We start from the raw sequence: 966,709 nt of genomic DNA on the forward strand, positions 1-966,709 counted from the left end.
TTTCTGTTAATACTACATGCAAGCCAAGCATTGAGGTTAGAGAAGTCCTATTCTTATTTTTTCATATCCTTTTCAGGCCTATTCTGTTCTTTGGACTAAAATAACTTCTCCCTCCCACTTCAAGTCTTACCCACAAATCTCACACACAGGAGCAGAAGCCTTAAGCCAAGCACAAGAAACATAATATAGGATATTGGACAGACTATTGGCCAATTATAGGTTTAGTAGTAGAATTGATTTGATAGTAGTGACTCACTGGCTTTAATAGCTAGTAGCCAGTGACACTAGGCTAATAGCCAAGCTAGCTATTAGCCTAGTGTCACTGGCTATGGCTAGCTAGCTATAAACACTATTAGTGATAAATCTAGTAGATTACACATACATCTATATAATATTGATAAATATAATATTATATAATTTTATATATTTATAAATCTATTAAAACTCTACTGCTACAATGTTCAGAAAGCAGTCAAAGCACCTACCTTGTCCTTTATAAGCAAGCACTGCTGCTGGACTGGAGTGCTGGTGCCTGCCTATGCCTAGGCTAGGAATGCTGCGAACGAAGAGCTCACTCAAGAAACAGAAAAAAAGAGTAGAGCTCAGCTCAGCTCACTGGTTGGTGGCTATTGGCTATTTTGGCTAGTGGTACTTGGCTGCTAGCAGTAGCTATATGCTACTGTGGCTAGTGGCAATGGCTACTGGCTGGCTGGCTAGTATCATAGGCTGATACTAGTATCAGCTAGCTAAGCCAGCTAGCAGCTACCCCTTATTAATAACAATAAAGGCTGTATAATATTAGCTATCAATCAACAGCTGCAGCTAGCTATAATGACTGATTGACTGATGTTTTCTCCTCAAACCCACAAAACAAAAGCAACACATAAGCAGAGCACCCCTTATTATATAGCTATTATAGCTACCTATTGACTAAAAGTAGGAGGGAAAATAAACCTATTAATTAAGTGGCCAATTCAAAAATGATGCAAATGAATATTATGCATAATATATCAAACAAATTCTAGTCACATGATTGATGACTTAATCACAATATCCACAGACACACTACTACAGTAGGATTAGAACTTCAAGCTAAAAGCTAATAGCTCTATCCCCCATTCCCATTCCCCATCCCCCATATAAAACAATCTGTAAAAAACAGCACCTTGGCTGTTGGTAACCTTGGTAATGAATAAAAAACAAGAAGACACCCAATAGGAATACATATTCAACCTTCAATTTAAAAAAAAGTGTCAATTTAGTATCAATTTACGTTAGTGCGCACTAACATATATCAACGCGCACTGCCATGTACTGAGCGCGCACTAATAATCCGTTAGTGCGCAGTATGGTGAGGCGCCATGTACTGCGCACTACGTCCAGCGACTGCGCGCTAACGGATAGTCCATGCGCACTAACATCCGTTAGTGTGCAGTAATAAAAAACCGACTTTAACCCGAAAATTCGTGGAATTTTGATTCTTTTTCCCAACTTCCCCAACAATGACGATTTAGACAATGTCGTTGGCATTGACTAAATCGTGAAAAACGATTGCACATCTCTAGTCATTCATAGCACAAGGACGTTGGGGAAATTTGTCTACAATTGTAAAAATGAGTCTGGTCATGGTCAGGCCCCAAGAAAAGTTAGCAAATATTCATATACATCTGTAATGGACATTTTTCTGCCACAAATACAACCTGTAAACCCACTTACTGGGGCTTTTTTCTTTCCTGACATTCAGGCCATTGCAGTATTCTGTGTGTTAAGAATTTGTGCACTGGATATCAGCACACAGTTTTAACGGACAGATTACAATATTTTTAACTCTCCAATGCAGTAAACTAATGCTATGCTAACGCATCAGGAGTTTTAAAAAAGCACATCGAAAGGAAAATGTGCATTTGGCACAGGCCAAACATACATTTTAACTCGGGAAGGGCGGGGGGGGGGGGGGGGGCTTTATTTATTTATTTAATTTGTTTGTTACAGATTGACAGGATACAAAACAATATCAATGGTTTACATTCAATTATATAGAGGACACAATATAATTATACAATCAAAATTACATAATAAAACAGTAGAACTTGAACTTATTATAAAACAATCAAATTAATAACATGATAATTATATGCAATATCATAAAATCAATAAAATTCAACAAGCTAAAACAATATTGGTAAAATAATATGAGATCTAAAATAAGATAAAAAAATAAAAAAAGATAAAATAAAAAGAAATAAAAACAAAATAAAGCCAGATGACACAGCTTTAAGCACAGGAAACAACCCTTAAGGATCGCACAGACATATTTATTTATTTATTTAAGAGTTTTTATATACTGTCATTAAGTAATTCACCATCATAATGGTTTACAGATGGGCACCTATACAAAGTAAAATATAGTTCATAAATAACATGGGTGGTGCCATTAGAATTCAGTAACATAGAGTTTATATCAAGAGACATTGATTGTGGTTGGATGTTTAATATAGATTAATATTGATTTTTTACTCTGCAGCCAGGTCATAAGCACTTTTAAATAAAAACGTTTTCAGTTGTTTCTTAAGTCTAAGTCCTTTTGTAGTCTGAGTTCTTCGGGTAGTGAGTTCCTCAATTTGGGACCTGCAACAGAGATAGCCCGTTCTCTGACCTCTGATAAATGCACAGTTTTAATTAATGGTACTATTAATAAACATTTATTTGCAGAACGAAGGTTTCTTTGTGGGGTGTGGAGAGGTAATAGAGCATTTAGCCATTCAGTTTGTTTATTATTTATGGATTTAAATAGTATGCATAGCGACTTATATTCAATTCTTTGCTTAATCGGTAACCAATGTAATTCAATAAGAGTAGGGGTGATTGAGACAAGATGTTGTATCCCTTGGTTTTGCTTTCACGCTTAGATATCCATGTAAATGTTTAATTAAGAAAGGGGATGACTGTTTTATTTTTTTTCAATCAGAACTTCGCCAATTCATAGATGCCAGAAGACCAACCACCTCTTCCCCGGTCAATAATTGAGGGTTAATCATATGAGGTTCCACTTAGTCTATGTTATATGCCACTGTTAAGATAAATAATTTCTATAAATTCTCTCAGTTTGATTTCACTTGCCCTCTCCCTGTTTATTTCTGATGGATGAATATATATAATTGTATAAAAGTAAAGTACTTTATTTAGTTTGTATATTTTGGAATTTCAATTAAGAGAATATGAGATAAGTAGATACTATTTAACCATAGATATTGTTTCCTAATATGTATTTGTGAAATACTTTTCTCTTTTTTTTGCAAGTCTTTACTTATATAGAATCTTTTTTATTTGTAAATTTGAAAATCATAAATAAAGAATTAAAAAAAAAAAAAAGAGTAGGGGTGATATGAACAAATTTCTTACCCCCACATAATATGGCTGACAGGAGAGAGTACTTATCCAGCTAAGTGGCAGCTGACTTAACAGCTATCTGGCCACAGTTCACCACTACTTAGCTGGATAAGTTACTTATCCAGTTAAGTGGCAGCAGTGAAATTGCAGGCAGACAGCTGGATAAGTCAGTACTTATTTGGCTAGGTGTTCCTGAACTTTTTTTGTTCTTTTTTTCTCCTCTTTTCAGGTTTTAAGCACCAATGTAGAAGCGAGTTGGGCCAACGTACCTCTCTGCATCGAAGAGTACTACTTAATGCCTTATTTCCATGGCATTTCCATGAGAGGGTGCTAAGCAGTATTCCCATTTTGGAACGCAAATTTTCTGTACATAAAACTGTTTCAGCAGTAAGTCTTGCACACAGAAAATGTGCTTTTAAGTGCATCAGTCTGATTGTGAGGAAAAATCTTCTCTCTCTTCTTTTTTTTTTTGGAAGGTAGTACTTAAAAGAGCTGTTTGCCAACTTTTTAGATAGAAAAAGTAGGCTACAACAAGAAAAAAAATCACAAAAGACCGAGGTTCACCAAACTGGGGGCTCATGAGGCAACACGTAAGCGGGAATTCCCACACATGTTTAGTTGAGCAAAAGCTCTACTAGCTTGGCTGCTGGATGAGTCTCCTACATGTTATAGCTAATTTAGCCCTGCTTATCAATAGAAAATGAGTTTGCAAAGGCATTCACAAAAATTGTGCAAAATTACTAATGACCTGAAGAATCATGCAAATCAGTTCATTAGTGATTTATAAATTGTTAAATTAAGTATAGAAAATTGCACAATTCAATTTTCTACAAAACAATTTCACCTCCCAGAGTTTAATTTATGTTTTGCAATAAAATCTTCTATTTCATGCAAAACTTACTACAAAATAAATGCTGCAATATCATTTACATAATACTTAAGCTAGTATCAAGAGAAAAATTCCTCATGGTACCAGTTCATTTTTGAGAGCACTCACTAATAAGTACATTTGCCTCTAAGTAAGCAATGGAAGTTGGAGTGCCACTGCAACAGATGGACTTTTAACTTAAATAATTGGAACATAAGAAAGACATCTTTACAGAAAGTAAATTCTTACATAATACATAATTTAGTTTCAGAGAGTTTTTAATCTTAGAAACATTCCCTTTAAAACAAATGGAAATCAAGTCACTCTCTCATTACCCCTGCCTTTTCACATTAAATTGCTTGCAGGAGTCTCTAACAAGCATAAGGCCGGTAAGCAACCCAACATCACACCACAAGCTCAGTTTTGTGCCCTAGATGGGATTTACCACCTTGCTGGCCTCACTCTCTCACCCAAAACTGACTGTTCATTAAAACGGGTGGTAATGAAATCAGGGGCAGATTGACCTATTGGGGCTTCAGGCATGCCCTGGTGAGCCGGTCAGGCTAGTCACGTGATTGTGGGGCTAACTTGTGCAGGCTTCCTGCAGTCAGGGCATGTTCCCAGAGTCTCACCACAGCTTCCGCCTATCATTTTTTAACCCCCAATTTAGCCCCAGCAATTCCTCTGAGGAAGTGTTTTGTTCCACTGGGTCCCTCCTTCTTGTAGACCGAAGAGAAGGCTGCTACGTCTGCCGGGCCCACACAGTAGCTGAATTGCCTGGGTCTGTGCAGCCGAAGAGAGAAGGCCACTGTCAGCCGGGCCACGTGGCCTTCTCTTTTCCACCTCGCGGCCTAGCTGACAGCAGCCTCTTCTCTTCAGTCGCACAGCTGAAGCTAAGAAGCCCCTGTCAGCTGGGCCATGAGTTCAGAAAATAGAAGGCTGCTGTCCGCGGGGCCCACACATCCGAAGAGAAGAGGTTCTGTCAGCTGGCCATGCCATGGAAAAGAGGTAGTTGCTGGGAGCTGCACCACTTAAGAGACTCTTGCACCTATAGGGCTGCATGGCGAAAAGATGCTTTTGCGCTCACGAGCTGTGTGGCAAGGAGGCTGTTGTGTTAGTGGGGGCCCCCTGGCTGAAGAAAGAACGCTGATGCTGCTTGAACCCTGTATGTTCCTTGGAGAGAGAGTGAGAGTATGTGGGTGAGTAAATATAATGTAGGAAAACATGAATGTGTGTGTGTGAAAGAGGTTGCACAGGCCCAAGGAGTAGGCTTCTGTTATTGGTATGTTCCAGGGAGAGAGAGAGCAAGTGTTTGTGTGTGTGAGAGAGCATATATATGTGAGATGGAGCATGTGTGTGTGAGAAAGCATGTGTTTGAGCATGTGGGTGAATGTGTAGGTGCATGTGAGCAAATAGCATGTAAGACAGCATGTGTGTGTGAGAGAGAAGCTGTGCAGGCCCAAGGAAGCCTATGTTTGTATGTTCTAGGAGAGAAAGTGTGTGCATGAGAGAGAATGTGTGTGCATGTATTTGTGTGTGTGAGAGAGCATATGAGAGGTGTGTACGTGTATGCATGTTGGAGAATATGGAGATGTGAGAGACAGAAGAAAGTTGTACCATTCTCTCCCTGAACTAATCCATGACAATCTCAGGCTGACTAGAAATCAAAAGTTCCCAGGGATGGAGAGCAGGGGATTTTTTTTTATCCTTATTAGTTTTAATAATTGGGTGTTATTTGATGTCTTCTGTTTTTAAATATTTTATTTATTTATTTGGTTTATATTCTGCTTTTAGTGGCATCTGGGAATAATTTAAACAAATGAATGATTGGGCATTCTTTTCATCAGCTGTTTTGAAATATTCTTTTTATGATCATGGCTTTACTATTATGATTGATGGTTTATATATCTTGATTTTATTGTTTGATGTTTAATGAGGAATAGTGATGTTTCCATTTATGCACTGTATGCAGAGTCTGTCTTGTTACGGTTTCCAGTTCAGTTTCTGTCTGCATATTTCTGGTTATACTTTGTCTCTTTGTTCTGTGTTTGGTGAGGGTTTGTCTGTGTTTTGCATGTGTGACTCAGGTGAGGTGTATATTAGATGTAAACGATCGATTTAGCTATTCCCTCCCATACAGTAACGCGTGCCCCGACTATCGCTTTTTTAACCTGCAGTTTTGCCGCACGTTTAACCTGCTAACTTACCGCCTACCCTTACCCCTGCGTTAGAGGCAGGGGTAAGGGTAGGCGGCAAACTTTCCCCCAGCCCCCGCTCACCTGCCCTGGCCGCATCCATGGGTGCTGGTCTCCGGGGCAGCCCCAGTCCCCTCTCCCCTCCTCCCGAAGCAATGAAAGCGTAAAAAAAGCGAAAAAAAAAAAAGTAGCAACGAAGCGACTTACTTTTCTTGCAGCCCTCCTCTGGAGACGGACATCGGCGGAGACGGAACACGGCTCCCCTGCCTCCCGGAGGCAGCTGACGGCAAAGATGGATGCCTGCACGGGCGAAAGCAGCCCCTGTGCGTGTAATTGGGCCGCTCAAGGCGTGACGTCACGACGTTTGGCGTCATGGCATGTGATGTCACGCCTTGAGAGGCCAAATTGCACGCACAGGGGCCGCTTTCGCCCGTGCAGGCATCCATCTTCGCCGGCGGGACCACTTTCGCTGCCAGCTGCCCCCCGGGAGGCAGGGGAGCCGCGGTCCGTCTCCACCGATGTCCGTCTCCGGAGGAGGGCTGCAAGAAAAAAAGTAAGTCGCTTCGTTGCTTTACACTTTACATGTCGTTTCACCAGTCCTCTCTCCCCCCCTCCCTGCGCCTTGCTTCCGGAGGAGGGGAGAGAGGACTGGCAATCCCGAGCGTAGGAGAACCGTCCACTTCCTGGTACCTGTCATTTCAAATGTCATTTGAAATGACATTTGAAATGACAGATACCAGCATGTCCATGATACTAGGCCAGCGCACCCAGGATACTGTATAGCGCTCTATACAGTAAAATGGGTTGCGCGGGCCTAACGCTTCACGGACGCTTCTTGGACGCGGCTTGCATTTGCAAGCTATTTAAATACAGTCGGGCGGATTTTAAAAGCCCTGCTCGCGTAAATCCGCCCGGATTTATGCGAGCAGGGCCTTGCGCGCCGGCGCGCCTATTTTCCATAGGCCGCCAGCGCGCACAGAGCCCCGGGACGCGCGTAGGTCCCGGGGTTTGTCGAAGGGGGCATGTCGGGGGCGGGACCCGATGACACTGCGTTTCGGGGCGGGACACGGCATTTCGGGGGCATGGCGCCGGCCCGGGGGCGTGGTCCAGGCCTCCGGACTAGCCCCCGGGTCGGAAGACGGCGCGCCAGCAGTCTGCTTCTCGCAGGCGTAAATCTACGGACAAAGGTAAGGGGAGGTTTAGATAGGGCCGGGGGGGTGGGTTAGGTAGAGGAAGGGAGGGGAAGGTGAGGGGAGGGCGAAAGAGAGTTCCCTCCGAGGCCGCTCCGATTTTGGAGCAGCCTCGGAGGAAACGGAGGCAGGCTGCGCGGCTCGGCGCGCACCGGCTGCCCAAAATCGGCAGCCTTGCGCGCGCCGATCCAGGATTTTAGAGGATACGCGCGGCTATGCGCGTATCTTATAAAATCCAGCGTACTTTTGTTTGCGCCTGCTGCGCAAACAAAAGTACGCAATCGCGCTGTTTTTAAAAATCTACCCCAGTATCGAGCAGTAGGTGAGCCGGACTGTGCGTGCGGCAACCGCGGGTGCGCCCGGCACTAACACAGCTCTTCCTATCGCTCCTTACTGTATCGGCCTGTATGTGAGCACATAAGCAGCAGAACAACAGTAGCATGTCAGAGAGAGTGTTTGTGTGTCTGTGTCAGCGAGAGTGAGAGAGACACACAACCGTACACACTATGTCTGTGAGCGAGTGTATCTTTATCTCTGACACACACACACAGACACATACTCTGTATGTGTGCCTTTGTGTCAGAGAGAGTATGTGTCTTTGTGGGTTAGTATTTATTTATTTATTTATTTAACATTTTTATATACCGACGTTCTGGTAACAATGTTACCAATCACTTCGGTTTACATAGAACTTAGAAATGACTTAACACGAATGTCTTACAGATAACAGTATGTATGTTCCAATAAAGTTTCTGCAATCTAAAAAATGTTTGTGACTGAGCTTGTGTGTGTCTGACACTGGCTGGCAGTATCATTACTTGCAACTGGTTCAAGAGCCAGAACAAGAACAGAATATATCTCTATAAGAGATATAAGCAGATATGTAGGGGGCCCACCAATTTGCATGGATGGAACGAGGGCTGCAACTCTGTTCACCCATCGTCTAGAATGTGGTCAACTTCTTATTTAGGAAAGATGAAGTTTATTTTGGAAATATGTTGGCTCAATTCTGCTGGGTTCCAGGGTTGACAGTGTGCTTTTGGGAACTGTTGATTCATGTGCTGCAGGGAAAGTGCATGAGGGCATCAGATACCCCATGGGCCAGTATTTTCCTGCAACCCACCCCTGAATGAAATCCTTATGACAATAGCTTACATAGGACAGCCTCTGCCCCACTGATTTATGATACTGTTGCAGGCTGCACCCCTTAAAACAGGGGTTTTCAAGAAGGGTGGTAAACAGTTCTGGTTTTCGGTTACCCACTGTGAATATTCATCAGCAGTTTTAGAACAAGGCTAATTTGTATAAAGTAGTCACCCTAAAACCTGATCTGTTTATGACCCTTGAGGACTGGAGCTGAGAGCCCATCTTAAAACAGCAATTCACTCCTGAATGCCAAAAATTTCTTCAGAATATGGGAGGGTTTCTTATTGTTCAGACAAGGACTTGTCAGTGATACTAGGGACAAGATGTGTGAGTCTGAGACAATTACTAAGCCAACAGGAAAGCCTGATGTTTTTTCCATTGATGAACACCAAGATTAGTATCTGATTTATATCATTAAGAAGGCGGTTCATTGGCTTTGATTTCTGCAGGCTGAAATGGATTAAATTTGATTGTTTTTGCACCAGGACACTGAAACCCCTGGAAGCCACTATCTCGGCAAAAGACGACTACATTGAAAGCAGAGTGAAAGAGATCATTTCACTGAACGTGGAAGTACTTAGTCTAGCCTCTTAAATCTTTTATATTATATGAATTTTATCAGGAAGTTTTCTGAATTTGACTTTCAGGGCTTTTTGATTGAAGATTTATACCATCTGGACTCTTATTTACAGTACTTCATTTTTAGAACTTTTGAAACATTGTGGACATTTTAGTACTTGATTTTTTGAACATTTGAATTTAATAAAGATTTATGGACTGATTTTTCAAGTGAGGTGCATGATACTAGCACACATAGAAGAATCACATCTTACCAAAAAAAAAAAAAAATTTTTAAATGTAGGGTTCTGTTAGCCAAATTGGTCCTGGATAACACTGAGGGTTGGGAAGGCTATTTATTTATTTATAATTCTTATTAGCGAAAACTGCCCACTGTTGCTCAGGGTGTCTGATATATATATAACTGGTCAGTGACAGAAAGTTACCATTATTTAAAGTAAGGAAGCACCTTGTATTTTTTAACCTTTGTATGCTTTCCACAACTGAAGGTGATCTTCCCCATCTTGGAATGAAATCTGTATTATGTGTCAAAGTAAGAAAAGGCGAAACTTGCAGTTTCTTACCTCCCAGTCTTCTCCACCAGTTCCATGTCAGTTGAAATGTCTGAATAAAGCAGTATTGTTTTCAGGGACTTTTCCTTCTGTTGCCCTAAATGCAGGTCATTCAGAACCTGTTTTTTTATTTTATTTTGTGGACTGTTTTGGGTTTATTGTATTTTTACATTTAATTTTGAATGTTTTGATTTTTGTTCTGCATTGCATAATTTTTTTCCTATATACTGCTTTGGACAGCCCTTATTTAAAAGATTGGGAAAGCAGGTTGTACAATGACCTGCTATAGTTTCCTCCAAACTATTATTTCACATTCAAGTGAAAAATTAGATTCATTTCCTCACTGTAGAGAGACCACTATAGGGCCTCATTTTCCAAGTGGCTCACACGCGAAATATCCCTTATTGCGTGCAATACCAGAATGGGGGCGGAGTCGGCCCCAGAGGAGTCGGGGTGTCACTGGGGCCGATTCCGTGAAGACGCCACGGACGACGAAAAAGGTAAGTCCCTTTTCGCGTCCTATTTCACGCCCAATAGTGACACCTTCTATGGTGCGATCGCGGCCGGCTAGCACAGGACCCCCCCCGTTTCGGTCCCCCACCCGTCATTACCTAAAGTATCGCAGGCCTGCGATACTTTAGAAAATGAGGCCCATAATGTATTTCAGCTATACAACATAACATTTGGTGCACAATTCCATAACACAGGGCTTCCCAAACCTATCTTAGTGACCCTAGAGTCTATTGTATTTTTCATGATATCAACAATGAATATTTATGAGAGACGTTTGCATATATTGGGCCTTTGATGCATGCACATTTGTCTCATCCATGTTCACATTGGATAACCTGAAGACCTGACTAGCTGGGTAGGTTTTGAGGTCTGAGTTAAGAACCATTAGTGCAGAATAAACAAGAGCGATGCTAGGTAGATTTTGAAAGAAATTTGCTCATTCTCTGAGGATGCAGACAACCACAGAATTGTTCTAGCAACACTGTCTACATTATGCTACTGCTGAGACCTTCTAAAAATTCTGAGGTCCATATTCAGCCATAGTACAGATAGTGGAACTGCACTATTGAACATAGCTGGCCATCTTCAAGTTAGCCAGATAACTTTACCCAGCTAACTTTAGGACAGCTCTATGTCACAACCAGACTTAGCCAGATAAGTTATTCAGCTAACACATCTTCTCCCCGAAATGTCCCCAGGATGCCCCTACTTTATGTGGCTCAATTGTAGATGGATAATAAGATATCCAGCTAAAAGTTAGCCAGATAAGGCCAGGATTCATCATTCCATGCGGAATGATGAAGACTGCACTAAAGGGGGCAGTGGGGGGCAAAGGAGGGGGCAGGCGGGTAATAGCCCGCAACCGATTGCACCACAGTGGTGCAATTTCGCCTGCCACAGTGCAGCCAGCTGCAGGCTATCGCAGGCATAGCGCCACCTTAAAAGGTGGTGCTATTTGCCATGCTACTGCCGGCGATAATGTTCAAAACATTATCGCAGGCAGCGGTGCCGCCGCAGACTCCTCCCTAACTACACTCCAACTCCTCTCCTCCCCCTAATTTAAATCTTACCACCATGAAAAGGCCCTTTTCGCATGCGTTAGGCCCCTATTATACTATAATTTGAATGTTATCAGCTATTGTATCCTTTCTTAAATATGTTGGATTGTAAAGCCTGTTGCTCACTTAATGTTCATTGTAAACCGAGGTGATGTTTGCCAACGAGCCGCGGTATATAAAAGTAAGTAAATAAATAAATAAATAATGCACGCGATATGTTTTTAGAAAATAACCCCCTAAGTGCCCAAATATTCAGCCAAATGCTTCTGAATATGGACCTCTCTGTGTCTTCTCATTTAAATCAAGGGAGAATAAACCTGTAACTGCAATGACAGAGAATACTGGTCACAGGATAAATCAGTGTTTCCCCAATGTTTTCAAGCCCAAGGCACACCTACATTAACAAAAATGTGTGGCACATCAGACTCCACCAAGCAGGCAGTGCAGACATGAAGATGATTTATGTGGCCAATAGATGTGCTAGGAAAGCACAGAAAAGCCATCAGTCTTTCTTCCAAATTTTAAAAACAAAGGGAGAGAGGAGACAGGGACACACATGAACCCATCACAATGGACAAGCTCCTTCTACTGTATATGCAAATGCAGGAGAAGGGAGGAGTCACTGTGTTGCGGACAGTCGGCTCAGTTAGTTACTTTGGCTGTTGCATGTGGCTGCCAAAACTCCTCCACTGTTGCTGCTCCCAACGCTCAAAGTTAGTTGCATCCAGTGCTCAGGGCTCGCTCTCCCCATCTCACTCAGCCTCAAGATAGGACTCGAAGGGGGGGGGGGGGGGGCAGGAGGGAGAAGATGTGTGTGAAGTGAGCGTGCTGCACAAAGCAAGTCACACTATTCATGCCCTACATGTTGTCCGTTAATTACCTCACTCCATGGGTCATGCTGTAGCTATGAAGAGGAGGCATCCATGATTACACATGTTCTTAGAAAGAAGCTCCTTTACATTTAAGAATTATCACTGGTGTCTCTTGTTGCTGTGAAGTGCTGAGGGCAGAGCCTAGGTGCTGGTCTGAATTTGAGTATCACACAGTGGGGACTTTTCCATGACATGCTTGATCAGTCTGAAGGCACACAGGTTGGTAATCCCTGGTATAAAATATTAGTGGTCTACAACTTTATGGGATGGCAGGGAACTTAAGCACTGAGATTAATGGAACATCCCAACCAATGTCAGTAAGAAATGGTCAGATAGGCAAACAGATGACTGAAGACTGGACTATAAAGATTTGCCTTCACAGGCCAGTTCACAATCAAAAAGCAAATAGAATACTAGGTATTATTACAAATGGAATGGAAAATTAAACATAGGATATCAGCCTGCCTAGCATTGGTATTCCCAGCTCCTCCTGTGTTCTGGAGTTTTAATTCCTGCCACACACTGTTTGCTGCAAACTTCACCTGTGCAGCACCTCCAGTTCCCAGTGGGGTTGCCAAGCCCCACCCCTTATGACATCACTGGTGTACTTGGACACCAGAGGCACCGCACGACAGAGGGGCATGATAAAGGGGATGGCCCATTTGTTTGCCCCTTATTTTACTTCTTCATTGGAGCTATTATAACAACTTGGATTACTCTCATCTATTGGTGCATTCCTTTTTTTGCAATTCTTAGTTGCAGGTATTTTCTTTTTTTTATTTGCTTATTGCCTGTTACATTACACATTCAATGGAGATGTATCATCAAACATGGCAATCTCTGTTACAGGACAAGGTCTCTTAAAACATTACAAGTTTAAAAGACTTTCGTATATTAGAAATATTTCCACAATACCTATATTGCTCATACTCACCGCCTCCCTTCTTTCAGTACTTCTGGTAAATTCTCAGTCCATTAGAAAGAAAATAAGACATGAAAGATGGAAGTTAAAAAGTGGTTAGGAGATTCAGTTGTTAATCACATGATCCTTCAGAGTATTTTTTTTAAGACAAGCCACTGTTACCACAATGCCAAAAAAAAAACAAACCTTCTGTACCTCACAGTGACTTCTCAAATCTATGTCCTGTCTCATTTTTACCCCTTCTTTCAAAAGTAATTGAATCAATAATCTTACATCAAGATCTCACCGGTTAAATCAAAGAATACAATATTCTCGACCCACATCAACATGGTTTTAGAAAAGTTTCAGCACTGAAACACTTCTATTATCCATCTTCAATACCATTCTGTACAGTTTTGATGCCAATACCTATTACATCATGGTGCTTTTAGATAAATCATCTGCTTTCAACACTATAGTTCACTCCATTCTCGTTACACGCTTACAATCTCTTGGAATTACTGGAAAAATTCTCAATTGGTTAAGTCTTATCTAACTGGTTGCATGCAGAGAATACATATTAGAGGCTCATATTCCTCCTGCTTCATCATTGCATCCGGTGTACCTCAGGGATCAGCCCTATCATCTTTACTTTTCAACATATACTAGGCTCCCCTTTGCAAATTTATCTTGCCTTGGAGTGTGTATGCAGACGATATACAATTTTTCATTCCATATACTGTTTCATGAGCACATACTATTCACCTATCTACTCTTTAAAATGTTGATTCTCTCACCACCACTTGCAGGTAAATGTAAGAAAAACAGAAATTTTGTTAATATCTTCTGTGATGGGTATCCTGCTCAACTAACTTCTATTACCACCATTGATGGGCAATTTCGCAATATCCAGAAAGATGCATGCAATTTACATGTTCTTTTCTCCATGAGATTACACGTATCATCAACAGTCAAATCTTTCTACAAGCTGCATCTATTGAAAAATCTAAAACCTTTATTACACTATCAGGATTTTCTAACAGTTTGCAATATCTTGTCTTAAATTCAATAGACTATTTTAACTCCTTATATTAATGGTACCAGCTTCCAAGTTACATCCTTTCCAGGCCATTCAGAACACTGCTGCTAGAATACTCACAGGAACCAGACATCGGGACCATATTTTTCCAGTACTTATTGACTGACATTGGCTGATGATTACTTGGAGAGTCTAAGATAAAGTGCTTACTCTTATATATCCTGTTAAATTACCAGTCTTCAACATGGCTAGCATCTACTCTCTGCCTTTATAAACCACCTAGGCAACTCAGATCTGCAAGTAAAAACCTATTGGACATTCCTGCTCCTAAACTGGCTAGACTTGATGTAACAGGGAATAGAGGCTTCTCTACCAGAGTGACTCCGAGCTGTGCCCACCAACAAATCTTTCAAGAAGGCCCTAAAATCTTATCTTTTTATACTGGCTTTTAAAAATTCTGGGTTGTAGTGCCACTAACATAAGAGTAGCTAAGTTTTTATATATGTACTTTGTTTATTTCTTATATTATATTTTTTACCTATAAGTGTTATGCTTGTAAACCGCCGTGAACTTTTCTGTAATGTGTGGTCTAGAAATCTTTATAAATAAACATACCCATCATATCAGTGACACTCACTGGTTTTTGGACACTTTACACTCATAAGAAATCAGACAGCTGAGACATCAAGAAACACTTCAGCCCTGCTGATCCGGCTTGGTGAGTTATGATCGGGATAGCCTAAAATTGTCTCTGCCTGTTTGAATTTAGAAAATTGCACAAAATATGCAGTGACAGATAATCATGCAACTTGGCAAACTGTTTCAGTATTTCTTAGGCTCCCATTTGTTTATAATTTTATTTAGAAAGGAGAACAAAGAACATGTACAACATTGTAACAATTAGTAATAATTGTACTACCCCATTACACAAATGCTAGACTATAATATGATAAACCATAATGAACACAACCAAACAGTACTCTTCAGAACAAGGAGAATTTATTTTATTTAAGCATTTTTATATACCGAACATATTGTGTGTACTTTACGTCGGTTTTCATAAAGATTGGGGACAAGCCAAAAAACATAACACTATTTATAAATAAAATTAAAATGGAGTTTTAATTTAGTATTAAAATCAAGTATCCCACTTAAAGAAAGGGGAAATGGCCACAATATGCCAAGGTATTAGGCTCATTTTTGGAAACAGAATGCATTCAGTTCACAGTTATTTTGACTTTCACAAAGTCACATTTGTGAAACGCTTATTCAGAGATAAGCATATCACTAATATTAACTCTTTTTTTTTTCCAGTCAAATGCAAAAATCCCCTTACTGTCTGGAATAAAAAAAAAAGACTGAGGCCAAAATGTAATTACACATACTTCAAAACAAAATTAGGGGAAAAGAAGCTGGGGTAACAAATTGAAGAGAGATATTCAACAGTGGCATGAAGCAATATGCAGAGTAAAGTAAAGAAAGCAGACTGGTAACACTCTTAAATCACTAGTCAACCAGAATATTTTCTGAAAAGCTGCAGGAAAATTGTGGTATATGTAAGTATTCCCATTTCTTACAGAATTTCTCTAGAATTTAAGTCAATGTTAGAACCAATCTGCCTATACCCTTCCACCTGGAAGCCTCCCTCTCCCTGTCAATTCAGCTGTAAGAGAATAGATGGCTTGAAAATATCCTTTAGTATGAAACTATCAAGAAAAGCAAATAAAAGCTAAGGGGTCGATATTAAAAGGGGAGCGCACACTCATGAACATACCGAATTTATAATATGCGTGCACATATTATGAAATCTGATGACCGCATGCACATGTGTGCCGGATTTTAAAATCCATGCGCACATGTATGGGCAGCCTGTGATGCGCACGCCGGGGGGGGGGGGGGGGGGAATTTTACAAAGCAACATGCGGCAACCAATCAGGCCTCCCCCACTTCCCTCCCAGTCCACTCCAATTAAGGAGTGGACTGGGAGGAAACTGTTGGTCGCCCCATCCGCGTACGGCCTGCGCACCTCTGGCGCCTCTGCAGGTCCCGGGTCGGCCTCCCCAGCAGCAGCCGCGAGCACCTCCAGGCTTCGGCGTCCTGCGGCGGCAATCGCTGGGCCTTCCACTGCGCACCAGGCCTCACGCCAGACTTCGGCGTCTCCCTTGGCGTTGGCCACGTTCCTACGTGCACGTGGACCGCCCGGCCTCTTGTAGGGCCAGGGGCGGGTCCTAGCTCCGCAGCGCGCCCTGATTGAAGGAACTACTTAAGGAAGTCCCTGCCTGCACTTCCTTGCCTTGGCAATCGGGTCGGCATTGTATTGTGTGCTAGATTGTCACTGCGTTCTAAGTCTTGTTCCAGTCTCATTCCAGCCATGTTCCTGCATCCTACTGTTCCCGCCTTTTTCCTGCATCCTACTGTTCCCGCCTTATTCCAGTGTCTTTCTGTTCCTGCTTCTGTATGTTCGTCTCCCCAGGTCATGCCCCCGGACTGTCTCTGGTACTGACCTCGGCCTGTTCCTCGACCTTTCTGTCTGCTGCCTGCATCCTGACCTCTGCCTGCCTTGTGACCTCGTATGACCTCCGGAACCTGACCTCTGCCTTGCCTGACTACTCCTTGGACTGATCCTCGAATTCTGATCTCTGCCTAATTGACCACGTCTCCTGATTCTGGCTCTGTCCCTTGCCTTGACATTGCCTACGCTGTTCTGGTCTTCCCTGCTCCATCTGAACCTCAGTCTCGAGTCAGACCGTGCTCCCTTGCTGTCCGTGGGCATGCCTGTCGTCTACCACCTCTCCAGGAGACTCTGCAAGGCCCACCTAAGTCCAAGGGGCCCAGGTCCCTATGGGCTCCACCCAGGGGGACCATGGGCTTCCAGTGGTGTAGCATATCCTAGCCTCTGTCTCCTCTAGTGCTCCACCCCCTGGGGGTAGGTGCTTCCTGGTCCTCACCAGGGAGCCGTTCTCCACTGTTCCTGGACAAGGGTCCACCCCCAAGTGCAACAGAAACTTTCCTATACCTAATTCTATCCTTCTTCTCTCTTCCCCTCTGCTCCCCACCCCTAAATGTACCCTATCCCAAATTTTTTTTTTATTTTAATACAACCACACACACAAACATATGTTCTTTCTCATGCATATGCTCCCTTTCACACTCACACACACACACAAAGATCTCTCGCATACCTACACACACGGTCTCATACATGCTCCCTCTCTCACATACACATGCTCAGACACACACATAGCCTCTCTCATACATACTACATGCATACTGACACACGCACAATCCCTCTCACACATACATGCTCAGACGCACATGAAAAGAAGTGGCGGGCCTGGACTCCCACCCATTCAGAAAACACCCTATGCATGGATATCACAACCTTTCTTGATATAATCTGCATAATTTATTGCTCAAAGAGAACTATTTAGACTCTTACTCCATCATCCCTAGAGTTTTGTCTCTTCACCTATCTTAGTGCTCCCTTTCACATACATATACTCAGACACAAACATGCTCTCACACACAACACACACACACACACGTGCCCTCTAGCTCATACACATATCAGCTCACTCTCACACAAGATTCTTTCTACAACCAGGGTCCCTCCTCTTCTTCATTCCGCTGCAGGGCAGGTTGGGAATTGCCTCGCAGCTTTTTTTTTTCTTCTCAGCTGTGAGGCAGTTTGGGAGCACCTACTGGCCCTGCAGCTCCTTCCTCTCAGCCGTGCAGCGGGTTGGGAACAGCCATGCGGCAGCGGCTTCTTCCTGTTTCTGGCCGCCTGGTGTGGTCCAGTGGTGGTGGTGGTGGCAGCAGCCGCCACAGTGTCTTCATCTTGGAGCTGACTGTGAACCCCCAAGGTTGCCACCCCCTTCAGGCCACCGCCCCATGCAAGTGCATTGCTTGCACAGCAGGTTGTGCCAGCCCAGCTATTTTGGCATTGTGGTATTGGGTCTTCCCCAAATTGTGGGCTTGAAATTGTGAAGGCTCTTTTCATATAATTGAATTTTCCTGTTTTTTTCTTCATGTATTTATTTTCTGACATGCTTCCTAAAATATCTGTACCAAATTTTCTTCTCCTTGTGTATTTGTTATAAATACACAAATATAAATCAATAAAGATAAAGTAAAAAAAAAAACAAGAAAAATGTGGAAAACTCAAAATTTGATAGCATCTTGAAAATTACACAATACCCTACTTTACTGTTCCTGCACTTTTTCAGAGTTCAAAAGAAACAATAGTAAAAGGATCAGACACTTTAATCCATCTCTCCTCTCTCTCGTGACTTCCCTGTGTCCAGCTCTCCTCTTTCCTCCTTACAACTGCATCTACTCAAACTACTGCTGAACAAGTAGATTAGATCAGACTTTCATTACAAGTTTCATCACATTCACAGTGTGAATGGCACAAAGGTATGTGGATTTCCCTAGTACAGATGATTTCTTCTGTAAAATACTTTTCTCCTCTTGAAAACATTACTCTGCCATCACTGTTAGTGCTGAGATCCAACAGCGCTCTCACTGTCTGTACCAAAATCGGACTGAATCCAGTCTCACTGACTCTGCTTATAGTAAGTACAGAATGTTCCAGCTGTTTCCTAGCTCAACAGTTGTTTATTTAGCACAGACCAGTTCATTCCATTTTCCATGCTCACCGTCATTTAAAAAGTAGCATAGTCTTTGATTTCCAAACATTTACACATCGCATCATCATCTTCAGGAGTTCAAGAACTTAGCTAAGAAAAACTGAATTGAAAAATTGTCTGAAAAAGTCATGTTTTATAAGAGGATGCCACATACATTAGAAGAGCATCTCTTCCTGTGCCTCTGCTGGCCTGATCAGCATTTCATTAGTAAAAACCTAGATCTAGAAGAACTCAGCCCTGAAAAGCCCCAGAACCGCAGACATGGCCTACAGGTAACTCAGCACAAGAAAGCATCACATTACAATGTTTTAGAAGTTCCGGCTGCCATCCACAGATGATTCGAAGGCATTTGACACAGTGTTGTCAGGTATCAACTAAATTTATAGCCCAAAGTCACTTCAAGACTAGCCAAAATTTTTAAATTGAAAAACATCACACTTTTAATACAAACCAAATTCAGCCATATAAGGCTTAGCTAAAACAAAAAACATTGCTAGACACCTCAAAATATACTAGCTACCAACCAATATCAAACTCCCTATACTAGACAAACCTCTGGAGTCTATTGTTAAACAATTAAAAGACTACCTAGAATAGACCAACAGACTGGGCCTAGCCCAATCTGGATTCTGTATAAGGTCTAATACTGAAACTGATCCTCCTTGACCTGTCCACTGCATTTGATACAATCAACCACCAAATCATGCTGACCAGACTGTTACGATGCTGCTTGCGGGCCTAGCCACAAGCAGCCTCTTACGTCCGCCGACCTGCCCTGCCACCTTTCTTCCACGGCCGTCGGAGCCACTGCTGTTCTGCCTCTGCAGCTGGGAGGCCACCCACGTCTTCCTCCGGCATGGCAGGCTGAGCTACTATGCTTCCACATGGCCAGGGGACCACTGACATCTTCTTCCCTCCTGCGGCTGAAGTGGCCGTCGCCATCATTCCTCCAGTGGCATGGGAGCCGCCGACACCGGGGCCTGTTTTGTGGCCTGGTGCCGCTCCTGCTTTCTTTTTGCGGCATGGATGCCGCTCTCCATGTTCCTGCCTCCTAGGCACGCAGCCGCACCTCTCCTGCTTATTTAAAGGGCCTGTGGCGGGAAAGGCCCCACGGCCCTGGTTGATGATGCCATCGGGCGTCTTCACTGCTGCCCTATAAAAGGGCTCTTTGCCAGTCTTCTGGCGCTTTTGCAAGGAGCCAATCTGCTCCTGAACTTATCTCCAGCTTCTTCAAGGCTCTCCGTTCTTCATGGGAATATCCTCGTCATCTATATCTATGGTTCCTTGTCTCTCATCGGATCCTGTGTCCTCGTCTTCAGATGTTACATCTCCAGATGTCCTCTTCTTCTGGCTCCCTTCTCTGGATGCCTTTGTCCTCGGATGTTCCTGGTTCTGGATTAGACTCCTAGCTCTCCCGCCAATTTCAGCATCTAGATGACCTTCTGGTGAGTCTTCCACACCGGGTCTGAAGTTTCATTTTCTGGATGACCTGTCAGGTGTGTCGATCACACTGGGTCACTGAAGCCTCTGTTGGGCCGTATCCTGCCTGGATTCCTCTTCATTCTGAGTTTTAACCTTCTGTCTATCCACTCATCAAATGTCCTAGTCATTGTTCATGATGTTCCTCTCTTCTGATGTTCTTTCTCCAGATGTCCTAGTACACCCCGGCTCTTTACTTCGGATGTCTCAGGTTCCAGGGCCAGCCCTAGCCTTCCCAGTGGACCCCGCTTCTAGTTGACCTTCTGGTGCTTCTTCCTCGCCAGGTCCTAAGTCTCGCCTTCTGGACGACCTGTCAGGTGCGTCAATCACGCTGGGTCACTGAAGCCTTCTCTGGCTGGACTCTGCTACGAGAGCTGCCTGGATCCTCTCTTCTTCCTGAGCTTCAGCCTGGCCTTAGCCTTGCCTACTCGCCTAGTGTCTTCATCCCATCCATGTCTCCAAGTGTCTTCGTCTTGTTCCCATACTATCGTCAGTCCTTGACCTCTGTCCATCCTGTCGCATCTGCCGTTTCCAGGCGTCAGGTCCGAAAGAGCTATAGAGTGGCCGGAGGGTTACCCCAAAGACCAGCATTGCGTTGTTAGGTCTCATCCAGTGTGTTCAGGTTCGGCAGAGGTCAGGGCTCCTGGTCTTCAGCCTGTCCGCCTGTGCTTGGACATGTCTTGCCAGTCCCGGCACTTCCTTGGAGCTCCTCTGCAGTCGTGCCATGGTCCAAGGACACACTAAACCTCCCCGGAACTGGGAGCGCTCCCCAGTGTTCCCACAAGACATACTGGCTAGTATAGGTATCAGTGGAAAAGTGAAAAATTGATTCAAATCCTCCCAAGCTGCAGAACCCAAATAATAAACTGGAATTCAAATAAGTCCAAACCTTGGCCCTGAAAATGGAGTGTATCCCAAGATTCTCCACTAACACTCATCCTATTCAATGTATACCTCATGCCCCTTGCAGCCAACATAAAATGACAGATTCAAAATATACATCTACACCAACATTCAAATCCTTATGCCAGTATTAGATACCTGGGGAAAAACAGCACCCCTGGAGAAATGCCTCAAGAAGAGAGCAATTAGGCTGTCCAGAAACCAACTTCTTATAAACATAGACAAAACCAAGTGCTTATGGGTTAGCTCCAAGATCTGATAATGCTCTCCTCCCTCACCCCCCCCCCCCCCCCCCCCCCATTCATCCTAGATGATATCACCTTACGTCCACAACATGAGGTAAAGAGACTAGGAATCATATTAGATTCTGCACGGACCATGGAAATCCAAATATATAAATGGCAACAATGACTAAGAAAGAATTCTGATGCCTCTAAATGATGAAACTATGCCCCTTTCTGCAACCAGATGACGTCAAAACAGTCGTGCAAGCAGTGGTGTTCACACACCTAGACTACTGCAATGCCATCTACACAGAACTACCATGACCTAAAAAGGTAAAACTGGAGATAATGCGAAATACAGATACCAGTACTATCATATAGGCCGATACAGTAAGGACGCATAATGAAGAGTGCGCTAGTGCCGGGCGCACCCTCGTTTGTCGTGTGCACAATTTGGTTCACATACCGCTCGATACAGTATTCAAATGAGATGCAAATGCAAGCGGCATCCAAAGTGCGTCCATGAAGCGGTAGGAGTGCGCAATCCATTTTACTGTATAGAGCGCCTATACAGTATCCTGGGTGCGCTGGTACCTGTCATTTCAAAATGTCATTTTAAATGTCATTCTACCAGGTAAGTGGATGGGTTTTTTCTCGCGGCTTAGACGCCGTTCGTGGACCTTTGCACGTCCAGCCGGGTGCTCAAGGTCCATGAACGCCCGAAGTCGCATCTTGGGCGTCCAGCTGGGTTCTCAAGGCAGCAGCTTGGATGCCGTTCGTGGACCTTCCCACTGCCTTGAGCACTTTGGACATCCGGCCGGGCTTGGAGGAAGCCTAGAATCCGGCATCCCTTGTGTAGCTCTGTGTGCCTATGCTACTCTTTTCTATGTGCTTAGACTTGTGTGTTCATGCATGAAGAGTAGAATTTCCTGATCTTATTGTCCCTATACTGGATGCCCAAATCCCTATATATTCAGGGCACTGAAGAACATTGGTCCCACACACCTAACTGAGAAGATAAAAGAATACCACCCATAAAAAACAAAATCTTTGCTCAAGCAGAAACAACTGCTCCACCCCGTAAAAATCTCCAATTTAAAAAAAAAAACAAAAAACTGGAACCTTCACAGGAGCAGCACCAGAACTGTGGATCATAATCCCTACCTACAAGGAATCAATGAGTTCATGGATTTCCAATGCCAATTAAACACATGGCTGCTAACACCTAGTAGGTACTATGCATACTAGATGTAAATAAAGGTGAAATTTGTTCTTACTTGTTAATTTCCTTTCTTTGAATCTTGCTAGACCAGTCCTTATACTTGGGATTTCTCCAACTGCTAAAGGCAGAGGGCTTACCCCCCTCTTGACCTCATTTTTGTCTATAAGGGGGAAGTGCCCCAGCTTTTGCCAGTAGTTTTTTGCTACAGCAGCCAAACAAGGACCCTTTTTTTTTTTAACTAGATCCCTCAAGGTTACTCCCTCTCCCTGGGAAGAGTTAAGAGAAAGCTGGATTGCCCAGGCATCTTTGCTTGTAGTCACTGTATTCCCAGGTGGGGCCTGGAGTGCTATAGCAGGACTCAAAGAAAGGAAATTAACATACAAGAACAAATTTCACCTCTCTTTTCCTCCTGGTAGACCAGTCCTTAACACTTGGTAGTTACAAAAGCTACCATTAGGCCAAGTGGGAGGAAGACAGGGCTGCCCTAAGAACCCCTGACCCAAAGACCGCATTTGCCCCAGCCTGCACATCCAGCCTGTAATATTTAGAAAATGAGTACAAGGATGACCAGGTGATGGCCCTGCAAATCTCGACTGGTGAAACAGATGATGCTTCTGCCCAGGATGACACCTGCATCCTTGTAGAATATGAGTGAAGTACCACTGGAGCTTGTCTACCATTGAGTATGTTGGCCAAGGTGACTCTATCTTTGATCCATCAGGCTGGTGTGCCATTGGATGCTGCTTCTTCCTTTCAAGATCTTCCGAACAATACAAATAACCTGTATGACTTATTGAAAGGTTTGTCACCTTCAGGTATCTTAGTATCATGTAGATGTGCAGTCTTTTGTTCTTTCCCCTATATTCTTTTCTCCTGAAGGCTGATAGGGACACAGTCTGCTTCACATGGAAGGAAGATACAATCTTCGGAAGGAATGAGAGTATTGAACAAAAGGTGACTGAAGGCAAAATTTCTTATTTGATTTTCTTTTCTTGAGTCCTGTAGTTCAGCCCTTACACCTGGGATTTCTCCACTCTTCAGCTGCCGGAGACAGAGGGCAAACCCCCCCCCCCCCCTTCATAACCTCATTCTCGGCCATAAAGAGGAAGTGGCTTTAGGCCTTTGCTAGTACCTTCTGTCAAGGCAAAGCAGACAAAAACCCCTTTTAGCCTCCTTTTTATTTTCCAAAAAAAAAATGTTGTTTCATGAGATTATTCCCCCTCTCAGGGGAAAGCAAAAAGGGGAGAGAAAGAGGAGAGAGCCAGATATCTCAGACATCTCTGCAGGTGGCCTGTGTGTTCCTGGGTGGAGCCTGGACTGGTCTAGCAGACCTCAAGGAAAGAAAATTATCAGGTAAGAACAAAATTTTACCTCTCTTTTCCTCCTGCTAGACTAGTCCTTACATTTGGGAGTTAAAAATGCTACCCTTAAGCTGGGGGGAGGGGAGACAGGTTTTTCTTAAGTACTCCTGCCCCAAAAATCGCATCCTCCTTAGCCTGAACATCCAGCCTATGTTAATGATTGCAGGGTTGACCAGGTGGCAGCTTTGCAGATTTCACCTAGGGAGACATATTGCTAGGACTAGGTGGTCTGGACTGGGGAGAACCAGGAAGGACAGGGCTAGGTCTGGTCTTCCACCTAGCCAGCTTCCTTCTCCGCAAACTGAGCCTTTGGGATCTGGGGGCCAGTAGAGCTTAGCTGCGGCACCAGTATATCTTGGCAAGTGTATGGTCGGAAGGTGACCAAACGAGGAGAAAATACTAGAAATGGTTCTCTACATGAGAGGGCTTGTAATTCCTTAATGCATCTGGTGAAACAGATTGCTACCAAAAGGTAGATTTTAATGACAGATTCTTAATAGATGCTTGTTTCAAGGGTCTGAATGGTGCTTCTACTAGTGCTCTGGGAACAAAGTTAAGATCCCATTAAAGAAAAATTGGTCTGAAGGATGGTCATATAGACTTCACCCTTTTCAAAATGTACACTACATCTGGATGCGTGGCTACCTGGTTACCTTTCCTGTGGCACCTATAGCAGGAAATGACTGCCAATTGCACCCTCAGAAAAATTAAGTGCTAAGCCTTTGTCCAAGCCCTTCTGCAAGAAGTCTAGGGTTCGTGAGATGTCAGACTTCCATGGGGCAGTCTTATGCTCCCAGCAAAAAGATCAAATACTCAAATTCAAATATAAACTAATGAGGCTGAACTCTTACGTGCTTTTAGCATGGTCGCCACGACCAACGGAGAATAACCTCTGCCTAGCAGTTATGCTCTTTCAGGGGTCAGGCCATAAAACTCCCTGTTCTCTTGGGAATTGGAAGGAATCCCCTACTAGGAGCCTTATCAGGTATACATACCTAGGCCTCTGGAGCTACTACTATCACCTCTGAAGGGTGATACTTTATCCTTTATTACACTTTGCTTATCAGGGGCCAAGACGAAATACATACAGGAGCTTGCCTTTTGGCCAGGTTCAGATTAAAACATCTAGTCCATTGGATGCTGATTGAAGAACCTGTCAGTTTTGGCATTAGCTTGGGTCACAGTTAGATCCACAGCCAGGGGTCACCATTGTACTAGTATGATCTAGAAGGCCTGCTGACTGAGTTCCCATTCTCCTGGATCCAGCTTGCTTCTATTGAGAAAGTCTGCTTGAATGTTTTCCCTTCCTATAATGTGAGATGACAACAACTGGGACAGATTCTCATCTGTCCACTTGAGTATTTCACTTGTTTCCTCTTCAATACCATGTGCTGGCCAAGGGGCATGGCTCAACATGGGATTGTACGTTCGTCCATAATCCCCAATGCAAAATGGGGATTAGCACGTCCAGAACAAGTGTCTAACCAAGCACATAACTAATAGCACTCATCACATGTAAATCCATCTTGATGAGGCTATTAGCTATTTCCCCCAAAGCAAAAAAAATATATATATATATATGCACCCCACGTGCACAGTTTTGCCTTAAAAAATTAATGCCTGCCCTGGAGCGGGCGTTAATTCCCAAGGTGCCCAAAAAGATTACAAAAATCAGAAAATACTGCTTTCCTGTAGTTCCTCCGACTTAATATCATGGTGATATTAAGTCATATTATCATGATATTAAGTGATATTATCATGGTGATATTAAGTCAGAAGAACTGAAAAGCATATCCCTAAAAAAAATAAAATAAAATACAAAAAAAAAGTGTGCTGGCAGCTTAGGAAAAGGGATGCTCAATTAACGAGTATCCATTTTCCTAATCTGTAGCTGTGCATGAACGCGTGCTGATATTGCATCAGCTTGTCACTTGTTTACATAAGCTACTAAGGTGGCACAGTTTGAGAAAACTGACTGCTTTCCTCTTTACTCTTGGTAGAAAGGCCTGCAGTACTATACTGATGATCTTTTATCTCTAATCTGTTTATTGGCCTTAAAGATTTCTCCTGGGAACAGCTTCTTTGGACTCTATGACCCTGGCCATGTGCTCCTTACCAGATCATGCAGGTATCTGTGGTTAGAATGACCCAGTCGGGCAGCTCCAGGAATATTCCTCTTACAAGGCTGATGGGAATCAGTCACCAATCCAGATTCTTCTCTGCTGCCTGGGAAACCTGGAGGTGACTGTTGTAGTCCTTAGAGCCTGGAGAACAGTATTCTAGTAGTAAATGCTGTAAAGGCCCATGGAAACTAAATCTATGGGGCTGTCAGCCCCCAATAGCTGGAAATAATCTGATACTCTGAGCAGCTCGAGGTTGCAGAGTATCCTTAATTGCTCCATTAACTTGATGACCATCTTGGGGGGCAGGATCTGTACCCTTCTACCATGTGAAAGAGGACACCTCTTAGGGACTGTGAGGGTTCTAAGTTGCTCTTTTCATTTACTTTTTTAAAAATTTGATTTATATTCTGGTTTTTCAAGCATTTCAAAAGATTAGCACCCAGCCCAGTTTTCTAGCAGCTGGATTACCATGGCTGGAGCTTGCTAATTCTCTGGGCGGTTTTTGCTCTAATGAGCCAATCATCCAAATAGGGATGTACCGTTATCCCTTGTTTGCATAGAGGATAAGTAGACAGGCCCCAAAAGGAAACAAGCAGATCTTAGAGAAGAATCAGGTCCAGGATATGCCAGGACAACCTACTTGTGAATTCTGTGAATTATCTGCGAGTTTTGTGAATGTTAATTTATCAGACTGCTGAGGAAAGCAAGTCTATTTTGCTTGTTCCTTTTATTTTACTGTATATGAATAAAGAGTTTTATGTGAAAAGATTGCCAGAGTCAGTATCCTCCGGCACCTACCAAAGCCCAGGCTGTTTCCAAGATACCACATATAGTGATAGCAGTAGGAATTCTGTTTCAAGCCTACTGCACAGAGAAAGACGCACAACTGTAGCAGCAAAAGAAAAAAAAAACAAACAGAAAATTATTTTTATTTCCATCTCTAGGCCTTGCTTGTGACCACAGCTGTGCCTGAAAAACAGCAGGCTAAGGGGTATAGCCCCCACCTGGAGAGAGGGAACAAAGTTTAGTGAGAGCCAGACAGGCAAGTTTTGGTTTTTTTTTTTGTTATTGTAAGCAAGTCCAAGGCAATGGGCCACTGGAATGAGAAGCTTCTGCCAGACTTGCAACCATTAAGGAAAATGGAATGCTTACTGCAGGTCTTACAGTACGGCCACAGCAACTGCAAACAGTAGTGCAGAACCAGTATGCCCAGCAGCAGGTGCTGCACAAACATTTTAATCAACAGATGTTGCTGACCAAAATAGCACAAGCTGTGCAAGTGACTTAAGACCTGACCTCTGCCCCTTTCTCCGATTATCCTTAAAATGATAGCTCAGAAAGATCCTGATGTTTTCTTCACCAACTTTGGCCAGAAACCTCAGACCACCTAGCTGAGCAATCTGCTTACAGATGAGAGGATAGCTATACTGAAGCAAAAGCTACCATCCTCATGAGGGCTGGGCACACTCCAGAAGTGTACTGGCAACAGTTCCAACAGAGACTTACAGCCTGGAGAGAGTCCACAGAGCCTGTTCTATCGCTTCAAAGATGTTGGATGGAAGTGGCTCCTAGAACAGTTCCTGGAAGGACTAGATCAGCTTATGTGGAAGTGGATTTGTCAACACAGAATCAGCTTATGTGGATTTGTCAACACTAGATCAGCTTATGTGGAAGTGGATTTGTCAACACAGAATTCACCCGAGCCAACGCATGAGCCCCCCTATCTCTATTGTCACACCTACTCTATTTCGCCCCCCCCCCCCCACCGCCTTCACCCCTCTCCTCCCTTGCCCCTCCCCTCGCCCTCTAGGTCTTTTACCCTTAAACTCCTCCCCTCATATCCCCCCTGCATTATTTATGTATATAATCTATACTTTTGTATTTAACCATGTACTGCATTTAATGATTGTACTGTAAATATCCCTAGTTTCACCGACGCCCCATGTATTGCATTTAATGATTGTACTGTATTGCATGATTGTACCATGTACTGCATTTAATGACTGTACTGTAAATATCCCTGGTTTCACCGACGCCCCCCCCCCCCCCCCCCTCCTCCTAGTTCTATTATCAGTTTCATTGTACAGCCCTGTTGGCTAATTTCTTGTTCCATGGAAACCGATGTGATGTTTTCTTAACGAATGTCGGTATACAAAAAACTTTAAATAAATAAATAAACAAACACTTGAAGCTAATCCTGGAAACTGCCTTGAAAGTAGCTAATGCCTTTTTCCAGGCTCATTCAATGCCCGAAACCCCATGAATGCCAAAGAGGCCGCCTACACAGGACTATGGAAACCACAGTCCAAAAGTGAAACTCCTGCCGTGAGCTTTACACAATAAGCCCGAGTCTTTACCCCAGTCATAAGACCCAGGTCAACCTTAAGAACATAAGAAATTGCCATGCTGGGTCAGACCAAGGGTCAATCAAGTCCAGCATCCTGTTTCCAACAGAGGCCAAACCAGGCTACAAGAACCTGGCAATTATCCAAACACTAAGAAGACCCCATGCTACTGACGCAATTAATAGCAGTGGCTATTCCCTAAGTAAACTTGATGAATAGCAGTTAATGGACTTCTCCAAACCTTTTTTGAATCCAGCTACACTAACTGCACTAATCACATCCTCTGGCAACAAATTCCAAAGCTTTATTGTGCATTGAGTGAAAAAGAATTTTCTCTGATTAATCTTAAATGTGTTACTTGCTAAATTTATGGAATGAAAAGAAGGTGGCCTGCGGGAAAGACAGCTAATACCTGGAGATAATACCCTTATTCAATAGACATACACATGGTTAATGCGACTATGACAGTGCTCTATGCTTCAATGGCAAGAGGAAATGTGGATAAAAGGATTTGCATTCACAAAAAAGCGGGGAGTAGCTTGCTTGTTACAGCAGTCACTACCCCAAACCAAACAAGTCTGATACTTCACTTTCAATGCATATCCAGTGTAGCTCTCTGCATCAACGACAGGGGTGGATGAAGAAAATATGATTTTATATTCAGACAACAACCAACAAGGACTAAATTACACAGTCTGGGTAAACAAATAAGCATGGGTGTAGCTTCCTTGTTACGTAGTTTCTACCCCGAATCAATTAAGCCTGATACTTCACTTTCAATACATATCCTGAGTAGCTCTCGGCTTCAATGGCAGGGGGGATGAAGAAAGGTGGATTTATATTCAGATAACAACCAACAAGGACTAAATTGCACAGACAAATAAGCATGGGAGTAGCTTGCTTATTGCGGGGGTTACTACCCCATACCAATTAAACTAGATACTTCACTTAGAAGCAGTTCCAGCACTGCTCTCTACATTAATGGTGGGGGTGGAAGGGAAATAGAACCAAAAGGTTACTAAATGCCAAGAGTAACATAAGTATGAGAGAGAAAAAAAAAGTGTGAAAGGGCAGACTGATCTTCTGCCGTCATTTCTATGTTTTTATGGAATGCCCCCTAGTCCTTCTATAACTCGAAAAGTGTAAATAACTGATTCACATCTACTCGTTCAAGACCTCTCATGATCTTAAAGACCTCTATCATATCCCTCCTCAGCCGTCTCTTCTCCAAGCTGAACAGCCCTAACTTCTTCAGCCTTTCCATACCATCCGGTCCAGGTGATTTGCTACTCTTTAGTTTGTCAATCTAGCCTACTACATCTTCCAGGTTCACAGTGATTTTGTTCAGTTCGTCTGACTCATCTCCCCAACATCCTCATTAGTAAACACAGAAGCAAAGAATTCATTTAGTCTTTCTGCAATGGCCTTATCTTCCCTAAGATCCCTTTTAACCTCTCAATCATCTAATGGTCCAACCAACTCCCTCACAGGTTTCTTGCTTCGGATATATATTAAAAAGTTTTTATTATGAGTTTTTGCCTCTATGGCCAACTTCATTTCAAATTCTCTCTTCGCCTGTCTTATCAATGTTTTACACTTAACTTGACAATGCTTATGTTTTACTCTATTTTATTCAGATGGATCCTTCTTCCAATTTTTGAAGGATTTTTTTTGGCTAAAATAGCCTCTTTCACCTCACCTTTTAACCATGATGGTAATTGTTTTGCCTTCCTTCCACCTTTCTTAATGTGTGGAATACATATGGACTGTGCCTCTAGGATTGTATTTTTAAATAATGTCCTTGCCTGTTAAAACACTTAACCTTTTCAGCTGCACCTTTCAGTTTTTTCTATTTTCCTCATTTTATCAAAGTTTCCTTTTTGAAAGTTTAGTGTTAGAGCTGCAGATTTACTTATTGTCCCCCTTCCAGTTATTAGTTTAAATTTTATCATGTTATGATCACTGTTGCCAAATGGCCCCACCACCTTTACCTCTCTCACCAAATCCTGCGTTCCAAGAATTAAATCTAAAATAGCTCCCTCTCTTGTTGGTTCCTGAACCAATTGCTCCATGAAGCAGTCATTTATTACATCCAGGAACTTCATGTCTCTAGCAAGTCCTGATGTTACATTTACCCAGTCAATATTGGGGTAATTGAAATCTAATTTATAAACGTATTGATTTGTCCAATGACCAACGAACAAAGGTAACTTATAATAAAATTCTATGACACAACATGATTATCTTATGTTGTTGTTAATATCACATATACTTTATATAACAAATTTTTATAGTGAGTTTGTGGACCTTCATACCACCCATGGTTAAACAAGCTCAAACTTGTATTGCCACTGCTACGGGTCTTTTTTTAATCATCGGTCCAATCAACTTTTCTTTTAGTTACATTTTTCTAATTTTTCTTATAATTTTGAAAACTTTTTCATAAAATTTCAAAGAACTATACTTCCCTTTTGCTTAAGCCGATAAAGTTCCAGAGTCTGGAGTCCAACGTGAACACGTTTCGCTGAGCCGCTGCCTCAGGGACTTTTCTAGACGACTTGTAAATTGCTGCTCTGTGAACTCTCTGGATGTGGAAGCTTTCTGTGTTTGTACTATTCAATAGAGGTCCATTTCATTTCTTCTGTGAATTAAAACTATGTATTGTATTTCATGACCACATGTAACAACAAAATGCACATCCTAAATCTCTAAACATGACTCAAGAAAACCCCGCTTACCGGACCAGCCACCATTTCCTTACTTCAGCGTTTAGGTGAATCGGGGACAAAAACGAGTCTGATTTATCTGGAAATCACGTGTCTCATCTGACCACTGGTATGTCATGATTAATTCAGAAATCACATGAAATAAATCCATTCAATGTCTTTATTAAAGCTGTGTGGTGTGACTGACTGCAGTTGATGAGTGTTTAATGATGATTAATTCATTCTAAGCACAAAGAAAATATTTTTTTGGGGTCAACAGAGAAAAATTCAAATGGTTGTCCCAGTGCTTTATGATGGTCACACTGGATTCACAAATGATTTAGTCTACTCTCAAGTAAGAAATATTTTGAAATTGCTTGATGATACTTTTTCTTACTACTTGAAGGGTTCTTTTTTGATACAACCTGAAAATTAGGTGCAGAAGATTAGCTTGGCAAGCATAAAATACGATTTTCATTCAATATCAGATCAATTTAGATAGAAATGTTACCAAATATGACAGTTAATATATTCATTTGTTTTCATGTAGAGGAAACTTATAATAATGAGGATATACTGTATGTAAATTTGTAATTTGTTCCTATGTATAAATATAGAGCACAGATAGGACAGTACCCCATTTTTTCTCTTTTTCCTTATTGTGCTTGTCTGTAAATATTAGCTGTAACTAACAAGCTCCTAACAATAAAAAGAATACACTAATTATTCTACAAACACTATCTCCCTGTGATATCCAAGGAAGAGAAGTGGACTGGCAGACTGAATCACAGGTGTGGGGACTTAGCTAATTATAAGACGTAGATTATAGTGTAGTGTAGACTAGAGGAGGCACATTCTGTGCCCTTTAAACTGAAATAAGGGTCAGGAAATAAACTGTAGGTGATACCTTTTTACTGGACTAACTTAATATATCTATGACTAACTTTAAGGTAGTCAAATAAAAACATCATCACTTACAACTTGCTTGCTGACACTTATTTATTCATAACTAGCGGTACCCGGCCACGTGTTGCAGTGGCAGGGTCAGGTTCTTTACCCTCCCTCCCCCTTCCCCTTGCTCATTTACCTCGGTCACACATCCTCCTCCCCCTTGGTCACTCACCCCCCCCCCTCCCTCCCCTGTCCCCACTCCAACTCTCTCCCCTCATTCTCCCTCCCTTGACACTCACCTCCCCCTCATTCTCCCTCCCCTCACTGTCACTTTTGGCAAGTCTTGTGGGGGTCAGGAGGCCCCCCCAAGCTGGCCAAAAGTCCCTGGGGGTCCAGCGGGGGTCCGGGAGTGATCTCCTGCACTCGTGACGTCGGGTCACAGGAACCAAAATGGCGCCAGCGCTACCTTTGCCCTGTCATATGGTAAGGGCAAAGGGCCACCGGCGCCATTTCTTTCTCTTAACGCGGCCGTGGCCCGAGAGTGGGAGATCGCGCCGGGACCCCCCCACTGGACCCCAGGTAATTTAAAACATTTTGGGGGGATTCGGGAGGGTGGGGGATTTTTTTTAAAGGGTCGGGGTGGGTTTTAGGGTTGTTTTGGTGTGCCAGTTTTCCCGCCCTCCCCCGATTTACGATTTTTGACGATAAATCGGGGGAATTGTTATTGTATTGCAGCTCTAACGACTTTTGACAATTTAAAATATATCTGACGATTGTTTTAAATCATCAAAAAATGATTCACATCCCTACTTACTATGTCAGTGGGGTGGAGCAATGGCAGCGGTAGGTCCTCTGACATAGTAAGGGCAAAGGTCCGCCGGCTGCCAGTCCTGAAAATGGCGCTGAGGGCCCCTCGACCTTACTATGTCACATGGGCTACTGCCGCCATTGGTGTCCCCCGAGTGGCATAGTAAGGGAAAGGGCCGTCGGCACCATGTTGATTGCTGGCAGCCGACGCCCGTAGTGCAGGAGATGTGTCCCGGACTGGTCCTGGCCCCCCGCTGGAGCCTCCCGGACTTCTGTCAGGTTTTGTGTGTGTTGTGAGGGCCTGGGAAGTAAATAAATTTGGCATGTGTGTGGGGGGTGGTTTTATGTATGTTGGGAGGCTGTGGGAAGTAAATCAATTTGGCATGTGTGTGGGGGGTGTGAGGAGGGTGGTGAGTGTATTTTATCTGTACAGGAAATAGTTATCTTCGGGCGAAAAAAGTGCACGAATGTGTTAAAATGGAAGTGAAACGTGGACCTGGACTGGCGAAATGATTAGTGTAGCGTGTGTTAGTGTAAGGTGTAACAGATGGCGCTTACGTCCAGCAGATGTCGCTGTTTTCTCGAAAAAATCTTTAAACCTATTTTACCTGTCACAGGTGTGACATATCTGTAATATAAGTACAGAAGAACCTTCCTGTATGCGAAATAAAGGTTGTGTCCAAATTTGAAAGCAATCGGTTTAGTGGTTTCTGAGATTAGCGATTTTGTCCAAACTATTTAACATTTTTATTTATATAGATTAAGTGGAGTGAAGATGTCATCTTATTTATGCATACAGCAGACTCACCATACTCTCAATAAATCAAGCTATAGATGCCCTTCAAACAAATACATGTTTTTCCCTTCAAAAGCCAATACCAATACTATTCTGCCTTCCAAATGCATGGACATATCTCCAAAGTTGGAGGGCCGTACATCTTTTGTAATTCTACAAAATAAATAAATAAATTAATTAATTATTTAATTACATTATTCGCCATTATTTTAGAGCAAGTTCAGCAAATAAAATCAACTTCACTGACCGTGCCCAAGCTCTGACAAGTTTAGTGACCTTAAGCGAGCTTCTGTGCCTAAGTGTAGTTTGCCTGCTTACTTTGGGGGGAGACTGGGAGGTGGACTAGCGGAGGGGCGGTGGCCAAATGGGGTCCGCTTCAACACGAGCATCTGGAGCATTTGATGGGCACCGCTCCCCCACCCCAGAACTACCCTGTGCTTCCGTTTCTCTGCACTTACACAGCCACACTGGCATGCTCGGGCTTCACGTTTCCGTGGCATCCGTAAGCCCATCCGTTACAGGTGCTCATTCCATCATCGTGAGCGCAAGAAACGAGTACAGGTTCATCGTAGGACCCCCAAGCTGTTCTCACAGCATCTTTTGCGCCTACAAGTCCTTCTCCAACGCCTCGGGCCTTCCACTCCCGACCGGCTTCAATCAGCTGCCCCCAACCCGCCCACACCTCAACACACACACACCATGGGATGGTCATGAAAGTTAGAAAACAAAAAAATTATATATATATATATATATATTATTTTCTACAATGAAGAGTGTTAAATATTTTTAACACGCTCAAAGTTACTTTACCTGAGACCAACGTTGTTTCAAAACACTGGCTTTCTATAGTCAAAAAAGGCTGTGGTGCACTGTACCTAAGGCAGGAGCAAGGGCAGCCCGCAAGGAGCGCGCGGAGCATTATCGGTCACCGAGGGACCGGATTCCAGCATACCCTCGTCTCCGTGTTACTGCCTATGCACGAGTACCGTGCCCACATCCCCCTCTTTCCGAGGTGTGGGCAAGAGCTGAATGTGAAAGCAAAAGAAAGACAGCACACAGAAAAACCTAATGCCCCCCATCAACCTAAAAATGTAGAAACCAGCTCAATTTGGCGGGAAATCCACCTACTCGTCAACACTGACCTGAATGACGTCAGTGCTCAGTACCTCACCTGTGGCGCGTGGCACGCACAGGCTTGGGCCGGTTGCCTAGCAACGGGCGAGCAACACTCGCAGGTGTCTGTGATGAAAAGCGAAAGTTGAAAAGTTCTGTGTTCTTTCTTCTCTTTTTCCTCTTTCTGTCCTGCAGCCACCGTATCAGGCACCATGTATAATTCCATCGAGATCTACATGGCCAGGAAGAAGAAAGTGCCTCAGCGTTACATGTATGTATTTTTTGAAGTTTCCCTTTCTATGTCTTCCAGTGACCTCATTATTTACTAAGGCTTTTTCCCATTCTGAGTCGGGTGTAGGGGGAGGGGGTTTAGTAAATTAGATCCAACTATTGTTTGTGAACTCCTACCCACTCCTTATTTTTGCTTATATATATATATATATATAGAAACTAATCCAATCAGGCAATATATAAATTCCCCAGTGCTTAATTATTGTAACAACAAAAACACTCTAATGAGACTGGGGTACAAGCACTTACTATATTATAAAAACTTTGCATGATTATATTAAACAGACATTCTTGGCACAAACATTTATTACAAAAAATGTTTTCAAAAATTGTTACACAATAATATACAATTCCATCATCTCTTATTATTCAATGTGCATTGCATACATCAATCTCTTTTTAATACAAAAACATTGAATATTTACCTTAAAACTCTTTACTCATTTCTTTATAGAAATACAACCAATCATTCACCCCCATAGGTAACTCTATTCATAACCCATACTTGATCATTCAAACTAACAATTAGAAATGTAAACATTGGCCTCCTTCTTTTAAATTCTACCTAACAATATTATGTTTCAGCTGCATCAAAATCACAAAGTATATTGAGAATATGTCTTCAAGATGATCTCTCTTCTAACCAATGGCTGTAGTATTGTTCTTTAACCATCAAGAGACAGAACTGGTGTTCTTCTTTAACTCTGCCAATGCTAATCCCTTTGAATCATCAAAAGATGAAACTGGTGTTCTTCTTTGATCTATTACCAATGTCCCAACAAGGCCCTTGTTTCACCAAATGGCTTCCTCAGAGGAATGATCAGCTTGAACAGAACACCTCAAATGATGGTAATACCAGTTCTAGAAATAATAAATTCAAAAAATGGTATTTAGAAACCCCCTAGAAAATGCCCCCTATAATTACCTATGTTCCCTTAAATTAATTCCAAGATAGTTTAGAATTGCTAAGTTTAAAACATGATTTAAAAAAAAAAAATATATATATATAGACTTATGTTTCCAGACAGCCCCTGGACAAAGACTGTTGCTGAGATTGCTGGGTCAAATGGAAATGGGGAAAGAGTTAAAAATAGGGGATACTTATGTGTAAAGGCTTATGGTACAGCTGCATCATTAGAAGCCAGGACTGATTGTGCTGGGAGCCCAAAGAAGCAGGAGGTAACTACCATGCCAAAGGAATAAAACCCACAAAAAAAAAATATGGAATTACTGACTTTCAGTTGGCCATAAATTCCCTTTCATAAATGGAGTTCCAGCCTCATACAACAGCAGCACTACCTGGCTGGTTATGGACATATGCCCCTCAGCGGAGATATGCTCTTGGAGAGTAAGAAGAAAAGGATTAAAATGGGTAGAGTCACAAGTAGCCGTGAACGAAAACACCCATGATGCCTCAGTGTCAGACACTTCTTGTGAGAAGTAGCAGTGAGTAGAGGTAAGGAAGGTTCTAAATAGGCTGGAAGCCTTTAGCAACATCACTGTAAGGGATCTCTAGGTAGGCTGGCACTAAGAGATTTGGTCTGACACTGAATGACAGTATGGATAACTGACGTTTGTGTAAGAGATACATAAGAAAATCAGCAACATATTTTATATATTAACAGCATGGTGGTTAGAGCGGCTGACTACGAACCAGGGAAATTGGCAAAGGTGGATATTGAGTCAGCTTTCCATGTCCTTCCTGTGCACCCAAACTCGTTTTATTTGTTTGGTTTTACATTCAGGGGCAGCTACTACTTTGATAAGCAGTAGCTGCCCATGGAGCATGAGATGGAGCTGCCCATGGGTTGCTCCATCTCATGTGCATACTTCGAGTAGTTTAGTACCTTTTTAATCTGAGTGTTGGAGCAAATCGCAGGCAGCAAAAGCAATATTCACTACCTAGATGATTTCCTTTTTGTTGGAAAAGACGCCCCTGAATGTAAAAGCATGCTATTGCTTTCCCAGAATATAGCTGTCCAGTTCAGTATCCCTCTTGCACATGAAAAAAACAGTACGCCTATCCCCATCCCTGACACTTCTGGTATAGAAACTGATATACAGGCCAGGTGATGCAGGCTACTGCAAGAAAAATTGGCAAAATTGCACGAAGCATTGAAAAACTTGATATTGGTCAAGAAGGCAACATTGAGACAATTCTAGGTGCTGTTGGGCCTTCTCACATTTTCCAGTTGAGTCATTCTTTTGGGCAGGATCTTCACCCGGTGTTTAGCCTTTGCAACGGCTGGGATGGCAAGACTCCACCACTTTATTAGAGTAACATGAGCTATTAAGGATGACCTAGGCATCTGGTCATCATTTATACAATCATTTAATGGTGTGGCTCTATGAACTTCCCCTCCCATGATCAATAACGAGCTGGAGCTGTTCATTAACACATCAGGGGGAGCAGGGTTTGGAATTTACTTTAATGGAGCTTGGTACACAGAGGCATGGCCTAGGATTTGGCACTGACAGGATTTAACCAGAGATATTACATTCCTGGTAGAGTCTCCAATTGTTCTGACATTGCACATTTGGGGTGACAGGCTGGGAACAAAATCAGTAGTGTTCAGACCTGACAACATGGCAGTGGTAGAAGCCATTAACTGGCTAGTAGCTAAAACACAGAGGCTTGTGAGCCTGCTCAGAATACTGGTGTTGCAATGTTTAATTCATAATATTATATTCTGAGCCTTACATGTACCTGGTGAAAGAAACATGATTGCTGACGCCCTTTCCCATTTTAAGTGGTCACGTTTCAGATATCTGACACCTTGCAAAAAGGTAGAAGGCACCGCTCCCCCCTCCCCCGAGGCAGATCTGGGAACTTGGGCAAAAACCACATAGGACATGACAATAAATTCTGTAGCCCCAAGCAGTTGGAAGCGTTACTGCAGTATCTGGAAGGACTATCTTGCTTTCGTCAAGCTGAAGGGGCATCATCTGCACCTGCTTCCTAAGGTTTCCACATTATTCAGTATATTCTATTTTGTAAAGAAAAAGGAATGTCCAGGTCGGCAGCGATGTGCCAACTGGCAGGGATTCGTTTTTTCTCAAAAGCTTGTGGGATTTCCAACCCCCAATTTCATCATGCAGTGCGTGATGCGTGAGTGGGTTTACGAAGAGATCTGCATTCCAGATAGTCGCCACCCTATTATGTATGCATGCTTTCGCATGCTATTAGATGCAGTCCATCTTAGATGTTATAATACTTTTGAAGTTTTCCTATTCCAATGCGCCTTTTCTTTGGTCTTCTTTGGGGGCCTTCCAAGTAAGCGAACTGGTTGCTCAGTCTTCTGCACCTGGGGAATCGGCAGGTTTGCAACTACAGGATGTCTCCTACAACAGGGACAGAGTGGTGTTGCTGATCCGCAAGGCTAAGATTGACCAGTTAAGGCAAGGACAGCAGGTGGTGCGGAAGTGCCTTCCTGGCCATGAGATTTGCCTGGTTAGACTTTTATGCAAATCTGTGGAACTAAGGCCCCAGGGAGGAGTTTTTCTTCTAATCCACAAGGACAGTCATCCTTTGACTAGGTGCCAGTTTTTGAGAATTCTGAAGAGGTGTTTGGCCAGCTTAGGTTTAGGCACAGCAGTATATGATACACATTCATTTTATACAGGGGTGTCAACAATGGCAGCCAAGCTGGGTTTGCCTCAACACAGAATTATGTCTATTGGCGAGTGGTGGTCCAGGCAATACAAATTGTATATTAAACTTTAACTTGCTGAATGTTGAGGCACCTTTCTATAATAATACATTCCTTATTCTGCTCCACCAAGGTATATTCAGGTCCACCACCGAATATGGATTTGTGGTCATTGGTCATTCATTCATACATTGGGCCAATAAGAGAGCTTTAACAAAACCATTTGGGGAGTACCTGGGCCTGGCAGCCAAGGATATATCCCTAATGTGAATGGGTTAGTGCGGGATGTCATGGGACTGGTTAATGCCATTGCTTTTACAGATGAAAAGATTGCATGCCTCCCCCTGGGCATTGTCATTTACCTAGGAGGGAACGAGATCACAATAACTCACAGTGTGGAACTCGTGCAAAAATTCCAGAAAGACTCCATATCTATTGCTTGGCTATTCCTAGTTACTCACATTCTCTGATTCTTCATCGTCCCATGCAGGGTGTGGCATGAGAAGAGATCACATTATGCTGTTGACTGAACCTGCAAAAAATCAAACGGATGCAGAAATTTACGTACTGTTGGGGGATTGTATATTCTACACATCATTGATGAAAGCTGTCCTGGATTGTACAGGCCGGATGGGGTGCACCTATTCAATATAGGACTGGACATATTTAATAAAGATCTGCAGGAGGCGATAGAGGGTTTATCATTCTGCTACAGCAACAGCAATGAGAATGGGGAGCCCTCAGCAAGCGAGGTGTTACTGCCTCAGGCCGTGGTGGGGGTGGCTGTGTATGCCCCACACTTAGCAGTATGTTGATAACCTTGTTGTACAGGGACTTGCTGTAAAGAATTCTTTCCTCCCACATGACATGTGTTACATGAGTGACGTTTGCGTTGGAGGTGCGCTTCAACAGCCACCCAAACCAGATCCTATGAGCAATTGCACTCCACTGGTTACTTAACGATTATGGTGCTTCAATGGACTGGGATCTCAAGGAGGAGAACAGTGGGGACCAAGCTTTAACTGCTTAGTAACCCCCACACCTTTGTTACCTACATTTTCTACAGTGGGTGCTGCTCTTTTACGGCCAACACCCTGTTGGATAATGGTTCCTTGATGTAATTTTTGTGCGGTTCAGAGGGTGTTGCGAATGGAGGCATGGTCACCCCTAGGGGCTTTTTATTAGGTTATAGTAAGAAATGTTATTATTTAGAACAGATTAGAACATATGTTTGATAACTTGACTGATTGTATTGATTGTTAACCAATAAAATATCATTCTTTGATTTTGATCACTGTCTGTTGAGAATGTGGACCCTTGAGCCAGAGCGAGAGGTGAAGACCACCGAGGGAAAACCCTCAGTGGAACTCGTCTCCGGGAGGTGGCGCTGGTGAGAGAAGAACTCATGTGGGATGGTTCCAAGAATCAGGCAGGACGGCCCTCTGAGGAGCAGAGAGCCTGTGAACGCAGGAGAGCCCCCGAGGAGTGGGTACTCAGAGCGTTCATCCAGCGATATAGGAACCGGTCTCCACGAAGAGGCGGAATAGAGTCCAGGCAGAAGATCCAGGGCAGGCAGCGAAGGGGCGAAATGGAGTCCAGGCAGAGATCCAGGGCAGGCAGTGTACAGGCGAAACAGAGATACAGGCCAAGGGTCAGGACAGACAGCAGACAAGCGAAGACGAGGAGACGAGACGAGGTCAAAACCTGGAGATCAAGCCGAAGACTGGATACAGGAATTAAGGCAGGAACTTCGGAGACAAGGCAGGAACACAGAGGCAAGGTAGGAACACAGAGGCACACCAGGAGCACAGCCAGGAGCAACAGAGGGGACCTGTTGCGAAGGCAAAGAGAGTGTGTAGCTGCAGGGTTTAAATACCCCTCTTAGCTGACTTCATCTTCTGGGGCCGGGTAGATTCTCCCGCCGCAGCCCCTTTAAGAGGCAAGGCCTCCTGCGCGTGCGCGTCAGGGGAAGCCCCAACACTGGCCGGGAGGAGACGCTGCCAGAGCCGCGCAGTTCAGCGTTCGCGGCCTGCCGCAAAGCGAGGGCCGTCGCGCCGGAGGGACCTGGGAAGGTGGGGGGGGGGGGGGGGGGGGGGCGTCGCCACAACTTTCTGTTTTTTTTTCTCTTACCTTGACTTACCTGAAGGGTTTGGGGGCAGGACTCGGGAGGGAGGGAACAGGTAGGTTTTGGCGGGCATAGGTAAGGGCAAGGGTGACATGTTGGCGCCTGCTGGTGCTGAGTACACATGAGGAGTGTTGTTCAGCTCAGCATCATCAGACTTAAGTTGTGCCAGGGCCATCACCTGAAGTGCAAAAAGGCTTCAGCAATAGTGAAAAGGATATTGCATTACTAGACACCAGTAATAAAACTGAAACTTTAGAAGTTAGCATAGACACAGCAAAATGGCCAGATTTTATAAATGATTCATTAAGATTAGTAATCGTTCAGAAAGGAACTGCTAAACCTGTAAGAGAAAATTTAATTTTCCCCCATGATAATTTTGGTTGTTGGTTTATGGTCAGTAATTATAAGCATATATATATATATATATATAACCCTTCTGCTGATAATTTCTCTTTATAGGTCTACCTTCATACGATACAAAAAAAAATGGTTATCGTGCTAATCAGCTCCATAGCTATAATAAGAGCTCTGTTAATCATTAGGTGACCCGGAACTGTGCTGTTCTAATGCTTCATAATGTTTATAGTCCAGGAAAATGGGCAATCAAAGTAGTACTAAACAAGTACTTATCTGAAAATCCACTTGAAATAGAAGTTTATACTGTCTGACAATGCGTGGTTTCCGGGTAAGAGAACCCCTTCTTCAAGGACCCAACTCTTGATGGTACGTGCAATGGATGCAAATGCTCCCACAGTACTGATAGCCCCACAGGCACATTAAATCTGTAAGGAGTTCTCATCTGCACTACCATCCGTGGCAGTAGGCAGTCAATTCTGGACACTGCGTAGTTCACAAGTTGTTGCATTTGTAAATTCCAGGAATTCATAAGCATCCGCCACTTTCAACAAATTTTAGTGATAGCAGCTGGCATCGTTTTGTAGAAATATTACATCCACTGCACGTACCATCAAGAGTTGGGTCCTTGAAGAAGGAGTTCTCTTACCCCAAAACCATGCGTTGTCGGACAGTATAAACTTCTATTTCAAATGGATTTTCAGATAAGTACTTGTTTAGTACTACTTTGATTGCCCATTTTCCTGGACTATAAACATTATGAAGCAATAGAACAACACAGTTCCGGGTCACCTAATGATTAACAGAGCTCTTATTATAGCTATAGAGCTGATTAGCACGATAACCATTTTTTTTGGTATCGTATGAAGGTAGACCTATAAAGAGAAATTATCAGCAGCAAGAATTATATATATCTATATTGTTTGTCTTGCATTGCTTTTGGGTTTCATTTTTTAGTATTTTCAGTAATTATAAACGTCATCTTTGTAATGGAGAAATGGCTTCCAGAACATGGCTAGTATATTCATGGCTGGTAGAAATGCCATATTCTGTTACTCTTGCAAATTTTTTACTTCAAATAAGAATGCCTTTACAATAGGAGGGTTCAATAACTGGAGACACATAGCGGGACATTTGAATCAGCATGAGCTCTCTCGTACCCAACTAAATGCATAGAAGTAATGGGTAGAATTGTCACAAAGACTACAAATTAATCCCTGGATTTATCAAAGTGCTATAAATATAGCAGAAATAGTGCCTATGATAAGAAAAAGGGGCATGGTTAGGCTTATTATCCTGCTCCCGTATCGCATACCCAATTTCTGCAAGGTGTTCTGTATATATGTACCACTGTAGAGGGGCACTTTGAACTGGAGTCTGTTTTGGATGGTGGGGTGAGGTTTGGGTGGGTGTTGAAATGAAAACATTCTGACATCTGACATATTGACATCACTAAACATTTGTAGTCATTATAATGGATGAAAAGTATAACAAGAGAAGATGATTTGTAAAATGCAGCTAGCAGAGACAGCCATTGCGAAGACCTTCTGACAAACTCTATGTTCATAATATTACATTCTTTGAAGCTTGTTGAGTTAATAGCAAAGTTTGACTCCATGATGTATTGCTTGAGGTAGCACATTGCAACATTACTTTGGAAAAGACATTCAAAATGAGCTCATCCATCTTTTATCTAAAACCATTAAAAATCAAATACTGTGTTTGATTAAAGAGGCAAAATACTATATTATAATTCTAAATTGCACTCCAGATATTAGCCACACTGAAGCAATTGTAATCATAATGCATTTTCTTGGATTTGTTGTACTAACAAATATTACTGGGGCAGGACTCATTGAAGTTTTAATAAACAACTGTAGGGAAATGGAAGTACCAATTGAAAAAACAAGAGATCAGAGATATGACAATGATTCAAATATGAAAGGAAAGCTGGTGTCCAAAAATGCATTTGTGTCTCAAATCCAAGAGTTTTCTATGTTTCATGCAGCTGTCACTGCCTCAGACTTGTAGTGAATGATGCTGCAATGGCATCCAGTGAAGCAGTGTCATTTTGGGAGGGGTTGTTAAAAAAAAAAAAAAAGTATGGTTTTTTTTTTCTCTGCATCAAATCACTGTTTTGGATGTTTTAAAGAAACATATCACTAGCTAAACAGTGAAACCTCTCAGCATTACCCAATGGAAAAGCCGCATCGATGTTATTCGATCTATACAAAATCAAATAGGTGCAATTCATCATGCTCTGATAGAACTAGTGCAAGATGAAATAGTTGACTGGATGGTAAGACATGGGGCTGAAACACTTGCAGCAGAACTTAACAATTTCAAGTTTTATGTCACCTTGTTATGCAGCATTATATACCACAGGATATCAATGTTGCCAGCAAAATAACCAAAGTCTATCATCTCCCATAGACACTTTAAACAGTAGCATCAATTATCTACAGAGCTATAGAGTTGATGGTTTTGCAGTGCATTGACCGATGATAGGCAATTGGCAAAATTTGTAGAAAGTGAGCCAAAATAGAGTTTTTTAATCTTTAAGCATGCCGACAAAAGAGACAATTTGAATATGAGTCTGCAGATGAATCTATTATGGACCCAGATATGCGATTCAAAGCTGAAGTTTTCAGTTGCATGTTTGATGTGGCCATTCATTCAGTATAGGAAAGATTTGAACAATTATAACAATACAAGTCATACTTTTGCTTTGTGTATGATATCGGTAAACTACAAGATGTACCATTTAATGTTCTGTTGGAACACTGCAAGAACCTTCAACATATTCTTATTGATGAAAATTCAGAATCAAAGATATTGATACATTGGAAATGAAAGATGAGTTACTATTGTTGATGTACTTAATCAAGCCTAATAATTCTACTTTAGAAGTCTTAAAATACATTACTGAAAATGGCTTTGCACTGAATGTTGCAAATGTTTGTTTTTTTGGGGGGGGTTTTATTGAGTTTTCCTATCACATTAGGAAATGGTTAATGTAGTTTTTAAAACTCTAAAAATAATTTAAGATCTACAATGGCAGAATCACATTTAGTTGGATTAGCAATGATTTCTATCGAACAAGAACTGGCTGATCAGTTGGATTTTACAGAACTTGTGTGTTATTTTGCTGCCCTTAAGGCAAGGAAGGTGTCATTTTTTTCTAGTACATAACTTCTTGTACAAAAAGAGCATGAAGTGTCTCTGTGCATGAAACACAATGGATAGTGGTCTGCAAAAGAGTAGAATAATAAGCAACTACAACCATTCTATTAGAATATATATATAAAATTAAAGATTACATGACTGTTTATTACTTTGCCCCAAAGAGCTGAGTTTGCAAATAGCTGGCAATAAGTTTCAATAAATGTTTTAAATGTAATGATCTTGTTTCTATTGTGTGTTCATTATTGGAAAAAATAAAACTTAAGCGTTAGAAAACAGAACCGGTGGGGGGAGTGAGGAAAGGAGAAGAGAGGAGGTCCACTCTCCATGTATTTGCTATTTGCCGGTAAATTTGAAACATCTTCGAGTCTTTTGCATCAAGTGTCACATGTATGATTTTTTACCCACCAGTGAGAAGTTGTACATGTGCATGCGATGCAAAGAGCTCCTGGCTCTCAGAGAACGAGTCCGATCTCTGGAGGCTAGAGTGGCAAACCTGGAGGAGCTGAGGCAGACAGAGAGGTATATAGATGAGACCTTCAGGGACATAGTAGCCAAGTCCCAACTTCAGACTGGCAGCCCCGGTGCTGCCTTGGAGGAAGAAGGTCTCCTGATGTGAAAGCATCAACCGGGTGCAGCAGGAAAGGATCCTGTAGCAAGAACCTGCTCTCCAGGTGATGCATTGTCCTTTCGCACTGAGGATATCTCCCCAAGGCCTACTGCCCAGGAGGGAAGGGTTACGTCGGCCGTCATAGTTGGTGATTCGATTATTAGGAATGTAGATAGCTGGGTGGCTGGAGGGCATGAGGATCGCCTGGTAACATGCCTACCTGGTGCGAAGGTGGCAGACCTCACGCGTCACCTAGATAGGATTTCGCGTCACCTAGATAGGATTTTAGACAGTGCTGGGGAGGAGCCGGCTGTCGTGGTACATGTGGGCACCAACGACATAGGAAAATGTGGAAGGGAGGTTCTAGAAGCCAAATTTAGGCTCTTAGGTAGAAAACTTAAATCCAGAACCTCCAGGGTAGCATTCTCTGAAATGCTCCCTGTTCCACGTGCAGGTCACCAGAGGCAGGCAGAGCTCTGGAGTCTCAATGCGTGGATGAGACGATGGTGCAAAGAAGAGGGATTCAGTTTTGTTAGGAACTGGGGAACCTTTTGGGAAAGGGATGGGCTCCACCTTAACCAGGGTGGAACCAGACTGCTGGCGCTAAGCTTTTAAAAGGAGATAGAGCAGCTTTTAAACTAGAACAAAGGGGAAAGCAGACAGTCGCTCAGCAGCACATGGTTCGGAGAGAGGTATCTTCAAAGGATACTAATGATGTATTAGAATTAGGGCATCCCGACAGTGAGGTTCCAATAATAAGAAAAGTAGTCCAAGTGCCTGTAACTAAAAACTCACCTGAGCTAAAATATTCTAACTTATCCCTATCAATTAGAAAGCAGAATGAAATACAAACAAAAAACAAACTTTGAAAATGTTTGTATGCTAATGCCAGAAGTCTAAGAAGTAAGATGGGAGAATTAGAATGTATAGCAGTAAATGATGACATAGACTTAATTGGCATCTCAGAGACATGGTGGAAAGAGGATAACCAATAGGACAGTGCACTACCAGGGTACAAATTATATCGCAATGACAGAGAGGAGCACCCGAGAGGAGGTGTGGCGCTTTATGTCCGGGATGGCATACAGTCCAACAGGATAAACATCCTTCATGAAACTAAATACAAAATTGAATCTTTATCGGTAGAAATCCCTTGTGTGTCGGGGAAGACTATAGTGATAGGAGTATATTACCGTCCACCTGGTCAAGATGGTGAGACGGACAGTGAAATGCTAAGAGAAATTAGGGAAGCTAACCAAATTGGTATTGCAGAAATAATGGGAGACTTCAATTACCCCAATATTGACTGGGTAAATGTATCATCGGAACACACTAGAGTGATAACGTTCCTGGATGGAATAAATGATAGCTTTATAGAGCAATTGGTTCAGGAACCGACGAGAGAGGGAGCAAGTTTAGATCTAATTCTCAGTGGAGCACAGGACTTGGTGAGAGAGGTAACGGTGGTGGGGCCGCTTGGCAATAGTGATCATAATATGATCAAATTTGATTTAATGACTGGAAGAGGAACAGTGTGCAAATCCACAGCTCACGTGCTAAACTTTCAAAAGGGAAACTTTGATAAAATGAGAAAAATTGTTAAAAAAAAACTGAAAGGAGCAGCTACAAAAGTAAAAAATGTCCAAGAGGCGTAGTCATTGTTAAAAAAAATACCATTCTAGAAGCACAGTCCAGATGTATTCCACACATTAAGAAAGGTGGAAAGAAGGCAAAACGATTACCGGCATGGTTAAAAGGAGAAGTGAATGAAGCTATTTTAGCTAAAAGAACTTCATTCAAATATTGGAAGAAAGATCCAACAGAAGAAAATAGGATAAATCATAAATGTTGGAAAGTTAAATGTAAGACATTGATAAGACAGGCTAAGAGAGAATTTGAAAAGAAGTTGGCTGTAGAGGCAAAAACTCACAGTAAAAACTTTTTTTAATATATCCGAAGCAGAAAGCCTGTGAGGGAGTCAGTTGGACCATTAGACGATCGAGGGGTTAAAGGGGCACTTAGAGAAGATAAGGCCATTGCGGAAAGATTAAATGATTTCTTTGCTTCGGTGTTTACTGAAGAGGATGTTGGGGAGGTACCCGTAATGGAGAAGGTTTTCATGGGTAATGATTCAGATGGACTGAATCAAATCACGGTGAATCTAGAAGATGTGGTAGACCTGATTGACAAACTGAAGAGTAGTAAATCACCTGGACCAGATGGTATACACCCCAGAGTTCTGAAGAAACTCAAAAATGAAATTTCAGACCTATTAGTAAAAATTTGTAACCTATTATTAAAATCATCCATTTTACCTGAAGACTGGAGGATAGCAAATGTAACCCCAATATTTAAAAAGGGCTCCAGGGGCGATCCGGGAAACTACAGACCAGTTAGCCTGACTTCAGTGCCAGGAAAAATAGTGGAACATGTTCTAAACATCAAAATCACAGAACATATAGAAAGACATGGTTTAATGGAACAAAGTCAGCATGGCTTTACCCAGGGCAAGTCTTGCCTCACAAATCTGCTTCACTTTTTTGAAGGAGTTAATAAACATGTGGATGAAGGTGAACCGGTAGATGTAGTATACTTGGATTTTCAGAAGGCATTTGACAAAGTTCCTCATGAGAGGCTTCTAGGAAAAGTAAAAAGTCATGGAATAGGTGGTGATGTCCTTTCGTGGATTGCAAACTGGCTAAAAGACAGGAAACAGAGAGTAGGATTAAATGGACAATTTTCTCAGTGGAAGGGAGTGGCCAGTGGCGTGCCTCAGGGATCTGTATTGGGACTCTTACTTTTCAATATATTTATAAATGATCTGGAAAGAAATACGAGTGAGATAATCAAATTTGCAGATGACACAAAATTGTTCAGAGTAGTTAAATCACAAGCAGATTGTGATAAATTGCAGGAAGACCTTGTGAGACTGGAAAATTGGGCATCCAAATGGCAGATTAAATTTAATGTGGATAAGTTCAAGGTGATGCATATACGGAAAAATAACCCATGCTATAATTACACAATGTTGGGTTCCATATTAGGTGCTACAACCCAAGAAAGGGATCTAGGTGTCATAGTGGATAATACATTGAAATCATCGGTTCAGTGTGCTGCGGCAGTCAAAAAAAGCAAACAGAATGTTGGGAATTATTAGAAAGGGAATGGTGAATAAAACAGAAAATATCATAATGCCTCTGTATCGCTCCATGGTGAGACCGCACCTTGAATGCTGTGTACAATTCTGGTCGTCACATCTCAAAAAAGATATAATTGCAATGGAGAAGGTACAGAGAAGGGCGACCAAAATGATAAGGGGAATGGAACAGCTCCCCTATGAGGAAAGACTAAAGAGGTTAGGACTTTTCAGCTTGGAGAAGAGATGGCTGAGGGGGGATATGATAGAGATGTTTAAAATCATGAGAGGTCTAGAACGGGTAGATGTAAATCGGTTAGTTACTCTTTCAGATAATAGACTAGGGGGCACTCCATGAAGTTAGCATGTGGCACATTTAAAACTAATCGGAGAAAGTTCTTTTTACTCAACACACAATTAAACTCTGGAATTTGTTGCCAGAGGATATGGTTAGTGCAGTTAGTATAGCTGTGTTTAAAAAAGGATTGGATAAATTCTTGGAGGAAAAGTCCATTACCTGCTATTAAGTTCACTTAGAGAATAGCCACTGCCATTAGCAATGGTAACATGGAATAGACTTAGTTTTGGGTACTTGCCAGGTTCTTATGGCCTGGATTGGCCACTGTTGGAAACAGGATGCTGGGCTAGATGGACTCTTGGTCTGACCCAGTGTGGCATGTTCTTATGTTCTTACATGAGTAGCTGCAGTCGCAGTGTTGTGACATCAGCCCAGACGCCTCCCCTACTGACTATAAAAGCTGCAGAGGTGCGCGCCCCACTGCTGCCGGCACCATACCTAAGCCGTGCGCGCCAAAGGGGCGAGCAGCTTGGTCCAGCTTAGGCCGGAGTTCAGCAGGAAATTACCGTTTGTGTTTTCCTTCTATACATTCTCATTGGCAGAAAAAAGAAAAGCGAGGATAACCATATCTTCTCCTATGCAACAACAATGCACTGGACCTATGGACCATCACATAGTTAGAGTGATGGAAACTCCTAAAGAGGACAGCTTGGGAGCCTCTTCTTTTGCCTCCCTGAGTTCCAGCGATGGACCGAAGTCTCCCCTACAGCCGACCAGATTAACATCAAGCGAAGCGGCTAGAAACCCGGTAGGAGCAGCCCAAAGGGACTCTGACCTGATGAATCAGCTCGACTCTCGATGGACTGAGAAAGTTGTTACTTCAATTCTTAAGGAAATGCACCTACCTGGTGATACAAGTGGCAGTACTGTGGTTATACAGGACAATGTCACCTTAGGTAATCTTGGGGAAAATGATATTAAAGCTTGATAGTAATATTATAAAGATGAATGAATCATTATTAACAGTGATTAAAACTAATAGAAATTTGATTGAAGTACAAGGAAAGAAGATTGATAAATGTGAAAAAGATTTGATTACTGTAACAAATAGAGTATAATTGGTACAAAATTCAGAGAATGCTTTTATTCGTGATAGTTTGGCCATCCATAAAGATTCGGAATATATAGAAAATGTATTTAGAGCAAAGAATTTAAGAATTATTAATTTCCCCTTGACTCGCCTTCTCTCCCCTTGGGAGTTTAAGAAATTCTTAAACGATAACCTATTATACGAAGATGAAGAAATCCCCAAACTTTCCAAGATATATTATTTACCAAAAAGATCATCCAGAGATTCTGGAGGTCAACTGATGGGGAAGCTTCAGCTTCACCAGGTATATTGACTTTCTTAGAAGAGTCGATGGACCTGATTAATAATAGAGCTACTCTAATTATTTCTTGTGTGGCAGAGCAAGATAAAGAAAAATTGTTTAAGAAGTTTTTTACTGTTAGCGATGTATTATTTTGTGGACATAGAGTTCAAATGTTTCCCTGATGCGGCTAGAACCACTCAGGTAAGAAGGAGGAGCTTTTTGTCCTTAAAAAGTCGGGTATTAGCACTAGGTGCCACTTTTTTTTTTTTAAATTCCCATGTCTATGCTTGGTCAACTATAAAGGAAAGAAATTTGGTTTCATTGATCCAATGCATTTAGAAACATTTCTAGTAGATAAAAATCAGACAGTACTATCTGAGACTGACGCCCAGTAAAAAATGTTTTACTCCCAAATCTTTTAAACATGTTGCCTATCCAGCAAATTCTATAAATTTTGCTGGATATTTCATATTTGTTGATTACTTTGTTCTCCCCCGATTATAGGGTATATGAGACATGTAATAAATATATATTGTTCTTTTGTTATTTTTGGATTATAGAATTATATTACATTGTATTACATATTTTCTTGTTTTCATGATGTCTATCATTGATGAAAATTAATAAAAATTTAAATTAAAAAAAAAAAGAAAAAGAAAACAGAACCAGTGGAAAGGGGATTAGCAACATAGAACTTGTTCTCACAGGGCAGCAAAAAACCTAGCACCAATCCTGAGCAAATGTCTATCTCCTACCTAATCTTAGCCTAGGGCTTAAGATAGGGCAATTTAATTAACTGAAGTCCTATCTGCCAAAATAAACCTTATGCAGTGTTTGTTACTAATGGGCCAAAGTAATGTAGTTTTGATTTTACCATGTAATAATTTTCATTGTTTGGTTTATTACAAAAAAAAACCCCTATTTTCTATTTGAGATTGGAATAGTTAAAAACTAAAAAAATATATGGAATTTATCTCCACTTGTCTGAAATGCTTTAAACTAGCCCTTACACATTCCCATAGCAATATTACCAGCAGCAATATACAAACAAATCCATTGCTAGTGTTTAGTTGGACATGCTGCACCTTAAAATGAATAAACTGTGCCACATGACATTGTTTTATATTGCATTAAACCAAATGGTATTGAAAGAAAAGGCACATGCATTGCCTTATCTCTGCCTCTTACCTGGCCTTTCCCCTCTGGATGTTCTTTGTGTTCTCCCCATTCATAAGTGTTTTTGAAGGGGTCAGGAAGCACCAGTGCCCCCTCCCTGAAAATTTATCCCTTCTTTGCCTTCCTCTTACTGCCATTCCATATTGTTTTACTTTACCTTCTATTCTTGGGAAGTTCAACCACTCTCTGCAAGTCAGCGTTGTCCTCTCCCCTTTTTGTTCTTCTACTGTTCCAGCTGATCAAGCATAGGGTATTTACATACCTAGTCCAAAACCCAGATCCTCCATTTAGTTTCTTGTACCCTAACATTCCCCCACCTGCTCTCACCACCCCTTTGTGGAATCAGTCTGAAAGTAGACATCTAAATGCACTGTGACAGAGAACCAGTGGTGTTTGGAAATTTAATAGACTTCTAACTAATCTTTAGGCTGGCTCAGTGGCTCAGTGCAGAGGACCTTGATGTCATTCCTGGGCTAGGCTTTCAGTTTTGGGGCTGGCCAGAGATTGGGATGTTACAGAAGCAATGTTCAGTCCTTAGGGGCAGGGACTTCTAAGTCATCACACAACAATGACACTTACTGTAGTAGCCAGATTTAGGACCATGATTGCAGGTGTAGTCCCTGGGTCCACTTTTCCTGACTCTGGGGCACAACTGAGAACTGAAGAATAAACAACTCATTGGGGCTCCTGGGATCCTTCAAACAGGCAGGGAAGACAAGCTTTCAGGGCCCTTAGGATTTGTATTTCTTCTGCACTTCTCAATACAAACCACTCCACCACACAAGATTGAGATCGTTCCAACTTGGCAAACAGTACACTTTCTTCTAGTGCAATCCATGCTGAAAGAAAACAAACTGAATTTACAGTCAATATTGTTACAGTCACACAATCTGCAGACTAAGGGATTGTCTCCTCTTCCATTCCTGGCAGGGTACTCTTTAGATGCCCCCTCCACTAGTATGTTCCCTGCATTGGTGCCTAAGTGCAGCTGCAGATTTTCCTTTCCAAGCAGAAAGTAGTTAATTCCCCTTTTGGCAAATGAAATCTCCTCTCTAAAAACCTGAGGGCTCCTCCTCTGAGAATCCTCTGTAACCCACTTTGGTAGCCTCTACTTCCACTTTGTGGTGCAGAACCTCTTGTGGTAAAGCCACATACTTGGTAATCTTCCTCTGTTCCAGACTATAAATCTGCCTCTTGGAATAGAACTGGAAATCTCTGTAGCAGACAAGGAGTTTTGTCATTACTCTCTCTTAAGAAATCACCTTTGGGTTCTCTCCTATGCAGGATTCTCCTGACCCCAAGTTTACTCCCTCTCCTGGAATGCCTGAGTACTCTGATCTCTAGTCTTAGCCAGTTTCCTCAGAGGAGAGCTAGAAGAAAAGAAAGAATTGGAAGAGATCAAAAAGATCCACCGGGCTTCCCTGTTATATAAACTTCACTCTCCAGATTAAGACACTACCCACCGGGGAGTGCCTACAAACTCCACCCACACCATTTCTCTGACATTGTCAGGGGGGAGGGGGAGGCATATGCCTTGCTTTTGAACTTAGGCCTGCGTGGTTCAGAACTAGGGTTTTGCTCACTGAGCCTCTGAATAGCTCAGACAAAGCCAATGCCACAATAAAGACAGCCTGTTGCATGGCCCCATCCCCAAGGCTCTGGATTGGTAAATAGTGAATTCAAAAGGAGTGCAGGGATATCTCACAGGTTTTTCCCAGTATTTAGACAGCACAGTGGCCTAAGAATTGTGGGAGCCCTGAGAAACCCACGAATTTCTACCAAGATTTGTTAATGTGATATTATATTGTAGAAGTCTTGGTTCCTTATCTACAACTGTGGCCTGGATTCATCATTCATCACTGAATGATAAATCCAGCGAAAACAGGGGGCGGGGGGGGGGGGGGGCGAAGGTGTGCCTGCGAAAGCCTGCGGGGGGGCGAAGGTGGGCCTGCGAAAGCCTGCAGCCTTCACACCACCGCGGTATCTTCACTGCCAGCTTTCACACCGAATAGCGCCACCGTGAAAGGTGGTGCTATTCGGCGCGCTCCTTCTGACGATAATGTTGGTAACGTTTTCGCCGGCAGCGAAGACACCGCAGACTCCTCCCTCCCCCCGCACTGACTCCTCCCCTCCCACTAATTAGCATTATATCGCATGCAAAAAGTCCCTATATCGCACACTTTAGTGAATGACCCTATGTGTTTTGTGCTGTTATGGGAGGACCTACTGTGTTGAGATCTGGACTGGTTATCTTGACTGAAGTGCAAGGCTAATTCTACCTATTACTTCCCAATAAGTTCCTGCATGGCTATAAGTCAGGAGCTGTTTCTGTTTACATCTTTAAATGAACCTTTATTGGCAATTTTCCTGGGTCTGTGTACTGCAGGGGCTGTTGGGCCTGACAGACATCATCTGGGATGACTCTTAAATAAGAAGTAAGGGATACTTACACCAATTTCTGGATGAGGGCCAAGGACTGTCACTTCAATAACTGGGTTAGGGTAGTTGTGAAAAGGGTATTAAAAATAGGAAGACAAATCCATGTTTAATTGTTTGTAATGTGGTTTGTGTAGTCTATTATATATTGTAATTTAATTTATTTATTTTTTACACTTGATAGAAGACAAATGTGAAGATGCACAAATAGTATAATAGAACATCAATTATAAATGAAAAGAACATCCATGAATCATCATTATAATTTATTTATTTATTGATTTTTTATATACCATCATTTAGGGTTGCCTTTCACAACGGTTTACAAGCCTGATATAAAACGGTAATATTCACGTCATATAAAATTAAATAAAAAGAGAATATAGTTAAATCTAAAAATATAAGTGTTATACATACTATAAAATATAAAAGACATTAATTAAAATACAAGTTCAATATTTATCACTCTAAAATATATCAAATAAACTAGTAAGTCTTTAAAAAACATCTCAAAACATGGCTGTTTATAAAAGCCTTCCCACCAGACCCTTAACCTGCCCGAACGCATCACACCCTCCCCCGCATGCATCTCACCCCCCTTACCGCCCTCCCCTGATCCACCTTCAATCAAATCTGAAACCTAAATTTATTTTGTCACCATGTTATAATGTATATATATTATATGTTATAATTGTTACCATGTATATTTGTTATAATTGTTATCATGTTATAATGTAAAACAGGGCGGACCCGCCCTATTCTCTGTTACCTGTAAACCGACGTGATATCTCGATCGAATGTCGGTATATAAAAGAAAATTAATTAATTAATTAATTAAAAGTGTAGTGCTTGATGAAAGTTGTCTGTTTGGGCTGTTCTCATTCATTATCCTTAAAGGCATTACCAAAAAGCCAGGTCTTTAGACCTCTTTTAAAAGCTTTAATATCTAATTATAGCCTTAATTCAGTCGAGAGAGTATTCCACAGCTTGGGTCCAGCCAAAGAGATGGTTCTTTCCCTTAATTGACTCAAATGGGCAGAATTTATGGAAGGGATGGTTAGCAATCCTTTATTTGATGATCTTAAGCTTCTTTGAGGTTTGTACAACCTGATTGCTGCATTTACCAGTCACTTTGGTCACTATAGATTAGTTTGTGTATAATGCAAAGTACTTTGAATTGGATACGGTATTTTATGGGAAGCCAGTACAAGTTTATCAGGGTTGGTGTTATATGGTCACTTTTTTTGCTTCCAATTAAGACTCTGGCTGCTGCGTTCTGCAATACTTGAAGTGGGCGGAGTGTGGAAGATGGTAAACCTAGCAATAGTGAATTGCAATAATCAGTACTGGAGAAGATCAGTGACAGGAGGGACTGTCCTGAAGTCAGTATGAGTTAATAGTGGTTTTAAACGCTAAGAGTCAATGTTTGCTGTAGCAATCTCTTATTGTTATGTGTTTTTTTGAAAGAAAGTTCTTTGTCAATAATATTCCTAGGTCCCTTGCGCTATCAGTTGGTTTGATTATACTGTTGTCCTGGAGTAGCAGATTTGGGTTGGTTAAGATTTGTGGGTTTTCTTTCTAGTAATATAATTTCAGTTTTATCGATATTCAAGACCAATTTCATGTGTGATAGCAGTTGTTTAATTGCTGTTAGATAGAGTGTAGTTAGTTTATAGGTCTTTTCGATAGTGTCGTGTATTGGGACCAAAATTTGAATATCATCAGCATATAAAAAGTCATGAGCCCTAGTCCAGATAAAAGATGACATAAAGGCAACATATATATATTAAATAATGTCGCCGACAGTGCTGCGCCTTGAGGAATGCCAGTATCAAGAGTATCTTCTCTGATGTTGTCTTGTTTACTTGGACTTGATATGAGTGACTATTAAGAAAGGAGGAAAACCATTGAAGGGTGGTTTCATTTAGTCCTATATCAGCCAATCTATCTAGCAGTATAGAATGATTTACTGTATCAAAGGCCGCGGAGAGGTCAAACAGAATTAAAAGGTAGCTTTGCCCACTGTCAAAGCATCTCAATACTGTGTCCGTCAATGCTAGCAAAAGAGTTTCTGTGTTAAAATGTTCCTAAATCCGTACAGAGAAGAATAAAGAATATTATTATCTTCTAGATGCTCTGTAAGTTGTTTTTGCACCACCTTTTCAATTAATTTGGATAGAAATGAAAGATTTGATATAGGTCGATAATTGCTCAATACTGTTGGATCAAGGTTTTGTTTTTTTAAAATTGGTTTGATTGTGGCACATTTTAATATGTCTGGGAAATGTCCTTCATGAAGAGACAGGTTAATTATAGATGAAACTGAGTGAGCGAAAAGATTTGCTATCGTTTTTAGTGATAATATAGAAATAGCATCAAGAGGATGATTTGCAGGATTTAGTGTCATAATAATTTTTTCCGTTTCATCTCTTGATATGCTTTCAAAATGTAACCAATTATTAACCCCTTTTTTGGGCATGTTTATTACCTGCTTTGGTGTGGAATCAATTTTGATTATTAGATTTTATATTTTTTCTTTAAAGAAATAGGCAATTTTGTTACATTTATTCTCGGGGAGAGATATGTTAGTCTGATTTAGGGGTTTTGTGAGGTTTTCAACTATATTAAAAAGAGTTCTAGGATTACTGGAGAACTTTTGAATCTTACTACAGAAAAATTATTTTTTTGTATTTGTATTTTTTTTTTTCTGTAACTTGCAAGAAAGGGCCGATATTTACTCAACGTTTGGATGGATTTGTTTTTTCTCCAGGCTTTTTCTTTATTTCTAAGTATTTTTTGGCATCGTCAATTTGCTTATTATACCATGGATTTTGTTTCTTTGTGGGTTTAATGGTTTTGATTTTTATTGGATTTATTTTGTCTGCAAATATCTTTGTAGTTTCAAATCAGGAGAATGTAGCATTAGTAATGTTTGATAGATCGATGTTAACTATGTTCCTGTCAAACTCCTTTAGAAGATCTTCATTTTTAAATGGGGGGCGATAACTGAATGAGATCGGGTGTACAATATGGGTCGGATTTTAAAAGGGTTACGCGCGTAAGGTACACGCATAACCCTTAAAAAACTCCCATGTGCGTGCCAAGCCTATTTTGCACAGGCTCGGCGGCGCACGCAAGACCCGGGATGTGCGAATGTCCCAGGGCTTGCAAAAAGGGGCAGGGCGTGAGCGGTCAGGGGCAGGGCGTGGCAAGGCCTGAGCCTCCAGGCACAGCGGCCATTTGCCACTATGCCCAAGATCGTGGGACAGCCATCGGCCGGCACGTGTAACTTCTTCAACTAAGGTAAGGGGGGGTTCTAGGTAGGACTGGGGGCGGGTTAGGTAGGGGAAGGGAGGAGAAGGTGCGGGGGGGGGGGAGGCAGAAGGAAAGTTCCTTTAGAGGCAGGCTGCGCAGCTCGGCGCGTGCAAGTTGCACAATTGTGCTCCCCCTTGTGCGTGCCGACCCTGGATTTTATAACATGCGCATGTTATAAAATCGGGCATAGTTGTTCACACCAGGTTGCGCAAACAAATCTGCGCCCGCTCGCAGGTTTTAAAATCTGCCCCATCTGTGCTCGGTTTGGATCTAAAAGTCAGATTAAAGTTGATTAGGAAATGGTCTGACCAGGGGACTTAGGTATACTTTGTTGATGAGTCCATAATATATTTTGAGCTTATAAAAATTACATCAAGAGAGTGTCCTGCTTTATGAGTTGGACCTGACGTGATTAATTCGAAGTCGAGCGCTGCAAATGATTCTATTAGTGTATTACATGTGGTTAAGAGTGGTTTAATATCCAAGTGGAGATTAAAATCACCAAGAATTATTGAAGGCTTGGAAAAATTTAAGTTGGTGACAATGAATTAATAAATGGTGAAATGTTATGATCTAATAGACCCGGAGGACAGTAAAGTAAACAAATTTGTAGGACTGGTGAATCAAACAATGCAATTTTATAACTCTGTGGTATGTTCCTAGATAATAATTTTATAGTATAATCTTTTTTTGCTATAAGCATGAGTCCACCTCCTCGGCATTAAGGTCTTGGTATTGAAAAGATATCATAACTTCATTTGCTATTTGGTTAATTAAAACAGTCAGTACTTTTTAGCCAGGTTTCAGTGATTGCTATGAAGTCCGGTTTGTGTTCATTTAGTAAGTCAGAAATCGATACAGGTTTTTTTGACAACGATTGTGCATTAATAAGGAAAAGAGCTAATAGTAAATAGTAACTAAAAAAAAGACATTGTTCAATGGAATATTTACTAAACTTCTGTTGAATATGGATCTTGCTTCTTTCGAGATATGTAGCATTCTCCTTTCATTCATTGTCTGTGCAGATTTCTTGTGATATTTTCCTTGATATAAACAAACTGGAATAGAAAAAATAGTGTGACAGCATTTTTATTGTTAAGAGCACTTTTTTTTTTTTCCGATGAGAGGGCTGCACGAAGGGGAGCACAAAGGGGCAAGCCCCTTTGTTGCGCTCCTTTGGCGCGTGGCGCCTTCAACCCTGCACCGACGCTTATGGCCCCCTCGGCACCCTGAGTGACGGCACTGGGCGGAGTCAGCAACCGAGGGGGGAAGGGCATGGTGCAATGTAGAAGGGCTAGCAGTCAGCTTAAAGAAGGCCCCAGCTGGTATCAGAGGCAATGGAGACAGCCAAACGGTAAAGTAGCCAGAAAACAGCAGAATGTGTCCTTCAGCCCTGCGCCGATGCTTATGGCCCCCTCAGCACCCTGAGTGACTATATCATAAGAAGAAATAAGAAAGTAAAGAATTTTTCAAGAAAATCACATTCTAATATCTTCCAAAGTTTTGTAACAGCATTCCCTACACTTGTGGAACAGATTTATTTTGTAGGAATCCTTCCAATTGAACAGGATGTAGAAAAAACATATTTAACTCGCTGTAACTGCACAGGGAGTTACAGGGGAAACATAAGAAAAAAAGAAGATCCTCCCAGGGCTAAAACATTTGGCTTCCTTAAAAGAATAATCCTTCCTCTAACCTATGTCCTCTTTCACAACATCAGAAATAAGTAAATATGTTGTCCCATAAAGGAAACATTTTTTAATCGAAATAAAAGTCCAGTGCTTCTCACTTTCTTTAGCAAATATTACTAACAAGGTAGATCTCTCAGCCACCTCGAAGCTAGATTGTTCCAAGAGTCAGAGAGAGAGAGAGCGAGAGAATGTGTGTGTGTGTGTGTGTGTGTGTGTGTGTATATGTGTGTGAGAGAGAGGAAAACGTTTGTGCAAAACCCCCACCCCTACAACAATTTCAAGGGTGACTGAAAATCAAAAGTTCCAAGTTATGGAAAGCAGGGGATTTTTTAAAAATCCTTATTAGTTTTAATTACTGAGTGTTATAAGAACATAAGAATTGCCATACTGGGTCAGACCAAGAGTCCATCAAGCCCAGTATTCTGTTCCCAACATTGGCCAATCCAAGTCACAAGTATCTGGCAAGTACCCAAACATTAAATAAATCTCAAGCTACTATTGCTTATTAATTAATAGCAGTTTATGGATTTTTCCTCTAGGGACTTATCCAAACCTTTTTTAAACCCAGTTACACTACTTGCTGTAACCACATCCTCTGGCAATGAATTCCAGAGCTTAAATATGCGCTGAGTGGAAAAGAATTTTCTTCAATTTGTTTTAAATGAGCTACTTGCTAACTTCATGGAGTGCCCCTGGTCCTTCTATTATCTGAGAGAGTAAATAACCGATTTACATTAACTTGTTCAAGACCCTTCAGGATTTTGTAGAATTCTATCATATCCCCCCTCAATTGTCTCTTCTCTCCAAACTGAAACAGCCCTAACTTCCTTAGCCTTACTTCATATTTGATGTGTCTGCTTTTTTTTAGAATATTTTATTGTTTGGGAAATTTTTTCAATTTTTATATGAGATTTATTTATTGGGTGTTCTATTCATCAGCTCTTTTCAAATATGTATTCTTTTTATTATTTATTGATTTACTATTTTGATTGATTTTTTTATGTTTCTTGATTTTATTGTTTGATACGTTATAAGGAATGTTGATGTTTTTCCATTGTTGCACTGGATACAGAATCTGGCTTGTTGCGGTTTCTACTTTAATTTTTGTCCACATGTTTCTATTTATACTTTATGGTCTCTTTTTATTCTGTATTTGCTGAGGTTCTGTTTGTGTTCTGCATGTGTGATTCTGCTAGTGTGTGATTCTGTGCAGTGTACGCGCATCCTCATTTTATTTATTATTTATTTTTAATTTTTATATACCGATGTTCCTGTAAAGAATACATATCGCACCGGTTTTTTTTCATTTGTTTTGTTTTCCTAATAAGAGGTGTATTGGTGTTTTTAGTGTTGCCTTTTTATAGATAGTGCTGTTAGTGTTTGAGTACTGGCAGTTAGTGCTTCAGGGTGGCGCATGGAAAAGTAGCCCGTCTCCAATACCAGTGCATTGGAGGCAGGCTACTTTTCCATGGGCCACCCTGTATTTTGGAATGGGAAATTTACTGTATTGTAATTGTAATTCAGTTTATTTAATGGCTTTCTGAGGGACAAGTCCACACTCAACAAATGTTTCAATAGGCCTAATACCAAGGAACGGTAACTATAAATTGAGTGCGCACACCTATATACAAACGTATGTGGGCACAAGCTCAAATGCACTTGAATTTTATATCATCTGTGCAGTGCACGCGCATTATATACAATGTGCCTAGCACGTGTATGTGTGCTCCTAATTTTAAGCAATACATGAGGAAACATTATTCGTGTATTTTCTTTAGGACTTGTCTTTTATACGCACAAGTGAGCACATTTTATAACATGCTCACATGAAGAAAATTACCAGTTTTACCACCAGTTTGCCCAGTCTGTCTCTGATTCTTCAGCCTGCACTCCCCCCCAGTTTATCTTGACCCCTCACCCAGGCAATTTTTGTCTATGAATGGTTTTATTCTGATTTACATGTGATAATTAGCAGAAGTAAATATGAGAGGGTAACAGCCGTTCACATGCTGCATTTGCAAGTTATAAAATCATGGGGTTTTTTTTGTTTTTTTAATTTTCTCTGTATTAGGTTTTTTAAATCAATTATATACAAAGTTTAACTTTGTTACAGAAACATGGTGAATTACATCAAGGCAAAGTTTTACAACAAAATGAAATATTTTCCAAATTAAATGTCCCAGATTAAATACACCTCATTAGACCACTATAGTAGGTGGGGGTGGTGTACTGCAAAATCAAGGGAGATAAAATAAAAACCAATAAGAAAATAACGAACTAGCTTCAGGTATCTCTGTCTGGACTATTTACACTACCTCCCATCTGTTTTTCCAACTTTTTAGCATCAACAAAGCCCCTTAGCTGCTCTGGTAAGAAAAAGATATAGCTATCCCTCCCATACTTAAGGACACATTTACATGGGAACCTAAGTATGAAGGAGGCACCAAGATCTAACACATCCTGTTTTAAAGCTAGAAAGCTCTTTCTTTTCTGTTGGGTTTCTTTTGTTAAATCTGGAAATATTCAAAGACAAGATCCCATAAAAGGTACATTGATCTCTTTAAAATATGCCCGCATGATTATTCCCATATCACTTTCATTGAAGAAGGAAATCAATAATGTTGCTTTTTCAGCAATTTCATAAGTGGATGATTCAAAAAACTCAGTCAGATTTTCTAACATATTTTGTGTTTGTGGTATATGTTGATTTCTTCGTATAGGCAAGAAGTACACCTTCTCCAGGGGTGGAGTCTTATCAGGGGAAATCTCCAAAACTTCATGAATATACCGATTCATGGTTATCCTAGGCAATTCTCCAACAACCCTGGGGAAATTGATAATCCTCAGATTTAAATGCCTTAATGTATTCTCAATTTTCTCCATTTTTCTTTTAATCATCCCACAATCTTGTATCAACAATGTCTGTACATCTTTAACCTGTTTCAGTCCCATCTCCAAATCAGTAATTTTTCCAGAAACCTCCATTTTATGTCCAACAAAGTTATTATTTAAGGTATCTAACTGGTAGGATACCGAATTAATTTTAACAGAGCATTCCGCTATGGACTTCACCATTGCAGATGACAAATTCCACAGGCAGTCCAAAGTAACTACCTGTGGTTTTTCCAATGTTACCTCTCTCACGGTGTGGGGAAGGGAATCCTGTCCCGAGGCCTCACCTCCAGGGTTCCGCTGTTCCTCTCTCCTTCCCAGATCGTTCTCACTGGTAAAGGTCTCTCCGCGTTCCGCGGAGGTCTGCACCTGCTCTCCCAACCACGACGCCCCTTCAAACTGCCCTCCGAGAGCTAACACTTCAGGGCTCTCAGGCAGGCGCGGCGTCGATGTCGCACGTGCAGCTGGTGGAAGTCGAACGTCCAATGGGCTGAGGGAAACCGCCTCCGAAATCGGGTCACTGGCTCCCCTCTGGGACCCGACAGCTGGGCCACTCAGCCCCGTTGCCCCGGAGCCAGCGACACACTGCGCGATCGTTCTCTGTCCGGTTGGGATCACCGAGGTAGAAGGGTAAGCTCTGGGTCTCCCCTTACGTTTTGCAGACATTTATTTTCTTGAAATATCTCAAACAGGAAAAAAGACGCCGGAGCAGGAGCGTTGTGCGTCTGCTTAGTCTGCCATCTTGACTCCACCCCCTATAAAATCACGTTTTATGTGTGTAAATGTGGGCCCCACTCCAGAACACCCCTCACCTGCCCCAAATCTGCCTCTTTTTTGCACGAGCAAAGTTATTTGCGCACCGGCACTTGTGCACATATGTGCGAGGTTTATAAAACGCACTAGGCCAATTAAGTGCTATTTGCATGCGCGTCTCTTTTAAAATCACCTTTATGGGTTCCGAGTACCTTTTTTGCTTTTTACAGGATTTTCTGGTTGGCACCACAGCAGTGTTGTTGTAAGTAATGTTTTTACCTCAGAATACTGTACTTTGAATGTCCTTTCTCATGTAAAAATCTGCCATTATACATGCATAATTGGTAGTTGTATGTTGAGATGGCTAAGGGAGGGAGGGGCGCATAAGACCATAGGATTCACCTAGAGTGCAAAATATCCTTGCATTGGCCCTGAACCTCCAACATTGGGAACTCTCCGTCACACAATGTTGCTGCAGTATTTAGCCTAGTAAAATGGTAGGAATGTACCAAGAAATTGAACAGTATTAAAGTTCTTGCACTCATACTCCCCATTGGGTACCAGATGAGACAGGAGAGATTCCTGATAAGGAAAGTGTCTCGTCACTGAAAGAAATATCCGTGTTTCTATTTTTTTTTCCTAATGTTTCAGCCCAAATACAAACCGAATATTTCATGAGAAAGTATCGGATGCAAACCTGGGTTTGAAGTGGTATGGTCCTTTACACATGTGGGAAAAGAAAGAACCTCCACAACACCCAAGATCACCAAACCGCCACAATGTTCCTCATCCATATTATGCAAAATTCATAGAAAACGATTCAAGATTCTTTAATGAACCAATTTGCCACATGGAAACAGCAAACACCATGAGTGAACAGGTAAGTTTGTTTTTCAATCAAGCCAGCATTGTTTCTTTAAAGAGAAGTTTGATAGCAGTATAACCAGTTCCAAGCACGTTACATATAGGGGCAATTTTTAAAATAAGCCTGCACAGTTGCAAAATTTGTGAACTGTGCCCCAGTTCTCAAAGAGAAAGTATGAGTGCACTTTCCCCTTTCAAAACTGCCCCAGGAAATAGGGTCAATAGATATTTGTACCTCCTTTTTCTGTGGATACTTTATCCGTTTAAAACAGGGGAGGTAATTTTAAAAGGAGTTACACATGTAAATGTAATACACTATCGTAGCAATTTTAAAAAGCCATTTACGCACATAAAATGCACTTATATGTGAACACCCTGTGGACTATTCAATGGCATATATTGTAGCAATTTTCAAATGCATTTACACATGTAAAGCCCAATTTTAAGCATGTAAACGCTTTTTAAAATTCAGGTTCAATGCATGTAGTTTAGAAAATGGGAAAACTACGTGCGATGTTGCATGCCCTGCCCCTGGGAACAACTCCACTCAATGTAGGTAAGAATGCATACATTCTTCCACAACATGTGTACTTTTACCCCGGGAAGGTGTGGATAATTTTCAAAAAAAACATTTTTTTTTCAATATATTTTTATTGAGGAATACAACAAAACATACAATCCAAAACATTCAACTGATTTGACAGTTTCGTATACCTTCAAGATTTTCAATTTCATATCAAATACAGCTATGGACCCAAACTTTTCTGTTTCTTGCAAACTGAGAAGAACTTGCTCCATGTGTTTTCTATATATGATTTATGTATACGTATGTTTGTTTTGTTTTTGTTTTGTTTTTTGCCTAAATGCATGAGTTAACTATCATTCAAGGCTTGCCTCAATGTGTTAGGACAGATGAGAAACTGAAGGCATTGCACAAAGGATGAAAAACAAATAGATATTTTAACCAACTAAAGATGTCCATCTATACTATGATCCTACCTTGCCTTCCCTTACTCTCACCCTCTTGTCATCACTCTCCCTTCTGTCCACTTTTTGCTTATCCCATTCTCCTCTAGAGAATGATTTACAATCTCCCTGGTTAAAGCATCTACTTAAATACAGCTAGATTTCTCAGAATATCAGCTTGTCTGTTTTTCAGCTTTTTTCCCTTTGCGTATTATTCTTTGCTCTCCTTCCTCTTTTATCCTCTATTATTTTTAGTTTTTTATTCTTTAAAGTTTATGGGAGTTCTTTTGAAAATAATGTGTGCATCTTTTTATTATGATTACAACCCATTCATGAAACCTCTTATGTTGAGTTTATTCTTACTATATGTATAATTTAGAGGTAATTTTCAAAAGGATATATGTGGGGGAAAGGACTTTTAAAAATTGATACTTTTATGCACATAGGGGCGGATTTTAAAAGCCCTGCTCGCGTAAATCCGTCTGGATTTACGCGAGCAGGGCCTTGCGTGCCGGCGCGCCTATTTTCCATAGGCCTGCCGGTGCGCGCAGAGCCCCGGGACTCGCGTAAGTCCCGGGGTTTTTTGTCGGGGGCGGGGGCCGATCGCGGCGTTTGGGGGCGGGATGTGGCGTTTCAGGGGCGGGCCGGGGGGCGTGGTTTCGGCCCGGGGTGGTCCGGGGGCGTGGCCGCACCCTCCGGAACCGCCCCCGGGTCGCGTCTCGGCGCGCTAGCGGCCCGCTGGCGCGCAGGGATTTACTTCTCCCTCCGGGAGGCGTAAATCCCCGGACAAAGGTAGGGGGGGCTTTAGACAGGGCCGGGGGGTGGGTTAGGGAGGGGAAGGTGAGGGGAGGGGGAAAGAGAGTTCCCTCCGAGGCCGCTCCGATTTCGGAGCGGCCTCGGAGTGAACGGAGGCAGGCTGCGCGGCTCGGCGCGCACCAGCTGCCCAAAATCAGCAGCCTTGCGCGCGCCGATCCTGGATTTTAGCAGATACGCGCGGCTACGCGCGTATCTACTAAAATCCAGCGTACTTTTGTTCGCGCCTGGAGCGCGAACAAAAGTACGCAAACGCGCCGTTTTTAAAAATCTACCCCATAACTCCTTTGAAATTTAACTGAATTTTTGAAAAGGTTTTATGTGTGTAAATGGGTTTTGTAAAATGGACATGATATATGCTACTTTTTGCACATAACTCCTTTGAAAATTCACTCCTTAATGTATATTTGCATAAGAATATAAGAACATAAGAAATTGCCATTCTGAGACAGACTGAGGGTCCATGAAACCCAGCATCCTGTTCCCAACAATTTCCAATCTTGAATATAAATTCCTAGCAAGTACCCAAACATTAAATAAATCACATGCTACTAATGCTGGTAATAAGCAGTAGCTATTCCCTAGGAGGTAGATATTAATAGAGTTGCGTGTAGCAAAAATGGGAGATACACGCATGACTCGCAAGGGCGCGCACTGCATGGATTTTTAAAGGCCCGCGGCTAAGCGTGTATCTCCCGGTACACGGATAAAAAAGGTATGCTGGAAAAGGGTCGAGGCATGAGCGGGCTGGGACTGCACCATGCAGTCAGTTGCATGTACTAGCACGCGCCGAAATCCCACAACTGCGTAATTTGCCTCTGCTATGGGCTGCGTGTAAGTATATAAATTTTAAAAAAAACGTAGTTAGCGGGGTTTTAAGGGTCGGGGGTTAGTAGGATAAAAGGGAGGCTAGTTAGGTAGGGGGGCTTAGGATGTCCTCTCTTTTACTGGGGCGAACTGGGAGTGAACTGGAAAATAGGCCTAATGTGTCACCGTGCGCATCTACTAAAATCTCCATACTTATGCGCTCAAGACGGTATTTGCACGCACATGCACGTGTTGATATAAAATCATGCTTGCTTTACATGTGGGTAGCCGATTTTATAACATACGTGCATAAATGGACGCATGTGCACAAGCTGGAAAACGCAAGCACATGTGCGCACACACGTCACTTTGATAGTTATCTCTTAAGTCAACTTGATTAATAGCGCTTTATGGACTTCTTCAGGAACTTGTTGAAATGTTTTTTAAACCCAGCTATACTAACTGCCTTTACCACATTCTCTGGCAATGAATTCCAGAGCTTAATTGTGCGTCGAGTGAAAAATAATTTTCTCCATTTTGTTTTAAATGTACTATTTGCTAACTTCATGGAGTGTCCCTTGCTCCGTGTATTATCTGAAAGAGTAAATAACCAATTCACATTTACCCATTCTAGTCCTCTCATGATTTTATAGACCTCTATCATATCCCCCTCATATTGAAAGAAGACCAGAGCTCCTTGGAGCTTAACCTTCTGATTTTCGAATACATTTCTCTACATGATAATCCGCAGGAAAGTGAAAATCAGTGACATTCTGTAGCCAGTTTTGCAACTGTGAAAAAAAATAGTGATCATCTGAGAATCTCTGGTTCCCTACATGGGTTTTGATGAGAATCCTTACAGCAAAGCAACATTACAATTTATGAGGAGGGAAATTTTGAAACTTGATTTCCTATATAAAATGCCTTTTACCCATGTATACTGGATTTTTAAAAAATTGCCCAGAATTAGTGCAGGTGAAAGTGTACGCATTGTCAGGAGCTGTTCCCAAGGGCATGTTTATGTTGAGGAAGGAAAGTAACATGCACAGTTTACAATTTCAAATCTACATGCATTATTTTCCTTTCAGTTTTTCCCTGAACAACAAGCAGGCAGAAATATCATGGCTGCTTTTTACCCGGAGCAATAATCAAAGCAAAATTTGTAATTTTTGCTTTGATTATCGGTACAAACCCCACAGTTAAAAAGTACCCGCAGTATTTGTATCAAAGTATATAGTTTGATTATTGGCCCCTTTAAGTTTACAGAGGTAGAAATAAATACATTGGATGAACTTTTAAAACAAAATTTAAGCACTAATACCCTGTGAATAAAATCAAAATGAGAGATCTTAATTATTTTAAACCTAGTTTGATGTTGCTGATTTAAAAGAAAAATAAATATCGAAACTTAATAAGCTTTAGAATAGTCAACATGCCCAGTAGTTTAATAACTATATCCCTGCCCATGTTATTAATGACTCCTGCTAGCTGTAAAATGATGATCTACTGCTCACATATCTTCATTAAGTTAAATGGATATTGCATACATACCTAATGTTTGAATACTTTTACTACAAAGGCACTTTGGTGGGCAAAAGATATACCAAGCACCATGCCCTACATGGCTCCATATGATACACAGACCACTCAAAGAAGAGATTACCAGGAAACACCTTCTATAATGTCTTCTATAACACGACACAGTATGAACCCCAACAAATTTCCTGTCTGTGGAATCGGTAAGAAATCTAGCATGAGCTTTGCATTTTCTGAATGTTAGTTTTTAATTCCAGCTGGTCATAAACCTAAGCAATTCTAAAGCAAATCTCTGCGTTATTCATGTTTATGATGTAGATACCTCTTGTGCTCAATAGTATCACCAGTTTGGCAGCTGGAAGCAATGGAGGGAGAATCAAAAATTATTCACAAGCAAAGCTTCAGTTCTGGTTTCTTTTACAACTAATTGCACATGAAGTCTGGATATTATGCACAGTGTTCTGGCTTTTTAAGCACTGTGGTTGCTTGATTCACCTGTTCAGATTTGTAATGTATGATGCAAAAATAGATAATAGCAGCAATGTTCTAGATAGCCAGAATCCCCTTACATACCATGCTTAAAGGTGAATTTCGAAAGTCCAATGCAAGCCGAAATTAGGGGATGCGCAAATATGCCAGGCTGGTGCATGCCAAGTGGATTTTAAAAGCTACTGGGATACGTGCGTTCATGCTGCTGCGCATACAAAAGCTTTCAAAAGGGGGCAGGGCGTAGGAGTGGTCTGAGTAGGCCATGGGCATTCGGGATTTTACCCTTAAATTTGCATGTAAATACTTATGTGCACTGGCGTGCGCAGGGTCCCCTCCGCGTAACATTCTAGGCAAATCAGCGAAGTTTTAAAGATTGAGGCTAAGGGGAGAAGAGAGGCTTTTAAACTAAGGGAGTTTGGAAATCCTATCCCTTAACTTGGTGAACTGGAAAAATGGCCATGGCACGAGGCTTTTAAAATCCCCCCATTTATGCAGTAGAAGTGGCATTTGTACTTACAGATGTGCATTCGCTTAAAATTGCGCGCACATGTGCGTGCGGTGAGGCTATTTTATAAGATGCCCACATAAACAACACACGTATTTTATAAAATGCCCGTGCACCGGTTTAAAAGTTACCATCCCTGTGGGAAAGCATGGTCTCTCAGTTCTGTTGCACTTTGGATGATTATAGCTTTAGTAACAGAGCACTGAAATGACTGGGCTCAGCACTATTGCAGAATGGAGGTATAAGCTTCTTAATTTAAGGATACAGGTTTCTTCTGTTTCCTGGTATGTAAAAAAGGGGAAAATGTTTCTAATGTGTAGGTAGGTGGTCATCTGAGCTTTGATCATCCCCAAGCAATATTGTTTTTACATAAGAGCCAAGGCAGGGAGGGGTTACACAAAAGTCAGAGGAAGTACCTTAAGGAGGTACTGGCATGGTGGGAAAAATATGTTTGGTGTAAGAACAGTGGTTTAAACTAAAAAGGAGTTATACTAAAGGCTACAAATGTTTATGTTAGGAAAATAAATAAAAGTTAGAGGAAAAGGAGACTGGTATGGCTTTCAAAGGAGGTAACTGAAAAAGTAATGATAAAAAGATTAGCGTTCACAAAGTATAAGGATCTCAGAACAGGACAGGAAAGAATATCTGGAAAAGCTCACTTATCCAGATAAGTCTTTAAAAGTGCTACATAGCTAGATAAGTAAGATAGCTGAATACGTCTTCATATGGTAGTTTATACATCTATCTTACTTATATACCTATGTAGAGCTTTTCTTTTAATTATTCAGCTTAGGGGGGTCATTTATCAAATCGCATTAGGGCCCGCATGCGATAAATAACACATTGCGAGATGCGTATGCAAATTCAAAAGATTTAGTCAAGTGGGAGGAGTTAACAAAAATGAGGGGTGCTTAATGTTGCGTGCGATAACATAACGTGTGCTATTGTGGGATTTAATGCTGGAAATAACTACACCTTTTTTCCCAGTGTTATGCTGTGATAGCTGTGTGCTACGGCTGAAATAGGATTTATCATAAATACTGTTTTGGGCAGGGAGTGGGAAGAGGGGAGAAAGAAAGCCTCTGGGGAGGTAAACAAATCAGTCAACTTTTTATACCACTGTAAGAAGAGGCATTCTGAACTCAGGGTGAGTTTTGGTGGTGTCCTAGGTTTTGGGGGGCAGCTTTACATGCACAGTCAGAGGTACGAACAGCACAGTGAAGATTTTATGTGATTTGGAATGATGAAAGGTATAAAAAGATGAGATTTGTACAATGTACTTTCGACTTAGTTTGATGCACTCTCTACCTAGCTGCTATCAAGCTAAGTCAAGAGTACAATGTACAAATCTGATCTTTGTGTACCTTTCATCACTCCAAATCACATAAAATCTTCACTGATGTCTACTGTGCTGTTCGTACCTCTGACGGTGCATGTAAAGCTGCCCCCAAAATCTAGCCCACCACCAAAACCTCACCCCGAGTTACTAGTTGTCCTTCCTATAGTGGTATAAATAGTTACTTATGAGCATGTTATAAAGATTCTCTCTCAAAACATGGCTATGTTTAAAATACATTCCACATATTTTTTGATACAGGAACATGTTGGGTAAATTTATGTGTATTTTATAATTTTATATAGTGTGCAAACATCTGCGCAAAAAATATAAATTAAGTGTGCACGCATGCACATATCCATATAGCTGTATATCTGAGCGCACTCGCGCATGTTTTAAAGTTATTTAAGGGAGCATAGAGAGGTTCTAGCAGATCTTCTGATTAATCTGTTCAATCAGTCTTTGGAATAGGAGTAGTTCCACATGATTGGAAAAGGGCAGATATTGTCCCCTTATTGCACAGTTCCCTTCCAAAACTGCTTAGAGGCAGTAATCAGACCTTTCCTAAAAAAAAAAAAAACAAAAAAAACAGGATCTGACCCTAATATACTTGAATCACTACTGTCCAGTGTCCAGCTTCCCATTCTTATCTAATTTAGTAGAAAAAGTAATCCACCACTAGCTTTTGGACTTCCTGAAAGAGAGTGGCGCCTTATACCTCCAACAATCTGGCTTCAAGAAAGGACATGGAAGTGACTCTGTCCCTCTAGACATCACAAATGGTATTCACCTGAATGCAGACCAAGGGGGGTGATAGTATTCTTATCTTACTCGATCTCACTGCAGCATTCAACACGGTCAAACACAATCTTTTGATTCAGCGCCTGGGAAACATAGGCATTGGAGATACCGCCCTCAGATAGTTTGAATCATTCTTATCCAACAGAACTCAATCGGTTCTATGGACCAGCAAATCATCCACCCCCAGGGCCCTCACCTGTGGAGTCCCTCAGGAATCTGTCCTATCCCCAATTCTCTTTAATGTATATCTTCGTCCAATTTGCAACCTTATCCAGGCCTTCAACATCGTGTCACCTGTTTGCCGATGATATCCAGCTTGGTGTCAACTAAAATTCTCACATCACTAATCTCAATTACTTCTCAGCAGTAGCCCATTGGCTCAATATGCATAAACTTAAACTCAACACTTTTAAATCCTTACCCTCCTTAACATCTCTAGCTAATACCCCCAATCCAACCAAGTGAATCAGTCTAAAGCCTGGCAGTCCAACTTGACCACTTTCTATCAATGTCATCCCACATCACCTTCATGCACCTCCGCTGGATCAGGCAACCACGCAGCTACTTCAATCACCAAAGCTTGTCTTCAGTCATTCATTCCCTAATAACTAGTCAATTAGACTATTGCAACTCCCTCCTAAATGGCATCTCCAAAACTAACATGAAATGGTTGCAAGTTCATGCAAAACATTGCAGTCAAACTTTTCATGGGCATCAAAACATCTGAGCATATAAGGCCCATTCTATACAAATTACACTAGCTCCCAATGGAAACCAGGAATAAATTCAAGATCCTCTGTTTCACATACAAACGTGTGAACAAACTAGCCCCGGAGTATCTTTCACAGCCCCTTACATCCCTTCTAGAGAACTCTGTTTCTCACAAATGGCCCTTCTTGTTTCCTTCCCCCCACCCTTCCCACCCCCCATTGTCTACTGCTAAACTGTCCAGCACAAGGAAGAGATCCTTTAATTGCTATGCTCCTAAACTATGGAATGAAGTTCCTCAGCACATTCTCCTTGAAGCTGCCACCTCACTTTCCATAAGAAAGCTAAACCTTGGCTGTTTAGCCAGAACTTCCATCATGTTGAGCAAAATAAAAAATAAATTCTCGACCACCTAGGACATTTCCTGTAAAGAGAATATAGCCCCTCATATTTGGTTGTGTTGTGCACTAGCTTGACCTTCTGTAATCTCTAATCTGTTTTTTAAATTTCTGGTTAGCAGTTCAAATTCCATTTTTGTAACATATTGAAGGGCTCAGAATTCAGATGACCACTAAATTGTAATAGTACTATCATCATCTAGGTTACCTACATGGCTGTAGTTAAAATGTTTTGTTCGGAATGTTCTCATGTTCCTATTATTTCCTTCTATATGTATTGTCCTTCTATATGTATTGTCCTATCATATTTCTGTAATCTGATATCTAATTGTTGTTAAGATGTACATCACTTTTTGAGATTTAATGGAATCTGTATGCAATTCAAAACTGCTCTAAAAATAAAAAAAATAAGAGTGGTAATAGGGAGGAAGTGGGAAATTACAGGCCAGTTAGCCTTACCTCAGCGGGTAGATTAATAGAGACTCTACTAAAGTAAAGGATTTTGAAATATTTTGAATTCAGTGGGATGCAGGATTTGAGGCAGCAATGTTTTACCAATGGGAAATTGTGTCAGACAGATATGATCAGTTTCTTTGATTGGGTGACCAGAGAATTAGATCAGGGGTTTGTGCTAAATGTGGTTAACTAGGATTTCAGCAAATCTTTCGATACCATCCTGCATATGAAGCTCACAAATAAATGGAGCAGTCCGGATGTAGGCCCCAAGATGGTGGACTGGATTAGAAACTAGTTGAATAATGACAATGGAGGGTAGTAATAAACAAAATTCAATCTGACAAAAGAAGAGTGATTAATGGGCTGGTTCAAGAATCTACATTTGAGGTAATTCCACCCTAAACATGTATCTACATATGACTTACCTTTTCTCAGGACTAAATATAACTCTCTGATTCAGATGTTTGTTCTCAGCAAGTCTATGGAGCCAATTCACAAAAGGTATTACTTAGCATGAATGCTAAGCTCTTTTGGGGTGCATGCTAAAAAGGCCACTAGCCACTAATGATGAAGCACAGATGAAAACCCACACTAAATCAAGCATGCACATACACACTAAATATTAGAGCATGCAGATGCAAACCGGTTATGCAAATGTTATGATCGGCAGCCGCAGGCCGCTTCCACAGACCAGTGCATGCAGCAGGACGATGCCAAGAATTTCAGACCGCGCCAACAATCCTCAACACCGTAAAATGTGAATGCTGACTTCTGTGCAGTGTGCCCTCTCTAGGCGCGCAAGCACTTACCTCTCACCCACATTTAAAGGGACCGTGGTGGGAAAAATCCCGCAGCCTCTATATCACCACCCAAACCCTATAAAAGGGCAGTACTCTAGTTTCTACTTGCCTCAGCAACAGATCCGTCTGCTCCTGTAGTAGTGCGAGTTTCCTAAATGTTTTGGGCCAGATTTTCGAACCTACGCGTGGGCGTCGATTTGTGCGCGCAACCCGGGGCGCACAAACTTACGCCCGATTTTATAACATGCGCGCACAGGCACATATACTAGCCGTTAAGCCCGTTAAAACGGACCGATGAAATCTCGCCCGTTAAAACGGGCGAGATTTCATCGGTCAGACCGGCACGGTTAGAGCCGCTCTGTTCTCCACAACTTCCCTTTTCCTTCCATCCTCTCTCACCTCATCTACAACCCCTTCCCTCTCCCAGCCCTCCTCCACTCTTTTTTCTCTTCTCCATAATTTCTTATCCTTCCCACTTGTTCAGTCATATCCTCTTCCTTTTTCCCTTCCCCTCTCACCTTCCCTTTCCTTCCCCTTCTCCCCTCTCCCTCAGCCCTCCTCCACTCCCTCTCTTTCTCCACTCCACTTTACCTTTCCCACTTACATCCTCTTCCTTCCATCCCTTCTCATCTTCCCTTTCCTTCCCTTCCCCCTCCCTCAGCCCTCCTCCACTCCCTTTTTCTGTATTCCACAACTTTACCCTCCCCACTTATATCCTCTTCCTTCCCCTCCCACCTCCTCCACAACCCCATCCCTCTCCCTCAGCCCTCCTCCACTCTTTCTTCTTCTCTCTGGCCCACCTGACACTTAGATACCGCCGCCGCTGCTCCATAGGATGTCTCCGGGGGTCTTTCTCTCGTGCGCGCCTCTCCACCGGGCTCGTTGCTGGCCCGCCTGATGCTCGGTGATGAGGCGCGCGAGAGAGAGAGACTCCGGCGACCTCCCATGTCTGTGTCTGTGCTGCCACCGCTGCTTCTCCCCGCGCGCGAGAGAGAGACCCCCCCCCCAAGAGACCTCCTGTGCTGCCGCCGCTGCTCCTCCTCGCCGTTTCCAAGTCCGCTGGGCTCCTCTCTGACCGACGTGCTCTCACGCATGCGCAGTAGAGCTGCTCTCTACTGCGCATTTGCGGCATGTCAGTCCAAGCCCATTGATATGGTTGATATATATGTATGTGTGTGTGTGTGTGTGTGTGCTTGGCCACATATATTGAAATTTTATATCCAGTGCACAAGTACGCACACATGTTATAAAACAGGATTAGTGTGTGTATGTGTGCTCCTAATTTTAAGCATTTACACAAACAGCAGGGAATGGTCAGCATTTCTAAGCACAAGTGAGGACATTTCATAACATGCACGTGTGAAGTAAATGACCAGTTCAACCAGTTTGTTCACCAGTTTGCCCAATCCCTAAGTCATCAAGAACCCCCTGGCTCTTTAGCCTGTACTCCCCCCAATTTACCCAGACCCCCTCAAGTATTTCATATGTGGCTATAAATACTTTTATTCAGATTTACCTCTGATCAATAGCAGAAGTAAATTTGCACTGAAATGAACCGGATGCATGCCGCATTCACTTCGCTACATATGCGCATATCTCTTAGTCCCACCCGAAACACCCATGACTCACCCCCATTCCAGCCCTTTTATTCTCGATGCAAGATATTAGCACATTGGTACATGTTTGCGTATGTGGCAGGATTATAAAATTGGCTGACCACTAATAAGTGGTACATGCGCATGCATCTCCCACTTTTGGTGTGTGTATCACTTTTAAAATTCACCTTTAAGTGACTTTGTTTTAGCATATAATAAATAATCCAATCTGCCCACGTATTAATAGTTACACTGCTAAGGGTATATCCCAGCTGCTAGCAATAGAACATGAGTGCATGTAGGATATCAGACTTTATCCAAAAGAAATTTTGTCATCTTCCTCATTTATAGTCCATGTTGTTGAGTAGATGAGCTTGTAAGGTCCCCTATTAGGTCATACCCAGGCCCCTCCCTTCCCATGTGTCACCACAAATAACTCCAATATTACATGTTTCCACTATAATTAAAGACCTTCTTTTTCAGTTTTTATTTTAATTTCCCTGGGAATTTCAACGTTATAAAAAAAAAAAATCTGAGGATAAATAACTATTAAACAAATGAGAAAAAAATCAGTTGAAAATTCATTTTTCCTCTGATCATTTTTTTTGTTAAAAATTGAAATTCCCAGGAAAAATAAAATAAAAACTGTAAAAAAAAAAAAAAAAAAAAAAAAAGGTCACTAACTATAATAAAATTTTGGATGTTCACAAGATTTCTCTCAAACATGAATTTCCTTAAGAGAAGCCTACTGGGATGTTTGAGCTGTCCTTAGTAACAAATATTATGGTCAAAGCATGTGCTCTGTCAACAGAGCTAAACTATTAGAGTCTGCTGGGTGCCGTCTTAGAATGTGTGTCTGTTCTGTGTTAGATCTTTAGGGAATGGAAAGTTTTTATATAGTGTTAGGAGTTATGCAGAAAATAAACTAATCTATAGTGAAAAATGCTGCATAAATCTTTAACCAATTGCAAGGTAGTAAAAAAATAGCAAGATTTTTGTGGATTAGAAAAGAAAATATTTTAATTCCAGTGGGAGTAATTAATCACATATGAAAATCAACCAATCAGAATGAAGTCATGGGTAAAATCCTTGTAACTAGGATTTTAAGTACAAATATCATCTCCTGTTTCAATTTCAGAGTGCTAATTTAAGTTGGACAGTACCATCAGACATAAAATATGGATGAAAAAACCCCAACTTTTGTTTCCAAGTTTTATATTATTTTATTAACACAACCAGTCTGCAACAAAGTGTTCTTGTACAATAAAGCATACATTTAGCTCAATATGTTAACATCAATTACAACTATTAGTTTTTGAATAGTGTATTTTCTGCATTCTTAAGGGGCAATATTGTTACGGTCCTGGGCCATGCCCCGGTCCCTCCACTCATCTTGGGCCGGCCTGGGCTGCTGAAGCGCCTCTCCGCCCGATTAGGCCAGATCCTGGCCTCTGCTGCGGTGCTCTCTCCGCGAGGGAGACGCTGTCGATCCGACACGCTTTGCCCCGCCCCCTAGGCACGCACGCGCGCAGGGGCTCCAGATTTAAAGGGGCCAGCGCGGGAAGAAGCAGGACAGCCCTCGGATGATGTCAGACGCTGCAGGGGTATTTAAACCCTGTAGCTTGGCCTACACCTTGCCGTGCATCAAGGTTCACTCTCTCTTGAGAGCTACTAGTTGCTGCTTTCGTCTACTGGCTTCCGACTACTGGCTTCCGACTACTGGCTTCCGACTACTGGCTTCTGACTTCGGCTTCCGACTACTGGCTTCTGGCTCCGGCTTGCTTCCAGGAGGCCTCTCCTAAGTCCAAGCGGCTCAGGTCCTCAAGAGCTCCTCTTAGGGGGACCGTGGGCTTCCAGTGGTGAAGTTCCAATTGGCCTCCTGGTTTCAGCTCTGCTCTTATCGATCCTCTGGGACTCCTCTTCAGACATCGGCCCACAGGAGACCGCATGTAAGTCCAAGCGGTTCAGGTCCTCACAGGCTCCTCCCGGAGGGACCTCGGGCTTCCATTGGTGAAGATCCCTTCAGTCTCCTGCTCAGTGCCGCCTCCCGGCTTCTACATCCACTGTGGGCCTTCCCACAGTGAGTCTTCATCTATCCCAGCCGGCTCAAGGGTCCACGAATCCAACAGTTTGCAAGGCCATGGACCCGGTGGACATGGCTGGCTTAAAGGCCATCCCCGGAATTTCCCAACGTCTGCAGCAACAGCAAATCTGCCTGGATGCCCTGATGCAAACCGTAGAGAGACTGGCCAATCGGATTGATGGTACACCTGAACTGGTACCTCCTGCACCAGTTGCCGTGGCTGACCCCAGACCCGCGACGCCCACACAGCTGCTGGCACCTTCACAGTATTCGGGGGAAGCGAAGTACAGCCGTGGATTCCTCAATCAGTGTTTCATCCGATTCAATTTGCTGCCTTCCCAGTTTTCGACGGATCAGATTAAGACCAGTTACATTATTTCCTTGTTGGACGGGAAGCCCCTGGCCTGGGCTTCTCCGCTATGGGAGCGTAAAGATCCCCTCCTAGGGAATCTGGAACAGTTTGTCTCTGCCTTCCGACATGTCTTCGATGAGCCCTCTCGCAGGCCCACTGCCACCTCTGAGTTACTTCAGCTACGCCAAGGCAACCGGTCTCTTGCTGAGTATGTGGTGGAATTCCATACCCTTGCAGCCTAGTTAGACTGGAGGGATGACAGCCTCCATGGCATATTCTTGGAAAGTATCTCTTCAAGACTCCAAGACGAGCTAGCGGCGAGAGACCTCCCGGATGACCTGAACAGCCTGATTGATCTGGCTGGAAGGGTGGACCGCTTTATCCAACTCCGTTTTCGGGAAGGGAGGTCTGGTCGTAAAACCCAGTAACTCTGGGCATACTTTTCCCTGACCGGTACCCTCCTCCTCTGCCTCTCACAGACACCAAGACGTAGAGCCTATGCAGTTAGGTCGAGGTCCCATCTCGCAGGAAGAGAGGAGCCGACGCCGTGCTCAAAGTCTGTGCCTATATTGCGGTGGTAAGGGGCACTTCCTAACCCAATGTGGTGAGCGGCCGGGAAACGCCAGAACCTAGGGATCAATGGGGAGCTGACCCTAGGTAATACATCTTCCTCCTCCTCATGTACTGTACCGGTTACCTCGTCTACTCTGAGGGTACGTTTGATACATTGGCTTGGGTCAACTCCGGAGCCAGAGGGAATTTCATTCTCGCAGACTTCGTCCAGCAGTTGCAGATTGGGGTCCAACCCCGAATTCCTCCAATCCGGGTATCTTCGATTCATGGTACTCTCCTGCCGGGGAGCATTACTACCTGCACCAAGCCCTTGGTCCTTTGTACCGGCCTCCTGCATGTGGAAGAGATCTCCTTCCTTATATTGGAGAAATCCATGCACCCCATCATCTTGGACTTACCCTGGCTACAGAAACATTCCCCAGTCATACAATGGGATACCCTTCAGATTGCAGCTTGGGGCCCGTCTTATTTTGACTCCTGCCTGACGAATATTCCTCGTCCCAGTGTGCCTTTCTTGACCACGCCCATGACTCTCCCGCCACAGTACCAAGACTTTGAAGATGTCTTTTCTAAGGAGAAGGCCGAGCTTCTCCCAGAACACCAGCCCTTTTACTGTGCCATTAACCTGGTCCCAGGCACCAGGCCTCCCAGGGGGCAGGTTTACCCCTTATCGCTTCCGGAAAGTCAGGCCATGTCTTCATATATTCAAGAGAATTTGGAAAGAGGTTTCATTCGGCCCTCTAACTCCCCCGCTGGGGCCGGTTTCTTCTTTGTGGCCAAGAAGGATGGGTCACTGCGACCTTGCATCGATTACCATGGCCTCATCGCCATCACGCTATGGGACAGGTACCCTTTGCCTCTGAATCCAGAGTTACTAGACCGGCTGCAAGGAGTGAAGGTCTTTACCAAGTTGGACCTCTGGGGTGCCTACAATTTGGTATGGATAAGACCTGGCGACGAATGGAAGACCTCCTTCAATACTAGAGATGGGCACAATGAATAGTCATGAATGAGATCTTGAGGGATATGTTGCATACCTCTGTTATAGTATACCTCGACGATGTATTGATATACTCTAAGGATTTGCCCACGCACCGAGTACAAGTACGGCAAGTACTACAGAAGCTACGGGTCAATCGTCTCTTTGCTAAGTTAGAGAAGTGCCAGTTCAAGCAGGAATCCTTGCCATTCCTCGGATATATAGTTTCTTCCACGGGCTTCTATATGGACCCTGATAAAGTGGTGGCCATTCGGGATTGGCCACAGCCAGTAGGGGTCAAGGCCCTACAACGCTTCTTGGGCTTTGCCAATTTCTATCACCAGTTTATACCCCATTACTCCCGGATGGTAGTACCACTTACGGCACTTAACAGAAAAGGTGCTGATGCAAAGAATTGGTCTCAGACAGCAATAGATGCTTTCCAGAAGCTGAAGGAAGCCTTTCTCCTGGATGTCTGTCTCCACCATCCAAATCCGCAGTATCAGTTCATCGTGGCGGTAGGGGCTGCCTGAGCCAATTATCCACGAAGGGCAAATCCCTACCATGTTCCTATTATTCCCGAAAATTCTCTCCGGCAGAGAGAAATTATAGTATCGGCGATAAGGAGCTCCTCACCATTAAGCTCGCGCTGGAGGAGTGGCGACAATGGCTGGAGGGGGCCCAATACCCCGTGATCGTCTATACGGATCACAAGAATCTGGAATCCTTGCACCGAGCCCAATGCCTCAATTCTCGATGTTGCAACCGTTGCTGCCAGACGTCTCCACTCCGCCCACCTTACCGCATTGGCGACTCCCTCCGGGGTTGATGGAAGGCTGGCTGCCGCGGCGTCTTTCGGCCGACCTTGTCCGGCGTCCCCGGACCGGCCCGTCGCTGCAATCCGCCATGTTGACCTGATGCCTAGGGGCGTGCGCACGGCGCGGCCCCACCTCAAGTACCAGAAGTGGCGCAAACCTCAGGGGCGTCCCCCTCAGATGACATCATCCACTTCAGATATTTAAAGGTCTCTGAATTGCTAACACCTCGAGTTAGCAAGGATAAGCATATGGATAAGGATTCGTTCTATCTACGCTACTCTGCCTCCTCGGACTAACCAGGGGTACCCGCTCCTCGGGGGCCTCGTTCTCTCTTACTTTGTAGGTTGCAGTCTGGAACCAGTACTCGCTCCTCGAGGGCCCTCATTCCCGGACTTCTTCGGAATTCACTTCTGCCTGGAAGTCATCGCTGCCTACTACATCTGTGAGTTACCATCGCTCTCTCAGAGCTTTCCCTGGAACTAGGTACTCGTTCCTCGAGGGCCTACTTCATTCCAGTTCCTGGGCTTCTATGAGACATTGTGTGAGTGTTACCATCAGGTTCTGTCCATGAACTCTGCATACCCTGCCTACTCACTATATTTCAGTTTCTCTATAGCTCAGCCTCCAGGGATCGCTGTTCCAGTATCTGAGGGACTACAGCCCAGCCAGGCATTCCAGCTCACTACTGCCACCTCTGGTGGTTCAGTATACTGTTTAATAAAAGAACTAGTGTGTGTCTGTCTCCTAACTCTGCCTGCCCGGTGGTCCCTCTCGGGATCTTCCCCCAAGGGCGTGGTCATCTGCCATCGGCCCAAAGATCCACCCACAACTCTCCTAAATAATAACATTCGACAAGCCCAATGGTTGTTCTTCTTTAGCCAGTTCAATTTCCTTCTTGGGTACAGGCCAGCCTCCAAGAACATTAGAGCGGACGCCCTCTCACGCACGGCTGAAACAGAGGATAACCCGGATCCACCTCGTTATATCCTCGATCCAGCCAAAGTCCTTCTTGCAGCTTCGGAGGTGATTCCTATGGGTAAGATGGTCGTACCTGTTCACCTGCGCAAGAAGGTCCTGTCTTGGGTTCATGACTCCTTGACCGCAGGGCATTCAGAGTTCGCTCGGACTTTGGATCTGCTGACCGAATATTACTGGTAGCCTCAGGTAAGGAGAGATGTTCGTCTCTATGTCAGCTCCTGCCCAACCTGTGCTCGACACAAGTCACCGACCGGTCACCCATGGGGGCTCCTTCAACTGTTACCTATCCCCACCGAGCCTTGGACTCATTTGTCCACCGACTTCATTGTGGACTTGCCACCTTCAGAAGGGAAAACAGTAATATGGGTCACGATCGACAGGTTTTCGAAGATGGCCCATTTCGTCCCCCTCACTAAGTTACCAACGGCACCTGAGCTCGCTAGCCTTTTCGCCCAGCACATCTTTTGACTACATGGACTTCCTCTCCATATTGCCACCGACCGGGTCTCACAGTTCACAGCTAAATATTGGAGAGCACTCTACAAAATATTTGGGGTCCAGTTGGACTTCATGACTGCCTTTCATCTCCAAGCCCAAGCGAAGCACACAAACCGGACCTTGAAAGCCTTCCTCTGAGCCTTCATGGGAGACCTACAAGATGATTGGGTGGCTTTATCCTGTGAGCAGAATTCTCCTACAACCACCATAGGCATTCAGCCACCGGGAGGCCTCCCTTCCAGACCTCCTTTGCCTTTGCCATTGGCTGTTCCATCACCTGCCATGCAATTCACAGTGCAACAGCTACGTAGCCTCTGGGGCTCTACCCGGGAGAAACTTCAATGCGCGGCAGTGACGGCAAACAGGTACGTGGACCATCTGTGACGTCCAGCTCCAACGTTCCATTGTGGGGACAAGGTATGGTTATGTACCAAACACCTTCACCTACGAGTTCCTTCTATGTGCCTGGCTCCAAAGTACATTGGCCCATTTCCAGTCACAGAACAAGTGGGCACTGTCTCTTACCAACTCCACCTTTCCTCTACACTCAGGGTTCACAACGTTTTTCACGTTTCATTGCTCAAACCGTTGGTCTTGTTTGTCTTCCATAAGAATATCCCTAAACCTGCCGCTCCTGCGGCCCAGGAGGATACGGTCTACCAAGTAAAGGATGTCTTGGATGTCCGGGTTCACCATTGCAGATGGGAGTACCTCCTTTCCTGGGAGGGCTATGGTCCTGAGGAGAATACGTGGGAACGATCCTCTAACATCCTGGACAAGGGTCTTCTCCGCCAGTTCCACTTGGATCATCCTGCAAAGCCCAGGCCCCGGGAAGGGGGCGTAGGAGAAGGGGGTGCTGTTACGATCCCGGGCTGTGCCCCAGTCTCTCCACTCACCTCGGGCCGGCCCGGGCAGCTGAAGCACCTCTCCGCCCAACTAGGCCCGATCCTGGCTTCTGCCGCAGCGCTCCCTCCGCGAGGGAGACGCCGTCGATCCAATGCACTTGGCCCTGCCCCCAAGGTGTGTGCGCGTGCAGGGGCTCCAGATTTAAAGGGGCCAGCGTGAGAAGAAGCAGGACAGCCCTCGGATGATGTCGGACACTGCAGGGGTATTTAAACCCTGCAGCTTGGCCTACACCTTGCCTTGCAACAAGGTTCACTCTCTCTTGAGAGCTACTAGTTGCTGCTTTTGTCTACTGGCTACCGACCCCGGCTTCTGACTTCTGGCTTCTGACTTCAGCTTCCAACTACTGGCTTCTGGCTCTGGCTTGCTTCCAGGAGGCCTCTCCTAAGTCCAAGCGGCTCGGGTCCTCACAAGCTCCTCTTGGGGGATCTGCGGGCTTCCAGTTGTAAAGTTCCAATTGGCCTCCTGGTTTCAGCTCTACTCTTCTCGATCTTCTGGGACTCCTCTTCAGACATCGGCCCACAGGAGACTGCATTTAAGTCCAAGCAGCTCGGGTCCTCACGGGCTCCTCCTGGGGGGACCTCAGGCTTCCAGTGGTGAAGATCCCTTCGGTCTCCTGCTCACTGCCGCCTCCCGGCTTCTACATCCACTGTGGGCCTTCCCACGGTGAGTCTTCATCTGTCCCAGCCGGCTCAAGGGTCCACGAATCCAACAAATATTCAGCCGCTGAGCGGCTCAGCTAGCTAGCCAGATAAACATATCTGGCTAACTAGTAGAGTAAATTCTGCATTTCGGTGAGGCAGTGCCCCCATGTTCCCCTTTTTCCCCTATGTTCCCCCTTAAACCAGCGCCTGGTCCCCTTTAATTCCCCTTGTGAGAGAGACCTCTGTGGTGGGGCCCAACAGGGGAGGAATAAGAGCTGGGACCCAGGTGGGGATAGTCAGACCAGGCCAAGGTCTCCAGAAGGAAGGCAGCTCCTGTAGAATAATGCTATCTAAACATTGAAGATATATGAGTTCTGAGAGAAGTGGTACTAACTGTGAGTAATTGGAGTACATTGTTCTGAAGGTAAAGGCAGTCTGCTAATATGTATGTGTTAAAGTGGCAAATAAAGAGCTTTAAGAAAGGCTGGAGTCAGTCCAGGTTTGTGCTAGGTGATCACTGCTGGGTCCCACAATCCAGCTATCTTAAAGTTAGCTGGATATGTTTATCTGACTAACTTTAGGACAGGTCATCAGCACGACCAGAGTTAGCCACCTAAGTTAACCAGCTAACTCCGCTCCTCCCCAGAGTGCCCCCAACTTATGCAACTAAATTCGAACTGGATAACTAGTTATCCAGCTTGAATTTAGCTTAATAAGTCTCTCAATATGCTGGTTTTGCCATTTAGATGGATAATGTTTATCTATGTAAATGGTTTTTGAATATTGACCTCCCTATTTCGTAGAATTCAAAAGATTAGCCAGCCCAGTGCAAAGATAAATGGTTTTGATTCTCAGCTCAGATCTTCCATCCTTCAGGTCTTTAGGGGATGGGGATGCTGTGGAGGCAGCATTTGTAGCTCTGGGGATGAGGGAGTTGGTCTTCGCACAACAGAGACATCTAGTGGTCAAATTTAGGGCTCATAATTGCAGGGCACTGGGAGGAGCCCTGTTGCATGGCCCCTGTCTAAGGACCATTGCTGCAAAGTCCAGGCTAAAATAAGTTGGGAGGAGATATAAAATAGGGGGAAAAGTCCCCAGGCAAATTAAGGCTTATGGAACTAGATCCCAACCCTGGGTCTAGTTGATCCAGGTCAAAAAAAATAATAATTCAAGAGAAATCCTGAAAGCATCCTACGGAAAGTTCTCTCATTACAAAAAAATATTTTGTGCAGAATTCTTAGAAATATATTGTAGTTGAAAGCTACTGTTGTTAATGTTGATTATTACTTTCAAAATGCATTTAAAAAATCAACAGGACATATGCATAAAAGTAAAAATGGGTACAGGGATGTGAGGAGCAGCAAGCATGAGCATCCACTATTTAGTGAGGTGAACAGGAATGACTTATAACTATCTCCTTTTATCCTAAAGAATATGGGCCTGATTCATACCTCTTATACAACCAAACTGTCTCACTTTCTGTGTAATGCTTTTGTACATTGTTCTGATTGTATTTAATGTTGCATACAGTATATTGTTATCCACCTAGAGCCATTGGTTGGAGGCAGTTTTATAAATGTATAAAATAAATAAATGAAGTAAATAAAAGAAATAAAACCAGAGATGGCAGAATCATCTGTTTAGTGAATGAATCCCTAAGATATATTTTATATCTATCTATCTATCTATCTATCTATCTATCTATATATATGTGGGTGTGTGGGTGTGTATGTATATGTATATTCTACATATTGGCTATGTAAATCTTATGATTCGAGCCCCATATAATACTTCCTTTTCCTACATTTTTAAGTCAGTCATAATACTAATTCTTACTGCCATGAACTTACTGGCCAAATAAGTACAAGCCCAATATGCTCCTCTGCAGAAATGTACTGGTTCTTGCTATGAGATTTTTTTCACCTGGAATCTCTGATACAATATCCACTTCCAATTCAGCCAAGATTAAAGAAAGGGGAGACAGTTTTCAAATGCCATTTTATTATTGTTATTATTCATTTGTATAGCACATACCAGATGAATGCAGCACCGTACACAGACACAATAGACAGTCCCTACTTCTTGGAGCTTACAATCTAGTCAAGAACAATGCACAGGAGACACAACAAAACCAAATAAGAGGCTTTGAGTAATGGCAGCAAAGGTCCATGACCAGGAACAATAAAGAAGGTTGATATAGATAAGGATTAAAATTTGGGGATCATAAAATATGATGGAGGAGGGCTATACATTTTTAAAGGAGAATCTGGGTTATGTATGTTATCACAGGTCTGCCTAAGAACTTAAGAATTACCATAATGGGACAGACCGAGGATCTAACAAGCCCAGTATCTTGTTTAGAATAGTGGCCAATCCAGGTCACTAGTACCTGGTAAGATTCCAAACAGTAGATAAGATCCCATGTTGATAACACCCAGCTAGTGGCTTTTCCCAGGACTATCTGGTTCATGGACATCTCCTCCAAGAACTTGTCCAAACCTTTTTTTAAAACCATCTATGCTACCTACATTTACCACATCCTCCAGCAATGAATTCCAGACATTAATAGTGCATTGAATGAAAAACAATTTTCTCTGATTTCTGAGCTTTACGCGCGTGGCTGGACCCCTTCGAAAATTGGCTCAGCACGCACAAGGCCCAGCCATGTGCGTAAATCCTGGATTTTATGCGCCCAGGGCATTTAAAATCCAGGCTTTTTATTTATTTATTTATTTATTTATGCAGTTTAAAAAGGTTTTGACAGCAAATAAACATGTCAATTACAAGGCAATTTATGTATATAATTGATCAAATTGATCAGTACGCAAGAAAAACAAATTAAAGGAACATTCTTTATACATTGCCAGTTATAAGGAAAAAGAAGGCCCTAATTCAATAATCTGGAGCATAAATTAAGCAAAATTAACTAAAGGAATAGATGCATTTAAATGCTATTACAAATATATAAACCGATGACCAACCTGGTGAAAGTTCATTTTTTAACTCTTGAGTCTATAAATTTTTTAAGTTCCAATGGTTCTAGAAATACGTATCGCTCTTTTAGATGTTTAACGATACATTTACAGGGGAAATAAACTGTCATCTGGGCTCCCAGTTGCTTAACATCTGGACCCATCTGAAGAAAGTTTTTTCTCCTTATCTGTGTATTTTTTGTAATGTCTGGGTACATCCAAATTTTCCCGTTAAGATATAACTTTTCCCGGTTTCTTAGGAATAATTTTAACACATTATCCCTATCTTCTGTCTTTTGAAACTTCACACATAAGGTACCTCTTGACTCACAATCTGCTTGTGACTTCACTACTCAGAATAATTTTGTGTAATCTGCAAATTTGATCAGCTCTCTTGCTGTTCCCTTTTCCAGATCATTCCTAAATATATTAAAAAGCATTGACCCCCAGTACAGATCCCTGAGGTACTCCACTGTATACCTTTCTCCACTGAGAAAACTGACCATTTTGCCTTATCTTTTAACCAGTTTACAATCCATAATAGAACATTGCCCCCAGCTCATGACTTTTTATTTTTCTCAGGAGTCTCTCATGAGGGACTTGTCAAACACCTGAAAATACAAATACACTAAATTCATTGGTTCACCATTATCAGCAACCTCTTCAAAAAATGTAGCAGATTGGTGAGGCAAGCTTTCCCTTGTGTAAATTCATGCTGGCTGTATCCCATTAAACCATTCCGTTCTATATGTTCTGAGAATTTTATTCTTTAGACTAGTTTCTGATTTTTCTTGGCATTAAAGTCAGGCTCACCAGCCAATAGTTTCCCACATCAACCCTGGCGTCAAGATTGGCGTGACATTGACCACCCTCCAATCTTCAAGCACAATAGATAGTTTTAATGAAAGGTTACACATTACTAGTAATAGAACTGCAATTTCATTTTTTTTTAGTTCTTTCAGAGCTCTGGAGTGTAAACAATCTAACCTAGGAGATTTTCTATTCTTTGCTTGTCGGTCTTTCCCATTACATCATCCAGGTTCACCGTGATTTGTTTCAGTTCTTCCAAATTATCACCATTAAAAACCATTTCCAGTATGGGTATCTCCACCACATCCTCTTAAGTAAACACCAAAGCAAAGAATTTATTTTGTCTTTCCGCTATGGCCTTGTCTTCCCTGAGTGCCCCTTTAACCCCTTGATCATTTACTGATGCAACCGACTCCCTCACAGGCTTCCTGCTTTGGACATATTTATAAAAGTTTTTATGATGAGTTTTTGTGTCTAAGGCCAGCTTCTTTTCAAATTCTCTTTTTGCCCACCTTACCAGTGTTATACCTCCAATTGGCCAATGCTTATGTTTTCTCCTATTTTCTTCTGCTGGATCCTTTATCCAATTTTTGAAAGAATTTATTTTGGCTAAAATAGCCTCTTTCACTTCACCTTTACGTGCTGGCAGTTGTTTGGCCTTCCCCCCGCCTTTTCTAATTAGTGTAAATAGGCATTGAATATCAACCCCACTACTGTCTGAATAAATTGAAAAATACAGTCTCGAGCCCAGAGCCCAAATTGATGATATCTTTTGCATGGGCAGTAAGATTTAAGGTGTTTAAGTAGTAAAAGCGACCTCAAAGAGATGAATTTTCAGGCTGGGTATGAATCTGGCTCATGCATTTCGGAAGGTTCTTCCAAATGGCTATTTACCCAGCTTAAAGGGCACTTTGAATATTGCCTTCTCTGTGTGCATTTAAAAGTAGGCATTTTACTTGCATTCTTGTAGAGGTGTTCCTGGGGCCGGGGGAGGAAACAACATAGGGGTAGATTTTAAAATGTATGCTCAGCCGCGCACATATTATAAAATCAGGGGTCGGCATGCGCAAGGGGGTGCACGCCGAGCCCTCAGGGAGACCAGCTGGCTTTCCCCGTTCCCTCCCTCCCTTGGAGGGAACTTTCCTTTTCCCCCCCCACCTTCCCCTCCCTTCCCCTACCTGTCCCGCTCCCCAGCCCGAAAAAAAACAACCCGTACCTTTAACTCACAAGTTACGCCTGCCAGAGCCTGACGTCAGCTGACTGCCGGCGCGCGATTCCCCAGCACAGTGGCCATGTGGAGGCCTCTGGCCACATCCCTGTCCCACCCCCGGACCGCCCTGCCCTGCCCATACGCCGCCCCTTTTTGCAAGCCCTGGGACTTACACGCGTCCCGGGGCTTTAGGCCCGGCGTGCGTTACCCCCTTAAGCGCATAAATCCACCTGGATGTACGTGTGTAGGGCTTTTAAAATCTGCCCCATAGAGTTCTGTGTTTTCAGAAGTAATAATAAATGTATTATAAAGTTTTTGCCAGGGAAAGTACCTGCAGAAAAAGACGGTGCTTACTGATTCCCTGTAGGTACTTTTTCTTCATCAGTGCTCAAAGTTTCCGTTGGAGAACTGTTGCAAAATCTTCAAATAAAAGTGCCTGCAAACTTTGCACATGCCTATACAGTTTTGAAAATTGCTCCAGTTTTGCTTTGCAACAGACATGAGTGTCTTGTTATCATTCAAAAAGCAATTCAATTCCTGCCCTCCACCAACACGATGAGTTTAAACTATATGTATATTTATCTGTCTGCCTACAATATAAACCTTCACACAAATGAGTTTTAGATAATGCATTTCATATGTCTGAAGATCCAGTGGAATTTATTTGAAATACACTTGCATGAAAATTAAAATGGGGACTTTCGATATATTTTTTTCATAAATAGCAGTCTGGAAGCTGTACTGTGTTTGTACTAATCTCAAAATTTTCAGAGCATTTAAAGATTAAATTAAATGCTATCCTATAATAATAATATAATATATTCTGCCAAAAGAGAAAGAAAGAAGCTGCAGGATTATGTAACTTTACTGAGACTGCTTCATTATGTTTGTTCTAATGTTCAAACATTCTGTCATAATATTGTTATTCAGCAGCTGGAGAATACATTTACGGCTTTCAAAATATTTGCACAAGCCCCTTTTCCTTAGTTTGGTGCACACTTGGAGCAACTCTCACAGTTTCTGGGAATGAGCTTTAGCTTCACTTCTTAGGTGCCTCTTACCAACTGGCTCAAGAGCGCCTTTCTTCCAGGTTCCAAACCGAGCCAATGCTTCTGAGGGAGGCCTGTAAACTGAGCAGAAAATCCCAGCTACTTTCCTTCAGTTAATGACTGGAGTTGGATCTATCACTGACTGACCAGAATTGCCATCTCCTTAGTTCAAGCCTTTTAGTAATCTAGTAACATTTGAGTAAGAATGGTTGAAGCTCATGCAGGAGACCCAAGTTTGAGTATCCAACCTGCTCATTGAATCATTGAAGCTGGAACCTCCTGAGGAGGTGGCAATTACAGACCCTCTGGGAGGCACAATGATGATACTTACCAGCAAGCAAAGCACACTTACACCGTGCTCCAAAGAAAGCTGTGGGCCACATACATCAGCTGAGGAATGCTAGGAAATGAGATATCTATTAAGGAAATGAGATATCTATTAAGGGAAACTCCTGGTTGCTGGGAATGAAGACTTGTGGAACCTTAGTCTTGGCTCCCCTGTGTTAATTGGTCATGAGTGGTGTTGGGGCAAACCCTCAAAGAGCCTAAGCTAGGGAAAGGGGATAAGGACAAAATAAAGTGCAGAGAAAGAAAATACAACCTAGCAATACTGCAGGCTATGGAGTAGCCAGGTAGATTCCATCAGGCTCCTCAGAAACCTACCGTGTTGCTGTTGGCAGTTTGGTGGTGGCCAGGTATTGTAAGGTGAAGCCATGGGGACCCAGGAAGCGATATGTTCAGACAACAGCATCACTACTATTATAGCTGTATAGGTTATTATAAAGCATGGTGGTAAGACATGGTAGGGTAAAGAAGGGATGCTGGGTATCAAATTAAGTATTTGATCTATTACAATCATCTAACCAGGATGGTAAAGAACCAGTGAGGAAGGAAACAAATGTTACTTTGTTAAGGAATGATATCCTACAAATGGTCACACTTCTACGACTGGCAGCTAGGATATATTCTTGGCAGTGTGGATGAGAATATCTGGCAGACTGAATAGGCCAATGGGTCTTTTTGTTCCATCATCTACTGTTACAATATGTTAGGATTGAGTTAAAAACCTAAATTGAAGGATCTTAGCTAGTACTATCTCTTCCTTTTACCCCCTGAAAAAAAAAAAAAAAAAGATTGAGAAAAATTAAAGTACTAAATAATACAGGGTAGGGTTTTCCTAAGTGCTTTATGCTCAGGTAACAGCCATACATGCATCATGTTTGCAGTATTTAAAATAACACCATATATATATAAGTGTTGGCCTTGCCCCGGAATGTCCCTGGCCTGCCCCTAGTCTGCCATTTTTTATATGAGCAAATTTATTCATGCACTATTAGTTGTAAATGTATGTTTGAGGTTTATAAAATAGCACTTGCATGAATATGTGCAATTTTTGCGTGCATGTGCTCATTTTTATGTGCGCAACTTTTAGGAAAATTTGTTTGAGTAAGAGCACATGTTCCATCAACAGTTCGTATCAATCAACATAACAATCATCTTTACCATGAAGTATTATGCATGAAACATCAATGGACAATAAGAATTCCATGTCACCCCCTCACCCTTCTATTGAACCCTCTCACCCACCAAATCCCCCCCCCCCCCCGCCCCAGAACAAGAGAAATGTATAATCATTGCGCAACTCTTTAAAAATTCACCTTATAGTCGGGGCCAGTGCTTACACTAGGCAAACTAGGCGGTTGCCTAGAACACCAAGATTTTGGGAGTGTGAGATCTAGAGGGGTGCTGTACCAGAGTCAATACTGCCAAAGAAGGGAGCACAGTCCTGGATCCACGGCTGTGAATAAGAGGGAATGCTGTGCTGGAGCTGCCACCAAAAGAGAGAAGGTGAATTTTTAGACCCGTGTGCAGGCGTCCATGTGGGTGCGGTTCCTGTGCACGCACGTGGACGCGCCGATTTTATAATATATATAATATCCATATACTACTATATATAATATCCAATAAAGAAGCGGACTGGGAAGGAACTTCCTAAAACCCCCTACTTACCCTGCCTGCCTTTTCCCTTATCCTACCCGACCCCTAAAACCCCGCTAGCTATTTCTTTTTGTTTGTTTGTTTTAAACTTACCTGCTCTCTGGAGCAGTAGTAAGTTGCACGCGCCGGCTGGATGCCGGCGTGCACTTCACCAGGACAGTGCCTAATGTTGCTGTCCCGGCCACCCCACCACCCACTTCTGCCCTCAGCCCGCCCCTTTTTTTAAAATGGGCTCTTCCACGCATACTGGGAGATACGCACGTGCCGCAGGTCTTTGAAAATGCCCACTGCACGAGTGTGGCCTGGCCACGCGTGTATCTCCTGGTACTGGCGTGCACCGGCGTTTAAAAATTCACTCCTAAATGTTTTGTGTGAATAACTGAAGGTTCTCCTAGGGCACCAAATAGTCTTCCACTGGGCCTGCTTGTAGTGCACTATTCTCCCCAACCATTTCACACAAAATCTAGCTATTTACCTTCATAGTTTCAAGAATCAAATTAGCTGGCATCTACAAAGCTAAAACAAACTATTAACCACTTTGTTTCAAAGGACGAGATAAAAGTAACCAATATGAGCATTCATGGCAATTAAATCCTCTCCTCTCACCACTCTGTTCTGCCAACTCATTTCATTAGTTCTGGTGTGTGGCACTCCAGCCCAAAATGAGAGCTTTCTTTGTGTGGTGCACCAACCCACAGCTGGCTGGCTTCTGTCCCTAGAAGAATGAATGTGTATTTCTGCTGCACTCTACAGTATGCGCATCTGATTGAGGATAATTATTTTGCTCTCTTCTCTTACAAAAAGTAATGAGTTAAAAGTTCTTGTCCCCCTTCTGCCTGGTGAGGTCAGTATTAAGAATAAATAAATGGAATATTACCAGTTCATCAGCTGTCTGGCAGGCTACATTTTGAAAGGCAGTAAAGAGAGTGACATCCTCAGGCCCTGTTTAACTCTATTGGACTCAGCTCCAAGAATATTTGAATAATTTTGAAATCAAAGACTATAAATACTGTTGTGTGCAAAGTTTTAGGCATCATTGGTTTTATTGAATCTGTAAGAGAACAGTAATTGATACAGCATGGTATAAAGTTTAATTCTGCAATTTTTAATGCAAAATGACTATTTCCAGACTTTTAACAGATTGAAAATAATTTTTAAAAAAGTGAACATGACTTGTGGAAAAATTTGGATATCTTCTCAGTACTTTATAATTCCTATACTGGAAGAAACAACAGCTTAAAAATATTTCATGTAGTCTGCTTATTCTTTGTTTAGGGAATTTTTTTCTCCCTCTTCCTTACAGAGCTCTTCTAGCTCAGGGCTATTTTTAAATCTCCTTGCAGGCATTTCCCATAGATTTTCAATAATACTCAAGTCTGGGTTCTGCGAAGGCCATGCCAAAACCTTAATCTTTCTTTCCTGTATGTAATTCATGGTTGATTTTGAGGTGTTTCTTGGATTGTTGTCTTGCGGAAATGTTCAACCGCTTTTCAGCTTCAAATTCTTCACCGACTTTGGAACTTTAGCTTCTAGGATATATTCCAAAAAAATTCAGGTTTATCAAGGATTTGTTTTTCATATTTCAGATGTAGACGTTTGTGATGGGGGTCATAGAAAATATTTCTTCTGGCAACTCTCTCATGCAGAGCACTGTTGTGTAAGCAACACTGGGACAACTACTCCAGTGTCAACTAAACTTTGCAGTGATCTATGGGTTCTGTTTTGTAGATCTGACCAGTTTTGGGGAAGTTCTGTTCAATATTTTTCTTGGTCTTCTAGATCTGCCATCATTTACTATGAGGTCAATATTCAGAGCTGGCCATTTAAATAGTTGATCTGGATATAACTTATCCAACTAACAGGGTCATTTATCAAATAGCGTTATTGCATTTTCGCATGCGTTAAGCACCTTTAACGCATGCGAAAACCCCTTAACGCATACGATAGCTGCAAATCAGAAAAAGAGGATGAATTCACTGTTTTGCAAAGCTCTATCACATGGCTTTAACTACGCCTTTTTCAGTAGCATTAAGGCTTTATTGCATGTTGTGATGTGTTCTCAAATGCTGTTCTCAAACCTGGGTAACATCGAGCTAGGTTGAGAGAACATTGTACAAATCTCATCTTTGGGTGAGTTTCCTCACTCTGAAAGTCATCAAATCTTCACAAGAGCACTGTTTTGTTCGTACGTCTCACTTTGAATGTCAAAGTGGCCCCTAACCCCTACACGAATACCTAAACCTCACCTCAAGTTACTAGGTGGGCCTCCCATAGAGATATAAATACCTATCTAGTGGGCAGACATTACGGCTATTAACATAAAACATGCCCATTTTTCTATCACATGTGATATTTAGTGCATTTTGATAAATCCAGGCCAAAGTTACAATGTATGTTCAGTGGCACAGCAAAGCCGCTGAATATACACCTATATGTGTGCACCTCACCGTAAAGCCTCCCTGGCTAAGCTTAGACCTGCTCCCTGGGGCATCTAAACTTAGACATATACTTATGCATCTAACTCCGAATATCAGTAGTTAGGCATATAAGTTATACATCTAGCTCACTTCACCCCTGATCCATGCCCACTTTTTTTGTGTGTACATTTTAGGCATATAAGGCATTTGTACGGTTAAGCGGCAGCTGCTGAATGTATATGCATATTCAGCGACCACTACTTAGCCACATAAGTCCCGCTTATCTGGATAAATAGCGCTGAACGCGCTTTGAATATTGACTTCCAGTTACTAGTAGTGTTTTGGTTAAAAAGGATTAATTAGTGAATTAGACAGGTTTTCACACTTTTGCACATGCTGTATTCACTTCTTGTTTTCAATCTGTTAAAATCAGCAAATAGTAATTTTGCATTAAAAATTGAAGAAAGATGTCCTGTTTAACTTTATACCATGTAAATTTGTGTCAGCTTCTGATAACTTAGAGAATCATTGAAATATGCACATTGACCAGAGGTGCCTAAAATGTTTTTATCAATTTAGTGAATGCCACAGAAAATAAACTTCATATTTTGAGAGTAATAATGACTGAGATACCATAACCTTTCTATGGTTGGAAAGGAAAAAATTTCACATTTCATTGGCCTGCATGTTATAAGGACTAGTAGTATAAAGTAAGACTGAAAACATCAGTGCATGCTGGGTAAAATTGTTAAAATCTCTCCACTATAAGCAAAGAGGAGAGGATCAATGAAATAAAGTACTTGATATACAGAGAAGAGCAATCACCTTATAGGATGTAAGGATTTCTGCCTCATTGGAAAGGACATTTCTTACCAGTTACCCTGATGGAGGATGTTTTCCTTCAGGCCTTCACCCTCCTTTGCTATTCTTATTTTATAGATGACAGTTTTTAATTATTTTGAAACCTTAGATGGATCCTCCCTTGTAGAGTGCTTTCTTAAAAATGTATTTTAATCTTTCAATGAATACAGAAGGAGAGTGAGATAGGAGCCAGAATCAGCCCTCCAGCATTATGATCTGTTTCCCAGTAAACAAACCATCAACCGGAAACAGGAAAGTTGCACTAAGTTTTAAACAAATAACTTTAAGAAACAGCATGGTTTGTGCCATCTGTGAATACTTCTATTTTAAAAACAAAAGTGAGAGGATCCCTATAGGGGAGGAGAGCATTTTAATATAAGCGAGGTTTAATGAATAGTGTATGTCAAGCCCAGGAGTTGTTACTGAATTTAGAATCTATCAAATTGTAAATAAAGATATAACATTACTAAACTTTATATATCAAGAAATGTTACCGTAGGTGCTGAATGGGAGAAAAGAGTATATGAACCAATTTTACCACATCTATGGGCCTCTGTTCTAAAGTGCAGTATTTTTTGTGTATGGGGGGAGGAAATAGGGTTATATGGTAGTTCCTCCTTTCTCATCCAGCTTAGTTGGATCCAAGGCTGAGATATGGCACCATGAGCCTTCATTCACAACCTTGTATGAATCTGTCCCCTATTTTAATAGATCCACTCTCCCTCTGTTGCTAGTCCTGAGGTTGGGAGCTGTGCTTCTGGACTCCTTCCAGTACCCTGTATCATGGGCTTTAAATCCAGCCAGCAAGTGTCCTCTCTTTCCCCACCCCCAAGATGTGGCTGGCCTGATCCAAGAATTGAACCAGGGATCCACCATATGGCAGCGTTCGGCGGCACTGCCACTGAGCCAACCCTGTTTTGTGTGCTGTATTTTTCATGCATTACTGCCTTTGTGAAATGTTGCAACATATTACTCAATTCTGTTATGATCCTGCTCACGGACCCCATCCCGCGGACAGGCTCTCACCTCCTCTCCTGTGCCAGCCCGACGCTGCTGCATCTCTTCATGGCCATGGGCCGCCGCCGGCGTTCCTCTGAGCAGCCTGTTGTTGCTCTCCTCCTTCGCAGCTGAGCTGCACTACTGACTCGGCCTCCAGCAGGGAGGTCCCGCTGAGATCTCCTTCAGTGGCACGGAGCCGCCACCGTCTTCCCTTCATCTTCGGGGCAGGAAGTCGCCCCCAACGTTGCTCCTCTTTGCAGCAGGAGCCGCCTCCGGCCTGCTCCCTCTTCCTCCATGCAGCAGGACGCCGCTGCAGGCCTTAGCTCCACCCACCTTCCTCCGGGGCTCCCTCTAGGCGCAGGCGCGCGCCTCTCTTCCTGTCTTAAAGGGCCAGAAGCAGGAAGCACCTTTGACCCCTCCGGATGACATCCTTAGGGCATTTCCTGAACCTGCCCTTTATAAAAGCCCTGCTTTAGATCCTCAGGGCCTTCGGATGGAGTTACACACTCCATCGTCCATGAAGTTCCACCGCTTCCATTGTGGTCCATCTTGCTGCTCCTGTCCGGATGACTTCATGTTTCAAGTCTTCTTGATGTCTCCGTCCGACATCCTCGTGGTATGTCCCAGCCCTCGGTTTCTCTTCCTGGAAGCCTCGGGGTTCCTCATCTGTACCTAGATGTCCTAGATATTCCAGATGCCCAGATGTCCACTTGTTCAGAGATACAGATGAACAGGTGTCCAGACGTCCTTCGTCCTGATGTCCGTTCATCCACTTGTCCAAGAGATCCAGATTTCTTCTTGTCTAGAAGTCCACTCATCCTGATGTCCATCTGTCCAGATGTCCACTCATTCAGAAATCAAAATGTCCAGGTGTCCAGATGGCTTGCATCCTGAGGTACCTTTCTCTTGTGTACTGTCTTCCTTCACTCCCTATCTCGATCCTGAAGAATCCGCTAGCAGCCTTGCCATCCATCGGACTTTGTCTCCAGCCAACTTTCTTAGGAGTAAATCCGTCTCATTCGGTGTCCATCTTCAGATGGCTGGAATTCCCTTCCGGCTGGAGTTCTCTCATGCGCTGCCCGGACCCTCTTCTCCGTTCTGTGCACGTTCCACTCTCCGCATGGTCCATGACTAGCCTCTCAGGTTGTGTAGGGCGCGCAGCGAGACAGGATGGTCCGTGACCAGTCCATATCGGGCTGTGTAGGGTGCCCTGAGGGATAGCACCTTCCAACCCCAAGAGTCTCGTATCTTCCAAGTTCCAAGAGTCTCGTCTCTTCCATGTTCCAGAGTCTCGTCTCTTCCATGTTCCTAAGTCTCACCTCTTCCATGTTCCACGAGTCTCGCCTCTTCCAAGTTCCACGAGTCTCATCTCTTCCATGTTCCACGAGTCTCATATCGGTCCAAGTCTCCAGAGTCTTGTCTCGTCTCGTCCAAGTTCCAGGAGTCCTCATTTCCTCTATGTACTCTGACTCTTTTATGCTCTAGGATCCAGAGCCCCCTGCTCCAGTTCCTTGCCTCCTTGTTTCCAGCCCTCTGCCTCTGTCTGACCTCACTGGTGCATGTTGGTTCAGTGGGGGGCAGACTCTGCTTCGTCCTACACCTGTGTTCTTGCTCACCTCCCTTGGGGTGTGTCTTGGGACTCCTCCCTGAGTCGGCTTATGGGCCAAGGGCTCACTTTCTCCCAGGACCAAGCAATCATGCCTCTGCGTCCCTTTCAGGGCCCGCTGGGCGTATTCGTAACAGTATCCGAAGGCCATGAGCTTGGTGAGCCTGTGTCTGTGATGGGCAGAATTTCCTGGACAAAATTTAAAAATCTCTGTCTGGCCTAAACTTTTACCACAATTTTTTTCTCAAGTTTCCTGGACTTATGTTATCTGTTTTTTGTTTGTTTGTTTTTTTTAGCAGAATTTGTTTCAAAAAAAAAAAAAAAAGAGACATTTCTGGACCCATGCTTCTTGTTTTCAAGCAGAAATTTTTTCTCCAAGTTCTGAACTCACGTTTCCTGTTTTTAAACAAACTTTTGTCTACTTCCTGGACTTGTTTCCTGTTCTTAAGCAGGATATTTTCTCCAAATTCATGGACTCATGTTTTCTGTTTTTCACTCAGAATTTTGTGTACTAACTCGCTTGTCTCTTTTCAATATGTCTGGTTTCCTATGAACTGCAGGAGGCGCCTGCATCCAGACTTTCTTCAGTTCCCTCCAGTCCTGGAACCTTCTCGACTTGCAGGGGGTGCCTGCCATTGTTCCAAGGACCATCTCCGTTCTTTCCACTGCGATGTTCTTTCTTCCTAGGTTTCACATGACCTGCAGGAGGCGCCTGCACCCAGGCTTCCACATTCAGTACCAAGTTCGACCCCTTCGTCAAAATAACTCCTAGAGGATATTCCATTAGAGTATACTCCACAGCACTCCAGATTTTTGGGTTCCATACGACCTGCAGGAGACGCCTTCTCCCAGGTTTCCACCTCCAGTATCAACTTTGACTTCTCGTCAATTACCTCCAAGCTTCAAAGAGTATACGCTACAGCAACTCCAGGTTCCTGGGGTTAAACGACCTGCAGGAGGCGCCTGCACCCTAGACCCGGTTCCGTTTCATCTTGCTCACCTTGCTCCTTGCTGGTCTAGTTACTAGCTGAACCTTTCTCCAAGTTTGAAGTTCACGGCGGAGTTTATCTCCTTGATTTCAACGCGGCTTCCGGCTCAGGTACCCATTCCTCGGGGACCTGGTCTCCTGGCCTTCCCCGCTCCTTGGGGCGGGGCTTACCTTTCTACCCCAGAGACTGCCTATGCTTTCCTGCTCCTCGGGGCAGTGTTTATGTTTTGCTTGGATCATGTCCTTCTCATAATTTCCTGTGTCTAAGTCAAGCCGTCAACATGTTGCTTCGTCTTCTCTTCAACTCCTCGCAAGCATTGAAGACTTGTGTTGGATCTCCAGTTTCCCCACCTGGCATTGGAGTTATACCTTCCACCCTCAGTCATTGAAGAGGCCGGGGGGGGCTTTGAGGGGGGGTACTGTTACGATCCTGCCTGCGGACCCCATCCCAAGAACAGGCTCTCACCTCCTCTCCTGTTCCAGCCCAACGCTGCTGCATCTCTTCACGGCCATGGGCCGCCGCCGGCATTCCTCTGAGCGGCCTGTTGTTGCTCTCCTCCTTCACGGCTGAGCCGAGCCACTGACTCGGCCTCCAGCGGGGAGGTCCCGCTGAGATCTCCTTCAGTGGCACAGAGCCGCCACCATCTTCCCTTCATCTTCGGGGCACAAAGTTGCCCCCAGCATGGCTCCTCTTCACAGCAGGAGCCGCCTCCAGCCTTCTCCCTCTTCCACCACACAGCAGGACGTCACTGCAGGCCTTAGCTCTGCCCACCTTCCTCCGGAGCTCCCTCTAGGTGTGGACACGTGCCTCTCTTCCTGTCTTAAAGGGCCAGAAGCAGGAAGCACCTGTCGGCCCCTCCAGATGACGTCCTTAGGGCAGTACCTGGACCAGTCCTATATAAAGGCCCTGCTTCAGTTCCTCAGGTCCTTCAGATGGAGTTACAGACTCCATGGAGCCACTCCATCATCCATGGAGTTCCACCGCTTCCATCGTGGTCCATCTTGCTGCTCCTGCCTGGATGACTTCAAGTTTCATGTCTTCTTGATGTCTCCGTCCGATGCTCTGGATCTCTTCCCTCGTTGGAGCCTCGTGGTATGTTCCGGTCCTCGGCTTCCCTTCATGGAAGCCTTGGGGTTCCTCGTCTGTACCTAGATGTCCTAGATGTTCCAAATGCCCAGATGTCCAGATGTCCACTCATTCAGAGATCCAGATGTCCAGGTGTCCAGACATCCTTCATCCTGATGTCCATTTGTCCACTTGTCCAAGTGATCCAGATTTCTTCTTGTCCAGAAGTCCACTCATCCTGATGTCCAGATGCACAGATGTCCCCTCATTCAGAGATCCAGATGTCCAGATATCCAGATGTCCAGATGGCTTGCATCTTGAGGTTCCTTTCTCTTGTATACTGCCTTCCTTCACTCCTTATCTCGATCCAGAGATACATAATGGCTGGGCTGCGTGCATGCCACATGCGTTTTCAAAGGCCCACGGCCATGCGCGTATTCCTGGTACGCACTGAAGAGCCAGTTTAAAAAAAAAGTTGGGGCAGGGGCCAGCCGGGACAGTGGCATTAGGCGCTGTCCTGGTGAAGCAGGCGCCGGCAGCCAACCAGCACGTGCAACTTACTACTACTCAGGAGAGCAGGTAAGTTTTGAAAAATCAAAAAAACGTTACAGGGGTTTTAGAGGTCGGAGCAGGGAGGGGAAAAGGGAGGCAGGGTAGATTGGGGGTTCAGGAAGTTCCCTCCCAGTCCACTCCTTTATTGAAGCGGACTGGGAGGGGACTGGGAAAATGCCTATTGCGTTGCCGCGCGTGTCTACAAAATCCCCCCCCCCCCTTGTGCGTGCGAGTCGGCACTCACGTGCATATGCACAGCCGATATAAAATCAGGTGTACATGTGCGCAGGGATAGCTGATTTTATATCATGCGCACATCAGCGCGCGCATATTATAAAATCGGCGTGTCCATGTGCACATGCCGGGAACTGCACACACAAGGATGCCGGCACGTTTTTTTTTTTTTTAACTCTTTATTTATGAATTTTAATTTACAAACAACATAGTTTGTTACAGAAATCTGTGGATAAACACAATCATTCTCAACAAATCCGATCAATTTTGTAATCAAGGTATAATATCTAATCCACTTCCCAGCAAAATACAATTAGAAATAGGGGGAGGTAGATGCAATTTAAAGGGAGTATCTTATACAAAGACTAAATAAAACAAGTAAAAAGTCATAGCACAGTCATCCAGCGTTATCTATTTTCATGGGCCTAACAGGGAAGAAGTAGCAGATTTCTTTGACTCCACAAACACTTTTAACTGTTCAGGGGAAAAGAAAATAAAACACTCATCCCATTTTCTGATTACGCATTTACAAAGAAAATGAAGTAAAAAGGAAAAACCTAATCCTATAATAATATCTTGGTGAAGGGTTAAAAACCCTCTACGTCGAATTTGAGTAATTGAAGCTAAATCTGGAAATATTTTAATAGGAAAGTCAAAATAACTAACTGGATACTTCCTGAAATAATTTTTCATTACCAGATTTAAATCACAAGAGGAAATAAAAGAAACCAATAATGTTCCTCTATCTATGTCTTCCATTGCTGAATTCTCTAGAAAATTAGATAAATCATTTTGAAATGGAACATTTGTAACCATTCTAGAAGTTCTAGATTTTGGAAGGAAGAAACAAGTATTTATAGATGGTAAATTTTCATTTGTAAACCCCAAGATTTCTTGCAGAAATTTTTTTAGTGTTGTAAATGGAATTTCTCCAACCACTCTTGGAAAATTGAGAAAATGCAAGTTAAGATGTCTAGCATTATTTTCCAAATATTCTATGCATCTTGCGAGAACTTCTCAATCCTTAACTGTTGCAGCTTTAAATTCTTGAGTTTTCTTTTCATTTTCTTCTATAACAGATACTTTAACTAATAACAAATTAACCTGCGATTGTATTTCCAAAAAATTTTGTAAACATTTAGAGACAGAGTGATCCATCTTGATATTTAAAGTATTTAGTGTTGTCGCAAAACCGGCCACAAGATCCCATATAGCTCCTAAAGTCACCACCTCAGAGCGAGTCGGGATCTTAAAGGGCTCAATGCTGAAGATATTCCCTGAAATGGTCGATGGTATCCCCATATTATAGTTCTCATTTGACACCCCCCCCCGGCATCTATAATGGTACCTGATGGTCTTGTACCGGTTAACCCAGCTGGGGAAACTGAGGGTAGAGCCAGCTCTGGCGTTGAAGCAGTCTGCAGTGATCCGTCTACACTGAGCCCAGAAGTGAGGTCTTCTCCTGGTGCTCTGGAGGGGTTCACCACGCTCGCCCTCTGCGACAGTGGTTGTCTGAGTTCTGGACTCAGAGACGCCTCCTCGGCCGGCGCAAGCAACTCTCCCAAGCCGCCCCACACATCAGGTTCCTCAGCTCTCGGGGTAGACACTGGTGAGGCCATGAAACGAGTGATTTCCAGCTGATGAATCGAAGAGGGAAGAGGGACAGAAGGAAATACCCGCATCTTCCCCTTACACTTGGGAGGCATTTCACAAGGAGAACTTGTCTTTCCAAAACCAAGCTGGAGCTGCTCGTAGTTGCGTCCTCACTGTACTGCCATCTTGACTCCTCCCCCTGGCATGTTTCTTTTAACATCTACCTTATACTGACTAAGCTCTACAACGATGCAGTAGAAATATTAGTGACTTACTCAGATAATAAATAGTATTGTGACAAAGTGTTTGTAGCATTCTCTGCCATTTTAGGTGATGCCAGGCGGGGTCCATAATCACTTAGTATCTTTTGCGGTTTGGGTTTGGCATCAAAGGCTTGTCAGAAGAGTCAAGTTTCTTCCTGAAATGGGAGTAGCCATGATGAGGTCCATATTCAGAAGCATTTTGGCAGATAACTCAGAAGTTATCTGGCTAAATGAATATTTGGACACTTATCTGACTTAATTCTAGCCTGCTAACTTATCATCTGGCTAAAATTTGGCCAGATACATTAGAGACATTCCAGGGGTATAAATAGGGGGAGCTGAGTTAGCCAGATAAGTTATCCAGCTAATTCCGATATTCTGACATGTCCTAAAATTAGTCGGATAGATTTATTTGACTAACTTTAGGATAGCCCAGTATATTCAGTAGTGTGCCCATGCCACCGAATATACAGGGTAAGTTAGCTGGATAGTTTTATCTGGCTAACTAGCTGAGTCACACAGCAGCTGAATATGAACCCCATATTTCGCAGAGTTTTTCTGGGAGGGAGTTCCAGAGGGCATGTGCGGCTGCCAAGAAGAATCTGTTGCGGGTGTCTGTTTTGATTTTTTTTTTTTTTTTATGATGGACTTAACATCAAGGACCCAAGGGAAGATCTTAGTGATCTAGAAGGCATGTATACTGATATGGTGAATTTTCAATGGTTTTATGCACATAAATGTAACATACTATTGTATCAATTTTCAAAAGCCATTTACCAATGTTAAATGCACTTAACGTGGATAAAACCTATTGACAATTCAATTGCATGCATTGTAACAATTTTCAAAAGCCCACTTAGAAAGTAAAAGTGCATTTAAAAATGAAAAAAAAAACAGTTTTAAGCATGTAAATACTTTTGAAAATCAGACCCGTAGCCTTTCACTCAAGTAGATAAGTCCTTCTCCTCTTAGTACTGTGAACATCAGTTTCAGTGTTTTAAATTTTGCTGGTACTGGTAACCAGTGTGTTTTTTGTAGGACTGGTGTGATGTGGTCATGCTTTTTGCATCCTTCAGTCAGTCATGCTGCATTTTGGCATTTGTGGATGGCCTTATCTGTACCGTTGGAATGTACGTTGCAGTAGTTCAGCCGTGTGTCATCATGACATGTACAACTGTCAGTAGGTTTGTCTTTTCAATGAGTGGGTGCAGTTTTTGTAGATTCCATAGTTGAAAATGGCACCCCTTTACCACCACCTCGATTTGTGAGAGCATTTATCATCTTAGACACTCATGCAAGCATAAATAAAACTCTGCTTGTGCCCTTGCACTGTTTGCCCCATGCATAATAATGGCTTTCTGACTTTTCCTGTTCATGCAGCAGGAGAACTGCATGGCAGAGGTACTGAAATTGGCAGGCACAGATTACAATCCTTCTCATTCAGGAATGGCAAGCAGGAGCTCATATCAGATTTCAGATGACCACGCACAATGTTGTCAACACTCACAACAGAACGCACATACCTATCACCTGGAAAAACAGCCCTGGAATGAAAGAATGTTCACATTTCCATGTAGACTTTTTCACCTGTATGAGAAGAGAAGCACAACTTAGGTAGATACCAAACAAAGCTAACAGGAAAGCAACACTGCAAGACTTCAGATGTTGTGAAATGGAGGAGTACATTTAATTGCCAGGAGAGCACAAATAATTTTAAATCCTGGAGAAAGAATGTGGCCTGCTGGTCTTCTACACTGAATTAGCTCCTTTCTTAGATCCCCAGTCCTCTTCCTGCATGCAGTTAACTGCCACAAAAGTTCAACCAGTTGGTAGACGCTCATCATTTCACATTCCAGTTGTCATAATGAGGAAGCAGCTGTCAAAGAGGTGGGATTATGATCATCAAGAGCATGTGCAATGTTTGATCTGGGTGTGGGTTGCAATGTTTTCCTTTTTTTTCTGCATACAACAGTTTTTGAGAAGAGGAGTACTTATAGTGGCCAAGTATTTAAAAAATATAAGTGCAAGCCAATACAGCTAAAATCAGATGTACTGGCACATATCAGTAAGTTTTGCTGCTAACCAGAATAGTTGCAGGAGAATATGAATGCATTCTTTAGAGGTGTCAAAAAATATCCTGCATCGTTTCACGCACCATAGTGTCCATTAGGGATAGGTAACTTGGTTCAGATTTAATTAGAGCCACCACAGGTTCAATTGGCTGTTCTGATATAGCTTCGAATCACACCAAATCACATACTTAGAGTCAGAACAAACTATTCAAGAATAGTGGTTTAAGAGGGTAACTGTCAAAGGAACGTCTGCAGGTAAAGTTTTGCTTTACTTACAGAAATGGCCCTTTAGAAAAGTGCACAACTGATAGGCGCATAAAATAACACACATACATACTTATATGCATGCTTGTATGCATATGGGGAGTGGAATCTGAGCAGAGTCGGAACTTCTCCAGGCAAAATTATGTGCACCAAATAGCAAGTGTGCATATAGTTTTATATACAACAAAAAGGGAACAGTGAAAACATCTTTTAAAGATTCATTATATCTTATTCCATATTTTTCTTACAAATTCTTATTAATCTATCATTTATCCAAAAGTACAAAATATAATTGCAAAATACATAATCCTAAAAATAACAATACCCATTACAATGTATTACAATCCCAAATCTACCTAAATCGAAGAGACCTAGTAGTAAATGTCAAGAGGAAGCTTCAAAGCTCAAGTCCATAAATTTGTTGATGGAACATCACTCAGTTTCTTGAAATGTTCAAAAACACCAAAGTATTTCCTTAAATGTCAACAATCCATTGAGATGCTTAGAAGTTCTATCAGGAATTACTGTAAGCAGCCTAATACACCATTGTTTTGAAAATTTCAAGAAATATTGTGATGTTCTATCAACAAATTTATAAACTTGAGCTTTGAATCTTCCTCTTGACATTTCCTACTAGGTCTCTTCGATTTAGGTAGATTTGGGATTTTGATACATTGTAAAGGGTATTGCTAGTTTTAGGATTATGTATTTTGCAATTATATTTTGTACTTTTGGATAAATGATAAATTAATAAGAATTTGTAATAAAAATAAAGAATAAGATATAATGAAGCTTTAAAAAATGTATTCACTGTCCCTTTTTGTTGTATATCTTGTAAAGTGGAGACAGTTTTTTGCAGCTTTTTGTCTGTTAGTGCATATAGTATTGCCAGAAGTCGCAGGTTGGAGCCAGAATTTGAGAGAGCATACTTAAAGAGATCTGAAGTGAAACGGGCAAGTCTGAATTGGCCCAAACACTTCGGAGTTGCTAAATTAGGTCTAGCTTGGGGAACCAAAACATCCATGCAGAGCAAGCCCAATCTAAGCTTTTGTATAATCTGGGCTGCAATTGCTTCAGCTATCCCTAATGCCAATACCACAACAAGATTAATATTCCCTACTAGGAAATTTTTTTTATTTATGAATATTTGATATTCCATCTTTTCCCAAAGTTGGCCTCAAGGTTAAAGTAGAATTGTGTAATACTTCTTGCTAGCTTTCCATTTACTGTGTGCTATAACTGCACCTGTAATAAACAGAAAGCAAGTCTGTAGTGCTTGCACAGCTGCATTACAGTTGGTTGGCATTCACCAGAAAGTTCACTATTATCCAGGGGTAGGCAACCTTCAATCCTCATGGACACCAATCTGCTCAGGTATTCCTAATGAATATGCATGGGCAAGATTTGCATGCAAACTTCTTCAATTTAATGCAGCTCTATCTCTTGCATGTTCATTAAGGATATCCTGAAAGTCCAAGCAGATTGGTATCCATGAGGACTGGAGGTCACTTACTTCTACTTTTAACAAAAATATTTTGTCTCAGATGGAAAGCTTTGTAAGATGCTTCACACAGCAAAGAAGGGGGGGGGGGGGAATAGGTCACTGTTATGATTTGTGTGTATGTGGGCCCGAGGTGCAAGTTGTTACCTCCTGTGGGGAGGACCCCCACAGGTCTGCATCATCAGGAGGTGAGGTCAGAGACAGCGGAGAGCTCTGGGTGAGACAACAGCGAGGTCCCGCGGTGCCAGGAGAGAACCCCCGTGAAGAGGAGACTGGAGGCAATACCTGGGCAGGGACCCCGAGAGGAAGAGTGCTAGACAGAGTGCAGAGCAGGGAGTGTGAGACTTGGCCAATCAGGAGACACTCCAGAGGGCAATCCCAAGGGGGAGGAGCTGCACAGCATAGGATGCTAATGTAACGCCGTAGGCCAACCCCCTGGACAGGGAAGCCCGAGCTGAGCCTCTGGTGATGACGTAGCACTGCCCCAAGGAGCGAGGAAATGTATTTTCGATATAGTAGGTTGGCGCAACCCCGAGGAGTGGAGAAGCATGCAAGTCCCAAGAAGCTGGAGAGTGCTATCCCGAGGAACGGGGAAGACCCGGCAGTCACTGTAGAACGTGAGTGCGCTCCTGAGGAGCGGGAGCTGCGAGCAGTCTTGTTCAGGTCATGGGTGCAACCCCAAGGAGTGGGGAAGTCCCTCTGTAAAACTCAGAGGAAGCTGAGATGTTCCAGAGGTAGTCCTGAGGAACAGAAGGCCATGTAGATTAGAACCCAAGAGACGCTGAGCCAGCCTGAGGAGAGCGGGGTAGGCGAGGAGAACGAGTCCCCAATACATGCACTGGCCCCCGAGGAGCAGGTACCAGACAGGGTCTAAATCCAAGGCACAAAGTGAGTCTCAGGAACACGGAGGCAGTAGTCGAAGATGAATGGAACTTGTTGCCAAGTCGGCTAGCTGAGGGTGAAGGTGGAGTTTAAATACAGCGGTCTGATGACGTCATCAACCAGAGACGCCCCCCCGAGGTTCCCGTTGAAGAGGCGTCATAGGAGGGCCCGATGGCGTGCGCGCGCGCCTAGGAAGGACGGAAGTCGCAGAAGATGGCGGCGGCGTCCAGGCCAGCATGAGAAGTCCCGGGGAACACAGCGGTGAAGGCTGGCCCTAGCCACAAGCAGCCCCGGGGAGGGAAGGAGAGCAATGTAGGAGGTAAGTACACGCGGTTGCAGTCACTCTCATTGGTTGGGGTATTTTTGATGTGTAAAGCAATCTAGCAGATATATACTGAAATTTTTCATATTGAATTGAGCTGTAAGTAATGGACTACCTTTAATGTCATAACTGATCTTTAAATTGTCTCTAAAAGTAATACTGAGAATTATATGTTGAAAACTATAGTATGGTTTCTACAGAACTAATGGACTTCTTAGCATGATTAATGTACTTTCTTAGGAAAAATTTGAAACTGTAGGAGCAGCCCAGGGGCTAACCATCAGTGCTAGACCCTATGACACAGAGAGACTTGGGTTTGATTTCTGGTTCAGGTCTTCCATACCTTCCTCCTTTTCCCTGGTTGTGCCATGGCTGGGGAGGCCGTGGAGGTGACACCTAGTGGCCAGATTTAGAGCCCATACTTGTAGGGGTCCAAAAAAAGTCTTGGTGTATGGCCCCTGGCTGAAGACAGTCACTGCAATGACTGGACTAAAGTAAGTTGGGTGTGGATAAAAATCAGGGGAAAAATCCCACCACAATAGTGAATGAAGATTTGCAGTGCCAGGTTCCAGCCCTGTCTCTTATATAGAGTTTTAGAATATGGGACCCCCTATTTTCTCCTTTTATGTTTGCCACTGTGGTTTGACATACAGGACCAGCTCTCCCAATGTTTGCATGGCTGCTGCTTGTACATACGTCTCAGCTACTCCCCTCCTCAGCTTCCTTTATTCATGTGTTATGGCTGGTAAAATGAAAAGGCTTCCTGCCAGTCTCTCCAGTCCCAGCAATGGGAATGAATATGCCAGTTCAGATCGGAGGAAAGGTTCCAGGTTTGTGCATACCCTAAAGGCCTGGAAGATGTCCATGCATTTCAACAGCATCAGACAAAATGAACTTTGAAAATGTAGCCAATAGCATCTGCAGTATAAAAATTGCAAGCTGGAAAATAGTGAAACTAATTGGCAATACTGTTGTTTCTGTAGAGGTTTGTACCTAAAGTTGTGATTGTTTTATTTTTATGTACTATGTTTTGTTTTTTTTGTAAATCAACAAGTAATCGTATTCAAAAACAATTGTTCAGGTAGTGACTAGTAATGAAAAATGAAGAGCTCAGTGCACTCGTGTATGAAGGTTTAAATAAGAGAAAGATGGGATAAGATGGCAGATACTGACCACAAGGCTTATTCAGATCTGCCTTTTCCTGCCCAAAGTCTGGCTCTACCCTCATTTCCCCATTGGCCCTCTGTGATTACCTCATGCCTTCTTCAGTTCCGAAACTAGCAGACTGTATTCTGGAACTCCAGGCCAGAAAGGGTCATCTCCTTACTGTAATTTCAGCTTCTTTTTTGCAGTAGAAAAGAAGTCTCTTGCTTAACTTAACGCACTTTTATTTCAATAAATACAAAATAAACAATACAAAAAAAAATAAATTTTTAGCACCAAGCACACATAAAGCATTGGTGTTTGTTGGCGTCACTAACTGGAGGAGGTGAAACCGGTGAAAAACAGTTTTTCCTTCTAGTTCTGAACCCCAGTTTTTGGTAAATTCCCAGAATTCACCCTGGATGCCCAGCTACATAGTAGCACCTTAATCAATATTTATACCAATCCGAGGCTTTAACAGCAACAGTACCTAAACAAAACACCTCTCTTAAAAGTATGCATCCCCATTTATACAGAACACAGCATGCTGTAATAATAAACCAACTGGCCCACACATCCACCGCTCTTTCTGTGAAGAAATGTTTCTGTATTACACCTGTCCACTCCCCTTTCAGCCACCTGCCATGACCAGGTGTTGACTGAACATTCAAACATCTCCGTTCTGATTAATTCCCGCTAGGTTGACTAGCTCTCGTTCAGTATACAGCTCAGTGTCATCTTGGCTAAGCTTCTTGTTGCTTGGCTCAGTTTAAATGCAAGGAAATTCTATTAAACAGTACAGTTATATAACTCTTATCTTTGAAACCCATAATATTGTCATGGTATGCTGGATGAAAAAAAGTCTGAAAAATATTTTGATTTGTGGTTGGATTAGAAGTCTGAATGCATCATTAATGATAATAATTATCATACTTATGTAGTAGTATTATACAAATCACTTTACAAACAGATTGAACAATTATTATCCAGTTGTAGCTGGTGCTCACTTTATTACAAGGTAGATGGAGAGGCTGACACTTAAAACTATGAACCATAAGGTTAACTGGGCAGATGCTTTTATCAGCTGAGCCTACAGCTGGATATTTGATAGAAATTATTTTGATATGTTTGTTGTACCTCTCAGTAAAGTTGCTGGCTGTAAGCTGCACACAGCGTATTACTGGAAAACAGCAAAATCTTCCATTTCTGTTTCCTTTTTCAGTAGTGTGGTTGCCATGTGAGTCCACTTAAATACAGAGAAATGAAGGCTGGTAAACAACACCTTGTTACTAGACTAATAATACATTTTTTATTTTATTTTTATTAATCAATATTCAAATACACCTAGAATAGTACAAACTGAAAGAAGATCAGTTTTTTTTTCCAGCATGTTTAATAAAGCAGCACAGGAAAAAACACATAAGAAAAAAAATTAAACACGATATAAACTCAAAGCCCTTATATAAGGGGGATAGGAATATATAAAAAAGGAAAATAATTTATGACATGAATGCTTCATCCAGTCTTAAATACCGAGAAAGGAGTCATATGTAGTAAGCCACTTCAACTAAACGACGGTATAGAAAAGTAGATAAATAAATAAACTAGGCATCAACAAAGTTCCTTCATGAGAAACTGTAGGGCAACTGTCTTAAGGAAAGCTCCCAGATGATCTGACCCCCAAAAAGATAAAGTTTGTTCCCACTGTATTTTAGTATATATTAACTTGGACATTTAAGGACATAAACTGCACCGTTAACCACCATTTGTTGCAATTCAAAACATCTTTTTCTAGTAAACTTTATAGCGTTAGCAAAAAGGGAACACCTTCATTTTTTGGCCCAAAACACAAGAATTTGTTCTGAGTCAAACATGAGTGACACTAACAAAAATGCTGTAGATTTCACCTCTTCTTGAGAAATCTGTAAATGATCTGAAATGTCAAGCAAACAGAGCATAGCAACTTAACTCTGTTTCTCTCTAAGTCAATAAATGCAAAGACACAGGAACATAATAAGCCCTTGAAACAAGAGGCAAAACATCAGAAGAAAATTAAGAATATCTAAATAATATTTTTTAAACATATAGTAGGGTTTAACTTGGCAAAAGTTAATAAAAAGTAGACTTTCATATCTGGCAGCGTTCTCCAAGATTTCCACGTTAGAACCAGACTGAGGTTATTTTTAATCAGAACCGTATCTAATGCCTGTAATCCAGTAATTTGTTTGGGACAAGCAGTTAACTTGGAGCAGTGCTTCTGAAATAAATTATCTTGAGATTGGAACTTTATTTCAGTATCCAAAGTAAACTTACGTAGTCAAGATACCTTCCATATGGGCCATCATTTGTCACAGCGCTTCCACAACCAACAATGCTCTTGGGGCCTCGACCTGCAAGGCCCTCACAGTTGTCTCCTTCACGGTCAGGAGCGATCCAGACGGCGATATGAGACAGGCACTCCCAAGCTCCCATTGGCAGCCAGAATTGATATTATCCAGCCCAGATCTGCAAACCTAGCTCCTCTATGAATTCTAGTCCTCTCTCTTGCTTGTAATTCGGCGGGCTCCCTTCCAACAGCAGCAATAGCATGAATGCTTAGGTGCACAGAGGACACAAAGACTTTACTGAATTAGAGGAAGCCCTCCGGAAACAACCGTAAAGTTCTTTCACCAGGGCTTTTAAAAATGTTGTAAAGCATGCAATGGGCATGGACCCACCACTTTTTAAAGTGTCCCTTCCATCGCCCCACCAGCAGATTTTAAAGCCACAGGAGTGCTGACAAAGACGTCCAATGGATATTATATTGGTGTCAGAGACTCTGAAAGGTAAGCTTTGATTTTGCCCTTCCTTTACCATTAAAACGGGATAAGAAAACAGGAGAAAAAATAAGAAGTACCACCCGGAACAAAAGGAACCTACTTTCTAGTATATGAACATTTGCGCATCTGCAGATATTTATTTATTTATTTGAAATCATTCATTTACCACTCATTTACAAGCTTAAAACATTCATAAAATTTGTATGTACAAAAAACATATTCAGTACAAAGTCAAAATGAGTGGCCTGAACAATTAATTTTACCTCTACCCATATATCTTGGGATAATGCTATGGAAATGTTTGCCTATTATGAGGTGAATTTCACATTTCTCTAGAGCTCACTTCTCCACAATAAAACAACACTGTCAGAGTCATCATATTCTCTCTGACTCGATCCGAAAATTTGGTGTGGCTAGAACACAAAGCTCAAAAGTTATTAGGGAGAAAACACACAGACATTTACACACAAGGTGATTTCATAAACTTTCTTCCCCTTTGGAAAGCAGGCTAAAAAAAAAAAAAGTTTGGCATCTTGGGGGCTAACTCCACAGACTTCTATTGGGTTGATACCATCTTGCTGACAATACATTCTTGATAAGTTTTCAAGAGTTGTGCTCCCTTCATCAGGTCAATTGGAAACCAAATGGGGTAGGTATTCAAAGCTGGCCATGTAAGTAACTTACTGGGTCATTCATCAAAATGCGTTAATGCATGTGATAATAATGCTAGCGCGAATGCAAATTTTTGGAAGAGATTTAGGAAAATGAGGGGCAATATCACATGGTTTTAATGCTGGAAATAACCACCTTTGGCATTTTGGCCATTTCTGGTGGGGGGAGGGAGGGAGAGAGAGAGAGAGAACCTCTTGGGAGGCCCTCACAGTGTGCAACTATTTATATCTCTATAGGAGGGCCACCTAATAGGTCGTTGTGAGATGTTGGTGGTGGCTTAGGGTGTGGGGCCAGTTTCTCATGTACAGTGAGACATACGAACAGCACAGAACACCTTGGTGAAGATTGGACATAATTTGGAGCAAGGAAAGTCTAACAAAGATGCCATTTCTACTATATTCTCTCACCCTAGCTTGATGGACTCTATAACAGAGTTCCATCAAGCTAGGGCGAGATAACATAGTACAAAATGTCATCTTTGTTAGACTTTCCTTGCTCCAAATGATGTCCAATCTTCACCAAGGTGTTCTGTGCTGTTCGTACGTCTCCGTCTCTCTCAATATACATGTACTTACAGGTAAAATTTAAAAGCCCTGCGCTTGACAAAACCGGGAAATATGTGCACAAGTTGGACCGGCACATTCTGAATGGATATCACACACAAGTCAAAAGTTTTGAAAAAGGGGCAGGGCACAGGTATGTCGGGAAGTCCAAGAGATATGCGCATAAATACTTATGTGCCAGGACTTCCTGCTGCGTAACTTTTATTACTGCTATGGATGGCATGTAAGTAATACAATAAAAAAATCTAGGCTAGTCAGCAGGGTGTTAAGATTAGTGCTAACAGGGGGAAAGGGAGACTATTAAACTAGGGGGTTGGGAATGAACTGGGAAAACTACCTATGGCATCGGCGTGCATTCCTTGTAAAATTCCCCCACCTATGCGGGAGAAGCGGCATTCGTGTGCACATGTGCGTGCCCATTTAAAATTGTGCACACATGTATGCACATCCAGGCTAATTTACAACGTGCGTGCATATACATGTCTGTTATAAAATGGACGCATCTCTGGATGCGAGCTGACAAATGTGCGTACATGTGCGCCTTTTTAAAAGTTACCGTCTCTGCCAGATAAGTCTATCTGGCTAAGTTTAGACCTGTTCTATGGTGCATCTAAACTTACATGTATACTTAAGCGGCTAACTCTGAATATTGACAGTTAGCTGTATAAGTTATATGGCTAACTCACTCTGCCCCCGATCCGCCCAGTACATGCCTACTTTTTGTGCATGTAACATTTAGCCATATAAGGGACTTATACAGCTAAGCGGCAGCTGCAGAATATAGGCGCATAGTCAGTGGCCTCTACTTAGCCGCATAAATCCATTTATCCTGCTAAATAGCACTGAACCCACTTTGAATGTCGGGCCCATTAGGTGTTATCATTGTCAGCAAGGCAAAGGGTTTAGACTCCTCTGATCTGCTCCTGCCATTTCACACCATCCAGTAATCAATATCCACCTGTCTGATGCCTGCATCCTCAGTTCATATTACTAAAGTGTAGTATGTCCATATAAGCAGCATAGCATGTCCATCTGCAACAAAGAATGTCTAACATTTTAAATATGTATCAAGTCACATTTCTTTAAATCAGTAAAAGGATGCCTTAAAAAAGTGCTGCAGGTTTACTAATGGTAACCTCATAACTGTTTGTAGATTTAGAGTGTGTGTGTGTGTGAATATTTAATTGCATTTCCTTGTGGAATGAATGCACCTATTAGCCTTGCCATGTTTGTGCAGGCATCTGTTTGTCCATCCATTCATGCATATCATCACATGAACTATGTGGGCAGCATGGAGTTTCCAACTTTCTGCTTAGTGCCTTAGGTCTGTTGAATGCCTTTCTATCTATAGATGGGTAGGGGGGCAGGAAACAAAATCAATTGGCTCCAGAAAGCTGTTTCAGTTCCAACTACTTTTCTAGCTGTGTGTAGAATTAGCTTTAAAATGTGAATAATTTTCAGAATGCATTGAAAGGGATGTCTGTTCGTGACACTGTCAGCATATAGATTTTCAGCATGACTACATGTAAAGAAAGGTAATGTTCATACCTTTCTGGTCATTTTTTCACAATGCTTTTTTTTCTTTCCTTAGCTCCACTTGCAGTTCCCAAGACAAAATCAACTCTACCAAAGATATTACAGGAACAGATATCGTTCCAGCATCAGTATGACAGCAGAACCTCTCCTAATGAGCCCATTCGAGGGAAGGTAAGGCAAGAATGCAGGGCTGTTGGAAGACATTTAGCCACCAAGGGGAGGATATCAGTTTGTTGCCCCTCCAGTTATACAGTGACTTGAAATGTGTATTTATCCCCAATTGTCATTCCCACCCCCTACTCTCACTCCACCCCCGTCAAGAGAATTGCCCTCTCTCCCTACATTTGCTATGGCCCCCAGTCTGAATAACCAGAAGCATTAGAGAAAACAGGAACAGGAAACACCACCTTCTGACAAACAAGTATCAGGCATTTCAAAAAGGTTCTTGCAGAAGACTACGGCTTTTGGTGCTATTAGAGATGGGCTAACAGATCACAGGTGTTACCAATCCAGCATGGTTTATTTGATCATTATCATCATTATCTGACTTGATATAGTATATTGCCTAATCCCAGCCAGTCCCTAAGTAGTTAACAATTTAAAATGTACACACATACATAAATATAATATTAAAATCATACATTATCATCACAGATTTAAAAAAACAAAACAAAAAGCACCCATGCGAATCACAGGAGATTTTACAAAGTCTCTGATCTCAGTGGGGAATTTCTAAAATTCCCTGCATTTTTTTTTTTTTTTTTTTATGATCATGATTGAGAAAATCTTTTCCAAACCCTATTGCCCAGTTAATGGGCAGAGTTTTAGACAAAGATCAAGGACTGCAATGTTTTTGCCCATCTTTAGTTACTATGTAAAATATAAATATGGAACAAAGCTCTAGCATTACCTTGATTAGTGCTCACTTTGGGTTCTCTCTTAGCATTATTACAAGCAGAATGTTTTCCAATGTATAAGGGGAGTTCCATGTTTGAAGTCCACTTGCATATGTTTAAAAATCAAATTCTTTAGCACTTTTGTAACTTCTGGTTACGTTTTACATACTTTCTCGTCTAAGAATTAGCACCAAGCACGAGTTTTGTATTATTGCAGTCACCTGATGCTTAAAAAAATTCTGACCACCTTAAATTGCTTTATTTTGTTTTGTTCCTGTGTTGCTTCTAACAAAAACTTATTGTGTGAACCCGCTAGACAAAGTGAATAGTCATAAATCCTTTAGCACATAAAAGACAGCAGTTTATAATTGTATCCATGGTGACTCGTGTAGCAGGAAATGAAATCTGATATGAATAGCTTTGCACAGGAGAGCTGTATGCAAGTCACATACATTGGGATAGATGTCCTGTGATTCTGAACCAGAGAAAATAAAATAAGACCTATTTTGTTCTCACTGTTGCTCCTTTCCAAGTTTTTTTTTTTTCTGCCATGCCTCTATTTCATGAATTAAAAAAAAGAGGCTGACAGACTAGTCATTATTCCCGTGCCTTCATCTATCAGGTTATGGGCTCACAGCCAGTAAAGCGGCACAGAAACAAGTGGATGCTTTGCCAGCACTTGAGCTAATATATGAACTCAACTCACAGCTGCATCTACTAGATGCTTGTGTGCCCTGGTTAACGTCAACCTTGTTTTCCTTCCTAGCGTCATGGAGCCTTTGTGTGGACAGAGATAAAACCAGTGAGTGGGCCGATGGCTCCCAAGGGAATCAAAGTATTCCTAAGTGCCGTGGGGTCACGTCCCCCAGAACAGCCAAAAAACGAAAAAGGAAGCTTGGTGGAAGGCTGTGTGACCTCACCCAATCTCTGCCTGCAGAATTCCCAGCAGATGTTTGATTCTGAATCTCATTTATCGAAAACAGACCTCGGAGAAGCAGCCAAGATCTATCCCAGAATTCCTGCAGGCGGACAGAATAGTTCAAGCCTTTCTCAGCCAGCTGAAGAGGATGCTGGCCATCACGCTAGGGAGGAGGCTTTCTGTTCTGCAACGAGCCATCCTCTTGGCGACCCACGGGGCAGATTTCCGCCTACTATCGCCATGTCCATGGTACTGCCTGCGCCCACCGCAGTGGACATGAAGCCTTCAGTCATTGCACAAGTGATTACATTGGTTCCTCCCGGTATCCATAACACCAGACACAAACTGACACCAATGAATTGTTAGAAAGGACACAGTAACCCTTTGATACAGCAGCAGCAGCTGCACTGCAACTTTGATGTTTCTGTGAGCATTGTGTACTATGAAGTGTTGGGCCCTCTTAAACCTAAGTCACTTCTCTCTGTATTTACATATTCTGACCAGGCACATTCTTTACTGACTCTTTACTAGCTGCAGCCGACTATCACTCCTTTATCCTTTTTTTCAATAATAAACAGAAAGGGGGCTATTACCTATAGTTTCTACTGCAGTTAGCATATCATTTTGTAATTCCTTTGCATTTTAATGACAATATGCAACATTGCTCAGGAGCACTTGGTATTGTTTTGCTCCTTATGAAAGTGAAAAAAGCATGATGTTACAATTAAACTTTCAAAGGACTGTTTATTGTTAGTTGATTTTCCTTTCCTCTATTTTTTATACACATAAAATCACTTATTAATGTATAATCACATTTTAATATGCTGATTATACATTTAACAGCTCAATGAATTTAAAAAATGGCAAAGAAATTACCAAGGAATTCCATGACAATGGAAGAAATATTAAAATATATTTATTCCATTAAGCATCATGACAACTTTTGGAATCCAATAGATAGAGGAAATTTATGATAAATCAAAAATAAAATAGAGAACAAAATCTTTACTGCAACTAATTATACTACTAAAAAACCAGAATACATTTTTCAGTTGCACCCTAGATATAGTTGTGGTTTCCTTAGAGAGTTCTACTTTTGAGGTGTGCATAAGAAAGACCCTAAAACTGGAATTTTGCAACAGGCTGCCTTTATTCAAGTAGATGTTTCTGGTCACTGACATTATCATTATTGCTATTATTTATTATCATTTGTGTAGTACATTCCAGACATATGCAGCGCTGCACAGAGACACATCACAAAGGCACTCTGATAGTTACAATCAAATTAGAACAGCATGAAAAATGACATTAGGAATTAATATTTTGAAAATCTAAAATACTGTTTATGCATGGCAAAATATTTTTTTAGGATTTATTACAAATGCTCCCTTTTACATATGAGAGAAGTTTCTGTAACTTAACTCATGTCATGTATATATATGTGTGTGTGTATGGCTATTCACATGAGTAAAAGAGCTGTCGGAAAATGACACACTCTCTGTTCAGGTAAATGTGTAGGATCGGAGGCTGAATTAGTTAAGTTCAAGCAACAACAATATACACAGTTTGGGATTTTCAAAAGGATGCATGCTGTTTTTAAGGGGGAAAGTATCCACGGAAAAAGCAAATTTCAAATCTCTGCGAGTACTTTTTGCCTAGGAAGTTTTCATAGGAAAAATATGTGCATACTTTTTCTTTGAAAATTTAGAAGAAAGTCATGGGGAAAACTGCAGGCAACCTTTGCAGCCATCTGTATAGTTGTGAAAATTGCCCCCATTCATGTGTGTGTGTGTGTGTGAGCATACACATGCTTTACAAGTAAACTCTGAAGAGTATTTTTGTATAACATTACATAATTTTGCAGACATAACTGGTAGATTTGCAGCATTTATTCTACTTTTCCATTTTGGCTTTTCTTAGCTGTATGTTAGAACTAGTGACTTTAGAAAGAAGTTCAACCACTGTATAAGCACACCCCTTCCCCCCTAACTGGAGAACTGCCAGTGCAATCCATGAAGCCAAAATCTGATGTACTAGCTCAATAAGACAAGGCCTCATGGAAAACTTCTTTTTCTGTTGTTCTTTTTTTTATATCACTCTTGAAAGAGTGCCTTTCTGAGGAAGGTAGCATGTAAGAATAACAGAGGCACAAAAGGAGATGAATTAACAGGAAATATCAAAATGCATTAGAATCCAGGATACCTTATCTGGAAGAACCAAATCAGGATGGCATATAAGGGGACAAAAATGTTTTGAAAACAGAAAATCTCTTCTTATGTTGAGTGTTCATGTTTCTGTGTATTTGAAAGAACACAAATTACAAGCTCTTCCTCTTTAGGACAGAAACTCCTCATCTTTTAGACAAAAGTGTTCTAACTTTCAATTGTGTATTTCCAAAAAAAAAAAAAAAGTTCATTTTTTATTTTTAATGTATTTCAGTAGACAATAAAGATATCTGCAGTATCTGAATGTAATCCACTTTGAACTGCCTGAAAATCAGAATATAAATAAAAAATTCTTTGTGTAAAGGAAAATTTGTCCCTTCAGGGAGTCAAAGCATTGAATTTTTTAGTTCTATTCCAGTTGTTCTGGTTTACACTAATTAAGGTCCACTAATTAGTCAACACATATGAACAAACCAGTTTAGTTGTGGTTCCCATGGTAAAATGACAATATAAGGTACATGAACATCATCATTTGCATTGAAGAAATTTCCAGTGATGTTATGTATGAATGAAAGGCTTTCTGTATTAATAAGTCTTTTGTGCAAAAACAATTCAAAACACAATTAGCAAATGTTCAGGAATGTAATTTATTTTTTGCAAGCATCATGGGCAGCCTGGGGCAGTTTTTACTGGTGGTCTTTGCACCAATTTTCAAAGGGAAAGTCCGCACAAACTTGCACTTTGAAAACTGCCATGGGTACAAAGTACATACAGTTATATCTTCAAATGTAATCTACCCATGTATTTTTCCTCCCTGTCCTAAACACACCCCTGGGAAGGCTGAAAGTATGTGCCTTGGACTTTTAACTGCATTGAAACTGGGAGGTTTTCAATTGACTTACACAGGCAAAATACTCTTTACCTGCAGAAATTGCTTTGAAAATTACCCTCCATTACCGCCGATACAGTGCCGGAGCGCACTGTTAACTCGCGATTGGACACGCATTTTCGACGCACTAGCGTTACCCCTTATTCAGTAAGGGGTCAAAAACGCACGTCCAACCCCCCCCCCCCAAACCTAATAGCACCCGCAACATGCAAATGCATATTGATGGCCCTATTAGGTATTCCTGCGCAATTCAGAAAGGAAAATGTACAGCCAAGCCGCACATTTTACTTTCAGAAATTAGCGCCTACCCAAAGGTAGATGCTAATTTCTCCGGGCACCGGGAAAGTGCACAGAAAAGCAGTAAAAACTGCTTTTCTGTGCACCCTCCGACTTAATATCATGGCGATATTAAGTCGGAGGTCCCGAAAGTTACAAAAAGTTAAAAAAGAAAATTTGAAGTTGGCCCGCGGCTCACGGGTTGAAAACCGGACGCTCAATTTTGCCAGCGTCCGGTTTCCGAACCCGTGGCTGTCAGCAGGTTTGAGAACCGATGCCGGCAAAATTGAGTGTCGGCTGTCAAACCTGCTGACAGCCGCCGCTCCTGTCCAAAAAGAGGCGCTAGGGATGCGCTAGTGTCCCTAGCGCCTCTTTTTACCTATTTTTACCGCCAACCCTAATTTGAATACTGAATCGTGCACACAGGAGAGTGGGCATTTGCCCACTCTCCCGCGGACTTTACTGTATCGACCCAATTGTTTGATGCTAATTCTGTGGGAGTTGCTATTAATTGGGCTGCATTAAAAAAAAGTGAAAATTTTGACCATTTTCCCTAGTGTCACGCAACAGCAGGCTGGAATCGGGGAGTACCCCTGCAGAAGCAGCACAGGACTGCAGGACGGGACTGGAGCTGGTTTTCTGCCTAACCAGCCCCCTCCCCTGCAGGTTGAGCCCTTGGGGTCTGGGGGCCAGTAGGAATTGTCTTCTACAGAACATCATGGCTGGAGCAGGCACAGTCCAGGAATTGTGTACAGGCCAGGAGCTATAGTCAGGTACAGGCTGGGAACTGGGTTCACATACTGGTTGAGAGCTGGAACCAGGTACTGGCTGGGAGATGGTACAGAGAACAGACAGGGGCTGGATACAGACAGGGCTGGACCAAGGGCAAAAGCAATGTCTGGGAAATGGACAAGAGGCTGAATCGGACTGGTCAGGGCAAGGACTGGAGAAGGACAGCTCCGAACAAGGATAGAACTGAACAAGGACAGGATTGGACAAGAACAGGACTAGACAGGCAACAGGAAAAAAAGAAAGCCTAACAGGGCATGAGACTGGCCAAGGTCATTCTAGTAGGCCTAGAGGCTGCAAGGCAGGAAAGGCAGGCCCAGAAGGCCACAGAGCAATGTAGAAGGCCCTAGAGCTAGGCAAGAAATCAAGTTAGGCTACAGAGCAAGGTATGAGGCCAAAATAGACCACAAAGCAAGGCAGGGAGCCTGGGTAGGCCACAAGGCAAGGTAGAATAGCAATAAGGAGGTTGCAAGGTCAAGGAGCCAAGGTGATTCATTGAAGAGGCACTGAGGAAAAGGACAGGCTGGGTAAATAGAGCTCAGACTGAGGCATCAGGTGATCAGAGAAGTGATGACTTGCGCAGCTGAGAGTGGGGCTTGCTGAGGACTCTGGTGAAGGGAAGTCTGTAGAGCAGGTGAAATCATGGCATGGGGAGGCTGTATGACGGTATCCCAACTCCTCCAGGGTCACATTTGCCATGGGGGTTGTGGCTAGTAGGTTGGTTATTCAAGGCAGAGATAGGAGATTTAAATGTCTGGTCAACATGTACTGGGTCAGAGTCTTCCTGAATCTGAGGTACTGTGGCAGATTCTCTTTGATAAAGGGCTGTTGGACCAGATTCTTTCTGAGGCCAGTGGTCTCAAACCAGAGTTTCTCTGGGGCTGTGGTCTTGAACCAGAGTTTTGTTGGCACTGGAGTATTGGATCAGGTTCTTCTGACATAAAATTTGAGACTAGAATCTCTCTGGCACTGACGAACTAGATTAATGTCCCTTGGGTGCTGAGCTATTGGGCCAGACTATCTTTGAGCCTGGACTGGTGGATCAGCGTCTTTTGGGTGCTGGGTGGCTGGGCCTGCATCACTCGGGCACTGGGAGACTGGGCCCAGATCTCTAGGGCATTGAAGTACTGAGACAGATTCTCTTGGGTGCTGGGTAGCTGGGCCAGAGTCTCTCAGGTACTGGGTGACTGGGCCTGCATCACTCGAGCACTGGGTGACTGGGCCCAGAGTCTCTTGGGCGCTGGGCAGCTGAGCCAGAATCTCTTAGATGATGGGTAGCTGGACCAGAATCTCTCAGGTCTGAATAACTAGGGCAGAGTCTCTCGAGTGCGGGATAGCTGGGTCGATATCTCTCTGGCACTGGGTAACTGGGCTGGCATATCTGTTGTGCTGGGTAATTGGGCCAGAATCTCTCTTGTGCTGGGAAGCTGGGTCAGAGTCTCTCTGGTGCTAGGTGGCTGGGCCAGATTCTCTCAGATATTAGGTGGCTGGGCCAGAGTCTCTCAGGTGCTGGATGACTAGAATAGTATCTCACTGAGACTGGGCTGCTGGCTTAGTCTCCTCGAGTTGGGACTGCTGGTTCGGAGCCTCTCCAAGTCTGAGTTGCTGGTTTTGAGCCTCTCTAAGACTGGACTGCTGATTAGAGATGTGCATTTGTTTTTGCTGAATTAGACAATTCCATGGTTCGGGGGCAATGAAACCCAAAGAGAATTTTTCAGAAATTTCGGAAAAATTTGTATTTCAGGTTAGTGTGCACTAACTCCCATTAATGCGCACTAGCATTAAAACATTAGCGCGCACTAACTCGAACATCGGGGGCCCACGAAAAAAAGACCCCCGAACTGCGGGAAAAATGAAGTTTCCGCGGTTCCCCGAAAACGAAGCCCAAAACGAGACTACAAACCAATGCACATCTCTACTGCTGGCGCAGCAACTCTGAAACTGGGCTTCTGAAGCAGAATCTCTCTGGTGCTGGTCTGCTGGAACAAGTTCTACAGGGAGCGGAGCTGCATCAGCGGGCTCCTCCTGAAGTGGATCAGCTGGTCTGGACTGCTTCTCCTGGAGCAGGTCAATTGGATTGGATTGCTCTTCTTGGAATGCATCAGCTGGACTGAAGTCCCTCAGAAGAGAATCTGCTGAATTAGGTCCCACCTACAGTGGATTTATAGGACTGGGCTCCTCCTGGGGCTGAGGTACAGCTGAGACTGGTAGCACTTGAAATGGGGTTACTGTTCCCTAAAGCTGGAAAGGCAGTATAGAATGAGCAGACAGCATTAAAGGTATTTTTTTACCTCACACAAAGGCTGAAGAGAGGCACTGGACTTCCCCGGAGACAGAACTGCAGATGTAGTGGAAACAGCAGTCTGGAGTGGATTCTGTGTAGCTGGATTGGAGTTAGTTTCTGAGCCTTGTTCACACAGGAGGGATCCAGAGAAGGCGGGTAAGGGAAAGGTACTCACTACCTTCCTAGGAGTCAGAGCTGATCTCGTTAGGGGCTTGCTGTTGGCAGCTGGCTCCACGGGCTGAATTAATTAGCTCTTTCTGTCTCAAAACTTCTGCAGACTGAGACAGTGGCACTGGAGCAGGACTACCTTGTGCATTCATTTGCTCCTGGATAGCTTGGCTGGATCCAAAATAAAGTTTTGCCTTTACAGGCAGGGCTTTAAAATGTTCTTGGCAAATTGGGGCTGTGGTAGCTGTACTTTTCAAGGAGACTAGGACTTTCAAGGGATCTGGGCTGGGAACTTCCTCAGCAGATTGCATGCTGGTAGGCACTGGTGTTTGCAGCTTGGGAGGCATTTTAAAGGAATCACAACCCAGGCAGATTTGTTTTAAATGGAAGTTCCCAAAACTGCATTTCTGGCATTCCCACCAGTCAGGATGGAAAGCACTATGCCTGAGACAATTCAGATGCAATGATGAGTTAGTGTTCTGGCATTTTCTACAGTCCCAATAGAAGCAGAAATGCAGAGTGCATCACAGCTCAGATAAATGTTAACAAATGCTGGATTCACCACCTGCCACACCACACATCTCCACTAGGCAGAATTAATAAAATCCAACCAATTCTGAGTAAATGGAAGTATCAATCAAATAATGAACTTTCATCAAATAACTTTTTTTTTTTTTTAAATCAATTTTACAGAACACATTCATTGCTGAAAACAGGTATTAATGAAAGGAACTAAAGAATGGCTGGTAGCTCACTTTGTAAATTGCAGGTATGATTTCTTTTTTTGAAATGCTGAAAGAGGAGTTGATTTGTACAGTGTACTCTCTACCTAGCTTGATTGAAGTTAGGTAGAGAGTGCATCAAGCTAGGTGGAGAGTACATTACACAAATCATCTCCTCTTTTACCTTTCTTCGCTCCAAAAGACAGAAAATCTTCAGTGATGTAAACTTTACTGTTCATACCTCTGACGTTGTATGTAAAACTGCCCCCTAACTAACCCCATCCTGAGTTAAAAGTGCCCCCTCTTACAGTGGTATAAATAGTAGAGATGTGCATTTGTTTAGGCCGAATTAGAAAATTTCAACAAAATTGTCTAATTCAGCATGTTTTGGGGGCAACGAAACCCGAAGAGAATTTTTCTGAAATTCGTATTTCAGGTTAGTGCGCACTAACTCCCGTTAGTGCACCCTAGCATTAAAACGTTAGAGTGCACTAACCCGAAAATCAGGGACCCACGAAAAAAAAAAAACTCCGAACAGTGGGAAAAACAGTTTTCCGTGGTTCCCCGAAAACGAAGCTCAAAACAAGGAGTGGAGGAGTAGCCTACTGGTTGGAGCAGTGGGCTATGACCCAGGAAAACCAGGGTTCAAATCCCATTGTCACTCCTTGTGACCTTGGGCAAGTCACTTTACCCTCTATTGCCTCTGGTACAAAATTAGATTGTAAGCCCTGTGGGGATAGGAAAATAACTACAGTACCTGAATGTAGTACACTTTGAAGTGCCAAAAAGCAGAATATAAAAAAAAAATTTAAAATAGTAAAGTTACCTATTGGTCCCCCTCCCCCTCCCCCTCTCTTGCTCCCTGCCCATGTACAATAAAAACATTTTTGTTCGGTAATGCACAGCATTACTCTACCGCATTTGATGTTAGGAGCCGCTCATTACTGTTAACTCTGCCCAAACTCCTCCCACTTGCATAACTAATATGACAAGGCCTTAACACTAGCGTTAAGGCCCTTAAGGTCATTAACGTTAAGGCGTTAATGACCTTGTTTGTATTTTATGTTATTTAAAACAGTGGTCCCCAACCCTGTCCTGGGGGCCTACCAGCTAGTCGGGTTTTCAGAATATCCACAATGAATATGCATGAGAGAAAATTTGCATGCACTGCCTCCATAACATGCACATTTTCTCTCATTCATATTCATTGTGGATATCCTTAAAACCCGAATGGCTGGTGGGCCCCCAGGACAGGGTTGGAGACCCACTGATTTAAAACCCTTCCTCTCAGCAGAGCATTTTCAATCTGTTCTTCAGACACTTAACATGTCTGGAGTATTAATTCCCTGTATTTGGGATTACATTCTTCTACATTAAGATCTTTCCAGATGGTACTGAACTTGTCAGCACGTGTCCTAACAGGTACTAAAATGATTGATCACATCAGTCCCACCTTAAGTTCTCTCCATTGGTTACCTGTTCATTGATGAGTAAAATATAAAGAGTTAACAATGATTCACAAAGTCATCTACATGGAAGAGATTTTCCTTTTAAATTCTATTCTTCGACTTTATCATCCTGCGAGATCGTTACACTCAGCTGCCTGTGGCTTGAATGAAGTTTTTTCACTCTGAGGTGCGCTCCTCGGCGAATCTCGTGATCAAGCTTTTTCAATTGCTGGTCCAGGTTCATGGAACTCATGGTCTGAATCCCTTCAGCTAACTTCAGGACCCAAATTGTATAAGAAGCAGCTGAAAACCCATTTCTTTCATCTCACATTCAGCAAAGCAGCCCACCCGTAGTGTGCATTTGTAGACACAGTCTTTCTGCTTTGTCCTTATTATTATTATTTACTTCTAGCGTTTTTTCTGTCTTCTCTGTTTTTATTTATTATGTAGGTATGATTGTAACCTGCTCCGAACTAGGGAACGCATGGGCTATAAATCTTTTAAAATAAATAAATACATGTTTTGATATTTCAGTTTGGCACATTTTTACATCTTTATCCACTAAGCATCTACTTTGTCCCCAAAACACGACAGTGTAAATTATCAAAGACGAGGGGGCTGATTCACTAAAACCCAAAAGGCCTTAGTATGCGCATAAACCAGCTGTATGTGCTAGACAGTGTGTATACTAGAGGATTACCTGCCGGAAAGCAGGGCGGGGACAAATGGCAACATTTCAGCTGCCGCAGCAAGCATGGAGGAGACAAGGCAGGAGGAGGAGAAGAAAGAGGGAGACAGAGAAGAACAGCAAAGGAACTGTAGTCCCAGAATTTAAGACACAGGACCACCTTGCTGGGCCTTTCCAAGACCAAAGTAAACCACTTGAACTCGGAGACCATTATGGCCTTGCATGAGTGTAACCCCCTTTCCACCTCTGGAAATAAGAGAGAACAGTGGGGAGCTTCTGGGTCATCACACAGTCCATGAGGCTCCCTGGAGTTCTTCCAGTAGGGAAGGAGGCTTACGTCAAAGTGTTCGGGCTTGGGACTCTCTCTTGGACTTTAGGAGAAAAGACACACCCACAATGATTTGGGTTGTTCCAAAATAAAAATTTACTGAAGCATTTGATGAAAGGTGATCATTTGACAAACTGTGTACATGATCCAGATCGCTTCCAGAAAAGAAAATCCAACAGTCACATACCAATTCCATGAAAACATAAGCAGAGGCATTTTCTGGTGCCCCAAATCCCTACTCTCCGGGAATAGGAACTCCTTTTTTAATACAAAAACACTTGTGCTTTCTCCTCATCGTCTGAATTCCTCAGTAAGCACAGGGGTAGGTTCCTTGAATCAGAATTTTCATCCTTCTAAATACTGTAGCTCTTCCAATTCACACTGGTAGAAGCTCCTTCTGCCAATCTCCTGGGTGTAGAACCTCTTTTACTGAAGACACATACCCTGGAGCTTTTCCTGCTCCTGAATGTATCACTTCTCCTCTTCAACAAACTGGTAAGCATCTTCCACTGGAAGAGGGAATGTGGGAAATACGCCCTATTACTTGAAATTTACACCAGATTTCAGCTTAGAGCGCCCTTACAGCTGCTCCAAGTATTTACTCTCTCGCTCTCTCTATCTATCTTTGGAGATCCCGGGACTCTTACCTTGAGCCCCAGATCCCAACATCAGAGAGATCCCAAAAACTTCTATACTCTGACTTTTATTTAATCTCCAAAATCTTCAGGAGTGTCTGAATTACTCTACTCTTCCTCTGACCTCACTGCAGTGTGTTTCTGACTACTAAGGGATTTTTAGATCTCCTTACATGAATTAAAAGATTACCTCAATCCTCAGACTAGGTCTTATGCCATGCTTGGATTTTTCAAGCTTCTGAGTTAATTACATTTTTTTGCCTTTAGGTATTAAAAAAAAACCAAAAAACTTTGGCTACAGTTGACAGAATGGGGCAAAAGCAATTCTCCATATGTTTCTGCCAGGTACCTCAAGCCTTGAAAAGATGGATTAGAAATTATAACGCATTTCCTAATCTGAGGCATCAATAACAGGATCTTAAAAGGCTTTCTTGTAGCCAGAATATCTAACACGATAAGTGCTGTTGCACATATATTGCGCTGATACCACCTTGTGAAAGGGAAGGATTCTTCCATAACAGAAAGTACTATAGCCCACTTGAATGTGCAAATGGTACTTGATGTGCATGGGTGTATTCTGAATGTGGTTTCCTGCAACATGAGCTCCTGCCACAATTCCTTTAGTCTATGTCACCCACCCTCTTCTATGGCAGACTGCCCAGTGAATACTCCTCTTGTAGTCAAACCTTTAACCTCCATACACTGCATTTCACATATGCCAGAGATCTCGCTACAAATGCCAGCAAGAAAACACATGAAAGGAAAGTTGCCTAGCAAGATCAACCACATTACAAGAACACCTGTTGCACTTGGCCGGTTGTGGGTCTGTCCTGTGCATGGCCGCTCTTACCTCCAGCCGCAGTTGGCCGCCATGCAGGCCTGACAGCAATGCTAGGAATGCCACAGGGCTGAGTGGGGTGTCCCTAGGCACACACGTGCGGCTCAGGCACATTTAAAGGGCGTGCGATGGGAATTCCACTATGGTCGCACACAGATGACATCACAGGCATTCCCCTTTATATACTGCCTTCTCTGTCCTGCCTTAGACACCTCAGCAATAGGTCAAACGCCTCAGTGTAGCTAGTTGCCTTTTTGTTCCTAGTTCCAGTTCCTGCTCCAGTGCCTTGTCTTTGTGTTCCTGGATCCTTCCTGTGTGTTCGGAGTTCCTGTATTCCTGTCTTGTGGTTCCTTGTCTATCTTCAGTGTTCCATCCTGCTGTTCCGCGTCGTCTTATCCCCTTGGATTGACTTCTCAGCTTGACCTCTGTTCAGATCCCTGGCTTTGTCTTTGTTTGGATTCCTGAACTGACTTTGGACTGCTCTTCGATGATGTTTGACTTCCGCCTGCCTTGTGACCACTGCTTTCTCCTCTTCTTGTTGTACTCCGCCTGCCCCTGACCTCTGCCTGCTCTCGTCTCTGCTGTCTGCTGTCTGCCCCGACCACTGCTTGGACTGACTTTGTTCCATTCCCAATGGCCAACAATACCTTCTGCGATGGAGTCATCTCGTCACAGAGGCCCGTGCCTAGGTCCAGCCAGCCCCAGCACCCAAGGGCTCAACCTAAAGGGAACGAGGGCTGGTATTGGTGAAGTTCCTGTTGGGCCTCTGCTCCAGCCAGTTCCGCCTGCCAATGGTGAGGACCTGCAGGGCCCCTCCCTGTGGGTGGCACCAACCTCGCCTTGGTCCAAGGATCCATTTCTGCAACAACACCTACCTTTGAATGGCACCCATTAAGCATGGTTAGGGGGACAGAAAGAACAGCAATATTTATGATGCCAACAGCCACATCAGCTGCACATGAGGTCAGACTAAGGCTAATTTCCAGGATGGGAGCAGACTTTTCCCTCTTCATAAGTGATGCTAGATATGGAAATTGACCCTGGTTTTCAGTTTGTACAACAAAGTACACATTTTCAATCCCTCTCCTTGAGCACACATTTGAGTGTTAAAAAGTCACTTCAGATATTTGCCTTACTTCAGATGTATTATGTTTGTATATAGCTGGCTTGTTCTCACTATATGTTTATAATGTAGAAACGTTTAGCAATGGAAAGTTCCCTGTTTGTGTATTCATTTTGTGAGTGATAGTTAAGGTTCATCCCCTACAGGGTGTGCCTGTGTCCGAAGGTTATAAAGGTAACTCCACAAATTATAAGTGAGAGACATTATCCAGAGGAACTAGGGAGAGGCTGTAAGGGCTGTGGTTCTCCAAGATTCAGCAGGGAAAAGAGTATTTGCCATTCTTCTGCAAGAGAGAGCGCATTTGCTCACTGTACCAGCTGGAAAGAGCTGCAGGAGGGACTGTGAGAGGCATGCCTGGGAGGGTGAACATTCCCAGTTCTCAGGAATAGCATATTTGTCCTTGCTGCATTGTTCACCAACAGGATACTTGAGAACCTATCTTTCTGAGTGGGAAAAGAGGAGTTCCTGTTCAATCTGGGAGTCTAAAAGATATGTGTAATTAAGGGTCAACAAACAAGTTGTAGGTGATATCTTTTCATTGGACTACCTTAATACATCTGCGACAAGTTTTCAAGACTTATTCTCTCACAAATGTATTGTTAGTCCAATAAAAAGGTATCATCTACAACTTGTTTGTTGACCCTTAGTTCCACATATCCAAGTTGGCTAACTGCAACCACAGTTCTCTGATCAAGATAGATTCTAAAAGAGAAAGGGCCCTATAAAGAGCAATTTGTTTGTTATATTTACTTATTAATTTTGTATCATGATGATTAGGTTATATTGTACACCGCCTAGCCCAATTGCAATTATTATATGGGGTTTATAAATATTTCAGACAAATAAATAAGAGGTGATCCCTATTCTTCTAATTTACTCAAGCAGTACGAGACACACTGTTTTTGATTGTTAAATTTAATTGTTAAATTGTTAAATATACAACTGTCTTGTATATTTTTGTAATACTAAAACTTTTTGGATTTTGTCATTTGTTTTGAAATGACACCAAGCATGTGCAATGTGTGAAGAATTGTATTGAGAGAGAGAGTTCGTGAGAGATTTATTTTATTATTTCCATTTGTAAACCTCCCCTTGGGGCTTGAAGTATTGTACTGCCCTCCTCCCCCCTCCCCACAAGAGAATCCTTATTTAAGAGCTCTGCAGTTTCTGAAGGTGGCCCCCTTGCCTGTTTTCATAAAAGAGCCTGAAGAAAGCGATTACATTTTGGCACCCGTACAAGGACCCAAGAGGGAACCATTTTTCTGAAATTGGTTATGAGTGTTTTTATTTATTTTAAATACTGCCTTTTTATGCTTAAAAGACTTTTTTCTAGTAAAAAAAAAAATCTACATTGTGGCATTTGTTTTGAATTAATGACCATTCCTTCTGATGGGCTTTTGTTAAGCATGACCATGCCCTTCCCCATAAAGGAGGGATCACGCTCAGATTGAATGGTGTCACTTTCTCCATGACCAGCAAGAGTCATTTAGAATAGCTAAACAGCATAGAAGAGGCCCCTGCTGGTGCCTGCAACCACATCTGAGCAGAGCTGTAGCATGCCTGCAGCCAATATAACATCAGCCTTAGATGCCACTGCCTGAATGGCGCAGTAGGGCCATGCCACTGGCCCACTACAGGAAGTGGTGCTAGAGGAGTGCACACTTATGGTCAACCCTGGGGATTGGGGAGCAGCATGGGTGAATTTTAAGGCAGAGTAAAAGGAGAAGGTCTCAGGGTGTCAGGTCATATGAGACCCATGCTTCAAGTTCCCACTTCTGTATGGCAACCTGCCTCTAGTCTTCTTCTTCTAGGGCGGTATCAGTCGGTGCAACAAACTCTGCCTCTCAGCAGTTATCTGGCTAAATGAAGATTTGGACCCTTATACAGTTAAATTCTAGCCAGATATTAAGTTATCCATCTAGAATTTAGCCTGATATGTTAGGGACATTCCACGGCGTAACAGTGAGGATGTGATAGCTTTGGTGACAGCGCAGTGGTGCAGCTATGGGTGGGCCTGGGTGGGCCGTGGCCTGCCCAACCAGCATTGCCCAGTGGCCCAAGAAGAAAGGCCCTGTCACAGGGCTGCAGCGGACACGCTGGGTGAGCACAGCCAGGGGAAGCGGTATCTGAGAGGAGGAGCAGGCCCAGGAGGCCACCGGTGGAACCCATCCCACCAGTGGCCAAGAAGTGGAGCAGGTCCGCAAGGCCACCGGTGGAACCCATCCCACCAGTGGCCAAAAAGTGGAGCAGGCCCACGAGGTCACCAGTGGAGTCCATACCACTGACGGCCAAGAAGAGGAGCAGGACTGGAAGACCAGTGATCTGAAAATAATCCTCACCTGAAAGTGCTCATTCTCCTGCTCCTCCACCTGTGCCAGCCCTGTGGAATTCAAAACACATGCAGCCAGTACGTGCTGTATGCTGATCTCGTGTATCACAACATCAGCATAGAGGACGTACTAGCCCTGCGAGTTTTGAATACTGCAGGCAGACACATGAGGAGCAGCAGCAGAATAGGTTCACCCTTTTGCTCCTGATGGGGAGCCTGCCTATGTTTGTGTGTGTGTGTGAATGGTAGCCTACCTGGGGGTGTGGGGTATGTGGAGCCTGTTTGTGTGTGTGTGTGTGTGTGTGTATGTGTGTGTTCTTGTGTGTGAATTGGATGGAGCCTGCCTGGGATGTGTGTGGGAATGGGAGCCTGCATGGGGGGGAGATGTGAATGGGAGTCTACCTAAAGGGTGTATGTTAGAGAGAGGGCATGTGGGAGTGAGAATGTGTATAAGTGAGTGGGAGTGGTAGCCTGCATATGAGAGTGAGTGTTTGTGTGTGTGTGTGTGTATGTATGGAAGTGAGAGCAGGAGCCTGCATGTGAGAGAGAGCATGGTAAAGCCTGTGTGTTTGTGTGGGAATATGAAACTGTGTGTGGGGCAGCATGTAAAAGTGAGTGCCTGTATATGTCTGTGAGGGGGAATGAGAGACAGGATGTGAGAGCCTGTATGTGTGAGCATGTGAGAGTGAGAGCCTGTGTGTGTACGTATGTATGGGAGTGGGAGCCTGCATGTGTGAGACAGCATGTGAGAGCCTATGCATTTGTGTATGAGAGAGCATGTGAGAATGAGAGCCTGTATGTGTGTATGTAGGTGTGGGAGTGGAAGCCTACTTGTGTGAGAGAGCATGTGAGAGCCTGTGTGTTTGTGTGTGAGAGAGCATGTAAGAGTGAGGGCCTGTGTGTTGTGTTTGTGGGAACAGGAGCACGTGTGTAAGAGCATGTAAGAATAAGAGCCTGTGTGAGGGGAAGTGCGAGCCTTTGTGTGTGTGGGGGGGGGGGAGTAAAAGCCTGTGTGTATGTGAGAGAGTGTATGGAGGAGGGGGGATCCTGTGTGAGAGAAAGTGTGTGTATGTGAGAGCACATGTGAGAGACAGCATATGTGTGTGTATGAAGGAGGAAGGAAAGAAGACAGGAGGAGAAAGAAGAAACAGAAAGAATAAAAGAGACCCTGGAATAAGGAAAGACAAAAAAAAAAAAAAGGAAAAAACAGACTGGGATCAACCAATTAGAAAAATAAGATCAGACAACAAAAGGTAAAAAAATTATTTTGCCTTTCAGTGATTGGAATATGCTATCTTTGGGGCTGATGCAATATTATTTGCGGAAAGCAGGCGCTGACTTTTCAGTGTCCGCTTTCTTAATACACGCATGGCGCTCTCAAGAGGGACACCATGCAATACGCATATTAGGGGGTCGCAACCTTAGCACCTCCTTGCTAATGCGACCCCGCACATTTATTTTTTTGCATTTGGAGTGAATGAGTAATAGCCTCATTCACATGCATTTGCATATGATGAGCGCTAACTCATTCCCTCCGCATGCGCTCGGCTGAGCGCACTGTATTGCATTGGCCCCTTTGGGAATGTGCATGTCTTATATATTTGTATTTTTCTTTTTCTTCAGTATTCCATAATTCCTGGTACTTTCCATTTCACTTTTGTCTGCATGTTCCTGTTTCTAATTTGTAGTCCCTTATTCTGTAGTAGGTAAGGATCTGTCTGTGTTGCACATATGTGACAGAGATGCAGTATTTTTGCTAGCTTGTAGGTTCTCTGTAGGGATTTGTAACAGTCTGGTTTGTTCAGTTTGCCCATTAGGTAGTATATTAGTGTTCTAGGGCCTGGGGTAATGTTTGTCTTGCTGCCTTTTCATAAATAAGGGTGCTGCTGTTTGAGTGCTGAGAATTACTGCTGTTATGGTATAGCAATGTTCTAGGGTTTTTTGGGGTGGGGGGTGTTTTTTTGTGTTTTTGTGTTTCTTCACAAAATGTTTGGCAGTGAAGAGAATTTGTTTTGCTGTCACTGAGATGACACAGGAATTTGGATGTTTTTTTTTTTTGCATGTCCTAGTTCTGTTCTGCACTTGTTGCGAACCTTTTTATGATGATTATTGCTGTTTATTGTAGTTCTGATATTCTCTGCATTTTTAGAAGAGAATTCATAACAGAATATATTGATATTTCTTTTCTTACGTGATTGGATCTGATGTTTCTATTAAGTATTCTTTGTTTTCTTTTACATTGATATTGTGTATTTATAAACTGCAATAAATATAAAATAAATTAATACAGATTAATAAGGCATTCTTTATGTTGGTAAGTGCCTGAAGTAATAGAATTAAAATATTTTAAAATCTCACTCATGATGCACGATGGCTATTGCAGATTACTCAGAAATCCATTGTAGGGTGCATTCTAAGGCATTATTTATCGATGAGTACAGCTAGTAGGGCCTAGAGATGTGTGTCTACTGCCCACCCATGTTAGGTTTGAGACCTCCCAAAAAAATTCGGTTCTGGCTAAGCTACTGCTATAGTGACTTGGGAAAAAGCCAGGAGGAATAAGGAGGCAGATTCTGGCTGTTTCCTTATGTGCAGTTTAATTTACAGTGAAAAACAAAAGAGAAAAAAAATGTAGCTTACAGCTCTTGTAGCACTCAAACATCAAACATAGCAGGTCTTTGCATAGACTAGGTTCCTGTGTGCTCCTTGGGGTCTCTCTAACCCTTCTGGGTCCTGAATCCTTATAGTGTGGTGAGAGGAGCCTCCCTCTACCAGAATCCCTTGGGGGACTGGTTCTTAAGGAGGACCAGGCCAGATAGCCATGCCCGGTTTCTTAAGGTGTTCTGAGAGAGTTTCCTATAGGCTCCTTCACAGAGGAGTTGAGTTAGCTGCATAAGTTATCCAGCTAACTACGATATTCAGAGTTGGATAACTTATCTGGCAAACTCTGGTCAGCCTATAGACCTGTCTTAAAGTTAGTCGGTGTAGCCAGAGAACAGACTCCATGCAGGAGTCTGGCAAAACTCTCTTCAAGTAACTTTATTCTTAAGCAACAATAAACAAAACAGTAACTGGTTTGGGCAGTTCAACAAAACAATCGTAATTTACAGCTCATATTCTCAAGCCTTCCACCTCTTTTCCTTGGCCTCTCTCACCCTTCTGGCCCTAGACTCTTATTTGCACATGCAGTGCTCCATCCTTTCCCAGAATTCCTTGTTGAGTTGGTTCTTAAGGAGGACAGGTACAGATAGCTGTAACCGGTCCTTTAAGGTGTTCTGAGGGAGTTCCTTACATGCTTCTTCACAGCTTGATAAACTTATCCAGCTAAGTTTAAGATAGCCAGATATTTTCAGTGGTGCAGCTGCACCACTGAATATATAGGTTAAGTTAGCCAGCTATGTTTATCCGGCTAACTAGCCGAACTGTACAGCAGCTGAATATGGACCTCAAAATATCTAGACAAATAAGGTAGAAAAATTAATTTATTTTTAGTTTGGTGACTGAAATGTGTCAGCTTTGGGAATATGCTTCTCTGATGTGCATTTTGCTCAATACAAGAGGAAATATATTTCTGTTTCTATTTCTCCAGTGTTCTACTGTGTGTAGAATCTGGCTTCTCATGTTTTCCTGTCAGTTTTTGTCTGCAAATATCTATTTCAAATTTGTAGTCCTTTATTTTGTATTTGGTGATGATCTGTCAGTGTTCTGCCAATGTGAGAGAGGCGAAGGATTTTCCTAGTGTTTAGTTTTCTGTAGGGGTCTGTAGGAGTTCAGCTTGTTCTGCTTTCCCAGCAGGAAATGTATTGATGTTCTAGGGTTCATTACTATTTGCAGTGCTGTGTTTGCACAGGAAGGGTTGTGTCTGTGTAAGTCCTGGATCTTAGTTCTTTTTTGGCATGACAGATTTGTTACAAAAGTTCTGAATGTGTTTTTGGCAGGGTTTTGTGGTACATCACAATGTGGCTGCTAGAGAATGGAGTTAGATTTGTTGTCAATGAGATCTAGAATTAAATTAGTTTAATATTTAAATACATAAATAATAAAAATCATATACACCTTTTTCAAATCCTACTGTTTAAAAATGTAGAGATGACAATCATCTAGGTAGAGGTTAAGAAGAATCACATCTTTTATATATGTGTGTGTGTGTGTGTGTGTGTGTGTGTGTGTGTGTGTGTGTGTGTGTGTGTGTGTGTGTGTATAAAATGCACTTAGGGTGAAGTGGTGTCTGTCTGTCTGCAGCAGAATACTGGAAGACTTATCTGCATACTTCTCCCAAGAGACCTAGCAGAGGACTCCAGAGGACACTGCAAGCTGTCTAGGCTTCAGCTTCCACAGCCCCCACACTGTTTAGCGCAGCAGAGAACTGGGAGATTCATTTGCATACTTTTCCTAGCAGTCCCAGCAGAGGATTTCAGAGGTCACTGTGAGCCATCTAGATTTTAGCTTTCACAGCTCCCACACTCTTTCTAGCTGCAGGGGACCTGAAAGCACATTTGCATACTTCTCCCAGCAGAGGACTCCAGAGGCTACCACGAACTCTCTAGACTTTAACTTCCACATTGTCTCCTGCAGCAGAGACATGAAAAGCTCATTTGCATACTTCTCCCATCACCCCCAGCAGACTACAATGCGAGCCATCTAGGTTTGGGCTATTACAGCTGTTGCATTCTTTCTAGCAGCAGAGGATAAGAAGGCTTATCTGCATACTTCTCCCGGCAGAGAATTCTAGGCTCCAGCTCCCAAAACCTAGCATTCACATCCCTCCTTCTTTCCAGTAGCAGAGGATTGGAAGGCACATGTGAAAACACCACTTCCTATAAATTTTCAATAACAGATTTATTTGATACAATAACAGGGAATTAGTTCAAAACAAGGATCAATTAGGTGTGTAACTGGATAGTTATAAGTAAATTAATTGTAGTCTCTGGAGGATCACTGACAAATATAAAAGAAACCAATATGGGGGTTCATGTGATGTAGTTTAGCTGAGTAGACACAGGCTTGCTGAGCTCTGTGTGCCATCCCCAACAAATATAAAAATATAGGGGGAGATTTTCAAAGGGTTGCACACGTAAGATATGCGCGCAACCCCCGAAAACCTACCCCTGCCTCCCCCTATCTTGCATAGGCTCGGCTGCGCACGCAAGCCCCGGGACGCGCGTAAATCCCGGGGCTTCGAATAAGGGGCTGGCTGGGGCGTACCCGGGCAGCACGCGCATGTTATAAAATCGGGTGTAGATTTGTTAGCGCCGGGTTTAAAGATTTGCCCCATACTGCATTTTCGAAACAACCCCACTAGCAGAACTACCCTGAATAGTTGTGAGGATTGGAGGAGAATCTAAATGCTGAAACTGATAGCAGAGATGACATCACAAATAATCAAAAAAGATAAGGAAAAGAGCAAGGGACAAGAGCCTAAGATGGCAGAGCAGTCTGGAGAGCTAGAAACAAATGGACTGAGTGAACAAGCTATGGGAGCATTAATGAGTGCGGTAGTGAAAGCACTGGAAAATAAATTTGTGTTATGTTAGTGGACCCTTGGACCGAGGGGGAGTTGGCGCTACCTGTAGGGAGGAGCCCCACAGGTCCCCACTGTCAGTGGGCTGAGCTGGTGGAAGCAGAGGCCCAGTTGGAGCTTCACCAATACCAGCCCACTTTCCCCTTAGGTTAAGCCCTTGGGTGCTGGGGCTGGCTGGTCTTAGGTGGGGACTCTGCAATGATGGAAGTCCAGGCAGTCGGGAATGCTGCGGCCAATATGCTGAGAGGTCAGTGGAGGACTAGCCAGGGGCCAGGAGATGCTTAAGCAAAGTAGGTACACAGGCCAAGATCAGAGGCAGACAGCGAAGCTCAAGGTCAGCGTCCAGGCAGTTGACAAGGGAAGCAACGAAAGCACAAGGTCATAGTCCAGTCCAGAGTCAAGCCAAAGATCAATCCGAAGGGGAGACAAGGAGGAAGGTGAAGACCACAGGCAAAGGACGAGACGCTGGAGCCAGAGGAAGGAGAGCAGGAGCAGAGAGGTTTAGGTATTAGTGTAGGGGTTAGGGGCCACTTTGACATTCAAAGTGAGACGTATGAACCTAACAGATTTGATGACCTTCGGAGTGAGGAAACTCACCCAAAGATGAGATTTGTGCAATGTTCTCTCAACAAACTAGGTTGAGAGAACATTGCACAAATCTCATCTTTGGGTGAGTTTCCTCACTCCGAAGGTCATCAAACCTTCACAAGAGAGCACTGTTTTGTCGTACGTCCCACTTTGAATGTCAAAGTGGCCCCTAACCCCTACACTAATACCTATACCTCATTCGAGTGACTAGGTGGGCCTCATATAGAGGTGTAAATACCTACCTAGTATGAGGGCATTATGGCTAGGTGCTCTCTCTCTCTCTCTCTCTCTCCCTCTCCCCCTCCCTGATAGCTAGGTATTATAAATCTCTGTGTTAGAGCTAGGAGTTAGCAATCTGTTAGGAATCTCTGTGAGGAGTTAGCAATCTGTTATTAGTCTGCTGTCTGGTGGGAGGAGCAATCAGATAGGAGTAGCAATCTGTTATTAATGGGTCCTAAAGGAGGAGGAGTCAGCAATCTTGTAGTGTCTCAGATATTGTCTTGCTCAAGAGTAGCAATCTGTAATGAATCTGATATAGTTAGACTGCGGAGTAGCAATCTGTTCTACTTGGCCCCTAAGGAAGGAGGAGTCAGCAATCTGATATAGTTGTGGGTGGATCCCTGGGCCGGTGGCAGATGACCACGCCCCCGGGAGGATATCCTGAGAGGGACCACCGGCTAGGCTTGAGTACGGAGACAGACACACATTAGTTCTTTTATTAAACAGGTTTTTGAAACCACCAGAGATGGCAGAAGTGAGCTGATATGCCCGGCAGGGCTGTAGTCCCTCAGGTACTGGAACAGCAATCCGGGATGACTGAGCTGTTGAGAAACTGTAGAAAGTGAGTAGGCAAAGTAGGCAGAGTTCATGAACAGAATTAGATGACAAAACTCACATAAGGTCTCAAGGAAGCTCAGGTGCTGGAAAGGTTTAGGCCCTCGAGGAGTGAGTACCTGGTTCCAGGGAAAACTCTGAGAGAGCGATGGTAACTCACAATTGTTTGTAGCAGCAATAGCTTCCAAGCAGTAGAGAATCTTCAGAGTGTTCAGAAACATGGGCCTTCGAGGAGAGAGTACCGGTTCCTATCTGTAATCTGAAAGTAAAGAAAAGAGCGAGGCCCCTGAGGAGCGGGTACCTCTGGTAAGTCCGAGGAGGTAGAGTAGCTTGGGGGAAGTAGTCCGTAGCTAGCGAGACACATTCCCAATCCAACCCCTTACTAACTCAGTTAGATAGTGAAATAGAGACCTTTAAATATTGGAAGCGGATGACGTCATCTCAGGGGGACGCCCCTGAGGTTCGCGCCCTTGCTAGTACTTCAATCAGAGCACTCGTCCTAGGACTTCAGGCAACATGGCGGATCTGCAACATTGAGCCTGTCCGGGGACGCCGGAGGGAAACGGCATGAAGATGCTGCGGCAGCCAGCCGTCCATCAGACCCAGAGGGAGTTGCCACAGAGGTAAAGAGGGCGGAGTGAGGATGTTGAGCAGCGACGATCGCAACACTAGGCTGGCTCTCCAGCAGCTTAAAATACTGAAAGAATGCTAAAGCCCTATTGCATGACTTAACACAAATTGTGAAGCTTGGCCACAACTCCTCCCCTTTTTCTGATTTGCATCACACCATGCGTTAAAGGTGCTTAACGCATGTGAAAACGCCATATAGCACTTTGATAAATGACCCCCTTAGATTGTAGGCCCTCTGGGGATAGGGAAATACCTACAGTACCTGAATGTAATCCACTTTGAAGCGCTGAAAAAAAGTGCGAAAAGCGGAATATAAAAAAATCTAAATAAATAAAATAAAAGTCTCTATATCAAAACTATAAATACCTGGGGAGCCCACAATAGTCTAAAACTAAATTCATCAAAAACTGAAATTCTTCACCTATCCACAATCTCTCGCTCTACTTGTAATCCCCCTTCCCATTTGAGTATTGATGGCATTTTTATGCCCATAATATCTAAATCCTGAAATCTTGGGGTTATTCTTGATTCTGAATTATTCATGTCACATCATATAGCGACAGTTGCAAAAAAAAAAAACCCTCTTTCTTTAAAATTCATATATTAAAACATCTGTGCCCTTTACTTTGCCCTGATGATTTTCACAGTGTGTTGCAATCCCTGTTATTCACTGGTCTACTCTAGACGATTGTAATGCTCTCTATCTTGGCCTTCCTAACTTTGCCCTCCGTCCCCTGCAATTGATTCAAAACGCTGCTGCTCGCATCTTAACAGGCACTTCCAAGAAAGATCGTATTTCACCCGTTCTTTCTCTACACTGGCTTCCTGCTAGGTTCAGAATCCAATATAAAATTATATCCATTATGCATAATCTTATATATAATCACTCATCCATACGGCTGTGCTCTTCTCTCTAAGTGCACCAACCAAATAGATACTTGCGATCCTTACATAAATGCTTGCTCAAAGTTCATTCAATCCTTCTAGCCAGGCTTAATATAACCAGGAAACGCACCTTTTCAGTTGTTGGTCCATTACTCTGGAACTCCATCCCAGATTTTCTAAGGCAGATTCCTAACCGGAGAGAATTGAAAAAAAAAGTTGAAAACTCATTTTCCACTGCTTTTGGTTCATAGCCCACCCAATAAATTCAATTCCCAAGCCACTGCTCACATGAACACAGGCTTTATCATCATCATTCTGTCAATTTATTTCCTTTCCTTTGTATGTTGCTTTTAGACTATTATGCAATTTTTTTATGTTTATTATTAGGGATGTTTTTATTTGTAAACCATTTTGACCAACTCTAGTTGTAAAAACGGTATATAAAAACATTTTAAATAAATAAATAAGACATCTGTAAAAATTATAAAATATAACTTGAGGAGTTTAGCTATTTATTGGAGTTGAGATGGGTGGAATGTTGCAGGATTGGGGACACCCATAAAAAGGGAAAAGATATTATTGCATCTTCAGAAACTAAAAGGTACAACAGCTTTTATACAGGAGACACATAAAGAACATTTGAAACTCAAGAAATGGTGGGTTGGCCAGGTTTATGTGGCCCAAGGAGCATCTAAAAGTAGAGGTGTGGACAATCTTTTGCATAAATCAATGGCTTTTAAATAGGAAAAAATAATAGCAGATCCAGATGGGAGGTATGTGATTGTGGTGGGATCTTTGTTTGGGAAGCCTATTATTTTGGCCTCTGTTTATGCACTCTTTGTTTAGAATCTCAGGTTCTTCACTAAGTTGATGACCATAATTCTCAGTCAAGGGATAGCACAATTGGTTGTAGGATGCTTATAAATTGTGTTATGGACCCGCAGATAGACAGGCAAAAAGGAATGCTAAATCCTCCAGGGGTCTAAATCTCCTTTGGAGCCCTTACAGTTAATAGATAATTGGAGGATATTAAATCCAATTACCAGGGACTATACATATAATTACTAAATCACACCCTTCCAAATCTCGCATTGATTACCTATTTGTGTCCAAGACCCCATTTTTGCAGTGTTCTAAGCCTGCGATTGAAGTATTGGCCACTTCAGATCATTGCTCGGTATCTTGCTCAGTACATACAAGACCCCCAAAAACCAGTTTTAGTAACTGGAAAATGTCTGCATGGCTGCAGCATGATAAAGGTTTTAAAGGATTTATCCAAAAGAAGTGGCTAGAGTATGCTCAGAATAATATCCAACATGAAAACCAACCAATTTTATTTTGGGAGACAGTGAAAGCAGTGCTACGACGGGGGGTAATCAACTATACGATAAGAAAGAGAAAAGAACTAGATTCAGATATATTAGAACTAACAAAGAAGTTGAAAGAGGCAAAGCGGATATATATCTCCTAAAGTAAGAGAGATGATGAAAAAACATTTTGGATGCTCCAAAAATTGTTAAATGATAAACTCCATCAGAGTGCATTGTTATCTGTCTTTGCACTTAAACATGGGTTGCATGTACACAGTAACAAGGTGGGCAAGTTATCAGCTGGTCTGATACAGGCCAAAATTGGGGAATCTTTTGTAACAAGCATAAGGAACGGGGGGGGGGGGGGCAGATAAAGGGGCAGATTTTTTAAAATTACGCCAGCACATACTTTTGTTCACGCGACCGGCGCAAATAAAAGTACGCAAACAAAAGTAATCACGCGTATCTTCTAAAATCCGGGATTGGCGCGTGAAAGGCTGCGCAAAATCGGCAGCCTGCATGTGCCGAACCGCACAGCCTGCCTCCGTTCCCTCCGAGGCCGCTCCGATTTCGGAGTGGCCTCGAAGGGAACTTTCCTTCTGCCTCCCCCACCTTCCCCTACTAACCCACCCCCGGCCCTAACTAATTCCCCCCCCCCCCCCCACCTTTATTCCAAAAGTTACGCCAGCCCAAGGAAGGCGTAACTTGCACGCTCCGGGCCAGCTGCCGGCGCACCATGTTCCGGTCCAGGGGCTGGTCTGGAGGCCGCGGCCATGCCCCCAGGCCGGAACCATGCCCACAGCCACGCCCCTGGAACGCCCCTGATGACGCGCCGGCCACGACACGCCCCCTAACACGCCCCCGACACCCCCCCCCCCCCAGGAAAGTCCCAGGACTTGCGCGCATCCCGGGGCTTTGCGCGTGCCGGCAGCCTATGCAGCATAGGCTCGGCGCGCGCAGGGGGAGCTTGGGGCAGGTTTTCGGGGGATACGCACGTATCTTACGCGCATACCCCTTTGAAAATCTGCTCAAAGTGTTCTTCTCAGGATATAAGTGAAGTTTTTTGAAGGTATTATGACTGAGTCACTTTATTCAGACGAACCATCTAATGTGAGCGATAGGGAAACATTTTGAATGAGCAAACTTTACTTTCATTGACAGATCAACAATTAGAATTTTTAAACAAACCAATGCAGGCGCTTGAGATTTAGTTATTCCCTTACTAGGATTCAGTCAGGATATGCCATTAAGGCCAAATTTTAAAAGCCCAGCATGCTCAAAAATCGGGAGATACTCACGTGGCCGGGCCGTGCGCATGCCGAGCGCATTTTAAAAACAGCCCAGCCACACGCGAATCTCCCAATATGCACGGAAGTGCCAGGCTTGGTAAAAGGGGTGAGGGCAGGAGCTGCCCAGGACAGTGCCCATTAGGTCCTGTCCCAGGGAAGCGCACTCCAGCTGCCAGCCGGCACGGAACTTACTTCAACTCATCTGAGGAAGTAAGTTCTAAAACAAAAGAAATGTAGAATATTTAGGTGGGGTTTAGGGGTTGGTGAGGAGAAAGAAAAAGAGAAGAAGGCTAGGTAGGGGGATAGGGAAGTTCCCTCCCAGTAACTCCTTAATTGGAGTGGACTGGGAGGAAACTGGGAATGGCTGGATTGTGTTGCTGTGAGTTTTTTAAAAATCCCCCCTTGCATTTGTGAGACACCACCTGCCTGCATATATGTGCACTGATATAAACATTGGCTGCGCATGTGAGCACTGGTATCGTATTTTATGACATGTGCCCGGCGAAGCACATATGTTATAAAATTGGGGAGTCCATGTACATGCGCCGGGAACCACATGCACATGGATGCCCATGTGGACATTTTAAAATCTACCCCTTAGTGTATAACAGCAATAGTGTGGATGTGAAGCTTCCCCATGTAGATGCTGGCAAATGGTAAGCTCCTTTGGTACTTAAAGCATTGCCTCCATCTCACTGTGTGGATTCCTTGTTTTCTTTTGTAGAGACAGCATGTCTTGGCTGTCCTCTGATTTTCTATTAATTGAGTTAATGTCTCCATGAAGCCTTTTATTTGGATGGGAGTTTCTTTCCACCCTCTCAATCTATTATGTATCTTTAAATTAATTTATTTAAGTTTCGAGTACCCATTAACTAGGGACTCAATTTAGTGAATTTAATTTCTGCTCTAACATTAAATGGGAGAGGTTCCCTTTTTGTAAGAGGAACTGAGATCAACAAGATTGAAGGAGAAGGTTGACTTACAGCCATCCTGATGAGAAGGAGAGAGAGGGGAGAATAGGAGCTGGAATGGAATCACAGAAGTGACATTGTGCTAGAGATATGGAGAAGTGGAGCATGATGAATCACCTTGGAGAGGAGGAAAAGGACTTGTACCATTTAGGTACTGTGAAAAGATTAAGGAGTGTGAGGAGACAGTGTGGAGGAGGTAGGAAATAAATGATTGTGTAATATGAAATCCATTTTTGATACTTCACCTATATTGGGAGGGAAATACATAACTTGCCCTATACCCATGGTAGGGAAGAAATTATCAGCCTAAAGACTATATCACTTGGCTTTACCATCTTGAATTTAAACAAGACTTTAAGGAAGTCACACATTTATTTAAAAACTCTTCCACCATCTAAAAGTGAATCGATCAGCTGTAAAGAATTTTATTTCATCATCTTACAAACTATCAGCAAAAGTTGGAAACCATTAAAGCCTTCAGAGTGTTTCCTTGGTTAATGATGCTAACGCTTATTCATGCTGTAGTCATCATTGCTGTGGACAAGAACTGGGAACTGAAAATTAAGAGTAGCAACGCAAAGGGCCTTGAAAGTATTCTTTCCCCTGCTCAGGGAACTTTGCCATAATAACTTTAACCATCTGCAAGTGAATTGCTTGGAACTATAACTTGAAATATGGCTCCTGGAACTACAATCCAGGTTCAACCATCACAGAGGCTACATATATGTAAAACATGAACAATTCACAGTAAAACAAATAAAAAGGTATAATAAAACCATAAAACAATAAAAATGAAATATAATCATGCATTATAAGAAACCTAACATACAAGACTTTTCAACAAGATCTTATGCAAAACCATATGAGAAGTGGGCACTGGGGAGGAGTATCTGTAAGCATGCTATTGTCATAATAGATGAGAATGGAAGACCTTACAGCCACTCTATTACTAGAATTCTTCCAGGAGGAGCAACTGTGAATATACCAGATACATTTTAGTAATGTCCTTAAATATGACTGCAGCTGTTCCAGATTCCACAGCATTAAGCTATGTTTGTTTGCCTGTTGCAAGAAGTTCAGAGTGTTCCAGCAGATGGAAAGAGAAACAAAACAAAGAGGGCATCTCTTTGTTTGTTTTTTCTTCCATTGCATGTGAGTTATTTTCTTTCATAGTAACATACAATAACACAGTAACATAGTAAATGATGGCAGAAAAAGACCCAAGTGGTCTATCCAGTCTGCACAGGAAACTTTGTTTATTCTTTTAATGTATTTATTTTTATTCTGTTAAGGGTCGTAACTGCTGCTCTGTGCTAGTTACCCCCATGCCTTCTGTTAAGGGCAGGAAGGAACTGAGGACCCCAGTAACCTGGATTGGTGAATTATGCTATTGAAAAGTTTGAACTTTTTTACTTGTTTAAAAGGTGCACCAAATCCCTAAATATGGTGACCTGCTCTGACAAGTGAGCTGAAAGGCCAAAGGAGATGGATGATTTGATAACTCCAGGAGGATGACCTGCAGTTTAATAACATTTCCTGAAGAAATTTACTTCAGTTAATTTATTTATTTTGTAAACAAAGTTATGTGATTTTCTTTGCTCCTGCATGATTACGTTAAGAGAAAATTAATGTGGTTTTCTGTTCAAGGAAATGTTTCTTTAATAGAAAAATGATAAAATGTTTTGAAAACTATTGAAAAACTATACAAAGATGTTCCAGACCATTTTCTCTTGTCATTGCTATTTTCTATATCAAATTATTGTATTGTATATTTTATCCATGACATCTTTTTAAAAATGTTCAGGATGGAGGATGCCATTCATTGTCAGTTATCAGGACCAGGGAAGAAGATGCTAGCCCAAGAAGATTCTTCATCTGTATTTAAATTTTAGGAGCTTTTTCATCTCCACCGGCAACCAACCAGATGAAGGGTCTCTAACTCAGAGAGCCATTTGTTTATTTCAGGGAGTGGCTATTCGCCAAGCCAGAGATTCTACAGGAGTTTAAAGCAGAGAGAGATTTTATAGCTTGATGGAAAGTGTTGTGTGCTGTTTATCCTTTTGTGGATTTATAGGGCTTTTGTGCCAATGTGTTCTTGAGGTCCCGGATTCAAGTAAAAGAATGCATAGCCTAAGTGGCAGAAGAAATTGTGATTCTCTCTCACCGTGCACAGGAACATCAGTGACCTTCATTATTTTTGGAACATTTTGGATAAAGACATTCCTGTGGCTCTGGCTGGGGGGGTCTGTAGAACTCTGGATATTTTTCCATTTTTGTGACACTTTCTTTGACTAAAGGAAATGTCTTTATGCGCTGTCTCTAGTGTCTTAACTACCTTTGCCCCACAGCTGGTGGATTACTATTCCATTCCAGGTGATGTTCCTGTGCTGTGACAGTGATCTGAGAGGCACAACTCAGTGTATTTATTTATTTCCAAACATTTGATATTCCGCTTTTATCCAGATTGGTCTCAAAGGGGATCACAATAAATTAGAATGGCTTAACAAGTCAGTATCAGAGCAGACTCTCAAACTATGACAGACAGTACCGGAGCTAATAATTTAACTTAACACAGTATAAAGGTTGAACTTTGGCAAACAGTACCAGAACGAATTTAATTTAACATACTGTATAGGGGCAGTGCCAGAACCAGAATCATAAACACTAACTCTATTGTCCTGCAAGGCAAGTGCTCATGGGTGGCGGAACTTAGTTAATTAAACAAAGCAGACTGAGATAGCGATATGTTCTACTGGGCTAGAAGTACAGTATCAGGATCAGAGTCTAGAGCAATAGTGTTACGCCCATCAGTCGCAGACGGCTGCGACCGCTGTTGCTCACCTCTTGCTTGACTACACTGACTCCTCTGGGTCGACTCGCGGCCTCCACCAGCTATTGCCAGCCTACACGCCCTGGTTCCCGGGCCCCCCTGGACGGCGTGGCCGCTGCCGACTGCCATCTTGCCCTCGGAGTTCCTTAGGCATGCGCACGCGCTACCTGGCCAGTCTTATGCACGTCATGGTGGGAACCTCAGGGGCGTCCCCCTCGGATGACGCCATTCTTCAAGGACTCTTAAGCCAGCTGGCCCTGCCTACCTACGACTTGGCAACAAGTTCCTTCTTTGCTGAATCCACTTCGCTCGTTACATTCACTTGTTCCAGCTCCTGCTTCCGTGGTGTGAGACGTTCTGGGTACCCGCTCCTCGGAGGCCCTTCTTGTCTCTGGCTATCTGCTCCTCGGAGGGCCTTCTGCCTTGGACTTCTGCCTGCTCCATTCCCCGGGGCCTTCTCTGGAACTTCCACTCTGCCTCAGTGAGTACCCCGCCTCTGCGGATCATTACCGTACCTTTTCTACTGATGAACCCTCATCGGTGTATCCCGCTCTTCGGACCATTGCCGTACCATCGCTACTGAGGACCCTCTCCGGTGTACCCTGCTCTGCGGAACATTACCATATCATCACTATAGAGGACTTCTCCGTGGGTATACCCCACTTCACAGATCCTGGGGCTCCCCAGCGCCTGTGTGTCTTTGCCACACTCCCCGCTCTACGGGCAGTGTCACTCTGCTTCTCTAATAAAGTTTCAAGGACCCTCAAGCTATTTCTAACGTGAGCTCCTGGTGCTGACGTTCCGTGACTTCAGCACCTGGGGTCACTCTCCCTAGCTTCCTCTGCCTCTCCTCTCTCTCTCTCTCCGGCACCTGTTGCTCTACGCATCTCACAGCTGAGACCTCGCCTCCCGAGGGTGAGGCTCACTTGTGGGCGGTACCATCTCTCACCTCGGCCCTGGGGCCTACATACCCACAAATCCTAACAAATAGCTCTATTTGGCCCTCCATGGAAGTGTTCATGGGTGGTGGGAAAAGGTCAATTTAACAAACAGACTGAGACAAGGATCATTTGGTCCTTTCCTGCCATCAATTCTATGTTTCAACTTTGATGATATGAGAGGTTGTCAACAGATTAGGGTCCCCTTTTTTAGCCAGGGCTTTTTAGTTTGTCTCATGGTATTCTAGGAGGCGATATTCCTAGGAAGAAAGTGCATATTGATCCCTTGAAGCAGGCATGAAGGTGCCAAAACATTGGTGATGTCGAGATGTATTTACAGCAGCTCACATGGTGTTCTTTTCAGGCTTATTGTAGCATTTTTCTAAAGATGTTTTTCTATCTCTTTTTTAAAATAGTGTTACAATGAAGTGAACATGCTGTATAGTAGTAAGCAGAACTATCTTTTAAGGGATGGGTGGAACTAGAGGGGATTTTAAACTATTATAACAGCCAATGCACTGCATGACTACAATTTAAAGCCCATTGCAGGCAAAAGACTGCAGATTGCATTTAGTATTCATTTACTGCTGCAGTCTCCTCATTCGATATAATTTCTCACAGATATTCATTGTTTATATGGTGTGAGTTTCATTGAATTCACCTTGTTTGTGCATCTTGTTTTTCAATTTTATGTTTTAAAAGCTGATGTGCTTATATTTTTTGGAATTAGTGGACACAATTTCAAGTTTACAACATATTGCTATTTTCTAATTTTTTTTGTCTATTGAATAGGGGTAGAATTATATCTCTGTTATTTTCTACAATAAGTATTAGCCCATCTATAGCAGCAGAAAGATCTGACACAGAGGGCTCTCCCAAGGATTTTCCAAATAACTCCAGTGTTTGTGCAACTTGCGTGCACCGAGCCCTGCGCGCGCTGCCCGTTCCCTCCGAAATCGGAGTGGCCTCGGAGGGAACTTTCCTTCCATCCCCCGCACCTTCCCCTACCTAACCCCCCCCCCCCAGCCCTATCTAACTCCCCCTACCTTTATCGCACAAGTTACGCCTGCTCGAAGCAGGCATAACTCGCGCGCGCCGATGGGCTGGTGCGGAGGCCTCGGTCACGCCCCCCGGAACGCCCCCGGGCCGGCAGCATGCCCCCCGGAACGCCCCAAACATCGCGCCGCCCCCCCTAGCAAAGCCCCGGGACTTACGCGCATCCCGGGACTTGCGCACGCCGCCGAGCCTATGAAAAATAGGCTCGGCGCGTGCAGGGGGGTTTTTTAAGGGTTACGCGCTTAACTTAAGCGCGTAACCCTTTTAAAATCTGGCCCAAAATGTGTAAGTGGGAAAGGTACTGGGGTACAATTAGTTGGATAACTGTATCTGAATGAATATTCTTTGGAACACACCCAGACACCATAAATGTTCTGCTAAATATACCCAGATAAAGTTATCCTTATCAGACTTACCTGGATAATGTTAGCCAGGTAGCAATGAATATGGACTCACTGGCTAACATTTAGCCACACCTCCTTCACCGCCTCTTTTTATCTGGATACATTTTATGTGCATAATGAGTCTCCCACACAAAATTTAGCTGGGGAGCAGGAGAAATGTTCAAATCTCAGTTTTTGTCCAAAGGTTACCAAGACAAAGCCTATGAATATCAACCTCTCCAAGTAAAAAAAACCAAAACACTTTAGTTAATTGCTATTGGTATTACAAAATGGTTGAACTTGCTAAAGATAAATGCAATAATTTCCCTCCAAAACATCTAAACAAAACAGCCTGATAATTAAAATAAGCCTCTGGGAATGTTAAAAGTGGAATGTGTAAATCATGTTTAAATGAAGCCTCTTTGGAAAGCTGCTTCATTTCATTCAGAATCAGGCATTTCAGAAGTCCTGACAAAGCTCTGCCTGTCCTTTTCTTTAAACCTTCCAAAGAAAGGTTTTCAATATGCAACAACATGATGAGAGCACTGTGGTGTAGGGGGAATAAATGGCTTTAAATGAGCTGCTGGCACCAACACCCAATCCTGACAAAGATGAAAAGAGTCACTGCTTGCCAACATTTCCTGTGCAACATGCTTGTTTCATGAAGTCTGAACACAGAATGCTACATAATGCACCAGAAATCTACACCAGGAAATTAAATGCCATAGAAAGCAAAGTGAAACAAGACAGTGTTTCTGTCCTTCTACCAGGATAAAACTACTGTAGACAAAAGTTATTTTATTAGCGAAGAACAAATCAAGCACTCATTTATATTTCACATAAATGCCATGTGAGTTGCTGAAATTCAGATTCTGGGGTAGAAAGATATTACCCTCAAGTTACTTCTGCAGACTGTGTGAACAAAGTATGGAAACGAAAATAACAGTACTACCATAGGTGCCAGCTCTGTGGGTGCAGTGGGTGTTTGAGTGCTCCCAATACTGAGTACATTTCCGAACTGTATCCAGGGATGGGTAATCTGTGTTGAGTTTAGCACCCCCAGTCACCTTGAAGAGTTAGCTCCCATGATTACTATCAGAAGGATTCCAAATAATCCATGTACTAGAACAACCCTAGAACCCTCCTAAAAGCCAAAAGGAAAAGCTGTCTGTTCATTTTCATTCTCAAAGTTATTTCAAATCATTAAAAGTTCTTTACTGCCAGTATTAGGAATTTGGAATCTTTGGGTTATGAAGGTCTTTGTCAGAAATCTGCACTGGCAGATCCTCCTCTGCCTATCAGTAGAACACAAACTGCTGAGAAGACTTTCACACTGGGGCCTGACTCTGATTTAAATAAATAAATAAATAAATGATGCAATATCCAATATGAAAAAGGGAACTAAAACAGCAACAACCGGGAACAACATCTAGCCAAGAAACAGACAAACGGACACTTTGGGGAACATGGATAAAAAAAACTGGCTGGAAGTTCTGTTTATGTACTGAGAGGGACAATTTTCGAACTATGCATTTTGCGACAAAGTCCACGGGATTTTTTACTCATGACTTTGCCCCAAGTCCTTGGTGCACTGGTGCTTTGAAACTTACTGCTAGTACAACGTGCGGACCTTTGCCCCCTTCTTGTTCTGCGGATACGTTGTCCACTGGAAATAAGGCGGCAGAGTTGAACGTGCACTCAGCACATATTCGTTTCCTCTCCTGACCAACAGATGCTGCTAGGAACACCTCCCCTGAATGCAGCTAAAAGGAAACGCTTCGTGGAACGGCGACAGACTTTTAGGCGCATCGGGGGTGGGTAATTTTCAGATGGCCAATGGACGCAGGTAAAATGCTTTTTACCCGCGGAAATGACTTTGAAAATTTCCTCTTAAGGTCGTCACTCATTTTTACATACAAATTCCAGCACTGCTCTTTGACCTTACATTTTTAGGAGAAGAGGTCAAGGCTTTGAAGTTGGAGCTGAAGCTTTTAGTCTGCCAAAAAACACAGGCTGAACCTTGGACTTCTAATTTAAAAAAAAAAGGCAAATATAAAACAATAGAGAAGGAAACATAAAATGATTTTTCATTACTATGTTTATTTCTGAATAACATTTTCTATGATCTCAGCTTCCCAGCTTAACATTACCCTGCCCACAATATAATAATAATGTAAGTTAAAGAAAAACAGGAGTATCAGTGAACAAAACGTACTGGAGTTGACTGACAATAAGTAATGCACCAAACACAAACATATGTCACTATTACTGGGCATGGAATCAATTATTTAATAGTTTGAAATAAACTATTTCGGAATATGTAGTGAATGAAAACCAATTAAACCATTTCAACATGCTTTGTGATCTCTTGAATATGAACACAGGTATAAAAGATGTGCCAACAATCACTTATCAAGTGGCTCCGCATTATTCAGTGAGACATTATTCTCATGCAATAATTTAATAAGGGGCAAGAGCTCCCCCCCCCCCCCCCCCAATATATCACTGCTAAATTACTCACCAGTCATCAAGCCAACGCACGTAAGGTTAAGTGTCCACAGCACAGTAAAGGAAGCAAAACAAATACTGCCGAGGGCTTACATGGGAGGGACTGAGTCGATACTGGCTTCCCAGTATCTGCAACAAACCTGTCCAATCCCAGTTCACTTCAAATAACTGGCTCACTTCAGCTACAAAGTAAGCTGCTTTGGACTACACAAAGCGACACAGAGATCCATATTCAGCAAGTCAGTTATCAGGATAACTTCATCAAGGATTTCGGTGGAACTTGCCCGGGTAGGTTTTCCACTGAATTATCCAGGTAAAGGTATCCAAATAAAGTTACTTAGATCACTTTGGATTTACTATTTATGTGAACCAACTTGCCAACATAAATTTAGCTGGATAGCGCTCAATGTGACATTATTCAGTTAAATATGTTAGCCTGCCCTCACTACATCTCCAACCCCACCCTATTTTTGTCCAGGTAAATTTATCTACACAAAAATTTTGTTTAGACAAAATTATCTGATCAAAGAGAGTCTAAGGCCAGATTTATGTGGGTAAAAGACAATTTTAACTGCATAAGTCATTGGAAAATGGACCTCATAGAGGCCAAAATTTCAAAACACAATAAGAACATAAGAACATAAGAAATGCCATACTGGGTCAAGCCAAAAGTCCATCACGCCCAGTATCCTGTTTCCAACAGTGGTCAATCCAAGTCACAAGTACCTGGCAAGTATCCAAACATTAGATAGATCACAAGCTACTATTGCTTATTAAATTACCGTATTAGCAGTTTATGGATTTAACCTCTAGGAACTTATCCAAACCTTTTTTAAACCCAGTAACACTAACTGCTGAAACCACATCCACTGGCAAGGAATTCCAGAGTTTAACTGTGCACTGAGTGAAAAAGAATTTTCTTTGATTTGTTTTAAATGAGCTACTTGTTAACTTCATGGAGTGACCCTGGTCCTTCTTTTATCAGAGAGAGTAAATAACCGATTTACATTAACTTGTTCAAGTCGTTTCATGATTTTGTAGATTTCTATCATATCCCCCTTCAGTCATCTATTCTCCAAAATGAACAGTCCTAACTTTTTTAGCCTTTCCTCATAGGGGAGCCATTCCATGCCCCTTATCATTTTGGTTGCCCTTCTCTGCACTTTCTCTAGTGCAGCTGTATCCTTTTTGAGATGTGGTGACCAGAATTGCACACAGTATTCAAGGTGCGGTCTCACCATGGAGCAATACAGAGGCATTATGACATCCTCTGATTTATTTTCCATTCCCTTCCTAATAATTCCTAACATTCTGTTTGTTTTTTTGGTCGGCATATCACACAGGACCGTCGATTTCAATGTATTATCCACTATGATACATATATGATATATATATATATATATATATATATATATGATACCCTCACTCCTCCTCTAGACCCATCAGAGGAGCATATAAAGGCACACTCTATGTACCTTCAACAAAATCCTCGCATCATAAACGTGCCATATCTACAGCAGGCCCCATTCAATGGAATGCGCTCCCACCAGACATTCGGCTTGAGTTCTGCCACTCTTCATTCAAAAAAAAACTAAAACCTGGCTCTTTAGCCAAGCTTTTCCAGGACCATGATCATCATTTTTTCCCCTCCAACCAGCAAGAACATATCTTCTTCACAAACCCCCATTTTCCATACCACTACCTACTTCGGTATCTAATCTCTTGCTGCAGGACACTTGAGACTTTCTCACTTATACGTTATAATTTTTATGCTCAATAAGACCTGTCAACTTAATTGTTTAAGTCTTTTTTTTTTTTTTTCTCCTTTATCTTTTGGTCATCAATGTTACAACGTTATTGTTAAATTTTGAACTTATGTACACTGTTCCAAGTTTCATAACCTTGTTCTATGTAATGCCTTTTGGCAATTTTCATGTTCTGTTTCAATGTAAACCGATGTGATCTTTATTTCATATAGGAACACCGGTATATAAAAATCTAAAAATAAATAAAATAAATAAATAAATATGATACCAAGATCTCTTTCCTGGGTGGTAACTCCTAAGATAGAACCTAACATTTTGTAACTACAGCAAGGGTTATTTTTCCCTATACGCATCACCTTGCACTTGTTCACGTTAAATTTCATTTAACATTTTGAAGCCCGGTTTTCCAGTCTCACAAGGTTCTCCTGCAATTCATCACAATCCGCTTGAGATTTAACTACTCTGCATAATTTTGTGTTGTCTGCAAATTTGATCACCTCACTTGTCATACCCCTTTCCAGATCATTTATAAATATATTAAAAAGTACCAGTCCAAGTACAGATCCCTGAGACACTCCACTGTTTACCTTTTTCCACTATGAAAATTGACCATTTAATCCTACTCTCTGTTTCCTGTCTTTTAACCAGTTTGTAATCCATGAAAGGACATCACCTCCTATCCTATGACTTTTTAGTTTTCTTAGAAGCCTCTCATGCGGGACTTTCTCAAAAGCCTTCTGAAAATCCAAATATACTAAATCTACCGGTTCACCTTTGTCCACATGTTATTCACCCCTTCAAAAAATGTAGATTTGTGAGACAAGACTTCCCTTGGGTAAATCCATGGTTACTGTGTACCATCAAACCAAGTCTATCTAAATATTTTGTGATTTTATTCTTTAGAATAGTTTCCACGATTTTTCCCAGCATTGAAGTCAGGCTCACTGGTCTATAGTTTCCTGGATCACCCCTGGATCCCTTTTTAAATATAGGGGTTACATTGGCCATCTTCCAATCTTCAGTTACATTGGATGAATTTTTACTAATAGTTATGAAATTTCATTTTTTAGTTCTTTCAGAACCCTAGGGTGTATACCTGTAATAAATCCGCTGTTAGTTAGACTGCGGAGTAGCAATCTGTTCTATTTGGCCCTTAAGAAAGGAGGAGTCAGCAATCTGATAGTATCTCAGATATTGTCTTGCTCAGGAGTAGCAATCTGTAATGAATCTGATATAGTTGTTGGTGGATCCCTGGGCCGGTGGCAGATGACCACGGCCCCGGGGGGATATCCCGAGAGGGACCACTGGCTAGGCTTGAGTATGGAGACAGACCCACATTAGTTCTTTTATTAAACAGGTTTTTTAAACCACCAGAGGTGGCAGTAGTGAGCTGATATGCCCGGCAGGGCTGTAGTCCCTCAGGTACTGGAACAGCGATCCAGGATGGCTGAGCTGTTGAGAAACTGTAGAAAGTGAGTAGGAAGAGTAGGCAGGGTTCATGAACAGAACTAGATGACAAAACTCACATAAGGTCCCAAGGAAGCTTAGGAGCTGGAAAGGTTTATGCCCTCAAGGAGCAAGTACCTGGTTCCAGGGAAAGCTCTGAGAGAGTGATGGTAACTCACAATTGTTTGTAGCAGCGATAGCTTCCAAACAGTAGAGAATCTTCAGAGTGTCCAGGAATATGGGCCCTCAAGAAGCGAGTACCGGTTCCTATCTGTAATCTGAAAGTAAAGAAAAAGAGCGAGGCCCCCGAGGAGCGGGTACCTCTGGTAAGTCCGTGGAGGTAGAGTAGCTTGGGAGGTGTAGCCGAAGTAAATCCCCTTGCTAACTCAGTTAGATAGTGAAATAGAGACCTTTAAATATTGGAAGCGGATGATATCATCTCAGGGGGACGCTCCTGAGGTTTGCGCCCTTGCTGGTTCTTCAATCAGAGCGCGCGTGCGCGCCCTAGGTCTTCAGGCAACATGGCGGATCTGCAACGTCGAGCCGGTCCAGGGATGCCAGAGGGAGATGGCATGGAGACGCCACGACAGCCAGCCGTCCATCAGACCCGGAGGGAGTCACCACAGAGTTAGAGGGCGGAGTGAGGACGTCGAGCAGCGACGGTCGCAACAATACCATACGGTCCAGGTGATTTACTACTCATCAGTTCGTCAATCAGGCCAACCACATCTTCCTGGTTCACCGTGATTTGGTTCAGTTGATCAGAATCATCATCCATGAAAACCTTCTCCGGAACAGGTATCTCTCCAACATCCTTTTCAGTAAACATTTAAGCAAAGAAATTGTTTAATCTTTCTGCAATGGCCTTATCTTCTCTAAGTACCCCTTTAACCCCTTGATCATCCAACAGTCCAACTGACTCCCTTGCAGGCTTTCTGCTTCGGATATATTTTTAAAACTTTTTATTGTAAGTTTTGCCTCTATGGCCAACTTCTTTTCAAATTTTCTCTTAGCCTATCTTATCAATGTCTTACATTTAACTTGCCAGTGCTTATGCTTTATCCTATTTTCTTCTGAAGGATCCTTCTTCCAATTTTTGAAAGATCTTTTGGCTAAAATAGCCTTTTTCAGCTCACCTTTTAACTATGATGAAAATCATTTTGCCTTCCACCTTTCTTAATGCATGGAATACATCTGATCTGTGCTTCTAGGATGGTATTTTTTAACAAAGTCCATGCCTGTTGCACACTTTTTACCTTTGTAGCTGCACCTTTCATTTTTTTCTATTTTTCTCATGTTATTAAAGTTTTCTTTTGAAAATTTAGCGCTACAGCCGTTGATTTACATACTGTCCCCTTCCAGTCATTAATTCAAATTTGATCATAAGAACATAAGAACATGCCATACTGAGTCAGACCAAGCCCAGCATCCTGTTTCCAACAGTGGCCAATCCAGGCCATAAGAACCCGGCAAGTACCCAAAAATTAAGTTTATTCCATGTTACCGTTGCTAGTAATAGCGGTAGTTATTATCTAAGTCAACTTAATTAATAGCAGGAAATGGACTTCTCCTCCAAGAACTTATCCAATCCTTTTTTAAACACAGCTATACTAACTGCACTAACCACATCTTCTGGCAACAAATTCCAGAGTTTAATTGTGCATTGAGTGAAAAAGAACTTTCTCCGATTAGTTTTAAATGTGCCATATGCTAACTTCATGGAGTGCCCCCTAGTCTTTCTATTATCTGAAAGAGTAAAAAACCGATTCACATCTACCCGTTCTAGACCTCTCATGATTTTAAACACCTCTATCATATCCCCCCCTCAGCTGTCTCTTCTCCAAGCTGAAAAGTCCTAACTTCTTTAGCTGTTCCATTCCACTTATCATTTTGGTAGCCCTTCTCTGTCCCTTCTCCATCGCAATTATATCTTTTTTGAGATGCGGCAACCAGAATTGTACACAGTATTCAAGGTGCGTTCTCACCATGGAGTGATACAGAGGCATTATGACATTTTCCATTTTATTCACCATTCCCTTTCTAATAATTCCCAACATTCTGTTTGCTTTTTTGACTGCTGCAGCACACTGAACCAAAGATTTCAATGTGTTATCCACTATGACGTCTAGATCTCTTTCTTGGGTATTAGCACCTAATATGGAACCTAACATTGTGTAACTATAGCATGGGTTATTTTTCCCTATATGCATCAACTTGCACTTATCCACATTAAATTTCATCTGCCATTTTGATGCCCAATTTCCAGCCTCACAAGGTCTTCCTGCAATTTATCACAATCTGCTTGTGATTTAACTACTCTGAACAGTTTTGTATCATCCGCAAATTTGATTACCTCACTTGTCATATTTCTTTTCAGATCATTTATAAATATATTGAAAAGTAAGGGTCGTTGGACTGTTAGATGATCGAGGGGTTAAAGGGACACTTAGAGAAGATAAGGCCATCGTGGAAAGATGAAATGATTTCTTTGCTTCGGTGTTTACTGAAGAGGATGCTGGGGAGGTACCAGTATTGGAGAAAGTTTTCATGGGTAGTGATTCAGATGGACTGAACCAAATCACGGTGAACCTAGAAGATGTGGTAGACCTGATTGACAAACTTAAGAGTAGTAAAATCACCTGGACCGGATGGTATACACCCCAGAGTTCTGAAGGAACTAAAAAATGAAATTTCAGACCTATTAATAAAAATTTGTAACCTATCATTAAAATCATCCATTGTACCTGAAGACTGGAGGATAGCTAATGTAACCCCCATATTTAAAAAGGGCTCCAGGGGCAATCCGGGAAACTACAGACCGGTTAGCCTGACTTCAGTGCCAGGAAAAATACTGAAAAGTGTTCTAAACATCAAAATCACAGAACATATAGAAAGACATGGTTTAATGGAACAAAGTCAGCATGGCTTTACCCAAGGCATGTCTTGCCTCACAAATCTGATCATATTATGATCACTATTGCCAAGAGGCCCCACCACCGTTACCTCTCTCACTAAATCCTGCTTGATGTCCGCCACCTTTGCACCAGGTAGGCATGTTACCAGGCAATCCTCACGCCCACCAGCCACCCAGCTGTCTACATTCCTAATAATCGATTCACCACTCATGACGGCCGACCTAACCCTTTCCTCCTTTGCAGTAGCCCTGGGAGACACATCCTCGGTGCGAGAGCACAATGCACCATCTGTACAGCAGGTCCTTGCTACAGGATCACCTCCTCCTGCACCAGGTTGACGCGTTCCAATCATGAGACCTTCCTTTTCCAAGGCAGCACCAGGGATGCCAGACTGGAGTTGGGACTTGGCTACTATGTCCATGAAGGTCTCATCTATATACCTCTCTGTCTGCCTCAGCTCCTCCAGGTCTGCCAGTCTAGCCTCCAGAGATAGAACTTGTTCTCTGATAGACAGGATCTCTTTATATTGCTTGCACATGTATAACTTCTCACAGGCGGGTAAAAAAATCTTACATGTGACACTCAATGCAAAAGACTGGGAGTCCCCCCATTGCTGCTGGACTGCTGCCTTCATCTTAAATTTGTTCAGTTCCTAGGTTTGCTATGGGTGTAGGTTTGCATACAATTAGGATCCTTTAAATGTATTAGTGTATTCACTATGGGGCAGATTTTAAAAGCCCTTCGAGTGCCGAGCCTATTTTGCATAGGCCCAGCGACACGTGCAAAGCCCCGGGACACGCATATGTCCCGGGGCTTGAAAAAAGGGGTGGGGGCAGTCCGGGGTGCGGTGGGGGCAGGACCGAGGCCTTTGGCACAGCGCCCATGCCAGGAGATCGCTCGCTGGCAGCTGGCCGGCGCACGCAAGTTACGCCTACTAGAGGCAGGCGTAATTTACAAAATAAAGGTGGGGGAGATTTAAGTAGGGCTGGGGGGTGGGTTAGATGGGGAAGGAAGGGGAAGGTGGGGGAGGCCGAAGGAAAGTTCCCTCCGAGGCCACTCCGATTTCAAAGCGGCCTCGGAGGGAACAGGGAAAGCCATCGGGGCTCCCCTAGGGCTTGGCGCGTGCAAGGTGCACTAGTGTGCACTCCCTTGTCTGCGACGACCCTGGATTTTATAACTTGCACGCGCATGTTATAAAAATGGGCATATATTTGTGTGCGCCGGGTAGCACGCACAAATGTAGGCCGCGGGCGAAGGTTTAAAAATCCGGCCCTATATATCTGGTAGTAACCTACAAGGGAATGATCAAACTTTAGATAAGGCATGGGGAATTTCTGATTTTTTAAATTTTATTTTTGTTTTAAGTGTGAAAGTGGCACCTGCCTATAAATTAAAGGATGAGCTAGAGGTGGGTGGGAGAGGAGTGGGAGGGTTGAAGAATACAAACACACAAACTTCTGTTTGTTGCCTGACTTTCTGATTACCTGTTTAAAACAAAACACACGAACACTCTAAATAATATACCCCAATAGTTTAGTTCTCCCCAGTACTTTTAAGTTGTAAAAATTTCTCCAAGCAGTACTTACTGATTATTTCCAGCCACCAGCAAGGGGAATCCTCTCCTTTCAGTGCTCCCAGTGCTATGATGCAGTCATATTTTAAAATTTCCTTTAAAAAGGTTGAAATAATGGTCAACAAACAACTTGTAACTGATACCTTTCTATTAGATTAACTCAATACATCTATGATCAGCTTTTCAGAGTCAAAATCCCTTCATTAGGCCAGTGAAGAAAGAACACAGTTACACTGGGTTTAGTTAAAAAACTTTTATTAAGCAAAACAAATAACAGTACATGTAGACCTTCAAAGCACAAGTACTCTTATGTACTCCAAAGGTAACTAATCAACAGAAATACAATATTTTCACTCTTTACACCCCATTACAGAAAAAATCCTCCTTCTCTCCAATCCCACCCCATCCTTTCCCACAAAAATATAATACGGAAGTCCGCAGGCAATCAAAATATAAAGAAGAAAAAAATATGTATATAATAATAATATAGGAAGGACTCTCCATGTCAAAAGATGCAGTCAAACTTTTTCAAATTGTAACACAAGATATAACTCAAACTCGTTCCCAGTAGATTCACTTATCCATGCAAGTCCAAAAGTTAAGAACCAATATTTAGAACCGGACTCCTAGCTCTGGGAGGTAATGTCTGAATATACTTTTCCCAGATTGCCATAAACAATAGCCTTTGCTTGAAAGATATATTGGAAACCATGATTCCCATCTGCATTATTTTATGCAATGAGTTATGCCACTGCCAAAAAGATGGTGCTTCAATCTCCCTCCAATGCATGAGAATTGACTTCTTTCCCAAAATGCAGGCTTTTCTGGTAAATAGAACATCTCCTTTATTCTGAAATGATGTCAGGAGATCGCACCACAGCATATCCCAATATTGTTGAAATTTAAGAAGCAATTTTCATCCAGAAAGACTGAATCCACACACAGGACCAAAAGCAATGCATCAAAGTGCCCTCTTCCACACTGCATTTAATTCAAGTGTCCACAAGGGTTATATCAGCCTTAAAAGCCTGCATTTGAGAGACATAGGCCCATTGCAAACATTTATATTGTAATTCTTTCATACCCATGTTGGAAGAAAGCTCTTTGATATGTCTATGACAAGAAATTAAAGATTGCTCCAAAATAGCAAATCCACTTTCTCAGGACCAACGAGTCCAGGGAACAGCAAGGTCAACAGTAGGCCTAAACTTATGAAGACCTTTGCATATCATAGATAATGACAATTTCTTTGCCTCTTGGTGTTTGATAATGGTTTCCAAAGAGTCAAAAAAAGAAGAGTCCATTTTTTCCAGTGGTAAAGAACCTATATAATATCTTAATTGAACATAAGAAAATAAACTGTACATGACAATATGGGAGTCAAAACTTTGTCTAGTAATATCTTGTAAAATTCAACATTATATCCATCAGGACCTGGAGCTTTCAAAAATTTCACTTTATGAATCCCCAACACAATTTTCTCTGGGCTAAATGGCCTGTTCAACTAGGCTAAATGTTCCTCAGTAAATTTAGGCAGGTTTATCCTATTCAAAAAATCTTTACAAAGATCCATATTGCAACCCTCTGATGTAGATAATTCCTTATAGAAATCTCTTAGGAGTTGAACTATTCCATGGTTGGAGTTGGCAGGAGTTCCCTTGGATGACTTAAGGCAATAAATCTAGGACCAGAGTTAGCTTTAATCAAATTTGCCAGCAGAGTACCTGTTTATTCCCTTATTGTTACAGTTTAAACTTGTAATAGGTGATACTTTTTTGGTTCTCTGATGTATTAGAGAATTTAAAGCAGTCTGCAGGGCTAAATATGCCTTTCTATTAGCTTGTGTATTTGAACTTATCAGAAGATGTTTAGCTTTATTAAGTTGAGATTCTAAGGTAATCAATCATTTATCAAGGTCCTTTCTTCTTTTTACATCATAAGAAGTTATCTCTCCCCGAAGAACTGCCTTCTCAGAGTACCTATATAAAATGGGGTCATCTTTGTGCAAAGCATTATGATATTTGTATTCTAACCACTTAGATTTGAGATAATCTTGAAACTGTGGCTCAGTTGCCAAAAAATATGGGAAACACCATAGACAGTTCAAACCACCTCCATTTCCTCTAGTCATATAAATCCAAATCGGGGCATGCTCTGAGAGTGTAATATCACCTATTCCTGAATCATTAACATGAGAGATAATACTCTTAGAAACTAAAATATAGTCTATCCTGGAGTGGGAGGCATGCACCCTAGATAGATGAGTGAAGTCCTTCACTAAAGGATGAAGAAGTCTCCAAGAATGTACCAAACTTAAACTGTCCTCCAAAAGGGTAATCCCTCTATCAGCTCATGCTTTATCTCCCTGGGTCTTATGCAATCTATCTAAAAGGGATCTCACACTAGATTGAAGTCTCCTCCTACCACCAAACCACCATCCAGATAGGGAATAAGATGTTGGAGATTTTCCACAAGAAAGGAGTGGTCATAAGTGTTAGGAGCATAGAGATTACATAGTACTAATGATTTGAGAATAATTCAGCAACCAAAATCACATAGTGGCCTTTTAGATATATTATTTCTTGCTTAATCATAATGGGTATGTTTTTACAAATCAATAGCTACCCCTGCTGATCTAGTAGTAGTGGAAGTATACTTAACATCCCCGACCCACCATCTTTTTAATGTATGGTATTCTGCAGCATTCAAATGGGTCTCTTGCAACAACACTATACCTGCCCTTTTTTTATTCAAAGTTGTGAGTATCTTAGTTCTTTGATTGCCGAGTTGATCCCCCATACATTCCAAGATATTATCTTTACATCAGCTTGAGACATTAAATTAGCCTAATTAATTAGTAATAATAAACATCATTGCAAAAAAGCTGTAGAGTCCTCCCAGCACGAGCCCCCACTTAAAGACAATCAGAACAACATCTTTCTCCCCACCACATGGAAAAGCCAAGATCATCATTATGTCTGCCTCATCTGGAAAAAAAACCCCAAAACAACTACCCCCTAAATTCCCAATCCCTGTTCCCAGCTTCCCACTTTCTGTACAAGCAACCCCTTACTTGAGAACACGTTTTAGGTATAAGGCCCCCTCCCCCGCCCTCCTCCTCTTGCACCCTATTGTGATATGAGCCTTAAATAATCAAAAGACCACAAGCAGCATCCAAAGATTTAAAGGACAAGTTATCAAACCTCAGATCCAACACCTGAAAACAATATAATTTGGGAGTGGAACAACAGTGTTTCATCAAAACACTCATTAATGTCTTTATGTTCAATCTGTTTTATTTCACTTCATTGAACAAATCAATTCCAAAGTGCCACACAATACATAATGAGCTCTCTTACATATGGAATGGATTGTGAACAAAAAGTTCACCTGCCCCCAGGTAGTCACACCCTTCTCCCCCCCCCGCTGAGAGGCTAGCAGGTTATATAAAACATAAAATATAAAGTACATACGAGAAAAGGCAAGATCAATAATGTCTTAAAAAAAAAAAAAAAAAGAACTGTACACAGTCAAACTGGTCTTCGAGAATACAAGACTATTGTAATTTCCCACTTCTGGAAATCCCATCCAGTCACCTAAAACCTCTTGACTATTGTCTGGAAAATGGAAATTCGACCACATCACCCCAACGCTGATCACTCTACATTGGCTCCCTGTTCAACCAAGAATAATCTACAAAGTACTCACCATTAATCTGAATAACGATTTGTTGGGAATAACATTTAAATCACATATTCTACCACAAATGCTCAGATCACAAAACAAAGGCCTCATAGAATTCCCAACCATAAAAAAACTCTCATCTAACGCAAACTAGAGAAAGAGCAATTTCAGTTGCTGGAACAAAACTATGGAACTCCATTCCAGAGGACCTGCAAACTATAACAGACAATAAAAAATTAAAGAGCGAGTTGAAGACCTGACTATTCAAAAATGCCTACTGTCTGGCAAGATGCCTCAATTCGCCATGAGTCAGAAACCCTAAAATGTACTGATCTTTACCCCCACCCCTAACCCATCTTAACCCAGTTATGTTTTCCTAAACGTATCTGTCTTTGAATGCCCACATGGTATCTAAATGTTTCCCTAGGTTACTATCTGTACATATGTCTCCCTCTGTTTTCATTATTTATTTATGAGTGTCTAATCTGTACACCATTATGAACTAGTGATTTTCACATGGAATGGTGGTATAAAAAACACAAATAAATATATAAAGACAGCAGTGGGAGCAGTCTGACCAGAAGAAAATGAAAGTTTGAGCAAGAAGCTAACTCACTGATAGGCCAAAACATCCGTTTGCCCCCTGCAAACCACTACTGTTCTTCTCCAACTCTTCCACAAACCGTTTTGCCTCAGATAACAAATAAACCATTTGAGTCCGTTATCATGTGCCACTCTGAGTTTAGTAGGATAGAGTAGTGCTGAGTGGATGTTCAGCGAAAAAAGCTTGGAGCACAGAGATGCAAACTCACAACATTGTGCTGATAGTTGCACTGAATAATCTTGAAATATGAGAATTTGTTTTCCATGATATCTCAGTTATTTCCCTGCTCTAAGAGACTGCAAGATTTCCACTTTATTGGAGAAATTTAGCAAACAGGCCTTAACTGTACACGGCCTGTCCCCATTGTCTCTACATGGGCCTAGCCAATGTGCTCTTTCAATGAAGTTTCCCATGTGTGCCAGATATACTCAGCTCTTGAGTCAACCATGATTCTAGGAAACTTGGCAGCTCTCTCTCCTCCAGAGACTCTGGCAAACCAATGAATCTTAAGTTATTGTGACGAGACCTGTTTTCCAGATCTTCTATCTGCTCATCTTGTTTATGCATGACTTGGAGCAATGCATCTTGTGTATCTGACACCCTTTGTTATACCTCTGTAAAATGGCTTTCAAAGCCGGTCAAAGTGGAAGAAATGTCAGCGAGTTTATCAAAATTTTCTTCAGTTCTGGTTCCAGTGCTTGAACAACCACTGCCTTTAGTTCGGAAATCGCCACAGTTTGTGCCGCTTCTTGCTCAATGCTAGAATGGGCATCCGCCAGTTTGGAATTCCCCAATTTCGGCTTGTCCTTTTCCTTCTCTTTTTCAGCCAGACAGGTCCACATGCCTGAGGTAACTTAATTGAATCTGAAAGTTGCGACTTTCACCCATTGGTAAGGCTCGTTGTTCGCCAGAAAATATAGCTAGATGGGGGTGAAAAGAGGAAAGGTAAGCCCGAGAGAAAAGAGTTACATATCTCTCTTCTCACAACACCACGTAATTTCTGCACTTGGTTTAAACAGTAGAGTCATCCAAGCATGAGGCTATCTGAATATGGGGAGAAACATATTCATATGGATTTAACATGACTATTACAATGCTCCTTTAAAAATGTACACCAAATATGACTATTTCCAACCATAACTTTTATGTTGATGTGATGCATTGGAAGTCATGATTACTAGATGAGCTTGTTTCAATACAGAGGAAGCTACTGCTCCAGAACCTTACTGGCACAGATACAAGTTCACACGTGGCCATCTTGAAAATTGCCAAGGTTGTTGTTCCAAATAATTCTTTTTCTCAAAAATAAAGACAAACTTTTGAGATAATCTGATAAAACATGCACTTAGCCTGTCATGCATCCATGTTTCACACATAGCAAAATAATCTTCAAATCAATGTCTCTTTACTTCTCAGTCCCTACAGTGAACAGATGGATAGATTCATTTGGTCCCCAGGAAGGAATCAAGGTACTCAGTATGATGCTGGAAGTCTCTCTGGGGTTTTCATCTTTATTTGTTATACCCTTGAGTTATTTCAGATTCAGTTACCTTCACACTGCAGGTTGCTCCCTGAAATAAAAAAATTAAGTTTGGAAACAACTTTTGTCTATGGGTGAGGAGAAGCTTATGTGCAGAAGTGCTGGTGAAAGTGTTCAGGACCCCAGAGTTTAGTCTGGGAAATGGACATGACAGAGTTTGTCCCATATCCTGATTTTTTTTTGCTTTGGTCATAGAGTGCCTGGCTGACCGTGCTTCTGTGAGAGAGGATATCAAACTGTTACCAGTTTTGTGAGGGGAATTAGCTGTAAGGATAGTAACAATGCCAAATATGCATTCCCCACAGGAAAAGAGCAAGTGTAAAGATCCTGAAGATCTACTAACTGTGAAAAAGAGACTATCTCCATCATTGAGGACACCCATCCAGCATCTTCACTCCCTGGGGAGAGAGGATTTACTCTTTGTGCATGGACAGGATTTTGGCCATCTTTGGAAGGGGTTTCCCAACCATCTTAGGGTTACCCTGCCCACTGGAACCTCCATGTTTCCTAATCTAGGAGGGTGGATGTATCTCTTGCCTGTTTAAATGATTCCTGCCCAGATAGAAGATAAAGACTATAGCCAGAGAAGGAAAGCCTGTGTAGCTAGATTCATATTTATTGTGCCATTATTCACCTAACTTCTGAACAGTAAAGTTTTATTTAGGAGAGTAACCTAGTGTGTCCTGTCAAACAGTGAAAGTTCAGTAAAAGACAAGGGTTGGCTTTTGTCTAATAGTTGCTGGGAGCTTATTCTGTAGCGATGGATCAATCACTGAAAACAAATGGGTCATAAGCTACATCTTTCTCACCATCTTAAAAGTAGGCCCACAAAGCAATCAGCTTTGACTGGAATGTAGCTGCCATGAAGGAATAGATTATTCCCGTTTATCAAATAATTTGGACTCTAACCTTCCAGTGACCGAAAAACCAAACATAGAATTTTAAAACGCTTTCAGTCTGTATGTTTAAGATTATTAACTGGCTTTCTTGAATGTTAAAAAGACTGAGATCTTCTGATGGCCAGGACCGAGATGGAGATCTTTCCCTCGTCTTTTAGTCTATCTGCTTACAATGTTGGAATCTTGGTATCACTGTTGATTCTTCTCTCATATTCCAGCAACATATATCAATTCTTTAATTAAAACTTCCTTCTTCAAAATGCACAGGCTTCAGTCTGTGAAGCCTTTCCTCTGCTCTGCTGATTTTTGAACTGCTGCTCAAACTCGTATTCTTCCATCATTAGACTACTGCAACTCGCTGTACCTAGGCTTACCTTCGTCTTCCATTAAATTCTTACAATTAATTTAAAATTCAGTGTCGCATCTGGTGTCTGGAACCTCCATCCATGATCATATTTCACCATTCTTGGCTAGATTGCACTGGCTCCCTGTGACCAGCCATATCTAGTTCAAGATGTTGTGCTTGATTTTTAAATCCTTGCATAACCTTCCTCCACAATGCATGGTGTCCACTTTCCAGAAGTACCACCTGGGGCGGGTGCTGTGCTGTTTCCTAAATGTCCTAAAGATACCATCTCATAAGTCAATTAAACTCTCTACATCCCTGTGGCACTGTAAATGAGCAGTCAGGCTTGTGCTCAGTATTTCTATTTACAGTGCACATTAAATTTACAGCATAACTGCTTACCTTCAGCAGCAAACACAGACATTAGCAGTATTCAGGTACAGCCTTCACCTTAGGACGGTAATGTTGCACAGGAGCTGCCTTCTGACTGGTAGGACAGCAATGTTAGACAGGAGCTGCCTTCTCCTGGAGACCTGGGCATGGTCTGTTGATCCCAGCTGGGCTCTGCCTCTTAACTTCACCAGCAGGCCCTGCCCACAGGACTCTTCCTGCCCAGTAGTATCCCACCCACAGAGCTCTCTCCATTTGTGGGGATTAAGGTGGACCAGGCATCTAGCTTGGTCCCACACAAGTTAAGGAGGGGGTCTAGGGACACTCCTTCACATATCCTCCCCCCTCAGCTTGTATCCGTTGGGGCAAGCATTTTCACTCATCCTAGATCCAAACCAGGGAAGTGGCTTCACTCCCCAACATGCTCTTTCTGGCCTCCTGCCAGGTAAAGTCTTGGGTGGGGTTGGGGTTACAGGGATGTGCTCCCCCCCTCTCACTAGGGTTACCCCAATGGTGCGTCCGTCGCTGCTCGACGCTCTCACTCCGCCCTCTCTACCTCTGTGGCGACTCCCTCCAGGTCTGATGGACGGTTTGATGCCACGGCACCTTCTGGCCTCTCTCTCCGGCGTCCCTGGACTGGCACGATGCTGTAGATCCGCCATGTTCCTGATGACGTAGGGCACACACGCGCTCCCATTGTTGTACCAGCAAGGGCACGAACCTCGGGGGCATCCCCCGAGATGACGTCATCCGCTTCCAATATAAAAGGTCTCTACATTTGCTAATAGATCGAGTTAGCAAGGATTGATAGCGGGGATTGATTTGGATTCGCTTCTCTCTACACTACTCTGCCTCCTCGGACTTACCAGGGGTACCTGCTCCTCGGGGGCCTCGCTCTCTTTTCTTTATTTCAGAATGCTGATAGGAACCGGTACTCGCTCCTCGAGGGCCCATGTCCCTGAACACACTGAAGATTCTCTATTGCCTGGAAGCGATTGCAGATACAGACATCTGTGAGTTACTATTTCAGATTGCAGATAGGAACCGGTACTCGCTCCTCAAGGGCCCATGTTCCTGAACACACTGAAGATTCTCTACTGCCTGGAAGCTATCACAGATACAGACAATTGTGAGTTACCATTGATCTCTCAGAGCTTTCCCTGGAACCAGGTACTGCTCCTTGAGGGCCTAACCCTTTCCAGCTACTGAGCTTCTTTAAGACCTTATGTGAGTTTTGTCATCTAGTTCTGGCTATGAACACAGCATACCCTGTCTACTCACTATCTATAGTTTCTCTACAGCTCAGCAACCCTGGGATCGTTGTTCCAGCTCCTGAGGGACTTCAGCCCTGCCGGGCATATCAGCTCACTACTGCCACCTCTGGTGGTTCTACTAACCTGTCTAATAAAAGAATTATCTGTGTCTGTCTCCATACCCAAGCCTAGCCGGTGGTCCCTCTCAGGATATCCTCCTGGGGGCGCAGTCATCTGCCATCGGCCCAAGGACCCACCTATCTACTTTCCTTTACAGCCGAGTGCTCTCTCCAAGCACTCCGCTGGTAACAGATTGTTAACTCCTCACGGAGTCTCTAACAGATTGCTAACTCCTCCCTTCTACAGGAGTCGAGACATAACAAGATTGCTAACTCCTCCTACCACGGAAGCGAACCATAACAGATTGCTAACTCCTCCCCCATCAGGAGTCTTCAGCATCAGCTTTCTAACAAATTGCTAACTCCCATCTGCTTGCTCCTCCCATCAGCATAGCAGACTATAACACCCAAATACCACCACCATTACCACCAGATACTGTGTCCTTTGCACAGTGTCCACCCCTAATCCTTCACATGAGCCCATATGTAACTAAGTGTTCCAATTCTTTCATGCAGTAGGGGCAAGGTCAGGTTGGCACCATTTCCAACCAGGCCCAGGGCTAAGGGGTGCCCTGGGCCCCTCAGAGAGCTATTGATGACCATTTGGCAAGGAACTGGACTTAGGGGGAGGTGTGTGGTGCACCAGCCACCCCCTAGCCCATCAGAATCTTACTTTTTGGGGGTAGGGGTGAGGGGAATAGAAGGGGATACTAGACACCAGGGTCTTTGTTTATTTGGAAGGGGGGTTTTGATGGGGTGGGAGGTAGGCGACTATCGTGTCAGTTTGTGATTTGAAGGGGAGGGGTGGAGAATAAGGGCATTCACCACATGAGAAGGATCTTTTCCTCTGGGGGCTCAGTGCCGCCTCGTTAAGTGGCAGCAGGGGCTGGGGGGGGGGGGGGTGCCAGCAGGGATCGACATCGAAACCTGCAGTAATTCTTGAGGAGGGGGGTGTATTGGGCACCCTGACCCTTTAAACTTTCCAAGGGAGCACTGGGGATCTGTGTTATTGGCTCAATGCTCCCAGGGGAAATTTATCTACACCTCCCTCTATAGTGGTAAAATATCAGGGCTGACTTTTTTCTAAGTTAGCCGCCTTATTTTATTTACATTGGATTGCCTATGCAAAAGCTGCTTTGCATTCATTTGGCGATTTTATGCATGCAAATGCACACAAAACAGCTTATTTCCATAAAGGGAGGAAATCTTTGTTTATATCTTGCAATATCTCACAATAGTACCGCAATATGGAGATACTGTGCGAGAAACGGCATTTAATTCACATTAAATATCATCATATCACAGTAAATCTCCCTCTTCGTGAGGAAGTTAAGGTAAAGCCAGACATCAAGTGGGATCTATGACTAAATGGGTCTTACAGATAATTCTTATCTGACACTCTATTCTCTGTTTTTAAGATGAGTCAGTAGTCCTTGACTGTTGGCTCTTGGCTATTGCATGGTACTGGAGATTGGTGCCCGGGCCTGTGGAGGCACTAGAAACTGAGCAGTATTGGTGGGGAAACTGCCTGGAGATGTATCTGCACACATCAGAACTATCAAGGGGGTTCACCCCACACTCACTCTGACACCAGGTTTTGTCATGTCCATTGATAGTTGAGGAATGAATGCACAATGTTTTCTTTCCATTTCATTTTGTTTTTACTTCCTTGAGTTTATTTGCTAAAGTGGGTATACATTGGAAAATCAATAAATAAATACATGTTCTTTTGACCAATGTGCTCTGTATGTGTAGGACGAGGGCCAGTTTTTTAATTTTTAGGGATTTCCTTCTTTTTTTGTAAACATTTCATTATTACAATTAGGAATTTCCTTCTTTTGTAGGAGCTCTAGTCAGTCTGTTGGGGAGAATCCAGAGTATGGTAGGAGCAATATATGACCTGCTGCTCTCATTTTTCTCTGGAAATTGAAGTCTGCACTCTTGAGATTTTAACTCCTGAACTTTTATATTTCTAAGGGAGGTCCTAATAAGAATTTGTATAATCAGGTCAATGCTTTTGTTTGCATATGTGCCAAAAAATACTTTAGTTTGGGATTTCAGTCCAAATTTTGAGTGTTGTTTTTGATAAGATAACATACTATGAATAGACTGTGTGCTGGGTTCACAGGGTCTATTGCTGGAAATTATCTTTTTTTTATGAGGAACAGAAGGAAAAAAGAGCAAACACTTCTGTTGTTGGAGTGAGGAGAATTCCCCCACTCTTGCACTGAGATATGTGTTCACCCTTTAACTTTAAAATAAAGCAGCTTAATGCTCAAGTAAATCCTGGGTTTGTTTTAAACTCCTGTTTCAAAATAATCTGCACGTTTCTCATTAAGGAAATCTTCAAAACAAGAGTTATAATGTAGAGTTCTGGTAGCCATGTTAGTCCTGGAGAAATCTAGGATCTTTATAACTTGTTGAGTTTTAGATGGTAGATCTTATAAAAGGTTTTACAACTTACAAGGAAACAAAATGTGAAAACCCAGAAATGCCAAAGGCAGTAGGGACTTTGTTTACCCTAAATTAATTGATACGAATACGCCTCTGAAGGAAGAATACTGGGGAAAAATAAATGAAGAAATAGCAACAATCTTAAAAGCATATATTTGAGAAATAAATGAAAATATCTATCATGGCCTGAAAAGATGTTTGGAGCACAAGAGGAATAACCACAAAAAATATTCCATTTGTACTAGTCACTCTACCCACAAACCCTTCTTTGCCCAAATTCATAGGCATCTTTTATTTGCCTATCATAACCATCAAACCCAAATTTTGGCCTAGATTCATCAAACTATCACATGTATAGGAAGAGGGGCATGCTTTATGGTAATAGCTTATTTATTGCAAACGGGTCGATACTCTAAGGCCGCGGTAGAAACAGTGCGGCAGTGTCAGGCGCACCCTCGTTCCCCGCACGCACAGTTCTCTTCACCTACCGCTCTATACTCTCTTCTAATTGCATGCAAATGCATGCTGCGGCTGCGAAGCCTTAGGCAAGCGTTAGGCCCGCGCAACCCATTTTACTGTATAGAGCGCCTATACAGTATCCTGGGTTCGCGGGCCTAACGCTTCACGGCCGCGCTGGTATCTGTCATTTCAAATGTCATTTCAAATGACATTTGAAATGACAGGTACCAGGAAGTGGACAGTTATGTTCCCCAATGCTCAGCAAACTATCCCCCAGCCCCCGCTCACCTGCCCTGGCCCCGTCCGGTCTCCGGTGCAGCCCCAGTCCTGTCTCCTCCTCCCGAAGCAAAAAAAAAAAAACAAAACTGAAAAAGTAGCAAGGCTCGGGCCTGCTACGATAGTCCCTTCTCCCTTCTCCTCTCCTCCCGATTTCGGCGCTCAAGGCGGCCGGGTGGGCGTGCATTCATCCAGGCAGAGGGAGCCGGCGGCGAAAGCGGCCTCTGGCTCCCTCTGCCTGGATGAATGCACGGCCCCCGCCGGCAGCGAATGAATGCCCGTGCGATTTCGGCGCTCAAGGCAGTCACATGACGTCACGGCATGAGCGCCGAAATCGCACGGGCATTCATTCGCTGCCGGCGGGGGCCATGCATTCATCCAGGCAGAGGGAGCCGGAGGCCGCTTTCGTCACCGGCTCCCTCTGCCTGGATGAATGCACGCCCACCCGGCCGCCTTGAGCGCCGAAATCGGGAGGAGAGGAGAAGGGACTATCGTAGCAGGCCCGAGCCTTGCTACTTTTTCGGTTTTTTTTTTTTTTTGCTTCGGGAGGAGGGGACAGGACTGGGGCTGCACCGGAGACCGGACGGGGCCAGGGCAGGTAAGCAATGTTTTTACACTTTTTTTACACCATTTTTTACACTTTATTCCCGTTTTAATTTTCAAACACCACACTAACACCACACTAACACCAAGTAGAGGGTAGCGGTAAACTAACAGGGTAAGGACGCGGCAAAATAGCGGGTTACAAAGGAGATAATCTGAGCGTGCGTCACAGTATCGGAGGGGAATAGCTAATTCCTTCATTATACAGCTAATTCGTTCATTTACATATCATATACATGCTGCGTGCGGAAAGGGTTATGCGTCTGTTTTAAGAAGCGCTAAGGACGCGTGAAACTGGAGACTGTATCGCTGAATCGCCTTACGCGTCCGAATTGTGCGCTCCCAGCACGTTACAGACGGGAAATCTTCAACCGCACGTTACAGTATAGGGATCTCTGAAGGACATCAGATCGTCACAAGAGTGTACTATTCTGTTCGTACGTCTCACTCTGAATGTCAAAGTGGCCCCTAACCCCTACACTAATACCTAAACCTCACCTCAAGTAACTAGGCGGGCCTCAGATAGAGGTATAAATACCAAACTACTAGAAGAACTTATAGTTTCTCTTTCTCTCTCTTCTCTCTCTCTATTTCTCTCTCTCTCTCTTTTAACATTGCAAAGTGTGACAAAGCCATATTGCACAGCTTAACACAAATGAAAGAGGTGTAGTTATTGGCTGCATTAAAACTGTGCAATATGGCTTTCCAACTTGTGAAGCCAGCCCACTTGGCCAGAAATCCTGTCTTAGACTTCACCCCTTTTCTAAATTAGCATTGCATTATGGTGCTTTTTGCATGTGAAAAATGCCTTTACACATGCGAAAAGCCCATAACGCAGCTTGGAAAATAACCCCCTTTATTTCCTCTTCAGATTGGCCTAAGTCTAGGCTGGAGCACTACCAAAGCTACACAGTTCCCATTACTTCTGCTAGTATACATTTTAACATTTTGTGAAACTTTTTTATGCTTGCGGAAAAATAGGAATGCTATTTGGAACAACTATTTTTCTTTTTCCTATCAGACATAAGATGTTTCCCCTATTTTTAAACACTGGATAAGATTTCCCACGTAAAACTACTTTTAAAGGTCAGTAATACTTTCCCCATTGAGGACTGCTACACTGGCCATTTAAAACTCACTTTAATTTGCCCTAACAACTAGAATATCATCTAGAGCATGAACATCATCTCTCTTATCCTCACCTAAGCCTTCTTTTACTTTCTGTCACAACTTTATTCCCCTTTTCAAACTTATTTGGTCATATCTCACATACTCACAGTTGCACTGTACACAACCTCTATGCATCCACATCTCTAATTATTACCTAATTTCCAAAGAGAAGAAGGCTTATAAGATTGCCCTGTGTGCATGTATGCCTTCTAATAACCTTTTGTTTGTATCCTATCCACAGCAAATTTTCATTTCATGTCAGGGGCGTATAAGGGGGCATTTTTTTTTATTCACTTATATATAGTGTGCTCCATTGGTTCTGCATGGAACTTCTTGTTTTCTTTTAAAATTGTCATAAACTGAAACATATAGCACACATCTATGGCAAAGTCTCTCTCTTGTGATGAGATGCACAACAGAATTCACAGATTAATAGGAATCTGACAGAAGCCACAAAGTGAATGCTTCTACTATGATCCCTGGAACTGAGTGGCCTCGGAGGGAATGGAGGCAGGGTGCACGGCTCGGCGCGCACAGGCTGCCAATTTTGCGCAGCCTTGCACGCGCCAACCCCGGATTTTAAAAGATATGCGCGGCTACGTGCGTATCTATTAAAATCCAGCGTACTTTTGTTTGCACCGGTCGCACAAACAAAAGTACGCGCGGGCGTAGTTTTTTTAAATCTACCCCTATATATATGCTGATGACATACAGCTAATCTTACCCATAGACGACACAATTGAAAAAACAATCAAACTAGCCAATATGTATCTAGATATAATCAAACAGCTATTAAACCAAATGGAGCTAGTGATAAACATTGATAAAACTGAATTCCTGCACTTAGAACGAAAAAACATAAACCCTATCCATTAACCAATAATGATTAACAATAACCAAAGAGTAGAATTAGCAGAAAAGGTACGTAACCTAGGTGTCATACTAGACTCTGAACTAAACCTGAAACAACACATATCACTGAAAATAAAAGAGGGATACGCTAAACTAATGGTACTCAGGAAGTTAAAACCTTTTACTAACATATCAAATTTCCGTACAGTTTTACAAGCACTAATTTTCGCACGCACTGACTATTGCAACACCCTGTTCCTAGGACTACCACACGACCTCTTCAAATTTTGCAAAATTCAGCCGCAAGAATATTGACAGGTAAAAGAAAAAGAGACCATATTACTGGAACACTTGCAGAACTTCATTGGCTACCCATTGAACAAAGAGTACAATATAAAGCGCTATGCATAATACACAAATTAATTCATGACAAAAAAGCAGAATGGCTGAACACAGTATTACGTGTACAAAGCACTACTAACTATCCCCTCAGTTAAGTCTGCTAGACTCACATAAGTAAGGGAGCGAGCACTAACTTTGGCAGGACTCACATTATGGAATTCAATGCCTCTGGAGATAAGACTGCAGAAAAACTTCAAACTTTTCAGAGTAAGCCTTAAAACCTGGCTCTTTAAACAGGCTTTTTACAAAGAGAATGAAGAGAGCAAATAAGAGCATAGCCCGGCACCAAATACGTAGTTTTTAATTTCCTTTTCTTTCCCACCTTTAAATACAATTAAGATTATTTTCTTTATATATAAACTGCAATAGTAACTTCAACCCAACAAAATCAATGCTTAACAAACAGTTTTATATTGAAAGAATCCTGTTACCGCATATTTTTGGCACGTTTATAATGTTTTAGCTATCCTACTTAAATTCTATTACTATAGGGGCCTTATGTAAACCGTTGTGATGGTTAATTTACTGAATGATGGTATAGAAAAGTTTTTAAATAAATAAATAAGTGCAAAGTGCTGCATATAGGGAAAAATAACTCTTGCTGTAGTTACACAATGTTAGGTCTATCTTAGGAGTTACCACCCAGGAAAGAGTTCTAGGCGTCATAGTGGACTGGATAATACATTGAAATTGTCAGCTCAGTGTGCTATGGCAATCAAAAAAATCAAATGGAATGTTAGGAATTATTTGGAAGGGAATGGAAAATAAAACGGAGGATGTCATAATGCCTCTGTATCGCTCCATGATGAGATCACACCTTGAATACTGTGTGCAGTTCTGATCACCGCATCTCAAATAGGATATAGCTGCACTGGAGAAAGTGCAGAGAAGGACATCCAAAATGATAAGAGGCATGCAATGGCTGACCTATGAGGAAAGGCTAAAAAAGTTAGGGCTGTTCAGTTTGGAGAAGAAATGACTGAGGGAGGATATTATAGAATTCTACAAAATCATAAAAGGACTTGAACAAGTTAATGCAAATTGGTTATGTACTCTCTCAGATAATAGAAGGACCAGGGGGCACTCATGAAGTTAGGAAGTAGCTCATCTACCTTATAAATGGCCTGTGACCGACGGCCCGCAAATGCGCAGTAGAGCGCAGCTCTACTGCGCATGTGCGGGCAAGGATGTCGATCAGAAAAAAAAATGGCGGTGGGGCCGCAGGGAGCGGGAGGAGAAGCAGCGGCGCCGCGCGCAGCGCGCGGTGCCGCTGCTTCTCCTCCCCAGATCTGCCGGCAGATCTCGGGGGGGGGGCGCGGGAGTGACACCCCCCCACCGAGATCTGCCGGCAGATCTCGGGGGGGGGGTGTCACTCCCGCGCCCCCCCCCACCGAGATCTGCCGGCAGATCTCGGGGGGGGGTGTCACTCCCGCGCCCCCCCCCCACCGAGATCTGCCGGCAGATCTCGGGGGGGGGGTGTCACTCCCGCGCCCCCCCCACCGAGATCTGCCGGCAGGAGCGGGAGGAGTTAATGGAGCCGGGTGAGGGTTGCGGGAAGTCGCGCTTACGGCGCCGGGAGGAAATGGAGGTGGGTGAAGGGAGGGAGGGAGAGGGGGACTGAGTGAGTGGGAGGGAGGGAGGGAGAGGGGGACTGAGTGAGTGGGAGGGAGGGAGAGGGGGGACTGAGTGGGAGGGAGTGAGGGAGAGGGGGGACTGAGTGAGAGGAGAGGGAGGGTGGAGAGGAGTGGGTGGGGGAGGGGGGTGGTGAAGAGTGAGGGGAGAGAGAATGAGGGGGAGGTGAGAGACAGAGGGATGTAGCCCGTTTTAACGGGCTTTACGGCTTGTTTAATATAAATCGAAGAAAATTCTTTTTTGCTCAGCGCATAGTTTAGCTCTTGAATTCATTGCTAAAGGATGTGGTTACAGCAGTTAGTGTAACTGGGTTTAAAAAAGGTTTGGATAAGTTCCTAGAGGAAAAATCCATGAACTGCTGTTAGGTAATTAATAAGCAATAGTAGCTTGTGATTTATCTAATGTTTGGGTACTTGCCAGGTACTTTTGACTTGGATTGGCCACTGTTAGAAACAGGATACTGAGCTTGATGGACCCTTGGTCTGACCCAATATAGCATATCTTATGTTCTTAAGTCAGGGGCTTTTTTGAGCTTCCACTGGACGAAATTGGTTGGAGCTGAGATCTTCTCCAGGGATCCCAAAAGGGAGCAGTCAGGAGTGAGGCTGTGGATTTTCCTCATAGATCCCTAGATACCTATGAAAAAGGGTGGGAGACTGCTCAGAAGCTGCAGGATACACCTGGACTTACAAGGGTAAGGACTCTGCAGGATTAGGGACCTACACTGAGCCAGCAAATACCTCTCAGATAATGGGCATGGGCAATCTTGAAGACATTTCTGACAGGTTTTTCCTGTAGCTGAAGAGATGTTCCAATGAGTAACCATCTATCTGGTGGAGGAGTGGAATAAAATACTAGCCTGCTTTTGCAACAGGGGACAAAGGAGGGAGAAGTAAGAAAGTTACTTGAGACCTTGTGTTGCTACACCAAGAAACCATTTTCATAAGTGGAGTTTGTGAAAAGAGGATTAAAGTTTTCTTTGAACTGTGATTTCATTTGAGTTGTACTTCTACCTGTATCTACTTGACTGTCACTATGTTTAACACTGAAGACTCTGAATTAAACCGTCTTTTCTTTGGAACACAGTTAGAGACTGGAGAATGTTTCATTTAGTTGGAGCATTCTCGGCCAGGCACTGTCCCTGCAGGAAACCTTTCCCCTCGCTCTCAGCCCTGGAAAACTGTTTTACCACCTTGGGGTTGTGAATACCAAGCACCCCAAGACTGAGAAGTTGGCCCCCAAAATAGGGATATCACCATCATACAACACATCTACATTGTCATGCATGACATACCCACAATAACAATCCTTAGTAATAAGAAGTACTCAGATATCCAGTTATTTCTCCTCACTCATAGATCACTTACCCTTCTACTCCACACAGCTTTGAAGAGGACAGAAAGTACTGGTAAGTACTTTTTAACTGCATTTACAGAAAATTAAAAAAAATGTCTGCTTTTGACAGAAATTGTTGTTTAAGCAGGGAGGTCTATGATTATATTATTCAACTGTAATGTGATTTCAATAGCCATGTATGAAGAATTCCCTGTCTTTTATTTCCATTGATTTAAATGAAAATATTATTTAATACAATGAAACATATATTTGAGTTTTAACACAGAGCGGTAATTTTAATCGACATTAAGGTCTTTTCCTCCAGGAACTTGTCTAAACCCTTTTTTAAACCCAGCTATGCTAACTGCTTTCCCCATATTCTTTGGCAACAAACTCCACAGTTTAATTGTGCACTGAGTGAAAAAAAAAATACTTTCTACAACTTGTTTTAACATAGGCATCCGAAAGGAGGGGAGTTGCAGGGGCCATAGCACCCCCAAAAGTTCTGTGCTGCTGCCGCCGCCGCTACTGCTGTCCCTGCCTTGATCCCCTCACTTATCCTCCATACGCTGAAGAGGGGGACAATTGCGGCCTTCAGAAGGAAGAAGACCAGGATACTGCCATGGCTGTGGTCCCTCTTTTCTTAAAAAATGTGGGCAGGAAGGGAGGAGTGGGTGAGAGGGGAGGGAAGGAAGGAAAGAGGAGGGAAGAGTGAGTAAGAGGGAAAGGGGGGAGAGAAGGAAAGGAAAGGGAGGAGGAGTAGGTGAAATTGAAAAGAGTAAAAGAGGAGGGAGGAAAGTGAAGAGGATTGAAAGGATCTTCTGAAACCCAGGCAGCTGACTCAGGAGAAAAAAACGAAAAGGAATGGGAGCTCTTTATGGTCATTGCCTCATCTCTGGCAGCAAATTGACCTGAAGGAGGAAAAGGAATAAGATTTTTGCTCTCTTGAATATACTTTTGAAGAAGGTTGAGCAGCCTGGAAGGAAGGGCGTTTCCCCAGCATTCAGAAAGGCTGCATCCGAGATCGAGATCTTTTTGCCTGACAGAACTTCACAGCAAGGGTAAGAGGAATAGTAGATTTTCTGTGGCAAGAACTCATGAGACGAGAATACTTTTCAGAGTTTGGATTACAGTTTGAGGGGAGTTTTGCTGGGGGATTTTTTTCCCATTTTGCCCAGCTTATGCTGGGGCTACATTCCATTTTCCCTACCCTTGAGCTTGGATAATAGTGCAGTGCGAGGGAGACCAGTACGGAGACCCAAAATGAACAAGGAAAGAATGATTTCTCTTGTTTTTATCTCTTTGATGCTGTTTTGATTTTCACTAGTTTGGCATAGACACTCATCTTTAAATTCAAGTAAACTATCTTTAATTTGAACACCAGCTGGACTCTGTTTGGTTTATTTTATCTTATTTACACTTCCTGAATGGGCGGGAAGTGGGCTGATTAGTGCTGGACAAGTCTTTTTCTGGGTTTTCCTACACCTGGTGAGCACCATCCAGTTTGAGTGTGGACCTTTTGACTAAGGAATTACTGACCATGCCGGGGGTCAAGGAAAGTAATCTTCCGACCCCCACCCAACTTGAACTCTGCCAAAATTGGGGGGGCGGGATCTGTATCAATAGTAGTGATTTGGAGAACGTTCAAGTCCACAAGTCCGTGTTTCGTTTAACTGAGTTGGGAGGGACCAAATCTGCGAACACAAGGCAAAAACAGAGATACATTAATACGGACAGAAACGTGGCATAACAGTCAAGCCTTTGATTTAAGGTTTCTTCTTCTTGTATTTCATTTTTTCTTTGTAATTAAGCCTTTTGTATTTTAGTTAATTTCCTCACTGGCTGCAAACCGATGAAATTTGTCCTTCGTTATGCACTTTCATTTATTCCAGCTGGCCTTCTGTTGAAGTTTGTCTGGTGTGCCATATTGTACCATATATGTGTCCGTACTTAATGCCTGTTTATTATTTTTATTTTTATTATTCTACGTTGCCCTTTGCTGAGGCCTGTCTGTTTTGCCACATTTCTGTCCATATTGATGAATCTCTGTTTTTGCCTTCCGTTTGCAGATTTGGCCCCTCCCCTTGCAGCTAAATGAAACACAGTCCGTGTTGGGGGACCGTGACCACTATTCATCAAGATGTTGTCTTCTTTAAACAAATAAAATATCCTTCTGAACAGCTATCTGAGTTTTGTGGACTTGAACTTTTCCCAGATCACTACTACTGATATATACCAGTGATTTCTGATTTCCATCTGCTCTGCTTTACCACTACATCTGTAACACTAGTGGCTTTTTTTTCCCCCCCACAATCATTTTTTGAGAGACGTCTGGGTACAGATAGAGATTGACAGGTCAAAAAAATTTTATTGCTGAATGTTTCTAAAACTAAGCTACTTTGGATTAGTAAGAATCCTCTTTGGGAAAATTGTCAATCAGTTTTTGAGGGACACTAGCTGCCTGTTCTTTCTGAGGTTATGAATTTAGGGGTAATCTTGGATTCTAAATTAACTATGATGCTCCCTATTCATCAGATGGTGAGAATTGCTTTATATAAATTGAAATCATTGAAGGTTCTGATACCAGGAGATATGTTTAGAAACAGTTTTACAATCTCTGCTGGCCCATTATTAGACCAGCTGGACTACTGCAATAGTCTTTGGGTTAATCTTTCAAATACGTTTTTGTTTATTTTGCAATTAGTACAGCATGCTGAGCTAGACTGTTGAGTAGCTGTGGCTGGGGGATCATATTACCCCTATCTTGCAGGTTTTTCATTGGCTGCCAGTAAAATATAGGTCTCAGTTGAAATTATTGGTACTGGTTCACAAACTTGTATTCTGACATGGAGTATGTTGTTGCTAAAAGTTGCACTGGTATGTGTTGGGTTCTTGGACCCTTAGACCGAGAGGGGGTTGACCCACACTGCAGGGAGGAGCTCTGCAGGTCTCCACTGTCGGCAGGAGGACCCAGACGAAGCAGAGGCCCAGCTGGAGCTTCGCCTTTACCAGCCCATGTTCCCCTCAGGTTGAGCCTTTGGGTGCCAGAGCTGGCAGGTCATAGGTGGAGGCCTCTGCTGATGGCAGAGAGATCCATCAAGGTAGCTGTGTCGGACTGGGTGTAGGTGAGGCATATCCAATGGCAGGCAGAAGTCAGTGGCAGGCAGTGATCAAGAGTATCCTGAAGTCAGACCAAGGTCAGTATCAGGTATCTATCCGAAGGGAATGGCGGGACAGATAGGCAGGGCAGGAAGGCTAGGAGAAGAACAAGTGGGCAGCAAGGGAGGTATGGAAGAACTGAATACAGTGACATTGGAACTGAAGAAAGAACTGAAGACAAGGAACTGTGGAACTGAGACAGGATGCTGGAGCCACATGCACCGCTGCTAGATCAGGGAGACCTATGGCCGAAGCAAGGATGTGAAGGTCTGGAGGGCATTTTATAGGCCTGGCTGCGTAAGGTCATCAAGCTGCGCCGCAGGGCTTCTCCCACCACAGGCTCTTTAAATTTGGCAGCATCGGCCACCCGCGCACCTAGGGGGAGGCACAGCAGCAGAGAATTGGTAGCATCCAGCTGTGAGGCAAGCCGCCAGCATGTTGCCGCGACAAGGAGTGGGACCTGGCACGGAGGAATGCTGCGTCCTGCCACAAGGGCATCTTGCCATGACCAGGGACCAGCCTGAGAGGCGAGGGCAGCGGTTCACGGGGTTAGCCCACGGACCGCCGAACGCAACGGTATGAATTATTATTATTAGGTACCCCATCAACACATACCAAACCGCTACAAATGGTTCAAAATACGGCAGCTAGAATTCTAACAAATACAAGGAGAAGAGAGCACATCACCCCGATCCTTAAAGATTTACACTGGCTGCCAATCCATTTCAGAATTCTTTATAAGTCAATCACCATAATCTATAAATCCATCCAACAAATCGCTCCTCTCATCCTACAAATCCCTTTCATAAAGCATACTTCCTCCAGACCCATAAGAGAGTACTACAAAGAGTCTCTGCAGGTACCACCTTCCAAAACTTCCCTCCATATAACTTATAGAGATAGGGCTTTCTCCACAGCAGGACCCACTCTTTGGAATTCCATACCAACGGAACTAAGACAAGAACCCTGCTTATTGACATTTAGAAAAAGACTCAAAACATGGCTTTTCAAACAAGCCTTCCCAGACTCAGACTAAAAACAATTCTCTCCGATATTCAAATTCCAAGCAACAATTCTCTTTTATAACCATCCTGATAATCTTCCCCTACACTTTATAAACATCCAGAATCTTCATTACTTATGTTTTCTTCCTCATTGTTAAAAACTGCATTTTTGAACTGAACAATTCATTGTAAATCATTCACTTCCATCTTTGGAAACTTTACCATTCTACAGGTTAATACAATATGTTAAAGTTCCTATCTTTTCTTCTTCTTACTCCTAGTTGTACGTATCCTTGTTTATTGTAACTGTATTTATAATATGTATATTACATATTTGGTTCTATGTTCCGGTTATTACCCCATTGTTTACTGTAAACCGGCTTGATGTGATGTTATCACGAATGCCGGTATAGAAAAAATCAAAATAAATAAATAAATAAAATGAATTACAGCATGCACTGTGGCCAGTGGGGACAAAAAGTTTATCCATCCCACCAACCTGTGACTATCAATTTCAGTCAACAAGAATTAGAGCTTTTGCATATGTCTCACCCACTTTGTGGAATACTCTCCTAGAGGATCTCATAGCTGAAAATAATTTAAAAGTATTTAGGAAGGAGGTTACAGCAAAAGATTTTATCAAAAAGCTTTTAACTGAATGTGTTGTACATGTATGTTATTGTTTTGTATTTTAGCAGTTATATTTGTTACATTTGTTTCCCGCACTGAACACTGTATAGGAAGAAGTGGGCTATAAGCTTTATAGATAAATAAATAAGCTGTAGATTAACATTTTTTGTTTCATGCCCTAAGTCTGAGATGACATAAAGGCAAGAGAATGCTCAGTGAGCTTTCCTGGTGATGCCAGGAGAGTCACTCTTCATGAAAAAAATGGATGAAGATTATGCATATTGTAATGAAGCTGATATTCTAAGCAGAGGCTAGCCTAAAAAAAACATATGAAAGAAATTTATTAGGTTTTCATAAGCTCCAAATTGTGGATGTTTATAACACAGAATGTGATGTTTTTAACTTGATGAACTCAGCAAATAACTTTTGACTATAAATGTTTCTAAACCCTGAGTTTGGGTACATTGATCTTTAGCATTCTCTGTATGACCCGCAGTCAAGTGGTCACATTAAGTATAGGCAAGTCATTGAAGTCCATCTTAGCCAGAAGACAGACATGTTCTACCATGCTGGAAGTGTGATTTGTACGCACAAGGGGTCTTGTTTGACTGTGGAGAAGGAAAGTACTTTCCATGTGACACCCTAATGATGGAAAAGATTCTCATGCCAACAGGGAGTCCTCTTCTATGGCTGAATTGACTGGAGTTAGAGGAAGATGCATGTGTCCCTCTGTGCTCCAGAAGTGAGTAGTGCGATGGCTCTGGTTTCACTGAGCATGTCCAAGAAAAAAATGTAATAATACACACCTCTGTGCATGTTAAATATCTACAAAAAATTAAATTCTTAAGCAACTGATTTGATGCACAATATTCCATCTTGATGCCAAGGTTTATGTTACTACTGCATATAAACTGGGAATAGGGCTGTTTTACACCTATTGGTTAAATATTCCTTATTTCATTCTTGCAGATATAATAAGCAGGGTGCAGCTGGTCTCCTATCACCCTTGCGAATGTTTGGGTTGTGGCTGGTGTGAACATATTTCTCTTCTGCATAAAAGCCTGATATTAATTGAGCACTTACTGATCACAACAAACAGTTGCAAGAAGCTGTAATCTGAAGCCTAAATTCCAGGAGATGAAAGACTGGAGGAGTAGTAAGAGGGAAAAAGAAATTAACCAAACAAGATACCAACAGAAATAGCTTACAGTGGATTGCTTCAATCAATCATTATTGTAGGTAAGAAATAGGAGCAAATTACAGGCACCTGGAAAGGCAGATAAAAGCCTAACTTAATGCAGTGGGTTCCATTTATCAAGGGTCTGGAATGCCACAAACCTTCTTCAGTGGGACTGGCGCTCTTGCATGCTTGTCTATTTCTTTGTCATATATCTTTATGTGCCAATACTATCTTTCTGGCCACAGAACAACTGAGGATACATCAGCATGGTATTTGGAAGTGTTTCCCCAGGCAAACATAAGTGTCCTAAGATTTATCCAAGGTCTGTGCTGGTGCTGCACAAATACACTTGCTAGTATGATGCTGCCAGTGACCAGACCGAGACTCTGATTTTGCAATAAATCATTGGTCACTAGTGACCAGCTGCTTTTCCTTTAAATGGCAGCAGTTTGCAAGTCAGGCCAGCTGCACCAGATTCCCTTAGATAAAAGTATTGTGTTCTCTGGAATTTTCCATCTAGGGAATTTCTTTCCCTGCATTGATCAATGTCACGCTTTTGGCTCCAAGGACTGACAAACTTTGTAAGTCATGTGATTCTCCTAAAGGTTATACAGTTCAGCATCAAGGCAATAACAATTAACAGAAAGTGGGTGGGGGAAGGGTTCTTGGTCATTAATGACTGACAGAAACTCATTATTGAAACAGCTAGTTGTTAACAAAGAGAAAATGATTTGACCAAAAATCAAGTTTGTTTTTGTTTTGTTTTTTTAATTATAGCATTTAGGATAAGGGGAGATGAGGGTGAGGAATTTAAATATTCAGAAACAATACTGTATGTTTTGCTTTCTCTATCAATCATTTTTAGCCATTAATGTCTTCTGGAGTAGCTAGTTAGTACATTATGTGCCATTTCCAGATTTCCTTTCTCACGTGAATAGTAATGGTTAATTACCTCTGGATTGAAACTGTATTTGAAGTTTAAAGATGCAGAATCTAGAGCTGAAACTCTGGAGCTGTCCAGAGTCTATCTCCGGCAGATATTCTTAAACAATATAGCACAATGAGCAAACATTTTAAACTTTATGGGCTGGTTGTAATGCATTAAATCAGCACAGCTGGCTCTCAAAAATGCCTACGTGCATTGCTAGCATTATCCAGTGGGAGGAGCAGTGGATAAAATGGAGAATGTCATAGCACCTCTGGAATGCTCCATGGTGAGTACTGTGTGCAATTCTGGTTGCTGCAACTAAAAAAAAATACAATTGCACTAGAGAAGGGCAACCAAAATGATAAAGGGGATGGAACGGCTTCCCTATGAGGAAAGGCTAAAGAGATTAAGGCTGTTCAGCTTAGATAAAAGATGGCTGAGGGAGGATATGATAGAGGTCTATAAAATCTTGAGATGACTAGAAAGGGCAAATGTGAATTGATTATTTGTTTCAGATAAAAATGGACTATGGGGCATTCCATGAAGTTAGCAAGTAGCACATTTAAAACAAATTGTAGAAAATTCTTTTTCACTCAATGCACAATTAAGCTCTGGAATTCATTGCTAGAGGATGTGGCTAAGGCAGTCAGCATAGTTGGGTTTAAAAAAGGTTTGGACAAGTTCCTGGAGAAGTCCATAAATTGCTATTAATCAAATTGACTTAGGAAATAGCCACTACTTATTACTGGCATTAGTAGCATGGGATTTATTTACTGTTTGGGCATTTGCCAGGTACTTATATCCTGGATTGGCCACTATTAGATGAACAAAAGAAAGGGAACCAGCTAGCATCCAATTTATTTTCTACTAAATAACTAACTGCAAGGACTGCATAAGTTATCCTGGATTAAACAATCTGTTAAAACACAAACTTTATTGAATTTATTTTATGAAGGAAATCCCAAAGAATAATTATTTCTATAAGAGACAAAGACCTCAGAACTGGCAAAAAGCAGGTCTGTTGACCAAAGATTTTGTAACCAGTAAGTTCAATCACAGGTCTATGATATGTCTCTCTTTTTTTCTTTTTTGTAAAGACACTTCTAACTCTTCTCAATAGAATAATTTTATGATTCCCAAAACATTGGTGTTGATTATATCCAAGTGCAACAAACTGTATCAAAGTTGCAAGGTTGCAAAATCTTCTAAAAGAGAATATATTAATTGTCTCAGCAATCTTGAAATCATATACTGCTGACTATTTTCAGCGGCTCTTTTTTCTTGCCACTGATTACCGCACTGTTATTTGCCAGACTGGAGACTCTAAAGCCTTATGTCTCTGCTCTTTCTTCTCATGACGTTTCTCCCCGGCAGAGAAGAACTAGGGGATCGGCAATAAAGAGCTCTTGGCAATAAAGCTTGCATTCGAGGAATGGCGGCCTTGGCTCGAAGGCGCTCAACATCAAATAACCGTATTCATGGACCACAAAAATCTAGAGTATCTCCGCCATGCGCAACGTCTTAACCACAGACAAGCTAGATGGTCCTTATTCTTTAATCGTTTCGACTTTGTGCTTAAATATTGCCCGGGAGACAAGAATACCAGAGCTGATGCCATGTCACGCTCCTTTCTCTCGGAGGATGTGCCTGAAGAACCTCAGCACATAATTGACCCAAAGAAAGTCATCTTGGCTACTACACATTCTGTGCCCGCTGGTAAGACCATCGTGCCTAAACACCTCAGGAAGAAAATGCTCTTTTGGGCACACGATTCCAAGCTGGCTGGCCATCCTGGTCAACGCCGTACTCTGCTCAAGATCCAGAAGTTTTATTGGTGGCCTACTATCAAGAAGGATACTCTATCCTTCGTGGCATCCTGTAACAACTATGCCAAACACAAACCTGCTTCTGGTCAACCATGGGGTTTGCTGCAGCCACAGCCGGTTCTGGAACAGCCTTGGTCATACATCGCTACTGATTTTGTAGTTGATTTACCCCTTTCTGGAGGAATGAATACCATCTGGGTAACAGTTGATCGCTTCAGCAAGATGGCCCATTTCGTGGTGCTGCCTGGCTTACCTTCAGCTTTGGAGCTTGCAAAGCTCTTCATATCGCACATTTTTCACCTTCACATCTTACCAAGACACATTGTCTCAGACCGAGGATCTCAATTCACGGCAAAATTCTGGAGGGCCTTGTGCAAGCTATTCGACATCTCTCTAGAACTCACTTCAGCCTATCATCCGCAATCAAATGGCCAAACAGAACGGATGAATAGAACCTTAAAGCAGTTCATTCGAGCCTACATGAGTTGCCGTCAGAATAGCTGGGCTGAACTGTTACCTTGGGCTGAATTCACCATCAACTCTCATCCAGCAACAGCAACTGGATCAACACCTTTTGAAGTGGTATAAGGATGCTCTCCAACACCTCCACTTCCACTGAAGCTCTCAGTGATGTCCCCAGCAGCTCAATCTACTGCTGATGAAATCCATAACCTGTGGACTCAGATGAAAGACATGCTAGTTAAAGCGAGTGACCGAGCTAAGAAGTTTTATGACGCTCACCATTCTCAAGCACCTGTCTTTAAACCCGGAGACAAAGTCTGGTTATCTACCAAACATCTCAGACTGAAGTTACCTTCCACGCGGTTCACTCCTCGCTACGTTGGACCATTTCCAATCCTCCGACGTCTTGGCAACATCACATACGGCCTGAAGTTACCACCCAGACTAAACATCCACAACGCTTTTCACGTTTCACTTTTGAAACCTCTCATACTCAGTGAATTCTCTTCCAAGACTCAGGAACCACATGCCATCAACGCAGAAGATGACCTAGAATTCAAGGTCGAAGAGATTCTTGATGTCCGAAGTTGAGGCAAAACACTTGAATACCTCCTTTCTTGGGAGGGTTTCGGCCCCGAAGAAAACTCTTGGGAGCCTCAGGCTAACATCCTTGATAAAGAGATGCTCCGTCAATTTCATCTCGTGCATCCTTCAAAACCTAAACCTGGTACCCGCGGAGGAGACCGCCCTTTGAAGGGGGGTACTGTTACAACTGTCGCTGCCCGTCTCCACTCCGCCCTCCTTACCTCTCTGGCGACTCCTCCTGCGGTTGACGGACGTTTGGCTGCCGCGGCGTCTGCCTGCCGTCCTCTCCGGCGTCCCCAGTCCGGCTTGTGCGCTGCCTCCCGCCATGCTGTCCAGTTGCTTTAGGGCACTAGCGCTGCGCGGCCCTGCTTCATATACTTTCTTTGGTGCGAACCTCAGGGGCGTCCCCCTGTGATGATGTCACGCATCCCGGATATAAAAAGCCTATGCTACTGCTAGTTAGTCGAGTTAGCAAGGTATAGGTATTCGTACTGGAACTCCGTACGGATGGGATTCACTCTCCGTACCTAGCTACTCTGCTTCTCCATTATTGGACTTACTCTATTTGGGCTACCCGCTCCTCTGGGGCCTCTCTCTTCTCTTTCAGGTCGCTGTCTGGAACCGGTACTCGTTCCTCGAGGACCCATGTTCCAGGACTCGCTGCCTGAACTTCACTTCTGCATGGAAGATACCGCTGCCTTCACCATCAGTGAGTTACCATCTACTTCTCTCAGAGCTATTCCCTGGAACCAGGTACTCGCTCCTCGAGGGCCTGCCTCTACTCCAGCTCCGGTGTTTCCTACCGAGAGAAACCGTTGTCACAGCCATTGTGGGATCGCTGTTCCAGAGCCCTGAGGGACTACAAGCCCAGCCGGGCTTCATCTCTGCTCACTACTGCCACCTCCGGTGGCTCCTCAATACTGTTAATAAAAGATCTATCTGTATTGTGTGTCCTAAGCTGAGCCTGACCTGTGGCCCTCACGGGACTTCCCCCTGTGGGCATGGTCAGCAGCCACAGTGTCCAAGGGTCTACCCAAAACCTTACAAACAATAACAGTATGAGCACATATGTGTGTGTGAGAACCTATGTGTGTGTCTGTATGAATGCCTATGTGTTTGTTTCTGTGTGAGAACCTATGTGTGTATGTGTATGTGTCTCTGTGAGCTCATATGTGTGTGTGTGAGAGCCTATGGGCCGGACTTTCAAAGGATTTACACGCGTGGGGGGGGGGTATGCGCGCTGGGCCTATTTTATAAAGGCCCGGTGACGCGCGTAAAGCCCTGGGACGCGTCTAAGTCCTGGGGCTTCACTAAAGGGGCAGGGAGGGGGCAGGGGCGGGGCCAGAGGCATCCGACACAGCGGCCATTGCTGCTGTGTTGGAGGATCGCATGCCGGCAGGCTGCCGGCGCGTGCAACCTGCACCTGCCTCCAGGCAGGTGCAAAAGGTTTGACAAAGGTCGGGGGGGGGGGGGGGGGGTTGGAGTAGGGCTCGGGGGGGGGGGGGGGGGAAATTAGGGGAAGAGGTGGGAAGGTTAGGTTAGGGGGAAAGGAACGGGGGAAGGCAGCGCGGCTCGGCACACACAAGATGCACAATTGTGTACCCCCTTGCGCACGCCGACCCCTGATTTTATAACTTGAGTGCATCTGCGCACACAAGTTATAAAATCGGGCATACATGTGTGCGCATCGGGTATAGCGCGCACATGTATACCCGCGCGCACCTTTTAAAATCTACCCCTATGTATGTGTGTGTCTGTCTGTATGAGAACCTATGTGTGTGTGTGTGTGTGTGTGTGTGTGTGTGTGTCTGTATGAGAGCCTATGTGCCTGTGAATATGTCTGTGAGAGCCTGTGTGTTTGTGTATGTCTGTGTGCCTGTGAGAGCCTATGTGTCACATATAAGCTCTTACAGGTTCACACACACACACACAACACACACATACATAATGTATCTATGAGGAAGAAGGAGCCTGTATATGTGAGAGAAAGATTGTGTAAGAGAATAAATGTGTTATTGTGCGTGTGGCTGAGAGGCCCTACCTCCCCCAATCCATGATGATCTCAGAGTGACTGGAAATCAAAAGATCCCAGTATGGACAGCAGGAGATTTTTAAATTCTTATTAGTTTTAATTATTGGGTGTAATTTGATGTTTCTGCTCTTTTGAAATATTAAAGTTTTGGGGGGGAAATAGAAGATTTTTTAATTATTGGATTTTTTGGGTCATCAGATGTTTTGAAATATTTTATTGGTGTTTGGGAGATTTGGGATATTCTTATTCATTAAAAGGTAGATTTTTAAAACGGCATGCAGGTGTCTGCGCGCGGTACCTGACGCACGCACACGGACGCGCCGATTTTATAACATTGTGTGCCTACGTGCGTATGTTATAAAACCGGCTACCTGCGCGCACACGTGCGACTGATTTTATATTGGTGGGCACAAGTGCCGACTCACGCACTCAAAGGGGAGGGGGGCGCATCATTTTAAAAAATACTTAGGGCAACAAACTGGGCCTTTCCCCAGTTCCATCCCATTCCGCTCCAATAAAGGAGTGGACTGGGAGGGAACTTCCTACACCCCCCACCTACCTACCCTTCCTGCCTTTTCACCTCTCCTCCCCGACCTCTGAATCCCCTCTACTAAGTTGTTTTTTTTTTCTATACTTACCTGCTCTTCGAGCAGTAGTAAGTAGCTCGCGCCAGCTGGCTGCTGGTGTGCGCGTCCCCGGGACAGTGCTTAATGTTGCTGTCCCGGCTGACCCCTGCCCTGCCCATACCCCACCCCTGGCCTGCCCCTTTTTAAAAAAAACTTTGTTGTGCACGTACCAGGAGATACGATTTAGGCTGTATTGAGAGAATGCCAGCTACTTCTTATCTTCACGTTATCAATGGAGTGAAATATAGAAGTCCTTTTGATTAATTTTTAAAGAAAAAGAAAAATACACAAAAATAGTTTTCATATAAAAATAATTAAAGAGTTCTTCAAGTGATGGTGAATGATTAGAAGTCCGGTTGGATTCGGGTTTGAATCACAATGTCTGGCTTGATGACACCGTCACTATAGGCAATATTTTGAATTAAAGATCAGTTTCCCCCTTTGTTTACGGTAATTGAAATCTCCCATTATTATTACACTTCCAAATTACATAGAAACATAGAAACATAGAAATGACGGCAGAAGAAGACCAAACGGCCCATCCAGTCTGCCCAGCAAGCTTCACACATTTTTTCTCTCATACTTATCTGTTTCTTTTAGCTCTTGGTTCTATTTCCCTTCCTCCCCCCCCCCACCATTAATGTAGAGAGCAGTGATGGAGCTGCATCCAAGTGAAATATCTAGCTTGATTAGTTAGGGGTAATAGGGGTAGTAACCGCCGCAATAAGCAAGCTACACCCATGCTTATTTGTTTTAACCCAGACTATGTTATACAGCCCTTATTGGTTGTTTTTCTTCTCCCCTGCCGTTGAAGCAGAGAGCTATGCTGGATATGCATCGAAAGTGAAGTATCAGGCACATTTGGTTTGGGGTAGTAACCGCCGTAACAAGCCAGCTACTCCCCGCTTTGTGAGTGTGAATCCTTTTTTCTTCTCCCCTGCCGTTGAAGCTATGCTGGATATGCGTGAAGTATCAGTTTTTCTTTTCCCCTGCCTTTGAAGCAGAGAGCTATGCTGGATATGCGTGAAGTATCAGTTTTTCTTCTCTCCTGCCTTTGAAGCAGAGAGCTATGCTGGATATGCGTGAAGTATCAGTTTTTCTTCTCTCCTGCCGTTGGAGCAGAGAGCTATGCTGGATGTGCATCGAAAGTGAAGTATCAGGCACAATTGGTTTGGGGTAGTAACCGCCGTAACAAGCCAGCTACTCCCGGCTTTGTGAGTGCAAATCCTTTTTTCCACATTTCCTCTTGCTGTTGAAGCTTAGATTGATGTTGGAGTCACAGTAACCATGTGTATGTTTATTGAATAAGGGTATTGTGTCCAGGCAGTAGCCATCATTCTGGCGAGTTACCCACTCTTCATTGGCGGCCTCTTGACTTTATGGATCCACAGTGTTTATCCCACGCCCCTTTGAAGTCCTTCACAGTTCTGGTCTTCACCACTTCCTCCGGAAGGGCATTCCAGGCATCCACCACCCTCTCCATGAAGAAATACTTCCTGACATTGGTTCTGAATCTTCCTCCCTGGAGCTTCAAATCGTGACCCCTGGTTCTGCTGATTTTTTTCTTATGGTAAAGGTTTGTCGTTGCCTTTGGATCATTAAAACCTTTCAAGTATCTGAAAGTCTGTATCATATCTCCTCTGCTCCTCCTTTCCTCCAGGGTGTACATATTTAGATTCTTCAATCTCTCCTCGTACGTCATCCGATGAAGATCCTCCACCTTCCTGGTCGCCCTTCTCTGTACTGCTTCCATCTTGTCTTTGTCTTTTTGTAGATACGGTCTCCAGAACTGAACACAGTACTCCAGGTGAGGCCTCACCAAGGACCTGTACAAGGGAATAATCACTTCCCTTTTCTTACTCGATATTCCTCTCTCTATGCAGCCCAGCATTCTTCTGGCTTTTGCTATCGCCTTGTCGCATTGTTTCGCAGACTTCATATCATTAGACACTATCACCCCAAGGTCCCTCTCCTGCTCCGTGCACATCAGCCTTTCCCCCCCCATCGAATACAGTTCATTCGGATTTCCACTCCCCATATGCATGACTTTGCACTTCTTGGCATTGAATCTCAGCTGCCATATCTTCGACCACTCTTCCAGTTTCCTTAGATCCCATCTCATCTCTCCACTCCTTCCGGCGTGTCCACTCTGTTGCAGATCTTAGTGTCATCCGCAAAAAGACAAATTGGTTAGCTTCCCTGATTTTTCTTAGCATTTCATCATCTGTCTGACCATTTTGTCCAGGTGGACATCAAGTTTCTTCCCATAGACTAGGAATGGACGAAAAACCATAGTGAATCAAGGCTTAAATTGTCTCTCGCTAATTGGATCTACCAGAAATTCTTCATATATCATAGATAGATATATAGATAGATGTAGATATAGATATCTATCTATCATGTATCTCATATATAGCTTGTGGGTTTATATATTGTACTAATTATATATTATGTGTATCCAAGTCTTAAGCAGTAGACAAAAAGGAAATGGAATAGGAGAGGGTGAGATGGGTGGTGCCAGGCCAGTTGTGACCTGAACAAAGGGCCGGAACCATGGCCTGGTATGTACTCTCTTTCTCTTTCACCTCCCCCAAGCACATTTATTACACTCCTAATATGCTCAATGAACACGGGTAAGTGAAAGACAGCTGAGGGTTGGGGATGCAGGATCACTGGGGTAAGGAGAAGGTGGATAGATTGAATGGGGCTCCTTCTCTCTAACCCCTCCTTCTTTCTGCCCTGGTGATCCTGATCACCAGTCCCCTCATAAATTTGCCAGTGGTCCTAAAGCCTTTAATCTCCATCTCTGATGACCTTTGATCCCTTCCTCTCCCTGTAAATCACCCTTTCCAGCCTCCTCGGCTGATAAAGTACTGGCTTCCTCTTCAAGCTTGAATCAACTGGCTCACCTCTACTTTGGGAGGCAGGAGCAGACTGGTGTAAACTGTCCACTGTCCTAGTACAAGGGTGTGGGAGTTGGAATTCAAAAGCATAGCCTGCTCGTTGCCTCCTTGTAGATGGAAGGAAGGCAGCAATGCCACATGTTCTCATTCACACTTCTCTGTCAATCCTCCACCACACCCAATCCTTTCTCCACTCCCCTCCAATCACTTCAGTCACAGACTGCCCCCAACTCTGATCATCTCATGCAGATCTCAGTCCCTCTGATCCCCCTCACTTACACCCTGCAGCATCTTTGATTTCCTGACTCACTCTTTCCCACATAACCCACAGCCTCTCTGATCTCTTCACTCACTGTTTTGCCCTCCCATATCTCATTACCCACTCTCCTTCCCTTTCACTGTCACCAGTGTGGTCACCAGCAGCAGAGGCAGCAGGGCCTGGAATGATGGCGTGATAAGCAAGAAGCCAAAACACCCAGGAGTGGCAAAGCAGTGGGGCTGACAGGCATTGACCCCCACATCTTTTGTTTTTTATTTTTTACCTTAGCTGTTGTCCCTCACAAATTTCTAAATTTTGCTGGGAAATTGCATAAAAACCAAAGCCATGTACCTGCCCTTGTCTCAGGATAAGCAGCTTCAACACTCCCTGTTTTTCTTTTATTCCTCCAGGGGCTGGAGGGTCCATAAATGTTCCATACAACTACTGCCTCTGTTCTGTTTCCTCAGGGGAGGCAGAATTGATATACACTGCTAGCTCTGCTCCAGTTTCTCAGATCCCAGAAAAAAAGATGTCAGAACGCCTTTCTGCCAGAAATTAAGCCCTCGATAATGGACTCAAAAAGGAGTTGAATTAGCACAAGTCTGAAAATTGTGAGCAGTAGTGTCATTCATCAAGGCCAGAGTTGCAGCTTTGTCAATTGGTACGCCGGCTCACAAGTTTCAAATTGTGCTAATTCAAACCCGTTTTCTGTCTGTTCATTGCTCTACAGTGTCTGCTTCAGCATTAGTCCTTCCCCTTATGTTCCCTGCAATATGAGAGGTGTGGTGGGGGGAGGGGGAACAAGAAGGGAGGGGCTGGATTAGGGAGCAGAGTGGATGTTCTCTGTGAGCTCCAGGCTCACTTCCTCTCGCTCTTTTCCCTGTAGGCTGCTTGGGGGTGGGGGGGGGGAGAAGCACACCCTTGCTACTCTGCCTTTTAAACCTGAAAAGAAGGGCAGGAATTGTATTCCTGGCCGTTCCCCCACAAATTAAGTCCTATGTGTATCATGTGTCATAGTACAAGGTCACTCCTTTTTCAAGCTCCTCACTGGATAAGCAAGTACCATCGCTGTTAGACCCATGAGTGCATGGAAATAAAGGTCATTTTAAAAATACCTTTTTATTGAACTAACTTAATACATTTATTGACTAGATTTTGGGAACTAATCAACAAATGTGTTAAGTCAGTCAATAAAAAAAAAGTATCATCTACTACTTTATTTGTTGATTGCCCTTTATTTTCACAGAACATGTTTAATAAAAATGCCTTCGCCTTCCTTGCCAGTTTTTTCTACTTTTCCTGAGTCCAAACTGCTTGAAATTCAGTTTTCTTCTTTGCACAATCACTGGCTCAGCATGGAAAACAAAGTTCTAATAGCATTGCTTGCCCAACTCATGGGCTCCCTCCTATCAAAGCAAAATAAGATAAATGGCTGTAAGCAAGAATGGCGAGATGGCACACAACAGAAGGACTCAGGGAAGGCAAAGTGACTGAACTAACAAGTTTCTTTTGTAAAAGAGTGGGATGCAATAAAACTTTCTCTTCAGGGATGTCTAACACTGCTTCTTAGCAACACATATTGGCGGCAGAATTGTAAAAACTGAGCAAAGCTGAACTGATTCTGTGAAAGGAATGTACTGGAGAATATCAAAACTCATGCTGCAGAAACAGAATACCCCAACGACTGAAGAGAGTTGATGGATCATCCCAACTTCAGACAGGAAGAATAGCAAAGGGGACAAACAGCCTACAAGCAACAAAATGGGATAGAAAGCACACACCATAAGAAGTAATATTTTCTGTTGGAAGGTCTTCATATATGTTTATTATATTTATTTATACTGCCGGTTTCTATTGTTATGGAACTTCTATCAATATTTATGTTATTAAACTGTACTTGAGGATGCAGCTGAACCAGTTAAGTGGTGTTACATTTCTGAAAGCAAGGCAGTAACTGATTGGTTAGATAAATGAGACTAGTTTGGTTTTAGTCCGCCAGTTTTCTCCTGCTCCTTTGGATTACAGCATCATGAGCCTTCATTTGAAACTACCCAGGGTTTTTGCATTTTTAACCTTACCCACCTCATCCAGACATTGCAATAAGAGACCTCAGCCAAGAGTCACAGAGAATGGCCCCTTCCAGGACCTGGTGTGTATATACAAAGTCTGGGATCAGGGCTGGTGCAAGAGTATTTGGTGCCCTAGGCAAACCTTTGGTCATGCACCCCCACCTCCAGTTTACCTATTGGTAGCAGCTCTAGCACAACGCGCCCTCCTATATGTGGCAGTGGCTTTAGCCCAGCATTCCTTTTTTTGTTTTGTTTTTTGGCATTGGCTCTAGCATAGCACCCCTTTGGGTCTTGTGCTGGCAGGATCCCCCCCCCCCCCCCCCCCCCCAAATTATGGTGCTCTAGGCAACTGCTTAGTTTGCCTGATGGAAGTACTGGCCCTATTTGGGATCTGTGTATTAACAGGTGTTATAATGTGCATCTCCTGATTCTTATGCATCAAACTGCTTTTTAACATGCAATGAACTAAACACCTCTTAATGCAGCAATGTTCTGCACCTCTTAATGAGGTGCAGAACATTGCTGCATTAAAATGGCTTCATTACCTCCTGCAGCCTGTATTAACTGGGCCAGGGAAGTAGGCTAGGTTAAGTATGGACTATGGGCGACCCAACATGGGGTGAAAAAGCATCCCATGCAGGGCTTCTGTGCCACACACCCTTCGCAAAGTGTTTGATCCCACACAAAGAAACAAATCTACCCATCCAGTACATCTACAACCCTCCCTCTCACTACCTCCAGCATTAGGGAAGTGGCAGAAGGAGGAGAGGCCTTTTCTTTAAACTGTATGTGCATGTGATGTGAGGTTCAAAGTGGCAAAGCTATCATTCTGGAGAGGATTGGCAAAATGGCAGAACAAGATAGGCTGCTATCCTCCCCGTGACACTTCCCTGCTCCTGAAAGATGGGTAAATATATAAGTGTGTTGGAGAAGGTGTTAAGGGATGAACTGTTGCCTCCTAGTGACAGAAAAATAAAACTGTTCCCTTAGAAGAGGGATCCCCCAAACATTTGAAGGAAAGGTCCACACAGAGCATTTCAAATCACAAAGAAGAACTGGGGGTGGGGGATGGGATGGTAGAAACATGTCTGGCCCTTTCAATTATTTGAAATGCTAGGAAAGGAAAGAATCAGGGTTCCCAGGGGTAAGATAGATTGTAAGAGTGTCAATAATAATATTTCTATATTTCTCAGAAGTTGGCAATCCTGCTCCCTGCTCCTCTCTTCAGGTGTGGGTGTGAAGGAGGGCAGGGTCTGCATGTGGCACACTTCCTCCCTCTGATTCATTCTGCTCCTTTTCCTCTAACCCTCTCCCCTCCCTTCTGCCATCCCCTCCCCTCTCACTCCACCCCTCCTTTCTCTTCCCTTTGACTCTCCTTCCTACTCTCACTCCTCTTTTCCGCTCCACTTTCATTTCCTTCACTCACCCTTCCCCTCTAATCTCCTCCTTACTCTCTTTCATAACTCCCCTCCCTAGCCTTCTCTCTGCTTTCATCTTCATCACTTTGCTTCCTTCCCTCTCTTACCATCACCCCCATCCTCCTTCTTACTCCATCTTGGATTCTGCTTGTCTTCTGCTGGGAGGATCTGGACTCTTCACCAGCAGTTCTGTGGAGGGGCACAGGTACAGATGGCTCCTCTTCTGCTGGTGAGGCCTGGCCTCCTTGTCAACAGCTCTGTGCAGGGTTGTGGACTCAAACTTCTCTTTCACTGGTGGGCCCTGGTCTCCCCATCAGCACCTTTCTGCAAGGGTGTCTGAATGACTCCTCTTCCACTGGTGGGGCCTGGCTTCCCTGCCAGTGGCTCTGTGAAGAAGTGGTCTGGATGGATCCTTTTCTGCTGATGGGGTCTGGGGAACCCCATCAGTCTGTGTCATTGCTGCCGCTGTGCATATGAAAAAAATCCTCTCTCTGCAGGCCATATTTGGCTATGACAAGGAAAAAGTAAAGTGGACCAAAAAAATGAGTTCCATGGGCTAGATCAGGTTTGAAGGCTGTAATTTGGAGACCCCTGCCTTAGAAAAGTGATGTTACTGGGCATGCTCAAAATAGTTCTGTCTCTACTGAATGGGGGATGCTCTAGGATGTGTCTTTCAAAATAGCTACAATACAAAAGCTATATATAGAAACATAGAATGACGGCAGAAAAGGACCAAATGTTCCATCCAGTCTATCCAGTAAGCTTATGGTAATATCTGCTGTGCCTTGTAGGTTACCCTATGCTTATCAATTTCCCACACCGTAAAAGTCAAGGCCCTTGTTGGTTGCTGATTGAATCCAATTCTCCATTATGCCTTGCCGTTGAAGCAGAAAGCAATGTTTGAATTGCATCAACAGTATCAAGGCTTATTGGTTAAGGGTAGTAACCACCGCATCAGCAAGTTACCCCAATATTTGTTTCCCCAGATCGTAAAAGCCGGCCCAAGGATCCACCCACAACTACCTCAAACACCAGCACTATTTACCAAATCACATAGAAAGTGTGTCATAAAACTCATTCACTCATTCACACATTCACTCAATTAAAATCACAATTAGAGCAACGTGAAATTGCCAACCAGATTTTACAAAAATGCAACTTGTACAAAATACAAATTCTTTAAAAAATACAACGAAACACATGTATTTTTACATCCTGTGGTTACACAGCACCACTTACAACTCTATAAATGATTTAACCCAATGGAACAATTATCTGACTATTCACTAGTCTTCCCTATTCTTGGTACATATAACCATAGTTTCCTTACTGTTATATACTCTGATATAATCAATACATGTGTGCATCTATGTTTAAAGATATATAAAAGATTGAATTTATCTTCATCTAGTGCTTTTCACTGTAGGCTTCTTCCTTCATCAAAATTAGAGACAGTGCTTCATCTTTCACCACAGTACAACCCCTACAAGAGGTCCTTGTTTCTCTGTTACCAGCTTCATCAGGGGGATATTGACCATCTGGGAAAACAAACCATAGAGCCACACCTTAAGAACTTATAATACCGGGTGTATAAAGACACACTATCCAAACAATTTGAAAAAACGCTTACCAAACCCGTGTTCAACAATTCACTTTCAATGGACCCTCCACGTTGTCTCAGAGTCCATAACATTCTTTATTTACTTGATTTATATCACCATCACAAACTGAAGCACGCCCAAAAACACGCCACGACATACCATCAAGTATGGACATGAAAGCGTCCAAATACCTCGTGGGGGTACGTAACAAAAACATGCTGCTGTGCGGAAACGTAAAACCAACTCCACGCCATCTCAAATAGCTCAGGGAGCCATCAGCTTTATCTCAATATGTCAAAGCTCCATTTCAAATACAAACAGCCATACTGCTATATCAACACTAGTCATACAGAACTAAAACTCACACTCATCCCATTCTTCACAAACCCATTCAAGCTGTATTTGTTTCCTATATGCTGGCGCCTCACCTCTACAAAGCTATAACTCACTATATGCAAATAATCTAATCCATACTACTCTTTCATTTTCAATCTCCTACTAATGCTAAAATAATGACCTGCTGCACTCAGTATCATAATCAGCCAAAAAAAGACCCGGACGCCGCTTGTGAGCATTGGGCGGCAGCAGTATTAGAACTTGCTTAAAAGAGTAATGGAAAGCAAACTTACTGACAATCTTGTGCAGAAGTGCGGTCCTCTTGGTCCAGGTTTCAAGTTTGGAAGTGCTGTAGAATAAAAACTGTTGCTGCATTGACTGCTGGTGCAGTAGCCAGATATGCCTTTTTTGGGTTCTGTAGGAGTATTGATTGTACTATGGTGATAGCAGGGCACATAATTTTGAAGTTAGTGAAGCTATACATTTTTATTATAGGTTCTGCTGGGAATGTGTATGAGAAGCAGCCAAGTTAAGTACGTTTTGAGACTCAGTTTGTGACGGTGATATAAATCAAGTAAATAATGAATGTTATGGAGCGGGTAAACTCCGGGACAACGTGGAGGGTCCATTGAAAGTGAATTGTTGAACATGGGTTTGGTAAGCGTTTTTTCAAATTGTTTGGATAGTGTGTTTTTATACACCCGGTATTATAAGTTCTTAAGGTGTGGCTCTATGGTTTGTTTTCCCAGATGGTCAATATCCCCCTGATGAAGCTGATAACAGAGAAACAAGGGCCTCTTGTAGGGGTTGTACCGTGGTGAAAGATGAAGCACTGTCTCTAATTTTGATGAAGGAAGAAGCCTACAGTGAAAAGCACCAGATGAAGATAAATTCAATCTTTTATATATCTTTAAACATAGATGCACACATGCATTGATTATATCCGAGTATATAACAGTAAGGAAACTATGGTTATATGTACCAAGATCAGGATGTACCAAGAACAGGATGTAAAAATACATGTGTTTTGTTGTATTTTTGAAAGAATTTGTATTTTGTACAAGTTGCATTTTTGTAAAATCTGGTTGGCAACTTCACGTTGCTCTAATTGTGATTTTAATTGAGTGAATGTGTGAATGAGTGAGTTTTATGACACACTTTCTATGTGATTTGGTAAATAGTATTGATAATAAAGATTTGTTCTCTCTTATGATTCATGTATAGATTAAGACTACTGTAACACGTATTGGATGTGGGCTTGACCCTCAGAAAGCTATGAGTAAATTACAATTAAAATATAATAAGCCTCTCATACCAAAACAGCACTAACTGCCAGCACTTAAAAAGTAAGGCCCTAAAACATGAAAACACCTCCTATTAGGAAAACAGAACAAACCAAACTGCTATAAATCTCTAAATGCAGAACACAGACAGACCCTCACCAAATATATAGAAAAGAAACCATAAAGTATAAATAGAAACATGCAGGCAAAAATTGAACTGGAAACCACAAGTCAGACTCTGTATACAGTGCAACAACGGAAAACATACATAAACATAGAAACATAGAAATCATAGCAGAAAAGTACCAAATGGTTCATCCAGTCTGCCCAGCAAGCTTCTTAAGGTAGTAACTGCCACTTTATGCAAGTTACTCCCATGTTTCTCTTAAGGATAGTAATTGCCGCTCCGTGCAGTTATCCCCAAGCCTTATGGTAACCCATAAAAATTGCAGCTAGTAACATTTTTTACTGGGTGATGATCTTTCTTGAAAATTTCAGACAGTGCTGTCTGATGTGCTTTGCTTATGGACTTGGCCATAGAAACAATCCTGTGCTTTTTTTCCTTGGCTGAGTATCAGTGCCCCAGACAGTAGAAGTCGGGGCTCTCTTGGTTGTTGTCTGAAACCAATTCCCCTTTTCCCCCTGCCATCGAAGTGGGGAGCAATGCTGCAGTTGCATTAAAAGCAACACTTATTGGTTAAAGTTAATAATCTCCATGACTTCAGCTAAGGGTAGTAACTGCCACATCAGCAAAAATGGCTAAGAGCTGAATACAGTAATTTAAGTAACCAAATACAAACATCATTTTATAACAAAAATACAAAACCCTTCTAAAATAAAGTATTAAAAGTACATTAAAAATAAAGAATTTAAAGGGAAAAAAATATGGAAACTCATCTACCAACAATCCAATTTGCAGTACTCAGATAAGGTTGACAATTACATAAAACTAATTCCCCTCATTCAGACGTATCCTAATGCACTTCACATGCTGAGAGGTACATTAAGACATTAATTCACTGCACTGTAAGCAAAAAACTGCAACCCTGAGGCCCAAGCCAAACACTGGACTGAATCTCAACCTGAAAGCATGAGAGATTTAAACAAGCTTTACAAATACTAACTTTTGTTGATGCTATTTCATATACAAAATATGGGCTTCCAATGCATGAAATCATTGGAACAGAAAAGTCTAGTCTTGAGCCATAAAGTAAATAGTGTTGAGATACATCAGATATTACTGCCTTCACATTAGAAAGAAAGCTTAGGGATGTGTGTGTGTGGGGGGGGGGGGGGGGGTGAGATGTATGTATGTTTTAGTGCTGTGGGGGGAGTTGTATATGTGTATATTGGTGGTGTGATGATTATTTGTGGGGATAGAGAGGTGTTTAGGGATGGGTTGAAGGGTAGGGATCTGATGTGCAAGGGGTGTTCATTCTCGAAATAAAAGGCAAAGTTGTTGCAACTGTGGACGCTTGAGCCGGCTTGAGAGCAGATGGATCCACCGAGGGGAGGCCCTCTGATGGTACTCTTAGCCGGGAGGTGGTGCAGGATCAGGAGACCAGACTGGAGCTTCACCTTTACCAGCCCTCGTTCCCCGCAGGTTGAGCCCTTTGGTGCCGGGGCCGGCACCAAAGGGCGAAGGTCTCCTGGCGAAGGTCTCCTGGCGGTGAGAGTCCAGTAAGTGGTCCGAGTCGAGGCTGGTGGAGATCCAGGAGAACAGAGACGGTCCAGGAGTCGAGGCGGGCAGCAGCGGTGCAGCACAGTAAACCAGGCCAGAAGTCAGGGCAAGCTGAAGACAAGCAGGAACCAGGGAACACACCAGAGGTCAGGACGGGCAGAAGACAGGAGAGTCAGGATACCAAGCTGAGGTCAGAGCCGAGGAGACAACCGAGGACAAGAACCGGAAGAGGAGCGGAACCACAGGAGTAGGAACACAGGAACAAGCTGGAACACGGGAACGGAGGCAGGAACAAGCAGGAACACAGGAACTGGAACGGAGACTGGAACACAGGAACAAGCAGCTAGCTACTCACACGAGCTGACCAGTTGCCAAGGCAAGGAACAGAAGCAGGAAGTGGGCTTAAATAGCCCCAGCCAGTGATGTCATCGTTGGGGGCCGGGCCGAGGTTTCCCGCCGCGGCCCCTTTAAATCTGTAGTTGGGTCACGTGCACGCGCCTGGGGAGGAGGAGTCCAGGAAGCAGCCGGCAGCATCTCCCTCGTGGGGGGAACGCCGCAGCAGAGGCCCGGCACGGTCTGCCCAGCATCTGCTGAATGAGATCTTACGCATGTTATAAAATCGGGCGTACATGTGCGTACACCAGGTAGCATGTGCACCCTTTTAAAATCTACCCCTATGGATATTGGTCCATACATTAGACTTGTACAAGATAATTCTTATCTTCTTAATGAACTAGGAAAATTCTAATTCACTAATTATGGATGGAAATTTCTCTATAATAACAAAGAAATCAATACCTCTGAATTTTTCTACTTCATTTTTTGCCTTATCCATGTGGAAAGAATGGAAAAAATTACTCAGAAATACAAAAATCCACATAGTTTTAATAATGGACAAGACATCTGTGTTCCTGCTTGTTCTCCGTTTCTAACAAACCCTTTTCAGTCTCAAGGATCAATCTGATTCCTCTGGGTTGGGATCACTAGTTCTCCTAGCATAGACAATATGAAGTCTCCACATACAGATCAGCTTATTTTCCTCACTGTTCTCTAGTGGTTCAGAGGGAAAAGCACCAGCCTCCAAGCCAGTCAGGCCATTAGTTCAAGAACAGCCAACAGTTATCCCTGACATGGTTATCTTTCCCATGGGCAACCTTCAGGTGGCCAGTGTCACCCAGAATCTTCACTAGTATCAATATGAATGTTTTCTAAAATTGTGATATTTCTCACATGATACAGATACATTGATACGGTATACAAATAACCCTCTTCCCAAAATGAAAACACATCCGTGTATGCTAAAAGCCAGTCATAATAGGCACTACTGGCAATGTTTGCCTTATACTTAATCAACGGCTTAATCATGGACTTTAAGGAGGACCTTTAATACCAAGGAAGAATTCCAAAGATAAGTTTTATTTGCATAAAATTTCTAAAAAATGTTATATAAAAGCTGATGACTAAGTATAAGGCAAAAGAAGGCAAACATTGCCGGTAGTGTCTATTATGACTGGTTTTAGCACACACTGATGTGTTTTCATTTGTGGAAGAGGGTTGTTTGTATACCATATTGATTGTCTTTTAATCCTCAGATGTAACACTCTGAAATATAGCTCAGATACATTGATGACATTTTGCTTATATGGAATGTAACATGGGAGGTATTACATTAAGTTTTTGCTTGGATGAATAGTAGTGACAAGATCCTTAAGTTTCAGATGAATGTAGGTCAGAATGAAATACCTCTGTTGGATATCTTAATTAGAAAAATAGATGGGACTTATTTTTAGATATTTTTTCTTATTTAACTATAATAAAGAGGCAAGTTACCCCATACCTGCATCACCAGTATGCAACTTGTGTTCTGCCCCTTTCCCTCCCTGTACTCTCCAATTCTGCTCCTCTCTCTGTATTGTCTAATCCACTCTCTACCACATAAGGACAGTGAGCTCTGTCCCTCTCTCTTGCTATATGCTCCAGCACCTGCCCTTTCCCTCTCTGGATTATTGAATCCACTCTCTACTACCACACAATACACCCGAGCGAAGCGTGCACTTTCTACAACTTCACATCTCGTTTATGCAGTTCCTACACTTCACAGTATTTCCCCATCTTTGGTTGGGCCTTTACTACTAGCAGAGATGTAGTTAGCCTATGGCCTCAGCCATAGGCGCCATCCAGCAGGGCTGCTATCTCTTACCCAATGCAACTTTGGGGGCTTCAAGAGCTGAGCTGCCTGAGGGGAGAAGAGCTGCTGCACCTGCTCTTAGTGTCCTATGTACCATCAGGGCTGACATTTGGGGGTGATGGCCCAAATCGGGACAAAATAAAATCATCAGCACTGCCACCCTCCCCTTCTGCCCACAGTTAAGATCAGAACAGCCTGCGATTCCAAAAGAAGCAGCATTAGCCCTCCCACTCCGCTCCTGTAGTTAGAAGCGTGGTCTGCAGAGCTGCAGAAAGCAGCATTGGCCTCTTACTCCCAGAAGTCAAGAGGAGCGCAGTGTGCATTGCAGCGTTGGCCTCTTCCACCCCCACCCCCCGACCTCATTCCACCCTACACCTGGCATTAGGAAGAATGTGGCCTGGGGGGCTGAAAGTCTATCCTGAAGGAGATGCTAGCACATTTTGAGACTAGCATCTGGAATATATCCTTGACAGTGAGGCCAGAATAAGTGGGCATCCTACTCCCCCCCCCCCCCCCCCCACCAGTTAGGAGGAGCACAGCTTGTGGAAAGAAAAAGAGAGAGCATATGTGCATATGATTGTGCATAATTGTGTTTGTGTGTGTGTGTGAGAGCGCAGAGAAATACATATGTGTGTGTATATGTGTTTGAGAGAGAGCGAAGGAGTGAATGTGTGTGTTATATGATTGAGAATGTATTTGCGAGAGAGAGCAAAGGATTAACTGTGTGTGTATATAATTGAGCATATGTGTTAGAAAGAGCAAAGGGGTAAATGTGTATATGATTGAGAATGTAGCTGTGAGAGAGCAAAGGAGAAAATGTGTGTGTGTGTGATTGAACATATGTGTGAGAAAGAGCAAAGGAGTGAATATGTGTGAGTATATGATTGAGCATATATGTGAGAGAGAGCAAAGGAGCATATGTGTGTGCGTATATGATTCAGCATGCATGTGTGAGAGCAAAAGAGAACATGTATGTGTATATGATTGAGAATGTATTTGTAAGAGCAAAGGAGTGTGTGTGAGTATATGATTGAGCATGTGACAGAATGAGTGTGTGTGATTGTGCATGTGTGAGACAGAACAAGCCTGTGTGTGTTTGAGCATGTGTATGAGAGAGTGCAAATGAGTGTGTGCATATGATTGAGCATGTGAGAGAAAACGAGTGTATTTGTGTAGGACTGAGCATGTGAGAGGGAGTGTGTGTGTGTATGATTGAGTATAAGAGATAGCGAGAAATCAAATGAGCATGTTTGTGTGTGTGTGTGTGTGTGTGTGTATATGACAGAATGTGTGAATTTGTATGTGTGTGTGATTCAGCATGTGAGAGAGTGATTTAACGTGTGCGTATTAGAGAGAGGGGGGGGGAGAAAATTTGTGTGCAACCAATCCTTCCCCTCTCCCTGATAATCTTTGACAGTCTCAGGATATCTGGAAATCAAAAGTTCACAGTGTTACGACTATGGCTGCTATGCAGCCGCCTCACCACCAGAGGTCCCTCAAGAGCATGCTCTCCTGGCTGGCCCAATCAGTCCTAGTCATCTGCTCTATGTTCTGGACTTCCTTTATAACCCTGCCTACCCAATCCTTCAGTGCGTCGGCATCGAGCTCGTTTGGGCTCCCTGCTCTAGCCTCCTTCCTGCCTTGCTGTATTGCCTTTGGGCATTCTGCCTCTATCTTGCCTTCGGGCTTCTGCCTTGCTGTATTGCCTTTGGGCATTCTGCCTCTGTCTTGCCTTCGGGCTTCTGCCTTGCTGTATTGCCTTTGGGCATTCTGCCTCTGTCTTGCCTTCGGGCTTCTGCCTTGCTGTATTGCCTTCGGGCATTCTGCCTCTATATTGCCTTCCCTACCTTGCTGTCTTTAGACATTGTCTCATGCCTCCTTGATTGCTGCCTTTGGGCTTTTGTGTTTTATGTTCAGTGTTAGTGTTGTCCTGGTTTGTCTGTCTATTCATTGTCAGTCTTGCTTCCCTGGGTTCCCTCAGTCCAGTCACACATACCTACAGTCAATATCACACTTACCTACACACTATCCTGATTCCACCCATACCTGCACCCAGTTCCAGTGTTCAGACCACACTTACCTACATTCACTTCCACACATACCTCAGAGATTCTTTCAGCCTGCATCAGACTCCCTCCAGCCAGCTCCATAGGTTCCAGCCAGCACCCAATTCTACATACTCCTACCTGCACCAGATTCCTCCCCAGCCCTTATCAGAGGCTCTCCTGCAAACCCTGTTTCTCTCCATTCTGGAGACACTCCTGCAGGTGGTGTTTACTACACCGGACCACTGCCCAATCATAACACACAGGTATGGAAAGCAGGAGATTTTGAAATCCTTATTAGTTTTAATTATAGGATATTTGATGTATCTGATGTTTTGAAATATTTTATTGCCATTTGGAAAAGTTTATATGAGTTTTTAATTACTGGATGTTCCTCTATTCATCAAATGTTTTGAAATATTCCTTTTTAGTATGGTTTTACTTGTTACGGCGATGGCTGCTGTGCAACCACCTCACCACCAGGGGTCCTTCAAGAGCAGGCTTTCCTGGCTGGCCCAATCCATCTGCTCTATGTCCTGGATATTCCTTTATAGATCTGCCTACCCTAGACTCCAGTACTTCGGCATCGAGCTCGTTGAGCTCCCTGCTCTAGCCTTGCCTTGCTGTGTATGGCCTTCGGGCCTTCTGCCTTGCCTTGCTGTGTGTGGCCTTCGGGCCTTCTGCCTTGCCTTGCTATGTGTGGCCTTCGAGCCTTCTGCCTTATCTTGCATTGCTGTGTGTGGCCTTCGGGCCTTCTGCCTTATCTTACCTTGCTGCATGTGTGTGGCCTTCGGGCCTTCTGCCTTGCCTTGCTGTGTGTGTGTGGCCTTCGGGTCTCCTGCCTTGCGGTGTGTGTGTGGCCTTTGGGTCTCCTGCCTTGCTGTGTGTGTGTGGCCTTCGGGTCTCCTGCCTTGCTGTGTGTGCGTGGCCTTCAGACCCTCTGCCTTGCCATGTGTGTGTGGCCTTTGGGCCCTCTGCCTAGTCGTGTGTGTGTATGGCCTTCGGGCTCTCTGTCTTGCTATAAGGTTCTTGTGACCCTGCCTGGACTTTGACTCTGTTGCCTGCCACCTGCCTTGACCCTGCCCGGACTTTGACTCTGTTGCCTGCCGCCTGCCTTGACCCTAAGAACATAAGAAATTGCCATGCTGGGTCAGACCAAGGGTCCATCAAGCCCAGCATCCTGTTTCCAACAGAGGCCAAAACCAGGCCACAAGAACCTGGCAATTACCCAAACACTAAGAAGAACCCATGCTACTGATACAATTAATAGCAGTGGCTATTCCCTGGGGGGTAGATTTTATAAATGTACGCGCGGGCGTACATTTGTTCGTGCACCAGGCGCAAACAAAAGTACGCTGGATTTTATAAGATATGCGCGTATCTTATAAAATCCGGGGTTGGCGCGTGCGAGGGGGTGAACATTTGTGCAACCTGCGTGCGCCGAGCCCAGCGTGCGCTGCCTGTTCCCTCCGAGGCCGCTCCGAAATCGGAGCAGCCTCGGAGGGAACATTCCTTCCGCCTCCCCTCCCCTTCCCTTCCCCTACTTAACCCACCCCCCCCGGCCCTATCTAACCCCCCCCCCTACCTTTGTTGGCAGATTTACCCATGCGGAATGCAGGCGTAAATCTGCGCGCGCCAGCGGGCTGCTAGCGCCATCACCTGACCCGGGGGCTGGTCCGGAGGCCTCGACCATGCCCCCGGGCCGGCGCCATGCCCCCGGGCCCGCCCCCGAAACGCCGCGTCACTTGCAGCCCGCCCCCGAAACGCTGTGTCACTCGCGGCAAGCCCCCTGGCACGCCCCCGACATGCCCCTCCATGCAAGCCCCGGGACTTACGCGCGTCCCGGGGCTTGCACGTGCCGCCGAGCCTATGCAAAATAGGCTTGGCGCGCGCAGGGGGGGTTTGGGGTAGGTTTTTGGGGGGTACGCGCGTATCGTTTGCGCGTACCCCTTTGAAAATCTATCCCTAAGTATAATTGATTAATAGCCATTAATGGACTTCTCCTCCAAGAACTTATCCAAACCTTTTTTGAACCCAGCTACACTAACTGCACTAACCACATCCTCTGGCAACAAATTCCAGAGCTTTATTGTGCGTTGAGTGAAAAAGAATTTTCTCCGATTAGTCTTAAATGTGTTACTTGCTAACTTCATGGAATGCCCCCTAGTCCTTCTATTATTCAAAAGTGTAAATAACCGAGTCACATCTACTCGTTCAAGACCTCTCATGATCTTAAAGACCTCTATCATATCCCCCCTCAGCCATCTCTTCTCCAAGATGAACAGCCCTAACCTCTTCAGCCTTTCCTCATAGGGGAGCTGTTCCATCCCCTTTATCATTTTGGTTGCCCTTCTCTGTACCTTCTCCATCGCAACTATATCTTTTTTGAGATGCGGCGACCAGAATTGTACACAGTATTCAAAGTGCGGTCTCACCATAGAGCGATACAGAGGCATTATGACATTTTCCGTACTATTAACCATTCCCTTCCTAATAAGTTCCTGCCCGGACTTTGACTCTGTTGCCTGCCGCCTGCCTTGACCCTGCCTGAACTTTGACTCTGTTTGCCTGCCGCCTGCCTTAACCCTGCCTGGACCTTGACTTTGTTCCCAGCCATCATCAGAGACCTTCCAGCTATCCCTGTCTCTCTCCACCTGGAGTCACTCCTGAAGGTGGTGTTCACTTCACCGGATCACTGCCCAAATGTAACAGTATGCCGAAGCCACCCTCCAGAGAGAGAGATAGAACTCTGTGTCAACCCGGTGAGTCAATTTTTTTTTTCCACAGATCACAGCATGCCTCAATCTCAAAGGTTTTATACCTGCAATTCCTGTCAGACCTTGAATTACCCAAGCTACCAGAACTGTCTAGCCTGACAGCTTGCAGATCAGGAACTTTGGGCCTGTAGTAATTGCTACAAGAGAAATGTTTCTGTCTACCAGGAATGCTTGAACTGTTCTACTCCTAAGCCTGGATGGTGGAAGTGTGCGTGCATCCCAAGCCTATTACCACCAGGCAAACTATGCCCCTGTTGCTCATCTATAGGACCAGCTGCTTCATTAGGGGAAACAGTCAGCTCGACTACCCTGCGTTCAGCTTCTGGCCCAGTTAAAAACGTTATTACCTGTAGCAGCTTGTGGATAAAGAATTCCAGCACTTCATTTCAGGACACTTTGAAGAAAACTTGTCACCAGAAAACAAGTAATAATTCTGAAAACCTTAGAACTCACCGGGTTAAGAAGGCTTCCATGACTTCCACGCTAGAGCCTCAGAGACAAGAGCAGAATGTACTAATTAACTCTAGCAGAGCTCTGTTTCCCTCAGCTGCAGCCTGGTCACGACTAACGAACTGTGCCTCAAGACGTTCCAGGGCTGCCTGTTCTTTTAACAAGTTGCCTGTCCAACCTTCAGAACCAGGGAATCATGATCTAGGCTTCAAGGATCCATCTCTGCTTACCAAGTCCTTAGCCGTCCAGTCTTTATCCTCCCTTCGTTCTATCACAAGTACTCCCACTATTGGTGAACCATCCATAACAGATTCCATTACCCTGCTGCCTGAAGAGGGGCCTGAACAGGCCCTGCTGCCGCCCCTGGAGGGGTCCGAACCGGCCCTGCTGCCGCCCCTGGAGGGGTCCGAGCCTGCCGCTCTGCTGCCCCAGGAGGGGTCTGAGCCTGCCGCTCTGCTGCCCCAGGAGGGGTGTGAGCCTGCCGCTCTGCTGCCCCAGGAGGGGTCCGGGAACTCCTCGCCGCTCCAGGAAGGGGTAGAAATCATCACATCCCCCCAGGAGGGGTCTGAGACTGTTTGGTCGCCCCAGGATGGGGTCAAATTCATCACGTTACCCAAGGAGGGATTTGAGACTGTTTGGTTGCCCCAGGAAGGGGTTGAATTCGCCCTGTCACACCAGCAGGGGCCTGAATCGGCCACATCAGTTCTAGAGCACTTTGAGCTCGCCTCTTTACTCCAGGAGGGGAGTGAACCTGCCATTGTACCCCAGGAGGGGTTGGACTTTATCATTCTGTACCTCCTGCAGAGTTGGGACCCAGGTGGAAGGGGAAAGCCTTAGAGGGGGGGGTACTGTTATGGCTATGGCTGCTGTTCAACCGCCTCACCACCATGGGTCCTTCAAGAGCAGGCTCTCCTAGCTGGCCCAATCCATCTGCTCTATGTCCTGGATATTCCTTTATAGATCTGCCTACCCTAGACTCCAGCACTTCGGCATCGAGCCCGTTGGGCTCCCTGCTCTAGGCTTGCCTTGCTGTGTGTGGCCTTTGGGCCTTCTGCCTTGCCTTGCTGTATGTGGCCTTTGGGCCTTCTGCCTTATCTTGCTTTGCATTGCTGTGTGTGGCCTTCGGGCCTTCTGCCTTGCCTTGCCTTGCGTGTGTGTGTGGCCTTCGGGCCTTCTGCCTTGCCTTGCCGTGTGTGTGTGGCCTTCGGGCCTTCTGCCTTGCCTTGCTGCGTGTGTGTGGCCTTCGGGCCTTCTGCCTTGCCTTGCCGCGTGTGTGTGGCCTTCGGGCCTTCTGCCTTGCCTTGCTGCGTATGTGTGGCCTTTGGGTCTCCTGCCTTGCCTTACTGTGTGTGTGTGGCCTTTGGGTCTCCTGCCTTGCGGTGTGTGCATGGCCTTCGGGTCTCCTGCCTTGCTGTGTGTGTGTGGCCTTCGGGTCTCCTGCCTTGCCGTGTGTGCGTGGCCTTCGGGTCTCCTGCCTTGCCATGTGTGCGTGGCCTTCGGGTCTCCTGCCTTGCCATGTGTGCGTGGCCTTCGGGCCCTCTGCCTAGTCATGTGTGTGTGGCCTTCGGGCTCTCTGTCTTGCTATAAGGTTCTTGTGACCCTGCCTGGACTTTGACTCTGTTGCCTGCCGCCTGCCTTGACCCTGCCCGGACTTTGACTCTGTTGCCTGCCGCCTGCCTTGACCCTGCCTGAACTTTGACTCTGTTTGCCTGCCGCCTGCCTTGACCCTGCCTGGACCTTGACTTTGTTCCCAGCCATCATCAGAGACCTTCCAGCTATTCCTGTCTCTCTCCACCTGGAGTCACTCCTGAAGGTGGTGTTCACTTCACCGGATCACTGCCCAAACGTAACATTACTATTATGATTGATTTATATTTATTGATTTTGTTTGATGTTTTATGAGGTCTGGAGATGTTTCTGTTTTGGACCCAAAAAACAAAGCGGAAGCCAATCCAATATTGCTGAGTAGCGAAAAAACAAAGATCAGTGTATCAATTGACTTTTATTAGAATTTGCCCGACTCTGGCCGAGTTTCGCTCACATGCTCAGGGGCTGTATAAATGGATGCTTGGTTATGGAAACTTCAATGCAAAATCATCATAAAATATTTAAAGCGATTCCAAAAAAGACAACCTTGACACCGTGAATACAGTCATTCCCGCAGATATGACTTATTCAGAATTTCATTATGGCATCGGTTATAATAGGCAATATATCAAAATTATGCAGTGCCGTATGTCAGAGCGAATGTCAAGGGAACAGCTCTCCTGTATCCAAGCAAACTTTGCAAACATCGGCAGAGACTGTACAGTGCTGTATGTTGAAACAATTATTAAGGGAACAACTCTCCCATATTCAAACAAACATTCGGGCCGATACAGTAAAGTCCGCGGGAGAGCGGACGAACGCCCGCTCTCCTGGCGCGTGCTCCGGCCCTTCACCGGTGCGCGCGATTCTCTATTTCAATTAGGTGACGCGGTAAAAACGGGGAAAAGGAGGCGCTAGGAACACTAGCGTGTCCCTAGTGCCTCCTTTTTGGCAGGAGCGGCGGCTGTCAGCGGGTTTGACAGCCGATGCTCAATTTTGCCGGCATCGGTTCTCGAGCCCGCTGACAGGCACGGGCTCGGAAACTGGACGCCGGCAAAATTGAGCGTCCGGTTTTTGGCCTGACAGCCGCGGGCCGAATTCAAATTTTTTTTTTTTTTACTTTTCGGGACCTCCGACTTAATATCGCTATGATATTAAGTTGGAGGGTGCACAGAAAAGCAGGTTTTACTGCTTTTCTGTGCACTTTTCCGGCACCGAAAGTGCACTTTCCCGGCGCCGAAAGAAATTAGCGCCGACCTTTGGATCGGCGCTAATTTCTGAAAGTAAAATGTGCGGCTTGGCTGCACATTTTACTTTCTGTATCCCACGCGCATACCTAATAGGGCCATCAACATGCATTTGCATGGGCGCTATTAGGTGCCGCGGGTTGGATGCGCGTTTTCCTCCCCTTACTGAATAAGGGGTAAGGGAAAACGCGCGTCCAAGAGCAGGCTGATTGTAAACATCAGCAGAAACTGCAACTTGTAGTGAGGCCTGGAGATGTTCCTGTTTTTCCTTTGTTGCACTGCATAGTGTTTGGCTTGTTGCAGTTTTCAGTTCAGTTTTTCTCTGCAAGTTTTTATTTATACTTTATGGACTCTTTATTCTATATTCCACGAGGGTCTGTCTCTGTTCTACACATATGTCCTAGGTGACGTATGTCTGTGAAGGATTTATAGCAGACTGGCTTGTTTCGTTTTCTTAATAGGAGGTGAATTAGTGTTTTAGGACTGGTGTAATATTTGCACTCTTGCCTATTCATAGGTTGGGTTGTTACTGCTTGAGTGCTGGCAGTTAGTATTGCTATGAAATTGATGGTTTACTATATTGTAATTGTAATTCAATTTACTCATGGCTTTCCCAGGACCAAGCCCACACCCAACACACATTACCATAGGCCTAATACCAATTGGTTTCGAAGTGGTTTTTTTTTTTTTTATTACTTTTGTACGGTTTTCTGGTTGGCACCGCAGCAGTACATGTAAATATAATGGGGTAGATTTTTAAAAAGGGCGCCCTCGCATCCTTTTGTAGGCGCATCAGGCGCAAACAAAAGTACGCTGGATTTTAGTAAAATCCCGGATCGGCGCGCGCAAGGCTGCCGATTTCGTGTAGCCGGCGCGCGCCGAGCCGCGCAGCCTACCTCCATTCCCTCCGAGGCCGCTCCGAAATCGGAGCGGCCTCGGAGGGAATTCGCTTTCATCCTCCCCTCACCTTCCCCTCCCTTCCTCTACCTAACCCCCCCCCCCCCCCGGCCCTGTCTAAACCCCCCCCCCACCTTTGTCGGGGGATTTACGCCTCCCAGAGGGAGAAGTAAATCCCCGCGCGCCAGTGGGCCGCTGGCGCGCCTAGACGCAACCTGGGGGCGGTTCCGGAGGACGCGGCCACGCCCCGGGCCGAAACCACGCCCCCGGGCCCGCCCCCGAAACACCGCGTCCCGCCCCGAAAACGCCGCACCGATCGGCCCCGCCCCGACACGCCCCCAACACGCCCCCCTTGAGAAACCCCGGGACTTATGTGAGTCCCGGGGCTCTGCGCGCGCTGGCAGGCCTATGTAAAATAGGCGCACCGGTGCGCAAGGCCCTGCTCGCGTAAATCCGGGCGGATTTACGCGAGCAGGGCTCTTAAAATCCGCCCCAATATGTATATTATAAGTGATATTTCTACCCCAAAAGTCTTTTGACATGTGAAATCTGTTATTATAAATGCATAATTTGTAATTGTGTGTGGGGACAGCTGTCAGCGCCGTCGGCCGCGGCGTGCCAAGACCAGGACCGGGTGTCATGGCCGCTGGCCGCGGCGGGATGAGACCTGGGTCAGGCCGGCGGTTGCAGGGCAAATAACTCACCCGGGGCACCGGGTGTTGTGCGAACCTCCGGAGGACTGCAGGCAGTCCCTTGGTTCTCCTGGCGACAGCTTCCGCGGTCTGGCTCGGCTGCTGGGTTCCTCGGTTGAGTCGGCTCCTCCCCCCTCTGTCTCTCTAGAGCCACGCGCGCTGCTGAGCTATATTCTTAAAGGAAATAGTCATGGCTCCTCCTGAGACTCCTCCCCTGACATCCTGTATTTAAGGCAAGGTCTGACACTCAGACCTTGTCTTGGTATCGAGGTTCCTGGCTGAGTTTGTTCCTGAGCTCCCTGTTCTTGGTTCTTCGTCCCGCTCTGCCTCCCTGCTCCTTGGATTGATTCTTGGCTTCTGACTTCTGGACCGGAGTGCGTTTTTCCCCAGCTTGACCCTGGTATGGCTTCGGACCCTTCTCCTGATTGCTCCTGGACTGGCTCCAGACCCTTCTCCTGTTTTGATCTTGGACTGGACTTCGACCCCTCTTGTGTACCGAACCCTCGGACCGGCTTTGGACTTTTCTGCGACTCCGTCCTCAGACTACTACGACCTGCTGGAGGCCCCAGCCGTCTGGAACCCACGACCTGCAGGAGGCACCTGCATCCAGACCTTTCTTCAGTCTTCAAAGGAGTCTCCTAAAGTCCCAGCGGCCAGATCCCTACGGGCTTCTCCTGGGGGGAACTTGAGCTTCCAGGGTGAAGTCTTCGTGCAACAACTACAGCCTGCGTCCTCGCCCTTCGACGGTAGAGACCTAAGGGGATTGCATCCCTTTCAGGTGGCACTGACTCTACCTCAGAACAGGGGTCCACCTTCAGATTCATAACAAGGGCACAACCTGGGAGAAGGGGGTTGCAAGTCTGTAAGCTTCACCTAGGGTGCCTAATACTCATAGACTAGCCCTAGGGAAGGGTGTAAGTCTTCTTTAGATGACTAAAGAAGATGAGACAGGGGGGAAGGGAAGGAGGAGGATTTGGGGGTAAGGGGGTTTTCAAGAGAAAGGCTGTAGCTGATGAGAAGGACAAGGGGGCCAGAGAGCTGGAGATGGTAAAAGAAGCAACTCAGTGAGGGGGAGATGGAGGACTGAAAGGAAGACTGAAAGGAGGAAGTTAGCAAGGTGTAGGATTGTCACAGAAGACTGGAGGGAGAGTAGGGGATGAAATGCAGATGAGTAGATAGAGAGGCAGAGATAAAGAAAATGAAAAAGGAGAAGGAAAGATCAATATTAGACAAAGATGTAGGGAAGGAACTGAAGAAGACAGGAGAGCGATAAAATAGAAAATGAACAGGAGATTCTGTAAAAGAGTTAGGATACCAAGAAGAGGAAAGCAATATCAAGAGAGGAGGACCAAAGTGATTACAAAAAAAAATCAAACGTCCAAACAGCTAGGGAAGAAAAAAGTATTTTATCTTCATTTTAGTGATGGAATATATCAGTTTTGGGAATGTGCGGCTCATTATATCTTTGATTTTGCACAATACAGGAGGAAATGTATTTCTGTTCTATTTGTCTAGTGTTGCATGGCAAGTAGAGTCTAGCTTCTTGGGGTTTCCAGTTCAGTTTTTGAATGAAGCCTCTTGATGACGCTGGGATTCCTGTACTGGATCCGATTGAACTGGAAGCTCAAAGGAGCAGGAGGAAACTGCTGGGTGAAAATAAAAATCAAAGCCCCTTACATGTAAGAGTCTCCCTGCTTGTGATGTTTTATGTTGTGCTCATAGGAGTAAATTTTAAAAGGGCCTCGTGGACATCCATATGCGTGCAGTTCCCAGCATGCGCACAAGCACATGCCAATTTTGTAACATGCATACGTTGCCGCGCGCAGGTTATAAAATCTGATATCCATGAGCACATGCGCACCTGATTTTATATGAGCGCACGCATGTGCGAGCAGGTGCCGACCTGCGTGTGCATGGACCCACGCGTGCAAGGGGGGGGGGATTTTAAAAATAAACATGCTGCAACGCGATTGGGCCATTCCCAGTTCCTTCCCAGTCTGCTCCTTTATTGGACAGCAGCAGTAAGTTCCGTGCACTGGCTGACCCAACCCAGATCCCACCCTCAGCCTGTCTCTTTTTAAAAGCCTGGCCCTTCTATGCATACAAGGAGATACACTTGTGGCTGGGCTGCTCTGCAAATGTGCTCTGTCTGCATGTGGTATCTCCCACTAATGGCGCATGCTGGGGATTTAAAATTCCCCCGATAGTGAGGGTACACTTTTTCACTTGGCCATAGGTGCTTAATGGCCTGGCTACAACTCTGACTACTAGTGTTTTATATTCTCCTTCAGCCAATTGTTTTATTTATATTTTATATTTCTTTTTGTAACCTCCAGACTAGGGTCCTCTCTAGGAGTTCATGGGGCACACATAAATTCTTGGGGGCTGAAACCTTTTCAAACACCACTCTCTTGCTATTCATCCCTGACACCTACATGATTCTTCTGTAGGGAGATACCAGATGTTTCACTGTAGAAGTATGAATTCTAACTTCTATGAATACTGACCTCAGAGGGACACAAACTTTAAATGATGGATGCTGACCCATATGTCTTAGCACAAAAATACATGATGAGGAACTTTTGGCCAGGAAAACGATACTACCCAGGTTATTTGATCTGCGTTTTTGATTTAAAGGCTATAAACCTATAAGCAGCCCCATGACAGCCACAGGTCAGAGATGCTAAAAAAAAAAAATGAAGTCTATCTGGAAACAAGAAACAACCAATGCAAAACGGGGGCTCATAGGTGAACTCCGAAAACAACTTAATCTGCTCAAGGACAGTTCATCAGACAGGAGCAGTGACCCCTCCCAATGGGAGAGCGGGATCAGCGATCTGAAGTGAGGAAAATCTGAGATGGCATATCAGTGCTGCTCAAGAGATGACAAGACTGTGACCAGACCCTAGTATGGGGATGTCATGCAGCAGATGCAGCTGGCCCCCCCACCCCGATGGAGAAGGAGGGGCCAGCACTCTGTGAGTGCTAGAAAATTGGGCATCCAAATGGCAGATGAAATTTAATGTGGATAAGTGCAAGGTGATGCATATAGGGAAAAATAACCCATGCTATAATTACACAATGTTGGGTTTCATATTAGGTGCTACAACCCAAGAAAGAGATCTAGGTGTCATAGTGGATAACACATTGAAATCGTCGGTACAGTGTGCTGTGGCAGTCAAAAAAGAAAACAGAATGTTGGGAATTATTAGAAAGGGAATGGTGAATAAAATGGAAAATGTCATAATGCCTCTGTATCGCTCCATGGTGAGACCACACCTTGAATACTGTGTACAATTCTGGTCGCAGCATCTCAAAAAAGATATAATTGCGATGGAGAAGGTACAGAGAAGGGCTACCAAAATGATAAGGGGAATGGAACAACTCCCCTTGAGGAAAGACTAAAGAGGTTAGGACTTTTCAGCTTGGAGAAGAGACGACTGAGGGGGGATATGATAGAGGGGTTTAAAATCATGAGAGGTCTAGAACGGGTAGATGTGAATCGGTTATTTACTCTTTCGGATAGTAGAAAGACTAGGGGGCACTCCATGAAGTTAGCATGGGGCACATTTAAAACTAATCGGAGAAAGTTCTTTTTTACTCAATGCACAATTAAACTCTGGAATTTGTTGCCAGAGGATGTGGTTAGTGCAGTTAGTATAGCTGTGTTTAAAAAAGGATTGGATAAGTTCTTGGAGGAGAAGTCCATTACCTGCTATTAAGTTCACTTAGAGAATAGCCACTGCCATTAGCAATGGTAAAATGGAATAGACTTAGTTTTGGGGTACTTGCCAGGTTCTTATGGCCTGGATTGGCCACTGTTGGAAACAGGATGCTGGGCTTGATGGACCCTTGGTCTGACCCAGTATGGCATTTTCTTATGTTCTTATTAAGAAACTATCCTGTCTGTCCCGCTGCTTGACTATGCATTAGCTGTTTACATACGCATGGCTGGGCTGTTAAAGGCGGCAGGGGAAAGAGGGCAAGGGGGGGGAGGGGGCGGTGGTGACGGCGACCGAAAGAAAAACAATTTTCACCTAAAGATGATGCCATGAAGGGAGAATTCCTGTCTTCAAAACAACACATTCACGTAAGAGATTCCTGCTATTACCTGGCTGACTGGACCAAAGCCGGCTTCCCTTCTCCCAGGCTGAGACAAGCCTTCTCAGCCCTGCCTGCAACAGGAACTAAGAATGCACACTCTCTTCCCCAGAGACTGTCTCTGAGATCTCCATGCAGAGACTACACCAGAGTGAAACAGAAGGTAATCTCCTACAATTAGGGGCAGCTAGTCAGCTATTTACCTTTATTAATACTCCAATCAGGTTAAGGTTTGATATTTATCTATTTATTTAAATATTTTATATGCCATCATTCCATGTCAAGATCACAACGGTTTACAAAATAACATTCATAATAAGTCAAAATTAAAACATAAAATATACTTATTAACATAAAATACAATAAAAATATCAACTAATACATGATTAAAAAACATCACATTTCATCAATTTTATCCTTCATGCTTCTAATCCAAGATTATCTCTCATCATTCCTAGTTCAATATGTATCTCACCTTTAAAGAGGCCCATATGCATTTTTAAACAGCCATGTTTTTAGCTCATATTTGAATCTCTTTCTGTCTGTTATCATATGCAACTTCTCAGGTAGTGAGTTCCAGAGCTTAGATCCAGCTATGGAAAACACAGGATCTCTTACTTGCATCAAATATGCACTCCATATTGTTGGAACAACTAAAAGCCCTTTATTTTGAGACCTTAATACTCATTGAGGAGTATATCAATGTAAAGCAATGCCAATCAAACCATTTTCACTTAAGTGAATAATTTTGAATATTAAATACTTTATAGTAAATTCTAAATTGCACTGGTAACCAGTGCAATGAGATCAATGAGGGTGTGATATGATCAAATTTCTCAGTTCCTAATAACAGTCTAGCTGAGGCGTTTTATAACAATTGCAAAGATTATAATATACTTGCAGGAAGACCAAGCTACAATAGTCTAAGTTTGAAAAAATAAGCCTATGTTAAGCTGCAAGGACTTTAGAGACATGTACTGTTTATATTCTTTAGGGATGTGCAATCATTTTTCCCAAATTAGGCAATGCCAACGAAATTGCCTAATTCGGAATGGTTCAGGAAAACCGAAAAACGATCGATTTTTTTCTGAAATTTCGGAAAATATCCAAAAACCCCGAAAATCAGGGCCCCCGAAAAAAAAACCCCCGAACCACGGGAAAAACAAAATTCCAGCGGGAGGGCCCTGAAACGAAGCTCGACACAAAATTTTTACCCGAAGAACATCTCTAATATTCTTCTAAATGCTAACCCTCAAAGTCTGACAAATAAAAGTCTGATTCTGTGGAGAAAACATGTGTTCTTTTCTGAACTATTTGGATTGTGTAGGTATAAGGGGAGTAAAATGAACTGTCCCTAGCACTACCGGTCCTGATAGGTGTGGAATCAGTGGGAAAAGAAGTGCACAGCATCAGACAGATTACTGAACACCCTCATACTGCTTACACTTCCATGGTGGTAGATTATACTTTTTTGGGCTCTGGACATTGTCTTCAGCTTCTCTACAGTATATTGTAATAATCATGCTGAAAATAGATTAATGTTCCAACACAACTGTACTGAAAGATATCTTTAAAAGAAGAAACGTATTTCATACAAATCTCTTTCCCTTTGCAATATCCATAAAACAAAATTACTTTTGTTAAATTTTTGATTCTGGTTTTTCTTCAATAATAAAATCCCAAGCAGATCCTTCTATACTCTGGTAGTAGTTGGGGTTCCTATCTTGGGGTCTATACTGGAGGTAGCTGACCAAAATTTAACTCTTCATTTACAAAACCTTGTTTCAGCATCTTACTCCTGTTGGTACTTCTTTACTCCAATCCCTAGATACCAGATATGTAGTTACAGTGGTTATCACTAGATGGGTGCCACGTCTCTCTTCTTTCTTGCTTCTTTTACTCCCCTCAGAAACTGGAGGAAAGTCTGAGAAAACACCCCAGATTAGGTGGATGCTGTATCTTTGGGTGTGGAAAGGAGGGGAGAGAGAGACAAATGAGCAAGATGAAATCAATCCCAATGCTCCAAAGGGAAGGAAGGGTGGAAAAACTTCCTTCAAAGATATTCCAAAATGGAAAGTTCTCTCCTCCTCAAAAATTCACAAAAAAAGTTTCTTAATTCTTCTACAAATCCAGACCCCAATGTGCAGGGCCTATGATATCTTCTTAACAAAAAACAGGAAATCAAAAGAAAAACTTTTCATTCTTTGACCTCTAACCAAAGATCCACACATCCGCTAGAGGTCCTGACCTTATAGAGGAAAATAAGAGCATAAGATTTGCCATATTAGGTCAGACAAAGGTCCATCAATTCCAGTATCCTGTTTCCAACAGTGGCCAATCCAGGTCACAGGTACTTGGCAGGATCCAAAATGGTTAATAGATTCCATGCTGCTTATCGCAGGGATAAGCAGTGGATTTTCCCTAGTCCACTTTAATAATGGTTTTATGAACTTTTCTTCCAGGAACTTGTCCAAACTTTTCTAAACCCAGCTACACTAACAGTTTTTATCACATCCTCTGGCAATGAATTTCAGAGTTTAATTATGTGATGTAAAAAAATATTTTCTCGTCTTACATGTATCATCTAGTAGCTTCATTGCATGTCCCCTAGTCTGTACTTTTAGAGAGTACACAACCGATTTCCAGAGGAAGTGGTGAAGACTAAAACTGTGAAGGATTTCAAAGGGGCATGGGATAAACACTGTGGATCCATAAAGGCTAGAGGATGGGAATGAAGAGTAGAGCCATGAGGATGGCTTGCTGGAATGGTGGCTACTACCTGGTGATTACTACCCTTACTCAATAAGCCTTCGCACGGTTAATGCAACCCCAACATTGCTCTCTGCTTCAACGGCAAGGGGAAATGTGGAAAAGAGAGTTTGCATTCAGATAACAATCAACAAGGACTAAACTTCACAATCTGGGTAAACAAATAAGCGTGGGGGTAGCTTGCTTATTACGGCGGTTACTACCCTAAACCAATTAAGCCTGATACATCACTTTGAATGAATATACAGCGATGCTTCCTGCTTCAACGGCAGGGGGAAATGTGGAAAACAGGATTTACATTCAGACAACACCCAACACGGCATCGATTTGTGTAGTCTGGGTAAACAAGCATTGGGGTAACTTGCTTGATGCGGCGGTTACTACCCTTAACCATTAAGCCTTATGCTCACCTTTGATGCAACTCCAACATTATTTACTTCTTTTTTTCTATACCGACGTTCATGATAAAGTCATATCACACCGGTTTACATCAAACATGGGTGAGTTACATCGAACAAGGGAGTAATCGCCTAACAGTGTTAGGCGATTAATAAATTTTTTCAATGAAAATGAAATGAAATAATAACGATAACTTTGAACTTAAGCAGGGACGAGAAACTGGGAGGGGTTACCAGGGCTAAGGAGAGGTTAGGGGTGGAGGAATAAATATTACTCTCTGCATCATTACTCTCTGCATCAATGACAGGGGATGGCAGGAAATTTGAATCAAATAGTTACCAACAAGGGCCCTGAACTTGGTGGTTGATGAAACAGATAAGGATGGGAAAATAAGTGTGGAAGCTTGCTGGGCAGACTAGATGGGCTGATTGGTCTTTTTCTGCCGTCATTTCTATGTTTCTATCTGTTCCATGCCACTCAGTTTATATACCTCTATCATATCTCCCCTTAGCCGTCTCTTCTCGAAGCTGAAGAGTCCTCACAGAGGAATCATTCTATCTTCTATCATTTTGGTCACCCTTCTTTGTATCTTTTTTAATTCTGTTATATCTTTTTTTAGTTGTGGTTACCAGAATTGTCGACATTACTCAGTACAGTTGCACCATGGAGTGATACAGAGGCATTATGATATTCTCTGTTTTATTCTCCATTCCTTTCCTAATAATTCCTATCATTCTATTTGTTTTCTTGGCTGCTGCCGCATACTAGGCAGAGAACATCAATATATTATCCACTAGAGATGTGAATCGTGTGATCGATCGTCTTAACGATCGATTTTGGCTGGGGGGGGGGGGGGGGGAGGGAATCTGATCGTTGCGGTTTTGTTTTTTTTTAAATCGTTTAAATCGTAAATCGGGGGAGGGCGGGAAAACCGGCACACTAAAACAACCCTAAAACCCACCCCGACCCTTTAAAATAAATCCCCCACCGTCCCGAACCCCCCCAAAATGTTTTAAATTACCTGGGGTCCAGTGGGGGGGGGGGGGTCCCGGTGTGATCTTCCACTCTTGGGCCATGGCTGCGTTAATAGAAATGGCGCCGGCGCTACCTTTGTCATATGACAGGACAAAGGTAGCGCCGGCGCCATTTTGGTTCCTGTCCCCCGACGTCACGAGCGCAGATCGCTCCCGGACCCCCGCTGGACCCCCAGGGACTTTTGGCCAGCTTGGGGGGGCCTCCTGACCCCCACAAGACTTGCCAAAAGTCCAGCGGGGGTCCGGGAGCGACCTCATGCATTAGGGCCGTATTGCAAAATGGCGCCGGCTGTATGGCCGTATTGCAAAATGGCGCCGGCATACCATACTATTCATTTTCTCCATTGAGAAAATTGACCATTTAGGCCTACTCTCTGTTTTCTATCTTTTAAATAGTTCTCATTCCAGAGTAAAACACTGCCTACTATACAATGACATTTTAATTTCCTTATGAGTCTCTCATGAGGTTGTTTGTCTAATGCTTTTTGAAAATCCAGATACTGTAAGGACTTATAGAGTGTACTGTAGCCTAATCGGATACTGTCTGCTTCCCGCCCTCCTCTCTCTGGGGACTGGAAGTGCTATAGAAAATTACCACCCATCTGCTGTGTGACTGAGCTGACCTGTCTGATATGGCCTCCTTTCAGGACTGGAAGGTCCAGTTTCCAGGTAGAACTAAACTCTATTCTTATACAAACACATACACACCTGGCCTGCATTGTCTGAGATCCCCTTTTGTTTGCTGAGAGAAGACTGCATTCTTTAAGAGAGGCCTAATTAAACAGTATATTCTGGCAGATCAGATAATTCAGTCATGTACTGCTCCTCTAGAAGAAGTTCAGCATCTCTGTATTTTACTGCTGAAATTCAGGCCAAATGCCCATTTTACGAAGTCAGAATCCATTTTGCTGCATACACAGTAATGAAACTTTGGGTATCTCCTTACAATACACTATAATCAACTGGCTCAGCATTTTTAACTTGTTTATTCACAACTTCAAAAAAATGTAGCAGACTGGTGAGGCAAGACTTCCCTGGCATAAATCCATGTTGGTTTTGTGCCATTAAACTATGGCTATCTGTTATGGAGTCTCAATTTAGTGGACCTTTGGGCCAACCTGCAAGAGACTGGGAAAGGTATTCAATGTCTCTGGTATACCGCAGGCCGGGAGGCAGATGTTCAGGCAGGATGTAGAGGTACTCTTCACCCTGGAAGCTGGTGCTCCCCCGGGAGGAGCCCATAGGAGCCCGGCCGCTGGGACTTAGGCGGGTTGATGATCTTGAGACTGGAGCGGACAGGCTGATGAGCAGGACTGAGAACTGGAACCAGACTAGAACAGTAGACAAGAACTGTAGCAAGACTCGAATACTGGAACCAGGCAGGAACTGTAGCAGGACTCGGGTACTGGAACCAGGCAGGAACTGTAGCAAGACTCGGATACTGGAACCAGGCAGGAACTGTAGCAAGACTTGGGAAATGGAACCAGGCAGGAACTGTAGCAGGCAAGCAGGAACCAAGCAGGTACTGTAGCAGGCAGGCAGGAACCAAGCAAGTACTGTAGCAGGCAAGCAGGAACAGAGCGAGTTCCAAGGCAGCTCACTCCGGGGCACGGAGCAACAGGGAACTGGTTGGTAAGCCCGTTGCAAGGCAAAGACTGAGTGTCCGTGCCTGGCTTATCAAGGCCGCGGCGTCTGACGTCAGTAACTGGGCGGAATCACCACTGGAGGGAAACGGCCTAGAAAAGCACCCAAGTGGTGCGCGCGCGCGTAGAAGCAGGGCATCCATGGGAGGCTTCCCGGTGGCGCGGCCCTCGCGGGGATGCCGCCGAACAGGCCGCGAACTAGGCCAACAGAAGCGGGAACAGGTCCAGGAACATGGAGGTAAGGGTCTGGTTGCGGCGCTCGCGGCCAGAACCATAACAGTACCTCCCCTCTTACCCCCCTTCTTAGCAGGTCCAGGTTTATTTGGGTGATCCAGATGGAACTGCTGTAATAAGTCCTTGTCGAGGATGTTTCGGGCAGGTTCCCACGAATTATCCTCGGGTCCACAACCCTCCCAGGCAAGCAAGTACTCCCAGCGTCGTTGATGGAACCATACATCCAAGATCTCACGTACTTGATACGTAATATCGTCCGGTACTGAAGGATCCGATGGTTCAGGAGCCCGGGAGTGGTATCTAGACAAAACAAGAGGCTTCAGCAATGACACATGGAACACATCATGTATGCGCATGGAGGAGGGTATGCGTTGGAAACAGGATGCTGGGCTTGATGGCCCTTGGTCTGACCCAGTATGGCATTTTCTTATGTTCTTATGTAGTCGGTACGAGACTGCTCCCCACTCGTTCGGCGACTCGGAACGGCCCACAGAATCTCAGGGCTAGTCTTCGAGACGGGATTAGTAGCTGTAGATTTTTAGTACTAAGCCAGATGCGGTCTCCTGGAAGGAAGATAGGCGCAGGCTGACGATGCCTATCCGTCCATTTCTTGGCGGACTGGGTGGCTTTACGGAGCTCTCCCTGGATAAAGGTCCATAAGGAAAGAAGCTGGCGGGTTGAAAGTTGCACTGCCGGGAGTGCACTAGGTTCAGGCGAAGACAAGGGCGATCGAAGTTGCTTCCCATTGACAACGAGGAAAGGCGAACTTCCAGTAGCGACATGCGTATGATTATTATACGAGAACTCCGCCCATGGGAGTAACTTGGCCCAATTATCTTGTCGTTCATTCACGAACGAACAGAGAAAGGTCTTTAATGTTCGATTAGTCCGTTCCGTTTGCCCATTACTCTGGGAATGGAACGCAGACGAAAGACTAAGTTGCACACTGAAGCATTTGCAAAGTGCTTTCCAGTATCGAGCTGTAAACTGTGGTCCTCGATCTGAGACTATATCCTGTGGAAAACCGTGAAGTCTAAAGATATGTTGAGCGAAGAGATTGGCTAAGTCAGGTGCAGAAGGCAACTTTGGCAAGGGGACAAAGTGCCCCATCTTGGAGAATCGGTCTACTGTCACCCAAATGACCGAATTACCTCCTGAGACAGGAAAGTCCACGACAAAGTCGGTGGAGATGTGCGTCCAAGGCTCCACCAGGATGGGTAATGGTTGTAACAGGCCCTTGGGCCTCCCGATGAGCGGCTTCTGTACGGCGCAGGTAGGGCAAGAGCCCACAAAGGCTTGGACGCCCTGTCTCTCCGTCGGCCACCAGTAGAATCAAGGTATAAGGTCCCTTTACAGCCAGAATGGCCCCCAGTGAGGGAGTTATGGGCCCAAGTGAGGACTGCTCTCCAGGAGCGACGTGGAACGATGGTCTTTCCTTGGGAGGACACCAAGGTTGCTGCAAGGCTCACTTTCATAGGATCCAAGTTGTACTGGGGAGTGTCAGAAGTCTCTTCAACCTCAGAGGAGCGCGAGAGCGCGTCGGCTCGAACGTTCTTAGAGCCGGTCGGTAGCGTAGAGTAAAGTTAAAACCGATCAAAAACAGCGACCACCGGACTTGCCTTGGGTTCAGGCATTGGGCTTGCTTTAAGAATGCTAAGTTTTTGTGGTCTGTGTAAATCGTAACCGGATGGTTGGCCCCCTCCAACCACTGTCTCCATTCCTCCAAGGCAAGTTTCACGGCTAGCAACTCTTTATCACCAACACAGTAGTTGCTTTCTGCCGGCGAGAATTTCTTTGAGAAATATGAACAGGGTAGCAATTGTCCAGAATCGGAGTACTGGCTCAGCACGGCCCCCACGGCCACATTGGAGGCATCGACTTCCACCACAAAGGGCCGGCTGGGGTCAGGATGACGAAGGCAGGTGTCCAACAAGAACGCTTCCTTGAGGGCCTCGAAGGCTTGGCAAGCAGGAACAGGCCAATCCACCGCGTTGGGTCCCTTTCGGGTGAGGGCAGTCAACGGAGCCACAATACGGGAATAGTTAGGAATAAAGTGACGGTAGAAATTGGAAAAGCCGAGGAAGCTTTGCAACGCTTTGAGACCCCTCGGCCGGGGCCAATTCTTAATTGCCGCCACTTTCTCCGGATCCATTTGGAAGCCTGTTGCAGAGATTATATAGCCCAGGAACGGCAGGGACGTTTTCTCGAAACTACATTTTTCAAGTTTCGCGTACAGACTATGCTCCCTGAGTATTTGGAGCACTTGACGGACATGCTGACAGTGTGAAGGCAGGTCCTGGGAGTAGACTAGCACATCGTCAAGGTAGACGATTACGCAGGTGTTCAGAAGGTCCCGTAACACCTCATTCATAAGGTGCTGGAACACCTCCGGAGCATTACATAAGCCGAAAGGCATCACAAAATATTCGTAATGCCCGTCTCTGGTATTAAAAGCGGTTTTCCACTCGTCTCCGGGACGAATTCTGACTGAGTTGTAAGCACCTCATAGGTCCAACTTTGTGAAAATCTTCGCTCCCTGGAGCCTATCAAGGAGCTCCGGGATTAGCGGGAGCGGGTAACGATCCCGCTTGGTAATAGAATTTAGGCCTCGATAGTCTATACACGGTCTCAGCGAGCTGTCCTTGCTGACAAAGAAGAAGCCTGCCCCTGCAGGTGACTTGGACGGGCGAATAAACCCCTTGGCTAGATTCTCTGAGATATACTCAGACATGGCCCGGGTTTCAGGTAATGATAAGGGATATACCCTTCCTCGGGGGGGCATATTTCCAGGTAGCAGGTCTATAGCGCAGTCATACGGGTGATGCTGCGGAAGGATCTCTGCCTTGGACTTGGAAAAAACATCCGTGAAGTCCTCATAGGGTGCCGGAGGACCTAAGGCAGAGTGCATCAACGGAAGTCTGGGAGCCTTGGGCACCTTCATACAGTTGCTAGACAGAAAGGGCTCCACTTGACAATCTGTAATGTATCCCACTGAATCGTGGGTGAGTGCTTCTGTAACCACGGCAACCCTAGCACCACAGGGTGGACAGCCTTATCCAACACTAGGAAGGCTATCTCCTCCGAATGGATCGCCCTGGTGCGGACAGTAATGGGTGCCGTGGACATCATGATAGGTCCTGGAAGGAGCGTCCCCTGGATGGAGGTAATTCGTAATGGGACCTCCCGTCTATGCGTAGGAATTCGCAACTGGGAGACTAAGTCCTGCGGGATGAAATTACCCCCGGCTCCAGAATCCAGGAACGCGATCATCTCAATGGATCCTCCAGGGTATACCAGGGTAACAGGCACGGTACATTGAGGAGACGTAGCACAGCCTAGGAGGAGCTCCTCCCGACCTCCTAGGCTTTGGCGTTTTCCGCACGCTCCTGGCAGCGTGCCAAGAAATGGCCCTTCTGGCCACAATACAAGCACAATTTCAACGAATGGCGTCATTGCCTCTCTTCAGCAGAGAGCAGGGGCCGTCCCAGCTGCATGGGTTCGCAGGTGGGAGCGTCTGAATGAGAAGACGCGGATCTCGCCGACACAGAAGCAGGACTGTGGCGGGAGGAGTGCTGCTCCTTGGCCCGTTGTTGTAGGTGGTGGTCAATGCGGGCAGCCATCTCTATCAAGACGTTGATGTCCTCCGGCAGATCTCGGGCAGCAATCTCATCCTTTATGCGTCCGGAAAGGCCCTCCAAGAAGATGGCCTTAAGACTACCATCCTGCCAACCTACTTCTTGGGCTAAAGTCCGGAATTCCATAGCATAATCTGCCAAGGAGTGAGCCCCCTGACGGAGCTGCAGCAGTTCAGATGTAGCCCTAGCTACTCGGGCTGGCTCATCAAAAGCCTATCGGAAGTTCAAGATGAACTGTTGTAAGTCCATTAGCGAGGGATCATTGTGTTCCCAAAGGGGAGAGGCCCATCTTAAGGCTTTCCCATCAAGCAGGGACAGGATATAAGCTACTTTCACTGCATCCGAGGGGAACTGCCGAGGCAACTGAGAGAACCATATGAAACATTGGTTCAGAAAGCCGCGGCAGGTCCTTAAATCTCCAGCGTAGCGAGAGGGTGCCGGTAGTTGAGTCACAGAAGAGCTGTGTCCCTCGGGGACCGTGCCAGCACGAGGCAAGGACTCCAGGCGAGAGGACAGCCGTTCCACCGTAGCTGCCAGGGCATCGATGCAGCTCTGGTGCTGTAGCATCTGCTGGGCCATCCCAGGCAGGTCCGAGGGAGCAGGCACATCCGCCGAGTCCATGGCCTTGCAATCTGTTATGGAGTCTCAAATTAGTGGACCCTTGGGCCGACCTGCAAGAGACTGGGAAAGGTATTCAATGTCTCTGGTACACCGCAGGATGGGAGGCAGATGTTCAGGCAGGACGAAGAGGTGCTCTTCACCCTGGAAGCTGGTGCTCCCCCGGGAGGAGCCCATAGGAGCCCAGCCGCTGGGACTTAGGTGAGGCTTCACCCTTGGAAGCCGAAGCCCCCCCCGGGAGGAGCCCGTAGAAGCCCGGCTGCTGGGACTTAGGCGGGTTGATGATCTTGAGACTGGAGCGGGCAGGCTGATGAGCAGGACTGAGAACTGGAACCAGACTAGAACAGTAGACAGGAACTGTAGCAAGACTCGGATACTGGAACCAGGCAGGAACTGTAGGACTCGGGTACTGGAACCAGGTAGGAACTGTAGCAAAACTTGGGAACTGGAACCAGGCAGGAATTGTAGCAGGCAAGCAGGAACCAAGCAGGTACTGTAGCAGGCAAGCAGGAGCGGAGCGAGTTCAAGGCAGCTCACTCCGGGGCACGGAGCAACAGGGAACCGGTTGGTAAGCCCGTTGAAAGGCAAAGACTGAGTGTCCGCGGCCGGCTTATCAAGGCCACGGTGTCTGACGTCAGGAACTGGGCGGAGTCACCACTGGCGGGAAACGGCCTAGAAAAGCGCCCAAGTGGTGCGCGTGAGCGCCTAGAAGCAGGGCATCCATGGGAGGCTTCCCGGCGGAGCGGCCCTCGTGGGGACGCCGCCAAACAGGCCGCGAACTAGGCCAACAGAAGCGGGAACAGGTCCAGGAACATGGAGGTAAGGGTCTGGTCACAGCGCTCGCGGCCAGAACCGTAACAGCTATCTATATGTTCAGTATTGTTGTACAGGCTCATCAGTCTTTAGTTTCCTAGATCATCTATGGAACCATTTATAAAAATTGGCATTACATGGGCCACCCTCCAATCTTCAGGTACCGTAGTGGATTTCAATTAAACTTTACAGATTACTAATAGAAGGTCTGCAATTTTATTTTTTCAGTTCTTTTAGTACTCTGGGATGTATACCATCTGGTCCATTTGATTTGCTACTTTTTAGTATGTTAAATTGACATTACATTTTCTAGATTCACAGAGATTTGTTTAATTTCCTCTGAATCACCACCTTTAAATATCACTTATGGTATGGGTATCTACCTTGCATCTGCCTTAGTAAAAACCAAGGCAATACAAACACCGAGGGCAATAATAGAAATAGGTTCTCTAGTATTCAATAATGTTAACCCACAATCAATGAGAACCCAAATATCATTACATCCCACAAATGTATATATAAACATAAAAAATGTTTATTAAGAATAATACATCCTGACTAGACACATAATACTAAGTAACCAATCATCATTCAACCCCATTCATTCATTAAAAACCTCAGTCAATGAATAACATATAGGCAGTTATAAAGACAGAGTACAATTGTCACACTCATTTAAATCCTACGTTTACAAAGATGTTGAAGTAGAACAGTATCAGATTAGTCAATGAATAACATATAGACAGTTATAAAGACAAGTCTTTTCCTCCGAGTGCATTTGTCACTCTCATTTAATCCCTTATTCACGATTAACTGCTGCCACAACGTTGTTCATTCAAGTACTTCTCAGCCACACAGCTATTCCCCATTAACCGCTGCCACAATGTTGTTCATTCAAGTACTTCTCAGCCACACGGCTGTTCCCCAATGAAGATCTCTGTTTCACCCGTCTAGCGGGCTTCCTCAGGGGAAAACTTCTACAAAATCTATTATAACCAAAAACAAAAACAATATACTAATCCCAACACTTATTATCAAACCCAATACCTGCAACCATTTCCTTAAAACCCTTACCGTACAAATCAAGTGTTTCAACACCACGAATACTTGTTTCCAAATGAATGTTTTCCCAGAAACTTTAAACATGTATCATCTTCTCCAAATGTTTATAACCATTCATCAATTGGTCGCAAAACTGCAATAAAAAAATAATGTTCAGGTATGGTGTAGCGTCTTCCTTCTTAATAGCCAACAATTCCCTGTCTCCTATACTATAGTTTTGTTCGGTATGAGAGAACTTAAGGGAAAAGAAAGAACAAGGAAGGAGAGTCCCTCAAGTGGAATGTTGACTTAAAACTGCCCTGGCTCCAATAGCCGAGGCATCCACCTCAATGATGAAGGGGTGGCTAGGATCCGGGTGGCGCAGACAAGATCTGGAAAAGAAGGCGTTCTTAAGGTCTTGAAAGGCAGCCAAAGCCTCAGGGGACCAGTTTCTTGTTTTGCTGCCCTTCTTAGTCATGGCCGTGATGGGTGCAGCCAACATGGAGTAATTTCCTATAAAATGACGGTAGTAGTTGGTGAATCCAAGAAATCTTTGGAGTGCCCGTAGGCCCACAGGTTGAAGCCAATCACGGATACCCTTTAACTTACTAGGGTCCATGGTAAATCCTCATTGGGAAATGATGTAGCTCAAGAAGGGCAAACTGGACTTTTCATTTATCCAATTTGGCAAACAGGTGGTTTTTGCGAAACCGCTGGAGGACTGTGTGGACATCAGCCCGATGGGAATCGAGGTCTTTCGAGAAGATGAGGATATCATCCAGAATCGCGATGACCTTAGTATACAAAAGGTTGCGAAAGATCTCGTTGATCATCCATTGAAATACTGCGGGGCAATGTAGAGTCCAAAAGGCATGATGAAGTATTCATAATGTCCATCTCTCGTGTTAAATGCTGTTTTCCAAACATCCTCTGGGTGAATACGGACTAAAATATAGGTGCCCCGCAGGTCCCACTTGGTAAAGTTGTTGGTGCCCTGAAGGCGATCAAACAATTCGGAGATCAAGGGCAACGGGTATCTTTCCTTGCGGGTGATTGCATTTAGGTCGAGGTAATCAATACAAGGTCTTAATGACCCATCCTTCTTCTTGACGAAGAAAAAACCTGCTCCTGCAGGCGAGGTGAATGGTCGGATAAACCACTTAGCTAGGTTTTCCTGGATGTATTCAGTCATCGCTCGGGTTTCAGTTTGTGACAAGGGATAAGTCCTACCCCTGGGAGGGGTAGTACCCAGTAACAAGTCAATTGGACAATCGAATTTGCACAAGGGCGGAAGAATATACGCTTTCTGCTTCAAAAAGCCATCCTTGAAGTCCCCATAGGCATTGCTGGCGACAAGCGGAACTCCATTCGGTGAGCTGCAGAGCTCCCCAGTCAAACTGGGGAGAGTAATGTTGGAGCCACGGCAACCCCAAAACTATAGGATGAATGGATTTCTCCAACACCAGAAGTTCAATCTCCTCTTCATGGAAAGCATGGATGAGAAACCGAACAGGTGCTGTTATCTGGGAGATCCGCCTAGGTAGCAGTTCGCCATGGATTGAGACGATCCACAGATCCGGCCTGTCAAGTCAATTAGATCCTCGAGAGAGGATGGAATTTCTCAGGCTGCAAGTTCGTCTTTCAATTGGGATGAAAGATCATCCAAATAAAAATCAAAGGAAAATCTTCTTACCAAGACTACGAGGCTACGTCAACTCAACACAGCAACAAGGGCTCATTCTCATGCCACTCATCACAGCTTGCTGAGGCCAGGAAATCGGCAGACTAGTCATAGGCCTCCACCATTAAAAGGATAGCTCATCAGCTACATCAGCAGCAAGACCAACCGAATAAAATGTCCAGTTATCTTCAGGGTATGACAACCCATCCAGCTGCCATGATACCTGCTTCGGCACCTCTGGTACGGCCTGCTACCTCCACACTTCATTTGCCTCCACCCCTGAGGTACTAAGTGTAGAGGCTTCTTGAATCTATGCCGGATGCAATTTGAATTGCAAACACCTCTCTTTCCATCTAATCGCGTCAAGATTATATATATATATCTATATATCTTATCCTTGTTGGACAGTTCCGCCCTGCTCTGTGCTTCACCACTCTGGGAGAGAGACAATCTGCTCCTAGTGAATCTGAACAACTTCTTGTGAGAATTCTGCATGATTATTTATGAGCCTAGCTGCACATCTTCCATGGCTACTGAGCTTCTTCAGATCAGACAAGGTTCCCAATCAATTGGAGAGTAGCAGGCCCTAAACAATGGAACGCCCTCCCCACCACACTCAGGCTGGAGCCATGTTACTCCAAGTTCAGAAAAAAACTTAAAACATGGCTCTTCCAACAAGCCTACCCTGATTAACCTTCACCTCCTCCCCCCTCTACCCTAATTTCTCCACCCCCCTCCCCCACCCCACCAACCCCTGCCCTATTGAACCCTCTCTTATACTTTTCCTGTAAGTAACCCACTTAAATTTGTATATAGTCCTGTAAATAGCTCGTTACAGTTTTAATGCTTTAATTCTATGCCTCCTGCTCTTTGTATAATCCTCCTTGTTGTCCCCTCCCTGTTGATTGTAATTTCTGCCTTTAGTTACAATGTGAACCGGTATGATGTATGCATACTAATACCGGTATATAAAAGTTTCAAATAAATAAATAAATTTTTATACTTTGGCATCTGAATTCCATTGCGGTAGAGAGCTTGATAGCCATCTTCAGGCAAGGGCTGTTGGAGCACATCAGAGCTGAACTGGCTGGTCAGGATCTGCCTGATACATTGGTAGGGCTAATCAGGATGCCCATACTCCTGGACCTCAGAGTTCAGGAATGGGCCTGAGAGAGGGGCCTGGCTCATCATCCCATTTGCCTTGCCCCTAGTTTCCAGCACCCAGTGGTTTCCAGGTCACCTCCTGAGTTGGCACCAGTTATCTGAGAAGCAGAGGCGCTAGCACCTCAATTTGTGCCTAAATAGTGCCACACTTGGGCATGTCACAAATCGCTGCCTGTCCAAGCTGGGAAACTGCAGGACCTAGGTCTGGTGAGAGAGGCCACCCTAGGTCAACCATGTACCTCTCCACAAATTCTAGTACCAGTACGACTCTCATTTGGGGACACCCATATGGATACACAAACCTTCCTTGATACCAGCACCTTCATTCATGAGTCCTTGGTGCATCACTATGGGATCGTGACCATTCTGTTGGACACTGGACTCACAAATCTCATCTATCCATGGAGAACCCTTATCTGGACGTTTCATGAGAGCCACCATTCTGCTCACTATGCAGACAGGCCTCCTGCACAGAGAGCAGATCAGCTGTGAACTTGGAAGATGTAGTAGGCCAGATTGACAAACTAAAGAGTAGCAAATCACCTGGACCGGATGGTATGCATCCTAGATATTGAAGGAACTAAAAAATGAAATTTATGATCTATTAGTTAAAATTTGTAACCTATCATTAAAATCATCCATTGTACCTGAAGACTGGAGGGTGGCCAATGTAACCCCAATAATTAAAAAGGGCTCCAGGGGCTATCTGGGTAACTACAGACCAGTGAGTCTGACTTCGGTGCCGGAAAAAATAGTGGAAACTATTCTAAAGATCAAAATTGTAGAGCATATAGAAAGACATGGTTTAATGGACACAGTCAACATGGATTTACCCAAGGGAAGTCTTACCTAACAAATCTGCTTCATTTTTTTAAAGGGGTTAATAAACATGTGGATAAAGGTGAACCAGTAGATGTAGTGTATTTGGATATTCAAAAGGCATTTGACAAAGTCCCTCTTGAGAGGCTTCTAAGAAAACTAAAAAGTTATGGGATAGGAGGTGATGTCCTTTTGTGGATTACAAACTGGTTAAAAGACAGGAAACAGAAAGTAGGATTAAATGGTCAATTTTCTCAGTGGAAAGGGGTAAACAGTGGAGTGCCTCAGGGATCTGTACTTGGACCAGTGCTTTTCAATATATATATAAATGATCTGGAAAGGAATACGACGAGTGAGGTTATCAAATTTGTGGATGATACAAAATTATTGAGAGTAGTTAAATCACAAGCGGATTGTGATATATTACAAGAGGACCTTACAAGACTGGAAAATTGGTTATCCAAATGGCAGATGAAATTTAATGTGGACAAGTGCAAGGTGTTGCATATACGGAAAAATAACCATTGCTGTAATTACATGATGTTGGGTTCCATATTAGGAGCTACCACCCAGGAAAACGATCTAGGCATCAGAGTGGATAATACTTTGAAATCGTCAGCTCAAGTGTGCTGCAGCAGTCAAAAAAGGAAACAGAATGTTAGGAATTATTAGGGAGGGAATGGTTAATAAAACAGAAAATGTCATAATGCCTCTGTATCGCTCCATGGTGAGACCGCACCTTGAATACTGTGTACAATTCTGGTTGCCGCATCTCGATGGAGAAGATACAGAGAAGGGCAACCAAAATGATAAAGGGGATGGAACAGCTCACCTATGAGGAAAAGCTGAAGAGGTTAGGGCTGTTCAGCTTGGAGAAGAGACGGCTGAGGGGGGATATGATAGAAATCTTTAAGATCATGAGAGATCTTGAACGAGTAGATTTGAATTGGTTATTTACACTTTCGGATAATAGAAGGACTAGGGGGCATTCCATGAAGTTTGCAAGTAGCACATTTAAGACTAATCGGAGAAAATTCTTTTTCACTCAACGCACAATTAAGCTCTGGAATTTGTTGTCAGAGGATGTGGTTAGTGCAGTTAGTGTAGCTGGGTTCAAAAAAGGTTTGGATAAGTTCTTGGAGGAGAAGTCCATTAATGGCTATTAATCAATTTTACTTAGGGAATAGCCACTGCTATTAATTGCATCAGTAGCATGGGATATTCTTAGTGTTTGGGTAATTGCCAGGTTCTTGTGGCCTGGTTTTGGCCTCTGTTGGAAACAGGATGCTGGGCTTGATGGACCCTTGGTCTGACCCAGCATGGCAATTTCTTATATGTGCTGTCCAAAGCAGTCAACGTGGTCATCTTAGGCCTACCTTGGTTCATGCTGTACCAGCCCCTCCATCGTATGGAGTACTCTACAGATCACCAGATGGAGCTCCTGATGCCATAAGCAATATCTTGCCAAGGTCATGCCTATTGTGCAGACCCAGTAGCTCCAGTCAGTCACCCTGGAGCTACTGGGTCTGCCATTGCAGTATGCAGATGTCTTTAGCAAACAGCAGGCAGAGGTCCTACCACCACATGCTCCTATGTCTGTCCCATTAACTTGATTCCAGGGAAGGTACCATCCAGCGGGGGAGGTTGCTGCAATGATACTGGTTGCTTGGCGGCCCCCTTGCCACCACAAATACTTACTGGGCCATGCTCAGACTTGCTCCACCATCTGCCTTGAAGGCTGCATGCTGTAGCAAGGCCACTTCTAAAAGCCTGCCTCATTCTTAGCTCAGGGTCTCATTATCAAGTCGCCCTTGATTTGGCCCTCCTTGTGATTAGCTTCTTTACCAAAGGTTTCTGTTTGCCTTGCCCGTTTGTATACCTTACCTTGCCCATGTCCTATCTAGGCCTCCCAGTGGCCTGTCTTACTTGTGTGTTCCTTGACTTGCCCTTGTCCTCTCTAGGCTGCCCAGTGGCCTACTTTGCCTGTGTGTTCTGCCTTTGACTTGTCTGGGCCTCCCAGTAGCTTATCTTGCCTGTGTGTTCCTTGCCTTGCCCTGTCTTGGCCTCCCAGTGGCCTATCTTATCTGTGATCCTTGCTTTTCCCTGGCTCTGTCTAGGCCTCCAGTGGCCTCTCTCACCAGTGTGTTCCTAGCTCGCCCTTATCCTGGGTTTGGGCCTCCCATGGCCTTCCTTGTCTGTGTGTTCTTTGCCTGTGTGTTCTTGCTCTGTGTTAGGCCTCCAAGTGGCCTCTCTCACCAGTGGTCCTCCTATCTCGTCTGTCCTCGTTTATCTGGTTCTGTCTTGCTTGCCCTATTTCATACTTAACTCTGTCCTTGACCACAGCCTGCATTTATTCTTGCCTCAACACCACCAGTGAAATCCTGCAGGCTACTAGAACCTGTGGGCTCAACAAAAGGGGGAGGTAGATGGCGAGGCAGAAGACCTTGTCCTGCTCTGCTTTTGACCCCTATGCTGCTCCTGTCTGGGGCCTACCTAGCTCTGACACACATTCTATTCTTTTGAGAAACTATTTCTGAAAGCTTTTCATGAACATCCTCCTGGATACTGCTGACCTGAAGCCAAGGGCATGTGTCTTGTGCCAATGGAGGCCACAGATGTTCTTGAGTAGAATCAAAAGCTTTGTAAACAGAATGTAACAGATAGTGAATAGCTTCTTCCTTGTCTAGTAGAGGTTGTAGGGAGAAAGTTCGCTGGTTTCAGTGTGAATAAATGGTTTCATTTTCTGTATGCAGTCATGAACATATTGGCTCATGTGAAACTGGTGATGACATGGAGCCCTGAAATACCTTCTTTCTGAACTTATCAAGGATCCAGTGGTCCTTTCCTGGAGGACAGTTGAAAGAAGTCTCATTTTCTTCACTTTCTTAAGTGCCAACCACCGACCTCTGTGGAAGCTGCACAAGTCCAAAACAGACAGGAGTTCTGCATTCTGTATTTGAGGTCTAGTTTCCTGGCTGCTATTATACTAGAAATGGGTGTTTCCCACATTTTCATCTGTAAGGTAACCAATATGGTTGCATCAGAAGAGCTACTGGGTCTGATGGGATGTCTGAAATCTGAAGTAGTCCTATGACCTTGGCTCGAGGATCCGTGTCCTTTTGACATTGACATTAAAGGATGTGCCCAATATTTTAATTAAATTTGAGTAAGACAGATCTTCCAGAGAAGTGTGTTCGGATGGTTCTGAAAGTGGATCAGAGGGGATCTCTGTTGAACTCCCAGGTGAATCCACCAGGGATGGCACACTTGGCCAGGACTGCAAAGATGAGTGTGATGATAGACATGTTCTGTCCTGATGTCTCGATGAGGGAAAAGGTTGGTGTGTAACTCCCAAAAGAGAAGGCTCCACTGCAATCAAAGATGCGGATTGGAGGTTCCAAGGAGACATGTATTGACAGCGATGTGGAGATCGCAGTTTGTGCGAGTGCCATAGGAGAAGAAGAATATAGGGATGGAAGAGATTTGACCAGTTCTCCAGAAAGGGATTATTATTATTTATTCTATTTATAGTCCACCTTTCAGCACTTCAAAGTGCTTTACATTCAAGTACTTGTTCAATTGTCTGCTGAGTTCTCTGAACTGCTATAGGAGGAGACGCATTCTTTTCTGATACCAGGGCTGGCTGCTTCTCTATAATGGAAGGTCCGGTGTCTCCAAACACTAGCCTTGCCCCAGTAACTGTGAGACTGGAAGTGCCCTTGTGATTGGAGAAGGCAGCCAGAGTGAATCACAGGGTACTATAGGCCTGTTTTACACAGTATAAAGCTTAGTGGGCAAAGCAGCCCTCAGAATCTAAGACCCAAAGAGCCCTGTTAGCACAGAATGTTTGGATTTGGAAGAATACATTAGTAGGACTGGAGCAGTGATGGAAAGCTTCACAGAATATTTGGATCTATGATGAGAGGACGATGCAGAATGCGATGAGGCACATGACAGGTGAACTTAAACTCTTTCTGCACTGGATGAAGGATGGAATACATCGGTTCACATCTCTGGAGTGTTGGTGTTTCGAGTGATGAGTGTAATTGATGCTCCTTGTCAGTGCACTGGTTGGCTGCGTCAATACACCATGTTGCATTGATGGGAAATGCATCAGGTGTGTCAATGCACCATGCTGTTTCAATGCACCAAGCGTTGAGGCCTTTGACTCACCATACACATCGGTGTGCTGCATACACATCGGTGTGCTGCATATCAGAGCTTGCATTGATGCATCGTGCTTCAAGCAGTCAGTGTTACATTTGGTGGCTTGTGGGATGGCCCTGGGAGTCACCGCACTCATTCCGACATCCTCACAGCAAGAACACCGCCAAGTGCAACAGGACCGCCGCTTATACCACCTTCATCCAGGCTCCTTCTAAGGCACATGTGTACCTGACATGCTGGCTTTTAAAGGGGCCATGGTGGGAAAGACCCTGCAGCACCCTTTCATGACATCAGCTGTCTTCCCTATTTAAAGCTGGCCTGGGCACTTATCCAACGCCTCCGCAGAAGTCCCCTGGTGTACCTTATGCTTCAGTGTGTGTTGCTAGTGTTTGTGTCCTGTTCCTGTGTCTCATCTAGTTCCAGTGTTCCTGTCTTGCCTTATCCGTGCTTTGCCCTAGTCATTATCTTGTCTTGGTTCTTGTCTTATCCCATTCCCCTTGGCTTGATTTCTAGGACTCTGTCTCCGGCCTGGACCTTGATCTTCCCTGAACACTGCCTAGACCTGACCTTCTGCTTTGGACCTGCCCATGCCTTGTCTACAGCCTATCCCGACCTCTGGCTTGTTATTCATATCTGCTGTCTGCTGAGTGCCCCAACCTTTGTCTGGCCTTGGACTCTCATTCTTGAACTGCCCTAGGGACCCACCTAAGACATACTGGCTGCTGGAACCCAAGGGCTCAACCTGTGGCTGGTATAGGCAATGCTCCAGGTGATCCTGTCACAGGGCTGGCCGCAAGCTGTCAGTGTGGCCCTACTGAGCTTGCTTGCTAGGCAGTGCCAATCATACCACAGCACCAAGGGTCCACTAAGCCCACGAGTGTTACAGTAAGGTTTCTTCTGCGCTGTTAGTCCATGCATAGATAGTACCGATGCACCTCGATGCTTATGCTTCTTTGGTGTTTGGGGAAGCTCTGCCGAATGGCGCCATTTTGACTTGACCCCATGACCACTTTTTGCACTGATGGGGGAGTCTTTGAGGTGCCTCGGCTCGACTCTTTCCCATGAGGCAGAGGATTCTGCAGTCCTGGATGATGATTTGCTGTGACTCCTATGAGATCAATGCAGGCTATTTTTGCTGCTGAAGATCACGGAGACTGTGGAGACATCTGACTGCAGGCCTGAAGCTTGCCTGATCATGATTGGGCCCCAAGCAGTGGCAACACAGTTCGTGTCCCCTGGCCACAAACAATTTTTGAACTGTGTTTTTATTTTTCCCCCGACATTATTTTAAGAGCAGGGAGGGGTAGCTGTTCTAGAAAAGTTGGTCCTCTACCTTTGTGGAAAACTTTCTTTTCTCTCTCTTTTTTTTTGTAACACTCAAAAGTGCTGTTGGAGTGCTGCTTAGGCAGTGGGGCAACAAGAAATGATGAAAAGTTAAAGAAAAATGTTAATAATTAAAAAAAAAAATGTAAAGAGAGTAAATACACATCCTTGCTTCAGCTCAGACAAAAAATGTCTGAGGCAGCACTCAACGCAATGCCCATGTGGGAATTCCTGCTTATGCTCAGTAGAATTCAAAGCTCTACTAGCTTGGGAACAAGTCCATTCAATGCTACCAGTTGATGTCACTCATATATCATGGCTAATTCAGTCTGCAAATTGATGGAAAAACTTTTGAGTTTTTTTTTTCTCCAGTTTGTTGCTAGGGCCCAGTATACAAATCCTGGCTGATCAGGGCTTTATGAGTTGTTCGCACAAATCTCTGATCAGTGCAGTAATTTTTCATAGCTGCATACAGTATTTCCCAAATCTTCGCAAACCAGCCTAACCTACTGGGGCATATTTATGTTTTACAGTTTTGGGCTATTGCTATTCTAGCTACAAACTGCCGATCTGTCCAATTTATGCAACTCTTATAATTCCCATTACTCCTTCAGAGATCCCCTGTATTTCTCTCATGCTTTCTTGAATTCATATACTGTTTTCATCTCCACTACCTCCACTGGGAGGCCATTCCATTCATCCACACCTCTCTCTCTAAAAAAATTTCCTATGATACTCTCTAGTTTCCCCCTCATGTCCTAACCCCTTGTTCTAGAGCTTCCTTTCCGTTGAAAGATGCTAGCCTCCTGTGCATGGAAACTTTGGAGATACTTAAATGTCTATTATATCTCCCTTATCTCGCCTTTCCTCTTCTAGGGTATATATGTTTAGATCTTTAAGTCTATACTTTAGAATGAAGACCACTGATCATTTTAGTACCCACCCCCTGGATCGACTCCAACCAGTATATAACCTTTTGAAGGTGCGGTCTCCACAATTGTACACAGCATTCCAAATGAAGTATCACCAGGGACACTACCTACCTTTTTCTACTGACCATTCCTCTCCCTATGAGGTCAAACATCTTTCTGACTTTTGCTGTCACTTTATCCACTTATTTAGCTACCTTAAGATCATCAGATACAATCACTCCCAGATCTTGCTCTTTTGTGCTTAGAAGAATTTCACCTCCAATACTGTACCTTTCCCTTGGGTTTTTACAGCCTAAATGCATTAATGTGCATGTTTTAGTGTTAAATATTAGCTACTAGTCCCTAGACTATTTCTCAAGCGTTGTTAGATCCCTCCTCATGTTTTCCATACCTTCCTGGCTGTCTATCCCGTTTTACATTTTAGAATTATGGGCACAAAGACAAACCTTTCCTGACAATCCTTCGGCTATGCTGCTCATCAAGCCAATCTTTCTTCCTCTCAAGCACAAAACACCAAAGCACTGCGTTCACAAATCTTTTGAAATGACATGATTAAAAAGCAAATATTTCCAATAAAAAAACGCCAGTAGCCATTTCCAACACTCAAGAAGGTCCTGTACAAAATACAATTTTCCTTTTCGACTTTGTAATAGCATCTGAAATGCAATTTCCGACCCAACATTTACCAGATGCCCGTAAGAACAACTGAAAAACAGGATATTTTATCCCAGTGAACACGCAAGAGACTTTCCAGCAAGAAGAGACGAAACGCGCACGGAAAGTGTTTTACTGGATGGATCCCAGTGCGAATCCCGCAACGGAGAGGCGAGGCTCCGGGTGCCCCGGGCTAGGTGAGGCCTTCGGCTTCGCTTTCCTCAGGAGGGGATGAAGGAAGAACGAGGACGGGGTTACACTTGCGTTTGCCGTTGGCATTAAGATACTGGGCGGGCGCGCGCTGCCCTCCTGGCCTCGGCGCGGGAATGGGCGGGAGGGAGAGGCAGCTTCGCCTCGTCGGGCTGGGGGCGGGGCCTGCGCGCGCCGCCCCTCACGGTGAAATCAGTGCAGCTGTTGCTGGGGCTGGAAGCGCAGGCTGCGCATTCCCGCTGTCACTCCCTGCGCTGCGTCAGCATCCGAGCCCAGCTCCGTTCCGGAGCGAGCCCTCAGGACTGCGCCAGCCCGGCGACGACGTTGCTGCTGCTGCTGCTGCTGCGAGGTAGGCGCTCGCCCATTCTCCGGTGCCCGCATCCCCCTGGCTGGCGGGCGCTGGACCTGCCTTCAGTTCTCCCCTGGCCAGGGGCTCTGGAGATACCGCCGCAGACTGTTGCACTGCGGCCGGAGCTGTGCGGTGAGCCTCTGGGGACTCTTCTCCCCTCCCACGCCCTGCTGTGTTCCCTTTCATCAGAGGGTGCGGCAGAATGTCTTTATATATATATATATATATTATTTTTTTTTTTCTTCTGAGCCGGGCTATGATTTAATTTCACGTTATCTGTTTCTTCGTGAAAGGTACGGGGGAGGGGATTGAGCGCTGCGGAGGGCTGTGAGGTGATGGCAGAGGAGAAAGGAGGCTGCTATTGCTGGGTGTTTACAGGCTGGAGGTTGACGATGGATGTAACGGTCCAGGGATGTGAACAGGCGTGGCCGTGCCGGGCGGGGAGCCGGAGGGAGCCGCTGATGCCGTTGCTGCAGCTGTAGCCGCCGCCTCCTCCTCCTCCTCCTCGTCTCTCCCTCCTTTCCCCTCCCCTGCAGCCCACCACAGCTTCTTTCCTTTCCCTCCCTGCTCATCCTTCAACAGGTTCGTCGGGAGTCCTGGTTGCCCTTGCCGTGGCCCGGAAAGAGGTTGGGGGGGGGGGGAGATTTCTTGTGTCGTGTTATGGAGTTGGTGGATTCAGGGCTGGGCAGAAAATGGGAGGGGTGTGGGCTGGGATCGGGAGTGTCAGTGCTGCAATAGAAACCTACTGCCCGGCTCTCTCTCGCACCCCGCCGTCCCGGGGACTCGGGAGTGAGTGAGGAGGGGAAGGAAACCTCGCCTGTCCTTGCTTTTGGCTCCTGCTAATGTGTGATTGCAGTTCTGCAGCTGTAATGCGGTCAGATTGAGACCAGCCTGCGGCTGAGGAACATTAATCTGATACTACCAAAGTAGCACCATTAGGGAGGGGTTCCAGCAAAGATTTGATGCTATACCGCTCAGGCGATTGCTAAATATACATATGATCTGCATTATTATGTGCATGAAGAGCTGCATCTTTTGCGTGTTTTAAACTGTCATTTAGGGAAGTTTGGATTAAAAGCTTCTGTTTTTTTAGTTGACAACGGCAGAATGTCTTTTTATTAGCTATAAAACTATAAACTTTTTTAGAAGTGTTTGGGTATGTCTACATTTTCGTGCTTCATGTTGATTTTATAATATCAGAGATACTTTGGATAGTAGGTTCTTCTGATTTATGGTCTTAAACACGAATATATTTCACATGAGTATATTCTTTTCCTAAAGCTTTCCGTTTCTGTGATTTGTTTACTGTATTTAAAGGAAGATCAGCAGTATGAGTGTGTCACAAGACATTTTAGCCATTTTTGATTAATCAGCCAGGTGCAAAATTCCCAGTCGGTTAAAATACTTGTATCCTGCAATCTCTAGGGCTAGGAATATAGCACATGATCAGATGAATGATAGAACAGAAAGCATTATACCAGTTACTTTTCTTCAGTTGAAACTTGATTAAACAAGAGCATAATACACTTTAACTTCTTAGGTTATAAATTGCAGCGTGTATTGGCCACATTTTGAAAGGAATGGCATAAAGAAGTTAAATCTCTGATTATTCAGTTTTGACGTTTGGCTTCTTAAGGACAATATTTGGAAAGATACAACATAAAATCAGTGATGTAAGCTATGAATACAGTATTGATGGCCTAGAACAGTGGTTCTCCACCTTTCTTCCACCCTGACACACCTGACAGATGATGCTCATGTATGTGACACTGCACATTACATTTTGTAACTGAAGTTTAAAAGTTCTAAATATTTTGTTAAATGATGCAAGAGAAAATATTTTTTAATTTCAATAACTGCTTGTAAAAAAAAAGTTATTACATTTGATAACTTTCACAAGTCTGAATCTTCATTTACTTTATTAGTGAGAAATCTGGGACTGATGTTTTGATTCAGGGTGGAACAGTAAACAAACTCTTCTGCATCTCACTTTCAGCCTCAAGAAGTTCTGAACTCTTCTGGAGTTTATATAGAGCAGAGCAAGGATGTTAGCATAGAAGATAGTAACACAGTATTGTTTGCAGAAAAAAGACCAAATAGTCCATCCAGTCTGTCCAGCAAGCTTCCCATGGCAATAACTACCACTCCGTGAAGGTTATCCCCATGTCTGTTAAGGGTAGTAACTGTTGCTCAATATAGCTTACCCCCATGCCTTATATTAAGGATAATAATACAAGCAAAACCAAGCAACTGTCAAAACCATAACTACATTTCTGCAACATTTTTTACATGCTGAGCAGCTTTCCTGATAATTCAGACAATGCTGCTTGAATATTCTTTGCTTTTGGACTTGGCTGTAGAAGCTTTATCCCCAATGTCATCGTATTAGTACCCCAGACTGTAAAATCCTTCCCTTTTCAACTTGCCATACAAAAAAATATATTCAAATTCTGGTATCCCCCACAGTAACATCACTTCAAAATCTCTCTCCTGCCAGATACTTTGTGAAATAACATGAAAACCTGCAAAGAAAAGACACTTAGAATCTCTATATAGCAAACCTGCCATACCATTACAGCACTAACATCCAGGACTCAAAACAGCAACAACCTTACCTATGAAAACACAACACTGCAAATATAGAACACAATACGTTCCCTGTTGGAAAAACAAAATAAACCAACCTGGACTGCTAAAGATCCCTACACAGAACCTACCTGCTGGTCGGCACAATCCCTCTCCTCTGTCACACACACAGAGCACAGACTGACCCTTACCTATTACATAATAAAGGACCATAAATTAAAAACAGAAATATGCAAATACTGAAACCCTGAGAAACCAGACTCTCTGGGGCAACTTTCAAACTGTGCAGAACTATAAAATCCACAAAGAGTTTTTACCCATAGTTTGTCAATTTCCGAAGGGAAAATATTATCTTTTGAAAAATGAGTTGGAAAAGGAATGTGCATAAACTTGCACCTACAATATTGTTTGGGTACTTTTTTAGACTAAAAAATAGGTACTCTCTGCTCCTGTGCTCTCCTCAAGCAACAGGCACATGTGGCTGTTTTAGGAAGCATAAGCTTGCTATATAAAACTTTTTGGTGATACACCCTCCCACCTGTTGGTGACACACCAGTGTGTCTTGCCACATTGGTTGAGAACCTCTGGCCTAGAAGATGACTGCAGAGATATCAGAACATAGTAGAGTATGTTAGATGCTTTCCAGAGATACAGGCTGTGTAATGATACCGTTCCAAAAGTAATAGTACTGCACCTTATTTTACACTACTATATTTTATTTTGGTTTGTTTTCTGAAATGACTAGGATGGAATTTGCTTTATAATTTTTAGATACAAACTTCATGGATGCTTATTTCATGCTAAAAGTCTGCTGCTGCTACTGTGCATTATTAAAAATGAAATGGCTTAGAAGTTTCCAACTATCTGGATGATTTATTTTGCTATAATTATAGCGGAATGATTCGCTGTGGGGGGCGATAGCAGGCGGCTGCATTACGGCGGTGCATTTCACCTGCTGAGATTGCAGACACGCTGCACACTGTCACCCTTGTAGCACCAGTGAAATAGCTATTTCCGGTGCTAATGTGGGCACTAATGTGTGATATATTATTGCCTGCATCACTACAGTCCCCTAAACTTCCTTAGCCCTGCCTAAACCCCATCCATACTCCTCCCCTTTCCCAAATTTGCATTTTCAACTCACGATGCAGCCCATCGTGTCATCAGATGTTCAGTATAGGTGCACATTATTATGTACGTATATATATAACTTTTCTTTTTTTGGCAAAATCGTGTTTAAGACACAGAAGGTGACAAAAAAACCCCCAAACAGGATCATTAACCATTACAATAGCTAACATAGTACAGGCATTAAGTAGATCAGAAAACAAGAACACTCCACTCCCACCGTTTCCATGTCATTTTTATCCCCAAATAAACTCTCATCCAGTATTCACCCAAAAACACACAATAACCCATTCCCAACTCAACCCACATTCTGCCCCCCCCACCGAGCTATAACAGTTAAGTTGAAGTCCCCTTGTAAGCCCTCAATTACCAATATGGAGACGACCCCAGCTCCCCAAGTTCTGTTTGCATTTCCGGTGACAAAGCTTCATAAAATTTTTGCCAAATGGATATATAGTCTTTTGGGACCTTATGACATAACAAACGAACATCATACCACTCCATTTGCAAAAGTAAGGCTATAGAAATAGACATATTGACTTTTCGTAATAGATGGTGCCACATTTCGTAATTAATTCATCCCACTGAATAACAAAACCTCCCCTTGGAAAGGCAACTGAATAGATGTACTGCTTCTTATAGAAAAAAGAACCTCCTCCTGAAAGGAAACATTTTTGTGGCATGTCAGGAAAAGGTGGATAAAGGACCCCGCATCAAGAGCACATTTGTGACAGTCAGAAGAGTCTACCAAGCCCATTTTGTGAAGATGAACCTTATCAGCTTGGCAGTGATGTGGAATTTTATACTGCTTTTCCTGAAGAGAACTCCCCACCGGCAGCTTCTGCATTTCAGAAAACACCAACACCCAAAGCTTCTGCCGTCAGTGGACCACTAAATGCCCTTTGCCAATAATCTGTCAAATTAACCAACAAGGAAGAATCTAAGTGGGATTTACTAAAACGGTACCAGTGAGCTATAGAGTGTTTTCCCCCAGCAACTGTTCCAACTCCATGACCAATCTAGATTCTAGTTTAATCTAATCTTGGATATTCCTAGGGGCTGAAAATAGTACCACACCTGTAAGTACCCAAAAGAATGCGACCTGGAGATATGATAAATATCTTGTAATTGTGAAATACTAAAAAAAGATTCCTGATTCTTTATCTACCAACTGCCACAAATAAGTAATCCCCTTCTCCCAGTCTGCAAATACATGACTGTCCAGCCCAAGTAAGAAACAGAGATTAACCAAAAGCAGAAGAAAGATGGAGACATTCAGTGTCCTTCCCAAGCTTCATCTTATGCGTTTCCAGGCTTCCATAATGGAACGTAAAACGACATTCCCCCTTCATCTCTGGAGGCAGAGCTGCAGTCAACAAGTGTATCAGCCTCATTGGAGACAATGGTGCACACGTTTCCTCTAGCAAATGAAAGGTGTTGGACAAATTTATCCCCCCAATATTCACCCAAGAACGTAAATGGCAGGCCAAATTATATAAGGGGAAGTCCGGGACATTGAGCCCACTCTCTTTTTCTTTTTTTTTTTCTGCTGCGAGTTAACTTATCAAAGCCAATTTTGGGCTTTCGACACCCCCCGCCCCCCCCAGAGGAAACACCTAACCACAGCCTTAAGTCAGGTCAAATAATGTGGGGGAACCCAACAGGGCAGCAACATCTATAGTAAATAAAGTAACTTTGGTAATATATACCCATTTTGAACAAAGCATTCCTACCCATTAAGGACATGGGCAAGTCTTTCCAAATCTGCAACTGGTGATCAAATCCATCAATTAAACCACTAAAATTCACCTTGTAGAGCTGTGTCAAGTCCCTAGGAACCCATACACCCAGATACTTAAGTTTTTGGGTGCCCATCGAAAAGTAAAAGTACCACGCCAATCATTCAGCCGAGATATGTGTAAGGGGAGAGCCTCCAATTTGTCAGAATTGATATTCAGCTCCACAGAGGACTGAAAAAATGTCAGAACCGGGGCTATAGCAGAGCGCGCATTAGCTAAAAATAATCAAATATTGTCCACAGACGCATTTTAAATTCCCACAATCCTATACGCATCCCCTGTAATTCCTTATCCTCCCCCTTAAGTTCAAGGGTAAGTACAAACAATAGTGGGGGATAATGGACAATCTTGTCTTGTATCACCCTTCAAGGGGAAAGAGTCCGATAGGGAGCTATTGACCAGCATACAAGCTGTGGGGTCCGTATAAAGCAGTTTTGATCCAATCTAAAAAGGACTATCCCATATTTTTTTATTGCCCTAAACATAAATGACCAGTTAACATTATCGAAGTCTTCTTCTGCGTCTAGGCTTAACGCCATGCCCTCCCTATAGTCCTCCAGGGCCTGATTCAAAACCGCCAGTAATTTCCGTATGTTATTAACCTCATGCTGACCAGTGACAAAAGCAGTCTGGTCATCCCCCATCAAAGAAGGAAGCACCTTTGCCAACTGAGCAGCTAAAATGGAAGCTAGCAATTTAGCATCCACATTCAAAAGGGAAATAGATCAATAAGAGGCAGGATTTCCAAGGTGTCTCTCCTTTTTTGGGCAGAACTACAGTGACCGCTTGATTCATGGCAGATGTAAAGAAACCATGAGCCAAAGCATAATTCAGCATTTTCGTCACTGGTGCTAGTAGTTGAAATTTAAGGATATTATAAAACTCAGGTCCCAGGCCATCATTACCGGCAGCCTTCCCCACTTTTAAGTTTAGTAATAACACAAAATACCTCCTTCTCGCAAATCTGCCTGTTCAAGGTAGCTATCTGTTTGTCAGCCACTATGGGGAGAGTTAGCCCCTCAAAAAATGAATCCCAGGATGCCACTACTGTCCTTCATCCCTATTTATATATGCCTTTTTTCTTTAGCCCTTTCTTAAATTAGCTAATAGTTTGCCTGCTTTGTTGCCAAATTTTGAATAGGTGAAATTTAAAGTAGTTAAGAACATATAGCCTTAAGATGTAACAATTGATTTAAAGCATTCTGTTTGTTCTTCAATGCTTTCTTATGATCTTCAGTTATGGTGCGAGTGTGATCCCGTTTCTTATCCCGCAAGAGATTAGTAAGGTGTAATATCTCAGTATCTCATTGCTTCTGCTGCTTAGCCAGGTAAGCAATTTCCTCCCTGATTACAGCCTTCCCGGCCTCCCAAACTATAGTAGGGGCTGAATCAGGCATGGCATTCAGGCGATATTTCCCCCTTTAAAAATTGACAAAACTCCTTGTCCTTGAGCAAAAGCCCCCAGGCATTCTCCAACTTAGGAGTTGCTTGACTCTGCCCCCCAGCTTCAACTGCAGAAAAACCAGAGCATGGTCAGAAATAGTACAAACATCAATATACGAGTGCAAAACAGCGGGGAACAATCTATCTGTGAGGAGAATAAGGTCTATCCTAGAATAGCTCTTATGAGTGTTAGATAAAAAGTAAAATCCTTCTCCAGGTGCACATGTTTTTATGAAGCTATTTTTGAAAATGTGTTTTCCCTAGCTCCAAAATGGGGAAAGAACCTTTAGTACTTTTATCCCCTGAACAACTTCTTAATTTGTTTTATTCGAAAATGAGGAGTCAAATGGTCTGTGTTTCCTGCTTTGGTACCGTAGGCGTAGGATGTCAAAATTTACCTCAAATTATGGATTCAAATTAAATCATTCATTGTATCAACTAGTCAGAGATGTTTGTAATCTGTGATACATTTTGAACTGCAGAGCAATTGGGGAGGACCTGCTTGACTTTTCAGTAATAATGGGGTTGATACAGTAAGGTTGTGAGGGAAATGAGTGCTCTGTGTTGTCCCTGCTTTCCTAACGTGCCTCCAGCAACCTCTCCTGGGCACATGATTCAGTATTTAAATGAGGGGTTGTGCTAAAAAGGAGTGCTAGGGGTGCGTTATTGTCCTAGCATCCTCTTTAGCAGCGTAAGCCCAGGAGAGGTGGCTGTGGACAGGTTAGGAAAATGGTTGCTCATAAAATTGGGCATCCGTTTTCTTAACCTGACTGCTGGCGCTCTTTTTTTTTTTTTTTAACCTTTTAGTTCCTCTGACTTTAATATTGTCATGATATTGTCTGCTTTTCTGTACAGGTTTTTGGGCTGCTCAGAAATTGCCTGCTCTTGGGCAGGCGTTTAATTTCTGAGCGTAAAATGTGCGGATTGGCTGCACATTTTTTTTTCTGTATCTGGGGTGAATAGCTAATAGCCTCATCAACATGCATTTGCATGTAACGAGCGCTGTTAGTTTCGGGGGTTTGGACTCTCGTTTTGGACGCGCTAAACTTCTATTGTATAAGGGGTAGTGAATGCACATCCAAAACACTCGTCCAACCGCAGGTTAAATAGTGCGCTCAGTTGAGCGCGCCGTACTGTATCGGCCTGAATGTCAGAAGTAAACTCAGGGTTTCCTTTGTTAGTCATATTTACTTTATTAGGTAGTGCATTTACTGCTGGTTTTTCTTTCATGCTGATACTTGATATGTTATTGGTCCAGGTGCACTTTTCATCACTATTTTCTTTAATTCCAATAAGCCATTTAAGTACAAAATCAGGCAGGATTTGCAGTAGTTTGGATCCACTTTTAGATGTATTGGTACTAGTAAAGGTGAAAACTATTTAAAATGCTTATGTTCTGCTTACAGCAGACCAGCTATAGTAGGCATATTATATATAATTTTACCATTACTTTTGATCTCTTTCCTTTAAACAGAGAACTGAATTTTAACTGAATAATCTAGAAAACCCAAAATTAAGATCCTCCTCTCTTTCATTTTAATTTCATTCTTCTGGAGAAATATTAGAAAATCCTAGGCCAAATGCAGGACATTTTTAGGAGTATGGCAAGACGGAAAATTCCGGTCCATAAGTAGCACAAGCAGGGTTGCCAAATTACCCAACTAGGCCTGTTAAATCAGATGTGTGCAAACATCTCATTCATTATAACCATGTTCACAGCATTTGTTTGTCTCCCTGGATCAGGAAAGAAAGGCAAACTGAATCCACACCTCCTTTACTCACATTCCTATTCTTTTCCCATGTTTTTCTCCCTTCCATAATTTCTTCATTGTGTGCGCTCCCTCTTATGTTCCATTTTTTACCCATCTGTCCCCTATCATACCTACCTCTCATACCACAGGAAGGAAGTCAGGATGATGGTGATAAGATGAGACACTCCTTGTGGCTCCTCCTCCTCTGCTAGCTTCCTGGTTTGAAAGAAAATGCAGGAAGTGGGGAGGAGAAACTGCCACAAGACTTCTCTGCTGCTGATCCCAGCTTTAGTCTGTGGCAGCTTGGCGAGAATGGGGGTAAGAGCATGTCCCATAGCAGCTGCAGGTCTTGGCTTCAGCAGTCAATAAAAGAAAATGTGCTGTCTGCAGTCACTATTCTTTTCTACCTTTCACCAGCCTGAAGATGGACAGACAAGTGTTGATACAGAATACTGAACTGCACCACTTCAGGTCACTAAATAAGGCTGTGCATAGCAGGTCTGTCCCAAGAGCTGTATGCTTCTCCCATGGCACAGAAATAGGAAAAACACTGCAAGCAGACAGCAACATGTTAGGCTTCTAGTTTAGAGTTGAGCTAAATTCTGGCAAAAATGTTCCACTTGCAAAGATGCAGTTTCCCAGTCCTAATATAATTCTTAAAATAAACCTTTTGGTTTTCCACACTGTTTTTTCATTGCTGAACGAGTTGGGGTGGGAGTGGCACTAGAAGCAAGACTTTGTTGTAGAGTTTGTATTTTAGAAGTGTTTTTTATAATGTTTTTTTTCACTCACTTTTTATGAACACACTGTTTTAGGTTTTGTAAAAAAGAGCTTTGAAATATGCTGACAAACATCTAATCATAGCTCGGTATCTTTGTAATGATGTTAGCTCAAAAAAGTTTTCCTTGCCTATATTATCTGTATAATTAAGACATTCTATTTTGTATGTCACCTTTGTGGGTGGTTAATAATAAAAAAAAATAAAAATCTTGTTTTATAATCTGTAGTGTTTGCTTTCAGTGTTTTTTTGTTGTAAACATTTGTTCTTGAATACCTCATATGGGGGGGGGGGGGGGGAAAGAGATGTTCCTTCACAGAAAGGGGGTGGATAGATGCATGGAAGCCTCCCAGAAGTTGGGAGGAGGGCAAAAGGTCCGAACAGGAATAGAACATAAAGCTTGCCATTTTGGGTCGGACCAAGGATCCATCAAACACAACATTTTGTTTCCCACAGTGGCCAAGCTAGGTTACATGTAGCTGGAAGGATCCCAAGGGGTAGATATATTACCCAGTAACGTCATTGTGTGTCTCCCCTAGTCTTTGTACTTTTCGAAAGAATAAACAACTGATTGTTTACTTGTTCTATTTCACTCATTATTTAATAGACCTCTATCATATCTCCCCTCAGTCGTCTCTTCTCCAAGCTGAAGAATCCTAACCTCTTTAACCTTTCTTCATAGGGGAATTGTTCCATCCCTTTTATCATCTTGGTCTCCTTTCTCTATCTTTTTTTTTTCTAATTCTGCTATTTCTTTCTTGAGATGTGTTGAGCAGAATTTAATACTATACTCAAGATGAGGTTGCAGAATGGAATGATAGAAGCATTATGACATTCTCTGTTTTATTCTCCTTTCCTTTACTAATAATTTCTAGCATTCTATTTGCTTTCTTGGCTGCTGCTGCACACTGAGCAGAAGACTTAAATGTATTTTCAACGATGACACCTAGATCCTTTTCCTGAGTAGTGACTCCTAATGTAGAACCTTGCATTTTATAGATATAATAATTTGGGTTACTCTTCCCTCAGTGCATCACTTTGTACTTATCTACATTAAATTTCATTTGCCATTTGCATGCCCAATCTCCCAGTTTTGCAATGTCCTCTTGCAATTTCTCATTATCCTCTTGTGATTTGACAACTTGAATAATTTTGAGTCATTGGCAAATTTGATTACCTCTTGTACCCATTTCCAGGTCATTTTATAAATATATTAAAATCATCTGTCCCAGAACAGATCCCTGGGGCACTCCACCTTTTTCTATTGGGGAAAATGTACTATTTAGCTCTACTCTGTTTTCTATCTTTTAACCAGTTGTCAGTCCACAATAGGACACTGCCACTTATCCCATTATCCTTAGCAGTGAGGAAGCAGAGGTAAAACCAAAGATCAGGAAGGGCCTGCAGTTGAGGGGCGCCTTGCCGCCGGGCGCGGGTGAGTGGGGAGGCCCATTTACATCTAGGGCCCCCGCAGTAACTTTAATTTCCATCATCAAAAGTTAAAAAAAGAAAAGGAACTGAAAGGAAACTATAACATCGGGAGGTGAGATGACATCGCGAGAGAGAGACCACGCCCCCTCCCACGACGTCACGGAGACCTTCTGCGGTTGAAAAGCGCCTCGCCGCCGGGCGCCGCGTGACGAAGGGGTGCAACAAAGGGGTTTTCCCCTTTGTGCTCCCCTTCGTGCAACCCTTGGTGCCTCATTTAATATCCTTTTTTTGTATATTTTCTGTTATATAAACCTTTTCCAAGTTATGTACCCTTTTTAGTTTGCTAACAAGTTTAATTTGTAATTGTTCACTGTATCAGACTATGGAATTATTCTCCAGCTGTTTTTTGTTCTATGTAAACCGGTATGATTTACATGTAATGTAAGAATGTCGGTATATAAAAAAAAAAAAAATCCTAAATAAATAATTGAAGTAGAGAAAAAGGTTGTGCTAGAATACACTAGGCCTATCTGCAACTAATTTTTCTATGAAACCATGTGAGCACTATGGATGTTTTAATTTGAAGGGCTTACTGCATGTCTTGATCACAGAAAACCCCCTTTTTAATATTAGCTATTGTAAGGCAGGAAAGTCCTGTCTTTAGTGGCGCTTACCAAAGCAGGTTACTGCTGAATCCATTCTCCTTTAGCCTCCATCATGACCTCCTTGTTTAAAAAAAAAAAAACCAAAAAAGCCCTCAAACTGCTTTTTAAAAATTGTGTGAATGTGTTCATGTTCTAGTGAAATCCTATTTACAAAATATAATATGAAATATTGCTGCTGTACCAAATATAGGTTGATATGTGTATATCAGATCTTGACTGAATTCTGTTTCACAATATCCTTAAAATATATTTACCTGTTTTCTGCTGAGCAGCCTGTCAGAGTAAAATCACGAACGGCTGTGGATTTTATAAGATATTGTTTGCAGTGATTGAACAAGGGAATCAGTTTAGAAACTGAAAATGCTGTTGAAACATTGGCTTTATACCTGTTATTTGATAAGTCAGTCTTGAAGTGAATTATTAGAATCAGGGGCAGGGGGATACAGGTTGGGTTAATGGGTATTAAGAGAATCATTTTTTTTTTAATTCAAATAGTTGGAGCATCAGCTCTTGTTTTGATGAGAATAGGGAGATTTGAGCTATAGCCCTAGTTATTAATAGTCATTTTAATTTTGATGTATTTTTAATGTATTGTGATTCATTGTACTTTGTGAACCACGTTGGATTGTGTCTAAGGAAGATGGTGTACAAATATCACATTTTCTCTGGTCAAGTCTTACTGCAGTAGAGATCTTTTGTTCATATTCCTGTCTACAGAAGACACATACAGATTTTTTTTTTTTTAATTAGTTTTTGAAGACTTTGTTTCATGGAATTGAACTAAAGTGGCTAATCCACAGGGTGAAAGTTCTGAGGCTTCAGGGTAAAATATCATCTTGGAAGCTCTGATTAAATATATTTTATGCATTTAAAAATGTTAAAGGAAGATCCGATGACTACATGGTTTAATGGCTAAGTAAGAGGCCGTTAAATCCAAAAGGGCAGCTTTAAAATAAATGGCAAACAGACCCAAATGAGGAAAATAGGCAGAGCTTCAAGTATTGGCAAGTTAGATTTAAAACAAATAGTAAGACGGGCCAAAAAAGAACTTGAGAGAAAGCTTGCCATAGATGTGAAAAGTAAAATTTCAGAACCCTTTTTCAAGTACATTTGAAACCTGTGAGGAACTCAGTTGGGCTACTAGATGTTTGAGGGGGTAAAATGGGTGCTCAGGGAAGACAAGGAAATAGCAGAAAAACTGAATTCTTTGCCTTTCTTTATAGAAGAGGATGTTGGGAACATTCTTTGATTCTGAGCAACTAAAACAAATGGATGTAATAGATCAAGATGTCAAACTAAAGAGTAACAAATCGCTAGGACTGTATGGTATCCACACCAGAGTCCTTAAAGAACTCAAATGTGAACTTGCAAACCTTTTTGCTAGTAATCTGTTTCCTAACTTTTTAAAACAGCTACAATACCTGAAGATTGGAGGATGGCCAGTGTAATGCGTGTGTTTATTGAACAGTTACCTCCATCTCTTAGAGCATGGTTCCCATTGAATGACAGATCTGCTTCCTTAAGGGTTCTTTCTGATAAGGTTTCTACAGTGCTTTCAAAGGTGTAAAGAAAATCGTTTGCTTTCTCCTATCTCTATGTCGAGGGTTTAACTTTGGGATGGGGAGGGGGGAAGTGGAGGTCCTGTATTAGATATGTTTGTATTAAGTGTAATACTTTTTATTCTTTTTTTTTCTACGCATTTTATCCTGGGACATCGGTAGCAGATTTTCTATACCCTTTTGATGTTAATGTATCTTGGATGTGCCTAGTGTCTGTAATACTCTATTCATTTTATGAAGACAAACATGTAAAGACCTGCAAAGGAATATGAAGAATAAGGTAATCAGATTTTCAGATGATACAAAATTATTTAGAGTTGTTAAATCACAAGCGGATTGTGATAAATTGCAGGAGGACCTTGTGAGACTGGAAGATTGGGCATCCAAATGGCAGATTAAATTTAATGTGGACAAGTGCAAGGCTTTGCATATAGGGAAAAATAACCCATGCTGTAGTTAGCTCCTAATATGGAGCCTAACATTATCTATCACCCAGGAAAAAGATCTAGGCATCATAGTGGATAATACACTGAAATCATCGGCTCAGCGTACTGTGGCAATTTAAAAAAAAAAAAAAAAAAAAAAAAGTTAGGAATTATTAGGAAGGGAATTTTGAATAAATTGGAAAATGTCATCATGCCTCTGTATTGTTCCATGGTGAGACAGCACCTTGAGTACTGTGTACAATTCTGGTTGCCACATCTCAAAAAGATATAGTTGCACTGGAGAAGGTACAGAGAAGGGTAACCAAAATGATAAAGGGGATGGAACAGCTCCCCTGTGAGGAAAGGCTAAAGAGGTTAGGATTGTTCAGCCTGGAGAAGAGACGGCTGAGGGGGGATATGATTGAGGTCTTTAAAATCATGAGGGGTCTAGAACTGATAAATATGAATTTGTTATTTACTCTTTTGGATAATAGGACTAGAAGGCATGCCATGAATTTAACAAGTAGCACATTTAAAACTAATCAGAGAGAACTTTTTCACTTGACACACAATTAAGCTCTGGAATTTGTTGCCAGAGGATGTGGTTAGTGCAGTTAGTGTAGCTGGTTTTAAAAAAAAAAAAAGGTTTGGATAAGTTCTTGGAGAAATCCATTAACTGCTATTAATCAAATTGACATCAGTAATAGCAATGGCTATTCCCTGCATCAGTACCATGGGATCTACTTAGTGTTTGGGTACTTGCCACGTACTTGTAGCCTGGATTGGCCACTGTTGGAAACAGGATGCTGGGCTTGATGGACCCTTGGTTTGACCCAGTATGGCAATGTCTTATGTTAAGACAGCTGTAGATTGTGAGGTAATGCAGAAGAACATTGTGTGACTAAGATTGGGCATCTGAATGGAAGATTAAATTTAATGTGGAATAATGCAAAGTGATAGGAAAAATATCCCAACTACAGATACACTGCTGCATTCCATAATTATGAGTCTCCACCTTGTAGACAATACATTGAAATCCTTAGGTCAGTGTGTGCAATGGTGATAAAAATGTAAATAGAATTTTAGGAATGATCTGAAAAAGAATGGAGTAAACTGGAAAACATTTTATTGCCTCTGTCTATCTTTGGCGCAACCATTCTTGAGTATTGGACAGAACTAGAAAAGTTGCAGAGAAGGGCACTAAAAAAGATAGAAGGAATGGAATGGCACTCCTGTGATGGGAAAGCTACACAGGTTAGGGCTCTTCAGTTTGGAATAGGGACAGCTGAGAGGAAAAAAGGAAATAGGCACACAGAAATAGCAAGCTGAAAATAAGGGAATGCAAATGTCTCCCCTGTTCCTTTTTTTTTTTCTTATAAAGAAATCCACAGAAGAAACTGGAGTAGCAAGGAATGGGGGGTGGGGGTTGGCAGAACACCGCTCAAGATCCGATCAGCCCAATTCCAGAACATGGAATCCACCTGGTCTAGGGCTGTGCTCAGTTGGAGGGAGCACTAAACTTTCATCTCAGGAGCTATCCTTCCAGATTATTAGTCCTCTTGATAAAGCCTAATCAGGCTTCAGTTTAGAGCGCTGTTAAGTTTGTTTTGATTCAATTGTAAGCTCTATTGAGAAGGGGCTGTCTCTTATGTGGTGTTTATACAGCGCTGAGCATGTTGAATGGCACTGTAGAAGCTTATAAAATCATGAATTGGATGGAATGGGTAAAAAAAAGGACTTTTTAAAATAATACCGTACTAAACCATGAAACTAACAACTGGCAGATTTAAAATCATTGAAAGTATTTTCACTCAGTATATAATAAAGCTGTATAATCTGTTACCAGAGGATGTGGTCAAGGTGACTAATTGCAGCTGTGTGTTAAATGTTTTGGACAAGTTCCTGGAGGGAAAAAAACATAAAATATTAGCAAGGGAGACTGGAGCAGTGTTTACCAACCAGTATGCTCAGATCCAGCAATTGGGCTCTGCTCTTAGCACTTCATAGCAGCAGGAGACACCAGTAGTGCAATCATGAGGTTCTCTTAGACCTAGCTACAGCATGATCCCTGAAATGGGGAAATTTAACGAGCTGCATGGATAGGTGGACTCTTGCTTTGTGCAGCACACACTGCACGCAATATCTCATCTCCCTCCGGAGCCGCCTCCTTTGAGTCCTTCCATCTTCTGTCTTATCAAGCTGAATGAGATGGGGAGAGCATATTGAGTACTGGATGTGACTTAGGGTGTTGGGAGTAGTAGCAGTAAATGAGCTCTGGCAGCCAAGGTACTTAAATGAGTCTCTTGCCTACATCACACTAACTTCTTCCTTCTCCTGCACTTGCATATAGAGAGAGCTGGTTCATTGTGAAGAGTTCATGTGTGTCTCGGTGCCCCTCTCCCTTTGTTGTATAATTTGGAAGAGAGATTGGTAGAGGTTTCAATGCTTCCCTAGCTTTTATTTTGGCCATATGAGTCCTCCCCATTTCCGCATTGCCTGCTCCATGGAGGTTGGTGTACCATATGTGTTTGTTTTTTTTTAAAAGAGATGTAACTTGCTCTTGATAAGGTTGGGAAATAGTGGACTAGAGAGAACCATTGCTAACCCTGAAAGTGAGTAACAAGAAATGTATCTGCAGGGTACTTGGGGTCCAGATCAGAGACAGAATGCTGGGTTTGATGGCTTGACCCAGCATGGCAGTTCTTAAATTCGTTAGTATGGAGTATATATTTCCCTGATAAGTAGATGTTTGTGTGGAAAACCTGAAAAGATTCATTTTACAACATGATAGGTAGTACTGAAGACTTGCTGAATATATGCTGTTTTTGTTAGACCATTTCAGGAACAAGAATGGTTTTAGGTGCTTTTCTTCTATGCACAACTCTTGTTACTGTCTCTTGCTATCCATGTAAATGTACTGGGGCCTTCTTCGAGGATGGTGGCTGAAACTTTGTAACAGTCTTACTGAGGTGTCAACAATACTTCCAAATCCATCCAAGAAGTGGGTCACCAGTAGCTGTGCTAGGAGAGCAGAGCAATTTGTGAGTGGAAAGGAAGAGTGTAAAGCCCAAGACTATGAAATGACCTTACATTGTGCTATGCTAGAAGCATATGTTTCAACTTATTTAAAAGAGTAAAGGACAAATCAACAGGGAATGGATGATATCTGCTGTATCTCCGTATGGACAGAGACAGGATGGAGGTGGTGCAGAGAAGGGTGACCAAAAAGGTGGAGGGTCTTCATCAAATGACTTATGAAGGGAGATTGAAGAATCTAAATATGTACACCCTGGAGCAGGGGTCAGGAACCTTTTTGGCTGAGAGAGCCATAAACGCCACATATTTTAAAATGTAATTCCATGAGAGCCATACAATATGTTTAAAACTAAATACAAGTAAATGTGTGCATTTTATGTAAGATCCCACTTTTAATGTACAATAAGTCTCTGAAAATATTACACCAGGCCTTAAGACACCAATACATCTCCTATTAGGAAAACGGACCAAGTCAGGCTGCTATAGAGTCCTACACAGAAACAACACGCCAGCAGAAAACCTCACCTGAATCACGTGCTGTCCCTCACCTAACATAGAATAAAGAGACCAAAACGCATAACAAGAAGCATGCAGAAAAAACTGAATTGGAAACTGCAACAAGCCAGAGTCTCTGTATGCAGTGTAACAAAGGAAAAAAGAAACATCACCCATCCTTATAAAACAAATCAAGAAATATAAAATCATCAGCAGTAAAACTGTACTAACAAAAAGAACATATTTCGAAACAGCTGATGAGAGGAATATCCAATAATTAAAACTCATATAAAACATTTCCAGATACCAACAAAATATTTCAAAATAGCAGACACAAAGATCCAGTAATGAAAAATAATAAGGATACAAAAATTTTTTTGCTCTGCATACCTGGGAACGTTTGATATCCAGGTGTCCTGAGATTGTTCTGAATTAGCAGGAGGTGGGGTGGTTTGCTTGGAACTTTCTCCTCTCTGTCACATACCAGCGCTCTCTCTCACACTGGCTCTCAATGACACACCTATACACACATGCTCTCAGTACTCACATATACACATGTTTTTTCTCACTCACTTATATAGGCTCTTAATTACATATTTACACACATGCTGTCTATCTTTTCACGCTTACACACACAGGCTTTCAATCACATAAATACATGCTGTCTTTTTCTCTCACACACAGACTCTCATTCACATGCTTACAAACATGTCCTCTCTTTCTCTCATTTACACACAGGCTCTCAATCACATACTCACATGCTCCCTCACCTAAATCAGCTCTCAATCACACACAGACACACATGGTCTCTCTCTCTCATTTAAACACAGGCTCTCAATCACATACTCACATGCTCCATCACCTAAACCAGCTGTCAATCAGACACAGACACACATGATCTCTCTCTTACTTATACACACAGGCTCTTAATCATACATACACATGATTTCTCTCACACACAAAGGATCTCAATCATACACACATACTCTTTCACACAAACAGGTTTTCAATCACAAACTTACACATACAGGTTCCCAATGGTAAACTTACATTCATGCTCTCTCTCTCACAGGCAGGCTCTCAATCACAGACATACTCTCTTTCACATACACAGGCTCTCAATCATTCACATACATGCAATCTCACTCACACACACAGGATCTCAAACACACACGCTTGCTCGCTCATTCACTCTCTCTCTCCCCCACCCCCACCCCAGGAACTCGCGGCAGCAGCAGCCTCCTCCCAACACTAACCTCCTTCATTTTCAGCCCTCGCGGAGGCGGAGTCCCATCGGCCGCGGTTGAAACTCTTCATTTTCCTCCGAGCCGCGCTGCAGTCTTCTTCCCACAAGCGTGGCCTCTTCTTCTCGCGCAGGCACCCGATGCTCACCACTTCCTCTTCCGGGCCGCGGGAAGAAGAGAGCACGCCGGTGCTGAGCGGCACCGGCGTGCTCTCTTCTTCCCGTGGCCCGGAAGAGGAAGTGGTGAGCATCGGGTGCCTGCGCAGGAAGACTCCCGCGCAGGCACCCGATGACTCCAGCGCTGGCACCCGGCTGACTCCAGTCGTGCCGCTGCCGGCGTGCTCTCTCCTCCTCCTCCTCCCCCCCCCCCCCCCCCCCCCGGCGGCCCGGAAGAGGAAGTGGAGAGCATCGGGTGCCTGCGCGGGAAGAAGAGACCACACTAGCGTGGTCTCTTCTTCCGCGCAGGCACCCGATGCTCACCACTTCCTCTTCCGGGCCGCGGGGGGGGGGAGGAGGAGAAGAGAGCACGCCGGTGCCGCTGACTCCAGCTGTCCCGCCGCGTTCCGCCCGGGCTGACAGCATTTTAAGCCCGGGCGGCGGAGGACCGGGGAGCAGCTGGGTCAGCGGGGAACCGCGAAGTGTGGCGACACTTGTCTGCGAGCCAGATGCAGCCCTCAAAAGAGCCATATCTGGCTCGCGAGCCATGGGTTCCCGACCCCTGCCCTGGAGGAAAGGAGGAGCAGAGGTGATATGATACAGACTTTCAGATACTTGAAAGGTTTTAATGATCCAAAGACAACAAACCTTTTCCGTTGCAAAAAAATCAGCAGAACCAGGGGTCACGATTTAAAACTCCAGGGAGGAAGACTCAGAACCAATGTCAGGAAGTATTTCTTCACAGAGAGGGTTGTGGATGCCTGGAATGCCCTTCCGGAGGAAGTGGTGAAGACCAGAACTGTGAAGGACTTCAAAGGGACGTGGGATAAACACTGTGGATCCATAAAGTCTAGAGGATGTGAATGAAGAGCGGGTGGCTCGCGGGAATGACGGCTTACTACCTGGAGATAATACCCTTATTCAATAAACCTCCACATGGTTAATACGACTCCAACATTGCTCTAAGCTTCAACGGCAAGAGGAAATGTGGAAAAAAGGATTTGCATTCACAGAAAAAGTGGGGAATAGCTTGCTTGTTATGGCGGTTACTACTACAAACCAAATAAGCCTGATGCTTCACTTTCAATGTATATCCAGCATAGCTCTCTGCTTCAACGGCAGGGGGGAATGAAGAAAAATGGATCTATATACAGACAACAACCAACAAGGACTAATTACATTGTCTGGGTAAACAAATGAGCATGGGTGTAGCTTGCTTATTGCGGTGGTTACTACCCCTAACTAATTAAGCTAGATATTTCACTTAGATGCAGTTCCAACACTGCTCTCTACATTAATGGCGGGGGTAGAAGGGAAATAGAACCAAAAGGTTACTAAGGACCAAGAGTAACAGATAAGTATGATTGAAAAAAAAAAAAAGTGCGAAAGCTTGCTGGGCAGACTGGATGGGCTGTTTGGTCTTCTGCTGTCATTTCTGTGTTTCCTCAAGTTATTCCCCAACTCTTACCAAGTTGATGATTTTCATGGGAAGAAGTGATCCCTGGTTGCTCCTGCTCTTCTGATATGATTAATAATGGTGTCAGGGAATAGAAGGCGGCATCATTTTAAATTTCTTCCATACAAAATTTAACAATGGTCCCTAGAGACCAAGACAGTGCTGTTTTTTTGTATGGACGAAATTTTAAAATAGCATCTGCCTTGGTCCGCTTGCACAATTATAATTGTAATACTGGCATGGAAAGCGCAACCAGGGATTGTTTCTGCCCCTTGAATATCAGCTTGGTAAGAGGGGATGGGAAAGAGAAATTTGGGAGGGTCTGGGAGTGGGTTTTATTTTTTTTGGTAGCATATGTTTTAATAAAAGAAACTAAAGAAAATGTTTTTGTTTTGAAAACAAATGAACAATTTTCCATTTCTTTTCAATTTCTTTTTGTTTCAATGCATATTCTTACTTACAGGTCAATACAGTAAAGTGCGGCCGCGGTTACCCTGCTCCTAACCCGCTTTCTACCCACTTTTCGGCCGCGTTAGTCCAACCCGCAATACACTATCCCCTTTAACCTACTCTTACTGCGTCCTTAAATCACCGGGTAACCCCTTCCGCCCGCGGCATGTATATTACATGTAAATGATCGAATTAACTATTCCCTCCCATACAGTAACGCGCGCCCCGACTATCGCTTTTTTACCCTGCCGTTTTGCCGCGCGTCTAACCTGCTAACTTACCACCTACCCTTACCCCTGCGTTAGAGGCAGGGGTAAGGGTAGGCAGCAAACTTTCCCCCAGCCCCCGCTTACCTGCCCTGGCCGCGTCCATGGGTGCTGGTCTCCGGGGCAGCCCCAGTCCTCTCCCCTCCTCCCGAAGCAAAAAAGTGAAAAAAAAAAAGTTGCGAGGGAGAGAGGACGGGCAATCCTACGCTCGGGATTGCCAGTCCTCTCTCACCTCCTCCCGAAGCAAGGCGCGAAAAGCAGCCTTACTTCGGGAGGAGGGGAGAGAAAGAGGACTGGCAGTGTAAAACAACAAAGCGACTTACTTTTTTTGCAGCCCCCCTCCGGAGACTGACATCGGCGATGACGGACGCGGCTCCCCTGCCTCCAGCTGCCCGCGAAGATGGACGCATTGCACGGGCGAAAGCGGTCCCTGTGCGTGCAATTGGGCCGCTGAAGACGTGAGCAGGGGAGCTGAGTCCGTCGTCGCTGATGTCCGTCTCCGGAGGGGGGGCTGCAAAAAAAGTAAGTCACTTTGTTGTTTTACACTGCCAGTCCTCTCTCTCCCCTCCTCCCGAAGTAAGGCTGCTTTTCGCGCCTTGCTTCGGGAGGAGGGGAGAGAGGACTGGCAATCCCAAGCGTAGGATTGCCCATCCTCTCTCCCCTCTTTCTCGTGCAACTTTTTTTTTTCGTTTTTTTGATTTTTTTTTCCACTTTCGTTGCTTGCTTTGGGAGGAGGGGAGAGAGGACTGGCAATCCCGAGCGTAGGAGAACCGTCCACTTCCTGGTACCTGTCATTTGAAATGACAGATGCCAGCGCACCCAGGATACTGTATAGCGCTCTATACAGTAAAATGGGTTGCGTGGGCCTAATGCTTCACGGACGCATCTTAGACGCAGCTTGCATTTGCAAGCTATTTACATACAGTATCGAGCGGTAGGTGAGCTGGACTGTGTGTGCGGCAACCGCGGGTGCGCCCGGCACTAACGCAGCTCTTCCTACTGCTCCTTACTGTATCGGCCTGTTAGTGGATATAGGGAGAGAGATTTACTGGCTTTACTTTTTTTTTTTTTTTTTTTTTCTTTTAGGTTTTGTGTATATGTTGGTTAGGCTTGTTTTATATGCATCTTATGGGGTAGATTTTCAAAATAGCGTGAGCGTGTCCATGTGCATGCGTTACCCGGCGCGTGCACATGGACACGTGATTTTATAACATGCGCACACCTTGCGTGCACCGAGCCACACTGCCTTCCCCCATTCCCTCCCCCCAAAGTCTTATTGTACCTTTTGTGCCTTCCTGGAGGCAGGCGCCGGCATGCGATCCTCCGACACAGCAGCAATGGCCATTGTGTCAGAGGCCTCTGGTCCTGCCCCCGGACCTTCCCTTTTTTTTTTTTTTTTTGGCAAGCCCTGGGACTTAAACGCATCCCGGGGCTTTAAGCGCATCGCTGGGCCTTTTTAAAATAGGCCTGGCGTGCTTAAACAGCCCCCCCCCCCCCCCCCCACGCACGTAAATCCTTTAAAATCTGGCCCTATATTTTTTTGTTTTATTGTATGTACCCCCATAAGAACTGTATTAGATTAGTGGAAAATGTTATTTATTTTATTTAAAATCTTTTCTATACCATCGCAACTGTTTACATGTAGGCACATAATTAATGTAGGTAAATGCGTACTATAGTACATTCTAACAGGTGCCGCCGGGGTTCAGTTACAATACATCATTAAAGACAATCAATTGTTTAGTGAAGTAGGTCATGACTGAGTGTACCAGAGGTACTTTCACGGGCAAAATTCATTATACATAGTGTTACCATTCTGCTTATAGTGATGTAGAGTACTTAGGAATGTACATTAGAGTAATGTGTGTCAGTGTTCTTCTGCCGATTCCTGAATAATTCCTATTCTCCCGTCTCTTTGTAAAATGCTTGTTTAAAAAGCCATGTGTTAAACTTTTCTTAAATGTTTTGAGATCTCTTTGCAATCTGATCTCTAAAGGCATTGTGTTCCAAATTGTGGGTCCTACTAATGATAGGGCCCTTTCTCTCACTTGGGTTAGTCTTGCTGTTTTTACTGAAGGAATGGTTAAAAGTGCTTTATTTGCTGATCGAAGGTTTCCGTGTGGGACGTGTACCTATAATGCTGTGTTCCCTGTACGTACCTGGATCAGTCCAGACAGTGGGTTATGTCCCCAATCCAGCAGATGGAGTCAGCACAAGCTTTGAGGGGGCGTATCCATATATACTACTACCCCCTCTGCAGGAGTTCAGTATCTTCTGACTCCAGCAGATGCGAGTAGGGGAATCAGGCTTCCCCTCCTTTTCCTTTTTCTTCACTTTCTAGCTTGATTATGGCTTGTTGTTGTCTTTTTCTGTGGATCAAGTTTGTATCAAGTTTGTATTAAGTTTAAAAAAAAAAAAAAAAAAGGCAGAGTTCTTTCAACTTCTGGGGAGTGGCTTATCTTCCTTGTCTCTTCTCTGCGGCCTTGCTGTTTATTTCTCGTTGCAGCCAGGGGTAAGTTTGTTTTTTTTTTTCCTTTGTAGTTTTTTCCTTCACAGCTCAGCCCCCGGAGCCCGCGAAAGCCGGTGGAGCCGGCCTCTTCGCTCTTTACTCCCTCACCCGTGGCCATTTTACAGCTCCTCATGGGCTGCTGAGCCATTTAGGGAAAGATGTCTGGGGCGGGTCGTGTGGCCGGGAAGGCCCCCCCGCGGCACCCTCCTCTATTTTCGGACAGCGGGCAGTGCGGCGCTTTTGTGCGCGTGGCCCCCCCCGTGGCTTTTTCTTTTCTCCTACAGCGATCCCGATGCCGCGGCCGTCCCGCTATGCGGCCTGCGGAGACCCGGGGTCCCGGATTTCCCGGGAGGGCATCTGTGCACGATGCCTCCCCGGGGGGGAAGGTACCTCACAGTCCCTGACTGATTTCTCTTTTTTGCCCGGGCGGCGTGGGCCGGCCACTCCGCCATTTTTGGCGGGAACGGCGGCCATTTTACATTCTGAGCGCCCTGAGGCGCAGGCCACGAGGGGGAACGGATCCCTGGAGGCCACGAGGGAGAACGGATCCCTGGAGGACTCTACCAGCGGGGGTGTTCCCCCGATTTTGGTGCAGGAACCAAGCACCCAGAGCCAGGGAGCAGGAACCACGCCGCCCCCGAAGCGCACCCGAGCAGGCCGGGGTTCTCTCCGGAGTTTATCCTGCTCATGCATACCGCTTATCTGCAGGGGCTGGAAGCATCTGTGGGACCCCTCCCTCCTAAGATCCCTCGGATGTCGCCCTCGACGCCGGCCCCCCCCGACCCTCCGGGAGTGGGGGCCTCCCGCCTTCCTACCCGGGTCCGATCCACGCCCGCGGCAGTGGGGGCGGTGCCAGACCCAGCGGGACATGGACTTGACCTCTCGGACGGGGGACAAGGGGACGGCACGCAGGAGGGGGATGATCCGCGTACCCTACGCCTCTTCCAGAGGGAAGAGCTGGACGACCTCATCCCGCAGATCATCCAAGAATTAGATTTGGACCCGCCACCAGACCCGCCTGCCCCAGTAGCTCCCGGTGTCGTCACTTCTTCAAGGAAGGGAGATCCTGTCCTGGCGGCACTCCGGCCGAGGGCTCGGGCTTTTCCCATTCATGACTCGTTTTTACAACTTCTCACCAGGGAATGGGACACCCCGGAGGCCTCCCTGAAGAGCAGCCGGGCTATGGAAAAGCCGTACCCGCTCCCCGAAGATTTTCTGGACCTCATCAAGGTCCCAAAGGTGGACTCCGCAGTGTCGGCAGTCACGAAGAGGACGACTATCCCAGTGACGGGAGGTGCGGCGTTGCGGACACACAGGATCGTAAGTTGGAAGTTTTCCTTAAGCGGGTTTTCGAGGTCTCCGCTCTGGGTATGCGGGCGGTGATGTGCAGTTCGCTTGCCCAGCGGGCTAGTCTCCTTTGGGTGCAACAACTCCTCACGTCTCAGAACCTGCCGTCCGATGAGGCTGCCCAGGCAGATCGGCTAGAAGCCGCAGTGACGTATGGGGCGGACGCCTCGTACGACCTTTTTCGGGTCCTCGCAAGATCCATGGTTTCGGTAGTGGCAGCACGACGACTACTGTGGCTACGCAATTCGGCGGCTGATACGTCCTCTAAGTCGAGTCTGGGCTCTCTTCCCTTCAGGGGCAAGTTCCTCTTCGGGGAGGATTTGGACCAGATCATCAAGTCCCTGGGGGAGAACGCTGTTCATCGGCTGCCGGAGGATAGGTTTCGACCATCCAGAGCATTTTCTTCTTCTCAGACCAGAGCCAGAGCGCAACGGCGCTACAGGGGATACAGACAGGCGGGCTCCCGGTCATCCGCCCCCAGGTCTCAGCCCTGGTCGCGCTCCTTTCGCGGGCGTCTGCCCGCACGCACTACTCCCGGAACCGGGAACCCCTATACCAAGTCTTCACAATGATGCCAGTCTCGCCCACTCCCCTGTCCCCAAGATTGGGGACCGACTAACGTATTTCTACGCGGAGTGGGCACGGATCACCTCGGACCAGTGGGTCCTGGATACCATAAAACACGGCTACGCATTGGAATTTGTCCGCCCCCCGCAGGGAAGGTTCATCTTTTCCCCCTGTGGCTTGGACCTCAAGAGAGGAGCAGTGCAGCTGACTCTGGACAGACTCCGGGAGATAGGCGCTATTGTGCTCGTGCCCTTCGGAGAGGTGGGCTCGGGCCACTATTCCATCTATTTCGTCGTACCAAAGAAGGACTGTTCCTTCCGGCCTATCCTAGACCTCAAGGAAGTCAACAAATCCCTTCGAGTCGTTCGGTTCCGCATGGAAACACTCCGGTCAGTGATTGCGGTGGTGCATCGGGGGGAGTTCCTCGCCTCCCTGGACTTAACAGAGGCCTACCTGCACATTCCCATCCGCCCGGACCACCACCGTTTCCTTCGTTTCAAAATTCTGGACCAGCATTTTCAGTTCACGGCTCTCCCGTTCGGATTGGCGACGGCGCCGCGCACCTTCACCAAGATCATGGTAGTCGTGGCGGCAGCTCTCCGGAAGGAGGGCATCCTGGTTCATCCTTATCTGGACGATTGGCTCCTCCGGGCGAAGTCATTCGATCATGGACGCTCAGCGGTGACTCGAGTAGTACGGTTTCTACATTCCCTGGGATGGGTAGTGAACTTCTCCAAGAGCTCCCTCATGCCCTCGCAACGCTTGGGTTTTTTTGGGGTCGACCTTCGACACCCTACTGGGCAAAGTTTTTCTGCGCCAGAACAAAGCTCAATCCTTGCGGGATCACACACGACGGTTCTCTGCGTTACCAGAGCCCACCTCCTGGGACTACCTGCAACTCCTGGGAGTGATGGGGTCCACCATCGACCTTGTACCTTGGGCTTTCGCGCACCTCAGGACCTTACAGTGGGCGCTCCTCTCCCGTTGGAAACCAGTATCGCAGGACTACCAGATGATTCTCCCACTCCCGCAGAATGCCAGGGACAGTCTGGGCTGGTGGTTGGATCCGCCGAACCTGGCCCGTGGCGTGTCCCTCGATCTGCCAAATTGGGTGGTGGTGACCACCGATGCCAGTCTAGCAGGCTGGGGTGCAGTCTGCGATCGAAGCGCCACGCAGGGGACGTGGTCCACGGTGGAGGCGAAGTGGTCAATCAACCGTCTGGAAACCAGAGCGGTCCGGCTAGCTCTGCGACATTTCCTCCCGCTTCTTCGGAACCGGGAAGTCAGAATCCTATCGGACAACGCTACCACCGTGGCCTACATCAACCGACAAGGAGGCACGTGCAGCCCGCGCTCGAGGCGGCGCTGCTGATGCAATGGGCGGAGCGTCATCTCGTCCGGCTAGCGGCCTCGCACATCGCCGGTGTGGACAACGTCCAGGCGGACTTCCTCAGTCGTCAACTGCTGGACCCCGGAGAGTGGTCTCTCTCCGACAAAGCGATGCAACTTCTCGTCCATCGGTGGGGGGCCCCCCACTTGGATCTGATGGCGTCCGCTCTCAACGCCAAGGCTCCACGCTTCTTCAGTCGCCGGAGAGAGCGCAGCGCGGAGGGAGTGGATGCCCTGGTCCTCCCGTGACCGCCACATCTTCTGCTCTACGCTTTTCCACCATGGCCCCTGGTGGGCAGGATGCTCCGCAGAATAGAAAGCCATCAGGGGACCGTGGTTTTCATCGCCCCAGAATGGCCCAGGCGACCCAGGTTTGTGGACCTGCTACAGCTGGTGATCGACGGGCCAATCAGGCTGGGGCACCTCCCCCAGCTCCTACATCAGGGCCCGGTATTTTTCGAGCAGGCAGAACTCTTCTGTCTTGCGGCCTGGCTTTTGAGAGGCGCCGCCTCCGGCGTCGGGGCTACCCGGAGGCGGTAGTATCCACGCTATTGCGGGCACGAAAGACATCGACATCGGCGGCCTATGTTCGAGTCTGGAAGGTGTTCGAGCTGTGGTGTACCAGCCAGGCCACGAGACCCGCTAAGGCTTCTGTACCTCAGATCCTTCAGTTTCTACAGGCGGGGGTGGAAAAAGGGCTCGCCTATAATTCACTACGGGTTCAGGTGGCCGCCCTTGGTTCGCTGTTGAGCGATGGGGGCTCTCTTCTACAGTATCCTGACATTGCTCGTTTTCTCAAGGGTGGCAAGCATATGCGTCCTCCGTTACGGAACCCTTGTCCCTCCTGGAGTCTTAACCTTGTGCTTCGCTCCCTGTCGGGACCACCGTTTGAGCCGCTGCGCAGCGCAACGATAAAGGATCTCACTCTCAAGACTGTATTTCTTGTGGCCATCTGTTCCGCTCGACGCATCTCGGAGCTGCAGGCTCTGTCGTGTAGAGAGCCCTATCTCCGTTTCTCCGACTCTGGAGTTTCGCTTCGCACCGTTCCCTCCTTCCTTCCGAAGGTGGTTTCTGCATTCCATGTGAACCAGACGGTGGAGTTGCCATCCTTCTCTTCCTCAGAGCCGAAGTCTCTCCGTCTCTTGAATGTCAAGCGCACTCTGCGCCTCTATCTGGAGGCTACTAATGAGTTCCGGACCTCTGACCATCTCTTCGTACTCTGGGCCGGTCCTAAGAAGGGGTCTCAGGCCTCGAAGACTACCATTGCCAGATGGCTGAAGGCCGGCATTGCTGCTTCCTACATTGGGGCGGGTCGGACTCCCCCACCCGGAATCGTAGTGCATTCTACACGTTCTCAGGCGGCACCTCGCCTCTTCAGTCTCTGGACACTTTGGCGAGCAGGTTCTCCGAGCAGGCCTCGCAGGACCCCACCCGATTTAGGGAAGCTTGGGTACATCCCACTGTCTGGACTGATCCAGGTACGTACAGGGAAAAGAAAATTATTACTTACCTGCTAATTTTCGTTCCTGTAGTACCATGGATCAGTCCAGACGCCCACCGCGTTTGGGTTCTTGATCCTGCTCAGCTCTGCGCTACTTCTTGCTCGCAGTGTTCTGTGTCTTCACAGTCGTTTCTTTCGCTGTTTTTCACAGCTCCCTACAAGTTGGTAGGATGTTTGCAGTTACTTGTTGCGGTTACAATTGTTTTCATTATCTGTTTCCACAAACTTGATCCTTCGGGGGTTTCTACTCTGGCTTTGATATACTCGATACTGAACTCCTGCAGAGGGGGTAGTAGTATATATGGATACGCCCCCTCAAAGCTTGTGCTGACTCCATCTGCTGGATTGGGGACATAACCCACTGTCTGGACTGATCCATGGTACTACAGGAACGAAAATTAGCAGGTAAGTAATAATTTTCTTTTTAGCCAGTCTGATTTCTCGTCATATTAGTTTGTGAATGGTACTTAGGGTTTTGTATTTAATTCTGTGTTCAATAGGTAACCAATGTAGTTCCGCTAGGGTTTCAGTTATATGATCCCTCCTCCTTTTTCCGGTTAGTATTCTAGCTGCTGTGTTCTGAAGTATTTGAAGTGGTCTTAATGTTGTATTTGGTAGTCCTAGTAGAAGGGCATTACAGTAGTCCGTGCTGGAGAAAATTAGTGCCTGTAGAATTGTTCGGAAATCAGTTTGAGTTAGTAATGGTGTTAGTTTTCTGAGTATCATGAGTTTTGCATATCCTTCCTTTACTTTTAGTGATATGTGCTGTTTTAGGTTGATTTCAGGGTCCAATTTGTTAAAAGAAATATGAACCTATTTGGTTCATATTAGGGATACATGAACAGTGCCAAGAATATGTTGCATGTTGTGACTTGCTCTCTAGCCATGGTCTTTTGGGCCGGATTTTAAAAGCCCTATGCGCACTGTGAGAGGACAGGTGGGGAACTGGTAGCGTATGAGTTGTGTGCTTATCCACTGAAAATGAGAACCTCAACAGGCTGGCTGGATGGGCCAATTTGGTCTTTTTCTGCTTTCATTTACTATGTCGTCATACGTAAATAAAATGTTTTTAAAAACAAGTCAACATCCACAACTATTTACCTTAATGGAAAAAAATAAACCCTAACCATTAGTATGCCTTTCAGAAGCCACTGTAAACAAACACTTAATACTTTCCTGAAGCCTCTTGTTTGTCTTGTCTGTGTGTTTCGCATAGATGGTAAGCTCCATGGAGAAGGCATGCCTCAATTTGTGTATCTTTACAAAGCTGCTTATGTCTAGTAGCGCTATACAAATGCTAAGCAGTAATAGTAGTTAATATTTGACAAAACCAGCTTTCTGCAAGAATAAACCAGAATGGTTAACCACTTTCTACATTGTACTCCTGATTATAACTAATGAATTCTTCCTTGAATATTTGATCTACTTGCTGGGCTGCAATGCATGCCATCTGAGAGACTGGAGAATTTGATGAATATTTTAAACACATCATTACATGTATATTAATTCACAGGAAATGGAAGGAAAGGGTTATGAATTGAGTGTCTTATCCATCATCACAATTAAGGTTTCTCAGACTTCATGTTTTCACATTCTGAGGAATATATGTAGGTCTTGAAAACTCAGGAACATTTTCTTTGACTAATTCTCTTGTTAGTCCAATAAAGAAAGTGTTATACTGTCTAAAGTAGACATGAATAAAGATCAAGTAAACACGATTTATTTATGCCAAACAAGGAGATCATAACTACTGCCCCATGTAGGTTAACACAGTGCCTTCTTGGAAGCTTGATGCAGTCTTACTGCTGTTAGGATCGTGACCATTAAGAGCTAATGGAACCATATGTAGAAGTTTGGCTGGTTCTTATTTTGGGTTAAAATATTATTATCCTTTAACATTTGTGTTATTGTATATATTACATTTTACTTTATATTTTGTTTGTGGCTAGAGATTTTATATTTACTGCTAGCATTTTTGCTTTTCATATTTTAATTGATGTGAATCAGATTCTTTAATACTACTACATTAGCATAGAATATCTAGATTTAATCTATTTTGACATTGCTGGAATAAACAATATTTTTCCTTTCAGATTACTGAAGTTTTCTTTTAAGTATAAACTCATTATGCTTTTGTGAGGTTTACTTTGATAGTGGAAGGTTTGTGTTTTCAATCTAGCTTTTCACAAATTAGAATTTGCCACAATAGGCAGACCCCAGCAATTCCCAGTAGGCTGCCTTAATGTGTATTTATCTGTGGGCTAAAATTGTAAAGGGTGACTTCATCCCAGTAAAGAGAGGGGGTGTTACATAATGTGGGAAACTCTTAGTCACACTACTTCAGAGATCAGTGGGATTTATTCCCCACAAGCATGGTACGTGTGAAATCTGGAATGTACTACATACTGCCGAACAGACTGGAACTGGAGCAATGCACTTGCATGCCTTCTTTTACCATGCTATATTTTACAAAAGAGCTGGACATTTTGTGCTGCTTTTTTTTTTTTTTTTTTCTGTATGTTGACTAATTCTAAGGGTAAAATGTGAGGTTGGTGATTATTTCTAAGTTTATTATATATGATCAACATTTTTAACTTTCACTGTTTCCCAAGTCCCCATAAAATGAAAGCAGTGATGATCTATAAATAGTTTTAATAAGCACATTGCTACTAATTTAATTTTATTAATGTAGTAATTGCATTTATAAATGAATCATTTCTACCCTGAGTACATTTTTCTATTGATCTGCACACTCATATGTAATAAAGCAAAAGTAGCTATATTTTAGATAAAAATAAATCCCTGCCTTTGAGTGTGGTGCTGAGATGACTGTTGATGTGTTTGCCGTTGGATGCTAGCATGGTACTTTGTCTATGATTCCCTTCAGGAAGGAAGCAGGTGGTAGATAGCTGGGTTTTTTCCCCCCTACACTATATTATCTTTTGGATCTGTTGTGATACTGCTCAGTAATATGAGTAGCTGTAGTAAAGCTAGAAGAAATGCTGCCAATTTCTCTTGCACGCATTGATATTGTAATAGGAAGAAAGATGGGCTAGAAAAAGAAGGGGAGAGCTGGGTAAAAGGGAGGCAGGGAAGGAGAGGGTTAAGGAAGTTCCTTCCCAGTCGGCTCCTTTATTGGAGCGGACTGGGAGGGAACTGGGGAAGGTCCTATCGTGTCGCCACGCATTTCAACGAAAATTCCATCACGCACACAAGTCAAAGTAAAATCGGGCGCGAATGTGTGTGCGGGTAGTCAATTTTATAACATATGCGTGCCAACGCGCGCATGTTATAAAATCGGCGTGTTCATGTGCGCATGCCAGGAACCGCGTGCACATGCACGCCTGCGCATGTTTAAAAATCTACCTCAAAATGAGCAGATGCTGTGTGTGGTAATACCAGCTGGGTGGAACCAGTGTCTCTGAACTGATGCAATGTATGCTTGCTGTATGTTTCTACAGCTGTTCTTGACCAGCTGAAAATAACATAAATTGCTAGAAGGTGTTTTATTTCAGTTTTCTGAGCATTGACAAAGGTCCTGGGATTACTAGAATGGTGATATTAAAATGTGCATGAACCTGCAAGGCACTTGGTAAAGTAGCATACTCCCTTATAATAATGCATTTAATGCTGTGATGCAGGGGACATGTTTCCATTTTCAATTTCTGATTGCCATGAGTTGTGGCTTGAGGCCAGAGGTCATTGCTGAGAGTTGGGGCTGCGATTTCATGTGAAATCCTACAAGCTGAAAACTCATACGATTTTTGTGTCTTATATTTAACAAAATTAAATTCTCAAGCATTAAAAAAACCCAAAACATAACGCCTCATGCTGAGGAAACAAAATAGAAACACACTTAAGTGTTGGGTTAGCAGATGACTTGAATATAAACTTCAGCCTTTTAGCCCTACATACTCTTGTTGTTTTTTTTTCTTAAGTTTTTTGAATAGCTTCTTGTGGTGGTTTAAGTTATAAAACTTACAAGTACGAATTACACAATGGTACTTGTTTTTTGTCTCCATAAAAAAATTGAATCGGTGCAGCCTGCCAGGGATTTCATGGTGGGTAGTTGTATACATATGTAAGAAATCTAAATATGGAAGCTTTTACTTTAGAGGACCACGAACAGGTTTTCTTTTTTTTTGGGGAGGGGGGGGGGGCTTTCTTTATGGCTTATCCCTTCTTTTTCATAACACAATAAACCACATCTCTCTGGATTACATTGCTGGTGATTAAACTCCTTATAAGATGCATTTTTCTTTGGTGTAATTATAGAGGTGATGAGCTTGACGGGGGTGGGGGTGTTAGGTGGGAAGGAAAACAAAAATGACTGCCTGTACTGTGACTAGCTTTGCTACACAGGGATAGTATTGGAAGCAGTGGTATGTGGTCAGGGTATTCTAGGGATTCAGTGAATCCCCAGCCCTAAAGCCCACATCATCATGTCCTGCCAAGTCTGCATGGGCCTAGTGGAGGCAGGGATGGCAGTAGTATTATTGGCCTGCGTAGGCTGATAGACAGTGACTTGACCTGCGTGGGCTCAGTGGAGGCAAGGACTATGGCAGCACATTGATTGCCCAGATAAAAGGTGAATGTGCTGTGAGAGGAGGGCAAGAGGGACGGCAATTATGTTGCAGGCATGGAATGAGGGAAGGGAAGATGATTGTGCTGGTGGGATGTGGGAGGAAAAGGAAGGGAAGGTGATAAAAACAAATGCCAGGTTATGGAGGGGGGAGGTAATATGCCCTGGGGAAAAGAAGGAAGGGAAGCTGCTTTTATTCCAGGAGGGGGTGGGTTGAGGGGAGAGGGAAGGGAGGACTATTATGCCAGAGTATTGGGAAAGAGGCAAAGGAAGGCATTTATGCTAGGATGATGGGGAGAGGAAAGAGGCAACAGAAGGTGGGTTATGTTCAGGGGAGTGGGAGAGAGGAAAGATGCTTATGCCAGGAGAGAGAGGGAAATAGAAGATAAATATGCCAGAGGCATGGAAGTGGCTGAAGAGGAAAGAGAAGGTGATTATGCTAGGTGGTTAGAGAGGACAGGGAAGGGAAGAAAAGATGATTATGTTGGGGGTGGGGGGAGGCAAGAGAGATTGACGCTGATGTACATTTACAGAATCCCCTACTTTGAATATCACCACACATCACTGATCAAAAAGGAGCTCTCTTCAGCTAGTGGGAATGCCAAGAATACTTGTTCTCTTCGGGTGAGGTTTTGATAGCACACCAGTTGAGAAACGCTGCTCTGCAGTCTCATTTCCTGTTTCCCTCCTGGCATGTAGGCTGACCTCCTACCAGCAGGGGATGTCAGAGAGCAGCACTTATCCGCAGCTGCTCCTGCTTTCCTCTCTGCTAGCTCTTCTCTGCATGGAGTTCTGTAGACTCATGAAACCTGCTGGCTCCATGCAGTCAAGATTGCAGATGGAAGTTGGAAAAGCTTCCTCACAAGATGACTTCTGTAAAAGGATTGGGGTTGGTGTCAGGAAAGAGCAGGGAAGCTGAATATGCCATTGAGTGTGAAGGGGAGGTGATGAGGATACCAGGGACTGATATTGAAGGAAGGTGATGCTACTGGGTGGAGGGAAAGGGGGGTGAGAGAGATGGAGGATGATTATGTTGGTGGGGATGGGAGTGGAGAGAGAGGGAAGGTGATGTCAGGGGGTAAGGGAAGAGGGATGATGATGATGATGATGATGATTCAGGAAGTGAGGGAGAGGGCAGGTGATGCCAAGGGGTGTAAGGGAAGAAAAAGTGACCGACATGGGGGTGGAGGGGGAGGGATAATGCTGGGGGAGGGGGTAGAGAAAAGCTGATGCCGGGGTAAGGAGAAGAGATGAAGGGAGAGAAAAGGTGATGATGCCAGGTGAGGGAGAAGGATAGAAAGAAAGGGAAGATGACGATACTAAGAGTGAGGAGGTAGAAAGGAGAAGGTGATGCAAGCTGTGAGGAAGAGGTGGTTCGGTGGGAAGGTGATGGTGGGAGTTGGAGGGAGAGGGAAGGTGGTGGTGATGTCTGGGGGTGAGGGAAAGGAAAGGTGTTGAAAAGGGATGGAGGGAGAGGGAAGGTGACTATGCCAAGAGGTGGGAGAAAGGGAAGGTGGTGGTGGTGATGCCAGAGGTTGGGGGAGAGGACTAGAGGGAAAGGGAAGATGATGCTGCTGCTTGGGGTGAGGAAAACAGATGGAGAGAGGAGGTGATGATGATGCTAGGGGTTGGGGAGGGAAGGTGATAAAGATGGGGGTGGGAATAGAAGGAGAGGGAAAGTGATTGGGGGAAGAAAGATGATGCCAGGGGACTAGAGGAAGAGATAAGGGAAGAGAAATGTGATGGTACCAAGGGGTGGGGGAGAGGGAAGGGGGCAATGCTAGTGAGATGAAGGGGAAAAAAGAGAAAGTGATGATGAGAAAGTGGCTGGTGAGCCACAATGAAGTGAACCTTGTGCCAGGTGTGCCACGAAACTGAAAAGGTTGGGAACCACTGTGATGGAGAGAGAAAGCTAAAGATACTTCTCCTTATTTCATTGACTTAATATATTTTCAGTTGACTGAGTGCATGAAAGTCAGGTCAAAATGAACAAACATTCAGGTCGATACAGTAACGTTGAGTTAAAGATTCCCGGTCTGTAACGTGCTGGGAGCGCACAATACAGACGAGTAAGGCCATCCAGCGATACAGTCTCCAGTTTCACGCGTCCTTAGCGCTTCCTAAACCCTTTCCTAAACCCTTTCCGCACCCAGCATGTAAATGAACGAAAAAGCTGTATAATGAAGGAATTAGCTATTCCCCTGCGATACTGTAACGGGCGCTGATATTATCTCCTCCGTAACCCGCTGTTCTGCTGCGGCCTTAACCTGCTAGTTTACCGCCTCCCCCTAGTAGGAGGTAGTGTAGTGTAAAAACATTGCTTACCCGCCCTGGTCCCGTCCGGTCTCCTGCAGCCCCGTCCGGTCCCCTCCTCCCGAAGCAAAAAAAAAACAAACGCAAAAGTAGCAAGGCTCGGGCCTGCTATGGTAAGTGTAAAAAGTGTTAAAAAAAAACCAAAAAAAAAACCTGTGTGTTATATAAAAAAATAAAACAATTTTAAATACCTGTCGGAGGGCCGTGGGTCCAGGCGGCCGGTGGGCGGCGGGCAGCCATCAGCGGCATCCGGTAGTCCCTTCTCCCTTCCTCCCTCCCTCCCCTGCCTGGATGAGCGCCAAAATCGCACGGGCGGGTCGGCAGCGGGGGGGCAGCAGCGGGGTCCGGGGGGGCAGCGGCAGCAGGATCCAGGGGGGGCAGCGAGATCCGGGGAGCGAGTAGTGGCAGCGTGTTCGATCGGGCAGGCAGGTAGGTGGCAAAATAAAGATGGCCGCCTGCACGGGAAAATCGTGCAATTGGCCGCTGAAGACGTGACGTCACGACGTTTGGCGTCACGGGGTGTGACGTCACGTCTTCAGCGGCCAATTGCACGATTTTCCCGTGCAGGCGGCCATCTTTATTTTGCCACCTACCTGCCTGCCCGATCGAACACGCTGCCACTACTCGCTCCCCGGATCTCGCTGCCACCCCTGGATCCTGCTGCCGCTCCCGGATCCTGCTGCTGACCCGCCCGTGCGATTTTTGGCACTCATCCAGGCAGGGGAGGGAGGGAGGAAGGGAGAAGGGACTACCGGATGCCGCTGATGGCTGCCCGCCGCCCACCGGCCGCCTGGACCCACGGCCCTCCGACAGGTATTTAAAATTGTTTTATTTTTTTATATAACACACAGGTTTTTTGTTTTTTACACTTTTTACACTTTTTTACACTTCCTGGTGCCTGTCATTTCAAATGTCATTTGAAATGACAGGTACCAGCGCACCCAGGTTACTGTATAGGCGCTGTTACAGCGCCTATACAGTAAAATGGGTTGCACGGGCATAACCCTTCCCTAACGCTTCACAGCCGCGGCATGCATTTGCATGCGATTAGAGGAGAGTATTGGGGAGTTAGTGAAGAGAACTGTGCGTGCGGGGAGGAAGGGTGCGCCTGACACTGCCGCACTGTTTTTACCGCGGCCTTACTGTATCGAGCCGATTGAAAGAGGACATACCAGATAATGCTCTTTAGTACATAGTTTTTCTTAAAACTATTAACATGGCTTTATCTAATGTACTTTAGTGCTTTAATCCACATTGACCTAAGTGTGGAGTTAACACAAAATTTTTTTAATGAGCTGTTACATGCAAATTCATGCAAGACAATTCATTAATATTAAAATAGGATTAATGGAAAAAGTGTTAAGCAATGTTATTTGCGTTAACCACTGGGCTGACCCAGCGTTAACCAGGTTAAGTGGCAGTGTTGCATGCTAACATGTGAAGGGCCTCTTTTTGATTCCCAGATGAGGCCTACTGCACCCTGGGTTGGCTGTACCTGAGGATGCTGTTGAGGCAACTTTCAGCCCCTGGAGAATGTGGAGGAGTCATGTTCATCAATAAGGTCGATACCTGATGGTTGGATTTAGATCCCATGATGTAAAGTTTTGAAAGAAGCTCTGGCACATGGCTCTCAAACTCAGGACCATTGCTGCAAATCTCAGACTAGGAAGAGTGGGAGGGAGGGCATATTAAAATAGGGGAAAATCTCCAGTTGTGGCAAGATCCCAGCACTGGTTCCAGTTGAACTGGAATGAAAAGGAAGGAGGAACTAGCAGGCCAAAAAACCACAAACTTGCCAGGAATTCTAAAGCTTAACTACATATTGGAAATGAAATGTTTGCTTGTTAACTCGAGGCTTAATGTGGGGTCCAGTCTCCCCTCCCAACCCCCCACAGCATGAGGTCCCCTCACCCTCCTTGAGTTTGGCCTGGGAGAGGAGCCTTATCTAATTACCCACTCCCCTTCTCCTATTTACCCCATCTGATGTTTGCTGACCGATGATGGGTGTGAGAGAGAGAGAACATACCTCCCTCGTTCTCTGCCTACTCCCATGAGTAAAACTGCTTCAGGTAACTTAAACTTATTGCATGAGGTCATCTGGTGCCATTTTATATGTTGAAATTAGCCCGGGTAGGAGGGGCCTTGATCTGGACTCAGTTATGGGGTCTTAGTCCAGAGAAGCACTTAGCACTTAACTGGGGAGTGGGGTTTGGAGGAGTTTGTCTAAGGAGACCTTTATTCTTCAATCAGGGAGGTGGGGGTGAGATCAAGCCCCCATTGGGGCTTGCATTGCTCATGGTGATAACATGTGTTCTTTACTGATAAACACTGGCTTTAACTCCTTGTGTACTAAAAACTTAATGCCTTTGAGTACATTGGATGTTACATCAGTAGATAGCACACATGTTCAAATTGACTTTTAATGCAGCTTAATACAAAGGCTCCTAAGATGGCAGCTGACCAGTTTTTAATGACATTTGTAGGTCATTTCTGGTGTCCAGTGTCATTTGAAGAACCCAAGTTTTGCACCTGTTTAAAAGGTTGTGTTTTTGCTTTGACATTCAGTAGCTTGGTGTTTGAACATGCTGGTATTTCAATTCTGCTTCAACACTGGAAACTTAGCCTTTAGCCTGAAGGGCACACACTTGGGAAATAGTGAATAGAAGATTCTGAAAATGCACTCTGCTGGCATTGCTAAAGTATGTTTCCCAAAAGCTATGCCAGGAAAACTATGTATCATTTCAGTAAACCATTGGGCTGATTGCAGAGCTTTATCATGACAGTGTGTATATAGGTTTCTCACAGGACAAGCAGGATGGTAGTCCTCACATATGGGTGACATCACAGGATGGAGCCCAATCACGGAACACTTTTGTCAAAGTTTCTAGAACTTTGGCCCCTACTGGGCATGCCCAGCATGGCACTAACCCTGCAGCCAGCAGGGGTCCCTCTTCAGTCTTCTTTTTTTCCACGCAGCAGTAACCACGAGGTTAAGGAGCTCTGCAAGGATTCCTGACAGGAATTTTCCTCATGGAATTTTTTAAAGTTTAAATGCCCCACAGGGGTCCCTCCATTAACTTTTCAGTCCACGGTACTCTGGTAAGTTTTTACCCGTTTTCCGTCTATTACTGTCTAGTTTGGCCCTCGCAGCCTACTGGCCGTCGACTGTACCGCGGCTCGACTTTTTTTTCTATGGCCATGGCATTGGGGTTCCGTCTGTGTCCGGACTGTACTCGTACCATGTCCATTACAGACCCGCATAAAGTCTGTGTAATGTGTCTTGGACGAGAGCACGATGTCTTGACCTGCACCAAATGTGCCCTAATGACACCAAAAGGTTGCAAGGCCAGAATGGAGAAGATGGGACTTCTCTTCCGTGCTCGAACCCCAACTCCGTCCATTGCATCGACGTCATCGGAACTGGCACCATCAACGTCGCGCCAGCATCACCCACCGACCGGTGACCGCCCGGCGTCGATCACTTCGACACCATCTTCTCCCCCTCAGGACCGAGGGGATCGGAAGGAGAAACATCGCCATCGGCACCGAAAGTCTCGGACCATCGAGGTATCGAAACCATCGACCTCGCCATCATCCGAGCCACTGCCGAAGAAACCCCGTCCAGAAAAGGCACCAACCTTTTCGGCAACCGGGTCACAGAGGCAATCCTCACCCGACAGGGCGTCGGGACCTGCGACTCAGCCTCTAACGGTGGTCCCTCCGGCTATGCCTCTGCTGCCTCCTTCTGTTCCGGAGCCGGGGCTGCTTGCTCCAGGTCTCCGAGAAGAACTGGACCGGATGGTTCAGGAGGCCATCGACTCCAGGTTCCCCCAGCATCGCTATCTGTACCGATAGTGGAACCGAGCACCGACCCGATTCCAGCAGCATTGGCATCGCTGCTATCGAGGATGGAAGCGCTTATTACCACTTTTTCCTCCGGTGGATCCCGGGTCACCGATGGCTCCTGTGCCCTCCCCACTTGCTTTGTCATCGGGAGGAGAAACACTGTTCCGCATCCCTCCTTCGGGAGTTCTGCCTCAGCCATCAAGATCGATACCAATACCCCCATTGGCGCCATTGATGCCGAGGCCTTCATCATTTTTCATCGGTGCCTCCGGTTATTCCTCTGATGCCTTCGGAGCCTAAACCGGGACCTTCAGGTATCCAACTACCCCATCCCTCTACAGTTCCTAGAGAGACAGGTGCTGATCCTTATGATACCTGGACCGATGATTCCTCTCCAGACACCGATGATTTACCTTCACCACCTTCACCCACTGAAAGTAGGAAGCGTTCTCTTCCAGAGGACTTTTCTTTCATAAACTTTGTAAAGGACATGTCTGAATTGGTCCCCTTCCAGTTACTGACGGAACAGGATGACAGACATCAGATGATGGAGTTGCTTCAATTCCTGGACGCGCCTAAGGAAATCACCTCCATCCCCATCCATCAAGTTCTTCTTGACCGTCTCAAAAAGAACTGGGAGCACTCTGGCTCCATTGCACCAGTCCACAGAAAAACTGACTCTACCTACTTGGTGCAGTCATCCCCAGGTTTTCAAAAGCCTCAATTGGATCACCAATCTGTGGTGGTTGAATCTGCTCAAAAGAAAGCAAAAAGGTCCAGAACTCATGCTTCCTTTTCCCCTGGCAAGGAACAAAAGTTTTTGGATACCATTGGTCGCTGAGTCTTTCAAGGATCAATGTTGATCCTCTGCATTGCTGCTTACCAACTATATATGACTCAATATAATAGTCAATTTAAGCAACTACAAGATTTGGCAACCTCCATGCCTCAATCACTTCCAGAAAAATTCCTCACCCTACTTTAATAAGGGTTTGGAGGCAGGCAAACATGAGATTAGGTCATTTTACGATATCTTTGACACTGCAACCAGAGTTGTCTGCAGCCGCTATTTCAGCAAGATAATGGACTTGACTTAAGTCCTAAGACCTTCGTCCAGAAGTGCAAGAGTGGTTGTCCGACCTCCCCTCCATAGGAGACAATCTCTTTGGCGAGCAGATTCAAAAGACAGTGGCTGAACTAAAGGACCATCATGAGACTCTCAGACAGCTCTCTGTTTTCTTCGGATTATCCTTCTAAACAGCCTTTCAGGAAGGACTCTAAAATGTCTTTTTACAGACCAAAGAAGTCCTACCCGCCAGCAGCTAGATGCCGCTCTGCGAGACCATTCCTCAAATCAGTCTCATCAAACTTGAAAGCAAAAGCCACAGACAGCCCCCCCAATCAGGCCCTGCTTCTGGTTTTTGACTCTCGCATAGAGAGCAGCAGCAGCCAGATTCCATTACCAAATATCCCAGTGGAAGGCCACTTGTGCCATTTCAACAACATATGGCAATCAATCACCTCAGACCACTGGGTCCTAGCAATAATTGCTCAAGGCTACCATCTCAACTTTCTCTCCATCCCGCCGGATTCCCCCACCTCTACTGACGTGGAGAACGTCAGACTGGTCGTTGCTCCTGGAACAGGAGGCCTCCCTCCTACTCCAGTCCAGAGCAATAGAACCTGTACCATTACCTCAGCAAGGCCTCTGGTTCTATTCCCGGTACTTTCTAATCCCCAAAAGATCGGGAGGCATTCGTCCAATTTTGGATCTACAAGCCCTCAAGTACCTCCAGAGAGAAAAGTTCAAGATGGTAACCTTGGGCGCTCTGCTTCCTCTTCTTCAAAGAGGAGACTGGCTCTGCTGTCTCGTCCTTCAGGACGCATACACTCATATTGCGATAACTCCATCTCATCGCAAATTCCTGAGGTTTCTAGTAGGCCCCAAGCACTATCAATAGAGTGCTTCCATTCGGCCTAGCATCTGCACCACGAGTATTTACAAAATGCCTCGTCGTAGTTGCAGCCTTCCTCAGGGCTCAAGGTGTCCACGTCTACCCCTATCTGGACGACTGGTTAATCAGGGCTCCGACTCAGCAATCCGCTTTGTCATCCCTACATCTCACCTTACACACTCTAATTTCACTCTGATTTCTTGTCAATTATGACAAATCCTCCTTAGTCCCATCTCAAACCTTATCGTTCATTGGGGCAGACTTGGACACCTTACAGGCAAAGGCTTTCCTGCCTAGACAACGAACCCTCACTATCGTGTCTCTGGCACAACACCTGCAGCCTCAACACTCGACGACTGCTCATCGTTTTCTCATCCTTCTAGGACACTTGGCGTCCTCAGTTCAGGTCACACCAATGGCCCACCTGGCCATGAGAGTCATGCAGTGGACTCTCAGGTCGGAATGGACTCAGCCCCTATTGACCATTGTCCACGTCACAGACTTACTCCATCTGTCTCTCGCCTGGTGGTCGAATTATATCAATCTTCTACAGGGCTTGCCCTTTCAAGCGCCAAACCCTCAAGTAATTCTCACCACCGATGCTTCCAACTTCGGGTGGGGAGCCCATGTGGCCGATCTCCAGACACAAGGTTCCTGGTCTCCAGAGGAAGCCAAACACCAAATTTCCTGGAGCTTCGAGCAATAAGATACGCTCTCAGAGTATTCCAGGATCACCTGTCCAATCAAGTCATCCTGATCCAAACGGACAACCAGGTGGCTATGTGGTACATCAACAAACAGGGAGGGACAAGATCCTACCTTCTGTGTCAGGAAGCTGCACAGATATGGGCGGAGGCCCTCTCCCATTCAATGTACCTCAGGGCCACCTACTTGCTGGGAGTGGACAACGTGTTGGCAGACAAGTTGAATCGCAACTTCCAACCGCACGAGTGGTCTCTAAACCCCTCTGTAGCGAACTCCATCTTCCAAAAATGGGGTTATCCTCAAATAGACCTCTTTGCGTCACCACAGAATCGCAAAGTAGGGAATTTCTGCTCTCTCACTCGCAGCCAACATTGACGCGTTCTTCCTTTCATGGTCAACCGCTCTCCTATATGCATTCCCTCCACTTCTGCTTCTCCAAGACTCTCGTGAAGTTGCGTCAGGATAAGGGAACCATGATCCTGATAGCACACCATTCGCAGGCACTTTCCTCTGGGAACAGACCCGCTTCTAATCTCTCAAAACGACGGGTGTCTTCGCCACCCCAATCTTCAGGCCCTGTCCCTGATGGCATGGATGTTGAAAGGTTAATCCTTCAGTCGCTTAACCTTTCTGATCCAGTCTCCCGTGAGTTGATTGCTTCACGGAAGCCTTTCACGAGAAAATCGTATTCATACAAATGGAACAAGTTCACATCATGGTGCTCTTCTCAGTCCCTTGACCCCTTTACCTGTCCAATCTCGAAGTTTCTAGACTACCTCTGGCACTTGTCAGTCAGGTCTAAAAACTTCCTCCATTAGAATGCATGTCAGTGCGGTAGCCCCCTTCCATAAATGTATCAGGGGGATGTCCCTATCTCAGTACAACCCCCTGTAACATGCTTCTTGAAGGGCTTGCTTCACCTCAAGCCTCCACTGCGTCCTCCGGCCCCTTCTTGGGACCTCAACCTAGTTTTGGGTCGACTCATGAAACCACCATTTGAACCTCTCCAATCCTGTGAACTTCGCTGTCTCACATGGAAAGTGATTTTCCTTCTGGCAATCACTTCGGCTCGCAGGGTTAGTGAATTACAGGCCCTAGTTACCTATCCGCCTTATACTAAACTTCTGCAGGACCGGGCGGTACTTTGTGCTCACCCTAAATTCTTACCTAAGGTAGTATCAGAGTTTCACATTAATCAATCCATTATACTACCTACCTTCTTTCCCAGGCCCCATTCCAATCCAGGAGAGCAGGCTCTGCGTACTCTTGACTGCAAACAGGCTCTAGCATTCTATCTAGACCGTACTCCTGCCCACAGGAAGAGCACTCAATTATTTGTGTCTTTCCATCCTAACAAATTGGGGCAGCCTGTGGGTAAGCAGATTCTCTCCTCCTGGCTAGTGGACTGCATATCCTTTTGCTATCAGCAAGCAGGCATTCCACTCCAAGACCGTGTTAAAGCACACACTGTGAGGGCCATGACTACTTCAGTAGCACACCTACGATTGGTGCCACTTCCTGACATTTGCAGGGCTGCCACTTGGAGTTCTCTCCATACTTTTACAGCCCACTATTGCTTAGACAAAGCCGGAAGACAAGATTCCATCTTCGGCCAGTCTGTCTTGTGTAACCTATTTACGTCGTGACGTACCAACACCTGCCTGCCCGGTGGGGTTCAGGATGCCCTCTACCAAATTCCGCCCCAGTTGTTGTGCCTGTTGCACGCCTTTGGCTACATTTGGTGCATGTTCGGACATCCTCAGCTCGGTACTCACCCATATGTGAGGACTACCATCCTGTTTGTCCTGTGAGAAAGCAAATGTTGCTTACCTGAAACAGGTGTTCTCACAGGACAGCAAGATGTTAGTCCTCACGAAACCCACCCGCCACCCTGCGGTGTTGGGTTCGTTTTATTTTATTTTTCGGCACTGCCTGTAGCTTTTAAATAAGACTGAAGAGGGACGCCTGCTGGCTGCAGGGTTAGTGCCATGCTGGGCATGCCCAGTAGGGGCCAATCAAAGTTCTAGAAACTTTGACAAAAGTGTACTGTGATTGGGCTCCATCCTGTGATGTCACCCATATGTGAGGACTAACATCCTGCTGTCCTGTGAGAACACCTGTTACAGGTAAGCAACATTTGCTATCTCCTCCTCTCTAAACCCATGGATTTTTTTTTATTTTTTTTTTTGTCTTTTTGCAAAAGATGGTGGAAAACCATTTTGTAAATGAGAGCCTGGGTGTCATTTTGAAAGTAAGTGGCAATTGACTAACTACTTTCATCTTAGTTTACCTCTGTCAATTTATGATGAAATAGTTAAGTTTAACAAACGAGATGAGAATATAGGAAGTGCTAGCACCACGCGTGTTTAATTACCTTGGGGCCAGCACATGAAGACTAGCTGCAGAATGGCTGCTCTCCACAAAGAAGAAGGTACAGGCTGGCAACAGCAGCAGAGGAGGAATGACCCATGGATCCTGACTGCTTGACCTGCATGTGTATATGCATGCATGGGAGGCTGGCTGGGATGGGCGGTGGGGGGGAGGGTGGATGTGAGAATGGGAACCTGCATGTATGTGTGGGTGTGTGAGACAGAGAGAGAAAATGGGAGCTGCCTGGGGTGTAAGTGAGAGAGAATGGGGGATGCAGATTGATTCTAACCTGCCATCAGTCGAAATGAAGATGAGGGCCTAGGGCTGCTGGTAAATCCCAAACAAAGAAGAGCTTGGAGATTCCTGCAGAGGTGTGTGTGTGTGGAGAGTTTGTGCATCCCACTAATCCATGACAATATCAGGGCGACTGGAAATCAAAAGTTGTGCTTATGAATCTTTAAAATCCTTCTTAGTTTAATTTTTCAGGTGGTGTTATTTGATGTCTGCTGTTTTGAAATATTTTTACTTGTTTGGGACACTTAAAACTCACTTTTTTTTTTATTAGTATGTTTTTAGTATTATCTATTTTATTTCTTGATTTTGTTTGAGAAATGGTGATGGTTCTGTTTTTTTTTTTTTTATTTTTTTTTATTTCATTGGTGCACTGCATAGTGTGACTTCTTGCGGTTTCCAGTTCAGTTTTTTTCTGAGCATTTTGTATTTCTACTTTATGGTTGTTCTATTTGGTATTTGAGGGTCTGTTTGTTCTGCATGTGTGACTGAGGTGGGGCATTATCCTAATAGGAAGTGTATTAATGTTTTCGGGCTTTCAGAGGGTCAAGCCCACACCCAGTACACATCACAATAGGCCTAATACCATATAGATTCCAAGTGTCTTTTGCAGAGATTTCTGGTTGGCATCACAGCAGTGCATGTAAATATAATGTAACTTTATTTTTACCTCAGGATAGTTTACTTTTATATTTTTCATGAAAAATATCAATGCATAACTCCTTAATTGTGTGTAGAATGGGGGCGGGGATTGTGCAAGGCTATAAGGTTTGCCTAGGACATCTAATATCCTTGAACCAGTCATGGTTTCAGGGGGAGGGGAGTGGTGGTGTCAGTTTTTTAAAAGTTTGTATCATTGAAGGGAGCTGGGCTTTTTTTTTGTGGGCCCGGGACAGAGAATGAATGGGTGGGGGCAGAACAGTTATGGTTCGCATAGGGCAGCAAAAAAGCTAGCACTGGCCATGTATCCAGTGATAAGGGAGGTGTGGCTGCAGTCAGTTGCCAATAGTCTCTGTCTCCAGCAAGCTGCAGACTAGTAAAGACAGATTCCTAACCAGCTTCTAGAGTCTTGCTGCATCCAAGGCCTGGTTGAGACTACTGGCTCCTGGGCTAATAGTTCCTAGGGACTGGTGAGCTTCCCTTGGGCTTGCTCCCAATACCCTTAAGGGTTTGGTAGAGGCACTTTCATAGGGGGGCTTCCCATCTGTTGAGGTACAAGACCATATCTTACTTTCCTCCTTCCCTCATGCTGCTAGTCCTTTGTTTCTGCTACGGACCTCAATAAAGCCAAAAAAATAAAATAAAAGGGGAAGATTTGTCTAGAGAGAACAAGAAGCAAAGTGTGCAGCATTTCCAGTGTGTGTTGGCTGATTTGAGACCATGGTAGTGGTGAGTACAACCCAGTGAACTCCAGGGGAAGGGGAGATTGGAGGAAGAAACCGTGGAGACGCACAGCTTGGGGAGGGCTAACCACTGGCATGGCTTTCTCCTACAATGGCCTGGAAGACTGTTTTGGGAACATCCTAGGCAAGACCCGCAGCAACAGCTTCTGCTGCAACTGTTTTGGTGTTGGTAAGTGTTACTACTGTCAGGGCAGGGAAGCCCCATGGCTGTAAAAACAGAGGCATAGCTTTAACCGGAGGGGAGAACATGTAAGAAGCAAAAAATAGGAAGGGGAGTGTTCAGGGGATGCCCCTGTGCTTGTGGTCTATTGAGACTTCTCCTTTTGATAGATTTAAAAAGGGGAAAAAAAGCTCTTTGCCTCATAATGAATAGGGGCTGTAGGTGTACTTTATGCAGCCCCAAGAAACGCTCTCATTGGCTCCCTTTGCCCTGTCTGTGACAGGGATAGGGAACAGCAAGGCCAAAAGGAGGTGATAGTCATTTCTCCCTCCAGGTACAGGCCATTCGATTTTGTGAACCACAGGAAGGGTCAGTGGCAGCAGTAGAGGCCTTAGAACACTCAAACTGTAGGCTCAGACCCAAACGTTCTTCCACAAGGACTCCTGTGCTCAGGTCCCTCCTCGGAGGCTTCTCTACTCAAGCAGAGGGTAATAGCATGGCCTGAGGTAGACCTTCCTCTAGAGCTGCAGGGAAAAGCCAGGACAGATCTTCTGGAGGCTTTCTCACCAGTTTATCCTCCTAGTGCATCAAGCATTTCAGGCAATGCACCATTGGAGAAAAGATCCTCCACTGACTCTACCAAGACCTTCTCATTCCCCTGACAAGAGAGAACCACCACTAAAATGGCAGAAAGTGGCCCAGAGATATTCTGACTTATTTCCTCAGACACACGAGAATCCAGGGAAGACTTCTATTTGAATTGGATCATTCTCTTCAGGTCAATTCACAATAGAAAGGGGAATTTTCCTCCGTGGTTGAGTAATTGGCAGTAGAGCACTTATTCCGTAAAGAGGAATTTGCAGTGATTATTCTGGAAGTTATGATGGCCCTTGGGATATCATACCCTAAGGGAGAAGATGAGATAAAAGGGGATCATATTTTTCAGGGGTGCAGAAGTCCCCAAAGACTTTCCCTCTGCACTTGGCATTGAAATCCATGGTATTGGCCAATTGGTTCGCCCCCTCGGGATTTAAAGGGAGAGGATTGCTGAACAAGATCTACCCCCTCATGCTGGAAGAGAAGAATTCTCTACTGAGAATTCCTAAAGGTGAATGCCCTAGCCTCCGCAGTCACCCACAAGACCACAATACTAGTTGAGGGCAAGACAGCATAGAGTGATTTCTCCCCCCCCCCCCCCCCCCAAGATAGAAAAGACTGAAGCATTACTGAAACGGGCCACCTTGACTAACACTATGCCTTTACAAGCAGCCATTTGTAGCAGCTACAATAGTCTGTGTTGTGAAGCTTCAGCACAGACAGAAGCCAAGCTCTTAGTATACAGCTCAGCCTGGCAGTGTACCTATACTCACTCCCTGAGCCCCAGGAAAATGCAGGGCGACTGCTCTATCCCCAGTTCTATGGTCTCTGATTTGGCCCCTTTCGGGCTCCATGAACTGTTTTTGTTGCCTTCCCTATTCCTGGTTTTGTCTTGGGACTTGGCAATTAGAGCTTTATGTAGTCTGTTGCAGATGTTATGTAATGACTAAGTATTTTTGTATTTTGCTTCCTATTCTGTTTATATTGTTTGCCTTTTTTGTTAAAATAGTTAAAAGAAAAATCAAAACTCAAAAGTTAGTGGTACATTTAAAACAAATCAGAGAATATTTTTCACTAAATGCCCAATTAAGCTCTGCAATTCATTGTCTGAGGATATGGTAAAGGCAGCAAGTAAAGCTGGGTTTAAAGTTTTGGACAATTTTATGGAGAAGTCCATAAATTATTAACCAGGTAGACTTAGGGAAAACTACCACATATCCATGGGCTTTATCTGCTTGATATCCTGCCAGATACTTGTGATCTGGATTGGCCACTTCTGGAAACAGAATAGTGGCTTAATGGGCCCTCTGTTTGACCCATTATGGCAATTCTTATGCTCTTATGACCCTGGAGAACGGGAGCTCAGCTGAGAAGCCTTCTTGATAGCAAACTGATAAGGGTAGCTGGCAGTGGACTTAATGGTATTCTGACAGAATGCCAAAGTGGACAGGTTTTTCAGCAGATGGATAGAACTAGGCTCCAGCAGATTAGATGCACTGACAACTCCTTGGCTGAAAGAATCGCTGCTTTATGTAATCCCACCTTGGCCCCTGATTAGCGAGGATTCTGAATACAAGAGTACCATCCATACTTAACAATACTAGTAGCTCCAGATTGGCCGTGGAGGCTTTAGTATGCAGACCTGGTTAGGTTCCTAGTGGGAACATCGTTACATCTACCAGGGAGGTTGCTAAGACAGGGCCAAAGCCTGATGGAAGACCCATCTCCTCTCTTTCTTATGGCTTGGTCTTTGAGAGGGCATAACTCCACAGGATGGGGTACACCTTCAAAAGTCATCTCTAACATGCTAAAGGCATATACCTCACTATCTTACATTCGCATATGGGGCATATTTGAGAATTACTGCCATTCACGCTGAAGGTCTCCCTGGAACGAGGATGTTATCCAGGAGTCAAGCCTGGGGGTGGAGGGCAGACATAATCTGGGGTAAGAGGTGGGAACTGGGGAAAGAGCAGAGAGCTGAGGAGGAGTTCAAGGGTTTGGGGGGAGAGACAAAATGGAGGGAATGAGATTTGAGACTGGTAGGGCAGAGAGAAATCTAGTTGGGGGACAGGGATTGGAGAGGGGTCATCCCTGAGGGGAGGAGAAGGGAGCAAACAAAGAATTAAAGATAGAATTAAAGATCTAAAGATGTATACCCTAGAGGAAAGGCGAGACATTCAAATATCCATGCAGAGGTGGTGAGCTTTTTACTATGGAAAGGAGGCTCTAGAATGAGGGGTCATGAGATGAGGTTGAAAGAGTAATCCTAGGAAATACTTCTTTAGAAAAAGTGGTGGATGTGTGGAACAGCCTCCCAGTGGAAGCAGTGGAGACAAAAACAATATCTGAATTCAAGAAAGCATGGGATAAATACAAGGATACCTAAGGAAGTGATGAGAGTTATAAATGCTAAATTAATTGGATGGATGGGCAGACTTTTCTGCCATCATGTTTCTAGGTGATTGACCAAGGTGGAGGAGAAATCAAGCATGGGGAAGGGATGAAAGAGGAGAGATTTGGGATGGGTCATTGAGCCTGAGGGAGAGGAGAACAATCTGGAGGGGAAAAAATCTGAGAGAAAAAGAAAAAAAATCCATCTTTAAGCAATAACTTTTTTCTGTATAAATTGATCTTTGAGTAATAGTTATATTTTTGTTATGTGAACAAAGTCCACAGAATTTAAAATAGTGTATAGAATTTTGTAAATTTTTTATGTAGAAGTTTTCATTTTGGCACAGAATTCCCCTAAGAGGAATAAATTTATGGCTGCTAATGTGATTGGAATTGACAGATGTAAGAGCCCCAGATTTCCTAAGTGTGTAATCATCTGACCTGAAGTTTTTTAAGAAATGTATTTACTCTAATATAAAGGTATTGCATGATCTGTATTTTTTTTGTTTGTATTTGCTGTATTTGTTCCTGTACATTCAAATGCACTAAGGTAGCAACCACACTACTTTTATAGTAATTGAGTTAAGGCTTTGTAAGAATGTAATGTGTGTTGCCTGCCTAAGGCTATTTGACAACTTTATGCATTTATTTTACTCTCCAGTAAGCCAAAACAATGACTTTGGAATAAAAACGATTTTAAAGTAGTTTTAGTCAAATTGTCAAAAATGCATGCATTTACAAATAAAGTTGAATTTTATTCAGAGTTCTCACTACATAAATGCTCAGACTAAGCCCATTTTCATCACTCTTAATGGCTAATTCATCCTATTTTGTTCACTACCCCTTTTCAGAAGGCTGGTTTTCATGCCTACTGTGTGCAACTAGTTTCCAAGAGTCACAATGTGATCCCCCCCCCATCGGATCAAGGTATTGAAAATTTTGAAAGCCAGTCACGAAAGCATTGTGTTGGTGTGATGAAAAGCCCTTCCAACTTGTTTTCTGACCTTCATGTCTCTGTTAGTGAACTAATATGGTATCCACATTGCTGCAGTCACATAAATGATGGAAAAGAGCTTTGGCTGTAGAACAGGATGGATCTTTTTTTTTTTTTTTTTTGTCTGATATGGGAAAACATGATCAGGACATCTTTCACAAGAAACGAGAACCTGTCAAATTTAAACTTCAGTTGATAGTAACAAAATAAGAGAAGAATTTCCAAAATTTTAGCAACACTATATGTCTGTCCTACATTATAAGGCCTGGGAGTCAGTGGCAGCTCTCACTGACCCAAAGTGTGTGGCTTCCTGACTCTCTCTCTTCTCCAGTACACACATTGCCCCTACCTTCTCCAGATGCTCACTGCTGGTGCCACTTCTGGGATAGTTCTGTTTTTCTTCTGGCACTGGGCAGGAGTTCAGGCACCACACAACTCAAACACATTGAGAGCCACGTGGTTCCCAAAAAAAACCCCCCAGAATAGCTATGACTGGCAATAACAAACTGGGGTGGGACTAAGACTGGCTGGAATTGGATTATGGGAGACAAATTGGGGGAGGGGGAGTGATGTATGGGGGATAGGATAAATGTGGAAGCTGAGTTGACCACATCCAAGAGGAACACCCCCCCCCCCCCCGAGGCCAGCTGTGTCATAGCTGGCAGATGTTCCCCTTCAATGGTTTGGCTGGCACATTGAACATTTTTTTTTTTTTTTTTTTGCCAGAGTGCTCCTGCTTGAGAAATAATGAAGGCCTTTGCTATATATAGACCTTATTTCAACCTCCCTGGTCAAAATACAATCTAGTAATAAAGAGCACATGTTCTGACAGAGAGTGCCCTCATCTTGTCTGGTGTCAGCTCTTCATACATTTCTACTATGCTGGAAAAATTTTAAAGAATTATTTTATGGCATGTTCTGAGTTATTTCCAGAATATAAACTGTGGGCCAGGCCATTTTTTAATAAGAAGCTTATGAGGAATGGGATGTTTGCAAATATATATCAACAGGGTTACAGTAGACAAATGGACTTTGTGAAACATCTGTAAGACCAGTTTATGCTCTTATAGTCATTAATTTTGACGTGAAGCTGTTATATTAGATTTATTCTTAAAAATACCAAAATATTTTTTTTTTATAAGAGCTCCTTGATAAAGACCAATTATTTTTTATAAGATGATAAGATGTAGTCCTTGAAGGTGAAAGGTTAATTCATAACATCCTATATAATCAAATTCAAATTTTCATAAAATGACCAGATATTTTTCTCAAAATGAAACCTGTAGAACATAGTTTTTATTTTTACACTTTGGTTTCTGTGACCTTGGAAAGACAAATGTCTTTAAATTTACTTCATATGAATGTTTGCCAAGTATTGAATTGGAATGTTAAACAGGACAATAACATCTAAATTTTAACATGACAAAGATTTCATATTACTGAGATTTATGTTCTGAGATAAAAAGAGCCAAACATCCCCTCCCCCCAAAAAAGCTGTTAAATTTATGTTGATTTTCATAGGACATAATATAACTCGTGTAGTTTTGGAAATAATACAACGGCCATCTGTCCTCCTATGAAGGGAAGAAGGAAACCAGACTGCATTCATATTTTATCATGGAGAAAAAATTTCAACTGGTCTTCCACAAATGCTGTGTTACTAAAATTAGAGATGTTTGAAGATTTGAGTATCCACAGCTTGTGAATATCCATCAGAGATGCCTCATTGTGCCTGAGTTACATGCAAATATGAACGCATGTGCTCAATTTTATGCAAGATTGCTATTTTATAAACCTCAAACATACACTTGCAAGTAATAGTGTGCAAATAAACTTTCTCATATGTAAAAGGGGTGGGCCAAGGATGTTCTGGGGCAGAGCAACATTTACATGTTTAAGGTGCTATTTTAGAACTGTGAAAGTGACGCATATACAGCTATTACCTGCACATATGTACACCTGCTAATTATTTGGTGTAAGTCAAGAATAAAATTCTTTATAGCCAAATACTGAGTGGGTGAAGGGTTTGGGTAAACTGAATAAGGGAGGTCTTGATGACCTAGAGATAGACTAGACAACCTGGTGAACTAACTGGTAATTTCCTTCACGCTTGCATGTTATAAAATTGGATGATTTACAGCTGTAAGTGCTAAGGAAAATATGCAAGTTAAATTTCTTTGTGTAAATGATTAAAGTTAGGCGTGCAAATATGAGCACTTAGCAAATGTATGCCATTTATCTGGATACACTTATCTGGATACATATCTGGATACATGCTAAACACATGTTTCTATAGTTACTTCCTATAATCCCTGTTATGCCCACCTCTTTATCTGTTACCTGTTTGAAGTGTTTTTCTCGTTTCAATGTAAATCGCCCTGCGAGGCGTTAGTTTCATTTCCTTGTAAACCGAGGTGATATGTATTTTATACAGGAACCCCGGTATATAAAAATAAATAAATAAATACATTTTGTCTTATTTGGCTATCTAGTGGACATGCTATATGCTTTTCGGCCACTTAGCCAGATATGTCTTTTTTTTGTTTAAAACAATTTTTATTATGCAACACCATGCAACAGTACAGATAGGATAAGGTACGCAGAAAAACACTGGAGAATACCATAGTCCAAAATCTTTACAGTGAAATATCCACCCCACCCTCCTCCCTTGAGTCCAGAGTTCAATTACCCATAAACAGCAAAGAATGCCGAGCATGCTGTCCAAGGACATTGAATGCAGACTTGTCAGTTAAAATGAAGTCATTCATTTAAGAGCAGACTGCAGGAGCGATGTGGAAGCATTTGTAGCCACGGGTCCCAAATAGCCAAAAACTTTTTCTGAAGTCGCGGAGAATGGCACATTGATGCAAATGGATGCAGTGGCATATGATGAAGACAGTTATGCCATGCCCAATAGGACGGGGGAGTTTCTTCTTTCCAGTGCAGTAAGATGATCTTCTTAGCCATCAAGCAAGCTTTACGAATCAGCAATCGAGATCCCATATCTCGCACACGTAATGGAGAAATGCAACCAAAAAGTAACCATAAGGGGAAAACTGGGATGTGGACCCCCAGAAGAGTCAAAAGATATCTGACCACTTTGGTCCAAAGGCTATGAATAGAAGGGCAGGCCCAAAAAGCATGGGATAAATTGCCTGATGCATGATGACATCGCCCACGTGCCGCAGAGGGCGAGATCCGGGAATTAAATGCGTCTTGAGCTGAGATGTATCCTCGACAAATTTATATTGCATTTCTCTGAATGTCATGTTCACCGAGATTTGGGATACTCGTTTAAAGCAGGCTTTAATAATAAACTCAGTAACAGTAAAAACCCCATTCCAGTGCTCTACCAAAAGGGAACAAGTGTCTATAACAGTTAATTGCTTGAGTAACCCATAATACCTGGATAACGAGGGGACCTTGGACTTCCCAAAGGAAAAAATAACATCCAGGGATTGAAAAGTCAAAGCCTGACGTAGGGTAAAGCAAGGAAGGCAAAATATGACCTTCAGGCATTAGTACATGGCCCAAATTTGTAATTCCTTAGTTCCCCAGTGGCGGAACGCGGCCGACTGAGAGCCTGGTGAAAAATCCGAATTCCCCCTAATCGGCAAAAAGTAAGCACAGATACGATCTGTCTGCAACAATCTCGTAAGTTTAACCCACGAAAAACGCAAAGGTTTAGTAGTAATATTTTCTACTAGAAATGAGGGAAGGCAGGAGACGGGGACTGCAGAACAAATTGAGGGGCCAATGGAATAGTTAATGCTTTCTTCGCTGAAAGTTCAAAAGTGGACGTATCCAACACCCAATCCCGAATTAAACGAAGATTACTGGCTAAATTATAAAGCTCCAGGTCTGGGACACCCAATCCTCCCCGACCCCAGCGCTCTCTTAGCTAGGTCAAAAGAATTCAGCTTTTCCTCAAGGCGAATTGCGATGGGAGGATTGCCGCCAATGTATCGGCCAAAATTTTAGCCAGAATCTTATGATCAAAATTTAGCAGAGAGATTGGCCGATATGACTCGGGCAGTAAATGGGCCTTCCCTGGCTTATGAAGAAGTGTAATATTTGCTATGTTAAGTTCTTTCCCGGTTCATACTTTCTCCAGCAATTCAGAGAAGGTGTGGACTAAAGGGGTCCCTACCAAATCTGCCAGACATTTGTAAAACTCTGCACCATATCCATCCGGTCCCGGCGCTTTTAAATGCTTGGCCTGCCGAATAACCGCCAGAACCTCCTCCAATGCAATGGGCATGTCAAGCCCCCTGTTTCTGTTCCATAGTTAGAGAAGGAAGATTTAAATGAGAAAAGAACCAATCACAAACCTGAACATTCCACCCCTCCGAGGTGTGTATGTGACTAAAATTCCCGAAAGCTTTGCAAGATGGCAGTGTTCTGGGTAAGGATCTGGCCAGAGGCAGTACGGAGGGCTGAAATGTGACGTGAACCCCAAGCCGAACATACCCGATTTATTACTATGCTGGAACAACTTGTATTGATAATACAGGAAACTCTTGCGAGCCCTTTAATGTAACAAAGTATTGAGCTCCCCTTGAATTGTCAAAAATTGCGCCCGAGCCTCACTCGTATTAACTCTATTCAAACTGGTCCTGGCCCTAGTTAATTGATTAGTCAAAGTCAAAATTTTATGGTCCATAGCCCTCTTTCGATGAGCCATATATGAAATAATCACCTCTCAACACCGCCTTAGCGGCAGACCAAAAAGGTGTCGGATGTCACATGTTGCGCATTCAATTCAGCATAATCCTTCCAGCTAGAACGCAAATACTCCTGAAATTTGACATCCTGGGCAAGATAAAACAGAAAACGCAAATGCGTAGAAACAGAGCTAGGGGGACCCAAGACTAATTCCAGGTGGACCGGCGTGTGGTCAGAAACGACAATGTCATAACAGCTGCGTGCACCTTTAGACAACCCACTCGCACTTTCAAAAAATAGTCTAGCCTAGAGAGGGTCCCATGTTCCTGAGATATGGGTGAAATCTTTCTCACCCAGATGCAGGACACGCCACACATCTATCACTTGCAGGGAACGTTCTAAGAAAGAGGGCCCCTGGCCATATCCTGACCCATGACCAGCAGGAGGAGATTTGTCTAATTGAGGATCGCGATGTGTTAAAATCCCCCCCTCCCCCCCATAATAAGGTCACCTAAGTACGGCAGCAACAAGTGATAAATCTCCCGAAAAAACCCAGGAGAATGATAGTTGGGAGCGTACAGATTACATAAAATCACGGGGGGTCTGATATATTCAGTAGTAAGTATAGTGTACCAGCCCAAAGGGTCTTTAAACTCATTAATGACTTGAAGGGGTAACTGCTTATTGATCAAAATTGCAATGCCTGCGGATTTGATGGTAGCTGAAGCATAATGTATTCCCCCCCCCCCCCCCAAGGCGGCGCAATTTCTCATGTTCCACATCATGAAGATGTTTCCTGTAAAAAAAAAAAAAACCAAAAAAACAAAACAAAACAAAACAAAAAAAAACCCCAAAAAAACAAACTATACTAGCTCTTTTCCTTTTTAAAAGAGAATCTTAGATCTCTTAATAGGCAAGCTGATCCCACAGACATTCCAAGTAATTAAACCAGTGACCATATTAGAGGGAATATGCAAAACAGTAGGTTATGAAAGAATATACCCAATGTGAAATCACAGTGAAGGCCCTCCCAGCATAAACCTCCGACTGCAGGACAAGAGAAATCTGAGCGTGGACAAACAAGAATGCACCGTGAAATATAAGACAATATATGGACTCAAGGAACCCAAACCTTACCCTGAAATCCCATGGTCCCCTCCCCTGCCCCCCCCCCCCCTTTAACTGTCTCTTTCCCCCACATCCTATAACAGGATTCGAGATCACTTCCATGCTGGCTAACCCGTCTCCTGATCCAAACCCCATCTGCATCGGCCATCACTCAAGAAATAAGGCCTCATATACCAGAAATGTGAAATGAGCAAAATATAAGGATGAGAACAATCAAAACGATAATACCCAGAGAAGATATATATATACATGGAAACAGACCAAGGAAGGCAGGTAATATAAATGATTATAAAACCTAGTGTCCCCCATCTCCAGTGATACATAAAAAAAAAAACCCCCCAACCCCCCCCCCCCCCCCCCCCCCCCCCCAAAAAAAACAAACAACCCCAGACCAGAGAGATCCATGGTATGTCTGCTCTTCCCAGCTGGGGCAACAGCTAAAAAAAAAAAAACAAACCAAAAAAAACCTGCCGCTCCTAGATGGTAGATCGAAAAGGTAGCACCCCAGGCATGGGACAGTTCAATAGTAGGCCTCAAAAAAGCCCATGCACACAAGAAAAAACCACAGCCCACCCATGAATGCCAGTGAAACAGAACTGGCTCCATCAAAAGTGGAAGGGCAAACAAAAACAGCAGGTCCTTCAGGCAATGGTAAACAGTACCCAACAACGGTCAGGCAGAGGCACTGGAAACTCGCAAAGTCCAACTGAACTCGCCGGATGTCGTTGCCGCCAGGGCTCAAGAAATTAGCTCAAGGCATCAAGGAAAGCCACTAGGACTCCCGAGCAGAGCCCCAGGGCTCAGGCCCGAGTGACAGCGCACCCGGCAACACTCAAGCAAGCCGTGGCAGACATATTAAGCCAAGTTCTGTGGCCATGAGAGAAGAGGAAACATCCGAGCAGAGAAAACGCGAATTCCAAAAAGGATACAAGAAAGAGGAAACGAAGAAAACACTCCACCTGAGGTCAGACATTAACTGGCAGGGCTCCTAGAACTGGAGCGCATTATGGAGCTTAAACGAGAGAACCTCATTCATCGCGGAACAACTTCATTATGAGAGGGGCTCTCTCATGAGCTCTCTCATCTGCGGGACCCCATCAATGGAATGATCTCCCACCAGACCTACGCCTCGAACCCAGTCTACCAGAGTTCAAGAAAAGGTTAAAAACCTGGCTCTTTAGGCAGGCTTTCCAATTACCAGAGTGTAACTAAGCTTCTCCTCCTGACTCTCAGATCCTTCAGATCCTTTCATTATATTCTGGTATAATATTATATTCTGGTATAATGTTTTGTAGCCCGGTTGTTGCTACTAAAGTTCATTGTAAAAAGTTGAACACACGCTCTGTTTAATATCAATTGTTAACTATTATGGTTCTATGTTTCTTGTAATAAGCCCAGGGTGGAACATCCCATCCAGGGTATCTTATTGTTTAATGTAAACCGGACTGATTTGTATTGTATACAGGAATTCCGGTATATAAAAATTAAAAATAAATAAATAAATAAATAAATGAGTGCCAAATTGAGATTTACCCGCCAAGGTAAGGCCCCAAAAAATAGAAAAGGGAGCCCAAGCTGTGACGGGTGCGAGGCAAGTCTATCCATGAAAAGCACACCATAAAACAGGAAATAGGAGATGTCGCCAGCAGCGCTGACAGTTCGCATTAACCTCCAAAAAAACCCCCAAAAACGATCACAGCAGGGCCTCCCCCGCCACAGACCCCGCATGTAGCAGCTCCCCCAGAAAGACAGGAGAGACAAAACCACTAACGTGGCCCCGACTGAGACGGGGAACATCAGGCCTCCCCACTGCCATCTATCTGTTTCCTGGCTTCGGGTGTCAGAGTTGTTAGTACCAGCCGCTCCTCCTCCACGTTGGTGTTATCAGGAAATCCCACAGTTCAATGCCACTCGCAGCCGAGCAGGATACAGCAGCATTGCTCTCACACCCTGGGCAATCAGTTGCGTACAGATCGGGGCCATGGCGTGTCTGTGCCGCCACAGTCGCGGAAAGGTCCTGAAAGACGAGGATCTGGGTATTGTCGTAAAGAAGTTCCTTTTTGATACGGGCTGCTTGTAAAATTTCTTGCTGATGGGCATAATTAAAAATCTTCGCTACCACAACTCTCTGCTTGACTGCGTTAGGCACCTGGAGGCCGAGGCAGTGCACTCTTTCAATGCGCAGCTTGCCATGTGCCCGGGACAAATTTATTTTTAGTCAGCCAGGCTTCTAGGATCGCAGGCAAATTTCTGTCTTCTAACGCTTCCGGCAGCCCCACAAAGCACATGTTAGACCTGCACGACCTATTATCGAGGTCTTGGATCCTGTCCGCCTGATCTCTGTTTGGGCTGTCTGGAGGCCATCCTGGACATCGGACACGCAGCTCTCTACCTCCAGAAATCACGCCTCAAACTTATCGAAATTTGCCAAAATTTCAGTTACTTTAGCTGTAATGAGTTTTTGAGATCGGGACCGAGAGCCTCGAGAACTGCAGTTTTAATATCCTTGAGGGCTGTAGCTAAGGTGCTATCTGGTGAGCTAGTGGCAGCCATGACAGAGGCCTTGGCAGGCTTCAGACGTTTCTTACCCCGATCTTTGTCTTTTTTTTGGCAACACGAGGGGGCATTCCAGGCCAATCAGTTGGCGGGACTTAGATTTACAGTTCCAAGATCAGAAATCCGCTTTTAAGGGCATAAGATGGTGCAGATGGGGGTCTGATATGGTAGGCCAGCGCCGAGAGAGACAAGAACTACATCTTCCTCCCTCACTGCATCACGTGATCTCCCAGATATGTCTTTAAAAGCGCTACTTAGCCAGATAGATGGATATCTTCACATGCCAGTTATATGGCTATCTTCCTCTGCATTCTGGCAGATCAGTCCCCACCAATGGTTTATGCACCTCTGCCAACAGATGAAGATGGAGCAAAAGCTGATGTCACTGCTATATAGTCCCGCCATGACATTTTATTCTTCATCTCCAGATGATGAAAAGAAGTACAAAAGGAGATTTCATGAAGATGAGACGTCTATGTAGCACCTGAGATGATACTGTTTGGTTCCTCCCTCAGAGTGCCTTCAGTCCAGTAGTCTTGGGTGGCGTGAACTTAAAATTCACTTAGCGGTTGCAGGCCAAGAGAGGCTCAGCAGTGAAGGCTTTTGCCTCTTTCCCCGAAGCCAGGACCTGTTCCTGCTCTCAGCCAGGGAGGGCTGAGCTCTGGTAAAAGTTTTTACTTTAAAAAAAAAAAAAAAAAAAAAAAGAGCAGAGAGTTTTCCTACTGGGTCTGTTTCCTTTGCATTTGGCCTTCATGCTTACATCTCTGGAGAGTTCTGGGAGGTGTGGAGTAGTTCAGGCATGGCAGGTTGAGCAGCCATTTGGATAGGCCCCGCTCTCAGGCTTCTCCCTTTTTTGGCGCATGGTAGGCCACGAGGGTGATTTTTGCATCTTTTCACTGTATGCCATCTCTGTATGCCTGCGCATCCCTAATGTGTGCCCGTTGCCAGTTGTGCATCCTTGTTTCTGGATGCACACCTTGGGTGTTTAACTTGGGCGTTCCTTGTGTGTGTATGGATGCCCGTTTTGGGCAAGCGTACTATACGTGTGTACCTGGACACATTTTTTGTGCATCCATTTTGGGTGAGGCTTTTACATGTGAGAACCTGACTGCACTTTTGTGTGCGTCGAGTTGGGCGCATGTCTATACGTGACTGCCTTATCTATTTGTGCTGCATGCCATATCAGGGCAATATAGCCAGAGCTGTCTTTAAGCCTGTGTTGGCGCTGCCTGGATGCTCATAGGGACTTAATGCCTTCTGATTTTGTCAACGATTGCCCATCTCCTCGGTCTAAGGGGAGTGGGACCGAGGGCAACACTAGTTTCACCTTCTTTTGTTGATCCATGGGCTGATTCCTCAGGGGAAACTTGCTCTCAGGATGTCAGGTTCGGACCTATGGACCAGTCGTCCTTTTCTTGGGTGGAATTCTTCCAGGGATTATAAACACTTTTTTACAGGGGCGGGCTTCTGAGTCGACTGTACCTACTGGTTTAAGTCTGTGCGGTTAGAGGAGTTCTGTGCCTGGCACCAAGGTTAAGCGCCAAGGCACAGTGTGGCCTGACAAGGCTCGAATGCAAATGGATCAAGATGACACCAATGATGGTGGATGGAGAGATTCCCCCAGATTTGGAGCCACATAGAACTCTTCTCCATTTCTTTCATAGAGATGAATTGCCGAGCTTGATCTCTGACATTGAAGACCCTCTGAGTGGCTGGGGCTGATTCCTCGGGGATAGAGAAGGACGATCCCATTTGGTCACTCTATGCAAGGCTTCATGTTTCTTTCTTCTCCTGGATGAGATTCAAGAGTTGATTGATCTGGAATGAAGTTCGCCAGAGGCATCCTTTAAAGGAGGACATACCTTGGTGGGTTTATACCCCTTGGATCTGCAGGCCATGGAGCAGTTGTGTTCCCCTAAAGTGGATGTTTTGGTGTATTCTGTCATAAAACGAACCACCATCTTGGTAGAGGGAGCTGCAGCTCTTAAGGATGCTTCGGATAGGAGAATTGAGGCTATCCTAAAGCAAGCCTTTGAGGCGGTGGCGATGAATTTGCAAATTGCTTCGTTGTGCCCTGGTGGCTTGAGCTACCTTGTGTCTTTCTCAAGACTCTGGGCAGCACTGCTTCAGATAACAGTGGTAGAACCAGGGGCTGCCTTCTTAGCTGATGCGGGCTGTGACCTGGTTCACACAGCTGCTAGAGGTGTTGCTTCTGTTATAGCGGCTAAACGTCATCTGTGGTTGTGCAACTGGATACTATTTCCAATCTTATCAAGCTGCCCTTCAATTGTTCACTTTTGTTTGGCAGTGAGTTGGAGAAAATGGCAAATAAATGGGGGGAGAAACCCAGGTCCTTTGCTTACCAGATGACAAGAAGCTGATTTCCTGGACTTTTTGGGCAAGTGGCCACTCTCTATTACTGGTGTTTTCAGCCATATGGGGTGAAGTTCTTTCCAGAGATCCCACAGATCTGTCCTTTCGCCCCCGAAGGCTCTGGAAGTGGAGCACCTCTATCTTATCAATGAAGATTTGTGGGCTCACCTGTTGGTGCAGGAGATAGGTGTTCACCTATCATTTTTATCACAGATGGGTCTAGATTACTTCAGATCAATGGGTCCTCGAAGTGGTTCTAGAATTTTTTCACATCCTTCCGGACATCTTTTATATCTCTGTATAACTCCCCTCAGAAGAGGGTAGAAGTGGAAGCTACATTATAAATGCTGTTGGACCTGAAAGCTGTGATTCCCCTTCCCAAGTTGCAGAAGAATACAGACCGCTGTTCCATTTATTTTGTTGTGCCCAAGAAGGGTCTTTTCGACCCATATTGGATCTCAAAGGTGTCAACAATCATTTATGAGTTAAGCATTTTTGTTGCATTCGTGCCTATTCTCGCCCTCGTTCCACCCTCTCTACCTTTGTGGCGACTCCTTCGGCTCTGACAGACAGATGCTGCTGTGGCTTCTCTCTGCCTCTGTGTCCCGGAGTCCCCGGGCTGGCTTGATGCTATGGATCTGCCATGTTCCTGATGATGTAAGGGTGCGCGCGCTCCAGACTTGTACCGGCAAGGGCACGAACTTCGGGGGCGTCCCCCCATAGTGACGTCATCTGCTTCCAACATAAAAGGTCTTTGCTTGCAACTACGAGTCGAGTTAGCAAGGAGGAATCTTTCTCCGCTGCTCTGCCTCTACAAACTTACCTAGGGGTACCCGCTCCTCAGGGGCCCCGCTCTCTCTCTCTTCTTGATTTCAGATACAGGACGGGATCCGGTACTCGCTCCACGAGGGCCTATGTTCCTGAAGACTCAGAAGACTCCTATTGCCTGAAAGCGATTGCAGACATGAACACTGTGAGTTCTATTCAGATAGGAACCGGTAATCGCTCCACGATGGCCTACACTCCTAATCCCAAAGACTCTTTTCTGTCTAAGACATTATTGCAGGTACGGAGATCGTGAGTTATTGCAGATAGGAACCGGTACTTGCTCCACGAGGGCCCATGTTCTAAAACCCTTCACAAACTCTCTTCTTTCTCAGAAGATATCGCATACCTATATCTATGGATTGCTATTACAGATTGCAGATAAGAACAGATACTCCGAGGGCCTTTGTTCCTCAACTCTCTTCTATTCCAGAAGCCATCTCATACACAGTTATTGTGAGTTACTATTTCAGACTGCTTACAGGAACCAGTACTCGCCTGTGGCTCCTGTTCCTGAATACTGAAGACTCTCTGTTGCATAAGAGGACCTTACAGACGTCTGCCATTGTGAGTGTATCATCCACTACTTGTCTACTCACTACCTATAGTCTCTCTCTACAGCTCAGCAACTCAGAGATCGCTATTCCAGTATCTGAAGGACTTCAGCCCTGCCGAGCACATCGGCTCACTACTGCCACCTCTGGTAGTTCTACTTCCAGTCTAATAAAGAACTATCTGTGTTTGTCTCAATACTCCAGCCTAGCTGGTGGTTCCTCTCAGGATCTCCTCTTGGGGGCATTGTCATCTGCCATCGGCCCAGGGATTCACCATTTCTATTAAGTGTTCATTCCTTACACTAATAGAGCGGTATTATATCATCTTCCACTCTGTGGGAGCCAACCACATTAGTTCACTAATTCTGCCTACGGAGTATCATCACTGTTACTCCTTCTTCAAGGGAACAGATCTATAGATTGCTACTTCAGTACAGAGAGATTATATTAAGTGCTAACTCCCTAGCGGATCAGTCTCAGATTGCTCAACTCCAAAGCAGAATTATAACAGAGTGCTAGCTCTTTCATTCTACAGGAACCAGCGCATACCAGGTTGCCAACTCCTCCCCTCGGAGTTGCTGGTCGATACAGACTAACTCCACCCTCCTGGCAGGTTGAGCCACAACAGTTTGCTAACTCCTCCCAGAGGAGCTGGAACCTAATAGATTGCTAACTCCACCCTCCTGGCTGGGTGAGCAATAACAATTTCATAATGGAAATAATGCGTTCGGTCGTCATGGCAGTAGAAGCAGGGGAATACCTCACGTCTCTGGATCTGACGGAGGCATATCTGCATATTCCTATTCTTCGGGAACATCAACAGTTGCCATTCTGAATCGCCATTGCCAGTTTCAGGCCTTGCTTTTCGGGCTGGCTACAGCACCCAGGACCTTTTCAGAGGTCATAGTGGTGGTAATGTGGCCTTTTGCAAAGACAGAATTCTAGTTCATCCCTATCTGGATGACTGGTTGATTCGGGCCAAGAGCATGGAAGAAAGTCTTTTGTGCTTCTCGCAAGGTGGTTTTGTTGCTACAGGACCTAGGCTGGGTGGTGAATCTGGCCAAGAGCAATTTGCAGCCATCTCAGACTCTGGAGTATCTCGAGGTTTGCTTTGATACAAGGCAGGGCTGAGTATTTCTGCTAGAGACTTAAATCCAAAAGTTGATGGATCAAGTTTGAACCCTGAAGAACACTGTTCATCCAACCATGTGGTCTTTATAGGTCCTGGGGTTGATGGCTGTCGCATGGGCATATATGTGATCTCAGTCGTAGAATTATGTGGTGAGGCTGCTCCTACCATTGGAGGTGAGATCTGAGTTGAACTGGTGGTTACAGGCGGATCATCTCTGGAAGAGTTTCCCTGGAGATGCTGGATTGGTTGGTGCTCAAGACAGATGCAAGCCTTCTGGGTTGGGGGACTAACTGTCAGGAGTTGATGGTGCAGGTTTGCTAGAATGTAGAGGGGTGGCAGTGGGACATCAACAGATGGGAAGCACAGGCGTTTTATTTAGCGTGCTTGTGTTTTGCTGAGTGTCTAGAGGCTTAAATAGTCTGGATAATGTCAGACAATGCAATGATGGTAGTTTACATCATTCGGGGTTGGAACCAAGAATCAACAGATGTGCTCATGGTGTGGGTGGAGCAATATGTTCTAGGTATATCTGCCTCTCGCATTACAGAAAGGAAAATATCAGAGCAGACTTCCTCAAAAGGAGAAACTTAGACCAAGGAGAATGGGAGCTGGTGGCCACAGCCTTTCAGCTCCGTGTGAACTGCTGAGATCTGCTGGACTTAAACCTCTTGGGGGGGGCTTTCAACAACATTAATATTCCATGCTTTTTCAGTCTCAGACGAGACTTAAATGTGCTGGGCATAAACGCTCTCGTTCAGGAGTGGCCATGCAGTGCCTTGTTGTATGCATTTCCACCCTGGCCTCAGATAAGCAGGATTGCCTGGAAGATTGCAAGTCAAGCCAACACCATCCTTTTAGTGGCACCGGATTGGGTTCTGAGTCTGTGGTATGCCGATCTCTAGAGAATGCTGGTGGGTAGTCCCCTCAGGCTACCGTCTTGGGAAGATCTGTTGCGAGAAGGGAAAATTCTACATGAGGATCTGGGTAGCTTTTGTCTTAAGGTTTGGCCATTGAAAGGGCTCGGTTGTTGAAGCGGGGTTTTTCGCCAGCTGTGATTTTCACCTTACTTCGGGCCAGGAAATTTTCTACTTCTCTAGCCTTCTCTATTATAGTTTTGGAGGGTTTTCAAGGCCTGGTGTTCTGAGTGATGTTCTCATCCTCTCAAGGTGGATGTTCTTTGATTTTTGGAATTCATACAGGACTGCTTGCGTAAGGGCTTGGCCCTTAATACCTTGAAATTTCAAGTTGCAGCTCTTGCTTATTATGGTGGGGGGAGAGTCAATGTAGGGCCTTTGTCTTCCCATTCTGGCATGTCCTGTTTCTTGAAGGTAGTTGAGCATCTTTGCTCTCCTCCCCCCCCCCCTCCCCTTTACGGCTTCCGGTACTTCTGTGAGACCTTAATTTGGTTCTGGAGTTCTTGGCATGTCCGACCTTTTGGCTGTGTGTGGTCTTTCCTTGCGACTGCTTACCTTGAAGATAGTTTTTCTGTTTGGCATGTCAGGTCTCTGAACTATAGGCTCTTTTTTGTGCCGGGAGCCTTTTCTACATATGAGTCTGGGAGCAGTACAGATTTGGACTATAAAAAAAAAAAAAAAAAAAGTGTTTTTGGAGTTTCATTTGAATCAGTCAATTTCCTTGCCCACCTTAGATAGGGACAGAGATGAAAGTGAGTAACATCTTTTGCGTTCCTTAGATATCATGTCATTTGCTGCAGTACTTGGAGGTGACTAAATCTGTGCAGAAGGCTGAAAGCCTGTTTGTGCTCCGTGGTGGAAACAGCCCATTGTGTTGAGGAAGTCATTATGGTTGCCTGTGTAGCTGCTGAGATTGCTTTGCTGAAACTGGTTAGACTGCATTCCACAAGGGCTCAGGTGGTATTGTGGGCAGAACTTTGTTTTTTGCCTGCCGAGTTTTGCTGGTCATCTTTGCACACCTTTTCCAAGCATTACTGCTTGGATGCTTGGGCTAGAGAGGTCGCTGTGTTTGCACGGGCAGTTTTGACTGGACCTCTAGCAGCTTCCTGCCCTCTTTAGGATTAGCTTTGGTACATCCCACTGGTGGGGATTGACCTGCCAGAATGGAGAGGAAGGAGAAATTACTACTTCCTGAATTTCCTTTCCTCTGAGGGCAGGTCAATTCCAGACCCACCTAGGCTGCTGATGTTGAAATTATAGTTTAGCGTTTTAGGGTGAGCATTGCAGAGTATGATTCCTTCTTTTTGATGAAGATTGATAAGTGGCTATTCTAGCCCCTTAATTTAGTGCATATGTTACTACTTTTGTCTGAGTTTACTGTTCCCATTGGGTTGGAAGTATGAGTGTTCAGTTGTCCACTGTTTTTTTTTTTTTTTTTTTTCCAAGAGAATAGTAGCGGGCTGATGTCAGGGCAGGACTATATAGCAGTGACATCAGCTTTTGTTCTGTCTCCATCAGCTGGTAGAGGTGTATAACTCACTGATGGGGATTGACCTGCCCTCAGAGGATAGGAAATTATCAGGGAAGCAGTAATTTCTCCTTACTTATCTGGCTAAGTAGCAACTTTTTTTTTTTTTAATTAGGATATCTTACTTAACCGGATAAGTCTTAAACAGCACTACTTAGCTGATTAGTAGGGTTTTTTGAGACTTTTCTGTCTTTTGCTGCCAGTTAGCTGGATAATTCAACAACACAACATCATATATGGAAACTGAATTCTAAATTTGTGCGAACGGAAATCTCATAAATTGTTTTACTTTGAAGAGCTTACTTATGAAAGCTTTGAACAGTCAAATACATTTAGACTGTTATTTCCACTTTTTAATCATTGATTTCCATTCACAGTTTAGTTATTTAGATTTTATGGGACACTTTTAACTGAAGCTTTTCATTGCCTTCTTTTTGAACCGGCAAAATATTATGAAGAGCCGCCGCTCTACCCTGGAACTCAGCCCAAGAGCCATCGCTCTGTCCTTGTTTAATTTGAAACCGGCTTGATGCCGTGAGAGCTGCCGCTCTGCTCTGCCCAACACGGCTCGTGTTTCGTTTTGATACTTCCTCAGGGGCCTGCGGTGATGATTAACTTATTTTCTACAAAAACAAGATAGTAATTTCTCTCGTATCCCATTCAATGTTTATCTTATACTTTAAATATTAGTTAGTCCATTGTTACATACGGCCCTTGCAACGTGGCGTGACTGTGTCCTCTTCTCAGGTACAGGGTTTCCGTCAAGGATCCTCCATTTTGATTTTTTTTTCTCTTTTTTTTTTTTTTATGTTTTTTATATGTTTGTTTCAACTCACTTCAGTCACAACCAATCACGGAAAGCCTAATGTGGTACTGACCAGTCACTTGCTTGTATCGTTTTAAATGAGGGACAACCATTCAACACTATCATTCATACCATGGGGTGTTTGGGCGGATAGTTTAAATATCCACCATTGTTCCCGATAATTAAGTTGATATTGAAGATCTCCCCTTCGATCAGAAATGTGAAGTTTTTCCAAAATTGACCATTTTAATTGCTCAAAGGAATGATGGCATTGGACACAATGTTTTACCATTGGAGCTTCTAAATTTCCCGTTCTTAACCGGCTATGATGTTCTCTGAGACGTACTTTCATCTGTCTTTTTTACGACCCACATAGATTAATGGGCACACATACCACGTTGGTGGATTCACAATTGGTGTTCTGTCTTCTATTGAATATTTCTCCAGTTAGGGGATGTTGCCAATGGTGACCAGTGATTGTGTTGGCGCACATATCACATTTTCCCACACTGATCGGATCCTTCATGTATGAGAGGGAGGCGTGAACTATATGGTCCCGAATATTCCTGTTACGTTGATATGAAATTAATGGAGGGTCTTGAAATATCTTTATGCAACTGTACAATATGCCAGTGGCGTCTAATACTTTGTGTGATCTGATAAGCCTTATCCGTGTGTTTAAGAACACATATGTTTGAAGTGGTGGGTTTGTTTGATTGATTGGTATTGGAGAAGTGCTGTGCGGGGGGAATAAAGCGCTCTTGTACGCCTTCCAGATCACAGAGTATGGGTATCCCCGTTGAAAGAATTTTTTTGGCCATAAAATGAGCTTGCACCTTAAACTCTTCTTTGGTGGAACATAGCCTTCTTATTCGAAAGAACTGGCTTACCGGAAGCCCGTTCTTGAATGCACGAGGATGGAAACTATGGTACATGAGTAAATTATTTTTCTCAATGGGCTTATGATGTACAATGTCTGTAAACAATGATCTTCTATAGAAATCAGAATATCCAGGAAAACTATTTGCTTCGTGCTTTTTTGTGAAGTGAACTTGAGATGATGATCAATAGTATTAATCCACTCTAGAAATTTATTCAAAGTTACTTCATCAGACGTCCAAAAAAATAAAAGGTCGTCGATATACCTAGCCCAAAATGAAATATGAGAGAACCATGGAGAAGCATAGATGTGTAATCGTTCTAAATGGTCCATAACTAGGTTTGCTATGGAAGGTGCTGCTGAAGACCCCATAGCTGTACCATGAACCTGTAAATAAAAGTTTTTATTAAAACAAAAAATAATTGTTTTTGAGTACTAACTTTGCTAGTTCCATTACAAACAAGAGGGGAATCCTTCCTTTATTCATTGATATGCTTTAATGTTTCCTGGATTACATCCAAAGCCACTTCTTGAGCTACGTTAATGTAGAGAGATGTGATTTCCATCGAAACCATTATTGCTGAAGGAGCTATTTGACCTATGTTTTCCAATTTCTTCAATACTTGTGTGGTATCTTGGACAAAAGATCTCATACTTTTAACATGCAGTTGAAGGAATTTGTCCAAAACAAATCGCTAACAGATCTAATAAAGAGCCCATGCTTGAAATGATGGGTGGATTAATTAGTCTTATGGACTTTTTGTACACCGTATAAAATAGGAATGCAGGGGTATTCCACAAATAAGAAGTACCGTTCCATATGGGTTAAGGAAGGTGTTAATTTGTCATAAAGTAAATTTTTGGTAATTTGTTGTAGTTTAAGTGTGGGATCATCGTGTAATTTCTGATAGTATTTTTGATCTGCGACCTGATCTGTTAAAGCTTGTATATATTGTTCATGATCCTGCACAACGATGCTGCCACCCTTATCGGCTGGTTTAATGACTATTTCTTGATTGCTTGATAGTTCTTGTAAAGACATCGTAAGTGCAAAGAGCCATCGGTGCCATTTTGATTCGTAGCAGGCCAGAAGGCCTGGAGGGAGAGATTACTCGTGGGACCCCGCTAGACCACCAGGGCTTTTAGTAAGTCTTGGGGAGGGATGGTGGGGGGGTTGTAATACAGTAAATTTGAAGGGTTGGGGTGGGTTTTTTCAGATTCAGATTTATTTATTTATTTTTTTTTTTTTTGAGATTCGTTTTTCCGGTTTCAGGTTAGGGTTCCAGCTTCGTTTTTGCCGAAAAACGATCCATGGGAAAGTTTTCCCACGAAGCGCCCAAACTGAAACCCGACCCTGCCCAGAAAAACGAAGCTCATCTCTAGTAACAAAGCCTCCTGTACCATGGGACCTGAATATAGTCTTGGAACAGCTGATGCTACCACCCTTTGAACCATTAGACACCAGTCACATAAAATACCGAACACGGAAAACATTATTCCTGGTAGCCATCACATCAGCCAGAAGAGTCGGTGAGCTACAGGCCTTAGTTCACTACTCTCCTTATTTGGAATTCTACCATGTCAAGGTTACCCTTCGTAGTTACCCCATCTTCCTTCCTAAGGTGGTTTCCCCTTTCCACATCAATCAAACCATCACTCTACCAATTTTCTTGCCAAAGCCGCACACCAATGATCATGAGAAACCTCTACACTGACTGTAAATGGGCTCTAGCCTACTATAAACAAAGGACTCAATCTACTATGAAACCTTCTCAACTCTTCATTTCCTTTAATCCAAATGATCCTGGACAACCAGTCTAAGAGAACCATTGCCAGCTGGTTATCACAATGCATTCTTTTTTGTTACAACAAACGATCAATCAAACTTCACAAGAAGCCTCAGGCACACCAAATATGCGCACTGCAGCATCAGTTGCCCACTTGAACAAGGTTCCATTACTGGATATCTGCAAAGTGGCAACTTGGTCATCCATCCATACCTTCATGTCTCACTATTGTCTACAACACCAAAAGAGCTGAGCAAACCCAAAAAGCTAATAATCAAATCAAAAATGGGAAGCTATTATTTCATAAAACACATTTGCTCTGTAGTCCAATTTGAAAAAAAAATTTTTTTTTGTTATGTTTTATTTTTTATTTTTTGATTTTTAATTTTGTATTTAACTATGACTTAAAAGTTAAATAGAGACGTCTCAATATGCATTGCTTGACATGATGTCATCTAAAGATGGAGAAGGAACTGCATCAGCAAGCCAGACGGCGTCTCTCAGAAAAGTATAAAGAGCGCCCGGACTTCTCAATCATTTGCAGTCATTTTTAAATATTTATAACCAGCCTTGCTAGCTTCAAAACGATGCAGCAACTTCATTTACAAGAGGCGGAGTAACAAACTTGAAACACGGCTCTACTGCGGCCAAAGTTTCGCTGACAAACAGCTTCTTCAGGAGCCTAAGATCATATTTTCATACAATTCCGTCTTGTCAGAAGCACAATGCAGATATTAGTGCTATTCAAGCCTCTACACATACGTCTTCAGTCACTTTTCATTTCTAAGAAAAAAATAATAATAAAATCATTTATATATAATCAGACTGTACTTATCTTTGACGGAGCAAAAGGAAAGGTAGAATCCTTACTCGGGACCATCCGGTCTCCTGCATAAATTCAAGAAGACAGACAACACTCAGACAGCATTGGATACATCTTTTACAGTCCTTACAACCGCAAGGACTGAACACCAATTCAGATTTACAGGTGTTTCTCTGACTGATTTCAGATCAGTACGTCATGACGTTACCTACTTCCCATTGGTCACGCTGGCATTAGTTTGGATTGTTAAATCTGGCGCGAATGCTGTCTGAGTGTTGTCAGCTGCAATTCATCCTGCTATCTACGGAAACACAGTTTACAGTAAGCAAACTTGCTTTTTGAGATTGTTTTCTAGTAGTAAGAATTTTTCTTTTAAGGGTCAGAAGGTCTGGGTCTTCCCAGATTTGTGTAAGCAGACCCAAAATAGGAGGTGGGGTTTGTTTTTTTGTGTTTGGGTTTTTTTTGTTTGGGGTTTTTTTTTTGTTTTGTTTTTTTACAACTGCATGAAACTGTTAGGTTTGGGAGGTGGATTTCTGTTAGGATACTCTGCTAAATGTGTAAGACATCTGGCAGCAAGAATACTTTCTATGAATCCAGTCGATTGACTTTTTTTTTTTTTTTAATACATAGTGGGGTTGCTATGCTTCCTGCTTTGTGGCTTAGTATTTGCGATTCTCTGGTGCCTTATCTTTTAATTTGGGTTTTCTTGATTTAAATAAGTCCCTTTTAGTTTTCTTTGTGATCTCTCTCCCCCCTCCCCTTATTGGAGACTTGATAGTGAATATTACATGATTTAATTTTATTTCAGATGGTTGGTTGTTGTTTATATATACCTTTTATATAATACCCTATTGGCTGTTAAGTTTTTTATTTTGTTTTTTTTTTTTACTACTAGTGTGTGTATATTGAAATTTATATATAGGGAGTTTTGAAAAAATCCTCTTGAAAATCAGAGCAATTGTTTTTTGATTTGGGAAATATGAGAGGTAAGCAGACCCCTAATCTGACACTAGTAAGGAGAATAAAAATTGTATATTTGAAGTTGACTTGGTGGGAGAGAGGAGCTACTTTTTGGCCCAAGCTTTGTGCAAGTTCACTAAATAAGAGCTATGAAATTGTCACAAATATATCCACTCTCTGCCTGTGAAGATTTGTTAGGATACAATTTATAAGTTGGTGTGTACTTTTTTTTTTTTTTCCCCAGTTTTTTTCTTTATCCTTTTTTAAACAAAACATTGCATATAATCATAACAGGTTAGGGATGTTTGAGCAAAGAGTTTACAACAAAAAGAAATCTGATTTTAAAAGTAAAATATTAAATATACTCCATGCCCTCTAAATCCACCATATTGGCAACAATAAGGTCAAGTAAAATTCACTAAAAGGAAAATATAGTTTATGCAATAACCTGCTGCCAAAACAACGCTATAATCCTTAGGGGATATTTTTTCTTAAAATTTCCCTCTAAATGTTTGATTAGCCTCCAGGGGAATAGATATACCTTCACTGACCCCCCCCCCCCCCCCTCCCATCTGGAAACTTTTATAAGGGATAAATCTATGGAGGCTTCTGTTATAAGTTAGAAAGTACAAGTTGGTGTGTACTTGTTAAGCAGTAAGGCGCAGCAGTTATTACCATAAGCTTACTGGGCAGACTGGATGGACCATTTGGTCCTTTTCTGCCGTCATTTCTATGTTTCTTTGTATGTTGACAGATGGGCTTCAACAAATGTGAAGGTTGGAAGACTTCTAGAAGTCCTATTTAACTCACTTGGGTGGAGCACTATGGTGGTTAGTGCCTTGTGGTAATTCTGTCTTTGGGGCTGATATGATAATTGTGCATTGAAAGTGTGCACTGAACATTCAGCACCCGCTTTCCTAACATGCCCCCAGGCACCCCTCCTGGCGGTGCCATGCAATATTTAAATTTGGGTCACATTATCAAGGAGGCGCTAAGGTCGCTTGCTTAGGGGTTAATGTAATAAGATCCACGCTGATTTTTTTGGCACATGAGGTAATGCGGGAAGTAATAACGGCCGCACATGCTAATTAGATATGCAAACAAAATCTGTGTACACCAAACACTCGCACCATAATGCACACTCATGGCTGTATGTAACAAATCGTGTGGACACCCATCGGCATGTGAACACCTGCGATTGATTCTCAGAACAAAATAAATTAGTGGTCCAGAAGATGATGTGAAGGTGGGTAGAGCAATATCTAACCCATTCATGATCTGATTTTGACTGCTAGTGAGAGCATGAAATGCAGATCAGTAATTCTGCCTCATTAAGATGTTGCTTTCTCTTTATTGGTTCTATGTGTTGCTTCGTTAACATGAAAGCATTAGAAAAAACAAAAACAAACTGGTCTCCACACCGGCGCTTTCACTTAACTCCTGCCCTGCCCAGGTGCTAAAAATCCTCATTAACCCGATCTCTGCTAGCATGGCTCCCTGCATTACCTATTAATTGTATCCTTTGCATGCCATTAACTTGCACTCATGAAGAACAAGTCGCGAATCGGTAAGTGGGTTTATATGTAAGATGCGCGCGCAAGCCCTGGGACACGAGTAAGGCCCGGGGCCTTCCTGGGGGGGGCGTGTCACGGCGGAGCTTCGGTTCCGGCCCGGGGGTGGGGCCACGGCCTTGGTTCCAGCCCCCGGACCGGAACATGGCATGCCGGCAGCCAGCCCGGCACCTGCAAGGCAGGCGTAACTTTTGCAATAAAGGTAGGGGTGGGGTTAGGGAGGGGAAGGGAGGGGAAGGTGCTGGGGGGTGGAAGGAAAGTTCCCTCCGAGACCGCTCTGATCTCAGAGCGGCCTCTGAGGGAACGGAGGCAGGCTGTGCGGCTCGGCGCGCGCAGGCTGCCAATTTTGCACAGCCTTGTGCCGACCCCGGATTTTAAAGAATACGCACGGCTACGCGCGTATCTATTAAAATTCGGCTTACTCTTGTTTGCGCCTGGTGCGCGAACAAAAGTACATGCGGGCGTATTTTTTTAAAATCTACCCCTTTATGTGCGGCAGCATTACCACTGGTTATTTCATTGGCCCCTTAGTATTTAATACATTTTATGCAAGATCATGCTTGCCATAGCTCAGAGGCCTCCCAAGCCTGTCCTGGGGGGACCCCCAACTAGTCAGGTTTTCAGGATATCCACATTGAATATGCATGAGGTAAAATTCCATTCTAGGTATGTAAAAAGTCCTGCAATACTGTGTCTTAGCTGTTTTCTATTATGCAATGCATTATCAATAAAATGCCAAAATTTGCATGCTATGAAGCTAGTGCAAGCAAATTTCTCATGCATAGCGATTGCAGATATCCCAACTGGCTGGGGGTCCTTCAGGACAGGTTCAGGAACCACAGCTGATTGCTGTAAGTGCAGTACTTTTTCTCTGTAACAGAGCATAGTTCCTCACTAGAACTGAATCTATTTGCTGCCCAGCAAATGACCTGGGAAAACAGGAGTAAAATGTGAGGCTGAAGATAAACTGGTTGAATGTGCTTTAGATAAACCTTAAATAGAGAGTGTATCCAGTTATCTTATCTCTCCTAGTACTGGTAGGCAGGCTGGAATTTTGTTTGCTTCTAGGTGGTGCATGGAAATGACTGCCTGGCCTGCTAACTGAATTGTAACACCAATTTAAAAAAAAAAAAAAAAAAAAAAGTAGGTACTAGTCTGTTTTCATATTAATCTGATACAGGAAAGCAGGTGGCACTGCTTTTATTTAAGAATATAAGATTTACCAAAGTAGGTCAGACCACTGTTTCCAGCAGTGGCCAATCCAGATAATGAGTACCTGGCAGGATCCCAAAAGATTGCTAGATTCCATGCTTCTCCCAGAGATAAGCAGTGGATTTCCTCAAGTCCACCTTAATGTTTTTTATGGACTCTTCTTCCAGGAACTTGTCCAAAACGTTTTTTAAACTGAGCTACATTAACAGCTTTTTACCAGAGTTTATGCGTTGAATAGAAAAAATGTTCTCCTATTTCTCTTAAATGTATTACCTAGCAATTTCATTATATATCCACTAGTCTTTGTACTCTTTTTGAAAGAGGAAACCAATTTGCATTTACCTGTTTCGCTCATTATTTTATAGACTTCTATCATATCTCCCCTTAGCTTTCTCTTTTCCAGTCGAAGAGTTCTAACCTCTTTAGCCTTTCCTCATAGAGAAATCGTTCCATCTAGTGTATCATTTTCGTTGCACTTATCTGCACCTTTTCTAATTCTGCTTTATCTTTTTTTGAAATGTGATGACCAGAATTGCACAAAATACTCAAGATGGACTGATATAAAGGCATTATGAACGTTTGTTCTCCATTCCTTTCCTAATTCCATTTGCTTTCTTTGCTACTGCTGCACGCTGAGCAGAGGATTTCAATATATCTATGATGCCTAGATTCTTTTCCTGGGGTGGTGACTCTGTGAAACCTTGCATTATGTGGTTAAAATTTGCGTTGCTCTTCCATATGTCTTCAGTTTGCACTTGTCCACATTAAATGTCATCTGCTATTTGGATTCCCAGTCTTGCAATGTCCTCTTGCAATTTCTCAAAATCCTTTTATGATTTAACATCTTTGAATAATTTTGTAACAGCACGTTTGACCACCTCACTTGTTCTTATCTCTAGGTCATTTATAAATGTTAAAAAGCAGTGCTCCCAATACAGATCCCTGGGGCACTTCACTATTCATCTTTCTCCATTAAGAAAATTGACCATTTAAACCTACTCTGTCTTCTCTTTTTAACCAGTTCTCAATCCACAATAGAACATGGCATTCTATTCTATGTCTTTTTAATTTCCCAAAGAGTCACCCAGGAGGTATTTTATCAAAAGCTTTCTGAAAATCTATATACACCATATCAACTGACTATCCACATGTTGATTAAATACTTCAATAAAAATGTAGCATATTGGTAAGGCAAGACTTCCATTGGCTAAATCCATGTTGGCTTTCTCCTATTAAGCTGTGACTACAAGTTCAGTAATTTTTGTTCTTTAGTCTAATTTCAACCAGTTTGCCCAGCATGGACATCAGGCTCACCAGTCTATAGTTTCCTGTATCACTTCTGGACCCCTTTCTTAAAAATTAGTGTTACGTTGGCTATCCTCCAATCTTCAGGTCCTATAACTGATTTCAATGATAGTTAAAGATAGGTCAGTAATTTCCTTTTTCAATTCTTTCAGCACTTTGAGATGTATACCATCTGGTCCAGATGATTTGCTACTCTTTAGTTTGTCAAGTTGCCTTATTACATCTTGCAGAGTCACTGAGATTTGTGTTAGTACCTGTGACTCATCCCCTTTAAATATCACTTCAAGCATGACTATCTGCACAACATCTTTTTAGTAAAGAACAAAACAAAATTCATTTAATCTCTCTGCTATGGCCTTTGTCCTCCCTTAGTGCCCCTTTTATCCCTCAGTCTTCTAATGGTCCAACTAATTCCCTCACAGGCTTTTGGCTTCAAACTTACCTGAAAAGTTTTCATTATGAGTTTTTTGGGTTTGGTTTTTTTTTTTGCTTCCACAGCAAGTTTCTTTTCAGATTTGGCCTTTGCCTTCCTTATCAATGTTTTGTATCAAATTTGTCAGGGCTTATGCTGTTTTCTGTTTTCTTCATTCAGATCCCTTTTCTATTTCTCCTTTTAACCATGCCAGTAGTCGTTTGCTCTTTCAGTTTTTTTTTTTTTAATGTGTGAAATACTGTATGTCTGGGCTTCCAAGATGGTATATTTAACAATGTCCATGCCTGAATTAAACTTTCTTAACCTTTGCAGTTGCACCTTTCAGTTTTTTTCCTAACCATTTCCCTCATTTTATCATATTCTCCCTTTTGAAAGATAGATGCTATTGCAGTAGATTTCCTTAATATCCTTCCTCCAATTATCAGGTCAAATTTGATCATCTTATTTCTATTGCCAAGTGGCACCAACACTTACTACTTGCACCTAATCTTGTGTTCCACTAAGGATTAGATCTAAACCCCCTTTCTTGTCCGTTCTTGTACCAGCTGCTCCATGAAGCAGTTATTTTATCTAGAAACTTTACCTCTTTAGCATATCCTGGTGTGACGTTTACCCAGTCAGTACTGGGGGTAATTAAAATAGTAAAGTGAAAAACATGTTGTATCAGGCTCTTACCTTTTTTATGTATCAAGAAATGATTAACTTATATTTTCATTAATATTTCTATAAAAAAAAAAGAGCCTGATACGTGTTTTTCACTTTATGATTTATTCGTTGATCGTGGGAAAAATTCAATATTTAATATTGGTAATTAAAATTGCCTGTTATTACTGTGGTGATAATTTTGTTAGCATTTCATCCATCTGTTCATTCTGGCTAGATGATGGTAGTATATCCTCACTGCTATTCTATTCCTTTTCTTACATGGAATTTCTCTCCATTAAGATTCTACAGTTAATTTTATTTTCTACAGAACTTTTATCCTGTTTGATTCTATGTCCTCTTCAACATATAGCGCCACCCCTCCCCTCCACCAATTTGATCCATCCTGTAATTGCAATATAATTTGTATCCTGGTATCAGTGTGCCATTGATTATCCTCCTTCCACCACTTCTCTGAGATGCTAATTATAATCTATATCTTCATTCAATATTATACATTCAAACTCTCCCATTTTAATTTTTAGACTTCTAGCATTATTATACAGACATTTCAGTTTGTGTTTTGTTTATATTAACAACCTGCTTATTAGTTGACAGGGGGAATCTTTGTGCTGTCTTTTCTTTACTTAAAGGCACCTGGGCTACTTTAGCATTTATTGTAACCTCTATATTGGGATGCCCTGACTTCCCTGTTTTGTTAGTATCCTACCAGGATACATCATTCTGAACCATGTACTTCTGACTGTAGGGTTCCCCCAGTTCATACGTGGCAGTACATAAAAAGGTGTCTGCAGTATTTGCTAAGTTCTCACCTGTCATCCTTTTTTGGAAGGGGGGGGTGGTGGTGCCAGTGGTTTCCTCCTCCTTTGGGCTTCCAGCTCAGTCAGAACCGGAGCTGGGATCCACCATCATGGGCCTTTATTTGCAACTACTTGGGAATATTTCCCCCTATTTGTATCCACTTCTAACTCAGTTCAGATCAGTGGTTTTCAACTAGGGGTACTTGGAAGCCTGTGAGTGGGGTACACAGCCAGTCCATTACTGCTGCATGAGAGAGGGGGAACCCGAATTGCCAGAAATAATCACCTGCCACTGGTCAGGAAGGGTCAGCCTCATTGCTCTCTGTGATCCTTTGTCTACAGGAATCTGCACTCATACCTAGAATACACAACATACTAGTTTTAGCATTTCTTTTCGATATAGGAAGAAATACAGTGGATAGAAAAATGCCCACATACAATATTCATCTCCCTAAAATGAGCAATGTGAACTTGGGCTATGTGGCAGTTCCTTCCCCTTTGCTGTAGCTTCCTTCATTTCTCCCTCAAGCTTTTTGCATTAACTTTCCAGGAAGAGAGAATTAAGTGCCACAAGAAATATGCCCTTCAGCTACCACTGCTCCACTGCACCAATTTCACTTTCTGTCCAAATATCACACTCAAATCTAAATATCATTTTTTGTGAATTTTTTTCAATGCTGAGGGTACACAATACATTTTAAACTCTTGAAAGGGGCACATTAGTCATGAAAGGTTGAGAAGCATTGGTCCAGCCGTTGCAGTGACAGTCCTCAGCCCTGGCCATGCTCCAGAACCCTGCAGTCATGGTATTCAAGTCTAACCACTAGGTGGTGCCATTGTGCAATGACTGGAAAGAACCCTCAGGGGGGCACTAAATGGTACTACCACAGAATCCCCATTTGTGGCTGGCCTGGAGAGTAGAGTACTGACTCAGGAATTGAAGCCAGGTCCTCCACATGATAGTGCAGTTACTGGGCCAGCCCCCTCTTCTGTCACCTCTGTTGGACACTTGCATTTTTTTTTCTAATACTCCAGTAAAGGTATGTAATTCATTTTTGGGAATGATGTGGATTTTGAAGTTAAATGTTTGATCTGCTGGCAAAAAAAAAGGCTAAAATGACAGCTATATAGGTCTGGAGCCATTAGATAAAATGTTGAGACTTGGACACTTATCATGCATATTTAATGGATTGTCTGATTCCTCAGCAACATGCCTATAAAGAAACTCTTGCTTGTACTGAAACAGTAAGGTGCTTAGAAGTGTATTGATGTTTGTGCCTGCCAGCCAGAGCTGCATCTTAAGAATTCACTTACCTACTAATGGAACTGCAGTATCTGTCTAGTGAAATCAGCACAGAAAGATATGCATTTTGTTTTGTAAGAGAAACTCTTCTGTAAACATGAGCTGGCTTTGAAAATTTGAATACTTGTGTCATTCATATAGTCATAAAGCAGAATATTGTTGTGGTTTACCATAATCTCATTTCTAAATTTAAAATATAATGAACATATCTAGCAGTTGAAAACTGATTTGTATAATGTTGTGAATGTGATCAATTGTCTTGCCCATTGAGTATATTAAAATTGGTAAAATAGCTTTAAAATTTTTTTTTTAAAAGCTACTTCAATGAAAGGATGACTAAATGCTGCTATATGATTTTTTTTTTTTGTAGTTTGCTTCTTTGGAATACTAACCAACTCAGAGCTATAAACTTTGTAGGCATTCCACCAACCTATTTCCTGCTGTTCATTTTGCTTCCTGTTATTCGTTTGGCTTACTGTCTGATCAGGATTAGAGAATACCAAAATGTGCCTTATTTCCATCACTAATAAGAGATGGAAAAATTCCAGGCATTAAATTTCACCGGCACCTAAAACTTTGAGCCTGGTGTTGGACAGAGGTGTTACTGTTAGCAAGCCTCGGCTGGCTAGAGGGAATCATGGTTGCTTCTTCTGTTGCTGCTAGTAGGTTGAGAGGTAGTTTACAATGAAGGGATGCTGCTGGTGAGCAGGAAACATTTTGATTCCTTTTGCTGGTGGAGCCTGAGAGAGGTGTGGTGGCTGTTGCCAGAGGCGAAGGGAAAAGATTGGAGGGAGGAGAAGAAGCTGGGAGGAAGAATACATGTAAGGAGGGAGGAATCTGAGAACAAACAAAATTGTAAAAGAAAAATAACCAAAGTACGGTAAACCAAAAATTAAGTGAAATACCCAAAAACTAGGGAAAGGAAAAAAAATTTCTCTAGCTCAAAGATTTTGGCTCGTGCATAAGTTTTCTAAATATTTTTTTCACCCCTGATAATGTGCTTTTGCTTTGTTTGAATGGCTAACAAATGCCATGTCACTAGGCTGAGCATTTTTCCAGTTTTCAGTGTGGAATACATTCACCAGCCATGGTTTCCAAGGCATTGGGTTCTATCTTTTTTGGCCATCAGCAAAATAATTAGGGTTTTATGCTGCTGTTTGTTTTATTACAAAAGGCGATTTTATCAAATACAATAAAGTAAATACAACATGGTGTCTTTCTTTTTTTTTTTGGCGAGGGGAGGGCTGAGTTGTCATGTAGAATGATAAAGTTTGGGAGTTCTAATGTACATCTTAAGTTGACATTTAATGCTTACATCTTAACCTGAAGAGCCAAAAAGATAAATGCATTAGAGTAAGCAAACCAAATAAATAACAGATCTTGTTTAGAATATTCACTGAGCATTTCTGGAGTAAAATCTGAATAGGTCAGCTTTTATAGTTCATAATTTTACTTTGTTTTAAACTGAGATGGTATTAGCTATATTAGAATAGGATATTGATTTGAGGTTTTATTCTTCCTTTATTAAGAAAAGAAGCATTTAGACTATACATAGAAGCATGGAAGATGTCAGCTGCTCAGTACCAACTTGGTCCTTCCCACATAGTCTGCCAATTTATACCTGCTTACTGTGCTGCCATGGAGTTGATGTAATAAGACATCAACTCCATGCCGATCCTACTGTGGATTTTTCGGTACTGTGGATTTTTCGGTACTAACCTAACTCTTTTACATACTATGGATTTTAGGGCCTACAAAACCATGCTGTGCTTAGCACAGATGTATGTAAGTCACATGTAAACTAAGCTATTAGTTATTACAGGGCAATGCGGAGAGCTGCATTAGCAGGGAGACAATTTAAATACATGTGCTTTTTTTTTTTTTTTTTTTTAAACATGGGAAATTTAATGCCAGGGTAAGGGCAGGAGTGAATTCACACTTCTGCTGGCCATTTTAGTCTATTGTGTCGCTGGGTCTAGGTGCTTTTCTGTTCCAAACATGAATAATGTACGTTTGTGTTTTGGTGGTTTGGTACATTTTGCAGGTGAGCTGAAGTATTAGAATTAGAGCAGCTTTGGAGCAAAGAAGAGATAGGGAAGAGAGAGAAAAACACTTAATCACTATAGAAGAAAGAGGGTCCAAGAAGAGCAGGCTGTCCTGGTTCAAGCCGTTTGGAGATAAGCACATTGGCAGCACATATTTCGCCTGAGGACAACACTGGTGTTATTGGAGACAGATGTAGTGTAGATGTATAGAGTGAGCGCCAGGGTAATTCTTTCTCTCTATGAAGAAATCAGAGATGATATTGATCCTGTAACTGATCATGGACATGTCATTCCAGGCTTGGTCAAGCTTCTTGCTACCTTGCATTTTCTTGCCACTGGCTCATTCCAGAATATAATGGCTGTGGTGGATGGTATAGACAAGTGGTTTTTTTTTTGGTTTTTTTTTTTAAGGCATTTCAGCCAGGTACTTAGGGCTTTGGGTGTCAGGGAATACATTAAGTAACCACAGCAACTTATAGAGTGGCAGGAGATGAAGCGTACTTTTTTCAATATAGCTGGCATGTTGAGTATAGTAAGTGAAATCAGTTGCACCTATGATCTCTCACCCTTCCACATGGGAGAGAAATGGCACACTGTAACAGGAAGCATTTTCATTCCCTGACTATGCAAGTTTTGTGCAATGCGCACATGAAGATCCTCCGTGTTGTCTCCAAGTTTTCTAGAAGCAGCCCTGACTCCTTCATCCTTGCACATTTAGCACTGGCTCAAAATTTCATGGAAGGGAAACATAGAAAAGACTGGTTGCTCGATAAGTTTGAAATAGAAGTCAAGCCAAAGCATAAGCTAAAATATCAAAATGTAAGCTCTCTGAAAGTGGAATAGAACACACTTTCTGGTGCATGGTGCCAAAAGCGTGTACTATTCTGCTATACAATCAAATGTTAGCTGACTGGAGTGGATATCAAAGGTAGAATAATAAACGCTTTCTGGTACTTGGTGCTATAGTGCATACTATTTTGCTACACATGTAAGCTCTCTGTGGAGGGTACCAAAACCAATAGTATGAACGTTCATTTTTTTGCAGGAGATACTGGTAATGGCTGCAAAGCATGGCTGTTCATGCCATGTCAGCACCATGTACAGCAGTGGAAATCTGGCATATTGAGGTGCACACGAGAACCAGAGCAGTCATAGAATGTACATTTGGTATTTTGAAAGTATGGTTCCACTGCCTTGAACACGTTGGAGGAGTTCTATAGTATTTGCCAGAGAAAGTTGCAGATATCACTGTCTGCTTCACAGTATCACCTTCTGGCATGGCATTCCTCAAGATCAGGATCCAAATCTGGGGCAAGAGTTGATGTGCCCACCTGCTTCAAATGGAGACAGTATGGCAAAGGGGATTGAGCTCTGACACAGGGTCATAGCAACTATTTTGAAGGTATGTTTCAACATATGGGTGGGGAGAATATGTGGAAGTTGATGTTTTATTGCCACCATTTCTTGTCTCACCACCTACAAAACTCCCAACTCCTAGTTCAGAACTCACCTAAAATCACCCAGCTCTGCCAAAATGGCCTTGGAAGAAGCTGCCTTTTATTTCCATGCAGAGAGGACTGTTCAAGAAAACAGAAATCTGTGCACCACCAGGTCAGCCTACGTCACTTCTCTCAACCAATAGGGAATACTGTAGCATTTTTTTCAAACTAATGTCTATTTATACCACTGTTTTTATTGTGGTTTTCTGTATGTCTGTTTTAACACTGGTTATGGTGTGCTTTTTTGGGATTACTGTGGTTTTTTAGAACCAGTTTGATTTACATACTACTAGTTTATTGCATTGAGTGGGGCTGTGTGTTTTTAACATGCATGGTATGAAAGATTTGTGCTAAAATATGCCAATTTTTGGAGCAGGACTTATTGCATTGTCCCTGTAATAAATCGTACCCAATCGGTGGTCTTCCTCCCCAGCCACTAAAACCCTGGTGTATCTGTTGTGTACATACTTGAATTCTGCTACTGTTTTGGCTTCTATCGCATTTACTGTTAATCATTTTCTTACATTCCCTTTATTATATTTTTAAACGTTTATAACCCATACACATTCAGAAGATGTTGATGGCTGGGTACAATACAACATAGACAGTAGGATAAAACATAGAAAGTAAACGGTGATTATAAATATTAAAAAAAAAAGAAAAAGTAACCTATGAATATTTAGTCTGTATCTGGAAAATTATATACTGCTTAAAGACAGTCTGGAGCATGCGTACTGCTCTAAAGACAGCTCATATGAGCTGAGGTTTGCAAGACTAATGACCAGCTAGCAATAGTGGCATCTTAAATATGACGTTCAAAAGCTTACTTAAATAAGAATGTTTAGTGCTTTTTTTTTTTTTTTTTTTTTTTTTTTTTTTTTGAAGGATTGAGTAGAAGCCATGGTCTGTAATTGTTCAGCAAAGCATTCCAAAATGATGCACCAGTGACCAAAAAGGTTCAGTCATGGGTTTCATCAAGGTGAGCTAAGCGGGGGTGGGTGGGTATCTCCAGCAGACTACAGTGAGCAGATCTTAGATCTTGTGGTAGATTATAAATCAGCAGCAGAATTGTAATCCAGGGTGAACATACATTATTTAGGAGTTTATGTACAAAACAGCTAATTTGAACTTAATTCTCCAAATGATAGGGAGTTGTGGATAGAACACAGAATAGTTTTATATGGTCTTGCAGTCTGGAACCAAGCAGCATAATTTTGCACAATTTGTAGAGCTCTAAGGGTGATTCCATGTACACTGGTCTCCCAGTAATTACAATAATTGAGACTTATAAGGGCCTTTAGTAAAATACAAAAGTCATGTGGGTCCAATAGTGGTATTAATTTCTGAAGCGTATGTAGTTTGTAAAACGTTGACTTAATTACAGCTTAAATCTTGGGACACAGATTAGCTTCAAGAACCACACCTAGTTTGCACACTTGTATAAGTATTCATAATTTACAATCCTCAAAATTAAATACAGAGGGGGGCATTGAAGTTGAACCTATTCAAAATAATCATTTCTGTCTTGCCTGCATTGTTAAAGGATAGCCAGTGTTTAATAACAGTTAAATAAATGGAAACTAACTCCAATGTTACAGGTCAGAATGATAGTATTGGTAGGAAAACTGTAGATTAGCAGCATAGAGGGACCGATGCAATAAATGTGTGTAGAAAGCGGGCGCTGAGCAGTCAACGCCTGCTTTCTTAACGTGGTCCCCAAGTGGGACGCCATGTAATATTTAAATTGGGGGGGGGGGGGGTGTCACGTTAGCAAGGAAGCACTAGGCCTCTAGCGCCTCCTTGTTAATGCGACCCTGATCGGATTTCTTAACTCAGCCGTCTGCCGGTTAGGAAAACAGACACCCGGGGGTTCAGGAAACTGATGCCTGTCAGTTGAGCTCCAGGCAGGCGTTAATAGCTGATCGCTAAATGTGCGTCCAAGACTCACATCTTTTTTTTTTTTTTTGCATGAGTGAATGCCTAATAGCCTCATTCACATGTATTTGCTTGGGATGAGAGCTATTACATTCACTCCTCGTTGGACGCGTGTTGAATAGGCGCTAATCCCCTTATTGCATTAGGGGATTGATTAGTCCCTATTCAAACCGCATCAGACTGTGGGTTATACAGTGTGCTCGGCTGAGTGCACTGTATTGCATTGGCCCCAGTGTGTGTAGTTTACTCCTAGATGAGAGAGTAACTTGCACAGAGGAGTGAGAGAGGTATTAAACAGGGCAGCTGATAATGCTGAACCCCAAGGGATTCCCAGTAGCAATTTCATGCCAGATGAAGAGTGCGGAAGCGATTCTGACTTGCTACAGGAGGTAAACAAATTTAATATGGTAAGACATTCCTATGATATGTAAACAAGGAGAGAATCTGAAAGTTTAAGGTGTTAATAACAGTGAATATATCCAAAAGGACCATTGCTTAACTTACTCCATTGTCAAATCCCTGCCTGATGGTAATCAGGCTAGATAGCAAAAGTTTCAGTACTGAAAAAATTCTAAATCTAAACTGATATTGATCAATTGAATTGAGTTTACTTCACTTCAACTTCAAAAGATGACCTCATCTTTGAGCTGCTTTTTCTTCTAGAAAGTGTTAGCTTTTGGTCCCTTTATATACCAAAAGTACTTGTATCCAGTAAGAAAATAATGTAAATAGTATTTTATTTATTTTTATTTATTTCGTATTTTTTTATATACCGCGGCACGTTGATAACATCACCTCGGTTCACAAAAAACAGTAAATCAGCAACAAGCTTTACAGTCAATATGAGAACGAAATCAGGTGAACATAATAAATCAAAAATTAAGAACAAAATAAGAACACAATTCAGACACTAATAACCTTAAATTAACGATAATTGTTCAATTGTTCATCATACACATTTGTTGGCCTCTGTTATGTACAGTGTAGTACATAGAAATGAAGTAAAGAGTACTAAATCTGTTAACTCTTGGCCTTTTGGTCTTTATGAACCCTAAAGAGTTAGTCTGTAAAATACTTGAGTCTAAGCATCATTTGCACAAGTGGAGCAGTGAGATGAATTGGGATGGTTCAGTTTTACATGGAGGACATTGTTTCAGATAAGATTGTGTGTGTTTCCACAATCTTTATTAATGTAAAGTAAACATAGTTGTCCTTTCAGGTAGTGTTTTGAATTCAGTAATGACTGTATTCTCACTTACATTGTAAGCCGTTTGGGGCAGGGACATTGTATCTGAATACTAATAATGCTGTAAGATGCCTTGAAGATTATTTGGAAAGTGGGCTAAAAATTCAAATATTACTATTCTCTGCTGGAATTTTTGCCACAGATACAACTAATATGGCATTTAATCATATATCACCAGACTATAATCATCCATAAACAAATAGTGACATATATATATATATATATATATATATATATATATATATATATAGATTTCTCAAACTTTATTAATATTCAAAATGGAAAAATTCCAAAACATTAATTTATTTTAAAAAACACACAAGGAATATCCACCTTCAAATCCAAACATACGACTTAGTCATTCATTCATAACACACTCACTACACTCACTCATACATTTCACATTCATTTAAAAACATTTTCATTTTTAAATTGAAAATCTTCTTTCACAATGCAAAATTCAAATTACAAGCAGAAAACTTAGTTACATAAATCTTATACATTCTCATGACAGATTTATTCTAGATTCTCTTTTTCCTCTTTTAATCTTCTCAACATGTTTCGCCTTTCACAGGCTTCCTCTGGAGAATTTTCAAAGAATTTCCTGCTGCTTATATTTTCATCTTTTATTAATTCAATATTCCTGTGTAAAGATCTACAACAATAAATATTCTCCATCAATTCTAAGTTTTTAAATAATTAGATATCCCACCACAACTTTATATACAAACTATCACTTCAACATTACACTTTTACATATTTACCTATACGTCCCATAGATGTACAGAAACAGATCCGTCCCCCGACTCTTAATCCTCAGCACATCTCAAGCGAGCTCTCAAAACCACCATTTCACCAAATGGCGTTACCATTTCTTGTATTTTACCTATAGCGAATCAAATCAGAATTACATATCTTAAATATTTACATGAAAGACCCAACCTATGGTTTCCCCATAGTAGAAAGTTTCTTAATATCAAGAAATTATAGAGCAAACCACAGAAAAATCGAAGGAGACTTACCATATCAAATTCTAATACTGGCTCCTACTATCCCTTCTAAATGCCGATATCAAACCGAAACCGGGGGGTAAACTCACTCCTCCCCCTCAACCTCTTTTTAAACCATTCAAAACTGAACCCCTCCTACTTACTGATTGAACCACCTTCAGACAGTTTAAAGGGAACTATCCATTTACATCGGAGAGACATTTAAAAACACACAGCCCAATCAATTTTATCATTTAGACCATTTGGCCACAGAGTACCTAAAGAAAAAATCCATCTCTGTTCTACAGATTTGATACACAAGCAGAATTGGGATTGTGGAACAGGAGGACATTATCCATGTCAAAATTGTAGTATTTGTGGATTGTCTATGTCAGTGCAGTTTTTCATACATCCAATTACAAAGAAAAATTTTTTTGCGAGGGGTTACCAATTGCCAGTCTACATCGGTTGTATATATTATAAAATGCCCATGTGGGTTGTTTTATGTAGGGAAGACATTTGAGGAAAATAAAGACACTGATTCAGGAACATCGTAGCAGGCTCCGGAATGAAGTGGAAACTGCCCCGTTAGTGAAGCATTGGCTGGAACATAAGCACACAGTGGCAGATCTTCGTTTTTTTGTTATACAAGAAGTAAAAAGGAGACGTGGGGGAAATTTAAACAAAATTCTGATCTTTAGCCACATGTGCAGTCACGCCTTCAAAAAAAACAAACAAACAAACCATGTAGCAGATTGGCGAGGCAAGACTTCCCTTGGCTAAATCCATGTTGACTTTGTCCCATTAAACTATGTATCTATATGATCAGTAATTTTTGTTTGTTTATTTTATTTAATGAGTTTTATATACCGTCATTCGGAAATGTCAAAATAACGCCATCATAACTGTTTACAAAATAAGGTTACAGGGATAAGGGGGTGGGGGGGGGGGGTGTTAAACAAGGGATGCAAAATACAAACTGTTATTAAGCATAGGGGATAGAATAGTTTGTCATTTTTCCTGGTACTGACATCAAGCTCACCAGTCTATAGTTTCCCAAATCACTCCTGGAACACTTTTTATAAACTGGCATTGTTTGCCACCCTCCAATATTCAGGTATCGTAACTGATTTAAATATTTTAAAGATTACCAATACTAGGCCTGCAATTTTTCATTTTTTCAGTTCTTTCAGCACTCTGGGATGTATACTGTACAGTCCAGGTGATTTGCTACTCTTTTTAGTTTGTCAATTTTCCCTAGTACATTTTCCAGGTTCACTGAGACTTATTTCAGTTCCTCTGAATCATTGCCTTTAAATATCACTGCTGGCATTGGTATCTGCCTTATCTTCCTCAGTAAAGACCAAAACAAAGAATTAATTCAATATCTCTGCTATGGGCTTGTCTTCCCCTAACACCGCTTTTACCCCTTGATCATCTGACTCCCTTGCAGGCTTTTTGCTTCAAATGTACCTGAAAACGTTTTGTTTTTTCTATAGCAAGTTTCTTTTCAAATTCTGTCTGTCTTCCTTATCAATGCTTTGCATCTTACTTTCTAGTGCTTATGCTGTGTCCTGTTTTGTTTTGCTTTTTTATTTGAATCCCTTTTCCCTTTTTTTTTTTTTTTTTAAAGGATGTTATTTTGGCTGGAGTAACTTCTCTCGCCTCACCTTTTAACTATGCTGGCAATCGTTTGCCTTCCACCTTTATTATTAGATTTATATACTGCTATTCTGTTTGACAATCATAATGGTTTACAGATATAAACAATTAAAACCATCTGCCATTAACATTATTATAACTAGTAAAAAAAAATAAAAATTTAAGCTTGAAAATATAGGATAATACATAAAAAAAAAATAACAGAAGTAAAACAAAATATACAAATATAAAAAATGAAATAAATAAAATAGGCTACTCCAATTTTACTTTCAAAAGTTTTCCTCTTGCATGAATGCTATATAACCATTGAACTCTCATGTGCTTGCTTGAATAGTTATGTTTTAGGGTGAAATACGTCTGGTCTGCACATCAAGCTGTTCTGCAAGCATCCTACTTTCAAGGGATCTCCGACAGATTGCTAGTAGATTGCCTCATCCTCACAAATGGTTCTTGTGTTAGTCAATGGCCAACAGGCTGTTCGACCTTTGGGAACATCAGTTTATTAACCTCTTGGTGATGGAAAGAAAACAGAAAAGTGCAAAAGATATTTTCTTTTAAGAAAATTTCATTCAGGATGCTTTTCTACTCACCTGGCATGCAGAACTCTTGTATGCTTTTCCACCTATCCTGATAGCATTGATGCTGCAAAACTGCTCCAGGATTAGCTCTGCCTGATACTTATTGCACCAGCATGGCCAAGACGAGTGTGATTGTCGTACCTAATTAAACTGTCGGGCCCTCTATTTCTAGGGGATGACCTATCATTTGTTGACTCAAGAACAGGGTCATCTGTATCATCTGAACCTCTCTCAACTTGACAACTTAGATGTGTAGCGCCTGCTGATTGCCACTTTCCTTACCCAAGGAATTTGAAGACTTCCTGGTATCTGCCAGGAAATCCTCAACTAGGAGGGATTGCAGCTTTAAATGGAAACTCTTCTTGTCCTGGTGTAAACAAAGATCCTTGGACTTGTTTGCAAGTGAGTCGAGTTGCTCAGTATTTCTCGTTTCTCTTCAGGACATGGTACCTCATCAGTCAGGGTGCACCTCAGTGCCATAATGGTCTACCATGTTTAAATAGAAGGTAGGCTGATTTCTACTTATCCTATAATAATAAAGTTTATGAAAGACCTATGGCATAGAAAACCTCCAATGGCCAAACAACCTGTTTCATGCGATTTTGATGTTCTTGCGCTTTTGTGAAACCATCTGTGAGCTATTAGAATTGGTTTCTTTGGAACTTGTCGTATGGAAAGTATTGTTCCTTGTTGCAATCACATCAGTCAGTAGAATTAGTGAGCGTCGGGCATTGGTGCATTATTTTCCATATATGTAGTTCTTCCACAAGAAGATGGTACTTCAAACCCATCCAAACTTTTTTCAAAAAATAGTCTGTTTTTCATATGAATCAATTCATCCTGTTTCCCACTTTTTCCACATGCACATGAAGGAAAGAAAGCCCTTCATACATTGGAAGGTAAATTTGCCTTGGCTTACTACTGAAAGAGGATGCAGACACATAGTCAGGCCTCACAATTATTCATCTCTTATGATCTTAATATTGGAGTAGCCGTGGCCATACATACCTTGTTTTTTTGGCTAATTGTATTGTGCAGAAGAGGACCGGAAGGCTTATCTGCATAAATTGCCCAGCAGCCCCTGTGAGAGGACTTGAGGTCACTGCGAGCAATCCAGACTTAAGGCTCAGAGGCCCATACCCCTTGCAGCAGAAGAGGACTGGAAGTACTTGCTATCCCAGTTCCTTATAAATGTTCTACAGATTTTATACAGAAGGAATTTAATTCATAACATGTCAATAAGGAGGGTAACTAGGTAGTTATAAATAATTAATTGTAGTGTTTTGAGGGTCATTGACAGACAAATATAAAATATATCAATAGACTAAAAATACTTTCAATTAGCTTTACATTCCTAGTCCCTTTAGAAATTTTAACTTTATAATAAATCAACAAAATTAAGATGGCGATAGTAGTCTAGCAGCGAGAGGGAGGCTTTCCAGTCTTTTCCACAGAGTGCCATGTGTATGATTATTTCCTAGCTGGCGATAGGTTGTATGTGTACACTAGGTGCAAAGAACTTCTAGCCCTCAGAACCAGTCTGATCTCTGGAAGCTAGAGTGGCAGACATGGCGAGTTAAGGGAAACAGAGGTATATAGAGGAGACCTTCAGGAACATAGAGAAGTCCCGTCTCCAGTTTGGCATCTCCTGTGCTGCCTTGGAGGAGAAAGGTCACTTGGAAGGAGAACACCTTCGTGAGGCAGAAAGTAATCCTATAGCTAGAACCTGCGCTCAAGGTGATATAGTATTCCCTCGCACAGAGTGTATGTCTCCAGGCTTACATGCCCAGGAGGGAAGAGTTAGGATGGCTATTGTAGCTGATCCGATTATTGGAGTAGATAGCAGGGTGGCTGCTGGATGTGAGAATTGCTTGGTAACTTGCTTGTCTGGTGTGAATGTGGTGGCCCTTTCATGTCACATAGATTTTAGATAGTGTTGGGGAGGAGCTGGCTGTCTTGGTACATGTGGGTAACAACAGCATGGGAAAGTGCAGGAGGGAAATTCTGGAAGCTAAATTTAGGATTTCAGGTAGAAATTCAGAGCCTCCAGGGTAGCATTCTTAGAAATGTTCCATGTGCAGGACCACAGAAGCAGGCAGAGCTCCAGAGTCTCAATGCATGGATGAGATGATGGTGCAGGGAGAGGGGTTTTAGTTTTATTAAGCACTGGGCATCATCTTGGGGGGAGGGGGGCTTTTCTGAAAGATGGGCTCAATTTAACCAGAGTGGAACTAGCCTGATGGCACTAACCTTTAAAAAGGAGAGAGAACAGTTTTTAAACTAGATGTTGGGGGAAAGCGGACAGTCACTCAGATGTGCATGATTCGCAATGATGTATTTTTGAAGGATACTAAGAGAACAGGGAATTTAGGGCATCCCAGTAGAGAGGTTTTAATAAATACTAAAGTGGACCAGGTGCCTTAAATACATAGGTATAGAGCAGAAATATATTTCAAATTACCCCTGTTAACTGATAGGTTATTAATACAAACAAACATACTTTGAAATCTCTGTATGCAAAAGCTAGAAGTCTAAAAAAATAAGATGGCACACATAGCACATATGAAGAAGTTGATAAAACTGGCCTCTCAGAGACCTGGTGGAAGGAGGATAATTAATTGGGACACTGATATCAGGGTACAAATTATATTGAAATGACAGGAATGGTCAAATTGGTGGAGCAGTGGCACTATATATTAGAGGGCATTGAGTCAAACAGGATAAAAGTTCTGCAGGAATCAAAATGCAATATTGAATCTTTATGGATAGAAATTCCAGGTGTGAAGGGGAATAAAATAGCAGTGGGGGCCAGAATGAACAAACAATGAATTGCTAAAAGAAATTAGGGAAGCTATAAAAAAAAAATATCAGTAGATAGTAATAGATGATTTCAATTACTCTAGTAGTATTGACTGAGTGAATATCACATCAGGAAATGCTAGAGAAGTAAAGATCCTAGATGAAATAAATGACTGCTTCATGGAGCAGCTGGTACAAGAATAAACAAGAGGGGAAGCTATTTTAGACTTAGTCTTAAGTGGAACCGGATTTGGTGTGAGAAGTATGTGTTGGAGCCACTTGGCAATAGTGATCACATCATCAAATCTGACTTAACTGGAGGGAAGACACTAAAAAAAAATCTACTGCAACAGCATTTAACTTTCAGAACAGTGACTATGATAAAATGAGGGAAATGGTTAGGAAAAAAATAAAGAAACAGCTGCAGAAGTTGAGTTTACATTAGGCATGGGCATTATTTAAAAACGTATGCAAAAAAAGAGCTAATTCTTTTCCATTCAATCAAATACAAAAAAACAAAGGAAAAGTAAAAGAAAAAAATCATTTAACTGTGCTCATGAAAACTTTTTTTATATCAATTTTCTGTAAAAAAAAAAAAAAAAAAAAAAAATTTATATTGTAAGACTGACCGTATCGGCAAGCCTGGTGACAACCCCTTAAGATATTCAACAGGGGTTGTCCGGACTTCTCATCCTTAATCAATTTGATTTTTACTATGTTTTTTGAATGTTTTTCGAATATTTTTCAATAATGTTACTAAGTCCAGAGCAATTATTTCCTATATCAGAAGTGTATTTCAAAAATATAACTGTGTCCAGAACAATTGTTTCCTATATCAAAAGGACAAGAAAATTAAATAAACTCGACACCCGGCCGATGTTTCGCTACTGCTTCATCAGGAGCGTGGTATTTCCTTAAAGTGTCTCCCGTCGGTGTTGGTTTCACCGGGAGTGTACTAACATCCTTCTTGCCCGAACATGTCTTCAAAACAATTTTTGAAAAATGGATTGTGGTGTCTCCCGTCAATATTTGTTTCTCCGGGAGCATACCAAACCCATACTTGTATCCGCTGGAATTCAAAAGCGGTTTACTTCTCAAACACCCGCCAAATTTCGGCGGTGTCTCCTCTTTTTATAATTGCCCAGAAGTATCCTGTATTAAAACATAAATATATTTCTTACTCCTTAAAAAATGTATATTGTATCACTTATTTAAAGTTACTTATCTTAAACTCGATGAGCACTGCCAAACCTTCATATGGACGTACACCGTCTCAACTTGCTTCCGGAATTGCAGGAGACAGCAACCGCATTGACGTACGGTGGACATTTAAATGGAGGAATTGAACCAATCAAAAACAGGCAATGAAAAGGCAGCGTCAGTGACGTCATTGATTAATCAGCTGTGGATCACAACTCAGAGGAAAACATTCAGTTCTTGTTCCCCATTCAACCCCTTAGGCTGTAAAATGTCAAGGAAGTTAATCCATTTCTGCTCGGCTTGCATTAATTTTCTATTGAGATCCCCTCCGCGCCAATGGGGTAATATTTGCTGTATCACACAAACCCTTAAATCCTCAAATGTATGTTCTTTTGTCAGACAATGAGGAACTAAAGGAGCACTTATGCGTTTAGTGTTTATGCTGGAACGATGTTCAATCATTCTCACTCTCAATTGTCTGATGGTTTTCCCTACATATAACATTTGACATGGGCAAATAATAACATAAATGACACCCATCAATGTACAAGTGGTGTTCTGTCGCAACGTGATAGTTAATGGAGGATTTTGTAATGTTAATTGAGTATTGTCCATCATAATGTTGCATACGGAGCATTTACCACAAGGTTGATGTCTTCCTTGACCATTGTTAAATTGTAATGGCGAAGAATCTGAATGCACCAGTTGATCCCTCAAACTAGATCCTTTGGTATAAGTGAATCTCGGGCGATCACAAAATTCACTGTGATTCTGGAGAATATGCCAATTTTGAAAAATTGCACTTATCGAGACTCTTATCGAGACTCATTTCAAGCACCACTAATACCTGCAGCCATACACAAAACAACAAATCCTTTTCCTACCGCAAAACCTGCACAACTGAGGAGCTTACCACAGCACTCTCCGAATTCCTAAACAAACTCGATTGCTCCACCCCCGATATTGCAGTCAACTCCTGGGTCAGCCTCACACAAGATATAGCCAATAATATATGCCCCCTCATCACCCGCAAGCAACGTACCTCTCCCTCCAATAACAAACTCTGGTACACCACGGAGCTGCACCTAATGAAACATAACCTTAGACTCAAAGAAAGAGCATGGCACAAAGACCCAAACCCACAGTGCGCCTCCGCCTACAAATCCTACCTACACACTTACCGCCATGCCATTCAAAAAAAACAAATGCGATTACTATGCAGTTAAGATCCATCAATACACTTTCAACCCCAAAGCCCTCTTCTCCTACGTCGCAGCGCTCACCAATCCCTTCACTCCTATCATCACTGATGAAGAAGCAAGCTTGAAATGTGAAGAGCTCGCTAATTTCTTCCACAACAAAATAGCCAACTTACTCCTCACTCCCCCTCCTGCAAACAACCCCTCCCCCCTGAAAAATTCATTCAACACCATAGAATTCACATCCTCTAAAGAAATAGAGGCAATCCTCAAGAAATCCAAGCCTGCATCCCACCCATCCGAAACTATACCCACGAAAACCCTTCTCTCCATTCCTAATATTATTGCTCATCCACTAGCAGAGATTAACTGCTCCCTTTCCTCTGGCTCAGTTCCCGACCCCCCCCCCCCCCCCCCCAATAAGCACGCTGTAGTCAAACCTCTTCTCAAGAAGCCTTCTCTGGACCCTAAAGACCCAGCTAACTACTGTCCCATTTCCAATCTCCCACTCATTTCAAAAATCATGGAGAAGGTTGTAAACACCCAACTCATGGAATACCTAGATGACAACGACATACTTCACTCTGCACAGTTTGGTTTCGCAAGAACTTAAGCACGGAAACCCTCCTTCTCTCACTCGCCACTTTCTCCTCAATGGCTTTGACCAAGGCCATAACTTTCTCATCGCTTTCCTTGACATCTCTGCAGCTTTTGATACGATAAGCCATGATCTACTTATCTCTCGCCTAGCCGACCGACATCGTTGGCACTGCCCTCCTATGGTTCAAATCCTACCTAGCTAACAGACGTTTTTCTGTTAAACTAGGCACCTCAGAATCCTCCTCCTTCACCCTCTCGCAAGGTGTGCCCCAAGGCTCCTCCCTCTCCTCTATTTAACATATTCCTCCTCCCCCTCTGTCATCTATCAGATCTCGGTCTCAAATTCTACATCTACGCAGATGATGTCCAAATCATCATCCCATTCCGGGAATCACTAACTGCTACCTTAAACTTCTGGGAGAAATGCCTCTCCTCTATTAACACTCTTCTTACCTCCCTTCAGCTTCCCCTCAACTCTGCTAAGACTGAGCTCCTTCTCATCCATAACCAACAGACCTTCAAGCTCTCTCCATCCAACGACCCTATGACTGCCACATTCACCTCTCAACCCCCTGTACGAAACCTTGGTGTCCTAGTTGACACACATCTGAACCTAAAAAACCATATTACCTCTGTCATAAAAGGAGGTTTTTATAAGCTCAAGCCCCTACTCCACAATCATATGATCTCAAAACTTTCATCCAAGCCACTTTATCTTCGAAGCTTGATTACTGCAATTCCCTGTACCTCGGCCTCCCTCTCTCCATCATCAGACCTCTACAGATATTACAAAATGCAATGGCAAGGATTATTAGCAATGCCCGCAAATCAGACCACATAACCCCATCCTCAAAGACCTACACTAGCTCCCCATCTCATACCGTATACTGTTTAAAATCCTTACTATCATACACAAAGCCATCCACAAACATAATTCCTCGTGGCTCAGTGAACCATTGCAACTTAAACAATCTTCCCGCCCCACCAGAACGAACCGCAAATGCACATTACAAGTCCCCCCACTTAAGAAAGCCTGCCACAAGGGATCATACCCTGTCTATTGCTGGCCCCACTCACTGGAATACTCTACTTCTCAATCTCCGCCTGGAGCCATGCCCTTTCAAATTCAGAAAAATGCTAAAGACTTGGCTTTTTCACCAGGCTTTCCCGGATTAATTCTCGATGTCTCCTGCCCCCTTCCCCCTTACCTTCTGTGTTTCCTCATTTGTTCCATGATATAAATCCGATGTAATCTGCTGAATCATGTAATCATACAATATTTTTGTATATTTGTAAATTCTTTTTCCATTTTATTTCTATTTCTCTTTATTTAGTTTCAATTTGCTAAGCTCACCTCTTCTTAGCCTTCCTATTTCTTATTTATCAGTTGTCCCGTTTCCCCCTCCCCTGTTCATTGTATTTTCCACCTTTTTGTTAAAATGTAAACAGATATGATGTGTATTTTAATGTCGGTATAGAAAAGTTGTTAAATACCCTGCTTCTTTGCAATCAAGCCCTGTCTGAATCTTTTGATTCACAACACTACCAATTTACACTGTCTTTGCATCCATTAAATACACAGGAGAAGAATGGTGGTTTCCAATGTCTTTACTGATAATTTGATCAGATGTTTGAATAATATTTACACTTGTCATATTCGATTGATTAGGCAGCAATAAATAATAAGACAGCAGATAGAATAAACTTGTGACTTCACATCTTCTAGCAAAGCCTCCTAATCACTTTGGAAGCACTCCTTATAATATTTCTTCTTCTCCCACTTACTCAAATTCCTTAGGTTATGTACATGGAAATTAATTCAATCCTCTTTCACCTCCTAATTTAATTCTTAAATCTTCCCACAGAAAGCAGTTAGAAAGTATACAGTCCCAATATTTAATCAGAACTTAGTCCCGGATTTAATATTTTCCAAGAAATCCTTTAATTCCTCAGACAGCACCAGAAGGGAATTTTACTCTTTCTTGATTCTGTTAATTCCTTAAGCAGTGTCTGGTGGGCACTTCTCACCCCTTAAGTAAAACCTTCCTCAATAGCCTCAAAGTTCTTGTTACCTTTATGTTGTGTCTTTGTTTCTCTTGGTAGTGCACTTTACTGGGACCCCTTGTTTTAGATGGGGTTTGTAACACCTCTGTATCTTTCTGGATGAAAGATTTCCCTCCTCCAAAGATTTGGTATACTGACTGTCAGGTGGAAAAATTATTAATTGAACCCAAAAAAGGGAAAAACTAAGTAAGAAGCAGGAAAGGTGGAATAAAGCTTCCTTGCCTCCAAACAGAGGAGAGAGTTAAAAAAAAAAAACAAAAAAAAAAACAGTAAATGCAAAAATATAATTCCTCTAATTGGGTCACCAGACAGCTTAAATCCTCTAGAGGAGAGACAAGACTGCCAGGATCTTTCCTTATATATTTATTTATTTGTAGGGTTTTATATACCGTTATTTGGAAGAGCCATCATAACGGTTTACAAATCTGCAATTATCATCCAACATATGCAATTATCTTACAATCAAATGGAGTTAACATAGTAGTTGGGAACAGTAGGGTTTTGTGAACAATCAACATTTTGTTAGTCGTTGAATAACAGAATATTGCGGAGAACATTTTCAAAGAACTTAACGGATCAAGGGAGTGAGCAGGGAGGGGTAGAAAAGGAGGGTACATCAGGAGAGCATGAAGGAGGAGGATTATGCTTGTGAGTTCTGTTGAGTGCTGGGATGATCAGGTGTCAGAATAGAGTTTGTGGAATAAAAATGTTTTTAGGTCTTTTTAAAATGTTTTTTGGATGTGCTGGGTCCTCGGTTCTATGGGTAGGGTGTTCCAAGTTTTGGGGGAAGCAACGGAAAATGCTCTTTCTCGCGTAGTTGAAAGATGAGCATCTCTTAAGGTGGGGATGTTTAGGAATCCTGTGTTGTTGGAGCGTAGGTTTCTTTGCGGGTTTTGGGGGGTAATGTTTAAGCCTTTTAGTCCATGAAGATCATCATTTAAGATTTTATGAATGATGGTCATAGATTTGTAGGTAATTCGTGCAGAAATAGGAAGCCAGTGAAGAGAGGTTAAAATGAGTGTAATGTGTTCGTTTCTTTTTTTTCCGGTAAGGATTCTGGCAGCTGAGTTCTGCAGTATTTGGAGTGGTTTGAGGGATGATGAAGGGATTCCAATAAGTAATGAGTTGCAGTAATCGAAGGTGGAGAAAATAAGCAGTTGGAGGACGGTTCTGAAGTCAGAAGGGTTGAGAAATGGCTTTGTGTCTTAGGGTTAGTAGCTTGTGGTATCCTTCTTTCGTTTTATTTACAATATGAATCTAACCTTATACAGCAGAACACCCCAATCCATTGCGAAGGTCACCATGTGTGCTCAGGGGAATTTTTCAGAAATTCTTAAGAGTCCAAAATGAGCTTAATGGCTGGATAGACAAGCCAGCGGAGGCAAGGCTCCTAAATGGGAAAGCTGCTTTACTTCTTTCCATAAAGTTGGAAAAATTAAAGCAGGAGACGGGGAACAACCTGTTAACTCAAATTCCAAACTAAAAATCCATGAGGCTAGCAGGTGTGTTGGGATGATAAACAGCTAGGGCACACAATCTCTTGTTCCCACATAGGGGAGCAATATCCAAACCTCTTGCACTTGTTTCGTCAATGAACCTTCTTAACTTAATGGTAAACTTCTTTAGTAAGGGAAAACCAAAGGTCCCTTACATCTAAAGCTTTAAGAATGATTTCTCTGTTAAACTGTATTCATCTTTCTGCCTTCCTGTTGGAGCTTCTTCATTTGTGTTGGTCTGTAAAAGGTTAGGCTGAATGGTTATATATTATGCCATAGAACACAAGACTCACAAGCTTGTAGAAGTAAAACTTAGTTTACTAAATATAACTAATAATTGGTAGAAAATTGTATAAACAGCAAAGACAATATCAAAAGTAAATATCAGCAATAAGCAGCACACAGCAGCACAATAAGCATTACATAGATTAATCAAGACAAATGGCTATTGTAATAACACAGATTGAAATAGAGAGAATCTATACAGGAATAACTTTCCTCTTAGGCCTTCCTGTCTACGTGATAGCAACTTCACGAAAAATGGAAGTCTGTACGGGAACTCCACAAACAAACTGTTCGCTCTGTCCGTGGCTCATTCAAAGAAGCAGTCACTGTAGTTCCTTATATTATCATTTTCCTGACTTTCTTCGAGGGTCTGCAAGTTAGATGTTCTAGTTAGCACTCATAGCGCTGAGATTAGCCAGGTCAGTGCCTGACTCCCAAAAGGTTCACACACAGACCTTTACCAAACCTATTTCTTAGAATAATAAATGTGTTCCCTGCTCTTATCTCAATGCATGTTACTGAGCAAGAAAAGAAAAAAAACCCAGATGCAATTTAAAAACACCCCTTCTTTGATTCTATTCCTCTTGCATGCTCCCCTTCCCAAGTGCCTGCTTTCCCTTCTGTCCTTGCCTTCCTGTCACCGTCCCTCTCAAAGCCCATTTCAGAGTACTTTCTCTCCTGTGCTGTTTCTTCCATGGCCACATTCTGAGCGCTATAGCCCCTTTCTGAGTGCCTTCTCTCCTGTCCTATTCCCCTTGCAGCCCATGAATTGCCATACTGACTCAAACCAAGGGTCTTTCAAGCCCAGATTCCTGTTTCCAACTGGTCGTCTTTCCTAACCTCCCCCCCATCCTAAGTGTTTTCCCCTATCCTCCTCCCTCTTAAGGCTCTTTGAGTATTTTCATTCCTGTGCTCTCTCCCTCTTGCCCTCTCTTCCCTTTCACTCCTGCTTTCCTTTTCTGTGCCCTCCAACATGGTCTTACTATACCCTTAATGCATCTTTTTTCCCTCTGTTCAGGCCAGCAGGAGAGCCAGAGCACATCTGTGTAGAGGTAGTCAAAAAAAGCAAATGAGAATGTTAGGAATTATTAGGAAAAAAATGTAGAATATCATAATACCCCTGTATTGTTCCACTGTGCAATCGCATCTAGAGGATTGTGTACAATTTTGGTTGCCACATCTCAAAAAGATATATAGTGGCACTAGAAAAAGGTACGAGAAGGGCAACTAAAATAAATGGCATAGAAAGAGATGGTTGAAGGGAGATTTGATAGTCTATAAAATATGAGTAGAGTGGACTGGATAAATGCAAATAGATTTACTTTTTTCAAAAATGAAAAACACTAGGGTTGACATGCCATGCAATTACTGAGTAGCACATTTAAAATAAATTGTAGAAATATGCACAATTTAAGCTCTGGAATTCATTGCCAGAAGATGTGTTAAAAGCAGTTAATGTAGCTGGGTTTAAAAAGTCCATAACCTTTATTTAAATATATCCTGGTTTCATCATTTCAACCCAGGTAGACTTGAGAAAGCCATTAGCTTATCTCTGGGCATATACAAGCATGGAATCTATTGACCCTTTTCGATCCTACCTTCTCCTTATGAGATGGATTGGCCCATGTTGGAACTGGATACTGGGCTTGATGGACCCTTGATCTGATCCAGTATGACAGTTATGTAGTAGTGGCCATAAATATTTCTTGGGGGTCATCAACTATGCTGGCTGACATTGTTCATTGAGCAGTGGCTGTAGAAGGTGCTGGTGGCAGTGTGCTTCCCCTCCTCTTGTGTGGCTTCAGGCTTCCGGTCATGGTAATCAGGCATACTCTTACCTGCTTCCTCTTTGTGCCAATTGGGGCTTCTTGAGGATGGAATCAGGCAGTGGTATTAGGTAGGAGCAGTAGCCTTAGAGCAGAGCTCCTCAAAAGTGAGACCAGCCTGCTCTTTTTCTCAGCATGTACTTTGACTGCCTTCCTTCCAGCAGAACCCTTATGACGATCTTGCAGTTCCCTAGGAGTCCATGAATCCCAGGTGGGGAACCAGTGGTATAGATAACACATTTTATAATCTAACAACAGGTGAAAATAATGCTTCAGAGCTAAAATGTGATAAATCTCAACATCTGTTTCAAAGTATCCATGGCTGTTTTTCTCAGAGTACATTTCTGCTTATGAACCAACAGAACAAAAATGATGAAACCTTGGGTTCCTGCCAGTATAAATAAAACTTTGGCAAGGTCTGAGTGTTTATGGAAGTAGAAGTTGGGTTGGGTTTATTGCAGTTAAAGATACAATTTCCAGACAAATTCAATCGGACATGAGCAGAAGCCACTATTGTGCACCAGAGCCCTCTTTCACATTTCTTTTTTTGTTGTGTTTTTTGGATTTGTGATCAAATCATCCAGCTGTGATGGATAATAAATTCCTGGCAGGTCAGTATAGAAAGAAACAATAATATTAACTTAATACCAAATGGAATTAATTTTTTTTTTTGCACGTGTGTGTGTGAATTCAGCTCAGGGAGTCAAAAAAAAAAAAAAAAAAGCAATTAAGTTTGCTATTTGAAATTATAGCTAAATCTTTGCTTCAAGATACTAGCAAAAACAAGCACTTTGGCTAAGCCAAATAATCAAATGTCTAAATGAATAAACATCTACTGACACATCCACAAGCTGTTGAGGAAGATTAATTTTGCAGCAACAGCAGCGATGGTGGGATCTAGTGATTAGAGGAGAGAGCTCTTCAGGTTTGCAAGGTTCACAACTGACCTCCCAGTGACTTTGAGAACCTGGGCAAGAAGTTCTTCCCCCTTCTATTGTAACTTACGCAGATGCATTTGGGTAACTAATTTTGCCTTTTCTATCTTTTGTTAGCTACTGTGTAATGGTATGAGCATTGGTAAGTAGCATTTACAGCACCCAGGTGATGCTGGCTTATTTATCTGGAAAAACAGATTTGGAGGGCAGAAGCTGAGAATTCTGTTTGAATGAGATGTAAATTTTCTCGCAGATAAGCAGGCTGAATTAGCCATGTTCTCTGGGTCCATCCCCCTGGCGGCCTGACGTGGAACTCTCTCTCAAAGTTCACAAAGTTGTGCTCTGCGCGCCTGTGTGGGCCGTCCCAAGCAATTACCCCTCTTGTCAGTTTTTCGTTTCTTCCCATGCAGCTCACGGACACAGCTAGTTCTCTCGCTCTCGCTCAATTTCTTTTCTATTTCTATTTCTCTTCTATTTTTTTACACATTTCTGTATCCTAAAAGCATTTTTAAGTGCTAACATGGCCTCAGAGGGCACCAGGATTTAAATTTTGCATGGCAGGATGTCTCCATGGACCCAGAGGCAGCAGGCCAAAAAAATGGCAAAACTAAGGAGCGACCCATCGGGCTCCTATGCTCTGACCCACTGTTGCTGGCTCAGAAGACCAAGAAGCTAGTGCCAGGCAAAAGATTCACATCGCTGGAGCCTCAATCCAAACGTAGCTGGCTCAGTTCTGAGTAAGGAATCGAGCAGAATGGGTTCAGGAGATAAACCCCCAAAGACCCTACTGTGTTGCTGAAAAATAAAACTGTAGCGCGGAGTCGGTATCGTCTAAAAAGACCAAGCATGGTGCAGACCGATGCACAGCTCGGAGAGTCAATCGACACACAAGGCATTGAGTCAATCACACCAAAGTGTCTGGCACCGGAAGACCATTGACGCATGATGCAATGCATTGACAGACGCAAGAAATGGGACTGATGCAATCAGCTTTGATGCATGCGTCGAGGAATAAGCAGAAGGACGACAACTCATCCGACAGTCCTTCCTCGATGCCACTGCGTACAAGACAAAGATAAGGAACAACCCAAAGGGGGTAGTCAATCCCAGTAATGTCAAGATCCACAAATAGTATTCACTGCTGAAGAACTGGAAGGTGGTTCAGACGTAGATGTCCTAAGAGTGACAGAGAAGTCTCCTCTCCCTCTTCAAGGGACAAGTGTATATTCAGGGCATTTCGCAAGTATCAAAGCGTAAGTGATGGTGGCCCCAACTACAAGAACCCTTGATGAAGCAGCATAAGTACCATTCAGGGCCTCATGTTCGATCACACTCACAAAGGGAACCAGACTCCACCGTCCTAGCAGCACTACCATGAAAAACCCCATCTGAGAGTAGCCAGCCACATGGGGGAGGACCGGCATCCTGCCCTTCCTAGGGGAAGGGGAGCAGCCTCGCAGGCGATGTCCCAAATCTTAGATATCCTAAAGAACTTTTTTGTCACAATGCCAGCCACCCCTTGGGGCAAGATTTCCTTAAGCGAGTCAGAGGACAAAATATCTCCATAAGATCACTGCCATCTTCCCCCCCCCCCCAGGGGTCAATGAAGGGGTAGAGGAAACTACTGAGATTTTAGTCCAGCGGACTGGGAAGAGGAAGCAAAGACTTAACATATTCAAAATTTATAGAAAAGATAGGATCCTTCATGAAAATTGAGACTAAAAAAATACTAGACCCGAAGGCGGAAGTTCATAGAATTTTACAGATTTTCAAGACTCCATCGAAACCAACTGTGCTCCCATCACAATCAGTTTTAGAGGACTTACTGGATAAATCTTGGGCTTTCCTATTTTAGGGTTCCACTGTTCTGAGAGAAACATTTAAAATTTAGAATATGTAAGTCCTCCACTAGGGAGTGGTCCAGCTACCCCCATGCTTCGATTGTCGTCTAATTAAAAGCCAAGAAGTTAACTGTACTCTAATACAACCACCAGACGGAGAGAGCAAATACCTAAAACGACTTTGGAAGATGATGTTCCAAGGGCCTTGCTGAATACTAGGATTAACAGCACCAATTTTATATTACTCCATATTTGTATGAATGTTTACAAGGGTTGAAGCAAGGAAGTCCCTCTAGTGCTGACAGGCAGTCACAAACACAGATTCCTTTGGACATGGAGGAAGGCTTGCACCAGCTACTCAGAACAGTCTATGAAGCCTTTGATACTTCTGCAAAGATGTCAGCAACCGCCATAGCGGCTCATAGAATCGCCTGGCTCATGGCAAGCACCATGCAGGACGATGTCCATGAAAAGCTAGCCGACCTCCCTTGCAAGGGGATAATCTTGTTTGGAGACAGACTCCATGAAACAGTATCGCAATTAAAAGAATAAAGCGCAGCAGTCTCCTTGCTCATGTTCCTGAGAAAAGTACCCCTCTAGCATTATCAGTCCTATAAAAGGCCATTCTTCCAATGAAGTCAATACAGGTCATTTACTCCTTATTGGACACCGCCTTATCAGACTCAGAGGCAACAGTCTCAACAACCACAGGCAAGGAGTCACCAAAGAAATCCGTGCCAGCAAAAGCAGCCACAGGGCCCAAAAACCCCAGCAGAATATTTGAGCAGGACACTGCTACAGCCATCAATAGCGGTGGGAGGAAGAATATCCTCCTCCTACCAGGAATGGCCCTCCATAACATCGGATCATTGGGTTCTCAGTGTGGTAAAGAATGGTTATCAGCTGAATTTCCACTTAGCTCCCGATCTACCTAATCTCACTCACACTCAGGGAGATCGCCAAAATCTGGATCTCCTTCACAAAGAAGTAAAAGCGCTTCTGGGGCAGGATGCCATCCAACTGCTGCCTCGAAGACAGCACAATCAGGGGTTTTACTCCCAATATTTCCTCATCCCCCAAAAAGGACACAGCCTCAGATGTATGTTAGATCTTACGAGCCTTGAACAAGTTTTTTTCAGAAAGAGAAATTAGATGACATCTCTAAAAACCATTCTGCTATTTCTGCCTTGTTGGCGATACCTTTGCTTTCAAGTGAACACGACACACTATCAATACAACATACTTCCATTTGGCCTATCCTCAGCTCCCAGAGTGTTCACAAAATGCCTAGTGGTGGCTGTGGCCCATCTTTGCAGGAAAAGCATCAAGATATCCCTATCTGGATGACTGGCTCCTAGTCTCCTCAAGGCTGAAAACACTTCTTTCACACCTTCATCAGACCATAGCCTGCTTGGACAAATTGGGATTAGTAATAAACTATGAGAAGTTGCACAAGGTTCCCACCCAATTCCTCCAGTTCATTGGGGCATTGATAAACACCAAGCTCTGCAGGGCTTTCCTTTTGGTGCAGCGAATCCAGACCTTTTATGACCTGGCTTCTGCACTAGTCATTTGAGGGCCTCTGCTCATCAAGTTCTCACAATGTTGAATCATATGGCAGCAGCCCTATATGTCATACCACACACCCATCTTCATATGCAACATCTGTAGTGGGGACTCAAAGCTCAATGGTCTCAACACAACCAATGTCTTGTTGAGTTCTCATAACTCGCTCTATGACCTCTCTGACATAGATTGGTGGCTTTCCCCTTGAGTTCTGCATGTGGGAGCACCATTTCAAACACCGGAATACCAAATCACTATGATGACAGATGCATCCACTCATGGCTGGGGTATACATGTACTACACTTAAAAACTCAAGGAGTTTGGTCACCATAAGAGAAACATCTGCAGATAAACCTACTAGAGCTGAGAGCTATCAGGAATGCAATCCACACCTTCGTATGTATCCTTGATGGGAAGCAAGTGATGGTTGTCCATGTAAACCAAGTAGCCATGCTTTATATAAACAAAGGAGGGTCTGGTTCACGGTCACTTTGCAAAGAGGCAGTGTTGATACTAGAGTCGGCATTGATCCACTCCATCTAGTTACAAGCAACATATCTGCCAGGGATATGGAACACAGAAGCAGATAGGCTCAGCAGGATATTCTACCCCCACAAGTGGACATTGATTCAAGAGGTTGCGGACTGACTATTCAGAAAATGGGGAACATCCCACAGAGACATCTTCGCAATGGAAGCTAACACAACTGCCACTGTTTTGCTCCATCTTCCCCAGCACTTTCAGGATCTCTCAGGATGCGTTTCTACTACCCTGGGTGGACAACTTATTCTACGCGTACTCTGATACCCATGTTGGGGCAAGTTACATTTTCTTTGCACCAGCGTGGCCCAGACAGCTGTGGTATGCTTACCACGTACATTTGACAATTCAAACACTGATTTCAGTTGGGAAGCCGGGAGGACCTTGTATCGCAGGAAGGGGGCATGCTACTTCACCCCCCTCCACTCCTCTCTGCATCTGATGGCTTGGAGGTTGAAAGGCAGGCTTTGTTACCTCACTCTCCCGGCAAGCATTGAAGACATTCTTATTTCCGCTAGGAAACAGTTTACATGGAAGAATTATGCTGGCAAATGGAGCAGATACTCCAATTGGTACACTAGATCAGCAATAGACCTGCTTAGCTGCTCCCCACAGCAAATTCTTCAATATCTCCAACTGCTGTATTCTTCTGAACTAGCTATGTCATCCATTAGAGTGCATCTCAGTGCTATTACAGCATATCACCTTTCGTTGCATGGAAAAGACATTTCTACACATCCATTGGTATCTCATTTCATGAGGGGGGCTATAAGACTTTGACACCCAATCACTAAACCGGCAGTTCCTTGGGACATTCTCCAAAACTGGTAAACTCGTGCATCTGCCATTTGAACCACTAAATTCCACCTCCATGAAATTCCTGATGTGGAAAGTCTTATTTCTAGTGGCCATCACATCAGCAAGAAGTCAGCGAGCTAGAGGCCTTAGTTCACTACTCTCCGTATATACAGTTCTACAATGATAGTTACCCTGCAAACTAACCCAGCTTAATAGTCTCAGCATTTCATTTGAACCAAACAATCACTTTACCAACTTTTGTCCTGAAGCCACATGCCACGGAGAGAGAAAATATCCTTCATACCTTGGACTGTTAAAAAAACAAAACAAAAAAAAACAAAAAAACTTTGGCTTATAACAGGGGTCAGGAATCTTTTTGGCTGAGAGAACCATAAACGCCACATTTTAAAATATAATTCCATGAGAGCCATACAATATGTTTAAAACTAAATACAAGTAAATGTGTGCATTTTATGTAAGATTACACTTTTAAAGTACAATAAGTCTCTGAAAATATTACACCAGGCCTTAAGACACCAATACATCTCCTATTAGGAAAACGGACCAAGTCAGGCTGCTATAGAGTCCTACACAGAAACTACACGCCAGCAGAAAACCTCACCTGAATCATGTGCTGTCCCTCACCTAACATAGAATAAAGAGACCAAAACGCATAACAAGAAGCATGCAGAAAAAACTGAATTGGAAACTGCAACAAGCCAGAGTCTCTGTATGCAGTGTAACAAAGGAAAAAAGAAGCATCACCCATCCTTATAAAACAAATCAAGAAATATAAAATCATCAGCAGTAAAACTGTACTAACAAAAAGAACATATTTCGAAACAGCTGATGAGTGGAATATCCAATAATTAAAAACTCATATAAAACATTTCCAGATACCAACAAAATATTTCAAAATAGCAGACACAAAGACCCAGTAATGAAAAATAATAAGGATACAAAAATTTTTTTGCTCTGCATACCTGGGAACGTTTGATATCCAGGTGTCCTGAGATTGTTCTGAATTAGCAGGAGGCGGGGTGGTTTGCTTGGAACTTTCTCCTCTCTGTCACATACCAGCGCTCTCTCTCACACTGGCTCTCAATGACACACTTATACACACATGCTCTCAGTACTCACATATACACATGTTTTTTCTCTCTCACTTACTTATATAGGCTCTTAATTACACATTTACACACATGCTATCTATCTTTTCACGCTTACACACACACAGGCTTTCAATCACACAAATACATGCTATCTTTTTCTCACACACACAGACTCTCATTCACATGCTTACAAACATGTCCTCTTTTTCTCTCATTTACACACAGGCTCTCAATCACATACTCACATGCTCCCTCACCTAAATCATCTCTCAATCACACACAGACACACATGGTCTCTCTCTCTCATTTAAACACAGGCTCTCAATCACATACTCACATGCTCCATCACCTAAACCAGCTCTGTCACACACAGACACACATGATCTCTCTCTTACTTATACACACAGGCTCTTAATCATACATACACATGATTTCTCTCACACACAAAGGATCTCAATCATACACACATACTCTTTCACACAAACAGGTTTTCAATCACAAACTTACACATGCAGGTTCCCAATGGTAAACTTACATTCATGCTCTCTCTCACAGGCAGGCTCTCAATCACAGACATACTCTCTTTCACATGTACAGGCTCTCAATCAGTCACATACATGCAATCTCTCACTCACACTCTCTCACTCACACACACACACAAACATAGCCCCCCCCCCCCCCCGCGGCCCGGAAGAGGAAGTGGAGAGTATCGGGTGCCTGCGCGGCAAGAAGAGGCCTCACTAGTGCGCTCGGCATCGGCCCGAAGAAACGAAGACTGCAGCGCGGCTCGGAGGAAAATGAAGAGCTTCAACCGCGGCCGATGGGACTCCGCCTCCGCGAGGGCTGAAAATGAAGAGGTTAGCGTTGGGAGGAGGCTGCTGCTGCTGCTGCCGCGAGTTCCCGGGGTGGGGGTGGAGGAGAGAGAGAGTGAATGAGCGAGCAAACTCACATGCTTGCTCGCTCATTCACTCTCTCTCTCCCCCACCCCCACCCCGGGAACTCGCGGCAGCAGCAGCCTCCTCCCAACGCTAACCTCTTCATTTTCAGCCCTCTCGGAGGCGGAGTCCCATCGGCCGCGGTTGAACCTCTTCATTTTCCTCCGAGGCGCTGCAGTCTTCTTTTCTTTGGGCCGATGCCGAGCGCACTAGCGTGGCCTCTTCTTGCCGCGCACGCACCCGATACTCTCCACTTCCTCTTCCGGGCCGCGGGGGGGGGGGGGGGGGCGGGAAGAAGAGAGCACGCCGGTGCCGCTGACTCCAGCTGTCCTGCCGCGTTCCGCCCGGGCTGACAGCATTTTAAACCCAGGCGGAGGAGGACCGGGCAGCAGCTAGGTCAGCGGGAAAGTGTGGCGAAACTTGTCTGCGAGCCAGATGCAGCCCTCAAAAGAGCCATATCTGGCTCGCGAGCCATGGGTTCCCGACCCCTGGCTTATAATATTAAAAAAAACTCAATTCCCGAAATGTAGTTCACAATTGTTTCTCTCCTTCAACCCAAATGCGCCAGGCTTGCCAGTCTCTCTAAGCATACATTGGCAACTTGGTTATCCCAGTATATTAACTTCTGTCACTCGTCGCACAAGGATAGACTCCCAGATGGAGTAAAAGCAGATCAAATCTGAGCCACAGCAACCTCTATAGCTCACCTAAAAGATGTACCGATTTTGGATATCTGCCGGGCAGCCACTTCGCTACTCAGACTTAAGCTGTCCACCATGAAGAATTAATTCTCTCGCACACTTACTTCCTCTTTGGAGAACACTGCAAAGGTTCTAAGTTAAGAGTGTGCTGTAGAAATTCTTAGCTGGGGACTCCCAGAGAGCATGGCTAATTCAGCCTGCTTATCTGCGGTGGGCGGGGGAAGCAAGTTTGCTTACCGTAAAGGGTGTTTTCCATAGATAGCATGAAGGTAGAAGCTGTCCAGGGAGGAGAGTGGGATGCATGGCTAATTCATCCTGCTATCTCTATCCTGTACTCTTCTCCATTCGCTGCACATTGATGCTTTGCTTTAACTGACGAGAGACTGGTAATGGTGCAGGAACGGCTGCACAGACACACAGTGCACAGCTCTATGAACTTTGAGAAAGTTCTGCATTGGGCTGCCAGGGGGACATCCCAGAGAGCCTGGCTAATTCATCCTGCTACATATGGAAAACACTGTTTATGGTAAGCAAACTTGCATTTACTGTTTGCTATGCTGTAAAGAAATTCAATTTTAGAATGAAGAGAGATCAGAATAATTAGATATTTGTTTAATTTACATCACTGAAGTCTTAGGGGATTGTCTTATCTGCATGCATCCCTTTGCTTCTGGTTACATTTCTCTATTTCGGAGACCTCCGTTTAGTATGAATGAGAGCTGACCCTAGGAATGTGGTGAATGCAGGAAGGAATCTACAGTTAGTATAAAAAAAAAAAAAAGAAATTGTCAAAGCATGGACAATTAATTCAGCTTTAGCTAGGATGTCTGAGACCATATATCCATTTCTTACTGGAATTAGCAGATTAGCAAAGTTCCGGAAGGTAGGTTCCCTCAGTTTTTGGGAATTTAAATACAAATAGTCCCCCCCTCCCCTTTTCTTTTTTTAAAAAGGACACATCTTTCTAAAGACTCTCTTAAAAGTAACAGGACAGCTTATGTTCTGAGAAAGGAGCAGTTTGCTTCTCTGGAGCAGGGGTATGCAATTTATTTATTTATTTTTTAAACAGGGCCATATTACTGATGCTTATAGGATCTTGGGGGTGGGGAGACACAGTCAGATCAATACAGAATGGTGTGCTCAGGTCGAGCGCACCGTTAGCCCCCATTTGGACGCGTGTTTTTGACGCGCTGTTATTACCCCTTATACAGTAAGGGGTAATAGTATGTGGAAAACACGCGGCCAACCCCCCCCCCACCCCCCCGAAACTATTAGCGTGCATCACATGCAAATTCATGTTGATGAGCCTATTAGTCACGCTCAATACAGAAAGTAACTGAACGGGAAAAGCTGGAAAGCTATGAGCACAAATGCTCGTAGTTTGGGCAATAAAATCCCAGATCTGCAAGCCCTAATGGTGGAGGCGGACTTGGACATTGTTGCTGTCACAGAGACGTGGTTCACGGAATCTCATGATTGGGATACGGCAGTACCGGGCTATAACTTTTATTAAGGAAGGACAGAGAGGACAGGAAAGGGGGAGGAGTGGCTCTTTATATCAGAAACAATATCAAAGCATCTGAGCTGCAAGGAAGATGGGGCAAAGAAGCACTATGGGCTGACCTAAAAAAAGATGATGAGGCTTCCGTTTCTATTGGAGTGGTTTACAGGCCTCCAAATCAAATGGAGGAGCTTGACAAAGATCTAGTTGAAAAGATGGGAAAGAAGGGAGAAGTTGTGATTGTTGGAGATTTTAATCTGCCGGATGTAGACTGGAGAATCCCTTCTGCAGAATCTAACAATAGTAGAGAGATAGTGGATGCCCTGCAAGGGGCTCTGTTCAAACAAATGGTAATGGAACCCACAAGGGAGGGAGCCATACTCGACTTAGTTCTCACTAATAGAGATAATTTCTCTAATGTCCAGGTGGGTGCCCACCTCAGCACCAGTGATCATCATACAGTATGATTTCATCTCACAAATAGGAAATGGAGAAGTGGCACGAAGACTCGAGTTTTTCAGTTCAAAAACACAAACTTTGCTGAAATGGGCAAGTACCTGGAGGAAGAACTAGAAGGCTGGGAGAACAAGAGAGATGTGGAACAGTGGACCAAATTAAAAGAAGCAATTACCAAGGCAACAAATCTATATGTTAGAAAAGTAAAGAAAAGCAAGAGAAAAATGAAACCTATCTGGTTCTCAAAGGAGGTGGCTGACAAAATAAAAGTTAAAAGAACAGCATTCAAGAAATATAAAGAATCCCAAAGAGGAACACAAGGAAGAATATCTGGTGGACCTGAGGGAGACTAAGAAAGCAATCAAGAAAGCGAAAATTCAAGCGGAAGAAAGGATTGCCAAAGAGGTAAAGCGAGGTGACAAAACATTTTTCAAATGTGTAATTAAAAAAGAACAAGATGTTTTTATTTTTTTTTCTCCCAGATCAATTAAAGTTTTTTGTCGAACAGAAGAGATTAACTACCTCGTCCCCCCTCGCTAGTGAGTAAATAAGAGAAATAGAATTAGCACAGTCTGTGAAATTACCGTATTAATAAGATAATTGTTAATATTGAACTTCCCAATGATTTAATACCTCTGTTGTTGACATAAGTACTTGTTACATTTGATTTAGGCATAAGGAATATGTTAACTTCTTCTTTTCTTACATTGTGTATATTGGCTTGATAGGTCTATCAAGCTAAATTGTATGTTTTCTTTTCTGTCTTAAACAATGGAAAATCAATAAAATTATTAATTAAAAAATAAATAAAAATAATTTTTCAGATACATCAGAGACAGAAGAAAAGTTCAAAGTGGTATACTGAAATTGAAAGGTGAAAAAGATCAATGGGTGGAGACTGATGAAGAAATGGCAGAAATATTAAACAAATACTTCAGTTCGGTATTCACTAAAGACCCTGGAGAAGGACTGACACTAGTTAACAAGAAACTGGAGGGAAGCGGAATGGATGAAAATTCCGTTTATGGAAGAGAATGTATGGGAAGAGCTAGGAAAACTGAAAGTGGACAAAGCCATGGGGCCTGATGAGGTTCATCCCAGGATACTGAGGGAGATCAGAGATGTGCTGGCGGCTCCGCTGTGTGACCTGTTCAATAGCTCCCTGGAAATGGGAGTGGTGCCGCGTGATTGGAGAAGAGCGGTGGTCCCGCTTCACAAGAGCTGGAGCAGACAGGAGCCTGGAAACTACAGGCCAGTTAGCCTCACCTCGGTGGTGGGAAAGGTATTTGAGTCGCTGCTGAAGGAAAGAATTGTGAACTATCTACAAGCAACAGAATTGATGGACCAGAGGCATCATGGTTTCACCAAAGGAAGGTTCTGTCAGACAAATCTGATCGACTTTTTTGATTGGATGACTAAGGAATTGGATCGAGGAAGAGCGCTCTGTCATCTACTTGGATTTTAGAAAAGATTTTGATACAGTCCCGCACAGGAGGCTGGTGAATAAAATGAGAAGCCTAGGAGTGAGTGCCAAGGTGGTGGCCTGGATTGCAAACTGGTTGACAGACAGAAGACAATGTGTGATGGTAAATGGAACTTACTCTGAAGAGAGAGCGGTGTTAAGTGGAGTGCCGCAAGGATCGGTGTTGGGACCGGTCCTGTTCAATATCTTTGTGAGAAACATTGCGGATGGGATAGAAGGTAAGGTTTGTCTTTTTGCGGATGACGCTAAGATCTGCAACAGAGTGGACACGCCGGAAGGAGTGGAGAGAATGAGACTGGATTTAAGGAAGCTGGAAGAGTGGTCAAAGATATATGGCAGCTGAGATTCAATGCCAAAGAAGTGCAGAGTCATGCATATGGGGTGTGGAAATCCAAAAGAACTGTATTCGGTGGGTCGGGGGAAGGGCTGGTGTGCACGGAGCAGGAGAGACACCTTGGGGTGATAGTGTCTAACGATCTGAAGTCGGCGAAACAATGTGACAAAGCGATAGCTAAAGCCAGAAGAATGCTGGGCTGCATAGAGAGAGAGGAATATAGAGTAAGAAAAGGGAAGTGATTATCCCCTTGGTGAGGCCTCACCTGGAGTACTGTGCTCAGTTATGGAGACCGTATCTCCGAAGGAACAGAGACAGGATGGAGGCAGTTCAGAGAAGGGTGACCAAAAAGGTGGAGGGTCTTCATCGAATGACTTATGAGGAGAAATTGAAGAATCTAAATATGTACACCCTGGAGGAAAGGAGGAGCAGAGGTGATGTGATACAGACTTTAGATACTTGAAAGGTTTTAATGATCCAAAGACAATGACAAACCTTTTCCATTTGAAAACAATCAGCAGAACCAGGGGTCACAATTTGAAACTCCAGGGAGGAAGACTCAGAACCAATGTCAGGAAGTATTTCTTCATGGAGAGGGTGGTGGATGCCTGGAACGCCCTTCTGGAGGAAGTGAAGACCAAAACTGTGAAGGACTTCAAAGGGGTGTGGGATAAACACTGTGGATCCATAAAGTCTAGAGGATGTGAATGAAGAGAAGAGGCATGGGGGTAGCTTGCGGGAATGACAGCCACTACCTGGAGATTAATACCCTTATTCAATAAACATTCTCACTGTCAATGCGACTCCAGCATTGCTCTATGCTTCAGCGGCAAGAGGAAATGTGGTAAAAAGGATTTGCATTCACAAAAAACTGGGGAGTAGCTTGCTTGTTGTGCCGGTTACTCCCCCAAACCAAATAAGTCTGATACTTCACTTTCACTGCATATCCAGCATAGCTCTCTCTGCTTCAACGGCAGGGGCGAAAGAGGAAAAGAGGATTTATATTCAGGCAACAGCCAACAAGGACTGAATTACATAGTCTGGGTAAAAACATAATTAAGCCTGATACTTCACTTGGAATACATATCCGGCGCAACTCACTGCTTCAATGGCAGGGGGGAATAAAGAAAAGAGGAAATATATTCAGACAACCAACAAGGACTGAATGGCACAGCCTGGGTAAACAAATAAGCGTGGGAGTAGCTTTCTTATTGCAGCAGTTACTACCCCATACCAATTAACAGGTTTATTTATTTTATTTATTTAAAACTTTTTTATACCGGCATTCGTAGGACACATCATGTCGGTTTACAAAAAACTGAGAAGGAAAGGAAATTACAATGAACAGGGGAGGGGATAACTGGATGAATACACAAGTATAGGAGAGGAGAGTTAACAAGCAGCATTACAACTATTTGCATTCGATTAGGAATAGAAATGCAAATGAACTAGTATACAATGTTAAGTGGCATGTGCACTTGATACTCTTAGCATATGAAACTTATTTACAGTAGAACAGGGGGAAGGTGCACGTAAGAACGAAGTATGGAGGGGAGGGAGGGAATGGGAGTGGGGGAAGAGGGGATGGAGGGAAAGGGTAAATAGGGTGAAGGTAATTTCGGGGGGTGATAGTTAGAGGGGTGAGGAGGCACTGGGGGAGGGAGCAAGGGGGGAGAAGGGATGGTCGAAGGGGGGGGGTGTGGGGGAGGGGGCAGGGAGGGTTCTGGGATGGTAGGTAGAGGTCAGGGAAAAGGAGATAGGCTAGGTTGGGACTGAGGTGAATCATGGACAGCAACATAGGTTAGGATTGGGTGGGATTAGGGTATGCTTGTTTAAAGAGCCAAGTCTTGATTCCTTTTTTGAAATGGCTCAGGGATGGTTCTAAGCGGAGTTTGACTGGTAGGGAATTCCAGAGGGTAGGGCCCGCAATGGAGAAGGCTCTATCCCTAGTGGCGGTGAGGTGCCCAATTTTAAGTGAGGGGGTTTGGAGAGTGCCAGCAAGGGTGTTTCTAGTGGGGCGATTAGCTTGACGGAATTGTGGCATGTCTTCAAGCCAGGGTGAATTGTTGTTGTATAATGTGTTGTGGAGGATGGTAAGTGTTTTATATTGGGAACGGAAGGTGATGGGGAGCCAGTGGAGGTCTTGGAGTATGGGAGTGATGTGGTCAGTTTTTCTGGTGTTTGTTAAGATTCTTGCCATGGCATTTTGGAGGATTTGGAGTGGTTTAATGGTAGAGAAAGGGAGGCCTAAAAGGAGGGAGTTGCAATAGTCGAGTTTGGTTAGTATGGTGGTTTGCATAACAGTGCGGAAGTCATGGGCGTGGAGAAGGGGCTTCAGTTTTTTGAGGATTTGTAGTTTGTAGAAGCCCCCTTTTAGAAGTGATTTGATGTGAGATTTGAAGCAGAGTTGATTGTCTAGGGTTACTCCTAGATCTCTGACACTGGGCGGTAGTGTGTGAACTTGTGAGGCGTTGAGAATCATTTGGTGGATTGAGTTGAGGGGTTGGTTAGCTAGGATGAGGATTTCAGTTTTCGAGGTGTTAAGTGCTAGGTGGAGATTGGAGAAGAGAGAATTAATGGATGTCAAGCATATTTCCCAGTATTGAAGGGTTTCGCTGATGGATTTTTGAATTGGAATAAGTATTTGTACGTCGTCTGCGTCAATACAGTAAAGTGCGGCCGCGGTTACCCTGCTTCTAACCCGCTTTCTACTCACTTTTCTGCCGCGTTAGTCCAACCCGCGATACACTATCCCCTTTAACCCATTCTTACCGCCTCTTTAAATCACCGGGTAACCCCTTCCGCCCGCGGCATGTACATTAGATGTAAACGATCGAATTAGCTATTCCCTCCCATACAGTAACGCGCACCCAAATGATCGCTTTTTAACCTGCAGTTTTGCCGTGCGTTTAACCTGCTAACTTACTGCCTACCCTTACCCCTGCGTTAGAAGCAGGGGTAAGGGTAGGTGGCAAACTTCCCCCAGCCCCCGCTCACCTGCCCTAGCCGCGTCCATGGGTGCTGGTCTCCGGGGCAGCCCCAGTCCTCTCTCCCCCTCCTCCCGAAGCAACGAAAGCAGAAAAAGCGAAAAAAAAAAAAAAAAAAAAAAGTAGCAACGAAGTGACTTACTTTTCTTGCAGCCCTCCTCCGGAGACGGACCGCAGCTCCCCTGCCTCCCAGAGGCAGCTGCCGGCGAAGATGGATGCCTGCACAGGGGCCGCTTTCGCCCGTGCAGGCATCCATCTTCGCCGGCGGGGCCGCTTTCGCCGCCAGCTGCTTCCGGGCGGCAGAGGAGCCGCGGTCCGTCTCCAGAGGAGGGCTGCAAGAAAAGTAAGTCGCTTCATTGCTTTACACTTTACATATCGTTTCACCAGTCCTCTCTTCTCCCCCCCCCCCCCCCCCCCCCCCCCCAGCCTTGCTTCGGGAGGAGGGGAAAGAGGACTGGCAATCCCGAGTGTAGGAGAACTGTCCACTTCCTGGTACCTGTCATTTCAAATGTCATTTGAAATGACAGATACCAGCGTGTCCGTGAAGCTATAGGCCAGAGCACCCAGGATACTGTATAGCGCTCTATACAGTAAAATGGGTTGTGCGGGCCTAACGCGTCACGGACGCTGCTTGGATGCAGCTTGCATTTGCATGACATTTCAATACGGTATCGAGCGGTAGGTGAGCCGGACTGCGTGCGGCAACCACGGGTGCGCCCGGCACTAACGCAGCTCTTCCTACCGCTCCTTACTGTATTGGCCTGTAAGCTAGATACTTCACTTAGATGCAGCTCCAGCACTGCTCTCTACATCAGTGGCAGGGGTGGAAGGTAAATAGAACCAAAAAGTTACTAATAAGGGTCAAGAAACCTGCAAAATAAAGAGAAGCAACAGGACCATGTGGTGAGTGATACTGCTCCCACCCCCAACCCAGCCGTCTAGCCCAGCACTGTTTTCAGGCGTTTAAATTACAGGCGCTTCCCTGGGCGTCCCTTTTTCTGCCGCGATCCTTTCTCAGTCTCTCTCCTCCTCCACTGCAGGGGCTTGTGCGGTCGGCACAGCCCAGTCGGGGCAAGAGCCCGCTCACCCCTCCCTTCTGTGAGCCAGCAGTGAACAGTGAACCGGAAAATTAAGAGAAAAAAAGGGAGAAGAGGGCTCAGAAACCTGCAAAATAAAGAGAAGCAGCAGGACCACGTGGTGAGTGATACTGCTCCCACCCCCAACCCAGCCGTCTAGCCCAGCACTGTTTTCAGGCCCTTAAATTGCAGACTCTCCCTGGGGCGTCGCGCACCTGAAGGAGCGCAACCTAAGGGGCCTGCCCCTTAGTGCGCTCCTTTGTGAGCCTTTGTGAGGATTCAGACGAAAGGCCCTCCTTTCGCTACACTACCCCACCACAGCAGTGCTACACGCCCCTTCGTGCAGCCTCAAGTGGAGACTCGGCCTCTAGTACGGCTCAACATTTGCTTCGCCTCCATTATTGCTTATTCTGCCCTCTTCTACCACATCCTGGTGGTTCAAGCATTCTGAGAAGCCTCAGAGCTCCACCAGCTATCATAGCCACAGGCTCCTTCCTTTCCAGCCCCACTCGATCTACCAGCACTGCCCGTAGTTCCAGTAGCCACCATGCGTTCCTTCAACATTCCTATCTTCTACAACCGTCTGAGGAGACTCCCTAAGCCCTACCCACATTCACGCAACCAACAACAGAGGATCATCTCCATCTCTATAACGCCTTGCACACAACTACTAGGCCTGGCACTTTTCTCACTGACTTTATTCAATGCTCAGTCCATCTCTAAAAAATCACACATCCTCAACGACCTCCTAAACGATACTAAACCAGACATCTGTGCTATCACAGAAACCTGGTTAAAAACTACAGATACAGTACTTCTAAATCAGCTACCTACCCAGGCTTATGACCTACTCTCTATTCCCAGGATCAAAAAAAGAGGAGGAGGGCTGCTCCTAGCCGCTAAAAAAGGATTAGGCCTGACCCTACAAGCCACAATTACAACAGCTAACCTCGAATTTGCCCTCTTCAAATCAAAATACCTTCTAATCGGATTGATTTACGCTCCCCCAGGAATTCTCGAGGCAGACCCATCCCCCATCATTGAACTAGCCGCCAAACATCTTAATGCAGGAAAACCAGCGATCCTCATGGGAGACTTCAACCTGCACGTGGACGTCCTACCTCGCTCCACCAACTGCGAAACCCTACTCTCCTCCCTCGGCCACATGGGGTTCAGGCAAATTGTCAACGAACCCACCCACAAGGCAGGTCACACGTTAGACCTCATTTTCGTAAATGAAGGAATATCGTCCGTAAACAATCCATCATGCCTACAGGTCCCTTGGACGGACCACCGAATCATCTCCACGGCTCTAGAGATCATGGAACACCCTCCCCAAACTACACATGCAACCTCAGTCGCCATCAGAAAACCTTGTACTGGAGAAATCCTCAGCTCTCATTTATCCAAAGAACTAGCTCAACTAAACCTTTCAGACGTCAACACTGCCACTACCTCATGGATCAACATCACCAATAGGGTGGCTGATCAAGTATGCCCCATGAACACGAAATTGCTCCATCCTGAAAAGGACAACAGGAAACCCTGGTTCACGCCTGAGTTGAAGTCACTCAAACAAGAGCTCAATTGTAAGGAACACAGGTGGCGAAAAAACCCGTCCACTATTACCCTCTTGGCTTATAAATCTTGCCTAAACTCTTACAGAAACATCATCAATATAACCAAGAAAGAATTCTTCTCAAAAAAGATCCACCACTTTATTTTCGACTCTAGAGCTCTGTTTTCCTATGTGTCAGCCCTCACTAAACCAATTACCCCTCTTATACCAGACGCACAAGCATCCAACAAAGCCAACGAACTGGCGGTCTACTTTGAGAAAAAAATAGACACCCTCCTCGCTCCTCTCAAGGGGCCCTCTCCTCAACCGAACTACCCTCCCAACACCAGCACACAACACTCTCACCCACCCCACATGCAATACAAAGCAACTACAGCTTCGATGGCTTCCCTTGAGCAGACGTCTGCCTTAGAAATTGAAAACATCCTTAGGAAGATGAAGCCCTCGTCCCACCCACTTGACCACATCCCATCCAATCTACTGTTCTCCATTCCTAACATCATCGCTAAACCTATAGCAGACATCATAAACTGCTCGCTCTCCCAAGGTCAAGTCCCTGACCAACTCAAGCTTGCTATTCTCAAGCCTCTCCTTAAAAAACCTAATCTTCCACCCACTGACCCAGCTAACTTCAGACCAATTGCCAACCTCCCAATGATTGCAAAAATCATGGAGAAGGTAGTAAACAGACAACTATCCGAATTCCTAGAAGAGAGTGACATTCTAACCTCCAATCAATTCGGATTTCGAAAGTCACTGAACACTGAATCTCTACTAGCCTCGCTTTCTGATAACATCCTCATCAACCTGGAAAATGGTCAACCTTTCCTTCTCGTCTTACTGGACCTCTCCTCAGCGTTCGACACTGTGAACCATTCCTGCCTCATTCAGTGTCTAGCAGATATTGGTATAACAGGTTCAGCGCTCAACTGGTTCAAAATCTTTCCTTGAAAACAGGCAATACAAGGTTAGGATTAACAACAAAGAATCACTCCCTATCAGATCAAAGCTGGGGGTACCTCAAGGATCATCCCTTTCACCTACACTATTCAATATTTATCTCCTTCCACTCTGCCATCTACTATCTAACCTCAAGCTAACACACTTCCTATAAGCGGATGACATTCAGATCCTCATCCCGATAATGGAATCCCTCCACAAAACGTGGTCTTACTGGAACAGCTGCCTTTCGGCAATCAAAAACATGCTAACAAGCCTCAACCTCGTGCTAAATACTAGCAAAACTGAAATCCTCATAATAGCTCCAGACAAGTGCTCTCTATTCAACCCAACTACTTCCACCCAACTCTCCTTCACATCAATCGACCACACGCCACAAGTAAGAGATCTTGGTGTTCTTCTGGACAACCAACTCAACTTCACCAAGTTCATAAACAATACTACCAAAGACTGCTTCTTCAAATTGCAAGTCTTAAAAAAATTAAAACCTCTTCTACACTTCCGAGACTTCCGCTTGGTACTACAATCTATCATCCTCCCTAAACTGGACTATTGCAACTCACTCCTCCTGGGCCTGCCAGCCAACACCATCAAACCACTTCAGATGGTCCAGAACGCGACGGCCAGAATTCTCACTAACACCAAAAAATGGGATGACATCACCCCTATCCTCCAAAATCTTCACTGGCTGCCTATAAAATTTAGGATACAATTTAAATCCCTCATGATGATTCACAAGGCTCTTCACAACATCTCCCCCCTCAACCTATCCTTCCAACTACAGCAACACATCTCCAATAGACCAATCAGAAGTGCATACCAGAACATGCTTCACACCCAGCCAACAAAAACCTCATTGAGGAAACTAGCTCTGTCCACTGCAGGTCCCCATCTTTGGAACCTGCTCCCACCGGACCTCCGCCAAGAACCATGCCTTCCGACATTCAAAAAGAAGCTAAAGACTTGGCTATTCACGCAAGCTTTCCCTGAGAGCTAAAATCTGGTGAAGCGACAGACGATATACCTACCTCTGTACATATGTTCCTGATTTATGGTTCCCAGTTACATTTAATTGAGTTTATGAAAGTTCTCTTTAATAGTTTTCCTGTATACTTGTGTTAATGTATTCTGCCTTGAGGCGACTGTTTTAATGTATTTCCGCCCTGGAGGCGACTGTTCAGTTCCTTGTAAACCGGTGTGATATGTATTCTTTACAGGAACATCGGTATATAAAAATTAAAAATAAATAAGAGTAACAAAGAAGTATGAAGAAAAAAAAAGTGTGAAAGCTTGCTGGGCAGACTGGATGGGCCGTTTGGTCTTCTTCTGCCGTTGTTTCTATGTTTCGGACAGCACCAGGCAAGTGTACAGAAAAGCAGAAAAAGCTGCTTTTCTGTACCCCCTCCGACTTAATATCATAGCGATATTAAGTCGGAGGCCCCAACAATTAAAAAAAATAAAAATAAAATAAAAAAATCTGCCCGCGAGTTGGAAAACGAACGCTCAATTTTGCTGGCATCCGTTTTCCGAACCTGTGGCTGTCAGCGGGTTTGACATCAGATGCCGGTAAAATTAAGCGTCGGCGAGACAGCTGCCGCTTCTGCCAATAAGGAGGTGCTAGGGACGTGCTAGCACCTCCTTATTAGCACGGGCCCTCATTTGAATACTGAATCGCGCGCCGAGGAGAGGTGCCTGGGTGAGCGTTGGGAAATTTTGTAGCTGTAGCTGGGTTCAAAAAAGATTTGGATAAGTTCTTGGAGGAGAAGTCCATTAACGGCTATTAATCAAGTTTACTTAGGGAATGCCACTGCTATTAATTGCATCAGTAGCATGGGATCTTCTTATTGTTTGGGTAATTGCCAGGTTCTTGTCGCCTGGTTTGGCCTCTGTTGGAAACAGGATGCTGGGCTTGATGGACCCTTGGTCTAACCCAGCATGGCAATTTCTTATGTTCTTAAGGGCCTTTAGTTGTGTTTACAGAACAAACACTGAATGCACCCACCCTTTTTCTTTGCAAATAAAATAAAATAAAATATTTAGAAAAAGTAAATGCATGTTTTCCCTCAGGAAACAAAATCATTTCTTTTTATTTCTTTTTGAACTTTATGAATTTTGTTTCCTGTTGATAGAATTAAATACATATTTTCGTAGTGTATGTTTGGAAGTGTTAAACTTGTGATGGCTTTTCTGTATGTAAGGCAAAGCTTTGTTTTAATGGCAGGTTTAAACTAAATACGTAACATATAAAAGCAAATAAAGAACTTGAGGCTCATCTGATCTGTGCATTTCCATCTGTTGCAGTATGACAAAGCCTATTTAATCTGTTTTTCATATCCTCACAACTAGGAGATCCTGTATGCTTATCCCATACTACCTTGCATACGGTTTAGTTTTTTTGCTTCACTGTTAGGTTTTTGCATCTACCACTTCCACTGGAAGGCTGTTCCATCCATCTGCCACCATTTCTGTAGAGAAATGTCCTGATATTCCCAAGCCTACCCCCTCTTAAGAATCATTTCATGACCTCTTGTATAAATTCCTGTCCATTGTAAAAGGTTTGCTTCTTCTACAATATTTATACATTTAAGGTATTTGAATGAATATTGCTATCATTAACCCTCCCCCTTTTTTAGGCTATACATGTTTTTCCAGTGTAGATTTTTATGGGGATTCCATTGTGCAAGTGTGTTTCCCTCAACTAGCAGGACTGAATTAGCCATGACATAAGGGTGACATCTGACGGCAACTAACAGACCTTTCTCTCTAGCTCAAAAGAGCTTTTACCCTACTGAGCATGTTCAGGAACTCTGACTACTATTTATTTATTTGTCACTTTTATATACCGACATTAGTGTGCAACATCATACCGGTTTACATTCAAACTGACAGGAGGAATGTACAAAAAACATATGGGGGGGGGGGGAGGGCAAAGAGTAGTAGCAACGTATAAGTCAGAGACAGAGCAGAAAAATATAACGCAAATAACAATTCTTATGCTGTAAATTAGCGAGAATTAGTAGCAAATTATATACAAGATTATATACAAATTTAAATACAGGGGCTCGTACCACCTGTTCGGCTTCTTTTTTTATCTGTGTAGCTATACTCTCATTTTTTTATAGTTCTTCATAGGCTTTCACCATTGTCTGCCTCACTACTCTTGCAGCTCCTACAATAGCAGTTTTCAGTACTACCCTCCTTTTAAAAAAATAAATAAATACAAAATCTCAAAAGTCAATCCCGGGTAAAGGACTTATTCTTGGGCCTGCGACTGTGGCCGTATCATGAACATGCTCTCTGCTACTGCAACCTTAGCCCCAACCATGACTCTGCCAATTTCTTCCACTGTGGTAGGATGTTGCCTAGGGTACAGAAAAAAATGTGCATATAAAATGGCTAAGCTCTATCAACCTATTGAGCATAGGCACCACTTTTCCTTCTGCTCCTCAGACTTCAGCAAGAAATGGTCCATTCTCCTCGGGCCCCTGGAATTCGCTGGTGGCTCAGAGTTGAGTAAATCGAAGCACATGGGATGCCAGAGGACCCTAATTCAATGTCTTGTTCCTGAGCTTTATCCCTCATGGGAGCTCCTGAGGCCTCCAACAAGAAGCAATGCTCCTTTTCAGAGAAATCCACCAAATGAGCAAGTCACAGGGAGCATTCAGCACTATTGACAGTCAATGCTGGTGCAACTGATGCCATTGAAGTGCCTGTCACCACAGTGCAGCTGGTGCTAATGATGTACTTGGCACAGCCAGCACTATAGATAACGTCAGCGCATCCTACACAGTCTGCTTCACACTTCTGCTCTCCAGATGGTTCTGGTGATCAGAGTTGTGTGCTGGGATGCTTCTTTCAAGTCTTTCCCCCCCCCCCCCCCCCCCCCCTATTCTTCCTGGCTAGAAAGATTCCAATGTTGCTTTCTCATCTGTTCTATTCAGATTCTAGGTGATCACACCATTCTTCCCTTCAGAGGGTGGAGGGGAGGATTGGATGCCCTGCATCTGAAGGATACTTATGCCCATATCCTGATCAATCAGAGTCACTGGAGGTATCTTTGTTCCATGGTGGGCGAATCCCCCTATCAGCACAAAGTCCTTTTGTTTGGCCTCTCACTAGCCCGAAGGTCTTCACAAAGTGCTTGGTGGTGGCAGCATTCCTGCACCAGCAAGGAATTTGTTTCCATACATGGATGAGTGGCTTCTAATGGCCCATCCAGAGAACTAGTTCTCTAAGACTGGGTCTGAACCATCAAACTCTTCTAGTCTCTAGGATTCATAAATGCTCCCAGTTTACTCTAATTCTGACCCAAGCAAATCAAATTTATTGCTGCTTGGATGGACTTTGTGCTTGAGAGAGCATTCCTACTTAGCTGACTGTGCTATTCTAATGGTTTTGATCACATGATAGCTGCAGTAGACATGGTGCCTCTGACATGTTGCCACATGAGGCCTCTATAATGGGGTCTTTACCAGCAATGGGATCAGCTGTCTCAGCCTTTCTCTATGCTGATCTGGATAACCCACTTGATGAAGCCCTCCCTTGGATGGTGGATAAACCCAGAGATCCTGGAGGGGAGGATTCCTCCCTGCAGGTATTGGGTCTTGGTGAGCACCAATGCATACACTGAAGGCTGCCCTGAAGGCTGGTGAGCGCAAACTGGGAGGCTGCAGTCTCAAGGAACATAGCTCAGGATGGAGCGACAACTTCGTATCAACTTATTGGAATTGAGGGCCATTTGGAATGCTCTCAGAATATTTTCTGCACTGCTCCAAGGGAAAAAGATTCTAAATCAGACAGGCAACCTATTATCAATGTTTGTCCTCAAACTAGAGGGCATAGGCTCTTGGATCCTTTGTCAGGAATCCCTATCAATTTGCATGGCAGAACATAGGGCTTCGTTACAAGCAGCCTACCTCTCTAGGGCTACAAACATGTTGATGGATCACCAGCTGAGTCTTCCTCCCCCATGAGTGGTCAATGGACCAGTTGGTGGCAAACTATCTGTTTGATCTCTGAGAGAGTCCCACAATGAACCTCTTTGCTATGGAAGAAAACAGGAGGGTGGAGAAGTTTTTATACACCCCAAACATCTTTGCCTGGCTGCAGGCCTCTTCCTGTCTTGTGGGGATCACAGTTTATCTACACTTTCCATCCCCTCCCACTGCTGGTGAAGACAATATAGACATTGAGGGATAGTGCTTGTCTCATTCTCATCACTTCAGAATGGCCCAGACAACTGTGATTCTCTTATCTTTATCAAGTTGTTAGTTGAACCACCAGTTCCTCTTGGAGTGGACTCCTTGCTGACGTAGGAATGCAGATGCTTGCTCCACCCGTTCCTACTTGCTCTCACTCAAATAAGCATGGATGTTGCAAGGATAATAGTGTCCTTTCATTTTCAAGATTTTGACCAGGAAGCCATCTGCCAGGTGGGTATGTATTTATTTGATTTATATTCTGCCTTTCAGCCATTCAAAGTGGATTACATTCAGGAACAGTCGATATTTCCCTGTCTGCAAAGGGCTCACAATCTAACAGGGTCATTCATCAAACTGTGTTAGGGCCTTAAGGTGTGATAAAAGGGATGTTTATTATGTTGCACGTTTGCATGCAAATATGATGAGTAAGCAAAAGCTAGAAAACTTTGCATGAGGGATTCCTTTCGCGATTTGCAGAAAAATAATGCACATTACCGCAGGATTTAACGTCTGATTTAATGACACTTTTTTTTTTTTAAATTTTTTTGTGCATTAGAGGGGAAAAGGTTTATATCACGCCATAGCGGCTGTTATCGTGGCTGCTGTTGTGAGCAATAAAACAAGAGCTTTTCTGACAGACCTACATAGCCCTGCTGGGCCAAAAGTAAAGCCCTTTTCTTACCTGCCCTGTCTCCCTAAGTCTTTGATGTTAGGGGGAAGGTACTAGTAGTTTGATACTGGCTGTTTCACTGATCCACTTACACGATGGAAGCAGGATTTGCACGTACATTAGTGCATCCTTTTTAAATAGGCTGAAAGTGCGTACATGTGCACCCTATGTTATACCATGCATGCATATATATATGCCTGTTATAATGGTCATGGCCATTGTATTACATGCACTCATATATGTGCACATGGTATAACAGGCTGGATGCATGTATTATTTGAAATGGATGCGCACATGTGCGTGCAAATCCAAGTGGGGGGTATTCTTAAGGTTGGGATAGGGGTTCATGTGGATGTGTTCTGGGCTACAAGGGGGGGAGTCATTGAGAAGAAACAAGAAGTTGATGATTGAAAATGTTTATTTTTCTGAATAGCCTTGGAGTGCGTAAGAGACATTGCAACCTGAAGGTTTGTCTGTGGTTACTTTAAATAACCAAATATTTAAACTAAAAGGGACATGTGCTGACACCTTTGCCAGTTTTACCAGTTTGTGCCTAGTTTGCCCAGGCAAGGGATAGGACTTCCTTTACCCCTGTTATCGTGGATTTTTCTTTTATGACTTATACGCTGTCCATAGCAGTAGTAAGTTACGAGGCAGGGGACCCCAGTGCACACATCTATTATCCTACCCCCACATGCTTACGCACCACCCCTTTATCTATTTTTTTTCTCAAGTGCATGTGGGTGTAATCTGTTGGCTTTTAAAAGACGCTCAGCACATGCCGGCCAGAATTTTGCATGTATCTCCCAGATGGAATGCGCTAATGTGTTGCACACCGCGATACTTTGTCCTGGGCACAAGATTTTATTGCGAGTTATGAAATTTACCTATGCGATGTGGTATTTAAGAAATTTTCCTAACCACGCCACTTTTTTTTTATCATAGCTGCTAACGTGATATTTCCACAGAATTGATAGCTATTTGATTGATCTAGGCTTAAGTTTGTATCTGAGGCAATGGCGGGTGCCCAAGAGCACAGCAGTGGGATTTGAACACTGGCTTCCAATGACTGATGTTCTAACCACTAGGCTACGTCTTCACTCCTTCCCTTTGGTGTGAAACATGTTCACTAGATTTATTCACTTGCACCCCGAAGAACTTGCGCTATTGTTTGATGCACCTGCTTTCTTTGGGTCTCAGCACTTCATCTGTGACTGTCCATCTGAGTGCCATTGCAGCATACCATGTTCAAGTGGGATGCAGACCATCTCAATTCATCATCTGGTGGCAAGATTTATGAATGGCATGCTTCTTACTAAAACTACCAGTTTCACAGCCTGCCATCCTGTGGGATCTTTAAGTGGTCTTGACACAGCTCATGCAGCCTCCTTTTGAGCCTCTGGAGTCATCCACCCTTGAAGTTCCTTACATGGAAGATGTTCTTCCTTGTAACCATTACACATTGGCTAGAAGAGTCAGTGAACTTTAAGCTCTGGTTTGGTAATCTGTTTATCCCAGTACAAGCAGGATGCTAGTCCTCACACTATGGGTGACATCAGTAATGGAGCCCTATGTACGGAAACCTCCTTTAAAAGTTTCTATGAAACTTTTGACTGGCACCAGAGTGCCTACTGAGCATGCCCAGCATGCCATGATATTTCCTGGCCACAGGGGTCTCCCTTCAGTCTTCTTTTTTCTGCGAAGCAGTTAGCCTCGCGGTTCCTAGGAGTCCTGTGGAAAATCTCCACAACTTTAACTTTTCAAAAAGTTTAGAAAACTTCTGCCGCAAGGGTCTCCCCTCAGAAATACCATCGCGGTAAGTTTTCTACCTTTTCTCGCGATTCCGTGCCGTTTTTGACATGTTTTTGTTCCTGGTCATTGGCGTCGACGGCTGTCCGGCCCAAAAAATGGCTTCAGGTTTTAAAAAGTGCACCAGGAACATGTCCATTACCGACCCTCACCAAGGATTGTGTCCTCTGTCTTGTGTGAGACCCACGATGTTAGGGCTTGTCCCTTATGTGCCACCATGACATCGATAGGGCCGTCGTCTCGGCTGGAGAAAATGGAACAATTGTTTAAATACAGCTCTTACCAGCACCATTCTTCTTCAACACAATCGTCTCCGGCTGGGTCGATTCGAAAAGTGGTGTTGAAAAAAACGTCTACCATGGAAGACTGTATTCCTCATAGCCATTACATCAGCTAGAAGAGTCGGTGAACTACAAGCTCTTGTCACATACAAACCCTTTACAAAATTCCTACATGACAGAGTGGTCCTCCGTACTCATCCCAAATTCCTTCCAAAAATAGTCACGGAATTTCATTTGAACCAATCCATAGTTCTACCAACATTCTTTCCTAGGCCTCATTCCCACCAGGGAGAAAGAGCCTTACATACATTGGACTGTAAATGTGCACTATCCTTCTACTTAAACCGCACTACAGTCCAAAGGAAATCCAGTCAACTATTTGTATCCTATGATCCAAACAAACCTGGTAAAGCAGTGGGTAAACATACTTTGTCAAACTGGCTAGCAGACTGCATACAGTTTTGTTATGAAAAAGCAGGCCTTACTCTCCAGGGGCGAGTAAAAGCGCATTCAGTCAGAGCGATGTCAACCTCAGTAGCACACCTTCGCTCTGTACCTATTCTGGACATTTGTAAAGCAGCAACATGGAGTTCTCTTCACACCTTTGCAGCTCACTATTGTCTAGATAAAGAAGGAAGACAAGATTCAGCCTATGGACAATCTGTCTTAAAGAACTTGTTTCCAGTTAATCCCAACTCCTTCTACATCCATCCTGCTGTGATCTTCGGCTGATTCATTTCCATCAACAAGACTACAAGTTTGCTTACATACAAAATGAATCAGCCTCTAGCTTGCTAATCACCCATATGTGAGGACTAGCATCCTGCTTGTCCTGGGATAAAGCAAAATTGATTACCTTGTAATAGGTGTTATCCCAGGACAGCAGGATGTAGTCTTCACGAAACCCGCCCGCCACCCCGCGGAGTTGGGTCCGATACGTTTTATTTTATTTTTTGGCTAACGCTAATTGCTACAAAACAGACTGAAGGGAGACCCCTGTGGCCAGGAATATCATGGCATGCTGGGCATGCTCAGTAGGCACTCTGGTGCCAGTCAAAAGTTTCATAGAAACTTTTAAAGAAGTTTTCCGTACATAGGGCTCCATTACTGATGTCACCCATATGTGAGGACTAGCATCCTGCTTGTACTGGGATAACACCTATTACAAGGTAAGCAATTTTGCTTTATCTTCAGTTTTCCATGGCAGAATGGTACTCTTTACTCATCCTAAGTTCCTTCCCAAAGTGGTTTCTGCTTTTCACATCAACCGGTCCATTGTCTTACCCATGTTCTTCTTGAGGCCCCCTGCTCACAAGAGAAAAGACCCTTCACATTCTGGACTGCAAAAGAGCTTTAGCCTATTACTGAAAAGAACACAACCTCATAGTCCAGCTTCTCAGCTGTTTCTTGCAGCCAGTGGTGTAGCAAGGTGGGGTAGGGAGGCCAATGTCCCTAGGTGCAGGGCCATAGGGGGGTGCTGATGGCCAACAGGGAGGCCTATGTGGCAGCTGGTGGCCCTCATCCCACAGGCAGCTGAGCAGGGAAGTGTGCTGCTTCTATGCTGTGGGCCAGCTGTGCATAGCAGGAAGATCAACGGGGCCATGGAGCTCATCCCACCACCGCCAGAAGAAAAATTCACCTCCAAGCCTCCAGGTACTCCTCCTTCCTGCCTGCCTGGTCCCAGAAGAAAAATGTTTCTGGAACTGCCAGACAGGAAGGAGGAGGAACATCAGCCATGTGCAGAGGAGAAGCAGCGTTTGTGGCAGGTCTGCCGTGGATCCCACCTTGTGCTGGCCTGAGAAGAGGAGACCCAGAAGTGAGGGAGTTTGAGATCCTGTAGTGTGAGAGAGTGAGTTGAGAGACTGTGTGTGAGAATGAGCCTGTATGTTCTGAGAGACATCATGTGAGAGCCCATGTGAGAGTGAGCCTGTGTGTATATAAGAGAGAGACAGCATGTGAGAATGAGAACCTGAGTGTATGTTTGAGGGAGGAAGGGAAGAAGACAGGTGGAGAAGAAACAGAAAAAAAAGAGACCCTGTAAAAGGAATTGGCAAAAGGGCAAGAAAGGGAATGTGTTTAAAAAAAAAAAAAAAAAGCCTGTGACAACTGTTTAGAAAACGAAGACCAGACAGCTTCAATTTTTAGTGATTGGCATATGTTATCTTTGGGAATGTGCAAGAGTAGCATGTAAGAGATCAGCATGGAGGAACTGAAGCCCCACAAACTTTTAATACCATGAGGTCTGCACAGAGGAGGTAGCAAAATGGGCTTCAGTGCCAGCAGCAGCGATTGGCGCCTCCCCAATAGCCATGCGGCAGCAGTGACAATGACAGCAGAAGAAGGAGAGAGTCTCCAAGGTTGCTGGCAAAAGAAAGAGGAGGTCTACCTTCACTGTGTGCATTAAATGAATGGGAGTCTGCCTGAGGGTGTGTCTGTGTATGAGAATGAATGGGTGCTTTCCTGGGGCCTGTCTGTGTGAGAATAGGTGCTTCTTGGCGGGCCATGAGTGGCACCTTTGTATGTGTATGAGAGAGCAATGATATTAGTGAGAGAGGGAGAGTGCGTGTGTAAATGAGACCACGAACCTGTGTGTGTTTGTAAGAGGGGGGCCTGTCTGAGTGAATGTGGCCGGGGGGGCACAAGGCAGAAGGCTTGCCTAGGGTGCCTAATACCCTTGCACTAGCCCTGACGCCATCGACTACAACCCTAACAGACTAGGCATAGCAGTTGCCAAATGCGCCATGTCCAACTGGCTAGCAAAATTGTATAGCACACTGTTATGTGCTAGCTGGTCTTCAAATAAGTCTCCATCGATTTGTACCAGGTCAGAGCCATGGTGTTTCAGTTGCTCATCTGAGAGTTGTTTCTATCAGACACCTGCAAAACTGCAGCTTGGTCATCTGTGTATAACTTCACATCCCACTACTGTCTGACAAACCTGTCATGAATGGACAATAACTTTGGGCAAGCAGTTTTACGTAACCTGTTCCCTGAGTAGTCTGGGGAGCTGGGTTGTTTTTCATTAAGTGTTGCACCAATGCAACCCTCAGCATGGGACTCCCCAAATGTTACTGCTAATTCAGTCATCTTTTTGATGGAGAAAGCATGTTTGCTTACTGTAAATAGTGTTCTCTGTAGACAACAGGAGGAATTAGCCATGCTTAATACCTACCCACCTCCCTGGAGAGTCAACTATCTATCAGAAGATAAGCTATGAATGAAATGAAGTGGCTCCCGTGCATGCTCTATAATGGTCAAAGCTCTTCTGAGCTAGAGAGAAGGATCCGGTTGGTGCCGTCTGATGACTTTGCACATGTCATAGCTAATTCATCCTGCTGTTTACTGTAAGCAGAAATGCTTTTATACAATGTTAGGAGCATAGGAAGATCTGAAACTTGCAAGAATTGATCTTCAGTTTGAGTTTTTATACATCCTGCTCTCTGAGATTGCTGGGAACTTTGAGACTCGAAGGAAATGAAGCAGCTAGTAGAACTTATTCTGCTTGTAGATAGTGGTGGAACCAATATGGGGAGACTGTAAAATAGGGCATGACCATATAAATGACAGCATGGTGTGCTGCTGAGAGAGAGAGAGGAGGCAGCATATTGAGTTGGGGATATAGAGGAGAAGAAACTTCAAGGAAAGGGGGAACATAGTTGTGAGAAGTGACAGGGTGGGGTGGGGAGGAATAACTCAGATGAGACAAAGGGGGAAGTAAGCCTTTGAGATGGCAAGGTAGAGAGGGGAAAATGAGAGAAGGGTGACACAAGAACACTATTAAAATACAGATGAAGCTAGAGATCAATTGCATAAGAATAGAAAAGGAGAAAAAGATGGATTTTTTTTCTCTTGCTGTACCTTTATTAAAAAAAAAAAAAAAAAAATGCACCTCCAATTTTATACCTTCTTCTTTTCTCTGGAAGGTCTTCCCAGACAACAGTTTCACTTGTCTGGTAATGGGCTGAAGATGAATTATCCTGCAAGATTTATCCCTTTAGTGCCACGGTGACCTGGTAAAGGTCACTCTCATAGTTATAGTTGCCTTCCCTCTTTCCCTGGGCTCAAGGGTTTGTCATCCCCTCCCCACCTCCCACAAATAGAAATTTAACGTACTGCAGCACACTGCTATGGCATGAGCCATGGGGCCTGCTCAGGAAATAAATTCCATATACAAATTATGCCCCTGTTTCACTTATGGATCAGTCCCTCAGGAGATGGAGAAGCAGATTCTGATTTCTCAGGGGTAAAGTCTGTTGTGATGAAAGAATAGTTTTGGAAGTAGTTTCAGAAAGAGCACTAATCTCGTTTGCAGTTAATAATTAGTGTTTGGCTTATGTGTGGAAGGAAATGTGGTTAGAAAAAAAAAGTAGGAGACTTGCTGGAGGCTTGACATGGTTCCGATGGGAGCTGAACAGGAAGGAGTCTAGAAAGGCACTGGGAAAAAATGTAAAAACATCATTTCAGCACACACCCTTCCATCTAGTTTAGAATTCTATTCATAAATATTTACTTGAGCTAAGAATGCTGCAGCATAATTTGTCTTTGTTCTAACACTGTTTTTATTTCTTTAAATTTGAACTTTATCACGAGCACAAACTAATCTTACAAAAAAAATCTAGCAGTAAAGAATAAATAAGAATTTATCTCTAGAGCACTGGTTTCCAAACCTACCCTCCCTGAGCTCTTGGCAGTTGAGTTTTCAGGGTATGTACAATGAATATGCATGAGAGATTTTGTATACTTGCGTCTAGGAATGCTATAGAAATATAGATCTGAGCAGGGCATTGCTAGGTACTTCAAAGATCTGGGACACAGGCCCATAGGTCGTTTCATTCCTCCTCTCCCTTCCTCTGACCCCCAGGGTTGTTCACTTTTCCATAGACCAGAACTGGACACTTGAGGACTGGGGGAGGGGGTAACCCGACCACTTGATCCTTCCCTCATTTGTATAAATTTGCCATCACTACCCCTGAAATGGCCTCCTTTCTCTCATCCCTCTGTTCCTTCAGTAGGCAATGTAAGGGTATACGTAGTCAGGAGGAGACTGGCTCTCCCCCACCTTCCCTCTCTGGGGGAGTACTGGCCATGCTACAGAAACTTACTACTTATTACCTTAGATGTGATACGAAAAGCCCAGGAAAGGACACCTGTTTGTCTCTGAATCAGATTGCTTTATTTTCAGACATTTCAATTTTACTACTTAGAGTAAGATCGACAGCACATGCCTCTGCGGCCCTTAACACAGAATAGGCTTATACTGAGTAAAGCTCTGCAACATTAATGAACATAAACATATCGGAGACTTCAACTTGCTTCAAGTTTGTTAATTAATAAACGTAATTAACTGGCCCCCATGACTGCAGAAGATTGCAATCAGTTCTCACCTTTAAAGAGGTCCAGTTGGCAGATCTGCAGGAGACGCTGTGGCTTACATCCCTGGGTGGCAGCACAGTCTCTAGTGTCCTGGCCACTATGCAGCAGGCAGGACCTTCTCTTTATGTGGGGAGACCTCAGGCAGGCTGAAGCAGGTCTGCTGGCCATAGGGAGGGGCAGGCAGCCATGGCTCGGGCTTCTTCAGGAGTTAGTCTCTTTCTCCATTTGCTCTGAGTCTCTCTCCACTGCAGCTTTTAACAGTCAGGACATGAATTGACGGTTAAAGATGACATGAACAGTCAGGGCTATGCAACAGAAAAGGGGTCATTTCTTCATTTCTGGGTGCTGCCCCTCTCTCCTATCTGAGAGAATCACTGCTCCTGCTATGTTGTGACTCCAGAGCAGGGTCTGGTCCAGTAATCTCTTGACCAGCGAGTTGTCTTGCCAAGTCAGCGTTTTTCTGAGTTAACCTGTCTGATAATTTGGCTGCAGGCCATAGTTTGGGAGCACCTGGTTTAAAACGTCAAAGAATCTTACCATTGACAAATGCCCCAAATCCCTGCAATCATCACATCCTCTCTTAAATATAAAAGACAATTTGTGTGTGGATGATAGTCTGTTTTGGTGGGCAGGGGTGGCTTGTACAAGTCATGTCTGTGTATATGAAGGTAATGGTAGTAATCACAGAACATGTACTGCTACTGTCTCTGTGCATACTGATGTGCTCTGCTGCACAGAAGCAGCAGTATGCACAATGGCAGTATGCATACAGTGAGTGGCTGACTTAGAATATGCCATGCGTTATACATGCCCTGTCTCTTGGAGCCTTGGATTCACAATGGTCAGCAGTGTAGCAGCCTGTGCAGGCCCCAGTGGGATTAAACAACTAATCAGGGAGAGGCACCAGAAAGACTTGCCGGGCCATGGTGACTACGTGCGAAGGCTGTGATCAGCTGTCATTTTATGACTGGCCTTTCATCTAGGACATTGTAATCATACTGACATTAATTTCCACTCTAACCATACAGTAGTCCATTATATTCTCCTAGGACAAGCAGGATGGTAGTCATCACACATGGGATGACATTATCAGATGGAGCCCGGCACAGAACTTTGATCTCAAAGATTCTAGAGCTTTCAGCATGCCCTACTGAGAATGTGCAGCTGTAGTCATCACCCTGCTACCTAGGCAGAGTCCCTCAGTCTCTTTTTTTTTTTTTTTCCACAGAGCTGTTGTCTTACAGTGGTGGAGTTCATGCTCTGTTTTATTAGAAAATGTTTTTCACGGTATTCAGTTTTGCTCTCTTCTTACAGTTTTGTAAGTGATTGTTTGTTTTTTCTAGAGCTGCAGCATTTCTTTCTTGTAGTTTATTCTTTTTCTAACTCTCTGCCAGTCACATGGTGGATTCTCCTCTATGCAGCCTGACAGTCTATTAAAACAAAAACCTGCAGGAGGTGTTTTTTTTACTTTTTTATTTTATTTGTGTCCTTTGCTCTGTCTGTTTTTTCTTTTTTTCCACAGTGCTGACAGGATTGGACTATGCAGTCTGTGATCTGTGTAGGCCGCTGAGCCTGGGGACTCGCCTGAGTTCTACCCAGGCTATAGTTCCATGGCGGATCACCAATCGCTCAGCATCGGTGGATTCAGACGATGGAAGGATCAAGGACCATGCCGTTCCTGTGGGGAGGAGAGCTCATCCTCCTCCTTGTCTCAAGGAGCTAGTCTGCACAGGTGGGAGTCCTGGTTGACATTGCCTCCCCTTCTGCTTGCCAGCCTTGGCAATGCAATCTATCTGGGTGAGCGGAGCCTGGGCTAGCAGCTTGCTGTCGCACTTCGGTGCCATGCCCATGAACGGTTGCCCATACACAGCTGTGACCAGTGCACCGTTCATCCGATGCATCGATGTCTGGACTGCGTTGGGGATGGGGCCCATCTTCGGTTATCATGGTCCCCTTGACACCGTCGAGGTCCTGGATCACCCTCGTTGCTTTGAGATGCATGTCCATCCACGATGCCCTTTTGGCCTTCGGTGGCATCGGTAAAACTGGAGTCTCACTGCATGGGTTTGGGCATGGAGGCCTTGATGCCCTAGGTGCCATGATGTGGCGCACTCGATGACTTGGTGCCCTCAATGCACTCAGTACCCTTGATGCACTCGCTGTCACAGTGCCTTTGATGCACTCGATCCCTCAACATGGTGCCCTCTGTGCACTTGCATCTGTGCCCTTGGTGCAGTCAATGCCTCGGTGAACTCAATGTCTTGGTACCTTCAGGGCACTCAACCCCTCAGCACATGGCCCTCAGTGCACTTCCCATGGTCAGTGCCCTCGATGCCTCTGTGCCCTCGTGGCTCTCATTGCCTCTGTCCCTTCACTGCACTCCGTGCTTTGGTGACCTCGATACCATCAATGCTGCTATGCTTACGGGGCCATCGACGCCCTTGATCTATCAAGGTGTGTGCATGGCCACCCTAGGGGCTGGCAAGGTCGAAGCAGTGGCAAGCCCTCGATGCTGTCGACCCCATTACATCGTCAAGGTGCACGACTTTGGTGCCAGCATAACCTCAATACCATCGTGATGAGGTGCTGCCCCAGTACCACCGATGCATTCGAGGCCATCAAGGTGTGGGGCCACCGGAGAGGCCATAAGACCACCATTGCCTCTCATTACTGCCTCAACTGTTTTGAGCCCCACTGCCATTGAGCACCCTTGTTGCCCCTGTGGCCGTCGACCGCCGAGACTCTCTGAAGCCCCCGCATGGCCCTGCAGCCCTTGGGGGGCAGGGCTTCTTGGTCTCTTATGGATCGAGCACAGGGTTTGCCATCTACTCGAGGCACCCTGGTGCGCTGGTGCATCTGTACACAGTTGGTCCGGTGCCCTAAGGGCTCCTGAGTGGTGTCCACTACAGAGCACTGGGAAGTTCAGAACTGCCCCTTCAGCCGACAATCCCAGTGTTGGGGATCCTGCCAAGATGTGCACACCATCAATATTAATGGGCACTAGTGAGGTTCTAGTCAGCCGTAATGCTTGCGAGGCCATTGAGTTCGCAGCATTGATACCACTGGTTGAATTGGTGAGCCAAGGGAAACTGCTGTCTGCATTAGCGGTCATCTGTTCCTTTTGATATCGATGACCTGTTGGGCTGCAGGGCCTCTCCCTGCAGATGCCCATGAATTCTTTGGCCCAAACCTTCGGGTGTTGGGGCCCCTGGGCGGTCGACATCTGTGGGCACCTGTGGCGCCAGGAACAATGCTATTTACTAGAGATATGCGAAGCCGGAACCTTTCGGTTCGGGATTCGTTTTCGGCCCACCGCGGGAAATTTTGTATTTCCCGCGGTTCAGGCCTTTTAAATTCGGGGTACCTGAATTTCAGATTAGTGCGCACTAATGGGGTTTCTATGTTAGCGTGCACTAAACCCGAAAACAAACTTTTCCCGAAATTTCGGGAAAACCTCATTCGGATTTCATGCTCCCCGAACCAGGACGAATGCACATCTCTACTATTTACTAGCAAACTGTTTATAGATATCAGGGCATGTCTGCAATCTTCCATAAGCACCTGCGCTTGCCAGGGACTTCACTGCACTTGTTCCCTGTGGGACTCGCAGGTGCGCTGGTTCCACTGCGGTTTTGATGGCTACCTCCCAAAGCATTCTCCGGCACTGAAGGGGGCGACGCCATAGACCGCCACTCTCCACCATGCCTTACCCAGAGCGCAGTAGTGCTGGGGATGCCATCGTCACACTCCTCTCCACTTCGCTGGAGTTATTGTGGTGTTGATGCGCAGGTTTGTGCAGTTGTGACAGATTAGGCATCTGTTCCAAGGGCCTCAGTCTCTGCCAGGTAGCATTCTCCCTGCCTGTGCAGTCCTTAGCCACACTAGAGTTCTGCCATCTTTCGACATGGTCTCAGCCTTCCTGTCAGTGCTGAGGAACACTGGCAGGGGAGGTGTCATTACACACTATGTCCTTTGGTTGTGGGGTGGTGTGTAGACACCGACTCGGGCCTCGTGTTTCTTGGTCCTCGCTGTGGTGTGGGATTGCTATGACAAGCTCGGCACTCAGGATATTGGATTTGGCTGTGGATGGGTTACCATGGCATGAGTCCACCCAGCATGCTTTCGCAGTGGAGGACTTCCAATTGCCCTTTGTCGCCTGGGCTGTGTGTGTGTGGTTGGTTGGTTCCCTCTGGGTGGTCACAACAGGTTGTGTTCCACAGCCGCAGGGCTGACCTAGGACTGCACTCCTAGTTGGATTCTGAGGTGAGTGGACATCGCGAAAGTGGCTCCAGTGTCCTCTCCTTTCTCAGCAGAGGCATATGTCTTTTGCTCTCTACCATGTTGTTATGGAACAGTCCTCATGACTCTGTCCCTGACATGTTTTTTCTCTGATCTGGAGCCCCAAGCCTCTGAAATGGCATGTCTCCTTGGAGGACAGGGCCGGGTTGTGGCATCGGCAGTCACTGGACTGGTTTCAGCTGGGGCCCCCACTGGGGATTGCAGTGGCGACTTTCCCTATCTGAGGCTGGCTGCCTGTTATGGTTTGGTCGTGTCTGTTCCTCAGTGATTGGTGCTTGTGTTGCAACTCTCTTTTGAGGGGTTGCTAGTCCCTAATCTCGCTGCTTCCCTCTGCCTTCTGGAAGTGGAGACTTGACTGGGTTCCAGGGCAACCTTTGAGGGATGTCCCTTGTTTTCCGTTCCTGGACAAGAGATGGCGCTGCTATGACTGGCATCAGCCCCAAGAATAGTTGAGAATACCATTCTCCCTTGAGCGCTCTAAGATGCAGCAGGTCTGTCCATGAGGGATCCTGTCCAGTGTTGCTCCTGGGTGACCCGCCAGGTTTCCCCCTACTCGGGAGTCATTTTGGAATTTGCTGATCTCTGTATCTTCCTTAAGGATTACCATTGTCAGTCATTCTTGCCTGCAGAACCCCTCCTCTGTAAGGAGAGTTTGTCCATCAGCTGTGCAATTTGTGCCTTTCACCCTTTTGCCATGCCCATGGCTGAGGGAGTTGGGGGGCCAAGAACCCTGCAACAGAGGCACTGCCCTTTGCTTGCCATAGCGTGCAAGCTGTTTTTTGCCCTTTTTCAGGATCACACCATCTATGGACAGAGGACTCCTGTATAATGCAATGTTGCCCATTGCTGGGCCACATACTCCCTTACGAGGGGAAGTTTCTACCTTGGGGTAATCGTTCTCAGCTTCTGCTTTTTCAAGTAGACTGAGTGCTCCATCTCAGTGAGTTGTTCGCTAGGGGTTGATAGACAACCGGGCGACTTGTGCTTGCATCACCAGTCCTCTGGTCTACCTCCTTACTTCCAATGGGATTGTTGGGGGGAGGAGAGGTAAAGCTAAAATGCCCATGGTATATCTCTGTATACCTGCAGGGAAGAATATACCATGTTTTTCCACTTATTTTTGCCATTCTCTGGGCAATACTGCTTTAGTTTTTTTTTCTCATTCTAGGTTGCCCAAAGGGCCTTCTTGTTCCCCTTGCGATCCTGTGACAGGTTAGATGAACCTGTTCTGACAGGTGCTCTTGAGAGAGCTTCAGTTCTAGCTCATCTCCCTGCTTGGTGTTTTGGATTTGCTAGGGAGTTTGTTTATTTTAAATTTTTCTATACCGGCATTCGCGATAAAATCGCATCATGTTGGTTTACAATTAACAAGTGGATAGGGAACAAAAAGGTAAAAAATAACATTGATCCTAATAATAATAATAAATTAGCAATCTGTTCTGGATCTGATGCTTGATGGGAGGAGCAATCAGATAGTAGTTAGCAATCTGTTCGGGATTTGTAGTTCTTTGAGAGTTGAGGGTGGATCCTTGGACCAGTGGCAGATGACTACGCCCCCGGGGAATGATCCCAAGAGGGACCACCGGTCAGGCTCAGAGTTAGGAGACAAACACACACTAGTTCTTTATTAGACAGTATACTGAACCACCAGAGATGGCAGTAGTGAGCTGGTAAACCTGGCTGGGCTGTAGTCCCTCAGATACTGGAACAGCGATCCCTGGAGACTGACCTGAAGAGAGACTGAGATATAGTGAGTAGGCAGGGTATGCAAAAGGTAACACTCACACAATGTCCCAATGAAGCCCATGAGCTGGAAAGTATACGCCCTTGAGGAGCGAGTACCTGGTTCCAGGGATAGCTCAGAGAGAATGATGGTAATTCACTGATGTAGCTGATATAGTTGGTAGTGAAGACTTCCAGGCAGAGGAGTATATGAAGCAAGTCTGGGATCAGGGCCCTCGAGGAGCGAGTACCGGTTCCAGACTGTCACCTGAAAAAACAAGGAGAGAGCGAGGCCCCCGAGGAACAGGTATCTCTGGTAAGTCCGAGGAGGCAGCTTAGGTACCGAAACCCTTGCTAACTCAATGTGTTAGCAAATTCCAAGACCTTAAATATCCGTCGCGGGTGAAGTCATCTTCGGGGGATGCCCCCGAGGTTCGCGCCAATGCTGGTACTTCGGGGCCGCGTACGCGCGCCCCTAGGCCTCCAGGAAACATGGTGATTGCAGCGTCGAGCCGGTCCAGGAACGCCCGAGGACAATTGGCAGGAGAACGCCGCGGTGGCCAGTCTTCCCGCGGACGGAGAGGGAGGCGCCAGAGAGGTAAGGAGGGTGGAGAGAGGGCGTCGGGCACCGATGGACACAACACTTGGGAGTTTTTGGGCTACAGGTCAGTTTCAGGGATTGTCTCTCATCCCCCTGAAACCCTTGATGCTGTCTTGTGTAGTCAACTATGTCTGAAGCTTTGACACGCAGTATCTGTCCCAGGCCCTGCTGTGGTTTGCTGCTTGTTCTTTCAGGCATGGCATGGGTTTCTTCTGCCCATTTGGCCTACCAGCCATACCTGGGCACTCTTCTCCAAATCTTTGGCTGTCAGTGGTCAACAGTTTCTTCTGGAGGGCTCTAAAACCTCATTTTTTTCGGTGGTTTTTTTTTTTCTTCTTTTTCTCACACCGAAGGAAACTGAAGTTTCGTCCTAGGGTCTCTCTTGTTTATATCTCTGGGTGCTTCTTGTCTCCAGGAGGAACTAGATCCACTGTTTTTGTCAGAAACCCTGCCTGTACTGACTTCCGTGATGTGCAGTTGCTTCTGTTTGCACTCTCATCACTCCCCTGCTTCAGGCATCCCTGCTATGCATGGGGATTTGTCAGTCTTTTTTCCTGACTTTCTTTGTAGAACCCAACTCTCCTCCAGCCTGGTGGGTCGGCTGCCTTGTAGGTAAAGGATGGAAGTAGTGCTCCACCACTGTGCAGTTTACTGCTTTGTCCTGCTCGGACATCCTGTAGCTTGGTATTCACCCATATGTGAGGCCTACCATCCTGCTTGTCCTAGGAGAACACCTGTTACAGGTAAGCAACTCTATCTCTTCTCTGTATTTACACTTATACCAGACAATAGTATTCTACCCATTCATACTATAAAGATTCAGTCTTTACCTTCATAGTTCTCAGACATTTCCCACCACTAGAATAACCAGGTTTTCAGGCAATGCCTGGAGATAATCAGATCTTTGGTCAACCTAATATTCTGTAGCAGTCTATACCATAATTGAGTAATCTTACATTGGAATGATTTCTTTTATGAATCAATTTGGCTACTCTTAAAGAGGATACATTCAGCAAAACCACATTTTCCGAATTCAAGTGGCAAATTGAATCATATGTCAGTTAAAAATATAACCAGGGTTTAAAAATTAATCTGGGCCAAAATTGGTAGCCATTGTTCTTGAGACAACACTGGTGAAATGTGATAATTATAACAATATAGCAGTATAGTAATATAGATAGAGCGGAAAAAACTAGGGGAGATTTTACATTATTGTTTCAAACCAGACTTCCCCAGATCTTCACTCCGTTCAGGACATCGAAGTGGGAATATGACATTTGCTGCGCATGGTATATGACTGATTTGAGACCTCCTCCCATGCGTCTGCAGCCACTATTGCAGCACGGCAAGTGGCCTGGGCCTGGCTCCGGGCCAGTTCAATCAGGGATGATGTCCACAACAAGTTAGCTAACTTGCCCTGTAAGAGCGACAATCTATTCGGCACCAGGTTTCAGGAAACCGTGGCACAGCTCAAGGAGCAGTCTGTAGAGGTGCAGTCCCTGACCACTCCACACTCGTACTCAACTTTGCGCAGATATTCTGCCCCAACACAAAGACAACCTTTCCAACGAAGAGCATATCGACCATATGCTTCTTATTGTCCACCTCCCTACCAAACAACTCCATGCCAGCAGAACCAACAAAACCAAAACCACAGGGGACGGCAGCGGCCCCAAGCTCAACAACCTGCTTCAACCAAACCCAATTAGTGTTTTTGAAGATAGCCCTGCCACCACCACAGGCGGTGTTTGCAGGAGGAATATCAGTGCACATCCAGGATTGGGAAAAGATCACAACCGATCAGTGGGTGCTGGACATTGTCCGCCTCTAATCCATTTCCAGTGCCCACCACCGCTCACTCACCTACCGGCCAGAGGGTCTAGAGCCAACCCAACACAGTTGGAGGAGGAAGTGACTTCCTTATTACGACAACAAGCAATTCACAGACTCCATCAACCCAGAATGCGGGTTTCTACTCCCCCCATATTTCCTCATTCCCAAGAAGTCGGGGGATCTCTGTCCCATCGTGCCTTCCCCACAACTAGCCCAACAGCCTGATCTAGAATTATCATTTCGCCTATGTATATAAACAAACGCTAATCTTGCTCACTAGTCGTCATGAGGTTTGGCCCCCTTGCCTCCCTCCCATACTCCATTGTATATAGTAATTTATTTATTGTATATAGTAATTATTTTCTTTCTCCCCCTCTTTTTTTTTCCTCCTCCCAGTTAAGGCAACCTTGTTATAATGTAACTTTTATGCTCCTTCTTATTGTCACTTGTTGACTGGTTTGGTTATAGTTCTGCTTAGTTCAATGTAAACCGAGTTGATTTGATCTGTATCAAGAAAGTCGGTATATAAAAGCCTTAAATAAATAAATAAACTCAACAAATTCATAGTCAAGGAAAAATTCAAGATGATCTCTCTCAAATCCATATTACCCCAGATCCAGCCCAATGCTTGGATGTGTTCCATAGATCTCAAGGATGAGTACACTCATATTTAAATGCATCCTTCCTCCTGGCAATACCTATCCTTCCAAGTCCACGGCCAGCACTTTCAATACAAAGTCCTTCCCTTCGGCCTTTCAACAGCACCCAGGGTTTTCACCAAGTGCATGGTGGTGGTGGTGGCATTCCTTCGTCAACAAGGAATCATAATCTTTCCCTACCTCGATGATTGGCTGATTGTGGCTTCCAACCCAAACATGCTGCAGCAACATCTCCACGACACAATCAGTTGACTCAACCGATTAGACTTGATCATCAATTACCAAAAATACAGCCTACACAAACAATCCAATTCATAGGAGCCTGTCTGGACACCAACAAATACAGGGTTTTCCTGCCGCACGACAGGAGACGCACCATGTGACAGCTCTTAGGCAACTGAAATTCACCAGATCGCCGTCAGCTCGTCAAGTCTTAACAGTCTTGGGACATACGGCGGCTTTGATTCACGCAGTATCCAATACAAGGCTCCACATGACACATCAATGGGATCTCAAATGATAATGGAAGCAACATTCTCAACCACTAACATGGAAAGTGTCCTTGACCGAAGCCATAATAGCAGAGTTAGACTGGTTATGCAAGCCGACACTCACCAAGGGAGCTCCTTTCACTCTTTTGCCACACAATGCGGTCCTTACCACAGATGCCTCCCGCAAGGGCTGGGGGGCTCATCTCAATCACCTCCAGACACAAGGCCTCTGGACCCGACAGGAGCAGACATTTCAAATCAATCTCCTAGAACTAAGAGCAATACGTTATGCGCTGTGAACCTTTGTCTCCCACCTCCAAGATCGCCATGTCATGGTCTACATGGCCAACCAGGTGGCATGTTTTATATCCACAAACAAGGAGGCTCGGGCTCATGGATTCTTTACCAGGAAGCCCTCACCATTCTACAGTGGGCCAACCGCCATTCCATTCAGTTGCAAGCAACATACCTTCCAGGTATTGCCAATACTCGTGCGGACAAATTAAGTCAGGTCTTTCACCCCCACGAAATGGTCCCTAAATCATGAAGTGGCAGAGGCCATCTTCCAAAGGTGGGGATGGCCATCAATAGATCTTTTCGCCACAGAGTCCAACAGGAAAGTGACTCGTTTCTGCTCAGTGTGGCCGAGCCCATGCAGGGACGCTCAGTAGCATGGGATCTACTTATTGTTTGGGTACTTGTAGCCTGGATTGGCCACTGTTGGAAACAGGATGCTGGACTTGATGGACCATTGATCTGACCCAGAATGGCAATTTCTTATGTTCCTAGGTTCCTAAGTGTTACATGTGGGTGTCAATGACATAGGAAAGTGCAGGAGGGAGGCTGAGGAGGGAGTCTCATCCAGTGCGCAAGGGAACCCTCTCCTGTCTCACTAAGCCTGGTGGTAAGATGGAGGTTGGAAGTACTTAGACAGGGGAGATGAGGTATTATCTGCAATGTGTGCTGCACAAAAAAGTTGATGCAATAAAGTATATGTAAAAAAACATGCGTCCAAACTAGGCACATGTTTTATCACACGTACAGCCATCTCTCCCATGCGCGCGATGCAATATGTAAATGAGCTATCACGCTAAAACAGATGCTCTAGGGATGTGTCCATAACATCAGGTGCCTAGGAGACGTGGCTGTGCACGGGTTAGGAAAATGGACACTCAATATGAGCATCTGTTTTTTCCTGTGGCAGCTACTTGACCAGCACAATACGCACATGCAATTTACATGGCTTGGAGCGTGTTTATTATGGATGTATATTGTACGCTCTGAAATTTTTTTTAGTCAGAACCCTTTTTTTTATTTTTTTTTGGCATGGTGCTGCTTGCTGTGGTTCTTCCTACTTAGTATCATGATGATACTAAGTAGGAAGGAACCACAGAAAGTTTTTTTTAAAAGTTTGTTGAGCCCTTGACATGCAGGAAGACTTTGTCTGCTCCAGGGCAAGTGGAAATTTTATAGGTTAAAAAATGCACTTTGGGCACACTGGGGATTTTTTGCATTGTGGGGTAATAGCTAATAGCTTCATCTACATTGCATTTACATGTGATGAGCACTGTTAGCTACTCCTTTGTTTGGTTGTGAGTTTTGGATGCGCTGATCCCCTTAGTGCATTGGAGGATATGGACACAAGTCCAAAATGCACATCCAACAGCGCATTAAGCTGTGTGCTTGGCCTGGCACACTTTATTGCATCGACCCCAAAATGGGGCCCAGCTAACCATGCCCTGCATGCTGCCCATTAATTATCACACTCTGGGACTCCTGCTGTAGCTAGAAAGAGGCATGCATGTTTATACATATTCTCAGAAAGGAGTTCCTTCAAAAGCCCAAACAGGTCTCTCATTGGTCTGAGATGTTGAGAGCACCGCCCAAGTGCTGACATGGTTCTAAGCGCAAGTGTTAATAACTTAAACCATCAGTGTAATAAAGCATCATCTATACCCAGCTACTTTGTTTCCTGTTTTTACCTTCCCTTGATACCTTCAGTAATCTCTGCTGCCTTGATATCGTTCTGTGCAGGCTGGCAGGGAGTCTTCTTTAAGATTCATCATTAGCATTGTTGGTTGTGTAGAGTGGCCTCCACTTCTTTCCCTGTCGCCTTGGGCCTATTGGACAGGGGACCAAAACCCTGATTGTCTACACCACACTGCAAAACCATTGTAGTCTGAGACATGGGGTCAGCCTAGCTTGTTCATCCTGAGAAATTACCTATACCGAAGTATTTCAACATTGACCATCATTTGCTGTCAGTTTACTTATATTCATGCAAAACAGAATGAAAATGTATTCCTTTTAAATTGTATTTCTTTTAAGAAAATAAAACTTAGGATGAATTAAATATATAACTCCTGAATGCGATTATCATTCTGGGAATCCATGATCATTGAGTTCTGGGAGTGTCTGTAATGTTTTTTTATTGCAGGCTGCATTGTGTTCAGCTGCCAGTAGGTGCACTAAATACATATAGATATTAATATGTTAAAAAATAATTAGGGTAATATCACTTGAATATTTCAACACAATTAGTACAGTGCATTTCAGGCTACTTTTCCATTGGCCACCCTGTGTGTGTGTGTGTGTGAGAGAGAGAGAATTCAGAAAGTATTCCGACCCCCTTCACTTTTTCTACATTTTGCTACATGACAACCTTATTCTAAAATGGATAATATGCATTCCTTATCCCCCTGCTAGATCAGTCTTCACAATAGAGATTTCCACTTCCACAGCTGGTGTAGACAGAAAACATACCTCCATTCAGTTTAGGTGTGCTGTCACTTCCCCAATAAGGGAGGCATGCTGGAGGCAGTCCCCAGTAGTTCTGTCTCGCAGCAGGAGCAGATGAGTGCGGTTCGTCTGTTTCTTAGTTTGCTGTCTGAAAGCCCCCTTTCTGGCTTGGGAGCAGTCCTGGTGGATCTTCTCCTGGTAGCCACAATTTCCTGGACCCTTGGGCTGTGCCCCAGCCCTCACGGGGGCTGGAGTGGCTACTCTAGCAGGGGAGTTCCCCATCCCTGCAGGAAGTCAGGAACTACTGATGCCAAGTACCTCATCCTGAGTCTTCCTTCTCTCATCTTCCCTTTCCATGGTGGCGCAGTACGTTTAAAAAACAAAAAGGAAAGGAGAAACCGCTACAGTGATAGAAGGGCTACCTCATCATAGCATGCAATGTACACGGAAGTCAGGAAGGGCCCGTTCAGGCAGTGAGAGAGTCAAGAGTGGGTGGAAACAGGGGCAGGCCTGGGTGTACACGTGCACATTGGTGCCTCAGCGGTTTTGTGGGTTTTTTTTTTTTTTTTACTGGGAAGCCTAACTAAAAGTGGTGTGTTAAGAAAGAAGAGATGCCCCGCCTGCGGGACTTAGTCCTACGGTAGTGGGTTCCCTCTGCCAACTGCGATTCTCACCCGACTAGGGAGGATCCCGGCCTTCTCTCCTCCTCTCTTCCAGTAGAGCAGCCAATTGGTGAGGCTTCTACAAGCAGGGAAGATGGGGGACAAGATGAAGCAAACACCCTGCAGCTAAGTGATATTCTGGGTGACCTGGAAGTCTTAGGTCCACCTTCAGCTGGATCATCAGAGGCAAAGCATGGGGAAGCCTAGGTAGCTGAGTGGCCCCATGGGGGGACCCTCAGGGGGCCTTCTAAATTGAATTTGTCCTACTCATGCATCGGGTTTACCAGGCCATGCAAAGTAACTAGGGGACCCTTTCCCATTTGAGGATGCAGGGCATGAACTCCCTTAGAAGGCTAGGCCTTCTGCAAGCCCAGGGCGGTCCTCAAGGACTCTGAACTCCAGAGCAAACTCCCTGAGGCTGGACTCATATTTCTCAGAGAAATAGGAGTGGTTCTTGGATGAGGAAATGGTGTGCCTGTTCCATAAAAAAGAATTGCCAGCCCTGATTACAAATACCTTGGCGGCCCTCAAGATTAGAGATCCTAGGATGGAGGACCACACTGAAGGGGACCCACATCCTCCTGGGGAGGAGAAAACCTCAAAAGACCTTCCCACTACATTCAGCTCTAAAAGATATGGTTATGGTAGAGTGGGATTTCCCCCAGGATCCACTGAAAAGGAACTTAGATCCTTGGGAAGGTCTATCTGCTTCTACAAGATATGAGAGATTCCCTTCTCAAGTTCTCCAAGGTGGATGTTTTGGTATCAGCTGTTATCTGCAGGACCACCACTCCAGTGGCAGGAGGGGTGGCTTTGGAGGACTAATACGATAGGAAGATAAACTTGCTAAGGCAATCCTTCACTACTAATGCTTGGGCCTTGCAAGCTTCCATGTGTGGGGGCTATGTGGCCTGAGCGGTAGTGTGCTGAGTCCATCAAGTGCCAGACACAGAGGCTATGGCCTGGATTGAATCAGGAGTAGCCTTCCTAGCAGATGCCCTCTGACTTCTTTAGGATGACTTCTTGGACTTTGGCCTCGGAAGTAGCCATAAGGTTGCTGTGGCTCCGGAACTGGGCTGCAGATGAGGCCTTTAATGCCCACTTGGGCAAATTACCCTTCAAAGATGGATTGCTCTTTGGGGAGGAGCTAGACAAACTAGTGAAGAGCTTGAGGGAGGCAAAGCCCCCAACTCCCAGACGATAGGCCAAAGTCCAGCTCCAGGAATCTGAGGGGTGAGCACCTCAGATATTACTGAAGGCACAAGTGCAGCAGCTCTAGCTACCAGTGGGTGAGGAAGTCTAGAACTAAGTCCTTTCAGGGAGCCAAGCATCCTAAACGTGATCTGTCAATGATGGCATAGCCAGCTAGCGAGACAACAGCCATATCTCTGGACAGAACAGAACCTAGAGAGCCTGATGGGGGAGCATGCATTACAGGCACACGCAATACTTAGGCAGACTTCTGAACAGAAACAAACTAGATCAAGGAGAATGGGAACTGAGTAAAAAAGCCTTCCTCGTGATCATAAGCAAATGGGGACAGCCTGTGATGGACCTGATGCCATCCCGACACAACAGAAAGGCAAAAGACTTCTTCAGCCGAAGACAAGAACTAGGCTCCAGCGGAATAAATGCGCTGCTCAGGGCCTGGCCAACCAGAAGCCTGTTGTATGCATTCCCACTGTTGTCAAGAATAGCGAAAATGTAAAGAATAGAGAATCAAGTAACCTTGACTATCTTAGTAGCGCAAGACTGGCTAAAAAGAACATGATATGCGGACCTCCAAAGACTGTGGATTCTCTCCTGCACCTCTTGGAGGGACAAGACTCTCTTCTCCAAGGCTCCATAATCCTAGAAGACCCAGCTCTTTGAAAGGGTACACTTGAGTAGAAAAGGGTATTCTCCTTCAGTCAAAGCCACCATGCTGAAGGCTAGGAAGTAGTCAACATCTTTGACCTACATCAGAGTATGGTGCCTGTTTGAGACCTGTCATGAAGGCAGGATGTCCTTGTATAGAGTAGAGGTCACCCACATTTAAAAAATTATTCAGCAGGTTGCAGATAGCGGCCATCTCAGCATTTAGGGTCCCAGTCAAAGGCTATCGTACCTGGATGTGGTATGTTTCCTTAAAGGGGGTAAAGCATCTCAAACCACCTTTCTGCCCCCTGGTCCCTCTATGGGACCTTAACTTGGTAGTCAGGGCCTTGACAGGACACCTCCCCCCCCCCCCCCCCCCCCCCCCCCCCCCCTCAAGCCACTGAGATAGGTGTCTCTTAAGGATCTCTCTCTTAAGGTGATTTTCTTGGCTATCTGCTGAGCAAGACACATCTCAGGGACAGGCCCTCTCATGCAGGGACCCATACTTAGTCTTCTCCAAGGAGGTAGTGACCCTCCATCTAGTCCCATCCATTTTACCCAAAATTCTGTTGCCTTTTCAACCACCCTGCTGGCCTTCAGGAAGGACAAATCAGGTATGAGGGAATCAGATTTACATTGTCTGGACATCAGGTGGACTGTACTACCATACCTCAAGATCACAGACCTGTTCAGGAATTCTGACAGGCTGTTCATACACAGCTCGATACAGTAAAGTTCAGTTGAAGATTTCTCGTCTGTAACGAGCTCGCTGCGCACAATTCGGACGCGTAAGGCAAACCAGCGATACAGTCTCCAGTTTTGCGCGTCCGTAGCGCTTCTTAAAACAGACGCGTAACCCTTCCCGCACCCGGCATGTAAATGAACGAATTAGCTGTATAATGAAGGAATTAGCTATTCCCCTCCGATACCGTAACGGGCACTCAGGTTCTCTCATTAGTAACGCACTGTTTTGCCGCGGCCGTAACGTGTTCGTTTACCGCCTCCCCCTAGTAGGAGTTAGGACTGTGAGTCTAGTAACAAATCCATCGACACTGCTTAAGACACTCAAAAACAATAAAACACAATTTAAAAAAAAAAGCGATACAGAGATGATCGAGAAAATGTAATGATGTGGGACACATAAAACCTGTCAGAAGAAAAAATAAAAATTTTTAAATACCTGTCGGAGGGCCGCGTGGGTACAGGCGGCGGCGGCGGGAGCCGGGTGGTCGCGTGTTAAATCTAGGCCGCGGGCGGGTGGGCGCCTGTTCCAGGCGGCAGCGGCGGCGGGGGGACACGCGTTAGTTCGAGACGGCCGGCGGGCGGCGGGTGGTCGCGTGTTAAATCTGGGCCGGGTCCGCACAGGCGCGCATTCATTCACTGCCGGTGGGGGCTGCCGGAGAGGCAGCCCCCACCGGCAGTGAATGAATTCATTCATCCAGGCGGAGGAGCCGACTGCTTTCGCCACCGGCTCCTCCGCCTGGATGAAATGAATGCGCGCCTGTGCGACCCCTGCGATTTGGCGCTCAAGGCAGTCACATGCCGTGACGTCACGCCTTGAGCGCCGAATCGCAGGGGTCGCACAGGCGCGCATTCATTCAATGCCAGTGGGGGCTGCCTCCGGCAGCCCCCACCGGCAGTGAATGAATGCGCGCCTGTGCGGACCCGGCCTAGATTTAACACGCGACCACCCGCCGCCCGCCGGCCGTCTCGAACTAACGCGTGTCCCCCCGCCGCCGCTGCCGCCTGGAACAGGCGCCCACCCGCCCGCGGCCTAGATTTAACACGCGACCACCCGGCTCCCGCCGCCGCCGGCCGCCTGGACCCACACGGCCGTCTGAAACTAACGCGCGATTTCTGACTCCTTTTTCAAGGTCTACCTAGAAAGCAAGATGTGCAAAGCAGCCTTTTCTTCCCAGCTAGAGCGCACAGATTCTTAAGACTGATAAAATTTAAAAGGAAAGGTGTAATGAAAATTCTACCCTGTCTTCACCACAAAAAACTTATTGTGACTCTTGTTATATAATAAATAGCTGTATACTGGAAACTGTTCATATGCAAACTTATTCTCTTGTTCTGTAACAAGTTATTTAAAGATGTATATATTTCTTGCTTTTTCATTCTGTAAGAAGTATTAGTAACTGCATATGTACTTTTCCTCTCTCCTCACAAAATGTTATGGTTTCAGATATGATTTATTTATTTATTTTTTTTTTTAATTTTTATATACCGGAATTCCTGTATGCAATACAAATCAATCCGGTTTACAAGTAACGAAAAGGTTGCCCTGGTCTTGGGGTTAGACCGGGGTTTTTTTTTACATGGAACACAGAACAATAACTAACTAACTAACTAAAAATGATTTCTCTTTTGTTCAAGGTTCAGTATATTAGTTCAGACTAAAATTAATTAAAATAAGATTAATGGCTAGCATTTTCAGCTAAGGCACATGTAATTGCAGTATGCAACAATAATTGTTCTATCATCTTGTTGAAGGAATGTAAGAAAATCATTCCTTTTTGGAGTTGTGCATTCTTTGTTGAGATTGCAACCATTAACCATGTAGGAAGCACTTATAGGTACCAAATGTTTCATGCTTTAGTTAGATCAAGGCTTCCTCAAACGTGTCCTGATCACCCCATATCCAATTGTTTCACAACGCATATGCCTGAGATAAATTTGCATATACTAGGGGGCTGCTGCAATACAGCACGCTCAGCCGAGAGCACTGTTCATCCCGCAGTTGGACGCGGGTTGTGTAGATACTACCTAATCCCCTTATGCAAATGCATGTTGATGAGGCTATTAGTTAATCACCCAAAATGCAAAAAAAAAAAAAGTACATCTAAAACAGTTTTGTGCTCAGAAATTAACGCTTGTGTTAACTTCTGAGCCCTCCCAAAAGTTGTACAAAAAAGCAGAAAATACTGCTTTCCTATACATCCTCCTACTTAATATTGTTGCAATATTAAATAGGAGGAAGAAAAACTTTTAAAAAGTTTAAAAAATAGTGCCAGCAGATGGGTTTGGGAAACTGATGCTTAGTTACCAAGCGTTTGTTTCTCGAACCCATGGCTGTGCACTGATTAGGAAAATGGTCGCCGATTAAATTCAGCATCTGTTTTCCTAACCGGTGGATGACCGCTGACAGCCAACTGCTTGTGGGCTCCCGCTGTCAAGGAGGCGTTAACGGCATGCAATCGACCCTAGGTCCCCCTTGACAACGTGACACCTAATTTAAATATTGCACGGTGCCCCAGGAGAGGTGCCTGCGGGCGTGCTAGGAAAGCAGGTGCTGAATACTCTGCGCCTGCTTTCGGTGTTTTTTTTTTTTTTTTTTTTGCATCCGCCCCTAGGTGTCCAATGTCTGCACAACTGTTTTCACACACATTCTGGAATAGACTTCCTCTTGAGATTAGACAGAAATTGAATTATCTGTCGTTCCTCAGAAAGGTCAAAGCATGGCTCATTGCCATGACTGAGGAGAGCTGATATTGTGAAGGGTGGTGGCCTCACTCTCATGTGTATGGATATTCCTTCATTGTTATGTAGGTATGAAGTAATTTTTTGGTGGGTGGTTGGGGGTCAGAATTGGACTCTCCGGATGTGTGCATCTCTTTATTTTGTATCTTTGCTGTTTGTTTTTATTGCATGTTATACAATACTTTGGGTGATTTATTTTTGAGTTTGGGAAGGCAGTTTGGAAGAAATTTTAAAAATATAAATTCATATTCACTGTAGATATCCTGAAACCCCAGCTGGCTATAGGGTCACCAAGACAGTTTTGGGAAGTCCTGGTTAGATTGCTTTGACAATTCCTTTTTCTCACTGGGAAATATTGATATTGTTTTCTATTTTGTCCTAGACCATGAACTTTGTTCATTGAATTTTAAGAGTAAGCAAAATTTATTTGAAGAAACGTTGTTGGGTTTTTTTTTTTTTTTTGACCCAATTTTCTTTCTCCTTCTCCTTGGGCTTCCAAGTCAATCATAACCAGCTTCTCTTGAGCTTATGGCACTATGATCCTTAATTCATAGGAACTGATATGAGGTTTCCCCCTATTTTTTATATCCCGCTCACAATTCAGTCAAGCTATCACATTGACAGTCCTAAAAGGTCTTCTGCAGTACCTGCCACTGAACCATCAAGCTGGCCTTGAAGGAGCAACCTCTGCAAAATATATTCAATAATACTATATGCTGTTTTGTCTCCCCAGAGCTGAATGAGAAAAAGCTGATGAGGAGGAGAAGGTAGAGGAGCTGAAAATGACTGCAGTTCAAACAGAGTATGACAACATTGAAATTCAACAGCAATACAGCGATGTTAACAATCGGTGGGATGATGAGTGGGATAATGAAAACAGCTCTGCACGACTATTTGAGCGCTCTCGGATAAAGGCCTTAGCAGGTAGGGCGCCTTTTGCTGGCTCCAGAAAATTATCTTGAATACTGTTCAACTAACAACTTGTGAAGTTTCTTAAGGTTTAAGTTGCTAAAACAAGTATAGTCTCCAAGGTTCAGTGTTATAGCATGAAGAAGAGAGCTTGGCAAGATGGTGCTGAATGTTGCTGATTGACATTCTTTGCTAGATCACTTACAGGTCGATACAGTAAAGTGTGCTCCGTCGGAGCGCACTGTCAGCCTGCTCTGGACGCGTGTTTTCCCTTACCCCTTATTCAGTAAGGGGAGGAAAACACGCGGCCCACCCGCGGCACCTAATAGCGCCCTCAACATGCAAATGCATGTTGATGGCCCTATTAGGTATGCGCGCGGGATCATAGCGATATTAAGTCGGAGGTCCCCAAAAGTAAAAAAAGTAAAAAAAAAAAAAAAAAAAAAAAAAAATTGAATTCGGCCCGCAGCTGTCGGGCCGAAAACCGGACGCTCAATTTTGCCGGCGTCCGGTTTCCGAGCCCGTGGCTGTCAGCGGGCTCGAGAACCGACGCCAGCAAAATTGAGCGTCGGCTGTCAAACCCGCTGACAGCCGCCGCTCCAGGCCAAAAGGAGGCGCTAGGGACGCGCTAGTGTCCCTAGCGCCTCCTTTCCCTCGTTTGCACCGCGTCGCCTAATTTGCATGCTGGAGCATACTGGATAGCTCGCACCGGCAAAGGGCCGGTGCGTGCGCCGGGAGAGCGGGCGTTTGTCCGCTCTCCTGCGGTTTTACAGTATCAGCACCAGACAAGGGATCTGGACTTGGAGAAAGCTGACTTCAAGATGATGGGTTATTAAACTGAGGAAACCCGTATTACAAACCAAGAATCTAAAGGGTACAAAGGAACTATGGGCAGCAATAAGATGGAGCATAGAGAAAACAAATCTTTGTGTAAGCAAAGAGAAGAGAATAGGGAAACGATTTGTGCATTCAGAAAGTATGAAAACACAGAAGAAAGGCAAAAATAGGAAAAAGAGAAGAAAATTGAAGAGAATTTCCTAGTCAGTAAAAAAAAAAAAATGTACAGCTTTTTTTTTTTTTGGGGGGAGTGGGATATATAAGGGAAAGAAAAATCAAAAGGAATAGTAATGATAAAAGAAAGTGGGATTAATGAAGAAAGGAATAAACAAGGCATAAATTTTAATCTTTTTGCATACACAAAAAAATGAATCCAAACTGGGACAAAACTTATTGTGAAATGGTCATAAAAACATTCACTATGATGCAGATAAGTACCATAAGACTGATTTAGTCTGCCAATTTAATTCTATTTATTTGCTTTAGGCCTTGGTTGATTTTTCTTCCTATTTTACTCCTTTATAACTAAGGACTCTGTGCTTACCCCATGCCACCTTAAATTGTCAGTGTTTTTATCTCCATCTGTAGTAGGAGGCTATTTGATTCATCTACCACCCTTTCCATGAAGATATATTCTCTAATTTTACTCCTGAGACAACGCGCTCTGAGCATCATCTTGTCCTAGAATTTCCTTTCCACTGTAAAAGTTTGCTTTTGATTGATGGAGGATTATAGGGTCTCCTTTTTCTACACCTCAATCAGAACTAGTAGTTGGATTCTGTACCATGAGTTTTCATTTGCAACTACCTCGGGATTATTCCTCTATTTGACTAGATCCTTTCCTCTACTGTTTCTAGTCTAGCCATTGTAGTGATGGTCCTAAGACTGGGAGCCATGCATTAAAGCTGCTTCCGGAACCCTGTATCATGGGCTCTTAAGTCCAGCCACCAGATGTTGACCATGACTCTCTTCTCCCAAGGGGGCTGTGAACTCTGCCTTTGTAGCATCTTCTGCCTTAACCAACCTAGGATGCAGAACATCTGATCTGGGAGTTGAGCCAGGAACTATCCACATGGCAGCATGTACTAAGCTCTGATCTAGCCCGAGAGAGGTTTTCCTCTTGTGCACTTTGTATACCTTTGAGGTATTTGACTGTCTTTCTCTTCTCTAGGGTATACATATTTAGGTCCTTAATTCTAATGTTATAAGACTTTCAGTGTAGGCCACAGCTGCCCTGTCTGTATTCTTTCAGAGATGTTATCTAGCACAAATCTATTTATTTTTTTTAACATACTTTTTTTTTTAAGTTCATGTCTTTTTATTGGTAGCTCAAGGCAAATTATAAGGGCTTACAATCTAAGGGCCTCATTTATTAATCATTCTTCCAGTAGACCAGAATGGGAGATGAGCCTTTGTAAATCAGGCCCTAAATTTGTTCCTGAGGGAATGGAGGGTGAAGTGACTTGTTCAAGGTCACAGAACATCAGTGGCATTTGAACCCTGGCCTCCCTGGTCCTGAGCCTGCTGCTTTAACCAATAGGATACTTTTCCAGTTGTGCTAAAGCAATGTGGTCTGAAGGGATTAAACCTCAGAATACTGGGAGCTCAAGGAAGTGCTGACTGCAACCCTCACAGTTCTGTTTATTAGAGAGCACCAGGGACTAGAGGGAGTGCAAAAGTGGTCCTTTTAAACAAAAGTGGAAATACAGAGGAAATACAATGGAAATACAGTTACAAGCCTATTAGTTTAACTTTCGTAGTGGGCGAAAGTTATGAAGAAAAGGATGGTGCAGTACTTTTGAAACAAGTAGAATACAGAACTCTGTATAACATTACTTTGTGATGGTAGATCTCGTGCAACAAATGATCGAAGTAATAGATCAGGGTGGATCAGTGGATTTTGCCTGTTTGAAATTCTCAGGCCTATCACATGGTTACACATAGAAAACTGGTAAACTAGCCAGCATTGGAGTAAAAGTTTTAACTGGATGAATTGTTGGTTAAGCAACAACACTCAGATTGTGGTAATGTAGTTCATTCTGGTGAAGGTATAGTGACTGGGTACCTCTGGGCTCACTGCTAAGGCCAACAAGACACATTTTATTAGCAATATTGTTGAAGGACTGGAAGAAAAATGTTGCCTTTTTGCCAAAAAAAAAAAAAAAGAAATTCTGGCCTTGGTACTTATCTAGTTTGAGCTTCTACATGGTCATTTAAACCTCTTATCCCAACTGCAGATAGATATCAGATAAACTCAGTTCTTGGTTACTAAAAACATTTATATGAATGAAGAAGTATTTAACACTTGCTGTGGATAAGAAAGTCCCAAGATTAGCTGCACAGATAGGGAAGACTGATACAGCTGTAATAAGTTTTCTCTGAAAGCTGACAGTAGCAGTGGATTAATAATGAATGAGAGGTGAAGAGATGATGCTTCTTAGAGCTTGTAAGAGGATGAAAATGAGCTTTTAGCTTGTAAAGAGCCTTCTTCAACTGAAAACTCCACAAGAAGTGAGTCACTCGGGCTGCTTTTGGCCAAGGGACCGATAGGAAGAGGCAAGAGCACACAGAGAGAGCAAAACAGGAATAGGTCCAACAGGGAGCTCAGAAACATTCAAGCAATACCCAATCAGAAGAGGGGCTGTACACCCTGCAGAGACCCTAAGCTAAGCAATATTACAAGATGATACAGGGCGGCAGGGTAACAAAGAAACATACATACAGTGTGGAGGAAGAACAATATATAATAAAACTTGAGTAAACATAATAGGAGGAAACACTGAAAGCTAACTTAATAAAAAACGTAAGAATGGCTAAGAGCTTGGGAGCTGTGGTTCAGTTTGAAAAAGTGTAAAAGCATGGATGAGGCCATGAAGACATCAATTAATGGGGTAGGAACTGATGAGCTACTTAGTAGAAAGGGAGCAATGAGTAAACTTCTGACTTGAAGGTTGCAAGTCAGTACTATAAAGTACTGGGGGAAAACAAACAATATTCTTAGGTGTATATAAAAAGATGTCAGTAGTATAAAAAAAAAAAAGTAACATTGCCCTTATACAGGAGATTGAGACCCCTCCATCCTCAAGTTCTGTGTTCAGTTCTGAAAATCACATTTTTGTAAGAATATTGAGGGTTAAGGCAGTTCAGGTGAGGGCTATTAAAATGGTATAGGGCCTGTAAGATAAGCACTATCAGAAGCTTAAATAACTCTCTACTTTCTGGAGGAAAGAGAAAAGGAGTTATGGTAGAAATATTTCAGTTCAAGAAGATACATTTTGTATAAAAAGAAACTTGAGGACAAGAGGTCATGATGTGGAGGTACTTCTTTAAGAGCGTGGTAAATGCTTAGAAAAGCTTACCAGTAGAGGAGTAATCAGAACATAACAGAATTCAAGGCTGCTTCAAAAAAAATACAAAGGGTAAGATAAGGACAGGGCAGAGAAAGGGATGTGAGGTCGGATGAAGAAATGAGGGGGTTCCAGAATGGCAGCAAGTCAAATGGGGGAGATGTCAGTCAGCTTGCATGCGATTGCTGTAGTAAGCTTCCACGGAAAGAAAGGTCAACCAGCACGGGGAGGAAAGGCTTTAGTATATTCTATAATTGAGGAGGGAGGTGGCTTGGGGGAGGGGGGGTTTAAGGTGGCTTATCTCTTTACATGGGTAGTAGGATGGTTTGGCCATACTCCAACTAATGGGAGACAGGATAAAGCTAAAGTAGCAAATTTTTTATACAGGGTCACGTTAGTGGCTCTTGTTTTTGCCAGGGATTGGTCATCTTTGGAACTCCATTTGAATAGCAGGGGGACACTCGAAGCTCTGGTCAAGGAACTGGCAGGGAGAGCTGATCCCCCTGGAAAACTTACCTTTGCTACTCAAACTAATCCTTAGCAGCCAGTCAGTGTGCACCAGGGTAAAAGTGGCAACATTGATTGGCAGGAGACATAGCTAATTGAAATGAAATTTTGTACTGTTCTCTGAGGACAAGCAGGATGGTAGTCCTCACACATGGGTGACATATAAAAAAAAAAAAAAATTCAAAAAAATCATCAGATGGAGCCTGATGCGAAAAACTTATGTCAAAATTTCTCGAAACCTCATGAGAGTTTCTAGAAACTTTGACTGGGCACACTGAGCATGCCCAGCATGTCCACGTGGGGTCCCTCTTCAGTCTTTTTTCCGTGGAGTTGTCAGCATCATGGTTGGATTGAGCTCTAAAACATTGGCTTTTTGCCTTGTGGAAAACTTCTTTTTTGTGTTTTTTTGCTGTCTCTCTTCGAAAGTCAGTCGCCAGGTCCCCCTTGGTATCTCCCCGTAGTGTCCCCAGTCAGGGTTCTCAGCATTTGGGTAAGTTTTCTTTCGCAGTCTGTCCCCCCCCCCCCCCCCTTGGTGGCAGTGCCTCTGCGCCCATTTTCCATCGACGCCTGCCGCCATCATTCTGTATATTTCTCGTTTGTTTCGCCCCGACATGGCCTCGTCTGGATTCTGCCGAGGCACCCGGTGCCCAAGGACCATGTAAATAACCAATTCTCATGAGGTTTGCATCCTTTGGGTGTATTGCATGATGTCCGGGGTTGCTGCTTATGCGCACAGATGACCTTGAAGGAGCGTCTACTTTGGCTCGACAAGATGGATAATCTCATCTTTGGGTCAAAGAAGTCTGAGCCATTGGCATCTGCATTGGAGGACCTCTGAGCCACACCGATGGACACCACAATATCAACATCTGTGGGACCATCTATTCCATCGAGGTCACTGATGGATAGGGGTGCCAGAGACCAACTGTTGTCAATCTCCTCCTGGCTGAGGATGTCTGGTTCATTGTCCTCAACCTCAGCACCAGGGAAAGACTGGGCTGAGCATTGTGGGAAGACCAAGAAGCATCGGCGTTTTTCACCATTGCTGCACAGTGCCAGGTACGGCACTGGCACAGGACACAGCGGCTTTTGCTGCGAAGCCCCTGAAGCAAACCCCGTGGTGAGGAGTGCCAAATATCCATCGATGCCCGGTGTTCATGATGGTCTCCACTGGTCCTAGTGCCAGTCGTTGATCCCCCTTGCGGGTCTGAGGAAAATCTGGTCACCGCTCCTTCCTCCCAGTCTGTGTTGGCATTGGAGGAGGAGCTGGAGTGTAGATTTCAGGTAGCAGTAGAGCGGGCGCTACAGGGCTTCGGTCCCGTGTCACCAACAGCACCGGAGCTGATACAACCTGTGCTCGTACAGTTTCTGGAGAAGCTCAATGTGCTCATCGATGCCTTACCGACCCCTGCTGGCATCTGTTCCTGGGACAGCACTGGTGCCCAGCGAGACACTGAGGTCTCCCCCTATTGATACAGTGGTCATCGCCGGTTCCTCCAAGGAGAAAGCTCTGCCGAAGCTGATGGAGACACAGAGGCCAGTAGTCCCCCGTCCAGTTCCATCAGTGCCTGCTCCTCTGGATGTCGGCCAAGCACCTAGGGCACCATCCCCTGTGGTACACAGTGCGGATGAGGGTCCCTATGAGCCTTGGGGGATGATCAGATCTAATCCTCCGAGGATTCAGATGGTCTCACATCAGACCCTTCTCCAGAGAAGTGAAGGAGGTCCCTGCCTGAGGACTTCACCTTTGCAGGGTTTGTCAGGATGATGGCAGAGGCCATCCCTTTCCAGCTTTTGACTGAAGAAGATGCCAGGCACAAAATGCTTGAGGTTCTTCTATTCGTGGAGCCTCCTAAGGAGATTGTGGTGGTCCTGGTACATGAGATCCTTATGGAGTTACTGCTGAGGATGTGGGAACCTGCCCTCACAGTGCCTCCCATGAATAGGAAGCTGGATGGGGTTTACCTTGTCCAGAAGGCTGCTGGATTCAATAAGTGTCAGCTGCCCCACCAATTGATGATAGTTGAATCCACCCTCAAGAGGGGCAAGAACTGTGATCCATTCCTCGGTGCCCCTGGAGAAGGACCACAGAGCTGTGGATACTCTTGGGAGGAAGGTGTTCCAAGGTGCCATGCTCGTTCCTCACATTGCTGCGTACCAGCTTTATATGAGCCAGTACTTGTGGGACATTTGGAAGCAGATGCAGGAGGTGACTGAGCAGCTACCTCAACAGCAGAAAGACACCCTCATGTTGCTGGTGCACAAGGGTTTGGAGTGTAGAAAACACGAGGCCCGTGTGACTTATGATGTTTTCGAAATGGTATCGAGGATCTCTGCAATGGGAATTGGCAGTCACTAACTGGCATAGCTGTAGGCTTCAGATCTCAGACCAGAGGTGCAGGAACATCTCGCTGATGTGTCGTGCACTGGAAAGAATCTCTTCGGAGGTAGAGTGAAGGATGCTGTGGCCCAACTCCAGGACCATCATGAAACCCTTCAGCAGCTCTCCACCAGCACTCCAGACTTGTTCTCCTCATCCAGGAGGCTGTCAAGACAAGGGCCCAGGAAGTCTTTCTGTCACCAAAGGAAGTATTATCCACTGCCTCCTTGATCCTGTACTCACCATCAGAGCTCCCATGGCCATTCCAGGCAGCAGAGAGCTCCCAAGCCCCAGCCGGCTCCTCATCAACTCCAGGATAGGGTTTTGACTGGGCCATAGGGAGCATAAGCCTGTTGCCCATACCTGGGATGATGGATCCTTCGGTCGGGGCAGGCTGCGGTTCTTCGTGAACCGGTGGCCCAGTGTAACCTTGAACCAGTGAGTTTTATCCATCATTCGCCAGGGGTACCAATTAAACCTATTGGGTGTCACGTCAAATTGCCCTCTGTGCCCATCTTGTGTGCCAGTAGCACATCAGGAGGTGCTACAAACGGAGCTCTCCTCACTCTTACTAGCCAGGGCGGTCGAGGCCATACCACCAGGCAAAGATGGTGGGGATTCTACTCCAGGTACTTCCTGATTCCAAAGAGAACAGGACTCCTTCCCATCCTTGAACAAGTTTCTAAGAAAAGAAAAGTTCAAGATGGTTTCCCTGGGCCCCTTTTGCAAAAAGGGGACTGGCTATGCTCTCTCAACATAAAGGATGCACAGGAAGTATCTCAGATTTGTGGTGTGGAAAGAGCACTTCATGTACCAGGTGTTGCCCTTCAGGCTTGCATCCACCCCATGAGTCTTCACAAAATGCCAGGCCGTGGTGGCAGTGCACCTTCGCAGACTGGGAATGCATGTTTTCCCTTATCTGGACGACTGGCTGCTCAAGAGCACATCTCGGGCAGGGCCATCCGGTCCATGTGCTTGACAATTCGGGTGTTGGAGTCACTAAGATTTGTTCTCAACTACCCGAAGTCCCATCACAGTCAGTCACTTCAATTGGATTTCATCAGAGCCCTGCTAGACACGGCTCAAGCTGGGGCCTTTCTGCCGCACCATTGCGACAGAGGTACAACAGAGGCAGTAGGTATCAACCTGGCACATATTGACTGTTGGGTCATATGGCTGCGACCGTCCATGTCATTTCCTTGGCATGGTTACAAATGCGCAGAGCCCAATGGATCCTGAGGTCACAGTGGCACCAGGCCACTCAGAGCCTCCAGGATTGCATCTGTGTCAGCCTATTTCTCCGGGACTCTTTGTCCTGAAGGTGAGTGCTCTGCAATCTGGAACGGGGGGGATTCCTTTTGGAGTCCCCCTACTTAAATTGTGCTAACCACAGATGCATCTGCTTTGGGGTGGGGAGCTCAGGAATGTTCTTTTCAAATCTACTTCCTGGAGCTTCAGGCGATCAGGTATGCATCATGGGCTTTCAGAGATCGACTGTCCCAACAAAATTGGCCTGATCCAGACCGACTGCCAAGTAGCCATGAGGTATGTTAACAAGCAGGGAGGCACGGGATCATACCTCTTGTGTCAGGAAGTGCTCCAGACCACAGGTTGGTCTTCAGGGCCTTGTACCTGGCCGGAATGGAAAAGTGATGGCGGACAGGCTGAGCTGAGCCTTCAGACCCCACAAGTGGTCCCAAGACCAGAGGGTGGTGAATTGGATTTTCCACCTTTGGGGGGGCCCAGACATAGATCTGTTCACATCCCCCTGCAAACGGAAAGTGCCTTGGTTCTGCTCCCTGTCCAGGTCAGACGGCAATCCAGCCTCACATGCCCTCGCCTGTCATTGGGGAAAGGGTACGCGTATTCTCTGATTCCCTTAGTGGTGAACACTCGCTTGAAGCTTTGTGAGGACAGAGGGACTATAATCACAATAGCCCTTCTTTGGCCGAGAAAAGTCTGGTTTCCACTCCTGCGGGAGTTGTCCATCTGGAAACATATCAGTCTGGGGACTTCCCAGACTGATGTCTGCCAGATCGGGGCAGGTTGTGGCATCCCAACCTCCAGGCCCTGTCACTTACAGCCTTGATATTGAGAGGGTAATCCTGCAGTCTTTTGATCTTTCTGAGGATGTCTCTGGTCCTTGTAGCTTCCAGAAAGCCTTCTACTAGAAAGTCCTATGGGCTGACATGGAGGAGGTTTTCCATTTGGTATGAGCAGAAGGGCCTGGATCCGTACTGCCTCACACAAAAACTGCTTAACTACCTTCTACACCTTTTGGAGGCTGGCTTAAAATCCAACTCTGTCAAGGTTCATCTTAGTGCGATTGGCGCATACCACCATGGTGTAGATGGTACACCCATCTCTGTACAGCCTAAAAATTGTACATTTCATGTGGAACTAGTAAAAAGCATAGACCAGTTTTAGTTCTTAAATTATATTTATTAGGGAGATCAAAGATGAAATAATACTGATTAATCCAAATGCCCATTCCAAAATGACCAACCAGGTATGTATAATCTAAATGCCCGACTCTGGCAAAGAACCAATCAGGGACAGGATAGCTACTGCAGAGAGCTGGGCCACTGATTAGGAAACAAAGCTGGAAATGTCTTTGAATGTGAATATTTTAAAGCAATGCTGAATTGAAGGAATTGGTGTCAAACATGCAATACACACTTAGACACCCATGCACGCTGCCATAAAGACCCTATAATTTAAGAATTCATACCATTTGAATAAAGATAGCTGTACAGATATTCCAAAGAAGTCCCTGATTCAGCCAATATTGTAGGCAAAATTCGGCCAGTCGGGCATTTGGATTATATATATCTGGTCATTTTGGATTGGGCATTTGGATTAATTGCTATTGTTTCATCTTTGATCACCCTAATAAATATAATTTAAGAACTAAGACGACTGGTCTATGCTTTTTACTAGCTTCCTGGTTTTTATAGACTGACTTCTGTATCATTTCATGTGGGGCCTGCTTTAATTGAAGCCTCCCCTAAGGCCTCCCACTGTGTCTTGGTACCTCAATGTGGTACTTGCTCAGCTCATGAAGACTCCCTTTGAGCTGCTGCACACCTGTGACCTGAAGTACTTGAGCTGGAAGCTTATATTTTTGGTGGTGGTCACTTCAGCGTGCTCCAGGCCTTAGTGACTTATCCACCTTATACAAAATTCTATCATGATAGGGTATGTACACAAGATCACCCTAAGTTCCTGCCTAAGGTGGTGACAGATTTCCATCTTAACTAGTCAATCATCCTGCTAATATTCTTTCCCAGGGCCCATTTACATCAAGGTGAATGAGCATTGCACTGTTTGGACTGCAAGTGAGCCTTGGCCTTCTACCTGGAGTGGACAGAAGCCCACAGACAGTCCACCCAACGTTTTATTTCTTTTGATAGGAATAGTTTGGGTGTTGCTGTTGCCAAACAGATACTATCTAATTGGCTTGCAGATTGTATCTCCTCCTGTTATGTCCAGGTGGGCCTGCATCTTGGGGTCATTACAAGGCTCATTTTGTCAGAGCCATGACAGCATCAGTGGCCTACTTGTGAGCAGTTCCTGTAGAGGTCTATAAAGCTGTGACATGGAGTTCTCTCCTCACATTCACATCCCATTACTGTGTGGATAGTAATGGCAGACATGATAGTAGGTTCAGCCAGTCTGTCCTCAGGAATTTGTTTGAGGTGTAGAACCCAACTCTTCCAACTTAGGGCCCATTGTTTGGATTCAGGCTGTCTCCCCCTCTGTTACCAACAGTACCAGTGTTGTGCCTGTTGGCACCTGGTTAGATGTCTGTTGGTCTCCTTTCTGTTAGGAAGCTGCCTGTAGCTAGGGATTCACCCATGTGTGAGGACTACCATCCTGCTTTCCCTGAGAGAAAGCAGAGTTGCTTACCTGTAACATGTGTTCTCTGAGGACAGCAGGATGTCAATTCTCAAGAAACCCACTCTGCAGAGTTGGATTTCTCCTATTTTTGTTTTATTTTTTATCAAGACTGAAGACGTGGTATAGGGCATGTTGGCCATGCTTAGTGTGCCTAGTCGGTTTCTAGAAACGTTAATGTTTTCCGCATCGGGCTTTATCTGCTGAAGTCACCCACGTGTGAGGCCTGACATCTTGCTGTCCTTGGAGAACACCTGTTAACAGGTAAGCAACTCTGCTTTACACTTAAATTGCATTGGGCAGGATGTGCATTGCTACACGTTGTGAGCAAACAGAGGACTCTACAGTACTGCCCAGGTGTTATAGCATAGAGGAGAATTCAATCTGGCACTGAGGCCTTCTATCTAGTTGTGGTCTGCTGGTGCTGGGGACTTTCTCAGTGTTACCAGATGTCCAGAACTAGACAGCGTTGCCCTCTGAGTCATTGTGAGTGCAGGCAAGTAGCACTGTTATCTGCTGTTGCCTTTCGGTTGCCAAATAGAAAAGAGATTCCTGTTTCTCATCTGGTTTGTGGCTACCAGTAAGTCACCATCAGAAGGAGTGGGGTCTTCCCACTGCTAAGGACAAGTGGAGGGAAGAGGAAAGAGAAAAACAGGATGGGGATAGATTAAATTAGAACCTACCTTTCCCCACCTCCTGGTGGCAAGCAGGGGAAGGATACTGAAGTGTCATCAAAGGTCCTGTCCAATTATGCTCAGAGACGTAAATGATAGTGATACCTTTGCTGATGACACTGGTGAAATAGAGTGGCAGTGGGCTGGTAAATCTATTGATGTTTGACACATGGACTAGATAAAAATGGTCCTTTGGGTTGGCTTTGGCTTGCAAGCTGCAGTGTGCCTACCCCTGCGATAGAAAGTCCTGCAGACAGTCAAGTTTGTGTGACTGACATCTGGAAGATTTGCTTTAGTATAGGGGTCAAGGCAAGGAGAAGTGTTGATCAGCATTAGAGTAGAGTAGGCAGAAGGAACTGATCAAACTGGGATAAATATGCTTGTCTGCTGACATCCATTTTGTTACAATATAAAGAAAGCGTTTGCTCTAGCATGTTTGATTTTTGCAGAACTTAATTTTGTATGTATCCAAATCATACAAGACAAAGTAGGATCTGTGAAGTATTATAAATTTATTTTTTCTGAAAATCTGTTCAAGGAGTTGTATTATGTATACTGATAGTAATTGGTTTAAGGGTTGAAGAAATGACTGCTAGAGCTTCCTGGTTTTCTCGGGTGTCTTTTGTGTATTGAAATCATTACTGGAAATTGTGATTTGAAACCACCATTTTTTCTTTAATGGAAACATATCTGAAAATTAATGACTTAATTACTGTGTTTTCTTAAATTTGAAGGAAACTGTTAAAATGGTAAAAATGAAAATACTCCAGATGAAGTTATCAACCTAAAATGTCCAAAAATTTTTCGCTCCTTAACATTATAGAATGTTTTTTAGAATGGTGTCATTGCATTCCTGACACAAAAATGTCATGTTTGAGTTTTGACATAGGAAAAGCAAATTACTGTTATATTACTCACACCTGAGTATTAAAGTTTGATGAGCAGTGTGAGTAACTGTATTCATATACTTAGCAAAGATCACAGTGAAGTTTTATTGTTTTTTATTTTGTCTTTGGTGGTATATTTTTACTGATTTTATTTATGATGATTCTATATAATTATGCAACAAGAACTAATGCGTGGCAAACAAAAAGACCTGATCAATATCTCAAAAGGACACACTTTTATTGAAAATGCAGTCACACCAGTGGTGTACATTGGTTAACAAATTACAGTTCACAGTTTTGAAACAGGTGAGAGAAGTGACCACTTGTAATATTCATCTCCCTAAAATGAGCAATGTAAACTTGGGCTATCTGATGCTTCCTCCTTCCTGCTGCAGATTCCTCCATAACTCTTCTAGGCTTGAAACTGGCACCAGTTTGTCAGAAAGATGACAAAGGTGTGTGTGTGTGTGTGTGTGTGTGTGTGTGTCTCTGCTGGTCTGTTAGAATACAGCAATGTCAGCATCTGATGTGTATACGTATTATTTAGCAGTTAAATGCCATTTGAAAAATAAGCTCAAGCATCATGTTGAAATGTAAATGTAGCGTCGTTTGAAGTTTTGCGAATCTGGGGTACCTCTCAAATTGTAAAAGATTGAGAACCACTGCATTAGACAATTAGCAGAATCCTGGTCACTGGGGCTAGTGATAGAATTATTTGTGAAAAAGGTGTTAAAGTAGTGCATTAACAGGACTGAGTAACACTGACCTATCCATCATAGCCTGCAAACAACTTCTCAGCCTCTCCACCCTACATGTCTGGAATAAACTATGAGCTAATCGGGTTTCAGTACCAAGAGGAATCCTATCATGTAATTAGAATGGGACACCTTTAACCATATATGCACAACCAACTGGATTCTATAAACTCAGAAATACCTGCATAATTACTTGCAAATTTATGAAAGTAGTCCTCTTTCAGTGCAAAAAGTGTCCCAACAAATACTTTCTGGGACAAACTGAACAAATCTAGAGTTGTTTCACTTTTTCCAACCTCAACTGCAAGGGGGACAGCATTCCTCTCAGCCAGGACACTCTGTATCCAATACGTATACACTAACTAGTACTTGGTGGAATTTTTAAGAACATGCAGGAAAGAAGGATATGGGAACTGAAATGACCCCGTATGGGAGCCTCTAACACCTTCTGTTGCCAGTTCTAATGGTGCTCACCTTTAAAAATTTTAAAGTCTTCAGTCTCTAAGATGCAGCTAAATCCAGTTTCCTCTGAATACCACCTAATATTGTTGAAACTCCCCCCCTCAATGATATTCCTATGGTGCAAAGCTTCCTTCTTCAGTTCTGCAGTCTTGAAACTCATGAATTGTAATATGTTTTCTGCTGGTCTATTTGAAAGGTATTATAACCTATAAAGAAGCCAGTTCTCTCCAGGTCTAATATGGCTATCATAAGAAAGTTGTGTGCTATGGCCAGTGCCTCTTACTATTAATACTAATTTTTATAGTGCTATTAGATCTAACCAGCACTGCACTACATAAGTGTTAGCTTTGCTTGTTTACTTTGGCAGAAGAACTCATCTCACTGTTTTCAAGGCAAACATACATTCAGTGGCACTCCTATGAAGTAAGAGGGACTGGCTGCAGCACATCTCATTCAGATAAAGTAATGGAGTAAAATAGCATTTTCTGGCAAAACAAAATGTTCTCCCTTTTCCTTATTGTCCCCCCCCCCCCCCCCCCCAAAAAAAAAATAAAAGCTGCTTGGGTTAATCACATCTTAGTAAGAGCAGCTCTAGATTTATTTATTATTTTTTTTTTTGCAGGATTTACCAAAGAGCATTCTCTCCCCTTAATGTATCGTACAACTTTTGACCAGTTTGAAAGCTTTACTGGTATCCTCTTTCATTTTTCAGAAACCCAAACTACTTTTTATACCAGATGACGTGGACCCATGATGCTATTTGTTATGCTATATTGTAGTGTGAACAGCTACAGAATAAAAAGTATTTTGTAAAAAAACAAACAAAAAAAAAAAAAAACCCCTCCCCAAAAACCCAAACCTTTTGTTGCAGAAGAAATGGCTATGATACCATCCTTTGCTTAGGTTGTGTAATAATTTTGATTTATGGGACTATTGCTTCATCACTAGAGCTGCCAGAAATTCTAACCACAAGATCCTAAAGGAAGTTCACATGATTAAAATACTTAGTATAGTGGTGGCATGTCAAGGACACTATGAAAGCGAATGTGCAATACAATAAATTAAACACTTGAGCAATTCTTTAGTGGAGAAATATTAAACTATATGAATACTATATAAAATTGGACAGTGTGTATTAGTGTTAGAATCTACTGTATAGATTCTGGTGTGTCACATCTGCATTTTTACTAACAATTATACACATTTTGCATAGTACTTACTAAGAAGCGATAAACGGTTAGGCATGGATTAATCAAGCTCATCTGTGGAGTAGTAGAGGTATCCTGTCATTCCTGCTCAGCCTTGAGGCAGTGTACTTGTAAAGTCACTTTTTATACGCTCTGTAAATGATTTCCTGAAATCCATGGTGGCATGCCCACATTCCTGACCTCTGAGCAAAATGCCTCAACCGACCAGGGAAAGCAGCTCCAGAGAAGCTGAGCTCTGTTTCTTTTTATCTAACTTTTAAACTATGCTGTTGGAAAGGAGTAGCAGTAACTTTGCATGTTTTTTAGTGTAAAAAAAAAAAAAAAAGTATTCAGATGATGTGAATGTCTAGATTTGCTTTCTTGTTAATTTTATTGAATAGAATAAAAGATTTGTGTTTAGGGCTGCATAGGTAGGCCGGGGGGGGGGGGAAGTAATTCAGAATTTGACAATCCAGTCTTGGAAATCTTCCAGCTGCCTGTGCCTTGCTCCCTGAGTGCATACTTTGTTCTCCTAGGACAAGCAGGATGAATAGTCCTCACATGTGGGTGACATCATCTGATGAAGTCCAGCATGGAAAACTTTCTTGTCAAAGTTTCTAGAAACTTTGACTGGCAGACTGAGCATGCCCAGTCTGCTGCTATCCGTGTGTCCTCACGAGGTTCCCCTTCAGTCTCTTCTTTTCCGTGGTGCAGTAACCTCACGGTGGTGGAGCTCCAACTCATTGAAATTGTTTAACTTTTTCAGGTGTTTTTTCTGGTGGGTCCCCCTTCGCGATCAGTATCCATCCGTTTCGGTAGGTACACTTGTTTTCGATCTTTTGTCGTTCTTCGCGGTTGATTCCCAACTCTTGCACTGTGGTGCCCGTCTGTTATCAACTGCGTGCTGGCCTTTTTTTTTTTTTTATGGCGTTGTCAGGTTTTCAACGGTGCCTGCTGGCCATGTCCATCACGATCCACACAAGGTATGTATCCTCTGCCTGGGGGCCTCTCACGATGTCCGAAGATGTCGTTTATGCGACCAAATGACACCCAAAGGGCGTTGAGCGTGCCTGGATAAAATGGAGAAGCTCTTCAGGTCTCCAAAACCTTCCAATCTGGCTTCGGTGTCTTCGATGTCCAAGGACTGTGGGGAACAGTCTCCATCCCTTCCCCTAGTGGTCCCACTATCCAGTATCCTTAAGGATAGGGAAGAGGGAGATCGATCCTCTGTGGTCTGTCCCCTCTCGGGGTCATTGTCATCCTCTGCGCCAGGGAAAGACTGGGCCGAGTGCTGAAAGTCAAGGAAGCATAGACACCGATCGCAGTCTCCTCACGGTTCCAGGTCTGGAGCGGCATAGTCTGCTGCCGAGCCGCCATGGAAAGGGTACTGGCCCCCAGATGCCCCATCCTCCAGTGCCCCCGGTAGCCCAATGTGTTCCCCCATTGGCTACAGTGCAGGATGCCATGCCACCTCATGGACCCAAGGATGTGCCGGTGATGCCTCATCCCCCTCCATCAGTCCTGACCCCCCAGGACTTCCAGGAGGAGCTGGACTGTAGGGTGCAATCAGCAGTGCTCAAAGCGTTCCAGTGCATTGAGCTGCTGGCGCCACCGGCCCCCATACCGGTACCCGAGCCTCCACCATTGATGCTTGCATCCCTGCTGAAGTGCCTGAGAGGCCGTCTATGCCTCCTCCGCCACGGACACCCTCCACTGGAGCGATCCTAATTCCCGGGTCCGATGAGGAGGATGAGGCCTTGGAGACCAGGCACCCTTGCCCACAGTTCCTTGGGTCATTGGTTCCCCTCTGTGTACAGTGGCCGATGCCCCCCTTGAAGCCGGGGGTTCCATCTATGCTGTTTGTGCCCCCACGGCCTCCGGTGCCCTTGGGGCCCGGGCCCCAGCGAGGAGGAGGGTCCTTATGACCCATGTAGTGATGACTCTTCGGACTTATCCTAGGAGTTCTCTGATGACCCCCTCTTGGAGCTTTCCCTGCTGGAGGAATGACGTCTGTCTCCTCCCGAAGATCAGTCATTTGCCAGCTTTGTAAGGGCAATGGCAGAGGCCATTCCCTTCCAGCTCCTGTCAGAGGAGGATACCTGTCATAAGATGCTGGAGATCCTCCAGTTCATTGACACTAGGGTGTTGCTGGTGTGCCTGTTTCGGTCCAGCCTCTTGTCTGATGCTTTATGTGGGCCTCATTTAACTAAAGCCCCCGCTTAGGCCTCCGGCTACCCTGTGGATCTCAACATTGTCCTGGCAAGGCTAATATGTGGCATCCATTTGAGCCTCTTAATCCTGTGACCTGAAGTTCCTCACGTGGAAAGCCATGTTCCTGGTGGCGATCACTTCCGCTCGCACGGTCCGTGAGATCTAGGCCCTGGTTACTTACACTCCCTACACGAATTTCTTCCATGTTAGAATCTAAATTTTATTTTTAATTATTTATAGTAATTATGTTTTAAAACATTTTAAATGTTTTTTAAGATTCTTTTTAGCTCAGTTTATTGATTATTTTAATGTTATGCTTTGCTGGATTTCTACATTGACGTGATGTAAACCGATATGAAGCTCTCATGAATATCCCATATAAAAAGTGAATGAATGAATAATTAAATAATCGTGTGGTGCTGCATAAGCATCCCAAATTTCTACCTAAGGTGGTGACTGCTTTCCACATCAACCAGTCCATCATCCTTCCCACCTTCTTTCCAAGGCCTCGTTCCCACCCGGGGGAGCAAGCTCTCTACACACTGGACTGCAAGCAGGAGCTTGCATTCTATTTGGATTGCACTGCGACCCATAGCAGTCCTCTCAGCTTTTCGCGTCGTTTGACCCCAATAGACTGGGAGCAGTGATGGGGAAACAATGTCCAACTGGCTAGCAGATTGCACTGCCTTCTGCTACGAACAGGCAGGCCTTCAGCTGACTGACAGAGTGAAAGCTCACTCTGTGCAGGCTATGGCGGCGTCAGTGGCCCATCTGCGTGTGGTACCTGTCGCTGAAATTTTGTAGAGCTGTGACCTGGAGTTCTCTCCACACATTCGCTGCTCACTACTGCCTTGACAGAGATAGTTGACAGGACAGTGCTTTTGGCCAGTGCTTTTGGACTGTGCAATTTATTCCAGTCCTGAGTCCAACTTTCTCTTATTGTGCTCTCTGTGGGCTAGACCGCTCCCTGTTTTTCCTCACAGCACTGCAGTTGTGTTGTGCCCGTTGGCATCTTGTTCGGCTACTGTGGGTCTCTCTGGTCGAACGGGACAGTCTGGAGCTCTGTAATCACCCACATGTGAGGGCTTCCATCCTGCTTGTCTTAGAAAGTGCGCAGTTGCTTACCTGTAGCAGGTGTTCTCCTAGGACAGCAGGATGTTAGTCCTCAGGAATCCCACCCGCCTCCCCATGATGTTGGGTTCATCTTCGGTTTGTTGTGTTATTTTTTCTTGCTCCTATTTTTTGTTATATTACGAGACTGAAGGTGGATCTTGTGTGGATATGCGGATAGCAGCAGGCTGGACATGTTCAGTCTATCAGTCAAAGTTTTCCGTGCTGGGCTCCATCTAATGGTCACCCACATGTGAGGTCTAACATCCTGCTGTCCTAGGAGAACACCTGTTAACAGGTAAGCATCTGCGCTATCCTCTTAAATGTCCATCCTTTGGTTCATGTATTTGATGTTTAGATGTTTGCTTCTCAGCCTCTTTTGGGCAAGATTCAAGTGTGGGGTCTAAGCTATGAGCTGAAGACTTTCTTCTTGGCCTTTTGGCTGGGGTTGAGAATTTATATGCAATGATGGGGCAAGGGCTAATGCCCCAACACCTGACCCTGTTACTACTACTCCTACTTCTTCTACTTATTTTTAAAGCACTACTAGACACATGCAGCGCTGTGCAGACACACATAAGCAACAGTCCCTGCTCTATGGACCTTAGTCTAGTGAAGACAAATATATATGACAAACAAGAATATGTAAGAAGTGTATTACAGAGAAGTACCTAGGATTTAAAAGCAGTTAACTATTCCCAAAGCAGAAGGATTAAATGTCCTGCTTAAAAAATAAAAAGGAAAGATGATTGATGTCTGAAACTTAGCCTCATTGGTAGGACAGCAAATTCTTAATCACGTCGAAGATAACATTTGGAGCCATGAGACTGAGAGCAAGTTTTGTGATTAATACAAAGATAAGAATTGTTTATAATGCATTTAAAGATTAATATTTTAAAATTATATGCGCATTTTTGTAGTGCTTAAAAAAACTTTAAAAATTTAAAAAATATATTTTTTTTCACAATTAATTGATTATCATACTCAGAAATATAAAACTGATGGATGGAGTTGGATGGCTGATTAAAAAGATATAAAGTCATTACTAGGTAGTAATGCTCAAATTATATGGAACCAGCCACCTCTTCCACATATAATTTTGTAGTAGTTGTTTGGATTGATAAAGCAACAGCCTGCGTTCAAATTACATTAAGTAATGTTTAAAGAAAGAGACAGTCATTGAAGGTATTCATAGATTGGGTTGTATTTTGAGATATACACCTGTCACAGTGGTAATGTGGGAGGTATTTGGTTAAAAAAAAACATTTTTTCAGACCAAAAATATTTGGTATGAAAAATTTTCAGCTGAAAAGAGATGATCTTAGTAAAGTTTCTTGATGTGAATTTCCCCAAAATCTTTTGGTATTCAAAAAAAACATTAGTGAAATATTTTGTCTAATGCAAGATTAAATAAGTTATATTATCCCTTATTTGCTAGAATGTATGTATTTATTATACCATTACACTTTTTTACAACTTTGAAAACCCAATAATCACTTATGGGATATATAATACAATCAGATGCTTCAATTATTTATATGGTTTCAAACAAAGTAACTAGTAATGTCAAGGAAGCACTCTGCTATAAACTTGTTACCTGATTCTCCTATGCTAGGTCTTTACTGTTATCTGTTCTAGACTAGTTTATTTATTTTAAAATATATTTGTAAGATAAAATGGAATTTAAAAAAAGGAAACATTACTGAGCTTTGGCAATGGAGTAGAGGAGTAGCCTAGTGGTTAGAGCAGTGGGCTACGAACCAGAAGACCAGGGTTCAAGTCCTGCTGTCGCTCCTTGGGCAAGTCACTTTACCCTCCATTGCCTCTTTAGATTGTAAGCCCTCTGGGGATAGGGAAATGCCTACAGTACCTGAATGTGAACTTCTTTCAGCACTTTGAAGTGCTGAAAAAAGTGCAAAAAGTGGAATATAAATCTAAATAAATGAATTCATTGAGACCTTTGCTCTGATATGAAAACTGCATAAAACACCATGTTTATAATATAAGAAGGTAGAAAAATTTTGTGTAAACTTAATTTTAAATTAAATTTCTAATTCTAACTTTGAAACAATTCTTCCAGCACTATTTGAAATCTGTTGTCTGGTGCTTGAATCTCCCCATTGAGAGGTGGGTTCCTGCCTTTTCAGTTAGTGAGAAGGAGAACAAATATTTAATGCTGTATCTGTTTCTATAGGATGGAGTTGTTATACATTTCTTGTATCCAATCTACCTTCCTAGCAGTAATGGTGGCAGGGTAGGGCTTGTAACTTCTTCACAGTGCTGTTAACAGTGGCATTCTGGGTGTTCCCCCTTCTCCTCTCTCAAACCCCGGAAATACAATACAACATATTAATGAACTGACACCATTTTAAGTGGAAAAGAAAGGACACAGCTTATTATAATATTTACAGTGCAACAAATGAATTGTTCCTGAGCCAATCTAATATTAATACATACCATTCTACCTGGCCAGCAATACCACCTTTTGCCCGCTATGGATTTAGGCTGTGGCCCCCTTGGCTGATTAGCTCACTCCTGTGGCTTCTAGGAGGTTGTCCCACCCTACCCCAGTAGGCTCGTTAGCATGTCTGGACACCCTCTAACGCTTCACCTTTCTCCTGTGGCTTCCAGGAAGTTGTCTGCCATACAGCTATAGGCCAGCTAGCAGGTCCAGACACCACCTGTCGCTTTACCTTTCTTGCCCACACCACAGCCCACAACCTCATTAGGGGAATGGACCAAGGTCACAGCTACATCCTTGCCCTGCTGGGCATCTCGGCGGCCTTTGATACAATAAATCATAATCACCTCCTCTTCCGCCTATCCCACATTGGCCTTTTAGGCTCGGCCCTCAAATGGTTCTCCTCTTACCTCGACAATAGGCAATTCACTGTAAAGATAGGCAATGCTGAGTCATTTCATTATGCTCTCTCCCAGGGAGACCCCAGGGCTCTTCCCTTTCCTCGACCCTCTTTAATATCTACCTTACCCCCTTTGCCAACTCCTATCTGAACTCAACCTCAAATTCTTTCTTTATGCTGATGATGTGCAAATCATCATTCCTATTCAGGGTTCTCTATCTAACGTTCTTGAATTCTGGGGAAGTTGTCTTGCAGCCATCAATACTTTACTCACTAACCTCCAGCTAGCTTTAAATACTTCCAAAACAGAACTGCTCCTCATCTCCCAACATCTACCTATTAAACCTGCACTCGCAAATGACCCCGCCTACAAGACCCTTCACGCGCAGCCCTACGCTAGAAACCTTGGGGTTCAGATTGACCAGCAATTGAACCTCAAAAAATACATCAATGCCATCCTTTAAAGAGGGATTCTACAAACTAAATGTCATGAAAAAACTGAAACCTCTACTTCATGCCAGTGATTTCCGCACCGTCATCCAGGCCACACTAGCGTCCAAAATGGATTACTGCAACTCCCTCTTCCTAGGCTTACCCTACTCCTCCATAAAACCCCTCCAAATGCTGCAGAATGCAGTAGCCAGAACTATCTCCAACGCTCATAAATATGATCACATCTCCCCAATCCTCAAGGACCTGCACTGGCTCCCCATCCCATCTCGTATCCTCTATAAAACACTTACCATTATTCACAAAGCCATATACACACACAACTCCGACTGGCTCGAAGAGCCCCTCCGCCTTACATGCCCTAATCGACCTACCAGGACCTCTAACAAAGGGACCCTCCATGTGCCCTCATTAAAGAAAGCTCACCTTACATCAACGAGGGATCGGGCGCTCTCCATTGCTGGTCCCATGCATTGGAACTCACTTCCGACCTACCTTAGGCTAGAACCATGCATTATAAAATTCAGATCCCAACTAAAGACTTGGCTCTTTAAACAAGCCTTCCCCCAAAACCCTTAACAGCTCCTCCTCAGTCACTCCCCCTATACATTATAATGTCAATGTTTGAATTGCCTTGCATCTGTTCTCAAAGTTTCTCAAGTTCACCAGTTATTTTTTTTACCTGTGCTTTTCTCTCTTTCCTATTGGTTCGATTGTTTCCCCCTCCCCTCACCCCTGTTTTTTGTAATTTTCCGCTCCTTAGTTCAGTGTAAACCGATATGATGTCTTCTCTAATATCGGTATAGAAGACTCTTTAAACAAATAAATAAATAAATAAACAGGAGTCCATCTGGCCCCTCATGCTGCTGGATGTAGCAGTCCTGCATGGAAAGTTCTGCTGCTTCCCAACAGCACTTACTGCACCATTGGCTCGGTTACCCCGCCATACAGGAGGCAGTGCTAGCACTTCCCCCTGCCCCTTCCAAGTTGTGGCCCTATCACACAGATTTCCCCCAATGCACCATGAATGGCTTCTTGCAAATCTTTATTAAAATGTAATTGCGCACATCAAACAAGTAGACGTCATCCATTCTGAGCCCAAAATTGAGGATGACCGCACCTTGTTCTTCAACTGCTATGTACCGTGTTGCTTAACCAAAGACCTGTAGACCAGCTCATGCTTTTCTTTCTAGCCCCATTCCAAAATTCATCTGTGCATGAGCATAGTCTGAATAGTTATTTCCTGCTAGCGCTATTGACTGTAAGATGACAGTTTTACTCTTGATTTTCCTGATAAGTCGGATGCATGAGAGGGGACCCAAATCATTACCACCAGGGTGAAGAACGATGCAGCCCAGTTGTGCAAATATGCCAAACTATTGCCTCATGATGGTTATTGACCACTCCCAACTTGTCCCATGCTTGCCCATCCAGGTAAGTTGCATGCATTCCTTTTGCCACCATGCCAGTGTTGCTTATAAGATCTAAATGATGTTCATTTTTCTGCCAATCTGACTAATGACCAAGAGTCCAGAACACCTTCAGCCATGCTGTCTGGGTTCAAATTTGAGAAAGCTATCATAGAAAAATTAATACATGACCTGGTCAGCTTAATCCAACTGTGTAGGTTGCAGATGCTGTGTAATGTCAATGACTAGCTCTTTCAATTGAGAATGCTTTCTATCCCTACTGGGCTGTCATATTTCAATTGGGAATACTGGCTGTCCCCACTGGGCTGCTGTATTCCAAAGTAATGCATGCTACAAGTATTGCTGACTTACTAATGGCTGTGAAGAATTAAAAACAGCTGTAGATTTGAACCTGGTTAATAGCAGAGCTGCTGATGAAAAGCTAGTATTATCTCCCACAGAGTAAGGTGTTCCTTCACATTCCACAAGTGATAAGTGCACAGCTTCCTGAAAGCAAGCAACATGCAAATACACTCCTCTATATATCTTGCTGCCCTTGGATTAGTAGGTCTTTAAATTTGCATTTCTAGTTCACCTCTCCCTGCCAAGACTGAAGGCAAAGAGCAATTATAAGTTACAATAAATATAACCCACCATCCTGTATGGTGACATCACCCATCCAGAAAGTAAATCCAGGCCTGAACCTGGTCCTGCTTTGAGTTGACAACTCACCAGCCAATCTACAGAGCATATACCAGTTGCCTGGTGCTATTCTACTTAGGAAGATAAGTAAATTCAAATAAACACCCATGGCAAAACCTGCCATTGTATGAGCAGGTTAAGATTGGGAACCTATAATTGAGGTTACAATCAACCTTTCATGACTAGGCTACCGTTGCCAGTGTTTTCAGGTAAAAAAGCTAAGGGTTGCCCCAGGTAAGTGCCTTTGAGAAAAGGAAAATGCCTGCCAAATATGTAGAAATAACTCCCTAAACCGCCCCTCCCCTTCACCTGCATTGTTAGACCATGTAACTTGAAAAATGGCCTCCATGCTGCATGGTTTGGCACCCCTGCAGTTTCCATATGGTTGTCAGAGGATGCATTCCAGGATTTCGCATACTACCTGTTGAGTGGAGGATTGAGATAAGTGCATGCATTAGTTGTCATACATTGCTTGCCTTTATTATATATCCCCGTTTGGAGAATAATAAGTCCCACGCAACCTATGATTAGACAAGCCCAGTGCTTCACTGGCTTGACAATATAAGCCATAAAGCAAATGTGGCCAGATTTATGCCTCTGGGGATCTGCATGTGCAACAGGAAGCATTTCAGAGAATGCTACTCTGGTGGTTCTGAATTTCAGCTTTCTACCTAAAATCCTAAATTTGGCTTCCAGAACCTCTCTCCCACATTTTCCTATGTCTTTGGTGCCCACATGTACCATGACAGCCAGCTCCTCCCCAGCACTGTCTATAATCCTATCTAGGAGACGCGTGAGGTCCACCACCTTCGCACCAGGCAGGCAAGTTACCAGGCGGTCCTCACGTCCACCAGCCACCCTGCTATCTACATTTCTATTAATTGAATCACCAACTATGCTGGCCGGCCTAACCCTTCCCTCCTGGGCAGTAGCCCTGGGAGACTTGTCCTCAGTGCGAGAGGACAATACATCAGCTGGACAACAGGTCCTTGCTACAGAATCACTTCCTGCTACACCAGGGTGATGTTCTCCTACTGGGAGATCTTTCTGATCCAAGGCAGCACTGGGGCTGCCAGACTGGATTTGGGACTTGGCTATTATGTCCCTGAAGGTCTCATCAATGTACCTCTCTGTCTGCCTCAGCTCCTTGGTTTTGTCAATTTGCTATAGCACTTCCAAATTCACAGTGATTTGCTTCATCTCCTCTGAATCATCACTTAAAAGAATAGTTCTGGTATTGGTATCTTGCTAACATTCTCTGCCATGAAGACTGAAGCAAAGAATTCATGTAGCTTTCTGCTGTGGGTTTATTCTCCCTGAGCATCCTTTTATGGCGTCATTTAATGGTCCAACTGATTCCCTCACAGGGTTCTTGTTTTAGATGTACTTGAAATAAGATTTTTAGTTTTTGCCCAAATTCTCTTGGACTGCAGTATTTGTTTTTTGCATCTAAATTGCCAGTGTGTGTTATTTCCTATTGCTTTGGAGTTTTTCCTGTAATCCATTTTTGTTCTTCCTCCTTTCAATTCTTACTTTTCACTTTTTCCTCTTCACTTGTTCTTAATCTCCCACCTTCTCACTACAGTCTCCCCTCCCAAAAATGCTAATTTCTTTTTGCCTACCTCTGCTTCTTCAGTCTCTGGTCTACTCTACCCGTGAGATTGTTTGCCTTGCTTCTTTTTTCTCCTTGTTTCTTTACCTATTTTTATTTTCCCTTTATCTCTGGCTACTCCCCCCCCCCCCACCCCCACCCCCATTATGCCCATTACCACCTCTTTCCTTTCCAGTTTGCCCTTTGTCCATCTCTAATCTAATCTCCCTCCTTCCAGTTTGCCTTCTAGTTTTCCTTCCCTTCAGTTTCTCTTCTAATCTGTCTCCCTACTCCTAGATTCCTCTCCCAGTTCCTTCTGAAGATGTCTTTCCCTTCCCCCACCAACCTTCCCAATTGTTTGCAGCTGGCATCACTTTTAATTGAGCTGGCCTAAGGAGGAGGCGGCAGTAATGGCATGGGTAGAAGTATGTGCATCTAATAGTATAGCAATGATTAGTAATAGTGTAAGTAAGAGTTGAGAAAACATAGCACTGACAGGAGCAGGCCAGGGGCAGAGCAAATTGACAGTTGTCAGGAGAGCAGAGCAAGGGCACGGTTTGTAGTTGGAGATGATTAGGGATGGAATGAGTAAGGTACCAGTTGTGATGAGCAAGTTGCAACAGCAGAGAAGGTGGCTTTCCACTTTGTCAACTTGCATAAAATTGGAGCTCTAGAAACTGCAAGGCTATAGCTCTAGAGATTTAAAAGGTTTTATTTTGAGTACTTTACAGACTTATCAAAACATACAATGGCCACTGACTTTTTTTGAGAATTCCACACTACCATGTGGAGGAACCTGGGTTTGTTTCCCGGCTTTGGTTGATCAGGACTGGGATTGCTTTGGAGGCAACATTCACAGCTCCCAGGGCATGGGAGGATGGGGAGGTAAAGTCAGTCTTCATTCAATGGTGACACTTAGTGGCCAGATTTAGGACTTGGGATGGAAGAATTCCAGAAGGAGCCCTGGTGCCTGGCCCCAGCCAAAGATTGTCTCTCCAATGACTGGATGAAAAGTAAATTGGGAGGGAATATAAAATAGTGTGTGTGGAGGGGGAATCCCTAAGTAGTGCCTAATTCTAGCCCTGGTTCCAACTGAGCTGTGGAATCCCAAAAGAACAGGAGAAAACTGCTGGGTCAAAAAAAAACCCATGGAAGATAGTTACATTGCTTTTTTGTAATTCCTGTTAAGGGGATTAAGGAGGCAATTTCCTCAGTTTCCTTGGTGTGGTGGTTGCTTGTGACTAGACTATTTCCTCTCCGGACATTACATAGACTTCCCGAGATAAACAGGAAGCCTACACGGCCCTTCCTAAAATAGCCTACTGTAAACTCTTTTAAAATTACATTTTTCATGTCTTTATGCTGAACATACCACAAAGCATCTGCCAAATCAATTGCAAACAAAATTAGCAGTCAGAAACGAGTAGTATGGACCAGATATGCAGTCAGTAATACAACATTGTTGATGGTATGAACCCCAGGGAGAGAGGATAAAAGTTGCTATTTGCCACCCTTTCTCCCCACCCCTCCCTCACCCAAGCAATTGCAAAAATCTACATTGGAATTTGATCCTGTGGCTTACATTTTGGTGACAGAGACCACTTACCCCATTTCAAGTAACTGAAAGACTGATGCTTGCTCTTACTAGATTTTTCTTGGATTAAGGTCGGTAATATGTATCATACTTGACATTTGTCATTAGAGGTGGAAAAGCAAGCATGGCTTCATCCTGGTTCAATGTACTATAAAAGATTACAAGTCTCTCTTTTTTTTTTTTTCCTTAACCTTAAAATCAAATATAGGAGTGTGTTGAATTCAGGATGGTTTCTAAATACAATAGCACATGCTCAGATTATATAAATAACATATATAACAATATATGTAAATACATTTCAGTAAGTGCTATTGTTTCTGTGCTTGTGATTTATATATTGATACTCTTTAATATGCAGTCCATGTATTATTGCATTTACAAAATAGTCTAGAATTAAGAAAAGTAGAGATTTTGATTTTAAAATAAAAAAAAGCTTTTTAAATTTTTGTTTTGTCTAACAAACTGTTTCATTGAACGTAAGCACATTCAGGCCAATTCAGTATGGTGCGCTCAGGCCGAGCGCACAGTTAGCCCCCATTTGGACGCACATTTTCGACGTGCTATTACCCCTTATACAGTGAGGGGTAATAGCACGTGGAAAACGCGGGGCCAACCGCCCCCCCCCCCCCCCCAAAATAATAGCGCGCATGACATGCAAATGCATGTTGATGAGCCTATTAGTTAGTCATGCTCAATACAGAAAGTAAAATGTGCGGTCAAGCTGCACATTTTACTCTCAGAAATTAACTCCTGCCGGCACCGGTCAAGTGTACAGAAAAGCAGAAAAAACTTCTTTTCTGTACACCCTCCGACTTAATATCATAGCTATATTAAGTCGGAGGCCCCAAAAATAAAAAAAAAAGTCTGCCCGCGGGTTGGAAAACGGATGCTCAGTTTTTCCAGCGTCCATGTTCGAACCCGTGGCTGTCAGCGGGTTCGACAACCGATGCCGGTAAAATTAAGCATCGGCTGTCAAACCTGCTGATAGCTGCTGCTTCCGCCAATAAGGTGCTAGGGACGCGGTAGTGTCCCTAGCGCCTCCTTATTAGCGGGGGCCCTCATTTGAATACTGAATTGCACTCCCAGGAGAGTGCTTGGACGTGCGTTGGGAGAGTGGGTGCTCGCCTTGGAGCGCTGGCTCTCCCGCGCAGTTTACTGAATCGGCCTGATTGTGACGTCAGTAAGTACTGTTGACGCTGACTTACTGTTGGTTAGTGTTGACTATTGGCACAACCTTCCAGTTTCCTCCCTAAAGTAGACTCTGTGGCAAGTAGAAAATTCTGCAGGAAAGATTTTTAAACTCTGTGGCACATTTTTATAGCATTACATATGTTTTGTTTGATATGTACAAATCATTTTTTTTTACTGAAAAATTTGTGTATTAAAAAATATTCTATACATATAAAATCACTTTCAAATCTTTGTCTTTGAATTATTTTTGTTCTGTATTCATTTCTCTTAATTTATTTCTTTTATCTTTCATTACTTGCATTCTTCCATTTCCTTCTTTCCTTCCCTATTAAACCCACCCTTAGATTGCAACCTGTCTCTCCCCGTTAACTGATAGAAAACTAGAGAAGCTGGTGCGTGGAGATTACTGCTGCTCCAGAGGAGCGGTAAGTAATAAAATAAAAAATGTTGGGAAAGTTAGGTTAGGTTTAGGGGGTGGGGAGGAGAGGGGAAAGGGAAGGAAGGTTAGGCAGGGGGTAGGGAAGTTCCTCCCAATCTGCTTTTTAACTGGAGCGGACTGGGAAGGACCTAGGGGAGGCCCAATTGTGCCGCCCCGCATATTTAGCGAAAATTTGCCCCGCCTGCGCGTACTACCCACACGGATTTTAAAATCTGGCGCACGTGTGCACGCCCATTAGATTTTATAACATGTGCGCGCATGTTACACTGGTAAACAAAGAGTTTTGTTTCCTTCAGGCCTTTTGGTGTTCCAAATAGATTTTTTGATGCTGATCACAGATATTACTTTGAAATTTGTACATCACGTAAGGTTTTTGAGAAATGGCCAATTTTGTGTTACAATAATTGTGAAATTTTAAAACCTAATCTTGTGTACATATATTTTCTTGCTGGACAGTAGTTTTTATGATTTTTAAAATTCATGTTGCATTTTTGACAGCCATAAGCAATGTAAAATGTAACAGACTAATGTTTTTAAAAATACACCAAGAAACTCTGCCTGATCATGCCAGAACTTGCTCTGGCAAGCCCCAGCTCAGCTGCAAGATTCCAACAAATGTTTCCACGGTAAAGTGATGCCAAGATAAAAGAAGGTATTTTCGTTGGCCAACAAATTGGAGCTGTGATGAAGGATAGCCACTTTGATGATCTGCAAGGTACAGAATATGTCTCGTGGACAGCCTTCAAGAATGTCATTTATAACCATCTAGGCAACTATAAGGAGCAGACTGAACAGGTTGAAAATCTGCTTCAGGCATACAAATTGATGAAGTGCAACATGTCATTGAAGATACATTTTCTTCATTTCCAGTTGGACTTTTTCCCAGACAACCTTGGCGCCTTGAGTGACTAACATGGTGAAAGGTTTCATCAAGACATTGTCAAAATAGAGAAACGGTATCAAGGCAAGTGGAACCCCTCCATGCTGGGTGACTATTGTTGGATGCTCATCCGCGAAGTGTCGGACAGTGATTACAAACGAAAATCTGTGGCAAAACATTTTGTTTTGTGGTGCCAATATTGCCATTATAGCTTATGCTGCTACAGACCCATAAGAATGCTTAATGTATATTGCACTTCTCTGGCAAACGGTACGTGATACAGACACAATAAATGCATATTTGTGTTTAGCTTGTTAAAATCTACTTGTTTCATTGAAGGTTGTGGAGGAAACAAAATGTTCCCAGAAATTTGTTTACCAGTGTTATAAAATCGGCGCATCCATGGTGCGAGCTGGGAACTGCGTGCACATGGATGGGCGTGCGCTGCTTTAAAAATCGACCCCTAAATATAACATCTCTTGTCACTGTCCAGCAACAGTCTGCAAGCATTGATGGACTCCATTTGCCCTGATACAGTTTTTCCATTGTTGCAATATCCTGGTGAAATTGTTCGCCATGCTCATCCCTCACTGCTCCAAAGTTTGGTGGGAGAAAATTAGATGAGTGCAAAGAATGTATCTTTAGTGATATGTTGCAGCAAAGGCTTTTGTATATTTTGGTTTTCTACCATTTCCTTGTAGTTATCTGCCTAATTGTTTCCGAGAACATTTATTACCACTAACTGGAAGGCTTTCCATGCCATGCAATGCACGGTTAAATGCATCATCTCGCAGAAGTTCACAAATCTGAGGACCAACAGATACTTTCCTTTATCTTAGCTTCACTTAACCTTGGAAAGTTACCACTCAGATACTTAAAGACTGCTTTAGTTTTTCCCATTCTTTGTTGTGCCCAAAAAAGCAAGTACTTTCCAAACCAGTCATAGATTTATTTATAGATTCAGTCAAAGATGTATTATATCTTTTCCCTTCTTAACTTGCTTTCTTCCACAATTCCCAAGTCAAGTCATATATACTAACCCAGTAGCATCTCTTGAAAACTAAAACCAATCAACAATTTTAAGTATTTTTGTCCTTAGTGATCCAGATTTAGTAAAGTTTTATTACATTCATTTTGGGAGCATTTTGGCTATAGACCAGTGTAATAAATAAAATCCTCTCCTTAGCTGTCTTTCCTCCTTCTCTCCCCTTCTGCTTCCCCTCTTCATTTACCTTGCTTCTCCATTTATCTTGCCTGGGTCACATTGGCAGTGGGAGGCAGGCAGCTGCGACCAGGACTATGCCTTGCTGCATGGCCAGCAGCAAGATGGAAGGTGGTTGGACCCCCAAGCTTGAATTTAAGAGTTTCAGTAAATATTGAGGGGAGGAGGGAAGTGTCCACTAGGAATGTCTCTGCCTGGGTCTTCCATCCAGCCCCTGGGTCCTCCCCTCACCTTCTTTGGCTAGTGCTAGTACTGCTGCTGGTCATGGTCGTAGGCTGCCAAGGTCTTCAGACGGTGGCAAGGAAGAATAATCTGCATTGGACCTGTAAGCTGATGTGCTCACAGGCCCTGCAGTAGTCTCTCCCCCTCCTCCCAAACAGGCTTCCTGTTACTAAGGAAATCTGTGAGAGGCAGAATCACCACAGTATTTGAGGGCACACACCAGCTCAATGATTTCTTATTGCTGCAATGATTTTTCTTATTGCTGAAAATCTTTGCTGGTATTGGTGGCAGGACCAGATTGTGTCTTCAAAATTTGGCATGTAGGCAATTTCCCATATTGCTTATTAGAAATCAGGGCCTGTCTGACTGACTTGGAGCTCAATGGGATGGATACAGGCAAGGTGCATCAGAAAGGAGCAGATGGGAGGTGGAGCATCTTGGTTTTTAGGTGGCTGAGTAGTTTTCCATGATTCTGTGGCCAGGACTATGTTCTACAATAAAGTGGAAATCTTGTGGCATTTGCCTCAAAATTGCTGGAAACTGGGGGAAGTGAATCTATATGTTAAGTCATTGATTGCTTTTTTTCACTGTATTGCAAAAAATACAGTGCTAACTTTTTTTTTTTCTTAACCATTTTATAATTCTGTGACACTAATATTTATTTATTTAACATTTTTCTATACCGGCATTCGTAGGACACATGTCGGTTTACAAGTAACTGAGAAAGGAAATTACAATGAACGAGGAAGGGGGCTAACTGGATAATATACAAAAGTACAGGTGAAGAGAGTCAACGAGCAGAGTTACAACTTTTGCATTCATGCTAGGGTTAGATATGCAAGTGAAATATAAACAATGTTAAGGAGACATGTGCACTTAAGAACTTAGCATATAGAACTTATTTACAGTATGAAAGGAGGCAAGTGCACGTATGTACAGATAAATGCTGGTGAAGGGGGGAGGAAATGAGGGAGGGAGCGGAGAAGAGGTGTGGAGGGAACAGGGTACAATTGAGCAAGGGTGTTTTCAGGGAGAGCTTGCTAAGGGGTGAAGAGGGCGGGGTAGGAGGTGGAGGAGGGGCGCTGGGGGGGGGGAGAGGGGTACAGGGAAAGGTATGGGGGAGGTCAGGGAAAAGGTAGGTAGGCTGAGCGGGAGCTGAGGTAGTCTAAATAGGGCAATGGCTAGGTTTGAGAGGAGTTGGGGTATGCCTGTTTAAAGAGCCATGTCTTGATTCCTTTTTTGAAATGGCTCAGGGACGGTTCCTGAGCCATTTCAAATATGCACATGCAGCTTTGCTAAAGCTACTTTGCCATTGATTGCTGATTTTGCATGTGATTATACTGAGGGATTTTTGGCACATGTCCATATAATGTCTGACAAATTGCAACAGCGGATGTTTACAAGCATTTTATAAAAGATTTCAACTGTTTTTTTGGATGCTGAAGACACTTGACCTTTTGCTATATTTCTAGTGGCTAGAGTCTAGAACATTTTAACAAAATTAGAGCATTGATTTAGCAAAAAGCATTTATTGGGAGGAAGCCAGTCCATGAGAAATGTTTATGAATAATGTAGAAGCCTTCAGGATTGCTGAATGTATTGATGAAGGAAGGTCAGATGATAAGGACATCTGAAGAACTCACTTGATACCGAAGAGAAACCTAAGACCAGCTTTGCTAAATTAGGAAGATGTGCCTTCTTCACTGCACATTTAATCTATTTTACTCCTCTGAGCTGGTACTTCATAAAGCTGAAAAGATGGGCTAGAGTGAAATTCTATTATTGCATTGTTTGCAAATGTAACAGTTTTTCAATAATCTAAACTTAAGCAGAATTTCTCATGTTGTCAGGAACTTTTACTCACTTTGTTATTGAATCCCTCAGTTTGTTTGTTTGCTTTATTTTTGTGAATGTGAATTTGTACATTGAACTTTGAATTTCTGCATATTTGAAATGATTTTAATAGAGTATTGTGACAGACCTGGTGGGTGTGTTTATCCAGGTTAGGGTCAATAAAAACTGTTTTAGGATAATTTTATAACATGCACAAATTACATCCATTTTCAAAGCATGTATACATGCATTATTTTGCTTTGAAAATGATCCCAGCTAAACTACTTACACACAACTACACCTGCTATTTGGTGCATACAGTTTTGCCAAGAAAATGTACACACATACTTTAAAATCAAAAATTATGCGTGCAAGTTCCAACCCTGTCCAGACTCTACTCCTGGAACACCTCTTTCCTAGATGCTTAAAATTATGCATATGTAGTGTATATACGAATAAATTTCTGCAAGTGTTGTAGAATTTTCTAGAACTCAGTTTCTGTAAGTAAGTACTACGTTATCTGTGGAAGTCCCTTTGAAAATTATACTCACTGAACTGAAGGGCAGGTTTCCTGGTTCACCTGGAAATGCTTCAGTTCAGCAAGCTGCACAAATAGACTAGTGATGTTCATCTGTAAGTAATGCAGACTCTCTATATGCTCCAGCTTCAGAAACAGAAGTAGCAGTTTCTAAAATGTTCTGTCTGGAAATTGTACTCTTTGTAGTTGTTGCGACCAATCGGTCTATGACGGCTTCGTCCCGCCTACCTCAGACTACTGGCTACCGCGCCGTCTGTCTGCCGTCCTCTTCGGCGTCCCCGGACCAGCTTTGATGCTGCTTCCCACCATGCTCCTCCAAGGTGTACCATAGGGCACATGTGCGCACGCCACCCTCATCTTTATTTCCTCGTTGGCGCGAACCTCGGGGCGTCCCCCTGAGATGACGTCATGCTGCCCGGATATTTAAGCCTACAACTTTTGCTAGCTAATCGTGTTAGCAACCCAGAACTCTATGGATGGGATTCGCTCTCCGTACCGAAGCTACTCTGCCACTCCAGCGTTATCTGGAACTCTTATTGCTAACGGCGTATCCCTCCTCGGGGGCCTCTTCTGCTTCTTTCAGGTGCTATCAGGAAACCGGTACTCGCTCCTCGAGGGCCCATGTTCCCTGAGTTGCTGCCTGCATCTACCACTCTTTCTACTTGGAAGACTTCACTAACAGTTTCCATCTGTGAGTACAACTACCATCTATTCCACAGTACTGCTTCCCTGGAACCAGGTATTTGCTCCTCGAGGGCCTGCCCTCTGTTCCAGTACCAGACCTCTCGTCTAGTGGAATTTCTGTGTGAGTACAATACCACTGAGTCTCTCTGCTCTAAGGGATCAGGTACTCTCTCCTCGAGGGCCTGCTCTCCCTGTCTCGGAACGTCTCCTATTCTACCTGGGACTCTGTATGTTTCTCACTGTGTACTCATAACTGTCAGTCTCTTTCCACTACAGCACAGCCAAGCAGAGGATTTGCTGTTCCAGCGTCCTGTGGGATACTCGTCCAGCCGGGCTCAACATCTACTATTCACTACTGCCACCTCTGGTGGTTTCCAAAACTGTTTAAATAAAGATTCAAATCTGTGTTTGTGTGGCCAGAGTCTAGCCTGACACCGTGGTCCCTCATGGGACTGCCCCCCTTGGACTTGGTCAGCTGCCACAGTGTCCAAGGATCCACCCAAACATCAATAACCAAAACAGTAGTTGCATTGAGGGAAGAAATGTTTGCAACCATTGTAGTAGCTTAAGTCTGTTTCCCAGCCAGTTAGTGACTAATATTCTCACCGGTCACAAAAGAGAGAACACATCATCCTGATGCTAAAAGATCTGCACTGGCTTCCCATCAAAAAATGAATAGAATACAAAATGATCACCATCATTCACAAAACCATACATACCAACCAATCCAACTGCCTAAAGACATTATTCCATAAGCATCTTCCTCAACGAAACACAAGATCAGTCAACAAAGCGCTTCCAGCAATTTCACCAATCTCCGCTGCAAACCTCACAATAGTAAGAGAAAGAGCAAGTTCAATAGCCGGACCAGATCTATGGAACTCGCTACCAGAAAATCTAATGCTTCAAAATGACACAAAACTCTTCAAAAAAACAAAAAAACCCCAAACTACTCAAAACATGGCTATTTCAACAAGCCTACAAAGATGGCATTGGTTAAATTGACATCACCATAAATCACAAATCACGACATTATACACCCTACACTTACATCCCTTTCACCCCCCCACCCGTCACTCAAGATGTAAAAATGATCATTCTATCAACTTTATCAATGTCATCAATGCTATCATAGCTACTTAACACAAAATTGTTACTTTATAAAATTGTTTTGTAAAATTATCTTGTAAAATTACTTTTTAAACTGAACATTCTACCAACCTTATCAATGTCATCAACACTATCAAGGTTATTTAACACAAAATGTCTCTATTATACTTTATTTGCTGCCAATGCAGATAAATATAAGTATAATATATAATAAGTCTCCGACTATGATAATCGTTATAATTACTGTCTGCTTAGTTACTGCTTTATGTTGTTTCCAATGTTTAATATGCCAATCATAGTTTATGTATTACGTTGTTGTTGGTGTAAATTGGAGTGAAGGACCTCTCCAAACTTCAGTATATAAAAACACACACTATATAAATAAATAAATAATGGGCCTCCTGCTTAAAGCAGCGGTACTTGAGAAAATATATTGGAAGATTATTCATGTGGTTTTTAAAACAAAATTGATAATTCCCATTATTACAAATTTGATTTCTTTTTTAGTCACCTCCAAAGTTTTGAAGTTCAGTATATGGATAGATAGTTATTTTGACTGTCGTCAGACCTCCATTCAGGTAACGTATAAAGCAATCAGCTCCTTAAGATGGCTGAAATGGTGCCATCTTCTCTCCCATTAAGGCGTGACATAAATCTGTAAAACAGCAGGCAGCTGCATACAGCAAATTTCACATGCTGGAGCGCTCTGATTCTTCCTGCTTTCTTGTGGAGTTTTCCCACTGTCAGCTTGTCTTGTCAGTTAGGAGCATGTGGATTTAGTTGTTGGCTCCAACTCACTGTCAGTTACTTTGCAGTTGCTCCCACCTTGCCCATTGTGTCTTCTGCACTGTTGCTGTTGCCACTGTCTTCCCCCCTCTCTGCTCTCCATTGGGTGGGGGGGGGGGGGGGTGTGGGTGGTGGGCAAGGCTCCAAGGAGGAACATTGTTGAGCAGGCATCCTTTGGAATCTGGCCCTTTCAGTGATTTGGAATGCTGGGAAAGGGAGGAAGACAGGTGTGGCAGAGTGTCGGTAATATTTCTAGGAAGCTGCAACTATATGACTTTTCTGGGAACTCTGCCACCTGCCTCCCACCATTCCCTAGCATCTATCACTTGGAAGAGTGGGATATGGTTTAATGTTGTGTGGCACTCTTTCACTCATACCAGCTCCATGCAGTGTTTGAATGAGAGGGAAGAGAAGGAAAGAGGAAGGGAAGCTGTAAGAGGGAAACAGGATAAGGAAAGGGGAAAGAAGAGGGAAGTAGAGAAGGTCAAACTCTTCTGCCCCGTGGGATAGATTGACGTAATTTGAACAGCAAAGAATAGGGAGGTCATATTAGCTGGGGGGGGGGAGGGGGGTTTGAGAGTAATTTTTCTCCCCCCCCCCCCCCCACACACACACTTAGATTGACATGGATTAATTGGGGTTAGAAAACGTTCTCACTTTCCACTTCCTCTATTACTGCTCAATCTTTAATCATCTTCTCTCAGCTCCCATAGGCACCCCATCCACCAGTACTCGCCCAAGGGCCTTTTTTTCAAACTTGGAAACCATATACTGCTTTTGGGTGAGAGGGGCAGCAGCATATCATGGCCAAGGGGGAAGGCTGAATCAGGGTTATTGAGCTAGTGCTTAACTTTTTCTAAATATTTTTCCACCTCAGCAACCAATTCTCCTAGATGGGAGTGAAGTTCCAAACTGGAACTTTCCATGAATTGTCCAGGTAAACTCTTTGAACTGGAACAGAAACTCTCCATGCCTTTATCCTAAACATTTTCTACCACCACAGATGATTGCACAGCAGAAGAGTTTGCTCAACTCTTCATGGAAAAAATCAAACTATTTGTTCTGCTTTTGATGCCGCCACATCTGCCTTGCTCAGGCACAAGTTGCTTCACTAATTCATCCTTGGTCAAATCAATTCAACTATCCCCTGATAGTATCCCATTATCTAACTTCATGACAATCTCCCCACAAGAGGTAGAGAAGATCCTTCCTTCAAAAAATCAGTCAATCCATTAGCCTCTTTGGCCCTGTCCTCCCAAGACTCATCTATAATCTCAAACATGATGTAGCCCCCTGGTTAACTATTATAATTAATGCCATTCTTACCCAAGATTCCCTAAAGTTTTCACAAAAAAAGGTGGCTATCAAGTCCATCTTTATTTTATTTATTTTTTTATATACCGACATTCGATCTGAGATATCACATCTGTTTACATTCAGGTACTGTAGGTATTTCTCTATCCCCAGAGGGCTTACAATTTAAGTTTTGTACCTGAGGCAATGGAGGGTAAAGTGACTTGCCTGAGCTCACAAGGAAGAAACCAGGCTCTGATCCGAAAATAGACAAATATTATCCCATCTCTAGTATTCTCTTCTTGTCCAAGCTAGTGAAAAACAGTGGTTTACTTCCTAGAGGAAAGCAATATCCTGCACCATCTCCAGTCCAGCTACAGGAGAGCCATGGAACAGACTCTATCCTTATGGTCATCACTAACAGTATCTACCTGCATCAGACCAAGGTGGTGACTTCTTCCTAATTCTTTTAGATTTTTCTGCCACCTTTGACATGGTCATCTATCAACTCTTGATTCCATGTCTAAGAGACATTGGCATTAAAGGTACTGCCCTCATGTGGTTTGAATCATTTCTGTTTAACAGAGCATAATCAGTTACATGGTCCAACAAACCATCCAATCCCAGAAATATCACCCATGGAGTGCCCCAGGGCTCAGTCCTCCCTTCAGTCCTTTTCAACATTTTATATTTGCCCAATCTGCGACCTCATTCAGGCCTTCAGTATGGAATGCCATTTATTTGCAGATGACATACAACTCTGCATAAAATTGGGATCAGATCAGACCAAACCTCATCCATTGCCAATTGCAATAATTTTATTTCAGGAGTAGCCCAATGAATTAGCAAATCACAAACTCAAATTAAACTCCTCCAACCAGAATTCCTCTTGGCTTAGTTGTCGGGGTCATCCCTTCAATCTTTACCTTTCTTGGTAAATACCCTCTTGAAACCTAAGGAGTCAGTATAAAGCATAGGGGTTCAATGTAATCAGAACCTCACAATAGAAATTCTTATCTCTAAGATAAGGACTACTTTTATGCTTCTGCATCAGATTCGCCAACTGTGTAACTACCCTGATAAACACAAACATAATCTTGCTATTATGATACATGTGTTAATCACTAGCCAAATTAAATATTGCAACTTTCTATTTCACAACATCTCACAATACAATCTGAAATGCCTCCAGCTTCTACAGAATACAGCCACTGGAATTTTGGTAGGGGCCAAACCAACCAAATAACACCAATACTACACCAGTTGCACTAGCTTCTGGTCAAAAGCAGAATACTATTCAAAACTCTCTGCTTTGTCTAAAGGTGTGAATAAACACTCCCACTAGAGAAATTTGATCCAAATGGCTCTTTTTTCCTCCCCTCCTCTAATTTCAGGTAGACTATCCTGTACAAGACATTGTGGCCTTCAGTTGCCATGCTCCAAAAACTTGGAATGAAATTTGGAATGCCAAATTTGGAAATGCCAAAGAAATTTGGAATGCCGAAATTTGGAATGCCAAAATTTGGAATGCCTCAAGCCATGTTAGCTCACGTTCAGGAAAAAAGCTGAGGGGAAAGGCTCTACGGACACACCTTCTCTTAGAGTACCCTGGAGGTCACACTGGGAAATAATCTAGAGTGCTTCTGAATCTTATAGCCCTCCAATGAGGCAGCCACCTCAGGGACATTTTGGGAGGAGCACTTGCTGCTGCTGCTTCAAATAATTTGCCACCTGAGCAGACAACCTCACCTTGCCTAATCGTAGAACTGCCCCTGACTCTAGCATGGATAGCTGAAAAATTGGAAAGACAGTTTATAAAAACTACTAAGGTGCATATCTTTTGTGTCTTGAAAGTGTGAAACCAAAGGACTAAAATATACTAAGACAAAAAGGAAGGAGACTTAGAAATAAGAACAGGGACCAATACAACCAAGAAATGGTCTAGTTGATATTTTAACTATCATTGCTTTATGAAACTCTTCAACACTTCTCTTTTACTCCTAAAGCTTTGTGGTGTTCCAATCAGTAAGGGTCAGGGAAGCCAAAGAAACCAGAACTTGTAGCAACAACAAGAGAAGTGGATCTTGGCATACCAGACAGGCTGCAGTGAATTGAGGGGACTAACTGAGGATATTTTTAGGCATTGTGCATTGCTTTTGTGGTTTATTGATGAGCACTGTTTAATTGTACTTTTTCTAAGTACAGCCACACCCTCACTGCTGCTAGGGGATGATGTGTGTTTATATGGCATTTAGGTAGCTAGGAGAATTTTCAGTCTCTTGTTGGAGGTAAAGGGTTTATTTGAGCTCTGATGTTGGGTGACCACATGCATTCCCTGCAGAGTTGTTATACATATGTGTGAAATATTTTAACTTTAAGGAAAAATAATTGGTGCAGCTCTAAAATGCCAACATATAATTAAGCTGACACATTTTTTTCTCCTTTATATTACCTACTTGGGGGAAGAAACATCCCTCTCTTCCTGGTAGCTAATGGCTGTAGAAAATAAATTTCCTCTGAAATTGACTGTTAGCATTGCTGTGTGCAAGTTGGGGTCATTCTCCCTCTCGCTGACACTAATTTATTATCTCTGCCATATGTCTACATCTCTCTGTAGGTCACCATTAATTTTAAATTAGTTTAATTTTTGATTTCTATTCTGCCTTTCATGAGAGAACAACCATTTCAAAGTAAAATACAGTAAAGTTAAAACCGCTGATTGTGGATTACAATGGAGATAATGTTAAAGGCAGATTATGAAAGAGCTATAGTGGAATCTACATTTGAATTATAGGGTTGAGAGATTGTATGTAGAGATATTAGTTTGAAAATCTCCATGTTGTTGAGGGTAAGAAACCAGGGGAACTGATCCATGTCCTTAGGTTATGGACATGGGGACAATGGCCAAAACAATTTTATCTGCTTGGGTAACCTATGGGTCAGGACTGAAAGGTTCTTGGCTTTGCTGGTAGAAGAGCCATGTTTTCAGTTGGTGACAAAATGTCATGTAATTATTAGCATGCAAAGTGAGGGGGGGGGGGGGGGCGAGTTCCATGGGTCTAGTGCCAGTCCACTGACATGTTTTGTTTTCCCTGTCTGCTCTTGCGATTTGAGCATTAATTATAAATTGCAGAGTTGTTTCATAACAGAGTAAAATAATTTGAAGATTCATTTAGTTTTATTTTGCTTAGTATAGTATAGAAGTTTTGTTATAACAAGTTTGGACTAAAGTTGGTAGCAAGCCAATGACTAGCAAAAAGAGAACCCTTGAAATTCTAGTGAATTTAATGCTTATGAAAGGTGTCAGACTGAAAGCATTAAAAACTAAAGTCCTCCTTTTATCTGTGAGAGGTGCAGTGCTTAGAGTGACTGTGCAGATTTCCCCACACTGTTCTGCCAGTATAATTCAGCCCTGCTCTTGAACAATTTCAGAGTCCAGTTTTTTAAAGCTTGTTTCTCATAGAAAAAAGTCTTAGTAAATCAGGCTGTAAGAAGGTGTTTGACTATTTTAGTCCTTATCTTGTCAGCTGAAGGTACAAGTTGTAATGGTGGCTTTTAAGTGGCATGGATACCTGTCCAGTGAGAGCTGATTTGAGTTCACCAGCTTATTCTGCATAAGCCACTAAACAGATTTTAGATGGTATTGACTTTGTCACTGTGGGCCTGAGTTGAATTTCATTTGACAACCTAGAGATGAGGCTGCAAATCCCTGTTGTGGTCAACTGAGCCCCCTATGAGATTGCTTTATAATATTGTATCTGGTGAGCATGCACAATAATTACATAATTACCTGAATACCTAACTATGATCAGACACAGAGGCTTGCAAGTATTTCCAGTTTTTTGTGATCTTCCTGGTAGAAGTTTTTGTTCATTTTTCCTTATTTAAGATTTTTTTATAATAATTTTTTCAAAATAATTATTTATTTTTTATATATTTATTCTTCAAGGTGTTAAGATCCTATTTATTTATTTCGGCATTTTATATTACATCGTTCCAAAGAAGATCACAGCGGTTTACATTATTAGGGTTCATATTCATGGCCATGTTTTGTATGATAAAGTTACTTTATTTTGGATTTGTTTTCATTTTCCTTTTGCTTATTGTTTCAGTTTAGAAGGGGATGAAGTCTATGGTTGGTTTAAAAGTAGTGCAAGCCTAGGGACTAGAGCTCTCTCCCTCCCTAGATTGGCAATATGGTGGGTTCCACTGTTCCTATGGGAACCTGGAATATGGAGGCTTCCAAGTTTCTATAGGAAGCAGCAGTGATATTAGTTAATAATGTTAAAATCATCTTAATTACCTGCTTTTCTCCTGTGTTAACACCTGAAGCTTACCACTTGGCTCATTTGCAGTTTTTGGCAACACTTTCTGCCTCACTCTGGCTAGTTCTAAGATTTTTGGTTAATTATAAAAATAATAAAAGCACAGCTTTCAAATGTGTTAAATACCTCTTACATGCAGCACTCCCTATGTAAAATGCAGGGTTTATTGTCAGCAAATTACTGTTTTCTTGGGTTGTTTAAACTTGATTGTGTATTTGAGTAAACATGTAAAGGTGAAATTTAAGAGCCCAACTCATGAATTAGTTAGGAGATGTGCGAATATATTGTTTACCTGCGCTGAGCAGATTTTAAGCCAGACCTATATGTGTGTAAATGCCACTGCATGCACATCTCAGAACTTCTCAAAAAGGGGTGTGGCATGTTCTGGGTGGGGCATAGGTGGTACATGAACCAGAAATTTGCACGTAAATACTTATGCAGTCCAGCATGCATTGAGGCCCCCTGCCACGTAACTTTACTTCTTCTCTGAATGCTCTGCAAGTAATAAAAAATAAGAAAACTAGACAAATCTGTGGGGTTTAAAGGATCAGGGATAACTAAGACAAGTGCAAGCTATAAAATTAGAGGGATTTGAAGGACCTTTCTCTTAATTGGGCAAACTGGGAACGAACTGGTAAAACAGGCAAATGGCGTCAGCACATCATGTGGTAGAAGTGGGATGTGCACAAGGCAAGATTATTTTATATTGTGTGTGCATATGTTATAAAATGGCCACTTCTCTGGGCACAGGCCAACGAACTGATGTACATGCATACTTGTTCGCCAGTATGAAAATTAGTCATACTGTTTTCTCTTCTAAGATGATGACTGTTAAAGTTAATGTACTTTAAATGACATGAGGCTCTCCTCTCCTATAAAAAGATCAAGAGTTTTTAAATTTTTGAAGGACCAGAAGTGTCAGTATTTCTTCAAGAAACACATTTGTCCCATTCAGAGCACCTCAAGCGCAAAAGGAGCTTGGTTGGATAAATATATACAACATCTTTTCATTCCAGAAGTAGAGGTACTTGTATTTTTTTTTTTTAAGTTGTTATTTTATTGGTTTTATACAATGAAACATAATACAGAACCACAGCACAATACCATATTATAACAAGAACAACATACAGCGGGTCTAGCTGTAGGATCATATAAGTATTTTAAACGTTGTACAACAGTATACATGAGAAGACGGCATGATAATGAAAATGGAAATGTACAAATTCTCTGTTAGTATTTAAGCATTATAGAAAAATAAAATAAAAGACAGGGTTGATCCCGTACTAGTGCTGAGACCACTAAATAAACGTGAAATTGTCAATCATGCGTCCGTGTTGTTCCTAGCACGCGGTGCTAGTCCTTACTACTTGTGGAAACCGTCCCTGATGTCCCCATTCTCCCTTCCCACCCGAAATCCCTCATACCCCCCCACCCAACTCCCTCGTATTTGATCCTCAAATCTGCACCCCCTTCTTTTGTGTAGCAGCAAATCCGGAGTGGCTATATAGCAGTAGGACATCGTTAAATAGAGCAACAGCAACGCAATAGTGCGACCTTGAGTCGACCAGCATGTTAACCAGGAAATAGAATCACATAAGTTGCCAGTGTGCGGGTGTGCCATATGTACTCGAGGGACCATACTATCCCCTTTACCATACTAAACTCAAAAGGGAGCACTAGGAATGGCTAGCAGTAGTTCCCCCAACTTGTGGGACTGAGTCCCTCCCTGATATATAGGGTTCCCAAATTTTGTGGAATTTGGCCATTTGATCATTACGAATAGCTGTTAAATGGCTTAAATGATACACTTTCTCTAGTCTTGCAATTACATCACTCAAAGCAGGCGTCTCGGTTTTCTTCCACCAGAATGCAATCTCGCATCTAGTAGCTAAGACCACCTGCAAGACTAGCAATCTTTGCCATGTTGTGCCCCCGTCTAGGACATCTTGCAGCAGACAATTCCGTGGGGATAAAACTACTGGAATCCTTAAAGTGTGCTGCAGATAAGCCATAACCTCCTGCCATGTATGTTGCACCTTAGGGCAGTCCCACCACATGTGTAAAAAAGTACCTGCCATACCACACTGTCTCCAACATTTGTCATTAGGTCGAATAGTCATCTGATACAGCCTATCAGGAGTGAGATACCATCGGTATAGTACCTTATAGCCATTTTCTTTTAATAATGCTGAAACCGAGCTACGGCCTAAACTTAGATGACATTTCTCCCATACTGTGGCAGGTAGAGGTTCACCTATATCACGTTCCCATTTCACCTGGTGCACAGGTTTTACTCCTGTCAGACCATTTAGGAGTGAATATATTCTGGAAATTGGTTTCACAAAATGGTCTGCATTTTCGCAGAACCGAACAAACATTGCTTTCTCCTGACTTAACAGTTTACCTAGGCTGTGCACTGAAAAAGTGTGTGAGTTGTAAATATACATAGTGATCGGACGTGTTTAGAGAATATCTGTCCTGCAGCTCACTAAATGGTATAATTTTATTATCTTTCCACAATTGACCAATCGTGGTGAGCCCCTTACTTTGCCACCTCTTAATAAAGGCCCCTTCCAGTCCTGGAGGGAAGAGTGGATTATACAAAAATGAGGTATTGTGATGAAGAACCTTATCCCCAATGAGCATCCCCTTCCATTTCGCCCAGGCCTGCATCACCACCTCTGAAAAAGTCGTAAGATTTTTCCCGCGCTGTTTGTGGGATGAACAAATTCTGTAGGTTAGTGGAGGGTCTCCTACTAGAGCCCGTTCTATCAGTATCCATGGTTTACAGGGACTTCTGCAATGCCAGTGAACCACCACTGCTAATAAGCTGGCATAGTAATACCAGGATAAATTGGGGACATTCAGACCTCCATGTGATTTATCTTTATATAAGACCGAGCGAGCCACCCTGGGAGGCTTTCGCTTCCATATAAAATAAAACAACCTTCTCTGCCACATTTTCAAGGCTTTATCTGGGACCTTAGTGGGGAGCGTCTGAAACAGGTAACAATATTTTGGTAGAACAGACATCTTTACCGCAGCTATTCGCCCCATCCAGGATAAGTTCAAGCTATCCCATCGATCCAAATCTTTTTGGATTGATTTGGTAAGGGGTTCCTAGTTTAGAGCAAACAGCTGTGAGAGGTTAGAACACAACTTAACCCCTAAATATTTCACCCACGTTTTAGCTCGTTTAAAGGGAAGTTGGTCCGCTAGGGCCTCGTATTGGGCCCCGTCCATAGAGATATTCATCAATTCTGATTTGTCCTCGTTCATTTTAAACCCGGATACTTTCCCAAAATTCCGAATTTCCTGAGTCAATTCTGGCAGTAAGATCTCAGGTTCGGTGACAGTAAACAACAGGTCATCGGCAAAGAGAGAGATTTTATAGTCACATCCCCCCACTGGAATACCCTGTATCGTCCTTAGACTTCTAATCCTTGCAGCGAGGGGTTCTAGTGAAAGAGCAAACAAAAGTGGGGAAAGCGGGCACCCTTGCCTAGTCCCTCGCTTTACCTCAAATGGAGGTGAATATGCCCCATTAATCTTAATACGGGCTTGGGGATGATCGTATAATTTAGCTACCCAATTAATGAAATAAGCGCCTAGACCCATTTTAGTAAGAACTTGAAAAAGGAATGGCCAATGAACCCTGTCGAAGGCTTTTTCAGCATCCACAGATAGAGTGGTGGGTATATTATTCTTCTGAGCATATTCAACTAGTTCAACCACTCTCCTGACATTGTCGGACGCTAGTCTGCCTGGTATAAATCCCGATTGATCAGGCGCAACTAAAAGTGGAGCAACCTGACCCAGGCGATTAGCCAAGATTTTTGCCAAAATCTTCAAGTCTATATTAATGAGCGATATTGGCCGGTAGGATCCACACAATGTATGACCCCGTCCCGGTTTTGCCAATATGGTAATCCCCGCCGTGTTGGCTTGTGGGGATATACGTCCAGAGGTCCTCAAACCATTAAACATGTTTGTTAAGGAGGCCACTATCGACTGTCCGAAGACCTTATAAAATTTCCCCGTGTAACCATCCAGCCCCGGTGATTTCCCCGTTTTCAACTCTTTAATCATCTGCATCGTTTCTGGGAGCGTCACCGCTCTATCCAGAATCTCACTAGCTTTCCCGTCTAATATCGGAAGATTTAAGTTTTCTAAATAGTGAGAGACTGCCGCATCAGGTATTGTCCCATCACAGTCATACAACTCCTGATAAAATTTATTAAAACGTTCCCCAATCTTCCCCTGGGAATGAATATACCGGCCATCGATATCTCTAATTTTAGTAAGTTGAGTTTTAGCCTCCTGTTCCTTTAATTTCCTTGCCAGCTGTTTGCTCGCCTTGTTCCCGTACTCAAAGTGTCTCTGTTTAAGTAAATCAAGCTGGTGAGCAAGCCTTCCTAGCTCCAAATCCTGTAACTCTCTACGCGCCACTTTTAACTGCTGCAAGATATGACTTTCCCTGAACTGTTTGTGACGGAGTTCCAGTGTTTCAATGGATTCCAGAAGTTGTAATCTTTTCTTTGCAGATTCACGTTTAACATGTGTTGCCCGGGATATAAAAAGGCCCCTCAGGACCACCTTGAGGCTTTCCCACAATGTATCTGGCGATACCTCCCCATCATCATTAATGTCAAGAAAATCCTGTATGCCCTTTTTGATCTCCTTTACAAAATCTTTATCTTCTAGTAACCTGTCATTAAGTCGCCAAAACCGTGTTCCCTGGTCTGCCCCTGATTGACTTAGTTTTAACCAGACAGAAGCGTGGTCTGACCAAGTTATACTGCCAATGTCAGTTTCCATAACTCGACTAACCCTTTGTCTATTAAAAAGAAATCAAGTCTCGAATAAGATTGATGTGGGTGGGAGAAGAATGTGTAGTTTCGTGTAGAAGGATTTAGTAACCTCCAGATATCTGTAAGTCCCCTATCCTCAATGAGGTGCGTTAGTGCCAGTCTCCCCTTTTGTCCTCCACCAAGTTTTGTGCCCGTGTTGTCCAGGTAGGGATTCCTAGTGATGTTAAAATCCCCCCCTAAAATTAAGTGCCCCTCCGACCACTCCCCCACTATTTTAGAAATCTTATGGATAAATTCTGCTTGAGCACCCGTTGGGGCGTATATGTTAGCCAATGTATAAAGTGTGTTTTGTATGGTCACCTTCAATAAAATATATCTACCGTCTACATCTCTTAGTACTGTGCCCACCTCTGCCGTAAGATGTTTGGAAAGCAATATGCCCACCCCACAATATTTACCTCCTTTTGTGGCGGTGGCATGGTAATATTGAGGAAAATCTTTGGAGTGCAGAAGTTTCTCAAATCTTTTTGCCAGGTGCCTCTCCTGACAGAACACAATATCAGCCCTCTGGGTTTTCATGTCATGAGTAAACGTTTTCCGTTTTCTCGGACTATTTAGCCCTTTGGTATTTATAGAAACAATTTTCAGACTAGCCATCTACCTGGGTCTTAAGATTGATAACGCTTTGGTCTGGCCCACATGCTGGTCTAAATGATGGTAAAAACAAGATTCGTGTCCCATCTGCCCTATGCTACCCGCTCTAGATATAATCCAAAGTGCTGCCTGCTCTGGAAGTGCAAAGCCCTCCCCCCCCCCCCCCCACACCCCCCTTCCCTTCCCATCCCCTAAATGATCCACTCATCCAGCCGTGGATCTCGCCTTTCGAGAGCGATGACATCATCGGGCAGGCTCCCCCCTCCCATCCCCCTCCCTCTCCTTGTAACCAAGCCTGCAGAAACCGTTCAACTTTCACCTGACAAAGTGCAATAATGTCTGCTAAACTTTAACCAAAAACCTAAACTGAGGCCACCTTTAAAGTTCACTTATGTGACCTTACTTATGAATCCATGTGTCACTAGAGCCTGCAGGAAGCTCTAACTAGTCCTTTCGCCTCAGCCTGGGCCCTTAGACGTGTCGGGTTCTTCCGGGTGCCTGCGCAATCGCTTCCCTCCTTTGGGCACTCTTTGCCATCTGGGATAGTCTCGTGGACGCGTGGTATCTATAGTCTCCGCCGCTGAAGACCTGGTCGCTGTAGATATGATGCCTGCCGCACTTAGGATCGCCTCTGCTTCCCGTACCTTCTGAACCCTGGAGGTTATCCCATTAATAGTGAAGCTGAGTCCAAAGGGGAAAAGCCATTTATAATGAAAGTTCTGGTCGCGTAAAGCTTGCACCAACGTTTTAAACTCACGCCGCTTCTGAATTGTGGTGAATGCCAGATCTTGAAAGATTTCTATCTTGTGTCCTTCCCAGGTCACAGTCCCTTGTTTCCTGGCTATCCCCATCACCTTTTCCTTGATGGCATAATTATGAAAACATGCAATTATGTCCCGAGCCTGGTTATTTCTTGGTGCTCCAAGTGTCCGGTGCGCCCTGTCTAGCAGAATAGGGGTGTTATCTTCCGGGCTTTCGCCTTCCCTTAACAGCTGGGCACATATTCCTTGTACCACCCTAGCGCAGTCAGAGAAGGTCGCCTCTTCAGGGACACCCCGGAACCGGAGGTTGGATCTACGCAATCTATTCTCCATATCTTTTACATGGCGCGTCAATTCATCGTGCAAATCTTTAATTTTTTGACAGTCTGTGCTTAGGGACTGAACTGAGGTTTGTTGCTCTTCCAAGCTGTCTTCAGCAGACTCCACGCGGTGCTGGAGCTCAGTAACGTCAGTCTTAAGACCTGCTACTATTTCTTCCATCTCCCGACGAAACTGAGCCATATCATCATGGAGGGCCCCAAACCACGCCTTAAACTCCTCTCTGGTGGGAATCGAGGTGTCCCCTTGCCCCAGGGACCCGGGAATTACCTCCTCCGCCGGTCCCGGTGATGAACGCGGCCTGTCCGCCATTTTGGTTCCCTCCTCCGGCTCCAGCTCCGCCGCGGCTGCGGCGAAGGAGAATTGTTTAAGATCCGTTTTTTTTTTTTGCAGCCGCCATCCTCACGTCTTGGGCAGCAGCTGGGTGAGTTTGCGGCGAAAACAGAGGCCTGGAAACGCCGATGGCGAGCGATTCTTGTGCGGGGGATGAGCAGCCCGGAGCTCAGGCTGCCGTCCTGCGCGGTGACGTCATTCGCTCTCCAGGTACTTGTATTTTAATCCATAAATTTCTATCCATCAACACTGAGACTTCAGACGTTAATCCAGAATCTCGATATGAACTCTTGAATTACCAGTTATATTCTCAAGAGTTTACCTTGGCTAATATTTATGGTCCCAATCATAGGCATAGTGAGTTCTTTGCCAGTCTTCCAAAGTTCTATTGGAATTTTCCTCAGGCCCTTTACTCAGAGGGAGAATGTACTAGATACATCTAATTCTTCTGCTACCAGCACACCACCACGTGTTGGATTTTTTCCTGCTTGCCAATACTTACAAACTGCAGTGGAAGTCCTTGAATCCTAATAGAAAAGATTATACATTTTTTCCCCAATATTTTATTCTTATACTAGGATTGATCATTTACAGTGCAAACCCTTAATATTTCCTTTGGAATTCTGCAGTATCCTATCTTCAGCTATTTCAGATTACCATTCAGTATCTACTGCACTTAATTTTCAGGCTATGATCAATACTCGCAGGACCTGGAGATTTAACACCTCTTTGTTAGATAACAAAGTGCAGGCTAAAGTGATTTAAAATACAATAGAAGATTTTAACTTTCAACATGAACCCAGGGACTATTCATCTACATTAAGGTGGGAAATTTCCAAGGTGTTCCTTGGAAGGAATCTGTTGATATACACAAGCAGATTATCAAAAATTAAGAAAGAAAATGATGCTAGGCTATTAGGTTCTATTAATGCCAGGTTCCTGTCCTCTTGATGCTCGCAGATATGGAGCAGGGGTGCTCAGGCTGGAAAGTCAGGCATCAAGAAGGTTGCACATAGGAACTGGATTGGGCTGAGTAGCAAGCTGCAGTGCTGCCCAAGAACTGGAATCTGGAATGATTTACACAGAAGCAGGCTTAACTTGAAATCTGGCTTTGCAGGTCAAAAGCAGGCGTCAGAAACAGATTCACAATTAAGCATGCTTGAACAAAAAAGCTGAACTTACAGGCCAGAAGCTGGAATCAGTAGCAAGTTCACTGTGAAGTAGGCTTGGAAAAGAAGCTGACTTAGAGGCCAGGACCTGGAATCAAGAGTAAGTTGCACCTTCAGAAAGAAGCAGGTTCGGTAGCAAGAGCAGGTCAGCCTTCAGGTTGCTGTGAACCATTTCCTGCTTCCCAGCAATGCTTTTAGCTGATACCCAGCCAATCCCCTTTTCTCAGGGGTGTGACCTCCAGGGTTCTTTGATCCAAACTTCTCTCCTAAGCTTTGGAGCAGATTCCAGTTCAATCCCCCATTGGGGTCTTGGCTTAACAATTAAGGAACTCGAAAAATGCCATAAAGAGGACTGATCTCCATGTATGTTACGTAAATAAAACAGGGCTAGAGAAGAATTGCAATTACTGCAAACAGCTAAGACTGAAAAGTGACTGGGATGGGCTCTTCATCCTGCTGTGCCGGTCTCTGTGCCTGAAGAGGGTGCTCAGGCTGAGGAGATGGACTCCATGCCTGAAGGGAGCACTTTATCCAGTGCATCAAACTCTGTGCCTGAAGGAGGTGTTTCATCTAGTGCACCAGTTGCATCAGACCCTGTACCTGAAGAGGGCACCTCATACAGTGTTCCAGAGACATTGAACCCAGTGTCTGAAGGGGCACTTCACCCAGGGCACCAGAGACATCGCATTCTATGCCTGTAGGGGTGCCCCACCCAGTGCTCCAGATATTGTAAACGTTTGACAGAGTACTTCATGAGAGAGACTTGAGGAAATTTAAAAATCATGGTATAAGAGGCAGTGTTCTGTTATGGATTGAGAACTGGTTAAAAAATAGAAAACAGAGTATGACTAAATGGTCAGTTTTCTCAATGGAGAAAGGTAAATAGTGGAGTACCACAGGGATCTGTACTAGGATCGCTGCTTTTTAAAGTACAGTGGACCCTTGACTTACGAACTCAATTGGTTCCAGAAGGCTGGTTGTAACTCAAGTTGGTTGTAAGTCAAGACTATTTTTTCTATAGGAAATAATGGAAATACCCATAATGCGTTCCAAACCTCCAAAAAGCACCCCTTACCTAACCATTTCTATAATAAAAAAATGGTTGTATAATTTCTGTAACTACCAGCAACACCAATAATTTCCTAGTGTACTCAACAAATAGTTATAAAATGTGCCTAACCTACCAGAAACAACAATTTCATCCTCCACCAGTTCCTTTACAATATCTGCATATGGACTTTCTACCTGGGTAACATCAAGCTAGGTTGAGAGAACATTGCACAAATCTCATCTTTGGGTGAGTTTCCTCACTCCGAAGGTCATCAAATCTTCACAAGAGTGCACTGTTCTGTTCATATGTCACACTCTGCATGTCAAAGTGGCCCCTAACACAACACTAATACCTACACCTCACCTCGAGTAACTAGGTGGGCCTCATATAGGGGTAAAAATACCTATCTAGTATGAGGGCATTATGGTTAGTCTCTGTCTCTGTCTATGGTTGGTCTCTGGCTTTCTGGCTCACTCGCTCTCTCGCGCTCTCTCATATGTTTGGTCTAACTCGAAATTTGTTTGTAACTCAAGGGCCCACTGATTTCATAAATGACATAGATATGGGAACGATGAGTGAGATGATCAAATTTACTGATTCAAATTATTCAAAGTTGTTAAATCACAAGAGGATTGTAAGAAATTTCAAGAGTACCTTGCAGGACTGGGAGACTGGGCATCCAAATAGCAGATGACATTTAACTTGGACAAGTGCAAAGTGAAGCATGTAGAGAACAGCAACCCAAATTATAGCTATATAATGTAAGGTTCCACATTGGGAGTCACTACCCAGGAAAAGAATCTAAGCATCATTATGGATATTTTGAAATCCTCTGCTCAATGTGCAGTGTAAATATTACTACCCTTAACATAAGGCTTAGTGTTAACTTGCACAGAGCTGCAGTTACTACCTTAAACTTCTGTCTTCACTACTATGTTAGTATATTACTATGCATGTTTGGACCTTTGGTCTGACCCAGTATGGCAAATCTTATGTTCTCATGTACTTTCCTTTTCTAACTCTATTCTAGACTGTGCTGTGATGCCAGATTCCAATGAAACTTTGAGGTTCTCGGAAGGCCCCACTGTGTGTGTGTGTGTGTGTGTGTTTTTGGGTGGGGGGATTCTGTCAGGGAAGAAGGTTTATTCTCTGGTTTTAAACCAAGGTCTGCCCAGTTCAGAGCCACAGAATGGCTTAGAAATAGTCAGCTCCACATTACAGATAGGCTACTATATGGCCTTGCCCCTGAGGATCCAGAATAGTCCTCAAAGGACTCAAAAGAAATTCAGGGACACCTCATAGGTATTCCCAGCATTTAGATGGCATGGAGACCTAAACGAAGTATGGAATCCTGGAGGAGACCCATGAGTTCTACAAAGCCATGTACTAATGTTAAATTATATTGTGAAGGTCTTGTCCCTTTTTCTACAAACTACAGTCTTGTCTCCATTGTGTGTGAACTGCGTTGGAAAGAAGCAATTCTGCAAAGACCCAGGCTGGTTACTTGGACTAAACAGTAAGCCTTATCATTTATTGTGATTTACCTGTAATTCACCTGCAGCATATAGGTTAGGAAGCTGTGATATTATGTTTATTCCTAAACAAAATCACTATTGCAGATTTCATCCTGTGTACATGTGCTACAGAGCCTACATCCTGACACTCGACTAGCAGACTGTATAGCACACGTGGTAGCTGGCTTACAGATTAGTCTTTGTCAAGGCTTATCAAGTGAGAACTATGGCAGCTACAGTGGATTTATTTCAGGGCCATTTCCACTGAAGACACTTGCATAGCTGCTACTTGGTCATCTGTTCACACTTTCATGTCCCACCACTGTCTGGACATTGTCCCATGGAGACAGTAACTTTGATGCTTTAAATGCAACTGCAACATTGCTCCCTGCTTCTATGGCAGGGGGGAAAAAGGGAATTGGATTCAAACAACCAAGAGGGCCCAGACATCTATCGGCTGGGGTACCAATCTGCAGACATAAGGGAAAAAGCACAGGACTGTACTACAGCCAAGTCCTTAAAGCACATCAAGCAGCACTGTCTGAATTTTCAAGAAAGCTAATCACCCAGTAAAAAATGTTGTTAGCTGCAATTTTTATGAGTTATCATAAGGCTTGGGGATAACTGAATGGAGCAGCAGTTACTACCCTTAAGAAAAATATGGACGTAAACTGCACAGAGAGGCAATTACTACCTTAAGCTTGCTGGGCAGACTGGATGGACCATCTGGTCCTTTTCTGCTGACATTACTATGTTACTATGACAAGTGTTCTGTGCAGCATGTTCAACCAGTGGTCCACGCTTCACTTGGAGAGGTTGGGTTGCCTTAAGTAATGGTGTCCCTTGCAACCCTCAGCTTGGGAACCCCACACAATATGGATAATTCAGTCCTGCTTGTCAACGGAGAAGGCAAGTTTGCTTACCGGTAAAAAGGGTTCTCTGTAGATAGCAGGATCAATTAGCCAAACTTAATACCAGCTGCCTCTCTGGGTTCTTTACAAAGTGTTTTGTTTTTTCTCTCTCACAAATATATAGCAAAAATAAATAAAAAAAAACAAAATAATTATATAAAATACCAGTAAAACAATGTGATTCAAATGAAGTGAATAACTTGATATAATTTAAAGAAGGATGGGCGGACATGATAAACTTTTTTTTTTGTTTTGTTTTAGGGACAATCATACATACATCAGGTCACTGTCACATATTGGCCATAGTCCCAATTCCTGCTTTTTCCAAATGTTCAAAGGGAATTCTTGAAAAATGGAATGAAACTGTAAAATATGCCAAACAAGGTTCATAAATAATGTCCTATATCTTTTTAACATGATTGAAAAATTCATAACAAATGTGGATCTCTACTTTACATTAGTGTCAGATCACTGATAGTTTAAGAAAGGTCTCTCAATCAGAAAATAGACTCCACCTGTAAAAATAGTCTTCCTAATTTTTCAGATTGAAATTTATGCTCTCTAATGCTGGAACACAATCTCTATGCAGATGAGAAAACTGCTGACAGGTAGATTCTGTTTAAAAGAATGTGAATGGTAACTGAAAATGGAGGAAAAGCTGTTTACAATCTGTGATCTTTATGAAGACAGTAGTTTGAAAAGTATCTCCAAGTCTCATAATGATAATGTTAGGATCCCCGGCCTAGTGAGACCGCAATGGGGTTCCCTCATCTGGGCGGGCAGGAGGCCCGTTCCTACTTTCCCCATCGTTGCCTCCCACTGCTGATGCTGACCGCCACAGCAGCTGCCTGCTCACACAGCACCCCCCACATGATGCCAACGCTGAGCTCCACTCCCGGCTCCTTAGGTGCGTGCGTGTGCCTCTGCAGCAAATTTAAAGGGCCAGTGGCGGGAATGTTCCCTGTGGCCCGCGAAGATATCAGGCAGGGTGGGTATATATACCCTGCCCTGCTACCATTACGTCGCCTCAGCAACGGGTCCTGCTCATTCTTGAGTGCGAGTTGTCTGTGTTCCCGATCCCTGCCTTGATGCCAACGTTCCTGCCTTGCCTCCTATTCCTGGTTCCAGCATTCCTGTTACTTATCTCCCTGTCCCTATGGATTGATCTGGTTCTGACTCTGCTTCGCCTGACTCTTCCTGACCTCCGCCTGCCTTGACTTTTGCCTGGTATCTCGACTCTGCTTGATCTCTGCCTGCCCAGACCTTCTGCCTGGCCTCTTGACCCCGCTTGTCCGCTGCCTGCCTCGACCATTGGCTTGTCTGACAGTGCTTCATCTTCTGGTTCCATGCCTTGAGAGACCCGTGCTTAAGTCCTGCCGACCCCGGTACCCAAGGGCTCAACCTGCGGGGAACGAGGGCTGGTATAGGTGAAGGTCCAGTTGGGTTTTCTTCTCCTGTACCGCCTCTCGACACCAAGGACCAATAGGGGCCCTCTCTTGGTGGTAGTGACAACCTCGACTCTGCTCAGGGGTCCACCTTTCCAATAGGTTGCTGAGGCCTTGGAACCGGCGGACCTGACTGGCCTGGAGGCTATCTCCGGACTGGCCCAGAGACTGCAACAGCATTGCCTAGATATGCTAGCCGCCACAGTGGGATTGCTGGTAAGCCACCTGGACACCGCCCCGATGACCAGCACCCATCCTCCTGATCCAGTGACACCACCCATTTCCCCAGCGGCTCTTCACCTTCCTGCACCTCCTCATTATGCTGGGGACCCCTGACAGTGTCATGGATTTCTAAACCACTGTTTTTATGCATTTCTCTCTGCAACAGGCCCAATTCGTTAGTGACCAGGTCAAGACATTCATTCCATCGCTCTTGGACGGCAAGGCCCTGGCCTGAGCCCCTCTCCCTTGTGGGAACACGGAGACCCTCTGCTTCAGGACCTCCCATGCTTTGTACAGACTTTTAAGCAAGTATTCGATGAACCTGGGCGACAGTCTGTGGCAGCCTCTGACCTCCATGAAGGGTCACGTCCACTGGTGGAATATTCAGTGGAGTTCCATACCCTAGTCTCCGAGCTGGGGTGGTGAGAGAATAGTCTCAGGATCATTTTCTTGGAGGGGCTGTTCTCGAGGACTAAGGATGAGCTGGCTGCTCGGGAACTACCTAAAGACTTAGAGCAGGGGTGGGCAATTCCAGTCCTCGAGGGCCACAAACCTGTCGAGGTTTTAGGATATCCTAATGAATATGCATGACATAGATTTGCATACAACTGAGGCAGAGTGCATGCAAATCTCTCTCATGTATATTCATTAGGGATATCCTGAAAACCAGACTGGTTTGTGGCTCTCGAGGACCGAAAGTGCCCACCCCTGACTTAGAGGGACTTATTGACCTCTCCGATCGTATTGATTGTCTCCTCCAGCAGCACCTTCAGGAGGTTAAGCCTTGCCATAAGGCAGTACCACTATCTCTATCTTTCTCTCGGCCCTTGATCCCGTCCTCACCTCCTGAACCTGGCCAGCCTCAGGGAGAGGAACCCATGCAGCTTGGCCAGAGCCAGCTTATTCTGGAAGAGAAACAACGATGCGGTCTCTAGGGTTGTGCCTCTACTGCGCTGGCAAGGGGCACATGCTAGCACAATGTCCCAAGAGGCTGGGAAATTCCAGAGCCTAAGCGGGGAGATGACTCTGGACTATATCAATCCTGCTCCCCTTTGCACTGCACCTGTAACTATCATCTATCCCTGTGGTGCCTTCTCTACCCAGGCACTAATCGACTCCGGAGCCAGAGGGATCTTTATTCTAACAGACCTGGTCAGTCAATTAGGTCTTTCCCCTGGTGATTTCCTTCATCTGTGGGGATCCCTTACCTGGATGGATTATCCCTGTGAGGCTACTTACTGGGATCCTCCATGAGGAGGAGATCTCCTTCGTCCTGAAGAAGGCCATACATCCGGTGGTCTTGGGCCTATCCTGGCTCCAGATGCATCCCTCCACATCGATTGGGAGACCTTACAATTGGCTGCCTGGGGGGGCGGCGGCACACTGTCACATTACCTGCCTCAGATGTTCCTCGAACCGGGCTCCTCCTGGCTACCACACCACTCACCTTGCCTCCGCAATATGCCGATTTTGCAGACATCTTCTCCAAGGAAAAAGCTGAGACGCTTCCTGAGCATCACCCATTTGACTGCGCCATTGACCTACTCCCAGGCATCATGCCTTCGCAAGGACAAGAATACCCCCCGTCACTGCCAGAGACCCAAGCCATGTCCAAATATATCCAGGAGAACCACGACAGGGGGTTCATCCACCCTTCCACCTCACCAGTTGGTGCTGTTTTTTTTCTTTGTAGTTAAAAAGGATGGGTTCTTATGGCCCTGTATTGACTACTGTGGATAGAATGCCATCAGCAGGAGAGATCTGTATCCTTTACCACTTATCCTGAAGCTGCTAGACTGCCTTCAGAAGGCTAATTGTTCACAAAATTGGGCCTATAACCTCGTATGCATCAAACCAGGTGATGAGTGGAAGACAGTCTTTAATACCAGTGACGGCCACTATGAGTATTTAGTGATGCCTTTCGGCCTCTGCAATGTCCCAGCGGTCTTCCAAAACATCATGAATGAGGTCTTCCGGGACATGCTCCACTCTAGCATCATTGTGTACCTGAATGACATGATAATATACTCCAGGGACCTGTTTTCCCATCGCTGGGAGGTCAGGTGCGTATTCTGTCTGAGAGACCATAAGTTGTTTGCCAGACTAGAAAAGTGCTTGTTCAAACAGGAATCCCTTCCTTTCTTAGGCTTTATCGTCTCAACCACAGGATTCCACATGGACACAGAGAAGGTCTCCAGCATCCAGGATTGGCCACAACCATCTGGACTTCAGGCCTACAACACTTCTGGGATTTGCCAATTTCTACAGGCATTTTATTCCTCAATACTCTCGCCTGGTGGCACCCCTCACTGCACTCACCAAGAAGGGGGCCAACCCCAAACAATGGCTGCCCGAGACAACTGTGGCTTTCAATGATTTGAAGGGCGCCTTCCTACAGGATATGTGCTTTCAACATCCAGACCTCTCATGCCCCTTTCGTGGTAGAGGTGGTGCCTCTGTCACGGCTGTGGGAGCTGTATTGAGCCAGCACTTTGAGAAGGGTACCCTGCTGCCATGTTCATATTTCTCACAAAAGTTTACACTAGCTGAAAGAAATTACAGCATTGGAGACAAGGAACTTCTTGCCATTAAGATGGTATTTGAGGAATGGTGGCAATGGCTTGAGGGGGGCACAACACCGCATCGCTATCTTTACGGACCACAAGAACTTAGAATACCTCAGCTATGCCCAACAGTTAAATCCTAGTCAGGCCCTGCTGGTCGCTATTCTTTAGGTGGTTCAACTTTACCCTACGTTACAGACCAGCCTCCAAGAATGCTCACTCATTCCAGGGCCTTTGAGACGAAAAATACTCTGTGGTTCCCCAGTATATTATCGACCCTGCAAAGATCCTCCTAGCCACCACTCAGGCTGTCCCACCAGGAAAAATGGTGGTGCCCCTTCGCCTCAAGTGGAAAGTCCTAGCCTGGGCTCACGATTCCCTCATCACTGGGCACCCGGGAAAAGCACATACGCTGGACTTTTGCGGCAGTATTACTGGTGACTGCAAATGGATAGGACATTAAGGCCTATGTCTATTACTGCCTGACAGAAGCCTTTGACCGGACATCCCTGGGGCATCCTGCAACCATGGACCCATCTCTCGACAGACCTTTTAGTTGACCTGCCCCCGTCGAATGGTTACCAAGTAATCTGGGTAGTCATCGATAGGTTTTCAAAGATGGCCCATTTCACTGCTGTCCCTAAAATTCCTTCAGCCCCTGAACTGGCCCAGCTTTTCACTCAGCACATTTTCCGCCTTCATTGGCTTCCGCAGCACATAGCTTCCGATCGCCAAGCTCAGTTCACAGCGAATTTCTGGCGATCGCTGTGTAAGAAGTTCGCTGACCATCTCTACTTTATCACGGCATACCATCCGCAGGACAACAGACAACTTTAAAGATCTTTCTCTGCTCCTTCTTAAACAGTAGACAAGATGATTGGGCCTCCCTGCTCCCTTGGGCAGAGTTTTTGCACAACTCTTACACCCACTCAGCAACTGGCTCTTTGCCCTTCTAGGTAGTCTATGGCAAACAACCGGTCCCGCCACTTCCCACACCTCTCGATGCCCTCTCCCATGGCTCAGCTCACAGCACAACAACTGTTCTCCCGCTGGACCAGCACACAGAACAATCTCCGGCTAGCAGCTGAAGAGGCAAAGAAGGGGGACCAATAGACATCGGTGGCCTGCACACCTCTTTAACCCTGGGGACAGAGTATGGCTTAGTACCCGCCATATCCGCGTCCGGGTGCCTTCAATGAGGCTGGTTCCTCGATATATTGGTCCCTTCTCCATCATCGAACGAATTGGACCTGTCGCAAACTGTCTGAGACTGCCTTTTTCTCTGAAGATACGCAATGTTTCATGTGTCTCTCTTGAAACCTCTAGTTTTGTCTTGGCCGCGGCGAAAGCCTCCCAAACCACAGGATGTGTTGGCGGAAGAGGTACAGATAAACCAAGTGAAGGAGATACTGGATGTAAGACGCCATCACAAAAGATGGGAATATTTAATTGCCTGGGAAGGTTTTGGACCTGATGAAAATACATGGGAGCCCACCTCCAATATAGTAGACAAGGCACTACTCCAGCAGTTCCATGCCGCCCATCTGGGAAAACCTGGACCTGCTAAGAGGGAGTATTTGTTAGGATCCCTGATCGCGTGAGACCGCGACCGTCTCCCCTCACCTGGGTCGGTAGGATGCCCATTCCTGCTTCTGCTGATGCAGACTGCTGCGGTAGCGGTCTGCTCATGAGGCACCCTCACACACCGCCGATGCTGAGCTTCGCGCCGGCTCCCTAGGCATGCGCATACGCCTCTGCAGTGAATTTAAAGGGCCAGCAGTGGGAAAGTTCCCTGCAGCCCATGAAGATGACGACAGGCAGGGTGGGTATATATACCCTGCCCTGCTACCACCACTTTGCCTCGGCAACAGGTCCTACTCATTCTTGAGTGCAAGTTGTCTGCGTTCCCGATTCCTGCCTTGATTCCAGCGTTCATGCCTTGCCTCCTGTTCCTGATTCCTAGTTCCAGCATTCCTGTTCCTAGTCCCTGCCTTGCTCCTCATCCCTATGGATTGATCTTTTGGTTCTGATTGCTTCGGCTGACTCTGCTTGACCTCCGCCTGCCTTGACTTTTGCCTGGTATCTAGAGTCTGCTTGATCTCTGCCTGCCCTGACCTTCTGCCTGACCTCTTTACCCTGCTGCTTCGCTTCCTGTTTCCACTTATCCACTGCCTGCCTCAACACTTGGATCATCTGACACTGCTTCAGCTTCTAGTTCCATGCCTTGAGAGACCCATGCCTAAGTCCTGCCGGCCCCGGTACCCAAGGCTCAACCTGCAGGGAACGAGGGCTGGTATAGGTGAAGGTCCAGTTGGGTTTTCTCCTGTACTGCCTCCCGATGACGAGGACCAACAGGGGCCATCTCCTGGTGGTAGTGACAACCTTGTCTCGGCTCAAGGGTCTATCTTTCCAACAGAGAATATCTAATTAAAAAAACAACCTCAATTCTGTGATATTCCAAATAAAATGTCAGGCTGTTATCACAGGTATTTTAGCGAATTGTGAAAATAAATTGGCTCACTTTCTATTCCTGTCCATATACGCTGAATACATGGTCTGCAGACCTTTTCCAGAAATGTGATCTTTTCTCACAACAGATTCATTATGAGCCAGATATATTAATTATTTGCGTAAAGATTTATTTCCATACATCCTTTGAATCATATCAAGTTATTCATTTCATTTGTAGCAATTTAACTAGTTATGTACTGCTATATACTCATTTGAAATATTTTAGTATAGCTAGCTATCCGTTATTTATTTAGATTTGAATTTATGAATCGCTTCTTCCAATCAAATAAAACATTAAAAAAAAACAACACACAACGTACATAGAGTTGCTCTTCTAAAGCAATATAGCCTTTCTTGGCTTCAGCATAGGTTGAGAAGAATATTGCTCGGTGCCTGTATAATCACTAGTGCACACAAATATGCATGTCCAAACCATTATATGGAAGAATTTCTAGTGCTGGTTTAAAGGTGTTAAAACCCTGTATGTACTCTTCAGGAGGCCTTAAAAATCTCTCCAAATCAGATACCAGCTGTAAAAAAGATCAGTTTTCTATTACAGAGAACTGGAAATTCCCAAAGTGTGATAGATAATAGGCCGGATTTCCTTAATCTAACCCAGTACTTGGAAAATTCAAATCCTGAAATTATAGAAAGAGCCGTATTATTTGTTTCTCTTTATTCTGAACAGGACTTTAGCCTTATAATGAAAGCATACTTTAAAAATTTGAATGTAAATTATCAAGGACAACCTGTTTGTATATTTCCTGACCTAGCTAGACCAATGCAATTAAGACACAAGGTTTTCCTTTCTATGAGATCAGAAGTAAATGCAATTGGAGCTACTTTCCAACTGCATTACCATGCAGATGTGTCATAAAGATTTCTAGTAGTACATTTATTTTTTTCAACCCTGAGCACTTGATGGAGTTTCTAAATAGCAGAAGGCATGATTCTGCCACCGATTAATAACTGGGGAAATAAAAAAATATATACTGTGATTGTATAGTCGCCAATCTATTACTTGATGTTTAAGTTAATTCGATGTCTCCTTTAAGTTTAGAAAATACTCCCCTACTGTTTCTTTATGGGTTTGAGTTATGAAGATGGGAAGTGGTAGGGCTCTTGTTTATAATGTATCTCTCTGCTTTTCAGTTACTAGAATGGAAGTTTTGTTACATTTCTTTTCATATTCTCTTACAATTTCATACAAAGTGTATCTTTGTTTAATTATTGTAAAATAATAAATAAATAAAAAACCCAAAAAATAAACCCTGTATGTACTAGAGTCTTCAGAATATCTGCTTGTCTTTTTCATGGCTTTCTTTTTTGGGTTTTGTTCATAAGGGCATAAGAAGCTGCCATACTGGATCAGACAGAAGGTCTTTCAGGCCCACCATCCTGTTTCCACCAGTGGTCAATCCAGGTTACAAGTACCAAAATATTAAATAGATCCCATGCTACTAATACCGGTAATAAGCAGTGAATATTCCCTAAGTCAACTTGATTAATAGCAGTTTATCCAAACCTTTTTTAAACCCAGCTACACTAACTTACTTAACCACATCCTCTGGCAATGAATTCCGGAGTTTAATTGTGTGAGTATACCATCTGATCCAGGTAAATTGCTACTCTTCAGTTTGTCAATTTGGCCTACTACATCTTCCAGGTTCACTGTGATTTGCTTCATCTGAATTATCACTTTGGAACATAGTCTCGAACAGTTATCTCCCCAACATTCTTACTAGTAAACACCAAAGCAAAGAATTAATTTAGTCTTTCCGCGATGGCCTTACCTTCCTTAAATGTCCCTTTAACCCTTCAGTCACCTTATGGTCAAACTGATTCTCTTGCAGGCTTCCTGCTTCGGATATAATTTAAAGTTTTCATTACGAGTTTTTGCCTCTACAGCATACTTTTCAAATTATCTTAGCGTCTTATCAATATTTTACATTTAGCTTGCCAATGCATATGCTTTTTCCCATTTTCTTTAGCTGGATCCAACTTTTCAAGGAAGTTCTTTTGACTAAAATAGCCTCTTTTACCTCACCTTTTAACCATGCCAGATATCATTTGGCCTTCCTTCTACCTTTCTTAATGTGTGGAATACATCTGGACTGTGCTTCTAAGATTAAATTTTTAAACAATGTCCATGCCTGTTGTACATTTATTTTATTTATTTATTTAGGAACTTTTATATACCGGTATTAGTGGGGACATCATACCGGTTCACATAATAACTGCAAGTTTGGAAAGTACATTTCAACAGGGAGAGTAACTGGGCGCGGGGGTAACCAAAAGGCAGTATGAAGGATAGAAAACAAGGAAATCATAACCGGAGAATCACAATTAACAATTTAACAAATTAACAATTTACAATTTACATTGAATAACTCCTTAATGTAAGGAGCGGGCAGTCACCTGGAAGGGGGGGGGGGGGGCGGGCTAAGGAGAAGAAGGGAATGCTATTCTGTGTAGGCATGGTTGAACAGAAGTGTTTTTAGTTTCTTTTTGAATTTGATTCTTAACCTTTGTAGCTGCACCTTTCAGTTTTTTCTAATTTTCCTCATTTTATCAAATTTCCCTTTTGAAAGTTTAGTGCTAGAGCTGTAGATTTACTTATTGTTCCCCTTCCAGTCATTAATTCACATTTGATCATGTTATGATCACTGTTGCCAAGTGGTCCCACCGCTAGTACCTCTACCACCAAATCCTAAGAATTAGATATAAAATAGCTCACTCTCTTGTTAATTCCTGAACCAGTTATTTATTCCATCCAGGAACTTTACCTATCTAGCATGTCTTGATGTTACATTTACCCAGTCAATATTGGGGTAATTGAAATCTCCTATTGCAATGCCAAATTGGTTAGCTTCCCTAATTTCTCTTAGAATTTCATCGTCCATCTTATTTTGGCCAGGTGGACTGTAGTATACTCCGGTCGTTATACTATTCCTCAACACACATGGGATTTCCACCCATAAAGATTCTACTGTGTATTTAGTCTCATGCAGGATGTTTTTTCCTGTTGGATTTAATGCCATCGCGGACATAAAGCACCACCCCCCACTAAGTTGATCTTCCCTGTCATTGCGATATAGTTTGTACCCTGATATAGCACTGTTCCATTGGTTGTCCTCCTTCCACCAGGTCTCTGAGATGCCAATTTTGTCAGTCTCATCATTCATTACTATATACACTAACTCTCACGTCTTAATACTTATTTTGGCACAGGCATACATACATTTCAAAGTATACTTTTTGTTTTTAACAGCCTGCTTTTCAGTTCACAAGGACAATTTGGAATCTTTTAGCTCCAGTGATTCTTTATAGGCACATGCACTACTTTGCTTTTATTAGAACCTCTCTTTTGGGATTTCCTAATTCTCCTGCTTCATTAGTATCCTTCAAAGATACCTCTCTCTAAACCATGTGCTGCTGAGTCACTGTCGACTTCCCCTTTGTTCTGGTTTAAAAGCTGTTTTATCTCCTTTTTAAAGGTTCACACCAGCAGCCTGGTTCCACCCTGATTAAGGCAGTGCCATCCTTTTGGAAAAACTCCCTCTTCCCTACATCAACGTCGCATGCATTGAGACTCCAGAGCTCTGCTTGCTTTTGTATATCGAACAGGAAGCATTTCAGAGAATGTTACCTTGGAGGTGTTTGGATTTTAGCTTTCTATCTTAAACCCCCCCCCCCCCCCCCCCCCCCAAAAATTTGGCTTCAAGAACTTCCGTCACACATTTTCCTATATCGTTGGTGCCCACGTGTACCATGACAGCCGACTACTCCCCAGAACTATCTAAAATCCTATCTAGGTGATGCATGAGGTCCGCCACTTTCGCACCAGGCAGGCAAGTCACCAGATGATCCTCATGTCCACCAACCACCCAGCTATCTACATTCTTAATAATTGAATCACCAACTATGATGGCCGACTTAACCTTTCCTTCCTGAGCAGTAGTAATAGGAGACTCACTAAGTAGTGAGAGGACAGTGCCTTACCTAGAGAGCAGATGATGCATTCCCTGTATCTGCGTTTTAGTCATGTATTCTCTACTTCTGCTTCAGAGCCTAGAGATCAGTGGAGCAATAACTTGATATCTTCATAATAGAGGGAGCGGCTAAGAAGGAGTTTCTTTTTGTAAATGATGAATACTAGTATCTCTTCAGGAAGTAAATAAAAATCAGAAAGCAAAAAAAGGATTTTGTTTGTCTTAGCTGCTAACTGAATTATCTTAAACATGGTTTTTGTTCCTGGTGATATTCTGAAGGGAACATAAACTTGCACAATGAACTTTATACAGTGAAAGAGACTGTATAAGCAGAAACTCCCCAAAGCCCACACCAAGGTCAGGTCTCAGATGTGCAGACGTTGCAAAATTAGGTTCCTGAAGAAGTTCAAACTTATGCAAAATCCATGGAACTTGGGATTTGATTTCTCTTAAATTTGGCATAAGATTTTTTTTAAACCATGGTAAATTCTGCCACACAAATCCAGCTGACTTGCTTCTGCTGGTAATTACCGTGCATTCAGAAGGAATTCAGACCCCTTCACTTTTTCCATATTTTCTTACATTACAGCCTTATTCTAAAATGGATATGCCTTTTTTTCCCTCCTCAGTCTATACACACCCCATAATGACAAAGCTAAATCAGGTTTGTAGAAATTTATGGAAATTAATTAAAAAAAAAAAAAAAAGACCAAAAACTTGAAATATCACATTTATATAAGTATTCAGACCCTTTGCTCTGACACTCAGTTGAGGTCATTTCCATTAATCATCCTTGATGTTTTTCCAACTTGATTGAAGTCCACCTGTGATAAATTCAATTAATTGGACACGATTTGGAAAGACACACACCTTTCTATATAAGGTCCCACAGCTGACAGAGTATGTTAGAGCAAAATCACAGCTATGAAGCTTCATAGATCTGGCGAAGGGTACAAAAAATTGCTCTAGCATTGAAGGTCCTGAAGAACATAGTGGCCGCTATCATTCTTAAATGGAAAAAGTTTGGAACCACCAGGACTCTTCATAGAGCTGGCTACCCACCCAAACTGAGCAATTGGGGGAGAAAGGCCTTGGTCAGGGAGGTGACTAAGAACCTGATGGCCATTCTAACAGAGCTCCAGAGTTTTGCTGTGGAGATGGGAGAAACTTCCAGAAGGACAGCCATCTCTGCAGCACTCCTCCAAGTTTTTATGGTAGAGTGGCCAATAAGCCACTCCTCAGTAAAAGGTGCATGACAGCCTGCTTGGAGTTTTCCTTAAGGCACTTAAAAGGACTCTCAGAAAATAAGAAACCAGATTCTCTGGTCTGATGAAACAGACTGAACTCTTTGGCCTGAATGCCAAGCATCATGCCTGGAGAAAATAGGACACCATTCGTCACCTAGCAAATACCATCCCTACAGTGAAGCATGGTGGTGGCAGCAGCATGCTGTGGGGATGTAGTCAACTACAGGAACAGGGAGACTAACTAGGATAGAGGGAAAGATTAATGGAGCAAAGTATAGAAAGATTCTTGATTTAAATCTGCACTCTGGACCTCACACTGGGGTGAGGATTCACCTTCTACCAGGACAACGACTTTAAGCATACAGCCAAGACAAAGTAGCAGTGGCTACAGCACAACTCTGTGAATGTGCTGAGTGGCCTAGCCAGAGCCCAGATTTGAACCCAAACATCTCTAGAGAGACCTGAAAATAGCTGTGCATCAACACTCCCCATCCAACCTGATAGAAGAATGTTAGAAAATACCTAAATCCAGATATGCCAAGATTGTAGCGGCATACCCATGGAAACTTGATACTTTAAGGTACCTTTTACAGCAATTACAGTATTGGGTAAAGAGTCTGAATACTTATGTACATGTGATATTTCAGTTTTGTTTTGTGTTTTAATTAATTTGCACAAATTTCTACAAATCTGATTTTGCTTGTCATTATGGGGTATTGTGTGTAGCTTGAGGAGGGGAAAAAAAGCATAATATCCATTTTAGTGTGACCAGAAGCTGTCTACCACTAGTTGTCCCTAGGTCCCAGTCTTGATATTTCAGACCATGGGAGCCTTCCATCCCCTTCAGCCTCCTCATTCCAGGAGAGCTGGGATTGGTTGCCTTTGACTATTTAACCAATCCCAGCTCTGCCATTTTGCAAGTCAAACTAATTTTAGTTTTTGGTTAGAGACAGAGCAGAAAGGATGTCTGGGTTTTCCTTCCTGGTGAGGCCTCCCTGCCTCATCAGGCTTTTTGCTTTTTGAAGTGGGCCTATTCTGTGCACTCCCTGCCAGAGGGCTCTATCTGTTATCAGTTGCAGTGAGGAAACATTTTGCCGGAACCCCTGTAGGATTCCTGTTTCAGGGCTGAAGACCAATGAGCCCATTCACTCCCTGAATGTGGCAAGCACCTGTGACAGACTTGGCAGCATGAGACATTTGATGGCCAGAAGAAACCTATTTTTGGAAAGGGACTGTTTAAACCTTGCTCCTATGGGGAAATAAATCCTCGCTGGCTTTACTCAGAGGACAGGGGCTGAAGATCAGTGAGCCCATTCACCCTTTGAATGTGGCAAGCACCTGTGATAGAGCACTAGTCAAGGAAGATTTTGAATTAAAAAATGTATTCCCTTTTTTGTTGTGAGTTTTTTTTTTTTTAGTCACTCCTCCTTGCTGGGAGCCAGGCTGGAATAGCAGGAACCTGATCATAAAGACTTTTCAACACGAGGAGTCTCCATTTAAAACCACTAAAGGAGGCAAGTAAGATCTGGGGACCTCCATCTGGATCTGCTCCTATATGAGACCAGGACACAGGGCTGGGTATTCAGGACTGAGATGGAGACTCGAGTAAAGACTGGGGTTTTTTTTGTGGTAGGAGACCCCTGATATAGGAATCCTAGTAGGCTGCTGGGAGAGCTTTTGTGCACATTTTCATCCCCACGGGAAGCTCTGCTCAATATGTTGAAGTAAAGGACATCTACCCAGAGGGAACACTCATACCAAATTCATCTGTAACTTCATATTTATGGATAAAATGGACTTTAATTTTGATTTTAACAAATCAGTAAAATTATGATTTAACACCCTGCCTAGTTTGTCCCAGCATCTCCCTCCAGGGGATGTTGCAGCTATCAAGAAATACAGGGATGTGCATGCTGTCTGGGCCATAAATGAAAGTTTTCCCCCATAAAAAGAATCCACCTCTAGGATAGAGAGCACAGGATATGGGAGGAATGCTAGCCGGAGCAGCCCCTGAAGCAAAGTAAATGTTTGTGTGCCCTTGGGGTAAACACCCTATTTAGGTTACATTAGAATAAGGCTGTAACATAACAAACATGTGGATAAAGGTGAACCGGTAGATGTAGTGTATTTGGATTTTCAGAAGGCGTTTGACAAAGTCCCTCATGAGAGGCTTCTATGAAAACTAAAAAGTCATGGGATAGGAGGCGATGTCAGTTCGTGGATTACAAACTGGTTAAAAAACAGGAAACAGAGAGTAGGATTAAATAATCTATTTTTCAGTGGAAAAGGGTAAACAGTGGAGTGCCTCAGGGATCTGTACTTGGACCGGTGCTTTTTAATATATATATAAATGATCTGGAAAGGAATACGACGAGTGAGGCTATCAAATGTGCGGATGATACAAAATTATTCAGAGTAGTTAAATCACAAGCAGACTGTGATACATTACATGAGGACCTTGCAAGACTGAAAGATTGGGCATCCAAATGGCAAATGAAATTTAATGTGGACAAGTGCAAGGTGTTGCATTATAGGGAAAAATAACCCTTGCTGTAGTTACACGATGTTAGATTCCATATTAGGAGCTACCACCCAGGAAAAAGATCTAGGCATCATAGTGGATAATACTTTAAAATTTTCAGCTCAGTGTGCTGCAGCAGTCAAAAAAGCAAACAGAATGTTAGGAATTATTAGAAAGGGAATGGTTAATAGAACGGAAAATGTCATAATGCCTCTATATCGCTCCATGGTGAGACCGCACCTTGAATACTGTGTACAATTCTGGTCGCCGCATCTCAAAAAAGATATAGTTGCGATTGGAGCAGGTACGGAGAAGGGCAACCAAAATGATAAAAGGGATGGAACAGCTCCCTTATGAGGAAAGGCTGAAGAGGTTAGGTCTGTTCAGCTTGGAGAAGAGACAGCTGAGTGGGGGATATGATAGAGGTCTTTAAGATCATGAGAGGTCTTGAACGAGTAGATGTGACTCTGTTATTTACACTTTTGAATAATAGGACTAGGGGGCATTCCATGAAGTTAGTAAGTAGCACATTTAAGACTAAACGGAGAAAATTCTTTTTCACTCAACGCACAATAAAGCTCTGGAATTTGTTGCCAGAGGATGTGGTTAGTGCAATTAGTGTAGCTGGGTTCAAAAAAGGTTTGGATACGTTCTTGGAGTAGAAGTCCATTAACGGCTATTAATCAAGTTTACTTAGGGAATATCCATTGCTATTAATTGCATCAGTAGCATGGGATCTTCTTAGTGTTTGGGTAATTGCCAGGTTCTTGTGGCCTGGTTTGGCCTCTGTTGGAAACAGAGTACCCTTGGTCTGACCCAGCATGGCAATTTCTTATGTTCTAAAATGTGGAAAAAATGAAGGGGTCTGAATAGTTTCTGAATGCACTGTAACTCATACTACTCTGGGTATGTGGGAGGCCTTACATGGTTTTGTGCAGGGCACATATGGATATACAAAAATGAACTAGATGTAAAGCAAGACAGCTTCACAGTTTACAATTTCAACTTAATTATTTAACTGTGTTGCTAAGTTCAAATTATTTGAAAGTACAAACAAATTGTGCCACTGTAATGTTTAGGACATGCTATTTTTAAATGTGGAGGGACGCTTTAGTTTATTATTGGGTAGGAGGAAAGAGACTAACTTTCATGGAAAATAATTTTGACTATCACAAACCAGTGGTAGTAGCTCTTTGTGTAAATGCCAGACTTTTTAAATTCAAAGAAAAGTGTTAGCACACAGCTAGTCTGGAGTGTGAAATGATCTATGCTGGCATTGAAGGCCTTGCATTTTTCTAGTGGGTGGTGGTTTCAAAGTGAAAACAAAATTCTTGAATCTAGAAGCTCGCAGAATGATTTGTTAAATTTAGGTAACTTTTAGTTACTTCAATGTTAAGAGTACTAGTTCACAAGTTTGTCAGTCTCAGTAATACCTGCCTCTGCCATTCGAAACGGAGCATTTATATATAAAATGTAGTAGATTTAAACAGTTACTGTCAGTGCTCACAAATGTTAATCATTAATCTGTGTTGGTAGGATGGGCATGACATAATGGTGGATCTGAAGTTTTATTTTCTGAGTTTTCAGCTGCAGGCTGAGACTGATTTTTTTTTCTCTCGTCTGTCCTGTCAGATGTCATGTGTAGGCAGATTCAGTGAACTCTGCTGGTTATCAGACTGTGGAGGGTTCTGTTCAGTTTTCCTTGTGCAGCAAGCACCGCTTGGGTCTGACTCAGTGCAAAGTACACACACGGGCTAAATGCCAGAATGTTTTATATATATCTATATAATCTATTGATATATAGATCTATAGATATAGATAAATATTAATAAAAAAAAAGAACCGTAAAGACAATTGAAGAATGTTTGCATTTTAATGTGCTGGTAATCTGAGACTTTTCCGTTACATGAGGCTTCTAACAAAAGGTTGTAATTCCACCAGCTTTACTTAGGGAGGTACCATCCTACCCATAGCATTTATGGGTGCTTCCAATTTGTTCCTGTTAGGGGCTGTGCTTCCCGCTTTTGATTTAAATGGCTGGAATAAACTGTAGTATCATTAAATGTAGTGGAATAGTAGCTACATTAGGTGGTCGTTTTGTTTCATTCCATGCTTCCTTCTCCCCCTTTCTGACTATGGTACAGCCTTTCCTTCCTCTACAATGCCTTATGCTAATCAAGTGACATCATCACTAAATACACAGTGAGTGGCTAGTGATTAAATTACAAGCCAGCAGAAAGGTTGGAAGAGGTGTGCTGCTCCTGGAAGGGAGGCGGAGGGCATGCCTGCATTCCTCTTCTCAGAGCATGCTTTGAAAGCTTGTTTTAATTTCAGGTTTTGTTTTACTTTTAGAAGTGGTTAGGTTAGTTTTGGAAGTCACTGGAGCCCAGTAAACTGCATGCTGAGGCCCCCACGCTGGTCAGGTTTGGATCCGTTACAGAGAGCTTTGCCATCAGCCCACGGAGCTGGATTTTGAACCGAAGCTATATTTACTTAAGGTTCAGCCAAGTATTTTCACTGGGCAATGAAGCCGCTTTTCTGAGGAGGCTGGAGTTTGACCAGTATATATTGGAGCACTTTGTATCTTTTGCAAATTTTGTCATAAATGGAATTACAAAGAACATCCAGTATGCCAGGGCCGCTGGCCCTCGGATACACAGCTCAGGTGCCATATAATTACAATCAGTTAGAGGGAAGATTCAAACAACTGCAGGGTAAGTTCCAGCATTTCCTTAGTTCTAATACTGCAAACTGTTTTGTTCTTTTTAAACAGTTTTTATTCTCTGTGAATTTATTATGTAGTAGAAACTATTTTCTTTTCAGAAAATGTTTATTAGAATACATTTGTAAATATTGCACTAAGATAATGCATGGTACATACAGAATAAACAACTCCATTTTCCCTCCTGTACTATAGCCTTGAATGTGATAACAGGGACTATCCCAGATTCAGTCCTTTTTAACAATAGCAAATGGGGGAGGAGGGAGTGGTCTTTGTTAAGCGTCCCTGCAATTTACAGGTTTGAGTAATGGAGTTTTCAATCATAGGAATTGCATCAGTTGGATGAACTAGCAAAGCATTCAGTATGTTCCTTGTAATATTTAACAATACAGTTTGGAAGAGTATGAGTTTAATAGTATTTGCCCTTTTAGTGAGAAAATTTAACTATTTCCTTCCAAATAACTTTTTTCCTGTAGTTTTTATACCTCTGCAAGTTTGTATTTAAATTGATAAGTTACTGTCATGTAAATTATGCATCACAGCTCATTAGTTATGGATACCTATGGCAGAAAAACCTTTACAAATGCGATATGGGCAACCCTCCCCCCCCCCCAAAAACTACACCTCAATTAAGTGCAGTTAGTTTCTGAAGTATTGTGTAGGGAAACTAGGCATACTACTTTGCTACCAGGCTTATTTGGATAGAAGTCCCAGTAGCAAAATAGTGTGCACAGTTCTGCATGATTTAGTGCATTGGCCTTGTGTGAAAACAGGAGTGAATTCTTAAAAAAAAATAAAAAATAAAAATTTTCCACGATCTTAGTGTAATATTTCACTTGCTCTGAGAACAGAACTTGTTCTAGTTCCTGTGCCTAAAATTAATATAATATAATTATTCCCTCATTCATGGGAATCCTTTTTCTACTGTAGGTTCCATATCTATCAAAATTTTAAGAAATATGAAGTCATCAGTCCACTGAATCCTTGTCTCACTAGTTTGTTAAAATGGGTTTGAATGGCACTTCCTTATATTTAGCAGATATGTAAATTTCTCTTCAATCAGGTCTATATCCTGGCTCTCTAAAACAAGTGACTATTTCTCCCATACCCAAAAAAGTCAGCAGATCCTTTAGATCTTACAAATTATAGACTTAACCATGGCAAAAATCATAAAATCAGTTGTATTATTTCAGCTCACTGAATACTTAAATGAAAATCAGTATGGCTTTAGACAAGGCCACAACATTGAAACACTGCCATTACCATATTTAGACACTGTTTTAAGAGGTTTTTATATAAATGATTACATTCTAGTACTACTGGATATTTCAGCAGCCTTTGACACCTTCTTAGTCCATGACATTTTATTAACCAGACTGGAAGTTTATAGGCATCACTGGTACAGATCTTCTATGGTTCACCTTCTTTTTTCTTCATAATTGTTCACAACAAATCAGAATTGGCACTTTCAAATCCAAATGGTTTAAGATGGTGTTCCATGAGGATCAGTCCTCTCAGCATTACTATTTAATATTTACCATCTACCTTTGTCATCTTTTGGCCAGATTTGGCGTGAACTTCAACATTTACGCCGATGATAATTCAGTTTTGTATTCCCTATAATTCATCTTAGAGAGAGACCCTAGCTCTTCTAATACTATATATTAATGTTGTGAAAACTTGGCTATTGCACAGTAAATTAAAATTGAATATGGAAAAAACTGACCTATTTCTCTCTACAATAATACTTGTAGTAATAAGTAATCCTGGCCATCCTCCACTAGCCTCATTAACTATTGATGGTATTAATATTCCTGTTTCAAAGAAATCTTGCAATCTAGGTGTAACTCTTGACACTAAATTAACTATGCACCCTCACATTTCTGAAGTAGTCAATACCTTGTTTTATAAACTACACCTACTCAAAAGATTGAAGCCATTACTGAGCAAGTATGACTTTAGAATAGTTTTACAGGCCTTAATACGTACTAAACTTGATTACTGTAATGCCCTGTACTTGGCCTTGCCTGCCTACATAACCCGACCCTTGCAGTTCGTTCAAAATTCAGATGCCCATCTCAACTAATGTTAAATACTGGAGTCATATATCACCTGCCCTGGCCTCATTACACTGGCTACCTGTTCACTTTCATATTCTATATAAATCATATTTAAACTTATCCATGATGAATCTTCTACAAGACAAATGCGTTTGCTTGATTAAAAACTTATTGGATGCCCCCACAATGAAAATTGCCAGGCTTGTCATTACTAGAAAGAGGGCTTTTTCTGTGGCCGGTCCTTTACTTGGAATGCTTTTCCTGAATCTTTAGGTGTTTGCACAGATCTAGCTGCATTAAAACGCAGCGGAAAAAACATTTTTATTTAAGAAGGCTTTTGATATTGAATTATCATAGTACATACTTGCACAACCTATGCTAAACATTTATTTCCTGAAAGCACCTCACTCCCAAACCTTAAGATGTTTTCATAGACAGTTATGTTTTGGTTTTTTAGATAGCAGTATTCATTTTTGCTGTACTATCTATATTATATTATTTTGCTTTTTTTTAATGTTTCTTAACTTATTTGCTTATGTATGTAACTATGTAAACGGTTACGATCAATTCTGGAGAAGGCGGTATATTAAAACTTTAAAAATAATAAAGTAGTAGTGCCATGCTGGATCAGACCAAAGTCCAAGTCCAGCATTCTGTCGCTGACAGTATTTGATCCATTTCTTGCATCTCACTTCCAGGGATAAGCTCTAGTTTTCCCATGTCTACCTGGGTAATAACTGTTAATAGTTTCCATCAGGAACTTGTTTAAACTTCTTTTGACCCCCACTGTGTTAGTTGCCTTGTCCAAGTCCTCTGGCAACAGATTCCATAGCTTGATTGTTCATTGTGTGAAAAAGTACTTCCAATTTGTTTTAAATCTGCCAGTTTCCAATTTTGCTAGTGTTTTGAAAGGGTAAATAACCATTTCCTATTGACATTCTTCACCATGATTTTATAAATTTCAGTTATATCCCCTCCGTCCTCTCTTTTCCAAGCTAAAGAGCCATAATCTGTTTAGACTCTCCATTAGGGAGGTTTTCATCCCCTTTATAATTTTTGTTGCCCTTCTCTGTACCTTAACTATGTCTGCTACATCTTTTTTGAAATGGGACAACCAGAACTGCACACCATACTGAAGGTGCGGTCACATCATATACAAAGGTATTAGGATATTCTCAGTTTTGTTCTCTATTCCTTTTCAAATAATTTCTAACATTCTATTTGCCTTTTTGACTGCTACAGCACACTGAACCAAAGATTTCAAGGTATTGTCCACAAGGACTCAGAGGTCATTTTTTTCTGGGTGGTGACTCCTAATATGAAACCCAGCATTTTGTACCTGTAGCTGAGATTTTTTCCTACCTGCATTACTTTGTACCTATCCACATTAAATTACAACTACTATTTAGAAGCCCAGTCTCCTAATCTCACAAGGTCTGCACAATTGGCTGCTGTTTCAATGACTGAAAATTTTATATCTGCAAATTTGGTCACTTCAAGGATCCCCTAGTAGTAGAAAGCATTAGTGTTACAGGTTATGGTAATGCTAGCCTGACTTTCTTCCCTTCATAAAAGGCCATCCATGGCTTGAAAAGCATAAAGAGCCCCTTCAGCATAAGAATAGTTCTCCCCACCAAGTATGAGCATGGGCCCTCTAGCATAGTACTGATGACAGAAAAAAGACCAAACATCCAGTCTGCCCAGCAAGTTTAAGGTAGTAACTGCAGATTACCCCAAGTCTATGTTAAGAGTTGGGGGTAACCCCCTACTCACCCACTATGAACACAGCTCTCTTCCTAGAATGAGCACCCCTCCACCAATTTTATCTGCCCTGTCATCAGTATAATTTGTATCCTGGTATCAGTGTCTCATTGGTTGTTATTCTTCCACTAGATCTCCAAGATGCTGCGTAGGTGTATATCTTCCTTTAGTGTCATATATTCTGACTCTCCAGTCTTATTTTTCAGACTTCTGAAATTTGCAGATAGACATTTAAATGTAGTTTTATTTGTATTTCAGTTTATATGTACTCTCAACCTGTTTATTATCAGATGATATAGGCAGTTTGAAGTCATTTTTATCAACCACCTCTCTATTGGGTCATTCTAAATTGGCTTGCCAGTTTGCTTTGAAGATACCTCCTTGAGAACCATGTGCTGTTGAGTGACTGTCTGCTGTTCCCCATGATCTAGTTTAAAAGCTATTCTATCTCCTTTTTAAAAGTTTGCACCAACAGCCTGTTTTCATTCTGGTTAAAATGGAGCCCATCTCATTGAACTAGCCTCTCCCTTCCCCAGAATGTTCCTCAGTTCCCAACAAACCCAAAACCCTTTTTCCTGCACCATTTGTTTTATCCACACATTGAGACTCGAGCTTGGCCTGCTTCTAGGATTCTGTAAGTGGAATTGGGAACATTTCTAAGAATGAAATCCAGAACTTCCATGGTTGCAGTTTCCTACCTAAGGGTCTGATTCATTAAGGCTTTTATCCCATTTTGTATCTATGGGGAAAAACCCTTAGTGAATCAGGTACTAAGAGCCTAAATTTAGCCTCTAGAGCCTCCCACCTGCATACTCCTGGGGGAATTCTGCGCAAACAAAATTTAAAATTCTGCAAACTTTATATTGGTCAAAATAACACAATTTACATGGACAGCTTTTAAGTAATTACATTTTAAATTATACAGAAAAAAGTTATTAAAGATGCAGAATTTTAAATATTTTGAGCAGGAATTTCCCCAGAAATTCACAGTAAGTGTTTCTTCCACTCGCTTTCCCCTACTCCCCTGGTCACTTTGCCCTCTCAGGCCCCCAACTCCTCCACCTGCCAGTATCTTTCCCCTCCACCTCTATTGCCAGTCAGTTTGACCCGTTCTCAGTACTGCCCCTCACACAGGGCTCCCTCTATCCCTCCCTCCCTCTCTCTAGTACACATACACACAACCTCATTTAGGCTCCCTCACTCTCTCGCGCACACACACATCCCCAGGGTCCCTCCCTCTTGCATACCACCCACACCAAGCTCCTTTTCGCTCACACATACATCCTCACACAGGCTACCTATGTCTCTGTCTCATGCACCCCTTCACACAGGCTCTGTCTACACATACACAATCCCTTCACACAGGTTAGCACCCTCACATCCAACGATCCCTTTTTCGTACACACGAATGCCCCAATCTCTCTCACACATACACACTCCTTCACAATCTCCTCATATAGGCTCCCTCTCTCTGGCACCCACACTCAAGCATCCCCCCCCTTGCTCTTTCACCTCCCATTCTCTCATACCCCCTCCCCTTTCTCACACCCCTCTCCTCTCACCGGAGCTTTCATCTTCGCCGTGAACAGCGCTCTGGGGCCTTCATCTTCGCACGCTTCATTCGCAGCATGCTGGGGTCTCCTCTGCCATTTTCTGTGCAGAATTTGGCAGTTCTGTGTGGGGGGGAATTCTGCACAAATTCTGCGCTCCGCAGTAGCGCAGAATTCCCCCAGGACTACTTCTGCATCTTCCCAAGTCTTTAGTACTTACGTGTATCATGACAACCACATCCTTCCCAGCACTTTCTAAAATCTTATTTAGATGCCATGTGAGGTCCACCAATTTTGCATTAGGCAGGCAAGTTACCACCAGCCACCCAACTAAACGTTCCTAACTTTCCAGCGTCTGACCTAACTCTTTCCTCCTGGGCCTGGACCCCTGCAGACACATCCTCGATGCAAGAGGATAAAGCATCACCTGGAGGCAGGTCTTGGCTACAAGATCATTTACTGCCATACCAATATGATGGTCCCCTGCCAGGTGAACTTGCTTCTCCACAGCAGCACAGTGGCTGCTAGACTAGAGTGGGGACTACTCTGTGATGTTCCTAAAGGTCTCCTCTATATACATTTGTGCTTATAAGTTTACATACCCTTGACAGAATTTATAAGATGTATAACATTTTAAGAAAACATGAGTGATCAGACAAAACAAATGGCTGTTATTTTTAATGTTTCAAATTAAACAATTTTATGCATCACAGAATAGCACAATCATTAAACCATAGCAATAAAGGAAATACAATGGTTCTGTTCAAAACTTTGCATACCCTTGAATTTTTGGGCTGTTAATAATAAGGGTGGTTATCTACACCTGTGCCTTGTTTGATTGTAATTGATGTCTGTGTTTAAATAGGCATTGAGTTTCTTAGTTTTTGAGAAATCCTTGTGCATTTCATCCGGGGCTGCCCTGACTTTGATTACTGAAGCATGGGGAAAGCAGAAGAACTGTCAAAGGATCTGGGAGCAAAAGTAGTTCAACTTTATAAATCAGGACAAGGATATAAAAGATATCCAAAGATTTGAAAATGCCAATCAGTACTGTTCAAACTCTGATCAAGAAGTGGAAAATTATGAGTTTGGTTAATACCAAGCCAGACCAAGAAAGATTTCAGACACAACTGCCAGGAAAATTTGTTGGGATGCAAAGAAAAACCCACAAGCAACTTCTACTGAAATACAGGCTTCTCTGAAACAAAGAAACAGTGGCGTGGGTATTTTAGCAGCACAATAAAGGAGATTCTTGAACAAAAATGAGCTGCATGGTAGAGTTGCCAGAAAAAAAGGCATTGCTAATCCATTGGCACAAAACAGCCCACTTACAATATGCCACACAGCACCTAGAGAAGCCTCAAAACTTCTGGAACTAAATCATTTAGAGTGATGAGACTAAAATTGAAGTTTATGATCCCAACCATAAAAGCTATGTTTGGTGAAGAGTCAAGACCATCCCTACTGTGAAGCATGGAGATGGATCTCTTCTGTTTTGGGGGGCAGTGCGAGCTACAGTGGCACACGGAATCTAGTCAAACTTTATGGCAGGAAGAATGCAGCATCTTATCAGAAAATATTGGAGGAGAATTTGCATTCATCAGCAAGGAAGCTGCGCAGGGGTGCACTTGGACTTTTAAACATGACAGTGATCCTAAACTTAAAGCCAAGTCTACCATTCAGTGGCTGCAACAGAAGAAAAATGAAGGTTCTGGATTGGCCATCAGTTTCCTGACCTCAACATCAGTGAGCCACTTTGCGGAGAACGCGAAATATGCAGTTTATGCTAGACAATCAGAGACTAAAGGATCTGGAGGCTTTTTGCCAAGAGGAATGGGCAGTTTTACCAATGAGAAAATAAAGGGCCTCATTCACAACTATCACAAAAGACTGCATGCAGTCATTGATGCAAAAGAAGGTAATACATGATATTAAGAACCAAAGGTATGTAAACTTTTTGAACAGGACCACTTTATTATTTCCTTTATTGCTATGGTTTGTTTAATGATTGTGCTGTTCTGTGATGCATAAAATAATTTAATTTGAAACACATTGAAAATAGATGTATTATGTCTAATCACTCATGTTATCTTAAAATACTACACATCTTACAGATTCTGCCAGGCGTATGTAAATTTATGAGCACAACTGCACCTCTGTCTGCTTCACACCTCCAGGTCTGCTACTCTGGCCTCCAGAGATCGGACACATTTATTTTTATTTAAACATTTTATATATCAACAGTCATTGGGAACATCACATCGGTTTACTTATAACATAATGTAGCAACAGGCTTTACAATAAACACTGATCTGGGAAATTGAGACTAAGAGCTATAAAGGCAAAAAGGGTAACCATGTATGGGGGGCAGAAAATATTCAAACAAAAGGATAACCTGAAGAATTATTTACAATCACAGTTAGACACTAAGACCAGAGTGAGTTAATTATGTTCGGAGTAGATCACTGGTTGTATTGACAGAAAATTATATACACGGCTGATGTGACGAAGTGAGTACTTAAGCTAAGAGCAGGGTATCCAGAGACTGTACACTATGGAGAGAACATATTTTTCCTCCCCCTCCTGGACAACAAATAACAAACAAAAGCATGGCCTGGAAGTTATTTACGTTTAAAGTGGATTGCTATGCTCTGAGGGAGTTAAGGATATTTAGCATTGGGGCCGATGCAATAAATTAGCATAGAAAGTGGATGCTGAACAGTCAGTGCCCGCTTTCTTAATGCGCCCCATGCAGTATTTAAATTAGGGGGTCTTGTTAGCAAGTAGGCGCTAGGGTCGCTTGCGAGACCCTAGCACCTCCTTGCTAACGAGAACCCGATCAGTTTTAGTGACTTGGCCGTCTGCTGGCAAGGAAAACAGACGCCAATTTTATCGGCGTAAATTTTCCTGACCGGCGGACGGTTGTCACGAAACAAACGCCGATAGACCCGGTGTCTGTTTTCCTTACTGGTGGACGGCAGATTCATGAAAACAGATGCTGGGTTTATCAGTGTCTGTTTTTGTGACTCGGCCGTCCGCCAGTAAGGGAAACCGATGTCTGTTTTCGTGATGGCTGTCTGCTTGTAAAGAAAACAGATGCCGAGGGTTCAGAAAGCGTTAATAGATGACAGTTAAATGTGCGTCCGAGTCACACATTTTTTTTTTTCACATCGGGAGTGAATGCCTGATAGCCTCATTCACATGCATTTGCATGTGATCGCTATTAGATTCACTCCGCGTTGGACACGCGTTGAATATGCACTAATACCCTTATTGCATTAGTGGATTGATTAGCGCCTATTCAACCCGCTCTCGACTGCGGGTTAACAGTGCGCTCTGCTGAGTGCACTGTATTGCATTGACCCATTCTCTGAGAGCTAGGAGCTCTTTGCATCAGGTGAACACATGCACCCTCTCACCAATGAATAGATAATCATATATTGGGCACTCAGTGCAATAGACTGGATAGCCCCATCTCACTGCTGGGCTTCTGTCTTCATCTTAATTTGTAAAGTAGATAAGTCTTAAAGGCTGATTAAGGAGCAGGTATGTCTCAATTTAAGAATTGTTAAACGTTTAGGGTTTTTAAATTTATTAGGTGTCTTTTCAAATCTAGTTTTTAAAATTGATAACTAGGTGATTGATATTAGTGAGTAACCAGCAACAGGACTAAAATTAGTCCATCCTAGGTGGGGGTGATCTATATATTAAAAAAAATGGGATGGGTCAGAAGGTGGGAATCAAAGTAGTATCTACTTGCCCAGCAACCAGTACTTTCACCTTGTCAGATCAGAATTCTGACATTGGCAAACAAAATGCCATGTTGCGTTAGCACAGAGAATCAGTCTTTTTTCCGCCCATACAAAACAATTCTAATAGTAGCAAACAAACACTATCTTACTAGTGTGTGTTATTTTTAAAAGTCTTTCAGCTTAGTAAATTTTAGTGTGTATATTTATTTGAAATATTTATTATGCACTTAAATTCAAAAACTGTTTGACATAATTTGAAAAGTAACTTATTCTTCACCTCCACACTCAATCTAAAATGAGCAATATCCCTGATTAATCAGAAGGTGCATGGTGATGTCTCATAAGAGTTTTTGTTCAGTACCCATGGATGCCACAAATATTCTTTCGTTTGAAAAGGGGAAGAATCTTGAGTGAGTCAGAACACTAACATCTTCTCCCAATTGTTCAAACACCTTAAAGGCCAGTATCACATTTACTGGGTACCAGGCTGGGTCTGGTATGAAAAGTTTTTAAATGTTAGGAAGTTAAATTTTTGACCTTTTGTAGGCCCTATGAAAAAGCATAATTCTGAACACCAGCACTGGGGAAACATTTTTCAATACTATGGGGTAGATTTTAAAAGAAGCGCACGCGGCCTACGTGTGCGCGTGCTACCCGATGCGCGCACATATACGCCCAATTTTGTAGCAGGCACACGCATGTTATAAAATCGGGGGTCGGCGCGCGCAAGGGGGTGCACAGTTATGCACCTTGCGCGTGCCGAGCCACGCTGCCTTCCCCTGTTCTCTCCCAGGCCACTCTGAAATCGGAGCGGCCTGGAAGGGAACTTCCCTTCCCCCTAACCTGACCTACCCCCCCCCCCCCTTTGTTACCTTTTGCGCCTGCCTCCGGCACGCGATCATCCAACACAGTGGCAATGGCCGCTCTGTAGGAGGCCTCTGGCCCCAGACCACCCCTTTTGTAAATCCCTGGGACTTACACGAGTCGCTGGGCCTTTTTAAAATAGGCCTGGCGTGCGTAAGACAGGTTACGTAAGTTTTTAAAAATCCGGCCCTATGTGTTTTCAAGTCTACCACGTTGATGTGATAAATTAAAAAGTCTTAAAGTGTAGAATTTCATTTTTAAAGAAAAAAGTGTTTAATGTATTATATAAGATGGTGATAGTATATGAGACAATTTTTAGTGGGTTTTTTTTTTTTTGAGAGTTTAATCTTTGTGTGTTGAAATCATAGCTCTTCAAGAATTCATTGTTAGTCTGTTTACTTGAGATTAGGATGAGGCTAGGGGCAAAGAGATGGATTGTTTATAGGTTTCTCTTTATTGATATACTAATTCTTGTACTTTTTCAACATTCATATGTAGTTTTGAACAAGAATATTTTCAGATTTGGAGAAAAATCATTTAACAATTTTCTCTAGTCCCTTCAAAGCATGGGTAATGAAAAATGGCAATTTATTAGCAGCATGCTGGGAGGAGTCTTTCAGCCATTTACCCGTAACAAAAGGCTATTTATTCTTCTTGCAGAGGAGGAAGGCAGCTTGTAAAGTAATACTGACACTGATCTGGCGTTGGGTGGGGCTTGAATGCAGGAAAAACATTTTTAAATTGTAACTCTGGTAGCTGATAACATTTTATAGTAGTGTAAAACATTAACCTATAGGATTCAGCAGTTCATGGTAGTTTATCTTCATCTTAGTCACTGTTTTGCATTTAGATAGGATGGGAGATTTGTTTTTGTTTTATTAAAGGTGTAGTATTCCAGTTTAGTCCTCCCCCTCAAAATATTTCCTAATTTTTAAAATATTGTGGCTTCTATGGTCTTAACCCCAATGGCTGTTTTTGAGCTTCCACTATAGTTTAATACCAGTACTGATGGATTTGAAAAGTTTCTTTAAAACATGTGTTCCCTGTACGTACCTGGATCAGTCCAGACAGTGGGTTATATCCCCCGACCAGCAGATGGAGTCAGAACAGAGTTTGAGAGCGTCAGCATATAGAGTAGTGCACCCTCTGCTGGAGCTCAGTATTCTTCTGACTCCAGCAGATGAGAGTGGGGGGATCCACTAGCTCCCCCAGTTTGACAGGGTTTCTTCATTTTTGGTTATTTCTTTCTTTTTATCCACAGTATTTCCCCTGTCTTATGTTTCTTCTTCATTTTTGGAACCTTAAATTAAAAAAAATAAAAAAATGACACTTCAATTTTTGAGGCGGTGTGTGTGTCTGTGGCTCTGCCTTCTCTATTCTGTACTCCTTTCCTCTTCCGTTGGGGTAAGTGGAAGTTTTTTTTTTTTAGTTTCTTTCTCCACAGGTTTGCTTCTTTTTGGTGGTGCCCCGTGGATGCCAGTGGTTCCGGCCGCTCCACGCGTCGTTTGTGGGTCCTGCGGTTCGCAAGCTCCGCCTGCGGGTGTGTGCTCAACTGAAACGGGGGGTTTTCCCCCGCAGTTCCTGGACCCCTTTGGCGGGTTGTTAGGGCCATTCCAGGGCCCCCCCGCGGCACTAGCTCGTTTTCCCCCCCCCCCCCCCACCCCCCCCCCCCCGAGGCTTTTTTTCCCGGTGCTGACATGTCGCGGTCCTCGAGGTGTGAGGCCTGCGGCGAACCGGGAATCAATTTCTGAGGGAGGGGCTTTGTGAGCGGTGCTTCCTCCTCCCCGACGGGGAAGGCACCCTGCAGTCCTCCAGTGCGATTTCGGACCTGCCGCCTCCTCAGCCCGGGCGGCGCGGGCTGGCCACGACGCCGCCTTTGGCGGGAACGGTGGCCACTTTAGGGGGACAGTGTGAGACGGACTCGCTCCCAGATGCAGACAGGATTGGTTGCACTGGCTCTCAACAGGCTTTGCCCCCGGCGGGGAGTTTGCCCGACCGGGGCTCCCAGGACGGTCCCCCCCCCAGGGATTCCAATCAGCTCCCCGTTTTTCTCACCTGATTTTATTCTGGCAATGCACATGGCTTATTTGCAGGGTATGGGAGCGCAGGCGCCAAATCCCCTGGGGGCCCCTCCCCCAAGGTTCTTAAACTTGCTGTTGGTCTCACCGCCTTGCCCGTTATGCCTGGATCCCTGCCGGGTCCCTCTCCCGTGCCACCCCGGCGTACCACGGGGGCGGCTTCGCCGGTGAGAGACGACTCTCCGGCACCCCCGGAGGCGCATCCGGATGGACATACGGAGGGGGACGACCCTCGAGCCCTACGGATTTTTCAAAAAGAAGAGCTGGATGAACTCATCCACCATATTATTCAGGAGCTGGACCTCGACCCACCTCCAGATCAGCCGATCCCTGTGGCTCCTGCCGTCGCCACCTCTTCTCGCAAAGGGGATCCAGTACTTGCCGCCCTCCGTCCTAGGGCAAGGGCTTTCCCTATCCATGAGTCCTTCCTACAGCTTCTCACCAGGGAGTGGGACACTCCCGAGGCGTCCTTGAAGGTCACACGTGCCATGGAAAAGCTATACCCGCTCCCTGAGGATTTTTTGGATCTTATCAAGGTGCCCAAGGTGGATTCGCGGTGTCGGCAGTGACCCAAGAGGACGACCATCCCGGTCACGGGTGGAACGGCCCTGCGGGATACGCGAGACCATAAACTAGAAACCTTCCTCAAGAGGGTCTTCGAAGTCTCTGCCCTAGGTATGCGGGCCGTGATGTGCAGTTCGCTCGCGCAAAGGGCCAGCTTACTCTGGGTACAGCAGCTTCTCACCTCTCAGGAGTTGCCCCCCGAAGAGGCCGCCCAGGCGGACCGTCTGGAATCTGCCATAGCATACGGGGCGGACGCCTTGTATGATCTTTCGCGTAATGGCGCGGTCCATGGTTTCGGTTGTAGCAGCCCGACTGCTCTTGTGGCTTCGCAACTGGGCGGCGGATGCTTCCTCCAAGTCGAGCCTTGGCTCCCTCCCCTTTCGGGGAAGTTTTTATTTGGAGAGGACCTGGATCAGATCATCAAGTCACTGGGGGAAAAAAATTCGGTGCATCTGCTGCCGGAGGATAGACAGCGTTCCTTCAGGTCATTTTCTTCCGGTAGAACCAGGGCCAGGCACAGCGACGTTATAGGTCTTACCGGCAGTCCGGTTCCCGGACACAGCCGACAAGATCCCCAGCCTTGGTCTCGTTCCTTTCGTGGGCGGAGGCCCGCGAGAGAGGGTCCAGGGCAGGGAAATCCGCCCACAAAGTCCTCCCAATGATGCCAAAGAAGCCCACTTCTCTCCTCCCTGGATCGGAGGCCGCCTCATGGACTTCTACGAGGAGTGGGCAGTTATCTCCACGGACCAGTGGGTGCTGGACACCATAAGAGACGGTTACGCCTTGGAGTTTGTCCGCCCCCCGAGGGACCGTTCATCTTTTTCCCCCTGCGGTTCGGATCTCAAGAGGATAGCGGTTCAACAAACACTAGACCGACTGCAGGAAATAGGGGCCATAGTTCCCGTCCCCTTCGACGTGGGCTTGGGCCACTATTCCATTCACTTCATCGTTCCCAAAAAGGACGGTTCCTTTCGGCCCATCCTGGACTTGAAGGAGGTAAACAAGGCCCACAGGGTCAGCCGGTTCTGCATGGAGACTCTTCGATCAGTGATTGCCGCAGTGCACAAGGGAGAATTCCTTGCTTCACTGGATCTCTCGGAAGCATACTTGCACATTCCCATCCTGCCGGCTCACCGGCGGTATCTTCGCTTCAAGATTCTCGGTCAACACTTTCAGTTCAAGGCGCTTCCCTTCGGTTTGGCGACCGCACCTCAGACCTTCACAAAGATCATGGTAGTGGTGGCGGCGGCCCTCCGCAAGGAGGGTATCCTAGTACATCCGTACCTAGACGACTGGCTGATTCGAGCGAAGTCCTTCTCACATGGTCAGACCTCAGTGGCCAGAGTAGTACAATTCCTACGCTCTCTGGGCTGGGTGGTGAACCTTCCAAAGAGTTCCCTTGTGCCCTCGCAACACCTGGATTTCTTAGGAGCGAGCTTCGATACCCGGCGGGGTATGGTGTTCCTGCGCCAGGACAAGGCGCAAGCCCTGAGGGAGCACGTGTCTTGGTTTTCGGCTTTGGAAGAACCAACCGCCTGGAATTATCTGCAGCTCCTGGGAATAATGGCCTCCACCATTGACATGGTACCCTGGGGGTTTGCACACCTGCGTCCACTGCAGGCGTCCCTACTATCCCGTTGGAAACCAGTCTCCCAGGAGTATCAGGTGATTCTGTCGCTTCCACCATTAGCCAGGAAAAGCCTGGATTGGTGGATTGTCCCCTCGCATCTGGCTCGGGGAGTCTCGCTCGAGGTTCCCAATTGGGTGGTGGTGACCACCGATGCCAGCCTCGCGGGATGGGGCGCCGTCTGCGAAAGAAGCGCCACGCAGGGGACTTGGACGCCAGAGGAGGCAAAGTGGCTGATCAGTCGCCTGGAAACGAGAGCCGTGCATTTCGCTCTCTAGCGTTTTCTTCCCCTGGTGCGACACAGAGAGGTGAGGATCCTCTCGGACAACGCCACCACCGTGGCCTACATCAATCGTCGAGGGGGGACAAGAAGCAAGCATGTCTTCCTCGAGTCAACTCCCCTGATGGAGTGGGCGGAGAGCAATCTCGTCCGGATAGCGGCCTCTCACATCGCCGGGGTGTACAACGTTCAGGCGGACTTCCTGAGTCGTCAACAGCTAGACCCCGGCGAGTGGGCTCTCTCCGAGGCAATGCATCTCATCGTCCGTCATTGGGGGACTCCACGCCTCGATCTAATGGCGACCTTTCTCAACGCCAAGGCTCCACGCTTCTTCAGCCGCAGGAGAGAGCGCGGCGTGGAGGGGGTGGATGGCCTCGCCCTTCCGTGGCCGTCGGATCAACTGCTCTGTGTTTCCTCCTTGGCCTCTGGTCGGCAAGGTTCTCCGCAGGTTGGAACATCATCGAGGAACTGTTAATTCTCGTCGCCCCAGAATGGCCCCGTCGGCCATGGTTCGCAGATCTACTTCAGATGACTGTGGACGGCCCACTTCGCCTGTCCCATCTTCCTCATCTTCTGCGTCAGGGGCCGGTATTTTTCGAGCAGGCAGAACTCTTCTGTCTTGCGGCCTGGCTTTTGAACGGCGCCGTCTCCGCCACAGAGGCTACCCGGAGACAGTGATCTCAACGATGCTTCGTTCCTGCAAGCCTTCGACCTCCGTCGCTTACGTTCGAGTTTGGAAGGTCTTCGAAGCCTGGTGCTCCGACCGCGGGGTCCAAACCATGGAGGCGACTGTCCCGCTGATCCTTCATTTCCTACAGGATGGTCTGGATAAGGGTCTCGCCTGTAATTCGCTCCGGGTTCAGGTGGCGGCCTTGAACCATTCTGCCAAATATTCACTTTATTCCATATTCATGTAAGCCTCTTTATTCAGTGGATGAAATGGCCACAACAGCTTTATTCGAACATACATGAAATGCAAAATATGTGCAACAAGATACTATAACCTTTCACTCTTCCCCCATTGGCAGGGAGTGAAAACATAAACCGTGCAACTTGAATCTTCCTAACTAATCCCTTAACTAATAAGGCCTGGCAGCATCCTGCTTCATGAATTTTGCCACTAAGGGTATGCAACAACCAGGGGCAGATTGCAGGAAAATATCAGCCATGGGGATTTTTTCAAAACCGGCCCCATGGGGTATCTGACACGCTCATGCATTTTCCTTGCAGCACGTCTACTCCCAAAAGCACACCAAGTCAACCCTGGAATCTGTCAGAATTGAGACATCTTTCCTAAACAAATAATAAGTTGAGCACATTCTATACCAGAAGTGAGCAGAGCTGCAGCCCCCTTTCCATCCATGCAAATTGGTTTGGCCCCTACACATCTGCTTACTAGGGACGTGAATCGTTTTTTGACTACTTAAAATATCGTCCGATATATTTTAAATCGTCAAAAATCGTTAGAGGCGATATTTAATAGGAATTCCCCCGATTTATCGTCAAAAATCGGGGGGAGGGGAAGGGGGAGGGCGGGAAAACCGGCACACTAAAACATCCCTAAAACCCACCCCGACCCTTTAAAATAAATCCCCCACCCTCCCGAACCCCCCCAAAATGTCTTAAATTACCTGGGGTCCAGTGGGGGGGGGGGGGGGTCCCGTTGTGATCTTCCACTCTCGGGCGTTGGGCGCGTTGATAGAAAATGGCGCTACCTATCCCAAGGCCACGCCCCTCTAGTGACGTCATCCAGGGGAGCCGGAACGCAGGATAAATTCGGGACAGGTGTGACCCTGAATCGGAGGCATTCGAGCGGAGAAACCTCTCCGAGGAGAGGAGAGGAGAGGCCAGAGGGGTTCTAGTCGCTGCGCTTGTTGTAACATCAAAAGCTGGTAACATCGGACTATCCCAAGGCCACGCCCCTCTAGTGACGTCATCCAGGGGAGCCGGAACGCCGGCGCGCGCCCCTTGGTAAGAATTTTTGTTTGGCATGTAAAATTGTTTCTATATGGGTAAGAAAAGGAAGGTTAAATTGTGGACTTCTTCGCCTGCTGTACAAGTGGCAAGGGGTCCCATAGATTCTCATGTAATAAGACGAGTGAGTCAATCTGCTCGTGAATCTATCCCTGATATATCCTTCTCTTCAGGTGCATCAGACAGCCCTGGCCAAGTGCAGCAATCTCAATCCTTGATGGATCTTCCTATCCAACCACCCCCAAATGTGCCACAAGCAGTTATTAATCCAACTGCGAGTGATATTCCCAACCCCATTCGGGGTAGTGAGGTAGAATCAGATGGGGATATGGTGAGCTTGGGACTACATAGTGTAGTTACAGAATCCATAGACCCACAAAATATTACATTGGGAGATGTTTGGAGAGCAATTACTGAACTTCAGAAGATAGTTTCTAACGCTATTAGTCAGAATAACAAAACCTCTGTCGAAATTAAAAATACTTTAGAAATACATGATTCTCGTTTAAAACAACTAGAGGAGATGGGGAAAAAACCATCAGTGCAAGTTTCATCTTTACAAGCTATAAATAATTCTCATATTAAAGATAGTTTGGTAACCCACAAGCAGATGGAGAATCTGGAAAATGAATTAAGAATTAAGAACTTAAGATTCCTGAATTTTCCTGTTACCAGACTCTTATCTGCGACTGAGTTATTTAAAAAATATTTAACGGAAGTTTTGTCAATATCGACAATAGACGATAAAAGTATATCAAAAATATATTATGTTATGAACACCAGATTAAGGAGCCAGGTGGGAAGGGGAAGGTATGGACCTAGTCCAGCAGCAGTCACCTAATTTAACATCCTTTTTGGAATCATCAATGGATGATATTCCACAAAGATCTACACTTTTGGTAACTTTGTGTAGAGAAAATGATAAGAATTTAATAATGCAAAAATATTTTAGGAATAAGGATTTCTTATTCTGCGGACAAAGGGTCCAGATATTTCCTGATGTGTCACGGCACACACAATTAAGGAGGAAACAATTTCTGAATATGAAGCCCAGAGTATTGACTCTGGAGCCACATTCTTTTTAAAATTTCCCTGCAAATGTGTGGTTGTCCTTCATAAGAATAAGTTTATTTTTCATGAACCCACCCACCTGGAAACCTTTCTGGAAGATAAAGAAAAAGGTTGAGATATAGGCTGTTTAAAAAAATATTCTCCCGTATGTAACGAGTATGTTGCAGTATATTTGTGTTGTTTTTTTTTTTTTTTACCTTTTAAATTCCTCTCATGTTGTGGACTAGGAGTTTTGATGCTAATAAGGATGTTAAGAGATTGTGGAAATATTGTTTCTTAGCATACAAAATTTGTTCTTTTGATTTTACAACTGTATTGTTTAAAATCTTTAATAAAGTATAAATTAAAAAAAAAAAAAAAAAAGAAATTGCCATGCTGGATCAGACCAAGGGTCCATCAAGCCCAGCATCCTGTTTCCAACAGAGGCCAAACCACAAGACCCTGGCAATTACCCAAACATCATTCCTGGATGCGGAAGAGGGCATCTGCCATCTACTCCAACCAGTTTACAAATCCTTTGATATGTACCTTGCATCTAAAGAATACACTCGCATACCCATCCACTCTTCGCACTGGTGCTACCTCTGCTTCCAGGTACAGAATGCTGCTGTTTGGCCTCCGTTTAGCCTGAGGGTCTTCATGAAATGCCTCACAATAATGGCAGCCCATCTCTCACCAGGGAGTACAAGTCTTCCTGTAATTGAATGATTGGTTTATCACAGTGAACTCAAGGGACAAAGTGCTCTGCTCTCTGTGCTTGACCATAATTCTTGTACACTGCTGAGGTTTCCTGGTCAACTTTGAGAAATCCAGCATGGAGCCCACTCAGACACTCATTCACTGGGGCTTATTTAAACTCAGTACAGGAAAGAACATGCCTGCCTCCCGACCAAGAGAACACAGTGATGTCATTTATCTGCTATTCCTCTTCTCCATACTCCATCTGCCAAATGGCTCCTGGTAGTCCTTGGTCACATGGCAACGGTAATCTATGTGCTTCTATTGACCCATCTTTGCTACTTCCAGCGGGATTTACCTACCCAGTTGGATCAACTAACGCAATCGTTGTCATCTCAAGTGCAAGTCATAGCAACCATGAAATGGGAATTTTGGTGGTGGCTACACCTGCAAGTGTTCAATGGCGGAGTTCCCTCTTCTCTTGTCCCCCCATCAAGAAGTTCTGGTAATGGATGTCTCTACCAAAGGGTGGGGAGTACACACCAGAATCCTTCAAACCCAAGGCTTCTGGCCTCTTCAAGAAGGCTGCTAACAAATCGATTTTCTAGAGTTTATGGCAATCAGATACTCTATCAACCTTTGCACATTCTTCTTCAAGGGAAGAGCATCCTGATTCATACAATCAGGTTGTAATGTAAGCAAGTAAAGAAGAATGGGATCATGGCCTCTCTGCCAGGAAGCCCTGAAGTTCTGCAATTAGGCGGAAAGAAATCAAGGTGTTCTACAGGCTACCCATCTGCCAAGCATCTCCAGCATGCTGGCAGATCAACTCAGCAGAATGTTTCAACCACACAATCAGTGGCCGACAAACTTTTTTTTTTATGTGGTCTACCATTGGTGGACCTAATCACATCCCAATAGAACACAAACTAAATCAGTTTTGCTCAGTTTAGCCAAGTGATTAGACTAACTCAAGGCGCGATTTCCCCCTTGATTGAGAACAAAGCATCATGTACGCTTTTTCACAGGTTACCACTTACTGCCAGAAGGTTCTTCAGGACAGCGCTAGTCTGATCTTTATAGACCCAGCATAGCCCAGACAGGTCTAGTATGTATATCATGTGCAACTTTCCAGCAATCCTCCCATACATCTGGGAACGGACCCTGCATTAATAACCTGGGAAGATGGAACATTGTACCATCCCAACCTTTCTGCTCTCAACTTGACAGCTTGGATGTTGAGTGCTCAGTGATCGCCGATCTCTACTTACTCGATGTTTTCCGTAGATAGCAGAATAAATTAGCCATAGAATACCCTCCCGCCTCCCTGGAGAGTCAACTATATAGCTAAACTAGCTCTGGTAGAGACTGAGGAAACTCATGAGGCAACACCCCTGCAGGAACTCAAATGTTCAGTAGAGCTCAAAGCTATACCAACTTGGATAGACGAGGGTGTTTGTCACCAGATAATATCAACCCCACATAGCTAATTCATCCTGTTATCTATAGAAAATAACATTTACAGTAAGCAAACTGGTCTTATTAGTAATATCTTAGGAACAATGAGGATTTGCCATAACAGTAATTAGACAAATTCAAAACTCGAGAGAAACTTGGCTTTCAACTCCCCCCAAACCTGCACACCCATGGGTTAGTTTCTTGGTAATCATAACATTTTTCTAACTGGTCTATATGCCTATCTCTTATGCTAACTCTTAGCAAACTTTAACATTCCTATAGCCTTGGCTATTTCTAAAAGTCTGATCCATTCAATTTTATTGTTCTGCTATTCTGCTTTTTCACTGCCACCAACTGGTCTGTCTTCACAGAGAAACCCCTCAAAGCACACCCTTATGCTGGCTCACTATCCAGTGGTGTCTGAGCATAATTGTTTTACATCCCTTCTTTTCCAAAGAGGTATTGCCTGCTGCCCCGATGAAAAACTTCCTCCCTTCTGAACCCTGCTTGTGATCCCCATTGCATCTGACTGTTAGGTGTATGGTGGATGGGTTTTTGTGTGAGCTAACAAAGTGGTGCTGCCTATACCCTTCATGCTCTATTTCTGGGTCCTTGTGGACCCCCTTCTGTTTCTCTGGGGATTGGTTCTTTCGTATTTTGCTTGGATTCTGAATGGCAGGCCCTGTTACATGGCCCATCATCCTATGGAGACTGGGCTTTCTTTGGGAACCTCAGCAGTCATGTACTGCTCTCTAACAGGTAAATTTTAAAAGTGCGTGTGCCCCCATAAAAGCGTGCATTAGGCACATGAGCAAAACTATGCTTAATTTTATACCCTGTGTGCAAGTAAACGTGTATCCCTTAAAATATCCCTATCATGCATATATATGGAGCCTTTACGTGTGTGCTCAAAAGTGACCAAAAAAAGAGACAATATGACTCTCTATACATCTCCCACAGTAAGAGGGGCACTTCCTACTCAGGGTGGGGTTTTTTTTTATGGTGGGGGAGGTGGTGTTATAAGGGTCTACAGACCCTTCCACGTTAGGCAGACCCAATGTAACATTGCCCCCCCCCCCCCCCCCCCCAAAAAAAACCCCAACTTACCTGGAGTTGAAAGTGTCCCTCTTACAATAGGAGATATATAGTGTCAGATTGTCTGTCTGTCTCTCTCTCTCTCTCTCTCTCTTTCTCCCCCTCCCCCGGTGTTCAAAGTCCCTGTGGCCTTAAATCTCCAGACTTGTGCCTCATCAGGACCAGTAATAAAGTTAACATGAAACCTAGCACTCGTTGCCTTGTTCAGCCTGTCAAAATTTGGGAGTTATATGTATGTCTTGGCCAACCCCAGAACACCCATGTCCTGCCCCTTTTCTGCCTCATTCTTAACGTGTGCACAGGTATGTACGTACATACTTCCCTGCTTCTTAAAATTTGCGTTGCTTGTATGTGACGCACATACGCATGATTGGGGCCGTTTTTGCACGAGCAACACTTTTTAAAATTTACCTGTAAGGATTTTGTGCCCCAAATATATAGCTCTGCAGTTTTTTACCTTACATTGTAGTGGCCACAATCTGGATCATGTGCCATTTTTTTCTACTCTATCTGGATTATCTACCTTGTTGCATGTCTTGGTGGCATCTGCCAAAGGACATGTTTTCCCTAATGGCCCTCATACAGTATTATGAAAATGACTACAATTTGGCCTGGAATTTATCTGTGGCGTTCCACTGGACCTTCCCTTTTTTCACATCAATTTTATTTACCATAATCCTCTGCCTAGCATTCAACCAATTTAATGCAATTTACCAATTTATAATCTATTCCAAGGCTGAATTGCTTGCTCATGTGTCCAGTGTGAACTAGTGCTAAAGTGTTCCTTGAGAATCCTGCTGTATGTAAGCGGCTTTTACAGCTTTTGTGCAAGTGGAAGAAAGTTGGTGCTAATAACTGGTATCTGCTGCAGCAAGAGGTCCCTGGCAGTCAGCCACAGACAAGGCTGCAGAAGCTATAGTGCACTGAGAAGAGAGACCCACCTATGCATTTGGGTGGAGAATTAGGTTGGATGGTGTGATAAGAGCAAACAAAACAGCAAAATTTAAAAGCAAGACTTTGTTTTCTTAAATTGGAGTGCCTGTTTCACTAGCAAATTGCCCTTATCTCCACCCCAGCTATCATTCCTTTACATACATTAGGTCTTGGGAGAAAGAGTGGATAACAGTGGATAACACATTGAAATTGTCGGTACAGTGTGCTGCAGCAGTCAAAAAAGCAAACAGAATGTTGGGAATTATTGGAAAGGGAATGGTGAATAAAATGGAAAATGTCATAATGCCTCTGTATCTCTCCATGGTGAGACTGCACCTTGAATATTGTGTACAATTCTGGTCGCCACATCTCAAAAAAGATATAATTGCGATGGAGAAGGTACAGAGAAGGGTTACCAAAATGATAAGGGGAATGGAACAACTCCCCTATGAGGAAAGACTAAAGAGGTTAGGACTTTTCAGCTTGGAGAAGAGACGACTGAGGGGGGGATATGATAGAGGTGTTTTAAAATCATGAGAGGTCTAGAACGGGTAGATGTGAATCTGTTATTTACTCTTTCGGATAGTAGAAAGACTAGGGGGCACTCCATGAAGTTAGCATGGGGCACATTTAAAACTAATCGGAGAAAGTTCTTTTTTACTCAACGCACAATTAAACTCTGGAATTTGTTGCAGAGGATGTGGTTAGTGCAGTTAGTATAGCTGTGTTTAAAAAAGGATTGGATAAGTTCTTGGAGGAGAAGTCCATTACCTGCTATAAGTTCACTTAGAGAATAGCCACTGCCATTAGCAATGGTTACATGGAATAGACTTAGTTTTTGGGTACTTGCCAGGTTCTTATGGCCTGGATTGGCCACTGTTGGAAACAGGATGCTGGGCTTGATTGACCCTTGGTCTGACCCAGTACGGCATTTTCTTAAAGGAGGGTATGGGATATCACAGAGGGAAGGAAATGAAGGATAATGGAGGAGGACAGAGGGAAAGGGAGGAGGGGATGGGGATTCAGGGAGGATAAGGAAAGGGAATGGGAGTAAAGGAGGGAGGGGGTAAAATGGTCAGGAGTGAGATGGAGGAGGAAGGATCCAAGGTTGGGAGGTAGGAAGCAAGTAGTGCGGGGGGTGGAAGAGGGAGGAAAAAAGAGGGTGTACTAAGGATGGGATGGAGGAGAAGGGAAGGTTGGGATGGGTTAAAGGAAGAAAGCCACAGCTCCCCCTCACACCTGTATCTTTTTTTCTCCCTTAACCCCCCTTCTAAAGCCCCTTTGATCTCTCTTTCACTTCTCCTCCACCTGGTCCCTTCACTTATCCTGGTTCACTCCATTCCCCCATGAACCCTTCACTCACCTTGGATCATTCCTGCCACCATCACATCTCTCTTCCTCTCCTCTGCTACAATCTCCAATTCACTCTGTCCCTCGCTCCCTTCAGAATCCACTTTACTCCCTCCTTTGCTCCATTCCCAGTTCACTCTCTCCCCATCCCAAATTCATTCTATCCCTCCCTTCCCCCACAATCTAGTTCTCTCCTTTCTTTGCCCCAATCCTTCACTTTATCCCTTCCCTTAACCCCCCATGATTGGTTCACTTCCTTACTTACCCCCCCAATATGTAGTTCACTTTGTCCTCCCTCTTTCCCGATCCCCAGTAGGTTCACTCCCACCACCCTCTGTGTTGCTAAGTCACTCCCTCTGTGCTCCCTGGATCCCTTCACCACTGATTAAGTTAAAGAGGAGACAGGAGCTTTGCAGAGCTTCTGGTGTCTTTCTTCTCCTTCCCTGCTGGGCCCCAGTGTCATGCTTTGAATGATATGATTCAAAGTGTGATGCTCGGACACAGCAGGAGAGACCCAGCTGTCTCCTCCTCCTGTTTAATTTAATCAGCAGTATGAGAGGATCCTAGGCAAGTGGGAGCGGGACAATGCAGCAAATGCTGCTCCACTGCCACCAATGCATTTTTTTTTTTAAGAAGGTCCCTCTCCCATGGCAATTTGAAAGTAGGAGGGAGAAAAATTAAGTCTGCCGAATTCTGGAGGGGGCCATGGGCTCCGCCTCCCATTTTGTTGCTTATGGGGAGATTAATTTTATACTCCTCCTTAGCTGATATTGCACATAACCAATGAAGAAATTAATTTACAAAAACTAATCTCAAATTAGTATCATGGTACAGTCTAATAAAGTCCATTTAGCTTTCTGACCTTCATTTTTAAATATTTAATGGATTATGGCAGACAAGTTATATCATTCAAAGCAGTATAAACAAACAGTATAAACAATAGTTTAAACAAACTGAGTGGCAGAAGCAACCAACCTAACTTTGTCCATTCTGTCTTTTATTGAGTTGATGTAATCCAACTATCGCTAAATAGGCTTTTACCTTGGGGGTTTCCCATGGGTTGGCCACTGTTCAAACATTCCAAAAATATTTTAGCAACCTAAGTCCCTTGAGAATGTTACTCCTTTAGATGTAACTTATAAATGAGCTATTTTAAATCATATGTGTATCCAAGCGACCATCATAAAGCACTGGGTAAACCTTGTATTTCTTATCCGGCAACCCACAACAAAACTTTTCTATGCTTAAAAGGAATTAATCAGTCACTTGGGATAACACTCTTTGAACAGTTTTTTTATTACTCTTATCAAAAAGCTTTTTTTTCAAAAAAATAATTATTAGAAAACTTTTTTCAAAAATGCACTTATCTGCTGGCTGTAAGCTTATTCCATAAACAGAAACTTGGACCACTCTTGTTCTAAAAACTTGTGCATGTAAAGTCTTTGAACTCCTAAGCTGTCTTCAACACCCCAACTAACTCCTTGTGTCCTCACACTCCAAGCAATGTTATTTTCAGTCAGCTTAGTATATTATATTCCTTTCCACTAGCAAGTTCAACAAGGCAGCTGAAAACCAAGCTGCAGCACTGTCTTATGTACTGAGCTCGCCTTTTTATGAACCAGTGTGTCGTCAGCTTTGAGTACTTTTCCTTAGACCAGAAAATCACTTAGCTCCAGCAACAAGCTCTCTGTCAAGCATCCATGCTTGGTTAGAGTGCGGATGCTTGATAGAGAAAAAAGCTTTTTGATAAGAGTAACGGAAAGACTGTTTAAAGAGTGTTATCCCAAGTGACTGATGATTAATTCATTTTAAGCCAGAAAAGTTTTGTTGTGGGTTGCCGGATAAGAAATACAAGGTTAACCCAGTGCTTTATGATGGTCATTTGAATACACGTATGATTTAAATCAGTGGTTCTCAACCTTTTTTTGGCCGGGACACACCTGACAGATGGTTCTCACATGCGTGACACACTGAACATGTGACAATCATGGGGCTAAATGTAAACATTTATTCTGCATCCACAGGAATCCCCTCAACCCCTAGCAGTGAGTGCAGAGCAGATCTAGGGCATTACCCTGTATAGCTCGCCATACAAAAAAGATTTCTGGTTCTGATGACATCTCAGTAAAAGCAAAACAAACTCCTTTTACTACCAGGCACAATAGCCTTCCTTATGAAAAGACAGTAATTTACCACTAATGCATATCCTATTAGAAAACACAATAAATAAGATTGATACAAATGCCTACATGCTAGTAAAATACCTCACCTCTGTCACACATCCTTCAAGTACAGAAAAACTACAAATTATAAATATGGAGACAGAAACTGGAATGGAAAACAAAAAAAGCCACTCTGCATGCAGTGCGAACCTAGAGAAATGGAAAGAGAAATATAGCACCTAACAGATTCAGAATTTGTAATAATGCACACAAACTAACACACACAAAGTTACACCTGTATTATGGAACACACTCAAACAGTAACAACCCTATCTAAGAAATATAACTATTAAACCAGGCCCTAAACACTAATACATTTCCTATTGGGAAAACAGAATAAGCCAAGCAGATATAGAGCCCCACACAGAAATAATTGTAAAGCTATACTAAAAATGTTACAAAACAGCTGCTGAACAGAATTATATCCAACAATTAAAAACTCATAAAAATTATTAAAACATATCCAAATATCAATAAAATATTTCAAAACAGCAGACATCGCATAATACCCAATAATTAAAATGGCAGTCAATCAAGAAAAATAAATTTAAAAAGCCACCTTTACTTACCTTTTCCAGCAACTCTCCTTTCCCTTCCAGGCCAATAGCACTCACCAGAAGCAGCAAGGGCTGCCGAAGTTCTGTTCTCACAGTCCTCTTCCTTAGCACCCATAACCAGTCTCACACACACTCACACTTTGACCCCACGACCAGTCTCTGTGTCTCTCACACCAGTCATCTTCCTGCCTAGTCTCACATATGCACACTAGTCATTTTCCTGACCAATCTCTCTCTCAATCACACTCATGGTCTGCTGGCTTCATCTTAATTTTGTTGAGTTCCTAGTTAAGTTTAAGGATACTATTGGAGTTGGAATTAGAGTACTTTACATTTACAGGTGAATTTACTAATTAATCAGCTAGTGTCCTATAAGGGGATGATTAAACTTTCAATAAGGGCTGGTACAATAGTATGATTTAGATAAGAGCCTGATTGATTTTTAAAGAGAAAGTGTCTCTTGCATAAAAATCAAGGGTTGAGTGGGTGGGAAAGACAGACACTAGAATTGACTATCTCTGGCTTGCTTATTATCTCAGACACACACAAACGCTAAAGAATATAGCCCACTATTTCACCTTTCTCCAAACTTTTACAAGTCCAAAGTTTTCCCAAAGCTAAACTTACCAATCCTCTTTAAACACCATTAAATTGATCTTCACTGAAAGAATTTAAGGGTTTGAAATTCCCGCACCGTTCTGGTCCTCTTCTACTGCAAAGGGTGCAGGGCCTCTGGAAGCTGGGCCTGTGGAATTCAGTCCCTGGATCGCTTGCTGTGACCTCTGGACTCCTGTCCCGGGGGATGTTGGGAGCAGTATGCAGATGAGCTCTGTGTTTACTAATAAGGATGTTGAGGAAATACCGATCTGGAGATGGTTTTCAAGGGCGATGAGTTAGATGAACAGAACCAAATCACTGTGAACCTGGAAGATGTACTAGGCCAGATTGACAAACTAAAGAGTAGCAAATCACCTAGACCGGATGGTATGCATCCTAGGGTTCTGAAGGAACTAAAAAATGAAATTTCAGATCTATTAGTTAAAATCTGTAACCTGTCATTAAAATCATCCATTGTACCTGAAGACTGGAAGGTGGCCAATGTCACCCTAATATTTAAATTAGGGGATCACGTTAGCATTTGCATGTGATGAGTGCTATTAGATTCACTCCACATTGAATGCGCATTGTAGAGGTGCGAAATCACTGTGAACCTGGAAGATGTAGTAGGCCAGATTGACAAACTAAAGAGTAGCAAATCACCTGGACCAGATGGTTTGCATCCCAGGGTTCTGAAGGAACTAAAAAATGAAATTTCAGATCTATTAGTTAAAATCTGTAACCTGTCATTAAAATCATCCATTGTACCTGAAGACTGGAAGGTGGCCAATGTCACCCTAATATTTAAAAAGGGCTCCAGGAACAATCCAGGAAACTATAGACCAGTGAGCCTGACTTCAGTGCTGGGAAGAATAGTGGAAACTATTCTAAAGATCAAAATCACAGAGCATATAGAAAGACGTGGTTTAATGGAGCACAGTCAGCAAGGATTTACCCAAGGGAAGTCTTGCCTCACAAATCTGCTTCATTGTTTTGAAGGGATTAATAAACGTGGATAAAGGTGAACCAGTAGATGTAGTGTATTTGGATTTTCAGAAGACGTTTGACAAAGTCCCTCATGAGAGGCTTCTAAGAAAATTAAAAATTCATGGGATAGAAGGCGATGTCCTTTCATGGATTACAAACTGGTTAAAAGACAGGAAACAGAGAGTAGGATTAAATGGTCAATTTTCTCAGTTGAAAAGGGTGAGCAGTGGAGTGCCTCAGGGATCTGTGTTTGGACCGGTGCTTTTCAATATATTTATAAATGATCTGGAAAGGAATGCGAGTAAGCTAATCAAATTTGCAGATGATACAAAATTATTCAGAGTAGTTAAATCACAAGTGGATTGTGATAAATTGCAGGAGGACCTTGCAAGGGTGGCCAAAAGACAGTTTCCATATGCAAATATATTTTGATTCCAGCCTGAGCCAGGGTTGACTGGACAATCTACAGAATGAAAGCAGGCACACCTATACTTTTCCTCTGAACCCTTGTGTTGATGGCAGTGGGAGAAATCACACACTTTGACTGACCTTAAAGGGAAAGCATGCAGAGCTGCTGTTGTGTGTGCCACATTCATTTTCCTGCAGTTTTTTTGTATTTTTATTTTTTTGTATTTCTGCTCTTATAACATGATCCACACCATTTTTGCTGCTGTGTTCAACAGCTTCTCGTGCCTAATAAACACTGATCTTTTTGTGGGACTTGCATTGGTTATCTGAAAAAATCAGGTGGCCTGCTGCGAGTGCATCTTTGCCTCCTGGAGTCTGCTTTTGTTGTTAAATACTATCTTCTGTCACAGTTCAACCAAACAGCTAGAGCAGAGCTGAGATCCAGAGTATTTTAAATGGTTTTGTAAGACACACTTTTAGCTGCTTTTGTGAATGTCAAATCCATAATATATCTGGCTTGGTAGTGTGTCTGTCAGTGCTTATGCATGTTCCCCAGCCCGCCGATAGATGGCGCAGGTGGCTCCCTGGCCGCCTTGGAGGCTCAAACACACCAGAGGTACGAAGGACAGCAGCCATCGCGGCGGGACAGGCAGAATATAGCAGAGGAGACCCTGGCATGCCGCGAATGGAGCACGCCCCGCGGCACACGCTCAGTTCGCGGTGAGGATGAAGGCCCGGCGCGCCGTTCACAGCAAGAAGGGAAGGCCCCCATGTGTTGAGATCGGCGAGCCCGAACCTTCATCTTCATCACGAACGGAGCGTGTGCCGTGGGGCGTGCTCTGTTCGTGGTATGCCGGGGTCTCCGCTGCTATTTTCTGTTCAAGGTGAAAATGGAAGGCACCCAAGTGCCATGAACGGCGCGCCAGGCCTTCATCTTTGCCGCAAACGGTGCGGGTTCCGCGGCATGTCGGTGAGAGAGAATGTGTGTCGGGGAGGGTGAGAGAGAGCAGGAGGGTGTGAGGAGAGCATATGGGAGGGGATGTCTGAGAGAGTGTGTGTGAGAGAGGGGGGTGACAGAGCATGGTTGGTGAGAGGGGGGTGGGGAGGGTGTGAGAGCATGGGAGGTAAGGGAGGGTGGGTGGGGGGATGCTTGACTGGGTGTTAGAGAGGGAGCCTATATAAGGGGAGGGGGATGCCGATGAGGGAGAATATGGTGTGGTGTGGTGGGAGAGTGCGAGAGACAGCTTGGTTGGTAAGAGGGGGAGTGCGGGGGAAAGGCTCGCCACCCGGGCGTAGAATGGGTACAGTTGTTAGTCAGAGTATAACATGCATATGTTAATTTCATGCTTACGTTTACGCTACTAAAGGTATAACATTCTGAAGGCCTGACTTTTTCTGTGTGGAAGGAAAGGAGGGTTTTACAGAGCGTCCCAAGTAGTCAATGAGAAAAAAATAGAGATCATACATTATTTGAGGCAAATCATGTAAATTAATTTTTTTCTAATTCTGAATCAGCAGATTAGTAAAGTACTGCTGGTCTTTCTTTTCGGAGATGTAGGTGGAGAGACTGGGGGTGGGTAGGGTGTAAAGATTCATAGTCCTAAAATATTTTAACCAGCAGTGGTGATTGCATATTTTCATATCTTGTAGGACATGTATTAATACCATATGTGTTGAATATTAAATAATGGTAATAAGATACTTCAAGCCATCCCAAAGAAATCAGAGGAACTGGTAATTAAAACCTTATGGAATATCAGTGCTCAGGGAACAGTAGGGAGGAGGCAATGCACCTTCTTGTTTAAAACACAAATTTGGAACATCTGGGTATAATAATATTAAACCCAGCATGTTATCTGCTTCAGAAAATATAAATAAAAGAATATCGGTTTTGGGTGGCAAACAGAAAAAGTTGTTTGAAACTTGCTGTCTATCCATATTTTGTGTGTGAAGCAGCAGTATAACTTGACCCCTTATGTTTTTAGCTTACTGCTTTCTTAGTTTAGTTTATTAGATTTTTTTTAAATCTCCTTTCTGCAATAAGAAATCAGATCAATTTAAAACTTAACAAATATGGCTTGGTACTTTTTGATGAAGATCCTAGTTTTTCTTAATATAGTTTGTATTTTTTAATATAAAAAATATACACCTTTTATTAGGGTCATGTGACTTGTGGGTTTTTAAACTTCGTTCCCTAACTCCACTTATTTATTTTATTTATATATATACTACTGAGGCCCTAATCGTGACATACAAGGCAATGTGCAAATAATCAAATAGTAATCACCTACCAAGTCAAATAAGGAACATAAAACTAATGATAGTTCAGTTAGGACGAGTGGCATTAGACAGAGACTTACGGAAAAGCCAGTTGAAAGAAAAAGGTTTTAAACAGTTTCTTAGGTTTTCTGGCAGTCCATCAGTGCCAAGGGGCGGTGACCAAGAAGGATGCTCCCTTGTGTCTACATGTCTGGCATGCCACATAGACAGAATGTCCAGCAAGCCCCTTTATGCAGAGCGTAATTTTCTGCTAGGGTTGTAAATTTGGAGCAGAGCATTAATCTATGGCAATGTATTGAGCACAGCAATTTGTGTATTAGCACAAGTTTTGTATTTATTTTGCCATTGCACAGGGAGCCAGTGAAGGTTGTAAAGCAATAGTGAAATGTGACTCCTTATGTTAGTGGCCTGATATTAACCAACCGGCAGCATTCTGGAGTAATTAGAGCACCTTTTAACAGTTAACGGAACTCCCAAGTACAATATTTTTTAGTGTTGAGACAGATGGATTCAGAACCAGTGGGTTATGCACCTGTGCCAGCAGATGGAGACAGAGCAAAATTGACATCATGGTGTATATATACCTCTGCACTGACAGTCTGCCAGTATTCTCTGTCTCCAGCAGATGGTGGATGTACATCTCCTTACTCTGGATTGCTTAAAGATTTAAAAGGAGAAAAGAAGGAAATTTATTCGCCCCTGTTATTCTCGTCCCTCCCTCAGTCGAGAATTCTTGAGGTGATGTCTTTGGATCCCTCCCTCAGATGACTGCCTTGGTCTGGTAGCTGGTTTTCAGCTGGTGTGGACTTAACTGTAAAAAAAAAAAAAAAAAAAAAAAAAAAAAAAGGCAAGTGGGTGCAGGAAGCTGCCGCAGCTGGAGTCCAACTCTGTACTCTTCTGGGATGGGCTGAGCTCAGGTAAGGAATGTTTAAAAAAAAAAAAACCAAAAAAAACCCCAGAAGGATCCAAAGTTTGTCCTCTCCTCCGGGGGAGCTTAAGGATATGGATAGCCCGCCGAGTTGAGCAGCCTTTTGGCTAGGACCTGCTGTCAGGCTTTTATTGTTTGCTGTGTGGTAGCCCTCAGTGGCGTTTCGCGTGTGTTTTTGTTTTTTTTATCATTAGGCTGCCCTCTTAAGTTCCGTCAGTTCGTGCTAGTGTGTCTGGCTGTGCGTCCAGTTTGTGCACCTAGTTGGGCGCCTGTTGGGCGTTCAGTTGGTTAGGGGTGTCTAACTGGGTGTACACGTACATGCGCTTATTTACGTGCACAATCTGAATAGCCTCATGGGAGATTTGTTGTTGGATGTTTATCAAGGCACAGTGTTGCGTTCCTAAATTTTGGGCGCCTGGTTTTTTTGCAGCACGAATACAGCTGGACACATATTTCTCAGACGCCTGTTAAAATGAACTGACAGACTGGCACCTATAACAAAGAAACCTAAGCGCCTTACCCTCTGTGCTGCTTGTCATATTCAGGCATCTCAGCTTGGCATTCCCTCTAACTTAGCACTGCTTGGAGGCTCAGGGGGAATTGCCTTCATCTAATTTTACTAAGCCTGGTTCTTCCCAGCCTGACATAGGACTGATATAGGATGGTGGCACCAGATTGGCCCAGGAGACTGTGGCATGAGATTTGCAAGGGCTCCTGGTGGACTCTCCCCTCCAGTTTCCGGCGCACAAAGGCCTGCTTTTCACGAAGATCCGACTCTATTTTGTCTTACAGTTTGGCCCTTGAGAAGGCTTGGTTGCTGAAGCATGGATATTCTACTGCAGTGATTTACTATCTTGTTATGAGCGAGAAAGTTATCCAATTCCTTAGCTTATGTGTGGATTTGGTGAGTGCTTGAGGCTTTGTGTGAAGAATGAGGGATTCTTCTTTGTTCAGTTAAGATCCAGCTTATTTTGGAATTTTTGCAGGATGGATTGAGTAAAGGGTTGGCCCTTAATTCATTAAAAGTACAGGTGGCAGCTCTTGCCTGTTTCTAAGATCATGTGAATGGTGGACCCTTGTCAGCTCATCCAAATGAGGTCCGTTTCTTGAAATGAGTGAAGCATCTTCAGCCTTCCTTGTAGTTACTGATGCCTTTGTGGATTCTAATCTAGTTTTGGATTTTTTTAGCGGGTCCTACTTTTCGACCGATGTGTAACCTTTCCTTGAGGTCACTGATCTTGAACACAGTGTTTCTTGTGGCAGTTTGTTCTGCGTGTCGAGTATCCAAACAGCAGGTTTGGTCTTGATGGGAGCCATTTCTGTGAGTTACTCCGGGGGTGACACAGCTACAATACTGTTCCTTCCTTTTTGCCAAAAGTGATTTTGGATTTTCACTTGAATCTATCCATTTCCCTGCCATTTCTGGATAGGGAAAGAGATACGAAGGAATATCTCCTATTATGGCCCTTGAATGCCAAGAGACGTATTTGGAGGTTTCTAACCTCTCTGGAAGATGGATCACCTATTTTTTTTTTTTTCTCCATGGTGGAAGTAAACTGGACAAGCCGGCGTCACGGGCTGCAATAGCCCTGCTGGATTAAGGAAGTAGTCATGGCTGCATATGTGGATGCTGAGCAACCATTGCCTAGTCAGGTTAGGGCTCAGGCAGTGTCATGGGCAGAGGTTAGATTGTCGTCTCCCATCGACATTTGCTGAGCTGCGACATGGTCCTCTTTACACTCCTGGATGTGCAGTCCCAGGAGGATGCAGCCTTCGCATGTGTGGGTTTGATTGGACCGTGGGCAGCATCCCGATCTGTTTGGGAGTAGCTTTAGTACATTTCACTGGTTCTGGATCCACCTGTCTGAATGCTAAGAGAGGAGAAATTACTACTTACCTGATAATTTCCTTTTCTTTAGTACAGACAGGTGGATCCACCTTCCTTTCCTTGGCTGCCAAATGGTTGTGTTAAGGTGGTCCTGCGTGGCTGCATTTTCCAGGGATTACTGGTAAGTGTCAATCCAGTCCCTAGACTAGTGTTATTGCATTCCTTGTCTGAGCTCAGTGGTTTCCCGTTGGCTGAGTACTGGAGTGATTGTTAATAATCAAGTTTTTATTAGTTTGTCCACAGTTGGCTTTTGCAGAGAATACTGGTAGGTTGATGGTCGTGCAGGGGTGTGTATGTATGTATGTATGTGTATATATATATATATATATATATATATATGTGCAATTTGGGCGGTGAAGGCGCATGAGCGCACACTGTGCGTGACGTCACGGCGTTCAGTCATGCACTTTCGCTGGCTTGAGCGCCCAAATTGCATGTACAGGCGTGCGTTCATCCACCTTCGCCGGCGGGGGCTGCTGGAAGCGGCTTTCGCCGCCGGCTGCCCCCGGGACACAGGGGAGCCACAGTGCGTGCCTCGGGAGGGGGGGGAGAGAGAGGACTGTTTGTCATTCACATGCAGTAAGTTTAGTTTTGTTGTACTTTATTCACATTTGCTTTAATAATGTCGAGCCTATTTGGACCGGAGCCTGCCTATTGCTGTCTCTGCCGGGGCTTGCCTGATGCTCCACACTAACGCAGGGGTAAGGGTAGGCGGTAATTTAGCAGGTTAAACGCGCGGCAAAACTACAGGTTAAAAAGGCGATAATCGGGGCGCATGTTACTGTATGGGAGGGAATAGCTAATCCGATTGTTTACATATATACATGCTGCGGGCAGAAAGGGTTTCCCGTTGATTTAAAGAAGCGGTAAGGATGGGTTAAAAGGGATAGTGAATTGCGGGTTGGACTAACGCGGCCAAATTGTGAGTAGAAAGCGGGTTAGAAGCAGGGTAACCACTGCTGCACTTTACTGTATCGGCCTGTTACTTAGTACTATTGCTTTAAGATACCAAACAGCCATTTGAAAAGGACAAGAGTGTGGTGTGGAAGAGGGTCAGAAATTTATGGGTGGATCTTCCCATTCTCATTCATATCACACTTGAAATTGTAGTTCATTTTATTCATGTTTTAGCAGGAGGCTTAATGCTCCTGCTCTGACAATGGTTGTAATGTAATTGGGTCCCTAGCGGGTCATATTGCACAGATTCTCAATATCAGCCAAAAGGATAAGAAGAAACCATCCTCAGTCAGTGACTAAGACCTCACATTTGATCTTAGCCGAAAGACTCAAAAGTGATGTAATTGGCTTCTTCCTGTACCCTGCTTAAGGGGCTGATGCAATAAATATGTGCAGAAAGCGGGTACTGAACAGTTAGCACCCGCTTTCTTAATGCGCTCCTTGGGGGCGCCATGCAATATTTAAATAAGGGGATCACGTTAGCATTTGCATGTGATGAGTGCTATTAGATTCACTCCACATTGAATGCGCATTGTAGAGGTGCGAAATCACTGTGAACCTGGAAGATGTAGTAGGCCAGATTGACAAACTAAAGAGTAGCAAATCACCTGGACCGGATGGTATGCATCCTAGGATCCTGAAGGAACTCAAAAATGAAATTTCTGATCTATTAGTTAAAATTTGTAACCTATCATTAAAATCATCCATTGTACCTGAAGACTGGAGGGTGGCTAATGTAACCCCAATATTTAAAAAAGGCTCCAGGGGTGATCCAGGTAACTATAGACCAGTGAGCCTGACTTCAGTGCCGGGAAAAATAGTGGAAACTATTCTCAAGAACAAAATTGTAAAGCATATAGAAAGACATGATTTAATGGAACATAGTCAACATGGATTTACCCAAGGGAAGTCTTGCCTAACAAATCTGCTTCATTTTTTTGAAGGGGTTAATAAACATGTGGATAAAGGTGAACCGGTAGATGTAGTGTATTTGGATTTTCAGAAGGCGATTGACAAAGTCCCTCATGAGAGGCTTCTAGGAAAACTAAAAAGTCATGGGATAGGAGGCGATGTCCTTTCGTGGATTACAAGCTGGTTAAAAGACAGGAAACAGAGAGTAGGATTAAATGGTCAATTTTCTCAGTGGAAAAGGGTAAACAGTGGAGTGCCTCAGGGATCTGTACTTGGACCGGTGCTTTTCAAAATATATATATATGATCTGGAAAGGAATACGACGAGTGAGGTTATCAAATTTGCAGAAGATACAAAATTACTCAGAGTAGTTAAATCACAAGCAGACTGTGATACATTGTAGGAGGACCTTGCAAGACTTGAAGATTGGGCATCCAAATGGTAGATGAAATTTAATGTGGACAAGTGCAAGGTGTTGCATATAGGGAAAAATAACCGTTGCTGTAGTTACATGATGTTAGGTTCCATATTAGGAGCTACCACCCAGGAAAAAGATCTAGGCATCATAGTGGATAATACTTTAAAATCGTCAGCTCAGTGTGTTGCAGCAGTCAAAAAAGCAAATAGAATGTTAGGAATTATTAGGAAGGGAATGGTTAATAGAACGGAAAATGTCATAATGTCTCTATATCGCTCCATGGTGAGACCACACCTTGAATACTGTGTACAATTCTGGTCGCCGCATCTCAAAAAAGATATAGTTGCGATGGAGAAGGTACAGAGAAGGGCAACCAAAATGATAAACGGGATGGAACAGCTTCCCTATGAGGAAAGGCTGAAGAGATTAGGGCTGTTCAGCTTGGAGAAGAGACGGCTGAGGGGGGATATGATAGAGGTCTTTAAGATCATGAGAGGTCTTGAACGAGTAGATGTGACTCTGTTATTTTCACTTTCGAATAATAGAAGGACTAGGGGGCATTCCATGAAGTTAGCAAGTAGCACATTTAAGACTAATCGGAGAAAATTTCACTCAACGCACAATAAAGCTCTGGAATTTGTTGCCAGAGGATGTGGTTAGTGCAGTTAGTATAGCTGGGTTCAAAAAAGGTTTGGATAAGTTCTTGGAGGAGAAGTCCATAAATGGCTATGAATCAATTTTACTTAGGGAATAGCCACTGCTATTAATTGCATCAGTAGCATGGGATCTTCTTAGTGTTTGGGTAATTGCCAGGTTCTTGTGGCCTGGTTTTGGCCTCTGTTGGAAACAGGATGCTGGGCTTGATGGACCCTTGGTCTGACCCAGCATGGCAATTTCTTATGTTCTTATGTTCTTAATCTCCTTATAGCACAATTAGCACCAATCGGCCCCTAAGTTTTATTAGAAAGGGCAAGATCTACTTTAGGCTAGGTAATCCTTTCAAGCTAAAAGGTTATCACAACGAACATTCTGGTTATTGTTCATCACTAATAAGATCAGTATGTATTACAGTTAATATAAAATCTCAAATTGTTTAAGAAGGTAACTATTAGATTGTTTGTTCTAGACCAGAGAATAATTTTTTTGCTTGGTAGATTCCTCCTGCTCATTTGGGTTTCCATTTCGTTTGGAACCAGGATTGGTATCTAGTGACATGAGTCTTCCTTCACAGCTACCTGGGGATTTTTCTTCTTGCTTTTCCAACTTCATTTAGTGCAGACATTGCAGCGACAGTCCTTGGTCAGGTTTTCATCCTAGGCTCTAAATCTGGTTATGAGGTGTGTCGCCAGTATGGGATCTATTTTCCCACCCTCACAGCATTCCTAGACAATCTGAGGAGTGGAGCACCTGAGCTGGGAATCAAACCCAGGTCCCTCCAAATGAAAGTGCACTGTGAAGTTACTGCCACCAGGCTAGGCCAGTTTGTTTTATTGAATGTGACAAGGCATTGAAAAAACAAACAAAACTTATAGAGCAGAGCAAATATCATTAAAACTGGTAGAAGAGGATAATTGTTGTTGCATATAACTTCTTATTCATATTTGAAGGTCACGATGGTGGGTGAGGTCCATGTTAGCACAAAGAACCTTGTACAGTTCTGACTTAAACTATGGTAGTAAGCTGAGTGTGTCCTTTGTGAGAAATAGACTGGTTAATATTAGGCTGGCTTCAGTCTTCAAAGAATAAGATACACTGAATACCCCCACTGTGTTTCTCATCTTCTCAAAGGCCTTTTAGTTTTCAAGAGGAACTATACATTAAAAGAGCAAATACCATAGTCATGTTAGAGACCAAAGGCTGTGCTACTTCTTAATAAGAGCCTGTGAAAAATGTGCTATTAATAGGTCTTTCTTCCACTTCTCACATGATGTAACTGGAAAGTGAGAGAATGCACATTCCAGTCCATCTTTTTCAGGAGTCACAATAATGCCTAGTCTTTGCCACTGTGAGACCAGTTAAACCTTCAAGTAATTTCCTTTCAAATGACATCCAGGCAGCTTTGAATATTTTTAGGCAGAATGATACAGGAAGGGATTTCAGTGTTGGGATTGTGATTTGTCTTTACAAATCACAGCTCAAGTCGAGTTACTATTGGGTAATTCTCTGCAGCAGAGAATTACCCATCTAAGGGTCTCATTCACTAAAGCCACGGTAAATGACTCTATCACTCTGTGACTCCTGCAATATTTTTCCCCATGGTAAATGCCCCCTTACAATGTCAGATGGCAGCCCCAGGACTGTGGGACCACCATTGCTTAAAGGGGCTGACAGCCCCCCATCATCCTGCCCCAAAGTAATGAAATACCCTTGTTCCACCCCTACCTGCCATGTCTGAAGGTAGCCATAGACTAAAAAAAGGAATTTAGGGCAATTTTAAAGTCTGGGGCAAGTCCTGTCCCTCAACCCCTCCCCTTAAAATAAATAAATAAATAAATAAATCTGGCCCCTGGAGTCCAAAACCCCTAACTGACACTTTGGAACCCTTCTTACTTATAACTCCAGCCTTGGTGGTCCAGTTGGGGCCCAGAGCACCCCATAGGCTCTGGCCCTGTCTGCCTTATGTAATAGGGGCAAAGGCCAGGCCTGGCCAGCTGGCACTATTTTGAAAAATGGCCATCACTGTGCTGGAGCCTGAGGGTATCCTGGACCCCCACTGGATCATCAGGACCGGAATTATGAGTACTGGATAAGGTGGAGGTCCCAGTTTCTGGAGGCTGTACCTTTTTATTGAAGGGAGGCTTTTGGAATTGGGTGCTGGACTTTAAAATTGCTCCAGATTTTGTTTCTATCTATGGCTGCCTCCGAGGGAGAGGGGGACAAGGAGTCTATGCACACCCTTGGAGTTTTTTTTCATTAATTTTGGGCATGTTAACTTTGGGTTATTGGCCCTTTTATTACAGGATTCCGAAAGCATTGGTTACATTCTTTAATGTCCCAGTGTTCCTGGGGAAAGTTAGCTACAACTCTTTCAAATACCTTGCTTTATCCCTATCAGGCCGATTCAGTAAAGTCCGCGGGAGAGCGGACGAATGCCCGCTCTCCCGGCGCACGCCCTGGCCACTCGCCAGTGCACGCCGATTCAGTATTTAAATTAGGTGGTGTGGTAGAAACAGGCAAAAGGATGCGCTAAGGACACTAGCGCGTCCATAGCGCCTCCTTTTAGCCCGGAGCGGCGGCTGTCAGCGGGTTTGACAGCCGACGCTCAATTTTGCTGGCATCAGTTCTCGAGCCCGCTGACAGCCACGGGCTCGGAAACCGGTCGCCGGCAAAATTGAGTGTCCGGTTTTTGGCTCGACAGCCGCCGGCCCATTTAAAAAATTTTTTTCTTTTTTCTTTTAACTTTGTTTACTCTTCGGGACCTCCGACTTAATATCACCATGATATTAAGTTGGAGGGTTCACAGAAAAGCAGTTTTTACTGCTTTTCTGTGCACTTTCCCGGTGCTGGCAGAAACTAGCGCCTACCTTTTGGGTAGGCGCTAATTTCTTAAAGTAAAATGTGCGGCTTGGCTGCACATTTTACTTACTGTATCGTGCGGGCATACCTAATAGGGCCATCAACATGCATTTGCATGTTGATGGCCCTATTAGGTGCTGCGGGTTGGACGCGCGTTTTCCTCCCCTTACTGAATAAGGGGTAAGGGGAAAAAAACACGCGTCCAAGGGCAGGTTAACAGTGTGGTCCTTCGGAGCGCACTGTACTGTATCGGCCTGTATGTTAGGCCATTTAACACGTGGTGAACAGCCTAAGGTGGCTTTGTGAATGAGTCCCTAAATTTGTTCCTGGAGCGGTAGAGGATTGTGATTTGCCAAGGTGATTTTGTGAGCTGTTATTTCTTAATCTGCTGCTCTGTCTCCTAGTTGGCTACTCCTATGCAGAAGATAAAGAACTTACTCATTTACCTGATAGGCATGATTGGTTTTTTTTTTTTCACTTTGATATGAACTTCTCTGGTTTCAGTTTTGAAATGAATGTCCTGTGCTGGAGAGATGATAGTGAAATTCATCGAACTGTTGGCAGTGTGCTATGAAGTGAGAGCAGATCATTATAGCAGCTTGATGTAGAATTTTGTGCCTATATGATATGGTCACTGCGTTTTTCTCAGCAATTCACAGCTGCTAAGCAAAAATGGAGCGGGTTGCTAAATTATAATTTTTAATTCTGTATGCTGGGTCTCAATTTTTAAGTGTGGGTCTCCCGTTCTTTGTACTGTAGAAGTGCAGTTTCAGTATACAATACCAGTTCAGTCAGTTGAAGCACTGAAAGTATGAAAAGCGGAATATAAATTAAAATCAAATATCTCCATGAATGTAATCAAAAGAGAGACAGAGCACACCACAATACCGAATAAAATTTAGAAACACACAAAACCCCCCAATAAAACCCTCTGTAAATGGTCCCCTTGGGCTTATGAAGTCTCTGCTGGTGGACTTTATATAAAAAAAAAAAAAAGGACCCCCATCAATCACGTCTTATTTTCTGTGTGTGAATTCTCTTAAATCGGCAGTGTTCATACCTTTTCGTCTGCGGTTGTGGTTCTTTTGTATTGGTACATGTTTGAGTTTTTCATGGCCAGGATGTCTTACTCTTGAGCATCCAGCCCAAATGGAACTGGCTTCAACCACATACACACCATATAATACTGTTGGAGGTATGGTTTTCACTGTATAGCTTTGGGTCTATCCTTGGCCATTGCTGTTCATACCTTCTGTTTTCTAGCAGGGATTCTTAATTCAAACCTGCTAGGCAGTTAAAGCACTTGAAATACATACCGGCACATGTATAACGGCGGGGGCCATTGTGTAATGACACAGGGTGAAGTGGTGTCCTCAGGCAAAATTCTGGAACAGGAAACTGCCGCCCCCCCAGAAACACACCTCCAGTAGCTGCCTCACCTTCCCAACAGAGTGACAGATGCCAGTGGCAGCCAAAGAAAAGGAAGAGAGGCTGCACGCCACTGGTGGCGGCAAAAAAAGCAAAAAAAAAAAAAGGCTGTGGGCCATTGCTAGAGAACAGGAAGAGGGTGGCTAAAGAAAAAGACACTGTGGGCCACTAGTGATAGCTGAGAGAGAAAGAAAAGCGGCTGAGAGCTGCTGCCTGGAGCCCAGGCCAGCGGCAGCCTGAGTAAAGGAAAGACACTGTGGGCCACGGAGAGTTTAAAAGAGGCTGTGGGCTGCTGCTGGAGTTCAGGTCAGTGGCACACAAAAACAAATGTTGCAGGCCACTGATGGCGGCCGAGAAAGGGCAACGAGACTGCTGCCGGAGCACAGGCCGGCAGCAGTTAAACAGCAAACCCCCCCCCCCAATTGTGAGAGAGAGAGAGTCCGCTTGTATGTATGTGAGGCATCCCACTTCTGTGTATGTGTGCAAGAGAGGCAGCCTGCTTGTGTGTGTTTGTAGCAGGCTGTCTCTTTCTCAATGTGTGTCTGTACGTGTGAGAGAGAGTGTGTTTGCTTGCAAGTGTGTGAGGCAGAGGTAGCCTGCTTGAGTGTCTGTGCCCCTGAGAAAGAGACAACCCGCTTGTGTCTGTGCTCCTGAGAGAGAGGCAACCTGCTTGTGTGTGAGAGAGAGAGAGAGGCAACCATTGTGTTTGTGTATGAGAAAGAGAGGCAGCTAGTGTGTGTGTGAGAGAAGTAAGATGGGAGAATTAGAGTATATAGCAGTGAATGATGAGATAGACATAATTGGCATCTCGGAGATCTGGTGGAAAGAGAATAACCAATAGGACAGAGCTATATCAGGGCACAAATTATATTGCAATGATATGGAGGATCAACTTGGTGGGGGTGTGGCACTTTTTGTCCATGAGGGTATAGAGTCCATCAGGAAAAAGATCATACAAGAGACTAAATGCTCAGTAGAAACTATATGGGTAGAAATCCCGTGTGTGTTGGGTAAGAATATAGGGGTACATTTTATAAAATAGCGCGAGCGTGTACTTTTGTTCACGCACCAGGCTCAAACAAAAGTACGCCGGATTTTTATAAGATACGCGCGTAGCCGTGTGTATCTTATAAAATCTGGGGTCGGCGCGTGCAAGGGGGTGCACATTTGTGCACCTTGCGCACGCCGAGCCCTGCGCGTGCTGCCTGTTCTCTCCGAAATCGGAGCGGCCTTGGAGGGAACTTTCCTTCTGGCTGCCGGCGTGCTAGGTTCCGGTCCAGAGGCTGCGGCCATGCCCCCCCCCCCCAGAACGCCCCCCAGGAAAGCCCCGGGACTTAAACGCGTCCCGAGGCCTGCGCGCACCGCCGAGCCTATGCAAAATGGGCTTGGCACGCGCAGGGGGGGTTTGGGGTAAGTTTTCGGGGGTTATGCGCATACCCTTTTGAAAATCTACCCCATAGTGAAAGGGAGTATACTACCATCCACCTGGTCAAAATGATCAGACATGATGAAATGCTAAGAGAAATCAGGGAAGCTAACCAATTTGGCAGTGCAGTAATAATGGGACATTCAAATTACCTAACTCGATAGAGAGAAAAATAATATATTGGTCTGAACAAAGAATTCCTGCCCAAAAACGGCTGTTCTGCCGTGCCTTCCCCGCCTCTAGCCGAACAGCCTGACCTAGAACTGTTCCATCACTTATGTAAATAAACAAACGCTAATTACGCTCACAAGTCATCATGAGGTTGGCTCCTAGCCTCCCTCCCATACTCCATTGTATATAGTACAATATCTTAAGAACATAAGAAAATGCCATACTGGGTCAGACCAAGGGTCCATCAAGCCCAGCATCCTGTTTCCAACAGTGGCCAATCCAGGCCATAAGAACCTGGCAAGTACCCAAAAACTAAGTCTATTCCATGTAACCATTGCTAATGGCAGTGGCTATTCTCTAAGTGAACTTAATAGCAGGTAATGGACTTCTCCTCCAAGAACTTATCCAATCCTTTTTTAAACACAGCTATACTAACTGCACTAACCACATCCTCTGGCAACAAATTCCAGAGTTTAATTGTGCGTTGAGTAAAAAAGAACTTTCTCCGATTAGTTTTAAATGTGCCCCATGCCATGTGTTCTCCCTCTCTTTTTTTTTCCCACTCCCAGTTAAGGCTTCCTTGTTATAATGTAACTTTATGCTCTTTTTAATATATCTCTTGTTGATTGGTTGGTTATAGTTACTGCTTAGTTCAGTGTAAACCGATTTGATTTGTATCAAGAAAGTCGGCATATAAAAGCCTTTAATAAATAAATAAATAAAAATATCTCATCAAACAATAAGAGCAGGATAAATCCCAAATTTCATATAGGAAAAAGTCCCGACCAGAGCCCGAGTTTTATCTCAAAAACGAGGCTGCTTCAGGGAATCTAAAATGCAAGAAGGAAAAAATAATCAAAAAATATATTCACTAAACAATCACTTACCTGATTTAAGTATGATCTACCATAGCTTGGAAATGATTTTAAAGCCCTCATCACAAGTGAAAAAAAACCCTCAAAGCTCTTACATTAAAACTTATCAGCATCAAACTTTTCTTCCAAAAGTGGCAATACTTGCTGCATCGGGGCTTCACTCTAAACTCAGCGCAGCTTACTGGCAACGAGGCTCGCTTATTAATCTCAAAAAATAAAGACCGAAAAGCTTCATAAGTCCACTGAAAAATTTTAAACAATTTACCTAATGTAAATATTACAAGAAAATTTTGAATCTCACAAAGTTATCCAATAAAGATTACCTACCTTAATCATGCTGAAAGATGCTGCAGTAGAAACTGCTAATGAATTCAAATCCTTCAAAAAGCCTCAAAGAAAGCAGACGAGCTCACAATGTTCAAAAAATACTTATGGTTACCCCCAAGTTGTTAATCTTAAGAAAAACAATTTTTTTTTAAAACTTACTGAAGCCTCTTAAGTTACAGACTGCACAGAGGCAAAACAACTGGGGACGCTACAGACAGATGTTTTTCCTTCCTCTTCTCTTAAAAAAAAAAAAAAAAAAAAAAGGCCTACAAATCCACCAATCAGAAAGAACCACATGGTAAAAGCTAACCAATCAAATGGTTCACCTTTATCCATGTTTATGCCCTCAAAAAAGTAGCAAATAAGTGAAGCAAGATTTTCCTTGGCTAAATCCATGTTGGCTTTGTCCCATTAAACAATGCTTATCTATGTGTTCTACAATTTTGTTCTTTATGATAGCTTCTACCTATCAGGCTTTTTGGTTAAGGGTAGTAACAGCCACACCAGCAAGTTACTCCATGCTTATTTGTTTCCTCAGACCGTAAACATCAGGGACCTTGGTTGCTGTCTGAGTCCCATTCCTCTTTTCCCCTGCTGTTGAAGCAGAGAGCAATGATGGAGTTGCATTAATAGTATGTAGGCTTATGGATTAAGGGTAGTAACTGCCACACCAACAGGTTACCCCCATGCACTTTTTTCTTCATTTTCATCCTCTAGTTTTTAGGGACCCACATTGTTTATCCCATGTCCCTTTGAACTCTTTCACTGTTTTTGTCTTCTGCACCTCCTATGAAAGGGCATTCTAGAATTCTACCACTCTCCCCGTGAAGAAATATTTCCTGACATTGGTTCTGAGTCGTCTTCCCTGAAGTTTCATTTCATGACCCATAGTTCTTCTGATTTCTTTCCAATGGAAAAGGTGTGATGATTTTGCATCATTAAAACCTTTCAGGCATCTGAAGGACTGTATCTTATCTTCCCTGCTCTTGGTGGGGCCCTGAAGGGCAGGGGAAGAGTCCTGAGGGCAATATCAGCTAGGGAGCCTAAGATTGTAAGCCCAGCTGAGCTCAGGAGGCCCCCATGTCTTAACACTATTTCTGGAATTCTAAAATTGGTTGCAAACTTTGCATTATACAAAGAAAATAGTTTAATCTATGTTTATATAGGGATTTGTATTTTATTTTAAAAATTTTATTTACCTCTACCTACAAAATTGTTTGGGGATTATATATAGTTTCCTCCTGCTCCTTTACATTTCCATCTCAGTTGGAATCAGGACTGGTTTCTGGTGCATTAGGCTTCATTCACAGCTACATGGGGATTTTTTCCTTTATTTTATATCCTCTCCCAGCTTATATTTATCCAGTCATTGCCGTGATGGTCCTGAGCCAGGGGCCAGGCACCAGGACTCTTTCTGGAGCATGAATGCAGGGACCCTGCAGTCATGGTCCCTGAATCCAGTGTCACCCTTAGGACCGGCCTCCCTGCACCTGGGACTGTGACTGACTTCTGGCTGACCCTGAAGCCAGAAGACCAATCCAGGGATCGAACTTTCTGCATAGAAGTGCACATCACTTAGGAACTGAGCCACCTATATGTAGGATTTAGAAGGCTGGAATGAAATGCTGGTTGACAGTTGAGTACATGCTTTATTTTATTTAAAAACATTTATATACAGTCATTCTGAAAACATTCATGATGGTTTACAAATTTAGCATGTATAAAATGAATAAAAATTAAAAGGAACTATAAAATATAATCTTATTCTAAAAGTATAATTATAAAACAGTACATAAGAATACTTTATTGTATTCATTTGGTGAGCATGTTCAGTAGACAGCGAGAGCAGTATTCAGCTAGCTGGGATTGTACCAAGTTCATTATTGTTTGAGAGGTCTGAAATAATTTGTTTAGGGTTGTAAGTTTTTGGTGAAGAAATATATATGCTGAATTTCTTAGCAAGGAAGTGACTGTGCAAATTAAAAACTCTGCATACAATTATCAAAATAATATAATTACCACCTTTGAGTAATTTAAAATTTGCACATTTTTAGTTAAACATTCTCTCTCTCTCCCCCCCCAGATTTGTCACCCACTAGGCCTAAATCTCCAGTATGAACATTTTTTTTCTCTTTCATATCCCACATTGACATCCTTCCTGCCCTCCCCTCCCTCCCTCCCGACACACTCACCCTCCTCTCTCTATCCTCCTTAGCCACTCCCCTGTCTCTCTTCCCCCAGTTCCTCATGCTCAACCTTTCCCCCAGTTCCTGATGCTCAACAGTTCTCCCATCCCCATAAGTGGCCTGCTTTGGAGAACATGCAAGGCAGGAAGCTGCAAGCTGAGGACCCTAAAAGAGCCAGGCAATCTAGCTTCCTGGCACATGCTTTTCTCTTCTCACAAGAAGGGCTTCTAGGGTTCCTTCCAGCTGCATTTCTTTCTGTGCTTGCTGGCTCAGCTGTACTGGCTACTCTTCCTGAGTTGTCCTGTGCTCACAGAGTCTGACTGGTGAAGAGCCTTATATGTATGTATTTATTGGCATTTGATGTTCTGCTTTTTACCATGAATGACCTCAAAGCGAATTACAATAAATTTAAAGAAGGTTCCAATAATGTTAAACCATATTGGTTGAGGATCTATATATTTAAAGACAGATTCATAATTAGTTCCTTTGCTGTAGAAATAGGAATACTTCTGTGGTAATGCACAGAATTTCCCCAGGACTAGTAAATAAAGCCCTGAGAGCAGTAGATGTTGGCATCCTGTGAAAGTTTTATGACCTTTGGATCTAATCAGATCCGTGGAAACAAACAGAAATTCCTTTGCCTAGAAATGTTTTTTGCTTTCTTCACAGTAGTTTAGAACAGTGGTTCTCAACCTTTTTTCTGTCAGGACACACCTGACAGATGGTTCTCACATGTGTGACACAGTGAACACATGATCTTCACAGGGCTAAATGTAAATTTATATTCTGCATCTGCAGAAACTGCCCTGCCCTCCCAACAATGGGTGTAGAACAGAACTAGGACATTCCACCCTTCAATTCACCATACAAAAAAGATATTTCTGGTGTCATCTCAGTAACAGCAACATAAACTCGCTCTCCTACTAAGCGCAATAGCCCTTCTTATGAAAAGAGTTATTTACCACCAGTGCATGTCCTATTGAGATAACACAACAAATAAGATTGATACAAATGCCTACATGCCAGTAAAATACCTCACCTCGATTACCCACACAGAATTGACCTTCAGCAAGTACAGAAAGACTGCAAATTACAAATATGGAGAGAGAAACTGGAATGGAAATCCATAAAAGCCTCTCTGCATGCAGTGCAAAACTGAAGAAATGGAAACAGAAATATAGCACCTAACAGACTCCCAGTATCTGCAATAATGTACTCAAACTAATATGCAAAAAGTTACACTTGAATTATGGAATGCACTCAACAGTAACCAACCGTACCTATGAAAGGGCAATGCTACAAATATTTAACCAGGCCCTAAACCTTACCAGGGTCACACTCTCAGAGCACAGACCCTCACCAAATACAGAAAGTGACCATCAAGTTAATGTTTTTGTTTTTCCTTTGTTGCCCTGCATACACTGTCTGGCTTCTTGCTGTTCCCAGTTCACTTTTTGTCAGCACATTTCTGTTTATTCATTCATCAAGAAATATAAAATAATTCCACAACTAGAATAATAAATATAATATTTCAAAACAACTAATAAATAGAATAACACTTAGTCATTAAAAACTTCAAAATTATTAATTCTCCAAACACAATACAATTTTTCAAACTGCAGACACATCACATAGTACCCAGTAATTAAAATGGCAGTCAATCAAGAAAGATAAACGTGACCTGAGCGCCCGGCTGGACGTCAGAGGTCACGGTGTGCGCTCATTCACCATCGCTGGCGAGGGCTGCTGGAAGCTGCCTCGCAAGGGGAGCACCCGATCCGCCCCGGGCTGCTGAAGCTGCTCTCGCCGTCGACTGCCCCTGGGAGGAGGGGAAAGAGGACTGGGGCTGCTCCGGAGACCGGCACCCAGGGCAGGTGAGCGGGGGCTGGGGGAAAGTTTGCCCGATCCTGGCTCCTCTAAAGGTCTTGTCCCGGGGGGTGAGGGGGTTGTTTGCCCGTGAAATTTCGTCTCTGACCTGACGCTTCACATTAACGCAGGGGTAAAGGTAGGCAGTAAATTAGCAGGTTAAACACGCGGCAAAACTGCAGGTTAAAAAGGTGATAATCGGGGCGCACGTTACTGTATGGGAGGGAATAGCTAATCCGATCGTTTACATATCATATACATGCCGCGGGCGGAAAGGGTTACCCGTTGATTTAAAGAAGCGGTAAGGATGGGTTAAAAGGGATAGTGAATCGCGGGTTGGACTTGTGCGGCCAAATTGTGGGTACAAAGCGGGTTAGAAGCAGGGTAACCGCGGCCTCGCTTTACTGTATCGGCCTGTAGGTGACTAAGAAGGACAGCCGGTGTGCTGCTATTAAAGCAGAGTTGTGACATGCTGGGAACTGCAGCAGGAGTGACTCCCCCCAGCCCTGCAGCGATATGAAAGCAGCAGTCGGCTGTTTTCCTGTGCTTCGATAATTGGGGTGCAGAGCAGTCAGCTGAGAACGCGGCCATGAGGATATCCTGCACACAGCTGTTTGGGAAATCTGGCAATTAGCTGCCCTGGGTCTGTGGCAGTGAAGGACTGTCTCAGAAAGGAGACTGGAGCGCACCCTCTGTGGTGGGTGGTGGAGGGAACGTTGAGACACTATCTCTGTAGCAGCAGCAGCATGGCCCTTTCTTTCCGCACACCTGCCAAACATCACTTCCTCTTCTGGGCCACAGGGGCAGGAAGAAGAAAAGTCCATGTTGCTGTTGCCGGCTTCCACGAACACTGCTGCCATTCCCCTCTAAGCTTGAATGTGCTGATAGCCCGGGCAGGAACAGCAGCAGTGTTCATTGAAGAATTGTGTGCATTTGGCTGGGGTGGAGGTGAAGGGGAGGGGAGAGCAGTGGGAAACCAGGAAATGGGTGACACACCTGCTGGGGCTTGGTGACACACTGGTTTGTTGTGACACACACCGGTTTGAGAACCGCTGGCTTAGAGCATGTATTACGTTTTTTTGAAGTCTGCACTAGTTTCTAGTGGGAGCCAGTTTTAAGAGGCCAAAAAGTAACCACCAGTTAATGCATCTGAAATATCAAATTCCCACCAGAAAGCATAAGCAGTTAAATTATGCTGTAAAAAGCTACCTGTGTGAAAAGAGAGAATATGGAAAGAGGCTGAGTGCCATTAAATTTTGAGGAGCTGAAAGTTCTGCATTTTCCATTTCTCCCTTCTTTTTACCTAAAATCTTGGGGGCAGATGCAATATTTGTGTGCATAAAATGGGCGCGTAACACTGCTGAGTGTTAAGTGCCCGTTTTCCTAACGCGCGCCCAGCCACCTCTCCTGGGTGTGCGACGCAATATTTAAATTAGGTGTCGTGCAAAAATGGAAGTGCTGGGGAAAATGTGTGCGACCCTCCATCTCATCGGCATTGGGCACAGGAGAGGTGGCTGTCAAGCAGGTTGGGAAAACCCTTTCAATCTACGAGCGTCCATTTTCTCCACTACCAGCATAGAGGCACACAAGATTCACTGCCTCCACTGTGTATCTTGTGTGTTGTCTATTGGGCGTCCAGAATTTTATTTTATTTTTTCAAAAAAATGTTTTAAACTAAATCTGCTTTATTTAATTCCTCCTACTTAGTATTGCTACGATACTATTAGGAGGAATCACAAAGCAGGATTTTTTTTTAATGCTCTCTTGAGCGTGGCATACCTTTACACCAGCCTGGGGCTGGTGTAAAAATTTACCATGTTGCAAAGGGCATGTTGGCCATGCGGGAAATTTTTTGCATCACAGGAGTTAGCTAATAGACTCATCTACATGTAATTTACATGTTATGAGCGCTATTAGCTACGTGGTGATTTGGCTGCCCCAATTCCCGTGTTGCATCAAGGGTTTTGGATGATCGTCCAAAATGCGCCTCCAATCGCATGTTAAACCGTACGCAAGCCACTGCACATGATTTTGCATCGGCTCCTTGATGTGCCAACCCCAGCCTGTTAGATTGGGTACAGGATGCCTGATACCACTCTGGAATGCAAGTTTCTATGGGATTTGGCATGGACTTGGATGCTGCTGTTAAGGCACCATGCCAGTTGTTAACATTTAAAATATTGTGGAATGTCTTTCATAGAATGCCAGAAAAAGTGTAATTGACAAAGCTGAACTGAAGCTTGTATCCACATTACTGGTTAGGTGGAATGTGACTAAAATACAGAGATTTGGATTTCTGCAGACATTTTTGTTTTGTGTTTGTTTTGGTGTTTGAAGCTGAATTGCATATCCACTCTTGAATGTGTGCTCCCTGGCTCACAGTGACAGGCGATTACTTAAGTTGTTTTGTCATCTCTGCCAAGCACATACTGATGCCTCTTGCTGATTTAGGAATTGCATTGTAAACTTCACCAGCATAGCTTCATGCAACCTTTCCATCAACTTCCTGTCCACCCTTCCAGCAACAGGGAGGCTACTGCCACCCTGCAAGCCATAATCTTCCCTTCAGCCACTCTATACTAGTTCACAGCTCCCCCCTCCCCCCAAGATGATTTAGTTTTGCTGTCCATAAAACACCACTCATGATATGGACTTGTGTTCATTTCTTGCCAGCCATGCTTTTGTATGCTGAGTATCACAGTTCCTCCTGACTGTGCTCAGTAAAATTCTTGAACATTGTACTTTACATCATGAACTCAACAAGAGAGGGAAAGGTTGATCTGGGAAGGGTTTAAGGTGAAGTCACACAATATAGAAAGTGTTTGTGTTTTCATGTATGGGTTATACTAGGGGTTCCCAGCCTTTCAAGGAACAAGGACCCCTTTTCAGCTTCAAAAACACACACGTCTCTTTAATTTTGCATGCCATAACAAAAGAAATAAGCACCTCAGAATCATTCATAATGTATCAAGCTTCAATCTAAACTGAATATGTAGGGAGGGCAAGTTCCAAAGCTATTTAAAAATTGCCCTCAGAATTGAAAGTTGAGATGATTCCACCTTTCAATCCAGCTGCACTGGGAAAAAGGAAGCAAGTTCAAAACAGTTCATTTGGCAACTAGGCATGATGTGGCAGAAAATCGCCACTGGTTTCTGCAGAACTGCAATCATTTTCAAAGGGAAACTACCCTCAGAGGTTTCCTTTTGAAAACTCAGGCTGTCAGGAGAAAGCCAGTACTCTTGTTCCTGCCTATCTTCAATCTGATTTGAAGCATGTGTAAAGTACATGCGTGACAGTATGCACAAGGATTTTAAAATACAGTAAATCCCTGTATGCACTTTCTTTCCTCCAACCTAGCCCTGCTCCTTACTTCTCTATAGGTAAAAAGTATGCATGCTGATCACAGTGCAGGTACTTTTACCATCAGTGGTGGGGAATAGCAATTTTCAGAGGGTCTTTTTACATAGGTAAATAGGTGCTTGTCCACCTAAAAAGTTTTGAAACTTAACCTTACCTAAAAATTGATCCCCTTTTTAGCCTGCTCTAATTTTATACTTTATTTTCTTTTATGTTTCTTCCAAACTCATGCAGAAAAAGATATAATTTAGGTTTTAGGGGGAAAAAAGCCTGCTTTTTAAAGGGAAGAAGGCTCCATGCCTGTCTGTGTGTCCCCTTATTAAACATAAAAATGTTATTTGTCATATCCACAGCTGGCTGTTCCCTTCCTCCTGTAAGGGTGACACTCCATCCTCTCCTCCTTGATCCCTGGTGGTAATTTTTCTTTCCTGGTCCATGCTTGTCCTCTATCCCTCCCTCACTCTCTACCTCTATCCAGCATGATTTCTGGGGGTCCTTTTTCTCTTCTGAAGGGCTGTCATCCATTCTCATGCCCCTTAACCAGATCAGTCATGGATTCCTGGCCTCTTCTCTATCTTCCATTTCTTCATTCCTGTCTCATTCTTTTTTCCTTCTTTCCCCTCACTGTCAACTCAAGTCCAATTTCCTTCCTTCTTCATTTGAGCCAGTCTAGTCACTTTTTTTGGTGCAGTTCTTTGCTTCTCTCTCACTGTCAATGGCAGAGCGTGTGGCAGTACTCGAAAATGTTTCTTACTCTGATAACCCAGCTTTCCCCTGCTTTGCTCATCAGAGACTGCAAAGGTTCCGACATCCGCAATTGGCCCCTCTCTTCTCCTCATCTTCCAGAAGTACAGCAGTGGGGTTTACAGTCTGCTGCTCTCTTCCCTACTTCCAGTGAACATGTGGCAGTGAGATCTGAGGCTTCTAATATATGTGAAAAGTCCCTCTGTCTGTCTTCTTCCTGGTCCACAGCAATGTGGGGTGAAATGTTCAGGGTCATAATAGGCCCCACTCTCATTCTCACTCTCCTGGTCTGTGGCAGCAGCTCAGCTAATCACAGGTAGAAGCAGCTCTCTCATTTTCTCCCTAACTAAATTTTCTTGCATCCCTTCTGGAGGACCCCCCTGGGATGATCTTGTAATTCTCTGAGGGTTCATGTTCTTCAGGTTGGGAACCACTGGGTTACATTGAATTTCACTTTGATTTTAGACAAATTCTATTTCAACTATTTACAGCCAAATATTCAATGTGTTTGCTTCTGGTAATAGAGAGATTTTAGCATGAGTGTAACATGCATCCTCCTGTTCAGTTCATGGGTCCCCTTAGACTATGGATTTACAAACCAGACACATTTTTAGGTAACTCTAATGTGCACATTAACTTGTCTTGATTTGCCCTACCTTGGACAAATTTACCATATGTTGCTCTTATCAGTTGGCTTTGCATACAGGACATCATCTTGGACAGTTTGATGTGTTCTGAATAACCTTCCATACCTTTAATCAGCCCTTAAGAATCCTACACTCAAGCTTGCTCATTGTAAGCAGGAGAAGCAGGACAAGGGTATTATCAACTCCTTTTTTGTACTTCTCTTTCTCTGTGCAGCCCAGCTCAAGCCAGAATGATGCTGACTTTAGCTATTTGCCTTATTACATTGCTTTGCTGCTTCAGATCTATAAGCCTATAGTTCCATATCCTGGTCTGTGCACATTAGTCTTTTGGCCCCCATCACATACAACTCTCTTGGATTATTGCACCCCAGATGCATGATTTTGTACTTCGTGGCATTGAATCCTAGTTGGCAAATCTTCAACCACTATTCAAGCTTTCTTAAATCACTTTTTATTCTGATACTCTTAAGCGTTTTTACTTAATATCATCCGCCAAAAGATTCTTGAAGGATATAAAGAGGGTGGCTCGAGGGGAAAGATGAGAGAGAGAGGAGGGAGCCTGAATGAATGGATGTGTGTGTGTGAGAGAGAGGGGGAGCCTGTATGAGAGGGGTGTGTATGTGCACTAGAGAGAAGGGAGCCTGTGTGTGAAGCATGTACACTGCACAAAGTGGGGCCTAGCTATCCATGTGCAGTTGCCTATTAATTACCACACTCTGGGGCTCATGGTGTAGCTAGGAAGAGGAAGCATGCAGAATTATACATGTTCTTTGAAAAGAGCTCTTACATGTTTAAGAGCCATCCCCTTCCAGCTCATGACGGAGAAGGATGCCAGCCACAAGATGCTGGAGGTTCTCCAGTTTGTGGATGTGCCTAAGGAGGTGGTGGCTGTCCCAGTCCATGACATATTCAAGGATTTGTTTGTTCGGCTCTGGGAGCATCCCATTTCAGCACCCCCTGTGAACAGGAAGGTACCTGGTTCAGCCTACCGCAGGTTTTGAGTGGCGTCAGCTCCACACAAATCTGTTGTGGTGGAGTCTGCCCTCAAGAAAGCAAAACGTTCTTGTACCCATGCTTCTGCTTCCCCGGGTCGGGAACACAGGGCACTGGACACCTTGGTCAGGAAAGTCTCTTCCAGGGCACAGTGCTGGCTGTCCGTATTGCCTTTTACCAGTTGTATATGAAACAGCATTCCCAGAACCTCTAGAAGCAGGTCCAGGAACTGGTTGAGCGCCTGCCTCAGCGGCTTCAGGAGGTCTTCCTGAAGCTGGTCCAGCAGGGCTTGGAGTGTGACAAACATAAAGTCCAGTCTGCCTATGACATGTTTGAAATGGCAGCAAGAGTGGCTGCAACTAGCATGGTGCCCGCCACATGGCTTGGCTCCGTGCCTCCACTGGGAGGCAGAGGAGAGGATTGCGGATTCACCCTGTACTGGAGAGAATCTCTTTGGGGATAAAATTAAAGATGCGGTGGCCCAGCCGTGAAGGATCATCATGAGACCCTCCAACACCTCTCAGCCAGCACCTCCGACCCACAGTCCCCCGGCAAGATGACCTTGTGGCAAGGATTGAGGTGCCCTTTTTACGTCTGCAGAGGTTCTACACTCTGGCAGCAAGGGTGAGGTCTCAGCGGGCTAGCCCTAGGTTAAACCTGAGGCAACAACAGGCCCCTAGGACTTCGCCGGCACCCCAGCAAAGCCCCGCCACGGGCTTTTGATTGACTGAGAGGGGAGCATAGGCCAGCTTCCCTTGCCCTAGATAGCGGACCCTCCGGTCGGAGGCCGGCTATGGTTCTTCGCAGACTGTTGGCTGACCATTACCTCCAACCGGTGGGTCCTATCAATTATTTGTCAGGGATACAGATTGAACTTTCAGGGTGTCCCTCCAGACTCTTCCCCTGTGTCCCCCTCATGGGGCCCTTCTGCAAATCAGGACATATTCTTGAAGGAGCTCCCCGCCTTGTAATGGCCAGGGCAGTCAAACTCATTCTGCTAAGGCAACGAGGGAGCGGCTTCTACTCCAGATGTTTCCTGATTCCAAAGAGAACAGGGAATCTCCGTCCTATTCTGGATTTGAGGCCCTTGAACAAATTCTTGAAATGGGAAAGGTTCAAGATGGACTCGCTGGGCGCCCTGATTCCTCTTCTGCAAAGGGGGGGCGGGGGCTGGCTTTGCTTCTTGGAGCTAAAAGATGCCTATACCCACATTGAGATATCCTGTGTTCACAGGAAATACCTCCAGTTTGTGGTGGGTGAAGAACACTTCCAGTATCTGGTGTTACCGTTTGGCCTGGTGTCTGCGCCCTGAGTCTTCACCAAGTGCCTAGCTGTGGTAGGGGCCTACCTACGGAAGCTATGGGTGCAGGTTTTTCACTACCTGGACGACTGGCTTATCAAAAGTGCCACCCAGGAAGGGACGCTGCGGTCCTGCACTCCACCATTCAGATGTTGGAGAGCCTGGGGTTTCTGGTCAACTATTCAAAGTTCCAGCTTGTCCCATCAACTCAGCTGGATTTTATTGGTGCCACGTTCGACACGAAGCAAGCCAGGGCGTTTCTGCCCTGGGATAGACGCTCACCATAGAGTCCCTGGCGGAAGAGGCCTCTGAGTCGCCAGGTCTCAGTGCACCACATGTTGCGACTGTTGGGGCACATGACTGCGGCCGTCCATGTTACTGCTCCCTTTGCTCGACTTCACATGCGCAGGGTGCAGTGAACCCTGAGGGTCCCAGTGACGCCAGGCCACCCAGGACCTTCAGGTGTGCATCTGTATTACTCCACCACTCCGGAAATCCCTGGCGTGGTGGGAGAATCCATATAATTTGATGATTGGGGTGCCCTTCCAACCCTCCCCTGCTCAAATTGTGCTCACCATGGATGCTTCCCTCCTGGGTTGGGATGCCCACGTGGAGGGCATCCACACCCAGGGTCACTGGTGTGCTCAGGAAGCGCAGTGTCAGAAAAACGTCCTGGAGCTCTTGATGATCAAATAAGGTGTTTGGGCATTTCGAGATTGCCTTGCCAACAAGGCGGTCCTCATCCAGACTGGCAACCAAGTGGTGATGTGGTATGTCAACAAACAGGGGGGCATGAAGCCATTCCTCCTTTGCCAGGAGGCGGTTCAAATCTGGTCATGGGCACTGTCCCAGGGTATTTGGCTTCGAGCTTTCTACCTGCAGGGGTTGAGAATGTGGTGGTGGATGATTTGAGCTGTTCCTTCCACCCCCCACAAGTGGTCCCTGAAGCAGGAGGTTGCAGGTTGGATCTTCCATCGGTGGGGAACCTCGGACGTGGATCTCTTTGCTTCCCTCTGCAGCAAGAAGGTAGCTCAGTTCTGCTTCCTGTTCAGGGAAGACGGCAGAACAGCATTGGCTGCCTTCGCCTGCCATTGGGTCCAGGGTCTCCTGTATGCGTATCCTCTGCTTCCGTTGGTGCCAAAGACTTTCTCCTGAAGCTCCAACACATTGTGGGCCCCATGATTCTCATTGCTCCCTATTGGCTGCGACAGATCTGGCTCCCACTCCTGCAGAATCTCTCCCTTCGGGAGCGGAACAATCTGGGGACCTTCCAGACCTCATCACGCAGGATCAGGGCAGGTTGCGCCATCCCAACCTCCAGGCTTTGTCCCTAATGGTTTGGATGTTGAGAGGCTGATTTTGCAGCCCCTGGACCTCTCGGATGATGTGTCTCGGGTTCTGGTGGCGTCCAGAAAGCCTACCACTAGGAAGTCTTAGGCCTAAATTGGAGGAGGTTCTCTGTTTGGTGTGAGCAACACAACTTGGATCCGTTTTCTTGCTCCACACTGAAGTTACTTAATTACCTCATATACCTCTCGGAGGCTGGCCGAAAGACCAACTCCATCAGGGTTTATCTCTGTGCCATTGGGGCCTACCACCAAGGGGTAGATGGCTTGCCCATCTTGGTTCAACCTATTGTGGGGTGCTTTATGCAGGATCTGCTTCAGCTGAAGCCTTCTCTAATGCCCCTCGTGGTGTCCTGGGACCTCAGTGTGGTCTTGGTCCAGCTTATGAAGGATCCCTTTTTTTTTCAGAATTTTTCATAACAAGTCTAAAAACAAGACATCGAATATGGATATATAAGGGAAATATGCAATATGTATATGAAAAGAAAACAAATATAAGAAATGTTATCCAATAAGACCAATATTGGGGACCATTATTATTATAAATCAAACAAGGAAAATCACAAAAAATCAGAAAAAAGTTGTTACTTAAAGATGCAGAGTTTTTAATATTTTGAGCAACATTCCCTTAGAACAGGGATGGTGAACTCCAGTCCTCGAGTGCCGCAAACAGGCCAGGTTTTCAGGATATCTACAATGAGCACGCATGAGAAAGATTTGCATCCAATGGAGGCAGTGCGTGCAGATCTTTCTCATGCATATTCATTGTGGATATCCTGAAAATCTGGCCTGTTTGCGGCCCTTGAAGACTGGAGTTCGCCATCCCTGCCCTAGAAGTTCACTGTAAGTCTCTCTTCCACCCTTTCTCCCTACTCCTCTGGCAAGTCTCTTTTGCTTTGCCCTCTCAGGCCCCAACTCCTCTACCTGCCACTATCTCTCCCCTCCTCCACTAGGCTCAATCCCTTCCACTCTTATTTCCACTCCCAGAGTTTGACCCCTTTCTCAATACTACCCCTCACAGGCTCCCAATGTGTGCGTGTGTGTCTCTCTCTCTCACACACATCCCTTCGTACAGTCCGCTTTCTCTCTTGCATGCGCACACACACAGAATCCCTTTCTCTTTCTCGCATACACCCTCTCGCAGGCTACCTATGTCTCTCTCTCACACACCCCTGTACACTGGCTCTCTTGCTCATCCCCCCCCCTCATAAGCTCTCACTCATACACTCACTCACACACTTTCTTTCTTACACATCCTCTCAAAGGCTCCCTCTCTCACAAACAAGCACCCTTTCATATATGCAATCCGTTTTTCACACACACCAGCTCCCAATCTCTCTCTCACACACACATACACACTTCTTCCCAATCTCCTCATATAGCCGTGGCCTGCTCTTTCGCCGCAAGCGGGCCAGCCTTTGCTCGTGGTATGCCTGGATATGCTTCATTTTTGCTGCAGGCGGCCCTAATTATGTAGAATACATAAGTGGCAGCCAAAATTTTAGAAGCCAGGGAAAAATTTCTAGCTTTTCCTTTTTTTTTTCCCTTTTCTTTTTTTCTTCACTTGTGTTTGCATTTTATCATTGCTCTTTTTTTTTTTTTTTTTTTTTGGAGGGGAAAGAGGAATTGGGCATGGCTTTTTTTTTTTTTTTGGCTTTTTTGTATTTCTAACATAGTGCTTTTTCTTTCCCATGCCATAGTCCAGCATCTCATACTTCCTCCAGCCTTTACCTCACCTTCTCTCTTCCATTAGGAAGCTGCCCTGAGCCACAGCAGTGGGAGCCAAATTTTAGATGCTCTTATACTTGAGATTTTTCCACCCCTGGGTGCACTGGGTATCACCTGTGTGAAGGGAAAGAGATCTGTGGCCTTCCAAGGTTATCCTTCTGTCTTAAATACTGCTCTGTAGGCTTCTGTTGCACAGTTATTGCTGGTTAGATCACATCTACAGAGCTGCTTTTTAGGCATTCATTTTTACAAAGTAAAAAAACAAGACTACTAATCAGTAGATCGTGTCTGTCTATGACCTTGTTTTAGCACTCACATCAGAAAAGACGGATTGATTTGATATTAGAGAGGTGCAGGAGTAGTGAGCTAGTATAGTCTCAGATGAAAGTTGTAAAAAGGTGGGGGGGGGGGGGGGCAGAGAGGCAGGGCTATGTTGCCTTATGCTCTGATTAGTTTTGTACATAACAGGTTTTAACGCATACTGTTCCATTGTGTGTGTTTAAACCTGTTGGTGGATAGAGGGCACGCTACATGTAAGATGTGTATATCTGATGCAAAGGACAAAGGAATGGCATGCTTACATATTTTCAGCTGATGGGAGTACATTCTTTAGACTTGTATATTTTTAGTATTTTTGCTGTTCATTCCTTTCAGTTACATTTTTGTTGACATTAGAAATTAAGGTTGGATTTAACTAGAGTTGGGATCAGTGAAAGAAAATTCAGTTATTACTTCATCACCGATACCTAATTCATCAAATTTTTTGAAGGATATTTTTCTTCCATAAGTTTGATCAGAACCAGTATTTAACGCTATAGTCACCTGTCTCATGTCAAGGTGTCTCACTGTAGCACAGGCCTTGGAATCTGGGTCGGTATGTCAGTCAAAGCCTGGAGTTTTCCTAGCTCCATTTATAAATCAGCATAGAAGCATGACTGATGCACAAATGCCACAAGTCAAGTTGAGTGACTTTCATGGGAAGAAGCTTAAAGCAGTTTGCATCTCTGAGGTGCTTTTATGCTGTAATGTTATATATGACTGATTTTAGAGCATGGTCAGCACTGTATTACAATATCTGTATCAGATTTTACTTATTGTATGGTAACATGAAAAGGTGAAAATGTAGTGCATCATTGGACCACATTTGTTAGTATTAGAATTGTTGTGATACAACACATCTGCTCCTGCCTCAACTTTAATTGTGTTACTGATTCCTGTTGCATTGTGGTACACTAGAGGTGTGAGTAACATTACTTAGTTTTGTTTTATGTTGCTTGGTATCAGAGGGAATGTTATATTGAATGTTAACTGCATCTATTCTACTATAAAATTTAATTACGATTTGGTCTTTAATAGTGGTAATTGAAAGCTGTGATTGGTTGCTGAAACTATACATTTATCCTAGTGTGTAAATTTTAGTCTCCAGGCACTAGGTCAGGGGTGGCCAACTCCAGTCCTCAAGAGCCGCAAACAGGCCAAATTTTCAGGATACCCACAAGAATATTCATGAGATAAATTTGTATACAATGGAAGCAATGCTTGCAAATCTATTTCATGGATATTCATTCATTTATTTATTTATTTTATTTAAATCTTTTCTATACTGTCGTTAAGAAGGATCTGTCACAACGGTTTACAATAGGACACATAAAATAAGGATGCTGAAATATATTAATTTACACAAGTGCCATAATGGTTCGGTACATAGTTTTCTAAATGATATAATTGGTTTGTGGTACAATACTGTCCAGGATTTATCAGTTTAAAAATAATTCTAACTTTATAAGTGTCAAATTTACCTTCTGGTGATGGATGAGAAGGTAAAGTAAAAACAGAGATAGAAATACAGCTACACACATTATTTGTTCATACCTCTCACTTCGCCTGCCTCACTGTTTCCCCTTCTCTATTTGATAGACTTGCTTGAATAGCCAGGTTTTTAAGCCTTTTCTGAAGGTTTTGCTGTCTTTTTGCAAACTTAACTCCAGTGGCATGGTGTTCGCAGTATGGGTCCTGCCAAGGACAGTGCTCTCTCTCTTACTTGTGTTAGTCTTGCCATCTTTATTGATGGGATAGTAAGGAGTGCTTTGTTCGCTGATCTTAGGTTTGTTTGGTACTGTACAAGGAGAACTATGTTAAGCCATTCCTAAAAATCTGGCCTGCTTGTGACTCTTAAGGACCAGAGTTGGCTATCCCTGTACTAGGTAGCAACCAGTATGTTCTAGGTGAGCTAGCATTCTTAAGATTCTTGCATCCACTGAGGCACTTCTGCCCTCTCATGCTACCCGTCTCTATGTAAGCACTGTGTGCAAACCTTAGCTCCTGAATACATCTTTATTATACTTTTGCCTTTACTCACTCACTCTTAGCAATAGTAAATGAAATTATAGCACAGTAATGTGGCTATATAGTTGTCCTTTAAAAACACTAGTGATGCATTAAACACCTCCACTTCCCTTGAAGTCAGATTTTCAATCAATAAACACACCCTCTGACAGTGTCTAGATATGACAGGAAGTGCTTTACCTGTCTGCTGTTAAATTTCTCAGTGCTTACAGTACATTCAAAAAGTGTTCAACTTTCTCAGCTTTCAAGGTCATGCTGAGAAGTTAATCTCTTTTGAAAATAAGACTTCTAATGCAATTCAGCAAAACGGTGATTATGAGAGAGAATTTAAATCTAAAGAGGAGAGTGGAAAATCTAGGAAATCATGTTAGAAGATATTATCTTAGAATGTTGAACTTTCCCAGAAGTCCTATTTCGCCCAAGGAAATGCTTGAGAAATCTCTAATGATCTTTCAGGTTTTCCAAAGAAACTATCCCGTCAATTACTAAAGTCTATTATTCTGCAAAATGTGCAATTGCAGGAAGTTGCTCTCATGGAAATCCCTTTGATTTATCTGTTTTCTTGGAGAAATTGGATTCTTTAATTAAAGATAGGGCTACTCTTTTGGTTGAATTTCTTATAGAATCTAATAAGCTGGTTTTTAAACTTTTTTTTTTTTGTTTTGTTTTTTTGTGGCAAAAGATTTCTGTATTGCCTGATGTTGAGACTCAATTTTGTTGTAAACTTTTTCTTGAAAGAAGACAGTGGGCTTTGGATATGGGCAGGATCTTTAGATGAAATATCCATGCAAATATGTACTCAAATACAGTAATAGTTATATTTTCTATAATGTTACCCAGCTGGATAATTTTCTGAGCAAAGGATGTCCACTCCTAGTGCTGCTGCTGTTCCTTAGAGGCTAAAAAATGTCTTTATATATTCAATAATGGCTTATTTTTCTTGTTTTACTTTATTTTTTACTTTCTCTCTATATGTAGACTGTGTTGCAATTCACTGTTTAAATGTGTATTTTTCTTATAATTTCTTACTTGTTGGAAGTCCTTACAAATAGATTGCTATTTCTGTAACCAAGATTCTTGGAAAACTTGTTAAAAATTAAAAAAAAAAAGTATTCAGACCCCTTTACTTTTCCCACATTTGGTTACAGCCTTATTCAAGATGGATAATATGCCTTTTTCCCTATCTCAATCTACACACAATATCCCGTAATGACAAAGCAAAGTCAAGTTTATAGAAATTTGTGCAAATTAATTTAAATAAACCTAAAATAACACATTTACATAAGTATTCAGACCCTTTACTCAGTACTACTTTGAGGCACCTTTTGTAGCAATTACAGCCTCTCAAGTCTGCTTGGTTATGACGCTACAATCTTGGCACAGCTGGAGTTGTGGATTTTCTCCCATTCTTCTTTGCAAATCCTCTCAATCTGTCAGGTTGCATGGGGAGTGTCGATGTACAGCTACTTTCAGATGTCTCCAGAAATGTTTGGGTTCAAGTCCAAACTTTGGCTGGGACACTCAAGGACATTCATAGACTTGTCCCGAAGCCACTCCTGTGCTGTCTTCACTGTGTGCTTAGGGTCATTGTCCTGTTGGAAGGTGATTCTTTGCCTCAGTCTGAGGTCCAGAGCACTCTGGAGCAGGTTTTCATCAAGGATCTCTCTGTACTTTGCTCCATTCATCTTTTCGTAGATTGACTAGTCTCCTAGCTCCTGCAGCTGAAAAACATCCCCATAGCATGATGCTACCACTATGCTTCACTGTCTTGTTTTCTCCAGATATGACTTTTGACATTCAGATTTTATCAGACCAGAGAATCTGGTTTCTCATGTTCTAAGAGTCCTTTAAGTGCCTTTTGGCAAACTCTTCTAAGTAGGCTGTCATATGCCAAGGAGTGGCTTCAGACTGGCCATTCTACCATAAAGGCCTGATTGGTGGAGTGCTGCAGAGATTGTTGTCCTTCTGGAAGGTTCTCCCATCTCCTTAGTGGAATTCTGGAGCTCTGACAGAGTGATAATTGGGTTCTTGGTCACCTCCCTGACCAAGGCCTTTCACCCCAGTTGCTCAGTTTTGGCGTGCGGCCAGCACTAGGAAGAGTCCTCATGGTTCCAAACGTCTTCCATTTAAGAATGATAGAGGCCACTGTGTTCTTTGGGACCTTCAATGCTGCAGCAATGTTTTTATATCCTTCCCCAGATCTGTGCTTTGACACAATCCTGTCCTAAATGTCTACAGGTTTGACTTCATGGCTTTGATTTTGCTCTGACATGCACTGTTAAATGTGAGACCTTATATAGACAGGTGTGCCCAATCAATTGATTTTACCACAGATGGACTCCAATCAAATTGGAAAAACATCTCATGTATGATGATTGGAAACAGGATGAACCTGAGCTCTACTTTGAGTGTCATAGCAAAGGGTCTGAACACATATGTGATATTTCAGGTATTTTTTTATTTGCACAAATTTCTACAAGCCTGATCTTGCTTTGCCATTATAGCGTATTGTGTGTAGATTGAGGAGGGAAAAAGCATATTATCCATTTTAAAATAAAGCTGTAACATATCAAAATGTGGAAAAAGTGAAGGGGTCTGAATACTTTCTGAGTGCACTGTATGTTACTCACTTTGATCTCATGTCTAATAGTATGCCCAGTTTCTCTTCTATTCACTTGTGGAAGCATCACTTCAGGACTCTCTGCTGTTATACCACAAATGATTAGAGATATGTCAGCTGAGTATAGCGATAGAAGTTTCAAGGTCAGAATAAATAATAAAGAATCACCACCAACAAATTCATCACTTGGAGTACCTCAAGGATCCTCCCTGTCCCCCACCCTTTTTAATATCTACCTCCTCCCCCTATGCCAACTATTAACAAGCCTCAACCTTATTCACTACATTTACGCGGATGATGTGCAGATCCTGATCCCCATAACGGAATCCATCACCAAATCACTCTCGATCTGGAACAACTGCCTACATTCTATCACTAATCTCCTCAACAGTTTAAATTTGGTCCTCAATGCTAAAAAGACCAAACTCCTCCTCATTTCCGCCTTCCAAGATAACTATCAGTCACAGGCCCAACATAACCACGCCCTCTCTCATACTCAAGTTAGAGACCTTGGGGTTATACTTGATAACCGTCTTAACCTAAAGAGTATGATTAACACTATAACCAAAGATTGCTTCTTCAGACTACAGGTATTAAAAAGACTCAAACCCCTTTTATATTTCCACGACTTTAGGACAGTTCTTCAATCATTGATTTTTGCCAAAATAGACTACTGCAGCGCGCTCTTCACAGGATTACCCAACTCATCCATCAGGCCTCTCCAGATGATACAGAATGCTGCAGCTAGAATCCTGACAAGCACCAACCGGAATGATCATATTACACCCATCCTCCGAAATCTACACTGGTTACCAGTCAATTACAGAGTCCTTCACAAATCTTTAACATTAATACACAAATTCATCTATAATCTCCTTTATCTCGACCTTGAAATTCCATTAAAACTCCATACTTCTAACAGGCCAATGAGAGAAATATCCAAAGGAACGCTACAAGCCCCTCCAACCAAAGCCACACGACTCATCGCATCCAGGGACCGAGCATTTTCGACAGCAGGCCCAGCCATCTGGAACAACCTCCCTGCAGAACTTAGGCTGGAACCTTGCCTGCTAACTTTTAAGAAAAAACTCAAAACGTGGCTGTTCCGCCAAGCCTTCCCAGAACCCTGGGATACACATTAGGCGTTATCTACCCATGATTAATGGATCCTCCCCTCCTCTGAATACCTTGACAGCATGGATACCGACTCTAACATGTGGACTATCTCTAGTCTGGACTACCTCTAGTCCGGAATTTGTTTCTCTCCCTTTAACTTAACTTTATATTTCTCTTCTAGCTTCCTAAGCTTCCAAGTTCACAGTCCTCGTTGTAATGTAACTTTGTTTTTCTTCCTTTATCTAGTTATTTTACCCCTGTTCGATGTAAACCGTCCTGATATGGTATTTAACCATGAAGGTCGGTATAGAAAAATGTTAAATAAATAAATAAATTAAATATAATGTGCTATACCAAGTGATACTATTTTATTATTTATTTACATTTATTACTCACCTGCTGAAGCTCTAGGTGATTTATAAATTAAAAACTCCATCTCCTGGCCTTAGTGGAAGGGACCATTCGGGAGTTGGGTGCCTTTGTAAGCATAAACATGGTCCTAGGGTTGTGTCTCTCTCATGTCACCTTGCCAGTGAGACTGACCTGGGAAAATAGCCAAATTCCCAGCATTAGCCATGATCAATTCTGGGGCATCTGTCTGTTTCCTGGATCTAATGTTAGCCCAGCTATGAATCCCCATACGATCAAAAGGTCTAAGTACCTTAGTAGAAACCATTGATGGTTTACTCTAGCATCGGGACCTGTTACTACCATGACCCATCCCCTGGTATTGATGATTCATAATCACCAGGAGACTATTGCATTTGATCTTAAGATGCCACATTTTCCAGTCATTCTCAGTCTTCCATAGCTTAAATGACGAGTCTCATATTAACTGTAAGACTTGGCAGGTAATGTTTCCTTCCACATACTGTTAACAGAACTGTATGCCAAACAAAGAAATTCGAGAAGGGGAGCCTGATGAAGAGAAATCAACTCATTTGGGTTGTCTGGCCAAAGAGCTTAAGGGTGGACAAGTACCAGAGAAATATGCTCCTTATGACATCTCCAACTAAAAGGATTCAATTCTCCCACATAGACTATATGACTGCACCATAGATCTAATATCAGGGATCGAAATTCCTTTTGGACGAATCTATTTATCTGAAATGGAGTTGAAGGTGCTTCAGGATTATCTCAGGAAAACCTATAGAAAACCTATAGAAAGGGTTCATTTGGTATTCAACATCCCCAGCGGGGCACCTCTCTTCTTTGTACCTATCAAGGATAGCACAAATCAGCCCTGCATTGAATGCTATCACCCTCAATAAACGAACTGTTGGAACATCTTCAGACTGCTCAAATATTTACCGAAATTGACGTGAGCGGGATGTATACCCTGGTTCGTATTCGAGAGGGGGACTAATAGAAAAACGGCCTAATGCATTATGAACACTTAGAATACCTCGTAATTCCATTTGGCTTAAGGAATGCCCTGCCACATTTCATCACTTTGGAAACAATATTTTGAGACATGCTGGATCAGTGTGTGGTGATCTATTTAGTTTACATTTTGATATTTTCTGAGAAATGTTAGCAAAATATGATAGGCAAGTCTGTCAGGTCCTTGAATGTCTTCAAAAGTGCAAACTGTATGCTAAGTGGAAAAATGTAAATTTGATAAACAGTCATAGGAAAAGATGGAAATGTTGTTTTAATTTTGAAAAAATGCTCCAATAAAACTAATTTTATAGCCTTTGTTGTCGATTTTTTATTATTTTTGGTTTTTAAAATTTTTAAATTTTAAATTTTTGATTTTTGATTTTCAATTTGTTACAAATTTTTACTGTTTTTGTAAATGTGAAGAACAGAAAAAATGCTTAAATATTATTGTGAATGTGAGCTGCATCAGCAAGCCAGTCGGCGGCAGACCAAGAATTTTTATGGTGAGCGCCCGGTCTTCTCAATCATTTGCAGTCACTTATATAGCTTTGTTTCATCTTTGTATTTAAGTAACTAGAACTGATGCAAGCACTTCTAAAAGACGACGGTGACTATCAATGAATGTCCTTGAGAACGGCTCAACTGCGGCCGAAGTTTCGCTGTAAAAACAGCTTCATCAGGAGCCAAGTTTAAACACAATTATTCACAGGTTCCGTCGCTGAAAACAGCTGATATTGCGTCTTCATGAAAAAGTGTTTGAATATAAGGACCGAAAGGTCTCTTTACTGCACTTCTATATCCATAACCTCAACGTTATCACTAAATGAAAAGATAAAAAAGTGTAAGGCTAAAGAATTTTTCTTATACTTATCTTAACACGGAGCAGGTAATCGTATCCTTATTCTGGACACACTGGTCTCACTCGTGATTTCAAAATGGACAGAACGCTATCACTGATTTCTTCACCACTGTTATAGGGCCGCTTAGCCCTTATGTGACCAATGAAAGCTCGATGATGTCATTACGTGCTGAATCGAAATTCACAAAAAGTCTAACGTCATTGTGGACTGAATTTAAAGAAACACCTGAAGGTCTGAGCTGGCATTTAACCCTTTGGGCTGTAAAGTGTCCAAACGATGTTTCCAGCGTTGTTCTGACTGAAGGAGTCGGCGATCATAATCGCCTCCTCGCCAAGAGGGGCTTATTGATTCCAAAACACAAACCCGTAGTTGTTCAAACGTATGTGTAGAATCAAGACAATGACTCACCATTGGTGCAGTCATTCGAGCATGTGCTAAGCAGGAGCGATGCTCTATCAAACGTGTTTTTAAAGGTCGTTTTGTCTTGCCCACGTAGACCTTTTCACAAGGGCACTGGACCATATATATGACTCCCGAAGAATTGCAGGTAGTGCTGGATCTAAGAGTCAACGTAAAATGAATTGAAGCAAGATGTAAAACAGTGACATTCATCATAATGTGGCATACCGAGCATTGTCCACATGCGCGATGTGAACCCTCTTCAGTAATCGGCAACCGCGGGGAAGAATCTGTATAAACCAATTGATCCTTTAAATTGGCTCCGCGGGTGTAGGTGCATAAAGGCTTCTGTGTAAATACTTCATGAGAACGTAAAATATGCCAATTTTCCGATATTATGGTTTTAACTGTAGAAGACATTGAAGAGAAGGGAATCACACAAGTCAAAGTGTCCGACTTCGTTGTACTGTCTGATCGGGGTAAAAACAGCCATTCACGATGTGTATATTTGGCACGAGTGTAGGCTCGCCTTATACATCTTGTCGGATATCCACGATCCGAAAAACGTTGTGTGAGTACTTTGGATTGATTTTTAAAATCTTCCATAGTTGTGCATAGGCGACGTGCTCTGAAAAATTGGCTAGTAGGCAGATTTTCTTTTAGATGTCTCGGGTGGGCACTAGTAAAATGCAACAAGGTATTGCTGCTTACCGGTTTCCTATATAACTGTGTAGTGAAACCATTAATCTTTTTTGTTACAAGTATGTCAAGAAACACAATTTGTTGCTCCTGAAAATTTGCTGTAAATTTGAGATGAGGATTCAGCGAGTTGAGCCAATTAAAGAAAGACTCAAAATTAGTTTTAGTACCTTGCCATAAGATGAACACGTCATCTATATAATGGTGCCAGGATCTTATATGATGTGAAAATGGATTATTGTTATTGATCCATGTCTTTTCGAACTGACCCATATAGAGATTAGCCAGATCAGGCGCCATGGTGGCCCCCATGGCGGTGTCACGTATTTGTTGAAAAAATTTTCCTTCAACAGCAAAAAAGTTTTTCTGTAAGGCCATTTGTAGCAAGGACAAAAGAAAAGTAGAGGGTATCCGGTGTGGACGAGGTCGCAATTCAAAATAATCGAAAGCAATGTCTATAGCCTCTGTTTGAGGTATGCTCGTGTAGAGAGATTCCACATCTAATGTAACCAAAAAAATTTTTGTCATGTCACAGTGAATATGTTCCAATAACGAAATCATCTGCTGGGAGTCCCTAACGTAAGAAGGCAATTTAGGGACAAACGGGGCAAGAAAAAAATCAAACTGAGAAAGTGGTTCAAGAGCTGAATCTCTTCCTGAAACAATTGGTCTGCCCGGTGGGTTATGCAGGTCTTTGTGTATTTTTGGCAGCACGTAAAATAGAGGTACTTTCGGATGTGGGCGCATCAAAAATACCGCTTCTTTATTTGTCAAAAAACCGAGTTGACTTCCACATGTAACTATGGCTTCAATTTCTTGCATAATCTGTTCTGTTGGGTCTTGAATCAGGGGAAGGTAAAAACGAGAATCTTGTAGCTGACGTTGAACCTCTCGTGTATACTGTGAACGGTCCATAAGTACAATTTTGCCTCCCTTATCTGCAGACTTTATGATTAAGTCTTGGCGAGGAGGCGATTATGATCGCCGACTCCTTCAGTCAGAACAACGCTGGATACATCGTTTGGACACTTTACAGTCCAAAGGGTTAAATGCCAGCTCAGACCTACAGGTGTTTCTTTAAATTCAGTCCACAATGACGTTAGACTTTTTGTGAATTTCGATTCAGCACGTAATGACATCATCGAGCTTTTATTGGTCACGTAAGGGCTAAGCGGCCCTATAACAGTGGTGAAGAAATCAGTGATAGTGTTCTGTCCATTTTGAAATCATGAGTGAGACCAGTGTGTCCAGAGTAAGGATACGATTACCTGCTCCGTGTTAAGATAAGTATAAGAAAAATTCTTTAGCCTTACACTTTTTTATCTTTTCATTTAGTGATAACGTTGAGGTTATGGATATAGAAGTGCAGTAAAGAGACCTTTCGGTCCTTATATTCAAACACTTTTTCATGAAGACGCAATATCAGCTGTTTTCAGCGACGGAACCTGTGAATAATTGTGTTTAAACTTGGCTCCTGATGAAGCTGTTTTTACAGCGAAACTTCGGCCGCAGTTGAGCCGTTCTCAAGGACATTCATTGATAGTCACCGTCGTCTTTTAGAAGTGCTTGCATCAGTTCTAGTTACTTAAATACAAAGATGAAACAAAGCTATATAAGTGACTGCAAATGATTGAGAAGACCGGGCGCTCACCATAAAAATTCTTGGTCTGCCGCCGACTGGCTTGCTGATGCAGTTCACATTCACAATAATATTTAAGCATTTTTTCTGTTCTTCACATTTACAAAAACAGTAAAAATTTGTAACATAAATTGAAAATCAAAAATTAAAAATTAAAAAATTAAAAAAACCGAAAATAACAATAAAAAATCGACAACAAAGGCTATAAAATTAGTTTTATTGGAGCATTTTTTCAAAATTAAAATAACATTTCCATCTTTTCCTATGACTAGCGTATATTTTTGATGGAATTCTCGAGCTCTTTTTTATGAATTTGATAAACAGACCATGGAATTTCTGGACCACATTAACTTTCCTGACAGAACATGGATGGACCCAAAGAAGATAAGTGCAATGGCCCAGTGGCCTGTGCCAAAGAAATTAAGTGCGTCCCGGGATTGGCAAACTTTTACTGCTGCTTTATCCTGGGTTTTCTCTAAATTGGAAGCCCTTTAACAAAGGTACTTAAGGGGTCTCCCTTCAAATGAACCCTAACAGTTTGCTTTCAAACAACTAGTACAGGCCTTTACAACCGCTCTGATTTTAATTTACCCTGACCCACAGAGACTGTTTATTGTGGAAACCAATGTATCAAGGGGCGCGATTGGGACAATGCTCTCACAGAGGAAGGGGCCAGAAGACTACCTTCACCCTTGTGCTTTTTATATTCTCATACATTTTACCCTGCTGAGACGTTGAGACCCATAAAAACCCTAAATTGTTTACCAAATGAAAATCATACATGCATACATAGTGCAAAGATTAGTCATTTGAAAAATGTTTGTTTAAAGAAAAACTGTAAAGTCCACGTCAGTATTCAATCCTTGCAGAAACTAGGTATTCAGATAATGAATCCAACACTGTTCAATTTGTAGAAAGTGATGGTAGAAATCACTACTGTGCCATGATGCATGTCTGAAGATCTTTAAATTTGAGTCCAAACTCAATGCAGTGTGTAACCATTGGCTCTTGTTCAGATAGCTGCGTTGTTCAATCATCATTGTGTTAATCATCTGAATAGTTTTACCAACACAAAATTTAGCACATGGGAATTAGATTACATAGATAACCCCACTAGTTTGACGTGGTTGAATAATGGAGATGGATATGATAGCCACTAGACGTGATGATTAACGAATCTGTGACATCTAATTTGAACAGACCGAACAATTTCCACAGGGGGCATGACTGGGAGAAGCTTGAGTATTAGTAGCAGTGTCTCGGATGAAATTGCCATCCTATAGATTAGCACCACATGTAAAACCAAAATGCAGTGATTCTTCAAATGCTGGATGTAGTTGTAAAAGATGCCAGTGCTGGAGAATGACATAGCACACTTTGCCAATTCCAGGGGAGAAAGGCAAAATGCAGGTAATCCGTTCAGCTGTTGAATTTTAATGAGGCAATAAAAATCACGCTATGTGAGAACGGTGCCCATAAAAAAAAACTTTGCATACACAGGCATTCGGTGTAATAATAAAAAAAAATAAATAAAATTGGGTAACAGGTAGATTATGCTTCAAAGTTATGGGATGTACACTGTGAAAATGTAAATAACTATTGGTGTCAGTCTATTTCCTATAAAGTGTGGTGCTAATACCTGTAAGTGTTTTAATGATGACTAGATCCAAAAAAGCAATCCTTGATATGTATCATTGCTATGAATTTCAAATGAGTCAAAGTTATTAAGCCAAATCACAAATTCGTCACTGAACCCCAGATACTGCTCCACAAAATAAAAACATCATTGATGTTTTCCACAGGAGCAGTCTATCCAAAAAAGGATGTGCTTCCTGCTATGATGACTTAAAAGCCCCCATATACAGGTTGGCTACATCGGGTGCCATTGTTGCACCCATGGCTAACCCATTAATTTGCTGGTAGTATTGACCATTGAATGCAAAATAATTCCTAGTCGATGCTAACTCTCTCAATTCCACCAAAAAAGATATCTGAATGCGATGTGGATGTACACGTGTATCTAAATAAGATGTGATAACCTCTAAAGCCCAAGGCTGGGGAATATTAGTGTACAAAGCTTCCACATAGAGTAACCAGATAAGACATATTAGAAGTATCCTGAAAAAACTTAGTCTTACAAAAGTAAGACTTGATCGAATATATTACCAAATACTTAGACATAAACTTACCTGCGATCATCCTCAGGGATCTTAATCTCCATGTGGACACTGTACCCCTATCATCATCATGTGATTCCCTACTTTCATCACTGAATGCCCTAGGCTTCAAGCAAATTATCTCTAACCCCACACATAAGGCAGGCCACACCCTTGATCTCATCTTCACCAACCCCATGATCCAACCTGATCCCCTCACTTGCAAACCCATCCCCTGGTCCGACCATTTTCACATTGAAACCACCTGCTCCATAAACACTCTCATTCCCACACTCTCCAAGAAAACAATTCATTTCCGTAGACCATGAAAAACAGATGACCTCATCGCAGCCCTCTCCTGCGAACTTTCCATACTAGACCTTACTGACGCTGAGTCCGCTCTTTCCTCATGGTATCAACTCACCAACCCTGTAGCCAATAATGTCAGCCCTACACAATCTTGAGAAATTAACCCTGCAAATATTAAAAAGAAACTCTGGTACACCCTGGAGCTTAAAACCATGAAACACAATCTCAGGAAACTAGAAAAAGATGGCGTAAGGAACAATCCCCAGCCCTACAATCTATGTTCCGATCCTACCTCCACATTTACCAGGAGGCCATTGACAAGACCAAAAGGGACTTTTATGCCCAAAGGATTCATCAACTTCAATTTAATGCCCGAGCCCTCTTTGAATTTGTCTCTACCTTAACTAAAACCACTCCCACCCCCTCCCCTGACACAGATGACAAAACCAAATGTGAAGAACTTGCGCTATGCTTCCACAATAAAATAGAAAAAATCATGGCATGCTTCCCTCCTACTCTCACATGCTCTAATACCCCTACCACAAACCCCACCGCAACTACGTCCACCACATCCCAAGCAGTAAACATTCCTGCAGTACTCTAGTCATTCGAGACCACCACACACATTGAGATAGAATCCATCCTTAAGAAAATCAATCCTACAGTGCACCCCCTCAGATATTATACCCACCAAAATCCTCCTCACCATACCTAACATTATCTCCAAGCCTATTTTTTAAATCAACAGCTCTATTTCACTTGGCACAGTCCAAACCAACTTAAACAAGCCATAATAAAATCCATTAAAAAAAAAAAACCCTCCCTCGACCCAACCAACCCTGCCAACTATTGCCCCATCTCCAACCTTCCCTTTATTTCAAAAATCCTAGCAAAAACAATCAATAGGCAACTAACAAACTACCTAGACAATCATCACATCCTCCTCCCCTCCCAATATGGGTTCCGCAGACACCACAGCACCGAAACCTTCCTCACCTCCCTTTCTGATTATATCCTGAAAGCTGTTGACAAAGGTCAATCATACATCCTGGCCCTCCTGGACATATCTGCCACAGTTAACCATAACATCCTAATAGAGCGCCTAAGAGAAATCGGCAGATCCGGCTCCGCACTCCGCTGGTTCCAATCATACCTATCTAACAGGCAATACAGAGTAAAAAGTGGGCTCTGTGAATCAAAACCCATTAACCCGTCTCAAGGTGTACCTCAAGGTTCCTCACTGTCCTCTACCTTCTTCAATATATACCTCCTTCCCCTCTGCCATCTCCTATCCGAGCTTGGTCTTCCGCACTTTATATATGCGGACGACGTTCAGATCCTCATACCCATAACAGATACCATACCTAAGGCCATGAAGACCTGGGAATCAGCCCTCTCAGCCATCAGCACCCTGAGCTCCTACTCATCTCACCCCATTATAACAACTCCAACCTTCCCATGCCCAACACACTACCCCCCACTACCTCCTTTTCCCAACACGTTCGCAGCCTCGGCGTCACCCTGGACAACCACTACAACCTAAAAAAGTTAATCAATTCTATCCTAAAAGACGGCTTCTTCAAGCTTCACATGCTAAAAAAAAAACTAAAGCCTCTGCTTCACCTTAATGACTTTCACACAATTCTCCAAGCCACTATTTTATCCAAAATTGATTACTGCAATGCCATCCTCCTAGGCCTCCCCAAAAATGCCATCCAGCCCCTTCAGATGCTCCAGAACTCTGCTGCACGAATCCTCACCAATGCCCACCGATATGATCACATCACCCCCCCCCCCTCCTCAAACACCTACACTGGCTGCTAATTACATCACGGATAATGTACAAATACCTCACCATCATCCATAAATCCCGTCACAACCTAGACATGCTTTGGTTCAAAGAGCACCTCTGATTTCGTACCCTGGACAGACCCCCAGAACACAATACCGGGCCACACTGCATACACGCTCGCCTAAACTTACAAAGCTTATGTCTACCAAAGAGCGTGCTCTCTCCATCGCAGGGCCTGCCCTTTGGAACAATATGCCCCATAGTCTTCGCCAGGAACTATGCCCAAAGAAATTCAAACAAAACCTCAAGATCTGGCTCTTTAAACAGACTTACACCTGAACTGCCCATTCAATACCCCCCCTTTTTTTTTCATCCTCCGCCCCCCACCTGTAAATACCCATTTGTAGTTACACTGTTTAATACATAATCTCGAAAACTCGTAATTTTACCCTTTCTGTTTGTACATTCCTCCCTCAGGTTGTAGTGAATCTTCTTGAACATGTTTATGCTTCCGGACAATGTCCTCCAGGCCCTAGCAACCCATGCTATTCATCATCCTCCCATGCATGTAATATATGCCCTTTCGACACAGTTAATTAGTTTGCGGTGTTTTTCTGTACTCTTTTTTAATTCCTGTTGCTACATTGTTACCTGTTTATTGTAAAGCCTGTTGCTGCATTATGTTACCTGTAAACCGGGGTGATGTTCCCAATGTAACTCTGTATATAAAACGCTTAAATAAATAAAATTTAAAATAAGGGCTTTAGTTTTTGTGGCCAACTAGTGCAGATACTTCCAGATGTTTCCAGGAGTACACAGCTAAGGAGAAAACAATTATTATTGAGACAGAGAGTGTTGACCCTTGGGGCTACTTTCTTTCTCAAATTTCCCTGCAAATGCTTAGTTTCATTTCAAAAGAATAAATTTGTTTTCACAGACCCTGGGCATCTGGAAATTTTTCTTCAAGATAAAGGTGGATAGAGTAAGTTGCAGCTCTCAAATTGGATTGTATAAATGGCAAAAAATAGTATGAATCTCCTAAGTTTATTATTGATATTCTCACAGGACAAGCAGGATGGTTGTCCTCACAAATGGGTGACATCGAGGATGGAGCCCACCACGGAAAACTTCTGTCAAGTTTAAACAGAACTTTGACTGGCCCCTACTGGGCATGCCCAGCAAGGCACTGACCCTGCAGCCAGCAGGGGTCTCCCTTCAGTCTTCTTTTTTCCGCGCAGCAGCTGCCACGCGGTGAAAGGAGCTCTCTTACCACGTTCCTGACAGGAATTCGGTTTTTTTCTTTCCGAAGAAAATTTGCCCCTCAGGGGTCTCCCTTCGACAAATTTTTGTCACCTCCGCGAAAGCCGGTAAGTTTTTTGCCGATTTTCATCGACTGCCGTCGATTTTGGCCCTAGAGGCCTGTTGGCACTTACCAATCCCGCGGCTAAATTTGGCCCTAGGCCATGGCGACGGGGTTCCGTCGTTGTCCGGATTGCACCCGGACTATGTCAATCACAGATCCTCATCGGGTCTGTGTTCTATGTTTGGGAAGTGAGCATGATGTCCTGACTTGCACTAAATGTGCCCTAATGACACCTAAGGGTCGTAAAGCCAGGATGGAGAAGATGGGGCTCCTCTTCCATGCACCCACCCCAACGCCATCGATAGCATCGACGTCATCGGAACCGGCACCGTCGAAGTTGCACCACCATCGTCAACCCTCCGGTGACCGTCCTCCACCGATGACTTCTCGGCCGTCGACTCCTGTCCCCTCCCCGGATGGGCGAGGAGATCGGAAGGATAAGCATCGCCATCGACGGCACAAGTCTCGGCCCGTCGAGGATCCACAACCATCGACCTCTGAACAGGCCGAGCCACCGACGAAAAAGCCTCGGTCAGACCTGGCACCGTCCACGTCTCGTTCGCAGGCACCGAGGAAACCCTCACCCTCCCGGGGTGCGGGGGCCGTGATCCCACCGGTTACGGTGGTACTTCCGGCCCTGCCTCAGCCTCCCTCTCCCGTCGAGCCGGGTATGGTTACCCCTGGTCTCCGGGCAGAACTGGACCGGCTGGTCCAGGAGGCCATCGAGAATGCGATGCGAAGATTCCAGCCTCCACCGGCACCGCCTCAGGCACCGCCCCTCAGCACCGACTCTGCCACCGAGGAGGGAACCGACCACTGAGCCTCTAGTGGAAGCGTTGGCACCGATACTAAATCGTATGGAGGCACTCATGCGCGCCCTTCCATCGGTGATTCCAGTAGCACCGACTACACCATCATCTCCGGAAGGACATTCATCGACAGGAGAAACACCGTTCCGGATTCCCCCGTCCGGTGTCGTTCCATCGGTGCCTTCACATACCTTTCCACCGATTTATCCTTCGGCTCCATCGATTCCAAGATCGGCACCGATTCCATCGGTACCCCCGAAGCCCTCGATGCCGTTCACAGTTCCGCTTGCAGCACCGATTCCATCGATGCCTTTGGATCCTCTACCAGGTCCTTCAGGACTGCAAGCCCTACATGATCCTTATGATACCTGGGGTGATGATACATCTTCAGATACAGATTTACCATCCCCACCATCTCCTACAGAGAGTAGAAAACGATCTCCTCCTGAAGATCTCTCCTTTATAAATTTTGTAAAGGAGATGTCAGAAATTGTGCCTTTTCAGCTGCAATCTGAGACCGATGACAGGCACCAAATGATGGAGCTGCTCCAATTTCTGGATGCCCCAAAAATCATCGCTTCCATCCCCATTCACCAGGTCTTTTTGGATCTTTTAAAGAAAAACTGGGAATCACCTTCATCTGTGTCACCAGTTAATAAAAAAGCTGACTCAACATACCTCGTTCAGTCAGCACCAGGATTTCAGAAGTCTCAACTGGATCATCGCTCTGTTGTAGTTGAGTCTGCGCAAAAGAAGGCCAAGCGCCTAAAACCACACTCTTCCACTCCCCCTATCAAGGACAACAAATTCCTTGATAGTGTGGGAAGGAAAGTGTATCATGGGGCTATGTTGATATCTCGCATAGCTTCATACCAACTTTATATGACTCAATACAACAGAGCTATCCTTAAACAGATGCAGGACTACGCTGACACATTACCGGACCAATACCAGCCACAGCTTCAAGCCCTCCTTCACAAAGGATTTGAAGCTGGGAAGCACGAGATCAGAACGGCCTACGATATCTTCGATGCTTCCACGAAAGTCTCAGCTACTGCCATCTCAGCCAGACGTTGGGCTTGGTTAAAATCATTCAACCTTCGCCCAGAGGTCCAGGATCGTCTAGCCGATTTACCCTGCTTGGGGGACAATCTGTTCGGAGAACAGATTCAACAGATTGTGGCGGAATTGAAGGATCACCACGAGACGTTGAAACAACTTTCGTCTGTTCCATCTGAGGTATCCTCCAAACCACCACCTAAGAAGGACTCTAAAAAGTCATTCTTTCGGCCACGTCGTTATTACCCTCCGTCGACTAGGCCTCGTCCGGCTCGATCCTCCACCAGACCTCAGCTACGCCAACCTCGGAAACAAAGACCTGCTGTAGCCCCACCTCCCGGGCCTGCGGCAGGCCTTTGACTTCCCGACACGGAGCACATGCCATATCCCACTCCCCCACATCCCTGTAGGGGGTCGTCTGTGCCACTTTTTACAGCATTGGATACGGATTACCTCAGACCAGTGGGTGCTGGCAATTATCGCACAGGGTTACCACCTCAATTTCATAACTCTTCCGACAGACTCCCCGCCTCTTCAAGCGTGGAGTCTATCCAGCCACTTGACTCAATTACAACAGGAAGTATCCCTTCTTTTGCAATCAAATGCTATAGAACCTGTCCCTCCCTCTCAACGAGGCAAGGGATTTTACTCCAGGTACTTCCTAATTCCAAAAAAGTCAGGAGGGCTACGTCCAATTTTGGACCTTCGGGCCCTCAACAAGTACCTTCAAAAAGAAAAGTTCAAGATGGTAACCCTGGGCACGTTACTCCCTCTGCTGCAAAAAGGGGATTGGCTATGCTCCCTCGACCTAAAGGATGCTTATACCCATATTGCGATAACACAATCCCATCGCAAATATCTGCGGTTTCTAGTAGGCCGCGACCATTATCAATACCGAGTACTACCTTTCGGTCTGGCATCTGCTCCACGAGTCTTCACCAAATGCCTCGTAGTTGTAGCAGCATTCCTCAGGAAGGAAGGTGTCCACGTATACCCCTATCTGGACGATTGGCTAATCAGGGCCTCCACCCCTCAGATTGCCCGGTCCTCCCTACAATTGACAATCAACACACTCCTTTCCTTAGGGTTTCTTGTCAATTACGAGAAATCTTGCTTCGTCCCATCTCAAACCTTATCTTTCATTGGGGCAGACTTGGACACCTTACAGGCAAAAGCCTACCTTCCGCTTCAACGGGTCCACACTCTCATGTCCCTAGCTCACCAGCTCCAGTCTCAAGACACAGCCACGGCTCGCCAGTTCCTCATTCTCCTAGGACACATGGCATCCTCGGTTCAAGTCACTCCCATGACCCGACTAGCCATGAGAGTAACACAATGGACTCTACGACACCAATGGATTCAAGCTTTTCAGCCTCTGTCCTCCATAGTCACAGTCACACAAGCGCTGCGCCTATCCTTAACCTGGTGGACGACTCAGGTCAACCTCCTTCAGGGCTTACCCTTTCTTCCACCGGATCCGCAAGTAATCCTAACCACCGACGCTTCTCACATCGGTTGGGGAGCCCATGTGGACAACTTTCAAACCCAAGGGTTATGGTCCAACGAGGAAGCCGAACACCAGATCAATTTCCTGGAACTTCGAGCAATCCGCTATGCGCTCCGCACTTTCAAAGATCATCTCTTTCATCAGATAATCTTAATCCAGACGGACAACCAAGTGGCCATGTGGTACATAAACAAGCAGGGAGGCACAGGCTCCTTCCTTCTGTGTCAGGAAGCTGCGCAGATCTGGGCGGAAGCCCTCTCCCACTCCATGTACCTCAGGGCCACTTACTTGCCGGGAGTAGACAACGTATTGGCAGACCAGCTGAGCCGTGTCTTCCAACCACATGAGTGGTCACTCGATCCTCTGGTAGCGACCTCTCTGTTTCACAAGTGGGGTTCTCCCCGCATAGACCTCTTTGCGTCCCCTCAGAACCACAAAGTGGACGATTACTGCTCTCTCATTCGGAGCCAGCACTCTCGGCCGAGGGATGCATTCTCCCTCAAGTGGACAACCGGTCTGCTCTACGCATTCCCTCCACTTCCTCTTGTGTCAAAGACTCTCGTGAAGCTACGCCAGGACGGAGGAACCATGATCCTGATAGCACCTTACTGGCCACGCCAAGTATGGTTTCCAATACTCCAGGATCTCTCCATCCGCAGGCACATTCCTCTGGGAAAGGACCCGCATCTGCTCACTCAAAACGACGGATGCCTCCTCCATCCCAACCTCCAAGCCTTGTCCCTGACGGCATGGATGTTGAAAGGTTAGTCCTTCAGCCTTTCAACCTTTCAGATTCCGTTTCTCGAGTCCTGATAGCTTCACGAAAGCCTTCCACAAGAAAGTCTTACTCATACAAATGGAAAAGGTACACATCATGGTGCACTTCTCAGTCCCTTGATCCCCTTTCCTGTCCAATCTCCAAATTCTTGGACTATTTATGGCATCTCTCTGAATCAGGTCTTAAAACCTCTTCCATTAGGATGCATGTCAGTGCGGTAGCCGCCTTCCATAAAGGTGTACAGGGTGTCCCTATTTCGGTACAACCCCTAGTAACACGTTTTCTTAAAGGCTTGCTCCATCTGAAGCCACCCTTACGGCCTCCGGCCCCATCCTGGGACCTTAATCTGGTTCTTGGTCGTCTAATGAAACCTCCTTTCGAACCTCTGCACTCCTGTGAGTTAAAGTATCTCACATGGAAAGTGTTATTCCTTTTGGCTATCACTTCAGCTCGCAGGGTTAGTGAATTACAGGCCCTAGTTACCTATCCGCCTTACACTAAGCTCCTGCAGGACCGGGCGGTACTCCGCACTCACCCTAAATTTTACCTAAGGTAGTTTCTGAGTTTCATATTAATCAATCCATCATACTACCTATCTTTTTTCCCAGGCCCCACTCCAACTCCGGGGAACAGACTCTGCATACCCTAGACTGCAAACGAGCTCTAGCTTTTTATCTAGACCGTACAGTTGCTCACAGGAAGAGCACTCAATTATTTGTCTCTTTCCATCCTAACAAGTTAGGACATCCTGTGGGTAAGCAGGCTCTTTCCTCCTGGTTGGCGGACTGCATTTCTTTTTGCTATCAGCAAGCTGGCATTCCTTTTCAAGACCGTGTGAAAGCACACTCTGTGAGGGCCATGGCGACGTCAGTGGCACACCTTCGATCGGTGCCGCTTCCTGACATCTGCAAAGCTGCAACCTGGAGTTCTCTCCATACCTTTGCAGCCCACTATTGTTTGGACAAAGCTGGAAGACAGGACTCCATCTTCGGCCAATCTGTCTTGCGTAACCTTTTTCCAACGTGATGTACCAACACCCTTCCACCTACCCGGTAGGGTGCGGATGCCCTTTACCAAATTCCACCCCAGTTGTTGTGCCTATTGCACGTCATTGGGTGCATTTGATGCAAGTCAGGACATCCTCAGCTCGGTACTCACCCATTTGTGAGGACAACCATCCTGCTTGTCCTGTGAGAAAGCAAATGTTGCTTACCTGATGTAACAGGTGTTCTCACAGGACAGCAGGATGTTAGTCCTCACGAAACCCGCCCGCCACTCCGCGGTGTTGGGTTTGTTTTGTTTTTACTTTCTAGGCACTGCCTGTAGCTTTGAACATCAGACTGAAGGGAGACCCCTGCTGGCTGCAGGGTCAGTGCCTTGCTGGGCATGCCCAGTAGGGGCCAGTCAAAGTTCTGTTTAAACTTTGACAGAAGTTTTCCGTGGTGGGCTCCATCCTCGATGTCACCCATTTGTGAGGACTAACATCCTGCTGTCCTGTGAGAACACCTGTTACATCAGGTAAGCAACATTTGCTTTTTCATGTGTTTTTTCAAAAAAAAAGAAAAAAAAAAGGCTCCCCGTAATGTGGACTGAATTATTACAATTGGGTTTTTTCCTTTAGTATGTAAATGTGCTAATTGCATTATTGCAATGTAATTCACAATATTCTTATTTTATTTCACTGGAAAATGTTAAGAAATTTAATAAACTATAAATTTAAAAAAAAATGTCCTGAAAAGTATCCAACAAAGTAATCAAAAATTGAGTTTCTTACATAAGTGGGTAGCTGCAGGACCATTGGAGCCAGAAGTTTATCCATAAACTGAGACAGTGGTTCTAAGAGTAAATATCATATGGAGACAGTCTCCCAGGGGGATCAATTAACTGTTTGAATCTTCGGTAAGATATAAAAGACCGGAGTCTCTGGTTGGCAGATCTTAAGAAAAGAGACCTCCTTCGAAGTAAGAAAACAAACAATAAAAGAATAAACCAACCGATCTATAATATGCTTCCACTCAACTGTTGGATCATATGGTAATGGCATTATAATATGTCCTATCAGACAGCTGTCATTGTACTTCGCAATAGTACATGGTCTGATCTATAGTGACAATTTGATCTCCTTTGCTGGTTTGAAAATCCTTTCTTGATTGCTCTCCAGTGATCGAAAGGCTTGTAATTCACTCCTGGATAAATTGCATTGGTAGTGATTTCTGGAAACTTGCTGATATTGTATGTCTTCGACTGAGTGGAATATGTTAATAAATGAATCTTCTGGTCCATGTAGTAACTATGGAGATAGTGTCTTCACAATCAACAAGTCTGTCTCAGGGGTATCCCAGAAAAAATGTTTGAGACGCAGCATCCTAACAAATTTAAACACACACCTCCAATGAAAAGAAATCTTGCCTAGGCATTGGCAAAAAAGATAATTCTTTAGACAACACAGATATTTGTATTGGGAGTCAGAGAAACTGAAGATAGATTCAAAATGGGGATTCTGAAACTGTTGTGACCATGTGAATCATCTGGATCCCGAATCTGGCGGAGGGTCAGACAGTTGTTTCTGCAGACCCTGTGTTGACTGTAGCCTCCTCTCTGTGACACTGCTGTTGGATAAAAAATGCATAGAATCACAACTAGAAATGTTAGATGAAAATTAATTTTCTTCACTGGAGGAATCCTCCCTGGAGGAATCTAAAGTAACTAATTTCTTTTTAGACACAGAAGTGACAACATTCATCTAGGGATGTATCGCGAATAATCCAACTTGTCACAGTGGAACTTGGAAAGTTTAAATTTTTAAAAATCCTGTTAAGCCCTCCAGACTGTCCACTAATTTCTGGTGGTCATCTGAAAATACATCTGAAGTGGTAGAGGTTTTTAACTGAGAGGATGCCTCTCAGATCTCAACCTTGATGGACTCAACATTATTCTGAGCAGTTTTGATGATTAAGATCATAAGGTCCAGACTACATTTATTGAGAATAGAGTTCTAGTGCGTCACAAAATCCTCGATCTCCAAATACAAGTGTGGTTCTTTTAAAATTCGCAAGCCTCTTGGTATACGCTGGATCCGGCAATATTCAATGAGCGAGTCTGCATGCAACTTCATATAGATTTGGCAGAGACTTAACCGTTATAAAGTAGCCGAAGAGAAATCAGAAGCAACTGTGCTAGTCTTTTGAAAAAAAACGAAGGTCAATGAAGTCATTTTGTAAAATCACATCAGAAGAATTAAAAAGATCAAGCAGATCAGAAGCCATAAACAGACACAACAGAACACTCTATAAACTAGAAGCCCATGAGCTGTCCTGGAACCAGTTGCTCAAAAATAGAAAAGATGATTATGGGATCAATTGTTAAATCTTCATTGGCCCCCAGTTTTATGTAGAATAAAGTTTCTAACTTTTAAAGCATTAAATATAGGCCAACCACAATATTTGGCAAACTTGTTTCGTTATGTACCAGGAAGATCATTATGCTCTTTGGGGTGAATTTTAAAAGCCTGGCACACACCAAAACTGGGAGATCGCAAGTATGTTTGCCTGGCGCGCACTGATTTTAAAAGGCGTCTGAGTACATGCGTATCACCCAGTATGTGCACAAATAAGTTGCAAAAAAAGGGGCAGGGTATGGTCTGGGTGAGATGTAGGCATTCTGGGACTTAACATGAAATGTGCACATAAGTATTTACGCGCAGAAATGCACGCCGGGGTCCCTTGCTGCATTACTTTACCACTGCTATGGATGGCATGTAAGTAATAGGTTAGGAAGTCCTATCCCTTACCTGAGGAAACTGGTAATTGCGTCAGCGCATCTGTCTACTAAAGTTCCCCATTTATGCGGTAGAGGTGGCATATGCGTGCGCCCACATAAGTGGGCTCACATGTATGCACGTACAACCTATTTTATACCATGCGCGCAAATATGCACATATATAGTAATATGGTCACGTCATTTGGCTTGCAAAATTTAACAAGGGTTTAAAGGCATGCTTATCTAACTGTGCTTTTTTAATTGATTGGTAATTGTTTTTCTTTAATTCTTTTTGTAGGATTTTTAGTGCTTTGAGTTTTAAGATTTATTAATTTTGTTATTGTATTGTTAATTGTCTTTAAAATACTATTAAAAAATATATTGGAGATATTGAAGTAAACCGCTTTGATTTATTTGAAGGCGGTATATTAAGTAAAGAAACTCAAAAATGCATATTCGTTCATCCTTTTGGGGCCATTTAATGCTTGATTCCAGTTCCTTAGACTGTCCAGTCCACCAAAGATTTTTCTTCGAGTTACAGTTAAGGGCCATTTTGATTAAGCATTTTTCCATAGAGACAGAATTGGGAAAAAACTTTAGTAAATCAAGCCCTTAATTATGATTCCTAAGGGACGGTTTTTGGTGGAATACCAAGCAAAGAGCCCAATGAACCAGAATCGAGCATTAAATGGCCCAAAAAGGCAGCATTAATAGGCATTTTTGAGTGTGTAGGACAGCCTGACCAGCACATACATGATTCTGTATTTATTTTTATTTAATTTAAAGATTCATCCCACCCTCTCCACAGTTAGTACCCAAAACAGAATGACCAGGATATGTCATTGAATGCTTTTTTTTTTTTATACATCCAGGCTTGCCAGCAGAGCTCTATTACCATTCTGCCTAGTTCTGAGGACAGTTATCACTTTCCTAGTATTTTAAAAAGGATGTTTCTTGTGCTGAATCCAGTTTCATTTTTCCATATCATTTTACCTAACCTCAAAATTAGTATTTTTGCCAGAATTTTGAAATCCTTGTTGATGAAAACATTGAGCCCTACCTTTTTATGTGAATTACTATTATGGCCACATTTTCATATTCAAGTAGTTTACCTTTTTCAATAGTAGTTATTCAAGGCCAAAGAGGCCCTACAATTTGTTCCTTCAAGATTTTACACAATTCTGACCCCAATCCATTTGGTTCAGGAGCCTTTGCTAAATGAATAACTTTAATAACCTGAGAAATTGTCTGAAGTTATAGGGGCATTAAAAATCTCTGCTTGGTCTATAGTAACTTTTATAATTGTAAGCTTGAAAAAATCCTTATAACTTGGTTTTTGTGTCCAATTTATAATTTAAATGCAGTTTTTAAATATTGAACCAGAATAATCTTCCTTTTCCATGAGATTAGGGTGTCTTGCCCTTTAATTTTGCCATTACACAGTCAATATTTCTTCTAGCCCATCCAGTGCCATCTTTTTTGCATCCAAGTCTTTTATTCTCTTTTATTCTAGTCAGACATACAATCAAATATGTTGTTTTATAGCCACTTGAACTTGCTTATTACTCTGTAATAAGATAAGGTCTCCTCCTAAGCTTTTGTTTCTCAACATAACATGGGTTCAATCTTTTCTACTTTATGGCTATAACATTTTTGCCAACACTTCTGTAAATAAGAGCCGAACTTCTTATTAAACAAGAATGTAACCTCCAATTATGAGGATCTGATGAAGTCTGTTATATATCTGTTTTTGTCTATATGGGGTTATGATATGAAATGGAAGCAACTCCTGTTTGGACTGAGATACTATTAAGCAAGATATATGATAACATTGTGGAATCAGTCATAGAATATGAATCATTAGGTTTAGAATAAAAAGACTTTTCTTCAGGGGGACTGGGAACTCCTGATACATCTGTAAGACATTACAAAATTAACCCCTTTGTTTCTTGTTTTCAGATTGATTTTCTGGTAGTCTTAACAGAGTCAGCAACAATGTTAAAATCCCCTCCAATGCCCCATGATGTTTTATGTTCCCCTGTATAATCTTCACCCTTGATAAATAGACTTCTAAGGGAGGAGCTGTCTCTAAAATGAGCATTCTAGTAGTGCACCCAACCCCTTTTTACCTGTAAGCCAATGAACACACTAAGGTAACATAGTGTGCTTGTGTTATTTCAAGAACCATGGCTATAGTAAATGAAATGCACATAAAGGATTAACCATAAACTTTTGAGAATATAGATACACAGTCAAGCTGGGCAATATATTATAACCTTAAATATGCTGGTACCAAGGCCTTTCATACCTTATTAGTGAGCTCACTTTAACCTTCAATGGTATATATTTACACAAATAATACACAAGCATAAATATACACAATTTCATCTAGTCCCTCAGAAGGCATTTTCTGTGCTACATATAATTCCTTTACCCAAAGGGGTTAGCAGCAGCGTGATGTGCCCTCATTTCTTCTGAGAGCATCAGATGGTAATGAAAGCATGAATAGAGTTCAACTGGGATGCCCCTCCCCCCCCCCCCCCCCCTTCTGCCCCAGAAGGACCAGGGATTCAAGGGGTAAAATTATAACAATAAAGAACTTGTATTTATATGTAATTCACAGGCTTACTTCTGGTGAATATGAATAATTATGCTTTTAATATGGTGGTAGATGTCACAGGAGTACAGTTTGATGGCTCACTAATTTATGCAAGGGCCAGATAGAGTTCATTCCCTGCAGACATATGACAATGGTTGTTCATGCTCTCCTAATGACTCCTCTTTTAGTGATCTTCCTTCCAATCTGTGGGACCTTTTATTCTCTGTGCATAGGCTGCAGCAAACAGTACCCTGGTAACATATCTCAGGGGCCTAGTAGCAGCTCTCAGCCCCAACACCCACAGTACAAATTCAGCAAAGACTTGATGCATTAACTCCTAGTTCTTTTAAAGCTTGTCTCTTTTCAAGCCATCCACTGATGTCCAGCTGCCCTGCCTGAGTGGCATACTCAGTGTAAATCCCTGCAGGGGACAGCAGGCCTAAAGGGCAGAGTCACGAGCAGCACATCTGCTGGCCTACTCTATCTCTCTCCAACTGCACTCCAGAAATATCTATGCAGGGAAATCTTTGTTCTCTTAGAATTCTCATTGGAAAAAATCCTCCCTTGTGCTCCCGTGGCTCATAGTCTTGTGAACATGGCCATAGTGCTGTTCCATGAGGAAATGACAGGCTGAGGCAGCCATACTGAGAAGGATTGTAGATGTCTCAGAAGCAGCAAGTCAGCAGTGTCCTGGCTGTACTTCCGTGACATGAATGAAAGTGTGGAGTAACTGAAGAATGAGCAAAGTAAAGAAAAAAAAAAAAAAGCTAGTTCTAAGACAGGCAGGATGATAGGCCTCACATATGGGTGACTTCATCTGTTGGAGCCCAGCACGGAAAACTTTCTCAAAGTTTCTAGAAGCTTTGACCAGCACACTGAACATGCCCAGCCTGCTGTTATGTGCACATCCACGCGAGGTCCCCCTTCAGTCTCTTCTTTTTCACGGTGCAGTTGCCTCGCAGTCGTGGAGCTCTCGATACTTTCTTATTTTTCTCGAATAAGTTTTGGATTCCTGTCGTTTTCCTCGTCTTGTCCCCCTTCACAGTCAGTGCCTCCACGGTCTAGTAGATTCTCTATCCCCTTTTTCCAACTTTGCAGTTTATTCCCGAATCTTTCCTTACAGTGACCGCTAGTCATCGACCGCACACCGGGTGTTTTTATGGCGCCAACCGGTTTTCGTTGGTGCCCCTAGTGCCCGTGGACCACGTCCATCATGGATCCGCATGAGGTTTGCATCCTCTGCCTGAGGGCCTCGCACGACATCCCTGGGTGCTGTCTGTGCAATTAGATGACCCCCAAAGGGCATTGGGCACACCTCGATAAGATGGAGAAACTTTTCAGGACTCCAAAGTCTGCTCCTTCTACTCCTGCGTCAGTCCCATTGATGCAGAGAGGTCGCTGGGAGCCCTTGGATAAGATTCCCCTGGCTGTTCCTCTCGCTAGTACCTGCAAGGATCAGAGGGGACTGACTGTGATAGATCCTCAATGGCCTCACTGCTCTCCCGGACATCGTGATTGCCCGCTTCTTTGGTGCCGGGGAATGACCAGACTGAGCATCGAAGAAGATCCCGTGAAGCATTGCCACCGGTCGCCATAGTATAGCTGTGTTTAAAAAAGGATTGGATAAGTTCTTGGAGGAGAAGTCCATTACCTGCTATTAAGTTCACTTAGAGAATAGCCACTGCCATTAGCAATGGTAACATGGAATAGACTTAGTTTTTGGGTACTTGCCAGGTTCTTGTGGCCTGGATTGGCCACTGTTGGAAACAGGATGCTGGGCTTGATGGACCCTTGGTCTGACCCAATATGACATTTTCTTATGTTCTTCTCGTGTGGCACCAGTTCCGGAGCAGCATCGGCACCTGCCGAGCTGCCTTCAAAGCGACACTGGCCATCTGAGGCCCCATCCTCCGATGCCCCCCAGTAGTCCTCAGCATTCCCCACCGACACCGGTACTGGGCACCACGGCACTTCGGAGATCCGAGGAAGAGCTGGTGATGCCTCGTCCCCTTCCATTAGTCCTGACCACTCCAGACATTCAGGAGGGGTTGGACCGCAGGGTGCAGTCCATGGTGCTCAACGCTCATCAGAGCGTTGAGCTGCTGATGCCACTGGCCTCCATACCGGTGCCTGAGCCTCCGCCCTCAATGCTAGCACCCCTGCTTGAGCGTCCGGACGACCTCCTGGGTGCTCTTCCAACGCAGCCGGTACCTGAGCGACCTTCGGTTCCCCAGCTGCCACTGATATCTCCCACCGGAGCAATCGCAATTCTCGAGTCCTCGGAGGAGAAAGATACAGCCGGTACCACGGTTCCCCGAGCCTTTGCTGGGTCCTTCCGGCCTACCACAACTTCTGGTCCCCTCGATCCTGGGTGAACCGTTGATGCCTGCAGTGCCCTCGAGGCCTACAAAGCTGTCAGCACCCAGAATCGATGCCCCTCACAGACCTCGCCCATGGCGCGCTGGTCCCAGTGAGGAGGAAGGGCCTTACGACCCTTGGGGTGATGCCTCCATGTACTTGTTCTCTGATTACTCGGACAACCCCCTCTTGGAGCCTTCCCCACCAGAGGAATGGTGCCACTTGCCCCCCCCCCCCCCCCCCCCCCCAACGACCTGTCCTTTGCAGGGTTTGTCAAGGCCATGGCTGAAGCCATTCCCTTTCAGCTGTTTATAGAGGAGGATGCTGGAAGTGCTCCAGTTCGTTGATGCTACTAAAGAGATCATGGCAGTTCCTAGCCAAGATATTTTTAAGGACCTCCTCCGTATGTGGGAGCACCCCATTTCTATCTCCCCCCATTAATAGAAAGATCAATACCACCTACTTGGTGCAGCAGGCCGTGGGGCTTGAGAGGCAGTATCTCCCCCACTAGTCGGTGGCCGTGAAGTCCGCCTTGAAAAAGGCCCAGCGCTCCCACACCCATGCCTCTGCCCCTCTGGGCCGTGAGCTCAGGGAGCTTGATGCCGTCGGCAGGAAAGTCTTCCAAGGTGACATGCTGGTGGCCTGTATCACCGCCTCCCAGCCAATATAATCGCAATCTCTGGAAATGGGTCCAAGACCTTGCGGAGAGCCTGCCACAACAGCAGCAGGAGGCCCTCTCTGCCATTGTCCTACTGGGTCTCGAAACGGGAAAACATGAGGTGTGATCCACCTACGATGTATTCGAGTGTAGTGACCATGGGCATCAGTGCCAGGAGAATGGCATGGCTTCAGGCCTCTGACCTCCGGCCGGAGGTGCAGGATAGACTAGCCGACCTCCCCTGCACTGGTGAAAATCCTCTTTGGGGATAAGGTCTGGGATGTGGTAGCACAATTGAAGGACCATCATAATACCCTTCAACAGCTATCCGCTAGTACCTCTGAAGGCTCGTCCTCGGCCAGGAAATCTTCCAGGTCTGGTTCCTGGACGCCTTTTTACCTGCAGATGAAATATCCTCCAGCCTCCTGGGCTCATACGCCACACACCAGCTCCAGGGGCCGTCCTCGCCAACCAGTGCTCAGACCCCAGCAAGCCCCGGCCACAGGCTTTTGACTGGTGGCGAGGGAGCAAAGGTCAGTTGACTGTACCCTTGACAGTGATTCCCCCGGTTGGTGGCAGGCTCTTGAGCTTCGCCCATTGCTGGGAGAAGATCACGGTGGACCGATGGATCCTCACTGTCATTCGTCAGGGGTACTGTCTAAACTTCAGTCAGCTCCCGAAGACCTCTTCCCCATGTCCATTGTGGGATTCATCCATCCACCAGGCCATTCTTCAGATGGAACTCGCCGCCCTCCTTGTGGCAGTCGTGGTGGAACTGGTCCCTTGCTGTCAACAGGGCCGAGGGTTCTATTCGAGGTATTTCCTCATTCCGAAAAGGAATGGCTGCTTGTGCCCCATCTTCGATCTTAGGGCGTTGAACAAGTTTCGTAAGAAAAAAGTTCAAGATGGTCTCTTTGGGCATGCTGATCCCGCTCCTCAAAGGAGGAGACTGGCTTTGCTCCCTCGATCTCAAGGAGGCTTACGCACATATTGCAATTGTCCCCAGCCTCTGGTACTATCTCCGCTTCGTGGTCGGGGGAAAGCACATTATCAGTATAAAGTGCTGCCCTTCAGGCTGGCATCGGCACCCCATGTTTTTACCAAATGTCTAGCGGTGGTGGCCGCCTACCTCAGGTGTTGCTTGGTGCATGTGTTCCCCTACCTGGATGACTGGATGAGCCTTGCATGCTTTGACCTTGACGGTGCAGATGCTGCAGACAGTGGGGTTTGCCATAGACTTCCCCCAAGTCTCATCTCTGTCTGTCTCCTCATTTGGAGTTCATAGGCGCCAGGCTGGACATGGTACAGGTGAAATGTTGTCTTTTTTGCCCCAAGATTGGGCGATCGCCCTCGCCTGACTGGCTACCCTTGTCCGGAACAGTCGGAGGGTGCCAGCTCGCCTTCTGCTCTGCCTGCTGGGCCACATGGCGGTCTCAGTCCATGTGATCCCTCTGGCTAGCCTCTGCATGAGGAGAGCCCAGTGGACCCTACGGTCCCAGTGGCAACAGGCTTGCCAGGTGTTGCTGGCATGCCAGGTGTTGCTGGCATGCCAGTTTTGGTCTGGCCTTTAGTGGGCCGCTTCATGTGGGGCCTCCTCCAGCTGAACCCCCCCTTTCAGCCTCCGATTGTGTCTTGGGACCTTAATGTCCTGGCGCAGCTCATGCGTCCTCCTTTTGAGTCTCTGCGCTCCTGTGACCTGAAGTTCCTCATCTGGAAAGTTATATTCCTGGTGGCTATTACTTCGGCTTGCAGGGTCGGTGAGCTTCAGGCTCTGGTTACATATGCACCATACACAAAGTTCTTTCACGATTATGTGGTCCTGCGTATGCATCCGAAGTTTCTGCCCAAGGTTGTAACTGATTTTCATATCAATCAGTACATCGTTTTACCCACCTTCTTTCTGAGGCCTCATTCCCACCCAGGGGAATGGGCTTTTTATACCTTGGACTGTAAAAAGGCTCTGGCATTCTATCTGGATCGCACTACCGGCCACAGGCAGTCCACCCAGTTGTTTTGTCCTTTAACTCCAACAGGCTGGGAGTGGTGGTGGGTAAACAGACCTTATTGAACTGGCGGATTGCATTGCCTTCTGCTATGCACAGGCAGGCCTTCCACTAGCCGGCAGAGTAAAGGCTCACTATATGCAGGCTATGGCGACGTCGGTGGTGCATTTACGTGCAGTCCCTTTCGTCGAGATCTGCCAAGCTGCAACCTGGAGTTTTCTTCACATGTTTACGGCTCATTGCTTGCATAAAGACGGGCATCAGGACAGTGTCTTTGGTCCAGGCTTGAACCCAGCTCTTCGTGCCTTTGTGGAAACTAGACTATACCCTGCTGTTCCACAGAGCCACAGTTGTGTTGTACGCATTGGCACCTTGTTCGGTCGCTGTTGATCTCTCCTGTTCGCAGGGGCCATCTGGAGCTTGGTATTCACCCATATGTGAGGACTACTATCCTGCTTGTCCTAGGAGAAAGCGCAGTTGCGTACCTGTAACAGGTGTTCTCCTAGGACAGCAGGATGTTAGTCCTCAGGAATCCTGCCCACCCCCCCCACAATGTTGGGTTCACCTTCGGTTTGTTTTATTTTTCACTCATTTCTTTGCTATGTTACGAGATCAAAGGGGGACCTCGCGTGGGCATGCTCAGTGCTCTGGTCAAAGCTTCTAGAAACTTTGAGAAATGTTTTCTGTGCTGGGCTCCATTGGGTGATGTTACCTATATGTGAGGACTAACATCCTGCTGTCCTAGGAGAACACCTGTTACAGGTACGCAACTGCGCTTTCTCCTAGGACAAGCAGGATAGTAGTCCTCACATATGGGTGAATACCAAGCTCCAGATGGCCCCTGCGAACAGGAGAGATCAACAGCGACCGAACAAGGTGCCAATGCGCACAACACAACTGTGGCTCTGTGGAACAGCAGGGTATAGTCTAGTTTCCACAAAGGCACGAAGAGCTGGGTTCAAGCCTGGACCAAAGACACTGTCCTGATGCCCGTCTTTATGCAAGCAATGAGCCGTAAACATGTGAAGAAAACTCCAGGTTGCAGCTTGGCAGATCTCGACGAAAGGGACTGCACGTAAATGCACCACCGACGTCGCCATAGCCTGCATATAGTGAGCCTTTACTCTGCCGGCTAGTGGAAGGCCTGCCTGTGCATAGCAGAAGGCAATGCAATCCGCCAGTTCAATAAGGTCTGTTTACCCACCACCACTCCCAGCCTGTTGGAGTTAAAGGACAAAACAACTGGGTGGACTGCTACAATTGGGAACAAAACACATGTTCATTATATAGGTTAGCAAAAACAAGTATTCTCCTGTTTTCAGAATCCAATTTAACCGAGTTCATAGTATTGTGTAGTTTTTTATGACATGGTATTGCTGCTACTCTTCTGAATGAAAAAGAAATACTTACACGTTGCTACCCAATTGCTTTTGTATTTTTGTGCTTTTTATTTTCAAGCTGAATTTCTTGCAAAAATTATGTGTGCCTATTTTTTTTTTTTTTTTTTTGGAACATTGTAATCAGGTTTTTCCTTTTAATCTTAGAATGAATTCCATCAGCATACCAAAATAAAGATACTTGGATTCACCACTACTAAGTTTTAGTAACCTTACAAGATCCAAGCAGAACTAAGAGCCTGTTTTTTGAGACTCACATGCGTGTCTGCATGTACTCATGGATTTGAGTAAAAATTCCTCAGTGAGAATCCTTTTGGACCTTCTGACATGCTCTGCTAAAAATATTAGGGGGGACACACACAGACATGAGAATAAACCTATTTTTTTTCTTCAGATAAAACGGTATATTTTGTCATAAAAGCCAAGTAGACAAGATCAGTGAATGACCCTCTAGCAGTGGTTCTCAACCCTGTCCTGGGGACCCCCCCCCCCCCCCCCCAGCCAGTCGGGTTTTCATGATATCCACAATGAATATGCATGAGAGAAAATTTGCATGCGAGTCTAGCTAGACATTCCCTAGCAAATTTCCAAATATTTGTATAATGTGAATTATCAGGCTATACTGTTTGAGTAACAGTTCTCTGTTTCCTGGTAAACCTGGCACATAAACCCATACATACATCTGACTGGAACATTTTTAACACTGCACCGGTTTTCAGTGACTATCAAATAATACTGTAAAATAAACAAAACTACTCCTCATATATTTGTATTTGAGAGATTGACAAAATGAAAAGGGAATAGAGATTTTTTTTTTCTTTTTACAACTGAGCAGAAATGTTCTCCCTCCCTGATAATTGTATGAATTGTTCCCGAGAGAGGGAGAACATACTGTGCTGTAGTGTTGAAGTTTTCAGAGCTTGTGATCGCTTACTTGGGACAATAAGTGCATTTCCTCCCCACCCTGTTACATCTTTTGTTTGTGGCACGTATGTTTTTCTGTTTATTTTTAAACAAATCTAAAACTCATGCTGCCAGCAAAGCTTATAGCTTCAGTGCTTTTTTCCTCCATCATTAAAAGGGAAAATGTGTATTTTTGTAAATGTTGCTAATCTATGCGTGGAAATATCAATAAATGAAAAAACTTTCTAGGTGATACCTTTTTTATTTAGTCCAATAAAAAGATATCACATTATATATTTTTAAATTTGTTAATCTTTATTTTTGTGCATTAAAGTTGACTAAGACAGAACCCAATCATTTATCTAATCAAAAAGCAGATTCCTTGTAAAATCTGTTAGCCTAGAAGATCATTTGTATTTATACTATATAAGCAGAATCCTTCATTTTCAGTTTAAACCAAACTTTACCCCAAAAATCCAAGGTTTTACAAATGTTTTCTTTGTCACCTGCATTTTGTAAGACTGAACATGTAAAATTGTGTTTTGGTACCACAGAATTAGTAATGGGCCAGCTTCACTAACCAATTACAATACCTGGACTTTACCTCCTACCCCTACCCCGGCTGGGCCAGGAGGAGTGGTAGAGTGGTGCTTTCATACTTTTCTCTAGCAAAATAAACTTTGATATTTATTTACTCAAGAAAAACAGGTCATCTTTTTTACTGATTTTTCTTCTGTTTTTAATTGTACTAAACACTGATAATCCCATGAAAAATAAAGTATGATAAAAACTGAAAATAAAGAGCTTGTATGTAAGAAATAAGAGCTGTGTAATGAATTGGCTGCCAAGATCCAAGGCCTCACATAAATCCAAGTACACTAATGTGCTCTGCTGATCCAACTCTGGTCATACAAGTCAAAAGTTGATCAGATTCATCTGAAAGATTTACTTCTGGTAAAAATATGTTGATTTGGATCTTTTAATTTATTGGATTCTAGAAACTGCATTATCTTCTGTATTAGCAGCAATCACATTAGTTTACTTGCCAGAGGTCAGACTAATCGGCCGCCGCCTTACTTTCACTGTTGAATTTTAATTCTTCTGTCTTATTTTTCTCACTATAAAGTAGTGCTATAAGCATGTTTGCACTTAAACTCTAATGGTATTTTATGTTTTTATTATTAAGATCTGTATGAATCTTAAGACAAGATTGCTTGGTCCAAGAACAATAAAAGTCTGGCCAGTGGCTACTGATTGGAAATCAAAGCCACAGCTGGTGGAGAAATATCAGGGAGGTGTAGTGATGCTGAATCCTTAAACTCTAATGCTAGCAAATATAACTTGGTTTTGGGATCATTACTGGAGCTGACACAAGATCTAATGTGTATTTTTTTCATTTTATTTCTTGACAATTTTTGTCTCCTTTTTAGTTGTGTTGCTGGTAAATGTTATGTTAGCTCTTATATTCCTTAAATAGAGTTGAGAACCAATTGGTGTGAATTTAAGGACGCATATTCTCATTAGATGTACCCTTCTGATGTCAATGGAGTACTTTGCTGGACTGAGATTTACCTGAAAAATCTGGGTGCTTCTGTATATGCAGATTTTGTTTACTAGCAGTTTACTTACCCAGTATGTTGTACGTCTTTGTTAGCTGACCAAGGAAACTATATATTCTAAATCACATACATTTTTCTAGACAATTCAGATTTTTCCTTCTGATTTTTTTTTTAATTTATTTGAGCTTATTTGTATTCAAGGTTTTATGAAATCTCCTGCTACTTCTGCTAAGCCATTCTCATCATTTTTTTTATAGTTTTGTTTGTTGAAATTTATAATGTAAACACAAGATAAACTTGTCACTGTAATTCCAGGCACAATACAAATTTAAACAAAACCATAGTATAGAAACTCTCAAGGAAAGCATCCATTTCTTTATGGCCCATTGTTCAAAAGGAAAAAGGGGGAGAAAAATGAAAGGGAACAAGTCAAAAAGAACAAAAAAGGAAAACAATCTCACCATTTTTAATCTATGCAAATTTAGGTAGTGATTTTTATTCGTAACCCCATACAGATATTACTGTTGTATCAAATTCATGCTTCACACGTATCAGTATGAAAAGCGGGCTCTGGAGAGTTTTGAAAATGAGTACAACAAATAGTAAGATTATTCACTCCTTTTATTAGAAATAAGTGTAAATGTAGAAGAAACAAAAAATCATTAGGACACAAAAAGTAGACCCAAGAGAAAGCAATAGCACCAAGAAGCAGGCATTGTGATATGCTGAGGAATAGTTACAATTCAGCTGGTTTAAACCAGCAATCTTATTTGATATTCTTTTGACTTTGCTCAGTATTTGTAGTTACTTGAAAAAGGGATCTTCTGTATGTGGGCCATCTTTCAGTCATGCTGTTTTAGTCATGTTAGTGCAAAATGATTGCATTCTTTATTCTTTGAGACTAAGATGAAACATGAAAATGCTAGTGCTATATTCAGTGACTGTAAAAGACAGTTCTTTGTGTGGCAGTAATATGGGTAGCCAGGACAGACGCTTCTGCCCGCGCCCGTCCCTTTACAACCAATAAATACACATAACACAAGTTGGGATCAACAGGCCGCAGCTTTTATTCACAAACATCCCGGAGCCCGAGCCAGCTCACTGTAACAATCAATTCCCCCCCCCCCCCCCCACCCATTAGCCAAGGACCAGCAAGACTGGCAATCAGAGGCTATCCCAGCCTGTATGCAGTCACATCACGAACATGCCCCCCATGACTCCCACCACCGAGCAAGGGACTGACCATGTCGACCACCGCCCAAGCAAGGAGTCGCACCAACAACAACTGCACCCAGTTGTTCAGTTAGGAACCACTGACCTGACACCTGTCAAATCAGACACTTAACAATTGCATACTCCCCCCCCCCCCCCCCCCCCCCCCCCCCCAATTGGCTCGGGCTACCCGCCACCCCCCCAGCTGCAACAAAGCCAAACCCCCAAACCGTAACAGAAACCAAAACATAGGGCCGGGCGGGCGGGTATCGACGTCCAGGCGCACGGCAGGTAAGCAGCAAATGCCTGCCGAATAACAGAATCCACCCACAACTCCTCCCACTCCCGACTGCCCCGGCTACAGAGGAACCAATCTGTTCCCTAGGAATCCCGAGGTTTGAAAATAAACCTCCTCACAGCCCCCCCCCCCCCCCCACTCCCTTGCCTACTCCTGCAGCACGAGCCCAGATACAGGCAGCCGCAGCTTCCCCCAACTGTAACCCCGGCTTGCCAGGGAAAGGCCTGGCACCATATTACGTTGGCCAGCCGGGTACAAGACCCACCTGACCTTGCAGTACACACACAGTGAGCACTAAAGTCTATGCATGCTTTTCATTTGGTTAAGTGAGCTTACTATTTTGTTTGTTTCGGTACTGTTTTTAATGATGTAGGTACATTTAAAATATATATACATTGTTAGCATGTAAATAGCTTTCTAAGCTTTATAGTTTCAACTCTGATAAACTTTGTTACTAACATACAAAAATGTCACTCTACAGTTGCTTCTTTGTGTAACTTTATACAGACTTTTTCACTGAATTTCAGTATATCTGATTCTATGTTGTATGGATATAAGCAGTAGTTGAAACATTCATTGTGATATTGCAGTTAGACTGGAGGACTACTCTGGTAGGTGAATTCTATTTATTTATTTATTTTAAGGATATGGCACCTTTTATCTTTTGAATGGGAGAAAAATACCAGTTTTTCACAAGTTTGAAGCCTTACTCTGAATTCTCTGCTCTGAGCTATTCTTTAACCTCACACTCCTATCTATAATATCAAAACTCAAATTGTGGGATTCTGCATCCAATCAAATTCTCCAGCAGTAATGCTAATGGAGGCAGTAGGAGTTAAAAAAAAAAATTAATATTGACATGGGATGAGCACAGAGGCTCTTTAGGATTGTGGATGTGAAGGTAAAAAACTGGAGATCAAGTAAGGTGTACTGTACTGGAAAATGAGCAAGCTGACTGGGCCTTCTTTTCTTTATCTACCTTATTTTCTTTTGCAAATAAGTACCAATGAGTAGTGTTCACTTAAGATGTAAAAAATAGATTCTGGGGCATGAGAACATGTCTTGATTGCAAGCCCCAGAGTGCTGCTGTAATGTACTCTTTCCAATGTTTAGCTGTTGCTAATAGCTGCTGCCATGGATATTTTAATTCTTAGAATCATGCCTTTTCCTCTAAGGATTGTTAGAATTTACTATTTTGCTTCTGTTATTGCCTGCTACGTTTTGTGTCCATTGAACTGCAAAACAGTAAACCAGAGAAACATCCTGACAGCTTGCCAATAATGTGGCCAATAGCCTGTTGAAGTTGGGTTTAGATTTCCCTGTGCACTTTTGACCTGAATTCTTGTGATTCTAAGAATTCAGGGAAGCTTGGGAGATTGAATAACATATAAGCAAAAGCATGATACTAAGGATGCTTTCCATCTTCCTGTAATTGTGTTCAGCATATTGCCGAGCAGGATATAGAGAGACCAGGGGTTGCCTGTACTAATTTCCTAGTTTTGGAATGTTTGCAAAAAATCCAGACAAGGAGAGAACATTTCTTTAGCAGTGCAGGCACTTCTGTATTGGGAATGATATGATTCCTGTTGACAAGCGATTTATTCTCTGAAGATGTGGTGAACCACCAGTCACACAGATAGGACATGATGATCTGCTCAACTCAAGCCTTTTTTATCCTTATTTCTAAATTAGATTTTGTTAGCAGTTAGGATGTCAAAAAATCAACAAAACTGTCAGCAGGCCTGTTTTGAGCTGCTTTCCCTTCAGAGAGTGTATTTTTCCACTTCAGTTTAACTTAAAATGTCTTCCTTTTGATTTTGCATCATTTGTTTTTCTCACAATGTCCAAGAAGACCAGCAGCTTCAACATTTCCCAGACAGCAGTCAGAGATATCCAATGCTGATCATAATGAGTCTTGGTACATCCTATTGTAGCATCTGCTCAAGGATATCCATGAAGGGCTATCAAGATCAGAAGGGTGAGGCTACTGTCTTATGTTGAAGATGGGTCCTGTGAATAGGATCATGAAGCTACACAGTCTTCTGGATGCAAGGAGTTGCTGAAGGAAGCAATGGCTCATTCAGCATCAAAATTTAAAGATGGAGACAGATTTTGATCTCCCAGCATATGTCAAGCATCAGTCTGAAACTGCTCAAATACGAAGCCAGGGAAAAATAGCACCAAAGGATCATCAAAAATGTAGACTCATTGACACACATTCCCTTTGCACAAATCTGAGAATTGGGGGATTCTGGAGTTGCACTAAAGTGTCTGCATCTGAAGGCTAGTTCTTTTTTTTTTTTTTTTTTCTCCAGAGCTTGTGACATATTGGTCTCCAGAAGTCCAGCTTCAGACTTTTGGCACACCTTGAGAAAGAGATGGAAGATGGTCAGTCTGTCAAATTCTGTCATCTATTTGATTTCCATATTGAAAGAGAATCCAGGATACCTCTTTAGTTTTCTGAAGTACCTGTATGCGGATCTGAATTTATGCAAAGGCCTAGTAGGCCTGTTACTAAGGTGGCAAACTTTTGGGGCTGCACATTCTGCTCCCTTCTCCACCACTCCCATCCCCAAGGACAGCAATCCTGGCCTAGATATCTGAACCCTTCACTGCAGCCTGTGAGCATGGATTGATTTAGTCTCTCTGTTCACTTCAATCTGAGGATACTTTTGCTGGGGGGGGGGGGGGGGGTGTTTGAGGTATGGGGAAAATGATGGCAGAAGGGAAGGATTTTGAGATCAGGGTGAGTTGGTTAAGATAGTAACTAGGGCCAGCATTAAGCCTGGATGCTCCTAAGGAGTTGGTGGCAGTACCTATTCACTCTATACCAGGATATATGTAGAAGAATATGGGATACTCCACACTAGATGGGAAAAAAAAAGCAGATCCTAAGTGTCACGTCTGTGCAACTGAGGGATTCAACCAGCCCCAGTTGCCATACCAATCTTTTGTGGTCACATCTGCCCTGAAAAGGTCAGATATCTAAGATGCACATCTCTATGTCCTCTGTATTTGAACATCAGGTCTTGGATCATTTTGGGAGAAGGCATTTTCGGGATGCTGTGCTCCAAGCCCACATAGCAACCTATCCAGGTCAACATGATTCAACATTTGCACACCATTCTGGAAAGAATACAGGATTTCACTGAATAACACCCTCTAGATCAGTGGTTCTCAACCTTTTTTCTGTCGGGACACACCTGACAGATGGTTCTCACATGCGTGACACACTGACCCATGATCGTCATGGGGCTAGATGTAAAAGTACAGTTTGCATCCACGGGAACCCCCCTGACCCACAGTAATGGATGTAAAGCAGAATTATGACATTCCCCATACAACTCACCCTACAAAAAAGATATTCTGGTTCTGGTGTCATCTCAGTAACAGCAACTCAAACTCCTTCTACTTCCAAGCTCAATAGCCCTACTTATGAAAAGACAGCAGTTTACCACCTATGCATGTCCTTTTGAGAAAACACAACAAATAAGACTGATAAAACTCTTACATGCTAGTAAAATATCTCATCTCGGTAACAGACACAGAACCGACCTAACATACTCCCAGGATCTGTAGTAATGCACATAAACTAATCCGCACACATTTACACCTGTATTATGGAATACACTCAAATAGGAGCAACCCTATCTATGAAAAGGCAACACTATAAATATTAAATCAGGCCCTAAAAACCAATACACCTCTTATTAGGAAAACAGAACTAGCAAGCAGCTATAGATCCCCACACAGAAATAATTGTAAAACTATACTAATAAGCAGAATAAATGTTTCTAAACAGCTATGAACAGAATAACATCCAACAATTAAAAACTCATAAAAACTATTAAAAAATTCTCCAAACACCAATAAAATATTTAAAAAAAAAGCAGACACATCACATAATATTAAATAATTAAAATGGCAGTCAGTCAAGAAAAATAAACTTAAAAAGCTACCTTTACTTACCCCCTCCAGCAGCTCTCCTACTCCTGTTCCATGCAGGCCGTAACACACAGCAGAAGCAGCAGTAGAGGCTAAGCTCTATACTCATGGTCCTCTTCCTTAATGCCCATGTCTCTCACACACACACACCATATCAGTCATGCCCCCATGACCAGTTTCTGTCTCTCACACACTAATCATCTCCCAGTCTTTGACACACACACCAGTCACCTTCCTGAACAGTTTCTCTCATGCCATACACACACACAGGCTTCCCACTCCCGTGTTCTACTTACATATACGGGCTTCACACTCTCATAATCACTTTCTCTGTCTCACACACACTCACCAGTCTCTCACTCCCATGCTTGTTCTCTCCACATGCACAGGCTTCCCATTCCCATAATCACTTTCTTTCTCTCTCTCACACACACACACACACCAGTCACCTGATCTCTCTCATGCATACACACACACAGGCTTCCCACTCCCATGTTCTTTCAGATATACAGGCTTCTCACTCCCATGCTGTGTCTCTCACACACACCCAGGTTTCTCACTCCCATGCTCACTCTCTTCACATGCACAGGTTTCTCATTCCCATAATCACTTTCTCTCTTACACACACATACATACACACACACATACATACACACACACCAGTCTCTCTCTCATTTCCATGCTCGCTCTCCACTGCACAGGCTTCTCATTCCCTGAATCACATTCTTTCTCTCATATTCACACACACCAGTCTTTTTCTCTCACACACCCTGTCACCTTACCAACCAGTCTCTCGCTCTCATGCATGCACACACACACAGGCTTCCCACTCCCATGCTCTTTCTCTCACATAATCAGGCTTCTCACTCCCATGCTTTTTTTCACACACACACCCCCTCCCCCAACAGCAGGCTTCTTACGTCCATGCTTTCTCACATACCCAGATTTCTCACTTCAATGCTTTTTCTCTCACACACACACACATCAGTCACCTCCCTGACTAATGTCTCACACTCTCACATACACATCAGTCCTCTCCTTGAGCAGTCACTTTCATTGTCTCTCACATATACACACACATCAGCTCTCTGACCAGTTTCTCTCACTCACACACTTGCTCTCAATCACACGCAGGCTGGCTGCTTCTTTCTCACTCACTTCCTCTTCCCCCCCCTCCCCGAGCACAAATGTTAGCTGCAGCAGCCTCCTCCTCCAGCCCCCGCAAGCCAAGAAAGTAGAATTCCATCGACCGCAAGAGGCTCCTGCTGCTCTCTCATTTCTCGATTACTGGCTGCTTCGATTGCCCGGGGGCGATGATGCTGCTGCTGCCGCTGCTACTTTATCACGCGGCACGGGCCGGCTCTTTCTCCTTCCCGCACACCGCGTATCACTTCCTGTTCCGGGGGGGGGGGGGGGGGCGCGGGAAGAAGAAAAGGCCCAGCCACAAGTGCCACAGCTTCTTTTAGCGCCGCTGCCGTTCCCGCTGGGCTTGAACGTGCTGATAGCCCAGCGGCAACGGCAGCAGGGAAGAAAGAGCAGCAGGAGGGACCGGGAACACGCGACACAGCAGCCGGTGCTTGGCGACACACTAGGGTGTCGCGACACACCGGTTGAGAACCGCTGCCTAGATCAGGGGTGGGCAAGAGCCACAGTCAGACCTGGTTTCAGGATAGCAATAATGAAAAGGCATGAGATGGATTTGCATGCACTACCTCCATTGTATGCAAATATATCCGAACATAGCCGGGTATTCAGTGGCCGCTAATTAAATAAATTTATCTGGCTGGTAGTGCTAAATATCAGCCTTGCGGTGTTTACTACTTTTGCAGAAAAAAAACTGTTTCTATAAAGCAGATTTGCAGCACAACAGCCTGGCGTTCCCTTTGTAGTTTTTCGCAGCACTTCAATATTTATATATGGTCCTCGCCAAATGCAGTGTTGCAACTTTAAATCACTTGTCATTGAATGATTCCCTGCCCAATAAGATAATACTTAAGTAAATCTCAGAGATCCAGACTGGGAGGGACTATAAAATGAGAATTTTAGCTTATCTGTCAATTCTTTTCACACCAGTCTGGAACAACCCTCACTGTATATATTCCTTGCTCTTCTGTTAATAGGTTGATAGTTGTCCTTTTACTGATTGTATAGTGTGGTAAGGGAGTAGTATCTCATCTCTGGGTGGATGGTATATGGGAGAGAGCGCTTGGTCACAAGATCAACTTTAAATCTTCTCTTGAGATTTCATTTGATCTTCACTTGTGGGACAGGGAATACTTGAATGTCCAGAACTTTGTGGAGAATTGCTAGAAACAGAGAATATGATAGCGCAGGCAATGCTAAGGCCTGTCTAGTGTGCTCAGCTTATTTCTTGATGTATGCTGTAGATTTTGGTTGGTCACTGGCTTTCCCTTACCTTCTTCACAGGTAGAGAATATCAATATTTATCCCGTGCTTTCATGAGTTCCTTTATTGTTGCCTTTACCACCTCCCCTGTAAGGCCATTCCATATATTAACTCTTTCTATGAAGAAATTTATTTTCTGATGTTACTTCTGATTCACAGAACAGGAATTGACAGAGAAGAAAAATAACCATTCCAAATTTTAATTTTTAGTATATTCTGGCTTTATTCTTCTGTTGTATAGTTATGTAAATCAAATATCTTCAGAGTTATGTGATAGTGTCTGATACAAGAAATGTTTGTAAGCATGTCTGGGGTACTCTAAGCTAGTTTTTATTTTGTATGTTTTCTAACATTGATATTGGAAAGAATAATATTAAAAGGATTGATGTCCATCTTTCTTGGAGGCACAATATCTTTTGATTAAAGGGGGATGGAAGTCCCCAAATTTGACATGCAGGAAGAAAATGTGACTGTCTCAGATGACTTCGAAAACCAGAACATCAGATCAGTATTTTCAGAGAACCCATCCTCTAAAGAAAAATCCCCGTTGCTTTAATTGAGAAACTATTAGAAGCTGTTCAGACTGTTAAGATGCTGACCAGCTCTCTGTTCCAGACACTCTACCTTATCCTATGAGCATTTTGTCACAGAGGTATAAAGATAGAGAGACAGGGAAAATAACTGAAGCAGCTGGCAAACTATGGTACAAAATAGTGCTTCCTAAGTAAACACACATATACTTCCCCCCACTCATACCCTCACATATATCACATCCCTTCTACCCACATACTTGCTGACTCCCCATACATTCCTGCAATTCCCTGTATACATGCTTACACCCAACATGCACATTTGCTTCCAGCACACTCACACCTACCACCTGCCCCCCTCCCAAACACACAGACAAAAATAAATGACAGCTTCTCGATTGTCGATGACCACAAATGCACTTGCCCCAACCACATCCCGACCTATACACACAGCAATACTCCCCAAAAATACAACACCCTCAACTCCCCTTACCACACATAATCTTGCTACACATTACCTCCCAAACTCCTAATCATCTTCCTACATACGCACACTCTGACACCTAAGCACACACTAGCTTACATCCCACACACACAAACATACATATCCATACCCCCAGGCATCCTCACATACACAACCCCTCCACACACATACAATGCATATACAGTCCTTCACAGTCATATCCTAAAAAAAAAACTCCACACGTCATAGCTCTCCTACACATACAAATTCTCCACAAACTCCTCCATACAGCCCGCTAGCCACCCAAAAACATACATGTATCTATTCCCTGATACTTCCCACATGCACATAATCCCTCCACACTAAACACAGCCCTATACCTTCCACATACCCATTCCCCCCATACAACCCTTCTATAAAGCCAGGCTCTGCATGCTTTCCCTACTTGTTAATGTCTGACTGTATTCTTTAGCCCCCCAAATCTTTCACTTTGAGTTATTCTATGGCTGAGAGTAAACCTACTTTTAAGGCTGGTCAGATAAGCACCTCCTGATCATCTCTGTTGGTGCTATTTAAATGTATACAGCATATTCACAAATTTAGATAAGGGAATTAATATCCATGCATTTTAAAATGTTATGCCACTGTCTGATGCCACATAAAGAAAGGCACTGGGGAAAATTATTGCTTAAATACTCAAGAATTAAGATAAAGTAAAGGAAATCAACCTTGTTAAATCACAAATATTAAAAGTGAACTGACCAAATCTTTTACTAATCCTATTGTTGTGAGGGTTTCCGCCAAAGGAAATTTCCCTGCTAATGTTGCTTCGAGATAAGTTTGATAATGTACTATCAGTACAACCATTGAGGCTACTTCCGGCTTCCTGTAGCGCATACTTTTCATGATGCGCTTTCGTCGTTACCCCCTTGGGAAAGAAGTGTTTTTACAAGCCTCTGGGTAGTTGGGACTCCACCCATATCCTCTCTTTCATTACATTTTTAAGATCTAAAAATACATACCTTTGAACAGCTGCACTATTTAGTCAAGAATGCAAAATTAATCAAGTAGTTGTGAATACAGAGCTAAATTGCACATGTAGTTATTTCATGTCCCACAATACAATAGAAAATAAAGCGGAGCTCTGTGTGCATCAGCACTGCTAAAGCAGTAATTTACTGCTGTTGCTGTAATTCCTGATTTCATCACCCATGCAAATACAATTTCCACTTTGCGAATTTTCATCACTGAAAGTGGAAGACCGCAGGTTTGTTCACCAGATTATCAGTTTGAAAGCTTCCCTCAAACAATTGCAAGAGGGAAGATGGTTGTGAAAGTAATAATCTTTTACATGGTTAAAACCTTCTCTAAACTAGCTGCCAATGGGATATTCATTGTTTTAGGCCAGTAGTATTTCACAAGTATGTTCATTTGAAGTTAAGATAGGTGGGAGAGAAATCTGTTAGGAGGAAGCAGATATTTAATCACTTGGTGCTTATCATAAAGACCTAACGGCAGGAAAGGAAACTGTTTTGATGAATAAAACTGCACATTCACATTGGTATGCCTGGGCATGTGGAAAACCATATGACATTTTTATCTTTTGAACAACATCAGCCTTTTGAAACAGCAGTGACACATGCTTGCTTAGATTTAGTCAAATATGAGTGAGATACAAACGTTATATTCAATCCCTCTGGCTAACTAGCCTAGCTTGTTTTTATAAGGGCTTTTTTGCCATCTTGTTTCTCATTGATTAGAGAATTTTTTTAAAGAATGTTTTGAGGATCTAACTGGTGTAAGGCCATTAGTTTGTTAAATAAGTTAGGTTGTGGTCTTGATGTTCCAGCATTATGGCATTTGAGTTCCTGTTAGACCAGTGATGGCGTGCCACAAACAGGCCAAGTTTCAGGATATCCACGACGAATATGAGAGATTTGTATACAGTAGCGACAGCGCTAACTTTGGCCTTATTTTCTCAATAGGAAATGTTCTTCTGAATGGTAGAATCTACAGTTGTGCTCATAAGTTTACTTTTCTAGTGTGTAGACAAATGGGCTCAGGACCAGTAGGTTATGCTCCCCTGCCAGCAGATGGAGACGGAGCAAGCTGACATCATAGTATATATACTTCTGCAGTGACACCAGCCTGCCAGTAGTCTCTGTCTCCAGCAGATGTTGGGTGTGCATCTCCCTGTGGGGATTGCTGTGAATTTTGAAAGGAGAATTTTAAATTGAGAAACGAAAACCCCACTCTCCTGCAGTGATACCTAAAGGTCCCTCCCCCAGTTGAGAATTCCTGAGATGATTTCCATGGTCCTCAGAGGTGTGCCTTGGTCTGGTAGCCAGTTCCCGGCATGGACTTAGCTGCTTGTACAGCTGAAAGGCAGAGGGTGCAGAAGGCCGAGCGAGGTGGTGACAGCAGATGCCCTCTCCCCCTGCAGCTGGAGCCCTTCTCTGTACTCAGCTGGTAAGCGCTGAGCGCCGGTAAATTAAAAAAAAACAAAAAACTTTTACCTACAGAGACAGAGGGTTTTAGGACTTCCTTCGATCTCCATTCTCGGCGTGCCGTCCCGACAACGTTCCACTCCCGTTGGGGTTAAGGGAACTGGGCAGCCTGGCGGGTTGAGCAGCCCAGGTGGGCTAGGCCCCACGGTAGGCTTTTCTTGGTTCGCCGCATGGTAGGCCGCAGCGGCATTTTCGCACGTGCTTGTGTGGGCTTTACTGCCCTCTACAGGATGTTGGTGTGCACAGTGCATGCCGTGCTAGGCACAACTTTTGTGCTCATAACAGACTTGTCTTCTAACAGCACTGCTCGGATGCTATGGGGGAATTGTCTTCCTTGGATTTTGCTAAGCCTGGATCCTTTATTCTGATGATGGTCTGGATACGGCTTTGGCTGGAAGTGTGCCAGATCTTGGCACTCCCTTGACTGGTTCCTCCGCAGGAGATGGCAGTTCAGTTGGGCCTGCTCAATTGCCTTCTGGGCTTGGTCTGGATCAGACTTCTTGGGTGGAGTTTTTTCAGTGTTTACAAGCCTCTGTTCAGGTGCAGTCCTCCACTTTCCCCACTTCAGTCAGGTCTGATCCTTAGCTGGTGGCCCCTCCCTCTTCCACTCCTATGGTTAAGCACCATGGCACGCCTCTGTTCGCCACGGGTTTTCCCAGTGGGGACCCAGATGGCATGGATGATGAGGCGGATCCTGATTCCTTGGAAGATGGTGAAATTCCTCCTGGTTTGGAGCCGTATGGAACCATGTTATGGTTCTTTCATAGAGATGAACTGCTGGCCCTGATTTCCCAGACCTTGAAGATGCTCGGAGTGCTTGGGGCGTATTCTTTGTCAGAGGAATCCCATTTGGTCTCCTTGCATAAAGTCTCCTGCTTTTTTCCTGTCATGGACGCCATTCAAGAATTGATTGATCTTGAATAGGATGCCCCGGAGGCAATTTCAAAAGGGGCCTTTACCCTCTGGATCCAGCTGTGAGAGAGCGTTTGCGTTTTCCCAAAGTGGATGCGCTTGTCTGCACCATATCTAAACAGTTGACTCTCTCCATGGAGTGAGGAGTGGTCTCGAAGGATGTGCATTATACGCGGATTGAATCTATCTTGAAGCAGGCCTTTGACCCAGTAGCAGTGACCTTGCAGATTGCTTCCTGTTGCACTCTTGTGGCGCGTTTTTGTCTGCGTCACTCTCAGGAGGTGGATGATTCGGAGCTGAATTCCAGAGCAGTTATGGAATCCATTGCCGCCTTTTTTTGCTCATGTGGGCTGTGATTTGTCCGTACCTCAGCCATAGAAGTGGCTTCCGTAGTAGCAGCCAGACATCAGCTATGGTTGCGGAATTTGTCAGCTGATGCAGCCTCCAAGGCTAATCTTACAAAAATGCCCTTTAAAGGATCACTCTTGTTTGGGAGCAAGTTGAAAAAGCTGGCCAGTAAGTGGGGCGAATCTCTAGTTCCCCAGTTACCAGAGGATAAGAAGCAATTGCAGCACCCCTTTTCTATGAGGTGTCATCTCAGAGGTTCCAAGCATTTTCGTCCCTTCAGAAACCCAACCTTTTATAGGACTTGGCCTTTTGGTAGATCTGTCCTTTCGTCCCCAACAGTTCAAGAGAGGATCAGGCTCTGGTGGCGGATAGTCTCGACGATCACATCGGATCAATGGGTCCTGGAAGTGATAATCACTGGAGTTTTGCGGCACTCTTTGGGACATGTTCATGATGTCTCCTTGCCACTCCCAGCACAAGAAGCAGGCAGCAGAGTCTACCTTGATAAGGCTCCTCAAATTGAGGGCTATAATTCCAGTACCTGTGCCCCAGGAAAATACAGGACGTTACTCTATCTATTTCATCGTACCCAAGAAGGAAGGTTCCTTTTGCCCCATCCTGGACCTCAAGAATGTCAACACACACCTGCAGGTAATTAATTTCCGTATGGAAACTCTGCGCTCCGTGATAATGGCCGTACAACCAGGAGCGTTCCTAACCTCCCTCGACCTCTCTAAGGCCTACCTTCATATTTCAATTCAGCAAGAACATCAGCGTTTCCTACGCGTTGCGGTACTGGAACACCATTATCAGTTCTGGGTGTGGCCTTCATCCTGGCCACCGCCCCCAGAACATTTTCCAAGATTATGGGGTCGTAGCGGTGGCACTGAGGAAAGAGGGAGTCCTGGTGCACTCAGATGACTGGTTGATCCGGGCAAAGTCATTGAAAGAGTCTCCCAGTGACCAGCAGGGTGACTTCCCTGCTTCAGGAGCTTGGTTGGGCCATAAATATGGACAAAAGCAGCCTCAACCCCTCCCAGTCCCTGGAATATCTGGGAGACCAGTTTGTCACCAAGCAGGGCAAGGTCGTCCTCCCACCTTCATGGATAAGGAAGTTGATATCCCAAGTGCGGCGGTTGATGATAGTTCCACACCTTGGGGAGTATCTTCAGGTCCTCGGTTTGATGGCGTCAACCCTGGAGGCAGTACTGTGGGTAAGGGCACACATGCGGCCACGTCTGCTCTCCCCTGCTGTTGCGCTGGAACCCGCTGTCTGAAGACTATTCAATTCATCTCCACCTACCGAGGGAAGTATGTTCTCGGCTCCAGTGGTGGCATCAGGAAGCCCACCTGTCAAAGGGTGTAAACCTGTCCCTGCCGAACTGGCTGGTCCTCATAAACGTGAGCCTCCGGGGTTGGGGAGCTCACTGCCAGGAACTGACGGCCCAGGGACGTTGGACCAAGAAAGAAGCACTCTGGAACATAAATAGTCTGGAAGCCTGAGTGGTCAGATTGACGTTTTACAGTTCAGCCACTTACTGCAAGGTCAGGCGGTCAGCATGATGTCTGAGAACGCAACAGAAGCCTACATCAACTGCCAGGGAGGAATCAAGAACCAGCAAGTGTCTCTGGAGGTAGATCTTCTTATGGAATGGGCTGAATTGAATCTACAGATGATCTTGGACTCCCACATCGCAGGAAAAGACAGCATCAGAGCACACTTTCTAAGCAGGGAGAGTCTGGATCCGGGAGAATGGGTATTGTCAGCCAGAGCCTTTCAGCTGCTGGTAGATCGCTGGGGACTCCCGTCCATCGACCTGCTGACCGCATCTCACAATGCGAAGGTTTCCCCAATTCTTCAGTCGCAGAAGAAAGCAAGCTCTGGGGATTGACGCCCTGGTTCAGACCTGGCCAGAAGAGGACTTACTATACGCCTTCCCCCCCGTTGCCACTACTGGGCAGGGTCATTCACAGGATTGAGCACCACAGGGGATTAGTCCTTCTGGTGGCTTCAGATTGGCCCAGGTGCCCATGGTATGCAGACATGCGAAGATTTCTGATGGAGATCCCCTGGGCCTCCCACCGCACAGGGACCTGCTCCAGCAAAGTTTGGTCCTTCATGAGGATGTGACTCTATTTTGTCTTACAGTTTGGCCCTTGAGAGGCCGCGCCTAATGAAGCGGCGATATTCGGCGGCAGTAACTAGCACCTTGCTCTGTGCGTGGAATCTCTTCATGTCCTTAGCGTATGTGCAGGTCTGGAGAGTATTTGAGGCCTGGTGCAAGGAACGCAGTGTTACCCCTCGGACGGCCAAAATCCCTCTGGTTCTGGATTTTTTTACAGGACGGCTTGAATGAAGGATTGTCCCTTCTCTTTCAAGGTCCAAGTAACGGCTCTCTCTCGCTTCAGAGGTGAGGTGAATGGAACCCTCCTGTCGGTGCATCCGGACACGTCCCATTTTCTAAAAGGGGTAATGCATCTCTGGCCAGTCCCCTTGTGGAATCTTAATCTAGTATTGGAATTTTTGGCAGGGCCCTCCTTTCGCCGCTGCGCAGTCTGCCCTTACACCTGTTCACCTTGAAAACTGTGTTCCTGGTGGCAGTATGCTTGGCTCGTCACATCTCTAAACTACAGGATTTGTCGAGGTAGGGAATCATTCCTCCAAATGACTCCAGGAGCATTACAACTTCGTACCATTCCATACTTCTTTTCTTGCCCAAGGTAGTCTCGGAGTTTCATGTGAATCAGTTCATTTCATTGCCATCCATAGGTAGGCATAAAGACATGGAAGAATACTGCCTCCTCCGCCATTTAAATGTCAGTAGGTTCTGGATGCGGTATCTGGAACTTTCAGAACCGCACAAGACCAGACCACTTGTTTGTTCTTCATGGTGGAAGGAGACAGGGCGAACCAGCTTCGCGAGCTGCCATAGCTCACTGGATCAAGAAGGTAGTTATTGGAGCATATGTAGAGGCAGGAAAGCCATTACCCTTCCAGGTTAAAGCTCATTCCACTAGGGCTCAGGCAGTATCCTGGGCGAAAGCTAAGTTGCTGTCCCCCGTTGACATTTGTCGAGTGGCGACATGGTGGTCCTTGTACAGCTTCTCCAGGTTCTATCCACCTGGACATTAAGGCCCAAGAGAATGCAGCCTTCGCAAGGGTGGTGCTAACCGGATTGCAGGCAGTCTCCCACCCCGATCGGGAGTAGCTTTTGTACATCCCATTGGTCCTGAGTCCATCTGGCTACATGCTAGGAAATGGAGAAATTACTTACCTGATAATTTCATTTTTCTTGGTGGAGACAGATTCAGCATCCCGCCCACGGCTGCCCAAGAACGGTGCCAAGGAATCGTCCATGAAATGAATATCTATTCCAAGAGGTTACAGATAAGCTGTCGCCCAATTCCTAGATCAGGGCATCAGCTGGGATTCAGCGTTTGGTTGAGTACAGTTAGTTATCCGTCCTTAAGTTTTTAATCACGTTTTAATCAAGTTTGTTCAATAGTATGTCTACAATGGCTTTTGAAGAGCATACTGAAGGGCTGAGGTCACTGCAGGGGTGTATCTAGGGTGACAGCTTTGAAACCTGATTCCGTCTCCATCTGCTGGCAGGGGAGCATATAACCCATTGTCCTGAGTCCATCTGTCTGCACTAAGAAAAATGAAATTATCAGGTAAGTAATTTCTCCATTTGAAAGGGAATTGATACCAAGAGTTGTCTGAAATCCTGCTCTGTTGTTTGTGCTCTGTGGATCAAATGAGAGGCTAAACCTCATCTCAAGCCATTGCTAGATAATTAAACATATGTGTTTGACCTATGCAAGGTAAGTTAAATATGAACCAGCATTTGTGAAGGCCCATTCTGCCAGGGTTATATTTGTCTCTTAGATGGGGAGAGTAGAGACCTTAAAGACAGGTACCTGGAAGTCTGCATATACTTTCACCCAACATTATTGGTTTAATAAATATCAGGAAATGCAACTTTTGGGTGCAGAGTACTGGAGGCAGCATCAGCTCTTTTTAGAAGGGAGGCTGCTGTGTCAGGTGTGGGTTGGGATATGTCAAATCACGCTATGTATCTTGATTATGGAATGGTAAGATTGGTAAGTTTTGATAATGGGTTGATGCTGTAAAATGTCAATTATTTTAGGACTGCTATGGAAAGCGTACTGATTGGAGAAAAGAACTGTTACCAGGGAAAGTCAGGAAGTACATCAACATTAAAAAGATTACTCGTAGATTGTCTTTATTCAGTATTATATAATATGGCTTGTGTGATGCGATCTTTGAGAAATTAGTTGTTACAAAGAAGGTGGTATTCTGACTTAGACATGGAAGGCCAATTAGAATCTCCTCTAAATTTAACATATAGGGGCGATGCAAAACAAACAAAAGCACTGAAAGCGGGTGCTGAGTTTTCAGCGCCCGCTTTCCTGTCACACCCCCAGGCACCTCTCCTTGGGGCGCAATGCAGTATTAAAATTAGGGGTCGCACTGTCAAGGAGGTGCTAGGGTCGATTACATACCCCTAGCGCCTCCTTGACAGCGGACACCTGGGAGAAGTTGATTGGCTGCAGCTGTCCGCCGCTTAAGAAAACGGATACTGAATTTATCGGCGTCCGTTTTCCTAATCTGCATACAGCCATGGGTTCGGAAAACGAATGCTGGTTAACTGAGCATCCGTTTTCCGAACCTGACTGCCGGCACCTTTAAAATAATTTTTTTTAAAAATCTTTTATTCCTCTAACTTAATATTGCCATGATATTAAATTGAAGGATGTACAGAAACCCAGTATTTTCTGCATTTCTGTACAACTTTCTGGGGGCGCTCAGAAATTTAATGCCTGCTCTGGGCAGACGTTAATTTCTGAGAGTGAAAATGTGCATATTGCACGCACTTTTTTTTTTTGCATTTGGGACAATGAACTAATAGCCTCATCAACATGCATTTGCATGTGAATAGCGCTGTTAGTTTCGCGGTGCATTGGACATGTGTTGTGGAGGCGCTAATCCCCTTTTAGCATAAGGGACTGTGGACACGCGTATACAACCTGTATCCAACTGCAGATTAAACAGTATGCTCGACTGAGCATACTGTATTGAATTGGCCCCACAGTAACATAGTAATGACAGCAGAAAAGGGCCAAATGGTCCATCCAGTCTGCCCAGCAAGCTGCTTATGTTTGTATCTGTCATGCTGTTTAGGTTACTCTTAAGGGTAGCAACTGCCACTCCAAGAAGTTATCACCTAGCCATATGATAAATCATTAAAAATAAATAAATAAAAAAAAAAAAATACTGCTAGCAATATTTTTTACTGGGTGATGAGTAGCCTTGAAAATTGAGAGTGCTACTTGACATGCTTTGCTTATGGACTTGGCCGTAGAAGCAGTCCTATGCTTTTTGCCTTATGTCTATATATCCGTACCCCAAAACATAAAAGTCAGGCCCCATATTGGTTGTCGACTCAATCCAATTTCTCTTCCTCCCCACCACCCCCCGCCGGCGGAGAGTGATGTTGCATCAAAAGCATCAAGGCTTATTGGTTAAGGGTAGTAATGCCATGCCTTCTGTTAAGGGTAGTAACTACTGCTCCATGCAGAGTACTGCCATGTTTCAGTTCCTTAGACCATAAAAGTTGGGGCCCTCGGTTGTTGTCTAAATCAAATTCTCTTTTTCCCTCTGCCATTGAAGCTGAGAGCAGCGTTGCAGTTGAATCAAAAGCATCAAGGCATGTTGGTTAAGGGTAGTAACCGCCACACCAGCAAGTTACCCCCATGCTCCCTTTTCTTCAATTCCATCCTCTAGCCTTTAGGGATCTACATGCCTTTGTGAATTCTTTGACTAATTTCATCTTCACCTCCTTCTCCGGAAGATCATTTCAAGCATCCATCACCCTCTCCATGAGAAATATTCTCCAACATTGGTTCTGAGTCATGACCCCTAGTTCTACTGTTTCCTTAGGTTTGAAGTTTGTGCATTATTAAAACCTTTCAAGTAACTGAAAGCCTGTATCATATCTCCCCTGCATCCTCCTCTCTTCCAGGGTATACATTTTAGATCCTTCAGCCTCTCCTCATAAGCCTTCAGATACTGACCCCACACCATTTTGGTCACCCTTCTCTGGACCGCCTCCATCTTGTCTCTATCCTTTTTGAGATACGGGCTCCAGAACTGAACACAGTACTCCAGGTGAGGCCTTACCTAGGACCTGTACAAGGGCATTATCTCCTCCTTTTTCTTACTGGCTATTCCTCTCTCTATGCAGCCTGGCATTCTTCTGGCTTTAACTATTGCCTTATCACATTGCTTTGCCATCTTCAGATCGCCAGACACCATTACCACAAGAGCCTTTTCTTGACTGTGCATATCAGTCTGTCAATCCCTATCACATACAGCTTTTTTGGATAACTGCATCCCAGATGCGTAACTGCACTTCTTGACATTGAATCCCAGCTGCCAAATCTTTGACCACTCTTCAAGTTTCCTTAAATCACTTTTTATTCTCTCTGCTCCTTCAGATGAGTCCATTCTGTTGCAGATCTTAGTTTCATCTGCAAATAGACAAACTTTACCTTCTGTCCCTTCTGCAGTGTCGCTCACAAAGATACTGAACAGAACCGGTCCCAGTATTGAGCCCTGTGGCATTCCACTTAACACTGTTCTCTTCAGAGTAGGTTCTATTTATCATTACACACTCTGTCAGTCAACCAGTTTGTAATCCATGCCACAAGCTTTGCTTGTCTTGATATGTTTTACCAATGTACTTCTTTAGGTATGTACCTATGTACAAGTTCATTATTTCTGTTTTTTGTATCCCATGCTTTGTGTTTGTCCTTATAAGGAACTGATATATCTTTATTTTGCAGTTTTGAGATTTTGCCTATTTAGTCCCTCCCTACACAGCCTTTGGGCAAAACACAGGACTGTTAAGCGATGTACTGCTTGTTGTTTAGATTTATACTTTGAAGTTTTCAACATCTGAAGCACTCAATAAATTTCTAGTATAAGTGATTTCTCGTGATCTCTTTACACTGGAGGTCTACTGAAGGTGCTACCACACACTTTTTTTAATTTTATTTATGACTTTGAATGTGTGATCCTATAGCCCATTTTCTCTTTGCTAAAACATTTAACATTGTTTTAACTAATAAAAAGGTTCCCTGGAACTTGATGTTTTGTATCCTGGGTCACTGGACAGAAAACATGTATATAGGTAAACATCATAAAATCTTTTTGGCAAAGGATGTCTTATAGCCAAGCACTGATTTTGTCAATAGTTGGAAAGGGAAAGTCAAGATATTGCTTTATGGCAAGCTGGTATATTGGACCTCCTCCTTGAATATAAAACAATAGCCATAAACCACCCAAATCGAAATTGGTGTTCTCATGGATATGGCAGTCTTTTATTTTGGCTTCTACTGCTGCTTAATTTACTCCTGGGGGAATTCTGTGCACAAAAACTTAAATTTCTGCAAACTTTGTTGGTCAAAATAACACAATTTACATGACAGTCTTTAAGTAATTCCATTTTAAATTAATACAAAAAAAAAGTTATTTAGAGATGCAGAATTTAAAATATTTTGAGTGGAATTTCCCTAGAAATTCACTGTAAGTGTCCCTTCCACTCGCTCTCCCTACTTCCCTGGTCACTTTGCCTTCTTAGGCCCCAACTCCTCCACCTGCCAGTATCTCTCCCCTCCACCTCTCAGCTTAACCCCTTCCACTATCGCCAGTCCCAGAGTTTGACCCCGTTCTCAGTATTGCCCCTCACACAGGCTCCCTCTGTCCCTCTCTGTCTCACACACATGCTCCCTCTCTCTAGTACACATACACACACCCTCATACAAGCTCTCTCACGCGCACACATCCCCTCATATAGGGTCCCTCTCTCTCTTGTATACACATCCACACCAGCTCCCTCTCTCTCACGCATACATCCTCACAAAGGCTACCTATGTCTGTCTCCCCTGCACCCCTTCAGACAGGCTCTGCCTCCCAATACACAATCCCTTCACTCAGGCTAGCATGCTCACATAAACACGATCCCCTTTTCATATACACGATCCCTTTTTCATACACATGAGCTCCCAATCTCTCACGCACATACATACTCCTTCACAATCTCCTCATATTGGCTCCCTCTCTGGCACCCACACTCAAGGATCCCCCTCACCTCCCATGCTCTCACACCCTCCCCTTTCTTACACCCCTCTCCCTATTCACTCTCACCGGGGCCTTCATCTTCGCTTGCTCCGTTCGCGGCATGCCAGAGTCTCCTCTGCCATTTTCTGCGCAGAATTTGGCAATTCTGCGCAGGGGGGAATTCTGTGCTCCACAGTAGCGCAGAATTCCCCCAAGACTATTCATTGTAGCTACAGAAAGGTATTGGGATGAATTTCAGAAATAGATGTTCATTGATGATTCAGTTTTGGTTAACAATCACCTGCTAAGATAATTATATTACCTTTTTAAATCACTTTTAAATCTTTTGGGGTTGTTTTGCATTTGGGAATCCAGTTCCTTCAGAACCAGCTTCTGATAGGTGGCAACATATATGAGCCTTCATTCACAGCTACTTGGCTTTTCCCTAGCTTATCTAGCCCCCAACCATTACAGTAAAAAACATTCTCAGCCAGGGTCATACATATCAAGCTCCTTTCGGGACCCTGCAATCAGGGTACCTAACTTCTGCCATTTGGTGTCTCCCATTGCACGAAGACTATGACTTTCTCTCTCATCAGGGGCTGTGAATGCTGCCTCATCAGCATCATCCTCAGCCCTGGCTGCCTGGGAGCAGAAGATCCAACATGGGAGTAAAACCCAGGTCTTCCACATATTTCTGCCATTGAACCACCAGGCAAGCCCTATTTTATTTTGAACTGTAGCTTTGAGTTTAAATATTCAGTTATATAACTTATTTGAAACAGGCAGGATATACACTAAATTTGAAATTTATAAAATAATGGAAAAGTACAAAGAAATTTATACATTGATATGCAATCCATCCTTAGACCCCAATATAGGGAGAGCTCAGAAAAGGACACTGGGATCCTAGACCTTAATCAGAAGAAAAATAAATACGGGAAAGAGACTGTGTTATATAGGAGACTGAGTACATTTTATTTATTTAAAAATTTTATATCCTGAACGTATCCAGTGTTCATGGCAAGGAACAACAATAAGATACACAAAATCAAACAAAACAAAATGGTTGATATACCAGTTTTCCACTGTAAAAATTCTAGAATTTTAATACTAAATACCATCACTGCCATGGGCTTAATCAATCCTGATCTCTGCTATATACCTATAATTGATCTTTTGACATTCCAGAGAAGAAGCCTGGGTGCACACTCATTGTATGTAAGACAATTCAGGTGAAGAGTTCAGTTGACAATTAAAAGTCGTGTATGTAATGTCCCTCTCCCTTGTACCTTGTTCTAAAGTAATCATAACATGTAAAGTGAAAGCATAGGAGGTAATTTTCAAAAGGATGTACTTGTGTAAAAATAGCATATATTGTAGCAATTTTCAAAAGTCCATTTATGCACTTGAAACCTTTGAAAATTACTTCCATAGGTTTTCCAACTTTTCTCTACAAACAAACACTTAAGAAAACATATGGCATGTTAATGACAGATATAGGTTCAGATTTATATAAATGTTTTTGACTGCAAAAATAAGTTTTTATAGTTCATTTTAACTTTTGTAAAATCACTTGGGTTTTATTTATGTTTTTAATTGCAAATGACTAGAATGGGAAAAGGTCAGATAAAATGGATGAATCGTCCTGTAGTTGCATTGCTAAGATTAATAATGTATTCATACTTTGGATAATTAGAGGTTTCCTAGTGACTTGACTGCTACATGCAGTCTGTAAATATACATCTGGTTCAATGCTTGTTGGAACTGAGTGCACTTTTGTGTTATACATTGGGTGCCTGGGTTATTTAAAGTAACAGTGCCATTCTATTTTACCAGATGAACGTGAGGCTGTTCAGAAGAAGACCTTCACGAAATGGGTTAATTCCCACCTGTCCCGTGTGTCCTGCCGAATTACAGACCTGTATACAGATCTTCGTGATGGGCGGATGCTCATTAAACTGCTGGAAGTGCTATCAGGAGAGAGGCTTGTAAGTATTTCACCATATGTCACACCATGCTCACATTGTTGGGTTTTAATTAAACAAACTGTGTGATGGCATAAACCATACTGTACAATTGATTAAAGATAATTTTATCAGCATGAGGAGTAATGTATATATATTGCTCCGCAGGGTGTTTTCTCTACATATACATTCTAGCATATAACAGTCCCTGTCAACTTGTGCCATTTTATCCTTTGTTGCTACAGAATGCACTAAGCTTGCTGTATATCATTGGAGAACTGCCTGATCCTCTCTTGGGTGAATTTTGTGTGGAAGCTATTGTACATCATGAAAATGGCATGTAGAGGACCATTTTCAAAAGGGATCTAGCCAACTTACCACAGAGTTAGGGGGCTACATCCCTTACTTGTAAATTGCCCCATGCCAAGTTTAACTAGACAGCTATATTTAGCCACGGTAAATATAATTATTCCCATAAGTTGGTAGAGGAGAAAACTACTTTCATGTATCGAATATTCCAATATATGCGCATCTTTTCCCCCTCCTATTCTACCCCCAAATACACAAGAGGCAAAATACATGGGTACTTTTCTACTTGTGTACTTTTAGTGAATTTCCAAAGAGAAATTATCTCTATAATTTCTGTTTGAGAATTCAATAAGAGTAGGCAGGAATAAAATTACCCCAGTACCTGTCCATTATATGACTATGTGAAAGTCATTCCCTTAATGTACTAATGGTGTATAGCCACCTTTCTATCTAATTGTTCTAGTGTATAACAGGGTGTGCAGTCTTATGCCAAAGGAATACCAACATGAGACTTCAGAAATTTGTAGACTTGATTCCTGAAATGCAAGCATCCATATGTGGGCCTCTTGCAGGACTCCAGCAATCTGTCGGGGTGATGGAAGCCATGGCACAACTCTCTCCCCCCTTCTTCCTCGGCCCTTCCCTGATGTGCCGATGACACTGCCAGGGGAGGGGGAAGAGCAGTCACAGGCTGATGACATTGTGGCCCATTTTAAAGGGCCGCAACCGAGGCATATCCCGCCTCTGTTACTTGCCAGCTTTGGATCGTGTCTGCATCCAGAACTCCAGCCAATAGACATAATCATTGCATGGTTCCTCGGATTACTGCCTTAACAGTGTGGTAGCACGGAGCCAGCAGCAGGCAGCTCAATTGGTCAAGTGTTCTGGGGGAGGGCAACACGCGGTCAGGCAGCGGGGAGGGGGAAGGAGTCCCATAAGGCCAGGAACAATCTCTTGCCTGACACAGAACTCAGCCTTAGCCATATCAATGGCTGTGGGTTTGAATCCCCACTTGGCAATTTGGAAAAAACAAAAAAGGTGGAGGAATCTGGATGGAGCTGAGGCGAAGACTTTGCTATGCGGTCAAAGCAATTCCCACGCAATTAGAGGGTCATCATCAATCCCAAGAAGTTAGGTATCTTGGGTTGTTTCCAATCCCCTACCAAAATGGACATGACAGAGCTCGCAGGAGTACAGTCTGCGTTCAGGGGCTACCTCAAAACTGCTCCGGCACCGACCCCTGCATCGAAGGCCCAGGTGAACTCATGGTGTGGAAAAAAGGGGGCTATGTCTACCAATTCTTTCTGGAACAGCTGAGCCATTTTATACCTGACTTCACCACAGAGGGATCCTGCCTTCATTGCCTGGCGAGTACCCCGACAGCTGAATCAACATCGGGCGATAGCCCCAACCCATGCTGATGCCCCTCCTCCCCCCGTGTGGATGACAAGAGCCGGAGGTGCTGGAGGTGTGCGTGTATGACAGAGCACAACAATAGAGCTCCTTTGTGTGTGCCAAGTGATGATGAACTGGATGCCTCCATTGTATTGCCTTCCTTTGCCTGTCATTCTAACTCTTCGTGTTTTCCTAGTCCAGTAGTTGTTCATTAGGGCAGATATGGTGACTTGATTAGTGTGAAACACCACTGGGGTCTTCGGCTGCCTTCTTGTTTAAGAACATAAGAAAATGCCATACTGGGTCAGACCAAGGGTCCATCAAGCCCAGCATCCTGTTTCCAACAGTGGCCAATCCAGGCCATAAGAACCTGGCAAGTACCCAAAAACTAAGTCTATTCCATGTAACCATTGCTAATGGCAGTGGCTATTCTCTAAGTGAACTTAATAGCAGGTAATGGACTTTTCCTCCAAGAACTTATCCAATCCTTTTTTAAACACAGCTATACTAACTGCACTAAACACCTCCTCTGGCAACAAATTCCAGAGTTTAATTGTGCGTTGAGTAAAAAAGAACTTTCTCCGATTAGTTTTAAATGTGCCCCATGCTAACTTCATGGAGTGCCCCCTAGTCTTTCTACTATCCGAAAGAGTAAATAACCGATTCACATCTACCCATTCTAGACCTCTCATGATTTTAAACACCTCTATCATATCCCCCCTCAGTCGTCTCTTCTCCAAGCTGAAAAGTCCTAACCTCTTTAGTCTTTCCTCATAGGGGAGTTGTTCCATTCCCCTTATCATTTTGGTAGCCCTTCTCTGTACCTTCTCCATTGCAATTATATCTTTTTTGAGATGCGGCGACAAGAATTGTACACAGTATTCAAGGTGCGGTCTCACCATGGAGTGATACAGAGGCATTATGACATTTTCTGTTTTATTCACCATTCCTTTTCTAATAATTCCCAACATTCTGTTTGCTTTTTTGACTGCCGCAGCACACTGTACCGACGATTTCAATGTGTTATCCACTATGACACCTAGATCTCTTTCTTGGGTTGTAGCACCTAATATGGAACACAACATTGTGTAATTATAGCATGGGTTATTTTTCCCTATATGCATCACCTTGCACTTAAGGTAATGCACACTGAGGGTAAAGTCTATACTAGGTTCTCTCTATGTATATAATTACATCAACATAAGAGAACTCATGAATATAAACATATGGTATTTGTATAATTTACATTTTTTATTCATAAGATAACATATTAAAACAATCCTAACTAGACAAAAAATTACTATCTAGCGCAAACATACACACCTCACCCCACCATTCAGTCTCTCACTTTAAAACCACCCACCATGAATTGCACAAATCCCATGTGATACCAATAAAACCCAGTTTACCCCAAAATATATAATAAGTATAATACACTCTAATTGTTTAACATTTGAAAAGGATAAACATTTGGTAAATGCTTTCACATTGTCACAGCAAGTCCAACAAAGCTTATCAATTATTCTCCAAAATCATCACAAGGTTTCCGCCCAATGACTTGTATTATCCAAAACTTTCCAAGACAACGTCAGCATCATCCACTGGATCCATCCGAAAAGGGCACCTTGTTTCACCCGTACTCCCCGGGCTTCATCAGGGAAAATATATCGCCAACGAACTTCTACATTGCCCTCTTTTCACTGTCTTAAAAATAATTCAAAAACATTATAAACAATCCAACAGCCACTAATATAAATATCTATAACCCATCAAATCACAAATTCTACCTTTTATATTGCTTTCTCTGCATTGTCTTAAAATTTGCACCTCCTGTCTTTAAAACCCAGCTCTGTATGCAATAATCTTTCAACTCGCTGGAAGAAACTACTTCATGTTCAATTGTTTTATCTCCTTATCGCAGGTTGCTCACACTGCAACCAAAGAAACAAAATGTAATACAATGTAACAAAACTCTGCTTCAGGTAAGCAATATAAAAGGTAGAATTTGTGGTTTGATGGGTTATAGATATTTATATTAGTGGCTGTTGGATTGTTTATAATGTTTTTGAATTATTTTTAAGACAGTGAAAAGAGGGCAATGTAGAAGTTCGTTGGCGATATATTTTCCCTGATGAAGCCCGGGGAGTACGGGTGAAACAAGGTGCCCTTTTCGGATGGATCCAGTGGATGATGCTGACGTTGTCTTGGAAAGTTTTGGATAATACAAGTCATCGGGTGGAAACCTTGTGATGATTTTGGAGAATAATTGATAAGCTTTGTTGGACTTGCTGTGACAATGTGAAAGCATTTACCAAATGTTTATCCTTTTCAAATGTTAAACAATTAGAGTGTATTATACTTATTATATATTTTGGGGTAAACTGGGTTTTATTGGTATCACATGGGATTTGTGCAATTCATGGTGGGTGGTTTTAAAGTGAGAGACTGAATGGTGGGGTGAGGTGTGTATGTTTGCGCTAGATAGTAATTTTTTGTCTAGTTAGGATTGTTTTAATATGTTATCTTATGAATAAAAAATGTAAATTATACAAATACCATATGTTTATATTCATGAGTTCTCTCGCCTTGCACTTAACCACATTAAATTTCATCTGCCATTTGGATGCCCAATTTTCCAGTCTCACAAGGTCTTCCTGCAATTTATCACAATCTGCTTGTGATTTAACTACTCTGAACAATTTTGTGTCATCTGCAAATTTGATTATCTCACTCGTCGTATTTCTTTCCAGATCATTTATAAATATATTGAAAAGTAAGGGTCCCAATACAGATCCCTGAGGCACTCCACTGTCCACTCCCTTCCACTGAGAAAATTGCCCATTTAATCCTACTCTCTGTTTCCTGTCTTTTAGCCAGTTTGCAATCCACGAAAGGACATCGCCACCTATCCCATGACTTTTTACTTTTCCTAGAAGCCTCTCATGAGGAACTTTGTCAAACGCCTTCTAATAATCCAAGTATACTATATCTACTGGTTCACCTTTATCCACATGTTTATTAACTCCTTCAAAAACGTGAAGCAAGACTTGTTTAATACCCATTAATACATTGCTTAGAGCCCCTAACCCTCTCCCTCTTACATCATTTTAATATTTACTTGATTAATGCCCAAGCAATTAAAAAGAAAATGAACAAAGTTGCAGATTTGATTTGCAAATACTCGCCTGATTTTTTTTTATCACTGAATCCCAGCTTCTATCTTCTGATGCCATTTTGCTCAATCAAATTTCTCCTTCTGGTTACACAGCCATTTCCCAGCCGAAAAAAAAGGGTGGGGAGGTGGACTTTTAATCATTTTATAAGGACAACTTTAAGATCCCAAGAAGACGTAGGTGGCGACTCTCCCTATGAATGTTTGGTCCTCTTTTCTGATGTCTTGAGGTTATGTCTGGTATATTGTCGTCCTGCATTACTCTCCCATGACCTTTCCCCATTTTTTGAATATCTGGTCTCATCCAAGGCTAGCTTGGATAATATGATAATTCTAGGAGTCTTCAATTTGCAAATTTCTGGAGAGGCTGTGTCACCCAAGGAACTATCTATCATTATTCTTTCCTTCCTGGGGTGGGATCAGCTTATTTCCTCACCTACACACAAGCATGGCATTATTCTAGACCTAGTTTTTGATAAAAGTTCTCTGTTGAACACGTGTTGATTCAGTAGTAATCACTCCTGTGCCTTGGTCCGACTATTTCCTAATTAATTTCAAAGTACCATGCCTGTCCTTTTTAATTCTAATGGACCCCTTATGACTAGAGGATATATTGATATGCCAGAACTTAGTGAGATCGCTAGTACAAATTTGAGTTCTTTTTATCCCATCAATAATGATGAGTCAGTCTGTAGTTCGTCCATAATCATTACAAACTACTTTGACCTCTATCGCCCCTTTAAAACCTAAGAGGAAATCAAAGAGAAATCTTTCTCCCTGGCTGACAACAGATATTAGACTTATCAAAACACAATTACGGCATAGTGAATGACGATGGCGTAAATATCACTCCATCGGATCTTTAACAGACTATCGCTCTCTGCTAAATATGTATTGCTCTGCTATTCAGGATTCAAAACACACCTGTTATTCTAAACAGATTCACGATTTCTGCTATAACCCCAAAGAACTCTTCAAAATTGCTAAATCCCTCACTAACTCCTTACCTGGATCATTTGGTAACTCCGCCATTTCAAGTAGACTTCATAGTAAAGATTGCTTGAATCATTTCACAAGCAAAGTTTCCACACTCTCAGCTTCTTTTTCTACTGTACTAGACTGACTTTCCTCTTCTATTGTTCAGTCAGAAGCCACCTGGAGTGAATTCTATCCCTTCTTTTTGTTGGAGCTTGGCCAGGTCATTGCTAAAATGAGCCCTGCACGTTGCTCTTTGAACCGCTGCAACAGCTTTGTGTTGAAAGTGATCAAAGAAGCTTTACTTCCATCTTTCCAAGTGCTAGTCAATCTCTTTTTCTCAGGGTATAATTCTCATCTGCCTTAAAGCTTCTGTTAAACCTCTTCTAGAGAAACATGATCTAGATCAGTCTGATCCTTATTATAGGCCAATCTCTTCTCTTCCCTTTTTTGGTAAATTGATTGAAATTAGTGTTGTCCTTTAATTGTCAGATCACACTCAGGCCTATCCAGTACCGAGCGGTAGGAAGAGCTGCGTTAGTGCCTACGGCACCCGCGGTTACCGCCCGCACAGTGCAGCTCACCTACCGCTCGATCCTGAAGCCTAATTATATGCAAATGTAAGCCGCGTCCGAAAAGCCTTAGGCCCGCGCAACCCAGGATACTGGATAGAGCGCCTATACAGGATCCTGGGTGCGCGGGCCTAAGGCTTCACGCCACGCTGGTATCTGTCATTTCAAATGTCATTTGAAATGACAGATACCAGGAAGTCGGGACTGCCAGTCCCCCTCCCCTCCTCCCGAAGCAGGGCGCGAAAAGCAGCCTTGCTCCGGGAGGAGGGGAGAAGAGACACTGACAGCAATTCGCGAAGCTTTCCCCCAACCCGAACCCGACCCGGACCCCCAACCGGACCGCTGTCAGTCTGTTCTCCCTCCTCCCGGAGCAAGGCTGCTTTTCGCGCCCTGCTCCGGGAGAGGGGAGAAGAGATGACAGCGGCGAAACTGAGCGGCGAAGCCCGAACCCGACAAGCGACGAAACTGAGCGGCGAAACTAAAAAAAAAAAAAAGAAAAGCAATTTTTTTTTTTTTTCAAAATTGACAATTTTGGTTTTTTTCCAAAAGCGACTTACTTTTGGGATCTGTCAAGATCCCAAAAGTAAGTCACTTTTGGACGCAAGCAAAACTTACTTTTTACAGCCATCTGCAGGAACACGACCTGGCTCCGTAGCTCCTCCCGAAGACAAAGATGGCCGCCTGCACGGGGAAAGCGTGCAATTGGCCGCTCAAGACGTGACATCGTGACGTCACGTCTTCAGCGGCCAATTGTACGCTTTCCCGTGTCTTCGGGAGGAGCTACGGAGCCAGGTCGTGTTCCTGCTGTAAAAAGTAAGTTTTGCTTGCGTCCAAAAGCGACTTACTTTTGGGATCTTGACAGATCCCAAAAGTAAGTCGCTTTTGGAAAAAAACCAAAATTGTCAATTTTGAAAAAAAAAAAAAATTGCTTTTCTTTTTTTTTTTAGTTTCGCCGCTCAGTTTCGTCGCTTGTCGGGTCCGGGTTTGGGGTTGGGGGGCCGGGTCGGGTTCGGGCTTCGCCGGGTCGGGTTCGGGCTTTGCCGCTCAGTTTCGCCGCTGTAAAAAGTAAGTTTTTAAATTTTTTGCAGGTGTCCGGGCTGGGGGAAAGCTTCGCGGCTGTCAGTGTCCCCCCTCCTCCCGGAGCAGGGCGGAAGCCGCCCTGCTCCGGGAGGAGGGGGGACACTGAAAAGTCGCTTTGCCGTTGCAGTCTCCGTGGCAGCCCCAGTCCGGACATCGGAGGGGGGCTGCAACGTTTTTTTCACTTTTTTTTTTTTTGGCTTCGGGAGCAGGGGAGAGGACTGGGGCTGCCACGGAGACCGGCACCCATGATCGCGGCGGGGGCAGGTGAGCGGGGTCTGGGGGAAAGCTTGCCACCTACCCTTACCCCTGCCTCTACCGCCTGGGTCAGGGTAGGCGGTAAGTTTGCAGGTTAAACGCGCGAGAAAACGGCAGGGAAAGGTAGCGTTAGTCACAGCGCGGGTTACGGGATGCTAGGGGAATAGCTAATTGGCTCGTTTGCATGCAATATCGAGCTAATTCGCTCGTTTGCATGCAATATGCATGCCGCGGGCGGAAGGGTTACCCGGGGAATTTAGGACGCGGTAGAACTAGGTTAAAGGGGATTCGGGATCGCAGGAAGGGCTAACGCAGCCGGAACGTGAGTTAGAAGCGGCTTAGGAGCAGGGTAAACACGGCCGCACTTTACAGGATAGGCCTGACTGAGACCAAGCCAATTTTAGACCCTCATCAGTACAGCTTTAGAAAATCTGAGTGCCGAATTGTTAATTTTGTCACTTCTGGATCCCTTTAGAAGAGGTTTAGACTCGGGGGAATAGTTATATCCTCATCTCTTTAGACATCACTGCGGCTTTTGACACAGTTGATCCTGCTATCCTTTTTCATCGTTTACGTGAAAGCAGCATTTCCAGTGCTGTTTTGCAGTGGTTCTCATCCTTTCATTCAGACCGTCACCAATGAGTTGAGTTCGACAATTTTTCCCATTGGGCCGAAATTACAACTGGCCTGCCACAAGGATCAGCACTTTTAGCTACACTTTTCAATGTGTTTATTTCACCATTGTGTAAAGTGTTAGCAGGGTTGTGCAAGGGTTATAAAATATACACAGACAATATTCAGTTTTTTGTTCGGATCCATTCTTCTTGGTCTGAGATAGTGGATTTGGTTACCCTGTGCATGTCAACTATTGAGATGGTTATTTTATAAGTTGTCTCTTGACCTCTCCAAAACACGCTACACACTTCAATTTTGATCGATAATACCTCTTTTGTGCTTGATTCTTTCATCCACAAATTAGGTGTCTTAATTGATCCAATGCTCTCTTTTCGACCCCATGTTAAAAGTAGAATAAAGTCTGGCTTCTTCAAACTGTGTGTACTTTGTGGTCTCAAACATGTGCTTGATAATTCTGATCTTTGGACAGTAGTACAGGCCTCTGTTCTCCCCATCGTGGAATATTGTAGCTCTATCCTTTTGGGTTTACCAGCAGTCACTTTAAAACCCCTGTAGCTGCTGCTTAATACCTCCGCTCGACTCATCGCTGGCACAAGCAGACGAGATCATATCACTCCTAGTCTCCATTGATCTACACTAGCTATCCATCGCTGAGCGTATAAAGTACAAGGTTGTAGATCCAAAATGTTGCGCTAGAGGCAGGACGCGTCTCGTCTCTCTCCTTACCTTGCTGAAATATTTCTAATAATGCCCCATTCGGGATGAAAGTGGAGGGCCCATGAGAGGCTGATTTTGGAAGCCTAGACTCCGGGTCAGCAAAGAGGGCCAACGGACGCCCATGTCCTCAGACGGAGCAGAGAGCTGAGTGAAGAATCGCTAGAGGCAAGTCGTGGAGACGCTATAATATCAGACAGCCTCATAGATTCAATAACATCTTTATCTCCAGAAAGAACGGCCCCTGGAAACCCGGCACTAAGACGGACAACTACCTTGGTCTTGCCGGGGAAGTCCCCGGATGATGCCGGGGAGGAGTCTCCATGACAATTGGAAGAAACCCCATTTAGACTGGAGTCTCCAGGAGTAGCCGGGGCAGAAGGAGGAGAAATCTGCCGAGGTGAAACTCAATCTCTAGAGGAGATTCTGGCTTGGCAAACCGAGGAGGAGGAAAAGGAACCTATCTTGATGCCACTGGTAAGACCAGAAATTTTCACATTAGAAAGAATATGGATGGCTATTGAGACTGTAAATAAAAATGTAACAGCACAGATAACTGCTGTTAATACTAATATGAGCCAAATGAATAAGCAGCTCAAGAAAGTTAAAGAAAAGCAGATGGAAGCAGAAAAAGAAGGGAATATACTGAAAACAGATATGGGGCAATTGAAAAACTATCAAGAAATGATAAAAGATAATACATATCTGCTGAGGAAAATAGAAAATCTAGAAAAGCAACAAAGAAGCAAAAACCTCAGATTAATTTTCCAAGGAAATTGACAATTACACAGTCTGAAATATGGACAAAATATGCCATAGAGCATTTGAAGATTCCACAGGCGACATTACCACCACTCTCAAAGATATTATCTGCCTACCAGGAAAAAGCTTTCAACTGAAATAATGAAAGGCAGCAGTTGTCCCCTACAAATTTAAATTTAACAGATATTCTTGAAACATCTACAGAGGAAGAATGTACACCTGCAATATTAGTAATAACATTTCTGCTGGATTCAGATAGGGACTGGATCCTTAGAGTGTTTTTTCGAAGTCCATGGGAACCCTTTCTTGTTTGAATGTCCAGATTTTCCCTGACCTAACTAGGGAAACGCAGCTCAGAAGAAAAGAATTTCTAGAGTTAAAACCTAGTGTGATTAAATTGGGAGCACAATTCTTCATTAAATTTCCTTGTAAATGCTGTATTAAATATAGAGAACTCACTTATACATTTTTTCATCCCTCTCAGTTGAAAAAATGTGTGAATGATAGAATTGTGGATACGGTTGAGATAAAGGTTTAGTCTAAAGATTAAATAATAACCTCATAAAGTAGATGGATGCTCTGTGATATATACCGTTTCTGTTTATCGCTTTTCATAAAGAATGATAGTTTCTTTTTCTTTTGCCTTGTATAAAAATAAGTCGTCTTCTGATGATGGATCTCCCCTTTATAGTAGTGGGCTATTGGAAGGTATGATTATGATATTTACTTTAAATGTATTGTGTGATGAAAACATTATGTTAATACCATTTTCTATTCAATGTATGTTATATCATTGAAAAATGTAATAAACAGTAAGTATAAAAAAAAAAGTATAAGGTTGCTCTTATTACTTTTAAATTAGTCTTCTGCTTTTTCTCCCTTGGGCAATGCTCTGCTGCGTCTTTACTGCCCTACTAGTTAGCTGCACCCTTCCCAAAGGGGCCTTTTAGACATACCCTCTCCACTACAAGCTAGGCTGTGTAATACCAAGGACTATGCTTTCTCAGTTGAATTCCAGAGGATGGGCGTTACATTTCCTGTATCTTTGAGGCTGGTGGACCTTATGAAGTCCTCTAAGATTTCCTTAAAAATATGGCTTTTCAGACAGGCATTTTTTTAGTCCTTAAGACTTTTTGGATTTTCTTTTAATGTATCTGATATGTTTTTTCTGTATTTCTACATAATTTTATGTATGTTTTTTGGCTCCTTATGTTCATTCTGTTCATCGCCTAATTTATAGGCGATTCATTTTAAATAAAGCTAGACAGACCCTCAACCATGGCATGTCGACCGGAGACTAGGGGGAGATATAGTGGCGAGACAGGAGGGTGGCAACATATTCGACCAGGGAAGACATCGCAATGGGAGCCCACCTAACGTGACCCAACAGAAGCGGGAGAGCTCACCAACCTGACATGCAGCAAGGGAGACCACGTTTATGATGGCAAATGCAGAGTATGATCAGCAGCAGGACACCCCTGTTGGGACACCCGTTTCTTTCATTGCATCCCAGAGCTCCCACAGCAGCACACAGCCACAAAGCGGGTGGAACACAAATCCTCAACAGGATTCTCCACACAGTTAGGGGTACTGGATCAGCACAAATACAAACTGCACGTGGTTGGCCCTCGGGGGCCCACACTTGCAGTCTGGATATGGAGGGCAAGGTCATGCCATTGGCCATCCAGCATACATGAACTGTGATAATGCAGCATGGCAGCAGAGAGCCGCTTGGGTTATCAGTGCACCTGGCTTAGTCCCTGGATGGGGCCCTGTCATTCGTCTCCACAGTGGAGCAATGCACTGCGATTTCCCATTGTACGGCGGTTTTGGTGGTTTGTACCCATACCTTTCACCATGCGGGCATTGGCCAGCTCCCATCCCCGGAATCAGCATCTCACACAGCCAACAGCAGACAGTATAGGAAGTTCCACGTGCCAGTTTGAGCAGCACTGGAGTGCAGAAGGTGGTACTGCACCACTTGTTCAGGAGGTCCTTGGGAATCCACCAATGCTGGGCATATCGCAAGTCGGACCTGCCAGACAGGAACAAGCTTAATCCACAGATTCCGGCTGTAGTTGCAGCACCCAGCAGCATGGGACCGGCAGCCCAGAATAGTGACGTCAAGGGGGAGGCAAGAGGGGAGACCGGAGTGTAGCGGGCATGCTGATGGAGGGAAGACAGCCTGTGACAAAAAACTTAAAGCCAAGCTCAAGCGTAGGGCTAGCCTCTAGTTCAAGTGATTAGCTCCTCGGATACATTCGACTCAGACTCAACGGTCGATAAGTCTTCAGCCCCCAGCAGCACAAGCCAGTGAAGCATCTAGAGGTCCTCCAGCACTCACCACTATCTGATTTGTGGGAGAGCATTCCCAGATTCCTTCGTAGGAAGATTCAAAAGCAATCTTGCATTGACATATTTCGTATCATGGAGGGAAGGCATCGGAGGGGCACAAGGAGGAAGGCCAAGGATGAGGGTGCGGCACATAGGGCTGACAGAAGAATCCCTAGGAATATCATCAATTGGATCTGTGCATTCCTGCATATAAGCATTGTAGGGCCCCATGCTAAGCTATGCAGATAACATCCTTGAAGCTTACAAGGAACATGATGGCTGAGCGTGGCTGAATTATGAAGAGAAATTCCGGGACAAGATGGAAGAAAATAGTTTCATGTCCTGGGGAATGCAGGATGTTAGCTTGTGGTTGAAGCAGATGACACGCAAGACAAGCGATGCAAGAGCGCACGCATGGGCACCAAGGAAGTCGTCAACCGTGCAGACCACAGGAGCAGCACAGGTACAAGACATCTGGCGTTACAACAGATCAACATGCACTCTCCAGGACTACAAGTTCAAGCATGTTTGTTCATCCTGTGCCGCTCCTCATTTGGTCACGAAATGCTCCAAGAAATGGATGGGAGAAAGTAATGGAAAAGGGAGATAAATACCAGCAATTTGGTACTCCAAGTACAGAGAGGCACAACGGATTGTCCAAGGTTTCCGTGATGGATTCCCCCTTTTCATTCCAGGGACAACTGCCTCCAATGCTACATCTGTGATGCAACACACAAACATTGCACAAGCGAAATTGGACACAGAGTTGGCAGGTCCATTTTCACATCAGCTTTTTCAAAATATTTACCTATCACCTTTGGCAGTGGTCCTTAAGAAAGAGCCCAGAAAGTTATGTCTTATCCAGAACATTTGCTAACCTCCAGGCTCATCTGTGAATGATCAGCCCCCCCCCCCCCCCCCCCCCCCCGAAGAGTGCTCACTGCAATACCTATCATTTGACCGGGCTGTCGCATTGCTCAAGAAGTGTGGTGTGGGTGCCTTAATAGCCAAGTCTGATATAATCAACCTTCAGGTTGCTGCTTGTTCATCCGCGCAGCTTCCCCATTGTTGGGCTTTCGGTTCAGAAACCAGTAATACTTTCATAAATGTATGCCAATGGGATGTTCAGTTTCATGTTCCTATTTCAAGCTCTTCAGTTCTTTCCTTCATTGGGTGACATCACAGCAGGCAGGATCAAGCAACATCATACATTACCTTGATGATTTTTTATTCATCGGGCTGAAGGAATCTGACGCATGCGCACACCTATTACAAGAATTCCAATCCATTGCTGACTACTTTGGTATTCCCCTGGCCCACAAGAAAACCGAAGGTCTTTCTGCAGTCCTTTTTTTTTTTTTTCTTGGCATAGGGTTGAATTCGATCAACATGGCTTCTAGGCTTCCAGATGACTATTTAACAGCTTTTCTATGTGGCGAAACTGCGTGTAATATTGCAACAAGCATTGACAGCAAAGAAACTCAAGCTGAGATCGATCCAAGCCATCTTGGGGACACTGAACTTCGCCTGTCAAGAAATTTCCATGTGGTGAGTTTTCTTGAGGTGGTTGACTGCTGCCACAGTTGGCATCAGTAAGCCACATCACTTCCAGAGGGTGTCAAAGGCTATGCGTACGGACATCTCCATATGGGCATCATTTGTGTATAAATTTAATGGTGTGTCTGTGTGGCAGGGACCCCTGCTGTCGAGCATAGATTTGGATATGCACTCGGATGCCTCAAGGGACTGGGGCTTCGGGGTATTCTGTCAAGGGGTATGGTGCACCGAGCCTTGGCCAGCTGCGCGGGCCGAATTCGGCTTGCAGAGGAACGTCGTATTCCTGGAATTAATCCCCAGGCTTGCTAAGGGAGATTGTCCTCGAGGGTTCACACGTCAGTAGTACAGTGAGGGCCAGGCATGTTCCAGGGGTTTGTAATGGTATTGCTGATTCCTTATCTCATGCTAAGTGGGATTTGTTTTTTAAGCAGGTACCCACAGCAGATGAACAGGGAACTCCAGTGCCAGAGCACCTGTTGACAATTGGTCTCCAACCACCAGGAACTTAGTACGAAGGTCCTTAGCTGTGGCCATATGGTCAGCATATTGCCGAAGCTATGACCGCATGACAAGATTTCTAACGCAACACGGCTGGAGGCCAGGACCAGTCCCAGATGATCTGATGATAAAGTACATCTCTTTGGCCAAGGAAATGGGGACATCTAGCAGTTCTGGCCTTTTTCTCAAAGGCATGTGGATGGGGGGATCTCACCAAGACCTTCCTGTTGAAGATGTTGGTGGATTGGTCGAGAGAGTTGGGGCAAACCATGGACACATGGCTTCCAATTTCACACAACCTGCTAAGGACCCTATGGGTGCTCTTGGCATCCATCTGCGCTTCCAACTTCGAAACCAACCTGTTTCACCTTGCCTTCTCGCTGGCCTTTTTTGGAGCTTTACGTGTGAGCAAATTGGTCCCATCTGACAAGCATGATCTGGGTTCCTGTGGCATACTGTTGCGGAACATGACATGCACACCTCTAGCGCTCCATATAAAGATACACAGGTCGAAAAATGATCATTCGGGAAAGGGTGCAATCCTTTCTTTGAAGAGGATCGAGGCATGCATCACTTGTCCTGTCCAGAACATGGAAAAGTATCTAGCTGTTTGACCCTCTGGAGGTATACATTACTTGGTGCATGCTGAACAGTTTCCAGTGACCAGATATCAGTTCTCTGTTGTGCTCAGAATGGCTGCAACAAGAATGGGCCTGGATGCCAAGAATTTTACCACACACTCCTTTATGATTGGAGCAGCCATGAGTGCAACGTAAGCAGGTCTATGGATCGACACCATACAGCGGCTAGGAATATGGAAATCTATGGCAGTCAATACTTATGTCATATTGGACCAAGCAGTACACCTGTTCATAATTTTTAATTTTTATTTTTGCAGATCCACACCAGGCATAATTGACAACTTAGATTATCAGACACTCTTTTGTGCACTGGACTGCTAAGAGAGCACACGATTGCCCCTATGGACCGCACTTGAGATTGGCACCTCACAGGCTGATTATGACATGGATGGGCAAGTCAGGCATGCATTGGGACCATTTGTTACCCCTTCAGCATTTGAGGGATTCAACAGCAGCCCCGGACACCATCATAATACATGTGGGGGGCAATGACCATGGCGAATTATCAAGCAAGCAATTAATTATGAGGATCAAGAATGACTTGGCTGGGTTATCATCCTACTTCCCACATTCCCATTTCTTGTGGTCTGACATTATTCCACATCCAAAACTGAATGATTTGAAACAGTGGAGGAGAGGGTACAAAAAGGTCAGCAGTCAGATTGGCATATGAACCTGCAAGCTTAGTGGTCGCCAAATCGGGCACGAATGGGTGGATGTCCATTGTCAAGCTTTGTTTAGGTTGGACAGCGTTAATCTTTTGGACACTGGATGCGATATATTCAACAATGCTCTACAGGAGGCTTTGGAGGGATTGTTGGGGGATTGATGTCGGCCACAGCTAAATGTTGGTGGGGGGCTTTGAGGCAAGGGCATTCCCTATCTCATGCCAATGGTGATTACCCGGGCCAGTAAGGGCGTTTTGGACGAAGTGTAGGTGTGCGTCACGGTCCAGGTCAGCAGTGAACTGGTGTCTTGGGCGGCACATGGTGGGGCATTCTGTATGCCTCAGGGTGCCCCCTTGCTTGGGGATAAGGCAGGAGACCCGGGTTTGATGTTGCCTTGCTTGGTTATTACAGCAGGCAGCAGATGTGGTGGTGTAGTCTGGTCTTTGGCAATTGCCATATCTGCTCAGGTACCATATCTATATCTCTCTTAGAAGAAGGGACTTCATATATATAAATATTTTTTGGACATTCATCTGTAACCAGAAACCTTGAATTTCTTCATGGGACTTTATCTTCCTGTGGACATTTGTATGCAGTCTTAATTTTAAAGGAAGTATTCCTTTATATATAGATCTTGAAGAAAGTACTTTTCAGCCTAAGTGAAGTATTGTGTATAATCAATCATTGTGCTGTGTTGAGGATTGTAATAGGGATATTATGCTTCATTAGGTAGGATACACTGTATGTTTCATTGGGTTGGATGAATTGTTTTTGTTATGATTGAGTGAGATAACTTTGTTTCATCACCTAGGACATTAGATTTTTTTTTTAACTTTTTATTTAACAAATTTTTAACATTATAAAGAGTGTGTGTGTGTGTGGACATCCACAAATTACAGTACACTGCAGTGGACAAACAAGAATCCACAAATTGTGTTACAACAATTAAAGTAGTCCCCCAGATAACAAAACATTGATCAAATAGAATTATAGAAATCGTGGTAAGGACCCCATTTCTTCTGGTATTTAAAGTTTTCATTTTTAACAGCATAACATATACGTTCAATATCTGCTATTTCCTTAACCTGCACCCTCCAGTGGTGTAGATCAGGACTTGATTGCCAATAAGTAGCTATAGTGAATCATATGAGGGGGCAAAATTTTTTAGGGACTGACACGCTCACCCATCTACCAAGTAAACCAAGTGTGGGTGGGACATTAATGGGGAAGCCTAAGATATCCGCAACTTCTTGCATTACTTGATGCCAGAAACGCCGCAGAAATTAATAGACCAATGGAACACTGACCTGGGTACCGTTTATGACTAAGACTCTGGCACTGACACCACATGTACATGTAGGATCCCACCTCCCCACAACCCCGCCAACATGAGGCTGCAGCATCTCCATATATTTTCCAATTAAGAGGGGGATTAAATACGTCCCGGTTAACAGTCAAATCATGAGCTCTACCCGTTTAAGACAAAAGGAGCTATAATTTGCTGCTAGCCAAATTTGTTTCCATGTCTTAGTCATAAACGGTACCCAGGTCAGTGTTCCATTGGTCTATTAATTTCTGGGGAGTTTTCTCGCCATATTTACGAAGGAGTATACCCCAGTATAACGCCGTTAGGTCATTCGATTTTAACAGTGATGTGACTGTATGTGGGAGTATGTGGTAGTGAAAGTGTGAGTGGTTTTAGATAGTTCTGGGCTTAATAAAAATTTTTTTAGGAATTATGCTTAATTAAAAATTTTGGGTTTATTATGAAAATTTGATGGCTTATTTGTATGTATAATAATTTTTTGCAATAAGGGAACTGAGATGAGACTGCTAGAGATACTGCACGCCTTACTTTGTCAATGAATCCTGTATTGTCAGACTTTTTTTTTAGAAGAAGAAAAAATGTAGAAGACTGGTCCATCAGGGATAGACAAACTTTTTTGTTTTTTGACCCAAGGCCATATAGTGGACCCATTTGTAGAGGGTGGGTGGTGTCCTGGAGGTCTGATATAGTGAGGGAAGGTGCTGGAGGTCTAGTGAGCTGTAACTCTTTAGTCATCTATGTCCCCCGTAACTCCTGCTTTTGGGTTGGTTGTCTGGATTTAAAAGCCGTTGTTTGCCCATGAATAATACAGGAGTACAAAATGGCCAGATTTTATTATAGTGATTACATTTATTTACATCCTTTTTTTCCTTTCAGCTTTAAAAATCTAATTGCAATCCTTTACTATAGATGGAGATTATTTCTTCCCTCTTAGCCTAATTTTGGAAGTTGCTCATTTGAGAATTAGGTTTTGGTGTTATGTGGTATGTGTGTGAGAATGGAGATGAGTTGCTGTAACTGGATCCTGGCTGCCTGGCTTTTTCTCACCAAGGTTGGAAAACTGGTTCCTTGGTTCAGACAGCACATGTAATTACATTGGTGATTACTGTGCCAAGCTGCTGTGGTAGACACAGTGAGGATATTACATCTGTGATTACATCACCTTTAAAGAATTGGGGCAGGAGTGGCAGGCCGAACCTCGGTGACTTTGTAGTTTGAGAATGGTGGCAGAGGGCATGCTTCCTAAATCAGTACAATAATGTGGCTCTGTAGAATGTCAACTTCTTGTAGTTCTATTCCTGTTGTTCCTTTTTGTCCTAATGTTTCTCATATTTTCACTTATGTACTTTTAATAAAATATGTGTACATTTTATTGCCATACCTGTTTCTGCTTTTTGTATCCGTGTAGGGGCTGAATGGGGTTGTGATAAGTTTCAATGCAGCAATCCCCTGATTTTACTTTTCATAATGATGAGTAGCTAATTAGGCAGAGCTTTCACAGAACTCTTTACACCATTATTACCAAAGAAGTAAAAATCATTTGAACCACCTCTGCAGTAATGAACACACCCATGTGTTCATTTTCTGACCAGAAGGATATGGGTGCATTTCAGAAGTGGAGGGTGTAGGGGAGGAGACAGAAAGGAGAATGTCAGCTGCAGCACTGAAGTATTCCTGTTCAAAGAAGACTCCGCAGGCCTGTATTCTGAGACGAGGAAGAAAGAAAAGGATGATCTTAATGTTTGTTTGAACTCTCTACTGAATTGGACTAAAATGTTTTCCTTGGCATGTACTGCTTCAATTATAAAATATTTCATTAATCTTTCAAGCAGTATCTGTTGTATTTAGTGTTCTGGGCATTCAGCTATGCAGGAACCTTCTGAGAAGACTCATTGTGCCATTTTCTCCCTACCTCAATAGAAAGAATGGGAAATAAAATTACATTTTCTTTTACAGAATCCATCTTAGTGATATTGATTTGATAAAATCCTAGTAGGATAACTAATACTGGCATCATGTCCCTTTCCTTTTCTCTTTTGAACTTCCTGTGTAGTTGCTTTTGTCACTTCTTCCTTGCTGTCTCTATTCAAGCCTGGGTGGAGCTCAGCAGACGTAAGGAATGAGGTACATAGAAAACTCAGTGGATTAATACAATGACCTGCTCTTTGATGTTTTGACTGAGGTGTAAACTCTGGTATTTTGAAAAATGTTGTAGTTATATACCTTAATCAAGTAGTACCTGAAATAACCCTTCCCCAAAGTGATCGTGCTGACTTATGACCTCTGGGGAAACTTAAGTGATTCTTTTAATCTCTCTCTAGTTCCTTCTAGACTAGCATTAGTGTTTCAAGGCATTACTTGTTATTGGGATCTTATAGTCTGCTTCAAGCTATAATTGAAAATAAACAACTCCATCAAATGTTGAAAATATAAAATAAAATTTAATAGGGTGAAAGGTGGAAATTTCATATAGGGCTACCTATGAACCCACATAGGGCTAGGGTGCCAACATTTTAATCATAAATACCAACACTATCACCCATTGAGTCCAAATTTTTAATGAAGGCAACAGCTAGTTGTTTTTTTTTTTTTTATTCTTTTAAAAGCATTCAATATAGCAAGGTACTTGGCTTTCTTTGTGCTGAAAGATCCCCTGCCGAGAAAACATACTGGATGTGGCCGCGTTTCTAAGATTAATTCTTCGGGGTCAACTCAATGTTTCCGGCGGCCTTGGTCAAAAGAAACAAGCAGTTATAATATCCATAGTTTAAAACAATGGTTTTTTCAATAGTTATCTTTAAAGAACCCATTTGACTTGGAAACAAGTCCCAACAAAGCAAGAAAATATGTTGCGTGTTAACTGATACATGCCAAGGAACAAAGTTATTGAGAACACCATTCTTGCTCTACAAAAGCATAAGAGAGATTTCAAAATAACGATGACCAATCCAAATCTTTGTTTAAGCCTTTTGGCGAGCTGGCTTGCAAAGTATGAATCCAAAAATGTTCCTTATAATTTAAATGGGCCATTCTTTCACCTTCCCAGGGTGACTCTAAAACCAGTTCTAAAATGGCCCTTTTCAACTGATTAAATGAATGTCCATTCTCCATGCAATGGTTGTACTATTGGTACACTGATGGTAACAGTATGCAGATGGGATCCATGTTCTATGAGTCTAACTTTCAGCTTTCTTTTGGTACATCCTACATAAACTTTTGGACATGGGCACACTGACATATATTACAAAAACAGAATTGCAATCAGTGTGTCCTTTTTATGCGATAGCCAGATATTGGATCATTCCACTGCTCATCCATGACGTGGAAATGCAAAAATCACAGGATTTACATTGAACATTTTCCCCATTAATTGCTGTTTCCAATATAGAAAAAAGAGAATAGACCACGTGGTCTATAATAATCTGTCCACAAGAAAAGGCAATTAAAGGCTGTTCTTTAAAAATTTCATGCAGGGCTAGAATGTGTCAGTGATTTTTGACACAATAGCCTCAGCCATAGTAATATATTTAAGTACACAAACTGTCAGAAGAATCTTGATGAGGTTTATAATCCAGAAGATGTTGATGCTGTGAAAAAAGAGCAAGTTTTCTTGCCCTCACTGGATAGCCTAGTTGTTTACATCTATCTGCCTGGATATCTGCTTGTTGATTAAAAAGCTCAAAGTCCAAACAGATACATCTAATACGGAAGAATTGACTAGTGCCATGGTTCCCAACCCTGTCCTGGGGACCCCCCAGCCAGTTGGGTTTTCAGGATATCCACAATGAATATGCATATGAGAAAATTTGCATGTTAGAGGCAGTGCATGCAAATTTTCTCTCATGCATATTCATTGTCGATATCCTGAAACCCTGACTGGCTATGGGGGCCCAGGACAGGGCTGGGAACCACTGGACTAGTGGGTAAACCCCATTTGAACCCCTTGGGATGATGACTTTGAAATTTCAACAAACTTTTATCAATGGCTTTGCGATATACTGTCTGTACAGAAGACAATACCAATCAACACCTCAAGAGGAACCACCACCTCAAAGACACATGACACGTCAAACAAGTATCAGCAGTAATCAATTTATCGAGTACATCATTGACTACTGCATAAGAAGAGGTGTTGAACTGGGGGTTATCAGTTATCCCCACCATGGATCATGATTCCTTTCATGCTCTAATAGTGTTGCATAAATTCATAAGAAGTTTGAGATTATTTTTTTTCCAGAACAAAGGTTATGGAGGATCATTCCACTGTTAAAAATCATTCTAAATGGAATTCACCGTGTCCTTTAGATCCTCATATTCAAACCCTCAAGGAACAGATATTTTGGAATCTTGCACAAATTGACTATCTGTGAAAAGATCCCACAGTTTAACAAAAGTACTTAGGGAAGCATTAACAACCTTATCTTGCACTTTACATTTAGTAATTAAACCAGCAGATAAGGGAGGAGTGATTGTAATACAGGATTGGTCTGAATATAAAAAGTTAATGTCACTCCACCTTGAAGATCAAAATTATTACCGTCCTCTTTTGTATTATCATACTGCTGTGCTACAAATGTCTATTACTACTTTGGTAAAAACAGCTACCTTTTTGACTTTAAAAGAAAGATTGTTCTTGACAATAGATCATCCACATATACTGACTACATATATTCAGTACCCAAGATTCATAACATTTTGCATGTGCCAACTATTAGACCTAGAGTATCTTCGAATAGGTCTCTATTGGAACCCTTGTCCATATTTGTGGAATTTTTTTTTTTTTTTTTATAGATGGCAGTGACATTAACACCATCGTACATTCAGGTCATTGCACAATTTTAAGGAATTTACAGCAAGTACAGTTGGATTTACAGCCTATTTGGTGACCATGGACATACAGGCTCTGTACACCAATATTCCACAACAGGCAGCACTAGATGTGGTAGCTACAGTTGTAAAGCAAAGATCGGTTCCACAGAGAATTCAGTCTGACTTTATTGTACAAGTGGCACAATTGGTCCTCTTTCAGAATTATATTTTATTTGGCAATAAGTACTACCAACAAATTCAGGGTATTCCAATGGGGCCATCCATGGTGCCATCAGTGGTGAATCTCTAAATTGCCTTGTTCAAAGAGAGATTCATTTATTTGTCCAAATGGTGGAAACATAATAGCTTGGCATAGATATACAGACAACGTATTTTTGATCTGGAGGAGGTCAGAATCTGAGTTACAGGAATTTTCATGCTGGATAAACACTTTAGATAATCATTTGAAATTTACTTCCGAATACAATCAGTTGGCAATTTCATATTTGGATGAACAAATTTACATCCAACAAGCACAGCTTAGAACTACAATATATCGCAAAGCCATTGCTAAAATGATTTGTTGACATTTCAAACTCATCATCCCATGGGGTTCAAATGGGGTTTACCCACTAGCCAATTCTTCCGCATTAGAAGTATCTGTTCGGAGTTAGAGCTTTTTAATCAACAAGCAGATATCCTGATGGATAGATTTAAACAAGGCTATCCAGTGAGGTCAATTCATCAGGCAAGGAAACATGCAGCGTCAAGATCTTCTGGATTATAAACCTTATCAAGTTTCCTCTAAGACTGTTTGTGTACTTAAATATGCCACCAAGTCTGTGGCAATTAAATACTAGCACATTCTAGCCCTTCATGAATTTTTTTTTTCCCAAAGAACAGCCCTTAATTGCCTTTTCTTATGTACAGAATGTTAGAGCCCATGTGGTCCATTCTCATTTTGCTGCATTGGAAACCACAGCAATTAATGGGGAACAGGTTCAAAGTAAATCATGCGATTGTTGCATTTCCACGATCATGGATTGATTCAGCATCTGGCTATTGTGTAAAGTGGTCACACACTGATTGCAATTCTATTTTTGTGATATGTCAGTGTGTCCATGTCCAAACGTTTATGTAGAATGGACCAAAAGAAAGATAAAAGTTACTCATAGAACACTCTGGGGAGGTGATGAATGGGCCCATTTAAATTATAAGAAACATTTTTTAATTCATATTTTACAAACCAGCTCTCCAAAAGGCTTAAATGAAGATTTTGATTGGTCATTGGTGAAATCCCTCTTATACCTTTTTTATGCTTTTGTAGGGCAATAATGGTGTTCTCAATAACTTTGTTTCTTGGCATATATCAGTAGCATGACACATTTTCTTGATTTGTTGTGATTGTTTTTTTTCCAAGTCACACAGGTTCTTTAAAGATAGCTATTGAAGGAACTGTTTTTTTTTAAGCCATGGATATTATAACTGCTTGTTTCTTTTAACCAGAGCCACTGGAGCAAACATGGAGTTGACCCCTGAAGAGCAATTAATCTTCGAAATGCAGCCATGTCATGTCTGTTTTCTTGGTGGAGGATCTTTCAGCACAAAGAAGAAAGCTAAGTAGCTTGCTAGATTGAGTGCTTTTAAAAGAATTTTTCAAAAAATTTTTTTTTCTTTCATTAAAAATTTGGACTCAGTGTGTGGTATTTATGATTAAAATGTTGGCATCCTAGCCCTGGATGAGTTTATGGGTACCCCTATATGAAATTTCCACCTTTCACCCTATAAAACTTTATTTTATATTTTCAACATTTGATTCAGCAGCTTATTATCAAAGTGATTGTTTTGATTTAAACTTTGCTTTGTCACTTTGAAGTGGAGAGTTTTTCAAGCTCTGAAGCAGTAGCTGCTTCCCATCCATACATGCAAGGTTATAAAATCCAGAGGCCGTGCAGGGGGGGCCTAATTTTAAAGTATGTGAGGCGACGAGATTGGGCTTCTCCCAGTTCCCTCCCAGTCCACTTCAATTAAGGAGCGGACTGGGAGGGAACTTCCGTAACCCCCTACCCTAATCTTCCTTCCCCCTTCCCCTCTCCTCCCCACCCCTGAAACCTAACCTACCTTACCTCCTTTTTTTTTTTTTTTTTTTTTTAAATTTTATAATGGCTGCTGTACCTGCTGCCTCAAGTCCTGCCACTCCCCGGCCCCTGGACTGCCCCTTTCCTTGGGCCCAGCACTTCTGCTCGTAATCCCGACCACATGCGTGACACTCGTTTTTTATGCGCAGGGGATTTAAAATTCGTCCGGATGTTTTTAAACCTAATGAGGATTTTAGAATAATTATGAGCATTTTCTCTTACAAACAGTCATTTCATTTCGTCTCTCTCTCTCTCTCTTTCTCTCTATATCCCTATCACGGATCCCATCTCCAACACACTAAACTGTTGGAACAGCTGCCTTCACGCCATCAATCTCCTTCTCTCTAGTCTCAACCTGGTTCTTAATACGTCCAAAACAGAACTCCTTGTCATCTCCCCCAGCGATAATAACCCCCCTGCCAGCATCACAACTATACCACTAGCAAGCCAGGTGAAGAGACCTTGGGGCCACTCTTGACTCTAGAACAGGGGTGGGCAATTCCAGTCCTCGAGGGCCACAAACCTGTCGAGGTTTTAGGATATCCTAATGAATATGCATGACATAGATTTGCATACAACTGAGGCAGAGTGCATGCAAATCTCTCTCATGCATATTCATTAGGGATATCCTGAAAACCAGACTGGTTTGTGGCCCTCGAGGACCGGAAGTGCCCACCCCTGCTCTAGAATGAACTTCAAAAAGTTCATTAATACCACCACAAAAGAAGGCTTCTATAAGCTACAGGTCTTAAAACAGCTAAGACCTCTCCTACACTTTCATGACTACCGTTCACTCCTTCAAGCCATACTGTTCTCAAAGATTGATTACTGCAGCACACTACTGCTCGGTCTCCCTGCCTCCTCTACTGAACCACTACAGATGCTGCAAAACGCTGCAGCCAGGATCCTTACAAACTCTCGTCGTAAGGACCACATCGTACCGATTCTAAAAATCCTACACTGGCTACCCATCTACTATAGAATACTCTTCAAGACACTGACCATCATTCACAAAACCATCTATCAGCAATCCTCACTCCAACTCACCATCCCTCTCAAACTCCACTCTTCCTCAAGACCGATTAGATCCGCATACAAAGGATCTCTCCAGGCTCCCCCGAACAAATCCTCTATTCACAACTCCATTCAAAAACGAGCACTATCCACCGCTGGACCGCATCATTGGAATTCACTTCCCCCAGATCTACGCCAGGAACAATGCCATCTTTCCTTCAGAAAGAAACTGAAAACCTGGCTGTTCGCTCAAGCATACCGCTGAAGGAGCCTTCTACAACCAGCACTGACTCTCACACCTCTCCCTAGTACCTCCCTACCCTGTTCACTAACTCCCTCCCTTCCGCCCGATTCCGGTCCCTGCCCTCCCTTGCCCCCTTCGGTTGCGTCCTCTGCCCCTTACACAAAGGAACTGTTATGCTAGAAACTACTTATTTAAATAACTTGCTAATTTAGCACCTCTGTTAACCAAATGTGTTTTGCTATTTAATCAATTGCTCTCTGCTTATTTTAGTTTACCCTCTAGTTGATTTTGTTTAACTATTTCTTTCTCTTCTAACGGCCATGTTTTACTCTCCCTGTTTATTGTAACTTTGTCTTTCTCTATCCGTGTTAATTGGTATTCCCCTAGTTCTATTGTAAACAGGCACGATAAGACATTGTCTTGAGCATCGGTATATTAAAAGAATTTAAATAAAATAAATATCTATATATATCTATACACTCTTCCATGCACTACACACTTGATCCCTAAATCTGGACAATTTTAACATATAGTCTACATTAACTCACTCTAAGCAGGCTGCATAAGGATACTGGATACTGGAAATTGCTTAGAGTGAATGTAGACTATATGTTAAAATTGTCTAGATTTAGGGATTAAGGGTGTAGTGCATGGAAAAGTATACCATTCCATGAGTGACAATCCAATAGGGGAAGGTATCATAGTGATATCAAAGAAATTGTTCACTGAGGAAAGAGTGTCTGGATAGGAGGCTCTGGAGGGCCATGAGCCAAGGTGAAGGAACAGATGCTACACTTAGTGGTGTTAGGTTCCAGAAGGTGTTAAGAAATGAGAAGCTGAAAGGAAAATTGGGGTTTCCACAAAGCCCTATAGAAGTTGAGCATTACACGCAGAGAGAGTCAGAATCTGAGGAGACCAACACCAGAGAGGTTTGGCATAAAGTGAGAAGCTGTTTCGGAGTTCAGCAGAACCCAAGGGAAAGTGGTGCCTGTGAGAAATTCCACTTGTGGCCGAGGAACTGCATCTGTCTGCTGATCCACAGTTGAGCAATGCTGTGTAGTTTTGACTAGTAAGAAATTGAAATTCAAAAAAATATTTGTCACAACACAATTTTTGCACTCTGTTTAAAAAGGGGTGTTTAGTTCTTGTTTTATGGTGCCATTATTTTTTGATGTGGCAGTTTACTCTGCTCCTTTGGGCTTTCAGTTCAATAGTAAGCCTGAGCTGGGATCTGATACCAGGAATCTTCATCTGTGGCTGCTCAAGGATTTCTCCCCACCTATATCACCTACCAGCTCGCTTTAGTTCATTCATTGCAGTGGAAGTCCTCTACCAGGGACCATGCACTGGGTTCATTTTGAAATCTTGTAGTTATGTGTCCTAAATCTGGCCACTAAGTGTCCCCATAGCGCAATGATGGACTTACTACCTCCCTAAAGGTGTGAACAGAGTCAGATTTGCAATTTTGGTGCCCACAGGCAGAGTGCCATGATGATTCCCCATGAAGCTGTGCCAGTACACTGCCCTAAAGCAAGTGGAAGCAGGATCCTCTTTGGGCCTGGATATTTTGTGCCCTAGGTAGTTGCCTAGATGCCATGTACCTAAATCTGGGCCTGTATGTGAATGCTGCTTCTGGAGCCCTTCTAACTGACCTGGAAAGTGGAGGACCTGAGTCATGGATCAAACTTATGTCCCTCCGCATGGCATTGCATAGCACTGTGACCAAACCACCAGTCTAGCCTTGGTGCCATTAATTTTAATGAACATAACGTAAGTTTTGCCATGCTGGGTCAGACCAAAGTTCCATCAAGTCCAGCATCCTGTTTTCAATAGTGGCCAATCCAGGTCATAAGCACATGGCAGGATTCCTAAATTTAATAGATTATATGCTGCTTATCCCAGGTACAAGCAATGGATTTTCCGAAGTCCACCTTAAAAACAGTTTATGGACTTTTCTTCAAGGAACTTGTCCAAACCTTTTTTAAACCCAGCTACACTAAGAACTTTTTCCATATTTTCCGGCAACATATTGTACTAATGAAGTAATAAAGACAGACAAAGGAGCATCCTAGAACTTAATATATCAGTAGAAACATAGAAATGACGGCAGAAAAAGACCAATCGGCCCATCTAGTCTGCCCAGCAAGTTCCCACACTTATTTTCTCATATTTATCTGTTTCATCAACCACCAAATACAAGGCCCTTGTTGGTAACTGTTTCAAATTTCCTGCTATATACTGTCATTGATGCAGAGAGTAATGTTGGAGTTGCATCAAAGGTGAGCATAAGGTTTAATGGTTGAGGGTAGTAACCGCCACATCAAGCAAGTTACCTCGATGCTTGTTTACCCAGACTGCACATATCCATGCTTTTTTAGATGATGTCTGAATGTAAATCCTGTTTTCTAGGGATGTGCATTCGTTTTCAACGAATGTGTCATCCGCAACGAATAGGCCCTATTCGTTTGATTCAGGGGGTCCGCGAAACGCATGGCGATCCCCCACAAATGAAACATATCATATTAGTTTCATTCGTTTGGTTCGCAGTGCTTTCTTAGCAGCCTCTTGAAAATAGGAGAAGGCCATGTGGGAGTATCCATAGCAACAACCAGCCCTTTCCTGTGAGTCATAAGTGACCTCACAGCCCTGTCATAGAGTGGGTCAGACAGATTGGCAAGGAGACCAGAATGCCAATGTATCAGAGCAAAGCATTTTTCTAATTCAGCCAATCGCTGCTCTCGGTGTTCTGTGATGCTGTTCCTGCTGTATTTCTACCTTAAGCAAGCATAGCACACAGTGCACTTTCTTCTTGGCTTCTGGTTGAAAAGGTTATTGCTCTTTGAGCTCTCTGGGTGTCTCAAATCTTTATTCAATTGCTATTGCTACTTTGCTAGTTTGCTACAATTAATTTTCCATTGCTGAAAAAGATATTTGTTCTTTTTTGCTGCTGTGCCTGCCAGGCAGCCAGGCTTTTTTTTTTTTTTTTACTGCTTTTTTTTATTGAACTCAGACTGTCTCTCTGTCTCTCCCACTGAGACAAGCTGCCAGCAGTGGCATTTTGCTGCTGATCTTACTCCCCTGGGGTAGGTTGCAGGCAGGGTTTGGGTGGTGTGGATGGGAGAAAGTGTGAGAGTTCCTGTGGCTGTCTGGGAGTTGGTATTTTCAAACAAGCAGCATCACTGTAGGAATTGGGCTTGCTCAGGCTTCCAGTGTTTAATCTGCAGTTTCACACAGAGCAGATAGTGTGAGAGTTGCAGTGGCTATCTGGGAGTTGTCTAGAAGTGTCCTTTATCAATAAGGTTTTGATGGAACATAACATAAATTCCATGCTGGTCAGACCAGAGAGTCCAGGTCACAAGCAGTGGCATAGCCATGGGTGGGCAGCTGCCTGCCCAATTTGGACCCAGGCCCACCCAACTGGCGCCAGAACTGCAAGGCCATCGTGGGATCCCATCCCTGCGACGGTGAAGAGGAGGATCCAGATCCGGTGCACCATTCCGTGCATTTGCACGGTTTCACATGGGGAAGCGGTCTTGCGGCCATATGGTCCACCAATCTTCCTGTTTGGAGGGTGGGGAGCAGAAGCGCCGCGCACAGCTTCCGCTTCCACCCCCTCCCCCCCAAGTAGGAAGTTCGGTGGGCCTCCTGGGGGAATTCTGTGCTACTGCGGAGCGCAGAATTTTCCCCCTGCGTAGAAAAAAGCAGAGGAGAACCCGGCATGCCACGCACAGAGTGCGTCCCGTGGCACATGGGACGCGCTCCGTTCGCGGCAAAGATGAAGGCCTGGCGCGCCGTTCGTGGCGAAAAGGGAAGGCCCCCCGTGTGCTGTGAATGGACTGTGCTCCGCTCAAGGCGAAAATGGAAGGCCCCCATGTGCCGCGAATGGTGCGCCGGGCCTTCATCTTCACTGCGAATGGAGCGCGTCCCGCAGGACGTGCCCCATTTGCGGCATACCGGTGAGAGAGAATGTATGTCGGGGAGGGTGAGAGAGAGTAGGAGGATGTGAGAGAGCGCATGGGTGGGATGCTGGTGAGAGAGAATGTGTGTGAGAGAGGGGAGTGGGGGTGGGGGGTGTGAGAGCATGTAAGGTAAGAGAGAGGGCCTGGGGGGATGCTTGAGTGTGGGTTTCAGAGAGCGGGAGCCTATATGAAGAGATTGTGAAGGAGTGTGTATGTGTGAGACATTGGGAGCTCGTGTGTATGAAAAAGGGATTGTATGTATGTGAGGGTGCTAGCCTGTGCGAAGGAATTGTGTATGTGTGAGACAGAGCCTGTGTTAAGGGCTGCGTGAGAGAGAGAAATAGGTAGCCTGTGTGAGGATGTATGTGTGAAAGAGAAAGGGAGCTTGTGTGGGTGTGTATGCAAGAGAGAGGGCCTTGAATGAGGGGATGTGTGTGTGCGCGAGAGAGTGAGGGAGCCTGTATTAGGGAGAGGGAGCATGTGTGTGAGAGAGGGGAGGGACTGAGGGGAGCCTGTGTGAGGGGCAGTATTGAGAACAGGGTCAAAGTCTGGGACTGGCAATAGAGTGGAAAGGGTTGAGCCGAGTGATACTGGCAGGTTGGAAGGGTTGGGGCCTGAGGGCAAAGTGGCCAGGGGAGTGGGGAGAGCGAGTGGAAGGGACACGCTTACAGTGAATTTCTAGGGAAATTCTGCTCAAAATATGTAAAATTCTGCATCTTTAATAACTTTTTTCTGTATTAATTTAAAATGTAATTTCTTAAAGACTGTCATGTAAATTGTGTTATTTTGACGAATATAAAGTTTGCAGAATTTTGCAATTTTCAGTTTTTGTGCGCAGAATTTTAAATTTTTTTTGCGCAGAATTCCTCCAGGAGTAGCCGTACGGCTTGAAGATAGCAGGAGGCCGGTGGTAATAGGAGAGGCCAACTGATCTTCCTGCTGGAGGGAGGAAGCAGAACCGGAAGCTGTGCGCTGGTTTGTGTGGATGAGAATGGGTGTGTGGAAATGAGAATGGGTGCTTGAATGTGTGTATGCGTGGATGAGAATGGGAGTCTGGGTTTGTGTGTATGTGGGTGAGAATGGGTGCCTGGATGTGTCTGTGTGTTCATAAGAATGTAAGCCTGGGGAGAGGTGAGAAGGTGAGAGCTTGTATGTGTGTCTGCAGAGAATGTGAACTTGTGTGGGGGGGAGAGCATATGATAGTGAGAGCTTGAGTGTGTGAGGGAGTCTGAGAGAAAGCGTGTATGTGTGTGTGGAAGGGAAGAAGACAGTTGTAGAAGAAAGATACTGAAAAGGAATTAGGAAATGAGCGACAAGGGAAAAAAATAGGAAAAAGAAACCAGGACCAACTGATTAGAAAAATACAAAGATCAGACAACAAAGGTAAAAAATAAAAATTATTTTGAGATGTTAGCAATTTAAATGTCATCTTTAGGAATGTGGGTTTCTTATATTTTTGCATTTTGCTCTTTCTTAAGTATTCCATTGTTCAGAAACTTTAGTTTCTCACAGGACAAGCAGGATGGTTGTCCTCACAAATGGGTGACATCGAGGATGGAGCCCAACCACGGAAAACTTCTGTCAAAGTTTCTGGAACTTTGACTGGCCCCTACTGGTCATGCCCAGCACGGCACCAACCCTGCAGCCAGCAGGGGTCCCCCTTCAGTCTTCTTTTTTCCGCGCAGCAGTAGCCACGCGGTTAAGGAGCTCTTACGACATTCCTGACAGGAAATTCTTCTTGAACTTCTTTGAAGTAGAATTTGCCCCACAGGGGTCCTCCCTCTATCTAAATTTAGCCCGCGGTGTTTTGGTAAGTTTTTTGCCGTTTTTCGCCGATTACCGTCGAGTTCGGCCTTCGTGGCCTGCTGGCCGTCGACCGTCCCGCGGCTAAATTTTTGGTCAATGGCCATGGCGTCGGGGTTCCGTCGGTGCCCAGATTGTACGCGCACCATGTCTATCACAGACCCTCACAGAGTCTGTGTATTATGTTTAGGGAGTGAGCATGATGTCCTGACTTGCACCAAATGTGCCCTTATGACACCAAAAGGTCGCAAAGCCAGAATGGAGAAGATGGGACTCCTGTTCCATGCTCACACTCCGATGCCGTCCATTGCATCGACGTCCTCGGAACCGGCACCGTCGAAGTCCTTCCATCGTCGGCAACCTCCCGGTGACCATCTGCCATCGACGTCTCCACGACCATAGACTCCCGTCCCTTCCCCCGAGGATCGTGGGGATCGGAGGGAAAAGCATAGTCATAGACATCGCAAGTCTCGGACCGTCGAGGAATCGAAGTCATCGACCTCGGTACTGTCCGAACCGCCACCGAAGAAGTCTCGATCAGAAGTGGCACCGTCCACCTCTGTTTCTGAGACACCGAGGCAACCCTCTCCCCATCGGGATTTGGGAGCCGCGATTCCACCGGTGACTGTGGTCCCTCCGGCTCAGCCTCCCTCTTCCGCGGAGCCGGGTATTGTTACCCCAGGTCTCCAGGAAGAACTGGACCGGCTGGTCCAGGAGGCCATTGACAAAGCGATGCAACGGTTCCAGACTCCTTCGGCACTGACCCCAGCACCGAGAGTGGAACCAGTCACCGACCCGATTCCAGCAGTGCTGGCACCGCTGCTCGCCCGGATGGAAGCGCTCATGACCGCCCTTCCACCGGTGATACCTGGGTCATTGACAGCACCGGTGCGCTCTCCGATGCCAACTTCATCTGGTGCAGAAACACCGTATCGAATTCCTCCTTCGGGAGTGGTTCCATCGATGCCGTGTCGTCCCTCGCCACCAATACATTCCTCCAGGGCGATACGCACATCGGCTCCATCGATGCCTTCGATGCCGGCACCAATACTTCCAAAGGTATTTTCGATGCCCCCGGTGGTTCCTTAGGGTTTCTCGGAGCCTCAACCGGGACCTTCAGGTATCCAACCCCCTCGTGGTCCTACAGGTCAGCAACCTGACCCTTATTTATTTTATTTATTTAGAGTTTTTATATACCGGCAATCATGAAAACATATCTTGCTGGTTTACATAGAATGGGGGTGCAATAAAATACTTAGAACTTAAGAACATAGAACTAGAACTGTGGTGACAGAAGGTACAGTTACATTTAACAAAGGTGGCCAAACTTGGAGTGGGAAAAATAGAAAAGAGGATAGAAATGGTTAAACAATATACAGTTTAAATGTAGTATACAAAATAAATGTTATAAACAAACGGCAAGGTGATTTAGGAGTTATTGGATTGTGTCATTGAGTTGTGTCCGGAAAGGCTTGCTTGAATAACCAAGTCTTAAGTTTTTTCCTAAAATTTGGGAGGCAGGGCTCCTGTCTGAGGTCTGTAGGAATGGAATTCCACAGTAGAGGGCCAGCTGTGGAGGTGGCACGATCTCTTACGGTGATGTGTTTGGTCGTTTTCGCTGGGGGAACCAGGAGGGAACCTCTATATGCATCTCTGGTAGGTCTAGTGGAATTATGTACTTGGAGAGGGAATTGGAGATCGAGAGTGGTGAGTTGATGTATCGTTTTATAGGTGATAGTTAAGGCTTTATACATGATGCGGAAGTATACGGGTAACCAATGAAGCTCTTTCAGGATGGGTGAAATGTGGTCTCTTTTCCTTGCGCCTGTCAGAATACGGGCAGCTGAATTTTGAACCATCTGTAGTGGTTTGGAGTATGATGAAGGTAGACCTAGCAATAGGGAGTTGCAGTAGTCCAGTTTCGAAAATATGACTGCTTGGATGATCGTTCTGAAGTCTTGAGCGTGGAAAAGAGGTCTTATCCTTTTCAGGACCTGGAGTTTATAGAAACAGTCTTTGGTTGTTTTGTTGATGTGTGCCTTGAAGTTTAGCCGGTTATCTATTATCACTCCTAGGTCTCTAGTTTGTGTGGTAGGAAGATTGGTGGGAAGAGTACTGTTGTTGGTGTTTTCAGGCGAGATAAGAAGGATCTCAGTCTTGGAGGAATTTAAGATGAGGTGTAAACTGTTGAGTAGTTGTTTGATTTTTTGGTGGCATGATTCCCAGTAGTCAAGAGTATTAGAGTATGTGTCTTTGATAGGGATGATGATTTGGATATCGTCTGCGTATAGAAAAAACTTTAGATTGAGGTCGGTGAGAAGTTGGCATAAAGGAAGAAGGTAAATATTGAATAGAGTCGGAGATAATGAAGAACCTTGTGGGACTCCTATGGTAGAGTCAAATCTTGAGGATTCCTTGTTTTGGAGTTTGACTTTGTAACCTCTATTGTTGAGAGAGGTTTTAAACCAGGAAAGGACGGTGCCTCTGATTCCTATGGATGACAACTGGTTTAGGAGGATAGCGTGGTTGACCGTGTCGAACGCTGCGGATAGGTCTAGCAAGATCAAAAGGAATGAGTTTCCTTTGTCGAGGCCCAGTAGGAGATGGTCTGTCAAAGAGATAAGGAGAGATTCTGTGCCTCGGTTTTTTTGGAATCCGTGTTGTGGGGCGAAGAAGAGATTATTGTCTTCGATGTAGTTTGACAGTTGAGAGTTGACTAGTTTTTCCATGATCTTGGCGATGAATGGGAGGTTAGCTATGGGTCGGAAGTTGTTGGGGTCCTTCGGGTCAAGGTTGGGTTTCTTTAGGAGTGGTGAGATTGAGGCCATTTTGAGATCATCTGGGAAGGATCCTTGGGCTAGAGAGCAGTTGATGATGTTTGTTAATGATGTGGCTATTGAGTCAGGAATAGATAGGAGTAGTTTGGTGGGGATGTGGTCAGCAGGATGAGACGAAGGTTTCATTCTTCTCAGGATGGTTTGTATCTCAGTGGAAGAGATGGGCTCAAAAGTGTTTAGGCTGGAGTTTATGAAAGTCGGGTGATTATATGTCGGGAGGGCATCAGCTGTATTGGAAGGCAGTTGAGTTAAAAGATTGTTGATTTTATTTTGGAAAAACTGGGCGAGTTCTTCAGCTTTGGATTGTGCCAAGTTGCTGGGGATTTCTCGTGGTATGGTTTGAGTGAGGCTGGATACATAAGCGAAGAGGGCTTTAGAATCAAAGACCAAGTTGTGAATCTTAGATGCAAAATAATCTTTCTTTGATTTTGAAGTGAGGGCTTTGTATTGGTATAGAGTGGATTTGTATGATGAAATGGTGAAGTCACAAGGAGTTTTACGCCAAGTCGCTTCTTTCTTTCTTAAGCTTTGTTTTAGTTTTCTGAGTTCATTGGTGAACCAAGGTTGTCTGTTGGAGGCATTGGTGTGAGATTTTTTTATAGTTGAAGGGCAGAGCTTGTTTGCTATATTTTCTGTTATATTATTCCAGGAGCGAATGGCAGTGTTCGGGTCGGTGAGATCTAATAGAGGGAGCTGTGCCTCCAGCAAGTTGTTGAGATCATCTGGGGAGCATCGCCTCCTGTATTGGAATGAGGGTGAAGGGATATTAGGAGTGGTGGTTTCTTTCAAAGTGAAAGAGGTAGAGATAAGAGTGTGGTCCGACCATGGTACTTTTTGGATCTTCAAATTTGATGTAGTCGTAATGCCTTTGTTGCTGAAGATCAAGTCCAATGTGTGACCTGCTTTGTGAGTGGGTTCGTTGACTAATTGTTGGAATCCCATTGCTGACAGGGCTGTGAGGAGGGTTACGCAGCTATTAGATGGTGAAGGATTGTCTATGTGCAGATTGAAATCTCCTAAGATGATTGTTGGAGAATCCAGGTCGATGAGTGTGGTGGTGATTTCGAGGATTGGGGAGATGTCTGCTTCTAGGAGCCCTGGGGGGGCGTAGACAAGCAGGATTTGAAGATGTTGTGATGTGAAGAAACCGACTTCCAGTTTTGTGTTAGAAGTGAATGGGTGTTGGGTGAAGTTAAGACTTTTTTTTAGTAGCTAGAAGGATTCCACCTCCTCTTTTTTTCAGTCTCGGGAGTGAGAAGAAGTCGTAGGTCAGCGTAGGGAGTTGGTTTATTAAAGCTGTATCTGTGGGCTTAAGCCATGTTTCGGTTACAGCACAAATATCAGGCTTGGCGTCGGTGAGATAATCGTTGAAAATAAGGGATTTTTTTGTTAGGGATTGTGACACCTGGGGTGATGATACTTCCACAGATACCGATGATTTACCTTCACCACCTTCTCCTGCTGAAAGCAGAAAGTGTTCTCCCCCCGAGGACCTCTCTTTCACCAATTTTGTGAAGGAAATGTCGGAATTATTCCCTTTTTAGCTTCAATCGGAGCAAGATGATAGGCAACAAATGGAGTTGCTCCAATTTTTGGATGCCCCAAAAGTCATCACTTCCATTCCAATTCATCAGGTTTTTCTGGATCTTCTAAAAAAGAATTGGGAAACTCCTGGATCGGTTGCTCCAGTAAACAAAAAAGCTGACTCTACTTACCTTGTACAGTCAGCACCTGACTTTCAAAAACCACAGCTAGACCACCACTCTGTTGTGGTAGAGTCAGCTCAAAAGAAAGCTAAAAGAATGAAGCCATACTCATCCATACCTCCTACTAAGGAAAGCAAATTCTTAGATAGTATAGGCAGAAGAGTATAGCAAGGGGCCATGCTCATTTCCAGGATAGCTTCTTATCAGCTATATATGACCCAATACAACAGGGTCATCTTTAAGCAGATACAAGAATTTTCAGATACCTTTGCAGAACAATTCCAACAACACCTTCAAACCCTCGTACTTAAAGGATTTGAAGCTGGAAAGCATGAGATAAGAACATCTTATGACATCTTCGATGCTTCCACTAGACTGTCTGCTACAGCCATCTCAGCAAGACGCTGGGCTTGGCTTAAGTCTTCTGACCTTCGCCCGGAGGTTCAGGACAGGCTCTCCAACCTGCCCTGTTTAGGGGATAATTTGTTTGGTGAGCAAATTCACCAAATAGTTGCTGAATTAAAGGATCATCACGAGACACTTAAACAGCTCTCATCAATTCCTTCTGACTTCCCTTCTAAACAACCATTTAAGAGGGAACCTAAAAAGTCCTCCTTCCGTCCACGGAAGTATTATCCCCCACACACCAAGTCTAGGTCAATGAGGCCGTATCAAAAGCCTCAGCCTCGCGAACCTCGAAAGCAAAAGCCCACAACAGCTCCGCCACCAGGCCCTGCGTCGGGGTTTTGACTTTCACTTAGAGAGCAGATGCCTAATCCCTCTACCAAACATACCAGTAGGAGGTCGACTAAGCCACTTTACAGAAAAATGGCATCGCATCACCACAGATCAATGGGTGCTAGCGATAATTGCACAGAGTTACCATCTAAACTTCCTAACTCTTCCTTCGGACTCTCCACCTCTGCAAGCATGGAGACTTACCGACCACTCTGTTCTTCTAGAGCAGGAAGTTTCCCTTCTTCTCCAGTCCAACGCTATAGAACCAGTTCCTCTTTCGCAACAGGGACTAGGGTTCTATTCCAGGTACTTTCTGAATCCAAAAATGTCAGGAGGACTTCAACCAATCCTGGACCTACGGGATAAAGGTGAACCGGTAGATATAGTATACTTGGATTTTCAGAAGGCGTTTGACAAAGTTCCTCATGAGAGGCTTCTAGGAAAAGTAAAAAGTCATGGGATAGGTGGCGATGTCCTTTCGTGGATTGCAAACTGGCTAAAAGATAGGAAACAGAGTAGGATTAAATGGGCAATTTTCTCAGTGGAAGGGAGTGGACAGTGGAGTTCCTCAGGGATCTGTATTGGGACCCTTACTGTTCAATATATTTATAAATGATCTGGAAAGAAATACGACGAGTGAGATAATCAAATTTGCAGATGACACAAAATTGTTCAGAGTAGTTAAATCACAAGCAGATTGTGATAAATTGCAGGAAGACCTTGTGAGACTGGAAAATTGGGCATCCAAATGGCAGAGAAATTTAATGTGGATAAGTGCAAGGTGATGCATATAGGGAAAAATAACCCATGCTATAATTACACAATTTTGGGTTCCATATTAGGTGCTACAACCCAAGAAAGAGATCTAGGTTTCATAGTGGATAACACATTGAAATCGTCTGTACAGTGTGCTGCGGCAGTCAAAAAAGCAAACAGAATGTTGGGAATTATTAGAAAAGGAATGGTGAATAAAACGGAAAATGTCATAATGCCTCTGTATCGCTCCATGGTGAGACCGCACCTTAAATACTGTGTACAATTCTGGTCGCCGCATCTCAAAAAAGATATAATTGCGATGGAGAAGGTACAGAGAAGGGCTACCAAAATGATAAGGGGAATGGAACAACTCCCCTGTGAGGAAAGACTAAAGAGGTTAGGACTTTTCAGCTTGGAGAAGAGACGACTGAGGGGGGATATGATAGAGGTGTTTAAAATCATGAGAGGTCTAGAACGGGTAGATGTGAATCGGTTATTTACTCTTTCGGATAGTAGAAAGACTAGGGGGCACTCCATGAAGTTAGCATGGGGCACATTTAAAACTAATCGGAGAAAGTTCTTTTTTACTCAACGCACAATTAAACTCTGGAATTTGTTGCCAGAGGATGTGGTTAGTGCAGTTAGTATAGCTGTGTTTAAAAAAGGATTGGATAAGTTCTTGGAGGAGAAGTCCATTACCTGCTATTAAGTTCACTTAGAGAATAGCCACTGCCATTAGCAATGGTTACATGGAATAGACTTAGTTTTTGGGTACTTGCCAGGTTCTTATGGCCTGGATTGGCCACTGTTGGAAACAGGATGCTGGGCTTGATGGACCCTTGGTCTGACCCAGTATGGCATTTTCTTATGTTCTTATGTACGGGCCCTCAACAATTACCTTCACAGAGAGAAGTTCAAGATGGTAACCCTGGGCTCGCTTCTCCCTCTGCTGCAAAGAGTGGAGTGGCTCTGCTCTCTAGACCTCAAAGACGCTTATACCCACATTGCGATAACTCAGTCTCATCGCAAATACCTCCGATTTCTAGTAGGCCAAAACCACTATCAATACTGAGTGCTCCCATTTGGCCTAGCATCCGCACCACGAGTTTTCACCAAATGTCTCATAGTGGTTGCAGCGTTCCTCAGGAAGGAAGGCGTCCATGTCTACCCCTACTTGGACGATTGGTTGATCAGGGCCACAACCCAGCAAATCGCTCGGTCTTCCCTGACCCTGACAATCCAAACTCTAATTTCTCTAGGATTTCTTGTCAACTACGAGAAATCCTACTTACTCCCATCTCAAACCTTGTCCTTCATTGGAGCAGACTTGGACACTTTACAGGCAAAAGCCTTCCTTCCTCATCAACGTGTTCAAACCCTTGTGTCCCTAGCTTGCCAGTTGCAGTCTCAACCCACAGCAACAGCTCGCCAATTTCTCATTCTGCTGGGACACATGGCCTCCTCAGTTTATGTGACTCCAATGGCCCATCTGTCCATGAGAGTCATGCAATGGACTCTGAAATCACAATGGATCCAAGCCACTCAGCCTCTGTCGACCATTGTTCGCATCACCGATGCACTCCGTCTGTCTCTTGCCTGGTGGAAAAATCAGTCCAACCTCCTACAGGGCTTGCCCTTTCACCCACCAGATCTTCAAATAATTCTCACCACCGACGCTTCCAACGTCGGCTGGGGAGCCCCTGTAAACAGTCTACAAACTCAAGGATTCTGGTCTCTAGAGGAAGCCAAACACCAGATAAATTTCCTGGAGCTTCGAGCAATCCGATACGCTCTCCGGGCTTTTCAAGATTGCCTATCAAATCACATAATCTTGATTGACGGACAACCAGGTGGCCATGTGGTACATCAACAAGCAGGGAGGCACAGGCTCCTTCCTTCTCTGTCAGGAAACTGTGCAGATTTGGGCAGAAGCCCTCTCCCGTTCCATGTACCTCAGGGCCACCTACTTGCCGGGAGTAGAAAATGTCTTGGCAGACCAGCTGAGCCGTGTCTTCCAACCACACGAGTGGTCACTCAATCCCTTGGTAGCGACCTCTCTTTTCCAGAAATGGGGTTATCCCCACATAGACCTCTTTGCATCCCCTCAGAACCACAAAGTGGCCAATTACTGCTCCCTCATTCGGACTCAGCATTCTCGGCCTAGGGATGCATTCTCCCTCCCGTGGACAACCGGTCTGTTTTATGCATTCCCTCCACTTCCTCTTCTGTCGAAGACTCTTGTGAAGCTATGTCAGGACAAGGGAACCATGATCCTGATAGCACCGCACTGGCCACGCCAAGTGTGGTTTCCCATACTCCAGGATCTCTCCATCCGCAGACACATTCCCCTGGGAAAGGACCCGCATCTGATCACTCAAAACGACGGATGCCTCCTCCATCCCAATCTCCAAGCCTTGTCCCTGATGGCATGGATGTTGAAAGGTTAGTCCTTCAACCACTTAAGAGATGCTGTGAAGTTCACATTCTCGGCAGACACACATACAAGCTCTCACAGGCTCTTTCCTTCTGTGTCAGGAAGCTGCGCAGATTTGGGCGGAAGCGCTCTCCCACTCGATGTACCTCAGGGCCACCTATTTGCCGGGAGTGCACAATGTCTTGGCAGACAAACTGAGTCGTGTCTTCTAACCGCACGAGTGGTCTCTCAATCCCTCGGTAGCGAACTCTCTCTCTTCCAGCAATGGGGTTATCCCCAAATAGACCTCTTTGCGTCCCCTCAGAACCACAAAGTGGACAATTACTGCTCCCTCATTCGGAGCGAGGACTCAGCCCAGAGATGCATTCTCCCTCTCGTGGGCAGCCGGTCTGCTTTATGCATTCCCTCCACTTCCTCTTCTTTCGAAGTCTCTCCTGAAGCTCCGCCAGGACAAGGGAACCATGATCCTGATAGCACCTCACTGGCCACGCCAAGTGTGGTTTCCCATACTCCAGGATCTCTCCATCCTCAGGCACATTCCCTTGGGAACGCACCTGCTTCTGATCACTCAGAACGACGGATGTCTATGCCATCCCAATCTTCAGGCCTTGTCCCTGACGGCATGGATGTTGAAAGGTTTAATCCTTCAGCCACTTAACCTTTCAGATTCGGTTTCTCGTGTCCTGATTGCTTCGCGGAAGCCTTCCACAAGAAAGTCTTATTCCTATAAATGGAAAAGTTATACATCATGGTGTTCTTCGCAATCCCTTGATCCCTTTTCCTGTCCAATTCCAAGGTTTTTGGACTATCTCTGGCATTTATCGGAATCAGGTCTAAAGACCTCTTCCATCAGAATGCATGTCAGTGCAGTAGCCGCCTTCCATAAAGATGTCAGGGATGTCCCTATATTGGTACAACCCCTCGTAACACGTTTTCTTAAAGGCTTGCTCCATATCAAGCCACCTTTATGTCCTCCGGCCCCTCCTTGGGACCTTAATCTGGTTCTCGGGCGGCTCATGAAACTACCATTCGAACCTCTTCACTCCTGTGACCTAAAATATCTCACTTGGAAAGTGATTTTCCTTTTGGCTATCACTTCAGCTCGCAGGGTTAGTGAGTTACAGGCCCTAGTTACCTATCCGCCTAACACTAAACTCCTGCAGGACTGGGCGGTACTCCGCACTCACCCTAGGTTTTTGCCTAAGGTAATTTCGGAGTTTCACATTAATCAATCCATCATACTACCCATCTTCTTTCTCAGGACCCACTCCAACCCAGGGGAGCAGGCTGTGCATACCCTCGACTGTAAATGGGCTCTAGCGTTCTACCTAGACCGTACAGTTGCCCACAGGAAGAGCACTCAGTTATTCGTCTCTTTCCATCCCAACAAATTAGGGCAGCCTGTGGGTAAGCAGACTCTCTCCTCCTGGTTGGCGGACTGCATATCTTTTTGCTATCAACAAGCAGGCATTCCTTTCCAAGACCGTGTTAAAGCACACTCTGTGAGGGCCATGGCGACTTCAGTAGCACACCTACGATCGGTACCGCTTCCTGACATTTGCAGGGCTGCTACTTGGAGCTCTCTCCATACTTTCGCAGCCCACTATTGCTTGGACAAAGCCGGAAGACAGGATTCCATCTTCGGCCAGTCTGTCCTGCGTAACCTATTTCCAACGTGACGTACCAACACCCTTCCGTCTTCCCGGTGGGGTTCAGGATGTCCTCTACCAAAGTCCACCCCAGTTGTTGTGCCTATTGCACGCCATTGGGTACATTTGGTGCATGTTCGGACATCCTCAGCTCGGTACTCACCCATATGTGAGGACTACCATCCTGCTTGTCCTGTGAGAAAGCAAGTGTTGTTTACCTGTACCGCTGAAGGATCTCCTCAACCATCACTGACTCTCACTCCCCCACCCCTCCCCAATCCCTTCCCCCCACCCAACCTCACCCTTTCCTTCTCCCTCTGGACATACCAGGCTAATAACTGCCTAGGATAAACCTATGTTTTTGTATCTTACAGTTTTTGTTGATTTATATATTTATCTCTCTCTAATTGTTTCTTAGTTTAAACTCTGTACTGTCTTCCATTGCCCAGGTTTTATGCTCCCTGTTTAATGTAACTTTACTTTCTACCTTGATGTTAATTGGTTTCCCCTCAGTTACATTGTAAACCGGTACGATAAGACCTAGTCTTGAGCATCGGTATAGGAAAAGAAATTAAATAAATAAAATAAATAACAGGTGTTCTCATAGGACAGCAGGATGTTAGTCCTCACGAAACCCGCCCGCTGCCCCGCGGTGTTGGTTTCGTAACGTTTTGTTGTTTTATTTTTTCGGCACTGCCTGTAGCTATCAAATAAGACTGAAGGGGGACCCCTGCTGGCCATGCCCAGTAGAAGCCAGTCAAAGTTCTGGAAACTTTTGACAGAAGTTTTCTGTGATTGGGCTCCATCCTGATGATGTCACCCATATGTGAGGACTAACATCCTGCTGTCCTGTGAGAACACCTGTTACAGGTAAGCAACACTTGCTAAATTTAAGCTAATGCTAGCTAAAAATTCATGTTGGGGTGTCCTTTAAGGATGAAACTTTGTTCTGTAACAAATAATGAATTTATGATGAATCTAGAGACTTAGTAAGTAAATAAGTAAAATTTAGATTTTTATATTCTGCTTTTCAGCACTTCAAAGTGTACATCAAAGTGGATTACATTCAGGTACTATAGGTATTTCCCTATCCCCACAGGGCTTACTGTAATTTTGTACCTGGAGGGTAAAGTGACTTGCCCAAGGTCACAAGGAGCGACAGTGGGATTTGATCCCTGGTTTCCCTGGGTCATAGCCCACTACTCTTCCACTCCCATTTTCTGAATACATAGTGTAACCATTTTACTCCATCTGTTCAATTAGAAGTGCATGGTATCTATGATGTTTGGTTTTGTGTTATGGTTCTTACTGAAAATGTGAGGCTTGTTTTATCTCCCATTCATAAAATATCCATAGCCCAAACCCACCAAGGGAAGAATGCGCATCCATTGTTTGGAGAATGTTGACAAAGCCCTCCAATTCCTGAAAGAGCAACGGGTGCACTTGGAGAACATGGGATCACATGATATTGTGGATGGAAATCACAGGCTGACTCTGGGTCTAATCTGGACTATCATACTCAGGTTCCAGGTAAATACCGGAAGTCAAATTTTGTTAAAATTTACTTTTCTAAGACTGGAGGAATAATGAGCCAAGAACTGTCAAACCTGTATATTGCCTTTCTTTCAGGAGCACCACTAATTAATTTAGGTCAAGGGTTTTTTTGTTTTTTTGTAATTGTTTAGTGTATTTGGCTTTTAGATGGCAGATCAAAACTTGGCGTTTTAAGGGGCTTTTGATTAATCTTATTACTTGGAGTTCATTGATTCCTGTCAAGTTTAATTTTCTGATAATTAATCTTTTAGCAGTTTATTGTGCATTTAATTTAACATTTATTAATATAGTCCATTTTCTAGCATGTTATCAATGTTTAGTTTATGGCTTTCCTTATTTTTTATATATTTGTTGGTTTTCATGTAGTTTTGTTTTTATATTGTATCTGATGTTTTTATATTTTAATGATTGTTTTCTGCTTTGAGAGTTAAATTCAAAAAAATAAATTGGGTTCTTAAAAAATAAAACCAAGTAAGATAGTGTATCACATCGGTATACATTCATCTAACAATTTTAAACACCCAAATGCCTTGTTCTTCAATCATTTAGATAGTTTACTCATTTTAATTCCATATTATTCCAGTCAGAAAATATTGAAGGAGATTGATTTGATCGGTCTTCCAAGCACTACTGGATAATTGCTACATGCTTTAAAAAATATTCTCAAATTTGTGACGAAGATTTTGTTTATCAAATGTGATTTTTTTGTTCCCATTGAAGCAATATTCCATACTTTCTCCAAGGACAAGCAGGATGGTTGCCCTTACAACTAGGTGATGACATTAGATGGAGCCCAGCACAGAAAACCTTTGTCAAAGTTTCTAGAAACGTTGACCAGCCTACTGAGCATGCCCAGCATGCTGCTAACCACTTGTCCACACTGGATCACTCCTCAGTCTCTTCTTTTCCATGAAGCTGTCACCATGCGGTTCAGGAGGTCACGCTTTTTTCCTAAAATGTGTTTTTTCCTTACTTCCGCGTGTCCCTTAGGGGGGGGGGGTCCTTCTCTTTCCTCCATAGTTCAGTAAGTTTTCCTTGGGTATTCGTGGTCGATAGCAGACGGAGCTCCTTCCAGATACCCACTGACCATCGACTGCTTGCCGCATGCTTGTTCTGATGGCATCATCTGGGTTCTGGCGATGCCCCCAGTGTCCATGGAGGGATCGGTTCTCCTCCAATCAGAGGGTCCACCGATTCCGCTTGCTCCTCCTCAAACCATGCTCTCTTCCCAAGTATTCTAGGAGGTTGAGAGGTGTGTGTGGATGGTGCTCTGCCTGGTCCTGCAGGGCCTCGAGCCTCCGGTTCCCCATGTACCACTTCCGCCACAAGAGCCTGCTCCACCAGTGCTCTCACCGCTGTTGGAAAGGCTTAACATGCTGCTCGGAATGTTTCTTATACAGCTGGCACTAGTGCCTCATGCTCCTCAGAGGTCTCTGAGCGTACCGCTGCCATCGCCACTGGCCCCCATATCGGTGAGCGATTCCTCGGATAAGGACAGGCCATCGGGCTCGATGGCAGGTCAGAGGCTCGCGGTGACCCTTCACAGTTCGGCTGCATCAGGCATTGATTGGGGCCCAGCGCACAGCTTGGCTGCAGGTATCTGACTTGTGCCCAGAGGTCCAGGACAGTCTAGCAGACCTGCCTTGCACAGTCGAGAACCTGTTTGACGTCCAGATCAAGGAGATTGTGGCTCAGCCAAAGGACTATCGAGACCTTTCAACAATTATTGGTTAGTACTTCCGACACCCAGCCTGCTAGGAAGCCCGCTCGGTCATATCCGAAGCGGCTTTTTTCCAGCCCCACAGGTATCACCCTCCTGTTGCAAGGTCTAGGCCTCAACGACCAGTGGGGAAACCCAGACAAAGGCAGTCTTGGCCCCCTTGGGCAGCCATGGCCCTGCCGCAAAACCCTGCCACCAGTTTTTTGACTGGTGGCAAGGGAGTCAGAGCCAGTTGCGGAACCCTGGACTCCCAGTTGGGGGCCATCTTCAACTCTTTTCGGACTGTTGGAGTTCGATCATCTTAGATCTCTGTGTCCTGTCCATCGTCAGCTTCATTTTCAACTACTTCCACCCCGCTCCCCACAGCTCCAGGATGGGGGTGGTAGGGAACGATCAAATACTGCAGGTAGAACTCGCGGCCCTCCTCTCCGCATAAGCGGTTGAGCTGGTGCCCACTGGCCAGTAGTGCACAAGGTTCTACTCCCAGTATGTTCTTATTCCCAAGAAAACGGGAGGCCTCCGGCCCATTTTGGACCCTGAGAGCTCTAAACCGGTTCTTGGTGAAAGAGAAGTTCAAGATAGTCTCGCTGGGCACTCTAATCCCCCTTCTAAAAGGGGGCGACTGGCTCTGCTCCTTCGATCTGCAAGACATACAAACATATCCCCATTTTCCACTGGGATCAGCTGTACCTCAGTTTTGGTGTGGGCCAGCAACATTACCAATATTGTGTCCTGCCCTTTGGTCTGGCTTCTGCCCCTCTGGTTTTTACCAAATGTCTGGCAATTGTTATGCCCATCTTCGCAGGCAGGGGGGGTTCATGTATTCCCCTAGCTCGAAGACTGGCTCATCAAGGGCAGCTTGATCCAGGGAGCTCGGTTGGCCATGTGCCTCACAATCGACACACTGGAAACCTTGGTGTTCTTGATCAACTACCCCAAGTCCCACATGCAGCCAGCCAGACAACTGGACTTCATTGGGGCACACCTGGACACTGTCCAGAAAAAGGCATACCTACCTCAGGACAGGGCAGAAATCTTGGTGGCTCTTGCATGTCTTATTTTCAGTCACATCCAGGTCTCTGCTCACCACTTGTTTCAGCTCCTTGGCCATATGGCAGCAAATGTGCGTGTCACCCCGTTTGCTCGACTACTCATGCGCCATGCACAGAGGACACTGCATTCCCAGTGGTGTCAGGCGCCCCAGGGCCTATATGCTCCCATTGCGGTCACTGATGAGCTGCGTCATTCTCTTCTTTGGTGGACCATCCCCGAGAATCTGTTATGGGTGTTCCCGTTTCAAGTGGCTTCCCCCCCAAGGTCTCACTTGCCACTGATGCTTCTCTGACGGGGTGGTGAGCACATGTCATAGGGCATCGCATGCAGGGGTTCTGGTCAGCTCGGGAAAGGAGGCTCCAAATCAACCTTCTAGAACTGAGGGCATTTCGGTATGCCCTACAGGTGTTCCAGGGACTTCTAGCGAAAAAGGTAATCCTGGTGCACACGGACAATCAGGAAGCCATATGTGGTACCTGAACAAGCAGGGAGGAACCAGGTCATTCCCCCTCTGCTTGGAGGCAGTCTTGGTTTGGACATGGGCCATTGCCAGTGGTATGACTCTCTGGGCGGTGTACCTGCCGGGGGTGGACAACACCCTGGTCGATGCCCTGAGTCGGACTTTCAGGCCGCACGAGTGGTCTCTCAAGCAGGAGGTGGCAAATCGCCTTTTCAGCCGCTGGGGGACCCCGGACATGGACCTGTTCACCTCCCTGGAAAATCGTAAAGTCTGCCACAGAGTCAGCACTACATAGCATCCTCATCAAACGATACCAGGATTTATTAGACTCCTTACCATCTAATCCAAGAGAAGAAGATCCAGAGGACTCTTCTCCTGAAAAACCTTTACCAGGACTGTCTAGCCTTCCTCCCCCACCTAGGACTTCAAGTGTCATACTCCTGAGTTTGTTGTTGAGGTGCTGGAGTGACACTGCCTCGGACACATCATCAGAAGGCTTTATGTCTGACCCATCACCACCACATGCCAGAAAGCAGTCTCCTCCAGAGGATTTCACTTTCACCAATTTTGTACAGGCGATGGCGGACTCCATCCCCTTTAAATTAGAAACAGAGCAGGACATCAGGCAACAAACCTTGGAGGTACTCCAGCTTGTCGACCCGCCAAAGCAAGTTGTGGCAATTCCAAAACATGATGTTCTCTTACAATTGCAACATCGTCTCTGGGAACATCCCTGCTCTGTCCCAGCAGTAAACAAGCGGATGGACAGTACTTATCTAATACAATCCACTCCTGGATACCAGAAGCCACAACTTCCTCACCACTCAGTTGTTGTGGAATCGGCGCAAAAGCAGTCAAGAAGAACACGAATACATTCATCAAACCCCCCAGGAAAAGACCATAGATTTCTGGATTCCCTGGGTCGTAAAGTCTTCCAAGGGGCCATGTTGAACTCTAGGATTTCTGCCTATCACCTATACATGACTCAGTATCAAAGAAATCTATGGAAACAAATTCAAGAATTTGTCCCATCTCTCCCTACTCAATATCAGGAGGCTGCCCAGGCCATCATCCACAAGGGTATGGAAGCCGGAAAACATGAAGTCCAGGCGGCCTATGACGGCTTCGAGGCTGCTTCAAGGGTGGCTGCATCAGGCATCAGTGCAAGAAGATGGGCATGGCTCAAGGAAGGCCTTAGGCTGGAGGTCCAAGATAAGTTGGTGGATCTCCCCTGCCAGGGAGACAACCTCTTCGGATCTAAGGTCCAAGATGCTGTGTCAGTTAAAAGAACACACAGAAACACTCAGACAGTTGTCTTCCCTCCCTCAGGATCCCCCTACGCACACTAGGGGTAGGCCTCAAAGGAAGGACATCACAAGACCTTTTTACAGGCAGCGGAGGTATTACCCTCCTTCATCTCGACCCAGGCCTTGCAGGACACAACAAAGGTTGCAACCACGACAGCAGAGACCATCTAGGCCTCAGCCTGCTCCACAAATAAGCACTACTACTGGTTTTTGAAATCTTATCCAGAGAACTCAGCCTTTTCTCAAATCCTCACCCAGAACTCCCAGTGGGAGGCCGGTTATCCCAATTTTACAACAATTGGATACCATTAACAACAGACCAATGGGTCCTATCGATAATATATCGAGGATACCAACTCAGTTTCCTCTCACTTCCCACAGATTTTCCGCAAAGTCAATTTCATCTCAGCGAAAATCACATGCTTCAGTTACAAGTAGAATTATCCACCCTTCTGAAAGCCAGGGCAGTAGAGCCGGTGCCCTGGTCTCAGAGAGGCAGAGGATTCTACTCCCGTTATTTCCTCATTCCAAAGAAAACCGGAGGCCTTGGTCCCATCCTCGACCTCAGAAATCTCAACAAAATTCTGAAGAAAGAAAAGTTCAGGATGGTTTCTCTAGGCACCATGCTTCCACTTCTTCAAACAGGGTATTGGCTTTGTTCTCTGGATCTTCAAGATGCTTACGCTCACATCCCAATATTCCTTCCTCATCGCAAGTATCTGCGCTTCATGGTGGGTCATCAACATTTCCAATACAGAGTACTGCCATTTGGACTTGCCTTTGCTCCCAGAGTATTCAACAAATGTCTGGCAGTAATAGCAGCACACTTGCACAAGGAAAGTGTCCACGTCTTTCCATACCTAGACGACTGACTCATCAGAAGTCAGTCCCAACAGGGAGCAATAGTGTCCCTCAACCGAACAATTGCTCTACTTCACTCCATGGGCTTTCTCATCAGTTATCAAAAGTCCCATCTTACACCGTCACACCTCCTTCGATTTATAGGAGCAGAATTGAACACCATACTCTCAAAGGCTTTTCTACCCGACGATCGAGCAGAAACGCTTTCCTTATTGGCAAAATCAATTCACTCAAAGAAACAAGCAACAGCTCATCAGTTTCTAACCTTACTAGGCCACATGGCCTCCACAGTTCACGTCACTCCTATTTCAAGGCTCGCCATGAGAGTTACCCAATGGACGTTAAGATCTCAATGGATCCAAGCCATCCAACCACTGCATTCTCCAATTCAAGTAACCCACCAACTACGTTCCTCCCTTCTCTGGTGGGTGAACAAGGACAATTTGCACAAGGGCCAACCCTTCCAACAACCAGTCCCACAGATAACATTAACTTCAGATGCATCCACCTTGGGTTGGGGAGCTCACATAAACAATCTCCAAACCCAAGGTACTTGGACAAAACTCGGCAACATTTCAAATCAATTTCCTAGAGCTTCGAGCTATACGTTATGCGCTGCCTGCGTTCAAGGACTGTATTTCACACAAGACTGTTCTCATATAAACGGACAACAGAGTTGCCATGTGGTACATCAACAAACAAGGGGGTATGGGCTCGTATCTCCTTTGTCAAGAAGCTGCACAGATTTGGGGCTGGGCCCTGAACCATTCTGTTTCTCCGGGCCACTTATCTGGCAGGCATTTACAATGTAGTGGCAGATCGACTCAGTCGGCAGTTCCAACCACACGAATAGTCCCTGGATCCCACAGTAGCGACCAGGATATTTCAACGTTGGGGGCAACCAACAATGGATCTCTTTGCGTCACATCTGAATCACAAAGTGGACAAATTCTGTTCTCTACACAAACAGAAGAACCAGCCAGCCAAGGACGCCTTTGCTTGCCCTTGGAACTCAGGCCTTCTATACGCGTATCCTCCAATACCGCTCATAACCAAAACTCTAGTGAAGCTACAACAGGACAAGGGGGCCATGATACTCATAGCCCCGTATTGGCCTCAACAAGTATGGTTTCCCACACTTCTAGACCTCTCGATCAGGGATCCCATTCGCCTGGGAGTAGCTCCCACTCTCATAACTCAGGATCAGGGCCGGTTGCGCCATCCCAACCTTCAATCCCTATCCCTGACAGCATGGATGTTGAAAGCTTGATCGTACAACCACTCAATCTTTCAACCAATGTATCTCAAGTGCTTATAGCGTCACGTAAACCTTCCACACGAAAGAACTATTCTTTGAAATGAAAAAGATTCACTTTGTGGTGCAGACAGAAGAAAATGGATCCTTTTGCTTGCCCCACTACTTCTCTTCTAGATTACTTATACCATCTTTCAGAATCTGGTCTCCAGACTTCATCTGTAAGAGTACACTTAAGTGCAATCTCTGCTTACCATAACAAGATGGGAGATGCACCAGTCTCCACACAACCTCTTGTCAGCAGGTTTATGAGAGGCTTAACTCAGCTTAAACCACCAATTTGGCCTCCAATCACAGAATGGGACCTGAATCTGGTCTTAACAAGGCTCATGCGTTCTCCTTTCGAACCCATAGATTCCTGTGATCTTAAATTTATAACATGGAAGACTATCTTTCTCATAGCCATTACATCAGCTAAAAGGGTTAGTGAGTTGCAAGCACTTGTCATGTACTCACCCTACACAAAATTCCTACATGACAGAGTGGTTCTCTGTACACATCCAAAATTCCTTCCCAAGGTAGTTATGGAATTCCACTTGAACCAATCCATAGTTTTACCCACATTCTTCCCAAGGCCTCATTCTCACCAAGGAGAACGGGCTTTACATACTTTCCTTTTACTTAAACCGCACTGCAGTCCACAGGAAATCCAATCAACTTTTTGTTTCTTATTATCCAAACAAACCAGGTAACGCAGTGGGTAAACATACTCTATCCAACTGGTTAGCAGATTGCATACAGTTTTGCTATGAAAAAGCAGGCCTTCCTCTCCAAGTGAGTAAAGGCACATTCAGTAAGAGCAATGTCAACTTCAATAGCATACTATCGTTCAGTGCCAATCCTTGACATATGTAAAGCAGCAACATGGAGTTCTCTTCACACCTTTGCAGTTCATTACTGTTTGGACAAGGAAGGATGACAAGATTCAGCCTATGGACAATCTGTCTTACAGAACTTGTTTCCAGTTTAATCCCAACTCCTTCTACAATCAACCTGCTGTGATTTTCGGCTGACTCATTTCCAACAACCATACTTCACTGTTGCTTCAATACACAATGACGCAGCCTCTAGCTTGCTAATCACCCATATGTGAGGACTAGCATCCTGCTTGTCCTGGGATAAAGCAAAATTGCTTACCTTGTAATAGGTGTTATCCCAGGACAGCAGGATGTAGTCCTCACGAAACCCACCCGCCACCCCGCGGAGTTGGGTCTCATACCTTTTATTATTTTATTTTTTGCTAAAGCTTATTGCTACACTACAAGACTAGTTTCTAGAAACTTTGACAGAAGTTTTCCTGCAATAGGGCTCTGTCAATGACGTCACCCATATGTGAGGACTACATCCTGCTGTCCTGGGATAACACCTATTACAAGGTAAGCAATTTTGCTTTCTCCCAGGACAAGTAGGATGGTAGTCCTCACATATGGGTGATGTCACTGGACAGAGCCCTATCACGGAAAACTTTGTCAAAGTTTCTAGAAAGCTTTGACTGGCACACTGAGCATACCCAGCATGCCATGATTCCTGTGTCCACAGGGGTCTCGCTTCAGTCTCTTTTTTTTTTTTCCATGAAGCAGTTTGCCTTGCGTTCAGGAGCTCTGTGAGATTTCTCACAACTGTTTGTCAAGGAAACACTTGAAGTTTTACTTCACAAATAATTTTTCCCTACATGGGTCTCCCTTCGCGTACATTTCATTGACGCTCGGTGAGTACTATGCCCTGATTTTTGGTCTGTTCCTGTCACCTCACTTAATGGTTCCCCCAGGTTACCAACCGAATTGCGAACTTCTTTCTCCCTTTGTCTATCACCCTCGGTCAACCCCAGGATGCCTGCGAGTGTCCTTCCTGCGATCCTTCCCTGGGTTCATCGGGGCTAGAGGGATAGGGATGTCCACGGTTCAAGTTGCCACCAGGGCCACCATCTATGCTCTCATCTATTCCATAGGTGCCTCCATAGATTCCCTCGATGCCCATGTCGATGCCGTCAATACTACCGAAGCACCTAAATCAATTTGGGCGATAAACAGTGCCATGAGCAGTGGAGGCATGGTGACAATAGAAACATATAGAAACATAGAAATGACGGCAGAAGAAGACCAAATGGCCCATCCAGTCTGCCCAGCAAGCTTCCCTCATTTTTTCTCTCATACTTATCTGTTTCTCTTAGCTCTTGGTTCTAATTCCCTTCCACCCCCGCCATTAATGTAGAGAGCGGTGATGGAGCTGCATCCAAGTGAAATATCTAGCTTGATTAGTTAGAGGTAGTAGGGGTAGTAACCGCCGCAATAAGCAAGCTACACCCATGCTTATTTGTTTTTACCCAGATTATGTTATACAGCCCTTATTGGTTGTTTATCTTCTCCCCTGCCGTTGAAGCAGGGAGCTATGCTGGATATGCGTGAGGTATCAGTTTTTTTCTTCTCCCCTGCCGTTGAAGCAGAGAGCTATGCTGGATATGCATCGAAAGTGAAGTATCAGGCACATTTGGTTTGGAGTAGTAACCGCCGTAACAAGCCAGCTACTCCCCGCTTTGTGAGTGTGAATCCTTTTTTCTTCTCCCCTGCCGTTTAAGCAGAGAGCTATGCTGGAAATTCGTGATGTATCAGTCTTTCTCCCATGCCGTTGAAGCAGAGAGCCATGCTGGATATGCGTCGAGAGTGAAGTATCAAGTACATTTGGTTTGGGGTAGTAACCGCCGTAACAAGCCAGCTACTCCCCGCTTTGTGAGTGCGAACCCTTTTTTCTTCTCCCCTGCCGTTTAAGCAGAGAGCTCTGCTGGATGTGTGAAGTAACAGTTTTTCTTCTCCCCTGCTGTTGAAGCAGAGAACTATGCTGGATATGCATTGAAAGTGAAGTATAAGAATGGAGTGATCAAGCGAGTTGAAAGGCATCAGGAATAGAGGAAGGTGGAGGTAGTAATTTGGATATTTGGTTTGGGGTAGTAACCGCCGTAACAAGCCAGCTACTCCCGTCTTTGTGAGTGCAAATCCTTTTTTCCACATTTCCTCTTGCTGTTGAAGCTTAGAGTGATGTTGGAGTCACAGTAACCATGTGTATGTTTATTGAATAAGGGTATTGTCTCCAGGCAGTAGCCATCATTCTGGCGAGTCACCCACTCTTCATTGGCGGCCTCTTGACTTTATGGATCCACAGTGTTTATCCCACGCCCCTTTGAAGTCCTTCACAGTTCTGGTCTTCACCACTTCCTCCGGAAGGGCATTCCAGGCATCCACCACCCTCTCCGTGAAGAAATACTTCCTGACATTGGTTCTGAATCTTCCTCCCTGGAGCTTCAAATCGTGACCCCTGGTTCTGCTGATTTTTTTCTTATGGTAAAGGTTTGTCATTGCCTTTGGATCATTAAAACCATTGCCTTTGGATCATTAAAACCTTGCCTTTGGATCATTAAAACAATCCGTCACCAATTGCCATTCGAGACAGCGAGGGCATCCTCCTCGGCGCTTGAGAATGACCGGGCCGAGCACTGTGGGAATCATCGTCACCGGTACAGTGACTGTCCGCCACCGCCATCCAGGACATCAGTGGCATATTAATCTGTGCTGGAGAATGACCGGGCCAAGCGCAGAGGGAAACAGCCAGCACCGACGTGGTCCCACGTTCAGTGTCAGCACTGATTCCGCACCGGCATCAATGTCCATTGAGCCAGTTGCGAAGCAGGCCCGGGTACACGAGTCCTGTGCTCCTCTGCACCCGAGGCGTTCCCCACCGACACTGGTGCCGGGTACTGAGCCACCACAAAATAATGTGGAAGCGCCAGTAACGCCTAGCCTGTCTCCTCTGTAGCTGTGCTACCATACCAGCTTACAGTGTGGAGCTGGACGTTTACGTCCCTCAGGCTGTCCTCGATGCCTCCTGAAATCTATTAACACCGGAGCCATTGATATTCGCACTGTTGTGGCACTACCTCGTTGTGATACCTACCAACGACAGCCTGCGTCATCGCCACTGACTCGTCCTTCTGCGCCTCCACCACGTAGGGTGATGGGCACTCTAATCCCACTTCAGCACTGATCCCATCAAGACCTGGTCACTAAAACGGGCCAGATGTTTTCGGAAGGTTCTAGGTCATGCTATTTTCTAAAAACCATATTGATTTCACATGTTGCTATTAATAGCTATGTTTGACACAACACCAAGGGAAACCTCTCTGCCAGCAACTTGGGTTTGCTTCGCGACATCCTCCCATTGCCAGCAACAGGACTCCGTACTCGATAATAGTCTGGCTTCCGGATCCTGATTACGGCCCGAAGTCCCCAATACACTAGTTGATCTGCCATGCACAAGGTCCAGCAGACAGTGCCTCGATTGCAAGCCCACCTCGAGACCCGGTGATAGCTCTCTATGTTTTCTTGCACAGCAGAGAGACATGCAGGAAGGACGTTTACCGCTCCCGCATGAAACCAACTGATATCCAGATCACATCAGCTCCACCAGTCGGGCAGATTCTTGGACTTTCAACCTTGCCAGACATCACAGTGGCCATCCCACTAAGAACCAGGGCTTAGGGTACCGTTCCCCGGACTCAACAAGGCGGAGAATTTTAATCCCGCTATTCCTTCTTTCAACAGAAAGCAGGCGATCTCCGCCCATCCTGGACCTCAGAAATCTCAACAAATTTCTTCAGAAGGGAAAGTTCAGAATAGTGTCTCTCGACACAGTGCTTCCCTTACTACAATAAGTGGGTTGCCTCTCTCATCACTTTCTAGGCGCTTCATAATGAGTCAACAACTTTTTCAATACCAAGTTCTGCCGTTCGCACTAGCTTTGACAACTTGTGTATTTCACCAAATGCCTAGCAAGACTGCCTCATCTCTATGGAGTAAAACAGCATTCATGCCTTTCCTTGCATGGACGACTGCCTAATAGGAATCAATCCAAACAAGGAGCTCTAAATTCTCCAAGACTCACTATAAATCTTCTTAATTTGGCTCGGATTTCTGATCAACAACCATAAATCCCATATGGAGTAGTTCTGTGCTCTACAGTCACAACGGACTTCCTGCCCAACAACCACGCAGACATCCTGTTAAATTCTCCACATCTCTGCATTCATGCAACATAGCCTCAGCCCATCAATTCTTTCATTGCTGGGCCGCAGGGTATTTCACTATCCACGTCACTCATATGGCCAGACTAGCCATGAGTAAGATTCAGTGGATTTTCAAATTTCAGTGGCTCTAAGCCGTTCAACCGCTTTCGTCCCTGATCCATATTACTGATCCAGTACCAAATCCTCAGCTGATCTTGGCCACGGTCACATTCAACTAGTGTTGGAAAGCTCAAATCCACATCCTCCAAACCCAAAATGCGTCTACTCCACTCCAAGAAAAGTCTCAGATCAACTTCCTGGAGTTTCGAGCCATGCGTTATACCTTTTATGCCTTAAAACACTGCCTCTCACACAAGATTTTGTGCATACAGACAGACAGCATAGTGCAATATGGTATTCCAACACACAAGCATGCACAGGCTCTTATCTGCTCTGCCAGGAGGCCGCGCAGCTCTAGGCCTAGGCCCTTGCACATTCCATGCACCTACGGGCCATTCATCTAATAGCCATACCGAACACGGTAGCAGACCATCTCAATCGATATTTCCATCCTCACCAATGGTCTCTGAATTCATGTGTAGCTAGCAAAATCTTCCAGCGCTGAGGTCAACCAACCTTTGACCTCTGTGTCCGAATCAAACCACAGAGTGGACAGATTCTACTCCCTACACATGCATCGAAATGCGTTCTCATGGACGCCTTTGCTCGCCCCTGCAACAAAGGCCTCCTATATGTGTCTCTTCCGATACCGCTCATAGCCAAAATTCTAGTGATGCTACAGCAGGTCAGGTTTCCAATGATTCTCACAACTACGTCCTAGCCTCGACAAGTATGTTCCACATACTTCTCAACCTATCACTCCAGTACCCAATTCGCCTGCCCACAGGTCAGTCTCATAACACAGACTCACTGATATTCTCAGGTACTTGCAGCTTCATGACAGCCTTCCACAAGTAAATCTTACCATTTGAAATGGGCAGGTTTTACCGCATGGTGTGCACAAAAAGGTATTAGCCCCTTTTTTCTGTACCACTCCATCTCTCTTAGGCTATCTAGGATACCCCTCAGATTCTGGTCCCCAGACATCCTCCACACAGATACACCTCAGTTCCAATTCTGCGTACCACATGAGAGTAGGGGATGCCCGATTAACGGCTCAACCCCCCTTGAGTCGGCTTATCATGGGTTCTCTACAGACTAAGCCTCCTCTACAATCATTGATTACAGAATGGGGCCTACATGTAGTGCTTACAAGACTCATACATTCCCCGTTTGAGCCTTTTCATTCCTATAAGTATAAAAATTCTAACATGGGAAATTTTCCCTCGTAGCCATCACTTCTGCTAAAAAGCTCAGTGACTTGCAAGCCCTTGTTGCATATTCACCCGACCCTAGGTTCCTCCGTGACAGAGTGGCCTCCGTCCTCACCCTAATATTCTTCTTAAGGTAGACTCAGCCTCTCACCTTACTCATAATATACTCTGCCCACTTTTTCCCAAGGCCTCTTTTTCTCACCAGGGCAAGAGGGTTTTCCACACCTTGGACTGTAAGCGTGCACTTGCATTCTATCTAGACCGCACTGCACTCCATGGGAAAATACACCCAATTCTTTCCTTCTTTGACAAGGACAAGCTGCAAGTTCCAATGGGCAAACAAACTATCTCTAACTGACAAGCAGACTATATCGAATTCTGCTATGACAAAGCAGGCCTTCCTCTCTAGGGGTGAGTGCAGGCACATTCTGTAACAGCCATGACAACATCAGTACCACGCTATCGTTCAGTACCAATTGCTGACATTTCCTAGGCAGCGACATGTTGCCCTCTTCACACATTCGCAGCCCTCCACCACTGAGATATGGAAGTCTGTCAAGACTCTGCCTTTGGTCAACCTGTCTTGAAATGTTTCTTCCAGTATAATCCCCAACTCCTTCCACAACCACCTGCAGTGATTTCAGGCTGCCTCATCATTGCCAATAGCACCCCAATTATTGTGCCTCTGCACGAGTTGTCTGCTATTGGCCTGTTGTAATACGAGTCATCCTGTAGCTTGCTAATCACCTATATGTGAGGACTACCTTCCTACTTGTCCTGGGAGAAAGCAGAGTTGCTTACCTGTAACAGGTGTTCTCCCAGGACAGCAGGATGTAGTCCTCATGAAACCCACCTGCCAGCCTGCGGATTTGGGTCCGCTAACATTTATTTTATTTTTTGCTCGCACTTTTGCTACAAACGAGACTGAACACAGGGAACATGTCGTGCTCAGTGTGCTAGTCAAAGCTTTCTAGACAAAGTTTTCTGTGATTGGGCTCCGTCCAGTGACATCACCCATATGTGAGGACTACATCCTGCTGTCCTGGGAGAACACCTGTTACAGGTAAGCAACTCTGCTTTCCCTTTAAATCAGTAAATGGAATGAGATTTCCCTGAATAAATTGATCGAATATCACCAGACTGTTACTCTTCTAGTTTCTGAAAACTCCCTTCAGTAGAGGGTAGTTTGAAGTAATCAGTAAAGAGCACTTCCTCTCTAAGTTTTTTTTCATAATATGCAAGTCCCAGATTTCTTAATGTTCCAACAAATGATTACAGTCCATCTTAATTTTAATACCTTGTTTTCTTGTTTGGTTTTTTATAGTGTGGAAAATGTAGATATCAAAATAAAAATGTCTGTTTAGCAATAAAAGTATTACTTTGTTTTCTTAGTAGATAAATTTAAAAGTCACGACAAGTTACATTATATCTTGATGATTTGATCTGTCTCATACTATACGCAGGTTCAGTACAAGAAAATGTAATTTTTGGGGGGAGAAGCAGGATCTTGGGTTTTTTTTAAGCAGAAACATTTTGCTTTGAGTTGGTTTATTAATGAAGCTGTGGAGGCTCCAAATATGTTTCACTGAAATTGATTTGTGTACCTCAGATCCAAGATATCAGTGTTGAAACAGAAGATAACAAGGAAAAGAAATCTGCCAAAGATGCCTTGCTCTTGTGGTGCCAGATGAAGACAGCTGGGTAAGTACAGATGAAAAGATTATTAGGAAAGCACCTCTTTTCTGAGTTTTCACAAAAATCATTATGGATTGTGTAAATATCTAACTGAATTGCTTCAGGACAAGTAAATGACTTTTGTTAGTTAACATCCTGGCAGACATGTCACCTAAACGTTTAGACTAAGTTGACAAGATAAATAGCTCAGATTTGTTTAGTTAATGTATTTTTCAAGGGGTCTGCTTTGTAGTCTGTGTGCGCATGTCGACGGGTGTTGATTTTGGAATGTACTGTTCTTCCATGAGCAGCTCATATCAAACTTTTTTACCAAAGCTTTTCTTTTATCAGCAGTTTTCTTTTCTGGTTATTAACTACTGAAGCAGAATGTTAAGTTTGATGGCCCATCCTCCTTTTCAGTCATGCACATACACACCTTTTTATTTCTGAGCTGGGATGCTGCTTTTCTGATGGTCATCAGAAATGTGCTCTTGCACTGTTTTGAGGAATATGAAGTATAAATTACAGGAGTGACCTTAAGCAACATGATTTAAAAAAGGCAGTATGTCCATAACCAAATATAGTCTTTAGTCTAAATAAATTTGAAAAAGCAAAAGAGAAAATGTTTGGACCAAAAAACCCCCCACCAAAACAGAAGCCAGGGGCTAAGCTTACCAAATGAAGACTAGAGCTACCAAGCAAATTGATATTTTGAACAAGATAGGACTAGGTAGTACAATCTCCTGAAGCCTGTCCAGAAACAATAATTTGTTGTATTTTTTGTATTAACAGTTACCCCAATGTCAATATCCACAACTTTACCACCAGCTGGAGAGATGGGATGGCTTTCAATGCACTAATACATAAACACCGGTATGTGCCCTCCTAAGATGCATCAAGCGCTTTCCTTTAAAAGTTACTTTTTGTAAAGACAGAGGCTGATATTCAAAATAAGCCTAGCTCTTAAATTTAGGCCTCTAAGTGAGGTTCCTATTTTTAGCCAAGATTCTACATTTTTGTCTAAAACCTCACCTAAATTTAGGATCCTACAACTTAACCTAAATTGAGGATGCTATTCATTTTCTGAAACTGAATGCCATGTGCTGAATTTGTGCTAAATACGTAACTTTTTTGCTAACCCTAACTTGGTCCTGTAGCCTCCCACTTTTTAGAAACCTAAATCTAGGATCCTAAATTTAGGGACTCATCACTAGTACATTTAAAAAAAAAAAAAAAAAAAAGCCAGTTTAGGGATCTAACTCTTTTGAAAATCAGCTTCAATCAAATTCTTTTTTATACTTTGTTTTCAATTGTGTGATACTGCTTCTTCTTTCCCTTCACTACCATGTTCACCAGCAGAAGCTTTAATAATGCAAGCAAATGCCTGCTCGATACCAAGATATTTTAGAAAATGTAGGAGGAACAAGAAAAAGAAATTACTGCTTAGTGTAAATGTTCTCTATGGCGACCTGTTCTATAGCCAAAGCCTTAGTCCTAGGACTTCTGAAGTATTAAGGCATGAAGAAAGAGCAACCTTTATGTAACTTCCCTGCCTTAAAAGTATGTTATGTTATCTAAATAGGTAGTCCTGGATAAAATTGAACTAGATCCATTGATTAGTACTTGTTTTTTTTTCTGTTGATAAGCAGGCTGAATTAGCCATTGCACTTGGGTGACATCATCCGATGGCACCAAATGGACTAATCTCTCCAAGGTGATAGAGCATTGAGCTCTACTGGGTATATGAAGGAATTGCTTCATGAGCCTCCTCAGTCATTTTTTTTCGAACACAAGTACAGCTGTGTATTCTCTCTCCTGAAAATTTTCAAAAATTGTTTTTCATTTTTTCTCTGTTTTCTTCAGTTTTTGTTGGCTTGCTGCCTAGTCAACCCTAGAAAAGCACTTTTTGTGCTAATTAAATGAAAAAAAAACCCCATCTGTTTTCCTCCTTCATTAAGAGGCCTTGCCTCATTGAAATGTTGCAAAAGAAAGAGCCAACTGTGTCCTGTTTTAAGTGGTGTATTTGTGGTAAGATAATGTCTACTACCTAGTCATGACTTCTGCTATATCTGCTTGGGCCCAGAACATGACCAGCATAATTGCCTGTGGACGGATGACCTCGTGCTTGCAACCCTTCAGGAGGAGCTGCATAAATCTGTAGGGAGTCACAGCAGGTGGTCCTCCTGCAGTGCAGCATCAACTGCTTCACCGGGAAAAGACCAAAGCAACAGCCAGTGTAAGTGTTCCCCATTGGTGCAGGCCGAAACCACATTCCAGCAGTTGTCCTGCATCAATGAAAACACGCCATCAGTCGCTGGAGCTTCTGGAGTCTGCATCAAAGAAACCCAAGCATTGAAAGTGCAATGCTTCAGCACAAGCTGCATCAAAGTATGTGGCAAAATCTATATCAAAGCGCTTGATGCAAGATCCACTGACGCACTCGTGCACTGAGCATGGAAGCAGTCGAGGCCAGGTGCATGATGCATCAAAGCACTCGACACTTGATGAATTGAACCACGCGATGCACAGTGCATAAACATGTCCAGAGCATGAAGCATTTAAGTATTCAACACTTTATGTATCAATACATTCTGTTTTGGCACACTCAATGCACAGTGTGTCTAGGATGAAGCACCACACTCCCTCGATGTATTTCAAAGTCTCAGAACTTAAACTGCTCAATGCAACTGGATCAATGTACTCTGGCACTGAATAAAGAGTGCACAGTGCAATGCAGATTCAAGTGACCCTTCTATCCATGCAACATTGATGAATTACCCCAGACTCCTTGACACAATCAGAATACCATTCAACTAAACATGACAAATCTAGATCTTCAAAGTCCTCAAAGAATTCTAATCCATTGAAGTTGCTGATCCTAGCAGCTGCTGTACCAACACAGTTATATATAGTGCACCCTAGATCTGCAGGAAAGGGCATAAGATTATTCCTTCTTCCTCCAATCATCAGAGCACTTTCCCCGCCTAGGTTATTGGTGGAGGACTTCCTTCTGGAGACACAAAATCCGATATGTTCTGTACTCCCACTCCCTTTGGACCATCCATAGACACAATGACAAGAACCAATCCTTGTATAAGAAAAACATATTCCACCACCTACAGCGAGTCGGAGACATATCACTCCATGGATTCTTCAGAACCTGGCCTCAGCAGTTCCACCTAGTGGAGTCCCAGTTTCACCAATAGGTCTGAACACATCCTCTGAGCCCATTCTTCAAGCTTATTCTTAATCTCATTCCATTGCAGTGGAGTCTTCCAGATTGGAAATGGCGCAGGCACCCTCTGCACTCCCGCTTTGAAGAGCCTCCAGGGTCACCCTTATTTTTGCACTCCTCGGTGAGTGATCTTGTGCGTTGGGTTCAGATGAGGACTACAGGCATACCTTTCGATCCTCTGCTGGAGCCACCAGGCCATACTTCGCCTCAGAAAGACCTCTCATATTCTTAAGTTCATCAAAAAGATGGGATATGCCCTGGATGTCCATGTTTGTAAAGACAAAGACCCCATTCGGAACACTATGCCGTCTACAAAGTTTTGGTACTACATTGAAGCAAGTAGTTATACCTGTCAGTGCTATTCTTAGTGCTCTACAAATGAGAATGTGGGAAACTTTGGGAAAATTAAAGTACAAGGTTCAGTTATCCCTGGGACTTGGTGTCATTCTGTTGCCACCCTATTCAGTAGTAGTTGATTTGGCAATGAAGAAAGATAAAAGGATGCTGATCTATTCCAGTTCACCACCAGGAAAAGGCTACCAGTTTTTTGACCAGTTTGGCAAGATGATAGTCCATGCTAACTGCACAAATTATTATTCATCAATTCTACATGGTGCAGTATACCTGACTGCCTGCAAAAGCTGAATCCTTTCCTTCCACTGGAGGAAGGTTCAGTGAGCTATCCTCAGCCTTTTTTGAACGTGGAAGAAAGTATTTGCTACCTTTTACATTCTTTCTACAAAGGTTTTGATTCGTTTTCTAGAACTTTTGTATCATCCATTGGAACATAACATATATGGCATGGCTTAGGGCCAGCAGCATTCACGAGGATGTGCATGAGAAACTAGCAATCCTTTCCTATCTCAGGGATAACGTTTTTGAAGAAAAACTTAAGGAGACCATTGCGTAGATAAGACCAGAATGTAGCAGTGCAGTCCCTCTTGCCTGGCCATGAGCAGCCTTCCATACTTCGAAAGCCTTTCTGTCATTACAAGCAGCCTTATTTTCACCAATGTCCCTTCAGGACTCATCAACAGTATTGTCCTCTGTTTCTTCCAACTCAATGTCAGAAATCTGGCATACACAAAGAGAATGCAGATAGAAAATTCTGGCTCTGCCAACCCATCCCAAACCAGTGCCACACCCTCTGTTCTGGACAGAGGCAGAATCAAGCTTTTTGTGGGCAAATGGTGCCTTATCACCAATGTCCTTCAAATAGTGCACTCTTGCTTGCATTTCTCTCGACTACCACTTCTCCTGCATTTGTTCTGTGCTTCAGCCAAATCCATCCCATCTTCCGCAACTATGCCTGGAAGTTCAGGCACTCTTACAGCAGCAGGTAATAAAACCCTTATCTGTGTCCCAACATATGCCGGGGTTTTACACCCAGTACTTCCTCATCCCTAAGAAATTGGATTGTTTCTAAACAATTTTGGATTTGAGGTATCTGAACGATTATCTGCTTCAAACGAAATTCAAAATGAACTCCCTCAGCATGATTCTTCCCTACATTCAGAAGGGAAAATGGATATGTGCATTGTATCTCATGGATCTTTCCTTCCACATACTCATCTACGGTTTGCATTGGCACTACTTTTGTTTCAAAGTGTATTCTACCCATTACCAGTACAGAGTGCTTCTGTTCAGCCTCTTGAGTGTGCCAAGAGTCTTCACCAAATGCCTGGCAGTGGTAACAGCATATGTGCAATGACAAGGGGATCCAAATCTTCCCTTACCTGGACAATTGATTAATCACAGCATGATCTCAGGAGGCTGTGATCAGCTCTGTGCATGAGACAGTCTCCTTGCTAGAGAGCTTAGATTTTCTGATTAAACTTTGAGAAGTCGAATTTGATGTCAGCCCAAAGACTGAAATTTATAGAGATGTGAATAGATTTATTACAAGAGAAAGTGTTTCTACCCTCAGATTGAGCAACCATCATGCTTTCATTGATCCACAAATTGTCCTCTCAGCGATCATCAGTGAAATCTCTTTTGAGTCATGCTGGGACATATGGCAGCGGCTGTTCATGTGGTTCCACTAACTTGCATGAATGTTTGCTACTTTAAATGGGGCCTGTGTTCCCAATGGGATCAACGTGCATATCCCTCTCCAAAGTAGCCCAAATTTCCCAGGAGCTGGCTCAGGAGCTCAGGTGGTGGCTGCAACCTCATGTTCTTTGAGAGGACATGCCTCTTCGTCAGCTTCCTTACCGAGTAACGTTAATAAAGGATGCCTTAACAAAGAAGTGGGGAGCTCATCTTAGCTGTCATTGAACCTAGGGCATTTGGTCTTCTGAGAAGTCAATATCAATTCAGCCTGCTCAACTTTCAAGCAATAAGAAATGCATTGATTGTGTTCACGCACCTTCTTCAGGGCAAAAGCATCCTGATTCAGACTGACAACCAGATGGCCATGTTTTATGTCAACAAGCAAGGGGGAATGAATTCATAGCCCCTCTGCCGAGAAGTGCTCAAGATCAGGGCTTGGGCGGACCTGTATCAGGTACTGCTGCAGGCTTCCTATCTCCCAGGGATCTCCAACATGCTCACAGATTGGCTCAACAGAATATTTCATCCACATGAATGGACTTTGCAACAATCTGTAGCAGACAAAATCTTCAAGTTATGGGGTCAACCATCAGTGGACATGTTTGCCTCACAGGAGAACAGACCAGTGCATAAAGTTCTTCAGAATCATGCTCATCTGATCCTCATAGCTCTTGCATGATCCAGATATGCATGGTATGCATATCTCATACAACTTTCCAGCACTTATGTTTCACAGGCAGTTTTGTGGAACTTGTTTTCACTGTAGTCTATTCTCCATGGTGGAGACTGGGTTGCTTGCTAAGTAAATGCTTTGCTGAAACCCTCAGCTTGGGACTTCCCAAATGTTATGGCTAATTTAGCCTGCTTATCTATTGGAAAAAAGCAAGTTTGCTTATCATACATGGTGATTTACGTATGTAGCAGGATGAATTGGCCTTGGAATACCTGCTCACCACCCATGAGAGTTAACTATATAGCTAGACTTGGCTTTGGTACTAACTGAGAAGCACAGGAGGCAACATTTGTTTGGGAATTTCCGCACATGCTCAATAGAGTTTAAAGTTCTACTATCTTGGAGAGAAGTCCATTTGGTGCCTCTGGATGATGTTATTCGTATGTAATGGCTAATTCATCCTGCTATTTATGGAAAACAACATTTATGGTAAGCAAACTTGCATTTGTTCCTCTTTTACTTATTTCTCCATTTAGTTTCAGGTGCAAAAGGATCTTAAGCACTAAGGTGCATAAAGTGTGTAACATATATTAATTTAAAACTTTTTTTTTAAATCTATTTAGGCCTGACTTAATTGATTTTGATAAATTGAAGAAATCAAATGTGCACTACAATCTTCAGAATGCATTTAATCTTGCAGAGCAACATCTTGGCCTTACTAAGCTTCTGGACCCCGAAGGTAAAAACTGGATAGAAATCAGAGAGTCGGTATTCAAAATGCGCTGAATGCTTTAGCTGGATAAGTAGTAGCCACTAAATATCCGGTTACATTCAGTGGCTGTTACATAGCTGGATAAGCCACTTATCCAGCTATGTAGGTAATTGGATAAGGTGTGGATGGATTAGAGCAGCGTTAAGTAACAGTATTCATACTTATCTGGTTAAATTAATCGGGAAGTTAGTCTTGCCATAGAGCAGGTTTAATTTGTCTGGATAGAACTTATCTGGGTAAGTAGCACCAAATAGGGGATATTATCAGCATAGCCATGCTGCTGAATATACTTTGTAAATTAGCTAGATAAGTTATTTTAAGCTAACTTACATAGATATTTTTGAATATCCACATCTTAGAAGATAAGTAGCATTCTGTAGAAAACCTCTGCACATTCATTTAGTTAATAAAGCTACAGTAAGCTAAAAGATAAATATCCAAGAATTCACATCCTGCAAGTTGTGGTGATTGTAAAAATATGCAACTTAGTTGAAGAAATTTGAATTACTCTAGAAGTAATGTCATACATTTTATAAATCTATTATTTAATTAGTTATTCCACTTTATGCAGTTCTCAGATCAATAACTATATAACAAACAGCAATCATATATGACTTAATATAAACAGATACAATAAAATCTAGGAAAACATTGATTGTAAGCTTTTAAGTGATATTGGGCCTTCAGTTATTTATATACTACATTGCACTTGAAGTATGTAGAACTAGACTGAAGCAGCATTAAACAACAACTGAGCACAGTGGTAAAGCGTGGGTTACTTGAGTCAGGATTCTGTCTCGGGCCTTCAGGTTTCACAGCTATGGTTGTCCCCTACCAAGAAACACACTACAACCCAGATGGACCTGGTCTGGAGATGTCATGGAGATTTATGAGCTTGGGCCCAAAGGGGGGGGCGGCAGGCAACATATGCATGCAACTTGGGCAGAATATACCACGCTCTCATATTACCACTAGCACAATTTGGCAATGACTGTGTATTTTGCCTCATCAAAAGCCACTTCTTCCTTTTATATCCAAATGTGCAGATGAGTATACTTTTATTTTCAGATATCAGCGTGGACCATCCTGATGAAAAGTCCATCATCACCTATGTGGTGACATATTATCACTACTTCTCTAAGATGAAAGCATTGGCTGTAGAAGGGAAGCGCATCGGAAAGGTGAGTAGGCTAGAAAATCTTTTTAAATCCCAATCAAGTTACAATTGTTTTTTTTCCCTAAATAGCACAGATGTTTATCTAATGTTTGACTTCAATTTTTTTTTTACATCTATTTGAGTAGATACTTAATATTTCTGGGATGTTAAATAATTCCTTTGATATTTTACAATATTTATTATAATGTATTGGGTTTAAAATGTCTTTCTTTCTTTATGGCCTCCTTTCCATGTTGAAAAAATATCAGGGTTACTGGGAAGAAGTTAGCAGTTTCGATTTTTGAGTTTTCTCTCTCCTTTTTTTTATTTTTGTAATATCAATACTTGGTTTCCATGCATACTTACATGCTCAGTTGCATTATGAGGTGATTTTCTGGAGGATTGCAATGACGGGCAAGAGAAGCAGATTGCAAATGTCTATTTTTGAGCTGGTGCACATTTTTTTGTGTTTTGTTCAGCCATTATTCCTATTTTGTTTTGCAGGTGCTTGATAATGCTATTGAAACTGAAAAAATGATTGAAAAATATGAGTCACTGGCTTCTGACCTTCTTGAGTGGATTGAACAGACCATTATCATCTTGAACAATCGAAAATTTGCCAATTCACTGGTCGGTGTACAGCAGCAGTTACAGGCATTCAACACCTACCGTACTGTGGAGAAACCTCCCAAGTAAATCTGGCTATCATTTTAATGTGTTTTATTAACCAGTTTACTGCACTTATTCTAATTGTTCATTCATGTTTAAGGGCCAAGAAAATGTTTCTTAGAGATGTATTTTGAAATATAGTGGTTGCAAATTTAATTTCCTACAAGTACAGTCTAGTTGGTTTTTTCTTTTAAAGAAACAAATTCAAAATTTTTAAACCCATACCTTGCTGGAGCTTGGAAGGAAAGCCATCTTTGTGGACTAAACACTTTGGCAGCTTCAATTAGACTTGCATGCATTAGTAACCTGCTGTAATTCCCAGAATTGTGAGCCTCTCTTGCCAGAGTCATTGCTAGGTGTTTGAAGGATTTGGGACTCAAGTCTATAACCTGCCTCATCTCCTCCCCATACACACACCTACACCTACATACTTGTGCGTTTTTCTCCTTCCCCCTAAAAATCATATACGGAGAGGGTAATTTTATAAGTGTGTATGTTGGGGTAAAGTCTGCATTTTCATATGTAGACTTTACCCCAGATTTTCAGAGCAAACTTTTGTGTAGAAGTTCACTTTGAAAATTCTCAAGTAAGTATCCTGGAACATGCACAAACTAACCTGCATTAAGTTATGACCGCTTTTATCAAGGGCAAAACTTGTGTGGATGAATTTACGCAGATAGTGAATTTTCACAGTAGTTCCTTGGGTAAAATGAGCAGATACGCGCATAAGTAGCTTGTACTTGCACAGTTGCTATTTTATAAACATCAAAGTATGTGCATATTATTGGTTTCGCGCACAAATTTACTGGCACAAAAAAATAGCTGGTCTAGGGGCATTCCAGAGTGGGGCCAAGAGGTACATACATAAATTGCTATTTTATAAGAGATTTACACACAAATACTAGGGAATTTATTTGCTCAATTTTGCACCAGCTAATTAGCGCAGTTGATATCAGACTCGTCTATTGTCTATTAGTTTGGTGGGAGGTCTGGATGAACTGAGGGGAGTACAGGATGAAGAACTAGGAGGATGAGGAACTTCTTGATGACCTAGAGAAGGATTGGGTAAATTGGTGGAGATATCGGTAAACTGGTGATTTCAATTACACCCGCATGTTTTAAAATATACCTACCTTTGCGTATAAATCAAGATTTATGCAGGCGTGTTATATCTTTTTTGCGCATATATTTATAAAAGAGGTAGGTCAGGTACGTACTTTCAATGCATTGTAGGTATTTGCACATAACCACGCATACGTATGTATGTTGGAGGGTAGACCTATGCGTATTTTGTAATCTGCATGTATCTTATATGCACAGGGCCGGATTTTAAAAGGGTTACGCGCATAAGGTACGCGCGTAACCCTTCTAAAACGGCCCTGCGCGCGCCAAGCCCCGGGACGCGTGTAAGTCCCGGGGCTTTTTTGGGGCTGGCGTGACGGGGTCGGCGCGTCATCCAGGGGTGGTGCCGTGGGCGTAGTTTTGGTCCGGGGCGTTCCGGGGGCATGGCCGCGGCCTCCGGATCAGCCTCGGAGGGAACGGGCAGCGCACGCAGGGCTCGGCGCGCGCAAGTTGCACAAATGTGCACCCCCTTGTGCGCGCCGACCCCAGATTTTATAAGGTACGCGCGGCTACGCATGTATCTTATAAAATCCGGCGTACTTTTGTTCGCGCGCCCGCTATGCTTTAAAATGTATCCCACAGGTTATAAAATACTTTAGTAGCTATCTGTGTGGCCATATACATACATTTATAGAGCCGCATGGTGGTGTTTGAAAGATATCCTCATGGTTTTTAAAATACAGAAGTGTGTGTTTAAGTCCCAACTCTTTCCGAAAATGCCTCTTCCCAATTTGCAAAATGTACACAAAATCAGGTTATGCGCCTACTTTTATGCTACCTTAGCCCCAAGCTAAGGGGACGGGAAGAGGAGAGAAAGAGGCTTGGTAGCCATCCATCCCTCCCTTCTACCCATGGTGTTAGAAGCATTTCTTTGTGGGGTGGGGGTGGGGGGTCAGCTTGACAGACCTCCCTCCTGGGGTAATGAAGCAAGCATAGGCAGCTTGTTTGAAGGGAGGAAGGACCCTCTGTTTACCACGGAGGGGAAAGAGATAGACCAAGGGTACACAAACTTTCAGGGCCCTTGATCTACTGCTGCCTCCTGTCTTTCCTCCTCCCTACACCATCTAACAGGAGGTGGCAGTATTACTTGAGAAACAGAGAAGGGAGTGGCGATAAGACAATAGTTACTCTTTTTCTTTCCATTTCCATGGAAATTGATGGCACGTCATTCCTTGGGCAGGGAAAGGAGAGAGGATCTCTGCCGTTCCTGGTGCTCTGATTATCTTATTCACGGCACTATAAAATGGAGTTGAGGCTTGGGGCATGGTCCATGTGTGCTTGTGCCGAGTGGTGCCCCTGTCTTGTTCAGTCTAGTGACTTCAGTGTTTGATAGACATGTGATGCTCTCTCTTATAATTTATCTAATTGTGTTGTTCATCTTCAGATTTACAGAAAAAGGAAACTTGGAAGTGCTGCTCTTCACCATCCAAAGTAAAATGAGGGCTAATAATCAGAAAGTGTACATGCCAAGAGAGGGCAAACTCATCTCAGATATTAACAAGGTGAAGAAGTTCTCATTTTCAGTTCTCATTTCAGATATTTCTGGATTTTTGTCTTAATATAGTAGCTGGAATTCTAAAAACGTATTAGTGGGTGGGCGGCAGCAAAGCATGTACAACAGAAAACGTTCCAGCTGGCTAAGCAGTAATAAGTCAGAGCTCTTCCTCCTGGGAGTAATGTCTTTAAAACAGCGAGACTTGAACTCTTGCCTTGCCATGCGTAAAATTCCCAGTCCAGCTGTTTAGTACCCATGATCTAAAAGCCTCATGGCCAGCAGAAAACTACCCCAGCTTCCTTGCACCCCTCCAGTTAATTCTTCAAATACTTGAATTGAAAACAGTTTCATATCTATTATGTATCAGAGAAGTCTAGCATATGGTATGATTAATGTGAAGAATTTTTTGACATACTATGGAAAGAATAAAAAATGTTGGTTAGTTTAACTTGGCCATTCTGTGGTAGAGAGAGAAGTATGATAGACGGGATATGTGTTTAAACATATATATTTTGTAATCTTGTGCAAATGTGAAATGTAACATCTGGATATCTTTTTCTTTCTGAAAAAAGTTTGTATTCTCAGTGTGTATTGGAAATTGAGTTCATATTTTTTAGTTTTAATGTTGTTGTTTTTTTAACTAGGTCAGAGGTTGATTGCTTTGGTAATAGCATGTCTTAGTAAATTGGGTTTAATGTTTGGATCTACTTCATGTGGTCCATGTCCAGGCCCAGATCCAAGCTTTAAGCCCAATATGTCATGGCATGCATCAAATCAGTCATCCATGTTGTTCCTTTAGTGGTTACTGTTGGCCAAAAGCAGCACTGAAAAATTGTGCCTTGGTAGATTCTTGTTTGTGTGTCACTGCTATTTTCATTTCCTGGTTCTTTTTATTTTGTTAATATCACTTTTAAATGTATTAAAAATTTTATTATTCACAGATTTATATGCTGTATACTACCTTGGGTGCACCCTTTGTGGAATGAATAGGCAGTTTGGAAATCCTTTAAATTAAATAAATTGTTAATTAGTTAGAGTAATTAACTTCCAGTTATGAGAATACGGCGGATGAATGAAGGAAAGTTAAGAGTTCACGGTAATATTTATATGACAACATTTTAAAAAATGATGTAATGTGAATGTTTTATGATATTGGGCTAATATTGCTAAGTCTTAGCTATTGTGCTTTGCTTAGTAAAGCATAAATACAAGAGCAGTCAATGTTGTTCATCTTTTAACGGTCAATATCCAAGGAGTTGCAAATAAAGTAATTCAGTCCCAAACTTCAAAATAGCCCGTGAAGGGAATAATCTTTAATTTTTCATTGCTTAACACAACACAGTTCTCAAAAGGGTCCCCCGACACGGACCCGTGTTTCGCCGAACCCGACTGTGTCGGGAGGGACAATGAATTTTATGTGGAATTCTTTAACTAAAAGACAAAAAATATTTTGACAATATAAAATGGGGGGACCGAGTAAATATAGATGGAATACCGTTCAGCATTATTTAGCTAAATAAAACATACCTTATATACGCTGTACATTTACAGTCAAATTCGCAAGGAGAGCAAGCAGTGAAAACAAACCCCAGCGTTTAAAGAGACTGAAGTTTAGGTGCCAAAAACATGGCCAATGGGAAGGCAACAACTCCGAGCAGCATTAACCAATCAAAAGGCAATATTAGAATGTACAGTGGGAAGACAGAAAAGCAGAAAATTACAGAAAAAATTGCCATTCTATTTCATTATTTAAGCCATGAGGTGTAAGACAATTTAATTTAAAAATCCATTTCTGTTCCCTGTGGATCAAAATTTCTGAAAAATTACCGCCACGGGGTGGCGGAGGTAACACGTCAATAACATAATATTTCAAATCATGTTCAGTGTGTCCAGATGCAATCCAATGAGATACTAAAGGAGCTGTGACCCGTCCATTTTTAATATTAAAACTCTGTTCAATGGGTCTGGTCGTTGATTCAAAATGTCCTCTATTAGATTCAAAGCCTCTTGCTGAGGAATATTTGAGTAAAGAGAGATAATATCCAAGGTTACCAAAAAATAACGTGAATCAGTGGGCAGAGACAGTGGTTGGTGTCTCTGACAAAGGATCGGCTTTTACACACTAATGGAAGCATTATATTCACATCAGATCACTCCACGTGAGGCAACCTTTTTACAAGTTGATTTTCCTATAATACCTACATTTTATATTCTTCCCAAGAATCACAAATCTTTGCAAAATCCTCCTGGTCATCCGATTGTCTCTGGTATAGGTTTGGTTCTTGAACTGCTATCTCAATTCGTTGACACTTTTTTTTTAAAACAATTAGTGTGTAAAAGCTGTTCCTTTGTCAGACACCAACCACTTTATCAGTATTTTGAGTAACTTTTCTCTGCCCACCTATTCACGTTATTTTTTTGGTAACCTTGGATATTATCTCTTTACGCAAATATTCCTCAGCAGGAGGCTTTGAATCTAATAGAGGACATTTTGAATCAACGACAAGACCCTATTCATGTTTCTACTCCATTTCTTCTTACACTTACATTCTTAGCTCTCACTAAGAATTATTTTCAGTTTCAGTCAAACTTTTTTCAGCAAACTAAAGGAACAGCGATGGGGGCCACAATGGCACCAAGCTTGGCCTGCCTTTGTCAGCAAATTTGAAGGTGACTTTATTATATCCATCCTCCTGGTCATCTTTTAATTTTTCATGGCATCGGTGCATCAATGACATCTTTTTAGTTTGGACAGGGACTGATATCCAATTTTTTTAGATTGGTTAAATAGTTGTAATGAATACCTTCAATTCAATTTTTCTATTGACCCAAATGAAATAGCATTTCTGGACATGTCAGTATTCATTGAAAATGGCAGCTTTCACACTTCAATATTTCGAAAAAAGACTGACCGGAACACACTACTAAGGTTCGATAGTCATCATCCTACTGCTTTAAGGATGAATATTCCGGCTGGCCAACTACTCAGATGCCTCTGCTCTTCACGAACAGATTTTATAAATAAAGCTAAGCAGATGGTGTCAAGGTTTAAGGAAAGAGGGTACCCTCAGCGTGTACTCCGTAGAGCATTCAAACGAGCCCTCTATGCTAACCGTGAATACCTTTTTATTCCCCAAGTCAGAGCATCTGATTTCATAAATTGCATACTACCTTTTTCAACCCATGTACACAATATTACCACTATCATTAAGTGTCACTGGCCCCCCTACTCTCTCTATATAAAACTTTTGATCATCCTCTCTGTTTTTCATTCTGTTGGGGCAGGAATCTTAGCGACATCCTAGTTCACTCTCATTTTAAATGACCAGACACCGTTAGACTCCTTAAGGTTTTTAGGTCACCAGCCTTGTGGACACTGCTCGGTCTGCCCCCACACATCACCTCTAATGATTTTTGAACACACTATCTCTCATACCAAATTCCAATTAAAATTATCTGCTACATGTCAGACAAAAGGAGTGATCTATGTGATTGTATGCCCCTGCCATAAGCTGTATGTAGGTAAAACTTCTCCGATTCGCACTCAGATAATTGAGCACCGTTCTAATATTAAAAGTGGACGGGACACAGCTCCTTTAGTATCTCATTGGATTGCATCTGGACTCTCTGGATATGATTTGAAATTTTATGTTATTGACGTGTTACCTCCGCCACCCTGTGGCGGTAATTTTTCAGAAATTTTGATCCGCAGGGAACAGAAATGGATTTTTAAATTAAATTGTCTTACACCTCATGGCTTAAATAATGAAATAGATTAGCAATTTTTTCTGTAATTTTCTGCTTTTCTGTCTTCCCACTGTACATTCTAATATTGCCTTTTGATTGGTCAATGCTGCTCGGAGTTGTTGCCTTCCCATTGGCCATGTTTTTGGCACCTAAACTTCAGTCTCTTTAAACGCTGGGGTTTGTTTTCACTGCTTGCTCTCCTTGCGACTTTGACTGTGTAAATGTACAGCGTATATAAGGTATGTTTTATTTAGCTAAATAATGCTGAACGGTATTCCATCTATATTTACTTGGTCCCCCATTTTATATTGTCAAAATATTTTCTGTCTTTTAGTTAAAGCATTCCACATAAAATTCATTGTCCCTCCCGACGCAGTCTGGTTCGGCAAAACAAGGGTCCGTGTCGGGGGACCCTTTTGAGAACTGTGTTGTGTTAAGCAATGAAGTTGCCGCTTGCATGAAAAATTAAAGATTATTCCCTTCACGGGCTATTTTGAAGTTTGGGACTGAATTACTTTATTTGCATCTCCTTGGATGTTGATGATTGAATATTTGGAGTGCAATTCTTTGCTCCGTTGTCTGTGTTTTGGATTCATCTTTTAATGAAGACTTGTGTTAATCAAGGTGGCTATGTAGTATTCATTTTTGTGAGTAAGAAACTGTTCTTTGGTTCAGGCCTGGGAAAGACTGGAAAAAGCTGAACATGAAAGAGAACTGGCATTGCGAACTGAGCTTATACGACAAGAGAAACTGGAACAACTTGCACGTAGATTTGATCGCAAGGCAGCTATGAGAGAGACTTGGCTCAGTGAGAATCAGCGTCTTGTTTCTCAGGTAGTGTATTCAAAATTTTCTGCTGTGATTAAAAGTATTGTACTGAGTTACTGTGTGATGCATATTTTCTCAGGAGTACAAGCAGGATGGTAGTCCTCACAGATGGGTGACATCATCAGTTGGAGCCCTGTCACAGAACACTTTTGTCAAAGTTTCTAGAACTTTGACTGGCACAATGAGCATGCCTAGCATGCCACCAACCCCATGGCCACACGGGGTCCCCCTTCAGTCACACTTTTTCTGCGGAACTGTTGCCTCGTGGTTAGTGGAGCTCTGTGAGAACTTCGTCCTCACAATTTCCTCACGGAACAATTCAAAGTTTTTCTTCAGGTTTTTCTCCGCTCCGGGGTCCCCCATCGTGAACTGATTCCTTCGGCGCTTGGTAAGTATGTTTACGCGGTTTTTGCGCTTAGTACCCGAGCGTCTACCGGCCACTGACTGCACACCGCCCTTTTTTTTTATGGCGACTGGTTTTCAGAAGTGCCCTGAGTGTCTGCAGACTATGTCCATAATGGACCAACATGTTTGTGTCCTGTGTCTCGGGCCTTCCCATGACATCCGTCAGTGTCCCAGATGTGCTCAGATGACCCCCCGCAAAGGCCGGCATGCCCACCTGGACAAGATGGTTCAAAGCAATCTGTTCCATCGACTACGTACCGGGTACGTTGAGTCATGGGGATCAAACTGGTTCGGGACCCTCACCTTCGATGCCCTGTCGAGAGGATCAGGGAGCAGGAGATTGCCCCTCATCGGCATCGGGACACTCGAAGACTTCTGCATAGTTTTCCTTAGCGCCAGAGAAGGACCGGGCCAAGCACAGTGGGAAGCATAGACACCAGCACAGACGGTTGTCACGGTCCGGTACCGGCACAGACATTAAGGGGCCCCGGGGAGAGGAGTCCCCTTCCTCTTCTGGACCCAGGAGCCCAGGGTGGTCCCCACAGATATCTCTGCCGGTCACAGAGTCTCCACGGACCCGTGGACACTCCAGTGATGCCCAGCCTACTTCCTACTCCAGGGTCGGTCTTGTCCGCACCCTCGTTCAGAGAGGAGTTGGACCGCAAGGCTCAACAGGCAGTGCTAAATGCCCTTTGGGGTCTCCAGCTGCCACTGACGCCGGCCCCCATACCGGTATCAGAACCGGTGCCCTCCATTTTGGCACCTCTGCTGGAAAGACTGGACGTGCTGCTCTATGCCTTACCAACGCAGCCCTTGCCAGTGGGCCCCTCGGTGCCCTGCCCACCACCGGTGCCTCCCCCACGTAGAGATACTAGGAGGCAGCTTTACAAGCAACGGAGATAACTACCCTCCATCCTCCCATGCGCATACAGCTCGGTCCTCCCAAAGAAGCCACCCTCGCCAACAGAGAGTGCGTAAGGCTCAGCCAGTCCCCCAGCCTAGCCCTGCAGCTGGCTTTTGACTGGCATACAGAGAGCAGAAGCTTATCCCCTTTGCCCCGCAGCGTCCGACCCACCTATGGGGGGGGGGGGGTGTCTCTGCCAGTCAGCAAGTGGTTCCCAATTACCACCGACCTATGGGTATTATCCATCGTAGCACGAGGTTACCACCTGAGTCTCCTCACTGTTCCTCCAGACTCCCCACCCTCCCCGGTGTGGAGCCTAATAGAACATGCATCAACCCTCGAGTTGGAAATCTTTCTGCTGCTACAGTCCAGAGCCGTGGAATCTGTTCCCCGGGCTCAGCAGGGATGAGGGTTCTACTCATCCCAAAGAGAACAGGCAGCCTCCATCCCATCTTCTGTCTCCGAGCTTTAAACAAGTTCCTCCGCAGAGAACAGTTCAGAATGGTAACCTTGGGTACCCTACTTCCGCTTCTGTATCAAGGGGACTGGCTCTGCTTTCTGGATCTACAGGACACCTATGCGCACATTGCCATTTTTCCATCTCATCGTAAATATCTGCGCTTCGTAGTAGGCCACAGGCACTTCCAGTACAGAGCCTCTCCCCTTCTGGCTAGCCTCCGCACCCCAGCTTTTCACAAAGTGCCTGGCAGTGGTGGGAGCACGTTTGCACCGGAACGGGGTGCATGTGTTCCCATATCTGGACAATTGGCTCATCAAGAATTCTTCGAAAGAGGGAGCTCTTCAGTCCCTAAACGTGATGTTGAGTCTCCTCCAGTCGCTGGGTTTCCTCATGAACTACCCAGAATTCCAGCTGACTCCGTCCCAGTGACTGAACTTCATCGGGGCAGACCTGGACAGCATGATGGGCAAAGCGTTCCTTCTCAGCGAATACATAGCCACCCTGGCCAGGCTGGCCAGATCCATCCATCACTGGCTGACGGCCTCGGCCCACCTGCTCCTGAAGTTTCTGGGTCACATGGCATCATCAGTGCACGTCACCCCAATGGCCCGCCTAGCCATGAGGATCACACAGTGGACCCTGCGGTCTCAGTGGCACCAAGCCACTCAGAAACTCTCAGCACTGGTCCAGATAAAAAAAACCCAAAAAAACACTCCAGCTCTCCCTCACCTGGTGGGCGCACAAATCCAACTTGAGCAAGGGACTTTCCTTTCAGCCTCTGGCTGCCCAGGTGATCTTGACCAAGGATGCCTCCAACCTAGGCTGAGGGGCCCATGTCAATGGCCTCCACGCAAGGGCTGTGGTCAAAAGCCGTGGTGAGATGCCAGATAATCTTCCTGGAACTCCGGGCGATGCGGTATGCATCACCTGTCCAGCAAGGTGGTCATGATCCAGACGGACAACCAAGTGGCCATGTGGTATGTGAACAAACAAGGGGGCACAGGCTCTTATCTCCTCTTCCAAGAGGCGGCGCAGATTTGGGCCTGGGCCCTGTCACATTCCATGCTCCTGCGGACCATCTACCTGGCAGGGACCGAGAATGTGGTAGCGGACCACCTCAGCCGGACATTCCAGCCCCATGAGTGGTCCCTGAACCCCGATGTAGCAGACAGGATCTTCCGCCAGTAGGGTCAGCCGTATGTAGATCTCTTTGCGTCCTCGCAGAACCACAAGGTGGACTGATTCTGCTCCCTGCACAGGGACTGAAAGGGACCAGCCGTGGATGCCTTTGCACACTCCTGGAATGTGGGTCTCCTGTAGGCGTACCCTCCGATTCCGCTAATAGGCAAGACTCTCGTGAATCTACAGCAGGACTGAGACTCCATGATCCTCATAGCCCCGCATTGGCCGCGTCAGGTCTGGTTTCCCATTCTCCGCAACCTCTCTATCTAGGAGCCCATTCGCCTGGGCACCTTGCCCGACCTTATCACGCAAGATCAGGGCAGGCTACTGTGTGGCCATATACATACGTTTACGGAGCCGCATGGTGGTGCCAAGCATTAGGGGGCGCCGAGCCGCTGATGGCCGCTGGTGGACCTCATCCCACTGGCGACTGAGCGGTGACCTACTGCTGTGCTGTGTGTTGGATACACACAGCAAGAAGATCAGCAGGGCCGTGGTGGAGCTCACGTCACCACGGCCCGAAGGAAAAGGTCGCGTCTAAATGTGCAGGTGCTACTCCTTCCTGCTCACGTGACCCCGGAAGAAAAATGTTGCCGGAGCCGAGCGGGCAGGAAGGAGCAGCATCAGCCGCGTGCAGAAGAGGAGCAGCGCAGCCCAAGAAGACCAGGGCTGCTGCAGAGCCCATCCCGTGGCGACACATAAAGAAGAGGCCCAGAGGTGGGAGAGAGGCTGAGTGTGTATGTGTGCGTGTGTGAGAGTGAGTTGAGAGACTGTGTGGGAGTGAAGACCTGAATGTTTGCAGAGAAAGCATGTGAGAGCCTCTGTGTGTGTGTGAGAGACAGCATGTGACATTGAGAGCCTGTACTTGAGCAAGACAGCATGTGGATGTGAGAGAGCCTGTGTGTGTGTCAGACAGCATGTGCCAGTGAGAGACTGTGTGTATGAATGATTGTATGAGAGAGAGCATGTGAGTGTGTGTGTGTGTGTGTGAGAGAGAGAGAGAGAAAGCATGTGAGAATGAGAACCTGTGTGTTTGAGGGAAGAAGACAGATGGAGAGAAAAGAAATAGAAAAAAAGACAATATAAAAGGAATTGGCAAAAAAATAAGAAAGGGAAGGTGGGGAAAAAAAAAGCCTGTGACCAACCGATTAGAAAACTAAGATCAGACAGCAAATGTAAAAAAAAAAAAAAATTTCTTTTTACTGATTGACACATGTAATCTTTGGGAATGTGCAAGAGTAGCACTTTCTCTAATTGGATCAATGTACGAGATCAGCATGGAGGAACTGGAAGCCCAAGGGACCTGCACAGAGGAGGCAGCAGAATGGGCTTCAGTGCCAGTAGCAGCAATCAGCACCTCCCCAATAGCCAGGCGGCAGCAGTGACAGTGGCAGCAGAGGAATGAGAGAGGCTCTCAGGTTGCTGGCAAAAGAAAGAGAGGGGGTCTCTGCCTTTAGTGTATGCATGTGTGTGAATGGGAGTCTGCCTGGGGGTGTATGTGTGTGAATGCCTGGGTGCCTGCTTGAGGGTGTGTCTGTGTATGAGAATGAATGGATGTCTTCCTGGGGTTTGCTCACAGCCAGGGGAGGTCATGAGAGGGAAGGCGTCAGGTGGAGGAGAGAGGTGTGAAGTTTGGAAAACAAGGGAAACAAGCCCGGTGCTCCCACTCATTCTGAACCTATGGTGAGTTGAGTCACATTCACATTATAAATGTCATAATTTAATGATAAGTATGCACTAAAATCCAACCCCCACCCCACCCTGCCGGGCCATGGAAAAATGGTCTTGCTTGAAGCCGGTCCCTGGTGCAAAAAAGGTTGGGGACCACTGCACTAGCAGACCTCCATAGACTCCATCCTCATGAATGGTCTCTGAATCCATGTGTAGCGAGCAAAATCTTTTAGCGCGGAGGTCAACCAACCTTTGACCTCTGCGTCTGAATCGAACCACAGAGTGGACAGATTCTACTCCCTACACATGCATTGAAATGCGTTCCCATAGACGCCTTTGCTCGCTCCTGCAACAAAGGCCTCCTTTTCCTAGCGTGTAGCAGATGGACTCAAAACAAATGGGTATAGTGTGCTCGTGCTAGCAGTTGGAGACGGATCTGACATCAGCACGGGGTACATATACCCCCGCAGGAAGTGCAGCAACTCAGTAATTTCCATCTCCAAAGCAGTTTGGAGCTGCCTCACGCTCGCTGAGCGTTTTTCCAAATTGTAACGACTAAATTCATAGAAGAATCCTACCTGAAGACGAGCCCCGCACTCCTGCGGTGATACCATTCGGTCCCTCCCCCAGTTGAGTTTCCCCAGGTGATTTCTGTGGTCCCTTGGAGGTAAGAGCCTTGGTCCGGTGGCCGATTAGCGGCAGGGACCTAGCCCCCGAGTGAGAGGAGCTCGGGCGCGGCACAGAGGCAGCCTCTGTCCCGGTGCGGACTTGGCCCCCGAGCGAGACGAGTTCGGGCGCGGCCTAGAGGCAGCGGGTGCACTTCCTTGAGCGCGGCGGTGACGGTAATCACCCTCTCCCCCCGCAGCCGGAGACCGCCCGGGTTGAGGCCGGGAAGCGCCAAAGATCAGGTAAGGCGTACATCTTTACTTGTGGGTCTCCGAGGAAGCGAGGATTAGCGGGGTCTGCCTAAGTGGCAGCCCGCCAAGGAGGTCGCCATTTTACCTGCCTGCTCGCCGTCACCATTTCCCTGGTTCGTCGCCTCGCTCTAGCGCTCAGGCCAGACTGAGCGCACAGGCAACGGGCGCATATGTTGGGCGCCCGAAAATAATTGGGCGCATATTTGATAATGGCGCACATTGAAGGCTGATGGGTACACGTTGCTAGGCGCATTTTGCTAGGCGCACGTAGATAGGCGCAGGGTGATACGCGTATATTAGTAGGAGCACATCTTTCGCGCATATTACAAGGCGCATACTCCGGCTGGGAGCGCACCGCATAGAGATAACAGACGAGATGGAGCGTAGGAGAGCCCATGCGTCCGCAGAGCTGGCACCTCCAGAATCAGGCATAAGAGCTCTAGGCCTCTGCTCAGCATGCGAGTCACACAGAGCGAGGAAGCAGACTCCCTATGTGCCCAATGTGAGGAGGCCCTGGTAGTTCCAGGCCAGGGCTGGTCCCAGCCCAGCATACTTGCCAGTTCCTCAGGGAACACCCCGGACCTAGCAGGCAGCGGTGAGCAGCCAGGGAACCCGAGAGACCTGGTGCCCCTAAGGCTAGAACCTGCTTCGCTCTCCTGGGTGGAATTATTCAAGGGAATTCATGCTTTTGTCAAGATGCAGTCTGATCCCCGAACTGACCCATACGTACCGGCGGACCCCGCCCCTGGACCCTCAAGACCTAGGCACGGCTTCTCGCCACCCGGAAGCCCCACTTACGGGGATTCAGATTGTTCTGAGGAAGCGGGCGAGCCCCCCGAGGAGGGAGAGCTTCCCTCGGGGATAGAACAGTATCGAACCATGAGACGCTTCTTTCTTAAAGATGATTTCCCAGACCTGGTCTCTCAATGCCTGTCGGAGCTGGCTATCCCAGGCCAAGGCACCCCAGGGAAACCTAGAATGAACCCTCTGCTAGAGGGCCTGTGCCAAACTGCTCACCATTTTCCCCTCCTACAAGCAGCACAGCAGCTAATCGATCTGGAATGGAATGCGCCGGAGGCCTCATTCAAAGGGGGTCGGGAATTATCTGGCATGTACCCCCTGGACCCGGCAACCAAGGAGCTGCTGGCGTGCCCTAAGGTAGACACCATAGTTTGCGCAGTTGTGAAGCGCACCACCATTCCAGTGGAGGAGGGGGGGGGGCGGCCCTCAAGGATGCACATGACCGGCGCATGGACGCCATTCTGAAACAAGCCTTTGAGGTGGCAGCCATGTCCCTACGAATCGCGACCTGCTGCACCGTGGTGACGCGTTCCTGTTTATCACAAGCTAGGAACAACACCCCGGGAGGAGAAATGGAATCAGCTCTCTCGTTCCTCACTGACGCAGCCTCCGACCTAGTCCGTGCGGCAGCCAAGGGAGTGTCATCCTCAGTGGCAGCCAGGAGACAGCTCTGGCTACGAAATTGGTCGGCCGATTCCTCCTCCAAGACACGCCTCACAAGAATGCCCTTTAAGGGATCCCTCCTGTTCGGCAGCGACCTCGAGAAACTGGCTAATAAATGGGGCGCCTCTCCATTACCCCGTCTACCAGAAGAAAGGTCAAAGAGGAGCCAGCGCCATTTTCCTAGGCCATCCAGAGGTAGAAGCTCTCAGCGCTTCAACCCTTACAGGACTCGCTACCAAGCACCTCGTTCTCAGACCAGGAACCAGTCCTTTCGGACCAAGCACAACAAGAGGTGAATCGGCTCGGGTTCGGGTCCCGGCCGCACCCCACAATGAGAATCAGCCGACCCATCTGGGGGAAGAAGCCATAGGGGGCAGGCTAACCTTATTCTACCACAGGTGGGTCGAGATTACCTCAGACCAGTGGGTCCTCGCCATCATCCGAGAAGGGTATTACCTGGACTTTCTTCGGCTCCCTCCGGACAAGTTTGTGGAATCTCCTTGTCCACCTCTCAAGAGGGCGGCACTGGAAGCTACCTTGCGGAGGCTCCTGTCCCTAAAAGCCATAATCCCAGTGCCTGCATGGGAGATGAATTCTGGGCATTATTCCATTTATTTCATAGTACCCAAGAAAGAGGGCACTTTCAGGCCTGTCCTGGACCTCAAGTCAGTCAACCGACACCTATGGGTCCCCAGCTTTCGCATGGAAACTCTGAGGTCAGTCATAAGTGCAATACAGCTAGGGGAGTTTCTCACATCCCTGGATCTGTCAGAAGCCTACTTGCATATCCCAATCCATCTGGATCACCAGCGCTATTTACGCTTCAAAGTCCTGAATCAGCACTTCCAGTTCCGAACTTTACCCTTCGGGTTAGCCACTGCACCGCGGACCTTTACCAAGGTCATAGTAGTAGTGGCGGCGTCCCTCAGGAAGGAAGGAATTCTCATCCATCCCTACCTGGACGATTGGCTGATCAGGGCAAAGTCACCGGAGGAGAGCCACCGGGCAACCAACAGAGTTATATCTCTTCTGGAAAGCCTAGGATGGGTAGTCAACATAAACAAGAGTTCCCTACAGCCGTCCCAGTCGCTGGAATACCTAGGGGTTCGATTCGACACCCAGGAAGACGAGGTCAGCCTGACCTCCAAAAGGAAGTCGAAACTCCGGAATCATCTGCAGGCCCTGCTGAGCGCCAGCCGGCCCACAGCTCGGGATTACCTAAAGGTCCTCGGCCTCATGGCATCCACTCTGGAGGTGGTACCATGGGCGCGGGCTCATATGAGACCATTGCAATGCGCCCTCCTATCTCGGTGGAGCCCACGATCACAGAACTACACCATACACCTACCTCTACCAGCCAGAGTGCGGAATCAGCTACGTTGGTGGTTGCAGCCCGGCCACACGAGCCGGGGGTCAAAAATGTCTTCCCCAACCTGGACCCTGCTCACTACAGATGCCAGCCTGAATGGATGGGGAGCACACTGCGAAGAACTAACCGCCCAAGGGCGATGGAACAAAGAAGAGTCGGGGTGGAACATCAACCGACTAGAGGCACGGGCAGTCAGGCTAGCCTGCCTGCGATTTGCCCACAGACTTCGAAACAGGGCGATCAGAGTGATGTCGGACAACGCCACCAAGGTGGCATACATCAACCGACAGGGCGGAACCAGAAGCCGACAGGTATCCTTAGAAATAACCCCCCCTGATGGCTTGGGCAGAAGCGAATCTCCAGGACATCTCAGCCGTCCACCTCGCCGGGAAGGACAACACCACGGCAGACTTCCTCAGCAGAGAAAGCCTAAACCCGGGGGAATGGCAGCTGTCGCCCACAGCTTTCCAGATGAGTGTGGATCTGTGGGGGACTCCGGGCATGGACCTACTAGCGGACAGGTCCAACGCTCAAGTACCCAGATACTTCAGTCGCAGACGAGATCCTCTCTCCCACGGGATCGACGCTCTGGTACAGCCTTGGCCTCAGGGGATCCTGCTATATGCTTTTCCTCCATGGCCCCTGCTGGGCGCCATTATACACAAGATTCAGCGGCACAGAGGCCTAGTTCTTCTAGTGGCCCCGGACTGGCCAAGAAGACCCTGGTACGCAGACATGAGAAGACTGCTGGCAGGGAATCCACTACCCCTGCCTCCACACAGGGACCTGCTGCGGCAAGATCCCATCCTCCACGAGGATCCAGCTCAATTCTCTCTTACGGTCTGGCCATTGAGAGGACTAGACTGAAGAATAGGGGATACTCGGGGCCGGTAATAGATACACTCTTCCGAGCACGCAAGTTCTCCACATTACTAACATATATAAGGATCTGGAGAGTATTTGAAGCCTGGTGCGACACTCACAGCAGCAATCCACATGCCGCTACAATCCCTATCATTTTGGATTTCCTGCAAGATGGACTTCAGTAGGGGTCTGTCCCTCAATTCCCTCAAGGTTCAGGTGGCAGCGCTATCCTGCTACAGTCCCAGGAGTGACGACAACAGCATTGCCACACACCCAGACGTTTCACGTTTCCTGAAAGGAGTCAAACACATTCGCCCGCCACTGAAGTGGCCAGTGCCCCTGTGGAACCTCAACCTAGTTTTGGAATTTCTAGCAGGACCCGCCTTCAGACCCCTTCGAGGCCTGTCCCTCCGTTTGTTAACCTTGAAGATGGTGTTCCTGCTGGCCGTATGCTCAGCACGCCGCATCTCAGAGCTACAAGCGCTGTCCTGCCGTGATCCGTTTCTCAGAATCACTCCAGAGGCTATCCATCTTCGCACGGTTCCTTCCTTCTTACCCAAAGTAGTCTCACACTTCCACCTCAACCAAACCATATCCTTGCCAACCACGGAAGGTTTGAAGAAGTCTGAAGAAGGTCGAATACTGCGCCATCTCGACATCGGCAGGCTGCTGTCCAGATACCTGGAAATGTCAGAAGCAGTACGAAAGACGGACCACCTGTTCGTCCTTCACAGCGGGAAGAAGCAAGGGGAAGCGGCCTCACAGGCAACCATCGCCCGCTGGATCAAAGAAAAGTTATCAAGGCGGCCTACATAGAAGCGGGAAAACCACCACCTCTACGGGTCAAGGCTCACTCTACCAGAGCACAGGCGGCCTCCTGGGCAGAAATTAGGATGCCGTCGCCGGCAGAGATATGTAAAGCGGCAACGTGGTCCTCCCTCCATACCTTCTCCAGATTCTACCGTCTGGACTTCCAGGCCAGGGAGGACACAGCATTTGCGCGGGCAATCCTAAACGGACCTCGGGCAGCCTCCCACCCAGTCCGGGAGTAGCTTTTGTACATCCCATTTGTTTTGAGTCCATCTGCTACACGCTAGGAAATGAAGAGATTACTTACCTGATAATCTCGTTTCCTTAGTGTATGCAGATGGACTCAGCATCCCGCCCGGCTGCCGGTATACATGGGGATTCACCGACTCACGGTAAGCCATGTTTTCTTATATAGGGCATCCACCCTGCCGGGTGTCGATGCCTTCCGGTTGAGAACACTGGCGGTCTCCAGCTACTATCAATCGGTCAGGGTAATCCTGTTCATTTAATCGATCTGTCAGTCACACATATATCCATAAAGCTTTTGCAAGGTAGATTACTGAGTTGCTGCACTTCCTGCGGGGGTATATGTACCCCGTGCTAACGTCAGATCCGTCTCCAACTGCTAGCACGAGCACACTATACCCATTTGTTTTGAGCCCATCTGCATACACTAAGGAAAACGAGATTATCAGGTAAGTAATCTCTACAATATGCGTCTCTTCCGATACTGCTCATAACCAAAACACTCGTTATGCTACAACAGGACAAGTTTCAATGTTCTCAGAACCACGTCCTGGCCTCAACAAGTATGCTTCCCCATACTTCTCAATCTATCACTCCAGTAACCAATTCGCCTGCTCACAGGTCAGTCTCATAAGACAGATTCACTGATGTTGTCAAGTACTGGTAGTGTCCCAACTGACTTCCACACGTAAATGGCAAGATTTTACCACACAGTATACACAAAAGGTTATTAGTCCCTTTTTTCTGCACCACTCCATCTCTCTTAGGCTATCTAGCATACCTCTCGGATTCTGGTCCCTAGACATCCTCCGCATGGGTACACCTCGGTTCCATTTCACCGTACCACCTGGGACTAACGGATGCCCGATAATCAACTCAACCCCTTATGAGTCAGCTTATCATGGGTCCTCTACAGATTAAGTCTTCTCTATGATCATTGCTTATGGAATGGGGCCTTCATGTAGTGCTTACAAGAATCATACGTTCCCCGTTCGAGCCTCTGCATTCATATAACTTAGAATTTCCCATGTTAGAATTTTTTTCCCTCATAGCCATCACTTCTGCTGAAAGGGTTAGTGAGTTGCAAGCCCTTGTTACATACTCACCTGACACTAGGTTTCTACGTGACAGAGTGGTCCTCCGTACTCACCCTAATATTCTTCATAAGGTAGATGCAACCTCTCACCTCACTCAGAATATACTCTGCCCACTTTTTCCCAAGGCCCCTCTCTCACCAGGGCGAGAGGTCTTTTTTTCCACACCTTGGACTGTGAATGTGCACGTGCATTCTTTTTCACGTAGATAAGCAGCTGAATTAGCCATGCTGTCTGGGTACGTCTTCCGTGCCACTAGGTGGCGGAGCTCTCTAAGTCTAGCAAAGTCTTTCATCTAGGTGCTCCCTCTTATATCTTCTCTGATCCACCTCAGGCTCCTCAGTCAGTATTTTTCCGCACGGCAGTTGGCATGCGGATCTCTGCTCTCCTGTGAGAGAACTTTGTGAAGAGAAAGAAAAGAGAGAAAATCAGCGTTTAAAAATCAAGGTTTGGTCAGAAAACTATTCTCAGTCAGAGAATGCCACATCCTGGCTTTAAATTTTGCTCCTACAGCAAAATTGTCGGCCACCGATGGCCACAAGGTCTGTTATATTTGTCTGGGGCCATCCCATGACCAATTAAACTGTGTGGACTGCAGACACATGTCCCCACGCGCCCAGCATCAACGGGCTGCAAAACTGCAGGAGCTACAACTGACTGCTACGGGCTCTTATGCCCCTTCTGAGGGCCTCGGTGCGATCCTCCCCAGGCCCAAAGAGAAAGAAGGTCACCCCCTCATCGAGGAGGGCTTCTTCTGTCGACTCTCCTTCATCAGGACATCTGCAGTTGCTCTCCCGGCTGGGATCGGAGCTTGGAGCGGCTGATGCAGCGTCGCGGCCGCATGCCTCACCGATGCATCCACTTCCAGAGGACAGACGCGTTGAAATTGCTTCGAAGCGTCAACCTGTCGAAGCGAAGTCAAGCGATTGGCGCACTGACGCAAAAGGGATTCTGCACTGAAGCTTTCTCATGCCGGCGCATCATCGAAGCACACCACGCATCGACGCACCCTCGACTCACTGACGCACCACCGACACAGATGAAGCGCGTCGGTGCACAACCGACGCAGACACCTATCACTCAATATAAAAAACGCCATTCCGGCCATAAGAGGCCTCGAAGCGTCACCATCATCAATAAGGGATCAGGACAGAGATACTTCACCATTTCGTTCGTTCACTTCTCCTTCTTCACTGGGAGAGATGTCTTTTGCTTCCCTGCCATCGGAAGGGCCTCTGGCTCCCGGACAACCGTTGAATATTCCACAACTTCTACTGCTGAAACCGCTTCCACAGAAACGGCGGCCACCACAAGAGGGGATTTGTTCCACTCCACCTCAACCTGTGCCAACGCCTTCCACTTCAGGCTTGGCTACGCAGGCCATAAGTGAAATCACAACCATACTGACTCAGTTTTTACAGTCAGTAGAACAATCCCAGCTTCCACCATCAGTACCTGCAGACACACCGCAACCTGCAGTGGAGCCAGTCATTCCAGGACCAGCACCAGAGGTTCCTTCCACTCAAACACCATCTCCGACACACGACTTAACAGATATGGATACTTCATCCATGGGTTACCCCCTGACCCGGCAGAGGTTCCCCCTGAACAGTCTTCACCTCCAGAAGACCTGACGTATTCACAGTTATTGAAAAAGTAGGTCAACTCTTAAATATAGAGATGCGTCGACTTCCTGATCCCCGCCAAGAAAAATGCTTGGCATATTGAAGATCTTCGATGCTCCAACAGAACCTGTGGCTCTCCCGCAGCACCCGGTATTAACAGCTCTGATGGAAAAATCCTGGGACACGCCACTTTCCAGTCCTCCTACATCAAGGAAAATAGATTTAAAATATCGAATGAAAGATTCCTCTTTTCATGCATCGGTTCAACTACCTCATAATTCTATCATAGTTGAATCCACAATGCAAAAAGCCAGAAAGTCAAGAATCCATGCTAATACCCAACCACACCGGGACCAAAAGTCACTGATTTCGCAAAGAAATCCTTCCAGTCCACAATGTTAAATGCACGCATCCAGAATCACCAATTCTACATAACCCAATACCTGTTTGAGAATCTCCAGGCATTGAAATTGTCCATGCAACAAGCTTCACCGGATATCGCCCTTCCTCCTCAATATCATAACATCGGAGAAGGACTTCGTCACTTATTACGATCTATCTATGAGGGATTTGATATTTCCTCAAAATCTTCAGCGAACGCCGTTGCAGCGAGGCGTTTGGCATGGTTGCGATCCAGCGCCATACGGGACGATGTCCATGAAATATTGGCAAATCTACCCTGTTGTCCTGAAAATTTGTTTGGAGACAAATTTACCGAAACGGTAGCTAAGCTCAAGGAGCAAAAGACAGCCGTCCTTTCCTTGACCACTTCTCATATTCCATCTACATCAAGACGTCCTTATACGTCCTCGACAACCTACAGAAGGGTTCCATTTAAATCTTTTAAGCCCTTTTCATACTTTAAGCCTCAAACCTACCAGCAGCCTCGCCAACCTCCCTATCAGGCTCAAGCACCACATCAACGTGCAAGAGCTGCCCATCCACCACGGCAGCAGGCGGATCTTCCACCCGCAAAGCCTCAATCCAGTTTTTGAACTTACCTTTGCCACAGTCACAACCCTCTCCTGTCAGAGGCAGATTAACCAAATATCTACCAGCTTGGAATCAAATAACCACGGATCAATGGGTCCTTACAATCATACCCTTCACTTTTCCTTCCTCCCGACCCTTCCTCATTGGGTTCCACAGAAGTAATCAACATCTCACAAAGAACCTCTGTTGAAAGAACTTCAAATGCTTCTGCAAAACAATGGCATTCAGAAATTACCTTCCAAAGAATTCCTTCAGGGATTCTATTCCCAATATTTCCTAATTCCCAAGAAATCGGGAGGTCTGCGTCCAATCTTGGATCTACGATCCCTCAACAAACACCTGTGCAGGGAGAAATGACTTCGCTCAAATCCATCCTTCCCTATCTTCAATCAGGGGATTGGATGTGTTCACTCGATCTGAAGGATGCGTATGCACATATTCCGATGCACCCCAGTTCCTGGCGGTACCTATGCTTCCAAGCGGACAACCAGCACTTTCAATACAAAGTCCCTTCCCTTTGGCCTCTCTTCTGCCCCCAGAATTTTTACCAAATGTCTCGCAGTGGCGGTGGCGCACCTTCATCATCAGGGGGTGCAGATATTCCTTTATCTGGACGATTGGCTTCTAGTAGCACCCAATCGAGACCTACTACAATCCAATCTCCTCCTCACAATTTCTTGTCTCGACAACCTCTGTCTTCTCATCAATTACGAAAAGTCTAACCTAGTGCCTACTCAGACTTTGCAATTCATAGGTGCCTTCATAGACACAATTCAGGATAAGGCTTTCCTCCCTCCTCCGAGAGCTCTAGCCCTCTCCTCGCTGGCTACAGATCTACTACACAACACAACCGCTACAGCTCACCAGATACTAACTGTTCTAGGACACATGGCAGCAGCTATATATGTGGTCCCTCACACACGCCTACACACACGTCGTCTGCAGTGGGGCCTGAAGTTACAATGGATCCAATTCCTTCATCCACTGTCTACCCCAATTACATTGACAGACAGTATGAGGAAAGACCTCCAATGGTGGCTTTCTCCGTCAATGCTATAGATGGGCTTGCCCCTACGACCCCTCCGGCATCAGATAATACTTACCACAGATGCGTCCCCCAAGGGCTGGGGAGCTCATCTGGATCACCTAACGACTCGGGGTCTATGGACTGCGTACAAAAGGACTCAGCACATAAATCTCCTAGAACTCAAAGCGGTGAGAAATGCCCTTCGAGCTTTCGAAGAATCTTTATGAGGGAAGATAGTAATGATTCACACAGACAACCAAGTAACAATGTTCTACATAAACAAGGAAGGCGGGTCCGGTTCTTGGAACCTTTGCAAAGAAACTGTCCTGATATTGATTTCTCTTCAAGCAACTTACCTGCCCGGCATCCAAAACTCCAGAGCGGACAAGCTCAGCAGAATTTTTCATCCCCGCGAATGGGAACTAGACCAGACAGTAGTTCAACAAATCTCCATATGGTGTCTCCCTTCTTCTTTTTTTTTTTTTTTTTTTTTTTTTTAATATTTATGCAATTTTACAATTATTTCAAGAACAAATCTTGTACAGAAAAAAGAGAATACCTTGTAATCAATACAGATACTGTTTTATACACAATACCATCTGACACTTAAACAAAAAAAAAAAACCAACCTTTTATAGTTTCTCTTCTTGAGATCCACAAAGAGGGGGCGGATCTTTACCAAACCTAGAGGAAAAGATAATACCTAACAATTTCAAGAAATATCCGGATTACAGCGACTCTAGTTACTTGTGAGAGTCTGAGAGCCTCTTCACGAGGTACTTCATCTGTTGCTACTGGAATCTTACCCACTAAGAATTGAGTTAACTGGGGTGGATCAAAAAAGACACAGGTATTTTGCAAATATTTTACCCCACATTTGCATGGAAATTTAAGGAAATATCTTGCCCCAATTAGTAAAACCTGAGGTCTCAAAAGTAAAAATGTTTTTCTCCTCTTCTGTGTCTCACGAGACAGGTCAGGAAAGGCTCTAACCAAAAGTCCAAGAAATCTTTCATTCCTATGTTTTATACTCAATCTTAACAGCCTATCCATGTCTGACTCTGAGGCGAAAGTCACTATCAATGTTGCCGGAACAGCCATTTCTGTATCCGATGTCTCCAAAAGTGCTGTTATATTGAGAGGTTGATCAATCACAGGTGCCACGATCTGATTCACCTCCTTGGTTTACCGCCTCTCCTCTAGACTTCGATAAATAGAATGATTTCAGTATCATTGGACTTTGATCTGCTGAAATTTTCAATATTTCAGACACATATTTATTAAAAACTTCCCTTGAAGATCTCATTGGTAATTGAGGAAAGTTTATATATCTTAAATTTCGACTCTTTGCATAGTTCTCTAAATTTTCTATTTTTTGAACAGTCTTATTATCTCTTATAAGCATTGATTGCGTTTGCTGAATCATTTTTATCTCAGTCCGAATAGTGGCAGTTTGTTGTTCTAATTCCGTTACTGGTGTTAACTGCTGTAATATGTTAGTTCTCATCTCGTTTATGGCTTCCCACAAAGTCTCAAAAGAAAAGACTACAGGTCTTACCATAGATGGTATTTCTATTGTGGAGAAAAAAACAGCAGCGACTGAAGTTTCTCCTCCTGAGGCTCCTCTTCCATCACCGCTTTGCCCCAGGTCTTCTATGGGGCTAGATGCTGCCGTAGGCGTCACTCCAGACCTCGCTGAGAAAATCTCCTGCACACTTCGGTCCAGGGTATCTTCCCCTGGATATGGCGCTTCTCTCCCGGCAGCTGGATTAAGCGGTGGGGTCCTCTCGGCAGGACTCAAAGGTGAGAGGGGGCCAAGCAGAGAGGGGAGCTCAGATTCCCCTCCCCCCGCTCTGCAGTGGCTGCTCTCCCACTGTTCTGACGCTGCGTGTGACAAGGGCGTCCATCGGGCCGGTCGGAGCACTCGTCGAAGGCTCAGCGGGGTAAGGAGTCCTCGGCTTGCGCTTCCTTCCCATAACCAAGGTAAAAGTTTTGCAAGAAAACAGATTATGTTAGGATCACATGAGGACGTTCTGAACACAGCTACTCATCCGGTGGCCATCTTGGATCCGCCCCTGGTGTCTCCCTTCTATAGACCTCTTTGCAACAGAAAACAACAGGAAACTCAAGGCCTTTTGTTCAGTTTACCCAAGCCCTCATCGACTTGCTCCGGACGCCTTTCTAGTGAATTGGTCTCACGGCTTCCTTTATGTGTTCCCTCCGATTCCGCTCATATCCTGTACGATCCAGAGATGCATAGAAGACCGAGCGGATCTAATTCTAATAGCACCAGCGTGGCCCAGACAACCCTGGTACAGCTACCTATTGCACCTATTGACTTATGACCCCATACCCCTGGACAGCAGCCCCAACTACTCACCCAGGACAAGGGATCTCTTCTTCACCCACTTCACTCGTCCCTACACCTCACGGCGTGGAGATTGAACGGGTCGCCTATCAACACCTAGGCATTTCATCTGATCTTCAAGATATCTTGCTATCTTCTAGGAAACAGTCCACAAGACTTAATTACAATAGAAAATGGAACAGCTACACTTTATCTTGTTCACCTGAGCAACTTCTATCCTACCTCCACTTGCTCTACACGAGAGGCCTTGCAACATCATCACTTCGAGTCCATTTAAGCGCTATAGCAGCTTACCACAAACCTCTCAACGGAAACCCCATCTCATGTCATGAACTAGTATCCAGATTCATGAAGGGTGTCTTACGCCTACATCCGCCTTTACAGAAACCACCGGTACTGTGAGACGTTAATGTTGTCATTGAACAACTAATGCTTCCACCCTTTTGAACCATTAGACAGTTGCCATCTCTGTTACTTGTCATGGAAGGTACTCTTTTTTTCTAGTAGCTTTAACTTCTGCATGACGGGTTAGTGAACTACAGGCCTTAGTCCACTACCCCCCTTATCTTCAATTTTACCATGACAAAAGTGACTTTGTGAACTCACCCCAAATTCCTACCAAAGGTGATTTCCAGTTTCCATATCAACCAAATCATAACTTTAGCCATTTTTCAACCAAAACATCATGTGAATGATAATGAGAAAAAAATCCGGACTTTGGACTGCAAGCGTGCGCTTGCCTACTATAAGCAGCGCACCCATTCACCTACCAGACCATCTCAACTTTTTCTTTCCTTCAATCCGAACGCACAAGAACGTCCAGTAACGAAAAGAACTCTATCCATCTGGATTTCCAATTGCATTCGCTTCTTCTACCAACAATGCTCACAGACTCTAACTACGACTCCGAAAGTGCACCAAGTACGTGCACTCGCAGCTTCAATGGCTCATCTACATGATGTTCCCATCATATACATTTGTAAAGCGGCAACATGGTCGTCGCTACAAACTTTCACATCCCATTACTGCTTGGATAAACAGGCAAAGGATGATGCAATAATGGGCCGGACTATCCTACAGAAGAGCACACATTCCTCTCACATACAGCCTTCATAGGACCTGTCTGCCATGAACTTTGGTATTGAGCTACACTTTAATTAACTCTTCCATGCTCAATACACCAGCTGGGGACTCGCAGACAGCATGGCTAATTCAGCTGCTTATCTACGTGAAAGAGCAAGTTTGCTTACCGTAAACGGTGTTTTCCGTAGACAGCAGATGAATTAGCCATGATGACCCGCCCGCCTCCCCGGACTGCACTTGCTTTATTACTGACTGAGGAGCCTGAGCTGGATCAGAGAAGATATGAGGGAGCACCTAGCTAAAAGACTTTGCTAGACTTAGAGAACTCTGCCACCTAGTGGCATGGAAGACGTACCCAGAAAGCATGGCTAATTCATCTGCTGTCTAAGGAAAACACCATTTATGGTAAGCAAACTTGCTCATCTAGACTGCACTGCACTTCATAGAAAATATACCCAGCTCTTTCCTGCTTTGTGAAAGACAAGCTGCGAGTTCCAGTGGGCACACAAACTCTCTCGAACTGACTAGCAGACTGTATCGAATTCTGCTAAGAAAAAGCAGACCTTCTCCAGAGGTGAATGAAGGCACATTCTATAACTGACATGACAACGTCGGTACCACACTATCGTTCAGTACCAGTTGCCAATATTTCCCAGGCTGCGACTTGAAGCACTCTTCACACATTCGCAGCCCCTTCTGCTTACATATGGAAGTCTATCAAGACTCTGCCTTTGGCCAACCGGTCTTGAAAAGCTTTCTTCCACTATAATCCCCAACTCCTTCCACAACCACCTGCTGTAATTTCAGGCTGCCTCATCATTGCCAATAGCACCTCAATTATTGTGCCTCTGCACAAGTTGTCTGCTATTGGCCTGTTGTAAATCAAGTCAGCCTGTAGCTTGCTAATCACCCATATGTGATGACTACCATCTTGCTTGTCCTGTGAGAAAGCAGAGTTGCTTACCTGTAAAAGGTTTTCTCACAGGACAGCAGGATGTTAGTCTTCACGAAACCCACCCGCCACCCCGCAGAGTTGGGTCCACATACGTTTTATTTTATTTTTCGCTCGCACTTTTTGCTACCAACGAGACTGAAGGGAGACCCCTATGGACACAGGGATCATGGCATGCTCAGTGCACTCAGTATGCCAATGTCAGTCAAAGCTTTCTAGAAACTTTGACGGATATGACAACGTCGGTTCCAGAAAAGTTTTCCGTGATAGGGCTCTGTCCAGTGACGTCACCCATATGTGAGAACTAACATCCTACTGTCCTGTGAGAACACCTGTTACAGGTAAGTAACTCTGCTTTCTGCGGTGTTCATTTTATGCAATTTAGTAAATACAAAATTTAAATTTAATATAAAGGCCTTTAAAATGGTATACATTCATTTTCTTTTAGAAGCATTGATAAATGTGATTAAAAAATAGTGTGCTTATTTCTTCACAGGACAACTTTGGCTTTGATCTTCCAGCAGTGGAAGCTGCCACTAAAAAGCATGAAGCCATTGAGACGGACATTGCAGCCTATGAAGAACGTGTGGAAGCAGTGGTTGCTGTGGCTAGAGAGCTTGAGGCTGAGAACTACCATGACATAAAGCGCATTACAGCCAGAAAGGACAACGTGATACGCCTTTGGGAATACCTGCTAGAGCTGCTCAAGGCACGCCGGCATCGGCTGGAGTTGAACCTTGGGCTGCAGAAGGTTTTCCAGGAGATGCTATACATTATGGACTGGATGGATGAAATGAAGGTAAATTAGGAAAATGAGGCAGAAATGTTTGGAGATGCAGGCTTCTGTGCCTTGAACATACAGAGCCCGATATTGAAACGATCTTTAGCCTGATAAGTCACTTATCCAACTAAATAGATTGTAGAATAAGTTATGGGTGGGGGGTTCTACTTATCTAGCTAACTTTCAGGCCGATACAGTACAGTGTGCTCCAGTGGAACGCACTGTTAACTGGCATTTGGATGCGCGTTTTTGACGCGCTAGCTTTACCCCTTATTCAGTAAGGGATAATAGCGCGTCGAAAACGCGTGTCCAACCCCCCCCGAGACTAATAGTGCCCGCAACATGCAAATGCATGTTGATGGCCCTATTAGTCATTCCCGGTGATACAGTAAGTAAAATGTGCAGCCAAGCCACACATTTTACTTTAAGAAATTAGCGCCTACCCAAAGGTAGGCGTTAATTTCTGCCGGCGCCGGGGAAGTGCACAGAAAAGCAGTAAAAACTGCTTTTCTGTGCACCCTCCGACTTAATATTATGGCGATATTAAGTCGGAGGTCCCAAAAGTTAAAAAAAAAAAAAAAAAAAAAAAAAAAAAAAAATTAAAATGGGCTCGCGGGTTGAAAACCAGATGCTCAATTTTGCCGGCGTCCGGTTTCCGAACCCATGGCTGTCAGTTTGTTTGAGAACAGATGCCGGCAAAATTGAGCGTCAGCTGTCAAACTCGCTGACAGCCGCCGCTCCTGTCCAAAAAGAGGCGCTAGGGAATTTGAAAAGAAGCTTGCTAGAGAGGCAAAAACCCAAAATAAGCCTATGAGGAAATCACTTGGACCGCTAGATGATAGACACAATAGGGGTGCTCAGGGAAGACAAGGCCATAGCAGAAAAACTAAATAAATTCTTTGTTTCGGTTTCGGGTATCAGGGAGATTTGTATGCCAGAAACATTCTTTAAGGGTGATGATTCAGAAGAACTGGAAAGATATATAAATCAGGGGTTTTGCCATACATATATGTTTTTATACATCTAAAATATACATGCTTATCTTTATAAATGTGTATTTTAGGTGGCAGCTTTTATGCTGTAGAATTCATTATCAGAAGTAATTCAGCAGGCTGATTCTTTGAAAGAATGGAAGTCATTGCTTAAAACTTATCTTTATAGACAGGCTATCAATGATAGGAAGATATGGCAGCTGAGATTCAATGCCAAGAAGTGCAAAGTCATGCATATGGGGAGTGGAAATCCGAATGAACTGTATTCGATGGGGGGGGAAAGACTGATGTGCACGGAGCAAGAGAGGGATCTTGGGGTGATAGTGTCTAATGATCTGAAGTCGGCGAAACAATGTGACAAGGCGATAGCTAAAGCCAGAAGAATGCTGGGCAGCATAGAGAGAGGAATATCGAGTAAGAAAAGGGAAGTGATTATTCCCTTGTACAGGTCCTTGGTGAGGCCTCACCTGGAGTACTGTGTTCAGTTCTGGAGACCGTATCTTCAAAAGGACAAAGACAAGATTGAGGCGGTACAGAGAAGGGCGACCAGGAAGGTGGAGGATCTTCATCGGATGACGTACGAGGAGAGATTGAAGAATCTAAATATGTACACCCTGGAGGAAAGGAGGAGCAGAGGTGATATGATACAGACTTTCAGATACTTGAAAGGTGTTAATGATCCAAAGACAACGACAAACCTTTTCCGTAGGAAAAAAATCAGCAGAACCAGGGGTCACGATTTGAAGCTCCAGGGAGGAAGATTCAGAACCAATGTCAGGAAGTATTTCTTCACGGAGAGGGTGGTGGATGCCTGGAATGCCCTTCCGGAGGATGTGGTGAAGACCAGAACTGTGAAGGACTTCAAAGGGGCGTGGGATAAACACTGTGGATCCATAAAGTCAAGAGGCCGCCAATGAAGAGTGGGTGACTCGCCAGAATGATGGCTACTGCCTGGAGACAATACCCTTATTAAATAAACATACACATGCTTACTGTGACTCCAACATCGCTCTAAGCTTCAACAGCAAGAGGAAATGTGGTAAAAAGGATTCACACTCACAAAGAGGGGAGTAGCTGGCTTGTTATGGCGGTTACTACCCCAAACCAAATGTGCCTGATACTTCACTTTCGATGCATATCCAGCATGGCTCTCTGCTTCAACAGCATGGGAGAAGAAAAACAACCAATAAGGGCTGTATAACATAGTCTGGGTAAAACAAATAAGCATGGGTGTAGCTTGCTTATTGCGGCGGCTACTACCCCTAACTAATCAAGCTAGATATTTCACTTGAATGCAGCTCCATCACTGCTCTCTACATTAAAGGTGGGGGTGGAAGGGAAATAGAACCAAGAGCTAAGAGAAACAGATAAGTATGAGAGAAAAAAATGTGTGAAGCTTGCTGGGCAGACTGGATGGGCCATTTGGTCGTCTTCTGCCGTCATTTCTATGTTTCTATGTTCTTATAAGTTAATGTTTATGGCTGGAAAGTGCTTACTAAAGCAGGTGATCAGTGTTGTAACATATTTTGCAGACATTCAAATTTAATGTTTGTGCCTGTTTTTATGTTAATATTGTTTTATATTGACTTAGATTTATGCATGTAAAGTTTGTACATCGTTTAAAGGTAGATCTTAAAAGCCTTGTGCACGCAAAAACGTCCACTTAACATGCATAAGTAGCTTGAGCGGGAGCTACGCAAATTTTAAATAGCCGGGAAGGGCGCGCGTACATCATTGTAGGCGCGCCCAGAAAAAGTGGGTGGAAAAGGAGTAGGACATGGGCGATCCAGAGGCAGAGCCAGCACTGACGCATGTAGCCTCTAATTTTCTTCAGCCGGCGCACATAACATACGTTCGCCACTTTGCTACTGCTCCTTGTTAGGCACAGGATTCTCGTGAACATCACAGGGGGAGAGGAGAAGAGAGAGAGACTCTTTATAGGTAGGGCTCAGCCTGATACTCTGTATATGGACCATTGTAAGGGGGCACTTTAATTCGGGGTGAGTTTTCGGGGGTGGCGTTACAGTGAATTGTACAAATCAATTCCTTTTCATCACTTACAAGGTCAAAAGTTCTTTGAGGTCAGTTTTACAATGGATACCTATGAATGTGTCTGTAACACCCCTCTAACCCCAACCCACCTCCCAAAAACTCACCCCAAATCAAAGTGCCTCCTTACAATGGTCTATATATAGATTCTCAGTCTCAGTCAGTCTCTCTCTCTCTCTCTCTCTCTCTCTCTCTCTCTCTCTCTCTCTCAATATATCTATATAGATATATGCTGAACCCTATAAAGAAGTGCTCTCTCTCTTCCCTCCCCCCTCCCCTGATGTTCACCAAACTCCTGCACCTAACAAGGAGCAATAGCAAACTGGTGTGCGTAGAGTGTTTTATAACCTGTGCATGTAGGTTATAAAATAGCGCATATTTTTGTGCATGGTGAGATGCACGTGTTTATGGGCATGTGCGCGGTCCTTTTAAAATCTATCTTATAGTGAGCATGCATAAGCGATTAATACATTTTAATAAAAGATTAAGATGATAAAGCAAATCGACACACTAAATGTTATAGATCTGCTCCCCCAAAGGGGAGGAGTTGGCAATCTGTTGTGAATCTAGCTGCTGGATACTCCCGTTGAAGGGAGGAGTTAGCAGTCTATTAGTGATCACCCCGCCTGGGGGGGGGGGGGGGGCGGCGGAGTTAGCAATTTGTTACGGATCTTGCTAATGAGTAGCAATCTGTTAATGCTCTGCACCCCCAGAGGGAAGGAGTAGCAACTGTTATGCTTTGTTCCTGTAGAAAGATGAGCCAGCAACCTGTATGATCCCCACTAGTAACACTTAGTAGAAATAGTGAATCCCTGGGCCGTTGGCAGATGACAGCGCCCTCAAGTGGAGATCTTGAGAGGGACCACCGGCTAGGCTGGAGTATTGAGACAAACACAGATAGTTCTTTATTAGACTGGAAGTAGAGCCACCAGAGGTGGCAGTAGTGAGTTGATGTGCCCGGCAGGGCTGAAGTCCCTCTGATACTGGAACTACAATCTCTGAGTTGCTGAGCTCTAAGGAGAGACTATAGGTAGTGAGTAGACAGAGTATGCTGAGCATATCCAGTGATAGATGATACACTCACTATTGTAGATATCTGTAATGTTGTCTTATGCAACAGAGTCTTCAGTATTCAGGAACAGGAGCCGCAGGTGAGTACTGGTTCCTATAAGCAGTCTGAAATAGAACTCACAATAACTGTGTATGGGATGGCTTCTGGAATAGAAAAGAGGCTAGAAGAGTTTAGGAACATAGGCCCTCGTGGAGCGAGTGCCGGTTCCTATCTGCAGTCTGAAATGGTAACTCACGATCTCCGTACCTGCGATAACGTCTTAGACTGAAGGGAGCCTTAGAGATTAGGAACAATGGCCCTCGTGGAGCGAGTACCGGTTCCTGTCTGGAATAGGACTCACTGTGTTCACGTCTGCGATCGCCTCCAGGCAATAGGAGTCTTCTGAGTCTTCGGGAACGTAGGCCCTCAAGGAACGAGTACCGGATCCCGTCCAACAATCTGAAATCAAGAAGAGAGAGCGGAGCTTCTGAGGAGCGGGTACTCCTGGTAAGTTTGAAAAGGCTGAGCAGTGGAGAAAGATTTCCCCTCGCTGACTCGGATCGTTGTTGCAAGTAGCGTGGACTGCCGAAGCAAGTCCCATTGGAGTTCCTTGCAAACTCGTTTGTAGTTAGCAAACAAAGACCTTTTAAATTGAATACGGATGATGTCCCTACTGGGGACGCCCCCGAGATTCGCGCCCTTGCTGGTAAAAAGTCTGGAGCGCGCGCACCCTTACATCATCAGGAACATGGCGGATCCGTAGCGTCAAGCCAGCCCGGGGATTCCGGGACCAAGAGGCGGGGAGAACCCGCGGCTGCATCTGTCCGTCTGAGCCGAAGGGAGTCACCACAAAGGTAGAGAGGGTGGAACGAGGGCGAGAATTGGCATGAACGCAACACTAAATTGTGATAAATCACGAGACTGGATGGAATACACCCAAAGTTCTAAAAGAACTAAAACATAAAGCTGTAGACTTGTTACTAGTAATCTCTATTTATATAATAGTCTTAATGACTGCTTTCCCAGTCCTAAGGGTCACCCAAGGTGGTATACAGAGCAAAATAAAACAATTTATATTGTATTTTTACATTTTATCAAAATATAAAAACACCAGCCTAAATAGCATCGTCATAGATGATTACCTAACCGACATTTGCCAGTCACATGCTATCCTAATCATTTGCTTTGTAATGCCACTGTTCTTTCCATACCTCATCACCTGACAAAAATACTGACAATAATTAGTTTATTAAAGCAGAATTAAAATCCTCAGTACTGGAAAACAACCATGGGGGCAATATTCAGCTGCTGAGCACCTCAGCTAGTTAGCCTGATAAAACTATAAATTCCTAGCGTGTAACAGATGGACTCAAAACAAGTGGGTATAGTGTGCTCGTGCTAGCAGTTGGAGACGGATCTGACGTCAGCAAGGGGTACATATACCCCCACAGGAAGTGCAGCAACTCAGTAATTTCCGTCTCCAAAGCAGTTTGGAGCTACCTAACGCTTGCTGAGCGTTCTTCCAAATCTTACCGAATAATTCTTAGAAGAATCCTACCTGAAGATCGAGCCCTGCACTCCTGCGGTGATACCCTCGGGTCCCTCCCCCAGTTGAGTTTCCCGAGGTGATTTCCGTGGTCCCTCGGAGGTAAGAGCCTCGGTCCGGTGGCCGAATCGCGGCAGGGACCTAGCCCTCGAGTGAGAAGGGCTCGGGCGCGGCGTAGAGGCAGCCTCGGTCCCAATCCGTTCGCGGTGAGGACTTAGCCCCCGAGCGAGATGAGTTCGGGCGCGGCTTAGAGGCAGCGGGTGCACTTCCTCGAGCGCAGTGGGGAAGGTAATCACCCTCTCCCCCCACAGTCGGAGACCGCTTGGGTCGCAACCGGGAAGCGCCGAAGATCAGGTAAGGCGACGTCTTTGCTGGGTCTCCGGAGAACGAGGATTAGCGGGGTCGGCCTCCGTGGCAGCCCGCCATTTTGCCTGCCTGCTCGCGCGCACGTTGTTAGGCTAGCGTCGTTAGGCGCACATTGATAGTGTTGCGCGCACGCTGATAGGCGCTCATTGATAGGTGCACAGCTTTCGCGCATTTACAGGGCGCATAGCGATAATATACGCAATGGAGCGTATCAGAGCCCAGGCGTCCACAGAATTGGCGTCTCCGTGAATGGGTGACATCCTGATGTCACCCATATGTGAGGACTACCATATGTGAGGACTAGCATCCTACTGTCCTGTGAGAAAACCTATTACAGGTAAGCAACTCTGCTTTCTCTGCTGTTTTGGATGAGAAATCTAGGTAAAGTTTCTAGAGGGTCTAGGTGAATTGGAGATGGACTGGGTGAAATGTTAGAGGTATTGAACTGGTGATTTAAAATACACACACAAGTAAGTGTTTTCAAAACAGTATATATGCATAATTCATAAAGTGCCTGCCTCCACATATAAATCAGGGTTATTGCACAAATGTTTTTTATACCTCTACAATATATATGTTCTATTTATAAAATAGAAAAAGTATGTGTGTTTGCATTAGAAATATTTACACATTCTGAAAAATGCACACGTATTTTTGGAGAAGAAATACACAGTATTTTATAAAACATTCAGCTCCTACTACAGCTTATGAAATACCAGCATTAATCTCCACAGGTTCACTTATGCATGTAAATGCTGCACTGCAAATAGGTTTGAAAGTTAGACTCTATGGGGCGGATTTTAAGAGCCCTGCTCGCGTAAATCCGCCCGGATTTACGTGAGCAGGGCCTTGCGCGCCGGTGCGCCTATTTTACATAGGCCTGCCGGCGCGCGCAGAGCCCCGGGACTCGCGTAAGTCCCGGGGTTTTCAGAGGGGGACGTGTCGGGGGTGGGGCCGATTGGCGCGGCGTTTTCGGGGTGGGACGCTGCGTTTTGGGGGCGGGCCCGGGGGCGTGGTTTCGGCCAGGGGCGGTCTGGGGGCGTGGCCACGCCCTCCGGAACCGCCCCTGGGTTGCGTCTAGGTGCTTATAAAACAGATGGTAATGGACGCCTTACAGGCTCAAATTCTGGCGTTATCACCGATGCTGGCGGTCACGCCGATGCTGGCGGTTACGCTGACGTCAATCATAGAGTCAATGCCATCGATACCATCGATGCCACAAACCACCTCGATGCCGATTTCGACGACCATACCACCGATGACAAGTTCCTTGGAACTTACAACAATGTCAATATCAACTCCGCTATCGATGTTCTCTTTTCTTACAACATCGCCTGCGGTTCCATACCAGATACCCTTGTATACTACGGCACCCACCATACCTCGATCTGCAAAGACACTGGTACCAAAGCAGAAGTCATCGACAAGGTCACACTCCTCGATGCCAAAACGTCCACCATCTTTCTCTAGACTTCCACAGTCAGATGAATCAGTCTTACAAGATCTTCTCACCAAAAGGTACCAAGACTTACTGGCCTCCCTGCCATCTAACCCGGTACAAGAGCAGGTAGAGGATTTCACAATTGAGCATCCTGTACCAGGACCATCTGGTGTACCTCCCCCTTTTAGGATTACACCTCTTCACCACCAACCTCCAGAATACGATACTTGGTCTGATACGGATTCAGATCCATCATCTGAAACTTTTATGTCTGATCCGTCTCCACCTCAGACAAGAAAACAATCACCTCCAGAGGATTTCTCTTTCCCAACCTTTGTGCAGGAGATGGCGGATTCCATTCCTTTCCAGCTTCAAGCTGAACAAGACATCAGACAACAAACTCTGGAAATCTTCCAGTTTGTAGATCCCCCTAAGCAGACAGTTGCAATTCCTATTCACGAAGTTCTCTTGCAACTCCAACAACGCCTCTGGGAGCATCCCTGCACGGTTCCTGCAGTTAATAAAAGGGTAGACACAACTTACCTAGTACAATCTGCACCAGGATACCAAAAATCAGTTACCACACCATTTAGTTGTGGTAGAATCCGTGCAGAAGAAACCCAGAAGGACAAGGATCCATTCCTCAACACCTCCAGGGAAAGATAATCGATTCCTGGACCAAATGGGCCGCAAGGTATTTCAGGGGGCAATGCTAAATTCTAGAATTTCTGCATACCTATTATACATGACTCAGTACCAGAGGAACCTCTGGAAACAGATGGAGGAGTTTGTGCTGTCACTGCCAACACAATATCAGGAAACAGCACAAACCATTATTAACAAGGGATTAGATGCTGGCAAACACGAGGTTAGAGCTGCCTATGATGGTTACGAGACAGCTTCACGTGTTGCTGCATCAGGCATTACTGCCAGAAGGTGGGCCTGGCTCAAGGCCTCTGATCTACGATTAGAGGTACAGGATAAACTGGTTGATCTCCCTTGCCTTGGGGATAATTTATTTGGCTCCAAGGTGCAAGATGCAGTTTCCCAATTAAAGGAACATACAGAAACTTTGAGGCAGTTATCCTTCCTTCTGCATGACTCATCCACGCATACTACGCGCCGGCCACCACGCAGAGACATCAGGCGTCCCTTCTACAAGCAACGCAGATACTATCCCCCTGCATCTAGGCCGAGACCTCCTAGATCACAACAGAGGCCTCAACAGCATCAACAGAGAACAGCTAGGGCCCAAACACCTCCTCAAACTGGCCCTGCTACCGGATTTTGAGGACACGCTCAGAGAACAAAGCCTATATGCCAATCCCCACTCAACCCTACCAGTAGGAGGCAGATTGCCCATATTTTACACCAATTGGACCTCAATAACTTCGGACCAATGGGTCCTCTCCATAATAAAACGAGGATACCAGCTCAATTTCCTCTCAATTCCCACAGAATTTCCACCCAATCATTCTCATCTCAGCGAAAATCACATCCTTCAACTTCAAATGGAAATGTCCACCCTTCTGAGAGCCAGGGCTGTAGAGCCAGTGCCCCGGACTCAGAAGAGCAGAGGATTCTATTCCCGCTATTTCCTCATTCCAAAGAAAACCGGAGGCCTAAGCCCCATTCTAGACCTCAGAAATCTCAACAAATTTCTAAAGAAAGAAAAGTTCAGGATGGTATCTCTAGGCACCATGCTTCCACTTCTTCAAACAGGAGATTGGCTTTGTTCTCTGGATCTTCAAGACGCTTACGCTCACATTCCAATATTCCCTCCTCATCGCAAGTATCTGCGCTTCATGGTGGGGCATCAGCATTTCAATACAGAGTACTGCCCTTCGGACTTGCTTCTGCCCCCAGAGTATTCACCAAGTGTCTGGCAGTAATAGCAGCACATTTACGCAAAGTGTCCATGTTTTTCCATATCTGAACGACTGGCTCATCAGAAGTCACTCTCAAGAAGGCGCTCTCACCTCTCTGTCGAACCATTTCCCTGCTTCATTCCATGGGTTTTCTCATCCGTTATCAAAAATCCCACCTTAATCGTCTCACCTCCTTCAATTCATAGGTGCAGACCTGAACACAATCCTCTCAAGAGCCTTTCTACCCGAGGACCAAGCAGAAACACTATCCCTCTTGGCAAGATCGCTTTGCTCAAGCAAACAAGCAACAGCTCATCAGTTTCTAACCTTACTAGGCCATATGGCTTCCACAATTAATGTCACTCCTATGGCAAGGCTCACCATGAGAGTAGCCCAATGGACATTACGATCACAATGGATTCAAGCCATTCAACCATTACATTCTCAAATTCAAGTAACCCACCAACTACGCTCCTCTCTTCGTTGGTGGGCGAACAAAGACAATTTGCGCAAGGGTCTGCCCTTCCAACAACCAGTTCCACAGATAACATTAACTACAGATGCATCCACCTTGGTTTGGGGAGCTCACATAAACAATCTCCAAACCCAGGGGATTTGGACAAAACTCTAAGCAACATATCAAATCAAATTTCTGGAGCTTCGAGCTATAAGTTATGCGCTGCATGCATTCAAGGACTGCCTTTCACACAAGACTGTTCTCATCCAAACGGACAACACAGTCGCATGTGGTACATCAACAAACAGGGAGGTATGGGCTCGTATCTCCTTTGTCAAGCCGCTCAGATTTGGGGGTGGGCCCTCAACCACTCAATATTTCTCCTGGCCACTTATCTGGCAGGCATTCACAATGTAGTGGCGGATCAACTCAGTCGATCCGCCACTACATTGGTCCCTGGATCCCTCGGTAGTGACCAGGATATTTCAACGTTGGGGACAACCAACAATAGACCTCTTTGCGTCACATCTGAATCACAAAGTGGACAAATTCTGTTTTCTGCACAAACAGAAGAACCAGCCAGCCAAGGACGCTTTTGCTCGCCCTTGGAACTCAGGCCTACTATACGCGTATCCGCCGATACCACTCATAACCAAAACCCTAGTGAAGCTACAGCAAGACAAGGGGACCATGATACACATAGCCCCCTATTGGCCTCATCAGGTATGGTTTCCCACACTTCTCGACCTCTCAGTCAGGGATCCCACTCGTCTGGGAGTAGCTCCCACTCTCATAACTCAGGATCAGGGTCGGTTGCGCCATCCCAACCTCCAATCCTTATCCCTGACAGCATGGATGTTGAAAGCTTGATCCTACAACCATTCAACCTTCCAAGCAAAGTCTCTCAAGTGCTTATAGCTTCACGAAAGCCTTCAACACGAAAGAATTATTCTTCAAAATGGAGAAGATTCACATTCTGGTGCAAACAGGATATTGATCCTTTCAATTGCCCCGTTACTTCTCTACTGGAATATTTATACCATCTTTCAGAATCCAGTCTACAGACTTCTTCTGTAAGGGTACATTTAAGTGCAATCTCAGCTTACCATAACGTGGGAGATGCACCTATATCCACACAACCTCTTGTCAGTAGGTTTATGAGAGGTTTAACTCAACTTAAACCACCAATTCGGCCACCAGTCACAGCATGGGATCTGAATGTGGTGTTAACAAAACTTATGCGTTTTCCTTTCGAACCCATAGATTCCTGTGATCTCAAATTTCTCACATGGAAGACTATCTTCCTCATAGCTATTACATCAGCTAGAAGAGTTAGTGAGTTACAAGCACTTGTAACATACGCCCCCTACACGAAATTCTTACATGATAGGGTAGTTCTCCATACACATCCAAAATTTCTTCCTAAAATAGTTACGGAATTCCACTTGAACCAATCCATAGTTTTACCCACTTTCTTCCCAAGGCCCCATTCTCACCAAGGAGAACAGGCCTTACATACTTTGGACTGTAAACGTGCTCTATCCTTCTATTTAAACCGCACGGCAATCCACAGGAAATCCAATCAACTTTTTGTTTCTTATGATCCAAACAAACAAGGGAAAGCAGTGGGTAAACATACTATATCCAATTGGCTAGCAGATTGCATACAGTTTTGCTATGAAAAAGCAGGCCTTCCTCTTCAGCGGAGAGTAAAGGCACATTCAGTAAGAGCAATGTCAACATCTGATGCACACTATCGCTCAGTCCCAATTCTGGACATATGTAAAGCAGCAACATGGACTTCGCTTCACACCTTTGCAGCTCATTATTGTCTCGACAAAGAAGGACGACAGGATTCAGCCTACGGACAATCCGTCTCAAAGAACTTGTTTAAACCAAACTCCTTCTACAACCAATCTGCTGTGATTTTCGGCTGACTCATTTTCAACAACACCACTTCACTGTTGCCTCAATACTAAATGACTCAACCTCTAGCTTGCTTATCACCCATATGTGAGGACTAGCATCCTGCTTGTCCTGGGATAAAGCAAAATTGCTTACCTTGTAATAGGTGTTATCTCAGGACAGCAGGATGTAGTCCTCACAGAACCCACCCGCCACCCCGCGGAGTTGGGTCTCAAATTTTTATTAATTTATTTTTCGCTAAAGCTTATTGCTACATACGAGACTGGAGTGAGACCCCTGTGGCAGAGAATATCATGGCACGCTGGGCATGCTCAGTAGCCTCAGGCTGCCAGTCAAAAGTTTCTAGAAACTTTGACAGAAATTTTTTCCCGTGATAGGGCTCCATCAGTGATGTCACCCATATGTGAGGACTACATCCTGCTGTCCTGGGATAACACCTATTACAAGGTTAGCAATTTTGCTGTTATGGAATGCAAGGCAGTGCCCTATTGTGGAATATTACCTGACTAAAAGATAGGAAATAGAGAGAGCTACTAAATGGTCTTTTCTCTCAATGGAGAAAGGCAAATTGTGGAGTTCCCTTGGTATCTGTACTAGGATCAGTGATTTTTAATATAATTATAAGCAATCTGGAAAAGGGGGTGATGAGTGAGGTGATCAAATTTGCATTTGACATAAAATTACTCAAAGTTGTTAGATCACAACCCAATTGTGAGGAATTGCAAGAGGGCCTTGTAAAACCAGAGGGTTGGGCGTCTAAATGGCAGATGAAATTTTATGTGAGTAATTGCAAAGTGATATATATAGGGAAGAATACTCCTAACTATTGGTATACACTGCTGGGTTCTATATTAGACACCATCACCCAGTAAAAGAATCTTGGAGTCAGTGTGAACACCTCAGCTCAGTGTGTGGTAGCAGTCAAAAGAGTAAATAGAACATTGGGTATTATTAGGAAAGGAAATAAAAATAAAACAGAAAATGATATAATGCTTTTATTGAGCTGCATCTTGAGTATTATGCATTTCTGGTCATCCCATTTCAAAAAAGATATAACAGAACTAAACTATGGACTTTGTTGTCACAGGATGTGGCAGCAGTTAGCATAGCTAGAGAAAAATCCATAAACTATTAGCTGTGTAGAATTGGGAAAGCCATTTGCTCATTCCTGATTTTGAGCGAGAAGGATTGGATCTGTTCTTTGTGATCCTACTGGGTACTAATATGCTGGATTGGCCACTGTCTGAGATGGGATGCTGGGTTGATGGACCTTTGGTATCACTCAGTATGGCATTTCTTCTGTTTTTCAACAAATTTAGCACAGGATAAGGTGAATAATAAATGTAAAAGCAAATAAAATGCCAGAAATTGGGAGGCCACGTAGGCAACGAGCTGAGCTAGTAGTGTGCTAGATTAGCTCCAGATGCCATCTCTGCCAAAAATCTTCAAATGCCTTTTTGCTTTTTCTTATCTCATGGCTCATTATCTCATTGGAAGATAGAAGCCTGCCATTTCCTAGCGTGTAGCAGATGGACGCAAAACAAGTGGGTATAGTGTGCTCGTGCTAGCAGTTGGAGACGGATCTGACGTCAGCACGGGTACATATACCCCCACAGGAAGTGCAGCAATTCAGTAATTTCCGTCTCCAAAGCAGTTTGGAGCTACCTCACGCTCGCTGAGCATGTTTCCAAATTCTAAAACGACTAAATTCCTAGAAGAAACCTACTGAAGACGAGCCCCGCAATCCTGCGGTGATACCATTCGGTCCCTCCCCCAGTTGAGTTTCCCGAGCTGACTTCCGTGGTCCCTCGGAGGTAGGAGCCTCGGTCCGGTGGCCGACTCGCGGCAGGGACCTAGCCCCGAGTGAGAAGGGCTCGGGCGCGGCATAGAGGCAGCCTCAGTCCCGGCGAGGACTTGGCCCCCGAGCGAGACGAGTTCGGGCGCGGCCTAGAGGCAGCGGGTGCACTTCCTTGAGCGCGGCGGTGAAGGTATTCACCCTCTCCCCCCCGCAGCCGGAGACCGCCCGGGTCGCAGCCGGGAAGCGCCGAAGACAAGGTAAGGCGTACATCTTTGCTGTGGTCTCCGAGGAAGTGAGGATTTGCGGGGCCTGCCTACGGGGCACCCCGCCAAGGAGGTCGCCATTTTACCTGCCTACTCGCCTTCGCCACCTAGACGCACATTGCTGTACGCACGCTGAGTTAGGCGCCCGTTGCTAAGAAGCGCACGCCGCTAGGTTAGGCGCATGCTAATAGGTGCACGTCCATAAGACTCCATTCATAGGCGCACGTCCATAAGACGCCGTCCATAAGACGCCGTCCATAAGGCGCCGTCCATAAGGCGCCGTCCATAGGCGCACATTCATAAGACGCCGTTGGTAGGCGCACGTTCATAGCCGCACGTTTATAAGATGCCGTTCATAGGCGCACGTTCGTAAGACGCCGTGGATAGGCGCACGTTCCTAGGCGCACATTCATAAGACGCCGTTGATAGGCGCACGTTCATAAGACGCCGTTGGTAGGCGCATGTTTATTAGGGATGTGAATCGTTTTTTGATGATTTAAAATATCGTCCGATATATTTTAAATCTTCAAAAATCGTTAGGGCCACGATACAATACCAATTCCCCCGATTTATCGTCAAAAAATCGTAAATCGGGGGAAGGGGGAGGGCAGGAAAACCGGCACACTAAAACACCCTAAAACCCACCCCCGACCCTTTAAATTAAATCCCCCACCCTCCCGAACCCCCCCCCCCCAAATGCCTTAAATTACCTGGGGGTCCAGCGGCGGTCCGGAACGGTCTCCTGCAATTGAATTGTGTTGTCTTCAGCCTTCCCCCGATTTAGCTACGGACCGCCGCTGGACCCCCAGGTAATTTAAGGCATTTGGGGGGGGGGGGTTCGGGAGGGTGGGGGATTTAATTTAAAGGGTCGGGGGTGGGTTTTAGGGGGTTTTAGTGTGCCGGTTCACGATCTTCACGATACTCTAAACACCCAAACGGCGACGATACGATTCCCTCCCCCTTCCAGCCGAAATCGATCGTTAAGACGATCGAGGACACGATTCACATCTCTAATGTTCATAAGACGCCATTGGTAGGCGCATTTTCATAAGACGCCCGCTCATAGGCGCAGGCAGCTAAGCGCAGGTTGATAAGCGCACACTCATAAGATAAGCGCATATTAATAAGCGATATATATTGCAAAGTGTATGGAGCATAAGAGAGCCCATACGTCCGCAGAGCCGGCACCTCCAGAATCAGGCATAAGAGCTCTAAGCCTCTGCTCAGCATGCAACCTCAGAGCCACACAGAGCGAGGAAGCAGACTCACTATGTGCCCAATGTGAGGAGGCCATGGGAGTTCCAGGACAGGACCGGTCCCAGCCTAGCGGTTCCTCAGGGAACACTCCGGACTTAACAAGCCGCGTTGAGCAGCCAGGGACCCCGAGAGACCTGGTGCCCCTAAGGCCAGATCCGGCTTCACTCTCCTGGGTGGAATTATTTAAGGGGATCCACCCCTTTGTCCAGATGCAGTCTGCTCCTCGAATGGGCTTTTCTGTTCCGGATGATCCGGCCCCTGGACCCTCGAGACCTAGGCACGGCCACTCGCCGCCCGGAAGCCCCACTTATGTGGATTCGGATTGCTCCGAGGAAGATAAGGAGCCCCCCGAGGAGGGAGAACTTCCCTCTGAGAGAGAATCATATCAGACCATGAGACGCTTCTTTCTGAAAGAGGATCTTCCAGGCCTGGTCTCACAATGCCTATCAGAACTGGCTATTCCGGGCCAGGATACCCCAGGGGACCCTAAAGTGAACCCCCCGTTAGAGGGCCTGCGCCAAACGGCTCACCATTTTCCCCTCCTACAAGCAGCACAGCAGCTAATCGATCTGGAATGGACGGCGCCGGAGGCCTCATTCAAAGGGGGTAGGGCCTTGTCAGGCATGTACCCTCTGGACCCGGCGTCCAAGGAGCTGCTGGCGTGCCCCAAGGTAGACGCCATAGTTAACGCAATTGTGAAACGCACCACCATTCCGGTTGAGGGGGGAGCGGCCCTCAAGGATGCACATGACCGATGCATGAACACCATTCTGAAACAAGCCTTTGAGGTAGCAGCCATGTCCCTACGAATCGCGACCTGCTGCACCGTGGTGACGTGTTCCTGTTTATCAGGCTAGCGTGCCTGCGATTTGCCCACAGACTTCGCAACAGGGCGGTCAGAGTGATGTCAGACAACGCCACCACAGTGGCATACATCAACCAACAGGGCGGAACCAGAAGCCAACAGGTATCCCTAGAAATAGCCCCTCTGATGACTTGGGCGGAAGCGACTCTCCAGGACATCTCCGCCTATTTCAGTACAACCCCTTGTAACACGCTTTCTTAAAGGCTTGCTCCATTTGAAGCCACCTTTATGTCCTCCAGCCCCATCTTGGGACCTTAATCTGGTTCTTGGTCACCTTATGAAACCACCCTTCGAAACTCTTCACTCCTGTGACCTTAAATATCTCACATGGAAAGTGATTTTCCTTTTGGCTATCACTTCAGCTCGCAGGGTTAGTGAGTTACAGGCCCTAGTTACCTATCTGCCTTCCACTAAACTCCTGCAGGACCGGGCGGTACTCCGCACTCACCCTAAATTCTTACCTAAGGTAGTTTCGGAGTTTCACATTAATCAATCCATCATACTACCTATTTTCTTTCCCAGGTCCCACTCCAACTCCGGGGAACAGACTCTGCATACCCTCGACTGCAAACGAGCTCTAGCTTTCTATCTAGACCGTACAGTTGCCCACAGGAAGAGCACTCAATTATTCGTCTCTTTCCATCTTAACAAGTTAGGGCAACCTGTGGGTAAGCAGGCTCTTTCCTCCTGGTTGGCGGACTGCATCTCTTTCTGTTATCAGCAAGCTGGCATTCCCTTTCAAGACCGTGTGAAAGCACACTCTGTGAGGGCCATGGCAACTTCAGTAGCACACCTTCGATCGGTGCCGCTTCCTGACATCTGCAGGGCTGCTACCTGGAGTTCTCTCCATACATTTGCAGCCCACTACTGTTTGGACAAAGCTGGAAGACAAGATTCCATCTTCGGCCAATCTGTCTTGCGTAACCTTTTTCCAACATGACGTACCAACACCCTTCCGCCTACCTGGTGGGGTGCGGGTGTCCTCTACCAAACCACCCCAGTTGTTGTGCCTGTTGCACGCCGTTGGGTACTTTTGGTGCACGTTTGGACATCCTCAGCTCGGTACTCACCCATTTGTGAGGACAACCATCCTGCTTGTCCTGTGAGAAAGCAAATGTTGCTTACCTGATGTAACAGGTGTTCTCACAGGACAGCAGGATGTTAGTCCTCACGAAACCCGCCTGCCACCCTGCGGTGTTGGGTTCGTTTTTCTTATTTTATTTTTCGGCACTGCCTGTAGCTTTGAAACAAGACTGAAGGGGGACCCCTGTTGGCTGCAGGGTTGGTGCTGTGCTGGGCATGCCCAGTAGGGGCCAGTCAAAGTTCCAGAAACTTTGACAGAAGTTTTCCGTGGTTGGGCTCCATCCTCGATATCACCCATTTGTGAGGACTAACATCCTGCTGTCCTGTGAGAACACCTGTTACATCAGGTAAGCAACATTTGCTTTCCCCATAATTTTAGCAGTTCTGTCTGTTTATATATTCTGTGGGAGTTTTTTCATGATTTGTTCAGATGCTAAATTATTTATCTGCTTTTATCTTAGATAGGAAAGGTAGACTATATGTTCTGTAAAATAAATAAAAATCATCACCAACCAAGTTGAAATGCTCTGCAGGTGTGTACTGTTTCATTGTGCTGTAACTCTATAGAAATTAAGTTATTGTCTCTTGAAATTTCTGAGCTAGTTCCACATCTAGTAGTAGGAGACTGGATTTGTTTGTTGGGGACCAGTAAAACTGCTGCTGATGATTTTAACTAAGATTTCCTTCAGTTTCCCCTTGTGGCATCCTATAAAATCTCACCCTCTGGTGAAGACTTCTATAATAGCTTTGATTACATTTATTTGCTGGTGATTGGAGCACCACGAGCATTACGTTTTGCTTTCTCAGTATTTCTAGCAGCCAACAAATTAAGCTAAGGGGCATTTCTTGCAATAAAATAAAGCAAACGTAACTATCCAGTAACAGGGAAATGCACTTTTGTTTCTTTTCCTGAGTGAAGCTACAAGTGAGGCTAACAAAAACTAGCAGCGATTCTGTATGACCCTCCTGATCAAGTTCTATCCAAAAAAAAAAAATTCTGGTGATATGGTCCACACGGTGTCCCTGCAAGCCAGCAGTGTCTCTATTAATGGTCAAATTCAGGTTTGACATGTTTTAGGAGGGCTGTCCCTACAGTAAGTGGAAAAACCAGGCAGGACAATTCCTGGTTAAATTACCAAAAGCTGACAAGATGCTTCTTTTTCTCTTCATCACATTCCTGATTACCATTTGGCTGCTTCTAAAGTGCCTCTTGTTTGATGCTCAATTTTTTTTTAATAATCATGTTTTTCATAAACCAAGCCAGATTTGGAATAGCACTCTGAGAGTTCTTTCGCCTGCAAATAGGAGGTCCTGCTACCTTACAGGTCGATACAGTAAAGTGTGCTCCGTCGGAGCGCACTGTCAGCCTGCTCTGGACGCGTGTTTTCCCTTACCCCTTATTCAGTAAGGGGAGGAAAACACGCGGCCCACCCGCGGCACCTAATAGCGCCCTCAACATGCAAATGCATGTTGATGGCCCTATTAGGTATGCGCGCGCGATTCAGTAAGTAAAATGTGCAGCCAAGCCGCACATTTTACTGTAAGAAATTAGCGCCGACCCAAAGGTCGGCGCTAATTTCTTCCGGCGCCAGGAAAGTGCACAGAAAAGCAGTAAAAACTGCTTTTCTGTGCACCCTCCGACTTAATATCATGGCGATATTAAGTCGGAGGTCCCCAAAAGTAAAAAAAAGTAAAAAAAAAATAAATAAAAATTTGAATTCGGCCCGCGGCTGTCGGGACGAAAACCGGACGCTCAATTTTGCCGGTGTCCGGTTTCCGAGCCCGTGGCTGTCAGCGGGCTCGAGAACCGACGCCGGCAAAATTGAGCGTCGGCTGTCAAACCCGCTGACAGCCGCCGCTCCTGACAAAAAGGAGGCGCTAGGGACGCGCTAGTGTCCCTAGCGCCTCCTTTTCCCCGTTTTTCCCGCGTCACCTCATTTAAATACTGAATCGCCCGCACCGGCGAGGGGCCGGTGCACGCGCCGGGAGAGCGGGCGTTCGTCCGCTCTCCCGCGGTCTTACAGTATCGACCTGTTAATTGCTTACTGGATGGCAAGGAAGGGGCTTTCCCTTTTTAAAAAAAAGATTGTATATCTTGGAATAGTATTTCTTAGATATACAAAATTTCTTTTTGAAAGTTCAAAGAAATATTTGCCTTTGTCAAAAAAAATGTAGTGATTTCTAGTGCTGGTCTATGTGCAAGCAGCAAATTCAGGCTAGACATAGATTGTAAACTATAGTACCCACAAGTGTCAACCTTACTTAGGGTTCAGTTTCAGAAAGATTAACAAAACTTGCTTTAGCAAGCCTCTCTCTCCTCCCAATGCACACACACATGCTTATACTTTGTGATGCTTCACATAATTACCAGCAGTTTTTGCATTCGTGCATCTGTAGTTACTGTTCTGCAAGTAAAGATGCTTTTTTCTGTCATCAAAGCATATGGCCCTGAAAAGCGAGTTAAAAATGAACTCACTGCATTTCCAACAGTGCAGCAGCATATCACGATAAACTGTGTAAGAGCAATGGACACAGATTTAGAATTGCTGGTATAATCCTTGTATTTAGCTAGCTTAAGCATTATTTTTGGGCTCTTTTTTGTTTTGAATTTATACGTGTAGGTTACATGGCTGACCTCAGGCTTGCACAGTTCATGCTGTTAAATAGACTTGGTGGCAGGACAACTCTGCATATTGTGAAACGTTACTTATTTCTGTCACAGTCAAAGCAGTTTATTGAACTCCCTTTTCCAAATTAAACATCTTTGAGTATTTGGGGTAAATTTTCAGAGTTACGTGAATAAAAATTAGCACAAGCATGCATAAGTATCCTGTAATCGTGATATTTTAAAAACCTTGACAGTATGTGCGTACTTTACATTTTACATGCGTATATGTGCATGAGAAAAGGCTGCAAAGGAGTATGGCGGGGCCAACAGTTACATGCATAAATTGCTATTTTAAAAAACATGCACATACATTCTGCAACTTGCATAATTTTACACTTGATAATTCCCTTGTGTAATTGATACCAGACTACATTATTGTGTATTATTGTCTGGGTGGGAGTTCAGGCTGAAGAACCAGGAGGGTCTTGAAGGACTGGGTAACCTGGTAATTTCAATTACATGCGCATGTTTTAAAATATACCAACTTCTGCATGCAATCGGGTTTTACGCACGCATAAAATATATGCGCAAATATATTTTTTAAATTGATAGGAAAAGTACATGTGTTCAACGCATTGCATGTTTTCCCAAGTTTCTGCGCAGCCATATATGTGCATATTTGCCACTGTGTGGAATTGTTTGAAAGTCATCCTCCGTGTTTAGCAGCACTTCTAATCTAAAAGGGAGAAAGACTTGTCATTTTATTAGTGTAAATTGGAAATATCAGAAATGAAATGCCACAGATCTACAGTGAGCTGGGTAAGAGAGAAAATGAACTTGCTCTTCAGAATTTGTATTCTTGTGCTATGTGCAGGTGCTCCTTCTGTCTCAGGATTATGGCAAGCATCTACTGGGAGTGGAAGACCTGTTGCAGAAGCATGCATTGGTGGAGGCTGACATTGCCATTCAGGCAGACAGAGTAAGAGCAGTCAATGCCTCCGCTCAGAAATTTGCCACAGAAGGAGAAGGTAAAATGTGTTATATTTGCCTTTAATTTGAGGTGGTCTAATTTTTTGTTGGGAATTCAGTAAAGTAACATGGTATTCTGCACGTGGTCAAATTTCTACAGCTGTCAGTTGGGATTATATCCTTGCAGCATGGACAGGAATAAATGGGCAGAGTGGATGGAACTCTGCTGTTGTCTATTACTTGTTGCACAAGGCAATAAAGTTGAAAGTTAATTTGAATCCTGTGCAGAACTAATAAATGTATGTAGTAAATGGGAATTTCATGTTGAAGTACTTGTTCCTAAATACCTAATTGTTGTAAGTCTCTTTCTAGACTTGTTTCTAAAGCAGTAACCTCTAAAATCAGCTAAATATTTATGTGTGTTATGGAAGGTCCTTGCACTAGGACAGCTGTCAGTCCTAGCTTGAAGTTTAGAACACCAGCTTCCTATTCCCCTTTGGTGATTTCCTATCAGTGTCAGGTAGAAACAAATAACTAATTTTGGGCATTTTAGACTTGAACTGCCATTGAGAAAAGTTTCCAATCACTATATATTTAGCATGAATATTTCTATGTAAGAGCCCAGTGCTGCTGAATTCTTTTACAGATGGGAAGGGTGCATGTTTTATATTAAAATGTTAAAATTAAGAAAAATGTGTTAACTCCATAACAGGTTACAAGCCATGCGATCCACAAGTTATTCGGGACCGTGTAGCTCACATGGAGTTTTGTTACCAAGAGCTGTGCCAGCTTGCGGCAGAACGTCGTGCTCGTTTGGAAGAATCCAGACGCCTGTGGAAGTTCTTCTGGGAAATGGCTGAAGAGGAGGGTTGGGTACGAGAGAAAGAGCAGATCCTGTCATCTGATGACTATGGGAAAGACTTGACCAGTGTTATGCGCCTTCTCAGTAAGCATAAGGCATTTGAAGATGAAATGAGTGGGCGCTGTGGACACCTCCAGCAGACAATAAGAGAAGGTGATGACATGATTGCAGAGGATCACTTTGGGTCTGAGAAAATTAGAGAGCGAATTAAGGATATTCAAGAACAGTGGGCTAACCTTGAGCAGTTATCAGCTATTAGGAAGAAGCGCTTAGAAGAAGCCTCCAGTCTCCACCAGTTCCAAGCTGATGCTGATGATATCGATGCCTGGATGTTGGACATCCTTAGGATTGTATCCAGTAGTGATGTAGGCCATGATGAATATTCCACTCAAGCCTTGGTCAAGAAACACAAAGATGTGGCAGAAGAAATTGCAAGCTACAGGACCATCATAGACTCCCTTCATGAGCAAGCCCGAACTCTTCCAAATGAACATGTTGAATCCCCAGATGTGCAGGGCAGATTGTCTGGCATAGAGGAGAGATATAAAGAGGTCACTGAACTTGCACGACTACGGAAACAGGCTCTGCAGGATGCTCTTGCCCTTTACAAGATGTTCAGTGAAGCAGATGCTTGTGAACTGTGGATTGATGAGAAGGAATCATGGTTGAACAATATGCAGATTCCAGAGAAACTTGAAGACTTGGAAGTTGTACAGCACAGGTGAGAGCAATCTTTATCACTTGTTGATACATGATTTTTTCAAAGAAATATTTACATGGTTGCTAGCTGAGTGATTTAAAGCCTAACTTTGCAGCAACTAAACTATTTTAGTATTCTCTTGTGATTTCATTTCAGATTTGAAAGCTTAGAACCAGAGATGAACAATCAGGCCTCACGTGTAGCAGTTGTAAACCAGATTGCTAGACAGCTAATTCACAGTGGGCATCCAAGTGAGAAGGAAATCAAAGCACAGCAAGACAAACTCAACACAAGGTACATTTTTCAGAATGAAGAGTTTGAATATTAAGAAAGATCAATTGTGCTCAAACTGTTCAAAGTATGTTGTGAACCTTCATGGTATAAAAGAATCTTAGTACAATCGAGAGACTGATAGTATTTCAAACTAACCCGTTTCAACTAAATGATTTCTCCTTTTCAGTTTTTATATACTATATGCGAGAGTCATAATTTTCTTCATGTTTTAAATGAAGTTCATGTATTTATACAACTAAATGCAAGAATTAAAAGATCCCAAACTTCAGAGAATAAAATTAAACACCTTAAATAAAAAATAATTTATTACCATTATGGGGGTAACCTTTCACTACAAATCATCGCAGTTTTCAGCTTATCCTGAAAAGGCCATTATCTGAAATGATTTGATCACTCCAGATAAACTGTGTTCTGCCATACCACCATTCTCTGTTCTAACTTCTGTTTCAGCAATTTAAAAAAATGTTTATTTTTAAAAAAAGTGTGATTGCAGGTGTTGGCTGAGAAAATAGTGCATTAGCTGAAAATACAATGATGATTTGTTGTGAATGGTTATCCCCATAATGGCAATTAATTATTTTTATACTTTGAAACACATTTCTAGATTTATTTATTATTTAAGTGATCAAATTACTATCAGTGCCCTGGGTCACAGCCAGAACTGTACCTGAAATAGAGTCTGAAATTATATAGCAGATGATCAAAACAGAACAAAATGCAAGAAATGCTAGGACAAACCAGAAACTATTTAAATGCTGCCTGCACAAAGCAGAAAAAATATTTTGTTATGCCTGTCTGATAAGTAGATATTTTCCATTGATAAATAGGGCTGAATTAGCCATGACAAGTGGGTGACATCTGGCAGCACTGAACAGACCAGTTTCCCCTAGCTGCTAAAGCTTTTAGCTCTACTGAACATGTGTGGGAATTCCCATGCAGGCATTGCCTCGTGAGTTGCCTCAGTACATTTTTATCCGAGTTTTCAGTCTCCTCATTTTCCCTCACTCTGTGTTTTTTATTCAATTTTTCTTCAGATTTTTATTTCACAATTGCCTCGCTACAACAGCACTTTTAAATGCTATTTTTAAAAAGTTAGCTATACTTGGCTGCTCAAGATGCTCAGCAAAAAGAAGGCCACAGCAAGTGGCGTTAAAAACATTATTTGCAGTTCAAAGACCCTCGCACAGAGGTCTTTGAACTCATCTAAATTTTGTGCACACCTGCAGAACCAGCAGCTATCCTGGTTCAGAGTATCCTATAGCAGCTGCAGATGAGAATGTGGGAAATTCCCCATATCTTGTGACCCAACTGCAAGAAAATTAGATCTCAAATAGAATACAGAAATCACCAGGTTTTGCAATAGTCCAAATACCACATTAATCTGTCATTGAATCTGCCCTGAAAAGATCAAAGAAAATAAGGATTTATTCCAATACACCACCAGAGAATGATTCCATTTGGGAAGAGTTTTTTTAGAGCTCCATGCTAACTGCGTGGATTTCCTCTCACTAATTTTACATAGTGCAGTATTTGCATGATTGTATACAAAAGTTAAAACCCTTTCTTTAACCTATTGGGGACAGAATTATTACCTGCAATCACTCCTGGACATAGAAGAGTGCATATGCTGCTATCTCCAGATGGTCCTCAAATCCTTTGTTTCTATATCATGTACCTCAATAGCTGCTGTTGGAGTCTTGTTGAGAGCTAGCAGCAAATGGAACAACATGCATGAAAAGTTGGCAGATAAGCCTTGTTTAGAGGAACAGATATTCAGAGAAAAACTTTGGGAACTGTCACCCAAATAAAAGTGTAACAATCCAGTGCATCTCCAAAGGACCTGAACAACAATCTTCTCTCAGGACAAGCAGGATGGTAGTCCTCACATATGGGTGACATCATCAGGATGGAGCCCAATCACGGAAAACTTCTGTCAAAGTTTCCAGAACTTTGACTGGACCCTACTGGGCATGCCCAGTATGGCACCAACCCTGCAGCCAGCAGGGGTCCCCCTTCAGTCGTCTTTTTTCCGTGCAGCAGTAGCCTCACGGTTTAGGAGCTCTGAAGAGATTCCGGACAGGAATTTTCCTCACGGAGTTAAATAAACTTAAATTGCCCCACAAGGGTCCCTCCTCTAACTTTTCTCAGGCCATGGTGGTCCAGTAAGCTTTTACACATTTTCTGTCGATTACCGTAGAGTTTGGCCCTCGCGGCCTACTGACCGTCGACCGTACCGCGGCTCGATTTTTTGTATGGCCATGGCGTCGGGGTTTTGTCTGTGCCCAGACTGTACTCGCACCATGTCTATCACAGACCCTCATGGAGTTTGTGTACTGTGTTTAGGCTGTGAGCATGATGTCCTGATTTGCACCAAATGTGCCTTCATGACACCAAAAGGTCGCAAAACCAGAATGGAGAAGATGGGACTCCTCTTCCGTGCTCACACCCCGACGCCGTCCATCGCATCGACGTCATCGGAACCGGCACCATCAAAGTCGCACCAGCATCGACCTCCGTCCATTGACCGTCCGCCATCGACGTCTTCACGGCCATTGACTCCCGTTACTCCCCCTCAAGATCGAGGGGATCGTAGGGAGAAACATCGCCATCGGCATCGTAAGTCTCGGACCGTCGAGGGAGCAAAATCATCGACCTTGCCACCGTCCGAGCCACCATCGAAGAAGCCCCGTCCAGAAATGGCATCGACCATTCCTGCGACTGGGACATCGAGGCCACCCTCACCCGATCGGGGTTTGGGAGTCGCAATTCTGCTTGTAAAGGTGGTACCTCCAACTGTGCCTCCGCCTCCCTCTTCCATCACGGAGCCAGGGCTGCTTGCTCCAGGTCTCCAGGAAGAACTGGATCGGCTGGTCCAGGAGGCCATCGACAAGGCGATGCAATGGCTCCAGGTTCCTCCGGCACCGGCACAGACAGTGGAACTGGCCACCGACCCGATGACAGCAGCGCTGGCACCGCTGCTATCCCGGATGGAGGCGCTCATGACCGCCCTTCCACCGGTGATTCCCATGGCTCCGGTGCGCTCCCCATTGACAGCTTCATTGGGAGGAGAAACACCGTTCCACATTCCTCCTTCAGGAATATTGCCTCAGCCACCGATGCCATTTTGTCCCTCGCCACTGATTCATTCATCGGGAGCGATACGCACATCGGCGCCATCGATGCCTTCCAGGCCGTCCACAGTGCCCCCAGCGATTCCTTCGATTTTCTCGGAGCCTCAGCCGGGGCCTTCGGGTATCCAACCCCCTTCTCGTCCTACAGGTCAGTCTGCTGATCCTTATGACACCTGGGGTGATGATACTTCCACAGACACCGATGACTTACCTTCACCTCCCTCTCCTACTGAAGGTAGAAAGCGTTCTCCTCCTCCAGAGGACCTTTCTTTCATTAATTTTGTGAAGGAAATGTCTGAGTTGGTCCCTTTTCAGCTTCAGACAGAGCAGGATGATAGGCACCAGATGATGGAGCTCCTCCAATTCCTGGATGCCCCTAAAGTGATCACTTCTATTCCCGTTCATCAAGTTCTTCTTGACCTCAAAAAGAATTGGGAAAACCCAGGATCCATTGCCCCAGTCCACAGAAAAGCTGACACTACCTATTTAGTACAGTCAGCCCTCTGCTTTCAAAAATCTCAGCTCGACCACCACTCAGTTGTGGTGGAATCTGCTCAAAAAAAGCAAAAAGGACAAAGCCTCACTCATCTACCCCTCCTGTTAAGGAACACAAGTTCCTAGACAATATTGGTCGACGAGTATTCCAAGGGGCCATGCTCATTTCCAGAATTGCTGCTTACCAGCTGTATATGACCCAATACAATAGGGTCATTTTCAAGCAGATACACGACTTCTCTGAAACCCTGCCTGAACAATTAGAACAGCAGCTTCAAATCCTTGTCAACAAGGGGTTTGAAGCAGGAAAGCATGAGATAAGAACAGCGTACAATATCTTCGACACCTCTACTAGAGTGTCTGCAGCTGCCATTTCGGCAAGACGATGGGCCTGGCTCAAATCTTCTGACTTTCGGCCAGAAGTACAAGACAGGCTATCTGACCTACCATGTGTAGGAGACAATCTGTTCGGTGAACAGATCCAGCAAATAGTGGCTGAATTAAAGGACCATCATGAGACCCTTAAACAGCTCTCATCGATACCTTCTGACTTCCCCTCAAGACAGCCCTTTAGGAAGGATTCTAAGAAGTCATTCTTCCGTCCAAGGAAGTACTATCCTCCATCCATTGTCCACATCACCGACTCACTCCGTCTGTCTCTCGCCTGGTGGAAAAATCTCAACAATCTCCTCCAGGGTCTGCCCTTTCAAGTGCCAGATCCACAACTCATTCTCACCACTGACGCTTCCAACCTCGGGTGGAGAGCTCATGTGGACAATCTACAGACACAAGGGTCTTGGTCTCCAGAGGAAGCCAAACATCAAATAAACTTCCTAGAACTTCGAGCAATGCGATATGCTCTCAGGGCTTTTCAGGAACGCCTGTCAAATCACGTCATCCTGATTCAGATGGACAACTAGGTGGCCATGTGGTACATCAACAAGCAGGGAGGCACAGGCTCCTTCCTTCTGTGTCAGGAAGCTGCGCAGATTTGGTCGGAAGCACTCTCCCACTCGATGTACCTCAGGGCCACCTACTTGCCGGGAGTGGACAATGTCTTGGCAGACAAACTGAGTCGTGTCTTCCAACCACACGAGTGGTCTCTCAACCCCTCGGTAGCGACTTCAATCTTTCGCCAATGGGGATATCCCCAGACAGACCTCTTTGCGTCCCCTCAGAACCACAAAGTGAGCAACTACTGCTCCCTCATTCGGAGTGAGCGCTCTCAGCCCAGAGATGCATTCTCCCTCTCGTGGGCAACCGGTCTGCTCTATGCATTCCCTCCACTTACTCTTCTTTCGAAGCCTCTCGTGAAGTTACGTCAGGACAAGGGAACCATGATCCTGATAGCACCTCATTGGCCACACCAAGTGTGTTTTCCTATACTCCAGGATCTCTCCATTGCAGACACATTCCCTTGGGAATGGACCCGCATCTGATCACTCAAAACGACGGATGCCTACGCCATCCCAATCTTCGGGCCTTGTCCTTGACGGCATGGATGTTGAAAGGTTAATCCTTCAACCACTTAACCTTTCAGATTCGGTTTCTTGTGTCTTATTGCTTCGCGAAAGCCTTCCACAAGAAAATCTTATTCCTATAAATGGAAAAGGTACACATCATGGTGCACCTCTCAGTCCCTTGATCCCTTTTCCTGTCCAATCCCAAGGTTTTTGGACTATCTCTGGCATTTTTCAGAGTCAGGTTTAAAGACATCTTCAATCAGAATGCATGTCAGTGCGGTAGCCGCCTTCCATAAAGGTGTCGGGGATGTTCCTATATCAGTACAACACCTCGTAAAACGCTTTTTAAAGGGCTTGCTCCATGTCAAGCCACCTTTACGTCCTCCGGCCCCTTCTTGGAACCTTAATCTGGTTCTTGGTCGGCTCATGAAACCACCATTCGAGCCTCTTCACTCCTGTGACCTAAAATATCTCACATGGAAAGTGATTTTCCTTTTGGCTATCACTTCAGCTCGCAGGGTTAGTGAGTTACAGGCCCTAGTTACCTAGTGGCCATTGAATCACAATTCTATCAACAAACTAAAGGTACGGCGATGGGTGCCACAATGGCCCCAAGCCTAGCCTGCCTGTACATTGCTCAGTTTGAAGAGAAGTTTATTTATTCATCTCCATGGGCACAGTTTTTCTTAACTTGGCTGAGGTACATTGACAATATTTTTTTAGTTTGGTCAGGAACAGACATACAATTTTTTGTTTTTTTAGACTGGCTTAACAGTTGTAACAGTAACCTCCAGTTTAATTTTGATATACAGGCTCATACCATTCCGTTTTTGGTCATTTTGATTTCTGTTTCAAAGAATGGTTTTGAGACTACCATTTTTCGAAAACAGACTGATAAGAATACACTTTTACAGTATAAAAGCTGTCATCCACGTTTCCTTAAACAGAACATTCCTACGGGACAATTCTTAAGGTTTTGTCGTCTGTTCTTCAAAAGAGGAATATATGCTCCAAGCTAAGCAGATGCTGACGCGGTTCACTCAGCGGGGATACCCGCACAGAATTTTGAAACGAGCATACAAATGGGCTCTCTATGTAAATAGAGATCTTCTATTTTTACCGAAGATTTCATCTGAAGACAATTCCATTAATTGTATTTTACCATTCTCAGTACAGAGTAAAAATATCTCAGATCTTATACGCAAACACTGGTTAGCACTATCGTTAGATCGCTTTTTTCAAGCTACCCTCCGATTTACATATCGAAGGGGAAAAAATCTGAAGGATATGTTGGTCCATACAGTACAGAATCCCGTGACTTCTGAGAATGTCAGTGGCCATAAACCGTGTGGTCACTGCACAGTATGTCCTCTGACGATGACCATATCTGAGTTTATTCATCCTGTCACATCCAAGGTTTTCTTCCTCCGAGGTACATCTGATTGTACAACCACTGGGGTTGTATATATAATTTATTGCCCATGTCAGAAATTGTATGTGGGAAAGACGAAACGAATGATAAAAACTTGTGTAATAGAACATAGATCTAACATAAAGAACAGGAGGGAGAATGAGCCATTGGTTGAACATTGGTTACAACAACAACATCAAATTACAGATTTAAAATTCTTTGTTCTGGATGTAGTCCGTCCCCCATCACGGGGCGGAAACTTTTCTGAACTACTTATCCAAAGGGAACAAAGATGGATTTATCTCCTCGACACAGTGACCCCTGGTGGCCTGAATAGCGAATTAGAGTGGAGTTTTTTCACCTAATACCTACCGTGATCTGATTGGCTTTCCATCTCTGCATCTTGATTGGCTGTTGACATTCGCGCCAAAATGTGGTTTGGCGTTTAAAAGGCCAGCCCGGTGATATTGTATTTGCACTCCCTGTTAACCGGTTGCCGAAATTATTGAAGGTATGTTTAAATTTTGAATATTAGTTTATACACTTTTACGGTCTGTACCCTCTGTGTTTTAGGATCCATGCTAAATATTTAAATTTAATTTTCAGATTGTGTGATTTCATGGTGTTGTCCCTCCCGATGCAGCCAGTGGGCGAAACACGGGGTCTGTGTCGGGGGACCCCTACTTGTGCTTGGAATTATACGTAAAAAACTGACAGTGGAGTTGCCATATGAACTGTTATAATATTAATAAATTTTGGATCTGATAAGTCCTTCTGCACTTGTTGTGTTTTGGATTGTGGATTAAGAGTGCAGATCCAGCCCGTGTGGTGTTTGGGTAATTGAAGTCTCCCATTATTACTGCACTACCAATTTGGTTAGCTTCCCTAATTTCTCTTAGCATTTCACTGTCCATCTCATCATCTTGACCAGGTGGACGGTAGTATACCCCTATCACTGTAGTCTTCCCTGACACAAGGAATTTCTACCCATAAAGATTCAATTTTGTATGTATTTATTTATTTATTTATTTAACGCTTTTTATATACCGGCATTCGTGGGACACATCATGTCGGTTCACAAGTAACTGAGAGAGGAAATTACAATGAACGAGTATTTAGTCTCATGCAGGATGTTTATCCTGTTGGACTCTATGCCATCCCGGACATAAAGTGCCACACCTCCTCCCGAGTGCTCCTCTCTGTCATTGCGATATAATTTGTACCCTGGTATAGCACTCTCCCATTGGTTATCCTCTTTCCACCATGTCTCTGAGATGCCAATTAAGTCTATGTCATCATTTACTGCTATACATTCTAATTCTCCCATCTTACTTCTTAGACTTCTGGCATTAGCATACAAACATTTCAAAGTTTGTTTTTTGTTTGTATTTTCGTTCTGCTTTTTAATTGATAGGGATAAGTTAGAATTTTTTTAGCTCAGGGGAGTTTTTAGTTACAGGCACTTGGACTACTTTTCTAATTATTGGAACCTCACTGTCGGGATGCCCTAATTCTAATGCATCATTAGTATCCTTTAAAGATACCTCTAAATGCTTTTCCTCTGGCAAACTGGCAACTAAGTCATGTTCTGTGTGAATAAGTAGGGAGCCACAAGATCCTGGACTTTATTCCAGGAAGCGATAAAAATATGGGAATGGGCAAGTAAGCATCATGCTGTCCTGCAAGCCACTTATCGTCCAGGGATCTCCAACATGTTGGCAAATCATCTCAGCAGAGTTTTCCATCCTCACAAGTGGTCTATATATCAATCAACAGCCAAAAAACTATTCGGATTATGGTCTTCCAGCGGTCAAGCTATTTGTAACAGAAAATAAAACTGGAGAAGTCTTTTGCTCCTTTTTACTTGGCAAACTCAGATCAGCTCAAGATGCTTTCCAGTGGACCCTGAGTATAGACCTCATGTACGCTTTTCCACAGATTCCACTGATAGTGCAGAAAGTGTTGAAAGATTGAGCTCAGGTGAATGCTCCTTGTTTCAGCGTGGATCAGACAGATTTGGTTTGCATAACTTACACAACTGTCCAGCAATCTTCCATTTCATCTGGGATGAGACCCATCCTTGATAACTCAAGAAGGAAGTCTGTCCATCCAAACCTTTCATCCCTTAGCCTCACAACTTGGATGTTAAACACTCGATAATCGCAGATCTACATCTATCCAAAGAGATTAAGGACGTAATAGTGTCTGTCAAAAGGTCATCAACTAGAAGAGCCTATGGCTTTAAGTGGAAAAGTAGTGTCAGCATAATGCCTTGGACCCATTCTCTTATGGTCCCAAACATTTACTAACCTGCTCGCTCTCTTTCTGATTCAGGCCTGGTCATATTATCAATAAGAGTGTATCTAGTGACATAGTGGCTTACCATATTCAAGTTGACAGTAAACCTATATCAACTTTTCCTTTGGTATCTCAAATTATGAAAGGTATATGACATATTAAATCTCTGGTGCAGAAGCCACCTATGAATATGATTTTAATTTTGTCCCCTCTCAATTAATGAAGCCACCCTTTGAACTGTTAGACTTTGCTTCTCTTAAGTTTCTTACATGGAAAGTAGATTTTCTCGGAAGTTGGCGAACTTCAGACATTAGTTCATTATCCACTTTTTATGCACATTTTCCACAAACGAGGGGTGCTTTGTACCCACCTGAAGTTTCTGCCAAAATTGTATCAGATTTCCATATTAATCAGTCCATCGTATTGCCAACTCTCTTCTGAGACTATATGTACATGAAGGTGAAAAAGCCTTTCATACCCTAGACTACAAAAGAGCTTTGGCCTATTACAAGAGAAGAACTCTACTACTTCATAAGGCTTTGCAGCTTTTCATATGTTACAATCCTAACAGACTGAGCAGAGCATTTACTAAGATACATTGTTTAATTGGATAGCAGACTACATACAACATTGCTATGCATCAGCAGGCTTAAAAATTGTTCATCAAGTTAGAATTATGGCCTCATCCTTTGCTCACTTATAAGCAGTACCTCTCAGATATTTGCAAGGCTGCAATTTGGTCGTCAGTGCACACCTTTGTCCTATCTGTCTGGGCAATCTCAAGGAATTACAGTAAATTTAGACAAGCAGTTTTGCGAAGCCTGAAACTCAGTAGTATACTCTTCATGGTGGGACACGGTTACTTATTCATTAAACAGTCTGCTGCAACTCTGAGCTTGGGACTCTGTATATAACATGGCTAATTCAGCCCTACTTATCATGGGGGAAAAGCAAGTTTGCTTATCATAAATGGTGTTTTTCGTAGATAGCAGTATGAATTAGCCATGCTTAATATTCACCTGCCTCCCTGGAGGGTTGACTACCTAACTAGATTCAGCTTTGAAATCAACTGAAGAAGCTCATGAAGCAATGCCTGGGCTGGAATTCACGCATATGGTCAGTAGAGCTAAAAGCTCTACTAGCTAAAAGAGAAGTCCATTCAGTACTGCCAAATAACAAAACCCATATGTCATGGCTGATTCATCCTGCTATCTGTGGAAAACAGTTTGTTTTACACCAAACAGACTTTAAAGTCCTCATTAGTTCATGTGAAATGTGAATGCAGATCTTTATTTTGGAGTTTACCTTTGATTGTATTTCCTCTGTTTTCAGGTGGAGTCAGTTTAGAGAACTGGTGGATAGAAGGAAGGATGCACTTAGCTCTGCCCTGAGTATCCAGAACTACCATCTCGAATGTAATGAGACCAAGTCATGGATTAGAGAGAAGACTAAAGTCATTGAATCTACACAAGAATTGGGAAATGACCTTGCTGGAGTCATGGCTCTTCAGAGGAAGCTGACGGGCATGGAACGAGACTTAGCAGCCATTGAAGCTAAACTAACTGATCTAGAGAAAGAGGCAGAAAAGCTAGAAGCTGAACATCCTGACCAAGCTCAGGCCATTCTGTCACGGCTTTCTGAAATCAATGATGTATGGGAAGAAATGAAAACCACTCTAAAGAACCGTGAAGAGTCTCTTGGGGAGGCCAGCAAACTGCAGCAATTTCTGCGTGATCTGGATGACTTTCAATCCTGGCTATCCAGAACCCAGACTGCAATTGCTTCAGAAGATATGCCAAACACCTTGGCTGAGGCTGAAAAGTTGCTCACTCAGCATGAAAATATCAAGAATGAAATTGATAACTATGAAGATGATTACCAGAAGATGAGGGATATGGGAGAGATGGTAACCCAGGGGCAAACCGATGCACAGTATATGTTCCTACGACAGCGTCTGCAAGCCTTGGACACTGGATGGAATGAGCTTCACAAGATGTGGGAGAACAGACAGAACCTCCTTTCTCAATCCCATGCCTACCAGTTGTTCCTCAGAGACACTAAGCAAGCAGAAGCATTTCTTAATAATCAGGTCAGTTAAAAGTTTAGTCTCTAAAATGATTATATAAATTGTACATCTTCATTCAACAAATCCTTTTGGAACCAGAAAATCTATTTTTATGATTCCCTACTTCAGTGTCCCTGGAAAAAAGAATTTTTGATATAAGCAGTCTTACAGCCTTCCAAGTTTCTTTTACAGCCTACTACTTGCGGCTTGTGATCTCATTTGCTAGTATAAAATTGTCCATTTTAATTTTAGTTACTCGTCTTTCCAAACCCATGCTAATGGCAAGTTGCAAATTCAGGTACAGAAGATAGCTCCCTGCTCCAGAAGGGTCTTACTGTCCAAGTTAGTATCTGAGGCAGTGGTAGGAGAAGTTTCCTAAGGCCACAAGGAGCATCCATGTGAGAAGCAGAATTTGAACCCTGGCTTCCGTGGTTCTCAGGCCACTGCTCTAACCACTATGCCAATCCTCTGACTTTTAAAATAGCAGGCTAACTTTATATGTTCAGGAGAGCTTTATAAAAAATCCAGCTGCCTTTTTTGCAAATAAAGGCATCTTCTCAAATGTGTTTTGAAGATTTGGCCTACTTTGATCACTGGATATTTTTTTTTTCTCTCAACTTGTCAGTGTAGCCCCTCAGAGCATTGCTCTTCATTATCTTGAAAAATTGGATCAGGTCTTGCATTCTGGCCTACATTAATGCTAGATGTAGAGACACTAACTTCTAAGCCTCGAACATGCTGTATGATTTTCCTGGATTCTTCTGGAGAGAAGCAGGAAATAGAAATGTGGGGCCCAAAATTCAAAGCTACCCATTGAAGTAACTTACCAAGATATGACTTATCCGGTTAAGTTACAAGGGATATTCAGTGGCATGGCTATGCTGCTGAATATTTGCAAACAAGCCACTGTTTAGCTGGATTAAGTTATATCTGGGTAAGTTAAACCTGCTCATTGGCAGGTATAACTTAATCGCATAACTTATCCAGCTAAGGCTAAATATTGCTACTTAGCCAAATTAGTTATGCCGCCCAGATCTGCCCACTGTCAAGCCAGCTAAGAGATAGCCGGATAAATAAGTTACTTAACCGGCTATCTAGTGGGTCGCTGATATTCAGCGGTCCACTAGATAGCCGGATAAGTCCTACTTGTATAGGTATCGAGCACTCAACGCACTTTCAATATCTGACCCATGATGCAGGAAGCAGGGGCCTGCCTATTGCTGATTTTGATAGTCACTCTGCATCAGCATTCTTAAAGTTGTAATATCTTTTTTCCTAGCATATAGCCAGAAGGACTCAGGACCAATGGGTTATATGTTCCCCCGCCAGCAGATGGAGATGAAGTCAGGTTTCAAAGCTGACGTCACCCTAGATACACCCCCGCAGTAACCTCAGCCCTTCAGTATCTCTTCATCTCCTAGCAGATTTGGACATTCTTTCCCTATCAGGATCGCTGTACCCTTTAGAAGAAGAAATTTTACTTTTAAATTGTAAAAAGATTGAGCCCTGCTCTCCTGCGGTGATACCTAAAGGTCCTTCTCCCAGTTGAGAATTCCTGCGGTGATTTCTGAGATCCCTTAGAGGTGTGCCTTAGTCCGGTAGCCAGTTCTCGGTTTGGACTTTGCTGAAGTAGCTGAAAGGCAGCAGCTGCAGGAAGCCGAGCGAGGTGGTGATGGGCTCCCTCCCACAGCTGAAGACCGTCTCTGTACTCAGCTGGTAAGTGCTGAGCCCAGGTAAGTTAAAAAAAAAAAAAAGATTCCTTTTAATTCAGAGATGTTAGAGGGGTTTCGGTAAGACTTCCTCCGGTCTCCTTACTTGGCGTACCATATCAAAAAGTTCCCATTGAGGTAAAGGGAAGTGGGCTTCCGAGCGGGTTGAGCGACCCCCTGGTAGGCTAGCCCTGCTTTAGGCACACCGTGTGGTAGGCTGTGGTGATGCCATCTTGCGCATGTTTTTGTGCGTCTTCTATTGCCCACTATAGAGCGTCTGTACGCGTGGTGCGTGCCGGCTATGCGCACATGATGTGCGCATAATGTCGCACACAACATAGCGCGCATCCGTATGCATACATCCCTCTAGGTGCAGAATTTAGGTAAAGCCAAGCGCATGGGCTGCATGCATGCTTCACCTCTGCCTGTGTAGGTGCCTGAAATCTGTGCACACAATTTCAAGCGCGAGCCGGCTGAACAGACAGTTACCGTCCCTAATGGCTCCGGCAGCAAAGAAACATAAGCGCCATTCTCTCTGTGCTGCCTGTCATATTATAGGGCTACACAGTCTGACCTTGTTTCTTACTTATGTCACCACCGTGAGGAGGCCCATGGGGAGAATTGGCCTCCCCAGACTTTACTAAGCCTGGATCCTCCCACTCTGAGGATGGGTCAGCCACAACCTTAACCGGAAGTACCCCTGAGCTGAGTAGTACCGGGCCTGAGTCTTCCATGAGATAGGGAAATCCAGCGGCACCTACCCCAGTACATCCTGGGCTAGGCATGGACCCAGCAGCCTTCTCTTGGGTGGAAGTTTTTCAAGGCCTTCAAGCTTTCATACAGGCGCAGTCTGCTTCACTTGCCCCTGTCTAGACGGAACCCCTGCTGATAGGGCAGGGAGGCCCTATCGGCAGGCCTCAAGATATGCCTAGTTCTCACCAAGTGTATCCCTGGCAGGGACCTAGACAGCACGGATGAAGAAGGGTATCCAGATACATTGGAAGATGGGAATTCCCACCAGGATTGGAGCCATATCGGACCATGTTATGTTTTTTCCATAGAGACAAATTGCTGGCCCTGGTTTCCGACCCTGGAGACACTGGGAGTTCCTGGGGTAGACTCTATGATGGAAACAAAGAAGAATCCCATTCTGGTGTCTCTACAGAGAGCCTCTTGCCATTTCCCGGTTCTGGAAGCCATCCAGGAATTAATTGGCCTGGAATAGGATGCCCCTGAAGCGAGTTTTAAAGGTGGTCGAGCATTAGAAGCTCTATAGACAATGGATCCGGCGGCAAGAGAACGCCTGTATTTCCCTACAGTGGATGCACTGGTCTGTGCTGTTTCAAAGTGAATAACTATCCCAGTGGAAGGAAGTGCGGCCTTAAAGGATGCACATGATAGGCGGATGGAGTCCATCCTTAAGCAAGCCTTTGACGCGACAGCAATGACTTTACAGATTGCTTCCTGTTGTGCCATGGCGGCTCGCTCGTGCCTGCTTCTCTCTAGAGAGGTGGATGACTCAGAGAAGCTATGGAGCCCACTGCTGCCTTTTTAGCTGATGCGGGCTCTTACTTAGTCTGTATCTCGGCCATAGGTTGTGGCCAGAAGACAACTATGGCTGCGAAAATGGTCAGCAAACGTGACCTCAAAGGCAAACCTCACAAAGATGCCCTTTAAGAAATCACTCCTCTTTGGAAGCAAATTGGAAAAGTTGGCCAGTAAGTGGGGTGAATCTCCAGTGCCCCAATTACCGGAAGATAAAAGAAAGCAGTTACAGTGCCCCTCTGCTATGAGGGGGTCAATCCAGGAGCTCCCAACGCTTTCGGCCCTACAGAAACTTGACACTTGAGGTCTCTGGCCTCGGGGAGGTCTCAATCCTTTCGGAGTTGAAAGCCCAAGAGAGGGGCAGGTTTGGGTTCAGGTTCGGCCCAAACTTCCCAATGAAGTTTTGCCAACTCACCCACGGAACAAGGAGATAGCATAGTCTGCCCCCTACCTATCCAGCCTGAGCAGTCAGATTGGTGTGTCTACAGTTCAGCCACATACTCCAGGGTCAGGCGGTTCGCGTAATAGGACAACGCAACAACGGTAAGAAGATAACAAATGCCATACTGGTCAGACCAAGGGTCCATCAAGCCCAGTATCCTGTCTCCAGCAGTGGCCAATCCAAGTCACATGTACCTGGCAAGTACCCAAACATTGGATAGATCACAGGCTACTCTTGCTTATCAATTACCATAATTGCAGTTTATGGATTTATCCTCTAGGAACTTATCTAAACCTTTTTTAAACCCAGTAACATTAACTGCTGAAACCACATCCCCTGGCAATGAATTCCAGAGTTTAACTAAGTGCTGAGTGAAAAAGAATTTTCTTCGATTTGTTTTAAATGAGCTACTTGCTAACTTCATGGAGTGCCCCCTGGTCCTTCTATTATCTGAGAGAGAAAAATAACAGATTTACATTCACTTGTTTAAGTCCTTTCATGATTTTTAGACTTCTGTCATATCCCTCCTTAGTCGTCTCTTCTCCAAACTGAACAGCCCTAACTTCTTTACCCTTTCCTCAAAGGGCAGCCCTTCCATGCCCCACATCATTTTGGTTGCCCTTCTCTGCACTTTCTCCATCAACTGCCAGAGGGGAGCCCAGAGCCAGCAAGTGTCACTGGAGATAGATCTCCTTATGGAATGGGCGGGATTACTTCGACAGGTGATCTCTGCCTCCCACATTGCAGGAAAAGACAATGTCAGAGCAGACTTTCTAAGCAGGGAGAGTCTGGATCCAGGCGAATAGGTGTCATTGCCCAAAGCCTTTCAGCTGGTGATAGATTGCTGGGGCCTCCCGTCCATCAGCCTGCTGGCTGCATCTCACAATGCGAAGGTTCCCCGATTTTTTTCAGTCGCAGATTAGATCAGTGGTCCCTGGGGATCGATGCCCTAGTTCAGACCTGGGCAGAAGAGGACTTACTATATGCATTCCCTCCGTGGCCCAGCAGGGCAGGGTCATTCACACTACAGGGGATTAGTCCTACTAATGCTTTCTCGGTTGCAGGTCCATCTATTTGGAATTCCTTACCCCATATTACTATACTATATACTATATTATATACTAGCTCTAGACCAGGCTCGGACATTTCACAATGTATTTAATTTAATACACTCTTAAGGCTTCTCTTTTCCAGCTGAACCAGCTTCCAAGTTCAAGGTCCTTGTTATTATGTAACTTTTGCTTCTCTGCTTTTGTCTCCGCTAATTATAAAAAAGTTGTTCCTTATGTTACGTTATGTTATACTGTTCTACCCCTGTTCGATGTAAACCGACCTGATATGGTATTCAACCTTGAAGGTCGGTATAGAAAAATGTTAAATAAATAAATATTCTCTTCGTCAAATTTCAAACTCGCAACAATTCAAGAAATCGTTAAAAACTTACCTATTTCAATTATCTTTTGAGACTTTTGCATCAGAACACACTTAATCACCCTCGACTATCATCCTCCCCCATTCTCCAGCTACTTCTTTTAACAATATTTGTGGTTTGGTATTCTGAATACTAAGACTGGATATTAATTTTAGTTTTTATTAGTTTTGTCCTTCAATTGTTTTTATCTAGTTTTTATACTATACTGCTCTGAATTTTTTGTATTTTATTATGTATGTACTGTTTGTAAACCGTTTTGATTAATTTTTATATTGTAAAAGCGGTATATAAACATTTTTAATAAATAAATAGGACACCCCCCCCCCCCCCCCCCCCCCGGTGCCTCCCACGCACAGGGACCTGCTCCAGCAAGGTCCGGTCCTTCATGAGGATCCAACTCTATTCTGTCTTATGGTTTGGCCCTTGAGAGGCTCGCCTGATGAAGCGTGGATATTCTGTGGCAGTAATTACCACCTTGCTCCACGCGCAGAAGTTCTCTACGTCCTTAGCGTATGTGCGGGTCTGGAGAGTATTTGAGACCCGGTGCAAGGAGCGCGGTGTTGTCCCATGGACAATCAAAATCCCACTGGTTCTGGAATTTTTACAGGACGGCTTGAATAAAGGGCTGTCTCTTAACTCCTTGAAGGTCCAGGTAGCGGCTCTCTCCTGTGTCAGGGGTGAGGTGAACAGAATCTGCCTGTTGGCACATCCAGACATGGCCCATTTTCTGAAAGGGGTAAACACCTCCAGCCACCATTATGGTGGCTGGTTCCCTTATGGAATCTTAATCTAGTATCTGAGTTTTTGGCAGAGCCCTCCTTTTGGCCACTGCACAATCTTTCCTTATGCTTGTTAACCATGAAAACGGTGTTCCTGGTAGCGATATGCTCAGCTCATCGCATCTCTGATCTACAGGCATTGTTATGTCTGCAACCGTTCCTCCGGATGACTCTAGGAGCATTACAACTTTGTACCATTCTATCCTTCTTGCCCAAGGTAGTCTCGGAGTTTCATTTGAATCAGTCCATTTCGTTGCCATCCCTAGATAGGCACAAGCACACAGAAGAATACTGCCTCCTCCATCATTTAAATGTCAGTAGGCTTTTGGTGTGGAATCTGAAAGTTTCAGAACCGGTGCGCAAGACAGACCATTTGTTTGTTCTTCACAGTGGAAGGAGACAGGGCGAATCAGCTTTCCGGGCTACCATATCTTGCTGGATCAAGGAGGGAGACACAGGAGCCTTTGTAGAGGCAGAAAAACTATTACCTTTCCAGGTTAAAGCTCATTCCACTAGAACTCAGGCAGTATCCTGGACGGAAGCTAACTGCTGTCTCCTGTTTACATCTGCCAAGCAGTGGCGGCGTCCTCCTTACACACCACCTCCAGGTTCTATCGCCTGGACGTTCAAGCCCAAGAAGACGCAGCCTTTGCAAGGGTAGTGCTAACTGGACCGCGGGCAGCCTCCCGCCCCAATTGAAAGTAGCTTTTGTACATCCCATTGATCCTGAGTCCATCTGGCTAAATGCTAGGAAATGGAGAAATTACTTGATTGATAATTTTGTTTTTCTTAGTGTAGACAGATGGGCTCAGCTGCCCAAGAATGATGCCATTGAATCATCTGTGAAATGAATATAGATTCCAAGAGGTTACGGGGTAAGCCATTGCCCAATCCCTAGATCAGGGCATCTATAATCTTGCTAGAAATCAGTGTGCGTTTGAGTACAGTTTCGGTTATCTGTTTTTAATCTACGCTAAGGAAAATGAAATTATCAGATCAATAAATTCTTGAATTGAGAAATTATCACTTGATGAGTACACAATAAACATTTTAAACATTAAATACGTTTTTAACAAGCTGTCAGCTATAGTTTTTGTAAAATGCCCCTTTTCCTAGCATATAGACAGATGGACTCAGTGGGTTTATGCTCCCCTGCCAGCCGATAGAGATGGAGCAAGCTGATGTCACAGTACATATAACCCTGCATAGACCCCAGCCTACCAATATTCTCCGTCTCCAGCAGATGGTGGATGTGCATCTCCCTATGGGGATTGCTTTGAGCTTTTTGAAAGGAGAAATTTGAAATTCTAAATTCAGGACAAGAAAGCCCTGCTCTCTCGCGGTAATATCTTAAGGTCCCTCCCCCAGTTGAGAATTCCTGAGGCGATTTCCTTGGTTGCTCAGAGGTGTGCATTGGTCTGGTAGCTGGGTTTCCCAGTGTGGACTTAGCTGCTAGTTTAGCTGAAAGGCAGCGGGTGCATGGCAGTGACAGCAGATGCCCTCTCCCCCCTGCAGCTGGAGACAGTCTCTGTACGCAGCTGGCAACGCTGAGCTCAGGTAAGGTTTAAAAAACAAAAAAAAGAGAACTTTTTACCTGACTCAGAGACAGAGGGGTCTCAGATCTTCCTCTGGTCTCAGTTCTCAGCGCGCCTTGCTAATGTTCCTTCTCGTTCCCTTTGGGGTTGGGGAACTGGGCAGCCTGGAGGGTTGAGTGGCCCCCAGTGCTCTAGGTCCCGCACTTAGGCTTTTATCTTGCACGTCGCATGGTAGGCTGTGGTGTGGCAGCCATTTTTGCACACACTTGTGCATATTCTGCTGCCCTCTATAGGCAGTTGGTGTGCGCAGCATGTGCTTGGATTTTGGGCACGCTTTTTATGCTCTCAAACTTTTTTTACGCACTTAACTTAGCACACAGGTTGTGCGTGTGCCTTGCCTCACCCTTTTTTAGGCATTTAATTTTTGAGTGCTGGTAAGCAAGAAGCCTAAGCATCTTCCTATTTGTGTTGCCTGTCATATTAGGGCTTCTCAGCTTGACCTGGCTTTTAACCTGTGTCAGCGCTACTCAGACGCTCAGGGAGAGTTGTATTCCTCCGATTTTGCTAAGCCTGGCTCTTCCCATTCTTATGATGAGTTGGTCACTGCCTTGACTAGGGGGATGCCAGATCTAGGTTATCCCTTGACTGGCTCCTCGGTGGGACCAACTCCAGTTCCTTCTGGGTTTCGTCTTGACCCAGCTGCTTTTTCTTGGGTGGAATTTTTTCAAGTCTTACAAGCCTTTCTTCAGGCGCAGTCCTCTGCTTTCCCCATCCTCAGCCAGTGGCTCCTCCCTCTTCCAGCCCTATGCTTAAGCACTGGGGTTTGCCTCTGTTCCCTGCAGTGTTCCCAACAGAAATCTGGATATCACTGATGAGGTTGATCCTGATTCCCCGGAAGATGGGGAAACTCCTCCAGGGCTTCAACCGTATCGAACTGTGTTGAGGTTCTTTCAGAGAGATGAACCGCCAACCCTGATTTCTCAGACCTTGAAACATCTGGGTGGTGTTTGTTTGGATGCTATGTCAGAGCCAAAGAAGAAGAATCCCATTTTGGTTTCCTTTCGTAAAGCCTCTTGCTTTTTCCCGGTGATGGATGCCATCCAGGAATTGATCTGGAATGGGATGCCCCAGAGGCAAAATTTAAAGGGGGTCAGACATTGGAAGGCCTGTACCCCCTAGATCTGACTGTGAGAAAGCATTTGAGTTTTCACAAAGTGGATTCTCTGGTATGTGTCGTGTCTAAGCGGACGACTATCCCCGTAGAGGGAGGAGTGGCCTTGAAGGATATACACAATAGGATTGAGGCTATTCTTAAGCAAGCCTTTGAGATGGTGGTGATGAATTTAGTTTCCTAGCGTGTAGCAGATGGACTCAGGACATGGGTATAGTGTACTCCTGATAGCAGTTGGAGACTGATCAGATTTCAATCTGACGTCAGCCCTAGTACATATACCCCTGCAGGAAGTGCAGCTCTTCAGTATTTTCCATCTCTATAGTAGTTAGGGATTCTATACACGCTCACACAGCGTTAGAGTAATTTTACCGAAGAAATCTTACCTCTACAGACGAGCCCCGCTCTCCTGCAGTGGCACCCATTGGGTCCCTCCCCCAGTTGAGATTTCCCGATGTGATTTCCGCGATCCCTCGGAGGTAAGCCTCGGTCCGGCGCCCGACCCTCGGCAGGGACCTAGCCCCCGACATCAGGTGATGCTGAGAGGCAGCGTGTGTAACCTCAAGCACGGCGGTGAAGGTATTTTCCATTTCCCCCCGCAGCCGGAGACCGCCCGGAACGAGACCGGGAAGCGCAGAGACCAGGTAAGGTAGAAATCTATTTAAAAGTCTCCGGTCTCCGAAGCTCAAGGAGCCACACAGGTCACCAGCCAGGACCAGTGCCACCGGGTCGATCTGCCCTAGCAGGGCTAGACCCCGGTCAGATCCGAGGGTCCTCCCACGTGGAGACCCTCCGAGATGGTCGCCATATTGTCCGCATGGTCGCCGTCACCATTTTGCTCTGTTCACCGCCCTGTCCTTGGGCGCACAACGTCGAGCGCCCAAGTACCGTGCGCACAAGCGACACGCATAGCCACGCGCTTACTGTGCCGGGCGCATAACTTCAACCTGTGCGCACAACAGCACGCACCAAACCTACGCGCACAATTTCGACACACACCGGAGCGCATAACTGTATTTTACGCACACAAGCAATGGCACCACCGGAAAATAAACTCAAGCTCAGGGCCTTTGCCAAGCATGCCACATTAGAGCTGCACAGCATGAGGAGGCCACGGCCCTGTGTATACAGTGCTAAGAGGCCCTAGGGGATCCAACTCATGGCCCTCCCCAGCCGGTACCGGACTCCAGCATCTCGAGTAGGACGCTGGACCTAGCATTGCACAGCGGGACCCCCCCTCAAACGGGGCTTCCCAGGGACACTGCACCCCTTAGTCTAGACCCAGCATCTATCTCCTGGGTGGAATTCTTCAAAGGTCTGCATACCTTCGTCCACATGCAACCGGGGCCTCCTATAATACTGCCACAGGCTCCACCAGAGGACCTCAACATGTCGGGACCCTCTATGCCCAGGGAAGTTATCCCACCGCCCAGAAGCCCTACCTTCGGGGACACGGACTACTCAGATGAGGATTCAGAACCCCTGGAGAAAGGGGAACTCCCTTCGGGGACAGAGCCCCACTGAACCATGAGATGCTTCTTCACCAAGGACGAGCTTCCAGACCTGGTCACACAAAGCTTAAAAGAGCTTGCTATCCTGGGCACAAATGCCTCGGGGGAACCTAAGACGAACCCACTATTAGAGGGACTCCGTCAGACCTCCTGCCATTTCCCACTATTACAAGCCGACCAGCAACTAATTGACCTGGAATAGGATGCCCCAGAAACTACATTCAAAGGGGGCCTGGCTGTGGCAGCCATGTACCCTCTGGACCCAGCCGCCAAAGATCTCCTGGCATGTCCGAAAGTGGATGCCATGGTCTGCGTGGTCTCTAAGCACACTACTATCCCAGTGGAGGGAGGAGCAGCACTCAAGGATGCTCAAGACAGACATCTGGAATCTATCCTCAAACAGTCCTTTGACGTCTCCGAAATGTCTTTACAGATCGCGGCCTGCTGTGCTGTGGTGACACACGCCTGCTTAGCACAGATCAGGAACAACACTCCTGGGGAGGCCCTGGAACAAGCTGTGTCATTCCTCGCGGACGCTGCTTCTGATCTGGTACACACAGCAACTAGAAGTGTCATCTGCCGTGGCAGCCAGAAGACAAATCTGGCTCCGAAACTGGTGGGCAATGCATCCTCCAAAACGAGACTCACAAGGATGCCTTTCAAGGGAAAATTCCTGTTCGGAAGCGAACTAGAGAAACTAGCCAACAAATGGGGCGAGTCCCCACTGCTGCGGCTACCGGAGGACAGGAATAAGAGAAACCAGCGATCCTTCCCCCGAACCTCCAGGGGCAGAGGATCACAGCGCTTCAACCCATTTAGAAGCACATATCAAGTGGCCCGCCCCGCAGGCCGGAGCCAGTCCTTTCGGAACAAGCAAAACAAAAGGGGAGCCAGCTCTGGCTCAGGCCCCAGCCGCACCCCACAATGAAAATCAGCTGACCCATCCAAAGGAAGAAGCCATAGGGGACAGACTTGCCCTATTCTACCAAAGATGGGTCGAGATAACTTCGGACAAGTGGGTCCTATCCATCATTCGAGAGGGATATTACCTGGATTTCCACCACCTCCCTCTGGACAAGTTTGTGGAATCTCCCTGACACGACCCTTACAAGAGGATGGCAGTGGAAGCTACACTGACCAGATTGCTAGCCTTAGAGGCTATAACATCGGTGCCTCTACAACAAATAAATACTGCACATTATTCCATCTATTTTATCATCCCCAAGAAAGAAGGAACGTTCAGACCCATCCTGGATCTCAAGGCGGTCAACTGTCACCTGAAGATTCCTCGCTTCCGCATGGAAACTCTACACTTGGTAATAAGGGCGATACAACCGGGAGAATTCCTTACATCCCTGGATCTGTCGGAAGCCTACCTAACATTCCGATCCATCAAGAACATCAGCGTTTTCTACGCTCGATCCTGGACAGTCACTACCAGTTCCGAGCACTACCTTTCAGGTTAGCCACTGCACCCCGGACGTTCACCAAGATCATAGTGGTGGCAGAAACACTGAGGAAGGAATACTTGGGAGTCCGGTTCTACACCAAACAAGACAAGCTCATCCTGACACCAACAAGATCATCAAAACCGATGACCCAGTTACGAACCCTGTTGAGTGAACTTCGCTCCACAACATGGGATTACCTAAAAGTCCTCTGCCTCATGGCATCCACATTGGAAGTAGTGCCATGGGCACAAGCTCACATGAGACCCCTACAATGCTCACTACTATCACGATGGAATCCACTATCCCAGAACTACACCGTACGTCTTCAGCTCCCGGAAAGAGTTTGGCCCAACTATGATGGTGGCTACAAGAAGCCTATCTGAGCCAGGCAACAAGACTATCCTCACTAACCTGGATCCTACTCACCACGGGGATGGGGAGCACACTGCCAGGAACTAATCGCCCAAGGGCAATGGAACGAAGAAGAGTCGGGATGGAACATCAATCGTCTAGAAGCCCGGGCAGTCAAACAAGCCTGCCTAAGGTTCGTTCACAGACTCTGAGACAAAGCGATCAGAATAATGTCGGACAACGTCACAACAGTGGCCTACATCAACCATCAGGGAGGAACCAGAAGCCAACAGGTGTCTCTGGAAATAGACCTCCTAATGTCATGGACGGAAGTGAATCTTCAAGAGATCTCGGCCGTCCACATCGCCGGGAAAGACCAGGAGAATGGAGGCTGTCAACCACAGCATTCCAATTGATAGTAAACTGTTGGGGAACATCAACCATGGACCTCCTGGCAAACCGGTCCAATGCCCAAGTACCCAGTTTCTTCAGCCGCATGTGGGAACCCCAGTCCCAGGGTATCGATACCCTGGTACAGACTGGCCACAGGACACTCTGTTATACGCCTTCCCGCCGTGGCCCCTATTGTGCGCAATCATCCACAAAATAGAACACCACAGGGGGCCAGGACTTCTAGTGGCCCCGGACTGGCCAAGAAGACCGTGGTACGCGGACATGCAAAGACTGTTGATAGGGAGCCCCCTGCCGCTACCTCCACACAGAGACCTGCTCGAACAGGGACCGATCCTCCATGAGGATCCAGCTCGATTCTCTCTTACGTTCTGGCCATTGAGAGGACTCGCCTAAGGAAGAGCGGATACTCGGGGCAATAATTGACACCCTACTCAGAGCACACAAGTACTCCACATCCCTAACATACATAAGAATTTGGAGAGTATTCGAAGCCTGGTGCGAGGACCGCGACGACATACCACGCTCAGTCAAAATTCCTGCAATTTTGGAATTCCTGCAGAACAGCCTACAAAAGGGGTTGTCTCTCAACTCCATCAAGGTACAGGTGGCCGCATTGTCATGCTACGGAACCAAGAGCGAGAGCAGCAGCATAGCCTCTCATCCGGATGTCTCCCGTTTTCTGAAAGGAGTCAAGCAGATCCAACCACCCCTGAAGTGGCCGGTGCCTCTTTGGAACCTCAACCTGGTCCTAGATTTCCTAGCAGGAACCTCCTTCAGACCTCTCCACGGCCTGTCTCTCCTGCTGGCAGTCTGTTCGGCTCGTCGTATATCCGAGCTACAAGCACTGTCCTGCTGAGAACCGTTCCTCAGACTCAACCCGGGAACCATCCAGTTACGCACAGTTCCGTCGTTCCTCCCCAAAGTGGTGTCTCACTTCCATCTCAACCAAACCATCTCGCTACCATCGCCAGATGAGCATAAGAATTTGGAAGAGGCTCGAAGTCTGCGCCATCTCAATGTCAGCAGGCTCCTAGTCCGATACCTGGAAAGGTCGGAATCCGTACGAAAAACGGACCATCTATTCGTCCTTCACAGCGGGAAGAAGCAAGGGAAAGCGGCCTCGTGAGCAACCATAGCCCGCTGGATCAAAGTCATCAAGGCGGCCTACGTAGAAGCAGGCAAGCCACTGCCTTTACAAACCAAGGCTCATTCTACTAGAGCCCAGGCAGTGTCCTGGGTGGAAACCAAGATGCTGTCACCCACCGAGATCTGCAGGGCAGCGACATGGTCCTCCATCCACACCTTCTCCAGGTTTTACCGCCTGGATGTTTAGGCTCGGAGGACACAGCATTTACAAAGGCAGTACTAAGTGGGTCACTGGCAGCTTACTACCCGGTTCGGGAGTAGCTTTTATACATCCCATTGGTCCTGAGTCCATCTGCTACACGCTAGGAAATGGAGAAATTACTTACCTGATAATTTCGTTTTCCTTAGTGTAGACAGATGGACTCAGCATCCCACCCACGGCTGCCGTTACTCATGGAATCCTCGGGGGACATCCCCGGGAGCGAGTGATTCACGGGTAAGCCATGCTTCCTTCATCTAGGACACCCATCCTACCGGGTGTCGATGTTTCTCGGTTGAGGGCACTGGCGGTCTCCAGCTATAGCCAATTCAGCCAGTTCAAATTAAGTTAACCAAGTTATAAAGTTAATCAAGTTATTCAAATTATTCAGTCATACATATATCCCAATGCTTTTCGAGGAGAATACTGAAGAGCTGCACTTCCTGCAGGGGTATATGTACTAGGGCTGACATCAGATTGAAATCTGATCAGTCTCCAACTGCTATCAGGAGTACACTATACCCATTTGTCCTGAGTCCATCTGTCTACACTAAGGAAAACGAAATTATCAGGTAAGTAATTTCTCCAATTGCCTCCTGTTGCGCCCTAGTGGCCAGATCTTGTCTGCTTCTCTCTCAGGAGGTTGAGTCTATAGGGAATTCCAGAGCAGTTACGGAGCCTACTGCCACCTTGTTAGCAGACGCAAGGTGTGATTTGGTCTGGACCTCGGCCATAGGAGTGACTTCGGTGATTGTGGCCAGGTATCAACTCCGGTTGCGAAATTAGTCAGCTGACACAGCTTCCAAGATGCGCTTTAAAGGCTCATTCTTGTTTGAGAGCGAGTTGGAGAAAGTGGCCAGTAGGTAGAGCGAGACTCTGGTGCCTCGGTTGCTGGAGGATAAGAAACATTTACGGCGTCCCTTTGGTATGAGGGGTTGTTTACGGGGTTCTAGGTGTTTTCATCCCTACAGAGGGACAACCTTTCAGTGGACTCAGTCTTTCAGTAGGTCTCTGTCTTTTCGTCTCCTGCAGCTCGAGAGGAGCGGGCTTGGGTGGTGGACATTTCGGGAAATAGACCAGCTGATGGAATGGGCGGAAGGTTATCTGCAGATGATCTCGGCCTCTCACATTGCAGGGAAAGACAATGTAAGAGCGGACTTTCTCAGCAGGGAGAGTCTGGACCCAGGAAAGTGGGTATTGTCAGCCAAGGCGTTTCAGCCGATTGTGAATCACTGGGTCCTTCCTTTCCTAGACCTGCTGGCAACTTCTCAAAATGCAAAGTTTCCTCACTTCTACAGTCACAGGAAAGATCCATGGTCCCTGGGAATAGACGCTGTCATACAGGTCTGGCCGGAAGACAGATTGCTTTATGCCTTTCTTCCATGGCCCTTGCTGGGCAGGATAATTCGCAAGATTGAAGGCCACAGGGGACTAGTACTCCTGGTGGTGCCAGACTGGCCCTTGCATCCGTGGTATGCGGATTTGCGACAACTCCTAGTGGAGGGCCCCCTTCGTGTTCCGCTGCACATGGATCTGCTTCAGCATGGACTGGTTCTTCACTAGGATCCGACTCTATTCTCTTATGGCTTGGCTCTTGAGAGGGCTTGCCTGTTAAAGCATGGTTATTCCTCTGCGGTGATTGCCACTTTACTCCACGCTCAAAAGTTCTCCACTTCCTTGGCTTATGTGCGGGTTTGGAGAGTTTTTGAGGCGAGGGGTGTTTCTCCTCATGCAGTTAAGATCCCTCTCATTCTGGATTTTTTACAGGATGGATTGAATAAAGGCTTGACCCTTAATTCCTTGTAGGTGCAGGTCATGGCTCTTGCCTGTTTCAGAGGCCTGGTGAATGGTGTTTCCTTGTCTCATCCTGATGCGGCCCGTTTTTTTGAAGGGAGAAAAGCACCGTAGGCCTACCTTGAGGGTACTGGTTCCATTGTGGAGTCTGAATTTGGTGATGGACATTTTGGTGGGCCCTACATTCCGACCACTGCATAGCGTTTCCTTATGGTTGTTGAATTTTGAAAGCTGTGTTCATTGTGGCTATATGTTCTGCGTGTTGTATTTCTGAGCTGCAGGCCTTGTCTTACTGGGAGCCGTTTCTTTGGGTGACTCCAGGGATGTTATAGCTGTGTACTGTTCTGTCCTTCTTACCCAGGATACTCTTGGACTTTCATTTAAATCAGTCTATCTTTTCCCCATCCCTGGATAAGGTCAGGGATGCGGAGGAGTTTCACCTTTTGCGCTCCTTGGATGTTAAGCATCTTGTCATGCGGTATCTGGAGGTCTGAGTTTTTTCAAAAGACGGATCGCCTGTTTGTTCTCCATGGTGGGAATAAGCAGGGTGCTCCAGCTTTGTGAGCTACCGTAGCTCATTGGATTAAGGAGCCTGTCATGGCCGTGTATGTGGATGTTGGAAAGCCATTGCCTACTCATGTTAAGGCAGCATCATGGGCAGAAGTTAGTCTGTTCTCTCCCATCAATATCTGCTGAGCTGTGACACAGTCCTCCCTACACACTTTTCCAGGTTTTATCATCTGGATGTGCAGGCCCGGGAGGATGCAGCCTTTGCACATGCGGTGTTGACTGGACTGTGGGCAGCCTCCCACCCTACTCAGGAGTAGCTTTGGTACATCCCTCTGGTCCATCTGTCTACATGCTAGGAAATGGAGAAATTACCTAACTGATGATTTTGTTTTCCTTAGTGTAGACAGATGGACTCAGTTTCCTGACCTCTGCTGCCGCATGAGTGTTGTCCTGTGGGACTCTGGGTCCCAAGGGATTAATGGTAAGTGTTCATCCAGTCCCTAGCTTGGGGTACCTAGAATCTTATGCGAGTTCAGTGTTTATTGTTGGTTGAGTAGAATTCTGGTTATCTGTTTTTAATCATGTTTTTAACTGAGTTGGGTTGGGGGTTTTTTGGGTTTTTTTTTTTTTTTTTTTTGCTAGTCTGTCCACAGTTGCTTTTGAAGAGAATACTGGCAGGCTGGGGTCATTGCAGGGTTATAAGTACTATGGCATTAGCTTGCTCCGTCTCCATCTGCTGGCAGGGGAGCATAAACCCACTGGTCCTGAGTCCATCTGTCTACACTAAGGAAAACAAAATTTTCAGGTAAGTGATTTCTCCATTTAGGATGCATGAATTATTTACCTTGGTCTTAAGTAAATGTTGGTAAATTAAACTGTGTGAATTTTAAGGTACACTGTCAGGGAAAGAAACATTTTCAAAAGAAGTATCATGATATTGTAATATGTTGGGGGTTTTTTCTTTTTTAATCTTTATAGTTAGTGCCTTGCATTTTTTGGCTAGCTTGCTATAGCAACATTAAAGCAACACCCAGGCTATTACTGGCAGCTAGGACTGTTTCTGGAAACAAAATCTTAAACTTTTTGCCCAAAATAAAGGGCAGTAATCACGTTTTTCTGAGAAAGACTGTCTTCATATCCAGACAGGGGTGGGAGGGGAGAGTGGCTATCTGTGTGGAAATTAGGTATGGACTTGGATGATAGAAGTTTGTATTACTTGTCAGTTCAGGACACAGAGGACATCTTAATTTTTGGGGGAAATTGCAGGCAGACAGACTACATTAGTAAGAGGTAGCACCATTTGTTGTTTTCTTGTCCATTGGCTTTGTTTAACAATATTTAACAGCCATGATGGCTCAGATACTGAACACATGGAGTGAGGTGTGTTTGTTTGATTTGCAGGAGTATGTTTTGGCACATACTGAATTGCCCACTACCTTAGAAGCAGCAGAAGCAGCTATTAAAAAGCAAGAGGACTTCATGACTACAATGGATGCCAGTGAAGAAAAGATTAATGCTGTTGTGGAAACGGGTAGAAGACTAGACAATGATGGCAACGTAAATTCTGACAAGATCCAAGAAAAAGTGGACTCCATTGATAACCGGTAATTTTTTTCCTGCAATTGGATGTTTTACCTCCAAGTTGCAGAAATGCAGTACATGCAAGTGATACTTATACAGTTGACAGTATTGATTTATAGATGGTGATAGTATCCCATACTCTGGCACATACCCCTTTTGGCACTTGGTTGGGTGCGTGTTGGTCTTGCTTGTATTCAGGAACAACATGTAGCTAGGGATTCACCCATGTGTGAGGACTACCATCCTGCTTATCCAAGGAGAAAGCAGAGTTGCTTACCTGTAACAGGTGTTTTCCTAGGACAGCAGGATGTTAGTCCTCACGAAACCTACCCACCACCCCGCAGAGTTAGATTTCTCCTATGTTAGTTTTATTTTTTTGTAATTCTATGTTATGAGACTGAAGGGGGACCCTGCGTGACTCATAACATAGCACACTGAGCATTCTCATGCTGGGAATGCTCAGTGTGCCAATCAAAAGTTTCTAGAAACTTTGACATAAGTTTTCTGTGCCAGGCTCCATTTGATATCACCCATATGTGAGGACTAACATCCTGCTGACCTAGGAGAACCCCTGTTATAGGTAAGCAACTCTGCTTTCCCTTGCAAGGGGACTTGAATTTTCTCCCAAGAGTGTTCAGAATGCAAGGAGCAGGAGAAAATGATTTTAAAACTGATTTTGCTAAAAGGCTACTTGTAGCTTTTTTAGGCATGTTTCATGAGTGCACAGTGCCCATTGCTGTGCCCACAAGCATTTATTAAGAGCCCTTTCCTTGGATAGATTTGGTAGGAATGTCTTACTGCAGTGTCAAAACATTTTCTTAATGTTTGTGAAATCCCTATATGGTGAGAGCCCTTGATAGATATGCTGTGAGCCATGCTATCTGGCAGGAGCGGGCGGGCGGGCCTGGAGCGTAATACATAAGACAACTAAAAATGTGCCATTACCTATGTTATTTATTTATTTATTTATTTATTAACTTTTATTTACCGACATTCGTGAAACACATCATGCCGGTTTACATAGAACTCAATTGGGAAATACAGTATAACAATATAACAGTATAACATTGAAACAATAGGATGTTACTAAAACGAGAAGCAACAAACAGAAAAACCAAAAGCAAAATACAGCAAAATAATTAAATGTTAAATGTTATGCTAAATGAATGCACTTGTTTATACTGTTATCAAGTTAAGAACATTTTAATTCCTGTTCTCATAAAGCTAAAATGGCTGAGCATAAAATTAGTTTCTTATAGTAAGAGGATTGAAACTTCACTTGTGTATCAGAGTGATCACTGTGGCACCAGGACTGGTGTTTAAAACAGCAAAAGTAAAGGGATGTCTTAGACACAGATATAATGTACAATATGTATGTATGTCAGCTGAGGGCTGTCTTGTTGCTATCTCTGCTGTTTCAGTGGCTCTCTAAATTTCTGAATACCTACATTTTTAATCTGATGCTAATTTGCTGCTCTGAAAACAAGCTTATTCGTAAAATTCACATTCGCTGTATGCTGGCGACACGTGAGATTTGGAAATTTGAGATGCTGAAAGCTAATTTTGGGGCTGGGGGTTGTGTGTAATATTTGACCTGATCATCCTTGTTGGTCACGTCTCTAATGCTCATGCAATTAAATTTCAAGTGAGATGGAATAAAAACTGTTTCAGTGACTTTTATACTTTAACACAGAAAAAGAGAAGCATTGAAAGATCCAGAAAAAGCAAAACATTTTGGTTTATTTACACATACTCTTATGATGTATATACTTGTCTCTAAGGACAAGCAAGGACATATTCAGCCATATTATGAGACTGAATACCTACCTCTGTACATATGTTCCTGATTTATGGTTCCCAGTTACATTTAATTGAGTTTATGAAAGTTCTCTTTAATAGTTTTCCTGTATACTTGTGTTAATGTATTCTGCCCCTGAGGCGACTGTTTTAATGTATTTCCGCCCTGGAGGTGACTGTTCAGTTCCTTGTAAACCGGTGCGATATGTATTCTTTACAGGAACATCGGTATATAAAAATTAAAAATAAATAAATATAAGTGAATGATAACATCGTATAGCACCAACATGGAACACAATCTCCCTGTGCCAACAGCCTGCTGGCACTAACCTTTAAAATGAAGATAGAGCAGCTTCTAAACCAGATGATGGGGAAATCAATAATCGCTTAGAAGCTCATGGTTTGGAATGATGTATCTTTGAAGGATACTAAGAGAACATAGAATTTGAGGCATCCCAGTAGAGAGGTTGTAATAAATGATAAAGTGGACCAGATGCCTTCAAGTAAAGAGCAGACAGGAGAAAGATGCCAAGTTACCCCTGTTAACTGAAAAGCAGGTTGTTCATACAAACAAACAAAAATTATTTGAAATGTCTGTATACAAATGCTAGAAGCCTAAAAAAATAAGATGGGGAAGTTAGTGTATAGCACTGAATGAAGAGGTTGATATAACTGGCATCTCAGAGACCTGGTGGAAGCAGGAGAACCAATAGGACACTATGATACCAGGGTAGAAATTATATCAAAATGATAGAATGGATAAAATTGGTGGAGGGGTGGTACTATATATTAAAAAGTGCATTGAATCAAACAGGATAAAAGTTTTTCAGGAAACAAAATACAATGTTCTATCTTTATGGATAGAAATTTCAGATGAAAATGGGAATTAAATAGCAGTGTGTGGGGGGGAGGGGGTGATGCCATCTACCTGGCCAGAATGAACACACAGACAATGAAATGCTAAAAGAAGTTAAGGAAGCTAACAGAATCAGCAGCACAGTAATAATGGTTGATTTCAATTACCCCAGTATTGACTGGGTGAATGTCCATCAGGGCATGCTAGAGAGGTAAAATTCCTAGATGAAATAAATAGCTGCTTTATGTAGCAACTGATACAAGAACCAACAAGAGGGGAAACTATTTTAGACCTAGTTGTAGTGGAACACAGGATTTGGTGCAAGAGGTAATAGTGTTGGAGCCACTTGGCAATAGTGATCACAAACAATTTGACTTAATAACTGGAAGGAGGACACTAAAGAAATCTACTGTGACAGCATTTCTTTCAGAAGGGCGACTATAATAAAATGAGGAAAATAGGTCAAAACTTAAAGAAGCAGCTGCAAAAGTTGTTTACATCAGGCTTGGACATTGTTTTCAAAGATCTTGGAAGCCCAGACTAGATGTATTCCACATATTAGAAAAGGTGGAAGGAAGGCTAGATGACTATCAGCATTGTTAAAAGGTGAGGTGAGAGGGGCTATCCTAGCTAAAAGAACATCTTTAAAGAAATGAAAAAGAGAACCGAATGAAGGAAACAGCATAAGCACTGGCAAGTTAGATGCAAAGAATTGATAAGGAAAGCAAAGAGTATTTGTAAAGAAGCTTGCCATGGAAGCAAAAACTCATAATAAAATTTTTCAGGTACTTTCGAAGTAAAAAGCCTGCGAAGGAATCAGTTGAACCATTAGATGATCAAAGGGTAAAAGGGGCACTTAAGGATGACAAAGACTTAGCAGAGACTAAATTAATTCTTTCCATCTATCGTCACTGAGGAAGATGTAAGAGAGATACCCATGCCATAAATGATATTCAAAGGTAATGATTCAGCAAAAAAAAACAACCAAAAAACTGTTCTGTATATAGGAGAGCTTATATTTAAAAAAAGAAATTCTCCTCCCTGTTGGACAATGAAAGGAGGAATACAGACAGATTAATACCTAAAAAGAAAAGATAAGTCTCCTAAAGAGCCATAGTCATGATTCACAAAACTCTCATGCTGACCATAAGAGAAAAGCGGAGAGTCCCCTTCACTGCTTTCAACTTCTAAGAAATACCATATAGAATCTCCACTGGCACAAAATAAAATAGCACCATCCACTTCCAGCACAAACATCTTGATATTGAAGACAGTGGGATCATTAACACCATCCACATTGGCTTTTTCAATGCCAAAAGTTATGGCGCCAATAATACTCTTCAGCATGGAGAGGCTGTTACTAAACCTGCTATTAAAAATCATTCTCAGAGGAGAGTGGATTAAAGAGGGCAAAATGGCGTCCTTAGCAGAGTCATGTCTTAGCTGTTGTCCGTTACCTTGATTTCCTGGCTTTCTTGAGCAATATGCCTCCTAAAGGAAAAGTGAAGGTTTTTCCCTCAATTCCTACTCACCTTGAAGAACAACTGCTGATTACATCGTATATGACTCCTGCAATGGGGAGAATATCCTTGTTGTTGGAACTTGTGAAGGAGCGCAGCTCTCACCAGGTGATAAGGCTGACCCCAGCCAGTGCAGAAGCTTGGCCGCTTGAGCTAGTTGGCATTCCAGAATGGTGAGGTCATAGATATAACACTGAAGGGGAACCGCGAAGCAGCAAGTGAGGAAACACAAGGATTGTCAACTTTGCTCGGGACAATTGGAGGTGAAATGGAAGAAGGGGAAATCCCCCCCAAGGATGGAGCCATACCGGACCATGCTCCGATTCTTCCCCAAGGACAAATTACCAGCCCTCGTGTCCCAAACTATGCAGACACTGGGTCTCCCAGGCACGGAACCTACATCGGAACCGAAAAAGAATCCCATGTTGGTGTACCTCCGTAAAGCCCCATGCTATTTTCCTATGTTGGAGCCCATCAAGGAACTGATTGACCTGGAATGGAATGCTCCAGAGGCCAGTTTTAAAGGGGGATGGGCACTAGAAGCCCTATACCCGCTGGAACCCACAGCCAAGGAACTTCTACGCTTCCCTAAAGTGGGCGCTATAATCTGTGCTATCTCAAAATGCACCATGCCCAGAGAAGCGATGGAACCTGCGGTCTCCTTTCTCACTGATGCTACCGCAGACCTCGTGCACATATCATCCAGGGGTGTCGCCACTGCAGTGGCGGCCAGAAGACAATTATAGCTCCGAAATTGGTTGGCTGATGCAACTTCAAAAGCGAACCTACAAAAATGCCTTTTAAAGGATCTCTCCTGTTCGGGAGCGAACTGGAGAAGTTAGCCAATAAATGGGGCAAATCACCAGTACCCCGATTACCTGAAGACAGGAACAAAAGAACATATCAGCGCTCTTCCCCGAGAAGAACCAAGGGTAGAGGGATTGTGGTGTTTTAAACCTTACAAGAACACCCAGTCCCAAGCACCTCATTCTACAAGAAGGTCTCAGTCCTTTCGGAATAGGCACATTAAGAGAGGAGCAAGCTCAGGGGCAGGCTCCAGCCGTACCCCACAATGAGAAGACGCAGACCCATCCACAGGAAGAAGACAGGGGGAAGACTTACCCTCTTCTAACAAAGATGGGTCGAGGTAACATCAGACAAGTGGGTCCTAACTATCATTCGAGAGGGGTACTCCCTGATATTCCAAAGCATCCCCCCAGACAAATTTGACATCACCATGCCACTCCCACTCCAAGAGACTGGTGGAAACCACACTAGCAAGACTACTCAGCCTGAAGGCAATAGCTCTGGTGCCCAAGTCTCAACAAAATATTGGCCACTATTCCATCTATTTTATCGTTCCCAAGAAAGAAGGAACATTCTGGCCCATCCTGGACCTCAAGGCCGTCAACCGTTACCTGAAAGTACCACACTTCCACATGGAAACCCTGCGCTCCGTTATAATGGCAGTACAACCGGGAGAATTCTTAACCTCCCTGGACCTATCCAAAGCCTACCTTCACATCTCAGTCCATCAGGACCACCAGCGCTTCCTGTGCTTTGCGATACTGGGCAGTCATTACCAATTTCGAGCACTACCCTTCGGACTAGCTACCGCTCCCAGAACCTTCACCAAAATTATGGTGGTGGTAGTGGCGGTACTGAGGAAAGGAGCCTTGGTACATCCTTACTTGGACGATTGGCTGATCAGAGCAAAGTCTCCGGAGGAGAGTCGTCACGCGACCACCAGAGTCAAGAACCTACTACAAGAGCTCGGGTGGGTTGTGAACACAACCAAGAGCTGCCCACAGCCCTCCCAGTCACTAGAATACCTGGGAGTCCTGTTCTATACCAAGCACAACAAGGTCTACCTTCCCCCTCCAAGAAGAAGGAAACTGATGGGTCAATTGCAAAACCTATTGAACTCAGCTCACCCCAAGGTATGGGACTACCTTAAAGTCCTCGGCCTCATGACATCAACTCTGGAAGTTCCGTGGGCAAGGCCCATATGCGACCACTACAACGTTCCCTACTTTCACAATGGAATCCAGTGTCCCAGAACTACTCAATTCGCCTCCAGCTACTGACAGGAATTTGGCATTAGCTTCAATGGTGGCAACAGGAAGAACACCTAAGCAGAGGCGTAAACCTATCCCCACCGAACTGGATCTTGCTCAACACGGACGCGAGTCTGCGAGGGTGGGGAGCCCACTGTCAGGAACTAACAGCCTAGGGACAATGGAACAAAGAAGAGGCGGAATGGAACATAAACTACCTGGAAGCTTGAGTGATCAGACTAGCCTGCCTGCGATTCAGCCACAGACTCCAAGGCGAGTCTGTCAGTCATGTCGGACAACACAACAACTGTGGCCTACATCAACCGCCAGGGAGGAACCAAGAGCCAGCAGGTGTCTCTGGAAATAGACCCTCTCATGGAGTGGGCAGAAACAAACCTGCAAGGGATTTCAGCCTCTCACATCGCGGGAAAAACAACATCTCAGCGGATTATCTCAGCAGAGAGCCTAGATCCAGGGGAATGGTCGCTGGCAGACACAGCCTTCCAGCTGATAGTGAATCGATGGGGTTCCCCAGCCATGGACCTTCTAGCAACTTGTCACAATGCCCAAGTCCCCAGAATTTTCAGCCACAGGCGAGAACCACAATCTCATAGAATCAACGCTCTCGTCCAGAAATGGCCAGAGGAAGACCTCCTGTATGCCTTCGCAACCTAGCCGCTACTGGGCAGGGTCATTCACAAGATAGCACCACAGGGGACTAGTCCTACTAGTTGCCCCGGATTGGCCAAGAAGACTATGGTATGCGGACATGCGAAGACTATTGGTGGGGAATCATCTGCGTCTACCGCCATACAGGGACCTTGTTCAGCAGGGACCAATCTCCCACGAAGACCCGGTTAGATTCTCTCTTACGGTATGGCCCTTGAGAGGACTAACCTAAAGCGCGGCTACTCAAAAGCCGTGATTGACACCCTGTTCTGAGTACGCAAGTTCGCCACATCTCTGTCTTACATACGGATCTGGAGAGTATTTGAAGCCTGGTGTGAAGACCGCGCCCTCCTTCTGAGGGCAGCCAAGATTCCCACTGTCCTAGAATTCCTACAGGACGGCATGCAAAAGGGGTTGTCTCTCAACTCCCTCAAGGTTCAAGTCGCAGCACTGGCCTGTTTCAGGTCCAAAGTGGACAGCATCAGACTATCAGCTCATCCTGATGTGTCTCGCTTCCTGAAAGGAGTCAAACAACTCCGGCCACCTCTAAAGTGGCCAGTGCCTCTATGGAACCTCAACCTAGTACTAGACTTCCTAGCAGGGGTGTCCTTCAGACCAACAAGTGGCCTGTGTTTACGCCTTTTGACTTTAAAGACAGCATTCTTGATTGCAATATGCTCAGCTCGGCGCATCTCCGAACTTCAAGCATCATCCTGTCGAGAGCCGTTCCTCAGGTTCACCACAGGCACCATACAGCTGTGTACGGTACCATCCTTCCTTCCGAAAGTGGTTTCCCAGTTCCATATGAACCAGACCATATCCTTACCATCACCAGATGAACACAGGGATTCAGAAGACTCACGCCTCCTTTGCCACTTGAATGTCGGCAGAATCGTAGTCCGATACCTGAAGAGATCTGAATCTTGTGCAAAACTGATCACCTGTTCGTTCTGCATAATAGGAAGAAACAAGGGGAAGCGGCATCGCGGGCGACCATAGCCCACTGGATCAAAGAAGTAATTAATGTAGCCTGCATAGAGGCAGGAAAACCACTACCTCTACAGGTCAAGGCGCATGCTACAAGGGCCCAGGCAGTTTCCTGGGCTGAAACCATGCTGCTTTCACCAGCCGAGATCTGTCAGGCGGCGACATGGTCCTCCCTTCACACCTTCTCCAGGTTCTGCCGCCTGAATGTCCAGGCCAGGGAGGGATACAGCCTTCGCAAGGGCAGAACTAAGTGGGCCATGGGCAGCCTCCCACCCAGTAGGGAAGTAGCTTTTGTACATCCCATTGGTCCTGAGTCCATCTGGCTACACACTAGGAAATGGAGAAATTACTTACCTGATAATTTCGTTTTCCTTAGTGTAGACAGATGGACGCAGCATCCCGCCCAAGGCTGCTCCAGAAATAGAGAACCTCGGATATCAAATCTCGAGACTGTATGGGTAAGCCACGGCCTACCTCTATTTTAAGACACCCACAGTTACCTAGGTGTCGGCATTTATTGTTTCAGTGCACCGGCGGTCTCCAGTCCCAAAAAGGTCTTATATATATATATATAATCAGTTGAACCAGTTCCAGGTTAATCAGGTATACTCAAGTGTAATCAAGTATTAAGCAACATATATCCACACTGGCTTTTCGAAGAGAACACTGAAGAGCTAAGCATGCTGTACTGGTATATGTAGGCTGACATCAGCAGATGGGTGACGGAGTCAGATTTCAAAGCTATCAGGAGAGCACAATATCCATTGGTCCTGAGTCCATCTGTCTACACTAAGGAAAACGAAATTATCAGGTGAGTAATTTCTCCATTGGAGACACTCTCCCTATGTCTTCCCCTTGCATGGAACAGCCTCAACTTTTTTGCTTGTTATCTTTCACCAATTAAGCCAGCTGTAGTGACTCTGGAGGCATTGTGGGAGCTAACAGCTGAGCTCGGACATGCAGTAAAAGACTGTAATAGAAAACTGACTTGTTAGCTAACAGTCTGGACTCAGTTTTTAAGAATCATGAAGAAGTTTTACAGGGTATACAATCTTCTATTCAAAGTGTGGCATCTGATATCAAGAAATCCAAGATTTCAACGTAGCTACAATTAAAGATAGTATTTGTCTATCTAGAAGAATTGAATTGTTAGAAAATTGGAATTTCAAGCTAGTGAATTTCCTAAGTTAATGGAACTGTCCTATATTGCCTTAAAAACTAGGTCCTTTCAATTAATATAGTTTTCTTTGTGCCAACTATGGTCTATAAAGACTATCATTTACTAGGCCAACCTTTGGGCTCAGCAGAATTATTTAATCTTACTAACATTTTAGAGCAGTGTGGAACTGAAGTGATAGAACATAGTACATTATTAGTATCTTTTGTAATAAAGCTGATATTAGTAAACCCATGAGATTTTATTTTAAGGACTTGAATTCCTTATTTCATGGTCAGTTAGTTAGAATGTTTCCTGATATTTCAAAAATAACGCAAGAGAGAAGAAGAGGGTTTCTGGTTATGAGAAAGGAAACTGTTTGCATCAGTGCCTCTCTTCTTTTATGGTATCCCTATAAATGTATTGTTAAATTGAATGACTGCTATATTTTCTTCTTCCTGAACAGCTAAGAGCCTTTTTAGATGCCAGGAAACAGCTGTCTGCCCTATACGCTCCCAGTTAGTGAGGACTAGATATAGCTTATCTGTAGTTCAGTCAGGTTAAGCTTTTTCTTGATAAAGTTGTACTTTGTTTTTCCTTATCTCCTTGGATTCAGATCTCCTCGCTTTTTCTTTTTATTTGTTATGAGATTTTTAGGCCACCATTTAATTATATATATATAGTCCTATGGATTGTAATTTTCAATTTTTCATTGCTTTTAGAACCTGATATGCTTCCTGAACAATGTTTTTTTTCTGCTTTGTTTGATTGAAACTTGTAGTTTAAAAATAAATATCATTTTCCACCAATCTTGGTATTAGTCAGGTGTTTCTTCAGTGGCACTTCAGCCTGCTGCATCTGAATGCTACAACTTCATACAAAAATTATGATTGTAGTTTAAAATAATAAAGAAGATCCCATCTACTACTTCTTCACTAATTATAGAGCCAGTGTTATAAAAATTTTCAACTGTGCTACGTTCACAGTCTCCTGTTCTCAGCAGATAAGTATAACAAAGCAGACACACAAGTTGGTGTTGTCTGTCATCCTTCTGTCTTGGCTCAGAAAGTTCTTTGAGTGTATTCTGGGCATGTACTGAAATTTCTATATTTCTGTTGCACTCCTTCTCTCTCTAATTTCATCCACTTCATGAACAATTGAACTCTCATCTCTCCTCTCGCATCATCCACAACCCTCTAAAAATAAGAACATAAGAAATTGCCATGCTGGGTCAGACCATCAAGCCCAGCATCCTGTTTCCAACAGAGGCCAAAACCACGCCACAAGAACCTGGCAATTACCCAAACACTAAGAAGATCCCATGCTACTGAAGCAATTAATAGCAGTGGCTATTCCCTAAGTAAAATTGATTAATAGCCATTAATGGACTTCTCCTCCAAGAACATATCCAAACCTTTTTTGAACCCAGCTACACTAACTGCACTAACCACATCCTCTGGCAACAAATTCCAGAGCTTTATTGTGCGTTGAGTGAAAAAGAATTCTCTCCGAATAGTCTTAAATGTGCTACTTGCTAACTTCATGGAGTGCCCCCTAGTCCTTCTATTATTCGAAAGTGTAAATAACAGAGTCACATCTACTCGTTCAAGACCTCTCATGATCTTAAAGACCTCTATCATATCCCCCCTCAGCCGTCTCTTCTCCAAGCTGAACAGCCCAAACCTCTTCAGCCTTTCCTCATAGGGGAGCTGTTCCATCCCCTTTATCATTTTGGTTGCCCTTCTCTGTACCTTCTCCATCGCAACGATATCTTTTTGAGATGCGGCGACCAGAATTGTACATAGTATTCAAGGTGCGGTCTCACCATGGAGCGATACAGAGGAAAGGCAACAGATGGAAAGGCAACAGCGCAGAAAAATTGGCAGGACTGAGAGGACTAGGCAAGGTGAGCTAGATGAGCAGAGTCTGGAGGAAGATAGGAACAAAAGCGCAGGATCAGGAACATGGCAACACACTGCAGAAAGCAGAAGGACCTGTTGCTGAGGCAAGGGCTGGAGGGGAATGTGGCTGGGGCTTAAATATCCAGCCGTGCTGACATCATCAAGGGGTGCTTCTAGAGAGTTTTCCGGCATGGGACCTTAATAACAGGGAAAGGTGCATGCGCTTAGGGGGAGATGCGGCACGACAGTGGAGGCTTTGATGGTGGCGTCAGTACCACAAGTGAATTCCAGCGATGTCTTGGGTCTAGTGCTACAGTGGGTAAGGACGGGTGGTTGTTTGCCTCTCCGTGACTTGCCGAAACATTACAATACCTCCCTGGTAAGCCCCCTCCCCAGGCCTCTAGTCTTAGGCTTCCAGGGAAGGCGTTGATGGCCAACGCTTACCATCTGGGGGGCTTGGAAACTAGATGCAAGTTTAAGAGGTTCCCAGGCGTCTTTAGCTTTGAAAGAGCATGAAAGGGCATCAGCCTGCTGGTCATTTGTTGCCTGGAAACCTGGCACATAAGTCCTTTGATCCTTCTGTTGAGCGAGGACAGTTTCTACCCCAATGGTAGCGGCTTCTATTTCCAAGACGAAGGGCTTTGAAGAATCTGGGTGGAGGAGCGGTGATCTCATAGGAGCTCTGTTTTGAGAGTTCTAGATGACTGACTGGCTTTGGTCTCCATTGTGGACATCGATTGGACCCTGCCTCTAAGGGGCAACTCCCCTTGCAGTAGATTGCATGGACAGTCACCAGATCTATGAGGCGGCAGGGTCTGGGGCTGTGGCTTGCCACATACATCGGTGACGACTGCGTACTGAAGTGGGGGACCCAGCAGATCAGGCAAAATTGTCCGAAACGGTGTGACCAGTGGCAGAATCTGAGAGGCACAGTACTCTTTGCAGGAGGGGCCCCAATGGGCAATTTGCAAAGTACCCCAATCCATAGCAGGTTGGTGGAGCTGAAGCCAGGGCAACCCAAGAATGACAGAGTTGACTGCTCTAGGTAGGACAAAGAACTTGATATTTTCTTTGTGAAGGCCAGTCTCAAAGCTAAGAGATAAGGTGTCTGTGGTCAAGCAGCCGGGCTGAGGCTTATTGCAGACTGAGGAAGTGGTACAAGCTGTAGTCAAGGTGGTGGTCGGCAAGTTATATTGACGAACCAATGACTTCTGAATAAAATTGCCACCGCTTCTATTAAGGCCTCTGTTTGAATGGTGGTCTCCCCGAAGGTGAGGCAGACAAGTACTACTGACTGCAGGAAGGAGACAGGTTGCTCTAGGACTACCTCTCCAATCAAACCTAGGTTGGAAAATGTTTTCGTCTTCTCAAGGCAGTGGCTGGCAAAATGCCGCTGTGCTACATAGTATAGACAGAGGTTATGCTTCTCCATCTATGCTCTTCTTCATTTGAGAGCCGGACTTGTCCTTGGAGGAAGTCCACAAGTAATTTTAATTGCTCCTGCTGTAGTTGCACCTGGAGTTCCAACCCAGCTATGGTCTGACTAGGAGGTTCATCTGCCGAGCTCATGGCCTTAGCAACCTGTGATGATTATGAGTCTTTGTACTGTGACATAGTTGACGCAGGCAAACCTGCTAGGCTCATGCTGAAAACCGATGGAGGTGGCCCGGCAAGGACTAAGCTTGGCTAGGGCTTCACCTATATTAGCCCCATTCCCCGTGGGTTGAGCCTTTGGGTTCCAAGGGCTGGCAGGACTTAGGGTCTCACAGGGGATATAGAGAAAGAGACTGGCAAAGGTCAAAGGTAGGCGGCAGGCAAGGAAGTAGTCTGAGTCCATAGCAGAGGTCAAAAGCCAGGTGGCAGCCAAAAGTGGCCCACATCTGAAGCAGAGGTCTGTACTGGGCATGCAGGAGAGGGACCAGGGACAGAGGATGACTGAAGACAGGTCTGGGCTGAATGAGGCAAGGCAGGCAGGAGGGCTGGAGCAAGACAGGATCAAGAACACAGCAACACGAGTTGCAGAAAGCAGGAAGACCTGTTGTTGAGGCGAGGGCTGGGAGTGTAGCTGGAGCTTAGATACCCAGCCATGCTGATGTCATCAAGGGGTGCTTCTGGAGAGTTTCCTATCATAGAGCCTTGATAACAGGAAGGTGCTCTTGCCTAGGGGGAGGTGTGGTGCGATGTTGGAGGCTTGCAATGGTAGCGTCAGTGCAGTGAGTGAATTCCGGCGGAATCTTGTGGTCCGGTGCAGTGGGTAAAGACAACTGTTCATGGGTCTCACCACAACCTGCCGAAATGTTACACCCACATGATTTAATGGTAGAATCTGTGTTGGAAAAAAGCCCAAAAGCCCAAAACACATTTCAATACCCCTGCAGGTAAGAACCCAATATTCCTTGACTCAGGTAAGAGAATGTTCCAGGGGGCCATACTACAATCTAGTATAGAGGCCCACTAGTTGCAGATGATACAATACCTCTTCAACCTACAAATGCTCACAGATCATGCAAATAACGTTCAGTACAAGATCTCAAACAATTCACAAAAGTCATAAATGATACAGAAGACCACAAAACATATCACACATTCCAACTATGATTTTTTAAACACATCATCTCGAATTTTGGCTTTAGATATAATAATGAGAAGATAAGCATGGCTATGGGCATCTGGACTCAGGGAGTAAATCCCTGAAAGACTAGCAGATACACCAAGTGTACAGGTGATAAATTATTCAGAGAAAAGATTAAGAATCAGAGCACTGCTTGCCAGTCATCATTTGCACAAAATGTATACTTCATAGAGAAAGTATCATTAGGATACATACAGAAGACCTTATTCACAGAGAAGAAGATACAACTTATATTGGTATTTATAGGCAACAACCAATAGTACTATAGCAGCCACAACAGCAACAGTTACCACAAGTCAAGGCAAAGAGATAGTGGATGATAGCAACAAAAACAGATGCAGCAAACTCCACATTGGCTAGTGTCTGGTTTTTGACCCACAGAAGAGACAGCTGAGGCGGGATATGATAGAGATCTTTAAGATCGTGAGAGGTCTTGAACGAGTAGATGTGAATCAGTTATTTACATTTTCGGATAATAGGACTGGGGGGCATCAAGTAACACATTTAAGACTAGTCGGAGAAAATTCTTTTTCACTCAACGCACAATAAAGCTCTGGAATTTGTTGCCAGAGGATGTGGTTAGTGCAGTTAGTGTAGCTGGGTTCAAAAAAGGTTTGGATAAGTTCTTGAAGGAGAAGTTCATTAACGGCTATTAATCAATTTTACTTAGGGAATAGCCACTGCTATTAATTGCACCAGTAGCATGGGATCTTCTTAGTGTTTGGGTAATTGCCAGGTTCTTGTGGCCTGGTTTGGCCTCTGTTGGAAACAGGATGCTGGGCTTGATGGACACTTGGTCTGACCCAGCATGGCAATTTCTTATGTTCTTATGTAGAAAGGTTACACACAAAACCCATTTCCGAGCATACAAATGAGGGGGAGACTGATTCTTCAAAGATCGATGGAGACACATCACTACAGACAAATGAGTTTTGAAAACCATTCATCAAGGATATTTCCTGATTTTTGAAACATTAACAACTGAAAAACCCCTCTGTTACCAAAACCATTTGAAACTACAACTAAAAATACCGACCCAAATAAAATAAATAAGATTGGTTGACTTTGCTAGACCTCAAGGGCGCTCATGCTCGTATTCCAGTTGTCAAGCCACACAGAAAATGCTTGAGATGCTTCTTATTGGATCAACATTACCAATACAGAGTATTACCCTTTGAACTAGCAGCAGCTCTGAAAATTTAAACCAAATGTCTAGTATTAGTGGCTGCTTTCCTCAGGAAGCAAAATTTGCTTATCTTTCCATACAGTTGACTGGCTAATATCACGCATGTCTTACAAAAATTTACATATAAATCAAGTAATGCACGATCTGGGACTTGAGGCAAATTTTGAAAATTCCAGCATGTTACCAACTCAAGAACTAGAATTTATAGGTGTGAAACTGGACATGATCAAGGGAAAGGCCTACAAAATAAAGGTGTTGACACTGTCCTTATTTGGGAAAACATGGACAACAGTGTGAAATTACATGAAATTCTTGGGACATATGACTTCAGCAGTATGTTATACCCCTGGAAAGGCTCAACATGATACGCCCAGTAGCAGGCACCTAAAAAAACAATTGTAATCAACATACACAACCACTCAATCACAAGATTCCGATAACAGAAAATGTACTGCACTTGCTAAAGTGATGGATGGAGAGAAACAAAATCTGCTTCTGGGACAAATCATACATCCTCTATAGCTGTGTTTCTCAACCGACCTGAACATGTGTGCCATGGAAAAATCACCACTGCCTGATGTTCAAATCCAAACAAATCTTAGAGAGACAACATATTTAACTTATACGATATTTATTGAAAATACCCACATATATACCTATATAGACAATTAAAACTAAGCTAGCACACTCACACATTCATACCACCAAATAAAAACAATGATTGTTCTATTGAGATGTTAAATTGAAGTTAGCATATACTACTTCCACAATGAGAGTACTTATTAAATCAGAAGTTATACACTTAGCAATACAAAGTTTGAAACTTCTATGATATCAAATCACAATGATGAATACTTGTCTATTTGTTCAACAGCGGTGACTCTTAAAAAATGTAGGCGTTCCTTTCTAAGAACATGTATAATCATGTATGCCTCTTCCTTCTGGCTACACCATGAGCCCTGGAGCATGGTGATTAATGGGCAACATGCAGGACATGGATAGCCAGGCCCTGCTTTATGTGGTGCACACAGCTCCTCCATCTCCCCCCGAGTGTCTTCCTTTTGAGTTCTGATAGTTTCTGGCTTATTCCCAGCTAAATGAGACAGTGGAGAATGCACGAAGTACTCGATACAACTCATTTTGAGAATTGGGAGCAGCAGCAGTAAAGGAGCTCTGGCAGTCACATGTGGCAGCTAAGGTTACTAACTAAGCCAGTTGCCCGCATCACACAGATCATAGACCACATTACCATGCAATCACCAACAACAACAGTATTGTTTCAAAAGGCCAAGTATCCAAGCTTTAGCTATGGATGCATTCATCATTTCATGAAACAAGGGCCTATTATATGCATTCTCTCTGATTCCCCTAATAACAAGAACAATTCTCAAAGGAAAGACAAGTGAACAATGATTCTAATAACTCCATTTTGGCCACAACAGAATTGTTTCCATGGTTACACAGATTTACAATAGCTCCACCCATCAGATTGCTGTTTATCCCAAACCTATTGACACAGTTCAGAGGAACCCTTCTCCATCCCAACTTCCAGTCTCTAGCATTAACAGCCTGGATGTTAAAAGCAAGCTAACTCAGAAACAACAGCTTCCCCAGAAAGTGAACAAAATACTATTAACAGCATGAAAACAACTACAAGAAAGTCCTAGCAAGATTTAATCACTAGTGCTGGTCACGGAGAATGGACCCCCTTCTCCTGTACTATCCGAGTTTTGCTGGACTTACTTAATGTGTCTTATAAAGTCTTTAAAAATCTATTTCAGTAAGTGTTCATTTCAGCACTGTTGTAGCTTATCGACATGGAAGCCAACCAATTTCTTATCATCCAACTATGTTTGACCAGCCCCGGGAAGGCCCCACGACCGGCTGTATTCGCCCTAGAATGCTAACGGGACCCCCCAGATGCCATTCCTGCTTCTTTGCAGCACAGCCGCTGCCACTTTCGCACATGTGCTCTCTCCTTTTACTGGCCTGCATCAGGAAACGTTGACATCAGCGCCGGCTGGGTTTTTAAACCCTTAGCCTGCTCCCAGCCAGCATCTTAGCAACTGGTCTCTTGCATTGCCGTGCAGTGCATGTTGCTCCATGTTCCTGTGCCTTGCTGCTCAATCTTCCTACTGGCTCCTCGCCTATTTGTTTGCCTCTCCATTGCTTTGCCTTATCCTGCCCTGCCCTGTGTGTGTCCTGTTTCCATTATCTTGTCCTACCTATGCATTTGTCTCTGCCTACCTTCCGGTATTTACTTTTGCTCCAATACTGGAAGGCAGGCAGAGAACACCCTCTGCTATGGATTTTGTCTACGCCTTGCTTTCAACCTGCCCTGACCTCGGTTTGATCCTGGACTTCCTCATCTTGCTCGCCCTGTGGGACAATCACCTCAGTCCTGCCAGCCCCTGGAACCCAAAGATTCAACCTGCAGGGTTCCAGGGAGCTCCTGCTCTGTAACAGCCCACTGGGCTGTTACAGAGCAGGAGCTCCCTGGAACCCTGCAGGTTGAACTGGAGCAGTCTAGTAGGCGAACCCACTAGGCCCAGTGGGCCTAGTGGGTTCGCCTACTAGACTGCTCCAGTCATGCCACAGCACAAGGGTACACTCCCCTTACACCAACAATCTTGAGATTTATTAGAGGGTTTTATAATTTAAAACTGCCAATAAAAATGCCACCACCACAATGGGATCTCAGTATAGTGCTCCACAATTAATGAAGCCACCTTATGAGTCTATTGCAAAAGCAGACTTAAAATATCTGACATGGAAAATATTTTTCCTTATCATAACTTTGGCCCAGAGAGTGAGTTACAAGTTTTAGTAACCTACCCACTGTACACACAAATATTTAACTATCATGTAGTATTACATATCCACCCCAGGTGTCTACAAGAAATAGTGTCCAAATTCCATTAAGTCAAAACAATAGCATTATCAACACTTTTCACAAAACCACATCCATCACCAAAGGAACAAGCTTTTCACACACTGGATTGTAGAAGAGCACTGTTCTACCTAAAAAAAAAAATAAAATCGCTTAGGAAGACAACTCAATTATTTGTGCCTTTAGACAAAAATAAAAAAAGTCTGTATCAAAACAATTATCTATATGGCTTTCCAAATGTATATCTCATTGTTAAATGAAGTACAGAATCATCAAATTCCACAATCAATAATTTCATATCGTGCAGCAGATGGACTCAGGACCAATGGGTATAGTGTACTCCTGATACCAGATGGGAGACTGAGTCAGATTTCAACGCTGACGTCAGCCTACATATACCCGTGCAGGAAGCTTAGCTCTTCAGTATTTCTCAGTCTCCTAAGCAGATAGGGACACATCAACACACTAGAATAGTGTTAGCAATTCTAAAACAAAGAAGAGAGAAAATTTACCTCAAAAAGACGAACCCCGCTCTCCTGTGGTGATACCTAAGGGTCCCTCCCCCAGTCGAGAATTCCTGAGGTGATTTCCGATACCCCTCAGAGGTAAGCCTCGGTCCGGTAGCTGGCTCCCGGCATAGACTTAGCCCCTAGGGTGGCTTAGAGGCAGCGGGTGTTGAATCGAGCGCGACTGTGAAGGTAATTCCCTCTCCCCCCGCAGCCGGAGACCGCCCGGCACGAGACCGGGAAACTCCGAGACCAGATAAGGTAGAAAACGTTTTCTAAGTCTCCGGTCTCCAAGGCTCGAATTGCCGCACAGATCGTCCCTTCTGACGTCTGTAAAGTCGGGTTGAGCAGCCCCGTCCGGGCTAGACCCCGATCCGGTGCGAGGGCCCACACATGTGGAGACCCTCTGGGGGGTGGAGGGGTTGCCATCTTGCCCACGTGGTCGTCTGCGCCATTTCCTCCCCCCTTGATCGCCGTATTGTCCACACCAACTGAGCCATGCGCACAGCGGCGAGCCGGGCGCATAACCGACTTGGATGCACAGCGGCATATGCATCTGTGCCGGGCGCACAGTGGCCCGCATGAATGTCCCGAGCGCATAAATAGGTCCGTGCGCACAGCGGCGCGCACATCTCGCCCAGGTGCACAAACTAGTAGCCTGCGCGTGCACCCCGCACACACATCACCGGCGCATCCGGAACGCACAACTAAGCCTCCTGGCGCGCACACCTATGCACATAGACGAGCTTGAGCCACTCCACGCGCACAAATGGCACCGCTGGCCAAAAAAGCCAAGGGGACAAGTCCTCTGCCCAGCCTGCCACCTGAGAGCTGCACAACACTGAAGTGGCCTCCGCCCTATGCCTGCAGTGCGAAGAGGCTCGGGAAACCTAAGCAAGGCCCCCCACAGCCAGTAGAGGGATCCGGATCCACCAATGATAGTACCCTGGACCTCTGTATCTCCGACTCGGCGCCTACTTTCAGGGGGGGCACCTCGGGGACCTCCACTGGATTCAGTATGGACCCAGGGACCTTTTCCTGGGTGGAATTCTTCAAAGGGCTGCAAACCTTTGTCCAGTCACAATCGGTACCGCCTGTGACACGGACCCAGTCTCCACCAGAAGCACAAGACCTTCCAAGCGCCTCTTGCACCTACCCAGACGTGCCCCATCCAGGCAAAAGCCTCCCCTTAGGGGACACAGACACCTCAGGGGAAGAGTCTGACTCCCTGGAGGAAGGGGAAATCCCTCCAGGGATGGAACCATACCAAACCATGATGCGATTCTTCTCCAAAGACTAGCTACCAGCTCTCATGTCTCTGACCCTGAAAACGCTGGCCATTCCAGGCATGAGTACCACAGCGGAGCAAAAGACAAACCCAGCTTTGGTCGGTCTCTGTCAGGCCTCATGCTATTTCCCAATGCTGCAGGCCATACAACAACTGATTGACCTGGAATGGAATGCCCCGGAGGCCAGCTTCAAAGGAGGACGAGCCCTATACCCCCTGGAACCCACGGCCAAAGAATTCCTACGGTTCCCAAAAGAGTGCAGACCATTGCGTCCAATCTCAAAGCGCACTACCATTCCAGTTGAAGGAGAAGCTGCACTCAAGGATGCCCAGGATAGACGTCAGGAATCCATCCTTAAACAGTCATTTGATGTCACAGCAATGACCCTGCAGATCGCTTCCTGCTGCGCCGTTATGACACGTGCCTGCTTGCTTCTCTCTAGGGACGCAACCACTTTCGCTGAAACATTAGAACCAGCGATATCTTTCCTCACGGATGCGACCTCTGACCTGGTGCGCACCTCAGCCAGGGGCGTCTTCTCCATAGTGGCAGCCAGAAGGCAACTATGGCTCCGAAATTGGTCAGCCAATGCGACCTCCAAGACTAACCTCGCGAGAATGCCTTTTAAAGGATACCTCCTGTAACCTCTCTACCCTCTTTGGCAGTCCTTTCTTCCACTTGACCTTTCTTTCTTTATTTTTCTTCCTCTCCTTCAGTTTTAACAGATATTCTTCCCTGTGTTCCCTTCTGGTATGTCCCTTACAAATTGTTGAAAAGAACCGGTTCAAGGACCTCTGGCACACCACTAGTAACAATCCCCTCCTCAGAGAAAACTCCATTTACCACTACCCTTTGCCTCCCAGTTAGCCAATTTTTAAACCAGATAGTCACTCTAGAATCCTTACCAAGGGTGCACAGTCTGTGCAGAACTGTGTCAAAGGCCTTGCTGAAATCCTAGCACATTATGTCTAGCACTTACACTTGATCCAACTCTGTCACCCAATCAAAGAAATTGATCAGATTCATCTGACAAGACTTACCTCCAGTAAAACCATGCTGCCTCGGATCTTGCAATCCATTGGATTCCAGGAATTGTACTATATGTTTTAGCAGTGATGCCATTAGTTTGCTCACCACAGTCTGCTCACCATTAGTTTGCAGACCAACATGTTTGGTTGGCAGATGGGTTCCTCCTTCCCCCTCACAAGCGAGTCATCAACTACCATTGCCTTCTGCCTCCTATGTGCAGTAGTTGTTGAGCTTGCAGCTTTGGGGTTTGCATGTTTCAGTTTCTCCTCATCCTGGGATGATTTCTCCTCCTCCTCCATTTCCTAGACTGCATACCTGTGCTTCTGTTCAAGGGAGATTGGACTTGTGGTGTAGAATCTATTAGCTGTAGTAATCTGGGTCCATTTTGACAGTCTCCTCTGCTTGAGTTTTCCATTTTTGTCAGCTTGATAAGCATTTCATGGATGTGGTCTTTATTCTCATGGATGCTTCTCAGTCTTGCCACCCTTTTCCTTTGGGAGTCCATCTGCAGACATCTTTCACATTGAATTGGTTCCTCACTGTAGATCAGGGCATCAGTCTGCATAGCAGTAGAAGTGGTAACAGTGGCAACAACTTTAACATAGGATTTTTCAGGCATCCTTCAGTTGGAGGCTTCTGATACCTGTTGAGAAAAATGAGAGAGACCTGCCAAAGTCCCTGCCTTTTCCTCAACTGTCCTGCAAGTAAAATTAACTGGCCTGTGGAATCTGACTTTCACCTCTGTACTGAAAATCTCTATTTGTGGTCCTGTTTGCTTATTTGATGCTTGGAAATATGAAGTGTCTTATCTTCTTTCAGACTACAAATATATTTATGAATCGATGTATTGTGTTTTGTGCTGTAACCTTTGTTCACTTCATTTTTGCTGGAGGCCCAAAAGTAAACCAGAACTCCTAGAAATTACCACCAGAAAGATCAAATAAGATGCTACCAATTAAGTTAAAAAGAAATTTACTGAATTTGATCTACTTGCAGAAGTAACAAATTACCTAAATCACTTGCTATTCCTTCCCTTTCCTGGTACCAAGCAGTACTTCTCTCCAACTGATGACTAGTAATTTAGCCTAATCTGTGAATTTAATCTGTTTAACTATGATGCCTAATAGACATTCTGTTTCTAGTCATTTTGGTTAGGGTTAATTTTGCAGTTGCCTCAGTTATAAAAATTTTTGTAAAACCCTAATGTTTTTGTATCTATTAAGTATGTATTCTATAAAGAATCTTGTTGGTTTAGTTATGAACGGTCAGACCAGCTAAAAATAAATTGAAGTATATACTATGGTACAGTTAATTAAGCTCCCCTTGAAATTTGCTTGTTATGATTTCACAAATGAATACATTTAGCTAAATGACTTTCTTGTGTTACTCTGCAACCAATGTCAAGTTATTCTGTGTAGTCCAGCTCCCTAGTTAGTGGGTTAGTCTGTAAAGTTAGAATTGAAGGTAGGGGTGAGTGGGAGTTGGTGTGGGGGAGGGATCCCCTTTCTTTCTAATCTTTCTTTCAAAACCTAAGCAGTAATAATACCCAAGAAACAAAAAAAAAGCAATGCAAAATATCCCTTTAAAAAAAAAAAAAAAAAGAGCAAAAACAATTAGCTTGACTGAGTTTTATACAGAGCTCAGCCCCAGATACAATTAACATAAGTAACAAGCTCATTTCAACTCCCCAGGATTCAAACAAAAACTTTCCCTTTGAACTACTTAATCCAAAGGGGCCGATGCAATACAGTGCACTCAGCCGAGTGTACTGTTTAACCCGCTGTTGGATGTGGGTTAAACAGGCGCTAATCCACCCCCTAATACAATAGGGGGATTAGCGCCTGTTTAACGTGCGTGGTCCGTGGAGTGAATGAGTTAGCGCTCATCACATGCAAATGCATGTGAATGAGGCTATTACTCATTCACTCCAAATGCAAAAAAATAAATGTGCATCTCAGACACACATTTATCACTCAGATAATAACGCCTGCCTGGAGCAGGTGTTAATAGCTGAGTGCACTGAAAAAAGTACAGAAAAGCAAAAAAAGCTGCTTTTCTGTAACTTTTTTAAAAGTAAAAAAAGAAAAAAAAACTCTGCCTGCTGCTTTGAAGACCGCCGACATGCTCGGCGTCTGTTTTCATAACCAGCCGGCTGCAGTAATGAAAACCGATGCCGAGTTTATCGGCGTCAGTGCTCATAACCGGCAGACCGCCGGTAACCGCGGGGTCAAGTTAGCAAGGAGGTGCTAAGGTTGCGCTGGCGACCCTAGCGCCTCCTTGCGCGACCCCCTAATTTGCGTATTGCATGGCGCCCCCCTTGTGGGTGCCATGTATGCGCTAAAAAGCGGGTGCTGACTTTTCAGTGCTCGCTTTCCGAAAATAATATTGCATCGGCCCCAAAGGCAGGAAAAAAACACTAGAGTAAGGCAACCCTTCCCTTCTGCTTTCTCTGTAAATTAGAGCAATATCTCCCCCCCACCCCCCAAAAAAAGTAATGCAAAATATCCCTTTTTCAAAATAAAGGGAAAAAAGGAATTAAGAATATTTCCCCCTTCAAAATAAGGTCTCAGTAGTTGAATTCAAGCCAGAAAAATTGCCTGTTTGTAAACCTGATGGATGGTCTGATGCTTTATTGTATTTCCACTGTTTGAGAATGTAACAGGAAAAATGAAACTGAGGTTAAAAGTTTTTTTTCATTATATACCTTCCCATGAAGCTCCAAAATTTAAAAAATTGAATCCAAAGAAATAATTTGACTACTTTATAACGAAAATGTTTTCTTTTTTAAATAGACATAAAAAGAATCGGGAGGCAGCCAGTGAGCTTCTGATGCGATTAAAAGACAACAGGGATCTGCAAAAGTTTCTTCAGGATTGCCAGGAGGTATTTGTTACCAGAATCTCTTCAGCATGCATTTACAGTACTGTGAAAGTTATATAACAGTTATGCACGTTCTCTATTAGTTTCATTTTCTTTTGACCTCTTAATCCTGCCATTATGTTAATTCTGTTCAGAGACAGAAATTTCATATGCACAAAGTGGCATGTAAACTGATTCTAATGTATTGAAATGTTGCCCTTCCGCCCCTTCCTGAGAAGGGTAGCTGTGAAACAGACCACTTCATACATTCTCAGAAGGAAATATCACTTTTTATTGCTCTTGTTTTGAATAGTTTTATTTTTGAGGCAAGAAGGGCATATTATTTAGCTGGCCATGAGAACTTTTTATTTAAAGCTGTATAATGCTGGAACCACAGTTGTGCTAGTCCAGAAGCTGCATGTTTCCACTAGCTTCTTGGGAGGACCAGTGGAATGGGTCAAAGAGAGATGCCAGACTCAAAGCCTCAAATTACAGAGAGAATATTTTTACTTAGTTTGAAATTCTCCTAGAATCTGATGCTATGGGTGGGGATTTTTTTTTCCTGCTATGGAATCTAAAAAAAAAACCAGTAACTTTTCCTGCAAGTACTGTGGTCAGATGTCCCCCCAGGCCCAACGACAGCGCGCCGAGTTGGGCTCCTGTGACCCAACGTCAGACCGCTTGATCCACTCTTCTCTGGGTCCACACAAGGTCAGAGCATCCAGAACAAAAAAGAGAGCGTCCTCCCTGGGACCACGGGGCCCACCTCGCGCTGAAATGACAATCCAAGCAATGCCTGCCCCCCCCCCCCCCCCGACTGACCAAACCATCGTGTCGGGGGTGCAGCCTATTATGGAACCCAACATGCCTCGCGTCCATCAGTGTATCCCCCCCCATGTGGGATCAGTTCAGGGAAAATCAGGCTATAACCAAAGGGCTGTACCCGATGCAAACCGCTCCAGTGCGTTGGAGCTAGCGGCGCATGAAGCCCAGCTTGGGGTGCCATTGCAGCCACAGGACACAGTTGTGGTGCACATGACGCATGCGGCACGCACGATGCATGTGGTGCACCCAAAGTGCCCTCCACATTCAAAACATCAGGCGCACTCGAAACACTCGGCGTGTCCGAAGCCTCCGCCATCAACGACGCACTCAGGGCATGCCGCGCACCGCAGACATCCACCTCACTAGCTTTCTGAGAAGCCCTCAAGACAGGAACACTGCGATGTGGAGTTCTCGGAGATTGAGAATCCTCCTAGCTCCTCGCCGTTCAGGGGGCTCTGATACGGTCTATTCGGAGTTGACATTGGTCTCAAGGTGCAAAAACCTTATCGCCTCAACTTCAGGACCCTCTGGTGAAAGTGGCACAGGCCTTCTCCCATACTTCCATTGTCCACTCAGCTATGGGTGGACAGCTGCAGATGGCATCTTGCTTGCGGCACTGCATACACGACACAGGCATTCCACCAATCCTGGAGACAGGGCCATGCAGGACGGAAGCCTTGCCTCTAAGGCTATGCTGCAGATCTCTCAGGCCCTCACCACCTTCTTTGTGGACCTGGAATCCAAGGTGTCCTGAGTGGGGCCTCCAGTTACCTCCCCACAAGCTTCTCCTCCATCCACTTCCCCGTCTAGACCCCGGAGGCCTGTCAACCAGTCTTCCTCGGCCTCCTTATATCCGCAAAGTTCAGACTCGCCAGTCTCCCCTCCCTCCTCCCCGGGGTCCTCCACTGGCATGCCATCAGACCCTCTGGAAGGGCCCTCTAACTCTCAGCCACCACTCGCAACCGAGAGACGCTTTAGTCCTTTCGTGGGCCAGCCGTCTCCTCTATGCATACCCTCCACTTCCACTAATATCGAAGACTCTCGTGAAGTTACGGAAGAACAAGGGCATAATGATTCTGATAACCCCTCACTGGCCATGCCAGGTGTGGTTTCCAATCCTCCAGGACTTAACAGTACGCCGCCACATTCCTCTGGGGAAGGATCCAATTCTGATAACTCAGAACAACGGTTGCCTGCGCCACCCCAACCTCCAGGCCCTATCTCTGACTGCCTGGATGTTGAAAGGTTAATACTCCAACCTCTTAACCTTTCAGAGTCTGTGTCCCGAGTCCTGGTAGTTTCAAGAAAGCCTTCTACGAGAAGGTCTTATCGTTCTAAATGGAAGAGATCCTTAGACCCCTTCACTTGTTCCATGGCGAAGTTTCTGGACTATCTCTGGCACCTGTCGGAGGCAGGCCTGAAAACTTCCTCCATCAGGGTGCATGTCAGCGCGGTAGCAGTGTTTCATAAAGGCGTGGGGAATGTTCCTTTTTCCTAGCGTGTAGCAGATGGACTCAGAACGAGTATAGTGTACTCGTGTTAGCAGTTGGAGACGGATCAGATTTCAATCTGTCAGCCCCTAGTACATATACCCCTGCAGGAAGTGCAGATCCTCAGTATTTTCCGTCTCCATAGCAGTTAGGAGCTATCTGCACGCTCTCCGAGCGTTGGAACCAAATTTAAAGAAGAAAATTCTATTGAAGACGAGCCCCGCTCTCCTGCGGTGATACCCTCAGGTCCCTCCCGCAGTCGAGATTCCCGAGGTGATTTCCGTGATCCCTCGGAGGTGAGCCTCGGTCCGGCGGCTGAATCGCGGCGGGACCTAGCCCCCGAAGGATTGGGCGCGGCATAGAGGCAGCCTCAGTCCGGCGGCTGAATTGCGGCGAGGACTTACAGCCCCCGAGTGAGAGGAGTTCGGGCGCGGCTGAGAGGCAGCGGGTGCACTCTCAAAAGCGGCGGTGAAGGTAGTTGCCCTCCCCCCCCCCCCCCCCCCCCCCCCCTGCAGCCGGAGACCACCTGGGTCGAGACTGGGAAGCGCTGAAGATAAGGCAAGGTAGAAATCTTTACTTGTGCCGGTCTCCGAGGATTGAGGACGAGCACAGGCCATCGGCTGAAGCCAGCGCCACCTGATTGATTCGCCCTAGCAGGGCCAGACCCCGGCATTTCCAAGGGCCTTCCCACGTGGAGACCCTCCGAGGTAGTCGCCATCTTGCCCGCATGGTCGCCGTCGCTATCTTGGCCTTATTCTCGCCGTTCACATCGCCACCCGAGCGCACAAAATTTACCTGTCGCGCGGTTTACTATCCGGGAGCTCCTCCTTTGTGTCGCACGGTTTATTATCATCCGGAAGGCTGCGGGAGACAGCTTCCATTCTCCTGGGTCTAGACTTTCTCTGCTGAGGAAGTCCGCCATGATGTTGTCCTTCCTGGCGATGTGGGCGGCGGAGATCTCCTGTAGATTTGCTTCCGCCCATGCCATCAGTGGGTTTATCTCCAGTGACACCTGTTGGCTTCTGGTTCCCCCTTGTCTATTGATGTAGGCAACCGTTGTGGCGTTGTCGGACATCACCCTGACCGCTTTGCCTCGGAGTCTTTGGGCGAACCGCAGGCAGGCGAATCTGACTGCCCGCGCTTCTAGGCGATTGATGTTCCATCCTGCCTCTTCTGTGTTCCACTGCCCTTGGGCGGTTAATTCCTCGCAGTGTGCTCCCCCATCCCCGTAGGCTGGCATCTGTAGTTAGCAGAGTCCAGGCTGGGGATGATATACGCACAAGAACCCTTGGACGCATAAGCGGCGTGCGCAAGTCCCGGTCGCACGGACTACGCGCACTCGACTACCCGCGCTCACATCCCGGGTTAAGCGCTCAGATACGCGCACATGCGGCCAGGCGCTCCGGAGCGAAACATGTACGCGCAGGCAACCTCGACACCTCCAATAACGGAAGTAAAATCCCTAGGCCTCTGCTCAGCATGCCACCTCAGGGCCGCCCAGAGCCAGGAAGCCGATGCCTTATGCGCCCAATGCGAGGAGGCCCTGGGAGATCCACCACAGGCTCAGTCTTGCCCAGGGCCGGGGACTAGCTCCTCAGGGGGCTCCTTGGAGCTAGCAACCCCCAGCGGGACTCCCTCTCAGCCGGAGGCTCCCAGGGAAGCAGCGCCACTCAATGTGGACCTCTCGTCTATTTCTTGGGTGGAACTCTTCAAGGGGATTCACGCCTTTGTCCGAATGCAAACGGATTCCCGGGCGGACCAACCACATACGTCGCAGGAGGACCCCTATGCTCCAGGCCCCACAAGACCTAGGCATAGGCTTTTACCGCCAAGTAGTCCCACCTTCGGAGGTACAGCGTCTCAGAAGAAGTCGAACCCCTAGAAGAAGAACTCCCCCGGGGACAGAACCCCACCGAACCATGAGACGGTTCTTCACAAAGGAGGAGCTCCCGGATCTGATCTCCCAATGCCTGGCGGAACTGGCGATTCCGGATTCAGAAACCCCGGGGGATCCCGAGGAGAACCCATTTCTGGAAGGCCTTCGACAGACCTCCCGTCATTTCCCGCTCTTGCGAGCCGCTCAACAGCTAATTGACCTGGAATGGAACACCCCAGAGTCTGCCTTTAAAGGGGGGCGGGCCTTGGCCAGCTTGTACCCCCTGGATCCAGCAACCAAAGACATGCTCGCTTGCCCTAGAGTGGATGCCTTGGTCTGCGCAGTCTCCAAGCGCACCACCATTCCGGTAGAGGGAGGAGCAGCACTCAAGGACACGCATGACCGGTGGCTAGAAGCCATGCTTAAACAGTCATTTGACGTGGCCGCTATGTCTCTTCAGATTGCGGCCACGTCACCACGTGGCCGCAATCTGAGGATAAGCAGGCAATCTGGGATAAGCAGGCACGTGTCACCACGTGCACCACGGTGCACGTGGTGACACGTGCCTGCTTATCCCAGGCCAGGAACGGCACCCTGGGAGATATCCTGGACCCAGCGCTATCCTTTCTAACGGACGCATCCTCAGACCTCGTACGCACAGCGGCCAGAGGAGTATCATCGGCGGTGGTGGCCAGGAGACAGCTCTGGCTCAGAAGCTGGTCGGCCGACCCATCTTCCAAAACCCGCCTCACAAGGATGCCCTTCAAAGGAACACTTCTGTTCGGCAGCGATTTAGAAAAGATGGCGGGCAAATGGGGCGAATCCCCAGTACCGCGCCTTCCGGAAGACAAGTCAAGGAGAGCCCAGCGACAGCCTTCCAGGGCCTCCAGGGGCAGAAGCTCGCTGCGCTTCAACCCATATAGGAGCAGCTACCAGGCGTCCCGCCCTCCGGGCAGGAACCAGTCCTTTCGGAACAAGCACAACAAGAGGGGAAACAACTCGGGCTCAGGGCCCGGCCGGGCTCAGGGCCCGGCCGCGCTCCGCAATGAGAATCAGCCGACCCATCCGAGGGAAGCCATAGGGGGCAGACTGGCCCTATTCTACCAAAGATGGGTCGAGATAACTTCGGACAAGTGGGTCCTAGCCATCATCCGGGAAGGGTACTACCTGGACTTCATACGCACTCCCCTGGACAGGTTTGTGGAGTCCCCCTGCCACGACCCCACCAAAAAGGCGGCAGTGGAAGTTACACTGGCCAGGCTACTGAACCTCGAGGCCATAACTCCGGTACCTCCTCAGGAGATAAACTCTGGTCATTATTCCATATATTTTCTCGTTCCCAAGAAAGAGGGAACGTTCCGACCAATCCTGGACCTCAAATCCGTAAACAGATACCTGAAGGTCCCCCGCTTCCGCATGGAAACCCTGAGATCCGTAATAAAGGCAATACAGCCGGGAGAGTTCCTCACCTCCCTGGACCTGTCAGAGGCGTACCTGCACATCCCAATTCATCAGGAACACCAGCGTTACCTAAGTTTCAAGATCCTGGGCTATCACTACCAGTTCCGGGCCCTACCCTTCGGGCTAGCCACAGCACCACGGACGTTCACCACGGTGATAGTGGTAGTGGCAGCAATACTGCGGAAGGAAGGAGTCCTCGTACATCCTTACTTGGATGACTGGCTGATCAGGGCAAAGTCACCAGAGGAAAGCATCCAGTCAACCAACAGATTCAAGTCTCTACTGGAGAGCCTCGGATGGGTGGTCAACACGAACAAGAGTTCCCTGCAGCCCTCACAATCATTGGAATACCTGGGGGTCCACTTCGACACCAAGGAAGACAAAGTCAGCCTGACTCCCACAAGGAGATCAAAACTGTGGAACCGGTTGTAATCCTTGATGAGCGACCCTCGCCCCACGGCATGGGATTACCTGCAGGTCCTAGGGCTGATGGCATCCACACTGGAAGTGGTCCCCTGGGCGAGGGCCCACATGAGGCCTCTACAACACTCACTGCTGTCCCGTTGGGACCCACGGTCGCACAACTACACCATACGCTTAGCCCTCCCGGGCACAGTTCGGACCAAACTACACTGGTGGCTGCAGCCCAGCCACATGAACAGAGGCTCAAGATTATCATCCCCAGCCTGGACTCTGCTAACTACAGATGCCAGCCTACGGGGATGGGGGAGCACACTGCGAGGAATTAACCGCCCAAGGGCAGTGGAACACAGAAGAGGCAGGATGGAACATCAATCACCTAGAAGCGCGGGCAGTCAGACTCGCCTGCCTGCGGTTCGCCCAAAGACTCCGAGGCAAAGCGGTCAGGGTGATGTCCGACAACGCCACAACGGTTGCCTACATCAACAGACAAGGGGGAACCAGAAGCCAACAGGTGTCACTGGAGATATAAACCCACTGATGACATGGGCGGAAGCAAATCTACAGGAGATCTCTGCCACCCACATCGCCGGGAAGGACAACATCATGGCGGACTTCCTCAGCAGAGAAAGTCTAGACCCAGGAGAATGGAAGCTGTCTCCCGCAGCCTTCCGGATGATAGTAAACCGGTGGGGAACACCGGAAATGGACCTTCTGGCGAACAGAACCAACGCCCAAGTACCCAGATATTTCAGCCGCAAGCGGGATCTACAATCCCAAGGGATCGATGCCCTGGTGCAGGCCTGGCCACGGGGGACCCTACTTATATGCCTTCCCGCCATGGCCCCTCTTGGGCGCAATCATTCACAAAATACAGCTACACAAGGGACTAGTTCTTCTGGTGGCCCCGGATTGGCCAAGAAGACCGTGGTACGCAGACATGAGAAGACTGCTGGCAGGGAACCCTCTACCCCTGCCCCCTCTCAGGGACCTGCTACAACAGGGTCCGATCTTCCACGAGGACCCAGCTCAATTCTCTCTTACGGTCTGGCCATTGAGAGGGCTCGCCTGAAGAAGAGCGGATACTCGGGGGCGGTAATAGACACCCTCCTCCGAGCACGCAAGTTCTCCACATCGTTAACATACATAAGGATCTGGAGAATATTTGAAGCCTGGTGCGAAGATCACGATATCAAGACATGTTCACTTAAAGTTCCCGTGATGCTCGAGTTCCTACAGAGCGGACTCCAGAAAGAACTGTCCCTCAACTCCATCAAGGTACAGGTGGCAGCACTGGCATGCTTCGGCACCAGGGGCGAGAGCGATAGCCTAGCCTCTCACCCGGATGTGTCACGTTTCCTGAAAGGAGTCAAACACATTCGTCCATCTCTGAAGTGGCCGGTACCTCTGTGGAATCTCAACCTTGTCTTGGACTTCCTATCGGGAACCACCTTCAGACCTCTTCGGGGGCTATCACTCCATCAGCTGATCCTGAAGATTGTCTTCCTACTGGCAGTTTGTTCAGCGCGACGCATATCTGAACTACAAGCGCTGTCCTGCCGTGAACCCTTTCTTAGGTTCACTCCGGGATCCATCCAGCTGCGCACGGTACCGTCATTCCTTCCCAAAGTGGTCTCCCACTTCCATCTGAACCAGACCATCTCACTCCCGTCGGCGGGAGCCCTGAAGAATTCGGAAGAAGCCCATAGTCTGCGTCACCTCAACGTTGGCAGAATCCTTTCCAGATACCTGGAAATGTCAGAACCCGTACGAAAGACGAACCACCTTTTCGTCCTTCACAGCGGGAAAAGACTAGGGGAAGCAGCCTCGCGGGCAACCATAGCCCAATGGATCAAGGAAGTCATCAAGGCGGCCTACGTAGAAGCAGGGAAACCTCCGCCTCTACAGATCAAGGCCCATTCGACCAGAGCCCAGGCAGCATCCTGGGCAGAAACAAGAATGATGTCACCCGCCGAGATTTGCAGGGCGGCGACATGCTTCTCCATCCATACCTTCTCCAGATTCTACCGTCTGGATGTTCAGGCCCGGGAGGACACGGCATTTGCAAGGGCAATACTGAGTGGGTCACAGGCAGCCTCCCACCCGGTTCGGAAGTAGCTTTTATACATCCCATTGGTTCTGAGTCCATCTGCTACACGCTAGGAAATGGAGAAATTACTTACCTGATAATTTTGTTTTCCTTAGTGTAGACAGATGGACTCAGCAGCCCGCCCTTGGCTGCCGTCACGCATGGTATTGCAAATGATTCAAGGGTAAGCCTCCTTTTCGTTTACCTAGGTCTCCACCCGGCTGGGTGTCGACGCTTTCCGGTTGAGCTCCCTGGCGGTCTCCAGCTATACTCAATCGCCCAGTTCAAATTAATCCAGTTAATCAAGTTATAACGTTTATATAGTTATGAAGTTATACAAGTTAATCAAATTAACCAATCGGTCAGTCAAACATATATCCACAATGCTTTGCAAGGAAGAATACTGAGGATCTGCACTTCCTGCAGGGGTATATGTACTAGGGGCTGACGTCAGATTGAAATCTGATCCGTCTCCAACTGCTAGCACGAGTACACTATACCCATTGGTTCTGAGTCCATCTGTCTACACTAAGGAAATCGAAATTATCAGGTAAGTAATTTCTCCATTTAGACACAACCCTTAGTAACACACTTTATGAGAGGTTTGCTCCACTTAAAACCTCCACTGCGCCCTCCGGCCCTTGCTTGGGACATCAACGTGGTTTTGGGACGGCTCATGAAACCTCTGTTTGAGCCTCTCCACTCTTGTGATCTTTGTTATCTCACGTGGAAAGTAGTTTTCCTTCTCGCTATCACGTCCACTCGCAGAGTCAGTGAACTGCAGGCATTAGTTGCCTACCCGCCTCACACTAAAATTCTGCATGACAGGGTAGTGCTCCACACTCACCCTAAATTTTTACCGAAGGTAGTATCGGAATTTCATATTAATCAATCCATTATCCTACCTACCTTTTTTCTCAGGGCCCATTCAAATCCAGGAGAACAGGCTCTGCATTCCTTGGACTGCAAATGTGCCCTAGCCTTCTATCTAGACTGCACGTTGGCCTACAGGAAATCTACTCAATTGTTTCTCTTTTGATACCATCAAATTGGGAAATCCTGTGAGAAAGCAGACCCTCTCCTCCTGGTTAGTGGACTGCATTTCTTTTTGCTATCAGCAAGCAGGCATTCCGCTGCAAGACCGTGTAAAAGCACACACTGTCAGGGCCATGGCGACACCAGTAGCGCACCTCCGTTCAGTGCCACCTGGAGAAGATGGAGCACTTGTTTGGTGCAGATTGCTTGGAACCATCGACTCTAGTTCTGGGTGCATCAAGTCGTGGGGATCACTCTGACTTGGGCCCTTCCCCATCGAAGCCCAGCCAAGAAGACCAAGGAGCAGGAAACCGCCCCTCACCGGCATCGAAGCATTCAAAGACTTCCGCATTGTTGTCCTCGGCGCCGGAGAAGGACCAGGCCGAGCACCGTGGGAAGCATTGACGCCAGCACCGACTGTCGTCACCGTCCGGTGCCAGCATCGGCCTCGATCAAACCCCCTTCGAAGAAGCCCCAGGGAGAGGAGGCCCCATCCTCCTCTGGACCCGGCAGCCCACGGTGTTGTGCCGGGCACCGAGCCTCCGTGGATGCTCCTGTGATACCTAGCCTGCCTCCTACTCCAGGGTCAGTTTTGTCTGCACCCTTGTTTAGAGAGGAGCTGGATCGTGTGGTCCAGCAGGCAGTGCTCAGTGCCCTTTGGGGCCTCCAATTGCCATCGGCATCAGACCCGCCGCCCTCTTGCACCTCTCCTGAAAAGGCTGGACGTGTTGCTCGGTGCTTTGCCGACGCAGCCCGTACCAGCGGGCCCCTCTGTGTCCAGCCAACCACCAGCACCTCCTCCAGTCTCGATCCCAATTCCAGGCTCCTCGTAGGAGGAAGATGCGGCTCCTCGCCCATCTCTGCGATAAGAACCGCCAATGCTGGAGCCCGTCCCCGGGCCATCGGGCCTTCCAGTTCACCGGCATCCTTTGCAGGTCCCAGTACCACCTCTGTTGGTGCCACCTCACCGTCCATCAGTGCCCGCCCCCCGTACCCTGGGCTTTAGTCTCTCTCCTCGTCCCAGGCGCTTTGCCGGTGAGGAAGAGGCCCCCTCTGACCCTTGGGGGGACACCTCCTCTGAAGACTCCTTGGAGGCCTCCAAGGAACTTCTTTCAGAGCCTCCCCCCCCCCCCCCCCCCCCCCCCCCCCCGGGAAGAGAGATGGCACTCACCTCCAGAGGAGCTCTCCTTTGCTAGTTTTGTCAGGGAGATGGCGGAAACAATTCCTTTCCAGCTGTCAACCGAGGAAGACACCCGCCACAAAATGTTGGAGGTCCTACAGTTTGTGGACGCTCCTAAGGAGGAGATGGCGGTCCCGGTACATGAGGTTCTTCTGGACCTCCTTCACAGTCTGTGGGAACATCCAGGTACAATGCCTCTGGTCAATAAGAAGACGGATGCCACCTACCTAGTGCAACAGGCCCTGGGTTTTCAGAAGAGCCAGTTGCCACACCAATCAGAGGTAGTGGAATCAGCCCAGAAAAAGGCCAAGAGAATTCACCCTCACTCCTCGGCCCCTCCAGGGAAAGACTAAAGAGCCTTAGACGCCCTAGGTCGAAGGGTTTTCCAAGGTTCTATGCTAATAGTTGTGGGCGATTTTAATATGACTTTGGATCCCCGCTTGGACAACTCCAAGGGTGCGCTAGAGGGTTCCCGTCCTCACAGAAAGAGACTAAAATCTCTTATAGATAAATGGAATCTGGTAGACCCCTGGAGACAGCAGAACCCAACTGGGAGAAACTATACCTTTTTTTCGGCCTCTCACAATACTTATTCCCGTATAGATTTCTTTTTGCTCGATAAACTGATAGTAGACAGAATTGGGGATGCAGATGTCCAGAATATCACATGGTCCAATCATGCTTCCATAATCTTAAACATCTGTGTTAAACATGACACCACAGGTTTTAAATCTTGGAAACTAAATGACACTTTATTACGAGATGACCGGTTCCGCCAACAGATAACAGATGATATTCAGGATTATATCGCTCATAACAAGGGGGCGCCCACCCTGCTTTGGGACTGTCTTAAGGCGGTCTTGAGAGGTAAATTTATCTCACAGGGAGCCTACATGAAACGTTCTAAAATGGCGCACAAACAGCAGATTCTTAAGAAAATTGAGACCCTGGCCAGAGAACATAAACGTACGATATCGGGAGCCACTTAAGCCTCCTTACAACAGGCTAGAGAGGAATTGAAAATATTTGCCTCTGCGGAGTTGACGGACAAATTGAAAATGTTGAATTTAGAAAGATTCGCTTGGGGTAACAGTTCAGGGAAACTATTGGCTAGATTTTTAAGATGAAGGCAAACGCAGAATCAAATTTTAGGGATCCGAACCACAGGAGGAGACTTGTTAACTTCTCCCCCAGATATCCGCCAGAGATTCCAGGAATTCTACGGTGCCCTATACTCCGCTAACACCCATATTAATAATGCCCAGATTCAGAGATATCTCGGGAATGTCACCCTTCCCGCTTTAACGCCAGAGGAAAAGGGTAGACTTGATCAAGAGATCTCACCCCTGGAAATACAGTGGGCTATTAAGGATCTCAAGGCTAACAAGGCTCCTGGGTTAGACGGCTATACGCCACATTTCTACAAAACTTTTTCGGACTCTTTAACACCATTACTCCAGGAGCTATTTAAATCTCTGAGGGAGGGTGATCCTCTGATATCAGGATCTAATGAAGCGGGGATAACTATCCTGGGGAAGCCAGGGAGGGATCCTTCCCATTGTGGATCTTATCGGCCCATATCACTTCTCAACATTGACCTTAAAATTCTAGCTAAAATTATGGCAAATCGGATGAATAGCGTTATGGGGAAGCTGGTACACACAGATCAAGCGGGGTTCATACCTGGCAGAATGGCAGCGGACAATATCCGCAAAATAGTAGATTTAATCTGGTGGGCCAAAAAGGAAGCCGAGCCGATGGTCTTGTTATCTGTAGGTGCAGAGAAGGCCTTCGACATGGTGCACTGGCAGTTTTTATTTCACACTTTGAGGGCTATGAATTTCGGGGATAAATTCCTAACCTGGTTGCAGCTCCTCTATACTAATCCCACGGCTCGTGTAAAAGTCAATGGAATTTATTCTGAAGCATTCAGTATTCAGAGGGGAACGAGACAGGGATGCCCCCTGTCCCCGTTGCTGTTTGCCCTGTTTCTGGAACTGCTGGCTATTACGGTGAGACATACCTCGCTGATACGAGGGGTGGAGGTGGGAGATGGGTCCTATAAGATGTCCATGTTTGCGGATGACATTTTGTTTACCCTGACTACACCGTCTACATCGTTAAAAGGGGCTTTAGAGGCCTTAAGTAACTTTGGTGAGGTTTCGGGATTTAAACTTAACATAGATAAGTCCGAGATTCTCAATGTCACATTATCTAGTTCTGAGCTTATGGAACTTAAACAGCAATTTCAGTTCCGGTGGGCACCCTCTAAAATAAAATACTTAGAAATATACATTGGTAAAGACCCAGCAGAGTTATTTCAGCTGAATTATCCACCCCTTATACGTAAAATCTTTTATGATTTAGATCGATGGTCTGAACTATACCTTTCCTGGACGGGGAGAATAGCATCTGTAAAAATGAATGTTCTTCCACGGCTTGCTGTTTCAGGCGCTCCCGATACATATTCCTGATGTCATGATAAATAGATGGCAGAAACGTATATTTTCATACATATGGAAAAGAAGACCCCCGAGGATTTAAAGAACAGTCATGTACAGGCCTAGGATGAGGGGAGGGTTGGGGGTCCCTAACTTGACGTGGTACCTGGTGGCATCTCAGATAAGGGCCATTTTTGATTGGCATAGACTAAGGGAACAGAAACAATGGGCGGTAATTGAACAAATGCTAGCTGGCGTGGTCCCGCTCAGATCCCTGATTTGGCAGCCTAAAAGCACGCGCCCCCCTTTGAGACATGTAACCGCATCGACTATCAATACATTAACGGTTTGGGACAGGTGGAGGGTTCAGCTGGCAGGAGACAGACGGTATTACTATAGCTCCAGTTTCCAAACGAATTCTAAATTCCCTATGGGCATGGATTCTAAAACATTTGGCAGTTGGTCTAAGAAGGGAATTAAAAACTTCGGCCAGCTGTGGGGACTGGAGGGGCTTATCCCATTCACCTCACTACAGACGGCATATGGCTTACCGTCTGTAGATGTATACCAATATTTACAAATTCGACACTTTTTTTCAAGCGGAGAAGGTGGGGGGAGATATGGCACTAGGCAGGACGCAATTTGAGTCCTGGTGTGATCAAGTGGACACACTGAGGAAAGCTATATCCCAGGTCTATAATTACCTTAACAAGGATCCTAAGGTTAAACCAGCGTATATGCAAGCCTGGGAGAGAGATTTAACACTTTCCCTGTCGGAAGAGACATGGGATCAGATATTCTCTTGTACGAGAAAAGGCCTACCTTATTCGCAGCTGGTAGAGAACAGGTACAAGGTTTTATTACGCTGGTATTACAAGCCATCAAGGATACATAAGTTTAAACCAACCTATGACAACCGGTGCCGGAAGGGGTGCGGGGAAGAAGGCACGTTCTATCACATGTGGTGGACCTGCCCCTATTTAGTACAATTCTGGGCAGACTTGGCTCAACTTCTGCGAGAAGTACTAGGGACAGGGATAGTCCTAACACCGGAGCAAGTTTTATTGAATCTACCCTTTGATCTGCCAGTTGCGCAGGGAAAACTAACTAACTATATCATATCTGCTGCAAAATGCCAGATAGCAATGGAATGGAAGTTGCCCGGCCCTCTAGCTTTTGGGAAAATCCATGGCAGGTTGCATTCACTCAGTCTATTGCATGACAGTGTTAGTACCTTCCAAGCGTGTGAGGTAGCCTCATCTAGGAAGATATGGCAGCCGTACAGGGATTGGCAAGCTCGACAGAGACCATCAGAACCTTCATTCTCATAGCATTACCAAAGTACTGCGTTTTTTCCGACTTCTTTCTACACAGTTTATTACTAATCTTTCCATGCACTTGGAGGGGTGGGAGGGAGGGGGGGAGGGAGTGGTTATTAAAGAAAATTGTGTTGTATAACTGTCTAAAGGATGGACGATACATTGTTTTGGTAACATATCTTTATTGTTCAATGTTCGTTTGTATATGGCAAAGCTATATTTTCGTTGTACACTTTCAATAAAAATATCAATTATAAAAAAAAACAAAAAAACAAAAAACACATTCTCCCGCCACTGAAGTGGCCAGTGCCCCTGTGGAACCTCAACCTAGTTTTGGAATTCCTAGTGGGACCCGCCTTTAGACCCCTCCGAGGCCTGTCCCTCCGCTTATTAACCTTGAAGATGGTGTTCTTGCTGGCCGTATGCTCAGCGCGCCGCATTTCAGAGCTACAAGCGCTGTCCTGCCGCGATCCATTCCTCAGAATCACCCCAGGGGCTAGCCATCTTCGCACAGTTCCTTCCTTCTTACCCAAAGTGGTCTCACACTTTCACCTCAACCAAACCATATCCTTGCCAACCATGGAAGGGTTGAAGAAATCGGAAGCAGGTTGAATACTGCGTCGTCTCGACATTGGCAGGCTGCTGTCCAAATACCTGGAAATGTCGGAAGCAGTGCGAAAGACGGACCACCTGTTCGTCCTCCACAGTGGGAAGAGGCAAGGAGAAGCAGTTTCACGGGCGACTATTGCTCGCTGGATCAAAGAAGTTATCAAGGCGGCCTACGTAGACGGGGGAAAACCACCACCTCAACGGGTCAAGGCTCACTCTACCAGAGCACAAGCGGCATCCTGGGCGGAAACTAGGATGCTGTCGCCTGCAGAGATATGTAAAGCGGCAACGTGGTCCTCCATCCATACCTTCTCCAGATTCTACCGTCTGGACGTCCAGGCCAGGGAGGACACAGCATTTGCGAGGGCAATCCTAAACGGACCTCGGGCAGCCTCCCACCCAGTCCGGGAGTAGCTTTTGTACATCCCATTTGTTCTGAGTCCATCTTCTACATGCTAGGAAATGGAGAGATTACTTACCTGATAATCTCGTTTTCCTTAGTGTAGGCAGATGGACTCAGCATCCCACCTGGCTGCCGATCTACATGGGGATTCACCCATTCAAGGTAAGCCATGTTTTTCTTACATAGGGCATCCACCCTGCCGGGTGTCGACGCCTTCCGGTTGAGAACACTGGCGGTCTCCAGCTACTGTCAATCGGTCAGGTTAAACATGTTAAGTTGATCAATCGGTCAGTCACACATATATCCATAATGCTTTTGCAAGGAAGATTACTGAGCTTCTGCACTTCCTGCAGGGGTATATGTACTACGTGCTGACGTCAGATCCGTCTCCAACTGCTAACACGAGCACACTATACCCATTTGTTCTGAGTCCATCTGCCTACACTAAGGAAAACGAGATTATCAGGTAAGTAATCTCTCCATTGATCTTTATTGGAATTATGGAATAATGGTATATGAAATAAAATCTAATCTAAAATCTGTGAAAATAAAATAAACTAGAGCAAGACCTAAAAGAGAGAGAGAGAATATGGCAAGAAACAGATCATTCAGAAGCTAAAGAATATGAGCTGGTACTCCTTTAATTTCAGATTCTGTAATTATTACAGTAGTTGGTTCCTTGTGGTTTCAGTTGGTGGCAGAGAGTGTTCTGAAAGCATAGTTAAGATTATTCCCCATTAAAAGTTGTACTTGTAAAACTGGCTGCCAGAAAAGCGATCTGTTCAACATTTTCCACCAACTTTACCCGAGTTGTAATGGGAGGCATTATCTCTTGCTTGACAGTTAAACTTCTGTACTAACTTATTATTTCTTCCTTGGAGTATTGGTCTATTGAAATCTGTGATTTGGATGACTTTTCATACTTGACTCGCTAGCATTGTACATCAGTGCCAGCAAAGAGGGCTCTGGAACTGATGTAGCAGCTCAGGAGAAGGCATGGTAATTCCGCTTCTTCTTCCGTCAATAACAGGAATGGCTCTACAGCTGCTTTTTTTCATGCCTGTTTCTCAACATTCTTCCAGCACCTTCAGGTTTTCTTGTTGCTAGGCGTGAGATACACATACCACATTACCAAATAAATGTAAGGGTTTTTTCAGGTTGCTTATCTTGCGAGGTTCTTAAATCCCCCAGTATACTCCTAATGTGTACTATAGCAGCAATGCTAGCCTCATACTGTTCGGGCAGGTGTTATGAGCATCTGTTATGGAGATTTTAGCAGAATCAGGTGTTTGCTTCACCCAGCATCTCTTAAGAAAAATTAATCAAATCAGCATTTACCATATATGTCTCTTCACTGTAAATTGGGTTCTGTTTTGTAAGGATTGTGTAGTGTGGCCTAGTCCTTCAAAGGTCATTCTACACTGTTCATTAATGATAAATGAAGTGCAGTTGCCAGACTTGCTGACTGGCTAATAGTGAATTGGCAAGGTTTCATAGCAGTGTTTGAATAGTATGACTACACCTCAGAATGCTTCATTTGGGCTACTCACCCAGACTGGTTTAAAAAGAATATCCTAGTGTGTAGACAAATGGACTCAGGATCAGTGGATTATGCTCCTCTGCCAGCAGATGGAGATGGAGCAAGCTGACATCACAGTATGTATGCTCTTGCAGTGACACCAGCCTGCCAGAATTCTCAGTCTCCAGCAAATGGTGGACGTGCATTTCCCTATGGGGATTGCTTCAGAATTTGGAAGGAGAATTTAACATTGATAAAAAGGAAAGCCCTGCTCTCCTGTGGTGATTCCAAATGGTCTCTCCCCCAGTTGAGAATTCTTGAGGTTATTTCCATGGTCCATCAGATATGTGCCTTGGGTCCAGTAGCCAGGTTTCCCGGCATGGACTTAGCTGATTGTACAGCTTAAAGGCAGCAGGTACAGGAGGCCAAGTGCTGCAGTGACAGCACATGTCCTCTCCCACCGCAGGTGGTGACTGTCTCTGTACTCAGCTGGTAAGGGCTGAGTTCGGGTAAGTTAAAAAAAAAAAAAAGTTTGTAAATACAGAGACAGTATAAAGGGGTTTGCAGGACTTCCTCTGGTCTCCGTGCTCGTCTCGCTGTTCTGATGTTCGTTCCTGCTCTTGTGGGGGTTAGAGGAACTGGGTAGCCTGGCAGTTTGAGTGGCCTTGGTGGGCTAAGCCCTGCAGCAAGGCTTTTTGCCTGTGTGCCATATGGTAGGCCATGGTGGTGTTTTTGCACACTTCTGTGTGTATCTTACTGCCCCCTATAGGACGTCAGTATGCGCAGTGCATTGGCTCTCCACGCGTTGTGCTCAGTTTTAGGTGCGCGTTTTGCGCGCTCAACTTTCTACGTGCAGGTAGTGCATCCAGGCCTTGACACAGTTTGCATATGTGGGGTTTTTTTTTTTTTGCAGCATTTACTTTTGGGCGCCTAGTTTTTGTGCACGTAAATTTTGTGTGCTTGAAATTTTTTCAGCAAAAGCCGGCTGGACATACATTCTCCGTCGCCTGTACACTGATGGCACTGGTGAGCAAGAAACCTAAGCGCCTTTCTCTCTGTATTGCTTGTCATATTCAGGCACCTCAGCCTGACCTGTCCTCTAACTTGTCAGCGCAGCTTAGAGGCTCAGGGAGAGCTGTCTTCCACTGATTTCACTAAGCCTGGATCCTCCCATCCTGATGATGGTCTGGTTAAAGATTTGCCTGGAGGTATGCTGGATCTTGGAACTTCCTTGACTGGTTCCTCTGCAGGGGATGACAGTTCAGTGGGCCCCACTCTAGTTCCTTCTGGGTTTGGCCTGGATCCGGCTGCTTTTTCTTGGGTGGAGTTTTTTCAAGGTTTGCCGTCCTCAGCTTCTCCCACTCCTGTCAGGTTGTATCCTCAGCTTGTGGCCCCTTCCTCTTCCAGTCCTGTGTTTAGGCCCCAAAGCACACCTCTGTTCGCTGCAGGTAATCCCGACAGGAACCCAGATGGCACTGATGATGAGCTGGATCCTGATTCCCTGGAAGATGGGGAAATTCCTCCGGGTTTGGAACAGTTTCAGACCATGTTGCGGATCTTTCATAGAGATGAACTGCTGGCCCTGGTTTCCCAGATCTTGAAGATGCTGGGTGTTCCTGGTACGGATTCCATGTCTGAACCAAAGAAGAATCCCATTTTGGTTTTCTTGCATAAAGCCTCTTGTTTTTTTTCCCTGTTATGGACGCCAGTCACCACCAAGAAAGAGATCTAGGCATCATAGTGGATAACACATTGAAATCGTCGATTCAGTGTGCTGCGGCAGTCAAAAAAGCAAACAGAATGTTGGGAATTATTAGAAAGGGAATGGTGAATAAAACGGAAAATGGCAGAATGCCTCTGTATCGCTCCATGGTGAGACCCCACCTTGAATACTGTGTGCATTTCTGGTCGACGCATCTCAAAAAAGATATAGTTGCGATGGAGAAGGTACAGAGAAGGGTGACCAAAATGATAAAGGGGATGGAACAGCTCCCCTATGAGGAAAGGCTGAAGAGGCTTTTCAGCTTGGAGAAGAGACAGCTGAGGGGTATATAGAGGTCTTTAAGATCATGAGAGGTCTTGAAGAGTAGATGTGAATCGGTTATATAGAAACATAGAAATGACGGCAGAAGAAGACCAATCGGCCCATCCAGTCTGCCCAGCAAGCTTCACACTTCTTTTTTCTCATACTTATCTGTTTCTCTTGGCTCTTAGTAACCTTTGGTTCTTTTTCCCTTTCACCCCCACCATTAATGTAGAGAGCAGTGATGGAGCTGCATCCAAGTGAAATATCAAGCTTGATTAGTTAGGGGTAGTAACCGCCGCAATAAGCAAGCTACACCCATACTTATTTGTTTACCCAGACTGTTATTCAGCCCTTATTGGTTGTTTTTCTTCTCCCCTGCCGTTGAAGCAGAGAGCTATGCTGGATATGCGTGAAGTATTAGTTTTTCTTCTCCCTTGCCGTTGAAGCAGAGAGCTATGCTGGATATGCGTGAAGTATTAGTTTTACTTCTCCCTTGCCGTTGAAGCAGAGAGCTATGCTGGATATGCGTGAAGTATTAGTTTTTCTTCTCCCCTGCTGTTGAAGCAGAGAGCTATGCTGTATATGCATTGAAAGTGAAGTATGCATTGAAAGCCACATTAACTATCAACAAATATTGAATAAGCCTAATAATTGGTAATACCTATAGCCTTTGAACTCTCCGTTAATTTTACATACTCTTACCCACCCCTGGGTTTTGTTTTTTTTTTTAATTTGGAGATGGCAGCCCTCCATCCTTCCGCTCCGTGAAGGTGGAACACCAACCACTGGCCACTGGCATCCCGCTCCGTGAATGCCTCTGTGGCTACTGCCACTCCGTGCAGTGTTTTGCTGCCTCCTCTTTATACACGTCCTCTAGACCTGATGGACCTTATCTGTTACTCTTGGCTCTTAGTAACCTTTTGATTCTATTTCCCTTCTACCCCCACCATTAATGTAGAGAGCAGTGTTGGAACTGCCTCTAAGTGAAATATCTAGCTTAATTAGTTAGGGGTAGTAACCGCCGCAATAAGCAAGCTATACCCATGTTTATTTGTTTACCAAGACTAAATAATTCAGACCTTGTTGGTTTTTTTTCTGTATATAGATCTACTTTTCTTCATTCCCCCTGCCGTTGAAGCAGAGAGTTATGCTGGATATGCATTGAAAGTTAACTATGAGACTTTCTCCCCTGCCGTTGAAGCAGAGAGCTATGCTGGATATGCATTGAACGTGAAGTACCAGGCTCATTTGGTTTGGGGTAGTAACCGCCGTAACAAGCAAGCTACTCCCCGCTTTTTTTGTGAATGCAAATCTTTTTCCACGTTTCCTCTTTTATGTTGAAGCTTAGAGCAATGTTGGAGTCGCATTAACCGTGTGTATGTTTATTGAATAAGGGTATTATCTCTAGGCAGTAGCCGTCATTCCCGCGAGCCACCCACTCTTCATTCACGTCCTCTAGACTTTATGGATCCACAGTGTTTATCCCACGCCCCTTTGAAGTCCTTCACAGATCTGGTCTTCATCACTTCTTCCGGAAGGGCATTCCAGGCATCCACCACCCTCTCCGTGAAGAAATACTTCCTTACATTGGTTCTGAGTCTTCCTCCCTGGAGCTTCAAATCGTGACCCCTGGTTCTGCTGGTTTTTTTTCCGATGGAAAAGGTTTGTCGCTGTCTTTGGATCATTAAAACCTTTCAAGTATCTGAAAGTCTGTATCATGTCACCTCTGCTCCTCCTTTCCTCCAGGGTGTACATATTTAGATTCTTCAATCTCTCTTCATAAGTCATTCGATGAAGACCATTCACCCTTTTGGTCGCCCTTCTCTGGACCGCCTCCATCTTGTCTCTGTCTCTTCGGAGATACGGTCTCCAGAACTGAACACAGTACTCCAGGTGAGGCCTCACCAAGGACCTGTACAAGGGGATAATCACTTCCCTTTTCTTACTCGATATCCCTCTCTATGCAGCCCAGCATTCTTCTGGCTTTAGCTATCGCCTTGTCACATTGTTTCGCCGACTTCAGATCATTAGACACTATCACCCCAAGGTCTCTCTCTCCTGCTCCATGCACATCAGCCTTTCTCCCCCCATCGAATACAGTTCATTTGGATTTCCACTCCCCATATGCATGACTCTGCACTTCTTGGCATTGAATCTCAGCTGCCATATCTTCGACCACTCTTCCAGCTTCCTTAAATCCCGTCTCATTCTCTCCACTCCTTCCGGCGTGTCCACTCTGTTGCAGATCTTAGTGTCATCCGCAAAAAGACAAACCTTACCTTCTATCCCGTCCGTAATATCGCTCACAAAGATATTGAACAGGACCGGTCCCAACACGGATCCTTGCGGTACACCGCTTAAAACCGCTCTCTCTTCAGAGAGAGTTCCATTTACCCATTTACCATCACACATTGTCTTCTGTCCGTCAACCAGTTTGCGATCCAGGCCACCACCTCGGCACTCATTCCTAAGCTTCTCATTTTATTCACCAGTCTCCTGTGTGGGATCGTATCAAAAGCTTTGCTGAAATCCAAGTAGATGACATCAAGTGCTCTTCCTTGATCCAATTCCTTGGTTACCCAGTCAAAAAAGTCGATCAGATTTGTCTGACAGGATCTTCCCTTGGTGAATCCATGCTACCTCTGGTCCATCAATTCTCCCGACTGTAGATAGTTCACTATTCTCTCTTTCAACATTGACTCCATTACTTTTCCCACCACCGAAGTGAGGCTAACTGGTCTGTAGTTACCAGCCTCTTCTCTGTTCCCACTCTTGTGAAGCGGGACCACCAACGCTCTTCTCCAATCACTCGGCACCACTCCCGTTTCTAGGGATCTATTGAACAGGTCGCACAGCGGACCCGCCAGCACATCTCTGAGCTCCCTCAGTATCCTGGGATGAATTTCATCAGGCCCCATGGCTTTGTCCACTTTCAGTTTCTCCAGCTCTTCCCATACATTTTCTACTGTAAATGGAGTTACATCTACTCCACTCCCCTCCAGTTTCTTGTTAACTAGCGACGGTCCTTCTCCAGGGTCCTCTTTAATGAACACAGAACTGAAGTATTCATTTAATATTTCTGCCATTTCTTCGTCTCTCTCCACACATTGATCCTTTCCATCTTTCAATTTCGCTATACCACTTTGAACTTTTCTCTTTTCACTGATGTATCTGAAAAATGTTTTATCACCTCTCTTTACCTCCTTGGCAATCCTCTCTTCCGCTTGACTTTTTGCCGTCTTGATTAATTTCTTCGTCTCCCTCAGTTCTACCAGATATTCTTCTTTGTGCTCCTCTCTTTGGGATCTTTTATATTTCTTGAACGCTGTTCTTTTAGCCTTTATTTTGTCAGCCACCTCCTTTGAGAACCAGATAGGTTTCATTTTTCTTTTGCTTTTCTTTACTTTTCTAACATATAGATTAGTTTCCTTGGTAATTGCTCCTTTTAGATTGGTTCATTGTTGATCCACATCTCTCTCATTCTCCCAGCCTTTTAATTCTTCCTCCAGGTACTTCCCCATTTCATCAAAGTCCGTGTTTTTGAACTGCAAAACTCTGGTCTTTGTGCTTCTTTTCCGTATCCTTTTTGTGATATTAAACCATACCGTTTGATCACTGGTGCTGAGGTGGGCGCCCACCTGGACATCAGAAATATTATCTCCATTAAAGAGCACTAAGTCGAGTATAGCTCCTTCTCTCGTGGGTTCCATTACCATTTGTTTGAACAAAGCTACTTGCAGGGCATCCACTATTTCTCTACTATTAGATTCTGTAGATGGGATTCTCCAGTCTACATCTGGCATATTAAAGTCTCCAACGATCACCACTTCTCCCTTCTTTCCTATCTTTTGGATGTCTTCAACCAGATCTCTGTCCAGTTCTTCCTTTTGGTTTGGAGGCCTGTAAACCACTCCGATAAAAATGGATGTCCCATCTTTTTTTAGGTCAGCCCATAGTGCTTCTTCATTGCCCCATCTTTCTTGAAGCTCAGTTGCTTGGATATTGTTTCTGATATAAAGAGCCACTCCTTCCCCTCTCCTATCCTCTCTGTCCTTTCTTAACAAGTTATAGCCTGGTATTGCCGTATCCCAATCATGAGATTCCATGAATCATGTCTCCGTGACAGCAACAATGTCTAAGTCTGCCTCTATCATTAGGGCTTGCAGATCTGGGATTTTATTGCCCAAACTACGAGCATTTGTGCTCATAGCTTTCCAGCTTTCCTTGTTCAGGTTACTGCTGTTCCTGGACTCCTTTTGTGAATTTAGTTGAGTTTTGTTGTCCTCTTCACCCTTCCCCTTTGCATTTGTGCAAAGGAAGGGATTAGTGCCTTTGATGACAGATTCATCTAGCACAATGACCTTTTTCCTTTGGTTATGGATCTGGAATTTCTTTATGCATTGGGTTTCTTCTTTCTTTTCAGATATCACTTCAATCACTTAAAAGAAGCAGTTATGGTTTTCTAAAGAAGTAGCTGAAAAGGTAAAAGAGAAGTTTAGCATTCATAAACTACAAGAGATGGCAGAAAGAGGAAGACAGGTGACAATACAATCTGGAAAAAATTAAGTGAAGTTGTGAAAGTAGTCAGGCATGCAAAATCTCAAATAGAAGAAAAAATAGCAAATACGTTAAAACAGGTGGAACAAGACATTTTGTTTTACATATGTTGGTGACAGAAGGAAGTGCAAAAGATGAGGAAAAATAAATTGCTTAACCTATTTCTTTTTTCATTGTTGAAAAGGCCTGGAGTAAGACCACATAAACACAAATAAAATTGGAAGTGAGAGAAAACTCAAATCAATTTTCAGAACAGTGTGTTCGTGAGGAGCTAACTAAACTTAAAGTAGATAAGGTGATGGGGCCTGATGAGAAACATCCAGGGTATTAAGGGATCTTAGAAACGTCCTGGCAGCTCCGCTGGTTGACCTTGTCATTGCTTCCTTAGAGTCTGGAGTAGTTTTAGAGGACTGGCAAAGGGTGGATGTGGTTCCTATTTACAAAAGTGAAAGGAGGCTAGGAACTACAGGCCAATTAGTCTGACCTCTATGGTGAGCAAACTAATGGAATTGCTGCTAAAACAGAGAATAGTGCAGTTTTTGGAATCCAGTGGATTGCAAGATCCCAGGTAACATGGTTTCACCAAAGGTAAATCTTGTCAGATGAATCTGATCAATTTCTTTGATTGGGTGACCATAGAGTTGGATCAAGGGAGAGTCCTAGATGTGTAGTGTACTTGGATTTCAGCAAGACCTTTGACACAGTTCCACATAGAATCTTATAAATACATTTTAGTATGGATCCTAGAGTATTGACTGGGTTAGAAATTGGCTGAGTGGGAGGTGACAAAGGGTAGTGGTAAATGGAGTTTTCTCTGAGGAAAGGGTTATTACTGGCAGTGTGCCTCAGGGGATCAGTCCTTGGACCAGTTCTTTTCTACATATTTGTGAACAACATAACAGAAGGGTTGTTGGGAATGGTTTGTCTTTTTATCGATGATACCAAAATCTGTAACAAGGTGGACAACCAGGAAGGCATGGAAATCATGAGGAAGGATCTAGCGAAGCTTGAAGAATGTTCTAAGGTCTGGCAGCTAAGATTAAATGTAAAGTAAATAAAAGGGACAGTCTAGAGGTGTATTGGTGCAGGGCCATCATTTGTAAGTTGCTATTTTAAATAACATGCATATAGATTTGCTAACTTGTGTAATTTTATACTTGCTAATTATTTGGCAGAAATTAAACATGTTTATTATGTAGTACTGATTGGGGGGCGCTCAGGCTGAAGAATCAGGAGAGTCTCAACTGGAGAAAGACTGGAAGAACTGGTAGACAAATTGACGCATGCATGTTTTAAAATACACAGACTTACCCACATAAATTGGGATTTACATGAGTATGTTCTACTTTGTCATGTATAAAATATATGCGTGTATATTTTTAAAATAGGAAAATCACGCACATTCAATATATTGATAAACGTTCTTTCAATGTATTGCACATATTTGCGCATAAGCCTACATATGTGCGCATGTTGCGGGGTAGAGATGCAAATATTTTATAAAATGTGCATATATCAATCACATGAGTTATAAAATACTAGCGTAGATCTGCTTGCAGCCATATATGTACATTTGTTTGAAAGTTATCCTTCCTGAACCTTAGCTATAGTAACCAATCTCAACAGTGTGCAAGAATTTTCAGTTGTGTTTTGAATTAGGTAATCATCCCTTATGCTCCCAAGCACTCTCTGTTAATCAGACACTGGAAAAGGCTTAATTGTTGCTGCTTGGGTTTCATAAAAATGCTTTGCTCTGTTCCCAGCTGTCCCTTTGGATTAATGAGAAGATGCTTACAGCTCAGGACATGTCCTATGATGAGGCCAGGAACCTGCACAGCAAATGGCTAAAACACCAGGCATTCATGGCAGAGCTGGCATCCAACAAAGAATGGCTTGACAAAATAGAAAAGGTAATCAGTAACAAGATATTTATTTCGTAGCTGTCTAGTTACTTTATATAATGTTTGTTACTGACGCGCACAAAATCCAACACACTTTACATACATGAATGTATAGCTGATAAATCCATTATTGTGGTAACTTTTCAGATTTTCCTTATATCAACAAAATTGGTCACATGGGCCTTCTCTCAGATGTTGATTCATCAGTCCCTCTCCATACTTAAGAATATTGCTTGCATTGTTTTAAACTCTGAAATTTCAGTATTAGGACCGATGATACAGAGTCACAATAGATGGTCCCATAGTGTGGAGTGTCTTGCAGTTGTGCTTGTTATATAAAACACTAGATGAAAATATAATAAAATCTTATCCTGTTAAAGTCCATGGTGAATGAAAGCATCTTTATACAAAGCAGAATCCAATGAAAACAAAGGAAGTAAAAGATGCTGTCTAGATTTTGCCACTTGATGGCATCTCTGTAGTATTATTTGGCTTATTGTTATGATATGCAAATACAAGAGAGACCTGAATAAATTATCCCCTGCTGTTACTAGTCATATAAATTAGGTGAGCAAATTCCAAGCTTTCTCTTACTTGCTGAAGATGAATGTACAGTGAAAATATCTAGCCAAGCAAAAAAAACAAAAAAAAAAATGCTAGAAAAAAATTAATTTTACTTGCATGACTAAGTTAGTAAAGATATTGTGAGTGTGCTTTCTTTTTGTGTAAATGCATTGGTTCTCTGCTTTGCAGGAAGGAAAGTTATTGATTGCAGAGAAACCAGAGACTGAGGCTGTAGTGAGAGAGAAGATGACAAGTTTGCACAAAATGTGGGAAGAACTTGAATCCACCACGCAGACCAAGGCTCAGCGTCTTTTTGATGCTAATAAGGCTGAACTTTTCACCCAGAGCTGTGCCGATCTGGATAAGTGGCTAAATGGCCTGGAGTGTCAAATTCAGTCTGATGACTATGGAAAAGATCTCACCAGTGTAAACATCCTCCTGAAAAAACAACAGGTAAACAAATACAACAATAATTATCAAAATTAATGTGTACAGGTACTTGTAAAGGAAGTAACATTGCTGAAAGTTTGCATACCTCTGGTTTGAAACTAAAACTAGTTATTTTTGAAAGCTCATTTCTAAACTGCTGAGCCCAGTGTATCATGCTCGCTGTGAGTTAAGACAACACGCTGAGTGTTAAGATAGCATGCAAGCAAAATGGTAAGTATTAATTTACTGTATATGTTATAGTGGGTGAATTCCTAAATCTGATTTAAAATTTAATGAGAGAAAAATAGCTATATCTACCCTCTGTGGCGAAACAGGAGTTTTCCATGCTTTGTAGTTTGTTCTGCCCTGTGACACTTTTCCCCAGTGAGCTCATTTCCTGTGTGATGGCCTGTAGGCGGTGTTTAATCTGTGCCCTGTAGTTCAAGCAGAGGCTTTGGATTCTGCCTTGACTCAAAGTGGCTTGATCAGCATACATAACCCAGCAGCCCTGAGTACATGTCAAAAAGAAATATCCTACATTGCCATTGGCCAGAAAGCTAACACTTATGTTGTGCCCTGATTGGACCTACAGATAGAAAACTCACCCTGAAGGTTCTGCAGCAGATCTATGCTGAGAACCCTATTCAGCTTCTGTGGGTAGCCTTTTTCTTGACTTCCCCAGGCACTAATTATTTATTTATTTATTTAAAAGTTTTTTTATATACCGGAGTATAGCTGAATGCCTTCATTAATTAAGTAATGAAAAGTGTTTAGCTAGTTTCTACTGTTTAATACTGTTTGCAGTATAAATCTTTTATTCATTCACTGTTCCCACTTTTTCTTAATAAACTTGTTAGTTTGTTAGCTCTGCCTGTCTTGGACTGACAGTCCTGGTATTGTGTGCATTTGGTCTGTGAATATTTTTTTTAGGAACTGTGTGACCCTCTGGTTGTGTTGGGGTCCCATTGTTCCTAGAAACCACCAGGGGATAGCTTGCAGGTGGGGAATTTGCCCAGAATCAAGCAGGAACCCACATGGTGGGTGGGAGGTTGCAAGTGTAGAACATGTACAGGTGCAGACAGGCCTGTACAGTGCTTGGGAGGACCCTTGTGTAACATAATGCCACAGTATATATATAAATTGTAAAAAGATCATATATAATAAACGTGAATTATTGAATAAGGTAAACCCTCATAAATGAGCTATTGTACACTTGCGCTGTAACAGCGTTTTAACTTTTGTGCACTCATTGCAATTGTGCATGCTCACTGAAATTAATCATGGGGTAACCCCTTTCATTTCATGTAAAGTGTGCCGCTGTTCTTGAACAGAGAATTTTTTTTTGGATTTTTTTTTTGGTTTGTTTTTTTTTAAACAGTTTTGTTTTAGAACTTTAACATCGACATCAATGAAATGAAGAACTTATCTTTTCCAAGAAAAAAACAACTAGAGCTGAAGAGCTCATCAGCTCTGCTCTGTCGAACACCCGACACTGCTGGTGTTTCGGAAACTTCTTCAGGGGCTTTAATCATTGAAAGACATTTAGTAAAAAAACGCCAACATTTCAATAGGAAGGTTTAGTTATGCAAGCTTACATGTCTAGAGTTGGAGAGTGATTTGTCCGTTATGCGGCATTTCATGACAAGGACCCGCCATCTTAAAAAATGACGTATTTAAAGCCTATGTGTGGTTTCAGAAACGACCAATCAAAAAAGAGGGAGGATTTTTTTGAATGAGAACAAATGACTGGCTCTTTAAATCAACGAAGACCATTCAATAATGTCATTCATGCCCTGGGGAAATTCGGTAGATAGTTTAAAAATCCATCTTTGCTCTCTATAATTCAAAAGGGTGTTGACGTCTCCTCCTCTGATGTTAACCGAGACTATGTCTAGAATGATCCAATGTAACTCCGCAAAACTGTGATTTGCTGATAGGCAGTGTTTTACTATCGGTGCTTCAATATTGCCAGTGTTAAGTCTACTTCTATGTCATCTTAATCATACTTTGATTGGTCTGGATATGCGTCCAATGTAAAGTAAAGGGCAGTCGCATTGAATTAAGTAAACTACATGGTGGGAATTACAATCTGTTGAAAATGTCCTTTTATGTTCAATATTGGTGATCGGATCTTTCCATATTTCTCTGGTCATGGCATTTTGACACATGTCACGATGGCCACAAATTGTATGGAGGCCAGTGACAGGTGATAGTGGAATGGTCGGTAATGCTGCTCTCACGAGATGATTTTTGATGTTTGGTCCTCTCTGAAATAAGCAGCATTACCGACCATTCCGCTATCACCTGTCACTGGCCTCCATACAATTTGTGGCCATTGTGACATGTGTCAAAATGCCATGACCAGAATATTACATAGCAAGGGGTTGAGGGTTACCCTCACATAGACCTTTTTGCGTCAATTCACAACCGCAAAGTAGGGAACTTCTGCTCTCTCACTCGCAGCCAACACCACCAGCCCAGAGATGCTTTCTCCCTCTTGTGGGCCAGCGGTCTCCTTTATGCATATCCTCCACTTCCACTCATTTCAAAGACTCTCATGAAGTTGCGAAGGGACAGGGGTCTAATGATTTTCATAGCCCCTCATTGGCCATGCCATGTCTGGTTTCCAATTCTCCACGACCTATCTGTACACCATCACATTCCTCTAGGGAAGGACCCGCTTCTGATCACTCAGAACAACGGCTGCCTTCGTCACCCCCAACCTCCAGGCCCTCTCCCTGACTGACTGGATGTTGAAAGGTTAATACTTCAACCTCTTAACCTTTCAGAGCCAGTTTCCTGTGTCCTAGTAGCTTCACGAAAGCCTTCCATGAGGCAGTCTTATCGTTATAAATGGAACAGGTTTACGGGATGATGTACTTCCATGTCCATCGATCCCTTCACTTGTCCCACATGAAATTTCTGGACTATCTCTGGCACCTGTCAGAGTCAGGCCTCAAAACGTCAGGGTACATGTCAGTGCGGTAGCCACCTTCCATAAAGGTGTGGGGGATGTACCCATTTCAGTACAACCCCTTGTCACACGCTTTTTGAAGGGCTTGCTTCACCTTAAACCTCCATTGCACTCTCCGGCCCCTTCTTGGGACCTCAACATGGTTTTGGGAAGGCTCATGAAACCTCCGTTTGAGCCTCTCCAATCCTGTGATCTCCGCTATCTCACTTGGAAAGTGATTTTTCTGTTGGCGATCACATCGGCTCGCAGAGTTAATGAGTTACAGGCCTTAGTCACCTACCCGCCTTACGCTAAATGTCTGCATGACAGGGTAGTACTCCGCATTCACCCTAAGTTTTTGCCTAAGGTAGTATCAGAGTTTCATATCAATCAATCCATTATACTACCCACTTTCTTTCCCAGGCCCCACTCAAACCCAGGAGAATGGGCTCTGAATACTCTTGACTGTAAACGTACTCTAGCTTTTTATCTAGACCGTACAGCTGCCCACAGGAAGGGCACTCAATTGTTTGTTTCCTTCGATCCCATCAAATTGGGCAAACCTGTGGGTAAGCAGACTCTCTCCTCCTGGTTAGCGGACTGTATTTCCTTTTGTTACCAACAGGCAGGCATTCCACTTCAAGACCTTGTTAAAGCACACTCTGTCGGGGCCATGGCAACATCAGTAGTGCACCTACGCTCGGTGCCGCTTGCTGACATCTGTAAGGCTGCTACCTGGAGCTCTCTCCACACCTTCGCAGCCCATTATTGTTTAGACAAGGCTGGCAGAAAAGATTCCATCTTCGGCCAGTCTGTGCTACGCAGCTTATTTGCAAACTGAGGTTCCAACATCCTTCCGCCAACCCGGTAGGGTTCAGGATGCCCTCTACCAAATTCCACCCCAGTTCTTGTGCCTGTTGCACGTCTTTGGGTACATTTGGTGCATTGCTCGGGCATCCTCAGCTCGGTACTCACCCATATGTGAGGACTACCATCCTGCTTGTCCTGTGAGAAAGCAGAGTTGCTTACCTGTAACAGGTGTTCTCACAGGACAGCAGGATGTTAGTCCTCACGAAACCCACCCGCCACCCCACGGAGTTGGGTTCGCTTACGATTTATTATTTTATTTTTCGCATGTACTTTTACTATAAGATGAGACTGAAGGGGGACCCCTGCTGGCTGCAGAGTTGATGCTATGCTGGGCATGTCCAGTAGGTGCCAGTCAAAGTTCTGGAAACTTTGACAAAAGTGTTCCGTGGTTGGGCTCCATCCTGATGTCATCCATATGTGACCCATTTGTGAGGACTAACATCCTGCTGTCCTGTGAGAACACCTGTTACAGGTAAGCAACTCTGCTGTTTCCTAGCATATGTGGTCTCTAGCGGGATTGCAGCACTAATCCAAAGGAGAAAATTTTACCTTCAAATTGAAAAGACGATTGAGCCCCGCTCTCCTGTGGTGATACCTAAGGGTCCCTCCCCCAGTTGAGAATTCCTGAGGCGATTTCCGAGATCCCTCAGAGGTGTGCCTTGGTCAGGTAGCCGGCTCCCAGCGTGGACTTTGCTGCTGAAGCAGCTGAAAGGCAGTGGGTGCAGAAGCTGAGCGCAATGGTGAAGACCTAAGCCCTCTTCCCCCCACAGCCGGAGACAGTCTCTGTACTCAGCCGGTAGGCACTTAGACCAGGTTAAGTAGAGAAGAACTCCTCTGAACCAGATACGTGGAAGGGCTTTGGTAAGTCTTTCCTCTGGTGGTCTTGCTCAGCATTCCAAACCAATATCGTTCCTGATCCCATGTGGGTGAGGGAAGGGGGTTTTAGAGCGGGTTGTGCGGCCTCCCAGTGAGCTAGGCCCCGCTTCAGACTCAGTGGACTCTCCACATGACAAGCCATGACGCCACCATCTTGCGCGCGGTTTGGTGTGGCGCCATTTTTCCCCTTTAGCCATCAGTACCTGCGGTGCGGGCCGACCTCCTGTGTGCCTAATGCACACGTAGCGGTACACGAGAGCACGCGCATATCCAGCAGCTTAGCTCTACATGTGCCGAGGCGAGTCTTGTGCGCACTCGAGAAGCAGTAACCAGCTAAACGCACAAGCTAAAGGTTATGGCTCCAGTAGCAAAGAAGCTCAGACGATACTCCCTTTGCGCTGCCTGCCATATTAGGGCTTCACAGTGCTTACCTGTGTCAGGACTGTGAGGAAGCCCAGGGAGGACTGGACTCCCAGAAATTTTCCAAGTCTGGTCCATCCCAGTCGGAGGACAGGTCAGCCACAACCTTGTCTGACAGCATCCCGGACTTGAGGAATTCTCTTGGTTGGAATTTTTCCAGATCCTTCAAGCCTTTGTTCAAGCGCAGTCAGCCCCTGCCTTAGATTGGGCAGTGCCCCAGCTGGGAAGGCCTAGCCCTCCCAGTCCTGACAGCAGGCCACGGGACATGCCTCGCCTCACCAAGGGGATCCGTGATAGGGACCCAGACACCACAGACAATGACGGAGATTCCTTAGAGGACGGGGATCCATACTGACCATGCTTCGATTTTTCCACAGAGATGAATTACCGGCCCTAGTCTCCCAAACCTTGAAGATTCTGGGAGTTCCGGGCACAGACCCTATGTCGGAGCCAAAGAAGAACCCCATCCTGGTGTCTCTACGGAAATCCTCTTGTTATTTCCCGATGCTGGAAGCCATCCAGTAGTTGACTGACCTGGAATGGGATGCCCCAGAGGCAAGCTTCAAGGAAGGTCAGTGCTTGGATGCCTTGTATCCTCTGGACCCAGCAGTCAAGGAACGCCTGTGTTTCCCAAAAGTGGATGTGATGGGTCTGTGCTGTCTCGAAGCGAGCAACTATCCCTGTTGAGGAAGGGGCAGCCTTGAAGGATGCTCATGATAGAATCCATCCTTAAGCAAGCCTTTGCAACAGCAATGACACTGCAGATTGCTTCTTGCTGTGCCCTGGTGGCTCGCTCTTGTCTGCTCCTCTTGAAAGAGGCAGATAGCTCTGGGACGCACACCGGAGAGGTGATTGAACCTGCTGCAGCCTTCCTAGCGGCCGTAAGTTCAGACCTAGTGCATATCTCGGCCAGAGTAGCCGCCTCGGTGGTGGCAGCCAGAAGACAGCTATGGTTGCGAAACTGGTCAGTGGATGCAACTTCTAAGGCGACCCTTACAAAGATGCCCTTTAAGGGATCCCTCCTATTCGGAAGCGAATTGGAGAAGCTAACCAGTAAGTGGGGTGAATCTCCAGTGCACAGGCTACCGTAAGATAAGAAAAAGAGGTCACAGCGTCCCTCACCCATGAGGGGTCAGGCCAGGGGCTTCCAGCGCACCCTACCGAAACTTGTCATATCAATCAACTCGGCCCTCGGGAAGGTCTCAGTCCTTTTGGAACCGACAACCAAAAAGAGGAGCAGCTTCGGGCTCAGGTTCGACCCAAACTCCCCAATGAAGTTGGGCTGACCTATCCTTGGGAAGAGTAGATAGGGGGCCGACTCTCCCTCTTCTATCAGCAGTGGGTCGAGAGGATGTCGAACAAATGGGTACTGGACGTCATATAAGAAGGGTATGCTCTTGAATTCCATAGCATCCCTTGGGACGGGTTCACCTTGCCACTCCCAGCACAAGAAACTGGCAGTGGAATCCACACTGATAAGGCCGCTCAGTCTGAGGGCTATAACTCCGGTACCTACACCCCAAGTAAATACGGGGTGCTATTCCATCTATTTCATTGTGCCCAAGAAAGAAGGCTCATACCGACCCATCCTGGATCTCAAGAGCGTCAACCGTCATCTGCGGGTTATTCACTTTCGCATGGAAGCTCTTCGCTCCGTCAATGGCAGTGCAACTGGGAAAGTTCCTAACCTCCCTGGGCCTCTGAGACCTACCTCCATATTCCAATCCATCAAGACTACCAGCATTTTCTATGCTTTGCAGTACTGAGCCAGCATTATCCTTCGGCCTGGCAACCGCTCCCAGAACATTCTCCAAAATTATGGTGATCATGGCGGCAGCACTGAGGAAAGAAGGGATACTGGTGTGTACCCTTACTTTGACTGGCTGATCCAGGCAAAGTCATTGGAAGAGAGCCTCCAGGTGACCACCAGGGTCAGGTCCCTCCTGCAAGGAGCTAGGTTGGGTCGTGAACATGGACAAGAGCAGCCTCAAGCCCTCCCAGTCCTTAGAGTACCTGGGGGCCCGATTCGACACCCAGCAGGGCAAGGTAGTCTTCCCTCCCTTGAGGAGGAGGAAACTGATGGATCAAATACATCTGTTGACTAACACAATTCGCTCCAAGATGTCTCCAAGTCCTCGGCCTCATGGCATCAACCGTGGAAGTAGTACCGAGGGCGAGGGCACACATGTGGTCTCTCAAACACTCCCTTCTGTCAAGCTGGAACCCACTGTCTCAAGACTACTCAATTCGCCTCCACCTACCAATGGAAGTGTGCTCTCTGCTCCAGTGGTGACTACAGGAAATTCACCTAAGCAAGGGTGTAAGCCTCTCCCCACCGAGCTGAATCGTCCTCACGACAGACGCGAGCCTCCGGGGGTGGGGAGCTCACTGTCAGGAACTGACAACCCAGGGGCGATGGACCGAGGAAGAGGCGAACTGGAATATAAACCACCTGGAAGCAAGGGTGGTCAGATTAGCATGCCTGCAGTTCAGCCACAGGCTCCAGGGGCAAGCAACCCACGTGATGTCTGACAGCACAACAATGGTGGCCTACATCAACTGCCAGGGAGGAACCAAGAGCCACCAAGTGTCTCTGGAAATAGGCCCCCGTATGGAATGGTGGAGATAAACCTACAAGGGATCTTGGCCTCCCACATCATGGGAAAAAGACAATGTCAGAGCAGACTTTCTCAATAGGGAAAGCCTGGACCTGGGAGAATGGACGCTATTGACCAGAGCCCTCCAGTTCCTAGTAGATCGCTGGGGGCTTCCATTCTTTGACCTACTGGCTACATCTCACGATGTGAAGGTTCCCTGGTTCTTCAGTCACAGGCAAGATCCGTGCTCTCAATGAATCGACGCCCTTGTCCAGACCTGGCCAAAGGAGGACTTACTGTACGCCTTCCCACCACCCCCACCCCCCCACCCCCTGTGGCCTCTACTGGGCAAGATCGAACACCATAGAGGGTTAGTCCTTCTGGTGGCTCCAGACTGGCCCAGGCACTGTGGTATGCAGACATGCAGAGACTTCTCATGGAGAATCCTCTTTGCTTCCCACACAGGGATCTTCTCCAGCAAGGCCCAATTCTTAACAAAGATCCAGCTCAATTCTCTCTTACGGTCTGGCCCTTGAGAGAGGGCTCGCCTGATGAAGTGTGGATATTCAGCGGAAGTAATTACCACATTGCTCCACGCACGGAAGTTTTCAACGTTCCTGATGAACATACGGATCTGGAGAATATTTGAGGCCTGGTGCGGGGAGCATGGGGTGCCCCCCTGCGAATGGCCTAGATCACTATGATCCTAGAATTTTTACAGGACAGTCTGAACACAAAGGACTCTCTCTCAACTCCCTGAAGGTCCATGTGGCAGCCCTCTCCTGCTTCAGTGCCGAGGTGGGTGGAACCCGTCTGGCGGCACATCTGGACTTGTTGGTCCATTTCCTAAAAGGGGTTAAACATCTACAACCACCCTAAAGTTGCTGGTCTCCCTATGGAACCTCAACTTGGTATTGGACTTTCTGGCAGGGCCTTCCTTCAGACCATTGTTAGGTCTGTCACTACGCCTTTTAACACTAAAGACTGACTTCTTGGTGGCAATATGCTCAGCTTGTCGCATCTCTGAGCTACAGGTGCTGTCCTGTCGGGAACCATTCCTTCGATTTGCTCCAGGAACAGTACAGCTTCGAGCCATTCCCTCCTTCTTACCAAAGGTAGTTTCGGAGTTTCACCTGAACCAATCCATCTCCTTACCGTCCCCAGATAGACATACGGTCATGGAAGACTACTGCCTTCTTCGCCATCTAAACGTCAGTAGACTTTTAGTGCGGTATCTGGAATGTTCGGAACCGGTGCGCAAGACAGATCATTTGTTTTATTCTTCACAGGAGGAAGAAACAGGGCGAAGTGGCTTCACGAGCTACCATAGCCCGCTGGATTAAGGAAGTAAATCAGGGCAGCTTACATAGAGGCAGGGAAGCCTTTACCTCTACAGGTCAAAGCTCATTCTGCTTGGGCCCAGGCAGTATCCTGGACAGAAGCTAAACTACTGTTGCCCGCCAACATCTGTCAAGCAGCGACATGATCCTCCTTACACACCTTCTCCAGATTCTGCCGCCTGGACGTTCAGGCCCGGGAGGACACAGCCTTTGCAAGAGCGGTGCTAACAGGACCGCGGGCAGCCTCCTGCCCCGTTCGGGAGTAGCTTTTGTACATCCCATTGGTCCTGAGTCCATCTGGCTACACACTAGGAAATGGAAAAATTGCTTACCTTATAATTTCGTTTTCCTTAGTGTAGACAGATGGATTCAGCATCCTGTCCACGGCTGCCCAGGAGAGGCGCCAAGGGAATCGCCCATGAGTCTGACCTCAATTCCATGTGATTACGGGTAAGCTGTTGCCCTACCCATTGTTCAGGGCATCTATAGTACCGGGATTCAGCGCTTATGTTGGTTGAGTACAGTTGCGGTCTCCAGTTTTTTGATCAAGTTTTTAATCGGATCATATCCAAATTCTAATAAAGTTCTTCAACAATATGTCCGCAATGGCTTTTTGAAGAGCATACTGAATGGCTGAGGTCACTGCAGGGGTATATCTAGGGTGACGTCAGTTTGTTTTGAAACCTGACTCAGTCTCCATCTGCTAGCAGGGGAACGCATAATCCCATTGGTCCTGAGTCCATCTGTCTACACTAAGTAAAACGAAATTATCAGGTAAGTAATTTCTCCAGTAGAGGCCAACTTGAGCATTGGTTAAAAAAGGTTACAGGAGATGAATGGAGAAGTGCATGTAATATGGTAGTCAGATCCTAGACTGGTCCACTTCTCTCCTAAATACAGGCTTTTTGTGAATCATGACAGTGCTCATGGACTGTTGTCTCAGCCGTGTCTGCCCTTGAAAGAACATGAGCAAAAGGTTTCTAATCACATCCCAGTGTAGTTCACTGTGATGGAGAATATTTGATTGATAAGAGATGACTCCTCCCACACCTGGAAATTTTCACTAAAGCGGTTTGATTGACGGTTATTCCTATCTCATTCATTGACCTCCACTGAAACTAAATGTCTGCGTTAGCTTACTCTTTCCTGTATTTGTACTTTTAAAAACAAAGCTTAATTTAGGGTAGGCATTTCATAATCTGTCACACCCTGTTATAGTGAATAAAAAAGCGTCTACGGTACATAATTATTCCAAAAGCTGTAATAAGAATAGCACTTAAAAAAAAAAAAATCTGTCCACACACCTGCCGCAGTCAGGAGAAACAGATGAAAATAAACTTTTATTACTTGTATGCAGTCCCTTTTCTTCTAACCTCCTACTCTCTTTACTGTTGAATGTTTAAAAATTGAGTTTTGAAACTGAGGGACTTGGGAAACATTGTGATGCCCTTGCTATCCTCATGTAGAAGTCAGATTGTTCAGTGACTTGTCTTGCAGCATGTCTATTTCTATCCATTTGACTTTCAAAAGCCAATGTTTTTAATATATTTAATTCAGACTTTAAAATGTTTTATTCTCCTAGGACAAGCAGGATGGCAGTCGTTGCATGTGGGTGACATCATCCGATGGAGCACGGCATGGAAAACTTTGATTGGCACACTGAGCAAGCCCAGCATGCCACTATCTACGTGTCCATGCGGGGTTATCTCTTCAGCCTTTTTTTTTTTTCCACAAAGTGTCTGCCTCGCAGTAGTGGAGCTCTGCTCTTCCAATTGTTTTTCAAAGTCTTTTCAGCAATTTTTGGAGGGGGTTTCTGCGCCGGGTCCCTCTTCTACCAGTTGGTGTCCTTCCTGCGGCGCAGTAGGTTGATTTCCCCCCCCCCCCCCCCCCCTTGTTATGGTCTATTCCCGGTGTGTCTCTTCTCGATGGCTGCCAGCCATCGACCGTTTGCTGGCTGTTTTTTTATGGCGCCTGGTTTTCGACAATGCCTCCAGTGCCTGCGGACCATGTCTATCACTGATCAGCATGAGGTTTGTATCCTCTGGCTGGGGGCATCACACAACGTCTGGGGGTGTGCTCTCTGTGATCAGATGACCCCCAAAGACCGTCGTGCCCAGCTGGATAAGATGGAAACGTTTTTTGGGTCCAAAAAGTCCGATCCATCTTCTCCGGCATCAGGGGCATTGACACCAGGAGGCCGGGGAGCCGCTAAATACACTGTCCCTCTCCACTCCTCCATTGGGGCCCTCTCGGGAGAGAGGGGCCAGAGATTGGCCATCTTCGGTGTCCTTGCATTCCAAGACATCAGGATCTTCACCTTCCTTGGTGCAGGGAAAGGACCAGGCCGAGCATTGAGGGAAGTCCCGCAAGCATTGTCACTGGTCGCTGTCTCTACACGCACCAGGACAGGAGCGGCACCGGTGCAACCCCGTGAAGAGGAGGCCTTTGCCTCTATCAGACCCGGGAGTCCCACGTTTTCCCCACTGGTATCTGTGCTGGGCATCGGGGCTCCAAGGAGGCTCTGGTTAATGCCTCCTCCTCCTTGGTCCGTTTTTTTCTTCAACAAACTTTCACAAGGAATTGGATCACAGGGTTCAGCTAGCGGCGCTACGAGACCTGCGGGGTATCGAACCACCATCGGTACCGGTTCCCGTGCCAGAGCCGTCTTTCTTGGCACCCCTGCTTGAGCATCTAGACGTCCTTTTGAGCATACGTCCAGCACAGCCAGTGCTCTAGGTACCATCAGTGCCCCAGCGGCCACAGATGCCCCCCCTCTGGAGTGATTCCCATCACCGGGTCCTCCAAGGAGGAAGAATAAATGCAGCCGATGACACCCGCGAGGGTGCTAGTTCTGCAACTGCGATGCCCCGGGTCATTGGGGATCGTGATGCTGTAGGTGCCCTTGATGCCCCCAGGACCGTCAATGCCCCCGCGGCTGTTGGTGCTCAGACCGAGGTGCTTGGGCAGGGACCCTCCACGACGGCCCCCAGGGGACCTTAGCAAGGAGGAGCCCCCATATTATCTGTGGGGGATGATACCTCCGAGTTGTCTTCAGAAAACTCAGGTGACCTTTCAGAACTGTCTCCGCCGGACAAGAGTCGTAGGACCCCCCTGGAAGATCTTTCTTTTGCGGGCTTTTGTGAGGGTGATGGCAGAGGCCATCCCATTTCAGCTTCTCACTGCAGACAACGCCCGGCACAAAATGCTGGAAGTCCTCCAGTTTGTGCATGCCCCAAAGGAAATGGTGGCGGTCCCAGTCCATGACATTTTCAAGGAGCTACTCTTCAGGATCTGGAAACACCCTGTGACCATTCCTTTGGTCATTCGGAAGGCGGATGCGATTTACTTGATTCAACAAGCATTAAGGTTTCAGAGGCATCACCTTCCGTATCAATCTGTTGTGGTGGAGTCTGCCTTCAAGAAAGCCAAGTGCTCCCACACCCATGCATCTGCTCCTCCAAGACAGGAGAATAGGGTATTGGAAGCTCTGGGTAGGGTCTACCAGGGCGCTATGCTCATCACCCGCATTGCCTCCTACCAACTGTATATGACCAAGTACAATCAGAAATTGTGGAAGCAAGTCCAGGAGCTGTCAGAGTGCTTACCTTAACAGCATCAGGATGCTTTTTCGGCAGTGGTTCAGCAGGGTCTGGAGGCGGGTAAACACAAGGTGAGATCCACCTATGATGTTTTTGAGATGGCAGCCAGGGTGGCTGCAGTGGGCATTGGTGCCCGCATGATGGCCTTGCTCCAAGCCATTGACCTTCGACCAGAGGTCCAAGAAAAGCTGGCAGATCTGCCCTGCATGGGGGAGAATCTCTTTGGAGACCATGAGACCCTTCAGCACCTTTCAGCCATTACTTCTGACCCACTGTCCTCAGCCAGAAAATCCTCGTGACAGGGCTCTAGAAAGTCCTTTTATTGCCAGAGGTAATATTACCCTCCTGTGTCGAGGGCATGCATGCCACGCACGGCTTTCTGGGGTCGTTCCAGGCAACAGAAAGCCCCCAGGACACAGCCAGACCCCCAGCAAAGCCCTGCTACGGGGTTTTACTGGGAGCGGGGGATCATGAGCCAGACTGCTATACCCTCTGCACCCTGCCCTCCAGTTTGGGACAGGCTGCATTTTTTTGCGGAACACTGGCCCCACGTTACCTCGGATCAGTGGGTCCTTGCCATCATCAACCAAGGGTACCGGCTAAACTTCAGGGGTGACCCCGCGGAGACTCTTTCATGTCCATCGTGGGCCTCATCCGCTCATCAGGAAATACTTTTGACAGAGCTCTCCACCCTTCTAACGGCTGGCGTGATCTAGCCTGTTCCTCTGCACCAGCGGGGTTAGGGGTTCTACTCTCTATTTCCTGAACCAAAGAGAACAGGGGGCCTCTGCCCCATTCTTGACCTAAGAGCCTTGAACAAGTTTCTTCAATAAGAAAAGTTCAAGATGGTCTCTTTGGGCACCCTGATCCCACTCCTGCAAAAAAGAAATTGGCTGTGCTCCTTCAACTTAAGATGCCTAGGCCCATATCGAGATTTTCCCTGGTCACAGGAAGTATCTCCAATTTGTTATGGCCAGGGATCACTTCCAGTACAGAGTGTTGCCATTCAGCCTTGTGTCAGCCCCTCAGGTTTTCACCAAGTGCCTCCACCATCAGGGTGCACATGTTTCCCATACCTCGACGACTTAGCTGGTCAAGAGTTCCACTCAGCAGGGTACACTACGCACTCTCAATCTGACCATTGGAGTACTGCAGTCTCTGGGGTTTGTCATCAATTACCCCAAGTCCCATCTCATCCCAACACCATGCCTGGGATTCATTGGGGCCAGACTGGACACAGTTCAAACCAGGGCGTTTCTATCCCACGATCGAGTGCTCACCCGGTCATCCCTTGTGAGTTTGGTCCGCCAACTCCAACAGGTTTTGGTTCACCTTCTGCTTCGTCTTATGGGTCACATGGCAGCATCTGTCCATGTTACCCCCTTGTCCCTTCTGTGTATGCGCAGAGTGCAGTGGGCGCTGTGGTCTCAGTGGACATAGGACCTCAATGTGCATGTGGACAGCCTCCGTATGCAGGGTCATTGATCAGTTCAAGAGTCTCAATGCCAGATCAACATCTTGAAGCTTCGGGTGATCCGCTATGCTCTTTGGGTGTTTTGAGATCGCTTGTCCCACAAAGCGGCCCTGATCCAGACAATTAGGTGGCGATGTGATGCATAAACAGGGGGCCACTGGTTTGTTCCTCCTCTGTGAAGAGGCGGTGCAAGTATGGGCCTGGGCTCTGTCACAAGGCATGCTCCTACGAGCAGTGTACCTAGCAGGGACAGAGAACGTGGTTGCGGACCGTCTGAGTTGGGCATTCCGACTGCACGAGTGGGCACTAGATCCAGCAGTAGCGGACCGGATCTTCCGCCTGTGGGGAACCTCGGATGTGGACCTCTTTGCCTCCCTAGGGCCCATTATTAGGGTTCAGGCTGCCTCCCTCTGTTACCAACAGCACTGTAGTTTCTTGTGCCCGTTGGCACCGAGTTTCGGGCTGTTGGTCATTATTGTCTCCAGGAGCAGCCTGTAGCTTGGTATTCACCCACGTGTGAGGACTAAAATCCTGCTTGTTCTAGGAGAAAGCAGAGTTGCTTACCTGTAACAGATGTTCTCCTGGGACAGCAGGATGTTAGTCCTCAGGAAACCCGCCCACCACCCCGTGGAGTTGGGTTCTCCTGCATTTTATTTTTTCGCTCGTGAATTCTATTTTACGAGACTGAAGAGGAACTCCGCGTGGACGCGCAGTTAGTGAAATGCTGGGCTCCATCTGGATGAAGTCACCCACATGTGAGGACTAACATCCTGCTGTCCTAGGAGAACACCTGTTACAGGTAAGCAACTCTGCTTTATCTGCCTTCCTGCTTACTCGGGCAAGTCTGGTTTAACAAGGCCCATATCAAAAAACTCATGAAATGCAATATTCACTGCTTCAAACAAGGCTTCGATTCAGAATTGTAGTAATAGTGTGTGTACAGTACTAAATGTGTTCAAACTTGAATAACTACAGGTGTCTGGAAGAGGTCCTTCTTTGATAATCTTTCCACCATCTGTCTATCTTAATTGCAGGTAATGTAACATATTGTTCTGTGATCACGATACAGTAGTAGTAATTGTATGATCACAGAATATTTGTCCTCCATAGCTTGGTTTACAGAGTCAGATATCCCCAGGGTTTCCCGGTTCTCAGTAACATGATGAGAGGAAGCATAGTGGATAAAGCAGTTTTTGGGTAGACTCCAGACAGTGGTAAAGTTGATGAAACTGAGGAAATTGAATTCCTGTGCATAGATGCATTGCATGTCAGTGGGTCAGCAAACCTGAGATCTTGTTCAGTCTAGGTGCGTCTAGATTAGTATTTCCCCACTTCTTTTCAAGGTCCTCATCTTTATTAATTGTTTTGTTCCTATAACCAAATTAGAAATTATCTACATTGGTCATACTCCATTGTTGTCCTTGCATAATCTGTTGTTCCTTTAGCTCGAGCATCTACTTGAGAATTTTTTAGATTAGTGTTTCCCAACCTTTTTAACCCAAGGCACACACGCATTAACTAAAATGTGTGGCACACCAGCTTCAATGGAGCAGGTAGTGTAGACAGGAAAAGGATTCATGGCCAAGCTAGGGAAACACTGAAAACCCCACCACTCTCTCTTCCAAATTTTAAAACAGAGGGAACGTGGGCACGCACATGAACCCATCATAATAGACCAGCTTCCTCTATGTGCAAGAGAAGAGAAAAGTCAATATACTATGGGCAGCCAGCTTGGTTAGTTACCTTGGTTGCTGCATGTGGTTGCCAGAACTCCTCTGTTGCTGGTGCTCCCAACACTGAGTGAATCAAATCCAGTGCTCAGTGCTTGCTGTCCCCATTTCTTTCAGCCTAAGGATAAAACAGAGGCTGGAAAGACTTGGGGGCAGATGCAATTAAAAACTGTGGAAAGCGTGCGCTGAAAAGTCCGCGCCCGCTTTCCTAACATGTGCATGGCGCCCGCAAGGGGGAGCGCCATGCTATACCCAAATTAGGGGGTCGCGTGAGCAAGGAGGTGCTAGGGTTGCTTGCACGACCTTAGCGTCTTCTTGCTAACATGACCCTGCCATGGCTGCCGGTTATGAAGACTGACCCCAATAAACTCGGCGTCTGTTTTCATAACCGGCCATCTGCCAGTAATGAAAATGGCCGCCGATTTTATCAGCATCGGTCTTCATAACTCTGCGGTCTGCTGAGGTATTTTTTTTTTTTTAAGGAAGAAAAAAAAAAGTACAGAAAAGCAGTTTATTTTTGCTTTTCTATACTTTAACCTGCGCTCAGCTATTAATGCCTGCCCCAGGCAGGCGTTAATATCAGAGCAAAATGTGTGTCTGAGAAGCACACCTTTTTTTTTTTTTTTGGCTTGCAGAGTGAGTGAGTAATAGCCTCATTCACATGCATTTTCATGTGATGAGCACTATTGCATTCACTCCATGTCCAACTTGGGTTAAATAGGGCTAATCCCCCTATTGCATTGGGGGGTGGATTAGCGCCTATTTAACCCACGTCGGAGTGCGGCTTATACAGTGCGCTCGGCTGAGCGGACAGTATTGCATCGGCCCCTTAGGAAGATGAAGAGATTCTATGTGCAATGTGTTTGCACAATGCAGGGCCAGCTAGCCATGCCCTGTTGCTATCTATCAATTACCCCACAACCCGGGGTCCCTGCAAGACCGGTGGAGGACACCTCAACAGGAGCTGGGAGAAGGGGGCCGCGCGGTCGGCGCACGAGCCCGTTGGGGTAAGGCCCACTATTTCTCGCACCTACCTCCGAGGGCACTCACACCGACCGCGTGTCTTTCTGCAGCCCGTCTGCTTCGCTGAGATCCATGTGTCTTCCTGCTTCTGCTTCGCTGAGATCCACGTGTCTTCCTGCATCCCGTCTTTTTCGCCGAGATCCGCGCACAGACACGATCGGAGTCATCCTCCCCCCTCACAGGGTGCGCCGATCGATGACATCATCCCCTCGCGACTAGAGGGGGATTTAAACTCAGGAACCACTCCCAGGCGCCGCGCAACGAAGGAGCGCGACAAAGGGGCAGGCCCCTTTGTTTCGCCCCCTTCGTTGCGCCCCAAAGTACAGTACCCCATACAAAAAAAACAAAATAGAGGCTCTAACATTGGTAACACCAGTCATAGCTAGCCGCAACTTACTCCATTTTTCAGCAAAACGCCCCTAACATCCCTCTAGACGACTACTCCCACAAACCTCAAGTAAGCATTGAGAAGTTTTCCAGCGCTCACTCAGACGTATCCTACGCTTACTCAGACGAATCAAGTGCTTACTCAGACGACCTCAGCTCTCACTCGGACAACTCCAGCACTCTTGCAGACTCAACCAACACTCATCCAGACTCTACCAGACTCTAGGCTCTACAATCACTCATCCAGAATTCTCCAGCTCCCGTCTAGACGCCTCCAACACTCCCTCAGACACCCCCAGTCTCTCACCCAGTCCTCCACAGCACTCTTAGAGACTTCCCAATGCGCACCCAAACGTCACTCATCATGCACACCCTCGTTATACCGATCATCCACAACCAAAGGAGAAACTCTGTTAAAAAAAAAAAAAAAAAAACCCCACACCAATCCCAACTTCATTCAAAAAAGAATTATCCCAATCATGACTTCACCACTGAACCAACTGCTGGGCCTCACGCTACTCTCCTTAACCCTGATCAATGCACAATCACTATCGAAAAAAACTCATCTCCTATACGACTATCTAACAGAATCAAATCTGGACTGCTGCGCAATCACCGAAACATGGCTGAAACCTGAAGACACGGCTCTAATCAACCAACTCCCTACTCACACGTACGACATCCTCTCTATCCCCAGAGTCAAAAAAAGAGGAGGCGGTCTATTATTAGCCACAAAAAAAGAGCTAGGGCTATCCCTACAGACCACCACCTCATTACCCTCTCTCGAATTCGCATTATTCAAATCTAAACACCTTCAAATCGGCCTTACATATGCCCCTCCAGGAAGCCTAGAATCGGGCCCGTCTCCTTTAATTGAACTCCTAGCAAAACACATCAACACAGATACCCCTGCTATAATAATGGGAGATTTCAACCTCCACGTGGATAAAACCCCTCAATCTTCCAGTTGTGAAACCTTTCTCACTTCACTTCAGTACCTGGGATTCAAACAAATTATCAAGGAGCCGACGCACAAAGCGGGACATACACTAGACTTAATTTTCATAAATGAAAGCCTTACCACTGCCTCATCTACAACCTGTTCCCCAGTTCCCTGGTCAGACCACAAGTTGATTTCTACAACTCTCAAGTTCACCCAACCCACCCTCCTACCATTACAAAAGACCACAGTCCAATTCAGGAAGTTATGCAACCCAGAAACCCTCAGCCCATACCTATCCTCTGCATTAGACAAACTAGACCTCATGGATGCCAATTCAGCCACAACCTCCTAGATCAAAATAACTAAAGACGTAGCAGACCTAACATGTCCTTTAACCACTAAAGCTCTACGCTCTAATGCGAACAACAGGAAACCCTGGTACACCCCCCAGCTAAAAACCCTGAAACAAGAAATCAGAAGACTCGAACATACATGGCGAAAAAAACCTTCCCCATCAAACCTGGAAGCTTACAAATCTCTCATGCACCGCTACCGGATATCCATCCAAACAAAGAGGGATTTTTTTCTCACAGAAAATACACCACTTCATCTTTGACCCTAAAGCTTTATTCTCCCTTGTTTCATCTCACTAAATCCACCCCCACGACTATCCCAGATGATCAAGCAGCCAGCAAAGCCTCAGTTAGCCACATATTTCAAGAAAAAAATCATCGATCTGATCAGACCTCTAAAAGCCAACAACGCTCCTCTACCGCCACCAACCCAATACTCTCATTATCAACAGAACACTAGTCTTGAAACGTTCGAACCGACGTCATCCTTAGAGGTTGAAACAATCCTGAAGAAGCTCAAACCTGCCTCTCACCCCACAGATGCGATACCCACCAACTTACTCATTGCCAGCTCTAAAACTGTCACCAAACCTATTGCCGACATTATTAACCGCTCACTAATGCAAGGTTCAGTACCTGACCAGTTGAAACTCGCAATCCTAAAACCTCTCCTGAAAACACCCAACCTGTCTCCAGATGACCCCTCTAACTATCACCCGATCGCTAAACTCCCCTTCATTTCAAAAATCCTAGAAAAAAAAGTCAACCAGCAACTCACGGAATACTTAGAAGATAACAAAATACTAGCCCCCTCTCAGTTCGGCTTCTGAAAAACCCGAAATACAGAAACTCTGCTAATCTCCCTGATGGACACAATTTTACTGAATCTAGAAAAAAAACAACCTGGCTTACTCATTCTCCTCGACCTATCGGCCGCATTTGACACGGTAAACCACACAACGCTTCTGGATAGGCTAACAGACATCGGCATCAAAGGCACTGCTCTCAGATGGTTCAAATCTTTTCTACATAACAGAGTTTATAAGGTCAGAGTCAACAACGAAGTATCACATCCAGTTCCCTCATCCTTGGGAGTCCCTCAAGGCTCTTCCCTATCCCCTACCCTCTTCAACATTTATCTACTACCACTTTGCCAGCTTCTCTCCAAACTAAAATTAACCCACTATATCTACGCAGACGACGTGCAAATATTCATCCCGGTTACGGAAACTCTACAAAAAACACTAGAATTCTGGAACAACTGCCTCCAAACCATCAACAACCTACTCAAGAGCCTTAACCTGATCCTTAATTCCAACAAGACTGAAATACTCCATGTCACACAAGACAGTAACTATGCAACGTCTAACTTACCCCCTACTAGTCAACTATCCTTCTCACCTCAAGTTAGAAACCTCGGAGTCATCATGGACAATCAACTAAACCTTAAGAGATTCATTAATAATACCACTAAGGACGGATTCTATAAATTGCAAGTTCTGAAACGACTCAGACTGCTCCTCCATTTCCAAGACTACCGGGCAGTTCTCCAAGCAATCATTTCTTCAAAAATTGACTACTGTAACTCCCTCCTACTTGGCCTCCCAACCAACACAATAAAACCATTACAAATGCTCCAAAACGCTTCAGCCAGGATTCTAACTAAATCTAACAAAAGAAATCATATTACCCCCATCTTGAAAAACCTACACTGGCTCCCAATCAAGTTCAGAAACTCCTACAAAGTACTAACAATCATATATAAATCGATACACAAGCTCATTCCTCTGGAACTCAATATCCCTCTGCAGCCACATATACCCTCCAGACCGGTGAGAACAGCCTATAAAGATACTCTCCTCGCCCCAACCATCAAATCCTCATTAAATAAACGCACTCTATCCACAGCAGGCCCCGCGCAATGGAACTCTCTACCACCAGACCTCCGGAAAGAACCTTGCCCTATCGCCTTTAAAAAGAGACTCAAAACTTGGCTATTCGAACAAGCCTTCTATCCATACCAATAATTTTACTCTAAATCTTCCCAAATATGTGCACCTTGTAACGTGTCTACTGTATTTTAGCCAGGTCCTTTCGAGTACTACATTATTTATTGTATCTTCTTGTTCTTTAATCCCCATTTACTTGATCCAAGTTTATCCTCCTGTTCGATGTAATTGCACTCTGTCTTGCCTGTTTAATGTTATAATGTAAACCGAATTGATATGTAACTTTTGCTACATGAATTTCGGTATATAAAAATGTTAAATAAAATAAATACCACACTTCAGAGCTTATGCTGTAGCTAGGAAGAAAAGTCATGCATGATTAAATATGTTCTTAGAAAGGAGCTCCTACACATTTAAGAGCCACTACAGTTGTCTCTTGTTGCTGTGAGGTGCTGAGAGCAGAGCCCATATATTGACATGGATTCAAGCAACAGACAATTATGTCTTTTCCATAGCACATCTGATCAGGTTTGAAGGCATTGCACATTGAAGGCATCGAAGGTTGGAAAACACTGGAGTAAAACATTAGCTGATGTGTACAGGTCAGGTTGCATAGTGTAAAAAAAAAACTGAAAGCAACTGAAAAGTTTATAGCAAAGCAGCGTAATCACATTGGATAAATTTTCATGTGAGATAGAGAAGAGGAATGTTAGAGGATAGAGCAAGGGACCTGTGATACTGTAGACCATGGTCTGTGCTTGAAAGAAAAGTCACAGTGGATAAAATAGAATGCAGAGAAGAACACTCATATACTTAAATTACTAGATTAACTAAATATGAGCTGAAACTGTAAAATTCCTTGTGATTTTTTTCCCATATTTATTTAAAAGGTTTGGGTTTTTTAAAGTTTTTCTAACCATCTCCCCCCACCCATATAGATGGGGTTTTATTTTTCCAAGGTGGGGGGTTTTGATTATTGATAAACAAAGTTCCATTCATCTAGTAATGCCCAGATAAAGATGGCATGTTCACAATCTTTGTGTCATTGCAGTTTAAAAATGGATAGGGAGATTTATTTTATGAATGATGTCTTGCTATGCAGCATGTGGGGAGTTTCAGGCCTTAAGATAGATTAAAAACAGTTTTTTTGTCAAAATACCTGCCGATGACTTGAACTTGAAACTGTTCACTGTGCCAAAGAGATCTTGAACAGCAGTCAAGCAAGAAACAAGCAAAAATAGTATGTTTAATAGACTTAGAGCAGGAGCTTAACAGGGTGAATAGAGCTACTGTCTAAGGCCTGTCATAGACATATACATGGTGTGGTTTTTTTTTTTTTTTTAATAGTTTTTAAGTGATTCTGCTAAGAGTATCCACACATCTCTGTTGCAGGCCTGATGGAACAGTGCTCATCTGTAGAATATCCTTAGAAGAGAGAAATATTCTGCCTGAAAGAAACAGTGTAATTTTTAAAAATCTCTTTAAAAAAATTAGAAAACTATTTATTTAACAATAAGAGGCTACCATATTAGCAGGAAAATATCTAATTGTTATACAGTATTCAGATTTCTTGCAATTTTTTACACCTCAATTTGAAATCCTACCTCACTGTCTTTTACGTAATCATACGCCACCATTTTCTTGCTAGATGCTGGAGAACCAAATGGATGTGCGCAAAAAGGAGGTGGAGGAGCTGCAGAGCCAAGTACAGGCTCTGAGTCAGGAGGGGAAGAACACAGACGAGGTTGACAGCAAGCGCGTTATTGTGGAGCATAGATTTTTGGAGATGTTGGCACCTCTGACCGAAAGAAAGTCCTACCTGCTGGCTTCCAAGGAGATCCATCAGTTCAATAGAGATGTGGAAGATGAGATTGTAAGTGGCAAGCTCCAAACAAGTCTGAACATAACTGAAATGCAGAACCATGTTTTGGTGCCTATTTTTATTTTGCTCACTATCTTTTTTTTTTTTTTTCCTTTTTATTTCTAACTGCTCAGAATAATGTGGTTTTGAAGACATAATGCCATGTCCATTAATTTTACATATCTCTAAAGGTTTTTTGTTCCTTTTTAATGCAATTTACAGTTATGGGTTGAAGAAAGAATGCCCATCGCAACATCTACTGACCATGGTCACAATCTTCAAACTGTGCAGCTCTTAATCAAGAAAAATCAGGTAAGCAGCTGTTACTGTGTTGAGAATGAGTACTTTTTCATTATTTTTAATTAGTAATTGTATTGGTTAAAAGTATTCTTCCAGGACAAGCAGGATGGTAGTCCTCACGTATGGGTGATGTCATCAGACGGAGCCGTGTCACGGAACACTTTTGTCAAAGTTTCTAGAACATCGACTGGCACAGTGTACCCAGCATGCCATAACCCCTGTGGCCCCTTCAGTCTCTTTTTTTCCGCGCTGAAGTTTGCCTCTCTGGTTAGGAGCTCTGTGAGATTTGTCTCACCTTTTTTCCTCACGGAAAAACTTGAAGTTTTACTTCTTAAAAATTCCCTAACAGGGGTCTCCCATTGCGCTCCATTTTCCTCTGACGCTCGCTGAGTACTTTCCCGTGTCTCCAGTCGGTTCCTGCCACCTTACCACTCTGTTCCCACAGGCCACTGACCATTTCGCACCCTTTTTATCGGCATGATGACCGGGTTTAGAAAGTGCCCAGAGTGTCCGCGAACAATGTCCATCACGGGCCCTCACACTGTGTGTGTGCTTTGCCTGGGCTCGTCGCACGATGTCCATCGGTGTCCCGAATGCACCCAAATGACTCCAAAAGGCAGATGTGCCCGACTAAATAAGATGGAGACTCTTCAAATCAAGATTAACTCCATCGACATCTGCACAGTCATCACCAGCGAGTAAGGGTCCTTCAACCGACAAACCTCGCCGGGAATGATAGGGAGACTGTGCCTGTCCGTCACTGACGCCATCCAGGGCATCGGTATCTTCATCCTCTGTGCCGGGGAAAGACTAGACCAAGCACCGAGGGAAACATTGCCACCGGCACCGAAGTGAATTCCACTCCCAGTGCCAGCACAGACATCGCAGCGGCATAGATGGCCATCGAGCCGCCTTCAAAGAGGGCACAGGCAGAGGAGCCCCCATCCTCCTCTGCACCCAAGACCCCGAGGCGTTCCCCACAGACATCGGTGCCGGGTACTGTGCCTCCACAAACTCCTGTGGAAGAGCCAGTAATGGCTAGCCTGCCTTCCCCTGTAGCTGCGCTATCCACACCAGCTTTCAGGGAGAAACTGGACATCCTTGTCCACCAGGCAGTCCTCGATGCCTTCCGGAATCTACAACCACCATTAATGCCGGTCCCCATACCGACACCGACCCCAGAACCATCGCTGTTTGCACCCCTACTGGACCGACTTGATACCCTCATCGGTGCTTTTCCAACTCGGCCCATTCCATCGGCATCGAGTCTGCCATAGAGACCTCCGCAGCTTCCGATACCCATTCCAGGCTCCTCTGAGAATGACGACACTACTTCCAGTCTGACTCCAGGTCCATCGATGCTGGAACTGCTTCCTGGTCCATCGGGGCTCTCTGGACCTAAACGTCCACCGTTCCCCCTTGATACCATCGATTCCATCAAAGCCGCCATCGATGCCAATATACCTTCCATCAAAGCCATCGAAGCCTCCATTGATGCCCACACATCCTGGAGTTTTGGACATTCTCCCTCCTTCCGGATCTCGACACGAGACTCCCTATGACCCATGGGAGGATGTGGATACTGATACCGCTACATCAGAGGATTTACTCTCAGAGCCTTCTCCTCCAGAGGAAAGGCGGCGCTCTCCTCCCGAGGACCTTTCCTTTGCCAACTTTATCAAGGAAATGTCCGAGACCATCCCCTTCAATCTAGTGATGGAGGAGGACACGCGTCACAAGACCTTGGAGGTTCTGCAGTTTGTTGATGCCCCCAAGGAAATTATAGCCATTCCAGTACATGAAGTCCTGTTGGATCTCCTACACCACCTATGGGAGCATCCTGGCACTGTTCCTCCAGTAAATAGGAAAACAGATACAACATATTTAGTTCAACATGCCCCAGGTTTTCAGAAACCGTAGCTGCCTCATCAATCTGTGGTGGTGGAATCTGCACAGAAACGGGCAAAGCGATTATGTCTGCATTCCTCAGATCCTCCTGGTAAGGACCAGTTCTTAGATGGACTGGGGCAGAACATTTTCAAGGCTCCATGTTTGTGTCCCGTTTAGCCGCCTACCAGCTATATGTGAACCAGTACCAGAGAAACCTTTGGAAATAGGTCCAAGATTTCACAGACTCATTGCTTCAACAACAAGAAAGCCTGATTGCCATTATCCACAAGGGCCTTGAAGCAGGAAAGCATAAAGTAAGAGCGGCATATGACTCCTTCGAGACTGCTTCCCGTTTGTCAGCAACAGGAATCAGTGCCAGAAGATGGGCCTGGCTAAAAGCTTCTGACTTAAGACTTGAGGTCCAAGACAAACTTGTTGATCTCCCGTGTACTGGAGACAATCTCTTTGGTGATAAATACAAGACGCAGTGACTCAGTTGAAGGGCCACCACGAGACCCTGCATCAATTGTCCACAGTCACGACAGACGCTCCCTCCTCATCCCATAAAAGCATAAGAAGGGACCCCCGAAGACCATTCTACCGCTCACGCAAATACTAGCTTCCAGCATCTAGAGCGAGACCAACCAGAGCCCCTCAAAGCGGACATACACGCCAGCCCAAAGCACCCAGAGCACAGCCAGCCCCGCAAGCTGGTCCAGCCTCCGGATTTTGATGCGTTTCCAGAGAACAGAGACCACTCATCCATGAACCCAGGATTGCCTTTCACACAAGACTGTTCTCATACAGACAGACAACACAGTTGGAATGAGGCACAGGCTCTTATCTGCTCTGCCAAGAAGCTGCGCAGATCTGGGCTTGGGCCCTTGCACACTCCATGCATCTCCAGGCCACTTATCTGGCAGGCATACAGAACGCAGTAGCAGATCGTCTCAGTCGACGTTTCCATCCCCATGAGTGGTCTTTGGATCCCGGTGTAACGAGCAAAATCTTCCAACGCTGGGGTCAACCAACCATTGACCTCTTTGCATCCAATCTGAATCACAAAGTGGACAGATTCTGCTCCCTGCACAGGCAACAAGACACGTTAGCCATGGACGCCTTCGTTCACCACTGGAATACAGGCCTTCTATATGCGTATCCTCCGATACCACTCATAACCAAAACTCTTGTGAAGTTACAACAGGACAAAGGATAATTGATACTCAAAGCCCCATACTGGCCTTCACAAGTCTGGTTTCCCATGCTTCTCGACATCTCCATCCGAGAACCTATTCGCCTGGGCACAGTGCCCAATTTCATAACTCAGAACCAAGGCATGTTACGCCACTCGAACCTTCAGCCCCTATCCCTCACAGCCTGGATGTTGGTAGCCTGATCCTTCAACCACTCAACCTTTCAACTAAGGTCTCTCAAGTGCTTATAGCTTCACGAAAACCTTCCACGCAAAAATCCTATCTTTCTAAGTGGAAAAGATTTACCACGTGGTGCATGCAAAAAGGTATCGACCCCTTTTCCTGCCCCACTCCATCTCTGTTAGACTATCTCTGGCACCTTTCAGATTCTGGTCTCCAGACTTCCTCGGTAAGAGTACATCTCCATGCCATCTCAGCATACCACAAGGGAATAGGGGATGCCCCAATAACAGCACAGCCACTTGTGAGTCAGTTTATGAGGGTCCTTCTACAACTTAAGCCCCCTCTACGGCCACAAGTTACCGAATGGGACCTAAATGTAGTACTTACAAGGTTCATGCTTTCCCCGTTTGAGCCTTTGCACTCCTGTGATAAATTTCTTACATGGAAAGTTCTTTTAATAGCCATTACATCTGCTCGAAGGGTCAGTGAGATACAAGCACTTTTAGAAACATATAGAAACATAGAAATGACGGCAGAAGAAGACCAAACGGCCCATCCAGTCTGCCCAGCAAGCTTTCACAGTTATTTTTCTCATACTTATCTGTTACTCTGACTGCTGAGGTCAGGGCCCTTATTGGTAACTTTTTGGTTCTAATTTCATTCCACCCCTGCCATTGATGTAGAGAGCAGTGCAGGACCTGCATAAAAGTGAAGTATCAAGCCTAATTGGTCAGGGGTAGTAACCGCCACAATAAGCAAGCTACTCCCACGCTTATTTGTTTACCCAGCCTGTGCAATTTAGTCCTTGTTGGTTGTCGTAATATAAATCCTCTGTTCTTCATTCCCCCACTGCTGTTGAAGCAGTGAGCTGCGCTGTATATGTATTCAAATTGAAGTATCAGGCTTAATTGGTTCAGGGTAGTAACCGCCGCAACAAGCAAGCTACTCCCATGCTTATTTGTTTACCCAGACTATGCAATTCAGTTCTTGTTGTTAGTTGTCTGAATGTAAATCCTCTTTTCTTGTCACATACCCTATACAAGGTTCCTCCATGACCGTGTGGTCCTCTGACCTCACCCTAAATTCCTTTCCAAGGTGGTAATGGACTTTCACATGAATCAGTCTATAGTCTTGCCCACCTTTTTCCCAAGACCTCACTCTCACCAGGGCGAGAGAGTTTTACACACCTTGGACTGCAAACATGCACTTGCATTTTACCTAGACTGCACCGTAGTCCATAGGAAATCCACCCAACTTTGTTTCTTTCGATAAAAACAAACTGGAAGTTGCAGTGGGCAAACAAACTCTCTCCAACTGGCTAGCAGACTGTATCAAATTCTGCTATGAGAAAGCAGGCCTTCCTTTTCAGGAACGAGTGAAGGCGCACTCGGAGCCATGGCAATGTCAGTAGCAATGTCAGTAGCACACTATCATTCAGCACCAATTGCTGAGATCTGTAAGGCTGCAACATGGAGCTCTCGTCACATATTTGCAGCACATTACTGCCTGGACAAGGAAGGACGTCAAGACTCTGCCTTTGGCCAATCCGTCTTGAAGAACTTATTTCCAGTATAATCCCAACTCCTTCCACATCCATCTGCTGTGATTTTCAGGCTGCCTCATTTTTACCAACATACACCAGTTGTTGTGCCTGTTGCACAAGTTGTACACTGTTGGGTGTTGCTTGCTAATCACCCACATGTGAGGACTACCATCCTGCTTGTCCTGGGAAAAAGCGGAGTTGCTTACCTGTAACAGGTGTTCTTCCAGGAAAGCAGGATGGTAGTCCTCACGAAACCCACCCGCCACCCCACAGATTTGGGTCTGAAACAGTTTTCTTATTTTATTTTTTCGCTCGCACCTTTTGCTACAAACGAGACCTTAGGGAGACCTCTGTGGCCACAGGGATTATGGCATGCTGTGCATGCTCAGTGTGCCAGTCAAAGTTCCATGGCAGGCTCTGTCTGATGTCACCCATTTGTGAGGACTACATCCTGCTGCCCTGGGAGAGCACCTGTTACAGGTAAGCAACTCTGCTGTGTTAAACACACTGATGAATAGTTTTGCTGTTTTAGTTGCTGAACTTATAGCTCAGAATCACAAGAATCATGTTGCTACAGTAGACATTTTTCGTGTTTGATAAGTTGAAGAAAGTCACATATTCCGAATGTTACAATCCTATGTTTGTTATATACCCCTTTCTAGATAATTCTTTATAACATGACATGACTGGTTTAGTGCATGGAATGCATTATAAAACCCACTTCCTGGAAGCCATGCAATTAAACATTTTTCTGTGATTAAAAAACCAGGAGTTCCATATTCAAATGCCATTTACACAGATAACTAGTTATCTGGCTAGTATTTAGCCAGATAAGTCGGGGCAGGTGGACAGCATTCTGGGGAGGAGCAGAGTTAGCCAGATCAGTTAATTAACTGATCTGGCTAACTCTGGTTTAGCCGGTTATACATAACTGGCTATCTTTGATAGCCAGGTATATTCAGTAGTTAGGTATAACCGGCTAACTAGTGCAGCTGCATATGGATCCCCAGGTTTATTGCTATAAACAGTAAGTAGAACTTCTCTCCTGTAGCACATCAACCCTTGTTGGTTTAGTTCTGGGGAATGTTTGCTTGCAGAGTGCTGGGTGTTCTGACAACATGCCAGCTTGGCAAACTTCACTGCCACAACTGTATTGAAGTACTGCTTCAAGTTGAACTATTGAGAGCAATTTTCAGAGGCATTTACCCAGATCAATTAAGCATGTTTCCTAGCACATATAATTTTAGTTGTGGGAAATACATGTTCCTGTGGGTATATATTTAGGTTGGGGGAGGAATAAAGGCATGTGCGCATTTGATTCTCAGTTGCATAAAATTTGTCTATTAAAATCTCCTGTGTAGTTCGCAAGATCTCAGGCTATTTACAGTTGCCCCCATGTGTGCTTAAATCTGAAACAAATTACACTAGATTAGCATCAGCAAGTTTGCTGCCTTTCCAGCTTGGTATGGACCCCTCAGCAGTTCAGCCTACTGCTGCTCATAGGTCAGAACAGAGACCCCTGTTACCTTTTCTCTGAGAATCTGACTCTTACTCTGCTCTGATTTTTGTCTTAACTAAAACAAAGTCTTGATAAACGGGATACTATTTGTACTGATTGATTTAGCTCATAAATTTGGGGTCATTTTTCATCCTTATTTCACTTTTTTATTTTGCATTGAACTATGACTGGTACGTCTGTATTAACTCATCAACATAGTCAAAACTGAAAAGGATGCTTCCAGGGGCAGACTGACAGTGATCTGGGCCCCTGAATAATAAAGGTCATTGGCACCTAACCATCCATCTCTGGGCCCTCGAGTATTGTTCTAATACACAGATGTTTAATTAGCTCCTGGATGCTTCCTTTACAAAATGTAAACTGGGTAAAATCTTCCTGTCCTATGCGTTGCTTGTGCCTCTCCCATGCTAGCACATTAGAGGCCTGCCTCTGTCTAGGATTCAATTTAATATCCTAATTCTGGACTGTCAGCCAAAATGTGCTTCAGACCTTTGTCTCCAAGTCATGGTTTGTCTGCTCATCTACAAAGATTCTTCAATTTCAATTCCAGCCTTCCTGCGTAAATGTACTCCCATCCTTCCCAAATATTGCTGAGCAAAATTGCCATTTCATTCTAGGGAGCCTCACCCCTAAGAAGTTAGTTTGCTTGGAAAATCCAACTATTACCGCTTCTAATATTAAAATCTATGCTAAAAGCTTACCTCCATTCCATTGTATTTCTTAACATAGAGTCCTTATTTTAACCGATTAAATTTAAATCGATTTTCACTGATAAATTTCCAGGTTTCTGTAAAGGCAAAAATTGGTTTGAGCTGATTTTAACTCTGATTTCAAAAACATAGTTATGGCCCTGCAATGTTTTCCAGCATCTTTTCCCCATAAGACTGATAGTGGGGCATGCACAGGAACTGGGTCAGGATTCAACATGCAGCAAAAAAATGTTGAAACAGCATACACATGCATGCTGAAGCCACGACTACATGGCCACAATGCAGAAGAAAGGAGGAAATTTCCAGTGGGGGAGACTGGATCTACTGACAAAGCCAGAGTCACCACAGGAGCTGCACTGGAGGAAGGAATCTAAAGCTGCTGCCACTCCACTGGGAAGAGAGAACAGAGTAACCAGTGGAGCTGTGTAGGAGAGTATCCCAGAGTTGTGATTAGGAAGGAAGGCCAAAGCTGCCACTGGAGCCCATGCTGAGTGGGGAGACTCGGGGAAACTATGCCCTTCTGGGAGGCAGGAAGAAAATAGAAGGGAACACTGAGAGGAGGGGTGATAGAAAAGGGGGAAATGTTGGGGGGAGATGGAAGACGTAAGAGACTGGATGAGAGAGAAGGAGAGATTCTGAGGGGGAGAGAAGAAATGCTCAGGAAAAAGGGGAAAGAGAAAGGTGAGAAGAATTAAGAGAAAATGTTGCAAGAGGGGGGGGGGAGAAGATGTAATTAAAAGTTTCATCTAACCCTTGGGCAACACAGAGACCAATGCCACCCCAGGGTTAGAGGAACATCTTCAAAGCAACACTGTATCACTTGTTGATGTTTGGGGGCTGCTACTGAAAAGCCTAATGACCCCAATGGATTTAAACCTGCATTCTTCTGCAGTACAGTACATAGTATTGCAGCCTGAAACATGGTGCCAGCCTCCAAAATCATTTCTGTCCATAATAAAATACAAGAAGGTTGATGTTGAAAAGGGTTTATTCAAGTAACTTAAGTTACCTGGACAAAGCCCAAATTTCCCATCTTGCCATTTGGCAAAATGTTTACCCAGATAGTATTTTTACCCAGGTAAAATGTAGCTGAATAAAAAGGGGCGGAGGGGGTTCCAGGTTATGTCCTAAACTTAGCTGGGTAGTGCCAATATTTATATTATTCAGATAAATTATGCAAGTAGGTCTGTTTGGGAAAATCAGTCCTAAAGTTATTTGTAACTTTAGATAGGTATATTCAGCAGCAGAGTAACCCAGGTGTGTCCCATTGGAATGCCTGGCTAACTTCAAGGTGTTCATTGTAGTGAGATAATAATTGGCTAAAAGTACTTGCACTTGGTTTTGAAGCCAGTTTTGTATTGAGGTTCCCTTACAAACGTTGTTTAACATTAGATAGTAGACCTTCTATGACCCAAATCAATTAGGTTTCCCTGTACGTACCTGGATCAGTCCAGACCCAGGGTTATGTCACCAACCCAGCAGAGGGAGGCAGAGAAAGATTCTACTGACTGTGACGTATACCCTGGGGTGCCACCTGCAGTCCATCAGTATTTCTCTGTCTCCCAGCAGAGGTGGTCGTGCCTAACCCTGCAGTCTGTGGTAGTTTTTTTTTTTCTTGTCAGGTTGTTTAGGTTTTCTCTTTAGTAAGGTAGCAAGGTCATTGTTTTGATGTGAGACTGTTCCTTTAAGGTTTAAAAAAAACAAAAAAAGTTTAGTGGTCTAGCTTTTGTTAGCAGCTGCCTCATTTCCTCCCAGGAGGTCAGGAGGTCCTGAAGGGACTATCCCTTCTGGTTCTGAGGTTGCTGGAGTTGGGGAGGTTATTTACCCAGCAACCACTCCTGGTCAGGGTGATACCGGGGAGTCCGGCTCACTCACCCTATTTGGAGGAGCAACCGGGGTCCGCGGCATTTGGTCAGGTAAAAAAAAACTTTATTTATTCAATGTGTAGTTTTTCTTTATTTAAAATTTGTTTCCTTGTATAATTCGTATTGTTTATTCTAATTCAAGATTACTTGATTTGTTTATGCAAAATTTCAATAAATAATTTTTAAAAAGTGTCTGTACTTATCCCTCAAAGCTATTTAAGAACAATGTACACATGTAGGGGCTGATGCAATAGAAATATAGAAAAGGACAGTAGAAAAGGACCAAACAGTCCATCCAGTTTGCCCAGCAAATTTATGATAGCATCTGCTGCACCAAACAGGTCACCCCCTTATTTACTTTCCCAAACCATCAAAGTCAGGGCCCTTGTTGGCTCCTGTCTGAGTTCAATTCCCTGTTACCTCTTGCTGTTGAAGCAGAGAGCAATGTTGGAGTTGCATCCAAACTTATTGGTTAAGGGTAGTAACAGCCGCATCAGCAAGTTACCCCCATGCTTATTTGTTTTTCCCCCATGCTTATTTGTTTTTCCAGACCATAAAATCCAATGTCCTTTTTGGTTGCTGTCTGAATCTAATTCCCCTTTTCCTCTTTTCCCCCTGCCATTAAAGCAGAGAGCAATAATGGAGTTGAATTAACAATATGAAGGCTTATTGGTTAAGGGTAGTAACCGCCACACCAGCAAGTTACCCGTGCACTCTTTTCTTCATTTCCATTCTTTGGCCTTTAGGGATCCACAGTGTTTATCTCATAAACCCTTTTAAATCTTTCACCATTTTTGTCTTCACCACTTCCTCCGGAAGGGGGCATACCAGGCATCCACCACCCTCTCCATGAAGAAGTATTTCCTGTCATTGGCTCTGAGTCGTTCTCCCTGGACTTTCATTGTGACCCCTAGTTCTACTGATTTATTTCCAACAGAAAAGGTTTGTCGATTGTGCATCATTCAAACCTTTCAGGTATCTGAAGGCTGTATCATATCTCCCCTGCACCTCCTCTCCTCCAGGGTATACATGTTTAGGTCCTTCAACCTCTCCTCATAATTTATTTGATGGAGACCCCCCCCCCCCCCCCCCCCCAAACCACCATCATTTTTGTCACCCTTCTCTGGACCATCTCCATCCTGTCTCTGTCCCTTTTGAGAAACGGTCTCCAGAACTGAACACAGTACTCTAGGTGAGACCTCACCAAGGACCAGTACAAGGGGACTATCACTTCCTTTTTCTTACTGGTTATTTCTCTCTCTATGCAGACCAGCATTCTTCTGGCTTTAGCTATCACCTTGTCACATTGCTTGCCATCTTCAGATCTCTAGACACTATCACTATCACTCCAAGGTCCCTCTCTTGCTCCGTGTACAACTGCCTTTCACCCTCCAAGACATACAGCTCTTTTGGATTACTACATCCCAGATACATGAATCTGCACTTCTTGACATTGAATTCCAGCTGCCATATCTTCGACCACCGATCAAGCTTCCTTAAATCACATCTCATTCTCTCCTTCCGGCGTGTCCATTCTGTTGCAGATCTTAGTATCATCTACAAAAAGACAAACTTTACCTTCTGTCCTTTCCGCAATGTCGCTTACAAAGATATCCCAACACCGATCCTTGTGGCACTCTGCTTAACACCTCTCTCTCTTCAGAGTAGGTTCCATTTACCATCAAACGCTGTCTTCTATCCGTCAACCAGTTTGTAATCCAGACTTCCACCTTGGTACCCATTCCCAAGCTTCTCATTTTATTCACAAGTCTCCTATGTGGTACCATATCAAAAGCTTTGCTCAAATCCAAGTAGATGACATCGAGCACTAAGCCTGTGCATGGGTTATTACATAGTTGGGTATTCGTTTTGGATGCGCTAGACTAACACCTGATGCAATAAGGAGATTAGGGCATGCAAAATGTACGCCCAAACAAATACATACCCAATAGTACCTGTCAGATGTAAATTACATATAGATGAGGATATTAGATATTACACCTCCACCCCCCAATGCAGTAAAGTGCTGGGCACCCAACTAACATTTTTTTAATGCGGCAAATTTAATCTAGCTTTTGAGGTGGAGTAAAGTCAACTTGCAGTCAATCTCATGAAAAACATTTAAAAAAAAAAAAAAAAAAAAGGTTCTCTGTGTTGCAATGTGTATCTTCCCCCTTAGTATTATTGTAACACTTTAATTTACTGCTTTTGGTGGAGAAAAATAATTGTATAATTTGACTTGATTAAAAGAAACTTGCTTTTCTTATGGGCATACAATTTAAATGACCATAACAAGGGGCGCCTAATATTTTGCTGAAGACTGGAGGGTGGCCAATGTAACCCCAATATTTAAAAAAGGCTCCAGGGGCGATCCGGGTAACTATAGACCAGTGAGCCTGACTTCAGTGCCGGGAAAAATAGTGGAAACTATTCTCAAGAACAAAATTGTAAAGCATATAGAAAGACATGATTTAATGAAACATAGTCAACATGGATTTACCCAAGTGAAGTCTTGCCTAACAAATCTGCTTCATTTTTTTGAAGGGGTTAAAAAAACATGTGGATAAAGGTGAACCGGTAGATGTAGTGTATTTGGATTTTCAGAAGGCGTTTGACAAAGTCCCTCATGAGAGGCTTCTATGAAAACTAAAAAGTCATGGGATAGGAGGTGATGTCCTTTCGTGGATTACAAGCTGGTTAAAAGACAGGAAACAGAGTAGGATTAAATGGTCAATTTTCTCAGTGGAAAAGGGTAAACAGTAGAGTGCCTCGGGTATCTGTACTTGGACCGGTGCTTTTCAATATATATATAAATGATCTGGAAAGGAATGCGAGTGAGGTTATCAAATTTGCAGATGATACAAAATTATTCAGAGTAGTTAAATCACAAGCAGACTGTGATACATTGCAGGAGGACTTTGCAAGATTTGAAGATTGGGCATCCAAATGGCAGATGAAATTTAATGTGGACAAGTGCAAGGTGTTGCATATAGGGAAAAATAACCGTTGCTGTAGTTACACGATGTTAGGTTCCATATTAGGAGCTACCACCCAGGAAAAAGATCTAGGCATCATAGTGGATAATACTTTAAAATCGTCAGCTCAGTGCGCTGCAGCAGTCAAAAAAGCAAATAGAATGTTAGGAATTATTAGGAAGGGAATGGTTAATAGAACGGAAAATGTCATAATGCCTCTATATCGCTCCATGGTGAGACCACACCTTGAATACTGTGTACAGTTCTGGTCGCCGCATCTCAAAAAATATATTGTTGCGATGGAGAAGGTACAGAGAAGGGCAACCAAAATGATAAAGGGGATGGAACAGCTTCCCTATGAGGAAAGGCTGAAGAGGTTAGGGCTGTTCAGCTTGGAGAAGAGACGGCTGAGGGGGGATATGATAGAGGTCTTTAAGATCATGAGAGGTCTTGAATGAGTAGATGTGACTCGGTTATTTTCACTTTCGAATAATAGAAGGACTAGGGGGCATTCCATGAAGTTAACAAGTAGCACATTTAAGACTAATCGGAGAAAATTCTTTTTCACTCAACGCACAATAAAGCTCTGGAATTTGTTGCCAGAGGATGTGGTTTGTGCAGTTAGTGTAGCTGGGTTCAAAAAAGGTTTGGAGATGTTCTTGGAGGAGAAATCCATTAATGGCTATTAATCAATTTTACTTAGGGAATAGCCACTGCTATTAATTGCATCAGTAGCATGGGATCTTCTTAGTGTTTGGGTAATTGCCAGGTTCTTGTGGCCTGGTTTTGGCCTCTGTTGGAAACAAGATGCTGGGCTTGATGGACCCTTGTTCTGACCCAGCATGGCAATTTCTTATGTTCTTATGTTTGCTGAGGTTTCTGAAATGAATTATAACAAATAAAGAAGCAGGATGAAAACACACCCGCATTGAGCACCCGTTGCAGTTTGGGTGCCTGATGCAATAACCTATTGAGCACTACGGATGCACAATTTTTTTCTAGTGCACCGTTTTAACGCTGCCTCTCATATTGCAACAGGCACCCAGGGGATGTGGCTGCGTGCACATTAAGACATCGGGCCCTCAATACTTGCACCAGTTTTCAGCATGCGTTTTACTGCATCAGCCCCTTATTGTGTTGTATTGCTTGTTACTGTAACAACTAATTGATAGTTCCCACAAGTTTTTTCCATTGCTGTTCATATTTTGTATTGTAGGGCAAAAGAGAATTTGGGGGAAGTTTCTTTCTTAGGTTAAGTTTGTGTAAACCTTTCAGCTGCTGGAGATGCTGTTACCTGTGATATGCTCCTTTTTTCCTCCCTTTTAGACTCTACAGAAAGAAATCCAGGGACATCAGCATCGAAATGATGATATCTTTGAGAGGAGCCAAAACATTCTCACAGACAGCAGCCTTAATGCAGAAGCTATCAAGCAGAGACTTGCAGACCTTCAACAGCTCTGGAACCTGCTGATAGAGGAGACAGAGAAGCGCCATACAAGACTGGAGGAATCACATAGAGCCCAGCAATATTACTTTGATGCTGCAGAGGCAGAAGCTTGGATGAGTGAGCAGGAACTGTATATGATGTCAGAAGAAAAAGCCAAGGTGAGAGGTCTACAGAAAAGAATATTTTTTTAAGTGAATAATGAAAAGTGTGATGCATTTTAGCAACTCCCATATCCTAAGTTAGCATGTTGTTATTTACAGGGCCAGCATTTTAGCTAGCACAAGTTCTTTTATTTGACTTCGCTTGTCATGTCACTTGTCAGTTGTGTGAATTGGATAATTAAATGATCATAATTTATCTTCCGATAAGACTACAAACAGATGTTTTACAGGAGCTGTTGGGCTTCACTACAATAATTTGGAAATAGGGCAGAAGAGAGAATAAAGGGATATGAATTTCAGTGAGTTATTTGTATTTGCTTTTATAAGTGTCTGAAGATCTGGTGGAATAGCAGGTAGCATGCTTACCTGCAGAAGGCCTTAACTGATGGAATTTTTTGTGCTTCTGGCAGGATGAGCAAAGTGCTGTCTCCATGCTGAAGAAGCATCAGATCCTAGAACAAGCAGTAGAAGATTATGCTGAGACTGTGCACCAACTCTCCAAAACCAGTAGAGCTCTGGTGGCAGATGGACATCCTGAGAGGTGAGTACTTGACAAGCATGCTTCCATGTGCCCCTGTGAATGGAAATGAAAGGCAAAGAGTGGGGCCCCTGTCAAGACACATTCAACACAACACATCTAGAAGTGGAATATGACTTAAAGGTCTAAACTTAATATTTTAGGATACTTAGGTTCAAATACTGAGTATCAGGAAACAATTGCAACCCCCCCCCCCCCCACACACACACACACACCCTGGGCACAAAGTTAATTTGCTTCCACAATTTTAGAAATAAGGCACATTTTATCCAAGAATTTAATTTCTTGCAATTCTTAAAGGGACACATTTCACAGACATGCATATACTTGTTCAAAAAGCACTGTAGAACATTTGCCCAATTCTTAAACTTAGCATCTTGTATTTGGTTATATTGTTGCTGAAGAAAAAGATAAAAACAATTAGGGTCCACTGCGACAAACCCGATGATTATTCAACATCTATATGGTGAGCTATTCACTTTGGATTGGGTTAAAAATCCCATGAAATTAACACGTCTTATATATTAAGAGTTGGCTCCCGTATGAGGGTTATTGTCGCTATAAAAATATTTTTTGTTTTGGCATCTCATTAAACGTGGTTCATATATACAAGAAGTTTTATCAAGGGCAGGAACTGCTTTCCTGGTTTCTGCCTTCTCCCAATACTGTACTAATGTGGCCCATTTCCTTACTTTCCACTGTCTAGGATGTTACTGTTTTTTTTCTTCCTTTCTTTAAACTTCATCTCGCAGCAACCCCCTCTGACCCTCCCAGAAGTGGGCAGATGCTGGGAGAGGGATGGCTCTAAAGCCCCAAGACCTAAACTGTTGACCAATAATCACAAGTTACAACTAATGGATGCTGCCCCTCTTTCTTGCCCTACAGGTTGCCTTTTGGACTTCTAGGCAGCACCTCTGCCATTAAGCTGAATGGGACTGTGTTTAAAGTCCTATATGCACTCTGAGCCTTAAGACTCATTTATTATATATTGTTCTTGTCCCTCCCTAGACCCACTCTGATCCCAGTGTGGTTTGAGGAAGGTCTGTTTGTTTTGTATTTCTTCTGTGCTTAGTTTGGATTTTGACTCTCTTTTCATCCAATTTGTTTACTGTGTTTATTTTTGCTTACGTGTTTCAGTTTTGGTTCTTTTCCTGTAGTTATTGCATATTTTCTATTGTAAAGGTAGTCTGAGTAGAGTGCCCTATATAAAAAATAAAAAGTTAAAATAATTGGAGGAAAAGTTGGTATTGAACCTTCTGCTTCCATAAAACCTCAGAATTCCTCATCCTTGTGGATTTTTCTCCCTGTTGAGTTAATGGAACCCTACCAGTTCCAGCTTTCTCTCTGTTTTGCAGTGAACGTATCAGCATGCGCCAGTCCCAGGTGGATAAATTGTATGCAGGCCTGAAGGATTTGTCTGAGGAGAGAAGGGGTAAACTGGATGAGAGACATCGGCTATTCCAGCTGAACCGTGAAGTGGATGATTTGGAACAGTGGATTGCTGAGAGGGAAGTGGTAGCGGGATCACATGAACTGGGGCAGGACTATGAGCATGTCACGGTAAGTGTCTTCTGTTAGTTTCAGGAAAGCTCCATATCCTCTGTCTCTCACACATCACATGTGCCCATTGCTGATGGCCAGCAACCCACAGAATGCTGCATCTTTCTACTTGTAAACAGGGTACACATTGAAAGAATTATTTTCACTAGAGATGGGCAGAAAAACTCTTACCCAAAATTGCGATCCAGACTGCCTCCATAATCGGGATAGTTTTCAATAGCGATTGCTGATTGTGATGATAAAAAGCCAAGTAATGGGAGGGAGAGGGGAATTTACGATATCATTAACCTTGCTCCTCTACAAATGCACAGATTGAGTGGGCTTTAACACCATGATCACTGATTGTAGTTATTGACCTGTCTTTTAATTGTCATGTTGGGTTTTTTCTTGCGAGTTTGTAAATGTAACTGCATTATGATGAAAATGCTAAGACAGTAAAAAGGACTGAAAATTATCTGGAAAACCTTGCTGTACAAGGTAATACATACAGGATTTTCGTTAAATTAGGAGCCTACCTTTCCTTAGCCTGGGTGTGTTCTCATTCCAGATGCTGCAGGAGAGATTCCGGGAATTTGCCCGCGACACAGGGAATATTGGACAGGAGCGTGTGGACACTGTTAACCACATGGCAGATGAGCTCATCAATTCAGGACATTCAGATGCAGCCACGATTGCGGAGTGGAAGGATGGCCTCAATGAGGCATGGGCTGACCTCTTGGAGCTGATTGACACCAGAACGCAGATCCTAGCTGCCTCTTACGAACTGCATAAATTTTACCATGATGCCAAGGAGATCTATGGCCGCATTCAGGACAAACACAAGAAGCTCCCAGAGGAGCTGGGCAGAGACCAAAACACAGTGGAAGCATTACAGAGGATGCACACAACCTTTGAGCATGACATTCAGGCTTTGGGAACCCAGGTGAGTACTGGATGCTGTCGCAGGACTGTCGCAGTCCATTTGTCAGCCTGGGTTGAGATCAAGCTGTAGCCACTGAGCTGCTACAGCTATAGACTGCAAGGAAACATTCCATCTGTTCATTTTCCCCTCTCCTACTTCTGCAATTCCTATATCATATATTCATGGAAAGTCATTTGTACAGGGCTTCTCAAACTTGTCCTGGACTCTCCGCAGCCACTTAGGTTTTCAGGACATCCAGAATGAATATGCCTGGGATAAATTTGCTTATATTGGTGACCTATTACATACAGATATATCTCATACATATTGATTATGGATATCCTGAAAACCTGACTGGCTAAGGGATCCCAAGGTTGGGTTTGGGAAGCATTGCATTAGTAGTTTCAGCTGCATCTCTAGTTCTCACAGTTTGAGAGTTTATGGAGCTAGCTAGCTTCCTGCTGAATTTCTTCTGGATGAATGTGATTATTAGACCCACTGAAAATACTGTATATATTGTTTCTGGCAAAAGGAGACTGGAAGGTCCATTTCCAAACAAGACTGCAGCTACTTTTTTTGCAAACTGGCAGTGAGCAGAGTTATATTCATAAAGCAAAGTTCCCCCCCCCCCCCCCCCACAGTTATCACCACTGTTAAGTTGGATATCTACTACTGCCTCAATTACAGAAAAATATTGTTATAATGGATAAATGTTTTTATTTTATATCGGATGTGCACCAGCCCCACAAGTGGTCTTAAGGCCAATTATATCAGCTCACATAATTGCAGAGGTGAATTAAACAAATTATACTGTAAAAATAAATAAACTTTGACCACTGAGTCTAGTTAGTACGCCAACAACCATAGTGACAGGATAACCATGAACTATGTAATCAAAATCAAAACAGACCTGGGGAAAATGAAAGATTTTAGCTGTAAAACTGAAACAGAAGCAAGTTCATCCCATTAAGGGCATTTTTAAGGGAGATTCATGATTTAAAACTGGTTCCTTGCATGATCCTTCCTGCTGATAAATGATTTCTAGTTAAGTTGTGTTAGTTTCTTGGCCACAACATCCATAGAACTGTGCCATACGCTGAGGTGGGAGACTCTGTAGAATCATTAACGAAGTTAACATACTGTATAGTCCACAAGATTTAATGACAACTACTCCTCATGCTCTGGTATGAATCCTTCTAGAAGGTCTATTTCCTATGGCATGTACCTCAGCATGGGGGGTGGGCAGTTCTCACAGGACAAGCAGGATGGTAGTCCTCACATATGGGTGGCATCACAGGATGGAGCCCAATCATGGAACACTTTTGTCAAAGTTTCTAGAACTTTGACTGGTACCTACTGGGCATGCCCAGCATGGCACTAAACCTGCAGCCAGCAGGGGACCTCCTTCAGTCTTCTTTTTTCCGCGCAGCAGTAGGGTTAAGGAGCTCCACAGAGATACCTGATGGGAATTTTCCTCACGGAATTACTAAAAACTTTCATACCCGTTTTTCGGTCGATTCCCGTCGAGTTTGGCACTCGCGGCCTACTGGCCGTCGACCGTACCGCGGCTCAATTTTTTTCAAAGGCCATGGCGTCGTGGTTCCATCATTGCCTGGACTGTACTCGCACCATGTCCATAACAGATCCTCATAAAGTCTGTGTAATGTGTCGTGTGCGAGCATGATGTCTTGACCTGCACCAAATGTGCTTTAATGACACCAAAAGGTCACAAGGCCAGAATGGAGAAAATGGAACTTCTCTTACGTTCTGAAAACCTAACGCCGTCTATTGCATTGACGTCGTCTGAACCGGCACCATCCAGTTTGCGCCAGTATCAGCCACCGGCCCGGCATCGACGACTTCTCGGCCTTAGACTACCTCTAACCCCCCCCCCCCCTCAGGACCGAGGGGATCGTAGAGAGAAACATTAGCATCGACACCGGAAGTCTCGGACCATCGAGGAAGGAAAATAATCGACCTCACTATCGTCCGAGCCGCCATCGAAAAAACTCCGTCCAGAAAAGGCATCGACCCTTTCTGCGAGCGGGTCACCGAGGCAACCCTCACCCGGACGGGTATCGGGAGCCGCGACTCTGCCTTTAATGGTGGTCCCTCTGGCTATGCCTCTGCCTCCTTCTTCCCTTCCGGAGCCGGGCTGCTTGCTCCAGGTCTCCATGAAGAACTAGACCGGATGGTCCAGGAGGCCATCGATAAGGCAATGCACAGATTCCAAGTTACCCTGGCGCCGATATCTGTGCCGGCCGCGGAACCGACCATCGATCCCATTCCGGCAGCATTGGCACCGCTGCTCTCGAAGATGGACACGCTTATAGCCACTTTTCCACCAATGTATCCTGGGTCACCGATGGCTCCAGTGCCTTCCCCGCTTACCTTGTCATCGGGTGGAGCAACACAGTTTCGCATTCCTCCATTGGGAGTTTTGCCGATGCCTCAACAATCGATGCCAGTGCATCCATCGGCGCCAACGATCCATCCATCAATGCCCTCGATGCCTTCATCTGTGCCTCCAGTTCTTCCCTTGATGCCTTCAGAGCCTAGACCAGGACCTTCAGGAATTCCATCGTCCCGTCCTTATCAGGTTCCTAGGGGGGGACAGGTGCTGATCCCTATGATACCTGGACTGATGATTCATCTCCAGACACCGATGACTTGCCATCACCACCTTCTACTGAAAGCACGAAGCGTTCTCCTCCAGAGGACCTATCCTTCATAAATTTTATGAAGGAAATGTCTGAATTGGTTCTCAGTGGAGCACAGGACTTGGTGAGAGAGGTAACTGTGGTAGGGCTGCTTGGCAATAGTGATCATAATATGATCAAATTTGATTTAATGACTGGAAGAGGAACAGTGTGCAAATCCACAGCGCTCGTGCTAAACTTTCAAAAGGGAAACTTTGATAAAATGAGAAAAATTGTTAGAAAAAAACTGAAAGGAGCAGCTACAAAAGTAAAAAAAAAAGTCCAAGAGGCGTGGTCATTGTTAAATACCATTCTAGAAGCACAGTCCAGAAGTATTCCACATATTAAGAAAGGTGGAAAGAAGGCAAAACGATTACCGGCATGGTTAAAAGGGGAGGTGAAAGAAGCTTTCCCTGTACGTACCAGGATCAGTCCAGACTGTGGGTTATGCTCCCAGTCCAGCAGGTGGAGTCAGAAGTAAAAGCTCGAGGGGAGGTCCTATATGACCTCACTCCTTGTGCCTCAATCCTCAGTATCTTCTGACTCCAGCAGGTGTGAGCAGGGGACTGGTCAGTCCCCAGCACAGGTTTTTCAGGTTTAGGCCTTTGTTTTCCTGTCTTTTGAGGGATCCAAAAAAAAAAAAAGAAAAACTAGTTATATTATTTGGGGCTGGGTTGAGAGGAACTTGTTAACTACCTATTTTGTCTGTTCCTTTCCCTTGTCCCCTTATTTCTTCGCTTCGTGGTAAGTGTTTTAAATTTACTTGTTTAAATTTCGTATTTCAGCAAATTGCAAGCCACCTCTTGCCGGTCCATGCGGCACTGGAGGGCGGCGTTATTATTATTATTTTAATTTTCTGTCAGCTCTTGCGGTGACCCCCCTCTCTCTCTTTCTTCCCGCCCTGTGAGAGTTTTTTGACCCGCGGCCCTGCGACGCGCCATTCCCCGGGGCCGCCGGCTTCTGGGAGGTCTTTTTCCTCAGTAGCTTTCTCGGTCGATAGAGGAGGGACGGGCGAGCAAACGTAGTCAGCAACTCGCCAAGACCATTTTTCAGGTCTAAGCCGCGCCGCCTGGTTCCTGCCTACCCGAGGGGGAGGGGATCTCCTACCTCATGTCGCGGACGTCGAACTGCTCCGCTTGTGGGCGCTTGGGGAGCCGCCTCTCTGAGGGACTGTGCTCTGGTTGCAGACCTACTGACAGGGCAGTTGCGCCATTGGAGGGAAGGCACAGGAGACCAAGGAGAGGAGGCTTCCTCTCGTCAGCGGCAAGCCCCGTTCCCGCTGAGCGCGGGAACAGCAGACATTTTGTTTTCTGATGAAGAAGCTGGTGCGTCAGATTTGGAGGAACCGGGTGACCCGATACCTAGGCAACCGGCCGTTTTGCCACCTCCAGTACCACAAGGGGAAGTTTTCAGTCGGGAAACCCCCGGGTGGTCCTCCCCCGGGGCTGCCAGGATTTTCCCCGGAATTTGTAGTACTGATGCACCGTGCATTTTTGCAAAGCAGCGGCCAGCCTTTGGTTTTGCCCTGGGGACCATCTCCAGCCAAGGTACCACGTCTGGATCCCTCTCTAGGGGGACCTTCGACACAGGGCTTGGGTCAACCTCTAGGCTCAGCACGGATGGCTTCCGGGCCTTCAACTGGTCCACCGCGGGTCTCTCCGGTTTTACCTGATGTGGATGTGAGTCAGGACCCAGTTGGAGACGATCCTAATCTCTCAGTGCAAGTCGAGGGAGACGATCCCAGAGTACTCCGCATTTTCCATCCGGAAGAGTTGGAGGGGCTCATTCCTCATATTCTTCAGGAGATGGATATTGATCCGCCCCCGGATCCAACGCCTTCTGATCCCAAAGTGAGAAAGGGAGACCCTCTCCTCGCGGGTCTTCAACCTTTGGCCAAGGCTTTCCCTACGCACCCTAGTTTTCTACAGCTGATTTCTAGAGAATGGGACACTCCAGAGGCCTCCCTCAGTCAGTAGAGCCATGGAAAAACGTTATCCTCTTCCGGTGGATTTCCTGGATCTCTTAAAGGTTCCGGCAGTGGATTCTGCCGTGTCGGCGGTTACTAAGAGCACTACCATCCCAGTCACGGGCGGAACAGCCTTGAAGGACCTTCAGGATAGGAAACTGGAAGTCCATCTGAAGAGAATTTTCGAGGTTTCGGCGCTCGGAGTACGGGCGGCCATCTGTACCGCCCTTGGGCAGAGGGCTGGTTTACGTTGGGTCCAACAACTACTTACCTCGCAGGATCTCTCTACTGCCGAGGCTCAACAGGCAGATAGGTTAGAGTCCGTGATAGCCTACGGTGCGGATGCGCTGTATGACCTTCTTCGGGTTCTCTCTCGGTCTATGGTGGCGGCGGTGTCGGCCCGCCGTCTCCTGTGGCTCCGAAATTGGTCGGCGGACTCCTCGTCCAAGACACGCCTCGGTTCATTACCTTTCAAGGGCAAGTTCCTTTTTGGTGAGGATTTGGACCAGATAATCAAGTCCCTGAACGAGAACACGGTACACAAGCTTCCGGAGGACAGACCTCGCTCAGCTAGATCTTTTAGCTCCTCCAGAAACCGATCCCGGAACCAGCGGTGTGCTCGGACAAACAGGCAACAGCCAACATCGAGGACTCCATCTTACCGTTCACAGGGATGGAATCGGTCCTTTCGAGGACGGCGGGGTGGCAAAGAACCTACAGTACCTCGCTCAGCCTCTAAACCTGCGCAATGATGCCAGGTTAGCCCACGAGCTGATCCCTCTGGTGGGGGGTCGGCTCACTCTCTTTTACGAGAAGTGGGTTCGAATCACGTCGGACCAGTGGGTCTTGGACATCCTAAGAAACGGTTACGCGTTGGATTTTGTCCACGCCCCCAGAGACAGATTCCTTTTCTCCCCCTGCGGATCTCTCCACAAGCAACAAGCTATTCTTCAGACGCTCCAGCGTTTGCGTGCCTTAGGAAGCAATAAGGCCGGTATTCGCCAACGAACTGGGGCGAGGTCATTACTCTATCTACTTCGTGGTACCCAAGAAAGAGGGAACTTTCCGACCCATTCTGGATCTCAAGACTGTCAACAGGGCGCTCCGGGTACCACGATTCCGCATGGAAACACTCAGGTCAGTGATAGCGGCGGTTCATCGAGGGGAATATCTTGCTTCCTTAGATCTGACGGAGGCGTACCTCCATATTCCGATCCACCCGGATTTTCAACGATATCTTCGCTTCAAGATCCTGGGACAGCATTTCCAGTTCAAGGCATTGCCTTTTGGTCTAGCTACAGCTCCTCGAGTATTCACGAAAGTAATGGTCGTAGTAGCAGCAGCCCTTCGCCGGGAAGGAATATTAGTTCATCCGTACCTCGACGACTGGCTCATCAGGTCAAAGTCTCGAATTCAGGGGGTCCAGGCCGTGGACCGGGTGGTATCCCTGCTTCAATCGTTGGGCTGGATAATCAACTACGACAAGAGTCAACTTACGCCTTCCCAGAACTTGGATTTTCTGGGCGCTCACTTCGACACGGCAGAGGGAAAGATGTTCTTACGCCCAGAGCGAGCACAAGCGTTGAGAGAGCAAGTTCACCAATTCTTGTTGCTCCAGGTACCGACGGCCTGGGACTACTTGCAGGTGCTGGGAACTATGGCCTCTACAATCGACCTAGTTCCGTGGGCGTTTGCGCACCTTCGTCCCCTACAGAAAGCACTTCTATCCCGGTGGAGACCGGTATCTCGGGACTACAGTGCGATCCTGCCGATTCCACATGCGGCTCGGCTCAGTCTCCAATGGTGGTTAGATCCCAGGTGTCTTGCCAGGGAGACGCCATTGGAGACGCCGGACTGGGTGGTGGTCACCACAGATGCCAGTCTCACAGGATGGGGGCGGTATGCCAATCGAGCTCCATCCAAGGCATTTGGACGAAGGAGGAGAGCCAGTGGCCCATCAATCGGTTGGAGACAAGGGCAGTCCATTTCGCCCTACATGGATTCCTTCCGCTGGTTCGCCAAAGGGCGGTCAGGATTCTCTCGGACAACGCAACCACGGTGTCGTACATCAACCGACAGGGGGGCACAAGGAGTCGCCTAGTAGCGTGGGAAGCAGAAAAGCTAATGCAGTGGGCGGAGCGGCACTTGCTCCGGTTGGCGGCGTCCCACATAGCAGGCGTAGACAACGTACAATCAGATTTTCTCAGCCGTCAACGTCTGGATCCGGGAGAGTGGGAGCTCTTCAGGGAAGCAATGGTCTTGATGATAAAGCGATGGGGAGTTCCCCACGTGGACCTCATGGCCACAGCCGAAAACGCAAAGGCTCCTCACTTTTTCAGTCGCAGGAGAGAGCACGGGGCAGAGGGGGTAGATGCCCTAGTCCTCCCGTGGCCCTCGCAGGTCTTTCTGTATGTTTTTCCTCCGTGGCCCCTGGTGGGGAAGGTGCTACGTCGCATAAAGACTCACCTTGGTTTTGTGATCCTAGTTGCGCCAGAGTGGCCGAGGAGACCATGGTTTGCGGACCTGCTTCATCTAGCTCAAGAGGGACCGATTCGCCTCGGTCACCTCCCTCAGCTTCTCAAACAGGGTCCCATATTTTTAGAGGAGGCAGATCGCTTCTGTCTTGCGGCCTGGCTTTTGAGAGGTGTAAGTTGAGACGTCAAGGATATCCGGAGGCGGTTATTTCCACCTTATTGAGGGCAAGAAAGACATCCACCTCAGTTACATACGTGAGGGTGTGGAAGGTCTTCGAAGATTGGTGTAGGGTCCGTACTATTGTGCCGGTTCTCGCCTCGGTGGTTCAGGTATTAGATTTTCTTCAGTCGGGGCTAGAGATGGGACTCGCATATAACTCCCTTCGGGTACAGGTGGCGGCGTTGGGAGCCTTGTTGCATACAGGGACTCTCTCGCCGCTATCCTCTCACCCAGATATTCTCCGTTTTCTCAGAGGTGTTCGTCAGCTGAAGCCTCCTTTCAAATCACCCTGTCCTTCTTGGAGTCTCAACTTGGTACTCGAGGTCCTGGGAGGTCCTCCGTTTGAGCCTTTACGCGTGGCCACCGTCAAGGACCTTACCCTAAAGACTGTCTTTTTGGTGGCTATAACTTCTGCTCGACGTATCTCGGAACTGCAGGCCTTGTCCTGTCGAGAGCCTTTCCTCCGTTTTTCTGAGGAGGGTGTTTCCATAAGGACAGTACCTTCTTTTCTCCCCAAGGTGGTTTCTTCTTTCCACTTGAACCAGTCGGTGGAACTTCCTTCTTTCTTGTCATCGGATCCCAGGCATCTTCGCAGTCTGGATGTCAAGAGATGTCTAATGCAGTACTTAACTTCCACCAATGACTTCCGTCTTTCGGATCATCTTTTTGTTCTATGGTCAGGTCCCAGAAAGGGTCAGATGGCTTCTAAGACAACCATCGCTCGATGGCTGAAAGGTGCGATCGCAGCTGCATATATAGGAAGAGGGCGTCAGCCACCTCTGGGGGTTAAAGCGCACTCCCTTCGAGCGCAAGCTACCTCTTGGGCAGAAAGTTCATCGGTGTCCTCTCAGGAAATTTGCAGAGCGACCACCTGGAAATCAATACATACTTTCTCTAGGCACTATCGCTTGGATGTCCGGGCTCCGATTTTCGGATCCTTCGGAGATAGTGTTTTGAGAGCAGGGCTATTATCGGCCCACCCGAAGTAGGGGAAGCTTTGGTACATCCCACAGTCTGGACTGATCCTGGTACGTACAGGGAAAAGAAAATTATTTCTTACCTGCTAATTTTCGTTCCTGTAGTACCGAGGATCAGTCCAGACACCCTCCCTGGATATTTGGGATTGTAAAGGGATAAGCCTCTGCTCATTGTTCCTACTTAATCTCTGTTTATTCTATCTCAACCTGGGGCTCCAGGACTCACTGTTTCTCACAGTTTGGTTTACAAGTTCCGTTGTGGGTTTACCAGTTTTTAATCTTCGTTCATTATTGTTGAACAGTTATCTTTTTTGATCCCTCTGTCTCTTCTCTTTGGCTTTGTAAGTCTAGTTACTGAGGATTGAGGCACAAGGAGTGAGGTCATATAGGACATCCCCTCGAGCTTTTACTTCTGACTCCACCTGCTGGACTGGGAGCATAACCCACAGTCTGGACTGATCCTCGGTACTACAGGAACGAAAATTAGCAGGTAAGAAATAATTTTCTTATTTTAGCCAAAAGATCTTCATTCAAAAATTGGAAGAAGGATCCAACAGAAGAAAATAGGATAAAGCATAAACATTGGCAAGTTAAATGTAAAACAGTGATAAGACAGGCTAAGAGAGAATTTGAAAAGAAGTTGGCTGTAGAGGCAAAAACTCACAGTAAAAACTTTTTAAAATATATCCAAAGCAGAAAGCCTGTGAGGGAGTCAGTTGGACAGTTAGATGATCGAGGGGTTAAAGGGGCACTTAGAGAAGATAGGGCCATCGCGGAAAGATTAAATGATTTCTTTGCTTCGGTGTTTACTGAAGAGGATGTTGGGGAGGTACCCGTAATGGAGAAAGTTTTCATGGGTAAAGATTCAGATGGACTGAATCAAATCACGGTGAACCTAGATGTGGTAAGCCTGATTGACAAACTGAAGAGTAGTAAATCACCCGGACCGGATGGTATACACCCCAGAGTTCTGAAGGAACTAAAAATTGAAATTTCAGACCTATTAGTAAAAATTTGTAACTTATCATTAAAATCATCCATTGTACCTGAAGACTGGAGGATAGAAAATGTAACCCCAATATTTAAAAAGGGCTCCAGGGGTGATCCGGGAAACTACAGACCGGTTAGCCTGACTTCAGTGCCAGGAAAAATAGTGGAAAGTGTTCTAAACATCAAAATCATAGAACATATAGAAAGACATGGTTTAATGGAACAAAGTCAGCATGGCTTTTCCCAGGGCAAGTCTTGCCTCACAAATCTGCTTCACTTTTTTGAAGGAGTTAATAAACATGTGGATAAAGGTGAACTGGTAGATATAGTATACTTGGAATTTCAGAAGGCGTTTGACAAAGTTCCTCATGAGAGGCTTCTAGGAAAAGTAAAAAGTCATGGGATAGGTGGCAATGTCCTTTCATGGATTGCAAACTGGCTAAAAGACAGGAAACAGAGAGTAGGATTAAATGGACAATTTTCTCAGTGGAAGGGAGTTGGACAGTGGAGTGCCTCAGGGATCTGTATTGGGACCCTTACTTTTCAATATATTTATAAATGATCTGGAAAGAAATACGACGAGTGAGATAATCAAATTTGCAGATGACACAAAATTGTTCAGAGTAGTTAAATCACAAGCAGATTGTGATAACTTGCAGGAAGACCTTGTGAGACTGGAAAATTGAGCATCCAAATGGCAGATGAAATTTAATGTGGATAAGTGCAAGGTGATGCATATAGGGAAAAATAACCCATGCTATAATTACACAATGTTGGGTTCCATATTAGGTGCTACAACCCAAGAAAGAGATCTAGGTGTCATAGTGGATAACACATTGAAATCGTCGGTTCAGTGTGCTGCGGCAGTCAAAAAAGCAAACAGAATGTTGGGAATTATTAGAAAGGGAATGGTGAATAAAACGGAGGATGTCATGATGCCTCTGTATCGCTCCATGGTGAGACCGCACCTTGAATACTGTGTACAATTCTGGTCGCCGCATCTCAAAAAAGATATAATTACAATGGAGAAGGTACAAAGAAGGGCTACCAAAATGATAAGGGGAATGGAACAACTTCCCTACGAGGAAAGACTAAAGAGGTTAGGACTTTTCAGCTTGGAGAAGAGACGACTGAGGGGGGATATGATAGAGGTGTTTAAAATCATGAGAGGTCTAGAACGGGTAGATGTGAATCAGTTATTTACTCTTTCGGATAGTAGAAAGACTAGGGGGCACTCCATGAAGTTAGCATGGGGCACATTTAAAACCAATCGGAGAAAGTTCTTTTTTACTCAACACACAATTAAACTCTGGAATTTGTTACCAGAGGATGTGGTCAGTGCAGTTAGTATAGCTGTGTTTAAACAAGGATTGGATAAGTTCTTGGAGGAGGAGTCCATTACCTGCTATTAAGTTCACTTAGAGAATAGCCACTGCCATTAGCAATGGTAACATGGAATAGACTTAGTTTTTGGGTACTTGCCAGGTTCTTATGGCCTGGATTGGCCACTGTTGGAAACAGGATGCTGGGCTTGATGGATCCTTGGTCTGACCCAGTATGGCATTTTCTTATGTTCCAATTGCAGACTGAACAAGATGACAGGCATCAAATGATGGAGCTGTTACAATTCCTGGATGCTCCCAAGGAAATAACCTCCATCCCTATTCACCAGAATATTTTGGATCTCCTCAAAAAGAACTGGGAACACCCTGGTTCTGTTGCTCCAGTCAACAGAAAAACTGATACCACTTATTTGGTCCAGTCAGTCCCAGGATTCCAGAAACCTCAACTGGATCACCAATCTGTGGTTGTAGAATCTGCCCAAAAGAGGGCAAAAAGATCAAAACCCCACTCTTCCTTTCTCCCGGGTAAGGAACAAAAATTCCTGGATGCCATTGGCCGGCATGCCTTCCAGGGATCAATGATCATCTCTCGGATCACCTCTTACCAGCTGAATATGACCCAGTACAACAGGGTCTTATTCAAGCAGATACAGGACTTTGCAGAGTCCCTGCCTCAGCAATTCCAGGAACAGCTTCAAACCCTGGTACACAAGGGTTTTGAGGCAGGGAAGCATGAAATAAGATCCTCTTATGATATCTTCGACACCGCTTCCAGGGTATCTGCAACTGCTATTACAGCAAGAAGATGGGCCTGGCTTAAGTCTTCGGACTTGCACCCTGAAGTACAAGACAGATTATCTGGTCTACCCTGCATAGGAGATAATCTGTTTGGCGAACAGATTCAGTGGACGGTGGCGGAACTCAAGGAGCGTCATGAGACCCTTCGCCAGCTCTCTCTGATGCCCTCTGAGTATTCCTCCAAACAGCCATTCAGGAATGATACTAAAAAGTCATTCTTCTAAAAAGTCATTCTTCCGTCCAAGAAGTCCTATCCATCACCATCTAGAACTCTTTCCACGAGACCTTTCCAAAAGGCACAGTCTCGTCAACCGCGGAAACAAAAGCCGCAAGCAGCTCCTCAGCCGGGCCCTGCTTCCGGCTTTTGACTCCTGCATAGAGAGCAGCAGCCAGTTTCCACTGCCTCAGATACCAGTGGGAGGTCGATTGTGCCATTTCAACAGGTGGCACACAATCACCTCAGACCAGTGGGTCCTTGCCATAATTTCTCAGGGTTATCACCTGAACTTTCTCTCCATCCCACCGGACTCCCCACCTCTTCCGACGTGGAGAACATCCGACCACTCACCACTCCTGGAACAGGTGGTCTCCCTCCTCCTCCAGTCCAGAGCAATAGAACCAGTGCCCTACTCCCAAAAAGGCCTAGGATTCTATTCCCGGTACTTTCTAATCCCCCAAAAATCAGGCGGTGTTCGTCCAATTCTGGACCTGTGTGCCCTCAACAAGTACCTCCACCGAGAAAAGTTCAAGATGGTAACCTTGGGTTCCCTTCTTCCTCTTCTGCAAAGAGGAAACTGGCTCTGCTCTCTAGATCTCCAGGACGCGTACACACACACATTGCGATAACTTCATCTCATCGCAAATTTCTGAGATTTCTGGTAGGCCCCAAGCACTATCAGTACCGAGTGCTACCATTTGCCCTGGCATCTGCACCACAAGTCTTCACCAAGTGCCTCATAGTAGTAGCAGCCTTCCTCAGGACTCAAGGTGTTCACATCTACCCCTATCTAGACGATTGGTTGATCAGGGCTCCCACTCAGCAAGCTGCTCTGTCATCCCTACGTCTTACTTTACACACTGATTTCGCTAGGATTTCTCGTCAACTACGTGAAATCCAGCTTAGTCCCATCTCAAACTTTATCATTCATAGGGGCAGACTTGGACACCTTGCAGGCAAAGGCATTTCTGCCTCGACAGCAAGCTTTCACTCTCATATCTCTCACACCAGCTGCAGTCTCAGCACCGCACGCCTGCACGCCACTTCCTCATCCTGCTGGGACACATGGCGTCCTCAGTACAGGTTACCCCAATGGCCCGCTTGACCATGAGAGTCATGCAGTGGACTTTAAGGTCACAATGGACTCAGTCCGTCCAATCTCTATTGACCACTGTCCACATCACTGACTCACTTAGTCAGTCTCTAGCCTGGTGGGAAAATCAAATCAATCTCCTCCAAGGCCTGCCCTTCCAGGCTCCAGACCCTCAAATAATTCTCACCACCAATGCTTCCAGCCTCAGCTGGGGAGCCCATGTTGCCGATTTACAAACACAAGGAACATGGTCTCCAGAGGAAGCCAAACACATAGAAACATAGAAATGACGGCAGAAGAAGACCAAACGGCCCATCCAGTCTGCCCAGCAAGCCACGCACTTTATCCATGTTTTTTCCCCTTTTTTTCTCTCCCACCTGTCTTTATCGGCTTCCAGTACCCTCCAGGCCTAATTCCCCTCCACCCCACCACCAATTTAGAGAGCAGCGCCGTATCTACATCCAAGTGAACGTCCAGTTCAATTAGGGGTAGCAACCGCTGTAACAAGCAGGCCACACCCTTACCCCATACTCTTACCCACCCCTGTTTTTATTTTTTTTGTTTGTTTGTTTTGGTTTTTTTTGGAGATAGCAGCCCTCCATCCTTCCACTCCGTGAATCAATCAATTTCCTGGAGCTGCGAGCAATCAGATATGCTCTCAAGGTGTTTCAGGATCACCTTTCCAATCAGGTTATCCTGATTCAGACAGACAACCAGGTGGCCATGTGGTACATCAACAAACAGGGATGGACGGGCTCCTACCTACTGTCAGGAAGCTGCGCAGATATGGGCGGAGGCCCTCTCCCATTCGATGTACCTCAGGGCCACCTACTTGCCGGGAGTGGAAAATGTGTTGACGGACAAGCTAAGTTGCGCTTTCCATCCGCACGAGTGGTCCCTCAACCCCACAGTAGCGGACTCAATATTCCAACGTTGGGGTTATCCTCGCATAGACCTCTTTGCGTCACCTCAAAACCGCAAAGTAGAGAACTTTTGCTCTCTCACTCGCAGCCAACACTCTCAGCCAAGAGATGCATTCTCCCTCTCATGGGCAACTGGTCTTCTATATGCATTCCCTCCACTTCCACTTCTATCAAAGACTCTCGTGAAGTTACATCAGGACAAGGGATGCATGATCCTCATAGCACCTCACTGGCCTCGCCAAGTGTGGTTTCCAACACTTCAGGATCTCTCCATTCGCAGGCACATTCCCTTGGGGAAAGGACCTGTTTCTGATCACTCAGAACGACGGGTGCCTACACCACCCCAATCTTCAAGCTTTGTCCTTGACGGCCTGGATGTTGAAAGGTTAATTTTTCAGCCACTTAACCTTTCGGAGCCAGTTTCCTGTGTCCTGATTGCTTCACAGAAGCCTTCCACGAGAAAGTCTTACCTCTACAAATGGAACAGGTTTAAGTCATGGTGTTCTTCTCAATCCCTTGATCCCTTTACCTGTTCCACCACGAAGTTTCTAGACTATCTATGGCACTTATCAGAATCAGGTCTAAAAACTTCCTCCATCAGAATGCATGTCAGTGTGGTGGCCGCCTTCCATAAAGGTGTCGGGGACGTTCCTATTTCGGTACAACCCCTCGTAACACGTTTTCTGAAAGACTTGCTTCACTTCAAGCCTCCACTGCATCCTCCGGCCCCTTCTTGGGACCTTAATCTGGTTTTGGGTCGGCTCATGAAACCACCATTCGAGCCTCTCCAATCTTGTGATCTTCGCTGTCTCACATGGAAGGTGATTTTTCTTTTAGCAATAACATCTGCTCGCAGAGTTAGTGAGTTACAGGCCCTAGTTACCTATCCGCTTTACACTAAACCTCTGCAGGACCGGGCAGTACTCCGCACTCACCCTAAGTTCTTACCTAAAGTAGTATCGGAGTTTCACATTAATCCATTATACTACCTACCTTCTTTCCCAAGCCCCACTCCAGTCCAGGAGAACAGGTTCTGCATACCCTTGACTGTAAACGGGCTCTAGCATTCTATCTAGACCGTACAGCTGCCCACAGGAAAAGCACTCAATTGTTTGTCTCTTTCCATTTCATCAAATTGGGGCAGCCTGTGGGTAGGCAGACTCTCTCCTCCTGGTTAGCGGACTGCATATTCTTTTGCTATCAGCAAGCAGGCATTCCACTTCAAGACCATGTTAAAGCACACTCTGTGAGGGCCATGGCGACTTCAGTAGCACAACTACACTCTGTGCCGCTTCCTGACATTTGCAGAGCTGCTACCTGGAGTTCTCTCCATACCTTTACAGCCCATTATTGCTTAGACAAGGCCGGAAGACGAGATTCCATCTTCGGACAGTCTGTCTTGCGCAACCTTTTCGCAACTTGACGTACCAACACCCTTCCACCTGCCCGTTAGGGTTCAGGATGCCCTCTACCAAATTTCACCCCAGTCCTAGTGCCTATTGCACATCTGGGTTCATTTGGTGCATTTCTTGGACATCCTCAGCTCGGTACTCACCCATATGTGAGGACTACCATCCTGCTTGTCCTGTGAGAAAGCAAATGTTGCTTACCTGTAACAGGTGTTCTCACAGGACAGCAGGATGTTAGTCCTCACGAAACCCACCCGCCGCCCCACGGTGTTGGGTTCGTTAAGTTTTCTTATTTTATTTTTTGGCACTTCCTGTAGCTTTAAACAAGACTGAAGCGGGACCCCTGCTGGCTGCAGGTTTAGTGCCATGTGGGCATGCCCAGTAGGTACCAGTCCATCCTGTGATGTCACCCATATGTGAGGACTAATATCCTGTTATCCTGTGAGAACACCTGTTAAAGGTAAGCAACATTTGCTACGTCAGGTGCTCTTTTACTTGGCTGCGTCTCTTAAACTATCTTACATCTGCTATGCCTTTATCCACATGTTATTTTGTTCTATCATATATTCCATGGATCTTCAGGTGAACACTATAATAGTTACAGACCTGATCCTTGGGAATGAGCAGAGGTGAAAATTTCTGCAGTCTTCCTTCCTTTATTTTTTAGCTCTGTTAGCCACTTTTAGTCCAGTTCCTAGGTCTTTCTTGTTTTTGTCTAATATGCTGATTTTTTGGGGAGGTGTTTAATACGTATTTTTACTTATTTGGACTAACAGCTGTGCACCTTTTTATCATGGGCACATCTTTGATTTTAGAATTCTCTTTTGCATGAGTTCAAGCTTTAACCTTCAACTATGATCTTTTCATGTGGTCAATGCACCAACTGAATGTGCAAACCGTACAGTTGTATGGGGTGGCACACCCGGTAGAGCGGTGGCTGCAAAAGAAGGGGGTCAGCCAAAGGCCTGTGTAGATGCTGGTGGACTCCATCCCACTAGCGCAGAAGAATACAGAGGCCCATGCAGTCACAGGAGGCAGCAGCAGAAGAAAACAAGGAACTTGTTCTGTGATTCCTCCTATTGTGCTGGCCAGCCCTGCAGTACTAATACTCTCAGTGCTACTACTTCCTGTATCATCTCACGATACACGAGATGAGCATACAGGAAGTGCCAGCACTGCCAGTGTTGAGTACCGCGGGCCAGCCTGCACACGTGATGAATCCTCCTCTCTTCCAAGGAGCGAGGCATCGGGTGGCAGCAGTGGCAAGAAAGGCCCATGGACCCTGCATAGAGACTGTGTGTGTGTAAATGAAGCCTGCCTGGTGAGGGGATGGGATTGTGTATATGTGACTGAATAGGAACCTGCCTGAGGGAGATGGGGAGAGATGTGTGTGTATGTAAATGAAAGCCTTCCTAGAATGAGTGCTTGTGAATGGGAGCCTGCCTGTGATGGATGGGTGGGTAGGTTGGTGGTTGTGAATGGGAGCTTGCCTTTGGGGGGGAGGGGGTGAAAATTTTTGCCATCCCCACTAATCCACGACAAGCTCAAGGTGACTGAAAAAAGTTTCAGGTATGGGAAGCGAGGTATTTTTCCCTTCTTGTTTTAATTACTAGGTGTTTGATGGGTCTGCTGTTTCCTAGCATGTAGCCAGATGGACTCAGGACCAATGGGTATTGTACTCTTCTGCTAGCAGATGGGAGACAGAGTCAGATTTCAAAGCTGGCATCACGCTACATATACCCGTGCAGAAAGCTTAGCTCTTCAGTATTTTCTGTCTCCCAGCAGATGCGGACACTATTCCAAACACTAGAATAGTGTAAAAATTTAAAACAAAGAAGAAGAAAATATACCTTAAGATCGAGCCCCGCTTCTCCTGCGGTGATACCTAAGGGTCCCTTCCCCAGTCGAGAATTCCTGAGGTGAATTCCGAGATCCCTCAGAGGTAAGCCTTAGTCCGGCAGCTGAATTCCAGCATGGACTTAGCCCCTCCGGGTGGCTGAAAGGCAGTGGGTGCAGATTCGAGCACAGCGGTGAAGGTATTTCCCTCTCTCCCCGCAGCTGGAGACTGCCCGGCACGCGATCGGTAAGCGCCGAGACCAGGTAAGGTAGAAACCTTTAAATCTAAGTCTCCAGAGCTTGAACAGCTGTACCGAACATTTTTCCCGGCGAGGTTTAAAGGGCACCGATCGGGTTGAGCAGCCCCTGGTCGGCGAGGGCCCACACACGTGGAGACCCTCGGGGGGGGTGCCATTTTGTAAGCGGGATCGTTGGCGCCATATTCCCCCCTCGTCCGGTGGTACACATGGGACAGGTTGGTCGGCCGACGCGCCTAACTTGCACGCACCCAACGTTGCCATACGCATAGCTGTGCGCACAACTTAGTCGCTACCCATGCACACCTAGGCGCCCCCGTGCGTATAACCACACGAGCAACAACCGTGAAGTTTCCCACGCGCACAAACATGGCACCACCGATCAAGAAGGCCAAAGACCCCTCCCTCTGCTCAGCCTGCCACATAAGAGCTGCACAATCAGAATTGGAGCCCCTCATGTGCCAGCAGTGCAATGAAGCTCAAAGGAAACCAAAACCTGGCCCCCTACAGTTGGGAGAGGGGTCCGGAACCACTGATTGTACCTCAGACCTCTATATCTCCGGCTCGGCTCCGCCACAGGAGGCCATCTCGAGGGCACTTACGCTAACCACCCCGGGGATCAACATGGACCCAGGAACCTTCTCCTGGGTGGAATTCTTTAGAGGGCTGCAAACTTTCATTCAGGCACAACCAGCCCCTGCTGTGCACCAGTCTCAACACTGCCTGGAAGCTCAGGATCCTCCTGGCGCTACGCGGACCTCTTGAGATATGCCTCGCCTAACCAAGAGCCTACCTACCTCAGATCGAGACTCGTTTGAGGGCGAGAGCGACACCTTGGAAGAAGGAGAAATCCCTTCAGGGATGGAACCATACCGAACCATGCTTCGCTTCTTCCACAAGGACAGATTACCAGCTCTTGTTTCCCAGACCCTGAAGACACTGGGTATCCCAGGCACGGACCCTATGGCGGAACCAAAGAAGAACCCCATCTTGGTGTCCCTCTGTAAGGCCTCATGCTTCTTTCCCATGATGGAAGCCATCTTGGAACTGATTGACCTGGAATGGAATGCCCCGGAGGCCAGCTTCAAAGAGGGGCGAGCCCTGGAAGCCCTATATCCTCTGGAATCCACGGCCAAGGAACATCTGCGTTTCCCTAAAGTTGACACCATGGTCTGTGTAGTCTCCAAGCAAACAACGATTCCCGTTGAGGGAGGAGCGGTACTGAAACGCGCAGGACAGACTATTAGAATCCATCCTTAAGCAGGCTTTCGACACAACAGCAATGACACTACAGATTGCTTCCTGCTGCGCACTGGTAGCACGCTTCTGCTTACTCCTCTCCAGAGACGCAAATTCGTCTGGAGAAATGCTGGAACCTGTGGCGTCCTTCTTCACTGATGCAACCTCAGATCTAGTGCGTACCTCAGCCAGGGGCGTGGTCTCGGTAGTTGCAGCCAGAAGACAGCTATGGCTATGGAATTGCCCTATAGAGGATCTCTCTTGGTAGCAAGCTGGAGAAGTTAGCCAACAAAAGGGGGGATTCCCAGTGCCCTGGCTACCGGAAGATAGGAATAGAAGATCTCAGTATTCCTCTCCCAGAAGAATCAAGGGCAGAGGATCTCAGTGCTTCAGAACCTACATGAATACGCAGTTCCAGGCACTTCGGACATCCGGAAGGTCCCAGCCCTTTCGGAATAGACACACCAAGAGGGGAGCAGGCTCAGGGGCAGGTCCTAGCCATACTCCACAATGAGAAGAAGCAGACCCTTTACAGGAAGAAGACATGGGAGGTCGTCTTACCCTCTTCTACCAAAGATGGGTCGACATAACATCGGACAATTGGGTCCTAAACATAATTCGAGAAGGATACTCTCTGGAATTCCGCAGCATTTCTCCGGACAAAATCTTGACATCACCCTGCCATTCCCACTCCAAGAGACTGGCAGTAAAAACCACACTAACAAGACTTCTCAACCTGAAGGCAATAACCCAGGTGCCCAAGTCCCAACAAAATACTGGACACTATTCCATCTATTTTATCGTCCCCAAGAAGGAAGGATCATTCCGACCTATCTTGGATCTCAAGAATGTCAACCATTACCTGAGGGTACCACACTTCCACATGGAAACCCTACGCTCCATTATAAGAGCTGTACAACCGGGAAAGTTTCTAACCTCCCTGGCCCTTTCCAAAGCCTACCTCCACATACCAATCCATCAGGACCATCAGCACTTCCTGCGCTTCGCAATACTGGGTCATCATGACCAGTTCCGAGCACTACCCTTCGGCCTAGCAACCGCTCCCAGGACCTTCACCAAAATAATGGTGGTCGTGGCAGCAACATTGCGGAAAGAAGGGATCCTGGTACACCCTTATCTAGACGATTGGCTGATCAGGGCAAAGTCTGCAGAGGAGAGTCGGCAGGCCACCTCCAGAGTCAAGAGCCTACTGCAGGAGCTCGGCTGGGTCGTGAACACAGGCAAGAGCTGTCTCCAGCCATCTCAGTCACTAGAGTACCTGGGGGCCCGTTTTGACACCAAACAGAACAAGGTCTTCCTCACTCCTCCAAGGAGAAGGAAACTGATGGAACACTTGCAAACATTAATGTCCAATCCACGTCCCAAGGTATGGGACTACCTTCAAGTCCTCTGCCTCGTGGCATCAACCCTGGAAGTCGTTCCGTGGGCAAGGGCCCATATGCAACCGCTCCATCGTTTCCTACTGTCACGATGGAACTCACGGTCCCAGAACTACTCAATTTACCTCCAGCTATCAGCAGAGGTTCGGGATCAGCTCCAGTGGTGGACACAGGAAGACCACCTAAGCAGAGGAGTGAGCCTATCCCCACAAAACTGGATCTTGCTCACCACGGATGCAAGCCTGCGAGGGTGGGGAGCACACTGTCAGGAGCTAACGGCCCAGGGACAATGGAACATAAACCGCCTAGAAGCTCGAGCAGTCAGACTAGCGTGCCTACAATTCGCCCACAGATTCCGGGGCGAGTCGGTCAGAGTAATGTCAGACAGCACGACAACAGTCGCTTACATTAATCGCCAGGGAGGAACCAAGTGTCTCTGGAAATAGACCCCCTTATGGCATGGGTGGAAATAAACCTGCAAGGGATTTCGGCCTCCCACGTCGCAGGAAAACACAACGTCTCAGCAGACTACCTCAGCAGAGAGAGACTAGATCCGGGGGAATAGATGCTGTTGACCACAGCCTTCCAGCTGATAGTAAATCGCTGGGGCCTCCCAACCATGGATCTACTGGCAACCCATCTTAATGCCCAAGTCCCCAGATTCTTCAGCCGCAGATGAGAACATCAATCCCAGGGAATAGACACTCTCTTGTCCAGAACTGGCCAGAGGAAGACCTACTGTACGCCTTCCCTCCATGACCACTACTGGGCAGGGTCATCTGCAAGATAGAGCATCACAGGGGACTAGTTCTACTAGTCGCCCCCGACTAGCCAAGACTACCGTGGTACGCAGACATGCGAAGACTACTTGTGGGAAACCCTCTGTGCCTACCTCCATACAGGGATCTTCTCCACCAGGGCCCGATTTTACACGAAGATCCATCTCAATTCTCTCTTATGGTATGGCCCTTGAGAGGGCTTGCCTGAAGAAGCGGGGTTACTCAAAGTCTGTCATTGACACCTTGCTCTGAGCATGCAAGCTTTCCACATCCCTATCTTACATACGGATCTGGAGAGTATTCGAAGACTGTTGTGAAGACCGCGGGACCCACCCGCGGACAGCCAAAATTCCCATAATCCTGGTGTTTCTACAGGATGGGATGAAGAAGGGGTTGTCCCTCAACTCCCTCAAAGTCCAAGTCGCCGCACTGGCCTGCTTCAGAGCCGAGGTGGACGGCATCAGATTATCAACTCATCCAGATGTGTCCCGTTTCCTGAGAGGAGTTAAACATCTCTGACCACCCTTAAAGTGGCCGGTGCCCCTATGTAATCTCAATATTGTATTAGACTTCCTAGCAGGGGAGTCTTTCAGACCAACATGTGGTGTGTCACTATGCCTCCTAACTTTAAAAACAGCATTCTTGGTGGCAATCTGTTCAGCTCGTCGCATCTCTGAACTTCAGGCACTATCCTGTCAGGAACCGTTCCTTAGGTTCACGCCTGGAACCATTCAACTGCACACTGTCCCCTCATTCTTACCGAAAGTGGTTTCCCAGTTTCACATGAAACAAACCATCTCGCTACCATCACCGGATGATCATAAGGACTCTGAGGTCTCACACCTTCTTCGCCATCTGAATGTCGGCAGACTCCTAGTCTGATACCTGGAAAGATAGGAACTTGTGTGCGAAACGGATCACCTGTTCTTTCTTCACAGCGGAAAGAAGCAAGAGGAAGCGGCATCCCAGGCAACCATTGCCCGCTGGATCAAAGAAGTAATCAAGGCAGCCTATACAGAGGCAGGAAAGCCCTCACCTCTACAGATTAAAGCGCATTCTACAAGAGCCCAGGTTATCTCCTGGGCGGAAACCAAGCTGCTGTCGCCTGCCGAGATCTGTTGGGTGGCGATGTGGTCCTCCATGCACACCTTCTCCAGGTTTTACCGCCTGGATGTTCAGACCAGGGAGGACATAGCCTTCAGAAGGGCAGCATTAAGTGGGCTACAGGCAGCCTCCCACCCTATCGGTGAGTAGCTTTTGTACATCCCATTGGTCCTGAGTCCATCTGGCTACATGCTAGGAAATGGAGAAATTACTTACCTGATAATTTCGTTTTCCTTAGTATAGACAGATGGACGCAGCATCCCGCCCATGGCTGCTCCAGAAATAGAGAACCTCGGATATCAAATCTCGAGACTTAACAAGTACAGGTAAGCCACGGCCTACCTCTAATCCAAGACACCCGCAGTTACCCAGGGGTCGGCGTTTGTTTCAGTACATTGGCGGTCTCCAGTTTCATATATATATATATATATATATATATAATCAGTTGAACCAGTTCAAGATTAATCAAGTGTAATCAAGAATTAAGCAACATATATCCACACTGGCTTTTCGAAGACAATACTGAAGAGCTAAGCCCGCTGCACGGGTATATGTAGGCTGCAGTCAGCTTTGAAATCTGACTCCGTCTCCCATCTACTATCAGGAGAGCACAATACCCATTGGTCCTGAGTCCATCTGTCCTACACTAAGGAAAACGAAATTATCAGGTAAGTAATTTCTCCATTCTAGCTCCAGCCCTGGCTCTCATCTGGATGGGCTGAGCAGCCACCCAGTTTGCTTACATTCATAATAATGGGAACAATCACATAGAGACCCCCTAGAAAAACTCTTAATTCTTAACTCCTCCTTGGAAATTACATAGCATATCTGTATCTTTTGTGCTTGTTTATTTTCACTAACAACTAATTTAATTGAAAAGCATGTTTTGCTTTAAGGCTGCTCTTAGCATTCTGAAATGGTAGACTTTTTGGTAGTGAATTGAAATTGGCTAAAATTAGGTAGTATTTAAAATCAAAGTCCAATTTCTTATTCCTTTTAAAGAAAGTGAATTGGAATAGTTTAGCTTCTCATCTCTTGCCTGCCAAAAATTACTTCCATTTCATCCAGCTATACCAGTCCAGTGAGTCCTTATAAATGGGTTATGTCCTCCTACCAGTAGATGGAGGCAGAGCACATGACTTTATCTGTGACATTGTCATATGTATAGGTAGTGCAGCACCAAGAAACTCCAGTATACTCTGCCTCCAGCAGATGGTAGGACTCACTGATGGTGCAGCAGGATCCAGCAGAGGACTCTAGTGTGCTGTGGGCTAGGCCTCTAGTTCTGCCAGGAGAGCAAGCTTATTCCTGTAGCTCCCAGGCCCATGGGGGACTTGGTGGAGTCTGGGGGTGGGATTTCTCTTAGTAACTCTCTGTTTAAAAAAGAAAGAAAAAGGAAAGCTGAAGGAAGCAACTGTGAAGAGAAGTGGCTCTGAGTTCAGTGTACAGGCTTCCCTGGTGACTCTTCAGGTTTGTGGCAGACCTGATTTCAGGGTCTTTACCCATGGGGTAAGTGTGCTGCAGAGAGAGGGGTTGCAGTGCCAGCATCGGGATTGCGGTGGCATCAGTTTGGAAGAAGGCTGCCGTAGACAGATCTGAGTTCTCTCACTGCTGTACTGCCTGTGGCTCTTGGTGCTCAGGCTATACTTTGGGGCCTTTCTGTTCATCTTGTACTCAGGCAGAGGAGGCTGCAGGAGAGTGCTTGTGAGCATTGAGCGGTTCCACGGTTGCCTGCCAACCGTAAAAAGCTTCTAAGTCTGATCCTCAGTCCAGGACAGCCTCTGAGGAGGCCTCCAACGTGCCACTTTTGGCCAGGAGCATTGGCCATTTTGAGACAACTTCCTGCAGACACTTCAGGCTCTCTTCATTCCTGCTTGGGTTCAGAAGGTGACGTTGGGGGATCCCCTGTTTGCTGCTGCTGAAAGTCCTCAGAACCAGGTTGCTTTAGGTCAAGGTGCCATGTAGGAGGAAATTTTTCCAGAAATCTTCCAATTTCTGCTTCAGGCCTTCTGTGCTACACAGAGGCCTGATATCAAGCGTAGGTTCTCCCCAGGGTTTCCTTCCATTCCATCAGGGCTGTCCCCAAAAGACCCAGGGAATCATTGGGGGCTGCCTCCTCCGTTAGCAGAGAATTTTCCTGGGGATTCTGGGCACCATGTTGATTCCTTGAGCATAGCCTCTATGGAAGAGAGAGGAGGTCTTGTCTGGTAGTGAGGATGACAAGGCTATCCATCTATTTCGTAAGGAGATCACAGCTTATATCCCAGCACAGCAGATACAGTGGTGGAGGAAATACCAATCTGGAACCGTATTAAGGAGTTTCATAAATTATCTAGGGGCTTTTCTCTCCAGTCTGAAATGAAAAGATGGTTTTAGCAGAGTAGAAGGTCCCTGAGTGTAGTCTTCAGGGAATCAAGGAGTCGTCTTAGGTTATATTTCCTGGAGCCTGAAGCTGTGCAGCATCTATTCCAGCTGCTTTAAGTTGATGCCTTAATCACAGCGGTCATGAGATGAATTATGATTCCTGTCAAGGGATGCACATTCTTCCAGGAACCACAGAATACGAGGTTTGAATGTCCGCTGAAACATATGTTTACTTCCGCAACTTTAGCCCTTCAGATCTCAATTTGTAGCAACTTTGTGACAAGGGATTTCTTGCGCTGGATTCAGCAGCTCCCAGAGAATGGGGATGCAGCTAAAATGGAGTCTGCAGCAGCTTTTCTAGCCGATGCTCTTTATGATCTCTTTGGGTCTCTTCCAGATTGGTGGCCTCTTCTGTGGCAGTGGGGAGGCTCTTTTGGTCTGCGACACCTGGTTGAAGTCTCATTTTAGGTAAGCTTCCCTTTAAGACTAAGCTACATTTTGGAGAGGAGCTGGAGCAGCTGGTCAAGAATTTTGGGGATTCTAAATCCCAGAGGCTTCCGGAGGACATAGACCACATTTGTTTACTTGTGCTAATCGTGGCAAGGCCAGCTTATGCACTCTAGATGTTAAAGGCCAGGAAGGCAATCCAGCTTTTATTGGCTTGCAGGGGTCTAAAGGGAAAGCCTGTCCTTTCATGGTTTCAGGAAGCCAAGGCTGGAACCAGCCTCCACTACTAGAACTGCTAAATCTTTTCAGTGATGCTTGGTGGGTTCATTCCATGGTTATGCCAGTGGGAAGTCGATTTCAGCAGTTTTACCAGGATTGGACTTAAATAAGCTCAGATCAGTGGGTGTTGGACATGATTTGACTGGGTTATGCTCCCAAACTTCATGTACCTGTTTCCAAGATCTCTATGGTCTTTCTAGGCACTTTCAGTTGTCAAAGGCAGGAAGTGATACCCTATTGCGGCTTTTGCTGGTGGTGTTTCCCTTGCCTCTCGCAAAGAGAGAGGATTTTTGTCACTATTCAATTTATTTTGAGGTACCCAAGAAAGACTGTTCTAGATCTGAAAGGTGTGAACAGCAGTCTAAAGAATTTTTATTTCAGGGTGTAAACACTGTGATCGGTCACTATGACTGTGCATCAGAGTGAATTCCTTGCCTCCCAGGATCTATAAGAAGTATATTTCCATATTGCCATCAGACAGGAAGATCAGAGGTACCTCCATTTTTGTATTCTGCATGAATGTGTTCAGCTCTGCGTGCTTCCCTCTGGACTGGTGACAGTGTGGTGGACTTTCACCAAGGTAATGGTGGTGGTATCTGCATTTTTGCTCAGGGAAGAAGTCTTAGTGTATCCCTATATGGACGATTGGTTGTTCAGAGCAAAGTCTTATCAAGAAGATATTCAGTCATCCAGCTGAGTAGAAAGCTTGGGTTGGATAGTCAATTTTTCAAAGAGCAATCTTTTTTTTTTCTCAGTCTCTGGAATATCTCACAGTGCGTTTCAACTCAGAGTTGGGTCACATATACCTGACGTCGAAAGGGGTGGACTAGTTAATTTGGCAGGTAAGAAGTTTCCAGGCTCTGGTGAACCTGAGGTCCTGGGATTATCTTCAGCTTCTGGGTTCGATGGCAGCTACTCTGGATTTGGTACCTTGGACCCAAGCCCACATGAGAACTTTGCAGGCCACTCTGCTGTCCCGGTGAGCACATTAATCTCAGGATTACGAAGACTGTCTCCTGTTGCCAATGTCTGTGAAGGTCAGCCTTCTGTGTTGGATGCTTCTTCAGAACCTGATGTGCAAATATGACACATCTGGCTTGGATCATAGCCATGATGGATGCAAGTTTGGTTTGGGATCCAGTTGCCTGGAACAGGTAGGTGGTCCAGTGATTCTGGACTCCAATGGAAGCATCCTGTTCTGTCATCTAAAAAACAGAATGATGCATCTGGTTCTCTGTCCTTTTCTTCCTTTGATCAAATGGAAAAAAACACAAATGTTGTCCAACAATGTGATAGCAGTCACATATATGAACAGGCAAGGTGGTACCAGGAGTCAGGGAATGTTGAAGAGGACGGATCTTCTATTCTTTTGGGTGGAGGAGAATCTGGAGCCCTTGTTGGCAGCCCACCTTACGGGCCAGGAGAATATGTGCAAGCAGGCTATCTAAGCAGAAACCTACTAGAGCTAGGAGAGTGGGAGCAGAACCAGGATGCTTTTGTTCATGTGGTTTGCAGGTAGGGTCTTTCCCACATGGATCTGATTGCCACTTGCAAGGAGGCCAAGGTGCCCTGGTTCTTCAGTCATTCAAAAGAGATCGATTCTGATGGCATAGATGCTTTGGTGCAGCCCTAGCCAAAGGAGGAGCCTCTTTTTGTCTTTTCCCCTTGGCCACTAATAGGCAGAGTATTGTGTAGAATTGAGGCTGAGAGCATTCGGGTGTTCCTTGAGGTACCAAATTGGCCTCCAAGACCGTGATTTGCAGATCTGGTCAGACTTCAAGTTGAATTTTCCCTCCATTTACCAGATGTTTAGGGACTATCTCTCTCCATTCTTTTACAACTTGGCTCTTGAAAGGTCTTGCTTGTGGAAGAAAGGTTATTTCTTCCTATTTGATATCCAGTTGTTGAAAGCTCATTAGTCCTCCACGTCTCTGGCTTATATCAGAGTCTGGTGTGTTTTATGATTCTTTCTGCAAGGTTCACTTAGCTTCTCCTTGGAGGCTGATGCTCCATGCATTTTAACCCCCCTTCAGATGGGGTTAGAGAAGAGCATAGCCATGAATTATCTGAAGGTGCAGGATGTGGCTATTTCCTGATACAGAGGCAAGGTGCAGAGGGTTTCAGTAGCAGCTCTTCCAGATGTGGTTTGTTTTTTCTATGGGGTTAGATTGCACCCACCTTTTAGACCCTTGGTCCCTCAGTTGGACACCAATCTGGTATTGAAGGCATTGTTTTTGGCTCCCTTTGGCCTCTGAATCACGATTTTTTGAAGGATCATATTATTGGTGGTGATTTGTTCTGATCAGCGTGTCTCTGAGATTCAAGCTGTGTCCTGATGGATCCTTTCTTGGTCATTTCTTTTGGTTTAGTTTTCTTTTGCCATGTACCCTCTTTTTTGCATAAGGTGGTTTCAGTGTTCCACTTGAATCAATATTACCACATTACTGGTTTTCTCTAAGGATTAAGTGTCGGGGAGAACAGATTTCTAAAGTGGCTGGATGTTTGCTAGGTTCTCCTTTGGTACTTGGAGGTGACTAATTCTTTTTGTAAGATGGACAGATTATTTGTCTTGTTTGGTGATCCATGTAGAGGTAAGGCAGCTTCTACTTTAAGGGGTAATTTTCAAAAGGATTTGCACACTTAAAACTGGATTTTACATGTGTAAATGCACTTTGCTCATGTAAGTGGATTTTTGAAAATTGCTACATTTCCTAGCGTGTAGCAGATGGACTCAGGACCAATGGGTATAGTGTGCTCCTGATAGCAGTTGGAGACTGATCAGATTTCAATCTGACGTCAGCCCTAGTACATATACCCTGCAGGACGCCATGCTCTTCAGTATTTTCTGTCTCCATAGCAGTTCGGGACTCTATACACGCTTGCTCAGCGTTAGAGTATTCTAACCAAAGAAATCCAAAACGAAGAGAGAACTTACCTCTACAAAGGAGCCCCGCTCTCCTGTGGTGATACCTACGGGTCCCTCTCCCAGTCGAGATTCCTGAGGTGATTTCCGCGATCCCTCAGAGGTAGGCCTCGGTCCGGCAGCCGGTTCCCGGCATGGACTTAGCCCCCGGCATCTGGTGTAGCTGAGAGGAAGCGGGTGCAAATTCGAGCATGGCGGTGAAGGTATTTTTCCCTTTCTCCCCGCAGCCGGAGACCGCCCGGAACAAGACTGGGAAGCGCCGAGACAAGGTAAGGTAGAAAACTTCTTAAGTCTCCGGTCTCCGAGGCTCGAATAGCCACACAGATCGCCAGCCGGCGTCGGTGCCACCGGGTTGATCAGCCCTATTAGGACTGGACCCCGGTTCGATACGAGGGCCTTCCCACGTGGAGACCCTCCGAGGTGGTCGCCATATTGCTCACATGGTCGCTGTTGCCATTTACATTGGATCGCCACCCTGTCTGCCAATTCGTCCTGTGCGCACAGAGGCGAGCCGTGCACACACAAAATCACTTGTGCGCACACCGGCGCACGCATAAGCAGCACCGGGCGCACTGCCACGCGCTCTACTGTGCCGGGCGCATAAGTAAGCCTCGTGTGCACAGCGGCGTGCGCATTCGATCTACACGCACAACTTCGGTGCACCCGGAGCGCATATCTCAGCCTCTCAGCGTACGCTTGAACACATAAACAGGAGTTTCTTGCGGCACACACAAACCATGGCACCACCGGACAAGAAGCTTAAGGCCCAGGGACTCTGCCCAGCATGCCACATTAGAGCTGCGCAGCACGAACAGGCCACGGCCTTGTGTATACAATGTGAGGAGGCCCTGGGTGAACCAGCCTAAGGTCCCCCCAACCGGTACTGGGATCCGGATCCACCGACAGTACACCGGACCTCTCTTCCCCCAGCGGGAGCCTCCTTCAAACGGACCTCCCCGGGGACATAGCGCCTCTCAATTTAGACCCAGCATCTTTCTCCTGGGTAGAATTCTGTTGCGTTCATGCCTGTTCTTGCCCTCGCTCCACCCTCTCTACCTTAGTGGCGACTCCCTTTGGGTCTGACGGACAGATGCTGCCGCGGCTTCTCCTCACCATACTTCCTGGAATCCCCGGGCTGGCCTGACCTGGTGGATCCACCATGTTGCTGATGATGTATGGGTGCGCGCGTGTGTGCGCACGCTCCAGAGTTTGTACCAACGTGGGCGTAAACCTCGAGGGCGTCCCCCGTGGTGACATCATCTGCTTCCACTTTAAAAGGTCTTTGCTTGCTACTTCGAATCGAGTTAGCAAGAGGAATTCTTCCGCTGCTCTGCCTCCACCACCTTTCCCAGGGGTACCCGCTCCTCGGGGCCCCCACTCTCTCTTCTTGATTTCAGATTGCTAAGACAGGATCCGGTACTCGCTCCACGAAGACCTACGTCCCTGATTGCTCAGAAGACTCCTTGCTACCTGGAAGCGATCGCAGACATGAACACAGTGAGTGCTATTACAGATAGGAACCGGTACTCGCTCTACGAGGGCCTATGTTCCTAATCTCCAAAGACTCCCTTCTGTCTAAGACGTTATCGCAGGTACGGAGATCGTGAGTCATTATTATAGATTACAGATAGGAACCAGTACTCGCTCCATGAGCATCAGCATTTCCTACGCTTCGGATGCTGGACCACCGCTACCAGTTCCAAGCACTACCCTTCGGGCTAGCCACAGTGCCCCCAAACGTTCACTAAAATCATGGTCGTAGTGGCGGCGACAATAAGGAAAGAAGGAATCCTCGTTCACCCATATCTGGACGATTGGCTGATCAGGGCAAAATCCTCAGAGGAAAGTCATCAGGCGACCACCAGAGTCAAAACTCTACTGGAGAATCTCTTGTGGGTGGTCAACACAAATAAGAGCTGTCTGCAGCCCTCCCAATCTCTGGAATATCTGGGAGTCTGGTTCGACACCAGACAAGACAAGGTGACCCTGACTCCTACAAGGAGATCAAAGCTGAGGAACCAATTGCGAAACCTGTTAATCAGGCTTCACCCCAAGGTGTGGGACTACCTCAAAGTCCTCGGTCTCATATCATCCACACTGGAAGTGGTCCCATGGGCAAGAGTTCACATGCGACCCCTGCAGCGTTCCCTACTGTCACGATGGAATCCAACGTCCCAGAATTACTCTGTTTGCCTCCAGCTCCCAGATGAGGTTCGAACCCAGCTACATTGGTGGCTACAAGAAGACCACCTGAGCAAGGGAGTAAGGCTATCCTCGCCGACCTGGATCCTGCTCACCGTGGATGCGAGTCTACTAGGGTGGGGAGCCCACTGCCAGGAACTGACTGCCCAGGGGCAATGGGACAAGGAAGAGTCAGGATGGAACATCAGCCGACTGGAAGCACGGGCAGTCAGGCTAGCCTGCTTTTATGATTCAGTCACCGACTCCGGGGCGAATCGGTCGGACAACGCCACAACAGTGGCTTATATCAACCGCCAGGGAGGAACCAGAAGCCAACAGATGTCCCTGGAAATAGATCCCCTAATGGCGTGGGCGGAAGCAAAAATACACTCACCGTCATGACCACATTACACCAGTCCTTCAATCATTACATTGGCTCCCTGTAACCTCCAGGATAATATATAAAGTACTCACGCTAATACACAAAGCCATTCATAACCAGGACATGCAATGGTTCCCAGAACATCTCCTGCTTCACACTCCGACAAGACCCACAAGAACGCATCATCTAGCCAAACTCCAAATACCCTCTCCTAAATGCATGAAGCATACCACCTTTAGAGAGCGATCTTTCATCATTTCAGGAACCTCCCACTGGAATAAAATGCCTTCCCAACTACGCCAGGAACCTTGCCACAAATTCAAGCACAATCTTAAAACATGGCTGTTCAAACTAGCGTATCCTGACTAACGAACTGACTCCCCCCATAGATTCGACATGACCGCCCATCTGACCACCAACCGACCGCCCACCTGACCCTCGCACCGTCTATTTTCTCTCCCTACCCCATCTGACCCTCGCCCATTCTTTACCCCCCACCCACTCTAGGTTTCCTCCTCTTCTTCCCCCTCCATCTATTACTTAACCCTGCTAATTATCCTTATTGCTTTATTTAACCTACTTGTTAAAATCAACTTGTACATTTGTATATATTTCTCGTATTATCATCTCCTGCCCTTGTTAACCCCTACCTGTTAATGTTATTATTGTAAAGCCTGTTGCTAAGTTATGTTACATTGTGAACCGAGGTGATGTTTTGCAAACGTGCCTCGGTATATAAGAAACCCCTAAATAAATAAATAAATAAGGGATCTCAGCTGCCCACATCGCGGGAAAAGACAACATCACTGCGGATTACCTCAGCCTTCCAGTTGATAGTAAACCGCTGGGGAACACCAGCCATGGACCTCCAAACACCCAAGTTCCCAACTTTTTCAGTCGCAGACGGGAACCACAGTCCCAAGGGATCGATGCCCTCATCCAGACCTGGCCACAGGAAATCCTGCTATACACCTTCCCACCGTGGCCGCTACTGGGCAGAATCAGCCACAAGATAGAACACCACAGGGGACCAGTACTTCTGGTGGCCCCCAGACTGGCCAAGAAGGCCATGGTATGCAGACATGAGAAGACTACTGACAGGGAGTCCTCTCCCTCTATCTCCTCACAGGCATCTGCTCCAACAAGACCCAATCCTCCACGAAGACCCAGCTCGATTCTCTCTTACGGTCTGGCCCTTGAGAGGACACACCTGAAGAAGAGCGGATACTCTGGGATGGTGATTGACACTCTGCTCCGAGCACGCAGATTTTCCACATTGCTAACCTACATACGAATATGGAGAATATTCAAAGCCTGGTGTGAAGACCGCAACATCCTCCCGCGGACAGTCGAAATTCCCGCAATTCTCAAATTCCTGCAGAGCGGCTTACAGAAGGGGTTATCTCTCAACTCCATCAAGGTGCAGTTGGCCTGCAATAAAGCCAAGGTGGAGGGTGGCAGCCTAGCCTCTCATCCGGACGTTTCCTGAAAGACGTCAAACAGATCCGACCACCACTGAAGTGGCCAGAACATTTATGGAATCTCAACCTAGTCCTAGACTTCCTAGCAGGAGCCTCCTTCAGACCCACCTGCGGTCTGTCCCTCCGACTACTAACACTGAAGACTGCATTCCTAGTGGCAGTCGGCTCGGCCCGTTGCATCTCCGAGCTTCAAGCACTGTCCTGTCGAGAACCCTTCCTCGGGTTCACACCTGGATCCATACAGCTACGCACAGTCCCCTCCTTCCTCCGAAAAGTGGTTTCTCACTTCCATCTAAACCAAACCATCTCGCTACCATTGCCAGACGAGCATAAGGACTCCGAAGAATCTCGCCGCCTTCGCTATCTTAACGTTGGCAGGCTCCTACTCCAATATCTGGAAAGGTCGGAATCCATACGAAAGACAGACCACCTTTTCGTCCTTCACAGCAGGAAGAAACAAGGGGAAGCGGCCTCACGGGCAACCATAGCCCGCTGGATCAAAGAAGTTATCAAGGCGGCCTATGTAGAGGCAGGCAAGGCCCATTCCACTAGAGCCCAGGCAGTGTCCTGGACGGAAACCAAGATGCTGTCACCCACCGAGATCTGTCGGGCGACGACATTGTCCTCCATTCATACCTTCTCTAGGTTCTATCGCCTGGATGTTCAGGCTCTGGAGGACACAGCATTCGCAAGGGCAGTACTAAGTGGGCCATGGGCATCCTCCCATCCAGTTCGGGAGTAGCTTTTGTACATCCCATTGGTCCTGAGTCCATCTGCTACACGCTAGGAAATGGAGAAATTACTTACCTGATAATTTCGTTTTCCTTAGTGTAGACAGATGGACTCAGCATCTCACCCACGGCTGCCGACAATCACGGAAACCTCGGGGGACAATCCCCAAGAGCAAAACAAACACGGGTAAGCCAAGCTTCCCTCTAATTAGGATACCCATTCCTACCGGGTGTCAGTGTCTGTTGAGTGCACTGGCGGTCTCTGGCTATAACCACATCAACCAGTTCAAGTTAATCAAGTTTATCCAGTTATTCAGTCACACATATATCCACAATTGCTTTTCAAAGAGAATACTGAAGAGCATGGCGTCCTACAGGGGTATATGTACTAGGGCTGACGTCAGATTGAAATCTGATCCGTCTGATCAGGAGCACACTATACCCATTGGTCCTGAGTCCTTCTGTCTACACTAAGGAAAACGAAATTATCAGGTAAGTAGTTTCTCCAATATATACTATTTAATTGTCGATAGGTTTTACACATGTAATTACCTCCTCAGAATGCTAATTAGACATGGTTTCTTCTGTCTGTTTGTTTTGGGCCAGCAAGTTGCCAAGGTTATTCACGCTCGTTCGACTAAGGCACAGTCTTCCTCCTAGAGCCGAGACTATTGCTGTATCACCAGAGGATATTTGCAAAGCATCTACTTGGTCCTCCTTGCTCTCCTTTATGAAGCTTTATTGATTAGCTGGTTCTGCAAAGGACAATACAGCTTATGAAGCTGGGGGTACTTTAGTGGCCCTAAATTCTTCCCTCTCTCTTTAGTAGGGCTTTGCTACTTCCCACCTGTAAGGACTTATTAGACTGGTTTGGATTAAATGGAAGGAGAAATTTCCCCTACCTATTAATTTTCTATCCATGACTTCTGTTACACCAGTCCAGGATTTTCCCAGGAAATTGGGGCTGCTCTGATCGATTAGGGTCTTGATTCTTGTCATCTATATGTAAATCTTGCGAATTCCTTGTCTATAGGGATCCTTGAGAGGGTAGCATTTTGAAGGTTTGTTCTCTCCAGACATGTTGGTTTATAATTCAAATTTTTTGCTAATATAGTTTTGTTCTAAGTGCTTTGTCAGGGCTGTACCACCTATATATAATGGCAGTGATGTCAGAGAAAGTCTTGCGCTTTGCCTCCATCTATTAGTAGGGGGGACATAACCCACCTGTAAGGACTCAATTGGACTAGCATAGCAAGATTTATGGAAAGAAAATTAACAGGTAAGGAAAATCCCCCCCACCCCGGAAACTTTGTTTAAATAAAGTAACAGGCTGTTTATTTAGTGAGCACATGATTCTGCATTGATTTCCCATGGATGTAGATGCAAGATGACACTGAAGCCTAGATCTGTTGCTTGGAGGTGATTCATATGGCACTGCAGGATTTCTGAGCTGTGCACTTGTTTTATGACACCTAGGTGAGACAACTGCAAGAGGATGCTGCACGCCTTCAGGCTGCTTATGCGGGAGATAAAGCTGATGACATTCAAAAGAGGGAGAATGAAGTCTTGGAAGCCTGGAAGGCATTACTGGATGCGTGCGAGGGGCGCAGAGTTACACTGGTGGACACGGGTGACAAATTCCGTTTCTTCAGTATGGTGCGTGACCTCATGCTGTGGATGGAGGATGTCATCCGTCAGATTGAGGCCCAGGAAAAGCCAAGGTAATATAGTGGGGGGGGGAAAGGGAGGGTTTTTTAGTAAAGCTCCTAAAAACAAGCAACCATTAGAACACTAGTTGGTGGACGTCACACAAGATTAATGAACGCTTTCATCTTGCTTAAAGCTACTTCCTGGAGAATCTGTGTTAATCATAAAATGTAATTGCCCCATTCCACTTCTGTATTCCAAGTATTAGTTGGTATTTTTCCTCTCTAGGCAACAGAAGTTGTTACCATTATGTGGCAACCAAAACAGGAAATGACTTCTGTTTTTTTATCTGGCAGTATCTGTGAAAAAAGAGACTTCTCTATACAAAAGATATTGTTAAGATAGTATTTATAAGGCTTATAAGAGAATATTTTATAGGCTGTCAATACCTCTTTCTCCTAGGACAAACAGGATGGTAGTCCTCACATGTGGGTGACATCATCAGATGAAACCTGGCATGGAAAATTTTGTCAAAGTTTCTAGAAGCTTTTACCAGCAGACTGAGCATGCCCAACCTGCTATTATCCATGCGTCCAAGCGAGGTTCCCCTTCAGTCTCTTCTTTTCTGCAGTGCAGTTGCCTCATGGTCCGTGGATCTCCAACGTTTTTGAATTTCTTTCGATTTTCAATCCCTTTTTTGATCCTCGTTGCGTCCCCCTTCGTGGTCGGGGCCCCCTCAATACGGTAAGACAGCATTAATTTTTTGCTACAGCTCACGATCGATTCCAGGCTCCCCAACTCATGGTATCAGTCGGTCATCAACCACACGCCATATTTTTTTCATGGCGTCGACTGGTTTTCGGTGACCCCAGTGCCCGCGGAACCTGTCCATCACGGATCCGCATGAGGTTTGCATCCTGTGCTTGGGGGGCCTTGCATGACGTCCGTGGGTGCCATCTGTGCAATCAGACGACTCCCAAAGATCATCGGGCACACCTTGACAAAATGGAGAAGCTTTTCGGGACCCCAAAATCCTCCACACCTGCGTCAGTCTCTTCGACGCCCAAGGATCACGGAGAATCGTCTTAGTCGCTCCCTTTCGCGACCCCTCTAGCTAGCACCCCCAAGAATTGGGGAGAAGGCGATTGATCCGCTGTGGTCTCTCCATTCCCCCTGACCCTTAGGGTCATCGACTTCCTCGGCGCCAGGGAAAGACCAGGCCGAGCACCGAAAATGGTCCCGGAAGCATCGGCACCAATCACCGTCCAGACAGAGTTCTGGAGTGGCATCGGTAGCTGCCAAGCCGCCATTGGAGGCCCATCCTCCAATGCCCTGGGTAGACCTAGATGTTCCCCACCAACACCTTTGCAGGGCGCCCTGCCACATCGGGGACCCGAGGATGAGCCGGCGACGCCTCATCCCCCTCCATCAATCCTGATCACCCAGGACTTCCAAGAGGAGTAGAACTGCAGGGTGCAATCGGTGGTGCTCATGGCGCTGCAGAGCAATGAGCTGCTGGTGCCACCGGCCCCCATAATAGTGCCCGAGCCTCTGCTATCTGTGTTAGCACCTCTGCTGGAGCGTCTGGACGTCTTTCTTGGTGCACTGCCGATGCAGCCAGTGCCTGAGGGGCCTTCAATGCCCCGTTGGCCACCGATGCCCTCCACCACAGCAGTCCAGGTCCGTGCACCCTCACCCATGGTTCCCCAAGCCATTGCCGGACTCCTCCAGCTTACCACGGCCAATCATCCCCTTGATGGCGGGGGACCCGTCGGTGCCCCCACGGCCTCCAAAGCCCTCGGAGATATGGCTGAAGCCATCCCCTTTCAGCTCCTTACAGAGGAGAATGCACGTTACAAGATGCTGGAAGTCCTCCAGTTCATTGACGCTCCTTAGGAGATCGTGGCAGTCTCTATCCATGACATTTTTAAGGAACTCCTCCACGTGAGGGAACACCCCATCTCTGTCTCCCCAGTTAACAGAAAGACTGATGCCACCTGGGGTTTGAGAGAAGATACCTCTCCCAACAGTCTGTGGTCGTGGAGTCCACCTTAAAAAAGGCACGGTGTTCCCATACCCTTGCCTCCATCTCTCTGGGACGTGAGCATAGGGAACCCAACGCCATGGGGAGGAAAATTTTCCAAGGCACCATGCTGGTTGCCTGCATTGAAGCCTACCAACTTTACATGACTCAGTACAACCACAATCTTTGGAAGCGAGTCCAGGATTTTGTGGAGGGCCTTCCCCAGCAACAGCAGGAAGCTCTTACTGCCTTTGCCTCACTGGGTCTGAAGTAGGAAAACAGGTGCGTTCCACCTACGATGTTTTTGAGACTGTAGCCCGCTTATCCACCGTGGGCATTGGTGCCAGAAGGCTGGCTTGGCTCCAGGCCTCGGACCTCCAGCCAGAGGTCCAGGACAGGCTTGCCGACCTCCCCTATACCGGCGAGAATCTGTTCGGGGATAAGGTCCGAGATGCGACGGCGCAACTGTGGGACCATTATGATACTCTCCAGCAGCTATCCGATAGTGCCTCAAAAGGGCCATCCTCAGCTAGGAAATCCTCCAAACAAGGTTCTTGTAAACCCTTCTACCGGCAGAGGAAGTATTACCCTCCGGCCGCTTGGTCTCTCACACCACGAACCGGTTCCAGGGGTCGCCCCCGCCAGCATCGGGGCCCTAGACCCCAACCGGCGCCCCAGCAAGCCCTGGCTTTTGACTGGCAGCAAGGGAGCATAAGTTAGTTGACTGTTCCCCTGGCGCCTGATATCCCAGTTGGCGGCAAGCTTCTCAGCTTCGCCCATCACTGGGAAGAGATCACATCGGACCGTTGGATCTTCTCCATCATTTTCCAGGGGTACTGTCTGCATTTCAGCTTGCTCCCAGAGACTTCTCCCCCATGTCCATTGTGGGATTCATCCACCCATTTGGACGTTCTTCAAATAGAATTCTCTGCCCTCCTTGCAGCAGGCACAGTGGAACCGGTCCCTCGCCATCAACAAGGCCAAGGGTTCTATTCGAGGTATTTCCTCATCCCAAAAAGGAATGGCGGCTTGCACCCCATTCTCGACCTCAGGATGCTGAACAAGCTTCTCATAAGAGAAAAATTCAAGATGGTCTCTTTGGGCTCGCTGATCCCGCTCCTCTGAAGAGGAGACTGGCTTTGCTCCCTCAACCTCAAGGAAGAGTACACACACATTGCAATCTTCCCCACCCCAACCACAGGCAGTACCTCCGCTTCTTGGTGTGGAATGCACATTTCCAGTAAAAAGTGCTACCCTTTGGGCTGGCATCAGCCCCCCGCGTTTTCACCAAATGCTTGGTGGTGGTGGCTGCCTACCTCAGGCGTCGCTCGGTCCATGTGTTTCCATACCTGAACGGTTGGTTGGTCAGGAGCGACTCTCGCTCAGGGGGCCTTGCACGCTCTGGCCTTGATGGTGCAGACCCTGCAGACAGTGGCATTCCTTATCAATTTCCCCAGGGCTCACCTCTGCCTGTCCTCCCAGCTCGACTTAATAGGTCCAAGGTTGGAAATGACGCAAGTGAAAGCTTTCCTGCCCAAGGTCCAGGCGATTGCCCTTGCCTCGCTGGCTACCCTAGTCCAAAACAGCAGGAGGGTGCCAGCTCGGCTCCTGCTCCGCCTACTGGACCACATGGTGGCCTACATCCATGTGACTCCCCAGGCTCGCCTCCACATGAGGAGCTCTCAATGGGCCTTACAGTCTCAGTGGCAGCAGGCATCTCAGAATTTAAAAACGCTGGTCACAGTCACGGACCATCTCAGGGTATCTCTGACCTGGTGGGAAACCCTCTCCAATCTGGAATGCGGACTTCCTTTACAGGCCGCACTGCCCCAGGTGACCCTCACCACTGATGCTTCTCACCGGGGGTGGGGAGCCCATATGAACGGCCTACACACTCACCACCTTCTGGAGCTTCGGGTGATACGGTACGCCTTGTGGGCCTTCAGAGATCAATTGTCATCCAAGGAAGTTCTCATAAGAATGGACAACCAGGTCGCGATGTGGTACATCAACAAACAGGGCAGCATCAGCACATTCCTCCTCTGCCAAGAGGTGGTGCAGGTTTGGAACTAGGCCCTCTCCCAAGGAATGTGTCTCCAGGCCACCTATCTGCCAGGTCAGCTCAGTGTGCTGGCGGACTGCCTCAGCTGGTCCTTCCAGTCACACAAGTGGTGCCTCAACCCGGCAGTGGTTACCTCCCTGTTTCCGCCAGTGGGGTATGCCAGATGTGGACCTATACAATTCCCCTCTCAACCACAAGATGAGCAGGTTCTGCTCCCTAATGGTGGGGAACGGCCACCCTGCCTGCGATGCCTTCTCCCTTCACTGGGGACAGAGCCTCCTGTATGCATACTCCCCTCTGCCTCTGCTACCAAAGACCCTGTCAAAGTTCCAGCAGGATGAGGGGACCATGATTCTCGTGGCACCCTCCTGGCTAAGGCAGGTTTGGTTCCCGCTTCTCCAGGACCTGTCTGTGCGTTCTCCCATCCCACTGGGGATGGCACCCGACCTCATATCATAGAACCAGGGCACCCTGTGCCACCCCAACCTTTGGGCCCTGGCCCTCATGGCTTGGATGTTGAGCACTTAATCCTCTAGCCCTTACAGCTCTCGGACTGTATTTCCAGGGTTCTGGTAGAGTCCAGGAAACCTTTGACATGGAAGTCCTCCAGCTCCAAATGGAAACATTTTTCCATTTGGTGTGGGGGGCATGGGTTAGACCCCTTCTCATGCCCTCTCCCCCAGCTGTTGGTCTACCTTTGGCATTTATCAGAGTCTGGGCTCCAGACCAGTTCTGTCAGGGTGCACCTCAGCGCGGTAAGCGCTTAACACCGAGGTGTCACTGGTACGCTCATTTTGGTCCAGCCTCTGGTTGGTCGTTTCATGTGGGATCTCCTCCAACTGAAGCCCCCCCTTCGACTACCGGCAGCATCCTGGGACCTCAACGTTGTCCTGGCACTACTGATGCAGCCTCCCTTTAAGCCTCTGCATTCCTGTGACCTGAAGCTCCTCGCCTGGAAAGGCATATTTCTGGTGGCGATCACTTCCACTCGCAGGGTCAGTGAGCTCCAGGCTTTGGTTACGTACCACCCTACATAAAGTTCTTCCATGATCGTGTGGTCCTGCATATGCATCCTAAGTTCCTGCCCAAGGTGGTGACTGATTTTCATATCGATCAGTCGATTGTTTTACCCACCTTCTTTCCGAGGCTTCAGTCCCACCCAGGGGAACGAGCTCTCCATACCCTGGCCTGTAAACGGACTTTGGCCTTCTACGTAGATCACACAGCGAGCCATGGACAGTCCATCCAGCTTTTCGCATCATTTGATCCCAACAGGCTGGGGTTGGCGGTGGGAAAACAGACCTTGTCTAACTGGCTGGCAGTTTGCATCGCCTTCTGCTATGTACAGGCAGGCCTTCAATTAGCCAGCAGAGTAAAGGCTCACTCTGCAGGCGATGGCAGCGTCTGTGGCTCACTTGGTGCAGTCCCTGTCGCGGAAATTTGCCAGGCCGCAACCTGGAGTTCTCTCCGTTTGCAGCCCATTACTGCCTTGACGGGGATAGCCGTCAAGACAGCACCTTCAGTCAGTCCGTCCTGCGCAACCTGTTCCAGACCTGAACCCAACTCTCTGCTCATGCTTCTTGTGGGAACCAGACCGTCTCCTGTTACCCACAATGTCCCAGTTGTGTTATGCCCGTTGGCATCTTGTTCAGTCACTGTTGGTCTCTCGAACTGAACATGACGGTCTGGAGTTCTGTATTCCCACATGTGAGGACTACCATCCTGCTTGTCCTAGGAGAAAGCGCAGTTGCTTATCTGTAACAGGTGTTCTCCTAGGACAGCAGGATGTTAGTCCTCAGGAATCCCACCCCACCTCCCTATGATGTTGGGTTCACCTTTAGTTTGTTTTATTTTTTCGCTCGTCTGTTTTGCTATATTTCGATACTAAAGGGGGACCTCGCATGGACACGTGGATAATGGCAGGCTGGGCATGCTCAGTCTGCTAGTCAAAGCTTCTAGAAACTTTGAGAAAAGCTTTCCGTGCTGGGCTCCATCAGATGATGTCACCCACATGTGAGGACTAACATCCTGCTGTCCTAGGAGAACACCTGTGACAGGTAAGCAACTGCGCTAACTCTAATAAGCAAAATCAGCAAAGAGTACCTGATTCACTGTCTTCATCCTAATGAGCAGGCCTACTACAAAACAAGAAAAATATGACTGGAAATGCCTGAAGCTTGCAATACTATGAAAACAGAACTAAAAACAGTCCATAAAATGGAAGAAAATGTTTGTCTTGAAACAGGGCTCTTGCCAAAATAGAGGTTGATGTAATAAGACCCACAGCTAAATCTGTGCTATTTTCAGCGAGTAATTTTTTTTAGCCCACAAGGCAAAAGCAGGCACCTCTATAAGGGAACAGCATGCAAATAAGATACATGTAGAAAATCCGTGCAAAACAAATATCCACGCAGATGTGTGTACAATGTGCTGAAGGCCCTATGCAATAAAACCGCACATAAACCCACATTAATGTGGTGAACCATGATTGATTCTCCGTTGAAAGATTTCCCCTTTCATAAGACAATAGTGAATTAGTGTGGGTGAGCTTCAGGCCTAACTTATCTCCCTGCTCAGGGTTTGGGCTAGCAGTCCCGTTCAGAGATTGCCTTTCATCCCCTGAAACTCCTGATCTTGTCCTGTATGGTCAGCTATGTTTGGTGCTTTGGCACATATAGTGTCTGTCGCAGACCCTACCATTGTTGCTGATTATTCATCTAAGCATTGCTTGGGTTTTTCTGACCATTGTGCCTATCAGCCAAACATTGGCACACTTCTGCAGATGCAATCTGTCCTTCAGATGCCAGTGGACCGCAGTTTCTTTCTGGGGAGCTCTCGGGCCCCAGTTGGTTTTTCGGTTGTCTTGAAACACCAAAGGAAACTATGCAATCTTCGTCCAAGAGTCCTTCACGGGTTTCCATCTCTGGATGTTTCCTGTACCCAGGAAGTTCTAGACCACCTTTCAGGGTTTACTGATCCAAAACCTTGCTTGTACTGTTTTCTGTGATTCAGAGTATGTTTTTTGCTGGCACTTGCATCCCATCTCTGCCTTAGGTGCCCCTGCTACCCATGGGGCTTTTGTATCTGTCCTTCCTCTGGTTTTCTCTTTGTAGAACCCAACTCTTTTCCTGCCTAGACCCCTTTGTGGGTTAGCTGCCTCACAGTCAAAAGGGAGAGAGGTGGTGCTCTCAGCACTGTGCAGTTTCCCACTTTGTCCTGCGTGGACAGCCTATATCTTGGGAATCACCCATGTGTGAGGACCACCATCCTGCTTGTCCTCCAAGCATGCAGTGTTGCTTACCTGTAACAGGTGTTCTCAGAAGACAGCAGGATGTTAGTCCTCAGGAAACCAACCTGCCTTTTCTGGGAGTTGGTTTATCCATGTATTAGCTATATCATGGACTGAGGGACCCTGCTTAGGGGGCAGGGTGATGACTACAGCAGCACATGCTCAGTAGGGCATGTTTGAAAGTTCTAGAATCTGATGTCAAAGTTCCGGACTGGGGCTTCATCTAATGATGTCACCCATGTGTGAGAACTAACATCCTGCTGTCCTCGAACACCTGTTACAGGTAAGCAACTCCGCTGTCTGATTTAGGTTGGCACAGGCTACACATTCTACTGGATAGGAAAATCTAAAGTTAAACCAAGAACCTCTGGAATGGGCTTTGCCATTTCTACATCTCTGATACATAGCATTTGTAAACCTCCAAAACAAATGAATGAGATTGTTTATCCATATAAACATCTGCAAGGGTAACAGTTGGTGCCTGTGCCTCTACCAGGACCCATACATTTTCTCGGAGCAACTGGACAGTTATAATGGACATCCCTTGCAATGACACATTGATAATCTTGATTGACTTAAGTGCCAGATTTGACTGCAACGCAGCCTCATAAAATAGAATGCTAGGGCATCTTGATATTGTAAGGCCAACTCAAACAGATTCCTGTTCAGATGCACTGAATATAATCTTGCAATCACTAATGCTATGTTGCACCAGCTAAATATGTACAAGACTACCTGGCTGCATCCCTGCTCCAAGCAGTGGCATCTCTTGGACTTATATCACTGTCTGATAGCGGGACATTCATGTCGTAAAGATCATCTGCGGTCAGATTAGAAAAAGTAAAATAGATGCCAGATGTCCTGGTGTGTTTAAAATTTTATCAATACATGGTTATATAAAAGTATGTAAACCATGCAAGCATAAGAACTCATGAGCACAGAAAGGCCAACACTGCAATCCCAGCAATTGCAGGTCTCGTGTGTCACCTACAGTCTTATCTGTGGATCAAGTATTGGTCTCAAATTTTATTTATTTCACGTCAACCACCAAATAAATTTAGTGAAAGGAAGTTGCTGAAAACTCAAATGTCATCAATAGGAGACTTCATAAGTGTCCAACATGACATGCAGAGCTTGAGTATTTCCCTATTTGACCATTAGCAGCAACTTCAAGAGATAGTTTGGTGGAAGCTGCCATCAGTTGGCCTGTAAGCTGCCCCTTCACTGAGAGTAATGTGTGCCTTGCAAGAGGATCCATGGCACAGTCATTAAGTGGTGCAAGCCCCAGCAACTTTGGGGCTTCAGCAAGAAAACGTATTTATTTTCACCTTTATCAGGCACCCTTATCCAGGGTGCCTTATGAGGCATTTGAGGTCTACATTGATAGCAGACAGTCAGTACATGGTAAGAGAATTGCTGAGTGAAATAGTAATTTAGTTATACTTCTATTGGACTTTGGCAAGAAGGTCACTGATAACACTGGTAAATAAAGTTTTTGTTTCCTTCAGGCTTTTTGTGTTCCAAATAGATTTTTTAATGCTGATCACAGATATTACTTTGAAATTTGTACATCACGTAAGGTTTTTGAGAAATGGCCAATTTTGTGTTACAATAATTGTGACATTTTAAAACTTCTCGTGTATATCTATTTTCTTGCTGGACAGTAGTTTTTATGATTTTTAAAATTCATGTCGTATTTTTGACGGCCATAAGCAACGTAACATGTAACAGAGAATAACTTTTTTTAAAATACACCAAGAAACTCTGCCTGATCATGCCAGAATTTGCTCGTGCAAGCCCCAGCTCAGCTGCAAGATTCCAACTTGTTTCCATGACGACGCAGCCTTATACAAGCAGCAGCAATGAGTAGTCTCCTATGCAACGTCTTTGTGAATGAGCAAATCGTATCGCTAAAACTGAGTTTAAAGCTTGTGGATTTAATTTCATATACTTTATGAAATGTCGCGCCAATGTCGTAATAGCCGTGACACATTTTGTTACATCTGTGGTGAGTTTACTCTGAAAGAACAGAAAAGGAATATGACTGCACTCATTAAGAAGGCATACAAGTTATACTTCAGGTGCAAAATTGGTGACCAGGACAGAGCATGGGCTCCTCATATATGTTGCGCATCTTGTGCCAGTAGTCTACGAGCTTTGCCGTTGCCGTTTGCCATCCCAATGATATGGAGGGAACAGAAAGATCAAATAACTGACTGTTACTTCTGCATGACGAATGTGTCAAGATACTTATCAAAGAACAGGAAGTTTGAGTACCCTAACCTTGCATCGGCAATGAGACCAGTGCTGCATGACGACAGTCTTCCTGTTCCAAAACTGCCAGAGGTGTGGACACTTGATGATGAGGACGTAGGCAATGATGGCGAGCCGTCACAGATAGAACCTGCGGCTGATCCTGACTTTGTGCCATCAACATACAGCGATCCTCATTTAATATCTGTCAGAGCTGAACGATCTGGTCAGAGATTTGGCTTTATCGAAGAGTCTGGCGGAGCTGCTTGGGTCAAGGCTGCAAGGATGGATTCTTTTGTCATCTGATACAAAATTTTCAGTATTTTGCAGCCGTCATGAAGATTTGACAAAATATTTCAACCAAGTAGACAGTGACTTTTTTGCTGTGATAGTGGATTGTTTTGTACTCTCAGATGTGACCACAACCCAACAGAATGGTGACTGTTTATTGATTCATCAATCTTAAGTTTGTTTTGCTGCACAACGGCAATATCTACCCATCAATACCTTTCAGACATGCCATTCATATGAAAGAAACATATGAGAACATGCAGCTACTGCTGAACCACATTGAGTACTTGAGGTACAACTGGAATTTGTGTGGTGATCTCAAGGTAGTTGCAATTCTACTGGGTCTGCAGCTTGGTTACACCAAGTATTGTTGCTTCCTTTGTGAGTGGGACAGTCGAGCAGGAGATTTGCATTATGTCAGAAAAGTCTGGCCTCTCCGCAAGAAGTTGGTTCCAGGGCAGAGGAATGTTGTGCACGACCCATAGGTGGATCCAAGTAAGATATTTCTTCTATCTTTGCACATCAAACTTGGGCTGATGAAAAACTTCGTTAAGGCAATGAACAAGTAAAGTAAAGCCTTTGATTATTTGCGGCAAATGTTTCCACGCATAAATGATGCCAAGATAAAAAAAAAACTGTGTTTTTTGTTGGCCCACAACTCCGAGCTGTGATGAAGGACAGCCACTTTGATGGTCTTCTGCAAGGTACAGAACGTGTCGTGTGGACAGCCTTCAAGAATGTCGTTTGTAACTTTTTAGGCAACTATAAGGCAGCAGACTATGTTGAACAGGTTGAAAATCTGCTTCAGGCATACAAATTGATGAAGTGCAACATGTCATTGAAGATACATTTTCTTCATTCCCACTTGGACTTCTTCCCAGACATCCTTGGCGCTGTGAGTGACGAACATGGTGAAAGGTTTCTTCAAGACATTGTCAAAATGGAGAAACGGTATCAAGGCAAGTGGAACCCCTCCATGCTGGGTGACTATTGTTGGACTCTCATCTGCGAAGCATCGGACAGTGATTACAAACAAAAATCTGCGGCAAATTATTTTTAGTTTTTCTGGTGCCAACATTGCCATTATAGCTTATGCTGCTATAGACGTGTAATAATGTTTAATGAGTATCACACTTTTCTGGCAAATGGTATGTAATATAGACATAATAAATGCATATTTGTGTTCAGCTTGTTAAAATCTACTTGTTTCACCGATGTGGAGGAAACAAAATGTTCCCAGAAATTTGTTTACCAGTGTATAGATGCTGTGATCAGGATCATGCTGCTGAATCAGGGGAGAAGTTGTTAGTATGCTTAATGTGCTGTTCAACTCTGCTTTGCTGCTTTTTCCCAGTCTAAAGATGATTACAATCACAGTAGTCACGGGTCTCTGCACAAATGTGGGTCAGCGCCCTGACCCAGAGCTGCAGCTGGCCTAGTTAAAATTACTCACTAAAACAAAACATATGTAAGATTGTTATCTTTAAAAGTAAGCAATGCCAGCTATGTGCTGTCCAATAATGTAAGTGCACAACAAGCAGTAATACTTGCCCAAAAGCAATTAAACAAATGTACTGTTCTTAAATTATCTGCTTTTCTCTTACAATTCCCCTGGATCCCTAGAAGCAGCCAGGTTGGCAAAAGGTAATAAAGTAGCATTGCTGGGTCTGATTAGTCTACATTGGCTGTGGTGGTACACTCCATCCTGTATGAGGTAACTTATGACAGTGTTCTGAATGGGGCTTTTCCTAGGGGATTTGCAGGGGAGGTTCTAAAAAAAATACATAATGTCTTGGAAATGAGTTTTAATGAACAGAAAGCTAAATGTTACTGTTTTCCCTCTACATTTTTCAAATATTGAGCAGTATATAGAGGAAACAAGCATTTTTCTAGAATGGTTTTGTTTTATTTATATTTTAGCAGATTTATGACCCGCATGCTTCAAAGTTCATGTTGCGGAACAATACAAATGTTCATAAAAATCAAGACATACAAACATATAAATAAAAACAACTAACAAACTCATCAAGAATGCTTAGATGCGCTTAAGATGATTATATCATTACATGTGTGATTAAATGGCAAATTGGAACAACAGAATTTTCAATGTCTCCTTAGCTTGTATATCAACCATAGACTGCAGCTGCTCTGTGAGGAATGGCACTTTAAAAAAAAAAAAAAATTGCTATCCTTCCTAAATGGCTCTACCTACTTCAGAATCTGCCCATCTCCCTCCGGCAGCGGGATTTGGCAGCCTTGGATCATTCTTTACGGCATTTTTGGCGGGGCAGGAAGGCCAGACTGCCTCTCTCTTGGTTGCAAGAACGGTGGGGGGCAGGGGGATTGGGGGTGCCGAACCTTCAGATATATAATTTGGCTTGTAATATGAGAGTAATCAGAGATTGGATATTGGGAACCTCTTCCCACATTCCGTCAGTTGCAGATTGCACGTTAGTGGTGCCCTTGGAGGTGAGTTATGTTCTACAGGTGGAGCCTTCCAAAATTTCCCCGTTTCTGACTTCATCTCCTACTCTTCGTCCTATTCGACAAGCATGGGTCCAATTAACTAAACGATTGCAGACACCTCGGGTTTGTGCCTATTTGTTGCCCATAGCTGGAAATTGTGATTTCCTTCCGGGCTCTCAATCTGCCGCTTTTCGGCAATGGTCTCAAGCAGGCATTACATGTCTTGGCCATCTACTCACTGGAGAAGGGGCTCCGCTCCCTTATTTCAGGATTGTTATCATTTGGGGAGCTCCTCGACTTTCCCTTATTTGCAAATTACACATTATCTGAATTCCATACCAGTAGCTTTCCGTCAACAAAACTATGTTTCACAAGTTGGAGCAGATTTTTCAATTAGGGAAACCAAATATCCCCTCATTTATTTATTTATTTATTTATTGGTTTTATATACCGGAAGTTCCTGTATACAATACATATCACTCCGGTTCACATTTAACAGATATAGCTATCGCCGGGTAGGCGGTTTACATGGAACATATTAAATATAATATAATGAACAGAAGAACTATAATACAGTGTAATATATTATATTAATAAACAACTAAGATCAACTTAGGTAACAACTTGGAACAAAAAACTGACTCAATGTGAGCATTACATTATTGTGGTAAGACAAGGCTGGATGTTTGTTCTTCCTGCTTTAGCTCTCTGGGAAAGCTTGAAGGAAGAGCCAAGTCTTGAGTTTCACCTTGAACGTTGTGTGGCACGGTTCTAGGCGGAGGTCCGGTGGTAGTGAGTTCCAGAGTGACGGGCCCGCTGTGGATAGAGCGCGTTTCCTCAGGGTAGATTTTGCAGGTTGGGTGATCATTCTGTTCTGGTATGCCCTTCTGGTTGGTTTGTTAGAAGAGTGTAGTTGAAGCTGGAAAGTTAGGTTGAGGGGGGAGATGTTATGTAGTGCCTTGTGAACCATCATGCAGGTCTTGAACTGGATCCTGTATTTGATGGGGAGCCAGTGGAGGTGCTGTAGGATTGGGGTGATATGGTCCCTTTTTTTGGCATTGGTAAGGATCCTTGCAGTGGCATTCAGAACCATCTGGAGTGGCTTGGTAGTGTATGCTGGAAGGCCCTGCAGGAGTGAATTACAGTAGTCTAATTTAGTTAGAATGATGGCTTGGAGTACTGTGCGGAAATCCCTATAGAGTAGAAGGGGCTTTAGTTTCTTTAGCACTTGTAGTTTAAAGAAGCATTCTTTTGTGGTGTTATTTATGAATTTATTGAGGCTGAGTTTGTCGTCAAGTAGTACACCCAGATCTCTGACTTGAGGTGCGGTGGAATATCCTGAGGTGTCTGGAGAGTTGATGGATGTTGGCGGGGTAGATTGATCTGGTGCTATGATGAGAATTTCCGTTTTTTTGGTGTTTAGCACCAGGTTGAGGCTGGTTAGTAGATCGTTGATGGATGAGAGGCATTTTTTCCAATAGGATATGGTTTTGTGTATGGTCTCCGTGATAGGGATGAGAATTTGAATGTCATCTGCGTATAAGAAATGGGTGAGCTTGAGCTTAGTAAGTAGATGACAGAGAGGGAGCAGGTAAATGTTGAAAAGGGTGGGTGAGAGTGATGATCCTTGTGGTACCCCCATCTTGATTTGGATGGGGTGAGATTCCTTGTTGTTTATCTTCACTTTGTATGTTCTGTTCTCTAGGAAGGACTTAAACCAGTTGAGGGCTGTTCCAGTGATGCCGATGACTGATAGTTGTTGTAGTAGGCTAGGGTGGTTCACGGTGTCGAAAGCTGAGGAGAGATCCAGAAGCACGAGAAGAGAAGGTTGGCCTTTTTCGAGATTGAAGATAATGTTGTCTGTTAGTGTGGCTAATAAGGATTCGGTGCTCTTTTTCTTTCGGAATCCATATTGGTTGTTAGTGAGGATATTGTTGTCTTCAAGGAATTCAGAAAGTTGTCTGTTGACGATTTTCTCCATAATTTTAGCTAGCATAGGGAGGTTCGCTATAGGTCTGTAGTTAGCCAGATCTGTAGTGGGAAGGTTGGGTTTTTTGAGTAGAGGTTTGAGAAGCGCTAACTTGAGTTGTTTAGGAACTTGGCCTTGGGCGAGGGAGCAGTTAATGATATCAGCCACTGGCTTGGCAATGGTGTCATGGATTGAACTCAGCAGGTTTGATGGTATATGGTCTAAGGGGTGAGAGGACGGTTTTATCGTCTTAAGGATATTTGCTATTTCTAAGGTGGAAGTGGGTTCGAGAGATTCAAGCACTGCTGTGTGAGTGTTGGGTTGAGAGGCGGTTGTTGTTGAGAGGCGGTTGTTGTTGAGAGGCGGTTGTTGTTGAGAGGCGGTTGTTGTATCTGATTGCTGGCTGTGGTTGCTTGTAAGGCTAGTGTGTGGCGTTAGCCCTTTGAGGGGGGCTACGAGGGCTGTGATTTTGTTGTCGAAAAAATCGGCAAGTTCACTGGCTTTTTTTAGAGCTTGGTCATCTGGGATGCTTGGTCCAGGAGGATTAGTGAGGGCTGAGACATAAGAGAAGAGTGCTCTTGAATCGAATGAGAGGTGGTGTATCTTTTTGGAGTAATATTCTCTTTTTGTTTTGTGGATTTCGTTTCTGTAGGTGTTGAGGCATGATTTGTAGTTGAGGAGGGTTGTTGTAGAAGGGCTTTTACGCCATAGGTTTTCCTTGCTTCTAAGCTCGTGTTTACGAGACTTCAGTTTTGTGGTGAACCAAGGTTTTCTGTTATCTTTGTCCGGGTTAATAGACTTAGTAGTCAAGGGACATACATGATCTGCAACCTTGTTGGTGATGTTGAGCCATGATGAAGTTGCTGAGTTAGCGTCGGTGAGGTCTAGATTCGTTAGTTCTTTGGCTAGGTGTTTGCTTAGGTGATCTCCTGAGCACTGTTTCCTGACTGAGATGTTAATAGTTTGGGTTGTTAGGGGAAGAGGCTCAGGGATCTTTAACATTGAAGAGATGATTCTGTGGTCAGTCCAAGGAACCGCAAGGCAGGTTGGAGTGGTGTGGGAAGATAGACCTTCGTTTATAAAGATCAGGTCTAAGGTATGACCAGCTTTGTGGGTAGGTTCTGTCACAATTTGTCTGAAACCCATATGGGTGAGGGAGGAGAGAATGGTTTTGCAGTTGGAAGAATGAGGATGGACATCCACGTGGAGGTTGAAGTCTCCCATAAGGATAGTTGGTTTTCCTGAATTTAAGTGTTTTGCTGCTAGTTCTATGATAGGGGAAGGGTCTGATTCCAAGAGACCGGGAGGAGCGTAGATTAGTGCTATAGTCAGATGCTTTGAGTTGAATAAAGCGAATTCCAAGTTGGCTATGGTGTTGGATGTCTGCAATGACAGACCTAGTGTAGGTCTTATTATAAATATCTTACTAGCATGGGGAGGATAGATATATGTACGGCACTGGTGGAAGATAGATATATGTACGGCGCTGGCGAAGCATTGGACAGTGGACGGGGAATTTGTTGTATCTACTTCTGTCTTGCATATTTGTTTTGGTCAGATGGCCAGAGTCTCGCAAAATTCTTATTATAGGGAACTTCAGTATAAATTTCTTGGGATGGCCTACATCTCTCCGCAAATGGCCTACATCTCTCCGCAAATGGCCTACATCTCTCCGCAAATGGCATACCGCCAACATATCACCACTACTTTCTTTACATTAAGCCTTTTTACAAAGCTTTACTTTTGCCATTCTGTCTGCTGTTATTCTTATATGCTTATTTCTCCAGATATTGTTATAAGTGATTTAAATTGTTTTGTGTTAGCCTGATCCAAAAGCAATCAAAATATACCAAAAAAAAAAAAAGAGGGAGTTTTTAACAAGACACTTCACAGGTGACTTGTGCATCATAGAAGGTGATCAGGCCAGCTCTAGTCAGTCTGCTTGAAAGAGAGAGGAGAGACTACAGTCCAACTTACTTGGCAAAGCTAAGATTTCTTTACATTAAGCCTTTTTACAAAGCTTTACTTTTGCCATTCTGTCTGCTGTTATTCTTATATGCTTATTTCTCCAGATATTGTTATAAGTGATTTAAATTGTTTTGTGTTAGCCTGATCCAAAAGCAATCAAAATATACCAAAAAAAAAAAGAGGGAGTTTTTAACAAGACACTTCACAGGTGACTTGTGCATCATAGAAGGTGATCAGGCCAGCTCTAGTCAGTCTGCTTGAAAGAGAGAGGAGAGACTACAGTCCAACTTACTTGGCAAAGCTAAGATTTCTTTACATTAAGCCTTTTTACAAAGCTTTACTTTTGCCATTCTGTCTGCTGTTATTCTTATATGCTTATTTCTCCAGATATTGTTATAAGTGATTTAAATTGTTTTGTGTTAGCCTGATCCAAAAGCAATCAAAATATACCAAAAAAAAAAAAAGAGGGAGTTTTTAACAAGACACTTCACAGGTGACTTGTGCATCATAGAAGGTGATCAGGCCAGCTCTAGTCAGTCTGCTTGAAAGAGAGAGGAGAGACTACAGTCCAACTTACTTGGCAAAGCTAAGATTTCTTTACATTAAGCCTTTTTACAAAGCTTTACTTTTGCCATTCTGTCTGATTCCCTCCCACCCTCCCACCCTGCCCCTCTACCCACCCACCCCTAGGTTGGTTGTTCTAAAATAGTCTACCTAACCACAATTGGAAACAGGATAAATTGGTAATTTAGTTGTTCCTTAGGTGTTATCCATCAGATAAATTTATCAAAATGAGGACTATCCAATGTAACCATTGTGGAGCATTTATTGTCAGGGAAGTCATCTGGAAACTTAGGGCTTGCCCAATTTGTGCACAACTCTCTTCCTTGAAAAAGGAGCTGACTGAGATTAAAGATCAATTAGCTTCAATTAAAGGTAATACACCCACATTGCATTACTCAGAAAATAATTCCCCAATATCACAGAAAAGCCAGGAGTCAAGAAAAGGAGATTCAGTAGGCTCAGGTAGGCCCCACAGTCACCCATTCTTGACAGATGGGCAGCCAACAGGTATACCCCCCCACTCAAACAGGTCATTAAGAAATTCTTTACAATCCAGGATTACAGTGGGCTCTGGTAGAATTAGACCTGTGATAAGGAGACACACAATGTACCAAATGCAAAAAGAACAACAAGCCTTCTCTATATTAAAAACTGAAGAAGTTCTTGAGAAAAACATTGCAGTGTTACCAGCAAAGAGAGAGAAAATACAATGCATGCAGTATTTCAAGATCCATAACCAAAAGAAAAATCTAATTGAGATGAATAACTCTGTCAACAGTGGCACATCTACAAAAAGAAAGAGTGAACTGAATAACAAATCTCAACTAACATCTTATAAGGAGTCCAGAAAAAGCAATAATCTTAAAGAGAGTACCTGGAAGGCTATGACCACAAATGCTCATAGTTTGGGAAATAAAATCCCAGATCTGCAGGCCCTAATGACTGAGGCAGAATTGGACATTGTTGCTATCACAGAAACATGGTTCACAGAATCTCATGAATGGGATACAACAATACCAGGCTACAACTTGTTAAGGAAGGACAGAGAGGATAGAAAAGGGGGAGGTGTGGCTCTTTATGTTAGAAACAACATCCAAGCATCTGAGCTACAAGGAAGTTGGGGTAAGGAAGAAGCTCTATGGCTCGACCTAAAAAAAGATGATGGAACGTCCATTTATATTGGAGTGGTTTACAGGCCTCCAAACCAAAAGGAAGAACTGGACAGAGATCTGGTTGAAGACATCCATAAGATAGGTAAGAAGGGAGAAGTGGTGATCGTGGGTGACTTTAATATGCCAGATGTAGACTGGAAAATCCCATCTGCAGAAACTAAAAATAGTAGAGCGATAGTGGATGCCATGCAAGTATCTTTGTTCAAACAAATGGTGTTGGAACCCACGAGAGAAGGAGCTATACTCGACTTAGTGCTCACTAATGCAGATAATGTCTCAGATGTCCAGGTGGGCGCCCACCTCAGCAGTAGTGATCATCAAACGGTATGGTTTAATATCACTAAAAGAATAGGGAAAAGAACCACAAAGACCCGAGTTTTACAGTTCAAAAACACAGACTTCGAGGAAATGGGGAAGTACCTGGAGGAAGAACTTAAAGGATGGGAGAACGAGAGAGATGTGGATCAACAGTGGACCAATCTAAAAGGAGCAATCACCAAGGCAACTGCTCTATATGTTAGAAATGTAAAGAAAAGCAAAAGAAAATTGAAACCTATCTGGTTCTCAAAGGAGGTGGCTGACAAAATTAAAGCTAAAAGAATAGCATTCAAGAAATATAAAAGATCCCAAAGGAAGGAGCACAAAGAAGAATATTTGTATCAACTGAGGGAGACAAAGAAATTAATCAAGTTGGCAAAAAGTCAAGCAGAAGAGAGGATTGCCAAGGAGATAAAAAATGGTGACAAAACATTTTTCAGATACATCAGCGAAAAGAGAAAGGTCCAAAGTGGTATAGTGAAATTGAAAGGTGGTAATGATCAATGTGTGGAGAGAGACGAAGAAATGGCAGAAATATTAAACGAATACTTCAGCTCTGTGTTCACTAAAGAAGACCCTGGAGAAGGACCATCTCTACACAACAAGAAACTGGAGGGAAGTGGAATGGATGAAAATCCTTTTACAGTAGAAAATGTGTGGGAAGAGCTAAAGAACCTGAAAGTGGACAAAGCCATGGGGCCTGATGGGATTCATCCAAGGATATTGAGGGAGCTCAGAGATGTTCTGGCAGCTCCGCTGTGTGACCTGTTCAATAGATCCCTAGAAACGGGAGTGGTGCCGAGTGATTGGAGAAGAGCGGTGGTGGTCCCGCTTCACAAGAGTGGGAACAGGGAGGAAGCTGGCAACTACAGACCGGTTAGCCTCACTTCGGTGGTGGGAAAAGTAATGGAGTCACTGCTGAAAGAGAGAATAGTGAACTATCTACAGTCCGGAGAATTGATGGACCAGAGGCAACATGGATTCACCAGGGGAAGATCCTGTCAGACAAATCTGATTAACTTTTTTGACTGGGTAACCAAGGAATTGGATCGAGGAAGAGCGCTTGATATCATATACTTGGATTTCAGCAAAGCTTTTGATACGGTTCCGCACAGGAGACTGGTGAATAAAACGAGAAGCTTAGGAGTGAGGGCCGAGGTGGTGACCTGGATTGCAAATTGGCTGACGGACAGAAGACAATGTGTGATGGTAAATGGAACCTTCTCTGAAGAGAGAGCGGTTTTAAGTGGTGTACCGCAAGGATCGGTGTTGGGACCGGTCCTGTTCAATATCTTTGTGAGCGACATTGCGGACGGGATAGAAGGTAAGGTTTGTCTTTTTGCGGATGACACAAAGATCAGCAACAGAGTGGACACGCCGGAAGGAGTGGAGAGAATGAGACGGGATCTAAGGAAACTGGAAGAGTGGTCGAAGATATGGCAGCTCAGATTCAATGCCAAGAAGTGCAAAGTCATGCATATGGGGAGTGGAAATCCGAATGAACTGTATTCGATGGGGGGGGAAAAGCTGATGTGCACGGAGCAGGAGAGGGACCTTGGGGTGATAGTGTCTAATGATATGAAGTCTGCGAAACAATGCGACAAGGCGATAGCAAAAGCCAGACGAATGCTGGGCTGCATAGAGAGAGGAATATCGAGTAAGAAAAGGGAAGTGATTATTCCCTTGTACAGGTCCTTGGTGAGGCCTCACCTGGAGTACTGTGTTCAGTTCTGGAGACCGTATCTACAAAAAGACAAAGACAAGATGGAAGCGGTACAGAGAAGGGCGACCAAGAAGGTGGAGGATCTTCATCGCATGACGTACGAGGAGAGATTGAAGAATCTAAATATGTACACCCTGGAGGAAAGGAGGAGCAGAGGTGATATGATACAGACTTTCAGATACTTGAAAGGTTTTAATGATCCAAAGACAACGACAAACCTGTTCCATAGGAAAAAAATCAGCAGAACCAGGGGTCACGATTTGAAGCTCCAGGGAGGAAGATTCAGAACCAATGTCAGGAAGTATTTCTTCACGGAGAGGGTGGTGGACGCCTGGAATGCCCTTCCGGAGGATGTGGTGAAGACCAGAACTGTGAAAGACTTCAAAGGGGCGTGGGATAAACACTGTGGATCCATAAAGTCAAGAGGCCGCCAATGAAGAGTGGGAGACTCGCCAGAATGACGGCTACTGCCTGGAGACAATACCCTTATTCAATAAACATACACATGCTTACTGTGACTCCAACATCGCTCTAAGCTTCAACAGCAAGAGGAAATGTGGAAAAATGGATTTACACTCACAAAGAGGGGAGTAGCTGGCTTGTTACGGCGGTTACTACCCCAAACCAATTGTGTCCGATACTTCACTTTCGATGCATATCCAGCATGGCTCTCTGCTTCAACAGCATGGGAGAAGACTGATACATCACACATTTCCAGCATAGCTCCCTGCTTCAACAGCAGGGGAGAAGAAAAACAACCAATAAGGACTGTATAACATAGTCTGGGTAAAACAAATAAGCATGGGTGTAGCTTGCTTATTGTGGCGGTTACTACCCCTACTACCCCTAACTAATCAAGCTAGATATTTCAATGGTGGGGGTGGAAGGGAAATAGAACCAAGAGCTAAGAGAAACAGATAAGTATGAGAGAAAAAAACGTGTGAAGCTTGCTGGGCAGACTGGATGGGCCGTTTGGTCTTCTTCTGCCGTCATTTCTATGTTTCTATGTTTCTATGTTACTGCATACTGCAGGCATTGCCCACAAGTCATTGGCACTCTGTCTCATGCATTCTGGGCTTGCCTGCTTATTAAGCATTTTTGGGCAAATATAGCGAGATATCTGGCCACCATACTAACCGTTTCCATTCCAGTTGCACCTCTATGGCTTCTCTTCGGCTGCATCCCATCCTTGCGTATTAGAGATCCGGGCGTTCGTCTCCTGCTACAGAAGGCATGCTTGGTGGGCAAGCGGGTGATTCTTCAGTATTGGAGGGAGACTGAACCACCGTCGTTTTGGGCTTGGAGAAATGTATTCTATTCGCTCATGCACATGGAATATCTTTCGTCTCGCAGCTCACCGCGTCATCGATTTGGGAACCCTACATTCAGATACTCCCACATTGAGCCCGGAGTAGACTGCTTAATGACTGAAGAGAGCATACTCGCGCGCACCAGACGTGGATGGACGCTGCATGTTGTGTTTGCCGGGAGAGACCATTGAATCCTATATAATGTCAAGATTCACATCAGAGCCTCATGGGGAGGGGGGAGATTTCAGGAAGGGGGGGGAGTATATTTTCTTGGTTGTATCAGGTTCAAAGTATGTTTGATTGTAAGTCGGGAGGTGTTGAAGTGTCTCGCACCTCCTGATATGTTTGTATTTTTTATAGTAAAAATTTAATAAAATGTTATTACAAAAAAAAAAAAAATTGCCCGCTCCTGTTTCTCAGCCAGAAGAACAGATTGCTCCTCTAACAGACCTCGGAGTGCAGATCTTAAAGCTCAGGAACAATTGTAAATTCACAAAACAAAGGAAATACACAGTAATAAGGCTTTATACATAACTTATGAACAAACAACTTGAGTTTGAATTTAACCCTCCATTGGGCAGGAAGCCAGTGGAGAAATAAAGAAGTATAATATGAACTTTCACATTTGATCCAATTAATCTGTGCAAGCAGCGGCATTTTGAACAATTTGAAATGATCCAAGACAATGTTTCCCAACCTTTTCAAGCCTAAGGCACACCTAGATTAACAAAAATGTTGTGTGGCAAACCAACCTTTGTGGAGCAAGCAATGTGGACACTGAGGGCTCATAGGGCCAAAAAAAGAGCTAGGGAAACACTGAAAGCCTCACCAGTTTTCTTCCAAATTTTTAAACAAAGGGGAGGGAGGGGGTGGATATAGACACAAACCCATATCATGAGACAATCTCCCAGTATGTACAAGTGCAGGAGAAACTGGTGTGGTGTGGGCGGCTGGCTATTACCTTGACTGCTGCATGTGACTATCGGATCTTATCCACTGTGCTGCTCCCAACACTTAGTGCACTGACCATTGGATGTGACTCACTTTCTTCCCATCTTAGTCTGGGGATAAGACAGAAGCTGGATGGACTCACAGAAAGAACTCAATAAAGGGATAATGAGGTGGTGCTGTGTACAATTTGTATGCTGAGCAAAGCAAGTCACAGCTATTCATACCCTACATGTTGCCCATTAATTACCACATTTTGGGGCTCATGCTGTAACTTGGAAAGAGAGGCATGCATGATTACACATGTTCTCAGAAAGAAGCTCCTGCATATTTAAGAGGAACTGCTGATGTTGCTGTTAGATGCTGAGAGCAGAGCCCAGGTGCTAGTCTGGATCTGAGCATCAGGGAGTGTTGACTTTGACAGACTTCCGGTTATGACATCACGAGGGTAAGAAGCCTCCTGCATTTGCTTCCTAGGAACCAGTGAAAATACTAAAATAATTGGTACATCTTTGTGTCTGACAAAAAAAAAATACTCACTGACCTGCAATCTGAGACATCAGGGCAACCTCAATTTTGAGTTATCAAAGGATATGGCAACACATCCAAAGAAAATTGACATGAATAAGAATGTGGCTGGAGTGAAGAGAAAAATGGCACCTGAGTTAAGCCCAAGTCTGGTGGGATATCTGAAGCAGTAATTAAAAACTCACTAAAGCTGTAACAGTGGTGGTTACAGACCAGGTCCAGAAGATACAATCATCGGTGAATGAATTAAAAAATCGGGAGCTTTAAGATAGAAATCACAGAGCTTGGTGAGTGGATTAATGCTCATAAAGAGTATGTTGAGAGCATGGATGATGCGAATGCGGAGTTAAGATAAAAGCAAAACTATAGAAGAAGAATTAGGCAATCTCAAACTGCAGCAGGCAGAACAATCTGCAGATTATAGGAGTTTGAGACTTTGCAACCCAATGGACTGTTGGAATGTTGCGAAATATGGCTGTCAGAAGCGTTAGAAATCCACACGCAAGAAAGAAGAATTTTAGCAGAGAGCACACCATGTGGGGCCGCCGCCGGAAAGACAACCATTGGAGAGGCGTAGACCCATCATGATAAAGTACCTAAAATACATAGATAAGATGAGAATATTGTCAGCCTTTTGGAAAATCAAAGAGCTCACATATGACAACAAGAACTTGTTAATCTTTCAAGATTTTTCACACAAGGTGATGAAGGCATGCAAGGAATTCTCACCCTACTGCACACAACTATATCAGAGGGGCAAATCATTTTCTTTACAGTTTCCCAACAGATTACATATTTTTCACAAAGGAGAAACAAAGATGTGCGTCACAGGTAAACCAGTGCAAAAATTCATTGCACAGTTAAAGAAATATGCCAGGAGAGACAGTGAATGGTAATATTATGGAACTGTGAGTTAAGTGTTCGGATGTTGTTCTTTGTTGCTTATATACTAAGAGTTGGAGCATCAGTTTATAATTTTGCAGTAAATTACTGTTATTTTTCGTAGTGAGTCACAGTAAAGGACAGAAACGTGTCCATGATGATGTTTATACCTGGGCAATAACACCAGGTGTTCATAGCCAAAAACGTGTTGCTTGAAGATCTGTTTGGTGACTTGTGAGTGGGAGAATTATAAATTGTCAAGTGCATTCCTTGTTCTATTTCTCTGATGCACCATGAAGGGGATCTTGTCTTTTTTACCACAAAGTTTACTGGCATGTGATCATGAAAGTGAAGAGAAAAGCTATTACCCCTCAATGTGGTTGGTTATTCTGCCGGGCACAAGACAAGGTTCTTTTACAAGATTTTTGCTGGCTCCAGGAGATACCTTGACTCGAGCAGGCGAGCAAGCCAGACCATGAGGGAAGGAAACACCCTACAGGGGATGGGTCCTGCTGGATTTTGGGGAGAAAAGTGCATTTTGTGGGGGTGGTGGATTTTGATAAGTATAAAAATGGGGTTTAAGCTTGGTGTAAATGTGGTGTGATGGCGCAGGGAGTGAATTCATGTGCTTAATCTTTATGATTGTCCTTTTTGTTTTATTACAGTTGATACTGGCTATTGGCTTTGAGGCAGGGAACCAGAGCTGGTGGGCTACCTGCTAAAATACTTAATTATTGTGCATGTAAACTGATACCAACATGTGACCCTATGGCAAAAGTGTGTTCATTTAATGTCGTTGGGTTAAACTCCCCTGTTAAAAGAAAAAAGTTATTAATATCTCATGCTACTAATGCCAGTAATAGCAGTGACTATTCCCTAAGTCAACTTGATTAATAGAACTTAATGGACTTCTCCTCCAGGAACTTATCCAAACCTTTTTTAAACCCAGCTACACTAACTCCTTAACCACAACCTCAGGCAACAAATTCTAGAGCTTAATTGTGCATTGAGTGAAAATGTTCTACAATTTGTTTTAAATGTGCTACCTGCTAACTTCATGGAATGGCCCCTAGTTCCTCTATTATATGAATGAGTAAATAACTGATTCATATTTACCTGTTTTAGACCTCATGATTTTATAGACCTGTATCATATCTCCCCTAAGCGATCTCTTCTCCAAGCTGAACAGCCCTAACCTCTTTAGCCTTTCCTCACAGAGGAGCCATTCCATCCCCTTTATCATTTTGGTTGCCCTTCTTTGTACCTTCTCCAGTGCAACTATATCTTTTTTGAGATGCGGCGACCAGAAATATACACAGTATTCAAGTTGCAGTCTCACCATGGAGCGATCAGAGGCATTATGACATTTTTCCAATTTATCATTCCCTACAAAATTATATTTCAAAGAATGTGAGATTATCAAAGTTATGGGGGATTTTTTTGCTACTTTTCCATTCTCCCAGGACAAGCAGGATGGTAGTCCTCACGTATGGGTGACATCATCAGATGGCGCCCTATCATGGAACACTTTTGTCAAAGTTTCTAGAACTTTGGCACATTGAGCATGCCCAGCATGCCACTAGCCCTGCATCAATCTTTTTTCTTTTTTTTTCCTTCACAACAGTTGCCTCGCAGTTCTTGGGAGCTCTGTGAGTTTCTCTTACAACGTTTTTGCTCATTGAACTTTTTCATCGAATTTTTGTCCCGGCTGGGGTCCCCCATCGTCTGTGGTCCTCCGCTAATGCCAGTAAGTTTTTACCATGTTCTTTGTGGTCGGTTCCTGACGGTACTTTCATCAGTGCCCGACGACTACCATCCGCGTGCCAAGCCTTTTTTCTCAAAAATGGCGATGGGTTTTCGGAAGTGCCCCGAGTGCCCAAGGACTATGTCCATCAAGGAACCTCATGATGTCTGCGTCTTATGCTTGGGGCCTTCCCACGACATCCAACGGTGCACTAGTTGTGCCCAAATGACCCCTAAAAGCCGCCGGGCCCGCCTAGAAAAGATGAAGCACCTGTTCGCTTCTAAGGACCCTCTCCATTTACTCCAGCTAAGACTGCACGAGTCGGAAACCTTCTTCTTCATCAACTCCTTCTCCATTAGCATCTGAACACCATCGAGTCACCGGTGACCGGCCGTCACCGGCATCTTCATGCTCAAAGGCATTGACGTCCTCGTCCTCTGCGCCAGAGAAGGACCGGGCCAAACATAGAGAAAAGCTCCGTCATCGACACAGACGCGAACCTTCATCCGAAACTGGCATCGACAGAGCCGCTGTCCAAGAAGCCCCGGGGAGAGGAGGCCCCATCCTCCTCTGGACCCAGGACACCGAGGCGTTCCCCACCTGCAGCGGTGCCGGGAGCCGAGGCTCCACAAATTCCTGTGGACCCTCCGGCAACGCCTTCTCAGCCTCCACCCCCGGCTGTGTTGCCAATACCAGCCTTCTGGAAGGAATTGGACCGGATTGTCCAAGAGGCGGTCTTTCAGGCGCTTTGAGGATTCCAATCACCGGCGCCAACTCCCATGCCGATGCCTGATCTGGTGCCTATGATGCTGGCCCCACTCCTCAAAAAATTGGATACCCTCATCAGTGCACTTCCATCAGGACCAGCGGCGCCTTCGAGGCCATCGATTCCTCCACTGGCATCGATCCTGATTCCCTTGTCTTCAGATGAGGAAGAGCCTCCACAGATGCCGGAGCCGATTCTGGGAACATCAGGTGTACTTCCACGCCAGCAACCGTCGAAAATGCTAATACCATCGGTGCCACTGCCTTCCTCTGTGCCGCCTCCCCCTGTCTTGGTGCCTCCATCTTTTCCATCAGTGCCACCTCCAGATCCGGCTGGATTTGGACTTCTGCCTCCATCTGAAGACCCGCAGAGTGGAGGGAGATCACCATATGACTCTTGGGGGTGATGATTCCTCAGACTCTCAAGACTCGAAGGACCTTCTGTCAGAGCCTTCACCCCTGGAAGAATGCCGCCGCTCCCCTCCAGAAGACCTCACATTTGCTAACTTTGTAAAGGAGATGTCTGAAACCATCCCTTTTAAACTGCAAATGGAGGAGGATGCCAGGCATTCAATTTTTGAATGCCCCCAAGGAGGTGATGGCAATTCCAGTCCACGAAGTCCTGCTCGACCTGTTACCCTGAACCTGGGAACACCCTGGTTCAGTTCCACCAGAAAACAGGAAAACTACTGCGACATACTTGTTTCAATCAGTTCCAGGTTTCCAGAAAAGCCAGCTTCCCCACCACTCCATAGTGATTGAATCCGCTCAGAAGTAGGCTAAGCGGTCCCGACCTCATTCTTCTGCCCCTCCTGGAAAAAAGCAGAAGTCCTTGGACACCTTCGGCCGAAGAGTATTCCAGGGATCTATGCTGATGGCACGTATAGCAGCCTACCAGCTATACATTGTGCAATCCTCCAGGAACCTCTGGAAACAAGTCCAGGACTTCTCTGAGACCCTGCCTGAGGAATTCCAGGAAGGGCTGACTACCATCCTCCAGAAGGGGCTTGATGCTGGGAAACATGAGGTCAGAGCAGCATATGACATCTTCAAGACTGTCTCCAGAGTGTCAGCAGCGGGAATAAGCATCAGACACTGAGCATGGCTAAAATCGTCTGACTTACGCCAAGAAGTCCAGGACAGGTTAGCAGACCTTCCGTGTGTAGGGGACAATTTATTTGGCGAAAAAATCCAGGAGGCAGTGGCGCAACTCAAAAATCAGCACGAGACCTTGCGCAAACTATCCACTGTACCCGCTGACGTCTCATCTACCTCCAGATGATCATTTAGACGGGAACCTAGGAGGCTCACCTACAAACCACTTAGGTATTACCCTCCTCCATCTCTGACTGTACCGTGCAGACCCCCTCAAAGAGGTCAGCCTCATCAACACAGGGCCCCAAAAGCTCAACCAGCCTCTCAGACTGGTCCTGCTTCAGGGTTTTGACTCCCTTCTAGAGAGCAGCAGTCAACCCCACCCTCTGACAATTTTTCCTGCGGGAGGCCGCTTGTGCCACTTTACCAACACATGGCACACAATCACCACCGACCAATGGGTCCTTTCTGTGGTTGCCCACGGTTACCATCTAAACCTCCTTACACTACTACCAGTCTCTCCACCACATCCGGTGGGAATCTAACCGACCATACTCCACTTCTTGAGGCAGAACTCTCGATTCTCCTGCAGTCCAATGCCGTGGAACCGGTTCCCTGACTGCAGCGAGGAATAGGGTTCTATTCTCGGTATTTTCTGATTCCAAAAAAAATCAGGCAGCATATGTCCTATACTGGACCTCCGCGCCCTAAACAAACATCTCCGCAAGGAAAAGTTCAGAATGGTTACCTTGGGCACCATGCTCCCTCTCCTACAAAAGGGAGATTGGCTCTGCTCTCTAGATCTCCAGGAAGCGTATGCCCATATAGTCATATCCCCTCCTCTTCGAAAATATCTCAGATTCTTAGTGGGTCACAGACATTTCCAATACCGAGTGCTGCCATTCGGCCTAGCTTCAGCACCCCAAGTGTTTACAAAATGCCTGGCAGTGGTAGCAGCTTATCTAAGGCAGCACAATATCCACTTCTATCTGTATCTAGACGATTGGCTGCTCAGAGGTCCATTAAAGGAGGTAGTACTTCAATCCCTCCGTCTTACCATACACCTGCTACAGTCCTTGGGGTTTCTCATAAACTATCCCAAATTACATCTGACTCCATCATGCACCCTCTCATTCATCGGAGCAGATCTTAACACCATTCAAGCCATAGCATTCCTCCCAAAGGACCGAGCATGCACACTTTCAACCTTGGCCAAAGCAGTACAAACTCGCCAAACCACTACAGCTCGTCATCTGCTAACCTTGCTAGGTCACATGGCTTCTACAGTTCACATTACCCCAATGGCTCAGCTAGCCATGAGAGTAACACAATGGACTTTAAAGTCCTAGTGGTCCCAATCACACCAACATTTGTCCCACATTGTCCACTTCACCAGTCAGCTTCGCCTCTCACTAGCTTGGTGGATACAGGAGTCCAATCTTCAAATTGGACTACCTTTTCAACCTCCAGAACCTCAGATTTACATTAACCACAGATGCCTCCAACATTGGTTGGGGATCCCATGTCGTCAACCTACAAACCCAGGAAACCTGGACCGCGGCAGAAACAAATCACCAGATAAATTTTCTGGAGCTCAGGGTGATACGGTATACCCTATTCGTCTTTCAGGATTGCCTCTCCAGCAAAGTAATCCTAATTCAAACAGACAACCAGGTAGTGATGTGGTACCTCAACAAACAAGGGAACACGGGCTCTTACCTGCTATGCCAGGAGGCAGCGCAGATCTGGACTTGGGCTCTCTCCCCATTCCATGATACTGAGAGCAACCTACCTGGCAGGCATGGACAATATGATGGCGGACAATCTGTCAGACCTTTCATCCCCACAAATGTTCCTTAGATCCCACTGTAACGAACATGATTTTCCACCAGTGCGGCCGCCCACACATAGACCTCTTTGCATCAATTCACAACCGCAAAGTACACCAGTTCTATTCTCTACACCACAGCTGCAAGACACCTCCAAGGGATGCCTTTGTCCACTCATGGACAACGGGTCTTCTATACGCATACCCTCAGATTCCACTCATCAAGACTCTCGTGAAGTTACGACACGACCGGGGCACAATGATTCTCATAGCCCCCTACAGGCCGCGACAAGTTTGGTTTCCCATTCTCCACGACCTCTCAGTCCAGCAACCAAGTCCCCTGGGCACATCACCAACTCTAATAATGCAGAACAATGGACTGTTGCGTCATCCGAACCTCCAGTCTCTGTCTCTGACAGCATGGATGTTGAAAGGTTGATTCTACAATCCCTGAACCTTTCTAATGATGTGTCCCAAGTCCTCGTAGCTTCACAGAAGCCTTCTACTAGAAAATCGTATCATTCCAAGTGGAAAAGATTCTCCTTGTGGTGCACGACAAAGGAAGTAGACCCCTTTTCCTGCCCCACAACAAGGTTCCTGGACTACCTCTGGCACATCTCAGAGTCTGGCTTACAAACTTCCTCCATCCACAGCCGCTTACTACAAAGGGGTAGGAGGTGTCTCCAGTTCAGCACAACCCTTGGTGGGGCGCTTTATGAGAAGCTTACTGCAACTGAAGCCCCCACTGAGTTCCCCAATTGCGGAATGGGACCTCAATGTTGTACTAGCATGGCTCATGCGACCTCCATTCGAACCCCTACACTCCTGCGAGCTCAGACATCTCACATGGAAAGTGATATTCCTAGTTGCTATAACATCAGCTCGCAGAGTCGTGAGCTACAGGCATTGGTAACATACCCACCTTACACCAAATTTCTCCACGATCATGTGGTACTCGCACTCAACCTAAATTCTTGCCAAAGGTAGTTTCTGATTTCCATTTAAATCAGTCCATAATACTTCCTACCTTTTTTCCAAAACCTCACTCACATCCAGGTGAGCGGGCACTGCATTCCTTGGACTGTAAACGTGTGCTCGCCTTCTACTTGGACCGCACTGCAGCCCATAGGAAGTCCACTCAACTTTTTATCTCCTCCAATAAGACCAAACTGGGAGTTCCAGTGGGCAAGCAGACCCTGTCCACCTGGCTGGCATACTATATTTCCTTCTGCTACCAACAAGCAGGCCTTCCGCTACAGGGATGTGTGAAAGCGCATTTGATCAGAGCCATGGCAACGTTGGTGGCGCACCTCCGTTCTGTACCTATCGCTGAAATCTGTAGAGCTGCCACATGGAGCGCTCTCCACACCTTTGCAGCTCATTATGGTCTCGGCAGGCAAGATTCCATCTTTGGCCAGTCTGTCCTATGTAACTTGTTTCCAGTTTAATAACCCAACGTCCTACCTATGTCCCACTGTGAAGTTCAGGCTGCCCTCACAACCAACAGCACCCCTGTTGTTGTGCCTGTTGCATGTCGTTGGGTGCTTTGGTTCACTCAATTCGAGCATCCTGTAGCTCGCTATTCACCCATATGTGAGGACTACCATCCTGCTTGTCCTGGGAGAAAGCAGAGTTGCTTACCTCTAACAGGTGTTCTCCCAGGACAGCAGGATGTTAGTCCTCACAAAACCCACCCGCCACCCAGCGGAGTTGGGTTTGCTTACATTATATTATTTTATTTTTCGCTCGTACTTTTGCTACAAACTAGACTGAAGGGGGGGACCCCTGCTGGATGCATGGTTAGTGGCATGCTGGGCCTGCTCAGTGTGCCAGTCATAGTTCTAGAAACTTTGACAAGTGTTCCATGATTAGGGCTCCATCCGATGATGTCACCCATATGTGAGGACTAATATCCTGCTGTCCTGGGAGAACACCTGTTACAGGTAAGCAACTCTGCTCTCCCAAGACTTTCTGAAGAAAAGGCAATGATATTGGAGACTCCTATTCAAGAGTGTGAGATAGGGTGATTCAAACATTAAAGTTGGGCAGCGCACCTGGTCCCGATGGGATATGGTCCTCAGATGTATAAAATACTGGAGGAATCTATTGTACAACCTTTAAAAGCCATGTATCCTTTAACAGAGGGAAAAGGTTCTTTCAAAATTGGACATAATTTGGCTACTATAGTTTTACTGCCTAAACCAAATAAAGATGCACTTTTTGCCAAAATCCTATTGGCCGTTTTCACTAATGAACCAGGATATTACAATTCTTGCAACCATTGTGGAAAACAGATTGAATGGTGTACTATACACTATTGTTTTATTTGACCAAACCGTGTTTATCAAGGGGTGACAAGACTGCTCAGAATGTACTATTTCTTCTAGAATTTTGTCTAAACATGCAACAGGATTACCAATAAAGAGCAACATATCATCTAAAACAAGACATTTTAATATTCTTTCCCCCAATATAAATTCCTTGAAAATTTTCTTATAGTTCGAAGTTGTATTGCCAAAAGTTCTAATATAAGCACATATAACAGGAAGATAGAGACAGCCTTTTTCTAGTGCCTCTGCTAAGCTGAAATGGACAAGACAGAACCCCATTAACCAGTATTTGAGCCATAAGATTGGTATAAAGAAGTTGCAACCATTCCATAAAATTACTCCTAAATCCATATAGTTGTAGCACTCACCACATACAATGCCATTCCACTCTGTCAAAAGTTTTTCCTAGTCTAAACTGACCAACATTGTCATACTGATTTGCACTCTGTGAACAGACAGCCAGTATCGCCTTAATATACTTAAGGCGATACTTAAGGCGATACTGGCTGTCTGTTCACAGAGTGCAAATCAGTATGACAATGTTGGTCAGTTTAGACTAGGAAAAACTTTTGACAGAGTGGAATGGCATTGTATGTGGTGAGTGCTACAACTATATGGATTTAGGAGTAATTTTATGGAATGGTTGCAACTTCTTTATACCAATCTTATGGCTCAAATACTGGTTAATGGGGTTCTGTCTTGTCCATTTCAGCTTAGCAGAGGCACTAGAAAAAGGCTGTCTCTATCTTCCTGTTATGTGCTTATATTAGAACTTTTGGCAATACAACTTCGAACTATAAGAAAATTTTCAAGGAATTTATATTGGGGGAAAGAATATTAAAATGTCTTGTTTTAGATGATATGTTGCTCTTTATTGGTAATCCTGTTGTATGTTTAGACAAAATTCTAGAAGAAATAGTACATTCTGAGCAGTCTTGTTTATACTCATTTCACCAACTACAAGAAACATGGAGTATCTCCAATAAAAAAATTTTGCCTACTTACAAGGTAGGCATTATTGTATGAGTATAATAGATGGAGATGTAGAAAAGATTATGGGATGATGAAGTCTCTTTTGAAGAAACTGTACCTAAGTTAACAAGAAAGATATTTGGGTGCAACACATTTAAAAAGGATGTCAGAAACAACAACTTGGTAAATTAGCTCAACTGTGGGAGGTGGACCTTGGGGACCTAGATTTTCAGTTGGAGGATATTGATATTAAAGCAGCTTTTGATGCTTTATATAGATATCTTCAACCAGCGACTTTAAGAGAAACTCAGTTCAAAATACTTCATAGAACTTATTACCTGGGTTTTAGGTGTTAAAATGCAATTATGGAAATCAGATCTTTGTTTAAAGCAGGGCTTCCCAAACTTTTAGCCAATGTGACCCCATTTTAGCACTTGAAAATTCACACAACCCCAGAGGACGACCAAACCTAATTAGCGAGGGTGTAGTTGCCTCCAACAGTCCCTCCACCCACCATTCCTGCACTCCAACTGATCCCTTCTCTGAACCTCCATTGGGCCTCTCAACCTCTGCCCCTCCAACTGATCCCCTCTTACATCCCCCAGTTCCTCTCCCAGATTAGCCACTCGTTCACCCACTCCAGCTTTTTACATCCTCCCCACTTAACTTCTCTCACCTCCAAGCCATTTTTGTAACCCCAACTGATCATCTGTCATCCCCTTCCTCTCTCTTTTCTCACATACCCTCCCCAGTTGAAACTCTCCCCTAACTCCCTCTTACATCCCCCATCTCACCTTCCACAGCCAATCCCTCTCCCACTGATCCAACCCTCAAACCCTTCCTGTATTAATTATTTGACAAATCATTGGCAATGCCTGCTGGCATAAGAAATTGCTATGCTGGGTCAGACCAAGGGTCCAACAAGCCCAGTTTCCTGTTTCCAACAGAAGACAAACCAGGCCACAAGAACCTGGTAAGTACCCAAACACCAAGAAGATCCTGTGCTACTGATGCCAGTAATAGAGGCCTATCAGTAAGTCAACTTGAGTAATAGCAGTTAATGGACTTCTCCTCCAAGAACTTATCCAAACCTTTTTTAAACCCAGCTACACTAACTGCACAAACCACATCCTCTGGCAAAAAATTCCAGAGCTTAATTGTGCATTGAGCGAGAGAGAATTTTCTACGATTAGTCTTAAATGTGTAAATAACCGATTCATATCTACTCGTTCAAGACCTGACATGATTTTAAAGACCTCTATCATATCCCCCCTCAGCTCTCTTCTCCCTAATGAACAGACCTTCAGTCTTTCCTCATAGGGGAGCTGTTCCCCTTTATCATTTTGGTTGCCCTTCTCTGTATCTTCTCCATCGCAACTATATCTTTTTTGAGATGCGGTGACAACAATTGTACACAGTATTCAAGATGCGATCTCACCATGGAGTGATACAGAGGCATTATGACATTTTCCGTTTTATTAACCATTCCCTTCCTAATAATTCCTAACATTCTGTTTGCTTTTTTGACTGCTTCACACTGAGCTGACGATTTCAAAGTATTATCCACAATGATGCCTGGATCTTTTTCCTTGGTGGTAGTAGGTTCCATATTAGGAGCTAACATCGTGTAACTACAGCAAGGGTTCTTTTCCCTATAAACAACACCTTGCACTTATCCACATTAAATTTCATCTACCATTTGGATGCCCAATCTTCCAGTCTCACAAGGTCCTCCTGTAATGTATCACAATCCACTTGTGATTTAACTACTCTGAATAATTTTGTATCATCTGCAAATTTAATAACCTCACTAGTCGTATTACTTTCCATATCATTTATAAATATATTGAAAAGCACCGGTCCAAGTACAGATCCTGAGGCACTCCACTGTTTACCCTTTCCTGCTGAGAAAATTGACCATTTAATCCTACTCTCTGTTTCCTGTCTTTTAACCAGTTTGTAATCCATGAAAGGACATCACCTCCTATCCCATGACTTTTTAGTTTTCTTAGAAACCTCTCATGAGGGACTTTGTCAAATGTCTTCTGAAAATCCAAATACACTACATCTACTGGTTCACTTTTATCCACAATTTTATTAATCCCTTCAAAAAAATGAAGCAGATTTGTTAGGCAAGACTTCCCTTGGGTAAATCCATGTTGACTGTGTTCCATTAAACCATGTCTTCCTTTAGAATCGTTTCCATTATTTTTCCCGGCACTGAAGGTCAGGCTCACTGGTCTATATTTTTCCAGATCATTCCTGGAGCCCTTTTCAAATTTCGGGGTTACATTGACCAGTCTTCAGGTACAATGGATGATTTTAATGATAGGTTACAAATTTTAACTAATAGATCAGATATTTATTTATTTATTTAACACTTTTATATACCGACCTTCATGAAAAGATTTCATATCAGATCGGTTTACATGTAAACAAGGGGTAGAACTTAAACATCTATTAACCAGAGGCGAAAGTTACATATAACAAGGAATTAATAACTTGGGGGCTAGGCTAGCCAGAGGTAAAGGACAGAATAACTGAAACTAGATGAGGCAATGAGACCAAGAAACAGAGGCATAAATATGACGTTTAACGTGGCGGGGAAAATTAGTCCGGTAAGCGGAGTCCTGTCCGGTTGACAATTAATGGTTTTGAAAGTTAAGGGAAGGCCTGGAGGAAAAGCCAGGTTTTAAGTTTTTTTCGGAAGGTTCGAGGGCAGGGTTCTAGTCAGAGGTCTGTAGGCATATTGTTCCAAATGGCTGGACCCGCTGTAGAGAATGCTTGTTCTTTGGTGGTTGATAGGTGAGTGGATTTCGTTGGGGGGATTTGCAGGGTACCTTTATACGCTTCTCTGATAAGTCTTGAGGATAAGTATAATTTGAGTGGAATCTGGAGGTCAAGTTGTTGCCGATCGTGAATAGTTTTGTGAATTGTGATAAGAGCCTTGTGCAATATTCTGTATTTTATTGGCAGCCAGTGAAGGTTCCGTAGTATAGGAGTGATGTGTGATCCTCTGTTGGTGTTGGTTAGGATTCTAGCTGCAGCATTTTGGAGCATCTGTAATGGTTTGATGGAGGAGTTAGGGAGCCCAAGAAGGAGAGCATTGCAGTAATCAGTTTTGGAGAAGAGCGTGGTTTGGAGCACAGTCCTGAAATCCTGGAAATGGAGGAGAGGTTTGAGCCTTTTCATAACTTGTAGTCTATAAAAACCATCATTTCCTGGCGTGTAGCCAGATGCACTCAGAACAAATGGGATAGTATCCGCGTGCTAGCAGTTGGAGACGGATCTGACGTCAGCACGGGGTGTATATATCCCCACAGGAAGCGTAGCAACTTAGTAATTTCCGTCTCCAAAGCAGTTTGGAGAGCCTGCACGCTTGCTCAGCGTGTTTTCCAAATCTACTTTTTCTTTTCTGCTTCTACTTACTAAAATTTCTACAGCATCGAGCCCCGCACTCCTGCGGTGATACCCTAAGGTCCCTCCCCCAGTAGAGTTTCCTGGGGTGATTTCCGTGATCCCCCGGAGGTTTAAGTCCTCGGTCAGGTGGCCGAATCGCGGCAGAGACACAGCCCCTGGGCGAGGCTCGGGTGAGGCTTACGAGGCGCCTCGGTCCCGGCGTGGACGAGGCAGCGGGTGCATATCCTCAAACGCGGTGGTGAAGGTATTTGCTCCCCTCCCCTGCAGCCGGAGACCGCCCGGGTTCCAGCCGGGAAGCGCCGAGGATCAGGTAAGGTGTACAGCTTTTACTTCTGGTCTCCGAGGACTTGAGGATCGGCGGCGTGGCACACGCCATTTTGTGGCCTTGTTCAGGTATTGTGCGCCTGAGATAGGCGCAGATCTATGACTAAGCGCTTATTGCTGAGAGCATACTGAACTGTATTGAGTGTGTATTGCTAACCGCTTATTGCTGAGCGCATACTGAACTGTATTGAGCGCGTATTGCTCACCGCTTGTTGCTGAGAGCATTTTGAATGGCCTTGAGCGTGTATTGCTAAAACCGCTTATTGCTGAGCGCATACTGAACTGTATTGAGCGTGTATTGCTAACCGCTTACTGCTGAGAGCATACTGAAATATATTGAGCGTGTATTGCTAACCGCTTATTGCTGAGAGCATACTGAAATATATTGTACGTGTATTGCTAAACGCTTATTGCTGAGAGCATATTGAATACCATTGAGCGTGTATTACTGTCCGCATATTGCTGAGCGCCTATGGCATATCATTGAGCGCATATTGCTGCCGCATATTATTATTGTGCGCCTGTTGTATTAAGCGCATATTGGCTGCCGCATATTATTAAGCGCCTGTTGGGCTAAGCGCATATTGCTGCCACATATTATTGTTGTGCGCCTGTTGTATTAAGCGCATATTGGCTGCCGCATATTATTAAGCGCCTGTTGTACTAAGCGCATATTGCTGACGCATATTATTCAATGGAACAGAACGCCTCAGCGTCTTCAGCGGGGGTACCTCCTGCCTCCAGCATTAAAGCCCTCGGCCTCTGCTCTGCATGCCAGCTTCGAGCCACGCACAGTGAAGAGCCAGACTCCCTATGTGCCCAATGTGAGGAGGCCGTGGGACCCTCGGGCCAGGACCAGTCTCAGCCAAGATTTGCTGATAGTTCCCCAGGGGCTACCCCGGATTTAGCGGTCAGTCTCGACCAATCAGGAATCCCGGGGGATCTTGTACCCCGGCGGTTGGAGGCTGCTTCAATTTCCTGGGTGGATCTCTTTAAAGGGGATTCATGCCTTTGTGCAGATGCAAACGGCTTCCCGTCCAGGCCCTGCGGTTCCAGTTGTTCCCGTTGTCCCTGCGGTTTCTACGGTCCCTGCGGTGCCGGCGACTGCGGCGGCCGCTGCGGCTGCTGCTGCGGTGGCGGCTCCAGCAGATCCTGTTCCTGGACCATCACCTCCTTATCGTGAGCGAGACCTCCTGCCGCTGGACAGTCCAGATCAGTCAGACCAGGAGGTTTCACCAGACGAGTCTGAATTCCCGGACGAGGGGGACCTTCCCCCAAGGATTGAGCCATATAGAACCATGAGGCGGTTCTTCCCTAAGGAGGATCTCTCGGACCTGGTGTCTCAGTGCCTGGCGGAGTTGGATACTACAGGTCCCAGCGCCACGGTGCCCTCTGCGCAGAACCCCCTGCTGGAAGGTCTTCGTCCTACAGCCCGCCATTTTCCATTCTTGCAAGCAGCACAGCAATTGATAGATTTAGAATGGGCTGCGCCGGTGGCCGCATTCAAAGGGGGTCGGGCCCTGACGGGCATGTACCCACTGGCACCGGCTATCCAGGAGCTGCTGGCGTGTCCTCAGGTGGACGCCTTGATTAGCGCTGTGGTCAAGCGCACTACCATTCCAGTTGAAGGGGGGGCGGCCCTCAAGGAGCCTCATGACCGGCGACTGGACACCATTCTGAAACAGATCTTTGAGGTGGCAGCTCTATCTTTGCGGATCGCAACCTGCTGCACAGTGGTGACGCGTGCCTGTTTGTCACAGGTCAGGAACAACGCTCCAGCTGCAGACATGGAGTCCGCTCTCTCGTTCCTCACGGATGCTGCATCAGACCTAGTCCGGACAACAGCCAAGGGGATCTCATCCTCCGTAGCTGCCAGGAGGCAGCTCTGGATTCGGAAATGGTCAGCCGATGCGCCTTCCAAAACACGCCTCACCAGATTGCCCTTTAAGGGCTCTTTCCTGTTTGGCAGCGACCTTGATAAACTGGCCAGCACATGGGGCGCTTCTCCAGTACCTCGACTGCCGGAAGATCGGGTCAGAAGGAACCAGCGCGCCTTTCCAAGGACCTCCAGGGGTAGAAGCTCTCAGCGCTTCATTCCCTACAGGAATCGCTACCAGGCACCTCGTCCTCAGGCCAGGAACCAGTCCTTTCGGACCAAGCAGCGCAAGAGGGGAGCAGGCCCGGGCTCCGGTCCCGGCCGCGCCTCACAATGAGAATCCGCCGATCCATCTGGGGGACGGAGCCATAGGGGGCAGGTTAACCCTCTTCTACCCCAGATGGATCGAGATTACGTCGGACCAGTGGGTCCTCGCCATCATCCGAGAGGGGTATTATCTGGACTTTCATCATCTCCCTCCGGACAGGTTTGTGGAGGCTGGGAGGTAAAGCTTTTGTACATCCCATTTGTTCTGAGTCCATCTGGATACACGCCAGGAAATGTTGAGATTACTACCTGATAATCTCCTTTTCCTTAGTGTAGACAGATGGACTCAGCATCCCGCCCCAGCTGCCTGCGTACATGGGTTTCACCGATTCAAGGTAAGCCATGTCATCGGTTTCCATAAGAGCGTACACTCTACCAGGTGTCAACGCCTTCCGGTTGGGAATGCTGGCGGTCTCCAGCTACTATCAATCGGTCAGGGGAATCCTGTTTCACTTTTCACTGAGCGTCAGTACACACATCCATAACAGCTTTTGCAAGGAAGATTACTAAGTTGCTACGCTTTCTGTGGGGATATATACACCCCGTGCTGACGTCAGATCCGTCTCCAACTGCTAGCACACGGATACTATCCCATTTGTTCTGAGTCCATCTGTCTACACTAAGGAAAAGGAGATTATCAGGTAGTAATCTCAACATTTCCTAGCGTGTAGCAGATGGACTCAAAACAAGTGGGTATAGTGTGCTCGTGCTAGCAGTTGGAGACGGATCTGACGTCAGCACGGGTACATATACCCCCGCAGGAAGTGCAGCAATTCAGTAATTTCCGTCTCCAAAGCAGTTCGGAGCTACCTCACGCTCGCTGAGCGTGTTTCCAAATTCTAACGACTAAATTCATAGAAGACACCTACTTGAAGACGAGCCTCGCACTCCTGCGGTGATACCATTCGGTCACTCCCCCAGTTGAGTTTCCCGAGGTGATTTCCGTGGTTCCTCGGAGGTGAGTGCCTCGGTCCGGTGGCCGGATAGCGGCAGGGACCGAGCCCCCGAGCGAGAAGGGCTCGGGCGCGGCTTGGCCCCCGAGCGCGACTAGTTCGGGCGAGGCCTAGAGGCAGCCTCGGTCCCGGCGTGGTCTTGGCCCCCGAGCGAGACGAGTTCGGGCGCGGCCTAGAGGCAGCGGGTGCAACTCCTCGAGCGCAGCGGTGACGGTAATCACCCTCTCTCCCCGCAGCCGGAGACCGCCCAGGTCGCAGCCGGGAAGCGCCGAAGACAAGGTAAGGCGTACATCTTTACTTATTGGTCTCCAAGGAACTGAGGAGTAGCAGAGCCTGCCTACGTGGCAGCCCGCCAAGGAGGTCACCATTTGCCTGTCTTATTCTGCATTGCTGGGCGCACATGTTATTATGCATGCTGTTAGGCGCCTGCCGCTAAGCGCATGCTGTTAGGCGCCTGCCGCTAAGCGCATGCTGTTAGGCGCCCGCCGCTAAGCGCATGCTGTTAGGCGCCCGCCGCTAAGCGCATGCTGTTAGGCGCCCGCCGCTAAGCGCATGCTGTTAGGCGCCCGCTGCTATGCGCATAGGTGCCAGTTGATACGCGCACGTTGATACGCACAAGTTGATAAGCGCACATTCATAGGCGCCCGTTGATAATAAGCGCACGTTCATAGGCGCACTTTGATACGCGCACGTTGATAAGCGCTCGTTCATAATAAGCGCACGTTCATAGGCGCCAGTTGGATATGCGCACATCTTTTGTGCATATTACAAAGCGCAGACTCTGGAGTTAATAGACGAGATGGAGCGTAAGAGAGCCCATGCGTCAGCGGAGCCGGCACCTCCAGAATCAGGCATAAGCCTCTGCTCTGCACATAACCTCAGAGCCACACAGAGCGAGGAAGCAGACTCCCTATGTGCCCAATGTGAAGAGGCCCTGGGAGCTCCAGGCCAGGACCGGCCGCAGCCCAGCGTACTTGCCAGTTCCTCAGGGAACACCCCAGACCTAGCAGGCAGCGGGGAGCTGCCAGGGAACCCGAGAGACCTGGTGCCCCTAAGGCCAGATTTGGCCTAGCTTTCCTGGGTGGAATTGTTTAAGGGGATTCATGCCTTTGTCACAATGCAGGCTGCGCCCCGAACGGGTCCATACGTACCGGATGACCCGGCCCCTGGACCCTCAAGGCCTAGGCACGGCCGCTCGCCACCCGGAAGCCCCACTTATGGGGATTCAGATTGCCCTGAGGAAGACTAAGAGCCCCCCGAGGAGGGAGAATTTCCCTCGGGGATTGAACCATATCGAACCATGAGGCGCTTCTTTCTGAAAGAGGATCTTCCAGGCCTGATCTCTCAATGCCTGTCGGAACTGGCTCTTCCGGGCCATGACACTCCAGGGGAACCAAGAATGAACCCCCTGTTAGAGGGCCTGCGTCAGATGACTCACCATTTTCCCCTCCTACAAGCAGCACAGCAGCTAATCGATCTGGAATGGAACGCGCCAGAGGCCTCATTCAAAGGGGGTCGGGCCTTGGCTGGCATGTACCCCTTAGACCCGGCAGCTAAGGAAATGCTGGCGTGCCCTCAGGTAGACGCCATAGTAAGCGCAATTGTGAAGCGCACCACCATTCCGGTGGAAGGGGGGACGGCCCTCAAGGATACACATGACCGGCGCATGGACGCCATTTTGAAACAAGCCTTTGAGGTGGCAGCTATGTCCCTACGAATTGCGACCTGCTGCACCTTGGTGACACGTTCCTGTTTATCACAGGCTAGGAACAACACCCCGGGAGAAGAGATGGAATCAGCTCTCTCGTTTCTCACTGACGCAGCCTCCGATCTAGTCCGGACGGCAGCCAAGGGAGTTTCATCCGCAGTGGCAGCCAGGAGGCAGCTCTGGCTACGTAATTGGTCGGCCGACTCCTCTTCCAAGACACGTCTCACGAGAATGCCCTTTAAGGGATCCCTCCTGTTCGGCAGCGACCTTGAGAAACTGGCCAATAAATGGGGCGCTTCTCCATTACCCCGTCTACCAGAAGACAGGCCAAGGAGGAGCCAGCGCGCTTTTCCTAGACCATCCAGAGGTAGAAACTCGCAGCGCTTCAACCCTTACAGGACTCGCTACCAAGCACCTCGTCCGCAAGCCAGGAACCAGTCCTTTCGGAATAAGCGCAACAAGAGGGGAACCGGCTCGGGTTCGGGTCCCAGCCGCACCTCACAATGACAATCAGCCGACCCATCCGGAGGTAGCAGCCATAGGGGGCAGGCTAACCCTCTTCTACCACAGGTGGGTCGAGATTACCTTGGACCAGTGGGTCCTCGCCATCATCAGAAGGGTACTACCTGGACTTTCTTCGGCTCCCGCCGGACAAGTTTGTGAAATCTCCTTGTTCACCCCTCAAGAGGACGGCACTAGAAGTTACCTTGCAGAGGCTCCTGTCCCTAAAGGCCATAATCCCAGTGCCTGCAGGGGAGATACATTCTGGGCATTATTCCATGTATTTCATAGTGCCCAAGAAGGAGGGCACTTTCAGGCCCGTCCTGGACCTCAAGTCTGTCAACCGACACCTAAGGGTCCCCAGCTTTCGCATGGAAACCCTGCGGTCTGTCAAAAATTCAGTACAGCCAGGGGAGTTTCTCACGTCCCTAGATCTGTCGGAAGCCTACTTGCATATCCCAATTCATCGGGATCACCAGCGCTATTTACGCTTCAAAGTCCTGAATCAACACTTCCAGTTCCAAGCTTTACCCTTCGGGTTAGCCACTGCGCCGCGAACCTTTACCAAGGTCATAGTAGTAGTGGCAGCGGCACTCAGGAAGGAAGGCATTCTCGTCCATCCCTACCTGGACGATTGGCTGATCAGGGCAAAGTCACCGGAGGAGAGCCACCAGGCAACCAACAGAGTTATAGCTCTTCTGGAAAGCCTAGGATGGGTAGTAAACTTGAACAAGAGTTCCCTACAGCCTTCTCAGTCGCTGGAATACCTAGGAGTCCGATTCGACACCCAGGAAGACAAGGTCAGCCTGACCTCCAAGAGAAGATCAAAGCTTCGGAATCGTCTGCAGGCCCTGCTGAGCGCCATCCGGCCCACAGCTTGGGATTACTTACAGGTCCTCGGCCTTATGGCATCCACTCTGGAGGTGATACCATGGGCGCAGGCTCATATGAGACCATTACAACGCGCCCTCCTCTCTCGGTGGAGCCCACGATCACAGAGCTACACCACACATCTACCTCTACCAGCCAGAGTGCGGAATCAGATACGGTGGTGGTTGCAGCCCGGCCACATGAGCCGGGGGTCAAGAATGTCCTCCCCAACCTGGAACCTGCTCACGACAGATGCCAGCCTGAACGGATGGGGAGCACATTGCGAAGAATTCACCGCACAAGGGCGGTGGACCAGAGAAGAGTCGGGGTGGAACATCAACCGACTAGAGGCACGGGCAGTCAGGCTAGCGTGCCTGCGATTTGCCCACAGACTCCGCAACAGAGCGGTCAGAGTGATGTCAGACAACGCCACCACGGTGGCATACATCAACCGACAGGGCGGAACCAGAAGCCAACAGGTATCCCTAAAAATAGCCCCCCTGATGACTTGGGTGGAAGCGAATCTCCAGGACATCTCCGCCGTTCACATCGCCGGGAAGGACAACACCACGGCAGACTTCCTCAGCAGAGAAAGCCTAAATCCAGGGGAATGGCAGCCGTCGCCCACAGCTTTCCAGATGATTGTGGATCAGTGGGGGACGCCGGGCATGGACCTACTAGCAGACAGGTCCAACGCTAAAGTACCCAGATATTTCAGCCGCAGGCGGGATCCGCTATCCCAGGGCATCGATGCCCTGGTACAGCCATGGCCGCAGGGGATCCTGCTATATGCCTTTCCTCCATGGCCCCTGCTGGGCGCCATTATACACAAGATTCAGTGGCACAGAGGCCTAGTTCTTCTAGTGGCCCCGGACTGGCCAAGAAGACCCTGGTACACAGACATGAGAAGATTACTGGCAGGGACTCCATTTCCCCTGCCTCCACACAGGGACCTGCTGCGGCAAGGTCCCATCCTCCACGAGGATCCAGCTCAATTCTCTCTTACGGTCTGGCCATTGAGAGGGCTAGACTGAAGAAAAGAGGATACTCGGGGCCGGTAATCGGTACACTCCTCCGAGCACGCAAGTTCTCCACATCACTAACATATATAAGGATCTGGAGAGTATTTGAAGCCTGGTGCAAGACTCACAACACCATTCCACATGCCGCTAAGATCCCTATCATTTTGGATTTCCTACAAGATGGACTTCAGAAGGGTCTGTCCCTCAATTCCATCAAGGTCCAAGTAGCAGCACTATCCTGCTACGGTCCCCGGAGTGACGGCAACAGCATCGCCACACACCCAGATGTTTCACGTTTCCTGAAAGGAGTCAAACACATTCGCCCACCACTGAAGTGGCCAGTACCCCTGTGGAACCTTAACCTAGTTCTGGAATTCCTAGCGGGACACGCCTTCAGACCACTTCGAGGCCTGTCCCTCCGTTTGTTAACCTTGAAGATGGTGTTCCTGCTGGCTGTCTGCTCAGCACGCCGCATCTCAGAGCTACAAGCACTGTCCTGCCGTGATCCGTTTCTCAGAATCACTCCAGAGGCTATCCATCTTCGCACGGTTCCTTCCTTTTTACCCAAAGTAGTCTCACAATTTCACCTCAACCAAACCATATCCTTGCCAACCACGGAAGGTTTGAAGAAGTCTGAAGAAGGTCGAATGCTACGCCATCTCGACATCGGCAGACTGCTGTCCAGGTACCTGGAAATGTCAGAAGCAGTACGAAAGACGGACCACCTGTTCGTCCTTCACAGCGGGAAGAAGCAAGGGGAAGCGGCCTCACGGACAACCATCGCCCGCTGAATCATAGAAGTTATCAAGGCAGCCTACGTAGAAGCAGGGAAACCACCGCCTCTACGGGTCAAGGCTCACTCTACCAGAGCGCAAGCAGCCTCTTGGGCAGAAACTAGGATGCTGTCGCCTGCAGAGATATGTAAAGCGGCGACGTGGTCCTCCCTCCATACCTTCTCCAGATTCTACCGTCTGGACGTCCAGGCCAGGGAGGACACAGCATTTGCGAGGGCAATCCTGAATGGACCTCGGGCAGCCTCCCGCCCAGTCTGGGAGTAGCTTTTGTACATTCCACTTGTTTTGAGTCCATCTGCTACACGCTAGGAAATGTAGAGATTACTTACCTGATAATCTCCTTTTCCTTAGTGTATGCAGATGGACTCAGCTTCCCGCCCGGCTGCCGGCATACATGGGGATTCACCGACTCACGGTAAGCCATGTTTTTCTTATAATAGGGCATCCACCCTGCCGGGTGTCGACGCCTTCCGGTTGAGAACACTGGCGGTCTCCAGCTACTATCAATCGGTCAGGGCAATCCTGTTCATTTAATCGATCGGTCAGTTACACATATATCCTTAAAGCTTTTGCAAGGAAGATTACTGATTTGCTGCACTTCCTGCGGGGGTATATATATACCCGTGCTGACGTCAGATCCGTCTCCAACTGCTAGCACGAGCACACTATACCCACTTGTTTTGAGTCCATCTGCATACACTAAGGAAAAGGAGATTATCAGGTAAGTAATCTCTACATTGGAAATGTTGATGGATTTCTTTAGATTCAGGTGGTTATCGAGGATTACCGGCTATTTTAGCCGGTAATCCTAAATAGATATTTCCTAAAATAGATATTTCCTTTTTTAGTTCCTTCAGTACCCTAGGATGCATACCATCCAGTCCAGGTGATTTGCTACTCTTTATAGTTTGTCAATCTGGCCTACTACATCTTCCAGGTTCAGTGATTTGGTTCAGTTCATCTGACTTATCACCCTTGAAAACCATCTCTGGAACTGGTATCCCCAGCATCCTCATTAGTAAACACGGAAGCAAAGAATTCATTTAGTCTTTCTGCTATGGCCTTATCTTCCCTAAAAGCCCCTTTAAAACCCCTCTGTCATCTAACAGTCCAACCGACTCTCTCACAGGTTTCTTGCTTCGGATATACTTTAAAACGTTTTTGAGTTTTTGCCTCTGCGGCCAACTTCATTTCAAATTCTCTCTTCGCTTGTCTTATCAATGTTTTACACTTAACTTGACAATGCTTATGCTTTTTCCTTTTTTCTTCAGATGGATCCTTCTTCCAATTTTTTAAGATTTTTTTTTTTTGGCTAAAATAGCCTCTTTCACCTCACCTTTTAACTATGCTGGTAATCGTTTTGCCTTCCTTCCAACTTTCTTAATGCATAGAATACATCTGTTCTGCACATCTAGGATTGTATTTTTAAACCATGCTCATGCCTGTTGAACACTTTTAACCTTTGCAGCTGCACCTTTCAGTTTTTTCTAACTATTTTCCTCATTTTATCAAAGTTTTCCTTTTGAAAATTTAGTGTTAGAGCTGTAGATTTACTTATTGTCCCCCTTCCAGTTATTAGTTTAAATTTGATCATGTTATGATAACTATTGCCAAGTGGCCCCACCACAGTCACCTCTCTCACCAAATCCTTCGTTTCACTAAGAATTAAATCTAAAATAGCTCCCTCTCTCGTTGGTTCCTGAACCAATTGCTCCGTGAAGCAGTCGTTTATTACATCCAGGAACTTTGTCTCTAGCAAGTCCTGTTACATTTACCCAGTCAATATTGGTGTAATTGAAATCTCCCATTATTACTGCACTGCCAAATTGGTTAGCTTCCCTGATTTCTCTTAGCATTTCATCATCTGTTTGACCATTTTGTCCAGGTGGATGGTAGTATACTCCTATCACTATAGTCTTACCCAACACACATGGGATTTCTACCCATATAGATTCTACTGAGCATTTAATCTCTTGTATGATCTTTATCCTGCTGGACTCTATACCCTCCCGGACCTAAAGTGCTTCACCCCCCACAGAGTTGATCCTCCCTATCATTGTGATACAATTTGTACCCTGATATAGTACTGTCCCATTGGTTATCCTCCTTCCACCAGGTCTCTGTGATGCCAATTATGTCAATCTCATCATTTACTGCTATACACACTAACTCTCCCATCTTACTACTTAGACTTCTGGCTTTGGCATACAGACATTTCAAAGTGTGTTTTTTGTTTGTATTAACAACCTGCTTTTCAGTTGATAGGGATGATTTGGAAATCTTTAGCTCAGGTGATTTGTTACATATAGGCACATGGACTACGTTTGCTTTTATTGGAACCTCTCTGTTGGGATGCCCTAACTATCCTGTTTTATTAGTATCCTTCAAGGATTCATGCACTGCTGAGTGACTGTCTGCTTTCCCTCTTCTTCTAGTTTAAAAGCTTCTCTATCTCCTTTTTAAAAGTTAGTGCCAGCAGCTTGGTTCCACTCTGGTTAAGGTGTGGAGCCCATCCTTTCGGAAAATTCTCCCCCTTCCTCAAACGTTTCCCCAGTTCCTTACAAAACTGAATCCCTCTTCCCTACACCATCATCTCATCCATGTATTGAAACTCTGGAGCTCTGCCTGCTTCAGGGGACCTGCATGTGGAACAGGAAACAATTCAGAGAATGCCACCCTGGCACCCTGACAGCCAGCTCCTCCCCAGCACTGTCTATAATCCTATCTAGGTGACACGTGAGGGCTGCCACTTTCGTACCAGGCAGGCAAGTTACCAGGTGGTCCTCATGTCCACGAGCCACATTTCTAATAATTGAATCACCAACTATGATGGCCGACCTAACCCTTCCCTCCTGGGCAGTTGCCCTGGGAGACTTGTCCTCCAGTGTGTGACGACAATACATCACCTGGAGAGCAGGTCCTTGATAAATGATCACTTCCTGCTACACCAGGGTGAAGTTCTCCAACTGGGAGACCCTTCTGATCCAAGGCAGCACTGGGGCTGCCAGACGTGCAAGACTAGTTAGTATTGCACTAACCTTAGCAGTGAATTTTATTTTTTCCCATTGTCATAATGAGGAATTACCTTTTTTTAATTCATATTTTATTGATTTTTCACAAAGTATTTTCACATACTTCAACAGGAAAAAAAATGACAAGTATATATAAACTACAAAAACAGACGGTGATAGCAACCAAAATAGCCATACATATCTTATATTGCGAGGAAACAATTATGACTCCTGGCCAGAAATTTTATGGGAGTTTCACAATAATATGCTAATAATACAAGAAAAACTGGCTTAACGCAAATGTCAGTTTACTTTCTCATGATTGTCTTATTAGCCTTCTTCGATGGTATTAGTCACATTCCTGGTATACAAAAAGGACTTGAGTTGTTCTACAATTGTGAATACAAAGCTCTCATCTTTACGGCCTACAAAACAACGACAAGGATATTTAAGTACAAAAGTATAACCTAATGCCAATACTTGTGGCCTCAAACTTAAGAACTCCCCATCTTTTAACCTGTGTCGGGCTGGATAAATCCAGAAAAATTTTTACTACCTGGCCATGAAATTCTACACCCATATTTAGAAAATAACTTTGCATTACTTTACTAACATCTTTCTGTGACGAAAGAGACCAGCAAAGTACCTCTATCTGGAATTTCTGCTGCAGAACTTTCAATAAATTGAGTTGTTTTCCATGGTTTCCAAATGATTTCCTCCAGATCTTTTCATCGATCTGGTCAGGGAATAAGCTTTATTAATCATGGGCATTTGAGATTCTTCAAACGTTAAACATTCAAAAAGAAACTTTTTCAAAGTGCTTTGGGTATTCTCAACCAAAGCTCTGGGAAAATTAAGGAACCTCAAGTTCAAATGTCTCAAAGTTCTCAAGAAACTCCAATCTCTTTGACTGATTACCAATATCCTTAATGAGGTTCACATTTACTGTTTGGACTTGAGTGACTTTCTGAACAATATCTGATAACTTATTTCCCATTTCATTTATTTGTCTTCCAAGGTTTTGATTAAGGGATAGAATCTCTTTTTCCATCTTAGAGTATTTGTTCTCACAAACGTTAACTAATTGCCCCAAACTGGCTACTAAGCCCCATAAAGTGTCCAGGGTGACTACTGCCGGTTTCGGGGGTAGTTCAAAAAACTCACCCCCTGCCTGGGCAGCCGATAATCCTCCAGGTTCCAGCGTTTGGACTTCCCGAATCCTGCGTTCCTCTTCTACTGGGTCAACTGGGGATAATGATGAAACCAATTCCTTCAGGCCACGTTGTTTCTGTCTGGCTAGAGAAGAGCTGCACTGCAGGCATGGTTTCACTCGGCGTCCCCCTCCCTTCGGGTAGATGACCTCATCTCCCTGCGCCGCTTCGAGAGGCCTCGCCATAGTCGCTGGAGCCGGAGGCGGCCTGCAATCGGGGGTGGCTGAGTGTGGTATCCCCAGGTGGTGAGAGCTCCCTCTCCACTCAATGTAGCAGGGCTATCACCCCCCTTAACTTCCAACATTGGGGCTGCATAGAATACGATCGTCTTTTGGCCACTGGGTAAGACTGGTTCAGGGGGGTACACCCGTAGTTTACCTTTCCGCTTAGCAGGCATTATGGATAGGAAATGTTTTAGATCGAAGAGGAGCAGCTTCACCATGCAACATCTCGCGTCGCCATCTTGGCTAGGAGTCCGCCTCGCTTCGCATAACATGATGAATTACCTTTATTTCATATGGGGAAATCAGATATGCAAACATGTGCAATTATGAAACAAATGAGACAGAGAAGTAATAGGGAAAAGAACTTTATCGAAGAATAAAAGTTTTATTATGGAAAAAAGTGCATAATTTGTTGTTACATGCTCAGCTGTATTGCAATCCAACACTCCTTGAATAAATGTGGATGGGTTATGATTAGATTATGAATGGGATGAATGGGATTGTATGTTTGAAAGATTAAGAACGCTATAAGTAATAAAATGGTGATTCAACCAGTGGGTTGGTTATGATGTAGTATATTGCTTAGTGTATGAGCAATAAGTTGTTAGAATAATTGTTTTCATGTTTTGGAAGGTTCACTTAATAAACATATTTGGAGGAAAAAAGTGTTGAATTTGCCATGGCACTCTAGTTGGGAAACACTGAGGACCTGATTCACTACGGCATTTTTCCCATTCTGTGTCTTTGGGAAAATGCCTTGATGAATCAGGCCCCGAGTTGGATAAAAACAAAGTTTTGGTACTAAATAGTGGGTGAAAACCAAATTGCTGATGATCAAGAATTGAATGTTTGTCCAGAAAATCTGTTAATTGATTAAATACAGCCATTTAAAATTAGTCAAATTTACGTATATATCTTCTAATGCTAAATTATAAATGAATATAGTTTTAAGGATTAATTTATTTTATCCTTTTTTAATCAATCTGTGTTTTAATCTTTGCATTCAGTGAAGACAGCAGGCAGTACATGTCATGTATAAGGTACATAGACTTATTTTCTGCTGGCCCTCACTTTTGTCACTTTAGGGATGTTTCATCGGTGGAACTGCTAATGAACAATCACCAAGGCATTAAAGCTGAAATTGATGCTCGCAATGACAGTTTTACGACCTGCATTGAGCTGGGGAAATCTCTGCTGGCCAGGAAACACTATGCATCAGATGAGGTATTGTATCTAAATGCTGTGGAGAGAGTCCCAGAACACAACTTCTAAATGTCATTATGTGTAAATTTTATCAAAAAACAGTTCTGTTCAGTCTATAAAGGGAGGTCTCTAAACACGGACCATGTTTTGCCATCCGGCTGCATTGGGAGGCCTTTGAACTATCCATTGTCTGATGTCTGTTTTAAAACTATCTGTGATGCTTAGACTTGGATAAGTTTGTCTGTCACTCCCGATGCAGCCGGATGGCAAAACACAGTCCATTTCGGGGTACACATTCCTAGCTCTTCTGTTAGTGAATTGAACCAATGGCTATGTGCCCTCCCCCGTGTTTCTAAAATTGAATGATGATGTGTGCAGTGCCAGAAGATCGCCTGCACAGCCATGCTATTTAATTTGAGCACTGTTTATTGGTGGGAAGGTGCTTTTTTTTTTTTCCTGTTGGATGAAGGGAAATACTAACACTCTGCTTCATGAGCCGAACAGTACACAACTACTAGAACACAGCACTGGAATATGGAAAAGACTGCACTTCTTTTCCTTTTATTTGTGACCTAATGCATACATGAATAGGAAGTCGACTTTGGTTCGAGAGCATCTCTTCTACTGCATTAACTTAGAGGGTTTAGACCAGCTTTTGTGAGATGGCAGCCTGCATTGGTTGCTTGTTGTCCTGAAAAAAAAAGCATTTCTCCAAAGCTAGATTACAAACTATTTTAAGGTTCCAAATAAACCAACACAATTTACAGCCTTTGGTCTTATCTGAGGAAGATGCTAGTCTATTGAAAGATTTTAAATAAAGCTTCATTTGCTCTGAAAGCGCAGCACAGAGTATGCTTAAGAAACTTCTTGGTTTAGAAAGATGTTTTCCTATTTTGGCAGTCAGTCTTGCGTATTCCCAGGTGTCTGCAGAGATGCTCCTATATACGAATGCTGCATAAATTATAATATTGTACAAACTAAGGTAGAAAAAAAAATTTGGCAAAACATTTTATTAGTATAATTTAATCTTGGCACATGCCAGGAATTGTGAATTCACACCCCAGCAGCTCCTCCAAGCCTCATCAGAGCTTGACTTGTGGAAGAGAGTCCTCTAAAATGCTGATACTGAGAGCATCCTGTATGTACAGAGTGATTTTATTCTTATGCTATGCATTCATAAGACATAATTAAAACTAAATGACTTTTTCAGTGGGTAGGCTGAAATGCTTCTTTATTTTTTGACCCGGTGGTTCCCTCTTACTCTTTCATATTTCCAGCTCAAATAGAACCAGGGCTGGGATGTGGGGCTACCAGCCTTCATTTGCAACTACCTGGGGATTTCCTTCCCTATTTTTATATCCTGCTCACCCCTCCGTGTACCTAGTCTGAATACTGAGCCAGGAGCCATGTTCTAGGGCTCCTTCCAGAACTCTACAATCATGAGGTCTGAATCCATCCACAAGGTGTCATCCTTAAGTGATGACCACAACTTCCCCTACATTCCCTGGGGATCTGTAAATACCCAGCTAACCCAAGGATCAGAAGACCCAACTCTGATCGACATGGGGACCTTCCGTATGGCAGTGTATATCACTTGTCACCTGAGCTGGCCCTGTTGTACGGCTTCATCTAAAGAGGAAACTGCTCTATTCATGAATGCATGAATGGACATACTTGTGACATGGATTGTGACTCAGCATTGGGTATTTGTCTGCTATGAGCTCTGAAAAAATCTTCATTTCCAGGTTAATGTATCATCATCTTCCTGTTCACAGATCAAGGAGAAGTTATTGCAGTTAACAGAGAAGAGGAAAGAAATGATTGACAAATGGGAAGACAGATGGGAATGGCTCAGACTGAGTAAGGACATGTTTGATTCTTGGTGTTAATGATGTGGGTACTTTCTAATAGTCACTTTTATTATGCATGACTTTATAAGGAGAACGTCAAATTTTAGGGTAAACTTAATAAAACCTCTCAAACAAAGCCCTCTAAATTAGAAGAGGACCCATAAGATTATAATGGAAAGTTTGCCGATCGTCACAGTTCATTGCTCTGGGATTTGATCTAAAGTGCTGAAGAACTAAGTACTATAAATGTACAACTGCTACAGCATCATTAATAGCCAGTGTGAGACCAGGAGGAAGAGACCTGACCATTATTAAGCACCATCTGGTCCAGGCCACACAGATTCATGGATGAGAGCTCTGGCTGTTAAGACTGCAGCAGAAGAGCTCGGTTCACCTCATCCTTTTCTCTGTTTATTTAGTTGAATGATTTATGATTTTTAGTAAAAAAAAAAAAAAAAAAAGCTATAGAAAGTCTTCACCCCTTGAACATTTTTCATGTTTTGTTGTCAGTGTCAGACCTGCAAACATTTAAAAAATAATTTCCACTTATCAACATACCATACTCCATAACTTTAAGGGCTAAAAATGTTTGATTGAGGGGCAGAGCATATATGTATAAACCAAACGAAAATCCATTAATTAGATAAGCCCCCCTCCCTGAGTGAATACTTGGTGGAAACCATTTACCATCAGTTAGAGTTGTGAGTCACTTGAGGTAGGTCTCCACCAACTTATTAGGCCATTCTTCTTTACAAAACTTTTCAAGTTCCCTTTAAGTTCCTTGGGGAGTTTTGATAGACGGTAATCTTCAAGTCATACTATGGATTTTTGGTTGGATTGAGGTTGAGACTCTGACTAGGTTACTCCAGGACATTTACATTTTTGTTCCTTAGCTATGCCAGTGTAGCTTTGACTGTGTTTGGGTAATTGCCAGGTTCTTGTGGTCTGGTTTGGCCTCTGTTGGAAACAGGATGCTGGGCTTGATGGACCCTTGGTCTGACCCAGCATGGCAATTTCTTATGTTCTTATGTGTGCTGCAGGTTGTCTCTAAAGATGAACGTCCCTTCCAGTTTCAGCTTTCTTGCAGAGTCAGCATATTTTCTTCAAGGACGTTCCATTGTCTCTTCTGTTCTGACAAGTGCCCCAGTCCCCGCAAATGAATAATATCAACATAACATGATGCTGCCACCACCATGCTACACAGTAGGGATGGTGTTTCTGGGTGATGGATTTGTGCCAAATGTAATGCTTTGCATTCAGGCCAAAATGTTCTTTTTTTTCATTTTATCAAACCACAAAACATTTTGCTACATGGCTTTAATATTACATGTTCCTTTGTGTACTTCAAATGGGATTTAAAGTAAGCTTTGAATAGTGACTTCCTTCTTGCCACCTTACAAACCAGGCCAAATCTGTGGAATGCTTGGGATACTGTTGTCACATGCACACTGACAAGTCTTGGCCATAGTATCCTGTAGCTCTTTCAAAGTTGCCATTGGCCTCTTGGCTGACTCTAAGATCAGTCTCCTCTGTACTCCCTCATCTAGTTAGGAGGGATGGCATGATCTAAACAGTCTTGATGATATACGCTTTCCACGTAATTGTCTTGACCATGCCCTGGGGATATTCAAGGACTTCACAATTCTTTTATACCCATCCCTAGATCTGTACCTTTCTGCAACTTTGTCTCTGAATTCTTTTGAAACTTTGAGCTGCTCATGGTTGGATTTTTGCTTGAAATGCACTATCTAGCAGAGAACCAACAGGAATTGCTGAATGCATCCTGTCATCATGTGACTTGGTACAGTTTAACACAAGTGGAACCAGTTCACTTTAGTGTGTGCTTTTGAAGTCATTTAGTTACATCAGAGCTTTAAATATTTAGGATTGCTACACAGGTACGGGAGAAGAACAGTTATTCAAACAAGTTATTCAATGAGCCCAATATTGAAAACAGCACTTAGCCAGCTAAGCAGCGCTACTGAACATGCAGCTACTTTCAGCGGGTGCCACTTAGCTGAATAAGTGGCTTAGCCAGCTAAAAGATTTTTAGGCTAAGGCAAGGGTGGGGAATGGATGGATTGTGGAGGAGTCGAGTTGACTAGATAAATCAACCATCTAACTAGATAATCAGTTAGCTGGCTAATTTATCCGACAAACTCTGCTCGGGACAAAAGGCTGTCCTACAGTTAGCGGGTTACACATAACCGACTAACTGCTGAATATACATCACTAGTTAGCTGGTTAAGTATAATCTGCTAACTAGCAGAGCTGCACAGCAGCTGAATATGGACCTCCATGTTTTTATTTATACTTCATTTTCTAAGGAATTCTGGAATATATTTTTCACTTGTCAGTTGTGAGGTAGGATGTGTGGCTACATGAAACAGACTGCTTTAATACTTTTTTCTTGCAGGTTATAAGGCAACAAAAGAATGTTTTAGAAGGGGTGTAGACTTTCTATACCCATTGTATAACATGGTTCAAATAGATAAAAAGTAAACAATAAAAACATGTAATACTATAGATGAAATTTTCATTTTTCTGTTATCCAGGTTCTTGATTGACTCACAAAGCTAGAACTGTCTTCTAGATTAATCCAATCATGCTGATGATGTTTTTTCTGTCAGTTTTGGAGGTGCATCAGTTTTCCAGGGATGCTAGTGTGGCGGAGGCCTGGCTGCTGGGACAGGAGCCATACCTGTCCAGCCGCGAGATAGGGCAAAGCGTGGATGAAGTAGAAAAACTGATTAAGAGACACGAGGCCTTTGAGAAGTCTGCAGCCACATGGGATGAGAGGTTCTCGGCCTTGGAAAGGCTGACTACGGTAAATTCCTGTCTTTCTCTAGAAACTTTTCCCACTCTACCATTATATAACATCCAGCAACAGAGGGATTGCTTATTAAAGTCCTTGGTGATTACTTCCTTTCCCAGATATTTCATTCATTGAGATGAATGTGTACTTTGTTTAAAAAAAAAAATGTAGGGATATCCTTTCTTTTTTAACAACCTAAGCAACTTCAGTGACATTACCTATGTTTCATATTGTTTCAAAATTCAAACCGTTTTTCACAAAATATTTTTTAATTTTTCATTTTAGTGCACAGTTTCCATTTTCGTGTGCACTATGTCCATTTAAAGGTGATTTTCAAAACACTACATAAAATTAAGCATGTATGCGCATAAATATCCTTTACAGATGCAATCAGTATTTAAAAAATATTCAATATACAAACGTATCTCTGCTTTCACATGCAAATGTACACATGTAAAAAAAAAAAAGGATGGGAAAGGGGCGTTCTGGGGCAGAAGTAACTATTTTAAAAGACACGTAAATGCATACATTTGCGTATTCACTCACGTAAGTTTACATTGGCTAATTATTAGCTATAACCTATAATAAATGTGTTCATTGTTTAATAATACTAGTGTATGTACACTTGTATTACTTCTGCTCTTTTTTATTATTTCATGTGTTCTAATTTGTACTACTTAATTTTTTAATTTGTCTTTTTATGAAGAGAGGAAAAGACCTCAGTATTGGTTGAAGACATATTGTACTGAATTCGATCCAGTTGGTACAATCACTGGTCAAAAACCTCTCCCTTTTTGAATTTTTAAAATTGTCTATTATTCACTTATAATCTTTCAAAAATTTTTCAATTGCAAAAGCAGAAGATTCGCCTGGCAGAACCAACTGTAAATCAATTGTAACAATGGTTACTTATCTTAATGAGTCTCAATCCTTTGTCCTTGATTTCATTCTTAACGAGATCGCTACAACACCGCAACGCTGTTACAAAGAACTCTTCTTTGAAACGCTTACATATTCAAGTGTACATATACTAACCATTTATCTGTACTTGGTTTATATAAGATACTAGTGTATCCCTAAGTGTGATATATTGTTTACTAATGGCCGGGTGAGAGGTCTGGGTGAACTGAAGGGAGTTGAGGCTTAAGAACCAGGAGAGTTTTTGTGAGCTGCAGAAGGACTGGGAGAAATGGTGGGTTAACTGGTTAAAATGGTGACTTCACTCATGCACATATCTTTTAAAATATTGCATGTGTAAAACCCGACTTACACATGTAAGTCCTATTTTGTTTATGCACGCAGAATATATGCACATATATATTTAAATTAGGGGGTAAAGTACATGCACTCACTGCATTGATACACATGGTTTTAAGAGATTGCAGAAATATGTATGCTAATTTATATACACACACATATGGTCCCATGCAAATATACGCGTATTTTATAAATTGAGCAGGCATCATATACACGTCTTAAATACTAATTATAAATTTATGTGCCCATGTATAGGCATGTATGGGCACATGTCGTACCTTTTAAAGTAATCCTCCCTGTGTGTACTTTGCAAATCAAATGAACACTAAATGGAAATTGTGCGCACTAAAACTAAAAAAAAACACCCCAAAATAACCCTCACAAATAAAAAAAAAAAGACTCCTAACAAAACAAATCAAATAATACTTTTATCAATGAACACCACTAGTTAAATGCAGTAAATGCAATAAAAAAAATCACAAGTGAAGGATATTACTCCAAATGAAATACTTGTTAAGGTTTTCTCCCAGAGTGTTTATATGCTTTACAAGAAGTGCTGTGCTTTGAAATATGAAATAGCTATTCTACAGCTGATGGCTGTAGGCATGTAGGATATCCAAGATCTGTATTCACCAGTGAGATCACATTCTGGATTCCAAGGCTAGATTCTCTTTAGCCTTCTTTTATTTAAAGATGACTTAGGCAGAGTTTTAAATATGTCTGTCACTGTGGAGAAACAAATGCCTCCTTGCATCTTCAAAGTGCAAGTAAGTGAAAAGTTTCATTCAGTTATTAGGGTCTTAACTTGGAGACTGCATACCCCTGTTCTGTGCATGGGTATATATGGGACTAGTAGGAAATTGTAGAAAATATTCAGAAAGACTGGAAGGGAATCTGATATGAAACAAGATTTATTAAAAATTGTCTGCTTGTTCTCTCTTTCTCTCTGCATTATGATCCTGGTCATTGTAATAATAAGGGGCTACCCAAGAAATGACCATTTCAGTGGGAGAGGAACATAAGACATGCCATACTGGCCAGCAGTGGCCAGTTCAAGTCACAGGTACCTGACAAGTACCCAAACATTAAATGGATTCCAAGATACTAATGCTGATAACAAGCAGTGACTAGTCCTTATTGATTAATAGCAATTTATAGACTTCTTCAGCAACTTTTTAAAACCCAGCTATACCAACTGCCTTAACCATTTCCTCTGGCAATGAATTCCAGAGCTTAATTGTGCGTTGAGTGAAAAAGAATTTTCTCCAGTTTGTTTTAAATGTGCTATTGCTAACCTAGTCTTTCTATTATATGAAAGAGTAAATAACAGATTCACATTTACCCATTTAAGTCCTTTCATGATTTTGTAGACCTCTTATCCCTCCAAGCTGAACAGCCCTAACCTTTTTAGCCTTTCCTCATTGGGGAGCCATTCCATACCCCTTTATCATTTTGATCGCCCTTCTCTGTACTTTCTCTAGTGCAATTATATCTTTTTTGAGATGTGGCAACCAGAATTGCACACAATATTCAAGGTGTGGTCTCACTATGGCATGATATAGAGGCATTATGACATCCACCATTTTATTCATCATTCCCTTCCTAATAATTTTTAACATTGTTTGCTTTTTTGACTGCCACCGTACACTGAGCCGACAATTTCAATGTATTGTTCACTGTGATGCCTAGATCTCTTTCCAGGGTGGTAGCTCCTAATATGGAGCCTAACATGTAACTACAATAAGTTATTTTTCCCTATATGCATCACCTTGCACTTGTCCACATTAAATAAAATCTGCCATTTAGACGCCCAGTCTTCTAGTCTCATAAGATTTCCCTACAATTTATCACAATCCACTTATGATTTAACTACTCTTAATAATATTGTATCCTCTGCAAATTTGATCACCTCACTTGTCGTACTCCTTTCCAGATCATTTATAAATATATTAAAAAGCCCCGATCCAAGTACAGATCCCTGAGGCACTCCACTTTTTCCACTATGAAAACATACCATTTAATCCTACTTTCTGGTTCCTGACTTTTAACCAATTTGCAATCCACAAAAGGACATCTCTTCCTATCCCATGACTTTTTAGTTTTCTTAGAAGCCTCTCAGGGAGTTTGTCAAATGCATTCTGAAAATCCAAATCCACCATATGCACTGTTTCACCTTTATCCACATGCTTATTCACCCTTTCAAAAAAAATGTAGCAGATTTGTGAGGCAAGACTTCACTTGGGTAGATCCATGCTAGCTGTGTCCCATTAAATCATGTCTGCCTATGTGTTGTGATTTTATTTTTTTTTTTTTAACAAAAGTTTCCTCAATTTTTCTTGGCACTGAAGTCATGCTCACCAGTTTATAGTTTCCTTGATGACCTCTGGAGCCCTTTTTATGTATTGGGGGTCACATTGGCCACTTTCCAGTCTTCAGGTACAACAGATGAATTTAATGATAGGTTACAAGTTACTTGTAATATGTCTGAAATTTCTTTTTTGAGTTCTTTCAGGAACCTGGGATATATACCATCTGGTCCAGGTGATTTGCTACTCTTCAGTTTGTCAATCTAGTCTACTATATCTTTCAGGTTTGCCATGATTCAGGTCAGGTCATTTGAATCGTCACCTTTTGAAAACAGTCTTCATAACTGGTATTTCGCCAACATCCTCCTCAGTAAAGACCGAAGCAAAGAATTCATTTAGTCTTTCCTTGATGGCCTTATCTTCCTAGAGTGCCCCTTTAACCCCTTGATCATCTAAAAGTCCAACCGCCTCCCTCGCAGGTTTCCTGCTTTCAATATATTATTTAAAGTTTTTATTATGAATTTTTTCCTCTATGTCCAACTACTTTTCAAATTGTCTCTTAGCCTGTCTTATTAATGTTTTACAATAAACTTGCCAATGCTTATGCTTTTTCTTATTTTCTTCAGATGCATCCTTCCAGTTTTTGAAGGAAGATCTTTTAGCTAAAATAACCTCTTTCACCTCACCTTTTAACCATACTGGCAATCATTTGGCCTTCCTTAACACTTATCTTAATGCATGGAATACATCTGGACTGCGCTTCTAATGGAGAAATTAATTACCTGATAATTTTGTTTTCCTTAGTGTAGACAGATGGACTCAGGACCAATGGGTATGGTGTACTCCTGATAGCAGATGGAAGACTGAGTCAGATTTCAAAGCTGACATCAGCCTACATATACCCGTGAGCATGCTCAGCTCTTCAGTATTCTCTTCGAAAAGCCAGTGTGGATATATGTTGTTTAATACGTGATTACCCTTGATTGACCTTGAACTGGTTCAACTGATTATATATATGTAAAATTTGAAACTGGAAACCGCCAGTGCACTGAAACAATGAACGTAGACACCTGAGCAACTGCGGGTATCCGTGGCTTACCCTTACTTACTCTGTCTCGAGATTTGATATCCGAGGTTCTCTATTTCTGGAGGAGCCGTGGGCGGGATGCTGAGTCCATCTGTCTACACTAAGGAAAACGAAATTCAGGTAAGTAATTTCTCCATTTCCTAGCATGTAGCCAGATGGACTCGGGACCAATGGTATGTACAGAAGCTACTCCCCTACAGGGTGGGAGGCTGCCCGTGGCCCACTTAGTGCTGCCTTTGTGTAAGCTGTGTCCTCCCTGGCCTGAACATCCAGGCAGTAGAACCTGGAGAAGGTGTGTAGGGAGGACCATGTCGCCGCCCAACAGATCTAGGCTGGCAAAAGTGGCTTGGTTTCAGCCCAGGAGACTGCCTGGGCCCTTGTAGAATGCACCTTGACCTGTAGAGGTAATGGTTTTCTTGCCTCTACGTATGTTGCATTAATGACTTCATTGATTCAGCAGGCTATGGTCGCGCATGATGTTGCTTCCCCTTGTTCCTTCCCGCTGTGAAGAATGAACAGGCGATCAGTTTTGCGCACAGGTTCCGATCTTTTCAGGTATCTGACTAGAGGTCTGCCGACATTTAGATGGCGAAGGAGGCGGAGTCTTCAGAGTCCTTATGTTCATCTGGAGATGGTCTCGAGATGGTTTGGTTCACATGAAACTGGGAAACCACTTTCGGTAAGAGGAAGGAGACTGTGCGCAGTTGTATGGTTCTAGATGTGAGCCTAGGGACGGTTCCCGACAGGATAGTGCCTGAGTCCAGAGATGCAATGAGCTGAAGCACCAAGGATACCACCTTCGATGTTAAGAGGCATGGTGGCAGACCATAAGTTGGTCTGCAGGAAGTCCCGTCTAGGTAGAGATTCCATAGAAGTGCTGGCCACTTTAGGGGTGGTCGGAATTGTTTAACCCCTCTCCGGGAGTGGGACACATCTGGATGGGTTGCTAGTCTGATGCTGTCTACTTCGGCAGTGAAGCCGGTCTATGTGGAAAGTTGGAGCTTGAGGGAGTTGAGTGCCAACCCCTTTTTCATACCATCCTGCAGGAACTCCAGGTTAATGGATTATTGGCTGTCCGCGAGAGAATCCCGCAGTTCTTACACCAGGCTTCGGATACTCTCCAGATCCGTATGTAAGACAGGGAGGTTGAGACCTTGCACACTGGAAGCAGAGTGTCCATCACTGCCTTGTATAACTGCGATTCTTCAGGCTGGGCCTCTCAAGGTCAGGCCGTAAGAGAGAATTGAGACGGACCAACATGGAGGATCGAGCCCTGCCGGATGAGATCCCTTTGTGGAGATAGGCACAGAGGGTTCCCCACAAGTAGTCTTCGCATGTTTGCGTACCATGGTCGTCTTGGTTAATCAGGGGCAACTAGTAAACTAGTTCCCTGTGGTGCTCTATATTGCGGATGACTACCCAGTGGAGGCCATGGGAAAGCATGCAATAAGTCTTCCTGTGACCAGGTTTGGAAGAGAGCGTTGAGTCCCCAGGGTTGTGGTTCTTGTCTGTGACTGAAGAACCTGGGAATTCGGGCATTGAGTCAGGTTGCCAGTAGATCCAAAGCTGGGAGGCCCCAGCTATTTACTATCAGTTGGAGGGCTGTGGTCGACAGCGTCCATTCCACCGGGGGTCTAGGCGCTCTCTCTGCTGGAGTAGTCTGCTCAGACATTCTTTTCCTGCGAATTGGGAGGCCAAGATCCTTCTTAGGTTTATCTCCGGCCCTGTCAAGAGAGGGTCTATCTCCATAGACACCTGCCGGCTCTTGGTTCCTTCCTGGCGGTTGATTTAAGCTACTGTTGTCGCGCTGTCCGACATTCCGATTGACTCACCCCGGAGTCTGTTGCTGAATCGCAGGCACGCTAGCCTGACTGCTCGAGCTTCCAGGCGGATTATGTTCCATTCCGCCTCTTTCTTGTTCCCTTGTCCCTGGACCATCAGTTCCTGACAGTGGGTTCCCCACCCTCGCAGGCTCACATGATCCGGTTCGGTGAGGATATGCTTACTCCTCTGCTTAGGTGGATTTCCTTTAGTCACCATTGGGGTTGAGCCTGAACCTCTGCTGGTAGTTGGAGGTGAATTGGGTAGTTCTGGGACAGTGGATTGGGTAGTCCTGGGACAGTGGATTCTATCATGGCAGTAGGGAGCGCTGGAGTGGCCGTGTATGGGCACTTGCTCACGGAACGACCTCCGGGGTTGATGCCATGAGGCCGCAGGCTTGAAGGTAGTCCCATACCTTGAGGCATGCATTGGTCATCAATTGTCATGATTGTTACTTCAGTTTTCTTCTCCTTGGGGGAAGGAAAACTGTTTTGTTTGGTGTTCACGACCCATCCCAGCACCTGCAGTAGGCTCTTGACTCTGCTGGTCGCCTGTCTGCTCTCTTCCGAAGATTTTGCCCTGATCAGCTCACCATCCAGGAGAGGATGTACCAGGATTCCCTCCTTCTTCAGTGCTGCCACCACGACCACCATGATTTGGTGAAGGTCCTGGGGGCGGTTGCTAGGCCTGGGAAGCGCCCGGGACTGGTAATGGTGACCCAGAATCACAAAACACAGGAAGTATTGGTGATCCTGATGAACTGGGATGTGAAGATAGGCTTTGGAAAGGTCCAGGGAGGTTAGGAACTCTCCTGGTTGTACTGCCTTTATAACGGAGCGCAGGGTTTCCTTGCAGAAATGTGGCATCCATAGATGACTGTTGACATTCTTGAGATCCAAGATGGGTTGGAATGACCCTTCCCTTCTTGGAAACGATAAACTAGATGGAATAGCGCCCAGTAGTTTGCTGGGGTGTGGGCACCAGAGTTATTGCCTTCAGACTGAGTAGACTTGTTAATGTGGTTTCTACTGCCAGTCTCTTGAGTTGGGAGTGGCAGGGTGATCTTATAACTTTGTCTCAATGGATGCAGCGGAATTCCAGAGAGTACCCCTCTCGAATGATATTTAGGACCCATTTGTCCGATGACATATCAACCCATCTTTGATAGACCCATTTTTGGTAGAAGAGGGCAAGTCGACACCCCCCCCCCCCCCCCCCCCATGGCTTCTTCTTGTGGATGGGCCGGTCTCTTCTCATGTGGGGTACGGCTGGAAACTGTCACCCGGTCCTACTCCCCTCTTGGTGTGTCTGCTCCGGGAGGACTGGTTCCTTCCGGAGAGACGAGGTACCTGGGAACTACGTTCCTGTAGGGCAGGGGTCGGGAACCCATGGCTCGCGAGCCAGATATGGCTCTTTTGAGGGCTGCATCTGGCTCGCAGACAGTCGCCACTCTTTCCCGCTGACCCAGCTGCTCCCCGGTCCTCCTCCGCCCGGGCTTAAAATGCTGTCAGCCCGGGCGGAACGCGGCAGGACAGCTGGAGTCGGCGGCACCGGCGTGCTCTCTTCTTCCCGCCCCCCCCCCCCCGCGGCCCGGAAGAGGAAGTGGAGAGTATCGGGTGCCTGCGCGGCAAGAAGAGGCCACGCTAGTGCGCTCGGCATCGGCCCGAAGAAAAGAAGACTGCAGCGCGGCTCGAAGGAAAATGAAGAGGTTCAACCGCGGCCGATGGGACTCCGCCTCCGCGAGGGCTGAAAATGAAGAGGTTAGCGTTGGGAGGAGGCTGCTGCTGCTGCCGCGAGTTCCCGGGGTGGGGGAGAGAGAGAGTGAATGAGCGAGCATTCACTCTCTCTCTCTCCCCCACCCCGGGAACTCGCGGCAGCAGCAGCAGCCTCCTCCCAACGCTAACCTCTTCATTTTCAGCCCTCGCGGAGGCGGAGTCCCATCGGCCGCGGTTGAACCTCTTCATTTTCCTCCGAGCCGCGCTGCAGTCTTCTTTTCTTCGGGCCGATGCCAAGCGCACTAGCGTGGCCTCTTCTTGCCGCGCAGGCACCCGATACTCTCCACTTCCTCTTCCGGGCCGCGGGGGGGGCTGTGTGAGTGGGTGTGTGTGTGAGAGAGAGATTGCATGTATGTGAATGATTGAGAGCTGGGGGGGGCCTGTGTGTGTGTGAGAGATTGCATGTATGTGAATGATTGAGAGCCTGTATATGTGAAAGAGAGTATGTCTGTGATTGAGAGCCTGCCTGTGAGAGAGAGAGAGAGCATGAATGTAAGTTTACCATTGGGAACCTGTATGTGTAAGTTTGTGATTGAAAACCTGTTTGTGTAAAAGAGTATGTGTGTATGATTGAGATCCTTTGTGTGTGAGATAAATCATGTGTATGTATGATTAAGAGCCTGTGTGTATAAGTAAGAGAGAGATCATGTGTGTCTGTGTGTGATTGAGAGCTGATTTAGGTGAGGGAGCATGTGAGTATGTGATTGAGAGCCTGTGTGTAAATGAGAGAAAGAGAGGGCATGTTTGTAAGCATGTGAATGAGAGACGTGTGTGAGAGAAAAAGACAGCATGTATTTATGTGATTGAAAGCCTGTGTGTGTGTGTAAGCGTGAAAAGATAGACAGCATGTGTGTAAATGTGTAATTAAGAGCCTATATAAGTGAGAGAGAAAAAAACATGTGTATATGTGAGTACTGAGAGCATGTGTGTATAAGTGTGTCATTGAGAGCCAGTGTGAGAGAGCGCTGGTATGTGACAGAGAGGAGAAAGTTCCAAGCAAACCACCCCGCCTCCTGCTAATTCAGAACAATCTCAGGACACCTGGATATCAAACATTCCCAGGTATGCAGAGCAAAAAAAATTTTGTATCCTTATTATTTTTCATTACTGGGTCTTTGTGTCTGCTATTTTGAAATATTTTGTTGGTATCTGGAAATGTTTTATATGCGTTTTTAATTATTGGATATTCCACTCATCAGCTGTTTCGAAATATGTTCTTTTTGTTAGTACAGTTTTACTGCTGATGATTTTATATTTCTTGATTTGTTTTATAAGGATGGGTGATGTTTCTTTTTTCCTTTGTTACACTGCATACAGAGACTCTGGCTTGTTGCAGTTTCCAATTCAGTTTTTTCTGCATGCTTCTAGTTATGCGTTTTGGTCTCTTTATTCTATGTTAGGTGAGGGTCAGCACGTGATTCAGGTGAGGTTTTCTGCTGACGTGTAGTTTCTGTGTAGGACTCTATAGCAGCCTGACTTGGTCCGTTTTCCTAATAGGAGATGTATTGGTGTCTTAAGGCCTGGTGTAATATTTTCAGAGACTTATTGTACTTTAAAAGTGTGATCTTACATAAAATGCACACATTTACTTGTATTTAGTTTTAAACATATTGTATGGCTCTCATGGAATTACATTTTAAAATATGTGGCGTTTATGGCTCTCTCAGCCAAAAAGGTTCCTGACCCCTGCTGTAGGGTCTAAAGCGCTGCAAACTTCTGCCCTAGGTCCTTCTGGGGGAGGAACACTGGGGTCTTTTACCTTTATCTTCCGGTAGTCGGGGCACTTGAGATTCGCCCCATTTGTTGGCTAACGTCTTCAATACGCTCCAGAACAAGAGAGATCCTTTAAGAGGAATCTCGTGAGATTTGCTTTAGATATCGCGTCCGCATACCAATTTCATAGCCATGGTTGTCTTCTGGCTGCTACTTCCGAGGCAACGCCTCTGGCTGGGGTGCGCACTAGGTCTGAGCTTGTGTCAGTGAGGAAGGATGCTGCAGATTCCATCGTGTTTCCAGCTGAATTTGCGTCTCTTGAGAGGAGTAATCAGGCACGTGCTACCAGTGCGCAGCAGCAAGCAATCTGCAGTGTCATTGCTATTGCGTCGAAGTCCTGCTTAAGGATGGACTCCAATCGTCTGTCCTTCAGGCCCGCTTCTCCCTCAACGGGAATCGTTGCTCACTTTGAGACTGCACAGGCCATAGCGTCCACTTTTGGGAATACAGGAGCTCCTTGGCCGCAGGTTCCAGGGTATATGACTTCCAAGGGTCGCCCCCCTTTGAAGTTTGCCTCTGGGTCATTCCATTCCAGGTCAATCAGTTCCTGGATGGCTTCCAATATAGGACAGTAGCATGAGGCCTTACGAGAGGGCACCAAGATAGAGTTCCTCTTTGGTTCCGCCATAGGGTCAGTGCCCGGAATGCCCCGCATCTTCGGAGTCTGAGAAACGAGGGCTGGTAATTCGTCCTTGTGGAAGAAGTGAAACATGGTTCGGTATGGTTCCATCCATGGATTAATTTCTCCTTCTTCCAGGGAGTCCCTCTCCTCACTGAGGTGTCTGGGCCCCTAATAGGGAAATTCTTGGTTAAGGTGAGGCCTGTCTCGAGGCATCAGAGTAGTGCCGGAAGGATCTTATGCTTCCGGCCTGGGTTGAGCCTGGTGCGCAGCAGAGGCTGTTCGCAGTCCTTTGAAGAATTCCACCCAAGAGGAGGTCCCTGGGTCTGTTGATCCCAGGGGAGGGGTGGAGTTATGCCCCAGAGGTGCCCTCCTGTGGGGAGGCCGTGCTGATATACGTATGTCTGGGGATCAATCCTCAATAGTTTCGAACCCCTCCGACAGTGGGAGTCCATTCCCCCTGGGTTCTTCGCACCGTGGGCATAGGCAGGACTTCAAATCAGTCTGCGCGGCTCTTATGTGGCAGGCTGTGCAAAGAGAGGGCCTTTTGGCCTTCTTAGATGCCGGTGCCATTGAATCTATGTCTAGGCACACAAGTTTCACTGCGTGCGAGAATTTGTATGCAGCCGTAGTTATGCGCTCGGTATTTGTGCGCAGCCGTAGTAATGCACGTTAATTTTGCGCAGCCATAGATATGCACATGGCATTTTTGCGCGGCCGTAATTATGTGCAGAAACGTGTTTATGCGCAGCCGTAGTTATGCAGTGTACACATACGTGCAGGGAGATCCTGCGCGAACTGCCGAGGGGGAGGGAAGATGGCGCCGACGACCACCGCTGCAAGATGGCGCTCCCCCTTAAGGGTCTCCACGTGTGTGGACCCTTGAACCGGCTCGGGGTCTAGCCTAACCATGGTTGCTCGACCCGATTGGAATTCCCTCTTTAACTCGCTGGAAGCAGAATCGGTACGGTGATCCGAGTTCTGGAGACCGGAGACCTTAAAGTTTCCTTCTTACCTGGTCTTATCGCTTACCGCTTGTGTATCGGATGGTCTCCAGCTGTGGGGGGAGAGGGTTCTGCCTTCACCGCCACGCTCGGATGCGCATCCGCTGCCTTTCACCTCAGGCATACTCGACTGGGGGAGGGACCCTTAGGTTTCACCGCAGGAGAGCGGGGCTCAATCTTCTTAAAGGTAGATTTCTTTCTTTTTGCTGTAATTGTTAACACTATTGTAGTGTGGATTAGTGTCCACATCTGCTATGGGAGACGGAGAAATACTGAAAAGCTGAGCATGCTCACAGGTATATATATAGGCTGACGTCAGCTTTGAAATCTGACTCAGTCTCCTATCTCTATCAGTAGTACATTATACCCATTGGTCCTGAGTCCATCTGGCTACACGCTAGGAAGGATGGTATTTTTTTAACAATATCCACGCTTGTTGTACACTCTTAGGGCCGGATTTTAAAAAGGTTACGCATGTCAGTCCTGTTTTAAAAAGGCCCAGCGACGCATGTAAGTCCCGGGGCTTTACAAAAGGGGTGGGGCTGGGTGGTCCGGGGGCGGTGCCAGAGGCCTCTGACAGAGCGGCCATTGCCGCTGTGTCGGAGGATCGTGTGCTGGCACAAAAGGTAAGACAAAGGACAGGATGGGAGTTAGAATAGGGCTGGGGGGGGAAGGTTAGGGAAGGGGTGGGAAGGTCAGGTTAGGGGGAAGGGAATGAGGGAAGGCATCACAGCTCGGGGCGTGCAAGGTGTAAAATTGTGAGCGCCGACCCCTGATTTTATAACATGTGCGCGCATGTTATAAAATCGGGTGTACATGTACGCGCACCGGGTAGCGCGCAGACATGAGGCCGTGCGCGCTTCTTTTAAAATCTACCCCTTAATCTTTATAGCTGCTCCTTTCAGTTTTTTCTAACTATTTTCTCATTAAGGACATGCATCCTTATTTGCTGCCTGCTTAATGAAGGCTGTCAATTCTCTCTCCCTTCACAGTTGTAAGCATACTTGGAACCTGCTTCAATCTCACTCACTGCAGTTTAAGATGGGAGAGGGTGCCCAAGGGCTTTCTTTCACGGCTTTTGGGATTTCCTACCTTTGATTCTCTCCATCATTCTATCATTGATCCTCCAGCCAAGGGAATCTGCCATGGTACCCTTCTGAACCCTGTATTGGCCATCAGGAGTCAGCATTGCAAAATATGCAGGCCCTTCTTCTACAGGTTGGGCATATTCTCCTAGGACAAGCAGGATGGTAGTTCTCACAAGTGGGTGACATCATCCGATGGAGCCCGGCACGGAAAACGTTTGTCAAAGTTTCGAGAAGCTTTCACCAGCACAGTGAGCAAGCCCAGCATGCTGCTATCCGCGCATCCATGCAAGGTCCCCCTTCAGACTCTTCTTTTCCGTGGTGTAGTTGCCTCGCGGTTCTTGGAGCTCCACTTTTTTCTCAATTTTTTGCAGTAAAATTGTTGATTCTCATTTTCCATCATGGGGTCCTCCTTCATGGTCGGTGCCTCCTCAACGTAGTAGGTAGAGATAACGTTTTTGTTCACTTCTTTGCGATCAATTTCTGACTTTTTCACCTTTGGTGACTGGTCATCAACCGCACACTGGGTAATTTTTATGGCATCCAGTTTTCACCAGTGCCTGTAAACCATGTCCATGGATCCACATGTGGTCTGTATCCTCTGCCTGAGGGCCTCGCACAACATCCGGGGGTGTCGCCTGTGTGATAAAATGATCCCCAAGGGCCGTCGTGCACGTCTTGATTAGATGGAAAAGCTTTTTGTTCTTTCAAGTCTGCTCCATCCAGTCCAGTGTCTGAGTCATTGACACACAGAGGTCACACGGAGCCCTTGATACGCTTCCCCTACAGGTGCCGCCATGGTACCGGCGACGGCAGTACCACCTCCGAAGCGAATCTGGCCATTGAAGGCCTATCCTTTGATGTCCCCGGGAGTCTCAGGCAATCCCCATCAATATCTGTGTCGGGCACAATGCCAACTCTGAGAACAGAGGAAGAACCCGTGACGCCTCGTCCCCCTTCCTCAGTCCTCGCCTCTCCGGACTTTCAGGAGGAGTTGGACCGCAGGGTGCTCAGAGCACTTCAGAACGTCAAGCCACCATGCCGGTGCCCATAGTCTATTCTAGCTCCTCTGCTTGAACATCTGGATGTCTTGTTAGGTGCCCTACTGACACAACTGGTGCCCGAGGGGCCTTCAATTCCCCAGCGCGGTACCGATAACCCCTCAACCGGAGCGATCCTGATCCTTGGGTCCTCCGAGGAAGAAGTGACTGGTACCGCGTTCCTGAGGCCTCGGTTCCCCGAGCCTCTACCAGGTCCTTCTGGTCTCCTGTGGCCTCCGGTCCCCTCGTTGCCAGGGGAACAGTCATTCTCCCAGGACAAGCAGGATGGTAGTCCTAACATGTGGGTGACCTCATCAGACGGAGCCCTGTCACGGAAAACGTCTGTCAAAGTTTCTAGAACTTTTGACTGGCACACTGAGCATGCCATAATCCCTGTAGCCACAGGGGCCTCCCTTCAGTCTTTTTTCCGTGCTGCTGTTTGCCTCACGGGTAGGAGCTCTGTGAGAATTTTCTCACCACTTTTCCTCACAGAAAACCTTGAAGTTATCTTCATAAAAAAGTTCCCTCATAGGGGTCTCCCATCGCGACACCGTTTCTTGACGCTCGGTGAGTTATTTTCCACAATCTCCAGTCTGTTCCTACTACCTTGTTATCGGTTCCCGCAGGCTACCGACCTTTTTGCAGCCCTTTTGCCATGGCAACAGGCTTCAGAAAATGTCCAGAGTGCCCACACATGATGTCCATTACTGACCCACACGATGTTTTTGTGCTGTGCCTCGGCTCATCAGATGATGTACATCTGTGTCCTAGCTGCGCTCAAATGACCCCCAAGGGAATCTCTTTTCAAAATAAAACTACCCAGTCATCATCGGCATGAACATCTTCATCCATCGACAAACCTCTCCGGGAGCAGCAAAGGACTGGTGACCGTCCGTCATCGACACCATCCAGGGCATCAGTAGCATCTTCCTTGGTGCCGGAGAAGGACCGGACCGAGCACCGAGGAAAACAGTCACCAGCACCGACGCGATTCCACACTCTGTGCCGGCACCAACACTGCATCGGCCTCGATAGCTATCGAGCTGGTTGCGAAGAGGGCTCGAGGAGAGGAGCCTCCATTGACACCCTTCCGCTAGTGCTTCCGACACCCCCTCCTCAGGCAGGAAAACGTCCAGACCAGGATCTCAGAAGTCTTTCTATAGACAAGAGGAAGTATTATCATCCAGCCTCCCAAGCTTGCACCGCCATGCACTAGCTCTAGGAGCTGTCCTCGCCAGCAGCGAGCACTCAGACCCCAGCAAGCCCCAACTATGGGCTTTTGACTGGTGGCAAAGGAGCTTGAGTCAGTTGAGCACAACCCTGACGCCGGATCCCCCAGTGGGGAGGCAGGCTTGTTGGCTTCACCCATCGCTGGGAGGATGTCACCTCGGACCAATGAGTCCTTACCTTAATCTATCAAGGGTATCGTCTCAACTTCCGAGCTCCCAGGGACCTCTCCCCTATGTCCATCATGGAGTTTGTCCACCCAGCAGGTCATACTTCAAACGGAACTCTCTGCCCTTCTCGCTATGGGGGCAGTAGGGCCGAGGGTTCTAATCAAGGTATTTCCTAATTCTGAAAAGGAACGGCGACTTACGCCACATCCTCGACCTCAGGGCATTGAACAAGTTTCTCTCAAGAAAAAGTTCAAGATGGTTTCTCTGGGTACGCTGATTCCCCTCCTCAAAAGAGGAGACTGGCTCTGCTCCCTCGATCTAAAGGAAGCTTACGTTCACACAGCCATTTTTCCTGGCAACAGAAATTACCTGCGCTTTGTGGTGGGGAAGGCTCACTATCAGTACAAGGTGCTGCCTTTTGGGTGGGCCTCAGCCCCTTGCGTCTTCACCAAATGCCTGGCAGTGGTGGCTGTGTATCTCAAGCTTCATCCAGTGCATGTCTTCCTGTACCTAGACGACTGGTTAATGAAGAGCGATACTCTCAGGGGCGTTGAGTGCTCTAGCCCTGACAGTGCGGGTTCTACAAGCCTTGGGGTTCGTGATCAACTACCCAAAGTCTCACCTCTGCCTGTCTCCTCAGCTGGACTTCATAGGCACCAAACTGGTCACGATGCAAGTGAAGGCGTTTTTGTCACGTGATTAGGCTCTTGCCCTCGCCTCACTGGCAGCTACCGTCCGCAGCAGCCGGCAGGTGACTGCCAGTCTTCTGCTCCGTTTGCTGTGCCACATGGCAGCTTCCATCCATGTTACCCTTTTAGCCCTTTGTGCATGTGGAGGGCTCAATGGATCTTGCAGTGACAGTGGAAACAGGCCTCTCAGGACCTCAATACCTGTGTTGCACTCACTGAACCTCTGTGGGCATCTGTCCTGGTGGGAACACCTTTCCAATCTTGATAGAGGGATTCTCTTCCAATCGGCTCCTTCTCAAGTGATCCTCACTACCAATACCTCTCCTCAGGGCTGGGGAACCCATGTGGATGGCCTCGACCTGCAGGGTCTCTGGACTGCTCATGAAGCCAGCTGTCAAACTTTCTGGAGCTTCAGGCGATGCGTTACACCCTGTGGGTGTTCAGAGACCGGTTGTCGCACAAAGCAGTCCTGATCCGGACGGACAATCAGGTGGCAATGTGGTATATCCACAAACAAGGTGGCACGGGCTCATTCCTCCTCTGTCATGAGGCAGTGCAAGCCTGGACCTGGGCCCTGTTGCAGGGGATGTCATTGCGCGCGACATACCTGCCAGGCACTCTGAATGTGCTGGCGGACCGACTGAGTCGCTCCTTCCAGCTGCCGAATGGTCCCTCAGCCCCGGGCATCTCACCTGCGATGCCTTCTCCCTCCACTGGGGGAGTGGTCTGCCGTATGCATAACTCCCTCTTCTGCTCCTCCTGAAGACCCTGCTGAAACTTCAACAGGACAGAGGGACCATGATCTCATGGTGCCCTTTTGACTCCAACAGGCTTGGTTCCCTCTAGTACAGGACCTGTTGATCAGGCCCCCCCCCATCTGGCTGGGGATTGTACCCGATCTGATCTGCACCATCCGAACCTCCGGGAGTTGGCCCTGACAGCTTGGATGTTGAGTGCCTAGCCCTTCAGCCCTTGGCCCTCTCGGACAGTGTCTCTCAGGTGCTGGTGGCTTCGAAGAAACCTTCTATCAGAAAATCCTACAGATAAAAATGGAGAAAATTCTCCGTCTGGTGTGCGGGGAAGGGCTTGGATCCATTCTCATGCCCCCTTCCCCAGCTGTTGGACTACCTATGGCACCTTTCCGAGTCTGGGCTTCAAACCAGCTCAGTCAAGGTCAATTTCAGTGCTGTGAGTGTGTACCATCGAGGCGTCACTGGCACACCCATATGCGTACAGCCTTTAGTAGGTCGCTTTATGTGAGGGGTCTGCTCCAGCTGAAACCCCCTTTTTGACCTCCTGTTGCATCCTGGGACCTGATAATTGTCCTGGCACGGCTCAAGCGTCTTCCGTTTGAGCCGCTGCATTCCTGTGACATGAAGTTCCTCGCCTGGAAAGTGATATTCCTGGTGGCAACTACTTCGGCTCTCAGGATCAGTGAGCTTCAGGCCTTGGTCATGTACCCGCCGTACACAAGGTTCTTTCATAATCATGAGGTCTTGCGGACGCACCCTAAGTTTCTGCCTAAGGTTGTGACTGATTTCTTCCTCAATCAGTCCATTGTTTTACCCACCTTCTTTCCAAGGCCTCATTCCCACCTAAGAGAACAGGCTCTTCACTCTCTGGACTGCAAGAGGGCCCTGGCTTTCTATTTAGATTGCACAGCCAGTCACAGGCAGTCCACTCAGTTCTTTGTGTCATTTGGTACAAACAAGCTGGGAGCAGCGGTGGGTAAACAGACCTTATCCAACTGGCTAGCAGATTGCAGGCTGGCCTTCCGCTGGCTGGCAGAGTTAAAGCTCGCTCTGTGCGAGCCATGGCAATATCGTTGGCTCATCTGCGGGCAGTCCCCATCGAAATTTGCCAGGCCACCACGTGGAGTTCTCTTCACATGTTTGCGTCCCACTACTGTTTGGACAAGGATGGGCATCAGGACAGTGCCTTTGGTCAATCCATAAGAACATAATCCTGCGCAGTCTCTTCCAGACCTGACCCCCAACTCTTCCGGCCTTATGCCCTTGGTGGGAGCCAGACGGTCCCCTGCCAACCAACAGCACCGCAGTTATTGTTGTGCCCGTTGGCACCTTGTTTGGTAACTGTTGGTCTCTTTGGCTAATGGGGACAGCCTGGAGCTTGGTACTCACACACTTGTGAGGACTACCATTCTGCTTGTCCAAGGAGAAAGCGCAGTTGCTTACCTGTAACAGGTGTTCTCCTAGGACAGCAGGATGTTAGTCCTCAGGAATCCCACCCACCTCCCTGCAAAGTTGGGTTCTCTTTCTGGTTTGTTGTTTTATTTTTTCGCTCGTATTTTTTCTCTGTTACGAGACTGAAGGGGGACTCGTATGGACGCGTGGATAGCGGTATGCTGGTCATGCTCAGTGTGCTGGTCAAAGCTTCTAGAAACTTTGAGAGAAGTTTTCCGTGCCGGGCTCCATCAGATGATGTCACCCACTTGTGAGGACTAACATCCTGCTGGCCTAGGAGAGCACCTCTTACAGGTAAGCAACTGCGCTTTACCTCTGCAGCCCACTCAACCTCTGTCAGCCCAGAGTAGATGGAGGAGCCTGACCTAGCAGTTACTGCAGTGGGCTGGGAAACAGGAGATGTGGGTTCAAATTCTGCTTCTCCCACTGATACTCCTTTGACTTTGAGCAAGTCATTTGATCTTCTGTTGCCTGGGATATCCATTTTGGTTGTAACTTCTTTGGTATAGGGAATTGTTTTGTCTTATGTAATTTGTGGTAAAACACTATGGAGGTAATTTTAGGAGTTACATGCTTAAATGTAACATTGTCGTAGCAATTTAAAAGAAATATGTACATATGTAAAGTGCACTTTCATGGGTAAATCCTATGGACAATTCATTGGCATATATTTTAACAATTTTCAAAAGCCCGCTTACACGAGTAAACTGCATTTACGTGTGTAAAAGCTGTTGAAAATCAAGTCGTATATGAATATATCTAGGACTTGTGTCCAGAACTAGAATCTGTATCTTCTCTCCTGCACACAATGCCATCAACTGAATTGTTGATAAATGTTAGCACATCTTTTATTAGTTTCCTATTTATTTCACTCACATTTTGTTTAGATGAAGGGAAATGGGGGCTATGATAAAAACATTTGGATATATGACAGGTTTTATTAAAGTACAGGAAGTTGAAATTTTTCATAGAAAATAAAATTCAAAGACAAGGGGTCATGATCTGAAGTTGCAGGGATGAAGCCAGAGAGGAAACATGAGAAAATATTTCTTTACTGAGCTGATAGTACATGTCTGGGATAGCCTGACAACCACAACTGGGACAGATGTAGAGACAGTGGTAGGAAAGATTAGAAGGCTGCAGTATTGCCAACAACCCAGCCTTCAGTTCCTCAATACCAGAGGTAAGAGGAGAAATAAAAAGGAGAAAACTGGCCAGCTCCATCACAGTGCTTTCCACTAGCTTGTGGAGAACTGGGTTCAGTTTCCAGCGCAAGTCTTCCACACCTTGGGCAGTTTAGGACTGGGGATGCTGTTTAGGCAGTGTTCACAGCCCTTCGGGAGTGAGTACTAGTCATTAAGCAACATAGGCATCTAGTGTCTGGATTTAGGGCTCATGATTGCAGGGTTCCAGGAGGAGCTTTGGTGCATAGCCCTCAGCTGAGGACACTCGCTGTGATAACTGAACTAGGTGAGTTGGGAGGGGATATAAAATAAGGGAAAAAATTCCTGGGTAGTTGTACATAATGGCACCAGATCCTTATTAAACTGGAAGCCCAAAAGAGCAGGAAGAAACTGTGGCCACTTCCCCTTTCCCGGTGCCCCCCTCCCCCCCCCCCCCCCCTCTCCTCTCATAGAGGAGAAGATAAGGGGAGGATAAAGGAAGCATGATATGGCAAAAGTATAGGCCATGGAGTGGCCAGATAGGATCCAGAAAGCTATATCTCATCAGAAACCAGCCAGGCCAATGCTGCAGGTTGGTGATGGCCAAGTAACGTCCAACAAGGCAATGGAAATGTTAGGTGGTCTAGATGTCCGAGCAAGAACTTTGCTGGTTTTGGTATTTGTATAGATTATTACAAAGCTTAATGGTAACTTGTGTGCCCATCTGCCTAGGATGGTAGAAATCCACAGAGGAAGACCACAAAATCATCTGTAGATAAAGAATGATATGCTACAAATGGTCATACTTCTGCAACTGGTAGTCAGAGATATATTCTTTGCAATGCAGACCAGAAAAACTTGGCAGAGTGGATGGGCCAAAAGGTATATGTGCTGTCATCTGTTATATTACTGTGTTGGAGTTTAAACATGCTGTATAGAAAAACAAGACTAGAATCCGAATATAAGCATAAGATTTTGATAAAAAGAAAAAAGTTGGGTAGAGATTCCTATTGGGCTGTCAAGAATGCTGTCTTGGGCAATATCCAGGACAACATTGTAGTCCCATGATGTAATATAACATTGAGATTTCATTTTACCTTTCAACATAAAACTGTTCTTTTGGTGTGTAGTTGGAGTTACTGGAAGTACGCAGACGGCAGGAGGAAGAAGAAAGGAAGCGTCAACCTCCCTCGCCAGAGCCGAGTCCAAAGGTGTCAGAGGAGACTGAATCACCACAGCAGTGGTAAGTTCCTGAAAGCAGAGTCAGGTGCATAACTTTAAAGAAAGGTATATATTCCCTTCTGACAATATTTGCTGCTGTTTGTGTTTGTTGCAATAGGGATGGAACAAAAGAAGGGGAGCAGATTTCACAGAATGGACTTCCATCAGACCAGGAATCGCCACGGGTTAGTTACCGCTCCCAAACCTACCAAAACTACCAAAGCTTTAACAGATGGACAGGCAGTGAGCGGCCCCGTTCTGGACTGTGACACTTGGAGCACCGTTTTCGGTGGTATCCCTCTGGTTTACTCCTTGCTCTCTTTCCCCTCTTTGTAGTCCCCTGATTGTTTGACTGATCTAGGCCTTTATTTGAATGTTCTTGCTGAAGGCGCTCCATTGATTCCATTAAAATGAATAATTAACCAGTTTTGAGAGAGCAGAATAACAGTTGTCCTTACTGTAATGTATTCTCAGAATTAACCTAAACGTGAGTTGTAAAATATCATGAGCAGCAGGATTACATTAAGTTTGCAGAATTCAGATAAATAGAACAGTCTAACATTTAAGAAGTGTTTTATTTGTGCTTCAAAGTTAGGTTTTGTTTTTGTTTTTCTGTTTTTGTTTTTTTTTTTTTATTTTAATGAAGAAACTACCCAAGTATTTAATGCTACTACAGTATTGTATTATAATCCATGCAGTAAATTACTGTCTTCACAAGAGAATTGGTAACAGTATAGTGTAACTTTTTTCATAATTGAATATTCTTTCTGATTTACATTTTCAGTTCATTTGTACCACTTTGTTAGACCTTTTAACGACTGAATCTCTGCATTAGTCTTCACTATTTTGCATGCTTATTTTAATTAAAGGGTAAATTAAGTGCAATTAACAGGTTAACGTCTTGTGATTTCATCTAGGACTTTTAATTCCTCAAATGTTGAAATTGCTTTGTTCTTTATCACGCTCTGAATGAATGCGAAAACTTCCATCTTACTGATGGCAACGGGAAAAAATGTTTTGACAAGAATTTCTGAACAATGCGAATAATTGTATGTAGAAGCTGTCCCCAGTGTTGATAAGATGCTCTTTCAAAACTGGACTTCTGCATTATTGCTTTCCCTTTTTTATCATGCATATCTTCTTTTCTTTTGTCAGGGTAACAACGCATAGCTTTCTCTTCCAGTTTCTTTTGTTTTTTGTTTTTTGTTTAATGTTCAGATGCCAGCCTTGGGTCTCTCCACCTTTTGTAGCACAATGCTGCATTAGCTTTACAGCACAGTTTCTCTCAGCTCTTACAGATTAAAAGTCTAAAACAATCCCTGCCTGCACCCACGAGTATCCATAAGTTATTTTGACCTGTTTTGTCATCTGCCTTAGTTTGTGTCATCAGACTCCTGCAAATTTCACACCTTCCCTCCTCCCTTTTTTTCTTTCATCCTTTCAACAACCAGACAAGTAAGGCCATAATGCCAGTCATTAAAGAGCATTTGTTTTAGTCTTTACATTTCTCACTGTTCACTTATTTTTGAAATCGCATTTCCCAAATTACATCTCACCAGAAAGTTTGTAAAGGTGTATCTTCTTTGGTATTTGAAGAAGGGGATGCCTTTCTTGTTCTTCTGCGTTGTGGTGCAGAGACTCATGTTGCTGAACTGGATTGACTGATTTGTGCATCTTAACAGTGACTGGGCTACTTCCGGTCATGCCAGCAGCTGGAGCACGCTATATACTCTGAGTTTTAATGCTTTAACAGCTGCTATCACACTTACAAACTAACCTCTGTATAAACAATGAAGAAATGGAAAAGTAGTAAATTCATGTTATAATTGTTTTGTTGTATTTCATTGTTTGATGTTACTATTTATGTTGTTGTATGCTATTATATGTTTGCATGCTTAAAGCATGTTCTCATTAAAAATTTTGCTCCTAATTTTGATTTTTTTTTTTTTAGTTTTTGTGCCACATTGTCTTTCAGTTTGTGACCAGTATATATTTGTTCACTCATCTGTTATTTTCATCCCCATTGCCAGTAATTAATGAAAAGTAACAAGTTTTTCTGCAAACATCTGTACTGCTCAGAACTAAATTTTATGCAAACTGCAGCACCGAGGGTTGGGGTTTTTTGGGTTTTTTTAATTTTTCCCCTCCCTTAAATTCACCCACATAGAATGTGAAATGGTAGTCAAGGATCCTATCACCTGCTGCCTCTCTTAATGTTACATAGTGAGAGTGCATGAAATTTTGGTTAATAACTAGGAAATAGAACTGCACACATCTGTACAGATTGAGCAAGGAGCTGTTTTCAGCACAATATCAAAATGTCACATGAATGCGTATTTATGGCTGTAAGGTGCCTAGTTGAAATTCTATAGATATGAGATCTAATTGTGCTGGAAAGATACCTGCTGTCAGCTGGTGTACTTGTGGACAGTGGACCTTAAAAAAGGAATTGTTGGGCACAGTTGCCTTATGTATTCTGTAACACTAAAAAAAAAAAAAAAAAAAAAGGAAAATAGAACCCCCCTCCTTGTAATAGAATTAGAAGAGTCTGATTAAATAATTGCCGGCCTGAAATATCTCGTACCATTTTCTACCTCTGTCCAGAGATACCAAATGACTGCTTCCCTGCAATAGCTATCAGTTACTGTCTAAGATATATGGTGGGTTAGAAGAAGAGAGAGGAGCATGTGTCATTGCTGGCCATTTAATTGGATCTGTCTTAATTTTGTCATACAGAAAAGGTTTTTAGTTTTATGGATCTGGTAAAGCAAAGAAGATTCCTTTTTTTCTTTGCAAGTGTCAAATGCTCATTGGCTCCTTGGCAGTTTTCATTTTATGTAGCAAGTTTGTGGGACTACTCCTTGGACTTTCTTTGAGCAAATAGTTTTTAATTATAAAGTCATATTTTGAGATTATGTACCATTCACCTCCCGGTATCCATGCTGAGGTATTATGTACCATATGTTCTATCAGCAATTACCAAAAGCATTTTGTCTCAAATTAACACTGATTTTTTGCCAAATTTATGAAAAATATACAGATTGAAAATGCATAGGCTGTTTCATAATGGGATTAATTGCTAAACAAAAATGGATTGTAATTTTGTATTTCTGGTTTGAGGCAGTCAGAAGTACCGAATTTGTCTTAACTTTTTCATGTTAGCCCTGATTTTGTCAATCTAGTGTCTGTCTTCTGAGAATTCAATTAATTTTAAAGGCAGCTGACCAGTCCTTCTCATATTTGGAACATTTTGTATCTGAGCAGAGTCAAGTCAGTTTACAAGAATCGTTTGGAGTTATCAGTTCTAAAGCTTACTGGCAAAGAAGACACGTTTGTAGATCATTGTGAACCTATGCTACTGTGCTCTGAGCTAGCTGCTTAGCTGTTATGGAGTTACCTTTAATTACTTTGCCTCTGACAAATACTTGCTTGTCTGCATTTTAAAAAAGAGCCCAAACATAATCTACTAGAGCACTAGCAGCACTAAGCTTTAGTAACTTACTAATACCACACACCAGTTCTGTAACCCATGGGCTGCTATAGATGACTTTGAATGTCAAAAGTAACTTTACAGAAATGAAAAAAGTATATTAACTGGGACCAAGCTGTATTTCAAAAGCTTAAAGCCATTAGGATTCCAATTAAAATGATTGTTGGATGAATGGCTCCTGAAGACATCACCAACTTGACCAGTGAGAGCTGCCGGAGGCTTGGCGGCTCACTGGCTCGTCAGATCCCAGTGCAGCAAGCTACGTGATCCACAAAGCAAGCGATGGGCAAGGCCTTGGTTCTGTCTTTGTCTTGGGGGTAAATAGTTGTGTGGTGTTGAGTGTCTGTGGTGGTTTTTCCAGTTCCTTTAACATAAATCCAATCCAGTTTAATAATAATCAAGTCTGCAATGGATTTTGGTAAATTTGTGTTTGACTTCCTCATTTTCCCCATCTTTCTTTACGATCCAAAACCTAACTGGGATGGTGGAAGTGAAATGCATGGTGTAATCCTTCTAATTTTTGCATGTCTTTGATTTATATTTTATTATGGAACCAAACGAGCATTGACAGAAACCAGTTAAGTGTGAAAAAAAATATTTTTTAAAGTTAGGTTTCTGTTAATGATCATGTACAGCTTCAATGTTTAGTCTTGATTTGTTCACTTTAAAGAAAAATTTATTTTCTATAAAATGGTCACATATTAATGCTATATGTAAAATGGCTGATGTATAAGGTACAGTATTGCACTGAATCATGAAAACATTTGGCAAGTCTTCTATAAGAGTTTGGCAATGAGACATATCCTTATGGAACTGCAACAGAAAGTGAAGTACAGTAAAGCGCACTGATGTCTTGTTTCCCTTTTACTTTCCCTGTACAATGGCTACTAATCCATCCATGCCATATAATTTCCTTTGTCATCTGTTCAGAAACTATTGGAGTAGATTTGGTTTTACTGTACTTTCAGCTCACTTTATACACAGCCATATTTCGGTCGGTAGTACAGAATCTTGGATTTCATGTGCTCTTTAATTGAAGTATTCCTTTGTTGGTCGTAGGTGGCAGATAATATTGAAACCAATGAAATGGTCAATGGAGCTGCAGAACAGAGGTCAAGCTCAAAAGAGTCTAGTCCCATCCCTTCGCCCACCTCAGATCGCAAATCTAAGTCAGCCATTCAAGGCCAGACTGCTGCCACTCTCCCTGCTAAGACCCAGGATTCGCCAGCTCAGATGGAAGGCTTCCTGCACCGCAAACATGAGTGGGAGGCGCACAACAAGAAGGCCTCAAGCAGGTAGAGCAGTTCATTCTCAGAGCAAGCTATTTGCCATTTAACACAGATTTATGCATGTCTACAACTGTGAGTCAGTGAAACACACTTTTCTTTTGCACCTCTTATATATATTCATCGCTTTTATTGAACTGGGAATGAGGGCAATGTTTACATTTGTTGCTATTGCTGCACTTTGCCATAACTTTGTGGATCAGTTCTGCAGTGATCCATTGGTTAATGCCAGGTAGCAGTGGTTGGGAAATCCTTTTACTTGTTGTAACCAGATAAAAAAAATGCACATTCTCTGAAGAAGACTAGGTCTTGAACATTTGTTGAAAATATACTTTATGTTTCAAAGGTCCTGGCATAATGTGTACTGTGTGATAAATACCCAGGAGATGGGCTTCTACAAAGATGCTAAAACTGCTGCCTCTGGTATTCCATACCACAATGAGATCCCCGTTGTGCTGAAAGAGGCAGTATGTGAAGTTGCAGTAGACTACAAGAAGAAAAAGCATGTCTTCAAACTCAAGTAAGGCTTACTTATTCTGAACTTTTCTACTTCTGGTATTTATTATTATTACAATTTCTTAGTGCATACCAGATGTATACAGTTCTGTACAGAGACTCCTTAGAACTTTATAATCTACTCAAGGCGGATATGGCGCACAATGAAAAAACAGATAGGAGGCCTTGAGTAAGACAATGAAGCCTTGATTAAGAAAGATTATGATAGGTGGGATTAAATGCCTTGAGACTTAGTTTGTAATCAGTAAAGACAGACAAGTCACTTAAAGCAAAAAATGATTACAAAACAATAGAAAGGATCTGAAACCAGGAGAATTGTGTAGGGAAACTAAATGGAGGGGAAGTTTTAATTGAATAAACTGCTAGGGAATGAACAGTTACCTGACTGGTCAGTTAGCCAATAAATTAATTGATCTATAACCAATCTATTTACAGTTATGCTCAAAAATTTCCCCTGGCAAAATTTGTAAGATGTCTAGCATTTTAAGAAAATGAGTAATTAGTCAAAACACATCTGTACATATATTTTCAAATGCAGTACGTTACCTTGATAGTTGTTGTACTGTTATGCGGGCCTTGTCAAATACTTTACGAAGCTGTTAATACAAGTATTTAACAAAAAAACACATCTGTAGTTTTTAAACAAAACATTGCAATAAAAGAAATTCTCCTAGGACAAGCAGGATGGTAGTCCTCACGTGTGGGTAACATCAGATGGAGCCCGGTACGGAAAACCTTTGTCCCCCTTCAGTCTCTTCTTTTCCGCGGTGCAGTAGCCTCGCAGTTGTGGCGCTCCAAACCCTTAAAAGCATTTTTGCTGTATTTTCCGGGGGGGGGGGGGTTCTGCGTCGGGTCCCCCTTTGCATTCTGTTCTTCCAGTAGGTACCCTTGGCTTTTGCCATTGCTATTCGCGGTCAATTCCAGACTCCCATTTTTGGGTGTCTGTCTGTCATTGACCGCATGCCAACCTCTTTTTCAGTGGCATCGGGTTTTCGACAGTGCCCCAGTGCCCGCGGACCATGCCCATCACGGATCTCCATGAGGTGTGCATCCTCTGCCTGGGGCCTCGCACGACGTCCGAGGGTGATGTTTGTGCGATCAAATGATTCTCACAGGACAAGCAAGGATGGTAGTCCTCACATATGGGTGACATCATCAGGATGAAGCTCAATCACAGAACACTTTTGTCAAAGTTTCTAGAACTTTGACTGGCACCTACTGGGCATGCCTAGCATGGCACTAACCCTGCATCCAGCAGGAGTCCCCCTCCAGTCTCTTTTTTTTTTCCCCGCGCAGCAGTAGCCACACGGGTTAAGGAGCTCTCTAGAGATTCCTGACAGGAATTGTCCTCACGGAACATATTTCTAAAATTTCAAAAAATTCTACCCCATAGGGGTCCCCCTATCGATTCTGCAGTCATAAGGTAAGGCTTTACCCTCATTTGCGGTCGATTCTAGTCGAGTTTTTCCCTTCAGGGCCTACCGTCCATCGACCACACCGCGGCTAAATTTTTGTCGAAGCATCGGCGTCAGGTTTTCGTTGGTGCCCCGATTGTCCTCAGACAATGTCCATCACAGACCCGCATAGGGTCTGTGTGTTGTGTTTGGGGTCGGACCACGACATCTTAACTTGCACCAAATGTGCCCAAATGACACCAAAGGGCCGTAAAGCCCGCTCAGAGAAGATAGTTTCTTTTTCAGGCAAAGCCACAGACTCCATCGAGCGCTTTGACATCATCTCAGCTGGTGCTATCGACCTCTCACAAGCAGCGAGATACCGGTGCTGTCCACCCGGCACCAACTACTCCAAAGGCATAGACTTCTTCCTCTTTGGCTCCGGAGAAGGATTGAAGAGAACATCGTGAAAAGCGTCAACCCCGTCATCGGAAGGCTTAGTCCGCTGATCCAGGCAAGCTCTCAGCATTGGCGTCGACAGAGCCTCCGACAAAAATCCTGTCCAGAGAAGGCCCCCATCCTCCTCTGCGACTGGGTCACCGAAGCATTCCCCACCTTCACTGGTGCAGGGAGCCGCGACTCCACTTTTACCGGTGGACCCTCCGGCTACGCCAGTGCTGCCTCCTACTCCGGAGCTGGGGTTCCATGCCCCAGGCTTCCGCAAGGAATTGGATCGGATGATCCAAGAGACCATCGGAAAGGCACTACAGGGTTTCCAGCCTCCACCAGCACCGATGCCAGCTCCAGTTGCCGACCCGATTCCCACGGCGCTTGCACCACTACTCGGCAGGCTGGATGCGTTGATCGGTGCCCTTCCACCGGTGGAACCGAGAATACCGGTATGTCAAACGCCTTCCACCCCAATTCCTTTGTCATTGGGCGATGAGGAAGCACCGAGGCCGGAACCTATGACCGGACAGTCTGGGATCTTGCCACCGACTCGCCCATTGATGTCACAGATACCATCGATACAGCATCGTCCTCAATCTGTGCCTCCATCGATTCCATCAGTGCCTAGACCTGATCCTTCAGGAATAGCACCATTACTGCCCTCTGGAGATCCTATGGGAGCAGGTGATCAGCCTTACGATCCTTGGACCGATGATTCTTCCCAGGATTCTGATGATCTACCTTCAGAGCCATCGCCCCCTGAGAAGAGAAGACATTCTCCTCCAGAGGACTTGTCCTTTATTAATTTTGTAAAGGAAATGTCTGAAGCTATACCATTCCAACTTGAGACGGAAGAGGACTCCAGACACAAGATGCTGGAAGTGCTCCAATTCATAAATGCACCCAAGGAGATCATGTCCATACCCGTTCATGAAGTCGTCCTGGAGTTGTTGAAGAGGAATTGGGAAAAATAAACAGGATGTGTAAAGTTATGAAGCAAATTAAAAAGAAAAAGATACTTTACACCACACACTTCATTCCACCAAAATTTAAAATCTGAAATGACCCCTTAATGGAGGAAAAAGACCTCAGAACCCAAGTGTAGGTCTTCACCAAGACTTATACACATTTACGGGCGAGCCAATCATTGGTCTAGAAAAAAACCTCCCATGAAACTTCAGTATGTAGGTCCATTGCATGGAAACTTAACTATCAATATTAAAGTTTCCATACAATGGATCTACATACTGAAGTTTCATGAGTTGTCAACAAAAATTTTACAACTTTGGGGAAATCATCAGGAACCAAGCTTCATAAGATAAGTTATAAGATTTTTTTAAAAAGTTTTCATTGAGCTATGCAAAAAAGAAAGACTGGGGTCACATATAATAGCAATTGTATGATCTTGAGATGTGAAATTTAAAGAAAAAAATCTTCTATTGGGATTTCACATAAAGAAACATAGAAATCATTTTTAACAACTTTTTTTGAAAATAAAATAAAAAAGAAGAAATAAAGAATCAAGGAAAAGTATTTCAACTTAATAAAGGCACATTGGGAGGTTTTTTTCAAGACCAATGATGGGCTCGCCCGTAAATGTGTATAAGTCTTGGTGAAGACCTACACTTGGGCTCTGAGGTCTTTTTCCTCCATTAAGGGGTCATTTCAGATTTTAAATTTTGGCGGAATGAAGTGTGTGGTGTAAAGTATCTTTTTCTTTTTGAAGAGGAATTGGGAGCATCCAGGATCTGTACCACCAGTGAATCGAAAAACAGATGCCACCTACCTGGTACAGACCGCCCCTGGTTTCCAAAGACCTCAGCTGGATCACCATTCTGTGGTTGTAGAATCAGCCCAGAAAAAGGCACAATGCTCTAAGCCTCATTCTTCCATACCTCCAGGGAAAGAACAGAGATCCCCGGATGCATTTGGCCGTCGTGTTTTCCATGGCTCAATGCTTATTTCTCGCATTGCCTCCTACCAGTTATACATGACCCAGTATAATAGAGACCTATTTAAAAAGATCCAGGCATTTTCTGAGTCTTTACCTGACCAACTTCAGGATCAACTCAATACCCTGGCTCAGAAGGGTCTAGATGCTGGCAAGCATGAGGTCTGCTCTGCCTGTGACATTTTTGACACTGCTTCTAGGGTGTATGCAGTGGGGATTAGTGCACGAAGATGGGCCTGGCTGAAGTCCTCTGACTTAAGACCAGAGGTACAGGACTGGTTGGCTGACCTGCCCTGCGCTGGAGATAATCTCTTCGGGGACAAAATCCAGGAGACAGTAGCACAGCTCAAAGACCACCACAAGATGCTACGCCAGCTTTCGTCGGTGCCTTCTGATTTTCCGTCCACCTCTAAAAGGACATTCCGAAGAGACTCTAAGCGGCCTTCCTTCAAGCCACGGAAATATTATCCTCCTGCTACTCGAGGTCGCCCCTCCAGACCTTACCAGAAAGGTCAGGCCAGACAATCCAGGCCTCAGAAAACTCAGCCAACTCCTCCACCGGGCCCAGCTGCTGGATTTTGACTCCTCGCTGGAGAGCATAAGCCAACCTCCTCTACCGTCCGTACCTGTCGGCGGTTCGTTGTTCCACTTCACCAACATATGGCACACGATCACATCAGATCAGTGGGTACTTGCTGTACTGACTCAAGGTTACCACCTCAACTTCCTCAACGTGGGGATCATCTGACCACTCTTCTCTTCTGGAGGAGGAGGTTTCAACCCTCCTGAAATCCCGAGCAATAGAACTGGTGCCCTTCTCCCAGCAGGGGCAGGGGTTCTATTCCCGGTATTTTCTCATTCCAAAAAAGTCAGGAGGCATTTGTCCAGTCCTGGACCTCCGTGCCTTAAACAAGTATCTACAGAAGGAAAAGTTCAGGATAGTAACCTTGGGCTCTCTACTTCCTCTTCTGCAAAGAGGAGATTGGCTTTGCTCTCTGGATCTTCAGGACGCGTACACACACATCTCGATCACTCTGTCTCACTGCAAATTCCTTCGATTCCTAGTCGGCCCCCGGCACTTTCAGTACCGGGTACTGCCCTTCGGCCTAGCATCCGCATCTCAAGTCTTTACTCAAGTGCCTTGTAGTGGTCGCGGCCTTCCTGAGGTGTCAGGGCATCCATGTCTACCCTTATCTCAACGATTGGCTGATAAGGACTCCAACTCAAAAGAAAACACACTAGCCTCCTTACGTCTAACTCTCCATACATTGCTGGCTCTCGGGTTTCTGATCAGCTATCCCAAGTCCAGCCTAGTTCCATCTCAAACCCTATCCTTCATAGGAGCCAACCTGGACACTGCAGGCAAAGGCATTCCTCCCTCAGGATCGAGCTTGTAGTCTCATGTCCCTAGCGCAATGCCTCCAGCATCGAGATTACACAACAGCTCGTCATTTCCTCGTTTTGCTGGGTCACATGCCATCCTCTATACATGTCACTCCAATGGCATGCCTCGCCATGAGAGTCATGCAATGGACTCTGAAGTCCCAGTGGGTTCAGGTTTATCATTCGATGTCCTGCATTTTCCACATTACCAAGCAGCTCCGCATGTCGCTGGCCTGGTGGATGCGGCTCTCCAATCTTCTTCAAGGCCTTCCCTTTCAAATTCCAGAACCTCAAATTAGCCTGACGACGGACGCCTCCAACCTAGGTTGGGGTGCTCATGTCGACAGCCTCCAGACTCCGGGAACATGGTCTCCAGAGGAAGCCAAACATCAGATAAATTTCCTAGAGCTTCGGGCAATCAGATATGCCCTCAGAGTCTTTCAGGATTGCCTCTCAAACAAGGCCATCCTGATTCAGACAGACAACCAGGTGGCGATGTGGTACATCAACAAGCAAGGGGGAATGGGTTCCTAGCTTCTGTGTCAGGAAGCTGCACAGATATGGGCGTGGGCTCTTTCCCACTCGATATACCTCAGAACGACCTACTTGGCGGGCATGGACAATGTTCTAGCGGACAAGTTGAGTCGAACCTTCCATCCGCATGAATGGTCTCTCAACGCCACGGTAGCAGACAGCATCTTCCAACGTTGGGGGGTATCCACTGATTAGACCTCTTTGCGTCCATCCACAACCACAAAGTAGAGAACTTCTGCTCCCTCATTTACAGCTGCCGCTCACAGCCGAGGGACACTTTTGCCCTCTCGTGGTCGAGCGGTCTCCTCTACGCGTATCCTCCACTTCCACTCATATCGAAGACTCTCATGAAGTTACGAAGGGACAAGGGCTTAATGATTCTGATAGCCCCTCACTGGCCACGCCAAGTCTGGTTCCCAGTCCTCCGGGACCTATCAGTTCGCCGACGCATCCCTCTAGGAGAGGATCCGCTTCTGATAACTCAGAATGACGGGTGCCTTCGCCACCCCAACCTCTGGGCCCTATCCCTGACGACCTGGATTTTGAAAGGTTAATACTCCAACCCCTTAACCTTTCGGAGTCGGTATCCCAAGTCCTGGTAGCTTCAGGAAAACCTTCCACGAGATGCTCTTATCGTTCTAAGTGGAAAAGGTTTATGGTCTGTCCATGTCCATAGACCCCCTTCACTTGTTCCACTGCAAAGTTTCTGGACTATCTCTGGCATCTGTCAGAATCAGGCCTGAAAACTTCCTCTATAAGAGTGCTTGTCAGTGCGGTAGCCGCTTTCCACAACGGAGTAGGAGTTGTCTCTATTTCGACACAGCCATTAGTCACATGCTTCATGAGAGGTTTGCTCCACCTGAAACCTCCATTGCGCCCTCCAGCCCCTGCTTGGGACCTTAACGTGGTCTTAGCATGGCTCATGAAACCTCCATTTGAGCCTCTCCACTCCTGCGATCTCCGCTATCTCACCTGGAAAGTAATTTTTCTTCTCGCTATAACATCGGCTCGCAGAGTTAGTGAGTTACAGGCATTAGTCACCTACCCGCCTTACACTAAAATTCTACATGACAGAGTGGTCCTCCGTACACACCCTAAGTTTTTACCAAAGGTAGTGTCGGAATTTAATCTTAATCAATCCATCATCTTACCTACTTTATTTCCAAGGCCCCATTCAAACACAGGGGAAACAGCTCTACATTCCCTGGACTGCAAACGTGCCCTAGCCTTTTATCTGGAGCGCACGTCAGCCCACAGGAAGTCCACTCAATTATTTGTTTCTTTCGATAACATCAAATTGGGAAATCCAGTGGGAGAACAGACCCTTTCCTCCTGGTTGGCAGACTGTATCTCCTTTTGCTACCAGCAAGCAGGCATTCCGCTACAAGACTGTGTAAAAGCACACTCTGATAGGGCCATGGCAACCTCAGTGGCACACCTTCGTTCGGTGCCACTTATTGATATTTGTAAGGCTGCGACCTGGAGCTCTCGCCATACCTTCGCAGCCCATTATTGCTTAGATAAGGCTGGCAGACAAGATTCCATTTTTGGCCAGTCTATTCTACGCAACTTATTCTCAGCTTAACTACCCAACATTTATTTATTTTATTTATTTAACAGTTTTTTTATACTGACATTAAAATACACATCATATCAGTTTACAATTTAACAAAAGATGGAAATTACAATAAAAACAGGGGAGGGGGAAAACAGGACAACTGATGAATAATCTAAAGGAAGCAGGGAAGAAGTAAGAATTTACTAAAACGAAAACCAATAAAGAGTAAATAAAAAAATATGGTATTACAAAATGTAACAGTATTACATAACACATAAACATCCTACCAGCGACCTGTTTAGGGTTTTCAGGATGCCCTACTACCCTGTTGCATGTCTTTGGGTGCATTTGGTGCATTGCTCGGGCATCCTCAGCTCGCTACTCACCCATATGTGAGGACTACCATCCTGCTTGTCCTGTGAGAAAGCAGAGTTGCTTACCTGTAACAGGTGTTCTCGCAGGACAGCAGGATGTTAGTCCTCACGAAACCCGCCCGCCACCCCGCAGAGTTGGGTTCGCTTGCGATTTATTTTATTTTTCGCATGTATTTATTGCTATATATGAGACTGGAGGGGGACCCCTGCTGGATGCAGGGTTAGTGCCATGCTGGGCATGCCCAGTAGGTGCCAGTCAAAATTCTAGAAACTTTGACAAAAGTGTTTCGTGATTGGGCTCCATCCTGATGATGTCACCCATATATGAGGACTAACATACTGCTGTCCTGTGAGAACACCTGTTACAGGTAAGCACTCTGCTCTCCCAAAGGGCGTGGTGTTCACCTGGATAAAATGGAGACGCTTTTTGGCTCTCCAAAACCCTCCACTTCAGCGTCTATATCTTGCGCGCCTGAGGACCACAAGGAACCGTCCCAGTCTCTTCCCCTGGTGGTCCCACTCTCCAGTACCCCTAAGGATTGTGGAGAGGGAGATTGGTCCTCGGTGGTCTCTCCACTCCCCCTAACCTTGGGGTCATCATAGTCTTTGATGCCAGGGAAAGACCGGGCCAAGTGCCGGAAACCCAGGAAGCATAGATACCAGTCAACGTCCCAACACTATTCTGGTTCCGGAACAGCATCAGCAGCTGTCGAGCCGCCATCGAAGCAGCACCGTGCCCCCTCGCGATCCCTCCGAGGATGTGCCGGTGACGCCTCATCCCACTCCATCAGTCCTTACTACATAGGATTTTCAGGAGGAGTTGGATCTCAGGGTGCAATCGGTGGTGCTCAAAGCACTTCAGAGCATTGAGCTGCTGGCGCCACCGGCCCCCGTATTTGTGCCCGAGCCTCCACCTTCGATGCTCACGCCCCTGCAGGAGCGTCTAAACGTCCTTCTTGGTGCCCTACCGACACAGCCAGTGCCCGAGAGGCCTCCGATTACTGGCCGGCCACAGACGTCCTCCACCGGAGCGATCCCAAATCCTGGGTCCTCCGAGGAGGATGAGGCCTCAGGGACCGGGGCCAATGCCCCCCCCTTGATGCCTGAGGGTCCAGCGATGCCTTCGGTCCTCTCCATTATCCACCAGGGTTACCGCCTGAACTTCAGCAGGCTCCCAGAGACCACTCCCCCATGTCCATCGTGGGGTTCGCCTGCCCATCAGGTCATCCTTCAATCGGAACTTTCCGCCCTTCTAGCAGTGGGTGCGGTAGAACCGGTTCCCCGCGAGCAAGTGGGGTCATGGCTTCTACTCGAGATACTTCCTCATTCCGAAAAGGAGTGGCTGCTTGCGCCCCATTCTCGACCTCAGGGCATTAAACCGATTTCTCGTAAGAGAAAAATTCAAGATGGTCTCTCTGGGCATGCTGATCCCACTCCTCCGAAGAGGGGACTGGCCCTGCTCCCTCGATTTAAAGGAGGCTTACGCCCATATTGCAATTGTCCCCAACCACAGGAAGTACCTCCGATTCCTGGTGGGAGGGCATATTTTCAATAGAAAGTGCTGCCCCATGTGTCTTCACGAAATGCTTGGTGTGGTGGCTGCCCACCTCAGGTGTCACTCGGTCCATGTCTTTCCGTACCTGGATGACTGGCTGATCCGGAGCGATTCACTCTCCCGGGGTTCTGAATGTTCTGGCCTTGACGGTTCAGACCTTATAAACCTTGGGATTCGTTATCAACTTTCCCAAGTCACATCTCAACCCATCTCCACGGCTCGACTTTATCGGCACCAGGTTGGATACGGCACTAGCGAAAGCTTTTCTGCCCAGTGATCGAGTGATTACTCTCCATTCGCAACAGGAAGAGAGTGCCGGCCCATCTGCTGCTCCGCCTGCTGAGCCACATGGTGGCCTTGGCCCGCCTCTGCATGAGGGACCTGCAGTGGGCCTTGCACTCCAGTGGTGGCAGGCATCCCAGAACCTGGAGGCGCCAGTGACTGTCACATACCCTCTTCGTCTCTCTGGTGAGAGGCCCTGTCCAATCTGGAGATTGGTCTCCCATTCTAACCTGCACCACCCCAGATAACCCTCACCACCGATGCCTTGCCTCAGGGGTGGGGGGCCCATCCAGATGGCCTGCATACCCAGGGCCTTTGGACTGTGGCCAAGTCCCGCTACCAGATAAACTTTCTGGAACTGTGGGTGATCCGGTATGCCTTATGGGCCTTCCAGGACAGGCTGTCCTCCAAGGTTGGCCTCATCAGAACGGACAACCAGGTAGCGATGTGGTACATCAACAAGCAGGGCAGCATGGGCTCCTTCCCCCTCTGCCAGGAAGCAATATTGGGAATGGGCCCTCTCCAGGGGGGTGTATCTACGGGGCCACCTATCTGCCGGGCCACCTGAACATGCTGGCGGACTGCCTCAGCCGATCCTTCCAGCCTCACAAGTGGTCTGTGAACCCAGCAGTGGCAATCGACCTATTCCGTCACTGGGCATGCCGGACATGGACCTGTTCGCCTCTCCCCACAATCACAAAATGAGCATGTTCTGCTCCCTGATTCCGTGGAAGGACCCACCCAGCCTGTGACATATTTTCCCTTCACTGGGGACAAGATCTCATGTACGCGTACCCCCCATTCCGCTTCTCTCGAGGACTCTGACAAAGCTGCGAGAGGACGGAAGGATCATGATCCTGGTGGCACCCTCCTGGCCAAGGCAGGTGTGGTTTCCTTTGCTCCAGGACCTGTCCGTGAGCGCACCGGTGTTCCGCTGGGGACAGCTCCGGACCTATCACAGAACCAGGGCACCCTGTGCCACCTGAACCTCCGGGCCCTGGCCCTCATGGCGTGGATGTTGAGCGCATGATCCTCCAGCCCTTACAGCTTTCGGATGGTATTTCCAGGGTCTTGACTGAATCCTGGAAACCTTCCACTTGGAGATCTTACAGCTCGAAGTGGAAGCATTTCTCCATCTGGTGCAGTAGCCATGGCCTGGACCCTTTCTCTGTCCGCTCCCCTGCTCCTGGATTATTTGTGGCACCTGTCCGAGTCTGGTCTCCAGACCAGCTCGGCCCGAGTACATCTCCGCGCCTATCACCAGGGGGTCACTGGGGCGCCCATTTCAGTCCAGCCACTGGTCGAGCAGTTCATGCGGGGCCTGGTTCAAATGAAGCCACTGCTTCGCCCACCAGCAACCCTGAGGGATCTCAATGTTGTCCTGATGAGGCTCATGTGGCACCCGTTCCTCACCTGGAAAGTTATGTTTCTGGTGGCGATCACTTCCGCTCACAGGGTCAGTGAGATCCATGCCCTGGTTACGTACACTCCCTATACAAAATTCTTCCATAATCGTGTGGTGCTGAGCACGCATCCAAAAGTTCTGCCGAAGATGGTGACTGCATTCCACATCAACCAGTCAATCATTTTTCCCACGGTCTAATTCTCACCCGGGGGATCGTGCTCTTCACACCTTGGACTGCAAGCAGGCATTCGCTTTCTACTTGGACCGTACAGCGCGTCATAGACAATCTACCCAGCTCTTTGTATCTTTTGACACCAATAGGCTGGGAACAGCAGTGGGGAAGCAAACCCTATCCAACTAGCTAGCGGATTGTATTGCCTTCTGCTACCGAGCAGGTAGGCCTCCAGCTGGCCGGCAGGGTAAAGGCTCACTCTGCGAGCTATGGTGGCGTCAGTGGCCCATCTGCGTGCGGTCCCTGTTGCCGAAATCTGCAGGGCCGTGACCTGGAGTTCTCTCCACACATTCACGGCTCATTACTGCCTCGACAGGGATAGTAGCCAAGACGGCGCTTTTGGCCAGTCTGCCCTCCGCAGTCTATTCCAGTCTTGAACCCAATTGTGTTCCTTGTGCTCTCTGTGGGGCCAGACTGTCTCTGTTTTTCCACAGCACCGCAGTTGTGTTGTGCCTTTTGGCATCTTTTTCAGCAACTGTGGGTCCCTCTGGTCACAGGGGATAGTCTGGAGCTCTGTAATCACCCTTATGTGAGGACTACCATCCTGCTTGTCCTAGGAGAAAGTGCAGTTGAAACAGGTATTTTCCTAGGACAGCAGGATGTTAGTCCTCAGCAATCCCACCCGCCTCCCCATGATGTTGGGTTCACCTTCGGTTTGTTATGTTATTTTTTTTCCTGCTCATACTTTTGCTATGTTACGAGACTGAAGGGGGACCTCACATAGATGCGTAGATAGCAGCATGCTCAGTCTGCCAGTCAAAGTTTCTGGAAACTTTGACAAAATTTTTCCATGCCGGGCTCCATCTGATGATGTCACCCACATGTGAGGACTAAATATCCTGCTGTCCTAGGAGAACACCTGTTACAGGTAAGCAACTGCACTTAATAAAATGGTCTATTCAAAGGTTTGCATACCCTTAGTTCTTAACATCGTGTATTGTTCCCTTTTGCATCTAGGGAATGAACAGTTACCTGATTGGTCAGTTAGCCAATAAATGAATTGTTCTATAACCAATCTATATACAGTTATGTTCATAAATTTACATACTCCTGGCAAAATTTGTAAGATGTCTAGCATTTTAAGAAAATGAGTGATCAGTCCAAACACAGCTGTAGTTTTTAAACAAACCATAGCAATAAAAGAAATAATAAAATGCTCCTTTTCAAAAGTTTGCATACCCTTAGTTCTTAATATTGTGTATTGCTCCCTTTTGCATTAATTATGGTTTGCAATCTTTTGTGATAGTTATTTTCTCATTTGGTAAAGCTGCACATTTCCCTTGGCAAAAAGCTTCCAGAATCTGTAAATTCTTTGGTTGTCTAGCATGAACTGCATGTTTGAGTTCTCCCCAAAGTGGCTCAATGATGTTGAGATCAGGAGACTGTGATGGCCACCCCAGAACCTTCACTTTCTTCTACAGCCACTGAAGAGTTGACTTGGCCTTAATTTTCATATCATTTTTATTTTGGAAAGTCCAAATTAATCCCATTTGCATTCATCAGCTTCCTGGCTGATGAATGCAAATTCTCCTCCAGTATTTTGTGATAAGATGCTGCATTCAGCCTGCCATCAGTTTTGACTAAGTTCCCTGTGCCACTATAGCTCACACCCCAAAAACAGCAGAGCTCCACCTCCATGCTGCATGGTAGGGTTGATGTGCTTCTCTTCATAGGCCTGTTGACTCCTTTCCAAACTTAGCATTTATGGTTGTGACTATAAAGTTCAATTTTGGTTTCATCACTCCAAATTATTTTGTTCCAGAAGTTTTGAGGCTTCTCTAGGTGCTGTTTGGCATATTATAAGCAGGCTGTTCTATGGCATTGGTGCAGCAATGGATTTTTTTCTGACGACTCTACCATGCAGCCCATTTTTGTTCAAGTATCTCCTTATTGGAGGGGAGCGTGACGTCACGCTGGGAGATGGCAGCATGATTCTTGAGCTCCCGCTGGCTCCCTTCCAGATCCGCAGCGATCCGCGATTCTAGGGCTCATCTACGCGCTGAAATTATCTGGGTGATCGCCCTAGCAGCGATATGGCGAACAAGAAAAAGACCTTGGACCTACAGCGCTTCTCGTATCAAAAAGAGAGCAATAAGGACGAGGCCTGTATCCAGCCCGGGGAGGACGGAGCCCAAGATGGCGGCGATTCGCGCGCCACTTCACCTGAGCCGCCCCTGCCCTCTTCCCCAGCAGAGGACGGGGTGTTCACTGACCACCCGACCCGGGCCGAATTCAGAGAGTGGTTTGCAGCAATCAGGTCAGACCTCAAAGCGTATCGCCAGGAACTACTCACACGGGTGGAAGAAGTGCGGGAGGATCTGACGTCCCTGGGCCACAGGGTTGGGGATATTGATGTGAGGGTTGAGGGCCAGGCCGAGCTAATTTCTGCGCACACCAATACGCTGGACTCCCTCCGCACTGACAATGCCCAGCTTACGGCGAAAATTGCCGACTTGGAAAACAGGGCTCGACGGAGTAATCTCCGCTTCCGGGGCATCGAGGAGCCGACGGGTCCAGAGGACTGTCACGTGGTGATTTGTGAGTTTTGTCTTTTTATACTACGGGAGGCCGCAGGAGATGGGGACTTCGACCCCCCTGAAATTTTATTCGACCGGGCTCATCGTGCATTGCGTGCCCCACAGCCTAATCGTCCTAGAGACATTATAGTTTGCTTCACCTCCTTTCAACTTAAGGAACGGATAGCGGCGGTGGCACGTGGACGCCAGGAATGGTCCTGGGAGACTCACAAAATTGCTGTATTTCCGGATTTATCTCTGGCTACGCTTCAGAATCGGCAGTCCTTTCGGGAGGTCACTACATTTCTGCGCAGCAAGGCCGTGAAGTACCGCTGGTCCCACCCATTTGGCCTTTCTTTTTCTCATGAGGGCACAACCCACCGCTGTATGACACCAGAAGAAGCCATGCCGGGCCTATCTTCCTTGGGCTTCTCGTCTTCACAGACGTCGCATAAGCCATCCCACGTAATCTCAGCTCGACCACAGCATCCTTCATGGCAACGGGTTGGGAAGCGTAACAGCCGGCTGCGCCGCCAGTCTGGGAGTGTCTCTCAATCCCATGGAAAGGGCTGACATTTTCTGGGTCTAATTGACGGCAGAGATTATTTTTATGCTGCCTGAGTACCTCTGTATATCTCACTACTGATTTCTTTGGTTTTGCCTATGCTGTATTGCTATATGATCGCGATATATCTGTTTCTGTTCATGTTCAGTTTGTTTAAGCTGCGGGTCTGGGGGGGGGGAGGGGGGGAGCACCCATCTCCTGAGTTCATGCCTTCACTCCTATCCCCGTTTTGGTATGGGAGATAGTCTGCTTGGAGGTGCTGGCAGACATTACTTCAGGGACCCCTCAGATGAAGTGGGTTCTCAGGGGGGGCATGCTATTGAGGTTATTTTGTTCTATTGTTGTGGGGACAGTTGTTGCACTACTCCTCCATGCTGCATATTCTTTGCTAATGGTAGGATGTTCTTTATTCATTTTTCTATATGGCTATGATTAAAATATTGTCATTGAATGTTAAGGGTTTCAATACTCCTCAGAAACGGTCTCTCTTTTATAGAGAGACGGGGGTCGCTCTTCCTGACATTGTTTTTGTGCAGGAGACACACTTAACCCGCCGCTATGAAGCACTAATGAAGTCCCCTAAATTCCCATTTCAGTTTTTCTCAGCGGCCACCAAGCAAGCAAAGTATGCAGGAGTTGGCATCCTTTTTGCAGCACATATGGTGTTTGAATGTAAGAAGGTGATAGCCGACCCGCAGGGCCGTTATCTACTGTTACATATAATTCTGAATGGTTTGGAGTTCACGTTGCTCACGTTATATGCCCCTAATAGAGAGCAGGCTGCCTTCTTTGGACATCTACATCATGTTCTCCTTCAACATGCCGTTGGCCATCTTATCATAGGGGGTGACTTCAATGTACCGCTATCGCCCTCATTGGATACTTCCAAAGGAACCACGCATACGGCAGGGGGTCATGTTAGGGCCCTCAAGAATCTTATGACTGACCACAATGTGGTGGATTCTTGGAGAGCCACTTTCCCACATTCTCGATCCTATTCCTATTATTCCAAGCCGCATGATTCATACACACGCATTGATTATCTGATGGTGGACAAAAATTTATTTCATATGGTCCATAGCCCTGAAGTGGGGATCGTAACTTGGTCTGACCATGCTCCTGTTTCCCTACAGTTGAACATCCCAGTAGGAGATCAGGGGCGCCGATATTGGAGGCTCAACGATTCTCTCTTACATGATCTTCAGTTTATACAATCTTCTACTCAATTGATTAGAGATTTTTTTACTACCAATGCTGGTTCTGTTTCCTCACCGGTTATAGTGTGGGATTGCTTCAAATCTTATATTAGGGGGCATTTCATCTCACACTCATCTTATCTTAAGAAACAGAAGGAGGCATCCTGCTCTCACCTCCGGTCTCGTATTGCGGCCCTCACAGCCCAACATAGCCACTCTCGCTCTAAGCGCATACTGACTCAGTTAACTAAATGCAGGGACGAACTACATAGGCTTGAACTGGACCATATCACCCATGCCCTGAATTTGACTAGACAAACCCATTTTGAGGGGGGAAATAAGGCTGGTAAGGGTGTTGGCGCACCAGTTAAAAAAACAATCTTTTCAAAACCACATACTTAAGATCAAAAATGAACAAGGACAAATTGAGACTGCTAACTCTGCCATCACTCACCAATTTCTCAAATTCTATAGGGACCTTTACTCAGCAGATACTCATATCCAAGAAGCCGATATTCTACAGTATCTTCGAGCCCTCTCTCTCCCTAGACTCACAGTAGAGATGCAGGAGAGGCTAAATGCGGAAATCACAACTCCAGAGATTTTAGCGGTTATTAAGACACTAAAGGTGGGCAAGGCTCCGGGTCCCGATGGGCTGACCGCTAAATTTTATAAAACTTACCGTCACGTCCTGACCCCGCATCTGCAGAGCCACTTTAATTCTCTTAGAGTAGGGGGTACACTCCACACGGATTCTAATACCGCTGGCATCACCATTATAGCTAAATCGGGCAGAGATCCTGCTCTATGTGCCTCATATCGGCCGATCTCCCTAATAAATTTAGATTTAAAAATTTTAGCTAAGATTCTGGCTGATAGGATAAACAGTTTCATAGCCCAAATCATCCACCCAGACCAGTCAGGCTTTATCCCGGGTCGCATGGCTAGCGACAATGTACGCAAGATTATTAATATCATTTGGGGCGCCTCTCACTGCCAAATAGAACATCTCCTTTTGGCCATTGATGCAGAGAAGGCCTTCGATATGGTCCATTGGCCTTTTTTGTTTCATACTTTACAGGAAATGGAGTTTGGACCCTCCTTTCATAATTGGATATCAGCCCTGTACTCCACTCCCTTGGCAAGCATCAAAATTAATGGCCGGTATACGAAGCCTTTCCCGGTGTGCAGGGGGACGAGGCAGGGATGTCCCCTGTCGCCCTTGCTTTTCGCCATTTTCCTAGAACCCCTGGCTATTTCTATCAGGTCTAATCAGCAGGTGCAGGGATTTACTTTACATACTTGTGAATCCAAAATGTCCTTGTTCGCTGATGACATTATATTCACGGTGGGCAACCCGACCCTGACCCTCCCGGTCCTTGAAATGGAGCTAGCGCGCTTTAGCGCGGTTTCAGGTTTCAAAATTAATTGGGACAAATCTGAAATCTTGAACCTTACTTGTACCCCCGATAGGGTCCGTGACCTGAAGGCAAAACACGCTTTTAGATGGGCTCCCTCTAAACTCAAGTATCTTGGAGTGTATCTGAGTCATAATGTATCCGATCTCTTTCAGCTGAATTATGTTCCTTTATTCAAAAAACTTGATATGGACTTGGATCAGTAGTCTTCTCTCCCCCTCACGTGGCTTGGTCGGCTGGCGACCATTAAGATGAACCTTCTTCCGAGATTGCTATACCTCTTTCAGACCCTGCCTATTGCGGTGGGGCGCTCAATCTTGTTGCAATGGCAAAGAAAATTGCTTCGTTTCCTATGGCGACATAGACCTCCTCGCGTGGCACAAAGAATCCTATATCAGTCAAAGGCTACAGGAGGTTTGGGACTGCCTAACCTGGCCAAGTACTATGCGGCAGCGCAACTCCGGCCCATAATTGACTGGCACGGCTCTGTTTCTGTAAAACCGTGGGTTGCTCTTGAACAAGAATGGATTGCGCCGGTGCCCTTGGCTTCCCTTCTCTGGCAACCTGCTAAAACTTGGCGTGCCGGTCTACGGCTGTCGCCTTGCACACGGCAAACATATAATGTGTGGAAACAGTGGAAGAGTAAGCTTGTGGGCCACTATGACTACTATTCACTCACTTCATTATTCCACAACAACCTCTTTCTAGTAGGTCTCCCTGCTCCAGCCTATACCTCATGGAAAGCAGGGGGTATTCACTGTGTTCATCATGTACTAAGCCTGGATGGTCCTCTTTCGTTTACCACTCTACAAGAGACTTACTGGCTGTCCTCCATGGAATTCCTACCTTACATGCAGCTCCGGCATTTTTTACTACACATACGGCGAGAGGGGTTGCTGGCACCCACCCGCTCACTATTTGAAGGCTACTGTGACTCTCCAAAGGCAATTGGGGGTCTTATTTCAAAACTATACCAGTTGTTGATCTCTCTCCCGTTTAGCAAGCTTGCTCACATGGCTGCCTGGGAAAAGGACTTAAAGCTTTCCATCTCTGAGGAGGCCTGGATGTCCATCTTTTCTGTGGTCTCCCGTGGTAACATATTTACCAGGATTATTGAAGCCAACTATAAGACACTTTACCGCTGGCACCTGACCCCTGCTCGGCTACACCGCTGCTATTCTAGAGTGGACCCTCACTGTTGGCGTAACTGTCGTCAAGTTGGAACTTTTCTGCACATGTGGTGGGACTGCGTTTTCATTCAACCTTTGTGGTCCTATGTATCTAAGCTGTTGTCGGATCTACTTCATGCCCCCTGCACTATGACCGCGGCGCAAGCGCTCCTTTTCTTCGAGGCCGATTCTCTAACAGCTCCGGCTCAAACCTTTATGCGACAGGTTTGCACGGCTACAAAAATGGAGATTGCCTATCACTGGAAACGTGCTCACCCGCCTACTTCGGCGGAACTCCTACAACGACTGGATAGGGTCTGCACCCTATACCGTCTCACGGCCCTGAAGTATCATCGCCTTTCACAGTTTAATCAAGTATGAGGCCCTTATATATCTTGGCGACCTTTGACTTTTACGATATAATCATAGACTGACTTTTGAGTTTTTGCTTTAATCATCTTGTTTCTTATTTTACTGCACATCCTCATCCTCCTTGAGGTTGGGAGATGGTGCTCTCTGACTGTCCTGGGTTCTATTGACACTATATGGCATGCGAGGGGGGGGGGGAGGGGGGAATGTCTGGGATTATTCTGGAGTTTGTTTTATATTCTGGTGTATTATATACTGATGTATAATTGAAAACATGCTGATGTGTTTGCATATGTTTTCCTGTTAATACCTGTCAATATCAGCAATAAAAACTATTAATCAAAAAAAAAAGTATCTCCTTATTGTGCATGCTGAAACACCAACATCGAAGTTGTTTGTGGGTTTTTCTTTGCATTCTGACAAATGTTTCTGGCAGTTGTCTGAAATCTTTCTTGGTCTACCTGACCATGGCTTGGTATTAACAGAACCCATAATTTTCCACTTCTTGATCAGAATTTGAACAGCTCTGATTGGCATTTTCAAATCTTTTCCTAATTTATAAAGTTGAACTACTTTCTCTCCCAGGGCAAGCAGGAATAGCAGTCCTCACATGTGGGTGAAGTCACTGGACGGAGCCCTATCACGGAAAACTTTTCTGTCAAAGTTTCTAGAACTTTTGACTGGTACACTGAGCATGCCCAGCATGCCATAATCCCTGTAGCCACAGGGGTCTCCCTTCAGTCTCTCTTTTTTTTTTCCGCACTCAATTTGCCTCGCGGTTAGGAGCTCTGTGAGAATTCTCTCTCAGAAAAACTTGAAGTTTACTTCACAAAAAAAGTTCCCTCATAGGGGTCTCCCATCACTACATCGTTTTTCGTCTCTCGGTGAGTAAAATTCCACTGTCTTTAGTCTGTTCCTGCTCCCCTTTCCTCTGTGTTCGCAGGCCATTGACCGTTTTTGCAGCCCTTTTTTCCATCATGGCAACGAGTTTTAGAAAATGCTCGGAGTGTCCCCGTACCCTGTTGATTACCGATCCGCATTATGTCTGTGTGCTGTGCCTTGGCTCATCACATGCCATTCATCGATGCCAAAGCTGTGCTCAAATGACCCTGAATGGCAGGCGGGCCCGCCTAGACAAGATGGAGTCCCTTTTCATAATTAAGATAACTCCATCGATGTCCACCAAGTCGTCACCGGCAGGAACATCGAAAAAATCCATCGACAAACCTCGCCGGGAGCACCAAGGCAGCAGTGACCAACCATCACAGACAACATCTAAGGCATTGGCATCGTCTTCTTCTGTGCCGGAGAAAGACCTGACAGAGCACCGAGGGAAATATAGTCACCGGCACAGATGAGATTCTGCTTCCGGTGCTGGCACTGACACCGCATCGGCCTCGATGGCTATCGAGCCGACTGCGAAGAAGACACGGGTAGAGGAGCCTCCAACCTCTTCTTCACCCGAGATACCAAGGCGATCCCCACCGATATCGGTGCTGGGTACTGAGCCCCCACAAACTTCTGTGGAGGTGCCAATAAGGCCAAGCCTGCCTTCCCCTGTAGCTGTGTACTGATACCAGCTTCCAGGGAGGAGCTGGACATACTTGTCCAACAGACAGTCCTCTGCCCTCCGGAACCTACAACCGCCATCGATGCCGGCCCCCATACCAACACTGGAGCCATTGATATTTACACCGCAGCTCGACCACCTGGACACACTCATCTGTGCCCTACCGACCCAACCTGGTCTGCCAATGCCAAAACAACCTATAGAGTCTCTGAAACCCCCGATACCCATTCTGGGGTCCTCTGAAGACGAAGACACGGACTCCAGTCCTCTTTCAGCACCGTTTCCACAGATGCCGGAACCGGTTCCTGGTCCGTCGGGGCTCTCAGGATCAAGACGACTACGATTCCCCTCTGACATCGATGCCGCCGAAATCTTGATCAGTGCCACCGCATCCTCCAACAAGGCCATTGAATCCCTCGATGCCAACACGTCCTGCAGTACCAGCTTTGTTCCCTCCTTCGGGATCTCAGAGACCCCGTATGACCCATGGGAGGATGTTGACACCGACACTTCTACAGAGGACATACTATCAGAACCATCTCCTCCGGAAGAAAGGAGATGGTCTCCCCCAGAAGACCTCTCCTTTGCTAATTTCATAAAGGGAATGTCAGAGACAATCCCTTTTGACCTGGTTACAGAGGAAGACACACATCATAAAACATTGGAAATCCTCCAATTTGTTAATGCTCCCAAAGAAAATTATGGCTATTCCCATCCACGAGGTACTCTTGGATCTCCAACATCGTATTTGGGAGCACCTTTGCACTGTCCCACCAGTAAATAGGAAGACAGATGCAACATATCTGGTCCAGCATACTCCAGGATTCCAAAAGCCACAACTACCCCACCAATCAGAGGTAGTTGAATCCGCACAGAAAAAGGCCAGGAGACTGCGCCCTCACTTTTCATCTCCCCCTGGAAAAAACCAAAATTTCCTGGATATTTTGAGTCAAAAAATCTTTCAAGGCTCTATGCTAGTGTCACACATAGCTGCATATCAACTATATATGACACAATATCGGAGGAATCTCTAGAAGCAAGTACAGGGAATAGCTGACTCTCTCTTCCACAACAACAACAAGATAGCCTCAATGCCATACTACATACTATGAGCAAGCCTGTAGCTTGTTATTCACCCACACGTGAGGACTACCATCCTGCTTGTCCTGGGAAAAAGTAGAGTTGCTTACCTGTAACAGGTGTTCTCCCAGGACAGCAGGATATAGTCCTCCCGAAACCCACCCGCCACCCAGCGGTGTTGCCTGAAACAGATTTATTATTTTATTTTTTCGCTCGCACCTTTTGCTACAAACAAGACTGAAGGGAGACCTCTGTGGCTACAGGGATTATGGCATGCTGGGCATGCTCAGTGTTCCAGTCAAAAGGTCTAGAAACTTTTACTGAAAAGTTTTCCGTGATAGGGCTCAGTCTGCTGACATCACCCACATGTGAGGGCACCTGTTACAGGTAAGCAACTCTGCTTTCTCGCAGATCCTTTGACAGTTCTTTTGCTTTCCCCATGCTTCAGTAACCACCAATGTCAATGCAGCCCTGGATGAAATGTACAAGGGATTCTCAAGAGCTAACAAACTCATTGACTATACATAGATACTAATTACAATCAGTCAAGGCACAGGTGTGGATACCCACCCTTCATTGCCATCTCAAACTGTGTGTCAACTTGTGTATATTATCAGCTCAAACATTCAAAAGTATGCAAACCTTTGAACAGGACCGTTTAATTTCCTTTATTGCTATGGTTTGTTTAATGATTGTGCTATTCTGTAATATATATTTTAATTTGAAACACATTTAAAGTAACAGATGTGCTTTGTCTAATCTCTCTTGTTTACTTAAAATGCTACACATCTTATAAATTCTGCCAGAGGTATGTAAACTTATGAGCACAACTGTAAGAAGAGCAGAACCTGGGGTAGGCAGATGGGAAGCAATGGATTAGTGATATTTGCTTTGAGGTTTGGGGTGTTTTTTTTTTGGGGGGGGGGGGGGGTTAGACCTAGTAGTTTTTTCCTACTCCTTTATCCTTCCAGGTCAGTCAAAACCGAGATTGAAATCTGTTGCCATGAGTTTTCATGCTCACCTCCTCAGGATTTATTTTTCCCTCCATATGTGTATCACCCTTCCAGCTAAGCCATCATACTGAGACTGTTCAGCCAGGAGCCACTGTCCACGGCTCCTTCCAGAACCCAGATAATGTGTTCCCTAAATCTTGCCACTATATGTTGCCATTGAGTAATAATTAAAACTTCCAAACCCCTCTCCCCGAGGATTGTAAATGCTGCTTCCACAGCAGTCAACACAGGAATCAAACCTAGAGAATTTTTATGACCTTCTGTAGCATTTGTGACTGGACCATCAGGCCAAGCTAGTAATTGCCTGCATTAATACACAAATGGAAAAAGTCTAATTTTTGATATGTAGAGGTAATACAACGTATTTATTTTTTGCCACTGGAAATGTATATTTTGTTGGTATGGGAAGTAATGTGCTTCTGGTTCTTGACTTATTGAATGGAATAAGTAAAAATAGGCTGAAAAACTGTAAGCAAAGAACTCCAACCATAAGAATATAAGATTTTTCCATATTGAGTCAGACCAAAGTCCATCAAGCCCAGCATCCTGTTTCTAACAGAGGTCATGGAGTAGATAGATTCCAAGCTGCTTATCCCAAGAATAAGCAGTGGATTTCTGCAACTCTACCTTAATAATGGTTAATGGACTTTTCCTGCAGGAACTTGTACAAACCTTTTTTAAACACAGCTGGACTAACAGCTTTCACCATATCCTCTGGCAGTGAATTCCAAGGCTTAATTATGCATTGAGTAAAAAATATTTTCTCCTATTAGTTTTAAATGTATTACCTAGTAACTTCATTGTGCGTTCCCTGGTCCTTGTACTTTTCAAAAGAGTAAACAATTGATTTATATTTACTCATTCCATTCCACTAATAATTTACAGACTCTTATCATATCTCCTCTCAGCCGTCTCTTCTCCAAGCTGAAGAGTCCTAACCTCCTTGGCTTTTTTTCATAGGGGAATTATTCCATTCCCTTTATAATGTTGGTCACCCTTTTCTGCACCTCTAATTCTGCTATATCTTGTTTGAGATGTGGTGACCAGAACTGCATACAATACTCAAGATGAGATTACACTATGGCACGATTCAGAGGCGTTATGATACTGTTTTATTTTCCATTCCTTTTGTAACAATCCACGGCATTCTATTTGCTTTCTCAGCTGCTGCAGTGCACTAAGCAGAAGATTTCAATGTCTTTTCAACACTGACACCTAGATCCTGTGTGGTGACTCCTAATGTGGAACCTTGCATTATGTAGCTATAATTTGGATTACTCTTGCCTAAGTGTATCACTTTGCACTTGTCCACATTAAATTTCAATTGCCGTTTGCATGCCCAGTCTCCCAGTTTTGCAGTGACCTCTTGCAATTTCTCACAATCCTCTTGCGATATAACAACTTTGAATAATTTTGTGTCATCAGCAGATTTGATCCCCTTACTTATTCCCATTTCCAGGGCATTTATAAATATATTAAAAAGCAGTGGTCCAAGAACAGATCCCTGGGGCACTTCACTATTCACCTTTTTCCATTGGGAAAATTTACCATTTAGCCCTACTCTGTTTTCTATCTTTTATCCATTTGGTGATCCACAATACAACACTGCCCTCTGTCCAATTAATTTTTAAATTTCCTAAGAAGTCTCTCGTGAAGGACTTAATGCATTTGGATTTCTAGAAAGCATTTGACAATCAACTGGCTCACCTTTATGCACATGTTTATTTATGCCCTCAAAAGAATGTAACAAATTTGTGAGGCAAGACTTCCCTTGGCTAAATCCATGTTGGCTTTGTCATATTAAACTCTGCTTATCTATATGTTCAGCAATTTTGTTCTTTATGATAGTTTCTACTATTTTGCCTGGCAGAGATGTCACTGGTCTGTAGTTTCCTGGACCAACACTTGATCGCTTTTTAAAAATTGGCACTCCATTGTTATCCCTCTGGTCTTCAGGTGCCATAGATGATGTTACTGATAGTTTATAAATTTCCAACAGCAGGTCCACGATTTCATTTCACAGTTCTTTCAGCACCCTGAGATGTATACCATCTGGTCCAGGTGATTTGCTGCTCTTTAGTTTGTCAATCTTCCAGGTTCACTGAGATTTGTTTCAGCTCTTATGAATCATCACCTTTGAATATCATTTCTGGCAGGGTATCTCTCTTACATCTTCCTCAATAAAGACTGAAGCAAAGAATTCTGGATGGCTTTGTCATCCCTAAGTGCTCCTTTTATCCATTGATCATTGACTGGTCCAACTGATTCCCTCACAGGCTTTTAACCTTTAATGTACCTGAAAAAGTTTTTATGATTTTGTTTCCACAGCAGGCTTCTTTTCAAATTCTCACTTTGCCTTTCTTATCAATGCTTTGCATCTGACTTGCCAGTGCTTATGCTGTTTCCTGTTTTCTTCATTTGAATTTCTTTTCCATTTCTTGAAAGATGTTCTTTTAGATATAGCCCCTCTCTCCTCACCTTTTAACCATACTAGTAGTCCTTTAGCCTTCCTTCCATCTTTTCTAATGCGTGGAATAGATCTGGTCTGGGCTTCCAAAGTGGTACTTTTAAATAATGTCCATGTCTGTGCTAAATGCTTAACCTTTGCTGTTGCTCCTTTCAGTTTTTTCCCTAACCATTTTCCTCATTTTAGTATAGTCACCTTTTTGAAATTTAAATGCTGTCACAGTATATTTCTTTTTGGCGCTCCCTCTAGTTAAGTCAAATTTGATGATGATGTGATCACTATTGCCAAGTGCTCCAACACTGTTACATCTCGCACCTGACCAACTACTCCATGAAGCAGCCCTTTATTTCATCTAGGAGCTTTACTTCTCTAGAATGTCCTGATGTGATATTCACCTAGTCAGTACTGGGGTAATTGAAATCACCCATTATTGCTGTGCTGCTGATTTAAATTAGCTTCCCTAATTTCTTTTAGCATTCCATTATCTGTTCATTCTGGCCAGGTGGACGGTAAAACACCCCTAATACTATTTTTATTCCCTTTTTCACCTGGAATTTCTATACATAAAGTCTTAACATTGCAATTTGTTTCTTGCAGAACTTTTATCCTGTTTCACTTAGTGTTCTCTTTAACATATAGTGCCACCAAATAGATCCATCCTATCATTTTGATATAATTTGTACCCTGGTATCAGTGTCCCATTGGTTATCTTCCTTCCAGGTTTCTGAGATTCCAGTTATATCTACTTCTTCACCCAGTGTTATACACTCTAACTCTCCTCTTATATTTTAGACTTCTAGCATTTGTATACAGACATTTCAAACTATATCAAAATGATAGGATGGATCAAATTGGTGGAGGAGTGGCACTTCTTGTTATTGACTTATTGAATGAATAAGTAAAAATGGGCTAAAAAATTGTAAGCCAAGAACTGAAATCATAATACAAATATTCCTCTTCATATAGTCAACTGATAGTTATGCACGCCATCCATCAGATGGAGACTGAAATCAACAGGCTTGCTGATGTCAACCCTTTTATATACATCTGTGCTGACACCAGCCTGTCAGTATTCTCTATCTCCAGCAGACAGTAGGCAAGCATCCCTTGGTGTGGACTGACGTGTGGATAGATGAAGATGTTAGGGAACTGGTCCCAAGATAAAAATAGAATACTCCCTCCCTTGGTTATATATGGTCCTGGGCCTGGTTGGATCAAATTTAGGAAGTTCCTGCAGTGACATCTGTGGTCTCCCTTCAGTTGAGCAGTACCAGGATCTGGGGGCTTCCAGCGTGGCAAGTAGGACTTTGGGTTTAATTTTGTCTTTTATTCAGTTCTCTCTCTTCCCTCCTCCCCACTCTGCTGCATCCCTCCTGGTTCCTGAATTTAAATTTACATTTTGGTTCTTGGTGAGCTCCTTTCACTTTAAGAAAGAGTTGCGTGGACCCTGTGTTTAATGAAGAAATGTTATTCTAGGGCTATGGTGACTACACTCTTGAAGACTAGAAACATTTCCACTTCCTTGGCTTATGTACAAGTTTGGTGAATTTTTGAGGATCAGTGCCCTGGACGTTGGTGTATTCTGGGGAACACACTTGTTCCAGTGATTCTGGATATTTTGTAGGAAGCTTCTCTAAGAGTTTGGCTCTTAATATATTGAAGGTGCAAGTAGCAGCTGTCTTGCTATAGGGGTTTATATACAAGGTAGTCCACGGTCTTCTCATCCAGATGTCTCTTGGTTCTTGAGAAGTGGTTCAACTTTGGAATATGAGCTTACGTTTGGGCACCTTGGTGCAACTACATTTTGCTCTTAAGGCTATTTCTTTAAGACCTGCTCACGTTGAAGACAGTCTTCCTAGTTGCTATTTGTTCAGCTTGGAGGATATCTGAGCTGTAAGGGCTTTTTTCTAGGAGTCTTTCTTATTGATTACAAAAGAAAGGGTCCAGATTCATACAGTTTCCTCCTTCCTACCGAAAGTTTCGGAATTTCATTTAAATCACTCAAGTTTCCTTGCTTTCATTTAAGACAGGCATATTCTGAGGATTATGCTCTTCTTCGCCCTTTGCACGTGAAGAAATATCTTAAAATATCTCAAGGACGCTAGCACTGTTGATGATCTGATCATCTTTGTCTGTATGGTGGAACACAGAAAGGTGAAGTAGCCTCTCAAGCTACAGCGATATGCTGGATTAAATAATTATTTACAGCAGTTGATATGGATTCTGGCACTCCCTTGCTGAAGCAGGTACGAGCTCATTCCACAAGGGCACAGGCTGCTTCATGGGCAGAGTTGCGGATGGTCTCTCCCATGGATATCTGTAAAGCAGCACCTTTTTTGTGATTGCATACCTTTTCTAAGCATTACCGGCTATATATCAGAGCCAGAGAGAGAGCCTCCTTCACCTCAGCAGTTTTGCGAGGGGCTTAGGCAGTGTCCCATCCTGTTTATAGCTAAGGTACAGCCCGTTCATCAGGACTGGTTTGACTGGATGAAGAGGAAGTTGAAATTACTTCTTACCTGATAATTTCCTTTCCTTAAATATAGTCAGTCAGTCTAGGACCCTCCCTATGCTGCCTGGTGTCTTCAGTGTATTCATATGCTCTGTGCCACAGAAGATTTTGTGCAAGCAGATAAGTGGAGTTGGGACACATTGGATGTCTGTACTTAGTTGCAAGTGACTCCTTTCTTATTTTCTATTGAAAACTTTTCCTTCGTTTCTGTTCCTTGTTCTTCTGGAAGTCCAATGGTTCAGTAATATTATTTGATGGTAGATTGTATTGAGATTGTCCACAGTTACAGGCCTATCCAGTACCGAGCGGTAGGAAGAGCTGCGTTAGTGCCTGCGGCACCCGCGGTTACCGCCCGCACAGTGCAGCTCACCTACCGCTCGATCCTGAACTCTAATTGCATGCAAATGTAAGCCGCGGCTAATAAGTGCCCGTGAAGCGTTAGGCCCGCACAACCCATTTTACTGGATAGAGTGCCTATACAGTATCCTGGGTGTGCGGGCCTTAGGCTTCACGCCACGCTGGTATCTGTCATTTCAAATGTCATTTGAAATGACAGATACCAGGAAGTCGGGACTGCCAGTTAAAAGTAAGTTGCTTCGCCGCTCAGTGTCTCTTCTCCCCCCTCCCGGAGCAGGGCGCGAAAAGCAGCCTTGCTCCGGGAGGAGGGAGAATAGACACTGAGCGGCGAAGTGAAAAAAAACCCCAAAAGCGACTTACTTTTTTGCAGACATCAACAGGAACACCATCGTGGCTGCCCGTAGCTCCTCCCGACGAAGATGGCTGCCTGCACGGGGAAAGCGTGCAATTGGCCGCTGAAGACGTGCGTGGTCACGTCTTCAGCGGCCAATTGCACGCTTTCCCCGTGCAGGCGGCCATCTTCGTCGGGAGGAGCTACGGGCAGCCACGATGGTGTTCCTGTTGATGTCTGCAAAAAAGTAAGTCGCTTTTGGGGTTTTTTTTCGCTTCGCCGCTCAGTGTCTATTCTCCCCCCTCCCGGAGCAAGGCTGAAAAAGCAGCTCTGGGAGGAGGGAAGAACTGAAGCGGCGAAGCAACTTACTTGCACGGGGGAAAGCGGTCTCCGTGGCAGCCCCAGTCCGGAAAGCGGTCTCCGTGGCAGCCCCAGTCCGGACATTGGAGGGGGGCTGCAACGTTTTTTTCGCTTTTTTTTTTTTTTTTTTTTGGCTTCGGGAGCAGGGGAGAGGACTGGGGCTGCCACGGAGACTGGCACCCATGATCGCAGCGGGGGCAGGTGAGCGGGGGCTGGGGGGAAAGCTTTCCACCTACCCTTACCCATGCCTCTACCGCCTGGGTCAGGGTAGGCGGTAAGTTTGCAGGTTAAACGCGCGACAAAACGGCAGGGAAAGATAGCGATAGTCGGGGCGCGGGTTACGGGATGCTAGGGAATAGCTAATTCGCTCGTTTGCATGCAATATCGAGCTAATTCGCTCGTTTGCATGCAATATACATGCCGCGGGCGGAAGGGGTTGCCCGGGGAATTTAAGACGCGGTAGGAGTAGGTTAAAGGGGATTCGGGATCGCAGGAAGGGCTAACGCGGCCGGAACGTGAGTAAAAAGCGGCTTAGGAGCAGGGTAAACGCGGCCGCACTTTACAGGATAGGCCTGTTAGTTTGTTACAGAAATACTGGCAGGCTAGTGTCAGTATGGATGTAAGGTGTGACATCAGAGAGCCTGGTGATCTGTCTTTCTCTGTTGGTTGGCATGTATAACCTGTTCAGATGGATTAATCTGATTATTCAAGGAAAGGAAATTATCAGGTAAGAAGTAATTTTCTTCTTTCCCAACATGTTAGATTGTATTGGGTCATGATGATGATAATGGAATCAAGGTGGCAATGACAAGATTGTGCTACAATGCTGAACTTTGATATATTTTTCATTTTTCCTGGGAGCAGGGGTTCTTTTAATTTTGAGAGGTGTGGGGTGGTTTTTTTTGTTCGTTGTTTTTTGTTGTTTTTTTTTTTTACAATCTACAATAAATCCACAAGTCAAAAAATACCCCAGTTATGGACAGAGCTTTGAATCACTGGATGATTTTTATTCCAGTGATGATGATAAGCAAGAATTTAAAATTATGTTATGGTGTCTGGCTAAAGCTGGTAGTGACCAAACGTTCTTAGCATTTGAAAGCAATTCTGTAATATAAATTAAATGAATTTGTGGTCTCAGCCCATTTCCCAATCAGTAGTTATCTATGTCACTGTTTGGCATTAAAGAGGTAGCATCAGTTGCAGCAGAAAACTCAAAGCTTCTACAGGTGTAGAGACTAAATTATCCTCTCCTTCAACAGCCTGTGCTGTATATCTTTGTGGATCAGTGGATGATTTTGGTTTCCAGTGCCCTTAATGCATTACCTTTTACTAGTACTGCAGTCAGTTGAAAAGTTAAAGAAGGAACAAAAGAGGTCTGTAATGTCATGTATTTTCCTGCTTTTGGACAGTTTTTAGGGGAAGGGAATGCTACAAGATACAAAGAAGTTCATGTGTTTTGTCATCTGAACAAATTTGTGACTGGCATAAATTGTGTATATACTTTTCAAAAAGAAAATATTTTTCAGTCAAAACAAATAGAATTAACATTTTACTTTAAAAGTATACTTTTGTATCTGTGCTTTTTATACTACATATTGTGTGCAGAGGACATATAATCTTTATGGTACAGTATATCACCCAACTTAGTATGATATGCATCATTGCCTGTGACATCAGAAATATAATGAGTATATTTAATCTTGCTGTATAACATAACATGTTTATCCTCTAACAGAATGCATAAATGAGTTGAATGTTGTCTGTATTTTGTGATTGCAGACTCACTGATGGTAATGAGTACCTTTTCCAAGCCAAAGATGATGTAAGTTTCTGACATTTCTTTTACTATGAAGCCAGATTTATGATGCCTGTTAATTAATTTATCTTGTCATAGTTTTCTTTGCAAATTGCTGCAATGTACCATGATGAAACTCATGCTAGGTGTACTGTGATTTGCACTGCGATTAACTGCTGAGTTGAAATATTGTTTCTTTTTCCAAAAGTATGTTTAATATAATGTATAGGGACAAAATTCAAATATATTAAGTGCCCACACATTATTCTATATTGAGACTTGATTCAGTGAAAAAAAACTGAATAGGACAGTCTTTGATAGAATCTGACTTCCCCAGCAAATACAGGCCTGTTCAGCGTAGGCACAGCCTCATAAGTACAGATGAAACTTACAGAAGAGCTGAAGAAACAATTTTTAACACATACAGTAGAGCTGTAAATATAGCTGTGCAACATGAGAGCATAATTTCATTAAATGTGAGTATGGGGAGAATGCAGGTGCAGCTTGACTATTTTGACTGTATACTGCTGAAATTTGCAAACTGCTCTGAATAAGTCAGAAGGGATCTGAAAAGAAGAAATTGGGCTCAACAGGCATTATGTAGTCCTTGGCTACTTTTCTTTCCCAAGGATTTTGAAAAACAGATTCAAATTGCAAAATGAACGCTGTATAATCAGAATGCTATACACTTAAAAGTGAATTTTCAAAAGTTGCGGGCATAAAAAGTAGCATAAAAAGTGTGTATAAAATAGCATATAGAAATAATGGCAGAAAAGGACCAAAATGGTCCATCCAGTCTGTCCAGCAAGCTTCCTATGGTAGCATTTGCCACACTATGCAGGTCGCCCTATGTTTCTCTTAACAGCAGCAACTGCTGCTCTGTGTAGTTATCCCCAAGCCTTATGATAACCCATAAAAATTTACTGCTAGCAACATTTTTATTGGGCAATGAGCCTTATGGGAAATTCAGACATGCTGCTTCATGTGTTTTGCTTATGGACTTGACCGTAGAAGCAAGCCAGTGTTGTTTTCCCTTATGTCTGCAAATCAGTTCTAGACAATAAAAGTTGGGGCCCTCAGTTGCTGCCTGAATCCAATTCCCCTTTTCCCCCTGCCATTGAAGCAGAGAGCAATGATAGAGTTGCATCAACAGTATCGAGGTTTATTGGTTAAGGGTTGTAACTGCTACACCAGCAAGTTACCCCCCATGGTTATCAGTTCCCCAGACCATAAAAGTTGGAGCCCCTTATTGGTTGCTGTCTGAATTCAATTCCCCTTTTCCCCCTGCCGTTGAAGCTGCCCCTTTGACTGTTTTGATCTTCACCACCTCCCTTGGAAGGGGATTCCAAGCATCTACCACCCTCTCCATGAAGAAATATTTTCTGATGTTGGTTCTGAGATATCCTCCATGGAGTTTATTTCATGACCCCTCATTCTACTGATTTCTTTCCAGTGGAAAAGGTTTGACGTTTGTACATCATTAAAATCTTTCAAGTATCTGAAGGTCTGTATTGTGTCTCCCCTGCGCCTCCTCTCTTCCAGGATATACATATTCAGATCCTTCAGCCTCTCCTGATAGGTTTTCAAATACTGACCCCCACACTATTTTGGTTACATACTGACCCCTCACCATTTGGTGTGGGATCAGTAGGCGACCAGTATATGCGAGTATATCATATTTTAGAAACCTCAACAGACATGCGTAAATCAAGATCATGAGTAAATTTGTGCATGAAAAAAGATGGGCCAGAGACCACGTGACACCGCCCCCCCCCCCCCCCCCCCCCCCTGATGAGTGAGTGAGCTGTGCAATCTGTTCGCTCCTGGTACTCCCTCCAAGAAAAGCTGTTTATATTTTCCTTTTGGGCTCCTGCCATTGCTCAATTTCACTCATGGTTTCCCAGACGACCATCAAGGGTTTGCTGCTCCGCATCAGTGGGGACCTGACAAACCAGCAGCGGGAGAAAATAGTTCCTGGCAAACCGATGGAAATCAAAATGACCGATGGCCCCCTGTGCCCTCGATTGGCAGCAGCTAACAACGGGGCCCTAGTGGAGGGGGGGTAAGGGTGATAGTACAGGCTCTGGGTGGGAGATTCACAGAGCTATCCCAACAAATTGCCTCAGGTAATGAAATTTTGCAGGCGATTAAGCAGCAGGTCGAGGACACTCAGAAAAGAGTGTCTGAGGTGGAGGTGGAGGCACAAGCCTTGCAAGAAAAACAGTCCACTATGGAGAAGCAAGTCTTGGCCCTGAGCAAAAAATTGATGACCTGAAAAACAGGTCACGAAGAAATAATCTTTGCTTTGTGGGCTTTTCAGAATTCTGTACGGACCACAAGGTCCAAACCTTGCTGAAGGGGGGTGGCTGTTAACAGAGCTCAGCCTGGATCATCTACAGGGCAGCTGCCACTTGGAGCGTGCATATCGCTTGGGAGCACAGAGCCAGGGAGCTGCCAGGCTGCAGGTGGTGATTTCAAAACATTTTGAACTTTGTACACAAAACAGCCATATGTCAGGCATACAGGAAGATGACATTGCGATATGAGGGGAAAAAGATCCTAATTTTTTCAAGATTTTTTCAAGATTTTCACAAGTTTGCACAGAGTTCCACAACCATCACTTCAAATTTAATCTGCAATACCCGGCACATCTGCGTGTGGGCTTTTGAGAGCTTTTGAGTCTGTGGCCAGCACACAGACGTTTCTAACTTCCTTATCTGTTCAATGAGGTGACTCTGAGCCTGATGGATGGCCCGCATGTTCATGCAAAGGAGAAGTGCATCACGTCGAAGGCTTGACCACAAGGTTTGGCCTTCTCAGGCCTGGCAGTTATTTTGGGAATATTGCTGTTCTGTATATTACGGATGTGTTCCTAATGTTCTAAGTTCTTTTTTAATATATTCTGTATCTTGGAACAGGTTATAGGGTGGGCTCAGAACCACCTACAGTGTTGGAGGTCGGTGAGAACAGAAGGGTGACAGTGGGTGTTGGGGGGAGGAGCACAAGGGGAGGGTGGGGAGAGGGCTGTAACAGATGATGGGGGTTATGGAGACGTAGCTGGCAGGATCTATGGATTCAGGGATGCTGCGGATGGTTGGGGGGGGGGGATCAAGGCAGTTTGTTCACTGCGACAATTGAGCACTGCAACATATCTTTTTTGGATCAAGTATGGCTGACCCTTTAGGATTATTGTCTTGGAATATAGCGGGATTGGGATCCCCAGTGAAGAGGGATAAATTGTTAACTTTGATAAGAAGGCACAAGGCCCAGATTGCATGCATGCAAGTGACACACTTAACTGCCCAAGAACATTTAAAATTAGCTAGAGATTGGGTAAATCAGATTTTCTTTTTGCCAGCGGTAAATCAGAAAGGGGAAGTCGCTATTCTATTGAACAAGGGGATAGTTTTTGAGCATATTGCCACTTATAGAGATGGTGTTGGACGCTATGTCATTATTACTGGGAAACTCTTTAGCAGGCCTGTGACCATTGGCAGCATATATGCTCCTAATGTATATTCTCACCAGTTCTTTTCAGAACTTATTCATACCTTTACTGTTCATGCCATTGGGCCTGTGTTTCTAGCTGGGGATTTCAATTGTGTGGCAGGTCCTGCTATGAATCATCTGACCAGGGATCACCTGCCTAAATTAGGCCTTAGGAAGTGTATACCGTTTATTTGTAAGCAGCTACAATTGTCAGATGTATGGAGAGTGATACACCCAGAAGAGAGAGATTTTACACATTCAGCTAGGGCTCACGATTCTGTCTCGGATTGATTACATCTTAGTACAGTTAATTTCTCCATGCTTCACAAGGCAGAAATTGGGCCCGCAGAGTTTTCGGACCATGCTATGATATGAGTGGATTTTAAATGGGGGGCATTAGGCAGTGCAGATGAAGGTTTCCCTCCCACCTTTCAGGCGACATAGGTTTTCAAGAATTCATTAAAACTAAATGGAAAGAATATGAGGATCTTAACTTATCACATAAATCGAATTCTTATATTTTGGTAGGCCGGGAAGGCAGTAATGCGGGGGGAAATTATGGCCTATATGATATGCAAGAATAGCTTACTCAATAAACAAATTATTGATTTGGAATGTGAATTTCAGAAATGCAAAGCCCGATTTGTGGAATCTCTATTTGCCAACCAAAAATTATATAGGGAATCTCTCTGCTTAATTATTTACATCAAAAAACCACAACATCACTGCTTTATTCCTCACATAAACTGTATTGATTTGGAAATAAGGCTGGCAAACTCCTGGTGGTTTTTAAATACTTGTCAGCATGTCGGACCTCCTCATGGATGAATGCCTCCTTCATCGATATTTGGAGTGCATACTTAACATCTTTAAATTCCAAAGCAAGGAACAACCTCCTAGTGCTGTAATAAAAACAGACCCTGTGTAGAGTTCACGATTTAGGTTGCATCCCTGGAACTTGTGAGGTGGCTTTGCACCATAAAATATGTGATGGACACCTGAAGGACAATTGCAGTACAATTGTGGTATAGTTGTTCCATTGTCCCAACATAAATTATGCCAGCACTAAGGCTAGGGGGAGAGGGGTAGGGATAGGCAAAAAGGGTTTATGATTATACTTGGTTTTAATCTTGTTGTGTTGACTGTAAATGTTGGAAAATTAAAATAAAAGATTAAAAAAAAAAAAGACAGGCCACGGTTGTTCCGGAAAGGGGTCAACATCTAGACTCCATCCCATCCAACCTCCTCATTTCAATACCAAATACCATTGCCAAGCCCATTGCAAAAATCATCAATTGCTCGTTAACCCAAGGACTTGTGTCCGATTCTCTAAAACAGGCCATCTTGAAACCTCTCCTAAAAAAACCCAACTTGTCAACTACAGACCCAGCAAATTTCCGCCCCATTGCCAACTTTCCCTTCATCGCCAAGATCATGGAGAAAATAGTTAATAATCAACTCACAGAATTCCTGGAGGAACACAAGATCCTATCACCATCACAATATGGTTTTCGTAAATCTCTAAACACGGAATCACTTTTGATCTCACTTACCGACTCCATCATTGTGAACATGGACAAAAAACAATCCCACCTACTGATTCTACTTGATCTTTCGGCTGCCTTTGATACGGTCAACCATTCAATTCTGCTGGACCGACTCGTGGATATTGGCATCTCTGGTTCTGCCTTGGACTGGTTCCGTTCATTCCTTAGCAATAGATCATTCAAGGTGAAAATCAATAATAAACAATCACACCCAATTAGATCCAACTTGGGTGTCCCACAAGGCTCTGCCTTTCACCAACCCTCTTCAACATTTATCTGCTTCCTCTCTGCCTCCTCCTCACCAAGCTGAAAATCAAGCATTACATATACATGGATGATATCCAAATTCTCATCCCCATCAAGGAATCGTTACAAAAATCCCTTATCTTTTGGGACAGTTGCTTCCAGGAAATCAGCTCTCTCCTTTTTAAGCTTAACCCTAGTCATCAACAAAGACAAGACGGAATTCCTAATCATCTCTCAAGACGAAAACCTCTTTACTAGAGAGACAACCTTTCACCCAGATGATCGACCTCAGGTCGATAGCCACTCTCTACCTATCTTCCCGTCAACAATGCCAGACAACTTCAATAACTCTTCTTACGTAAGAGATCTAGGCACCCTACTGGACAATCAGTTGAACCTTAAAAGGTTTGTCAACAATACGACGAAAGAGTGCTTTTTCAAACTACAAGTTCTTAAAAAGCTTAAACCCCTCCTGCACTTCTATGATTTCCGTTTGGTTCTTCAATCAATTATACTCACCAAAATTGATTACTGTAATTCATTGTTGCTTGGGCTCCCAGCTGTAACCATTAAGCCACTACAGATGTTACAGAACTCAGCCGCTAGGATTTTGACGAACACAAAAAAGAGGGATCATATCACACCCATCCTTTATAACTTCCACTGGCTCCCTATCAAATATAGAATCCTCTACAAAGTGCTAACCATCATGCAGAAAAACCTACACAACCTTGCCCCAATTGATCTCACCTTCCAGGTTCGCCCTAATTATTCCACCAGACCGATGAGAAGAGCATACCTAGGCACTCTCTTCGTCCCTCAAGCTAAAACATCTCTAAGGAAAAGGGCCTTTTCTACCACAGGTCTCACTCATTGGAACACTCGACCTCCGACAGGACCTCTGCCCAATTCCTTTAAGAAAAAACTAAAAACATGGTTATTCAACTTTGCGTTTCCAGAACCCGCTTTTTAGCTTAACGCTTTCTCTCTCTCGCAACACATCCCTGTTCATTTCTCTTCACAAGTTTGGTTTGTTATTTTTTCTCTCTCATTTCTGCTTTTATTTTCTCTTACTCAGGTTCTCTTTTGAAGAGACCCTCAGATACCCTTTGATCTTTTTCCTCTATTCCCAACTCTCTTTCTGCACATCATCTTATTTCCTCCTCCCTAATGGATCCAAGCACAATTAATTGGATCAATCACTTGTTGTGACCTTTATTACTATGTAATTCAAATTGTTTACCTGTTTATTCATTTCTCTGACTATGTTACTTAGTTTCTTAGACGTTCATGGTTCCATGTAATGCCTACAGGCAAGTTTTTGTTCATTGTAAACCGGTTTGGTTTGCATCTAATGCAAGAAAATCGGTATATAAAAACTAAAAATAAATAAATAAACATTTATACAAGTTAATTGGTATTTTATTAGCAATGTATGCATGTAAATTTGGCACTTTACATATGTACATTTATTCCTGCTCAATATCTGGCATAGGTGATCGTTAACGGAGGTCTGGGACAAGGCCACAGTTACCTCCTCGCCCTTCTTGACATCTCAGCGGCCTTTGACACCATCAGCCACCACCACCTCCTGACACGGCTAGAAAGCATCGGCATCTCAGGAATAGCTCTTGCTTGGTTCAAATCCTATCTCTCTAACAGAAAGTTCTCTGTGAAAATCTCTGTGAAAATTGGAAACAACCTATCTGCCTCATACCCCCTACAACAAGGAGTCCCGCAAGGCTCATCACTCTCATCTACCCTATTCAACATTTACCTCACTCCCCTCTGCCACCTCCTCACTGACCTTAAACTCAAATTCTACCTTTATGCTGATGATGTACAGATCATCATTCCCATTCACAACTCCATATCTGACGCCCTCGAGCACTGGGAAAAGTGCCTTGCAGCCATCAACGCCCTCCTCACCAACCTTCAGCTTGCTCTCAACACCAACAAAACGGAACTCCTTCACATCTCCTCGCACCCCCCTGACCTCCTACCTAACGACCCTAAACTTAACCTCCTCACAGCTCAACCCTCCGTTAGAGACCTCGGAGTCCTTCTTGATCCCAACCTAAGTATGAAACCTCACATCAACTCCATCCTCAAAACTGGCTTCTTCAAGCTAAATGTACTAAAGAAACTCAGACCCATGCTCTACGCCCATGACCTCCGCACAGTGATCCAAGCTACCCTCACCTCCAAACTAGATTACTGTAATGCCCTCCTCTTAGGGCTCCCATTGTCTTCTATCAAACCCCTTCAACTTCTGCAAAATGCTACTGCAAGACTCATTACAAACACACGCAAACATGACCATATTACCCCCATCCTCAAGGATTTACATTGGCTCCCCATAATGTCCCGTATACACTACAAAACTCTGACCATAATTCACAAGTCCATTTACACCCACAACTCCAACTGGCTCGACCTCCCTTTCACTGCCCCCCTGTCCATCCGAGCCACCAGATCTACCAACAAAGGCACCCTACACGTTCAATCCTTGAAACAGGCACATCTCTCCTCCACCCGAGACCGTGCCATCTCTATTGCCGGGCCCGTTCTCTGGAATACACTACCTGTCCACATGCGACTTGAACCCTGTGCATTTAAATTCAAAAAGAAATTAAAAACTCTCCTGTTCAACCATGCTTACACAGAATAACTCCCTCCACTCCCCCTCGCAGTCCCCTTTCAGGTAACCTCCTTATTAAGGAGACTTTCATTGTAAATTGTTTTGGTTATTACCTTCTTGTTCTCCTATCCTTCCTACTGCCTTTCTGTTCTTCCCCCCGCCCAGTTACATTCCCCTGTTGCAGTGTATTTTCCAATCTTTCAGTTACTATGTGAACCGGTATGATGTCCCCACAAATACCGGTATATAAAAGTTTCTAAATAAATAAATAAATAACATCTTAGAAGTGAAAAAATAGCAGAGCTGAGGGGTCTGGGTGAAATGGAGGGAATTTAGGCTGAAGAACCAGGAGGGTCTTCAGACTGCAGATGGATTGGGCAAGCTGGTAGACTAATTGATAAAATTGGTTAGTTCATTGTGGCCCACATGTTAGAAAATTCCCTGTCTTAGCATGTAAAATTTGACTTACAGGGTAAATGCGTCTAAATAGCGCATGTAAAATCTACTCGCTTATGCCTTAAAAATTTGAAATGAAATACATTGGTATATCATTTGTGTACACTTATCCAGCTAAGTAGCACCATTATCAGTACTTACCTGGATAAGTCTGAACTTGCAAGGCTCGCAGTTTTTACATATGCGATCATGTTTGCACGCGTATGGACAAATATTTTATAACCTGCGTGCAGGTAATAAAATACTGTATCAGCTTTGCATGCACCCCATATATATGTGTATATGGATGTATGCGAGCAGTTTTGAAGGTTTTTCTCTTGGAGCTAACTCAAAACTAGTCTTATATGCAGTGTGAGAAATGAGAACTGTACCATATTTGGTTGCAATTTTAGCATACATATATTTCCAAATTGGTTATTTGTCAGCATTATATATTTTTGGCATTCAAATGTAGCTAAGAAATGTTAGATGTGCCTGTAAACTAGAAATAAAAGGTTTGATGAGGGGGAAACAGTATACAATTGTACTACACCAATTTCTTCAGCACCACTGAAATATGAACACCTTGGGGCTCATCCTATATGATTATTCAAGATCATATCCTATTTCATTTTCTGTTTTTATTGAGTCCATTTCCTTATTTTTATGTTCATATTCATGGAAAAGATGGTCCTCACGCAGGCAAATTCATGGAACTCTTAGTGCTTTTTTTTTTGCTTTTTTTTTTTTTTTTTAAATACAAACACACACACATCGCTTGCTTATGTTTTTACTCTTTCTCCATCACATTTATCTCCTGAACCATTTGACATATAGCAATCACATTTTCATGATATCTAAAAGGTAGAATCAAAATAACTTTTTGCCATAAAACTTATGGATCTTGTCTAAAATTAAAAACAATATATTTATATTTATTTTTTTTTTTAGAAAAAATATTCTTATACCATTTGTTTTGCAGTTCTTTTCTTACCCACTTTTTCCTGTTTGCACATTGCTCTGTCCTGCAGGAGGAAATGAATTTGTGGATCCAGGCAATCACAACTGCAATTTCCTCTGACAAAAGCGAGGTATCCCCAAGCACACAGAGCACCCCAGCTTCCAGCCGTGCCCAGACCTTGCCATCTAGTGTCACAGTAACCAGCGAGTCCAGCCCGGGCAAGCGAGAGAAAGACAAAGAAAAGGACAAGGAAAAGCGTTTCAGCCTGTTCAGCAAAAAGAAATGAACCACACATCTTGGGCACAGTGCACTTCTCTCAGACCTTGTCAGTGAAAATACAGCATGCAAGCTCAGAACCAATACATTACTCTCTTCTGCCCTAATGTTCCTTGGTGTGATTTAAATCTTTAATTTATAGAGTGTTTTGAAGGAAGGAGCCGAAGATACCAAGGTGTGAGGTGCACTGGGCAGCTTATATATGGAGAGGGAGGACCAGATTTCTTTTTCTTTATTTTTTTTAAATGAAGTTAATGTAGACTAGATCTTAATATTTAAACTTTTCCTCAATTTTGTGAGGCTGTCTTGGAAACAACCCACATCTAGTGCTATCTTGTATGCAAGGCAGCGGTGCTTAGAAGGATCACCGGGCACATAAGATGAGGCGCCTGGACACTTGACTTTCAGGCACAGACCCTTCCATGTACTTAAGGTGGTTTATGCTAAGTCTTGACTAGTAGAACCTTACATTACAGTTCTAACTTTTTGTTAAACGGATAGTGTATTCTTTTTGCTGTACCAAGAGCGCGGAATATGCGTTTAATTTACAGACAAGTCCTTTGTACCCTGTCGCCAGTTAACACAACATACGTGCTTTTCTGCATCAAGTATGAGGTTTTTCAGAACATTGGTGTACAAGAACGATTTAGCATACAGATACAGTTTTAAATAATCTGTAATTTTAAACTTTTTTTTGCTGAATTACATTATTGTACGTACATTTCAGATAATTCTAGTACAAAGTATAATAAAGCTAGATGTATAATAAAACCCTTTAAAATCATTGATGTTAAGTGTAAAAGTGAAAATGAAGCATTTACTGGAAATAAAACAAAAAAAAGTAACGTTCCTCCAATGGCTTTTTGCTTGTCAGCTCCAGCACTGTGTGTTATAATTTGCTACATTATCTTGCTGATTTGATACATAGTGTGCATTTCTTCGTCACTGTTATCTATTGTAATGAAGATTTCCATTGTACTGCACAATCAGATTCTGTTTATTAGGAATGAAATCTCTTGATGACTGGGACCTATAAGTCAGAGCAGTACTGCAACTGGCTCTGTTGTATGGAACTATACTGCTAGAATTTTACCCTATCTGTGAAATATATGCTATGTCATTAAATGCTTTTAAAACTAAACTTGGGGAGTGTGTTTTATTTTCGTTCTGTGACATTTCTGAATTGAGATGAGGTTAGCAAAGTGAAGCAATTTGTCTGAAACATTTCTGTTCCCACTCTTTCCATGTTGTGCTATCTTCATGCAGAAGCTCTTGGCATGGTTCTCTCAAAGACTGAAAATGCAAAGATCATAGAGATTTTGTTTCTGGTAGGGGAAAATTCCAGTCCTACTGTCGGCAGTAATAGCTTTTATTGGATCAAATAGGGAAGACCAAGAGCCAGTACTACTAAAAATGAAAGAAAAAAAGAATAGTCTAGAATCATTGAATAAATTAATCAGTGATTGTAGGTAAGAACCTCATATTTTGAGTGTATTACTTAATATTTTAATATTTTCTAATCTGCCCAAAAAACTTTCTTAATTTTTTAAATATGCAAATCTCTCCATAATTACTTTGATTTATTTTGTACTACTAGGATTAAACATTGATATAGAGTAGGATGTTTGGATATTTATTTATTTTTTTACATATTGTTGACATTCTTCATACGCATGTGTTCCTAATTTAACATGTTTTAATATGCACAATATATAATCCAAAGGATTTATGATGATTTGAATGATTCCAGCTAATCCCATGGTTTTGAAATATAGGAAGATCACTTATATTTAATTTAGTTTTGTAACTTGATTGGTTTTCATTTAAATTGAGGCTTGTAGATGATATACTGTATATACAGTGAAGGTTGGTGTTTTAGCTTTTTATTTCTTGTGGTGTTGGTCACCTCCTTAATGCAGTAAGATGCATGGTACATGCAGAGTTTATTGATATGTAAAGACAATGTTTATTTTTTATATATAATGCTGCTCCTCCCTGAAGCAGATATCCATTGAAGCATGGTCGATGGTAAAGGTTGAGTCAGTGGTGAAAATCTAGTGCTTTCTTTGCAGTTCCTTAGTTATCTCTTAGTCCTGGGGGAATTTTGTGCAGAATTGCCCTCCTGTGTAGCTGCACAGAAATTCCATTTTCTGCGCAGAATTCGGCAGGCCCTGGCATGATCTAGGTGTCATAGTGGATAACACATTGAAATCGGCAGTACAGTGTGCTGCGGCAGTCAAAAAAGCAAACAGAATGTTGGGAATTATTAGAAAGGGAATGGTGAATAAAACGGAAAATGTCATAATGCCTCTGTATCGCTCCATGGTGAGACCGCACCTTGAATACTGTGTACAATTCTGGTCGCCGCATATCAAAAAAGATATAATTGCGATGGAGAAGGTACAGAGAAGGGCTACCAAAATGATAAGGGGAATGGAACAACTCCCCTATGAGGAAAGACTAAAGAGGTTAGGACTTTTCAGCTTGGAGAAGAGACGACTGAGGGGGATATGATAGAGGTGTTTAAAATCATGAGAGGTCTAGAATGGGTAGATGTGAATAGGTTATTTACTCTTTCGGATAGTAGAAAGACTAGGGGGCACTCCATGAAGTTAGCATGGGGCACATTTAAAACTAATCGGAGAAAGTTCTTTTTTACTCAATGCACAATTAAACTCTGGAATTTGTTGCCAGAGGATGTGGTTAGTGCAGTTAGTATAGCTGTGTTTAAAAAAGGATTGGATAAGTTCTTGGAGGAGAAGTCCATTACCTGCTATTAAGTTCACTTAGAGAATAGCCACTGCCATTAGCAATGGTAACATGGAATAGACTTAGTTTTTGGGTACTTGCCAGGTTCTTATGGCCTGGATTGGCCACTGTTGGAAAGAGGATGCTGGGCTTGATGGACCCTTGGTCTGACCCAGTATGGCATTTTCTTATGTTCTTATGCCACAGGCGAAGGCTGTCCCGCTCACAGCAAAGACGAAGTAGGCCCCAGTGAGAGAGAGAGAGAGTGTGTGTGTGTGTGTGTGTGTGTTTGTGTGTGTGTGTGTGTGTAAGGCTGTGATCCTGAGAGGTGAGAGAGAGAACATGTGTGAGGGTGCATGTGTGGGTACCAGAGAGAAGGAGCCTATGTGAGGAGATTGTGAAGGAGTGTGTACATGTGTGAGAGATTGGGAGCTGGTGTGTGTGAAAAAGGGATTGTGTGTATGTGAGGGTGCTTGTGAGAGAGGGAGCCTGTGTGAGGGTATGTGTATGTATAAGAAAGAGCCTGTGGGAAGGGTGTGTGTGTTAGAGAACCAGTGTGCCGGGGGGGGGGGGGGGGGAGTGAGAGAGAGTCAGGTAGCCTGTGTGAGGGTATATGTGTAAGAGAAAGGGAGCCTGTATGAAATGGGGGGTGTGCGAAAGAGGGAGTCTGAGGAGGATATGTGTGCGTGAGAGAGAGAGGGAGCCTGTATGAGGGGGATGTGTGTGTGTGTGTTTGCCAGAGAGAGGGAGCGTGTATGACAGGGTGCGTATGCGCACTAGAGAAGGGGAGTGTGTGTGTGTGTGAAAGAGAGAGGGACAGAGGGGAACCTGTGTGAAGGGCAGTACTGAGAAAGGGGCAAACTCTAGGAATGATAGAGTGGAAGGGATTGAGCCTGGAGAAGGAGGGGAAAGATAGTGGCAGTTGGAAGAGTTTGGGCTTTAGAGAGCAAAGTGAAAGGAGACTGGCCAGGGGAGTAGGGAGAGAGGGTGGAAGACACAGTAAAATTCTAGGGAAATTCTGCTCAGTATTTAAAACTCTGCATCTCTAAGTATTACATTACATTTTAAATTAATTACTTAAACTAACATGTATATTTTATTTTTGACATATATAAAGTATGCAGAATTTTACATTTTTGTGTTTTTTTGCGCAGAATTCCCCCAGGAGTAATCTCTGCACAGTCCTCTGAGAGTTTCAGGACTGATCAGGGTGTATGTAATTGGTTGTAGGCTGTGTACATGTGAGATAAGTATCTGTTACACTGGTGAAGCCTGGCCAGTAGCAAGGTCAGGATAAGACATCTGGGTAGAAGCAGAGTCAGAAGCAGGAGTTCCAAGTAGTAGCGGGTCAGAGTCAGAAGTCCCAGGCAAGGGCAAATAATATAATACCAGAAATCAACAGGGAACCATAATCCTATTTGTTGAGTTGTACCAGAAACTGTGCGGTTTAAATAGAGGCATCTATTAAGTCGCCACCCTTATCCTCACCAGTTGCCATTGGCTGGGGACATAGTCTGTGCCTGCCTAGTAATAGCCAGCTTACTATTACAGGATCTTCTCTTTATCTGGTTATCCTGGCACCTTACTTACAGGCCACTTCTGGTTAAAGTCCCTTTGTATTTGACAGAGCCTTAACTATTATATATATATATATACATATATATATATATATATATATATATATATATATATATATATATATATATATCCTAGACTAGTTGTTAATCTAACAGCTTTCTCAATAATTTAAAGTAATTTGTACATGACTGTTTAAATGCTGACTGATGGATGAGGGAAATGCATTTAAATGTTTATTTCAAAATTGGTCCTTCTTGATCCTAACCCCTTCTCTACTTAATGTCTTTTTACAGATTATAACTTGATATAAATATTTTTTTAGTTTCCTTAGTGTTTGGGCAGGTCAATCCCAATGAGTGGGTTATGCACATCTGCCAGCAGATGGAGACAGAGCAAAAGCTGATGTCATGGCCATATAGTCACGCCCCAACATCAGCCCGCCAGTATTCTCTGTCTCCAGCAGATGGTGAACATGCATTTCCCTTCAGAGTGAGTTAAAAAAAAAAAAAAAAATCAAGAGACATCTATATAGCAGCACTTGCCTCCTGAGGTGATGTCATGCAGTCCCTCCCTCAGTAGAATGCCCTCAGTCTTGTAGCCTTGACTGGTGTGAACCTAAAATTTCAATAGCGGTTGCAGGCTAAGAGAGGCGTGGCGGTGTACACTTTACCCTCTCCCACTGTAGCCGGGACCTGTTCCTGCTCTCAGCCAAATAGGGCTGAGCTAAGGTAAAAAAATGTTTTATTTTACAAAAAAATCAAAACAGCGAAAGTAAAGCAGGAGAAAAGGGCCTGTTACCTCTGCGTTCGGCTGTCCTGCTCATGTCTCTGGGTGAGTTTGATGAGGTGAGGTAGTGAATTCACAACAGGTTGAGTAGCCGGTGGCTAGGCCCCATTCCCAGGCTTATCTCCTTTTGATGCGTGGTAGGCCGTGAGGTGATTTTGCAGGTTTTTTGCTGTGAGCTGTTGGTGTGCGCCCAGTTATGCACCCGACTTGGACATTTTTTTTTTTTTGTTTCGTATCACCTAGTTGGCCATGTGGCCTAGGCGTGTATACTTCCACG

General features: G+C 44.6%; 2 protein-coding genes and 2 long non-coding RNA genes across 8 annotated transcripts in view; all 4 read left to right on the top strand.

Moving 5' to 3' along the window:
• LOC115088547 overlaps window positions 1-9,370 on the top strand; it is a 20,044-nt gene extending 10,674 nt beyond the window's left edge. Inside the window, exons 3-4 of the long non-coding RNA XR_003855801.1 lie at window positions 3,620-3,777; window positions 9,275-9,370. This is a non-coding gene — a long non-coding RNA (uncharacterized LOC115088547). The remainder of the gene's footprint in view (window positions 1-3,619; window positions 3,778-9,274) is intronic.
• Window positions 9,371-35,022: 25,652 nt separating this feature from the next.
• On the top strand, window positions 35,023-116,766 carry C3H2orf73 (chromosome 3 C2orf73 homolog). Of its 3 annotated transcripts, XM_029593443.1 has the most exons (6): window positions 35,102-35,191; window positions 62,434-62,465; window positions 62,855-63,083; window positions 67,233-67,392; window positions 112,553-112,668; window positions 114,160-116,766. In XM_029593443.1, the coding sequence occupies exons 3-6, from the start codon at window positions 62,931-62,933 to the stop codon at window positions 114,676-114,678; spliced, it is 948 nt and encodes a 315-aa protein (XP_029449303.1). In that variant the 5' UTR covers window positions 35,102-35,191; window positions 62,434-62,465; window positions 62,855-62,930; the 3' UTR covers window positions 114,679-116,766. The 3 variants fall into 3 exon arrangements, with proteins under 3 accessions (XP_029449301.1, XP_029449303.1, XP_029449302.1); XM_029593441.1 differs by lacking the exon at window positions 62,434-62,465 and having other exon boundaries at window positions 35,023-35,191; XM_029593442.1 differs by lacking the exons at window positions 35,102-35,191; window positions 62,434-62,465; window positions 62,855-63,083; window positions 67,233-67,392 and adding an exon at window positions 49,203-49,523.
• Window positions 116,767-180,224: 63,458 nt separating this feature from the next.
• LOC115088550 lies at window positions 180,225-196,643 on the top strand. Its single transcript, XR_003855802.1, has 3 exons — window positions 180,225-180,487; window positions 195,969-196,130; window positions 196,223-196,643. It is a non-coding gene; the product is annotated as an uncharacterized LOC115088550 (long non-coding RNA).
• Window positions 196,644-237,760: 41,117 nt separating this feature from the next.
• SPTBN1 (spectrin beta, non-erythrocytic 1) lies at window positions 237,761-962,461 on the top strand. Of its 3 annotated transcripts, XM_029593444.1 has the most exons (36): window positions 237,761-237,906; window positions 388,355-388,545; window positions 574,518-574,669; window positions 616,984-617,157; window positions 631,894-631,985; window positions 632,751-632,831; window positions 638,542-638,657; window positions 639,759-639,871; window positions 640,351-640,538; window positions 643,022-643,139; window positions 647,555-647,713; window positions 667,638-667,940; window positions 688,367-688,520; window positions 689,174-690,044; window positions 690,180-690,317; window positions 700,448-701,204; window positions 718,571-718,773; window positions 742,018-742,108; window positions 767,098-767,244; window positions 767,989-768,252; window positions 790,391-790,615; window positions 790,826-790,915; window positions 804,108-804,386; window positions 804,800-804,930; window positions 806,283-806,487; window positions 807,035-807,409; window positions 841,377-841,621; window positions 891,374-891,512; window positions 893,267-893,351; window positions 895,972-896,168; window positions 916,507-916,619; window positions 916,716-916,782; window positions 921,147-921,382; window positions 921,720-921,893; window positions 951,710-951,752; window positions 961,115-962,461. In XM_029593444.1, exons 2-36 carry the CDS (start codon window positions 388,404-388,406, stop codon window positions 961,328-961,330), a joined length of 7,083 nt encoding a protein of 2,360 aa, XP_029449304.1. In that variant the 5' UTR covers window positions 237,761-237,906; window positions 388,355-388,403; the 3' UTR covers window positions 961,331-962,461. The 3 variants fall into 3 exon arrangements, with proteins under 3 accessions (XP_029449304.1, XP_029449306.1, XP_029449305.1); XM_029593445.1 differs by lacking the exons at window positions 237,761-237,906; window positions 388,355-388,545 and adding an exon at window positions 458,197-458,673; XM_029593446.1 differs by lacking the exons at window positions 921,147-921,382; window positions 921,720-921,893; window positions 951,710-951,752; window positions 961,115-962,461 and adding an exon at window positions 917,753-919,135.
• The last annotated feature ends 4,248 nt before the right edge of the window (window positions 962,462-966,709 follow it).

Source organism: Rhinatrema bivittatum, chromosome 3 (genome assembly GCF_901001135.1).
Source record: "Rhinatrema bivittatum chromosome 3, aRhiBiv1.1, whole genome shotgun sequence".
NCBI lineage: Eukaryota > Metazoa > Chordata > Amphibia > Gymnophiona > Rhinatrematidae > Rhinatrema > Rhinatrema bivittatum.

Coding starts and splice junctions, on each gene's coding strand:
- C3H2orf73 (XM_029593441.1), top strand. CDS start 35,133: ATGTATAATTCCATCGAGATCTACATGGCCAGGAAGAAGAAAGTGCCT. Junction 63,084..67,232: donor CAAACACCATGAGTGAACAG/GTAAGTTTGTTT, acceptor TTTACTACAAAG/GCACTTTGGTGGGCAAAAGA. Junction 112,669..114,159: donor ATGAGCCCATTCGAGGGAAG/GTAAGGCAAGAA, acceptor TTTCCTTCCTAG/CGTCATGGAGCCTTTGTGTG.
- SPTBN1 (XM_029593444.1), top strand. CDS start 388,404: ATGACTGCAGTTCAAACAGAGTATGACAACATTGAAATTCAACAGCAA. Junction 388,546..574,517: donor TCGGATAAAGGCCTTAGCAG/GTAGGGCGCCTT, acceptor CTATTTTACCAG/ATGAACGTGAGGCTGTTCAG. Junction 921,894..951,709: donor AAGCATGTCTTCAAACTCAA/GTAAGGCTTACT, acceptor TTGTGATTGCAG/ACTCACTGATGGTAATGAGT.